General features: G+C 36.0%; 1 protein-coding gene, 1 long non-coding RNA gene and 1 pseudogene across 5 annotated transcripts; 1 reads left to right on the top strand and 2 right to left on the bottom strand.

Annotated features, from left to right (window-relative positions):
* Positions 1–147263: 147263 nt before the first annotated feature.
* Positions 147264–147807, bottom strand: LOC113254301 (nucleoside diphosphate kinase A-like; annotated as a pseudogene).
* A 34710-nt stretch (positions 147808–182517) lies between these two features.
* Positions 182518–971320, bottom strand: DPYD (dihydropyrimidine dehydrogenase). Of its 3 annotated transcripts, none has more exons than XM_026497557.4 (23): positions 971122–971320; positions 924957–925067; positions 862997–863079; positions 781273–781360; positions 749473–749634; positions 719897–720093; positions 713200–713281; positions 703976–704063; positions 617621–617728; positions 615482–615651; positions 600351–600561; positions 577201–577385; positions 551620–551835; positions 497304–497468; positions 445965–446033; positions 437684–437767; positions 394676–394796; positions 393719–393838; positions 327969–328111; positions 299037–299216; positions 204592–204735; positions 186263–186403; positions 182518–183989 (listed from the first exon to the last, which is right to left on the bottom strand). In XM_026497557.4, exons 1-23 carry the CDS (start codon positions 971158–971160, stop codon positions 183816–183818), a joined length of 3081 nt encoding a protein of 1026 aa, XP_026353342.2. In that variant the 5' UTR covers positions 971161–971320; the 3' UTR covers positions 182518–183815. The 3 variants fall into 3 exon arrangements, with proteins under 3 accessions (XP_026353342.2, XP_048076207.1, XP_057166431.1); XM_048220250.2 differs by lacking the exon at positions 971122–971320 and adding an exon at positions 939629–939694; XM_057310448.1 differs by lacking the exons at positions 182518–183989; positions 186263–186403; positions 204592–204735; ... (4 more) ...; positions 437684–437767; positions 445965–446033 and adding an exon at positions 456808–469222 and having other exon boundaries at positions 971122–971282.
* Positions 971321–971392: 72 nt separating this feature from the next.
* On the top strand, positions 971393–1080475 carry LOC113254372 (uncharacterized). 2 transcript variants are annotated; one of them, XR_006409387.3, is made up of 4 exons: positions 971393–971512; positions 978319–978422; positions 1050445–1050546; positions 1077939–1080475. It is a non-coding gene; the product is annotated as an uncharacterized LOC113254372 (long non-coding RNA). The 2 variants fall into 2 exon arrangements; XR_003315757.4 differs by having other exon boundaries at positions 971408–971552.
* Positions 1080476–1153433: the final 72958 nt, after the last annotated feature.

Below are 1153433 nucleotides of genomic sequence, written 5' to 3'. Positions count from 1 at the left end.
ACTAGTATATAAAAAATTAAGACAAATCTATATGCTGCCTTCCAGAGACTCACTTCAGACTTAATGATATAGAGACAGATATTGAAGGAATAGAAAAAGATATCCCATGCAAATGAAAGCCACAGAAAGCTGGGGTAGCAATACTTGTATCTGACAAAATAGACTTTAAAACAAAGACTGTAACAAAAGACAAAGAAGGGCATTACATAATGATAATGAAATCAATCCAACAAGAGGATATAATAATTGTAAATATCTATGCATTCTACAAAGAAGCACCTAAATATATAAAGAAAATATTAACAGATATAAAGGGAGAAATCAACAATAATACAATAATAGTAGAGGACAATACTTAGTTATCCAGACAGAAAATCAATAAGAAAAGATGTCTTTGAATGACACATTAGACTAGAGGGACTTCACAGATACATACAAAACATTCCATCCTCAAACCAGCAGAATACACATTCTTTTCAAGTCCAAATGGAACTACCTCCAGGACAGACTACATGTTAGAACACAAAACAAGTCTCAATAAATGTAGGATTGAAAGCATAACAAGCATCTTTCCTGACCACAATGGTATGAAACTAAAATTCAATCCCTCCCCCCAAAAAAACCTGGAAAAAACAAGAATACATTGAGACTAAACAATATGTTACTAAATACCAATGGACAAACAAAATACCAAAGAGGAAATAAAAATGAATCTGGAGATGGGGCACCTGAGTTGTTCAGTCAGTTGAGGGTTGGATTCTTGGTTTCAGCTCAGGTCATGTTCACAGGATTGGGGGATCAAGCACTGTGCTGGGCTCCAGGCTCACTGTGGAGTCAGCTTGTCTCTCCCATCCTCTCTGCCCCTTCCCCCACTCACGTGTGCTCTCTCTTTCTAAAATAAGTAAATAAAATCTTTAAAAAAATACCTGAGAAATAAAAATGGAAACACTACAGTTCAAAATCTTTGGAGTGCAGTGAAAGCAGTTCTAAGAGGAAAGTTTACAGCAATATAGACCTATCTCAACAAACAAGAAAAATCTTGAATAAACAATTTAACCATACTTTGTTTAAATGAACTAAAAAAAAAAAAAGGAAAAAAATCAAACTCTAAAATTGGAAGGAGATAATAAAGATTGGAGTGGAAATAAATGAAACAAAAACTAAAAAAACAGTTGAAAAGATCAATGTAACTAAGATCTGGCTCTTTGAAAAGATAAGCAAAACTGGTAAGTCTTTAGTCAGACTAATCAGGAAAAAAAAGCTCAAATAGAAAGAAGTTACAACTGATAACACAGGGGGGAAAAACAGATTACTACCAAAAAAAATTATATACCAACAAATTGGGTACCCTAAAAGAAATGAATAAATTCCTAGAAACATACAATCTTCCAAAATTGAATCAGGAACACATAGAAAATCTGAACACCAATTTCTAGTAACAAAATTGAATTGGTATTCAAAATAAACAAATGCCTAGGACCAGACAGCTTCACAAGGGAATTCTACCAAACTTAAAAAAAGAAAGAAAATTAATGCCAATCCTTCTCAGACTATTCCAAAAAACAAAAAAGAAAGTAGTTTTTCCAAATTTATTCTGTAAGACCAATGTTACCTGATATCAAAACCAGACAAAGACACTACCAAAAAAGAAATTTACAGACAATATCCCTGTTGAAGATAGATGAAAAATATTCAACAAAATATTATCAAACCAAATTTAAAAATACATTAGAAGGATCATTCACTATGATCAACTGGGATTTATTTAGGGGATGTTTCAATATATGCAAATCAATCAACATGACACCCCACATTAACAAAATGAAGAATAAAAATCATATAATCATCTCAATGGCTGCAGGAAAAGCATTTCACAAAAGTCAACATCTGTTCATGATAAGAATTCTCAAACAAGTTGGTATAGAAGGAACATACTCAACATAATAAAGGCCATATATGACAGACCCACGGCTAATATCAGACTCAATAGTGAAAAACTGGGAGCTTTTCTCTACAAGATAAGGAAAAGACAAGAACATCTACTGTCACTTTTATTCAAAATTGTACTGGAAGTCCTAGATGCAGCAAACAAGAAATAAAAGGCACCCAAATTGGTAAGGAAGAAGTAAAACTGTCCCTATTTGCGATTACATGATACTATACAGAAAACTCTAAAGACTCCATACAAAAAAAGAATTAAAACCTATAAATTAAAGCAGTGAAATTGCAGTATAAAAATCAATATAAATATAATAAATAAATATAATAAAATCTGAGGTGTTTCTATAAACTAATAATGAAATAGCAGAGGGAAACTAAGAAAACATTCCCATTTACAATTGCAGCAAAAAGAATACCTAGAAGTAAACTTACCCAAGTTGTTGAAAGAGCTATACTTTGAAAACTATAAAACACTGATGAAAAAAATTGAAGACAATACTAATAATACAAAGATATACTATGCTTATGAATTGGAAAAATTAATATTGCTATCATATCCATACTACCCAATGCAATCTACAAATTCAATCCAATCCCTGCCAATAGTAATTTTCACAGTAGTAGAAATAATCCTAAAATTTGTATGCAACCAAATGACTCTGAATAGCCAAAGCAATCTTCAGAAAGAAGAACAAACATAGATTTCAAAGTATATTACAAAGCTATAATAATCAAAACACATATAGCACAAAAACAGACACATAGATCAACAGAACAGGATAGAGAGTGCAGAAATAAGCCCATGCATATATGGTCAACTAATCTACAATGAAGGAGGCAAATAAATACTATGGGGAAACTAAAGTCTCCTCGATAGACGGTGCTGGGGAAACTGGACAGATACATGCAAAAGAATGAAGCTGTACCATTTGCTCACACCATACACAAAAATTAACTCCAAATGGATTAAACTCCTAAATATGAGACATGAAACCATAAAACTCCTAGAAGAAAACATAGGCAGTAATCTCTTTGACATTGACCTTAGCAACATTTTTTCTAGATATGTCTCCTTAAGGAAGGGAAACAAAAGCAAAAATAAATGATTATAACTATACCAAAAGAAAAAAAAAAGCTTTTGCATAGCAAAGAATACCATCAACAAAATGAAATGACAATCTACTGAATGGGAGGGACAGACACTAAAGGTGCAGAGATGGAAACAGATACCCCATACACCTCAGGCATAGAGAACATGCAGGGGGGAGAACAAACCCCCATAATATTTGGCTTTGGAAACCAGAGGAGCTGAATTTCATGAGTTCTTACAATCAGAAGGGCATAATACCTGAAACTTCAAAAATCAGCAATAGTGGTTCTAAGAGCCAAGTTTATAGCAATGTAGGGCTACCTCCAAAAGCAGGAAAAATCTCAAATAAACAATCTAACCTACACCTAAAGGAGCTAGAAAAAGAACAATTAAAATCCCAACCAGCAGAAGAAAGGAAATAATAAATATTAGAACAGAAATAAATGATATAGAAACTAAAAAAACAATAAAACAGGTCAATGAAAAGAGGAGCTGGTTTTTTGAAAAGATCAATGAAATTGATAAACCTCTAACCAGACTCATCAGAGAAAGAAATAGAGAGAGAAAGACTCAAACAAAATCAGAAATGAAAGAGAAGTAACAATCAACACCACAGAAATGCAAACAATTGTAAGAGGATAATATGAAAAACTGTATGTCAACAAATTAGACAACCTAATAGAAATGGATAAATTCCTAGAAACATATAGCCTACCAAAACAGGACAAAATAGAATGCGGGACAAAATAGAAAATTTGAACAGAACAATTACCAGCAAGATTGAATCAGTAGTCCAAAAAAAGTCTCAACAAACGAAAGCCCAGGGCCAGAGGGCTTCTCGGGCAAATAGTACCAAACATTTAAAGAAGCATGAATACCTATTGTTCTTAAACTATTCCAAAAAATTTGAGAAAGAAAAAATTGCAAATTCACTCTATGAGGCCAGTGTTATCCTGATACCAAAACCAGGTAAAGACACCACAAAAATAGAGAACTACAGGCCAATATCTCTGATGAACATAGATGCAAATATCCTCAACAAAATTTAGCAAACTCAATCCAACAATACATTTTAAAAAATCATGCACTATGACTAAGTGGGGTTTATTCTTTGATGCAAGGGTGGTTTAATCCTCACGAATCCACATGACACCTCACATCAGTGAAAGAAAGGAGAAAAACCATATGATCATTTCTATAGATGTAGAAAAAGCATTTGATAAAGTACAACATATACTCATGATAAAAACTCTCAACAAATTAGGTTTAGAGGGAACATACCTCAACTTAATAAAGGCCGTATATGAAAGCCCACAGCTAACATAACCCTCGATGGTGAAAAACTGACAGAATTTCCCCGAAGATCAAGAAAAGAAAAGGATATCCACTCCCACCACTTTTATTCAACATAGTACTAGGTGTCCTAGCTATAACAATCAGAGAATAAAACACATCCAAATTGGTAAGGAAAAAGTAAAACTGTCACTATTTGCAGATGACATGATACTATATATAGAAAACCAGAAAACTACTAGAACTAATAAATGAATTCAGTATTGCAGGATACAAAATCAATATACAGAAATCTGTTGCATTTTTACACACTAATAATTAAGTAGCAGAAAGAGGAAAACTGAAGGGGGGAGAAAAACCATGAGACTCTTGACTCCGGGAAACAAACTGAGGGTTGTGGAAAGGGAGGTGGGTGGAGGGATGCGGTAACTCGATGATGGGCATAAAGGAGGGCATGGGATGTGGTGAGCACTGGGTATTATATGCAACTAATGAATCATTGAACATTATATCAAAAACTAATGATGTGCTATACGTTGGCTAATTGAATTTAAATTAAAAAAAAAGAAATTAAGAAAATATTTCCATTTACAATGTACCAAAAATAAAATACTGAAAAATAACAAAGTTGGTTAAAGGCCTTTACTCTAAAAACTATCGAACACTAATAAAAGAAATTGATGATGACACACATAGAAGGATATTCCATGCTCATGGATTAGAAGAACGAATACTGTTAAAATATTCATACTACCCAAAGTAATCAACAGATTTAATGCAATCCCTATCAAATTCCAATAGCATTTTTCACAGACTTAGAACAAACAATCCTAAAATTTATACAACCACAAAAGACATCAAATAGCCAAAACAATCTTGGAAAAGAAAAATACAACTGGAGGTATCACAATCTAGATTTCAAGATATACTACAAAATTGCATTAATTAAGATAATATGGTACAGGCACAAAAACAGACATGTAGACCAATGGAACAGGATGAAAACCCTGAAACAAATTCACAGTTATATGGTTAATTAATCTTTGACAAAGGAGGAATGGATATGCAATGGGAAAAAGATGGTCTCTTCAACAAATGGTGTTGGAAAAACTGGACAACTACAGGCAAAAGAATGAAATTAACCACTATCTTACGCCGTACACAAATATAAACTCAAAATGGATTAAGGACCTATGTGTGACTTGAAACCATCAAAATCCTAGAAAAGAGCACAGGCAGCTGTCTTTGACATTGACTGAAGCAACACTTTTCTAGATATGTCTCCAGAAGGAATGGAAGCAAAAGCAAAAATAAACTATTGGGACTACATCAAAATAAAAAGTTTCCATGCAGCAAAAGAAACAATCCACAAAACTGAAAGAGAGGCTGCTGAATGAGAGAAGCTATTTGTAAATGACGTATCTGACAATGGGTTATTATCCAAAATATATAGAGAACTTATATAACTCAACACACACAAAAATGAATCTAATTTAAAAATGGGCAGAAGACATGAACAGACATTTCTCCAAAGAAGACATACATATGGCCGAGAGGCACATGAAAATATGCTAAACATCACTAATCATTAGGGAAATGCTAATCAAAATCACAATGAGATACCTCCTCACACCTGTCAGAATATCTAAAATCAAAAACACAAGAAAACAAGTGTTGGGGAGAATGTGGAGAAAAAGGAATCTTCTTTCACTATTGGTGGGAATGCAAACTGGTGCAGCCTTTTTCAAAAACAGTATGGAGATTTTTCTGAAAATTAAAAATAGAACTACCATAGGATCCAGTAATTCCACTACTGGGTATTTACCCAAAGAATACAAACACTAATTCAAAAAGATATAGGCACCCCTATGTTTATTACAGTATTAAATACAATAACCAAGATATGGAAGCAACCCAAGTGCTCATCAATAGATGAATGGATAAAGAAGATGTTGCATATGTATACAATGGAATATTAGCCATAAAAAAGGACAAAATCTTGCCATTTGCAACAACATGGATGGATTTAGAGGGTATAATTCTAAGTGAGGTAATTCAGTCAGAGAAAGGCAAATATCACATGATTTCATTCATATGTATAATTTAAGAAACAAAATAAATGAGCAAGTGAAAAAAGAGTTAAACCAAAAAAGACTCTTAACTGTAGAGAGCAAACTGATGGTTATTAGAGGGATTATGGATTGGGGGATGGGTGGAATAGGTGAAGGAGATTAAGAGTACACTTAACATGATGAGTACTGAGTAATGTGTAGAATTGTTCTATCAGTATATTGAAAACATGAAACTAATGTAACACTGTATGTTAACTATACAGAAATTAAAATTAAAAGAATAAGCACTTTAAACTCTTAAAATGGATTAAAGACCTAAATGTGAGACCTGAAGTCATAAAACTGCTTAAAGAAAACGTAGGTAGTGATCAGTTGGACATCAACCTTAGCAATATTTTTCTGGATATATTTTGTCAGTCACAGGAAACAAAAGCAAAAATAAACAATGGGGACTACATCAAACTATTCAGCTTTTTTACAACAAAGGAAACCATCAACAAAATGAAAAGGCAACCCACTGAATGGGAGAAGATATTTGCAAATGATGTGTACCACAAGGGCTTAATAGCCAATATGTATAAAGAATTTATACAACTCAATGTAAAAAAAAAAAAAATCCCAATCTGATTGAAAAATGGGTAGAAGACTTGAACAGAGATTTTACCAAAGACAACATATAGATGGCCAACAGACACATGAAAAGATACTCAATATCACTAATTATCAGGAAAGTGCAAATCAAAACCACAATGAGCTATTACTTCATGTCAGTCAGAATGGCTAGTATCAAAAACAACAGGAAGTAACAAGTGTTCATGAGAATATGGAGAAAAAAGAAACTGTGCTCTTTTGCTGGGAATGTAAATTGGTGGAAACACTGGAAAATAGTGTGGAGGTTCCTCAAAAAATTAAGAATAGAAATAACATGTATCCAAGTAATTCTACTACTGGCTATTTACCCATAAAAAAGGAAAACTAATTCTAAAGGAGATATGCACCCCAAATCACAACATTTTTTACAATAGCCAAGATATGGAAGCAACCTAAGTGTACACTGAGAGATGAATGGATAAAGAAGATCTGGTGTATATATATATACAGTGTAATATTATTCAGCCATAAAAAGAAATGGGATCTTGCCATTTGTAACAACATGGATGGACCTAGAGGGTATTAATGTTAAGTAAGTCAGACAGAGAAGGATAAATACCATATGATTTCATTTTATGTGGAATCTAAAAAACAAATGAACAAACAACAAAAAATATTTTAAAACTCATAAATATAGAGAACAAACTGGTGGTTGCTAGAGGGGATGGATATGGAGGTTAGGTGAAATAGTTGAGGTGGATTAAGAGGTACAAACTTCCAGTTATAAAATAAATAAGTCATGTGATGCAAAGTACAGTGTAGAGAATGAGTCAATGTGGTAATAACTTTGTTTTTGTTGTCGTTTGTTGTTTTTGTTTTTTGATGACTGGTAACTACACTTACCCTAGTGAGCATTTTGAAATGTATATAATCCTGGAACCCCTATTTGTACCCCTGAAAATGATATAATAAAAAAAATAAAATAAAAAAAAAAACAAGAGAAGGATGCTCACTTTTATCACTTATATTCCACATAGTACTAGAAGTCCTAGATGGAGCATTTATGCAAGAAAAGGAAATACAAGGCACCCAAATCAGAAACTAAGATGTAAAAGTATATCTGTTCATGAATGACATGATTTATATGTAGAAAACCCTAAAGATTCCACAAAGAAATCTGCTAAAACTAATAAGGAAATGCTTCCAGCAAAGTTGCATAATATAAAATCAATATACCAGTATCAGTTGCATTTCTATACGGTAAAAATAAACCCAAAGAAGAAATGTAGAAAATAATCCCAATTTACAGTAACATCAAAAAGAATAAAGACTCAAACAATTGAAAGACAGGTATATTGAACACTATAAAATATTGCTGAAAGTAGTTAGGCACAAATAATGGAAAGACATCCTGTGTCATGGATTGTGGAAGACTTAATATTGTGAAAATGTTCGTGCTATACAAAACAATCTGCAGATATAGTGGAATCTCTATCAAAATCCCAATGGCATTTTTTTTTCAGAAATAGAAAATAAATCCTAAAATTCATATAGAATCACAAAGGACCTGAATAGCCAAGAAAACAAACAAAAAACCCTAAAACAACAAAACCCCCCAAAAACCTTGAGAAAGAACAATGTCGCCTCACATTTCTTCACTCCAAAGTATGTATAAAGTTATGATAATCAAAACATTATGATACTGGCATAAAGACAGACATATAGAACAATGGAACAAAAAAGGGATCCCAGAAATCAAACCATGCATAGCCAGTCACATGATATTTGACAGGGCTGCCAAGACTACACAATGGAGAAATAATATGCTCTTCAACAAATGGTGATAGGAAAATTTGATATCCACATGCAAATGGATGAAATTGGGTCCTATCTCACACTACACACAAAAATCAACCCAAAATGGATTAAATGCTTAAACATAAGACCTGAAACTCTAAAACTTGGAGGACAACACAATGGGAAAGCTTCATGACACTGGACTTGCCAATGATTTCTAGATATAATACCAAAGTACAGGCAGCAAAAACAAAAAATAGCTAAATGGGACTACAACAAATTGAAAAGCTTCTGCACAGCAAAATAAAGTGAAAAGTAATATGTGGAATGGGAAATATATTTGCAAACCATAGATTATAAGAGGTTAATATCTAAAGTATATAAGGAACTCCTACAACTCAAAAGTACTTAAAAAAAAAAAAAACTTAGAAAAAAAGTAACCCAATTTAAAAATGGGCAAAGAACTTGCATAGTCGTCACTGCAAGGAAAACATACAAATAGTCAACAGAGACATGAATAGATGTTCAACATCATCATCATCAGGGACATGCAAATCAAAATCATAATGAGATATCATCTCACACTTTTCAGAATGGGTATGGTCAAAGAGACAAGAGATAACAAATATAGGTGAGGAGTAGGGAAAAGGAAGGCCTTGTGCACTGTTGGTAGAAATGTAAATTGGTGCAGCCATTATGAAAAACAGAATGGAGGTGCCTCAAAAAATTAAAAATAGGACTAGTATGTAATTTAGCAATTTCGCTTCAGGGTATTTATCCAAAAAAAATTAAAAACAGGACTTCAAAAAGATATTTTCATTTCCATGTTGATTGCAGCATTATTCACAATAGCCAAGAAATGGAAACAACCTAAATGGGTCATTGATGCGTGAATAAAGAAAATGTAATATAAACATACAATTGCTTCCTTTCATTATTTTATTGTTATTCAGCCTTAAAAAAGAAGGAAATTCCCTCACATGTTACCACATGGATGAATCTTGAGGGCATTATTTTAAGTAAAATGACCCAGTTACAGAAGGACAATACTCATGATTCCATTTATATGCGATGTCTAGAATAGTCAAACTTTAGAATAGTGGTTTGCCAGGTATTGGTGGGAAGGGGAAATGGGGAGATGCTATGCAATTGGTAAGGGTTTCAGTTTAGAATGAGAAAGTTCTAGAGATGTGTTGTACAATGCACATACAGTGAATACTGTATTGCATGCTTACAAAAGTGTTAATAGGGTAGATTTCATGTTATGTTTTTAACACAAAAAAGATTGCTATATTTGAATTTTGTGGGTTTTTTTTTTGTAGTTTCAGTATGTATGTAGCATTCTATAGGAATGTTCTATGAACGTTTGAAAATTTATATATATTTTTAAAAATCTTATTACTTAATAAATCCTGTTATATTATTTGAATCATGTATGTCGTAATTCTGGCAACCATATCTTCTACAGATTGACAATGACTTGTGAAGTTCTACAATTATGTTTCTGTCATTTTCTCCTTAAATTTTCAAACAACTGTTCTTTATATGTCTTTATGTATCTATTCAATTTAATGCTTTGTTTTGGCTTTGCCTTCTGTTTCATAATTGTACTGCTATTCCAGTTCTTTCCTCCTCCTTCTCTCTTTCCTTATGTTTTTGGGATTTTCTCAAGACATCTTTATTTTTATTTTTTAATTTTTTTTGTTAATACCATATATCCTATTTCATTTATTGTCATTTAATATTTTACTTTTCCAGCTTTTTTTGTGCTAATTTGTTTTTCAGTCTTTTGACAAATAGATGTTTTTCTTTAATAATATGGCAAGTACATATTCTGTTCTAACTTCTATCTCTAGTTGCTTATAGTTTACCGAATACGTAGTTCTTATTTCTCTATTAAAATCAAGAATTAAGCAGAGATGATACTTCTTACGTGCTGAGGAATTTCTCATCATTCTATTTCTCCTCCCCAGTGAAATCTTTGAAGGCTATAGGATGTAGAAGTATTGTATGTATCCATATAAATATTGTAAGTGTATTTGCAGATGTACTGATTTGTTTTAATACTAAAACTTTCCCATTCTTGATCTCTTGATTTCGATTATCTCATAGCAAGCAAGAACATCTTTAAGTAATTTTTTCTAGAGAGATTTGTAAGTGGCATAATTCGAGAATGTTGTTCTGCTTCATTGTCTTTAAGTGTTTAACATTGTAAGAAAAGTTGGAGGCTAGGATTATTGTTCTGAGTCAGAAGCTTTGCTATTTGTAGGGTTTGTTTTTCATTATCTTATAATTAGCTTTACTAGTCTGTCTATAGCCAGGTGTGCACCTTTTTATTAACTGCAACTAGAACATAGTGAGCTCTTTCAATTTACACGCCACAGGTTTTCTTTACACTTGGGGAAAAATTTCTTTAAACACATCTTTGCCTCTTGTGTTTAATGAGGATGATGGTATTGATAACAGTTATACACTGGGTGTTTAAAATGCTGATATTGAGCAAATGACATGCATCATCTAATTTAATCATATCAATAGCTAGTATTATCCTCACCTTAAAGATAAGCAAATTGAAGCTCCGGGATGTTAATCAACTTTCCCAAGCCCTCACAACTAGTAAATAGGAGGAAATTTGAACCCCAAATACCTCACCCCAAATTCTAAGCCCTCAGCCGCTAATTTACGCTACCTCTTCAGGGGTTTTAAGTTTCAAGTTCTTTTCTTTAGGTCATCGACATGTCAGATTGCATCTCAGTGCTTTATTTTATATCTTTATCACTCTTGTATTCTAGGAGAGCATTTTGAGTGGGACCATGTCATCAGAAATTTGATTTTATGCAAGGTCAACTTTGCTTTTTATTGCCTAATTTAAAAAAATTTTTGGAATTACATTTTAGGACTCTTTAAAAACACTTTCTGCTTTTATCTAGCATCCTTTTTGTCTTTGCGTTTATCTCACTGTATTCTCATTATGCTTTTGGAACCTGTGTCATGAGAGCCTTGCTGTCTTGCAACTATTCGAGAGCACCACATAGATGCTTTTCTAAAATGGTCTGTTTTCTGCATGCATTTTTTCCTGAGTTTTCAAATACTCTCTTCTCAGGCATTGCTTTTTGTTGTCTACTCTTTCTTGGATAGGCAGAAAACTCTCTAGGTCTCCTGTTTGTCTGTAGACTTGGGAAATAGGTTTCTCACAACCCTCCCTGTCTTCTAGTTGCTGGGAAATTTCTACTTTTGGACTTGGGTCCAAAGAGCAGAATGATTTTATAGTCCCTGCATTCAGTTTCTAACAACTTTGTCATCCAGGGTGGGCCTGCTTGGCCAACGTGGATATTTTTCTGTAATCAGGTTCTCTGCCCATGCTTGTGAGAGAGAGGGATCTGCAGTAATTCTTAACATAACTTTAGAATAGACTGCTCCCTACCACCTTGTACTTCTCCCATCCCACTTCATGTCCCCTCACAGTAAACGATGTGGGGAAATAAAGGCAAAAGAATAATTACTAGATTTCCTCCCTACGTACAGCCTCTTGACAAGTCCTTAAAACAGGCAGAGGTGACATTTCTCTAGGAACTCAGCTGCTTCCCTGTTGATAGTTTGCTAAGGGCAAAAGGCAATCTTAGCCCAACCCCCAGGACCTTGTGGGTCTACTTTAACATAGAAAAATTCCTTTGGAAACTTCATTTCCACCCCTCCCCCCAAGATATATGTTGGCAATCATCCCCAAGCATATGACCCACCAATATATACCTGAAGGTCTCACGACTCAGGTTTTATTAGACAGTAACAAATGACTCTTTCCCAACAATAGTTAGCCCTCTCAGGTCCTGGAAACCTTGCCTCCAAAATTCAAGTCTTACACTATCCCTAACCCCCTCCTAATTTGAAAGTATATAATGGGCCACTCCTCATGACCCCAGTGCAGCTCTTTCTGCCCACAGACCTTAATAAAACCACGTCTTTGCACCAAAGACGTCTCAAGAATTCTTTCTTGGCCAACAGCTTCAAACCCTAACATCTTACCTACATCAGTAAATAAATATTTTTGCCAGGCACCTATGCATCCCAAGATGCTTACACCATTGAGTTTACGCCTCTCTTTCTGGTGACGTTTATTGCCTTTTGCAGTCTCTGAATATGTAGACAGAGACAAGTGTATGGAAGCAGAGTTATTTTTGGTCAGTTTTGGGAAGATCATGTATTCCATAGCTAAGGGCAAGGGTTTTTTCTTCTTCGTAGTGTTTTTGGTCTTGTTATTCTTGGTTGGCCCACAGAATATATGTAATCTAAAAATATATTAATGCATAAATCTCAGTGATGGGGATTTTTTCCAAAAAAATCCCCAGACTCTAGTATATGTTCTCTTAGAAGTTTTGTTTTATTCTTCGGTTGCTAGTTTTTTACACCCCCCCATGTGATATTTTAATTGTAATTTGCAAGGATGCAATTGTCACTTGGGTTCCCTAGAACATACAGCTTGGGACTTACAATTCATTCAAAATGTGACTCCAGGGTGCAGAGTCTGAGGCAAGGAAGGAGGGAGAGCCATTCTGATGATGTGGTATGGAGTTGGTCTCCACTATGGGGGACTGGTTGATCAACCCTGTCAAACATCTGAGAAACAACATGAAATGTATCTCAGCACCTAATGTTAGTGGTAGTATCCATTAGTTCCCATCTCTCCTTAGTCACAGGTTTCATGCATGGGGGATTGACCCATAAGTTGTACATGTGTCAGTACTAAACAGTTTCCTACAATCAATCCCCAGGAACCCCAGAGCAGGAGGCCAGGGCATGCAGGCCTGAAGCCAGGTGCTATTGATAGGCTTCTCCTTAAAGCTGTTCAGGGTCCATGCAGAGCCAATTACTGAGCTGGATGGAGAAATGTACAACTGAGGCTGAGAGGATATGCACTGGTGGGTAAGAGGGTCCTACCAGGGACATACCAGGTTCTTAGTAAAGAGTTGAAGAAGCTTCACATGCAGTAATCTGGATAGACTATAATTGCTTTCAATTAGATTTAGGATTACCCTAAATTCTAATGAAAATGAAATAGCTAACATCCCTCAGAAGTTTATGGATGTTCTAAGGTTTTTCATTTCCAAATGTTGTGAAAATTAGAGAATTAGCACCAAGCACCACATCTATTAACCCCCTGGTGTGAGCCCACATATGTCACAACCTTCTTAAGCATTGATTAGACATTTATTAAGCACTGTTGCTTTTGTTCATGTATGATCCACACACTTGTTTTCTAGGACAGTTGTCTTTGGAAACAACAAGTTTTGTTTTCCGTTTTCATAAGATCAGTCTCTCGATAGAGCTTTGGGCAAGGATGAGGGAGCTCATTCTTTTCTATTTTGGTGACTGGTGTGTATGCTTAAGTGTGTTTGTGTAGGGGGTAGTTATAAGAGGCACCACTGAATTCTCCAAATCAGTTTTACCACTAACAGCACAGATACTTTTGTCCTTCTTTTGACTCAAAGTGAATAAAATCTATTGTTTTTAATCCAAAGGCAGAAAGGTAAGTAATTACCACTACTACTAAACTCTAATACCTTTGATTGACAGGACAGGCTTTACAGAGGTGAAGATATTTGAAATAGGTGTTGAAGGTAAGACAGAGAATGTGAGGGATGGAAGACAGGTACACATTTTGGACACATAAGCGTTGGAGCATTTGGAAAAGTGGCCAATTATGGCATCTCTGTTTTCTGCCTTGGGTTTGGAACAAATTATCAAATAAGACAATGGAATAGCAAATGGAGAACGAAATATCATTTTTATTACTGACACATGCCAAGTTAGAGAATATGGATCCATGTATACCTGCTGAGTGTGAAAGAATTTTAATCTAAACTGGAACTGGAAGATATGTAATGGAATATCTCACACATGCAAAGTCAGAAAAATAGAACTTAACTGAAAGACTGATTTCTCATAAATGCCTGAATTACAGAAGGCTGAGACTTATCTCCTGACCAATAAACACTTGCCAAGATCTTCCTGATCCTCAAGTCAATAGATATTCTCCTTTGTACTGCTTGCTCATAAAAAGAGCCTACCCTAAACCCTCAACGGACTCACCTATAGCTTACTATAGCGTGGATTTCCCAAATTGCAATTCCTCTGCTATTCCTGAATAAACGCTGATAATTCAAGTTTGCCTCAGCTTACCTTTTTTTATTAGGTTTACATGAGCAATCCCCAGAATTACCCTGATTTACCCCCATGGTCATGGGTAGTGAGGAACTGGGGCAAGTATCCTGACATGAGCATGTGAACAGTGGTGTGTGTGTGTACTGGGATGGTTGGTAGTAATAAAATACAAGACTGGAAAGGAAAATTAGAATACATTTAGTACTTTGTTAAAGGGATGTAGTTTGTATCATATTAGATCGTTCCAGTTGCAGTATGAAGGATGCATTCGCAGGAGGGGAGACAGAAGGCAGGCAGCAAGGTCAGCTCCCCATGTATCGAACTAATCCAGGGGTGAAATAATTAGCTTATGAACTAAGACCACAGAAGTGAGGGGAGAGTGAATAAGATAGATTCAAGACAAATCAGTACAGTAGAATAGACCACTTGGTGAACAGTTAGATGTGGAAATGAGAGAGAGGAAGATCTGAAAGTCACCAAGTCTCTAGCTTGAGGGTCTGAAGTAGGGAATGTGGGCAGCAGTAGCAATACTTATAGAGAAAGGACATTGACAGTTTTTGAACTCCTCATGTGTGCCAGAATGTGTTGGGTACTTTCCATTGTATTGGGATTTAGTGAGCCAAGAAATAACATTTTTATTTCTCTCTCAAATTTGGAAACCATTGAAAGCTACAATGCAGGAATTAGTCACAAAGAAAGAAAATTTCTGGCCAGGTGGGTTAGCCCATATTTTTCACCCAAATCAAACAGATTTATCCATTGGTGCAACTGGACAATTACAGGCATTTATCACAGCCCTGGGAACAGATCAAGAACTCTTTCTAAAGGCAGGCGGTTCTGAAAGACAAAGAACGTAGAAGTCACTGACCTGGGCAGGCTTCAAGTCCTTCTGAATTCACTGGAGTGCTTCTCCTCCTGTTTTGGAAAGACATAAGTGAAAGGTGGAGAGATGGAGGAAGTGGACTTTTTTTTCATTCTAGGAAGAGGCATTGGAATTTTACACATCTACAGAAATAAGAGGAGTAGTAAGTAAACATTCGCCCTAGTACTTATAGGACTCATTTCAACACTTTCAGTAATACTGTGAGATAGGTATTTTTATCTCCATTTTATAGACAGCAAACCTGAGCCACAGAGAAGTTAAATAATTTGCTACCTTCACACAGCTACTGAGTGGTAAGGGTGAAATTTAAATCTAGGTTCGCATGAACTGAAATACTGCAACTTTTGTGTTTTTTATATCATGTTGCTTTAGGGGCTGATTTAGGAAATGTTGAATTTTGGATGCTAAGACCTCCAGTTGGAGAGGTACTGTGAAAACATATATGTAGGGTCCAAAAGGGATCTTGGGCTGTAGTTATAAATATAGGAAGGAGAGGGGCGCCTGGGCGACTCAGTCGTTAAGCATCTGCCTTTGGCTCAGGGTGTGATCCTGGTGGTCTGGGATCAAGCCCCACATCAGGCTCCTCAGCTGGGAGCCTGCTTCTTCCTCTCCCACTCGCCCTGCTTGTGTTCCCTCTCTCGCTGGCTTTCTGTCAGATAAATAAATAAAATCTTAAAAAAAATAAATTTAGGAAGGAGAGAAAATATATGGAAGTTGAGACTTTTGAATAAGATACAATTCCATCAAAAACATTTTTTAATAAGGAGGAATATGTGAAGGAGAGCATTATGGAAAAGAGAATGCTTAGAATAATCAACAGCATTAGGAATTGGTTGCAATACACATGCACGCACAAATATATACACACTGAAACTTTACTTGAAAATTTTTCCTTGAAATCTATGACATATTTTCAAAGACAGACCTTTCTTTTCATAATTATATTTATCAGCCTTCTAGCATATGAGCTAATAGCAGCATTGATCTTGGGATTGGATTGACAAGCTCAGACCCCATAGGCTTCCCCCAGCATTGTTTAGGCTTAGAAAAGCTACAGGATATAATAACAGCATGGATGGATCAGGAGAATAAAGGTCCCACGACTATCAGGAACAGCATCTGTGGTCCTCCTCATTCTGCACATGGAATACAGTGAAAATGAGTAGGTGTAGACAATTTCAGCTTAGGGAAGCCATTAGCTCTGAGTCTTTCTAAGCTTTATGACCCCTCAGACTTATAATTCTTTCATTCTCTAGTGCTGAGTGATTCACACCAGTAAAATTTATTCATTATTTGACAAACAATCTTGATAACAAGGTATAAGTTCTTAGTTCAGTATATAGTCCTGTATTGGATTCTCATTTAACTTGGATTTGGTATAAGCATACTCCTTAAATTTCTTCCATTAGTGGCATAGGAGGACTTGCAAGATCACATCCCCAAGTGTCTCTGAGACTAGAGAAAAGGCCACAGACCATTTCATTACAGTAACAAAGAAATAAAAACAAAAATCAAGGGAAATCTGTAATACTTATTCTACCAACTATGTAACCTACTTATAAAATAATTGTTAGTGCATACAAATGATCAATGAACAATTGCAAGTGACCAAAAACCCCCACAAAATCCCAAAACTTCAAGCTGATTTAAATAAAAAATAGAAACAATTAAAAATCTAAAAGCAGGATATAGCTTCTGATATAGGTTGATCCAGGGTCTTAAGATCTCAAATGAAACAGTGTTTACTCTCTCTCTCTCACCCTTTCCTTGCTCTACTTCCTGATGTACTAGCTTCATAATCAGGCCTACCATGGCTGTCCCTATAAACTCAATACTCAGTTTCTCCAATGTTCATAACCAGTAAAGAATAGATTGTGCCTTTTTTTCAAAATTCTCATTCTGCCTTATTGGCTCTGATTGGAGCACATTCTCATTCTTGAAGCAGTCACTGTGGTTCAAACGAATTTGATGCTCTAGGTAGCCATGCTTGTAGCTGTATTTGGAATCATACCTGAAGCACCATGACTAAAATTGGAAAGAGCGTGTTTTCCCAAGGAAATTTGAGCGAGTGTTAAAAAAAAATGGTGAGTGGATGCAAAGAAAGCTATCTATATCTAGGACTCCTCTCTTTCAGCTTACAGGAACCTAGCTCAAAATACCTAAGGATAAAAGAACATTCATTGGCTCATATCCATGGGAAGTCCAGAGATGCAGCTGACTTCATTCAAGTCAATGACCAGGAGTTTAAATGAGGTTGGCATGACTCTTTCTCTTGCAATTTCTTTCTATTTAGTGTTTTTTTAGTAATTAGGTCTTTGCACAAGGTGGGCAAAATGGCAACCGGAAGTCTCATACTTGCTATGAAGCTGGAAACATTGACTATTTCAGCATTTCTAGTAAATAACAGTTGTTTTTCCTGTTAGCTCCAGAGCCTTCGAAGAAGATTTTCTGGCCCTGCTTGATTGGGTTCCTATCCCTATGTAATGACTAAACCCCAAGGTGCATGGTTAGTTTGACAAGGTTTAGACCCACTATTGACCACGTGAGAGCAGGACACTGGAATTAATAACCCCAAGTGGGATCAGAAAGTGAGTATCACAAAGGAAAGGTGGTATATACCAGAAGAAGTAGACAAAAGCATAGCCACGATAGTCTACTATGGCTAGTTAGTGGCCTCTAGGGGATTTTAATATTGTGTCCATATTAACGTTGTTCACATACCGTGTCACCCCTCTGAAAGCAAATCACCACGCAGAAATGTTTTAAAAAGAGAAAGGTTACATATGATTTCCACTTAACCTCAAATCTATTCATTGGAAATTCATATTCTTGTAATCAGATTTGGAAGAAATTTGGAAGGGATCATGAGATTCCTGGTAATAGGCCAGGTATTTTCCTCCACAGAACTACACTCATCAAATCGGAGGAAATAAACCTATTGCAATGACTGAGTGGAGTTCAGCGATGAGTTTTCTTAGTTGTGGTTATCGCCAATGTTATTTCTTAACTATTAGAATAACGATAAAGATCTCTCCTTTGCACTTTGACAGTAACTTTGGCAAAATTCTTATTTAGTTGTAATTCTTTTACATGTAAATCCTGGAGATTAGCTTTCAGAAGGGGAGCTCAATTAGTGAGTCCTTTCTAAATTCACTCAACTTTATGATTAGGCCCCAAAGTAGGGTGTCCTTCGTGAGGTAAATTAGAGATGACTCACTTCATTTGTTCACTATGTACCACACATTTCTCTATGTGTGAGCAAAGCTTTCTTCACTTTCATCACTAGGAATGAGTCCACCCAAGCTGATTAACTCACACCAAGGGTTTAAACGGAATGGAATAAAGATGGCTTATTTAAATCACACACTTTTTGAGGATCATTAGAACTCTGTGTCCTATGAATAAGGACGATTAAAATTCAGCAGAGTTTTGTGTATTCTTAATATGCATTTAGTTTACATCACAACGTCTTCTTGAACATACCATTATGCTGTATGCTGTGACTGCTATTCATAATGGCACACACTTGGTAATATGCATGATGATACAGAATAAGTTTAAGTGTCTTTACATTATTCTTAATATAATAATGGTTCCTAGGGCTGCATGCAGCTGTGAGTGCATATTAACAGGGGTAGCCCACTGTGAATTATGAATCTATAACACAAAATTTTCAGAAAAAGTACTTACTATGTATGTAAAATAGCTGCCTTTTAAAGCTTGAAACTTGGGCTTGTTAAAATCGCTCCTAGTAATATTTTTAAAAGAAAATATTCTGGAGGTAATAAGTGAACTGAATGGATTTATGAGTGATTGCTGTAAAGTCTTCTTTTTAAGGTAATAACTCACAAAACTGCAAAAAGAATAGAAAACTATCTTTTTATGCATGCGTAACATGAAATCAATTCAAATGAATTTCAGTGACAAATGTTCTTGATGTTTTTGCCATCTTAATGGATCTCGCTATTTATCTTTTGTTCTTGTTGATTGAATGATACTGAGACATAAAAGATCTTATTTCTTTGTTAATTTGAACTAAATGTCTATAAAGATAGACATTTTAAGGAATTTTTAAATTGCCATTTTGACCTTATTTTGGTAATATCTATACCCACAGCAACTCCTCCCTAAAACCCTATCATCTTTATGAATTTGTCTAAACACTCGTCTTGTACATGGTACTCCTTATGAACTATCTACCACACTCTCTCCAGACTCATCTTCTTACCTCCCCCACACTCAGACAGTATACATCAGCATTTTGTAAATATTCATTACTTCTTTGCTTCGAACACACTCTTGCTTCACCCTGGAATGTTTGACTTGCCCCTCTGGACACTTTTCAGTTTCAAGGCATAGGTAAAGCCTCATCTTCTCTGTAACATGGCCCTTGACCCTTGTGTTGTACCTCCTTGCCCAGCCCACGCCAATCATATACTTAGGCAGTCCCTTTACAGGGCTATTGCTGAACGTGTAGATTCACTTCCATTAGTATACGTACTGGGCAACATGATAAAATAGGCAAAATACTACTGATCCCATAGGACTGACATAAGCCTGAAAATATATGTAACTCTTACCATCTAGTACACAGTATGTATAGTATATATTGGCTCCATTTTTATTGTTTAATAAACTGAATTTTAATTGCTTTTAATTACAAGTCTGTCTTACTAAACTATAAACTATGAGGGCAACAATTAGGTCTTATTCTCAGGACCAAGCAAATGCTAAGCATAAAAGAAGGGACTAATGAATGCATGTTGCAAAATGGATTGAAGATTTCACTAAAGCCCTTCATTAATTGTACAATTATTTTATATGTGAATTACTGTTATAGTATTTCATTGATTCTAAGATTCACCGTTTTTGCACAATTCAGCTCCTCTGAAATTGGGAAGGGTTGTCATAGCTTGATTGGCAGCATTTGTTCTTTCTTCGTTTTTGTTTTTGTTTTTTTTAAGAGAGAGCATAAGCATGAGCTGGGGGAGCACAGGGGAAGAGGTAGAGAGAGAGAGAGAATCTAAGCAGGCTCCATGCTCAGTGCAGAGCCCAACATAGGGCTCAATCTCAAGGCTCTGAGATCATGACCTGAGCCAAAACCAAGAATCAGACTCTTAATCAACTGAGCCACTCAGGCACCCCTCATTCGTTCTTAATAGAAAGAAATAACGATTTGTCATACATTTGATGATGTCTTAAATTCAAAGAAATATAGCCTTAGTACTTCTAGCTAGAGTTAATAAAATCAGTTAAAAAAAATACCTAAGTGTGTGTATTGGTCAGGGTAGGCTGAGGGCCATAGTAAATGACCACAATACTTAGCGGCTTATCAAAGTTTAGTCCTCACTCATGGTCCAGTCTAATGTAGGTCAGAGAAGGGATGAGAGAAGCCTGTTATCTACAGTTTTCAAGAGCTTATGCTTTTCCCATCTGGTGGCTTCCACACCCATTGGGGTAATAACATCCTTTGCTGACTTTCTAAATAAAGGGAAGTGTGAGAGCACAGAGGACCCTGCTGAAGGCTTAGGAAGCAGGCTTAGAAGTGGTACACACCCCTTGCATTCAAAACTCAGTTGCAATGTCCAATGTAACTATAATGAAGCCTAGACGTATAGTTTAAATGTGTGCTAGGAGGGAGAAGAAATGGGGTCTGATAAGCATATAGAAATGCCTTGCCATTCATCTAATGCTGCACAAGACAATGTTGAGAGCACAGACAAAAGTTTCCGTAACTACTGTCTACAAGGAGGTTACAATTCCAACTTTGTTTATTTAGCCAATAAATATTTATGGAACACCTGTGCTAAATGGTGTGAGGCATACAGGATCAATGAGATTTGGATCCTTATGTTGAGGATTTTATTATTTAAGAGAGGAGATAAAATAGACACACAAATAGCTGTGATAGAGAAAGTGAAAATTACCACAAAATAGTAGGTTTTGCAAGACAGAATAATCAAAGAAGGGTTTTGCAAGAGAGATGTGTCTAGAGACCTAGACTAAAACAAGGAAGACTTTGGACAAGGATATGAGCAGAAAGGATTCCAGGAAGAGGGAAAGACAAACTCAAACTACAGAAGAGGAAGAAGGTATAGGCTTGATCTGAGTGTTCTAGAAATTCACCTGGAACACACATATGGTCTTAAAGAGCAGAATAAAATCCTAGTGAACAGAAGAAGCCTAGAAAGGGGTTTTAGCAATGTGTTGAGGGGCACAGGGCATTCTGTTAGGTAAGCCTTGGGAGGAGAGAGTGCAAAAGCAAATGAACAGAGGCAGAGTCTCCACATCGCCTACTTCGGCTTTATCGTTTCAGTAGCCAAAGGAACACATCTTGCCTTCGGTCCCACCACCTTCCAAGCTAAATAAGATGCGGTAGGTCATGTTTCATGAGTGGGCCCCAAAGCACTCAAAGTCCTTTCCATCTAGATGTGTGTATAGCATATCCTCAGTGCAGAAAGGTTTGTTCCTAATAATCCTGTCACTCTACCACAGGGGGCACAGTAGCAGATATACCTTTGGTACCTACTGTCACATCCTCACAACCACCTCTGATTTCAGTCACAGTTGGGCTGGATGGTTCCATGGGAGTCCATCAGACTCTCCTTAAGTGGGCAGCTTTCCTCCCATCTCAATGGCACTCAGCAGAGCCTGTCAGTCTTGAAGTGGGGGAGTAATTAACAGCTTTAGGGGCAACCCTCAACCCAGTGAGGGAGGGTATTTGGAGAATAAATGCTTATATTTCTATTCAGATGTTTAAAAAATCTTTGATAAAACCATAAGTTTTCCTTGTTGATTGCTAGGAAAGAGAAAGAGATATTGATAGTGTTCCAGGGACTAAGGAAACATCCTGCAAGATCATGGGTTAAAAAACCCGTTTTCACAGAACTTGTATCCTTGTAGAGCTTTGGAAAGGTCACATATCTTCCAGGGAGTGTCACATTTGGTTTTTCATTGGTTAGTATTCTTTACTTTAATAAATTCTGGCTCTGTAATTCTCCTTTTAAATATAAGAGATATCCCCTCTTTGTCTAACTATTATAAAAGCTTATCAACACCTTAGTAACCTTTATAGGTTTATTTCTATTTAAATCACTTAATCTGATTTACATTGTTCTTTTTAAAAGAAGCAATTTTTTCTTCCAATAGCCAACCTTTGAAATTGATATGGTTTAAATCTTTCCACACAGACATCTCTGAGCAGGGACTTACTGCTTTCTTAAGTTGCCAACAGACTGAAGAGATACCAATAATAACAAAAGAAAACATAGGCTTCCCTGCCTCTAAGTCACCTTAAAAATCCCATAACTTCAAGTGGTTAAAATAAGAAAATACGGTAGGGGATACCAGCTAGTCTTTATTATAGAATTTAACTGCATAAAAAAATTCCTTAGATGTGTACATTTCTATACTGACTTCTGCTTAGAGATGTCCTCATAGCGCTCATGCTGGTTGATAGAGTTCAGTTCACAACAACTTCACAGTTCTAACATTCTTTCAAATACCACATTTGATATGGATAACAGGAATGAGAACAAGAATGTCAACAAGTGATAGTAAACATTCGATAGGTATCCTATGACTACCTACTGAACGTACCACTGTGAAGATGATACACACTTTATATGCAATTCACGTAATCCTCAAATCACCTTAGCGAGATAGGTGCTATGATTCCAATGTTACAAATGAGAAAGTAAAACTCAGAGGTTAAGAAATTTTCCTCAAAGTTACACACTATTAAACGCATGTCCATTCGAGGCAGACCTGTTTGACTTGTTTGACCTGTCTGACTTGGATCACGTTGATCTCACTTGGTTGAAATGACAAACAGGGTACTTTCTCTCCCTATTGCTCTCTTCCTTCTGTCTACCAACTCATATTATTTCACTTACTTTTACAGACACATATTTTTTTAAAAAGATTTTATTTATTAATTTGACAAAGAGAGACAGCCAGCAAGAGAGGGAACACAAGCAGGGGGAGGGGGAGAGGAAGAAGCAGGCTCCCAGCGGAGGAGCCTGATGTGGGTCTTGATCCCAGAACGCTGGGATCACGCCCTGAGCGGAACAGATGCTTAACGACTGCGCCACCCAGGCGCCCCTACAGACACATATTGGATACCTTTTATGCACTAAATTCTGGCTTACAAGCTTTCATAAGCTCTTAAAATGCTGTCATTGTACAAAGCCACAGACTTACAATGACCCTAACACATTATCTAAGTGGTTCAGCCTTCCTCCAGATATAAGAAGGGGAGAAACTACAACATTCCAAATAGTTTTAGTCCTACTTGAAAACTTTCCGGGATCAGGAATTTATGTTCTTTCAAAGCAACCTATTCTTTACAACTCAGCTTTAATTTTATTCTTTTTTTTTTTAAGTATCTATTTTAACTAGATTTTTATCAGCCCTGCTCTGCTAGAGCTGCCTCCAGTGGGAGAGACAATTTTTTTTCCCTAGAGAAAAGAGTTGATTGACTCCTGACCAAGTGGATAGAATGGGTTGAGAAAGGTCAATTCTGGTTGCCTCTACCAATTTCAAAATAAAGATAGTTTGGGTCTCCTTTTTCAAACTGCGAACTGTTGTTTAAAAATTCTGATCTTCCAGATTTCCCAAATCGGTTGGGAGGATCTATCTCCCATCTTCTCTTTTTCTTTTCCTTACCTCCTCATCTTTTTCTTTTTGTTATTATCAGAATTCAACATAAATTTCCTATCCAACTATTTGCCTATTTTATTCACTATTCCTTTTTGGGATTTTTTAATCTGAAGATTCCTTTGTCAGCTGCTCTTAGAGCCCATACTTCAGTACCACCTCCACTAAAGGGAACTCTATGTATTCTGATTTATTCAAATCCAATCAGTAAGAGTTAATGAATTCCTAAGGGCAGGAGATCAATCATGTTCTATTTATATTTAATTAATTTCATGTTGACTCACTTGTCTTTTATAACTGCTTTAAAGCATATTTGTGATACATTCTTATCTCAGAATTTTGTGTGGATTTTACTATACCAAATCATAAAAATCTTAGTTTCTTCAGGACTTTTAGGACATTCACTGTAAATATTTTTATTAGCAAAAAAAAAGCCTCTTCATAGATTTTTTTTCCTCACACATTTCCTTATTTCCTCCAAAGTAGAATTACTCCCCTAGTTTGTTGTTGTTGTTCCAAAATGAAACCCAGTTGTAATAGTTTATCACATATGCTGGTTCACCTGCTTGCCTCTTTCTGGACGTCTTTCTTCCTGTGCTCTTTTGTCTCCCTGTGCTTGGCAGTATTCATGGTGCACGGAGTAGATGCTGCAGAAATGTGTCTTTTTGTTTGAAAGAATTGATGAATGAGTGAATTTCAGAAGCTGTGAAACTAGAGAAATACGATAAGTACAAGACCTACCGGGGAGACTGGCTGACTGCGTATGAAAAAAAGGTACGTGGTGGATGAAAGATGTTAGAGCACAATATAATTAAATGATGGATAAAAGGAAAGCATGATGTAATGTATGCAACTGGGCATAAGATTTTGGTATGGAGGGAAAGAGGAGCTGGATGGAGGAAGAAAACGTTTGGTGGGGAAGTGGGTATGCACTTGTAGAGAGGGAAGATTGGGAAATCTGAATTAGGGCAGGTGAGACCCATAACTTTCAGAAGCTGGCATAAAATGAGCATTGTTCTTTCATGGAAGACCCTCAGACCTCTCTTTGGCGGCTAGGCCATGTACTACTAATTTTTCTTCTTAACAAAGTAGGGAAACCATCTAGGGTGGGGACAGTAGCCTTTTTCCATAAAGAGCTATACAGTAATTATTTTCAGCTTTGTAAGCCATACAGTCTTTGTAGAAAATTCTCAACTCTATTGCTGTGAAAACAGCCATAGACTATAAGTAAATGGTGTAATTAAACTTTATATGCAAAATCAGACATTGGGCTGGATTAGACCAGCAAGCATAATTTTCTGACTCCTGATCCAAGGTATACAAATCACAGTCTGTGCCTTCTTGTCCTCCCTCTACCATATTGTGTTTTCATGGCTTGTCCAATAAATTGATCTAATGTGGCATTAAGGGCTTTCTGCCCTGAATGAACAAACTACAGCTTTACTTGCTTACTAACTAAAATTCCTTAACAGAATACAAAATCTTTGATTTCCTATTAGCTACAAACTGTTCACTAGTTAAGTAAGTTAACACAATGTGTGAAATGCACTCATTAAAATATGCCCTATTAGTACGTCAAAAAGTTCAAATTACTGATATTAGATCTATTCCAGTCTTCTAAAGAGAAAGAGACAAAGAGAAGATGATAGCTTCGAATATCTGAGCCAGAGAAGTAGTAGACATGGAAGTGGTAGGTGAAGAAAAGTGGCATAAAAAGATAATTGGAGGAAAAGAAAATGAATTTTTCTATTCTCATCATTTGAATTAAAGTTGGCTTAGCTTACTTTGTCTCAAGCTAGACGTTGACAAATTATGATTGAGTGGGAGGCATTTTTATTAGCAATGACTATAGTTCCCAAAATTTCTGAAAAATATTTTTTTGTTTAAACAAGGCTGACTAGCCAAAAAAAGGAATTAATTCTCAAATGATTCTAATTGTGGTGCCACTCCATTCCTTGGGATAAATCTCACATAAATAGAGAGGCAGTATTCTGATCAAAATTGAGTTGTAAGCTTTTGTATAAAACTACCTTCTCCCAAATATAAACATATAGCAATAATATCTTTAGGTTATATTTATAGAGTCATTGTTGCTCTGGGAAAAAAAGATGAACATCTCTTATGAACCAACAACTGAAAAGGAACAGCAGTGAGCTGGAGATTGACTATACTATAAGATAAAAACAAAAAGAGGTAGCTAAGGGTTCAATCTCTTTGGGAAATGGGACCTTAACTTTCCATATTCAAGTCAGGAGCCAGAGTAAGAAAAAAATTTAAAAAGACAAATCATTCTCGCCTGCCATAACCTATAGTGTACTGCTGGGTAGCATGGCAGGAGGAAGTAGAGACGGCTGGATATGACTCAGGCCATATATGGTCTTGGATACTTGAGTCGTTGCAACTCTCAGAATCGTCATTCTGAACTGCCAATACAAGACCTGTTTCTGACTGGGGACTTGGATAACCTAAAGAGAGGCAACATATATATATATATATATATATATATATATATATATATATATATATATATATAGATACAGAACAGTGCATGGACTAGAAAGGAAAATGACAAAATAAACACAAGAAAAATTTTCTTTTATCTTGCAACTAATATTTCATGAATGAAAACTAAACTCCTAATAGCCAACAAATTCAATACATGATAAAATTTATTACCCAGAATATAAACTTCTGAATAAGACATTAAAAGGTATATGGTCAAAATTCTCAGAGGAATAAATAAAAAATACATCTATAAAGAAAAAGATAATATGAACAAAAATAGATGAGATTAAAAAAAAAACCTCTTTCCTTGGCTTAATGTAGAGATTTGGTGAATGAAATATGTAATAACTAAAATAAACTCAGCAGATTAAGTACAGCTATGAAAGAATTAGTAAACTTGAGGAAACTCTGAGAGCTTGACACAGAACTCAGGACAGATAAAGAGATGGAATACATAAAAGTTAAGAGACACAGAACGAAAAATGAGAAACTCAATCTACCTATTAGAAGAGTTCTAAAAATAGGAAAGAAAAAGAATAGCAGAAAGGTAATATTAATGGCTTAGTGTTTTTCTGAATTGAGGATAAAAAATTTACCAGAAAATTCCCACAAACGGAAACACAGGAATAAACATTAATTCACAGTTACACACACAAAAAAATGTAGAAAATAAAAAAGGAATTGGAAATCTTAAATAGTAGCATAGGAAAAAAGAACACATTACTACAAGGTAAGAATTAAGTTGATAGCAGAGTTAGAAGCAATAATAGATAAGATTTATTTTCTTTCAACTTATCCTAACATGAAACTATGACTAGATAAACTATCATGCATAGTAAAGGCAAAAATGCCATTTTGAAGTTCTAGGATCAAGTTAATTCATCCCATATATAATTGTTTAATGAAGAACTAATGGACTTGTGAAGTAGTGAATCTCAGGAAAGAAATATGAAATATTAAATCAACCTAAGTAACTATTGACTCTAAAACTATTAAAAATCACAAATTATCTTAAAATTAGCAGAAATAACAATACTCTAAAAAAATAAAGGGCAGTGTTTGGGGAATAAATCATGAAAGAAAAATTTAGGAGTAAGAGAGATAATGAAAACTTCAGGTTTTATTAGAAAAACAAACAAGTCAGATTGTTAAAATATTTACACTTAAAGAATAGAAATGCAAGCTATAATGTCTAAACTAGTAGAGAGAGAGAATGCAAATAAATGTTATCAATGAAACCACAGGCTGCAAAAGAATATGGAAAAGAATTTTCCAAATATGGAAAAGAGAAAACACAAAAGAAAGTAGAATAAGTCTAAATAAATCAGTAATAACAATAAATGTAAATGGACTAAAGACACCAATTAAACAGGTAATCTAATTGCCTATTAAAAATATGTGAGGGCGCCTGGGTGGCACAGCAGTTAAGCGTCTGCCTTCGGCTCAGGGTGTGATCCCGGCGTTCTGGGATCGAGCCCCACATCAGGCTCCTCCGCTATGAGCCTGCTTCTTCCTCTCCCACTCCCCCTACTTGTGTTCCCTCTCTCGCTGGCTGTCTCTATCTCTGTCAAATAAATAAATAAATAAATCTTAAAAAAAATATATATGTGAAAAGCCATGCCTGAAAAGAGCAACTAGAATATAAAGGATCCAGCCCTGGAACTCTGCCAAATGACAGGGAGCTGCTAGAACTATCTCCAGGTCAGAAGCCCTGATGAATGCCATGGTTTATATTCCCCTTCCACCTTGAAAGAGTAGACAGGAGCACTGGATGTCCTAGCCAACCTACCACCTCCATGACCCTGGGTCTCTAGCTCACACCAACCTCAGCTATCTCACCTAGGCACACACTGGGAGATACCTGGTCCACACTCAACCTGTCACTCAGTTCCTCTATAGTACAAGCTGTCTTACCAAGATGACCTAGGCATGAAGCACCCCATAACATTCCAGGTCTGTAACACTTTGGCTAGAGACAACTTGCCAGGCCACCCCCTGGTGCAGAGTGCCCTGGAACTTCCTGGTCCACAACCACTTTAGCAGCTCTCCCAGGGGTCCCCTGCATGGAGTACCCTGCAGTATCCCAGCTTGCACCCACTTCAGCTTCAGCTATTCTGCCACAGTGCCCTCTGGGTGAAGAGCCCTGGGACTACCCCTACTTATGACCACTTCAGCTCCACCATCCCATCAGGTAGTCACCAGCATGGAGTGCCCTGGGACCTCCAACCCATGCAAGTCACAGCTTCAACCAGCCAGCCAAAGCCACCACACGCACAGAATCTATACAGGGAACTATATGTGAAACGATTTCTTCAAATTTAGAAGTAGCTGTTCCATCTAATGTATAGAAACAAACACAGAAAGTCAAACAAAATCAGAGAGGAATAGGCTCCAAATGAAAGAACAAGACAAAACCTCAGGGGGAAAAAAAGAACTAAATGATGGAGGTAAGTAATCAGCCTGATAAAGAGTTCAAAACAATGGTCATAAAAATGCTCACTGGAGTGGAGAGAAGAGTGGATGAACTTAGTAAGAACTTCAACAAAGAGAGAGAAAAACAAACAAATAAACCCCAAAGAATACAATAACTGAAATGAAAAATACACTAGAGGAAATCACGAGATTAGAGAATGCAGATGATCAGCAATCCAGAAGACAGAGTAATAATGGAAAGCACCCAAGCTGAACAGAAAAAAAAAATTTAAATGAGGATAGGTTAAGGAATCTTTTAAACAACATTGAGCTAACAAATACTTGCATTGTGAGGTCCCAGAAGAAGAGAAAGAAAGATGCAAGAAAACTTATTTGAAGAAATAAAGCCTGAAAAATTTCTTAAGGAAACAGACATCCAGGTTCAGGAAGCACTAAAACCTCTAAACAAGATGAACCCAAGGAGGCCCACATCATAACACATAATAATTACAATGTCAAAGATCAAAGATAAACAGAATTTTTAAAGCAGCAACAGAAAAGCAACTAGTTACCTACAAGAGAAACCGTGTAAGGTTACCAGCTGATTTTTCAGAGTGACGTGATGTATTAAGGTGCTGAAATGAAAAAGCCTACAACGAAGAATGCTCCACCTGAAAAGCTGTCATTCAGAATTGAAGGATAAAAGTTTCCTAGACCCCCTCCCCCCCCCCCAAAAAAAGTTAAAGGAATTCAGTAGCACTAAACTGGCATAACAAGAAACGTTAAAGAGGGGTGCCTGGACGGCTAAGTTGGTTAAGTGTCTGCCTTTGGTTTAGGTCATGATCCCAGGGCCTTGGGATTGAGCCCCACTTTGGGCTCTCTGCTCAGCAGGGAGCCTGCTTCTCCCTCTCCTTGCTGCTCCCCCAGCTTGTGCAAATGTTGTCTCTGTGTCAAATAAATAAAATCTTTTTTTAAAAAAAGAAATGTTAAAGAAACGTCTTATAATGGAAAAGAAAAGGTCATAATTAGAAGAATATTAGGAAGGGAAAAAAAACTCAAAAGTAAAAGAAAACATATAGTAAAAGTAGTAGAACAATCACCTATAAAGCTAGTGTGAAGGTTAAAAGACAAAAATAGTAAATTCAATTATATCTAATGCATTAGTTAAGAGGACTCACAAAATAAAAAGGCCCAAAATATGACAACATACACAAAACATGGAGGGGGCTGTAAAAATTAAGTTCTTTTAGAATGATGTCACTTAAGTGACCATCAACTTAATATAACTGCTCATACTTAGGATGTTATATATGAACCTCATGGTAGCCACAAAACAAAAACCTATAATAGATACACTATAAAATAAAGCCAAGCACAACACTAAAAAAAGTCCTCAATCACAAGGAAAGAGAACGAGAAGGAACAGGGAAGACCTACAAAAACAATCAGAAAACAATTAACAAAATGGCAATAAGTCTGTACCTATTATTACTTTAAATATAAATGGTCTAAATTCTCCAATCAAAAAACATAGATGACTGAATGGATTAAAAAAAAATTAGACCCATCTATATTCTGCCTTTAGAAGACTCACTTCAGGTTTAAAGATACATACAAACTGAAAGTAAAGGGATGGAAAAAGATATTCCATGCAAATGGTAGTGAAAAAACCCTGGGTAGCAATACTTTTATCAGACAAAATAGACTTTAAAACAAAGATTGTAACCAGAGACAAAGAAGGGCACGACATAATAATAAAGTAATAAATCCAACAATAGAAAATAACAATTGTAAATATCTATGCACCCAACATAAAGTAAATATTAAAAACATTTTTCTTCCCCCATAAAGGGAGAAATATGCAGTAATACATAAAAGTAGAGGACCTTAACACTCCACTTACATCAGTGAATAGATCATCCAGATAATCAATAAGGAAACAGTGACTTTGAATGACACATCAGACCAGAGGGACTTAACAGATTTCACACACACACACACACACACACACACACACACACACACACACACTTCTATTTGGGGATGGAATATATATGTAACATTTCATCCCCAAACAGAATACAAATGTACATAGAACATTCTCCAGAATAGATCAAATGTTAGTCCATAAAACAAGTCTCACATATTTAAGAAGATTGAAATCATATCAAGCATCTTTTCTGAGCACAAGGGTATAAAACTAAAAATCAGTTTCAAGAAAAATACTGGCAAATCACAAACATGTGGAGACTAAACAACATACTACTAAACAACCAATGGGTCAATGAAGAAAAAAAAACACATGGAGACAAATGAAAATGAAAACACAACAGTCCAACACCTTTGGGATACAACTAAAGCAGTTCTAAGAGGGAAGTTTATAGCAATACAGGCCTACCTCAAGAAACAAGAATAATCTCAAATAAGCAACCAAACCTTACACTTAAAGGAACTAGAAGAAGAACGACAAAATCCAAAGTTAGTAGAAGGAAGGAAATAATAAAATTTGAGCAGAAATAAATGAAATAGAGACTTAATAGATGAGATCAATGAAACCAAGCACTGGTTCTTTGAAAAGATAAAAAAAGTTGATAAACCTTTAGCTAGACTCATGGAGAAAAAGAGAAGACTCAAATTAAATCAGAAATTAAAGAAGAAAAGTAACAACACCACAGAAATATAAAGGATAATAAGATAGTAGTATGAAAAATTGTATGCCAGAGCTCCTGGCTGGCTCAGTTAGTAGAGCATGTGACACTTGATTTTAGAGTTATGAGATCAAGCCCCACATTTGGCATAGAGATTACTTTAAAAAGAAAAGAAAAATTATATACCAATGAATTGGACAATTGAGAAGGAATAGATAAGATTCCTAAAAACATACACTCTTCCAAACCTGAATCAGGAGGAAATAGAAATCTGAACACACTGGATTTTAATAACAAAACCGAATTGGTAATCAAAAACTCCCAACAAACAAAAGTCTAGGACACAGGTGAATCCTACCTACCTAATATTTAGAGGAGAGCTCAGGTGTTGGTAAGAATGTGAAGAAAAAGAAACACTTGTGCAGTGTTCATGGGAATGTAAACTGGTGCAGCCACTGTGGAAAAGAGTATGGAGGTTCCCCAGAAAGTTAAAAGTAGAACTACCTTATGATCCAGTAATCACACTACCAGGTATTTATCCAAAGAATACAGCAACACTAATTCAAAGGAATACATGTGACCCTACACATATAGCAGCATTATTTACAATAACCAAACTATGGAATTAGCCCAAGTGTCCATCAATAGATGAATGGATAGAGAAGATGTGGTCATTTTATACACACACATACACACACACACACACACATATATATGTACATATATATGAATATTATTCAGCCATAAATAAGAATGATATTTTGCCATTTACAATGACATGGATAGAGCTAGAGAGTATACTGCTAAGCAAAATAAGCCAGTTACGGAAAGACAAATACCATACGATTTCACTCATATGTGGAATTTAAGAAACAAAACAAACAAGCAAGTGGAAAAAAAAATAAGAGAGAGAAACATCAAGAAACAGACTCTTATAGAGAACAAACTGATGGGTAACAGAGGGGAATGGTGATGGGGATTAAGGAGGGCACTTGTATGAGCACTGGGTGACGTATGGAAGTGTTGAATTACTATATTGTATACCTGAAACTAATATAACACTGTATGTTAACTGGAATTAAAATAAAAACTTTAAAAAAATAATGAAGAGTTAATATCTCTTCTCCTCACAGTATTCCCCAAAAAATGGAAGAAAAGCTTCCAAGTTCATTCTGTGAGGTCAGCATTACCCTGATATCAATAGCAGACAAAGATACTATAAAAAAGGAAAATTATAGACCAGTATCACTGATGAACACAAATGCAAAACCCCCCAAAAATATTATCAAACCACATTAGAAGGATTGTGCACTACAATCAAGTGGGATTTATTCTGAGGACTCAAGGACAGTTCAATATCGGCACATCAAGCTATGCAATATATCACATTAACAAAATGAAGGATAAAAAATCATGATTATCCCAGATAAACGCCCTCATCTACACCCCCATGGAGATGCTGGCAGAGGTCATTTGTGTGTTCTCCACCTACCCTTTAGTACAAACAGACAGGCTTGTGTACAGCACCTTCCTGCTGCCTCGCTGAGGCCAGAGAATTTGGGTGATTGCATCAATCCCCTACTCCCTGGTTGGGGCTGGCAAGCATGAGTCATCACAGCATTTTTCCACCCCCATCCCAGGGCCCGTGTTCAGTGCATACAGGGCACTCTCCTGCAGCACTGATGAAGCCTACAGGCGCGCACAGTCCAGGCATTTTCGTACTGCTTTTCTGAAGCCAGTGAGTGTGCCCTGATCCCTACCTCTACCTCTGTACTGCTTATAAAACCAGTGCATTCAGGCAAACCACACAAGGGAACCCCTTTGTTTTCCCAGGCCTGGTGGACATGAGCTCCAAGAGACTATAATAATCGGAAAGACATTTCCTGGGAGGCTACCACCCCTAGGGCATTGCACAGACAGGAAATGTAAGCGGAGGGACGCTGTCCTTGTGCAGTCAATTGGCTTTGCTACACCTTAATGAGACCTTCCAGAGAAGAGCTTTATAGTACTCTAGAACCCCAATTGTCACAACTGTTGCCCAGAGAACACCTCCCCATCTCCTAGTCGGGAGGTCAGTAGCATTCATGATTGTGGCCCCACAGGACTGAATGTATTTGAATACTCAAGAAGCTGTTGCCTGAGGGTCTGATTTCCATCAGCCTGAAACTAAGTGCTAAATGAGATTCCTCCTTTTTGGATCATGGACAGGTCTTGCACACACTCAAAAATGGGGGCATATCAATAATAAATCAGGCAATTTAGACCACCGCAAAAGTTTAAGACATAACCAAGAACTAGGGCAAGGGTGAATGAGAGGAATCATCACTTACACAAGGCCACACCTTCAAGACAGAAAACAGCAGCTAACTTGGAAACAAGCACAAAAAGTCAAGTACAACGAGAGAACAGAGAAATATGTTCCAGGTAAAGGAATAGGACAAAACCTCAGAAAAAGACTATAATGATTCAAAGATAAGTAATATACCTGATAAATTTTGAGGTAATAGTCATAAAGATGCTCACCAAACCCTTGAGAAAACGGAATGAACTCAATGAGAACTTCAACAAAGAGATAGAAAACACATGAAACTAGAGTTACGAAGATGGTGGAACAGGAGGATCCTAAGCTTACCTTGTCCCATGGATCACCTAGTAACACCCACATCAGGGCAAATAACCAAACGATCCAAAGTTTAGGAGAACTCTCCACAGCTAAACAGAAAAGAGGCCATATTGAAAATGGTAGGAAGGGGAGAAACAAAGATGACCTGAAAGACACCCATGAAAGACTGTCCATGGGGGGGAGGGAGGGAGGGATGCCACAAGCACAGAGAAAGGAGAGGAGCAGACCCCACACTGAGTGCCCAGGCACAGGGTACCCACACTGGGAAGACAAATCCCCATAACATGTGGCTTTGAAAACTAGAGGGCCTAACATCCTGAGTTTTTATAATTAGTGGGGCTTAACACCTGGAACTTTAATAAGTGGCTTTGGCTCTGGGAGACCCAAAGCAGGAGAGGAAACAGAGTCCCCACTCTTAAAGAGACAGCACAACAAACAGCCGCACTGAGATAAAGCATAGAAGCAGGAGTTTGAAAAATGCCTGGGTATATGGGAAGGAGATGTATTTACTAGTCTCAGAACATGTGCTAGAGGAACAAGGATCAATAGGAGACTTCTCTAAGAACAAAAGAGCTGGAGGATGCTCCTCCCCTGCACCTCAATTCCTGAGCCTAAAGGACACATACAGGAACCAGCACTCTGTGAAGACTCTCCACCTCACTTGATAACAGTGTGCCCACCTCTGCATTCTTCTGTGGCCTCACCCCCTTCAACCTGCCCTCAGCAGGAATCCATCCAAAGTGGCACCAAATGTGGCACCATGCAAGCAGCCCCAAAGAAGACAGCACCACTCCAAAGTGACTCCCAACTTAGAAAGACTGGGGGGCTTCTGGGGGCTTGGTGTGTTGAGCACCTGCCTTCGGCTGGGGTCATGATCCCAGGGTCCTGGGATCGAGCCCCACATCGGGCTCTCTGCTCAGTGGGGAGTCTGTTTCTCCCTCTCCTTCTGCCTCCTGCTCTGCCTGTTTGTGGTTTTTTTCTCTCTCTCTCACTGTCAAATAAATTAAGAAAGAAAGAAAGAAAGAAAGAAAGAAAGAAAGAAAGAAAGAAAGAAAGAAAGAAAAGATAGATAACCACAATACCAGTTTGACTTTGGGCCCAGAGGGTGCTGGGGAGAGAAATCCATTCTGACTGCAGACCCTGCCCAACAATGAAAGCCTCCCAGGGGACAACATATGGAGCGAACTCCCCAGTTTGGTGCTACCACAACTCTGGCAAACTCAGCCTAAGGCAGCAGGCAAAGAGAGCCACTGCAGCTGACTAGACTAAAGGCAAATGCAGCTCAGCAACAGTAGGACACACACAACATACATAGGAAACACTCCTGACATGTCAGGTTCTGGTGAACGGGGAAAGGGCACCACAGGAACTCTTGTTCATAAGGTCACTACTTGCCAGAACAAGAGAGGTGACTGGTTTTCCTAACACACAGAAACAGACACAGAGTTAGATAAAATGATACAGAAGAGTATGTCCCACATGAAAGAACAGGACAAAATCATAGCAAGAGAGTTAAACAAAGTGGAGATAAGTTAACATGCCTGATAGAGAACTTAAAGATACTCAACTTGAGAAGAGTGGAGGATCTCAACAGAGATAGGAAACATAAAAACAACAATAGCAACAACAAAACCAGAGATGAAGACCTCAATGATTGAAATTAAAAATCTATTAAAAGCAATAAATAGCAGAGTAGAGGAAGCAGAAGAACAAGTTCAGCAACCTGGAGGATAGAGTGATGAAAGCAATAAAGTTGAACAGGAGAAAGAAAAAAGATTAAGAGAAAATGTGAATAGATTAAGGGAACTCAGCAACAGCATCAGGCATAATGACATTTATGTTATAGGGATCCTCAAAGAAGAAGAGAGAGAAAAGGAGGCAGGAAATTTATTTGAAGAAGTTGTAGGTGAAAATTTCCTGAATCTGGGGAAGGAAACAGAAATCCAGATCCAAGATGCACAGAGAATCCCAACAAAATCAACCCACATTGGTCCACATCAAGACACATAATGTAAGTGGCAAAAAGTAGTGATAAAGAGAATTGTAAAGCAACAAGAATAAACAGCTACATAAAAGGGAAACCCCAATAAGGCTATGGACCAATTTTTCAGCAGACACTTTCAGGCCACCAGGGAGTGGCACAATATATTCAAACTGCTGAAAGAAAAAAACCTGCAACAAAGAATATTCTATATAGTAAGCTATCATTCAGAATAGGAGAGAATGAGTTTCTCATGAAAAAAAAAAAAATGTAAAGGGATTCATCACCACTAAACCCCCTTACAAGAAATGTTAAAGGTGATTCTTTGAATGGAAAGAGCAAAAGTAGGAGTAAGAAAAGTAGGAAGCATAAAAGCAGTGTAAAATTAAGTATATCTATAAAAATCAGCCCAGGGATTCACAAAATAAAAGGATGTAAAGTATGACACCCTGTATCTAAGATGTGGTAGAGAGAGAAGTAAAATTTAGTGCTTTTAGAAGGAGTTCAACTTAAGTGACCATCAACTTAGTACGGATTGTTATATGCACACGATGTTATACAGAAACCTGATGGTAAACACAAATCAAAAAACCAGAAAGAGGTATGCAAAAACTAAAAAAAAAAAAAAAAAAAAAAAAAAAAACCCAAGTATATCAATAAAGCCAGCAAACCACAAGAGAAGAAAGCAAGAGAAGAAAAGAACGGAGAAGAACTACAAAAACCACCATAAAACAACTAATAAAATGGCAGAAAGTACCTACCTCTCAATAATCACTTTGAATGTAAATTGACTAAGTGCTCCAATCAGAAGACATAGGGTAGCAGAATGCATAAAAAAGCAAGAATCATCTATATGCTGCCTATAAGAGATTCCTTTCAGGTCTTAAGACACATGCAAATTGAAAGTAAAGGGATGGAAAAACACATATCATGCAAAGGGAAATGAAAAGAAAGCCAGGGTAACAATACTTATATGGGAGAAAATGGGCTTTAAAACAAAGACTATAACAAGAAACAAAGAAGGAAACTAATCATAATAGGAACAATCAAACAAGAAGATAAAACAACGGTAAATATTTATGCACCCAACATGGGGGTAACCAAATACATAAAACATGTATTAACAGAAATAATGGAAGTAATCCATTGTAAAATAATAATAGTAGGGGACTTTTACACCCCACTTACATCAATGGGTATATCATCTAAACAAAAAACCAAAACTCAACAATTCAAAAAGATTGAAGTCATACCATGCATCTTTTTTGACCACAACACCATGAAACTTAAATTCAACCACAAGGAAAAATCCTGGAGAAAACATAAGTAAATGGAGGTTACATAACATGCTACTAAACAATGAATGGGTCAACCAAGAAATCAAAGAGGAAGCAAATAACACATGGAGACAAATGAAAATGAAAATCCAATGGTCCAAAATCTTTGGGATACAGCAAAAACTGTTCTAAGAGAGAAGTTTACAGTAATACAGACCTACCTAAAGAAGCAAGAAAAATCTCAAGCAACCTAAACTTACACCTAAGGGAGATAAGAAAAAACAAACAGAACCTGAAACCAGTAGAAGGAGGGAAACAATGAAGATTAGAGCAGAAATAAACAAAACAGAAACTAAAAATTTTTAGAACAGATCAATGAAACCAGGAGCTAGTTCTTTGAAAAGATCAACAAAATTGATAAGCCTTAGCCAGATGCAATAAAAAAGAGATTCAAACAAAATCAGAAATGAAAAAGGAGCAACAACTAATACCACAGAAATACAAAGGACTATAAGAAAATACATGCAGACATGAACAGACATTTCTCTAAAGAAGACATACAAATGGCCAACAGACACATGAAAAGATAATCAATGTCAGCCATCATCAGGGAAATGCAAATCAAAACCACAATGAGATACAACCTCATACCTGTCAGAACGGCTAAAATAAAAACCGCAAGGAACAACAAGTGTTGGTGAGGATATGGAGAAAAAGGAACGCTCTAGCACTGTTGGTGGGAATGCAAATGGGTACAGCCACTGTGGAAAACAGTATTGGAGTTTCCTCAAAAAATTAAAAATAGCACTATCTCATGATCCAGTAATCACACTACTGGGTATTTACCCAAGGAATACAAAAACACTAATTCAAAGGGGTACATGCACATCTATATTTATAGCAGCATTATTTACACCAGCCAAACTATGGAAGCAGCCTAAATGTCCATTAATAGATGAATGGATAAAGAAGATGTGGGGTGTGTGTGTGTGTGTGTGTGTGTGTGTAATATATAATATATAATGGAATATTATTCAACCGTAAAGAAGAATGAAATCTTGCCATTTGCAACAATGTGGATGGACCTAGAAAGGTATAATGCTAAATGAAATAAGTTAGAGAAAAACAAATACCATATAATTTCACTCATGTGGAATTTAAGAAACAAAACAAATGAGCAAAGAAAAAGAGTGTGACAAACCAAGAAACAGACAACCTTAGAGAACAAACTAAACTAATGGTTACCAGAGCGGAAATGGGTGGGAAGGATGGGTGAAATGGTGATGGGAATTAAAGAGTACACTTACCATGATGAAAAAAAAAAAAAAGAAAAAGAAAAATGTTATGGAAAAGCATATGCCAAAAAGTTGAACAACCCAGAAAAATGGATATATTATTAGAAACATAACCTCTCAAAACTGAATAAGAACTAAAAAATTTGAACGGACTGATTACCAGCAATGAAATTGAATCAATAATAAAAACTCCCAACAAAAAAGAAAAGTCCAGGACCAGTCATCTTCACAGGTATATTTTACCAAAACATTTAAAGAGCACCTAGTACCTATTCTTCTCAAATTATTCCAAAAAGCAGAAGAGGAAGGAAATTTTCCAAATTCATTCTATGAGGCCAGCATTACCCTGATACCAAAAACCAGATAAAGATACTACAAAAAACAAAAATAATCCCCCCCAAAAACAAAAAACAACAAGAAAACCCTACAAGCCAGTATCACTGATGAACAAGATGCAAAAATCCTCAACAAAATATGAGCAAACTGTAGCCAATAGTACATGTACAAAAATCATTCCCCACAATCAACTGGGATTTACTCCTCGGATGCAAGGGTGGTGGTGGTCCAGTATTTACAAATTAATCAATGTGATACTTCACATCAACAACAGAAAGGATAAAAACCATAGGATCATTTTAACAGTTGCAGAAAAAGCATCTGACAAAGTACAACACCCATTCTAAGATCGGGAACAGGACAAGGATGTCTACTCTCACCACTGTTACACAACATAGTACTAGAAGTCCTAGGCACAGTAATGAGAAAAAGAAATAAAAGGAAGGGTGAAATAGGTGATGGAGATTAAAGAGTATACTTATCCATGACGAGCACTGAGCAATGTATAGAATTGTTGGATTGTACTAAATTGTACACCTGAAACTAAGTAACACTATGTCAACTATACTGGAATTAAAATTTAAAAACAATAACATTTTTAAAAAGCATCAAAATTGGTAAGCAAGAAGTAAAACTTTCACTATATTCAGATGACATGATACTCTAGAAAACCCTAAAGACTCCACCAAAAATCTACTTGAACTGAAAAATAAATTCAATAAGATCACAGGACACAAAATCAATATACAGAAATCCATTGCTTTTCTGTACACTAACAATGAATCAGAAGAGAAATTAAGAGAGTCTGATTTACAATTGCACAAAAAATAAAAAACCCAAGAATAAACTTAATCAAGGAGGTAAAAGACCTGTATTCTGAAAACTATAAAACATTGATGAAAGAAGTTGAAGATGACACAAACAAATGGAAAGATATTCTGTGCTTATGGATTAGGAGAAAAAATATCATTGAAATGTCTATGCTGCCCAAAGCAATTACAGATTTAATGCAATCCTTATCAAAATACCAACAGCATTTTTCACAGAAATAGAACAATTCTAAAATTTGTATGGAACCTCAAATGACTCTGAATAGCCAAAGCAATCTTGAAAAAGAAGAACAAAACTGGAGGTATTACTACCCCAGATTTCAAGATATTCTACAAATCTATAGAATCAAAGCAGTATGGTACTGGCACAAAAATAGACACATAGATCAATGGGACATAATAGGGAGCCCAGAAATAAACCTACACCTATATGGTTAGTTCATCTATAACAAAGGAAGCAAGAATATATAATGGAGAAAACAGTCTTTTTAAAAAGTTTTGTTGGAAAAACTGGACAGCTACATGCAGAACAATGAAACTGGACCACTTTCTTACACCACACACACACACACAAACTCAAAATGGAATAAACACCTGAATGTGAGATCAAAAACCATAAAACTCCTAGAAGAAAATGTAGGCAAAAATTTCTTTGACATTGGCCTTGGCAACAGATTTATGGAGTCTCCTCAGACGAGGGAAAGAAAAGCAAAAGTAAACTACGGGGACTACACCAAAATAAAATGCTTTTGCACAGCAAAGGAAATCATTAACAAAACAAAAAGGCCATCTATTGAGTATGAGAAGATATTTGCAAATGGCATATCTGCTAAGGGATTCATAGCCCAAACATATAAAGATCTTATACAACTCAACTGCAAAAAAAAGCCCCAAACAATCCAATTTTTAAAATGAGCAGGGGACCTGAACAGACATTTTTCCAAAGAAGACATACAGATAGATAACCAACACATGGGGAAACGCTCAACATCACTAATCATTAGGGAAATGCAAACAAAAGTACAATGAGATATCAACTTACACCTCTCAGAATGGCTAAAATCAAAAGACAAGAAATAACAAATGTTGACAAAGATGAGGAGAAAAAGGAACCTTCAAACACTGTTGGTAGGAATATAAGTTGGAGCCGCCACTCTGGGAAACAGTATGGAGGTTCCTCAAAAAATTAAAAGTAGATCCAGTAATTTCACTACTGGATATCTACCCAAAGAAAATGAAAATACTAATTCAAAAGGCTATATGCACCCCTATAAACATTATTTACAATAGCCAAGATATGAAAGTAATCTGTGTCCATTTGGTAGATGAATGGTTAAAGAAAGGGCAATATATACTATACATAATAGAATATTACTCAGCCATAATAAAGAATGGGGATCTTGCCATTTGGACAACACGGATGGACCTACAGGGTTTTATGCTAAGTGAAATAACTCAGAAAAATAGCATATGATTTCACTTATATGTGGAATCTAAAAAAGAATACAACCAAACAACCAACCAGACTCTTAAATACAGAGAACAAGCTGGTGGTTGCCAGAGGGGAGGTAGTTTTGTGTGTGTGGTGGGGGAGAGGGCAAAATAAGTAAATGTGAGTGGGAGGTACAGATTTCCATTTGTGGAATGAATAAGTCACAGGGATGAAAGCTACGGCGTAGGGAATATGGTCGATATTGTAATAGTATTGTATGGTGACAGATGGTACTACACTTTTGAGGAGTATAGCAAAACATGTAGAAAAGTTGAATTACTATGTTGTACGCTTGAAACTAATGTAACCTGTATGTCAACTATATCTCGATAAAAAAATATGTGCAAAATCTAGATTTACCAATATATTAGAGAGTATGATTTGGAGGAAGGCAAAGCGGAATAGATATGTAATTTTGGTGTCATTTTTGTTATTTGGAATTTATAAAACTTCAATAGGAGTTACAAAACTAGAAATAATAAAAGCTGTTAATACTACTGAATTTCTCAGCATATTATTAAGCAACTCTGCTTTTCAGGGTGTTTGGAATGGAGATCCTTAAGCTCAAATCCTGATTGTGACACTTGACTTTGTACCCAGGACAAGTTACTTAAGAATTTTGAGACTGTTTTTTCATCTGTAACATAGTTTAATGAATTTAAAGTGTTTTAAGGTTAAATATACATTAGTACCTCTCTTTCCCTTTCCCCTTTATTCTTTAACATGCTCTATTTTGGGGTAAGATAAAACTAAACACTTGGCTTGATTTGTTTCTATGAAGTAAACTTAGAGGAAGCAAATGTTCATTTACTCTGTCTCCATATGTAGATGGTGTTGAGCTTGGAAGATCTACAGGAAATGCAAAAGGATACCCAAGAAAGGAAGTTTTCTAGCTTGCATTTGCTGTAAATCATAAATTGAGGACAGACCTTAGTAACTATTCAGTCTGTTTCATTTTAACAAGAAAAATGTAATACAAAAAGGATTAGTGTGCTGAAATTATATAGAACACCTCTCACACTTCGATGTACACATGCATACGTGGGGATCCAGTTAAAATGCAGATTCTGGTGGGTTCTGTAGATCTGGGTGGAACCTGAAAATTTTCATTTCTCACAAGCTTCCATGTGAGGTCAATGCTGCTGTTCTGTGGGTGACACTGGGAGTTCCAAGGACATAGATGCTGATGACAAAATATGCTTTAGAACCTGAATTTCTAGATCTGTAATGTACTCTCTGTGCCACACTTTAGGTAGCTTTCCATGGAAGCATGAAATGTTATGGTTTATGGTGCAGGGAAGAATATAATTTATATTGATATATACTGTTCTTGTTTTGTTATTAGAGGTCAGATGGCAATTCTATCTATATAAATCCAAATTAAATTGATCTAAACATTCATTAGTAAGGAAAGATTTCTAAATCATATACCTCAAAGTTCCCCTTTTGTGCCTTTCTGCCAAATTCCCTGCCAAACCTGAAAATTTATCTCCAAGTGTTTCAGTGGAAAAAATAATGGATTTCAAAGCACCTCCCTCTTGCCATAACAATCACCAGAATTTAGAATGCATATATAGGATGCAAAATCCAAAGTGAAACCCCTGAAAATAAGGCATTCATTTGTTGGGTTTAGATACAGAGATTTTAGCCAGTTTTATTTAGGCAATATGCTTTTCCCAAATACTTCTTGGCTTTGGGATTTGAATAAGGCTCTTTCACCCTTGGGCTCAATTGTCCTGTCTCTTCTCACACTAATTATTAAAAAAAATAAGTAAACACTTAAAATTGTTCTTTATGTGATAAAGTCTTAGATTTATGGATCCAATAAAAAACAGTGCCTTTTTCAGGGCTTGTGCTGATTTATATGGGCTTTGCTGGCACAAAAATTAGATTAAAATTTTTTTATTGAATCTTGTCTAAAACTTGAAGGGAGACTTTGAGAGAATTCTTTCTCCCAATTCTCTCATTGGGTTTGGCTTTGGCAACACAGGATGTGTAAGCATTGATGAGGCTACTGGTTTATTTCTGGATGTACACCAGTCTACCCAGCTCATTAGAGAAAGATTTCTTATCCCATTCATAATCTCACCAGAACTGAGTGTTCTGCTTGGTATTCCAAGGTGTTATAGCCTGATTACTGTGTATGAAGATGGGGGTTTAAATTTTCCAGGATCCTAGTAGTTGAGCCAAACTCTTCCTGACTTAGTCATCGATAAAAGAATTACTGCTTCAGCAGAAAAAAAAAAAAGAAGAAGAAAAAAAGAAAAGAAAAAAAGTACCCACAATCTAATCTAAAAACGAGCAGAGTAGACCTGAGTAGACATTTTTCCAAAGAAGACCTACAGATGGCTAATAGATACAGGACAAGACGCTTGACATCACTCATCAGGTATATGCAAATCAAAACCACAATGAGATATCACCTCACACCTGTCAGAATGGCTAAAATTAAAAAGACAAGAAATAAGAAGTGCTGGTGAAGATGTGGAGAAAAAGAACTCTTGGGGTAGCTGGGTGGCTCAGTCAGCTGAGGGTCAGACTCTTGGTTTCAACTCAGGTCATGATCTCAGGATCATGAGGTCAAGCCTCAAGTTGGGCTCCATGCTCAGTGCAGAATCTGCTTGAGATTCTCTCCCTCTCCCTCTCCACCTCCCCTTGCTTGTGAGCTTAAAATAAATTTACAAAATCTTAAAAAAAGAAAAAGGGACTCGTGTGCTGTAAGTGAGAATGTCATTGGGACAGCCACTGTGGAAAACAGGATGAGGTTCCTCAAAAAATTAAAATTAAAAATACCGTACGATTCAATAGCTCCACTATGGAGTATTTATCCAAAGAAAACAAAAACACTAATTCAAAAAGATAGACGCACCCTATGTTAATTGCAGCATTACTTATAATAGCTAAGAAACGGAAGTAAATTGTGTCCACTGATACACAAATGGACAAGGAAGATGTGATACGCACGCACGCACTGCAGTGTTACGCAGCCATAAAAAAGGAGCTCTTGCCACTTGAAACAACATGGATAGACCCAGAGGATATTACGCTAAGTGAAATAAGTCAGAGAGAGAAAGACAAATAGCACATGACTTTACTCCTCTATCGAACCTCAAACCAAACCAAAACAAATGAATAAACAAACAAAAAGCAGAAATGGACCTATAAATACAGAGAACTGGTGGTTGTCAGAGGGAAAAGGGGTGGGGGAAGGGCAAAATGAGTCAAGGGAGTGGGAAATAAAGTCTTGCAGTTATGGAATGAATAAGTCATGGGAATAAAAGATACAGCATAGGGACAGTCAGTGATGTTGTAATAGTGTTGCATGGTGACAGCTGAGAGCTATACTTGTGGTAAGCACAGTATAATGCATAATGTATAGAGAAGTTGGATCTACTATGTTGTATACCTGAAACTAATGTAACTTTGAATGTCAACTACACTCAAACATTTAAAAAAGAGTTATTAAGAGACTTCTTTAGTGCATTTGGAAGAACTTGTTTGTCAGAGTTCAAAATTCAAATTTCTGGGTTGCAGCTTCCTGCAGCTTTAATCATAGCCTCTCTCTTTTTGGTCATGATTTCCCTTAGTTGAGCTCAGTTTGGTCTCCAGAAGTCCGGGAGTGTTTCATGCACCTGGATGAACATTGAATCAGGAGGACAATTAAATAGCTGAGAACAACGAACTCAAGGAACGCTGCCTTTCTTTGTTTCAATTCAGGAATTCTTCTGGGCTTTACTTTCAGGATGATCAAAACCCTTTGGTTTTTACCCTCCAGTTGCAGGCTCCCAGCAAAGTGTGGAATTGGTTTCATTACCTTGTGAGATTGCTGGTGACGGTGACTCATGCAGGGATAGTTATTTGCTTCCCGTGATTTTCCTGCCATGCAGGTGGTTGGTTATATATAAAAAAACTTTTTTAAAAAGTTATTTTCAGATATGTCCTGAAATAATATCACCTCTGTTGGGTTGCCTAAGGTAATAGGACACTGAAGGATGAGGAGTAGGGGGATGGACTTGCATCAGTGGCAGTAGAAATGTGTTTAAAATGACAGTGTATGTTAGAATAGCTATGTATAGAATATAATGCTATGATTGCTTATGGCTAAAAAGATTTAAACACTGCAATAGCGTAATTATCTAGTTGGGTGAATTGATAGATGGTAGTGGTTTTATTAATGTGATTTTGAATAATATTTTAGCAGTAAAGAAATGTTTACCATGAAAATTAAGCAGAAATACTGACACCTAGTCTATACACCCTCACTCCCAGTCTTCTGTTATCCAGAAGAGCGAAGATGAGATTTTTGAAAAACTTATTTTTGACAGGTAAATCGTACATAGTACTTTTGAGGTATAGGTGTTAAATGGATTTTGAATATGTAAACATTGCCAGAACATTTGTGTATCCATACTACTGTGAGTCAAATTAAAAAAAAAAAAAAAAAAAGATCCCACTTGTCATATGCATAGGTTTTTCATCCTGGCACAAGTTAAATGCCTCATTTCCTAATTTCTGAACTTGTTAATTTAGCAAATGCACACTGAGCTCAGTTGTCCCTGTAAATTTAATCAATCAACAAATGCTCCCTGAGTCACGCTTCCTTAAAACTACCAGGGAGGCACTGTGGGGTTGCTGGCTTCCGGAGAGGACAGCAAGCTCTTTCGAGCTAGTCCTGCCAGCAGCTCTTTCTCCGCCCAGCCTGGAAGCGCTGGCAGCTACCTGGGGTTCTTAGTGAGGAATTGAGAGGCCAGTACGAATCAGGCCACAGTTTCCTGTTTGGCCTGGTCCTGGAGCACTTCTGAGGAACCACGGGGCAAGGACGCTGCCTGCTTCGACCACTTGTCTGCTGCCCTGAACTTGTTATTTTTCTTTTTTTTGGATTTTTTTTTTTTTATGATTTTTTATTATATTATGTTAGTCACCATACAGTACATCCCCGGTTTCCGATGTAAAGCTCGATGATTCATTAGTTGCGTCTAACACCCAGTGCACCATGCAATACGTGCCCTCCTTACTACCCATCACCAGCCTATCCCATTCCCCCACCCCCTCCCCTCTGAGTCCCTCAGTTTGTTTCTCATAGTCCATAGTCTCTCATGTTTCATTCCCCCTTCTGATTACCCCCCCTTTCTTTATTCCTTTCTTCCCCTACCGATCATCCTAGTTCTTATGTTCCATAGATGAGAGAAATCATATGATAGTTGTCTTTCTCTGCTTGACTTATTTCACTTAGCATTATCTCCTCCAGTGCCATCCATGTTGCAGCAAATGTTGAGAATTCCTTCTTTCTGATAGCTGAGTAATATTCCATTGTATATATGGACCACAACTTCTTAATCCAGTTGAACTTGCTATTTTTCTAAGCAGATTTCTTTTTCAATTCATCTTTAGTCTTAGATTTTTCTTGCCATGTAAAACTACAACTATCAGAAGCTCATATTTACTCTGAGAGGATATTACTGAGTTAATCTCATGAGATATCATGACCCCCATACGCTTATTTTTTGGCTGTTATCAATTGGATATTTCATATCAAGGAGGATATGATTTTGCTGGAGAACCAGTAAAGACTATTGTCAGTTTTTTCCTGTGTATGGTTCTATTTTCTTTTTAATTTAATCATAGGAGTGACTCAGAATAAGATCTAGGAAAAGGTGACATGATCTATATTCCTAATTTAAGAACCTGTTTCTAATGATCAATATCTGCACCAAAGATTTAATTTTATTCTTTCACTTTAAATATAGACCAGGCAGCACTTCTAATGCCTATCTTTTCAATTAAATAATTATGCTCTTTGAATCTTGAAACAAATGACCTATTACTTTATAGAAGAAAATACATAACTTTTTTTTGACAGTTTTTTTTTTTTTAAAGATTTTATGTATTTATTTGACAGAGATGGAGACAGCCAGCGAGAGAGGGAACACAAGCAGGGGGAGTGGGAGAGGGAGAAGCAGGATCATAGCGGAAGAGCCTGATGTGGGGCTCGATCCCATAACACCGGGATCACGCCCTGAGCCGAAGGCAGACGCTTAACCACTGTGCCACCCAGGCGCCCCTTTTTGACAGAGTTTGAAAGCTGTTGGAAGGAGGCAACATATTGGGAGCTAAAATTTGTATACTTCAGTGGATTTTAGGTGAATGATAAGGTATGTGTGGTCATTTAAATAATCAGCGGATCAGATTTCCAAAGAACATCTTACCTATAATGAAATGATTGTTTTATTTATGGTAAAAAAAAAAAAAAAACTTAGGGAAGGGAACTTGAGCATTCAGTGAAAGTTGCAAATCTATGCTTGTGTTGGGGGACAGATAAGAGCTACCCTACAGACTGAGTTAAAGGCAAAATGAACATAAAACATTTGTCTTATGAGTTTAAACAAGGTTACCACCCACCACATAAATGATACAAAAAATAAAAAAAGAAACAAGAAAGACACCTTTACTAATTCCCCCAAGTAATATCTGTTACGCACTTTCTACATCCTGGGTACCATCCTAAGTGAATGTGCTCTAACTCATTTCGGTTACTGTCCAATACCATTTAATATTATCCCAACCTGGGTCTTAACTGCTGTTCTACAACTATCAGGTTCTGGGCCCTGAAAAATGTCTCTTGTTCTAGTTAATATTTCCTTGTTTTAAACATTGGTGAGATTTTTGTTTGCACTAGCCCTCAGTCTTCCTACTCTTTTTTTTTTTTTTTTTAAAGATTTTATTTATCTATTTGACAGAGATAGAGACAGCCAGCGAGAGAGGGAACACAAGCAGGAGGAGTGGGAGAGGAAGAAGCAGGCTCATAGCGGAGGAGCCTGATGCGGGGCTCAATCCCAGAACGCCGGGATCACACCCTGAGCTGAAGGCAGACGCTTAACCGCTGTGCCACCCAGGCGCCCCCCTACTCCTTTTTCAAATTAACCATCCATGGGACCTGAATTTACCTGCATAAACGGTGCTGTTAATGGGGGTACTCTTTCCTTTTGGGAGGAGATTGTACATTTCTGGTATGGTTGCTGTGCTGCCACAGAACTAACGGGACCTGTGACTCATCGGACTCATCATCATCATAATGAACTAACAATGGATTCTCTCTAGACCTCTATATTTGTTAAACAAATTTTTTCTGAAACAAATACTTTACATTTGTTGAATGACACTTTTAGTCCCATTAAATTGTCTAAACGAAATGGACTACAGATGAAGGCTTACTTCATGGCATTTATTAGAAGAAGGACAGTATTTCCTCTGAAGCCAAGTTCTTTTTAGTGTTGCCAGTGAACATCTGTCTTAGAGTACCCTGAGTAAAAGTGGGCACTAAGCAGGAAAAAGTTCTGAGATTTTTTTTCTATATTCCTAATTTCTTTGACCATTTGGTTGACAGTGCTTAGAGCACTATGAGCCCTCTAAATTGCCAAAATGAATTTTTTTCTAGCAGCAATTTTTGAGGATTCTTGGAAAATTTTTTTTTTTTTAAGATTTTATTTATTTATTTGACAGAGAGAGACAGCTAGCAAGAGAAGGAACACAAGCAGGGGGAGTGGGAGAGGAAGAAGCAGGCTGCCAGCGGAGGAGCCTGATGTGGGGCTCGATCCCAGAACACCAGGATCATGCCCTGAGCCGAAGGCAGATGCTTAACGACCGCACCACCCAGGAGCCCCGGATTTTTGGAAATTCTTATGGTCTTTGGTTAGACTAAAAGACAAGACTGTAACTCAAGACATTTTCAAATATTCACTCTCATCTGTGAATATTGAAGAAAATTTGAAAAGTATAATCTTTCAATTATTTGTATCTGATGATAGCCTGAGATCAGAAGAAAAAAAAAAAAAAAAGCTTTCAGCCACTGTGAAGTTAGGGAGATCCTGGCAGAGCCAAGGACATCGGATCTCATTGTCCTCCTACCCTTTGACTTTTCTCCAAAACCCCTCAATAAAATGGTTTGATTCCCCCCCTCCCCAAAGAAAGAAAAAAAAAAAAAGGAGATTGAGAATAATTGTCACACTCTAGTAAGCTAACATTTTCTGTTAGGGAAATAATTTAAAACAAAATCTTCTCCCAACTCAGAAAACTTCCTAAAGGTAGTAATGAAAGAAATTAATTTTATTATTAAATAAGCATTAAATCACAATGCATATAACAATCTGATTAAAAGATTGCAAAAATAGAAGTTCTATCCCCTTACATAGCCAAGAAGACATAACCCATTACACACATACACACACACACACACACACACACACACACACATCTCTGTGTGTGTATATAGATGTTTCAGGATAAACAATAACTATCATCAAGGAAAGGACTCCAACACTTACCATACACAGTTCATCTTAACTCTACCTGGTAATAGAAGTGAATATGTTAGCTAATTGGCTTTACCTGGAGAAAAATAAACTCATTTCTTTATGACAAGTTAGTTTTACACTTGGAGCAAGGAGCCCACTGAAGTTAGGCTCCCACTCTAACGCAGAATATGAAAACAGGGGTGCTACCTTCCTTGGTGTTTACATTTCAAAGGGATGGCTCCCAGGTTCTTCAGGAAGACATTCTTAAATCAGAAGGCTGGCAAAAGACCAGTTGACCAAAGGCCTGTGTAGTCTTCAAATGGATTATATACATTTCAAAGAGATGAGAAAGTACTAACAATGATAAGTTTTCTAAAGTAAATACTCAGGAAAGGGAGGGGAGAGAAATTTCTTATTTTCAACTGGGCAAATTAAGCCTCTTATTTTTAATTTGTATTTGCTCTTACATGAGCAACTCTGCAGAAAAATCATTTGGTTTCACAATTATCTGCTAATAAGACCTCCTGTGTAAATATTTATCTCTGGGTATTGAGACTATGTGCAATATTATAATTTTAACTCTGATGAATGTGTCCTATGGGTTGAGTTCCCTGGAAATTTGTGATCCCTTCTGTAGCAATCTTCCTCTGCATGCTGTAAGGAATAAAGTTGCTTGGGAGACAAGGGATCTGGTTTATGTATTTAGGTAGGTGCCATGACCCTTGGTTATAATTCAATGACATGCCCAACTTTTGGGCTCCTTTAGTTAAGTTATATAGTTAATAATTTCTCCTTTGGCCTTCCTCTCAATTTACTTATTATTAACATAGATATTTTCACAATCCTCAGAAAACTCTTCTTACTCTTATCTATAACATTGGCTCTCAGCACTAGCTACACATTACTTTATAAAAGGTCTATGGGTGGGTGTAAACAATGTCCAAGAACCCATCTTCAGACATTCCAAGTCAGTTGATTTGTGGTGGGATTCAGGCATCCGCATTGTATAAATTCTCTATAGTGCCACTGGAATTTAGAACCACCGGATCCATAAAAACTGGTGGGTCTAACAAGCCAATCACCAACAGTAGTAATTACTCTCTGTCTGTAATCTGGCCCCATGCTCATCTGTTTAAAATGGTAGACACTTCTACTCTACTGGACACTTCACTTTTTGAACAGATCATCTCATCACTATCACCATCATCACCATCACCAATAACCATAAGCCAAACAGTCGAATCCTTAGTACCTTGCACAGAGCCTGGCATGCACTAGCACTTGATAAATCTTTATCGCATGAATGACAAATACCAAGTTATTGACCAGTATTTGAGACTCAAAGAGGCAGAACATACAGTTATTCATGTAAAGAAAAAAAAATTCCAATTGCAACTCCAGGGACATAGGATCATAGTAAAATTCAAGTACATGATTATTTGCTGTTGAGAATAATTAAGGTGTGATCATAGTAAGCTTTTAGGCTTTAGAAAAGGGGGAAAAACTCAAAGCCAAAGAAATTCGAGTGGTAATTAATTCCTGGATTTTCAAATGTTTTAGTTATGAGATATCAATAAAATCTTTTCTGCTATAGCCTATTCATCTCTCCACTGAGGGGGAGGGGGGAGCCACCCATATGCTCTGCGAATTATCACAATTTCTTGACTTGGGTGAGAGGGTGATAGAGAGGAAAATAGATAAAGTAGAAAAATTGAGGAAAGAGCATGTCTTTAGGGGTGAGGAGGAGAAAGGAGAAGTGTGGGGGGATAGGAGGAAATTGATTGAGTGAACTTTTCCCCTCAAGACAAAGAGAGTTAGAATAGGGATTGCTTCTTCATAAACAAACATGATATTGTGTTAGCTTAAAAGACATTTAACAATAATTGGGGAGCTTATGATCTTTGACATACATCCTGTGTGTTTGGTAAATGTGCTTCCTGGGGTTTGTCCCCCCTGCAGCCCTCCATGATCTTCTACAGACAGCAATCTTTTTTACTTTGGAGGACAGACATTTAACTAGGAGTTTACCTAAGGGTGATCCAAAGAATTCTAGTCCACAAAATGTTCCACATTCAAAAAAGTCCTTATGGTCAGATAAGGCTAAAATGCTGTGTACTATTGCCCCATGCCTATTAGCATATTAAAAGACCCAAATAAACCTGAAATAAGGAAATCTGTTGAACTTAGCATTCTCCAAATTTATGAAAACCTGTGGAGCTAGAGATCAGTATTAGGTTTTGGGTAACACTGCATTAACCTACTTACCTGCATTACATTTTCTGTGCTGTAACCTTCGTTTAATTATCATGGACATTTTTTCATTTGTATTACTGAAGACCAAAGAAAGAAAGGAAAGAAGGTGAATTTAGAGAAATAGGTAGGAAAAAGAAGAACGTGAGGCTTATAGAGGGCCAAGAGAGATCTAGAAACAAGATGGTGTTAAAAAAGAAACCCAACTAAGGTACATTATGGCTGGTCTGGGATTTTTTTTTTTTTAATGTTTTTTTATTATATTATGTTAGTCACCATACAGTACATCCCTGGTTTTTGATGTAAAGTTCGAGGAATCATTAGTTGCGTATAACACCCAGTGCACCATGCAATACGTGCCCTCCTTACTACCCATCACCATGGTCTGGGATTTTTCATATACATCATCTAATTTAGAGAGAAGGAGAACAGGGTGGAGTAGGAGGATCCTGAGCTCACGTCATCTCATGGGCACATCAAAATAACAGCTATATCTATGCAACTAACTCTGAAAATGATGTGAACACTGAAAGAACAGACCTTCCACAGTGAATTAGAGAGGAAAGGCCACAAGGAAGAACGTAGGAGGGGCAGAGATGTAGTTAGGAACCAGTACCCTGGCAAGACTAACCACAAGCATGGAGAAATAAAAGGATCAGACTCCACACCAGGCACCAATGGCACTGGGGACCCACACTGGGAAGATGAGTCCATATAACATCTGGTTTTGGAAACCAGTGGAGCTTAATTCCAGCTTGATAGGAAACCGAGTTCTCACCCTTAAAGAACCATAAATAATGGTCTGAGTTACACAGCAGAGAAGCAGCAGTTTTGAAAAGTACCTGGAGAATATGGGAAGATTTACTGACTCATCTTAGAACATGTGCTGCAGGGTCAGAATCTTTAGGAAATTTCTCCAGGAACAAAAGGGTTGGTAGACACCAGTTCTCATCCCCTCCCCCAGCCAACATAAATAGACCCTTGTGGGAGTCAGTGCTAATACTCTGTTTATTGCAGGTGCCACCTTGGCATTCCCCTGCAGACCAACCCCTGTCCACCCCACTCACCTTGGCAGGCATCCTCTGAAGCTGTCCTGTCCCTCCACAACCTGCAAGGAACACTGACTTAGACTGGTGGCACTCCAATGTGACTCCTGCCCTGGGGAGGGACAGGGAGATAACCCCACAGACCAGAGTGCTGCAGTTCCAGCAGTCTGGCTGCTTAGCTGGCTACTCGGGGGAGCAAGGCTTACCCTTTGGTACGCCCCCTACTGTGGCAGAGAGGTTATTTGCAAACAGCTAGGCTGACTTCTAGCATGTCCACCAACAAACCCACGGCAGCCTCAGACAGACCTCTCAACATACATGCCCCAAATCCTGCACAATGTACCGACAGCAGACAAAGTGGGTCGTTGTAGGCAGCTGGGCTGAACGCAATTATGATTCAGCCACAACAATAGGGTTCATGCAGACCACACAGGGGAGACCTCTGAAGTACCAAGTCCTGGTGTCCAGGGATGACTGTGCTGCAGAATATCACAGGACCTCTTCTATACGACGCCACTACTTTTAAGACCAGGAGACATAGCTGACAAACCTAGTACATAGAAACAAAGAGAAGCAGAAAGAGGAGACAGAGGAACATGTCGCAAATGATATAACAAGACAAAAATCACAGAAAAAGACCTAGATGAAACAAGGATAAGCAATATGCCTGATAAAGATTTTCAATGAATGGTCAGAAAGATACTCAGTGGACTTTAGAAAAGAATGGATGGACACAGGAAGAACTTCAATAAAGAGAAAATATAAAGAACCAGTCAGAGCTGAAGAACTGAATAAGTGAAATGAAAAATTCATTAGAGGGAATCAACAGCAGATTAGAGTATGCGTAAGAATGGATTAGTAACCTGGAAGACAGTAATGGAAAGCAACCAAGCTAAATAGCAAGAAGAATAAAGTATGAGAGCAATAAAGGGAACTCACTAACATCATCAAGCATAACATATTCACATTTTAGGGATCCCGGAAGGAGAAGAGGGCAGAAAACTTATTTGAAGAAATAGTTGAAAACGTCCTAATCTGGGAAAGGAAACAGACATCCAGGTATAGAAGACATACAGAACTCCAGACAAGATGTATCTAAGGAGGTCCACACCACAACATATGATAATTAAAGTGTCAACAAGTAATAGAGAATAGAAATTTTTTAGTACACATGGAACATTCTTCAGGACAGATCCTATGTTAGGCCACAAAACATCTCAATAAATTTAAGAAGACTGAAATCATATCAAGCATCTTTTCTACCTACAACAGTATGAAACTAGAAATCAATTACAATTTAAAAAAAATCTGTAAATAACACAAACACATGGAAGCTAAACATGCTACCAAACAATAAACGGGTCAACCAAGAAGTCAAAGGAAAGAAAACAAAACAAAACAAAACACATGAGGACAAATGAAAATGAAAATGAAAACTCAACCATCCAAAATGTTTGGGATACAGCAAAAGCAGTTTTAAGAGGGAAGTTTAGAGGAATATAGGCCTACCTTAAGAAACAAGAAAATTCTCAAACAAACCGCCTTATGCTTAAAGGAGCTACAAAAAGAAAAACAAAGCCCAAAGTTAGAAGGAAGGGAATAATAAAGATTAGAGCCGAAACAAAATAGAGAAAAGAAGTAGGAAAAAAACCCTCAATGAAACAAAGAGCTGGTTCTTTAAAAAAAAAAAAAAAAAAAAAATTTAAATTAAACCTTTAGGTAGACTCATTTCAAAAACTCTAATAAAATCAGAAATGAAGGAGGATTATAAAAGAATATATGAAAAATTACATGCCCACAAATTAACCTGGAAGAAAGGGACAATTCCTAGAAACCTAAAATCTTCTAAAACCGAATCAGGAACAAATAGATCTTCTGAACAGACTGACTACTAGTATTAAAATTGAATCAGTAATCAAAAAATTTCCAACAAACACAAGTTCAGGACTAGATAGGTTCACAGGTGCATTGTACCAAACTTGTAAAGTTAATACCTATTCTTCTCAAACTGTTCTAAAAAATAGAAGGAAGCCTTTTGAAATCATTCCGTGAAGTTGGCATTACCCTAACACCAAAACCAGATAAAGACACTATCAAAAAGAAAGAAAGAAAGAAAGAAAGAAAGAAAGAAAGAAAGAAAGAAAGAAAGAAAGAAACTATAGACCAATATCTTTGATGAACATTGATGCAAAAGTCCTCAATAAAATATTAGCAAAATGAATTCAATAATACATTTTAAACCATCATTCACCACAATCAAATGGTATTTATTCCAGGGATGCAAGTGTGTTCAATATTTACAAATCAATGTGATACATTATATTAACACGAGGAAGGATAAAAACTATATGATCATCTCAATACGTACCAAAAAAAGCATTTGAAAAAGTTCAACATCCATTCATCATAAAACTCTCAACAGGGTTTAGAGGAAACATACCTCAACATAATAAAGGCCATATATGGAAAAAAAAAAAATCATAGGTATCATCCTACTCAATGGTGAAAAACTGAAAACTCTTCCTCTTAGAAAAAAAACAAGACAAGAATGTCCACTCTCACCACTTTTAGTCAAAATAGTACTGGAAGTCTTAGTCATGGCAATCAGACAAGAAAAAGAAAAAAGAAGTAAAACTCTCCCTATTTTCAGAAGACATGATACCATATATAGAGAATCTTAAAGACTCCACCAAAAAGTATTAGAATTGATAAGTTCAGTAAAGTTGCAAGATACAAAAATCAATATACAGAAATCTGCCACATTTATATATACTAACAACAAAGTAGCAGAGAGGGAAACTAAGGAAACAATCCCATTTTCAATTGCACTAAAGAGAATAAAATTCCTAGGAATACATTTAACCAAGGAGATGAAAGAATTATACTTTGAAAACTATAAGACACTGATGAGAGAAATTGAAGATGACACAAACAAATGGAAAGATAGGCTTTGCTCATGGATTGAAAGAATGTCATTAAAATGTCCATACTACCCAAAGCAATCTTCAAATGCAATGCAACCCCTATCAAAATACCAATGGCTTTTTTCACAGAATTAGAACAAAGAATCCTAAAATTTGCGTGAAATGACAAAGATCCTGAATAGCCAAAGCAATCTTGAGAAAGAACAAAGCTGAAGGTCTAATCCCAGATTTCATGATATACTACAAAGCTATAGTAATCAGAACACCATGCTATTGACACAAAAAACAGACCTATAGATCAATAGAACAGAATAGAGAGCTCAGAAATAAACCTTGAGCTGTATAGTCGATTAATCCATGACAAAGGAGGCAAAAATACACAATGGAGAAAAGACAGTCTTTTCAATAAATTTTATTGGGAAAACTGGACAGCTAAAAATAAATAAAACTAGATCACTTTCTTATACCATACAAAAACAAATTCAAAATAGATTAAAGACCTAAATATGAAAACTGAAACCATAAACCTCCTAAAACAGGCAATAATCCCTTGGACATCAACCTTAGCAATATTTTTCTAAATATATCTCCTCAGGCAAGGGAAACAAAAGCAAAATTAAACTATTGCGACTACACCAAAATAAAAAGCTTTTGTACAGTAAAGGAAACCAACAAAATGAAAAGGCAACATACTGAATTGGAGAAGATATTTGCAAGTGATATATTTGATAAGGGATTAATATCCAAATATGTAAAGAACTTGTACAACTTAACACCAAAAACAAAACAAAACAAAACCAAAACCAAAAACCCCCAAAACAATCCCTCAAAAACCAAAAAACCAAAATGAAAGCAAAAACAAACACAAACTCAAATAATTAAAAAATGGTCAGAGGTCCTGAATAGACATTTTTCCAAAGAAGACATACAGTAGGCCAACAGACACATGAAAAGATACTCAACATCACTAATCATCAGGGAAATGCAAATCAAAACCACAAGGAGGTAGCACTTCACACCAGTAAGAATGGCTAGTATTAAAAAGACAAGAAATGGGGGTGGGATGGGGGGGGCTCTTGTTCATGGTTGGTGGGAATATAGATCGGTGAAGCCAGTGTGGAAAACACTATGGAGGTTTCTCAAAAAATTAAAAGCAGAAATACTCTATGGTCCAATAATTCCACTGGATATTGACCCAAAGAAAACAAAAACACCAATTTAAAAAGATCTATGCACCCCTATGTTTATTGCAGCAGTACCTACAATAGCTAGGGTATGGAAGCAACCTAGTTTTCCACCAATATGTAAATGAATAATGAAGATGTGGTACACACACACACACACACACACTCACTCACACTCACACATACTAGAATATTAGTCGGCTATAAAAGAAATAAGATCTTGCCATTTGAGACAACGTGGATGGACCTAGTCGGTGTTATGCTAAATGAAACAAGTCAGAGAAAGACAAATACCATATGATTTCACTTGAACAAAACAAATGAACAAACAAACCTCCAAAAGATTCTTCAATATGGAGAACAAATTAATGGTTGCAGAGGGTAGTGGGATGGGAAAGTAGATAAAGGGGATTAAGAAGTACAAACTTTCAGTTATAAAATAAATACATCATGGAGATGAAAAGTACAGCAAAATTATATATATATATATATATATATATATATATATATATATATATATATATAGTATATCACAATGTTATGGATAACAGACTACACTTACTGTGGTCAGCATTGATTAACATAGAAACGTCAAAACAATATGCGCACACCTGAAACTAATATGACTTCTATGCTAATTATATTTTAATTTAAAAATTTAAAAAATAAAATAATTTAGGGAGAATGAAAGAAAATGAGGGAATAGGCTTCCTGGATCACAGTGAGTTTGTGATTTTAGGGTTCTTACTCTGCCTACAACCAGTTGCAATCTAGTCTTCAGATGCAGCGTATTTAAAGGAATTGGGATGACTGTGAGCGGAGCTTGATATAAGAATCTTTCAAGAAGCTGTAGTACAGAGGGAAAGGTCAAGTTCTTTAGGACGATTTTAGAGAAATTGCTCTGATTCCTCTCTAGAACATGGTTATGACCCACATTTCATTTTTTTAAAAGTCCTGTTGAGATAATATTGTTGTTCTCTTTCTCAACTACCTTGTTACCGACTAAATTATTTATCCTAACCAAAATTCAACTAACTAGATTTCTCTGCTTATAATAAGGGAGGCTTTCTTCATTATTTCACATTTATAAAAATAAATGTCAACAAAAGAAGTGGATGGGGAGGATTTATGAGATGTACAATAAATCCAGCAGCATGAATTTGATTTCTAAAGTGTTTTCATATTGATTAAGTATCTAATTTGGTATAATTTGGACAACTAATTATCTTAGTTTCCACATCAAGGAAGTTAAGTGATTTGCCCAAGATCACACTGCTAGGAGAGCATGAAGTTTATTTCAGTTCTTCTGACTCCAAATTCTATCTTTATCCCAATACACGTGCAGCTTATTTACTAGTCCTTTGACTTCTTAAAATAAACTCATATTTAAAAATTACAGAACAATTATCACTTAACAGCTAATAGCTTATGATTATTGAAAATGGACTATGCTGCAGGCCCTGTTTTAAGTCTTCACACAAACTGTCTTATTCCAGCCTCACAATATTCCTCTGGAGAAAACACTACTGTTATCCTCATTTGAGGATGAGGAACCAAGGTTTGGAGAAATTGGTGGGTTGAAAATTGAGACTTGGGTCTATTTGATGCTGGAACCCATGCTTGTGGCCACAAAGCCACTTGTACCCGTTTCCTATTGCTCCTTTAACAAATGCCGCCATCTCTGTGGCTTAAAAAAACACACATTTTTATCTTACCTTCTAAAGGCCAGAAGTCCAACGCGAGTATCACTGAGTTAAAATTAAGGTGTCAGCAAGATGGTGTTCCTTCTGGAGGCTCTAGGGGAGAATCCACTCCTTTGCCCTTTTTAGCTTTGAGAAGCTGCCCACATTTGTTGGTTCCCGGCTCCCTTCCATCTTCAAAGCCTCCAACATTCACTGATTCTCACACTGCTCTCTCTATTGGGTTTCTCCAGCTTCTGCTTTTAAGAATGCTTGTAATTACATTGAGCACACCTGGGTAACACAGAAGTTGCTCCTTGCTTTAAAGCACCGCTGATTAACAATATTAATTCCATCTGAAACCTTATTTTCTCTTCACTCCGTAACTTAACATATTCACTGGCTGCAGGGATCAGGACGTGGACATCTTTGGGGAATATTACTCTGACTGCCACCCTATTCTTTCCCTGTTCACGGAAGGGAAGATTCAGTGAGGTTTAGAATGCAGTATTACATTTAGTTAGGTAGAAACTATTACTGAATGTCTTAGGCTTTCAAAAAAATAAATGTATGAACAAAAATAAGTTGGTTAACCATGAAGAAGCCAGAAAATATGTTTTTAATAAAACAATTGGATTTGCATAGTACTGTGCACTTTACAAAGTGTTTTCACACACATCTGGTCCTCATAGACCACCTAAGAGGTAGCCAAATCCTGACAGTTAATTTACCCACCTCCTGTGCTACTTTTCTTGCTTTCTTTTTTTTTTTAAATCTTCTCTTATTTCACAAATGTTTTTCCTAAAATAAATCAAACCATGTAGGCCTAGTAAAAATTATAATTTTAACCTAAAATATGTTCATTAAAATTTTCCACAGCTTTCTATTACTTTTGAGTTTAGTCCTCAAGGAACTCCAACTGTGGGGGAGGATTCTGAGTATCATTTGCAGATGGCAGGGCTTGAGAAGGTTTAGCTCAACAATAAGAGGAAAATGAGAAGAAGGAAGACGTTGTTAGGAGAAGAGAGAAGTTGGTAAAAAGTCAGCATTTATTCATTGAAAATACATATTGAATGCTTACCATATGCCAGATGCTGTTCTAGGAACTAGGCACACAGCAATAACTAAAACAGTCAAGAATCTCGGTTTAGGGAGCTCAGATATCAATTTCTAGAAGAAGATAGAGATGATAGATAAATTAACATGTACATATATAATACCTAGCAGTGAGAAGTGCTGGCAAGTCTGAGAAAAGCAGGACAGGGGTTGCTATTTTCTATGGGGTGGCCGAAAAAGAGCTCTCTGAAAAGTGCAATGTGAACAGAGACCTGAAGGAAGAGACAGAACCATATGAATATATGGGTAACAGTGTTTTAGACAGAAGGAGTAGTAAGTCCAAAGACCCTGAAGTGGAAATATTCTTGGCAAATCGGAAGAAAAATGAAGAAATTATTTTATTTTTTCCAGATTTATTGAGATATAATTGACATGTAACATTGTGTCAGTCTAAAGTGTATAGTGTGTTGATTTGACATACTTATACATTGCAAAATCACTACCATAGCATTAGCTAATACCTGCATCATGTCACATAATTACCATTTCTTTTTCGTGACAGGAACATTAAGATTTACTCTCTTAGCAATTTTCAAGTATATAATACAGTCTTATTATAACCACCATGCTGTACATTAGATTTCCAGAACTTACTCATCTTCTAACTGCAAATTTGTACCCTTTGACCAACATCTCACCATTTCCCCCATCTCTCAATGCCTGGTAACCACTGTTCTAGTCTGTTTCTGTGAGTTTAGAATATCTCTCTTAGTATTTGTCTTTCTCTGTCTTATTTAACTTAACATAATGCCTTCATGATCCATCCATGTTGTCATAATGACAAAATGTCCTTCTTTCTTCTGACAGAATATTTTATTATATATGTGTGTGTGTGTATATAATGTGAGGTATATACATATATATGTATATCTATATCTATCTGTATATCTCACATATTTCTTATCCATTCATCCATTGATAAACAGGTTGTTTCCATGTCTTAGCTATTTTGAATAATTATGTGATGAACATGGGAGTGCAAATATCTCTTCAGTATCATGTTTTCATTTCCTCTGGATATATATCCAGAAGTAGATTCATTGGGAAGAATTATTCTAAATGGAGCAGAGGGAAGAAACTGGAGATAAATAGGAATGAATTCAGAGAGGTGGTTAGGACCAGACTACAGTCTATTTGAGGAATTTGGTTTTTATTTTGAGTGAGATGAGGATCTGCTGGGGTTTTGGAATGGAGAAGTGAAATCTGATTTATCTATTTATTATTTGTTTGTTTATTTATTTATTTATTTATTTATTTTTATTTAAATTCAATTAACCAACATATAGTACATCGTTAGTTCCAGATTTAGAGTTCAGTAATTCATCAGTTGCATATAACATCCTGTGCTCATCACATCACATGCCCTCCTTAATGCCTGTCACCCAGTTACCCCATCCTCCCACCAACCTCCCCTCCAGCAGCCCTCAGTTTCTTTCCCATAGTTAAGAGTTTTTCACGGTTTGTTTCCCTCTCTGATTTTTTCCCATTCCATTTTTCCTCCCTTCCCCTATAATTCTCTGCGTGATTTCTTACATTCCTCATATGAGTGAAACCTATAATGTTTTTCTCTGATTGATTTATTTCGGTCAGCATAATACCCTCCAGTTGCATCCACATCGATGTAAATGGTAAGATTTCATTGTTTCTGATGGCTGAGTAATAGTCATTGTATATATATCACATCTTCTTTGTCCATTCATCTGTCTTTAGTTTTGAAAGGATCATTCTGTCTGCTGGGAATGGGAAAGGGAATAAGGGAAAGGGAAGAGATACCAATCAGGAGGCTATGAAAATCATTGTAATGAGAGGTGATGACAGCAGAAGAGGTGAAGAAAGGGCCAGATTGTGAATATTTTTAGAAGGTGAATCTGTGAAGATTGCTGATGAAGGGAGAGTGTGGTATGAGGGAAAAGGAGGAGTCAAAGATTAACACCAAATATTTTAACCTGAGCAACTGAAAGAATGGAGTTGATATTTATCTAGATTAATAAATCCAGGGACAGAGTAGGTTAGGAGAAGAAAACAAGGATTGTGCCTTTGGACATGATAAGACTGAATTGTTTACCGGCTATTTAAGTGGCAATATCAAATAGGCAGGTAGATAAGCAAGGATGGACTTCAAAGCTGGAAATACAAGTTGGTAGTCATCATAATTCTGGTTCCTGTTGTGCTTCAGTGTTTAAAAGATGGATAAAGGAGGGGGAAAATCAGTAAAAGAGACTGAGGAGAGCCCAGTGAAATAGGAAGAGAATCAAAAAAGAATAATAAGCTGTGAGTCAATGAAGAAAGTATTTCTAGAAGGAGACAGTGGAATAGCAGCTTATGGGGGAAAATATAGGACTGAAAATCGATCATTGGATTTAGCAATGTAGAGAGTTCTATGACGACCTTGACAAGAATGTGTACAGTGAAATAGAATAAAACTAGTTGGTGTGAGTTCAAGAATGATAGGAGGCAAGAAGTAGAGACAGCAAGTATAGATGCCCTTTAAGAATGATATTTATAAAAACATAGGCTGCATTTCTCTTACATCAGCCGTAGAAACAGTTTTCTAGCCTGTCTTCTCAGGCAAGGGAAACAAAAACAAAATTAAACTATTGGGACCACACAAAAATAAAAAGCTTTTACACAGCAAAGGAAGTCACCAACAAAACAAAAAGGCAACCTACTGAATGGGAGAAGATATTCGCAAATTATATATCTGATAAGGGGTTAATAGCCAAAATATGTAAAGAACTTATGGAACTCAACAGCAAAAAACCCCAAATAATCCAATTTAAAAATGGGAAGAGGACCTGAATAGACATTTTTCCAAAAAAAACATGCCAATGGCCTATAGCACCTATCACTTGTCATCAGGGAAATGCAAATTAAAACCACACCTGTCGGAATGACTAAAATCAAAAACACAAGTGTTGGTGAGGATGTGGAGGAATAGGAACCCTCAAGTACTGTTGGTGGGAATGGAAACTGGTGCAGTCACTGTGGAGAACAGTATGGAGGTTCCTCAAAAAATTAAAAATAGAAATGCCATATGATCCAGTAATTCCACCACTGCATATTTACCCCCCCCAAAACCAAAACACTAATTTGAAACACATATGTGCCCCTATGTTTATTGCAGCATTTTTTACAATAGCCAAATTATGAAAGGACCCCAAATGTCCATCCACTCATGAATGGATAAAGATGATGTAGCATATAAATATATATGCATATATGTGTGTATGTGTGTGTGTGTGTGTATATATATATACACACATAATGGAATATTACTCAGCCATAGAAAGAATGAAATGTTGCCATTTGCAGCAACATGGATGGAACTAGAGGTATAATGCTAAGTGAAAGTCAGTTAGAGAAAGACAAATACCATGTGATTTCACTCATGTGGACTTTAAGAAACAAACCAGTTGAACAAATGTATTAAAAAAGAGACAAAAACAGGGAACAAACTGGTGGTTGCCAGAGGGAAGGTGGGTGGGTGATGGGGGAAATAGATAAAGGGGATTAAGAGTGATCTTAATGATGAGATAAGAATGATCTTGATGAGTACTGAGTAATGTATAAAATGGTTGGGACACTATATTGTATACCTGAAACTAATACTGTATGTTAACTATACTTGAATAAAAAGAAAAGAAAAATGATATCTGAAAAAGGCAAATACAATGAAGTAGCAGTGCAGAAGATCATAGGTCAAGGAAGGTTTTGTTTAAGTGGAAGAAATTACAACACATTTGTAGGTTAAAGGAATAGAACTAAGGAGAAATTGATGATGCAGGAGATAAGACAACTGAGTAGGTGAGAGGACATAGGGATGCAGCTCAGGGAATCATTGGCCTTGTATAGAGCCATGGAAAGTTTCAAGAGGGAAGACAGAGGGTGTGGCCTAGCTACAGACAGTTGGTAGATATGGTGGGGACTCGTTCTCATTGTTTCTGAGAACTTCTCATGTCTTAGTGAAGTAAAATGCCAGGTCTTTAGGTGAGAATGAAAAGAGGGGAGATGTGAAAAGTTTGAGGAGAGAGAATGAGTTATTATCTAAGAAAGTAAAAGTGAGTACACTAGGGAAACGTGGTAGGATTGCAGGTTGTGAATTTCAGCAAGGTTCTGTGTTTTTCTCTAGCTCCGCCAGCTATAGGAGATTGAAAGCCAATCATAACCACTGGAGTTGTAATATTTAAAAATTCGTAAAAAATACTGTCTCTTTCTGGGTCATAATAAATTACTATGAATGAAGACTTTAATGTTGTCCACCTTCTGGTGATATTTGTATGTTCAACAGTAGGAGAATGCCTTACTCGACACCTGAAGATTTAGTAGTGGAGTTTCAGACTTTAGTAATAATGTTGGTGAGGAAATGTTTTTGCAGCGTGGGTCCAACTGCTATTCCACAAATGACAACACGTTGTTATCAACTGGTGCATGAATTTGGGTCTTTATGAATAAGCAGTTGTAATTTCAGATATTTACTTCTGACAGAGGCTATTCATTAACATCAGGATAAGCATGCCAATTAACTGCTCTGGAATAAGAGAAAAATAGGAACAAGGAAAGGTTTAAGGGGGTAGGATGGTTGTAAATCTTCTTTCTTACATTTCTGTGGTTGTCTTTTAAAGCTGTGTTTCATTTCCAGGTGTTTTCATCAGAGTAAATGGTAAGCATCACAAAGATTCTCAATATTTTCTCTTTGTAGTCCTTTGGCCCATTATTAGGATGCTAAATTTAAACACCTTTGGAAAATGAGAGCATAGTGGTGTCCTCATAATGCAAGATGCTAACTCTAGTAACCCCATCCATTTAATAAAGACAAGGGAGACATCTTTCTCTCTCTTAAGTGGCAGAGCTAACCTTATAATCTGTCATAACTCTGGTAAAGCAAGAAAATTCTGAGAAAGCCTTTCTGACACATTTTTCTAGACTTCTAGAAAAACAGTATATAAAAAATCAAGAGAGCCTGACATAAAATAAAGACAGCTTACTGTTCTGTCTTTTTTCTTAATTGGAAATGCTGTTTTATGAGAAACTATTTTATTTTCACGTATTTCAAAGATCAGGTTGGTTCGATTAAACTAGGAAAATCTTCATTGGTGCTTTAATATTGTTGCTTTATTTCAGAGCTCATGGTGTGGAGGTCGAGGTCCACAGAGAGGCTGAGGGCCCTGATAGTGCATTCTGATCCAGGTTACAAAGAGAATTTGGAATTCTAACTGCATTGTCCCTAAACAGAAACACAAGAGAAACAGCAGACAATAGAATGCAATACCAGGGGCGTCTGGGTGGCACAGCGGTTAAAGCGTCTGCCTTTGGCTCAGGGCGTGATCCTGGCGTTCCAGGATCGAGCCCCACATCAGGCTTCTCCTCTATGAGCCTGCTTCTTCCTCTCCCACTCCCCCTGCTTGTGTTCCCTCTCTCGCTGGCTGTCTCTATCTCTGTCAAATAAATAAATAAAATCTTAAAAAAAAAAAAAAAGAATGCAATACCAAAGAGCCATTTATTTTTATTTTTCATTTGCAATTTATTTGTTTTTCATCACTAAGAGTCATTGTTATTTACTGTTATTTATTCATCTACCTACCCTATTCGACAAACATCTATTAAGTATCTACATGGTACTTGACTTGGCTAGATGGTGAGGGTATCAGAAATCAGCCAGTGATGGTCTTAGACCTCCTGTAGCCAATAATCTCATGTTCTAACCTAGTCAACAGTACTGGTTGAGTAGAGTCCCACCTCAGAGTGTGGTTACCCAACTTCAGAGTATGACCTTATTTGGAAATAGGGTCTCTGTAAATGTGATTAAGTCAAGAGAAGATCACACTGCCTTAAGGGTGGAACCTAATCCAGTGTCCTCATGAAAGGGTGGGGGCCGTATTTGGATATAGATGCACAGGGAGGGAAGACCACCATCTGAAAATGGAGGCGTCAGTTGAAATTATGCCTCTGCAAACCAAGGAATGCCAAGGATTGCTAACAACTACCAGAAACTGGGAAGAGCCAAGGAAGGATAATGTCCTAGGGACTTCAGAGAGAGCATGGCTTTGCCCACACCTTGATTTCAGATTTCTAGCCCACTGAACTTTAGGACAATAAATTTCTGCTATTTGAAGCGACCTGGTATGCCGTAATTTGCTAACGTCAGCCCTTGCCAACTAATACAGACACCCGTTTTAATATATCTATACGAACCCCAAATAATTCTCTCCTTCTCTCGCCTTTTATGTTGTAAAATCATTCTGTTTAAATGAAAAAATTTTCAAACAATTGTTCTGGTACCAGTTGATCTATGTAGACCCATTCTCTCTTTCTCTCTTTCTCTCTTTTTTTTCACTACTCAAGCGCTTTGGTCTTCACTCAGGGTTGATGTTTTCTTTTTAAAAATACCTCTATGACATTATTTGCTTTCATAGTGAAAGTATTTTGTGGTGTAAATAAAGGCTAGTAGGAGAGGACTTACTTGAAGCTGAAGGCTTTTTTTTTTTTTTTTTTTTTTTTTTTTTTTTTACCAAACCACAGGAGGATGGTTTATAATTTCTTCCTGAATTTCAGATACTTTCTGTGAGAAGCAAAAATGGAAGGAAAATTATATCAGGCCTTCTTAAAGTTAAATGAAATTTCTACTTGGCCACATCTTAATAAACAGAAGCCAGCTAAGCCATATTTCTTTTATCTGCGCAAAATGAATGGCATTTCAATCAATAGATCCAACAGCAAAGAGCAAGCCGTGGTAGTACAGCTGCCAATGTCAAATATAGTAAGTACTCAAGACTACATTGGCAGGGACAAGTTTTGTGCAAATGTTGTTTCATGAAAAGCAAATTCTCATGGTAATTGTTGGTGACCATGGAGATCATGTTCTAAATTAACATCATACGATTATTGATTTGGAGGTAGGAAATGCATTTATTCTGAAAGCTCATTACCTAGCAACCACTGAGGCACAATTACCCAATCAAAAATAGCCTCTCTCATGGAACTACGGAGGTCAAATTTCATATACTGTTTTGTGTTGTTGTTGTTGTTGGGGTTTTTTTCTATGCAAAAATAGGTCTTCATAAAATAGAATATTCATAGCCATTATTTTTCAAACCTGTTCAAACTAGTTTCTTTCATAAATGATAGGATAGAGTGAAAGAAGACCTCTTAAGATGCCTAAGAAATAGAAAAAACATACAAATTACTTGCATTGGGTTAGATAATTTTTATTTTTTCTTCAGGGGAGAGACTTCCTTCCTTCCTTCCTCCCTTCCTTCCTTCCTTCCTTCCTTCCCTCCTTCCTTCCATTCTCTCTCATTCTCTCTCTTCTCTCAGGATTAACCATGTACAAAATCTCAGAATGTATATATACAGAACCATCCAACCAACACAACCTATTCGTATATGGCATTTTTTAAAAATATTTTTTTTCTGAAATACTTTCCTAAGATAATTATGATCAAGATAATCAGAATTCCTACTTAGATGTGAAGCAAGATGTAACTGGCCTTCCCTTGAGTGAATAATCTCACGAGAGACAACTGTTGTGAGATGAAAGTCTAAGTGCATGTATTCAATTCATGGAGTTAAATAGTAATTCACAGGGAAATAATGTTTTTCAATGATAATAAGTACTTGTGAATCTACTTTTAGAATCTACTACTTTTATCTCACCTTTTTATTGCACTTTTATAAAAGTTTTTTGGAGGTGGTAGTGACACCTATCTTTAAAAACCTCTTATAATAGCCTATTATAAAAAAAACAAAAAACAAAAACAAAAAACCTCTTATAATAGCATATTATAAACAAACCCTGGTCAGTTTTTTTTTTTAATACATGCTAAAACAAAGGAATAAACTGAATTTTCACATTAAAGCTAGGAGGGTAAAATAATCAAAGATCTTGACCTTCCTTACATAGTATGCCTATATAATTCTTAATAATGTTTGACTAGTTCTGATCACATCTCAGAGGAGGAAGTGGTAACTCACTAGAAAAACATATTTCTACCCTAATGCTTTGCAGGGAAATAATTATGTGAACCATATATGTAACTATATCCCAAATCCTTAGAAATTGGTCATAAAACTCTTAAAAAGTTTAATTTTTAATCTGGGTAGATTTGCTTCATACAGCTTTTATCAGGCTTAATGTTAGAATCTCCCAGGTACATGTGGAGTGGCTGTATGAATGACGAAGTGCTAAAATTGTCATGACAATTTTAGCCATTAGTTATTAGGCTGGTAAAGTTAATTTATAATCAAGTAACCAATGAATGAATGCTTTACTCACCAGTTTCTGTCTTCTATCTGTTAGGCACATCACAGTCCAAGAGGCTCTACTGAGCTGAATTGTAAAAAAAATATATCGATACATAACTAGAAAAATGATGATGTATATAACGGGTTAAGATTCTTAGCTATAACTAGCAATGTGTTCCATGACTCATTCATTAACAAATATTTATTGAATGCCTCCTAAGGGTCAGGCTAGGGGACTTAGTAGTAAACAAAACAAACAAAAATTCTTGCCCTTGTGGGACACTAATTCTATGATGACTTTAATTAATTACAAATTAAATAATGAAAATTATGCATAATATTGAGGAACATAACTATATTTTTTATTGAAGTAAAATTTATATACCATGTAATGTACAGTTAGGAAGTGAACAATTTAATGAGCTTTGATAAATATATCTGTGTAATCACAACTGCAGTCAAAGTATAGAACATTTCTATCACTCAGAAAGTTCCCTTATGCTCTTTCCTAATGAATGCGTACCTCACATAAGGAATCACTGTTCTGATTTCTACAGACTGTTTTTCTTGTTCTTAGATTTTATGTAAATGGAATTATAGAGTACAGATTCTTGTGTCTTGCTTCTTTCACTCAGCATAAAGTTTTTGAGATTTATTCATGTTGTTATACCAGAAGTACATTCCTTTTTATTGCCGAGTATGATTTCATTGTTTGAATATGCCACAATTTGTCTATCCATTGAAATGTTGATGGACATTTGGGTTGTTTCCAGTTTTAGGTTCTTATGAATAAAGCTACTGGAAATAATCAGGTATAATCCTTTTCTATACAAGTCTGTTGTCAGATACATGTATTGTGAATATTTTCTACCAGAATGTAGCTTGCAGTTTTATTTTTAATCATGTCTTTTGATGAGCAGAACTTTAAAATTTTGATGAAGTCAATTTTTTTTCTTTTATGATCAGTGCTTTTTGTCTCATCATTACAAAGGCTTTGCCTCCTCAAGGCTCAAAAAGACATTCTATGTTTTCTTTCAGAAGCTTTAAAGTTTTAGTTTTTGGTTTTAGGTCTATGACCCTTTTCAAGTTAATTTTTCTGTGAGGTAGAGGCTGAGTTTTATTTATTCTTCCTGTATTTATCCAATAATTACTGCATCATTTTTTTGGAAAAAACTATTCTTCTCCCATTTGTCCCACTGATCTATTTTTTAAATCTTTACACAATACCATTTTATTTTAGTAAATTTTGAAAGCAAGCAATATGAGTCCAATTTTTTTTTTAACTTTTTTCAAGGTAGTTTTAGCTATCCTGAGCTCTTTCCACATGTATCTAAGAATCAACTCTTTGATTTCTACTTTAGAAAGCTCATTGGGGTTTTGTTGAACTTGTGTTCAATCAATTTCACACAATTGAATTGTGTTGATCAATTTAAGGAAAATTGACATTTTAATAATATTTAGTCTTCCAATCCATAAACATGGTACATTTCTCCATTTACCTAGGTCTCCTTTTATATCTCTCAGAAATAATGTATAGCATCTCCAGAGGCAAGGGAAATAAAAGCAAAATGAACTATTGAGACTTTATTAGGACAAAAAACTTTTGCACAGCAAAGGAAACCCAACAAACCTATGGAAATAACTCAGATGTCCATTGACAGATGAATGGATAAAGATGATGTGGTATATATACACATACAGAGAAATATTACTCAGCCATCAAAAAAATGAAATCTTGCTATTTGCAATGACATGGATGGAACTAGAGTGTATTCTACTAAGTGAAATGAGCCAGTCAGAGAAGGACAAATTCACTCATATGTGGAATTTAAGAAACAAAACAGATGAACATAGGGGAAGGGAAGGAAAAAAAATAGGGTATAAACAGAGAGGGAGACAAACCATAAGAGAATTAATTATAGAGAACAAACTGAGGGTTGCTGGAGGGGAGGTGGATAGGGGGATGGAGTAATTGGGTTACAGGAACTTGATGTAATGAGCACTGGGTGTTATATGCACTGATGAAGCACTGAAATTAATAATACACTGTATGTTAACTAAGTTGAATTTAAATAAATTTAAATAAAACCAAAAAAAGAAGAAATGATATATAGTCTTGCACATTTTTTGCTAAATTTATTCCTAAATATTTTACACTTCTTGATGCTATTTTATTTTTTTTAAATTTTTTAAAAAGATTTTATTTATTTATTTGACAGAGAGAGAGACAGCCAGCGAGAGAGGGAACACAAGCAGGGGGAGTGGGAGAGGAAGAAGCAGGCTCATAGCGGAGGAGCCTGATGTGGGGCTCGATCCCATAACGCCAGGATCACGCCCTGACCCAAAGGCAGACGCTTAACTGCTGTGCCACCCAGGCGCCCCACTTGATGCTATTTTAAATAGAATCATTTTAACTTTCATTTTTAATTATTTGCTGTTAGTATATGAAAATTTAATTGAATTTTGTAAAATGACTCTGTATCCTAAGAACTTGCTACATTTACTTATTAGCTCTGTTTTATAATTTTCTTAGGATTTTCTATGTAAATAAATATTATCTGCAAATAAAGACAATTTGGAACTGGATTTTCAAATTCGTAATAGGAAACAAAATATTTTTGAGATGCAAAATTACTGATAGTGTGAACACAAAAATGAGAAACCAAGCTCTCATTATTTCAAGGTTATGTGTTGAGTGTGAGACACAGATATTTTTTTCATCCTTATTAACCTAGACCAGTGCTGTCCATTAGAAATACAATGTGAAAATTTTTTCTAGTAGCCACATTTTAAAGGTAAACAGAAATTCAGATAATTAATTTTAATATTGAATTTTATTTAACTCAGCATATCCAAATATTATCATTTCAACAAATAATCAATATAAAAATTGTAAAATATTTATAGTTTTGTCTTTGGCACTCAGTCTTTGAAATCCAGTGTGTATTTTGCACTTATAGGACATCTCAATTTGGATTAGCCACATTTCAAGCGCTCAATAGCCAATGAGGCCGATAGCTTTCATACTGAACAGTGCAGATCTAAAGGATAAAAAACAAGTATATAAATAAGTAACTTGTGGTTGCATAACTACATATTTTGTCCTACAAACACGTGGAAACAAAGAAGATAACTTTGAAAATTTACTTCTTAATACACATATGGCAATATCTACAACACTTTTCATTATAAATAATATCTTAGGAAGGCAACCACCATAGTTAAGAGCCCAAGCTCTGAAGCTAGACTACTTGTTTTCCTAATCCTGCCTCTATTACTTACTGTGTGACCTTGGACAACATACTTACTCTCTCTTAGTTACTTCATCTGTAAAATAAGGACAATAGTATTTCCTATCATATGGGATTATTGAAAGGTAAATGAGATAAAACCTAGAAGGATAAGTTAAATGAGATCGAACAGTGCCTGGTACATGGTACACACTCAAGGAATGTCAGCTATGAGTATTTCACTCTCTCTGTGTGTGTGTGTGTGTGTGTGTGTGTGTGTGTGTGTGTGTGTGTTTGGGAAACCCTTATGTATGACCAAGGTAAAAAATGGATCCAGTAGCAGGTTGGGCTCATTTATGGCCCTCCTTGTTGGTCTTATGGTTAAACTGAGCCACATATATCAGGCTGATATATTAGGTGGAATAATTTGGAAGCATGACACTTATGAAGAAAAATCTTGAAGAAAGTATCTGTAGAGCTAACGAAAAAGACAGCTGTCTAGCCTGGTCAGCCAGGAGTGGGTCCATCTAGGGATCTCAAAAATCACTCTGTATTTGGAGCTGATGGACTTTTCAGACATTTTCTATAGATATATTTGCTCTAATTTCTATTTCTGGTCCCAAGCTGCCAGTAACCTCTGAAGGCTCTGCTGACATCTGGCAGCTCTCTGGCTCAGTAACTTAAGTCAAATTACCTTTTTGTCTTTGTTTTAATAACTATTCTTTTCTATTCTTCTCCCTGGAAGCCAGAGAAAGGACAGAAGAAAAATAAGAATCCCCTCCGAGGCAAAGTCTTAGATTTTTGAAAGAATCTATTTTGGACTCGCTTTAAAATCCATTCATTTTGATGAATATAATCTAGTGTGTGTCTGGAGCCAGCCCAGTAAATTTGTGAAGATTCTCGGCTTCATCTCAGTACTCTCAGAGAGACAATAATTCTGCACTTCGGCAGCATAATGAGATTTATTTGCACAACTTCCATGAGTGTATCTATAGAATGTGCTTGTGGGGGAGAAGGGTTATTCAAGTGCTATCATCCGACTTTCTGCTTTCAGTAAATGTTTGCTATTTGAGATATTTTTCTATGTATGTGTCTCTTAGAGTTTCTTTGCTTTGTGATGTGTTCTCCTCTTGGGAGGCTGGCGGTGTAAGTGGTTGACAAAAAAAGCTAATAAATCTGAGGTTAATAGGGCTCTAGACAGCAAAGTACATAGAATAAGGAGTCTCACTAGCTGCAGAGTATTGTTGAAGGAGGAACTGTCAACAGAGAGTCTGATTATTGCAAAGGGCAGGACAAAGCTCGGAAAAATTCCACATCAGTTTTCAATTCAATGAAGTAATATCTCACATCAGCATATACGTCTCCCCTGGGATTTGAAGTTGGAGAGAAAGGAGTCAAGGAATGATGGAACTTTCCGTGGGGTTTCAGCTTAGTTTGGATGCGAAGGTAGTTAGATGAAATAGCTTGAGGGGGCAAAGTGCACAGGAATGGAGACTCAGATACATAATGCCCCTTAAATATTTGGGTAAAGAACGAGCATGGTGCAACCTTGTGCATTTTGTGATAATTTGCCATTCATGTTGCTTTGGTAGTTCAGCGATCCGGATTCATTCTCTACCTGCAGGGAAATCAGGTATATTTAAGTGTTAGCTGGTCGTGGTTACTCAGCATAGATGAGGTCGGCCAGTGGGAAGGAATTCGGCTCATGCGGATCTTGGGCAGGAGCCAGGTGTGGAGACAGTGACCGTGGACATCTGATTGTCATGTGGCCACCAGTTTGTATTTCCTCGGTGAGTTCCTCAGGTGGGGTGAAGATGTGTTGCTGTTTAGTGAAGGCGACCTGCTGGTGGGGAGAGGGCTGCTTTCTCTGAGATCTGAACACAGAATCTGTGACAGGAGTGGAGAAAGGATTTCTTCAAAGCCTCTCATCTCTAAAAAGAGTAAGGCCCTGAAACATTATGTATTTGAGGAATGGAATAGAAAAAGGTAGTTTAAAGTGTACATCTGACATAGGGACACAGTAATCGAACAAACTAGGCTGTCTCTGATTTATAACACGGACATTGTTTTCTCTTAAAATCGAGTGAACCACCACCTGAAATGTACACATTTCTTACATTGAAGAAAGTAAAGGATCTCATTTATGAATAATATGTCAGGAATTAGGATAAATTGAGGTTCCCACATACATTGTAAGGCTCTCAACATTTATCGAGAAAGCAATTTATGCCAAGTTCATTTCTAGGTATAGCAGGGTGGTCTGAACAAATAGGGTCAGATCTTACAGCAATCCCATCCAGTGGCAACTCATTGACTCCTACTGGATATCCAGTTTTGTATGAGGCACTGGTCCATATGGGTGAGGAACAGCAGAGGGAAAGACATTATAGAGTCCTTGGGGGTGTCTGCCAGGCCCACACTCAACTTCTCTGGAGGCAGCCATGTAACCCTGAGCAAGAGCAAGAGCAAGAGAGAGTATCACGGAGAGACTATTTAAACACCCTCGTTCCTAATAACTGTCCACCTTCTCATGCAGCCTGTCACGAGCTTCTTGCCCTTGAATTCATTGAAATACAACTGTTTTCTTAAAATCAATTTCCTTGACTGGCTTACCCTGGTTTAAATGGATATCTGGTATCTTTGAGGGAAGCCAGACATATTTATAAACAAAGGAAAACGAACAAGTATTAAATTAAAGTAGAAATAATCCTTCCTATTCTAATTTTCATCTTTCTGTCTCCTATGTGTATGTTTTTCTGGATGCTTATTTTTTTCTGAGCATTTCCATGCGTCCCTTCTCTTCTCTCTACTCTCTTTCTCTTTGCAATTTTAACTAATTTCCTGGTCCTTATAATAATGTCAATATAAATGAGTCCCAATCTTTTCTCTGATTTCTGCTTTTTATGCACATTATGCTATGATAAAATTGGGCCATCTATATGACAGGAGTCTCTTCCTCACATGGTTAGTGTACTAGTTATTACTGAACTAACATAGCATTTCCCATGTGAACCATAGCCTTTTCTTTTCTTTTGTTCTTTTTTGTTAAGATTTGTAAAGAGTTAGTTATCTATTGGGGGGGGGAGAAAGAGCAAGAAAGCAGGGGGTGGGGTGGGGGGAAGGGAGGGGCCAAAGGAGAGGGAGAGAGAAAATCTCAAGCAGACTCCCCACTAAGGGAGGAGCCCAACATGGGGCTCGATCTCATGACCCTGAGATCATGACCTGAGCCGAAACCAAGAGTCGGACACTTAACCGACTGAGTCACCCAGGTGTTACTATCTCAATGTCTACACAGCCAAGTCTTACCTATTTGTGTCTGTTTAAATGCTTTATTTTTCTGATTCCCCTTGTCACCTCATCTTTCTTGTCCTCCTCCCTTTCAAACCTACCCAACATGGAGAGTAATGTCTCTCTTTAAACTTCCCACACTATTCTAAGTACTTTACATGTGCTAACTCATTCAATAACACCATTATCCTATGAAGTATATCATTCTATAATCATCACTATTTTACAGATGAGGAAATTGAGGCGTAACAATCAGACGACTTTCTCAAGTTCATGTTCCTAGTAGGTAACAGATTCAGGTTCAAGCCTAGACGGTCTGGTTCTAGATTCCATGTTTTTAACCCTTATTCCATAATGCCTAAATATCATCAATGCTATCTGTCTAGTGTTAAAGAGGTTAATGGAGACTTGCTTTTGTGCTACACTCTAATCTCTTTGAATGTAGAGCAGCTGTTTGATTTTCTTTGGCTCCCCTACAATTGCATAGCAGGGTGCCTTACACATTCCAGAAACTCAATAAATATTGGGTGAAGGATTGATTCTCTTATTTTGTTACTGCATCACTTTCTGTGGTTTGGTTGTCCCTAAATTTAACCAAACAACATATTAGTTAATGGTCAATATGTTGATTTATCAAAAGCCTTATTAAGAACAGAGTGCCTTCACATCTTTCATGCCACCTCTCACCTCCTCCTGGCTGAAGAAGAAAGTGGAATTGGTTTGACATGACAAATTTTGTGGGCTGCTTTTAAACAACTTAATAACCTCCAGGATTTCACAAATTGATCTTTTTCTTAATGAATTGCCCCAGAAACTTTCAGGTTTGAGAGTCAGACCAACTGCTCCATAATTCATGAGTTAGTCCTCGTGTTCTTCTTGCAGTGCAGGATGAACTGATTAATTTTTTGGACACTTTGGCAAATCTGATCTGGATGACTAAGTCCCTGCCCTGTTTTAAATCCTATTTCTTAAGTCCTCTGGTAGGAATTATATTATGTCTCTGACAATAGTAGCCTTTGTAATGAGACTGAAACAAAACAGACATTAAACATGCCCGTGTTAACCAACCATTATTCATTTCTCTTCTTACTGCAATGAGTGTCTACCCTTTGTTTTGACTATATTTGAAATATGTTTTTTGGTTGCTGAATGTTACAACCCTCCTGCTAAGTTGATTTTGTGTATCAGAAGTGTATCCACAGTTTGAGGCTTTGGGTGATAGAATTTCATTTATTTTTTTGAAGGTTAAAATTTGGGGATTATTTATTACAGCAGCACATCCCATGCAGGCATGACCTTTACCTTGCTCATGAAGAAGGGCTGGTCACACAGACAAGAATCTACTTACTCTTGCTTTATTACGCTATGCAAGTGCCTGGGAAAATTTCTGAAGCTCATGAGGTAGTCAAAATAAACCAATCTGTAATAGCTAAAGATGTTTCTCTCTTGTCTGAACACTGTAGTTCCAACAACTTTGAAGTGAGGCATTTATTTCTTATTTATTTTCCTATTTATTTCTTGTTTATTCCATTTTTAAAAAATAAATGTTTATTGGCATTCTATCTTGTACTTGGCCAGGTGCTAGGTCAGAAGAAGCATATGAAGATGAATATTGATCCCTGCCCTTCAGGAGTTCATCTGGTGGGAGGACATAGTCAAGTCATGTGTCAATGAAAATATTGGGTGTGTACAGAGGGAAGAGTGACTAACTGCCCAGGGGACTTAGCAAAGGTGAATTTTGAACGAGGTCTTCATGGCTAAAAAGGAGTATACAAGACAGAGAGGAGGGAGAGGAAAAAGCTTGGGTATGAAAGAGAGATACAGGATGAAGATGGAAAGGAGAGTCAGGCTCTGATGGGGAGGGGCTTGGTGTGATTTTCTAAAAGGATCAGATTATACTCTGAAGGTTATAGAGAAAGTCTGAAGCTTTTGAAACATGAGAGTTACATGCTTGTATTTTTTGTAGGAAGATCACTTTGGGGTCAGTGGGGAAATTTGGAGGGAAGATAATCAGGAGCTGCCTGTAAATACAAAATAGTATTGTTCAAAAGACATCCATAAAAAAAAAACAAAAAAAAAACCACAACCCTAGTGGAGAGAAGTATTTTGTTTTTAATGAGCATGTACTGATAACTGTTAATGATTTATTTGTCCTATAACAAAATAATTAGCTATGGCATGCCTTTACTGCTCTCTGAGTACACAATCACTGCCATTATCCCAACCCATTGCCCATATCTGAAACTCAACCAAACCCTTGACATTGAAGAGAGTTCATGCCCATTTATGCATGAATAGTTGAACTATTTGTGCGGCAGGACTTGAACGAAACTATAATGCACATTTGGCAAGAAAATGGCCTTAAAACTAATTGTGGAACCCAAACTTTGCTGATTAAATCAGAATCAATCACTTATTTAATTGATGGTGATGATGATGATTGTGATGCAATAATGCAATAATACAAGAAACAATTAGCTGTCTTGTCCTTGTCTATGGAAACCAATGTCTTCTCTAATTATGAAGAATTGTACTGTTTTACGTAAGGAGTCTCACATCCCATAATCATAAAAGGAGAATCTTACCATTCAGGGTATATTCGAATAGCCTGCTGGGTTTATGTGAGAACTGGGGTATATTATGGGGTGAAGAAAAGTAATAAAGCATACTAAAGAAAAAGTAGACATGGAGCCCATCTTTAACGTCTTATATGCTAATAAGTCTTTTAAAATGTTAAAAATATAATGACCAAATACTGCAGAAACACAAATGTGTCCCCAGTGAATTAGAACTTTAGAAACATATCATGAGGTCATGATATTTGGCTTGATCAGATTCAGGTCAGGTAGAGTGGAAGAAATTATGCAGTTAGAAGCTATGATCATTTTGATGTCAAGGAGCAGTGGTGGAAGTAATGACAAGTCAAGGCCAGAGCTACTACTAATGTGGTAAAGTAGGAGTCCATCTTCTGATTCATATCCAAAGACCTAAGTTCAAGACCTGCCCCTGCCACATATTGGCTCTGGGACTGTGGGAAGTTCATTTAAGCAATTAAGTGCCTTGGGTTTTTTGTTTTTTTGTTTTATGGGGTTTTTTTGGTCTGTAAAATGAACAAATTCAATTATATGCCCTCTGAGATGCTTCCTGGCTCTACCGTGCTTTAACTCCATGGACATGACTATCCGAAGGCCCAGAGTTTCAGGGGTTTGATGAATCTGATCAAGACTCTTGATGGGTTGCTGGGGCTATGGTGCTAAGTGGCACTGTGACCAAAGCAGTGTGGGGGACGACTTTCTCTATATTCTTTCCTGGATGGAGCTGATCTCCATCTGTACCTTAGTTTGCACAAACAAATTATGAATATGGAGTTTCTGAAGCAAGCCAACTACTCACAGGACTGAAACTACCAAAGGGAAAGGAGAAAGAAGAGGAAACAAGGATAGGATACTCTGGCACCTCTTTGCTGTAGCGGCAATGTGGGGTGGTGGTTACAGCATTGAGCAGCTCCAGGATTTAGGCAAATTCGTTAATCTCTCCAAGTCACCTTTTCCCCGCTAGTAAAACTGGGCTAAGGGTAGCAGCCATCTCACAAAGTAGGCTTGATTCTCTTGGATTCAGAGAAATAATCTGAAAAAATAGTATTTATTGAGTGGTATCGAAACCAGGCACTTGGTGTGAGATTTAACCCCTCAGTCTCATTTATTTCTCAAAAGAAGTAAAGAGAAGATTGAGTAGAAAGACTGGAGTGACAGAGAGGGAAGAAAGAGGGACACCAGAAACATTTTTGTAGTGTTGTAGCTTTGCCGAGGGCTGGCCTTTGTCCCACATACTTGTCTCAGTTTTCTCATAATTCATAAGCATACTGCTATTGTAGATATGACTTTTGAGTTCCCAGAAAAAAAATAATGAAGCAAGAGAAAGTTAGTGGAAGTGGATTAGTAGCTAAACATAAATGTGGCTTTTGCATTTTATGTTCACACCAGTGTATTCTACTTTAAATTTCTCTAATTTTGTTTTTCCCACATTTCAGCTTGGTGGGAATCATTTGCTATCCTTATGTTCAGTTAGTGGGTTTCTTTTGGGGGAAAAAGAGCTTTTTAAAAAATCTACTGTAATGACCACAGCATAAGTGAATCCTTTCTATAAATTCACTCGGATTTTTCCCTTGAATATTGTAAATGAAATGTAAGAATATATTTAACATCCCTGAGAGAAGCAATGGGTTCCTCTTCTATTACTTTTAGGTCTACACCTAAAATTAATTTGTTTTTGCTCTCCATAGAGGGCAGTCTAAGACAAACTGCATTTAAAGTAAAGCAAGAATGAATTGGAAGACAGAGGGAAGAACTGGCTCGGATGAAGATTTTTGAAATACTGTGGCATATTATCCAAGACGACTGTGAAAATGTCTTCCCTTGAGAACGTGCTAAGTAGACTGGCTTCTTCCCTGTTTATATTATTTTCAGTGCAGTGGTAGCTGATAGTGTTTGTATGTGTGCCTATGTGTGTGTGTCTGTGTGTACACGCACACGCGCATGTGTGTGCGCGTGTGTCTGGGGAAGTGGTGTATTCAAAGCCCCTTCCAGTCCAATCTTTCAGAGTCTAATACCAAAGGGGAAGGACCCTTCACAAAGAGGCTTTATCATTAGAGCCAACTTAATGACAAAGAGCAATTAAGCATTTCTATGGCGGGTAGTATTCTGTGTCTGTTAGCTATTATTAAACTTATTGAGTTTTTGAAGGGATTTATCTCTTGTTGCCTCTCTTTGCCTTTGGCTCAATAGGGCAATGAAATCAGAATTGCATGCCTGTGACAACATGGGGCGTTGCCACAGGATGAAAGATGTTACCAATTTAGCCTGCCGACCACTTCAAAATCAAGAGGAGGAGCAGATGGGCTGGTGCTGGAAAATTCTCCTACTTGCTAAATGAAAATAACTCATAAAATACTAAAGATGGAAAAGTGATTTAAAAATTAAGCAAATACAATTCAGTTTTTTTTCGTTTCTGTTGGTTTGTTGCTTAGACAATAAAGTCAGTTCTGATCTAGGATTAATCAAAAAGGATTTGTTGAGGGCACACTGTCTATCTGTTATGAACCATGGAGTATAAAATTAATGAGTTTTGAAGATATGGACTGCTTCTAAGGAGAGTACATGTGAATAGCAGGTCAAGCTGCACACACACATGTATATGTCTGTTTATATCTGTCGATCTGTTGAGCTATAGTAACAGATGTCGTGAATTAGTATTATGTGCATATCACATATAGACAAGACTAAATGTTGAATTGCTAGATACCGGCATGTAAAGAACCGTAAATTATGTGATATGCAATACGGCTATTGTAAAGGAGAATTTTTAAAGGAGATTAATATGAATGGAGGTATCAGGGCTGACTTGATCTGGACATTCAAGCGCACAGATGGGAGAGGCAAGACAATCAGGTATGACAAATAGTCTGAGCCAACGTAAAGGCTGAAGTCAGGGAGGCAGGAAAAGGACCCCCTAATGGGGGCTAATTATTTTTTGATTTGGAATTATAGGAGATAATACAAGGTAGGCAAAAATAGGCTGAGAGCTAGACAGAGTTGGAATTAATGTGGTATCCGCTATAAAATCCTAAACTGGAGATGGCATCAGATTAAGTGGGTGGATTAATTTGGATTTGGAGGTAAGCTTCATTCACCTCCACCACTGCTTTGTAAGGTTGGAGAATTGTGTAGTGGAAATATTTGGAATGATGGGAACTGAATAATTATGCAAAACACCATAGCAGAGGCAGGCTTTAAGTAGAGTTTTAAAGGTAGGGAGGGATGAAATAAAGCATGGAAGTTGCTGCAAGCTTGGTGACATCATTCACTTAAAAAACATTTGTTGGGGCACCTGGGTGGCACAGTTGGTTGAGCGTCTGCCTTCGGCTTAGGCCGTGATCCTGGAGTTCCTGGATCCAGCCCTACGTTGGGTTCCCTGTTCAGCGGGGAGTCTGCTTCTCCCTCTGCTCCTCACCCTGCTCATTCTTTCTCTGTCTCTCTCTCTCTCAAATAAATAAATACAATCTTTAAAAAACATTTTAAAAACAATAAATAAACAACATTTGTTGGGGCACCTGGGTGGCTCAGTCAGTTAAGCAGTCAGCTCTTGATTTCAGCTCAGATCATGATCTCAGGGTGCTGGGATCCAGCCCTGCATCAGGCTCCGTGCCCAGCAGGGAGTCTGCTTGAGGATTCTCTTTCTCCCTCTCTGTCTGCCCCTCCCCCCCTCAAGTAAATAAATAAATAAATAAATAAATAAATAAATAAATAAATATTTTAAAAGAATAAATAAACAATATTTGTTAGCACCAACTCTTTGCAATGTACAGCCAAGAGACAGCCTCCCTGTCCTCCTGGAGTTTATATTTAGAATGATGTCTACATTTAATACAGTTCTCACGCTACTGTTCTGCTGTACAGAAAAAAAGTAGCAGCTTTTTATTTTACAGCTCATATAATCTTCCTTGTGACTCTCATCCCACTGGATAACAGGAAAATGTAAACTTACCAATCAACATCCCATCTTTATCCTTCTCGATCCCAATCATTTAGGTTTCTGTGGGCTCAATCTTTACTAAATTCAGAATTTTCATTTCCTCATTAGGGCTAAATTAGATTGTCTGTTTTACACAACTCAATCTTTTTGCAGCTCGTTAGTCTTTCAGATTTCCTGTCCCTCCTGCTCTTTTCCACAGTGTCATCTGGCTGTAGAGGGCTTGCTTAGGTGGCCTTAAGATTGTGGAAATGAAGGGGGTGAGAATTCACATGGTGTCTTTCGGACACTGGCAATCTCAGCTAATGGGGCACAATCGGTGCTATCTGAATTTTTGGATTGGGTGAAGTCTGTCCTTCAAGTCGACCATTTCTCTCTGATTCTGGTTTGGCCCTGATAAGTCACTGCTCCTAGCAACAAAGTCACACATGCTCACTGGGGTGCACAGGACCCTTGAATGTCCCTTGTGGGCTCTATGGAGTGAGAAGAACTGTCTCCATTGCTCCAGCTGCCTCCCTTGACCAGTGTTGCGCTATTGTTCCCCGCTGGCCCAAGCGATGCCTGAGAAAACACGCCACCAACTCCCTTCTCTCCCACCTGGCATTACTGGGCTTTCTCAGACTTAACCAACATATTTCTATCCTAAAGATTCTACTCCTAATTAGGGTTGAAAGACTCCAGGGGTATGCACACAAAGGAAGGGCCATGGGAAGACACAGAGAAGGCAGTCATCTGCAAGCCAAGGAGAGAGGTCTCAGAAGAGACTAGAGCTGTTAACACCTTGATCTTAGACCTCAGGGTGGTGAGAAAATAAATTTCTGTTGACTAAGTTACGCAGACTGTGGTATACGTTATGGCAGTCCTAGCCAACTGACACAACTCCCAAAGCAGAATGTTGAAGACTTATCCAGTGACTTCTTGGCTCTTTCCTCTCTTTTTCCCTTTGCACAGTTTATTGGGACAGAGAAACTGGACTTCCTATTTCCTGTGCATGAACTTCCCTATTTTAATCCTCCTTTTCTTCCTATGCACCAAGCCTCCTATTTACCCATGATGCAAGAAAGAATATCTCTCCCCGCATTAACAACAACAACAACAATAACAAAAGAATCCACGATTTGAGTCTCTCAGGCATGATAGTTCTTATGATAGCCATGGAATAATTTGCAACTATGAAACTAGCATGAAAATGTATTACTTTAGTATCTTCAAAGTATTATCCCTGCCACACGGCCTAGTGGGCAAGACAAGCTTTAACAGATAATCACACACGTGAATAACAAAATTATGAAGAAGAGTATGATGAAAGCAAATATAGGTCCTATAAGATGGGGATGGACAGAGGTCGGAGAATTCCTCTGTAAGAAAGCGGCATCTTAGCTGGGAGCTGAAGGATGAGTAAGATTTAGCTGGGAGCAGGACAAGAGTGTTTCAGGAGTGTAAAGGCAAAAAGGAGGAAGGGCACTGCCCTGAAGAGCCAAATGGAAGCACGTGGGGGTTTGGGGGGGCTGGATCAGGGTAAACACAAGAATGTGGCACAGGATGTAACAATGCCCTGGGCTATTATGCACTCCACATCGTTCAGGGCTGGTGGATTACGTTAGAGGTTTGGGATTTTAACCCCAGTGCAAGGGCAGCTACCAAAGGATTTTAGCCTGTGATTGCCAATTTGTGATGATGGAAACTCCACGGAGCAAAATATATAATGATAATAGCTATAGTAGCATTTATGCAATGCTTCCTTGGTGTCAGGAGGCTTATGTGTCGTTATTTAACCTTCTCAATATCTGGTGAGGTAATAACTGGCACTCTTCTTTGGGCACTGACAATATTCCAGGCACCATATTAAACACTTTGCAACTATGTCTGTAATCTCGCAACAAACTTGTCAGGGGGTATTATTATCTCTTTATTTTAAATAGTGGAATGCAGGCAGAGAACACATGCTCGGGGTCGATTAAGCGATGATTAAGGTAAGTGGCAAGAGCTGCTGTGCGAACCTGAAGCTATGCAATCCCACCCTTCTGCAGTTGGAGGCATGCAGCATACTTAGAGAGATGACTAGGGAGTGTTAATAGTATGAGTACCAGAGCAAGATACACAAGGAAGAAGTTGAGGAAGGGCTTTAAACATTCCCGAACCTCTCATTTTGGCTGAATTTAGGACAAATCCACTCAATCTAACTGTCACTATACCTGTCTAATGTGCCAGCAACCCATTAAGTCATCTTGTGTTTATGCCATGTGTTTTAGCTTCCTAGGGTCTCCACAACAAATAACTACAAACTCAGGGGCTTACAACAATAGAAATTTATTGCGTCCAGGTTCTGGAGGCCACAAGTCTGAAGTCAAGTCGGCTGGGCTCCGTCCTCCCTGGAGGCTCTGAGGGGACTCCTTCCTCGCCTCTTCCACTGGTGGCTCTAGGCATTCCTTGGCTTGTGGCTGTATGGCTTCAATCTCTGCCTCTGTCTTCACATGACCTTCTCCCCCTTTCCCTCGTGTGTGTCTTCATCAGTATGTCTCTTATAGGACACTTGTCACTGGATTTAGGGCCCACCGAGATAATCTAGGATGATCTCATCTTCAGTTCTTCAAATAATTACATCTACAAATTCCTTTTTCCAAATAAGTTCACATTCACAGGTTCCAGAACATGGACAGATCTTTTTCCCACTTCACCATGTATTCCATTTCAGGAAGCTCCTCCTATGTTCTGAACGAACACATCCAGGGAAAAACAAGCACCCAGGTTATTACCAATATGGTTGTGATCTCTTTGCTCCTAGAGGCACAAGACCTCCCTGCTCTGGGTTCAGCTCTCTTCCTATGATTAAGGCCTCTGACCAAGCAAGAAGAGGTTAAAGGGCCTCAGAAGCCCATGGATTTTTTTTCCCATTTTGTGTAATTGGAGCTTTTGTGATATTGCACAATTGACCAAAATCATACAATTTTCCCCTCTCTTCTTTGGTGGGGAGTGAGATACACAACTGTTCCAATTTGTACATAGGCTATGAGACTGTGCGTTGCTGTACCTCAGAGTAAAAAGTCTATCTGGGATATAAATAATAGTGAAGACTCGAAGATCATTTTTTTTTTCTCTTTTTTAATTTGTCAGTGTTAGTTCAATGAACCAGAGTGAAAAAGATCTTCACACAGCCCCGAGTTAACATATTCCGCTCTACTCACTCATACATCCAGGCATAAATGATAAGGCATGGTATGTGTTTGGAATGGAGCCCTGTAATCTGACCTACAGATCAAAAGTGCTAATAAGTGGCAATCAATCCATCAGCCAACAAATGGTTTTATTTTCACTCAGTGAGGGTTTCACGCTTAAAGGGGAGATGGATAATTAAGACTTCATGTTTCAAAATATTAAATATTGATTTGTAGACATTTAGCAGCAGGCATAAAGCTCTCCTGAGGGATGACAACAACTGTCTAAAAGATTATAAAAGATTTTATTTCTCTTGGTAGAATTTAGCATTTATTTCTTATTTAAAAGATGTGAAATGAGAGTTAGTAAAATATTATATCAAGGAGATAGCTCGGAGCTCTGCAAATGGATGTCATGTCTGTGGCGTGTGGCTAGCCCGAGTTAAAATAAAACCGTTTTGCTAGTTTCATATCGGCTTTTGGTTTATTGAAGTGTCAGAAGGTTTATAAGCTCTTCAACTCAAGTTTTGATTGTTTTATCCAACTACTGTCACTTCTTATCAGTATTAAAGGCAGAAATCAAAGAAAAGGCCCAGGGGAGGAGGACTTCCAAATGTTGCTTTTTGCTGTCACAGTTGTAACGCTGATACGCTCTTGACAGGCCCTTTTTCTTGCCACCGCGGAGTAATTAGGGGGATTTTTATAATAGGCTTCACCAATTAGTTAATACAATTTCTGATTAAACACTCCTTTGTTTTGGCCTTAGAGAAACTGCCTAAATGAGTGGGAGCTAGAGATGGGACCTATAGGGGCTGGAGGGGAGATGCCAGGATGAGGGCAAGGGTCACCAGAGCTTTGATTTTCCCAAGACCTTGAGTCAGGAATACTTGTCAGTGCAGGCAATTGGGACAACATTAGGGCCAGACATACTATGCAGACCTCATAGAGTAATTTTGCAATCAATAGACCCCACGTAATGTGTGGTTTGCTAGCACCTCAACAAAATTCAGTGTCTTTCAAAAGGTTTTCTCTACTAATAAGCTCTTTTGGTTGAGGGACTGTGTAATGTACAGAAAAAGACATCAATTTGAACGGATGTGGGGAGACCCACAAAACACTCTAAAGATTCTGGAAATACCCAGCATGTAAGATTTATAAGAATTGCAAAATTCCCCGGGGTTGCCACAGAATTCTCACAAATACAATTTGAGTATCATCTTTATTTATACTACTTAATATGCTTCAGGACACCAAGCATGCTTTCGAAAATCGTAAGCCGTTTGGTTTGTTGAAGCAAGTTCTTGGTTGATCAAAGTAAAAACTGCAGTTGATGTCAGAATACTTTCGGCACTGTAAGGCTTGAGGCTGGCAGGTGTTGTGGGGCGGGGGTGTTGAATTTCGGCTCTGCTCTTGCCCTGGGGTTAAGACTGGAGTTTACGACCCTTGCAGTGCACGGAGGGGTGGGTACTCCTGGAGGGAGCTTCGCTCTGCTGTCTCTGCGGCCCTTCCCCTATTTAGCTCAAACAGTGGCTACCTTCCTCCGAGCCCTTTCTCAAATTTCTTTCTCTTGCAGTGTGGTTTTGTCTTTTATTTCTCATTTTAATACTGGAAAAAAGTGACGGCCGTTGGATTTAAAAACTCAGAATTTGGGTTGAAGTTCTCATAAACTTTCTTCCCACTGAAGATAATGTAGCATTTAGGCATTTTGCTTTCGGCAGCTCCTTTGACTTTTTAGGACTGACGTAGGTAACATACCCTCGAGGCATAAACCGTGAAGAGAAATGAACAAGACCCCAAAGCTCTCAAATGTAGCCAGGATTCTGCAACGGGTGATCCTTGGATCTCCACGCCTGGTGGTCTGTTTCCTATCGATTTCTTTTTTTTTTTTTTCAATCAATTGCACCGTGGGGCTTTAGAATTGCTCATTAAGGAGGTTGAGAAAGAAGCAAATTTGGTTGAAGTTTTTGTACTGAAAATTTGCACTTTGTGAATCCGAGGTGCCCGGCACTAGGCTCTGCAGCTCTTACCGCCTGCTCTGATGGCTCCGTGGCATACGTTCCACGGCAAAGTAGAAAAGATTTAACGAATAGCCTTGTGGTATATGAAATTGATTTCTTTAGCAAATATTAGTTCGGGAGCTCCGTGTGTGAAACTGACATGCAGCGTCACAGCTCATTTTATTTTGTTGATTGTACAGGTATATTCAATTTTAGGATAAAAATATTTTGGTATTTCCCGTTGAAGTTCATACGTGATTTATTTCAGAGCTATCTTTCGCTTATAATGAAACGCTTAGAATTAAAAATGCATACTTTTAAGGGCATGTCCTTTTTTTATTAGACATCTGAATGCATCACACCGTTTTATCAGCAGTACTAAGTAGAGGATAGAATAGGGAAGTGACAGAAAATCCATTTGACAGAGAAAAGAGGCTCTCTTCATACGTGTATGTGATTGCATGTGTGTAAGTAACATCATGGCAATCGTAATATGAAGATAGACATCTTTTGGCATCATAATGGCAAATCATAAAATAAAATACAATTTTTAAAATGTGGTCTGTTTTGGTCACTTGATTATTTCATACTTGCAGCAAATAGAAAATAGAGTAAGACGAGAGACATTACTACATTAGATTCTAAATTAAGTCCTAGGTTATATCTCTGTTAAAAGTGAAAGGAAATTTAAAAGGCAAGTCATCTATTTGGGAAAGAAAAGGAGACACTATAGTTAGAAATAAACACTCGTATTTTGTTTTAAACATATATTTTGTAAAACAAAGAAGCAGCTGTGGCTTCCATAAGAGAATCATTGAGAGTGCATTAAATGGAATATTTAAAGCTATACAGTGGAAGTGGGAATTCATACCAATTATCATTGCCTCTAATAATTTAGATAGTATTTCCTAGTGTGCGAGAAAATCTCTAAAGTATATGATCATGTTCATATTTACATTTAGGTTTGGAGAGACAAAACAAAACAAAGAAAAAATTTTTTTTTCTTTCTGAGACCTTCCAGGAAAGTCTTATTAGACATGCAAATCCCTTCTGATTATCAGGTGATCAAGGAAGAATTTGCCATTTCTAAAATACTGAACATTAGATTCTGAGGAGAATGCACCCTGAAGAGGGGAAACCTGGCTCATTTAATAATGTATACTTCATTTACAGTTCTGAGTAGGTTCGTTCTTCTGGCTACGACATTTCCCCCAGTCATAGTTCTGATGTATGCAGATCTCTAAGTACATTTTAAATAGAACAACAGCTGAACGATACACTCAACAGAATTCATGAAGAGGAAATAGACATATTTCGGCATGGGAGAATATTTATGCATTATTTAACAGCAATAATGTTTGAATTCATACATTATGCAAATGCAGTTATAATCAGGAAAATGAAAGAACTTGGACTGTGCAACATCCTTAAACCCACCATTAGGTACCTATTTGTGCATAGCATCTAATACTGCACGATGCCTTACAATGCTACAGCATGTCAGTCGAAGAGAAAAGTTATCAGAGATTAACTGGGTATAAAATGAAAAGTTGATGAACCTCTGATTGCTACCTTGATATTGACTTTTATAAATTTATCCTCAAACAAGTGTAAGCATGTTAATGATAATTAAAATGATAGTGGAAGAAAACGTGCTTCACTTAGTTACTGCCCCCCACTAAAGTTTTTTCATATTTCGTCAGATGTGGACGACTTCATCCTCTTTACCTAGAGAGCCCCACATAAGTGCAGACACTGTTCTAAGCACCTGATGAGGAAAGCGAGGGAAGAGACACCTGTGATTGGAGCTGTATCCTACTTATTTTGCCCTTTCCTTACCTCTAGCTCCTGGCATGGGGTTCTGCACAGAAAGAATAAATAGATCCATTTGATGCTTAATTGGTTGAATTAGGTTGCTCATTCTCAACACCAGGGACCCAGTGAGTTTCATGATAGTGATCCTGGGGCCACAGTGTCTGGGCAAAGTTTAGAGAAGACATGTTCTCTGGTTTTCACTGAAAATAGTGGTTCCTGGTGACCTACAGGGAATATTATAAAATCCATGACCCTTGCCCCAGGGGGGAAAAATACACCTCTGTGGAGTTCTGTGAAATGTCAAGAAGAATTCCAAAACCTTGTCGGGACCCCAGCTAGGGACCCCTGGTCAAAAAGAAGGTAAGTTGGGTGAGTAATAAGCCTACCAGTATATAATGGCAGTGAGTAGGTATTCTCAAACTTTCTGGACTCAGGACCTCTTTACACTTTTAAAACTTATTGAGGAACCCTCCCCTCCCCCACCAAGTTTTTTGTTTGTGTGGATTATATCAATTTTCACTTATCATATTAGAAATTAAAACTGAGAAATTAGAAATATTGTCTATTAATTAAAAAATTATAATAACAAACCCCATTATGTGTTAACATAAAAGTTTTCATAAAACATAACCATATTTTTCAAGCAAAAAAATTAGCAACATGAATGGTATTATTTACAGTTTTGTAAATTTCTTTAATGTCTGGGTTAATAGAAGACAGCTGGATTCTCAGATCTGTTTCTGGTTTTAATCTGTTGGGATATGTTATCTTGGTTGAAGCATATGAAGAGAATCTGTTCTCACTTGGACATGTAGTGGAAAAGGGAGAAAGACTTTAATAGTCTCTTAAGATCATTGTGGACATTCTTCTTTGATACCATACCAAAACTTGGGAAGTAGTTGTTTCCTAAAGGTTACTTGGAATGGCAAGCCTGAAACCATATAATGAACTTTTTATACTCTGTTACATGAAAATCCTCTTGGCTTTCTTTGCATTTTGAGTGGATCTTTTGTCCTTGCATGATTTTTATAAAATTTTGCAGTGGAAATATAAGCTCACTGAGTTATGAAGATCTTCTGAATGTTGACACATTTCATTACACAGTATTAAAAAATCACATTCATTAATATCACCATCAATCTCATCCCAAAGTCTTTAAGCGTTAGGAAGCTGTCAAGTTCATCATTGTGGACACAAGTTTTCCTAAATTCTGATTTTCATGTGAAATCTTTAATTTTATCAATGGCAACAAACATCATCAGTTGGTTTTTTTGAAATGATAGGTTCACTTCATTTGATTTTGAGAAAATGTCCTCCAAATACACAGGATGGAGTAATCATAGTTGGTCAGTCATTCTTTCAAGTAAAAATAATGTGTACAAAGTGGTTTGTTCAGCTCACAACTCAAACAATTACAAAAATGCTTCTTTTTTTTTTTTTAAAGATTTTATCTTTTTGACAGAGAGAGAGAGAGTGTGTGCACACAAGCAGGGGGAGGGCCAGAGGGAGAAGCAAACTCCCCACTGAGCAGGGAGCCCGATGTGGGGCTCGATCCCAGGACCCTGGGATCATGACCTCAGCCGAAGGCAGATGCTTAACTGACTGAGCCACCCAGGAGCTCCAAAAAGTGCTTCCTCTTGAGATAATCTCACAGCCAAAGCGCTTAATATCTACTTCCCATTTTATTATCTAGATTATTAAATATTATATTCGAGTCAAGTTTCAATAAAATTAATTTTACTGTTTCATAAAGGGCATTACTAATGAACCTGGTGTGTGGGGGTTTTTTTTTAAACTGACTCTGGCAGTCGAATAATATGCTTATATTGTACTGTTGAATGTTATTGCCTTGATTTTGCTAAGGCACCAGAAATCTTACCCAACATTGCTTTTGCACTATTATTGCAAACTGTCGACAATGAAAAAAGCAAACAATATCTCAGTATTATTATGTAGATAGTGTGTACCTCGCAGATGCCCCAGTAAACTCTTAGGGACTCCCCATGTTCTTCTACATTCCACACTTTGAGAACCACTGGTGTAGAGGATACAAAGAAAAAAAATCTATGGAGGACAGTCAAAAAGAGTATTGAGGAAAACTGAAAGGCTTGGGGAAAAAAACTTTTCAGGGAAAGAAGTTAACTAATCAAAGTAATACTACGTGCCTAAGGGTGTTTACAGTGCAGAATGGCTGCAGACTTCTTGGAGGTACCATATATCAATTTTAACATTGGATTGTTCTGGATAAGAACGTGAACCTCCTTAGGCAGTCATTTTCCCAGCTGCGATTTTTGACCGTAGTGTCCTGAACGCACCGAGGTGTATTTCTCTGGGTAGAATTTAAAGACGTGAATGGGAATGGGAGAAGAGAATTGCGCTCATCCCGCTGCAGTAGAGATTTTTAAAAATCTCAGAAAACAGAGGCTTCCGAGAGTGAACTTATACTGTGAACACATAAGCTTCAAAGAGTCCAGATGCAGGGTGGGGTGTCAACAGAGGCAGGACTAGAGAAGCAGGAGAAGGCTGTTCTGCAGTAATTAAAACCAAACTGAAGAAGCCGAAAGATGCTTGTTATTCTGTGTTTTCATAGCAGCGTTCAGGCTGCCACGGAAGAGCCTCTATTAGCATTTACTTTACAAATCTCATTTCTTCAGAGGTCATAGCTCAAGCTGAAAATTCTCTTCTGGTTGAAATTCCTTACCTTCTTATTGGCCCTTGTCACAAATGGAATGCTCCTTAAGTTTATTTTGGTTGTCTAAATATTGTAGAGTAGCCTGGTAATAAATCAACTTTATGCAATATTTTTCTTCTCTTTATCTCTAGTCATCTTGAAACACTAAGGTTTTCTTGCATTAGGGTAGAATCCTGTATAATACATAGATCACTGATAAAAAGATAATTTTGTGTTGTGAAACAGGTTAATAAGAAAGAATATTACTAGCCATTCATCTTTCTGCCTCCAAGGCAAAGAATATCTTCCAGAGAGATAGCAGTTGATGTCTTTTTAAAAACACAGTGATAATTTCCCCACCGAGATTATTGCCGTATGGATAGAAACTTGCGGTAGAAAGTTATCCGAAGCTTCAAATTTCATTCATACTTTGTGATTTCCTTGACATCACCATTTCTTTAAGCACAGTTAAGGTATATTGTGTAGAATCTTTCATATAATCCAGTATGCAGTTATTTCTGGGACTAGGTTGGCATTTGGTGGTGTTTCCTGCCAAGGAATTTTGCAAAGGAAAGAACTGTGCTTTGGTACTGCATGAACGATGTAATCTGCTGGGACACTGAGTACCTACCACATGAATAAAAATAGGTTCTCCCAACAGGGCGGGGGGAGCCTGGATTAAACAAAATTTACCCTCCTCTTCTTACCTCTGTGGGTCGTAGTCACGCCAGAAAGAGGACCAGTAAGTACACAGCTTTGGAGATAAAGGTAAATGAGATTGGTGGTAGTCTCATGTTTCTACCCAGTTGGGAGAAATTACTTTTTTGGTCTGGAATATTCTAACATCCACATTTGGCTTTGTAACTAATGTACTGATTAAAAACATTTATGTATTTCTAGACTAGGCATAGATGATAGATTAATGGAAGAACTTTGCTTTCTGTTTGTGCAATCTGTTACACTCCCCAAATGGGCTTCTCAAAGATCTTTTTGGGAGGTATCCTGTTTGGAAGTTACCATAAGAATCATAGATTTCAGAAACATCATCATGATAAAGGGGGCGTCGGAGACTGTCTGTTACTAACCATTCATTTCTTTTTTTCTTTTTTTTTAAAGATTTTATTTATTTATTTGACAGAGAGACAGGCTGTGAGAGCGGGAACACAAGCAGGGGGAGTGGGAGAGGAAGAAGCAGGCTCCCAGCGGAGGAGCCTGACACGAGGCTCGATCCCAGAACGCCGGGATCACTCCCTGAGACGAAGGCAAATGCTTAATGACTGCACCACCCAGGCGCCCCACCATTCATTTCTTAGGTAAAACGTATTTTCAGCTCTTTAGGATCATATCAAATGAGAGTGAACCTCTAGGTGGGAAATAGGTCAGAGAACTCCTTGAATTCCTTTCAAGACCTAAGTTTTCATGATTTAATAATAACAGATATGAAAATACTTCTATCAAAATAAAAGCCCTCCATACATTCTAGCTATTATTATTATCTTAACTATTGGTTAGATGCTAAAGACTGAAACAGTAACAATAAATCCAGGACTGAGAAAAAGGCTTCTCTCTATAGAGCCTTTCAAGAGAAGCGAAAGCAGCATTAGCCTGCTGACTGGTCTTAATGGGGAGCAGTTGAAAAGAGCTTAGAATTTCCAAACCCACACAAAAGCAGTATAGGTGTCATTTCAATCTCATAGAACCTTAATAAAAAAAATAAATAATAAATAAACTTAAAAAAAACTTTGTTCTCTTTGTGAGTCAGAATAAATATGACCTATAAAGAGGCCACTGGAAGGAGGGACGGTGTTTGCTTACTCACAATGAATACTGTAATTGTGACATATTTATAATATTGATGCTTTTGTTTTTAGAGGTATAGTACACCTCCCCCACCACGCATACACGTCCTGAGCTGAAATGTGGCACCAAGAGCTTTCTCCTGCACAGTTTCATCATTAATAGTGTTATCATTAATGCAAATGTTGACACATTATCTACACGACCGTTTTCTAGTAAGGAAATCCACAAATAATACTTGACATCTTGTTTGCATAGCAGCTACGCTGTGTATTTCTCACTGCTCATTCTATCTTTACTGCATGTTGGAACTCCACATCATTTTGGCCTAGTTCAAATTTTTTAATATGCAAACCTGAGTCAATATCAAAGGATGAATCAGTTTCAAAATGATTTTCCACATTAACAGTCTTATGCATCTCTACCAAATACTGTCATGTTGATCACTAAACAGTTTTAATATTCAGTGGTTTCGTGCTGATTTTTTTTCCCATTAATATGATATATGGACTTTCATAATGTCCTTTTTGGGCATGATTTTTTAGTTCTCGTTTTCTTTTTTGAAACATATTCTTCATTAAATGTGTAATTTTTAATACAACTCCGGGTTTTCTGGGATCATGATGTCAATGATACTTCAATTATTTTAAACTATTGTTTGCAATGTAGCTAAGCAAGGCGCTGTGAATCTTTAGCATTAGAAATTCATCTGTATGACTAGAGCCATTATAAAACTATTGCACGCTTGCTATCAATTCTGAAGGATTTAAATCAGAAATAATCTTTCAAGAGCTCTACTTCACCATAGGATGCAAACATCTCAGCTCCTAAGAAAAGCATTGTAGAGAAGGTTTGCTAATTGATTTTTCCTTAAAAACAATCTGTTTCTCTTCCAGTTTATTATAGGAAACACTGACATGTGTCATTTTTCCAATATTTGGAGCTTGCTGCCTTAATAAATGCACATATCGGATGATGCTCTCTCCCTGTCTGATGGGCGGATGGTGTTGGGCAGAAGAAGGTCACAATGATGTTAAATTTGCTGCTGAGCAAAGGATCAAAGTGTAAATGGAATCTTGAAGCTGGGAAATGTGAGTGCGCCAGTGTAAATAATCTATTAATTATTGACAGCTAAGGGACCGAAAATTCCTATTTAGTCATGACATCTTCATTTTCACACTGACTGAACCATTTCTGGCATTTTTAAAATTAAAGTTTTCTTTTACTATAGACATGAAATATTTCAATTTATACTAAGTCTCTGCTGGTGCTTTCTTCTTTTGACATTTTTGTCTGATTTCTGCATATTAAAGCAATATCGGATATGACAAAAAGCAAGAAAGGAGCCAAGTATGAGAAATAGAACAATGGTATTAGGATTGCCTACGCATTACACATTTAAAAAATTCTGTCCCTACGTAGAGGAAAACAAACCCCCAGGAAAAACCTAAGTGATGTTTGAAAAGCTTCAGGCACGTTAGCTATTTTAGCAATTTTAGAAGCCAAATGGCATCGAAGGTGCTGACACTTACGAGACCATTTAGCAGATATTGCAGGACTGTAGGCCATTTTTCAAACATTTTGAAATGTATCCAAGAAAAGTACGATGCAAACGTAACAGACTTTAGTGTCCTTGCTCTATGTTTTTAAAATTATTATTATCAATCGGGCAATGACATGATACCCTGATACGTTCAGTTTCCATATCTATATACATCATCAGGATTTCTTTATTGCCAGCATTAGCTATTTATTTCACTGAAGTAACCGATACTCTGTTCATCGCATTTTAACCGGAGAGAGTGAAAACATAGCCTAACGAAAAGGTTGGCACCATCCGAGAACATCTGGGGACTTCTGAGGCACAGTGGGTTGGTGCCCCTGACGTGTGGGGGGACGGCTTTTATTAACAGCGCACTTCCATTGATGAGGTAATGTGCAAACCTTTGATAACTATAAAGACCATCTCTTGTGGGTTTCTTAACAAACTAAAAGGTTGAATCAGGTTCCCTGAAGTTTGTGAACCCCTTTTTGTACATTTGGGTCAAGTTTGAAGCCCAAATGGGCCAATTTATGTTTTCAGGTTAGTTTTGCTTTGAGTTGAGGAGGTACATTTGAACCTTCCATTCAACAATCCAACTCGGGGGATGTGAATAATGGTGAACTGTTCACACGAGCCCTGGCACACCTCCACCGCTGGGTTTCCTACTGCTGGACTGCTGGTCCGAACTGGCTTTAAAGGATTCGACACCAGGGGGAGGTCTTTCATGTTTCTCTAACTTTGATTTCGCACTCCCTGTTACTGATCATTTATGATAAACTGGAGCCTTTTGAGGCGAGCAATGTCATAGCTACCGTCTACGTTTGAAATGACACAATATCGATGCATTTTACAACTAAAACGTATATAAAATAGATGATTTTAAAAGAACGGATTTAGATAATATGCCAAGACAGAGAAAGAAGAGTAGGAGGGAAAGTCACCATGGGACAAATTTAAGGATCAGGAATTTAATGATATAGTTCGTTTAAAAGAAGAAAGAAGGCAGGAGGATCAGAGGAGAAGGAGTCCATCAGAGTTATTAAGCTAATAGCAAGCCATTATTCCCAATAGGATCACATAGTAGGGATGAGTCCCTGCATCCTGGCTTCAGTTTGGAAAGATATTTTCCTTCCTTGGGGTGATGCTAGGCTTTATGTGTTCTACAACAGCAGCATCTGAAATGGCAGAAATGTGGATCCATCCGTATTGCTTAAAACGAGAGAGCTCGCTCAGCCATAGCCCTGGTGGTACTTGAAATGCTTATTCCTTCCAGCAGAGGGCACTAGTAACCAGGGCACACCAGCAGCGCATGACGGTATTTCCCATAAGATGAATAACCATATTTCCAATACATCGCAAGCCACCATAATGAGAAGCACCAGTTCTTATTTTTGTTGTTGCTATCATGACATAATATCTTTTATTTATCCCAGTGAACATTTCCAATCCCTATAGCCTCAATGGAAATATCAATATCCAGTTCAAAGCCCTCTCTCAGCGTCCAGAATGGGTTTATTAAAAGAAATCCGCACGGACGTTTTCACACTCCTGAAGAAAAGGAACTTTTCCGACTTTCCTCACACTAATACTTCTGCTCCCTTAAGGAGGATTCCAAAACAGAACGGCAGCAATCATAAACACTTGAAATCTCTGAATGGGTAGAAATAGTGCTTTTAAGAGCTGTGGCTCTGCTGTCCCGATGGGAACTTTTTACCCAGGAGACCCCAAATTCAACAAACCTTGACTGCACAGATGTAGTCCAAAAATTCTGAGTAGCGCTCTCCTTCCGTATTAGATATTATTTATGGAACCATCTTAGTACGTATTTAAATATTAACAGTAATTTGGCAGCCTGCTGTGACTGAAGCTTAATTCCTGGGGAAGTGACAAATATTTCACACATATTACCAAAACATTATTCTCAAACTTTAACTAAAGAACTTTGGCCCTTTTCATCACCTTGGACCAGAAGTGCAAAAGGGAAAAGCAAGGGAACTTCACGCATCTTAGCCGTTTTTCAATAAACTTATCTGTAAAAACCAATAGCAAACATCTCTAGGCACTGACAAGAAAGAGTTCCTTGCAACGTTTCTATATATTAGCAGTCTAAAAACATTATTATTGAGTGATGGTTATCTAAATATAAGTTCTAAGTATATTCTTTTGAAAAGAAGTTTTGTAGGACATTCTCAATTAAATTGATATATTTTTATATCCCCATGTGTCTGTATATACACATGCGTTTAACTTTGGATCTCTGTGAGTCTGACTTGGGGGGGATGGGACCTAGACCTTATGAATATGTGTGGTAATAAAAAATACGAATGTACCCTGTGCATCACTGAAATGACACATTTTACTCTAAAATCATACCTTTTGTGGCTTCCACTGAAAATACAGACTGTCACATTGGTCTGTCAATCAGAGTTGAGACTCCTATTTCCCTATCATTGGTTTATAGATAGTGTCCATTTTCCTTTTCATCCCAGTCACGCCCAGATGAGTGCCGAAAAAGTTACATTCTGGAATATGGTTAAGATTTATGCCATTTTGAATGGATTATTTCAGGTTGCCTGAATTTTTAATACCCCTTTCTTGTCACAGAGGAGAGAACTTTGTTATTTTTGGCTTTCATTAGAGTTCTCACTTCAGAGTTGGTTAGTACGGGTTTCTGCTTTCAAAGCTGACATCTCTTTTCTTTTTAGCATCTGTTATATAAACAGGGTGAATAGCTACAGGGTTCCAAAATTGTGAAGGAAGCAGCTAACCCGCTTATTCCTCGCTAGCCGATGTAACTGACAGCACTTAGCTCTCTCCATCCTGCTGGCTCAGTTCTCAGGGAAGCACTGTTGGGCTGCCTTCCTGACACCGAGGTGCTGACAAGAGGCAGATCTGAGGCAAGCAGTGTTGTGGGGAGGAGAGCAGAGGAAGGAAGTCTGGTGGTGAGAACGACGATAATAAAGGAAATTACTAATACTTCTGTAGTGGATTTTGGCGCATGTGTCTCACCAATTTTCATACCACCCTTCTGAGAAATATCCAATCATTATTACAACTTGTTTTAAAAATTCTATATATGTTATTTGTATGTGTATTATTTTTTAAGTAAAGAAGAGGATTAATACTCTAGGTAGGACATTTTTTCTTTCTCTTCTGCTCTCTAAGCTCATGTGAAGGCAGGGATTAGGCAAATCAAAATGCCTGAAACAGCAAGGAAAATACCTCACACCACATGAAGCTTCAGTGTAGGCTCCAGGACAGGATGATGTCCTCAAGCAGTGAGGCTTTGCCATGGTCCTTCTGCTCTGTTGTTCTCACAGCACAGTAGACTCGTGCTCAGCTTGTGTCCTCATGGTCATACGATGGCTGCCACAGCCCCAGGAGTCACAGTTTGCATTGTTGAACAACACAGGGTCTAGCACAGTTTCTTAAGGATGGTAGAATCTGGTGCATCCAAATGTAATGTTTCACCTTTGAGCTCCAATGATGGCTTAATTCTCAAGCTACACAAGGAAGCAAAATGGCTCTCTTTGCTCCCGCCTCTTAGGTTCAAGTATAACACAAAAACAAAAACAAAAACCTTAGGCTCGGGGAGTTTAAATAATTTGTTCCAGGATCTTGATGCATGTACAGAACAGGGTGCTCACTGTTCTAAGGCCAGTGCTCTGTCCTGAAATGTTTTGGGCTTACAGAAAGCCTTCTTAGACATTTCTTTCTTTGTGCATACTTCTCTGTACATAGTGGGGCATTCCATCAGCATCAGTTGATTTGATTTTGGGTTTAAAAACAAAATTAAAATGAAACTCCCCTGGGCTAGTTTGGCTTTGCTCTCTTTCTTGCATTTCCCTGTGTGAAGTTTAATTGAATTTGAACCAGATCAACTGTGAGAAATGTCCAGGACCCAGATATCTTTTCTTATGTGCTTACTTTGTGCCAATATCAATCAGCGTATATGGGGATCATCAGAATTAGTGAGCTCATTCTGCTGCGTTTAGGATCCTAGCCCCACTCTCTGTCATTAATCAGCCCATTAACCAAGAGCAGTTTTTGAGCACCTCCACTAGTCCTCTGTTCTAACTGCTTCAACATATGCAAAATGTAGTGCCTTTCGTCCAGGAGTTTGCAGTATATCGGAGAGACATATCAAGTCCACGGAACAGGTTAGCTAATGATTTTAAGATGTTCGTATGCATCAAATACGTAAGATTTCTGAGAGTCCAAAACACAGATAGGAATAAGATGTGAGCCGGCCCTCAGCAGGTGAACTGGCCTCGAGGGAGCAGAATCATAACTCTGATGGAGAAGCTCTCCTCGAATTTTACGAACATGAGTTTTCTCAGATATCTGCAATCGTGCCACCTGGCGAGGTTAGAATTTAATATGTCTCTGAGGCATAACTAGAACCTGGAAAACTGGGGCAATTGCTTAGGGCTGTGAACTCTATGCACTGGAACAGTGATTCAGAGACTCAGCCTTTGGGGGGCAAAGGAGGATGTTTTCATGTGGGCAGCTTTAATTAAGATGCAAGGTTTGAGGGATCTGTCCAAGCAAAGAATCAGGCGATATATGTGCCCATCATCCCCAACACAGAGCCCAAGCCACACAACCCCTTTTATGACTTACATCATATGGTTTCTATTTAAACCTAATTTCACTAACCTTAACAGGAGGATGGGCTCAGTGGACAAGCAAGAGTTCTCTGATGGGTTGCATCTTCCCATAGAGCCTCTGAAGCTTGGATCAAGAATAGAGGTGCAGATTTGGACGTCAACAACAGGAGGTGACTACCAACGCCAGGTGGATGAGCTCTATAGGCGAAAGATTACACAGGGGAAAGCCAGAGATAAGGTCTTGAGGATTGCTCATAAAGTTAATCCTAACCGCAATGGTGTCTGGCTTTGAGGTCTCATTTGTTGGAAAGAAAGAAAGAAAGAAAGAAAGAAAGAAAGAAAGGGAAAAGGGGGGGATCCTAATAGTAACCAGCCCATAGAATTTTGTGAATGGGGTGAATAGCATCCACCCCATAGGATTTAGCACGTTAACAGATGCAAAGCAGTGGGAGGGTTCTTGACGCATCAAGTATTCTGTATCCTTACCCAGACTAGTCACCTCACTCCCACTCCCCATTCTCCCTCTGCCCATTTCTCCTGCCATGGCTGAGCTGCCCCCGGGTCCGCGTGCCATCCCTGGGTGTTCGCCACCCTCTGCCAAGCCTCTCTCGAGGGGATATGTGGCTATGTGGCTATGTGGACCTCCAGACCTCTCTACACTCCACAGTCAAAACTTAACTGCTCCATTTGAAGCCCTGCTAATGCTGCTATGGGCGTTTGCATTTTAACCAGACAATGCCTTAATGTGAACGAATGTGTCTACAGCTGGGATCCCAGACACGGACAGGGACTTCGGATACAGGGCTCCCTCCGTGCCCTCCTCACGTCACACTCGTATGCAGTCTCCTACTCATGCGATACCGTGAAAGCAGGAGAGGAGATGGCAGCGTGGTGCTGAAGAAATAGGCACCGCGAAATGACCAGTAATAGGACGCCACTGGGTTATTTCCACAGAAACCGAGAACAGATTAAAAGAGAGAAGCAAACAAATTTGTGGTCATTTAAAGGCTAAAGACACATTTAATAACGTTTCTTAATTTCTTTCAGTTTCTATCTTTTTCCCACTATGGAAGAAATCTGCCCGACATAACATAAACCGCTAATATTGTGCTCCAGGCAGAACATGGCTCTGTGAGCCAATGCGGGCTGGTTTCAGGGAGACTAACAACATTATTGATTTTAGTCAAGCTTATTAGAATCAGTGTTACATGCCCTCTTCCTCTACCAGATTGTATTTGGACTTCATTATGAAATCTCATTACATTAAAAGGAGGCAGCAGTGAGTTCTGTAAATAAAAAATTTCCAAAGATGGATTTGTTAAAATTAGTATATCTGTGAAACCTGCTTTGGGTATCAATCTGTCAAGAAACAGAATCATATATTTTCTGATTCTACCATGCTTTTTTTTTTTTTTTTTTTTGTATTGGGACTATTCACCAAATCTAGCAGCATCCAGAATCTTCACTTGTTTTCCTGTTAGCAATCTCTGTGCAGTGTATTGTTATCCAACCTGGGTAAGACATCACATCACATAATGACTACAGACAGCTTGAAGGGATGAACATGGGTTTTTTCCCCTTTCCATGCAGCTCAGTAACACAATAGACTCGTGAATTCCAAACGAGAGCTATGGAAATGGAGTTCAGTCTGCAGCCAGCCTGGCCTGGGTTTTTAAGTGCAGGGAGGCGGAGGACTAGGAGAGGTCTGAAGTCACTCCCATTTCTGCTTCAACATGTGCCATATCATTTGGATTAGGCGGCTTAAGTGAATTGATACAATTGATGGAAATGAACTGATAGAGGAAATGACGTTTCCAAAACAAACAGTTACAATATGTACTTTTCTCTCAGACGCTCACTCCTGCGTCTGTTTATTCAGCACCAGCAAGCACAGTCCTGTAAATACTGGAGAGAATGATGAAAACCATTTATCCAGAAAGCTCAATACTCTCTCATCCAGAATTATAACTACCAACTCCACACCAAACCACAAGAGTGGCTTCAGTTGGCACCGAGGAGCAACCCTGGGATCAGGATTGGAGAGGAAGTGATGTGGAGAGGTCAGATGGGTTCCTGAGGAAGGATCCTGCAGAGGTTCCTGTAGTTAACCCGTTGCCTGCATTTCTGTATCTGCTTACACACAGCTACCCAGGGTAAACCTGCACTCCCTTTGTCCCAGAATGCTTCCTTCTCTCCCACCCAGTTGACATTTAGGAACTCTATAGTTCTAGCCATTGATCTGATCTATTGTGTTAATACTGACATGGGGAGAAAGACGTAAGCGCCAAGATACTGAGCAAAACATGAGTGTGTAGTGAGAGACACACAGGGAAGTCAAGAGGAGAACTCCTAAGACTCAAGTCGCCTGATAATTGGTGACAGTTGAAGTGACAGGCTGGTTTCTCCCATCTCTTCTGATGTGGTTTTTCCCATCCGCCATACCCTATAGATTTAGTAATGGGGTCATAAACTTCTTTAAGCCATACACAGGAGAAAGTAGTGTCTTCATATTCTGTAACTGATCTCAGTCTTCTTTATGAAGACTCTCCTCCGCTCTGGATACTTTGAGTTGCCAGCTAATAAGTTATCTGTCTCTCTGTTTTGAATGGTCTCGTTTTGGCCTCTGGTTCATCCATATGGCCTCCTCGCAGGATGGCCTGTGGGCCACTGCTCCGGCACCATGGGCACGTGGCTTGCTCCCAGATGCTGGGGATGGCCTAGACATCTGGGACCTGGAACACTGCTCTCAGTGTACCTGAGTTCCATTACCACCTCCTCTTGGGATATGACCCCATGATAAGGGTGGGAGGAAGGGGTGAGTGAGGGGGAGAGGCAGTGGCTCATATGCATAGCTACATGCATACGTGTCCCTTTACCTCTGCTTCTTTTCTTCCTGCCGTTCCTCAGTGCGGGCAAGATTCTTTTTTACTTCCTCTTCCTATCTAATCAGGACGTCTACATCCTACATTCTCTTTGCAGATCCTAGTGTTATAACTCATTCCCATTCTTCACTGAAGTTTAAAGAGAAACCAATTCACCAATAAAAGATTACAATTCAGAAGGCATTTCAAAAACATTAGAACCGTCGACCACTGTTATATTGGTAGAGGTAAAATTTGAGTGGAATTATAAAATATTGAGATTTTCTCTTTCCCATATAACCCTTCTCCACAGTGCCCATTTTCAGAGACAAAAAAGAGAGATGTGTATTCCAATGTTGTTCAGCTAGATATCTTGGCATCATTAGAATCTCCTAAAATTATTTAAACTTTCTTTCTAGTCATCACACGATACTTGGAAAAGAATGTATAGAACTGGTGACAGGAACCACGAAGGTTTGTGTATGAGTCTGGTTATTATCAGTCTGCATTTATATTTACAACATTCTCTTGCAATGACTTCATTATAGCCCTTCAAAACAAGGAGTCCCTCGCTCCTAGTTTGTAGTGTTGTATATACAGAGGCATTAGGTTATGAAATTAGTTTTCTAAGCTTCTACAGAGGGGGAAATGATCTCATTGTACTCAACACTAGTCCATAGCTCCCCTGGAGTGTATTATGCAACTCTGGATAGAAGATATCACAACACTGCAGTACATCCCTGGGGAGGCAACTGACTCAATCATTCAACATATATTTATTTGGCAAATATCTCTTGGACTCTATATGCCAGGTCTTTTTTTTTAGGTGCTGGAGATAAAATGGTGAAGCATTAAATAGGGTAGATAAAGTCTCTTCCCTGAAGGATCTTGCATGCTAGCAAGAAAAATAAGAGAGAGGGATATAGGCAAGTATGAATAATATCTAAGTACCTTCAAGGGTGTGCCCATCAGAAGAGGAGAAACATTAGAGAAGGGGCATGGGATGCAGTCTGATGACTACAAATAGTAGAAGGCCTGAATTTTAGAAAAGGGAGGAACGTGCATTTCTATGGGGTGTTGTTCCATAGAACAAGATTAGGATCGATGGGGAGAATCAGGGAGGCCAATCTTGCTCAGTATAAGAAATAACTTGCTAGCAATTAGAATTTGATTACATCTGTCTCTATACAACCCCCATACACTGCTGGTGGGAATGTAAATGGTGCATCTCCTTTGGAAAAGAATCTGGCACTGGCAGTTCCCCAAATGATTAAACCTACATTTGCCCTATGACCCAATAATCCCACTACTAGGTATACACACAAGAGAAGTGAAAACATGTAAGAGAAATGTACCATGTCAACACAAAAAGTTGTACATGCATGTTTATGGCAGTATTATTCACAATAGAGAAAAGGGGGAAACAAACTAATTGTCTGATAAAGGAAAATGCAATATTAATTGGCTGTAAAAAGGGATGAAGTACTGATATGTGCTACAACATAGATGAACCTTGAACACATGCTAAATGAAAGAAGGCAGTCACAGGTGACCACGATATTGTGTGATTCCATTCATCTGGAAGTACAGAACAGGGATATCGATAGAGACAAAAATTATGTTAGTGACTGTTTAGGTCTTGGGGTACGGAGGATGAGAAATGAGAGCTGAAGGGTATTTGGTTTCTTTTTAAGGTGATGAAAATGTTTTTAAATTAACTGGGATGATGCGTGCACATATCTGAGAATATGTTAATATTGTATGCTTTAAATAAGTAAATTGTATGGCATATGAATTATATCCCAATAAAGCTATTAAAAAAGAAGTAATGTTTGAATCTGTGATTTGAAAATGGCCTCAAATATAAACCTTGACTTTCCTTTTTTTTTTTTTTTTAAGATTTTATTTATTTATTTGACAGAGAGAGAGAGAGCACAAGTAGGCAGAGCAGCAGGCAGAGGGAGAGGGAGAAGCAGGGTCTCCGCTGAGCAGGGAGCCCGATGCAGGGCTCAGTCCCGGGACCCTGGGATCGTGACCTGAGCGGAAGGTAGCCGCTTAATCGACTAAGCCAACCAGGCACCCCAAACACTTTTCAGACTAGATTGTGGGACATCCCAAATTACAGCTTTACCCAAAGGAAGAGAGAGGATCTCTTGCAGACTCCATCTGAGCCTTTAAATTCTTTATTTAAGCAGGTATGCAAATCTGAAATTCCATCTGATGATTTGAAAGATAATCTCTGTCTTTTTTAGTGCTTTCTGTGTCCTTTGTCCTAGGTTCTTACTCCTAGAGGTGCAAAAACTATGAGATGCAGGAGAGTGAGGAACCGGGAGAAATCCTACAACCAGCTGCTGCTCTTCTTCTTCCAGTGAACATTTATCAAAGAGGGCAATTGTAAAAACGAATACATAATGAAGGAAGGGTTTTCTGTTCATTAAGATATTCCTAAAATTTATAATAAGGAACAAAATATTAAAAATTTTAAAATGTTATTATCTCTTATTTTCTGACATGATACAAATTTTACTTATTGCCACGTATCGAGTATCCATTGTGCCGTGGACACTTTTACATACCTTAGTCACAGTCCTGTTTTGAGTTAAAGAAACAGAATTCAGAGAGACTGCAGCTTGCTTAAAATCACACCGTTCTTGGCTAGTGGCAGAGGCAGGATTTGAATTTGCGTCTTTCAGACATCACAGTCTGTTGGTACAAGTTGCCTTTGAAAATAGCGGACCAACACTGCAGCTTGAGTCTCTTTCCTGCTAAGGCGTCTGAAACAACGCAAGTGTGAAAAGGAAACCTGGCTATCGGGAAGGTCCCTCAGCAAAGTTATGATAAGTGAGGTCAGCTTCACAAATGAGTTCTCCCTACTATCTCTTAACTGCTCAAAGTCCTCAAAATCCAAATTTTCGTATTTCACGATTGCCGGATTCACAGGGCAGCATTCTCTCTCCCTTGTCTTTTTCTCTTGCTTTCCCCTCCACAAATTGCTAGTTGCTGAACTGCCAACAAACCAGAGCTCCCCCGGTGCTTCTCACACATCTCCAGAAACGATGTCAGACCAGCTCGGCTCATGTTCATATTCTCCTTGGCTGATGAAATATTTAAACCGTGCTGATAGCCTCAGATGGCATTTTAGATGCTGAATATACCCCCCTGTGGGTCTCCTTCCAGAGGAACAGTAGGCTGGAGTGCCCTGCATCCATTCCTTTCCCATGTTTATGCTAAAAATGACACTTCCTCTTCATGCTTTTTAATCAAAAGCAGCTCATCACCAACATTAAAAAAAAAAAAAAAAAAAGCTGTTTCCAGTAGGCTTGACTGGCCAAGTGCACACAATTAGTAAGACCTTTTGCAGGAAGAATTTACAGAAAATGCTCCATTCGTTGACTTTCAATTAAAATGATAAGAGCAACAGATCAAGTGATAGGAAACCTGTTGCCTTTCTGTCAACCCTGGGGCTGGTGCGTGGAGGGAGAGTGACGTTCTCTTTGCAAGCACAGGTGAGCGGGTCATTCCGAGTGCAGCTTTTACACCCAAGCTAATTGATGAAGACATTTTCATTTTGACCCGATCCCATAGAAAACAGACAAACAAACCCAAAACACTTGTCAAAGAGCTGTGCTAACACAGGTAAGGTTAATAGGTGTGAGGGACTAGACTTTCCTTAATATTAATCAAAAATAATTTGAGCCTTAACACAGTGGCCTTGCTCCTTAATTTTGATGGTAAAAATCAGAACATTTCCCTTCTATGCTGTTAATGGGGTCAGTCTCTGAGTCTGAGCTGGTTGCCATGCGCTCAGTCCTGTGGAATCCTAAAAACCATCATCATTTGTTTCTAAACAGATCAAGAGCTATTTACCATCTCAGTGTTTTGTGCACAGCTGGGTGTCTGGCAAATGTCCAATATCCATTAACATTTAAAAATTAGTCCCATAATGCATCTTTTCTAGAGCTTGAGAAGTACACACAGTGACACATGTTGGGAACCAATTACACTTGCACTACCATTAGTCTGGCTGCATTCAACTTCCCAGGAAATGCAGGCTAATTTAGTTTCCAGAACAGTGTGTCTAAATTCATACAATGACCTTAGAGAAGGCTGAGTATCTAAAGATTTAAAGTGGAACAAACCACTTAGCAAGAATATTACTTCCATAGTGATACATGAGAATACATTATGTGATGATTCACTAAATTTCCGCAAGTTGCCTTTTAATTCATCCTTTTTGAAACTTCCAGGCAGGGTGAGTCGGGAGGGCACAAACAGACTAACAGATTTCAGTCCCCATTTCTATTCCCTCTAATAATATTCAAGGTGAAATAGGGCGTGGAATCTATCTGGGGAGCAGCGAGTAGTGTCTCCCCCCCTCCTTCTCAGGTGTCCATTCAGCTCTCCATAATCAGGATGGAAACTGATTGGCTTCGCTGGCTGATGATTCTGGGGCACGTATTGTACCAATCTTATCTTAGCTCACTTAGTCTATGTCATGCTGTTTAATAAAGCTAAATTGCTCACATAAACAGAATACTGTGCCATGGGCTTTTAGGATTCAGAGGTGGTTTAAAAATATAATTTTTCACTAACATTCAACAGAACAATTTAGCAATAGCTTACAGAAAATTGCAGGAAAGCAGTAATTTTCCAAATGTGCACAAACTGATTCAGCAATTTACAAATTAGAGACTTTGGGGGTGGTTAGGGATGTGCAGTGAGCTAGCAAAGTTGTCTTCTCCTAGGGGAGATTTCCCATGCCTCCGGCCATGCTGAGGAACATTGTTCCATTATTTCTCAAGCATCCTGAACTATTTCATGGCCAAGTGCCTTTTGGAGGATTATAATTGTTAAGTTAAAAATTACGTTGACTGAATTGATTTAAATTGGGGTTGATTTTTGTAGGAAACGTCATGGCCTCTGTAATTTAAAAGTAATTTTTAGTAATTTGGAAGCATATATTAGGATCCCCTTTGGTATGCTTTTATTTTGAAAAGACTGTATATTATAATGTTTTTGGATTGAGATGTTTTTAAACATTATAGGAAATACAACTGTCTCATCAGGGCTGTTGATTTGTGCTCTTAACTGAATTAGGAATTTAGGGTTAGCATTGTTTTTATTGTTTGGGAAGTGTGAATCATAGTTCCTGCTGAAAATTTATAGAATAAGCAGATAGGCTTAGAAGATTAAAATAATAAAGAATAAATGCGCCAGTTGGGGGAAAACATCCAAACCTATCATTCTACGAAGTTGTCCATATTGTATGATTCCAAGTCATTCTTTTACTGGAGGGATTAACCCAATGGGTGTAGAAGAATTTGATTTATTGGATGAAGAGAGGTTGAGAATACTTCATTTTAATAACTTGAAAAGTAAAGATTTTATCTATAACAGTAATTTGAATGTGTGTCCTGCTTAGAATAACTAGTTCAGAATAGGCTGGGGGGAAAGGTGCATTTATCTTTTGTAGAAAAGGCATGCAGGGTTATAATCTCATCACACATACAAAAAAAAAAAAAAAAAAACCCACAACTCTTTACCATTGGAATTGTGAACAAGAAATGTATTTCCTTCAACTTAATTATTTAGTTTCCTACTAAGAAGTTGCTCTGCAGAGGTCAATTATCCTTCAGGGATATCCTGGAAGAAATGAACAATTAGCTTGATTTTCTGTTGAATTTGGAGCTTGAGACTCAGTATGTGATCTATTAAAAACAGGAGATAATTCCTCTTAAACCATGTCCTAATCTACATGGGAGTCTTACACTGCAGGTAAGAAATCAGCAAAGTAATCCAATCCACCACCATGGGGCCAGGACTGAGTATCTTGATACACAACAATCATGGCTTCAAAACATTAAAAGAAAAATCTCTCATGGGGAGCAATGAAGGATAACAGAATTCACTCTTCTTATGAAGTGCAAAAACCTTATGAAAGAGAAATGCCATTTGACTTTTTTTTTTTTTTAACTAAACAGAATTGCTCAAATCTGATTAAAGAGAGTAGCGGCAAACATTGTAATTTGGGGTAATCAGGAGAGTGTACGGTTTTACGAAGAGATGAAAGGCAAGAGTAAGACTTTCATAAGCTTCAGACTATCCAGGAGGCTGACTATTACCTAGCTCTGCTCTAAAAAAAGCTTTCTTGCCCCAAGAAACAGAATTTAAAGTGGAGACTAAATTGAGTTAAAAAGCATCCTGCACAAAGCTCTTCAGAAAAGCACTGAATTCACTTATGCGATGAATCTAGAAAAAAAAAAATGATTTCCTCTCTGGAAATGTCTTTCTCTCTCCTTTGAGTTATCTTAACATGGGAGTTGTAAATACATTCTCCGTCTCAGTCTCTGTCTCTGTCTCTCTTCCTCTCTTAATTTGAGAATGCTAGTTTCAGCTGGTTCTATTTCCTTGGAAGTCAGGGCTCTGCTTTAAGCTTAATAATATTGGATACCCCTCAAGACCTTTAAACCACGTCACTGATTTAACACTTCCCCTGAGGACACATTCATTTGTTCTCAGACTTAGGAGTGTGGCTTTTAAACACACACACACACACACACACACACACACACACACACACCCTGGAGAGAGAGAGATAAGAATATGCAGAGGGTTGAAAGAAGAACTCAAAAGTATATTATGGAGTGGGAACTTGCTAGAGTTGTGTCATTTCAACCATAAGCCCAAGAAAATAGTTTCATAGCCATTGTTAGTTTTCTTTACAAGAGGAAAGGCAGTTTTATCAAAAACCACTGAGTGGGTGGCAGAAATAAGTCTCTGCATGGAGAGAGAGTAGAGCTGTCTTGAATGGCTGCTACTTAGGATACCAATGATAATTTGTGATAATACATAAAGAGAGCACCCTGTATTCATTTGACCCATTTCAATGAGATGTAAGCATTTTTCACACATTTTCACTTACTTTTACAGCATTCTGGTGAGGCAGAGTGGGCAGATCTCATTTCTCCCTCTGCAGTTGAGCGATGGCTTTGAGAATATGTGGATCAGCGTCTGGTGATACAAGATTAGGTGCTTCTTGTTGAACCCCTTTAAAGTGACATTTTCTGATATGCTTCGCTTTCGATATTTTTCAGTGCCCAGTTTCACACTCCTTCCAGTCTGGCCTGGGGGGAGGGGGAAGTCCTGGACTTTGAATCAATTAGATAGACGTGTCCTTTGATTTTAATCCCCCTTGTCCCTTAACTCCACTTTTGCCGACAGCTTTAGCATGACCTAGTAACCTTGAACCATCAGATTGGCATCAGGGGCCAGAAGAGATTTTATGAAGAAATGTGTGGTGCAACCACTCCATCTGGACTTGTATCTCCAAAACCAAGCCCTAGCCTCCCTGACAGCTTAATGTGTCCTGAAGGATTGGGCTGAGGCAGCCATCACTGCTTTTGGTGTCAAGATGTGCCTGGGTTTAACCCTTGGCTCTGATATTTAGTCTGAGTCTTTACATCAGCATCTGTAAAATGAATGTAATATGGATACCCACCTCATAAGATTATTTATTTAATTATTGATAAGGATGAATCAGAAAATACTAGCAAACGTAGCTATGATGAGTAGCACGCTGTCATTACAAATCCATTCTGAACCAGGCAACTCACACCTCCATGATGTGTTTTAGCCTGGGACCCAGAACTTTCTTGTGCTTTCTTGGTTAAAGTCCCCCAAAGCCAGCTTTCTTTGTTAAGTTCATGTTGGAACACCACAAAAGAACTTTTCTGAGTGTAGCTTTTATATAAAAAATGTATTACAGAACTTTTCTTAAGAAAGTTTGCTTGGTCTATATAGCTTCTGAGGTTTTCTGCCCAATTGCCCTCTAGAACATATGGGTTGAATTAGATCAAGATGACCGAGGAACATCTCAAAGAAAAAAAATTGTAACTACATGTGGTGATGGATATTGAATAGATTATTGTGGGGATCACTTTTCAATATACATACATATAGAATCATGTTGTATACCTGAAATTAGCATAATGCTGTGTGTCAATTATAGCTCAAAAATCCTGGTAAATTAAAAAAAAAAGTGACTGAGGAATCCATCTATAAACTAACCTGACTCTTGATGAGTAGTGAATTTTGTCATAAGAAGGCATCAAATTTCCTAAAATCCCCTCTGAAGGAGCAAAATGTACATGGTGGCAGTTTCCAGATGTCTTTGTGTGCTTTGCTGCCGGATGGAAGCATCAGAGACTGTTAGGTCCAACAGCACCTTGGAGAGCACCACACTCACTGCTTGGTCCAATCTGCAGATGAGGAAATCCACACATAAAACGGTCACATAGGTCTTCAGTTACCAAGTAGGGTGAGAACCCTGGATTCACAGTATGTTGCCTTTCATATCTCATAGGATAAAATGTAATTTTTAATAAATATTTGCGAATACAAGTCTGAAGGCAATGACTTACCTACTCATAAAACAAATGATTCATGTAGGCAACCCAGTTCCTTAGCCAACTAATTCCCTAGCAGGTGAAGGGAGGGTATGTTGCTGATGGGGAAGGGACTCTAAATTGGCTGTTTGGCCAATTGTTTGCTGAAAGCACCCTCAGTTTGGTCCAATGGTAATTCCAATAGGCTTCTAGGTACAAAACAGATAGTTAAAAACAAGGTGGGGGGAAACATCTCTTCCACTGCTGTGCTGGATGACTGAGAGGCAATGGTTTATTGCAATGGGACATTCAGCTGGACAGAAAGAGATGGTTTCCATTCCTGGGGATTTGCAGGATGCATAACTGTGGCTAGTTGTCAATTTTGTCTCATTCAAAAGGAGGTTAGTTCTAGGTAAGCCATCACACTTTTTTTTTTTTTTTTCCGTCTACAATGATTTATTTCCTCCATCCATTTTTCCTTCAGTGGTGCATTTATTTTACACAAGGCCTAACAAAAGATGGACACCAAACTCAAGTGCAGAGTTAAATCATTCAAAAGCCTTTCTCTGGGAATTAAGGGGATGTTTGAGCAACCACCAGATGACAGGTGAAATCCACGCAAGGCAATTTTAGTTTTTTCTTTTCCTATTTGCTCTTAGAATTATGCATTTTGCTTAATGAAGAGTTGGTGAAACTTCCTCTTTAATAGTGACTTTTAAAACACCCAGGAGCATGAGATGGATTTGACTCCCATCTCTGATTTCATCCCTGCATTTTTTTCTATTACAGATATATTTTATTCTCAAAGGTTAGAAAACATTTCAAAGGCTACAGCATCTGTTCCATATGTATCAGTTGTCCCCAAAAGAGCTCTGCAGAATCACCTTCAATAATGTAGAGCCAGTACAAAGCTCTGTTACATCTGCATAGGCACCACATATCTGGATGCCTAACTACTGTGTAATCTGAAGACCTAGGTCTTATAAGTGATGGCACATAAACATAATGACCTGAATTTCACCAACTCAGAGCCCCCGCTTGCTTACTTTGGAACCCCATTCCCTCTCCCACTGGGCTCACTAATTATGCATGCAAGGCCACCCCAGGATACACTCACTTAGGATTCAACCTCCCATGCTCTTTGCAAGGTGTTTCATCAGCCTTGGCAGAGTCCTCAGAATGAAGACTCTGCCTGGCACAGCAGTTGTCTGGTAGCAGCCCCATAAGGCTTTAGGGAGATTAAGGTACATTATAATGGGGGCTGTCGTGGGATGGAGACCCAGTAGAGGGAATAGAAAAGGTCTTCGCCCCAGCTCCATGCTGTACCTTGTCATCAGAGTAGAATAACTTGGGCCCAGAATCTTACAACATCTTCTGTGAATTCAGTTCTGTATGTCCTAACCTCTCCCTCCCTTTGTGTTATAGACTGCTGCCCATCAGACTGGTGGTGGGGAGAAGAGTGGTGGGGTGAATGGTTGGACACCATGCAACCCCTTCCATTCTCTCCTTCTACCTCAGCACTCTTACGTACAACCAGAGCAACACTGCTAGCCCCCAAAATGTCTCCTTCAGTTAAAACTTAAGCCTCTTTGAAAATTAACTCATGGAAATGGGTGTACATGTGTGTGGTGGGGTAGGAAGGACAGGCAGTTGGACAGGAAAGCTCTCATCCTGAAATCTCTGAACGGAGCAGCTGGGAATGCTGGAGTCACTCAGGTGGTAAGCCGCTTCCTCTCATGATGCAAGGTCACCCAGCTGCATCTGGCCAACCAGCCAGATGTTACCTCAGCAGGGTGGTTGTCAGAGGCGGATCCTCCTCATGTGGGAGCTCACGTGTGGCTGACTGTAATGTGTGCTTCAGCTGGCTTCCAGGAGAACAGATTATGCTGATGAAGGTTCTCAGCAGTTCTTTACTGAAGAGTTGGTATGTCGGCCCTCAAACCACCAAGTCAGGGGATGAGGGTGGGGAATTGCATAGCACAAAGGAGCAAGGCCTCCCACGTTGGCCTTGAGGGTGTTCCAAGGGAGTTCTTTCTTGTTCATTAATTCTTTTTATTCTCTCTTCTCCCCCCCCTTAGAAGCTCTTTCTCATCTGTGTTTCCGGAGCCATTGCTATTCCCTTCCCACTCCCACTAATACTCCCAGAAAGTCAACATTCTAGTCAGAACAACGGAGTCCCCACAGTCTTCGTTGTGTCAGGAAAATTCCACAATATGGGGCCTCAGGTATCTTCCACATGCCTTGTTTTTTTCCTTCTATCTGCTTTTGTTGGCCCACTAGAGAACTCTCGCTTAGAGCCTGCTAGCGCTGTGGAAAACCTGCTCTCCCACCACCCTCCTCCCAGGATGCTTTCCTTTGGAAGACATGGTGCTGAATATTTGGTACAGGTTTACCAAATAACAGAAATATTTATTTTTTTAACATACTTCTGACCTTGTTTCTTGAATAATCCTGGCCTATATCTTAAAGACACACTTGATCCCTTACTGGATATTCCTTGCATTAATCGGTGTGAATGGCACCAAACCTACATTTCTCCTTTTCCATCCCCAATTTCTCCCTGCTCACAGACATTTGGGTGTAGGTGGGGATGGGAGGACTGGCAGGCCAGTCTTCACTGTCCACGGGCACAGGGTGGGTTGTGCCTTGTGCGTGCACGATAGGTTTCCATAGAAGTTCTTTAGTCTTCATCTTAGCTTGGGTCCCCCAGACAAAGACCCTGAGACAAAAGTTGAAGTATAATGAGTTTGTTTGGAAGATGATCTCTGGAAACACAAACAAGGGAGTAAAGGGGAGAGACAGCAAAGGGAAGGAAGGAAGCTAGTATGTGTACGGTAGACCGCCAGAGCTGAGTCCCCTCCCACCTCCAGGAGACTGTGAGAAGCTGACCTCAGCAATGGCCCACCCGAGGGATGGGAAAGATGGGTATTTATTCTCCTCTATTATTAATGAATGCTATTACAGGAGGGATTAACTCGCCCAGCATTTCTGGCGGGCCCTGCCCTCTGTTAGGAAGTAGAGCGCCCTCTACAGATTCATAGGAGCTTGCAATTAGAAGCCGATAATAGATTGCGATGGGGCAGTCACAGCCAAGGGGAATGAGCAGGCCACTTACTTACTCATCTCCTACTGCTCTGCTCAAAGACAGGAGTAGAAACCTTTCTATACTTTACTGGTCTGTGACCCAGAAATGTGGAGACCCCGCTTCCCCTTGGTCAGAAACTACTCCATGCAGTTTGCTAATACAGCTTTTGAAATGAAAGCCTTCCCTACCCCCACTCCACATAGAAGGATCTAGCAAGGAGGAGAGAAGCCTGGTTGGGATACTGAGTTGTCTACAGAAAATCATTGGTCTTTATTTTGATACCACCTAAGAAAGTGACCAGTATCTGTTTAATGAAAGTAAATATGGAATGGAAGAATATATTTAAAAACTGGGATTTGAATCAAGAACACCTGATCTGAAGAGTTTTGTTCTTTTCATTTTGTTCAATCTTTACCTCATTAGGGAGTCCCTGAGCTGAGGAGACTGGAAACAGCCACTGCCAGCAATGGTGGCAACGAAAGGGTTCCCTCACTGGGAATTCTCTGCCCTGGCTGATAATGGCTTTTGTGTGTCTAGACGGGGACCTGTAAATTGGCCTGCCAACCTAGCCAGAATGCAAAATCCCCACTCCATTAAGGGCCATTCAAATCAGCCAAAATGCCAACACTCTTAAAAACAGATCTATTAATAATTCAAATGCTTTAGTAACAATACAAGCATTTTCTCACATTATATTAGAAAATTTGACAATGTTTGCCCATATTTATAATTGCAATGGCTTTATTTTTCAGAAATAGTATGATTGTTAAGCACTGATGCATTTGTTTCTGCACTGAATAGCCTGGCTTGATGAAAATTTTCCAAAGCCAATAGTTCTTATTTAAATAAATAAAATTTGTCTAGGAAAACTGACAAGAAAAAGGAAGCTATATTTAGCATACAACTAGTGATATTTAAGTGTTTTTGTTTCTTCTAATTCTTTGATAATTGGTTATGGGTGGTAACTTTCTATTCAGGACTCATTCTGTTCCACTGTTTGTAACAAGTAATAATAGAGTTTCTATAACATAAATCTGCATACACTAGGTACACAGTACGTGCATTTACACACTTCCTATATTCATTCATTCATTCATTCATCCATGAAAAAATACTTATTTGCTGATCAATAAATTTGTCATTACATATATAAACTTATTTGAAGGACTACAATAAATTAATTGTCCTGCTAAAAAAGAGAAGACAGACTTTGTCTTAAGACCTTAATTCAAATCCTACCAGCTGCCTAACATTGAGCAAGTGACTTAAACCTTCAAGTGTCAGTTTCCAAATCTGTCAGATTGTGATAAATAATACTTATCTCATGACTGATGAGGGTTAAATTAGATAAGACATGTGAGTAAATTAATATTAAATTCTATGGATGACTCTAGGAGGTGGTTATTACCATGCACATTTCTGTAGAGGAGGCAATCAGGATTCTTCCAAATATGATTTTCCCCAGTTGCACAGAATGGCATCTACAGAGCTAAGCCGTGACGACACATTCTGATTTATATGCCTGACATCTCGCTCTGAAGTTTTCAGGGTTTTATAGAGGTGGAAAGAAGCTTCCTCTTATCGCAGGTGACACTACAACTGTTCTTATCAGGTAAGAGACTTAGAATCTCTCTCTCTCTTTTTATCAATTAGATACTCATTAAGTTTAGCAAACTTTTATTGATTGGTAAAGGGGTGTGCGTCTAGTTAAAGGGGTAGCAGCAACTTAACTGTGAAGTCTAGGATGCCTAACAACTCCCCCGCAAGTATTTTCGTTTACTTCCATTATTAAACCCTGAGCAGCCCAGCTCAAGAAGGCTGCTTAAATATTTGAGCGGGAATTGATTGTGTATTGTGACATAGCCGTGCTTTTGCAGGAGTATCACTGATCATATGGATCGGTTGTCCGTTTGATGAACTTCTTGCATGAGTGGTGTCGGCAGTCGGACTGCTCGTCCAAGTCCGTGTTTGGCTTCAGCATCATTCTGTGATATATTGGGGCAAATATTTTTCTTTCGTGTGTGTGGGAACACATTTCTAAAATCACAAAGGAAGGCAGAGTGAGTATATGATTTTCATATACAAATATTTATTTTATAGACAACTTTTCAGGAACATTTAGCACATAAAGCCAAGTGAATCCATATATCGATTAGGCTGGCTGGTTTCCAAGGTGGGACTTGATTCATCTCTTGTAAATTCACTATTCTCTTTACAGTTTCCGGATTTTCACTGGCAGTGTTTCTCCCAGGGTTATACGGCCTTTGCCACCTACTTGGGCATGGGCGAAGAAGAAGAAAAATAATAAAGGAAGGCAGAAGCATGTACAGAATATCTTGAAGGTAGAATTACAAAGCATAGAAAATGTTTACCTTTGTTATCTTTTTTATAAGAAACTGAGAAAAACCTAGACATCATCTTTGTATGTTTTCTTCAATGGTTTGACCTACTTTTGGTGACTGAAGGAGGATGAGGCAATAGTGAAATGGGGTCTGGGGCTTGGCCTCCCTGCCCTTCCCCGAGCTCTCCTCTAGCCTTCGCTGTGCGGCCTGAAGGAAGTCCCTGCAGTCCTGAGTCTCAGGCTTACCTCCTCAAGAATGAGTACAATTATAAACACCACGTAGAGTTGCTGGGAAGATTAGAGAAGATGTATGCAAAGTACTCAGAAAACAGTAAGTAATTAATAATTGTCAGCTATTTTTATTTTTAACAAGGTTATTATAGCCCCTGGGAAGGCAGAATATCTAGCAGTTAGAATATAGTATTAGAAGTGGGCTAGGTGCGAAACTCTGTTTTTAGCTTTACTATTGACTCACTGTGTACTTGGCATTAGTAATGTACCTACTTATTTGTGCCATTTAATTTTAAATTACGTGGAAAATATGATGTTGGAATTTGATGATAATAACAGAGCCCTGAAGTGTTTTCAGAAAAGAACTGGAGATAATGGGGGAGGGAACAGATCGTGCAGAGGTTTGTTGACCATTGTGAGGACTTTGTCTTCGACTTTTACTACTTCGGGGTTTTAAGAAGAGACGTACAATTACCTGAGTTACGCTTTTCGTTGACTGCTGTGGTTGCTGTGCTGCCTATGGGGTGGGGGTCAGGAGGAAAGGTAAGGAAGGAAACAGAAAGACCCGTTGAGTAAATGTTGCAGTAAAATCCAGACGAGAGTTAACAGTGTCTCAAATCAGGAAGGTTGCTGTGGAACTTTTGAGAAGTAATCATATTCTTCATGTATGTTCGAGGTAGAGACAATAGCATTGCAGATGGATTGGATATAGACTGCAAGAGAAAGAGAGGGGCTAAGAGTCACTTCAAAGTTTTTGACCTGAGTAAGTGGAAGGATAAAGTTGCCATTAACTGGGATGCGGACAACTGAAGCCAAGCACGTTGGGGTGGGCGAGCGGGAGTTCGTCTTGGGACATGCTACATGGAACATGTTGATTTAATTCTAGGCAGATATGGCAAGTAGGCAGTTGGAGATATGAATCCAGAGTTAGAAATATGAATCTGGAGGTCAGACTGGAGATACAAATTTAGAGATCATTTGCATAGAGATGGTGTTTAGAGCCATAGACTGGATGAGATCACCAAGGAGATAAGCGTGAGAGAGAGAACCAAGGGCTGAGCCTTGAATGGTTTACTTCACTAAATGATGTCTCCCCAAAATTAAAGGAAGAGCCACATTATTCAAAGGAGTCCATATCTACATTTGATAGCTTTTAGGACTTATAACTGCAAAAAGTATAAGTACTCCTGCTTTTACTAGGAAAAGGTACAGTAAACACCAGGTGAAATTTGATCTTTTTGAATGTCTCTTAACTGTCATGGACTTGCATCTGGGATATATAAAGAATGTTCAAATTTCAATAATTTGGAAACCAACTCTCAACTAAAATATGCGCAAAATATCTGAACTAAAACTTTACCATGAAGATATAAAAATGGCAAATAACCACATGAAAAGGTGCACAATCATTACTCTTAATGGAAATGCAAATTGCAATCACAATGACATATCACTGCACACCAACTAAAATGGCTAAAAAACAAAAAGAAAGAAACAATGAACTTCAGTGACAAATGCTAAGGAGGATACAGGGCAACTAGGACTCTGATATATTGCTGGTGGGAGTGCAAAATGGTGCAGCCACTTTGGAAAACAGACAGTTTCTTATAAAGTTAAACATGGGGGCGCCTGGGTGGCTCAGTCGTTAAGCGTCTGCCTTCGGCTCAGGGCGTGATCCCGGCGTTCTGGGATCGAGCCCCGTGTCAGGCTCCTCCGCTGAGAGCCTGCTTCTTCCTCTCCCACTCCCCCTGCTTGTGTTCCCTCTCTTGCTGGCTGTCTCTCTCTCTGTCAAATAAATAAATAAAATCTTCAAAAAAAAATAAAGTTAACCACACACTCACCATATGCCCAGCAATCCATATTTACCCAAAAGAAATTAAAACCTATGGTCACACAAAAACCTGTACATGCATGCTTATAGTGGCTTTATTCATAATTACCAAAAACTGGCAAGAACCCAGATGTCCTTCCACTGGTGAATGGATAAACCATGGCACGTATTTATAATGGAATACTCTCCTGCAATAAAAAGAAACAAAATTCTGATACACACGCCAACGTGGATGAATCTCAAATACAACATGGTAAGTTTTAAAAAGCCAGATTCAAAAGACTACATATTGTTTATTGCTATACAGATGATCTATAAAGGTGGAGAACAGTCCAGGGGTTGTGACGGACTGGGGTTGTGGAGAGGGTCGTGGAGAAGGGGTGCCTAGGAATATTTTGTGGGGAGGAAACAGCTCTACATCTCGAAGGTGGTGATGGTCACACTACCGAACACATCTGTCAAAATTCATTGAACGGTCTACCAAGAAGGTGAGTTCTACTGTATGTAAATTAATCTCAATTACCTTGATTGTTAAAAACAATAGCATTGCATTTCTTTATACTAACAATCAACAACTAGAAAAAAAAATCAGAACAAACAAAAAGCTGCTTGGCTTCACAGTATTTTTGAACTCTTGGGTAACTACCTCAAAAAGTGAAGAGAAAGCCAGTTACCATATTGAAGCCTTTCCCAAGGGCTAAGCAGGAGGTGGAGAGTCGACGAGGTCCCCTTTGATTTGCAGCATCCAGGAGCACTTTGAACAAAGCCAGCGATACGCTTGCTGTAGTCCGTTGGACAGCACATTCGCCTCAGTAAAGGATGACCCAGCCTAATGTACTATAAAGTGTCAGCACACAACAAGCTTGTTGTATTTTCAGATCCCAGGCTCCGAGACACCACGTATGGTATTTTCACCCGGGGTGAGGTTGACCTAAAACACCACGGGCAGATTCTCTGGAGTAAAAGATTTTTTAACTACATGTCAGCAATGATTAGTTACAAAGGAAAAGAGAACTTGCCCCATTTGACACTAAATGACAGAACAATGTGACAAAAGCTAAAAACAGAAAAAAAAAAAATCAGTCTTTAAGACAAGAGGCTGATCCCCAGTAGTGTTAGGGACAAGTCTTTTGATTACGTCTTTTGTCCCACGAATAATAAATCCCTACCCTCAAAAGGCTTTCTAGGCTGGTCTCCTAGATTTTAGCCTGCTGACCTGCAAAGTACAATTTGCAGAGTTGAGGGAATCTGACCTGCATTTAATATTTAGTTTCCGTCTAGCTCTGCAAAGTGAATTCTGGAGAGGAAGCCACAGAATCTTGTTATCCCCTCTATGAATCAGGCGTAGCATGGACAACACGTTCTCTAGCTTTTTAAAGACCTAACGGGTTAAAACCCTGATTAGTAAAGATGCTCTTTTAAACCTCTTGACTTAGGCTTCTAGCCAGACTATTAATTGTAATGTTGTATTTCTGCGACACCTCAACCACAATAACGAGGTCCCGTGCAAGGCTGTGCTGCAGGTAGGCATGCAGGGACACCAGACAGGGCCCTTGCCATAAGGGCTGGCGTTAGGGCAGGAAGAAACAACACTTAATGATAAAATAATGCTGCTGCTGCTGCTGCTGCTTGCAACTCAAAAGAGCATGTGCTAAAGCCCAGATGTGCAGAAGAAATAGTGAACACAACGAGAGGAACATCATGTTATAGAGGCTGGAGAAGCAAACCCTTGTGCCTTTTAATCCCAGTCCGATCCTTTTTTAACTGGGAAACACTGGATGTGCATGTAACCTCTGCAAGTCCCAGTTTCCTCACCAGAAGAAAAAAGGAGATAATTGCAGATTCCACAGCTTAGACTTGTTAGAATAAAAGGGATCAGGCCTATCAGTGTTTAAGTACAGTTCAGGCATCGAAAGTGTTCAATAGATGTTCGCTATTGGTAGTAGAGGAGAAGAAGTAGTGGCAGGATTGGAAAAAGGCAGCTATTTCTGCAATCCTTTGTCAAATGTTTTCGGAAGGAGGTCCTTGTTAGAGCTATAAATTTGGGGGTATAAATAGTGCTTAAAATGTGGGGGTGGAGTGCAATTAGCCAAGGCGAGGATATAGATAGAAAAGAGGATAAGGCCTAGCTTGGAGTCTTCGAGCACTCCAGAGTTTAGAGGTTGGTTGGAGAAGGGGCCAAGAGGATTGGAATCGTTTTCTTTTTGTCCTGAGAAACCACTCATTTCAGAATTTCTGCCTATAACACCTTACAAATTCCCCACGAACATCACAGAGATGGGAGCAGGCCTCTACTTCCATCCTGACGGGTGTCTCTGTTCATATTCATTTCTGTCACTATTCATGGAATGTTAAAAAATCAGTTAAATAAACGTCTGTTAGTCCAGGTCTCCATTGTCAAAGTAAAGGGTTGAAGCAATTATCTGGATAATTCAGGCAGAACCTCCCAGGCCCTTGGGACCCCTCTCTGTCTCTGCTGCTTTTGCCTGAGGAACCAGGGAATCACTTCAATCCTTGACCTACTCATGTAACTCTGGCCTTACTATGTCTTCAACCACTGGACCTCGTCACTGAAATAGATATGTCATATCAGAAACAAACACCAGTGAGGGAGGGCCCTTTCATTTCACATGTGGATATATTTTAGTTCCGTACGGACAGTGCTGAGAGCCAGCGAAAAGGCAGATCCAGAGTGTAAGGGATAAATGAAGGCAGACAGTCAGGAACGGAGTTCTTGTCAGCTTGAAAGGAAATCAAGCTCACCAAAGGTGAAGGAGCTGAATTTTCTTGACAAGAGCCTGTATTATCACTTATTGTTATTTATGGCTCGTTGGGAGAACAGCGAGAATACTAAAATACAGGAGAACATTTTGACCCATGTCACAAAACACCATGTGAATTTATAGCCTCCTCATTAGAGATATTTTTCTAATCAAGAAGCAGCACTTTAGCTTCACGAAAAGGGATGTGAGGGGGATGAGATGTTTTTGATTAAAAAAAAAAAAATGCCTGGGAAATTTTACTTGCTTAAATGTCCAGGGTGGGATAAATAACAGCGGAGGAAATGAAAACCTCACCAGCAAAGGACGCCCTCCCTTTTGTGTGACTGAATATAAGTCCATGGAACTTGGAGTTGTGCCCAAATGAAGAGAAGCCACCAGCTCTGAGCGTTGACCGCGCCTGTCAGATCTTATCTTAATGAGGCACGGATCCTAGGACAGGAGAGGCACAAAGCGAGGCAGTGTGATAAGGTACACAGCGCAGTAATTGGATCAAGCTGAGGCAGTGTTGGTCCTTAACAGCAGCTGTGGGCACAAATGAAAGGGCTGTCACTTGCGAATAATTTGCTATGTTTCAGTTTTCACTTTTGTCCATACAGTTGTGTGTCAGAAGAAAAGTCTGAAAGCGTAGATTTTCCTTCTCCATTTGCCTCCCAGAATATTCATCTCTAACCACACTTCAGCAAATGTAACAGCATGGCAAATCTTGGGATGTTTCAAAATCCTTTATTTACATGAATATAATGGACTTTCTCCGATCTTACCACCTTATTCTACGTCCAGCAAATTCCCTATGTTGCTCGCGGAGGGTTGTAATTTGCCTTGATTTTCCATGATTTTCCAGTGTTCCCAAGGAATGCTAGCTAAATACCAACATTGAATGCTAGGAAATAAGGTCTCCAGAAGAAACTGAGGTCTCGTTACAATTTAAAAAGCATGTCGCCCCCGTGGTCCACCACAATCTAACAGTTCTATGAATATTGTTAGGTAATCCATTGCTTTGTAACAAACTATCACAAAACTTAGTGGCTTAAAACAACAATTTATCATTTCTCCTCATTTTTCTATCTGACTTGGGCTCAGTGATATGGTTCTCCTGCTCCATCTGGTGTCTGTTTGGGCTGAAGAAGAGGAAATGTATTCTTTATTTACATGTCTGGGCCTTGTCTCGGATATCTGGAACAGCTGGGGGCCGGTCTGGCACCTCTCTCCACATGGCCTCTTCATGTGCTGGACTTGCGGTTTCTCGTGACATCATGGTCTCAGAGAAGTCTGATGTCTTCCATGGTATCTGGCTTCCAAGAAAGAGGTAGAAGCGTTCAGTCTTCTTAAGACTGGACTTGTCCCATAACATCACTTCTGCTACATTGTACTAATTAAAGCGAATGACAGGGCCAGGCCAGATTTACCTCCTAGGAGATGAAGAAGTACCAGGTGTGTATAGGAGGGAAGGACTTGATGGTGGACATCTTTAGGGGCCTTGCAGATGCCTCCTGACCACTCTGGTGGAGTCTGAGGAGCGACAGACATTGGATTCATTGCTTGCAGAGGGTTCTTTTCTAGTTTAGAGCATATTATTTCAGAGAGATGAGGAGCCATAGACATCATTTAAAATACTTTTCTCAAACAATTTTATGGTTATCCAATATAGAAAACATCTTAAAGCATGAACCAGCATACAAAACTGACGTTATATACATATATATATATATATATATGTATCTGTAACACATATAGTCATATATATACAATATCCCTATACAAACATACACAGAACAATAGTTTTGTGAGACAATGTTGATCCTTAACATGTGCACTGAACTCTGCCATTTTTTTATTCTGTTTCATTTTAAGGAAAGTTGGTCTTGACCCATGAAATTGATTTCATGACCTACCCATGGGGTAACATTGTGATTTGAAAAATAGCCATCTAATCCTATCTACTCATTTTACAGATGAGCTTGCTGAGGATTCGTGGGTTGGGCTGCACATTAGGCAGAGGCAGAACTAGGATGCGGGTCACCTGACTCAGAGGCTAATGATGTTCTACTGCCCCCGCCCCACCGCTGTTATGGATACAGAATAGCAGTGATCTAATGTGAGTTATTAATTTTGCTTAGTTTATACATTTACATTCTGGTCTCCACAAAGGTACAAAACGGAGATTTTTTTTAAAGCATTTTCTTTCTCATCTCCCTACAACTTAACTATGCCTCATATAATTATTTAAGTATGAGCATTAACTCACAGCACTTTCAAGCAAGCACATAAAGCATAACCTATTCTCTGCCCTCGGACATTTTTTTTGGTAGTTCACCACCTTTACAAGTGTAGGACATGTAAAGAAATAATTAAAAGCCGTGAACTCATCATATTTACTTATTAGTGCAAAGAGGAGACATTCCTGGACTTTAATGCTACAAAGAACCAGAGAAGCTTCCTAAGGGAGGTGGTGGAGATGTCCACAGGAGATTTTGAGGGATAGGCTGTCTTCCAGGAAGAGTGTTAATATATTTCTGCCTGGAATCATAGATTGACTAGATGACCTATGAATCCAAATCATTACTCATCTTGGTTTAGTGGTGTTATGGGGCTGCATTAACTGATGGCCCAATTAGCTTTCCAACAGTAAAACTGCTTATTAAGTAAGCTAAACCATCTCTAAACACTGCAACCGATAGCTCAGAGCTGCATGGATGTTGCTTCGGTTCTCCCTGTAGCTCGATGCTCTACCGTACCACCGTCCAACAGAAATATGAGGTGAGCCACAGAGGTGGCACTTTTATATTTTCTAGAAGTCATATTGAAAAAGGTAGAAAGAAACAGAATACATTTTTAAACTTTATATTTGGAAATAAATTTAGACTTATAAAAAAGTTGCAAAAAAAGTGCAACATTCCATACACCTTTTCACCCAGCTCCTCTTAATATAAGCATCTTGCATAAACCATGGTAAAGTTATCAAAAGGAAGAAATTAACACTGGTGCAATACTATTAACTAAACTCCAGCTTCATTTAGATTGGTAAAATTAATTAATTTCCACATATCCAAAATGTTGTTTTGATATACAATCAATATAAAAATCACTAAAAAGATCTTTTACATTCTTTGTTTTGTACTGGACCTTCAAAGTCTGATTTGTATGTCACACTGAACAGCACATCTCAGCTGGAACCAGCCACATTTCAAGCACTCAGGGCCATGTGGCTGGTGGCTACCATGTTGCACGGTAACAACCCACAAAAGAGGTGTTGTCGACAATCTACTTACTCCAGTGTGAATTCTGTGTAGGGTGCTTGGGTCCTTGAAGCACTGACGGGAGAGGCCAAATAGTCTGCTGTCAAGAGTACCAGCTTAGGGGTCAGGCACAGTGGAATTTCACGTCTGCAACTTATTATTAGCTCTGTGACCTTGGCACACAACTCAAATTTTCTGGGCCCTTTCTTCTTCAACTGTAAAAAAAAAAAAAAAAAAGAAAAGAAAACGGAAACACAAATTCGAGGGTTATCAGATGTATCGAATGAGAGAACACATGTTAAATGCTAGCACAGTGCCGTACCTGGAACTGCTGCACAGTAAATGTTAGCTTTTAGAGGTCATCTGTGTCACTACCAAAAGACAAAACACAGGGGTGTTTTCTTCAGTGCAGAGTGATACTGTTAGAAGTCCGGTTAAGACTCTGATCAACATTTTAGAGAAACTCAACAAGTGTTTATTGAGTACCTACAATTTCACAGGCATTGTGCTGAGTGCTAGAGGTAAAAAGATGCATGAAAGCCCTTATGGAGTTTACTATTTAGTAAAAGATACCATTTAAATAAGAAGACTGCATTTTCCATGTGTATGTGTGTATATGTGTGTGTCTGTGGCAGAGGTGGAGAGGGAAATTGTTGTGGTTATTTATTTTTTAAATGCCAAAGTAATTATATCTGTTAATGTTGTGGAAAGAATTTAAAAATTGATTATTAGCAATAATCCTATCATTCATCCACACAATAAATTTTCTCTGTCTCTCTTTTGGTATTTATTTTAGAGTTCTGTCATTTGCTTAATTTTGTGTATATGTAATCATAGTACAGGTACAATCTCTTAACTTTTTCCATATTGTTAAGTATTAGCTTTAGAATCTGAAGACTGTTTATGTGAAGGGTATAAGTTACCTAAGGTATTTTTAAAATCAGTGGATCAGGCTTAATTTGTTAGTTGGAATAAAATGTCTTATGTCTTGTTACATAATGAGGTGGCAAGTTCATGCAGATGGTTAGACGTGTTAAAGGAAACCATCAATGGTAATAATAACCACAAGAACTAACACTTCTGAGCCCTTACACACATTGCGTGAACCCAGCAGTATCACTCCAGAGATCTGTCTTAACTAATACCCTACTTCTGTCCCTTGTAAAGCTTTTTGTTTCTTATTTCTGAGTGTAGTCAACTTTTGAAAACCTGACACATACAGAGGATCAGGAAATCACAGTAGCGACTCTACCAAACTTGTAACTGTCTTTGGGAAGCTGCACTATGGATGCCCTCCCGCTCCCCCTCCTCTCCTTCCTCTTGTTTTTTTGTTTTTTGTTTTTTTAAGATTTTATTTATTTATTTGACAGAGAGGGAGCACAAGCAGTTAAATATGATTTTTGTGTTAAGGTGATGATTTTGAAATCCAGAATTTTTTAGCAAGATAAAACATTTTCCCCATTCTTTTATCTCTCATTTAACTTTCCAAGAACCAAAGTCAGAGGATTTATTTTATTTTTTTTTTTTAATGATTTTTTATTATATTATGTTAGTCACCATACAGTACATCCCCGGTTTCCGATGTAAGGAGAGGATTTAAAGCATGATGTTTCTTTTGTTACTTAAAGAGAATTGCCCTTCTATCTCTGCTGGCTAGGCCATGAGACTCGCTGCCCTGGCATGGAAGGAGGCCAAGGGGAAAAGGAAATGAAAAGCCAGAAGTTGACCCCTTCTGTTCCAGGAAGATTTGGGGAAGAGGTAGGCTGAGGTACAGTGAGTTCTTCCTGCCCCTTGGTTGGATCCACAACTCTTTGGTGCAAGGGAGCTTAAGAATCATCCAAATAATTTTGATATCCTGAGAATGTGAATGCTAATACCATGGTGTGGGGAGGGTCTGAAGGCTCTTATAACAATCCCAACCTTTATAATAGGTCTCTACCCACCTTGGTTTAGAAGTGGTGGTACCATCACTCCTTGGGATGGGCCTGGTGGATCATCACTAGCTCCCTTTGGCCTTTGTAAGGTTTAAAAGAATTTTCCTGTGTGGAGATGTGGAGGCACTGAGAGGCCAAAAGATTGTCAGAGGTTGGGATCAGGAGCAGAAGACTTCAAGGTGGGCTTGAGGGGAAGGGATTTAAATGGTTGGGACCACGGACTCTGGCAATGAACACCAGAATCTCATTTTCCAAAATAATGTGAGAAAGAAGCCTCATACCTCTGTAGCTTGAGTCCATGGAACAGAACAGACCATTCATAGCAGAGAACACTGGGTTATTTGTAGATTCTCTCCCTAGCCCTAGCACTAGGTCGCATTAGCTACATTCATCCATATACTCTGACAACATTTTTACAAGTCGCAGGGGGAGGATAACATAATCTGAATTACCAAAAAGGGACTGTTAGACCAGATGAGACTAAATATTCTTAAGAGAATAATTAAAGTTTTAGATCTAAATTCACCAGGTTGGATCAAAATTTATTTTCTCCTCTATTAACTCTCAATGTAAATGTGTGTGTTTGTGTTGAGAAGAATGGGAGTTTCCTTTCAATGAGATAGGTTAGATTGTGAGAAAAGTGCATTTTTGGAGCAGAAGATCAAAAGTTCCATTTTGGAGATATAAAATTTGAGATGCATATTAGACATCCCAAGAGAAAGGATGAGTAGGCATTTAGGTGTGTGAGCCAGATTTTCAGGAAAAAGGGTTGTGCTGGAAATAAAACTGTAGGTGTTATCATTAAATAGATGGGATTTTTGTGCCAGGGTATGGCTGGCCCTTGGCACCTTAAGTGTTTGAAGAACATATACTTTTCACCAGCTATCTTTTGTCAACCACTGTGTGCATAGCTAGGGCAGGGGGATAGAAGCCTAACTGATTCCCTCTTTTCTCCATCATAAGCCTAAGGCAAATGGAAAAGTGGGCATGGACCTGGATGACCTAGAGGGAGTGTACTGTACTCAGCAGAATACAAAACTCTCAGACATATGCATGGTTGCTCATAAGAAAGGGAGCAAGTCAAACCTTCCATGCTCCTTGTAAGCTTAATGGAAGGCATAGTGGGGATGTTATTCGCATGTCATCTAGGTCAATATTTTGAAAAGGAAAGTCCTATCCTCTTGTGGCCTTCTGGTTTAATACAAAGGTGGAAGATGGGAAGACATAGAAGGTCCTCTACCTCTGACCAATAACAAAACCCACTTGCCTTTTACTGTTTCTACCTCTTTACCTTCTTAAAATAACACCTGTGAGAGCCGGGCCTGAGTATCCAACTGTCTATGGGGGTTTCCACCGCCCTTGCATCACATTCATGCTTTATTATGAGGAGACATGCAAGGCGTGTAACTCACCTCCCTTCCTTCCATTTGTACTCTCCACGTGCACCTCACCTCCACACATCCATCTTCCTCGAGTGTGTTCAGACATGACAGTAGAAGTAAATGCTCTATTTCACGACACTGGAGATGGATGCCATCTTCCCAAGTAGATGCATGTGAAGCAATCTTCTCCGTATCACTGACATAATATAAAACTCCCACTCTGCTGAGGTGTCGGCAGGTCCATTATCATCCCTGACTTTTTTCCAGGTGCTGATGCTGCAGAGTTTATCTTGTTCTGGAAACAAATGTAGTCTCCTTTTCTGAGAAGTCCAAGCAAAGCACTGGAGAAAGCTTAATAATAATAGTAATAGTGGTGATATTAAGTATGCCATTATTGGTAGCTACCATTTATGCAATAATTTCCCATGTGCAGGGGCACGCTGTTCATTTCTTTGCCTGCCTTATCTCAGATACATGGGAAGTGGGGTTTGGGGGACCATATATAGGGTAGGGTTGGAATTTTGGCAGCATCTCTCATCACTGTATGTGATGTGGGACCCCTTTTGCCTTGATTTTTTCATCTGAAGAATGAGAGCAATAATAATGAGAATAGTAAGAGTACCTACCATATAGGATGGTTTCACAGACTAAATTTTATAATGTACAGAAACTCATTTGAACATATCAAGAAATTAGAAAAATACTTGGCACATAAGTGATCCATAAACATCAGGTTTATAAATACCAGTATTACATGTGTCCTCCTGTCAAAAATGAGAGAAAGAAATCAACAGAACTGAACCTAACTGTACCATGATAGGTCGAACGACTGGACTGAAGGTCAGTTTTGCTCAAGGCTACACATCATCCAGTGTCCAGGGGCCAGTGTCCCATAAGACACATCTGACACTTGTATGTAAGTAATGAGTGGTTCGTTCTCATAGAAGAGATAATGGTAAACACTGTGTGCTGTATCACACAAACACTTGTTACCTCACTCTCAAGAGAAGACCACACATTCCCATTTTACTTGACTTGAGCGCCCGTTCAGTGTGCAAATGAAAGCGGCAACAACAAAACCCCCACAGCTGTGTGAGAAGGTCAACACACCTGACCACAACCGCATCACGCCTGGGGTGGCAGAGTCCCGACTTTACGTCGGTCCTGTGTACATAAGAGTACTTTGTAAATTGTAAAGCTCTTACAATTACTACCCTGGGATGCCTATTGTGTGCGTACCAATACCTAGGACGATTTGTGCCATCTGGGTAGAAATAAAAAGTCCCTGAAAGTTGATGTTATAACTCTCAATGCATTTTTCCTCTCTATTTTTCTTGTTTCTAATGTTGACAACCGCCCACATGGTATTCACTGGTTCTCAGTGTAGCCCACAGAAATGCCAGCTGGCTGCATGCCAGTGTCAGGAGGATGAGACTGTTTGAGAGCTTCCTTACAGCAAAACCTTGTCAACGACAAGCATTGTTTCTGAATCTGAAATACATTTCTTTTTCCGTCCCTTTGGTTTTTCTTCCCACCTGGGAATGGGACCCAGAATGGGTTACTAATTATACTGTGGGAGCTGTGATTCCTAACCACAGATTTATGCAGCACCCCTCACTTAGCTGTACCAGCTAATATGTGGAGATCGGATGGGGCTGTCAGCAGGCACACGCAGCATCGCGGGAAGTCTGCTGTGTCTCCTAGTTGTTCCACGCTGGCTTTTTAAAATATGATTTGTTTTCTCCAAACCTGTCCAAGGCATAACATCCAGAGAGAAACATGATAAAAACACAAAATCTGCCTCCTGCCTATTTTTGACAATTATAACGATCTTTGTTTTAAATTAATACAAATGCTACATTTCCCTGTTTGAGAGTCAGTGACCACCAAAACTCAAATGCAAGCATTTCCAAACACAAGACCTTTCTTCTATCCTAATAACAACTTCTAAGGTAGTAACACAGACTCTAGAGAATATTCTTTAGTTTGAAATCTAGTCTTGTGTATATCGGATTGCTGATTAGAGCAATAAATGACGGAAGCTCGCAGAGTGCACAGCACTTCCTAGACTGTCTAGAAGCATGTTATCTTTTACTCAACAGGCATAATGCTGTCAAACTGATCCTCCCTGGCTTGAGGACCTATTTTGGCCTCCCAAATATCCCAGCCAAAACCTGAGGGATTCTAACCGAATGGTTTTGGGTAATGAAAATATACAGTGAACCTTCAACCTGTGTGTGGGGTGTGCATACCACTATCATAACTAATGTGTTACGGTGCTTATATTAAGCTGCCAAGGATGGTAGCAGTTCACTGACTTAGGATTTCTTTAGAGAATGATGGAGTTAGGATTCCTAAGCTTGTCATTCAAGATGTTTTGGGTTGCATTAGGTGCTGTGATTGTTCAGAATACTGGACAAACGCATGTGGAGCATGGTCTCCCACCAAGGCTCCCAGAGGTTGCCGGGAAGTATCCCCAGTTCCTTTGGATTTGAGCGCAACAATAGAAGAGACGGATTGGTTGGTTCCCCTCTTCTACCACAGACCTGAGGTTTCCCTGCGTCTGCACCTCCTGACAAAGGGCAGTCCAGGAGTTATTTACAATGCAGCTGTAGTTTGGAATACTTTAGCTGCTCTCACTCTGGATATATTGTGAATTTGTCAGCAGAAAAACAGGTGAGTTATTATTTACTGAGTATTACATTCAGGCATATTTTAAGGGCCTTACATACGTTAGTCCACTTAATCATCACAGTAATCCTAGGAGGTGGCATTACTATTTTCCCAATTTTCAGATGAAGACGCTAAAGCACAGCAAGGTTAAGTGATTTTCATGGGGTCACACAGTTAGTTAATAGTAGAGGGGAACTAGGCTCAGGTCCTTCCACTCCAGGTAGAGTGCCGTTAACCACTATGACCATAGACTTTACGAGACGGCTTTTTTGTAGAAGGCGCAGTAAGGAGATTGCCCAGGATCAGGTTAATCCAGAAGGGAAGCAAAGAACCTCTGATTTATGATACATAACTTCCTGGCTTTTTAGGCTACTTTGCCATGTTAGCAGTAGCCTCTCGATTCCTTAATTTGGGGAAAATTCTAAATCTATTGTATCCACGCATCTTTTCCATTGCAACAAAAATATTCTGAATGTATACCATACTGCAAGCCTATGAAGAAATTGCAAATAGTAAGAGGTATGAGCATCAAGATTCCTTCAACATGTGTGGTTGTAATAGAATAGATGTTTATAGAATTGGGTGGGTACCCATCCACAGTTTCAAGCCTTATCCAAGAAAGAGATAAGAGTTCTACTCCAAAGGCACATAGTTAAATCATTCGGCAGTGAACATAGACTAAGGAGCACTGCTGTGCCCTTTAACTGGAGGGAATTTGGACATCATATTTATTGGGTTCATACACAATTATAGCACATCTATAAATGCACTGCATGGTGCATTTGATGAAGGACTAGACATTTCCTCAACACTAGACATTGAGTAGATATTTTGATTTGTTCTTATTAGGTCCAGCCTGGCCTCACAATGATGAAAAGAGTCTTGGGTCCCCTGACTTCTGAGCTGTTGCAGGCATTTGAGGTATTACTAAGTGACTGGGATTCCCAAGGAACCTAAGAAACAAGGGCCATTTGAAACTCTATGCTTGGAGACATGTATGTAGGCTTTACCTTGAATAAGACCAGGAGGGAGATGAACCACTGGTTCATTTGTTTTAATCCATTCCTTAAGGTTCCATATCACCCAATCCATTTCACCCTGGAGAAATATCAACAGCATGAGCTTCTTGGCCTTACCCAGACAGTGAGTCCTTTAGTTGTCCAATGTTGCTCCACCAAAAAAAACCCTTAGCCGCACTTGTATATGATTTGGTTGATTCTCCTGCTTGTTTTTCTATACTTAGAATCCTAGAGCAGCTCTGCAAACAAAAGGGTGTCCAAGTAAATCTACATGTTAGGATAATTCACTAACCAGTGGTTGCCCTGCTAATTTGATTTTGCTGCTGATCAGAGATAGGAAGAGAACTGTAATTGAAATGCATTGCAACCAATTTGTAAATGTTAGTACACATTATCAATCATTGTTATGCTATTATGCTATTAACATAAATTATCACATAGAGGTAATTTAAAACTGTTAACTGACACAGGTATATCTTATTCCTGGTGACAATTACATATAAAGGAAGGAGGTCAGGGTAAATGTTGCATGGTATTACTGCATGGACTGTTGATGGACAGTAGTGATTAAGTGATATTAACATTGAAAAAATATTTTGTTCCTACTATTTTTTTAAATTTTCTGTTATACGTGAATTTAGGATATCATATTCATATTCTTAAGTACACACCTTTGGGGCTAATTTCTCAAAACTCACTATTCTGCTTCATATTACTCTAATGTTGATTTTTAATGAGTTTTTTTCACATTTTTTTAGCTTCATACTCAGTTATAAGACATTTTCTTTAAAAATTAGAAAACACTGAAAAGTTAGAAAACTAACTCATTACTAGTGAATTCTTGGTTGACTACATGAACTTCCAGTTCTTGATGTATTGTGTATATTGATGTATTGTGTCCTATATTTTTAAGCAAATTAGGACCAAAAAATAATAAGCTTATGCTTCGGGAGATGAGTATACCCTTCAAAAAAGGGAACAGGATATGTGGGCAGATTCCGTGTTGAGCCTATGATATGGTGAAGAAAGTCTTCCTGTTTTCCTGTGGAGCTTATTAAATTATGTACTATATGTGGCCTTTGAGGTACAATAATGAGAGGTAAACTAAGATCCATTCTATGATGAGAGATAAAGCCAGATGTTGAATATTGGATTTCTCAGGTTTAAGCTTTGAAAATCTTAAGTGCTTGAAGCTTCTCAGCCAGAGGTTAGGTTGTCAGTGGCCATCACAATGAAAATACTGGACAAGTGTCATGACTGGAAATCTTATATGAGATCTTACTGTAACTGGATGTCAAAGACGACATGTAAAATGACAAATGGGCCCTTACGAGAGTAACGTGCTTGCACTTCATCTCATCCCAAAAGGTTCCATCAATTGTAGGACTGTTGAGTCTATGAGGGTCGTCTGTTACAAGTATTTATGAAATGGAGATGACACAACGTATGTGACATTCTGAAGCTGTGAAATGGGATGGCTAGACTGATTCCTTGGTGCTCAGGCCAGAAAATAATTGCACATAAACAGAGAGAGAACAAGCTATAATAATTTTTTGTTATTTTTAAATGTGGAGTGCCAAATGCCATGTCAGGGCATAATGGAGATATTTCTAAGTTATAAGTTCAAATAATCATAAAGGATGAAAGATGGATATCATCAAAATTACTCATGAAAATCTCAGGAAGTTGCTGTATCAAAGACAGAGACACTCTCAATGAATCCAGCTTTATCCTCAGGTTGGGTAGATCAGTATTTCTGTGGAGGAAGAGGCCGTAGGTGCCTTTGATTTAGGACCATAATGCATGAGAAGTATATAACTATAAACATCAGAATCTGAGTCAACATAACAAGGAAATTCACATACGGGACACGTGGGAACTGGGGCTGGTTGAAGGAACAGATTCCTTCTACATCGTGCATCCCTTGTACGCATTCCTCCATTGCGCTCCTGGTACATTCCATCTATAATTCTCTCTGGGATAAACATGCACTGAGTGAAAATACTGAAATTGCTGGCCTAATTGCATTATTTAAATGATTATCTTTTGCTTTCTTACTCTCTTTTGTCTTCCTCTTTCCTCCCCTCCCTTCCCTCCCCTCTCCTACTAACTCTCAACAGTTAGCATTATTTAGTATCACCCTGTCTCTTTGAGGTGGAATAGAAACATTAAGCTTTTTTTTAAAAAAAAGAAAAACTTATATATGGTCTATTGTCATCTCTAAGATCTCTGATTTTTCAAATTTCTATGTCTTATTTTCTGTTAGCTGGGATTCTTAAATTTTTTGTAGGCCAGACCTTTTGAGTAGATAATGAAAACTAAGGACACTTCCCCCAGAAAAATTCACTAGATACATTTAAACTCAATGTAAAACAAACAAACAAACAAACAAACAAACAAAAATCAAGATTCGTGCATGGCCCTATAATTTTCAACTAGACCACCACAGATTTCTCCTTCAACCAGCAGGTGGTCCACATTCTTATGGTCTAACATTCTATTCTGTATCATTACTTTAGAGGAGGAGTACAGTCACCATGAAGACAGTACTAACAATGAATAGCTAACATTCATTAAGCGTTTAAATCTGTACAGACACTTTTCCAAGTTAACTCATTTGCCATTTACCACAGCCTGAAGGCAAGTGTGCGGTTGTCCTGAACTGAGGTACAAGGAGGTAAAAGAATAATACGCTGAAGATCGCACAACTAGGAAGGGGCTGCATCATGATTCGAGCCCAGGAAGTCTGGTTTGAGAGTCCAAGCTATGAACCACCATGCAATACTACCTTGCTACATAAGAGAAAAACAGAAGTCTTTTCTATTGGCCTTGGTGAAAAGAAGAAGGGAAGATGATGATGGCCATACTGTAACCATTTAACTGTGACTCTGTGACAATGGTCCTTTCTCATCAGGACCGCTTTCTTCCCTAGAAGAGAGGATGTGCCTCCTTTTGGTATTTGAAGTTGGCTGTGATCTACAACTATACCCAGCTAGTCCTATAAGCAGCCCTCTTGGTAAGCATTTGAATTGATTTCTAGCAATTTTACAACCCAATTCTGGATTCCTAAAAGGACTATACTACTTTCCAGAATAGTTTAATTTCATATTACTGTTTGTTTTAAAATAAAAATATAATTTCAAAGTTTTTAATGTAAAAATGATATTATTTAGGACTTTTGGTGGCAAGTATCAGACATCTAATTTGAAGTAACCTAAGGAAGAAAAGAAAAATTTATTGGATCATGGTCTACAAACAACTCCTGAACGATGAAGTCATGGAAGAAGCAGGGAGGCCATGAGCCTCAGGAAAAACTCAGACAGAGAAGCTAATGCTGATGGATATATCTGGTTTTCTTCTGCTTCTCTCTTTATTATTCATTTTCTCTTACTGCCAACTGGCTTTCTCCAAATGGCAGAAAACATGAGCCACCATAGCTTACAAGTTTTATATTTTACATCTTATCATAAGAGGGAGATTGTTTTGTCATTTTCTTAATGTCAAGTTCAATAATCTAAGACAGTATATTTTATTGACCCCATATGGGCTAATTTCTCACCCTTGGAACAAATCAAATGTGACTTGGGGTAGAGTGATTAGATTATGTGTGAACATATCAGTGCCATAGAAATATGTGGATGGAATAGGAAGGGAGATGTTCCCAGGAAATGGGAGAGAGTGGTAAACAGATAATACTCACTGCTTCACTACAAAAGGAAACCCGATTTATTTGCTTGAAGTTAGCATTAAATTATAGGTGACTATTGGGCAAAGGGCTTGAACACTTATTTCTTTTTTTTTTTAAGATTTTTATGTATTTATTTGACAGAGATAGAGACAGCCAGCGAGAGAAGGGACACAAGCAGGGGGAGTGGGAGAGGAAGAAGCAGGCTCATAGCGGAGCAGCCTGATGTGGGGCTCGATCCCACAACGTCGGGACCACGCCCTGAGCTGAAGGCAGACGCTTAACCGCTGTGCCATCCAGGCACCCCTTGAACACTTATTTCTTGCTTTACACAGTTAGATTAATACTTTGGGAAAAAAAGGGCATGCAAATCAAATTTGTGTTGATTCAATAAATAGGCGACTAGTTGGAAAAATTTTATAATAAATATTTCCCCAAAGGGAATGTTCTTAAAGTAAATAATATCTTCCTTAATTTGAGTTTTTATATCAGTTTATATAGAGAGAAACTTGTAATGAGAAACGAGTGGGAATAAAGAGTATCTCTTTTAGAACAAAAGCTGTCACTTTTTGCTGAATGACTTCTGGAGGAGTCTGGGACTGTGATTAAGAGAACTTTAAGCTGAGAATGAAAGTAAACATGCAAAGTTTAGTGATTGACTTGTCAAAGGTTTTTTGATAGTGTAACTGCCACCTGGTGCTTCTTAATGAAAGAAGCAAAATAGAATTAGTATGCGTAGCGCTTTGAATAACATGCTTCTGAGACATGAGCCTGGACGAGCTCCTGGAAGAATCTGAAGTTTTCGACAGGGAAATTTCACTGCCTCATATTCTGTCACTGTGCTGAGTAAAAAATGATTCTGGACAAGCGTGTGCTTAGGAATTATGTCAGTAAAAAAAGGTGTGCATCTTATGGAGATTGTATTTTCAGCATTGGACTAGAATCAGGATGTGAAGGACAAATTGCTTTCTCATTTTGTCTCCTCCCCATTAAGTGAGAAAAAATTTACATGTGGAATTTTACGTATTTGGAAATACATGGTAGTCAGATTGAAGTTTTTCTCCTTGGTCAGCTAGAGCGAGTTTGAGAAGTAGTGTGCATGGTGGACGGGCTCATGCAGCTCTGGATGCGATCGTTTGGAAACGGGAATATCAGTTTTAGCTTTAATAGTTTGTAAAAAGATGCTTTTTATTTATAATTAATATTTAAAAATCTCTTTCATCTACCATTAGCTCTGGGAACATGATGATTTGGGAATGTCAATTTGCAGCAGTGTTCTTGTACCTGGGAATAAATGTGCTTTTGTACAGGAAGTCCAAAGGACAATTTAAGATTGAGCAAATATAACTCCAAGTTTCTGGTGATAGTAGTCTTTCTCAGTAGCTTCAAAAGACAAGCTGGTAGCTGGTGTATATATAGAGGAGAGAGATATGATGGAAAAATTGCAAGAAGGGTGCAAAACTGGTACAAAACAAAGTGTGTTTATAGAGATGGTCATTGCACATAAATTACAACTATTGATCCCAGAGGAAATAGAAAATAAGATAGTAGAATTATAGTTTGTAAGAAGGAAAATCCAGCATAATTTTTGGTCATTTAGAATTATGAATCATTAGCCATTATGCCATTGGAAGGCATTATACAGTTGGTCAAGAGTGTGGACTGTAGAATTTAAGTTCAAAAAACTTTCTTCTTATTGGTTATGTGACTTTGGACAACTTAATCTCTTGAATCTCTCATCTCCCATCTTCAGAATGTAGATAATAATAGAACTTACTTGAGAAGGTTGTTGTTCTGATTGAACAAGCAAATCTATACCATGTTATCACCACAGTGTCTGCTATAAAATTTAATGAAGTTTCCCATTATTTATGGCTCAATCTTAAAAATAAACTACCAGGGCACCTGGGTTGAGCCAACTCTTAATTTCGACTCAGCTCATGATCTCAGGGTGGTGAGATTGAGTCCCACATCACATTGGGCTCTGTGCTCAGTGGGGAGTCTGCTTGATATTCTCTCCCTCTCTCTGCCCCTCCCCCCAACATGCAGTCTCTCTCTAGAATGAATAAATAAATCTTAAAAAAAAATACAGATAGACAGAAATATCTGTCCCATTATGCAACATGCCACATCCCAGTCATATTCCTGACTTCAGTACTCTCTGGAATGACCTTAACATTATCTGATTATGGATGACTCTTTGATCAAGGAACAGTCATAGGCTGTTCTAGACAGAAGGTGATAAAGTCTTAATTACCATTCCTACTGATGAGGAAGCTGATTTCCAGAATGCTTAAGTATCCTGCATAAGACTACCCAACTAATTGGTGATAGATTAATGATTTTGTCCACTAACTTAAGCATTTTCCATTACATCATTCGTTCTTAAGATTTTGTGGGAGCCAGGAATCTCTTTGAGCATCTGATAACAGTCACAGGCTTTATTCTTACACAAATATGTCTGCTGCACACATTAAAAACTTTCTACATACAATGTCAGGGATCGTCTCTGCCCTGCCTCCTATTGGATTCTTGGCTATGGGCTGTAGCTCCTGATGCTGCCACGTTGAAAAAAGAACTTTTGCTTAGTTTCATCTTTGTTCCCCATGTCCTTCATTGAGAGACGTTCAGTCTCCCCTCTCCCTGTTCTCTAGACCATAAAGATAGGAGCAGGAGGTCTAGAAGCAATAATTTCTATGTTATATTTCAGAGCTGGCTTGAACCTAGAGGTCTTACTTCATGCATCCTCCAGAAAGTTTAAGAAATACACAACCAACCCCAAGAAAAACACATTTCTACCAAATCCCTCAGGAATGGGGCAAAGAATATGCTTTAGGAAAAATATAAATGTGGGAGTATGTCCTTACATACGATAGTTCTAATTTTTATTATATCGAGACCATATGAAATGAGGCAGTGCCTCCAGATTACACTCATAACAGAGAGAAAAATTACGAAAAATTGTTGCTTTCTTTACCTCCTGCAAATGATGACTTGTGATTCAGCTGGAAACTTATATCCAAACTAAAATGTTCTCAGCAGTTGTGGAATGATTTTGTGTGTGTGTGTGTGTGTGTGTGTGTGTGTGTGTGTGTAGTTGCAAACTATCTCTCTGTACACAAAAGAGTGACCAGTGGTATTATATGAGAATGGAAAGGTAAGGAGCATTGCATCTTCAAAGACAATGGCATGATATATTCAAAGTGCTGAATGGGAAAAATATGCAGCCAAGAATACTTTATTCTGTCATTCAGAATAGAAAGAGAGATAAAGGGTTTCCCAGACAAACAAAAACTAAAGGAGTTCATGACCACTAAACCAGCCCTGCAAGAAATATTAAAGGGGACTCTTAGAGTGGGAAAGAAAGACCAAAAGCAACAAAGACTAGAAAAGAACAGAGAAAATCTCCAGAAACAATGACTTTACAGGTAATACGATGTCACTAAATTCATATCTATCAATAATCACTCTGAATGTAAATGGGCTAAATGCTCCAATCCAAAGATATAAGGTATCAGAATGGATTAAAAAATACCCACCTATATGTTGCCTACAAGAGACCCATTTTAGACCTCAAGATACGTCCAGATTGAAAGTGAGGGGATAGAGAACTATCTATCATGCTAATGGATGTCAAAAGAAAGCCAGAGTAGCCATACCTATATCAGACAAACTAGGTTTTAAACCAAAGAGTATAACAAGAGATGAAGAAGGGCACTACATCAAAATAAAGGGGTCTATCCAACAAGAAGATAAGAATTGTAAATATTTATGCCCCCAACATGGGAGCATCCAAATACATAAAACAATTAATAACAAACATAAAGGAACTCATTGATAATAAAACAATATAGTAGGGGATTTTAACACCAATCACTGCAATGGACAGATGATCTAAGCAGATCAACAAGGAAACAAAGGCTTTGAATGACACGTTGGACCAGATGGACTTAACAGATATATTCAGAACATTTTATCCTAAAGCAGCGGAATACACATTCTTTTCGAGTGCACATGGAATATTCTCCAGAATAGATCACATCTTGGGTCACAAATCAGGCCTCAACAAGTACAAAAAGATTGAGATCATACCATGCATATTTTCAGACCATAACATTATGAAACTTGAAGTCAACCACAAGAAAAAAATTGGAAGGACCACAGATACATGAAGGTTGAAGAACATCTTACTAAAGAATGTATGGGCTAACCAGGAAATTAAAGAAGAAATTTTAAAAATATATATAAGGAAGCAAATGAAAATGAAAACATGATGGTCCAGAACCTTTGGGATACAGCAAAGGCAGTCATAAGAGGGAAGTATATAGAAATACAAACCTACCTCAAGAAGCAAGAAAAGTCCCCATACACAACCTAATTTTACACCTAAAGGAGCTAGAAAGCAGCAAATAAAGCCTAAAGCTAGCAGAAGAAAGGAAATAATAAAGATAGAGGCAGAAATAAATGATATAGAAACAAAAAAAGCAATAGAATAGATCAATGAAACAGAGAACTGCTTCTTTGAAAGACTTAATAAAACTGATAAAACTCTAGGAAGACTTATCAAAAAGAAAAGAGAAAGAACCCAAATAAATAAAACCATGAATGAAAGAGAAGAGGTCACAACCAATACCACAGAAATACAAACAATTATGAGAGAATATTATGAACAATTATATGCCAACAAATTGGGAAATCTGGAAGAAATGGATAAATTCCTAGAATTCAAACTACCAAAACTGAAACAGGAAGAAATGGAGAATTTGAACAGACCCATAACCAGCAAAGAAATTGAATCAGTAATCAAAAATCTCCCAACAAACAAAATTCCAGGGCCAGATGGCTTCCCAGGGGAACTCTACCAGACATTTAAAGAAAGGTTAATACCCATTCTTCTCAAACTGCTCCAAAAAATAGAAATGGAAGGAAAACTTCCAAACTCATTCTCTGAGGCCAGGATTACCTTGGTTCCAAAATCAGACAAAGACCCCACTAAAAAGGAGAATTGCAGGGCAATATCCCTGATGAACACGGACAGAAAAATTCTCAAGAAGATACTAGCAAATCAAATCCAACAGTACAGTAAAAGAATTATTCACCATGATCAAGTGGGATTTATTCCTGGGCTGCAGGGGTGGTTCAACATTCACCAATCAATCAACGTGATACAGCATATTAATGAAAGAAAGGATAAGAACCATATGGTCCTCTCAATAGCTGCAGACAAAGCATTTGACAAAATCCTTTCTTGATAAAAATCCTCAACAAAGTAGAGATAGAAGGAACATACCTCAACATCATAAAAGCCTTATATGAAAGACCCACAGCTAATATCATCCTCAATGGGGAAAAACGGAGAGCTTTTCCTCTACAGTCAGGAACAAGACAGGGATGTCCACTCCATAATTGTTATTTAACATAGTACTGGAAGTCCAAGCCTCAGCAATCAGTTGACAAAAAGAAATAAAAGTCATCCAAATCAGCAAGGAAGAATTCAAACTTTCACCATTTGCAGATGACATGATTCTTTATGTAGAAAACCCAGAAGACCACCAAAAAATTGCTAGACCTGATACATGAATTCAACAAAGTTGCAGGATATAAAAATCAACATACAGAAGTCTGCTGCTATTTCTATACACCAGTAATGAAGCAGCAGAAAGAGAAATCAAGGAATCTATCTCATTTACAATTGCACCAAAAACCGTAAGATACCTAGGAATAAACCTATCCAAAGAGGTAAAAGATCTGTACTCTGAAAACTATAGAACACTGATGAAAGAAACTGAAGATGACACAAATAAATGGGAAAACATTCCATGCTCACAGATTGTAAGAACAAATATTGTTAAAATGTCTATATTACCAAAAGCAATGTACACATATAAAGCAATCCCTATCAAAATGTCACCAGCATTTTTCAGAGCTAGAACAAACAGTCCTAAAATTTGTATAGAACCACAAAAGTCCCCAAATAGCCAAAGCAATCTCAAAAAAGAAAAGCAAAGATGGAGGCATCATGATTCTGGACTTCAAGCTATATTGCAAAGCTGTAATCATCAAGACAGTATGGTACTGGCACAAAAACAGACACATAGATCAATGTTACAGAATAGAAAACCCAGAGATGGATCTATAACCCTAGGGTCAACTAATCTTTAACATAGCAGGAAAGAATATCCAATGCGAAAAAGATAGTCTGTTCAACAAATGGTGTTGGGAAAACTGGATTGCAATACGCAGAAAATGAAACTGGACCACTTTCTTACACCATACACAAATATAAATTCAAAATAGATGAAAGACCTAAATGTGAGATGGGGAATCATCAAAATCCTGGAGGAGAACACAGGCAGTAACTTCTTACAAGATACCCCTCTAGAGGCAAGGGAAACAAAAGCAAAGATGAACTATTGGAACTTTATCAAGATAAAAAGCTCTGCACAGCAAAGGAAATAATCAACAAAACCAAAAGGCAACCAATGGAATGGGAGAAGATATTTGGAAACGACATATCTGATAAACGGTTAGTATCCAAAATGTATAAAGAACTTATCAAATTCAACACCCAAAAAACAAATAATCCAGTTAAGAAATGGGCAGAAGACATGAATAGACACTTTTCCAAAGAAGACATACAGATGGCCAACAGACACATGAAAAGATGCTCAACATCACTCATCACCTGGGAAATACAAATAAAAACCACGATGAGATATCACTTTGCATTGGTCAGAATGGCTAAAATTAACAACACAAGAAACAACAGATGTTGGTGAGGATAGGGAGCAAGGGGAACACTCTTACACTGTGGGTGGAAATGCAAACTGGTGCCATTACTGTAGAAAACAGTGTGAAGTTTCCTCAGAAAGTTAAAAATAGAACTACCCTCCAACCCAGCAATTGCACTACTAGGTATTTACCCTAAGGATACAAAAATACTGATTCAAAGGGGCACATGCACCCCAATGTTTATAGCACCATTATCGACAATAGCCAAATTATGGAAAGAGCCCAAATGTCCATTGACTGATGAGTGGATAAAGAAGTTGTCTCTGTATACAATGGAATATTACTCAGCCATCAAAAATAATGAAATCTTGCCATTTGCAATGACATGGATGGAGCTAGAATGTATTATGCTAAATGAAACAAGTCAGTCAGAGAAAGACAAATGCCATATGATTTCACTCATACATGGCATTTAAGAAACAAAACAGATGAATATAGGGGAAGGGGGAAAAAAGAGAGGGAGGCAAACCATGAGACACTCTTGACTATAGAGCACAAACTGAGGGTTGCTGGAGGGGAGATGGGTGGGGAAGGACTAAATGGGTGATAGGTATTATGGAGGGCACTTGTGATGAGCACTGGGTGTTATATGTAAGTGACGAATCACTATATTCTACTCCTGAAACTAATATTACACTATATGTTAACTAACTAGAATTTAAATAACTATTTGAGAAAAATAAAAATAAAAGAAATAAACATAAGGTTTTTAGAATGGTGTAAAAAAAAACAAACAAACCAAAGAGCAAATGGTTATTAGCATGTTAGTGAAGTAATAGGAGGCGGCAAAAGGTCAGATGGAGTAAGGAGAGAGAAGCATAGGGAGATCAGACGGCCAGTTTTTTGTCTACCTCTCCAAACGAGACTACAGCCCCCAGATAAAACAGCAAGTATATTAGTCTGCTAGGAATGCCAACAAAATACCCAGTCTGGGTGGCTTACACAACAGAAATTTATTTTCTCACCGTTCTGGAAGCCGAAAATCCCAGCTCAACATGGCAGTTGGGTTGGTCTCTACTGAGGCTTCTTGCCTTGACTTGCAGATGGCCACCTTTTTGCTGTGTCCTCACGTGGTATTTCCTCTGTGTGCACACATCCCTGGTGTCACTTTTGTGTGTCCAAACTTCCTCTTATAAGAACACCAGCCAGATTAGATTTAGGGCCCACCTCATAGCCTCATTTTCACTTAAGTACCTCTGTAAAGGCCCTGTGTCCAAATGTAGTCACTGAGATACTGGGGGTTAGGGCTTCAACATATGATTTGGGAGAGACGCAGTTCAGCCCATGATAGCAGCGTAGCTCATAAATGACCCTTGAGAGGTGAGCAGGAGTTTTTGTGTTTTTTATTGGAGTGATGTTTCTGGAAGGCGAGGGACGTAAGGTGTGCTCACCGCCTCCCTTCTCGGCCGTCAGCACTTGGAAGATGTAAGGGACACGGTGACTAAATTGGCTCTTTGACCAAGACATGTACCAACTCTTGCACCAGCTCTCTCTGCAAAAAAAACAAAATAAAAACAAAACAACAACAACAAAAAAACACAACAAACAACAAAAACCAAAAAACAAACAAAAAAATCCTGAAGTGTCTGGGACAAAAGATTCTTTGTAAACCTGAGAACGGATCTCCAAGAAGGCTGCCAGCCCTCATATAAAGGCTTTGCCACCATCCAGCTCTCGTCGCTGTGTTTACTCACCATGGTGGAGCATTTTCAGTCCCGTCAGCTGTTTTTGGTTTTTTTATAGGAACTTTCTAGCCAAATATCAGTGCTGCTCACTGTCTTTAGATGTTAAAAGTCAAAAGTTGTACAGCAGTTGTGTTTTTATTTTACTTAAGGATGATTTCTATTTTTGGCAATCTTTGACAGCTCTTTTCAGCATGGGGGCTACAATAAACCCATGGAAACGCTGGCTTTTATGGAGAGCGAAATAAGCCAGAGAATTATTTCACCCAACTAACTTGGGAGATAGATTTTTGTTCCCTTCAGCCCCTGTAAATCCTATGTATCGCCATTGCAGGTTTACCTTAGGAGTGGAATTTTGTGTCTTGCTTGCATTTTATAAATTTTGTCTGGAGTATTTCACATAAAACAGAGAAGTACTTTTCCTATCTTTTATTTAAAGCCAGGATGTCTTCTGGGCCAAAGAGGTGGCTTTTAGAAATGGAGCTGGAACATGATAATCTGCCCAAAATGGGAGGCAAATCTAAAGTGTGCTGAGCTAAGAAGCCAGACAGGTTTCAAAAACCTCTTACCATATTTATTTTTATATGTGTACTTCATCTTGTGTCCATTCCCATATGACGTGCCATCAGTTACGCGGTGGTAATGAAAACTTCCATGTGTTTTACAAGATAGAGGCCCAATAAGAGTAACTGGGGCCAGTGAGCTGCCACTTCAGCTTTTTTTCTTATTGTCTGCCCCTGCACACCCCTGACTCCTTCCTCTGCCCTTCTTTTAAAAAAGCATCCATTTGTGTCTCCTCCTTTTCATCTTTTAAAGTTTGTTGGAGAAATGATAGTATTATGTTTCAAAACACTTGGGAATCAGATAGACCAGGAATTGAAACCCTAGCTCTATCCTTGGTGTGAATTTTCTCTGCCTCAGTTTCCTTGTCTCTAAATGGGTGCTAATATGAAGAATAAATGAGATTATCTTTATAAAGCACTTGGTCTAGTGCATGGCTGCATAGTATAAGCACTCCATAATTGAAAGCTATTTTTATCTTTCTTATTCTCTCTCTTTATTGTTCTTTTAAATGTTGGTTCCCCCTCCCCCCTACCACCTTTCCTCCTTTCTGGTCTTTATTACTCAGCCTTCTCTTTCCTCCCCCGTGACGTAGTTAGTATACATATGCCTTTGCCTGTGACCTGATCCGGTGAATCTCAAACAAGGGGCTGTATTGGGAAGGATTTTTAACTACTCAACTAATTTAACTATGCAAAAGCCAAAGGGAAGACTTAAATTGATCTCTAGTAGTACTTCATTGTTTCTTTTCTTTTGGCTTCAGTTAGGTCAACTCAGCAGAGAGAAACTGTCTGGGTCATTCTTATCAGAAGCTCTGATGAGGAGTTATAGACATTTTACATTAAAAAGAGAGAGAGAAAGAATGATCAACTTATAAATATACTTTTCCTAGGAGTAGCATCTTGCAACCTGTAGAGTCCATGGGGATTGGAGAAGAGAATAAACAAATTAAAGCCTTTGTATTTCTCTTCTCACATCTCTAAAACTGAAGAGGTGGGCTAGATATTCTAAATACTAGTGATAGAACCATGCTAGCATAACTTTGGTGTTTGAGGCTCTCAGCCCTTTCATTGAGGGATACTTTATAGTAATAGGCATAGGAATATGTTTATGAATCACATCCTTGTATTCATTGTTCAGAAATATCGAGGACTTTGTCTAGTATGTTATTCAGTATGGCCTCTGTATGAAAACCGTTTTACCATTTCATATTAACATCTAGCAAACTTACAGCCAAATTCAAGTATCAATTCTAGTCACTGAAGGAGTCTTTGAGGCTATGTACAAAAGGGAGGGAGCCTATTCTTTCCTCCCTCCTGACCTCTAGTTTTTTGCACGTAGATTTTTGATTGGCTTGAAGATGTTATTCAGTGTTATTTGGTAAGAGGAAATCTACAGTGATAACTGGTACCCCCGATCATACTTGACTTTCCCTTATGATCTTAACTTTACTAGCGAAGACCCTATTTTTTCTCTTTTCTGGATTTCTCTTTCCTTTTTTACAGAATATGCCATATTTTATTTTGGAATATGTCGTCTGTTGCCCTGAAAACATGGACTCTAGACAGAATTTGTCCTGAATTGCTTCGTTTGTACCCTACTTGAAAACAATTAACTAATTGCAAGCCAAGTGACACACAGACTGAGACTGGCTTATGCCAATTCTTGGTTTAGTAATTTACCATAGGTTATTAAAGCTATTTGGTGTTTTAATTTTACAAATTGCTTCGAGAGGATTTTATTAGGTAAGATACACATGTAACATCATTTTACAAAGAAGGAAAGCTGAGATAAACTGATAACTAAGCTAGCATGTGGCTTAGCACACTGTAAAGGCCACGGATCTGGAATAGGACTTCTTGGGTTTGAACTCCAGATTCTTCAGTTATTTGTTATGTGATTTTGAACAAGTAACTTAGTTTTTTGGTACTTCGTTGTTTTTGTTTTTTAATCTGCATAGTGGGCTTAATAATGGCACTTTTAGTTTAGCTCAGAGCCTGGTGCATACATAGTATTATTTCTTTGGTGATATTTAATTTTCAAGATAAAACTGTCAAAACTGGTCTGCAATGCACTGAAACATAATTACACTTAATTGCCCAATCTCCCGTCTCGGAGCCCTTTGTTGTCGGGCTCCTTTTATCGGAGAAAGCTGTCCTTTACCTCAGCATTCCACTCGGACGTTGGGGAACAGGAAGAAGTAGCATATGTATAAAATGAAGCTGAAAAAGAAGTTGATGATTTAAATAAATGAGCATTGTTTCTTATAAAACCCAGGAAGGATAAAGAGCCCCACTCAGTTCATTAACCAGTTACTAAATGGTGTTTGTGTTATCCCCATGAATACTAAATGAATTCATTATGATACGTGCTATTACAGTGAATAGCAAATGAATTCATAACGATGGGCTTCATAAAAATATTCCTAATGGAGAAGTTATGCATTATCAAGCTGGTTTCTAGAGTAACTGAGGCTTACATTTAAATGGGGGAAGTAAATAATACCAGGCACAACATGGGTGAGTTGGAGTTATTCGAGTAGGTGCTACAGAACTGAGAACACCGTTCACGTCTTGGTAATGTGTCCTTAGGCTCAGATGACTCTCAGTTTTTGGTTTCTGTCCTTTATTATTGATGGCTGATGTCTATTTCTGTCTTTGATTCAAAGAGATGGGTGCAGTCGTATGCATCTGGTCAACAGTAAACCTTTGGTTTGTGATGACACAGAGTAGGTGAGAAAGCTTGAAGGGCTTTCAACCTTTCCTGTGCAGAGGCTATCTGGAGGAACGGCTCCCACACTTGACCAATCCGCGGGTCAGTTGCTGTACATAAAATCCAGTGAACCCCCTCATCTGCCCACTTTTTCTCGGCAGAAGAATAAAATAAATTTTAGAATTAATGGCATGAATGGTGTACCCTTGAAGTAATATTTGAATTTTATTGACCATCGTAAATAGATTATGAAGTCATGGCAGCAACAAAAGCACAGATGGTGTCTTATTATAAACCTGCAAACTACAAGCTATGAGCCTGAAGACCACTCAGAGGGCACTTGTGGGCCATCAGTGGTCTAGAAATCACACTATGATAGCCTCTCATCTAAAGGTATAATTAATTTCTTAGGAAAAAAATGACACAGCTTCTTGGTTCATAATAAAATTAAAATACTTCCAGGGCTTAATTTTCAAGAACCAGCAGTTTTATATGTCACCCTAATTTATTATTATATCTGAGCCTATGAGAGTAAAATTTAGCAAAAAGTATAAAAAATAGAAGAAATAGAGAGCAGAACTTTACTAATGCAAGCAGTTTAACAATTCAATTAAGTAACATTTCTTGCACTCCACAGTGTGCAAAGCATTGCGGGAAATACATAAATAAGACACTGTGGTAGTCCTTAAGAAATTTTCGGTATAGTCTGGACGTACATATTTTTTGGAAGGGAGATGAAATATTTTAATCTGATGGTAGCACATAATACTGTATAGGGAACACTCCCAGCTCCAAGAGTTTGCCTCCAGATTATAAGGGGTTCTTAAAAATAACTGGATTTGCCAAAGCCTGGCCCCTGCCCATGGAAAGGAGAGATAGTAGAGTGCGCAAAGCTCTGAGGTCTGCTCCTTTGTAACTTATAGATCCAGTTCTGAGCAGAGCTCTTGTAATCTACGAGCTCCTCAGGTTGAAACCACAAGCCAATCTCCTTCTCTGCACTCTCATGGAATTGCTGCCGTGGATAATGTTCCTGCTAATGTGGATGCAAAGGGCCCCATGGATGGTCCCAGGCTTGGAGTCTACAGGGTTGGTCTCCCCAAGGCTCCCTTGGCTTGTCTTCACTGCATTCAGCCCTTCCCAGACCATGGCAACCACAGGCCCTGATTGCATGTACTTCACAAGGCTGGCAGAGAATGTATGGTCCCTTAGGTCAATGTAGTGTTCCTTGAGAAGGTCTTCAGAAGCCTGGATTAATTTCATAGCAATCAGGCAGAATCCCTTTTGCTCAAAACACTTGATCTTTCCCACCAGGCTGTGCTGGACCCCATCAGGCTTGATGGCAATAAGGTGCATTCACTGTTGGCCATTGTCCTGGGGATAGGGAGCCCTCCACCTGTGCAGGCTACAACTCCATCTGGGGCCACCCTGTCATGTACATATTTAACATTGATACAAGGTAGACTAGGGTAAGACATAGAACCAATATACACATGATCGAAAGTGAACAGTAGCAAAATAACAGCAAATAATTCTATAGCACTTGATATGTGAACTTTTCCAAGAACTTCACATAAATTAACTCATTTAGTCCTCACAACAAACCTACAATGTAGGCACTACTGTTATCTCCAATTTAAATGTGAAGAAACTGAGCCACAGATGGTTAAGTAACTCAGAGATAGCTAACTGACCAAGGCCTTTTCTGGCTTTCCTTCTGTGACAGAGCGTTGCTGCTGCCACCTGTAGGAAATGTCGAGGTTGTAGAGGAGGGTGGAGCCACAAGATGGAACATGGTTTCCTGATACCGCCAGAAAGACTGGACTTTCCAAAAAAAGAAGGCAGTGTCAAATGTGGAGAGATATAAAATAGGATGATATATGGAAAGAGGCACAAAAAGATGTTTAATAATTAGAACATCAATGGAATTTGTTTTGAAGATTTATTTATTTATTTTAGAGAGAAAGAGAGAGTGAGAAAGAGCATGGGGAGAGGAATAGAGGGAATCTTCAAGCACACTCCCCGCTGAATGTGGAGCCCCATATGGAGCTAGATCCCACAACCCAGGAGACCGTGACCTGAGCCGGAACCAAGAGTGGAATGTTCAACCCATTGAGCCACCCAGGAGCCCCTGGTATTTTTAAGTAAGTGGTCATGGAAGCAGTAATACATGGAAATGGTTTCTAAATTATACTTAAAGAAAAATAGGACACAAAAAAGTGAGGATAGTAAACCAAACCTGCTCTTCTGAGGCGGTTGGTGTTGATGGCCGGGAGAGTCGGGATGAAATTAGTTATAGGGTATATTTTAAAATGAAAGCATTACAAAATAAGCATGGAGTAGATTTAAGGATGATTGTGGGATGGAAAGAGTCAATGGAGACAGACTGAAGATGTTATCACCCTTTATATACTACACATTTTGTACACTACTAGTAGCCTAGGAAATTGGCCAAAAATGGAGCTTTTTTGCTAGGTACAGTGATTGAACACCATTTTGTGAGAAAACATATGGCTTGGTAGTGAGCTCGCCTCTTTATTTTTTATTTAACTTTATTTATATTAATTAATTTTTATTTATTTAATTTTTTCTATATCTTCCCTCTCTTTATTGAAGATCCAGAGTCTGAAAGATAGCCAAAAATTTCATCAGGAAACAGTGAAGTGATATTGAAATGGACCAAATGTTGAGAAATTTTAAAAACTCCTCTTGGCTTCCCTGGAGGGACTCCCTGGGTTCATGTCCTTCTCCGTCTTGGTGTTGAGCTAATTTCCTTCCGTCTTTGGATCACAATCACAAATGAAGTAGACCCACCGGCTAATGAAGAGCTTGAGCTAATTGTTCAATGTTTGGCCCATTTCAATATCATTTCAGTGTCTCCTGATGAAATTTTTGGCACTCTTTCAGGCTTTAGACCTTCAATATAGAAAGTATTAAAACACACACACACACACACACACACACACACACATTCACACACATTCACATACACACACACACCCCTCCAGTCAATGTAATTATAATACACAAAAGCTATAGTTTTAAGCGATTTCCTTTATTACCTAAATATATAATATATATTGTGATTCAAGTAACTTTAAGTACCTTGACTTTATTAAAACAATGGCATTAGGGGCACCTGGGTGGCTCAGTCGTTAAGCGTCTGCCTTCGTCTCAGGGAGTGATCCTGGCGTTCTGGGATCGAGCCCCACGTCAGGCTCTTCCACTGGGAGCCTGCTTCTTCTTCTCCCACTCCCCCTGCTTGTGTTCCCTCTTTCGCTGGCTGTCTCTCTGTCAAATAAATAAATAAAATCTTAAAAAAAATAAAAATAAAAATAATAAAACAATGGCATTAATGGTTGTCTAACTTGTTATTGGCATGTTACACTTCCAAAAATGAGGGAACTTATCACATAGCACTATGTTAAATGAAGTAAATGTAATTAAACACGAGCTTTAAAACACATTATCTCATTTAATCCTCACAGAAATCCCATGAAGCAGGTATCATTATGCTGTTTTACAGCTGAAGAAACATGTTAAGTGACATGCTTCTCTCCTAAGGTCACGCAGGGTGGAGAGGAAAAGCCTGGTCTTGAATGGATCGCAGGTAGCTGACTAGTGCCTCCCCCACTTATGTTGGTTTTGTTCGTACTTAAAATTGAACGTAGAAGGCAAATATAAACCTAAGCCCCACTGTGCTATTAAAAATCATGTTTTTTAGTGTAATGACTTCTAAAAACTGTTCACAGTCTTGTACTGAGGCTTAACACCTCAGCAGAAATAGCTCTCAGCACTTTGAAAGTGGGACCATTTTATACAGCCTAAAAATGCCCTCAAATAAGGTTACTCAGTAGCAACTCTACTGACAACTTCCTGAGTGTAAAATACAAACAGTCTAAATGGGAAGGAAGAGTTTTGTGGGGGGAGAATGTTATTATTAGCAGTCTCAGAATCAACATGTTCTTCGCATGAAAAAACAAGGTTCCTGAAGAAAAACAGCGATGTGGATTTATTGATACTGGTCCCATCTACCCTCCCGGAGGAAATTGATAATCAATTACTTTACTGTCCTCGATATCTTTTCCATTTCTACCATAACAACCATAATAACAGCACAAATAGATTCATGCAATCATTTCTTCCTTCAAGAAACTCTTTTTAAGCAATTATTTGGTGCCAGGCCCTGAGATTAGCACTTTGGATGTGCAGATGAACGGAGTGCCTAATCTAGCCCCTTCAGGCTCTTGCTCTATAGTGTATGCGTCTTAGGTATCTCTGTATATGTACACATGCATGCGGTATTACACATAGGAACTTCAAAATGCATCGTACCGAAAATCACATTAATGATAACCTGACCTCATGCTCCAAACTAAGAGTTGTCCCAGATGACTCCAATTCTAAACTTTCCCAGGGGAGAAGCAGCCTTATATGCCACTTTTCTACCCTTCCATCTTCCTTCTCCACCTGCTGGGACAATGTCTTGGACCTAGTAAGTGGCCAAAAATACTGATTAAATTACTTCTCGATTGGCTTTTGGTGATTTTTATTTTTCAAGGTATATACTTAGCATTTTTCTCCATGGCAATAATGATTTTTAATGATTGGTTGGAGGGGCACCTGGGTGGTTCAGTTGGTTAATCATTTGCCTTTGGCTCAGGTCATGATCTTGGGGTCCTGGGATCAAGCCCCGGCTTAGGCTCTCTGCTCAGCAGGGAGTCTGATTCTCCCTCTCCCTCCGCCTCTCCCACCCCACTTGTGCTCACTCTCTCTCTATCTCTCAAATAAAAAAAAAATATTTAAAAAAGTGATCAGTTAGATTTTTTTCTTTCTTCAAATACTGTTGAATGCTCCTAGATGTCTTAGGTATTTTATGGATAGTTGTCATTGAGTTCAATTTACATCTAAACAAAGTCTTGAAGATGACTAAAGATGACTTGGTATGATGTCAAAATTATTTCCTTAAGGTCAATAAATCAGGCAGTGTCAACAGAATGCCAGCACCATTAAATGATCCAACTTTTAGGTTTTATTTATTTGTTTTTTAATTTATTATTTTTTTTAAGGAGGCTCCACACCCAGCATGGAGCCAAACACAGGGCTTGAACTCACAACCCTGAGTTCAAGACCTGAGCTGAGATCAGGTGTCAGATGCTCAACTGACTGAGCCACCTGGGTGTCCCAAGTGATCTAACTTTTAAATCCACATGGATGCTTTATGTTTGCCCATCCAGAGAAGGAGAAAAAATGGAGGAACCCAAAACTTCCTTGGCCATAGATGGCAAATCACTCAGTCACTTGTTTTGCCTCTCTAGGAAGCTTTGGCTAGAAAACAAATCGAGCGTGTCTAAAGCTGGTGACGTAGCTAAAGCTTCAAAAGCAAAACAAAGCCCAGAACCTGATAAATCCTTTTGCTTAAAAACAAAACCAAAGAAAGTTAAGTGACTTTAAGAGAAGAGCTTTTGTTTAGCAACCAGGGATATGCCGCATGGTCTTTCGGGAGATTGGGGATGAGAAATCAGCTTGCATAAATGATCCCACTGTTTTAGTGAATGATTATGAAATGACCAGAAAAAAGCATATTGTTGTCTCATTTCGATCAGGGATTAAGGTAATACAGTGGAACAAGTCTGATAATTAAACAGCTCCAGGAAAACTGAGGTTTACTTAAAAAATTTTTTTTAAACTAAGACATTCTTCTCATCATATAATTTAGGTGACAACATTTTTTTGTTTGTTTATTTTCACAAAAGCCACTTTATTCTTTATCAGCTAGGGCTCACTCTTTACTGGGAAGTCAGAATTATGTGCCCCAAAGTTGATGATGTACATTGCAATGCACTGCAATGGAATAAACTTGGCTTGAAGAGTTTAAGATCATTTCATAATTAATTGGATTTTGTATCAGCTCTTCTTTTGGAGGATTCTCTGTGGTAAATGCAACCATATTGTGTGTGTGTGTGTGTGTGTGTGTGTGTGTCCTTTCTGAAATATTTAGCCTTGTGGACCCCTCTTTACTTTTTGAAATACTCTCTACCGTTGGATGCCATGATAGCTAACTTTCTTGATTTCTTCCCCATTCTTTTACTTCTTAGTCTCCTTGCTGGGGGTTCTCTGCTTCACCTCATCTTCTTAATATGAATCCCTCACCCTTTTGCATCACTCTCCACCTGCTCCTTGAATGATCTTGGTAACGACTCCAGATCTTCTGTTCACATCCTTCTCTTAAGCTCCCCTTGAACTGCCTTTACGGACTTCTCCACTTTGTTGTTTTTTCAGACACCTAAATTTCAGTGTGTTCAAAACTAAAGTTATTTCCTCTTCAAATTCGTCCCTTTTTCTTTGTTCACTATTATTGTTAAATGCCAACTTCCCCAATATCACCAGCATAGCAGAACCTGTTGAGATAAAATTCAGTTTATTACGTTAAATTAATTAGATAAGAAGGTCATTAGACTGAGGTGACTTTAATACCTTAGTAGCCTACGTAAGCAAACCAAAAACCTAAGCCTGTAAGTGCCTCAAGGTCAAGAAATCAAAACCTAAGGACAGCCAATCACAAATAGCCAACTAGGCTTTCCCAAATAATGCAATGTCTGCTTAAGCTATAGGCCTTCAAAAAATTTCCTTGCTTTGCTTCTATCCCTTCTCCATAAAAGTCTTGCCCTTAGCTCCTGTTGGTGGAGTTTTCCTCACCACTTCTGGTTTGATCACTGCCTGATTTGAATCGATTTTTGCTCAAAAAAACTCTTAAAAATTTTAATATCACTCAGTTTATCTTTCAGTAATTGTTTACTGAGGTAAGAGAGAATACCCTCTCAATAGAACTTTGATAGAGTTTGGGGACAAAAAGCAAGATTTGAATGTATTGAGAGTTGAAACTTTGGTTTAAGATGTGTTTCAATGTGGGGACTTGATAGGATCGAACAAGGATCCCTATATAACAATCCAGGACTGGTGGGACCAGCAAGGCAACAATTTTTGAAGTAAGGAATTCAAAGACTCTTAGGGCACAAATTGTTGATATGTTCCAAGGAAAAGTTGGTGGGCTTTTCCAGAAGTTTCTATAGCAAGCAATCAAGCTATTTGTCTGAGCTAGAGTCTTCTGGAAGGATCAAGTTTTACCAGTGAAGACAATAGAAGAGTAAATCATGTTAATATCAACAATAAGTTATGTGCGTGTGCAGGGAATGAGTAGTTTCCACCCTCAGTATCCAATCTGTGTGTGGAGGTAGGTGGGTTGATTCTCATTACACACAAGATTGTTTTGGACAACTGGGCAGTTGATGGCTAGGAGAACATACAGTTGCTTCACATATTCATATAGATCTCTCTCACAATTTCTCCAAAGAATCCATTCACAAATGATCATTGCAAATAAAAATTCCTTTTAATGCATATTTAATTTGATAGCTTGTACATCTAAGAGAATGAATTCTAGCCCCATCCGTGATCTCCCCGCACAGCTCTTTGGTCCCTAATATATATCATGTACATAACTCTGTAATACTGTCCATGACGCTAGAGAACTTTTTAACCTAATTTTGCATATATAGTTTCCCTGATTCACTGAAAAATCTTTCAAAGCAGTTCTTACAGCAATACCTGCAGAACAGATCATAGGAGTTCAGCAAATACATGTTGAAAGAATCCAGTTTGAGGGTTGAGTGGTTATTCTTTACATGAAGGAATTTTTTTGGTAAAAACGTATGGAGTGACCTGTTTCATTCATTTCATTCATTGACTGCAGAGGAGTCATTAACTCTTCATGCCATTATGTAATTCCAATTTGGATAGCTGTCTGCAGGCCTGAAGGCATTATAATAATATATAGTGATGAGCATAAGCTTTGAGTCAGCCTGATTTGGGCCCCTCAATAGCTATGGGATTTGGGGACAGTATTTTGGATTTCTAGGCCTCATTTTTCCTCCGTAACATGTCAAGACAATTATACCTGACTTTATTTTTTCCTAGGGCTGCCATTACAAACTGAGCAGTTTAAAATAATAAATTTATCATCTCATGGTTTGGGAAACTAGACATATGAAATGCTCCATCTGAAACCTATAGGTTTGCCTCTTTCCCACTCCTGGCAGACTGCTGGTGCTCTTTGGCACTCGCTGGCTCTGGCACAGGGTTTCAGTCTCTGCTTCTGTCATCACAGGTGTTCTCCCTGGGTCTGCGTCTTCTTACAAGGACAGCAGTTACATTATATCAGAGGCCCACCCTACTCCAATATGATCTCCTTTTAAATTAATTAATCACATCTGCAATGACCCTATTTCCAAAAAATTTTACACCCTGAGTTATTGGAGGCTAGAACTTGAATATATCTTTTTTGGGGAGGGGTCAACTTCAACCCGTAACACTAACATATGGAATTCTTGTTTGAACTAATGACAAAGCAGTTGCTTGGCATCTAGTAGGGGCCACAAAATTCGATTTTTTTCCTTCCTTCCTTTATTCTGGGTTATAATTACAGTGACTGCTCATGACTGATTTTCCTGCCACCCTTATGCGTGTCGGAATATATGCACTCCATGTGGGGAGATTTGGGTCATCACTGGGATCCCTGGTGATCCTCACCCTCATTCCACTTTCTGAGGACGTGGGCGAATTGATGTTATTTGGTATTTTTGTTTAGGGAATCATTTTCTTGCCCTTGATGCGGTGTTCATCCATTGTTGGCTTCTTTCTTTGTCGTTTTGTTAGTCTTGCTGCGTTCCCTTCCACACCACAATATGTTTTTGTGCTGGAGGAAGCCAGCTCACTCCTGGGAGAGGGTTGGTGCCCCCCCACCCCCCGCCAGGGGACCCCCACCAGCACCAGCTCTGATACGGGGGAGGCAAGGCGGCTCTGGGAGCCTCAAACGGTCCTGTCACGGCTGCTCGTAGAAGGGTGGTTGGTTTTAATTGTAATACTTTAATTTTGGCTACGCTTACCTCCTGCCAGATTTCTAACTCCCTTAACATTTAAGATTGCCAAATCAGGCCATCTGTAAACATGAAAAGTTGTAAAACTGGGGTCTCTCACCAAAGTGATAGTTTTAATATTTTGAATAGAAGAAAGGCTGACTTTCCCAGTCCTGAAAGTCCCAGACTGTATAGTTTGGAGTGGGGATTCTCTCTCCATTTTTCGCCTCCTGCATTTCCTAGGGATTTCTGGAGGTGGGTGGATCTTGGTTTGATGATCATCTTTTAAAAATTTCCTTTTTCCTGTCAAGAATGTGCCTTGGCAACTGCTGTGGTGAAGCCCAGCACAGCCTTCCGTGAGCCAGAAAGGTTAAAACTGGGCCGACGGGCCAGCCCCAGCTCTCTGCTGTTGGTGAGTTATTCGGTTTATTCTACATATGTTTCCTTTTAATTAAAATGTCATTTTTAATTAAAAATGAAATGTCAAGAAGGAAAAAAAATTGGCAAAGTCTGGACTATTGCAATGAATGCAGGCAGAAAAAGTCGGTAGAGAGGAAAAACTTCGAAAGGACGAGAACAGTATCATATTCACCGTTTTGGCAAAAAAAGAAAAATCAAGAAGAGGCTTGGAGAGGTTAGAATGCCCTTTGTTGTTCATGGCACACATGCACGTCTTCTTTATAGCATGTTCCCATAATTAAAAAATATATATTTGATGTGTGGGCACATGCTCTAAGTTAATGAGTGATGCTGATGGGTGCCACATTTTTCATGAGTGACAGAGCCACTAATGAGATGTAGCATTGACTGCAGAGGGCACCAATAAATTGTGTAAAACACCCCTGCTGGCCGTTTATTTAATTTATTTTACAGAAGTGTAATGCCTTATAGTTTAATATGGAGCTTTTATTTTGTTATAAAGACCCAAGCCTACAATGGGCTTTTCAAGAATTATGCACCATTTATGCCTCCTATTTCAGCATTGCTCTGATAGAGAATGTTCCACGGTATGATTAAATCCTCAAAGGGATGCTTCCATAGGCAAGTAAATTCCATAAAAACAACTGCACTGGGGTATACATCACCTTTACTAGAGATTAGGAGCTGACAAGTGGTTAGGAAGATGGTGGGTGTATAGAAATCGGTTGTGGGAGAATGATAAAGTGTAGTTTTGATGCTGAATAGGGAGAGACCAAAGGGGAGTTAGCTTCTCCCCAGCAGGCAGTACCTTAATGTGGCCTTCCATCACTTTTTTCGTTTTTGTTTTTTTTTTTTTTTTTTTTTTTTTTTTTTTTTTTTGGTGGGGCTGAGAAACTTCCCCTCCTTCTCCATGGTTTTCCACTTTGGCTTTATTTTCTTCCCTCTGTGGTGCCATGCTTTTCCCTCCTGACTTAGGTCTTTGCGTATCCTCTTCCACTCCATTTAAAATGCACCCCCCCATACTGTCCCCTAATGCCCCATGTAGCTACTCCTTCTCGTCCTTTGGGTCTCAGTTTGTAAAATCGATTCTCAGTAGAAACCAAATCTATCCTGTAATTTCCTTTCCTCCACCACTAATAGGTTCTGTGATCACCCCTGACCCCAACCGTTACATGCTTTCATAACACCCTGGGCTTCTCCTTTGTAGCACTTATAGCAACTGTGATTAAATGTTTAATTGCCAACTTGACTTGCTTGCATTTCCTAGAATGTAAGCTCCAGAAGGGCAGGAACTGTGCCTACCCGTGTTTACGGCTGTGTCCCTAGCACATGGCACAATGTCCTGTACGTGGTAAATGTTAAATAAATCTTTGTTGTTGAATGAAGCTGGCTCGCAGTAAAGTAAGACTCTGGTAAGTATTTGGTTAGTATGGTTTGCTGAAAAGCGAGTTAAAAGTAGTACAGGTTTACATAGATTATGAAAGGGCTTTACTAACAGTCAAGCTGTTTAGCTTTACCTCTGTCTCCAGTTCTGCTGTGAGCTTGGAAAATAATAGCGCTTAGTTTGATTCTCTACTGATACAGAAAAGAAATGCAATTTATGGAGACATAATTCAGTAAACCTACACTGAGATGCTACTTTGTGCCAGGCAGTGTGCTTGGCATCTGCTATCCCTACATTGTAGGAGTTCTCAATTTAATAAAATTTGTTGAGCAAGTGAGAATAAAAGAACATTTTGATGTTGGCTGTCTTTTTTATTCCTCTCCCCCCACCCCAAGTAAATGTTATCTAGAGGAAAAGGAAAGTCAGAGGTTGCCGAATTCTTAAGTGGGTCTATAAGGAAAATATGCTTGGATCTATTTACAAAACCAAACCTGAGATTGAAAGGCTTGTTTACCTTATTAGCTGATTAATTAGTATGAAATGACTCCTTTTGTCAAAAAAATAGCACTAGGTATATTTTAATCTCCCTGTCTAGTCCTCAATTTTGTAAATATAAGTAATAAAAGTAAAGACATCTCCTATCCATTTCACTGAATATTTTTTGACAGTTATCTCTGAAAAATTATTGAAAAGATTTCCCCAATTTTTCTTTATCACCACGATAGTCAAGAAGTTCTGCCTTGTGTCCAATTGAAATCTCTCCTGCTTTATTAAACCAATTTCTGCTTGTTTGCTTCTCTGTATCCATGGAGAACAACTGATCAGCATCCTTCATATAAAACCCTTTATATTCTTGGAGACAGTAATTTCCTGTGAAATATTTAGTTGAAAGTTCCATGAACTTTAAGAGAAAAAAAAAGGGGGGCTGTGGTTAGTTTGTACTCACGAAAATATTGCTGCAAAGCTTTGGACATAAAGATAGTTACATTTACCTTTCTGTGTGACAAATTAACTTTAACCCTGTTTTTAATAGCATTTTGAGTGCTATCATAATACATTTAAATCACGTATTTCCTGTCAAGCGTGGTTAATTATTTTGAAAGTGTGTGCATTATAGCAACTTTTTTTTGGCTTCTCTTAATTTCTTGGTAAATCTCTTCAACTGTATCTATAATTTAAATTTATAATTGTCCCAATATGAATTATTACTCATTTCAAATTGATTTTGGCGATTTGATTCTAAAGCCTTGAAATCTGATTATGGATAACCAATAAGAAAACATCCATGTGGGATACAGAAAAAAAAAATGCTGTCTTTTAAGAGTGAGCAATTTGATTTCAGGAGCAGTTTTTCGTTTTTGTTTTTAAACACCTTATCTCTAGCATTAATTTTAGAAGTCCACAGTTGTCCACAGCAGTTGAAGAAATCCACACAATTAGGTAACAACAAAGGTAAAATGTCACTGGAGCTGCAAACGTCGGTATGGTGATCTAGACCCAGATATTTTCTGGGCTTGACAGCACATGGTATTAACTATCTCCTAACTTCGTTATTCTTTGCATTACAGGAGCTCTTCTCCTTGGAAGTTCTATGATTGGAGGGGTCTCTATACAAATTAACAAAAAGTTCTGCCCAAGTGTTTCCTTGGTTTTGGGGAAAGGCTGCCCTCTTGTGCAGACATGAGAAGCAACTGTGAAAAACCTCATTTACCTTATTAGCTGACGCAATGTCTGTTGGATTCTGAAATGGACATCAATACTATGCTTGGGAGCCACAGTCATCATTGAGAAATACCAAGAATTCACTCTTAGCTTCCTTTCGACTCCTTGTGCTTTAGAAAAGGATGATGATTTTCATGATTCTTTATACAACTTGGACCAAAGATAAACTCTGCCTTTCCATGTGAGAAAACAGCCCATCCACAGGAGAAACCTACAGGGTTTCCCTTTCAAAAAATAAACGATGTGCTTGCTTCTAATTACGAAACCTTCTGATCTGTTAATTAACAGAATCCTATAACTAAATGAAAACGAAGTCAGAGCCACTTCTTTGGTCTGTTAAAGGTTAGGTCTTGACTTTGTCACTAGTGGGAGAGAAGAAAGTTGGAGAATCCTTCTCAAGATTAGCACTTAAAAGTGAAAAACAGAGTGTACACACTCTTCCTTCTCCCCCTCCTCCCCGTCCCCCACCTCCTCCCCCTCCCCCACCTCCTCCTTCTTTTTCTTCTTCATCTTCATCTTTTGGTCTTATATTTCCAAGTACTTACTTCCACTGAAGAATTCATGTTTCCAGAATGTGTATTTGATAAGTAGATAAGACATATGGATTATTTCTGAGACTATAATAAATTTTATTTTATGCAAATGTTTTCTTCTGCTTTTTAAATTTAGGGTTTTGAAGGACTGAGCAAATAATCATTGTCACTTAGAAAAGAATTCGTTAACTATCTTTGTGAAAGTTATGAGTGGCTAAGAATCCTGAGTAATGTTATCTGAACTAATTACTCTAATTCATAACTCATAGAAAGCAGAAGTAAAGCATTGATGTGGACTATAGTTTAGAATTCCATGGGGTCTTTAGTCATCAGAGGATGTCTGAGTTCCATCTTCTGGAAGATAAGAATGACTTAAAAGCAAACAGAGCCTCGAGAAAAATGATAACATAGGTCCACACAAAAAATGTGCACAAATGTTCACAGCAGTATGATTCATAATCGCCCTCATAGCAGAAAAGTGGAAACAAGCCATCAGTGGACAAAATGCAGTTTATCCATACACTGGAATATTATTCAGCTATAAAAAAACACCAAGCACTGATACCTATCATAACATGGATGAACCTTGAAAACATTATGCCGAGTGAAAGAAGTCAGACACAAAAGGCTACATAATGTATTATTCCAATTTTATAAAATGTTCATAACAGACAATCCATAAAGATAAAAAGTATATTAGTGGTTTTCTAGGGGTAGGGGTGACGGGGGGAGAAGGAGGGGGAGAGGGAAAAGGGAGTGACGGTTAGTGGGTACAGCTTCCTTGGTATTGCGAGCTTTGTGGACATGTTAAATACCATTGAATTGTATGTTTTAGATGAATTTTATGGTATTGAAATTACAGCTTGATAAAGCTGTGATATAAAAAAGGGGAAAACTCAAAAAAGTTTAAGAAAAGCAAAAAAAAAAAAAGAAAAACCTCATCGTGTTCTGTAAGAAGTATTTTTCTTCATTTCAGTGGCTGATATTCAGCATTCAAGACTCTTCATATGTGTGCAGTTAGCCTCACAGAACCTTCCTTGGTTTTTAAAGATTTTATGTCACTGGTTCAAATCTGCCTTCTTGTTTTATGAGCTTAATTATTACGAATAATATTCCTTCAGACTTTTTTCGTTTTTCCAGGACAAAATGCCTTGGAGGGAATGTAAATATTTTAAGTGTTGTTACAATATTTATATGAGCAGAAACGAAGAGCCAAGGGCGGCACTTTGTCCTAATGGATACTAGTACAGGCTTGGAGGTCTAACCGATTAAGATTCACATCCTACTTATGAGCTGTAATATCTTGCACGAGTTTTCTTAGAGTCTCAGTTTCCTTAACTATGAAATGGGGATATGGTACCTTCTTTGCACAGCTGTTGGCTCATGTTATGAGATGAGCTAATGTGTTCTAAGCACTTTGCAAAGTTGCTTAGCACATTTATGTTCAGAAAAGCTGGAAATTAATAATAGTAATAGTTCTGAAGGAAATAATTCTATTTATTTAATGAAGGTAAATGAATAGAAAACAGCTAACAGCTTCCTCAAGCTGCTTTAATGGTAATTAGGGAGTTTCTGCACTGGTTTTTAAAAATAGAAATATTTACAGAGAGTTCACTATTAAGATACGGGTTTTTTTTCTTTCCTTTAAAAGAAAAGGTAGATAGAAACCTGTAAGGAATCATCATAGCTTTAGCGGAATGGGCAGAATTATTCTCTTCAGGTCTTATTTTCAAAATAATGGATTTTACTTGTCTTAGGAAATGTTTTCCTGCCTTTCATCGCAACCGTAATCAGCACACGACCTGCTTTCCGCAGCAACAGAAACAGCTGGATCGCCCATTTTGATGAGGGATTACTCTCCAGTATTTATAGTAACACCCATTTCACCAAGTGGAGTCCAAAAGAAGGAAAAAACAAACAAGTGACTTTTCTTATAACAGGTAACTGTTTTCTTTTGTATTAAATTTCCTTGCCTATTGCTCTCACCGGCTTCGGATTCTGAAGCCTGTTTCACCACTCAGGGGACATTTGAAAGCAGCCAAACCAATGTAGCCAATAGAAATTTAATACTGAAAATATAAAGCTTTGCTTTAAATATCCTGTAGAAACATTAAGCAAAATACTGGGGGATAAAAATAAGCATGTCAACATGCCAAAGACCTTGAGATCCGAACAGAGACTACGTTCGAAGTCAGACATGCATACATGTGTCTTTTCTCAGGGATATTAATGAAATGGTTAATTCTGTTGTCATGGCAACAAAGAACAGCTGTGATAAAAAAGCTAAAGGTCTATACATAATGCCCAATACAAGGTCTCTCCAGTTCTAAAGCTGATTTTCTTAGCTACAATAGAAGGGAGGTGTTTTCAACATCATCCTAAGCTTTCACATCAAATCCTTCTAGTTAATCCAATAAATAGACCAGTAGCATAAAAAGGAATATATGTTTGCACATTATAAACCTTATAAAAGAAGTTTACCTATGCTCAATCTGAAGAGGGGATCTGGAAAGTAAACACACGCTTCTGCAAAAAATAAAAACCCATACTGAGTACAAATTGTAAAAAATAAAATATGTTCAAATGGGATATCAGAGTAATTATCAAACACATTATTACCTAGTCAGTCAGTAGGAACGTATCATATTTGAGATAACAGCATCCCAGTGCACAACAGCAATGCCACAGCAAAAACTAATTCAATTTTTAAAACTCACCAGAACATGATAATATAAGTGAAGGAGTTTGTTTTTCAGGCCCATCAATGGTGCCTGTGTGAAAGTGAGCTGACTACAATTTGCTGAATATATCACCCCAGTGACTCCACGCCACATTGTAGATGGATTTCGGAGTCTGAGAAAGACCCAGATAATATTTTCTCTTTCTTCACAAACCTCTTCTCTCCACCTTCTGGTTCCTGGGAGGTGTCCTAGATTTCTCGGTCTTCCTCACCCCGCCTCCTCCTAGGTCTCCACGAGAACTATCCTCTCCATGGACTTTCATGGATTTACCTCAGGCACCCATAGTTTCTCCCCTGCATTACTGTAATCATCGAACGGGTCTCCAATCTACTTTCCACCCAGACGTCAAAGTGATCTTTCTAAAACACAAATCAAATTGTGTCACTTGTCTGAAAATCTCTCGGATATTCTCCCTTTACTTGGGAGAAATCCAAACTTCTTCCCTTTTTCAAATTCATCTGTCTTTATTTTTAAAATAAAAATTATATATGTTTGAGATGTACAACATGATATTTTGATACACATATGCATTAGGGAAATGATTACTACAGTCAAGCTAATTCACATATCCATCTCCACACACAGTTACCATTTTATTTTTGTAGCAGAGAGCACGTGAAATCTACTCCTAGCAAATTTCCAGCATACAATACAGGATTATTAACTACAGTCGTGCTGTACAGCACATCTCTAGACTTATTCATCCCGCAAAATGCACCTCTGTATCTTTTGACCAACGTCTCCCCATTTCTCCCAGCTCCCTGTGCCTGGTAAACGTGGTTCTATTCTCTGCTTCCACGTATTTGACTTTTTTAGATTCCACACATAAGTAAAATCATGAAGTATTTTTCTCTGTATCTGGCTTATTTCGCTTAATATAATGTCCTTCAGTTTCATCCGTGTTGTTGCAAATGGCAAGATCTCCTTAGAAGGCACTTCATGATCTGAATCTTAGCAACCTCACCCTCATCGCCTTTCATGCCCTGCATCTTGCTCTCTCTGACCAAAAAGGCCTTTTGAAGCTCTCTGAATGGGCAATGCGTTCTCGTCTGTGGTCATTTTATGACTGCTTCTTCCTTTGATTTGAATGCCCCTGTTTGCTTCACCATCTAACTCTCCTCAGTGTGTAACTTCAACTTTTAACGCCTATTTTCAAAGGTAAATAACACAGTGTTACATGTAATGGTAAAAAAAAAAAAAAAAAAAAGAAAGAAAGAAAGAAAAAAAGAAAGAAAAAGAAAAGGTTAAAATTTAACTGCTCTACAGTAAAATAATTTAGTTAAATAAATTGTGGCATAGCCACAATATGGAATATTTTGAACCCATTACAAACTATGTCAGAGATATCCATGTATTAATACAGAAAATTGTTGCTTTCTTTTTTTTTTTTTTTAGAGATTTTATGTATTTGAGAGAGAGAGAGACAGAGAGAGAGAGAACAAAGAGAGAGAGCATGAGACAGAGAGAGCACACCAGCTGGGGCGGGAGGGGACATTGTGGGTGGAGGAGAAGGAGAAGCAGGCTTCCCGCTGAGCATGGAGCCCAACACAGGGCTCCGTTCCTAGGACCCTGGGATCACAACCTGAGCCAATTGTTGCTATCTTTTTAGGTGAAAAAGCAATAAGTTCTATGTGATTCCATTTTTTAAAATTAACTTAATTGACATGTAATTTATATAAGATAAAATAGACACGATTTAAGTGTACAGTGTGATGGGCTTTTTAAATGTACATTGCCATGAAACGATCATCATAATCAAGCTACGGAAGAGTCCATCACCCCGTTTCCCTTGTTCCCTATTCTGGTCAATGCCACTCCCGGCGCTGGTGTCAGGCAACCACGGAATTGCTTTCAATCACTGTAGATTAGCTTTTCTTTCCTAGAGTACCGTATGAACGAAACCATACAGCAGGTGCTTTTTGCGTCTGGCTTTCTTCGGCACAATGATTTGGAGACTCCCCTAGGTTGTCTAGGTTGTCATTTTTATTGCTGAGTCGTACTCTACTTTGATATTCAGTAGTTTATCAATTCACATGTTGATGAACGTTTGAGTTCTTTCCAGTTTTTGCCTATCCCGAATAGAGCTGCTGTGAACATTCAAGTACAAGTCTTTGCATGGACATGTGTTTTCATTTCTCTTGGATAAACATCTAGAAGTAGAATTGCTCAGTGTATTGCTAAGTATACATTTAAGGAAGCTGCCAAATTGTTTTCCAAAGTTGTTGGACAATTTTACATTTCCATCAGCGATGCATGAGAATTCTAGTTGCTTATAGTCTTACCGAATTTAATATTGCCTTTCTTTTAAATTTGGGCCATTCTAGTGGGTGTACAGTAATATCTCACTGTGGTTTTAATTTGTATTTACCTGTTGATTAGTGACATTGAGCCTCTTTTCATGTGCTTATTGGGCACGTGTATAAGTTTTTGGTGAGTGTCCATTCCAATCTTTTGCTGATTTTTTAATTTGTCTTCTTTTTGAGTTGTAAGAATTTTAAAAATTTTTACTGGAAACAAGTTCTCTATTTTATGAGACTGTTACACATAAAATATATGTATATTACATAATAATACATAATGTTTCCTATAACATTTACGTAGTATTACATAATATTTTCTCCCTGTCCGTGGCTTGACTTTTCATTTTCTTAATGGTTTCTTTGAAAGAGTAGAAGTCTTTATGGGATTACATTTGGTAAAAATAAAACATATAAACACATCTATCAAACACAGAAAAGAACCTGGAAAAATATACACCAAAATGTTCACAGCGAGTTCCTGTGGTTGATAGAATTATTGATGATTTTTCTTTTTTCTTCTGACTTTTCCATAATGAATAGGAGTTACTTTTATAACTCAAAAAATTATATATATAAGAAAACAAATTTATCCCACTTATCGTGTTTCCCCTTGGAGATCTTCACAGACACTTTTCTAGCTTTTGGGGGAGGTTAGGTGACACTTTCTTCCTGTTAAACTCCTGATTGTGTCTTTCATCTTTGCATTCCTGGAACCTGGTGCAGTGTCTGGCATAGTCAGTGCACGATAAAATTTGACTGAATTCATTCATCAAAGATGTATTGAGCACCTATCACGTGTCAGGCGGGAACTGTGCCTGGCACTGGGAGTCCAAGTTGTGTATGAAATATAGATCTTGCAAATAAGTAACTTACGGTTGAATAAATGGAAGGAGATATACTGTATATGGATACATCCTCTGTATTGTCTGTGACCAGCATGATTCTCTGCACTTACTAGGTTCTTGCAACAAGTGTGTTGATGGTGTGATAATCATTGAACCTTTGTTTCAGATACGTTATCCATTTATTTAACAGCTTTTTATTTGTTTTATTTCTTTAATAGGGACTAGTGCAGGGTTGCCTGAGTAGCTCAGTTGGTTATGCGTCTGACTCTTGATTTCGGCTCAGGTCATGATCTCAGGGTAACAAGATCCAGCCCGTGTCAGGCTCCATGCTCAATGGAGAGTCTGTTTGAGATGGTCTCTCCCTGTCCTTCTGCCCCCCCCACCCCCACTCTCTCCCAAATAAATAAGTCCTTAAAAAAGAAAAATAAGTACCAGTGCAGACAATGCAAATAAATTAGGATTGGATAAAAGACTGAGAAAAGCTTATAGCACAGTTTTGTTTGGAGTGGCCAGGCAAACTGGGTTTTCCTCTGAGGCCTTGGCAGAACTAATGCCTCCTCAAAGGAGAGCTATAGGGAGGGGTCAGGCAAATATAACTCTTTTATTATTTATTTGTTTCCTAAGAGAGTTCATCTTTAAATAAAAAATGGAGCCCCAGACATCTGCCTAGAACTGTCTCCTTTTATTCTTTATTAGAAGTGGTAAGATCAGATCTCAAGTCAGTTAATATTATCTTAATTATTAACAAGACTGTGATCATTTTTTACAAAGATGTTGTCTATGTATTCCTCAGTCATTAGAATTAGGGCACCGATGTCATTATCTGTATAATCAAATTGGATGATTTCATCCCCAGGCCCTCTAATCTGCATGGTACTACTAACTCATTTCCTGTGAAACATTAACTCCCAGATATTAGATATATCATCATTGGTTACCGTGTTTGAACCTTTTCCTAATAAGGGCAAATAGAAATGGTGATTGCAAGAAGTCTCAAGAACATATGAATAAAGAAAGTGCTCTTTCAGCAGATGATAAATTCTAGTGACCTAGTCATTCACGTGTACATAGGAAAGACAATTGGAGTGTGTGTGTTTATGGGGAGGGGGGCTTTTTCCAGGAAAATTGAACATTGACTATTATTTTAGTAGTGGGGTATATTTTTTCTTTCTTTTTTTTTTTAAGATTATTTATTTATTCATTTGAGAGAGAGAGAGAACTCATGAGCAGGGGGAGGGGCAGAGGAAAGGAAGAAGCAGACTCGCTGCTGAGCAAGGAGCCTGAAGCAGAGCTCAATCCAGGGACCCTGGGATCATGACCTGAGCTGAAACCAGATGCTTAACCAACTGAGCCACCCAGGCACCCCTATTTTTTTTTTTAAGGTAATATTTGGCAATATTTTTTTAAGGTAAAATATTTAAGGTTTTTTGAGTGTCCAGCATTTGTGACTGGCGATTAAAGCACTCTTTAAAAAAAGATTCATTGGAAAAGATAAGATAATCAAGGTTACTGACTTATTCTGAAGTTAAATCAAATACTCTAAACAAACCGTTAGGGTAATGGATGACACACAGTTAGGGTTCAATAAATATTATCAATTGTTATTATTGTTGTTGTTAACTCCTCTCTGGTCTCTGTCATGTTTAGCAGTAAGGACTATAAAATGAGAAACGCTGAGCATTCATCTTTGGGGGTGATCAGGAAATGACATTGCCCTTCTGGAGAGAAGCATCCCCCAACATTAGAAAAATGTGTACCCCATGTGATGAATGGAAGGAAGCGGTCTCAGCCTTTCAGTCCTACAGCCAGCAGGGAAAGAATGTCAAGGGAGACTGCCTGAGCCTGAGCCAAGGTCCTGGGGCATGACAGTTTCCCCTTGTGCTGAGATAACACTAAAGATGAGTCAAGAGTTGGTGGTAATCAATTCATAGTTTTATTTGGCAACACAGACCAAAGATTTTTCCCACAATTCTGCAATCTAAAAAGCTCGAAAAACCAAGAAGGGTTTGTGGGATGGTGTGTTTGTTTGTTTGTTTGTTTGTTGTTTTGGTAACATCATTTGCCAGCAGAACTAACCTGACCTGACTCATTTTGGGGTGAAATCTGAACTGATAATGATGTGAGTCTGTTGCCACATCTCCAATGCCCTAAGGCTGAGTACAGTGATCCAGGAACATTCATGACTTTGTACGTGGAGTGTTGCCCTGACTTCTGGGAATGTACAGGATATACAAGATATGCATATGCATCTTTTCCTAAAATGTGAAAAAAATCTGAAATCTGAACTATGTGCGGCCCCAAGCTTTGTGGATAAGAGATTAAGAACTATATCTATTCACAGATTCACTTTGGTCTAGCGAAGTGGGCCGACCCAGGGTAATCCATCATTTCCTGTCTGAGCCTCTGCCTCTGAAACCCTGCTCCTTGGGAGGCCGTCCCTCATCGCCACATGGCCCCTGGAGGCTCCCAGAGAGTAGGGAGACCATTGGGATTGAGGTCACAGCTGTGGCTAACTGTGGTGGATTCTTGCCTTAGAGAAAACAGTATGTCCCCCCCCCCCCCCTTTTTTGAAACCAGGAGTCAAAATGTAGAGACTAATTGGACAGTCAGAATTGAATCTGAGAGGTGACCTCCCCAGTGAGAGTAGGGCATGGCCTCGAGGGCCTAACATGTCTGGTTCCAATGAGGCCTGTGTATATTGGAAACTTGTGTTTGTACCGACCTTTGCTTTCAGGTTGGTGTTGAGAGCTCCTGCCCTAGCAGGCCACCCTGTAGCACCCTCCTTCAGTCAAGTAGCTGGTACTAGGGACAATTCTGGGGCGATGCCTTCTCTTTTCTCTCCACTCATCTGGAAAATAAGATACTACCTTTAGGCTGAAAGGTCAGTATATAATAATGAATCACAGCAGATATATAAGGTCATGTTAAAGAGATCTTAGACTTGCAGGCTAGGATGCTAGGACTGATACATTTTAGAGAAGAAATAGGTAAACAGGAAGGGTGTTTAGTAATGAAATCCTAGAGATAGTACCACAGACAGAAAGCACTGAAGCACCATGGAGGGAAGGGACTTTGGCCAGGGGAGGTGACTGACCAGTCCAGGTACTTTGAACTATTAGAAAGGGATGTCCGCTGACATTCCAGCTGTCTAACCAGCTCCCCTTTCTTTATTCCCTATGCTTTCCTTGCCGAGAGAGAGAGAGAGAGAGAGAGAGAGAGAGAACAAAACATGCCAACCCCAAGGCCGGAGAGTCCAGGCCCCTTGGTTATTCTAGTGCTTGCTGCAAATTCCATTTTATATAACTGTGCTTGTGAAGTGAGGTGATAGGCGTTTGCCCCCAGACGTGGAGCTGGTCTTGCTGTGGGTACTAACAAGCCCTCAGGACGCAGCCACAGAGGCCACCGCCCTGGGAGGACTTGGTGCAGGTGGGCGGCAGCCCCTGCTGAGCCGCCCGGCCAAGCAAGCTCTGAGCAGCCGGGGGATGAGAGGAGGCGGCGCTCGCAGCTCCTCCAGCTGTCAGATGGGAAATGTGCATCTTTCCCTCGAGGATTTCTTCTTGAAGCAAAACATCTATTTTAGTATTCTTTATTCTTTTGTAAGGCTAGGGTGCATCAGGTTGACGACAATTAGTCAAATAAAAATATTAACTAAGTGTCTCCTGTTTTATCCACGCAGTGTCAGGCCTTAGGGGCATGCAAAAGAAGTGGAAATAGGTTCCTGCCCTCGGGAGACAAAACTAACAAACTTTAAACAGGAAGGAAACATTTGTGTAACTAAATCAGGGCAAGTAAATGTGGCTGGTCTGATTGACGGTGGGCAGAAGTGGGGGCTGAGTCGGTGAAAGGGAAAGGAGAGGCGTGAGCTGACTGGGTGAGAGGTGCTAAAACCCTGTGCACCGGGCAGAAAGTTGCACGTCTGCAGGGGACCCCTGGAGAGCCTCTCCTGAAGGGGCCCTTGCTTCTAATTTTAGCTCAGGGGCCAGCAAACTTGCCCTGTAAGGTGCCAGCTGTCTATGACAACTTGACTATGAAACTTTGTTGCAGCTCCGCTAAGCAGCTCTGTTACCCATGAGAGCAGCCCTACCTAGACCGTTCGGTGAGGGAATGGGTGCGGCTTTGTTCTGGTGAAACAATGAGTTTTACAAAAACAAGCTGCCTCAGCGTGGCATGGCCCCCGAAGTCTGCCAGCCCTGCACTAGAACTGAGGGCTCTCGGGTTGGCGGATTTCAAAGGGATTTAGAAATCAGGATTATAATGTGAAATATTTGTATTTTAAGATATCGACTTAAAAAAATTTAATGCCATCCCAGGGGTACCTGAGTGGTTCAGTCAGTTAAGCATCTGCCTTGGGCTCAGGTCATGTTTCCAGGTCCTGGGATCAAGTCCTGCATCGGGCTTTCTGCTCAGCAGGGAGTCTGCTTCTCTCTCTCTCTCAAATAAATTTAAAAAAATTTAATGCCATCTTATCAAAGCAAACCATTTCTTACGACCCTACTGCTGTCATTTGCGCACTCTCAGTAAGATTTGATATAGACCTTAGAGATAAGTAAGATTTAATCACTGAAGAAGAGAAAAGAGGGCTTTCTAATAAGAATAGCATGGAGGGCACCCAGGTGGCACACTTGGCTAAGTGTCTGACTCTTGGTTTTGGCTCAGGTCTGATCTCAGGCTTGTGAGATCAAGCCCCGCATTGGGCTCTGCACTCAGCACAGAGTCTGCTTGGGATTCTCTCTCTCCCTCTCCCTCTGTCCTTCCCCTTTGCTCTCTCTCTCAAATAAATAAATAAATCTTAAACAACAGCAACAACAACAATGGAGACTAGCATGAAAAGGATGATCAGTGGACGTAAGGTGGTTACGGTGGGTGGTTTAGGGGTCCCGACGCTGGAGCCAGATGGGCGGGATCAAAACCTCACTCTACCATCTACTAGCCGTGAGACCTTGGACAAATGACCTCACCTCTCACGCCAGCGGGTCACCATATCCGAATTCTAAGGATTAAATGAGTTATTATTCACAAAAGCACTTAATTCCTGGCACAGAGGAATTACCAAATACCTATTGGGTTAATAATAATAAAGAAGACCTGGTAGAAAGACGGGTAAGTAACAAGATAGATGTTTAGGCCAACTTACTACTAGGAATAAGGGTCAGTTACGTCACTCATTGTGCCTTTCCCATCGATATATGTGTTTTGTCATTTGTAGCACAGATGAATGAATTCTATCCCGACAGACAACTACCATTTGGTCCAGAGTCAAAATCCACTCCTGACTGGTCACTCATCCTGCAAATGTGTCCTTGGTCTTAAGGGGATCAGATAGACTAGGAACAGACATATAATAAACACCAACTGGGGAGAAAGAAAAGAGAAAGAACATCTAAGGGAGTCGATTATATGCTAATTGTTTCATAAATTATCCCAGTTCTTACCACAATCCTGTGAAACAGATATTACAGCCTCCCTTGGTCCTCTGAGCCCAGGATCTCGCTGCAGCTCAGCGGCAGAAGCTCAGACCAGAACCAGTGTCAGTGCCCATGCTCTTTCTTCTGTAGCTCGGGTTTTCAAAGTGTGTCCCTTGGAACCCTAGGGTTTGGAAAAGTGGCTGCAAACTCTTTGTGAACAGAGATCTTGGTCTGTCTTTGTGTTAAAATCACCAAGCCTAGAACACACACTGGGTGATTGTTAAATGAATGCATAAATACATGAGGGAGGGAGGGAGGAAGGAAGGAAGGAGGGAGGGAGGGAGGGAAGGAAGGAAGGAAGGAAGGAGGGAGGGAGGGAGGGAAGAAGGAAGGAAGGAAGGAAAGTTGGAAGGAAAGAAAGAAGGAAGGAGGGAGGAGGGAAGGAAGGAAGGAAGGAAGGAAGGAAGGAAGGAAGGAAGGAAGGAGGGAGGGAGGGAGGGAGGGAAGGAAGGAAGGGAGGAAGGAAAGTTGGAAGGAAAGAAAGAAGGAAGGAGGGAGGAGGGAAGGAAGGAAGGAAGGAAGGAAGGAAGGAGGGAGGGAGGAGGGAAGGAAGGAAGGAAGGAAGGAAGGAGGGAAGGAAGGAAGGAAGGATGAAGGCAGACACATAGGACCTCCATTCTTGGCCTCTTTGAACCACAGCAATTCCACCTTCATCTGTTTTATCCTTTAACACCGTAGAGAGAAGCTCATGTGAGGGGGGAAAATGTCTGGAAGCCACTGCGGTGCGTGTCACTGGCTCCCAAACAACGCCCATTTCTGACAGGAGTCATTATCTTGCAAGTTACCTTTGCAACAAAACTCAGAAAATGATTAAGAACCATTGCTACGTTACTGTGAGAGGGTGTCACCTCTGGGCCTGAGCTGAGATCAGAGTCGTCCAGCAAGTAGATGGAGACTGCGCTTCGGAAACCCAGAATTCCCAACAGCTCCACAGCACTCTGAGGGCTCGCGCAGGCCTGTTCGCCAGGTCCTCTTCCTGAAGGTGGACCTACCATGCGATCTGCCTGCTCCTAGGCAGGGTCACAAGCTCTTCGGAGGAAGAGAAGGTGGTCCCGCCCCCCACTGAGCTGAACATTTGCACTGACGTGTCCGTAGGCAGGTGTCCGAGGCCACTTACAGAGAGGGTCAGAGAGGGGGTCAGACAGAAAGATTTGGTTGGGGTTGGGGGCCTTCCATTCCTACTTTTTCCACCCCAGGTGCCATAAATATTAGGACCACTTCATTCAGCGCTTTTAATAGAAGGCGATACAAAGAGTGGGGGCAGTGTTCATTCTTTTTATCTGAAAGTAGAGCAGATGTAGCACTAAGAGGATTGAGACGTTTGGTGGCTCTAGGGACTGGCACAATGTGGACAAGATGCCGAGTCAACTTAGATAGGGTGAATCCAGGTCTCAAGTGATGGCACACGGGAGTCTCCAGGCCCAGTGTGGGCATGTGAGTGCATGGGGGGAGCACATGGCCCGTTGGGGGCTCCCGCTCATCCTTTCATTGCTGTTTGAAGTTGGGGGGAAGTCTGTGCTCTCAGAAAAGGGTTAACACAGGTAGGCTTGCAGGTGAGGGTTAGTTAGGCATTGCCATTTAGCTCGTGAGGTTACTGTGGCCTCTTCGGTCCACACAGGCTAGTGAGGCCTGAGGATGTTCAAATTAGGTTAAAATTGATCCCAGCACCATGCGATTAGCACAGCACCCATAGTTCAGCATGTCTACCCAGCAGAGCGGACATGGCTAAAATTCAGCCCTTGTTGCAATAGTTCTCTTTAAGTATCCTTTACGATTCTTTGGATGAGGTTTTCTAAGCATCTATTCTATCAGGGAGCCCCAAATCTGTAATTTCCTTCTAATGAGGCCTGTTAATTTGATGACAGCATTATCAAATATAAACACCTCCCTCCTTTGGTCTGTAGGGTGCTTCATAATGAGACAGATGCAGGGGGACAGAGAGCTGCCAGATACATTAGAGAAGCTAGTGTCCCAGAGTAAGAGAGAACTTACTAATGATGTTAGTCCCCAAGGTAGAGACACACAGAAATTCTTCAGACTGAAAGACATGGCGATGATGAAATCAAAACAACCCAGATGGCCTATAAACAGGCTAATTATGTGAAACTCTGAAGTCTCTTCCCCAGCTGCTTACGCGGTCTGCCCGGTAGCCAGGAGCTGGCCGGGCAAGCACATCTTCCGCAGGTCGTCAGCAAAGTGATGGTACACGTTGAAGCAAAGGATAGCCCCTTAGGATGTTTCTTTATGTAACAAAAGAATATTTTACATCTTCATGGGTAAAATCATATGTTGATAGACCTCCGTGCTATTCAATGAATACAACTGATTATACAGATTGTTTCTGTGACTGGAAAGGCATAGTTCTAGAACATAGCATAGATGTACCTGTGTCCATCCATAAACATAGTGTCAGATTAAGGAAAGAAAATAAACTCTAATACCTTATTAGCTGATTGCAATGGAGAAATAAATGGCAGCATTTTGATGAATGATGCCATTTCATGTCAAAGCTGTCTTCATCACCTTAGAAATAACAAGTCCAAAGGTTGGCTCAGAGTCTGAAATAAGAGGCTGTGATTGAAGAGCCCCCCTCAATCTCTGGTCCTTCACCGCAGCCTTTGTGATACCCCCAGATAGACTTCTGAGGGCAGCTAGTGCAGCCCTGCTGGCTAAGTGAGCTTGGTGATTTTAGCCCTATCTGCAGAGAAGCCAAGCACCCAGATTCCCAATGGAGAACAAGACAGAAGGCGGGGAAAGGCATTGTGGTGACTTTCTGTTAAAAATTAATGGACTGATCTAACCATGGACAAGATGGCATCACTAAGGACAGTGGGAGATGTACCTCAAGGGGGACGTCCTTTAGTTTCTGAGCTCGTTTTATCACACTTAAGATTTTCTTTGTTTTGAAACTGAGGAAACTCCATCTTTTTCTGTGCCTTTATTCTTGGTGATTACCAGTTGCTGGGAAATGCGTATGCACGGAACGACTAGCGCCCTCCAGAAATTCCGGAATCACGCAGGTGTCACTTTTAACTATATCTCACAGGAAGAGAGAACTGTTGCTTGTGGTAACTCTATGTTCAACATCAGGGCTCAGTCCAGAGACCTAGAAGAAGAGATACCTAACCAACTCTTGTACTTTTCTAGGCTCACATCTTGTTATGTTACACTGTGCTTTTCTGATGTACCTACCAGTCTCCATCATCAGCCTGAGTTCCCTGAAGGAGGAGCCAGGTAGCATGTCATTTAATTCAAACTTTTATGATGGGGGATAAATGGTCTTTTCCATAAACAGCTCTGGGACAAAAGGACATCCACATGAAACAGAATGAAGTTGGACTCCTGCTTTATACGATCTAAAAAAATTAATGCACAAGGGAAGTGACGCACAGAACGATTAGGTAACTTGCCCCAAGTCTAAAGCTGCTGAGTGGCAGAGCTGGGATTCAAACCCGGGAAATCTGTCTCCACACCTGAGCTCTCAGCCACTACTTTGTTTTGAAGACATCATTCCAGTTTGGCGTCCCGTGAGAAACCCAGCACAAGGTTTGGCTCATCCTTGGTTCTTGGAAAATGATTGTTCGTGGAACGAATCCGGCTCTCCTGTCTGGCAGGGTGTGCTAGCAAGCCGGTGCTGAGCAGGGCACGGCTACCGCCTACAACCAGGGAAGCGGGCAGTGAAGGTGCTGGTCTCCCGTTTCAGGACGGCTGCCTCCTTCCTTCCTTCGTACTCCTTCTAACGGCCAGCCAGGAGATCTTACCGTGCACGGCACTGTTCCAACAGCTCATGCTTATTACTATTTGATATTATATTATTAGATTAGTATTATCGAACTCATATTTACGAATCCTCTTCCACGTGCAAGCATTGTGCCCATCACTTTGCATGCATTGTCTCCTTTGGACCAGATACTGACGCTGAGAAGCTGATTCTCACGAGTGGTATATTGGTTAACGGCATGGATTCAGGAGCTAGATGGTGCGTGTTCGGACCTTAGCTCTGCCATCCACCAGCAGTGAGGCTTGTACAGACTTTCACAGCTCAGTGCCTCAGTTTCCTCATCTCTAAATTGGCAAGAACACTAGCACCTACTTCCTAGGATTGCTGTGACTGATAGGAGTACAGGATGCAGGGTTTGGAATAGGGCCTGACATGTGCCGACAGGTGTTAAGTGTTAGTTGTTATCGGCAGGCTCCTTGCTACTTCTGTTTACAACTTAGAAAACAGGGGCTCCTGGGTGGCCCAGATGGTTGGGTGTCTGCCTTCAGCCCGGGTCATGATCTCCAGGTTCTAGGATGGAGCCCCATGTTGGGCTCCCAGCTCGTCCAGGAGTCTGCTTCTCCCTCTCCCTCTGCTTTTTCCCCTGCACATGCTCTGTCTCTCAAATGAATAAATAAAATCTTAAAAAAAAAAAAAAAAAACAGGTTTAGATTATCAAGTACGTTCCACAAGAAGACAGAGGTAAGAGGCAAAGCCAGGATTCAAACACAGGGAGTTTGATTCCAAAATCTGCATTCAACACCAGTGCACCAGACCACCTCTCTGCAAGATTCAGTTGACCTCGTGTATATCCTTGTGAAACGTCCTTTGTCTTCCCCAGATGGATTTAAGGATGCCTTTATTGCTATTTCCATAACTGTGTGTTCAAGATTTTATTAGAAGTATATAATACTGGGTATTTCTAGTGTTTTCTCATTACTTTACACGATGGCTAGACTACCAGTTCTTGATAAATGTATGTTGTCCTCAACTCTATTGCTAAAGGTATCTACAGTCCATTCCCTCCTCCCTTACTCCACTACTGCTGCCTTATTAGTTTAAGTTCTCAAAATTTCTTGCTCGAGTGCATGTAACAGCACCTAGTTAGACTTTGTGCCACCATACCCCTCACCATACTCTGTGCTCTGAGGAACTTTTAGGAAGCCTCTGCTCTGCGCCACTAAAGGAATCTCTAGTTTGCACCTGATAAAACTGATCCAAAAGCTAAATGTGTGTACATTTAGGCCCAAGGGTTTCACGATAATTTGGACAGCTGTGACACTCAAAAGTTTTTAGGAATAATTGTTATTTTTTTAAAGATTTATTTATTTATCTTAGAGAAAGGGAGAGAGAAAGAGAGAGCAGAAGTGGGGGAGGGGGCAGAAGGAGAGGGAGAGAGAGAATCTCCAGCAGACTCCCCGCTGAGCGGAGCCCAACCAATGCCGGGCTGGATCTCACAACCCCAAGACCATGACCTGAACCGAAATCAAGAGTCAGACGCTTAAGCGACTGAGCCACCCAGGCGCCCCTAATAATTATTATTTGATAAATGTGGAACTGCCTCTGCTATTTAAAGCATGGAGATGAAGAGTGTTGCTTTGTAAACGCCTCTTGGCTGAACATAAAAATGGTTGACTTAATCCTAATACGCCAAGTATTGGGCTTTCTTTTTTTTTTTTTTAAAGATTTTATTTATTTATTCGACAGAGATAGAGACAGCCAGCGAGAGAGGGAACACAAGCAGGGGGAGTGGGAGAGGAAGAAGCAGGCTCATAGTGGAGGAGCCTGACGTGGGGCTCGATCCCGTAACGCCGGGATCACGCCCTGAGCCGGAGGCAGACACTTAACTGCTGTGCCACCCAGGCGCCCCAGTATTGGGCTTTCTTTACTGTTGCTGTACCAGGCAAGCCATCGAAAATTTTTAACTGTCTGACAAGTTCCACGTGGGGCTGTCTGTGGTCATGCACATCTTCTTTAAAGAAGGCATCTTCTACACGCTGAAGTCGACAGTCATTCATTCATTAAAACATCACTTGATGCAGAAATTAATAAACTTCCTTTCCCAAATAAATAAATCTTTTATAATGCATGAAGATTAAGAGTACTTCATTTCTCATTTTGCCTCAGCATGGAACTTGTAGGCTAAATTTTAATAACTGCTCAATTACACAATCTGGTGAGGGGCCAGGCAGCTTAGAATTTTCTATTTGCTACAATTCTTTCAGATTTTTTTTCCTATCCAGTGGGTTGCATCTTTTTTTTTTTTTTTTTAAGATTTTTTTTATTTTATTTTATTTATGTGACAGAGAGACAGCCAGAGAGAGAGGGAACACAAGCAGGGGGAGTGGGAGAGGAAGAAGCAGGCTCCCAGCGGAGGAGCCCGATGTGGGACTCGATCCCGGAATGCCGGGATCACGCCCTGAGCCGAAGGCAGACGCTTAACGACTGCGCTACCCAGGCGCCCCCAGTGGGTTGCATCTTATTCAAGATTTGGATTCTGAAATCATAGTGTTTTAGTTTTCGACACCTTGATGACTAATGACGTTAGGCACCTTTTTATACATTTATTCATCATTTGCATATCCTCTTTCTATGTAGTGTCTATTCATGTCTTTTATCCATTTGCTCTCCTGGTGGTCTTTTTCTTATTGATTTGGAGGAGTTGCTTTTATGTTTTGTACCTGAGTCCTTTGTCAGTTACATGTACTGCAAATGTGCTTTCTCGCTCTATGACTTATTTGTTCATTCTCATAATGGTCTTTTGATGAAAAGAAACTCCTGATTTTAATGTAGTTTTTATCAACGTTTCCTTCATGATTAGTGTGTTTGTTTCCTGTTTATGAAAGATTTGCAGTATGCAAAGGTGAAGCTCTTGTACGGAAGGAAGAGAAGATACGAGCTCGGGAGGAGACAGAGCTGATTTAGGCATAACGAGTTAGACTTTGTATTTGAGTGTCCGCTGTTCAATAAGCACTCTGATATAAGCATTTGAAATTCAGAGAAAGGGGATGGCACACACAGATTTTGGAAGCTCTAAATCCTTTCCTTTCTCACTTTCATGTAGATGTTCTATGCTGCTCTTGCTTTGCTAGGTCCTTGGACTCCTAGACTGCTATCTTTAGTGGAGGAGAATACAAAGGTACCCTGTTCTTGTCTTCAGGAAACTTCCAAAGGTTTTATTTAAAGGGTTATCTCAGAATCATATTGCAGTAGCGGGCATTATCACTGGCCATAATTGTTGGCAGGACTTTGCAGTCTGATAAAAATTAGCCATCCTCATAGTCCCAGAAGAAGAAATGAACTTTCAGTATTAAATATTCCATGCCCCCCCAAGCCATGTATGTTGGTGAAGCCCCATCAACACATCACAGCCTATAAGGAGGAGGAGCAAGATGTAGTCTCCCAAATGTTGCAAAACAGAAATGAAATATAAAAAAATTCATGATTACCTTCCCACAGGGAGATCCCTAAAATCTCCCTTCCCCCTTTTACTCAAAAGAGGCTCTTTTAGAAGAGAGTAGATAAGAATTTTTGGGTTTCTTATCTAATGACATAAATTGAATTGGAAGATTCTTATCTTCCACCCAGGTTCTTATACCTCCATAAAAAATATGCAGATGGAACCTTTTCAGTAATCTTAAATTGCTATGCACATTTGTGTGTGTGTGTGTGTGCACGCGCGTGCGTGTGTGTTTGCTGTTTTATCTTTCCCCAGATACCTGGATTCATGCAGATGGATACCATAGAAGGCCAGAAAGACGAATAAACCAGCACTATTAATAGGCAGGTAGGTCTTGTTTTCAACAGAAACACATAAAAAAATTATTGGTAAGCAAAGAGGTCTCGAGCCTAGTGTTGACCAATGCAAATCTTCAAAAACTGCCAGCAGTATATAAACTTGAACTTATCAATGGTAGTCGAATGACGAAGGCCTGGAAGTGAAAGGCAGGAGTACATGGAAGGCTGTTGGTACTTGCAGAACACAGCATACGGCAAAGCACTACATAAGTCCTGTAAATAACTGCACAGATACACTACTCAGTGCGACTCACTACTACAGACTAGTTAGCAGTGGCAAAATGACTTAGCTTCTTCATGGCACCACAGTTTATAATGCATATTAGGAGACCAGCAAATATGAAAACAATGACAGCCGGGATCGGTTCATAAATGCCCTGGATCGGTCAATGGAAAGCTAACACGAAGGGACAATCCGCTGTGCAGGTTTGCAACCCAAATGCCACCATTCAATTTAAAGATATCATCTGTAATTTTAAAAATTAAAGCAGAACATCCATGTTAATTAATAAAAGAGGTACCATATTAATTAATGTTACCATATTAATTAATAAAAGAGAGAGCTAGACTCTGCAAACCTCACAGAATCATTAAGGATTTGGTCCAAATTTTCATTCTGCAGGCTGTTTGCTGAATTGCGTGCATCTGTGGGTAAGAGGAAAAGTTACAGCTCTGGGTAGATAATAGTGTGTCTAATGGCTTTCCTGTTAATTGAATTAACTTCATAGGACAGAAGTAGATCAGATCCTGCCAGGTAATAAGCTCGTTTCTAAGGGCAGTATCTTAACCCTTTCTGACAACAGTTACTGCTCGATTTCTTTAAGCCATTTGATTTCTTTAGGCCATTTACTGTTACCCTAAGACCACCAAAAGTGAATAATGTATCTCCAAATGTCTGTATCGTAGAAAAATAGAGAATACTTGTTTAGCAAAATGATGTCGAAGAGAGACTGTTGCCTGGAAATCAAGTTAGCTGTGCTTCATTTCTAAATATGATACTAAACATATCAATTTATGTAAGTCACTTATCTGCTTTGTCTTTGAATTTCCTCTTAAAAAATAAAGAAAATACTTCTGTATTCAGCTTATAGAATTGAGAAAGTAAAATTAGACAGTTAAACATATAATGAGATAATTATATATAGATGATGAGATAATTTTACTCATCTATATGTTAAATTTTATTTCTGGGGTCTTTTATTTTTGTCAGAATTGATTATCCTACTCTCTCTCTCTCTTTTAATCTTGATCTTCCAACCACATGGAATATCTTTTTCTAGATTGCTACAGATGATGAATGTTAGTTTAGGAAGTCATACCATCAGTCACTACTACGACAGCCTGATTTCGAGTCTCGCAAATACAGATTTTTGTTAGTAGACTTATTTTTTTAAACTGTATTAAAAATTTTTATGTTCATAAATAATAGCAGCAGAAATTATGATTATCTCTAACTTATTAAATGCAAGGCTATGATCGTCTCCGTTTTACAGATGAGGAACTTGAGGTCGGTCTCCTGTGCTTCTAGTCCACAGTTCCCGCGGATTTTAGGCACTGTCTTCTATTACCCTTCCTTGATTTATCTTTTTAGCAATTTGAATAACTCAGGCTACTTTCAGCTTACAGCCTTTGCACCAGCTGTTTCTACTTCTAGGACACAAACACACTCTTCTCTATTCTTCATATGGCTGGCTCCTTCCCATCCAGTAGGACCTCCCTGCCCCACATTTTGAAGAGTAAGTACATGTCCTCCTCATCTCTACCCCAGTCCCTAGCTGTCGTTGCCAAAGCACTTACCACGATTTGCAGTTTGTTCATTTACTTGCTTTTTGTATTCTCCACTAAGATGTAAGATCAGTAAGGCAGAAATCATGTCTGTCTTGTTCATAATTGAATCACCATCAACTAGCTTGATATAAGGGAGGTACTTAATGCTTTTGAACGAATGGATGAATGAACAAAACACTGATTCTGATTCCCTGAGGGATTCTAAAATGATTCAAGCCTCTCTCTCTCTGCCTTACAACCCACACGTTCTTTCATTCTGTCTAATCCCAAGCTCTTAGAACTTTCTGGACATTCCAGACTTCTCTTACCTCTGTGCTTTCCATCTTGTTTTCCTTTTCCTTCTTGTTTCCTATTTAGAAAATGCTTTTATGAGCTAAAAACTTGGCTTAATTTGCCATCTAGTCAAAGGAGTAGGCTGTTGATGTCCCTTCTCTCTCACTATTGTTTTCCTAGCACTAACCACACATTCTGCGATAACAGTTACATGCCCATTTCCCTGTGGATTGTAAGCGGCTAGAATTTAGAGAACCTTCATCCTTTGAGTTCACACCCTCAGCCCTTAGCCCCGTGCTTGGTACATGGTAGCTGTTTGACAAATATTTGTCAACTAATGAATGACTGGATGAACAAAAGGAAAACTAGATGGCTTGTTAGGTAGAACTAACAAACTTAGAAACATACATAATTCGCTGTGTAACCTGTAACACATTACTTAGACCCTTTTAGCACCCATGTCCTCCTTTGCTACGTAAGAAAAAACAATAGAATCTATCTTTAATCATTTTTAATATTCAAATAAGATAATATATGTTGTATTAGAAAGGGTTCCTTAGAGAAACAAAGCCAATACAGGGTGTGTGTGTGTGTGTGTGTGTGTGTGTGTATGTGTTATGTGTGTGTGCATAAAGAGATTTACTTTAAGGAATTGGCTCATGTGATTGTGGAGGCTTGATGAGTCCAAAATCTGATAAGGGAGGCCAGCCAGCTGGAGATTCAGGAGTTACAGTTACAGCCTGCAGGAAGAGCTCACGTTGCAAAGGAAGTCCAAAGGCCAAATGCTGGATAATTCCCTCTTGCTGAGGAGGTGGGGTGGAGTCAGTTTTTTGTTCTATTTGGGCCTTCAGTTGATTGGGTGATGCCCACCTACATTATAGAGAGCAATTGCTTAACTCATAGTCTACCGATCTAAATGCAAACCTCATCCAAAACACCTCACAGAAACATCCAGAATAATGCTCGACCAAGTATCTGGGTACTGTAGCCCGGGAAAGTTGACCCCTAAAATTAACTATCACATATGCAGTCCATTTAGTATAGTTTCTTAGACAGAGGAAGCACTCAAAACCAGACTCCTTAGTTTGATCCTATGTCTTCCCTCATGTCTGAAGGTCAGGAACCATGAGAACGTGTGTGTTAGGGCCGATCGCTTGTGGTCTCTTGCTGAATGGAATGACATGATTTTCATTCTTCCCCTCCTCTGGAGTCTCTCTGCAAGCCACACATTATAAGATTAAAGTACGTTTCCCATAAATAGCATAGATAAGAATGCTCTTTCGTGCACAGCAGAGAGTGGACACAACAGAAATGTGTGTGAGGAACATCCTAGTGTAAAATCACAGATTGCCATGGTTTAACCCAAAGGCCCGGTCACTTGCAGTTCCTCAAAGTAGTTCAAGAAAAGAGCCATAGCACTGTGTCCGCTGGTTCTCAGAGCAGGATGCAAAAGTCATAAACTACTGTATCCTTTAACCTCTACTAAGGGAATTTCTGCCCGGCAGTCGGTGTCTTGAAGAGGACTCAGGCATAGATGCACGGGATGATCTTCCATAAAACCCCCAGAGTGAAAGACTCACATGGGATGCTATCCACATGGTCCTGGTAAATTTATCCACATTATGATGCTATCCACATGGTCCTGGTAAATTTATTTTCTGGACAACTCGAACCCTTCCCTAAGCTGTTACCAAGTGCAAAGGGTAAAATGCCCCCACTACGGAAGGAGCAAAAAGTGAGTCTGTTGATTTGAGTCTTAATATTTCACAACTATCTAAGGAATACCTATTAAGTGACACTGATTTTTCTTATAGTGAAGATGGGGCCTTTAATGGTAGGTTGCCATTTTCTCATTTATCTCTGCCCATGAACCACAGCAAGAAATCTGGCCTGTGCCCAGTGAAAGACGCATTCTGGCAGAGTGGAATTAAATTCAGTAGGAAAACCTGGGTGAGAGGGACTGGAAGTGAAACATTAAATAACTGCACTATCGTTACCCTCATTAGATCCGAACTAGCATTATATATACATTTGGGTGTAATGCACTATAGGATTGATCAAAAACTTCTCCACCTCAAAATCTAAATGGTTGACATGATGTTGTACTTGTAAGAGAGGCAGCAAAAGACTACGTTGTTTAAAAAGCTTTATGAAATTTTATTTGATATTATTCAATCATGCAGATTTTGTGGTAAATGTGCATTTCTAAAAGTACATAAACAAACATTTTATTTTTCCAGATCTTGCATTTTTCATAGAAATATACCACAGATTGTTACTTAAAGATTTGCTACTTATGGATTCATATTAAAGTATGCCACAAAGAGATAAATGAATTTATATGAGGCTATGTGCTGATTATGAAAATAGAGAAATATAAAAATAGTATTTGACAGGAACAGAAAATATATATTTCCTTTTATTTGATTACTCTTAAAATTAAACCTAAACACTAAAATAAAAAGTAGTCAAGTTAGGTTTGCACACTTAATATATATTACCAATACTGTATTTTTCATTCTTGAATAATGAAGCACGTGACCCACTGCTGTATAATTTGGGCTTTGTTCAAACGTTAATTGCTATAATCATGAAGGCTACTATTAGAAGCAGACAGAGCAGATTTGTGCACAGCAAAAGAGTGGCTTTAACCAGAGCTCCATCCTAATATCTTATTTTGTTAGGAACATAGTTTAAATATTTAAGGAAGAATGTCATGTTGATTCATTGGTAGAGTTTGAACACCCATCTCAGGCATGAGTGGGGACCAGCAGAGTGCTACGAATGATTACCAGATACTCTCACTTGAGTATCTAGGCCCCCACAAAGAAGCTATTTTAACAAAGGGGCCTTAAAAAAGTTTTGCAAACCCTCTTTGGCTTTCTTTTCCTGCCACAGTAAATAATTATTTGACTTTCTTCATCTGTGCTTTATGGAGCCAATTACATTTGCTTAGAAACAGTGTTAAAATTAAATGTAATTTTTAATTATAAAATGTTTCCTTGGAAACATTTTCTTGTAAGTTAAATGGTACCTTGTTCTAAAATACTTAATTTCACTTACAATTAGAAATCAAAGACAGAGCACAGCACAGGGCAATTTGGAAACTGTTGCATCAATTGCCACAAAAAAGTTCCTATTTTTCAGAATGGACAACTGACGGTGAATCTCCAATTAACAGCTCCACGGTTATTTTACAACCATGCTCACGAAATAGTCATTCCACTTTATGACCATTAATTGAACGGTCACTGGCAGTAGACATTTTTAAAATTTGGAAATTTATTTAGAAATGTATAGTTTTCACTTAGACATTTTTTCAGAAATTATCTATTTGCTTCAATGTAGCAGGAGCTGAACGTCATGATCACAATTAAAAAGATCGGTACAGGTAGGTGGCCTCAAAGTTCGCAGCAACAGTTGCACAAATCACCTTAACACACCAGATTATTCACAGCTAAGGGCAAGCCTCTCTTTGGTTCATAAGGTGTTGTCCTGGAAACCATTTTGATGCAGTCGATAATAGGGCAGACGCTGAGACACAGAGTACAGCCGGTGCAGGAGTCGGTAATGGTGGGCAGGTGGGTGTCGGGATCAAACTGTATAGCCTGCAAACAGAAATAAAGAGCATTGCTGTCACCGACCAGAAAGGTCCAGAACGCCCCCGTTTCAGTAGGAACGTTTCCAGCAGAGCAGTGCTCGGAGAGACGCCGCCCAGCCCTGTGCAGCCCCTGGAGCAACAGTTGAGCTGCCAGAGGGGAGGGGAAAAAAAAAAAAAAAAGAAAGAAGACAAACCAGAGAAGAAATCCTTTTAAATTAGAAATACATTGTTTAAAATTCCTTAGAGGTTTTTTCCTGTGCGAGGAACATATTTCAGAAGAGACACTCTCTCGTTTCCATTGTTCTGAGCCCAGCGCAGGTCCTTCCAGTCCCTCCAGGATGGGGGGTCTGCTACCTGAGGGTGGTGGGTGCTTCCTCTCCTCACACCCCTCATTCTCCACACTGAAAAGAAGTGTCACGGTAGCTGGGGCAATGACTGTATTTGCTTGGATTTCAAATTATGCATGGAGTTTTTAAAAGAAAAATAGGAGTAAGAAAAGTTGGCTTTGGTGCCAGTTTTGAGCTTTGAGGATTTTCGATGAAATAATTCCTCGATTCTGACTTTCATCCTCTGTCATATAAAACACGTTATCATCCAATTGAAAATCATTTTTTTTTTGGTTAAAAAAGTTTCCGTCTCCCAATTGAAGTTACTTGTAACTATAATTCTTTCCTCTTTTATGTGCATAAACATGAAAATGGTTTTATTAGAGTAAATTATGTCATACTGCTTAATATAAAAAAAGAAGAAGTCTGATCTTCAAGGAAACAACCATATTCTATCTGAACAAGAACTGTAGATATGACAAACCATAAGAAACTTTGTCCACATAAATTGTTGCCATTTTTAAAAATAAAACAACATCTTGGATGGCTGTTTGAATGAGTAAAAACTATTTCTCTTCCTTATGTACCCTTTTATAAATAGAAACCCAAGAAGCAATTGAAAATAAAATAATGTTTATATCTTAAAAATTTTATACTTTAAAAATTTGCAGACATATAAAATTTTATGTTCAGTTGAAGATTTTGATTTTCTCTTTTTTATCTTTTTGAGACAGAAGAGTCAAAGGAGGACTTTTTAAATCTTTTTAAATGCATAGTTGTGATTCTTTTCCTCATTAATACGGGTTTTTTGGTTTGTTTTTTTACTGACGTTGTACGAAGGCTGGAATTCTAAGGTAGGAGTCATAACTTTTAAGAGTTGAGGTATTAGAGTCCTGCCACTATGCTTTTAGCGACAGGACTTCTTGACTCATCTATAATTGGTTTAATTAAGGGAAAGACCGAAGTGAGTGTGATGGGTTTAGCATTTCCGAAATAACTGTTAGCGACACCTTTCAGCTACAAACTAAGGGGACATATTGGGTAAAAATTTGGTATAGAACTAATGTCAAATTAAAGAGGAAGAGATTTTTTAAAAATTAAAATATGTCTGCTATATCTCTATTAGGTGGTCAGAAGAATATGCAAACTCCCGCCACGAGCAGCACAGGACCTCCCTCCAGGCTGAGTAAGCTAAATGAACTTCAATTTTTAACAACAGGCCATTTTATCAACCTTGAAAATTCCATTAATCATCTCAAAAGGTGTTATTTTACTCTACTTCTTCATAGCTTGAAAAGTTTAATGAGAAGAATATGATTCTGTAGTTTTGAGCCTGAAGACAGCTGAATCCCTGCTTCTTCTGTGTTGTTCCCCCGACAGCCTCTCGGCCGAAGGGTGAGGCCCCCAGAAGAGTCCACGGCTCACTTCCTGTGGTAAGAATACAACCTGCAGGCTTCTCCAGTCACAAAGGAATTCCAGGTCCCAACACTTTCCCTGGTAGGAAGGTGTTTTTCTTTCTTACTGTAGTCAGAGCCCAGGCAACATTGAATGGAAGAGAATTCTCTTCCGGTAGAAAGAAGCAAGTCCCTTCAGAGTAATGGCAACACACGGTAGTTCTCTTCCCTCCCCTCTGTATTAAAGCCTAATGCTTCCTAATGTCCATGATTGTGCGGATTTCTCTTTCTGGTTGGATTTTTCCATACAGTGTTCTGGATGATAAAAGGATATTAAAATAACACCGTTCACTGGACAGTGGCACCGTTAGTACAAGCTATGGCTTTCCTTCGAAATAAATTCCCATGCTCAGAGAGCGAGAGGACAGACATGCCCCTGCTGAGGGGCAACACTGGGCACGTCTGGTCGGCATCGCACACTCAGCAACCCAAGAAGCTTTCTGCTACAAAAGCCAGAAAAAACATGCCTCACAGGATCCCAATTACCACAGAATCCTTACCTGGTAGCCAGAGTCATTACAGGTCATGTAGCATTTGCCGCAGTTGATACACATTTCTTCGTCGATCATGGCCACGACTTGCTCTAGGTTGCTCAGTTCACCAAACGTGCCGAGGTACTGCAGCGCTTTTCCAATGACATCCTGCAAGGCAGGCACCGAATGACTGACAATGTTCACTGTAAACCGTTACCGTGGAATAATTAGGATCAGTTCAGATTCCTCTGTTTTTCACATGATGTTGCATTACGGACTTAGGAGGCTTCCAGGAGTGTAGTTCTCAGAGCTCTACTTTTCATAATTGTAGCTTAAAATGTTTTGCCTTCTGAAAGGTGGGCAAAATACGTGTGTGTGTGTGTGTGTGTGTGTGTGTGTGTGTGTACCTCCAGTTTAGAAACATTAGACCCATTCGACTGCATTCCACAGGTTTTCTATCTAGATGATCTAAACCTGTCTCTGTGGACAAGAAATGAAACTTTTTCAGTGGTCGTGACTTCCTTTTTCTCCAATTTTGAACTTTGAAGGATCCAGAAGTAATAAAAAGCGACAAAGGGTGATGCACTTAAACTAGAAAACTTAAGATTTCCAGGAATGAGGGGAATAAAAATGTGAATGTTATGCATTTATATCACTGCATCTGGATTCTAGATTTCCATTTCGAAAAGTGCTTTGATAGCATACCACCTGTCCTGTGTTGAAGAGTATGTTTCATTATTTAAAAATTCTAATTTATGTTAATTAATTAGGTTCATCTAATAGCTAAAGAAGATGCTCTTTTAATTTCAAAGAACTAGGATTTTCTTCATTCACCACTGAAGAATTTTCATGCAGTTAACACATTGCTTTGTTCTTCATATTAATTGGAAGTGTGCTTAATATGTGAAGCACAGAAGATGTTTCATCAACAATAAGAAATACTTTGTTGCATAAAACAAAAACAGAAGGATGTAACAATGTTTGTCAAATTAGTATGCTGTTAAGATTTTCTGCTTTTGTTTTTAACTCTTAACAAGAGAATTTTTTGTTTGAATTCAAGGTCTGCATTCAAGGAGGCTTGACACTTACTTAAAGCTATCCTCCTGTATTCTCTTCGGCATTTTATTTTCTGCTGTTCTTTTTATGACCTTGATTACCCTTTTTTACTTTTTTTCTCTATTTCAGCTCTAAATGGCAATATGCTCATGACTTTGAGCTTTCAGACTGAAACAAAGTTTACATTATTATATACAGTTTGTTTGTGCATCTCCCAAAGAGTAAGATGATAGAAACTTTCTAAGCTTGTCTTCACTATTTTCAATGTGTTGGGAGATAGAACTTCAACTATACTGTAGTCTGTCTGGAGGTGGGCGCTCCATGTCCACATCGGTATCTCCATATGGAATTGCTCTCACGATCGCAAGACCTACATTTGTCAGCTTCATCATGAGCACTGTCTCTAGAAATTGGTACCTCAGATTCTCCACTCACTAAACTTATCATCAACACCACGAAACTGGGTCTTCCTTCTGATTTCCTTCATCTTGTGAACAGTGGTAGGATTTTTCCAATCACTGAAGCTTGAAATTTCTGAGTTCGATTCTACTCCAACTTCTCCTTACTCCAGCATCTCATCTGTCTATGGTCAAGTCTTGTGTGTTCTGGATCTGCAATATCATTTGAATCCTTTTCCCATGTCTACGACAATCTGTAACCATGACTAATTAGCTTCCCATTACTTCTAATGCAGTTAAGAGCCCACGTGATGAGTCTCATTCTCATATTCTTCCTTTCCTTACTCCGCCCTACATGATGTTGTCATCTTCATCTAGGCTGTAGAGCACAGACTAAATTTCTTGCTACCTGACTCAAAAATCTGTTAAATTAAATATCATCTCACATTTAAGGCTTTCTAACAATGTCTTTTTTGGTCTTATTTCTCACTTCCAAAGACCATGTGCTTTGGCTACACTGAACACATGCTCCACACTGAACCACACCTGCCAATTGAGTCCTCTGGTGCCTAATTTTATGTTGAGTGCTCTGTCCAGAATACCCTTCCTTCTCATCTCCACTTTGAAAACTCCTCCCCATCCTTCAAAGACATCTCACATGCCACTACTTCATGAAGATTTCCTCAAGTCTTCTTCACCTTTCCTAACCAAACTGATCTCTTTGTCTCTTTCTCTTCTTCATTTCCTCCATTTTCTCCCACCTCCCCTTCTCCCCTCCTAATCTTCTCTTCTATTCCCCCGATGACCTATTGTATTTTCTCTATTATGTGGAAGCAATGAGAACAGACAACTTTTGAGTTCTATGTATTAAACCAATGCCACGATTTTAAAAGCATTATCTCATTTACACCTCGACACATGATGAGGTGAATGAGATTTAAGGTACGAAATTAAGTAAATGATGAAGCGGGGATTCAGTCAATGCTGTCTGACTTCAAATTCCATGGTCATAAGCACTGCTATGCTGACTCATCTGTTATTTCTCTATTTAGCAAATTCTACTTCATGTTGTAGATATTTTCTATATTTAGCTTCCTATATGCAGTCTCTTAGCAGGCTTTATTCATCTTTGTGTCTCCTGTGGCATATCTTGCTCCTACAGATCACTGAAACATAATGGATGCTCAAATATTTGTTAAAATAAATACAGCGTTCATTTATTCATGTACTAAATAGACAGTGTAATATTAGGCACATAGTTGTATGGGCTAATAGCTACTTGTTGATTTACTGAACAGTTTTATTAATATGAGAATCATAAAAAGACTTGAGCCTTTTTTTAAATACAAAATAATCATAGTCAAAGTATCTGGACATGCTTAATATTTCTAATAATATTTTAAGGCAGTAAGTCCATGAGGTCACTCGCTAGTATAAAGCTATTTATATGTGATAGAAAATAATTTTTTCTTTTCTTTTTTTTTTTAAAGATTTTATTTATTTATTCGACAGCGATAGAGACAGCCAGTGAGAGAGGGAACACAAGCAGGGGGAGTAGGAGAGGAAGAAGCAGGCTCATAGTGAAGGAGCCTGATGTGGGGCTCGATCCCAGAACTCCAGGATCACGCCCTGAGCCGAAGGCAGATGCTTAACCGCTGTGCCACCCAGGCGCCCCAGAAAATAATTTTTTCAATCTAGGAAATAAATCAGTCAAAGCAATTGTTTTATTGAATCAGATCATGACTTGACTGAAATCACCAGAAAATATTCAAATGATGATTAAACAGGAAACTCCCTAGACAGTCATCAAACCTCCAAGTCTTATTCAAAAGACACAATGTATATTTCAAGAGATTTTATTGTAAGAGGAAAGTTCACATTCTGTGTATATTAAGTATACCTTCTGCTCTGTACTGGAGATTTGTTGTTGTTATTTATTAAAATATTATTGTTTAATGTGAAACTAAATAAAACAAGGTCCTTGGAGCCTCTAAACTTTATTAGCACATGGTGTTAAAAAGTCATCATAGTTCTTAAGATACTATAGTTTTTTAATCTGGAAGAGGTTGAAAGAATGATAACGATTTTAAATTATTTTGAGAAAGAGTATCAGAGAAAATGAATTACCATTCTCTGTGCCTGAAAATGTGGACATTTGTTTAAAACCCAAAGCTTCCACTTACTACTGTCGGCTTATGAATACCCTTGAGAACACGTCTGGAATTTGGAGTTCACTGAAAGGCACATATAATCAGTAAAGGCCATAGGGCTGGTCCAGTCCTTCTTGGACACACATCTCTGGAGATTAGGGAACTTACATTCTTCTAAGCAAGGTGTGGATATACACCCTGATTAGAGCCATCCCTGATTAGTGGAAATGTTTATGTGTGAATGTGTGTGGAGAAAGTGATGCTAAATTCTTTAAAGTATAGATGATACATTTGGCTCAAATATAAACATTCCCCAAAACTATCATTGTGAAGGACTACAGAATACGAGAGTCACATCTTTGTCAGCTAATTATTTCTTTGGGATAATCAAAAGTATTTTTTAAAAACTGGATCAATGTTTCTGTCTGATATAAAGTTTAAGACCAAAGAGTAAGGAACTAGAGGGCCCCAATCCCATCCCTGCTGTATCATACTTTATTATGAATTTATTAGTTTTGGCCTATTTTTTATTGGTGAAATATTTTCAAGTTGTGACTGTTGTCTGGCACGTTAACTGTCCTTCCCAGCTTTAAGTCTTCTACACATCTGATCAATGTACTTTCTCCAAACCGTTCAATAAAAGTTCCATTCAAAGGCCAGGACCAGGACAGAGTGCTGTGGGCAATTCCTGTGACTCCTGTATGAAATATTTAAATTATTTGGGCATAGCTATTTAATCAATTTATCCTTATCTGTACCATTACCAATGTCACATGTCTTATCTTTTACTCCAAGTTCACTACTTGCCTAATAAACCTATCAAAATAGGAAATGAGATCATTTGGTTTGTTCTCACTGAATTTATGCTGATTCTTAATAACATCTGTCTTCACTAATTCTCTCAAGTCCAAAGTTTCATTATCTTTGGAGAATTTCACTGGGGTCAGACCTCCAGCTTTCTGGTCTCCTTCTACCTTTCCCCTACCACACCCACCTTTTCCTTTTCTAAAGAATCTGAGGCAACACTTATTTTTCAGCAGTGTGATACAGCAATATCATACAAAGATGCTTTCAAAAATACAGCATGCAATTTACGTTTGATATCCTCTGAGCTAGGAGGCAGGGAGGGGGTCTGTACGGTGAGAAAAGGAAATCTTGAGTTTACATTCAGTAGAACTCTGATAACTAAGGACTCAGCATGAATATGCTGAGATGAGAGGGCAGAGACAAAGCATCCGCCTGGAAATAAAAGTAGTAGATTGGCCGGGAAGGTGAGAGAAACAATTAAACCAAAAGATGGGTTGGAAGCAAGTGAGAATCTGGGAATTGAAGCAGGGGAGAGAAGGAGTTGGAGGGGCTCATGAGCGGGAGAGACGGATGAGTGAGGTTTGGTATGACCATGGTTGGCTCAGCACAGGTCAGTGCTCAGATCACTGTATTCTTTTTAAGTAGGTAGCTCAGGCTTTAAAGGAGCAAGTTCTTGCCAGGCATTTGGGTTTAAATTCAAGGAAGCTGCTGTGATATGTTTTTACCATATCCTTACCTATCTTGGGCTTCAACTCTCAAATATGTTTTCCCTACACTTTTTAGTTATAAGAGCATTCTCTATGGGGTTGCTAGAAAGATAATAGGAATTGAACAAGTCTCACTAATTGTTGAGTTAACAGTATACCATCTGCTCTAAGTAGTGGGTGTATTTTCTTTTCCTTTTTTTAACTTTAATAGACAAAATACATTTTCATTTTTCCTGATATTTTTTTTCCCAGTTCGGATAATTTGAGGCTTTGGTACTTCTGAAACATCCTTAATCCTTGATGCCACTCTTTTCTGATCATCAATGGTAATGTGATCTTTATTTTCTCATATGACCATTGACTACTGAGTTATCTAAATGCTTGATCCTTTTCTTACTCCTTGGAAAACTGAGTGATTAGGTCATCAAATTTCTATTTGACAACTTCTCATTCTTCTTTTTTTTTTTTCTTAAGGATTTTATTTATTTATTTGTGAGAGAGAGAGAGAGAGAAAGTGCGTGCACAGAGGGAGAGTGAAAGGGAGAAGCAGACTCCCTACTGAGCAGAGAGCCTGATGTGGGGCTCGATCCCAGGACCCTGAGATCACGACCTGAGCCAAAGGCAGATGCTCAACCGACTGAGCCACCCAGGCGCACTACTTCTCATTCTTCTTGATCCATCTTCAGGTTAGAGTCACTGACTATGGGATTGGTTTCTATTGTTTTGTCTGAACTTCCTGAAATGAGATTTACTAAAGGTGGAGGATACTTGTGCATCCAAGCTCAGAGTTCCTCTCTGTGCCCTACTGAACTCTAAGATGATATGGAATGGTTACTTTCCTTCAAGATGCTTTTAGCTTCCACTTTCCCCAAATGTATTTTTATAAGGAGCCAGAAATAAGCCAATGAAGCAAGACCCCTCAATGTTTCTCTCTCTTCTGTGAGATTAAGTTTCCAACAAGGCAATTCAATAATTTTTCAGATGTTTTGCCTTTAGTGGAGTGGGATTTTTCATCTGAAGTCTGTAAAGGCTTACATCGCTCCTCTATCTTGCCCATCCATATTAACCATCTGGTTACGAGGCCTGTGACACAGTCCCAGGATAATATTTCTGTATTTCGTTTCTTTTCACTCTCCTGCAGCTGCTTCCTCCATGCTTCACCTTCAGGCTTGTGATTTCCATGCATGTGTACATCTTTTTGACATATACTGCTCCTCCCCCAGCCCTTCAATTAGACCTATTCATTCCAAAGAAGATATATACCTTTCCATCATCATATTCCAGGCAGGAATCACATCACAAAACATCCCCATAAGATATGAGAGATGATATTTACCAAATTCTGTTCATTTCTTTTAAAGTTCAGTTTAATACTTTTTCATCTGCTATTTGTTGGAATAGAAGACAACTGAGAATGCTAACGTGGCCCCGGCCCATTTCTCTGGTATCTTCTGAAAATTGCTGGGATAGTCCTCCACTATTTTTCTTTCTGTGCCATCTCTCTTATGCTCTGTAGTATCTAATACGGTCTTACAGTTTTATCTGAGTACTTTTCTCCTTTCTCTCACAATTCAATTGAAATAATAAACCACTCGATCAGGCTGACTGGTCTCCTGCCAACACTGTCTTGCCAGTCTTATGAGATGCAGTCCATCTCTTACTCGAAGCAGCAGGAAGAAGAGATGAAAACATCACTAGTGCCCCTAAACCATTCATTTTCCTACCCAGAAATTCAAAGACGTTAGAGATACATTCCTGGCTTCATAAAGAGAATGAGAATTCATTCTCATATATATCAACAGAAGTGGGAAGCATTCGGGGACTTTATGAGTCTTGGCAGACTCTCAAATCTCTGTTATATGCTGCCTGGGAATAAAGCACGTTTCTCATTTAGCCGGGCCAAATGTGCACACTGTCACTTCAGTTCTCAGTGAGGAGACAAAACCGTCTCCTATTCGGTTTCCTTTCTCTAGCTCAAGTGAACCTGTGGAACGTCAGCAGCGTCTTCAGAAAGCCCAGCTTCACCTTTCAGAAGGAGACCTCTACACCTATCGTGGGACGACAGCCCTCTTTTTCTTACTTTATCTCAGTCTTCAGCACTATTTGTGATTACCGTCTTCTTCCCAGAATCCTTTCATTTCTGTTTCTTTCATAAAATTGGCAGCTCCGTAATAAGGTAATATATATATGTATACGGTAAATGCTGTTTCATTACGAAATGGAAGTCAAGATGTAGGCTTGCTAAAAAGGGAATCAGCTGGATGCCAGGTTGACCCAAGGCCTCAATACCAGACCATCCCTGGTATTAACAGCCTTTAGGCTATTTTTAGCTTCCGGGGGGGCAGGGAGAAGCTGGATAGCATGTGGCTAGCAAACACTTGGTTCTTGAGGACCCTGTAGGCACAGTGTAACACTGGAATAACCACTCGACGCTCTAGCTGATATGGCTAGCAGCTTAATCAGCACATCCCTTTGCCCTTTCATGTCGTTAAGACTGATCAAGAAAACTGGATCATTTTCCTCATTATTGCCTCTCAGTTTGGTCCTTTCTATGAACTCCTACTGAAAAAAGAATGGGTTTACCAGTCAGACCCTACTACCTGGTTGATATCCAGGGATTGCGTATTGGATTTAAGGTCCCACGGCTGCATTTTCTTCCCAGCATGTATAAATACTGTGCTTTTCAAACTTACTGATTTGCTTGAAATACTGCCTTCGTCCTTTTTCTTTTTCTTTTGTGAGAGACACAGAAGACAGTGCTTACGGACCCGGGTTCTAGAGCCAACTTTGGAACCAAATCTTGGTTTTGATGTCTTCCTAGCTGTGTGACCTTGGGCAAGTTATTTAATCTGCTTATCAATTACTTAACCAGTAAGATAGGAAAAATAAGGTACCTGATGGGGTTACTGTGAGAATTAAATGAGTCAATTCACAAGCATGTAGAACCGTGCCTGAAACCTCATAAGTACTCAATAAATATTAGCTTTTATTATTAATTCTCTGCTTAATTAACACTAATTTATTAAACTCCATGTTAAATATCACCATCTCTGTGAAGCTTTCCACAATTACCCGAGGCAGAACTAATCCCTTTCACTCCTCTGTGTTCCCAGAGCATTTTGTACATATTTGATTGAACTGTAAATAATTTTAACATGTGTCTTTCTCCCTTGCTAGTCTATGAGCTCCATAAGGATAGATGTCTTTCTTTTTAAAATTCATGTTGTATTCCTAGTTTCTAGCACAATTCCTGGATTGCAGTGAGTGCATAGTAAATACGTGTTAGTGCTACATCTCCACCGAGATCGGGAGAATTCCTGTGCCTTGGACCGTGTGTTTTACGTCTTTGGATATAAACCCGGTCCTTAGCACACTGCTGGTCACACAGCAAATACTCAATAAATACCTACTGATGGACCGATATTGAAACTGCCTACCTCCGAGGCAACAGACCATTAAATCTTATCTGAGGCATTTGAAGGAAAAAAGAACAAAAGATGAGATCTATTGAGCATGGCTTGCTTAGAAATAATATTGTCACACTCCTAACCAGGGAAGATGGGGTAGATTAGAAACTTGAATGCATGACTGAAAAACTTGTTCAGACAAGAGGGGCTTAGTTAACTTTGTGGGGCATTGGGGCTCTTTCTGTAGCAGATGGGGAATAATATTCTATGCTAGCTGAGAGGATAAACAAAGCCGTGTCATGGAGTTTAAACTATTGAACAGAGGAATCTATAAAGAGGCCAGCAGAGAGGAGGGAAGAAACAGGCTAAAATAAACAGATGGGTGGACAGAGAAAATATTAAGCATGAAAACAGACAGTCCAGGCCCTCCAGGAAAAAGGGAAGAAGGAAAAGTGGTGTGTCAAGAACAGAAGAAACACCATAGGGGAAACATAAAAGCAATGAAAGCAACAGAGGGAAGTACATGGCGTGCCTGGCTATGTGTGGTGGGAGAAAACAATCAAAGCACAAGAAGCAATGCCTGATTCACACTCACAGAGCTGGCTCGTAAAGGGCATGGGGCTGTTCATTTCAATGAGGCCTGAACAACCACACAGCCACACCATCCAGATGGGGTCTGAAATAATGCGCAGAGGGAAGGGGGGCTTGTATGAAAATAACAATAACCATGGCCTCTTACATTTGAACAGATCTATGCTGTGTACAATACTTTCACACATATCATTTCATTTGAAACAATGGAGTCGAGGCCTTCTGACATTATCTAGTATTTATTCTCCCTCCTGCCAATCTCTCGCCTGGGTTGTTAAAAGAGCCTTCTAACCAGTCTCTCTGCTTCTGCCCTTGCCCGTCTAGGATCTTGTATCGACATCACAGCCGGTAGGATCCTTTGAAAAATTAAGTCGGATCACGTCTTTCTTCCTTTTAAAAAAGCCTCAACGGTTTCCTGCCAAAGACTTTCCTATTTCAGGGCCTTTGCACTTTCTGTTCCTTCTGAATGGGATGTACTCCCCAAAGGTATCTATCCACATCGTTCATTCTCTCCACTCTTTAAAGTGTTTACTCAAATGCCCTTTAATCAGGCAGGCCTCTCCTGACCAGCCTCCCTAGCAATTCCTATTCTCCTAATCCTGCTATATTTTCTTCCTAGCACTGTGAACCTCTGGCGCAGTACGCGTTCACTTGTTTACTTGTTTGTCTGTCTCTCCTTACTAAATTGTAAGAGCCATGAGAGCTGGGCTTTCGTTTTGTTCGCTACTGAATTTCTAGAGACTACATCTGTGCTGGAACACGGTGGGCGTACATAAATAATTGCTGGATGAATGACAAAGTGAATGTATGGGTGAATATGACAATGCTTCCCAACTAGAGGTTGGAATCTCAGTGGTTACATGTGAAAGATAAAAGGAAACAATACAAGGTGTTGTTACCAAGATGAGCAGCTTTCAGACCCATGGACACGTCTACATTATTAAGACTTCCTTCTTTTTTGGCTTCCCTCCCACATCATTCCTTCTGGTTACTCTCCTTTTTTTTTTTTTTTCCCCTTGCTCAGTTCTCATTTGCTTCCCCAGAACATCCTTCTCCCATGTAGGATATTCGGTTAAGCAATAATTATGAAAATAGATATGAGGCTTCTATCTTGTGTCTAGCACACAGTAGGTAGTCAAAATGTCAGCCCTTTTCCTTTATATCCTCCTTTAAATCCTCATGATTTGCTTGAGTTCATTAATTTCAACATGTTCAAATCTACATTTTCATCCTACATCAAAAAAGCCCATTAAATCTAAAAACACTAAGAATAAAACCCTGACTCATTACCTTTTCTTTATTTCAGTTAGTGGGACCATAAAAAACCTAATTGTCTTGGTCTCCTTATTCTTAACTCCTTACTGGCTCTTGTCCCTCAATATCTAATGAGAATCACTAAGTTTTAGAAGGAGAATTAACATGACTTCATCCCTTCCTCTGTCTCTATAACCATGGCCACCCACCAAATCCGGGACCACATTATGGATCTCCTGAAACATTCCAGTTCATAGGGCTCCTTAAATGCCAGTTCCTCAGAGATGTCTTCCTTTGCTCTTTTGGTCTAAATTAGGTCTTCCTATGAAAGAGACTCCATACATCCTGTATTTTTTCTATATAGTTTGTAACACAAATATGATTTTATATTATTAATGTGATTCTTTGCTTACTATCTGTTTCTTTCTCGAGTCTGTATGCTTCATGAGGACAGAGGCTGGGTCTCCTTTATTTGTTATACTATAGATGCCCAATTCTTAGCACATTGCTTGTCTCATGGTAGTTATGCAATAAAGATTTCCTGGAAAATATATGGGCTTCTTCAAGACTTCCAACTCGATTGGCCTCCAAAGCTTTATTATGTATTCTTACTTTCGTTCTTGAGTTAATTTTATGGAAGAAAATGGGATTGGAGAATCACCTTAACCTACTATCTCCTTCAACCTGTCCATTCCTAACATAACTAATAGTAGGTAATATTTATTTAGGATATATTTAATGCAGGCTAAAAGCACTTCACACATTACCTAATTTATAACCCCATGAGGAAGACTCTTTTATTTTCCCTGCCTCACACATTAGCTAACTGAGGCAAGTTCACACAGCTACAAAATGGTAGTGCCATAATTTGAGCCCAGGCAGTGGGACGGAGTAGTTTCATGCTTAATTCAGGAAACTCTTCCTTGAATGGAAAGCAAGTCATGCAATTTATGATACATTTTGTCACTGAGTCATAATTTGAAAGATGGAGGGGCCACTTCAAAATGCAGATATTGAGATCTTGGGATGATTGCCTATTTGGGGAAAAAAAACCTATAACCGAACTTGATACTTTAAAGCAACAAAAAGTTTAGATTAATTAGTCAAATGTAAATATTAAAATTCTAAAAGAACTAGATGGGGTGAATATTTATGATCTTACAGTAGAAAAAGCTAAACTAAGCAAATAAAGAGAGCCTATCACAAGGTAAGCTTTAGCCTGATATAACTACATAAATTTAAAGCTGCTCTATGTATATATAAAAACACTACAATACAAATTATGAGACAAATGGCAATATATAAAAAGTTTATAAAAAATCTGTAAGATAAAGATAAATATTCCAACAGAAAACTGGTCAAAAGAGTAAGGAGTAAATTCATGAAAGAAGAAATGGTCCAAAAATATATAAAAACATGCCAATCTCACTATTTAGACATTCAAAATTAAAGAAAAAAATGAAACACTTTTTTGACTATTACATTGGTTAAAATTAAAAATAAATTCACTGTTGATGGGTGTCTAAAAAAAATGGGCTTTCCTATATTTTTTGGTGGAATGTAAATTTGCACACTCTTCCTGGAGAGCAATTTGGCAATATGTACTAAAAGCCCTAAAATTTCACCTGTGATTTCTCTTGAGAAAACAATAAGACATCTACACAAAGATTCATACAATTATAATAGCATTATTTGTATAAAATTCTGGAAACAACCTAAAGGTTCAGCAATAGGTTACCTATTTTTTTTTCCTCCAAGTTTTTATTTAAATTCAAATTAGTTAACATATAGCGTACTAGTAGTTTTAGGTGTAGAATGTCGTGGTTCAACACTTCCATGCAACACCCGGTGCTCCTCACCGATGCCCTCCTCAATCCCCGTCACCTACTTAACCCACATCCCCTCTGGTAACCATCAGTTTGTTCTCTATAGTTAAGACCCCGTTTCTTGGTTTTCCTCCCTCTCTTTTTCCCTCCCATATTTAGTTTCTTGAATTCCACATGACTGAAATCATATGGCATTTGTCTTTCTCTGACTGACTTATTTCACTTAGCATGATACTCTCTAGCTCCATCCACATCATTGCAAATGGCAAAATTTCATTCTTTTTTGATGGCTAATATTCTATTGTCTATATATACACCATCTTCTTTATCCATTCATCAGTCAATGGACATTTGGTCTCTTCCCACAATTTGGCTATTGTTAATGCTGCTATAAACATCGTGGTGCATGTGCCCCTTTGAATCAGTATTCTTGTTTATTTTGCTTTAGGATGAAATGTTCTGAATATATTTGTGAAGTCCATCTGGTCCAGTGTGTCATTCAAAGCCACTGTTTCCTTGTTGATTTTCTGCTTAGATGATCTGTCCATTGCTATAAGTAGAGCGTTAAAGTCCCCTACTATTATTGTATTATTATCAGTGAGTTTGTTTATGTTTGTTATTGTTTTATATACTTGGGTGCTCCCATGTTGGGGGCATACTTATTTACAATTGTTAGATCTTCTTGTTGGAGAGACCCTTTTACTATAATATAGTTCCCTTCATTTTTTGGTACATTCTTTGGTTTAAAATTTGACATAAGTATGGCTACTCTGGCTTTCTTTTGACATCCATTTGCATGATAAATATTTCTCCATCCCCTTACTTTCAATCTGCAGGTGTCTTTAGGTTTAAAATGAGTCTCTCGTAGGCAGCATATTGATGGGTCTTTTTTTTTTTTAATCTATTCTGACACCCTGTGTCTTTTGATTAAAGTGTTTAGTCCATTTATATTCAGAGTAACTAATGATAGATACGTATTCAGTGCCATTTGATTACTTGTTTTGTCATTGTTTCTGGAGATTTTCTCTATTCCTTTCTTTGTCACTTTTGGTCTCTCCTTTGCACTCCAACAGTCCCCTTTAATATTTCTTGCAGGGCTGGTCACGAACTCCTTTAGTTTTTGTCTGGGAAACTTTTTATCCCCCCTTCTATTCTGAATGATAGCCTTACTAGGTAGAGTATTCATAGCTGCAGATTCTTCTCATTCAGCACATTGAATATACCATGGCACTTTCTTCTGGCCTGTCAAGTTTCTGTGGAGAGATCTGCTGCTAACTCTATCTTCCCTTGTAAGTTAGGAACTTCTTCTCTCTGTCTTCCTTCTTTTAAGATTTTTTTTAATTGCTATATTTTGCAAATTTAATTACAACATGTCTTGGTGTTGGCCTGCTTTTGTTGATTTCGATGGGGGTTCTCTGTGCCTCTTGGATCTAGATGTCTGTTTCCTCCCCCTGAGTAGGGAACTGTTCAGCTATTATTTCCTCAAATAAATTTTCTGCCCCTTTTTCTATCTCTTCTTTTTCTAGGACTCCTATAATACAAATGTTTTTACATTCGCTGGAGTCACTGAGTTCCCTAAGTTTATTCTCGAGTACCATAATTCTTCTTTCTCTCTTCTGTTCAGCTTCATTATTTTATCTTCTATATCACCTATTCATTCATCTGCTTCTTCCATCCTTTTGTTCATTGCATCCAGTCTGTTTTGAATCTCAGTTATTGCATTTTTCATTTCTGATTTTTTTAAACTCTTTCACCTCTGCAGGAAGGGTGTCCCTGAAGTCTTTCATTCTTTTCTCAAGCACAGCAAGTATCTTTCTGATTATTGCTTTAAATTCTCCATCTGGCATATTATATCTGTTTCAATTAGGTCTCTGGCCATTACCTTATCTAATTGTTTCATTTGGGATGAATTCCTCCATCTTGGCATTTTGTCTAAGTCTCTGCACTCTTCTGTGTGTTGGAAAAGCCATATGTTTCCTGCTCCTGAGAATAATGGCTTTATGAAGAAGAGGTCATTTGGTGTCCAGGGCCTGGCACATCAGGAAGTGTCTCTGGTGGGTGCTGTGTGCACTCCGCTGCTGTGTTTTGGCTGCTCTATCCTCTAGGCCAGTCTTCTGCAGAGGCTTCCCTTGGCTGCAGTGGGCAGTGTTTGGTCCTGGGCCAGAGCTGGGGAGCTATAACTAGGTGGGCTCTGGTCTGCTTGTTAAATGAGACCTGATACTACTTCCATTAGAACCGAAGCTCTGCAGAACTCTCTGGTCGGGAGACATGGTATGGATAGGAGTTTCTGCTGGTCTTCTGGGGAAGGGGCCTGCCATGCTGGGACTGAGGCCAACTTGACCAAGACAGGCAGTACTGCCAGAGCACAGGGGTGAGGGTCCTGGTGCAAGCAGATTAGGCAGCCAGTGCTGGACCTGTGCTGTTTACTGCAGGTGGTTCTGTGTTTATGCTGAGGGGCTGTAGAGGAACATGGCACCAGCCAGGTCCTTTGTCCTCAGAGAGGGGTCTCCGTGCTTGCTGTTCTCAGGGAAGCACTCTGAGAAAAGCAAACAATCTCCACAACTGTGTGTCCCAGGCATTTTTCAGATCACCATTTCCACACTGTCTGCCTCTGTGTTGTTTGCCTGCCTTCTCCCCAGGAGCAGCACCATGCCCTCCAGGCTCTAATAAGTTACTTTTAAAAAGTTAATAATAAGTTCATATTATGAAATACTATGAAGCCATTATTTCAATATAAAAGTGATATATAAATTATTGTGAAGTTTTTATGTGGCAAATGTAAGAACATTCTGTTTATTTTAATGTATTATATTTAGATACAAAAAAGGATTATAGAATTTTATAATCTAAATTTTCAAAGTGGTTAAGATTATGGGTAATTTTCATATTAATCTTTGCACTTTTAACATTAGAAAAATCAAACAAATGAAACTACAGAATGTTGGGGAGAAGAATTTAACTTTGCCCAGTAGTCTCATTTTACAGGTTTCTTATTGATGTTTGCCTCAAATCAAGTGATTAGTATACTGTACAACTGTGACAAAACCCATGTGTTAAAATTCCCTTACTAAATGTTCTCATTATTCTATGTTCTTCATCTTCCATAGCCTATCTCTAGGTATATTCTGTACATTTTCTAGAATGGATCCAAACTATTGTAGCTATTACGAGTCAATCTTTTGAATCCCTTAAGCCAGCAATTCTCCATTTCATTTCCATCCCCCATTCTATCACTGATTACTATGTGACTTGATTAAATTGTTTAATCTTCATTTTTCCTCAGTTTTCTCATCTGGAAAATGATAGTACCTATCCCAGATGCCGTGAAGGTTAAATGACATAAAACATGTACAGGACTTGGAACAGCAGAGGCACATTAGAAATACGGTTGCCACATATTTCCATGGGTGCTTCCAGGAGATGAACTTTCTCTCCTACTCTGGTAAATCGTACTAGACTGTGAGTAAACGTGGATTTATTAGAGGAGAACTGATCTCATTAAAAATACAATCACATACGCACACACACAACATCATGGCTCTAGAAATCAGAAGTCATCTGAAACCAGGGATCTCTTGCGACGGGAACAGATCTCTATAGTTTCCTTCTTCCTCTAAAACATATGCTCTCCCCACTCTATAGAAAGCCTTATAGAAAGCAAGATAAAGTGAGCAGTCATTGTTTTAACAAATGTAATTCCTCATTTTCCAAAGACATAGTTGCATTTATAACTATTATTGCGCTTATAACTATAAGCTGCACTTATGACTATTTATGTGAAAATGCTAGCCCCAAGAAAACAAACAAACGAAGAGTCAAACAAAAAATCCAACCCACAATTATCAGCTACCATTATGTATTTTGACAGGGCACACCATCTTCCTAGAAATGACAACAGACAGAATGTGTATGACACTCTGGAGAGAAGCCATGGGAGTGGAGAATCCACTAGACACTGGGAAAATCTACCATAGCAGTCCCTTGGTAAATCAGCACTATTATTGTTTTTGAAGCTGGGAAGATGGTATCTACAATGTCTTGAGGCTCATGCAATGCAAAATGAGGGATACTTTAATTTGGATAATCTAAAATGAGGAGGCTGAGGAGAGGAATGTAAGTTTGCACTATTTTTAAAGATTTTCTTTCTTTCTCTTTCTTTCTTTCTTTCTTTCTTTCTTTCTTTCTTTCTTTCTTTCTTTCAGAGGGAGAGGGACAAGCAGACTCTCTGCTGAACATGGAGCCTGATACGGAGCTCGATCCCACAAACCTGAGATCATGACCTCAGCCAAAATCAAGAGTCAGATGCTTAACTGACTGAGCCACACAGGCGTCCCTAACTTGCACTATTTTTAATAAGATTTATCCCTCCTTAATACTTTAAAAAATGTTTACTTACTTTCCTGACTTCATATTTCTTTGGTTTATTTAATTCTGCTGAGTTTGATATTTTATTTGGATTAGTGATCAACCAGCTTGAATTCAACCCTAGTAGGTTTTTTCTTTGTTCTGTTTTTGTCTTGCTTCTAGGTTACCAATACATTCCCCAAAGGAACAGAAGACTAGAAAGGTCAAAATGCTTGTATAATCACCTTGTACTTATTTTCTTTCACATATAAATAATATCTTTCTATTTTTTATATGTAAGGAAAAAATGAGATCTTACATTTAATTCAAGTTAATTTAGAAGAGACGCAGAAGTGGGACAATGCTCACTTAACCCCAAATCGTATAATAATCATAGCCAAACATGAGGGGTGGAGGCTTGTGAAGAGCTGAAGGATCTGGTCTTCTCTTTATCATCAGTGTCCAGTTCATTCTTTTAGTAGCACACAAATAATGTAAAGGAAACAGCTCAAGAGAGTATTTGGGGCTACTATGCTGTAAAAGTCCCAAGTGTTCACTTTATTTGGAATTATGGTATTGAAGTACTGGTAGAATTTGTGTTCGGCCACTTCTATATTTCCTTTCAGAACTCCGAATCACTTAAACTTTGCAACAGCAAGTGTAAACCTCACTGTTTTTGACATAGGACACATCTTTTTTTCTCTCATAGGTAGAGGGAATTTTTAAGGGTTCTAATTCCCAGTTGACAGCTAAAAATGAATTTCTGGGAGGCTCCCTGTGAGGTCCTAAGAGTAAGCTTTTCAGCTGATGCTTCAAACAGAAAGTGGAAATGCAAGACTAAATTGTCATTAAATAAGGAAGAATAAGTATCAGTAACTGAAACCACGTACAGTGATGCTGATTTCAGAGACAATGGAGTCCTATAACATCCTCCTTTTCTCTCATTAAGACAGTTCCATCATGGGCAAGGCGGGCAGGAAGGAAGCATGTGTTGTTACAACAGGGCAACCTGAGGGATCTTTGCAGTGATGGAAGTCTTGTGTCTGGACTGTGGTGGTGGAAAGAGGAATCTACACATGTGGTGGGATTGCACAGAAGTAAACACACATGTATGCGCACAACGGACATGTGCATACAAATAAAAAATTTAAAAATGTGAATAAGATCAGTAGATTGTATCTGTGTATCATTATCCTGGTTGTGATATTTGCAGCATGTTACATCGGGGAAATGGAGTAAAGGGTACACAAGACTTTTCTATGTTATTTCTTACAACTGTATGTGAATTTGCCTCTCTCTCAAAATAAAAAGTTCAAGAAAAAAAACAAGAAATATAACACATCCACCATTCCATCTTAATGGCAATTCTTGTTATAACCCAGAAAATCGTTTCTTGATAACCTAATTTGTACAGGCTTTCCAGAGACTGAACCAGACAAAGTTTGTTCAGATTGATACTGTGTTGTGTATTAATCATTTAGCTGTATTGTATGGCTAATATATCTCTTGGATTTAATTGTAGATGAAGATAATTTTAAAATGACTATGAGAAGACAGAATTCACCTTAATATTTCCTGGCCCATTTAATACATACAGAAATTTCCATGAAACACATACTTGACAGTATTCTAGAAAGTATAAAATATGCAAATAAAAGAGGCTATCCTATCACTATAGACCAGATTTTTTAAAACTTTCATTATATTTTTAAACAAAATAAATGATATACTTAAATAGTAAGTAAACACTTAAGCTATGTTGAGCTATATTGTATATTTATACAGCAAAATTGTATATATACAAGTTAATTTTTACCTTGATGGTAGGTATAGGCTTTTTGGGGATAAAATGCTTTCTCTCAAGTGGTGGCAAAGCTGCATTTTGTTCTTTCTGCCTAATCTTGTTCTCTGCTATGATTTCCTTGCGCTGCTCAAGATAAGGTCCAAAACTTGGCAGTTTCTAAAGGAAAGCACACAAATAAGAAAGCATGTTAGCTCACAGAAGAGAAAAACATAGGGATATTAATACATAAGTATTATCAACAAACAAATGTGTGTTTTGAAATTGTTTCTCGTATACGGTAACAAGGTCTCCATTTGTTTGAGAACCACTAGTCTTCTAGGTATCAGATTCCACTAACTATTAAAAAGACCTCAAGAGTGCACTACCTTTACCCAGTATATATGTATTAAATAATTAAATACATTTCTAAATGGAATAAAGTTCACAATGGTAAACCAAATCCATTCACTTAAAACAATAGCTATTAGTTAGACCATTTGTTTGGTTCATATAGACAGAAGGTAAAACCTATTGATGCTTTTTTCCCTCTCCATCAGGTTTTTAGCACAATATAGACACAGCCATAGTCCCTGACAAATGCTTTTGTCAATAGCAAGGTACTTTGCCAAAGTTCTAATCTGTATCTCTATTTTATTGTGTTCAAATTCTTACTACATCTCTTTAAAGACTGTAACTAATGTTGATTGCAATTTACTGGAATAGCTGAAAAACAAAATGGTAAAATTATTGATTTTTCCGTACAGAAAATAAATTTTAGTTTGCATGAAGGAGGCAAAAATAGAAATGAAAAGCAGACGAACTATCACAGTGCTTAAACAAACTCCATCAGTATTCAAAATCACATCATGGAGCTTTAAATCTCAAGGTTATTCAGCTGTACTTTACAAAGTTCATTTAGAAAGATACCTGGGTGTCACGGAAAAATGCTAAGTGGTTTCAAGTTAACACGAATATGCCCTCATACTATTCATTATCCCACAATTATTTCCTCTTCACTTTTGTCCTTCTCCTCTTCTAGAACCTTTGATCTTCACTTTTACTGACACATAATGGCGGTGATAGACACCACTGAATTTCAAATGTTCCGTGTCCACCTGTAACCTGGAATTGCTAGGTCTCTTTTCTAACACTGCAAAAACACCCTTTCTCTTCTCTCTTTTTCTCTCTCTTTCTCTCCCACAAAATAAAGCCCATTTATCTAGCTGATAGAGGCTTGGAAAACTACAGCACTCCATCTCTGACCTAGCAAATACTTCAGTGAAAAATCACACTTGTTTTGAAACACCGGCCTCCACCTGCCAGGCTGCATAATGTCCCAGGAAACTGAGTTCTCTAGTCCTTTAGAGATGTTAGTACGGTAGGTAAGTGAAACTTAACCCATGCTCCAATTCAGCCAAACTGCCACTGAAAATTTATATTAGCAGAACATATTTATGTGGAAATATCTAAGATGGTTACTTCCATTCTCAATTTACTATAATTATGTCAACAGGTCGAGCAAATGGAAGCAATGTTATGAATGCAAAATTATTTATATACAATTAAACTACAACTACATACTTCATTCCTATACCCCAATGCTTTCCTAAATTATGATATGTAATGATTTCAGTAATACGAAATAATACAATAAAGGGACAGAATATATTATATCTATTTTACCATAAAAAAGGTGATGCTGTCTTGCTAGAAAGCATCAAATCAATGAGTATAAAACAAATCCTCAACATTTATCACATAGGCAAGCCTTTTTAATGTAGAAAAGATAATGCTTGTTTGAAATGTCCTCTTATGGAATGACTTTTTCCTGGGGCAGATGAGGTGTTAGGGATTATATGTGATGCCAAGGAAATGCCCCTGGGGTTCTGATAACACCTTATAAGGTGGTAAACGCATGTCCACATGACATAATTCTTGTCAGAGTATCACTCTCTCCACGCTTCTCTTCTATATCAAGGGCACATAAATCCTAATCTTATATTCCTGAAGATTATCAAAAATCATTAAATGTTGAAACAAGTGACCTCTGGTTCTAGCCAATCCCTCATGGTGGCAAGCTCAATGAAACTCTGAACCATTATCCCGATTCCCTGAGTCTTACCTACTCAGCACTCTCTAATTCCATCTAAGAATTCTATAAATGTTATTCAAAAGAAATCATTCCTGGAACTTTTTGATCTATCTTCTTTTAAACATAAACCAGAGGAGATTTTTTCCCCCATTTAGAATATTCTTTATCCAAAGGGAGAGAAATAAAGTAGTTAAGTTTAAATTGTGATACCTTCAAATTGTTCCAGTGATGGTAATAATAATAATACTAACAATAACAATAACAATAATATTTGAAAATCCCTTGGTGCTGAACAGAACACAGCCTGAATAAACATCTACCAGACTGATATTTTCTGCAGTTTTTTTTTTTTGCAATGGTTGACCACATTTGCCATATTTAAATTATATTGCCTTTCTATGGCTAACAGGGCTAGGATTATAATGTGCTAATCTTTTCTAATTAGTCCTAAGGAGAAGTTCTCAATTTAACATAAAGATTCCTATTGGATTTTCTTTGTGTGTTAGTTAGAAGAATCAATGGAAAAGAAGGAAAACTGTTGCCAATTTCTTCTTTAAATCAAAAGCACACTCACACACGATACCAGTGACCGCCCCCTCAACCTTCCACCATTCATCTCCAAGTCAAATAGATCCATTTGTGTGTAGTTTCTCACTGCTATATGGAGGTCCCAGAGGCCAAGTATAGTACCAACTTCCAAAACATCAAGGCCGCCATAGTGATTTTTGCTTTATGCAAATTAGTATAAGAAAGTTGAGTGCTTTTTAAAAAATTACTTTGTTAGAGAGGAGCCTGGGTGGCTCAGTCGGTTAAGCGACCTAGTCTTGATTTCGGCTCAGGTCATGATCTCAGGGTCAGGAGATGGAGCCCCATGCATCTAGCTCTGTGCTCAGTGCCGAGTTTCCTTGAGATTCTCTCTCTCTCTCTCCCTCGGTTCTTCCCTCTGCTCATGCTCATGCTCTGTCTTTCTCTAAAATAAATAAAATCTCTTAAAAAATTACTTGTTACGTATTAAGATGCCTTTACCATACCTGAGTCCTGAATATTTTAAAAGTTAAATTTTCCAAAAATGTAAAAGATCAATTCTCTCCTGCACCAGACAACCACCTTTGCACATACCACATTTGGGCACACGTTTGTGTTCTGATCTTGCCAAAAAACCAAAGAAACAAACAAACGAAAAGCAAAATAAAACCGAGAAAGAGTGAAGACGAATGCATAGTTGGCCAGTGTGTATGTGTGCAATCAGTGATGATTAATAAAGCATTTAGTTCAAATCTCTGCCCGAACATATAGTTAATTGATTTCCTATTGCAGGAGGAGAAGCAGCAGAGCCTGATAGAGCCAGCAGCAGGAGCTTTTCCTCTTCATTCATTATTTGCTTCAGAAAAAGTTGTAGCCTGCGGTAACTCAAAGCGAGAGGTTTGAGCGTCATGCTATATTTCTTAAACAAAGAAAAAAGTTCTTTAGGACTATCAAAAGCTGCTTTGTAACTGATGAACTGAACAAAGCTCAGAAATGGTATGATTTTTGTTTCAATACTTTCTCCAGGGATTCATCATTGATGAATTTGTTCTCGCCAGAAAAGCTAAATCCTACTCATTTAAAGATAACAGTATCTCACACTAAAACTGTCTCTATCCAGATATAAAAAGCATTACATTGCCGATAGAAAAGTGACAACATAATGAATCAACAATGATATCTTAAGCCAGCAAAGCTTTAAGGTAAAGCAGTCTATTTGGATTATAATTTATTCATGGATCAATCTAAAGGTAATTGAGCATATTATGAAGTAGAAAAGGGTTCTTGTTTCTAATAGAAGCAGGTACTGGTATCTTCCAGTTTAAACTGCACAATTTTTATGAGAGTGGCAGCAAGTTGGCGAATAGCAATGGTGTATATGCTATAATGGATCAGCTCTATTTTCCTAATCATACTGTCTTATCCGATTGGAAACAATAACAGCACGAAAGTAATTACTTGATAGTCAAATGGTAATAAGTTAAAAGACAGAAGGATTTCAAGTTTATACTGAGTGCAATATACATGTAACTGTATACATACATACTTATACATAAAAACACACAAATACACTAAGTACTATATATATATATATCACTCAATAGAAACCTGAAATCCAAATATATATATATGTAAATTGTGTGCATGTGTGTGTATAATATATATATATATAATTGTGTGTGTATATATATATATATATATATATATATATATAAAACTTCAAAGAGTTACTCTTTTAAAAAACTCAGGAAAGCAATGGAATACTTTTTAGATACTTAAAATATAAAATTTGGAGCACAATGGCTGGGAACATGGGTTCTCTGAGTATGTTTGTAAGATACCTTAATTTCAACCACTGTGTGCTCAGCATGACGTAAGTATGGGAAACAGAGGTGAGAAGTCTCGATTCTGTTCTGTCCAAATTCAGTTACTTTTCTTCTTCCCTTCTGTCAATTATAAGAGTAATCAACTGCTTACATTTGATCCTGATTTTTATTTCAAAATCCGTTTTGGGATGGCTTAGATTCAGAAACTCAGATTTTTCCCATGAGTACTTTCCATGTAATGCTTAATCACTGACATAACAGTAAGCAATTTTTCATGATACTATCAAATTCGGACAGTGGAAAACAATAAAAGACCAAGAGAAAAGGACCATCTACATATTATCATAATACTACATGGTGCCCAATGCTGTAAATGGCGACAGTGGAGCTGGACATGCAAAATATCTGAAATTAATAAAATATAACTACTAGTTTAATCTGATAAATTGAAGAGTACAACCTTTGCGAAACTATCTGATGTCTGAATCAGTCAAAAGCAATGACAGTTCATGCTTCTCAGTGAAAGTAGAAAGCCAACATTTGCATAGTGGTTAGCGTACTGATTTAGAAGTCAAATTTGCATTAAAATCACAGTTTTACACTCATTACCTGTGTGACTATGAGCCAATTACTTAACCATTCTGCTACTAATTTCCTTATCAATGAAATGAGGACGACAGTATCTAACACACGATGTTGATATAAGCATTAAATGGAATACTATTTGTAAAGTGCATGCCTGCCAATTTATTCCCATAAGCCTTAACTACTTATATTGTATTGTGTACCATGCTCTGTACTTCCATGTTGGCTTCCACATCCCCTCTGCTGGGCAAGCCCCTGCCAGTCTTTTTCATCTGGGACATGCCCATTTGGCATTGTAGTCTCAGCTTGGTTTTCATAGCATCTAAGTACTCTTCTTAACTGACCCCCTTCCCCACAGTGTTAGGGGCCCCTCACAGTGCTCCAGAGCACCGTGGGCACACTTTAACTCCTGCACGTGCAGCGCTGCCTTATCGCGATTAGCCTATGCCTCCACTGTCCCCGCTTGAGGTCCTAGAGAGTTCCTTTTCGATCCGGCACATAATAGGTACACAGCTGTTTTTGAAACTTGACGAATGAATGAATGAATATCTTGAACATATTTTAAAAATCTAGCTGGTTTTTCAAAATGTCAGATAACCTGAAACATTGCTTTCAGAAAGAATTTACACAAATACATCCATTTAACATTAAAATCATATGAAGTAAAAAATATCATACTTCTACAAGAGCTGTGATTCATAAACTCAAAAACATTTACAAAGTGCTGGACACTTGAGATGTATTTATAATAGACAATCTGTGACCTCAAAGAACCTACAGTTAATCACAACTGCAGTCCTTTGAGACAAGGGCTGTGGCAGAGGTGACACAGAATGCTAGATATGCAATGACAATGTGTACCTAACCCAGGCTGAGGGGTCAGAGCTTTTCTAGAAGAGGTGACATCTGAGCTAAGTTCTGAAGGATAGGTTGGCAAATGGTGAAGATGGAGGTGTGAGGTTCAGCAAAGGGGAAGAAAATCCTCTCGGTGGAAGAAACACCAGAGGGAGAAGAGGCCCACTTTGGAGGCGGTGCTGGAGAGCCAGCAGATTGCTAAGCCGGTGCTCTCTGTTTAATAAGATACAAGAGGGCGAGCAGTTTCCTGTGAAGGGGAGCACATCAGAATGTATGTTAGGAAGAATGTCAATCAAAAGAAGAAAATCTAACATTAATGGAATGCTAACAGAGGATGACAGCGGGAAGACCTGTTTTTGGCCAAGCATTGTGTTTTGGCCAACCATCATTTGTGCTGGGGCCACAAAGACAAGTAGGAGGTGGTTCTTTTAAAAAGCAGTTTATGGCCTTTAGAGGAAGACTAACTCATATTCTTTGAAACTGAGGTGAGAAAATTATTTTTTTAAAAGATTTTATTTATTTATTTGACAGAGACAGAGAGAGGTAGATAGATAGAGAGAGCACACACAAGCAGGGGGAGCAGCAGAGGGAGAGAGAGAAGCAGGCTCTCCACGGAGCAGGGAGCCCGATTCAGGGCTCGATCCCAGGACCCTGAGATCATGACCTGAGCCAAAGGCAGATGCTTAACCTCTTGAGCCACCCAGGTGTCCCAAAAATTATTATTTTATAACTGAAATATTATTTAAATGATGCTTATCAGATTCCTCTAAAGAAACAAACTTATGAGATACCACCTCACACCAGTCAGAATGGCTAAAATTAATAAGACAGGAAACAACAAATGTTGGTAAGGATGCGGAGAAAGGGCAACCCTCTTACACTGTTGGTGGGAATGCAAACTGGTGCAGCCATTCTGGAAAACAGTATGGAGGTTCCTTAGGAAGTTAAAAATAGAGCTATCCTACAATCCAGAAATTGCACTACTGAGTATTTGCCCCAAAGATACAGATGTAGTGAAAAGAAGGGGCACATGCACCCAATGTTCATAGTAGCAATGTCCACAATAGCCAAACTGTGGAAAGAGCCCAAGATGTCCATCAATAGGTGAATGGATAAAGATGTGAAATATATATAAACGGAATATTACTCAGCCATCAGAAAGGATGAATACTTACCATTTACATCGATGTGGATGGAACTTGAGGGTGTTATGCTGAGTGAAATAAGTCAATCAGAGAAAGACAATTATCATATGGTTTCACTCGTTATGTGGAATATAAGAAACAATGCAGAGGACTATAGGGGAATGGCGGGAAAACAGAATGGGAAGTCATCAGAGAGGGAGAAAAACCATGAGAGACTCTTAACTATAGGAAACAATCTGGGGGTTCCTGGAGGGGAGGAGGGGGGGAAGGGGTGACTGGGTGATGGGCATTAGGGAGACCATGTAATGTGATGGGCACTAGGTGTTATATACAACTGATAAGTTACTGAACACTACATCTGAAACTAATGATGTACTAAGTCAGCTAATTGAATTTAAATAAAAAAATAAATTCCCACATTAAGAAAAATACCCAAACCTCAAAAACAATACCTTTAGCTTGGAGTTTGGGAGATGAAGCCCTGTAGCATGATTTAGGAGAAACAAAAACAATGAGATGGCCAAACTACTATGCATGGGGAGGCAGGATTCTGAAACAGAGGGAAAAGAGAGAGAGGGAAAAGGAAAAAGCAAAAAGAGAAGGAAGAGGGAATGGACAGAAAGGGAGCAGAGCCTGATGGTACGAGGGCTGGAGGACATTACTAAAGAGGAAGAGCTCATTTTCGATTTCAAGCTGTTTGTGTTGCTGCAATTGAAATCCTCCTCTCTGACCCTTAAAACTTAAATAAGCCTCCTAAATACTTATATGCCTTAGAGAGAAATTTGGAAGAAAATCAGCAAAATAGGCTTGAGTTTCATGGTTGGGTTGGCATATAGCTCAAAGAATAGGAACCAACAAGAAGTAAGATTGAGGGAGATGCAGAATTCAGTGAGAGGGAGAATTTACAGCCGGAAGTGACCTAGAGAACGTAATCTCCAGGGATTTTGTAGCAATTTCCAGAAGGACGGGACTGGGTGATTTCAGCTGACATCTGGGTTCCATAGGCAGTTTTCAGGGAAAATAGAATAAGTAGAGGAAGAGATGCACAAACAGTTCGATGCAACCTTGATCCAAATGAGTACTTAATTCCAAAAAAGAGATTAAGGAAGACTTCCTAGTGACGGAGGAATTTAAACTGTGGTGAAAGATTATAAAAGGGAGAAATAGTATGTGGTGCTGGAAAGAGATGAGAGAGATAAAGGAATGGATGAGTAAAGGAGTGAAAATTTTAAAAAACCACAGGATCAGCTCATTCTCATAGAGCTAAAATATAGTACATGACTGGGGAATAGCAAGGGATAAAGCTGGGATATCTATGAGGGCTCTGAATTCTGGGCAAAGCAGCTTGGATATTTGTTCTTTAGAGTGTAAGGCAACACCAGCTCTTTGAAAATAGGCGATTACAGCGCCTACGGTGGTAGAAAAAAGGGTGGGTTGAGGGAGTGAGGATGTTTGTGGCAGAAAGAAGATAATGATCCAGAATGTTGGAGATGGGATTTTGGTAGCAGCGGAAAAGTGAAATAGATAAGCTATTAGATTTTTTTGTTTGTTTTAAGAGTCTGTGGTACTCTGGAAAATAGAGAACAAATGTTGGCTACACACCCGACCCCAACAGTCCACCCTTGATCTTCACTCCCAGGCTACCTGCTGACTGCTTCACTCCTACTCTCACAGTGACTTCTGCCTGCAACCATCCAGCTTTCATTCAGACACAGAACCCTTCTCTGACAGACCTCTTGCTCTACCTCTTTGCTGCTCCTCTTTCTGCAAATGACCCCTCCTCTCTCACCATTCCCTGCTCAGTCAGAATCTCAAAAATCAAAATCACACAAGAGCTTGTGTTTAACTGATGGCCGCAGAGGCTGTAAGCTGCAAAAGAGTTACTTCTCCGACAAAATGAACATGAAATCATGTTGGTGGGGAAGCTGGGATTAGTTTTTCTTTCTTGGAACTCTAGAGGACCCTTGCCTGTATTCTGCAGTAATGACGAGGCGGGGAGAAGACATGGGGAACATCAGCCTCCTCGACAACAGCTGTAGTGGGAGGCGACTGTAAGTTCAACGAGGGAAGGAAGTGCATTGTCAGCACCATCTTCATCAAAACCAGCACATTAACTGAGCATCGTTATACACCAGGCCTTCTGCAAAGCACTTGAGTACATTATCCGTACGTTACTGCAACCCTGTGAAATGGGTGTTGTCCTCGTCCCCTTTTACAGATGAGAACACAGTTTCAGAAAGGCTAAGCAACTTGTTCCAACTCTTGCCATTAAGAAATGGCAGAGCTAGGATTCGCATCCCAGTCGACCAGATGCCAGACCCTGTGCTGTGCTGTCACTCATATTTCTTTATTGTTCTTACAAAGCTCTGTATTAGATGAGTGTGTAATATATTTTTGATTGATATAAAGAGGCATACTACACATATAATCTATTCCTTGAAATCTGTGCTTCCCGTTTTTACTCATTCCACAAACTATGCAGAGAAAAATGTTTCATACAGTAGACACCACTTAAGAAAATGCTGAACACATACCATGCAAAATATCTGTATTAGTTCGGTCCTGTTTATTATTGGCCTCAAGTTTAATGAGCTCAAGTTAATACAGGTGAAAGGCCAGAGTGTTACATGCAGCAGTTAATGAAATACCATAGAGCTGCTGAGAAAATGATTAGCAGCCAAATGTGAATTTAATATACTTCATTCTCAAGAAGCAATGCCCCCATGGGAGGCATCTTTCCGGGGGAGGTAAATATTGGAAATAGCACTTGAGAGTTAGAAGATGGGGCTCTGTCCTTAGCCTTGATATCAGCTCGTTTTGTGACCTATGGGAGCTTGTGACTCCTCTGGGTCTCAGTTTTCTCATCTGCAAAATGAGGGGGTCGGACCAGATAATGTATAAGGTTCCTTTCAGTAATATGTTTTGTTTTGTTTTCAAATTCACAGTTAGCAATCCTCAGGGTTTACAGGGCACCTGGGTGGCTCAGTCAGTTAAGTGTCCAGCTCTCGACTTCAGCTCATGGGATCGAGGTCATGGGGTCATGGGATCGGGGTCATGGGATCGAGCCCCTGAGTTGGGATATGCGCTCAGTGGGGAGTCTGCTTGAGAGTCTCTCTCTCTCGTTCTTGCTCTATCCCTCCCCCTGCTCCCTCTCTCTAAAATGAATAGATAAATCTTAAAAAAAAAGAAGAAGAAGGAAATCGTCAGAGTTTATCACCAGGTGGATCATATCCACAGGCTTATCCACATCACATCCACCGTTTGTGGATGAAATACTGGATTGAGTCACAAATTATAACTCTTTCCCTACTATTTACAGAACATTCCAAGTCTTTTTAAATGGTAAATATGAATAATATGGATAATGTTTATCGAACTCCCAAGGTTGGATGAGTTCATAAACTGTTTTAGGCTTTACTGGTGGAACGTAGAACCAAAAATATCTTTTCTATTTTCTAATTATGAAATAATAAACCCTGTATAAATAATGAAGATAAATAAAATAGTTTTTAAATGAAGGCTAATATAATCTGTATAAATTGAGGAATTCATTCACAACCAAAGTTGCACTGTAATTATCTTTACACAGTTTGGTTTAGTTATAACTCACCTGAGGTATGGTCTATACAAAATCAGCCACATGCATATTAGAAATGGATATAAGAGATATCAGAAATGAAATTGCCAAGTCAGTAAGAATGAAACATAGACACACGTGTGGTTGCATTTGGTATGCAAAGTTACAGGATGTTGGAAGAAATGGAACCTTCTATTAAAGCAGTGGAATATACAGAGCGACCAATGGCTTTGGGGTGCAGAGACTAAGAGACTTGGTCTTGAAGACAAGTCACCTGCCCTACATGGGCCTTGATTTTCATCTGTGTAAAACAGAGATAACAATGACCATTTTGTCTACTTGCTCTTCACAACAAATATTTGAAATTGGAAGCACTAATAGATTATTAAAATACAGCTTTTACCATTTTGAAAACTATAAAGCAGTACAGAACCAAAGTGCTATTTTATTATAGTGAATGTAATTTTTATTTATGTACAATTTTTTAACATCTTTACAATGTAAAGATGAAGTGAGTATTCTGCATTATGAAAATGTCACAAAATATTGGCCTTACACAAAGAAAGACTTCCTAAGCTATAGTCCTTCCAATGCCTTAGGAGAACTTGGATGAAATAATTTGCTTTGGAAATCCACCTTCAAAATGCTACTGCTTTCATGGCTAAATATTGCATAGAATGTCAAGGGCAAAAACCAATGAGGGAAAATGGAATAAAAATTACCTCATACAATAGGATAGAAGCAAAGAAAAACAGAAAAATGGGGTGATGAGGAAAATGGGACTGCTATAAATATGAAAAAAGCATTCAGGAGTCAGGCTATATTTGGAGCAAGAGTAGAAGATTAATCAATCTTTTCCATATTTATTCAACATGATACTTAATATTTTCCCTACACAGAAACACCAGGATGACTGCTTTAAGCCTTTTTACCTGAAAGTGTGGCATAGGGCATAAAATATCACATTTTGATCCAATCAAAAACCCTATTTGGAGTTACAGGTTAGGACATATTGGAAAAAAAGGATCATCATTTTGAAAGTCAATTTTTAGGGTTTCTATGCTAAGCAGGAGATTTATATTGGAGAGAAAATAAAAGGAAGTGCAAGTTTTTCGCTGAAAGGAAAGAAGTTTCTAAGATAATTAATTACCATACCAGTAGGATGTATTTAACATGGGAAAGAATCTTTTATATGTGTGGCAAAGTGCTCCCTAGACACTAGCTTCGGCACGCTGACATGGACACACTAGCAAACATCCACACGATAAAATTCATCTCTGTACCTGGGTCGCTACTGAAGGCAATCATTGCCCTGCAGATTTTGGATTTTCCTCTCTGTTTCTTCCTCGTTACTTTCTAAACTATATGTCCATTATTTATGCATTCGCTATTTTTCTGAGTCTATCATAAACATTTTGAGGACAGGATACTTTTTGAATCTGTTTTATCTCCCCCTTAGTTCTTCGTACATAGTTGGCCTTAATTAACTACTTGATGAATGAATGAAAGATTAACATCAACAAAGAGGTATACTGACAAGACATTTCAACCATCCTCAATGTGGTCACAGTTTCATGCTGACAACTGATGTAGTCTGAGCACTTTCCATATCAATTCATAAAATGTCCAGACAAGTTCTCTCTATGCACAAGGCTTGGCAAGGCTGAGATTCATCTAATGCTTAATGACCAAACAAGAAATTTTTGGTCTCATCCATAATATTACATAAACCAATCCCCAATAATAACCTTTGCTTTAAATTGTAATAACATCCCACAGCCTAACAGATTTGTAGTGATAAGGTATTGTAAGGTATAGTTCCAACAAATCAATTTAGATTCAAAGGCTTAGAGCACAACACAAATAATTTCTTTGTATTTTTCTGGTTCTTTGCTTAAAGTTTGTCATCAAGAAAATAATTGTGACCAACTCTTTCACTCTCCTGTTCATAAAATACACAAAACAAATAAAAGAACTCTGTCTCTGCAGCCATGTCCAGGCTTCCTCATCTACCTATTTCCCTTCAAACCTGTCTTAAGCCCCTGTAACAGTGTCTGTCCTCCCACCTTCACCTCCCATTCACTCCTCAGTTACTCGTGGTCCAGGAGTTTGACCTCCATTCCTAGCTACAGAAATGCTGTGGTGATGGGGCCAAGGACAACCTTTATTTTGCAAATCAGATGGCCACACTTCTGAGCTCATTTTACTTTCTCTCTCAGCAGCATTCAAACAGGATGACCCCTCCCTCCTTTTTAAATTATTGTCCTACTTTTTTTTTTCCTACATCACTTCTGTATCTCCTTTCCTGGGTAAATCTTCCTCTCTGAAACCTATAGGTTGGAATATCCTAGGCTCAGTCCTAGACGTTCTCTTTTCCCTCTGCCAGCATACCCTTTCCAAGTGATCTGATCTGATCTTATGGATTTATTTATTTATTTTTTATAATAATTTTTTATTATGCTATGTTAGTCACCATAACAGTACATCCTTAGTTTTTGATGTAACGTTCCATGATTCATTATTTGTGTATAACACCCAGTGCACCATGCAATATGTGCCCTCCTTAATACCCATCACCGGCCTATCCCAATACCCCACCCCCTCCCCTCTGAAGCCCTCAGTTTGTTTCCCAGAGTCCACAGTCTCTCATGGTTCATTCCCCCTTCTGTTTAGCCCCCCATCATTCTTCCCTCCCTTCTCCTACCGATCTTCCTGCTATTTCTTATGTTCCATAAATGAGTGAAAACATATGATAATTGTCTTTCTCTGCTTGACTTATTTCACTTACCATAATCTCCTCCAGTCCCGTCCATGTTGCTGCAAGTGTTGGGTAATCGTTCTTTCTGATGGCTAATATTCCATTGTATATATGGACCACATCTTCTTAATCCAGTCATCTGTTAAAGGGCATCTCAGCTCCTTCCACAATTTAGCTATTGTGGACAATGCTGCTATGAACACTGGGTGATCTTATGGCTTTAAATATCATTGAAGCTATAGCTTTCTTTCAAATTTGTAGCCCCAGTTCTGTTCTTAAACGGAGCTCCAGACTCTTACATCCAGTAATTAACATTTCATTAGATGTTGAAAAGTGATCGCAAACTTAATGTGTCTTTAGTAGATCCCTTGTTATTTCACTCCAGATAGTCTTTCCCCAATCTTCCCTATTTCAGTTAATGGAATGACTGCTGACCCATTTGCTCAAATCAAAAATCTAAGGCTATTCTGGATTTCTTTTTTTTTTTTTCCTCCTTATCTTCCCCTCTAGATCCAATCTTTCAGCATAACTATGCTCAAAACAACCCAACTCTCTCCACTTTCCGCCATCTCCATTGATTTGGCTCTAGTCCAAGGCTCCACTGTCTCTCACCAGGAACACTGCAGGGAGTAGCTTCCTAACTGATCTGCCTACTTTCTCTTTTGACTCGCTATAATGTATTCTCCACATAGTAGCCGGAGCAATTGTCTTAAATAGAAATGAGAACATGTCACTCCTCTGCTTAAAATTCTCCAATGATTTCCCAACGTACTTAAATAAAATCTAAAAGCTTTGCAATGACTGCAGGCTTATCTGGCTCCTGCCTACCTCTTCAATTTTATTTTTTACCACTCTCCTCTTAATTTATAACACTGCAACCATACTCATGTACTTTTCGCTCTTCTCAAAAAGTCTTAGGGCCTTTATACTGAAAGTAGGTCCTCTAAATCATACTCTGTATATCTCCCTTTTGATAATCATCATATTCTTTATTCATTTGTTTTGTATCTCCATCCTTTCTAAAAGATATGAACTACCAGAATAGGATGTTCGTAAATTTTGTTCAGTGATGTTCGCCTAGAACTTTGAAAAATACCTGGACCATTATACATTCTCAAATGAATGAATGTATGGGTAGCAGTATATTTAGGATAAACAGTGCAGTCCTTTGATGTTGGCTTTCAATCTTGGTTCCATTACGTACTATTTAATCTGGTCAAATTTTCTTTTACCTTTGCAAGACCTCAGGTGCCTCGTTCATAAAATGGGAATAACATTTCATAGGGTTGTAGTAAGTAAGGATTATATAACTTATATAAAGTATATAAAATGAAGTCAGAGCTTGGTAAACCATAGGCATTTACTAAATGTTAGTCCTTATCATCTGCATCATATTATTATAGAAATCCTTGCAACATGTTATAGTTTTCTTTCTATTATTACCTTACATATGCTTTAGCACATTTTGGTATGTGCTTAATATGCTAAAGTAAACATTCCCCCTCCCTCATACAAACCCCTTTTTTCCAGCTTTTATAAGGGAAATCAATGGCTTAAGCATGTTTTACATGATGGAGAATTGCTTATTTCACATTTAGACTGCATACACTCTATAAAGTAAGGATTACTCACATAGTTATATAATTTTATGCTCCACATGTTGAAATAAGTGAAATTAAGAAAATGAAGATTTGATAGTTGAGAAGTAAATGTAAACATGAGTTCTTAAAGAATGAAGGCAAGACCATTCTGTAGCCTAAAGTAAATGCTGTCATCTGTGGGGGGAGGGGAAAGATGCTACGATCTGAGCCCATTACCGTGTTACTTCAGGAACATCTGGCAGTCTGTCACTTCACAGGCAACAACATCTTCTCTAAACAGAATAGACTTGAATTCATCAGGGATTCCCATAGTACCGTATATGCTTAACTTAAGTACCTGCTTCCCGTGATTTCCATAGATTATCATATTCATGACACTGTGGAGTGAAAGCATTCTTCTCACTCTCTAACCAGAACATGAAAAAGAAATTAAAACATTGGCAGGCACTTTGTCTCCAGTTTGTTGGACAAGTAAGAAAAGGATTTTCCACCCATTTATGCAAATGAAATTCTGTCAACTTAGAGCATTTTAACAAAGATGACAGCCGCCTGTCTATTAATAAATACCTGACAGGATAACAATTACATTTGTAGTTGACTGTTTTTCTTTCAATAAATGTAGGTCAGTGGGTATTTTAAGAGAATTTATTTAAAATAAATTTGCAAACCCCAATAACTTTTCCCCTCATCTCTATTAACCCAGAAAGAAATTTTAACACATGCATTCTTGAATTCTTAATAGTTTTAGAACATTATGGCCAAAGCCTTTTAAATACATGTAACTATGTAATTAAATATGTGTGTGCTTACTCTGTGTACACACACACATACATATAAATGCATGTAAGACATCTATACTTGGATCCAATGTTTTGAATTCTATAGAAAGACTTAAAGCCTAGTAGGCTCTCTGCTGTCCAGAAGTGGTTATTCAGATTAGGGATTATCTTTGTGCTGCTTCTTCTTTCTGACTTTGGATTTTATTCATTGTTGACTATCAGAAAGGAAGAGTAGGATATGTAACAAATTAATTAATCTGGCTACCCATCAAGCTTTGGGAATATATTTAGTAGAGAAAGAAGGGAATTCAATGAATAAATTGAGTTTTGAGGGATTATCTATGGAATTCATTAATCCACTCTGGCCCAATGCCCCATTAGTTAGATTTCAGAAAGTGACTTTCGGAACAGAATGAGGATGAGATTTTGAATTTTTTTGTGAAATAACTTTCCAAGACAATTTGTTTTTCTCTGTCTAGTGGAGTTTGGGAGAGGGTCTATGCTGATGCATTAGAATGCCAATTACAAAGTACTCCCCAAAGAGTGAAAAATATTATCTTTATCTACTACAAATTGAAAACACAACATTGTATTTCATCACATTTAAGATGTTATCATACATTACTTTTATACATATAGTAAGAGGAAAATTATAAGCAAAATAAATTTTTCAAAATATTACTTAAACTTTTAAACATTCAGAGTCTGTTAGTAATTGTAAGACAACCTGAAAAAAATTCATGTCTTAGAATGGATGAAACATTATGTTCTTCAAATACTGACTGGTTCATTTCTAAGTTTCAGTGAGAAATCACCGTTAGTAACCATAATATGCTATCTCATTATTCCGAGAGCAATGTTATGTGAAAATTACATCAACATTCCTGCAATCCTATTTGTAAATAAAAGTCCAAATTTTAGAAGTATAAAACAACAACAACAAAATTATCATCAGACAAAAGCAGGGAATAAACACTGTTCTACTTCCAGCTTTATCCCAGAAAACAATGTGAGTATCTGAAGGAAATTTGGATTGAGTCTAGAACTGAATGCTTCTGAGATAGGTGTCTGTTGTTTCTTGAATTCCATTCCCCCATATGTCCTCTATAGATAGATAATGCCAATTTTTTAAACTCAAGAATATGCAAAATCTGTATTTGTATTTATGTCTTCTATGGTGATTTCTAGGAGAAAATATCACAAACAACATTGTTCCTTTGAAGAAAACCATAATGTCTGACTATTTTTTAAGAGCATGATTTACCTCTTGAATTCCTGTATGAAGGTCTTTGCATGAGCTAAATATCTGAGCAGTTGACAGACTTAGTTATTTCTAGGAAAAATTTCTGTTGATCATTTTTCAAGGATTAATTCAAGCACTGCTCCTCAGAGATACTTTTTCTAGGACAGAATGAGCCACAGAGAGAAAGATACACAGACAATGTCAAAAGATACAGCATCATTATGCCATTTAATGGTTGATGTGGGTTACGTCAGTGAAGTCCTAGGAAAGTAGGTTTTCCCTGAATAAGAATGATTCAAAAAGATAACGTCATATTTTATTAGAATCTATAAAATCATAAGCAAATACCATATATTCTTGTTAGTCATCCAATGATGGAATTGTGTATAGGATGGCACTAATGGATTCCTTAAATGCAAATTACTTCCAAATTCCTAAGTAAACTGTCCCCCACTTCAGAGACATTGTAATCCACCTCTTATGTCAGATGAACCGGGAGACTTATCCTTCTGGTCGCATAGGCTTTACTGCTCTTCTCCATTCATCTCTCACACTCAGTAATCCTTTTACTTATCCTTTCTAAGTTTATAATTTAAGTGAATTTATTCATTATTGTAAAAAAGACCCTAGGATAAATGGGATGTCTTTGAGTTATGGTTAAAGAAGCCATTACTGGTTATACAATGGATTGGATTCTATTACACATAGGACAATCTGGGGAGACTCACTCCCTACTTGTCTTCATCAATGTTTTGTGTCAACACACAGACTTGAGGCTGGGTACTGGCTTTGGGGTCCTCCCCTGCTCTGACTTCTTTCATCCAGTCTTGCATTTTGTGTTTGAGAGAAAAGTCCTTGAGGACCAGATTTGGCTGCAGTAAGTTCTCTGGTTTTTCATCAAAATGGATTTTGATTTTATTATTTAAAAATTTCAAAGTAGCAGATTGGGTAAGTTGGCATTAATTTCTCAAATCCTAGACAGCCATTAAAAAGAAAATCATATTTAGGAGTTTTATAAGAAGTATATAAAATTCTTACATAGTATATTTTTAGGCAGAGAAATAAAAAGCAGAATTAGAGCAGTATATGCAGTATTATAAAGTATTGTTTGCATATGTATATACATTCTTGCATACACAATTGGGATCTCTGAGTAGTAGCAAAATTAGAGATAATCTTTTTTTTTTAAAGGGTTTTATTTATTTATTTGAGAGAGAGAGAAAACAAGCAGGGGGGAGGGGTGGTGCAGAGGGAGAGGGAGAAGCAGATTCCCTGCCAAGCAGAAAGACTGACACAGGGCTCAATCCCAGGACCCCAGGATAATGACCTGAGCCAAAGGCAAATGCTTAACCAACTGAACCACCCACGTGTCCCTAGAGATGATCTTATGTATTTTGCTAATTTTCTACAGTAAGCACATTTACTTGTATAATCAGAAGAATATTATTAAAAGAAAATTTTTTTTTAGGCAAAGCAGGAGGATGTTGCTTTTATTTTTTTTTCTGTTTCTTCTTCTTTTTTTAAAAAAATATTAACATATAATATATTATTTGTTTCAGGGTATAGGTCTGTGATTCATCAGTCTTACAATACACAGCGCTCACCACAACACATACCTTCCCCAATGTCCTTGACCCAGCCACCTCATCCCCCTAACCCCACTCCCCTCCAGCAACCCCCAGTTTATTTCCTGAGTTTAAGAGTTTCGTATTAGTGAGATCATATGATAATTGTCTTTCTCTGACTGATTTATTTTGCTTAGTTGTAATACCCTCTAGTTCCAACCACATCGTTGCAAATGGCAAGATTTCATTTTTTGATGGCTGCGTAATAGTCCATTGTGTGTGTGTGTGTGTGTGTGTGTGTGTGTGTGTGTATCACATCTTCTTTATCCATTCATCTGTCGATAGACACTTGGGCTCTTTCCATAGTTTGGCTATTGTGGACATTGCTGCTATAAACACTGGGGTGCAGGTGTCCCTTCGGATTAATATTTTTATCTTTGGGGCAAATACCCAGTAGTGCAATTGCTGGGTCGTAGGGTAGCTCTATTTTCAACTTTTTGAGGAACCTCCATACTGTTTCTCAGAGTGGCTGCACCAGCTTGCGTTCCCACCAACAGTGTAGGAGGGTTCCCCTTTCTCTGCACCCTTGCCAAAACAAATATTGTCTTTTAAAAAAAGATTTATTTATTTATTTGGGAGTGTGTGTTGGGGGGGAGAGGGGCAGAAGGAATCTTTCAAGCAGACTGTCCACTGAGTTTGGAGCCTAACATGGGGCTCGATCCCAGGACCCATGAGATCATGACCTCACCTAAAATCAACAGTCGAACACTTAACTGACTGAAGCGACCTAGGCATCCCTAAAATAAATATTATCTTAAAAGGCACATTCATGGGAAATATTACAAAAACTTTGTGGGAATAAAATTATAATTCTTATTATGGCCCGAATCATTATCCTGTTGTTGTTTTATAAGATTTTTAAAAATTTTTATTGATTTATTTATTTTAGAGAGAGGGCGTTCATGGGCAGGGGTAGGAGCAGAGGGAATCTCAAGTAGATTCTGTGTGCTCAGCACAGAGCCACTTGCCCGGCTGGATCTCAAGACCCTGAGATCACCACCTGAACCGAAATAATGAGTTGGATGCTTAACCGACTGAGCCATCCAGGCGCCCCTTATTGTTGTTTTTTAATAAAAGCCTCAAGTCATAATTTAGAACAGTTGCTACCAAACAAATCTAAGCTGTGGGAGAATGCACATGTAATGGCTACACAGACAGAAATACGCTAAGCAGACCTCAGGCCTAATTATAAAATATGGTTAAGGACATATCAAATCAGAAATGTTCGGTCCCTTTACCATTCTACATATTTGAGGTTGCAGATTTTTATTTCTGAAGATACAACTAAGTTTCCATCCTATATGGAGTGTTGGTAAATTAATGGACTGCAAAGAATTAAACTGTAAAGTGAACTTTCCAAGAATTAAAACTCTAATGTTAGCTTTTATGAGAGTGAGTTATTTTTCATTTATATTTCTCAAAGAAGATATACATTTAGATAGATATACATACGAAAATATTTATACACAAATACACAGAATAAAACTTTGCCCCTCCAAAGCTGATCTACCCAAAGAGCCATAGTTTTCTGAATATGCCTGAGCCTAAAAATACTGCATCTCTAGAAAGATATTTGGTGGCAAGTGTCATCTGCACTTCCACACAGAACAAACACTGAGAAGAGCTCTAGACCTAGGTGTTCCCCTCACACTTGGTTCTGACTGGCCCATTTGTGGATTAAATAAGAACACTTTTGGTGGGCTGGTGATGTCTTTTGTAGGCCAGTCTTTTTAAGTAGAACTCAGTGAGTATGGGAGAAGTTTTGCTAGAATAACAAAACCAATTTGTAAAAATATGAAACAAAGACTATATATAGATCAGAGGTGGTAGCAGCAAATATGCTGACATTGGAAAAAGAAGTTGTCGGTAAGGGAGTTAGAAGATCCGTAAACAACAGTTGGTGAGAAAGAAGGAAAGCTGGGATTTTATAAGGTTTTAAGACCTGTAAAGGTATTTATCTACTTCATAAGCGTTTAAAAATGGGCACTGATGTGAGCGCTTTGCATTACCCCACCTCATCCTCCCTGACAGTCTTTCAAGGCCAGAGTCATTAGCCCCTGTGGAGCAGGGAGGAAACCAAGGCTGGGGAGCAGTAAAATGAATTCGGAAGACAGAAGAGTCTGCTGACACAGATCACTAAACTTCTTTGTTTGGAGTCTACCTTACGAACCCCTTCTGGAGCATGTCTGCAAGCTCTGTGTGCAAATGATCTGATGGTGAAGAGAAGACATTAACGGGGATGTGATAACTCATCCTCCACATGTTGTTCCAAAGAAACAGCGGCCTTCTGTTCCCCCAAATGCTTTGCTCATAACTAAGTCGACATCTCCTGCCCCAGCAACACGGTCAGCACATGGCGCACATGCTTCGTATGAACCTTCTACCTGGAATACACTTTTCTTGTAGAATTTACTTTGGTTGTGAAGCAGAAGTTACTAGGTATCTATATGGAGTCACCTTATTGCTCTGTATCAATGTGGTCTGGAGACATATTCAGACAGCATGGACTTTATCAAAATGGAGTATTTAAGTTCACATCCCCGACAACTACCCAGATGGTGAATGTCCATGCCCGTCTTTGGGCTTGATATGCCCATCTTTCACCTGCTAGTTGATCCCATCTCAGATGAACTGGATGTGAAGAGCGCATCTGCAAGCTGGAAGCGGAACCATAATCATATTTGACAAGTGTTAATGTATGCAAGGAAAGTTTTCTCCAAGATTGATACACAGGCCTCCTGAACCCAGAGGCTGCAGTACTATCCAAAAAAGATGTTCAGCTTTTTCAAAGTAAAGTGGTTGACAGTGTTAAGTGTGCACCACTTGTTTATTTGACCAACCTAAAATATAAGACTCCTATGCAATTAGCCTTTTTCCGTGGAATCCTTCTGTACATGATGAAGCCAGAGAGAAGAGGCTGACTCAGAAGAAGACTGAAAAACAGCACAATAAAATTTCATGTTGCTGGCCTGTCATGAGTAAAGCCTGGTTCAGTACAACCTTTCAGCAACGGAAATCGCTGGCCAGTCTGGTGTCCCGTGCACTTTTCTGCAAGGCCAGGGTCTAGTTAAAGCTGACCAATGGCAAAGGGCTGACTGAAGGGTAAAACTGTGTGAATGAGGATCAGTATCCTTGTTGTCCGTGGATGCTTGGGCTCAAACAGCCAGTTCTGGAAGCCTCTCTTTAGGTAAAGCATGACTTCTGTTAGGGTGTCTTTAGGGGGGTTATTAAATTCTGTGCTCTACATCATACTGAGGACCTTGAAGCTTAACATTTATTTATTTATCTATCTATTTACTTATTTGAGAGGGAGGGGGAGGGGCACAGGAAGAGGAAGAGAGAGAATCTTAGGCTTGCTCCACGCTCAAGATTATTGCCCATAAGTGGAGCCCGATGTGGGGCTTGATCTCACGACCCTGAGATCATGACTTGAGCCGAAACCATGAGTCAGACACTTAACTGACTGAGCCACCCGGGTACCCTGATCTTGAGGCTTAAATATTTTCCTGAATATAGTCCCAAAGGTAAGGTACATTCATTTAAGCTAAAAGAGTAGACAGAGTTCAGCACTATCTAATGGTTTTTAAATCAGTGGAGATTCCGTTGTACATATGTTTGTATGTGGAGAGGAGAAGTAAACTGATTTGGAAGTCTGGATAATCTTCTGTCTGAATGATTCAATTAATTTGAACCAATGTTTCCTGAGCACCTACAATTTTTTAGGCATTGATCTCTCTAGCTGACTCACTGTTCAGTGAGGAGACCCAGACTCAATGCATCTTGGATACCTTCTAAAGGGCGGCTACCGTGTGTCTCACTAAGACACCGTTTTAGGAGGCCTAGATATATACAGCCAGTGTGAAATGAGGGAAATGGGTAGCTTTTCTCACAGAATTCACTTCTGTACACAATCTCTTTCCTGCAACGTTTCGTAGTGTAGCTGAATTCCTGATTTTGGTTAGTGTCTTGCAATATCTACCCTAGCAGATGCTTGAATAAGAACCTCAAGTCCCCCCAGGATAAAAAGCATAATGACAGGCTGAATGTGCTAACACTATAAGTTTCTCAAATAAAACCTTTATTGATTGAATGCCTTATCATCGTCAAGAGTTACTCATTTATTTAATGCTTTCAAGTACCGTATATATGAATGTATGGATGAACAAAGCCTTTTTTCCTGAACCACCTTCACTAAAAGATTACTTCAGAATCATAGGTGAAAGCTTCATTATTGCTGTATAATTGCAGAGGACGCCTAGAGGAAGCTAGGTCAAGCACTGTTATCATCTTTCTCATAGGCTCATTCAACCTAGTACACACCAGGGTTTATCCACATTCTATCAAGTTAATAAAGAGAAGATCAGAAGACAAACTTAATCCATTATATGGATCTACTGCGTGGAGCTTTTAGTTTCATTATAACGTCAAAGATTTAATTTTTAATTATTTGGTTTACAATTTTGTGTCTTTACTTGTAAGTGGAAAATGGTCTATATTTTTTTACTCTAGTATTATCTGGTTTTTGGTAGTAAAGTTGATCAACGTTCATAAATTTATTAGGGAATTTTCTATATCTTTTTAAAAGCTGGAATTATTTAAATAACAGAAACTCTGGCAAAACTATCAGCCATTCAGCTGCAAAACTACTTGCTCCCGAGATCTTCTGAATGGTAAATTTAAAAATTTGCTTTCCAATTCTATGGATGATTATTGGTTATATAGTTACTTCTTCTTCCCCTTCTTCTTCTTCTTCTTCTTCTTCTTCTTCTTCTTCTTCTTCTTCTTCTTTTTTCCAAAGATTTGTTTATTTATCTGAGTGAGAGAGAGAGTACAGGTGGCGGGGAGGGGCAGAGTGAGATGGAGAAACAGACTCCCTGCTGAGCAGGAAACCCAAACCAGGCCTGGATCCCAGGACTCTGAGATCATGACCTGAGCCGAAGGCAGATGCTTATCCGACAAGCTACCCAGGATCCCCAGTTGGTTATTTATTTTCAAACTTTTGGTAGTTTACATTTGATAAGAAATTACCTCTTCTCTCTGGATTTTATTGCCAAAGAGTTATGCATAACAGTTTATTCTTTAATTCTCTTCTGTATTGAGTTCTGTTTTCATTCTTCTACAGAATATATTCTTTCTTCTCCTTTACTGAGCTCTAATGATAATTTTATCCATTCGTTGGTCTTTTCTTTTCAAATGTCACTCTGTTTTATTTTTCCTTTTTTATTTTTGTTTAGGTTATTCCTAACCAGACCTTTCTGACACCCAGGAAAAGGAGCTGTTCCTGGTAGATCGGCTGCACCTCCTCCCAGTCCAGGCTGACCTTGCCTTCGCTGGCCATCCCGAGCTTTCTTTGTCATCTTCAGGTTCTATTGTGAAAGCGCCTTCTTTCTTTTCCCTTCTGTTTCTCTCCCTGCCCTTAACCTTCTGCCTGGATGCTTTTTCCATTTCTTTTTCTTTTAACATGTTTCAAGCCAGAAACTTTGGCTTCCCAGCATATAGACCACTTAAATATATACGTGTAGAAAGCAACAGATGATTATACAATAGATTCCGTACTTCTTGGCTTCCGCAAAAGGGCAGAGATGGGGAAGACATAAAAAATTAGGTCCAGCAATAATGAACTACATTTTTCAGTTTCTCTGTTTGCTTGAGTGCCGGGAAATAACTATGTCCGTTGAAAAGAGTACCCCCCCCAAAAAAAAAGAAAGAAAGAAAAGAGTACCAAGTCTGGATAAAGAAGAGCAGGAGATTAGGGTTCCAGGTCTTTGTTCACATTTTTTCTGCCAAATTCAAAAATTAGTTTTTTTCCAAGGGATCTTCCACCAAATTTGCCTTTTATTATTTACATAAAAGATGAGAGAAATACATAGGGTCAAACTGAAAAAAAAATCTAATTTAAAGTTTTATAGTCACTTGAATTTGTTTCAAAACCTTTAAAAAGCTTGTTTGTTTGTTTTTAATGATTTACGTTTCAGTGGTTTAGACCAGGTCACTTGAAGATTGAGATTTAGTGAGAAAATGACTGGGCTAGTGCGAATGGAAAAGAAGTTTCTAAATTTAGGTGCATGGCTTTGGAAAGCCCGGATCCCAGGATGAGCACCGTATCTACGTGCTGACCTGCGCAAGGAGCACAGCTCCCATAATGCACATCTCAGAATGGAAGACAGAATTTATCATCGTGTAAAACATTTTTAATGGGAGCATGAATAACAGAATATTATTTAGTGATGAAGGCAAAAAACCCTCATCGTTTTTCACAGGCTTTGGAGACAAACGGTCCTTGCCTTCAGATACTGGCAATTTTGAACAAAAAGCCTTCAGTGGGAAGCACACAAGGTGTATTATTTTTTGTGATTTCTGGTGACGTAACAGAGGCCAGAGAGAACAGTATTTGAGAAGAAAGCCCTACCCTGCGTCCTCTATAACTCTGGCCACAGACAACAGGAAGTGCATTGTACGCCGCTGACAGCACATCTCAGCCCTTCAGCGTGTCCCCAAAAGTCAGGTAAGAGTTCTGTGTACCACCTCTGCTCTTGAACACCATGCAAGGCAATGACATGGAAATTAGCACACGGAGTGTCCCGCGCTGCTGCCGAGTCCCTCCATTTCCATGATCTGACAGGACGATGATATCAAAGGCAGCAGAAAGGTGTTAAGGGATGGCTCAGACGCTCATGTGTGTGCTGGAGCAGGTGAGCAGTTAGGATCGCGTGTCACCGGCTGACAGGAGAGGGAGTGTCAGGCTGCCCTGTGAGTGAAGCGTGGAACATGGCCCTATCATAGAAAATATGCTTTTTGTTCAAACTCTCAATATCTAGAGGGAGGGGCAACCTTTCTGGCATGAATGCTCTACTGCTGTGAGGACGCAGTAAAAGGTCGTCTCAGGGTTTGTTTAAAAAGGTCAGCTCAGGAACTACTGACCCCCATGACTCCATCCTGACAGTTTCAGCCCTCTCTCAGAATCACTCTTGTCACTTCTAGCCTCCTGTGCCTCTCTGAAAACAAAACCCTCCACCACCTGCCGTCCATTATTCCATCAGTGAGCAACATGCACTCTCTTCAGCTGATATTTCAATTTATTTGTGGTTAGATGTGCAATAATCCTCTGACTGAAGCGGAGGGAGCAGTTTAGAGATTTAAAACAAAACAAAGCCAGTGCTTCAAACATCTCTTCATGCAAAGCTTACCAGACACAAAAATGTGGCTAATTCTCAGCCACACAAAAGCAAAACTAAGACACGCAGATGGTCAGTGCCTGCCCTCTGCGGAGGGAGAAGCAGGGCTGGCTCCAAGTAACAAATAATTATCCAGGTCCTTTGTAAATCAAGTTGTACCACTTCTCCTGTGGGCGCCCACAAAGGCGGCTGCATATATTTGCTATTAGCTGCTTCTTTGTCTGGGGATTTTGTGAATGCCCTTTCTTCATATAAGTTTGTGTCGCCTTGTTCTCACATTTGACACCAACTGAAATAGCCTTGCAGAACCTTTGTTTCTATTTTCTTCGAAATGTGTATTCCTCAATGAGGTTTCATCTTAATCTCTTCTTTTCAAAAGGATATGAATTGAACACGCAGAGAATCAGCCTAACAGGACCGATTATCAATTTCCATTTCCTTTCAGTGCCTCTGCCACCCGTGGGCCTCCTAGACAGCTTTCCTTGGAGACAAAGGGTGTCTGAAATGGACAACTTTATTTTATACACTGGTCTCTCTTAGTGGACGACAGAGACTCATCGCCCATAATAAATCCTTCCTCTGACCCTTTTATATAATGCACAGCTGAGCTAAAAAGGAAATCAATGTTGCAATTTTAATTTAGCACTTTCATTCTGTTAATTTATCTAAAAAATCCTATGCCATGACTTTCCCTTGTCAAAACAGCCAATTCCTGTCAATGTGAAAATGTGAAAATGCTTTGAGTTTCTTCCCTTTTTTTTTTAATAGTGTGGCTGTAAAAACCATGGGTCACACACTAAGCCCTCCGTGTTTTTCTTGTGAGTGCAAAGCTCCTTTTGAAATCAATGTGAACACAGCAAGTTGGAAAAATGTGTAGTGTCTCTAGGGAGAAAGAAATCTGGGCCTGCATTGTTAGCTTTGCTAAAGATGCTTGTGAAACGCTACAAAAATGGGAGGCCAAGTGTCTGGCGTGTGTATTGGGTGGTGAAACCTGGTCATTTTTAGTAAACCGGGGCTATTTAATCATGCTTAATCCCTGAGGAGAGTTCTAAGTAATGAACATCACTGTGTTTTCCATCAGTGCACCAAAAAATGACTCTCTGGTTTCACTCTTCTCTCTCTGTATTTCAGAACTAGAGAATAACGTGCAGACAGAGCCTTACACTGCTTTGGGCACTATGCTTTCATAGGAGACGGAGGCCAGATCAATACCATCCAGCAAACAGTGCCACGGTGGGAGGGGTGCGGAAGGTCCCACGGGGAGGTGAATCTGCTGTCTTTTCAACAGGAATCTCATGTCAAAGGAACTGTTTCTGAAAGTCTTCATTCAACTATCGCCTTGCCTCACCATCCTATTTAAATTGAAAATTTTTTCCTGCCTCCTGCTACTTCCCAGCCATCCCTGCACTCCTTCCCAGCCATCCCTGCACTCCTTCCCAGCCATCCCTGCACTCCTTCCATGCCTTTATTTTTCCTGCTTAGCACTTAGGATTTTCACTCTTACTTTATAATTTATTTAGCTTATTCTCTATCTCCATCCCAAGTAAAATGTAAAGTGTCCTCTACATTTGTTCACTAAATTATCCTCATGCCACAGTGTTTGACACAGGGTAAGTGCTCAATCAATCTGTTTCCCAAAGAAATGTTACGAGCCCACCTCTTGTGTGTGGAAATGGCAGCATTGCACCTTGATTGCCACCCCAGAACTGAGGTCCCACGTAGAGGGGTTCTGATCAGAGAGGTCGATCTACATAATGACTGTTTGGGAAGAAAATCACCTATTGCTCAAAGGGGCACCCGCGTGGCTCAGTAGGTTAATCTCCGACTCTTGATTTCAGCTCAGATCATGGGATCCCATCCTGCATCAGGCTCTGTGCTCAGCATAAAGTCTGCTTGTCCCTCTCCCTCTGCTCCTCCACTTCCTCCTCTCTCTCTAAAATAAATAAATACTTAAAAAAAGAAAAGAAAAGGAAAGGAAAGGAAAGGAATGAAGAGAAAAGAAAAAAGAAAAGAAAAGAAAAGAAAAGAAAAAAGAAAAGAAAAGAAAAAGAAAAAGAAAATCACCTGTTGCTCTGGGAACCCTTAGGAGCTCTGCAAGAATTGAGTTTGGTGTAAGAGAGGAAGCCCAACTCCAAACCCAGGACAAGAAATCAGCTGAAGTGTGGACTTACAAATAGTCAGAGCTGGGGACTTGTGTGTTGCAGAGATAAACTTAGCTGGTTTGAGTTTGACACAAGCCTTCAGCTATCGGTCCAGCATACTTTACATAAAGTGGCTGAGTGAGGGCCATTACGGCATAGGTACCATGCCAGGCACTGCACGGGAGACAGCATCCTGGCCTATGTCTTCAGGTAGATTATGATCTAGGGAGGTTAGTTTATATGTTTCAAGTCCAGAGCAGGACATGGCGTATACTACCTTGAATCTTGAAAGACAATGCTTTCAGCCGCAGAGCTGAGACAAACGGCGTTAAAAGCATTGGGAATGGTGTCAAGAGAAGCAGAATGCATTTGAGAAATAGCAATTAGCCTCATGTAGTCCACTTACCTTATAGACATGCTTACTAGAAGGAAGGTTAAAAAGTGACATAATTCTAAAATCGTAGGTGGCTAATCATATTGGAGATTGGGTTTTACGGGTTGTATTCTTTTCTTTGGGAAACACCTGTAGCTGTTAAGGCAACGATAGACCCCTTCAGAAGTCTATGCTTTAGGAAATAAGTTTTATTTTATTTTGTTTCTCTGGGAGTAATAGGGTAAATATAATTAGTCGAGTAAATAAATATTTGTAAGTACTGGACTATAAACCTAAAGAACTAGGGAATTCATCCAACTTCTAATTATTAAGAGATAAAAGTTGAGTATTCCAGAATAGAGTCATGTATTTGCTTTTCAAAGACCTCCTGGACAGAGACTTTGCAACTTTACTCATCAATATTTCTAGTATTCTGACGGGTTAAGAAATTCTTCCTTCTTTCCAAAGCAAAGTTTTTAACCTTCATTAGAATCAATTTTATTTGATATTATCCTCTATGGGCACAGAGAATTACCATATGGCATTACCAAAAGTCAGCTTGAAAAGAGTAACCAAGTAAATTTTGTTGAAATTTTGTTACTGTTCTCTAGAAAACCCATTGCTTTCATCTTTCCTTATCTCACTCATTTAATCCTTCAGTTTAAAAAGAGTAGCTCTTAGCTATCTTTGCTCTCTTTACATTTCTTTCTGAAAACTGATAATCAAACTGTACTTTGTCCTAAGAAGAGAATGACTATTGTAGAGACTAGTGGATAATCATTTTGTGACTCTTTTATGCCATTGGCTGACCGTTGTTGTTTTTTTTAAGATTTTATGTATTTATTTGACAGAGAGAGAGAGTGAGAGAGCACAAGCAGGGGGAGTGGCAGAGGGAGAGGAAGAAGTAGGCTCCCCGCTGAGCAAGAAACCTGACTGGAGGCTCAATCCCAGGACCTTGAGCTGAAGGCAGCAGCTTAACTGACTGAACCACCCAGATGCCCCTCTGTTGATTGACTTTTTAGTCCACAATTGTACTGCTCTGATTAGTCAAATTAAATATAAGGTGGTCTATTCCCTCAGATATTTTTCTTCTATACTTGGATCTAGTAAGACTATCCTCTATTATCTTGAAAGTCAAGGTTAACTACCATGTGACCAGGAAATAGTGAAACATGGTCCTGACATATTTATTTAAGTTTTAAAGGTAAAAATTCAGTTTTCAGTTGATGAACTAGAGACTGAAAATTTTAATGCTAACAATAACACTGTAGGTACTCATTTGAATTCTGAAAATCGGGTATTTTTATATAATAGAAACCTATGCTTTACATACCAGTCAGCACTAAGATATACACACGAAGAGTTTACCACACTTCCTGTAGTTAAAATTTATTTTTCTAATAAATTCTGCTTCTAATATTGAGGCTGGGGTTTGACCAGTTCATCGAGACTTGGTCCTTTATTATCCTCTGAAATTGGTACTATCCAATGAGTTTAAGAAAACCAGTAAAAATTCAATTGAATAGGGTTTGAAATATAGTACCTTCAATAGCCCAGAGGACTCTCTTATTTTCTAAATCCGATAAGCAAAGTAAATATATGAAGAAAAATACATATACTCCTTGACATCACATTTATATACTAGCTTACTTATGAAATTTTTCTTTATTGGTCCTTTGAATGTAAGAGAATCAACAATCTAGATGCTTTAAAAATGGATGAGAGCATTTATTGGCCAAGAAAACATACACGAATGCATATCAACATTTACTTTTGTGTTTTTATTCCTTCATTCATCTTTGCCTAATTTTTGTATTTTCTATCTAAACTTGAAGAGATTTTTTGAAAGCTTCATTACAATATCCTAAGCGTCCTGTTTCCTCTTTAGCCGCTTTGGCTGTGTTTTGACAAACGCCTCTACTGAGCTGTCCGGATGGTACAGGTTCTGAGCCCTGCAGCATAGGGACGTAGCCTAGGCGATTCGGGTCAATGTGCAAGAACAGATGGGGGTCCCTGTTAAATTTGGTCTGCCGTTGGGAAGTTCCATCCCCGCATTATAAATCATGATTGGAGTTTCCTGAATTTCACTTTTGCTTGGCTTTTGTGTCACTAAACAACTTTAGAAGAAGTAAGTACTGTGCACCCTCAATTTCTGTGCGAAAGTCGCTGATCGATTGGTGGATTTATGGTTTGGACTGACACAATGCCTGACGTGTAGGAACCAGAGGAAAGCTTCATAATGAACTTCTTCTCTATCACTTTGCCAAAGCAAATGGCTCCCCTGCTTTGCTCCAAACAGTGCAGATTTCTGGAATTTTAATGTATCATTAGTTTGGCCAGCTTTTAGTCCCTAATAAAATAATTCTCCCAACCCTTGGGTTATTTATTTCTCTTAACACTTTGTTATGAGAAAAGGCAAATAGTCATGTTAACTGGGTCATGATGCTTTAACATGATAATTTTAGTAACTTTTCTGAGTAAAAAAACACAGAGAGGCACAGTTTCCTAAGGGACAATGCAGGGAAACCAGAGAACTAGATTTATTCCAAGCACAGGAAGAGGTCCAATAGGTCAGTGTCCACCTAAGATTTTGTGTTTTGCATTTTATATTATTTACTTCAACATTCTTCAGTGTCTAGCAAGGATGAAAAAATATAGCCTCCACGGTCCATTTGGAGTTTATCCCTCCTATCTGGACAGATACGAGGGATAAAATATTTGGTCTCAGCGGATATAAGCTCACCGAGAAAAGTTAGATGCTACTAAAATTTGCCTGCATCTCCGACCATCCTGGGTGATTCACTCCCACTCTCCTCCTGCTTCACAAATATTTCTGCATCCACACAGAGAATTGTTTATCTGATCATCTCAGTGATTTGTGGGGTGGCCTTTGCCTTGTGAATTTAGGAAAGCCACTTACTCCTTTAATCTGCTGACTGTGGGGACCATACATGCTCTCTAAAACCCTGGGGGCCTCACATAGGAAGGTAGCGAGTTCTTAACGTTTTCTACAGTGTGTGAAAGAGAAACTCTAGCTTCACCTGAATAGAATTTGGAGGAAATGAATTAGTAATGTAAAACCACAACTGGTATAATTTTGTTTTAACCTTAATTATGGAATCTTCATAAAGGATTCCTTTATAATAAACTAACTAGTGAGAAAGAAATAAACCACTTTTTTGGTTTGTTTTCCTGTGTAAGGTGAATGGAAACTGACCACATATGACTATGTCTCGTATCCTGTGTGCACGAATCTCCTTTTCAAAAGACTCTCTTAATTACATGACATAATTTTGTTTTAACAAACAAACCAAAAATGTATGCATCTTAGGCATTCTGATTCTCTCTACTCACTCAGACAAAACATCTTACTTGCTATAGAAAATTAAGCAGATTTCAATAAAATGTCAGACCACCTACACAAGTGTGAAAGAAAAATTCTAGTTTTATAACTTTCTAGTAGATAGTAGAATTGTTAGAACTATGCTAAATATTTGCATAGGCCTGGGATTTAAGAGATTCAATTTACTAGACAGGCCAGAATTAAGCAATAACTTATTTTTACATAAATGGTTGCCTTTAAGATGCTTGGAAATAGTAATTCGGTTTAGTAAGTAAATAATTTATATCATTCCTTTCTTTTGGGACTATTAAAGGCTTATCCATCCTTTTGAGGACATAATAGTTCAATGATCAACTTTAGCTTTGCTCTTGTCTGACTTGTCACAGATTCTCAATATTCAGGATAAAAATGAGTGAAATTTACTGTACATATGAGACTCCAGAACTGCTCTTTTGGCCCTCATCTGAAGAGATGTGGTATTGACTGATAAACAGTTGGAAAAATTGAGAGACAATGGCCATTTCTTCACTTTAGGCACAAAGCTTCCAATTGTTTTAGTTTGGGATATCTTGTCTTTAGACTGTAACTTCTAAATATGAGCATCTGATAAATATCCGTCAGTAGAACTTTGACAATCTTGATTCTATCCCAATAATTTTTATTATCTATAGATTATTAAATATTTCTATATAAATGTCTTTTTGAAAGCTCTTAAGTACTTGCTTTGGCTTGTCTCCCTGACCGCTTCTTCCACTTGTCCACACTTAAATCTCCAACCAAACTAAACTCCCTGTAGTCCCCAAGTGCTCCATAATATCTCATGCTTCATAGTCTATGCACATGCTGTTCTCTGGGCTTTATCTACTTTCCCTCTATTCTTTTTTTTTTTTTTTTTTAAGATTTTATTTATGTGAGAAAGAGAGAGAGTGAGGGCACAAGTGAGTGGAGGGGCAGAGGGAGAGGGAGAAACAGACTCCCTGCTGAGCAGGGAGCCTGACAACTCAGGGCTTGATCCCAGGACTCTGGGATCATGACTGCTTAACCAACTGAGCCACCCAGGCACCCCCCTTCCTTCTGTTCTTAATATGGCATATTCCTACTACTTCTCTAGGTTTCAGCTTTGATATTGTCTCCTCTGGGAAGCACGCCCTGCTAACACTTACTTCCATAACATCTGGGATTAACCCATTCATAGCATTTATTCCATTACGTCAGGACCCGAATTTCCCCCCTCAGCTATTCCTTGAAGGAATGCCTCTCATATAGAGGTGCTTAAATGCATTTGTTGAGTAAATAAATGAATGAATGGGTAGTAAAAACTACATCTTTTCTTTTATGTGCTTTCTGCACATGATTTTCCCATTTCAGTTCTTTTTTAATCCCTTAGAAATAGCACCTTGGAATTTTTTCAAATCCTATGTTTTCTTTGGGACTTTTTTGCCTTGCTCTGCCTGGACAGTCATTCATTCATTCGACATATATTTCTGAGTTTGTTTATGCCCAAGGCACTCTTCAAGGTTGTGGAAAGAACTACAGAGATCATACCTGGGTGTTGCTGTTGAGGGGTTTACAGTCTAACAGAAAAGGGAAGACAGGCTTAAAGAATCCTGTCAAAGTTGAAAATGGTATCATGGAAAGGAAATAATATATCTGATTGGAGAGACAAGACAGGTCTTCTTGACTAGGAACAAGGCTTTAAAGCATGTGCAGAGTCTGGACAGCACGGCAAAAAGAGAAAGACATTCCAAGCCACATGATAAGGTGTAAAAAGAAGAAAGGAAAACAGAGAACATAGAACTCACAGACAAAAGCTTGATTGGAGCTCAGTGTTTGTGACAAATTGTAGTATTGTTGATGGTATATTGAAAAGGAGCCTGGGTCTCAGCAGTGGAGATCCTTGAATACTAGGCTACAGCATTAGATGTTTGGTAGACAAAGGATACTATTGATGCTTATGAGCAGAGCTGTAAATCTCTCATTGCCTGGCTGAGTCTTGCTTCATCTTCCTACACAATATTTCTGCATAAACTTTTTTTTTCTACAAAGCTATAGAAACACCTCTCATCCCATTCTGGTGTTCTTTTTTTAAAAAAATTATTTTATGACATACTAAATGACTCTTCTAAAAAGCTCAACTTGAAGGCTGCTAGAAAGGTCATTGTCAAACCATATTCCCCATCCTCATTAAGCTTTATTACTCACATCAGGTTCAAAATCCCAATAATTAGCCTCTACTGTCTTTTCTCACTGGCATCCTTCCAATTTCAATTTACCTGCTACACATTTTTCTAATCCTTTTGAGACCCTTGACCTCAAATTTTCCATTTTTAGAGTCATTTCCTTATCTTGTGTGCCTCTGTGTTGTCTCTCTTTTTTGAAACACCAACTCTTGACCAAGCTCCCTTAGACATCCTCTTGGATTATGGAAAAAGTGTATCAAACAGAAGCCACCCCCACACATGCAATACTAAACCTTATATATATTGCTGATCTTGCACGAACCAAGCACACAGTACTATGTACTTAGTGATGCTTAATGAATAAAGGAATGAATGAATATATGAAGGTTGGTACATGTTGGAATACATATTCCTTGGAAATAAAAATTACCTTTTGTGTTCTACATCCTCAACCACTCTCACTGACACAAACACTCATAAATGCTAATCAAATGAATGTAATCAATCCCTTCAGAAAAAGGGATGCCTGTAGAAAAATCCCAAGGAAGTGCAAAAAAAATTTTTTTTCACCTCAAGAAACACAGAGCCTCATATATGGTATTTGAGATAATAAGAAACATTCTCTTTAGCTCTCATTTACTGATGCCTGGCCTATAAGCTTTCAATAAATTATAGCCACTGTTGATTTCTTTTTTAAAGCCCAACCCAAAAGCTTCATATCTTTGAACTAAACAAGAATTTTGGGTTTTATGACTTGCACAAACAAACAGAAGCTGAATGTGCTTAGAGTTATCCGTGCCTAATATTTTAATTCCATTGTTCAATAATTCCCATTCCTTTGCATTATTTTTGCTTTATTATACTCTTATAATACTCTCAAATATATCTATAAAACTTTACAACCCTTTTCCAGTGGCATATGGTGTGTGTTCTGAAAAGAAACATGTTTATGAGCTGAAAGATGGGAAGAAAATGTAAAGTGCTCTTACGGGACCTGGGGAGGGATTGCTGTCTGCCTGTGTGGCAGGAACACTGCAGTATATCAGGCTCTCGTGACCTGCCTCAGAGCCTTTCTGCTTCAGCAATAGATACAAGTCTGGGAATGTACTATGCCAACTTTGATGCTTTTAGGTGGTTTTTTTCCCCCGCTGAAGATTAAAGTCAATAGTTCCTAAAACAATATTAATTCTGTATGCTGTAGAGTAATCTCTGTTAGGAAGGAGAGAATTTAGAGTGTGGACGGAGGTGGGACGCCAAATACAACTGTACTGTCCTCTCCTATTGCAGCCCACCAGACTTTGCTCAGGCCAGAATTACCAACAGTGCCCCTTGGAGAACTTGTTCTTCTATAAGGATTCTTGATAGTCTACAGATCCTGGTCCTGCAAGATCCTGCTATGTTCTTAAAATTCTTCAGTTGTTGAGCTCTAGATTCAGGTTTTTAGTTGCCTCCCAGATATACCCCTTATTTGTCTTCCTTGTCACAATCATGGACCTAATTACATAGACATAGACTGGAAACCTTAACATGATCTCTACCCTTTCTCTTTTTTTGCTCCCTAGTTGGTCATCAAGTGTACTGCAGGCATTTCTCCTCTCTGTTCTCTCCCACTCACATCTACCCTTCCTCTTCATTGCTCTTCCCTAGCTTCAGCCTTGACCTTTTCTCACATGGCCTATTTCCATAATTTCTTAATCAGTCTCTTCTGACTGCAGCCTTTCTCACTCAAATTACCCTCCACCAAGCCACCCACAAGATCACGACGCCTTTAAGAAAGCCTTAAATAGTCCATTAAATAAACAACCCTTTGCTGTCCCTACTAAGTCTCAGATTATTTGCTTATAATTAACATCTCTTCACCATCTCAACCTTTGCAGCCTTGTCCCCCTCTGCACTGCTCCACATACCCTTTCTGTCAGCTGCATTGGATGAACCAATGGTCTTCTGCCCACTCTGCTCAACCTTGATTCCTTTTCATCCTCTGAAATATGGTTCTCCTGTCAAATTATAGCTCATAGGCTCTTGTACGTATACCTGGATTTCTCCTAGTGGAAACAACCCCCTTCTTTGCTCCACAACACTACTGTGAGTGCATCTCCATTGCATTTTTCTGTCCCTTTTTATTATAGTTTGCAATTTTAGTTTCCGTAGCACCCAGTGACTGTAAGTTGCATCTTTAAGTCTTCTTCAGCGTCTCTATTACTCCTTTGACAGTGTGTTTTAAGTGGACCCAGAATTATCTTTGCACAAAATATTGGCTCTACTCATGAACATTCTTCTGGTCAATATCCTCACATTTCTAAAGGTGTTGCCTTTCCTGTAGATATTCTATTAAAAGGAAAAATAAAAAGGCATGGATCTGCCTTGGTCAGCAACATGGGAAACATCACTGAAGGTCAGACAGGTACTCTTATGCCAGCTGCCACTCAGTGACGAGCAAACAGATTTGAAAATAAAATATTTAAGAAGTATGGTTGGAAGACTTCATTTTTCTGGATTCTCTAAATTTTATATCTAGGTGCTCTAAATTTAAGTTTTGGAGATCTACTTAACTGGATGGTCATCTGTAAAATTCTTCTCACCATCAACAATGAAGTATTAAGTGCTGCACTGTGAAACCCACAACTACATTTGTGTCAGAATGTGGTTCTAGAACATATCTTCTCTGTAAGGATATATAAGACATTTCTTGAGGGATTCCTACCAGAAAAAGATGTGTTTCTCTTCCGCTGGTTTCCACCTGTAGGTCCTGTGAATTGCGTATACGATTATTCCACTCTTTGTATTAGTTGTTAGGCAGCTGAGTCTTATTTTCAACCTTCTCGTATTAGAGTATATGGAGCCACTGATATATATTTGGCTACAAACTCCATTCCATCTCTATTATATTCTTCTCACCTTAATATCTACTCTCTATTTCTTTTCCTATCTATCATCTACTTAGCCAGTTATTACTACATTTTTACTGAAAATTGTTTTAAGTTTTAAACATGAACAGGGTTGGGGTATAAATGGTCTAGTAATTTCTCTTTCATATAAAGCACATAAAATAGTGCTTTGTACATAGAAGGTACTCAGGGTGTCCTGTTTAAATCCAAAGAATTTCAAAGTACTGAAAAGTCCCAGAGAAAACGGCTATAGGTCAGATGTAATCAGTCACTTGAAGGAACCCACATAGGCTTTTGGTCAAAGTTGAACACAATAATGGCATTCATCATTATTGGCTCTCACTGACTCTTAGTGACTCATACTTCATAACTTCAGGTAAGGAGATTGAGGCAACATTGCAGTATTTCCCCTACTATAATTCTCATATGGAGGATTTGAAAGAGAATGGTACTTTTAACGCATGTAATAATATCCAGGCACCACTTTATAAACTAACTCTGTTAGACAGTAGTCACAAAAAAGAACATCAATATCTCTCTTAGCTCCACCTGAGAAAGGTTAGTGTTATGGGATGTGCACAAGAAGAAGGGCAAGGAGCATAGATTGCTGGTCCCTGCTATATGTCAGAGCAAGACAAGTGAAATACACTGAGAAGGTCAAGTGCAGTGGAAGCTGAAGAGACAACTATTTGTGTGTGTGTGAATGTTCATAGGATCTGAAGAAACCTGAGTATAAATGTCAGTCTTCATGACCTGATCACAGATGACTCAATACAGAGGTGAAATCAAGATGCCCCTACTGAGAAGGTCAAGGTACACACTCCTGAAGAATGAGACTGCAATGAGCCAAGAGATCCAGGCCTAGCAGGAAGGAAATCCATGAACATTCTTTTCATATTATGCTCAGATGGACTAGCAATGAGGAAGGATCATTTAAGACTGAATAAGTTTAGTTTCTAGGGTTATCTTATTATATTTTTTTTACATAAGGAAAATCTTTTTGTCATTTAGTTTCCTTTGCTTAAATGCCTTTTAAATGAAGATACATGATTGCTAAGGTGCCTACAGTATAAAATACGTTTGAAAATATTTCCGTGACCTTCATGGTTACTGTGCTATTAAAAGTGAACACAACTAAAATTGGGAGGGACACGCAGAAAGAAGCTGAGGAAAAAGCGTTTTTAAAAAAGAGATTTTTAAAGACACGCACAAAAACGTAATTGCTTTATTATCCCCATCAGACTTTCTTACAGCTTAGCATTCTTCAGGTCAGTCAAATTGTTGCTAAATGCTTTCATCAACAGGAACTTCGTGATTGAGGTTACTATTTCAGTGCAAAAACTTACTAATAATAAAAATTTATAATGTTGAGAAGAATTTTTTCCCTTAAGTGATAGAGACATGCCCTTATAGATAAATAAAATGCTATATCATTCCTCTAATCCATTCCACATTCATTTACTTGGCTGTAGGATAGTTTACTGGGATAGGAAATGAGTAAGATGGAGGAAATCTTCACAGCTTCATACTTCTTACTTCATATATTCCATATGGAATTTTGTCTCTATATTTTCCAATTATAAAGGTAAAATAGTAATATAGAAAAATTTGACACATGAAGAAAAGTAAAAAAAAAAGAAGCCACACATAAACCCAGCATGCTCAAAATTCTTATCATTCTTAGGGGTCCTCCTTCCATCTTTTTCATGTACAAGTCATTATGATGTAAAATGACTCTTAAGATATGTTTGCTCATTTTGCATTTTATCACGTGGAGTGTGCCAGAGAGCTGCCTGGAAATTGAAATACTCTATCCAATAATGTACCATAATTTAATCAGCTCTTCTCTATACTGCTTCCAAGTTTTTACCAGTTAGTACTGTTTGATTATTAAATAATGATGAAGTGAACTTTTGTGTGCACATTTGAAAAATATATTTTGGAATATTTCCTCAGAATTAATTTAAAGGCTTCAGATTATAGGATTTCTTTTCCAAAGAGTTAAAACCATTTCCAGACTCATCAATATGTATGAGATCACCAGTTTCAAACCAATACTTGATATTGTCCTAATACACATAAATGTATTTTTTCCTTGTTTATTATGTGGTATCAAAATGAGACGTTATCTTTCCTTTAAATTTTTTCAAAAACCAATGAGCTTAAATTTTTTTCCTGTTTTTTATTAGTTATGTTTCTTGTTTGTGAACTGTCTGACTAGAGACGTCAAGATATTTTTCTTAAAATTTTAATTTAAACTTTTATTAAATAAAAACACTAATTCTGTCACATTTATTAAATTTTCCCTAAATGTGTTGCTAGCCTTTTCAAATTTGGGCTATATATTATGTACATAGGTTTTACAATTTAGGCAGCTAAGTCTATAATTTATAATTTATATTCACATAAATAAATAGATTTCATAATTCTTGGTCTTTATTTTATTTTTAAATTACTTTTTGTTAGTGGTAACTTATAGTGATAAAATAGTTTTAATTTCTTCTACATTTCTTTAAAGTTTATATCTAACATGCAGAGAGATCTATTTGTTGGTATCATTTTCCGTTTTGTTTTTAAAAATTGATTACCTACTGAAGTTTGATAAATATTGTTTTAATTTCTTCTATCTATTCTTTGGTTTGTTTTTATATTTAACTATTTCATCCTTTTAAGATTTGTTTTGGTGTATGATATGAGGCATATTTAATTTTTCTCTGTAATTACTATGCATTATCATATACTACATTTTAATTTAAAAAGTCCTCTCAGGGGTAGGATCACCAAGATGATGACATATGTTGCTCCTGACATTGCTACCCCTTACAAGAAGAACAACTAACAACTACTCAAGACAAAACACCAGTGAGAGAATCCTAGAGCACAGGAGTAAGGCTGAAGCGCCCCTCTGTACAACAGAGACCAAAACAGATGGTATTGAGAAGGGCTGGAGAGACAGCTACACATTGACCGCATTGCCCCTTCCCAAGGCCAGCACAGTACCATGTGGAGAGGTCTCCCTTGAGCCTCCAGCTCCTCCAGTGGGAAAAGAGAATCCAGAAAGGATAATCAGCATTTCTCCTAGCATTGTAGGTTGCGTTGTGGAAGCCTCTACTCTGATCTTGCACCATCGGAGTCGCAGGGAATCTGTGGGGCTCAACCACTGGGAATCTGTCTGTGACAGAGAAAGGAGGGGCTTGCAACAACCAGTACGTGGATATTGGCAGGCAAAATTCATACCGGCAGTGCCCAAGTAGTAATCACAATCACCAGTTTTGCTCATCCGCAGAACTAAGTTGGTGATGCTCTCTGACCAGGAACTTGGCAGGGTGCAGATCTGCTTGATTCAAATCCTCAAACAAGGAGTTATGCCGGCCCTTGAGTCTGGTTTGCCCACAGCCAGGCAAGGAGCTGAGTCATAGCTCCACCTGCTATGGAGACCGTTTCCTGGCCACATCTGACCAGAGGAAATAGTGAGAAGCCTTAGAAGCTGTATGGCCCAGCAATACTGAGCTGAGAGGTGGGCACAAGAGATTGTGCCCTGATTTTCACAAGAGAAAAGCCAGTTCAGGACATGGACAAACAGGCAGGAGGATTAATTTATAGCCAAGGCTCAGGGTAGCTCCCAGCCCCACCAAACCAAAGAGCCTGTCTGGGAAATTGAGACTTCTGAGCAGTCCCACTCCTTCCCTCCCAGGCAAGGGAGTTGGACAAAGATCTATCCACGTGCTGTGGCTCCTGGTTCCATTTCACCAGAAGGGCTGGCTGGAAGCAACGTGGCCCAGTGTACTTGAGAGAAGGGCAGGAAGAGCCCATAGTTGGCAGTGCAAAGCCAGTATTAAGTCAACAAAGAGCTTTACCAGCCTTAGAGCTATTTCTCCCACTGCATAAGGCAGGAAAACGAATTCTTAGTCCTGCTCATTAATAAATACATACTGATAATACAGCCTCCACCCTGCCCAACCAGGGAACTGAACCAGAACACCCAACATTGGAGCTCCTGAATATATAAAGCACAAGCTAGTAGAGCTAAAAGGAGAAATAAACCACAACACAATAACAATTGAGGACTTTAATATCCATTCTTAACAATGGACAGATTGTCCAGACAGAGAATCATTAAGGAAACAGCACATTTGAGCAACACTATAGACCAACAGATATATACAGAACATTCTATCCAACCAGCAGAATACTCATTCTTTTCAAGTGAAACATGGAACAAGTGTCCATGGAACATTTTCTAAGACAGACCCTTATGTTAGGTTACAAAACAAGTCTTAGCAAATTTAAGAAGATCAAAATCATACCGATTCTCTTCTCTGGTCACAATGGCGTTAAAAGAGAAATCAATAACAGGGAGAAACTGGAGAATTCACAAACACATGGCAATTAAACAGCACTCTACTCAACAATCAACAGATTGAATCAGAAATTAAATTAAGGGAAATAAAAAAACTATTTTGAGACATATGAAAATGGAAACACAAAACAGCAAAATTTATGAAATGCAGCAAATGCAGTTCTAAAAGGGAAGTTCTTAGCAGTCAACATCTTCATTAAGAAACAAGAAAGATCTCAAATAAACAGCCTAACTCAATGCCTTAAGGAGCTAGGAAAAGAAGAAAAAAACTGAGCCCAGAAATAGCAGAAGGAAATTAACAATAAAGATTAGAGCAGAAATAAATGAAATAGAAAACAGGAAAACAGCAGAAAAGATTAAGTAAACTAAAATTTGGTTCTTTGAAAAGATAAATAAAATTGATGAATTTTTATTTACTTATTCTTTTTATTTTTTAATTTAAATTCAATTACTTAACATATAACATACTGTTGGTTTCAGATGTAGCGTTCAATGATTCATCAGTCTTATGTAATACCCAGTGCTCATTACATCATGTGCTAAAATTCATAAACCTTTAGCTATGAGAACCAAGGAAAAAGAAGATCCAAGTCAACAAAATTATAAATTAAAAAAAGGAGACATTACAACCAATACCAGAGAGATGCAAAGGATTATAAGAGGCTACTATGAACAACAAACTGCACAATCTAGAAAAAATGGAAAAATTCCTAGAAAAATACAACCTACCAAAACTGAATCATGAAAATATAGAAAACCTGAGTAGATCAATTGCTAGAAAGGAGATTGAGTCAGTAATCAAAACTTTTTCAATGAAGAAAAGCCCAGGAACTGTCGGCTTCACTAATGAATTTTATCAAACATTTAAAGAATTAATGCCAATCCTTCTCAAACTCTTCCAAAAATTTGAAGAGAAAGGAATGCCCCCAAACTTATTTTACAAGGCCAGCACTACAGATACCAAAGCCAGAAACGGATATTATAAGAAAAAAAACCACAGGCCAATATCTCAGATGAACATCTATGAAAAACTTCTCAATAAAATACTAGCAAGTCAAATTCAGCAGCACATTAAAAGGATCATTCACAATGATCAAGTGGGATTTATCCCTGGGATGCAAAGATGGTTCAATATATGCAAATCAATTAATGCCATACATAACATTAATAGAATGAAAGAAAAAACCCATATGATTACCTCAATAGATACAGAAAAAAGCACTTGATAAAATTAAATATTTGTTCATGATGAAAACTTAATACATTAAGTATAGAAGACATGTACCTCAGCATAATAAAGGCTATATATGACAGGCTTATAGCTAACATACTCAAAAGAAAATGGCTGAAAATTTTTCCTCTAAGATGAGTAATATGACAAGGGTGCCCACTCTCACTATTCCTTTTCAACATAATACTGGAGGTTCTTGACAGAGCAGTCAGGCGAGAAAAAGAAATAAAAGGCATCAGAATTGGAAAGGAAGAAGTATAGTTGTTTCTATTGGCAGATGACATGATTTTATAAGTAGATAATCTATAAATAGATAATCGTTAGATTAGAATCTAGGAGAATGTAAATAATCCAAAACAGAAACAAAAACAAAACCAAAACAAAACCCTGTTAGATCTAACGAACAAATTCAGTAAAGTTGTGGGAAACAAAATTAGCATACAAAAATCAGTAGCATTTCTGTCCACTAACAATGAATTATCTAAAAAAAGAACTAAAGAAAACGATCCCATTTACAATAGCATCAAAAACAATAAAATACTTAGGAATACACTGAACCAAGGTGGTAAAAGATCTCTACTCTGAAAATTACAAGATACTGATGAAAGAAACTGAAGACTCAAATAAATTGAAAGATGTCCCATGTTTGTAGGTTGGAAGAATCAATATTGTTAAAAGGTCAATACTTCTAAAAGCCATCCATGGAATCAATGCAATCTGTATCAACATTCCAATGGCAATTTTTACAGAAGTAGGAAAGATGATCTTAAACTTTACATAGAATCACAAAAGACCCCACATAGCCAAAGCAATCCTGAGAAAAAACAAAGCTGAAGGCATCACGTTTCCTGATTTCAAGCTATTCTATAAAGCTAGAGTAAGCAAAACAATATGGTATCAACATAAAAACAGACACATGAACCAGTAGAACAGAAACAACAGCCCAGATATAAACCCAATCTTCTATGGTCACCTAATATTTGACAATGGAGCCAAGAATATTCAATGGAAAAAAGACATTCTCTTTAATAAATGATGGTGGGAAAATTGGATACCCATATGTAAAAGAATGAAACTAGACTTTTTTCTTACTCCACTCATAAAAATTACCTCAAAAATTGAAGACAGACTTAAATTTAAGACTGGAAACATAAAACTTATAGAAGAAAACATAGGAATAAATCTCCTTGGCATGGGCTTTGGTAATGATTTTTTTGGATATGACAGCTAAAGCACAAGCAATAATAACAACAAAAAATAAACAGGTGGGACTACATCAAACTAAAAAACTTCATACAGTAAGAGAAAACATCAACAAAATGAGAAGACAATTTACAGAATGGGAAAAATATCCACAAACTATATATCTGATAAGGGGTTAATATCTAAAATAAATGAAGAACTCCTACAACTCAATAGCAAAACCATAAATACACAAATAAAAAACGGGTAAAGGACCTAAACAGACATTTTTCTAAAGACGATATACAGAAGGTCAAAAGGTACATGAAAAGATGTTCAACCATGCTAGTCATTAGAGAAATGCAAATCAAAACTACAATGAGATATCACCTCATTCCTGTTAGAATGACCTTCATCAAAAAGGCAAGAGATAACAATAGCTGGACTGCATTTGGACAAGATGGAATCCTTAATGCACTGTTGGTGGGATTGTAAACTGGTACAGCTACTATAGAAAACAGTATGAAGTTTCCTCACGAAAAAACCAAAACAAACAAACCGAACTATCATATGATCCAGCAATTCCACTTATGGAAATATGTCCAAAGGAAACGAAAACACTAACTTGTAAAAATAACTGCACCTTATGTTCATAATAGCATTGTTTATGATAGCCAAGACAGGGAAACTACCTAAGTGTCTGTCAATAGATGAACGGGTAAAGAAGTCTGGTATACATCGATACAGTGCAATGTTATTCAGCTCTAAAAAATGAGGAAATCCTACCATTTACAACAACATGAATGGACCTAGAAAGCATTATGCTAAGTGAAATAAGTCTGACAGAGAAACACAAACACTGTCTGATTTTACTTATACGTGGGATCTAAAAACCAAAAAAACCAAACAAAACCAAACCCCCACAAAACCAAACTCATAGAAAAGGAGATCAGATCAGACATGTGGTTACCAGAGGCAGAGGATCAGGGGAGGAGGAACTGGAGGATGGTGGTCAAATATACAAACTTCTAGGTAGAAGAAAAATAAGTACTAGGGTTGTGATGTACGACATGATGGCTATAGCTAACACTGCTGCATGATACACAAGGAAGTTGTTAAGAGAGTAAATCCTAAAAGTTCTCATCACAAGGAAAAAATGTTTTTTCTTTTCTTTTTCTTCTTTCCTTTTTAAAAATATTGTATTTACATGAGATGATGGATGTTAGCTGAACCTATTGCAATAATCATTTCACAATACATGTAAATCAAACCATCATGCTGTATACCTTAAACTTATATAGTGAGTATATTAATTATTTCTCAATAAAACTGGAAAAAATTCTTTCCCCACCGTTGTATGAAATCTTCTATGATATATATTGAATTATTACACACATTAGGTTCTATTTTTATTTAAAATTATATTCTAATTACATTAGTGGAGACTTTGTTATGGGCTAATTACACTGATAATATATGATAAGTATGGGAAATAACACGACCCTGTTAATTTTTTTATCTTCTAGGTAATGACTTTTGACCAAGCTGGGACTTTGTAGAACTGTCTCTGAGCTGATCCTAAATTTTCAAGAAATGGGAAGAATATCACGTTCAATTGTTAGACTAAGTTATTATTCTATCTCCAAAAAGAAAATAACCTTTTTCATTAAGTCTGAGTGTAAGTGTTTTCCTTGGGTAAGTAATCAGTTCAAAATAAGACTGAATTTCATATCATCACGGAGTATTTGTGAGCCTGGATTCTGAAGCCAGACTGCCTGAGTACAATTCTCTGGTCTGCTACAGACAGGCTGGAGAGTTTGGATCTCCTAGGCTGGACAGGGCAAATTACTTAACCTCCTCACGCACTACTTTCCTCATATACGAAATGTCAATGATAAGTCATTGTCTCCTGGAGTTGTTGGGAGTGTTAAATGAATATTTATATTATTCTATCTAGTTTTGAAGGAAGAGTGTGAAGTGTGTCAATAAAGGCTTTCTAGAGAAGGTTACCATTAGGCTAAATCTTACAATATAAGTAGATATTCACTATTTGAATTTCCCAGTTTGACACGAAATTTCCGAAGTTAGTGATTGGCTGTTTAGCAGAGAAGTTTCACTGCATACTTTCAGAAGGCTCCACCCGCCTCTGTTAGGACACGTAGGACGTTGTTTGCTCCAAGCAGCCCCAGCACGAATGATGAAGTATGTCAATACTGCCTTTGCCACTCACCTCCCCTGGAGGGAAATAGGATGCCGCTAACAGTACCCCATGTCGAGAGTATGAATGGTAAAGGATCTGGTAAAACAATTTACACAAAGGGGAAGAGTATCTACTGGGTTATTTCTCTTAGGCAGGATCTTACATATTTTTTTAATTTAAAAATTATCTCCAAGATAATTGATATTTTAAAAAAATCAGCATAAAGGGTAGCCATATCTATTATTATTTTTTGTTTCTGTAAGCATTAATTTTGGTTACCATGAAGCAAAATTCCTAGAATTTGTTTGCTTAGCTTTGCTCAGACATACTTCTATTGAGTTGATTTAGCTGTTCCTCGGGTTCCACTAAGAACTGATACAGTATAGCTATTTGAAGGACATTTTTTGTATCTCTTGCAAAGCAGTAACTATAGACACTGCACATTATATTAATAAAGTTTTCTTAAATATAGATCCATGCAATAACATTTTCCTAGTATTTAGTGCCAACAACAAATGTTGTCTCTCTTTTTTTTTTTAAAGATTTTATTTATTAATTTGATAAAGAGAGAGAGAGCACAAGGAGGGGGAGCAGCAGGCAGAGGGAGAGGGAGAAGCAGGCTTCATGCTGAGAGAGGAGCCCAACGCAGGGCTCGATCCCAGATTCCCAGGATCATGACCTGAGCCGAAGGCAGACACTTAACGGACTGAAACCACCCAGGCGCCCCCAAATGTCTCTTAAAACAAACCTAGACAGCAACCTTTTATCAGACCACAAGGGTTGTAAAGCCCATGAGCTTCTTTAATTTCTTCACTATCAATAAGTTTAGAGCTAAACTTGGTTTCTTATTTTCATAGCATAGTTTATCTTTGGTTTCTGACACAAGTATTTCTTACTTCTTAAGTGATTCCTTATTTCTTTTAAATTTAAAAACCTGTATTGTCTTAAATACCTTAAATTTGTAAGCTGCTATAAAAGGCACATATGTACATAAAGGAAATAGTTTTTGTCTGCGTTCTTCATCTGACTCTTACTACATGTTAATTTAAAAAAAAAATAGTGGTAATTTTTTTTCTTCCGAGTGAATTTCAAGGTCTTACCACAAGAGAAGATTTCTCGTTTTATACCTTCTATACCCTTCACTTACAGTTACCCAATGAAAGTCTCGATTGATTATTAGATGTCTTTTAAAAGATGCCTGGAGAGGATTTTTAATGATAGATTTCCATTTAAAATGATGGCCTAATAGCAGGAATACTGAGTTGAGAGAGGCTTTCTGTTATTTTGAAATTACTGCACGATGGACTGTGACTACTTTCTATATGGGAAGGGAGAGAATATTCGGGATCACCATTTTTAACTTAGAAGGGACTTTGACAGAGCCCCCTTCCCTCATTTCAGAGATTAGGAAAACAAGCCCCAGAGAGTTAATACACTTTGCAAACTTAACATGCTAAGTCGTTAAAAAGTCAAGACCAGAACTAAGGCTCCCCGTTACCCAGCGTGGCCTTGGAGGCCAATCCATGTACTCATTTTCTGCATCCACACAATAAGAATGACCTGAATAATTTCCAAGGCTAGAAATCCAATATGACCCTAATCAGAATGTCCATTCATAAACCCCTGTTTTAAAAGTTCTAGGAATCATGATACAAATAAAATCCTAAGCACTCACTGTTTCAGGTCCTGTGCTAAACATGTTTCATTATTTCACATAATCTTCACAATAACCTGCTAAGGCAAGTATTATTATTTTCCCAGCTTTACAGACAAGAAAATGAGCAGCAGGCCCCACGCTTAGTGCCAGGATTCAGTTGAGCTCTCATTCACTGTGTGTACTGCCTTATAGATCCATTAGTGTACAAACACTGACATGCTTTCTTTCTTGGATACACAAGGTGATTTTTCCCCCAAGCCAGACTGAGTCACGCTAATATTTCTCTAACAGAAATCTTTTTTTTTAAAGATTTTATTTATTTATTTGACAGAGAAAGAGAGACAGCCAGAGAGGGAACACAAGCAGCGGGAGTGGGAGAGGGAGAAGCAGGCTTCCTGCTGAGCAGGGAGCCTGATGTGGGGCTCGATCCAGGGACCCCAGGATCATGACCTGAGCTGAAGGCAGACGCTTAATGACTGAGCCTCCCAGGCGCCCCTCTAACAGAAATCTTAATTCCTACCCACTTAGATCTTTTTCCTGGAAACATTCTGCCATCAAAACAGGAATTCATACTCTGTGTTGCAGGGCTGGAAAGTCACAAATAGTGCTAGAAACCAAGAGAACACCAAGTACTTAGGCAAATCAGGGAAGAATAATCTGAATCTCCCCAGAAGAATGGCAGTGAAAATAAGGTGCCACAATCAATGAATATCTTGAAAAAAATGTAGGAATGCAAATTTCTGATAAGAAGAAGGTAAGTATAAGCCACAAGCAACTGGGTTCTTTTTTTTTTTTTTTTTTAATGTCATCCACAACACTGGTAAAGAACAGCATGCTAGATTATATTGGATTAGAAAGGATAGGTAAAATGGATCACCAACACGATGATATTTTAAAGTGACACAAATCAGAGAAAGTCTCAGCAAACAAATCTCTTCTTTCCATTACTGTGATATTTGTTAAAGGTAACAACCTATTCCTTTTTCCGATGAAGACTAAGGAATAATACGGCAAATGCCAAGTAAATAGTTCAATTTGAATCGGATTCATTGTTCAGCTGTGGGTACCACGGTACTGTCTTGCTTGTATGTCTTTTGTAGCTGTAGACTAGTTGTAGACTAGACCTTCTGAAAATGGTGAGTCTAGTGACTCCCCAGAACTGATTATACTGGGATGCCAGCCTCACTGATGCATGTCCCAGTGAAAACCATGCCACACAGCCCCACAATGCTTGCAGCATGTTCAGTCATCTGCTTTGGAGAGACTGAAAATATTATTATTGATTCAGCGTGGTGTTAATGTGGTTGTTAAATTTTAAATCACTGTACAATGACTGATACTTTGGGTAGTAATGTAGTTCTTCCAGATTTATCATTTCTCTTGAAGCTTGACTATTTAGTACATTGTGTAGCATTAAATTCCAGACAGGGGAGTAGGTTTTAATAACACAAACACTTAATAGGACAACTTTTCCGTAAGCTTTCTCATATGGTATTAACAGGAAAAGACAATTTCTCTCATTGTGCTTCTCTGCAGAGAAGTCGGCTCTGTATCTCTATCAGTTTTTCCATAATGTGCACTTGGCACACTTACTTTAGTATTGCTGGTTTGAGAGTACTGTCTTTTTTATCCTTGTCACCAAATGTGATATTTTGAGCACTCACGATATGCTGCAAGCAGGGATAAACTGATTCGTATTGAGACGACAACGCCAAAGTGTGTAGGATCATCTACCTCTTTGAAATGAGCCTTTAGGAAATGACTTCATCTTGGGCATATGTCTGGGTATTCTGTATATTTTTTAAAGGGCTAAATTTAATGTACCAGGTAACACTTCTTCATATTTACTGCTTACAAGCAGAGTGGTCTTGAGGGGTGTGCACCTTCACCAAAGCGGGTAACACCTACGTCTTGCCTTTGCCAAAGAGAGACTGGTGGCTCCACTGGGTACACATCTCTGACCCAAACTGTTAGTGGAACACATTTCTCATCAGCAGTGGGGCTTTCAAAGGTTTTGTTCAGGGTCCACCAACGACTTTCCAGTCTGGATGAAGGATGTTAGCTAACTTCAGGACTAAGCACAGATGCAATCTGGATATTCATGCTGACCCTACTAGTAGATGTTGGCTGCATGCTGAATGTGGCCTGGCTGAAACCTTTTCCTATGTGAGTGTGGCATGTGGAAATTGAGACAGATGGCAGGGTCAGTAATAAGGAACTTGTTTGTTGTTGCTGATTGGAGGCCATTTCTCCTGCCAGCATGACTCCACAGATTTATCCTGGCATTGGTGACCAAGGGGAGACAAACAACGTTGTTCAACAAGCATTCTGAAAGATAGCATATGGCCAGAAATAAATCTCTAGAGAATACCAGGATGTGTTGTGTTGTGCTACACTGTGGCAGTATTGCTCCTAAGCAGTAGGGGGCATGGTGAGTTCATCCGGTTAGAAGTATAAATAGAAGTAACTGAAAACGGCAGGAAATAGAATCTGGTGAGCTTGTGAGCTGGTGAGCAATTGGGTTGTATGTTGCTTCTACTCACTTAATAAACTGCATTATTTTCATTCTTTCATATTTTGCTCCCAGGAAATATTCATATAGGTTTGGTTTTAGGGTGACAAAGTGTTGAGAATTTTTGTTGACTATATATATATATATATATATATATATATATATATATATATACTAATAATAGAGAAGTATTCATGATGTTATTCTAGAAGCTTAGTTACTTGGGAGTCTCCGGGGGAGTTATCCAAGTTGGTGTCTGCTAATTAAGGAAATGCATTTTCCAGGGATTTAGAGAACCAAGAGCTCGTCTGGCTTTATGACCGCTTGTAGGTCATTATGCAGCAGCAGTGACCAGCTTTCACTGATTCTAGTCACATGGCTGACTTGTCACACACGGCACATTCCACATCTCATAACAAAGAATTGTGAGCGGTAATATCACATTAGTCATTGAATAAAACACCAAGGTGAGTCCCTTTAACTTTTTTTCAGGAATCTGGCAATCTTTCATTGAGTTTGGTCCTTTTGGAGAGGAAGAAATCTACATATTTCTCCTTAAGCTTGGTGGATTCACCAATATTATTCAAAATGTAGACTAATTTCCTGGGATAGTTCCAAACTGGAAATCTTGTAATTCTGTTGGTCCTGTTCTGATCCATGCTGGTTGTGATTCCTCAGATGCTTCCCCCTCATTTCTGATGCTACAGTAGGATCTTCCCAATTCGGATCAAGTAAATGGAATTGTTAGAAAACTGCACATTACTTGTCATTCTTTTGAGACACAAGTCATAAAAATAAAAATATTTATTCTCACAGATGAATCTTTTAAAGCAAAATCAAAACATTATGAAAAATCTAAAAATACAACTTCCAGATATGCAATAGAACAATGAAACAGTGCCAAACCCAAAGACTTGATTCTATTCATGGATTTAAAAAATTTTGGACTTCCAGTATTTAAAAGTTCTCTCCTTGTAATTTGGGTTTAACCAACTGAAACATCACTATATCCTTAGTCTAATGTTATTACCATACCATCTGATATTTTTAGCCTGAAAAGATTATTTTTTATGTTTACAAACAACAGATTAAAAGCAAAGACAGAGATTGAAAACAAACTTAATAGCACTATTGTATTAGGATGTTATGAGATGTTTCTTAGTCTCAGATGAGACCCCAAAGATGAAATAAATATTGGGAAATTGCCTTCTTCCTAAAGAGGATTGGGCAGGACATGGTAAGATGTGACTGAAACTTCTTATGAAGGTCTGGGATCTTCCCCCATCACCTACACCTAGCCTAGCTCTAATGAGAGACTGAGAGAAGAAACTGTAGAAAAGATATTTTATTATAGGCCTAGAAAAAGTGCTGTACTTCTCTGTCCCTTCTCTTGCAGAATCTGTGTGATCTCAAGCCAAGTGACAGGGCCGCAAGAAAATCACTCAAGAATGGGGTGCTTGCCCAAAGAGGCAACTGACATTTTTTGACTCTGGGGCTATATGTTTGCTACTTGCAAGAATCTGCCTTCACGGGACAGCTGATTATTAAAAGTGATTTTGGCAAAAAGGACATGGACATGTCCCTAGGTTTTTGGGTAGATAGCTGGAGGATGGTGAAAATAAGGAGGCTGATTACTGACTATTGTCTAGAAGACCTATGTTAGCATTTGACTAATAGGGTTCCCTGCTAGTAGGGGGTCTGCACAAGAGTAAGCTCTGCTGCCACAGTAGCAGAGCATGGGAGCTCATTGTGGGGACACCAAGGAAGGCTGCTGTGATAGAATTGTCTTGAAAGTTCTGCCAGGGAGAAGTGATTTCAGTAGAGAGTGACGGTGAGCTGAAAATGTTGAAGCGTAGGGCATCATGATGGTTATCACCAGGGCTATCACCAGCAAAGGTTATCACCAGGGCTACAGACTGCATAGAGAATCTCTGAAGATCCCACAAAGGTATCCCTTAAGAAGAAGAGCCAGTGTTTGTGGTACCTACCCCACTAGGTTGGCATCAATATCAGACCAGTATCTTTGAGCCTGGTACGTCCCTCCCATCCCAGCACACTGGATGAGTCAGAGTTGATATTGAGAAGAGGAGAGGTGGCGTGCAAAACAGAGGTGAGAACATCACAGAAGACCAAAGCATGTCTAACCTCTTCCTTACTGCTGATATAGAATTCAAGGGTATAGTGCAGGTTAAAGCAGAGACTATGTAAATAGAAGGAAAGCTAGAAGTTTCTTAGCTGGACTCTTCACTACCCGAGAGTGTTCACCATCTGAAAGTGACAAAAGCCCTAAGATCTGCCCAGGGTTTTAACCAAAAGCAAGAAAAGGAATCTACTAGGTTTGAGAGAGGGTAAAGATGTGTCTGGCTTATTCTGAAAGTGCAGCTCATCCAATAACCTGTAGTATATTTTTTCCCAATAATCAAGTAATTCAGTTTTGGGTCATACTACAAAGCTGAACGGAAGCATGAGCTGAGAACGGACCTTATGTCTTATAGGTTTGAAAACACATCAAGGGTAGGGAAAGTTCTCTTCTGAGTACATATTATACCTTCACACCTTTTTGTTATAATCCAAAACAAGGTAGAATGGGAAATACTACCATGGTGATCTGGCTTTGTGCAGGATAGGAGCTGCATTTTCTAGCAGTCTCTTGCACATAATAGAAAATTGCTAAATGCATGTCCGACTGAACTGGGAAGCTTGAAAGAAAACTGAACAGAGGTGCACAGGAAATGGCCGAAAACTTCTTGAGTTAGAAGGGAGCCAAGTTAGGGCGTGAGAATGGACACCCTTGCTCCACCTCGCCTTACCTCCCTGACTTCATTACTATCACTTCCCTTACACATTCTACTCCCGCACACTGGTCCTTGTTGTTCCTTAGGGCTTTTGCACCGGTTGTCCCTTCTACCAGGAAATCTCTTCTCACAACATTTGCGTGCCTTATTCCTCACTCCCTTCACATCTGTGTCCACACGTCACCTTCTTGATTCAGTCTGCCCTCACCGTCTTCCATCACTTACGTGACAACTTGCTTCCTGGCCCCCATATTTTGACTCCTTTGCCCTGCTTCACTTTTCCATTTTACATAGCCCTGTCACCTAATATATGTCATCCCCTGTCATTATTATCCATTTTTATGTTCCCTTAATCGATATAAGTTGCCCAAGAGTGGGATTTTTTTTCATTGATGTATCCTAAGTGTCTACAACAGTTTCTGGCAGAGAGTAGGGATTTAATAGTTATCTTAGTTGAATGAGAAATGACCATACATGACCAGAGGTTTCTGTGCCACATAAACTGAATTCCCTTTGAGGCACCGTGGGACATATGTGGGGGTAAGTGACGGTCATTGACTCCTTTGCCAAGTAATTGCAGTACAGTTCCTACCCAAACCAGCAGCCTGGGGATTCTAAACATACAAGAAGTACTCGGGGCCACTCGCACAGATATCTGTACCTCCTTGTTCACTGATGCATTATTCACAATAGCAAGATATGGAAACAACCTAATGGAATATTATTCAGCTTTAAAAAAGAAGGAACTCTTGGGGCGCCTGGGTGGCACAGCGGTTAAGCATCTGCCTTCGGCTCAGGGCGTGATCCCGGCGTTATGGGATCGAGCCCCACATCAGGCTCCTCCGCTATGAGCCTGCTTCTTCCTCTCCCACTCCCCCTGCTTGTGTTCCCTCTCTCGCTGGCTGTCTCTGTCGAATAAATAAATAAAATCTTAAAAAAATAAGTAAAAAAAAAATAAAAAAATAAAAAAGAAGGAACTCTTATCACTTGTGACAATATAGATGAACCTGGAGAGCGTTATGCTAAGTGAAATAAGTCAAACAGAGAAAGACAAATAATGTATGGTATCACTTACTTGTGGAATTAAAAAAAAAGAAAGAAAAGGAAGTAAAAAAGAGAAAGGAAAAGTTGAACCTACAGAAAATTGGGTGTGAGGGGCTGCAGGGTGGGAAATAGAGAAAGGTTGGTAAAAAAGTACAAATTTTCAATTGTAAGGTAAATAAGGTGTGAAGATCCAATGTATAACATGGTGACTAAGACTGATAACACTGTATTATATAATTGAAATTTGCTAAGAGAGTAGAACTTAAATGTCTTCACAAAAATAAAAAAAGTATATATGTAGGTGATGCATGTGTTAATTAACTCAATGGCGGGAACCATTTATAATGTGTACATATACCAAATCATCACATTGTACACTTTAAATAGCTTAGAATTTTGTACTTCAATAACTGAATAAAGACTACTCAGGGACTCTCAAGTCAAATGGCAGGTCAGAGAGCTCCATTTGATTAGTTTCTGGTTGTTTGGAAGCAGAAAAATTAGATTTGGAAACCCTAAAGTTTTGTATCTTGAGAGCTATCCCTATGTAATGCAGAGAGGATAGGAATTTAGATATTAATGGAAATTAAAATAAATTGGAATGCAATCAGTTTAGATTAGCTAGTTCTTCAAATCAACTTGCACTCCAAGGACAATGGACCATGTTGGCAAAAAAATAATAATAATAATAATCGTAGTTCACATTGAGGATAAATAAGTCTATCTTCAGTAGGACTTCGCCAAATATTTCCGGTGTTCTGTGGGAAGAACTAACTTGAGAATTCGGATAAATATATTTTAAAGAAAACTTCATGTACCATTGAGGAAGGAAAAGAAACTAGCTTTCTTCCTATAGTTCTACACATTCAGAATTACAGATATGTAAGAATCTCTCTTTTTCTCAAAGACCTAAGAAAATAAAAGAAACAAAAATTTAAAAAAATAATTCAGAGATTTTTTTCAGTCCCCTTCAGTTAGCTCATTTCCAGGAAGGGTACCTTTTGTCAGGTTTAACTTCTTTACGTTCAGTTAATTTCCCATTCTCAGTAGTGGACTTAGGAAACGTACTCCTTTTTAAGGTTTTACACAATACCATTCTTAAAAATGCAACTAGCAATTTTTTTTTTCTCAGCCTTTCATTGTTGGCTAATTTTAATTTATTCTAAACACTGAATCATGCTAGTTTCTTATGCACTTCTTGACTTTGCTTTTTGACACTTGAATAGTCTTGATTTTTTTAAAATTTGGCACTTTGGAGGCTTTTTTGATGAAATATTTGATCAATATTCTTTAAAGACTCATACAAAACTTTCGAAAGCTACTACTTTCATTTTTAGTCTTTCTCACTATATAAAAATATATGTTCATTAGAGGAAATTGAGGAAATACAGAGAAAAAGGAGGAAACCCAAACCACCTAGAATGTCTGCTCAGAAATGCCTGTTAATATATGGATGTCATTATAGCTTTTTTTTTTTCGGTCCACATATACATATTTTTAAACAAAACTGGAATTATATTTATACATAATTTGGTTTCTTGCCTTTTTTCTGACTTAATCATATGAGCATTTCCTAGAGCCAGTATATATTATTTTCTAAGTGTTAGATTTATTTTAAAAATTAGTTATTTTCCTTCTACCAGGGATATTTACAACAAGGTATATTTTTGAAATCCTGCTTGGTAGAACAGTTATATAAGAATTGGAATGTCTCAGCATATGCTCTAAATACATTAAAATGTCTAATGGCCAGGGTATTTGGGACTGAGATCTCTTGACCAGTTAGAGTAAATTCTTTGAACTGCGAAGTGAATAAACCTAGAAAAGGACTTGATAGCCACTAACTACTACTGATTGAGAAGTCTGAACCCCTCATCCTTGTGTGGAAATAAACCTCAGGGATGAATGGAGACTCTTTCTTTTCTTCAAAGCTTTTATTTATTTATGAGAGAGAGAGAGAGAAGGGATGAGAGGGGGGAGGACAGAGGAAGATGGAGAAGCAGGCGGAGCAGGGGGCCCAATGTGGGGCTTGATCCCAGGACCCCGGGATCATGACCTGAGCTGAAGGCAGATGCTTAACTGACTAAGCCACCCAGGTGCCCCAAATGGAGACTCTTGAGTAAGGAATTTTAGTATTTTCCAGTGACTGTACCAATTAGGCAGACATCTAGTGACTCAGCATCAACATCTATAAAATAGTAAATACAATCTTCATCTATATTTCACAAGGGCTTTCTTAGAATTTAAGTTTGCCAAGAATTTACAAGTTAAAATATAGTTCTTTTTAATCACAGGAAATTTTTTACCATACCATATTACCAGGCTACTTAGCTATTCATTATGTCACCATTTAAGTTTCTGAGATGAGTAAAATTTTAAACCAAAAAGCATTCTAAAAATGAATTTTACAACCCATATTTGTAAGGCTGTTTCTTAGATGTTCTCTTGCAAATTTCACCCTACCAGACTTTGGGCAAAGAGAATTATTCTTAATAAATGTGTAAAGGCTGCTTTTCTGTATTATCAAGAAGAGTTGTCCACCAGGAAGTGCTGACTGATTCCTCTTGGGTATGCTTTTCCCCCAGGTACAGACCTGCCTTACATGGTAATTACTATTCCTGCTATGCTTCTCTGGTCATAGACCCCAGTATGTATTGCCATGAAACAAATGTCCAATAAAAGATTGTCTCAGGCTAACCCCAGAGCTGAATTTTGACTCTCAGACCATGGAAAAATATTCTGACTTTGAGGCTTTTGCTAATTCATGTGACTTTTTAAAGGAAAAGAACAAGAAATAGGTGTGCTTCCTTAACACAGACACATAGGCAACTACTTTTCTTTCTGCTTTACACAAGGATAAGTAGAAGAATTTTTACATTGTGGGCAACCAACTGGAACTCTATTAACTGGTAGATGAAGTAAACTAAACTATATGTTCCACACATAACAGGGAACAATTACACTCAGTCAATGAAAAGTAAAGTCACAGCCCCCAGACAGAAAGAACTAAAAGTTATCAGGTCATTCTACATGAAAAATCCATTTTGACATTTCTGTTGAATTAACAATCTGTTCCTGCTCTGGTGGCCTTGGAAGAGTGAATGGCAATATTCATAATCTTTCCTATTGGTCTTGTTAATTTTTTTGAAGACCACTGGGTATTTATTACCCTACAGCCTGCACTCTTTAATAAGTGTTCTCATTTCTGTAACAAATAAATTAAAATCAACGGAGAGAAGTTCCAAAGAGTGACAGGGTTATTGGGAGATTGTTGTGATTACTTCTTTAAACACAGCTCATTTGAGTCATAGTGAGACAACTATTCAGTCAGATTCTGTGCCTTTTGTAGATCAGAAAGACAGAGAACTTGGGTCCATCACTCTAATCTGATAGAGCAAGAAAGGGTGACAACTGATGTATTCTTAGATGAGTTATCACCGTCTTACAAATCACATTCTTATTCATTCCATTGAGATACCAAAATAGCATTAGTTCTCTCACTACATTTAACAAATAAAAGAGGATACCTTTCAATGTGGTGGCTAAGATTGGGTGATAGTGAGGAGAGGATGATATGTAGAGAGATGTTAGTATGGCACAGGGTGTCAGTGGGGGTGGGGGGCAAGTGTGCACCATTAATAGGAGAAGATGTCAAAAAAATGAAGCATAATAATAGTGCAACTTATCCTTGCTAAACGTACTGCAGTGTGCTATAATTAAATATGAAAACCTAAATTTATCTCTATGTTCGGTTGTCATTAATTTAACAGGGAGTGCACATGTTCTAATCTAATGGCTGATTTTTTTTCTCCATGTGCAGCATATTAAAATGTATATTAGCCTCAAGGTGCATAAACACAAAATAATAGACCAAAGGTTTTGGCCTGTGGAGAAAAAAATCCATGCTCAAAGGCCGTCAAGTAGCTGTGATGCAGGAGAGACACTCACTTAGCCTCATTAAGCCAAAGCTCTCTTTTGCTTGTCTTTTGTTCTGCATGACAGCAGCCTCTTTGTTGTATAATAATTCATTCCAAGTTCGTTCCAAGCTACCGAAACTGGTGAACTGTGGCCATTTTAATGAGAAGTATTGGTGGTATGCATAATCTGGAAGCCACGTGGGCCAGACAATCACAGAGCACTGCAGCCAGCAAAATGAGATATTGTCGAAATCACAAATTTGTCAAGTTGTTTTTGGACAGGGTATTATAATAAGCACTAAAATATGCATCCTATTACTCTGCATCTGCCAGTCAAAGATCACTGTAATGAATGCGTGCTGCAGGGTAAAACCAGGCCGTTTTCCTAAGTAAAACAAACCACAGAGTACAAAAAAGAATGATGTGGGGTTTTTTTTTGTTTGTTTGTTTGTTTGTTTTTTGTTTTTGGCATTGCTAGACTTTTTTTTTTTTTTTTTTTTTTTTTTTTTTTTTTTTTTAATCCTTTTGCACCAGGAGTCAGGTTCTCCTGGCATGGTGTCCACTGCTAGCGGTGAATACAGAGAGCCTGCTGGTGCCAGGGAGTTAATGTGAATACATTGCTTTTTAATAGGTGTGCTTACCAACTGAGAATACAAAACCTCAAACTCAAGGCTTAAATTGAGTCTAATGAAGAATTCCTTGGAGACAAAAGAAAAAAAGAAGGCTAAGAAAATCTCTCCCAATGATACTGAGCCTTATGTTTTATCCTTTCCTACTTCAAATGGCCTAGCCTTTGGGACTTGTTTTTGTTTTGTTTTTTGGTTTTTGTTTTTTCCTTTCTTGCTTTTTTATCTGTCAGTTGGTTGGTTTGCTTTTTAGATTAACCTGAGGCTTTGAGAAGAAATAGATGGGATGGTAACCCATCTTACTTCTATATTACCTTGTTTAAGAAAACTAATCCAATAATGATGTCTAAGGTGAGTCATCTCACCTGTCAACGAAAATGGTCTTTAGGGAGAGTGACCTTATAATTTATCATTTAAACCAGAAGTCTTTTGAGAATGAAAGCGAGAGGGGTATCCAAAATCACAGGCATAAACACCAGGTCTGTCACAGGCAAACTGGCCTATGTGATTACCTCAATCATTGGGTCTTGGATTGGCAAATATGAAAGAAGCTGTACAAGACCAAAGGCAGTATAATACATTCTATTATTTTGACAGTCTGAAGCAAATATTTGGGGTAGGTTTTTTGGTTTTGTTTTGTGGTCTTTTGTCTTATTTTGTTTCTGTTTTTTGGTTTTGCCTTAAGTCAATGGGCTCTCCATAAGGTCCGGCTAGAAGTATAATGATTATGGAGGCCAATCTCAGAATAGGGAGAAGAATCTACTCTTCCACTCTTTTCTAGCCACTCATTTCAGTAATTCTTATTAAACCTTTATTTTATGATCAGTAGGCACTATGCGGGAAAGAGAGATATAAAGTGTGGTCCTTGAGGTGTTTATCATCAGGGCTGGGGGGGTGGAAAGATGGTTAAAGACAAGTACAATGGTATATAACATAGTATATGTTAACATAGTTGTAAACTAGATGATCCCTTAGTTCAGAGGAAAGAATTATCCTATCTGATGGGGGAAAATAAACAAAACTTCTTGGAGTTGGTAATGACTAATTCCTTCAACAATCAGCAGAATTTCATTGGACAGGGAGGATACAGTCAGAAGAATTAATTGAATGTCATAGGCCAAGGTGTTGAGATTGTAAGAAGAAGGAGCAGGGCATATTTAGGGACCACTCGACTCAGTGGTAATATAAGTGCAGAGGAATAACAAAAGTAAGATTGGTAAAATAGGCTCCAGTGAGATTACAAAGAGCCTTAAATCTGTTGATCAAGTGGTGTCACTGAAGGCTCTGAATAAGAAAATGAGTTTTGGAGAGTAAACTGGTAGTGATACAGAGAAGGTAGAAGGAGAAAGCCTATAGTTGGAGAACAAGAGAGAAGTCCTAAAAGCCGAAATGAGGATACTGATATTTGAGTGGATATATGGGGCTGCTCAAAGTGCTCTTATCCTTTCCTGAAATATTCCTACTGGAAGACTTATACATATTTCCCAAGTCATATCACATCCTCTCAATGTCTTCCATGTCTTCGGCCCACCAGTCCCTCTTGTTTTCGTATCCAGTTCTTCCGTGTACTGTCTCAGGTGCGATGAGTGAAGAGCAGGTGATAGTTCTAGAGCTCTACTTGGAGAATGTACAGGACCAAGAGGATGAGTCTATTTACATGACTTGGTATGGCCTAAGCTAGGAGGCATTTTCTTTTGCCTTAATGTTTAAAAGTGTGAGCACTTTGAGGATGTAACTGCTTTACCCTACAGGTGCAGGTTTGACAAGGAGGTGAATGCAAGGCACACCGGAGCCGCGAGTTTGTCTCAGGAGATACAAGCCAGAGGTTCTGCCCACGGTCAAATCATGGAAGTCTGGAAGTGGAACAAATGTCCTGGGATGTAATGTCTGGGGCCCTAAGACTGTGATGCATGACAAGTGAAGCTCTTCAGTGCCAGAGGCCTCTCTCTCTGGGGCACTAGTACATCCCTCCATTGCCCAAGTGTCTTCTGTTTGAGGGGGGTATATGTGCGTGTTCTCCTCTGGGACATTCGCTTTGAACGCTGGTCATCAAACTCAGTTTTTCCCTGGTGAGAACTCCATACTACACAGAAAACATCCACATTTGCCTGCGGTCTGTGTAACTTGCTAAACTTAAGACAGATATGCTGTACAGTAACCAGAATGCTTTCATTTATCTCTTAATTCCATTAGCTTTCCATCTACTGGTCAAAATACTGGTTTTATTTTTCAACTCTGATGATGAGTACAAAGAATTATTTTACTTATAGCTCTATTCTACTTCATAGGGGATGCAGAGAGGTGTTTTGAATTCTTTTTCCCTTGAAAACCTCAATAATATTTATCTTTTATTTTTTATTATTTTTAAAAGATTTTATTTGTTTACTTATTTGAGAGATAGAGAAAGCAAGAGGAGAAGCAGAAGGAGAGGGACAAGCAGACTCCATGCTGAATGCAGAGCCCGATGGGGGGCTCCATCCCACGACCTGGAGATCATGACTTGAGCTGAAATCAAGAGTGGCTGCTTAACCAACCAACTGAGCCATCCTGATGCCCCAATAATATTTTTATCCTTTAAATGGAATCTTCAAATATACTAGGACAGACTTATTGGCTTAGTACCTATTTTAAGATATCTCCTATTAAATCCCTGAAATTACCTGGTCTTAATTAAAATGAAATGTCACAATAATGTCATTCCTCATTCTGATTGCCATGACAAAATTCACTGAACTCCTGTTAAATAAGCAGAATACTTGATAAAACTTCTAATGATCCTTCTGAATAGATGGACTCCCTTACGGTACGTTGCTTTCGCCTCCTTTGTGTTATTTCTGTAGACTCCTCCTTGTACTATAGCTATTGAGTCTCACCTTTTCAACTAAATTACAAATTCTTTATCTTATTTTTATTTTTTTACTATGTTCAGTTAGCCAACATTTTATTATTATTTTTTAAAAAGATTTTATTTATTTAGTTGAGAGAGAGCACAAGCCAGGGAAGGGGCAGAGGGAGAGGAAGCAGACTCCCCGCTGAGCACGCAGCCTGGCATGGGGCCCCATCCCAGGACCCTGAGATCTGGACCCCAGGACCTGAGCTGAAGTCAGACGCTTAACCGACTGAGCCACCCAGGTGCCCCTAAATTCCAAATTCTTAATCAATAACACCTGCATCAGTCTAAGTTTACAGCACAAAGTCGTTCATGTGCTTTGGGCTCAACAGATATTAGTGAAATGGAAAGATAAATCTAAATATTTGATACTCTCCAGAGTTCATTTATATTATAGATACATGCATAATATGCAGATGTACTAACAGAGGATGACAAAAAAATAGGAATCTTTTGAAAACTAGTATTTGTTAAATGGATGGGATATGTGTTGATCACCGTAAGTTAATGTTGTACAAACAATCAGAATGCTCTACATGGACCAAACCTAAAGCTCATCTTGGTGGCAGTCTGATGTTGGATTCCAGTTGTATTTCATCTGCAAAACAGAGATCACGTTTCTCCACCCCCAGCATGATCATTGTAGTGTATGATAACATCATCTTGCAACTAGATTTCTGTAACAGTCAGCACCCAGTTACATAATTTGGGAGCCCCAAGCAAAATAAACATGTAAGGCCCCTTGTTAAAAAACTATTAAGAACTTCAAAATGAAGTCAGCAGAGCATTAAACCAAGAGCAGAGCCCTTTTGGAGAGGAAGTCTTGTGAGACATGACAGGTCATGCACCCAGGAGGCTGGGCCAGATAAGAATCTCCTAATGATCTCTCTGCTTTTGATATTGCACATCTCCTGTCTGTTTTCACATAGCAGCATAATGATGTATTTAAAATGAAATCTGCATAATATCATTGCTTCTGTGCAAAACCGTTTTGACAGCTTCCCTTTGCATGTTTAATATGATCCAAATTCTTTATCATGGCCAATAAGCTCTACATGACGTAGCCACGGTCAACCTCTCTAATCTTCTATGGTATCACTTTTACCCTTTTTCTCTAACTTTGGCCATACACGTCTTCTTTCAGTTTATTGCACACATTCACAGATGCTGTTCCCTCCTAGTGGAATGCTGTTCCCTGGCTCCTTCTCATGCTTCAGATCTCATTTCAAATGTCACTCCCTCAGAGAACGCTTTCCTGACACCCAAACTAAAGTAGCTACACATTCTACATTATTCTCTGAAGCATGACTTTTTCTCTTTCATGCTAGTTATCAGAAACTATAACTTAAAAAAAAAAAATTAAAACATTTCTCTCCATTACCTGACCATAATCTCTGAGAACCCAATCTATCTTATTCACCACAGTGTAATAAGCTTTAGCATACTGCCTAGCTTACAACTGGTGCTTAACGATAGACATTTGTTGAATATCAGATTTGCTGAATAAATGAATGAAAGAATGAGCCACTCTAGTGCTCAATGACATTTTTCTTCTTATTATTATTCTTTTCATGAAATTAAGATATACTTTGCTTGGGCAACCAGAAATATAACATGCTTACTCAGGCATTTTTGGGAGGATACTGGGTACTGTTCTGTACCCATGAAAAAGCTATTTTTTTTCAGGATAATGAGTATTTATTAACATTTGTTTCTCTTATACAAAACAGGACCGCAGAACTAAGTACATTCCCACATCATCTGCTTTCATGACTTCTGTATGAGCTGAAATGTAATACCTCTTTCTAGGGCCTTCTCTTTTCCATTTTCTATTCTATATTTGAAGAATGAGCTGTTATGTATTTTTCACTAGCTACCTATGAACTAAGGCTGTTCATAAGAAACAACACACAAATAAAGCTTATTGCATCTTCCTGGGATTCTAGTACATTATTATGACAAATGTTTTTCATAGCAATATTCATTGTACTATGTTCAACTGTTTTTGTTGTTGGTCTGGAAACACTAAAAGTATAATTACTAGCTTCGGTAAAGTAATAAAGTCAATGGAATAAAACTATGTACGGATTAAGGCCTCTTGTTATAAGATGAACAGCAAAGCTAAATCAGTACAAATATGGAAAATTAATATTGATATCAAATCCAGCTATCTTATGCTCAAAATGAAAAATCAATACATTCTTACAATATTCTTCTATGAAATGTATTCCTTTTATAACTTGAATGCTATTGAAAATATTAAAATACTTTACATATAATTATATAGCACCTCACTGCATTTAGGTTTTTATTATATATATATTACATATACACACACACATATCAAAAGTCACTATATATACATATGTGTGCATATTACACATATACGTATATATATAATACATTTTGATTCTCTATAACAGTTCTATGAAATCAACAGGGGAAGATTTAATTACCTACACTCTCTAGATGAGAAAACGAGGCTTAGAAATATTATCTGTGACCGTGCAATCAGCTAATAGTAGGGTCAGAATTCAGATCTTCAGGTTCCTGTTCTATTTTACTGTTCTGTTTAACAAACACTGGAGATATAAAATGCATTTTAAATTTTTAAAAAATTTTAAAAGATTTTATTTATTTATTTTTGCAAGAAAGAGAGAGAGGAGAGAGACATTGAGAGAGCACAAGCATGAGTGGGGGGAGGGGCAGAGGGAGAAGCAGACTCCCTGCTGGGCCGGGAGCCATGCAGGATTCTATTCCAGGACCCTGGGATCATGATCTGAGCCAAAGATGGATGCTTAACCGACTGAGCCACCCAGGCACCCTAAAATGCATTTTATTTATTTATTTATTTATTTTTTTAAAGATTTTATTTATTTATTCGACAGAGATAGAGACAGCCAGCGAGAGAGGGAACACAAGCAGGGGGAATGGGAGAGGAAGAAGCAGGCTCCTAGCGGAGGAGCCTGATATGGGGCTCGATCCCATAACGCCGGAATCACGCCCTGAGCCGAAGGCAGACGCTTAACCGCTGTGCCACCCAGGCGCCCCCTAAAATGCATTTTAGATTAAAAACATTCTAACAAACATATTCTACTATGCCATGAAAGAACTTAATAGAAAAAAGTTAATTCATGAAAAAGTTTTGTAGTAGTACATTATCTGCATCTGTCCAGTATTATTTACTAAGCCCTCTTCAGCCTTTCACTATCAAAACAAAGTGATTAAATTAATATTACAGTTACTTCAAAATGTTTTCTAGACCAATGTAATTTTATGGATAAAGTATTAATTATCATGACCTCTTGGTTTCCCATCAAAATGCAATTGAGAATATTTATATTGGTATTTTCAGGTAACTCCTTCTGCTAACTTTGTAAAGCACTTATTATACACATAGGAAACATTTTAAATACTTCTGGTGGAAAAATACACTATGCAGTTTCCAGGGATGTGGCTGATTTATCTCCTGGCCTACACCATCTCTAAATGAGATTTAAGAGTTTAAAAGCTGGGAGTGAATGTATAGTTGGGTTACATTATATTCAGAAGAATGAGATTTTCAAGGTCAATATCAGTATTAAATTTAGGTATAAAATGTGAAGGTAGGAAGTTTGAATGATGTTTCCACTTTGTCAGGTGTTGACTGATTCACATATATACATATAAGCACATATGCAGATGCACATTTAATATCTATGAATATATCTATTAAATGATGGTGTGATATCACATGTACATACACAGACACCCATATTTAATAGATATCTATCTATATATTATATATTATAATAGATATTTATATATTATATTTACATAATATATACACATAAGCACACATATGAGATATTGACATATGTATCATATATAATGTATGTATATATGACTATCTATATGGTATTAATACTATTTTTTTTTGGTCAAAGTTGTTAATCTCTCAGGTATAGCATGAGAAGTGGATACTGTTTCTCAAGTTTGTATTTAATGATTTTTGTTGTTTTTTTCCCACTGATAAAACAGAATTTTAAATATAACTTGTCTTATATTTATCTGTCCTCAATTTGAGTGCTTCCTAGTTCATTAAATTTAGAAATCCCTTCTCATTGCCCCTCTGCCATGTACTTAATGATCTGTAAAACACTTAAAAACACTAGAGGAGTTCATTTTTTAAAAGGAACCCTATGGAGAAGCCTTCTGAAATGTGAGAAAATCTTTTGTAATCAGCCATTTATTTATCTGTGCTTTAAGCACTGATTTTCATATAGTAGAGGTTCTTTTTCAGAGGGCAAACCTGAACTATGTTCTGTAGCTTAATTTGATGACAGCTGATAAAAACCCTAATTTTTCATTTTCTGGGTTTTTTGCATTTCTGCTGTTATAAAACTAGTTTAAAGCCTAATGAGAAGAACTGCTATCCAGAACAGGATTTCCATTCCGATGCGGGAAAAGAGGGTAACAGCTACACTACATCCATGCTCCCCTCCCATCACTATTGTATCCACAGGCAATGTGGTGACGGAGAATGAGAGGTGAGTTTAGGCCTGGCTGTATGTTGCAGGACGTGGTGAGGACAGTATTAAGAGTATGTGTCTAGATAATTTAGGCAGTAGGTAGCCTCGTCCTGGGTAAGTTTGTGTTTTGCCTGTGTCATTGCAGAAGTGGAGCGAGTCAGAGTCGTATTAGGCTGAGCTTTTCTCAAGACCTGGTAATGGAGGGGGCGTTAGCAGCAACTGGTTATCTTCTATTCAGGGGAATGCTCGTCTGGCCTGAATAGTTGAGCACATAGACTTGGGCTGGGTCCTGTTAAATATGTGGGATGTGTATTAATATTTGGGACTTATTTTTATGCTTGACTTCGCTACTATACTTCAAATTTCATGCTTCCTAAAAGCAAAGGCTTTCACAATTCCTATTTCCACGTGTTGCCATATGTCTTGCCTTGAAATCATCATTTGAACTATTCAGAGTTCTTTGCAGCCCTCAAACTTTAGAACCTGTTGTTCTCTGGATCCTGTGTGAAGCCTGTGCTTTTCTGCTTTTGTGTCCAAATATTCTCTTTGAATTTTCACCGGAGTCATTAAAAAAGAAACATTATCTGACTCTTCCAAGATTTGTCTCTGGGTAGGAGGCCCCAAATTGCATTAGTTGTTTTTATTATCCTAATACACTGAAAAGCCTGATTTTACTATAATCTGTTCTTCACTTTCATCCCAGCTCTAGGTCTCTTGATAATACTGCTTTCTAAATTGTGTCTATTAAGTGTCTTATTTGACATTATTATTTCACAGATTCATATCTTACATTTGCCCAGGTTTCATTTCATTTCTTCTCTCTTCTTTGTAACCTCTTTAGATTCTTTTGTGTGAGTTATCTTTTTCTGAGAAGTAAAAGGACCTCCCAAGTTATAACCATCTACACATTTCCTGAATGTTCTTTTGACTTCACTTTCCCACGATGTCACTAAATAAGACAAAAGAGGTGCTTCTGGTATTGAGGTTTTACTGTAGGATGTATTCCAGGACTGCTCAAACTGTAACAGACATATCAGTCACCTGGGGATCTTGCTGAAATGCAGATAGATCTCAACAGATCTGGGGTTATACCTGAGACTGTGCACTTCACACAAGCTCTAGGTGATGCTGATGTTGCTGATTCAGATGTCATGCTCTGAGTAGCCTTTATCTAGACAATTCCAGTTTATGCAAACAACATAAATAATCTAATTAGCTTCAAATAAAGTTTTAAGGAAAATGTTCATGTTTTTATATACGGAAATTTTTTGAAATGAATGAATTTCTTTGACTTTGACTTAGGGAAACGATCTCGCTTCTAAACACGACCTGAGAGAGATTATAACTTGGTTTTCCCTTCTGTAGACTAGGGTTCTGTTCTCGGGTAAGAAAATGCTTAATGGTTCTTTTCAAGTCCTTCTTGATACTAATCTATATTGCCTAGTATTTGCTCACATCCAAACACACGTCACCTCTTCTGCCCGCCCGTGCAAGTCTAGAGACCCCTTTCAGGGTATTACCATCATCTTGCCTTTTGCTTATTGTGAAGACTTATCTACTTATGTGGAATTTTACTCCTCAAATAAGATAGGGTTTATTACTGACCCCTGAGTAACACAAAGGCCTGGCTATCCCTATCTGTGGTTTCCTATTATTAAGTCAGTTCTCTACAGAGGACAACAAAGTCCCTCTCATTTCCATGGTGACTGATTGAAGAAGCAATGATTATAGTCAGCCAAAGCATATGAGACAGAAAAAAAGGAGGCTTGGAATCTCTCCAGACTCAGGAAATATGTATTCCATGGCACAGGATGGAGTAACACTTCTGAAATATTTCACTTTCTGTGAAAACTGCCCACACCTCTTGATGGATATATTTTCAAGTTGTACAAGCATTCCCATACCTGTAATATGTGTATAAGCTCTCCTTTACTTTTGACACTTTTATTCACCCTTAATGGTACATGGAGCTAAAAGTGATATATTTTTTAGACATGGCTTGATTTCAGGTGATGTATATCTGCAACTAGTGGATAAGATTCTTTACAATGAGCAGTGTTGAATAGGTGCTTCTATAATAATCAGACATCACATATTTGGACTTGACCGCTCAGGGTAACCATATATATTCTTATTGAAGTCCTGGGTGCTTAAAAATGTTTTATTTCATTCTACAGTTAACAAAAATGACCCTGAAAAGTACACTGATAGCAAGCAGTATTGCACCAATTATACCCTTCACTGCATTTGATTGTAGGGTTTTCTCTTTATTAGCTTAAAAGTGAGCAATACCAAGTCCAATTCCCCAGGGCCTTTTGTGCTTCTGCAAATCATGTCAAGTTGCCCACAACCACTGAATTCATTGCTCTGATTTAGAGATGGCGGTGCATAGGATGAGAATTTAAAAACAACAACAGCAGAAAACATCTAGGTCTCCAAATTGTACAAATTTGCAATTTCAGAGAGTTTTATACGTAAGCGAATGTTCTTTCTTTGAGAATTCTTCATGTTCCTTATTTACGACAGATGATTTGTAGAGAGTTCTCCCTCTCGTAATGGTAGGAGACCTTGTGTTGGACTTCTCCTGCAGATAAACTCACCAGGCACACAGACAAAAGGCATCCAAAGGCACTGAAGAACTGGAGGGGAGTTGACACTTGGAAGAAGGGAAAGACACCATTCGTTCTGCCTGGGGACACGCCCAGGTGGTACCAAGCAGAGAGGTAAAAATTCAGAGAGAAATGCAGTCTTACGCCATCAAAGGGACATCTAGGAAAGGGGAAAGCTACAGGGGGAATGCATTGGATTCAGCGTATGTACCCTATGCAACCAAATCTCTGGCTGACCTCCAAGCTACAGCTATGTTTGTGCTTGGCAGACTCCAAGCAGCCCAGCCCAGGCTGAAATAAATGAAAAGATATTTCAGTTGCTGCTAAGTGAAAAGAGGACAGAGTTTGGGGTTTGCACTGAGAAGTTAATTGTTTGCTGAAACAAACAGAAATCAGTACTCCTAGGTGACAAATAATAGAGTCCAGAGTCTTGCTACAATGTATTACTCACACAGTTCAGATACAATAAAAAATTACCAGCCATATGAAAAAGCAGGAAATTGTGACAATTCTCTAGAGAAAGAGCAATCAATGGAGATCAATCCTGAGATGATCCAGATATTAGAACCGGAGGTCATGGATTTTAAGGCAGCTATGCTCAGGATAGGAGGAAAAATACTCCTGATAATGAATGATAAGAAACCTGGCAAAAAAAGAAAGCTTTAAAAGTGAACCACAAAGACATTCAGACATTCTAGAACTGTAAAATGTGATATCTGAAGTAAAAAAATTCACTAAGTAGCTTATAACGGCATAATGGAGGTGGTATACGAAGAAAACTCTAAACTTGAAGTGAGATCAATAGAAATTATCCAGTCTGAAAATAAACAATTGGAAAAAAAAAAAAAAAAGAAAGCTCTTTTGCTCAGAGACCTGTGGGACAATATCAGAAAGTCTAATATACATTTAATCAGGGTCCCAGGAAAGAGAAAAGAAAGAATGGATCAAAATAATTATTTAAAGAAACAATAACTGGGGAGTCTGGGTGGCTCAGGCAGTTAAGCAGTGATTCTTGATTTCGGGTCAGGTCCTGATCTCAAGGTCCTGGGATCCAGCCTCCCCCCACCCCCCTGCTGAGCCAGGAGTCTGAGCCAGGAGTCGCTTGGGGACTCTGTCTGCCCCTGCCCCCCTACGCACACGTGTGCGCTCTCGCGCTCAGATAAATAAATAAATCTTGAAAAGAAAAAGAAATAATAGCAATATTGTCCACATTTGGTAAGACACATACATTTACAGATTCAAAAAAGCCTGAGAAGCTTAAGCTGAATAAAAACTACAGATGAATTTTGAAGGCTTATCACATTTTAATATTATGTAGAGGGCAAGAAGGGGAAAATATTTGGGACTCTAAATTTGTAATAGGTTTAGAGAAAGCTGTAGCAAGGTGGATATGGAAAAATGGGAAAATATTTAAAAAAGGAACTTGAGATGCATTCTGTTCCTTTTAAATCTACTGTTAGAATGTTAATTAGAAGTATAGACTGAACTTATCCATTAGGTAATTAAACAAAAATAATATTATTCAGTTGCTATGCCACTTAAATAAATCCTAAGATTTCCTTTCATTTTCCTCTCCGCCCCCCTGCCTTTTATCCTGGAGAAAGGCAAAGGATACAATTTCTAACTGATACCATTAGTTGGAGAAGAAATGACATTTTATTATTTAGGTCAAGAATTACTGTGATAACCAATAATTTAATATTTATAATGTTGCATATTTAACTAATTTCTCCACAATTACTCTACAGTAGGGTGCTGGGCTTTCCAAGATGATTTAGAACAATTTCTATTTGAAAGATAGGAAATTAAAACAGAAAGTTATTTTACAAAAATAGGCAAAAAAAGAAAAAATAACAACAAAGACAAGTTTTCTCGTTTATCCATTACAGAATACTAGAATAGGGTGACTGGGAAATCACACTGGAAACGTGAGATAGAAGATTCTCTTAAGCTACTCATAATAGAATGTTAGCCATACATCCTCAACTAAACTAACACCCTGTATCTTCTCTATAATATTGATAAGAGAGTTAAAAATGGATACCTCTTTATTATACCACCTGACAAATGTGAGATTAGTGAGTCCAGCAGAACTCTGAAGGCCAAGTATGATTCTGAGAGATAAGCTAACTCTTTAACTAGAATAGAAAGATTGTGTGAGATTCACCCCCTCCTGTAAGGCCCCCTCTAGTTTCCAAGGTTTAAACTCAATTATAATTTCATTGGTACTTGAATTTTCCCTTATTGTCACATATTGAGTCTCTGAATTTCAAAAAGAACACGGCAGCCTTACACATAGAATCAGTAAGAGCAGGAAAGTTACCACCCAAGTTGTTTACCGTATCCACAAGAGACTGTAGTATTACTGGGATTCAGTAATGTGATATCTGAATAAAAGCCTTACTTTAATTACTGCTCTCATTTTTTTTTTTTCAAAGCCCAGTTTGTAACAAATTTTGAAAACAGAAATTTGGACCTGGTCACTGTTTGTTTTCCAGTTAATTCTTCAAATAGCTTCAGGATAGCTTTAGTTAATTTGGCAAAATGCCCTCAAAAGTAAATTAGCATGTTTAACGACTTGGCCAATCTCTCCCTCACCCCCACCCCAAGCAAAGCCTGCTTAATTTCAAGCAGGCATTTTAACATATAGTTGGTCTAAATTCCATCCTGTGTTCATATCTTGAATTGGCTGATTTGGAGGCAGGCAGACTTCCTTCTGTACCTCATGCAATTTAGAAACAACAGCAGATTAGTGATTAAATTGGCTGAACAACTTCTGGCTCATATCAATTAATTTCTCCAAGGATTTTTCCTTAAATAAAGCATCTTTTCTACACAGCTGCAGGGAATGTCTCAAACAGCCAGACTATATAATACAGCACTATCTTTGAATTCTTTCATTTTAAATGTTAGAAGCTCTGTCACAGAAAACAACCCGGAAACTCTGTGGGGGCAACCCACCATTATTCTACCACATTGATACAAGCATAAAAAAAATACACGTTATCAATGTTCCAATAAATTAAGACTCTTTATAAAGAAGAACTCTCACCTTCTGAAAGCACCTGCAATCACGAAGGATCTGAGGGTATTGCTAAGCCAGCCAACAAAGAGCAATGTATTTGGAATCTAGCGAGGCATCCTCCTTCGTTTTTAATTCAACATGAAGTCTACGCCATGTGAAAAGTGGTTTTCCAAATGGAACGACAACAGCCAAACATTCGCATCCACACACTGAGTCTGGTGAGCAATATCAGAAGCAAATGGGAAGGCGCAGGGGTGAGGGGACAAGATTATGATATTCACTGCTTCTGATCCATAGAGTTCAATTCTTAAGAAAAAGTGGCAGATTACAAAGCTGTATGGTAAAACTGAGGCTTTGTGCAAAAGGGAGAAAATCCACTTTCCTTTGAGGGTTTCCTTAAGATGACTGGTGGTTTACCTGGCTTCTACCCTCAGCTCCTGGCAGCTGATCAACCCAGTCACCTGCTCCTTCCAAACGTCCCTCTTCTCTCAATTCAAAGTACCAGAAATTACCTGCCAGAAATTACAGTTTGTGTTGAGAACTCTCCAAACATAAGCAAGAATCCAGAAATTTGCCATATGGGCCAAAACGTGTGCTTTAAAGTTTAAAAAATCAGAATTTAATGCAGGTACAGGAATATTATTTAGACATTGTATTATTTGAACATTTTAGAAAGTTTCCTTATATTTTATTTTTAGTAGTTTTTATTACCACAATGTTTTCAACCACTTTTTAGGGTATATTAATGCTAAATTAGGAAATGGGAATGTTTCTGATAGCAAAAGTTTGGATTTATAAAAATATAGAATTAGGTTTTAGATGAGGGTATTTATGAACAGATTTACACATTAAGGCTTTACAGTGGAAAGTCTTTTGTTTTTTTTTTAATATCAGAAGCTGTCTAATGGAAAGTCTATTTTTATCAGAAGTTTTAGTGCAGATTAAAAGTTAAAATCATTTGGTCACAGGAAGAGCACGATGTACACTTCTGGAATATCGACTTGATATTTATATACTCCCTGGGTTTATTTAGTATCCTAGTATTAGATTTAAAAAATTAAAGCACCATTTCCTGTAAGTTACCACTTCTTGACACCATACAATTCTTGGACATAATTACTTTGAGCCTCTAGAGTAAGATCAGCAAGCAACTAATGAAAGATTCCTGGTAGCAGATAGAATGAGACAATGACTGTATAACAGAGATCAAATTACATCCACAGGGAATACGGTGCTTTCTCTATTCTATGAAAGTCTACAGCAAAAGCTCACTAATTTGGGTGAATTATGTGAAGAGTTCTTTGAATCGGTGAAGAGTCTGATTTATAGATTATTAGGATTGAAACCCATTTTCGGGTACATCCACTGGAAGGAATTGCTAACAAATGCTCATTTAAAATAGTACATTCATTGTTGGTTTTATATGAATTTTGATAGCATACTCGAAAGCTGTTAATTATCTTAAGTAGGTTAAACAGTTTCTTGAAATATGTTTCTACTAATGATTTGTTTAGCAAAGCAGGCCTTTTTATATTATAATATAAAGGTATGTTACAACTTCTAATGACTAAACATCCTGTATTTTATTTTATTTTATTTTTTTAAAGACTTTATTTATTTATTTGACAGAGAGACAGAGCGCGCACAAGCAGGGGGAGCAGCAGGCAGAGGGAGAGGGAGAGGGAGAAGCAGACTCCCCACTGAGCAGAGAGCCCAGACCTGGGGCTGACCGAAGGCAGACACTTAACCAGCTGAGCCACCCAGGCACCCCAACATCCTGCATTTTAAATGAGCTAAACCTAAAGTTTTCAAGTTTGTAGTTTTTCATTATACTAGTCTCTGGAAAAATTCTAGGCCTTTTTATCAGAGGGGCAGTACTCTCATTCAGTATTCATAAATATATTAATTTAATTAAATATGATCATATCCTGATGGAGTAATATTTTCAAGTTTGGATGACATATTTCTACAGTGGCTATCATATATTCATAGATTCTAATCGTAAATCTGAGCGACTGAGCATATGAACTCTTTTTATAAGTGTGGTATTTCCCAAACAGCAAGTTGAGTTTTTCACAGGGAAATAAGAATATTATGAGGCTTAACTACTATCTATCTAGCTCTGTGACAGTCTGCCCCAAATGTCCTCCAGAAATCAAGGTACACTGTACCAGCCACAGCTCTTCATGCTTTGAGAGGGATGTGGAATAGTTTGGGATTTGGGTTCTGATTTACAGTTATCTGGGTCCAAATTCCAGCTTGACGATGTACTAGCCTTGCTCCATTTTCTCACCTGCAAAGTGGGCATATCAGTAAGACTGAACTTCACAGGTTGCTCCAAGGGTTAAATGAGGAAACTTAGCCCAGCACATGGTATTTAGTACGAGCCAAGCGTAAGTTAACAATTGTTATCTATTGCCTAGAAACACATCAAAAAAAAAGAAATTAGGTTCATTTGGCATGAATTGTTTGGACTGTTTTCATTTCCCTCTCCGCCCATGCACATTGTTTTAGACAAATCCTGCTTCCAAAGGAACACTGTTTTCTTCTCCTTTTTTACAGTCATGCCTTTTAAAAACAATGAGTTTAATATTTTCTAGGCGACCACATTCAACTTTAACATTTAGAAATTTTCAGAAGTCACACTTCTTCCCTTCGGTAAAATCAATGCATTTTCAAGGTTTTGGCATTTCTCCTGTGTGTGATGGTTTCTCAGAGATGACCAGTGACTGGGTTTCGATCACATTCCCTGGGATGCCATTGGGCTAGAGCCTTGAATCTGAAGTGGCTAAGTACTACCTCACTAGACTAACTCACACAGAACTAGGGCTTCAATTCTCATGTAGTGATTTTTTTCTTCTCTTTCCAGATTTAGAGAACCCATTTTAGTGGAAAAAATGGAAACAAAATAGGAGTTGAACAATTCTGCCAACTTTGTTGTCACCTGTAAACATTTTACAATTTGAAATTAACTCTTCTACGGAATGGTCTAATCACAACTTTCATTTGGCGGCTCTAAAGAGTCAATATTTACTGATGAGATCAATATCATGCATAATTTACCGTTCTCATGAGTACTCATGAGGAATTGCTAACAAATGCTCATTTAAAATAGCACATTCACTCACGAGTACGTATTGGCATCCTCCTTATATTCCCCTTATATTCTGTCTCAGATGAAGCATCCATTTCTTTCCAAGGCAAAACATTTGGGGGAAAATACCACTAATAGAAAGATGTGCTTACAGATGCCTGTGGTAATGATCAGATATATACTTTTTTTTTTTTTAATGAATTGGGTTAAATCTTGAAAGACTGCCACACTTTCCTCTCCTAATACACTCTACTCTCTATTCTAATACACTCTAATTCTCTCTATTCTCACCTGACTATAGCAAGTAATCACCGCTCACTCAGGTTATACTGTTTTAACCTACATTCTATACCTATTTGACATCACAAATGAAAGCTTTGAAAATACATTCTGATGCTGACTGGTGGTATAACTCTGGTTTGCACAATTGTGCTCTGGCTTGGATTGTCGTTTGCCTTTATATACTCACTACACTGAAATCTCCTCTAAGACAACCTTGGAGCTCTCCACACCACATCCAACCCCTGACACTTCCGCACCTCACCCCACCCCACCACAGCTCTGGCATCTTGCACCGTGTGACACTCGATAAAAAGCAAAGAGTGAAAAAAATTTAAATAACTTCTCTGGGAATTTTTCTTTGGCCCAAGAATGTGAGGGCAGGTATGCTCTAGAAACTTCCAGAGAGGAACATATAGGAGTAAATGCAGGAAATATACAAGCATTAAAAGCCGGGGAACAGTACCCACATCCAGAGACAGGACACTCTCAGATACCACTGGTGGGTTTCTTTTGGTTCTCTACAGACCTGCATATACCATGATGCTTATATTACATGGACTGTATGAATGGAAGCTTTGCCTGGATAGGAATGAAGGTGCTCTAACATCCTTGGCAAGTGTATCTAGGGATTTGCTTGCCACTAAGTATAAATCAGTCATTGTCTGGTACCCCAGGCAGTAATGGTCACTGGAAGCCCACAGGAGGTTACTTAACTTAGAAGAATCTAAAGTCCATTCAAATACCTAGCTTCTGCTTAGATGGCTGATTTTATATGAAACTGAGGTGACTTAAGAGAGGAAGAAGGCATCAAAACTTTGGCTGGGTATACAGCCAGACATCCACATGCATCTAGACAGACACTGCAGCTGCTAAAGGGGAGGCCCAATGCTGGGGAGAACAAAGCAGTAGGTAGGAGACCAGCGCAGACCTTGGGATCCAGGCTTCTCCCCATGCTCTTCTCCATTAATCTCTAGCTCTCTTTATCTCAAACACTTTCAAAGACATAAATCGGCAGACCAGAAGGACTGGGCTCATTAAGATAACTGGTGGGGGAAATTTATGCATATAAATAAATACATGAATTCATACCCCCAACTAGATTTGTCATACAGGAGCTAAAAGTCAAGTAATCCAGAATAAAGGGACAGAACAGAAGGAAGAAGAGACGAACCCATGACCTTTGCTGGTAAACAGAGTACTGTACGTGGTAAGGCTCAGCCCAGCTGGCAGGATGGCAGTGCATCTAACGCTCTTGATGCCAGTGGCGAAGGGCCTGAGGAAAGGGGGTAATGTGCCTGCAAAAATATTGATTCATCCTGAGTCCACCGAATGCAAGTGAGTAAGCAGGTGTCATGTAATTCCCAGTACAATCGACTGCCACAGGTCACTGCAAGAGAGGTGGAAAGTTCAACATTCTTGCCCAAAGATTAATAGAATCTTAATCTGCTATCTGTCAACCAAGAATCAAATCTAAAGCCTTAGAACCAATGATCCTCTGCACAGGATAATAAGTGGAGGCAGTGAAGTGTAGGAGGCAAGCGTGCAGGTTTTGTGAACACATAGACCTAGGATAGAATGTTGCCTCTGCTCTTACTAGCATGGGAACTCGAACAACTTTCCTAACCTCCCCAGGTCTGTCTTCTCTCAACAGGAAAAAGAGAATAATGATTCAAACCTGATATGAATTGTTGCAAGGATTCAAGGAGGTGACATAAAAGGCCCTCAAAACAATATAACATAACAGCCCTACCTTGTTTTTATTATCATATCTTAATGATCAATTCTACATTTCTTTGGGCACATAACCTTGAAGTCAAGAACTGACTCTGACAGCTCTGTCTGTTTCACAAGAGGAACACATACACCACTGAACGGTAGAAGCAATACTTATCCTGGCTCTGCATTCGGTGGGGGCAGTTTAGGGCCATTCCTGGCCCGCAGGGATACAAGACCGATCCCAATGCCAAGATGTGGGAGGACAAGATTCTGTGAGCTGAAGTTCACTGGAACAAAGGAATTCTTGAAGTGGAAATGTATACGAAAGTTTTAAAACCAAAGAATCATTTTTACAACCATGGCACAGAGTTAAAGAATGAGGGGAAAGTAGATTTTGTGTCCCACAGAATTTGAAGCAACCTCATTCTCACGTGGCTGATGTTATTTTTCTTCATAGCCCTTAGAGTCTAGTAGGGGCAGGAGAAGGGAATTCATATTTTATAAACCTCAGAGTACCTATATTAATGAGTAAAAAGTGTTTCTTAGTCAGGTTAAGCTTTTTTTACATTCTTCAAGTAATAAAATACTTGAAACTCATTGTATTAAGTTCTGATGGACCTAGAAATGCTAAGAAGAAGAGAGAAAGAAATGATTTGATACAGAGTTACAGATCTGATTTCTGTGTGTGGAAAGTCATATATATTTGTTCTTTTTGCACTGTTTCTGATAACCTGCCATAAAACTTTTGTTAATGCTAAGAGGAAAGACATTGCTAATGCTATAAATTCACTTAGATATCTCTGCCTTACATATTTTGGTAGCAAATTAAATTTATCACTTCATTATCCCTTCCTGGCAGTTGGAAGTTGTAGACTTTAATGGAAGGTGCCAGGGTTGTTAATAGAATCTTCTCGTCACAGATGAAGGAAATGTAAAAGGAAAACTCACAAAGATTTGATGGGATTTATGCTAAAAGACAACAGCTCCCAAAAGCACAAACTAAGAATGAAGCCTGCGCCCTATCAGGGAATGGGATTAATTACCTAACAGATTTTGTAACTCTTTTACCACCATAAATAAAAGTGTAGCAATTTTCACAAGTGATCAGTTGGCCATAGCCATTGCCTATAGATTGGATTTAATGAGGACATTTACATAAAACTTGTACTGTTTTCATCCCTCAAGACACAGTTCATTTGTCCCTTTCTACCTGCTCCTGATCCCCCAGGCTGAGATGAACTCTTGTTCCTTTCTGCTTCTATAACTCTGATATCATAATAGCAGTTATGCTGAGATGAGGTGTAGTTAAGTGGTTAAGGGCACAGCTTTTGCAATAAACAGAATGGGGTTTGTTCCTGATCCCACTGCAATAATGAAACCTCTTTAAGCCTCAGCTTCTACCCTTGTAAAATGGGGATATAAATATATATATATACACATACACAAATATACATAACATACACATGTATATGTAAATGTGTGTATACATGTATAAGCATAAATAATTATGTAAAGCATTTAAAAAGTTTAGTACCATTATTTTTTGTAGTTGACTGTCCCTCAGTGATAAAGCGTTTATCTTTATTCATCACTCAATCTCAATTACCTATCACAATGCCTGGCATGTAACAGATATTCAATATTTGTTGAGTGAATAGATTATATATTTAAATGACTAAAATGCAAACTCAAAGTTTTTGAGCTAGGCAGAGATATGTAAAATAAATTCAATTAGTACCAAAAATCAAATCTGTCACAAGAATTATGTGAGTTCAAAAAAGATATGTGATATTTGTTTCCACCCATAATTCTGTTAGGAGATGCATCTTAGGTAATAAAAAGTAAAAGGCAGAAACTTGAAGGAAAAAAATACCAGCATTAAAATACAGTTTTGGCCTCTTTACAACTTTGTAATAGCAGTGCCTCATAAAATGAACAAAATGTATCTGAGTGAATGGAAACTCAACCTAAAGAGTTATGTCTTTTTTTTTTTTTTTTTTAAAGATTTTATTTATTTATTTGACAGAGAGAGACAGCCAGCGAGAGAGGGAACACAAGCAGGGGGAGTGGGAGAGGAAGAAGCAGGCTCATAGCGGAGGAGCCTGATGTGGGACTCGATCCCGGAACGCCGGGATCACGCCCTGAGCCGAAGGCAGGCGCTTAACCGCTGTGCCACCCAGGCGCCCCTAAAGAGTTATGTCTTTATGTCTATAGATGTAATATTATTATCCAATAATAAAGAGAGCTATTGCAAGACAAAATGTCAATGCATATATTAAAGCACTGGAAATGTATTTGACTTAAGATTTCCAGACAGATGCCCCGCTGGGTTTGTTTGTGTAAGGGTGGGTAGGACAGTAGGGCAAAAATGCCTAGCCCTGCCTGTAACACCCCATCAGCAACCAACTTACGGTTCTGTTCTGGGAGCTGTGGCCTCAGGCAAGGCTAGCTTTTGTTAACAGAGGCTGCAGGCACTGGCTGATCCTACAAAGCAAAGCAAGCTGAAGGCCTACCAAAGGACCTAATCAAATTTCCCATCTTTAAGCAGCAGCTTCTCATTTGCATTGTGATGCCACATCCCTTACCTATGTCACTTCTCAAGAAGCCAGATGTTCCCCTTCTTGATGTCTAAGCCCTAGCCAGTCTCCCTGATGCGCAAGGCCTACACTATTTCAATTCCACACCCAGCTGCCGGCAAGTTGGCAGAGGAAAATACATTTGTTTATGCCCCCAGCCATCCATTTTCTTTAAGCTGGTTTCCAGCCAAGATCTTTATCAAGGTACCAGTTATTCTTTTCCAGTGGTTAAATTCATAAGATTTTTAGTTCCCAAAGGCTAACTGATTAAAAGTAATTTGGACATAAAAAATGTCTTTAGTATTTCTTATATGATATGTCTTACTTTGTCCCTAAAAGTATTGCTGAATACTTGTCCTCTAATTTCTGTCAGAGTTAGATGTATGCTTTAAAAAATAAAACTAATTTAATTGATATATGTATACGTACACACACAGTACAATTGCACCAACCATAAGGATACGGTTGGAGGAATTTGGACAAATAAATTTATCCACGAAACTGGCACCCTAATCAAGGTATAGGACATTTCTACCACTCCAGAAAGTTCCCTTGTGTTTTCTTCCAGTCAGTCTCTACTTATCACTGTTGTGATTTCCAATGATATAGATTTTATTACCCTTAAACTCCACATAAATGGCATGAGTTAGTAAGTAATCTTATGTGTCTGGCTTCCTTCCCTTAACATACTGTTTTTAAAATTCATCTATTTCAAATGTTATGGAAATGTGTTCTTATTTCTCTTGGATAAATACCTGAGAATGGAATTGTAGGGTTTTTTTGGTAAGAAAATGTTGAAGAGTTTTTCCAAGTCATGGTAGCATTTTATATCCCTACTGGCAAAGTACAAGAGTTCTAGTTGCTCCACATTCTTGCCAACATTTGATGTTGTCAATCTTTTTTTAATTTTGGCCGTTACAGAGGCTGTGAGTGGTATGTCATTGTGGCGTTTTGCTGTACTTTCTATCGTCACTTAATCATTTTTCTCTGTTTTTCCTTACCTGGGTTTATCAGTTCTTACCTTGTGCTACCCTTCCCTTAGGAAAGTATTGTTCCTAATGATAGGCCAGGCTATCTAAACTATGGTGATGTGCAAGGCCACCTGTGTGATGGAATATAAGTTGGTGATGACAAAAGACACATCTATCAAAACATTTCCTTGACCCACTCCTGCTAAGCTTCCTTTAGGTTTCCCAGGAGGGACAGAATGAACCACCATCAGCACCGCACCACAGTTAGGTTTATCCGAATCCTGGTGAATTAATTACACAGAGGTTTGCTCAATTTTGGTGCCAAAAGGATAAGGGAGAAATAAAGGCAAGAAAGTGGAGCAACAAAATGGAAGTCCTTTGACTCGACTTTGTTTCCCTTATTCAACTGCCCCCCTCTCTAGGCTTTGACTCCTACCTAACCAGTATATGCATTCCTCTTAGCGCAAGGAAATTATCCTTGAAGCTCATTAGGATCAAGAGCGTCTCTTATTAATCGATTTAAAGTGAAAAAAAAGCCGCCACATTTCATATAATTTAGACTGAATAAAATTTTAAAACAGTGCAAATCAATTGAACTGTCCTTTCATGTTGCATCCTTCAATCGCTGAATATTCTATATGGCATTTCACAGAAATATGATTTGATTTGAGAACATCTGCAGCAGTCTGGAACACATTTTCCCCTGTACTTGACTTTTAGCTCATTATAGCTCTCAGATGTTCTCTCAGCAATCCTGTGACATATTGGAGTGTTGCTGAACAAACATCAGTGAAGCCGATGTCTTGAGTAGTGTCAATCTCAGTTGAAAATGTTTCAGCTTTCCTAGCATCAACACTAGAAGAATTTAATTAACCCACTGAAACTTTCAAAATGATAGTTAATGCACGTAAGAAATAAGAAATCAGAAAAGTGGGGGAGAGGGGATAAGCGCTTAACCTCCCACAAGCTGATGCCTGCCACCCTCAGCCTTCACTAAGGCAGCTCATGAGAAGCCGGCTTGCTCCGTGCAGCCTCCCACGTTTTGCCACGAAACCTCTGGCTTGCTCTACTGCCCCTACGGAGATGGAGAAGGTGGAGGTGGCAACTGCTGCTGTCATACTCCCCTGGTCCCCAGACAAGGTCAGCTTCCAGCCTCTAATCAGCTCCCATCCAGCCGCTCTCATGTTTTTAGTAGGTGGGGCTGGGAGACCAAGGTCAGAAAAGCGCTGTTGGCAGTGACACGGTTTTTTGCCCACTGCTGCTATTACATTAAGGAAGCAGCTGGTGAGATAATGTATGCCAAAGTGCTTTGTAAATTATAAAGTGCTTATATAATTGTCGCAGATAATCACTACTGTTGTTTTATTCCTAGGTTGCGGGAAGAGCACTGAGCAGGGCTATTGTGTGGCAAAGTCCACCAGAAAGCTGAAGAGATGGGTGTGTAGGGTCCAGAGGGAGGTCTTTGGTGAGAGTACGAACGTGGAAGATGACAACAAGGAGAGTAAAATTGGCTTCATGGGTCTGACGAGTGCATACAGTAACATGAGAGCCATGAAGAGGGGAAATACTAGTATTTAAGGGCCAAAAAAAGAGGAGGGGTCCTAAAGATCAAGTCCAAGAAGGTTCTTTCCACACACGGGAATGTTATTTACGTCCAGGACTTTGCCATGCTTTCTGCCTTAGCCTGAGGTATTCTTCCTACACTTACTAGATCTTAAGTTTCAGATTAGTCTGGGAAAAGGTCTCAAACACCCCATAACCCCTGCTATCCTGTGCGTATCTTTCTATCAGTGTAATTATCACTACGTTATAAATAACTCTTTAATTGTCTAATTCCACACTAGTCTGTGATCCTTTTAAGGGAGAGCACTTATGTTATTATTAATATTTGCCTCTATGATGCCTGGCACATGCTAGGTGCTAACAATTGTCTGCTTGATAAAAAGTAAAGGAGAAACCAGAAGAAAAGAGTATTCAAAAATCAAAGAAGAAATTTCAAATATGAAGGAGTGGTCAACTGTTGAATATAACAAGACCTAGTAAAGACTGGGAAACTACTGGATTTGGTGAGAACTAAATCACTGATAACTTCAGCAAGAGCAGTTCTAGTGATTTGGGGTGTGGGGATGAGTAGAAATCTAATTTTGATGGGTTGAAGATAGACAAACAAGTAAGGAATGAGAGATAGTGAGTAGAGACGATGTTTTCTAGAAACTGACCTTCCTTTCAGCAGAAATTTAGACTCTGTTACTTATTTTTCTCAACAATCCTATGAGATATATATTATTATCCCAAGTTTTTGGATGAGAAAATGGTGGCTAAGAGAAAGTATGTACGTTGCCCAAGTCCTTACTACTAACAAGAAAGAAGTTATGTAAGGTACATACTATGCTCTGTTTCCTCATTTGGATTAGGCTGACTGTGGATATCTTCACATAACTTGGGAAAAACCAGGTACAATGCAAGAATAAAAGTTTTCACTGTATAGTTTAGAAAGAAAGGCTCTCTGCTATCATCAGAGAAATCGGACGCAGGTTGGAGTGATGTAATGGGAAAATGCATTATGGAATTAGACGCCAGCAGGTGGGGCCACATGCAGAAAGGAAAGTGAACATCACTAAAGATGAGCGTTTCTATTTTATACTTTTTCAAAGGGTTACTTCAGTAGCCATCAGTCCCTCTGGCGGCAGATAGAAGTTATTTGGAACTCTGTGTAATCCTTACCAGCTGATAGTACTGCGGTAATAATCAACTCCCAAATCTCAGTGACTTAACACAATAAAAGGTGGTCTCTCTCTCACAAAAGCTCTGCTCTCTGGATGCCCTATAAATGGTGCCTCAGCAATCTAGGCCATCCATTTTATGTTGCCACCTTCTCAACATGAGACTAGTATTCACTGTGGCAAAGGAAGCAAATATGGAGAATCGAGTGCCAGCTTACATGTTTCCGGCCAGAATCACATCCCATATTTCACTCACATTTCATTGACTAAAGCAAGTCACCTAGTCCCATGGAAGGTCCAAGAGGCAAGGAGATTTGCTTCTCCTATGGAACCAGAAAACATTAATGAACACCACCAATGCCTGCCACCAACACCAAATGCATGAACAGAGTAGAATAATCTTTAAGGAGGGCTTCTTCTAGATCTCAATAAAGACTGTATAGAGTGGTACTGAATTCTCTTCCTAGGAGGCCTGGATTACCACAAATGCTATGTTTACTTTCATTAGTTTCACTTAGGATATACATTCAATGGAAACAAAGACTTGGCAATATTTAGGTCCTGAAAGATGACAAGCTCGATGGGTGACATTTTACAACTCAGATGGACTGGGTGCATGCAGAAATTAACTGCCAGAAGAGGATCTAGAGAAGGTTCTACAGTTCGAGATGAAACGGGACAAAATTGATAAGCAGGGAAGACAAGCAAAACACTTTAAAGATGTATGGCAACAAATCTTCAAAAGGCACAATCTTGACGTTGTTTGCTGTGAACAATCTATAGCACACCAGCCAGCAGGTGTGAGGGCCTGGGAGTGAGGTCTTCAGGGCATTTCCATCAATGAGGCAGCTTCACAAACAGTGCCTGAAGCTGCACCCAAAGGACTTTCTGAGCAGCATTAGCACATTTCTCTGTGTAGGCTGTAGTCACATCTCAAACATATTTCTAAGGGTCACCTGTGACCATGAAGCACAGACTATTATAGGGTATGGATCTGAGACACCTGATAAAATCACTTCCAGTAGCTATACAGCATAAAATAGAGGGGATGTTTAGAAATTAGGTGGCTAACTAGATTAGTATGGGCAACCTAACAGAGTGATCACGTTTCTAAGGAAAAGAGGGAAGGGGATGGATATTTCATCTGGATATATAAACTGATTTGGTTCACTAGGTGATTGGTAATCATTCAGTGCAATTAAAGATATCTTGGCCTATCTTTCCTAGGCTTCTACGGTTTTGGTAAAGCTGTTCAATAGCAGTTATGATCTGTATAATTTGAAAGCTAAAACAAAACAAACAAAAAATCCAAAACACAAGTAACTAATCATGGCTTGTTTTATTTAAAATTTTTTTTGGGGGAGGCGTAAATTAGATCCCCCTTTTTATTTCAAAAAGTAGACATTTAATTTTATTTCTCAAATCTTAGATTAGGACAAATTGGCATAAACCTGAATATAATTGGAATTTCTGTTGACTCTTTACATTATCAAAAATGACCCTCTGACTCCTTTAATTAGCAGAAAATTATATCTTTTATCTAATGCTTGTTTTATTCAAGTAGGCAGATGAGCTTAAACAGAGATATAACAAATATATATTTTTTCTGAGGGAGAATCTCAAGGGCATAGCTCAGAATTACAGAGAGATGTTTTGCCTTACTCCATAAAATCAGGATTAGGAACAAAGCTCACTGGTTTGCAATAAATGTGCACTGATTTTGCAGAGTTTTTAGGAGGAGGGTAGGGGGTGAGTTCAAGGATAGCTTTTGAATTCAAATTTCATCTTACATGCTTCTAGTAATGCTTTTTTTATAAATCCTCAATCCCCACCCAGAACAAGAAAAATCCTAAGTGGTTTTTTTTTTTTTCCTGGCTTAAAAGTAACATCAAAATTAATGTGGGTGTGTTGAAGATGGAAGTACTTTTACACAAGTTCTATGTGTATAATTAATATTGATAAGGTGCATTCTGATTAAAGTAGTAAATTTGATGAAGTATGAGGAATTATACGTAACCATTTACTTTCATGAAAGTGACAAAAGAATAATCACGTTTGTGCTTGACAATTAGGTATCTGTTTATGAATGAGGAGAAATAAGAAATCATACTATTTAAAAGCATGCCAGCACGGTGGGATGCTGGCAGAACAGTAAAAATGCTTGGTTTACACTTTATTTCAGGCATACAATAGTAGAGTGCAACGAGGCAGCTGCAGTGGTTACAAAGATTGCAAAGCTCAATGCTGCCCCAATTCCAAGATCAGGCAAGAGGTCAGAGCTCCACACTCAGGGAAGTGGGAAGCCATATTCTGCCACATCTTGTCCTGTGTCCCTGCCCCTGGAGGCATTGCACTTCCTCACACGCCTTTGCTGGACTTGGCTTTGGATCATAATCTTTTTCTATATATTGCTGCTGGCAACCACTACCAACTGATTGGAGTTGCCCTGTGAAATAAGCCCACTTACCCCCGAGATGGGAGAGAGACCATTCTGGGAAGGCTGATAGTGGCCCAGCCTGTTTTGGTTATAAGCAATGCAAAGCTACCTCATTCCATAACGTGAGAGACTCCTACCCGCACCTCCCCTAAGGGTTCACTTTAAATTCTGGTATTGCTACTCTGATTTGGCAACAGTAATAGGCTCCTCCCTTCTACCTATTTTAGGACCAACGATGGACCACTTGTGCTATTTTACTGCCCAAACCCCAAATTAACAAATTTATTTCCATTCTACCTGGAAAGTGAACATTTCCGAATTATTTAGAAGCTTTTTTTTTTTTTGTAAAAGGGAGTGATTTAAAGGGCGAAGATGCACGCTTTTGACCAGATCAAACAAAACTAAGCTAGCGAAATCCTGTTATCAGTAGAAGGTCAAAAGAAAGTCTACAAATAATGCGTAAGTTTCACATATACACATTACCCCAATATTTCTGTATGTCTACTTATCTTTCATCTACGTATCTATGTGGCTCTGTATCTAGCTCTTCATCATCTATGTTCGAATTCACTGTAACAATAATGGGCACGTGCTGAATGCCTGCCTGCTGTGTGCTATACACTTTACCTATGTGATTTCTAATCCTCACAAAGCACGTGTGAAACTGGTATCATTATCTCAATTTGTCAATACAAGAGGAGAGGATTGCGTGGTTCATGTAGCTGGCCCAAGTTCACCAGTAGTGAGCCATTGAGCCTGGATTCTAGACCTGCCAGACTCTAACACTGTGCTCTTTTCACTACAGCACACTGACTTCTTTGTGGGATCATTAAACATTAATGAGACGTTTAGACACTCAGAACTACAAGGGGCTATCAAATCTTATTCAACATTTTTTGCTTCTAAGTAGGAATAATCACCATTTATAAACAGATGTCTGCCCTATTCTTAAAGGATACTTGGCATTTCAGCATTCTACCTAAGACTCTACTCAAACCATCTGATGATATTTAGAGATGGAGATAAGTCCCCATAATATCTATGCAGTAGACTCTGATTTGGTAATTCTGGAAAATCTGAACTTCCAGGAACTAGTGCTTTGTTTTGTTTTTGTTTTTTGCCATGTCCTATCAAATGAGCTCAATCAATAAAAATATATAGTCTCACACAATCTGGCTAGTCATAGAAAGTGATCTTAATAATACTGCTTCCTGTTTCAATCAGTACCCAAGTAACTGTTAGAAATGTAGAATGTCATCTGGAAGTTTTCTGACAATATGAAGTACCCAACTGGAAGCCCCAAAGAGAATAACCACAGGGATTCAAAGCTGCACTGGGAGAAAATAACATGGACGAGAACCACAGGGCCATAAAATGAACTTCAAGGAAGATGGCTTTCATCTCCCTCACTCCCTCTTTTCTGGGCTAGCTCTGCAAGTGGTATTAGAGGAAAGAGCAAAAAAAAAAGTTATCATAGACGGATGAGAGCTGCAAGAGCTTATAGGTAGTCCCTCACCATGGACTTCTCATTTTAAGATTTTCATATACTTACGATGAAATTAAATTATTTCATATTATTCCAGTTTACATTTTTTACGGTATTATATACATTTATTCTGGTCACAAGTTCTTTGTGAGATGTAAATATCATGAATATTTTCTCTCATTCTGCGACTTGAATTTTCATTTACTCAGCCGTCTTTTGATGACCAGAAGTTAATCTTGATGAAATGTAAGTTGTCAATTTTTTCCTGTTGGCTAGTGCTTCTGGCATCCTGTCTAAGAACTTTCTCCTTATTCCAAGATCATGAAGCTATTTACTTACATTTTCTTTAAAATTTTTATACTTTTTTATCTATGATATATTTAAAACTACTTTTGTGTCCTGTGTGAGGAAAATATGAGGTTCCATTAATTTTAGCACCATTTATTGAAAGGACTTTCCTTTTTCCATTGAATTGCTTTGGCACCTTTGTGAAAAATCAATTGAGTATATATGTGTGGGTCTATTTCTGGATTTTCTATCTGTTCCATTGATCTATTTGTCTATTCTGACACTAAAACATGCTTGTTTGATGACTGTGGGTTTATAGAAAAACTTGAAGGCAGATAGTTCAAATCATCTAACTTTGTTCCTTTTCTAGACTGTTTTGGTTATTCTAACTCCTTTAAATACCAATGAAACTTTTGGAGTCAGCTTGTCAACTTCTACAAAAACAAGCGGGATTTAGACTGGGATTGTGCTAGATCTACAGATTAATCTGGAGAGAACGTATCTCTCCATTGATTAACTTTTCTCAGCAATCCCTTGTACTTTTCAGTGTGTGGATATTGCATACATTTTAATTCATTGCTAAGTACTTTGTGGTTTTTAAATGCTATTGTAAATGGAATTTTCAAATTTAATTTTCTGGTTGTTCATTGTTTCTATTGTTCATCTAGAAATATGACTGGCTTTGTATATTGTCTTTTTATCATGAAACTTTCCTAAGTTCATTTATTGATTTTTAATAGTGTTTGTACAGTTTTTGGGGATTTCTGATGTATCCAGTATTACCATTTGCAAATGACAATTTTAGTAGGTTTCCAACCTGGATGCCATTTATTTCTTTTTGTGTCTTTACTACACTAGTTAGGACCTCCAGTACGTTACTGGATAGAAGTGGTGAGGGTGGACATTCAAGCCAAGTTCTGGATCTTAGAAGAATAAGTTTATTTATTCACCATTTAAATATGATATGTGTGGTAGAATTTTTTGTACGTGCCCTTTACCAGACTGAGGATGTTTCCTTCTATTATTAGGTTGCTTGGGGTTTTTAGTATGAGTGGATGCCACATGTCAAATGCTTTTTCTGCATCTTAGGACTTGTACCCAGAATATGTAAAGAAAATTCAGTAAAAAATAAACCCAATTTTTAAGCAGCCAAAAGATCTGAATAGGTACTTTGCAGAAAAGGTATATGGATGGCCAATAAGAAAATGAAGAAATGTTTATTATCATTAGTTTTCAGGGAGATGCAAATTCATATCACAATGAAATACCAATGAACAAACTAAAAAGCTCAGACTAAAAAGACAGAGAATACCAAATGTTGGCTGGAATGTGAAAGAGCTGAAACACCCACCCACAGCTGGGGGGAGTATAAAATGGTACAACCACTATAAAGTCTGCTGGCAAGTTCTTCTAAAGATCATACAACACTTTAGGACCCAGACACTACACTCCTAACTAGTAGTCAAGAGAAATGAAAATAGATGTTCACAAAACAGTTATGCCTGAATGCTTATTTTAGATATACTTATAATATTGGAAAAGTAAAAACAACTCAAATGTCATTTTGAATGAATAACCAAATTGTGATATATTTATTCAATGGAATATTATTCACCAATAAAAAGAAATGAGTTACTTAACACCCACAACAACATGGATGAATCTCCAAACCACTGTGCTGAGTGAAAGCAACCACACACACAACAACACACATTCTGTGGAATTCTAATTATATGACGCAGATTATGAACGAACTAATCTATGATGATATAAACTAAATTGCATTTACTTCCGGTAGTGGCGAGGAGGGAGAGATAATGACTGGGAAGGGGCACAAGGAAGACTTCCGAGATAATGGTACTGTTTGATATCTTGACAGAAGTGAGGATACAATGGATGTGTGCATTTGTCAAAACTCATCAAATGGTTCATTTAAGACCTATGCATTTTTCTTTCTGCAAATTATATCTCAACTTGGAAAAATAAAAAGCACAACAAAATAAATAGCATGGAAGACAGAAAACTTTTAAAGTTGTGAACAGGAGGTACTACTACTCTCCATTTGTAAGACTCTTGTTATTAGGCCTCTTGTAATGGTCATGCTCGTGACATCGTATGTTCCTTTTGGACAGTTCTTTGTTCTCTGCATTGGATAACATGCCAGAAACAAATAAATAGATGGTTAGATATTTACATATAAAATATCACAACCAGGGGGCACCTGGGTGACTCAATAGATTAAGCATCTGCCTTCAGCTCAGGTCATGATCCCAGGGTCCTGGGATGGAGACCCACATCGGGCTCCCTGCTCAGTTGGGGAGTCTGCGTCTCCCTCTCCCTCTGCCTGCCGCTCCCCCTACTTGTGCTCATTCTCTCTCTCTCTCTCTGTCAAATAAATAAATAAAATCTTAAAAAAAATAAAATATTAAAACCAGATAGCAATGGTTTTATAAAATCTATCACTTGTGGCTTTAAAATGACATGGGAATGATGTATCTGGTCATATGGATGCACATATTTTCGTTTCTATCATCAAAATAAAGCCTTATTTTAAGGGGTCCTGTACAAACACATTGACAGTTTTTCTGATTTTATCCTAATGAAAGCTTTTTAATGAGCACAGATTATATTCATGGGTTAATATCACTGATGTGTATTTCGCCATGTTTTAATACCTACTGAAAGTAATTTGGCACATTTGCTGTTTCTTTCTAAAATCTCTGCTATTCTTGAAAGGGACTGGATGGAATTTTAATTTTAAATTGGCTTTCTTTTTTCCTTCCAAATAAGGACACTGCAGATAGTTTGTGCAGTTTAATTCTATAAACATGTAGCATTGTGCTAGGTGCTTGACAACTCAAGTATAAATAAGACATCATCTCTGTTTTCAAGATGCTCGTAATGACCTCAGTGATGGACAAGAAGACGTATAACCAGAAGAGAATAGAATAACTGAGTACCGGTTATATGAACACGAGCAGAGAAATGAGGGACTCAGTTTTCCCAGTCAGAGAAGAGGAGGGTCAGAGATGACTTCACAAAGGAAGTGACATTTAAAATACATCTTACAATAAACAAGTGATTGATCAATATATCTATTCAGCAATTCAGCTACCATGCCATTGCTCCTAATGGTAGATGTGTCAGACACTGGCACACAGTGTGTGGTCTAGGCCCTCAAGAAGCTTATACTTGAGGTGTATTTTGCTAAGTCAAGAAGCAATAAAGGTTGCTCACCTGCCTACCTCACTTCACTCTGACTTCTTTCCATCTCATTTTACCACACTAGGCTCATACATGAATTAGGACTTACAGTTCAAAGTTATTTTTTTCTTCTTACACTCATTTCATTTCTGATGTGATGGGAAAACCAATGGCTTGGTAAGTCAAATGACTACTAATTTTTAATGCTACCACTTAGCACTGTTTTCTTACAGAGTTCATTTGTCATTCATTCACATAAGCGGCATTTACTGAGCCCTTACTGTGTATCAGTAGGTGTCCAAGGAATTGGGAAGTAGGCTTGCTGTCTAGTAGAGGAAAAAGACATTTAAAAATCCAAATGCTCTGTGATACTTGTTACAATTAAGGCTGAAGAAGACAAGGAGAAATTAATTCTGGTATAGAGATCAAAGAACAACTCAAAGAGAAGGGGGTGCTTGCGAATTTCTCTTCAGTTAGGAGGAAAGACAATCCAGATGTAGCGAACAGAAAGTGAAAATGCATGCAGACCCCAACCAATCAGTAGGTTTGGCCTGTGCTGTTTCCCTTTCAAGGACCCCTGCTTAGGAATCCTATTCTCATCCCAAGCACAAACAAAGTGAAGTCATTTCCTTCCATACTTTTTGATTGCAAAACTTTCTGTTCTAATCTTGGGGCATCCAATTTCTTTCATATTTCCCAAGCAAATAATCTCAACATATTGTGATTTGCTGCATCTAAAAATTCCAAATACTAATATTTTATTTTCTGATATCACTAAAATATTTACTTTGCCTCCAACTCTAAAGAAAAATTTGTGGATCAAGTTATACTTGCAGTTATATTCTCAATTAAATATTCTTCACCACCCCTTAATCCAAGTCCTTGGGGCCAAATACATCTCAGAATTCAGAATTTGGGGGGGGTGCTTTAGAAAAGTAAAATGGTGCACATGCCACATTTTACCTAATACCCCCAGCAAGATGTGGGGTAGCAACCTGGAATCAAACACATTAGTCCCTCTGCAATAAACACTTAAACGTTCAATTCAGAAAGAATAAATAAAAATTATAAATAGCCTCACATCAGTTCAGGGCATGTTTGCTGCCAAATGATCAGCAATTTTTGGATTTCAGAATTATTAATGAGGGACAGTGGACTTATATGGTGATTATGTTCATTTGATAGTTCAAGAAAGAGATTTGGAGAGATTAATTAACCTGTCCCACTTGCTTACCTAGGTAAGTAAGGAAACATCATTCAAACCCACCAGTCTTACTCTGGACTCTGCTAGTAATCTCTGTCCTATATGCGGCAAACGACCACTTCACTTTCACTGAGCTGCCTAGGTTTTCACCAGGGGGAAGGAGGCACTGAGATAACCGAGTATAAAATAAGTGGGCGCTCTGCTGCCGAGACTCTTCCTTTCTGATGGTCCTGTGACTAGTCTCTGCTTCCTTATCCTCACAGACTTCCTTACTGCTGACTGTCTGCATGGACTGGGATGTTACGCCTTTGATGGCAAAGTGTCTCTGTCTCCCGATCCTTTTTGCTTACACGTCTTGGACCTAACTGCTGCACTAATTCATTGCCCCTGTTTCCTTATCAGGTACTTTCAAAGCACTCGCCATTCAGAACTCGGTACGCTGTTCCTCTGGTCTTCCTTGCCTGATTCTCTATTGGACGTCTCTTCTGGCTCAAAATCATTTAGTGCCGGCTTCCTCCATCAAGAAAAGCTTGTGTTGTGCTCACAGCTAACTTCTCAATCTCTAATGATATTCTGTTGCTATTGTCTTTTATTACTTTGGGCAATGTGGATCCTTGGATCTGTCCATCAGAACCACCACGTGACAAGGCAGACTCCTGGACCCACCTTGGACCAACTGATTCAGCATCTCTGGGAGCGGGGCCAGGGATCTACATTTTTTACAAGTGTGCCACATGGTTTTTAAGCACCAGCAGTCTGAGACCCACTGCTCTGTGGTGTGGCAGAGCTGGCGGCTGCTCTCCGTATGGGGTTTGCTCTTGTGTTTGCGGGTACAGATTTATACAACTTGCACCGTAAGAGCAGAGCAAACTATAAATGCCTGACTTTTTGCCTTTCCAAAGCCACCTGAAGAAACATTGCTTGGGAAGTTTAAAGAATTAATAAGTGAGGGTATGCAAAGGGAGAGTATATTAAATATACTAATTACTTAAAAGATAACATGACTAATTTGGCCAAATCCTTGTTTCCAGAGCTAATGTCTCATTTTCTCTCCATCTTCAAACACCGTTTGTAATTGGTTTCTTCTAAATTTCTACTCCAATTTATTCTAGCCTGACCTCTGAGTGAAAGATTAAGTAGAGTAACAATTGTACTTTCCAAACAATCTTTCCTACCTAAAAAAGCCAGCTACTTCTAGCGGGTCCTTCTGAAAAGGGTCTATATCTTTTCTTGTTTTCCCTGTAACATGAAAACACTGTAAAGAACACCATCCTATTCTTCAGCTAATGAGAGAACTCTATGAGCGGTTTTCTAAGATACACATACTCACACACCAGCAACACCACGAAGGAACAGATAGGAAAGCCCCCTGTACCTTGAATCCAGCACGCTTTGATTCATTTAGGGACATTAAGCTAAAGGGGACCATCACCTATTGTTTTGGTCATGTCAGCCCACACCAGCGTAGCTAGGAGGAGCACAGCTCTATTACCAGACCAACTGCCAGTTCCTCAACTTAGTGTTGAACACTGAATCGCTAATATAATCACACAGGCAAAATCTATGTGAAAAAAACCTTTTTTTTTAATGATAATGCTGAAAATGACACTTATGATTTTGATGAAGGCCGGGCTTACCAAAAAAAAAAAGTCAGAATCTAGATTCAAACTATCAGAAAATCAGTTTCCACTTATGTCATTGACATGAGTTGTCTCCATCATTATTCATCTTGTATTTGAAAATGTAAGTTTTGAAATGAGTGTGGAAGTCCTTTAAAGACAAAACGGCACAGTGCGAGGCAGCCACTTACATTTCAGCTCACATGGTGACCACTCAGATTTGAGACGATGCTTTTTTTGGTCATAAACTACCAAAACTACTGCGTCAGAACTAATTTACTTGGGATATTTACACTGAATGACTGTAAAGTTATTTGTGAGAAAAAAAATTTTTTTTGCCATGAACAACCTCCAGATATTGGTGGTCATTGATAAAGGCAAGAACACTCACTGTCTAAATACTGCAGACTCAGTTTATGGTAATATGATTAGTTACATTAATAATGCTGCTTAGGCACAGTCTTGCTAATTACAATATTATAAATATTAATGCCACCCACTCTTTTTTTTCTGTTTGATTGCCACTCACGGAGTCATTCATCACGATATTTTCTAGGAATTCACACTGTAAGATTTTATTCTTTTCTCCCTTTGTTTTTCATTACTGGACTTGCAATCATGCACATTATTTTTTGAGAAGCCCTTATTTTTGGGCTACCTGGGAGGGGAGTGATAGTTTTCATTAAAAATAGCCGAATGGAAGTCAGTTATATGATGTTTCTCTTATTCTTTCAGAGTCCCTAACCCTGCCATCCAAAGCAGAATATCCAGGGTTTTTGTTTTCCATTCTTTTTCATGTGACCTGTTTCAAGTTAAGATTCATTTGAATTATTAAATGCTTCCTTAAAGAATCTTTTTATACTTGCCTTTCTTTTTTTTTTTTAAGTTAATTATTGATGTAGTGACAAGCTGAAAAGACTAAGAATTATAATTTTTTCCTCCCCTCATTCAGGACTCAAGAAACGTCTTCTGACAATGGTTGTCTATTTAGAATAATACAAAGGAAATACAAAGGCAAAATGCTGAATGTTGTTTTAGAAAAGATTTGCTAAAATCACTGTATTATACAAAATGTAAATGTAGTATATATTTCTCTGAAAACAGCAGTTAGTGAGAAAGTTGGGACATAACCTTTTGAGCCCAGGTTTAACCACATAGCAGAAGCAGTTACAAAAGATACTGATTAGATTTTAATTTTAAAAACTTCATCATATTATTCAGGGCTCCAGTGATTTGATTGTCTTGAAAATAGAAAGGTAATGTTATAATTTCCAGAGCTTGTTAAAGAATAAAGAAATCTCCAGCCTCCCACTGGAAAGAATGCCAGTCATCACCACGGTAAGCAAGAATTTGGAGGCACTTTACACTACAAACTTCAATCTTTTTTCCTTTACGTGACCTTGTGTTATATTGGTTTTATAAAAATGTAACTCATGGACCTATCCTATAGCTATAATCAAGCCTCCTTCAGAACGATCCTACTACAGAAATAACATTCAAAAGGCACTATGTTTCCTCTGTTAATGAGCTGGTGGGAAGGAAAACAAGACCTGATGTACGAAGCGATCGAAGTAGGTTCGTAAGGACAAAGGAGAAGTGAGCACATACCTTTCCCATGAGTTCAGCAATACGGGGAACCGGTTTCCCTTTCTGGTGACTCACGGTAGCTGGACTCTGCCCGTCCCAGTCTTGTAGCTCTTCAATGCTTTTCAGATACAGCAGGGCTCTGAGGCCAGTGCAGTAGTCTTGGATGACAGTGAAATCCTGATTCTGAACAGCACTGCATACCTAGAAAAGATGGGGCAATCATTACCAAATGTCAATGTAAGAGATAATTTTCCAAATGCACTCACTTTGCATTTATTCAAGAAAACGGATTTATGTTCCAGGCACTGTTCCAAGCACAGCATATCAATCATTACGTGGGGATGGGAGTGGTGGGGAGGGAGGGACTGCGAAGGGGCACAAGGAAACTTTCAGGGACAGTGACTACTTTCATAAACTCGATGTGGTGATGGCCTCACGGGTGTATGCGTATTTTAAACCTTGCCAGATCATACACGTTAAATATGTGCCGTTTAATGTATGTCAGGCAAACCTTAGTACAGCTGTAAAAAAGTAGATCCAGTCAGCTGGATTTACAAGGAATCCAATTTAGCAGAGCATAAGAAATGACATTTTAACTCTCTCCTTTTCCCTCCCTTGGGATGCCTGGAGGTAGTCCTCGTGTCCAGAGGTGGTCATGACAAGGTTGGAGTGCTGTTCACTAGTTAACTCAACCACCGCTGACCCCTATCTATCTCTTCAGCCTCGTCTACTGTTGTTCTTTTTGTTCACTATGCTCCAATCACCCAGGTCTTTGCTCTTTTCCTCACATCAGCCACATTCTTTCTCTGCCTTAAGACTTTTTCATAAGATCGTGCCGCCTAGAAAATTTTTCCCTTCTGCCCATGGTTGCCTACTGGCCCTTTCTCGTATCATGGTAAATATCACTTCTTTGAGGAGGCCTCAAAGTGAGGCCCAGAATAGGTTAAGGCCTTCGGTCACTGCTACATTTTTTCCGTACAACTATTGTATTTGTTGTACAGCTCACTCCCCAAACAGGCTGAGGCTTCAGGAGGGGAGAACCTGTATTGATCTTGGTCACCATATTATCCACGGTCACTAGCACAGGGTTTGTCATCTGTTCTGCTCTAATAAGTGTATGTCGAATGCCTGGATAATTTAGAAGAGGTATTTTAATTTGAGTGACCACATGTCAGAAAATAAAGACTAAAAAACAATTCTAGAGTAAAGGCAGGCTGAATCTGAACAATTAGGATCCTTCCAATAAAAGTAAACTTTAAAGTCTGTGTTGGGATTGGAGTTAGAGCTTGAATTTAATGGATTTAGATAAGCACTTCTAGGTTAATTATTACCAAAGACACCTCAAAAAGCAGGAACAAAAATCCTTCGCTTACTCTTCTGAAGTGCTGTATGTTACTACAACATAGAAAAGAGAATTGAATAACCACTAAATAGAAGAATATTTTTTATGAAGCCCATTACATTACATTTTTAAAAAACCTGTTTCTTAGGAAGAACAATTTGAGCATTAATTAGGCCTCTTACAACTTTCCTAGAGTTGATTTTTTTGAGAACAATGGTGAAAAATATCATTATCCACAGGATAATCCGCAGGATTTTGTTATAACTGTAAGTCAACTGATACCTTACTTTACCTTCTTTGTTCACCGTGATATTCCATTTTTTGGTAGTATATGCTTATGGGTATAATTTTACTCTAGTCTTAAAATAGTTCACCATATGACCATAAGACATCAGGTTTTGAAATCACATCATATCATGTTCTTTATGGGACGTTCATGATTGTTGTAAAAACCAGCTTGCTAAAAGGAATCTAGATACTTTGTAACATATGAATGGTAATGTTTAATGTCATTTATCCTGAGTTGTCCAGTGAGCAGATACAAAAGCCACTAACTCTCTTAATCCACAAACATTTGCACAATTTGTATATGGTAAATTTAGCCCCATGGGGCTGGAGTGGTCAAGAGCAGACTTGGTGTATTTTATTTTATTATTTTTTAATTGAAGTAAATTAACATAGACTTGGTGTATTTTAACTATGCAAGAACATGGTGGGGCCTCAGACTGGGAAGACTACCTCTTTCCAACTCTCTCCTATGTTCCCATCCTATAGTGTTAGTGTGTCACATAATTGGGAGCTATTCTGAGTAGGTAAAGGGAACATAAAACCTCAAGAGGGAGGAAAGACTACAACGTGGTCCCTGAACATGGCTGGGATGGCGTGCTATGGTGGAAACGCTGGAAGCCATCATCAGACATGGGTGTTTGAGCGGATCGCTTCATAAGGCAAATGTCACACTATTTATATACCTTCCTCAAATGGTAATTTAATTTCTGCTTTCTCATAAGATTAAGCTTATTAATTTTCCTGGTAAAATGATCGTAAGAACTCTGCACACTGATATTTTCTTTTCAACTTTTAATACACATATAAATTATCTGAGGATCTTATTCTGTTTCTGCAGGTTTGGAATGAGACCCAAGCCCTGCATTTGTGACAAGCGCCCAGGTGGTACTGATCTGCTAGGCCACACTTAGAGCAGCGCGACCTTAAAAAAGGTAGGGATGAATCTCATCTTAACCTGAAATGCTGTCTGAAAAGTGAATTTCTTACGGACTTAACAATTTCTTGACTTTTACTATTACACTGTAGCAACATTTTCATGGCCTTTAAAGAAGCACTACTTATAATAATAAGACACATCTGAAGAAACAAGCAATTTTCTGATGAAATAGTAATAAGACCCCAAATAAATCTTTGGATGCAACACACCTTTGGGAACAGAGCTTTGGCCATGGGATTTTATGCTCAGAAAATGGATTTGCTCAGAAAGGTGCCTTGTTCTTGCCTAACCTTTACAATCCCCTGAGGCCTTTATCTCTATCTCAAAGGTAAATGGCTCCTTTTAAAACTCCAAACATGTAGCTGCTATTCCTAAATGGGTGTATTTTATACGACGTCTCTTTGTTTGTTTAACAGCTCTGATTAGGACTCTTAATGGGTGTTAACGTGTTTGCTTAGTATAATTTGTAAGTTCTTTATGGCGAAAGCTGGTTTATCTTTCTTCCCAGCAGGACATCAGGTGCCATTATAAGGACCATTGCCACTATTAATTATTTCCATAAGCGTGAATATCCCTATAGTGAGCTGTTTTAAATAGGGGCCCCTGAATTCTCAGCAGGATCAGCCCAGTGAGAGGGCTGAGTAGGTGGTGGCCCCCTGTGCAGCATGAGTTGAGGAGTGTCATAAAGTTCCTATTGCCATTGAAGAGTCTCCTCCAGAGGTCTGACACAGTGCCCTGAATTTTTGCTTTAGGTGCAGGCACATTTAGTCAAAGCCTTCCTATGCAAAGTGAGTATGCAAATATCTGCAAGGTGACAGAGGGTTGTGGGGTGCTATTCCTTTCTCATTATTTCTCATTAAATGAGATTAAGAACATTAACAGTAAATTACCCATTTATGGTGGATTGACATCTTTAAAAAATCTCCTTTACATACATTATTTCTTTTAATACTCAGAATAAACCTACAAGTTAAGCAGGAGAGAAGGTAATGTTTTTCCTTTAAGAATAGAAAGAGCTTGAACTTGAAAAACTATTTCTTCCAGTCAAATCTAGTGGTTTTTATGCCGTATCAAGTGGCATAGCCTAGCGGCTAAAAGCATGCACATAGAAGTCAAGCAGAATCAGGTCTAAACTACATCATAGCTGCATAAATATGAGCAACTTTCTTTACTTAAAAATGGGAATAGCACATAGGAAACTAAAAGGCAACATATTTAAGTCTTAAAATAGTAGCTAGTGCTTCGTAAGCTAGATTGGCACCAAAAATAAATTTCGTAACATGAATAAATCATTAGAGCATGAATTAGGCAAGATATAGTTTTTTAAGCCTAATGCTTTTTTGGTCTAATGCAGTAAAAGAAGGTCATGGACATTATGTTTATTTGCGTTAAGTAGTGACCTCAAAAAAAGCTTTGGTCTAGTTGCCAGAAGCCATGTCTGAGACCCAGCTCTGTCATTCAGCAGCTGTGACCGCGGCTAGTCAGTCTTGAGTCTTCCTCTCCCACCTCCTGATCTGAAAAAAGTGTATGATAGTATCTAATTTTTTGTTGTGGGGGTTAAATGACATTGTGTAGGTGGCAGTGCTGTGGAAATTACAAAGCTCAGAAAGGACAGAATGGTACTAAACCTCATGGTTATTATCAGATAATTTAACGTTGAAAGTGCTTCCGAGGTCAAAATGGAAAGAAAAAGCCAACTTCCTTGAAATGTAAAAGACAGTTTACTAGGAAGCTAGCAAATTAAATCCAAATTGGATTAACAATAGTAATCCCAGGTAAATAATTTGGCAAAGAAGAGTTCTGCAGGATCAGAACACCGTGGGCCGGCCCGTGTCTTTGTGTAACAGAGCAGCTATCTCCTATAGTTCAGAATCTGACAAGTTCTTAAATAGGGATCTTAAACTATCAGACACAATACAGATAAACCCATGATCATAATGATCTCTTTTCATTTCTTATCTCCTACGTGGACAAACTACACTCCAGGTCTTAGAAATGTGTGCCACCAGGCTATATGCAAGTAAAATGTATGTTTCTGATTGATTCCAAAGTTGTCTTAAAGTTGCCATAAATTCATTAGTAAAAGGAATATTGGAGAGTACTTGGATTTAAGTAAAAATGGAAATTGTTCTGCGATGCTTATAACATTCCAAAATATACTAATAACAGAGTCTTATGTAGCTGGAAGAGGTTCAAGAGCATTCCTATGAAAGCAGTCCATAGATAAAAGACTGAATAAGGAGGATTATCCATCTAATTCTTAACAATTTCCCAGAAAAAGAAAAAAATCCTATGATCTCCCCTTACTAATTTATTTTGATAAAGCGTTAAACTGTTTAAACAATGTAAAACACCTGCAATATTTTACCTGCTGCTTTATAGTTTCCAAAGCATGTTATCAAAAAGTCAGAAATATTTACATAGTGATTTACAGTTTTCAAAGCATGCCAACAAATAAGGCACAAGGGAATTTAGAACATTTTCGGACCAGCCTCCCTATTTCACAGATTAGGGGTCCAGAAAGGCTAATTGATCTATCTGTGGTCACACAGCTAGTTAGAGGCAGTGCTGTTCTCCCCACCTGGCCTGAAGCTCTCTCCAGGACAGGTCTACCTCTCCAATATCATCTTTCTTAGTCCATACACCAATTCTGACAGCAAGACAGACAAGGTGCCATTAAGTGCTTAGTAAGTGAAGAAATCAAAACTAATTGAATGCTTTGTCCCAACTCAAAAGATTAGTAGGTGGTAGAGCTAACAGTCAGATTAAGATCTTTAGAAGTCAGAAGGTCCTTACGATCTTCTTATTTCTGTAAATTTCAAAATCTTAAATGTGATGTCTTACATAATTAAATAAGCACATATTATAATTTTCATAAGAAGCACGTTATTGAAAAATGATTTCAAATTTATTATTTAATGAATTATGGCAGAAATCCACAGATTTTTAAAATGGAGGATTTTAATAATTGGATGTCACTTGAAGGTTTATGACGAAAACTGGAAAACAGACCTCTGCTGTTGTTGGATGGAAATGAAGTTTCCAGACACCCAATGAAAGCAAAAACATCTGATTTTCTAAAGGCACGGAATCAGTCATTCCTCATTGAGTTGAGTTCTGTCCAGTACTTAAAAGCAGACGTATAAAATTACCTTATAATTTTGAAACTATTGTCCAATGCATATTGTTAAGGTAATAATTCAGAATAACAATATCTCCCTATGAGTTTTTGGTGCTACATAAGCATGGCACTTACTAGAATTCATGAATAAAACACCAAAATTATCATTTGATAAGGCTACAGGTGAAAAGACAGCCCCTGGAGATACATAGTACATAAGGAGCTAGACGGGTATATATTTGTATATCCACATAAAACCACAAATCTTAGTTGTTCTATCATATTAGTTTCCATTTGTTGAAGCCATACAACATCAAAGTCACGATGTCCCTATATATTGTATTTAGCAGTAATGTAACGGACTACGTGAAGAAATCAAAGTGAGAGTTTCTAAGTAGTTTCCTGGCAATTGAGACAGCAGGTTCTTTCATCTGCTCTGTAACTGTGGCAGTGCATTGATTTAAACTCCTTCTGAGATCTCAAATGCTTTTATACTCTTAGGTCTCTCAAGCAGCTTTTTTTTTCAAAGTGATAAAATTCTAACATTCAGCAAAATACCATCTTGTTTCCCCCAAAAGGAGAGGGCTTATTTCAGCTTTGCTAATAACCTGTACAGGATCACTAAGTAAAACAGCTGCCCCAATGCCATGCTATCAAGAAATCTGGCTTCCAGTTCAGTTTTCTATGTTCTGACCATACCAAATTGGGCTGGGGAAAAAAAGAACAACAAATAGTCCCACAGATGTTGTTTTTTAAAGGTTCAGGTAAAAAACAAAAACAAAAACAAAAACTAAAGTTTCAGGTAAAAAACAAAAACAACAACAAAAACTCCCACAAAAACTCAGTGAATAAGCGCTTCTGTTTATTAATTATATTTTAATGTCCTTTAATTGCTACTCATTGATAAATGCTAAAGGTATAGAAGTCACTTAGCTTGTTTTGTATATCCTATATTTCATTGTCAATACATTAGTTATCCTCTTATCTGGCCTTTTAAATTATATATTCTCTGACAAACTCTAAGTATATGAATACCCCATTTTCCCCCAATCAAGAAGGAATTTTATGGTGTTTGAAAGGCTACTTTTTAATGTCCATCTGTGGTCATGCTCTATCTGATTAATTTCTTAACCCAAATTCAGCTGAAGACAGACTAGAGAGAATAAAATGTTTCCACCAGATGTTGCACTGGGATCAAGACCAATTTTGCCAACGGGAATATAGAATATAAGTTATCAATTCTCCAAGTATTTTCTCAAAGGTGGCATAGATGATGGGCCACCCACTTGACTATTATTCTGAACAGCATTGTGGGAGTGATCTTCTCTACTGACTTTGCTCATGATACAACTTGACTGAGGACAGCCTGGGCTGATTAGTCAAAGGGATGTGATGTGCCCTGCAGGCGAGATCGCCTCTGTCCTCTTCCTTGTAGTTGCCCTTTACAAAGTCAGCTTCAACTGGATTCAGATCTCAATGATGACCTGAACCAAGAAATCATAATGAAAAAGAACCACACAGAGACACAGCCCCTCTCTCTGCCTTTTATGACGGGCTGGAGATAAAATGGGTGAGTCAGGCACAACGTGGAGGGCCAAAGAGTGGGGACTGCTGTCCTGCCTCTCCAAAGATGTTGCTGTTGATGGCTCCGCTTCCCCACAGACACAAACAGAAGTCTGAAAAGACTGAGGCGAGACCTGGAGTCCTCTGCACACCCGGGTCCCCTATGCAGCCCATTCTTTGGGGAGTGGCTGTGGCTGCAATTTGGGGAAGCTCGGCCACTCTGCCTCAGAGGCAGAGGGATTTTTCTACTAAGAGAGATTCTCTCCATCCGAGGCTACAGCTGTGGTGTGGCATCAGTTACCACCATAACTTTCAATTATTCTGCAGTAACTAACACAAGTGGCAGCGTAAGGGTTCGTGTGTCCCATCGTGCAAACTCAGCACCTCCCATGATAAAAGTGGGGCAAGAAAAGGAAACTAAATATCCAAACAATGGCTGTCAGATGACTAAAATCCATAATTTTAGGCAATCTCTCTTTTTCAGCAGTGTCAACACAGCTGGGAAAATTTGACTTCCAATGTCATTTACTAAAATACCACATGGGGCTGGGATGACAGGAGAGTAAGTCGTACTGCCTAGCAAGGAAAAGTCTATTGAGCAAATTCACCCATGGAAATTTTTTCTGGACTTTGAAGACGGATAAAGGTATGTGGTTAGTCAACAATATAAGCAGACACTCAATATTCCAAGAAAAGGGGACTATCCGTCTGAAATGAGAAGAATGTTGTTAACATGGAGATAGCACCTCAAATCACACTGTCCACCTCTTAAAGCACTCACAGTTCAGTAGTTGATTTTATGGTTAATCTATTAGTGATAAAAACATAAATTTGTGAGAGTACTGCATGGCTATTTTCAGTGAGTCAACAATCTTGATTGAGTTGCCAGTATAGTCTGGGACAAAAAAGTTAGACAAAGTTCAGCTGATGAGAGTAAATCATCTATTTACGAGTTAAGTGCTACAGAAAATAACAACAACAAAACTTACCAGTGGCTCTTGTGTGAAAACAGGTATAAATATATATTCATACATACATATGTATAATTTATACACATACACATATATGTCTTTCTATCTATCTATCTATCTATCTATCTATCTATCTATCTATCTTTCTATCCCAAATATAATTCTTGTGAGGAATACATCAAATAAAAAGATACATATGTACCTAGAACATACCTAAAATGCATGTTAAGTAAGAACTACAGTTTAGATCTCATTCTCCATCTTTCAGAGACACAGTAAAAGGGCAGAGATCATACCTGTTTTGTTCATCACAGTACTCTCAGTGTTTAGCACATAAAGATCTGTGCCTGGCAGATGATTTGTTCAAATGAATAAATGAATGAGTGAATGAATGAATGAAGCAAGATAATGATATCCTATTAATACTATTCGAGGACAAGCGAAATTCTCTTTAATTTCCTGTCAATGATATATTTTCATCTCTCTCTACTTATACAAATTTATCATAATTCAGAATTCACACCAACCCACAATAAAATACTTTTATCTCAACTTCTACTGCATTTAAAGTCTATGTCACTCATTGCACTACTAAACACGAATATCTTTGCATTAGAACTTAACTATTTTTTGGGTATACCAGTGCCTTTCCAGGATGCAAAGAAGTAGACCTACTTCAGCATTCTTCTTGATACTCAGAGTACTATTTGTTACGGCCAAACTTGACAGAGTGTATATACGGATTATTGTTTATCTGGTATTCCCCATCTGGATACCCGAATCTTGACAGCAGCTACCATTTGATTCTTTCTCTTCTGGTAGTCCCCTTTAATAACAACTGAAGAACTATGTCATTCAGAACTCTATGAAGACATTTGTTTAACAAAGATTGAATTCAGAGTACCACGTCCAGTATACGCGATGTTCTAAACTACTCATTTTCACACGTCTGTACATACATTGAAGTCTTCATATACAGCAGTCTAGATTCTAGCTACCCTGAAGGAAGATAAAACAGAGCCAGGAGAAGCTAAGGAAAAGGTCTCTATCCTGTTCTGTGTATGGATTCTCTTATTAAATGTTTTAGTTTCTGCATCACAAACCAAGGTCAGTCCAGTGTCTCCTTGGATCTGGACTGGTATTTTCATTTTAAAGAATTCTTTCTCTATCTTTAATTATTTCATGTTCATACTTTAAATTCAAAGTTCAGAACTTCATCAATTTACCTTAAGTAGTTCAAGGTAAATAATCAAATTTACCACTGAACAGATTTGTGCAACACTGGCATTTAAAATAATTTGCTCTCTTCTAATATATGTCCTGTAAAATTGCCGCATCTTCCCAGGAAAGGCCTTCTTGCTCTATTTGCTGGAGATATACAGCCAGAAGTATTTAATAGATCATTCTCAATTTTGATCATAAGAGAGCAATTTTAAGACATCATTTCTTCAAAAAAGTCTTTCTCTATTACTCAAAAATTATCCACTCATTCATTTATTCTTTCATTCCACAGATACTAATTTATAAGCCAGTCTTCTGGTTCTTTTCAAAGTCCATTATCAAACAAAACCTCTGACTGCAGCAGCCTGGGGTTATGCTGTTCGTTTTATGTCTGTCAGAATAAACCTTCCTTGAAAAACTGTTGTGAGGACCAAACGAGATAAGAACTACGAAGTGCTATTTACCAGGAAGTCTCTCTCAGTTTATGTGTGACACAATGCGTCTCATCCAGAGGTAAAAATAACTGTTCAAGTTCTTAATTGTGAACTTTGAACTAGTGCCTTTTGAGTTCTCTTCCCATATTAACCAGTTTCTCAGATAAGGTACTAGGTTGAGCCCCCAGACTAAAATGATCATGTCTATGTTGTAAACGATTGGCCTATCACACACAGATGAACATACAAGATAGACTCTTAAGACCAAAAAAGGACTGAATATCACTTGTCCTACTTCGACAGCGTAAGCTAAAATCTGATTACCACCCCTTCCCCACAAATCAATACACTACAGACTCTGAATCAATTACTAAATATGAATTAGAATATGAATATGAATGAAAGAACAGATAAATAAGGTAAATGTAGGTAAGTGAACTTTATATGTTTTACATTTCAGTCTTGTCTATAACATGATACATTGTAAATTAAACTGTTACTTATATTCTGAGGTTGTTAATGCTTTAAAATGCCATAGAACCGACTGTTTCTTTTTAACTCTCTATATTACTCATATTTATTTTGTGTGTTTTAGAGACATCAGGCCCTCTGAATATGCAACATTATTCTTAATTTAGTTCTGTAAGACGAGGCATGTGCAATGCACTCTGTATTTGGCCATACTGAATTCCCCAGTGATTAAGTTGATTTTTAGCTTGCATCATTGTTTTCGGGCCCAATGATGAGTCATAGAACTTTTCTCTCACCTCATATACATTACTGCATCTGGTGTCATTAGGATGGAGTTAATATCCAGGATGTAGTGATTGATTTAGGGAGATGATAATGAGATTACGGCTCATGCCCTTAAAGCATGACAACTGAAATCCTATCATTTTCCACATGAGGAAATATGCTAAATATTATAATATCTGATGTGTCTATCACTGTGGGATTAAGCCAGCTATCTGAAACAGAGGTTTGATATTTAGATCCTTAGACATATTAGTTTCTTTTGTCTTACAAACACAGCATAATTGATTTGAGGATAATGAAGGTTTATGTTTGCATGCCCAAATTTTTAATTCCAAGAAGTTCTTTGGTCCTCTTGGTTTTCAGATGAGTCCGCTTAAATAAAAGAAGCCAAAAGCAATCATTGTCTTTCTTTCCTCTGATTTTTGTGGGGTGGGATCAGTGAACAGAGTAAAGGAGGTGTTTAACTAGAAATATGTATATTTCAACCAGGAGAATCTGGTTTGAGTTTTCAGAGACTCATAAGTCATAAAAACATTGAACATGTGGGAAATCTGACCACAGCAGAAAAGCAATATTTCTTGGATATCTGAAGATGATGAATTAGGGAAATGGACTAATGTGGTTTTAAAGGCTAATAAATTTAGGATTTTTTTTCCTTTGAAGGGTAATGTTTTCTAGGCTTTTTGTTTACTTTATTTAAAAATCTACACTTGATGTAAATTGTATTTCTTGTAATCTTTTCCTTTAACACTCATGATCCTCTTAAGCTCAGCTTCAGGAATATATATTTGAGAATGATAAGAGATAAATGAAACTGGCCTCTGAAATATTCAATACCCAGATGCTTACTGTCTATTTCTAAATGTTCACTGATCTAGACATCCACCCATCATTTCTCAGCATCTATCTACGAGCATGTATCCATGTATCTACTTTGTGCCTGATTCTTCTAGTCACTGTGAGGCATTCATAAGAAGCAGAAAGGAATGGGGGAGAAGACATACACTCATTTATCAGCATTAGGTTATACATGCATTTGAAGGCTTGGCACATCTCTGGAATATAGGATACGAAAAAAGGAGAGGCAACTGCCCACCTGACATCTCCACTGGTGTCTCCCGGGCATCCTGACCACGGCCAGAACAGAATTCTTAATTTCCCCACTCCCTGCAACCTACTTTTCCAATAGTCCAAAAGCTAAAAATCATTCCTCATTCCTTTATTTTTCTGGCTCACAAAATTATAATCTCTCGGCAAGCCTTGTTGCACTACTTCGAATCTACACTGTGAATCTACCCACTCTCCACGTCCGTTGCTTTTTGTTATTCAAGTCCATCATCATCTCTCACCTGGACGATTGCCATAGTTTCCACCCTCTACTACTGACCATCCCTGAATTCATTAACCATACAACAGCTAAAAGGATTATTTTAAAATATAAATTAGATCATATCTCACCACCGCTTAAAACCAATGATGTCTTATCTTGCTTTGAACAAAATAGGAGCCGCTGGAATAAAGTACTGCGTGATCTGGTCCCCGCTCATCTCTCTTACCCATACGCCCTCTGCTGTAGCCAGAAAGGCCTTTTTGGAACATGCTGTCCTCCCAAAAAAGGCACACCTTTTATTTTGCCATTCATGCCTTCATTTTTGCAATCAGGATTTTTCCCTGTCTGCCTGTAATGCTCTTTTCTATATTTTCACATGGCTGGGTGAATCTTATTCAGTTCTCTGCTTAAATATCACCTCTCCAAAGAACTTTCCCAGCCAGACAACCCAGCCAACCAGTCACTAGCACATTTGCTAATTTAAATTCTCTGCATAGTACTTACCACTATTTGCCATTTTTCTTACATGTTTGTTTCTTATTATTGTGCCTGGGATCTATTAGACACTCAATAACCATTAATGCCATAATAAATGGACATTATAACAAGGTTTGATAACATGAACCTCATGAATGAAGTTCTCAACAGATGTTAGATGTTGAGACCATCAAAGCCAATCTCCCTCTGATCTATTTAATTTTTCCTAAATGATAAATAATTTTAAAAATTAAAATACTTAGATATAAGGATGTATACCAAGTATGATCAATGTTTACTTGTAAGAAAATAGTCTAATCTTAATACTTTAATGCATAAAACACATTTGAGAAATCCAGGAAGTCCTCTACCAAGGATGCCCTAATCAGGCAGACTTATTTCAATGTGCTTACTTTTAAATTAGGCAGGGTTCATAAACATTTATTTAATTTGATTACATTTGAGATACTAATAATACTATAAATATTAATGGATCCTTATAAAAGGTATTATGTCATTTTCAAGTAAGATTAGAGAGACAGATTAAAAAAAAAAAGAAACAGAACTTTTAAGCATTATTGATATCCGTCTTGTTTATCCTTCAGGTTTTTCATTATGAATCCCTCAATCCAAATTTCAAACTTTTATATTTAATAATTTTGTTATATACAGTACTTAAGCTATCTCTCTCTAATTGTGTGGGTTTTTTTAAAGCAGCGTTATAAGGCATAATTTAATACCATAAAATTTCTCTAAGCATGCAAGTCAATGACTTTTAGTAAATTTGTAGAGTTGTGAAACCATCACCACAACCTAGTTTTAAAATATTTCTATTACCCAAAAGTTCCCTGCGCCTTTTACAGGCACTCTCCCACTTAGACTGCAAGCTGCAGGCAAGTACTGGTCTGTCTTCTGTCTTTTTGATTTGCCACTTCTCATCATCTCATATAAATGGAATTATACGATACAAATATTACGGTATTTTGTGTCTGCTTGCCTTCACTCAGCATCATGGTTTTTACCCATGCTAAAGCAATCTATGTTGTTATGGCAACGGTCCATTTTATTGCTGAATACTATCCCATCGTATGCATGAACCACATGTACCATATTTCGTTTATCCGCTCATCAGCTGATGGGGATCTGGATTGTCTTCAGTTTTGGGGTATTAGGAACAATGCCGCCATGACTGCCTGTGTACCAGTCTTTTTGTGGACATATGTTTTTACTTATCTTGGGGAGATACTCAGAGGTGAGATTTCTGGATTGTATGGTAAATTTACATTTCGCTTTCGAAGGAACTGCCAAACTGTTTTCCAAAGTAGTTGTTTTTTCCACAAGCAATACAAGAGGGTGTTCCAGTCTCTCCCCATCCTCACCTCACATATTACTGTCTGTCTGTTGATAACAGTCATTCTAGTAGGCAAAAATGTCAACATAGTATAGTGGTTAAAAATCAGATGCTAGGCCAAATTGCCTGAGTTTAGATCACAGCTTTGCCACTTATCTTTTAATTTAACATTCTTGGCTATAGGAGAGGGACAATACTAATATCTATCTCACAGGATTACTGGAGGATAAATGAACCAATATAATTACTAGTTTACAAAGTATCTGGCACATAGTAAACTCTATATAAGCATTAGCCATTATAATAGTTTTGGCATTATCATTTGCAAAGTTATAATATACTTATAGCCTGGCTCTGGATTACAGTTAAGCTTTGAGAAGCTGTTTATGTTCTCTTAATTATCAGTTCCTTATATATGTGCTGGTCTAAGATAGGTATCGCAACATCCAGGCACTAGAATGCCAGCTGCTATAAAAATCTACAAAATCTGTAAAAATCTTCTGTAAAAAAAACCACAGATCTTACAAATAATTAGAATGGGTAGTACTCCAAATGCCCACCAGGCAACTTCGGTTAAAAATGGGAATTAGACTGACTGATTTAGTGATTTCATTTATTAGTAAATTTCCATGGAAAAAACTGAGAGCTGGTATAAACAAGTTGTTTTCCCTTATAAAGTTGCATTCAGTTCTCAATTACTTGACAATAAGGACCTTCTTCCTTCCTTTTCTTTACTCCATCTATTTGTTTCTTTGTCTCCTTTTTCCCTTTGCTTGATTATTTGGATGATTAATGGATCACTGCTGCTTCTGACCAAGGAATGAATGGAGAGAGAGCCCAAGGATAACATACCCCCTTCTCAAATCAATGACCATTTTAGACACTTCTCCAGAGAGGCACAAGTCCCATCTGCTTGCCAGATATACTTCTGATTAAGAACTTTAAAAGATGTTTTGCCTACATGCTACTCAGTTTTTAAAGAACATTATGAAAGTCTCTCGTAGCACTTCTCCTGAATTGTCAGATACACGCAGGGCTCACTTCTATATGCTGAGGTCAATGCTGTCCTAATTTCTCCAGGTTTCAGGAAGTCTTGGGGTACCCATTTTATTCTCTATCAGCAAGCCAATTTTTGAGACTACTCATCTTCTTAGCCTTCTCTGTCTCATTCTGGGGATGAAGTGACTTAGGTTGTAGTACGGTAAAAATATTATTATAAAATTGCATGCTATTTTCACTTACCTGTGTTACTATGGAGAGTCATAAACACATAATAAGGATAACATAAATATAATATTTAACTGTCTCTATGCTGACATGGTTTTATCCATTTCTGAAATTCTATGCTTTTATAAAAATAACATGGATATAGTCTGTCTAGTTTTAAGAAGAAGAAGTAGGGCCAATGGATAAAAGATATATGGAGGTAGGTTTTCCACAGTATGAGGCAGAATTTACCTATAATTTTAACTGGATAACTTACAAGATAACAAGTTATCTGTCACTATGAATCTACAGGCTAGATAACCAGACATATAGAAGAGACCAGTACCCTGTATGAAGTGCCAAAATGAGCCACACAGCAGGTTGTGGGAGCAGGCTTGTACAGGGTAATCAAATCCAGAAGGATGAACTCCAACCAATGGGAGAAGAGGCCAAAAGTAATGGCAGATAAATCCCTTTTCCCTGTGATGGGCTGTCCAGAGGCACTATTTTCTATCTAGTCTCTCTGGAGATGTACCATGTGGCCAACTGACTGGATCTCTTACAGCTTGTGAAGCAGTGGACTGCCCAGTAATGCATGATCTTGTATTCAACTTCCGTCTTTCTCTGTCTCTTCTCTATTTCCTCTTACTCTAGCTTCCTTAGATTTTACTGATTTTACCTTCTGACAAAAAATTAGCACTCAGCCCTTTCCTCGGGCTTTGTTTTCAATCAACCTGAGCCAAGACACGTGCTAGTCCAAAGCTAGAATAGGAAGGTGTAAATTTTGTTTGAAAATTCTTTGTCAATGAATAAAAATCCTAGCGGGGGATGATAATGACGATGAGGACAATGATAATTAATATCTAACATCTATGGGTACTGTGTTCCAGGTACCGTTTGAAATGCTTTACAGGTGATAACATTTAATCCTCACAACTGTCCTATGAAACCCTACTTTTCAGATAACAAACCTGAAGTATAAAAAGTTCACACATCTAATAAAGCCAAGGTCATATAGCTAAAGAGCAGCCGAGCTAGGATTTCACTCCAAGCAGTTCGATGCATTTTCACTGTGTCGAAGCATGCATAGTAAGACGCAGTCCTGTCGGGCTTCCTGTACCTAGTGGGCAGTTCTAAAGTTGATTCACTGCCTGTGTAGCAGACCCTGGACAGGGCCACGGGGGTCCCTGTCACACTGACTATGATTGGAGTATGGTGTCTAGAGAGCTGACGTCTGCTTTCTTTCAAGAACGTGTCATTGTTGGGGCATCAGACTCTCTACCTCAAAGGCGACCCAGCTTGCATCGAAAAGAAGCGTTACGAAATACCCATTCTGTTGAATTAAAACTCTCATATCTTCCTTCATTGTAGAGGTTTATCAAAGGTACTTTATTTTCTACTTAATTCAAGGGCATTTGTAGCTTTGCCTTGAATTAATTTACCCACCACCATAGAGTGCATGTTCTACCCATCCTGTATGCAAACAGACATGCCCATGCTCAGGCTCATTATATTCCATAATGTGACTATTTGGGGCTGCACTACAAAGGTTTCCACTTTGTGTGAGGTAAGATACCTATGACTGAAAGTGACCTACACTTTCCTTTTGCTTTTCTGTTGCTCTATTTAAAATAATGACTGCAAAATCTCTTTCAACAAAAGGTCATTTGTGTCAATGGACAGAACACAGAGGATCAGATCACCTGTGGTAATTGCAAATTAATGCTCTCCTGGTAATGCATTAACTACACACTATTGATCTACAATTGAATCATAGAAGCTACTGAGAAGTGATTTTACTTTCCTATTTTTTGTGCTTTTATTGCTTTTTCCATAATGCATTTTTCTTTCAACTGGAATTTTCCCTAATTATCTCCATTTTTAATTTCCCACAGTGAGATGACTTCTAACTTGTAATTAGAATCTGTAAAAATTCATGTCTCTGTCTCAAAAGCCTTTTAGAAATCTACTGAACTCTAACTTTGATGCTATAAAACACATACATGATACACAGATATGTATTTCTAGAGAGCCAAGTTCTCGAATGATTTTTTTTTCCACTTAGATAAAACAGAGAACCATTTGGTCCTCTATCTGAAATTATAATTTGTTGAGTAGTCTGCAATAAAACATTCACAAGTTTCCCCTAAAAGCATTTTCTTTGGGAGCATTGATGATGAGATTTTTTTTTCACATAAACTTTTCACATATAAATAAGGAGTTTATTTCAGAGATGATTTTTTTTTTGTAAAGGTTTCATTTATTTAATGGAGAGAGAGAGCGAGCAGGGGGCAGAGAGAGAGAGAGAAGCAGACTCCCTGCTGAATGGGGAGCCCGAGGTGGGTTTGGTTCCAAGACCCTGAGAACATGACCTGAGCCAAAGGCAGATGCTTAACCGACTGAGCCACCCAGGTGCCCCTAGAGATTTTTTTTAAGAGTGTAAATGTGAGAGGAAGATGCAATAATCCAGTAAATATTTACTTGCACAGAATATTTCTGACAAAATCCATCTTTCCTCATGTTTACATCAAACTCTTAACGGATATTAATTCTATCTGGGGAAACTAATCATAAGCTTGTTTTTCAATGTTAAACTTGATTATGCTCCTAAGCTAGACAGGTTATCTAGCCTAAGCCTGGTTTCTGAATTGTTAGAAGTCACTGAACTTAAGAGATTTCCTGACAGTAATTGCCTTTACAACTTCTCATAAACCTTAAACTTATCATTGGTTTCCCAAACTTCTAAATTGGAGACGTTGTTGTGATTTCCAATAAAAGTCTTTCTAAAATGTTTTTAGGCCTGTAAGAACTTTGATATTTTTCTATAATTTCTTTTGTAATCATTATTTGCATCAAGACTCACAATTAATATTGCAAAACTAAATGTGCACTCAAATTGTTTGCTTATTCTTTATTTCTCAGTAAATCATTATCATCTGTACCAAAAAACCCTTAATAAATGTCAATTGCATGACTGGAATTACATAATCCTGTTACTCTTTTTTCTAGGAGTTTATAATTAGAGACAGATACATTCACAGTTGATATTCATTTTACAACGAATCTTAAGAGCTGCACCAGGGTGCTGAAGTCTCCCTGATGTGCCAGGCATTGATGGATGGCAAGAAAGTAGCTGACCCAGAGTGGCTGGAGGAAGAAGGAGACACTCCAGGAACTGGGACTCTGATTTGTGTTATTCCCTTTAACGTATTAAATATCACTTCTTCCTTATAACAACCCAATTAGATAGATACTATAACTTCCTTTTGATAGATGAATACACAAAAGTTTACAGGATTTAAATAATTACCTCAAATTTATCCAGCCATTAAATGGTGGGGCTGGCAGTTGAGCAAAGGAGGGCAGAACTTCAGAGTTCCTCTTCTAAACTACCACACTATACATGGCAATCCAACCACTTCTGGATACATAACAACGGCACACAATACTGTTAAGAATATTCAAGACTAGAATGAACTGAGGTTTTTGAAAAACGCTAGGAACCAACAATAGAGTTTATTAAATAAAAGCATTACAAGCAAGGAAGTTGAGAACCTCAGTTTGCAAGATAAAACCAAACCTGTGAACTAGGCAGTGATATGGAGGCGTAAGGCAGAACTAGTGAGCTTCCATCTTACCTCAATAAAAAGAGATACCACTAGTCTTTCTAAAGTCGCTACCAGAGCTCAGTTACAGTAGTGGTCCAGAGCCCCAGCCATTCTGTGGTGCAGCTATTTCTAGCAGGGTCTTCCTCCCTTCTCTTTTCTACTCCCTCACAGCCTTAGAAACATCCCACATCAAGATCAGAAAGTGAATAAATTAATCTTCACATTTTCTAATCTTTGAAGATGGTTAGAAATCAGACCAAAATCTGCTCCATTAGAAATGGGCTAGGAAGAAAATCAGGAGTATCTCAACAGGAAGGAGGAAAAAAAAAAAGGAAAACTGGAGTAAAATCAGAATGCACCACAACTAAAATGATGACTGGAAATCTTCAGAAGAAAGTAACTCCAGGGAGCCTAGTTTGCTGTGAATATATTGTGGGGGTTATGACCAAATATGAGGCTTACTATAAGACTTACATGAAACTTCTATACACATGCATGTAGGTGTCAGGAGGATAATAATTTCTAAGGTTTGGTTTGTTATGATTGCAGAAAGAAACTGCTGCTGCCAAACATAAAAATGTATTCAAAAATCAAAGGAAGCAGTCTTAAAATAGCCTGGAAAGATATCTAAATCTGTTTTGTTCCTATTAAAATAAGGATAGTAAGTATAAAGCAGGCAGAAGTCGTTTAAAAGGAAGAGTAGCCATAACCCAGGAACATCATTATTATCATAAGCTAATAATTCAGTGTCATTTCGAAAATATAACTAAGAAAAGTGGTAAAGAATTGGGACAACACCTACTCTTAGGGAGGTAGGCACTTATGAGGAATCAACTGTGAAATGTCTTTTCACGGCCTGTATTTTCATTCTTTTCTTTTTTTTAAAGATTTTATGTATTTATTTGACAGAGATAGAGACAGCCAGCGAGAGAGGGAACACAAGCAGGGGGAGTGGGAGAGGAAGAAGCAGGCTCCTAGCAGATGAGCCTAATGTGGGGCTCGATCCCAGAACGCCGGGATCACGCCCTGAGCCAAAGGCAGACGCTTAACCGCTGTGCCACCCAGGCGCCCCCTGTATTTTCATTCTTTTCTTGTAAGCGAAAACTTAGAATGGCACAATCTATTCTAATCTGAATCCTTGGGGAAAAAGTTCATATATATGAAGCACATCATAGAACTGAACGATTCTGGAAAAGGAGTTGTATTAGTCTGATTTTAGGATTAATATTTAATAGTCTTGGGGCACCTGGGTGGCACAGTGGTTAAGCGTCTGCCTTCGGCTCAGGGCGTGATCCCGGCGTTATGGGATCGAGCCCCACATCAGGCTCCTCCGCTACGAGCCTGCTTCTTCCTCTCCCACTCCCCTTGCTTGTGTTTCCTCTCTCGCTGGCTGTCTCTATCTCTGTCAAATAAATAAATAAATAAATCTTTAAAAAAAATTTAATAGTCTTTTTTTGTGTAGAAAGTTGATGATGGTGTTCTACCATTAACAAACCAGGCACTTAGAGATATGTCTCCTCTAGAAGCGATCAGTTTGTGTTGATAAAGTCACATTTTTGGGGGCCATTGTCCTTGGGAATAATCAAAACATTATTTGCAAGGCAACTAACCAAGGATGAAGGAGGCTGCCAATATCCTTAGAAGAAGAGGGAATTGAAATCTTGGAGGATAAAAACCATTAATTAAGAAGTGAACAAAATACCGTGGAAGTACAAAGCAGAAAGGGCTCAATCGGCATTTACTTGCTACTGGCTCTGAGGAGATAGAGAGAAAAGGGGTGTGGTGTCAGCCTGTAGAAACACAAAGACTGTCACTCTTCAACAGTTTTCCATTAAACACAAAATAACAACTAAATGTCATGGCCTACAGTGCCCTACAAGATCCACCTCTGCCTATGCACCTGTATCTCCTATCATCCTTACATCTGCTGGCCCCTTGCCAGTCCTGAAACAGGGCAAGACAGCTCTCACCCTTGCACCCTATGGACTTTGTATTTATGCTCTTGCCTTTCCTTTTGCCAGGAGGACACTGTTCTCCCAGACTTTTGAATGGCTGACTTGTTTTTACTCATTTGCTCTGGACTCAATTATCTTGTCACTCCTTTGAGGGAGGTTATATATGTAAGGTTGCTGAGAGCATTCTCCGTTGTCTGCGAACATCCTTGTTTCTTCATGGCTAAAACTGTGCTTGGCACATTGTGGACACCCCTCATGTGAAGAACGAAGATGTCATCTGAAGAGAGTTCAGTAGGGACATCACTTCCCTTTTTCTAGATATCATATTTCTGATGCAATTAAGATCATATCAGTTTTTGGGGGAAGCTATATCACTGTGCTGTTTGTGTTGACCTTATTGTTAAAGTAAAACCCTCTATAATCTTTCCACAAAATCTTCTCTTTCCCATGGTCACCTCCATTTTAAATGTATAAATAGGTTTCTACACCCTAGGACGGGATCTTATATTTGTCATTAGCCAACTTTATCATCTCCTATTGTACCAGTCATACATATGTATATGTATATGTAATACATACATATATATTATTTACTTGTCCTGAAACTACTTTGTAAGTTACTCTGCCTCCATGTTTCATGCCACTTAAGAATTTGGATTTCTAGATTTCCCTCGAACAGAACTCAGAAGCTCCTGCGTTGCCAGTCTTTAGAAATCTCAGCATGTTCTTTGCTCAGCACATGGAAACTTATCAGAATTCAACGTAACTTTGGAAACTGAAGAAGTCAGAAATAAATTATTTAGCAAAGAGTAAATGTGGGACCTGAAACTATAAAAATCCTTAAACAGAGCCCTGGCCTGTTTACGACACTGGCCATAACAACATTTTTCTAGATATGTCTTTTGAGGCAAGGGAAATGCAAGCAAAAACAAACTACTGGGATTACATCAAAATAAAAAGTTTCTGAACAGTGAAGAAAATAATCAATAAAACTAAAAGACAACCTACTGAATGGGAAAAGATATTTGCAAATGACATATCCAATAAAGGGTTAGTATTCAAAATATACAAAGAACTGATACAACTCAAAATCTCAAAAAACAAATAACCCAATCAAAAAATGTGCAGAAGACATGAGCATACATTTCTCCAAAGAAGACATACAGATGGCCAACAGACGATGAAAAGTTGCTCAACATCACTCATCATCAGGGAAATGCAAATCAAAACTACAATGAGAGTATGGAATTGTTGAATCACTATACTGTACATCTGAAACTAATATAACACTTTATGTTAACTATCTGGAATTAAAATAAAAACTTAAACTACATTGAGATGTCACCTCACAGCTGTCAGAATGGCTAAAATAAAAAATATAAGAAACAAATGTTGGCAAGGATGTGGAGGAAAATAAACCCTCTTGCACTGTTGGTGGGAATGCGAACTAGTGCAGCCACTGTGGAAAACAGTATGGAGTTTCCTCAAAAAATTAAAAATGGAACTACTCTATGATCCAGTAATCACACTACTGGGCATTTACCCCAAAATACAAAAACACTAATTCAAAGAGATACGTGCACCCCTATGTTTATTGCAGCATGATTTACAATAACCAAACAATGGAAGCAGACCAAGTGTCCATAAATAGATGAATGGATTAAGAAGAAGTGGTATATACATACAATGGAATATTATTCAGCCATAGAAAGAATGAAATCTTACCATTTGCAGCAACATGGATAGAACTACAGAGTATAATGTTAAGCAACATGTCAGTCAGAGAAAGACAAATACCATATGATTTCACTCATATGTGGAATTTAAGAAACAAAACAAATGACCAAAGGAAAAAGAGAGAAAGACAAACCAAAAAACAGACTCTTAACTACAGAGAACAAACTTATGGTTATCAGAGGGGTAGTATGTGAGGGGATGAGTGAAATAGGTGACAGGGATTAAAGAGTACACTTATCATGATGAAAATAATTATTTAACAAAGAACAAGGAGTTCACCTGTAAAATGGTAGGATTGGGGTAAACTCTGCATGGGTGTAGTACAAGAATCGAGAATGAGTCATCCGTTAATAAGTAAAGGACAGAGTGAGCATGCACGTGTTTATGATGAATTTCTCTTTTATTTTGCTAGCATATTTCTCAAGCACAGTAACATGGATGGCAGGGGATGCAGAGACAAATCATTGAGCAGAAATCAGGAAACATGGTTTCTAATCCTACTGGGTTAGCCAATTGATGAAATCAACTCAAGGAAATTGTCAACTTGAAAATCTGTAAAATGGGTTAAAAATGCTTACTATTATGCCTATAGCTTTGTAAGAGTTAAATGAATTAATAACTGGAAAAGACGTTTTGAAAAACAGAAGGTAATATTCATCAGATCATTAATAATCTTTACCATAAAATTGCTATAGCATAGATCTTTCTAAATCTTTATACAGTCTGAATTCTGAAACCTAACTTAGTACTAGAGTCCATAAAACACTGACGTAGATTTTTAAACAAATACACAATTATACCTGTCCAAATGACTGTGGCTTTTTCAAAACAACCACCTTGGTAGATGTTGGCATTGCTCAGAAGAATTTTGTAACACCTCTTTTTGAGCTGTTTATTAAAGTCAGTTTATGAATTGCCAGAAAAAGGGACACATGACTTTGTATATCTCAGTTAAACAGACAACTTTGTTCACTCAACTTGGCTCTCTTTAGCTTTGTTTACAGGAAATCAAATCCACTCTCAAAGTATGAAGAGAAGTTACTGATGGTATTCACAATACATTACCTCCCGAAGTGACTATTTCTTATAGTCATTTGGATGGACGAGTTATGGGATGGTTATTAAAAAATCAGTTATGTCATGGGTCGCCTGGGTGGCACAGCGGTTAAGCGTCTGGCTTTGGCTCAGGGTGTGATCCTGGTGTTATGGGATCGAGCCCCACATCAGGCTCCTCCGCTATGAGCCTGCTTCTTCCTCTCCCACTCCCCCTGCTTGTGTTCCCTCTCTGTCTCTGTCGAATAAATAAATAAAGTCTTTAAAAAATATATCAGTTATGTCCAATCACAAGTCATTTTGAATGCTACTGATAAATTCGAAAGGTTGAGAGAAAAGCAACAAAGAAAATATAATGTTTGGAAAATAATAAGTAACATAAGAATATCTAAACAACTGGGATTAAAAAAAAAACTGAATAAAAGGATAAATAGTAGTTTAAAACTTTGGTCAGGAATATGAAGATTTTTTTGACCAAGAAATGTAACTAGTAGTTTACCATATCTCTGCATACAACGCATAAAGGAGCAGACAACATAAAGGATCTAGTCAGAGTTGGGAAAAAAGCTTTAGCCAAAGAAGTTTATACAAGATCAGAAACTTCATATGGCTGTATCTGCAAACATCTTGGCTAACACATGGTTATTTTCTCACAAACAACAGTCACCGTGTGATACTGTTACTTTTTCTTGTGGTAAAACTGTCTTTCAAAAAGATTAGCCTTAATTTCAATTAATTTCCTTTGAATTTAGATGTTAATCTTTCTATCAAGTGGAGAGTGCGCAGTCATTCAAAGGCCTAACAGGTTTCCATTTAATTTCTTCTATTTGCTTATAAACAACATTGTTGCACTGGAATCAGGATGCTTTTCAAAAATTAAAATCTCTTCCATTAAAAGTAACCATCCATTAAGTAATTTAAAATAATGTAATAATTGACACGGTAATTGGAATTTCATTGAAGGGATACTAAGAGCATATTTTTTCTTATATAGTACTCTGAAAATACAGAGTTTCTATTTTTTTCAATACCCGCTTGCATATTGTTCTTAAAATTGTAAACGAAACACTCATTAAAGCTAGGAAACAAGAAACTGCATAGTGGAAAGAAAAATATGTCTATTTTAACTAGCGATGTGAAACAGTTCTGATGCCATTTAAAATAACTTTGAATGGTATCAACTATTCTTCTTTCATATATCGTAGCCTGGCTTTAAAGTGAATGAAGATGGAAGAAAAAAATAAGAAATCATTGAATAACTCTTTCCCACCTACTCAATAAAAATTTAGAATATAGCGTGCAAAATTTTTATCACCTCAAGACCCCCATCAAGAGAACAAAGCACTGAAGTCTTCTTGTGTGTTATGATCACAAGAGAATGTCGGTAATGCATCAGCACTCATGTGGAACTGGTGTCACTGTCTGCTTCAATTACTTCTTTTTGCCTCATTTTAATAAAATAATATATCTCCTGATCACATTAAAAAATTCCACACAAAAAAATTTAGCTCGAACTAGTTCCATTAGAGCAGCTTTGATTATTGTTAAGGATTGATTTGGTCGTCCACGTTTAGTGAGTGTCCATCACGTGACCATGACTCTTCACAGTCAAAGCCCACTATGGTCCCTCTTCCTGTTGTATTTCAGGATTTTCTATTAAGTTCAGTGACAAACCCTAACCAAAGAAATGGGATTAAAAGAACCCACCCATACAATCTCAGTGAAGGCACAGGTCATAATTGTACATGAATGAACTGATGGCTTCCTATAATTTCTGATGTCCTGAATCAGTTCTTAGCAGATTCAATTGTAATGGCAATATCATTAAATTAAACTCTAGAAACCCAGAGTCATTCAGTAAAAAAAAATGTAGCATACTACTTATATTCTCTATCTATATACAATAGAGGAGATTGAACATTCTGTGATGAGATCTATCCCTTCACTATCCTCTTCATGAATAAACAGTGGGCAGCCAGAAGCAAACTTCTTTTCTTCAGAGTAACCCCCAAAAGATTTTAAGACCTCAAGAGTTCATGAAGAGTTTGAGAACATAATTTAACAAGGAGTTATTTATAAATTTCAGTCTCTGAAATTTACTATTAATTTTCATCTTTTTAGAGCTCTCACTTGCATATGCTGACTAGTGAAAGCCTATCAAGTAAGAAGAAAACTCATATTTCAAACACAGCAGAGTTTGCATAAATAAATTAGAAGTCAGTTTAGTTGACTGACAAAATTATAAGAGCAGCTACCAAGAACACAAACCCATAATCGGTTCTGAACCTTATTTCTTGGCCACAGTATTGTATCTGGTTCTGTGGTAATAGTCATTTTCACTCCAAAGATGTACTAGGGAAATGATCTGGAACCCAAATTCCTCTCTAGCTAATTCCTTAGTTTTTATATTCAACATTCACTGAAGCAGTTCGAAGGTAGAGTATTGGATGTTTCACCACTGAAATGTTAACATCCTTGTCAGAGCAAGTTACAGAATAAGATAATAGAAATGAACAGTGCCACTGAGAAATGATACATCCCTAGAAATGGTAAGAAGACTTCAAAAATTACCCATTAAAATGCAACCTGAAACCCTAAAAGGCATTTCTGTTTATAAACTGCAGGGTGATCTAGAATATTTTGTGATTTTTATATTTCAGTTAGCTCTCAATTAAACATTTAAACAAGTGATGTGACAACAGAAGTATTTTCCTTCCCTGATTAAGTATCTCCAATTATTTATAAATTGTTACCTTTTCAATAAGGCCTCTTTTTTTTCATAGCACTTATCATCTTATATACCAAATACACTTATGGTTCATATTTATTATGATCATATTTATTATGTATTACGTTTCTTCCCTCATGAAAATGTAAGCCCCAGAGGTAATGGACTTTTGCCTGTTCTATTCACAGAAGAATTTCAAATTCCTAGAACAGTGCTGGGCATGTAGTAGGTTCTCAATAAAAAATTATTAAATGGGGGCGCCTGGGTGGCACAGCGGTTAAGCGTCTGCCTTCGGCTCAGGGCGTGATCCGGCGTTATGGGATCGAGCCCCACATCAGGCTCCTCTGCTGTGAGCCTGCTTCTTCCTCTTCCACTCCCCCGCTTGTGTTCCCTCTCTCACTGGCTGTCTCTCTGTCACATAAAAAATAAAATCTTTAAAAAAAAAATTATTAAATGAACAAACGTGCAAATGATTCTCTGTGATGCACGATGATTAACAAGGAAGGCATGTACTATCACATTTATCCAACTTATGAAAATATTTTAGCTTTCCATTTTGAAATGTCAGTACCTTTTCTAACGTCGCATATAAGGTCATAGCTGTTGAATTTATTTAAAGCTGAATTTGAAATTACTGACTAAATCCTTATTCCAGTAGTGAATATATGTGTGTGTATCAAGAAGATCAGGATCAAAACATTTATGTCACTATCTCTATACCCAATACTTCTCTTTCTACCACCAGGGTATCACCACCACCCCCCGATACTTAAATACATTTCATTTGTCTCATCACATCTTGTAAAAAATGCATTTTGTCAGTATGTACTTCACTTCTGAGTAGAAATAACTGGAAAGGTAGATTTGACAGTACTCCACCCAAAGATACATAAGTGGATGAGCTCTTCAAGAGAAATATTATAGAACCAGAGAAGGGGACAGAATTGGGTGATAAGAGCTAGGAAACAAATGGCAACAGAGAAATAGAGGGTGATGATGGAGGGTGATCTACCTAGAGGTGTCTGCAAAAGATCTGAACTAACTGCTGGGGAGAATTTGATATGGATGTTTTTAAAAGATAAATGAAAACAGATGCTGACTAGCACCCAAGGCCCAGCAGACATTAAACACTGTGAACTTGAAGTAAATCCAATTGGCAGAGTTACTTGAATTTCTCTAATAATATTCAGAAGCCCAGAAGTATAGAAAATGAAAGGTTAGATTAACCCAGAACTAGGGAGCGGAAAACAGGGTGAAATTCAGTTACAATGGAAGGGGCACAGAAATAGTGCACATTCTCCACCCCATTCAAATGCAAAGCTAAAGTTCTAAATTCAAGGGTATAACCATCCTAAGTATATCTTTTTTTTTTTAAGATTTTATTTATTTATTTGAGAGAGAGAAAGAGAGAGAGAGAGCACAAGCAAAGGGAGCAGCAGGCAGAGGGAGAGAGAGAAACAGGTTCCTTGCTGAGCAGGGAGCATGCTGCGACTCGATCCCAGGACCCCTGTTATCATGACCTGAGCCAAAGACAGAAGCTTAACTGACTGAGCCACCCAGGTGCCCTGGTATGGATTTCTTTAGATTTATCATATTTGAGTTTCATTCAACTTCTTAAATCTACAAGATTTTGCCTTTTACAGAAAATGGGGAAGTTTTCAAACATTATTTCTTTGTCATCCTCTCCTTCTGTGACCCTTCCTTTGAATGTTAGATCTTTTGTTACAGTCTCACAGTTCCCTGAGGCTCTGCTCATTTTTTTTTTCGGTCTTTTTTCTCTCTGTTGTTCAGATTGGTTAAGTTCTGTTGCTCTGTCTCTTCTACTTCACTGATTTTTTCTTCTGTTTTCTCCATTCTGCTGTTAAGCCCATTAACTGAGTTTTATATTTTAGTTATTATGATTTTTATTGAAATTTTCCATTTGGTTCTTCTGTATATCTTCTATTAGCGTTCTGATACATATTATTTCCACCTGAGATTGTATTCTGTAAAAGGACGTTAACTCTGATTGTCACAAGGTATTTGTTCTCCAGAGAATATAAGTGAAGGTAAACTCTATACTTCCTAATTTCATTCAATGTTAGGTAGGTAAGAATCCATATTAATGGAGTATTACCTGAGATGTCACAGTCTAGTCATCATATGAAAAGTTTATCCCTGGGTCAAGTCAGACCATCCAAATCTGCATATCTAGCCTCAGAGAAATGTTTATGCTATAATGTGCCAAGGCACTATACTGGGCCTTTTTTGAGCAACATAATAAGCAAGTGTATAACTAATAAGTAAAAAATTATATGTAGGAATGCTATTAAGAGTATAATGTACTACATCTCAAAGTGTCCCTTTATGACAGTAATGGAAGAATTTCTCTCAGCTCTGTACCACAAGAAGTTGAATAATCAATTTATATTATAATTTTGAAAGTTATGAAACCAATAATTTCCTTGCTTTGGCTGCCAGGAAGTTCAGAGTCAAATGTGCTAATCCCTCCAGTATCTTATGGCATAGATTTTGTATATTCACCTTACCCATGACTTCATTTATTTTTCAAACTTGTTTTACCCAGATTTCTTTGTGTATTTGTTTTTTTCCCCCCAGTTCTACAGTATGCATTTTGGTACCTGTTTTCATTTATTTTGGAAAAGGGAGATAAGTGAATATATTTTCAAAAGATAGAGGGTTTGTAAGCCCTAACTAAGACAGGAAATAAACTTCAGGTTTGTTCTCGACTCACAATAGAAACTTAATGAATGCTGCCATTTTAATCCCACACTGTCTCTTTCTCAGGAGACCCTACAAAAATATATTTGTTGTCACATGATTTACACTAGGTGTGTTAGACGGAGGTTTCTGAAGGGGCAAACACAAGTACTACCTGGAGGACTGAGGCTCCGCTGTGGAGAAACTGAAGACCACTTTCAGCTGAGTCAATTCCACCAGTGGCCAAAATGGGAAATCCAGGCAAAGCACGAGCAATGGAGGTCACGGCTCTCAAAGCAATAGGTCTAATTGCTGTGCCTACAGAAAATGAGAATAATCAATGGTTAGCATAATGACCATTTGAGCATACTGCCTTATACTCATTATTGTGTAATGGTAATGCTCTACTAGACAAAAGTCAATTTTCTTTATCTTTACTTAAGATGTGTGTGTGTGTGTGTGTGAGAGAGAGAGAGAGAGAGAAAGAGAGAGATACATATACATTGCCATGTTTTAAAGTATGTTAATTTGTAAATGGATGTGTATTTATTTTAAGAATCTTGATGCTATTCTTGCAAGGAAATGTGTTATGCAAGTGGATATAGCAACTTTAGAACTCCTGCATAAAATACATGCATAATACAATTTGATATACAGTAATGTGTAAAAGATTATATGGAATATTCAAGCATCTGTTTTAAAAAGAACAAGGAACAGCAGATTTTGAAAGAGAAAAACAATCACATACAGTGCATAAATAGACATACAGCTCTGTTATGTTTCCACTAAGTACAAAGCAGCTGGTGTGAATAGAGATACTGTGAAAACAAGCAAGGTGCTGATGAATTTACAGATTCCATATTGCTTTTTACATGTATTACTCGCAATTTGATGAAATATAGTGAGCCTAATCGAATTTTTCATACATTAGAAAGTTTCCACCAAGGTAAAGACCATTTACTAGAATTCAGTAATTAAAGAGTATGTGCTTAATTTTTATACTTCACTCAGCCAGTTATTACCAATATATTATTCCCTAATCATAATAAAAACTTCATGGATGGACAGAACACTTGCAGGTCATTTTTAAAATGATTATACTGTATTAAAGCTGCTTTCAACGCTCAAGGTTAACATATCCTGAAGTAAACTAATGTTTTCATCAGATTGGAATATAATTTGGTATTTCTGGTGTGGAGTCATAAGCCATTGTTCTTCAAAGGTATTTTCTGAACTGAAAATAGTTCCATTTGGCCAAGAATCTGACATTGCCTCAAAAACACAAATAAGCAACTGGTAAATTCAACCTTATGTGGTGAGCACTTTACCCTTACCTCCACCACCACAAGCATCTTCACCAGCATTATCACTATGTATTTATGGGAGGGTTCACTTTGAGGAAGCACAAAGAATTTTCCTTGAAATTAGTGGACTTCTTTTTATCCTGCTCACATCCATTTCAGAAGATATTAAATTATGGGTAACTGATGTTTTTGCATTTAACACCAAAAATGTTTGTGGAAATGTTTGTTCCTATTGCTCCCACACCTTAAAATTTTCCTCTGGATATTAATGTTTCTCGGTCAAGAACGTTCAATGCTGACATTTCAGAATTCCATAATGGACACCGAAATACAAGGCAGTAAGTTAGGACGAATTAGAAACTGAACGTCAGGGGCACCTGGGTGGCTCAGTCATTAAGCGTCTGCCTTCGGCGTGATCCCGGCATTCTGGGATCGAGCCCCACATCAGGCTACTCTGCTGGGAGCCTGCTTCTTCCTCTCGCACTCTCCCTGCTTGTCTCTCTCTCACTAGCTGTCTCTCTCACTGGCTCTCTCTGTGTCAAATGAATAAAATCTTAAAAAAAAAAAAAAGAAAGAAACTGAACGTCAAGATCCTATTTCTACTTCAAAGTGTTTATCAGTGACTTCTTCATCTGTTTGAGAGGTAGAGAAGGTAACAGAGTAGACAGAAGAATGCACAGCAAGAATACACACCCACACTGACACCCACATACACGCTTATATGTACAAATCTTTAGCTGTACTAAAAAGAAATCTGAGTAAGAATAAAAGTTAAAGAAAAGCATTTTAAAGGAAATCTGTAATTTAAATAAATCTTTTAGAGTGACATATATCTATCTGCATAATATAACAGATATGTTCAATACATACCAAGCTGATGGCTTCTTTACACACATGTTACTTTGAAGTGATAAACACTGGGATTTTTTTTTTTTTCTTATTTAGTTGACCCTAGAGAGTAAAGGAAATCTGAGCTAAGCAGATAAATAATTTATTTCTAACTGCACTGTTAGAAGACTATCATTAACACTAAGGGATAAAATTTCAAAGTGGTACACAGGGATTTGGCCACATATTCCAATTGATATTAATGGACATCAAATGGCAAAATCCCAGAACACAGCTTTGAAAATTTAACCAGTTACATTTAAAGGGCAACATTATTACACAGGTGTTAAAAAACACCAGCAAATCCTCAGTGGCATTTGAAGATGTTCAATTAGGTCAATAAGACATTTTCTATTTCATGTTTTTCTTTCTTTTCTAAGACTTTCTAATCTACCTAATGAACGTGAAAACCTTTCAAACTAATAAAGGCATCTTCTTAAAAATTAAGAGTAATTATGTTCTCTCAGGAAATGTGATCCAAAAATGAAGAAATGGGTCCTTCTGTTACTGCGTAACAGTAAATTCAGTTTTTATTTCCATTATAAGTTCCATTTGATTAGTTTTCTTTGTAACTCAACTGATTTAATATGAAATATAATCTACCTGTTCTCAGAGAGCATTTTTATGGGGAACAGCTTTTAAAAATGACTTTTATCTACCCTGAAAGGTTTCTGGAAGGAAATCTTTTAAAAGTATATAAAAGGATCTTTCTAAATTGCTATATAGAAATTTCTTTTTAGTTTTAAAATGACAGGAATAAAGAAATAATAGGTTCAAGATAAAAATAAAAGTTTCAGAATAAGGAAAACACATATATCAATACTATACAGAGTTGTACACATGTCAATGAAAACACATAAATATTTCCAGGATCACAGCTATTTTGATAAGGATTTTTACCATTTTGTCACTGCTACAGTAATTAATGATTCTAGATCAAAGCCCAGGGAGGAAGAAGCCAGTTTGAGAGGCTTAAGGAATTGAATGTGGACTCCATCTATAAGAAAATGACAAGGTTTAAATCAAGAAATTGAAATCCTATAAGCTTAAATGAACTCATAGGGAACATGCAATTTAAATTAAGCCCTCATCCACATGGGATGGCCAGATGAACCTGATGCCTAATGGGAAATTCAGTTATATCAAGTCATTCTGTTCCAGCCGTGTGGAATGCTCCACTCAGGGTCAAGCCAGTCTGAATTCCCAAATTTTGAAACAAGCTGAAGGTTTAAACAACCAACCAAACAAACAAAAAATGAACTGGCATTCCAACACTGCTGCCAAGAGCTCTGATTGGTTCTAAAGCAGCCTACTAGAAAAGCTGGTGGACTAGACTGAACTGTAACTTTTGACATCTAATCAGTCTAGGCCTTCCTTAGAATCACATCTTGAAATGCTAATCAATGTGCTGAAGTCATAGATCTCCTCTGAGAAACTTCACAGAACATTTTTGGATTGATTCCTATTCTAAAAAAAAAAATTTTAATAAGCCAGAGATTTTTTAATTAAAAGTTAATCAATCTGTGTCATGGTGAGCACTGTGTATTGTGTAAGACTGATTAATCACAGACCTGTATCCCTGAAAAAATAATATATTACATGTTAATAATAAAAAAAGAGATGAAAATTTTAAAAAATTTAAAATAAATAAATAAATAAATAAATAAATTTTTAAAAGTTAATCAATCTGATTTGGATGATTTTTCTTCTTAAGAAAATGATAGTATCACTTGCCAGTATCATTGCAACAATTTTAAAATGCTACCATTAACAATAGTGCTATGTATTGATATGTAAGCATTAAGGTATTGTGATTGAATCAGTTTCCTTATGCAGGCCTCACTTATCCATTCATTTGTCCATCTGTCTATCCGAGAAATGTCTATTAAACACCTATGCCTTTAAAAAAATTGTACTAAAGCTGAAAATCTCTCAAGAATGATCCCAGTTAATCAGTTTGTGTCCTAACCACGTTGTCACCAATGACAGATAACCCAAAACACTAGTCCCTATGATTTTAGGAGGCTGTTTTAAGTCAAATAATATGAATCCAATTATTTATTCTGTACAGATGACCCATTAGGAAAAATTCACATTCATTTAAGCATCATACATTTTATAAATACTATTAATATGAATTTTAGGAAGAAGGCAATTTGAGGATGAACTAGTTACAGCATCAGACAGACAACAGGGCCAACTGCTAGGGTTCAAATCCTAACTCCACTACCAGCAAGCTATGTGACTCTGAAAATTTCTTAATCTCGTTGTACCTCTGTTTTTTTCATCCATAAAATAATAAAATTACAATCACAACTTCATAGAGTTTTTTTTGAGGATTAAATTATTTAATATATATAAAGGGCTAGCACAGGGTAAAAACTATACAGGTGTTTGCTCTTCTGATCTGTACTACCTACAAGGACAATTGATTTCAGAGGGAGCATCCATTCAGTTTATGTTGACAGTGCCTGCTATCTTTCTGCTGTGTATTTAGCAATGCAATTAATTTTTTTTTTAATTAGAGACAAAAGCATGATGTCTATGATGGTAGAACTCGATATCCCCTGAAACACACATCCACCCTCTTTCCCCCCTCTCCTAACCGCTCTCATTTGGTAGTGTCATAACCTCGTTGGTAAGATTACTTTAACTGACTCCAAAGGCAAAAATCTCAAAGGCAGTCATCAATATATTTAAGATTTTTTTTTTGAGAATCCAAAGGTCCAAGCATTAAACCAATATACAAGGATTTTAATGACAGCTTCAGAACTCAAGTTTATTGGTGAAAAGGGTAGAGTTTTACTTTGCATGACTAAATCCTCGAAGAGAAAGGAATTTTTAATGGGCAGGATAGTGTGGAACATATGCTAATTTTGGATAACTGGAATTTTGAATAATTGAGTTTAATTCTGTTTGTTTTTTCCCTAATCATTTCACTCCTAGGATAGCTACTGTTGCACAATTAATTGTTAGAGCTAAGTCCACAATAAACTCCCTGATAATAGCCCTAGCTGGCAATAAAACAGAAAGTGGGTTATAATACTCACTCGTGCTCACTGTGTATACAAAAAGAAAATGTAGTTTTAATTTGCTTACATTAATTAAAATACAATGAATTAAGTAGATAATAAATTCATTAGAAATTGAACTTTGCCTACCTAATTGTTAATAATTTTAAAATCATCTAGAAGAAAGAAAATATTAGCAAATCAAGAATTTCAAGGATTTGAGCTGAAAGACTGATTTTTGTAAAATACTAAAATACACATAAGTCAAGCACCAAAAAATTTATGCTTTACTAAAACAAGTTTAAAATGCTAATGAACCTAATATACTGATAAATATGTGAAGCATAGCTATTTAAAAATACATCTTTACACATGGATTAAAGTCCTCTGAGACAATTAGCATAATTCAACTGGAAACTGAAGTACTAAAAGGATCCAGGGTTATATGCTGAGATATGAAATTTAAAGAGGAGAAATGGGAGAAAGAAAATCAATTGTTTTATGTTGTTATTTTACTTTATTGGAAAAAAAAGAAAATTATCTTAAGAAAATGTTTTAATTTTACTTGACTATTTCAAGAATTTTTCCCTAAGTCTTTATATGTTTATTTGCTTCATAATATATTCAATATGTTCAGAGCCAATTCACATTCAGTAACTTGGTACCTAGCATGTGCCAAGCATTTTATTTTAAAGCAAAAGAATTAAGACTATTCATCAAAGAGGGGGCCGTTCTCCTTTCTGAAAGTATCAGCTGCTGGTAGTGGAAGGATTAGGAGGTCCCGTTCAGGGAGTGATTTCCTTGGGCTGGACCTGAGGTTGAGGCTTCCTACAGATTGTGCAACGTAACCCTCACGATGCTGTGAAGGTAGGTGCTGTCATCTCTCTTTCGTATATGAAGAAAGGGAAGCTCAGACTGAATAAATAACCTGTTTGATGTCACACAGTTTAAAAGGGACAGACTGGAATCAAACACCAAGTCTCTGTGACATGAAAGTCCGTTCTCTTCAGCTGTTACTGAGAAATGACAGTGCAGCATTTATGAAGACGATCATCTTCATATTGTCTTTGCCTAAGAAAACCAGAGCATAGGTTCTAATGTCCAACCAATGAGGTGGAAGTCTCAGCTCGCTTACTTTATATAAGTGTGACTTTGAGCAAACTCCTTAACTTCCTAAAACATCCGTTTTCCCTATCTGTGAAACAGGTCATTAATAACAATATCAGAGCAAACTGGGGAGAATTAAATGATACAATTCACCGAAAGCACTTGGCATACTGCCTGGTTCCTAGTATACATAGGCTAATATTACTATCAAAGCTAGAGAAAACTAAGCAGAAAAATAAACATTCAGCTACAAACATATGGGGATGAACACTTAATACTTAAGGGGTGTTAATTAACCTCTTAGATCTCAAATTTGGAGATTCTCTTGTAATTCATATGTCACTTCATTTGTAAAAAATATACTTTGAGTGTATGATTATAAATGCATATGTTTGGGGGCTCCTGGGTGGCTCAGTCAGTTAAGCATCTGCCTTCAGCTCAGGTCATGATCCCAGAGTCCTGGGATCGAGCCCTGCATCAGGCTCTCTGCTCAGCCGGGAGTCTGCTTCTCTCTCTCCCTCTGCCACTCCCCCTGCTTGTGCTCTTTTACTCTGTCTCTATCTCCATGTCAAATAAATAAATAAAATCTTTTAAAAAATTTTAAAAATGCACATATTTGTGTAAATAAATCTTTATTAGATTTATAATGCAATGGCAATGTCTAAATGTATATGTCTTTCCATCCAGAAACTCCACTTTGAGGAATCCATTCCATTGGTTCATAGATACAAGGTTACATGTACAAGGATCTTCCTTGAAGTATTGTTTTTCATAGCAAAATAGTGAAAACAACATAAATGACCACCAATAGCTATGCTATTAAATAAATTATAGTTCATCCATATACAACATCTTAGAAATTTTTTAAAAAGATTTCATTTATTTATTTGACACAGAGAGAGAAAGCACAAGCAGGGGGTAGGGGCAGAGGGAGATGGAGAAGTAGAGGAACCTGCTCTTGATCCCAGGACCCTGGGATCATGACCTGAGCAGAAGGCAGAAGTTTAACCAACTGAGCCACCCAGAAGCCCAATATTCTAGAAAACCTTTAAAACTAACATGGATGGGGCACCTGGGAGGCTCAGCGGGTTGAGGGTCTGATTCTTGGTTTCAGTTCAGGTCATGATCTCATGGGTCATGGGATTGAGCAGCCCCCCCCCCCCCCCCAATCAGGCTCTACACTCAGAGGGGAGTCTACTTGAAGGTTCTCTCCCTCCACCCCTCATCCCCACTCTCTCTCTCATAAATTAAATCTTTTTAAAAAAAAAATAAATAGAAAAAATAAAACTAACATGGAAATAATTCAGTATAAAATGTTGAAGTGTTGGGGCGCCTGGGTGGCGCAGTTGTTTAAGTGTCTGCCTTTGGCTCAGGGTGTGATCCCAGAGTCCCGGGATCGAACCCCACATCAGGCTCCTCCAATGGGAGCCTGCTTTTTCCTCTTCCACTCCCCCTGCTTGTGTTCCCTCTCTCGCTGGCTGTCTCAGTCAAATAAATAAATAAAATCTTTAAAAAAAATGTTGAAGTGTTAATAACAAGTAGCAGAACAATATATATGATGTGGTCCCATTTTCAGTTAAAAAAGTATGATTACATTTAGTATGTGGGCATGTAAATGCATAGAACGTTGAGTTTCAAACTGTTAACAGTTATCTCTGGGGGTGGTGCTGAAGAAGTTTCAGGGTTGATATCTATACTTCCATATTTGATTCCTTTAGATAAAAAATGTTTATAATTTACTTCTGCAATAAAAAGTGACTAGCTTTAGAATGCTCCCAAAATTTACAATATAGGAATAGGAAACTATTAGATTTTTTGTTGTACAACTTTTATAGAGGGGATGTGCAACGATTCTATACTTTGCACATTCAGGAGAGTACATTTAGTCCTTTTTCCAACATTTTAAGTAAAATATTAACAAATTCAGAATATGTCCAGAATATAATGATCTCTCTCTGCCTATGCGCACACGCACACACACACACGCGCGCGCACGCGCACACACACACACACACACACACCATAGTGTATGAAATGGCTGAAAGGAATCCCAATAGTTGTCTTCAAATATTGAAGGGTAACCAGAAAAAAAAAGGCCTCATCCATGCTTTTCTTAAAAGATAACTGGAACTAATGGTTAAGCACACATTATTGGCTTTATTATTATTATCATTTTATCAATTTGTTGCAAATCCAGCAGCACAAGTAGCTACATTGGGACATCCCTATCCCTTGAACCTAGATGGATCCTTGACAGGTGGAATGCAATAGAAATGACCTCTCCACTATAGGAAATATTCGATTAGATGTTATCTTCAAATTCAAAATTCAAGGACATTATGAACTTTGTCAGGGTAGTTTACGAAGAAATTTTATATGTCCTGTGCTTTCCAATAGATACCAGTGATGAAGTTAACTTAGAAAAGAACCAAATATGAGTTAAAATAAAATTTTAACATTATATACAGTCACACTCAATACAGAGACTCTTCTTTTGAGTGCTTTCTAATTGCCAGGTATTTTCCTAAGTCTTTTTGTATACATTGTACCAATGACATTACCACAGATATTTTTTTGTCCCCATTTTTATAGATGTGTAAACAGGACTCAGCAGAAGTAAATATCTCACCCTCAAGAGATCACTCAGAAAGTGTGGGTTCAGTATTTGAATCTAAGTCAACCTGACTGCCAATATCATGCTCTTAGCCGTAATGTTATATTTCTTCCTTATTTTATTTTTTTAAAATGTTTTATTTATTTATTTGACAGAGAGAGAGCACAAGCAGGGGGAAGAGCAGACGGAGAGGGAGAAGCAGATTCCCCGCTGAGCAGAGAACTGGATGCGGAACTCGATCCCAGGACCCCGAGATCATGACCTAAGCCAAAGCAGACACAAGCAACTGAGCCACCCAGGAGCCCCTTCTTCCTTATTTTAAACGTTTGGGTATAAATTAAGTTGCAGAGAGAGGAGTCAATAATTGTGTAACTCACAGAGATATATTGTCCATGTATGAGAAAACTAAGAATATTAGCATTTTATTAAATGTTGGCTAGGAATTAGAGTAAAGCTTTCTTGGGTAGTAAGTAATTGTTACAACTAGAGTGACCATATGACTGATTTTGCCCAGAAAAGTCCCAGTTTATTATACCTGTATCTCCGTTTGCATGATTAAATTATAGTAATAATTATATGCATTAATTATAGCACAAAGATAATTATGAAAGCAAAGTAAAATTGATTTAGAATAAAACCATAATCTATGAAGAACTCAGAAACTAACTATACTGTCCAAGACTCAAAGAATGGCATGAAGAGATACATGTCTTTAAATCTGTTACTAGAGGGAAAAATATATGGCATTCATACGTGATATCTAGGCATAATTAGTCTATATGCTCTTTCTATTTTCAACCTGTAGGTGGCCACCACAAGCTACACTTATTAAACAACTCATTAGTAGCATTTTCAATACTGTCATCTTCAGATAATTAGCAATTTATTTAAATAACCAATTTCTGTAGAAATAATTGCCACGAAATGCCCTGAACCTACTTTTTTATAAACTATAATAAAAGTGTTAAGATAATCCCTGACATTTGCAAATGCCATTAGTTCACCTTTCCTTTTGATAGTCCTATGGCATTATGTTTAAACAATTACCCGATAACACAGCAGTTTAATGAAACAGTACAGTAAGCACATTCTTCAATATGGCCAGTGAGGACATTCAGATTTAGAAAGAAATCCAGTGTGCAGACATGTTTACACAGAGAAAAGACACACAGAGAAAAGACACACAGCCAAAAGAAAAAACATTAATGAAAGAAGTACATTATTGCAATTTCCAACTTGATTTAGTTTTCATAGTAGACGCTGCAACATATGCACTCTCTTCAGAAATAAGAATGGAGAGTTCTGTAAATTGATTCATGTAATGGACTCATGTAAATTAAAATCATATGAATCTATGTAATATAGATTCATAGAATATATGTAAAATATACTCATCATATTATTTGTTCAGTAACCTCCACACGGGAGAAAACAAGCAGGGAATTTTTCTTACTTTCATTTTAAAATGTTTAAGTATGTTTTTGCTTACAAAATGGTGCAAAGTTTCAAAGTCGACATATCATGGAAAACTGTAAATGGTTTTTAGATCTCAGCTGGTATTTAACATTTAAAACGGACCGGAGTTCTTCCTTGCTATTCAGCTCTCTATTCCACGAAGAGGGCGCAGACAATGTTTCTAAGTTGCCAGTGATAAAACTCTTTGAGACTCTCATAATTTTTAAGCTGTTGCCTTTCATATGATAAAACAGAATTAGAATTCAAAGCCAATGGTGATAACATTTTACGGCTAAAACGAACTAATCTGAGAGTCTAATGAGTACTCGTTGCTCTGCTACATTATTCATACATTAGGTATATCCTCACAATAAGTCACATACACATTATCCCCACTGTACAGACGAGGAAATTCAGGCTCAAAGAGGTTAAATCGTATGTGCCTGTAAGAGAGGCAGGGGCATGTGATAAAATAATCTATTACAACAATAAAACAATCAGTATGCAATACGACTGTAAAATTCACTGCTACGTTTGAGTGTGAGGGCTTTTCTTTATTTCCAGATTACCATATGCCACAGTCCTTCCCAAATAAGTACTTCTGGCAGTGCTTTTAGCTTATAAATATAATGAGTTAACCTACAAATACAAATATATAGACTATTTTTAGAAATACACATATTTCCTTAGCCAAGAAATTCAGAACCATGACAGACTTGGTGAATGTGGTGTATAAACATTTCTCGTGGAATTCTGCCTATGGAATGTTCAGGGCAAATGTTATCATACCAGATAAAAATCTCCCCAGTCTATGTCTACTCAAAATGGTTATCTGAGAGGGAGGAAGAGGAAGACTATAATAATGATGATAACGCTAATGACCGGAACTACATTTTACTCTTGGACAATCCAGAATCATTCAGAAGTGAGCATTTTGCTGAAGACATTAAAAAACAAAAACAAAACAAAAAAAACCCCAAACAACAAAAAGAGTTCCTGCATCCACTAGGATCATAGTATTTCCTTCTTTGGAAATCCATGAATTCTTTTCGCTCTGAAATTCTGCACTCTTTTCACTCTGTGGGTGGTTCCCTGGCCAGGGTGTCCGTGGTAGCACTTGCCTTACTGTAAAACCTTTGCTTTCATTCTCAGGAATACATTCTCTTTTCATTTTACAATGAATTACATGTGTAAATCTCTGTGCCCTGTGATCAGACTGCATTCCTCAGAGTCTGCTGAAACCCAGGCTGTACAGCAGGCAATAATGTTTTGTTCTCTTCAAAGACAGTAATGTGGACAAAGACCCTATCTGAACCCTGAGAACCAATGCTTTCTATAAACTGCCTAAGCATTTTGCAAAGGAGGGGCTCTACTCATTCATATTTGCTCTACTGATTAGTAATTGTTCTCTTAATTACTTGACAATACAATTCTGTCCTAAATTTCAATAGGGCAAAAAATGAGAAATCATTTTCAGTCAAAATTATTTATTGTACCGAGCATTGTGTCAGTTACTAAAAAGCAGCAATAGAGGTGCCTCCTCTCAGCGAGCTTATGAGGCTGAGCAGAGGAGATAAAAACATGGTCAATGCATGTCCACGTCCTGATTGTGGGGGAGCAGCTGAGTCAGAGGACAGGATGAGCCAAGGACACTAAAGAGGTCCAGGAAGGCTTTATGGCAGATGTAGGACTTCAGCTGGGCTCTTGAAAGATGGCCTGGGTGAGTGTGGGGTTGAGAACTAGGCTATTTCAAACCCGGCAGGAGTTGGGAGCAAGCTGAGCCAAGTTGAACACAGACTGCTGAACAAATCACGATCATGAAGCAAGTTAATAGCAAAAACGAAAGTGGCCTTGCAGATTGGGAAATGGTATGCGAAGCATTTAGATGGGGACAGGTGTTGCCTGGTGAACATAGGAATGGCCCTTCCCTCACCCCTTTTCTTTTAAAAAGGTTTTTAAAAATATTGATCTGGCATAAGAAAAAAAGAGGTTTGAATTTGAACAGTGTCTTGAACAAAAGATATTATACTATGAAGTAAGTCTAGATTCATTTTATTGTTAATAAAAAAATTTTTTAGGGAAAACTAAAAAGAATATATACTCTGTGTACATGTCCCTGGCTGTAGCCTTTCTATAGATTATAAGGATCTTTCTAGTTTGATTAAAAAAGTAATAGGATTTTTCTCTGTCAGAGGACACAAGGGTTAGAACTAAAATAGTAAGATTCCCTTTTCACAATGTAGCGAACTCATGTAATGAAAGAGAATCCAAGTTCTACTCCATTCTACATCCAGCAACTGCTGCCAGTAATGTAATTTTCATTTTCATAGACGCATTTCTACTTTTAATAAACATCATAAATATTGCAGGAATCTGTGGCATGTATAAAACAGATTGCACGATCAAGCAATTAGGAAAGGGAAAGGATTTTAACACTATGTCATTTCAGATAAGATCTCCAGAAGTATTACCTAAAGGAGCTCTCATACTCCCCTATATCACGGGGATGTGCATCAGTCTGGCGACCTCTCCTATCATGCCATACGGCCGGTCATCCATTCTCATCCTGTGCATAGCAGTGTGGCCCCCAGACCCTTGATATCTTCGGGCTTTCAACGATAAATTAGGACACTTCTCAGGCAAAGGAGTGGCTAGAAACCAGGTGCTATTTGGATAAGCATGGAGTAAGAAAGAACTTTTAATGGACCTAAATAAAACCAGGTAAAATCAAATCATCTATGTAAAGCAGGTAACACAGTGACAAGCACATACCAAGTGCTTAATACGGATCCTAAAAACAATAAAAATATAATGAGAACAACATGAACAACTTTATGTAATAAATTCAACAACTGAAATGAAATGGACAAATTCTAAGCAAAACACAACTAACCAAACTGACAACAAAACCCAGAAAATCAAAATAAAAAATAGCCTCATAACTATTACAGAAATTGAATTCATAATAAAAAAGCATTTTTATCAAGCAAACTGCAGGCCTAGATGGCTTCACTGGTATAGTCTATCAAATTCAAGGAAGAAATAATGCCAGTCTTATACGAACTTGCAGAAGAAAGAAGAAACAAATCCCAACTCATTTTATGAGGCCAGCATGATCCTGATACCAAAACCTGACAAAAATATACTAAAAGAAAATAACATTATTGGCCAATATCCTTCACTAACATAGACCCAAATATCTAATAAAATATAAGAAAAATGAATACAGCAATATATAAAAGGCATAAAGCATTGTGGTCAAATGGGGTTTATCCCAGGAATGGGAGGATGGCTTAACATTTGGAAATCAATTAATGTAATTTACCATATTAACATAAAATAAAAGAATAAAAGAGAAGAAACATTTAGCATTTCAAAAGACTGCAGAAAGTGCACTTAAGAAAATTCAAAATCCATCCATGATGAATACTCTCAGCAAACAGGAATAAAAGAGATCAATCTCTGAGAAAGTATGTAATGAAAAGCATAGAGCTAACATCATGCTTAATAGTGAAACATTATCTTTCTCTATATATTTTATCTACTTCGTATGTACTATGTACTCTTTTTCTATACATTAGCATGAGCAATCAGAAAATTAAAATTTAACATTTACAACAGCACAAAAAAGTAACAAATAGGAATAAAGTTGTGAAAGATATGTAAGATGTCTACACTGAAAACTACAAAATATTTCTGAGAAAAATCAAAGCTGCTTAAGAAAAAGAAGAGATACATTCATAGGCTGGAAGGTTCAATGCTGTTAAGATGTTAAATCTCTCAAAATTGATCCACAGATTCAACAAAACCCAAATAAATTTCCAGTAAGCTTTATATGAAGAAACTAAGCTGATTCTAAAATTTATATGGAAATACAAACAATCTAGAATAAACCAAAACAATCATGAAAAAGAAAACAGAATTCAAGGACACTTTTTCACATCAGGACTTGCTATAAATCTACAGTATCAAGACAATAGTTTATAGACCAGGATGAAGTTCAGAAATAGTCCACACATATAATAAGGTCAATTGATTTTTGACCAAGTTACCAAGTCAGTTCTGTGGGGGGAAAAAAGTCATTTTAACAAATGCTGCTAGAATGGATATTTGTAAGAAGAAAAAAAATCTTGACTGCCACCTCACTTCGTACAAAAAATTTTTCTTTTCAAGATTTAAACTGGATTGAAAAATCTAAATGTAAAACCTGAAACTATAAAGTTCCTAAGGAAATAAAAACAGGACACTATCTTTGTAACCTTGAGTTAGGCAATGATTTCTTGGAAAGGACATTAAAAGCACTAACTAAAATTTTTTAAAAATTGATAAACTGGACTTCATCAAAAATCAATTAAGAAGCCAAAGTCTAGGAAAAATATTATTATATTTACCTACATATATTTTGAGAAAGAACTCATACTGAAATGTATAAAGAACTCCTATAAAATGATAATTACAGGATGAATAACTCAATTTGAATGTGCAAAACTTGAGCAGATATTTCAAAAAAGACAACATTACGAAGGGGCAATTCGAAAAGGTGTACCATCTAATAGCCATTAGAAGACTGGGGCACCTGGGTGGCTCAGTGAGTTGAGCAGCTGCCTTTGGCTCAGGTCATGATCCCACAGATCGTGTTTTGGTACCAATATTGGGATAGAGTCCACGTAGGATTCCCTGCTCAGTGGGGAGTCTGTTTCTCCCTCCGCCCCTTCCCCCCCACACTTCACACTCGTGTTCTTTCTCTCTCTTTCTCTCTCTCTCAAATAAATAAATACAGTCTTTAAAAAAAAATCAAGAAGACTGATAAAACCAAACATTGACAAGAATGTGGGAAAAGTGGAGCTTTTGTACACTGTCGGTAAGAGTATAAATTATAAAAACACTCTGGGTAATTGTTGGAAAATTTCTTTTAAAATTCAGCATACATCTAGTCTATGATTCGGCAGTTTCATTCCTAGATTTTCACTCAGGAGAAATGAAAACAAGGCTAAAAAAAACGTATGCACAAAAATGTTCACCACAAGCTCACTTTATAGTAGCCTCAGACTGGAAACCATCCAAAGGTTCATCAATAAGAGAATGGAAATACAACTTTTGGTCAGTTAATTTAACGAAAACTATCAGCAATAAAAAAGACCCACCAACTGGTACCCGCAATAATACAGATGGATAAAAACAAAACAAAACAAAACAAAAAAACAAACAATAAACTATGTTGGGGCACCTGGGTGGCTCAGTGGGTTAAGTGACCCACTCTTGGTTTTAGCTCAGGCCATGATCTCAGGGCCCTGATCTCCGGGTCCTGACAGTGAGCCCCACATAGGGCTCCGAGCTCAGTGTGGAGTCTGCTTGAGATTCTCTCTCTCCCTCCTCCTCCCCCTCCCTCTCTCTCTCTGCCCCTCTGCTCATGTGCATGCACGTGAGCACACATGCACGTAAACACACATGCACGTGAGCACACATGCACGTGAGCACACGCACTCTCAAATAAATAAATATATAAAATCGAAAAAAACAAACAAAAAACCCCATCTATGTTGAGCAAATGAAACCAAATGCATGCGTGTGCACACACACATGCAGGGGTATGAGAGAGAGATAGAATGAATATTATTTCATTCATATGAAGTTTAAGAACAGTCAAAAAGAAGATATGGTGACATAAGTCTCAGCTGGGAATGGAAGAATTGAATACTGAGCAATACAAGGGAATTTTCTGGTATAAAGGAAATATTCTCTACCTTGTTTCAGATGGTAGTTGTTTCAGATTGTACCACAGATGTATACAATTTTCAAAGCTAATTTAGAGACTTAATACATGTGCATTGTATTGTATGTAAAATACACTTCATTCAAAAAATTAAAAATATGTAAATACATATAAGAAGTAGCAAAAAAAAGTCCATGACAAAATTGAGCATTTCCCATTTGGATCTACTTCTAAGAAATCTTTTAATGATCAGATCATTCGAACATTCGTTTTGTAGAATATGAGAGCAACTTCCCATTTGCAGATACAAGCTAAATCTGCGAGAAAGTGAATCTTGTATTTTAAAGGTAAATAGGACTGAAGATCATCATCTGCAGACATCATAAAAGACAAATCTGGGGAATAGGATGACCCATTGGGATCACTTTTTATGGTGATGTTGGCCTTTTCGGTGTTTGTAATTTCCATGAAATTTTCTTAAAACCAAGGCTTTGAAAGAAGCCACATACATCACATATAAGGATGTACACACACACACACACACACACACACACACACACACACACAGAGTCAGGGATAAATCACTAATTGTTAAGAATAGGACACATGGAGTACAAAAATGATGCAAATATAAAGACAGGTATCATGGCTGGACCGCAGATCTGAATCACAACTCCTGAATTAGGCAGGCATGCTAAGCACCACTCTGTAGAAAGGCACGGCTCCAGCAAGCCACAAAGGCAGTTTGGCCCTTTGCTGACAGCTGTACTAAGTAAGACCCCAGAGCCAAATTTCAAAAATATCATCAATTGATCACAAATATTGTTAACATATAATGGGAGTTTCTGTTTCTGCACTTTATGCCCAAATTGCTATTTGAGTATATCTTACCTCTCCAAAACAAGAAAGCAAGCACTCAAGGGTGTTATTTCTATTAAAACCTTGTAATCATAAACTTATCTTCCCAGCTGAATCTTTAAAAAGTATTTGGCTTATCGCTTATGTCAAGTCTGTGATGGGTTTGCAATGAAGTATCCTCTCTCTATTTGCTACTTTTCCAATCTTTTATCTTTTCTGATGAAATTTCAAGCTCTTGTCAAATTGAGGTCGTTACTTTGTCGATTGGCATGGATATTTAGGCTGAATTGGCAAGAGTGCAACCCCGGATGATTCAACTCCTTGCCAAATGGCATTTAGCTAACTTGTGCATGCATGAAAAGGAGACAGCCTATTATCAGGACCAAGTTGGTGGAAAAAGGATATACAGTCAGTATGTAATGCACATATCTAAGCAGAAATGTGATGCATATGTTTTTCCTCATTCATAGACGCTCATTCAATTTATATTGTTGCCATAAGTGTTTCATCATCCAAATGCTTAAATTGTGCATAATGATTCCAAATAGCATTGGGCCATTCAGAATTGAGCACTGGGCTTTGCAGATGTGCTAAATCCAGTTACAGAGGCATGACTAGAACATGGTTTCCATGCCTCAAGGGGATAGCCTTTTTTAGTAACCTTTGCCAGAACTGCTATATATTGTTTTCTCAACAGAGCTCAGAGACTCTTTGTAATTGTGTAGAAGCTGACAGAAATCATATTAGACTATACCAGTCTTTCAAATCTTTTCAAGTATATCTGCAACGGGTGTAAATAGGGCCAGCAGTCACAATGTATATCTTTTTTCGAACACTAATATTTGTTTTACCCTAGGCAATAAGAATGAAGGCGTGAGAAATGGCATGCTCACAGGCAGTAAGTGGCTTAAAAAAAGGTCTCCTGTTTACATTCTAGAAGATCATTTATTTATAAACTCCAGAATACAAATCATAAGACTCCCAGAGTTCTAATTTGCTAGATGCTAAATTGTTATAGGGCAGCTCTTGAAATCTGAAATTTAAAAATGGCAAAGTATTAAAAAAGTTTCAGGAAAAATGAAATATGTCCCATATCTAGCACAAACTGAACTAGAGAAACATATTTGTGATTGCCAAAAAGGGCTAGCACTCTAAAGACTGTAGGCAAACAAAACGCTAACAAGTTTAATTATTCACAACAGCACATTTATGGAGAGTATAATGTTGCAATCAATAATTACAAGCCCACACAAACAGCATTGTAATAATTCTACAAGGCGTGTTCAGAAGTGAAATAATTTGGAATTTGAAATCAATAGCATTTACAGACATTGGAAAATGTCAAATGGAAAATGAATGCCAGTATTTGTATTCTTTCTAGAGCATTCTCACTACCCAGATTTTAATTATTCCTTAAAAGATTTGCTAGTACCTGAAAGCAAAAGCTAACATTTGCCCTTTCATGTCTCAATGAACTCTTTCAACAGATTGAGATTTGTCAGGGAAATGCTTTATTTATTTTTTCAGTTTCAAGTTTTTATTTCAATCCCAGTTACTTAACATACAGTGCAATGTAAGTTTCGGGAATAGAATTTGGTGATTCATCACTTACATACAACACCCAGGAGGGAGCTGCTTTATATACAGGAAATGACAAGTCTTCCTGTGAACTATTTTTCTAAACTCTGCCCTTTAGTCAATGTGCCCTCTCTGGCATCTCCCCTCTATGTACTTCTTGACCTCCTACCCACACGTTAGTTCCCTTTACTTTCCTGCCAGTCTTCCCTAGCCTTCAAAGTAAAGGCTTTGGCATAAATACTTCCTACCACATGATACTACTTTGGTAACTTCTTAAATTAAAATACTTCTTATAATTAAAAATAGGAGAAATTGGGTGAGGGGTATACGGAAACTCTATGTACTATCCTTTCAACTTTTTAATAAATCTAAAATCATTCCAAAACAAAAAGTTTTTTTTTAAAAATTACCCCTTATACAACACTTGGATTCTTCCTGCTTTTATAAAAATATCCATTTTCCTATATTATTTGGCAAAAACAATAACACAAACTTGTGAATATTAATAGTTTTTTAACATAACACTTATAGTTGTTTTTATTAATTGTCATTTCTTATTAAGAAATAACAGCAATATAATAGCTATATTTTATTGAACTGCCTAATATGTGCAAAGCAATCTATTAAGGCTTTTACTTATTTGATTTAAATCTCATAAAATCCCCAAAGCTATTACTTTGGTGTCAATAATGGCAAAATATCTTGCCCTTGTAACAGTAACTGGAAGACCTTAGATGATTCCACCAATGAGTGCTGCTTTTCACACTGCTTTGCTTCAAAAAGTTAGTATGTACTTCTTCTATTCATATGAATATGGTTCCAGGCACTGTACTAAGTTATACATTTGTAAGAGTGCTCAAAAATAACCCTGCAAACAAGTTGTTATTAGTCCTAAAAAGTAAAGAAAAAATCCTGCTACTTTCTAGTGAAAGTCGTTCTAGTTATGAAAGCATTTATTTCACTGTCAACTCTAGTCTTTGCTGACATTTCCTCAGGTTTTTTTTGGGAAAAAAAAGATGTATTTAACCATTTCTCTCTTAATGGAGTGATGTCCAGTCACCTTATGTTTCACCAAATTACCTATCAACTGAAAAAGAAAGAGCAGAAAATTTAATTTCAGGTTACTTCAGAAACTATGGCAACGGGGCTGCTTTGGCAGTCAAAGGGTTTAAAATCTAGATTAGATAGATGGATGTATTTACATATTCACTTTTACATTAAACAGAGTGGATGACACATCCCTGTATAAAACCTATTATTTAAACACTTCAAGTGCAAAGTGTTAAAATAAATGGCTCATGACTTATGAAGTGTTAAAACAAACGTTTATTTCAACACTATACATGTCATAAGCCATTTATTTCAACACTTTCTACTTCAGAAGCCTCACTCAGACAAAAAGGAAAGATTTCATTTGCTAAGACTATGTCAAGAGGCCAAGACACAGAGGATTAAAATTGAAGTTTCGATGCTACAGTACTTAGTTTGGGGATGAGGATCAGAAGGTATGACGGGGGTTGAGGTTTCACACTGGGCAAAAGCTCTGTGGGGTGGTAAGCTCTTCATCCACACCACCTACACTGGCTTCAGTTAGGGCATGCCTGAGCATCAGGCTGCAAATGAAATGTACTGGTTGGGGTATTTCTATAAAGAAAACATACGTTTTCTCTTATGTCTGCATTTATGTGAAGAGCCTGAGTAACCCAAAGTCATTAGGAAACAAAGCTTCTAAGAATAAAGTCCGAGTCTCATAAGCACAATAAGCGCATGTGCTTCCATAGCACCTCCTAGACACTTAGCTCTGTTCTAAGGGCTGTACAAATATTACCTAATTTAATCCTCACAACAATTGGGAGAGGTAGGTCCTCGTATTTCTGCCATTATTTTTTTCAGATGAGAAAACTCAGGTATAGGGTGCCCGAGTAACCCGTGCAAGGGAAACTACTAAGTGGTGGCCCCAGGATTTTAACCCAAGCAGTTAGCTCGAGGCTCCACAGTTCATCCCTTTGCTAGGCTGCAGCCTTTTAGAGATAGAATAGCAGACTATTCTGTCACATGGTCTAGAAGTTATGTCAACTTGAGAAGCTGTCAAATTCCTCACTTCATTTTCAGGCAAATGGGTGAAAATTTCTCTCGTTTGTAAACAAGATCTCCAAACAAAAAGTACTAGTGATGTTTCCAAATGAAATTAGTATTGACTGATTGCAAATGACAGTTGATTATGCATTCTTTCAATTTTGCTTATTTTAAGATTTTACTTTCCTAAAAAAGCTGAATGTTTATAGTTAAAAAGAGAATGTTTGATAGTGACTAAACTCCCTCCAGGATGTCTCTATGGCCTCCTGACAAAAATTCTGGTAAATGTTTCCATTTTCAGGTAAACCCAGTAGTAGTCTACTTCATATTCCAAAGCTCTTTCTGGGGTCTCTTTTATGAGATCACTAATTCTATCCACCAGGGCTCTACCTCTATGACCTAATCACCTCTGAAAGGCCCCACTTCCAAATATCATCACATTGGGGGTTGGGATCTCAATATATGAATCTTGGGAGGACACAAACATTCAGTCCAATACCAGCAACCAATCCCTTTGGTAATCTCGAGGCCAAAAATTGGTAAAAAGAAGTTAGGAGACTGAGAGCATTGTGACATATGAAGAACATACTTTTAAGATATCATAATGAAAAGAAAAATTCTGAGATAAGTAATTATAGGGATATTTGGCATTTCCAAAGAGGAAACTAAAGTGTAGCAAAATTGTTAAATGTACTAAACATAAAAGAGGCACAGAATTTTTTTCAAGTAATAGGTTGGATAATATTAAAATATGTATTCATATATTTATAAAATCTCTGTATCTGATATCTTGTTTTTGGAATATAAATTACTTCAAATGATATAATTTTGATAATTATCATATACCATATATATTAAATAAATGAGATCTATCTTTTAATAAAAGAGACCAGATATCTAAGGATTATTATTAAGAGCAAATTTTGATTTTTACTACTGATACTAAAATAAGGACTATATATATACAGTCCGAGTATGAATATTTTTCCAGCTTCTCCTCAATTTAAGGGAAGTTCTATACCATCAATTGGAAAATAAAATTTGAATTAAAAATGAATTTAAACTATACATTTAAAGTATTCAAGTATTTCCATCTCTTAAATCAATGGGGCATCTACTGAATGCTAACTATAAAGCAGCTACTATGTTTACAGGGGGTGACAGAATTTATGTAATACATGCTAATGCCTGCAGTAAAACCCAGGCAAGTGACCATCACAGCTCAGAGGAAGGTGCAATATACCTTGGTGGGGTCATCTTTAACTGAAGATGATGAGCTAAGTCTTAAAGGATAAATAGCATTTTAGGAGGCAGGGATAGGAATCACAGAACTGCATGAGCAAAAGAAAAAAAGATCATAACTGGAAAATCAGGTGTGTAAAAAGGTCTAGAGTAAAGGATAAATTAGGAGAGTCAAGAAGGGGACGAGTCCGGGAAAGTATGGCAGGTAACTTTGTGACCCACATCTCCTTTCACTTTCTTCCCCAGGACCTCTGCTGACACAGTGAGAGCCTACTAGGCCTATGCAAGCATAAGGGCTTGGACTAAGTCATGACTACACAGATAGGAAATGAGGTTAAAAGGTTCAGGCACATTCAAAGCTGGACTCTACAGAACCTTGTGATTAATTAGAAAAGTGCAAAGTTAAGAGGGTGGGAGGTATCAAGAAGGCTTAGGGGTTAATGTCGTTAGCTATAATGACTTTTAAGGTTTGTAGAGGGTAACACATTTGAATTTGGGCAAGCACCTGAGGTTATCTAGGTGGAAAATATCTGAGCTACTTTAGAACTTGGAATAGAGTTATTTATATTTAGCTTTGCCACGTATACTGCCCTGTATATTTGGTAATCTGTAAATGTCTTATTTATGTACAGTAGCCTAGATCTGTAAAGGGTAATACAGTGTTGACTACTGGAAAGTGTCTGTTAAAATGCTGTCCAATTGAAAAATCATGTAGTGCCTTCAAGAGTCATAAAGCTTTGGTAGAAATTCTGCTTTCCTCTTTTAATAACAGCTGTGATTTTAATCACTCTAAAAATAAAGCTAACAACACCTATCTCATAAGGTTGCTGTAAGAATCAAAAAAAAATTCTGAAAATGCTTTGAGATAGTAAAAGAGTTACACAAATAGTAGTTACCACGTTTTTTAGAAGTAGCTTTGGAAATTGATGGATATATGGCAGCATGGATTCTGAAGTTTCTGATGATGAGGATGATGGTAACGACGAAAGTAAACATTTATGACCTTGCTACGTGCTAGCTAGATCTTTAAATACTTCTGCAGTTATCTCTTAATAATGACGGCAGAAGCTGAGTGATAGACCAGTGAACCAAGGACCAAAGCATTCAATCAAGGTAGGGTAGTGACTTAAGGTCAGTAGGTGAGATCAGGCGGCATAACTGAGGCAAAGTCGGTGCAAAAAGCCAACGTGGCAAAATGAAGGCAAGAACTTCAAAGAATGGTGATTGACGACGATGTAACAATAATTTGGAAGAAGTAGTGAAACACTAAAACCATTACATTAACATCATTCATTTTTGCTCATGTTAAAAGTCGATAAGAATTTTAATTCTTGTTTTCTGTCCCCCTCCTTCCCTCATCTCTGTTCAAGGTAGGCTAGCCAGACTAAAATAGGGAAATGATATGGACCTGCCATATACAGATAGATGGGTATGTACACATATTCCTACGTATATATAAAGTTACCTTTCACCACTGTCATTCCTGGCAAATAAAACACTATAATCATTTTATAGTTGAATGGCATTTAATGCAATGAAAGGTCTTCACAGGAAAAAAAAAATATTATGTTTTCACCCTTTTACTTTCTTTAGCAGTGATTAGTTCCAGAAATATAAGGTATCATCACTTCTCAAAAAGCACTGTAGGTTATAAGATTGCTCCTCTGAAGTTGGCAACATGTAATAAATGTGCTTTATTCCTAAACATCAATCAGTTTCAAGAATGGCAGTTGCTTGTAGAATGGTAATAACAGAAATAGTCAGCTAATAAGTACTATAGGCATTAAAACACTGGATGACAGATGTGAAGACTTCTTGCTATAAAAGAACATTCTCTTATATAATTATGGTTTTATAACTAGTTACATCAGTTTCTAAATATTTGGTTTTTTAAGATTTCTGTATCTCTTCTGTGACAAAACTTATACGGCAGTATTCCCTACTGACATAAGAAATAAGATATAGAAATATATTAAAAAACTATATGAAGGTATTTTGGATAAGTGTGGTGGCACTAGGTCAAATAGAGTGAAGAACACCCCCATTCAAAGAATTACTAGAAGTGTGGTTTGAGAGCATTTTAATTGCATTTAGTTTAATTTGCAAAAATATGGACTTGAAGTAAATATATTTGTGATACATCTTAAAATTACCCTGAAGTTAAAATGTCTAAGCGACTTATGAAATAGCTATGTGAATATATATGTGTGTGTATACACACACACACACACACACACACATATACACATACACACACTTCATTGTGTGTGCAATTTGGCAAAAACAAAAAACCATGCTGCTTTTCATTTTCAAAAGCAAAACTTCATTTTGTGTCAAATACATAGAGAAATTAGGTCCCTAACCCAAATGGAGTTATATTTTGCTGGAGAGAGGGTCTGTAGACTACATATAACTATATCATGTAACATATCTAAAAGCCTGGGAAACATAGTGGACAGATACAGAGGAGTTCAGGGAGTGGGTGAGTTTCAGGACGTACTTGAAGAAGGTGATCATCAAAAGAACAAAATCAGATAAGTGGACCTCAGGCATTCCCAACTTCAGAATGTTTTGAAAGAAGGCTTATAAGCGAGAACACATACACTGATTTTATTGCACAAGGAGAAAAGTCATCCCCTTGAGCAGACAATCTGTGAAACAGTTACCGAGATGCAGGATGGATTATACGTAGATGGTGGTTGCTAGATTGTGGAGAGTTAGTCTAGAAGGACTATGAAGTTTAACAAACAGGCCCTTGGCAGAATGCACAGCGTTTTCTTCCTGTATAGCACCCAGTAGATTTTGAAGGGGATTTTATTTTTTTATTTTATTTTTTTTAAAGATTTTATTTATTTTGACAAAGAGAGACACAGCCAGCGAGAGAGGGAACGCAAGCAGGGGGAGTGGGAGAGGAAGAAGCAGGCTCCCAGCGGAGGAACCCCATGTGGGACTCGATCCTAGAACGCCAGTATCACGCCCTGAGCCGAAGGCAGCCGCCTAACGACTGCGCTACCCAGGCGCCCCTGAAAGGGATTTTAATATAAAGGCGAAGGAAGGGAAAGGGAAGGGGTACTAATAGGGTGCTTCTACATGCTGGGCACTGCGATAGACAACTTTGATTTTATGCATGTCATCCTTATGATTATACTTTATTATTAATGTATGTATTTGAAATCACAGTTCAAAATTATTTTAGAAATCCAACTGCACAAATTTGGGGAGATTTAGCACCAAATGACACTTGCTCGTGGGGATGAGGTTATGACAACCCTCTCTGAGAAAGAGATAAAAGAAGAACATATGTATCAACAAAGAGCCAATTTGTATCTCTCACCTATCTTGCCACATGAAGGAGGAAAATTAGAAGGGAAATTGTGCCAAATGGCTATTTTACTTAAATAAATTAGTTTCATAAGGTAGTTCCAGAGTTACTTCTGAAGGTCACAATGGGTATGAATTTACTTGGGAAGATAAAATGGTGTTCTTAGTATTGAGAAGCAGGACCAGATGGGGCATTTGGCATGCATTATCTCCTTGATCCCTCATCATAGCTCTGGGAGACCTGAGCTGGAGTATTATCTTCAGTTCACAGTGAAGATACAGAGGTCATCAGCTGGTAAGTGTAGTTCTGACCTTTAAATTCAGTAAATTCTTTGCATACTTCATGTGGCTTCCACCCCTAACTCCGGAAACACTGAGCTATTTGCAGTTTCTGGAGATCACATGTATTCACACCTCTGGGTCATTGCCCTTTCTATCCCCATGGCCTGAAACGTTCTTCACCTTCTTCTCCTAGTCATCCATTAAGGCCCATACAAAATATTACAGTCTTTGGGGACCCTTCCAAATCATCCTCAACATCACATTCCTTCCTTTTTGCTCCCTCTAGTACTAGGAGAAAATCACCTTGAATGATAGAAATACATGCACGCCTCTTCTCCTGTGGTTTGAGCTCCGTAAGGGTGGAGGAAATATCTAGTTACTTGACTGTGGGTATAGCCACAGGAAAGAGAGTAAGAGTGAGTTTTAGGAAACACTCGGCATGAGCAGACAAGTTCCTGAAGCTTTCTCGAGTCTGTTTCTTTGTATGTTAAACCGGGACAATGAATGTACCTACCCTGCAGAGTTAAACAAGAAACTGCATGAAAATACTCCACATAGAGGCTGTAAGCCCTTAATGAATGCTGCTTCTTATCGCCCCTACCCCCCCATCCTTATTCCCAGTTACTTATAGAATTCATCCCTCAACTTCCTGATAGACTGAAGAGGGTTATATTTTGCTCTAAAACTTAAACCCAATTAATTTTAAGTTGTAAAAATACTATTGTCATTAGAAGATTGCCTTGTGAGTTTCAGGAGTCATGACCAAAAATAATCTTTATTTCTTTTATGATTTTTATTTCGTCTTAACTTTTGATCAAAGCCTCTAAAGAACTAGCAATCTGGGGATGCATTTACTTTTACCTGGAAAATACATAAAGGACAATATCATTCTTCTGATTTCTCTTTGCCTTTCAGGAGGTGGAAATTATAAGACATTTTCTGGTATAAAAGATAATATCGGACTTAGGTATATAGTCAGTTTTATTCCGGATCCATGCTGGGAAAGAAAACAATGAATGTTACACTTCATTTATAATTTCCACTGTGAACATGATAAGGAGTAGTATATTCTGAAATCAAATTAATCCACAGTTGCGGCATTTAAGATACAGTGAAAATCCCTAATTCAAGTGTACAGTATCACCTATAAAGCCAAAATAAATGGGGTAAGATAAGAGTTCTCAATCTTGGGTTATAGTGTCAATGCAAGACTTGAGCTGTGTTAATTCAACAAGCTTGATCTTGATTGCCAAAGCATGCTTGTCAATATTTAGCTCCCAGGGGGCATGTCAGGGGCCTTTACAGAAACTAGCTTAAATACAAAATACCATAGCAGGATTTGTGATCCTTTTCCTAACACTCAGATTAAACTGCTGCGTTTTTTTTTTCTTTTAGCTTTTTAAAGCAGGAACGTGTTTTCCATACTTCTACAGTAACAAGAAGAGGAGAAATTGCATAGAAGAATTGTAAATGCTGTTATTAGGATTTCTTGAAACCCAAATAAAATTCTGTCACATGAAATCACTATAAGGCTTTTACAGAGGTTGGAAATAACCATTTCTCCACCACGATTACAATATTGAAAAAAGGTTGGAAAAAATGTTAATCTGTATTCAGAAACAAATGTAATACAGATGAGATGATGGGTAATGATTCCCATAAACTTAAAAACAAGTAGTCTGCAATTTTAATAACTCTACACTTAGAACCTTCTGCTACAATGATACTATGAGGTTTCGTTACAAGTTTCTGCAACCACTGTTCTTTACATGTAAGAAAACGCAGTGAGGACCAATCCTATGATGAAGAAAACCTACACACTCAATGCTGATTAAGAATAAAATTATACAAAAAATAATATTTTTTGTCTAAACGAATACATTTCTTATTGCCGTCTGGCTTTTCCGGCTTAATAGATATGGATTAGAAATGTACATGTACCTTTCTATTGAGCCTGACAAAGCATTCTATGAGATTGGGTATGATGAAGATTATGACAAAAATAAAAACAAAAACAAAATATCAAACACATATCTCATAATTGAAAAATTATCCCTTTCATTTGGTGATCAAAATTTTCATCCATCTCAAGAACTTATAACATGACTGAACATGCCCTTGATATTACCTACCTTAGTTTTTTATCCAAAATAAAGGCAAAAGATGAAATCGGATTGACAATGAAACAATGAGATCGGGCTGAAACACCCTAAGAACCAGACCATGATCCAGCTATTTTGGGTTAGCTACAGATAGCTGTGACTGGCCATTCTGATTTTTAATACATCAATGGCAAATTTCTTTTCTCAGTCTACACATTTCTGAATTGAAAACGTCAGTGATTCATTGAAACGGTACCAGTTTTGATTTATTATACTTGTTTTACTAAGGAAAGACAAATGTACAAGGTATGTTCTTAAATTCTATTTAAACTTCTGTGTAGTGAGAAATTTTCCCATCATTGTCCCTAACTTAAGCTTCCTAAATGTCAGCTGACCCTCACAATATGATAATAATCATATTGTATATATAAGAAACAAGGCTCAGATAGACCAAGAGAGCACAGCACAACACCACAAAGCTAACAAATATTTAAACCAGGACTTGAACCTGGGTCTCTTGATGATAACCTTGGTGCTCTGTCTCTATCAACACATCAGAGATTTCCTGATCAAGGCAAAACCTATATATAAACATGCTGCAACTTCTGGACTTAAAAATGTTTTTATTTTTAGAGAAATGTTACTCTCCAGCATATGTCAAAGATTAGTCATGGAAAAGACAAAACCGTTTTTCAGTTATACTTTGCCTTGTCTATTCTTAGAAAACCACATCAATTTCCCCATAATAGATAAAAACGGGACAATCAGTTTTTATTCATTATCCCTTCTACCCTTGGACACTGCCTTATTGGATGCTGGGACTCCTAATTATAAGTTACATTATCCTACTCTTGCCATTGTTCATCACACTCTTGCCTCACTAGAATGTAAAATTTCTAAAATTCCCATATCATGGTAGTAGGTCCTTTGCATGCCCTTTCCCTCTCTCTGGTGCTCTAAGTACCCATATTATTGCATGACCGGCACCTTTTTAATCATACAAGTCTCAGCTCAAATGTTATTTTTCTGAAACTCTTACCCCGAGCCCCAATCTAAAGTTCTACCCCTTTCTTCCTCTATCACAACGATAGCTAGTTTTGCTATTTTTGTAGCAGTTAGAAGTATCTGAGATTATCCTTATTTATTGTTTATTCCTTGTCTCCCTGCCCTCACCTCCTACCCGGCTCATTGCTCTATGCTCAGAGTCTAGAACAGTACCTAGCATATGGTAGGCTCTCTTATAAGTATGTTTTTAATGGAGAAATAATTGAATCATTCTCTTTAACATCCAGATATAATATATCCTACAAAAATTGTTTTTAGAATAACATTTGCCTTTCTCAAACCTATCTCTGGGGATTTGAATATAGCAGAATTTGTGTCACTGTGATATATAAACACTCTCATTGTCTATTTTCTGTTACGTAGTGTACGTTTTTTATACCAATACTATTATGAGATAAACATGATATTTAACCTCATTAAACTTTTAAACATAATTTTTCTTTAATTATTCTAGGTTTCCTACTGACTTGCTGAATTTCAAACATGGAACCTATCTACTCAGAAGTCAGAACATTTTGTTAATCTCCCCTTAAATGTTCCATTTTCTAAGAAAACCCCATTTCTTTATTGTAGTATAAATTTGATTCCTCTATTCAGAATTTTATAAATTAAACATTCCATATCAAATGTATTCTACAACATTTTTATTGAGGAAAAGTAATATATTGTGCTTCGAGTAAAAGTAAAAATTACTTTTAAGTCCTATGAATTTAGACCAATAGTACTATTGAATGAAGTTATTACCAATTACCAGATTTTTTAGATAAAAAGATGGAGATATCCAGAAATAAAGAACTTAATCTAAGTTTCCCAAGTATGAGGCTCATAATAATTTTAATAGAATATGAATTTCAGAGAAATACTGTGCTATAAAATCTGTGTGAGTTATCCCTCTGAGTTCAGAAGGGTATTAATAAATGTCCCTAGGCAGCAACATCCACTTGGCTTAGTATGTCAAGGGAGAATACCAGCCAGGGCATGAAAAATAGTGCAGTTCTCTTAGAATGCTCAGCTGTTAGGAGAAGACACTCTGCACCAAAGAGAGAGTGCACAGAGAGCAAGAAGGCAGAATCTAGGAGGGCTACCCGATACCCAAATAAATAATATTACTGTGGCCTGCAGTTCAGGGTACCTGGATCTTTGGTCTTCCCATGCAATTCAGTTCAATACTCCATTATGCCTTGTCAAGTGACCTCTGGTGGATTTGTAATTTTCTTCATATCTTATGTGAATATTTCAAATGAATGCTACATCATCTAGTTCTGTCCCTCCCTTTAGCAGACTAGTGAGAAACAAGAGTCTTATTTAGGTCAGAGTAATTTATCTGACCCACAGCAGAAAGTTCCTGAAGAGCTCAGCATCTTAGCCCAAATGCTGATTTAAAAAGAGAGTACGGGAGTTGGGAACACAATTTTTCTCTTTGATCTTGGATAAGCCTTCAAGGCAGCCTGAAGTTGTAGGTTGCTGAGGATTATATTCCAGATCATTCTTCAATTTTGGTGAGGATAAGAAAGCTTAAGATCTGATTTCGTGTCTGTCAGTTTTGAGGAAGTGCAGAGTTAGAATCCAACTTCACAGAACTCCATAGCTAGTCTGAAAGATCAGGTGGTATATTCTTTTTTCAGCTATGTGCTTTCTGCTAAGCCACTGAGGAGAAGCTCTATTGTTAGTGAGAGAGTATTGTACTTAACATCACACCAGAGTCCTTTTATTCTGACCCTCATTACATGGACAATCATCTCTCTTCTCTGAATCTTGGTTCTCTTATCTTGAAATGTTCACCATGATTCTTCAGAGGGTTAAATGAGAGAAGAAACATAAAAGCAAGGGAGTCTGAGTACCACATGGGGGCACATCATATGGCTTTTCTGTCAGTGTAGTTAGCAGAGCACAGGATCCCTACTAGCTATTGGGGGAGCTCAAAATTTATGCCTGGGGCAAAGATGACACCAAGCAGAGACCTGACTCAGCAGTCAGCTTTCCTTGGGAATAGCCGCCATTAGCCCCTAAAGAAGAATATAGTTGTCAACAGCTCCAGCTGCCCACCCCCCCAACTTGCTCCAAAGGCTAGATCTCTCAGTGCCTACTGATAACTTTTAATTTGTGTGCTTTTTAAAAATATTCTAGGAAACTTAGGCATATTATGCAACTATTATAATTGACAATCATGAAGAATTTCTAATGGCATGACAAAATGCTTATGATGCTATGATTTTAAGTGATAAAGAATGAGAATGAAAATGAATATACCGTGTTTTTCTACGACGATAAAATATTAATTGCTTGTGTATGCATACACGCACATATACTAAAGGTGAATAGGGATTAGATCCAGATGATAGACTTATTGGTGATTTTCATCTTCTTTTTTATGTTTCTCTATTATCCAGATAAAAATTTTCAATAATAATTAGTTTTGATAACAATTTAGATGTGTCAAGTCCATTGAGTTTGAGATTATTATAATGTGGGAAGATATGGGATTGAGGGCTACTTGTTATATTACTGGTGGCCTTGTCACTCACTGCCTAAATCTCTTCCCTTTTCCCAGCCTCAACTGAGACGATGTGTGATTGTAATTTCTGCCATCCAAGGGTACTAACATATGCAAAGAGAGGAGGAACATTTTATGTCTTTCCCTTGATGCTTGCATTTTACCATGAATGACTGCTTGCTATAATGAGTACTTACTTATTGCATTAAACAGCTTGGGCTGCCATAACAAAATGCCATGGGAAAAAAAAATGCCATGGACTGGGTGGCCTCAATAGGCCTAAACAACAGGAATTTATTTCTCATAGCTCTGGAGTCTGAGAAATTCAAGATCAAGGTGCCAGGTGATTCAGTTCCTTGGGAGGGCTTTCTCTTTGGCTTCTAACTGAGTCCCAACATGGAGGAGAGAGAGCTCTAGTGTCTCTCCTTCTACTTAGAAGAGCACCACCTTTGTGACCTCATTTAATTTTTATCACCTCCTCATAGGCCCTATCTCCAAATGCACTGGGGGTTAGGGCTTCATCATATGAATTTTGGGGCAGACATAATTCAGTCTATAGCTGAATAATTCACCTAAAATGAGCTAAAATACTCAAACTGAAGATGAACTGTAACTCCTAAAAATTATCCTTCCCAAAAGACAGTCACCTTATATTCAAGATTTTAAAGTCTTTCAATTATGTGTATTCTCCCAATAAACTTATATTTTAAATAAAACTACCTTGTGTGATATTTAGGTAATTATCTGATAGAATTCTTTTAAATAATCAGGTAAATAAATCTAAAACTGATTTAATCATTATTCCTGCATAAGGGGGAATGAACTTCAACCGAAAAGGCTGGATATTAGAATAAAAATCTAATTAAAATTTAGAAGTTGTTAAAATCATGAATATATCCTTATATGATTAATAAGGAAAAAAAGTCCAAAATTTAGGTGAATTGGTCTTTGTAGCTTGATATAAAATTTTCAATGACAGAATCATATATGATTTCACAAACTGTTTTATCTCAAATAAAATTGATAACTCAAGAAACAACAGATGTTGGTAAGGATATGCAGAAAGGAGAACCCTCTCACACTGTTGGTGGGAATGCAAACTGGTGCAGCCACTCTGAAAGACAGTACGGAGTTTCCTCAAAAAGTTAAAAATAGAGCTACCCTACAACCCAGCAATTACACTGCTGGGTATTTATCCAAAGGATACAAACAAAGCGATTCCAAGGGGCACGTGTACCCCAATGTTTATAGTAGCAATGTTCACAATAGCCAAAATATGGAAAGAGCCCAGATGTCCATTGACAGATGAATGGATAAAGAAGATGTGGTATATATATGCAATGGAATATTACTCAACCATCAAAAAGAATGAAATCTTGCCATTTGCAACGACATGGATGGAACTAGAGGGTATTATGCTAAGTGAAATAAGTCAGTCAGAGAAAGACAGATATCATATGATTTCACTCATACGTGGAATTTAAGAAACAAAACATGAATAGAGGGGAAGGGAAGGAAAAATAAGACGAAAACAAAGAGGGAGACAAACCATAAGACACTCTTAATTCTAGGAAACAAAACTGAGGGGAATTGCTGGAGGGGAAGTTGGTGGGGGGATGGGTCATTGAGTGATGGCATTAAAGAGGGCACTTGATGGAATGAGCACTGTGTGTTATATGCAACTGATGAATCACTAAGTTCTACCTCTGAAACTAATAATACACTGTATGTTAGTTAAATTGAATTTAAATAAACAAATAACAATAAATAAATAAAAGAAATTAAGATATTAAATATTATTAATAGGTATTTGAAAACCACCTTCACATTTATAACATTTATTCATTCAAATTGGCGGAATACTGTGTTTTTTCTCAATCTTCTCACTGGAAAATGGAGGATTGTCTTATAATCAAAGGCACCTTGTATTTGGACATGAACTGCCATTATCTGGCACTCAATCCACAAAAACTGTAGTGTGTGAAGTACCTATAAACTAGTTTTTAACACTAACTCTGTGGATATTACATTGAAATACTGGAGATATATGCTCATGTAATTGGTAGTTCTCTTCATACCATTTAGCACAGTTGCTATTATCTACTAAATGTTGAAGAGTCATTCCTTTACTAGGTTATAAGCACCTTCAAGGCCTGGGGCCATATGTGTTTCTCCACCACTTTACTCCAGCAGACTGCCTGGTGTACATATTTGAACACTCAATATTTGTTAAAGGAAAGAAGCAGGGGAGAAAAGTAGGCAGGGAGACAACAGAATCACTAAGCAACCTAACAATCTCCCACTAGGAGTCTGAACTCATAAACAATGGCAGAATGGGCTTAGCTTCCCTGAAGAAAGGATCTATTCCACGATGGTGTTGAAAGGCCTCAGCACTGCAGGATAATGTCTGTAACTCTGTACTCTTTCACGCTTCTCCTTCCCCAAATCTGCCTCCTTGCATATCTGAACCAAGTGCTGACATTCTTCATATTTGAACTACTCCTGTGGGTTACATCATAGATCTCCAGAAGAATCTAATCAAAAAATATACACATTATCTGTGGAAGATGATTAGCTAAGCCATGTACACCAGCTCTCGTTAACATGGACTTGGACTATGCAGGTTGTAAGAAGATAAAACACAGAACAGGAAAATTCTGCTGTGAATGTGAAAATTCTGCTGTGAAAATTCAGGCCAGAAAATAGTCAGAATACAAGCAATCACTACCTTAAGGTAGGGCTTGGGCAATACATGTTTGGTTCAATCACAGAAAGGCAGTATGACTCTTGGAATCTGTCCTTTAAGAGGAAGTAAAAGTGCAAGGGACAAAGAAAGATAAATTGTGCCTAGTTCAGCTCTTCAGGAGCCAGCCCTGCCTATGCTGAATATATTAAAAGCAAGTTAGTTACCGAAGTTCTGTCATAAACTCTTTTATATATTTTGAGCAACTTTTGTCAGGAAGATTTCTGGTCTTCCTCTTGTGTTGATTCCCCCAAGCATTTATTAAGTACCTACTACTAAATACCAGGAACTTTGGTAATGGGATTTTTTTTTTTTTTTTAATGACTAACAGCATTTCTGGGCTGAAAGAACTTTCAGACTCGTTAAGAGGCAGAGATGTAAGCAAATAATAACCACACAAATGGCAAGTCCTTTGACAGAAGGGCACTGAGCGTGTGTGGAAGCCCTTGAAGGGAACATCTAATTTATCTAGAGAGTTCACAGAGAAGATGTGTTTGCACATGGAAGGAAAACTGGGATTTCCCCAGACACAGGAAAAGCCAGAGAGAAGAAGCCTGATGCATAGCGGAGAGTGGTTCCCTCAGACTGGAGTCCAACTGGGTCTGTGAAGGGGGGCAGGCAGCGAAAACAGCTGGAAAGGTGCTTGGGGTGAATTTGTGCACATAAGGAGTTTGCAAATTAAAGAAAATTGGATATAGTGTAGAGAATAGACAGGAGATGGGAGAGAAATGAAGTAAAAAACCAGGCAGGAGTTTATTTCAATGTTCCCAGAAATAAAATGGGGGATCAGATGAAAAAGACCAGCTCAGAGAAGCATCAGGCAAGCAGACTTTTTAGGCTTTAGAGATCAGTCAGATCTGGTGATACTTATCATAGCCTCCCCTTGTGATCTTAGAAGAGGTAATGTATGTTGAAGGTTAAATGGTAATACAAATCAAAGACACTGTCATTTTAAATTCAATGTTTTTCAAGAAATTTGCATATTATCCACACTCTGCTGATACCATATTTTGAAAGCCTTACAAAAGCATCAATTAGATTGGTTCAGATTAAAACAGTGTACAGAACTAGTTACTAGGGCATAAATATACAGACCATTTTCGATTTATTGTCCACTCACCACATCCCAAAATAGGTGTATTCTCCATTCTCCCACTGGGTGAACCACGGAATCACAGTATTTGAATGGAAAGGCTTCCACATTTTGAATAATTGATCTGGAGCATGCTCCCTTATGATTTAACATTCACTGTGTTCTTCTCTCTGAAGTATATTTATATCAATAACCTTCGCTTCATGTGCCCTTATATCACAGTTTTCCTTTTCAAGAGCAAACCAGTACCCTGAGATAATTGTGAGCATATTTTCAAAAAAAAAAAAAATTTTTTTTTTCCTTGCAATTTGAACTTAGGGCAACAGATTTTGTCAAAGGCAAACAAACACATTTTTCTCTTTTAAAAACCCAAGTTATAAACACCTGTGAAAAGTCTCCGTTCGATTTGACACTCAGCCAATTCCTAGGAAATCACAACTCACAGTCATGTTGACTATTTTCTGTACTTTTTCTCCAACTTTCACTACATTTTAAAATTATTTCTTGGTTAAATTAGTAAAAACAAACAAAAACATGGCTACAAGCACAGGCAAGGAAGCTTATTTTTTGAGAGGGCTACATTTAGCTAGAAGCTATTCTGTTGCTTCTAGCTGGAATCTTTATTTACACAACAATTAATCAGCTTTGGTATGTCTTTTATCTGAGTAAATGATCAACAACCCTTTCTAAATATGTTAAGGAGTTCATTTCCATCTGAATTCTCCTGACAAATACTAAAATAGATAACCTTAATAAGGCACTAATGAGATCATTATAACTAGTTTTGTCTGTATTTAAAGCACAGATTTAAGTTCTTCATTAATGATTAATTACTGGAAAACTTTGTTCAATCCCTTGAGTTATTTTTAAATCTTCATATACTATAATTACATATATTCAATCATAAAACTTTCCATGGTGCTGAACACAAGTAGGCTTTGAATAAGAGCAAGCATGTTACAAATCTTGGCTCTTTAAAAGGTTAATCTTTAAGTAGATTAATGACATAGTGATCTTTACCCATTTCAACCTTTTTTTGACTGAGGAAAAGATACTACAAGCTATCGCTCTGACCAGACTTATGGGGATAATTTCTCTAAAATATTTAACAACCAGCACCTTGAACTTTCTGATTATAAAGTGTCTCTGAAATCAAATAAGTAGTATGTGGCTTATCGCTGGTCTTTATTATCCGTTGTGTTAAAATAAACAAACTGCACTTTCCTCATGGGTTTTAGAGGAGAGTGGCAATTAATTGAAAAATTATATTTGAGCTGAAATCAATGTGCAAAACTCTCCACCCTAAAGTTACTTGGGAGAATAGAAAATAAAGGGCACTTGACATGTGGTATCACAAAATCAAAGAGACAGAAAGGTGGGGCTGTTTCCTTTCAATAAACAGGAAACAGTTATTTCAAGAGGTAGGTGACTATATTTTCAATTCCTGATGTACAATTTTCAGAATTAAATGCAGATTTAAGGCAAATTAGCTCCAGCAAAGAGATGCATTTTAGAAATGGAATTTTCTAACCTGTCCAAGGCTTTCAAAGTACGGTTTGCAAAGGGCGCAACTAGGCCAAAGGTGAAACTGTATCTTCTGACCCCTGAAATCTTTGCAGAAAAAAGAAATGCAGAAATGTATAAACTATGCTAAAGGGACCACACTGATATTCATCTATGCTCTAACTGAATTACCCCCTAGTAAGTTACCACTTTCAATATGGTACAATTACCTCCATGGTGACTGCAAAATGGCAGTTAAACCTTTAAGGTGTAAATCTTTCCTTTTGTGTATTTATCAGCCAAGGCTTTCGAAAGTACTGGAGAGGGCTGGAGAAGGTGGTAAACTATTTATAAATTGGAAGGTCTTTTGCATTTATCTAGGAATATAGATATTGTCGGTATGTGATTAAATTACTGCACCAGTTTTCCTGGAGGATTTCTGTGTTTATTGCTTTTTTTGTAAGACATTTATCCAGCTCTCTCAATCCCATTCTCTTTCTTGCATGAATTCACACATTTTAAAATGCAGGTGTTTTGCTTGTCTGATATATGTCATTTGCATTATTTGAAACCCTGCAGCCCCAAAATTTCTCGGTGTCTGCACAATTCAGGAATGAAATTATTTAGTAATAATATTACAGGGATAAGATAATGTCTAATGAAACATATATACAATAACAAGTTCACAAGGCACCTTTTCAATTTTCCTGTTGAATTTTAGCGGTAAAGTTGAAGAACATCTCTATTTGAAGGAAGCACAAGAATCTAAATTTTTATCATCACAGTCTGTGAATTATTTGATGCCCATTTTGCCCACAGGATACTTTATACAACATAAAGTTAAAGTAATCTTTACTTTAGAACCTTATACTTTAAAGAATAAAATAAAGAATAAACTTTGAGTAAAATAAACATTAGCTCAAATACATACATCTAAGTACAAGGAATTTAGAACAGTACGAACCAAAGTATATATATTCATTAACAACGACAGCAATAACAATAGCAGAAAAGATTCACTGAGCATTTACTAAATGTGGCTACACTAGAAAACTTCATGGGGGCAAGAGGGATCTGATGACCACTGTATCCTAGTATGTGGGAATAGCACCAATTACATGCCAGGCAAGTCCCTTTTCTCTTGAAGTTCACAGTCTAAGGAAGACAGGCAAGAAAATAGAATACCATATAAGCATGTAAAAAAAGGTACATGCTGCGTGGACTCCAGGGGATGGGTTTCCAAAGTGGTTTGAGGAATGTAAGGAAAACACTGATCTGCATTTCGAAGAGCATAGGGAATAGCAGCTCTAAGGATAGGAATCACTAAGTGGTGGAGTGAAAAGAATAGGGAACTAGGATTCAGAGGGCAAGGGATCTACTTTCAATTTTTCACTTAGCAGTAGTCTGTGTGCCTTTAGACAGATCTGTTAACCTTATCTTCTTATCTATAAGTTCTGGGCGATATAGTTCTAAACATTTGCCATGCTGGGTTAGGTGAGTATGTGAAAGTCGGAAAGTATTTGGAAGAATACTGGGAAATTCAGAAGTATTACTTGAGTTATTTGAGTATATGTCACATATTTCCTACAAGAATGTACACTACCTAAAAAGGGCAAGATTTGGACTTTAGATAGGTGGATAGTACAGTTTGCCAATTATTTATAAGCCTAAAACCTTGAAGATTTATCTCAATCATTACTTCTTCCGGGAAACCTTCACTTAGTCTCCATGGTGAGTTGGTTTCTCCTCTTCTCAGCTCACAGACATGGGCATTACTACTGCAAAGTGCTTTCCATATTATGCCATCTCCTGATCTTCTTCCTCAGCTTCCTTTGCTGGATCCTCCTACTCTCCATGATCATAAAATGTTGAAATAATCTTTGGATCTCTTCTTTTCTTTATCTGTATGTAATGCTCAGTTTATCTCATCAGGTCCCATGACTTTTAAATATCACGCACTGTTTACTATACAGATGCTTGATTTATGCATTAAGCAATTCCTTTTCCCTGAGCTTTAGAATCAAATACCCAGCCAGTGACTGCACATCCTCACATCTAGGTCTAATAGAGAGAGAACACAACGCATTCAAAAATGAACTACTGATCTTGCTTGCTTTGACTCCCCTGCCCCAAAGTTCTTCTTCTCCAGGGTTCCCGATCACTAAAGGGCACCATCGTTCATTCAGATGCTTGGCCCGAACTGCTTGCTGTCATCTGTAATTTCCCTTCCTCTCATTCCCAACATTCAATCCATCGGCCAATCCCACTGAGTTACTTACAAAACACACTTTGAATACAACATTCACATCCCTCCACTGCCTCCATGCTACAAAACTGCCAAAGCCACCATCATTTCTTGCCTGGATTCCCACGTTAGCCTTCAAAATGATCTCCCTGCTTCCATTCTCATGCTTTATAATCTTTCTGCCACACAATAGTCATTGTGACCTTTTATTTAAAAACAGAAGTCAGATCATATAACTACTTTAAAAATTAGAATAAAATCCAAAATCCATACAGGACCTATGGGATCTCTGGTTACTCTTCTAATCTCATGATCAACTACTCTCTTTTCTGTTCATCTTACTTCATATCACACCTCACTGCTGTTCCTGAGCATTCTACCATCACAGAGCCCGTGCAGTGCTTCCTTCTGCAGGGATACACATGACTTGTGCCCACACTTCATTTGGGATTTTCTTGCCCATATTTTCTAAAACAGTGATCATATTCCTCCCTTGTCCCTTACCTAACCTTTTCTTTATAAAACTTATTACTATATTGTATTAGATACCTATGTAGTTATTTAATTCTTATCTCCTTTATTATAACATTTCCCTCCATAATGGCAGAGTGTTTATCTACCTTGTTCAGTCCTATATTCCTGAGCAATTGAAAATAGCAAAGACATAATACTTATTGGATAGTCAATGGATAAATATATATTTTTTCAAGATCTATTTATTTATTTAGAAAGAGAGAGTGTGTGTGTGAATGGGGGAAGGGCAGAGGGAGAGGGAGAGAGAGAATCTCAAGCAGACTCCCCACCGAACATGGAGCCTGACAAGGGGGTCAATCCCAGTACCCCAAGATCATTAACCTGAGCCAAAATCATGAGCCGGCCACTTGAGGGGTGAGCCACCCAAGCATTCCTCAATTGATAAATATTTAATGAAATAGGAAATGTAAATATATTTAAATAACTGATTCTAAGTAATGGATCAATTTAGCATTCAGATGCATCTTAGTCAAGATCATGGTCAGTCTGTCTCCAATCCACTGATCTTTTCTTCATAATTTAACTGAACATTCATGGATAATAGTTTAACCTCGCATTTTCCACCGTAAGACACTGTCTTTAACCCATTTTCTTTGATGGTGCTGATTCATATATTTTGTTTGTGGTCACCTAGCTCACCTTTATATAACTAACTCTAATGTGCCATGTAAGTGGTTATTGTTATCCATCTATGATTCAGCCTGTTCCAGGAAATGCCAAGATCAAGATTAAACAAACAAACAAAAAACTATTTCTCTGGCTGCAGCTTAACATTTTTCATATTTAGAGGTGTTTCCTCTTTTGTCTTGAACAATACCTAATGAGCAGTAATGTCAATAGAAGTTTACCTACTTGGGGACTTCATCTCTGATAAGAAAGCACTGGAAAACCCAAAAGTAATGTGTTGGTCTATGACAGAGAAGTGTTCTTTGAGTCTCCAAATTTTAAAAGTTATATTTACTACCTGACTGTCCTTTATCACGTTGTAATTTAGAGCAGGACAGCCAGAAAGTCAAGAATGTGAGTAGGTAGGGAAAGAGATGTCAATTGTTGTTGATAATATGCTAGCCCATGACTAAGCTGTGCTACTTAAATGTTCCTCAGAGTTCTTAACTCAATGCCCAGATTTAGAAAGTCACAGAGCAATGCTCCAATTATGCTGAATTACCTGGTGGTATTACTAACCCCCAAGCTGACTTCCTGCTGTTGCTCCCTTCAAAAAGTTTCAAAAGTGTGTAGAGGAAAATGAGGACAACAAATTAGGTTAATTTGATGTGTATAATTGGAAAGAAGGCATCATTTAAAAGGAAACAATGTTTCCTGTCATGTGGCAGTGATGCAGAGGGCTAGAGAAATCTAAAATTCTGAATTCTGATAGTGCAGAAAATATTTTCCTTGCATAAAGAGATGTACTATTAGCTTATCATTTTTAATTGTGTGTACATGTGTACACACAGACACACACACACATACACACCTATCCACACATTTATATTACACCCTTACTGAGGCAATGGTATTTCATAAAAATACTTTTTCCATAGCTCTTGATAAACAGTGAACTTGAATTTATGAATGGCAAGAACTTACTTTTATAATATGTAACATGTTGAATTTTTAAAATATCAAGGCTCTTAAATGGAAATGTTTCAAAGTATTGTTTTTCATTTGTACTAAATGTACCACATGTTTTGGTTACGTATTGCAGATTTATCACACCTATACACTCCTTCCTGAAAACTCCACTTGAATGATAGACAGTAAGTAAATGTTAAAAGAAAATAAGCATAAATACCTGAAGACAAAGGGATGAGGAAGGCATCAGCAGCTGATGAGAAACTTAGAAGATGGAAAGTGGATTGAGAAGTAGTAACCAATTTAGCCGAAACCTACGAATAGTCACCACGCAGAACTCCCAGAACAGTAAAGGACCTTGGAACACAGCAGGATAGTGGGAGGCACGGATCACAAGCGGCTGAAAATGGGAACATTGTTTGAAGATTGGTATGTGGAGTCAGCTGGACCCACAGGTCCCCTCTCTCACTCTGCAGTATGATTTCTAGTGGTTCACTGAAGACCAGAGATTTATTTTCATGGAGGAAGTGTACCAGAGATACACCAAGATACCAAAACTAGTGGAAGGTTATATTTGAGATGATGATGAAAAGTAAGGATATGAAATGAAAGTCCGCATATTAACACTGAGACTAACATTCACCCTCCTTCCCTTTTACATTTGGAAGACATGCTTGCATGGTAGGAGACCTGATGATTCTTCTTCTGAGAAACTACTTACTCCCAGATAAAAGATTTCAAGATACTCAAATTTGTGAGCCTGGGAAAAAGTATAGCTTACCATTTAATCATCCTACATTTAAAATCTTTTGCTGATAAACTGCACTCACTTACTCAGAACTTCCAATCAGGTTCTTCGTGTCTCACATTTGAAACTGAATGGAGAAGGAGAGCCCCAAATCCCCAGACATTTCGGAATGTCTCCTACATGAAGCAGAGAACCCAAACTAAATCATCAAAATAAATAAGTCAAAGGAAATAGAGAACAATAAAAATGAAGGAAAACTGAAAGAAAAGAACAAAAACAGTTAATAGCCTTAGAAAGTATAAGAGAAGGCATTGCATTTAAAAGATCATGATGCCATCAAAAAGAAACTATCGGAAAACAAGACAGAATTGTAAGAAAATGTGACAACCAGGGTGGCTCAGTCGGTTAGGTGTCTGACTCTTGATTTCAGCTCAGATCAAGATCTCATGGGCCGTGAGAGTGGGGCCCCTCAGTTGGAAGTCTGCTTGACATTCTATCATTCTGCCCCTCCCTCCACTCACACGCATTCTCTCTCTCTAAAGTGAATAAATCTTAAAAAAAAAAAAGAAAGAAAATATTAACAACCAATAAAAAATAAGTTAGAGGGTTGAACATGATATCAAAAAAATCTCTCAAAAGAAACAACAATAAATCTCCCACAGGATAGAGCAATAAGATTGAAATACAAAAAAAAAAAAAAAAATAGAGCAAAGAATAACTTTTAAAAAGAAGGGAAAAAAATGAAAAAAAATTATACCAAACAAAATAACATCAGAAAAATTTTTAAAGGTACAAATTTCCAGGCAGAAAAGGGCTGAGACTCAACAATCCATTAAAGGAAATCCTTGTGTTGAAAACCAGATCACCGAGAATACAGTAGATACTAATAAAAGGATCTAAAGGGGAAAAATATGTATAAATATAACTCCTTAGCAGATAACAATTAAGAGCAAATTTCTCAACAACTGATAGAGTAAATTAGAAAATGACCTAAAATGTTTTCTTAAAAACAATTTTATTCATTTTTATTTTTAAAAATATTTTACTTATTTGAGAGAGTAAGAGAGAGAGAGAGAGAGAGAGCATGAGAGGGGGTAGGGTCAGAGGGAGAAGCAGACTCCCCACTGAGCAGGGAGCCCGATATGGGACTCAATCCTGGGACTCCACGACCATGACCTGAGCCGAAGGCAGTTGTTTAACTGACAGCCATCCAGGCACCCTTAAATACAATTTTAATGTAGAATTTTATACCCAAATTATTAAATATGAAGATAGAATAAAGATATTTTCAAATACACATGAACTGAAAATTTTACTGCCACTTCTCAGACTGCTTAGACTATCTCAGGATGTCTTCAAACTAGGATCAGAAAAATATACCAAGAATAAGGAATCATGGGATCCAGAAATAGAGAATCCAACACAAGCAGTAAGTCAAGGGACATCCCTAAATGACAACAGTTAGGCATACAGGGCACACTTTTTTTTTAATGTAGATCAAATTATAATTCTACCAATAGAGTATAAAAATATACTTCACTATCATCTTCTGAATTAAATACTACTTTTAAAATATTTTACTAATTTGTTAATCAAAGCTTACCTCCGCTTTATTTTACATGTCTCTGCAGTTTTAAGAGTTTTTTCCTTGTAGTAATTATTCATTTTCCACCCTTTTCTCGAAGAGCTTTAAAAATCTACCTCTAGGTTAAGCCAGACCAGCAATGAGATGCTTTTATTGACTTAAACCTTGACATTGTGCTATTAATTGAGGGATGTCATAAGAAAGCAAACTCAGTGGTGTTAGTATGCTTATTGTGAATATTTTGTTGAGGATATGAATAATATATTATATGGTATTCTTGTAATGAAAAGCCACGTACCTTGGTTCTGAAGCAACTGCATTATTATCTTATGAAAACAGTTTTACATTCATCTTTTTATTTTGTTCACTTTTTTAATATATAGGAACTTAAAAGTTACATGCAGATACATTGAATGTCTTCACTGTGATATTTTTCCCTTTCAACTTTAGAAAGCTTATTTTTTCCATATTCAAATAGGAATAATAACCATCTTTCTTTTAATAGTTTAATACAGTAGTTCTTTAAGTTTTTAATCTATAATTTATTTTGTTGTACATTATGGGGAAAGGCTACACTTGGATTTTTTTTGCCCAAATAGCTAATATATCTATTCATTCATAAAACATCTCTCCCCAATTGACTAGAGAGTCTTCTTTTATAATATGTTCTGTTCTTTGGAATACAGTTTATTTCAGGGTTCTCTGTCTTGTTCCTTGGTTTGTTGATTTGTGTACCAGCAAACATCTTTTAATTATCATAATTTTGAAATTACTTTGAATTGTTGATTGTATATATCTTTTTTCACCTTCCGTCTGGTTGAAAAAATTACTTCGTAAATCTTTTTCCCGTTTGTTCTCGCTTCTAAACTTTAAGATGATTTTGTATGTCTTGCGGAAGAAAGCTTATTGTAATTCTGTAATTGCATTAAACCTACAACTTAGTTTGAAATAAATGTCATATTTATAAAAATGAGTCTTTTACTATAGAACGAACAATGTTTCGTCATTTATTCAAACCTGCTTTTCTATGCTGCAGTTAGGTTGTTTCTTTCTGTCCCACATATCATTTGTTAAGGATGGATATTTGTGCTTTTTGGTGTTGTTGCTAGTGTGCGGACGTATAGGAAAGCAACTTATGTTCTTATGTTTGCTGTACAGTGCAGGCACTGTTGCCTGAAGAGCATGATACAATTTTCCTCATTTGCGAAATGATTCTTGTAAAAGTTGCTTAGCTCAGTGCCTGGTACTCAGGGGCCCTTTAACAGGAAGTAGCTGTGATGAGACCTTCGTGCCACCATTGTCATTACAGTATCCTATACTTTTTTTAATTCTGAGATTTAATATTTTGGTTTGTATTTCATAGGTCTATGAGCAGAGCATCTCCAGATAACTAAGTATATTCTCCAAAGACTTAGGCCTTTTCTTTCATGTTACATATGTTATACATGACTTCCAGAATAATATTAAATAACAACGCTGATGATACTGTGTAAATAATATTCATAATATTAAGTCATCCTTGCATTCCTGGAGTACCCTTCTTTGGTTGAGCTGGACAATGATTTTCATATATCATTGAATTTAATTTCTTAGCAATTAATATACATTCAGATTCATAAATTAAATTGATCTAAAACTTTTATTTGGTGCTTTTTTAAAAATCAACTTTTAGTGGGCTAGCTTCATAATGACTTTTCCATTACAGAAATATGCTGGGACTTTTTTTGGAGTATGGGCAAAGAGGAAGCACTACATAACTATTACCCATATTTTCTATGTATCATTTAGCTTAAGCATTGCAAAAGCCCTCTGAAGTAGTATTCATATTCCTGTTACACAGATGAGAAAACTCAGGCAGACAAATGTTAAGTTTTCCAGTCTCAAAATGTATTAACTCACAGGTCTATGCATTGAACCACTACCCTGCTTAACACGACTTTCAAGATTATTTTCTCATTGTATTACAAGACAACCATTCTTTATGTTAGGCCCCAATTTTGAAAATTCATTCATTCAGCAATGTTTATTGGGCACCTATTATGTGCCTGCTACTATTCTAGCAACAGAAGACGTAACAGTGAATAAAAGAGCAAACCAACTCTGATCTTGGGAAGTTTACATTTGAGTGAGTAGTAGCAAGTCATAAACATAATAAATAAGTAATTGATTTGTAGGTTGTGCTTAAAACAATGCTTGCATGGAAAAAAAGAACACAACTTTTTATGGCCCTTCAGATTATCTTCTCCACGAGGGGGAATGAAGAGAAAGACCACCCATTTTGTAGAAGGTGGAGATGCTGGCAACAAGGAAGACCAGATCAATAGTCTTATTAGAAGGATGAACATGGTATCTACCATGATTATTTTTGTAATCTGGCCAGGTAATAAGTGACCACTTTCAAATTGAAAAAGAAAAGAAAAGGCTTAAGTCAATTATCTATATGTCCACTTTCTACCCTAAGAATCTAGAAAGAGGAGCAAAGTAAGTCCAAAACAAGTAGAAAAAGGAAACAAAAGAGGTAAGCAATGAAAAAAGAAAATGAACAAAAGCCAGAGAAAATCAGAAAGCCAAAAGGTGGATCTTTGAAAAGATCAATAAAATTAGTAACTTTTAACTAGACCAATCAAGGAAAAAAGAAAGAAAGAAAGAAAGAATGCACCAATTAACCAGTATCAGAAATAAAAGAGGGTCATAATTATAGATCCTAAGACATTAAAAAAATAGAGAATTACAAATAAGTATATAGTATATATCCTTTTACAATTTTTACTCTTTCAAATAATAGTTATCTTAAGTTTTCCAAAAGGCTGTTTCAACCTATATTTTTGAAAATTATCTAAGTCAAGAGTGAGACTTTAAAAAAATCTCCTATTTAGTATAAGAAATTTTGCACACCTGAATCCCCTACCCACCTACCTACTTTTGTTGTTTCTCATAAATTGCTCTTTATTAAAAGAATCTAGGACTTAAATCTAAGTTATTTCATTTTAAAATTTTGTAAATATTTGTGGCTTTTTTTTCAGGATTAATTTCTGACACAGGCATTCAGTTTCAAAACTCAATTTCTAATCATAATTTTGGCCTAAATATAAGGTTAATTTTTTAAAAAGCGTAACATAAATGGAATGCCTTCTAATTCTTGAATTCATTAATTTAATTCAATGGTTCTCATACTTTCGCATGCATCAGAATCACCTGGAGGGCTTGTTAAAACAGACTGCTGGGCCCCAAACTACAGAGCTTCTGATTTAGTAAGTCTGGGGTTGGCCCTGAAAAATTTGTGCTTCTAATAAGTTCCCAGGTGATGCTTGCTGCTGGTCCAGAAACCATAATTTGAAAACCACTGTTGTAATTTATTACTCAGTTATTTAGTACATATATCTTCAATAATATTTTTAAAAAATGATATGTTGTATTTTCCGAGCCCTTGTGTATCTGAGAATTTTTGTCCTGAATCGATGCATTAATTATCAGCTTGGATGTATGATTACCTTTTCTCCTAAAAATTCATACTGCTCTGTTTCTTTCTGGAATTTAGTGTTGCTGAGACTGTATCTGTGGCTAGCCTAATTTTATCTACATAATCCTGCAATTCAAAATATTTTGCAGAATGTGCTAGGTAAAGGTCTCTGTGCTGTTCTGGTTATCAGTGACTTCTTTCTAATGGAATTTCATATTAATTCAGAAAAGTTAAAAAAATGACCTAAAATGTTTGTCTTTCATTATTAATTAACATCTGGAAAATGCCTATTAAAGCAGTTAGGATACAGGAAGTGAGCTAGAATAGTGACCGATACCATGGCAAGTGCTCAGTAAAATGCTAGGTATTACTGTTTTTTTCTTTTATTGTCTGCTGCCCCACTCCCATCCTGCTACCTTCATCACGAATTCCTTTTTGGGTTGCCTGTATATGTCCATCACCTTCCCTTTCATGATTTTAATTGTTCTGTCCTGTTTCTGTATATTTTTAGAGAGATTCCTAAGTCTATCTTTCGCAACACTGATTCAAGTTTCCACGGCTTCAATTTTGCTCTGTCGTAACAGCAATGTGGATTTTTTGTGCTACTGTATTTTTGCTTCTTTACAGTTTTTCTTGTTTTTCTTTTTCTTTCTTTTTTTTTTTTTTTGACCATTTCCCTATCCACTCTGTATCTTCTCATCTCGTGAATTGCCCCTTGCTTTTATTGTCTGCTTGGTTGGGCAAATCCCCTCTTCAGGACTAAAGGTAGACATAATGTTCATGTTCACATTTCAAAGCCAAATTGGCGGAATCTTGCAGGCCATGGGACTTTGTGAGTTTAAAGCAGGAAAGTTTTATCTTTTTCTCCTTGCTTTGATCTGACACTCTGTACAGATGGAATACATGTAAAACTACATAATTCCCAGGGAACGGATACTAGGAATCTTGGAGCCTCTAATTTTACTTGAAGATCTTAGCTTATGAGGATTAGAGCTCTTAAGCATTAGGCATTGCCTCTAGCTACCCCTTGCTAACCCTCACAGAGAGAGAAAGATATAAGGTCTTCATTCATTCTAGAGTCTATCCTATGGCACTGGAACAATAGCAATCCTGTTTGCCTTAAAACAGGTATAAAAGTGTTTAAGTGCTTCTTGACTCTGTTTTTATCTACTCCCAGTGTAGGTAAAAAAAATTAACCACTTCTCAAAAAGATTCTTATAATAATAGCTCTTTTGGGGGCGCCCGGGGGGCTCAGTCGTTAAGCGTCTGCCTTCGGCTCAGGGCGTGATCCCAGGGTCCTGGGATCGAGCCCCACATCAGGCTCCTCTACTAGGAGCCTGCTTCTTCCTCTCCCACTCCCCCTGCTTGTGTTCCCTCTCTCGCTGGCTGTCTCTATCTCTGTCAAATAAATAAATAAAATCTTTAAAAAAAATAGCTCTTTTGATACATCCAATCCTATACATATTATCAAAAATACCTGGTCAGGAACTAGGAGTGGCAAAGAAGTGCTTTTAGAGTTTATTTGAGAGAAAGAGGAGGGGCAGAGGGAGAGGAAGAGAGAGAGAATCTCCAGCAGACTTCCCACTGAGCATGGAGCCTGAAGCAGGGCTGATCCCACAACCCTGAGATCATGATCTAAGCCAAAATCAAGAGTCCAGTGCTCAAGTGACTAGGCCATCCAGGCACCCAAGAAGGGTTTTTTATGATACACCCCATCACCCAAAGTTTAATACCCATCAATGAAGCTCACCAAATAGAAAGTTAGTGAAAATTGCTTGACAATTATGACAACCAACTAAATGAGAAGTAAACATTTTGTTGTTTCTTTGAAATTTTTTATACTTCTTATATCTTCATATATATTTTATACTCCTTCTATCTTCATATATTTGAGTGAGGATTTTAGAGAGTCCACCTGAGGGTCTACTCATTTAAAATCTAAGTTACTACATTTTAATTACTAAAATGAGAATGATCATTGACTACAGTTAACCTATGAATTGGTTCAACCTATATAATTGGTTCAATTCCTTCTCAAAAAATAAATACCTCAAATTTTTATTATATAAATTATGTCTTATAATGGTGGCATTCTCCGTATTAGAATCCCCCCACCCCTAAGATGAGAACTGAAGATTGAAGGTCAATGGGTATCAGAATCCTGAGATTCTTGAGGAAAAAACATCGTATACAATCCTAGTCTCATCGCAGATCTACTGAATTAGATACTCTCTGAGCCCAGGATGAGCTTACTTAATAATCTCCTTAGGTGACTATTATCACACTAAAGACCCTGGTGATCCCTACTTATAGGTTTATATTATAAACCTATAAAAATGGTAAAACTAAAGAAAAGCCTTTGGGAATGATTTAGAATAATGTACAAGGAACAAATATAAAAACACACACGTACACATACACATAATTTCTACAAAAAAGTTACCTTATTCTCATCTAGTATAAACTTGCTATTAAAACAAGGCTTTAGGGAACTAGAAAGGCTAAAGAAAAAGATATTTCAACCACTCAAACTATTATTGTTAGCTCAATTCATTTCTAATATGTTTTTATTTTACACTATTTAATAGAGAAATTTATAATTCCATTTTAATATTCCACTACACTAAAGTAAAAGACCAAACATTTGGAACTAGTGAACGAAAATCCAGAAACAATTTGATCCATTAAACCTTTGGCATCTCCCTTGAAAAGTACATATGTTTCTTTGTGCTATTTCTTAGTATATTAATATGAGAAATGCATGAAACCCAGAGGTTAATAGGAATACTGGGAGGTTTACTAGACCACTTACAGTGTAATTGTGACCTGTCATTCCTGTGAATTTTTTTTAAACAGTGATTAATCTTAGTGCTATATTCATAGATTATTTTCAGGCTGATATTTTTTGTTTAAGAAATACAAAAGTGGGTCTCTTGATATTTTCATCCTACAATATGTTGAGAATATTACAAAAGCATAATAGAGTAAATTAATACAGAATGAACAGGGGTGGGGAAGTAACTATAACATAGTGGTTAAATTCATAATATTAAGAGCCAGATAGCAAGAATCCCAATATATCTGGATACAAGCTGCGTGACATTACAGAATTTACTTGACTTTTCTGTACCTCAGTTTCTTTTTCAGTAAAACAGGTAAATAAATGTGACCAACTGATCAGGTTGTTGTACTGATCAAACAACATAACACATGAAAAACTCTTAGCATCTAGTACCTAGTAAGATGGCCTATATTATTTTTTTATTAAATATTTAATTTTAATTCCAGTATAGTGAACATACAGTGTTATTTATATTGGTTCTAGGTATACAATGTAGTGATTCAACAATTCTACACATTACTCCATCATGACAAGTGTACTCTTAATCCCCTTTACCTATTTCACTCATCCCCTGACCCACCTCCCCTCTGGAAACCATTTGTTTGTTCTCTATAGTAAGAGTCTGTTTTTTGGTTTCTCTATCTCTTTTATCCCCCCCTTGTTCACTTGTCTTATTTCTTAAATTCCACAAATGAATGAAATCATATGGCATCTTTCTTTCTCTGACTGACTTATTTTACTTGGCATTATACTCTCTAGCTCCATCCGTGTTGTTGCAAATGGCAAGATTTCATTCTTTTTATGACTGAATAATATTCCATTGTTTGTGTGTGTGTGTGTGTATATATATATATATATTTCTGTATCCTTTCATCTATTGATGGACAATTGGGCTGCTTCTATAGTTTGGCTACTGTAAATAATGCTGCAATAATCATAGGGATGCATGTATCCCTCTGAATTCGTATTTTTGTATTCATTGGGTAAATACCCTGTAGTGTAATTACTGGTTCATAGGGTAGTTCTATTTTTAATTTTTTGAGGAATCTACATACTGTTTTCCACAGTGGCTGCACCTGTTTGCATTCCCACCAACAGAGCAAGAAGATTCCTTTTTCTCCACATCTTTGCCAACACTTGATTCTTATGTTTTTTGATTATAGCCATTCTGACAGGTGTGAAGTGATATCTCATTGTAGTTTTGATTTCCGTGATGATGAGTGATGTCGAGCATCTTTTCAAGTGTCTGTTGGCCATTTGTATGTCTTCTTTGGAGAAATGTCTGTCCATGTCTTCTGCCCAATTTTTAATTGGATTATTTGGTTTTGGGGTGTTGAGTTTGATAAGTTCTTTATATATTTTAGAAACTAACCCTTAATCAGATATGTTATTTGCAAATATTTTCTCCCATTCAGTAGGCTGTCTTTTAGTTTTGTTGATCATTTCCTCTGCTGTGCAGAAGTTTTTATCTTGGTGTAGTCCCAACACTTTATTTTTGCTTTTATTTACCTTGTCTCAGGAGACATATCTAGAAAAATGTTGCTATGGCCAATGTCAGAGACATTACTGCCTGTGTTCTCTTCTAGGATTTTATAGTTTCAGGTCTCACATTTAGGTCTTTAATTCACCTCAGATTTATTTTTGTGTATGGTGTAAGGAAGTGATCCAGTTTCAGTCTTTTGCATGTGGCCATATAGTTTTCCCAACACCATTTGTTGAAGACACTGTCTTTCTCCCATGGCTTTTTCTTCCCTCCTTTGTCAAAGATTAATTGAGGGTTTATTTCTGGGTTTTCTATTGTGTTCCATTGATCTATGTGTCTCTTTTTGTGCAGTACTGTACTGTTTTGATTACTACAGCTTTGTAGTACAACTTGAAATCTGGAGTATGATATCTCAAGTTTTTTCATTTTCAAGATTAAAGTTTTGACTATTCAGGATCTTTGTGATTCCATATAAATTTTAGGATTGTTTGTTCTAGTTTTGTGAAAAATGCTTGGTATTCTAATAGGGATTTCATTAAATCTGAAGATTGCTTTGGGGAGTACGGACATTTTAACAATTTTTGTTCTTCCAATCCATGAGCGTGGAATATATTTCCATTTGTAGACATTCTCTTCAATTTCTTTCATCGATGTTTTATAGTTTTCAGAGTACAGGTTTTTCACCTCTTTGGTTGGTTTATTCCTAGGTATTTTATTTTTGGTGTAATTATAAATGGGATCGCTTTCCTAATTTCTCTTTTCATTGCTTGTTAGTGTATAGAAATGCAATGGATTTCTGTATTTTAATTTTGTATCCTACAAACTTACTAAATTCATTTATCAGTTCTAGTAGGTTTTTGGTAGAGTCTTTAGGGTTTTCTATATATAGTATCATGTCATCCGTGAATAGTGAAAGTTTTATGTTTCCCTTGCCAATGTGGATAGCTTTTATTCCTTTTTCTTCTCTGATTGCTGTGACTAGGACTTCCAGTACTATATTGAATATAAGTGGTAAGAGTGGACATCCTTGTCTTGTTCCTGACTTTAGGGGGAAAGCCCTCGGTTTTTCTCTACTGAGGATGATATTAGCTGTGGGTTTATCATCTGTGGCCTTTATTTTGTGTTAAGTTTTGTTCTCTCCAAACCACTTTGTTGATAGTTTTTATCATGAAGCGATGTTGTACCTTTTCATATGCTTTTTCTGTGTCTACTGAAATATTATATGGCTTTGATCCTTTCTCTTGTTGATGTGCTGTATCATGTTGACTCATTTGTAAATACTGAAATACCCATGGCATCCTGGGAATAAATCCCACTGGACTGTGGTGAATGATGTATTATTGGATTCGGTTTGCTAATATTTTGTTGAGGATTTTTGCACCTATTTCATCAGAGATATTGGCCTGTAGTTCTCTTTTTTATAGTGTCTTTATTTGGTTTTGGTATCAGGAGAATGCTGGCCTTGTAGAATGAATTTGTGTTTTCCTTCTTCTATTTTTTTTTGGAATACTTTGAGAAGAACAGATATTAACTCTTCCTTGAATGTTTGTAGAATTTACCTGTGAAGCATCTGGTCTTGGGCTTTTGTTTGTTGGGAGTTTTTTGATGACTGCTTCAATTTCATTGCTAGTAACAGGTCTGTTCAGATTTTCTATTTTCTCCTGACTCAGTTTTGGGAGGTTATATGTTTCTAGGAATTTATCCATTTCTTCCAAATTGTTCAATGTGTTCACATATAATTTTTCATAATATTCTCTTAAAATTGTATTTCTGTGTGCTGGTTATTATTTCTCCTCTTTCATTTCCAATTTTGCTTAAGTTATCTCTCTCTCCCTCTCTTTCTTTTTGGGAGTCTTTATCAATTTTGTGATCTTTTTAGAGAACCAGCTCCTGGTTTCATTGATCTGTTCTACTGTTTTTTTGTTTCTATTTCATTTATTTCTGGTCTAATCTTTATTATTTCCTTCTTCTATTGGTTTTGGGTTTTGTTTGTTCTTTTTTTTTAGCTCCTTTAGAAGTAAGGTTAGGTTGTTTATTTGGGATTTTTCCTGCTTCTTGAGGTGGGCTTATATTGCTATAAACTTCCCTCTTCAAACTACTTTTGCTGCATAGTAAAGATTTTAGAATGTTGTGCTTTCATTTTCATTTGTCTCCATGTACTTTTTGATTTCCTCTTTGATTTCCTGTTTGAACCATTCACTCTTTAGTAGCATCTTATTTAACCTCTCCCCCTATTTTTTCTTCGTGGTTGATTTCTAGTTTCATAGCACTGCAGTCAGAAAAGATGCATATGACTTTGATCTTTTTGAGTTTGTTGAGACTTGTTTTGTGGTGTAATATGTGATCTGTTCTGGAGAATGTTCCATGTGCACTTGAAAAGAATGTATATTCTGCCATTTTTGGATGGAATGTTCTGAACCTATCTGTTAAATCTATTTGTTCTAGTGTGTCATTCAAAGCCACCATTTCCTTGTGGATTTCCTGTTTGGATGATCTGTCCATCAATGTGAGTGGGGTGTTAAATTCCCTACTATTATTGTATTACTGTTGAATACCTCCTTTATGTTTATTATTAACTGTTTTAAGTACCTGGGTGCTCCTAAGTTGGGTGCATAAATATTTACAATTGTTATATCTTCTTTTTGGACTGTCCCCTTAATGATATAGTGTCCTTCTTTATCTCTTGCTACAGTCTTTGTTAAAAGTCTATTATGTCCAATATAAGTGTTGCTACCCCAGCTTTCTTTTCATATTCGTTTGCATGGATAAATGCTTCCCCATCCATTCACTTTCAACCTTCCTGTGTCTTTAGGTCTGAAATGAGTCTCTTGTAGGTCTTATTTTTTTACCCATTCTGTCATCCTATGTTTTTGATTAGGGTACTTAGTCCATTTACCCTCAAGGTAATTATTGATAGATATGTATTTATTGTCATTTTGTTACTTGTTTTATGGTTATTTTGTAGTTTTTCTCTACTTCTTTCTTCTTTTGCTCTCTTCTCTCATGCTTAGTTGGCTTTCTTTAGTGATATAGATGGATTCCTTTCTCTCTCTTTCTCTCTCTCTTTTTTTTTTTTTTTTTTTTGCATCTCTATTACTGGTTTTTAATTTGTGGCTACTATTCTGTTTGTATATAACATCTTCTGTATATAGCAGTCTATATTAAGTTGATGGTTGCTTAAGTTTGAACCCATTCTTTACTCCTCTCCCCCTGGTGTTTTAGGTGTATGGTGTCATACTTTACACATTGCTTTATTTTGTGAGTCCCTTGACTGATTTTTACAGATATACTTATTTTTACTGCTTTTGTGTTTCCTACTTTTCTTACTCTTGCTTGCGGTCTTTACTTTTCACTGAGAGTCCCCTTTAACATTTCTTGTAGGGCTAGTTTAGTGGTCATAAATTCCTTTAACTTTTGTTTGTCCAGGAAACTCTTTCTCTCTCCTTCTATTCTGAATGATGGCCTTGCTGGATAGACTATTCTTGGCTGCAATTTTTTTCCTTTCAGCACTTTGAATATATCATAAGATGGCCTATATTCTGTTAGTTAAAATTTCTTACTCAGGTACCAAAAGTTCACCAGCAAGTCAAGTTGGATGTCAGAGATTAAGAGGTAGTATCATTTCCCAAACCTTCTCAGTTATACACAGCTAAATATTAAGGATCAAAAGGTGTGTCTTTCATGTCTCAATGTGTCTATGCCTTTCCTAGGCTTTAGAGGAGATCATGAAGAAACCGGAATGGCTCCTACTTTTAAGAAGCTTATAATCCAAACAGGTCTGTCATTAACCAGATGTGTTAAATGAACTGAGAGCAATTTAGAAGCATTCCTTGAACTCTTGACTTCTGATCTATACACTTTTCAAATTAAGTTAAACTGATCAAAATTTCTCATATCATATCATGCCAGGTGTGTGCTAAAAGAGTTTCATCTTCTTATTTTATTTTAATTTAATTTTATCTATATTTTATCTTGTTTTGTTTTAAATGAGGGAAAGTGAGAAATGGTGCAGTTTCCTTTTTTTCCCTTTCAGAAGGGGCTTTGCAAGGGTTTTTGGTCCAATTTCTTCCTCACCTCGCCACCTTCAAAACGTCCTTCTCTCTCTCCCCACCTAATGAAAAAGTAGTATCTCTGAATTACTTAGTGGTGCTTTTTGCAAGCTCAGTTGAAATTATAAAGGAGAGGACACTGCTGCTGGGGAAAAAGATGGATCTGTCCAAAAAGAAGGTGAGACAGTTGCAGGAACACATGGTCATTTGTAACCGACTGAAGATTAGAAAGAAGAAATTAAAAAAGACACCCAAAGTTTTTTCTCAGTATCAGAGTTGGACCAAGCCCTCATACAGTTTATCTAAGTCAGTAAGAAATAAGGTTATTTATTGCTGAATTGATGACAGCTTCACTTCAAGCAAACGCTGCATGTTTACACTTTAAGAAAAATGCCTGAATGCTTCCTGTCATTTTTTTGTTCTTTGGAAGGAATTAAAGAATTTTTCCCTAATTCACCTCCTTGCTCAATTTTCCAATATAGTGATGGAGTGATACAGATAATAAGGCCATGATTTTGACAATGGTCACAGAAGAGTACATTCACAGATTTTCAAATCCAGATAGAATAAATGTTGCATTAGTAAATGACATTCATAGCCTATTAGAATTTAATGAGTATATTACATGTAGACAGAGACTTATCATGGCAGATATTGGATTAAGACATTTATGAAAATGACTAGCAGTTCATCTTTGGAGACAGATCTGAGTTTGAATCCAAACTATGACATGTCCTGGCTACGTAAACTTTGGCAAGTTGCTTAACCATCTGGAGTTTGAGCTTCTAAAGCTATAAAATGGGGCCAGTGATGTCTGCATCATAGAGTTATTTATATAAGAATGCATATAAAGTGTTCAATATGGTGCTGGGCAAATAAAGATCATATTATTCAAAGGCCCTGATATTCCTATATAGCTGCTACTCATTGTTTGAATAGCCAGTGCTGAGGAGTGCAGAAATGCTGACTGATTTTGCCAGTAACACAAAAGTCTGGCAATATAAAATTTCAAATGCTACCACTAGCACATATTAACTTATATATATACTGAGATTTATTAGCCCATGCATGAAAATTTACTTAAAATTACTGGTGCTATTTTAAGAAACATAGTCAAATTGACATAAAAAGGAAAACCAAGGCACTGCTTTGTTGTCATAAGGTTGTGTGAAGATTAGATGAACTAACCTAGTGGTCTTCTCAAAGAAGGATGTATATCCAGTGTTGCACTTCTTATGCAAGTAAGTATCCCATGGGCAAACTAATCTTAGGGAATCATTTTCTAGATCCTTGATTTCCATTATATTATATCTTATATTTTTTATTTTATCTTAAATTTTGTATGCCTGAGAAAGAGTAGTTAAAATATGCTGATTCTTTTATTTCCAACTCTTATGTCTTAACAGTCCTTTCTATCTTGGGAAAAAAAAGCTTATTTCTCAATGATCTCAAATATTATAATGACATATTGCTCAACAGTAAAAATTCTGGGGTATCAAACAAAATGATAATTCAAACTATTGGTTTTGGTTTTAAAGAAGTGATTTATGATTGGGTAACAAATATTTTTGACAGTCAGGTGACTTCCAAGTTACTTCTTCATCAAAACTGAAAGAGGAGCTCATCAAATTGCCTAATTGTGTTTGGTGAAGATTGCTAAGTAACTTTTAGTTTATGATGTGGAAAGTGTTCAAAGATTTGGATTAAGTGAGTATAATAAAACTCTTTGCAGTCCCCTTTAATTATTTAGATGAACAAAGATTTTCAATATTCATATCCAAAAAACAATAGTAGAATAGAATAATGCCAATCCTGTCATTTTTAGGAAAAATGTGCATCAATAAGAAATATATGATTTAATTGTTTTTAAGAAGCTATATTTTCCTCAAGTGTATTTCCAATAAAATTTACTTTTATGTTGAATAATTATCATTATTTATAATGAATTTATATTATGATAAAGTATAAATTGTCAATTAGAACAATACAGAAGAAAAATTACCATTAAAGCCTTAACCTAGAAATTTAAAAAATATAAATGTCATATTATAGACATACATTTTGTTAAAGAGAAATTCTATAGGGCAATCCATAAAAGATGTTCAAACTTAAATGAAAACAGGATAAAATTTGGTGAGGAAGTTGACTGGAAATACTAGTTCAATGGAAAAAATTATGTAAAACTTTCAACTATTATTTCAAGCCTGTTTATGTATTTTTAAATGAGTCATGATGAGTATAAAGTCACCGTGCTATTGAGACTCTATTAGGTTTATTTAAAAGAATAATGTAGCCATTCCATCTTAAGAATTAATATTTGCAGAATGTGGGAGACTATGTCTTTTATTATCACTTAAACTTATGGCTAAAATTTGTAAGGTTGACTTAAAATGGGTAAGGAGTACATAATTTATATTTTTTTAAATGTGGGGTATTCGTGGGCATAAAAATTTGAAGAACACTAAAATAATGGGTATAAAATCCTTACACACATTGAATCAAAGTATTAGACTCTACAAATGCATAGCAAGTGAAGTTAAGCTGGCCTGACCAGATTCCGTTACCTTCTCTAGTATGATCCTTCCTTTATCATCAGTCCTGTGTCATCTGGGCAGTCTGCACCTTTGAGCATCAGACACTGGATGGGTCTCTTGAGAATGCACTATGCCCCACACTTAAAGACCTTTTAGAATTTGGGGTAAAATATGCTATCAGGGATTCAGATAGTATTAAATTGTTGGGGCTGCTTACCAGGACACTCTTTCATTCAGGAAAACTGCAGGAAGCTTCTATGATTGACAAACAGTATTACCAACAGTCTATAAACGTAACTTTGGAAGACTCTCAGTGTGTAGTATAACTATGCTAATGGCAAGGACACTGCATTGAAACAACTTCTCCCCACGACATTGGTTATCCCTTCCCTTCTACTGATAAAAAGGATGCCACTGTATGGGGATGACAGGCAAAACATAAAGGATGAGACAAAAGCAGGAGGCTACCAATACTGCTGTCTCCTACAGTTTAAGAGTCTGAGGAAATAACTACATTCATTGATATGTAAGTGTTTGTTCTGGGAGAGAACTGTTACTATTCAATATGTTAGAAGAAAAACATGGTATTGCACAATCATGAGCTTAATTTTACCCTCGTCTGCCTCTGACACCTGTTTCCTTTCCAAAGGACTACTTAGTGGCACTTAGAATGGATTTTCTTTGCATAACATGGTTTGTATTCAACTTTAATTCTTAAAAATTTTTTCATTTTTGAAGTATAGTTGATATACAATGTTATATTAGTTTCAGATGTACCACATAGTGATTTGACAATTCTATGCATTACTCAACGCTCACCACCATAAGTGCAGTCACCATCTGTCATCATACAATGTTATTACAATATTATTGAATATATTCCCTATGCTGTACTTTTCATCTCCATGACTTATTTATTTTATAATGGGAAACATTTAATTTTAAATGGAGTGACATATTCTTTCTATTCTGAACACTCAAATACTGTTTTCTACTACTGTTCTCTCTCTTTTTTTTTAAAGATTTTATTTATTTGACAGAGAGAAAGAGAGCACAAGCAGGGGTAGCAGCAGAGGGAGGGGGAGAAGCAGGCTTCCTACTAAGCAGGGAGCCCAATGTAGGGCTGATCCCAGGACCCTGGGATCATGACCTGAGCTGAAAGCGGAAGCTTAATTGACTGAGCCACCAGGCACCTCTTCTACTACTTTTCTTAAGAATGAATTCTGATCCTATTTGTCACAATTTGTTTCAGAGACTTAGCTGTGGCCAGAGATTCTAAATTTGTGTCTGGAATACCATGTTTCTTGGATTTTACCACTGATTAATCTTTTGGCACTATTTTGGAGATAAGATCTCAAATCAAAATACTCAATGACACTAACCTTTCTTCATTTACCGTTCAATGTGGATTCTCAGGCCTTCCCAGACCTCTCAGGTAGGAGCACAACAACCTGTATTCTAATGAGTCCTCCAGGGTCTGGGGCACACTGAAGTTTGAGAACCACTGATCTACCAGAATCTCACCTCACAACAGGGCTTTCTATAAGTTAAAACTGGCTCCAGATTAGAAGGTAAATAAGAATATTTCCCTTGACAACATACATAAATCCTTACACATAAAATAATTGTACGTATAAATCATAAGTCCAAAAATTAAGGGTTAATCTAATTTTGATTATGTAATCAGGCATTTGCTTCTATCAGGTTTTAAGATATTCAGCTTCTGAGAGCCAATGACAGTTTGATAGTTCTCTCGATGTTAGGGATAAATGTGTTGGCTTTATAGTCTGGGCAATGCTGGGGAGTTTGGTCTAATGCTTGGGGATTTAAGCCGAGGAATGGTTAAGGATGGTGAGGAATCTCATTCTAGTCATGCCCTCCTTTCCTAATTTCCCTTTTCACCGTTTGGTCTTCTTCCCCTTTTCCTTAGGGAGCTGAGTGATTGATAGCCTAATCCAATGACTGTATTACAGCTGCCTCAACTAGGACTCTTTTCCTTATCATTAGCAGTTAGCCTATGGTTAAATTCACAGCTCACTGCTTGGTACAGCCCCTGAGATTTAAGGGTCTGGCCTTTAGAAAATATTTAACATAAAACTGAAATCTTGACATACTGAGAACTCAGTTCTCTGCAAGGGCTTCTTTAATTAATCCAATGTACTGTACCATTGTTCTGTATGAGACGGTGACATGGTGAACTGTTTCTGAAGCTTACAGAGATGTGTAGTTCTAAATTAAACAGTCACTGACGTGTACCTACACTGATTTTTTAGTACAGTAGATATGCATGAATCTGTGAATATTTAAATTCAATCTCAAACAGTGACACAATACTCCTTAGTTTTACTTTCATAATAGAACATTTTTTGATTAATTTCAAGCTTGAAGTCATTCTTTATGGAAAACACACACACACACACACACACACACACGCACACGCACACATACACATACAGACGAAAGAAATTTAATAATTCATTAGCACTGCTGCAAAGGTAAGTTTTCTTTTATGCTTGTCAGAGTCCTTTGGTTTACAAAGTCTATCGAATATTTTCTTAGGAGGTGATATAGACATGAATTTATTTTCCTAATTTTGAATAAAAGGAAACATATATAATATCCACATGGCCATGAATGTGTTGGCTCTTAAATACTTTTTGATTTTACCATTTATCTGCAGGACAATAGTTATTTTAAAATACCTAAGGAAAGGATGTAGACCTTGATCTATGCTTTAAACCTTTGCCCTTGCTCCAGTCCGTCGATGAGCTGTAAGCGTCTATGAATATGGCAGCTGAGTCCCAGATGAAAAATTATGCATCTCATAAACTGCTATTCTGCTGAAATGTCAAGCCAAGGCAAGGCTGTACCTCAAACTCAGCACTTGGCATTTTCCTTCTGTCTGCTTTGTTGCCATGAAGCAAACATGAACAGTGAGGATTTGTGTGGGGCAGGTAGCAGGCGAGCTCACCGTCAAAAATCTATTATTAGGGCTCTGATCTCCTGAACAGACCAACGACAGCCAAACAGTGTAAAATTCGGGCTCCAGGAAAGGCAATATAATGCAAAAGGGGATTCTTTGTCAATCTGTACATGAATATATTCAAATGAGCTTGATTTAAATGAGAATACTTCTAATGGTGAGCTTCTCTCAACCAAACTGATAATTTATAATGAAATTTGTAATTCAGCATCTTTATTTGATATGCCTACTTTGACTGTTCTGCAAATATACTACATATATTTATATAACAAGGTCTTTAATAATTTGATCAGTTAAACTTGTGATGGCCTAAGAATATTTATGTGAATAATAGACTATATCTTTTTGCATTATTTTGTACACACACAGACAAAAAAGAAAAGAGATGAGTGAGTATAAAGTGAAAGGTTCTCCTTTTAATTATTCTTTTTTGGCATAATTTATCAGTGCTTTTTTTATTCATTTAAATGTTACCTTTATTTTTCAGGTTATTTTAGATATTTCAGTATTAAAACCTAAGCTCTTATTGATAAAGATGGTGACAATAGATAGTCGAAATTTTATGACAGTGAGTAGGCGTGTTTTTCTAAAAGGATTTTATGCATCAGTAATTATGTGATTGACAATAAAAAAAGTCCAGCCCATTAACAACAGCTCCTCATAAGAAAAAAAACAAATCCAATACTGCACTTTATGATATAATTGTAATGTATGGTGTAAGAACTTAAAGTAATCTTGCCAAAATCTTCAGTTGCTTGCATGTGTGTAAATAGCTATTCAAAGCAAATTGTAACTTTTGGGTTTTCAATCTACTATGTGTTCTGTCATTGTCCTCATTTTACAAAATTAAACTAATAAATACATCAAAATAAGTTTAAGTTCATGAGTGGAATGGGTTAAATTAAATTTGCTTTTAAGTAATGCCCAGTACCTGAGTTCAACACTGCTGAGTCACTATATGGTCCCAATAATCATGCTTAAGTAACTTTTTAAAACACGAACATGAAATATTGATTTTAAAATGAAAGCACCTTTAGGAGGCTTGTAACTATGAGAACTCAGAGTTCAGTGCCTAATAGCCCAAGCAGCTGGATTTCAAATCATTCATTATTTATTTGAGAATATAAGGGCATTTATGGAGTATGCCATTGTCATTTGTTAAGAAATACACAATCTTCTCTTAAATCTGTAATATCCTATATGTAATTAGTAAATTTGGGTTCCTGAAATAGAGATCAAATCTTGAAGGCCATCTTTGTTGAATTATTCAGAAATCAGTATTAGAATTTTTAGGTATTACTGTCAAATAAAATGTGTTCTATTGTTTTAACTGAGCAGGTTGGCACAGACAATAATTTCAAAAAGCCATCCAAAATTGAAATTGAGAACAAGATTTCCTTTTTTGAGTAAATAGAACAAGCGTGGTAAATAAAATAATGTAAAACAACGATTTTATTTTCCAAGCTTATAGGAAGTGAATTAATTGAGTCTAAAGCATCCATCATCATTTCAAAGTGCCTTCTGCAGAAAAATTTCATATCTTTTCCCTATGTGTGGGTATGTGTCTGTGTTTCTATGTATAACAAACAAAATATATACAGGATAATGGAATTACACAACAAACTCCAAAAATATGCCCATCCCCCATCAACAGAAAGACACTTAAAACACAACAAGGAATAAGTCCCTCAAATGAATTTACCCCCTGAAAGATACTTGATCACTGTTTCCCCTAAAGCAGCTAGAAATTAATAAATACCATCCTCATGAAGTCAGTTGCAAGAAAGATGTATCTTTGGGTATGTCATTCAGGACTCATTCTTAACCACATCTCAAAGAATCTTATCCACAGGGAAGACTGACTGTGAAAATGTCACACCACAGTTGGAAGACGCCATTTACCTAGGTGATAGTAATCACTGAGTGAAGGGCTATCTTTACATTCCTCCATTATTTGTGGATAAGGCCAAGAAGAAGGTCAAAATTTGAAACTAAAAAAAGAAAAAAATAAATAAACTAAAACTAGGAAAAATGATCAGTAATTCACTCAAGGATGGGGTTCATAAATAATGTTACTGATGAGATCAGTGGTTCTTCCAGAGAAATTAAAGGCATGGAATCTCCCGCTAGAAACAAAACACAGCAATAATCTGCTCAACTGTTTGGTGACATATGAACTAACTGTTGTTTGATAATAAAAAAAAAAAGTTTTCTGCATGGATTCCGGAAAAAGGAAAGTGAGGTGGTAACAACTTGCAGTGTAAAGTCCCTACTTTACAGAAGAAAGGTAGGGAATGATGATACTTAAGAGTCGGTAATTTAGACAGAAGTATTTGTATGGTGGAGAGCTTAATTAGCCATCTTGGCTCATGAAAAACTTCCTTATGAATACTGACTAAGCTTACTTTTGATATTGTTCTTACTATGAAATCACTTTTAATTTTATAATTCAACCTTTAATGGACTCATGGAGCATGAATCTTGCCAGATATTTCTTCAATTGAAATTCAGGTTTATAAATCATTCCATTATGAATGTGGTTCATATGTTTTGCCCCCACCAGCTCCCACCCCCCGATTCTAATCATCTATAGATGAGTTGGAAAAAGGCAATTTCTAAAATAACAAAGCTGAGGATGAGAACTTGAAATCTCTTGCTCTTGATAAAAAATTTTAAAGTGCAACAAATAGAAGTAACTTTGATGACTTCTGGAGGCTTCATGACTTCTTTTATCAAAGAGCTCTCCCTCTAATCAGTAGCTTCCTGAATTTTTGAAGTTAACCATAATAAAACAGTCATTTTACATCACAACCCAGTATAGAAATATACACATATATACATATATATATACACACACGTGTGTATTACGTATATAACTGAAAAAGATGTTTGACCAATGTTTATCCCATCTGTGTGCAAAGCATTTTGACATTTTTTTCTGTTCTACTTGATTTTTTAAATGTTGATTATAGTTCTCTAACTTGGTTCCATAGTACATTCATGAGTTGGGAACCAAAGTTTGAAAAACATTGCTTTAAAGTACTCTAGAATTCAGACTAATCATGTTTGAAATAATTCCACTGACATTCCTTGACTGAGGTTCTGTCTTCCCAACGCTAGTCACTACCCCTTATTAGCTAATATGCTTTAGAAAGACATTACAGAATGTGACTATTTTTCTGTAGTATGTGCAGTACCCCAAGTACCTCATTATTTCCCCATTTTAACAAAACAAAACCTTCATGTCAAATAGCAGCAATCTTATTTTGAGAAAAAAGAATAAAGACTGAATAGAGAGCTGGAGAATCCTGAAGGGGAAAAACACTTTTCCTGGCAATGGAAAGTATGTGCTGTATTTCAGGTGGCTATCCAAAATTGAATACTTTTCAGCTTTCACTTAAAAAAAAAAAATCTGCGATTCAAGCTGCTCTTCTAAAAGCAGACACTCCAGTGTTCCGAGAGAATACTTGGGAAAGTATTAGCACTGTGCTGTGGTAATTTTTTTAATCTTATAAAAATATCTGGCATATTTTGTATGACATTCTACATTGAAGCAGCATTTGAAGTCTTGACAGCCATGTTTGATAAAAGTAGGAATGGTATTTAGCCATTTTGATATTTCCATCATTCCTAAAATTTGAAGCCATTATTATTTAACACAGTTTTGGTGGGCTAGGTTTTGTTATAACTCACTCTGAAGGTACTGTGTTATAAAACTTGCTTCTGTCCTCAAATATATTACTATTGCCTGTTTAAACTGCTTTTCAGATTCTATTACCTTTAAATTAAAGCAAACACTGCTTTAAAGGAGAAAAATTCTATCAATTTTGTCAATATGGAGAAAGGCTATTTTCAAAACAGACTGTTTAATGTGAAGGGACTTAATATAGAACCTATTAGAAATGAGGTACAAGCCCTTAAAAATGTTAGGGACTTTTCTGTGGTTTAAAATGAAAGTTCCACCCAGGCTTAGCTGAGCTTATAGCCCAAGTGAATATTTATATATGAATTTATAAATCTTAGAAATAGAGTTTCATGGAAATGTTAACAGGCCCTGAGGTATAGCTGAACTTGTTTTCAGGTAGCACTGTAATTTCCAGTGTGTGTATGCTTAAAGACTACAACACAAAAGACTTTTCTAATGCTGTAATTTTGTAGTTTTATTAGACTGAGTTACAGTATGGGAGAATATTCAGAAATTGCAGCTTAAATGAGAAAACGTGAATGGTGTTACTTATATAAAATACTACTGCAATAGTTCTTTTATTAATTTTTAATGTTCAGCACCCTCTGTGACCTCCTTTATTCTCTTGCTGTCAACATGGCAGGCTGGAAAAATTGAAATGGGCTGACAGAAAACATAGTGCACGTTACAGCCCAACTCTGGAGTCTCTTGACTCTCTTTCTGCTGCACATGCTAACGCGGACCACGTTATCCTGCATTACAATAATATTTAAGGCTCTGTTTGATAGCTCCTGATAAAAGAGAGTTGTGTTTGGACCCTGAGCAGGTGCTTCTCGTCAGCTTTCCTCTTTCTGACACTGTGGGAATGGGAATGGCAGTCAATTAAAAGCAGAATATAATTTTTAAAAAAATCATGGCTCATAGACACACTTCATGTTCTCAAAATATAGTACCTCAGAATGGATAGCGTTTTATTTGTGTCTACCCAGCCTCTGCCAAAAGCATATTTTGGTCTGATTCAGCAGTGCTTTTGTCAAACAGTGGGACACTGCTATATTATGTATATTTACCACTGCCTCTATCACCAAGGAGACTAATCCCCATACCAGTACAGTCCAGAACCTTACAGCATTGTCTTTGCAAGACCAAGTTCATGTTGTCACAGCAACGGAGTGCACAGGGCAAAGATACTGAACGACATATTGGGATTAAAACTTCTGCTTCTGTTTTAAATGCAAGTGTTTGATGATGAGAAAAGACAGGCAAAGTTGTGAGGTCTGAAATGTCCTCTCAGCTAACGCCATAAATGCGGTTTTAAGAATTTGTTTGGGACAGTTATAAAAGCAAGATTTTTTGAAGAAGGTAGATTTCAAAATTCTAGGAAAAGTGAAACAAATTCAGACTCTGAAAAAGATATTATCATTAGGGTGCTTCTGTTTTTCCCTGAGACGGCACTGGTATTAGCCCTTACTAGAGAGTGACAAGACATCTGTGAAATTCTGAGGCGAGTGTAGACCACGAGAGAATAGAATTCACACATATCCCTATCTTGATATTCTCTCGACTTTTGCTATCAGTCACTTGAGCCCTCACACTCAATATGTTCCATCTGTCATAACTATTAGGAATTTTGACCAGAATGAGTTATAAGAATTTGGGATCATAAAAGACATGATGTACTTGCTTGCAACATGACCTCTGAATTTTCAGCAACCTTCAAGGAAACAAAATGTAAGAAGAGGGCAACACGTACCAGATACTCCTCCGTATGTAGTCCTCTTCCCAAAGCCCACTGCTGGCCAAGGTGTGCTGTCGGCTTTTAATCCCATTAGACCTGAGACAGTGTTGGTGGCTGTAACACCATCTGCGCCACCTATGAAAAACACTTCATCATTTACCTGCGGTTTTTTAAAGAGACAATGGTCAAAAGCCATTCAAACCCACACAACCCAGGAACATGAACACTTCCTCTTGAGAACATTTCCTTCCCTCAAGTGACTTTACTACTTTCATTCCTACCATTATGCTTAAAATGCTAGATATAAAAATTTTTAACTCCTATCAATTCATTTTTCCATTTATTATACAGATGCCATTATACATTTATAGATGCCAAATGTTTTGAATTTGGTGTTATTTCCCAGGTAGTTTACAATACCCTTGCAAATCAAGATGCAACTTGCATTGGGTAGGGCACAGCATACATGATTTATAAAACCATTCGCTGCATGAATTATGTGTTCAATAGATATTTATTGGATGTATGTTTAAGGCGGTACACTACACCCTATCAAATATAAAGGGAACTCAAAAGAAATTTCATATTGTGGAAGCTGGTCTCTTTTTGTTTTGTACTCTAAAGTTTCAAATGCTGCTGCTGGATTGTTACATTACGAGGTCATTTATTTTGGAGTGGTTCGCTGTGATCGTGGTTTTGTTTCTTAATTCTTTGTGCGTGAAGCAGGTGTTTATCAAGAAAGATTATAAATGTCCTTGTTTTCCCCGGCCAAAGTGTGGAGTCCATTTACTAGCTTGAGTCCAGGTGTGAACCTACTGCATTTGTGATATCAAGTGCTCAATTTAGTACTTTTCTTAAACTCTCAACAAAGATAGACACATATATTTGTGGCTAAAGATATACTGTGGTATGGCTACATACTTCAGGCCCACACTTCCATAACTAGACAAATGACACAAGTCTAGTTCTTACCTTCCTTTGCAGCTCTTGCGATGCTTACGATATCAGTGACATTTGGGGTCAACTTGGCAAAAAAAGGAATCTGAACAGCTTGCCTCACCCAGCGACAGATGTTCCGTACCAGCTCTGGATCCTGTTCAAATAGGTCCGTTAAATATAGAACGTAATTAAGGAATTGTGATCCAAATGTGTACTGGAACAACAGCAAGGCTGGATATGTGCAAGACAAATGCAACTTGACAATGAGCTACATGATCTATTTCTCAATTCCGCCTCAGTATTACACCTAGATTCATTAGGGAACTAAGGTTAACACACTTCCAGTGAACTGCAAATTCATCACATAAAGGTTAAATTCCTCAAGGGAGTCTTTGGAAAATAAAATTACGAAGAACCAAATGGAAGTGTTTTCCACTACCAGTTAAATAATACCGGGAGTAAAACATAAACTTCTGGTGGTATTTTGGGTAAATATTACAGAATTTCCAGCGACCTCATTGGCTTAAGACTAATAAAAATACTTAAGCTGCTGATTCCTGGGTGGATGATATTATACCCGAAGCCTGTTGTTTCCATTATTAGAAGACTTAGTCTTGATGAAGTATATTCAAAAGAAAATCCGTGACTTCCTTATCAATCTAATTATGATACATAGCGTATGCTAATACACAATAATTCAGCCTTGGATTACACGAGCTGATCAGTAACTTAAGTTTACTTTTGTGAGTGTTGCCAAGATCTGTGAAGCACTTTTCAACATTCATCTACTTGAAAGAATTGATCAAAATGACAAAAATGAAATAAAATTATCAAACGCTCATTTTTAAAAGCAAGGGATAGACATTTTCCTGTGCCTGTTTCCTGTGATTTTTCAGGCTTCTATTTTCTCACGGGACAAGTATCATTTGGAGGGCAATCACCTATCCTTTCCACTGAAAATATCTTAGCTGTAGCAATGTTCTTTGATTTCAACACATACAATAGTCCTTTTTTTTTTTTTTATTACTTTTAGTGCAAAATTTATTCTGACAGGTACTGATAATGTACTTTGATAAATTACCTTAAAATATGCAATAGCAATTCATTATTGAACTTGGTAATATTATCTTAGCAAGTTAAAATGTTTTTTGAATAAAAGAAAAACCCAGAAAAATACAGACATATATTTAAACTATGAAACAGCAGGCAAGTATATCATTTGTAATTAATATTTTTATATGTAAGAAAGTTGCTCTTTGCATTTTAACCTTTCAAATTCTTTTAAGATGAGATTTCTAATGTTATAACCTTTAGAAAGAACCTTTTCACTTACGTTTAATGTGTCTTGATCTGTCATCTTGTATTACTCTAAAAGTTATGCGTGTATGCGCTAAGATACAGCAATGAGGTAATTTCCGTTGATTGTTACCATCTCTATTCAGCAAAACTCATAATTTTAACAAAAAATCTTTGATTTGGTTTGTTCTCTTTTCAGGACAGTAATTTCTTCATTAAACATAAATATTAAAAAAGCACTATATGGAATACTCTACAGGGCATACTGTGCATTATGAATAGTAAAATCTGGAGACTTAGCTGTACAAATTCTAACTCATGAAAATGGAGATCTGCCCCTGCCCATGCAATGTTCATGAAATATTTATAACCGCTGCATTGGCATTATGAAGGCAGTTGCATCTTTGTGACTTTCATTTTTAAGTTATGAATTTCCATGGGACTTAGCCTAGAAATGACAGTAACTCTAGATGATATGAATTGCATGTCCTTTGTGAAAGCTCTCTTTAAGATAGAATTTGACAATAATTTAAAGATCACTTGAATTGCATAATACGTGGAAGGGAGCCTATAAGAATTACTGAAACAAATATAAAATAGTATTTTGTTCCAATAGAGTAAACACTAATAATCTGATATAGGCTTCTAAGTGACTTTCGATACTATTGACCACCATGTCTTAATAATTTACCTTGAACATTTGTCACACTTTTTTTCTGTTCATTCTCACCAGTTGGATACTTTAAGTGAATGCCTTTTACACATTGTTTAACAATTTGGAATTTGCTCAAAGTTTTTCAGTTTTTGAAAAAAAAATACAGTCCCTTGGTACCGTTATTTACTTGAATCATCTGTCTCTAATTTGAGATACCATAATTGGACCATCCTATACTTCTATGAGTAAGGTTCCTGGTTTTCAGAAAATATTTTTTTCTTATCTTCATACTCAGCCAAGCCACTTGCTAACTAATCTTCATACCCAGCTGAAACAGAATTTGATTACCTGGGAATTTTAAAAATAACTTCTGACTAATATTATTGTAAAAATTAATGACTGTTCTTTAAATTGTAAAGTTTTGCTTGACAGACATAATAGGGGATATTCTAATACAACTAGAAATGTGGTGAGGCTAATGACATGATAAAATGAATCTGTATGGGGCACCTGGGTGGTTCAGTCATTAAGCGTCTGCCTTAGGCTCAGGGCATGTTCCCAGCGTTCTTGGATCGAGCCCCACATCAGGCTCCTCCGCTGGGAGCCTGCTTCTTCCTCTCCCACTCCCCCTGCTTGTGTTCCCTCTCTCGCTGGCTGTCTATGTCAAATTAATAAATAAAATCTTTTTAAAAAATGAATCTGTAATCTTTGGGAAATTAAAAGACAAACTGTAACTATTCACTTTTCTGCTTTCCTCACACTTGATAGTCTTTGAGACCTAAAAGCAATTGATAGTGTTTCTGCAACTTGACCTCAACTTTCTAGTGATAGCATCAGATGGTGTCCCTCATTAAAGCCAGTTTTTAAAATCTTATTGAAATGAACAAATTTTAGATAATTTCTAATGCCCCCCCTCCAAATCTTCAAGATAGGAAATAAAGGTATTATTTCTGACAAATTGAGACTCTAACATTATCCACACCAATAAAAAGGAAATAAAACCAAACAATTTTGGACTTTTTTTTTAATTTCTAGGCACAAAGCATTGTAGACACACTCAAAAAGTAGTTGTGTCAATGAAAGAAGAATAAATAAAAACTCTGAATATTTTCAATTGATTTCTTGATAAAGTAATCAAAATATAGACTATGCCTAGGTTTAAGAAAAACCTGAGTATATTTTTAAAATTTTTTTAAAAGATTTTATTTATTTATTTGAGAGAGAGCACACGAGAGAGCACAAGCAGGGGGAAGGGAGAGGGAGAAGCAGACTCCCCGCTGAGCAGGGAGCCCGCGCCAAGGCCCCATCCCAGCGCCCTGAGATCATGACCTGAGCTGAAGGCAAAGGCTTAACCGACTGAGCCACCCAAGCGTCCCAACACCTGAGTATATTTTATGATAAATAATACCTAAAAGCATGAAATCCAAGACTTCCTTATAAATCTAGGATGATTTTGGGGGGAAAAAAAGAGTGGATAATGATGGGAAAAAACACAACTTAACAAGACTCTTAAAGTGTCTAATCCACAAGAAGTCTACCTAGATCTTCCAGTCTTTATTGGGTCTTCCTACAGGTATTAATAATGCCTATCTCTGACCATGATCTGCAATCTCTCCCACAGCAACTGTGTGTGTGTAGGTGTGTATACTTTTTTAACACTTGTTAACGTTTTTGTTATTGATGTGATCAGCCAAGAAAGCTCTGAGGCAACAGAATGAGTTTTTCTGTGAAGGGGGTGTGTGATAAGATAAGCAAGAAGTTGCTGAAGCCCTTAAAGGCATGAGTGATGGGGCTGGGGAAGCACATGGTGGTCTTGAGGGTACTGCATTGAGGCGAAGGTACCAGACCAGACCCGCGAAGTGCTGACAAGAAGATGAAAGGGAGCTAGAGACAACGTTGGTCTCTTTGACAACTTTAATGGGGAGCCTCCCTGTGTCCACCTGCAATTAATACAGTCTGGAATTGATCCCTATGAAAACCAAACAACAACAACAACAAAAACTAGAAAATGTAGCTCTTTGTAGATTGTTTGCTGCAGTAGTTTCCAGTGTCCAAAACTGTTTTTAAAGCTTTATTTTCTATCTGGGCTATAACATAACAATTTCTACCTCTAGTAAATTTAAAGGTTAAATTTCTTTTAAAGCTTACTTTTCTATCTGGGCTGTAAGATAATAATTTTTAATCTAGTAACTAATATGTCTCTAGCTGCATATTTAAGGGTTTCTATAAATGATATACCCTGCTGCGTCTGAGACCCCTAAGATGACCTCTCCATTGTAGGGCAGGCATTTCCACCAATTTCCTAGGGCATCAAATCTCATTGGTTTCATGCCCTGTACAAAAGAACAAGCATTAGAGAATGAGGCTATGAGAATTTCTTGATAAGCTAAATTACAAGTGAAATTTTTGACTTTAAGAAACATTTCTCGCCAATTTACCTGGTAATTTTCACTCCGTACAATTCTTTTCAAAATGGCTTTCTTAGAAGGTGGCATTTCAATGAATCCACTGAAAAATTTTACCAGTTATAAATGTTTTCCACTAAGGAACTCCTAAGTCCTAATTCACATGAATGCCAGGAAGTAGCTAGCATTTTTATTATGTCCACTTCTCTGACAGAGAGAACTAGGGCCCAGAAGATCAATCTGAGTACCTATTTCACCTTCTTAATTTTCTTTCCCATTATCATGTCCTAAACCATCATCTTCTTTAGCAAAATTGCTCCCTAAAGTGAAATTCAGCCATCAATTGTAAACCAGAACTATAAAGGCTTCTACTTCATTTATACTTGTAAGACTAAATGTAGCTTCAGAGTAATAGGCAAACGTGATGTATTTATCCTTCCATGTCAATAAAATAGAACAGAAAGAGTTAACTACTCCAGGTAGAACTACTAGTAAATGCAAAGGTTGTGCACTAGAATGGGAATATTTTAAATTAACTTATGGTTTAGCAAGTGCTCTTTTTAAATTGGTTTTCCTGATTTAAGAATGCTAACAATAATACAGTCACCTTGGAAAATCATCTGGTAGTTTCCTAAAAAGGTAAACATGCACATACTAATCCACCCACCAATCTCATTTTTAATTATATATTCAAGAGACATGAAAACATATATCCACACAAAGACTTGCATGTGAACGTTCATAGCAACTCTTTCAAAAAACCTCCAAATTGGAAATGACCCAAATAGTCATTAATATGTGAATGAATATACAAATAGTAACTATCCACACACTGGAATATTATTCGGTGATAAAGAGAAACGAATCTACTGGATCTTGCAACAATTTGGGATTAATAAAAAAATCATGTTCAGCTAACAAAGTACACAAGAGTTTAAATGTCGTATGTTTACATTTCTATGAAATTCCACACACACACACACACACACACACACACACTATGCTAATAAGAAGCAGAGCAGTGGTTGCTGGGATTAGGGTTGGGGTGTGGGGGAGTGATTAACTGGGAAGAGGCATAAGAGAATTTTTTTTTAAAGGAAATTTCTTTTTTTTTTTTTTAAAGATTTTATTTATTTATTTGACAGAGATGGAGACAGCCAGCGAGAGAGGGAACACAAGCAGGGGGAGTGGGAGAGGAAGAAGCAGTTTCATAGCGGAGGAGCCTGATGTGGGGCTCGATCCCATAACGTCGGGACCACACCCTGAGCCGAAGGCAGACGCTTAACCGCTGTGCCACCCAGGCGCCCCGGCATAAGATAATTTTTGAGCGTAATGGAAACATTCTACAACTGGATTGTAGTAATGTTTACACAGGTGTAGACATCTGCTGAAACACAGCAAACTCTACACCTAAATGTGTTCTTTTTTTTTTATAGGTAAATTATGCAGCCACAAATTTCTTATAAAATATATAAAAAGAAACAATTCTAAGGGTATTTAAATATAAGTAAAAAAATGAAAGCTGGTGGCATTCCAGGCAACGTGGGTTCTATTTTTTCAACAACTATTCCTTGACTACAAGGCATTGAACTCGTTTGTGCTAGAGACTAAGATGAGTGGAACAAGGAAGGCAGAGTCTACTAGAAAACAGAAGTCAGACACATACGTGAAATACATGTTGGATGTTAAGTATAAAAAAGGATATCTTAATAATATTCTCTCATTTCAGATTATTTTAGAGCACATGGCAAGGGTTTGGCACATAGTAGGCTCTCAACAAATACTGTTGAATTGATAGAGTTCACACTGCATAAATTAACACGGGCTTTCTTATTTCAATTTTTCTCGGAAGAAAATAGACTATAAAATTATTGGGTCCAGGATAACCTAATAAACAACTGTTTTAGGTATTATGCCTTATGTTAGACAATGGTGATTTAAAAATATAATACACTATCCCTATTCTTAAAAACAAAATAAAACAAACTTCATAATCCAGAGGGATAATACATAAACATAAAATGTGAATATAAAATATTGTAAGTATATATACATGCAATGTATGTGTGTATAAAATATTTTATGTGTTACATATATTCTTTCTTTTCCACTTCCCTTGTGCCTTAAGTTGAAGATGACATGGAACTGCTTGTGTGTTCTCTCCTCCCCAGGCATTACAGCTTTCTCCATTCTGTTTCTCACTTCAGGCCTCTCTTTCTTCCTGTCTCTTTGTCCAAAATGTCCTTCACCTCTTGTCCCTTGGATGAACACCCTCAAGACAGCCCTCCATGACCAACCCTCCCATCCTACCGCAGCACGGGATGGATGAGTAAAGGACTGCTTTTAAAATACTTCCATAACATTTCCTTATTCCTTCATTTATCACAGTATTTAATCATCACCCATTTATGGTGTTTTTTATTTTCCTCTTGACTAGACTATTAGTCTTTTAAGGGATGTATCCTACACTTGTATCCCAAACCCCTAACATAGAGTCTGAGACATTAAACATAATAAATACTGTGTTGAATTTTAAAAATGAAGAATTCCTATCTAGATGTTTACCAGCTTTCCACAATGACCAAGAAAACATTTGTCTCTTCTCTTCCATGGAGCCAGAACAAGCTGGAGATTGGATAGTTCTTGCCCCACCAGCCAGTGGAGTTTGGAAAGTCTTCTGATGCATTCTCTCACAGGTTAAAGTATGGCCTGGCAATTCATGAAGACCTCCTGAGGTCCCAGGCTACCCAGGGCCCTTTCTGTCTGAATCCTTAGGGTATTGAGGCTTCTCTAAGAGTTTGTAACCCTAACCCTACCTCAGCTCCCAGTCCTTGGTCCCTGGGGCCTGGTGGGGGAATTGGCTCATATTTTTGCCAGCTAAAGGGAACTTGCATTCCTTTTTTATTCCTTTAAATAACATTTCCTGTGATATAGTTTATGCTGTTTTTCCTCCTTGCAGACAGCATTTCCTTGGTGTACCATTCCTCTGACATTCCTGGTGTCAGAGTTCCTATTACCACATATTTAGTCTCAGAAACAAATGGACAAGAATTATCATGCACTGTTTAGACAACTCTTCCTTAATAAATCTTAATCTCTTAACTCTAATTTTCCTAGAAGGTCCTTGAAAGAGTCAAGCCGAGTCCAGCCAACAATGGCCAAGAAGCAGGTCTAATTTTTTCTCCTAGAAAAAGACTGCTCTAAAGGACATGGTAGGGGACAATGATGGTGTCCTCGAGACAGTTCAGAATATTCTTAAAGAGTTTAAACGTCTACTTTCAGAACCTGCTGAAAGAGTCACCACTGTGGACCATTGAAAATGATTGTGTGGAAGTCCATGGGTAAAGAAGATTATACCTTTGTGTCTGAAAACCAGGTCTACTTAGCAAGGGAGTATGGCCAGGGAAATCAGTGTATATTCTAATTTCTACCCCAGTCCCATGTCTCTTGTTGATAAAGCCAATTAATGACAAACTCCTTAATAACAACATGAAGAGGTCACCTGGAAATTTCTTCTAGGTGTGTTGAGTCTTCAATACCATATTCTAAAGTATGGTTTTGCTTTCATAATCCATCCTGTTTGCCTGAATTCTTGTATTTCTGTATTTTATCCCTTGCCCATTTCTCTCCGTATTAGACGGCTTTGAGTCTTGACACCTGCCTGAACTGACCTGTAGTTACCCTGTTTGCCTCCATACTTGATCCATGCCTTGCCAATCACATGGAGGCTTCACAACGATTTTCCTTTGCTTCTGCTGGACATTTCCATCTCTATTTCTCTTGTCTTAGTTCTTATTATACTCTTTATCTCCCGAATCGAGATTGACAGACTCCACAGGCCTATCTTCATAGGCAAACAAATGCTTTTTGAGAACCATTAAGATACTTTAAAATCCTGTTTATTAAAGATTGCTTACTAAAAATCCTTAAAATAGTTTTGAAAATAGATTATTCTTTTTAGAATTATTTAACTAAGCTCCCCCCAGAAGCCCTTGATCTTTCCTTATATGTGAGTTGCTATTTATCTGTGAATTCAAAGGCTAGTATTATCTATCAAGCAAAAAGTGTTGTTCATAGTTTGTTTATTAATGAGGTTATACAGTGTAACCTGGAAAATCTTAATATATGGAGAAATAGGCTATGCACATGCTTTGCTGATACCACCAGTAGGGGTTCAAAATTGTGGACCAGCTGAACCAAACTGAAACTCAGCAGGCTTCCCAATCACTGCTCAGAACACACTAAAAAGACTTCAGTGGGTAATGAAGTGCAGGCAGTCGCTTGCACTACTGTGTATGGATTCATTTTAGATAAGGGCAAGTGAGTATTTAAGTATATAACAAGGAGTTTTTATTCTTTGCAGACTTCAGGCAGCTTGTCATTTGTTTTCTTAATGCAAAGCATTAGTGTAAACAGTGTAACAATTGATATTTTATACATCTGTTGGTCTATTCACTTAGCCTATGTTTTCCAATGCTGGAGTTGGAAAACAACCATAAGCACAAAACCTCACTATCTTTATAATCCCATATTGGTATGAATGATTAACTGACACGGGGAGGAGGCTAGTGTAGAACAGCCTTCTGCCCCGAAGCACCCACAATGCTGATACATTTAGGATGAAGAGAGTCTGGGGAAGTCATGTTTCTGTCCTGGGAACTTTATGAAATCTAAGCAAGAAGGAATTACTGCTGAGGCAATTTTAAATAATGTAGCGGAGAAAACCTCAATCCCTTGGCAATGAATGGTTTCAGCTAAGGGGAACTCATCCATAACAAGTTGGTACAGTTCCTTAAGGGATTTCTTCCTACGGCTGCTGTAAAAGCTAGAAAGAAATATCTAGGCCTTTGTTTGTTTTGCCAGCTCTGTGGACTGATTTCCCTCTTTGAGCTGAAAAGGATTTGGAGATACTAAAAGTGGGGTGACTTTATTGAAAAGTCTTTGTGTGAAAATATGGGATGGGGAAGATATTAAACATGACCTTTGCAAGTGTGATATTTATAAACTCTTGATATAAAATTCAGGGATGCTAGATTTTACCTAAAATTTTGAGCAGTCTGAACCTAACAATCATTACCAATATATTTATTATAAGAGTACCTGGTTTATAAGAGTATATATCATAAGATGTGTGTGTGTGTGTGTGTGTGTGTGTGTTTAAGGGGGGGTTCTCTATTTTAAAGTTTTTCTGGTGTCGAGAAAAGGAACCATGACAAGGTAACCCCCCACCGTCAGGGGCTTATAACAACTGTACATGGAGATGTCAGAAGGTAAGTGAAGTGCTTTGGGTAAAGGAAGAGCCAGTCTTCTAGGTCTGGGATGCCCTTCATTATCTTGCAGCATACACAGCTGCGCTGGTGACTCATCAGAGAAGCCCGTGACAAAGAGCAGCTCTTAATTTCTTGTTGTTCCTTTAAGAGTTGCTCTAAGGATTAGGAACTCTTTGGTACTGGGCTTCAGAGGGGAGGGGGGTGGGGGAATGGGATAGACTGGTGATGGGTAGTAAGGAGGGCACGTATTGCATGGTGCACTGGGTGTTATACACAATTAATGAATCATCAAACTTTACATCAGAAACCAGGGATGTACTGTATGGTGACTAACATAATATAATAAAAAAATTAAAATAAAAAAAAAGAAACTGTGGTACTAATAAATCTGTTCTTATTTCTCAGCATGTTTCCTAGTTATTTTTTTAAAGGTTTATTTATTTATATGAGAGAGAGCGCACGCAAGGAAGCCTGTGCATGTGTGCACACAGGGAGTGAATGGGGAGACAGAGGGAAAGCATCTCAAACAGACTCCCCCCTGAGCTCAGAGCCACTGGGTGGGTGGGGGGGCTGAATCTGATGCCAGGCTTCCATCCCACAACCCGAGATCATGACCTGAACCGAAATCAAGAATGGGATGCTTAACTGACCGAGCCACCCATTTGCCCCTCCATTTCTACTCCTAATCGCTTTCTCCTCTTTTTCTTTTTAATTCGTTGCCTTTTTGGTTCTCCAATTCAATTTTTCTAACATCTACTATAGAATCTGTATGTTTCAAAATCAAGCCCACAGAAGAGAAGAAGCAATACAAACAGAATAATTCTTTATTTTTTTGGTTGTCCTTTCTGTTTCATGCCCTTTCTATTTTGTGGGAAATTCCCACTGTATGAAGTATTAGTGGGACACAGAAACTATCCTCTATGTAATCCATTGAAGAGACAGTTTTCCTCTTTACTCTCTGGCAACCAAAAAACAAGCACATGATCTAGGTGTGGCCAACTGAAGCTCCCACCAAAAATTTTAATCTGACAATCAGAAAAGGTGTTCAAGTTGACTTGTGGTGGTATATGGCACTGTGTCTCCTGACAGGATCCAACATGGTGGTAGTGGGAGATGTCAGCACTGGTAAAGGCTGCATTTAAGCTGGACAATTCTAGTTCCCCATTGTCTGCACCCTTTTGGTTCAAGCCCCTTTTCAAAGCCTACTTTTCCTGCCTTCCCTGATTATCTAAGACATCTTATATCTTGCTGATAAATCATCTTTACTTCTGATAGCTCCTATGTTTCTGTTGCTTGCAATGAGGAGTGCTAAATTATATAGTTAGCCACTATCCATTACAGAGTGACCTTATTGCTTGAGTTATAGCACCATACTTCCTGATGGCTGCTGACCTCTTTTTATTTAGGCTAGGTGGTCATTTTTTTTTTTTTTTTTTTTCTGCTCAGGATACATCTAATCCAGTGAATTGTGGTCAAGGTAGCCAGGACACATGCCTTTTGTGGCCACTTATATACAATATGCTGCCTCTGGCCACTTTCCTTTAGAAAAGGATGACAGGCTCTTAACATGTTTAGTAAGAAAATGCCAATTTTTATTAAAAAAAATAAATCATTAATCATTAACCTGAAACTTTCCATGAAATGTGGGAATTACAGAGGAGTAAGGCATCAACTTTGTCCTCAACGAACTTACAATCAAGTTATAACCACTTAGGGCACTACCATTTGTCAGATTCAATAGAATATATAAACGGCTTTGGGATTACAGTATGTCTCTATTCCTCTATAAATCATTTAGCATTTGAATCTGACACAATGTGCAAGCTCTCATATAATTCAAGAGACCCTTGCAGAACAAAGTGATATGTATCACCCAGATCCAGGAAAACTTGATTTGAAATGTATTAAGAGTAGCTATGATTTCTTAAAAGATGGTTATGTAAACAGAGAGTGGTAACATAGCCCATAAGAAAAAATATCTTGAGGCACTGAAATTAAATTAAAATATGATCTCCCTTTCCCTCTGAATACCTGCATGATTACCAATTCGACAAGGATCTTTCATTTATCCCAACTCAACTTTACAAAAGTGCCTGAAGCCTACACCGTTGATAAAACAGCTGATGAAGCTTGCATGGGGGAAAAAATCTTCAAACTGCTTGATATACAAAATCATATTAGTACTAAAAACAGGTGGGTGTTTACTCTTGCAATATTCAACAAATGTAAAGTACCCAAAGGACTGCTAAATTTACATAGTTTAAAGTTTTGCCATTTTTTTTCACTTAGAAACAAGTATACTGGGTTGAACTTTACTGGGTTATGTAATTAACAACTAGATGCAGCAGCACCTGATTGTGTTTTTAGTTGGTTGGGCAAAGGCAGCGCCCAGCATTACAAAGATGACTTTACTCATACCTTTTCAGTACTAATGTACCCAGATTTTAACCTGCCACAGCTGATATCACAAACATGACATTCACATTCCTTATTACATTCTCCTTTCCCTGATAAGTAAGGGATTTGTGGGACTACCAAAAGCTATTGAATCTGGACCAATGTCTTTAATTGAACATTTGCAATCACCCTGCAACTAACCATGAAGGCTTTATGAATAGTTTCATTTTGGTACAAGAAACAGACATAAAAACAACCTCAAACAATTTGCTTTACTTGAAGTGTGTACAAAGTGAATGGGAACTTAATGGTGGAGTGATTACTTTTATTTAATTCTAAAGTGAGTGTGTGTGTGTTAATGTATATGTAGGAAGCGGGAGACAATAGTGAAGGTGATTATAGTTTGAAATCTTAAAGGATTCTCAAAATGACACTGGCTAGAGTAGAGCTTATGAAATAATATGCGAATTAGGAATACATAGGAAAAGACTCTAAAAAATGGGAATGCATGACATGAAGGAAAATAGAAAAAAAATTATTACCTATGAAGGGAGCAGGCAGGAGACATGGCTAAATGGTTCAGTTAGTTTTGGGTCGGCTTCCTAAAGATTCTGTGCCTTATCCATTAGGCAACAGAAAACATGGCAGGCCATATGGTTAGATCCGTGTTGTAGAAACATAATTCCATATACGTCTGTGCGGGTAAGTAGGATAAGGCAGTGCAAGCAAGGAGACCAGTCTGAAAAAAAAGGGCCTAAAGTAAGGAGTGCAAGTATAAATCAAGAACTTCAGGGAGACTGGAATATCATTTTAAGGAAGAATATAAAAAAATTTTCAAGATTAAAAGAAGTGTTGGGGAATGAAAATCAAGAATAATTTTGTGTTTTGACATTGTTGGGGATAGCAATTTCATCAACCAAGTGAGGAAATACAAGAGAAGCTGGTTTTTGGAGAAATGATGAATGAGCTTCAGATATGTTGAGTTTGAGGTTCCTTTAGGACATTTGGTTGAAAGAATCTGGTTGAGAGCTAACAAGAATCTGGATCTTAAGAGGAATTTTAGAAGTACATTTTAGGAGTTGTTCACATGCAGATGGTGGTTGGAGTCTTGTGAATGGAAGAGAGGATAGAAAGCAAAGGACTTAAACCTTGAGATCATTAATACTAAGGTACAGAAATCTTTGAAATGGTCAAAGAAAGAAGAGACCAACCAGGAAAAATACAAGGGAAAAGAGAAACTCAAATAAAAGAGATGTGGGAGTAGATCTTGATACAAAATACCACAAAGAAATCAAATAGGATGAGAACTAAAATGTAGGCAATAGATTACACTACTTAGAGTCACTGGCAATATATGAGTACATATAGCTAGACATAATAGGAATGGAAGGCAGATTATAATGGATTAAGAAGTTAGTATTTACAGACACATAGAGCCAAAGAAAATAAGTTCTGGAAGTACCAGAACTTAGAACTCTGCTTGACATAACAAAGTGTATGCAACAAATATATGCCAATTAGTTATCATTTTGTAGTTACCACAATTACAACTAACTGACAGTGAGATTATTTGCTATTTTATGAAGCAATGCCTATATGTGATGGTGAAGAGACAAATTTTTAAAGGAATTGGTTGTAGCTTAAGCAATATTTCTGAATTCTTACAATGTGTAGTCAATAACAATTGGAGACCTAAAGAATGAATTTTGTTAAATAAATCTACAATTGAAATTACAAAAACAGAGAGGACCCAAAGAAGTTATTTAGGGCATATAAACATACTAACATACACTCAATGATTTATCAAGTGCTCTCACAGTAGTAATTTAATTGTGCTTAAATTATTCTAGTTTTTTATTTTATGTCAAATTGTCCCTAATGAAGAAAGGGGAACCCTCTTACACTGTTGGTGGGAATGCAAGCTCGTGCAGCCACTCTGGAAAACAGTATGGAGTTTCCTCAAAAAGTTGAAAATGGATAACCCACCAATTGCACTACTGGGTATTTACCCCAATGATACAAATGTAGTGATCCAAAGGGCACCTGCACAGAGCCAAACTATGAAAAGAGCCCAGATGTCCATAGACAGATGAATGGATAAAGAAGATGTGGTACATACAATGTGATACTACTCAGACATCAAAAAAATGAAATCTTGCCATTTGCAACAACGTGGATGGAACTAGAGGGTATTGTGCTAAACAAAATAAGTCAATCAGAAATATCTTTTAGGATATGGAATTGCTGCCAATTTGAATCCTGCATAAGTTCATATTTATGGTTATACCAATAACTTGAATTATCCATATTAGAGTGGTAAGAGTCATATATATTATCAGCACATTCAAAATCAAGTATATTTCTCTTTGGATGTAATCAGGGCTACAAATATACACTCTTAACCTTGTTTATTTCCAGTATTTAATCCTGGCTTAAAAGATGCTTGACGAGCATTATGCTGGCTACTAAAGGGTAAGGGCATGAAATATTTGAGTAACCATGCATGAATGGCACACTAGATAAATATCTTACTCTACATTTAAAACACAAATAACACAAAAAAGAATAACTACCGGAATATCTTTTATAGAATATCTTATACCATATTTGTTAGTTTTGATATTTGATACTGATATTTTCATTTCTATGACATTTCCCATAACTTCTACAATAACAAAAACATACAATGTATTTAGACTTTTTTAAAATTTCAAATCCAAACTTTAGTATAATTTTTATTATTATTTATGCATATAAAATCTTAATATACAAAAACATTTTATTTATGTTTCTTCTTAATTAGGGAATGGACAACTGTTTGAAATTAAATATCCTGTAATTCATCTTGATGCAATAGAAAACAAAGCCATAAAAATAAATGCTGATTTTCCTGGCAATAAAAAAAATCAGGGTGCGTTCCATGTCAATGAGTTAGCAGCAGCTCTGAAGAAACTGTAAAAATGATCAGTGTATTTTCTTTTATATCATTTTATTTTTGTTGTTCATTGTTATAGCTATTGTTTAATAAAGATCTGAACTTGTATAATAATTAAAATCCGTGCCATGTTAAGCAATAGGGTAGCATCAGCCACATATTCATCTTATTTGCATAAGTAGCGGGCCACATGTTGTACAACCTGTCCTCAATGATCTTTTCCTTATTTGATGATACCCACTTATTCATTCATTCATTCAACAAATATTTATTCAACTACTTCCTTGAGTTGTTGGAGTTTTAACAATGAATAAGAAAAAGTCACTGTTCTCATGGGGTTCGCATTCAAGTAGAAAATACAATAAGGAAAAATGAATAAATATGTAATACAATTTCAAGTAGGTAATAAAAAATATACAGCAGGGTAAGAGGAGAAAGAAAGAAAGGGTGACTGGGGAGTGGGTGTAGTACACTGGAGATGGGCTGCTTAAGTGAACCTCGAGGAAGTCAAATTTAACTCTATGTAATTTCTTTGACCAACACATCACTTTGTTTTTATAGTGGATTAAAATTATTTTCATTTTATGTAGTTAAGTTTTTTCTTTGCTCCTAGATTTTGAGTTGTTCAAAGACAGGGGCCATATATTTTTTTAACATGCAATACCATCCATAGAGGCAAGCATAATACCAGTACACAGTAGGCACAATAGATGTATTAATCATTGACTAAATATTTATTGCTTTAGATGAGATGTGACTCCAAAGAAAATGCTATGATGATATGTTTTATATGATCAATACTTGTTTCTATTACCCAGTTTTATTTATAACCCAGTAACAGGAAACTGAGATGTAAGAAACTGGTAGAAAGCTTATAAAAGTTAGGCTAATTCTTAGCCAGGCAATTCACTTATACCAACCACATTGCATGATTCAAATTTCTTGCGGAACAGTGTATTGCTAAATTTTTAGATGAGGTCATTCACCAATAGTTAAAACTGCAAATGTTTGCACTCATGTTCAAACGGGTTGTGGCTAGATAGATTTTCTTCACAAAGGAGGGAAGGAAGGAAGGCAGGCAGGCAGGCTAAAGAAGACGAGACTAAAGAAATTGAATTAACTCCTCCAAAGCACTATGGCATTTGGTTTTTGTTACAAATTAAATAATAGTGCCATCTGTTTAGAGTAAGCTTAAGAATAATGGGTAGTTTTTCTTTTTCAGACAGAGATATAGGATAATATAAGATTAATTGAATGTCTGTGCTTTCATTAAGAAAATAACTTTGATTAAATTTCTACTTAAAGCTATAAAATGCTTACGCTAGAGCAAGAATTCAGAGAAATACAACTCCACAGTACTAATGGACTATTCTTGTTACTATCTATCTATTATCTAGGAACTTTTACATTAGCAGAAAGAATGCTTTATTTCTCTCATCTTCAAGTTTTATATTTCCAGGTCCTTTTTTTTTTCCGCCTGAGATGCTTCCGAGATAAGCATTGTTAATTATCTTCTTTTTGTGTACCTAGGAACACTGACTGAGAACGCACTTGGTGTTTCTGGGCCTACATCAACTGTCCAGAGACACACACCCCTCTCGCCTAGCTCTGAGGTCTGAGCTGTCTCCTTAAAATGATGGCACATCCTGTCTGTGCATGAAGTCTTTGAGACAGTGCTCCTGTTTCCATTTTATAATTTATTTACTTTAAAGGGCCAGATTGTTTCAAAAAAAAAAAAAATTCAAACAGCTAAATAAAAATGCACATATACAAAATAAAATTATTTAAAATTTCTCATAAACAGTTTTTACTGAAGATGTACACATGTATGTGCGTACATATGTACGTACATATCCATATGTACGTACATACATACACACACACTCATAGTTAATATATTAATGGTAGTAGTAATACCAAAGTAAGACTAAAAAATAGCACCACTATAGGCACATTTTGAACTAGGAATTCTGTCTTTGACAGTCTGACCCTGTTGTTTGGTTCTCTTTTTTAAGGCAGCCTCATCTGCTCCAAGCCAAGTACTCTGTCTTCATGCTTGACCATGAACACCATTCAGAATAGCTATCAACAGATGATGGTGGTGCTGCATCACGTGACAGAGACTAAATATTTACCGTTTATTGGGTTCCTTGCATTGTACAGGCAATAACATGAATTACAAGCTCTGGGAAAATAAATTGTTAATGCACAGTCAATAAGTAAATTCCTTATAATTGAGGGATACAGTAAAAAAACACAAAAGAATTAAAGAAGACAACTACATAACATAGGAAGTTCCTCATATTTGTAGAATAAACATTTGCAGTTTCAACAATTTATGAATGATCCCATAGAACATGTATTAATACATAATGTTATAAGAAATGTGGGTCATATGGTAAAGGTGGTGTCAGTGAGTCACTTGGCTAGGAATGAACTGAGCTTTCAAGGCCTTTTCTAGCGAACACCGACCTTGCAGTAAAGCCTTGACTTTTCTTTTCTCTTTTCTTTTTCTTTCTTTTCCTTTTTCCTTTTCTTTTCTTCCTTTTCCTTTCCTTTCTTTTCTTTTCTTTTTTTTACTTTGAGGCACAAACTAATTTTTTGAACTGATCAAAAAACTTCTGTGTAAAGTGACCCATGTAGAAAGCTCATGACTATCTATCATGATGGAAAAAGTGAAACAGCTTTTAAAAATTGATGTGTCTTAGGAAATAGAAGTTCTGGATAAATTTGGTGGTGACTCAGACAAAAACGAGCACACCATATGCTCTATACGGGAAACAAGGAAAAGTGATGTTTGAAAATGTTTCAGCCAGTGCTCAATTCAGAATTTATGTTAATAGCATTATAAATGACTTTAGTTCCATTTCTATAGAATCGTTAGGGGTCTACAGGGATCGTTTAAATATTTCAGTTATACTTTACTGCCTTTTATGAAGAAAATTATATATTATAGTGATACTTAGGGATTTGAGAAGGTCTTGGGACACATCCCTCATTAATATCTAAGTCTCAGCGCTTGTAGATTTACTTTTCCCCTACAATTTCCTGTTAATTCTTCAGTAATTGCTAAAATTGGCTTATTCAGCTTATTAGGGAACTCTCCCCCCCCCCTTTTTTGAAGATGCAGAGTTTTCCTACAAGTTATTGCTAAATTTGACTGTATAATGACTAGACACTTAGGACTTAAGATGCTTTGAGAACTGGAACCTCTCCAGATGTCTGAGTGCTAGCATGGGCCAAGGTTAAAGTTATACCCCCAGCTGCTGCTAATTCCTGCTGCTTGGTCATTGTTTGACTCATTTTTAAAAACTATGGCAGACATTATGGAATTTCTAACATGCATATTAGATGGTCTGTGGCCATAACTAGCTTATAGTCTGTAAGGGAAGCCAAGGCCCAAATAATCATAGTATAGGGCGGTATGCGGTAAGAGAGGCAGCATGCACAGTATAATGAAAAGAATATGGGATTGGGATCAGCATAAGGAAAACTTACGTTTTCCTGGCTCTGTCACTTACCAGTTATATGACAGGTACTTAGCACATAGTAGGAACTCAATACATTATAATTGCAAGATAAACAGTACAAGCTCTTGTGGAACTTAGAGAAGGGAAAGGTCACTTTGGGCAGCAGTGATCAGTAGAGAGATTTGAACCCATCCTCGGAGAACAAATAGGATTGACTGGGCAGATGTTGGAAGGAAATCTGTGCCATGAACAAAGGTACTGCAGGGAAGAACAAAGCCTGGTATAGTGGGGAAAGCAAGAGTATGGAAATGGTGAAACATGAAGGTGCTATGCAGGGGTGGGAAGAAATCAGAGCCAACTGTAGGTTTTTAAAGAAAGGCAGGTTGCCTGTCTCTCTGATAAGCTTCTAGTGAGGGCAGCTCCTTTGTTTTTCATCATGCTTTCCTTTGCAGCATGTATAGGAAGCTTTGCTGTCAGCTTTTGTAGAGGCTGCTTCCTAAATTTAATTAGAAGATGCTTCCTAACAAGTAAGCAGAGCCTCCCCTCTTCTTTCCTTGGTTGCAGTTTATCTAATCAAGCTCAGCTCATCATATTTCCAGTTAAGTTCTTCTCAACACGGGCTGTGCATCAGAATCACTTGTGGAGTTAAACACACACACACACACACACACACACACACACACACACGCATGCACACACAGAGGCACGCACACATGCACGCAAATGCCTTGGGCCCCAAATTCCTGAAGAATCTCAGGGAAAAGGAGTCCAAGTATCTCTTTAAAAGACCTTCGCAGGTGATTCCAATCTTCAGAAATGATTGAGGGAGAAGCTTTAGCAGTTCTTTCTTAGCAATTATTTAAAATATGAGTTGAAGATAGTTACCTGTTTAGATACGATAGCACCCCTGTTTCTCCTTGGGATAACTGTACATTTCTCCTTAAATTAAGGGAATATGTCACCATATTAATTGTATTACTTGTAGAGATGTCACTACCCAAAAGCGTCTTCCATTTACCACAGCTCTCCTTGAATCCTCTGCTTTACCTCCTCCACGAGGCCAAGTCAACAGGTAGGACCAAGGATAACTCTAAATTTCTTACATTTAAAATAACATCAAAGAATGCAAGAGTACAATTGTTGCACTCCTAAAAGTAATCCACATGCCCTTTGAGACAAAGACACGGCTCGGTTTACTCTTTCTAACTTTCTTTATTCTTCCATTTCTCCACCTTCATCACTGTGATCCGAGGCTACCCAGACCTCCTTTAATTCCCACGGGCTATTTTCTTTTCTCAGTGCCACATGTCCTGTCCTAGATCTCATTGACTTGATTTTCAAGGAAACTGGTTTCATAATTTAAGTTATGATGGTACAAACAGCTTAATGATTTTTTCTTATAAAGACCATTCACATTTTAAAAGAGAACTCCAGAAAAAAACCAATGTAACAATGTCTCCATCTCACAGAATGACTCAATAATGGTGGATAATTCAGACATCGTAGCACACGGTAGAAAAGGTATATTTGAGCAATTAAGCCTTTACATAGAGCCTCTTGAATCACATCTTGTAGACTATTCAAAGCCTGCTGGTGAACAGGTGAAAGCAGTATTAGTGAGTTCAAATCAAATTTTGAAAATTTTGCAGCAGTGTTGTAAAAATAATCACACAAATTATTTTAAAAACCAAGTGTAGTAAAATCACCAGTAATTAAACCTGACGGTGTTTATACCTAGTGGGCTCAATGAGTATTTTTAGAATGAATGAGTGTGCCAACATATTTAAATACTGTCAGGCAAAGAGAATTTAACCAGGAGACAGGAAATGTGAGTTCTAGTCCCAACTCAGGAACAAGATGAAATGGACCAGAACAAGGGGGAAACAAGTGCTCAGAGAAATGGGAAATAAAGCAGAAGAGTACAATTTTTAAAGAGATGGGAAATAATTTCAAGGAGAGTCTGTAAATAAGTCAAATTCTGGGCAGGAGATGAGAGGACAGAAGACTGTGAAAATGTTACTGGTAACATTTCTGATGAGGCTGGGAGAAAAGTGAGACAGAAGTTTGGACAGTATGATTGGTGAAGAAGTGAAGACAATTTCTACATGAGTGGAAATGAAAGGATGACGAAAAATGGACAGGTGTAAGGAGCGGGCGGTAGGACTGGAGCAAGGTTTATCACAGGACTTTTGTCATGCCTGTAAAAGAGCAGTTAGGGACCATAAAGAGAGAGAAATGAAAAATATGAAAGATGGAAAAGAGAGTAAGACATTGAAGAAGTAAACACGGCTGGGATTAACTGCATGAGCAGAAAGGGTTGTCTTGGGAAGGAGGGGGGGCTCTTCTAGTATTGAGGTTAAAAGAGACTGCTCACTAGTAAGAGACATTCCCAGGAGAGCTGGAGCAATGAGGAAACAGAAATCCTCAGGGCTCTACCAATCCCCACTGTTATACTCCCTGTCCAAAGTAAAACCCTAATTACCCCCATCCCAATCACCGCACACAAACCCAACTCCGTAGTACAATATTTAGGTCTCCCAGGACATATCTGTACTGTCTCACACTGCTCCAAGACAAAGAAGACTTTCAAAAGACATCTTAGATGATGGTTGAACTCCTAGGCTTTTTGCTAAGAGACAAGTAAGGCAGGTTTAAATTGAAGAACCATGACTTACACATTTTTGTAATTGGTTTCCGGCTAAGAGAATACCCAAATGAAATCAGCAAGAAGCTCAGCAGGATTTTAAAGAAGCTATATTGCCAAGAACCCTAAATCTGGCAGGATGGCATGGGATTGTTTAATATCTAAACACCACTTAACTATGTTAACAGGCTTGGCTGTGTCAACATGGGGCTAAAGCTAGCCCCCAGCAGCAGAAGCTGAACCTGTGGCTGCCAAATTGGTTAAACCAAGAATTTGGTTTACTTCATGGGAAGTGAGTTACCACTAAACCTGCAAGCAGCATGTGGTCTATGCTTAGTACCTCCAGCAACTATATCTTGAGTCTCTCTTTCTCCTTTTCTAACTGGGTGGTTCCTTCATTACTGTTTATTAAGTGTGTCTATTAATATGTAGTCCATATGTTATAGAATTTTGTAGATGAAGTAGCAGGAGATTATAATCTCATTGTTTTGCCTGCCATTTTAACCCCAAAGATATTTTGAGCAAGACACTGGGGAAATTAGATTTGATAGAAATAACCCAAACAAAGTAAAGGTATAGATTAAACCTTTACACTTGATGGCAATATTTAAAATTGTGTAAATGGATTCTGGGAAGATAGAAAGTTGCCAGAATAACTCAATATCTAAATAAGCCAACTAGTACCTCTGAAGCTTTGAGTTCCCCAGAGGAGAGAGCAAGTGTGAGGCTCCGTTAACCTTGGGGCAGAGGTCCCAGTGGGTCTGAAGTTAATATAGCAGACTCCTTGGCCACTGGAGAGGGCTCAGCCAACATAAGCCAGTGGTGCTCCAATCATGCAAAAAGAGCACATCTGCCAATGTTTCACATGATCTGGTGGGAAGCTAGCTGATCCTGCGGAGGCAGACAGTCTGGAAGGGCTCAAGGGTGGTGAATGGATGAGATAAATTGTTCCAAGTATTCAGATTTGGGGAGGAACTGACTTTCTTGCTCTTGCACCTATGGAGTCTTAGCAGCTGGTCTCACACCCTTCTCAGTGAAGTGATTCGTTTATGTTGGTGTGTCATCACCAGCTTACTAAATAAAACCACCGTATCATCCACAATCGTCCGTTGTACCATGGCTGAGGAGAACCTCAAATCCTGACCTGTTCTTGTGTGACAAAACCTGCATTACAGGAAAGTCAAAGAAAAATACTACCTATCTCATGGACTCTGTAGGTTGTGGGAAGGAGGTCAAGCTGAACAGGTGGCTACTATTAAGAAAGAGCTAATGAATGAGATAGAGGACAATGTTAATTTAAATGTAATGAGTATTCTCAAGGAGTTGTAATTAGAAAATAAAAATAATAATTACTTGAATGGACAACAGTGATTTTCAGAGTGCTAAAACCAAATAGAGGAATGGAAAACTAGAGCAGCCACCGCTGAGGACTGAATCAGTTGTCTAGATGATCAAATGAAAGGGGGAAGAAAAGAAGAAAATTAGCAATAAAATAAGAGATTTGGAGGAAGATTTAGGTGACATAATATGCAAAAAAGAAGAGTTCCAGATGGGGAAAAATTGATCATAGAATAGAAGTGATAACCAAGGAAATAATAGAACAAAAATTCTCTGAGTTGAAGAAAGACTTGTGTCTTTTGACTGAATGGGCTCACTAAGACTCAGACAGGATTAATTTTACAAAAAAGCCACACACCTAGACACAATCAGAGGAAATGTCTGACCTCCAATGCTAATGAAAAAATTCTTTCTTCTACCCAGAACAAAAAATAGTTTTCCTACAAAAGAAAGATTATCTGACTATGCTATTAAAAGAAAAGGACTATGATCCGAGAATCTTTATACCAGCCAATATAATACTCAAATGTTAAGGGAAAAGCACAATGGTTTTCAACATTCAAGGATTCAGAAAATATGCCACCCATGTACTGATATCTTATCTAAAGAAAATACTCAAGGAAGTACTCCCAACCTCATGAAAATTCAATCAGAAGTAAATCTCTCCTTTCTGAGAAGAGGGAAGAAGAACAGTACAATACATAGTATTAAGCAACTTGTTTTAATTTGTATGATGACAGTTCTATAACTAAGACTTAAAATATAAATTCTAATACAAGGTCTTAAAATTTAAAAAAAAATATATAGAGAGAGTTATATAGTTATATAGTTATATATATAAAAATTTAGTAAAAACCTACAACTAAAATTTTCACCCACTCAGTAAAACCCAGAAATTGTGGCAGGAAGGAAGTAGAAAGAGGATGGCAAGAATTTGTCAAAAAGCCTCTAAAAAAAGTAGAGGAAAGAGGGGTTCAGGAATTAGGGGCCAGCAGGCTGTCCTATTAGGGCCTCATCATTACTGAACTTGAAATACTAATTGAGAAATATTACTTTATATATCATTGTAAACAGAAGAATAAAAGTTCCATACTGGAGGAAAAAGAAAAACAAAAACAAATACAAGAAGTAAAGGGGGAAAAAACCAACAAAGCAAATAAATAGTAAACACAAAGTAATATAAAATAATGAATCAAACAGATCAGTTACCACTGTATGTGTGCATAGGCTAAACTGCATATCAAAATAAAAAAAAATCTAGATTGGTTTAAAAAACTCAAATAGCTAAAATAGTAAAAAAGAAAAAAAAATGGAAGGATGGCAACTTAATGTTAAGTGTGCAAATCTAGACCAAAAGCCATTATGAAGGTAAAGAATGTTGTCGTATGATGATAACATTATGATTCCCAAAACTATACCCATATACTATATAGCAAGCAAGAGAAGATATATAACATAAATTTAAGGTTTAGCCTGAGGCTTATAACTCTAGGACACAAATGGGAAAATATATAAAAACAATGATAATTGGAGATTTTAATAGATCTCTTTTAAATTCCGACCAAATGACCAGACTGAAAAATAAGCAAGGATATCGATAATTTGAATGATACAATTAATAAGCTTGACTTACTAGATAATGTGGAACTACACAGCACACACAGACCATGTATTTTTCTCATATACTCATGTAAATACTCTGGACATACTATTGGCCACAAGAACCCCTCGGCAGTTTCCCCCACATAGTGGTTTTATTCAGTGGGTTCTTTGACCAAAATCCAATAAATCTATGCATTAACCACCAATAGGTGACCGATCATAATCCTCCGTCCACTGCTGATATTTGCAGGACAGTGACAATAAAGGTGAGATACAAAGAAAACGGTTCAACACATGGAGAAGGTGCTGAGGCATTAGGTTGTCTTCACCCTTCCTGAGTCAGCTGCACTACCGTTCCTGTGATTTGGCTTGAGTCAACAATTTCCCTCATTTGGCAAAAGCTAGTTGGTCTTCCTTTTATGTTTTCATCCAAAAAAAAAGAGCCAACTAACTCAATATTCTTTTTCTCTTTTTGTCTCCACATATTTGTGCAGACATGTATATTGAATTTATACAGACACCTTCAATTATCTAACATTGAACTGCAAAGATCCCAAATTGATGCAGATATTCTGAGATTTATATATCTGTGCACAAGCCTTGACAAGTTAGATTTTTCTCGTTAGCCCTTCTTTTTTTCCAGAATAGCACAATGTAAAAAATAAAATAAAAATAAAAATAAAAGATCTGTTGAGGATAGGCTATGCTAAGGAACCGACAGAATTTCAAATTCCCAAATTCTTTCACTGACCATAGACCACTCCATTAAAGATGAACATTTTTGACTTCTCTGGCTTAGCATTTAAAAAGGTGAAATTTACCTTAAAAATGCTTCAGTTTTACCTACAAAATTAATGGTTCTTACTTCCTTTATCTCAAAGCGGATAAGCATGATGATCTGATAGGAAGAGCTGGCGTTTTGGTTAGCCATTGTACCACTTTACATCTCTCTCCTTCATGCAGATTGACATGTCGTTTTTCTGTCCTCGGTGTTCTAGCCGTGCTAAGAGGGGCCGCAGAAGTTAAATTCCCACAGGTGAAGCCTAACTATTCCAGTGGTGGGATGGACATGGCTCTACGTTCAGTAACATCGGGTTGTAGCTTAAAACTGCTCACGGTGGAGCATTTACACCACAGAAACAAGCAATTGCTACATACAGATCAGAGGCTGGTTTTCCCATTGAGCCAGTTTACCCACCATACTACTGATTTTTTGTCCCACGGGGTTGATTTGACAAAGTTTGGAATCTCATAGTCTTGTGGGGGGGAAATAATGTAGAAAAAAGCCCATTAGAAACTTATTATGTTCCTCTTGAATAAACGAATTTATTTCTGAGAAGTACAGTTTTTTAAGTCATGCATGGAGTCCTTAAACTAATAATTTTGGTGAATGTTAAGTCTAAAAAAATCGTCTTATAAAATTATAAGCAGAGAAAAAAAAACAGTACTTTCGTCCAGGTAAGTTAAAAACATGATCTTTTCTACTTTCCTCTTTTTAATCTCCTATATTCTTGTAGTATCAAATCTTTCTAGTTTCTACTTCCAAGAACAACTAATTTAATTTTTCAAAGGATGGTTGGAATGGCTTTCAGTGAATAAGAATTTTTCATAGTACGCCTTAATAAAACTTGGATACCTGTTATTATTATATGGGAAAAAAATTACCGAAGCTTTTTCTTTATGATAAAGCACTGAAATTCTCTTATTACTCCATACAACTTAACAATGCTAAGCAGAAGTGGACTTATGTTCTTAATAGAATTAACCAATGTGCAGATGATTATAACCAGTTTCAGGTTCAGAGCTGGCAAATACGCTTATCAAAGTCACTTGTGGGAACATGAGCAGAAATCTCTTAATCTGCATCCACAAAATGTCCAGAAAAATAAGAAAGCTAAAGACAAGGTCAAAGCTGAGCACTGAAAGTTTAACACTGATGAATGTGCAGAAGTCTAAAAGATGGATTTGTGGTGGGAGTTGAAGTCATGATAAGAGGGTTGTCAGAAGCATGCAGAACTCTGGCTCTAAGGGTTTTGAGCTGTTTTTATTTGGTGGCCTTTGCAATTTCTGCTCATGAAGGGGCTTATCATCAGTTTCCCCCTCCTCAGCACCACTCACTATCACCTCCATGCCAAGAGGGACAATTCAATTTATTTTTATGACAGAGACCAGTTTTTGAGGTCTGGATGAAGCCTGCTAACTGTCCTATGTTTGACTTACAGTTTCAGGTATTTTTTAAAACACTATTATAAAAAACAAGCAAAAGAAAAAAAGACCACCTTGTACAAATCCTGAGAATCAGTACATTTCCTCAATGTTATAAAGGTCTTCAGAGATTCCTGTGTGTGTTTGTGTGTTTAATTGTCTCAGCTATCTTCTATGAACTGAGAAAGGCCTTCTTTTGTCTGAATGTGACAGATCAGTTAGAACTGTGGCAACTACCATTTACAGCTATTGATTTCAATGTGACATTAAAGGCCCTAAATTCAACCATTATTCTCTTCAATTGTCACAAACAAAGGTTAATAATAGTTGAGTTTGGACTGAAGGAATCAAGTAAAGATTGCCAACTGAAATTAGCACATTGTTTCTCTCTGAGTCACAAGTCAGTATAAGGGTCTGTGTTTCCCAGATTACATGTATATTATCATCACTTTAAAAATGTGCCTTTCTCCCAGAAGTAATATTTGAAATACAGAAGAGGAAAATGTAGTTTCATAAGAAATCATGTCATTTAAAATAATAAATAATTTAAAAATATATTTCTCCTTGCACAGAATAAAAACATTTTGTTTTGTTGCTTCCACTGCAGCAAAATAATGTTTCTCATAACTGTAAAAAGTGGTATGTAGCATGATTAAACAATATTTCAACCCTTTAGTTCATGCAGAGGTTACCAGCTAGAGGGGAGAAAGGTTTGATTAGGTTTATGTCTTCCATGAGAAATTTTAAAAGAAAGCATACAACTTTTTTAATATATGAGTGCTGAAGCTACAAATGGCTTTCTCTCATGGGCAGGTGTGAAAGAATAAAATCCCTTTACTATAATAAATAGGGAGATAATAGATGGTAAGATATTATAAATCTTCACAAAAGCAATGGCAAATTTAAAAAGTCTACGAGTCTTTATAATTTCGACTTGGTTATATTTGTATCATGATTCACTACCTATTTATCCTTTTGGTAAATGGTAAATAAAGTTTCATGTTCTGTGTCCACTGTTAATATTTTTTAACAAGCATCGTATTTAAAAAAATTACTCCAATAATTTTAATTATTGATTAATATATTATCATTAAATATTTATAGAGCACTATCAAATTATACATCTCATTAGATGGAAACTAGATATTTTTGTACTATTTCATAGGAAGGAATCCTAGATCGAGTAAATGAGTTTAGGACAATTTATTTTTGGTCATTACTTCTTAAAAAAAAAACAAAAAACAAAAAACAAAAAAACCTGACACTCTTCCCAGAACTTAACCTGTGCTTGTTAATAACTATTCTAAGGAATTTTGGAAATGGGGCAATATAATTTCAAATACACCTGGTTTATTCTTTGGGTAGAAGCAGACCAACATTTGGGTCTGAGTTGATGCCACATAAGAGGATTTCCTAGCTTAATTACGATAATGATAGTGAAATAATTTTAACTACAGAGTCACATCCTGTGCATTCAAACATAAAAATGTCCTTTTAAAACCTGACTTATTGGGCTAGTTATATTTTAAAGCACAATAATTGACAATTGTTCCTATTTAGACAATTGTATAAAATAAGAAATAAATTCCCCCTTCCTGATCTTAGAGTTTATATTCACTAGGAGCATTAATGTGCATCCTTCTCATTCTCTACCCACGTTTATGTAGGCGTAACTATATATACTGATATATTTTTATTGAATGAAAATTCAACTGTTTGCTTCTATTTATGTATGTATACACACGACACACACTGATACGTGTGAAACTTGGTTTTCACTTATTTCCCTGGATTAAGACATACCTGTTTATGTAATGATTTACATTAATTGATTCGGGGAGGTTGTTTAAACCAACCTTGCTTTATTGAAGTAAGCCCACATGGTCATGCCATGCTCAGCTTTTTATACATATTAATATTTTCTTTGGTGTTTCATATCAATGTTTATGAGTGAGAGTAGCCTGCAATTTCGTTTTTGACATTTCAATACGAAGGTTATGTCTGCCTCATAACATGAGTCGAGAGAGTATTCTTTTTTTTGCTACAGTTTGTAATAGTTTAAAATCTTTCCTTCCAGCACTTCTGATTTTTTAAGCCACTTCTGGAAGGTTTGCTTTTTCCTGTGCGCTAATGACCAGTCTGGCTGGAATGCTGGTCAGCCATCCTAGAGTTAAAATGGAAATTAGGAATCTTTTTGACTAATTAGGTTTCAAAGAGCTTTTGCTATACAGTATATTCATGGATGTTAAGAAGGTATTGTCACAATTAAGGTTTTTGAAAAAATCCTTTCCAAGAGGATGTTTTCCATCAACAAACAGAAGCAAAATTAAATGCCCGATTAACAAACATAATGTCCTCTTTAATAATTCTCAGCACTCTGGTAATTCTGCTAATATTACTGTGCTATCTACAATTCTTTCCCTTTGTTTCATGTTTTGAATAATTCAATTAAAAGTCTAACAAAGCAATAACAAGGGATTAAATGTTGTCGAATTGTAATTCAAAATAAAAACATAAGCTCTTTTGGAGTATTTATTAAGAATTCTACAAAACCTTTTCAAGTATACGTGATTGTTGGATTCTACAAAATAAACAGTTAACTGCTTAGCCAAGTCACTCTGCTTCCTTGTTTGTACTCTATTCCAGTGAATGAGGAAAATAAAAATGTGTAAAACTGCAGGAAGTTCTTGCAAAACAGACCACTTGGGAAGGGCTTTAACATGTCTCTATTCGACCTACAACAAAGACTAGTATGCCTTGCCTTTTTACCTCCTGTCGTATGAGGAAAAACATAGCAGAAGCAGTGAACAGCAGAAGCACCCAAGAATGCTCATGTGCCAGGGTTTATAATTGTGGCCCTTTCTCTGGAAACTATTCATGTACAAGGAAGTGTGAAGGATATGTAAAAGATGATGATATAGACCTTGCCCTTAGAAAGTGGTTACTCTAATAATGGAGATAGGACAAGAATTACTTTCATGTGTAAACTAATCTCGTGGTGGTGGGCAGAAGGAAGCCACGAAGTTATGGCAAGGAGAATACGGACCAAAATGTTAATACTGTAGGATTCGACCCCCAACGCCCTTACCCACTCCCCACTATAGTTATAAGTCTGCTCTCATTAGAATGAATGATGAAGAAAGATACTAGTGAAATCACCCATTCTTACATCAAGATTAAAAGTAAATTAATGTAACTCGGCATCATTTTACAAGAGGAGCTATGAAGTCATGGCAAAGGGTGCAAGCTTGCAGTCAGATATTCTGACCCTGAGTCCTGGCTTGGCCATTTCCTGCCTGCAGGATTCTGAACGAGTTACTTAACCTTTCTATGCTTTGGTTTCTTTATCTGCAAATATAGGGGTAATGTTAGTATTAGCTCAGAGGGTTGGTTGAGAATTAAATGATATAATCTACCTAACACATATAATCAACTCTCAAAACATGAGAGCTATTGGTTGTTAGCAATGTCAGCTGATCCTACAAATCCTTATCAAAAAGAGTAGTGATGATTCTAAGAAAACCAGAAACCATAAGGCAGATTCAAACAGGAAAAATTTCAGGTAAACAAAAAGAGAAGGAAAATACAATTGAAGAAATAAAGTTAAATATGAGAAGAAAAATTAAAATTCAGTGAGACAAAAGGAGCCTCAGACCTGAGAAGCACCCATATTGAGGGTTGGGGGAGAGAAAGGTAAGAATGACTGGGGAGGGTGACCAAAGAAAAAGGAGGTCATGAGGATATTGAAACCTTTTTAACTAAGTAAAATTAAATTCTATTATAATACTGGCTAGGCTATTGGTGGTGAGAAGGAAGGAATTAAATACTCAAATCATTAGATTTAGTCCAAAATGCCAGACTTCAAAAGCTTCCTAATTTGAAGATTAGTACCTTATACAACCATATATAAATACACACACACACACACACACACACACACACATATAATAATCTAGCCTTCCAAATTGATCTACTTCTCTCTTTTTATGTTCACAATTTATATTGGAATGTGGGTTGCCCATAACATTCTTGTATTTGGTCATCTATATACAAAATTGTGCTACTTTAGTAGGCAGCTATCCCATCTGACAAATTTAAGGTTATTTAAAAGTTTTGGGTAGAGGGGTCAGTGAAATAAATTAACCAATAAATTAATAGCTTATTTTTAGTGAGGTTATTTTTAAAGACGATAGGTTTTGTTTTAAAATTGGCACCAGTCAAGCCACAGGAAGAACTGAGCTTCCCTTATTAATGATGCTAGAGGTCATAAAATTGGAATAAAAATAAAAATATATGACACAATTATTTCACATTGTTTTGGATACTGATTTCAAAATATCACCACTCAAATGTTTATGTCATAAGTGGAATCTGGCTAATAAAAATGCAATCGCAGATTCAAAAGAGACTAATACTGTTAATCATTAAAAATCAGGGCACCACGTCAAAGGCATGCAAACTAGCGACTGTGCCTTGTCAAGGCAGAGACATTTAGTAAATGACATAGATGAAATTCTGCAGGATGAAATGGATGCACTTCATGCAAAAGCCAGGGTTGTTTGGGGGAATCAGCTGTAACAGCCCTGACTCATAGGAACGAATCTGGGAGAGGTTCCCGATCTTCTCATCTTCTATCTTATCACCAAAAGTATTTCCCCCGTAACATCCCTTAAGGATGCAAGTGTCCTAAATATCAAATTTACTTATTTACTTTCAGTCTATTGTCACTCTTTTCCTTTTACAACTATTTCATAGCTCTTTATATCTATCCCTCCCTCTACTTTCTTCCAACTAAGAAGAAAATAATTAAAAATTGGAAATGTATGAGACTTTAACATGAGCATTTCACTGAATCTGGAAACTGACAGGACAAGTGACTTGTTGTGGGTGCACAGAATGAACTATATTACATGTTTGGGAGTTTACTCTGAAAGGCCAGTTAGTAAAAATAAAATAAGAGAAGTCATCCCCATGCATTTGCAAAGTGATATTAAAGGGACTAGTGTTTCTTAAAAGAAAGAAAAAAAAAAACTGATATAGAAAAAGTTAAGGGGTAGAATTCAAAGTGACAAGAAAAGAGAAAAAGAAATTATAGAATTAAGAAAACATGAAAACACTTAGCTGGAAATTTGGAGACATGAGGAAGGGTAAAGAGATTAAAAATATAAAGGAAACCAGTACAGAGAAGAAATCATTTAAGCGGTAGAAAACAGTAAGCTAACTTTTTTGGGCTATCACTGCAATTCTTATTTAAAATAACAACTACAGGGGCGCCTGGGTGGCTCAGTTGGTTAAGCGTCTGATTCTTGATATTTGCTCAGGTCATGATCTCAGGGTCGTGCAATCTAGCCCTGTGTCAGGCTCCCATGCTGGGTGTGGAGCCTGCTTAGGATTCTCTCTCTCCCTCCCCCTCTGCCCCTCTCTCTTTCTCTAAAAAATCAATCAAACAACAACTACAACAAAGTTAAAACAGCAATAACCCTGGAATAAAGTACAGTAAAAAAACAGGAAATATAAAAACACAACAGAGGCAGAAGCTGAATATCGATGGCGATTCAGGAGAAACGGGTTAGAAGATAGTAAGTTTACAAAATGAGAAAATAAGCAAGCAAATAAAAGCAAATAGAGAGAAAAACATTTAAAAGGAACAAGGAACTAAGTACTGTGAAAGAGAGAGTTGAATTGTATTAGTTTATTTAATTCATTGATATTTAATAATTATACATATTGACATAATTAAATTCAGTTACTGTAAATATTATAAAAATCCATAGCCACACCAGAGGTCAGGTTATCATTTCTGTTTATTCATTTAATTGCAACTCAAAGATGGGTTTGAAGAATCTGGCACATTCTTGGATGTTCACTGCCAAGAAATTTGAGCTTTCTAATCCAGTGCAGTGAATTTAGGTAGAAAAATCACAAGTTCTTTGTAAATAAATCTATGTAAAAACGAGGAATGCTAGATCCAAAGGAGTCAAGAGAGAGTGGGCAAGGCAGGATGACAAATGACAATATGTGATGCGTTCACAGAAAGAAGTCAGGGATAAGGGACAGGAGCAAATAAAGAATGCAAAAAAGAACAAAACTGATGGTGTCTGATGTCCACAGCCCCTGCACAATTCCGGACACATTATAGTTGCTCAATTAATAACTAGTGGATTAACTGAATCAGTGGGTGTCCCGACTACCAGAACTATCTTTTCAGGCTGTGTTCATCAATGGAAAAACAATTATGGAAATAGCAGGTAGGTAGATTTGCAAGAAATAGTGTCAAAACAACTGCCATTTTGGACTAGATCGACTCGTGGAGAAGGAGAAAGAGATTCAATAATCTAAAATTAGGAACAAAAGCTTACAGATTCTGTGAATTGATCTACAGGGAAGAAACAGGTATGTGCCATTCCCAAAGAACTATTCTACTGGTTGCTTTGACTGCTTTTTATTGCCATCAGCCTTGGCACTCCTCTGGACACGTGTTTTGGATTCTTGGAACTGAAATGAATAGTACATACAGTAAAGTGCATCTATCCTGAAGGGAAAATGACAACCACATAACACCATGTAAAAGAATGCCGACAAAAAGAGAATTTGTTTTTCTGCATTCTATGAGACAATAAGGCAGAAAGAGAAAGAAAAGTAACGCAAATGCTGCATGACAGAAAAGGAGAACGAGGCTCACAATACACAAGACCAAGGGAGGGGGGTGCGGGAGCCCACAAAGGCAGAAACAAGGTAACAAAAAGGACAAAACCAGCAGCAGAAAAGAACTGTCAGACACAAAACCCTCAAAACAATAGATAGGAAAAAAAGAAACAAGATGACAGGAAAAGAACAGCATGGAATCTAGTAAGAAAAAGAAACAAAAATTTCAAATAATGGATTTTCTAACACCCCCGCTGTTCCGGCAGTGCATTGTGTCACAGTCGCACAGAGCAGTGCATAATTTATTATGGTCACTCACTGCCAGGCTGTTATAAAGGGCAACAGCTATATGAAAATACTCCCCACCGCTGGATGGCTTAATGATCTCCCCTTTGTAAAGGGGAGGGCTGTGGAATGGCAGGCACGGGCAGAACCACCACGGATGGGGCTGGAGGGCGCTTTGCCTATTCCGTGCTCTCCACCTTTTGAGAAGGGGTGACTTCCCTCTTGGGCACTTCTGTGGGGGTTCTTCACCCCTCTTCAGCTGCTCCCAAATAATCACCAACTAGCAGGAGTACTTTCTTTTTTTTAATTTAATTTAATTTTATTTTTTTTAAAGATTTTATTTATTAATTTGACAGAGAGAGACAGCCAGCGAGAGAGGGAACACAAGCAGGGGGAGTGGGAGAGGAAGAAGCAGGCTCCCAGCGGAGGAGCCTGATGTGGGGCTCGATCCCAGAACTCTGGGATAACGCCCTGAGCCGAAGGCAGACGCCCAACAACTGTGCCACCCAGGCGCCCCTAGCAGGAGTAGTTTCTTTTTTTTTTTTTTTTTTTTTTAAAGATTTTTTATTTATTTATTCGACAGAGATAGAGACAGCCAGCGAGAGAGGGAACACAAGCAGGGGGAGTGGGAGAGGAAGAAGCAGGCTCATAGAGGAGGAGCCTGACGTGGGGCTCGAACCCGGAACGCCGGGATCACGCCCTGAGCCGAAGGCAGACGCTTTAACCGCTGTGCCACCCAGGCGCCCCAAGGAGTAGTTTCTTAATGCCCGATACCACAGATTGTCTCCTTTCTGGGAGGGGTGATGTCAAATTTAAACAACAACAAAAATGAATTTTTAAAATAAAAACAGACATTGACAATTAACATTCATGATTGTAAAACTGCACTATGTTTTAAGCATGTTTGGAAATTTAAAAACAAACTGTTAGGGTTTCCCTTTAAAACTGAATTCGGATGCAGAAAAAAATAAACACATAAAAATAAGGATCATTCCATTTTTTTTTTTTTTTTTTTTTTTTTACCAATTATTTTGAGGAAACTGGCCTTTTCAGTAGTATTTATCCAGAGGAGATTTCTCTACTTCCACAAATAGCACTATTTTCAAAGAGAGATGCATCATTAAGATATGTATCAATAATTTCTGTGCTTAGTAAAGCCAAGAATTTTCTTTCTGGAGAGGCAGCGGTGCCCGAGTTTGGAAGCACAGGCTCTTGAGCCAGAGGCCGGGATTTGAATTCTGAGGCTGTCCTTTACTTGCTGTGCGACCCTGCCACACTATTTACACCCTCTGTCTCTAGGTTTTCCCATCTGTAAAATGGGCATAATAGTAGTAAATACATCACAGAGTTGTGGTTAGGATTACAGGAGTTACACCTTATATCCAAGCCTGGCAAGCAGCATGCCAGGTATTGTATCTGCTCTCAAATAACGTATGAGGGGACATTCAGGGAGCATTTGTAATCCAGAACTATCTGCCATTAGGCAGTGGGCATGGAAACGGGAAAATAAAGTCCTTAATTTCCTGGAGGCCAGCCTGAGGTATTTTCTTTCTCTCCTTTCATTCCCAGATAGTGGCCTTGTTTACATAGTGGCCCAGATAGTGAGTCTGCAAAAGGAACAGCGTCAGCCATTTTGATGTCATTAAGATTTCTGCAATATAATCAACATCAAGACACGACTTCATATTTGTATAAAATCTGCTATTATCAGTAAGTGCCACCTCATGTATATCTGGAGGGGTCGCAATAGTTCTCTGGGAATGGGGCGGCTAAAAGATAGTTAACAAAACCCATAGAGTCTTCCATATTGAATCAATACTTCTGGGCTGTAAAAATGTCATGATTTTAATAAATCTACTTCCCTTGACTTACTTTTTTGGGGGGGGGGATGAGGGGGAGGAATATTTCCTTCAGTAGCCAGGCAAATCCACATGCTTTCTTCCTGACAGTGCTCACCTTCTCTCAGCTGGAAGCCTTAAACTGATTGTCCTCTAAAAGGCTGCTTCTACCCCAGTGGGAAATGTATAAAAACTTTATCTCTGAGGCACAAGTTGCCTTAATTTTAAGGTGTTCTTGAAAGTGGTGGCTCTTACGTCTTCCCTTGATTTGTCTTACTCACTATCCTTTATCTTGCCTTATTGTAAACTCGGGTGCCTCTGAATCCCTCAGCTCCCAAGTGCTTACTAGGTTTTGGTCCAATCTTGCTTTTTTAGTCTAATATGCAGTGTCCTTTACTCCTGAGTCTTTTGTGCCTTTCATAAATGACTCAGTCTTGTTTGCCAGTTTTTCCAAATATTCTAGGCTAGTTGGATCTGTAATTAGACCCTTCATTTCATTGCCAGTAATTCTGTTTTCCGGCGTTGTTTCTACTCTGCACTTGCTAATGCCTGTTACTCTGATGTGACACTATGCTATGCAAACTCTCCACGATACCATTGATTAAGATCATAGCCTCCCTCTACCCTACTCCCATGTCTCGCTCTTTGGGTCAAAGACATTTTTGGTTTATCTTTATGCTACAAGTCAGCAGGCATATAGAAAATTCTGCTATGCTTCTCAAAGTCAGCTGATTCTCTATGAGTTTTTCAGTCAAAGTCACTGTGATGTGATCGTTTGAGGGTGATTAAAAAAAACATTGCAAAATGCTATTGCTGCTATGTTTGGGGGAATATAACAAGTGATGAGTACAATAAAAGCCACACTAAGTTAAAAAAAATACACACATTTAAGATGTTTTTCCTGCAACCATTCACCAGTGATCCACCTATTTGTACTACATATAATTTTTTTAACTGCCCCATGATTGTTGTCATAGACATAAATGATGATACTCCCTGACCTACAACTGGTGTTTTAGTTAAATTTAAATGGCATTGCTTTCTGCTAAAAATTTAAAATTTCTGAGAGGAAGCATCATTTTATATCATTAACCAACATTAATAACTGAAACTGAAAAACTCATAGAGAATCAGCTTAAGGCGAAATATTGGCAATTATATAAATGCCTCTTACAGATCTCCTGTAGTTATCTACTTACCCAAGCACCCATGTCTATGCAAATGGTTGAGAATTAAACTCAAATAAAAGTTGGGCAACATAATACAGTATAAAGCAAATATTTCTTTTTGATCAAAGATACTTTTTCTCATAAACAAGTTGATAATTTATTTTAAAGCACTTCTAAAATTATAATGCCACAAGGAAAATAAGAGAACAGGATAAGTCAAATGCATATGGATAATATCAGAGTTCAGTCACTTTTGCAGAAGCTTATATCATGCAGTCATTTCTCATAACTCTCCATGAAATGATGTTACTTTGCAATGTAATTATTGCCAAACCTGTGAATGTGATGTTTCAGGGACTCAATCCACTGAAGCCAACCTAGCCTATCCCATATTTGTCCATTCAACTTACAGACCTTAGTTTCAGCTCCCTAGCCTGCAGTTACATTTGCCCATGCTAACTAGAGCAAGATTAAACATCACTTTCAGGACAATGGGGCACTTTGTCACACATGTATATTACAGGGGCTGAACTTAAAAGGAGAGGAATCAAGAACCTGAAACAGAGGACATCTCATGCACATGTACCAGACCAGTATCAAAAAGTAAATCGAACTCAGCAGCGATCCTCCCCTTAGACCCCAAAAGAGACCAGGGAGGTCACTGTGGCACCAGTTGTTATATTTTACCGCTGATGGGGCTCCCATATTCTTTCCTCTAGTCTTTGGGGTGTCTTGTACTCCCGAGTTCCTGAATTTTATTTCTCTGGGAAATATAGGTAGTGCTATGACTTGTCAATTGTATTGGCTTTAAAACCAGTATCTTTATATTGTCCCCTCCACAAACATCTGATGGGGGACCTGATCCAGGAAGATTGTGGTCATCGCTCACTGGACCCTGTATTGCATATGAGATAGGGGGGTCTGTTAACCCAGCTGCTGGAGGAAGGTTTTATTTCCCAAGGGAGATGCTAGCACATCTGGGGCAATGTGGTCCTCACACTTAGTTTTGGATTCTCTTCCTGGTGACAGACGTCTGCTCTCTGGCAAGGGTAAGAATAATAATCTGTGGTTAATGTTTTATGAAAAATGTTGGCATGTTGTAACAGAAACAAAGCCTTTCTCTTTCTTTTTTTAATAGGCATACAGAGTTTGTGTAAATTAAATTGGACATAGAACAGATCATGAGGGAACTATCAAAGCGTTGTTTGGGTGATCTTAATATAAGTCAATAATTATTTAAGATCAGTAAACGTTTTAAGATTTACCACTTTTAAATCTGTTTGCTCCTATTTAGCTAAATCACCATGAAAGCAGGACTGCATATCTATTTCCTGATGGTAAAATTAATGTTAAGACTGTTTGAGTTAAACATTTCAGGGTTTAGAAATTCTACGCAGAGGACGTGCATAAATAAACGGAGGGGGCTGTGAGACAGCAAGACATACCAGTAATAACAGTGGCACCACCACCTTTCTTTAAGACATTGCTTTAATTGTGAAGCTAGAGTAGTCTTTCCTCTGATTATACCATCATTTTGGAATTTTCTATCCAAAGGCATCCTTCCTGAAATAGGTGTGCACTCTTCAGCAATCACACCTACAAGGAAGGCATCCAAACTACCAAAAAATGGGAATCCTATAAGGGCCAGGGAAATAACATCTTTGTAGCTTAGAATTGTTAGGTAAAGAAATTCAGGGGCGCCTGGGTGGCACAGCGGTTAAGCATCTGCCTTCGGCTCAGGGCGTGATCCCGGCGTTATGGGATCGAGCCCCACATCAGGCTCTTCTGCTGGGAGCCTGCTTCTTCCTCTCCCACTCCCCCTGCTTGTGTTCCCTCTCTTGCTGGCTGTCTCTATCTCTGTCAAATAAATCAATAAAATCTTTAAAAAAAAATTCAAATTCATTGACAGTGATTCAATATCTAGGTCACCAGAGATTCCAACGAGAGTATGCCTCTAGTTTCCACCTTTAAACCTGTTCACATACAATATATTCTTTTTTCTTTCTCAAGTGAAGTTTAGTTGACTGATAAGATATACTCACTTAATAGATTAAATGTCATTTAAAATAGAATTAGACAGGTGATTTCTATTTGGATAATTTCAGCTGAAAAGATATGAATTCCAGGCAGAGCAAATAATAGTATGCAGAAAGGTACGGAGTCAGGAGTTCCCAGGTCACTGTACTGGCTTATTCAGTTTAACTAGAGATTTGGATGCACCCAAAGGATCCGTAGGAAGTACTGAACAGAGCGCCAGACGTGGGTCAGTGACAATGGCATCAAAGGCTAGGGACCTTGCTAATTGGTTTCCTGAGGCAAAGGCAAATTAGGTATCTTCCCAGTCCCTGATTCTTCTTCTGTAAATAAGTGTGTCAAACTGGAAAATCTTTCAGGTTACTCTCAGTTGTAGAAGTCTGTACTTTACTATGTCACATCAGTGACACAATGCAAAAAAGTAAACAACTTGGGTGAAAAATAAGAAAAAGCTTAAAACTTAGTGTTTTCTGATGGCAGGAAAAAAAATCATTTCAAGAGGACTATACAACTATATGGACTATACAACTGAGGAGAACGCTGCCTCTCACTCCTCCTTTTCGCCTTGTGGAAGATAAAATAGGAAGGTGGGAAGGCAAGGCGTCTTAGCCCACACCTTCCATCCACAACTTCCATCAACTATTTTTTCTTTTCGTAGCTTATGGAGGGTCTAAGCATTAAAGGTACTGCTGGCTGAGAAGGCAGCTTAGAGACTCTTCAATGTCAGGAACCCAGAAAGTAAGCAAAAATTCTGGGAAGGTTTGGTTTGAATACTTAAAGGTTGAATTGGAGAGGCACATACTGATCAAATCCATGTTTGGGAACAAGCACCTACCCTTGGTCAAACGTTTGCTGTTATTTACATGAACTACATAGAGTGTTAAAGGAGAGCAATTCAGCTCTATTTTCTCACTGCTGCATGGCAATGCAGGCCACCTGTGGCCATATCCTCCCATAGTTCAAGAGAAGTAAGAAATAGGATGTTTCTGTCAAATTCACCGATTTTTCAAATGTCGATAATAATTTCAGAAACAAAATAAACACAACAACAGAAACCCAGTTGAGTTTCTTCAGCTCTCGTCTGAATTCACATTAGAAGGTTCCGCAGGATGGAATTAAAAATACTCAACATGATTATTCAAGGACAGAAGAGGGGTATTCACCCAATGCTGTAAGAACATTTCCTACTTAGGAAAAGGAGAAGACCTCAAAAAGGTGCCATTTTATCTGAATTTTATAGAGTCGATCATCGTTTAATTATATTTATGAAGTCATATGCCGGCACAGGAAATTGGTTTACATGGACTACACATAGACCACTTTTAGACCATTTTAAATCTGAATATTAAGACATCAGGGAGGCTCCCTTATTCCAGAGAGATGCAACATCTACGTAGTAGATTCAGGCTTGCGTGTGTGTGTGTGTGTGTGTGTGTGTGTGTGTGTGTGTGTGTGTGTTTTAAATATCTTATTTTTGTTCATTTGACAGAGAGAGAGAAAGAGAGAGAGAGAGAGAGCACAAGCAAGGGAATTAGGAGAGGGAAAGGAAACTCCCCACTGAGCAGGGAGCCCAATGCGGGGCTTGATCCCAGGACCTCCAGATCATGACCTGAGCCGAAGGCAGACGCCCAACCAACTGAGCCTCCCAGGTTCCCCTTGCTTGTGTTTTTATATATTTAGAGAAATGGGAATTTAGAACTACAAAAGACTTCACAGATAACTTAGTCCTTTACTGTGCTTTCAGTTAATAATTATAATAATATTTTATGCTTACACTGGAATACCAATTTATTAAGAACTGTTCTCGGTGACTTATCTATATCCAGGTTTACATGGTAATCAAAGCTCAGGCCTTGGCAACTGCTGACCAGATTTGTGAACGGGGAAGCATGGAGGCTTCAGTTTCTTGTTGTTCTTTTGTTTTGTTTTTGTTTTCATTTTATTGTTGTTCTTACTATACAATGGGATAAAAACTCAACCTGCTCAGAGGGTTATTGTGAGGAGAAGAAAACTAATTTTTTTTTCATGTTGTAATATACCTTTGACTCTTTAAAGCATCCACAACTCAAGCTAGAGCATATTTTCACTTTTGCTTGAGAATCAAAGTTATTGGGGGCTTTTCCATTTTACTTTGCAGGAAACATACAATTCAAATTCCCAAGGTCAGCTTCAGATTTTCTTTATTTCTACAAATTTTGTAAATAAATGATTTCTATATATTGTGGAGTAGAGGTTATAGCCTTCTCTGTTCAAAAATTTCACAATATTTGGTCTCTTATGGGAACATTTATTAAGAGTTTAAATATATAAATATATATTTAAATAAATACATATGTAGTTAATATAAAATCACTTAGATACAAAGGCAGCATTTTTCACTTGTGAAATATTTGTGAGAAAATATATGACATAATGGAAGAAAAAACCTGCTTAGAAAGAAAAATATACTATCCTGTGACACTCTGCCTCTTCTTAAGGGGCTAAAATTATGATAATTTCTGGAAACACCAGAAGTGGAAAAAGTACAAGAGAGTGTTTCCAATAGATAAATATTCTAGGCATGGAACTAATGTCAGTTTGTTTCATTCAGGAAACAAACACTTATCAGGTTCTGGCGATGCACACAGCTCTGTGCTTTGCACACGCGTTGTTTCCAAGAGATGGGATGCAGGATCGCACTGCAATGGGGGAGAGGAATTGCAATGGCTCCTCAGCCCCCAACATGGAGTACAAATTTCCCATCCCACCAGCTCACAAGTGCTCAAGACTACAAAGCTCAAAGAGAAAGGAAGAGGCAACGGGAACAGGAAGTAGATAAAGAAAATAAAAGGAAGTAAGGGAAAAGATGAATAACCCCAGACACGCCTGTGCCCACTCTACAGTCAGATTTATACCGAAGTTTTTTTTTTTTAAAGCACTAATATTCTTCCTTTCCTCCGTTTAAAATATTGAACATTCCTGTGTCCTGAGGCAGAGTAATCGTTTAAAATATGTTGGAGCAAAAATGATTAAATGTGTTTTATTTTTCAATTCTATGATTTAAAAGAGAATATAATTCAAAAGAAAATGTCTAAATGTGGCTGATAAGAACTGGTTTTAGTTTTAGAGATTATAACTAACAAGTGAAACGGCAATGTTCCCAAGTTCCCTTCAGCCTAAGGTATCATGGTTTTTGGAACATATGTTTTCCAAGAGTTTTAGAAATGTTAATACTAACTCTACTGCAAAATTTTAACGCTCGGTATCCTCATTCAGCCAAAGGCTGTGCAAAATTTTATGTAGCTAAATATCTCTCTGGAGAGGATACACCTAAGACACTTAACAGCTGGGTAAGTTCAGATGTGCTCACAGAGCCAAAGCCCACTCTAAAAAATAAGCTCAAGGTTGGGCAATATTTGCAAAATAATTGTCATTTCTGTGGCAAGGAATATATATTAAAATGTAACCTTCTTTAAAACACTAGTCAATAGATTTAAATGTTTCCATAGCTGTTTTTATCCATGTAACTAAAAAATATCTTGGGTCTAAGTTTCAGACACTGTGCAAGGGTTATGAAGAGAGAACCCTGACTACCCCAGGCCCTGTTCCGGCTGTCCTCTTAGAAGCCTTCCTCATTTCACTCAAGCTACACATGTTGACACATTGTCACCCAAGCCTTGCCTCACAGAAGTCAGGATTTAATATAATGATATTTTCCCTCTATTAAATATTTCTGAGGCTTGGTTCTGTCACCACACTGACTGATCTTCTGGGTAACCTGTTGTGAGTGGAACAGAGGCTATACTTGAAAAACATTTGACTAAGCCCTTCTCTCCTGCTGCTATAAGAGAATGGTTTCTTCCTAAGTCGCAAATCTATTCTGAACGTTAATTAAATATTTACAAGGTACTTTAAAATCCTCCCTGAATGCTAATATGAAAATAGCCACCTAGGTTCATTTGAATAAGCAGAAATTTTTGCCCTTCCAAATTAGGGCCTCTGGCCTCTGAGTTTAATTTAAATAATCCAAGGATTTGGGAAAAGAAACAAACAAACAAACAAAAAAGGAATTGAGCACCTACTATGTACAAGGCCCTGTGCCAGATGTAAAGATAAAAGTAAACCTTCCAGGACTAGAAAATTTATCATAAATGACAACATTTCATATTATTTAATTCACACCATTTCCCTCTGGGCTTAAAAGCCAAATTAGATGCAAAACACTCACCTTTTTAGCATGAAGCTTTTACATTGCTCCTTAACATACAACACTGTATCTAGTTACATAAAGATGCAGTATTTTCTACATATTAACATATATTTCCACATTTTATTCATTAGGTTATTGAAAGTATTTTAGCATGAAGGTTCCATTTATTGTATCCCAAAATAAAAATAGCATCAAAGTCTTTTTGCAACTCCCAAAACACAGTTAGGGAATAATGATCATATGCTAAAAAATGTAAAATACAATTTGTGCTGTGCCCCATTTACTACAAAATCACTACGAACAATGCATTTTGTACAGTATATTGCTCCAGGGAAACTGGATCAGCATCAGGAATGAATAAAGAACATTGCATTTGAAATCAGCTAATTCTGCTCCAGTGCTTTTAAAAACTATTTGTTATGATATTACTTCCTGTCAAGCACATAATGTGATATTTTCCTCAATAAAACTAAACAGTTGCTGTAATTTCAGTTTCCCTCATTTTCCACTTTTTAAGCACTAAATATTTAAACAATGCAGACCTGGAAGTCTCAAGCCAGTCATCTGATCCACACATCTTCTTGCCTAAGGTACAGTTACTATCCATACAGGGGCCTGTTCTTGTCACCCAGAAATACGTGATGGCAGCTGTTGAGGTCCTTACCTGCCCGCAGGCCAGGCCCATTCCTCTTTCTCCCATGCCGTGTGGACACGATAAATTTAACTCCAGGGCATCTGCTCCGGAAGCCTTGATGATGTGGAAGGAAAATGCAAGAAAAGGCAAAGCTTTATTTGTGTCTCGATCCTTTTTCACCATTGGTAACTCAACATAGGTCACATTGGTCAAATTTAAACTCTTCCATTTTCTGTGAGGTATATTCTGACTCTCAAACGAGAGTGTCTGTATCAACAACGATAACCAGACAAATGTTCATTTCGTGCTTATAAGAGGTCACTCACTGCTCTATGTGCTTTATATTTGTTATCTCTGATTCTCATCATCCTTGGATTGGTGGGACACCAATTTTGCAGACAAGGAAACCAAAGCACAGGCGAGTTCATGACAAACCTGGTGTATTAAGGGACACAGCAGAGATTTTAAGCCAAATCTGTTTGACGTCACACTTAGTCTTCCCTACATAGCTTTTTATTGTTATAGAAATAAATCTTACTACTTCTGGATAATTGGTACTGGAAATCATAGGCTACCTGGGATGCATAAGTGAAATTTAAAATGTTTTTAACTGAGAATCAATAGTACTGCACTGAAAATAAGTCCATGATAAGAAACATGAAGTGTAGATAATTTTGTCTATAATAATTAAATAGGTTTCCTTCTAATTTAGCTCATTAATTCATTAATATATAAATGGGTCCAGTGAAAACGAACATAATAGTTCATTTGAAGTATTTTTAGACTATGTGAATCACAGAATTCTTGACCAGTCTGTGAAAAACTCTTAAGAACAAGCAAAACACTTTTTTTTAAATAGTGTAAGATGGTAACTGGAAGGTTGGGGGATAAACTATAAATGATTCAAGTTTGTATACTATTTTACTTAACGTCTAGAATTTCTCCAATACCACAATTTCTTTTTAAGTAAGGTCAACTAGAAGCTTGAGTCTGTTTCCGTAACATTAAACATGTCTGTCACACCATGCAAAGGCTTAAAAATAAGAGTTCACTACTTTCTAAGTGTATCGGACCTTTCTTTAGGCCAACAGCTGTTTCTTCAAGGGCTTGCTTTTTTTCCTGATTTTTCAAGATTTTAGCCTATTTTTTCCTGCTTTATGAATTTTAAGCAGGACTTCAACAAGAAGAATTCTAGTTGGCTATTTCTCGGTTGACTTTCTTACCTATCTTATTCATTAGTGAGTCCGCTTTTCCTTTTGCATATTTGTGAAAGTTCATTTGATCATCCAGCCTGTTTTCTAATATGGGTTCATTATGGTTTTGATTCCCTAATTCAGTTTTAAAATGCTTCATATTATCTGAACATTACCATGATTATGCTACTTTTTTTTCCCCCTGCTGGTTTAGTGGTAAGCATGAACAAAGCACAGCCTAAATTCTGGGTTCTAATCCCAGATATGCTAAGGAATTGGGGATGCTTTAGGAAGTCAGTTAATCTTCTTTGTCTCCAACTACTCAAGTGTAAACTGTACATAATAGGACCTATCTAAAAACCATGTCATGTGGGAATTACCAGCTTAATTAAAAGATTGAATATTGCAATTATATACAGTATTGCACTTTTCTTAGTTATTTCAAATATTTCCTTTAGACTTCTTTATTTAGCTGAAATGCAGCAATTAATAGTAAATCAGTTCAACAACATTTTGGATTAGATAAACTTTAGGTGGCCTCTGTATACATATTTACATTATACATATTTCTTAAAATGTAAGTGGATGCTTACAATTAGCTATGATAGTAGATGATAACGGCTAACATTTATTGAGTACTTACGATATGCCAGATACTTTACTAGGCTCTTTGTAGTGGGATATATCATTATTCCCATTTTACAAATGATAAAATAGAGGTTACAAAGAGTTCAAGGGACTTGCTTAATATCTCACATCTTGTAAATGAAAGTAGGGTCTTGAAACCAAGCATTTTGAGTCCAGAGCCTATGTTCTTACCATCAAAACTTATTAGAAATCACTAATTCCAAGGCTAGAGTTGGTACAGTGTGTTAAGAAAACATAACATTTGACATCCTTAAAGCTTCTAACCTTGAAGTAAAATTAAAATCTTGTAAAACCATCTATACCCTTTAAAGGCTTTTCAGTGACTAATTAATAAAGATTTCCCCAGTATTATATACGTCTACAAACACTGACACACCAAACACATCTGAAAAGGCCTTTGATTATCTCAAAACTGAGATAATCCTGCTCCAGGTGACACCAAGAGAGAGAGAACATTCATTTGGCCTCTGCTCGAATATTCTTGTCACAGGATGTACACCACCTTAAAAGGCAGTTAATTCCATTTCGAAGCAACTATATGCATTCGAAAAGCCTTAATTGCTGAATTAGCATGAAATGTTAAATTAACTGAAACTGGGCATGCATTCTGACTCCTGTTAGTCACAGCTTTTTAGTTTACTCACTTAGCCCAGAGTTTTTTCTACCTCACCTAAATGATTACACAATAAAGTAATCTAGGGAAGGCCATGGCATAGAAAATCTGCTGTTTCTAATTTCATACATTATCTACTTATCACCCATTTATTTATATGAAGGAGAATGTCTATGTTAATAGCCGGAACTCTGGAGGCAGATTTCATGGGTTGGAATCCCACTTTTACTACATTCTGCCTGTGTGGGCTTGGGCGTATTATTTGACTCTCCTTTGTTTCAGTTTCCTTGTCTCCAAAAAGTGGAAAACCGTCAAAGTAACTCATAGGTTGCTTTTGTAAGCTATAAATCAGTTTAAGAAAAATGAATGACTTAGAACAGTGCCCCTGGACTGTAGTAAATATAATGCAAGTATAAGCAATTACTGTCTTATCAGTTTCTCTCTGTCCATCCATCCATCCATCCATCCATCCATCCATCCATCCATCCATCATCCAGCCATCCGATTAGATTTTCCAACCTGCCCTTCTCCAGTTTTCATCTGCAAAAGGATTTAAAGTAACTATTTATGCTTCAGTGGGGGCGGGGGAAAGAAACGGAAATACTAAGTAATTATCAGAATAGTGGTAGCAGTGTAGTTTCTAAAATTCTCTGACGTAGTTTTTAAAAACTCTCAGAGAAACGAGGTTAGCGAAACCACAAACCTTCGTACAATATATACAACAAAATCAGATACAAAGTTCTTCCTCTTCTTCCTTCCTTACTGCTCCGTTCCTTCCTGATCAATATAGTTTGAAAGTCATTGGGTGGGACAGAGCAAGGTAGCTGACCAAGAGGATATAGGAAGAGCCACGAGAGCCCAGTGTGGGGTATCAGAGCCTGAGAACAATAAGATGGAAATCCACATGGACGGTGGCTTGCTGTAGTATATCAGAGCCCAAGTGGGAAGGAAGGCTTCCATGGGAGGTGGGGGCTGGCAAAGAGCATCAGAGCCTGAGAGGGTCAGGAGGGTGTTCCCCTGGTGGGACATGAAAGGTACACTTCTTGAATTTTCTCTTAATTTTGTCTGTTAAAGAATATAAGATGTCCAATGTTGACTTTCTATATAGCAACACCATCATCTAGTCTCAACTATCCACAACTGGAGACACAAATCTGGGATCTTAAACCACTATGAATTGGATTTGACACGGGTTAACCCTTGAACGGGCTTAGGTCTCACTGGACACTAAGTCCGTGATGACCTCTTGTCTGCAAGGAGGTGTCCGCCTTTCCTGATTGCATTCTGTCTTGCTAACTGTCACTCTGCAGGGACTTATACCCCCACCTGCTGCTACACATTTCTGTAAAGCACCTGTCTGCTTTCCACCTCAGCTTACTTGAGATCTCATAACTCTAACATCAATTTAATTTCATGACACATCAATTTAATTTCATGACACATTGCTAGCCCAAATTCAGGTTAAAAAGTGTTAAGAACCTGGTTTTTAAGTGGTTTCTTTGGACCCTCTGCTAGGAATAGTGTGGTCACCTGGTTTTGATACCTCTCTTTCCCCTGGGCCTTCCTTGTGTCATCCTACCAATCACGGTCAGACATTTGGCAGTCCCTCATCAGATCCCTGACTTAAAACCTTCTACTTTGTAACTTAATCACCTCAAGTTCATTGGTGCCAAATAAAGTGCCACTCTTCTCATTTATTCTGTAATTGCTTCCTTTTTGTTTGTCACATGTCAGTACACCAGCTCTGTACCCCTATTTTACTTCAACAAATATGTGACGGATACCCACTGGTAGGCAAAGCCCTGTGCTTAGAATTGGAGATTAAGCAGTAAACCAGCCAGGAGTCTACACCCCCAAGGAGCTTGCTCTGTAATAAGCAGGACAGACGTTAAAGAGCTAATGACACCATTGCTGATTACTTCATTAAATGCCACAAAGGAAAAGCACAAGCAGAGGTACACCTAGATTCTGGGGAGCCTGAAGCTTAAACAAATTGGGGAAATGTCTTTAAGAAAAAAATTAATTAAAATCACAAATACAAAATCCAAGTGCAGGGGTTTGGAAGTGACTTGGGCAAGTAAGGGCCCTGAAGCTTATGTTTCATTAGTTTTAATGGTAAATTGGCTTCTGAGGACAGGAGCTTAGAAGGAGCATAACAGAGGGTTTAATCTACCAGTCAGAGTTGAGAAAGAGAGAACATTCTGTGAGCAAGAGAGAATATTCCAGGCCAAGAGAAAAGCAAAGGCTCTCAGTTGGGAGTGGGTCAGAAGAGTTAAAGAAGGCCAGTGGGTGTGGAACGTGGATGACAAACTAAGAATGACACTGGGGAGGCAGGCCAGGGCCAAACCATGTAAGACTTCCAGGTCAAGTTAAGGATTTTGCATCTTAAGAAAGATAGTGGAAAGATTTCTGATTGACTGAGGACAAGAAGACGAGTGGCACTATCTCAGCTAAACTGGGGTTAGGGTGGCAGTGAGGCCTATGGAACCATACTCAATTTATCTGCTGCTTCAAATCTGATCGCCTTACTTGCCACTCAAGCTTCTGCCACTAGCTTAAAAAGGGACCTTAGTCTCTCACAACTCCTGTCACTGCCAGCTTTCACAGCTCCCTTGGCACAAAAGCTGCACTTTGCCACAGCTGTCACCACACCTGTCCCAGTGGCAGCTCCAGGAATGCCAATGCCCAGCCAGGGCTGTCCAGGGGGCTGGGTTTAGATCTCCAGTTCTGGTTTAGACCTCACAACATCTCACAAGAAACATTTCACTACATGATGTGGCATTTAACTTCCTTAGTGGCGGCCCCAAAAGGGGCAGAATACACAACCCAGAAGTGTGGAGGAAGGGAAAGCCCTGGAGTGTGAAATTTGGCCAGTAGGTACGTCTCTCACCCTTCTTCTCTTCTAACCTTTTGGGAGGCAGGATGATTTCACATGGCGTTCTCTGTCCCACGTGACTGAGCAATGGGCTCCATTTCCTTGGGAAGTGGGAGCCAGCTCTGTCATGCACCACACGGGCTCTGCTTTCCCTTCTTCCTATCTCGTTTCCCTTTTCTCCCCACTCATACTGCTCTGGGATTGTAGCCTTCAATCAAGCATCTTCACATGAACTTTGACACAGGCTATGTTTTCTAAGCTAATGCACATTAAAAAAGAAAGGGATCCAAGATCTATTAAAATGAGTAAAGATCTATTTAAGACCTGATATTGTGTTTTCGGTATGGTTCAGTTTGGTGTCTTTCTGATCTTTTTGAATGGTATCTTTCTGATAGAGCTGAGGCTATATCTTATTCACCTTTGTTTTGGCTGGCAAGAGACTGTGCACACAGTAGGTGCTTCACAGATCTTCCTTTGCATGGAATTGCAGTAGGTTATCCATGACTTAGAAAAAGAGGAATGCCTGTGATCAGATACTGAAAAACAGAGCAGACCCTAACAATGCTACTGATTTGACACCAAGCTGTGAAAACTTTTCCAGAGGTCGCTTCTTTATCCTGGTGTTCAAAAACAACAAATTCAAACCAGGTTGAAGAATGCATAAAAGACAACATTAAGAGTGTGGTCATTCTTGGGTTAGAGTGCAAAGGAAGGCTTGGTTCAGTATGGTTCTATTTCTAGGAGAAAACAAAACTTTCTAAAAAATATGCACATGATAAAGAAGATACACTGGATATACATTAAGAAAAACCCAGCATTCAGTTGAACTTACCATATTTTAAGAATGTACCTAGGTTCTATTTTTTTTTTTTTAACCACTCACATGGTCTTAAATATTTATTTAGAATAGTAAATACAGTGTAGCCTCTGGTGAAACAAACGAACAAATAATGATGATCCTTCCTTGTGCAAATTCTCATTCTGACACAAAATTTCTCCATCTTTACTTTTTCATGTTCTGTTATGGATCTGGATCTGTCCTGATGTTACACATGTGCCATTTCTGTTTTTAGATATAAATAGTAAAGAGCTCATAACCGATTTCCTCAGTTCCCTATTGTGTAATTCAAAGATTAATCTACTATAAGGAGAGGAACTTCATGAATTTAAAGTATATTCATCATCACATTAAGTCATTTGCTGAACTTAAAACTGGTGCTAGAACAGCTGATGTGATATCTCTGATTTCTTACTGCCCATTATCACTACTCCCAAAGAAATGTACATTGTAAGTGGTACAGTAACTTTGGCTTGGATATTTTTTTGTGTTGGTTTGTTTTAATGTGGGCTCTTCCATTGTAAAAAAAAAAAAATCGTTTTGATCTGTTTTGAAGCATGTATTCATAAAGACAAACCAACTACTGACTCTACGAAGCTTTACTGGGTATCTACCACAGGAGCTATGATGAATCATGCTCCCTAATGCTGCCCTCCAGGGGGATGTAGAGGCCTGGGGAGAGCTCCTTCATGTGATAGGCCCTGGGACAGTCCATATTTTAAGATTATAGGGAAGATTGTTTTTAATTGACACCATCTATAGATTGACCTTCTTGATATGTAGACTTCCTTCCTGTGGAAAGATTTTTCAGACTTGTTTGACTGAAAGGAAAGCATCGTTTTTCCTTTAAAATTTTTTTTCCTTCTTTTTCTCCTCCTTTCATTCCTTTCTTTTGTTTTTGTTGTTCTTTTTTCCTCTTTCTTTTTTTTTTGCACTATAGGTACTTAGAAAATGATATTAAATAAAACTGAAATTAAAGAAATAGATACAGAATATGAGAAATGTGAAAAGTATCTTTAAGTTGGTTACCATGTAACTAATTAAAGGTTTAAAAAGTAAAATGTGCTTATTTCAAAGTTGATGCTCATTACTAAAGAAAATATTTATTTTAAAGTATTTTATTCTACAGAAAGGCAGAGAGGCTCGCAGCGTGATAAAGCCATTCATCATAGTCAGCTTCAAACTGGCAAAGCTCATGCCAAGCACAGGTTCTGTGGAAGATTTCATGGTCAATTAGGTAAATACATGTATAAAGTGGTCTCAGCACCAAAGATCATGAAGCCAATTACTGATCATGTCTAATTTCACCCCCTTAAGTGCCAGAAGTCATTTTTCCCCTTGCAGTTTTAAGATATCCAAATAAAATGTACAATTTTGAACATCATAGAAGGCTTTATAATATTTAATAATGTGGCCATTAGTATATAAGCATTGTTAGATGTAGTCTTCTACATTTCTGAGAGGTTTTCAAGAAACCTCAGCTAAAGCTGTCTAGAATATTTTTCACGACAGCGTGATGGACATAAGTGTATAATTTTAAGTATGTATTTTTCTATTTGAAATACAAATTTGAGGCACATGGTTAGTTGTTTGCATTTGTGCAAGATTCAATTTATATTATAGAAAGCCTGCTGACTAGTGTTCCATTCAGGAGCATTCTGTCCTACCATTTTATGCATGTCTGTATTCAAACTAGAATAGTTTTAAATGAACCTTTTATATTTTAAATATTCAAGAGTTTTATATTCAAAATTTCTTCTCGCTGTCAAACTAGTTTGCCTAAAGGCAAGGTAAGATCCTGTTACATTCTCAAAGGTAGAATTAAATTTTATCATGGCATCCATCATAATATACAGTTTGCTTAATATGCAAATAAAGAGTATATGGATTCAAAGAATAAAGGATTTTTAGGTAGTGTGTGAAATCCAAGGGACCACTTTTATAGAATAGATTCCTTTTAAATTTACATTTCCATCATTTTAATGAAAACACAGGGTAAACAAATTATAATAGAAATGTTTTAAGTTACCATTTTCCACTCAATTTTACTTCTACTGGGCTATTTTTCATGGCAGCTCTTTATTTAAAACTAATAAAAATGGAAGAGAAGAAATAAAAAATATATATACTAAAGAAATCATTACCTCAGCCATTTTGGAGAGTTCCATCCAGTCATTTTTGCTATAACTGCACATGATGCTAGAAATCACAATCTTCAAAAAGAAAAAAAGGGAAGAATGTCAGTTCAAATAGTTGTGCACAAGGGTGTTCTGCACAGAAGGGTATATTAATATTTACACATATATGTTTATAATGATAAACCGTATCATAAAAATTAGTTTTTGATCTGTTGAAAGACAAATGACTAAAAAACAGCACTGTATTATGGTGAGGCAAAGGATGAGATTCAGGGCTTCAGACTTATGTTAGAGACTATCTCATTTATTACCTTCAAATTCTTATGTAAGTTACTTAACTTTCCCGATCCTCAGCATTCTCATTTTTAAAATGGAGATAATGATCCTGACTTTGCCAACCTCAGAAAGTGATAGTGGGAATTACATAAATTTGTGTATGTGAAAGGCTTGTCTAAATTATACAATGACATGGAAATCTTCATTAATATAATTACTGGTATAGCTAAAAGTTTCAGGGTATGGAAAAGAATTAAATTAGTGTCTTCTTCAATCAGATCTTATTACAGCACAGATAATAATACCTTACATATTCATAATGCATTATAGTTTTAAACTTTGTTAAATGTTGATTATTTAACTACAGTCTTACAGTAAGCCTATAATAGAGGCTATATAGAGTAGTAGTTACTACTACCTGCTCTGAAGTCGGAATGTCCAGATTGGAACTCTGACTCTATCACTTACTGTGTGGCCCCAGGCAAAATATTTCGTTTCTTCTTTGATTAAATATGGGTAACAGTACTACCTACTCAGAGAAGTAATAACGGAAATTGCTAAAAACGTATATAGCTCTTATGATGTGCTCGGTACTGTTTTAATGGTTTTTGCTTCACTCAATCATTCCCAACATTATTCTTCCCATTTTACAGATGAAGGTACTGAGGCACTGAGATGTAAAAGTCACACAGCTAATAAGGAGCAGAGCCAAGATTCAGACCTAGGTGGTTTGGGAGTCTGTGCTTGAGACCACTTGATTTTGCTGGCCCAAAATAAGTATTCAATACACATCAGTGATTTTTTTTTTATTATTATTATTAACATTCAAAGACCGAGACTGAGATATGAAGAGTTTGTGCCAAGCCGAAGTCACAGATTCTAGTGAAAGAGTCCACTAAAAGTCCTTATGTTCTCACCACATGCAGCTTTTTTTATATATGTCTAGAAAACAAAACAAAGCAAAGATATGTTGGAAAAGTCTGATGAATGCTTTTGGCATTGAGAGAAACAGAAAATAAGTTGTGATCATATTGGAGAGAGTTCTGAAAACCATGAAGACAAGCGTGTCTGTAACGTTGAGTTAATTTTTTTCTCTCCTGAGAGACTATCATCCCCAATGGGATCTCGGACTACTCTGCGTCATTCATCATTTTATCTACAATAACCAGCACGGTGTTTGGCACACAGTAAGACTGAGTGAATAAATGAACGAGGTCACCAAAGGTTTAGGGAATTGCTTTATCAGCTCATCCTTCTAAAAGTAAGCAGAAATGAATATCATGAGTCAGAGAAGGGAAAAAATAAACAATTGATGAAAACTGTTGGCAAATAATTACTATGAGTCAGAGTGAAGAGTGAGCAGGGCTAATGTGGGCGTTGGTCTTGGTGATGGAAAAAAAAGGTCAGATGTTAAAATACACAGGACTTGTGTCCTAGAAGAAGCAATTTAGAAAAAGGAATCAAAAGATCTGAGAGTCTGAAATCTGAGGGACTGAGAGAAATCTCAGAACATTAGTCAGATAAAAGCAGGACAATAATGAGAAATAAGAAGCCAGGTTCAGATAGATTGCTTTTTAGAGAGAAGAACAAAGGGAAGAAAGTAAATGATGAACAAAGGAGGAAAACTGAGGATGCCTAATTATTTTGGGACGAGTTCAGGATTTAACATTTGTGTCCAGTGAGGATGCAGCTTTTAAGAATTTGGAGAAAAATTTAACAGTGATCCATAGCCTTTCCTCTAGTGGCTAAAAGAAAGGGGGGAAAGGTCAAATTCCATGCTTGCCTATTTGCAAGCTAAAAAAGGGTCACCAACATAAATTATGAACTTTCAGATAAGAGATCATGTTTCTGCCCTTTCCAAGTGGATCTAAGATCTCAGGGATATTTTGCCCCACTCCCCACTTTGAAATGGACCAGTGAGGAATACCACACGGTACACTGGATCTTCTGGGCCCAAACTAATACCTCCAGGTGAGTATCCCCTGAATGAAAAAATAAGGGACTCCATTTGAAAGGAAAATCAACTGGGGGCAGGTGGGACAGATTCCTATTGTCCTCGGTAGCTTCAAGGTCAAGTAAAAACAAAACAAAACAAACATATTTAAAAAAAAACAAAACAGTTAATACAGGCACCTGGATGGCTCGGTCAGTTAAGTGTCTCTGCCTTTGGGTCAGGTCATGATCCCAGGGTCCTGGAATCAAGCCTCACATCAGACTCCTTGCTCAGCGGGCAGCCTGCTTCTCCTTCTCCCTCTGCCTGCCGCTCCCCCTGCTTGTACTGTGTCTCTCTGTGTCATATAAATAAAAAAAATCTTAAAAAAAAAAAATACAGGGACTTAGAATAAAAAAAAAAAAGAAGAAGAATTAGATCTAAGAATGCCCTTTCATGGAACACATCACATTTTATTGACCAAAGCACCAAAAACCAGTCTTGATAAGATAGGTATCAACTATAAAACATTCTGTAAATTGGGGCTCTGATCTGTGTTCCAATGTTCTAAATTATATTATCTTTTTGCTTTCACAATTAATCTCCTTTTCCAAAAACATTACCAATCCTGATTGAATACATGTGCCTTTGTGGCCTCGGAATCTTACTGTGAACTCTTGGTAAACTTGCTTTCCCATTTTCTTGGATGACAGTTCCACTACTCCCATTTCTCTCACATATTTCTAAACCTCTGTTCCCCATTCTCTTTTCTGTCAAGACACCTCATCTACTACTTAAGAAAATGTAAATACCAGGAAGGATAATTTCACTTCTTCCACACCAAATCTATAAACTCAAGTGTATCCATACCTATTTTTTTCTCTCTACTCTTCTCTTCCACTCCATCAAACTGGAAACAGTGCCTCTCCTCCTATCAAAGGTTACTTCCTCTTTTTATATGACGGATTCATCATCACCTCTCACCTTCTCAACAGGTTCTTCCTCTTTTCCAGATCATTCCCACAAGCATAAAAACATACTCAAATATGGCCCACTAAAAAACCATCTCTCACTAGACCTCCCATAACTCTTCATTTGCTGCCCCATTTATCTTTTAGCGAGCCCACCAAAATCTTGGGAGAGATGCGTGTATCACTTCTCTCCACTTCATATTCTGTTCACTCAGACTATTCCAGTCTGACTGCTGTCCCCCTGCTTCACTGAAACCGTTCATGTAAAGGTTACCAATGGTTTCTGTGTTCCCAAACTGCATAGACAAATCTGTTCTTTTACGCAAACTCGTGGAAGTATTCACCAGAGTGGACTGCTCTTTACTTTTTGGAACACTTCCCCCTCTTGGCATTTGTGACATCACATTCTCAGGTGGTGTCCCGGGCCCTTTCTTTCTCACTATTTCATTCTCTTCCCTTTGAAGTTACCTAACCAGGTAGCTTTAAATACCATTATACGTCCATGTTTCTAAAATGTACGCCTTCATCCCTATCCTCTTTAGTGGATTCTAGATTCATGAATATGGTGACACAATTTATGTCCTCATTAATGAGATGCTTACTAGACATTTTATGTGTAATATATTAAAACCAAACCTCTTAATAATCCCCCACTAGTTATTTTCCTAGGCCTTTTTCCATCTCAGTAAAGTGTCTACGTTCTACTCAGTAGTTCAAGCCAATAATCTAGGGGTCATCCTTAATCTCTCCTTTTCTCTCATCTCCTGTTAAAAATACTAATATCTTTTAATAAAGAATAAAATGATTTGGGGGTCATCTTTAGTCCTCTGAAATAGAATGTCACCACATATTTTCCCAAAACATCCCTTGGTTTTAGATTAAGGATATTTAAACTACGAAGACAATTTGGCATTTTAAAAATAATGTATAATGTTATTTTTTCCCCTTAAATTTACTTGACTGTCAAAAAAATTGCTTAGGAAGTTATTTCAAAAGTGCCAATTTTAGTTAGTTTTTTTTTAAAAAAAGATTTTATTTATTTATTCGACAGAGATAGAGACAGCCAGCGAGAGAGGGAACACAAGCAGGGGGAGTGGGAGAGGAAGAAGCAGGCTCATAGCAGAGGAGCCTGATGTGGGGCTCGATCCCATAACGCCAGGATCACGCCCTGAGCCGAAGGCAGACGCTTCACCACTGTGCCACCCAGGTGCCCCGTGCCAATTTTAGTTTTGCATGTAATAGTTGTCAAGAGTCTAAGTGAACGAAACCAGAATATAACTTGAATTTTCTTAAGCCAAAATGGGTGTTAGTTTTCACATTCAGATATCTTAGTGGTATACCTGGCTGAAAAGTGGTCATAGCATGGGTCTCTTCCCATCATGCATTCTCTACCTTCCTGTGTCTGCTTTATTTTCCCCTAGTGCAACTAGTTTTGGGTGGAGGTGGCAGGGTGGGTGAAGTGAGGAATCAGTCAATGGTCACCAGTTGCTCTGAACATCATTCCAGTTGAGGAACCAATGAGAAAAAAAAATTCGTTCACCTTCCCAGCTCCAATGCAGGACTTTGGCGAAAGCTGAATAGCTGATGACTGTGATTAGCCCTGTTGGCGATACTTTGTCAGTTTTTTCGGCAAGAATGTAGAGTCTGTTTCAGATGAGGAAGAAGAACAGGGTAGTGCTTGGCTGCTCAGAGCATACAAATAAAACCTACCTCTGCTTAACATAATGTTTCTCTCCCACATGTGGTCACTCTTCAATGACAGCCCACCCAAAATCACACTCAGTCACTGCATTCCCAGGCATTTGGTGGCACCAGTACTCTTTTTTTTTTTTTTTAAGATTTTATTTATTTGTATGACAGAGAGACAGCCAGCGAGAGAGGGAACACAGCAGGGGAGTGGCAGAGGAAGAAGCAGGCTTCCAGCGGAGGAGCCCGATGTGGGGCTCAATCCCGAAACGCCGGGATCACGCCCTGAGCCGAAGGCAGACGCTTAACGACTGCGCTACCCAGGCGCCCCGGCACCAGTACTCTTGATATTTAGGACAATTTTCTTTCTTTCTTTTTTTTTTTTTTTTTTTTTAGATTTTTTATTTATTTGACAGAGAGAGATACAGCCAGCAAGATAGGGAACACAAGCAGGGGGAGTGGGAGAGGAAGAAGCAGGCTCCCAGTGGAGGAGCCCAATGCGGGACTCGATCCCAGGACCCCGGGATCATGCCCTGAGCCAAAGGCAGACGCTTAACGACTGAGCCCCCCAGGTGCCCCCAGGACAATTCTCTAGTAATATTTACTTCTTTCCATCAAGCCCCATGTGGCTTCTCATGATCCTCAGGACTTCTAGGGCAAATGATGACTTTAACCAAACCTAATGGCCATTTACTAAAGTGGAACCAGGTTAGACACTAATCGAGAGCATATATCATACCCTGTTGTCAGTGCTAGTAAACATTATCTCCATGGTAATGGATTTCTTTGATCAGCCTGTCTGCCTAGCTGGGTCCTGTCCACTAGAAGGATCTTTCCTGTTGTCCCGCATGGCAGCCCAAGAAGGGTACTGGAGAAGGGAACGTTGGCTGATTTAGCATCCACTTCATATTTGTATGGGAATGTGAACTTGGGGATTACTTTGTCATAATTGGAGGCATGTTTAGTTTTTGGTTTTGCTTTTTGTCTTATCTTGATTTAAGTAATAAAACTCCCTAAAAACCTTGGTCTATTGTTTGTCACTTTAACCATAGAAGAACTGGTATCTAATGCTAAAATCTTTTTTTCATTTTGAATTTTTGGATCTAACCCTGCCTTTAATGTTTTATTTATTTTTTATTTTTAAAGATTTTATTTATTTGCTAGAGAGAGAGAGGCAAGCAGAGGGAGAAGGAGAAGCAAACTTCCCACTGAGCAGAGAGACCAACATGGGGCTTGATTCCAGGACCCTGGGATTAAGGCCCAAGCCAAAGGCAGACGCTTAATTGACTAAGCCACCCAGGTGCCCCTGCCTCTAATGTTTTAGCAACAAGCCTGGGGGCTCTACCCATTTCCTAAATCTTTGTGTTAATTGTTTTTTTGTTTTTTGTTTTTTTAAAGATTTTTATTTATTTGACAGAGAGAGAGAGCACAAGCAGGGAGAGCAGCAGTCAGAGAGAGGGAGAAGCAGACTCCCTGCTGAGCAAGGAGCCCAATGTGGGACTCTAATTCTGCTTTACACAGAATATTTTTAAATTGCATTTTTACATAGCTTGACTTTCATTTTGATTCATGACTACTGACTATAACTTAAAATGTATACTCTTTGTGTAGACATCTAATTGCTATGAGACATTAATGTTCTAAAGCATATAAAATGCCAACTATAATAATTTATGAATCAAATTTTGCATGTTGTTTCTCCTAGAAAAATTCCTCAAAAGTTAAAAAACAGGATACTTATTCTGAAAAAAAAAAAAAGGCAAAACAAAAAAACAGTATTAAATGGCTTCTATCGTCATCCTAACTTTTAAAAGAACCACAATTCATGATTATTTTTTAAATTACTCTTATGGAAAAAATAAAATAATTTTATTAAGCATTTTTGTCAAAGTGAATTATAATAAAGTTTGCACATCAGAAATTAAGGTGAAGAACAACATAAAACTTCAAATTGGTTACAAGCTGGCTATGTCCTCAAACTCCCATTTACTTAAAGTGTATGCTTAAAACACATGTTGGCATCACTGTTTTGGTATTCTGTGACAACACTATGAACTACATTGGAAATTCAGTCAACAATTCAGCTTCAAGACAACTTAAATTTTTTAGTAGGGAGAAAGTGCGAAGTGACAAAGGTGAACAACTGTAAATTACGAGTAGCTGAGAAGGTTTTGTCAAACAATTTAACCATATTATCCCTTAACACTACTGGGATTATATCCAGGAGGAAAAATAGCATGGGACATGTGATTTTCAAAGACATTTAAACTAAGAAAATGTTTATTAAATATTAATTAACTGTACAACATTCAAATTTTAATTGTTCTTTATACTGTAGTACAAATACAGCGAAAGTGAGATTGGTACAATTTTCCTAAAGTATACACATGGAGCATAACACATTAAAAGTGAAATTCATAAGTTCTTCAAATTTTATATGGGTACTGCTTATTTAATGTTTGCAGATGAGAAGAATATTCTTTTTTTTTTTTTTTTAAAGATTTTATTTATTTATTCGACAGAGATAGAGACAGCCAGCGAGAGAGGGAACACAAGCAGGGGGAGTGGGAGAGGAAGAAGCAGGCTCATAGCGGAGGAGCCTGATGTGGGGCTCGATCCCATAACGCCGGGATCACGCCCTGAGCCGAAGGCAGACGCTCAACCGCTGTGCCACCCAGGCGCCCCAATGTTTGCAGATGAGAAGAATATTCTTAAGGTTGTCTTTTATATTATTTAAAAATTCATCATTTTCTTTGTTTATTTTGCGATTAGCAAATGTGTTGTTTATAGAACTATTCCTAACACAGAAAAGTCATATTTGAAGTTAAACAAATATGCACATAGTTTCCATAGAAAATCAGATGTTTTCCACTAGAACAGGAAAAACAAAACAAAACACTATTCAGGAACTACAGTAATGGTTGCCTTCTCCTCTCCTTTTGGTTACTTCTTTACATATTTTATTTAGTTCCTGTCCCTATTGTGTCTAGGAACTCATCTCCCCAAGGTCACCAGTGACCTTGGAAAATATATTAGATACTTTTCTGCCCAAATCTTTACTGGAACTCTCGTTAGCACTTGGACAGTGAGTCACTCCAGCTTGCTGAAAACCTCCTCCATAAGAGCTTTCGAGATACCTCTTTCCTTCCTTGTATTTTTGTCGTTCCTTCTCAGGCTCTTCTACCCCTGGCCACTTTTTACATGATGATGTCCCCAGGGTCTATTCATGGTCCTCTTTTAGTATCACTTCATAAACATTCTTAGACATTACATTCACCATGATTTCAGATAATATCTGTACACAGAGAATTTATAAAGCACACACCTCCAACCTCTCTCTTTCTCCTAAGTTCAAGAACAGCATATCCAACTACTTTCTAATCCCCAGATTCAATTTGCCCAAAATCAAATTTACACTTCTCTGCCGTGCATTTGCTTATTTCTTCAAGTTAAATATACTCCACCTTTTCATCCCGAGTTAGAAAACTAGATTTCTTTTCTCCCTTCCTTTCTCATTGTCTACACCAAGTACTCCAGCCCATGGTTTCTCAAACTTAGCTAAGCTTTGAAATCCCCTGGAGACAAAATAATAATAATAATAATAATAATAATAATAACTGTAAGATTCTAAGGTCATTCCTATGTAGTTAGGCCCAGGCATCAGAGTCTTTCAAAGATCTCCGGGTAATTCTAATGCACAGGACAATTTGAGAAGTACTGCTCTAGTTTACTCTCCAGTGATCTCTTCTAAGTATTTCTGATTCTTCATTACGACTATCTTAGTTAAGATCTTCACCATTGCTGCCCCGGATTACCAAAGTAGCTTCCTTATTAGTCTCCCTATCTCTCTTTTCAACCTATGCCATCTGGCAGATCCTTCTAAAGACACAAACCTGATCATATCACACTTCTTTTTCAACTCTAACTTCAGGATAAAATCCAATTCTTTAATAAGCTATACAAGACCACAATGCTACTTTTACTCCAACCACATTGAATTACTGTTCTTTCTGAATGTGACATGTATTCTGCCTTCTCCTGACCATATGTCTATTCCTTTTGTCTGAATGAATAAGGAATGGTCCCTGTGCTCTAGGAGCATATGGTATAATAAAGCAGACATATGTAAATTGATACAAAAATAATTATAGTATATGAACCAGGATGCAATGAGAGCAGAAAGGAAGGGTGATTATTTATACCTGTGTAAATCAGGGAAGATATCCTAGAAAAGCAACTCTTACTAGATTCTGAAATCATCCATGGTTGTTTATCAGAAACTGATTAGAAATAAAAGAGGCAAGAGTACTCTAGGTGGAGTGAGCAACAGAAGCAAAGGCATGGGATGCCATGTTTAAGAAATATTCTCTAAGAAATCTCAAGTAGTTCAATTTAGTATTGGGGGAAATGAATGGATATACTTCATGGGCAATGGAGCTGGATGCATAGGTATGAGCCAGGTTTATCCAGGCAAGAGTCTAAAACAATGGTCTCTAATCAGCTGGGCATTTGGGATCTGAATTTTAGATTATGCTATCCAGTAAATTCCTGCTTCTCATTTGAACATTACCTTCTCTAGGAAGCCTTCCCTGTGTACCCTTCCCCCCTGAATATGTCAGGCATCCCTCTTCTGAGATCCCACAGCATCCTTTGCATTTCTCTGTTATAACATTTATCATAGTGCAATAAATTGTTATTTGTGTGTTTTTCAAAAGATGACTGAAGTTTTGGGGGACAGGGCTTTTTTCATTCTCTGTATCTCTAGTGCCTAATATTATACCTTATACATAAGTGGGATTCAATACATATTTGATTCAATGGACTACTGGAACAGGTAACTGAGAAATGGAATTCCAAGTAATGCACATTTTTATTACCAATCCCATTATCTAAATGTAAGTAAATTTCAACATTCTAGAGAGAGAATGAGAAGGACAGATAGGTGGTATAAGGTAAGAGGTTTGGAAACTTCTTATAAAGTATATTTTATATCAAAAGAATAATAATCCATTATATATATTTATATATGTACACTTAATGCACATTTTCCCACACATTATCTCATTTATTCCACGCAATAATTTTGAATTTAGAAAACTTTATATTGAGAATAATGAGCACAGATCATTTATTTTACCAGGGTCAAGTTAATCAATAGCAGAAGCAAGGATTAAGTTCAGGTCTTTTGCCTCCAAGTCTCTCTCTACTACATTAACACTATACCATATTGATTTCCTATCCTTTCAATTTACATTAGAGATTCCAGTTGATTTTGCATCCTCAACCCTCTTGTGGTAGAGTATTTGAAAAAAAAAAAAAAGTGTTCCTCTCCCCGTATTCATGTTCCTTTGCAATGTCACTGTGCAGCTAACCCAACAAGTGGGAGATTTATTTACCCACCCTGGGAATCTGGATTGTCTTTGTGACTTCTTTTGATCAACAGAACATCGCAAAGCTAATGTGCAAGTGCCAAACCAAGGCTTGAAGATGCCTTGTCCTCTTCTGCTTACTCTGTTGAAATCCTGCCTAGCCATGTGATCAAGCTGGCACAGCCTACTGTAGGATCAGAGTACATAGAAGAGGATGAGCCATCCAGCTGAGGCCACCTAAGACCAGCCAGCCCCTAGCCCACCCGGAAGTTGACTACAGATAAAATGACATGAGCTGAGACAAGAAGAACCATCCGGCTTAGCCCAGCCCAAATTGCTAACGTACAGAATTCTGAACTAAATTAATAGTTGTTCCAATCCACTAAATTTGGGGTGAAGCACATGCTGTGTACTTGCATGTACCAAGCCCTGTGTTAAGTATTTCACATGCATATCTCTAATCCTTAGAGCAACATGGCAATATAGAAATTAGCCACATTTTACAAACAGGGAAAAAACTTATTTCAAGAGGTTAAATAACTACTCATGGTTGTTCAGCTATTAAGAGTAAATTCAAGTCTTGAATTGTCTGGCTATAATATTTTTTTTCTGAATCATTTTTCTGTGTTCCTTAATCATACATTTATAGAAAACCTTGTGGGTTTATTTTTACACCTGGTGGATTTCATTCAATGCATGACAGTTTTTATTACTTTCATTGTCAGAGGCTAACCTTATTTTGATGTTCTTGGCCAATGTGTGATTTCAGTGTAACTCCTGAATACCATCTAAGCTTGATAGGCAGATGGAACTGCCTAGAAAATCATAAAGTCAGAGGGAAGACCAAGCGAGCAAGACCTAATGAGTGATTGACTGTTTCCTAGGAACTTACACAGGTTAAGGAATGAAGACAGGATAGTGCAGGCCCTTTATAATCTCACCTCAAATCCACTGCTGTCCTGTATCTTGACACACCAAACTGAGACCCCTGTCTATACTGTTCAGCAGATGTCCTTTTAGAACATCCCCCATGATGGTCTTTCTTCTTAAGAGTACCACCCCATTCCTCTGACAGTATATCTCTATTCACTCTTTAAGGTCTAACTCAGTGCTAATTTCTATCATACCACCCTCAATGGTCTCAGAGATAGAATCACTGTTTTTATTGGGTATTTGAGTGCAGGGCACCGACTTCTATTCCAGTTCTCATCACAGTGCCTCATAGATGTGTGTTTATACAAGTGTCTTCTCTTACACCATTCAATGGAAGAACATGCTAATTTTTATTCACCTTTGCTTTCTTATCATTTGATTCAGCATTGCATAGCACCTAATGTACTTTATACTAAATATCTATAGAAGGAAGGATGTCCTCTTGTTATTTTAATACTAATTTTTAAAATTTTTATGGTTCATCCCTATAAAGATTATTGTGTTTGCTGCAATCATGGAGAATAAATACATACATGAAATTGACATGACTACCACATATTTTTATACCTATAAGCCTTTTACTGTCTTCATAACATGACTTTGGCACTGACTTTAATCTAAGATGATTAACTGGATTCGAGTTGTTCTGTCACTGTTAACCCTTCACTAAGGTTGCAGTAAGTCAACCGAAACCATGAGATTTGAATTCTGTACACACAAAAAAAGGTGTGTTTTCCACATAAAACTGTGTATGAGATTTCATTTTGTTTTTACTTAAAAGGTCATGAAACATTGCCTGTTTTAATGTAGTTCATTCAGGAATACAGCCTTTCAAAGGCACATAAAAGGGCTGATTTGAAAAATGTTATGAAGTATCTGTATTCCAATTTTAAACTTTTTCTATTTAGAGGCTATAACAAATCTGCATTTAATGAACTGCTTTTATAAATTAATAAGGCTAATAATTAATACAGTGCTAAAATGTAATATAGGAATTTGAAAAAAAAGAGGTTAAGAAGAAAGTAATGAAGACTCTCAAGATAATTACATGGAATGATGCACTGCATTAAATAGTTCGGGCACTTCGTCCAATACCATACATACAGCACACGGGTGTTGTAAAGATTATTGAAACATTTTCTGTAAAGACTTTAAATTCCCAAATGAAAATTTTATGTAAATACTAAGTGTTATTGTAATTATTTTATGAGATGTAGCTCTTTTGCTCTCATTAACTATGATTGCATGTTTAATGCACATTCAGTTAGATAATTCTGTTGTGTGAGTTACTGGTATTGTGTCTTAGGTACTGGACGGTAAGCTTCTGGAGGACATAGGCCGGGTCTTCTACCTCAGCATGTATCTCTCTTGTGGGTTGGGACTGCCTGTTCTGTTTACCAAACTACTGGACACCTACTTGGGACTCACAAAATGTTTGTTGAGTGAAGAAATAAATAACATAGTTGTTGTGCAATATATGTTTGCTAAATGCAATGCTTTTAAGAAGTCAAAGACTTATAAAAACCAACTTACTCTTTTCCAAATATATGTTACTACTTTATAGAAATTCTATAAACCGCTTAAATTAATTCACTGTGGAATGTGCTGTACGCCGTTGGAAGACCGTGCCCTGGCTGTTTCCTCAATATTACATATTCTTTCCCAGGCATCCACAGGCACTCCCCCACACTTCCTTCCAGTCTCTGCTCAAATGGCGTTGCCTCAGTGACACTCTATTTAAGATTGCAAACCATCCCCTCCCAGCCCTATTTTCTTTGCCATTGCACTATCATTTTCTTATTTACTACATTTAATGTCCTTCTTCCCTCAGCCGGAATGTAAACTCCACTACAGTAAGAGCTGTTGTTTTGGATACGAAACAGTGCCAGCATGCAGCAGATGCCCCACACTTGTGAAATGAATGATCGAATACTAACATATTCTTTACTTGTCTTTCTGCATCAGCTACCTGATCTATAAAATGGGGATGCTTTGGTTTACCACACTTAATTCACAGTGATTATTCTGAGAATTACATGGTATTATGTATCTGACATTAACTACTTTTCAATGAAATCCGATGATAATTTTTATGACTAAGAGAATAATGTCATATTCAGATTTGCCATTTTCTACAATTTAGTTAGAGTGCAAACAATGACATTTTGAAGTAGTGCGATACTTTGGTTTTAAACATCCACAGATAAGACTTTTTAAAATATGTCCTTGGAAAGGGTAGAAAGCATCTTTATATGCTCCTTTGATCTTTCTATACCGTCACATTGTGGGCATTTTATATTTGTAAATTAACATTTTTTAAAAAGGAATGGATCCACAGAATACAATTTTATAGATAGATCACATTTTATAGGTATTTAAGAATACTTTTAGATTTCACTAAAATGCTAGGAAATTCACTAATATCTAGGACACCTTTTTATTCAATTATGTTTCTTGGCTCATACTGCTTTATGAGAATTGAGATTAATTTTTTTTCCTATTTACCCGGAAAAAATTCTAAGAACTGTGATCCACAAACGTATATATCCCTGATTTGACAAATCCAAAGAGGACCACTATTCTAAACAGATGCCATGTTAAGGATAGAGGTGCATGCTAGGACTGGCTGCAGTGTTGGGGGAGGATGGGTTGGGGGTTGGGATGGGAGTTAAGAATCATGCCCTTTACCTGAGAGGTCTAAAGGGCATGCATTCTAAATCACCAAGCTATAAGCCTTTCTTATAATGTTCTGCATGAGACCTAAGTATTTCCATTGCACCTGTGTTCCTGCTATGCACTTCTGTAAATACTCATCACCTTTCCTCCCCCTGAGGCCACCTTCTTCAGCAGAGAAGTTGCTGAGGGAAAACTGGCTGAATGGATAAACTAATGATCCTGCGTACTCTTCTTACACAAATAATCCCATTTTCATGTCTTTTCGGCTCTCCTTCTTCCTGTTCAACATGTCCCATTCCCACCAATTCCCTCACCTCAATCCAACCTTTCCATATGGGGAGCTATGTATGGACTCGCGCACTTCCACCTCCTCCATTTGAAGCTGCTACATCTGCCAACAATGGGCACCTCAGTGCACAGCAATAGAAACAAAACCTCTAACATGTTCTGCTTTTCAGGATAATGATTAATGATACTCAATTAATAATACATTCATTGTATCACTGAATATTGATAAATGATTCCCTTGCCTTAATATGCTGTTGACACTTAAGAATCAACCAAAGATGTTTCACACACTTTGTAAACATCTTAAGATTTCATCTATATTCCATATTTCAGTTCAAAATGTTCCTTCTCAGAAGCTTGGCATACTGATTTACAATAGAAATAATGACAGGACCTTTTTCAAAGTGATTGGAACCTTTCTGGTATAAACTTTATACAGCATAATGAATGTGTTGGCATTTGGTCCTTATTTGCATGCTATAAAAATAAAACAGAATGTACAACAAAGTCCCTGTTAAATTCACATTACCTGTTAAATGAAGATACTCAAAAGGCAGTGTAACCTAATTAAAATCAAGAAATGGTATTCAAGCCTACTTATATACTTCTAAGATAATACATATGCACTAATATTTGTAATGCATGCAAAGGGTATATACCTCATTAATCACAATGGAAAAAAAATCCCCAAATTTCTTTGCTCTAATTAGTCATTTCTTAAAATTTTCTAATTCCAATATTAGCTATTTCAAATGGTGGGCTAAAGTCACTTTCGTCTATAATCAATGCATTAGCAATTCTAATCCAAAGCAATCTCTGAAGGATCTCTGCAGAGTCTAAAATTTGATGTTTTTCACAATAATAAAAGTTTGAAAATAAGAAAGTATTTTTTTTTCTCTTAAATGTTCCTTTTTCTCATTGTTCATACTTTCTGGCTTGCTCATGAATGCACAGATGTTGATATCAATGCTGTTTTTAAGGAACAACAAGGAGGTGTTTGTTTTGTAATCTCTTCCTCCTGTCTCGTACATATAATTACATGATCTTGGAAACTTTCAAAACACATAGTAGAAAAGTAGCCTTTTAAAATGAAGTAATTGTATGGCTGGAGTTTGTAGTCCTCCGAATTAAAGGTAGATTACACATTTTTCCTACCATATGTAAGATTTGCCACTTTGGAAGTTTCTTTAAAAAAAAAATTTGTAAGTATACACTTGTCTTAGGAATTATTGCATACAGATAAACACAATCAGGAGTTGGGGATAAAGGTATAAGACTGCAATTTTGCATCACCAAATGCTTTCTTTTAAAATATTTTCTATATATTTTCAAAACATATTGTAACAACTATAGCACTGATTGCTTTAATTACTTACAATAAGGCAAAGAACAGCCTCTAGAATAATTCAATTTAAAAGACAAAGTCTGGTTCAGAACCTTTTGAATTATTTACAACCACCGCCAATTGTTCTATCATTTAACGAAGGAAGAGAGGCATCCTTCCCTCCCCCACCATCAAGTCATCATAGTAGAATCCTATAAAAGCTTGTGATGAGGATTTTAGTCTCAGATGCAGCCCATGTCCCCACATGTCTCATAAATTCTTCTAATGCATTTTCACATGCATGATCGTGAATGCCTATTCAGTGAAAAGGTTTACCATATGCTACATTTTTCAACTACCAAGAACAAAGGGCAAATGGTTCCTGGCCTTGTGTATGGAACAAAAAGTATAAAAGCAAAAGAAAAACCTCTTACATTTTTACTAGATAAAAGAATGAATACAGATTGTAAAGACCCAGGGGAAGCTTCTTTTGGCACCATGCTGCTCCTTCTTGAGACAAAAGTACTCAGTGAGGGACAGACAGGAAGAGAGAGATAAAATGTAGTAGTCCTCCTGCTCAACTAACCCATCTTCTTAGTAAAAAACTTTTTGTGCTACGGTACAGCGTGAAGAGTTTCCTTCAGAATACTTTCAGAGTGATACGGATTTCTGCTATTTCTTTAGGAAGAATTCACAATATAGTAGGTGGTTACTGTCAAGACTTCTTTTTTTTTTTTTCTTCCCCCCCCCCCCCAAGATACTCTTAGGTATGCCTCTTGAATCAGGCTAAGCAAGCCTTTCCTTTTCCTCTTTAAACATATTCTAATAACTTGGAGCATTATTTCTCAGTAGAAATTATTCAGCCAAGCCAGAGAGATTTATGCATTTGCTAAACGTATAATATATTCCTCCAAATTATTTATGTGAATAATATATACTTATGCATACACAGAAAACATACATAGATTATATACACACATTCACATATACATTTTCCCCTCAATTAACTACCCCGATGATGACTACATTGAAACAGCCACCTATGAGCCCAAATTACTCAGCCAAAACACAGACACGCAGACACAGACACACACAAAGACCCACACACGGACACAGACACACACATTAAAAATTCTATAAATTGGAAGAAAAAAAATCTTAGTTTACAAATTTTTCCTTAAATTTTTGTCCTTTCTAGGCAAAGTCCTTCTTTTCAAATTGTAATGTACTACAATTAGTCTTTCTATCAGTTGGTTACCAGCCTTGGTTGAGTGCACAAGCAATTTCTGGTAAAGGACTCAGTATATCAAAATCCCATAGCAAATATGCTATAGGTACTGTGAAGCTCATTATATGGGATGCTCTCTCTATCTTATACTTACAGTCTCTAAGAAATGCCAGGAAAAATTCACTCAAAGCAAATTAGTGACCACATTTCATGTGTTAAAGGACGTGTATAGTTTTGGCATGGTGTCAGTTTCATAGCTCCATTTTTCTGATGTGTATCAGAAGGGACCCATAGCGGAAAATTAACTTGACTTTCTAACTAGCAGCACAAGATGCTCATCTAAAAATACTTGTGCCTTAATAGTGTTTGTCCTCACATATAGAATTACTCTGTCCCACTCCACTTCTTACTGCCCAATACGTTGTAGCTATAGAATTTCCGAGAGTCCAGGTGTTCTAGGTGCAAAGCATTTTAGTTCACAACCCGTATCTTACTAAGCTTGCTAACAGAGAGCTGCACTGAATCATTTCTATTGCCTGCCTTGGCTTTTGGTCTGGTTTAAAGGGTCAGCTTCTTCATCTGGTCAATTAATCTTAAATAATTTTGTCAATGAACCTTTTTTAGGCCACTTTAAAGAATCATTATAAAATTAGGTATTTCTTTCTTTAAAAAAAAACCTCATCAACCTTCACTACTCTTTGGCTAAATTTTCCTTTAACAAATTAAAATTTCTGTACTAGTAGCATGGCTGTTTTTACTTCATATGAGGAAGAAGGAAAAACATTCTTTAAGGGGAAAAAACAAACTCCAGGCGACTCGTGTGGTGAAAAGATGGGAAAACTACTATCAATCTACATATTTTTCAAGGACTTCCTTACTGAAGCAAGTGGCATAGCAGTCACTGATTCTAATTTAATCAGTTGATTTTTCCATATTCTCCATCCTGGAAACAAGAGTTCATTTAAAATAATAAAAACTACTAAGCCTCCTGAGTTTTCCACCTTTAAATGAGATACTACTTATCAATAATATGGAGTTGTCCATACCTTGTCACTGATGATGTTTTTCCTGACATTCCTGCACCCCTCTCTGTGATATAGTTACATTAGCAAGTGTGTGTGCGTTGGTGTGTGTGCGTGTGTGTTTACTCCTGTAGCATGTACAACATGTAAAGATATGGATTTCATGAAGTAATGTCTTTTATAGTTAATTGTTACTTTGTATGTGTTTGTCCTGTCTGCCCAGCAAGTTTATACCCCTTTGATGGTGGGGACTCCTTCTTATCTACTTTATCTTCCCATGTATAGTGTCTTACATATATTATGTAAGTGTCTTACATATATTATGCTATACTCCTGATTAGTAGATATGACAGCTATTCAACATTATTTTGCTATTAAAAAATGAAGAAAATGATTAGTATAGCAAGAGCAATCCAATAATCCTGATGCTTAAGGACTGCTGACTTTTTCAGCTCTCATTTTGCCAGATTTTGGTATTAAATCAGTTTTTGTTGAGAACCTGAAAAACATGTCACAATATAGGATGCTTAACAAAGAGGGCAATCTAGTTCCCTATAGCTTTGAAAGGATTTCAAACTGTGTCATTCCATTTACCTACAAGGACTAAATTCACATGAATTAGCCTCTCACTCATGTAATGTGGTACAGAAACTTATCGTCTTGTCAATGGCTCATGTAGAGCTACAAATTGGAATAGGTGACGGAAATGTATCCAGTGACTGTGGTAGACAGAGACAGTGCTAGATCCTTCCAGAGTCACTGACTGAGTAAATGCTTTGTTGTCTGATTTGCCTTATCCATAAGTTTGATCCATTTTTAACTTTGAAAATACTATGCTGTTTTAGCTCCTAGGATCCATTTGAAATGATCCTAGAATTCTTTGAAGCCACTGGCAGAGCACTTCTCTTGAAGTACTTCTTATGGTAGTTAGAAGTTGCTAAAATGTCATATTATTGTTGGTGAAACAGAAAAACAACAACAACAACAACAACAACAAAACCCCCATTTCTACCCGGAAATTATTAGGGATTTATGTCTTATAAAGCTATCGGCAAACACAACATAATTTTAAACAAATATGAAAGTGTTGTTCCGCTCATCGATGGGATGATAGGATTAATCCAAACCTTTTTAGATATCCTTAACTTGGAGATGCTCCCCAAATGCCCCTTTACTTAGGCCCTGATTTCATCTCCAGCCTCAAGGATTTCTTATTGACTCATATTTTCATACCACTGGCTCTCAATATTTATCCTGAAATATAATATAGCCATACCAATATTAATCATTAATGTTGAATTTTCAAAGCAGTGTATGGAAGGATCTTGACTACTTACTATCTCTCCTGCTTGCTAGCTGTTTGACTAGTGACAAGAAACGTAGTTCCCCAAACTCTACAATGGAGGTCATATGATGTAGTGAAAGGACTACAGGTTTCCACACTTACTAGTTGTGGACCATAGGTAAATTTCATAATCTCTTGAATAAATTATTAATGTCTGTGAGCCTCAGTCTCCTTATCTGTAACATAGGGTTAATCATGCTGCCTTAGTGAACTGTTGAGTTATTTTTTAAAAGCATTTCTATTTATCTGTAAAGAAACAGATTGCTGTCTCTGTCTCTATTGCTATTTCTAACCCCATCTCCATCTCTACTTCTTTATCTGTATTTCTAAGAAATTAAACATAAAGCACTCAACAAGTATTAGCTAATTCCTCCGCCTTTGTAATGATCTAAAATTAGCATATATTTCTTACATACAAATCCTGAACCAAATATGTAAATTTCAATATCAACAAATAACATATTACAATACATGCCTCTAAACAGTACAATTGTGTTAGATGAATGACTGAGGGAAATATAAGAAATACATTTCTTTTAAATACAGCTACATATGGTAAACAGAATATTCTTTAAATAGATATATTCTGTTGTCTGGTCCATCTGATTTTGATTTTATTTTACTATGTTGTTTTCACTTCAAATTTTTTCATTATTGAAATACAAATATGCTTCTTATTAAAAACTACCTAGAACATCAAATCCCATGCAATAAGAGTGTTAACCATTGTAAACCCTGTCATGTCTCTGAGAAGCAGAGGAATTATCTTGTTATCAATTTAATAATGGAACATTGAAGTAAATGATGCCATCCACTGACACCAGTAACACTGTCTCTCTGGGGAAATTCATGTCTGTGAGAACTGTCAATCTAGATGGATACGGACATATTAAACACACTCCCTTCAATCCATAAATCTACCCTTTCTGGGATGCCTTAATAAAAAGACTCCTTATTTTGATAAAGACAAGCTATGCAGGATATCCTGACATTACTATCTATAATCTCTTATTTAAAAAAAATTTTTTGGAAGAGGTTAGTAAATAATTTAACATTTTCTTCTCCTTCCTTTTTTTTTTCTTTAGTATAACCCATATGTAAATATGTTTCTGAGGTTTTAGATGAATAAAGTATTAAAAATTACACAGAGATGTAGAAGTAGATAAAGGGTATTGTTTCAGCTATTTCCTCTGGCAAGCTTCCTACAAAATACAGTTTACCTTTGTTGTTTTGCATTGAAATTGCCTCTAGTTCTAATTCAGATTGCTATAAGACAATTCAGTATATTAAAAATGTCATACATTTTCCCATGAGAAAATATGACAAGAAAAGTAAAAATTATAAATATAAATATATCAATCAAATATATAGTAGTAGAAAAGAATGAAAATATTCTCAGTATAAAAATACATTGTAATAACAAGCCGAAAGCAAGAAATCAGTTCAGTTGCATTATTAAATTACCAAGATGTTTTGGTATCTAAGATTGCTGGTGCAGATTAAATTGTATTAGTGGACACAAGTTTTAGCTGAAGCCAAGAAGCAGTGATATCCTCAACTCCTAAGGACTGAAAAAGGAAGAGTAGGTATCGATAAAAGGAAAAAAATATCAAGGTGGAAGTAGGGATTCTAGAAAAGGCTCTTGAAACCACCATTTAATTTTGAACTCTTACTCCCCTCTTCCAACCCCAGATGATACTATTCCAGAGTGAAGAAAGGGCCAATTTGACCAATTAATTTTGAACTCTTACTCCCCTCTCCCAACCCCAGATGATACTATTCCAGAGTGAAGAAAGGGCCAATTTGTCATGAGATCATTCGATCTGCTCTTGTCCAAATGCCTTCTGGCCAACCCAACTAGATACCCCCCAGGCACTGGAAATCTATTTATCTAAAACCAAACCCATCATCTCCCTCCCCAGATCTTTCACCTGTAGCATTCTATCTTCACTGAATGAGGCCATTGAACATAGAGTTGCTTGAATAAGAACTGAGAACCATTCAATAAGACTTTGCTACCCTTGCTATTTGAATGTCACCATCTCTGGAAATTCTAATTTCTATACCATTATAAAACTCATCACCTCTTCTGTGTCCACTACCTTTGTTCATGCTGTTCTTATTTATCCCCTGCACCAGGTCCCAATACATTCGTGGTACAAATAGCTACTTAGTATATATTATGACTTCAACTCTCACAACATTTTTATAAGATAGGCATCAACCTTCCCATTTTGAAGATTTAAAAAAAAAAAATAAACTTTATTGAACGTTAGAGAATAGAAAGTTTAGAAAAATGCAATATGGAGAATAAAAACCCACTCTATCATTTGACTCAAGGCAGTTTTCGCAAATATGGCCACTATTAATGTAGTTTACATAAAAAAATGCATTTTTATACCAAATAGACTATATTATGCACAACTGTTCTGAAACTTAATTCCACAATTTATCTTGGATATTCATTAAATCAGACTCTGTGGATATATTCCTCCTAGTTTTTTAAACCATTAAACAATATCAGAATAAACATTTTTCTGCACACATGTTCGAGTAAATTCGAGATTTCTGTGTCAAAAGGTATATGCGTTCAAAAATTTTATTGCTATGGTCAAATTATTCTGTAGAAAGGGTACAGATAATCCCAATCCCACTAACAGTGTATGAAAATACCTATTTTCCCATATTCTATTAATCAGAGTCCTGGCAAGAAACAGATGGTATTTGAGTAAAGATTAAAGAAGGGGCTATTTGCAAAGGTGTAGGCTTGTGTTGGAAAACCACAAAAGACAGTGCAGGATATGAGAGGAGCCAATAGGGAGCCCTTATCACCCCAAGACCTGAAGGTTGATGAAGAAGGTCACCAAACAGGGGCTGAGACTTCAGTAACATGCACACTGATTCTGCAGGGAAAGGTCCCCTTCTGCCTCGGTCTCTCTGGTCTCCCCTGACTTAGCCCAACTGAAAGCAAGAGAACAAGTTAGCCTGTTGTTGCAGTTTAGCCTTCCAGATAAAGATTCTGTGTGGAAGGGAGGAGAGTAGATATGAGCAGCAAATTGAAAATGTCAACTGTACCTTATAATTTTCCATATTGGAAACTAAAAAGTCTGTGTAAAAAAGAGTCTGTGTATAATGCTAAAGCATATAGATATTCTTATTCTGTCATCTTGGTTTCTGAACTATCATATCCTCCTTCTAGCTGGTTTTGTTGTCTCCAATCTTGCTCTGCTTCCATCAGGTTGCTAGAGAGAGCCACTCAGGGATCTTTCCAAAATGCAAGTGAGATCCTATCATTTTTCTGCATAAAATCTCAGTACCTCTTCAGATTTCCAGGCTAAAGTGCTTACTCACATTTTTTGTCTTTCTCTTTGGGATCCAGCACACACTCTGATGTCTGATGACATAGGTGTGAGTCTTGGAACCTTCACTAATTTGCTGTGTGTACAAGGCAAAGTCTCTGAATTTCTCCACATTTCTTAGCTATAAATGGATATAATCACAGTGCCTTCCTCTTAGGGTTGTTGTAAGAGTTAGAAGAGTTTTAACTTTGCACAGTGCTTAGTACTATGTCTAGCATAGAATAGCTCTCAGTAAAGGTTAAGTCATTAATTTTGTTAGCTTAAGAATGTTTACGTATCATCTCAAGCCACCAAGGATTCTATTTCCAAGAAACTCAGAGTGACTATGTGCATGAAAACCCACCAGATTTCCCTGGAGATATGTGAAAAGGTTTTGGGCTTGACACTAAAACTCTAGAGGATATCAAGTTTAAGATTTCTGAGCAAAAAAACAAGTGGCTCCCCAAATCTCTGGGTAACCAAGAAACATAAGGGTAGTTACTGTCATTGTCCAGTTATTGTTCATGGCATCATCCATAACACATAAGAGTGCTGAGCACATAACAAGCAGTAATAAATATTCGTTGGAAGAATATATATGCATTAGTTTGGGATGCACACTTCTTATCAGTATGGACCACTTGCTGTGGCCTGAAGTGACAAACAAGCCTTTCTTCTCAGTGCCAAGGGAAATAATTGCAACTCCTCATGGGAAAGGAAAACACACCACTCAAAGAGCATGGTGACAATTTGATGGTCTGAAAACTGTTACCTCTGGTGGGAGAGTCTCCCTCGGCTTTGAAGATCCCGTGGCAGGAGTGATAGAAAGAATGCTTCTAAGAGCAGAGGAAGGAAGAATTTCTATATGAGGCGAGGTTCTGAAATAGTAAGAATGAAATAGTAAGACATGTGAAGTGTAAGCCTCGACGACAGGAGCAAGGAGATACAGAACTGGAGAAACAGGATTGGAATTCTGGATTAATACTATGTACTGCTTCTTAGTCAAATACTCATGAAATTGTGATTCATTTTTACTCCTGTTTTTTTGATCTGGAAAAAGCAGGAGATGTAGAATCATCCTCACCGTTAATTATAAGTGGTATTACAAATAAACTTTTAAAAAGCAAAAATCTAAATTTTACATTATTATATTATATTAATAAAGGTACCAATATTTGGGTATGGAACTGTTGGTGCAGTTTAGAAAATGCACATTTCAAACAAATAATACATTCATTAGGAAGAAGTGTACAATTAAAGAGAAGAGAGCTTTTACAATTTGATTCTTTAGTCCTTTCCAAGGGACCATGAAAATGACTGGATAGAGCCTCTAAGGGCCAATAACTTTGAGTGAGGAGGTTAATGTCACATTGGGAGACTTCCTCTGAGAATATATCCACTGCTGACCAGGGATTGTGGTAGGCTCACCTGGGAGAAGACCATGAAGGCAGTAGACTTAAGGGGAGATAATCTACAGTAAACTTTATTTTAATCTAGATCTGGGGGCACCACGATGGCTCAGTCAGTGAAGCATCTGACTCTTGGTATTGGCTCAGGTCACGATCTCAGGGTCGTGAGACTGAACCCCATGTAGGGCTTTGTGCTAAGCATGGAATCTGCTTGGGATTCACTCTCTCCTTCTCTCTGCCCCTCCCTGCTCATGCTCTCTCTCTCTAAATAAATAAATAAATAAATAAGTAAACAAATAAATAAAGTATAAATCCTTTCTTTTAAAAAAAAAAGTTAGATCTGGGTCTGAGACTTCTTCTTTCCAATTCCATGGTGTTACTGAGTTAGTGGCATTTCCCTCAGATCCTGCAGGTCAGAATACAGACCCTGAACACATGACAGCGTGGTGGGCTCTGGTGCTTTGTTCACTGAACATCTACTATGTGCCAGGAACTGTGCTAAGTTCTAGGTATACAAATAGGGAAGAAAACAGATGTGATACTAGCAGATTTACCTCAAGATTATGGTCTGGTGGGGAACAGAAACATTCAAAGAACATTAAAAAATGGTGTAGGACTACGAACTGTTATCAGTACTGCAAATAGGTTGCTATGCTAAATAAAGAAGCATATAAATAAACAGATAAATAAATAAAATAATGGGGACTTAAAATAAATCATCCTTTCAGGTAATACCTCCTCACAGAAGTGACCTGGAAGTGGGGATGTGACAGATGAGTTGGAATTTGTTGGGCCATGAATGGCCAATGTATCAAGGCCCAGATGCAGTGAGAAATAGTCATGTTTAAATACATAAAAGGAGACTAGTTTTGCGGGATGGTAGTAACTAAGGAGGGAATGAAATGAGATGCTGTCAGAGAAGCAGACAGTAGTCATAGTAAAATGTTGATCCTAGCAAGAGAAACCATATTGAGATGATTTTACTGGGGGTGACTAAAAAACTCTCTAGCTCTCCTATGCTGGCTGTATGTCCATTTTCTTTGACTCGAGGATGGAGTTAAACAGAACTGAATTCTTGATTTTATTCCAGTGGGTAGGTAACCACACATCCATTCTGTAAGCTCATTTTCTGTCTGGTTCATAGTCTGGCTAAGTGGGAGGAGGGGTGTGATTATGGCTAAGCGGAGTGGGTGGAAGGAAAGCAGCAACTTCTTTTGTTCCTTTCCTTTCAGACCTGATATTATCCTAAAGAAGAGAGTACAAAATGACATTGCATCCCTCCTGCTGGGGAGAGTGCAGAATTGGTCATGGGCAATTGTGAGCGCCGAGCTGACATAGTACCCTGGTGACCTGAACGAGTTAATGCATTGTCCAGAAGCTCTAATTTACAACCAGGAAGAATCTGGAGCATTGAGAGGCAGATTGAATAGGTCCATTTTTACCCATTGTGATTTCAGTGACAGGTCCGGTTTGCTCTAGTCTAAACTGACTCACCAAATCATGCATTCAGACAATTAAATCACTGACCCTTTGACATATTGTAGAATCTCTGCAATGTAACACAGCACTGTCACTTCAGGTTCCAGCTTAATGTGCCCTTTACTTGCCAGTCCTCTTCTCTTTCCAGGCATTTTGCATGAAAAGTCTTCTTTGTCACTCACTTTAAAATAAGATATTAATATTGTTCCTTATCTTTCTCTTAGCCTTTGAATGCAACACCTAACCTAGAAGCTTGCAATAAAAACAGAATACAACCAGAAATACAGTGAATCCTTTCGATCTTAAGATTTGTACCTCTTTAACACACCAATACCATGTCATATCTGTTTGTCTCTTTGTGTAGAACTTTCTTAATGTATAATAATTATTACATTTATTCTTACCTACGGATGATAAAACACAACTCCAATCAAATATACAGCCAAAACCAATTAAAAGAAAATGCTCCTAGAGCAGTTCATAAAACTAATAAAAACTACATCTGGAAAAAAACTCAGTACTCTTCCAATCAAAGGACATGTGGAAAAGCAGTCCCTATAATAACACGCATTCAGGGGTTACATGGGGGAAGCTCTAGAACTTTTGCGAGGGTGCCGCATGCAGAAACAGACATGACACTGCTGGATGGAAACAGGATGGAAATGTGTCTACACAAGTAGAGATAACAACTGAGAGTGGTAGTTAGAATACTCTTGGCAAAGGGGCGCCTGGGTGGCGCAGTCGTTAAGCGTCTGCCTTCGGCTCAGGGCATGACCCGGCATTCTGGGATTGAGCCCTGCATCAGGCTCCTCTGCTGGGAGCCTGCTTCTTCCTCTCCCACTCCCCCTGCTTGTGTTCCCTCTCTTGCTGGCTGTCTCTCTCTCTCTGTCAAATAAATAAATAAAATCTTAAAAAGAAAAAAAAAAAGAATACTCTTGGCAAAGAAAACATAGATAAGCTAGAGATAAGAAAGAGAAACCTAATTAGGAAACAAGAGCTGCTAGACTCTGAGAGAAGGATCCTTTGGCCCCACTGGTTAAACTGTGTCACCAGAACCACAGTACAGAGAAAATGGAAATTGGTTATAGTGCTATACGCCTTTTATTATTTGCTATGCAAATATTTACAGTGAAATTCTCTATAACACTCATTACAGAGTTTGGGCTCATAATTCTGACAGGATCCTTCTGCCACCTTCATAAGATCAATTCTAAAGAGCCTTCTTCCCCTTCTCTAGACACCGATATTAGCATATGATCTAGTGGGCCCACGTTCTAAATTCTAATGCCCACAGTGAACAAAACTCTTTTCCAAATGTTGTTTCATTGAAGGTTAAATCTTTCTTAGAGTTTTCTATAATATATAAGCCTAAACAATTAAGAGTTCCAGGCTGGCCACTGGAGCTTCCCATATGATCTTTATTCTAATGTGCTCCAAATACATAGGCTACCCAACTCAGTTTTTCAGATTTGAACTGGTTTTGTATTTAAAAATATATAAGGTTATGACAATAGAATCACATTTATTGAATATAAGTTACATAGATTAATGAGTTTGCCTTGGAAATTTAGGGCATATGATAACTATGCTTATGATAATATATTATAAAAAACTGATAAGATTTTTTGAGAATGTATTCATCAATTTAAAATCCCCAGACAATAAATATGTGTTCATTTGGCATACAAAATTAATTTTGTTTTATTAAGTATAGATTAAAATCAGCAGGATAACTAGATGTTACCCAAATATTTCAACTTAAGAAAAACAAACGCAAAATATCTGATCTCCTCCTTACAACAATACCATATAATAGATTATTAAGCTGATCTCTTTATTAAACTGATGATTTGCCTATTTAGAACCTTTTGGTAGAACACAATTAGGCAAATCAAGATATTTCAGTGTAACATGAGAATTCTATAAAAGCAACAATTATCAAAGTAGACAGCAGAATTATTGTATTGTATTATTAATTAAATATTAGCCAGGACTATTTTAGTACTAACTATAAAGATATCAGAAGAAAAGAACAAATTTGAGATTTCTACTCTCCGTTTATGACCACAACTTTTTGAAGACTGTAATCGCCTATAATGATCCAACTCTCTGTTACTCCAGAGGAAAATTTAGAAAAGACATTTTATAGAAACAGATGTCTATGATTAGTAAGTTTTCATATATGGTTGTGCTTCTACATTATGGATAAACTTCAATGTAGATAAAAGTATATCTGGCATTTTACAAAACAGACGTCATCCAAGCATGCAATGGCTTTATTCCAATCCCCTCACTCTGGTCAAATCCTTCTGCATAAGAGCCTAAAAATGTTCTCACTTGAACCTTTGACAGAATTCTTTTAATTATTCCGTTTTTCACAAGTTTCATTCCTTCCTTGCATTTCAACTGCACAATTTCATAGATATTATACATACTGGCTGCAGTTAGCTAAAAAATAAATCCACATCTTCTGAATTCTTCACAACTACAATCAAAGAACCTAGTAAAGCAAACATAAAAAATTATAACATGTTACTTATGGGCGGTGCACACAGATGTTTGTTATGCTATTTTCTATAATTTTCACTATTTTTTTCAAAATTAAAAGCATTAATTGAAAGTAGTGTTTATTGCATATAGGCTGTAAAAGAAAAGTTGTAGAACCAGGAGTGGGCTAAGAGTTGGAGAAAACAGAGAAGAATTAAGAGGCAACTAGTTACGATCTCAGCTTTCAAGGTGGTAGAGGTGGGACATCTCCTTGGGAAAACAAGACCAGAAGATGTCTCTGGAAGAAAACTAGTGAGACATGATGGCAAAAGTAACCAGGGGATAAAAAGTCAAGATGTGGTAACAAAAACCGTAAGTGTTGATGTTAAAGTTGCCTAGGATGATGGCAGATAAAGATTAAAAGTCATATGATAAAGTTCTCATGGATATTTGGAGGTGGTAAGGAAGAAGAGAAGGCAATGCAGAGCAAGGACCCATGTGGCTGCAGGACAGGAAGAGTGGGCTTAATTTAATTATATGGCTCAATGGCAAGGCATAGTTGACTACATACCTAGAGGGAAGAGAGAATCCAGAAGGTGCTGGATACAGCTACTGGCTCAAGAATAGACAGGTGGATGTGTAGTGGTGGGGAGGGGAATCAGGGAGAACAGAAAAAAATGACTTCAATTTGAGAGAGTTTTGAAGAATGCTCCCCTTTTTCAGAGGAAATAGATATTTTATTGAGGTAGATATTAAGAATCCGGAAAATGTTAAAGTTATCAGGAGATGTCAAAAGGATACAGGTTTCAGAGGGAAGAGTAAATAGAAGGAAGTTCCTCTAGGAAAGAGCAAATTTAAGGCCTATTGGGTGACAACTGATTAGAGGGAATTAACCTGCAGCAATGGTACAGGACTCTTATGACAACATAAGGAGTACAAATAAATCAGTATCTGTCCATATTCAGGCCATTTAAGACTATTTAGGATTTTGTTTTATATAATGTTCCTGCAAATGCCTATGGCATGGGTGATTTCAGATTCAGACTTGGTAGTAGGACTTGATCATTAATGCAGCATAGAATATGCAAATTAAGTTGTTTTGATCCTGCATTGTTTCACATTTAATCTTCAAGCATGTTCTTTGGGAAAATTCTTATTAACAACCACTGACTTTGGACACTATGGCACAAAAGGAGAGGCATAAAGCCAAGGATTTGTTCTGCATTTGCTTGTTTATTTTTGAAATTAATTATCTATTTGTCAGTATATCCATCTGAAAGAAGAGTTTTCTGATATTGGAAACGTTTAGAATTAGACAAAAATGACCTTTTTTCCTTCTCATTTTTACCTGAAGACCCAACATAAACCAACTCCTATTTCTGCTTGGCCAAATGACTGACATTTCTGTGTGCCCAAAGATCTATACCTTCATCACAGACAAGCTATAATACAAAACTCCTGTTCGTCTATTCTAGGAAATTACTAAGAAAACATAACCCCAATCCTTCACTCTACACTAGGTACCAAAATAATTTCACAGCTGATTTAAAACTCTTACCCTCATCTTCATGCCCCAAGTGCAATGTGACCTGTCTAGCCAGGAAACTAACAGAGCATTCTCTCTCTTCCTCTTTCGGCAGTGTGTTCCTCAGCTCCCAGCAGTGGTCTGTTCCCATAGTTAACCTCACAGACAAGATAAAGCTTTCTTGCCCAATGAAGCAAGAAGAAAAAAAATCTCTCTCTGAAAATGTACCTCTGTCTCAAATTTTTTTTCCAGAAATAGATATTAATCCTGCCCCTTTGCCCACTCAGCCAATAGTCAAAGAACCTCAGAATATAAAAATTCTCAGTAATTTTCTATGTTGCTCCCATCAAACCATTTCATTACATATGACTAAAATGGAGTAGGGAATAGAAAATAGTATGTATTCACCTCTGGAATGATCTCATATATTTTCTGAGCAAGAGATCCCACTGGCTTCTCTTATGTGCAATTCAAAGTTGCCTAAAGAAATGACTAAGTATTTATGGTTCAGTTAAAATGTAAAAGCTTTTTCTTCTACTATTCAATACCTACTGCAAAAATACTACTGCAATGTAAGTTACATATTACAAAAGTGATTTCTCGGCCTCGGAGAGAGATCCATTTAATCAAATCATTGTCAGAAATGTACCATCTTCAGGTCTGTGATAAAATTGCCCAGCCTTTTTGTTTAGGATGGGACTGTGACTTGCCCAAGTTCATATAGTTGGCAACAGAACTGTGAAAGACTGTAGTTCTCCCAGACCCTGGTCCAGCATTTATTCATTTATTCCCTTACCTCCATGATTTTCCCCCATATCCATCCTTCCCATCCCTCTGGCCAAAACTTCAGGCTTCCTAGTCTATGAACCAGTTGCTTGAAATTCTTCTGGAAAGAAATTCAGTTCTTCAAATTCTTTTTTTTTTTTTAAAAGATTTTATTTATTTATTCGACAGAGATAGAGACAGCCAGCGAGAGAGGAAACACAAGCAGGGGGAGTGGGAGAGGAAGAAGCAGGCTCATAGCGGAGGAGCCTGATGTGGGGCTCGATCCCATAACGCCGGGATCACGCCCTGAGCCGAAGGCAGACGCTTAACCGCTGTGCCACCCAGGCGCCCCCAGTTCTTCAAATTCTAAACATGAAAAACAAATAAAAAGTCTCCCCAAAAGTTAATAGTCAACAAATATTTATGTGATTATAATGTACCAGGCATAGTAGAACAGAATTAATAAGTTGGAAGCAGTGGAGGTAGGAAGGCAGATTTTGTTCATAGAGAGAAGTTTCAGAATTTGAGCTCATTACTTGTAAGTAACAAGGGGATTATATGCTAATACGCAACAAAGACTGAAAAGTCCAATAGACCAGCCAAGAAAAAACAACTAAAAGCAAAACAACAAAATCTGAGGTGTTCAAAAAAATAACTTGATAACATCTCTTACACAGATAAATGATCCATATGATTTGAGAACAAACATGCTCAAAATCTAACAAGTCCTTAATTTTTTTCTTTCAGGATGTATAGGTGTTTTTAAGTTTGTCATATGAGTACCAGTAAGGAAGGTTTCTTTTCAAAAATTGCATATGGTTGTGACAAAACTGCTGTATTAATTTGAATTGAGAAAATGGCTTGCTTTGTTAATATTGGGTAGATAAGGTATTACAATTTTTAAAGCATTTAGAAAATTTTACAAGAATGCAAATGACAACAAAATATCATCTCAGGAAAATTTAAGAGCATAAGTGGTAAAAGAGTGAGCATTTTTAGAAGTGGATATGAGACGTAAATTTGGATTTTGGTAGAATTAATACAAATTATTATGAAGCTTTTATAATTGTGCAGAGAAATGTTAAATGTTTAGCTCAAACTAATCAGTGTAACATGATATACATCTTAGTAAATTCGAGTTAATGAAGACAATAAAACTGTACTATGAGTATGACTGGAAAGATGAATATGCTTTATAACTTCTTTTATTTCACATAATTTCATTTTATATTTTACATAATCAACTTAGATCCTCCTTAAATTTTTAGTAAATCAATAATATATTGGTAAAATATCTTTACATAAGAAATAAAGTTAGCATAAATTTGTCTGCCTTAATCCTAAATAGAAATATCTATCATAGTTTACAATTTATTCCATTCTTTCCTCTTCCTTCTTCCTTTTCTTGCTTTTTGCTTTTTTGGTCAGAAGGTATGATTAGGTAGATGCTGTCACAGGTGACTGTGTTATCTATTGGAGAGACTAAAAACTTTGGAATTTGATTCCCGGCTTTGCCCCCTTCTAGCATTTTTATCTTGGGTGAGTTACTTTTTAGTTTTCAGGATTAGTTTTCCCATTTGTAATACCTCCTGTTAAAAGTGTGATGAGCATTAGTGATCTATTACTCAGCACAGCAACTGGCACATGATGGATAGTTATTACTAATGAACTGAGTCATCATTAATTATTATACTCTGACTAATAGATATTTGCAACATTTAATTCTAAAGGATGTGCTCCTGGGCTTTAATACTATTCTCTTTGTTGTGTTTTATTTGATGGGGGGAGAGGGAAAAGGGAGGATAGCAATAACCAAAAACTTATCTAGAAAAAGAGGCATGGTGTCCTTAATAAATGTGGACAAACTGAATGCTAATTTGCATAACTTTGGGACCAATATCTCTAACCTTCATTTTTTTTCCTTAGTAAACAAACAGATTGAGCCAGATGATGCTTGATAATTAATGATTCAAAGATTCTCTGGCATTCGAGGACTCTATGATTAGGAATTCACTGATGGTTATTGAGAATGCTGAAGAATGGCAACTGCCAGCTACCGTTCCAGGAGGCTGAACTTTGGGAATAAAAGAGAAAAAATTAAAAAGATATCTACCCTGATGGAACTTATACTCTAGAGGAGGAATAAGTTTCGTGAGAAAGGAGATCCTGTCTTTCTAGTTCAATACTGCGTTCTAAAATAGTGTCTGGGGGCGCCTGGGTGGCGCAGTCGTTAAGCGTCTGCCTTCGGCTCAGGGCGTGATCCCAGCATTCTGGGATCGAGGCCCACATCAGACTCCTCTGCTAGGAGCCTGCTTCTTCCTCTCCCACTCCCCCTGCTTGTGTTCCGTCTCTCGCTGGCTGTCTCTCTCTGTCAAATAAATAAATAAAGTCTTTAAAAAAAATAAAAAATAAAATAAAATAGTGTCTGATACTTAGTATATACGGAAAAAAATACTGGTAGAATAAAATAAACATAAAGAGATATACTTCAATAGTAAAGAGTATTATTGGGGTTTGGGATAGGGAACTGCCTTCCACATGATGGTCAAGGAAGGCCACTGTAAGATAATACCATTTGAATTAATAATTTATGTCCAATATCTCTCTTATTTTTTGGTAAGATCAAATTACATCAATGCTAGAGCACGGATATTGTCCCACAGATCTCAACCACTGTGACATGTATGCCTTTGATTTTTCAGCTTGGGTAACATCTATTACTCCATCTTCCAACTTCACTATTTCTTCCCTCGGCCATATCCAGGCTCCCATAAAGCCTCTCTCATTAACTGTTCATTTCTGACACAGTATTCTTCATTTATTTCCATTCGGATCTTTTTAATACTTTACAACTCTGATAAAATTCTGTATCTTTTCATGAATGCTTTTCCACTAGATTTTTTTTCACATTTATCACGGTAATTTTAAAGTCTATCTGATAATTGCAATTCTATCTCTGAATCTGCTTCTACAGACAACTTGCAAGAGAACCTTCTTGACACTGGGTCACATTGTGGTTTTTTTTATGTCTTATAACTTTTGATTGTATGCCAGATAGTTTGCACAAAAGAACAGTAGAAGGATGCCTGGATGATTCAGTTGGTTAAGTGTTTGACTCTTGATTTTGGTTCAGGACATGATCTCAGGGTTGTGAGACGGAGCCCCACGTTGGGCTCCAGGCTGGGCATGGGGCCTACTTAAGATTCTCTCTTTCCCTCTGCTCCTCCCCCCACCAAAAAGAACAGTAGAGACTTACATCAATAATAATTACCCCCAGAAAAGGGGGACACCTCTTCTATTATCAGGTTGCTAATGTAGGAGACTGAGTTGATGAAATCTGTTGCTGAGTCAGGGTTTGCTGTGGTTTTACTTAGATTCAGCTTTCCACTGGCTTCAAATGTTTTGATGGCTGAATCAGAACTCTTCAGGAGAACTTGGGAATTGAGCCTCAGAAAGCCTCCAGAGTCTCTTTATTACGATTAGGCCAGCCACCAACTTTCTAAACCACAGGATATCTTTTGCTGCTTACAGACCAGCTGCCAGTTTTTTGTGTTGCTAAGGCGTTCTCTTGGCTCTGCAGTCCCACAGTGGCTTTCTGTGTTTCAGAATATCTTTCTGCTGAGCTTCCCTTCCTTAAATCTTCAAAAGAACCACTGCACCACAATCGGTGAAGGCCTGGGGTGCCTTGCAGCCCAAGCCTTCAGTGGGTTCTGCCCTGTAACTGGAGAAGGCTGCGTTTACCTTACAGAAGCTCTCTCTCAGGCTGCGTTAGCCCCACATCTGGTAGGCTACTCAACGAAGTAACATGGGAAAGAGTTGGCTGCTAAAGGCTGACAGGTCTGTCTCTGGGCTCTTTACATTTTCACACATCAGACCACTCCAAACACATCCATTAAATGTTCTTTAAAACATCACTGGTTTCCCTATGATGACTTCCTTTCCCTCTCACCATTCCTGCAGGGAGCAAAGCAGTCAATGTGTTTCTTCTCTCCAAAAAAGAACTTGTCATTCTCTGGAATTTAGTTCATGTAGGTTAATTTGCACTCTCAGATCTTTGCAAGGTTTTTTTTTTTTTTTTAAGGTTTTATTTATTTATTTGAGACAGAGAGAGTACAACAAGGGGGAGGGGCAGAGGGACAAGGAGACTCCGCACTGAGTGCACAGCCTGACAAGGGGCTTGATCCCAGGACCCTGAGATTATGATCTGAGCTGAAAGTCAGGCGCTTTACTGACTGAGCCACCCAGGCGCCCCTTCTGCTAGGTTTTTAAACACCCGATTTTGCAGTTTATCTGACTTGTTCTGCTTGTTAGGGTAGGAGTGGCGAGTTCTCTGGTTTTCTACATCCAAAGGAGAAGCAGAAGTCCTGCCTGAATTTCATAGTCACAATCTAACCATACTGCATCTATCCTGGCTGTTTGAGTTTGAGTTAGGAAGTTTATAGAAGGTGCTAAGGAGAGACAAAGGCGACAACTCTATCAAGACATGACACAAAACCCTGCAGCTAAGAAGTAGGTATGAAAGTATATGAAATGTAAAGTATTTGAGGTGCAACTGCAGTCTAGGTAACAGTAAGAATTATTGGTATGTAGTGTTGTATGTCATCGTTTGTGTTGATTTCTACGCTGTTTCGAACAGTTCATTAAAAAACTGATTGCACACATAGCTTTTCCAATCTGTAAATGTGTTCACTTCCTATATTAAGGCACCTTCCCCTGTACCTTGTAACCCCAGAGCCATGACTAAATTTACAATTTAAACTAAATCAAGCACAAACAGTCACTGATCATTTTAATATTGGGGGTTTTAAAGGACACATTATGAAGAAATTAAAATGCAAAAAGCAGCACAAATTTAAATTAAATTATTTATTATGGAAAGATTAGTCAATCTAGTTACTTCCCTAAATTTTGCATGAATAAAATATTACACAAAATTTCCTTTTGGGTGATCAGTATATAGATCAGAAACTGCCTGCAGAACCTATATTAATAAAGTTAACTCATTCCTTATTAATGCTCCAGGCATTTTAACAACATGCGAAGTAAAATATCCACCTCAAAAATGACTTTAATGGTAAGTTATTTCTTTGCTTCACGTACACAATGGATAATTAGTTCAGGAAAAAAATCTCAAAGGGAGAAAAAATAGCTAACTGTGAAATTCACAAATACTTTTTTGGATTGGGTACAAATGCTATTCAGGCCAATACCAGGGATGCATAAATTCTTTCTATCCTATTTACAATCCGGTCTTGATTAGTTAGGAGCTCATTTTCCAGTTTGTGAATTATCTAGGTCTTTGATTCTTCTCTTCCCTCTGGCTGATTACCTTTACCATTTCTCTTCTCATTAGCACCTCCACCAGAAGGGGAAGAAAATCCAGGTGAAAAGAAAAAGCTAATCATACATGAACATTTTTGAGTACTCTGAAGCTTGACTTTTAAGAAATAATTTTCTATTGTGTGTATACATCAGATGTTCCGTTATCAATCTGAAATTCTACCACTTACAATCTGAAAAAAATCCTTGAGAAATTACTTATCTTCATCCAGTTATCAGATTGTAGTATGAAATGAGGATGATATTCATGTCTTCTTTACAAAGTTATTATGAAATCAACTCAGAGAAACAGAAATTTGTGTACTACAAATGGCTATACAAAATTAATAAGTTATTATGTTTTGAATTCCTAAAATCCCTTTTTTAATTTTTTTTTTTAAGATTTTATTTATTTATTTGACAGAGAGAGAGACAGCCAGAGAGAGAGAGCGAACACAAGCACGAGGAGTGGGAGAGGAAGAAGCAGGCTTCCCGGTGGAGCAGGGAGCCTGATGCGGGGCTCAATCCCAGGACTCAGGGATCGTGCCCTGAGCTGAAGGCAGATGCTTAAGGACTGAGCCACCCAGGTGCCCCTCCCTTTTTAAATTCTTGCTTCTTACACTTCCCTTAAGATTTGGGGTTTGCTTTGGGAAAAGGCTTGTTGCCAAAAGATGTTTTTTTTTTTTCTTTTTCTTCTGTTCTTCTTCTTTTTTTTTTTTTAATCTTTGGTATAAAGACTTAAATGCACTCTTGGTATAAAACTAGAAGATACTGGTAAAATATCATATCATTGTTGATGAATTCCATTCATTAATTCTTCCCTATCTGTTACTGAAATGGATTAATTGCAAGTTGCCTATATAAATAGGTATTATTCCTACTAAAATGGCCCTCATTGTAATGTATATTTTCATAACCTTGTTTCTTAAAATGAAGACAAATCCCACAGAATACAATTTTCAGTCATTTGGGGGGTTCATTGTATATGTTTGTTTTATCAAAGTTTACCTCACTTGTAAGAATGTTTGGTTTACCTGGTAATTAAATTAGTTGTCCAAGGCCTCTGTGACCATTCTCCTTTTAGCTGGTTTACAATTAATTAGATCTTATTTGTGGGTCTCAGATACGGCCTCAAATTCTGCTTAAATGGAATCACTTATTCAACCATAAATAATGGTTAAAAATGAAAAAGTCGTTATAGCACAGTATACAAACCTTTAAAACAGCACTGCTAAGTTTTTTTATTTGTTTGTTTAACTATCTTAAAGAATAAAGAAAATACTTTCAAGTAAATGTCTTAAAAGACCTAAGGGGAAAATATGAAAATAGTTCCTTGCAAAAAATAAATCTCTGGAATATTCCCCATAGGGTACAATGTAAAAGAATAAAATGCCTAGTGGCAAAAAAAGAAGCTGGGGGTTAAAATGTTGTCTATCAGCAAGCTCCCATTCCACCCCCCAAAAGTAAAATAAGATAAGTAGTTTGTAACAAAGTAAATGCAACACATATAACTGTAGTATCTTATGCTAAATAAAAACCTTTATATTACCTCCTACTTTTAAGCCTCTCGTAAAATGGTGCTTTTTTCCAATTAAATGGGCCCTTTAAATAAAAATATATATTTTAGGGACTTGCAGGGGGCGAGGGGAGGAGAGGAGAAAGTTTTACTTTATCCTTTCTCTCTCCTGGTTTTCTGAATATTTTAGGAAAAGAATGCATTTGAGTTGAGTTCTCCACAAAAACATTAGAATGATGAGAGATTACCAATTTGGTATTAAGTAAGAGAGCCTACTGACCAAACTCCAGCTGTTTGAGTATGGACTTGGTTTCATTTTATGGCACGGTCTGGTTCTGCAGCATATATAATTTATAAATTGTTTCCATTGCCCCTCTCATGAGCTAGTTTATACCAAGAAAGAGTTTAAATTCAATGCAGCATCACCACCCCCGGGGTCTCTTTCAACATGGTTCAGTGGTTCCATGCCAGACTTCCAAATGGAGGAGACAATATTGTTACCCAAAAGACAGCCTGAGAAATTACAAAGTAAAGGGGAGTTTGAGAAAAAGTATGTTGTAGGCAGTTAATGCTTGTAAAATGCAACTGTTTAAAAGCTTTGATAAATTTTCTTCTGGTATTTCCTTTACTGAAAGACATGAACCACTAGCATTTTAATCTCCCACAAAGCAGAAGCTCAAAAATCGACCCAACATTTCTTTTTTTTTTCTTTTCTTAATACAGCATAAGGTCATTTTAACCTATTAATTCCCATGAGTCAATATCAAAGTGAATGTGACCAAAATGCTAGACAATTTTATGGAGGGTAATAATCGACTGGTGGCTCAGACAATGGGGTAGGGATTGAGGAGCTCAGTGACAGGTGTTTACCCATCCAACTAAACCTGGAATTAATTACACATTCCATGAAAAGTGCCATTATAATTTTAAAATGGACCTATTTTTAAACAGATTTATTGGAGTATAATTTTATATATGATATACATGTTCTATATATGCTATATATAGTATGTTATATAAATTACATATAATTCCATATGTTATATATACATGAATTGCATATGTTTATATGTACAATTCTTTATATGTTATATAAAGTATAACATAAAGTAAATTGTACATATTTAAAGCATGCAATTTTATGAGATTTAATAGGTGTATGTACTTTGAAACCATCATCACAATCAAGACAATGAACATGTTTATCATGCCCCATGTATAGGAGTTCTTGTAGCGCCATGTCCTCACTAACATTAAATTTTAGACATTCTAATAGTGTATATTTCACTGTGGTTTTAATTTGCATTTGTATAGTGACTAATGATGTTGAGCACATTTTCACTTGCTTATTTATCATTCATAATCTTCCTTGATGAAGTAACGGCTCAAATTTTTTTGCTCAAAGAGGGGAGGGTTATTTGTTTTCTTACTATGGGTTTTGAAACTTCTTTAAATATACTGGACATAAAAAAATCTTCTGGATAGAAGTCCTTCATCAGATATATGATTTGTAAATATTTTCTCCCATTCTGGTTTGTATTTTCACTTTTTTAACAATAGGTTTGGAAGAACAAAACGCTCTAATTTCAGTTAATTACATCATTTTTTTTTTCTTTCAGGCACTTTGCTTTTGGTATATATCTAAGAAATGTTTGCCTAACCTAAGGTCAGAAGAACTTTCTCTGATTTCCTTATGAAGTTTTATAGTTTTAGGTTTTTCATTTAGGTCTATGACTACTTTGAATTAATTTTTACATATGATGTCATTTATGAGTCAACACATTTACTTTTTTTGAATATGGATACCTAATTTTACCAGCATCATTTGTTGAAAAGGCTATATTTTGTCCACTGAATTTCCTTTATGCAGCTTAGCCAAAAATCACTTGTTCATACAACTAACGTGTGAGTTGTTCTGGGGCTTCTATTCTCCAGTAATATATTTGTATATTTATTTTTATGCCAGTATCACCCTATCTTGATTCCTGTAGTTTTAAAATACGTCTTGAAATGAGAAAGTTTTAGACTTCCAAATTGGTTCTTTTTAAATGGTTTTGGCTACTATAAGTCCTTTGCACTTTCATAGGAAGTTCAAAATCAGCTTGTGAAATCCCGCCAAAAAAATAACGCTAACATTTTGATTAGGATTACATTTTATCTTTACATCAGCATGCGGATACTTGATATCTTAACCATACAAACTCTTCCAATCATTGAACACAATATAGCCTCCCAATTATTTAGGTCCTCTTTAATTCCTATCAGCAATATTCTGTAGTTTTCAGAGCTCATGTCTTTCACATCTTTGTCAGATTTATCCCTATTTCATGTGTTTGCTGCTATTGATATATTAATGACATATTTATTTCAGTTTCCAATTGTCTATTGCTAGCATATAAAAAGTATGATTGATTTTTATAAGTTGATCTTGTATCTTGTAACCTTGCTAAAAAACTCACTTATTATTTAAAGTAGTATTTTGACAGGCCATGCCTGGGATGAGGTGAGTTAGGCATTCTCCTGGGGTATAGAATTTAAGAGTACAAGAAAAGTTGGTAATGAAGATAAACACTATTTTAATGTAATACTTTTAAAAAATCAAACCTGAGGGTCCCTGAGTGGCTCAGTCCATTAAGCATCTGCCTTTAGCTCAGGTCATGATCCCAGGGTCCTGGGATCAAGTCCCACATTGGGCTCCCTGCTCAGCAGGGAGCCTGCTTCTGCCTCTGCCTGCCACTCCCCCTGTTTCTGCTCTCCCTCCCTCTCTCTCTCACTCTCTGTCAAATAAATAAATAAATCTTTAAAAAAAAAACCAATCTGAAAACAACAGCCTGTAAGCTAGCTGCTTGCTTTTGTAAATAAAGTGGTTTTTATTGGTACATTTAATCACATTTTCTACATAAACAATCATGTCATCTGTGAATAAAAAACAGTTTTACTTCTTCCTTTGAAATCTGCATATCTTTTTTTGTTGTTGTTGTCATTCTCTTATTTAACAGAACAGAAACTTTAGCACAATGTGGAATAGAAGTGGTGAGAGCAGATACCCTTATCTTATTTCTCTTACAAAGAAAATGTTCAGTCTTTCACATCACTATGATGTTAGCTTTGAGTTTTTTGTTTGTTTGCTTTTAATGCTTTTCACTAGTTTAAGGAATTACCCATCTATTCTTAGTTTGATAAAATTTCTTTTAAATTAGAAACAGATTTTTAGATTTCTTCAAATTTTTTTTGATTTATGGAGATAATTATATTTATATTATTGTTGTCATTGTTATTATTTAGTTTGTCATTTATGTGAATTACAATATTCTCAAATGTTAAACCTACTTAGTATTCTTGGGATAGACCCCATTTGGTCATAATATTAAAATCTTTATATATTATAGAATGACATTTGTTAAAATTTGTTTAGAATTTTTGCATCTATGTTCATGAAGGACCATAGTCCATGCTTTTCCCGTCTTGTCCTTGTCCAGTTATGGTATTAGGGTGTTGGCGTCATAGATTTAGTTGGGAAATATCCCCTCTGTGTTGCTTTTCTGAAAGACTGTGTGTAGAATTGGCATTATTCTTTCATAAATGGTGGGTAGAATCTACTTGTGAAGCCATCTGGGCCTGCAGTTTTCTTCATGGAAATCTTGGGAACTACAAATTTAATTTCTTTAACATTATCTATTGCTTCTTGACTAAGCTTTGATAGTTTGTGTCCTTCAAGGAATCTGAGCACTTTCTTTGCATAAAATTGTTCATAATATTCTATAGTTTTTCTTTTAATACCCATAGAATCTGCACTGGTGTGACTTCTCTCATTTCCTATACTGATAATTTGTGTTTTTTCTCTCCTTTTTTCTTCCTCAGTCTTGCTGTTTTATCAATTTCAGTTGTTTTTGCAAGGAAAATATATCGGGAATTTTCCAAATTCATTTCTGTTGTGGACAGAATATATACTTTGGGGGCGCCTGGGTAGCGCAGTCGTTAAGCATCTGCCTTTGGCTCAGGGCATGATCCCGGCGTTCCGGATGGAGTCCCACATTGGGCTGCTCCACTGGGAGCCTGCTTCTTCCCCTCCCACTCCCCCTGCTGTGTTCTCTCTCGCGCGGGCTGTCTGTCACATAAATAAATAAAATCTTTAAAAAAAAAAGAAAAAAGAATATATACTTTAGATGAACTGAATTCTTTAAAATTAAGATTTCTTTCCTTGCACAGAATATGGCCTATTTTAGTAAATGGTATAGATGTATTTGAAAAGACTGGGTATTATGTTGCCATTGGACGGCATGTCCTATAAATGTCAATTAGATAAGCTGATAGCATTTTTCAAATTTTGAATATCCTCACTCCATTGTTTTATTAATTATTTACTGGTAGGTATGGGAATCAACTGTGATTCTGAGTTTTTCTATTGCTCCTTCCTATTCTATCAGCTTTTGCTTCATGTATTTTAAAATTTTATTACTAAGTGCATAAACCTTAGGATTGCTATCACCTCTGGGTGGATTGACCATTTCATCATTATTAAATGAACCTTTTTGTCCCTGGTAATAATCTCTGCTTTGATATTTACTTTGTCTGCTATGAATATTACAAGATTTTATTAGAGTTATCATGGTTCATCTTTTTCCATTGCTTCAATTTTCTCCTGTTTGTGTCTTCACCTTTAAAACTGTTTTTCTTGTAAGCAGTATATACAGTTGAGTCATCCTTTTTCATCCAATCTGAAAATCTCTACCTTTTAATTGGGGATGTTTGGACCATTTGTATTTAATGTGGTTATTGATATGGTTAGGTATAACTCTATGATCTTACTACAGGTTTTCTATTTGCATTGTCCCTTTTTTATAGCCTTTCTCTCTTTTTTCTGCCTTCTTTTGGTTTGAGTACTCTGTATGATTCTATTTTATACTTCTATTGTTGCTTTTTTTAAAAAATTATGTTATGTTAGTTACCATACAGTTCATCCTTAGTTTTTGATGTAGTGTTCCATGATTCATCATTTGCGTATAACACTCAATGCTCCATGCAGTATGTGCCCTCCTTAATACCCATCGCTGGCCTATCCCAATCCCCCACCTCCCTCCCCTCTGAAGCCCTCTATTGTTGCTTCTTAGCTGTAATTCTCATGCATTATTTTATTGGTTGTTTACAGCTTAGAGCATACATCTTTAAGTTATCAGTCTACCTTCAAGTAATAAAAATAACTTTACATAAAGTGTTAGAAGCTTACAGTAGTTTACTTCCATTTCTTCCTCACAACTTTTGTACTATTATTATATATTTTACATTAATATATTTTATAAACCACACACTGTTTTATATTTTTGTTTAAACAACCAATTCTCTTCTAAAGTGAATTAAATAAAAGTTATTTATAGTTACAAATTCTGGTGTTCTTCATTCCTTTGTGTAGATTCATATTTCAACCTAGCATCATTTTACTTTCTGCCTAAAACATTTTAAAAAATATTTCCCGTGGTGCCAAACCCTCGGCGATAAATTCTTTGTCTTTTTGTGTTTGAAAAAGTATTTACTTCATCTGTAGTTTTGAAAGATATGTTGCTGAATTTTGAAATCTAGATTAACAGTTGTCATCTTTTTCTTTCAGCACTGGAAAGTTGTCTTCTAGCTTGCATTGTTTCCGACAACAAATCAAAAAAATAACCTTTGTGGGGCACCTGGGTAGCGCAGTCTTTAAGCCTCTGCCTTCGGCTCAGGGCGTGATCCCAGCGCTTGTGGGATCGAGCCCCACATCAGGCTCCTCCGCTGGGAGCCTGCTTCTTCCTCTCCCATCCCCTGCTGTGTTCCCTCTCTCGCTGGCTGTCTCTCTGTCACATAAATAAATAAAATCTTTAAAAAAAAATAACCTTTGTATTTCTTCTTCTGTGTGGACATGCTCTTTGTCTTTACTTTTAAAATGTTCTCTTTATCACTGGTTTGATTAATTTGATTATGATGTACTCCTTGGTGTAATTTTCTTCATGTTTCTTATCCTGGAACTCAAATTTCTTGTTTTTTTGTGGGGAAGTAGGTGGGGAGGCTTGTAGTTTTATGTAAAACTGGGGAAATTGGGGCCATTTTTTTCTTCAAACTTTGAAAATTCCAGTACATATTAGGCCATTTGAAGTTGTCCCTAGCTCACTAACAATATGTTTACTCCCCACTCCCCAACATCCCTCCACCCACACATGCATTCTACTTTAGATAGTTTTTATTGCTATATCTTCAAGTTGACTAATCATTTTTTCTGCAATGCCTACTATGCTGTTAATAACTACCAGTGCATTTTTCATCTTATCCATTGTAGTTTTCATTCTGGAAGTCTGGTTTAGTGGGGTTTTGTTTGTCTGTTTGTTTTTATCTATGTTCCATCTCTTAACTTAGTTTTTGAACATATGGAATACAGTTGTAATGACACTTTAGTGCATTTGCCTGTTAATTTTAACATCCCATTAGTTCTGGCACAGTTTTAATTGATTGATTTTCCTCTTATTTTGAGTTATATTTTCCTACTTTCTTACATGATAGGTATTTTAAATTTAAACTCAATTAGCCAGCACATTAGTTTCAGATGTAGTGTTCAACAACTCATCAGTTGCATATAACACCTAGTGCTCATCACATCATGTGCCTTCCTTAATGCCCATCACCCAGTTACCCCATCTCCTCACCTACCTCCCCTCCAGCAACCCTCAGTTTGTTTCCCATAGTTAAGAGTCTCTCATCATTTGTTTCCCTCTCTGATAGGTAATTTTTAATTGAATGGCAGACACTGTGAACTTTATCTTGTTTGGTCCTAGATATTTTTGTATTACTATATTCTTGAATTTTGTTCTGAGTTGCAGTTAAGTTACTTAGAGATATAGTTTCAGATCTTGCTTTTAAGGTTTGTTGGGCATGACTAAATTAGCCTATGGCTAATTATGAATCATAGGGTTTTCTAGTCTGGCTAGCAGGAAGAGTCATTACTGCCAGATCCATTTAAGAACTTAGTACTAGACCCTCTAATCCAGTCAGAAAGTTGTTTCTGTAGTCCCTTGTAATTCACTCACATACATGAGCTGATCTTTACTCTGCTGAACACTCAAGAGGGACCTATTGCAGGTCTCTGGAGTACTCTCTGTAATGTAGCTCTCTGCTTTCTGGTGCTCTATCTTGTGAATTCTAGCCATCTTGGTCTCTCTGGACTTTTGGTTCTGTTTCCTCCACTCAGAGAGATCCTCGGGTTCTGCTCTGTGCAATTTGGCCTGGAAGCCTTCTTGAGCAATGATAGAGCTCATTTCCTTTGTTTTCCATCTCTCAATGACTACTATCTTTATTGATTGATGTTCCAAGTCTTAAAAACTGTTGTTTCATATATTTTATAAGTTTTTTTTTTAATGTTGTTGTTTTAGTTGGGGTGGTAAATCCAGTCCCCATGACTCTATCTAAACTGCAGCTAATGTTTTCTTTTAAGGAAGTAGGAATATCCCCTCTCAAAAAACAAAACAAAACAAAAAAACTTGGCTACATGGAGCCAGAAACTAATCACAGAACTATGAGCTACATTATGTATTCTGATTCATTCTGGCTACTCTTGCTTTGTGGAATTGAACATATTTTAAATTTTCTGTTTCTATGCTGATACTAAGAAAATAACTCATTATTTAAGTCTTGTTTTAATTGAAAACTAAGTCAAAAGAATGAATGATATTAAAGCACGGAAGTATAATGAATATAACACCGAACAAAGAATCAAACTGTACATTCTATATGATGTATAATAAACTCAAGTTTAGAAGAATCACTAAAACCATATTTAGTGAGTTAGTTTTTAATTTTTTAGTTGGTAATTATTTCTAAAATAGTGACTTTTATATAAATTGTTCAAAAACGCTTTGAAAATCAACTGGCAATATACTTCAAGAGCTATAAACATGTTGTTACCTTTGACTTACCAAATCCCTCTCTCAGAATATTTTATGGAAACTAATTATTAAGTAGGAATAAAAGCTAAATGCATAAAGGTATCTTATGTAATATAATTTATAGTGCTGGATAACTGTAATGTGCCAAACATGTTACATGTAATATCTCATTTAATTTGTACAAACTCTGAAAATAGTTATCATCATAACATAGATGAGGAAGCTGAGGTTGAGAGTGCCAATAAATAGCATGTCAGAGGACATGCTGAGATTCAAATCCATTCTGACTTAAAACCTCATGCCTTTAGCTCTTAGACTCTATCAACTCTAGGAAAATGAAAACAGACATTGGTTAGGATAATTGGATATGGACGATTTTACCTCCTTCCACCCTAACTTTTTAAATTTCCATTTCTATTACGATTCAATTTTATTTTATTTTTTGTAGACTAGATAGGTCTTTTAAAAAATCAATAAAGTTGGGGCACCTGGGTGGCTCAGACGGTTAAATGTCTGCCTTCAGCTTGGGTAGTGATCCCAAGGTCCTGGGATCAAGCCCTGCTGAGCTTCTCCCTCTCCCTCTGCCACTCCCTTACTTGTGCTCTCTCACTTTCTCTCTCTGTCTCAAATAAATGAAATCTTTTAAAAAATAAATAAAGTAATGTCATCAGATAACTGTCCTGGATTTTAGCAAAGAAGGGAGGTTGGGAACTATCTATGTCCTCTGGAATTCATGATGGAAAGAAGGAAGGAGTTTCCTGGGCATATACTAGCCTTCCCTTCAATACCTGCCCTAGCAGTTTCCTAATTTCTTTAAAATAAATCAACATGGAAATGTGTAGAAATGGACAGAAACAGAGACTTGACAAGCTTCAAAAATTCCAGAGGGAGCAAAGGAGGAATCCCTCCAGTGCAGGGATGCATACATTTCTGTTGGTGAATATCCTCTTCAGGATATGAGGAGGAAAGGGCCAAGTTGATGTTTGTTTTACAAGCTCTGTGATAAGAAAGCAATGGTTTAATAAAAAATGAAAGCAAAAATACAACCCTATACTGGTCATTGTTGGCATATATATATATATATATATATATATATAATAGTTTTATCTGTTACTAAATTTTATCTTTCTAAATAGATGGGGGGGACAAAATCCCCTTATTTCTAATGAGTGAGATTTAATTATCAATAATCCAAAGAAAAGAAAGTCTGCTTCTGCTGAGTCAGCCTTCATGGTGCCTAGAAGCAGACTGCAGGAGTTACGGGGTGATGAACATCCATTGAATAAGCAATGAGCATCCTTCTTGCTTAGAGGATACATAGATCTAACTGAATCTCTTGACTCCCTACTTTCCAGTACAGAACGTAAGACGGAACCAGGTAACAGTTCAAACCAAGGTCCGCATTGAGTCACTGATATTGTTTTCTAAAGTCAGCTACATCCCTGCAAAGCACTAAGTATTGAGCTACAAAATGTCCTGTGCTGGGACTAACGACAAAATAATGGTTGGCTGATGACAGACTTCTTTCTTTGTCCAATAAAAAGATTTTGTTTTCTATTTGTGAGTCTGTGGTTAAGAGAGCTCAATATAATTGACCCATCTGAGTGGGTGGGTAAAGGAGGACTGAAATAACATATTACTCTTAGTTCCTCGGGATCTTTAGAGCCAAGTGAACTACCTCTACAAGGTGTAAGGGGAAGATGTTCAGTTCCAGTGATTTCACTTACTAGCTGTGTGACACAGTGCCCTGTGCAATGCAATACTTCAAAATGTCAGTTTCCTCATCTATAAACTGAGGACAGATTTGGCTTCACAGACAAATGAAGTCCATAGTACAGTTCCTAGCACCTATAAATGGCTCTCGAGTTCTGATACAGGACTTTTACAAATATTTAATGATGTATGTCAAGGGTTATGAATGATGCTGGTTTTATATGCAGTAGAATTAACTAATGAACTTTATAAAAAAATACAGACACCACATACACACACACACATACACATACACACACACGGATGTATACTCATTGCATCCATGCCAGAATTTTTGAAATGACTGAACTAGTACAGGGTCTAACCATAAATCCCTTTTCTGAAGCTCCCCAAGTGATAATATGCACCCAGAACTGAGAACCACTGGACATAGGTTCTCAATCTGAAGTCCACAGAATTATTGACAGAATGCATGAACTTCAACGGGAAAAAGCTTAGGCCTTTATTTTCACTAACCTCTGCTGAAATTTAGCATTTTCTCATGAATACAATAAACCACAGTTAGCACTATTAATACCTGTAACTTTGCACCAACAGAAGTCACAGGAAATCACCACACAGTTGTCACAAATATTTCATGGTGTGACTGATAGTCACCGTTATATGTCAAAATTGCAGTAGTTACTAGATCTGCCACTAGGTTGTGTTTTTAGTGACTTACTAAAGAGGAACATGCATTACTATACCATATTCTTTAAAATGAGTTGAGCATTCTATTTTAATACAATGGGAATCCTTTGCAAACTATTGAATTGGGTTTTACACATTTAAACACATTCTGAAGAAAGGCTTTTAGGCTTCACAAGGGTGTATAAGGAGTCCATGGCACACACATAGGGTTCAGAACGCTGTATTTAGAGGCTATTGGTCAGGAAAGCATTTTCAGGAATGCTGACGAAGAACAACTTCTTTGGAATCATTTTGAACTTAATGTGTGCAATGCTGATTTCTCAGTAATGAACGGAGAAAGGGTTTCAGTAGAATGAGGTGTATTGTAACAGAAGCATATTTACATATCAATTGTTCTTCCTTTATTAATTTCTCTAACAAAGCCATCACTCCCTTTTCTATCTTCACCAGCTAATTCACTGCTGAATCCCTATCTTTTGCCTAACTCTTACTTTAACTGCCACAAATGATAGAAAATGTCAGTCTTTGTTTGCTAATTCAGTGCATTCAGACAAAATGCAGCATGTATTTTTTTGGTAAAAAATTTTTTTCAAAGCCTAAAATATACGGTTTCTAAGGCTTTTGCAGTGAGAATGAAAGGATTCACTTAAAATTGATTTCTGTAAGCCCTAATTATACAGTACATTTCATAATAAGCATTGCAAAATCTCAGCTTAGGAACAACAACAACAAAAAAATCTTAGTTAGTAATAATTGTCACTACAATGATCAGTGTGCCAAATTTAATTCACAGATAAATAAAAGGAAACCTTGAAAGCTGGGCAGAAGTCTAGTATAAGTGTAGGCTTTTGTGTAACTGTGTGATAGTTAAGAAACAAGCCCTAACAATATATTTCAGGGGTCTCGATGCCTTTATATTCAAGATGTTCTTCCAGCTGTCTCCTCCAGTTCATGGTCAACTGCCTACTCTCTCTGGAAAGAGAGATACTAGCTGCTGATATCAGCTGACCTACATCCCTTCCCCACAACCCCCAGGATAATTTCTTTTTCAGAAAAGTTAGCCCTTGCTTAGAAGCTGCCACAGCGGGTTGAATTATCTGATCCCTGTCATTAAAGGTGGCAGCCACGCACTCGAGAATGATGTGGGAAAACTCCAGTGAGAGTGATAATTAAACTTGGAAAATGAAGGGTCACCTTCTTTCATTCAGCTCATTGGGTTTGGCATCAGAGTAATTCCAAAACAGTGGGGGATATTCTACTCTCAGCATGGCAATATCTAGGTGCAACACATTATTTCTATGGGTTCAAATGGGAATGCCACTTTAATTGTATTTAAAATGTTATCTTTGATACGGGGAATAAAAATGTTAGAAATTAGTTCTAAGAATATAGAAAAAGAATAATGAGTATAATCTAAATGGTGAAAGAATTAGAAACAAGAAATGCATACATTGTTTTCTCAGAAGAAAAAGTATTATAGGAGAAGAAAATTGTTTCCAGGGAAATTGAAAAGAACATTTAAATGTGCCTCTTCTTTCTACTTGACTGTGGAATCACAAAGCGAAGGTTTCATCTCAGCTTTCTTATCTACTTACTGTCATTTCTAGGAGGCCATTATTTAACATCTCACTCCTGCCCAGAAGAGGGTAGATAGAACTTAAGACCAGCCATTGGTGGGAGTTCTCTTCCAGGAAAAATGATTTTTTCCAGATACATTGGCATATCTAAATACTACAGAAGCAATATTTGGGAAAATGATATTTCAATACTATTCTTATGTTGCATTAAAAAGTAGTATTGAAATTTTAAAGGCCTGAAATGATACTGCAGTATGTGCATTAGAGAACACTATCGTTAGACAGGAGCACAGATGCCAAAAGCAGATTTCAAGTATAAATTCTGGCTTCACTGTATATAATAATCCCTCCTAATCCATGGAGGATATGGTCCAAGACCTCCAGTGGATACCTGAAACCATGGGCAGCACTGAACCCACTAAACACCACGCTTTTTCCTATACAGACATACCTATGATAATGGTTTAGTTTATCAGTTAGGCACAATAAAAGATTAACAACAGTACCTAATAATAAAATAGAACAATTATAACAAGATACTGTAGTAAAATTGTGTGAATGTGATCTTTCCCTCTCTCTCTCAAAATACCATATTGTACTGTCTTAACTCTTCTTGTGATGATGTGAGATGATAAAATGCCTATGTGATGAGATGAAGTGAGGTGAATAACATAAGCACTGTGACATAGCTTTAAGCAACTACTGACTTTCCAACAATATATCAGAAGAAGGATCATCTGCTTTCGGATTGTGGTTGACTGCCAGTAACTAAAACCACGGAAACTGTTAACTGTGGATGAGGGGGCCCACTATAATAGCTGTGTAACCCAGGGCATGCTGCTTAACTTCTGTGTTTCCTCTCAGTTTCCCTTCTGTGAAATGGGGAAAGTAACAGCACTTATCTTATAAGACTGGTTAAAGAATGAGTGCTAAAATATATATGGCATTTATAACAGTACCAAGCACAGTTTAATATTATAAGAGCTTAAGTTTATTGCTATTATTATTATGCTATTGCATGTTCAGTACCCAGTATAATACTTAAACCTGTAGACCATGTTTAAAAATATATTAATAGGGATGCCTGGGTGGCTCAGTTGGTTTAGCATCTGCCTTTGGCTCAGGTCATGATCCCAGGGTCCTGGGATTGGGCCCCGCATTGGGCTCCCTGCTCAGTGGGGAGCCTGCTTCTCCCTCTGCCTGGCGCTCCCCCTACTTGTGCTCTCTCTCTCTTTCTCTCTCTCTCTCTGACAAGTAAATAAATAAAATCTTAAATATATATATAAATAATTCTTCTTATGGTTGACCCACTTTTTCTCCTTGTCATTCTGAGAAAAGCTTCCCACAAGATTTGGGTCCTTTAAGAAACAAGTCTCTCAACATAATTGCTGTAAGAGTTGATTGTATAATGTGAACATACAGATGATTTGCAACATCATTTTCAGAAAGTGAAAAATTCCTAATGAACAGAAGCTATAGGTTTCATATGGGTCTTGATAATTCCCTTCATATCCGAAGGTTTGACTTGAAGAAGATTAATTATATTCTATATGTCTAAATTTTGCTTCAATGTAAGAAAACTTTGAAACAATTAGGACTTTCTAAAACATAAAAAATAAAAACAAAACTTGATGGGTTAGACAATAGTATGATAGCAAAAGTCCCTTTGTAAGATTTTCTAATTTATCAGTTTGTGGGAAAATACCCACAAATTTCATTAGATTTTAAAATATTTATCATTAGAATACTTAAACCATTCCAACTTGTCTTTGAATCTTTTTCTACAAATAAAGACACACATGGCTCAAACCTCAACCTCCATTCATCACCAGCTCTGAGAGAGAAAATGAGGTGAAGAGGGGGAATGTGTGCGTGTATGTGTGTGTGTGTGTGTGCATGTGCGCACACATATGTGCACTGAGGTGAGGGAAGGGGAGAAAAAAATGAATGAATAACATCAAGGACAACTCTAACCATCTATTGAAGAGAAAATACCATCTACAGGTTTAAAAACTACTGGCAACATATTAAAATCCGTAAAGAAATGAAATATATGTAATCTTTGTGCACGGTACTTTTAAAGGAAGGGTTTTATAAAAAACAGTGACTCATTTAGTATAAAGGTATTAAAATTTTTTGGTAAATTATTTCCCACTGAAAAAATATAAATACACTATATATGAAGATATTCTGCTTCTGCCTCAGGTTTATATTTAAAATGATTTACAGTCTGCAATTTCTTCCTAAGGTCATCACCTTCATAAATACTAGCCACATCCAGTGAAAATCAACTCAATAAAATGAGTATTTCATTTCTCTTCCTCCTGCTTATGTAGATACTTCTTCCATCTGCATGGCACCCATTTATAACAAAGCCTCACATTGTGCAGATTTTTATGAGTTCTTGAGCTTTTCTTTCTTTTTTATCTTTCTATGCATCAGCAAGGCAACTGGCAGATTCTTTAATAAAATATATTATACGCATTAATATTTATAAGCCTATGAATTGGATGTTTAAATAAACATTCACCAACTTATGCCAATTCTTTTGTTTTAGACGTTAAATCACACTTACATTGTCTGGAAAGTCAGCTTTTAGTTCAGTGACACTTTGACACCAATATGCAGCCGTTTTTTCACTGATGAGCTCAATATTCAGGAAGGAGCTTTGTCCAGGGCCATACATGGGGCCAGAGGTAGTCCCCCGGATGATTCTAGGCGAAACATTTGTCACGATGTCCTGATAAAAGAATAAAAATATTGGGTCTCCTTTTGACAAAGAAAAACTACAATCTTTATTCTATGCTCATTTCCATATGACAATATTTTACCAAGTCCTTTCTCACATTTTTACAGAAGGATTTTAAAAATATATTTTAAATTACACATGAACATAAACTACTTCCAAATGAAAGAGTAAAATATTTGTTAGTTTTATTTAAATTACTTCCTGTAATTGCAAGGTTAGCATAGTAAAAAAAAAAAAGTTAAAATATGTAAATTAATTTACACTGGTTTTGGGCATACATATTTTAATTTGTTTGCAATTAAATAAGAAATAAAAACCTGATAAGTAAAATATAAGAATATCATTTCAGTCTATTTAATCCCAATACCATCAATGAGTTTTTAACTCCAATAAAAGCCAATGTTTTGTAAAGAAAAAAATATTTTTCTTAAAAACCAATTCCAATGTAAATCACCCAAGGAGTACATATTAATACTACTGGCTCATCAAACTTCAACACATACTCTAACAAACTAACTGGGTCAGTCAACTTACCTATATAGGATTCTAACTATAAATTCACATTCAATGAGCACTCACTTCTCCCAAGACTGAAATGAGGATATCAATAACTTCCTGATAACTATAAACAGTAAACAGTCAAATTAACTTGCTTGTTAAGTGTAATTAACAATGCACAACTGCTTCTAAAGCTGTATTAACAAAGAAGAGTAACATTCTTACATTACTAAAAACTAAAAAGAAACAAAGAAGAAAAATGTTTCTTTAGCCAACTTCCAATTAAAATTAATTTCGAGTAAAGGTCATTTAGTTAAGGATTTATCAGAATTAGTCATTTAAGTACCCCTCCTCACCATCTTGTCACTTTTAGTGAGATAACATGAACCCCCATTAGTATATAGCAATTAAGGTCAATTTACATATTTTAATTAAGAACCACCCCATATAAAACAATTAGCGTAATAGGCATACTAACTGGATTTCATAACATTTGGACGTTTTTCCAACTAGATAGACAGGAAACCTTAATTAGCATTAATTAGTGCTGATCTGCATATGTTTGATAAGGCATACCCTTGCCACAAAAGATTATTTATTCCTGAATCTGCCAAATGCTACAGTTGCAGAGGATGAAAGGACTTTTCTTCACATTGCATGTTAATTTCTGGTAATTTACATTCACTTTTACATTCGAATTAGTATATTATAAAATAAATGGTATAAATGTTAACAATAAGCCTCCTTAAATATGTACATTTTTACTTATAGGAATCCTGCCAGTTAATGTTTTACTAATTAAGCCATTCCACTTCTATTGTAATTGTAGGCAACACCACCAGCCTTACTTTGATTTGCTATTGTGAAACAGTGTTCCACAATCTTATAATGGGTAAAATGACAAGTAGAGTCACCGCAGGAAGCTCAAGCCCAGTGGGTCAAACTTCTGTCTTGGCAAATGCTTAGATCATGTCTGCATCCCTGCAGGTGGCTTCTGTGCAGCTCACCCACGTAGGTACTCTCATGCTGCCGTGGTCTGAGGAGACAATTCTAGGAAGAAGTAAACATGGTTTTCCTCCATACTCCAATTTTCAAGAGCCATACTCTTTAAGACTTTAGGTCCTCATTTCCTCTGCTCTACCCCTTACCCTAAAAGCCTTTCACCTAGATAAATCCATTCTAGGCCACAGGTTGTGCTCTGCATAGAAACACTTGGCCAAGGAAGTGAACGGAGTCCTCTTTCAGTTCATCCACTCATGTGCCCTGGCACTGAATAGTTCCACAAATGAAGGGGCACCTATTTTAAATGACTATTTTATAATTTAGTGGCACGTCCTGCTTACTGAATGTTCCTGCCCATTTTTCAGGTCTTAGCTTAGACTTCAGTCCCTTTGAGAACGCTTTCGATCTCTCCAACATCATCAAGTCTCAATAAGCTGCTCTGACTTACGGCACCATAGCAATATATACCTTCCCCAATTGGCATTCTTAACTATCTATATTAACTATCTATATTGTGACTATCTATATTCTGGTCTGAACCTTCCACTAGAGTGTAAGGTATGGAAAAGGAGACACTCCCTTGTTTGCTATTACATGCCCAGCTTCTAGCCTGGCCTTTAGCAGGTGCTCAAATGGTTTTTAAAGAAGCCTAGAGCAAAACCCTAGGCACTAGAATGGGTCTTGTCCTGAGGTGTGGGAACTATATGGGATTTATTGCTGGCCTTATTCTGTTTCTGAACAGACATGTGGGTTTGGGCTTATATTCAAATTTCAGGTACAGTTCTTTGCTTAGATCCTTTCTACTAGTCTGTTACTCCAGAACTGGGGACTTTCCTTGCTTCCCCTGATAGCTCAGGGACCCCTTCTCTATATACAGCTCCCTACCACCAACCATAGCTAGATCCTGAAAGTAGTGTGCTTGACACAGATTATCCATTACTCCACCTCTCTCCTTCTCAGACATCTCAGCCTACTGCAGAGCTTCGATAACAGGAAGCATGCTTGAACTTCATCATCCTGTAGCTTCTAAGAGATCTCCCCAATTGTTGGTCCTAACTTGCTGGGTTTATCTCATCTCTAGGATACAAATACAATGGCCTCATTCAAATACGGTCTGACTCTAGGGCTTTTCTGGGTCAGCTGGATGTGAATTCCTAACCTGGTCCATGGCTACCTACGGGATTTCTCAGCCAATGAGCCTATCAGGATTTTAACCAACTATACTTGCTTCTTGTGTCCACACCCTACTAGGCTGGGCCCACATCTTCACAGTATGTTTAGGATTTTTTTAATTTCATAAAAGAAAAAAAACACAGAATGGAAAAATTGTACCCATACTGAGTAAAGAAAATCTCAATGGTCCAGTAAATCTAAGCCATATGCTTTTGCACAGTAACCCTCCTCATAGCAATTAGGTCAACAACTCAATGGCCAAAGGGTCAATAAATGGACAAGATTTAATTGGAGGACAGTCAAACAAATGCTTCTTTCTTAAAATGCCCCACTTTAGTGGTAACTTAAAACCTAAAATTTTGCCATTACAGATTTTTCCTTTGTGTACTGTGACTTCAGTTTAATTTTAATGTTAGAGTTGTCTTATTTTTCTCTTCTATAATCTGGTATTAAACTGTAAATATACCATGGGAGAATTTTCAATGAGCTCCTTAACAAAGATCAAACAGGAAGTGCAAGGCAAATCAAAGGGGATTTTTATCTACTTTATAATAGGGGTTGCTTATTCCTTCACGTTGACTTACGACAGGCAGTATTTCTCTGAACAGGTCAGTTTTCTCTCTCCTTAACTCAAGCAAAGAAAAAAAGATCCTGAACAACTGCCCAAACTACATATGCCTACTGTGTAGAGCTTGTCAACTATCAGTGAGTCAATTGTTGCCATCCTAGCAATTTAAAAATTCAGCATATTCCAAATTCAATAAAAGTGCCCAGATTCCAAGATTGTCACCCAGTGATGAAACAGTAATAGAAATCTTATTCCAGGTTTTCTTTCCCAAATTCATTCATATTTGCTACTTTGTCAAAAAAACCTTCTCCACTGTCTTAAGACTTCTTAGAATTGTTAAATTAAGTGGAAGATGAATGAAAATGGATACAACCAATTATCCTGGGTTATATGATTATAGAGTTAGAGCTTCAATAATTGGGCAATAACTTACTAAAGCTTTTGACCTGGGAATACTAGAATTTGAGCATGATTTTATAAGATAATATTTTGCTTTAATATTTAATAGCTAAATTATATTAGCATTGCTTAAGGGACTTAATATAACAAAATAAACATATTCAGAATATTTAGAACAAATGAGTTCATTCTCTATAACAAAGAAGATGAATTACCACAGTTCTAATCTTCAGTGCATTAACAATATACAGATTTTTTTAATTGATGTTTATAGGTAAGGAAATGTTAGGTGATATCTCTGCTTTATGTGATATTGTAACTACCATTATAAAATCGAGCGTTAGTGACCTCTTAACATTTGAAGTGATGCTAGTGATTTTTCAGCATTAGTAAAGAGATTTAAACGGTAAACAGGCTGATTATATTTGCTTGTTTAAGTTCAGTTACTTGACCTCTCTTATCCTAAAAAAAACCCTATCGTGTTTCCATGGTTACCACTGGATCAAGATAGTCACAAAGGCCTCAGTGAACAGAAAAAAAAACTTTGCAGAGATGTCTTGGTAAGAGGCTAGGAAAAGAACTGGGGTCCAAAAAAGTTGAATGAAAATGAAAAATACAATTTTCAGAATGAGCCACAGCTACTGTGCCACAGCAGATTAACTTAAAACTTGAGTGAAAAGAGCAAGCTGTGGAAAAATATATAGAATATGATACCTAAAACAAACAAAACAACACAACATGCTGTTTAGTGAAACATATTTATGTGACCAAATATAAGTAAGAGAATAACTAAAAATAATTCAGGAGAGTGGATGCTGGGGGATCACCGGGGATGGTGGAGCAAGGATGATTCTAAAAGTATTAGTGATATGTTATTTTAAAGAAGTTTTACTCCCAAATTGCAGAAACACATTGGTAAAATGAGAAATCTGTTTAATGAAATTTGTGGTATCATAGTGCATATTGTTATGAGCTACAGAGAAAGTTTTATCGGTTTACCTGAAAACCGGTCATTTAAATCTTAGGGTTAAGTTGTTCCTTTTTTTAATTTCCAAAATTCTGCTGTAAACTGATTGTTTTTGTCAAACAAATCTTTTAATTAATTAGTTTTATAAGCTAGAATTTCAAAAATTAAATGTATTGCATGACAAACTGCCTTCTAAAATATATCACTTTCTGAATAACTGGGATTTATCTATACATTATTCCAGAGTAGAGGAGAATCATTTTGCAAATAAATCTAACAACAAATATCCTGTTACATAATATGGTTCTATCATTATAAATTTGGCATACGGCTACCCTGGGAATAGCAAAAAGTAAAATAAAATTCAACAGTGGCCCAGTTTCCAGTACAACTCCACGATTATGAAAGAACTCTCTAACATTTTATTTTCTTCATGAACTAAGTATATTAATATTTGATTATGCCCCAAAATAAATGTTATAATGGTCAGAATAATCTCTGCTTGGTTGTTTTGGGGCGGCAGAATGGGTAGGATGAGAATTTGTTCTTAATACATCAATTTTTCCATCCTAGGGTCTTATATAAAGATAGCACTCAAAAACCTGAAATTGTGACAAAATTTACCCCTTTGTCATCAAGAACTGGAAATCTGTCTACCCACATGGAAAACACAGTAAACAAGAGTAACAGTGTTATCTAGAAATACAAGATAAATTATCAGAGAAATAGTGGCATTGAAATTGTAGAAAAAATAATAATTTAGATTTTTATAGCACAGATCTTTCACATACATCATTTTATTTGATCTTCATAATTCTGTCATCATGCTGCTAATACTAAAACTGGGGCTTAGAGAAAGTAAAGGCAGTTGTCCACTGCCGTCCAGCTCTAGTGAGCATTAGAGATGAGACTAGAATTCAGGTGCATTTATGTGATATGAATAATATTAGTGACTGCTTCACATTTGATGCAGGTGATACCTGCATCTAATTTCAGCACTAGTTTTAGTTGCAAGAAAAACAAGTCAATTTAAACAAGTTAAATTTTTTTTTTCAAAAGTGGAATGTGGTATTTACTTTAAGAAAAAGGAATACTTCCCATAACAGGAAGGAAATGCATTTCAAAATGTTTCTCTGCCTCTTTGTCTGCTTCTATTTGCATAGCTCTTCATTCTTCCTTCTTTCTATAGAGGGCTTCCTCTGTTACAGTTCAAGTTCATATGATAGAAGCATAGGCCCCTGACAGGTTCCAGGTTATAAGATATAGGTATAGTCACACCAAAATCTTGTAATCTCTCAGGCCCAATTTTACCCTGGTTGCAGAGACTCTAATGGGCTGAACTTGGGTTTGCTACCCCTTCTCTAGTTAACTATATCTAGCAGAGGAGAATGAATTAGGATTCATCTATATGCTCACATAAACAAAGATGGAGTAATTGAGAGCTAAGCTAATAGTTTTAAAGGAGTCTTAAAGAATCTACTACACCAGGACTAGTCTTTGCAAAATTCACCTTAGAAAACTTAGAAGAAAATAACATATGGACACTGACAAAGTAAAATTAACTAGGAAAGTGGATGTAAAATGGACAAAATTACTATCCGTAATGAAATGAATCTTTCTACACAGTCTTGAATAAACCATGACAACCCGCTTCCTATTCCTGCGGCCCCAAACCTTGCAAGATCAAAACTGTAAGATCTCTTTAAAAATCCTCTCCTGTTTTCAGGTTACGTTGGGAATTCTGTGATTCCAGGGTGTTGGTGTGCTGAAGACTGTCCACACAGACAGCCTGGCGTACACTCAGTCTCAGTCTCGCACTGGACTGAATCGACACAATGGATACCCTGTGTAGGAAGGGTAAGAGAGTAGAAGTAAAAGGAAAAACAAACAGCACGTTGTGTTCTAGAATGAATAGGAGGAAATCCATTTACAACCTGACTAGGCTTAAAGAGGGAAACAATGAATAGAAAGTGAATATACTGAACGTCTCCTATATGTCAAGGAAGGGCTTTACTCACATACTCTCTAGTGCTCACTTTGGATCAGGTGTCCCCGCCTCTTAGTGCCAAACATCTAGAGGACCTGGTATTTCACACTGCTCAAATATGGAGATTAATTTTTTGAATTTGATTCATGTCATACTAGTAAAATATTCAATCATGGACTTGTGTAGCCTTTTGTCTTTCCTCTTGCCCTTTTTCAAAGAGCTTATAACTTTGTAAACAGGACACCAAAAAGTAATTTGTTTTGTTCTTTAACTCTCTCATCTGTCTTCACTATATGCTTCACTCTATGACAGAGAGGTTGTAGGATTGTAAGTGAAATATTATAATACATATCTGACAGGTGGTATTTGATAAATACATATTTATTCATTCATCAGCTCATCAACTTCAGGAATAGGCAAAACAGAAGAGTTCAGGCACCTGGCCTTAACCAGTACGTGGGCTGAAGCTGAGAAGCAACAGGAAATGAGGATGGGAAGATTGTGGAGTTGGGTCCGATTAGAGAGTCCTGAATGACTGTTTTAAGGAGTTCAAACTTTTTTCTGCAGGCTTTGAGAATCCATTGTGTTCTGTCTCCTATTCAAGTTATTAATACCAATAGCTCACAGCAGCTGTGCATTCACAGAGATAAGTTTTACAAGGAACAGATGAAGAGCTTTTTCAGAGCTGATATCAGATGGATTAGAACGTGATTAATCAACAGACAGACTGATTAAATTATTGGGTTCACTGTTCAGATAAGAGGTTTTGGATACACTCTGCCAAACTGTAATTAACTTAGAAATTTCTGCTGGCCTGCTTATAAGATGATCATGTGATATGCTTTGAAGAAATCTTTTAAGGCCCACAACAGCAGCTGTGAAGGTGTAAGCATGAGTCAGTTTTAATAATTATTAATCATCTTCAAGTATTAAGGCAGAATTTTCATTGAAAATGATAAATATACTTTTTTAAAACTTTACTTTTTATAAAACTGGTGTAAATTTTCTAGTTTTATTCTAGACGCCACTGTAAATGAAATGGCTATTATTTAAGGAAGGAAGCATCTAAAAGAATCAGACAGGAGTTTTCCATTGCTGCAGTATGGTTAACAAGATATTGAGGAAAAAAAAAACTCTCACAGTATAGTACATTTAAACAGACTGGACAGGGATATGAAAAAAACAAAAGATGAACAACTGAACTGGTGTCAAAATAAAGAAATTTCTTCAGGATCAAAAATGACAACAAAGCAGAGATTCACCCTAGCCTGCAGGGTGGTGGCTGTTCTCAAATGTTTCTGCTGGTCCCTGGTGGCCTAGAGCCTGATTTCTAATGACTTATAGACACCTGAGAGAGCAGAAAAAGTGAGGGCCTAACCGTAATGTAGGACAAACAAAAAGCGATGCTCTTAATTTGTGAACTAGAAAACAACCAGAAGGCAATGGTGGGGTAAACGTCTATTTTAGCCTTAATTATGGATGAAAAAGAAAAGATGTCTCCCTTACGATTTCAAACTTGTGTGGGCTGCAAAACTTCAAGATGAAAGTTTGATTTAAATGTGGCTCCTGGTTATGGTGTCCACAGATAACTAGGAGAAACAATCTCAAACTGTCTCTGGAGGGATTTTTACCCCAGGTATCCAGAAATCCTCATAAATAAATTTCCATGGAAAGTGAACTCATAACAGAAGAATTCTGCTAAACAAATGAGAAAAAAATATCACAAGTGAGAGCCAGTAGGAACAAAAAGCTACAAAATCAGATCCACAAAAGAATACAGATGCTGACATTATAAGATATAGAATATCAATGTTTAATATGTTTGAGAAATAAAAGAGGGACTTGAATGTATAATCAAAGAATAAGAAACTCAAAACAACATGAAAATTTAAAATATAAGGAAAAGGATTTTCTAGAAGTTAAAAAATACATATAGTACAAATTGGGAAAACAGAACCTTAATAGTTTGGGGTAAACAAGAGATGGGACCTAGCTGAAGTGAATTAGTCTGCTTGATATCTGTGGGAAGATTAAATGGGATGCAAAACGTGATTTGGAGGTTGAGAGGCATGGAAAATAGAGTGAGAATGAAAGGAGAAATCTAACTGGGGCTCCCAACAAGATAATGGGGAGTCTTGAGAGAGGCAATAGTTCAATAGATATTGATGGGGGAGCAGAGGGCAAGCTGAGGATGGGGCAGGGGCTGACATCCCGCAAACCCCCCCTCACCATGGGATGTATGTGACATTCCTTGGGCATGCCTGGCTGCCCTAAAGGACAGAGAAATAATTAACCTATAAAGACCACAATCCTGTAAGACTTGAGTCTCCCTCAGTTTACAAAAAGCATTTCTATCAATAACCTAGCTTCCAGAAGGGAACGTAAATACAATTAAATGTCTTTATAACCTGCAGACCCTAGAGAGATACTTCTAAAAATCCAGGAAGTTCCCAACTATCTTCATGTTAATGCCTTACTAGAGGGGTAAACAACCTTAACCTGACAATGGCAAGGCCTCCAATATCCTGCAAGTCTTCTTTAACACATGGAAGTGCTTTCTCAACCTCCCTTTTTCCTTACCTCCCCCAACCCCATGGTATATAATCAGCCACCCGTCACCACCCGGGGCAGCAGCTCTTTCTGAGCACGGGTCCTGTGCCCGTGCTTTCATAAACCACTATTTTGCACCAAAGACGCCTCAAGAATTCTTTCTTGGTTGTTGGCTCCGGACTCCACCCCACTGAACCTCACCTGTATCCCACAACCTCATCAGATATTATTAGGGATTCAGTAGAATTAATGAGAGGAACCAATCTTCAAATTCAGGGAAAACCACAAACTCAAGGAAATTTTTTTAAAATTGACACCTTGTAACAAATAAAATACCAAAAACAAACAGAAAACTTAAGAAGTAGCCAGAGAAAGAAGAGATTACCTACAAAGGAAAAGCAGGTTGACAGTGAATTTCCTGACAGTGACGATGGAAGTCAGAAGACAGTAAAATATTTTCTCTAAGGAAAGAACGTTTAAAAAAAATAATAATTAATTTAAAAAATGAAAAAAAGGAAGGAATGTTAACTGAGAACTGCATAACTTCAAAATCATAACTCAAGAATGAGGATAAAATAATTACATTTTTGAACAAAAGGAAAAATGAAAAAGTAGTATACAGCAGAGAAAATGAATGAGCTGATGTTACTTCAACTAGGATGGTCATGAAAAACAAAATATTGTACAATAACAAGAATAAATCAAGTTGCATAAAAATGTGAAACTGCATGATTATATTAAATGAAATATAAAAACAGGCAAAACTAAACAGCATAGAGATACATATGTGGTAAAACATATACAAAAGCAAGAAAACGATGATGACAAATTCTAAGTCATTGATGAGGGAGCAGAAGGCTGGCAGAAAACAAAGCATAAGCTGACAAGCTGTAACCCCCCCCCCCCACTCCTGGGTGGGACATGTGTGACAGCCTTCCAGGAACCTCCCAACTATCTTAAATGTTAATACTTTGCTAGAGGGGAAAATAACCTTAACTTGACAATGGCAAGGCCCCCGGTATCTTGTAGGTCAGTCCTCTTTAGCATTTGAAAGTTGTTTTGAAAACCTCCCTTTTTCCTTACCTCCCCCAACCCCACAGTATATAACAGCCACCGTTCAAAAACCCAAGGCAGAGCTCTTTCTTCCCACAGGTCCTGTCCCTGTGCCTCAATAAAACCACCATTTTGCACCAAAGACATCTCAAGAATTCTTTTTTGGTCCTGGGCTCCGGACCTCCCCCCACCGAACCTCACTTATATTCCAAAACCACGTCATCATGACTCTAGAGGGAAAAGAAAGGGCTGTATTTGAGTAGGGGGTACATAAGATTGAAGGTACAGGAGTATCTAAGGTTTCTCTTTCCATGTGAAATGTGAAAAAAGGTATTCATTTAATTATTTCTTCAAATGTATATCTAAATTATATACATTCGTTTGTATACACGCTATGTTTCATACTGAAAATAAAAAATGATGGGATGCAGACCTGAAGATTATTCTAGAGGCAGCTAGCTAAGACTCTAAGATTGGTCTGTGCTGCCTCAGCATTGACGCCAGTGTTTAAATATGGCCCTGAATGATGTCTTAGGGAGAGTACTGCTTCTGGTCATTCCTCTAACAAAAGGATGAGACTGTATGACATGATCCCTTACATAACTTTTAGCTGATACTCTTAGGATAACAAAAAGTCATTTATCTGTAAAACATAGAAACAAAACATTTCAGATCGGAAGTGTTACTACCTGAAAACTTTTTTGGCCCATGACACAAATTTATGGCTAAAGAGTAATCTCAAACTCATGAAAATCACTTCAGGTAACACACACACCTGACTGTCCTTGGCTGTCTTAGGTAATCCTCCCCAGCAATATCCTATGGAGCAAAAATGGGAAAATGCAGTAGGAGGGAGGGGGAAGAAAAGTGTATATCTGCCAAGATCTGCAAAACCATTCAGTGAACAAAAAAATCATTCATTTGAGCAAATACACAAAGTCAAACTCCCTTAAATGTAAGTTAAGCAGCCATGAGATTTAATAATTGAAATAATAAAGTTTAAAGTCTGCTTTCTCATAATTCTAACACCCTTACCCAATAGCATTCTTTCATATATTAGGCCATAAAGATGCTTGTATTATAATTACAAAACACCATTTAAAGAATGTATTATGTCCTACAGCACTTAGCCTTGACAAACAATTACTGGATATCACATTCAACTGAATAAAAAAAGCAATCTTTATCACAGGTTAAAATTAGCCTTGGAACAATAAATGCTTTCAAAGCTATTGTAAACTCCAAACTGCTTTACACCAGTCTCTTTTGAGGAAATGCAAACAAGTAAACTGAAGGACATTTGAAAAACTTCCTGCCTGTATTCTCTAAAGTTTTTTCGATTTTTATTTTATTTTATTTTTAGTTTCATAGGGATAATCATGTTACATTTAAAAGGTGATCACTATGGCTTCATAGGGAAAGATTTTAAAAATTAGAATCAAAAGACAAAAACAAATAACCAAGCAAACAACGAAACTCCAAATTCTGGACTTCAGAATGTGTTACTCTCAATAGGACTCTATTTTAATTATCAGGACCACTTTTTAGGCTTTATTGTAGAAAAGAAATTTACACAGCAAAGTCTATGCATTGGGTGGGATTCAGGATATGCTACCCCCAAATATGGCATCTTGGCATATTAAAGATCTTAAACTGAAGGAATTTTAAAAAGCTTCAGAAGCAGGAAAGTCACTCTGAGCTCACACCCTGACCCTTCATCTCTGACACAGGTCTTAAAATTCCCCTGTGAAAAATACTCTCCCCATAGCAGAAAGAGGGAAGACATTCTTATCACTAGCGAGGGGGAGTTTAAGGCCAAGAAATCTGTAGAGATAAACCTTGTTAAACTCATCCTTATCTTCCTAGTTACTTCTTTACCACTAGCTCCCCCTAACCCATACCCCTCTGTCTTGTCACTTCACAAATGTATTGTTTCTTTGTCTAAAAGGTGTAACAGTTTCCTCCTCTGGTCCCTTCAGGTCTTCATTCTTTTGTGAAGGCTCCCATGTACATGTAAAAATGCAATAAAATGTGTGTATGCTTTTCTCCCGTGACTCTGTCTTTGTCAGTTTCATTTTCAGACTCAGCCAGGGGCCTTAAGAGGGTTGAGAAAAACTTTTTCCTCCCCGGTAAGTAGAATTGTCAGTTTGTTCAAACCCAGTCTTCTGCGATAATATACATTCTTATCTATTCATCCTTCAGAAGACAGTATGAAATGTAGAATTTTATCATTTAAATTACTTAATGAATTACTTTAATCATAATAGCTGTTAATTCTGAAAATGGTATAACCAAAATCATAACAAAAAAGAGGTGGGCAGATGGAAATGCTGGATATAACCATAAAATAAATACTCTTATGGTTAATCTAAAAATAAACTGGATCATCGTAGAGAAGTTACAATCAAAATCTTCTGATCATTTTGCTTCAAATACTGATTTGAGACTCTACCACTAACCTACTAAAGTAGCCTTGGATATCATTAGATGGTAAGAAGAAACAATGCCTGGTCAGTTTTCCTTTGGGTTGTAATCACATTCTGACTTTAAGTGTATTCAAAATTAATTAATTAATTAACAATAACACAACAATAAATACCTTTAAGTGGCAATTAATTTAGTCACTTAAATGCTTGTCTGGGTGTCAAGACTGATAAAAGCATCTCAAATGACAGCTTATATTTATATAGTGCTCTAGAATTATCATCTGTGATTCCACATATACAATGAAAGTTAACATTCTTCAACATCCTATGACATAAGAGAACACTTCCCAAGGGTGTCGGCTGAGCTATTTGGGGATGAATGGGGAGTTCTGTGACCAGATCATTTTCAGAAACCACCGAGGAGACAGCTTCTCATGGTGACTCACAATGCCCCTGAGCATATTAAAGGCCCTGAGGTATCTGGTACTAGACCTACCTGTCATAACCCAGTGTCCCACAAACCTGTTGAATTCTAAAACTTTTTTTCATGTACTACCAATTAATTTCCCGCAGGACACATATTTTGTAGAAAACAGATTATGACATATATTTGGTCTCCAAAATCTTTTGATCATGTATCCATCAATGAAAGCAACCTTTGGACCATGTATCTCCAAGTAAAACATTTACAAAAAAAGAAATGAAAAAGAGATAAACATAATATTAATAGATATTTTCATACATTCTTACCATATTCTAGTGCTTTAGAGACCTCTGAACCCACAGTGGACAGGAGGGTATTGAAAAAGATATGTCTTGAGTGCAAAAAGAAGTGGTATCTGTCCACAGAGGAAACGAAAATTTTGCCTTACAAAGATTAGGAATTTTGTCTAGAGCAGGGGTCAGTAAAATTAAACTTCTATTGTAAAGAGTCAGATAGTGAATATTTTAGGGTTTGCAGGTAATCTGGTATCTATCACTCAACTACTGAACTCTGGCACTGTTATAAGAAAGCAGTCATAGACAAAATGTAACAAGTAAGAATGTCTGTGTTCCAATGAAAATTTATTTATGGATGATAAAATTTGAATTTCATAGGTTATGTATTGAACAGCTGTTTATTTTTTTACTGCTACTTATATGAATTTCACACAACATTCACAAGTCACATATATTATTCTTCTTTTGATTTTTTTCCCCCAACCATTTAAAAAATGTAAAAATCAATGTTAGTTCATGCGCTGTACAAAAACAGGCCGGGGGCCAGATTTGGCCAGTGGGCCATATTCACAGACCCTTTATCCCAAGTGTGAAGGAGGAGTTTAAAGAGGAAGGCCAAGGATGACTACAGAGGATGGGGTAAAGTACCATACTGATTTTCCTACTAAGTTTTAAGGGTGAAACATGAATAGTCAAAGGTGATTTTGTTTCTTAAAGTTTCATAGGGCTTAAAACATTAAACCTGCTTGACAAAAAGTAGCAAAAAAAAAAAAAAAAAAGACACAAACCAAAAAACAACTGGTCAATATACAACAACTGACTACAAAATAAAATTTATAGAGGAAGATAGTTCAAAATATTTTTTAAAAAGGATGATGTTTTTTGACAAGCTTTCAGAAATCTCCAAAATTAATCAGAGCTGGCTCCATGGTCCTTACAGCCCTTTGTGGATAGTCAGTACTAATGTTTATCAGCAGGAATTGTTTTTGCAAAAATGGTATAAGTGAATTGCCTTTTAATCTATCAACCTCATTAGGAGCAAAATGTAGTGCTAATATCTGTAATGTTTCATAGCACTATATAAAATTATTTTCAAGTTTAGGTGAGGGTTACACAAACATCATAGATCTCCAGAAGCCTTTTATGTGATAAATTTAAATGTAATAAAACCTCATGGTTCTGATTACCAAAGGCTAAAGAATGAGTAATTTATACACTGCAGGCCTACAGAAGTACAACTTGTCTGCTAAAATAGCCCTAGGGGAAGATAAAATTGAAAAGACAAAGAACAGATAAATAAAATGCCACTATTTTCTCACAAATCTTTTTGGTCGTGGTTGATTTAAAAAAAAAATAGCATTATGACTGGTTTTATGGTAGTGAAAAAAAAATGATAGTTACAAGCACCACTGTTTATTACTGGCTATAGAGAAGAGAATTTTGAAATTCATTCATTAACGTATTGATAAGTTTGTATAACAAAATTAAATTCTACTAAGGTTTCTTCACAAGGTAGACTGGAGATACTAACCATACTACCATATTATGATCTTATAATTGAATTACAATGTCTTGGATCAATTTTGTAATTAGAGTAATTTCAAGATTTTATTTTTTAAAAATGGTTACAAAACTAATATACAGAGAAATATATGGAAGATCACGGGTACCTGAGCCTTAACAAGCAAGGGATCTGATTGCTTTCTTAGATAAGACGGAAGCTATAAACTAGAACTTAGTCCTTAAATAACTGCTTATTCACATGGAAAGGGCTTTCTAATATTACACAAAAGGGCTCTACCCCCAGCCAGGTCATGTGCATCATTTTCACAAATAAATGACGGAGAGCTATTCAACATAGACACAGAGAGGTCATATTTATTGAATGTGCTAAATGTGCTGATAGTGTTGAGAGGAATTAGAAGAAAGTACTTTAATGGACTGAGACCAGATTAAGAGACATAAGTTAATACCAATTACCCCAAAACTACTTTACCCATTTCACCTGCATTTTTGGAGACTTTTTTTTTTGATATAAAGAGGCATCAAGGTGTACTAGTTAAAAAAGAAGAGGGGTGCCGGGCTGGTTCAGTCTGAAGAGCACGCTACTGTTGATCTCAGGGTCGTGAGTTCAAGCACCACATTGGCTGTAGAGATTACATACATAATACATACATACATACATACACTAACTAACTAACTAACTGATTGACTACCTAATTAACTAACTTTAAAATAAAGAATAAAGTCAAACTACTTGAGGGGCTCCTGGGTGGCTCAGTCCTTAAGCGTCTGCCTTCGGGTCAGGGCCTGATCCCGGGGTCCTGGGATTGAGCCCTGAAATCGGGCTCGTTCCTCCGCTGGGAGCCTGCTTCTTCCTCTCCCACTCCCCCTGCTCGTGTTCCCTCTCTCGCTGGCTGTCTCTATCTCTGTCAAATGAATAAATAAAAATCTTTAAAAAATAAAAAAAGTCAAACTACTTGAGTTCACATCTAATTATTTCATCGTATTAGCTGGGCCACCTAGACAAATAACAAGCTCTTTCTACTTCACTTTCCTTCTTGGTAAAATGAAATAGAGATAATATCTCAAAAAGTTATCTTGGATAAGCTAAAATGAGGCACATGTAAAGTGCTTAGAACAGTGTGTGACACAAATAATTCAAATAATGCAAATAATAATTATTCTAATTCCATGGTCTTCTGTGCATTTTCTTTACCCTCCTGTAGTTCTGATATATGCAATGTAATATGGATGTCTACCTTACTATTGGTGAATTGATGCTGGGTCTTGGGGATGGTGTGCATGGCTCTGAGTAGTACATCTGCACCCAGATATTGGGGGAACTCTGGTCTTGGGGATGGGGTTTCTGAGCGCTAACTTGCTGCAGTTGCAATGTTAGTGATACAATTAGTGATGTTAGTGATACAACTGGACCCCCAATAGATTATAAGATTTCTGATTTAGTTCTCCTGATAACATGCCACTGCTTGTTCTGGAAAAGAGAAAGGATTTGAGCTACAGATTGTGAGTGCTACAACGTGGAACACCCTGAATAAGCCTGAAATGCTTACATCACTGATGCAAGTGTGCATGATGAGATCAATAAAGTTTCCTCAAAAACTACAAATTGTACTACCTCTATCTTCAATGTTTTACAGGGAGAGCCTAAAAACCAAGGTGGGGATTCTCAGGACAGGGGGAAAAATTAGTTCTAGAGTCAAAGAGGGAGACCAATATGTAGGAAACAGAATCAAATTCCAAAGAGATGTTGAAGGGCCAAAATGATAGATTTTATATAAGAACATGTAATAAGTAATCATACTTTGGGTCTAACACTCCGAATATGCATACACAACATATGCATACACAACATAGAGAAGGCACAGTTCATCAGCTGAAAAGCTTAATAAAATACTAGGTAGCTTTTATTTTAATGTGGCTCAAAAAAGGAAAGGAGGCTACACACAAAAAACTGGTGCATATATTAATAGTACAGTCAGTATTAGAAAAAGAAATGTGATTCCCACCCTTTTCAGAGCCGTTCAGATTACTACCTCCACTTTTGGGCAAATGAGAACACTTTCACTGGAAAACAATATCAACAGAAAAGGTTAGAGACTTAAAGTTACATCATATAAGGAACAGTTAAAAGAAATAAGCATATTTAGCTTGGATAAATTAAAACAAGGGATATATAAAAGTTTTTACCACTTATCTGAAGGACAGTCATACAGAGGAAGTTTAGACATTTTCTTTTTTTTTTTTTTTTAAAGATTTTATTTATTTATTTGACAGAGATAGAGACAGCCAGCGAGAGTGGGAACACAAGCAGGGGGAGTGGGAGAGGAAGAAGCAGGCTCATAGCGGAGGAGCCTGATGTGGGGCTCGATCCCATAACGCCAGGATCATGCCCTGAGCCGAAGGCAGACGCTTAACCGCTGTGCCATCCAGGCGCCCCTAGACATTTTCTGAATCGCCTTAAGATGTAACTGGCACAATAATTAAAAACTATTCAAAAGCATTTCAGTACTTTCTAACATCCAAAGCTATTTAAAGAGGCAATCATCTATCTTTTGAGTTCTTCTTAACTAAAGTATTTGAGACTAGTGTAGTAGATACCTATTGGATTGTCAATGCAGCATATCTTTTCCAATAATTGCCTCTTCTCTCCTTCATCCACCTGGTTACAAAAGCCACACACACAACTTTAGATTGACTCAGGGGCAATAATTTTAGAGAAAGTCCAGACATGGTTCCAATTTTTTATTATATTTTCTTCCTTAGTCAACTGTCTTTTTGTCTTTGGGACCTGTGGGATAGCCCTTTATATTTTTCACTTCAACTTAAGTTGTTGCAACCAAAATGAGACTAACATACCTATTGGCAAGGGTACTAATTAATAGTGATGGAATTATAAATCCATTTTCAGCTGATATTCTGTATTTGTGTGATATCCTATTTTCAAAAACATCATTTTTAAGGGCAGGGTTTGGAAATTTTATCACAAACCCCAATCTTTACCCCAATGGCCTTTAAAAGGCAAGAAAATGAGATAAATTGTTCTCCAAATCATTGACACAGAATTTTTGAAAAACAATTCCCTGTTTTCCCCTTCCCCAACTCCTGGCAACCACCATTCTACATTCTCCTTCTATGAGTTTGACTATTTTAGATACTTTATGTAAGTGGAATTACACAGTATTTGTCCTCCCGTGATCGGCTTATTTCACTTAGCATAATGTTCTCTAGATTCATCCATGCTGTCACAAATGGCAGGACTTCCTTCTCTTTTTATGGCTGAATAATATTTTATTATACATATTTACCACATTATCTTTGTCCATTCATCTGTCAATGGACTTATGGGTTGTCTCCATATCTTGGCTATTGTGAATAACACTGCAGTAAACACGAGGGTGCAGATATCCTCATTTTAAACTTTGAGATCCTCATTTCAATTCTTTTGGATATATATCCAGAAGTGGGATTGCTGGATCACATGGTAGTTCTATTTTAATTTTTGAGGAACCTCCATAATACTTCTCATAGTACCTATACCATTCTATATTCCCACCAATAGAATATAAGGGTTCCAGTTTCTCCGTAACCTCACCAACACTTAGAGTTTGGTTGTCTGTGTGTGTTTGTTTTACAATAGTCAACCTATGAGGTATGAGGTGATATTTAATGGTGATTTTGATCCACATTTCCTTGATCATTAGTGATGGGTCTAAAGTTTCTGTTATGCAGGATGAGTACATTTTAGGGATCAATACAAAATTGCACCTATAGTTATAACGATATGGTATTGTGCACTTCAAAATATGTTTAAGAGGATAGATCTCATGTTAAGTTTCTTACCAAAAAAAAAAAAATCCACAAAAGAACACAAGGAAATTTTGGGTGTTTAAAGAAAATGTTAGTATCCTGGTTGTGGTGATAGGATGAGTGTATGCATAAGTCCAAACCCATCAAGATGTATATATTAAATGTATGCAGATTTTTGTTTATCAACTATGCCTCAATAAAACTTAAAAAATGATATTGAATTTTTGAGCAGATATTAAAAATTGATCATCGGTCATTGACATGACAAATTCCAAGTTATAATGAAATCTTCTCCTAATGACGAACAATGCAATTTAGGGAAAAAGAATGGAAACATAATCATTTTTTTCTGAGCAGATATGAACATTAACACAGTGAAGTGCAAATGCTCCTATAGCCCACTTATATACATTCTCAATGTTTGACTAAATATATGAAAACATACCAAAGATATATTTAAAATTAGATATAGATCAGGCCTACTGGCCGACATTTCACATTTTAAATTTCTAGGGACTATCTCTAATAACTTCTGGAATTTGGTATTCTTTGATTAGTGTTTAGGTATGAAGTCAACTATCCTTAAAACAATGTACAGATTAGTATTACTCCTACTAATTGTTTATTAAATATTTTTAATATACTTATTCATTTAGCAATAATTTAGAGGGCAATTACTCTGTATCAGTCACTATCCATTTAAATTAATAAATAACCTCAAAATAAATGACAGAGATGAGGCATGCGTTATTCATATTTAGGTACAAAGTGTCGTGCTGGTATATAATGTAGAAAATGCATACAGACATGTAATTTTATCATTACAAATGTATTTCCTGATTTTTTGTTTAATCTGAATGAGACATAGATAATATTATGCTAACAGGTCTTTGATATTTTTCTTATATAGAATTCTATCAATTATGAATAAAATGAAATTCTATTTTTGCTCTTAGTAACAGAATCCTAATATTTTTTAGGGGACAGTGTACAAAATTTAAGACTTGCCTCCCTAAATTCCGCACCAAGGGGAGGCCATCATCTGGTCAGTGAAAAACAGTCTGAGAATTTCTGAAAAAGCTTTGCTTCCCTGACATACATATTGCAACTTCTTGCTTTTCTTCTATTTCTTTCTGCCTGAAAAACATTTCTCAAAAGCAGCATTAAATGCTAGAAAGCATGAAATAATACCTTCAAATTTTCGAAGAGAAATTATTTTTAAGCTCGAAATTTTAAATCTGCAAAAATTCTGAAAATACACCTACTATACACTCTTTCTGGCAAAGTTTCTGGAGGCTCAGTTTTAGGAAAATAAGAGATCAAACCAAGAAAGGAAGAAATGGGATTCAGGAAACATGGAGAGTAGCATACAGTAATATGAAGACTCAGAAATACGAGTCTAGATTAGAACAGGAGAAGTTAGTCTCCAGAAGATAGAACAAAACTGACTGAGCTTTTAGAACTTTGTGTGGAAGAGTACTTATGTATATGTAAAAAATCAGGTCAAAGATACTTAAAAACTAATGATAGTTTTATAAAAAACCTTCTTGAAGGTGCAATTATTCAGTCCCCATAAAATAAACATCTGTAAGACAAAGGAAACATAATCATTGCATATGCCTCAGGTCAACAATGCACAATATTTACATAGACGTATTAAAATAACCATTAATAATTGAGAACTAAAACCTCAGGAACTATAACAGGAAGTCAATGGAAAATGTCTATCTCTAAAAAATTGCAACATAAATATCTTAATAGAAGCATGGATTTAAAAAAACTCAAAAGTGGTAAGAACTGAAAGTAGCTGCTTTGCAAGAACAAGAATAGAAAGTGTGAAAAGGTGGGGTAGGGGACAAATGAATTTCATAAAAGTACTTTTAGTATTATTTGATGCTTAACCTTGTGTACATATTACTTTGCTAAAGGCAAACTTCGGTTTTAAAAAAAAACTTATAAAAAGTAGGCTAAAAGAAAATGTGATATGAAAACCAATATGTTAAAGATTACTATCCCCATGTGCAAAAATGTTCCTCAAATGTTAGTCGCAATTGACTCAATAGAAAAATAGTCAATATTTGTCAATTCTTCCTCAATAAGGTTGGTGGTGGAGAAAAATAGTGACAGGATGTGCAGTCATTTCATAGAAGAAAAGGAAATACCAACAATGTGAAGAAGTGTTCAACTTTACTAGCAGTCAGGAAAATGCACGTAAGAACCAGGGGATACCATTTTTCACTCATAGGACTTTGCAAGATGGAAACACTTTAAAGAGGAATAATTAACAGTGCTGGAGGTGGTAGTGAGGATGGATGCTCTTACACCATTGACTGTGTGAACTGCTAGTACATTTTTGGAAATGTACTTCAGTGTTTCTCAAATTAAATAATATATATACAGTTGACCATTGAACAACATGCAAGTCCACTTATATGTGGATGTTTTTCAATAAATATATGTACAGTACTGTAAATGTACTTTTTCTTCCTCATGATATTCTTAATAACATTATTCTTTTCTCTAGCTTACTTTACTGAAGAATACAGTATACAATACATATAACATACAAAATATGTGCTAATAGACTTCTCTGTTATTGGTAAGGCTTCCCATCAATAGCAGTCTATTAGTAGTTGATTTTAGGGGAGTCGAAAGTTATACATGGATTTTTACTGTGTGGGTTGGCGTCCCTAGCCCCTTGAATTGTTCAAGGGCAACTATACTTCTGAATCAGCATTTCCTTTTTAGGCATCTAGTATAGAAAGAAGAATAGTACAGGGACCCAGTATGCACATTTTATAGTAACAAAACCTTCTAAAATCCAAAAGTTCATCAAGAAAGAAAGAGTTAGATAAATGATGCCATATCCGAACCATACTATAAGAACTATGCAGCTATTAAAAAATAGTGAATAACATCAATGAGATACTTGCCTTCATGGACTTACATTCTACTAAGAGAGAGAGCCAATAAGCATCAATAAAATCATGTGTCCTAATGTAACTATTTTATTGGAACCTTAAAAACCTGATGACATTAAAACTATCTCTTAAAATAAAAAGCCATGGTTCCTTTTATTGTTTCATTTGACTAATTGATACCTGCACTGACACTGATTTTTATCTAACAAGTAAATATTTTAAATTACCAGTGCCTCTTAGAAAACTGTACGAGTTCCACATTTTCCCTCTTTTTGAATATATTTTCATTCACACACAGAGATATGTTTAGACACACATACAGTCACACGCATTCCTAGAGAATGATATAGAGCACTGAGGATGGATTATAAATCATCACTGCATTGAAAGTATTTCTTTCCACACTGCATTTACTAAAGCAGAAGCATTTGCTTTTCCTGTGGAGAGCAGGATGAATAAAAGGTCTATCACATTAAAAGTTATAAAAGGTATATTACATGTCAACTTGACAATTGAAGAAGCACAGTACCGTTGTTGAGAGAGGGGTTCAGGGGAATATATATCCCAGATACAAAGATTTACTGTCAATCAGTGAACTATACAGTTATTTAATATGTGGATGTATCCAGTTCTTCCCATTGCATTAAACTGTCTTATCCCTCCTTTAAAGTGGTGTTATCCACCTGAACACATATTCAATTACATTTTCCACTAAGGATGAACCGCTAAAATCAATGCACACATCACAGACACCTATATTTTTCTTTCTCCATTAGAGTTTAAGATTGCTACAATTCTATAAGTATTGACTGACATCATTAGATTATTTAGGGTGAAGAACTTGAGGCAAAGATACTGCTTCCATGTGAGTACTCTAACAGAAAATATACACTTCAAACTCACTGTGTGTGTTTTTTGTTGGTGGTGGTTTTTTTGTTTTTGTTTTTGTTTTGTTTTGTTCTGAGTAAGGGTTGAGCCAGATTTAGGCACACATGGCTAGAAAACGGGTATGGATAAATAAAGGATATGTGCAGGCCAGTTTCATTAGTGATAACAAGGAGGAATTTTATTATTAATATTGGGAATCAAAGATAGTAAATTCAGTTCTTGCAACGTGAGTAGCAACTGAAGGAAAAGTCTGCGTGTCTGTGTTGATTGGTACTACAGAGAAAATCCCCTGCCTACCTTTGACTTCACCTCTTACTTCCTATTATGGAAGTTAAGATTTTAGTCCTTTGTATAACCTCTTCCACAAATTTATTCTCCACCAACCTCCCAATACATCTGAAGACGTTTTCCGTTAAGTCTGCAATCAACATTTTTGTATTTGTAGCTATGTAAACATTGGCTCATTGGAGTAACGGTGGTCTACAATCTTTACCTTTCTTTTCTTGTACTATTCTCTCCTCCCACTCCCACCCAGGTTAAATGTTCTTTTGTCATTTACTTGGCTTTTCCTGAATCACAGGCTCAGTCTCTCCACACGCCATGGTAACTCCATAAAAGGGCCCATAATCTGATTTTCTACAAAGTCAAATTTATCATATAATCGAGCAGTTTCATTTCTTTTCTGAGAAATTCTTCCTGGAGGTTTTTAATGGCCTGATTCTACAATGGTCTCAAGGTGTACTGCTTACACCTTGGAATTTTCCTTTGCATTCCTGCCAGAAATTCCTTCTGACTCCCCAGCATTGGCTCCCTTCATTTATTTCCTTGCTTGGTGTAGTGTATTCTCTAGCAGCTTCCTGAGAAAGGGCATATGGGAAGTAAATGTATTTGTCTTCCCTTCATTTCTGATTGATATTTTGGTTAGTGCAGAATTCAATATTAAAAACAATATTCCTTAGATTTTTTTTAAAGATATTGTCTTCTAATTCCCAAGGTTGCTTTTCAAGATTCTCCTTTCTTCCTACAGTAGTCCCCCCCCTTATCCATGTTTTTGCTTTCTAGAGTTTCAGTTACCCCATGGTCAGCTGCAGTGAGGAAGCAGATGATCCTCCTTCCAAAATAATGACAGAGGGTCAATAGTAACCTAACACTACATCACATTGCCTGTGTCACTCACTTCATTTCATCTCATCATGTAGGCGTTTAATCATCTCACATCATCACAAGAAGAAGAATACAGAACAATAGGATATTTTGAAAGAGACAGAGAAACCACATTCACATAACTTTTATTATAGTATAATTATCATAATTGCTCTATTCTGTTATTAGTTATTTCTGTTAATCTCTTACTGTGCTTAATTCATAAATTAAACTTTATCATACCTATATATAAATAGGAAAAAACACAGCATATTTGGGGTTTTGTACTATCTGTGCTTTCAGGCATCCACTGGGGGTCTTGGAATATAAGGTAGGGGACCACTGTATGTGGCTTGCTTATTTTTCTCTAAAATAAGCAAGGATTGGGGCCCCTGGGTGGCTCAGTTGATTAAGCATCAGACTCTTGATTAAGGGCTTAGGTAATGATCTCAGGGTCATCAGATCTAACCCTGCGTTGGGCTCTGCACTCAGTCAGGAGTCTGCTTCTCTCCCTCTCCCTCTGCCCCTTCCCCCTTCTCGCATGCCAACTCACTCTCACTCTCTCTCTCTCTCTCAAATAAATAAATAAATAATTATAAATAAATAAATAAATAAATAAATAAATAGATAAAATCTCCTGGATCTTCTTCCTAAACCCATACTCAGAAATCTTATGATAATAAACATTAGTTTATCAATATGGGTTTTTCTTATTTCATTGTGCACCAATGGCCCCATGCTCTTCATTTCTGGAGTATTTCCTTGTATTATTATTTTCAAAATTGCCTTTCCTACTGGCTTTCATTTCTTCCTGTAGAACCTCCACTCTTAGAATACTGAGCCTATTAGTTACATTCTCTATTTTTTCTATCTTTTCTATCCTATTTTCAATTTTGCCATTTTGTTTTATTTTTTGGAATATGTTCACAGCTTTACCTTCCCATTTTCATAATACAGATTTACTTTCTGCTATCATAGTTTTAATTTCTAATACTTCCATTCTCTTCATTGATTCTCTATTATTTTTCTACTCCCTGTATTTACTTAGGTAACTGTAACTTCATTTTTATTTATTTATTTATTTATTTATTTATTTATTTATTTATTTTTTAAAAGATTTTATTTATTTGACAGAGATACAGACAGCCAGCGAGAGAGGGAACACAAGCAGGGGGAGTGGGAGAGGAAGAAACAGGCTCATAGCGGAGGAGCCTGATGTGGGGCTCGATCCCAAAACGCCGGGATCACGCCCTGAGCCGAAGGCAGACGCTTTAACCGCTGTGCCACCCAGGCACCCCTATTTTTGATTATTATGATCCCTCTGTCTTTAATGTTAGACATTTTCCTTATTTCTCTTTTGTCTGGCTACTTTAAGCTCTTCTCTTTGTCTTTGATTTTCTCTAATTTCACTATATTGAGTCTAAATAAGGATTCATTTCATTTATTTAATTTACTTGTTATTCACTGACCTTCTTGAATCTATGGATTAGATCTTTCAATATTTCTGAATATTCTGAACCACTCTCTCTGCAAATGTTGACTCTTCCCTATTTTGTCTCTTTTCTTGAACTCTGACCTTTTCTAGTTTAGAACTACTTATTACATACTCCACACATTGTAATACAAGCTTACTTCATTTTACTGTGTTTGGTAGGTATTGTGTTTTTTAAAAATTGAAAGTTTGTGGCAACCCTGTGTCAGGTAAGTCTACTGGCACCATTTTTTCCAGCAGCATTTGCTCACTTGTATCTCTGTGTCACGTTTTAGGAATTCTTGCATCATTTTAAACTTTTTTATAATTATTATATTTTTTATGCTGAACTGTGATCAGTGATCTTTTGATGTCACTATAATTGTTTTGGGGCGCCACAAACCATGCCATTATAAGAGGGCAAACTTAATTGATAAGTGTTGGTTGTGTTGACTGCTCCACTGATCAGCCATTTCCCCCATTTCTCTCTGTCTCCTTGGGCCTCCCTATTCCCTGCAGTATAACAATATTGAAATTAGGCCAATTGATAATCCTACAACAATTGCCTCTAAGTGTTCAAGTGAAAGGAAGAGTCACATGTCTCTCACTTTAAATCAAAAACTAGACATGATTAAGCTTAATGAGGAAAGTATGTTGAAAGCCAAGTTAGGCCAAAAGCTAGGTTTCTTGCACCAAACAGCCAAGTTGTGAATGCAAAGGAAAAGTTCTTGAAAGAAATTAAAAGTGCTACTCCAGTGAACACACAAATGATAAGAAAATGAAACAGCCTTACTGCTGATATGGACAAAATTTTAATGGTCTGGATAGATCAAACCAGCTACAACATTCCTTTAAACCAAAGCCTAATTCAGAGCAAGGCCCCAACTCTCTTCAATTCTGTGAAGGCTGGGAGAGGTGAAGAAGCTGCAGAAGAAAAGTCTGAAGCTAGCAGAGGTTGGTTCATGAGGTTTAAGGAAAGAAACCATCTCTGTAACATAAAAGTACAAATTGAAGCAGCAAGTACTTAGAAGCTGCAGAAGGTTATCCAGAAGATCTAGTTAAGACAGTTAAAGAAGGTGGCTACACTAAACAACAGATTTTCAATGTAGATAAAAGACTTCTATTAGAAGAAGATGCCATAGAGGACTTTCATAGCTAGAGAGGAAAAGTCACTGTCTGGCTTCATTGTTTCAAAGGACAGGCTGACTCGTGTGTTAGGGGCTAATACAGCTGGTGACTTGAATTTGAAGCCGCTGCTCATTGACCATTCTCAAAATCTAGGGCCCTTAAGAATTATGCTATGTCTACTCTGTCTGTGCTCTGTAAACAGCAAAGCCTGGATGACAGCACTTCTGTTTGCAACATGGTTTACTGAATATTTTAAGCCTGCTTTTAAGACCTACTGTTCAGAAAAAAGATTCCTTTCAAATATTACTGCTCATTGATAATGTACCTGATCACCCAAGATCTCTGATGGAGAAAGACAATGAAATTAATGTTTTCATCCTTGCTAATACAATACCCATCCTGTAGCCCATAGTAATCAACAAGTAATTTCAACTTCCAAGTCTGCTTATTTAAGAAATACATTTTGTAAGGCTCTAGATGCCATAGACAGTGATTCCTCTGATGGATCTGGGCAAAGTAAATTGAAAACCTGGAGAGGATTCACCATTCTAGAATCCATTAAGAACATTCAAGATACAAGGGAAGAGGTCAAAATATCTTCATTAACAGGAGTCTGGAAGAAGTTGATTCCAGTGTTCCCCCGCAGTTTGCCGCACCCAATCTGCTCCCCTTGGCACATCCTCACCAAAGCAGCTCTCACACCACTGCATCTGGTGGGCAGCCATAACCAGGACTGGTGCTCCTCAAAAATGACTCCTGCCCTAGAAGGGAGAATCAATTTCTGCCCATCAGTGTGTCTGCAGTACTTACAATAGCTCACTGGAGACAGCCAGGCTGAGGGCCAGCCCCACATGCCAGCAAGCAGTTATAGGAGGTCCTTAGGTCAGCAGTGTGTGGAACAAGCACTGCCCACCAGCACATCCACAACAGCTATAACTGGGCCTCACAGTCAGCCACAAAGGGAGCAAGCCCATCCACCAATATACCTACAGCAGTCTCAGGTCTGCCACAACAAGAGGGCACATGTAGCCCACACAGGAGACAGCCCTGGAGTTCCTGGTTCTTGTGACCAAGGGGTCTTGTGGTACAAAGCACCAATGGATCCCTTCTGCAGAAGGCTACTACTTTCAAGACTAGGAGATGTAGCTGGCATATGTAATACACAGAAACAGAGAGTTTGACAAATGAGAAGATATGACCCAAGCGAAAGAACAAGACAAAACAACAGAAAGATAATAAAATGGAACAGAGATAAGCAATATGCCTGACAAAGTGTTCAAAGTAATGGTCACAAAGACACTCATGGGACTTGGGGAAAGAATGAAAGAACTCAGAACTACACAAACAGATGGCAAACATAAAAGAGAACCAGTCAGAGCTGAAGAATACAATAACTGAAATGAATACATGAAAGAGAATAAACAGCAGATAAGAATATGTAGAAGATGGATCAGCAATCTGGAAAATGGTGTAACAGAAAGCCAACAAGCAATAAAAAGAAAGAATAATAAAAACTGAGATTGGGTTAAGGGAACTCTGTGCCATCATCAAGTGTAATAACATTCACATTATAGGGATTTCGGAAGAAGGGGAAGGGGATGAAAACTTATTTGAAGAAAATGATAGCTGAAAAATTCTCTAACCTGGGGAAGAAAATAGATATTCAGATCCAAGAATCATAGAGAATCTCAAATAAGATGAACCCAAGGAAGTCTACACCAAGACACATAATAATTAAAATGGTAAAAATTAACGATAAAGGGAATATCTTAAAAGTAACAAGAGAAAAACAAACAGTCATGTAAGGGAAACATCATATGGTCATCAGCTGATTTTCAGCAGAAATTTTACAAGACAGAAGGGAGTGGCATAATATATTCAAAGAGCTAACAGGAAAAAAAAAAACTGCTAACAATAATACTTAATAACCCATTATGTTTATCATTCATAATTGAAGGAGATATAGAGTTTCCTAGACAGATAAATGTTAAAGGAGTTCAGAACTGCTAAATCAGCCTTATTAAGAAATATTAAAGGGAATTATTTAAGTGGAAAGAAAAGACCACAACTAGAACTAAGAAAATTATAAAAAGGAAAAAAAAGACTCACGGGAAAAAGTAAACATATATATATATATATATATATATATATATATATATATAGGCAGTAAATCAATCATGTGAGATAAAAACACAAAGGCAGTAAAATCAGTATATACACAGAAATTAGTCAAGGAATATACAAAAGAAAAAGAATTAAAACATGACATCATACACTAGGTGACGTATGGAAATGCTGAATCACTGTATTGTACACCTGAAACTAATACTCCACTGTTAACTAACTGGAATTTATATAAAAACTTAAAAAAATGACATCACAAACATAAAACATAAATTGGAAGTAAACATTTAGTACTTATATAATGTGCTAGAAATTAAGAGATCATCATGTCAATACAGACTGCTTTTCAATACAGGATGTCATATATGCATCCAAAGGTAATCACAAACAAAAAAACCTCTCACAGATACACAAAACATAAAAAGAAAGGAATCCAACCATAGCACTAAAGAAAGTCATCAAACCACAAGGAAAAAGAGCAAGAGAAGAAAAAAGGAACAGAGGATAGCTACCAAAACAACCTAAAAATAACTAACAAAATAGCAAGAAGTACGTACCTATCAAAAATTGAAGCTACATCAAACTAAAAAGCTTTCGTACAACAGAAGAAACCAAAATGGACTAAAGACCCAAACGTGAGACCTGAAACCATAAAAATCCTAGAACACAGGCAGTAATTTCTCTAATATTGGCTTTAGCTACATTATTCTGTATCTGACTCTAAAGCAAGGGAAGCAAAAGCAAAAATAAAATATTGGGACTATACCAAATATAAAAAAGGTTTTGCAGAATAAAGGAAACCATCAAAAAAAAAAAAAAAAGGGAACCTATTGAATGGGAAGATATATTTGCAAATCATCTGATAAGGAGTTGCTATCCAAAATATACAAAGAATTTATACAACTCAGTATTCCCCCCCCCAAAAAAAAACAATCAGAAATAATCCAATTGAATAGACATTTTTTCCAGAAAAGTCTACAGATTGTCAACAGATACATGAAAAAGATGCTCAGCATCACCCATCATCAGGGAAATGCAAATCAAAACCACAATGAGAGATCACCTTGCACCAGTTAGAATGACCAGAATCAGGAAGACAAGAAATAACAAGTGTTAGTGAGGATACAGAGAAAAGGGAACCCTTGTGTGTTATTTGTGGGAATGTAAATTGGTGCAGTCATTTTGGAAAACATGATGGATGTTCCTCAAAAACTAATCCTCTCCTACTATAATGATGATGACAAAATACATCAATAATGTTAGCCTTTCTTGAGCACTTACTATGTCCCGAACACTTGCTTCGATTTTACTTGTATCACATGCTATAGAAGTACTTGACGCATGGGCAAACTCAGGAAATTAGTTATAAATATTCCATTACAGCAATTTTACAAATAAAGAGACGAAAAAACAGACTAAAACTTAGAGTTGAAATAACTGACACAAAATCCCCTACCAAATTGAAGAACTGGGCTTTAATCATTAGTTCATCATTCAACAAATATTTGATTCTTCCTCTAAACATGTGTTTTAATAACTTACTAAATACCAAAATATGTATCTATTACTTCACCATGATGAAAATTGACCACTGTGTGATATTGGTTGGACAAGTCACTTACCCTTCTGTGACTCAAGTTCCTTCTTATAAAGTACTGATAATTTTAAGTACCTTTACTACTTCACTGAATATTCACAACAATTCCTTATGGTAGATATCTCGTCTGCTCTACCACTTACTAATGGTTTCTTTAGAGAAAACTTTCTGTGTCTCATGTCCTCCTCTGTTTCATGAGACTAATATTAACATACTGCATAGAACTGTTGTGGAGATTTAGTGAGTTAGTTCACCTACAGCACCTGAGACTTAAACATACAGGAATTTTTTTCAATCAGGTAAGCACCTAATGGATGGGGGAAGGGAGCGGACATGAGTGGCTTTACCCCTGAAACAAACAAAAAAAAGAACTAAATATCACAAATACTGTGTAACTATGAGGGCTCACGAGTCTTCTGTATCTTCATTTTCTTTTTTAACTGCTATTGATGCCATTTTTAAAGAATGAAGGGAGATACATGTTGTGTAGTAGAAAAGTATTGCTTTTGGAGTTAAATAAAACTGAGTAAGAACTCTGGTTCTTTAATAGCTGTGTGACCCTGAGTAATTTACTTACTTTTCTGGGACTCTTGTTTCCTTAATTGCAATATTATGAAACAATATGAAAAAATATAAAATTCTTATTTCTAAGTGCTGTCATGAAGATTAAATCAGATGATTTATGTCATAATAATATATAAATTGTGTCAGTCATGTTTTCCACTGTACAGTTTTTAAAGGAAGGAAGCTCTGCAAAAAGGTTTGATCTCGGGGTTTTCCACCCCCAGATTAAGCATTTTCCCCTCAAAAGTAGCAACACCAGCAGATTCTCCAACCAACTTTCATGGTAATACTACCATTGGGAAGGCATTTTTAAGCTGGTTTAAACATCCACATTTATGGATACATCTCATATATTTAGTAGCAGATCTCCCTTTTATGTCGCAATGTCTCAAAAAGATCTCTCCTGATACAGTGTTTTTAATTCATTTACACTCATCGAAGGGAGACTATCAGGTTTTATTTCAAATTTGTGCCATCCCATTGCTGTGTGATACTTGACATCACAAGATATGATGCAATTCTCCACATATGAAGCTCGATACAGTACTAAATTTGCACTCCAAGCCCTCATTGACTTCAACAGGGCTTCGAATCCTAGAATGATTGCAGATCAAGTCATTTTGATATAATGTAATTTTTTTAAGTAGCTTTTTTCCATAAGTAGAAACATGCTGCGAATAGCAAACTACCTGCACAGCATACGCAGCAGTCAGTAATCCTGCTCCTTGTCAAAACATTTTCTGTTCATATGTGAGTGTTGACTGTGGTGAGAGACTTAAAAAGATTTTAAGGAAAATCACTGCAGCCACACTCTACTCCCTATTAGCATAATAAAATTTGAGGAGCTTCATTAAAATCCATTCTTACAGAACCACACCTTGCATGCTTTATTACAATAAATTAGCTATCAATTGGACTATTGACCTTCTATGCATGTAAATCATAGCATGTTTTCCTTCACTTTAAAATCAGCTTTTGTTTCCAAATGAAGATTTATTTTGCCAGTTGATCACAGTCTGAACATACACCATAAATCATGAAGAGCCTAGTCTGCAGATATATGTTTCAAGTTCAAGCAGTAATGATCTGCTACTTATAATCCCAAAGACAATAAACATTTTTATCCAATCAACCAGAGTCTAAAGAAATTCAAAGAATGGAAAGTCTTTGAAATATACAGGCTTTTGGATATCAAATTACCTTTGAAACCCCCCACCCAGAAGTATCTCTAACAAAATCCATTTGAAATACTGCTTCAATATTCTAAAAAATCAATAATTTAAACCACAGGTTGAACATTTTTACTGCTTCCACGGCAGACTGTCATTTTTCGAAATGAAAATGCTAATGATACCGAAGGGGAAAGCACTAAACAGAAGAGATGCATGAATGAAACCTTGGATTGGCTAGACCTGCTGGTTTGATCTCTTTCTCCCTCACTCATCTGTGACAAAATGTCTTTTAAAATCAACAACTTTCATTTCAGTGTTTCTAAAAAATGCACTTCTCTGTTGTACATTACATCCTTCTCTATAGGAAGTTAAGGAATGTGCTGGAGCAAGACATTTTATAGTAAATATGAATACAGAATGTAATATCAAGTAGGCTGTATTATTTCAGCATAATCTATAATGTCGGGACACCTTTAAAATATTGCACAGAACACTGGGGAGAGGATAATCCCCTAGTACCAAGGATTTTCATATTCATAGCACTGTACTAAAACACAAGTAGGGAAGGAAGCCATGGAAATCCAGAGCCCAGAGGAGTTCAATTCAGAAGAAACTTTTTCATTGCCTCTCAAATTATTTACAGTGTTTAAAATTTTAAGAGATAAAGGTGTGTGTTCAGGGTCATCTCCTCCTCTGTGGGGGTCCTGGATTTGAATCTGCTCTACCTGACATACCATCTTGCTAGTAAAGTGGGTGAATCCTGGAGTAAAATCATTCTTGCCCCAAAGCAGGTGTCATTCATGGGATGTGAAACATTCTTACCAGAACATAGGCCAGGGAAATAAAGTCCACAAAACAGTGATTATTAATGAATAGTCAAACAGGATCCCAAGAGCTGTGGACTTGTAAGGGAGAAAGCTTGTCCCATAAAATAAGGAGGTTAAGAAGAGGCCCATACTTAATCTTTAAATAGGTTTCTCACTTTTTTCCTAAAAACCTGCAACAACTTAAATTCAACCTGTAGCCAAATGATAGCAAAAGAACACTACTGATCAGTTTTTATCATATGATAAATCATATCACATTTTCATCTGGAGGAATAAAAAATTCTAATATGAAATAGAAGAGAGAAATTCAGCATTTGCTGAGTGTCTGCTGTGTCTATGGCACTGAATTATGACTGTAGAGGACATTAAAAACAAAAACAAAAACACAAAACAAACCCAAGGGGATTCAGAAAATGTTAAGCCTCAATTTGTCCATGCAGTGGGGATTATGACATCTAACATACTGAGTTGCTGGTAGTGAAAGTGTACATTATGTGGGTTTCAGAATGCCTGCCATGTAATACGTACACAATAAATACCAAGTGCTACTTTTTCAGAGGGAGATGGATCTGGTACCCAAATGATTCTAAAGAAAAATAAAAATGTTCTAATGAAACACGTAGCACGGTAGAACAGAAGGGAGCTAATAGTTGGTTCGCCCACTCCATTTTGCAAGGCTACATACACAGTGTGTGAGGGACACAGCTGCAATTTTTATCTCCCTCCTATTAAAGCAGTAAGTTCTAGAACTCCAAAGGTTTATAGGAACACAGTTGGAGAGGAAGAGAAAGTCTCCAGGGAGGGTCACGTCGACACTGATTCTGGAGGGCACATTAAGTGCCTGATAGGCCAGACCTGGGGGAGGGCTTTTCGGAGGGGAGCACACTGCATGAACAGGTGCTGGAGGGAGGCAGAACATGGCATCTGCAGTGAACATGCAGACCGCCCTCAAGTAGGTTTTTCCTGAGCAGTGAGCAGCCTCAGCTCCATGTGCACAAGCATGGTCTGGAGACCAGATAACAAGAATATGTGGGGTCTGAGAAAAGATATAAGGCTACCAAGGGGACATTTATATTTAAAAAATCTTAGCCCTAGGTTATTAGACCTTTTTGTGAAAAGGTAAAGATGAAATGAAGGTTAAGAAAACATTGGGTTGCGATGACAGAGGGCCTTGTAAGACACACTAAGGAGTGTGAACTTTGTCCTACAGGTAGACAGTGGAGAGACATGTCCAAATATACTTTAGGGAGATAAATTTGGTTGCAAATAAGTACATTGATTTCTGTCAGTAGGCAGCATGGAAATCAGACTTTTTAAGAGGTTCACGCAATGTTCTAAGTGAGAATAAATGAGGTCTTTTAGTAATGAAAGTCAGCGTGGGGATGAAAGATACATATTTACGTACTGTTCTGGATTTGGCAACTGATTCCATGGAAATGATCAATATCCCCTTTGAGAAAGAAGGGGAGGGAAGGAGAAAGAAAGAAAAGGAGAAGAAGAAGGAGAGGGAACAAACAGAAGGAGAAGGAGAGGGGAAAGAGGGAAGGGAAGAGACAGAGTTCACATGTGAACTCAAAGTTTTAATAAATTTGCCTTTCTAAGCTGCATCAAAATTATTTGTTCCATTGTTGATTTTATTATTATTGATTATGTTATTATTACATTAGCATTTGAGTCTGTGAAGTGCTGTAAGACAGTTTGTTAACAATTTGTCATGACACCTCTGCTGAGTGGGAGGATGACACACATCATTATCATTATTATTAAGATTTTCTTTTACAGCTGGTATCATGATAAATGATTTACAGATAAACATAGCAATACTCAAGTTATTTATATCAAGTTAATTAATCATATTGATTTAACATCCTGTTCTGTTAACTTTTCCCCTTTAGATGTTAGTTTTAGATCTAATTTTAGAATAATTAAATTGAGTTCAAACTTTAGAACTCTACATTAGTGCTTATATCTCATCTGAGAAATTATTAACATTTTCAGTTCAATTTTAATAACTGCAGTTCCTCTATTAGTGTGACCTTTTCCTTCCAAATATTTGAAGTAATTATAGTTGGAGAATAAAAGTACCCATTGACAGTTTTCTTTTGATATTGAAAAGTTGTGCTTCAGTGAATGGTACAGAACACCAAAATCATGTTTTTCTCCTTCTATACTCACTTCCTTTGTGAATGAAACAACCATAAACAGCTGCCAAGTCAGAGATCCTGGAGTCATTCTTGCCTTCTCCTTCCCCATCCCTACTTTCGCAATCAAACATCAAGTTGGTACTTGACTCTCCTTTATACATTTCAAACAGGTTCACCTTACTCCAGCCCCAACCTGAGACAGCAGCATTTCTTTCCTACTATATTGCATCTGTATGCACCGTGAAGCTATCCTTGTCATCACACTAACCTAAGTGCCCAAGCACAGTGTCTGGAAATAGACTAGTGTTATGAAATACTTGTAGAATGAATACATGGATCCTCTCCCACTCTTACGTGGCTATTTGCTAAATACTTTATACCCTACTATTAGAGAAACTTTTCTCAAATGCACATCCAAACCCGTCTTGTCATTCTCAGCATGATGTCCATTTGTTATCCTTTAAGACAAAGGCTGAACTCTTCTCAATGAACAAACAAGATCCTTCATTATCTGGTTCTTGTCATTAAATCATCCTTCTAGTGAAGCTAAACTCCCACTTCTACTGGGCTTTCCCTCTCTGCTTAACTTTGCACATGCTACTCAGTTGTACCATGTCTCTCTTCTTCCCACAGGCACTATTCAGGACTACTCTTAGACTCATCTATTTTCCAGTGACACCCCTTGCCTCCAGCTTGGTTTGGTGCCTCCTCTGGATTTTTACAGCTCACATTTCTTCCTCTCTAACGTGTTTTACAAAGTATGTGAATTGGCTGCTGGTACGTTTTACCACAAGACTTCAAGTTCTCTGACAGCAAGGACAGAGTCATAGTTCTATAATACATGAACCATAAAAATGAACAGAGAACTACAGTGACTATAAAAAAAACTATAAAAATATAGTGATGAGTACCAAGTACATGGTAGGAGAGTGTCCAATCACCATCTATATGAACTTGAACAAAGTTGTTAGTTAAGACTAATTCTCCTCATCTGTCTATGGGAACTCTTAGACCAGAGCAAGAGCTAAGGTAAATCTTTTTTTTAAGTCTCAGAATCTGTGCATTTGGATCTAGAATGATAAAACCACCAAGCAGGGCAGCAGAGAATAGGGAAGAACATCCGACTCAGACTCCTAGAGTAATAGTCCTTATCCTTGCTATCTAGAGCATATCAACTGTTTCTCCTAGGCTTTAATTCACTATGTTATGCTCAAAATTTAGCTTGGAACATTTATTCATATCCTTGAACTATATAAATGACCAAAAAGCAAGATACTATTCTTTGAATTTACGCCACCCTGTAACATTTTCTCTCAAAAGCCAGGAACCCAAATAAACTGGCTGTTCTTCAGAGGTTGCCTAATACCCCCATACTCCAAAGTCAATTTTCAGACGTGTTCTTATGTCATGCTTTCAATGGAAGTGGGTCAGCCTTTCCTGATGACCATACTTTCTGGAATAAGAGAGAAGTATGCAAAATGGCAGCTACTTTAACTGTTAGTTCTACTGACTTGTTGTTATAATGGTGATATGCTATTAAGAATATTAAGGCAATTACTAGGCCTTCATACTTTTACTATTTTAGTTATCACTTATAGTAGGAGTTAATATTACACTGAGAAACAACTTCACACTCATTCTGATGGCTATAATAGAAAAAGCAATGCTGGTGAGTACGTGAAGAAATTAGAGACCTCATACATTTCTAGTGGAAAGTAAACTGGTGCAGCCATTTTGGAGAACAGTTGGGCAGTTCATCAAAAAGTTAAACATATAGTTACCACATCACCCAGTAATTCTGCTCCTAGGTATATCTGAAAGAGAACTGGATACATACATCCACTCAAAAACTTATAAATGAATGGTCAAGAAAATACTACTTATAATGTGCAATAAGTAGGAAAACAACCCAAATATTCATGAACCAATGAATAGATAGACAAAATGTAGTTTATCCACAAAAACGGAATGAAGTTTTGATACATGATACAATATGGAAGATCTCTGAAAACATTATGCTAAGTAAAAGCGACCAGATACAAAAGGTCACATACTGCATGATTGCATTTATACAAGATGTCCAAAATAGGCAATTCCATGGAGATAGTATGTGCATTAGTGGTCTCCCGGGGCTAAGGGTTGTGGAGAATGGGGAGTGACTGCTAACAGGTATGGGTTTATTTTCAGAAGTGATGGAAATACTCTGAAATTAGTTAGATAATGGTGAAAGTTACATATTTTAAAAGAGTAAGTTTTATGAAATGTAAACTATAAAAGAAAACAAAAGATATTTAGAATGAGGTTGATGGCTAAGGTTGTTAAATATTGTTATTTCTTTACTCTGCATTTTTTAAATTGTAGGGATAAAATTTTCTTTCTTTTTTTTTTTTTAAAAGATTTTATTTATTTGACAGAGACAGCCAGCGAGAGAAGGAACACAAGCAGGGGGAGTGGGAGAGGAAGAAGTAGGCTCCCAGCGGAGGAGCCTGATGTGGGGCTCGATCCCAGAACGTTGGGATAACGCCCTGAGCCGAAGGCAGACACTTAACGACTGCGCCACCCAGGTGCCCCAGGGATAAAATTTTCTAAAGAATTGAAAAAGAAATTGTGATTATATAACACACATACACACATGTATGTTAGGTATTCATGTATATATAAATGTAAATAAATACATATGTGCCAATTTAGAGTATTATAAGAAGTTCTTAACAGATGACTATATGATCTCATGACATATAGAACATATTCTTTTGATAGCTGGATATTAATGGAAACCATTTAGATTTTGACTTAATAGAAAAAAATTGAAATTTATATGTATACATAAAGGAGGAATTTTTCTTGAAGATTGTGTCTTGTAATTAAAACTTCAATTACAATGATAGATCTACTTGATTTCTTTTTATGTAAACTTTTATCACTTATAATAAATAAACTGTTTATATTATCTCTCTGAGGAATAAAATGAAAAACTGAGTAGATCAAAATATAGAATGGTTGAAGTTGCAACACTGGCTGCCATCTGATTTTTCTCCCTCAGGAGATATATCTTTAAATAAGCAATTTCAATGTTTAGCCTTGTATTCCCTCTGGTAAATTCACTTTTCTTCTATCTTGCATAATTTCTTCATGAGGACTTTGTAACCTAAGACTCCACACAGAATGAATATGATTTTTCTTTACTCTTGAAATAAAGAATGCTTTTGTTTTACATCTTTTTTATATCTGTGATTTAATATCTTAAAGTATTTCTTTAAAACAGGTTGAAAAACACCTTTCCTTCTAAAATAGTAAATATTTTCATTTATCATGCATATATCTCCAAGGTTAATGCTAATTCAAAAACATTTTAGAGAGCACATAGTATGTATTTCTTTCTATTTAAAAACATAGTAGATACAGAACTTCACATTCTCCATGGAAAACAGTGAGAAAAAATATATACATATCCTTCCAATCACAGGCAGACATATATTTTATTTGCGAAGAAAGCAGAGAAAAATGTTGATATCATAATTTCATTAAGGCCTTATAATTTAGATATCAAGCATTGAAATGTTTAGAATTTTCTCTTGCTTTATTAACACAAAAGTACAAATCCAAGATAGATTGTGCACCTGTGACCTTTTGTTTCAACTGCAATCTGTAATCCACAAAAATGTTGGAATCTGGGTGGTAAATGGTAATAGAAGTCATCATTTGTATCTGGTCCCTTATAAAGAGGGGGCATGTATGTGTACCTAAATTCATTTATAAAAAGCCTGTATTCTTCAATGGATTAGTTTACTTACAAAGAGAATTTTCTGTATTTTAATCATAGATAACTTTTTGAAACAGAAAGTTAAACTTCCTCAGCTATAAAGAACAACAATCGCAGCAACAACAAACCCCTGGAGCTCTTAGTTTTAAAGGCACTCATATTTTGCAGGTAATTCATATCCATTCAGAAATGAAAAACATTTAATAAGATATTGAAATATTCTGTTTATTTTACTAAATTATAATCAAAAGCTAGTTGCACGGTAAAATCATACAAATGATAAAACTGAAATTTTCTCATTAAAAATAAAATGTCCTGGGGTGCCTGAGTGGCTTAGTTGGTTAAGCCTCCGACTCTTGATTTTTGTTCAGGTCATGATCTCATCGTCATGAGACAGCCCGCATTGGGCTCCACACTGGGCATGGAGCCTGTTTAAGATTCTCTCTCTCCCTCCCCTTCTGCCCGTCCCCACCCGGCGCTCGTACTCTCTCTCTCACTCTCTCAAAAATGAATGAAAGAATGAATGCATGAATGAATGAATGAAATGTCTTATTTCTTTGAAGAATTATCCAAACGTACCTGTATTATATCTAATATTTTATGGTTCACGGTGATGCATAAATTATAAATTAAATAATGAACTCCAAGTTCTTATTTCAGATGTCTTTTAATCAGTCATATTTGTCATCTTTTCACCTTTTCATAAAAGAGGCAACCTTTTCCCTTAGATGCAAGGGATTTCCATAATTTTTTTGCACATGAACAGCAAATAACATATGTTAAAAAGAGGAACTGCAAAAATGCAATGTGTATAGTAATATAATGTGATATAGTGTATCAGAGCTGATACATGGCAAGCAAGCAGCATATTTTACATGTTGAAGCACATTTTAAGCCTTCCTTTACTCACGCTATTTAGGCTTCAGATGTATTTGTCAATTGCTCACTGCAGAATAGCTGCAGAACTGAAACAAAACCTTCGGTATAAAAATGACAACCCTTTTGTTTCCACTAAATCCTTATTCTGTCACCCACTGGCAGTGAGCTTTCCAGTCATGTTCTCTGCCAGTCCTTACCAGTTTGCCAATTACACAAGCTGCTTCCCAGACATCAGACACAAATTCCACAAGACTGCTGTGCAAGCGTACCCTAATTAACCATCAGCTTAATTAGACAATTTACTGTGTAATTAGCAGGCAATTAGTCAACACCTCTCAGATCTTATTGACTGCTGTGACAGCCTTTCCGTCTCTCCACATTCCAATACACAACAGCGACCATGTTTCTAGCACTCTTCAACCCCATACGACATGGCTCTGGTTGGAAAAGTGCGTAATATCATATAACAAAGGAAAAAATCAATATGTAGCCTGTCCAATTATTGAACTCTTTATAAACTTGTCTTTTATTTAATACTGGAAGTCCAATATTAAAGGTATTTTACATACCCACTCCAAAAATGGCAATAAAGTCAACTTCTCATAGTTTTATTTCATGTTTTAATGTAAAACACTTTCAGTTGCACGAACTATGAATTATGTTCCATGACTGGCTATGCCTATAATAATTTGAGTGAATTCTCTGATATGTGTATATCAGCCCTATTCAATTAAACACCATTAATGTTAATAGCAGGTACACACATAAATCCCACCTACACTGATGGAAGGTGTTCTAGGGTTGGGCAGCATTTTCTCATTTTCTTTCAATGAACTATGAAGAGGTCTGGACACCGGGAAGCACAACTTGGCGTTTTAACATTTACATTAACACTTATTAATTTTGCATGGAAAAGCATTTTTAAAAACACTTTTCTCTGATCCCATGTGTATGTCACATAACATCCATTGCTCTTTGCAGTGAAATTTCTGACCCCTATAAACTACTTCCCATTTTATGAAGATTTTATGATTGGTAACTAATGAGATCCCAACAGCTATAAGCAAGAACAATGCTTTACCTTTTTTCTTTCCAGAAATATTAAAGAAGATGAATCTCATTGAATGATTTAAAAGTCATAAAATCTCCTCTTAATGGAAAGGAACAAAAAAGGAAGAATAGGCGACCCTCCCTTCGTGGTTTAATTGGTTAGTTGGCATCTACATTTCCTGATAGCTGATAAACTGCAAAATTTGTTGTTACAAACTACTTGTTACAAAAGAATTATTCCTATATTATTTACATGTTTCCATTACCAATAATTTTCTCTATTTTTGTTTTTGAATATAAGGGTCTGAAATTTCCAGGCAAGAAGAACAGTTAGTGAAGGTAAGAATGGGGTTGACTTACTGGAGCAACCTAGAAAAGGCCATTATGGCTCTAGCTTAATTGGTACAAAGTGAAGTAGAATGAGATGAGGTCTGAGAGACAGACAGGAGCCAGATGATAAAGTGATTGTACAGGATTTTGGATCTTACTTGAAGGGCTATGGGAATCTGCTAGAATATTTTAATCCAAAGAGGGACATGATATGATTTATGTTGTAAGAGACCACCGAGGCATGGTCTGGAGGCTGCAATGTAGGATCAGACCAGAGTGCAAGCAGGGAGGCTCTTGTAACAGGCTGGAAGGGTATTCACTGAGAAATGATAGGGACTTGGATGTGGGTGGTACTGGTGAAGAGGAGTCCTTAAATGAGAGGGGCAAAATTACAAGATTTTATATGCTTTAATAAATGATTACAGAACTACTAATGTTTAAATTTGGTACACAGATTGTGGTAACAATAACTTCTACTGATATGGTATTTTACATGTTACAAATCATTTTTACATCTTTTATTTTTTAAAGATTCCAACTGAGTATTGCTAAAATACTGTAAGAAAGGGAAAGGGGGTATTGTCTTACATTATTAGTGAGCATGCTGTGGTTTGAAGAAGTTAAGTAATTTATTGACAGTCACATTACTTAGGAAAGAGATGACCCTCGACACTTTCTTCCAAATAAAGGGAAACGGTTGTAATACTTGAATAATAACTACTGTGATTTGCTGTGAAAACCACGACTGAAAATTTAGGGTAAATAAGCCCTCCAGCCTTCTGCATGCAATCTCATCTTTCTCTTTTAATACATACTTTTCTTTGTGTAAATTCATTTTACCTTTGGTGCCATAACATTTCTCCTCATATTGATCAGGAGAAGATTTCGAACTATAATACAATGTTTGTTTATTCACCCTCTGAAAAACCATATACTAAGTGGCTGCCTACCTTATGCTGGCTATGGCAGAAAAGCCAAGTATCCTTGTGGCAACCTCACAGAACTCAGGGAATGTAACTGAGCAAGGGCCCCAGCTCTTCTGCTGTGAGATCCATCCCTGCATTGTCCTGCCTTCCCACGACTCAGCCAATGACTGAACAGGACAGAGAGACTAAGGCAGGCTCATTCCTGAGACCTGAGGACTTCTCAAAGACTTCTCTGAAGCTTACTTAGATGTAAGCCATGCTAGGAAGCTTCCCCTCCACCTGCCTTCCTCTCTCCTTCACCTGGGGCCAGACTTATATTGATGTCTTATGACTCCCCCCAGCTTTCTCCACTTTCCTCCATATTTTTCTTTCACGTGTATTTCACCTAATAAAATTCTTACACGTTTAATCTGTCTTAGCAACTGGTTAGTGGAAGACCTGGACTAAAACAATTCTGATGTCATGTTAAATGGCACTTTGGTGATCAATTAAATGCCACCTACAAAATCTAGAAAAAAAATCTCAGTATGAGAGAAATTTTATAAAATTTAAGAAATTTTTAGAATGGGCTGTCATGTAATTAATGTCAATAATTAAAGTTTGACAGATGTTAGTAATATAACAGATATTATCAAATACATATAATCAAAATGTGGATTTTGGCTGAGATCTTAAGAAGAATTGAAATAAATTACAAAAATAAATGCTTCCCTTTAAGAAGTGTTCAAGTACATGACAAATACCTGCTTAGAGAGCTCTTATACCCTTCTACCTCAATAAGGATACAAAAGTTGGGGATGCCGGAGATTTTAAGATGATGTATTTGGATCATACTAATTGTGTGTTTTGAGTCTCCCTGCTATCCCCAAGCCCCAAGACAAGGGTTAAAAGAGACCCTGAGAATACTCAATATGTGTTCCCCGAAATTTCTTTTTCCTTTTGGAGGGGGAGGGTGTAGTATACAGCAGTGTTTGAACATCTAAATGGTAAAGCATGGGTTGTCTGCTTCTGAAAAATGAGTTAAAAGAGATGCAACTATACCTTGACAAGCCTGCATTCCTAGGATTTGTCAGGGCAAAGCAAATGTAAAGTTTTCCTGTGGACCAGTTAAGGGACCCATATAAAATAAATTAATGTGAGGTCACTCTAAGGTCTATTCAGTAGGGATCCCTGAAAAAGCAAAGAGGTCTCAGCAGAAAAAAGGTAAATAACTCAAGGACTCCTAGGAGTTGTGTAGGGAGTAAGTTATAACCAAAGACCCAAAAGAGCCATAGGGGAGAGTTCCCTAATGGTGGGAGCAATTTCTGAAGAACCCATGATAGCACCCAAGAAAAAAAGAGCCTAAAAATATGTCTCCTAAAGAAGAATATTATATAGCTGTACAAAATTATGTTTATCCAAAAAAGTGAAATCGTTCATTATGAAATAGTGATATTTGCCAGTTTAATATTCACAATAGTGCTAAACAATGCATGACATCCCAAAACACATCTGTCTTACTGATTAGACTAGGGAAAGAGTCAATCAACATGTACTTTCCAGTTCCCTCATTTGCAAAGTCACAGGACCTGCTTTCCAGGGGCTTACATTCAAGAAGGAAAAAAAGAAACAAACACATAAAGAATTCATTCTATCTTACGTCAACTGAACAAAATTTTATAAAAGCTCAGAGACTGAGCAGAAGATAACCACTGGTCAACAACCATTGGATAATCAATGGCCTTTTAATATTTGAGTAGGAAAAGAAATTATCTTAAGGAGGAAAAATGGTAAAATTAAAGTATAGACGACACAAACATTATAAGCCCAGTGATTAGACTGGTTTAATCAGAAAAGAGAAACTGTGTGAGAAAAAGTAGAAGTTATTACTAAAAATGGTGAATGGGAGTTACATTATGATTGGAAGCAAATTCCAAATTGAATTAAATATTCCTCTGCTTAAAACCTCTTCAGGTTCCCTGTTGTCTATACAATCACATTTAAATTCCTAGCCTAACAGGCCTTTCCCATAGTCTCTCCAGCTACTTACACCACCTTGTGATACATATGCTGAATCTTACTTAAGACTTAGCTGCTGAATCTTAAATATGCATGGCACTCTCATGACCATGAATGTCCATGTGCTAGCCTTTCTGCCAAGAATAAAGATGAAGCTCAAATGTAAAGTCTTTTTTCTTTTTAACAATTGGAGGAAACACAAGCAACAGGACAGACTGGACGAAAGATACAATTTTATGATTCTGATGAACTGTCTAAAACCATGCGAGGATCACCTTAGTAGTAGTGATAACTTGATTTCTTCTTCTTTTCCAAATAGTCCCTATAACTTTTATCAGGTATATCATATTGTCTGCCTTCTACATTTTTCCAATACATCTTGTAAGTTATAACCGAAGTATGGAATTGTATACTGAGGCTGCTTTCGCCCTCACTGTGCATATCCAATACAGAGTTTTAATAAAAAATTACCTCTTAGAGATGCAAAAAAAAAAAAAAAAAAAAAGAGGAAAATACTGCTAATTAAGTAAAATTTTTTGTCTAAGAATCTCTGTTGCCTTACGTCAACACACAGTCTTTTGGTGTATACACTGACCTAGAGTTTAAGTTTTCTAGAGCAAAGACCATTTACACACACACACACACACACACACACACACACACACACTATGAATGATCAGCACCCAACAAATGTTTGTTGAGTGAATGAGATCAAAAAGAGGGCATATAAAGGACATTAGCAAAAGCTCTCAGGATACACCTAAGCTAGACCATATACCTAAAAATGACACTTTACTTGATGATACTTTTAGATAAATTTTAACTTTGAGGGTGAACTGGCAGAAGAGGAATGATAAATTGTTCCAAACATGTGGGCTATCATGGAAAAACTTACAAGTGAGTAAACAGAGCAGAATAAAAAGAGCAGTGGACTTAGCTGAAGTGAAAGAAGCAGATGGAGAAGTCCAGTAAGTAAAGGTAAGTGGTGTATGAAAAGGAAGTTTGGCTGAATATTTCTCTAAAAAAGCAGTCATTTCCTTAAGCATCCAATGACATCTCACTTCAGAAACAGAGGTGATTCAATATGAAGCCAATTTCAAGTCATGTAAGAGAAAGGAGCAGAGAGCACTGCAATTTAAAACTGAGTAAGTCTTACAACAAAATGGTCAATGGAGGTATGTCTTTAATAAAAACTTGACAGTGAGGTCATCACTGGGTTTTCTATTTAAAGTGTTTCAATGAAGGATAAAGAATATACCTATGTAGTGATGACTAGAATCTTATTAAAAATCAATGAAGAAAATACAAAGGCAAGGAGTGTATTATGGAATTCAAGCCATGTTAATTTCAACCAAGGCTGAATCATCCAAACATAGCCAGAATATGGATATTTTTGACAGTTAAATTAAAAATCTGCAAAGAATTATGTGAGACAGGAAAAGAGTAAAATCAGTTTCTCAATCAGCAGGACTGTACTTTACGAAAATTTCCATTGGCCATAATTACGAGGATTTTCCATTAACCTTGACATGAGTTAATTTAAAACAAAACAAAACAAATAAAACCCCAAAGTTGGAAAGTATTTTCCAATACAGGTTAGGTTCCTCTACTTGCTAACCCAAATCAAAATTGTGCACATCAATTTATATTATTAAAAAGTCTATTTGAGTCTCACCTTGTCCACTCTACCAAAATGATTAACTAATTAACAAGTGTGAAATCACAGCCTGGAATTGAAAAGAGGTGAAGACGTAATTATATTGAAAAATTGACTGGTCTGCTTCATAGTCAACTAGCACAATTGTGAAATAAAAGGTAAAAAAGATTGGGAGCAATTTAAATAACTTTAATAATGTACCTTGTTAAAAATATTACTTTGGCTACAATTAAAGGATTTATAGTTAATATTAGAAGTACATGCATTAGCCTGTATTTGGAAACATCATAATCTATATTTTCTATTGAACAAACAAAGTCTGGCATACATTGCATGGTTGAAAACAATGATTAGTGTAGAACTTTGGGGAAAGATGTGGAATATTTTTTATTAGATTCTAACTTGCAAGATTTAGTTTCCATATTGCAAGTGTACACACAAATGGGCATCCAGGGATACACATGTTCTTTTGCTATTGATGAGATCAGGGTTGCTTCATAGAAAAGCTTGCTAAATAGTCTTGAAGTGAGCATTTGGATGAAATCTCCCACAGGACTATTACATGTGAACTGTAGCCTTTTAATAAACCCGTTCTTTATAATTTGAGGATAAGTCAATTTTAGTAATTTCAATATAATAAATCTAAACAACAATTGAAGAGCCTAACCAGGTGAAAGTCAAACTATTAGTACATGGAAATCACTTATGGTTTTAGAATGTTAAGAGTCTCCCAGATGAGAAGTTTGCATTGAATTTGTTTAAATAATTATAACTCCTCTGTTAATGCATAAGTATATACCATGAGAACAATACTGCAGGATAAACAGAAATTAATTATGCACCAAATTTGAAGCTAGAACTATAACAGGGAAAATAATGCACTGGACAGTTGTTCATTTATTGTTTCATAGACTTTCACGATAATGTAATGTAGAAACTCAATAACGATAAAATAAATCAGTTTGACTTAATGTTTAAAAAGATTCAGATCATTATTTCTAATAAGGCCTTTTAAAATGAGTTACAAGAGTAAACTGTAGTCTATTTTTTTAAAAGATTTTATTTATTTATTTGATAGAGAGAGAGACAGCCAGTGAGAGAGGGAACACAAGCAGGGGCAGAGGGAGAGGAAGAATCAGGCTCCCAGCAGAGCAGGGAGCCCGATGTGGGGCTCGATCCCAGGACCCTGGGATCACGCCCTGAGCCGAAGGCAGACGCTTAATGACTGAGCCACCCAGGCGCCCCTAAATTGTAGTCTTTTGTATTGTAATCCAAAGAGAATTATCTGAGCTCTAAAATATTATTACATATTTGTGAAATTTTTCTTAACCGCTCCAAATATTATTTTTAGCATTTATAGTCCTGACAATGTTATTCCTGAATTCCTGTCTGGTTGATAGGTGCTAGCAATTTGTGCAAATGTAGGCAACTTCCTCTCAATTAAGATAATGTGGATCGAAACAAGTTTCTTGAAATCCACATGGGAGAACAGACAACCTACATGGTAAAAAGTCTGCAAACCTTATTATAGAAAAGAAAACAGGACTATTTAGAAAGGAAAAAGAAAAGGCTTGTTGATAGGACATGAGAGCTGTCTCCAAGTAACTGAAGAGCTGTCATGTGGAATTGTGGTTCAAATTAGAATCCTATAATTATTCATTCATCTAACAAGTATGTATTGCATCCTTCCTATCTGCCAGACATAGTTCTTGGCATTGGGCATACAGTAGTAAGAGCAAGAAAGACAACATCCCTCTTATAAACCTTACTTCAAATGGCCAAAACAGAAAGATAAACAAGTAAACAAATACGTGATCGAGAGCATGGTAATTTCATATGGTGGTAAGAGCAGCAAAGGAAAACAAAATACAGAAACGACCAGGGAAATGTGGCACAGGAAGACTGAGTTTTGACTGGTCGGCCCAAACTTCTCTGATGAGGTGATTTTTGACCTGAGAACTGAATGAGAAGCAAGAGCTATATGTATAAGATCCGAGGGCAGAGCCATTCCAGACAGAGCAAACACTAGCAAAACGGCCTAAGAGAGGGAGGTCCCTGCCATGTTGGAGAAGTAGAAAAAGCGGCTAAAGAAAATTGGCACAGAAAGAGACTGGCATTTGACAATGGATGGACAGTGGATTCCCATAAGGTTTTATGATTTTTTTCTTTTTCAAGTTTTTATTAAATTCTAGTTAGTTAACGTACAGTGATATTAGTTTCAGGTGTAGAATTTAGTGATTCATCACTCCCAGAAGGTTTTAAATCAAAAGTCTCTCTCCATGACACTATATATAAAACCAGAATAGAAATAAAATCATAGGTGTTGCTCTGCTTGAGGTAGGGGATAGAAGGCCCTCAGTGCACCTGCTCTGCTGAAATCCAGGTCTCTGGCAAACACTGATGGAGTCAAACTGCCTTCAATTTAGACACAGAATAACAAGACACAGAGAGGGTAAGTTAGAAAATATGCTATAGAGGAAAGCATCTGGATTTGTATCAAATAGACCTTGGTTCAATCCTGGTGCCATGGATGTCAGCCTTTGATAAGAGGAGCTATTTCCATCCTCCCAAATCCTGGTCTGGCCTTGTGACTTGCTCTAACCAACAGAATGAGGGTGGAAATTATATTGTACAACTTCTGAGCCTCAGACTCATTATTTCCACTCTTACTTTTTTAGAATACAGCCACTTTGTGAACAAGCTCCGTGCAGTTTCTTTGAAGATGAGACCATATGGAGATTCAGGCCCAGTTATGCCAGCTGAGGTCCCAAGCACGTGAATAAAGCCATCAAGGACCAGCAGCCACCAAGTCTGTCAACTAACTGCAAATGCATGAGTGAGAACAACTAATGTCACATGGGGCAAAGTCAAGCCCACCCAGCTGCGCCCTGACCAGATTGCCAAACTATAGAACCAAGAGCAGATTACTTGTTGTTTTAAGCTACTAAATTGTGCTTTGATATGCAGCAAGAGATAAGTAATACAGAAATTGGTTATGTTTGCTAACATAACAGAATCTAAAACATGTGGCATTGGCTTTCGAAATGAGAGGGGGGCAGAGACCTCTCTTGGAAAATCAAGAGTAGGCTGTTAGTAAAGGCTGGAAAAATGGTGAACAAACTGTTAGTGGTGGCTTGAAATGCAGTGTGAAAATTGTTATTGGAGACTGGGAAAAGGGTGGCCTGTATTATGTAGTGACAGAACAATTGGCAAGAATATCTCTGGTGATAATTCAGAAGATAGAAAATGTACATAATGTATGTGTGGATCTGACTAAAAGAAATATCTAGACCAAACACTGAAAGTGTCAGTTGAATGTTTCTACTCAAGAATAATAAGGTACTGTAAGAGAGAAAATAGCCAAAAAAGGATATATTTAATTTGCTAAGCAAACTTAGAGGAAAGCAAAAGGGCCCAGGCCTTGCTGTGTTAGAAAATAAAACTATTCTTAGTATTTTTTCTACCCTGGGAGGAAAAGATTTTCAAAGTAAGAAATGACCTTAGGGTAAAGATCACATCAAGAGTGTTGCTATGTGATCCTTTGTTAAGATTTTAGAAAGATTTAGAGCATTTCCTGGTAGATTCTCTCAGGTAGACAATATTGATTCTAAGAATCTTAAAGACATTGTGCCACAGCAGGAAGACATATCCAAAATGGAGAAAGGTCTGTCTCAAAAAGAATTATGAATGTGGCTTTAGGGCATGTAGTCAACCCTTAATAGAGTCAAAAAGTTTTAAAGAAAGTTTTCTGATGACATAACTAAGAACTAGGACTAAAAGGGGCAATTGAAATAGAGAGGATAGAGGTTCTCAACTTTCTATGGCAAGAAATAGGTTGAAAAAGTTACTCAACTACCAAGAATGGCCATTAATGGCCATTTCTTAAAAAAAAAACAAAAAAAACAAAAAACCAGAACACAGCTCAGAGGATAGAATAAGAGCCCAGAGGACAGAGCCAATAGCAGGTAGGAACAATGGATTAGGGGACTATTACCAGGGAGCAGAATGGGGTCCTACTCAAGGAACATCCTCTTGCCTCCCACAAGACAACAGAGATAATAAAGAGATGGAGAGAGGGGCTCAGCCATCTCAGCAATTACAGGAATCCAGGTGAGGGTCCATATGTATGAATAAGGCTATCTTGCCATTCCCTGGGCATCCCTCCAACTGACTGAAAATGCATGAATGAGCCCAAGTGACACCTTGTGAAGCAGAACTGCCCACATGAGCTCAGCCAAATTGCCAATGTACATGATTGTGAGCAAATAAACAATTATTATTCTAAGTCCTGGGCAATTGGTTTAACTTTCTCACTCTATTATATCATATGAAAAAAAACTTAAAAAATACTATCTTATAGGGATATCATGAAGATTCAAAGAATAACTTTTGAAAAAACATTTGCCAATGTCTGTACTTTCTAAGCACTCAATAAATGGTCACAAATTATCAGTAATGATAATTCTAACAACAACAATGTAAAATATAGAACAACTTATGCAACGTAGTGATTTAGAAGCAGCTTTGGACAGACTGGCCAGGCCAAAGTTGTTTTCCCTAGATGTTACTGCCTCTCCGTACTTGTTAGCCTTTCTCTAGGGTATTTATTTACTCGGGGGAAGGGGGGGGGACCCAAAACACCATATAAAAATCAACAATTCATTAGACTAATTTATTCCATGGTGTCTCTGAGGGCAGAACTATAAAACATGGATGGAACTTTTGAGAAAGGCCAATCTGGGGTCAATTAAAGAAGATATTCCTAAAATAGGGTTTTCCATACTTACAACAGGCTGCATTGCCTTAAAGATCTAGCATATTTCTTGTTACTAAAAGCACTCCAAAACAAGTTACATTTATTCTGTCACAGCTATTGACACATAAGCTTAGATAGTTGGCCAGATGATTTTTATTTCCCTTCCTAAAATTGTGCACTACATACTCTGTTTTCTCAAAAATTCTTTATATTTTAAAGACTCTCAAGTCTTAAAACACTACCCATGCATTTAAAAACTCCACTGACATTTTCATTTTCAGACATGTATAGATGCACTACAGAAAGCAACATGGGATATGAAAATTTTAAATTGGCCTTTTCTCCTTTGATTGAGATCAATACTCAGAACAGTCAATTTTTTATGTGTTAACTGTCTGTTCATATGACCGAAAAAAAGAAACTCAATATGCTTTTGCCAAAAATCCATTTATTCATTTATTGATTAATTTATCCAACGAATTCTTATGAAACATTTATCAAACTCTTCCTGTACACTAAGCATTGGGTTATGTGGTATAAGGTTGTATTTTATGGAAAAAGCTGCTATCAATACTTGATTCCAAAGAAATAATGAAGAACCTTAAATATTTCTCAGTTTTTAGTTTTTGGTATTTTATGTTGAGATACTCACTATATGTGCACCTGTTTGTCTAATCATCTGATACTTATTAAAACAAAATATATGCAACTTATTAAAACAAAATATATGCATTCAAGATATCTTCTCACTAAAAATCAATCACAAGTTTGTTCTAATATCTATACTACATAGCTTAAAAATGAAGTGAATTTTTGCCTACATTTGAATTTGATTTGGAAAAATAATAAACACTTCTGAGTTTATATGTAGTGATAAAGATACATGCAACTTGCAGTTACAAATTACATATTTGTAGTATATAATATGTAGATGCCCGAGAGAACAAAATTTATGATATAATTCACAAAAATAAAATCTTTTTATCTATTCCTATCAGTATAATGTGGACATAAGTCAGGAGGTTCTTTTATGTGCAGTCTAAATAATTTTTAATATTACCAGTTAAACAGAGCATTTCCCTGGCTTGTCATGATAGCTTAGCTTTAATTAAGCTTGACATTGATTTCTCTCCCACCTTTTTTTATCTAAACATGAATGCAATATATACATATATGTAAAAATAATTTTTAACTATATTTTCAATATCATTTTATGATGATATTTTAAATATCATCTTTATAAAACATAAACAGAATCTCAAGAAAGGTAATCTCCATATTTTGGGACATTCCAGGGAAGACTGATTTGGGAAGGAAGAACATAGTTAATGAAAGCCATCTTTGATGTTATTTAACACAAAAGCAAACACATATCTTTTTATATTTGACATTAAAAATCTGATCATTTGCCTCCCTAAAGAAACCACGTACAGCTTTTATACAGACTGCACAGTAAAGAATAATAATATTTCTGTTTACTGAGATATCAACTGGCATTTCACTGTAAGTCAATGGTCTATCGTTGCTACAGCATATTAGACCTCAATCTGGCATCTACAAATGTCAAGAGTATAAAAAAAAGTATAGGATGAAAATCAAAAGCATGTTCCGAACTCCCAAAAAAATAAAAAAAAAGGGAAACAAAGTTCACCTAAACATATTTGCTGCAGAAATCAGTGCAATATTCAGCTGCCAATCTAGAAAAACAACGAGGGAGCCACCCTGTCAGTAGGACAGGATAATAAAATTTCCAGCAGATGTTCAGGCAGGGCTCTAATTTTTACTGAACTCCCTTGGTAAGCATTTAATTTCTTTATCATATGCAGGCTCGGCAAATTGTACTTCATCAAAACTGTATCTTGAAATATTAATATTTCATATGATAACAAAACTTCATAGAATAACCTTTGTCATATTAAGAGCATCCAAATTTCAAATGTCAAGATTCTGAATTTTAATACATTTTAAGTAGATTCTTGAATTGGCATAATAAATTATAATAAGGCTAATCTAAATTGGTATGCTATAATGTCACACAAATGTATAGTACATACAATATTTTAATAGATGTCTTTAGTAAGAGGCTGTGGGGAAAACGTGTTTCTACCTACTGAGTTGTATGCTACAACATTTCATCAGTCAGAAAGCACAGACGCTCATAAGACAATTTCACATTCACAACAGGTTTAATCACTAATTAGGGACAATATAAGAAAACAAAACAAAAACCCTAGATCTCTACGAAGCAAACTGACTACTTTGCAAAACCATGTATGGGAAACAATTGCTTTTGAAAATGGCATTATATAAGCCTAAGGTGGCATCGTTATTTATGTCATTATAATCTGCAAAAATACATTTAAAATAGTCTTTGTACAACTATTGTGCTCTACGCACCATCAAAGCAAGTAACAGAGGGCTTCCTAAAGCCCCCAACATTATGTTTTATATGCCAAATTTAATTTGCATTTATTCCTTACTCTCCCTTTGAACCATCATCACAGACTTGTGAATTGATAGATTAAATTCAAATTGGAGGTTTAGAAGGAAGTTAGCTTCCACATTTATTTCTGCTGGTGATCCTAATAAAGGCAACTGCTCCTAGGTTACTGAAAGAGACAGCATCACAAATCAATGCATGTCACCAACAGAGTAAAGACAGATGTCTCTGATTAATCAGAATTCAATTTTTTGCAAGCAAACAGCAAATTCAAAGCAAACACTTTTTTCCCTACAGTTCTTCACTTGTACCTGATTAGCCAACTATTTCTGTTTACATATAAAATTTTTAAAACAGTGTAACTAATGTAGTCATTAAATGGTATCAGAGACTCAGTTTTTCTCAACGGATTAAACATTTGATTACAGCTTCTGAGTTATTCTTAAAGGATGAATTGAAACAAAGACAAATATACTATCAATATGCTACAAAGCTGTAAACAATTGATTAATGATATTCTAAAGCTAAATCCAGTAAGTTCTGGTTATTTTTACACTTTACTTAACCAAAGTATTTCTAAACATTCAGCCAATTTATTTGAAAAAGAACCTCCCGTTAGTTATTTAAACCAAAAAACATTTATGAAATTTTTTATGCCCTGGTTTTTCTAACTTTTGAGGATTCTCTAGATTTTCTTCATCACACTTAAACATAGCATCTTGTAAAGCTGTCAGAATAAGACAGCTGTAATGTTTTAGCCATACTAATGCCAGCTATTGATCCTAGTAAGAGGAGAAAGAAGGAGAGAATGTGCTTAATGGGGCATATTTGTTCTCTATTATTCTCTTTGCCTACGGATAAGGCTGATTTAAATAATGATACACTTTTCTCAGTCACTAGATTCACACATTCTTATACATTAATTATTACTAACTACCAGTTAGTAGTAAATACATTGATAGATTTAGCATTTAACATTTTATCAATAAAGGATCTAAGAATGTTAAATTCTGCTGTGCTTTTCTAATTCAAAACCATATAAGAATGCAACCTTCTATTGTATAATTCATACTACTTTAAAAACATGAATTTATATGCTTTGCATACTTCAAAGAATTAATCTCAACCGTAATATGTACTTTATTTTCTACTAAGTATGTCCACTTATGGTGTGAGTATAAAGTCATAATGCCAAATTAAATTCAGGTATATGTACTTTGAAAAAAGTGACTGTATTTAAAATTTCAAGAAGAATCTTATTACCAGCACAAATGAGGTACACAGAGTGATATTTTTTGACATGAACTGGGTCCCAGGATTACGTCCAAACCAAATACATAGTCTAACTTTGAGTTCAGGCATATGTCCTCATTCACACACATCCAGAAATCACAAAATAATTAATGCCAAAATAAGAATTCATGAGTTTGTGATTATTACATGAAATAGCCACTTTTGTATTATACATATATTTTGATGCTTCCCAGACAAAACAAAATGGGAAACACACGCCCTTCCATGGGACAGAAAGATCGGAAAGAAAATAAAAACTAACTTGTACTAATAGGTCTTGTCCAGGAGTTGAGTTACTATTATTTCTTGGTCAGGAAAATCTTACCATTATAATATTTATGCTCTAATTAAAGTACATGATAGACATTTAAACATGACTTCAAAAATATTTTCTTACCTTATCAAGAGAGAAAGTTTTGGTCAGGGCAAAACCCCATCCAGCTTCAAAAGCTCTTCGAATCATTGATGTACTGGTAGCTGGAGTTGCACTAGCAAGACCAAAAGGATTTATAAACTTCAGTCCAGCCATTTCCACACTAATGTCCACCAGATCAATGGGAGTGTAAAAGAGGGGCAGTTCAGGCTTGGCAGAAACCGAAGCTCCATATTGTGACTGCAAAAAACAAACAGTCAATAATTGTTCTTGCATCAGATCTGATCTTCCCATATAATCTTTTACAAAAATCACTCCAACACAGCACTCGAATAAATATAGATTACGTTGGTCTGTTTACAATGATGAAAACTGGCAAAAAAAAAGTCAGCAGTGAACCAAATTCACATAATATCATCTTTTCCTGATTTAGAAGGCATTATAGAGAGTATTACCAGAAATAAAATCAATTAAATAAACGAAAAACTCTATTGAAAACATAAAGAGATTCAAAAGGGAAAAATTTCAGAATTTATCTCCCTGGTCCTATAAACCAGCCTTTTTGTACTTAATTTGTGGAAATGTCTTTAGTGCTCAGAGATACGGGCAACAGCAAGTCAGGAGGCCTAAATTCAATTTCCAGTAGTCTCACTTCTGTTTATGAGATTTTAGGAAAGCCACCTAATATGTCCATGTCTTTTTCTCCTCTACCGTTTTCAGTAGAGCAGCAGGAATGCTGGTTGCCTAATTTCCTACCTCACAGGGGTACTGGAAAAGGCAGCAGATCATAAGCCACAGGAAGACAAATAATTTGGAAAGTGGGGACTGTACTCATGTGCAAGAGGAGAGTTTCTTTTTTCAGAACCCAAGCTGGTACCAAAACAGTTAATGTCAGGAAACCTTCAACTGGTTCTCAAAACTGGAAAATTACCTTTGTTAAAGGAACGCTGTGATAACGTTACCTTGCATTCTGAAAACACTTAATGCAAAGTGCATGGCACACAGAAGAGCGTAGGCACTTGCTAAATGTTGTCTCTTCCTCACTGGGGAGGTTATTAAAGATCTCATCATGCCTTTGGTTTATAAAGTATCTCTGTCTCTTTCCTTTTCCCCCTCCTTCCTTTTCTTTCTGTTTATCTCTGAAAGACAAATAATACTGGCAAATATAAAAAAAAGGATGAATTTTCTAAGCCAAACTGAATGGATTGGGCTAGTTAATTCCAAAGTAAGAACTCCTTTCCCTTGTGAACCATCACTCAAAGGAAAAGTTGTTTGAGCATAACTTTAATTTTACAGGAGTGTGTCTTATGTAGATAAAAATTGCCATGACTTGCATACAAATTATTTCTGGACCTCCACCATTTATAATGCAAAGTAAAGTTCACTTAATATGTAAAAAGGCATAAAACTTGTCAATTGAAAGAGTAATGTGTCTCCTGCATCTACAAAGAGGTGCCTGATCACATCAAAGCTTCAACTATGGCAGGCATCTTCTGCCAGGAATATTCTGGGTTTCAAGGTACATTTCTGAATATCGGTCAGTCCTTTTGTGAATATAATTTCTCCTGTCCTCATGTGGAATTGTAATACTATTAACAAGATTAGCAAAGACAAAAGGTATAATGTTTAATACAGGGAATATGTTAATTTGATCTCTGTGTGTGTGTGTGTGTGTGTGTGTGTGTGTGTGGTGTGTCTATGTGAATTTGTACAGGGGATACAAGAGGGGAAAAACATCTTTGATGTGATTTTCTCAGCTATGTAATCATAGTTTAAATTGCATCAGGCAAATTTAGGTTAGACTAAGGAAGACTTTCCGGACACCATGGACTGGTCAACACTGGGAAAAATCTCGATGTACTTTTCCTATCTGAGGAATCTTAGAAATTTCAGGCAAGTTTGTGTCTGATGCTAGTAGCAGAAATGCATATGATTCCATATTCTTATTTAGATGAATGACACTACTAGTTTCCTTCTCTTTTTAAGGTTTTGCACTGGAATATCTAATCTCCTCAATCTTACAGATGAATTTGTTTATTATAATCACAGCTATATGGCGTCAGGCAACAGCCCACGGAGGCAGATACAGATGCATAGTTCCACTTGCATGTCTTAATTTATGTAGTTTAAAATAAATAAGGCATTGCCCTGAAATCCTTAAGACAGTTGCTGCCTTAATACTAAAAAGGGAATGATGTAGACAAACTTCCCAAGATTTTCCTTAAGCTTCAAAACAAAAATATAAAACAAACAAACCAAAGCAAACAACAAAAAATAAGCAGACACATAAAACTCTTTCAAATGAGAAGTATAGCGTCTTATAAAATAGGCATTTTTTATCGACAAAAATACTACTGATATGTATGCATATATGATGTAATCTAAAATCTTTACTTGTAATTGGCAGTTGTTTTTCATATTGCACATGCGGGGTTTTTGTTTTGTCTTTGAGACTTTTCACCACAGTGTGGTGCTACAGCAACCCAGTCTGTCCCACCTCATAATTTACTCATGCCCAATGTATGCTTCCTTTTCTGAAGTTTAAAAGCCTGTTCCCCTCTGTACCCTTCCTCAGACAACGTAAGCATTTCAAATTTCAGCTCTCACCATGAAGCTAATTCCTCCTAAATCCCATTCATAACCTTCAAACTCAGATTTCCAAGAGACTTCAAGACTTTTGGATATGGATATTTTGCTGTTACTTCAAACTCAACTGCTTCAAATTCTATCTCATATTCTCTTCTAAAGAATATGTTATCCAGATTTTCAACTTCAGACAATACTATTTTTCCAGTCATCCAATAGTGTTAGTAAATAACAGTTGTCATTAACAGCCTAGATTATGTTAACTATACTGGAATTAAAATAAAAAAAAAACTTAATTTAAAAAAAGAAAGAAACAACTTAGATGTTGAGCAATGAAGATTAGTTCACCAATAATACTACTGTAAAAAGGAATGTTATATTGGCATCAGACTGATGCAGAAACTGATACAAGAAAAAAAAGTACTGACTTGAAAGAGTGTTTATCCTGTATAAGTGAAAAACTGGTGGGTTAACATTATATGTAAGTCCAAAAGTTTTCAGTAAAAAATAAGGAAACAAATAAATATTCAATATATATATTTATTATAATAGTATATGTTATTTTGTGTATTGCCATATGTCACTCTGTTTACTAATCTATCATAAAGAGTAAATATCAATATGTTAACTAGTGTTATCTGAACCGGGTGGGGTTGGGATGGCATTTAATTTTTAAATTTTTGCTCATTTTATCTTTAATACTTTCAATACTGAACATAAATTAATTTATATGAAACAAGTAGAATTAAAGGTATACTAAAACAATTTTCTAAAAGAATCAATGAAAAACCAGTAAGTGAAGATCGAGGTAAATAGATGACTTGTTAGCTTCCTCCACAGATTGTCCCAAATCAATCCTTTTAGCTATATTTAATATTATACATAAACTTAACAACATTTAGAACTAGAACAATCAAAGAGATGACCAACCTTAAAAGCTTTATTTTATAAAGAGAAAACTAAAGGTAAAGGAGGTTAAGTGAGTACCTATAAGTTTATTCAGCTAGGGGCAGAGCCAGAATAAAGTGTGTATTTTTCTATTTTGTTGGTTGATTTTCCTTCTACCACCTTAAGCCATCTCTCAGAAATCAAATGTTTCAGTCATTCTTCCTCAAAAATACTGTGTGCCATCCTGCCTCTGCACCCTTTCCCATTCCATCTCTCTCTTCTCCACCTATATAAAATTTCCCAAGCTGAAGCACTTCCTGACCACTGTAGATAAATAATTTTATCTGGACTACTCCTAAGGCATAAAAAAAATAACATTATTTCAATTTTTTAGTTACACTGAAAATATTTGGTTATATGTTTAATCACTAAAATGCTAAAACTTATCCACATATTCAGGAAATCGAATTCAAATTTCTTTTCATGGCATATACTGATTGCTTCCATAATGTAATGCCCATGAACTCAGACACAATTCTTAACATTCATACAAAATTATTTTTGCTCATGTATTTATTGAGAGCTTGACGTTATAGAGATGAACAGAACAGACAGGTCTCTGGAGCTCATGAACAGAAGAATGCAAATAAAGCTACCAACCAACCAATACAGAATTAAAACCACAGATAGTTCATCACACTGCTACATGTCTCCATGCATTACTTCATGTATTTCCACCGTATTTCCACCGACCTAACATATAATCCAGGTCTTTCTTCACCCATCAAATGACTATTCATTTTTCCAAACTCAGATCATTCATGCCAGTATATGCTTCCTGGGGCATTTACTTAATGTATTCCATATCCATGTCTAATATATCATACTGTCATCTCTGCTCTGCTGCAATTTAAAATATGCCTGTACCTCAGTAGTCATCATACTGGGCTGTACATGCTAATTTTCTCTTCAAACAGAACACAAGCTCCTTGAGGGCAGTGATCATATCTTATTCAAATCAGTATCTCCATTAGAATTAGAAATATATGTAATATACATAATTGTATTATATACTATATATATATATATATATATATATATATATATATATATATATATATATAATACTCTTAAAGGCAATTCTGCCCCCTTAGAGACAAAGGTAAATAAAATTGCCTTTCCACATGGCAACCCTCAGATATGTTTTAAAGAACTATCATATTCTTTCCAAATCTCCTTTTCCCCCAGGCTAAGCATTTATAGCTTCATAATTACTTTTCATACACAGTGCTTTTCGACATTTTCATTGTCCTTTGTTGGATATCTCATTTATCTTTTATGTTCTGAAATTGAGAACTGTGCTAACATAGATGAAAGGGTTAAATACAAAAACCTGAATTTATGTGATTTCCTCTTTCCTTTCTCTTTCTAAATCAGGAACTGCCTTATAATCTGGACATTACCACGATTTCTTTGGTTGTTCAAAACATACCTAAAGGAAACACACACACACAAAAAACCCCAAAAAACAAAAACCAAAAAACCAAAAAACCCTATAGAATCAAAAGAGGCTAAAGTGATAAATAATTGAGAGGAGGACAGAGGGGGGAGGAAAAGTTAGAGATTAAGGAAAAGTGATATGTGGAGCAGATTTTTAGAGTATAAAGGTAATAAGTGATATTTCTTCTATAGAAGCCATCGTCAGACATTAAGAGACACTGCAAATGAGAGGGATGTCTAAAGATGACTTTTTAGAAAGTTTGCTTTTTCCCTCTCAGAATTTTTTAAGGGGAGACTGAGTGAAGATTTTAGTCACTTAAAATTCCATGTAAAAAAATTATCTGCAGGACATGCATAAACCATGAGAGGTCCCAAATTTATATGGGTTACACTTAAATTTTCTCATTTCATTTCCACCTACAAAATCCTTCAAGGCTCTTCACTACCTCCAGAAGATAGCACCAGCTCCTTAGCATTATGTAAGCCTGGGTGTGATCTGGGCTCTTCCCCACTCCCCACACTTTCTAATCTCCTTTTTCACCCTTTCTAATCTCATCTACTACCACTCCCTCACAATATTTTATGCTTTCATTTATTAAACTACTTATAATTTCTCAAACAAAACAATATCATTAATGTACCTATGCATTTTGAGTCCCCCCCCACCCCCCGCCCAAATGTCCATTTCTGTCTGGCTTTTCTGCTTTGAAAATCCCAACCAATCTTCCAAGACTCAGTCCTGTTGTCATCTTGACCACGAAACTTACCTGCCTATCCACAAGCAAAGTTTTTCCCTTATCATACTCTGCACTTATTTGTTTCCATGTATGTGTCTCCTACCTAATTTAATTGAAGCGCCTAGCATAAGACTTGGCAGAAAGATGCTCAAAGTATTAGTTGAATATGTCAGATTAGTGACCTTTACTTAATCTCTTTTTTACATCAGTCCCCAGTAAGATGATAATCACTTTACATGAAATCATCATCAAATGCATTCCAGATATATATTCCATTATTCTATGATTCTAATCTAGACTAACATTCAACTGTTACCATTGGAAGACTGCTGAGTTTAGCAAAAGCACTAAAAAGAATTATTTAATGCAATCGTAAATAACTATTCTGGACAATTAAGTTACAAGGTAAATGTATGCATTCTATATCAGGACAAACTGACAAACATTTACTGACCTCACAATTTTGCCAGGAACCAGTTCAAAATGAAACATTTTTCTGCCCCACATGATTTTTAATTTCTGGCTTAGAATGGATTTGTTTGATTGCAAGCAATAGAAACTAGCCGAAGCGGCTGTTAAGAGCGAGGGTACAGAAGCATCTCATGAAACGCGGTAATGCAGCTAAGCCTCTAGGAAAGGCTGGGGATCCTCATGGGAAGTAATATGATCTGTCCTTCTCTCTCTCTACTCCTCTATGTGCTTCTAGTTTATTCTTCTGTCTCTGCCAATGGCTTCCTCTGATTCTTTATGCAGAATGGTTGCGATTCTATAGGGCCAGCTCAGTCCTTTTTAACTCTACCTATTAAAAACAATTGAAGAGTTTTAAAAATCCTGATGTCCTGGTCAGACAGACTCCACACCACATCAGAATGGCATGGAGTAGAGCTCAAGCATTAGTAGTTTTTGAATACTCTCCGAGGAATTGAACTGTGCAGCCAAGGCTGAGAATCACTTCTTTAGCCATGTCAATGCCCCCCCCAATTCCTAAATCTCAAGTGAGAAATTCAAGTTTGGCCATGATCACATTATATGTTCACGTTATTAAAATAAACGGCTACCAGGGGCCTGTTCAAGAGAATAAAGTATTATTATAAGATGCACAGATACTCTAAAAAGTTCCCATATGGGGACTTCTATCTGCTTATACAGTAACAATTCTGACAGCCATCATTACATTGTCCAAATATCGAGGCCTAGCACACTTAATTTATTCTCACTAAGATACTTGTGCACTAGTAAAGAATACTTATGTCAGACCCAGCGAGAAGTGTTTTGTACTTACTCTCTCCTTATGATCACAGCTCTTCAAATTAGACATTATTCTCCTACTGAAAATGAGGGAAGTGAGGCTCAAAGAAAATAAGCAACTTTTGCAAGGATAGGAAGCCAATAAGTAATAGAGCGAGACTTGAATTCAAAGCTTACACAGCCTACATTACATCAAGCTGCTCTTATTTACATAAATGATATTCTTCTAAAGTATTAATGTCCTCAAAATTGGAAACTGATCTGAAAATTATTCATGATGGTTTGATTGAACACACACAACATATGTACACACATACAAAAATCTACTGTCAAAAATAAAAAGTATAGGGGCGCCTGGGTGGCACAGCGGTTAAGCGTCTGCCTTCGGCTCAGGGCGTGATCCTGGCGATCTGGGATTGAGCCCCACATCAGGCTCCTCCGCTAGGAGCCTGCTTCTTCCTCTCCCACTCCCCCTGCTTGTGTTCCCTCTCTCGCTGGCGGTCTCTATCTCTGTCAAATAAATAAATAAAATCTTTTAAAAAAATAAAATAAAAATAAAAAGTATATTCCATTCAGATAGTGATAAGATAATCAAGTATAATGCCTTTCATTTCAGAATGAAAATAAAAACAAATACAATCTTAAACTATAATGGCCTATTATTTTATTATTACATTATTACTCTCTATCACTGGTATTCTCCTACTATACCTGGCTGGGTCATAGAATTATACACAGAGAAATTTGCATGTATAATGATTATGTTGTTGAGGAAAAGCAAATCACATCATAATTATGTATCCCAATTGCATTTTTCCCTAATTTATTTTACTAGAATGAAAATTAAAAAAAAAAAAACACTGTTAAAAGCAAGACTATTGGTAGTGTTATATTTGATTGAAGAAGAGAAAATAACTACCACTACGTTCCTTCCAATTTAAAATCATCAGCTTTCACTTACTCATTTTATTTATATTTCATTGTGATGTAACTACAATGGTCCCTATCTTGGGGTACAGCTGCTCTAGAAGCATCCATTCTGAGATTATTTTAAGGCAAAGAATAAATAACATCGTATAGCTACTTAGGACTAGATTAATTCAGAGGCTGGATTTATGCATTAATTAACTCCAGGTCAGTTACTTTGCCCTTTGAAGAAATATCTATTGAGGGGAAAAACTGGCAAAGCAGAAATTAATTTGGATTAGCTGCTTCCATGGTGGAAAGGCCTAGGTAGAGTGATTACAATTATGACATAAAATCAGATTTCATTTCTCATTTTGAGAAATTACTATTTGTAATGAAAATTTTAGAAAAGATATGAGGCTACAGAAAAGTTTCTAAAAAATAATGATCCCATTTTATTCACTTCTTTAAAGGATTATATTCACATTGCTCTTAATAAGATATTTGTAACCTGAGTGCAGAATTAGGCTACAAAATTAAACATTAACTCAAATCCATGTGATCTTTTTCTTCATCTAAACTTGACCTCCACCCCCAACTACCAGCTCTTAAGCAACTTAAGGTAGTATCATGCAAAAATTCCTCCTCTTCAGCAAAAAAACGATTCCTCCCCCAGTTTTCCCCATTTACTTTATGACACTACCATTCATTTAGCTTAAGCCAAAAAGCTGTGTATTATTCCTGATACTTCTTTTCTTTCATTCCCCATTTTTCTTCTACCAGCAAATCTAATGACTCTATCTTCAAAATACATGAATCCACATACTTCTATCTATACTCATTGCCATAATTATCTCTTACTGGGATTATTTCTTACTGTTTTTTCCATTTTCCTTGCCTTCTACTAGAGTCTACTCTTTACTTTGCACCAGAGCCTTTTAAAAACACAAATTTGATTGTTTAAAACTTTTCATTCATTTCTCATTGCATTTTGTTAATATTCAAACTCCTATGCCTCTCATGAACTGGTCCTGTCCCCCTATCCAAATTGACCTATTATGCCACTATCTATGTTAATAAACCTATCAGTCACATATGACTTCCACTAAACTCTATCTTTCCCTGGGTGTTTGCAATTGCTATTCCCTCTTCCTGGCATGCTCTTTTTTTTAATCCTTGTTTCCATTTAAACTTTACTCCCACTGCCAGTTACCAGCTCTTTTAGCAATTGCTATGGACTGAACTGAACTGTATTCCCCCAGAATTCATATGTTGAAGTCCTAACACCAAAGTGATATTCTTTTGAGATTGGGCTTTGAAGAGTAACTTAAAGTTAGATGAGGTCATGGAGGTAAGGCCCTCATGATGGGATTAGCAGCTCTATAAGAAGAGACACATGTGAGGACACAGTGAGAAGGCAGCCATCTACAGCTAGGAGAACTCTCACCAGAACCTAACCATGCTGGTACCTGATCTCAGACTTGCAGCCTCTCGAATTGGGAGAATATAAATTTTGAGTGCGTAAACCACCTAGTTTATGGTATCTTGTTATGGCAACCCGAGCTGAATAATACAGCAACCTAGGGTAGAATCACCATAAGCCAAGTGAACTTGCAAAATGTGCTTCCTAAAGCTCATGTGTCCCATGATCTAAAATGCTTGCTAGCCATTTTTGATCTTTTCCACAATACTTACGAAGTGCTTACTCTATGGTAGGCATTGTGACCAGGTGCTAAAAACATAGCAGTAAATAAAGTACATTTTCTGATCTAATGGATTTTCCATTACAGGGTGATGATGAGAGAAGGAACAAAAACACAGATGTGTGTGTGTGTGTGTGTGTGTGTGTGTGTGTAATGTTGTGATTTGTAATTAGAAAAATATATTTGGTCTTCATCGTATTTCTAGCTCCTAAAACCCTCAGAATTTCCTGAGTGATGAGAACAATGAAGGTGTCTTTTTTATGGTAATGGATGAAAGCACCTAAGGATGGGGGCTCGTTGTCAGGAGAAAACACCACAGGGTTGGCAGGTTGGAACTTTCTGTCCCATCCTCTTGATCCCGACCTCCTGGGGCTGGAGGTTGAATCAAGATTTAATTAATAGTGATTATGTAATAAAGCCTCCATAAAAAAACAAAAGGACAGGGTTCTGAGAGCCTCCAGGTTGGCATACAGGTGGAGATCGGGGAGAGAGGTGCACCTGGGGAGGGCAGGGAAGCTCTGCACCCTTTCTCCATACTTGCCCTGCACATCTCTTCCACCCAGCGGCTCCTGAATTACATCCTTTTATAATAAACCAGTGAGCTAGTAAGTACAATGTTTCTCTGAGTTCTGCGAGCCACTCTAGCAAATATTAAACCCAAAGAGGCAGTCACAGGAACCTCTGATCTATAGCCAGTTGGTCAGAAGTACAGGTACCAACCTGGACTTAAGATTGGCATCCTGAGTTGGACGGGGTCATTGAAACCTCCAATCTACAGCTCATTGGTAAAAAAAAAAAAAAAAAAAAAAAAAAAAAAAAAAACCAGAGGTGGTAACCTGGGCTTGTGACTGGCATGTGAAGTGGCAGGGGAGGGGAGAAGGAGGGACAGTCTGGCATAACTGTGCTTACTTGTGGGATTTGATGCTATTTCAAGGTAGATAGTGTTGGAACTGAGTTAAATTACAGAATATCCAATTTGTGTTCCAAGTATTGCTTTGCAGCAGGGGGATCCCCTACCCCCTCATAACCATACACTGCAATTGTGTCCAGGAACCCAAAATAGTGTGTTTTCAAGTGGCTTCTCCTCAGAAACAGAATGCAGAGTACATGTGGGTTAGGCAGTAGTGGGCTAGGGGCAGGGTACGTTTTCATTTGGTGCCCACGGAGGCTTCTTTAATAAAGTAACATCTGAGCAGATGTGAGAAGGAGGTGAGCAGAGTCATGTATATACCAACAGTTCTGGTATACTCTCTGACTCTGAAATGAATGGTTCAATTTATCAATTGAGCTACTGCAATAACATTGGTTTCTTTTACCTTCTACTAATTATAATTTCATTCATTAAGAAAATAGCACACAGACTATTACACAGAGGCCCTAAGTCATAAACCCCAAGGGGTTTGGTGAAAGGATAAACTAGTGAATTAACTTTGAGAAGTGGTTTGTAAGTTAGCTGAGGACCCCACCCCCCACAAAAATAATAAATAACATGTTGACAAATTTTCAAAAGTGTCAATCAGTAAGGTAACAATTGCCATATTCGCAGGCCCAGTGGCATAGGTGGTGACACTGCCGACAAGATGTCAATGACTAGTGTAAGAAAAGCCTGGTGACCAGCACAGGGTGGTGCCTGACAGCAAATCCATGCAGCACAAAGACTCAGCATGATCAAGGTGAGAGTGATGAAGGTAAATAAAAGAAGCTGACATTTAAGAAAGGTGACAACAGCAATGTTAAATATTAAGACTTGGAATAAAAAGCTCAAAATTGTAAGTCAACAACCTACCAGGCAATACCTGCTTTTCTGTTAACCTATTAACCCTTGTATTTCTGGGAGGACAAGTCGCTGAAATAGGCTAAGGTGGGGATGGGATGCAGGGACAAACTAATACGGTCGCTCAGATATTACTTCTGGACCCGAGACAGGTCAGTCAGACCACTTTGAAACTCATTTGTCCCACCTTTAAAATACCTCTTGTAAAGAATGGTGGCGAGGATCACAGGGGAAAAATCGTAATGCACTGGTATGCTCATTTCTACTCTTCTGTTTCCATGATAACTGTACACCACCGCCTATCTGAGCAGTCTAAGTAGTTATTTGTCATCAATGAGCCGCGTGAATTTGTATGGTCTGCTTTGTGTGCCCCATAATCTAAAAGATTTCCTCAGCACATTCAGTTTTTCAGTCATAGTTATCAAGTGGCTGCCATAGGGTAGGCATTTTATTGGTCAACCAGCTACTATCAGGTAGGCATTGTTCTAGGCACTGAGGATACCAGAGAACGAAACTGACAAAGAATCACCTTGAAGGCTACATTCCCATGGGATGTTGTCTGGCATACAGTGACCATGCAGTGCATGACAAGGGATCCAAAAATGAAGATCATTCTGAGGACCAGTTCATGGATTATCAAAGTCCAGTGCCATTGTTCTCATCCTGTCTCTGGCACAGAGTTCTCTGATGACTGGCAGAGACTTACTTATGTGTTCTGCCTTCCATATGCTCGACTGAAGCTTACCCAAAGGACACGGGGAAGACAGGGCACGATGATTATTGAGAACAGTAGGGCTGAGAATGAAAAAACCTGGGTTCTAGCCCCAGCAGGCCATACTATCAACACCTTGACAAAGGCATTACATTTCTCCCGTTCTTTTCTACAGATGCTATTGCTGTCTTTATCTCTTTGGGGATCTTTAATATTTTAAATCCGTTTCAGATAGTTCTATTATGGTTCTTTTCTTCTGAGTGAATTTTCCTATGAGTTGAGTTGACTCTTTTAAAATCTGTTCCTCACCTATCTGACCCATATGTTAAGTGGTTGAGTCAAATATTTCCAGGGCCATAGCCATCTCAACAAAATTTAGCATACGTTTTCTAATTTGTAAAATGGGGAAAAAAATAGTTACTCTGGCAGGCATAATTTTGAGTATGATGTGAATGTTAAGCCTCTAAAAAGATAATCAACATATAACAGCTATTTGATAAATTAGATTCTTTATTTTTAACATATAATTTGGGTTTCAGGAGCATAAAATACTATAATCTCATATTTTTTATGGATAAAGATAGTGAGGCTCAAGATAACACATCTGAGATTTTAAACATTTTTAAGTCCTTGAGCTGAGAATTCCACCTCTGTGACTACATTGTGCTGTCTCAGAGCCGTAAGTGAGATAACCAAAAGGCAATGCGACATTCCCAAAGGTCCAAAGGCAGAACTAATGAGTAATTAAGTCAGGATTTGAACCCAGGTCTCCTGGCCTTTAGGCTTTCATTATACCACCTGTATCTAGATATTTTCAATTTAATCCTTCACAACTTAGTATAAGACTCAACTTTACTAAATCACTGAATGTAGAGGAACAAAGTTCTGATTAAAATTTTTGCATTTAAATTTCCACCAGCAAGCTAAACATTCTTGGTGCTTCGTTCTACTGCGATATTTTCATGAGTGCCACACAGCCCCAGGCATCAAGGTGTTGATTTGGCATGGAATTCGTGACACCTATAGCCCATTTGGACCAATTGACCTCACAGTGGCTAATTTCTTTCATACTCCCTCAGCACCTACTGAGGTCAGGTTCAGTATGGCATGGATCAGATTTTTCAGTTATTTTTTTAACCATTCTAATCTTGAGTTATCTACCTGAAGTAGCAATCTACTGCTATATTGGTAAGGATATATTCTGCCTTTATGGAGACAATTTCATTTTAAATTACTTTTCAGGTCAAACGCTGCCATTTAATAAAGGTTTGGAACCCTATATAAAGTCAATAAAAGGCATTAAAATCACTTATTAGTCATGGTATTTTCTTTCCCTATCACCAACTAGATAGTTTCGTTTTCATAGCTCCATTGGATATAGGCTCATTCCTATTTTTTCCTTGATTTCCTTTTACAACATATAGATGCTATAAAAAGTAAATCCCCGTTCATACACAAAAAGCTACACATTTTTACAAACAGAAATTTTAATAGAAAAAAAGTCAAGCTTCTGATCCTTAATAATTATTTTGAAATATTTATCTAGGGAATTCATAAAAAATTAATATGGCGGAACCATCAAAAAGGCAAACTCTATAGACAGTCTATAGGGCTTATTGTATGCTTATTTATAAACACTTGAAACGGACTTCATTTTTCAATGACTCTAAGCAAATTTAACTTCACCACTTCTCACTGGAGGGGATAAAAATGAGATCACATGCACTTTTGATTCTAGTTCAGTCTAAAGGCACAGTTTACCAATGAGAAATCAGGCTGAAGTCATTTCAATACCGTGATCCTGACCAAGTGGAAAAACTTAGCATGGAAACAGCATTTAGCCATGACATACTTCAATATTATTTTTTGGAGTCTATCACTATCTCAAACTGAATCCATTATGATTTAAAACTGTCTTTTTATTGATATTCATTGTTTTTCAACCTGACAGTGGCCAATGATTCATATCAATCTTCTTTTAACATAGGAATTAAAGAGTTTGCAATATATCTTAAACTGAAGGACACTTTTTCAATAGGTCTCAAGATTTTAATACAGTTGTCATTTGAAAAGTCTTACCTCCTCTCAGTTGGAGAGGGATTTAGAAAAGAAGAAGCCAGCTCTGTCGATAAGATTGTTTTTATCTGAAGCAGTGAAGGATTCAAAAATTAGTATGACATATCGATGATGCCTCTTTTTTTTTTTTTAAGGCATTTTTATTCTCTAAGTGCAGGAACACTGCAGTTGGTTGTCAATCATTAAACCACAAAATGAAGTCCTTTGCCTGGCAAGGAGATCTGCAACTATACCAATACTGGTAAACTAACCACCAAATTATAGCCTTTTCTCTTGCCTCACCCAGATTTCACAGGGGCTGCACACCCAAATAAATGCCTCTTGGCTACCCATTCATCTAACAGCTGGAAAGATGACACTTGACATTTGGAAACTTTCCTGTGAAGATTGCTGCAAGGCTTTCCCATTAGCTTCCTGGTGAGACTGTAAGGTCGAATAAGCTGCCTCAAAACCTGCAAAGGGTAACGGAAATGCTCTAATATTAAGCCTGTGCAATTTAAATTTCTAATTCTCAAATCATAGTTCTTCAGATATTGTAGAAACCACTGGTATATTTCAGGGCAAAAGAATGCCTTTGAAGATGTGAAATTAACATGATATTCTAAGCAATGATAATGATAACAAGTGTCTTCAAAGTTGGCACTGAAGTTTTTCTAAGCCATGGAGATTTGGACATAGATAAGTTCCTCCAAGTTTGTTTTCTAAAATCCCAGACTGTCATATTTTTAGCAACTGCTCATCTTTGTACAGAGCAGTAATCTTTAATATGAGCCATGGTAGCTATCATTCTTTAGATTTTATTTTCACATAAAAATTATCAGAGATAGCTTTAAAATCCTTACAATCCAACAATGTGGGTTCTTTTTGAAAATCAGTGAGCCTGCTATAAAATAAAAATGTAAATATTCCATTATGAAGAAAATGCTGTGATCTTATAAATCTTTCAAGTATAAACATATGCCTTTGTCCTCTTTAGAAAGGTAATTCCTTTAAAAGAGATCCCAAAAAGTTTTAATAACCTGACTGTTCACTAAAGATATTAGAAAGACAAAATCCCTCACATAATCTCCAACCCTAAAAGTGGCAGAAGGTGAAAGATTTCATTTATTGATATGAATGCACATAATTCAATTAACTTTATAGCAATGATCCTTTCTCACTGTGCTCAGTTTTTAATTCCCCATCTTCAAAGTGTCCTTAACAATTTTCTATTCTTGTTTGTTAACTCAGTATTTCTCATGTGAAAGATTGACAAGAATGAATAGGCCTCTAAATGTTCAGTCATATGTCCAAATGTAGATAAAATTAATAATATGATTAAAAGGGAAAAGGAAACATTTTAAAAATATATGCAGAAGGGCACTGAAGAAACAGGAGACATGAATGATGTCACTTTCAATCTCGAATTAATCACCATCTGGGACTGAAATAACTTTTTAGAAGTCAATTTAGTGATGCTGAATTGTACCTCATTAGCAACAATGACAGATAGGGATTCCTATGGGTGTACATCTCACTGCCTCAAATCACAAACCAACACAAGGGCAAGCCTAGCCACCCTAAGCCATTGCATCAACAAATCCACCAAAAGAAGTCTCAGCTCCAAAAAATGGAATACTTAGCTATGATTGAACTCCTCCTTTCTCCTCAAACTAAAATCACAACTACCATCTTTGCTCACTCACTCAATGGTGAGACTATGGCATGAATCTCTCTCTCCTCTAGGTACTGAAATCACAAATTCATTTCACATAGCCTATTGAACTGCCATCAGATGATAATGACTTTCTGTCACTCTTGACCTGGGGCAGATTTGAACTAGTGACCAAGAGGTTAAAGGCTCTGTATCTCATTACCAATCCCCCGAGATACCTAGTTCCCTCAACAACTACGGATTCTTTAGAGCTGCAATCAAACCTAAGGAAAACACACAAAAACCTCAAGTAGGAGAAGAGTAGGTCATCAATGCAAGGAATTTATAATAGTTTTGAAGAACTTTACAAACATCTATTTCAAAACGGACCCATATACAATATACAACTGAGTAGAACCACATTAACTGTTAGAGAACTTCACTATAATGTTCATGAAAATTTCATATACGCTTCACTGTACAGCTGGAAAACACCATAGAAAGAGAAAACTTAAAAGACACCTGTGCTCTGGGATCCTATACAGTTAAGAAAAACATTTTAGGGGGCGCCTGGGTGGCACAGCGGTTAAGCGTCTGCCTTCGGCTCAGGGCGTGATCCCGGTGTTACGGGATCGAGCCCCATGTCAGGCTCCTCCACTATGAGCCTGCTTCTTCCTCTCCCACTCCCCCTGCTTGTGTTCCCTCTCTCGCTGGCTGTCTCTATCTCTGTCAAATAAATAAATAAAAACTCTTAAAAAAAAAAAAAAAAGAAAGAAAAACATTTTAGACCCGGTGTGATGCCAGAATATTTATGTGTGTCTCTCGTGTATATGTTCAAAGATAATTCCGTCACAAGAATTAGTTTCAAGGGGGATTGACAAGTTGGAAAGAATAACACAGATTCATAAAGAAAATAATCAAAACAGTATCAGGCATCTTAATGTGGATACTTATTATAGGAATAGAGCATGTTTAATAAAGGATAAAGTTTGAGGAAGAAACAAAAAGAATATCCTTTGGGAAGATGCACACAGGCAAACTCACATATATAATAGAACCACTAGAAACCAAAAATGAAAAAAAAAAAATAACGTTTTGTTGTTGCTAAAAGCTGATCTCAAGTGGTGGCAGCGAATAAACAGTACTGTGTAACCATTCAACTTCAATTCAGTGACTCCCAAAATCACTTGTAAACACAGCAACAAAACTTATTTTTTAAAAATATGTTTAACGTCCCAATGCCTCCTTTCTTATCCTCTGCAGTTTCTCATAGTTTTTGAATTTCACAGAAAGAATTCTACCTGAAAGAAAAGAGGTCTTCTTTTCATTTCTTGTCCATATTTATATAATTTTTTCCTTTATTTGAATTTCAATCCCTTACCTATTCTTTTCATATTTATCTTTCTACTAATAACCCTTGTCTTTTGTCACTCAATATTGATCTTTATACCACTGAAACTGCTTCTCCTGCAGCAACACCTAAGTTTACTCGATCCCTTCCACTACTAGTAATAAATACTGGGCTGTTTTAATGTTGCATCTAAAAGATAGTAAATTTAAAATAGAACTCTGAATCACAAAATAATTACATGGAGGACTGCTCTAATAATGTAATCAAATCCATAGGTTTTGAGATGATAATTTTCATATTTGGACCGATTTTATTTGACAAGATGTCTCATGTTGGTAAGATCATCTTCTCAGAACGACCATGACTACTTCAGAGAAATCAAGCTTCTTTTCTAGAATTAGAATTTAGAAGCACTTAGCCTGCATTCTATTTACAAGTTTGCTCTAAGTGGAGGATGTAGCCTGGTGAGATAACATATAGGCTTTTTCCTCTACTTTTTTGTGACAAAATGTGTTTATATGTTAATACTAAAACAAAGTAAGTGCCCAATTTTCTAAATAATTGTATTTTGGTAAATTACTGACATTTTTGTCGATTAATAATACCATTTTGTAAATACATTTTGTATTAAGACTTGCCTTTGGTAAAGAAGGATCTTAGGCATCATACGGTTTCCCTTAACAAGTTGGTTGCACCTAACAGACTCACTGGACTAATTTCTTCTCTCCCGTTCTTCTGTGAGACACAAAGGAGGGACAAGGAGTGCTGAATCTCTGCAATGAGGAGGGTACCTGTGTGTCTATGAACTTTCTACTCCCCCACTTCAGTTGTGTGCTTATTGAATCAGTTGTATGTTCCTTACCCGGTTTGTGTTGGTTTTAAATGTAAATTAAAATTATATAAATAGAAGAGCTATATGAATGTGAAAAGAAAGGGGGTTGAGTCTGTGAAAACTAAGTTGAATATTCATTTTTGAAAGCCATGATAAAGGTGAGTTGCTAAAAAAGAAGTTGCTATCAAATTAGATGCAGGTTAAACAAATGAAATGACCGACGGAGCAACCATACAAAAATCCAGGAATTGCTTTGTGTTTCTTGAAGGTATGGCTCGACTTTAAAAAAACAAAACCAGAAGTTGTAGGCAGTATATTATAAACAAGTTTACACGAGAAACATGATAGAACTCTAACCATAAGATTAAAAAGAACTTGATTCTGCTTTTTTTTTTTTTTGAAAAACGAAAAGGAGAAAATATCTATGTGTTTTAAAATAAAATGACAGGCTTAACATATGTGTATATCCTTTTTATAATTCCCCATTTTAACTTTTTCAGATTAATCAACTAATTACTGATTTTTTTCTCCTAGACGAAGAGAACTTTTTCATATTCCTCTGTTTTTTAAATGAATGTTCTGGATTTAACCAATTTATTGTTAATAAATTTCTGGATTTACCTATATAATTAAAGTGCCTCATCTTTATCCTCAATTAACAATTAAATTTAGGTCTTTAATTATATTAATTGAGCTAATTATCCCTCTATTTTATTTCCCCAGAAGTTAGGAGATGTGGACTAATCTTAGAACTTTTCTAGTCAGTTAATCATTCTGGTTAAGGTATATTTTTAAACAGAACTAAGTTATACATAAGCTACAGCCTCCAATCACAATCTTCTTCTCTATAGTTTCAACTATAGAGGAACTCTCAGGCACACTCCTAATGCATTATTTTATTTTTAAATTTTAACACATATTGTAGGGGAAGATGTCTAGGACTGCAGATGATTAGCAAGAGCAAGAATTCAGAGTTGAAAAGTATCAGAAAAGTAGTTCAATCCAGGGGGAAATATATATGTTCAATGGCTTCATTACTAAGACAATACTTAAACTAGAATAGGTTTCTTTATCTATTGAGACTTTATTTTTAAAAGCTACAAAATAAAGATAATGATACTCATGGGGGTGCCTGGGTGGCTCAGTCAGTTAAACCTGCAATTCTTGATTTCAGCTTAGGTCATTATCTCAGGGTTGAGATCCAGCCCCACACTAGGCTCCAAGCTCAAGTCTGCTTGAGATTCATTCTCTCTCTCTCTCTCTCTCTACCCCCTTTCTGCCCCCCTCCACTCGCACTCTCTCTCCCTCTCTCTCTTTCTCACCCTCTTAAATAAATAAATAAAACCTTTAAAGAAATAAAAATATAAAGATAATGATACCCATTGTAACCAAAACATACACAATGTATATTAGAGGCTAAACAAATCGTAGCTATTATTACAATGACAGTAAATAGAACAGGTATGTTCCAAGGAGGGTAAAATTCAGGGAGCACTTCTTTCATGAGTCTTCTCCAATAATTCTAGTCAACACTGATCTCTGCTCTTAGACTACTGTAGTATTTATTGGTTGTAGTAAAATTAGTTGTCGATTTTATTATGTGTCTATTCTCTATTTCACATGGGTAATCCTTGCATTCACACATTGCTAAAAGCACCTTTTGAAGAAAGGTTGATGGGTTTATGTGGTTAATTTCTTTTTTTCCTAGTACAGAACTTTTTATCTATCTGTCCACATACATGTACACATGCATATAGACACATACACACAGACACACACATGCACACTGGCTAAATAAATATATCCACTGGAAAGATGCAAGTGAAAGTGCAATAAATTTTAAAATCAATAGAATTTTTTTTGTTGTTTAGCTACAGTCATTCTTGCAGTTACATACTCTTTCTTAGAGTACACTGTCAAAATTATTTTAGATATTCAGTAATTCTTATTCAAGCAGAAGAAAAAAATTCAAATATGCCTCGACTCCTACTAACATCATAGTATTATAAACAACAAAGGTGAAGTCATATTGGATCATCTATTAGCACAACTAAAGACAAATAAGTTTAATATCATAAAATAAAGACTTTTAGGGGAGCCTGGGTGGCTCAGTCGGTTAGGCATCTGCCTTCAGCTCAGGTCATGATCTCAGGGTCTTGGGATCCAGCCCAGCCGTCTGGCTCCCTGCTCAGTGGGAAGCCTGCTTCTCCCTCTCCCCTGCCCACCCCCATGCTCTCTTTCACTCTCTCTCAAATAAATAAGAAAATCTTTTTAAAAATATGAAATAAAATAAAGACTTTTAAAGAGGGAAATGTTGACAAATTGGAAAATGTTTCTCTCTATATTAATACAAGATCTGACACAACCACTTCTTTATGCAAATAACTCTTACCACATTTCTGCCTCATTATTTACCCCAAATTAAAATCCTAAACTGGGTATTCTTATCATGTCCTAACCCCAGTATAATCACAGATCTTTTCTCCCATTTTTCCTACATACTCTCTATGTTCAGGGCCTCCACTAATCCAGAACGCCTTTTGGTGAAATTGAAAGAAGCCACCGCACAGGTGTAAGTCTTACAGCGCAAGCAGAAAGCACCTTTGTGACAATTCAAGGAAAGCACTCCTTCCTCTGAATAGAAGCAGCACAACAAAGATACCTCTGTTAGGTGAGTGGAGTTTGGTCAGGATTTCAGCCCCCTAGTACCCTCATCTGGGATTCCCCTGGGTGGTGAGCAAGCTCTACAGTGTCAGCCAGCAGTCCCCTTTAAGTTCCACTAATTCAAATCACTCAGTTTTTCTTATCCTCCTTCTTTATTTGTATCTTGATTTTTATGAAGCCTTTGCTGACTCCACATCCTGATACCCACATCTAAATAGAAACAATCATTATCTCTTCCATGCTACCCTGTGCCTTTACATTTTTTATTACTGTTTATTATATTATATCAGATGCATGTTTACACCTCTGTCTTTCCTACCAGACTGTAGTATTTATTGGTTGTAGTAATGGCAAGTTATTAATGGCAAGTTTCATGTTTTAATTCACATTTATAAACCTAGAAATTAGTACTATCCAAGGATGAAACCACTATTTTTAAAAAAAATTGTTTATTGAATGAATGAATCCATGCTGAATGACTACACGGATAGACAGGTGGATGTATATGGATGAATAAATAAATGGCTAAATAAATTGCTTTCATAATTACCAGAAATAGTCTCTTTTAATCTTTGTCTGTTAAAATCCTATACTATGCTTTCTATTCAAAATCTCATATTTTTATAATTGTTCTCTAAAACCATTTTAAAACTCTAATTATTATTGCTCATTTGTTAATAAATAGTTCATTTGCCCCTGAAAAGACCACATCCTGGAGTGATGAAGTAACTTGCCTCAGGTCACACTGTTCGAAAGAATTGGAACTGGGTTTGAAATCAGGTCTTTTTAATTCAGAGCCCAAATTTCTAACTGCTGTATTTTACTTCTCCTCATTTATTCACTTTGGTACTCTCCCAAAGTCAAGTGTCTTGGGCCCAACAGCTGGTACTCAATAAATGGTAACTGATCAAATTAACTAATGAAATAAGTGAAGCTCTCTTCAGACAACTATGGGAATGACTGAAATCCCAACAGGGATATCTTTAAATAATCACATGTGTCTGAAAAAGCATATTACAAATAAATTCAAAATATCCAATTGCAATGATTGCATGCATGAATTAATACTATAATGTGTGTATTAAATCATTTTTAAAGTACACTATCTAGTGTTCCATTTCCCCCCAAACTAATGTAAAACATAAGATAAGCAGTGATAAACCTTCATTCATGAATACACTTCAGGCATTATGAAATTTTTCTTAACGGATGTTGCATTTGAAGGAAACATTATTTATTTACAATGTTAATGAACTTATATAACAAACTCATTAGTTTTCTTAACTCCTCTTTAAATTTCTTTAAAATGAATTATCTCATTCTATGTATTTTTCCTATTTAATAGATGACTACTGTATTTATTTTGAGGACGTAACAAATAAGCATGGCCACTGGCCTGTGCAGAGACAGTGCAGGTAGGCAGGCTTCAGTCAGGGAAACAGGCTGCTACTGAGCACACAGGAGGACCATGTGCCTGCAAGAGGAGGAGGAAGCAAGACCTGAAGGAGGAGTAGGATCGAGACAAGATGAAATGAGGGGAGTAGGGGAAAGGCCCAGATTCAGGAGAACTCTTGGCGTGCTAGGGGAAATTCAAGTTAGCGTCACGAGCTAAGGAGATTAGGCTTTATCTTGAGTGCAAAGAGGAGCCTCTGAAGGGTTTTAAATGAAGAAATGAGGATCCAACTTATACTCCAGAAAGATGACTCTGGCTGCAGGACAGGCTCACTGGATTTGACAAGGGAAGAAGTGGAGGCAATTTTAAGAGGCGATAGAGGCCAGAACTAAGTTAATGACAGAGCGGAGAGAGAAAAATATCACTTTGTCTATATGTTCCTTTTTAGTTTTATCACTGCTTAGCACTTTGCAACCAACAGGCAGGAAGGCGGAAGTGTTGATTTTACTTGACAGAGATTTTACCTGCTTTCCATTTCTACTCCATTTTTAAAATGCAATTCAACACTTTGTTTGACAAGTCTAAAGCCTTCAGCCAAAACCAAAACTCTTACTGGTCAGGAATTTTTTATTTTATATTTCAAATACTATCATTCTTAGCAATAGGTATTTTTAAAGCACATGCACTTTTCTTTTTCATCATATGTAAAATTCTGTTTCTGGGCGTCTGGGTGGCTCAGTCGGTTAAGGGTCTGCCTCCGGCTCAGGTAATGATCCTGGGATCAAGCCCCGCATCGGACTCTCTGCTCAGCGGGGAGTCTGCATCTCCCTCTCCCTCTGCCTGCTGCTCTCCCTACTTGTGCTTTCTCTCTCTCTTTCTCTGTTAAATAAATAAATAAATAAATAAATAAATAAATAAATAAATCTTTTTTAAAAAAGTCTGTTTCTTTCCTTTTATGAATAAGTGGAAGCTAAATAAAATGCTCATTTTTTTCAGTACACATGTATTAGATTCAGGGAAGTAAAAAGATAAAAGAAAAGTCAAAAGAAAAACACCCTTAGGAATCCTTTAGAATGATAATTGTGAAGTATGACCAAACCACAATCATCACAAACATAGTAAATATTCTCTGTGTACTTTAATCTAAAAGCTATAAATGGATTTAAATCTTTAGAAAAAAATTAACCCATCCATTTTTCCACTGTCCGTCACTCAATTTTACCTTTCAAATCCGTTTAGTATCTCTGCCTTCCCACCATTTTCATTCCTGCAAACTAAATTAATGCATTCACTAGGTTTCATCTGGCCTAGCACAAGAGCCTTTTCTCTTATCTTCTGATTCTACTCTCATTTTTTCAAGAAGTTAACAGACTTTCTGGTCAGTGAGATGTCTGGTCAACCAAAAATTGTATTTGGCACAAAAAACAAGCAAATTAAAGTAAGTGTATGAAAGAGTCTTTACAGGGATAGAATTGACCAGATAAATACGAGAGAGAGAGAGAGAGAGAGAGAGAGAGAGAGAAGAGGAAAATAAAATTTAAATAGTTCATAAGTAAAGATGTGTACAAAAGTGTTATTTTATAATGAGAAAAATATGTGTGTGTAAACACACTAGTGTATATCTTTCAAGCATACTTTCTTAAGAAGTGGCTTATTCTGAGATTGTATTGTTTCCTACTTTTCTCACAAACTTTCTTATTATTTCTTGTATATATAATCTAGTAAATGTTTTAATTTCATGTGTTTGAACGCTTGCTTTAATGCCATTACTCAGTAAAAGAAGAAGCTGTCAGGCCTATTTTGGTTTCAAAATTGATTTTGAAAACTGTAGTAGTCTGAGTAATCTGTAAATCAGTAATCTAGAAGTCTGAGGAACACTGAAGAGGCTTTGAAGTGTTAGAAACATTAATGTCAGAAACGTCAGAAACGCTAAATACTGGAGGTGGAACAGGTTTAGAAGAGTATGTTTAGTTTAATAGCAATGAATTAGAAGTGTAGGCAACCAAGTGATGTCCAGTGAATCTGAAATATACATTAGGCACACAAGTGAAGATTATCAGCAGACAGCTATATCATGGAATTACACAGATGGAAATACAGATGAGGGAGTTATACGGAGGTGCAACTGGGACCATGGAGAGTGCTGTGACAAGAAGAGTAAAATTAGGAAATAGAAATATAGGGTGATAAGTTTTGCAACAGAAAGAGCAAAAGGAGCCAAATCAGGAGTCCATCCTGGGCAGCTGAAGCGCTCCTCTGTGTATTTCGGAGACTATGGAGACTCTCCAAAGTACAGGTGCTGCAGAGACTGGAGCTGGAGGTACTCCCAACTTTGCTCCTTTGGGTTCCCAGGTTTCTGCCTGTTAAAATTGCATTCCTTTCCCCTTTTCTTCCTAGCCTTGTCCCTTTTGACTTATGAGTGATTTGGACAGCATTCTTATTTTAGATTTGTCATCTCCACAAAACACTGTTTCCTAAATCACACTTTTGTCTCTATGCATGACCTATAGGCTGGTTACACCCATTCTTAGAGCCCTGGGATACCACACTACGGCCTAGACCACAACATCCCAGGCCCACTACTCAGAGATGCTGGGCTGAGGTGGGATTAGGTCAGTGAATTGAACATAAAGAATATGATATAATCAATACCAACTCTAGGCTGTCCCTGGTAGGTAAGAAGTCCTGCATAGGTTACAGAAAAAAAATAGGAGGGTGACCATAAAGACTAAATGATCATGGCAAAGAGGAAGAAAACTATCCAAGGAGACATTAAAGACAAAGTAAATTTTGTTAGCATGTGAGAGACCAACAAAAGAAACTGAAAGAGAGGCAGACAGCATGTTATGAATAGAGAGTCTTTCTCAAAATAGGAAAGAAAGAAGAATTTTATTAATAAGAGCAAACTTTTCCAGAAACATTTTATAGAAAGGAGATCACTGTATCTACACTTAAATTACAGAGCAAGAAGAAAACAAAGCATTTTGTCAAAAAGTGAGACAACTATGATCTAGTAATTATGGCCTTTTTCTTCCCCATGACCACCCAGTTACTGTAAGAGTATGTCCAACTTTATGTTTTATCATTTTTACATTCTGCATTTGTTTCATAAAACTAAAGAGTGAAAAAATTACAATTGAAATTTATAAAACATTTGTTTTCTTTTCAGTTAGGTGCATATAATTTGGGAAATGGATAGGAACTCATCTGATTCAAATGGACAGACAACATAGTTTTCTGGACTATGTAAGATCATTAGGAATACAGCTCTTATCTACTTCCATATTGTGTACCATCCAGACTTGATAAATTTATTATCTATGTCTTTAAGCCATTGATAAATATTTTGAACACAGCAGAACTAATAACTTCATGGCATTTCCCTGTAGAAATGCACACTGAATTTTCGATCAACTAAACAGTTGTCCTATCAGTCCATGTTAAAAAAAAAATTTTAACTAAGTAAATATATGTATGTGACAGATGTCATATATAGTTATTATATACCATATATAAATGTTTACATGAATGAGTAGCAAAAATAAATGAAGAAGTATATATCCATTGGAAAAAATTAGCTAAAAGTGATGGCAAATGCCTACCTGTATATATTTGTGAATGTACCAAGAAGCTTGCTTTCCATCATTCACTGATTCCACTGTAGTGTTAGCCACACCAACAATATCACCACCTGCAAACACCCATGGTTCACTGGTTTGCATAGTTTCTGGATCTACTTCTGGGAGATTCCATCTGTTAAATTTTAGAGGGCTCAACGCTTCTTTTACTGGAAGAAAAAAAAAATGAAAGACAAGAGGCAATGACTAATCTGTGCATCATGTAACAATAATTCGAAAATTAAGAAAAATTATGACTTAATTATTGTTCTAGGGATTCAAACAACTGTTTTTAATGAACCATAAAAATGGAAAGTTAATGAAATATCTGAGTTAACAATACATACAAAGCATACTGACTTAATCAATTCAAAGTATACCTCACCTGTAGGTTTTAAAGACTCCAGATTTGGGCAGTATGTCAGATGTGGTATTTATGTCTAGGAAGTACAGATCCAGGAAGAAGGGAAGTGCAGCCCTTCAAATATTTTAATGTGTACAAAATCCATTTAAATCCCTTTAAATGAATATAAAATGAATTTTCTAAAATTTTCTTTGTCCATACCATTATTTTCACAAATATGATATTATTCATATGATCCTAAACTTGTTCCTGTGTGTAACAGATATAAATTATATTGTGAATTTGGGTCAATGGCCAGTCTCTTCCTTTCAACAAGAAATTTTATAAATAAAACAACACAAATTCTTCTACATTTTCACCAAATTATTTTCATCTAGTGTTAAGCAATTCAATGGACCCAGAATATAGCTACATTAGCCATCAGTTTCTGTTTATTTTATAAAAATCAACAAGAAATTTTATAAATAAAACAACACAAATTCTTCTACATTTTCACCAAATTATTTTCATCTAGTGTTAAGCAATTCAATGGACCCAGAATATAGCTACATTAGCCATCAGTTTCTGTTTATTTTATAAAAATCAACAAATACAAATACTATCATTGGTTCCTTGTGGAAATTGCTTTGTAAAAGAATTTTAAGTTATTTGCCATGTTCCAATGAATCTAAATGTGTCATGGAACAAGGAAGAGTTTGAGTTCCTTTAAGAAAAGTATCTAAAGGAATGTCTTTGAGTAGACACATGATCCTGATAATTGGAAGAAATCAAAGAATGTAAGTTACAGAAAGGGTTCATCAAGAGAAGAAGGGCATAAAGATAGTGGCACCATCTATAATGGAGCAAACTGAGCCAGTGTTTAGGATTAAATATCCTCTCCAGGTATTCATGTCATGAATTTTAAGTACAGCATCTCAGGACAGACTTATGGAGCTATTCTTTATTTTAATTCAAAAGAGAATATAACTACTTAAACTTCAATAGACTGTAAAATTTTGGAACACAAAAGTTAGTTGTTAAACAGATTAATGAGTCAAGTTTAGAATAAAACAACCAAATGCAAAAAAAAAAAAATTCTGATACTTAAAACTATTTCTTCTAAACAATAATAGAAAAGCAAGACATAAAAATAAGACTTTGTAGTTTTCTACCTGCAGAATATTAGAATTTTAGAGAACTATTAAGGAATTACTGTTGATTATGTGTTCCCCACAAGACTGTAGTTTCCATGAGAATAGCAATGTGTCCATGCCACTGGCCACCCTACCACAAAGCCTACTACAGTACTTGGAGCAGAGGAGACACTCCCCATTCAATGCATGAATGAATGGATAAATGAGTGAATGAATGAATGAATGAATGAACAGATGGGTTAATGTTATTGTGCTCAGGTTTTTATTTAAAAATCTGATAGTGTTTATATCTCTGATGTGATTTCACCTTTCATCGAGAGTAAAATTAAATATTCATGTAATTATTTTCAATGCAGAATGGCATTTTGAGAAGATTTTTCTAATGTCTTTAAAGGTCACATGAAAAGACACCTTTATCATTTGTTCCCCATCGCATAACAGATCATCACTACCATCTGTTGACAGTTACTTGAGTTGCAAAAAAGTCAACAGTGAGCATGGCTTGTCAATTCAACCTATTAAAATAATAATGGTAACTGCAACCCACCACCATTGAATGGTTTATGTAATGGGAGATAAAGAGAGTAAAAAATAGTTCCCTTGTAAGAAATGACCTTATTTGTCTAAGACTTTGATACGACTCTGTTCTATATAGAGAACTGAAATAAAGATTTTTAAACGAGAAGGAATCTAAAATTATTTTACCAGGAGATCAAAGCCCTTTTATACATTTTCCTCTTTTTTTTTTTTTTTTAATAGGAGTATCCTTGAAGGTTAGCACAGATTTCACTCTAAGCTTGAGCAAGGTAGGGATTATGCCTTCGTTATCTTTGATTTCCCATAGCAGCTATTAGAGTCAAAGACATATATACTGTGAAGTTTTTGAAGCTTCAGGGTTTCTCACTTGCATGGTCCTCTTTTAAGGCCCTGTGCCTAAATTTGAATTTGCAATTTTTTTTTCTTTTTTCATAAAAGGATCCTCAAATTATATAAGCTTCAGTCCTCACAAAACTTGAATTAACCCTTGAGTACAGTGCATTATACATAACAGGTGCTGACTAAATGCCTGCTGCATTAAAGTGAAGTTCTTAAGTAATATGTGTTATAATTTCCTATGACTTCAGAAAGTAAATAGTATGATTTAATATTAGAGCTCCATCACTAACTTGGTCAATAAGTAGTCAGGAAATGTTACTGTAAGCTTAATAAGTAAATCTTGCATTTCTTAAAATATTCAGCACCAACACCATAAGCCACCCCAGGAGCATTTATTTGTGAATTCAAAAGCACTATTCTATTCACGGGTCTTTCCATGATGTACGCATTGTATGATTTTATGTCCCTAAACATTCATACACACTCATGTTTACTTTTGAAAATACACTCTTTCCTGAATATTTGATTCATTTATACCTTGAAGTCTTGGACCTGATTATTAACTGTTTTAATTATTTTATCATTTCTAATATCCAGCTAACCTCACTAATAATCAAAGAACTCTCTCACGCTGTGTTCCAAAAAAGAAAAGGATTTTTCTTTTGTATTGAAAATTATCTCAGCCCCCTTTTAAAAACTATCTACTCAATTTTCCCCTTAATCTTTTCGGAGCTGTTCAAGTTTAGCATGTCCATGGTTTCATTTAAAAAATTAAAAAAAAAAAAAAGAGGTCAAGCAGTTGGTTATGACGTTATTAATACATTACAGCAAAGCTTACATCAATCAAAATAGAGATCCTTTGTTTCCACTTTAATATCTATCTGTTGACTCATCAATATCTACAAAGCATCTTTGGAAAAACAGAACATGGACAATTTATATGAATATAAAAGAAATGCTATACTAGGTAAAAAATGTTTTCTACCAGTGACACTAAGCAGCTAATGCAAGAAGGACTGTTCATTATGACTTGAACATCAAATGTTTGGGATCATTCCCTGTTGGCACAGTGGTCTCCATATTTAAGTATATAATCCATATGCATCCATTTATATATTTGTATATACATAAATTTCAATATTTATAATAAAATCGAGATAAAGGAAGGGGGAGATAATCCACTTATTTATTGAAACTTTGGTTCAGATTATGAATCCAAATAACACCTTTCATGATTTCAATGATTTCTTTGAGATACAGTTATTTCTATTATCTAACTATATTTTGTAAGCTCCAAAGTATTCAATTTAGAACTCAAATCGAGGATTCGGTGAAAAAAATCCACATGTATTTGATGAATAATTTGTCAGAAAGAAGTTCATTTATTTCGCTGCTTCTTATGAAGAAGACTTTCATCCTCCTCATCATTGTAACTATCCTTCTATGAACTCCTCACAGCTCGCTCACAGCTCTGCTGATACATTTAACTCGAAACACAATGAAAATAAATCTCAGAAGCACATCTTCTGTTCTGCCTTTATCTAGCTTGGAAGGAGTGAAAGCATAAGTGGATGAAAAATGTATATTTACATTTGCAAACCAAATAACTGCTTGCCATTTCCTATGAAGTGTTAAATGAATATTAATAGAAGGATTGTATTTTTTCTTCCTTGTTTATAAAATAACGAGAGTGAGCGGAGAGGGATTTTCTGCTACGATATGCGCACTTTTCCCACAGATTTCCATGAGGCTGCATCTCGATGGAGACTGCAGCATATGTCCCAGTAGCTCCACAGTTGAACGGAAAAAGAACTTGAAAAAGAACCCTACAACATGCTTATTCACAGCCTATATTATTCTGCAAATGGGAGAGAAATGTGTTAAGTGAGATGGTGCCTGGAATTTTATGCAGTCTTTAAAAAGAACGAAAACATCCTTAATTCATACCAAACATTCAAGATTTATGTTAATTTTCTGCTTTAATTACTACTATGTTCGAATGAGCTTATTTAAAAAACAAAGACACTCTGAGGTGGCTTTAAAACAAGAAATGGTTTTGAAATAAGAACTTTTAGTCAATTTAATGTTATGCATGAAATGATTTTTTTATATAGACTTAATTGTATTGTGACACACAAGTTCTTCAATAAGCCACAGCTTAAAATTGCAGAAACCGTCCCTCAGGGACACATCACTAGCAGATGCAGATTGCCAAGGTCAATTAAACTGATGTAGCTGTGCTGTCATATACATAGAAGAGAAACCCATGAGCATATGACAAGTATATTTCTCAGTATTTATAAAAAGATGTCAAGAATGTTATATTTTAGTACATAAATATAAATTAATTCTGCATAAACAATAAAACAATACAACAGAAATCATAATGAAGAAGGATTATTAGTATTCTTTGGAGTGTTTGATATGCTATAAAACAATGGGGGGGCTAAAAAATTTCAACATTTATAATAAAATGATATCTTGAAAACATGGATGAATTCATCTATACGCTTGTTGTTCAATTTTGCATAACCTATTAGCCAATAGGACCGAAGCACAATGAAACAAAAAGGAGAGCTGAGGCAATAATCTCAGTTATTCAGAGCTGAAAGCAAAATCTCACCAAGAGCAAATGAATTCTAATTACAGGGCTGGGATATCAGAGTTCTGTTTCAATAAAATAACCTGGGGTAACGAAGGGACAGACCCAGAGAATGCCTTCCACTAACAATATCAGGTCTGGATGGCATGAGTTTTTCTTCACATCTGCCTTCTGCCTAAGTATTTGAATCAATATACAGACACAATGGAACCCACAGTGAAGATTCATCATTGTCCTTCTGTAAACCCCTCAAATGTTAACCTTGATTCTGCACCTTCCCACTCCTACAGCTCAAATATCATCTCCAACTCTCTTTAGAATATTACATTTCTCACATTTCCCCTCTCCTCTCATCTCCTATTTTGAAAAACTTTAGTTTTGTCATGGTTGTCTTTCCTCATTCTAACCTCCTCCTTTACCTAATTTTAGAGTAATTTACACTGACTGTCTACTTTCTTCACCACCCAATTATTCCATCCAGGCTGTCCTCTAATGGAAATATGATCTCCATGGTCCCTAAATTCTGTGACCTCAGTCCTCCTCCCTTCTACCTTCTTGTAGCATCTGATACTTGTATCACATTAATTTTGATCTCCCTCTTTGATTTGCAGAATGCTATTCTATTCAGGCTCTCCTTATCTTTAAACTGTCCTCTTGGGCTCTGGTTCCTCCTCATCTCATCTTCTTCCCAGATCAAGTCAGTTGCCTTTAACTTCATCTCTACAAAAATGACTTCAGTCACAACCTTGAACTCTTTTATTCTGGCACTTTTAGCTACCTGTTAGAGATTCCAGTGTACACGCTGTACTGTCCCTTCCAAATTATCACACCCAAAACCCAGCTTACAAGCTTCTCCTGGGCCTTTCACCATTTCATGATTGATATTAGTAAGCTTGCCCTTTCATGTCTTCTACTCATTGTGACCACCATCCACCATTTATACCTTTTCTCTTCTCCTCAAACTTTTGATGGATGAAGTTCCTTTTTTTCCTGTCCCCCACTGTCAGGAGAAGGCTTTCTCTTGTATTTCATAAAGAACATTGAACCTATTATATGGGAACTTTCTGGTCATCCCTTTGTCCAAACTACAAACTTACTGGATCTGTGTTCACTCTTTCTCTCTTCCATTTTTTTTTTTTTTTTTTTAAGAGAGCAGTTCCGGGGAGGTGAGGGCAGAGGGAGAGAGAGAATCTTAAGCAGGCTCCACACCCAGCACAGGCACAGAACCCCATATGGGGCTCAATGTGAGGCTGGATCTCACAACCCTGAGATCATGATCTGAACCGAAATCAAGAGGCTGATGCTTAACGACTGAGCCACCCAGGTGCCCTATCTTCCTTCTTATTTATAATAATTAAAGAACTCTCCCTCTTATCAAAGGCCAGTTCCCCTATATGAGCCCTAGGATCTTCTCCTCTTACTTTGTAGCCATTTTGCTCCCTCGATTACATATTCTATTATCAACCACTCCCTCTGAATTGTTTCTCATAAGCATGTACATACATGTATTTTTCATTTTTAAACCTCCCAAAACTTCACTAAAACTCTTTCACTAAGATGATTAATTAGCTCTAGGTTGCCACATCCAGTGACTCTCCTCCGTGATCACCTTGTTTCAGGATCAGGCTGGGGCGAGGTGAGTGAGGCACCCAAAGAATAAAACTTAAGAAGGTCCTCAGGCTCAGGACCTTAGGCTCAAGTGCAGGTAGGCACCTCACTTGTCTCACCCTAATTGTGGCACTGCCTTCCTCCATTTCTCAGCAGCATTTAGCAGATTACAACTTCTCCCTCGTAAATGTCCTTAGCTCAGCTTCAGTGACACCGCACCTTCTGATTTTCCACCTACCTCCATGATCACTCTTCAATCTCTACTGCTACTTTTTCCTATTCTCCTTTCTCAAAGGACCTAGAGATAAATCTTAAAAATCTTGGCATAATCTTTGACTCCTCTCTCCAATGATCTCAACATCCAGTCAGTTACCATGTTCTAACAATTCATGTAAAGGAAACTCTATTAGTTACTTCTTACATCTCATTTATATCATCTTCACCTAATGAAGAACATTAAAGAAAAGCAATCAACATTTATTGATTCCTCATATGAGGCAGGTATGATGCTGAATACTTCCATATAATAATCTCATTTAAACCACAAAACAACTCTTTAAGGTAGATATTATCATCTTAAATATAGCCAAGGGGTGGGGGTACCTGGGTGGCTCAGTAGTTAAGCATCTGCCTTCGGCTCAGGGCATGATTCCAGGGTCCTGGGATTAAGCCCCGCATCGGGCTCCCTGCTCTGCTGGAGCCTGCTTCTTCCTCTCCCACTCCCCCTGCTTGTGTTCCCTCTCTCACTGGCTGTCTCTCTCTCTGTCAAATAAATAAATTAAATCTTTTATATATATATATATATATATATATATATATATATATATATATATATATAGCACCAAGGGGTGGCAGAGCTGGTATTCGAATCCAGTTATTTCTGACTCTGAGGCTATCCTTGCAATTGACCTTTGGTGTAGGGACAAAAAGAAGCCAGGAAGGGCCAAAAATAGTCTCCTAAAGTTCCACAACTGGGGACTGTGGAAGTAACTAAAATGAAGCAGAGGGGGTTTTAGAGGGACAGCAAAGAATTCTGATCTTGACCATCTTTACAGATAATAGCTTTTAGGTCAACTGTTCCAATGGAAACTTTTCTTTTCCCGTTTTGTTAAATTAACCACAACCACTTTCTGTGAACCTAGTCACTATGTGACTTCATTCTAGTTGCTTTGTCTCCACCACTCCTTGAGTTTAAGGACCATCTCTGAGACAGCTCCTTCCCCAGCACCTAGCACAAAATGGCACACAAGAGGAATTCGATTAATGTTTTTTGGTTGAGAAAATGTAATAGTTGTCCATTCCATTTATTTAGCACTCACATTATCCTGTCTTGATTATTTGTCTTGTAGATCATATTTCTACAATTACAGACAGCTCACTGTAGAGAAGAAATCAAAATATTTTCCTTTTTTAAAAAAGTTTCTTAAAAAAAAAACACTTCTACAGTGACAAACACGCTGAGTAGAGAAGAATATGCACTTGGTTATTTCTTTTGATTGATTTAACTATTCAATTTCCCTACTGCTATGGTTAAATAATGTTCAGTTCACTATGCCTGTACAATTCAGGCAGTGGGAAAGTACAAATTTAATTTTCCTCCCCTCAATGCTTAGAGCAAGCTTAGGCTCCCCAAGTTTAAAAAAAAAAAAAAATAGTGGATGTCAATAATAGCCTGTAGCAACTCCTTTTGTTTTACTTGTATTCCATGGGGAGTCTTATTCTCATTTCCTAAACTGACCAACTAATCAATTAAGAATTAAAATTGTCCAAGCACTTCACCTTGATTTGCTTATTTCTCTGCAATAATTCCATCTATTTAAAACCCTAAACTCCTTGAAGATTTGATTTCATTTTATCTGGGAGAGATCTCCACAAGGAGGTCAGTGTCCTTGAAGGAAATATATGGGGATTGTTTTCAAATTCTCTGTTGGATTCCCAAATGCTGTACTTTGATTTGCTTATTTATATTCAATGATACCAGCTACTTAAGACTACAAACTCCTGGAAGGAATAGATCATCCTTTAATCTGATTTGGACCATAATCATCATAATTCTATGCACATTTGGGTGCTTAATACTTCTTGATAATTAGGAGTCAGTGAAAAAAGCAGAAAGGCTACTGAAATATTTTATATATACTTCCCAGTGAAAGAACCTTTTAAAATGCTGAATGATACCATCAAGTGATATAAATAATTAAAGAAAGGGATTAAGAAAAAATGTTTAATAGAAAATCCCCATTTGCTGCATTTAAAGCATAAATAAAAACAAATAGAAAGCCAGTAGTAAATTATACTGCTGGTGAAAACAATATTATTAAAATATAAGTGAATACTGAAAAATATTTTAATTAACAAAATAAATCAAATGGAAAAGATTCCCTAAATAGAGCTTTAAAAGTAAGTCTATGTGTGTTTGACTGCCATGACTAATTATGTATCCATGTAATGTGTGTTCAATTTGGGCTTATTTAAATAGCAGAAATGCTCATTAGCTGCAGTATATCTGTGAAGCTTCAGTAAACAGTTTAATGGTTTTTATGTTTAACCAATTTCATAAGTTCCTGTAATTTTAGCTTTAGCAGCTCATTAATGTTATTTTTTGATATCCATCTTACGACTTTTTTTTCCCTTGTCAATCGGCTGTAGGCATACTTCAATGCGAACTTAAAACATACAGTAGAATATATTTTAAACAATTTTAATACATAAGTAAATGCATAATTCAAAGATACAGTTTCTTTATATAGAGCACGAGTTATAGTACCATGCAGTCAAGAAATATCTTTGGTATCAGTGAAGGTTATTGTGTTCACAATGATAATGACAAACATTTATTGAGAATGCCTCCATGAACATGTGGCTGGTTCTGAGCTACGCAACATATATATGGTCTCTTTGGATCCTCACAGAATAGATGTTATTTTAAATTTACAGTTGAGGAAACAGAGAGTGAGGTAAGTTACCTAAGTCACACTCTCAGGGTTTGAACCTAACGACAAATCAGCTACGGATATACCAACTAGAAAAGCCTGGAGGTCTTTAGGGGCATTTGGAGATAAATATACACCTAGAACTCAGGAGAGAGCTCTGTACCTTGGGATTAGATATAGTCATAAGGATGGATAAAGTTAATCAAAAACATAAATCCAGGTAGGAGTCAACCAGGTATTTTTTAAAGTGGCAGCAAGCACAACCTGAACTAAAGCCAGAGGGGGAGTCATCAGCATTTCGTAAGACTCAAGGTATTTCTGAGCCACACAAGCCAGGAAAAGATACTTTCAAGAAATGTAAAATACAAGAGAAATGTAAGGTAGGTAACTAGATTTGGTGATCTGAAGGTCAATGAGCAGTAAAAAGAAGAAACTGCAGGTAAATGATGAAGGCAAAAGGCAGTTAAAAGAGGTTAAGGATAAAGGATCTGGCAAAGACAGCAAGGCAGTGCACACAGGATGCTCCTTCAGGAGTGTAATCGTGATGGCATAGGAAAACATTAAGTACTAGCTTGCATTCATTCATTCCATGAGCAAATATTTATTGTCTACCATGTATGTATTAAACACTGCTGTAGGCACTATAGCCAACGGTAATAAGGAACCTGTCCTTGTGGGGTATACACTTCAGCTGGCAGAAGATAAGAAATAGAAAATAAACAAGTAAGTGAATTGTATGATAGTGAAGACGGTTATGAAGAGGATTACATGGAAGGGGGTGTTACGTGCTGAGGGGAGTAAGAGGGGGAGAGGTGCTTTAGATCTAGGGAGATGGTGGGTCATGGAGGGTTCTTTAATGAGATGACATCTGAGTTAAAACATGAAAGGTAAAAATAGGCCAGCATGTGAAGACCTCCAGGCAGATCATTGCAGGCAGAGGGAACCATTGCAGAGGCATTAGGGTGAGGTGAGTAGGAGGAAGGGAGGCTTTATGTAGGTGAAAGAAAGGAAGCAAGTTAAGAGGTGAGGAGACCTGAGGGAGAAAGAGGGGCTTCATCAAGGAGGCTCCATAAGCTCTGAGAAGAACTATATTTTAAATAAAGTAGGAAACCACTGGAGGGTTTGGAATAGGAGAATGACATGATATAATTTGTTTATAAGGGCTGATTCTGGTAGGATTATATGGAAGCAAGAGAAAAAGCAAGATGACTGGTTAGGAGGCTATGTTCTTAACGCAAGTGAGAATGTCCAGCATCTGACCATTCCCTTAACAGAAGGAAGATTTGCTAGCCTTCATATGACATTTAACCACTTTCATATGCTTTTGTCTTTACTGTGGATTTTCTGTAGGGACATTTTGAATAAAGCAGTCATTTCATTCTATTCTGGTCCTCCCAACATGGTCACCCCAATATTCATCCATCTATTCATTTATTCATTCATTCATCCATTTATTCAGTGAGTACTTGGGACTGTGCTGGGTGCTTTGGATTAAAATATGAATAAACTACCCTACAGTCCTATTGTTAATATAATTTAGGATATATATAAGATATATGGAGAGAAGGAAGAGAAGGAGCCAAAATGGACACACATATTTCTATCTTCCCTCTGTGTATGAGGAAAACAAATTTAACCAGCATACCCCTTTAGATTTCTAGCATCCACCAACTTTTGAATAAAATTCAGATACCTTAACCTAACATTGAAAACATTTTGTGAATTAGCAATGACATGTTTTTCCACCTTTACAGTTTCTCATTACGATCTAGCCAAAGCGACTACTCCATGTATCTATCTACCTGTTCACTGTGCTAAAATGTGTTTTCCCTATTTCTGTTCTCTTAGGTCCTGCCCCATCCTCATCTCCACTACAAATGCCATTGCTTCCACAAAACCTTCTTGATTCTTACAGCTGGAAGTCATCTCTCCACCCTGAGTGTTACACTAACAGGTTATCTGTTTCTCCTTGTGTCACTATATAATGGCATTTTTATTTAGGTGCATTTTTCTCCCTCTATTAGATTGAAAGCTCCATTAGACAGGGACAATGTACTCATTTTTGTGTACCCAGGATAACCTAACACAGAACCCAATATACTTAGCAAATACAGAAGGAAAGAATGGGAAATAAGGTCCTACAAGTGGGTAGGAGGGAGATTAAAAGGGTGTCAAAATTAAATTGAGGTATTTGGTTTCAATCCCATCATGGGTGTGTGTGGGGGGATTAATTTTAGATGATAACGTATGAGAATAATGCCGTGATACTAGTGAGGTAGAAGTTCATTTGACAGCAGTGTGCAAATATAGGGAAAAATACTGGGCCATATCAAACCAAGTGATTTGTCAATACACTTTTCAGAGGACTTGGAAAATCACTGGTATTTGTCAAGCATGTAGTGCATAATAGGCTTGACACTCTTTCATGTACTTGTATATAAAAATAAATGGCTAGTAAATAAAGGTCTTTTGAAAACACTTAAAAGAGATCCATAATTACAAAATATAAGTATGGCTAGCATGAAAAAAAGGTTGGCATTAGTCTGTATAAACATTGGGTGGGACCTCTGAATGGATGTTAATATTAATGCTGGCCTTCTCCTCTAGTAATGCCAGCACATTTGAGACACCTAATAAATTACATGTACATATTCCATTTTAATTGAGTAGCTTCCATATTTGGGAGATAGATATTAAATATGATTCAATGTAATTTTCTAATTTATACAATTAAAACTTACACTTTTGCAGGTCAATGACTTACTTAACCAAAGACTATCTTAAATTAGATAGTCTTAAATTTTCATTTTGTGCTTTGAGCCAAAAATATAAATGCAAAGTCACTAACAACAAAACAATCTGCAACACAAAATACATATTACTAAGAACATTAGTATAAAATATGCATCATTACTTTATAATTTAACTAAATTTTACATCTTGATTTAACATTGCATAGCAACTTAGTGTAGTTTAATATTTCATATGAATATTAGGTTTCAGAATAAGCTTTTAGTACATCATAGCTAACTAGTATTTAAAAGACGAATATAATAGGCCATGGTCAAAAAAGCCCCGGACATCTATTATATTCACTATATGTTGAATACTGTCGGCTATGTCTTATGATTTCTGTTCTCTGAAACAATTATGTTATTTTTCCATTTTCTACCTTCTTTCCCCAGCAAAAGTTGTTTCATGCCGCTGCTCTACCTCTTGAATGTAATCTTTGATTTGATGGAAAACTACTGATTTATCCACTGTCTCCCTGTAAGAATGCATATGATATCAACCACTAGTGAAACCTGGAAAATGAAGATAAGGGAAAGCTCTGAACAGAGCTATTCACTGGGGAAACAAACCTGTTCCTATGCAGTTATTAGAGGGAAGTAAAATAATTACAGAAATATCATGTTGTACTTCAAATGGATGTCTAAGGTGGTTTTAAGTGATGTGATGTTGATTCCAAATCACTTTTAACACTTATCAGTCTGACCTCCTTCCTCATCACCTCCACCCTTTTAAAATCATTCCAAGGAAAGCTCTGCAAAGGTTCCATTATTTTGGCTGCTTATTCTGCAGAAATGCCAGTACTTGCATTGGATTCCACCACTTCATCCTCATTTCCAGCCAGAAAAGTATCTGATAATTAGGGAAATTTTTAGGAAAACATATTCAGTTTTACTATTGGGTTCCTGAGAATGCTTCTTGCCCAAAATATAGTTGAAAGCAAGACAATGTATAGGGAAGACTAAAAAGAAGTCATTCTCATCATGGGGCCAAACATTACTAAGGAGATATTAATGTTTTATCACTCAGGCATTATAAAATGAAATGGTAGCTTAAGGAACCACACACATCAGTAAAAGAGCAAAGGTACAGAATCACTGGAATAAAGGTGTCTAGACACAATGTCCTCCTTGAGATATTTACCATCTGAAAAGCAGTGGTAACACAAATTGATTTTTCCTTTCATAATGTGGTAGGTGAGATGTTTCTGGAATTCCAGAAGAAATGCCACATATCCTGTCTTATCAAACTTTTAAGAAGATGTTATCCAAACTACAGGCTATGACAGCTTTCATTCTTTAATTCAATAAAAGAGTAGCACTGTTCTAGGTACTGGGTTATGACCATTAAAAAAACAAGACAAGTGATATGCAACGATTCCCAGTGTCTGTTTTCCATCATTCTCTATTTCCTAAGTTCTAGTCCCGTTTCCTGTTGAATGGGTGAGTAAATCCAAATGCAACACGTCACCGTTTCCCTCAGATCTGCTCCATCTGCTGCGTTCCCAAATGCTATCAGCATTATGAACATCTGATCAAACTACCACGCTAGATACTCCACATGCAACCTTTTTAATCAAACAAATGACCAAACCATGACTCTTCTATTTAAGAAATATGTCTTGTTCTCAATGTTCTTTTGGAGTTCTACCTACTTTACCTTAATCTGGGCCGTAATCAGTAGCCACCTAAACTAACAAAACAATCTTTTAATTGGTTTCACTGATACTACTCTATTTTGATTCCAGGCCATCCTTCTTTTTTTTTTAACATGGCTGCCCCTGTGGAGCAACATGCTTCTTTCATACTCCTGATGCCTCTTTCCATGTGGGGAAACAATCATTGTTACAACACTCATGGTGTCTCTCTGTATCTTACCTGTCTTCAAAAAACTGAAATTAGTAATCATAATTCGTGAATCTGGAAGGAGAAATTAGGCATACACAACTCATTTCGTCATGCGATAGCTTTGGGAGTTGTCCATTTGGGCACAGGTTCTCTCTCTTCCTTAGAACCGACAATCCCACTAGGGTACTTTCCCATTAAGGGATCTATATTGTGGGATCACACCCATGATTGCCTAATTCAGGTGTCAATACCAGAAAACACACTGCCTTCTGATATGAACCACCTCAAAGACGATTTCATGGTTTCTAATTCCCAATTATTTGGAGAATACACAAACGGTACAAAATCCAAGCACCTATCAGTATTATCTCATTAATAATAAAGATCTCGCCCATGTCTAAACCATCCATTTGTCACGTGGATGTCTATAGAATACAATTCAAAATCCCTAGTTTAGCATATAAGTACCTGAGTCCACATAAGCTTGTAGCCAAATTTCCTGCCATCTTATCCCTATCCATGTCCCACCCTTATTTTATCATACATTATCTGCTCCAGCTAAACAGAATTTCTCACCATTGTCTGGTCACATGAAACCATCTGTCAGCTTACACTTCTGTGTGTGATATTCCCTCTAACAGGGAAACTCCTACTGAAGCTCTAATACCCAGTCCAAATGTAATCTCAAAATTAGCACATCATGTTGCAATGTATGTATGTACATGCCTGTTTCTCTCACTAACCTATGGACCTCTGAAGTGCAAAGACTCTCTTATTCATATTTGTATTCCTAGCACCTGGCCAGTGCATATAACATAGTTGGACACTAAGAAATATTTGCTCCATGATGAATCATGAGAGAATGAATGGTAAAAATTGTAAAATAAAAAGTTCAATTTTAGAAATAAAAATGGAAAATTCAGACTTCATTTATAAAGATGAGAACATGCATGAAATAAGTAGGCTGATGACAACTTTCAAAAGACATGATTTTTTATATATATAGCTTTTTAAGATCACTGTAAAATGACTGCTTTATCTAACAGTGTGGTGTTGAACAGTTGCATAATCTCCCTGGGGCTCCCTCCCTTCCACCCCCATTCCACCTGGAAACTCCCACATACCCCTCAAAGTTCAATTTACAACCCACTTCCTCTAGGAAGCTTCCCTGAACCCTCAGACTGTTCTGTGCTTCCCTCCAGCACAATTTATCGTCACCGTGCATCTCCCCTGTTAAACTGCATTCCTGGAGACAAGGTTTGCATTGGCCTTTTCATCACTTTATCCCTAGAACCTAAGTTCAGTGCCTGGAATAGCAGGCTATCAGAGGTTATTAGTTAAACAAATAAGCCTGTGAAATGAGGGGACTAGAATATATGATTTCTGAAGCCCGTTCCAGCATGTTTGGAAATAGGAAGAAAAGTCCCATGCAAGTTACTGTGTTGCAATGTGTCTGGTAAGTTACACTGAACTGACAAGTTTAGTTATCAGTTCTAGCTCATCTATTCTCAGTTCTATTAATCATTAGTAAAGCCCTTGGTCTAACGTTTGTGCCATCAACCAAAAAGTTCTCTTGTCTCCAAGGAAGCCAGTATTCCACAATCTGTTCTTTGAAACTTTGTTGCAAGTATTTCTGTTTATTAAAAAAAAAAATGCATACAACAGTGAAAATCTGACCAATTATGGCATAGTCTCAACTCAGTATCCATTCCTTCCCCCTCCTCTTTATTTTTGGTAAGGGAGAAGAGGAATTATGTAAGCTGAAGGCCACAAAGAGTAGACAACTGTTCAAAGAAAATTTGCTCAATCTCTAAGTGCAGCCAGTAGCTTCTGGAGGAGATGTTTTATTGTTCGAAAGTGGAAGACACTAATTTAAAGGGAGGGGGAGTTATTAAGATGGCATAGTGTTTCCAACTCCCTCAATGAGTTACCATAATAAGGAATAAAACAAGTAAAACATAGTGATGCTATGTCTTTTAAAGTGCAGATAACTATTATTAATAGGCTTATCTAGTGCTCACTTAAAAGACTTTTTCCTTGGTTTTCTTCAACACCTAAGTAATTGAGGAAAATGGACACATCTGAAAAATTCCTGAACGTCTGCATTGTCAGGGTCTCGTGCCCACCATTTCTTGCCGAACTGGCAATTTCTAGCTCTGACTTAGGCCAGAATAAGGCACATTAACCCACGGCCTGCATTTTTTCTCAGTACAGGGGCAAGTGAATCAAAGCTACACTCGATGCTGCTATTGGCAGAATCTTTGATTTACCGCACAAGGTGTTAAAAAGCTTTTCTGAGAGCTTTCCAATAAAAGGAACTGGTAAGTGATTTAAAAAATCTTTCCCCCCCCAAAACCCTCCCTTTATGAAACTAATTGTAATTAATGACACCAAGGGAGTTGGTTTCTGAGGGTTTCACTAGAGATTCAGAGCTAGGCTTTGTGTTTTCTTGTTATTTCTAGCAACATAAAGAAAATGTAGGCACTGGGTGTAGTATATAAACTCCTTTCCTAGAAGGGCCACACATTCCTTGCTATACCCAGAGAGTTCAGTCACTTTGTCATGTGCTCTCTGGAGCAGTGCCATGTAGCACTATGCTGAGTCAGCTTTATTGCCACCATTCATCCTATCTCTTCCTTCCAAAAATATGGTTTTTTAACCTTAATTATGTCATCCCATAATTTTCAAGCACTTAAAATTCAAACTTAGTATCCTCAAAAGTGCCCCTCTCTTTCCTTAAAAGTAACAATGATCAGTCAAACAAAAATTAAACAAATGAAAAACTGGCCCAATTTCACCATTTTTAAGAGGAAAAAAGTTATTAAAAATCCTTTGTTCTTTAAATATCTGATTTGGGGGCACCTGGGTGGTGCAGTTAGTTAAGTGTCTGACTTTGTTTGGCTTGGGTCATGACCTCAGGGTCCTGAGATCGAGCCCCCTGTCGCTCCATGCTCAGCAGTTTGCTTGAGTCCTCTCTCCCTCTCCCTGCCCCTCCCACTTGTGTTCTCTCTCTCTTTCTTTCTTTCTTTTTTTTTTTTTTAAGATTTTATTTACTTATTTGACAGAGAGAGAGACAGCCAGAGAGAGGGGGAACACAAGCAGGGGGAGTGGGAGAGGAAGAAGCAGGCTCCCAGCGGAGGAGCCTGATGTGGGGCTCGATCCCATAACGCCAGGATCACACCCTGAGCCAAAGGCAGATGCTTAATGACTGAGCCACCCAGGCGCCCCTCTTTCTCTCTCTCTAACATGAATACATAAATCTTAAAAAAAAAAAAAAAAAAAAAAAAAAACACCTGATTTGCAGAAACTCAAAATGGGGATTTCTAACTACTAAAAATTAACTGAAAGGAAATTTCATTCCCTTTGATGGTATGAAAAAGATCAGAATTGATAATAAAACACTTCAACAGTTACAGACCGTACAATCTTCTTCTGCAAAAAACAAACCAAATATATGAAACTTTCTCATATTTAAAAAATCATAAACGCAAAAGCATGTGCTTTACTTATTTACAAAGACATGTCCACAGAATCTGCAAGTTCCCAGATGAAGTCCTGATTTTCAAATGCTGTTTTTCCTAGACAACATTCATACTATCACAAGGGTGTAGTACAACTCAATTTAATTATTAATATACATTTTGTTACATAAGGATAATAACATCTAGGAGATGCTACTATATGCCAGGCATATATTTAAGTGAATTACATATATTATTAATTTATTCTTAAAATAACTCGAGAAGGTAGATACTATAATCACCCCCCTTCAAAGATCAGGACCATGAAGTACACAGAGACTAAGGGAGCCAGGTTTCCAGCTGAGCAGCCTGGCTTCAGAACCCCTGCTCTAAGCTGCTACACCAGAAGGCCTCTAATTAGTGTAATATTTATTGGATTATAAAGAATGCAGCAATTTATGCCAAAACAGAAAAAGAAATCAATAGCAATAGAAAAACAGAACTGTTTCTAACTTTTATATTTCCTAAAATAAGAAATAAACCAAACCGGCCCCATAATAGGAAAAGATGACAAATAGGTGTAGTAAAATTAATACCTTAACATGGATCAAGTCAAGTCAAATACACAACTGTATATTATCCATCTACTATAGGTACACTAATATGTTGACTACTATTAGGACTACAACTTCCTATAAAGGTACAATCTTTGTGTTTTGGGGGTTTACAACCTAATTGGAAGATAAATTGCAATACGTTCTGGAAGATCAAAGCACACAGCTCTTTTTAAAGTCAACATTTCAAAAAATGAGAGGATGGCTGTGGTGCAGGGTATGGAAGGGGCACAGAGGTCATGGCATGGGCTAGAGTGCCTTCCTTCAGTTGTCTGGAAGCATATTCAGAGCCACATAAAATTATGTCATCTGGATCTGCTGGGAAGGTGAGGACAAGGCCAACTGTTAATAACTCCATTGGAAAAATGAAGCTGCGAGGTTTGTGAAAATGGTAACCATCATCCTCATCAATTCCAAACTAACAGAAAAGATATACACACTTCCACAACTGGCCATTTGGTTCCAAGCAGAAAGAGAAGGGAAGCTAAACTTAGAATAAGCAAGGAGTCTCTTAAACCTGAGATTGTCCAAACAAACAAAAAAGAGAGAAAATTCAATTCCATAAACATTGACATTGGTGTTTAGCAGGAGACTTCAATGTATCACAAAATACATATTGTTGAAATAAATAAATGTTTTAAAATTTCCACTGAAGGGCGATGTTTGTGGACTAGAAATGTCAGTAGAGGTAGCTTGTACTTAATTTACTGACAGGCTTTAAAAAAAAGTCTTGAACAATAAAATCCCAATTTAATGGGATTTGGAATCCTGCATACTTAGAGAGAATGGTGAGAATTTTTAAAAGGTGGAACCACTCTTAGTTTTAAACAGGAAAGATATCAAATAAGGCTGAGACTTTATTATCTCAATCAAATTAGAAATCAAACACCACATTGCCTTTAGAATTTGGGACAGTAGTTATTGAAGGATTCAATTAAATTGTGCTCCTAATAAGCACATATATATTCCATGCAGAGGGATAATACAGAGTCTTTTGTTCCTATTTTTCCACTCACTGCTAGAACCCAAAAAATGAAATAGAAATAAAATAGAATTAAAAAAAAAAGAAATAAAATAGAATTAGATAAAATAATAATGATCACTCATAAATGTTATTAGCCTTGGTAGCAATGAAATAATCAGCAACTATAATCCAAGGATATTACCCATATTTGTTTTATAAATTTGGTATACTTTTCTATAAGCTTTGAGGCATTCACCATTTTTACAACAGGAAGTATTTATTACAGATATATTGGGTGCTTAATACTAAATAAAGTTATTTTATATTCTTTGTGAGACACACAAATTAAAGGACTTGCAAAAGTAACACATATATATGAGGGAAAAAAACCCTGAGATTAAAAATTTAATTTCCTTGATATTTCCCAATTTAGGTTACCTTTACAAATACATGGTATTGATATAATTGAAATGCTACAAGTATTTTCATTTAAAATATTGTAGTCAGAGAATGCTGAGAATATGTAATCACCATACTTTATATGTACTCTGTCAAGGTTATTTCATTCCTTGAATTCTTCAGCATATATCTATATAATGCATTCACCAAGGACTTTCTGAATTACCAGTATGGAATCCACCTGTGAGAAGATACTGGGTGGAATAATCCTACAAGGAAGAGTGGGAGATAAAGCTGTATACATAGTATATATAAAGCCATTTGCTGGAGTTAGCTAAAGAGTAGGGCTTCATCCTACAGTACAGAGTAACATTGGTGAATTTAATGAAAAGAAAAACTGGAATTAGATATTTGAATCTGGGATAACATTTTGAACTTTAGTGATGGGAGAACTACAGTACCATTTAAATAGCGGCAAAGTTGAGGCGCGATCTGCCTTAGGGGGAAACTCATGAAGTGATCGTTCCTTATTTTGTACACATGTCTCTAAGTGTATTATTCTTCACTTGGTAAAACAATTATTTGTTTAAAAGTCTGCCTCCTGCCCCAGTCTGTGAGGTTTTTAAGTAAAAGGAATAGCTCATTCACCCTAGAACTCTCCAGAATACAACTTAGTACCTGGCATTCATTAGATACTGAGTAAATGTTCGTTACATGCATGGCATATAACAAAGGATGAAATGTCTTCTGAGACATGGAGTGGAGAAAGAGATTTTGGAGCCAGTTACACAGAAGTGAAATAGTGTCTACTGTAAGTCTAGTCTCGACCCGGCACACCAAAGTTGTTTACTAAGTCTTTCTTACTGGACTGAATGTGTGTATGAATAATAAATGAATTAAAGAGGTGATCAGTTCACTGAAGGAATAAATATATTAAGAGAAAAACAGGTAAAGTCTGAACGTGGGAAAATACTAGAAAGTAATAAGCTAGAGGAAGAAAAGTACTCAGTGATATGCTCAGGAGAGGAATAGTTAAAAGAAAAAACAACAAGTAAATGGAGTGTCATAAACAATAATAATGTGTTACATTTCCAAGGCACTTTCATGTTACTTCATTTTAATTCTGACAACAGTCCTGAAAGGTAGAGGGAGAAGGTTTTATTATGCTTGTTTTTTTTATAGAGGAAGAAGCTGAGGCTCAGAAAGGTTAAGTGACTTAGAGAGAGCATTTCAAACAGAAAGAAATATTTAACATTGTCAAATGCGGAAAATAGAATGAGGAAAGAGAAAATGTCATGGAGTTTGGCATGCAGTTTATTGAAACCTGTGCAAAGTGAAGTTGGGAAGGAGGGAAGAGGGGGCTGGAAAGGCAGGTCGACGGTTTGAGAAAGGTGTTATAGATAAATATGTTAAATCACATAGTATCACATGCGATGATCATAAAAGTGTCGCACATAAATCGCATCACATACGTATCAAGATGGAACAAGATTTAAGGTAGAAGAGGGAGACGTGCACAGTTTCTCTTCTTACCTAAATGGACAACTAGCTTCCTGTAAACTGATTTTCACTATTGCTAATATGTGTGTGCATATGAAAACTTGCTGACTTCGAAATTACTTAAAAAAATTTTAAATGCCATTTGGGGAAGATCTTCTCGGTAAAATTCTAACAATTACTGATTCCCTGTGACCCTTACTTTAATGTTTTCCATTCAAAAAAGAGTACTGAAAACATTTAGAGGGGAGGAGCGGCATGAATGCTATTTCACCTTCCAGTGCTTCCAGCTCCCCTCTCACTTAGAAAGTAGTTTCTTATTAATGCAAACATTGAAAGGCCCTGGAAAAGCAAGTAATTCTATTTAAGGATAATTTTTTCAAGCAATCTGTTATTTCAAGACAAGAGGAGGAGGGAAAAAAAAAGGAAAGTGAAGGACCATTTTTCCTTGATTTGTCTAAATGTATATGGGTAGTACGTGTGAAACACTGGAGGAAATGTGCAGTGATAAAATACAAAAATACATTCTGGAATGACTTTGTCAAACATGACGAGATCAAACTCTCTTGTACTTCGTATTTTAAATACTAAGTTAAATCACTTTTCACGCACATGAGCCTAAGTTTTGCAAAAGCTGTTTTCTATGATCTGAGTCACATCTACTTAGGTTTGTTTAGGAAAAAATACATTTCTCTTAATATTGGAGATGTCAGTTGTGAAACATAAATTTAGATGGGTAAGCTAAATTAGTTCTTGATAAGTGAATCATCAACAGAATTGTTAGTTAAATATGATTCAACTTTTTACACAGTTTCTGGTAATGTGCCAAGTAGTAAGAATGGTATGATTTTTTAGATGATAGAATGCAATTCATGTGTTGTTCTTTTTTTTTTTTCCCTTCCTGTACCCAGTTAATGAATAAACAAACCACAAACCACACTGTGACTGTGCCTACATATCACAGAAACGTCTAGATGAAAAGTGACAAATTCAGGCCATCATCCAGCTATTTGGAAACATTTATCTTGATGACATTAAACATCTGGATGTTTCCAAATACCAAGATGTTTGATGTCCTGCAGATAAAATATCCTGATGACTGGCTGAATTTTTTACTTATCTATTGCATAGAAATGCCCATTTGCATTTTTCAGACACAAATGCAATTTTATTTCAGACACAAAATGTAATATTAGCACGGATATAGTAGGGAGTCATAGGAATTGTCAGGTTTCAAATTTTTGTTGTTATTGTTATTCATAATGAATTGCTGACGGGGATAAATGTCTTTTATTTTCCTTTCAGTAAATAAAAGAGTTAATCATCCTTTCAATGGGTGCATATTAAAAAGTAAAGAATCTGTAAAATGAGGACGCATAGGCACCTAAGCTTTCATCTAAAACAACCCACAAACACACGGAGTGTGGTGAAAATATAACACGAAATAGCTTTAATTGATTAACTTATTTTCAGTTGGAATATTATATGAAACATTTCCCTTTCTTATTATCTTTTTTTTTTCAAGCATTTTGTTCTTCTTTAGCTTGTCCATTTATGCCATCCAGGTGAAATGGAGGAGTTCAACTGTCTAATTTGATAATTTTGATGTTTCTAGTGATGGTTTGGCATGAGGACGGCAGTACACCTGAATTCTATTTTTGCCTATTCATTAGGTTTTAATTTGTCTGAATCATTGAAGATTGGCTGTTATAACTTCTCTGTCACATTTGTTACTCAAGATCTAATTGAAGAAAAAGGCCATTCTTATAGAGGAAATAGAAAAAAATTATTGCAAAACAGAATATGTATTTTGATTATCAGCTTAAAAGAAAGATTAATGTCATTTTCAATTCTCACCACTTTAAAAATAATTCTGTATAAGCACTAAATGCCATTTCTAAGCCTTTTAAATCCAGATTGCTTGGATTTCATACTAGAAGAAGAAAATGAATGTTAAAGTGAAAAACAATTCCCTGAAAGCTGGAAACTATTACGGCACTAAAATAACAGACAATTGCCTAACACATTTCAGCTCCCGACACTCTACCTGTAGGATCACTCAGAACTGAACCGAAGGCACTGATGACCACATCGGCTTTCAGACGGACTATCTCATCTTCATGTTCATGCCAGTTTCCAGTTTCATCTTGCTCTGTCCGAACAAATTGCACAGCAACAATTCTCCCTTCTTTTAATATAACCTTCCGTGGGGACAGGAAAGGCAAGAATTCACACTTTTTTTCCTTAGCAAGCTCCACCTAAAACAAAACAGAACAGAGAAAAACTTAAAAATGTTTCTTCTCCGTTGAATGTTTGGTTTTTAAATCATTTATACATGCTACAGCTTAGGATGGTTAAATCAACCTGAAGCCTTTTCTTTTACCAATGCTGAGGTTGAGTTTCAGTTATCAGCTATTTACATTTTGCAAATCACTGACTCAAGGGAGTCATTAAATTGATTGGAGTTGTCATATGGTAGTTTATAGAGCATGGCATCAACACAAGATATTTCTCAAGTTCTAGGGACTGCATGCCCCACAGTTGGTAAGGTTTTGGCTACAACAGCCAGGTTTTCCATAGGCTTTCATTTCTGTACGTGAAGTTCATTTTTTAATCATTCCATGCATGAAAATAAATACCTCTGATTATTACTGGGTTGCATATATCTAAACTGGAAATAAATCAATAAAGTGGGTGAGCCAATCTCGGCAAGTACGTGATTAAAATAGTAGGTAGGAGAAAAGAAGACTGAGAAACTCTGGAATCAAGAAATAAATAACATTTAATCTTACTTTCATAAAAATGCAAATGAAAAATTTAAGAAAGAGAAACAAGTATGCTCTTCTTGACAAATTCCTAGTTCTTCCACATCTATTAGCTCCTTTATTTTGCTATAAAATGGGACACCCTGGTTTTTGTTTTCACGCTCATAATGGGATGCTTATCAAGACAGAATGTTAATATTTACATATCTATTTATTTTTCCATTTACTGTTTTGGGGGGCATCCAGGCCTTTGTCAATGTAACCTTAACTAGTATGTTGAGTAGTCTTTTTCAAAAAAATTTACTACTGGAGAGGTTGAGGGGGTATCAAGTCTCATTCTTTCCCTCCCTCATGGAAGATAGGTGGGTTCTCAGTAGGACCCCGGACAGGTGAGGCTGAGAAGGTCGTGTGTGAGAGGCTTCAAACCAGGAGTTGTCAGGCAACATCAAGATGGAAAAATTGAGACATAAACTGACTTGCTCAATGTTCTGATCAAGCCATAAACTCACCTCTCAGAACTCTGTCCATAATTGGTGGCTCCAAACTTTGGCATGTATCAGAATCACCCAGAGGGCTTGTTAAAACAGATTGCATGGACCCACCCCCAGAATTTCTAGTTCTATAGGATCAGATAAGGCCTGAGGATTTGCATTTCTAACAAATTCCTAAGTGATGCTATGTTGCTGGTTTAGAAATGACAATTTGGGAACCACTGCTTTCCCAGACTATAGCTGACTAGCTCTGAACTTACTTGGTCTTCACCATGCATTCTCAATGAGTGTAATATCATCCATAAGGGAACAAAAACTGATTCTTGAGGAAGGAAAGCCTCTTAGATGTCATAATAATTTGTGACACCCCCCCCATAAAAGCAGTAGTATATAAACAAATATATAGGGTATCTGTGGTATTAAAACTACAGTGTGTTTGTGTGGGGGGGGGGGATGGTTAATTAGGGAAAAAAGTTTTAAAAGACTCCCCAGAGGGATAATTAAAAAACAAAACAAAACCAAAAAAACATGGGGCACCTGGGTGGCTCAGTCGATTAAGAGTTGGCCTTCGGCTCAGGTCATGATCCCAGGGTCCTGGGATCAAACCTCAAGTTGGGCTCCCTGCTAGGCAGGGAAGTCTATTTCTCCCTCTGCCCCCTCGTGCTCTCTCTCTCTGCCGCTCACTCTCTGTCTCAAATAAATAAAATCTTAAAAAAACTGAGAAACACTGGTCGTTACTATATATTGGCACAGAACTATTCAGTCTATGTCTTATTTAAGATAAGTTATGAATATTGGCCTTAAAGCCTTAAAAATTAGACCATATAAATTATGATTGCACAATATTTCCCTCTTCTTTATAAAACAGATTACTGATACAAAAAATACTAGATATTGGTATGTCATGGGTACTAATATAAAAAAAAATGGATCTCAAATTGTTTACACAGGAAAATTAGGGGTAAGTGGAATTGTATCAGGTTGGACATCTGCTTCCACTGCTTACTTGAGATAGTCACTAAATAAATCTCTCTGATCTTCAGGCTCCTTATATATAAAATGCGGATAATACCTAATTAGTTGGTATGTAGTGTTATTTAAAGCAATTTAGAAATATACAGCACCTAAAGCAGAACTTAACATATAGAAGATGCAAGTAAATGCTATTTACTTGTAGTTCCAATTCTTTGAATTCACTTCTCCCCCCCAATCATTCTTCAAACGACTCAACACCACTTAACACTGGATTATGATTCCAATAGAAAAGTGGCTCAAGAGCAAAGGTAAGAAAAAGAAAAGGCCAAGGAACCTTAGACTCCCCTTTAATTTTCTACAAAATAAACTGTATGATTTCTAGAAGGCAAACTATTCCTTGAATAGTTCTAATTACAAACTAAATATGGCTCCATACATAAGATACGTTTTCTGTATCACTTTTGTCACATTTGCGTAATGTAGCACCTTTTAACTCATCAATATAAACCAGTTTATTGTGTTTCAAAAATGTCAAGTGATGCTAAATTTTAATGATAATGCCAAACTTGATTGAATAACAACGACAAATGTTTATGGTTTGAATAAATCAATACATGATGCATATTTATAATAGTACTCTTTCCTGTGAAGGGCAGAAATAAAATCCTGAACTATGCTGCACATATTGGGAGAATGTCTCAGACTGATTTAGGGTCTATTTTGTCCCATTTTACTTTTTGTGTCTATTAATACTTAGGTAGTATGTATTATTCTAAGTAGATAATCTCATACACTTTTTGGCAAATTTGGCATTGAATTAAAACCAAATTGGGCACTGCAAGCAAATCGAAACTTTTAAAATAGGGGTGCCTGGGTGGCTCAGTAGTTAAGCGTCTGCCTTCGGCTCAGGGCGTGATTCCAGAGTTTAAAAAAACTTTAAAAATAATTATCAAAGATTTAATGCTTGAACATGCTTTAGTTGTATTATTACCATGGTTTTGACTTTTGAGGGCCTAAAAACTACATGCGGTTATGAACATAAAGAAATTGTATTTTAATATATCCTCAGCTCACGTCATAATTTTCCATATGCAGTAGTATCAACTATGTGATAATACACAGCAGTTGAGGACTGTGAACAGTGGCCCCCACAAAGATTACGCTGAAATTCTACTTTTGAAACTTGACCTGTTCTATATTCTCTAAACATGTAAGACTAGACTACAGGGCAGCAGACATAAATCATACCACTTCCTGCTACTTTGCTATTAAGTAGCTATTTTTCATTTTATGCAAGAGATGGAAAAACTTTTAAAGGAAAGGCAGGAAGATATCACTTTAACATATGTATTTATATGGAAAATATTGATACTATATTGGGAAAAGAAGAGCTGAGATGGTAAGATTTTTTTTTTTTTTTGAGATGATAAGATTTATCTCAATCAACAGGAAATATTAGGAAAATTAGAATTCAAAGTAAGTAAAGGTCATGTGTCAAGTGAAATATCCTTTGAGTTATTTGTGGACAACAGAGGAATTTACTTTCACTATTTAAGAAATCTAACAGGGGCGCCTGGGTGGCTCAGTCGTTAAGCATCTGCCTTTGGCTCAGGGCGTGATCCTGGAGTTCTGGGATCGAGCCCCACATCAGGCTCCTCCGCTGGGAGCCTGCTTCTTCCTCTCCCACTCCCCCTGCTTGTGTTCCCTCTCTCGCTGGCTGTCTCTATCTCTGTCAAATAAACAAATAAAATCTTAAAAAAAAAAAAAAAGAAATCTAACAAGACAAAAATAACAACAAATACTTACATAGCAGGCATTATTATTATTATTATTATTATTACTTATTTATTTATTTATTTATTTTTTTTGAGAGAGAGAGAGAGAGAAGCCAGGGGAGGGGCAGAGGGAGAGAAAGAGAGAATCTTAAGCAGGCTCCATACCCATTGTGGAGCCTGACATGGGGCTTGACATGAGCCTCAATCTCAGGACCCTGAGATCATGACCTGAGCCACAAATCAAGAGTCAATGCTTAACTGACTGAGCCACCCAGGAGCCACCATAGCAGGTATTCTTTTAAGTGCTTTACATATGGCTAATTTAATTTTCAGACAGAAGATATAGTATGATACTTATATATTAGTTTTTTTTTTTTTTTTTAAGTATTAAGCTTTAAACCAATGTTTCCTCCTTATTGTGGCTCAAAAAGCCAGTAACACACTGGGTATCATGATTTACAGCTTTAGCACCCAACCTCAGGCACTCTGCTGCTGGTTGTCCTCACAATTAATCCCAGGTGGGAAGAAGCATTATTTCCTTGCTAGGAAGAGAAACTGAGGCTCAGAGAAACCAAAGATATTTTAAGGGATGACAAAGCTTAACTAAAATCCTGATATGGCTGAACCAAATCCTGGGTGATATTCATTAATGTCCAAAGACGACAACTCTATATATTTGAAAGAATGAGACTTTGTCTGGTTCTAGTTATGGAATCTCAAAACAAGGTTAATTAGGAAAGGATCTAGTCCAAGGCAAATTAAAGGTCAAGAGGTTGGCTTGATAAAGGTTGACCTCAGTGGGAAGAAGAGATTCAAGCTTCCTATTCAAAGTAAGTTTAGAAGAACAGTAAAATAATGAAATATAGGAACGAAGTGATGGACTTAGGAACTCAGTATTGTAAATGAATTAATGGCAACTCCTTGAATCCGGAAAAAGTGTAAACTTAGAACAAAGAAGTGCTAGTTTATAAAGTGGATAGTAGAGACAGAACATATAATCTCTAGATACAAAAGTGAAAAATTAGAATAGAATTTAAATAAATTTGTTAGACAGTAACTTCCTTCACAAAACTCTTAAAGTACAGAAGGAATATCTTATTTAATCGCTATCCCCAGGGTTGAGAAGTGATATTCAAATATTTAACCAATGATGAATATAAGCAAATGAATGGTCAAACAGATGCCTGGCAAATCAGAATCTACTCTAGCCAATATGCCACATGGAAGGACATCAAGTGAATTTTAGCCCTATCAAAATGACTAGCACACAGCAGACGTTGAATTAACATTTTGTTTACCAAGATGAATGACTAATACAAACACCTAGAGGGCATTCAAGTTAATGAAAGGACAATCAACTAGTAGTAACATGGAGTCAATGGCTACTAAACATCCATCCCAAAGCAAGTAACACTGGGCATGCAGAACATGCTACCGGACCACAGCATCCTGTGTTGTGAGGTTGAAATAAAAAGTAAGTGATGTTATTTCTCAGCTGCCACTTACACTGCCATGACAAAACGATGGGCCAGACTGACCAGCGGTCTAACCTCATGCAGTGAGTCTTAATATTTTACTGTTTAAATTCATCAGCCTTCTGGGCTAAGTAGTTCACAGATGTCAGTGTTAGTGTTTTTTAATATCTAATGTTTGTTAATGATCACTAATAACCAGCAACTCTGCAGTTTCGGTACATGAACACTTCTGTTCATGGCACACGTATTTATTTATTTGTTTGATGGTACCTGTTCTCATGAGGGACAAATGGTACACCAAGCAAACATATAAACCTCTCCTCCTTATCTTCACCAATAATTACGCAAGGGAATGATGAAGAAACATCTATAAGGTTCCATTTTGGAGGTTCAATAAACCAAACTGTGACTTTCTTTTCACACCATATAAGGAAAGTAAGAAAAACCTTCTTAGCTTTGATTTTTATCTCTATATTCAGGGAAGATACGTGGTTGATGCTGAGTGAAATAAAAATAGAGTGCTATCACATGCAGTAATGATGATCATTTTAATGATTAACTTTATGTAATGTGATGATTTGGTCTGATTAATATTACAGGCATCATACTGTGGAAATTATGAAACAACTTAATTTACTATAATTAAAAGCATGATGTCAACTCATTTTTAGATTGCATATAGGCAAAGTAAGCATAGGTTAAAACTATAATGAGAACTCAAACCCAGCATACATTAAATTCTAATATACAAAGTTTGAGAAATAATATGAAGAAACAATATTCTTTGTAAAGATTGCCCTTGAATAGCTAGATATTTAACAAGTTGTCAATTCTATATGAACATGAGGACCTCAGAGATGGGGTTTCAAATCAAAGTTGTCTGGTAGTCTGCTTTGGTCAATGATAAGCCTGAAAAATATTATCTTTTATGCTATCACTGCTAAATTATTGCATATACCACAAACATTCATAAACATACAATAAGAGTTCCATTCATCTATAAATTTGCCAAACATTTATTAAATACCTTTTTGTAAAAAAAAAAAAATGGTGCTAGATGCTATAGCTAATGAAATAATCCCTGCTTTCAAAACTTTCAGAGAGGCAGACAAATCAGCCATCATATTCAGTGTGATAACACATATAAACACAGTGTGCACTAATGGCATATAAAAGGGCTTCTGCACAGCAGTAGTGCAGGTCAAGAAAGGCAAGCCTGGAAAACGTACTGTATGAACTAATCTTGAAGGATGAGTAGGAAGTAATTACTGGAAAGGAATTAGTTACTGGGAAATTATAGCATACAATAGATTATTTCCCTTAGGTGAGGAAAGATGTAGGAAGGTAAAGGAGTTTATTTCAACAAAGAAAGAAGGAAAGACACCTGCTAAAATCCCCTTGTAAACATGCTACTGGGAAACAGATTATCAATCAGCATTCACAAGTGGGGGAGTCCTTATCTGTGGCATGCTTTTGGCAAGATATACCTGCTAGTCTACAATAGCTTTGGTAAAAACAAAACAAGAAAACATGGGAATTGGACTTATTGGGTATGAATCTCTTAAAGAGTCATATAAACTACGCAACTGAGTATAAACTGGAGATAAAGTTGAATCAGCTTCCTCTTGTGTGACGGGGCTACTGATGTTAGTTAGAGACCCCACATTAATCTGGGTTGAAGTACATCTTGATACACCAAGATAGGACCTGGGAAACTGTGTTCGTGGTCCTGCACCTCTCTTTGCTTACCCCATACTTCATGTTTACTTACATCCTTGAACTTGTTAAGAAAGCTTGATGCAGGTTATACCTCTCATTGGTGTGAGTCTGATTTCACAATCCAATCTTCTGATGAATTTGGTTACCAAGGAGATGAAGAAAGATCAAGAAAGAGGCAGGAAATTCTGCCTACCACTCCTGATCTCGTCTTCCTTAATTTACTAAACAGTTCTTAACCTATTTTGTACTTTTTAGCTTATATAGACTCACAATCAGTGGGGGAAAGCATAACAATTCTGATGGGTTTACTACTCTCTAGAATATATAATCTAATCCTGCAATTATTATTTTCTTTGACAAAATGTTTGCTGAAACCACAAGTTGAGATTCCTTTAAGTACCTACTATCATGTTGTAGGCTTTGGGTTTTTTTTTTTTTTTTTCACCTTAAGCTTTTAAAACTGAAGAATCTTGAACAGAAAGAAACATTTTTCCATGTGAGAGTTGTGCAACACAGTGGATACAGTTGCCCCTTAACTATTTTATTGTGACACCACAGAGCTGCAAAAACCAGAAACGCAATGCACTGGATAATTTAGGGGCTTAAATGCTTTTGCACAGGCATCACAAAATACATTTTTTTCCAACAAAAAAAGTGTATTTTTTATTTTATTTTTTAAAGGTTTTATTTATTTATTTATTGGGGGGAGAGAGAGAGAGAGAGAGAGAGCACAAGCATGAGAGGGGGGAGGGGCAGAAGGAGAAGTCTGACTCAGGGCTCCATCCCAGTATCCCAAGATTATGACCTGAATCAAAGGCAGACACTTAACCGACTGAGCCACCCAGGAACCCCAAGAAGAGTGTATTTTTAAATATTACTCACGATTGATGACATTTTCTTAAATCTAACTAGTTCTTACACTCCTAATCTTAGATTTTGCTGCAGTCAAGCATTCCTGCCTCCTCTCAGAGTATCTCACAAAATTATCTTCTGCATAACTTTGGTGCCTTTGCAGTATCTACTTCAATCTTGAAATCCCTCTTTATAAAAATTCTGCTCAAACAAGGATCCTCTCTTATCTTCTAATCCTGAGTCTATAAATGTTTATTAATTTTTTACCTTTTATATTACTTGGTTATAGTTTCTTTTTTTAATTCTGTAGCTATCTTTTAAAAGACTGAACACCAGGAACAGTGAATTTTTTTTCAATCCACTTTTAATATTAGGTTGATATTGTAATGTGATATATTTTAGAACTTCAAAAATAATTACTTATTTAAAAGTCCTCAGTAGTAATTTTGAGGTGTATGTATGTGTATATGTATTGAATATTTCATTTTCATTGGAAGTCTTCCTATAAGGTTTTCAATGCCCAGAAAATCCTATTCAACGTAATTCACTGATTTGATGCTTTGGATCAAGAACTGTTCTATACTTTGAATCAGATACAAGTTGAATGAACCAATCCATTTGAAGGAGTTTGCATTTTAATTTGTGGGGTGAGTATAAAGTAATAACTACCTTATGTGACAGTGCTATTATACAGGAAGCATAAAGAGCTATAAGATCTCACAGGAGGGAGAGATTAATTAGGAGGAAACTAAGGAATCCGTCAAAAAAAAAAAAAAGACATTTGGAGCAGGCCTTGAAGGATGAGTTCACTTTTTTAAAAGAAACAAAAAAAGCTTTAAAAAATGATAATTATTTGTTTTTACATTAATTCATGCATGTTTTTCATTTATTTTTATCTTTTGGATTTTATGCCTGACCAACATGTATATTTTTACAGTTATGCAAATTACGTTTTAATATTTCCAATGTATAAGACAAGAAAAGAAGACACTGGAAAACTGAGAAGACTATACCAATGGGAGAAGGGCTCCTAGCTTTCACATGAAAGTTAAGAGAGTAATAACACATTGCCATGTAATAAAGTTTGATAGTGACTTGATAATAGAGATGTTCACTGCTAATGAATTTATGTTTACATATGTATATGCACAAATACAGATATGTATACATACACATATACATATGAATCATAAACGATTGTTAAACCTTTTTAAAGGTTTCAGCGTTTCAGATATTATAGGCTTCAGCTCTACAGATATTCCTCATCAACATAATGTAGTCACCATCCTCCCCTTGGAATTACTGAAAGTAATTAAGCTTTTAAAGTGTATAATCTTGGATGAGCATAGGCTTCTGTTGGCTCCTGGACTATTTACAGGTCTTCTGTTTGTTTGTTTGTTTTGTTTTTGGTCCCACATGCCATCTGAAATGTTGCATACAGGGTAGAATTTTGACAACTTCACCTGCCAGTTTCTTTGCTACCATGTCTTGAATGCAGCAGATTTTACCTTACCAACAGACTGGGGATACATTAACTGCAAGTTGTTTCAGGCATAGTATTTCCAGATGGGGCCATATTTTTCAGTATAGAGTTGCTGTCATTCCATGAGGAGACAGCCCTCCTGTCCACATTCCACATCATTCACATATCTTTCTCTCAATGTTCAAAATATAGAATTTGGGGGATATGAAAAGCTTTCAGAAGCATATAATTACAACCGTAATTTTACAGATGGGCATTCTTAGGCTAGAATATATAACCTAGAACCAACTTCTCCAACTTTTAGTTAAAACCCTTTCAACAGTTCCATTCTACTTTCTCATGACACTGAACTTTCACACTTTTCAAAAGTGTAAACACACACAGATTTTTGGAACATCATTCCCATGCCATCACTGAAGTATTCAAGGTATACTTAATATCTTAGTACCAGGGAGCCCCTAGCTGCCTCTAATTAACTCTGTGTATGGGGGCAATTGTGTGTGTTTGTTTGTTTGTTTGTGTGCAGGTATCTTCATATTGCCAATCATGCTAACAGGTTCTGATTACCTTCTGTGAAGAATACCAACTTAAATGATGTGCAGGTGCCAAATATTGAAGAGCTGCTATAAGCATCACCCTTAGTAAGGAAAATTAAATTTGTCAGCATATATAGGTTATTTTCTAAAAACAGTCCCAGGTTCATATTTCTTATAATTAAATAAAAACTAGAAAGCATTACTTACTGGTAGGAAAATGAATGTTTAGCCCACAAGGTGTAGGTAATGAAAGTATCAATGGATGTAGCTCAAACAGCATTTGTTTTGTTTGTTTGTTTGCTTTTTTAAGAACTTATTTGAGAAGGGGGGGGGGAGCATGAGCCGGGAGAGGGAGATGCAGGTTCTCCACTGAGCAGGAAGCCCGACCCGGGGAAAAAAATCCCTAGACTCTGGGATCATGACCTAAGCTGAAGGCAGACACTTAATTGACTGAGCCACCCTTAAACATCATTTGGTATTAAAAACGTCTGAAAGGAGGCCTACAGATTGTGCCACATACAGGATCTATGATGGGCACATCAAAGGTAAATCAGTTAATATTTGGCAAATGAATAGGGGGAAACCAAAGGGCACTGGAGAGTGCTATAGAGAGCCCATTTAAAATATGGCAGAATTAAAGATCTAACATGTTTTGCTGATATTGGGAAATTAAATATGTGAACAACAGATTCTTAAAATTTGTGTGTGGGATTGTACTGTTAAAATAATTGTGTTCCATATTCTTCTCAGGAATAATTAATAAGAACTACAAAGTCCTTCCCAACCTTATCCTTTACATTTATCTACTCAAGCAGGTCTGTTGAGTCCTGACCTTCATGCCTCCTTTTAGGGATTCCCAACTGCCTAAAGCATTCTTGCCGTTCTATCTGATCTGTCAACAGCTTTTAATACCAGCATTTTGGGGGATTCTGTTATCCTGTGAAATTTAATCTCACCTATTTAAGCTTGCAGAAAGTACTGGAGGGAATTATTAACAGATTTTCCCTCATCTTCTTAGAGGATAGTGCTGAGTGATTGGCTGCTTTCCCTAAGGACCCACAGCTGAGAAGCGCTGGTTTGTCAGTAGCATCCTATTTAGCATGTGTGCGAGGCCACAAGGGAGACTGAAAGACATTTGGAATCAGAATTACATCAATATGCTGATGGTGCCTCCATATCTTCGTTTCATCAAACCTGTATCCCGTAGCATTAATGCTTTCTTAACTAAGATGGAAAGTGCCCCCAAACAGCACACTGCTTATGGCTCTAATTAGACAGCTGGAAACTACGTTGATGATACATAAGAGCAGTGGATCAGCAGTCTCAGCATCACCAGGAAACTTGTTAAAAATGCAAATTCTCGGGCCCCTCCCAGACCTACTGAATCAGAAACTCTGGGACCAAGGCCCAGCAAGCTGTGTTTAACAAGCCCTCCAGGTGATTTTGATGCATACTAAAGTTTGAGAACATCTGCATTCGAAAAAATGGGATGTGGGTGTCACTGCTGAACCTATTGGGTGTTGCCTCCTAGTTTAGTAGATTAAAGCATTTCTGGATCCAATCACACTGTTCTTTGTTACTAACCATGTAACATTAAATGTAACTGGCTTTTCTAATAATTCATATTTGTCACAAAAAGATGAGAGAACTTTATATTGTTCTGCATTCCCCTCCCTCTAAAACCATCTAGGAATTAGACAAGCTCTGCATATATGCACGCTGACATCCTTAGCAGCGAGGACCTTAACCAACAAAAAAATCACGTTATTCCCAAATACCACACAAGAGCCCAAACCCATTAAACAACACACGAATGAGAAAAACCCTAAATATCTGTTACTTTAAAGAAACCAAGCATAGTTGCCGTTTGAGTGTATTAGGGGTAGAAAGCATAGGAGGAATAGGAGAAATACAGAGAAATTGGATATGATATTAAATTTTTCATGTTGGTTACTATTTTTTCCTAGAATATATTCTCTCAAAACTCTGTCTTGAAGTATTGTACTTCCTCCTGACTTTCCAGTTTCATGAGTGTTATTAGCACTGCTGTGTCATGGGCCCTCTTTTGATGCACCAAAACCAAGTAACAGACATGAGGCATTAATACCAGAACCACTGGAAATACTGAAAGCCCCCAGTCCCACAAAAGCACAGGCACTGGCCAATAACCCAACCCTAAAATCTATGCATATTCTGATAATGTATTACGTATTATCCCTTCTCTCATGCTGAGGAATTTTGCCTAAAACTACAAAATGAACCTTCAAAGGCCTATTACTGTAACACTGATCTACCCTGGAAAGTAGTAGCTCCTTTTTTTTTTTAAAAGATTTTATTTATTTATTTGAGAGAGACTGGGAGGGAGGGGCAGGAGGGAGAGGATAAGAAGGAAAGAGAGAATCTCAAGCAGACTCCTCACTAAGCGTGGAGCCCATGCAGGGCTCTATCTCACAACCCTGAGATCCTGACCTGAGCTGAAACCAAGAGTCCAATGCTCAACCAATTGAGCCACTCAGGCGCCCCAAAAGTACTAGCTCGCTTAATGCCAGAAGCCCTGATACCAATTCCCTTCAGAAAACATTCATTTCACAATTCTTTGCTGAACACTTTATATGTGGCACCACTGTGCTAAGCAGGGGGAAGACACAAAGGAAGCAAGAGGGCTGACCATAGACCCTGTTCTTACAGAGCTCACAGTCAAGGAGTTTTAAAATCATATAAAAAAATCTGGTTTCTTGTAAGCCAGTAATAAACATCCAAATATTTGTTTTTATGGTTTTAATTAGACCCCAGATCCACTTGAGTTCTACTAAGTTGTACTCTAGATGGGCGACCTGGTCTTCCACAGACCCACTGTTTTTCAACAGTTTGGAAACCATGGCTCAGTACAGCGAACTCTGGCCTTAAAACCAGCTATGCCTAGACTCTGATCCTTTCCATCCTGTAAGCCAGTCCCATTGACTAATAGCCTACTCTTTCAATACGGCCCTGACAGATTCCCGGCTTCTGACCCAAACCTCTTCAATCAACTTTCAACAGAGCAGTCCCTTTAAAATTTAACTCAGATCTTGGTGCTTCTCTGCTTAAAACAGTCCAGTGGTTTCCTCTCTCACACAAAAAAACTAAAGGTCTTATGAATGCCTACAAGACCTCACCCAGTGTGCCCCATACTGTCTTCTCCTACACCGTTCCAGTCACGCTAACTTACGTTTTTTATATTCCCGGAAGTTTAACAGCCTTCTTCAATTGCCTTGCCTGGAATGTCTGGCCCCCAGATGTCTACATTCCCTCACTGTCTTCATTCCTCTGCCCCAAAGTCACCTTATTAGAGAGGCCTTCCTGGGCTATTTCATTTACAATGGCAAATCTTGCTACTTCTTCTACCATACCCTCACCCCAAATACTTTTGCCTTATACTTGTACATTAATTAACTTTTCTCCATAGCACTAATCACCTTTCAATACACTATTTATGTGATAGTTAACTTGTTTGATCATCGAGTGTCTTCCCTTAGTAGTTACAAGCTGTATTAAAATTGCCAAGACTATACCTTGTATACAATGGATGCTCAATATATATAGGTTGATTAAATCAATAAATAAGTAACAAACATCTACCTCTACCCTCTCAAGCATTACCTGGTCTCATTTTGTGTGTGTGTTCTACTGAGGGTGGAAGAAATAGTCACCACTCATTTCTAGTTACCATTGTTAATAGAAGATGACTATAAAATAAAGTATAGAGTAACTGGCCATTTCCGTCCGGGGTCATCCTCCCTTCCAACTCTCAAGGTGCAGCTTTTATAATGAAAAGTTCTTTGATGTTGGAATCCGAACATGATTTAAAATATTTAGTTCAAAACATGTGTCAACTATTTATTCCTTGCTGAGGCCCTGTGCTATGCATGGAGATATACAGATGAATAAAATTAGCTCCTGTCTTCTTTTATCTTAGGCAAGTCATTTAATTCCAGGGCGGAAGTTTTCTTTTTATTTGTAACATAATGAAATCTCACTAATTGATGCTATAGACTGCACTCCAGGAAAAAAAACTTCCAAAATGATATGACCATGTCCACCTTGGATTTTGGAAGGAAGTCTGAATGGGTATAATAGATAAAAGAAAGCCCAGAGAATGCAGTTGACATCTGAAACTGAGCCATGAACCAGTGGTGACTGTGATATGTTAGTGAGATTAACCTGTAAAGTGGTTAATCTACATATGACAAATTACCTATTGACTACAGTTATAATTCTTACCTGCTATAGAGACTCCAAATATATGAAGGCATTCTAAAGCAAATCAAATTCATAATACTGATTTGGATAAAATGAGTAATTTATCTTTCTATAAATACATTTCATTCTTGTTCTCAGAACTAATATCCTTTATAAGGCATTATCTTCCTCTAATAGCATTAAAATTTGAGAAGTCCATGGTACATGTACCCAGTCGATGCCTCACCCAAGATTAGTCACCACTCACTTCAAAGAGTGAAATCATTTTAAATCTGTCATTTTTAGTAAGTTAACTCATTATTAATTCTAAATAATGCTTACATGAGAGCTCTTTAAAAAAATAATAAATGGCAATCTGTTTATTCTATCGGCTTCACAGCAGAATGAATTGACTTTCAGTATGACCAAGGCATATGACTTGGAATGCAGCTTGTAAACTTGGCTTATAGAGCATTCCAAATGTCTCTAATTACCACATTCTCCTAATATCCTACATTTTGTGACGAATGCCTATTGTTCATGAAATGAAGACTTAGCACATTCCACTGTTACTAGTTAAATACAGTACATTTCTAAGATACTAACACTAAGAATAAGAGGCACTTAGTATCGACAAAGATAAATTTCTCATTTTATCCAAATAAAGTATTATACAATAGCTTTCTTTCGCTTTGAACGTCTGAATTAGGAAAAAGCAAAGCAAAACAAAACAAAACAAAAAACCATGGGTAGCCCAGGAATTTTTAAATTCGCATTTCACAATTTCAAGAACATTCTAATGATTTAACAAGGACACTGCACATTAACAGTTTCATCTCCTAAAATCTGTTGTGCTACAACTCCGTATTTTCTGATGGTTCTATTTTACCTCCTCGGGGACAGCTCTTATATTAACAAAGCCTTTTCTGAAGATGATGAACACGCGACGGGCTCCACAACATAAAGCGGATGTTGCACAGTCGAAGGCAGTGTCTCCCGCTCCGAGTACAATCACGACTCCCCGTATCGATGGCAATGGAGGGTGACAGGCACACATTCCTGAATGATGAAAGGAAAACCCCATTTTCAAGTAGAGAAACCATTTCTGCATGACAGCTCAAAAGATACTTGTACTCAAAGCAGTGTAAAATTGCATCTTGCAGTTTTCGAGGATGGAGTGTCACTATCAAATTATTCTGCTCCATTGAAAGACAGTTTTATTCCCATTTTAAAAAGATGCTCATATATGTAATTTCATAGTCAGTACCTTTAACTTCTTTTTTCTTCTAAAAGGGTTGCTACAACATATTTTGAAGAGTTTAGGTCAGAACAAATTGGAATCAATCAATTAAAACGCAGTTCGTCAAAGTCATGATATGTATTTTTAACTTGGTGTCATTAAATTTGTTTGTTAGAAGGAAAAAAAGTGATTTTATCATCTCGGTTAACATAATTCCCAGCATTCCATGAAAATACTTAATTTAGATATTATTTTACAGGATTTCTAACATATAGCCCTGCTATATATTATACCTAGGAAACTTTGAACATTTACGTGCTGAGTAAGTGCTTTCTATGTAACGGAAGAATTTTTAACAACTATTTTCTTGAAATACTTAAAATGAACTTTCTCCCTTTTATAGTTTTTTCCTGGTTTTGTTTGTAAAATAGAGCTATAAAAGAAATATGACTTCCTAAGTGTTCATTTCTCAAGGACATATATATGAAGATTTGATGAAGATTCTTGTAAAAAGGTAAAATGCAGTTTTCTCTATGTGTTAGGTATCGCTGTGTTATCAGATTAAGTAAAACTATTGATAAGATTGATAAATTACTATAAAGAAATGGCACCACGGGCAGCATAGGCCTGTAATCTCAATAAGTGTACTCATCCCGCTTGGAAGAGTGCATTTGGGATTACATAATTGGCCCTCTGTAATTCTCGAAAATATGTTATGTGTACTAGGATCTTCCTTAGAAAGGATTGCAGGTACAGAAGTATCCCTTTCTCCTGGGAAGAGAAAGGTGGAGATGGTATACATGTTTAGCTGTAAACTTCTGCAGAATGACCTAATAGAGAACGTTTCTTATCTTTTTACAAAAAATGTAAGCTTTTATCTTTTCGCATGTAATTAGATGTTAGAATAGCTGAAGTTTAAGACTTTAAAAATATATGTTTAAAGGATTTAGATGATGTGGTTTTAGAGAATATATTATAGCTTCTTTATTACTAAGGCTGACTCTCATCCAACCAAAGCATAGGACTGGTTTAGCTTCTGCTTGCTCCTCTTGGGCTGCATGAAGTGATATTACACAGCGTGTACATACTAGGGTGTCTATCAAAGTGTTTTCCTTTAACTTTATAAATTTTCTGTTCAGCAAGAAACTGGCTCTTTCTGCCTGCTTAGACACAAATGATGTAAGATATGTGAAAATGTGTCCTATTTTAAAACTATAAACTATATATTAAAAATATATAATGTAAAATAGTTCCTAAACTGAAGTTCCTGCTATTTCTTTTAAGAACATCTTCCAGTTGGGGCACCTGGGTGGCTCAGTTGGTTAAGCGTCTGACTTTGGCTCAGGTCATGATCTCAGGGTCCTGGGATAGGGCCCCACATCAGGCTCCCTGCTTAGTGGGATGCCTGTTCTCCCTCTCCCTCTGCCTGCTGTTCCCCCTGTTTGTACTTTTTCTCTCTCTGTCAAATAAATAAATAAAATCTTAAAAAATAAAAAAAAAGAACATTTTCCAATATTTGTTTAAGACTCTTACTTTGAAGCAATTTTACATGATGGAGTGTAGACCTCTATATGACAGAGTGGAAAAATCCTTATGATGATGTTTGATTGGAAGAATGAACAAAGGGGTGATCCTAGAAAATGATTACATCATACTTGTTTTCAACTTTATATTGGTGTAGCAAAAATGATTTGAGATCTGAACAGTGTCCTCCTAAGCCTGGATTTAATATAATTTATAATACATAAACAACATAGGCAACGTTAGGAATACAAAACAATGTTATACCTGCTTTACTGCTTTTGGCTACAAGTGGCAAAAAGTCTTTGGATGTGTAAAATCCATGGTTCTGTGTCAGGTCTTTGAAGATGTCGTTTTTGTTAGGGTCTGGCAAACCTAAGTAATAAAAATTTATAAAATCTCATTAGCAGAAGAAGGGATTTTTCCTACCGTATATTTTTAAAAAGTAGAAAGCTGAGATCATTAAAATAATGTGGGTCTGAGAGGAAAATAAAATCTGTAGACAAATCAACATAAAAATGTATATAACACATTGTTACAGAACTCAGTGTATACCTTTACATTATAACTAAGCACAAATCATAAATCATACATTCAAGTACACATATAGGTATACAGAAACATGGATACATACATATACATGTACATGTAGTGTTTAAGGGAAAATCAGGTTATATTATTTCCTCATGTTATAAATAAAAATAAGTTTCTAGCTTATTAGAGTGCTAAATATAAAAAATCATCACAAAACTAAAATACAATATGGATACATATGCATCTAGTTCCTGAATATGGCAGATCATCCTAAGGGGAAAAACAAACAAACAAACAAAAATACTTGAAAGAAAAAGATGTATTTTACTACAAAAAAATCAGCTACTTGATTAACCAGAGTAATGTTTTAACAAATAAAAGAATGGATAACAAAATTGGGATAATGAAAAATATAAATAGCTTCTAAGCACCAAAGTTTTAAATACATTAGTAATTTAAGAACTGTAATTTAAAACAATGAAATATGATTTCCTGTCTATTAAGAAGTAAAGGCTTTTTTAAAATTAGACCATATGGCAAGGGTGAAGATGGGACCTATACTCTTTTGATGCAAATACACATTGGTGCTCAAATTCTAGAAAATAGTTTTCAATCTGTACTAAAGAAACACTAAGACATGCAAATAAAGATTTAATGTGCAAAAACAGTCAATGCAAAGAGAGAGAATGAAGGAAAACCAAAATGCCAATAAAATGAACGAATGAGTTTTACTTTAAAAAAGAAAAGGCAACAGAACACAGTGCAGCCATTAAAATGAATATTTGAAAAATGTGGTATTGGACGGTATTCAAAATACAGTGTTAAATGAACTAGCAGGATACAAAACTCTATAGTATGATTCAAGTTTCATAAAATCTGAATGGTGATAATTTCTGGTGATGGGGCTGTGGATAATGTATTTTTTCATTATTCTTTATTTTCCAAAATTTCTACAACATGCATGCATCAACCATATAATTAGGAAATAATGGCCAAAATTTTGAAAAGAAAATGAATAGCAGATTAACTTTTTTTCAAAAACAAAGCAAATCTGACAGCAATCACCCCACCACAGAAAAGTGTAGAATTAATTCATCTCAGTTCCATAAACACAGGGGAAAATTTATAGTTTAACTAGATTTACTTCCCCAAACTCTGGGTTATTCTAGAGAGGTAGGATTTCATTTTATTGTTAAATGAAGAGCAATGAGTAGTTGTTGGTGGATACCTACAGTAATAAGAACAGCCCAAGAATGACTTTCTCATGTGTGATAAGGTAGATACGATATCTGATCTGAAAGCTGAAGGTGACTGTGGATTGACTGAGTGTGTAACCCACAATAGACCACTTTGTTCCTTCAAATTAAATTGAACATTTTTCTTTCCTGTCCAGCATTCCTTCCTCCCAAAGATTTGCCCTTTGCTCATAGATTATTAGTTTATCACTTGTCATTAAAATTATTTTATTTATCTAGGAAGGTTAGGCAAGTCATTTGACTTACCTTTGCTTTGGCTTCTTTTTTTTTTTTTTAAGTTTTTATTTAAATTCCAGTTAGTTAACATATAGTGCTTTGGCTTCTTTATAAATGAAATGAGATTAAGACTATTTCCTCATTTTCTGACATAAAGGATTACTCCTTGGGCATACTTATAACATGGAAACTATTACATAAATGTGTGGTTATTTATATAAATCTTTTAGAAAGACTAGAATAGGGAATGGTTACAGTTACATAAAAATAGCTGAATATGTACTTGAAGACTAATAACAAAACAATTTTTCCTGAAAGCTATTAAAAGAGGACTATAGTTTCAGCTACACCTTATTAGTCTAACCAACATATATATATATGCTACATGCTGAAATTTAAATAAGGACCTGTCTCCCCTCTTACATATATTACTATATTATAGAGATAGCATATGTTCTATAGCACTTCATTTTCCTGTAAACACACACACACACACACACACACACACACACACACACGCACAAGAAAAATAACCTGAAGTGCTGTGCAATTTCAAGGAGATAGGATAAAACTCTTTAAAGCAGATCAAAAACAAAGCACAGAAAATGTACGTGGCAGATAAAGGTTCTGCATTTACTGTCAATAAGGTCTACAATCCTCCCCTTACTAACTCCTAATCTGAGCTTTTTTCACTACTTGCCATGGTTAAGACAGAGAGGGAAATTTATATCTGTGATTATTTTCTATAGACTCATTGCTAAAATAACTTTTCTAAAGAAATGCAAGGCATTCTTATTGAATATACCACTGGATCCACGGAGAAGACTTTTCCTATCCTGCAAGGATTATTTCACACACACACACACACACACACACACACACACACACACACACACAAAAGCTTTGGTAAAATTTAAATTCATTTTTTCCACTTGGATCAAGAGACTACAAGGACAACTGAATTTCCTGTGCTCTTACTCCATTTTGCATTTATCCCTCTAATGAATTTAACATTTACTGGATCAGATTCTTTCTGTAAATGTTCAGGAGGCACCAGTTAGATGTTCTGACTTAGGGATAATGGCTTAAGGAGAGAAAAAGTGAGCCAGAAACTGGACAGGATCATTATGTTATTCCTGCTGCCTATTTAGCCACACCCCAGGGCACACACACTTTTAAAGTCCCAAGGTCTGTGGAGCTCTTCTCCCCCATCTGCGTGACAGGTCATCCCTTATGACCTAGGGCAACACATCTGAATCTGTCCTTACACACTGTTCGGTAGTCTGGCCCAGGTGGCAAAAGAACCCTAGCATCTGCTAACCATGATGCTATGGAGTAATTAAGAGCAGGACCTTTATCATTAGCCAGACTTTGGTGTGAGGTCTTCGTCTCCAATTTACCAGGTCTGTGATCTTGTGTGAGTGCCAGTGATTATATGTACTTAGCTAGACTATCAAATGATCTGATCAAGTACTAATCTCTGTATTGCTATGAAGGCATTTTGTAAATATGGTTAACTTCTATAATCAGTTGACTTTAAGTAAAGGAGACTACCTTGATAATGTGGCTAGGCACCATCCAATCAGTGGAAAGGCCTTAAGAACAAAACTGAAGTTTCCCTGAGGAAGAAGAAAGTCTGCCTGCTGGCCTAGCCCACAGATTTCGAATTTGCCAGCTCCCACAATTATATAACTCAATTCCTTGAAATAAATTTTATAATCTGATGTATCTATATCTCCTAATGATTCTGCTAGGGACAACAATTACACATCTCTCATTGATGTAAGATTTAAAGAAATCTATCTATCTATCTATCTATCTATCCATCCATCCATCTATATTAAGCATTGAGACCTAAAACATAGTGAATGCTCACTAAATATTAGCTATTAATATTAAGATAGATTTAATTTTCTGTAGTTCATCAATTCTTCCAAATTTCACATCTTATGGCAAGGAAAGAATAGAGTTTAAAGTATTAAACCTTAGCAAATTTAAACAAAGTGCTACAAAAAAAGAAAAATGAAGCAATCTTAAGTGAAATATGAAAGATAATGAAACTTGCAAATACCCATCTATCAAAGGAAGATTTCCGTGAGAGTAGGTGGCATATTAATAAATAAGGTATGTGTCTCTATCAGAATGATTTCAAAATGACACTGAAATGACTTTTTAATTCACCTTTCAGTGGGAAGAAGGAGGTTTATGAATAAAGAAGAATTGACAAAGATTTGACAAACAAAACAGCTCAGCTTAGTAGATGTACAGTGTTCTCTGTCTTTCAAGAAGGCCAGAGAAGTTTGTTTCCCTAGAATAGTTACCGAAGTTTTTGGTGTTTCAGCATATATTTACGCAAAGGAACACAACCTTAAGAACTATTGCAAAATGATACTTTTCAGCTTCTCCTAAAATAAATAAAATTCTGCTTATATTACAGAAAATCTAATTTACCATATATTGAATATTTAGATTACAGTCACTGTTCTAAAAAGTGCCTAGCATATAGGTGATTTTTTTATATATTAACTCATTTAATTCTCAAAACAATCCAATGAGACAATGACCATTATTTTCTGCATTTTAGATATAAAGAAACTGAGACACATAGAGGTTAAGTAACTTTGCCAATGGTCAGAGAACAAGTAGAAGTACCAATTTCTAACCTGAACATTCTGGTTATAGAGTCTATGCATTTACTTCAAAATGCTGCCTTTTTCATATAAGATTTTGAAATTGAGCCCTGTTATAATGTGATGTTACTTAACAGGTGATATCTAAATCATTTAACAGATATGGATTAAATGCTTCACTGTGAGGCTACAGACAGGCACACAACAAGAATGTGTCTGCGGCCAGGTTCCAATCCAGTGGTAGAGAAAAGACAGGCTGCTTCTCTAGGCTGTATCTTTGCTTTATGATGATTTTCTCTAGTACAATTCCTTTTTGAATTGTTTTCCTTCTTAAGTGTATTTCTCTTGGGTATCTGCTGGTTATTTTTCAATATTTGATATTCTCTGAAATATGTATCTCTGCTTTGTATCCAAAGCACCTCTCTCTGGAACAACTACAGAATAAATAACAGCAGTGTATATAATAAATTTTTGTGCTCATATTAAGTTCTGCACCACTTCAATTAACATTAATAGGCTATTAAATATTCTGTTTCATTTTATCATCTAGTAAGTAATGAAAGAGAAATAAGCTTTTAAGGCTGGGTCTTCACAGGTGTGGGAGACCATGTTTAAGAATTCCCCAGATTTTATATTGTCCGCCTGTGTTACTTCACAGGCTCACTTATTTCGTGTTAATTGAATGGAGCAAGCATTCGTGTGATGCCTCTCGTTCTTGATGGCATCCACTTGAATGACAGCCAAGCTGTCATGGGAAAGACAGTGATCAGATACACCTATCACTGGAGATAGCCTCACGAATCCCACAGACATAGAAGACAGAACACTGAGATACTGGCCCAAGTTCCTGGCAAAGGACTGTGGCTTACAGAAATGGTTCTTACGGAAATGGGTAGAGAGCATACCAAATTCTCTACGGGTATGTTAATTCTTGTTATTCCACAATGGTGCTTTGTCGGTAAGAAGATGTTAGTAGACAAATAAAATCCCACTGACTATGTCACTATTCACAAGTGGCTGAAAACAGCAAAATGTGTCTGATGGCAAATGTCCTAAGTTTTTTACTTTTCCAAGTACTTTTGTATCTGAGATTTCACTTTCTTCTCACAGAAGAAAGCATGTTGTATGCTCACACTCCTCATTTCCTAAGCCTCCTTTGGGGAATGGTGCTGCTTGAGGAAGAACATTAAAATGTGCAGATACACATGGATTCATTAAACAAACTCTCACTGAGGGACACCAAGCTATCTACCATAGCCATCCATCCCTGTCTTCGTAAAAGAAATGTGCCTGTGTAAACATTGCTTTTCTTTATTTTTGTTTATTAAACCTTTAAAAAAATCTTAATGCCAATTGACTTATTTCTATCATTACTGGTAAACAGAGTATGTGGATAAGAGCAAAACCTCTAAAGTCAGACTTTCTGCATTAAAATTCTAGTTTTAGCACTTACTAGCTATTATGACCTTGGGCCAGTAAATTACTCTTTCTGGGCAGCAGCAGCCTCATCGTAGTATTGTTAGGAGAATAGAATGAATACAAATGTGAAGCTCTTTGCATAGATGTGAAATGTTTCCTTTTATTTTCATTCTCTCCCTAAAAAGCTTTTGTTTGATATAATAAATGATATATTTGGATGGACATAAATTAAATGTTCACCTAATCCATGATATGCACAATTAATATTATTACACATTTAAGTGGTTGGTGTTGGGCAGACTGGTATCAGAGTCCATAAAACTTAGCAACCTTGGTTAGAATAAAAGACTGTGGCTAAACCAGGGTATTCTGACCTCATTCATTGTACAGACTACAGTGGACTCAAACCACACGTGCTTCAGGACCAGGGAAGGAGCAAATTAAGACCCTCTAATGTTCAATTTGGCATTCAAATGGGAGCAGTTAGAGTCACATCAGGCCTCCAAGAGCACTGATCTAGGAGTCTGAAGGACTGGGTTCTAGTTTCATTATTTTCCCTTTCTAGCTATACTTGGATAAAATTATTTAATAAGATGGCTCTCAAATTCCTTGATTTTAGAATGAAAATTACCCTGCCTGATGTATAGAGTTGTCCTGAAAATTAGTAGAAACATGCACATAAAAGCCCTCCAGTAAATCTAAAACACCATTGAAATGTAAGTCATTCTTACTGTCTTGGGTAAAGTATAAAAACCACGGAAAACAAAGACTCACATGATAAAAAGATTCACAGTAAATACTTCCAAAAACAGAAGCTATTGCAATTAATCATAAAAAGACACTTAAACTGTTATATATAAGACATGTGAATGTAGGACTAAAATAATAACCGTATGTATTTATAGATATACATATGTATCTGGATGTGTTTCTATACTTATTAGAAAAGGTAAACTAGTCTTATATCAAGCCCAAACTGTTGGGGTTACAACATGGATATAAAACACTCCTTTCAAGGACCTAAGCATTCCAGAATTCCACAATGAATTATAAAGTTTTTCATCTGCACTTAAAGATCACTTATATGATTCGAAGGATTTATATCTTATTTCCAAGGGACAACAGTGCCATATGGGTTATCATTCTAGGATCTATATATTGACTAGAAAGAGAACAGATCAATGATGGCCTATTGTGCTTCTTTTCTCAATAAAACTCCCCATCTTTTCCCCAATGCCCCACTGTAAATACGTTTAGTTCAGACTGAACTCAGAAAGAATGGAGTGATTCAATATAACACATATGAAATCAGATCACCATGCATCACAATAGTGTTCATTTCATTGATTTTTCAAATCCCCATTAAACATCTGTTTCATGTAACTGCTGTCTAGTTTCTCTCTCAATGTGACCACATGCCTTAATCGTGTGTATCACACAATCAGTTAGAGCATAACAAGATGAAGACTTTTAAAAAAATGTTATGAATGAAGTCACCATCTCAAATCATATTTTTTTCCCCATTACATATGGTATTTTTCTATACGGACACATGTAACAGATAATGAAATCCAGAAGCAAGAGAAGTACTGAGCACTCATACAATTTTGAAAATCTGATAGATACTGAATTATGTTCTTTTGTATTAATTTATAAAACAGTGAATTTTAAAAAGCATTAGAGAAGAGAATGAAATAACCAAAGATGATACTTCCTACAATGTTGTTACAGATGTACTTCGGTTCGTTTTTTATGACGTCCATGTAGAAGATATACACACGTTCTATCACCCCAATGAGATCAATTCATCTAACTTCGTTTAAGAACTGAATACCAGGTTCCAAATCAGAGTAGTACTTATGGGTGAAACACAATATAAACATATTAAGAAAGCAATGTATTCACAAGTGCAATACATATTAAATAAACTGATTCTAAGTAGTTAAGATTTTTCTAGAGAACTTTTTAACCTGTCATAAAATATCCAGCAATTTCATATAATGAAATGCGATTATGGTTCACTGTGCATTTGGGGCTCATATTTTTTGTTCCCTCTATACATTTGGAATAAAATAGAGAAGAGAGACTATTTTAATTGGTAAAGCAATGCCCAAGAATTCAAAAATGGACAAAATATCCTTGAATGTGTTCTGACAAATAATTCCTATACTCAGGATCCATTTTATCTATTGTTCTTTTGATATAAAGGGACATATGAAACAACCAAACCAACAAAATATTGGACCAAAAAAAAAGATGAAGTATTTTTCTTTGTACTTTCGTGATATTCCAATTTTCTTATAATTAGCAAAAGTTATTTTAGTAATTAAAATTTAATTTTAATATAAACACAAGATCTCGTTAAAAGCTCTCTTCTAGAAAAGATATATTAATGTAATTTCCTATTTCTGTCACAAAATTCTACCTATCACTTTGATTTTTGGTATTATTTATTAAAGTGTGCCTTATCTCTTGGGCCTCTTTCTCTTTATTTCCTTCCCTTCTCTTTTCTGTTTCTAACTCTCATTTGGCTTTTGCTATAAAACAATTTCCTTAAATTTTAATCTTCACATCACGAAGTAAGGGTAAGCAAAAAACCTCAAACAATATGCCTCAGGCAAAGGTTTTTTCCTTAATGACTGGAATTCTTAGATGTGTTAGGAAATTACTATTATGGACTATGTAAGTATACTATATTCCAAAGTAAAGAAATCATTAATAATAAAATACTAAAAAGGAACAGTTATATTACAAAATAAATCTACCAGGCTTACAAAGAAAACAAATTTGCAACAGCCACCTGCTGTGGAGATGAGGCAGTAATCTCAACAGCAGGAAATAAAAGGGAAGAGAGGAGAAAAATACAAAAGCACAGACATTAAAAAAGTAATTAAAACACTTATCTCCATCGACATACATAACGAAAAAAACCCTCAACCAACCACCTAAAAACATACTCTATTGAACTGCACAGCAGGAAATAGCATTAAAGCTGCCACCATAAACACACATTCTGTAGAAGGGAGAAGACCCCTTTAAAATGTAAGCTCAAAAGTATTACTAATGTGTTAATCACCAGTAAAGGTACCACACATTCATTGTATTGTATTAGTTACTTTCTCAAAGGTATTTATAAAAATTGCACTTCTGCATTTTTTTTTTAATTCAAATAAATTCTTAAATACAGGCACTGGTAGCCTCTTTATTTGTAATTGTTCTAGCGAATTTACAACTATATTGTGAGGCCAAGGTATTCTGTATTTGAAAACTTTAATAATTTTTACATAACATGCATTTAGATGATGCAGTTAAACCGTTTCCTTCAAAGCCAAACAAACCGTTGCTATATTACCAGAATAAAATGAGGTGAAACATAATGCAAGAGCTAGGGTCATGGATTAAAACTGAAATGAAAGCTAAGAATCATTCTGAGTTACCCAAGTATGTTCTGGCCTTCAGAGTTCTGCAAAGTGAAACAATGTAAGCCCGAGGAAGCAAGTGGCAGACTTTAAAATAAAGACCACACACTAAATGCGCTTGGTGACTCTCTCAGCTGCTGGAACTTGGTTTCTGGGTCTGTGTGATTCTCCCCAGGCAGGTCTGTGAAACAATGGAGAGCTGCTTGGGTCCAAATCAGAAGACCTCAAATGGACTCCTAATCCTGTAATTTATCAGATATTAGGTCTAAATTCATGCCCAAGGTGTTAAACCACAGCTTTTTTATCTCTAAAATGAGAAGAGTTACAAAAATGTATTTCTTTATAGAACTGTTATATGGACAAGTAAGCATAATATAGCTCTATATTGTTGAAACAACTTAATTTTACAAGTAGAACATGCAATTTACAATCATACATATTGGTTATAATACTATATAATTCTTTTATCTTGTAATGATACAGCTCAGAGTCATTTCACTTTAATTATGCATTTTCCTCTTATACACAGGTAATACATTTCTGTGCAAGTTTATCTTACTCTGAATCACTGCTGTAATTCTGTAAATTTTACTTATCTCCATACATTTTTTTCAAGAAATGTGTATGATGTAAAAAAGTATAAATTATTTCCATCCTTAAATATACTTGTACTGTATTATTTCTAACATGTTGCTGAGTAAGAGTCTCAAAATTAGAATACTTTTCTACAAATTCAGGAGATTCCCTGAAGTGATTACTCTCCAAAAGACATTCTTGATGAATAGAAATGGTCAACCACTTTAGAAACAAGTGGCTGACCTCGAACCTCAGTTTGTTCATCCACAAAATAGGGAGATAATCTAGACATCTGAACAGTGCCTGAATTTCTCAAGAAAACCAAGACAATCAAAAAAGTACATTTTTGTGTATGTATTATAGGGGAGGAAGAATTTTTCCTTTACCTGTCTAGTACTTCTAGCTGGTCTATTCACTAAATTGACATAAGACCAATTAACAAGAGAAAAACAAACTTAATCACATACATACATGAAACTCCCCCAGAAGAATATGAAACCCACAGGAAGTCAAGCAATTGAGGCTTACATGCCATCCTGAGCTAACTGTGAAGGGAACAGGGTTGTGAGAATTCAATGGAGAGAAAGACAATTTTATAGGAACATGGGAAGAGCAAATGTTTGGTAAACAAATGTTTGCCATGCCCTATCAACACAGAGACAATGGGACATAGAGAGGAATTTGACCTCCACGTCCTGCTGAGTTTCCCCCAAGAGCTAGCCAATATTCTTTGTAGCTATCTCTCCTGATAGTTCTTTTTTTGGGCTACGCCCTCTAATTTCTTTTAGGTAGTTAAGTAGGAAAGAAAAGCTCTTCCTGAGTTAGGCCTTGATTGACTTCAGCTCAAAGTAATCTACATGCCAAAGTGACACATTTTGGGGAGCCCCATTCTGAACCCCTTCAATATCATTTTACTGTGCATGGGTGCAGAGGGTCTATACCTTTCATTACATTCTCTAAGTGACTCAAAAGTGGTTAAAGACATCAAGATTAAATCAATTACATTGTACTATTTACCCAAATGCCATTCCAAAGGCTCAGAATGGTTGTTGTAAATGCCAAAATGCAATGTAATTATTCATACTCAACAATCACTATACACCATGAATGAATACCATCATATATGAGAATCTGTAAGTATGTTAGGTCTGATGTAAGAGGAAAGTAATGGTTTGACATCAAAGATAACCATGTTCATATCATTACTCCTTTATGTATTAGCTATGTAACCTTGCATAATCACAGTTATTTTAAGTCTCAATTTCCTCATCTATAAAACCTGCCTGATGGGGAGATTAATTGAGATAACATATCTCAATAATATGGTAAGTGCTTAGAACAGTGACTGACATATGGCAAATGCTAATAAATAAAATGGATTTTATGTATTTTAAACTTTAAAATCCTATTATTTTCATACTTGTACCTTCCCTGATATTCTTTTTCCTTAATATTTAACATAATTTTAATACACAACATCATTACAACAACCATAACAGTAACAAAACTACACATAACTTTTGAAACTTAGTGCCAATTGAAATTTTCTTAAATATTGGTAACTAATGATGTAAAATTTGGCAGGTTCAATGTATACTCGTTGACTATCTAGTTCTGAAATTTCTGTTACATAGAAAAGCCAAACAAACACATGGTCAACTTTTAGATTTGGATACCAGCTGTGATTTTTGTGATTGAGATGAGTTAGAAAAAGAAATATTTGATGTTTCATTTAACTACTTATTCATTGATATTTATTGAGTGTCTACTATGTGCTAGCTAACCTATTAGGAGCTAGGGATACATAGCTGAACAGTTTCCAATCTAATGAGAGAAGAACATGTAATCAGAAACTTAGAATTAAGCAAGATAAGCACTATGACAGAGGGCTACATAAGTAAGTGCACAGGAGCACATATAAAGCACATTTTACCTGGACTGGAGACAAGGATGTTCAAGCTGAGTCTTGAAAGATGAACGTTTCCAGTCGTTAAAAAAAGGGGGGTGGTGGTAATAATGAGTGGCATATATAAAGGCATAAAGGGATAAGACGTCCATCTGACTAGACTAGGGTTCAGGGGAGCAGATAAGAGGGGACAGGGTATAGCAAAATTTAAAATCTGACAGATAAGCAGACATCAGACCATGAAGGTCCATGCAAGTCTCACCAAGGAATTTGGATTTTACGTTGAAAAGATAGTGCAGGGAAATTATATAATCAGCTTTTATATCAAGAAGGACAAATTGGTAGCGGTGTGTGGAATTGATTTACAGGCAGTGAGAATGATGGGAGCAGATCATGTAAGGGGATGGTGCATAAATCCAGATAAGAAAGGAACACTTCTTAGACTCCTCAACCTGGATTGCTAGTAACCTCCATTAGCATGGCATTGCAGGGAGAGTCCACAACATCAGTATAAACACAGTTTACCCTCCCAGAGCAAGAATTTCACTCAAAGATAAGCAATTTAAATTATGGTGTTTATAGTAGTACAGATACAGAGATAATGAGGAATGAAATGCAAATTTTGAATGAAATTTTAATACTTCAAAGAAATTCTGTATATGGCATTTGAACATGTGACTCTGGATTCCCCAGAGGTATGTTTTCACTTTCTTCTCCTATTATAGTAACTTTAAAGGGAAAAGAAGAGGCCTCACACTGAAATACTGACAGTGGAGATACAGGAGAATAAAAACATACCCGAGAGATATTTAGAAGTTAATTTCATAGAATTTGGTCCCTAGTAGTTGTAGGGAATAGAGGGAAAGACAGGGGGAAAGTTAGGTCTTAAATTTCTGTTTTGGTGGGTACCTCAAGAGTGGTGTGCTTGACTAACCCAGTGCAGTGGAGGAGGAATAGGTCCGTGGGGAACAATGTTGTTTCATTTGGATACATGTAATGGAGTGTGGGACATCCAAGAGAGTTGTTTTATTAAAACAGGTAAAAATTCATGTCTGAAGCTCATGGGAGAAATCTGGTCTGGACAAACAGATTTGAAAATTATGAGCAAAAAGATTGCACTAGAAGTCATGAATGCTAATGAGCTAATCCTAGAGTGAGTGTATACAATAAACAGAAAAGAAGGCTAAGAGTAAAGCCCTAGATAACATACCAATATTTAAAGAAGGAAAGAGGGAGAAGAACCCAAATAGATTGAGGATAGATCAGTCAGGTAAGAGATGCAGGAGAAAGTCGTATACTGGAAGCCAGGAGAAGAGAGGTAAGAGTTCAAACTTGCTTGTCTACACAATACACACAATTTTTAAAAATTATCTAATATATAAAAATAAATACAAGGCACAAAGAAACAGGTGTTCAAAAGAATTTTTGAGTATTTTTTTAATTTTAGGACTCATTCTTGAATTTTAAGTATAAGGCTACTGACCTACAATTAATTTTGGAAATAATATAACTAAAGGAAATTTATTGAGAGGGAATATAAAATAGAACAAAAACAACAAAATACAAATATATATATTACAACTATGAGAATCAATTTAATTAAATTAGGCAAATCAACAGGATAACACCCTATGCTGATACCCACACTGCAAAATATTCTAGTGGTAATGCAGCCAAAGTATAGAAAGAAAGATTTTACTAGAGAAGGAATATACCACATGTCTTCCTAGGAATCAGTATTAATGGAGAATATATTCACAATAGACTGTTTTCAAGAAGAAAGAATTAGTCAATAATGACAACTTCACATTAATTAAGCTGTGAGTGGATAATACAAAATGGATATAACTTAAGCTTACATAGTATTTGTTTGATTAAAACCAATTTTTAGAAGGCCTTCTCTGAAAACTGAAGCTTTGAATTAGGGAGGTGTTGTTCTGCCTCTACCAGGTTTGGAAATTCTGCAAGAGTGCACATTTCTGACCTCTGAAGCAAAACCAAATACTCCCAGGCAGGTGAAATGCCTGGCCAAGGTAGGAATACCTAGGTTTGCTCTCAATTCCCTCACCTACTAGCTGTGTGAGGTATAGCAAATCAGCCTACCTCTCTGTGCCTTAGTTTCCTCCTCTGTAAAATTAAGCTTTTAACACCACCTCCCTTGAGCTGTTTCAAGGACTCTTGAATCATGAAGTATTATACAGATATGAAAAATTTAATTAATAATAATTACAATTATTTTCATTATAATTGGAAGCCATTATATAGGCAAATGGTATCGTCTCTTTTCCTACTACTAGAGGAAGAAACTATAGTAATAGCAGGTGGTGGATTAATCAGGGAGATCAAACTGAGACTGTGTTGCTCTTTGGAATTAAACTCCCTACGAACTATATACTATATACAAATTCAAAAATTAAATTATACTCAAAAACACCCATACCACTCTAACCATAGTATATAGAAGCATATATATTGACAGTATCAATAAAAGTCTCACACTTTTAAAAATCAACAGAAAATTGGAATGCCTGGGTGGCTCAGTTGGTTAAGAATTCGACTCTTGGTCTCAGCATGGGTCTCAAACTCAGGGTCCTGAGTTTGAGCCCCACATTGGGCTCCATGCTGGCTGTGGAGCCTACATAAAAAAAAAAAACATATATACACATATACATACCCCCACACACCATATATATATATATATATATATATATATATATATATACACACACACACCATATATATACCCATATATATAAAATATGCATATAAATATACATATGATATATATATATATATATAATATCATATATATTATGTATATTTCAGTTTCTGAACACATGATTTCTCTTCCAGTATATTTTAGGGTCATTTCTTATAATTGTAATTATTTTCATATTTTTTAAAGTAATATTCTAATGCTAAGCTGTTTGAGTTCTGCTTCTTAGAGCATGGTGCATGTAAAGCCAGTATCAGTAATTTAATTTAGTTCAATAGGTTTTACATTGTAGCCCGAATGGACTCTTTTATAACCCTAACTTGCTATCTTGCTAATGTGTTCTATTAATTATGAAGAAAAAGAGAGAAAATGTATATCAGAAGATCTTTCTACCACCAACTGTCTTAAGTGTAGGCTCAGTAATAAATATTTTAAGAGTTTACACTTGTAGAGCGTTTTATGACTTAAAAATATTTCTTGTATATTTGAGCCTCATAACAACTCTAACAGCTAGACACCTTTACAACCATTTAAAGATGAGCAAACTGAGGTTGAAGGCAGTAAAATAAGTTTTCTAAAATCTCATAGCTAGGGGCCCCTGGGTGGCTCAGTCCTTAAGCGTCTGCCTTCAGCTCAGGGTGTGATCCTGGTGTTCTGGGATCGTGCCCTGCATCAGGCTCCGCCTCTGGGAGCCTGCTTCTTCCTCGCCCACTCCCGCTGCTTATGTTCCCTCTCTCGCTGGCTGTCCCTCTCTCTGTCAAATAAATAAATAAAATCTTTAAAAATAATAATAATAAAATAAAATCTCATAGCTAGTAAGTGCTTAAGCCAAATTTAATCTAATAAAAAATTTTAAATATAGTGTTTCTTCCACCATTGCATAAAATATATACTCAGGATAGCATATAATCTTTATTATTAGAGAAAAATGAGAAGCTTGAACCTAGTCTTTGAAAATTTAGCATACAATGATCTGTGGCACCTTTAATTTTCTGAATGTTAATACAGTAGTTTAAGTCACCAGAAAGAAAAAAAATGCTTTAAAGATTAGTAGGTAATTATTCACATATCATCCCACCGACACTACAGTTTCAAATGATTTTAGGTAAACTATGTCTACTTAAATTTAAATGATGTCTTATAAAAGTATCTTCTAAGCACTATTCATTTGTTTAAAGCACAGATCTACAATGACAAACCTATCATCAATTCATTTTGGTGAAAGGGTAATAATTAAAGCGCTATTTTCCTTCTTTCATTGCAAGTCATTTGACCTGTGTTAAATCAACAATCAAATTTTCATTCATTATTTCTACATGAAGGACTTTGCCAGCTCAAAAAGTATAAATCTTCATTTGTCAAATTTAAACTATACCTGTCCCAGTTGCTATCAGGGCTCATAGCTCTTACCCCCTAAAAACAGCAAAATATTGTCAAGTCACACAACCTCCTCACAGCCTCGGATGACCCCTGAAATCAATAATATTTGTAACTTGTAAGTGCACGGTTAAAGAGAACAGAAGGCAAGCGCTGTCCTCGTTAACCACATTGAGCTGTGATACTACAGCTGACTCCCTTGTGTGGCCTGTGATCAATTTTAATCTCCTGACCAAGAATAAAAGAATGCAGACTCCTGATTCTGGATTCATCTTGAAAGGAGATTATAGATTTGTATGTCTGCAGTGGGAATGAAAGATTTAATTCAACGGGCATTCCAGGAAAGAATACATCTAAACTATCATTCCTCTTCATTACCCTCACCGCTTTCAGGGTCCTCTATTGACAGAACGAAATACTGAAAAATGTGTACAGAATGGGTTAAAAAGCAAAGCTATCTTTGTGGGCATACGATCAACTGACTACAAGAGAGAGACTCCGTAGTGGTTTGTTTTATTGCTACATGATTCAAGGGCAAGGTAACTTTTCCACCTCAAATTTCTTCATAAAGGGTTTAATTTTGTACCCAGCACCTTCATGTGAAAACCTTTATTTTTAAGCAATTAAAGAATGCATCGCTTACTAAAATCATGACTAGTTGTTTCCAAACCATATATCCAGGTACACTGGCATATTTGGGGGGTTTAAAAATGCAAACTTTGATGTGAGAGAGAAGACACACCAGTTTAAGCATTAGTTTTGTATCTGTATCTATACTATACTCATTGCCCTCCCCTCTCCCTCCCTCCTTCTTCCTCTCTCTCTGTATACATATGATAATGTGTTTGTGTGTGTGTGTATATATATATATATACATATATATATGTATATATGATAATCATATATACATAAATGCAGATATACTCCTATTTTTCTATAAAGATAAAAAATTAGATATTTTGCTGTTAAAAGCAGAATGAATATGAGGTGGTCCTAGGGATTTAAAGAGACAATCCATGTAACTGTAATTTAAAATTTTTATAATTATTATAAAATAGCTTTTTCAGTACATCAGACAAAATTTCCCATTCCACATCATCACCATCATCATTGCAGCAAATAGTTTTTGAGCATTCACAATGCATCATGTACAGTGATAGACCCCCCCAAAAAATAAAATTTTATATATATATATATATATATAGTGGCAAAGCCATGGACTCCAGAGCCAAAGCCTAAATTCTTGACTCTGCTATTTTCCAGCTGTATGATCTTGAGCACATTAATTAACCACCTTTTCCACAGGCCCCTCATCTATAAAACAGATATAAGGTAACTCTGAGCTTACTGGGGCTTTTGAAGTTAGGATATGAGAGAATATGTAGGAAAGCATAGAAATGTTTATGGTACTTAATGGGCACTAAAGAGGTGTTAGCTGTAGTGAAATGTTTTCTACTTCACTTATTCATTTAATCATAAGCATTAAGTGCTTTCTCTGTTGCAAGGACTATGCTAGGAAAAAAAGAGGAGCAGAATACTCTTAACAATATGATGTTGACAAGTTGTTTAGCTTTTGGGCATTATAGCCTTCTTAATTGCAAAATTAAAATACTGGTATTTGTCTTGGAAGACTGCTGTGAGGATCAAATGAAATTAGGTAGAGTGCCAATCAAAATAGCAGCTGCATATAAGGAATGGCCAGTAAATGTTTACTAAACGAAGGAACAAAGAACTGGATGGATGGAGGGATGCATGGATGGATGGATAAATGCTATGCTTCACGTCAGAGAAAAAATAAGAGTGGATCAATCAGGCATCAGATCAGAGCACACAATTATAAGTAAAATTAAAATCATACCAGACTAAAAAAATTGAAATGCAACAGGTAACTTGAGGTTTTACATGAACTCCTGGCAAAAAGTGCATTTGTCTTGTTTCCTCCAACACAGAAATCAACATCCAGTGAAAATGTAAAATATAGATATATTCCTTTCATAGGAGCTGTCTTATCTCTGTTTATTAATTGTGTAACAGATTCACAATTCAAACAGCCCAAATTCAGTAGTGGTAGTCAACTGATAGTCTAAAACCAATAGAGCAGAGTAAGGTGCTTCTTACCCGGCAGGGGTGATTTATTTTATCATTTCATTTTTAAATATTTAATGTAGTCCATGAAAATTTGGTTGGTTTAAAAAGTTTCTGAAAAGCAAGAAAACATCAAGGTGGCAATCACTTTGACATTTTTATTTTAAGAACAATGACTCTGCCTCTGCCAACAGAAGTGAATTAGTAATAGAATCGGTTTCTCTGTGAATTTTGGTAATGGGAATTTATATTATTCTGTCTCTTAAAATTAATATTAATCAAATAGTTAAAACACATACATTGATTTGAAAACAGTAACATTTAAACCTATTCAGAGTGCCAATCCTGTCCAATTCTGTTCCATATACACTCAAAGTTGATCAGTTTTAATGAGCTGTTTCATGAGGGTAATACCACCAGCCATTCATTTTTTTCCATAGGTAATGTCATGCTAAATTTAGAGGTATAATAAGAAAGAAACCGAAATTGTGCCAACATCTTAAATGGTAAAGAAACTGGTGAATATCAGATCTAGTCAAGTGTGGAGAAGGATAGATCTAATCACTGTGTTCAAGGAAAAGACACCCAGAGCCCAGCGGAATAACGTGAGATTCAGAGTCCAGAGCTGGCACAGATCAACAAGGGAGCAGGAAAGAGGGAGAGAGACTGGGATTCAGGGCAAAATAAAACACTTTTTCTTGAATACTGACTGGTTCAGGGAAGCTTTTATGGAACTAAAAACAGAGTTTTTTTAATCTTAAAAGTACTATACTATCTTACAAAAAAAGTGTTATAAATTTACTATTGTAAATGCCTACTTACATACATAAAACTTTGGGAGACACAACTCATGTGTTAATTGAGGACAAACTTTGCATATGTGTTACACACATATATACATACACACACATGTTCACCAATTTAACTACAGGTACGTAAGTAAAATCTATATGTAACCATACATCTGTATATGTATGTGTATGTGTATGTGTATATTTTATTTGTTAATAATAAACTAGTATGCCTTTATGAAAAAGTAAGACAACCGACTTATATGGGTCCCTTTAACAGCTCAAAACCACTCACAAGCATCAGCAGATACAACTCAGGTAGAATGGCCTCTCCCCCTTCCAACTTTTGTCTCCCACTGTCTCCTAACTTTCCTTTAGGATAGAAATCACTAAGAATCCATTGGCTGCCATTATCCAAGGTGGTTTACGATATCCAGATAAATTAGGATAAGCCAACCACTATGCCAGGCTAAGTTTTAGCCAAACAATCAAGTCGTTCACCACCAAGTCATTTATAGCTGATGCACCTCCTGACTGGTCTGTGCCTATGCTCTGCTAGTTAGTCAATATTTGGATGTCACTCCTGGGATCCAGCCAAATTAAAGTGAACATGAGGATAAGAGGCCAGGAAATAGTTTCTAAGCTAACATGGTAACCAAGATAGGGTTGGGTAGGGTGGGGCTGGGAGTAATGGAGAAATAAAAAGACACCGAAATATTATCCCTTTCCTCTTCTCAAAATATATAATGAAATCTCAGACTGCATCTATTATTCACTGAATCCCTAATCACCCCTTCTAACAAATAGAAGCAAATATTCCCAGACCTCTGTTGTTAACATGACTTTCTGACTAGAAAAAGCATGAATGGCTTATCTATTATTTGGGCCATCATGCCAAATATTTAAGGTATACGCCATCTCCACAGATCTATACCTAAAATCTGAATTTATAGTAAGTGGTAATACAAGCAGAAAGGGTAGCACAGACCAGTTTAATCCAGTGTTGCATTGTTTAAGTTCAGCATATTAATGCAATATGATATTGTTTCTGCAGAGTTTCATTTCACATGATAAAAGAAACAAGAAGCATCTGATCAATAAACAGAAAATCAAGTTATACGTTCCCGCTAGGTTTCTCTAACAAGGATTAATCTCAGAAATGTTGGTGCCTGCCTAATGCTGTGGCTTTTAATCCTCTCACACCAGTGGGTCTAAAATACTTGCTATTAGCACTAATGTAAAAAGAATTAATACTTTACATATGGCTATCCACTCTACTCAAATGAAGGGGTTAATGGTAAAATAAGCCTTTAAGGATGTAAATGATTCCTCCCATGTGGCTGGAAAATAGCTCAAGTGTTTTTCATTTAAAATTATTAACATATAGAAACATTATTATCTCTGCAGTTAATATGCACCTCACTGAAAATCTCGTGGTCTACAAAAATTAAGGAAAGTAGCAACCTTAATGAAGTTATAAAATGTATATCATTTATTAAGCAGCAAATTATATCTTTAATTTTGGCTTTAATATATCTTTAATTTTAGCTTTAATGATTATATGAAAAACATCTTCCAAAACCCCAGGACAAATCATGCCATGGCAATAGGGTTATTTTCTTCTACCCACTACCACCCACCCACCCCCAGTGCTAAACAAGGTTGGAATTAACCTCAAGCTTCCTTTCTATAAGCATGTACTTCTCTGAAATACTGAGACAATCAAGGGCAAGACAACACCATATGAATGTTTTTCCATTAAGAGTCTTGTATCTAATTTTGACACATTCTTATTGATTAATGTAGAGTATTGAACAATCTTGTGAATGTTATGAATCAGATTTCCACTGCTACTTGAAAATGTGAAATGTTAAAATCAAAAGATTGAAGCCAAGTTAGGCAGACATTTTTCCTCCCTCTCTCCCTCTCCTCCTCTTTTTTTCTCCTCTTCCTTCGATTGCTCCCTCCTTTCAACAAATATTTATTAAGTAGCCCCGATATGATAGGCACTGTTCTCTTGTTTAAATCATATACTAATTGAATGTAAAGTTTATTTGCACAATCAAAGCATAATTTCAGTTGTCTGAAAACTCTCTTTCCTAAGAAAAAATATTTTATCTTGGTAATTCAAGGGGACAAACTCCTGGTTCAGTGTGCTCAGAGAAATCAATCATACCTCTCTGAAATGATTAGGAAAGAGTAGGCATGTCACTAAAATCTTGAATAAATTTTTTATCATTATTCATCTTCTATTAACACAATGCTTATCACCTGTTTTACATAAACTATTAGAGTTTCAATCACAAAACGGTAGATAGCATTTAGATGCTATATCTAGAAATTTGGATTATAAACCATTTCTCACTAAATAACCTAAGACAAATATGATCAATGTTTCTCACTATATAGCAGGTTAAGGTAAGGGATGAGTCAGCTGGGGAGAGATCCCATGATGTCGGAGATGGGTGGGAAAGGAGTAAAGAACAGAGGAGAAGACATGATGATATGTGCTGGTGAGACTGTCCAAAACATGTTTCCAATGCCTAATTGCATCCATTTATCTAATATATATCTACTAATTAAAATTACAACTAGAAGGAGTCAGGATATGAATATAAACATTTACAATGAATGAATTTTATGCACAAAAGACATGACACATAAGTGTCTGCCTGCGGCTCACGTCATGATCCCGGGGTCCTGGGATGCAGTCCTGCATTGGACTTCCTGCTCAGCAGGGAGTCTGCTTCTCCCTCTCCCCCTACCCCTTCCCCCCGCTGGAGCTCTCTCTTACGTGCTCTCTCTCTCTCAAATAAATAAAAATCTTTAGAAAAAAAGACATGATACAAAAATATAAGTAACAATGGGTATCATTACATGTCAATAAACACCACTACTGAGTAGAGGAGCAAGTATAGAGAAGAGAAAGAAACAAGATTCCTTGAACATACAGAGGTTAATACCACAGAGCCATAAATTACCAGCACCGTAAAAGGGTAGTTACACTATATTATCTGTGTATACATACAATGTGATAATTGTCTTTGAATTTTAGTTACTAGGTCATCCTTTTCTCTATCTGTCTCATGAAGAGCCAGAGAGGGCTAGATCTTATTTGTAATCCCAGAGGTATCTCTCATGGGGTTGATATTCAAATAATAGATACATGGAAATTTTATACAGCATCCACATAGTTCCACTCATGGTACTGAAATACAGTGATTTAAAACGTAAGTGTTTTTAAATGAGCCAAATCTTTAAGGTTGATTTAAATTAAAAAAAAAAAAAATTTTAACAGGATGCATCAAACAAGAAACAGATTCCACACTTAAATTGGGATAATTCCAGGAGATTTTATTTACCAAAACAAACAAATAAACAAACAAACAAAAACCAAAGGGTGGGTAAAGTGCTAGGGAATTATAAGGGATAGAATTGGGGCTAGAAGAATTAATCTAAGATCAGTTTCTGCCAGATAATCTAAGTACATCTATTCTATGTTTTCAGTAGCTCAAGAGTCACTAGAGTAAATATAGTAAATTACTTTTGAATGCAGTAAGGTGATTTCCCCTGTAAGTCTGACAGAGTAAAATCAAACGTAGAAACTTACCCTTGTAATATCCTATAGTAAGAGAACTAGGAGCATCTTTTGTTCTAATATTTAGTCTTTGGCTCTGGGTTCTGAAACCCTTACAATTTCCTCGATGATAGAAGTATCTTTTGTTCTAACGAGATAACTCTGGGTGGGTTCCTGGATGGGGGCTGGTTACCAGAAAGGGAAAGCCATGATTAGAAGCTCGGAATTTTTGGCCTTTCCCTCCATTCTCTTGAGAAGGGAGAAGGGCTAAAAATGGAGGTAATGACCCATCATGCCTACATGATGAACTCTCCAGTAAAATCCCAAAGGTAGAGGGTTCAGAGAGCTTCCAGGTGGGTGAACACATCCACATATCAGGATGGCCATACACCTCAACTCCATGGGGACAGAAGCTCCAGAACTTGGAGCCCTTTCAGACTTTGTCCTATGTATCTCTTCATTTGACTGTTCATCTGTATCCTTTATCATATCCGTTAATATATTGGTAAATGCAAGTAAGTATTCCCCTAAATTCTGCAAGCCACTCTAGCAGATTAATTAAACCTGAGAAGGTGGTGGTAGGAAACTCTGATTTGTAGATAAGTCCTACAGAAATTGTGGGTCACCTAGGGATCTACTACTTGAAACCGTCATCTGACTTAGGGTGGGAACAGTCTTATGGGACTGAGTCCTTAACCTATGAGACCTGACACTATCTCCAGGTAGATAATTAATAATTGAGTTAAATTGTAGGACACCCAGTTGATGTTGCAGAAAATTTCTTGGTGTGGGGAAAAAACCAAAACAAAAAAAAAAACCCCACACTTTTGGTACCAGAAGTGTTGTGTTTGTGTGACTAGAAAAGGAAATACAAAGGGGAAACACAGAAGGTGGAAAACTAGGTTTTTCCCTACAAAGGAGTGTAGGACTGAAAGTTTTTCTAATACAGAAGCGTAGAAAAAAATATTTTTAGCTAGTAAAATCTAGTTAATGGCAAAACTAATACCTGGAGATCTTCTAATTCAAACATCCATGCTCTTTCCACAATCAGAACTGCTTCTTATTTCCGCCTTATTTATTCTTTTTTTTTTTTAAACAGGCTTTGATTTACTTATTCTCCCCAGATCTAGTGACAAGTAAGAATCGCATATATTTCATGTGTATAATGTGATGATTTTTTAAAAAGATTTTATTTATTTATTTGTCAGAGAGAGACAGAGAGAGCACGTGTGCATGAGCACAAGCAGGGCTGTGAGCTGAGCAAGGAATTCAATATGGGACTTGATCCTAGGACCCTAGGATCATGACCTGAGCCGAAGGCAGACGCTTAACCGACTGAGGCATCACTATAAATGTGATGATTTAATATACATATTATACTGTGAAATGATTACCACAGTCAAGTTACTCAACCATCACTAGACATAGTCACCTTTTGTGTGTGTGGATGTGGTAAGAACATTTATCTATTGTCTTAGCAAATTTCAAGTATCCATTATTACTAACTATAAACACTACACTGTACATTAGATTCCCAGAACTCATTCATCATATAACTGAAGGTTTGTACTCTTTGATCAACATCTCTCCATTTTCCCCACCCCTGAGCTCCTAGTAACCACCATTCTACTCTCTGGTTTTGTGAGTTCAACTTCTTTGGATTCCACATACAGACGACACCTGACTTAGAATGGTATGACTTAGGGTTTTTCCACTTTACGACAGTCCAAAGTCATATACCTTGAGTAGAAACTGCACTTCAAATTTTGAATATTGATTTTTTTTTCTCAGACTAGTAATATGCTGTGTGATACCTTCTCATGATGCTGGGTGTGACAACAGGCCACAGGTCACAATGGTAAACAACTGACATACTTAACAATCATTCTATACCCATACAGCCATTCTGTTCTTTCACTTTCAGTAGGGTATTCAATATATTACATGAGATATCCAACATTTTATTATAAAATAAGCTTTGTGTTAGTTGATTTTGCCCAATTGTATGATGTTCAGTAGATTAGATGTATTAAATGTACATTTTACTTAACAGTATTTTCAACTTATGCTGAGTTTATTTGTATATAACCGCATCATAAGTCAAGGAAGATCTGCATAAGTAAAATCATACAGTATTTGTCTTTCTGTGTCTGGCTTATTTGACTTAATATAATGTCCCTTAGGTTCATCCATGTTGTTGCAAATGGCAGGATTTCCTTCTTTTTATGCCTGAATAATATTCTATTATATACATATGTGTGTGTGTGTGTGTGTGTGTGTGTGTGTGTGTGTAACATTTCTTTAGTAATCCTCATATGCTACTAATAAGAATGTAAATTGAGGGGTGCCTGGGTGGCTCAGTCGTCAAGTGTCTGCCTTCGGCTCAGAGCATGATCCCAGAGTCCTGGGATCGAGCCCCACATCAGGCTCCTCCGCTGGGAGCCTGCTTCTTCCTCTCCCACTCCCCCTGCCTGTGTTCCCTCTCTTGCTGGCTGTCTCTCTCTCTGTCAAATAATTAAATAAAAAAAAAAAAAAAGAAAGAAAGAATGTAAATTGATATAACCATTATGAAAAACAGTATGGAGTTTCCTCAAAAAAAAAAAAAAAAACCCTACAGAACTACCATATGATCCAGCAATCCCACTTCTGGGTATATATCCAAAAGAAATAAAATCAGTATCATGAAAAGATACCTGCACTCCTGTATTCATTGTGGCATTATTCACAATAAATAAGATATAGAAACAAGCTGAGTGTCCATTAATGAATAAATGGTTAAGATTTCAGGTTTCTAAAAATATACAGCCATTTCTATTTTTAATATATGTGTAAATCATCTAGGTTAGACTGCTAAACTCTGAAATACTATTTGAATATTTCTGCTTACTATGATTCAAGTTAACATTTAAGAGACTTATATTACTGCTTTGGTGGATTAAAAAAATGACTAAGCCATGACTCCTGTTATTTTTTTAAAAAATAAATCCATATACCCAAACATCTAACTACTTACTGAACATTTCCCACCAGCTGGAAACACATCAGATTCAACATGTCCAAAATTTTATCCATTGTCTTCCTTCCCAAATGTACTCTTGATCTGACATTCACTTTTTATGAATAGTAAGATTATCATTCATTCAAAATATATTTATAGAGCATCTACTATGAGCCAATACTGTGCTGAGTGCTGAGACTGTCTCATAACCAATGTTGAAATGAATCCAGGCCTCATGTAGGGAAAAAAAAAAAAAAAAGATGTGATGTGACATACATACCAACTATTCAGTTTATCAGATAAGTAGAAAACTAGGAATCATCCATCTACATGTCTCCCTCTTCATCAAACCTCATTTCTATTAAATCACAAAATTCTATTCTTTTCACTTAATAATTTCTGAGGTTGACATTTTCAACTGCAGTTCAATCCTGGCTGACAAGAATACCCTCCCAAACTGATCTTCCTGCTTCTAGAATATTTGGAATCACTACCCCACCATACCTGTAGAAAAAGTTTCCTGAAATGGAAAATTCACCATTATCACTGATCAGGGATGCCCCAGTGGTTAACTCCTTAGCATGGTACACAAGGCTCTTTGTTATCTGAACTCAAGTCTTATCTCTCTCATTCCTTTAACACTTAGACTTCACTTCTGATAGACCAATTTGAATTTCATTGTGTAGTGCCCTAAATACAGCATTCCCTCTCATTACTCCATGGGTTACTGATTCCCTGTGATTGGAATGGTCCTCCTTCCTCCTTTGCCTGGCTTACTCTAAACCTGTCTTCAAGAAGCAAATGATAAATCAACTCCTCTGAGAAGACTTACACACCAGCCCCCCACCAACCCCAAACTGAAATATCATATTCCTATTCTGCGTTTCCCCCTTTATTGTTATTTTTTTAAAAGATTTTATTTATTTATTTATTTGACACAGAGAGAGAGACAGCCAGCCAGAGAAGGAACACAAGCAGGGGGAGTGGGAGAGGAAGAAGCAGGATCCCAGTGGAGGAGCCTGATGTGGGGCTCGATCCCAGGACTCTGGGATCATGCCCTGAGCCAAAGGCAGATGCTTAACAACCGAGTCACCCAGGCGCCCCCCCCCCAACTTTATTGTTATTATAACCAGTGTTTCAGTTTATTGGTCTTTACACTGCACTCTAATTCTTTAAGCCAGTCCCTGCTCTGTTCTTCTCTGTATTCTTTCTGCCTAATACTTGGTAGTTACTCAATCAATATTATCCCAAAGAAGAAATGGTAAATTTAGCTATTCATCCCTTTTCCAATTTTTCTCAGCATCATAAAAGAAAGGTTCCTACATATGTGAATGAATCACCTTTTTTTTCTTTTTAATATCCAGGGATCAAAATGTAATTTTAGGATAATGAGACTGAAAATTATACTAAGAAGAAAATTCTTATTCAAAATATTATCTTTTGAGACAAGATAGGATTACCATGGACAATACAGAGATGATGGATACTTACCTATTATTCACTTACTTATTCATACAAGTAACTTGAATGTTGTTCTAAAATCAAAATTTTGAAGCATGGCAATACTATAAATCAATGAATCACAAAAATTAATAACTGTATCTATGTATCTATCAGCTCAAATTACTTGAGTGCTTAGATAACTGAAGAGAAGACACAGTAAGTAGATAACTAATTCATATGAAAAAAAGAAAAAAATATATACATGTATATATCTCCTAGATGAATGATTTGTACAATACTAAACAATAATTATAATTTTTCATTTCAATTTTTAATGCTATGGACAAAAAGGAAGCCCAGAGAATGAATATTCTACTGTTGCATTAAAATTCCTGAGTTTATTAAAGCGGAGATTTATTTTAAAGTTAAAGCTATGAAAATATTCTTTCTTTTTTCTCTCTCTCTCTTCTTTCTTCCTCCCTTCCCTCCTTCCCTCCCTCTCTTTCTTTCTTTCTCTTCCTTCCCTTGCCCCTCTCTTTTTCATTCTTTCTTTTCCCTCCTTCCTTTCTTTCATAAATGATCCAAAGATCCAATTCCTACATATTAAGATGGGACTTAAGTATGAAGAAAAAAAACATAGCGTACACGTTTAAAAACCCCACGTCTTCTTCACCAGAAACACAAGACCAAGACTCCAAAGAAGTCAGTTTTGGAAACTACTGTATAAGAACACTAAACCAAGCCATGCTAAAACAAAATTAATTGGCAATGGGCTAATGACTTCAGGCAAATATATTTTTGCCAGGGTGATAGACAACTAAGATAATTGTGACTGCATCAGACCAGTCAACTTGTCACATTTGTAAGTAATCATTAAAAAAAACCAAAAAAAACCCCACTACTTAACCTTAAACGAAGTTAGGTTTACAGTGGAGGTCCTAGACAGTTAGCTTTGCTGGATCTTTGGCTTTGGGTGGTCTCCATGACCACTGAAAAATACCATTATTGATGAAGAGGCCAGGCTGAGGATAAAAGGTGTCCTATGATCTAGGCCTACAGAGTATTTGCAGGGAGATTTTTTTCTCTGAGTGGTTTTGCTGCCATGTTCTAGGTGAGAGGATGTATCTGAGAAACAAGACTTGTAAAATCCTCACTTCTCTTCAGCATCTGCATCACGCAGGAGATTTTGAGAAATGCAAAACCTCCGACCCCAACACCAGACCCACTGAGTTGGATCTGGAAGCAGATCTCCAGGTAATTAGTAAGTACGTTAAAGTTTGAAAAGCACTAGTAAACCAACAATTCTCATCTTGAGATCAAAGAATAAACTTTATGAAAAGAAGGAAAAAGTCTCAAGATGACTTCTCTTGAAAAACTCTCTCAGTTTGCCCCTTGGTCCACCTGAAACATAAGTCATACATATTGTGGTAAGACTTGTAGGTTATGGGGCACCTGGTTGGCTCAGTTGGTTAAATAACCAACTCTTGATTTCAGCTCAGGTCGTGATCTCAGGGTCATGAGCTTGAGCCCCCCATCAAGCCCCATATGGAGCCCCACATATGGCTCTGCACTTGGCATGGAGCCTGCTTAAGAGTCTCTCTCTCCCTCTCCTTCTGCTCCCCGCCCCCTGCTTGTGTGTGTGTGTTCTCTCTTTTTCTCTCAAATAATAATAATAATAATGATAATAATAATAATTAAAAAAAATAAAATCTAGTTTCCAAGTAGTCTCCCAGCTTCTTTCTCCCCTATCCACATTCATTCCATTAAAAAACAAAAAACAAAGAACCCCCTAAGATTTGTTGTAGGTCCGATAACTACATTAAAAAAGCGAATGGGCAAGTATATAGAAAAAAATTTTTTGAAATGGTAAGGTGACTCTTTTGAATGCTGTCGCTTGAATAGTATAAAGTCATTAGCCTGCTCTACTTTTTATCCCATTTTACTGATGAGAAAATTAAAGCATTGTCTTAGTACTGTTCTAAATCAGTATTTCCCAAATTCTCTGTGGTGAGGGAACAGTCTTTTTTTTTTTTTTTTTAAGATTTATTTATTTATTTGAGAGAAAGAGACAGAGAGAGAAAACAGGGAGAAGGGTATAGGGAAAGGGAGAGTATCCTCAAGCAGAATACTTATACAGACTCCCCATTGAACACAGAGCCTGACACAGGGCACAGGGCTCATTCTCACGACCCCGAGATCATAACCTGAGCTGAAACCAAGAGTCAGATGCTTAATCCACTGAGCCACCCAAATGCCCTAGGAGCAGTCTTTTTTAATTCCAATCCATTAAAAAAAATTATTTGTATAAAACAATATAAAATTAATTATAAAATTAATTATGAGAACCATGAATTGAAAATAAAATAAAATAAAAATGCATGCCCTGATATTTTATTATTTGATTTATCAGACATGAAATTACTCTGTCAAGTTGCTATAAAGATTTCTAAACACTAACTCTCAGTGTGTGGGCTTATGTCATTACAGAATAGTGACAACCAGCTCAGGAACCAGCACCAATCTATGGCTATCCTACCAATAGCACTGCTATAGATCACACAAAATTTGAACCCAGGTAGACATATGCTTCAGAAATAAATATACGATTGGAATCTAGATAGGCTTCAGAACCACCACTTTCAATCATGGCACCACCACTGACCTGTGAGGAGCACAGTTCAGCCTAGAGCATAGGATTCCCTGCTTATAGATCTATACTTAGCTTTTGTCAATAAACCAGATCAAATCATAAGGCAGTGCAACATAGAAGAAATACTAGTGAACTGGAAACATCAGAAGATGTAGTTCTATGCCTCACTTCTGCAATACTAATAAATAATCTCTAGAAAGATGTTTTTATTTCCATTATTTTTACTTCATTTATATTTGGTGTACTTTAGACTGTAACCTGGATAATACATCACACATCACTGGATTGTTTTAAGTAGTATATACTTTGACGAAGTTTTATTATTTTATTTCATACAGATTGGTAATTTACAAAATCTAATGTTCTATTGAAATGTAACAATTGTTTGATTTCAAATCAAGTGTAGTCAACACATTTTCATTTCTCTTAGAATTGCTAGAGATGCGCCCCAAAATTATTCCTACTTTAGACAATTTGTACTAAATTATATTCAAGCATCTTCCTTATATCAAATTGACAACTACAGGTTTATGATCAAAATGGATATGCTGGTTGACGGGATGAAATATACAGTGTTCTGTGTGATTCAGTTGCCGTTAGCATTTGGTAGTATGTAAACATAACAAGTTTACTACTTTCCATGAAATTGGAATAAAGCATAATTTTTGTACTTAATTGTTTAGATTGTCACATGAGAATCCTAAAAGAATAATTTACTTTTTTTCAAAATATTGCATGTATTCAATTCCTACCCATGTTTTAATCAATGCAATAGAAGCTAACTAATGTGAATGTTAGAATCATCAGTTCTATTTTTGTAATACTGGCTAACATCAACAATTTAGCAGTGTGTTTCTTATCCCTTTGAAAAGTTTTGGTGCTCTTTCTTAGTCTTGGTATTTTTTTATATCTTAAAATATATACAAACTCTCTAATTTCACTTGGCTTCCAGGAAATCCGGAGGTAACTTTTTAAAATAGGTATTTTTGATATGGCAACATTATTTTCTGGGCTTAAAGTCTTCTTAAGTATTGCCAGTGACATTTGTGCCTATACTGTTTGACAACTTTTTCTTATGTTGAAAAATAGATTTGAAGAAGTTAAATCATATTCAAACATCTGTGATTGCCATGACTGATTCTAAATACAAAAAAAAAAAGCTGAATGCTAGGAGAACTGCTTTTAGCATTCTTTTTTATTTAATTTTACAGTTTGGCAAAATCCCCTAGTATAAATGGAAAAAACACAAGAACTCTGGAATTATTACCTTGGATCTCAGGTTCTGGGACAGTTGGCTACATCACTATCTCAAGGGATACACTGGACATGAATCTTCAAGTTCTGCTATATATTGGTGTGTCCACATCCATTGTGAAACATTTATATTTCTTACTAGCAACATTTCATGGGTTATTGAGAACCATCTGCATATTACCCTATTCAGATTAATTAAACTTAGTTGGCCAAACTTCTTTCATTTAAACTACAAATAACTTATAATTTCATATATATTAGATCAGAATCCGTATTTACCTTTTATACTGGTTAAGACTATATGACTTTTATTAGTAAAAGCTCTTTCATTCTTCACTGTCCCAATCATTGGAGGTATAATCTTCTTAGCCTTCCTACATACTTCCACCCTCATCTAATCATTTTCATTTGAGTTTTCTGGTCCATTCTGATTTTCATCTTTTAATAAAAAAAAGTCTCCTACTTGTAAACGTATTATAGCTTTATATAAAAACTAAAAAATTAGATGTTTTCATGCCATTAAGAGGCCTATCATATTTACCTTAAACTCTACTATCTGATGATTGGCGTATTTATATATCTACATATCAGTCTACCTCAATTCATAATCATGGCCATCGCAGCATTGCAAAAAAAAGCTGTGATGTCTTTTGGATATCAAAACTAATTTGAATTTGAGTGTAATAAAAATATTAACTATGTTAGAAAACCATCAATAGTGTAAACACTGAGGACCTACTATAAATTTATCATTCTTATAGGTCCTTTGAGTAGTATAGAAATATCATAACTACCTCGCTCTTACATATTATTTTAAATATAATAGGTTAGGATGGGGGTATGAGTTAATTTGAATAGCACTATACATGTACACTGGAAATTAAACCATTAAATCAATGGTGGCCATGTTTATAGCAGCATTACCAACAATTGCCAAATTATGGAAAGATACCAAACGTATATCAATTGATGAATGGATAAAGAAGATGTGGTGTGACTATATATATATATATATATATATATATACACATATATATATATGATGGAATATACATATATTAATGGAATATTATTCTGCTATCAAAAAGAATGAAATCTTGCCATTTGTAATGATGTGGATGGAGTTAGAGTGTATTATGCTGAGTGAAGTAAGTCAGTCAGAGAAAGGCAAATAGAATATGATTTCACTCATATGTCGAATTTAAGAAACAAAACAGACGAACATAGGGGAATGGAAAAAAAAAAGAGAGAGAGAAGGAGGCAAACCATAAGAGACTTTTAACTACAGAGAAAAAACAGGGTTGTTGGAGAGATGGTGGGTGGGGAACGGGTTAAATGAGTGATGGGTATTAAGGAGGGCACTTGTGATAAGCACTGGGTATTATCTGTAAGTGATGAAACACTAATTCTACTCCTGAAATCAATGTTACACTATATGTTAACTAACTAGAATTTAAATAAAAACTGAAAGGAAGGAAGGAAGGAAGGAAGGAAGGAAGGAAGGAAGGAAGGAAAGAAAGAAAAAAAAGAAAAGAAAAGAAAAGAAAAGAAAAGAAAAGAAAAGAAAAGAAGGAAAGAAAGAAAAAAAGAAGAAAGGATGTTGGGAGTCAGGTTTCTCACTGTTGGACAAAGTTAAGAAGAATATGCTAGAGGGGCGCCTGGGTGGCACAGCGGTTAAGCGTCTGCCTTCGGCTCAGGGCGTGATCCCGGCGTTATGGGATCGAGCCCCACGTCAGGCTCCTCTGCTAGGAGCCTGCTTCTTCCTCTCCCACTCCCCCTGCTTGTGTTCCCTCTCTCGCTGGCTGTCTCTATCTCTGTCGAATAAATAAATAAAATCTTTAAAAAAAAAAAAAAAAGAAGAATATGCTAGAATGATCCATGTGGTAATCTAGTAAAGTTGGAGATAACAGTATGTATTCATGTTTAGCTTAATATAGATACAGATGCCTATATATAGAAGTACTTATAGATATATGTACATACACAGGTGTATACACGTATGTATTTCCTTACTCTGTCAGCTGAAAGATCCTAGAAGCAACAACTGGAGTAGCAGTGAGCATACTTAGTTCCTGGATCTTGGGTTTAAATAGTATTATCCAATAAAGGAAACAGGGATCCTTGGAAAAATGGCTGATTCTAGGACTAGAAGAAGAAATATACAAGATATGCTTACAGATTCTATGTAGCACCAGAAATTAAGTGCTTACAACACACACACACATACACACACACACACACACAGATGGAGGTAAATCAAAGGAATACAGGAGCCAACTGAAAGAACTCCTAATGGCTACAGCTGGAACAGTTTGAGCAACAAAATAAATAAAGTAATATTAGGTTATTCCAAAGTATAAAATAAATACCCATGAGTCCACACTTAAATAAATGGGCAGAATAGACAAATCTCCATACAGAATAATTCTAAATAATTTATGTAGATACTCCACCCGCAGGAAATAGAGCATAATTCTCCACTCTTTAAGTATGCCTGTGCACCATGTCTTCCTTCCAGAAAGTATGAAAAGAAGGGGGGAAAGAGTAACTTTATAGTGAAAAAACATGGCGTAACACCACTTTAGCAAAGTAGTCTAATGAAAGCTGTTAAAGGTAGTCTATTATGGAAAGTGAAAAGAACATCAGTCTAGAGTAGAGATGATTCACTGCAGAATAATCAGAGATAAATCTGGAAACACAGTGTTCAGTTGTTACCAAGACCTCATAAAGTCAGCAATGGGCAACAGAGGCATTTTGATGAGGAGGTTTTGATAAGGGCTATAACACAGTGAAAAAAACTATTAGGGAAAACAATTCTAGTCGGAAGGATGAAATGAAAGAAGAAATTCTGATGTATTGTGGCTGTCTATAAGAGATAATACTGTCATTTATTAAGCCTCTGGATTAGAGTAATAGCCGACACAACAAAAGAAAAGAAGGGTATTAAATGAGGTATATCCCCTCAAGTTCATATGTTGAAATCCTAACTCCCAGTACCTTCAGAATGTAACTGTATTTGGAGAGAGGTCACTGAGTTAGGTCATTGGGTTGGGCCCTAATCCATGATGACTGGCATCCTTATAAGAAGAGAAAATTAAGACACAAAGACACACAGAGGAAAGACCATGTGAAGACACAGGGAGAAGACAGTCATCTACAAGCTAAGGAGAGAGGCCTCAGAAGAAATCAACCCTGTTAACACCTTGATCTCAGACTTCTAGCCATCAAAATTATGAGAAAATGAACTTCTGTTTAAGCCACTAGTCTGTGGTACTTTGTTATGGCAACCCTGGCTACCTAATACAGGGACAAAACAGTAATGCTAAATTTTGAAGTTTTGCAACCTAGTATGGTAACTGTGACATCACTAGAGGTAACTGGGAAAATGAAGACAGGAGATCCTGTGGGCTATGGCAGATGAGGAATCCCTCAACACAAATAAACCACTGCCCTCTTGGGGTCTTTGAAAAAAATCAATGATAAGAAAGTTTGGCCTCTTGACTCTTGCCCTACTATCCTATACACAAAATAGGTCAGAGACAACTTCTTATTCATCACTCTATCTGTGATCCTGAAACACAGAAGAAAATATACAAATATTTGTTAAATAAATGAATTCATATTTCCCACAGTGCCAAGCCCAGAGTCTCTTGCATTCGTCAGTGCTTCGTTAATGTTTGTTGAAACAAATCAATGGGGGAAAAAAAACATTTTAAGTTCTAGTCAAAGTTGTAATTATTTTTAAATGTCAATGATACCAACATAACTTAAATGAGAAAACAATTATTAAAGTAATGGGAAAACTCAAGCAAATATCTAGCCACTTCAAGTACTTTAGTTTAAGATGATTATAATCTCAATTTAATTTGGAAGTGAATACTTCCAATGCCTACAACTGGTTACTCCAAAAGGCAGGAAAAGAAATAATCAAAGACTTACAAAGCCCTACAAAACCCTTTGCCTAACTGAAATTGGGTTCATATTTTCTCGCATATTTCTATTTCAGTCTACAGTTTCTAAATGTGAAGTACGGATTTCCCAACATAAACAACAGTCTTCTAAAACAATGTTAAATCGATATCATTTGTTAGTATTTGCCTAACTATACAGGTGAAAAGGGTCAAGTCTTAGCATATTCTTCTGTATTAGCTTGACAATTGTCAAAATGAAAGGACAGAAAGGGAAGAGACTGCAGGGGACCTATAATTCTTGAGATGCATCTTTTGTGCCAGGTATTTTCTAGGGGACTTAATATTCAATTCCCACAGCATCTTAGTGCAATATATTATTATTTTTGGTTTATTTAAGAGGAAACTGGAGCTCAAATGGGTTGAAACACCTTTCCAAGGTAAAACATCTTACTAAGTGGCAGATCCAGGATTTGGATTCAAAGACTACATACTTTAATTTACAGCACAATCCTTTCAGGATCAGTGACACTTTTATATGTAAATATTAATAACAATAATTTAATAAATATCATCATTTCCAGAAACTTCAAGTGTTCAATTATCTCTTTCAAGTAAGTCAATTGCTGTTACCGGCCTAATTACCCCTTATTCTAATGTAAACCGAGAGCATGAGGATCCAGCCTGCGGTAACTCCCATTGTTTCAGTTATTTTCTCCAGATCACCCTCCTGCTCTTCAATTTCTTGTTTCTAGGTACCAAAGAATTTATGCCCCTTGCCTTCCTAGTGACACTGCACTTGGGTGCCTCTATCTTGCCCAAGTATGCTGCAGGGCCAGCAACTTTGTAAGTTCCTCCAAAGCCCACCTTGCCTTTGATAGAAAACTCTGCTCTAAATAACACACATACTCATTCCCTACACTCCTTGGAATATTTCTCCATCTTGGACGACCTAGGGAGATTGAACATTATCAACGGATTATCATCTGACATTTCATTGCTAATAGCATTATATTATAAAAATATACTTTATATATATATATATATATATACACATAGTGTAAATAATATATGCAAATAAAATATATTATTATAATTATAATACTATTAGATTCAAGAAGGCAAAATAAGAAAGATCCTATTGAGCTACGCTAAAGATTTCGAATGCTATCCTGAGAAATCTTTTTGCCAGTGGAGTTGTAACTATCTAGCATCTAAGGGACAAATGCCCAGACCAAGGAATGAAAAGAAAGAGACCCATTTCAGACACATTTAGAAGTAAACCCTCTGCTTATGGAAGTGAAAACTGCCTGGATGTGGAGGGAAAAGGAAAGGAAGAGCCTTGAAACCTTGGTCACTTTCATGGACCAAATACCATGAGCTCTTATTTCCTGGGCTTACCCATCCTATTGCCCCGGTGATCTAATATCCTACATCTACATTCTAGGTGCAGGTGGGCTTTTGCTCTAAGAACCTATTTCCACATTCTACTTTAGCTTACTCCCTATGTGTAATCATCACTCCTCCCTATGTTGATTTTAAAGCAACTGAAACCTTGAGTAATACATATCCCATCCCTAGATATCAGCCAGTATGCACAGTGATTCTCATTGTGTATGCCAAAGAGAAAATATTCTCAGACATTAATAAATTGTCATTTGAAAATCAGCAAGTAATAAGAGAAAATGCCTTTGGCATCATATATGTTTTGCCTGCTGTTTTAGGTCCTGTAATCAAGCACATAGCAATATTCTCAAACAATTGTATCAAATAACAGTTAATTATAGGAAATGCAGTACCACTTTAGAAATCTTGCCAATAATAACAATAATGATAATAATAATACTTCTTCATAATTTTTATGAGATGAGAAGGGCCATGATTTGTGAAATAACAGCCAAATCCTACTTAGATTTACAAAATGCTTTATGTGTGTGGGGGGAAGCTTAGAAGAAGAAAAATTCAGAACTATCATTTCATTATGCAAATAGACCTAGTAAATCCTAATGCACAGCTGTGCTGTTTTATGGCACAGGTACTGTCTATGCAAAAGAGCATAGTGGTTATGTGCTCAGACTTTGAAACTAGACACCTGGGTTCAAATCCCAGCCTCTAAAAGCTAACTGAAGGACCTGGAATGAGTTTTCAACTGGGAATCATAATGATGTGGATATAGGCATAACTCACTAGACTTAGAATGTATAATAGGATTAGAAGAGTGACTGGCGATTAGTAAACTCTCACACATATTAGATAGTATTACTGTTCCTTTTAAGTTAGTGGTTATCTTAAAAAAAAAAGTGCAAATCATTGATATATTTGATGCTCTGCTTTCCTCCCACCCCCTAACTAATCTAGCAGTAAATGCTATCAGCCCCACCTCTGAATTACATGCTGGATCTGACGAGTTCTTACCACTTACATTGCTATCACCATCTTAGTTTGGGTTCTCCAGAAGCAGAGCCTGAGACAAAAAATTGATGGCAAGTAGTCTACTTGGGAGAAGATTCCAGGAAACATGAGTTTGGAAATGAGGAGGTGAGACAGGGAAGGGAAGAAAGCAACCAAAGAGTGTTTAAAAGCAAGTTAACACCATGAGTAATGAGCTTAGTGCTGCTAGGGATTCTGGGAGCCAGTGTAGGACACATGCCTCAGAGCTGTCTGACCCAAAGGTCAGGAAACTGAGGCACGTAGAGGGCATCATTCATAGTTTGGAGACTGCTGAAAGAAGCAGTAGTTCTCTGGGTGCATCCTGTCTTTCCACTGTCATCTCACATACTGGCCCTATACTTCAGTTTGATACAGCTATATTTTATGAAATGAAGTAAAGCCAGCATGACTGACACCCTCACATAATTCAATTACTCAAATGACTTTCCTCGAAGAGGCAGTTAGTTTCTGATAATCCTATTTAAAATAGTGTTCCATTCCCCTTAAAAGACAAAAATTTATTTAAAATGTTAGCAATCCTTGTTCTAGATCAATATATTCAGGAAATTCCATGAATGTTTTTAGAAATCAGGATCTAGACAACACTATGATTTATACTAATCTTTCAAATTTTTATTCACATGTAAAATGGGGATAATAAAATCTATACCCCAGGGCTGTGAAAATTGAATAAAGTAAGAGAAATATGCTATAAATGTAAAACAAATGTAATGTTCTTATACTTACTTACCATTTAAAGAAAATATTTTGTTCTCAGATTCTCCACAGTTTGTTTTATTCCATTTCCCATTTTCCCTCTTTAACCATTTACTTTTGTTGTTTTATTGTTTACTTCTCAAGCTCCTTCAAATACTTTCTATGCCTCACCATCTCTTATGTGTCTAATTTGGTGTTGCTCTATTTCTCTGTGACTTCTCAGTCATTCTATTTCTAGCTCCCTTCACATCCTCCTCTTGGGGGGCTCATTCCTTCCTCTGAGCATTCTGCCAGTATTGTCTCTCCTGTAGCTTGAAGCTAACAAGACCCTGAACTGCTGCTTCTCTAGGACCTTGGAGCTTAGTGTTTTGTCAGCTTCAAGCTGTTTTGGAGAAAGTGTTGGCTTATTTCTCAGCTGTAGCATTGACTTAGCAAGTCTTTCTTCTAAACTTGTAAATAATTCATTTCAGGTCAAGTTTTTGCTACCAGAAACTTTCCCCAGTAAATAACAAGTTTCTTTACCTCCAGTAAGAAAGTATGATTTGGTGGTAATAGTGGTAAGCAACTTATTAATAAAAGATAAGTTCTATAATAGGAAGGCATAAGCCTTCCACTTTGGTACAACACTGATTTTGCCACTATTTTTTTGATGGCAGCAAAGTAAAGAATTACAGTTGTAATACAACTTCCTGCCCTTTACAAAGCCTGAAAATAAGCAGTATTGTCAAAAGCTTCAAGAGATAGGCCCAGTCTCAATGGCACACTAATACTCCTGTCGTTTCAATGTGTTTCATTCTAGGTTCTCTAATAACTGAAATAATTGAAGAAATAGAGGTAGTTGAAACAGCACCAAAAAATTAAGTATGTAACAGGTCTCTGAGAGAAGCTTGCCAATTCTCATCTGGCTGACACAATACCTAATGGAGGTTCTGGTGATCCTAGAAGAATTTCCCAGTTGCTTCAAACTATCATTGTTAGAGCCACCACAATGATGGCATTGGCATCAGGGAGTTTGGGACATTTTTCTGGTCTCCCCAGGCCTGGAGGAGTAATGGCTGCAAGGCACACGAGGGCACAAATCCTTTTCTGACCGGCAAAACCGAAAGCCCAGCCAGCCAAGGTCAAATCAACTCAAAGCATGGTTTATTTTCTCTTGTCAATCTCAACAAACCCTATTTGTTGCTGGCATTTCAACAAGCAAGATTTATTAAGGGTGAAATGTCAGTCTTGGGCCTTGCTCCACCTTGTCCCAGGTCAGTAGGCAACCAAAGTGGTCATTTTAGCAAGTGGCATTTTGTAATCATAAGCGCTTATGTGAAACCAATCTGAGAAATGATTTATGTTGACAAAGATAAGAGAGCAAATGCATAAAGCAATAAAGAGATGGACCAAAAAAAAAAAAAAAGGGGGTGCTTCTGAGAAGCATTCTATTCAGAACTAAGCCAAAAGAGTTTCATGAATGAAAGCAGACCCAAATTAATAATTTTTCTGTTTATTCAGGAAAAAGGATACACATACCAATAAAAGACAAGAAGACTTGAAAATAGGATTTTCTTGAAATACATTTTGCAATTTTGGACAAACATCTGCTCTTTAAAGTTATGAGAGAAGTAAGAGATTTGTGAAGAGATCTTTATAACACAGTAAGAGGATAAAAGAGTCAGAAAAACCATAAGATTAAAAAGATGCAAAATAAGAGTTTAGAGCAGTTTATGGATAACACAGTTACAGTTTTTAAAAATGATTTTTAAAGACCCTTTGAAAATGAGATTTGAATTATACATAAATATAGCCACAGGGTTGGACTTCTAAAATTCCATACTGCCACTCAATTGTAACCTAAAAGTAACACCAAGAGTGTGTAAGCACAAGCCCATGTAACTTCTTCCACAGTAAAAATAACTAATATAACAGGGAGGGAATGAAAAGAGCTGGCAATGCATTTCCCCCCCAGCATATCAAGCAGGTTTTCATAAGGAAGCTGTGGTCATCAATCACTACCTCATTACCAGCCCGTCATCTGGGCTTAGGCTAAATGTATTCTGGCTGGCTGCCATACTAAATGTTCAATGAAACATCCTTAAGGCTCTCTACAAGTTCAGCTGAAGTCACACATGCTATACATCAAAGAGGAACATTAGCGTTATCATAGCTTAATAAATAGTGCCATTCTGGCAAAGTAATCCTGTGTTCTAGAGCTATCTACCATCCCAAGTATTACACTGCTTAAGTAAACAATCTTGCTGTCTCCTGTGAGGTTTATTTAATGATAAATGCATGGAGAGATAATTAGTCATACTATTATAGATACACAGATATACGGCCAAACCTGCTCAAAAGCTGGACATGAATGAGATTAACAAAATATTGTTAAGACACACAATATGCGGGAAAAATATCTCTCTTGGAATAATAGTCACATCTATCCATTGCGATTTATTATTCACATTTGACTCTCACTGAAAAACTTCAAACCAAATAAAGGCCCTAATCCTACTTATGAGTTTCCCAAGTTCAACTGGTAAAAATGTTGGGTGGTGTGGTCTTTACTGAAACGGCTGCTCACTGTCCTCAGTCAAAACAAGAGTCCCAGAATTTTAATATACACATAGGTATCTTTACTTTCATTTGTATAAACTATATAACTAGGTTTGAGGATGGGCTATTTTTTTTAAGGTAAAATATACACAATTGTTTCAGAGAAGTCAACATTTTTGCAATCAGTGGTTAATCTTAGTTTGGTCTTTAAAAGCCTAAGGATATAGGTACTGTGCACATTGCTAAGAAAAATGTCCCTGGCTCCTTTCCAAGTTTCAAAAATACAGGTAATTCTAACACAAAGTGGCAGGTATGCTTTTTTAACACTACCAAATTTGCTCCAGCCACACAGCCTTCTTTGGTTTCCTTGCTAATTACATGCTTTAGAACAGGAGCCTCCGCAACATAAACAAAAATTACATAATAATAATAATAATAATAATAATAATAATAATAACAATAATTGTTTAGAGAACTGAAAAGTAAATCTAAAATGCGAAGTAAAACATTTATAAGAATTCTGGGTTATATCAACAATATAGCAACAATAGTTATATAAAAAAAAAAAAACAAGAAAAGACTTAGTACCAACTATAAGATAAAGATCATCTTGGACCAGAAAATGAGACAGAAATGCAAAACAGCGAGCAATATTAAGCCCCTATAGGGTAAAGGGACTAAAAGTGAGATGAGGCTCTACATCCAACTCTTCCCTGAGTCTGGAGTAGGGCTACCTGCCAGGGAAAGGTGGCCCGATCTGTTGCCAACCCCCTGACTGGAACTGTGACAGTTTAAAATGTGGGCCTAGAGAAGATAGCTGGGCACAGACAAGCCTCTTCACTATTGATCGAACCAAAACATCAGCCACATCCGGCATTAGATCACTATGGGAAGAAGCCCTCAAACATATTAAGATGTTAGGAGGAAAAGCTTTTCTTCTATCCTCTTAGGTTCAGAAATCAGGGGACAGTGAATTAAGCTAACAGAAGATGAATTAACAAGAAAAAAGCCATAAAATTTTTATTAACATTTACATGCACAGGAGTTCACAGAAAAGAAGTGAAACTCAAGGAAGTAGTTAGACTTGGGGGTTTATGTACTCTTTTTGACAAAGGAAAAGGGGTTTGGTCTTCAAGGGAGGATAAATTATGGAAAAGTGACTAGGAAATATATGGGGGGAAATAAAGGTAGATAAGGGTTATTTTAGTAAGGTCCATTTATGTGTTGAATCCCTCCTCTGGTGATAAGTGTTGTGCGTCCTCCTTGAGGGGTGGGGGATGGGAGAGGCACTTCACAAAGGGAAATTTATGCTCTGTTATTGGCCAGATAAAGGGAGAGAAAAGAACTCTTGCTGAAACTATGATTCTCAATTGCTTTCAATTCAAAATAATCCTTATGCCAAAGTGCCATATTTTTGAGTGACATATTGTGATCCCATTCAAAGACTTGATTCAAGACTAGAGTCCTAAAGTAATGGGTGAAGAAATTGTAAAACAACTAGATAGAGAGGGGAGAGTATAGATTGAGAAGAAAGAGCGAAGTAAAACCAAGATAAGTTTTTTGAATCCTACTTAAAATGAGCCTGAAAAAACCTTAAATCATGTAAAGGATTCTAATGCTATGAAAGAAAACCAATTAAATCAATATATGAGCCATGAATTCACAAAAATTAATTTTTAAAATTTTAATGAAAACATTATACTAAGTATGTCGAAGATGCTCAAAATGGAACATGACACACAGGCTTTTCTTCAAACAAACCATTAATTTGTGACACAAAAAGAGGGAAATTAGATACAAAACAACAGATTTGGGGGAAATGATATAAAATAATGGAAATACAGTATAATCAATGAAACAAAAATAAGTAAAAAGATAACTCTTACTGTGAGGATGCCAAAGAGATAACTGGCTATGATACTGAAGAACTCATCCATCAGGCAGAAGAAAAAAAAAGAAAAACAAACAAACAAACAAACAAACAAACAGAAGCAAGCAGGTAGAAGATAGGAAAGATACCAAGAATAAAATGGAAAGAGAGTTGGAGAAGCACGATTGGAAAGAAACAGTAAGTAAGCATTTTATAGTATTTAATACTGGTGGCCAAAGTAGACACACATGTTTCCACGAGGCTTATAGAATAGTGTCAGAACAAAGCCTATTCATGTCTGGTTGTAGTACAACTGACAATAGGAGGATTTTTAGGGACAAAGAGAAGCCCCTCAGGACCAAATCTAATCTCCTCCATCTCATTGCAATTGCCTGAAATTCCTTTAACTGGAGACAAAGCCTTTCAATCTATAGCTAGAGATAAAGGGCTTAAAATGCAAATAACCAGGGAGAAAGAATGTTTTCAGTCCATGCTCTGTTTACTTAGATGGAGTGTTCAAAAATGTGAAGAGGCACAAAGCCCCAGAAGAGATGCTGTGGAGGAGAGCAATGCTTTGAAGAGAGAGGCTAGAATGGCACTGCCTTTAGGCCCAGACTACCTGGGCCCCTTGCTCTAGACTTCAAAAGGCATGGACTTCAGAAGACACTGCTGTAGCAATTCTTTGTCTCCATTCCACAGGGTGAGGAGTTCCCTGAAGGTTAGCTATGGGCCTACCTGGAACCTACACCTCTCCTCCTCCCATTTAGAAGCCTGAAATTCCTTTCACGGAAGGCCTGAGACTGCTTCTCGGGCCTGTGACATCTTCCTTGGTTGGTGTTCCATTCCTAGGATGACAAGTCTGCACGAGTGCTAGGGATGGTCGGAGCGCAGCTGTTGTTGTGGGAGGTGGTTATACTGCTTACTTTTCAGCTCTGCCTCCATGGGATTATGTGTGAACCATATAACTGGCAACCACAGTTTAAGACCACTAGTGCCCAAGGAATGGATTTGCTTACAAATTGCCTTGAAGTTATCTCTAGCTATTAAATACATTGATGTGTTTCTCAATCAACTAGCCTAGAATTCCTCAAGGACAAGATGTATGTATCCTGAGGGTACATATTACATAAGTAGAATATATTAAAAAATAAATGTCAAAGGGGGGTGCCTGGGTGCTTAGTCGGTTAAGTGTCCGGCTCTTCACTTCGGCTCAGGTCGTGATCTCAGGGTCATGAGATCAAGACTTGTGTTGGGCTCTGTGCTGAGGGAGAAGCCTGGTTAGAATTCTCTCTCTCTCTCCCTCTGTCCCTCCCCTGCTCATGTGCATGTGCTCTCTCTCTCTCTAATATAAATAAATAAATAAATAAATACATAAATAAATAAATAGTCAAAGAATTTAAAAGGAAAGATACTGACATTACCATTAACTCAATTCAACATGCCTAATGTTGAAATTGTCACTTTTTCCATAAACTAGATTCTCCTTTGACTCCCTCAATTTCTATTGAAATAAACAGTAAGACAGGCTCCTTCAGCATCATTCTTGTGTTTATTCCCACTTCCTTACTCCAAGCATTAGGTAGTTGCTAAGCCAATCATCAAAGTAATAATATCAATATATTATATATAATACTAATAATATAAAAGTAATAATATCAACCAATCAAGTCATAATATTGATCCCTTTCATCCTTTCTTTCCATTTGCCTTTCCATGCCTATGGGCCCTACTCGTTTTCAGGTCTCTGTCCCTCACTCCTGTCATGGATTATAGTCATGCACACATGGGCTGAATCTTGGTTCTACCACTTACAGTTGTGTGACATTAGGTAAGTCCCTTGACCTTTCTAATTTCATGTTCTCTCTACATAAAATATAGATTAAAAAAATAAAATTACACTAAATAAAACTGTGTGACAATTTAGGAATAACTTATTTAAAGTTCTTGGTGCCTGCCAATAATACTTTAAGGATTACCTATAGTGATTATTTTTATATGAAAGGGGACATGGACAAATGAAGACATAATATATATAAATTACCATTTTTATCATCATTATTATCATCAACAACAAAGTTCTGTTTCTTCTAATCCAACTTTTCCTTTGCCCTTAGATACATAGCCATTGCTTTCCAAATGTTATGTTTCTACTCAAAGGACTTCAATGACTCTCCAAAAAGGTTTGAATTTTTTGGCTTTTGTAACAAATGGAATTTTCAGATTCTCATTATCTTTACACCAGGCATGAGAACTCCTCTTGGTGAGGGCATTGTCTGTCCTGTGAAATATCTTGACAAACCTACTCGAAGTCAGTAAGAAATCCCATATATATGGATGGACAGCCCACCATATTGCTAAATGCCAAGGAGCACCATTCACATCGTGAGGACCCTCCTGGAACTCCAAAGTTGGTATAAAGATTATTTGAAGCTAAAGACATTTGAGATTCAGCAGATAAAGAAAGAAGTCCTCTTGGAGCCTTCCCTATCTGACTAAAAGCAGAAACTTCTGAGAAATCAGGTTGCCGTAAATTCTGGCTTTGGGGTGGCTTCTACAGCCAGGAAAAGAACAGAGAGTAAAACTACCATAAATTCCCCTCATGGCCATAAATAAATCAGAAAGACCACCCATACATGCAAAAACAAACATAATTACAAACTTTCTTATCTGTGGTTTATTCTCCTAAAACCCTGTTTCTTTCTTAAAGAAATCTAGTTATTTTTCCCATAAATGCCTTTTCTCTTCCCTTCCGTTTCCCCCATTAAGTTAGCTTCTAATTATAGCCATTTATTGAGCTAGCTGCTTCTTTTGCTGGCTCCCATGTGTTTACAAATAAACCTTTTTTCTCCCAACAATCTGTCTTTGCCAATTTAATTTACAGGCCTCAGTCACAAACCTAAGAAGGCAAAGGAAATGTTCTTCCTTTCTAACAACACAAAGTGTCCTCAAGTTGGCAAGTATACAGAAAACAAGACAAAGGGCTAAAGAGCTTTGCCTAAGACCAGGTGAAGATTTGCTTTTTGCTTAAAGACCAAAAAAAAAAAAAAAAAAAAAAAAAAGGAAGAGGGGGAGGGGAAGGAGAGGGAGGAGAAGCAGCAGGAGGAGGGGAAAGAGGAACAAGAGAAAAGGAAAAGAAAAAAGAAAAGAAGAAAAATCAAAAGAGAGAATAGAGAAGTAGGCTTCTGTCTGAAACCAATGAAAGAGTAGCTAAGACTTGGTTCCATGAAGGGTGCTGGCAGGACAGCTAAAAGAAATTTTAAGAAAGATGACATCCACTGTTTTTCATTAATTTTTTCAATGCTTTGATACGTACGTTTCCCCCATATTCCATTCAAGTATCTCAACGAAATACTAACCTCACTGATGGAGTTTGTGAAATTCTACAATAAAAAAAACTGATTTGAAAGCATGGTATAGCACAGAAAAAGCAAGCAGCTTTGCTAACAGGGTCGCCTGTATTTGGAATGTACTCTATTTAAACATAGCAATTTTTTAGTGCTTAGCCTCATCTCTGAACTTGCCTCATGAGCCCTTGGTGTTCACTCCAAGCACATATACCTCACATAACACGAAATGCTAACAGTGTTCCAGAAAAAGTGTTTCTTGCTTTCTTCCTTGGTCTAAACATCTAGAGCAGTGGTTTTCATGTGGAAGCCAGAGTTAGAAATAAGAATTACATGGATAAGTTTTTCCCAGATAAACACACTTTCTCCTGACCCCCAGCCTAGGACATTAGGATTTGGGGATGTGAAGAACACAGGCGTGGTATATCACCATGTCCTTTCAAATTATACTCCTACTTTTCTTTCATTGAGAACTATGTCCTGAGAAGCTAAGTGTGACAGTGTAAGACAGGCATGTTTTTGCGTGTGTGGGTATTTGCTGTAGATTGCTAAATCACCTGGGAGAAGCTGCTTTCTAATAGAAGACCGACCACATGCTTGCCAAATCTTTATTATTGATGATATGGGCTAAGCAGCTGAGAAAATTCAAGAATTAAGTATAAAGCTCTTGATACTGTATGAGGGATAACTTTCATATTGGGAGATGATATCATAACGGATTCAATATATACTTTTGAAGCATTAAGCACATATTTTTCTCCAGAGAATAGCTCTTGGATTATGCTATTCAATTGCCAATGTAGTAAAGCAAATCTTATCTGCAGGCAGTGGATGAGGCTGAAAGAATATGGATACTGGATTGTTATGGACCAGCTTTCTCCATTTAATTGTGTGGCTCAAAGAAAGTTTTAAAATAATTTAATCTTCTTCTCCCCATTTATAACAAGAGGATAAGACTGTCTATTCTCAGGAGTGCTATAATGATTTAAAAAGACATTATATATATATATAAACATTCAATAAATGCTCATGATTCACCCCTTATTGATAATGCTATTATCATAAAATAAATGTATGTGTACTAAATTAAAAATACTATTCTATTACCTTCTGTTGTCTACTGCCCCATACCTCAGACACTAAGCAAAATTATTGTATTATACTCAATATTAACTGTTATTTTATGCATGTATATTTGGTTGCTTCTTCCCATACTGTCTTTTCTTACCTATTATATAAATTCTGGAAGAAAGAAATTGCAAGCATTGTGCATTATAAAAAGTATAAATAAGAAAGTTGAATTTTCTGGAAGTTTAAAAAAACTCCCTTTTTAATGATCATTAAAGTGATGTGCTCTACCACATAGTCAATGGTCTCATTAAAAACAAGACAGCAGTCTTACAAACAAGTCTGTGAAGCTGGGTCCTTCAGTTTCAGTGATGTATGTGTGTGTATTTAATTTCATATAATTGGTAAGTAAACAAAGAAATAAGATTTTCAGCTATGACATTGATTCCAATTATCTCATTGTTAATTTAAGAACCCCACTGGAGGCTTAAGATCCATTAAAAAAAGTATGACCAAATTAGATGCTTAAACACACGTATGCATCACTAGACAATGCTTCAAATTCCTATGCAAGTCAACGTGATTTCTGAGTGACATTGATAAGGTCAACAGTCATAGGAAAGCTGGTTCTTATGTTATTCAACCTAACTGAAACATAGGGATGGAAACTATATTTTTACATCACAAATAAGGAGTTAACTATCAAAACAAAATCAACCCAAGGCTATCAGTCATCAGAGTATACATCCCTTTATCTAGTCTGCGTATTTGACTGACAACTCAGCAAAACATTTAAATATATATCAATGAGGTCAGGTTACATAGTGACGTATAGAATTTAGAGTACAAATTCTCTGACTTGTTTTGTAAAAAAAAAATCCTAAGCAAGAACAGAGCATTTTCTAAGTCTTCTTGTCACATTTAAATTTTCTTTACTATTACTTTCAGTCCCCTGTGGAAGCATTTTTATTTACATCTTTCTTTCCTGTTAGAAGTTGATCTGAGTCTCTAATTGCACCAGCTGCATGACATGGCCTCACCAGTCTGAGAGGTTCCCTGGCAGGCGTGGAGAAGTTAGGACAAAGCCTGCATTTGCAACAATTACCACTGCCATGTGGCTCCTGACCCTCCGCATTAAGCCATGCGTCATGAAAATTTTCCCCGGGTGAATAAAATGGTCACTTTTACAGAAAAGTCACAGAGGCCAATACAGTGATAGTAGAAGAGTGTGACTCATACTTGACTCTTGTTGCTCTAGCTCTAAGGTCTGAAAGTTAGTTTAAATATCTTGTTTATTATTATTGCCTGCTTTGACTTGAAGGGGTCAATCCAGCAGTGGGCCTTCTAACATAAAATGCTTATCATGAAGCCCATGCTTCATTTCTCCTTTTCAATGTGAAAAGTGAATTTAGCTTCCCTCTCTTTCTTGGATGAAGGGTATGACTGCGTGGCTGACACACGGATAGAATGTAAAAGGCATACGGCACTGCTTAGTCTGTCCCTTCTTGCACTGGGGACAAAACAAATGATCCTTCCTTTGGACACAGCTGATCAGGCCTAACCCACTAACCAATCCACCCAGTTCCTATATGCAGTCAGCAGTGGGCAGTTTGAGTGAAACTTGTATTGCAGAAGGTTAAAGACTCCTTTTGGAGACATGTACAATAAATACATGTAAAGGTGCAGTCAATAGCAGGGGATGGAGATAGCAGAACCGTAAAAGAGAAAGTTCAAATATAGAACCGGTTTTGGTCACTAAGGAATAAAGGACTTCACTTCTACTCCTGAAGCTTTCCAGTTCCCATAGAGCCTGGCGACATTTCATTTCCTATATTTTCTATCAATCACCCTTTACTTGAGCTAGCCGCAGTGGCTTTCTGCGAAGACGACTACCACTGAGAATAGCAGCAGACATAGTTATTATTTATTGGTCCTCTATATCTGTAAAATGGGGGAATTTTAACAAGAACATCCCAAGTGCCTCCATCTCTAAGATGTAACAAAAACAAAGTAATTCTATATAACTATGTAAAGGTCATGTTAAAAATTCTTCTCATTGCTTTCTACCCGTAGTTATCAGGGCTCTACATGTTGCAAATATTTTTGTATATACATCAGATGGTAATGCAGTAAAACCACATGTCTTTAACGGAAAATATTCCTTTTTTTTAAAGCAATTATTTAAAAGATTTTATTTATTTATTTGAGAGAGAGAGAGAGAGAGCATGAGCCGGGAGAGAGGCAGAGGGAGGGGGAGAAGCAGACTCCCCAGTGAGCAGGGAGGCCACCCTGCAACTCCATTCCAGGACCTAGGATTATGACCTGAGCAGAAGGCAGATGCTTAACTGACTGAGCCACCCAGGTGCCCCAGAAAAGAAAATATTTCTAAATTACATTTAGGAATATGCAATACATTCGCATATTCAAAAATAAGATATAAAAAGACATATTGTGAAAAGTCTCCCTTCATTGTTGTCTCTCCTGTTTTGAGTTTTTTGGATAGGACTGTATGATTGTTTTATGCATACACAAATAAGTATTCATATTGTCCCCCTTTTTTTGTACAAATGACAGCATACATTGTTTTGTACTAACTTTTCTGACTTTTTTCATCCATCTCAGAGTTTCTTCTCATCAGGATACAAAGACCGTCTTCAATATTTTTTAAAACTTCCTAGTATTCTACTGCGTAAATATACCATAATTTATTTATCAGTTATTAGCTAGTCTCTCTTGATGGATATTTAGGTTGTTTCCATTACTTTGCTACTACAAAAAACGATGCAGTTAATAAGCTAGGAGACACATCATTTCATGTGTGTAAAATAATTTCCCAGAAGTGGAATTGATGGTTTTATGTAAGCATTGTATGAGAGTGTCTGTTTATTTACAGCCTCATCAACAATCTGCCAGTCTGATAGATAGAATGGTGACTCAGTGGGACTGTTCTTTTGCATTTCTTTTATTATGAGTGAAGTTTAGCATTTTTCAACTGTTCAAGGGTCCTTTTTATTTCCTTTTCCGTGAAATGTCTTATTCTACCTCAGGAGACCCAATTTCAACATTGGCAAGGGGAGGGGCGGGGGGTGGGAGAGGTCCCCTGCCTCAACGACCCAATTTCAAGCATTCACCTGAATCTTGACACTATCTACCCAGAGATAACATCAGATTTGTTAAGGCTTCAGTCCTAAAAGCTGCCCCACTTTGGCTGTTATCTGTACTCCTGACTGACCAACTACAGAATGGAGGTTCCAAAGGACTCCCTTCTTTGGTTTCAGACACCAGTCACAAGTCCAGGTTATTACTTATACTTCTGACCAACTGACTACAAATCAGAGGTTCCCAGGACCTTCTCCTCAGGTTCAATTAATTTGCTAGAGCAGCTCACAGAACGTAGAGATAACATTTTACTTACTATGTCACTGATTTATTATAAAAAGATATAACTCCAGAACAGCCAGCTGAAGAGATGCATATGTGGGAAGGGTGCAGGGCTTCCATGCCTTCTCCAGGTGGCCACTTTCCCTGCATCTCCACACGTTCACCAACCCCAAAGCTCTCTGGACCCAGTCCTTTGGGTTATTATGGAGACTTCATTACATGGTCATGATTGACTAAGTCCTTGGCATTGGCTGATTCAAACTCTAGCCCTTCTCCCCTCCATGTCAGGTGGTGGGAATGAAATTTCCACCCTCCAAATCTAATGGTGGATTCTTCTGGCAACCAGCCTCCTATTCTAGGTTATCTATGGGCTTTCCAAAAGTCACCCCATTAATGTAACAAAAAATACCTTTATCACCTTTATCACAAGAAATTCCAAGGATTTCAGGAGCTGTGAGCCAGGAACCATGGACCAAGACCAAATATAAGAAATATATTCTGGCCATCTGAATGACCAAATACATATTTCTTACAAATCACAAAACTGAAAATTACTTCTTTCTTTTTTTTTTTTTCTCAATTTAAATTATTCCTTTTAACTTCCTGGGTTAGAAGTTTAAATCTTTGTTTTTTATTTTCTTCTTAGTTGATAAAGGTGTCTAAAGCAACAAATTTTTCTACTTAACCCTGATTTAATTGTATTCCACAAAATTTTATATGTAGACTTTTGATGTCGCCCTCACCGTTTTCTGCAGATACTATTATTTTGGTTTGTATTCCCTGTTTGATCCAAAAGTATATAGTTTAAAGGAAATTTCTTCCTCTATAATTCATATTTGGAGGATTTTTTTGTTGTTACTGTTTATTAGTGATTTTATTTTTTTACTCTATTGTGATCAGATAATCAATACCAGCATATTGGTGTTGATCAATATTATGTTTACTTTTGACAATGTACTGAGCGGTGCCTGGGTGGCTCAGGTGATTGAGTGTTGACTTTTGATTTTGGCTCAAATCATGATCTTGGGGTGGTTGGATCAGGCCCCACATTAGGCTCTGTGCTCACTGAGGGGTCTGCTTGAGTTTCTCTCTTTCCTTCTCCCGCTGCCCCTCTTCCTGCTCACACACTCAAACAAATAAATCTTTATTAAAAAAAGAAAATACATTGAGACTTCTTAGCTTAATAATGCTTATTTACATATAATACTGTATATATTATATATAATAATAAAATAAAAAATGTATACTATATAATATTATGTATAAGATACATAAAAATATTCTATGGGTGCTTTAAAGGAAGAAACAGTTTCAGTTTCAGGGTACAGAGTTCTGCTTATACGTTTTAGGAATTGATTATTATACTATTTAAGTCTCTCTGACTTTCTGTCAACTTCTGCTTGGAATAAGAGTGGTATTTAAGTTTCCTAATACTACTGTGTCTATTGGAAATTTGCTGCTCTTGGTACTAGGTTTTCAACACTAGTATATCTCCATTGTGATTTTCAAGCATTCAGCGTTAAAAAGTGCCCTTCTTTTTTTATTTAATTATTTTTGAACTGAATTTTACCTTAACTGTTACTATCATCATGACCCTTGCTTTATTTTAGCTTTAATTTACCTGGTGTAACATTATCATCCTTTTATTTCAACCTTTCTAAATCATTTTGTTTGAGATGTATCTATTGAATATAGCATAGAATTGGCTCTTGATTTGAGATGCAATCTCAAGGATTTGTTTTTGTTTTGTGCTTTTAATGATAGAGCCGATGTAGTTGGTCAGGTCAGGCATACTATTTCATGCTCTTTTATCTAGTTTTTTTCACATTTTCCCACTTGGTCTGCTGCTTTTTAAAAATCTTAAATGCATTATTTCTTTTGATATTTTTATATGAATAATCTAATACCCTCAATTTTCTAATTTTTTAGACAGAATATATAGTTTCCTAATTAAAAAAAATGATAAGGTTTCTCCCTTTCACATCCATTTCTACCACTGGCCTTTACTCAGTATTATTTTCATTCTTCTGTTTTTTCCATTACACTATTCAAAGTGCTTATACTTCTACTGAGTGAATTGGTCAGCTTTAAATGATTACCTAGAGATTAAAGAAAAAGCTCCACATTCCTTTTCACTTCCTCATTTCTGTTATTATTATCATTTTGGCATTATCAGAGCATGCAGCATTCACATTATATTCTGTCACCATCATCCCCACATTTGCTTTAGACTTAATTGTTCAGTTATATACGTGTAGTGCTCACTAACACTTTTGGCAGAATATCTAGCATCTTCTCTAATCGACAGAAGTTTGTTCTCTAATAGTTTCATCAAGAATGGTCTCCTAGACGGGGCGCCTGGGTGGCACAGCAGTTAAGCGTCTGCCTTCAGCTCAGGGCGTGATCCCGGCGTTCTGGGATGGAGCCCCACATCAGGCTCCTCCGCTATGAGCCTGCTTCTTCCTCTCCCACTCCCCCTGCTTGTGTTCCCTCTCTCGCTGGCTGTCTCTATATCTGTCAAATAAATAAATAAAATCTTAAAAAAAAAAAAAAAAGAAAAAGAATGGTCTCCTAGAAACAATCTTCCCTGAATTCTTGAATGTAAAGAATTGTCTGTCTGTGGACCTTATACTTGAGAGTCAGTTTAGCTGAATATAAAATATTGGTTCACACTTTCTTTCGTTGACTATTTTGTAAGTGTTGCTTCAGTGTTTTCTGTTGATACTGCTGAGAAGTATGAAACCAATCTATTATCTTCTGTCTGATATGTGGCCTGATATTTGCTCCATATGTCCAAAGAAATTTTTTTCTTTAAAATCTAGTAATTGTTCTAGGATATTTTAGAGTCTAAAGCATTCCAGGGCAATTCTTCCTGGTAGGACTTTCAAAGTACAATTTCCAATCTTTATTTCATGCATAGATTTTGTCTTGAAATATTGCTTCAAATATTTGTTCTGTTCCATAGGAGGGAGAGATTCTCCTTCCAAGGGACTCCAATTATGTATATGCTAGATCTCTTTTGATTGTTCCCAATAGTTATTATTTTCTCTTTCTATTCTTTCCCTTTACCTGAGTCATTTTTTTTTCACTTTTCTAATTTCCATATTAAATGTGCCTTGCAGTGTTTTTTTTTTTTTTTTTTAATCTTTATTCATTTTCAGGCTTACCATTTTGTCTTTACTTTGGTAAATATATTGTTTTTGTCTACAACTTTCTTATATTTTGCCAACTCATTTTTTCAGCTCCTATTTTCCTGTGTTGGTTCTGGCATTTATGCTTTATGGCTTTTACTCATATGGGCAAATACTGTGTTAAGTTTTCTTGTTTTAAATAAATAGCAAAATATTTATTCATTATTTTTATATATTTGATTGCAATATTTTTTCCTGGGGAGTGTAATTCATCCGTTGGTAAACTTAGTTGCTTTTGACCACAGTTTTTCTTACAGTATTTTTGTTTTCATGCCACAATACTATCTTATTACTTATCACTTAATGGGTTGACTTTGTTTAGATTGGTTATTTACAGGATGTTGCTGGACAGATGGTTATAAAGAGGGGCAGAGAAAAGGCAGCATTCCAAGATTACTAATCCAAAGGTTTGCTCCTATTTTGCTGCCACATAGATTGACTACTTCCTGCAAATAAGGCTTATTTCTGTTGGATTCCTTGAGTAATTTCATCTGCTCTGTTTTTCTGAATAAAGTACAGGAAAGTTGTTTGTTTGTTTTCCTTTTCTACTTGCTTATCCCAGCTTCCACACTTATTCACGCCACGAACGGCAAAGTACTATGCTGAGATTTACCATTGTGGGCTTCCTAAGGCTCTCTAATATTTGTTTTCACTTTCTCCCTATAGTTTTTGTCTGATTTAAGCAGCTCTTGGCAGTCCCAAATTCACTTTAGAGTATACCAGCTTTGTTTCTTCCCCCCCCCTTTTTTTTTAATTTCCTGATTTTATTGTAAGAAATGAGTTTGAATGATTTTGCTACTACCATTGTTGTCTTTAAGGAGAAATAAGAACTTACTAGAAAATATAAATTCTGGTGTCCTTTTCACAAAAAAGAAAATTAATTTAAATCTTAAAGTTTAGCATGATTTTATATATTTTATTCTAAGTAAATCTTATATTTGGTAGCCCAAAATGATGGGGAATAACTACAGAGCCCAAATATTTATCTGATTAGAAATGGAAGACAATTTCTCTCGAGCTGAGAGAGATACCATGTTGAGGACCATGAAGAAAACAATGAAACAGTATAATATACAGTTCTTATTCTAAGATAGCATATACCTATATAGCATGGGTATCTTACTAAAGGCAGATAACTTAAAATCCAATATTACACATGTTTTCAAAGACAGAAATTTACGTATTATAATATAAAATAGAACACCGAGGATAACTGCATTCAATGTTACATCTTTATAATTTCTCTGAATGAGCCAAAAAAAGATTATTTCAAACTAATTGTTATCAGGCCATATTATATCTGCATAGTACCTTTGTATAATAAAAATTCTGAGAATAAAGACATAAATTAATTCTATATTTGAAGTTTCTCCAGATAAAATATTAAAATCATTACATTGTCCAGTACTGCATCATAACCAAAATTATGTCCAATAAGGAATTATCAAAACAAAAATCTCCTCAGAATCTCTTCTATTTTTTTCCAACTCATGCATTTGATTTTTGCTGATTACTGATGATTCAACTCTGTCCTTCCTTTTCCATTCATCCTCACATCTTCATTTCTGCCTCAACTACCAAATCAAATTTTCATTATCTTTCACCTTGACTATGGCCTCATAGAACTGTAGAAAGTTATTGTTAAAAGAAACCTTGCAATCATAACCAGACCACTGAATACCAGGTCTGGATTTAAGTACAAGTATTACTAGGTGATAATTTGAGACTATCAGGATATTTCTGGTCTTGCAGTAATAGAGGTAAGGAATCTAGGTGAAGGAATTCATTATGGATTCAATCAATTTCCAGCCATCATTCAAAAATCCAGCCTTCAATAAACTGGAGGTATATAGGAAATCAGTCTTCAGTTTAGAGTGAACATCTGAGGCACTCTAGGCAAACTGATCTAAAACTAACTACGCTAAAATTGAGCCAGAACTATGTTAACATAATAAAAAGAGAAATTAGGGAGCTGGGATTTAAAAGCAATTTGGTGTCTGTGGATCATCTCAATAGTTATTATGTCTTGTGTTTAATAGGAAACCAGATACTTGGGGAATAAACTTTTATTTTCTGTTCTATGATTACGGTTAAGATTAGTGTTTTGAGAATGAAGTTTAGAACATAATTACTGAAAGAAAGTACTCATATAAAGAGAAAGCAGGTAGAAGTAGAATTAGAACTAGACATTACATTGATTTAGATCATAAGGACACGTAGTTTTATTCACTATTAAAGACCAGGGATAAGATATAATAAGAGCTAACACATGTTAAGGATTTCTTTTATGTCAAGTACTGGTATTCTAAGCATTTTAACTGAATTAAATCAGTTAATCCTCTCTATGATCCTATGAGATAATTACATTATTTTTCGGACATGAGGTTAGGAAGACTGAAACAAAGAGTCATCGAGTAACTTGCTCAGTAACAAAACTGGTTTTAAACCTAGGCACAATGGTTCTGTAATCTTCAGTCATAATCCTTTGGAATACAGGATTGTTTGAAACTATGCACAAGCATATAACTCCTGTAGGAGTGCTGACTGCTAACTCCGTCTTTGGCCTGCCATCTTGCTCATGTCCACTCAATGATCTCCCTAGGAGCTACATGTTCCAGGCACCTTGGAGGGGGATGTGTGCCCTGAACAGAATGCAGAAAGGCTCCTTCTGATCTTCCCTAAAATTGTTCGGATAACTAACAGAGATAACAATTTCTTCCCCTCCTTCCCCTCTGGCACACAGATGCGCCAGGAGGTCTTTTAAATGTTAAACCCTTGACTTCACCACAATGCACATCCCCTCCCTCTACAAAATCTGTGGATTAAGGTACATAGCTGTGCAGTGCCTGGATCCTTGCCCTCCTGATACCCTCTGTTGGTAAGTTGCCCTGAATAAAACTCTGTGTAAATGGTATGGAGTGGCTTGCTTTGTTATTCAGTCTCAAAATGTCTTCTCAGTTTGGAGAATACTTTACTGTCCCTCCTCTATCTTCTAACACTCTGCTATCTCATTTTAGTCAGATGAGAATCTTTACAGAACAATTTTCCTGTAAGAAAATTTCCATGTAGGAAAATTGTTCTAAAAGAGACACCGTCTGAAAAAAACCCTACTTTTCCTTGATAAAATGCACTATTTTTGTGCGGTAAAGTGTTTACATAGAAGGTCTTAAGAATCTGTCCCATCCTTGTATGTATTCCCCTTTGCAAATGACTTTGCCATTTCTCTTCTCAAGATTCAAGGGGTGTCTATTACTCTGCTTCCCTTGAATCTAGGATTATTTTGTGAATTGCCATGACCAACATAATGGAGTGATAGTAGCACTGTGTGGCTTCTAGGCCTTGATTTGAAGAGGCCTTGAAACTTACACATTCCTTCTTATGGTACAAGGCCACCTTGTGAACAAGCATAGGCTAGCCTCCTTAAGGATGAGATGCATGTTAAAAGAAACACCACAGATAGAAAAAAAGATCCAGTTTTCCCAACTGAGGCCTGAGATCCTGGGACTCCAGCCCCTAAGTAAACCCCAACTGATTTCAATGCATGTAAGAACATCTGACACCATGGGATAGCAGAACTTACAGCTCAGCCCAGAACAAATTGCCAACCTTCAGAATCTTGAGCAAATAATTTAACATTTACTGCCCAGAATCTAAACTGTCTCCTTCAGAAGTATACAGGTATCCTTTTGAATGCACTAATTTCTCTCATTCTTTTATCATAAAATAACATAAATTAGGTGTCTTTCCTTTCTTACCCTGAGATGCTTTCCTAGGATAGGAACCCTACTAAAAGTGTAAACTGTCAAATTTTCATCCACTATCAATAGCTCACAATACCGACAATTAGCTTCTAACTGTATAAATCACCAAGTTCTACCTTCTGTCCCCACAGCTAGCTACAAAATGCCCCTGCAATGCTAAGTTGAAAGTACAAAACCTAGGGAAAAAGTAATTTTACCGAGTCATTGGTTGGTGTTCACATTTTCTTATGAAAAACTCAAGGAAGGACATGGAGTCTACTTACAACTATGGGACTGAAGCTGCACTAAATTTTATGGGAGATGAAAACTGAGAATCAATTTCAGCTCCAACAATTAATATTTATAAGGGTTATAGATTGATGCATAATTATCAAAGTTCTCACATGTGCCATTTCTCTTCATCCTCGTATCAACAACCTTGTGTTTGGAAACTGGGAAGAGTGCTGCTTGTTCACGGTTGTAGATTCAGTTTAAAGACAGAGACAACCAGAAACCAGTGTCCTATATTTTTTTCTGAATTCTTATTAGATTCCAACTAAGTATGCCCTGGATCTTAATTTTGTTTTACATATGTTATATCTACATAATTAGGAAGAAGAACATATGTCTATATGTTCTTTGATGTTAAGGAGGTTAGGCTATATTAATATTTGACATCTTAGCACGGAGTTCTAAGAAAACTCCTAAATCTAGAAGGTTTGTATTTTCATATGTTTGCCTACATATTTCAGTTTAATTGAGGAAGCAATTTTTAGTCTTTAATTAATTGGAACTGTAATTATTCAGCCTGGAGAAGTCAATTTAACGAAGATTTTCAGTTACATAAGGAGCTCTCAAGATGATCATGCCTATTTCCACTTAAAAACTGATTTATAAGATAGCAAAAAAGAGATGAGGAAAATATTCCTGACAGTGAAGGTTAGCAAATTTTAGAAAATAGAAATGTTACAGAAATTCTTTCTATGAAGGTTATTAAATCTTCATCATATTTCTTATTCTAGTTATAATCTTGTCTGTACATGAATATTTCTTAAAATATAATGTTTATTTTCCTATTTTGAATGATTCTGTTACTGGAAATAAAGCATTTAAATCTGATCACAAGTTATTAATCATGTATATCATTTGGTAAGAAAACAACGGTATTAAAATTTTTTTGACATTTCAGCAGAGTCTAATTTTGAAAATAAACTCAAAATATAAGAACATTCTATTGGAACTGTCTTATTGCGTGACAAATACCATTGTGTTTAAGTGGTAGTTAAGATTTAATAAATAATTATGACTTAAATATAAAAGGGGGAGTAGGGAGTATCAAAAAGTAGTGATGAAAGAACCCTTATTTTTAGGCCATGACCACTCTCAGGGAAGAGAGAAAATAAGACGGGGATGGGGGGGCAAGTAGAGAGATCATAACTGGTAAAGACTTGTATTCCTGGGAAGAATAGAATCAATGTCACCATTTTCTGTTCTTATTACTAAAGTCTCTTAAAAGATTTTCTCACCTCTAACTCTTCCCTCCACACATCTGACAAAGTGATTCCTCTAAAATGCCAATCTGATCATTTTAGTTCCCAGCCCAATTTTCTAGCATCTCCTGCCACTCACCTCCTTTCTTTATTCTCTCCAATCTCTGCTAGCATGATCCCTCGCTTGTCTCCCACTCAGGAGAGAATGCTTTGGAAGGTAGCCTCCGAGACGCTTACATTTCTGTATCACTTTTCAGAATGTTTCACTATGTGATATGTGATGTATTTAATATCTGTCTCCCACAGCCTAGGAGCTCTTTGAGAGCAGGGACTATGCCTGTTCTCTCCAATATTTTATTTCCCACTGCCTGGAAGAAAGCAGGTTCCTCAGTACTCTGTTAAATGACTGAGTAAAGTTGCTGTGAATAATATTTCCTTTACTATTCCTTTTATCTATTCAATCATTCAACAAAACATTTAATAAGGATTTAGTAAATGCTGTCCTAAGGCTATCATGGTCAAAAGGGATGCTGAAATCTTGCCCCAATCCAATTTCTAATTTATTAAAAATTATATATGCAATTATAAAGTTCCATAGTGTTCTCAAAAAACATGTTTTTCTTTATAGAATTTAGTTTGCTTATGATGGTAATTTTTTTTTTAATCCTGTTGATCTGAAGAGTAAGTTCTTCGTAGTTACAACACCCAACTTTGCAAAAGTGCCTTTTAGGAGTAAGTTAAACAAGTAGTTACATCTCATAAACCACAAAAGAAGGAATTAGTAGTCTTGATGGCATACCTCTCCTACAGACTGTTCCAGGTTCATTTTCACACTGTTTTTTGTTAGATATATCGTTAGATATAACCCATTATGAATGTTATCAGGTAACTAGTACCTTGAAAGAATTTGAAATCTTATTTTCTATAAATACTAATTTAGTGTATGTGAAATATGATGTAACTACATTTAGAGAAAAAGTATGATTTTTAACTAAGCAACAGTGAATGATTCAAGGTATGTGTATACATGCATGGGCACGCATATAACACACACACATACATACACGGAATTACAGCTCCAACAGCAGTACCTAAAATAGTACCAATTCTTTCAATGCATTCTATTATTTATCATATAACATGTCACCTAACTAAAAATTGTTCAATCATAAAATGATAGATTATTCAAATGTCTAGCCGTAATAGTTGCAGTGAAAATCCTTAACTCTAAGTATTTGATGAACATTCAATTAAGACCCCCAAGACTTTAACCCTTATTTCTGTTTGGGGACCATTGTTTTAAGTACCCACAATTTATTCATCTTTATACATAAAACATACGTGCAATTTTAATAGTTCTATATGATGCAAAATTTGAACATTTAGGGGATGTTACACCACATTAAGTTTAACCCTCATTTATGTCTTGGATGATAGATGCAAGAATTCCAACTGAGGCGATTTTATGAACCAGTTAAATGATTTGTATTCAGAACAGCATTAAAAGTCCCCATGACAAAGTGTACTTGAACAAAAATACCCTGCTTGTGACACATCCTTTACAAGTAATGTGTTTTCATTTTTCACATGTTGCATCTCATTTATTTTATTCAGGCACACATACTTAAATCTGCAAGATACCGCAAGCTCCCAATACCTTTGAAATAATAAATCACTTTTTGCAGATGTTTTCACCCTCTGCAAGGCTGCCGTTCATTAATCAAACATTATCAGTTTCTATCAGTGCCCAATGTTAAACAGAAAAGGCACTTCATTTTGAGTTCTGACTTTCATTCACTGGTTAGTCCCTGACCCCATAGTACTTACTGCTTGCATTTTAGAAATATGAAACCTCCTACAGTGTAATAGATTTTACAGTGAAAATCCTAAATGTTATTATATTTTTTTGAATTCTACGTTGCTCAATCCTGAGCTAAATCAAACTGTATGTCTAAAATGGCAAATAAATGCAGTCATAATATCCATTTAAAATTAGGTCCACAAAAATAATGAATCTATAATGTAAGTTGTGTTTCTGGGCATATATCTAACATATCAAATTTCTAGAACACAGATGAAGGGATATACTTTTTTAAAATTTGGCTTAAGCTATTTAAATCATTTCAGAAAACAATGAAGGACAATTTGTCTACCTATATTAATTCTGAAGCCCACAAAAAGAAAATGGAACAAAATTAGAGACAACTGTAAAATCTTTCATAATTTTTTCCTCTCTAAGGAAATATAGAAAATGAATCAACTTATAATACAAGATTTCATAGATGATCTTATATATCATGAGTCACTAGAGACACCCTAGAACATCCCCAAAGAAAAGACAACTGATGTAAACTGCATTTAAGAACGCTGTCTTAAAAATGGCCCGATAATAAAGATACTACAAAAAAAGAATTTCAGCACGTTATTTTCTCTCCAAAAACAGTTTCAGTAATGATGAACACAGTAGTGATGGTCATGCATTTACATGAATATACTAAAAATCACTGAAATACACCTTCTTAATGAATGAGTGATATGGTATGTCAACTGTAACTCAATAAAACTGTTTAAAATTTAAAAAACAAACAACAGTTTCATGTTATTCATCCTCTTTGACTAACAAATCCTGAACAATAATAACTCAAAGCCAGCAATCACTTCAAAACTGATCTTATAATGAATTAGCAAACTGGAGATTACCATGCAATTAAACATAAAGGAAATGCTTTATAAATATTTCATTTCATCATTATGAATTGATATCATTAGTGATTATTCATAAATTATTTCCCATTAAGGTATGGTGGTAAAAGCTGTAAATGTTGATATGGCCCCTTGTCAGTAAATTTATACTACAAATTATGTGAATTTTTGCAAGTTCATTTTCCAGACCAACATCTGAGGGATTCAAAGTTGATAAGAAAAGCTACATGAAAAGTATTTTCACTCAGGTCTCAACTAACCCTACAGAATATTAGTTTGAGGGCAGAGGGGAGAGGAACGGTACCATTGCAGTTTTTTGTATGGTGACACTCCTGAACCTGGAGGCCAAAACAATACCTTGATGATATCAATCCAGAAATTCAGATGACCACCCACTGTCTCTGGGGTAAATCCAAATTCCATAAATGTCTTAACTTCATTTGTATGACCTGTAACAATTTATTCATCCCCTACCCTCATGCCCTATCTACTGTCAATTACTTTCTCATCCTTCAGCATGCATTTCAGGAAGAGGCCATACCACATTTGTCAGTTTTCAAATTCACTCTGTTCTCTCAAACCTCTGTGTTATGGTGGACACATCTTATCTGCCAATAACAGACTTGTTCCAACTCTTCCGTCTAACAATTCCCCATCTACCAGGTTAAAGTCTCAGCCCTCAAGATGGTCACTTAAGTATCTTTTCTGTCTTCCCTTTTTACTTTCGTACGGTAATTATTTTTTCCTTAAAAATTAATGAGCTTTTCTGGTAAGAGAATATATTTTAGTTAATCATTGAATCCCCACTGACTAGTACAGTGGCAGGACCAATAATAATTGTTAAAAATATGACAGAGGCACCTGGGTGGCTCAGTCAGTTAAGCGTCTCACTTTGGCTCAGGTTGTGACCTTAGGGTCCTGGGATCAAGCCCCATGTCAGGGCTCCCTGCTCAGTGGAGAGTCTGCTTCTCCCTCTGTGCCTCCCCCTGCTGGTGCTCTCTCTCTCTCTCACTCTCTCTTTCAAATAAATAAATAAAATCTTTAAAAATATGACATAATTGAATAAAATAATGTAAATGAATAAGGCTTTAGTGCTCAGAATTTCATTTTATTTGTACATTAGTGTTTTCTTGTCCTTATATTTTCATGAGATTATTCTCCAACCCCCTTTATAAGAAAGGATCTGAAATAGTTACGTATAATTTCTGAATATGTGATAGTGCTAGGATTTTATTCTTCCCACACACATATATATAACTAAGGGTGAAGTATAAGGTCTTGTCTTTATGTTAAATAATAAGCTTATAGTTGTGAAATTGGAAGTTGGGCTTAAAGAGAGTCTGAAGAGAAAAATCAGAATCAGACTTATATTTAAGTCTGAACTTAATGTCTAGCAGTAATCAATATGGTGTATAGGCTCTAGATACCTATTACAATAACTTATTAGACTTTTAATAAATAACTTATTAAGGTGTCTAACCTCCATCTTCCCTCAACTAATCCAACATCTAAAAAATTAATGGGGTACGTAGAGGTGCCATTCACAAATTTGTGTAGGGCCAAATGGGTTACAGATTATGTCCCTATAATAAACACTTTTCTGCTTTTATAATGTATTTGAGATAATCTAATAGTTGAATAATTACAATGAACACTAAAATTAACTTGAGCTTCCAGGTAATGGAGTCAAAATGAAATTATTATAAATTACACAGATATCAATATCTGATGAAAGAAAGTATATCAATTCATCAGGAGAGACAAACTATTTTCCTGACACAAAATTCTTTTTCCTTTTTATAACACAAATCAATACATAAAATTTACTGACCAATATAATAGACAATGTTCAGTAGTTATTTTACAAAAGATATATTTCTTTATGTGGCCTTATAATATTCATAAAAGTTTAGGGAATTATAATCAAATAACTATAATTTCATATAATTTTTAAGACTATGTGAGATAACTTACTGCACATAACCTTTTTGCATAGAATCTCTAATATGTATTATTTGACCTGAGCAGCAAATGTATATTTTTAGAACAATAATTTGATGAGTACATTGTCCTATTTATCAAAAATATCTTTTAGAAAAAGAAATGAAAACATTCCATTAAATGACAATTTAAAAAAATTGAAGAATAATCAAAATCAAATATGAGATACCATAAAAGGAATACGTTTCTATGTGTCATGACCTACTTGAATATATACAAATATACTTGAACATGTGCATTTCCTAAAAAGAATCTTGATAACTAATTTTGCAATGAGGCATTTTGAAAATAAACAAAATTCTATGTGATTCCACAATGAAGTGCTATGGATTTCATTTTTAAAACTACTGCACAATTTTTTCACACACACACACACACACACACACACACACACACACACACAAAAGAAAAAAAGTATGTCTCTTTTTCCTTAGGGGCTAAGGCATGGTCTCTCTGAAGCTTATCTCTACTACTTTGTTAAGCCTCAAACAGAGCGAGACAGATTTGTGACTGCTGTTGCAGCTCTCAGAAGATGCTTTTTGTGAGTTACTTTGAGTGTTGCCTGCTGAAACTCATCCAGCCATCCCAGCTCCAAAGTAATAGAGGTTATCTCATGGACTTTCATAGTTTTGTTTTGTTTTTGCTTAAACAAGTTGATATCCAAAATTCAGCTTGGCCACGGAAAATAAAACTTTTGGAACTTAATTACTTAAAAACAGTCTTTGTACAGGAGAAGCAATCAAATGAATACAACACACACATGAATACACAAAGTACCGGCATCTTCCCAGATCTGAAGAAACAAAAACTCTAAAAATTGTACATGTTCAATTCAAATTTGAATGAACTTGTATTATCTTATGTTGCGAGCCAATTAATAGAAACACTGGCTTTTAAGTATTTCTTTCGAGTCATTTAACTTTCGTTGTTTGGGGGGAAATATGGCTAGAGAGGGGATTTGTATGCCTAGGAAACTCAAAACAAGGACACATTTTTCTCTTTTCTCTTTAATGAAAAATAATTGTTTTAAGAATATCATTATTTTTTTCTGAAAGAATGAGAGCTTAGAGGATTGTAGGGACTCAAAATAGCAACATCTCTTAGGCTCTGACTTTCTCATATTTCCATTTTTCTTATTCTAAATGTACCACTTTCCATTAGTTATTGATCTCCTTGTGAGTCATAACAACACATCTTATGCAGCAAACAGCCATGCCCAACTGTCACATTGTACCTACAAAGCAGATGCTCTGCTCTCCCGGTGAGACGAGGGAGAATAAGGTTCTCAGCTTGTAGCATGCAAAAATTCACTGAATCCCATTTTTTTTTTTTTTTTTAACCAGGGTATCCTTCTGCCTTGTGTCCTCCAGTCTAGGCACTGGGTTTACTCTCTCCACTGAACAAATGAGGTTTTGAGCTATTCAAGGTGCACAAGGGAATCAAGGGATACAGCTGCTTTTTACTAGAAATTTGACAAATCCCCTCCTTTACTCCTGCTCCCACAGCTACCTGGTATCACTAATCTTGAAACTTTAAGTAGATTCAGTAGTACAAATCATGGTACTTCCTGGGTCCAGTTCAGAATTCAGTTTTTTAGGGGCTGCTCAGTCCAATCTCCTAGAGCCATCTGCTTTTCAGCTTCCCTCGTTTTATTGTTTCCTCTCTTATTCTTTTTCTTTTAAGCTTACGGCATTTGAAAAATCCTGCTGCTCTCATTTTAGTTGCAATTCAAGACAGGATAGAAGGATATGCTTGTATTCAGCCTGACATTTTCAAATGGAAGTCTCACTGAACTAATTATAAAAATAAGAACTCCCATATCTTACTTTGTGTTAATACTTAGGAACTTTTCTATTTTCTTTCCAAAAGACTGAATAGAACTAGAAAATTTATTTGTAGGTGTGACTTTTTTTTCTTTGGTCTATGTTCCAGAAATGAACTTGAGCTTGATTTCAAGTTCAATTGTAATTTCTTAAGCCCGTTGTATAAATATATTCTTTAGCACCCTCACTATTCAATTAGCACACCAGTAAGCAAGATAATAGGGCAAACAAAACCAGCTACGGCTTTCTGTAGATATTTACTAAAAATTTTAGAGAGTATTAAAATTTGCATTTTTAAATTAAATTTCTAAATTCTAACATGTAGTCTTACCCATGAGTTGCCTCACTCTTATGACTTATTCTTGTCAGTATTTTATGTAGACAAATGTAACATAAAACCAAATTATTTTTTGACAGTGTTGTGGCTCCTGTCAATAAATGACATCACACCCTATTGCCATTACTAAGAAACTGGTTTTATTTTTAATATTTAACAAATAGATCAACAACTACTTATCTTTTTTGTGGTCACAGATAAGGATAGTTCCCTAACAAAGGAATAACAGGTGTCCAGAAAATTCGGTTCATACCACATTTTACTCTCAAGAGTAGTAACAGAAAACTGGTAAGTTAACATCAATGATATATTCCAATTATAAATATATTTATTATACAATTAATGGGGAACACTGAAGACTAGCTGCTTCTTAAATTCCTCTCAGAGACCATTCTCCAGATCACCTAACTACAAAAACTGGTTAATTAGAATTGTTCCTGAATAATTGTTAAAACAGATACAGTTTATGCCTTTGACTTTCACATGAAAATTTAAAAAAAATTAAGGCCAACCAGTTGTTGAAATATACCTATAGGACCACACTTAAAAATTATTCAGTCGCTTGTTTCTGGTCGTAAGATGCTATTACTTTTACTCTACAGCCCGTGCCTGCAGTTTGCATCAAATAAACCGCAAGAACAAATCACGAAAACATTTTGTTTGGTTATACCAGAAGTCAATTCTTGTTAATGCTCTATTAAGCATTTCAATTACTTGTTATGTTTACTTTTAGTTTTATAAATTAATCTTCTCTACATATCTAAATATACATTTCCTAATGAGCTTTAATATTCAAGGAGATAAATATGAGAAAATGCTTTGAAACTAATTATAGAAATAATCTTATGTAATCTGCAAATGCTGATCAAAGTACATTATTTCAGTAATGACAACACTGGGACAATATAGCTTTATTTGGTTGAAAATATTGATTTTGACTTCATGATAATGTTAGGTTTTATCCTATGTAATAGAGATTAATACAACATTAAAACTCCTAAACTACAGGAATTTAGGAGTAAAATACTGTATAATTCCAATAGCTACTTATTAAGTGGTCATTTATTTCCCAATTTCTGATTAAGCTTCCTGATTTTAAATTATAAGGAAAAGGACCTAAGCATTTAGACTTACTTAATCCATTCCTTGCCCAAGTTCAAGTTCTAATCATCTCTTCTCTGCACTGTATAACAGTTCTCTAGCTTGTCTTAACATGTCCAGTCTCGTTACTCTCATGTTCATACCCTATCTAGTGAGACAATGCTACTTGAAACATTTCAATCAGTTTTTATATTCAACAGAATAGCAACCTAAGTTCCTTAGCATCCTACAGGACCTCCATGATCTGCTTCTTGACTAACTCTCCAGCCCAGACACTCAACAAACAGAGATTCAAGCACTACAGAAACACTAAACTACTCAGGAGTTATCATGCTAGTTCACTGAAACATCGTTCTCTTAAGCCCTCCACCAGTAATAAAGCCCTCCTTCCAATTTCTCTTTTCCGGCTAACTCCTAATGATCCTTCAACTCTGTAAAGGTGCCACTCTCTCCAATAAGTTTCCATGACCCTCTTCCCCTACCCTAATAAACATTCTTACACTGAACTTCATCAGGGTCATGGTTAACATTGGGCATCCCGATTATGCATTCACAAAACTCTGGGCATCTCTTGATCACTACATACATTACCACACTGTGTTGTAATTATGTTACTTTGCACCCAAGGAGCCTTTAGTCTTCATGAAATTAAGGGAAATGTTTTGTTTTCCCTGTTACTAAAGGCTTAACAAGCAATACCTGTGACTTCTTTTGTTCAACACAATGTCTGTGAAGATTCAACCATGTTGTTTCAGGTCTCAGTAGTGTATTCCCTTTTGTTGCTGAGTAGTATTCTATTGAGTGAATACGCCAGAATGTGTTTAATCCATTCATCTGTAGATGGACTTTCGTATGTTTTACCATTTTTGGCTAATATGAACATAGATGTAGAAGTCTTTACAGTCTATACTTTTTTTTCTCTTGGTTAAATATCTAGCAGTGGTATTAATGCATTGTAGTGTAGGTAAATGTTTAACTATATAAAAAATTACTAAACTATTTCCAAAGTACATTTTGCACTTTGACCAGCAATGCATGAAAGTTCCAGTTGCTTCATACCCTTGCCAACCTTTGGTATTGTTAGTCTTTTTAACTTTGGTCATTTAGTGGGTGTGAAGTGGTTTCATTTTGTGGTTTTAATTTGCATTTCTCTAACGAGTAATGATGCTAAGTATCTTTTAAAGTGCTTATTGATTATTCCTGCATATTTGTCTGCCTGTTTAAACCTTTTGCCCCACTTTGAAAATTGGATTGTCTTATATATTGTAAAAAAAAATTCTTCGCATATTTTGAAAATACACAAATACCTTTGTCAGGTGTGTAGATGTATTTTTTCTCCCAGTGTAGTATGACTTGCCATTTCATTTAAAGATCAGACTTTAATTTTGATGAAGTACAATTTATTTCTCGAATATTAATTTTTTTGTTTCCTTATCTAAAAAAGTTTTTCTTTAAACTATTTAATAAACACAAAGATTTCCCCTAAGGGAAATGCCTAATTTTAATGAGAATTACTCTAACAACCACTAAGCCTTTGGCAACCACTAAGCAGTGTGATAAGCATCACAGTTAACCCCACTTTTAATTGTCATCTCTACCTAAAAGATAAGGAAACCTGAACAGTGAGAGTTCAAATAACTTACTCATGGGCACAGAACTAGTAAGGGACAGAGTTGGGATTAAATTCAGGTCTGTCATGGGGCGCCTGGGTGGTACAGTCATTAAGCGGCTGCCTTCGGCTCAGGGCGTGATCCCAGCGTTCTGGGATCCAGCCCCACATCAGGCTCCTCCACTCGGAGCCTGCTTCTTCCTCTCCCACTCCCCCTGCTTGTGTTCCCTCTCTCACTGGGTGTCTCTATCTCTGTCAAATAAATAATAAATAAATAAAAATAAAATCTTTAAAAATAAATAAATAAATAAATAAATAAATAAATAAATAAATAAGTAAATAAAGTCAGGTCTGTCTAACCTGGAACTCCCTGCTCCCAACCTTTACTGCCTTTATAATTTTAAGCCCAGGTGGTGATTACACCGGGAATTTTAAAGATCTAGAAGGCTTTTACTCCTAGTACAGATCATAATAAATGTTTGTAGAATGAACATATAATTTTGATATAATTAGATATGTCCCAACAGGCTGCTTGTAAATTGGCACTCCGGAAATTTGGGGAAAATTCCAATGATCATTTTTATATTACAAAATACAGTTTGTACATGGGTATGTGGGTGATATCTGCTCCATGTATTCAGTGATGGAAATTCTTTGGTTTTCTGTATTGCTCTGAATAGTTAGAATAGTTACAGTTTAAAAAGATCAATCCATAATCGGAAGTATTTTCCACACTATGTATATTGAACTATTGTTCTTTAACATATGGCTAATTAAGTCTGACAGAAATCAGAACCGATGTTTTTCTTTTGACTAAAATTTTGGCCTAAAGGCTTAGCTTAAAATGAATTATCTCATTCTTCAAATCAGTAAATAAGACTTCTCAACTTGCTATTTTTTTACAATCAAATGTCATTGACCTAGAATATTTAAAAGTGAAATATATGCACATATTGTAAGAACTCAAGTTTCTGAATGAATGCTAAAGTAGGGTGCCCTTCACTGAATTTCATGTTTATTTTGCTCTCGTGTCCTTCTCCTCATTCACCTTCATCTCTTCCATTTCCACATCACCATACATGAATATTGGATATTCATATGTTCATCCAATTTTCACAGAAGCCCAAAGTACAAAGCTCTGGTAATACAGCATAACATGCTTAAAGATGAATTTATCTTCAATCTTCAACTTATAACATGCCCTACGTTTTCCTCATAGTAATATTCTCAAATGGCATGGTAACTGAATCCATCACTATGCTGAAGCAAAACATAAGTTATTGCTAAAGACTAATAATTTGTGAAAATGCTACTGCTCCTGTATTTTTGCAAATAATATGTTTGTCATAATAATTCACTAATGGGGTTATTTAATGACCTGATAAAATTAACTCCTTTTCAAAGCAATTAATTGGAACCTGTGTATAACTTATAGTTGGACAAACTGGCTCAAACCAGCTTTGTGTGTTGGTTTTATTTTTATATCCTTAAAGGTATAATAATGTTGTATGTCCCCTAGGATACCTATTAAATAAATAATCACTAATTTCATTGTAAGAAGTTCAAGAACTATTTATTTTGTTTTAATTATAAATAAACAATAAAACCAATGTTCAATAAAGGTATCATCCCTACTTGTTCTCTCCATTATAATAAAATGCTTTATTTTATTCTTTTTTTCCTTCCACCCCATAAAAGTAAACTGGTATTAAGACCTACTATAAATGTAAAATTAGTTAAGTAACAATTTAATGTTCTTTGTCTGTATTTTTCTTCTTTATTATGCAGTTTCTTCTCCCCACTTAACATTTGCTGTTGTGTGTATTCCTGGAGAGGAGCTATTGCTCTCCTTTTATCTCTCTCTCTCCTCTTCCCTGAAAAGCAAAGTGGACTCACTTGGCTGACATGTTCCACCTTGGAATTCTTTCCATCTTCACCAAATTATTTCTCTATCAATGAGGAAAAAGTATCTTAACTTTCAAAAACTAACACATCTGCCTCTGTTCTTGTTTTCTAGTCTCCTCTTGTTCTTCTCCCTTCTTCACCTTAAATATCATTTCAACTTTTGTTTTCCATTTACTTCTTTACCTTGCCATAAAATGTATCCATGTTTCTCTATAAAAACAGTAACAACTTTCTCACCTCTCCTCATCCCTTAAGCCATTCTACCACTCCTTACTTCCCCATGATTATCTTACTGGGTGCTTTGGAATGGTGGAAAACTACAAGGTCTGGACTTCTTGAGAACTTTGTGGCTTTAGGCAAGCCACTTACCCACTCCTGGTATAGCTTCCCCAGCATTAAAATGGGTGTAATTAATACGTATCCCCTGGGATTATGGTGTGGTTTGAATGAGATTCAATGAGATCAGGTGTGCAAAGTCCCTAACACATAGTAGGTTTGGAAAAAATGTTGGCAAAATGCTCTGGCATTGATGGCTAAATGCCAAATTTTATATTTACAATGAAACAGATGTTCAAATAAGTGTGATTTATTTGTGTTATGGTGAGAAAACCTCTCAGAAACACCCAGTGGACTTGCTAGAATAATTGTTTTTCTTCTTTGAAGTTATCAAGGTACTGATAGAGCTTTTAATGCTCTTTCGAAAAGCTCAACAAAGGTACCTCCCACAATTTAAATTCAGGACCCTGAAATAAAGCTGCATTTCAAAATAATCCTCACAAAGTAATCATGAAACATTCACTAGCTTGATTAATAGATATTTACAATCGCCTGAATGACTTGGCTCTGGATTTTTGTTCATTTCCATTGTAACCATATGAAGAAAGCTCACATCTATGATAATAAGCCCATGTTTAACTGTTCAGTATCATGCCACTCATCTCCACTGGTGGGCAGAATGATCAGGAACACAGTAAGAATTCCCAAAGGATCCCAGATTCCCTTTAGCATCCCATAAATAAAAGGGAACTCTCCACAAAAGCCAATTCAATAAGAAAAGTATATATCACTCTTCAGCTAAAAGGTAGGTGGTCTTAATAGCAGGTTTGAGCATTTTTAGAGAATTATTTCCTTTTTTAATAGAAATAAAAATCAGTATAATTAAAAAAATCGAGCACATTTAATGAATGCCATTGGTTAATAATATTATATATTGTTACCAGAATTCTAAACAGTTACAATGTTGGGGGTGGAGAATTTAGCATAACTGCTGCAAATGTTTAAAAAGGTCTGTTTATCTGACCTAATATATATTGTATATGTAGTAATAAGTATTAAGTAGAATTTAATGCAATTCACTATTACAAAGTCATTTGTTACAAGGGGAAACATAAACCCTAAAACCAAAGACTTGCCTGAAAATTTCCACCATCTTCCTTTTTATTTTCTGTACCAATCAACCTACAATAGTTAGTGCAGACCATATGTTCAATAATTCTGCATTATGGAAACATAGAATCTGTGAGGACTGATTTTATGTTTCCCTAATGCATAACACATATTTTCTTAAGAGACAACAGGGGAATAAAATATTTAACTATGATGGCGGCAAAAAAGTTCGTTTCCAAGACCTATTTAATAGTTGTAAAATTAAGAGAATTTCTAAATGTGTTACATCATATACCTATGGTGATAAAATTTATAGAAAGCTTGGGACAATGCTCTAAGGAAGATGCAGATTTGAAAAAAATTGTGGCAAAATTTATTATTATTATTTGCATAATATTATTAATAATTATTTGCATAAAATTATTACTATTATTCACATATTATTTGCAATATTATTATTATTATTTGCAGAAGAACTTCATTGGTTACTGAGGAAAAGGGATAAATTTACGTCTCACTTTATATGATTAATATATCTCTATTAAAAAAATCACTTTTATAAACTATATATTATATTAATTCTTATTAAGGAAATTTGCCTTTTTAAGGGACCCAAGATAATATTTTTACTTTTAAAGTAAAAGATTTTCTTCCCCAATGTATGCCTTCTAAATATACATTTATTATGCCAAATTTTCTTTTGAAAGGTTTCTTTTCATGTACTTATTTAGTATTCCAAACTTACTTAACACAAATATCTAGTATTTCCAAGTCCACTCCTTAGTAAATAATAACCAGGTGCAATGGTGTTCAAGAATATTGGCTCTGCACACCAAGAGTTGATATTAAAACATCATGCTAAAGAAGTTCAGTCCCTCATATGGGCTACTTTACTTTTTCTCTGTTACTACAAAAGATTTCTCTAAACACAAAGAGTTAGCTAACTAGTATATACTATGGTAAAATGAAGGATGCGATAACACTATGAATAAGTCATGTTGAAATAATATCCAATGACATGGAATTAGAACATATTCATTCCAGCATGTCTGAATATCACACTCAGTGAACATGACAAGTCACAGAATTTCACTGGGACTTAAGTTTTCTCATGTTACCAAGGGTGGATATGAAGAATAACCACATGATATCACCAATGCCACGACTTCATGTAATACCTATAAGCTGATGACATTAATGACTGTCATTTTTAAAAATCCTACCATATGCCAATTCAGTGAAAAATTACTTTATTATATATCTATTACTCCCAATAACCATAAATGATGAGATACTGACTGAAATTGACTAGCTTCAAGGCTCATGATTTTTCTACTACAGCATACAGCAATTAATACCAAATCTACATCTCCTGTCCACAAACTTCTCACCTAACTTCCAGTCCTAGTCCAGTACACCTGAGGGCTCACTGGATTTTTCCACTAGGATATCGCAAAAAATCCAAAAAAAAAAAAAAAACAAAGTAAAATCAGAATCCATAATCTTCCCCTCTTTTATTCTTTCGGTAAATTGTCATCACCATCCATCTAATTGGTCAAAGGAGTGCTGAAGACATTCCTTCAATTCTCAACCTGCTTTGCTGCTTCTTATTCCTAATCTCCACCAGCTATTATCTAATCAGGTGCTAAGATCCACTCATTGTATTTCCAGTTCTCAGCCCTATTTCAGATCCTCAATTTTCTTCAATCTGAATTATTGCAATAACCATACATAAAATTTCCCAAAACCTGGTCTTGTCCTTCCCCTACCCATTTCCATAGTGCCACTGAACCAATCCCTCTAATCTCTTACATCTCATGTCAAAATCCTTCATCCTCCACAGTAAGTACGAAACATACTAACTTAACTAAATTCATGTGTATACCATGCAACATCTATGGAATCTGTTTCTGTTATATCTGTTTGGTCCTACTGACTAGCACACATCCCTGGCAGTGAAAGCTTCTGCAACACTATGGAGTTGTCACATACGATATTCCCTATATCTGAGCGTACTCTTCATCTTCTGCCCCCTACATGTTCCCTGATTTGGCTTTTTCCTACAGAGGTTGAGAGTCTAGGATGAGTAAGCGGAAGTGCATACAAGTAAGTGAATAGAATGTTTAGATGCTATGCTGCTGTGTTACATATTGGGAAATAAATAGTTAACACGGGGACAATTAGGAAATATTTGTGTGTCTATCTCCCCTCGAATTTGTAAGCTTCTTAATAGCAAGGACATAGTAGTCACTTATCAGAAACTTGATATTTGCTGAATGAGTGAGTATATAAGCAATAATGGGAGTAAAAGTGTTAGCTTTGTAAAAAATTATGAGAAAGAAGGTCATTTATGTTTGTTAATACCTTAAGCATATGTCTGTTAATATTTTGTCAGTGATACCAGAGTTGGAGTCTAAAGATAACTTACAAATATCAGATTTTTCCAATACCATTTTAAGGTTGTGTGGGCCCAACTAAAAAATAATATATATATAGCTATGTGTATGTATTAAACTATTAAAAATGCATGTTTTAATATGACATTGAGTCAAAACTTTTTTAAATCTCTACCTTATTTTGTGTATTGTTCTGAGATGTCTTGGTATTTAGAAAACTTTAAAGCCTACAAATGAGCTTTCTGACTCTCCTTCTACAGAAAAAAAAAGAGCCATGGAATGAAAACGTTGTCTTTAAAAATTTTACTCTTTCTCACTTTATTCTCTTCAAGCTTTCATTTCTCAGAAAGAGGACTGTAAGTTGCAAAAGGATGGAAGATGAGAAAAACAAACAAACAAACTCCAAGAACCAAGAGGGATGGTTTCATAAAATATATATGTATGCATATGTATAATATGTGTACACTCCTACACACAAACACACAAATATGAGGGGGGAATCGTGATGCTTCAAGTTTTGTTTTTCTTTATCAGGACTACTTTGGCTTTTGAGGGTCTTTGGTGGTTCCACACACATTTTAAGATCGTTCATTTTCACTCTGTGAAAAATGCTGGTGGTATTTTGATAGAGATTGCATTAAATGTGTAGATTGCTTTGGGTATTATAGACAACTTAGCAATATTTGTTCTGCCAATCCATTAGCATGGAATTTTTTTCCATTTCTTTATGTCATCTTTGATTTCTTTTATAAGTTTTCTATAGTTTTCAGAATACAGATCTTTTACCTGTTTGGTTAGGTATATTCCTAGGTATCTTAATGGTTTTTGGTGCAATTGGGTATAAATTGGGATAGGTTCCTTGATTTCACTTTCTGCTGTTTCATTATTTGTGTATGGAAATGCAACAGATTTCTGTACATTGATTTTTGTATCCTGCGACTTTACTGAATTTGTGTATCAGTTCTAACAATTTTTTGGTAGAGTCTTTCGAGTTTTCTACATAGATTATCATGTCTCTGCAAAGAGTGGAAGTTTGACTTCCTCCTACCCAATTTGGATGCCTTTTATTTCTTTTTGTTGTCTGACTGCTGAGGGTAGGACTATGTTAAGTAATAGTGGTGACAGTGGACATCCCTGTCTTGCTCCTGACTGTAGAGGAAAAGCTCTCAGTTTTTCCACATTGAGGATGATATTAGCTTTGGGTATGTCATATATGGCCTTTATGATGTTGAGATACATTCCTTTTATCCCTACTTTCTTCAGAGTTTTTTATCAAGAATGGATCCCGTACTTTGTCAAATGTTTTTTTGCATCTACTGAGAGGATCATATAGTTCTTATCCTTGCTTTTATTAATGTGGAGTATCACATTGGTTGATTTGCAAATATTAAACCACCCTTGCAGCCCAGGAATACATTCCACTTGATCGTGGTGAATGATTCTTTTAATATACAGTTGGATTAGATTTGCTAGTATCTTATTGAGAATTTTTGCATCCATGTTTATCAGAGATATTGGTCTGTAATTCTTCATTGAGTGGGTTGTCTTTGTCTTGTTTTGGAATCAAGGTAATGCTGGCCTTGTAGAATGAGTTTGGAAGTTTTCCTTCCATTTCTATTTTTTGGAACTGTTTGGGAAGAATCTGTATTAACTCTTCTTTAAATATTTGGTAGAATTGCCCTGGGAAACCATCCAGCCATGGACTTCTGTTTGTTGGGAGATTTTTGATTACTGATTCAATTTCTTTTCTGGTTATGGGTCTGTTCATATTTTTTATTTCTTTTCAGTTTTTGTAGTTTATATGTTCTTAGAAATGTATTCATTTCTTCAGATTGCTCAATTTATGGGCATATAGCTTTTCATAATTTCTCTTATAAATGTTTGTATTTCTGTGGTGTTACTTATGATATCTCCTCTCATTCATGATCTTATTTGGGTCCTTTCTCCTTTTTTTTGGTAAGTCTGGCTGGGGAGTTGTCAATTTTTTTTTTTAAAGATTTTATTTATTTATTTGATGGACAGAGAGATAGCCAGTGAGAGAGGGAACACAAGCAGGGGGAGTGGGAGAGGAAGAAGCAGGCTCCCAGCGGAGGAGCCCTATGCAGGGCTTGATCCCAGGACCCCGGGATCACGCCCTGAGCTGAAGGCAGACGCTTAACGACTGAGCCACCTAGGCGCCCCATCAATTTTTTTAATTAAACGTGAATGTACTTAATGCCATTGAAGTGTACACTTAAAAAATGGTTAAGATGGTAACTTCTATGTGCATTTTACCACAATTTTTAAAAACGAATTTTAAAAGGGAAATTTGTAATTAAGAAAAAAATCATTATTTATAAGGAACAGCAACTTAGAGGATTGGTTAGGAGTATGGCTTTGGTTTCAGGTGGACCTCAATTCAAATCCAGGTTGTAGTACTGAGAATATTACTTAACATCTCTTGACACAATTTATACATACATGAAATGGAGGTATCAACAATATCGATTCAATATTACTTTGTGGGAATTAATTTATGCAAAAAATTTAGCCAATACTCTACAAAATTAAGTCACTGTATATTATATTTGCATATACAAAATTTGTATTTATTAATTGCATCAAAGTATTTTACCATTTTTCTAAATAAATAATAACCTTTTACATTTATTTTGCAAACTATCATCCCTAGCACACAGCTAGACATATGGTAGAAGTATAACAATATATGTTAAAATATGATCAATGGTAAGATGAAAAGAATAAGTACAGTAGACAAGCAACTGAATGCAATACGGTCTTTATAAAAGACAAAAGAAAGGGTATTTTATCCCAGTGAAAAGGAAACTTAACCACAGATGTGAAGTAGCAGTCAATTTTATTTTATTTATTTTTCAAAGATTTATTTATTTATTCGAGGGGGGAAGGGCAGAGAGAGAGGGTGAGACTCTCAAGCAAACTCCCCACTAAACAGGAACCTGACCAGGGACTTGATTTCATGACCCTGAGATCATGACCTGAGCAGAAATCAAGAGCTGGACGCTCAACTGACTGAACCACCCAGGTGCCCCAAATAGCAGTCAGTTTTAAAACATGCTATTCTAGCACTGACAGATTTATCAGTGAAATGGAGATATTAAGGCTCAACAAACAAAACTATTGTGTACATAAGAAAATAAAGTGTAGAAACACAAAATAAGAACGTAAAGATCCAAGGAAGCAATTTTCTAATTAAATATGACATTCTTCCACTAAACTGGACAAATTCACATAATCTTTGACTGATTAATCCAGGTATCAATATATTCTTCTCCAAATTTAATTTATGAACTAAGAGTTGTATACACAATTTATCTCCATAACACAAGCAAAGTGAACATCTGTTAACTTTCTGCCATGTAAGTTTGTGTTTGGGTGGGTGGGTGCGAACAGAGCCTCTGATGTGTAATACTCTTTCCATCTGCACACCAGGTGGCACTGCATGGTTAATCAGAAGATGATAACACACATCAAGATTTCTTATGTATTTGGAGATAAGAAAATAAATAAATCAAAATTTTGTTTAATTTTTTTTTTCTTAAATGTCCACAGTAACTATATTTAATGATTTACTTTAAAGGGTTATGTTATTTGAGTTAATAATGTAAATTAATCATGATTACAGTATTGCTTTTCCCATATTAATTCTTATATAATTTAAATAATATTGCCAAGAAATATGAGTTTAAGAAATTGAGAAAGGATAACCAAAATAGGTTCTATCCCATTGATTTCTATTTATTCATTTAAGTAAATTTGTGTCACACAATTGAGCCTTGGGGAATTTCAGACAACATGAATTCACTAGATGCCCCTTAAACAATTTCAAGGTTGGGTCTGTTGAAAAACCGATTTGATATATATTTCAATTGAATTTCTTCTAAAACAGATTTATTACTTAAAATACAATGCCTTAATGAAGTCTCCTCTTAAAAGCAACGATCTTGCTTTAGAACATACTGCTTTTAAGTATTTCATGTCAAAGAAGGTGTTATTTAAATGTCAATGAAAATAATATTATTCTATTTGATCTAATGCTGCTTAGCTGAAGGTATAATAGCCCAACCTGTATAAATACATAATAATAGATAAATAAGACACACAAATTAGCCTGCAAAGTTTCTCATTCCTATTCTTTGGAAAGATTATTTGTAGAAAGAAATCTGAAGCATATGTAGAAATATACCTAATTTCTTCTAATTTGCATCAACTTTTGCCATTTCCATATGATTTTTCATTCCTCTCTTATTAATCCATCTTTCCTCGTGTGTTATGGGTGCCCCTCATTTTACCAAGTTTTGCATACAGTGATTTGCAGAAGTGTAAGATAAGCAGGATTGTGAAGTTTATAGGGTGAATAAAGCTATCTGGTGGTATGTCTCCTAGCTCTAATTTGAAACCACTAACATATCATACATATGTATTCAATGTCATGAGTTCCAGATTCAACTTCATTGATTTGGGGGCTTGGAGGGAGAGTTTGTGTATTGTGATGTTCCTTAATTATCATATGACAATACCCACCACCTCAGTGACTTCTAATTTTATTATTTATCTCAAAGTTTATTCTTCAACATCAACATTCTACTTTCAGAGGACAACTCAGATCTACAGGATGATTACTACATTTCTATAAAAAATAACCCATCATGATGCTGTATGTTCAACAACATCCCTTTCCAAGTTCAAATGGTATTTTTTACCCACAAAAAAAGGTAACCAGCAGCCATAAGCAGCACTTGAAAGAAAACATTTTGGTTAGTCCAGTAATTTTCCAACTCTTTTTTCAGTTACTTTTTAAGAGCTGATTAAGCTACTGGGAACTACTTAAAAAAAAAAAAAAAGTAGTGCTCGAACAATGAAAATGACAAAAAAAATAGGTTTTTTTCTTCTTTAAATAACTAATGTTAAGTGAAATATATTTTCATTCCATGAAATATATATGTAGAAATGTAATAATAATTTCTCCATGTCTCCATCAAAAGAAACCCAGAGAAGACAAAAATGTTCAACAATTTAAAATAAAATTTACATTCATAAAAATGTTTAATAAAAATATGGCATATAGGCTATTGTAAAATAATCCTCTTGCTAAATTAATTATGTCCTTTTTTTACTGTAAAATGGGAGAAATAGATTATTTCAATTAATTAAATCAAGAATACACTTGCTGTTTATGGAGAATGTACAATATTCCAGGAATTCTACCAGCAGAAAGAAGTCACTTAAAAAAAATGGATTTTCTTATATCACTGACTTCATCATACAATGCTTATTACTTATTAAACACCCTCAAGCAAATAACATTACCTTTACCAAAATGCTCAAAGACAATACCTAATATTCAGCACAAAAGTGTAATTCTTAATGTAATGACAAGGTATAAATATAAGAATGACATGAACTGTAACATTTAGAATTTAATTCATTGTCTTTGAGTAAGTAACAAAACCACGAACATGTCTTTGCATTTTGTAAAAAAAAGAGAGAGATAAGAAGATTCTTGGAAAGATCCATGAATTAAAAAAAAAAAAGCTAAATGATCAAATAGTTTCAGACTTCTCAAGAATTATTACATTGTTTTTCACTTCTTCCTTTGTTTCTCTTTTCTTTTTATTCTTCCAATTATTTTATTTCAAAAAATGTTACTGATGTTATACTATATTCATGTTACAAAATGGGCTAAACTATAAAATACAACAATTTTAGAAACTAATCCTTGCTCTCAAAGGTTTTTAATATACTGTGTTTGTGTGTGGGGCAAGGGAGTGGATATATGCACACAACCAAAAATAATAAAAGGAAAACTATATTTAGTTCTATAAATGACGTAGAAAACATTTTGCTATATATGAACACAGAATAAACATTTATCTCAGCAGGATGAGTATGAATGTCTTATGTAAGAAGTGGCATTTGAGATGAATATTGTAAGTATTGACTTTACCATATGGAGACAGACTAAAAAATTTTCTCAGTAAAGACAAGACTATGAGCCAAGATATAATGACGGAAGAGTACAGGTTACTTTTGAGGGATGTCTAGATATCTGGTGGCAAGAAAGATCTATAAAGCAGTAGATTTAAGGCCAAAGGGGTAGATTTGGACAGCTTATTGTAGCCATGTTGAAAGTCATACAAAGAAAATTCTACTTATTCTGAATGCAGTGACAACCACTAAAAATATTTGAGACATTTACAGCTTGTTTTTAAGAAGTGTTACCTGATATGGAAAGTTTTTCATATTAGAGTACCATATTCCTAAGAGAAGCAGAGTAATTTTGAGCAACAGAGATAACCATCACAGGGACCAGGATTACTCTGCCACGATTAGCACCGTCTCCTAATATAATCAAACTATTCAGGAATCAATGGCAGCTTAGTGAACTTGAAATTGAAACAAGGTCATTTTAAAGAAAATAAACTTTTCTCTTTATCTTCATGATATGGGCTCAAAGAACTCCAGTTCCATTTATTCAGGTGTCTTTAAAGAGATACCACCAATATTTTCTCAGATTTTTTCCCCCTTTCTATACTTGTAAAATTCACCAGTCCCTATTACCTGCTTCTGCAGATGAAGATGCACTTTCTATAGATATGTTAATATGATCAAAGAATAATTGCCCTACATCTATTTTATCTCCTTCTGGGGGCTTTGCTTGAACTCATTAAATGATGATTTAATGAACTCTCAGCTGGAATTCTATTTCCCTCATTTCTGAATTCTTGGGAGCCATCTCACAATTATACCCGAGTACTTATAAGTGACACTAGATTAGACAATATTACAAATTTTAAAAAAGTGGATTGTCAAAATGCCTTTTTTTTTTTTTGCTTAAAATTAAATCAGGTTTATTACTTTAAAATAATCTATGTAATTTTGCACAATCCCTAAACAACTTCAGTTTTTATCTGTGGACAGAAGAGGGTGGTCTAAAAACCTTATTCAATTTTCTGCTAAATAAATAGAAAGTACACATGATTGTGTACAATTTAGAAACTCCTGATTAAGAAACTAATTAAGAAAAACTTTTACAGAGAAGAATTCTGGCTCTAAGAAGGCACAAGAGATTTAACTAAAGGCCACAATGTAGCAAATTTAATACCACAGTTTCTCAATGGACTTTCTTAATTGTAATTATCTCTTCTTCAGCTGTTAAAATATTTGAGAATCATCATATTTAAAAAAATAATATTTTCTTATGGTAACTGGGGAAAAAAGCCAACTAGTGGTAACAGTAAGAAAGTGGGGCTAAATACAAAAAATAATTCTTCCAGATTATGAGTTTCCCCTGTTCATGATCCTTAAACTGGACGACTCAATGTAGGCAGGTGTCATCAGATAACTTGTTGGCTTTCAGCCACTGTGTCTGTAACAGCTTTTGATGTTGAAATTTGGATGTTTGCATTTGTTACATTTTTCCTACTTTTTCTATAAAACCCACTTTCCATGTTTTAGTTGCATTTACTAGTTTCCTTTACGCTTTCTTAATCTTTATTTTCTTATCCACTTAAGGGCCATTTTAAGAGTTAATGGCATAGATTATATTAAAAGTTGAAGGAAAAAAAAGAATTGGGCATGGAATATTTTAACTATACGGCTACTACTACCATTATCACTACCATCAATGTCATTAATCCTACTTAGTTCATTTATAGTTTAATACTGATTTTATAATAATGTAATACCTACTTTCCCCTAGGTTTGGTCAATATTATAACACACCCCCAAACTGCCAACACGTTTCAATATCCTATCAATTTATTTTGGCAAATAGTTAAAACAATTCCATTAAAAATCAATAATTAAAAAATACTTATAGATTTCCTAGTATGTGGCAGGCATTTTTCTAGGTACTTCAGATCTATGAACAAAGCAGACAGAACATTCAGCCTGCAAGAATTTGACTTCTAATAGGCTAAAATAAACGTGTAACTAGCCAATTATAATACAGAGAAGTAAGTGCTATAATAAAGTATAAAGTTTAGTCTGGACATTCAGAAAGGGAACAAGAACATAGTGGTGTGAGAATTAGCGTGAGGAAGCAGCTTCATTTATCCAGACTAAAGAGTGAGGGTAGGGGTGGATCATTAGAAGAGTACTACATGAAGTAGAAAAAGGAACATGTAGGCTAACAATTTAAATAAGAAAATAATGACAGCTGTAGGTCCAGGCAACACCGTGTCCAAATATTGAGAATAAAATTTTTAGATGAGGTAAAACTGAAACAGTTCAAAATGGCTGAAACACACAATTTAATGAGTAAAGTGACTGGAGACATAGCTGTTGAGCAAACCATGAAGAGCTTTGAAAGTCTTATTTTAAGGAGTTTCTCCTCTATCCCGAAGGAACTAGGAAGCTATGGCAAAGGAGAGGGTTTAATGAGGGAATGGCATCATGAGATCTCATTTTAGAAAGATCATTATTTCTGTTGTAAGGATAATGATGTCTGGGGAAACTGGTTAGGAGGTCCAGTATCAGTAAGGGTGGGGAATGGTATAGTGAGAAGTGAATTCAAGAGAAATCTTTGGGGTAGATACAAATTTAAGCATCTCGTGGTGAGACAGGGACTATTTATCTCTATAATATCTTCCTGAGGTTCTGGCTCCCTTTCTGTCTATTGTGATTGCAATAATGGATTTTACTATTATTTCCTCTATAGTCCTCTCTCACAAGTATTAAAAACAAAAATTCAGGAAAAACAAAAAACAAAACCCAAAAAACCTCATCAGGAGAATATACAAAGTTTTCCCATTTATCTGAGGGTGTCAGTGGATGTTCTTTCCCTTACATGTTCGTTTAATCTTTTCGCCACTGCTATGTTTTGTGAGAATACCAGAGATAAATTAGTGGAAAAGGGAAAGAACATGGGCTCCTCTGCAACAAAGGCTAAAGATTCAACTCTTCAGTCATCTAGAACAGATATTCTAAAACCTGACTCTAGAATAGAATCACCCAAAGAACTTAAAAGAAATAACATAAAAAACTATACTCATGTCCAGCCCACTCTGACCACATCACACTCCTCAAATTATATACTATTGTTCTGTTTGAATCTCTTATCATTTTCCTGATTGAAATTAAAATTAAGCTAAAAACTGAATTTGATTTCTTTGTATTTTTAATTCTTAGCACAGTGCCAAGAACACTGCAGTCATTAAATACTTATATAATTCACTCATCAGTTACTTACTGATAGGTGTTGGGCATGCTATGGGAAAAGGCAATTAGTACTTCAGGGTCTTTACAACACAAATCAGTGGCTTTCAAACACCATTAACCCACACTTAAAAAAATACATTTTTAAAATATGCTAAGTACATGCACAAGCACATACACCAAAAACAAATACGCACTAAACTGAAAACATTTTTCACAAATTAACACTTACCTAACAATGAGCAACACATTTAGATATTTTCTATTCTTTTGTGTTGATTTTTGTAAAATAAAAAAAGGAATGATGGCTGTAATTCATTATATTGATTTCCATACCTACCAAAGAGAACCACTAAATACTTTGAAAAAGCCTTGCACAGTGGACGTTCTAACTCTATTTCTGAACATTGACAGTAACACACTCTGCAAGTGCTTTTATTAAAAAAAAAAAAGAACACCAAAATTTTAGTCTTTTAAGAAACCCCAATTGTCTCAAAATAACTCATTCCAGTTAGAAAAAGATACAGAGCTTTGTATCACTTATCTTTATTTCACTTAGAAGAAACTAAAGCTGTCATGGGTAAAAGGATGTAAGTCTCACAATGATGTATATTCAATGTGATGATTTCTTTGTGGACTCTGTTAGCATTAGTTAGGGAAAAACCTAAAAGTGAGCAACTTTTCACCAGCAATAACATACATATTATTAAAAATCAGGAAACATGAGAATATATTTTTGTTAAGGCAATGGATTTATCAAGCTGTCCTTGATAAGTCATATTTAATACAAAATAAAGCCTTTTTTCTTATAGATTGGACAGTACTTATAAATATAGAAGATCTATAAATAGTATTCCCAACTACAGAAGGAGAAAATACTCCATTTTCATTAAGTGACCTATGTAAGCACTAAGTTCAAAGAGTGAATTCTTTGCTCTTCAGTGTTTTATTAAGCTCCCTAAATAAGGAGTCCAAGTGTCAAATACCAATGATGATGCACACCTAAGGCAGAGAGACCTTTATTTCTTTTCACCCTCTATTTTTATCATAAACCTCCTTCTCTTTAGTAACAGAAGTTTAATGGGGGCATATGTCCACCCAGGTAAAGACTATAATTCACAACATCCTCCGTTGCTAGGCATGTTTATGTGACAAGGCTGTGGACAATGAGATAAAAACAAAACAGATATGTGCAACTTCTGGGTCATAAACTTAGAAGGAAAGGAGCTCCCTTCCTTACTTCCCATTCCTGTTAGCAGGAATGTGGGCAGAGTGGCTACCTATTGACCAGGATGGAAGTCAACTGTTGAGGATGGTTCACACCGTTAGATGAGAGAAACTAACATATATCTTGTTTAAACTTCATTTTCCTTTCTAAAAGTGGCCAAACCTATATTCTAAATAATATAGAAGTCCTATTCCAGAATCGACTTCTCCAAACTGAGTGGAAAAAGGTAGGTGAAGTGTGTGAAGTTTACTTACAATATAGAAGCATGGTTAATGAATGAAAGCAGGTAAGGATGCGAGGCTGTCCAAATAATAGGCAGTTATATGGTAACAGAAAGGTCATAAATTCCCAACTTGGCAATCAAGAGTGTCAAATAAACAATTCCTGGAGGTAACACTACTTGTCTTCTATAGACAGAAGCTTTTTTTTTTTTTGACAAGATGAAACTTTCTTGTATATATTTCATATAAAACACTGAAATGGAACATAACTGCATTCTACACATCACTACACCAAAATGTCAAAAGATTCACTTCCCAGCGTGAAAATGCACAGCAACATAAATATGAAAGGACTCCACATTTTAAATGCAGTATTCACACCTCGGTGCAGAGTGACATGGAGTATTGTGAACGGATGTGTCATTATCAAATAACATATGTGAGGAGATTTAATGGAATGAAATAAAAACAAATTAAAACATTATTGATTCTAAAACATGGAAGATATTTCTATGGCTAAAATCACTCAGACTGATAAACTATTTAATTGTTCCAAATTTTTGTTATAATTTGATTATGCAATTAATTTGGAGATATTTCAACGTATTATTTATTTGGCCCCTATCTCTCCAGTACAGAGATTCTTTGTACACAACATTCGTAGAGATCACAAAACTGCATTAGCATATACTATTCCATTAATGGAAAACCTATCTTTTCTGTACAACTGCTGTAGGAAACAACAATGGTGAATTACAAATAGCTATTTGAAAACATGACCAAAGTTTCATACCAATTGCCTCACTAAATTTTCCCTTCATTATTCACAAAGCGTCTTTGAACCTGTACTTATTGAAAGTAACAGCAACTTACTGATCCAAAATTGCCGGTATTAGTAGAATATACTTCATAGACACCTGACATTTCTTTATGTTATTTCTTGTATGTTAATTTACCATGCAAATGTAATGTTGAAAGTAAAACTATATTTGGTGTAGTGCCTTTAACAATGAAACCTATGAAAATATCAGACCTTTTCTCCTTCCTATTCTTGATCTACACAGTGATTATTGTACTTAAATGAAGATAATATAGAGAAATAGCGATGACGTGGAACTCAAGTTCCTGAAGAGAAGGACGTTCAACACAGACATTTAGAAGCTAGAAGCTAGAGTGAAATTTATTTTCCTCTCCATAAGAAGTGACATAAACGGAGTGACAGAGATGGTCTTAGACTTGGTAGCAATTACCTAGGAAGAGAATACATGGCATCCTGATAAGAAAAACTGAGTGGGTTAAGAAGCACTTCTGATAATTTCACTCTAGATACGCTCTGAATAAGGACAGCCCCAGAACAAATGTTACCCAGTGTGTGATCACTTAAAGAAGTGGAAGAGTTTTCGTCTCGTGTAGCTTTATTACTTAGCTATTCACATTTAAGAAGTGTGAACTGTAGGAAAGACAAACTGCAAGACAAGAGGATGATGGACTTACTCAGTTTGTATGCCATAACTGACCCCAGAATGGGGACATGAAAGAATGAAAACAAAGCTCATGAGACAAAGACTAAATTAAATCAACTCTTTGTTCTCTCTGTCCTTCTCTTTCAGTAAAACAGTAAGTGGATGGAAAAAAAATGTTAAGACAACTCAATCTGTGGGATATGTAGACAAAACATGCAGCCATGATACACATGAAGTGCCTTACAGCTCGACATTGTCCATACGACTTCCAGAAGTATAATTAAACATCTTAAAAATTCAGCTAAATATGAAAAGTCTTTAGGAAATTTTGGGAAAAAATGAATGGAACAAATGAAACCCAAGCCAATTCTGTCCTTTATTAACTATTTAGCCAACTGGTTTTATCAGAAAGAGAAAGCTACTCCATCTGGACATCGTTTGACCCAAATTCTGAGCTTCCACGGCATTACTTGAAAAACATCTTGTGTCTTAGAAATGTTCACTGGTAATGATGGCATGGGGAGAGAGTGGGAAATATAAAAATGGTTCTTCCAAAGTCTATCCATAATGAAGGTGAGACAACACAGTTACTTATAAATAGAAAACTTTCTTCAGCCATTCATTCCTATCTGCTCCCTGAACAGATACAACTTCTATTGTGGAAATGTCTGCAGGCACTTATGCTGGACACTGTCGGGAAATTTTTTAAAAATTACAAAGAAAAAATATTTAAAAGCAAGCTACTCACCTATTCCAATGAAAGCAGCTTTGTACCCTTCTTCTTTCAAAGTGCTAAGAGTCATTTCATTTGCTGAAAGGCTTTTGCCACAAATTATCTATAAGAAAAAAAGTTTCAATAATGATATTTTGGCATTTGATTAATTAAAACTTTAACATCAAAAAGAACAGAAACTCAATATACAAAAAATTCCATATACATGTGGACATATTTTTGTCTTTTAGTATACAGGCTTACATATACAAAACAGTATATAAATAGAACACTAACACATCTTGCTTAAGGACTAAATGCAGTTTTGCCTTTTAATGAAGTAGAAGAAAAGCTAGTGTATTTAAAATCAAGTCAGTAAACTTTCATAGCTTGATAAATATGTTCAAGGTACTACGTGGGGCACTTTAAACAATCAAATGATAAATGAGACACAATTTCTGCCTCAATTATAATGAAGATCTGTGAAGAAGATGTACATAAATAAATATAATATAAAACAAAGTGTGATCAGCACATGTCTACAGGAATTCAAGAGGACAGAGCAATTCAGTATGGCTGAGTTCACAGGATGAGAATAAAGAGAGGTAGCAGGATTTTAATAGGGCTTTTTAAAATAATAGATAGAATTTTGATAGAGGACATTGTCCAGGGAAGATGAATAGAGTTGGGAGGCAGAGGGTAGGCACCTATATTAAAAGTCATGATACACTGTTCAGTTCCCAGATATGAACCAATTTTCAGATCTGGAACCTTCTAACTGCAGAGGGTGGCCAAGTCCCCAGGAAGAAGGACCATGCAACATCCTGCCAAATTAATACTGTAATGATTCCCTTAGTCCCCCTCCAAAGGGAACTATGGTCATTTACCCCGGTGACTAAACACTGAGGAAGGGGGAATAATCACAGGTTTCAGGGACATGGGACACAGATTCTTCACTGACATTGATACATAGAGATGCAAGAGTGGGAAACTGCAGGGAAAAGGTAAAAAATGGACCCTGGTAAAATTCTGGCTCACAGTGGGACCACTGAGATCATAGCCCCAGGTAGAGATTATTCCCCCAGTATTCAACTGCATAAGCAAAATTGAAGCAATTTTGAAGCAAAATCCAGTTGAAGTAATCCCCACATTGGGTCGCTTGCTGGTCTGTGCAGTAAGAACTATAACAGCTGCAATAATTGGGAAGGCCAGAGAACTTCTAAAACCCCAGTTGTGAGAGTAAATCAAACACACTACCATATCCTGGGGGTGGGTAGGATGGGGAGAGATGGTGGTGGTCCACGTTATATTTCTGTGTAATTCACCAGTCTGGCCCCTACTGAGACCAGATGATTCCTGAAGAATAACTGTAAACTACCGCAGGCTCAACCAAAGAGTACCCCTGATTGCAGTTTCTGTGACAGATGTGGTATTATTGCTAAAGCAGATTAATAAGGCCACAGGTACACTGCATGGGGTATACTTTTCCATCCCACTTCTGAGAAAAAGGAATCAGAAACAGTTCACATTCACAGGGGAAAGATAAGAATATTCATTTACAGTTTTGCCTCAGGAATATGTTGACTCTCTCCTGTAATAATATATGTAATCTGAAACTATCTGGCCACCCCACAGAACATCACGGTGACCCATTACATTGAGAACACCAAGCAGACCGGACAGCATGAGCAAGAGGTGACCAGCATTCTGGAGACTTTGTTAAGACACATGCACTGAGAGGGCAGACAATGAATCCTAAGAAGATCAAGGACTAGCCACTTAAGTGAAGTTTAGGTGTCTACTTGTCAGGTGTGTGGCAGTATATCCTCCCGAAAGTAAAATATTTTCTTGCAATTTTGTTCTCATTTACTACCATAGAGAAGGAAGGGTAACACTTGGTAGGCTTCTTTGGGTTCTGAAGATAGCATATTCTTAAAAACAAAAGCCTCGAAACTGAATCATAGAGGAAGAACAAATTTTACCCATGAAACAATTATTGAAAATAACCTGTACAGAGTACTTAACTAAGTGCAAGGCTCTCTTATAAATACTGCATATATGGACTCATTTAATCCTCACAATTAGCCTTATGAAGTGGTATTGGTATCCTCATTTGACAGACGATAATGCTAAGGAACAAGAGGGCTTAGACAACCTTTGTCAAGGTTGCATATATAGTCTAACTGCAGAGCCAGCATGAGTAACAGCTATGCTCTTATGTTTCTGATAAAAGGAGAATGAAACGCAGAATTGGCACCATCTTCAAAGGCACAGAAAAACATATTACATGTGAAGACCTACTGAAAGTGTAGTGTTTCTGAAATATAAAGGACAAAACAAAGAATAGTAACAGAAAGTAGGAGAAGATGATATCTAGGGTTGTATTATAAAGGCCCATTTTGTTCTCCTAAAATACTAATTCTACTTTTATATTGGGAGATAGAATAAGTGTTTGAAAGTTTGTAAGCAGAGGACAAACGAGGTGAGATTAATAACTAACATTGAGAACTCTGGAACATATCAAATAGTATAGAACAAATTAAAACATCAAGTAAACATGTACTATTAAAGGTGCATTATAGTATCAAATAATGTGTACTTTTATTAGAATTAGTAGAATTAAACACTACTAAATGTATCTAATACCGAAGTTTCTGAACTTCAATTTATACTAATTTTTAAAGAATAGATTTTCTCTTATTAAACTATTTCTGATCCCAAAGATAGAAAGTTCTGTTTATTTTATGAAACAAATAACTTTATTTTATTGCAAATACCTAATAAAGGCAAGATATAAAAGAAAACTATAGATCCAAACATTACAAATAAGGTTTTAGCAAACAGAATAAAAATGCAATTTCCAAAGTTGAGGAATGGAATGCCCTGCTGATGGGCTAATTCATGGAAGTGATCCTCAGAATCCCTGACTTTAGGTTTAGTCTACCTACTGCCTCAGCAAACAGATTCAGGAAAGACCCTCATCCTTCCTGAGGTGATGTGTGTGTGTGTACAGAAGTTTAGTTTGGAAGTGGCACTATGTGATTTATCAAATGAAAACAAAGACATCCCAATCCTTCCACTCTAGTAGAGTGAACACGTCTGAGTTTATAATGTACAGGAAAGAAGTACAGATATTTCATATTTCTACAGCCTGTTTCCACCTCAGTAGGCAATAGTATGCAATTAGGGAAGACCAAAGGGGAAAAAAAAAAAGTTGAATTATACTTTAGTGTATTGGAAACTGGAAAGACAAGGAGCTTGACTCTTGGTGTTAATATACTGGGACTGGGACCAGGAAGACTTTTCCACACTGTGAACGGACATTGTGAGAAAGATGGATAATAGCCATCATTGGGCAGCAGCTCCATGATGAAAATGACACAGAGTAATAATAACAAAATTCAGTGCAGTGATAGGCATCAGGACTCTTCTCTGTCTGTGCCGGGGAATCCAGTCAAATTTCCCTTTGCTAAAAGCCTCCCAAACATTTATCATCTAATCAATAACTCTCAGAAAGAACAAGGAGAAAGATTCTTTGACAAAAAAAGTTAGAATTTTGCTTACATTATGCCTTGGGATATTGAGCGAAAATGTGTAACATGTAACTAAAACTAGTATAAAACAAATACATATATCAGAAACATTCTTGTGTCTGATATACTATGAAATCCTAATATTATTTGTTAAGTAGATATGCTGCTAGAAAAATACCACATGGTAGGCATTTTGTTTGTGTTTTTGTTCCTTTTATTTGTCTGTACTTCTATATATGTAATAGTTTTTCATCTTGATTTTCTTAAACAGGGATTACAATATATATTGTACCTTCCTCTAGTGGCTTTAGTAATATAGGACGGAGTACTCAAGCTTCTTAGCTAAATTCAGAGTAAATTCACTCCACTTCAAGCTCAGTATAAGAATTTCTACTATCCCAATATAAGGGCTAAATATAGTAAGCCCTGAGCCAAAGTTCCATCTAATATCCCCTTTGGGACTTCATGGAACTTTCTTTACACATTCACAATATGTCTTCATATATATTTTTGTAACGTAGATAAAGGTTTACAACTTTTTTTTTTTTTTTTTTTTTGGAATGTAACTCCTTCTTCAAAGAAAATATATGATACCCATTATTTAAAAATACAGATAACAATGTACATGCTCTTAACAATTTTGATAGAATATTTGGCTAAACAGATAAAATATTTCCAGAATCTCTAAGATAGGAGATCAGATGGAAGAATTTTAAAAATAATATTTAGCCTTCTTTAGACACAAAAATTATTTTGTCAGCTATTGATATACACATTTCCCTCCTTCTGGTAGAGTTATGATATGATTTTATATTAGTTTTCCGAAAACATGCTATAATAGTAGAAATGCTTCAAAAACTATAATAAGAAACAAGATGATGTGGAGAGGTTATCATGAACAAGATCTGAGTTAGGTATTTTTACTCAAATTATGAAGCAGAAGACATGCCTAGTAATTACAAATTAAGTTCAATTAATTTCTATCAAAATATTTTGAGAAATGTCAAATACAAAAATATTTAGAAAAATACAAGATGTTAATGCAGATTTATACTTTTAGCTTTTAATAATGAAGTCATAACAAATACTGTAAAGATTGAAACAAAAATATTTCTATCCACCTAGTCCCTGAATAGCAAAACAAACCAAAAAAGAGTATTTAATCTAAAAGTTAGTGACACTAACACGAATATCATAAGAGACTTTGTTAAAGTCTGCTAGGGTTACAAATAATTTGCAGTGGTCTATATTAAAACTTTTATTATAAAATAAAGAGATTTTATAAAAAATATAGCTAAGTCACTATTTCTTCTAAAGAATAAACAATTTTATTATACAAGATCCTTTGAAGCAAAAGAAACTGAGTGTACTTGAGAAATTAAAAAGTGTATATTCTGCAGATAAGTAAAATAAAAAACAAAATTTTGAAGTCTATCATGAGAATACATGAGCAAATAAAAATATTACCTTAAACAAGTCTACGTAAAACTAAAAAACAAAACAAAACTATAATTATTCAAGAAAGATAACAATAATATACTAATGAAAACATATAGATGCTGACAAGGGTTTATTCAAAAAGAAATTAATAATTTAAAATGGTTTCATTATTCGACCTAGAAAAATAAAAAGTAAGTATACAACTCAACACATTAAAAAAGAATAAAGTGTAAGGTTAGCAGGAAGAAAGAATTAATAAATATAAAATCAGCAATTAGAGAGTAAGAAAACATAAAACTGTAATAAAGAATACATTAGACAAAGTACTACCTACTCTTATCAAGAAAAAAAGCTTAAAAAAATACAATGTATAAGTTTAGAAATGCAAAAGCAAATATAATCAGAGGCATAGATGAGATATTTCTATTGTATAGTGGATAACATGTTTAAATCTATGCTAATTAATCCAAAGGTCTCAGTGAAAGAATTTTTTTCTAGGAAAATACATATTGGCCATATTGACATGAGAATGAAATAGGTGAAAAGACTGATAACCATACCAAAAAAAAAAAAAAAAAAAAGTCAGTTCACCTGACTGGCTCAGTTGGTGGAGCTCTAGATCTTGGGTTGTGAGTTTATGCCCCACATTTGGTATAGAGATTACTTAAATAAGCTTTAAAACAAAATTTTTTAAAAAAGGTCAAAGTTCCATCTCTCATGAAAAGGCTTTGAGGTCAGAACGACACAAATTTTCAAATTTAGTAAAATAGATAAGTCTCAAGGCAACATTCTTACCAACAAGAAAATAATGAAATGCTGGGAAATTTATTTTTATAAGGCTACATAATTTATTACTGAAAACTCACAAAGATAACAAATACAAATAAAGGAAACAAAAACAGGCTTTCAGTAGATTTCAAACTCTGCAAGGACAGCAATGGCATTTGACTATCCCCTGCCTCTTTCCAGTTTTAATATCAATTACATAAATAAATGCAGGAAAAAGAAAATCTATAAAAGACTAATGGAGCAAATGCATATGTACAGATATAATAAAACAATGCAAAAGTGGACACATTCCAGAATGCAAAGGTTTATATAATTCAATACGCTAACCAAACATAAAGTTTTTTAAATGGCATTTAAAAAATTTAATGCCCTTTCCCCATTAAAATAAAAAGTAAATAAAATTTTAATATTCTAAGTCTAGAAAAATAAAATGTCTGTTCCATATGATTAAAAATGTTATCTCAAAGACAAAAAAAGATGTCATGTATTAACACTCTTTTATAACATACTAGAGATTCCAGCCAATGAAATAGTGGAAGAAAAAATATATAATGTACAAATAGAGAGAAGATAAAGGTCTCATTATTTTTTTTTTACAATATCTGACTTGAAAAATTTTAAAATATTAAATTAAGAAGAACCAATCTATCAAGGTATTAGATATGAAATAAACTATTCAACAGGAAATTTAACTAAGAACATAGTTGGCAGTAGAGATGAATTAAACTTGGCTTTGGGTATGATGAGTTTATGTTATTTGGTTGACAGATGTGCTCACTAAACTACAAATAATATAGGACTAGAGTGTGGGGCTCCTGGGTGGTTCAGTCAGTTAAGCGTCTGACTCTTGGTTTTGGCTCAGGCCTTGATCTCAGGGTGGTGGGACTGAGCCTCACGGCAGGCCCCATGCTCAGCAGGGATTCTACTTGGGATTTTCTCCCTGTCCCCTTCCCCCTCTGACCATTTGTGCTCTCTCACTCTCTTGTCTCTCTCTCTCTCTCTCTCTTTAAGATAAATAAATCTTAAAAAAGAGAGAGAGAGAGAGAATATAGGACTGGAGTTTGAAAGGATGGTTTTATTTATTTATTTATTTATTTTAAAGATAATTTTTCTTATGTTATGTTAGTCACCATACAGTACATCCTTAGTTTTGGGTGTAGTGTTCCATGATTCATTATCTGCTTGTAACGCCCAGTCCTCCATGCAATATGTGCCCTCCTTAATACCCATCACCGAAAAGATGGTTTTAGAATAGTCCTTATCATACTACTTGGCAAAAGTAATTTCTCAATTATTATCTGTTGAATAAATGAAACAAAACTACTAGAAAGAAAAATTGAATAATACTAAGATAATGCTAGACCATGAAATCAAAAACGCATGCATGCATACATATATACAGACAGACACACACACACACACATACATGAGAATGTCATATGCTGCACAGGAGTCAAACGGAATGAACCTAGAGCAAAAATTCACTTCATGGCCAGGAAATCATTGTAGACTTAAAAATATAAAGTTAGTTGGGAAGTAGAAACAGAGGGGACATTAAGAAGAATCTGGTGAGGAGAAAAAGGAAGTAATAAGTATAGACCTTTTTAAAAAATGTATCTTCTTATGGCTAAAGTTGTAAGTCAAAAAAGTTGCAAGTATCCTATCAGTAGATACAAGTCCTCAAAGCTGAAAAAGAATCCCATTGCTATCTCTCCTCGTAATTATACATACAATTCAATTTTTACAAAGCAAGTGTTAATACATATCTCTTTCTCATCTTAAAACAACCTGAGAGGTGTACAAGATAATATTAACCTCTTTTTTAATTTAAGTTCTAATTTTTTCTTGATAATATAATAAATTGACAAGGTTTAAAAATCGAATGTACAAAAGGTAATAAATTCTTCCCACACCTTCCCAAAATCAATCTTATGCTATCAGATTCTTCTCTTTCCAGAGATATTCTCTGCATATATAAGCAGATAAGTTTATATTTTACAAAAATGGTAGTACACACTTTTACCTTTGAACAGATACTGGCCAAATCTAGGGATACTACTTGACTTTGTCAAAGTTATCTGACTATAAAATTAGAAAGTTGCATGACTAAAGCTGAAATGTATATTTTTCTGGCACTCAGTACATTCACTGTTACTATGTCCTTGATGGGTTTCCTAATGAGAGTAATGGGTATGCCCTAATTTATGCAGTATATCTGGTACTGCAAAAATTGAATGTGATTTTGCAATTACTTATAAAATAAATTTAGAAGTGCTTTAAATTAATTTCTGATTCATCTTCAATTGGTACTAACACCTAATATATTACTGATTCATCTTCAATTGGTACTAACACCCAGTATATTAGTTTACACTTAATATATTAGTTTGAAGTCCCAATAAATATTTTCCTTATTTAATGAGATTTAGGTAGGAACTTGTATTCAGAATGAAAGACATTTAAAGAACACTTTTCAGAATATATTTTTAAAAAGCAAATAACCATCCTTAAATGATCTATTTTGAACACTATTTTTGAACGCCAAGCTTTCATAAAGTTGTGCACATTTGTTCTGTGTACTTCCTTGCTCTACAGTTTTTTGTTTAGTGATTATGTGTAAATGCTTCATCCCAACCACTGCCAAACAAAATGTAATTAAAAGTGTAAAAGCACAAAGAATTGTTTTGAGTGTTTCCCCTTCTGATTATTATAGTTTTTATTTCTAAATGCAAGAGCCCCAAGTTTGTTAATCACTTTTCAAAATATCTTTTGCATGCGCTTACAGAATGTATTATGTAAATCACAGTACTTTATTAATATACTGTGTATATCTACTATATATAATTAACATTTTGGAAACAAAAACAGCAATATGTTCAAATGAAGAGCCAGAGTGTAATACTCCTAATTAATAAAAGGAATAGGAATAGCTACAGACAAATTCTGAAAGTATAAATGCTAACTTCTGACCTTCTTTAAAAGAACATTTATTTCACAAAACAATGAGAAACACAAAGCTGTTGCTTTCTACCCCACTGATTTGCTGCTTATGTTAAGAAAGGATTATCACATTAACACTACCGACATGATGCATATAATAAATAAAATAAACCTCTGTAAGAAATTATGGTCCAAATTGTGAAATACAAATGTTTCAGAATGCACACAACTTGCATGAAAAAAATGTGATTAAAGAAACCAAATCCTTCTATTAGCTGCAGTGAACCCCTAAAGCAATTTAGGAATTTGTTTCTTACAGACAATTAATCACATGCAGGCGTGCCAGATGAGAACTATTGATTGCCCTTTTCCAGGCTAGTGGCATTCAGACAGTAGACAGACAAATGCCCTAAGCAAGGAGAAGCATCTTTCTGCTTCTGCCTGGTGTAGCTTTTAATTGTTCTTTCCTAAAATGTGTGACATTTTGCTGTTAATCTTCAGTGTAGAGCTTTCTCCTTTCTCTTTGAGCAATACACATGTGTTATGTTTTTCATTTACCTTTACACCAAGGTCCTTCATAAGCTCAATCTCAAAATTCACTGCATCATATGGTAGCCGGAACTGAGGGATTTCAGAGATACTGGGGGAAAAAAAAGAAAAGAAAAAGAAACATTTGTGGAAAAAATCACTAATCTTTAAAAAATGCAACATGTCTATACTGATCAGTATTAAAGGAATAAGCACCTTTCCTAAGAGTATTTTCGTATCACAGGAGTGTGAGAACATCCAAATTTTACATGCATGACACAATATTATATGAACAACAGTAGACATAGTAGCAAATGATATGAAAATAAATATAAACAATGGAAAACAAATAATAAACAGACAATTGCCCAAAAGCAATTCCAACACTTTTAAGTTTATTAAAGTATTTAGTTGAATTATCTACTAACAATCCTATGAATTCTTAAGAAAACAAAATCTTAAAAACACAAAAATTGGCTGAAACTATTTTTAGTGTTAAATATACATATACACATATACATATATATTCTACGAATACACCACTAGCTTGTTCAAATTCAAATCTGAACTTTGTATTACCATGCTATTTAGGATATTATGGGATTGGTTCTATGTGATCTATAGAACACTTTATATAGTAAACCAATCTTCTTCTATTAAAGCAGTAGGTGTTCCAAAAGGATACAGTCATTAAAAAGTAATCCTATTTAATATCAGTGCTCACTGTTTGCACGCTGTTTGCACTTAAAAAAACGAGTCCTAAAATATAATCATTTCAGTAGTGTAATAGTTTATAGAGTATCCAAGTTAAGGGCAAACAATTCTTCAATGTTTTATAAGCAAAAAAAAGGCTATGATTGTTCATGAACATATAGTAATTCATTTATCCAGTTATCTACTTATTCAGTAAGCATTTACAAAGTGCCAGACACAGCATTAGCTGCAGTGACCTGATGGTGAATTTTACCAAATTCCCACTTTTAATATACTCTCCTTCTGGTGGGGAAAGTTACATAAACAGATAATTACAATAGAATGCAGTACATGCAATGACAAGAAATATACCCAGGGATTATGGAGAAAATTTGTAAAATAAATAATTATTGAAGATGAGCCTAATGGATCATTCAGTGCCAAGTCTCCCAAAGTGCACATGCAGATTTTTCATTCTTTGGTGACTTAAGAACTTAACCATTCAATTAATTCTCATACATAAAGCAATTTGCAAGATACCAGGTTCAGTGCTACAGAAAATGCAACGTATTACTAAACAGTATAAAATCAATGCCCTACACTAAAGGAGCTTTCCATTTAGTTAGGACATAAGATTATATTTAAGAGTAAATTTGGGCCTAGGTCAGGGATAAAAATCTCTTAAGCTGACTTGTGGACTCTAGCCACACTACCTCAAAGTCATCATAATGCTCTGGGCAACACAGAGAGGCCTTTGTAGGGTACTGGAGGTGAAGATGGATAGTTGTAATTGTGACATATTTTATTCAATAATGGTTGAGGTCAGCAGACAGAAGGGACAGATACACACATACACAGTACTGTTTGACAAATGTAAAATACCAGTGTGAGGAAGAGTGTTTCAAAGGAGGGGAGCCTTATTATGGGATGAGATAATCAGGTAAGTGAAATGTGACAAATGATCAACTTTCAGTTAAGTGGAGAAGAGGGAAGGCATTAGAGGACAAATAAGATGACAAGGAGGAGGAACAGAAAGGGGAGGAAGAAAAAAGTGTGCATACTGTGTTGAGGGAATGGCAAATGAAGCAGAGGGGTTCCGTCAGGAGTCTTTCGCAGGAACACCACAGCCCTACAGTCAGATTCCCTGAGTACTAGATGAATTCTTCCTTGTTTCAGAGCTTTAAATGCCATCTACATGTAATAAATCTCACACTTTTATCCTTAGACCTAAATTCCAAGACCTTTATGTTCACTTGCATGTCTAATAGGTATCTCAGATTCATCATACCCCAAACTAAACTTTGGGTCCTCCAACCTAACACTCATTTTATGAGTTGCTCAGGCTCCAAATCCCATCATCTCTATTCCCTTACCAGCATAATTCCAAACCCGGGTGCAGGCCATAAGGGGGTGTACTGAGTTAGACTATTTAGAACAGTTGTAAGACTGATTAAAATAAACCTGTTTTTTATTTTCACCATGAGCTGCTCTCAACAATGTCACTGATATTCTAAAGTCTGTCTCCCTGCCCTCCCCCCAAAATTTGGTAGATCTAAATTCTAAATAATCACTACGGTTGCTGCAGAGTACTAGTTATATGTGTATAAGCTTTACATTTTATTACTCATTCTTCAATAAACATTGAGTTCTACAGGGAAGTTAATGTGGAAATTCCAGTCCAACAGTAGCCACCGTTGCAGGCTGACTCAGTTATAAGCGTTCCTTTCTCCAATTGCCCTTAAGCGGCATGTGTCTCCACCCCTCACTATTGCATTTCTAATGTTTAAACGGTTGATTTGGAATTGATAAAATTATAGACATGACACAATATGAATTACTTCAACTCTGTAATTTTGGGCAACTATGAGGAGTTTTTGTGTTTCAAATTAAAATAGCAAAACCATGTGAACTATATCTTTAATTTTGAAATTACTTCAATTGTCAACATCTTGTTTTATAGGAATGAATCAAAATAATTTTTATTACTGATTATTACATGATTCTTTTTGAAAATAACTTTACTGCATAGACTAGTCAATAAGCATGTTTTAAAAAAAATCTATTCCAGGCATCAAATGTACTAGGTACACATCACTAAACTTTAGCCATTTAAAAGAAAAACAAACAGACAAACAACTAATGCATTTATCATCACCTGACATATTCTATATTTGGTTTACTGTTTGTTATTGTCTGCCTCCTATCACTAGAGTGTAAGCCCCATGAGAACAAGCGCTTTGCTCTGTCTACTTGTGAGCTCTAGTGCCTGAGATAATGATCAGCACATAGGAGATCAATAAATATTGAAGGGAGAATGGAAGGGAGGATGGGAAGAAGGGAGGAAGGGAGGGTGGAAAAAGGTAGGTAATATCAGGTCATGGCTTTCTGTGCCAAGCTAGATCCACCGTCTCCTAGATTACAGGGAGCTATATAATCAGATTTGGAAAACAATGAGAAAAATGAATTTGAAAAAGACAAATCAGGAAGCAAAGAGAACCATTCGGAGGCTACACTGTAGTGGTGAGATGTTAGGGGCATAGAAGTGAAAGGGGTAAAAGGGCATTTAAAAAAGTATTCACAAAATATAAATTGCCAGGATACTAAAGAGTAGAGCAAATAATTCCCATATGTCTTGGTGATGCCATCCACTGAGAGAGTAAACTCAGGAAGAGGAGCAATATTGGTGTGGTGAAGTTTATAAGAGGAGATGTCCAGCATATGAATGTGTGTATCTGTAGGACAGATACAGATTTTTAAATAATTTGTATGTAAGTGGTAACTGAAACACTGAGAGTACATGAGGTCATTGGCAAGACTACATGGTGAGAAAGGGGATAAATGAATGAAAGACAGACTTTGATTGGAAGTATTACTTCCCAAGTTTGTTGTGCTTATGAAAACAAACTTATATTCCTCTATCTGTGCTCTTCTAACAACCTAAAGCATTGAAAGAAATTTTTCTTGTGGCAACTGTAAATCCTTTAGCACTGTCAGTGCAGTGTCAGAAAACCTAAAAACAACAATCCCAAACAAAACAAAACAAAAACTTTCTTCCATGTTCATGTTTCTTTCAAGTAAATGGAATTGACCTTAACAACAACCTCCCATTCTTTTCAGCTCACGATTGCCATACTTTGATAGAGCTCTGCTTCTATGTATTATGGCACAGGTATCACACTTTAAGTTTGTGTTACATCATATATTCTTCCAAAATATTTCCTATTGGCATAACTAGTTCACCTAAATCCCACTTTTCTTTATTGTGAATCAATATGAAATGCAACAGACATAGTGAAAATATTTGAAATAACTAAAGCAAAGGAAACCATTGCTCTGACTATCCTACATAACAAAAAGGTCATAGTTCATGTATGTTAATTTTTATAAGGAAAAAACAAAATCAAAAGTATATATATCTATATACGCATGCAAACTTACAGTCTGTTAATACCATCTTTATTTCTCTCTGTTACCATAATATCGAGCCCTTAACCTTTTTAAACTCATGTCCTGAAAAAAGCCACAGTGGGAGGAAAGCAAAACTACTGATTATTTTAATATTGTTGCCACGTCAAAAAAAATCAATCGTGTTTAACGCAATAGGGATTAAGTCCTTGCTATCTTTCACCAACTCTGGTGATTTTTTTTAAAAAAGTGGTTGTGATACTAATTCAGCAGGGATAAAAGAATCTGTTTGGATGCAAAGGAGAAGGAAAGATAAAACCTGACATCACCTCTTTAAGCAATTGATTTCAAATACAAAGCTAATTTAATCTTTTTTAGCCACTTTGAAGATACAAGAGAATGAGAGACATCTGTAAGTGAGAAAATAAATTAACAGGAAAAGGTTGTGGTTGTAATGCTGGCTAAATGCCAGTGTCAGTTTTTATAATCCTGTAACAGTGGCACATGATGCCTCTTCCATGGGACTGTCCAAACAAGGCGGATTCAACATTTCATATTGTCCCTAGCTACTGGGAACATTCAAAGGCAAAGGGAAGAAAATAAATCAAAAAAGAATTTTTAAAAGTGTTTGATCATTAATCCAGGAGAATCTGTCCCACTATAAAATGCTCAGCAAATATATAAAAATACACAAGTTTAGTGTTAGTTTATATGATTTAGAAATGCCTATTCTGCATTTGAGTTACAAAGAGACGGAGATGCTAGCAACCATAATAATCTCCCAAAATTGTCCACACAGAATAATTCACAAACAGGACTTGCTCCATTTTAGTCTTCTTGTGAAAATGCAATTAAGGGGCAAAAAGATTTTTCCTAGACTACTAGGGTATACAACAATTAAGTTCATATTTTTTAAATGAGCTCACATATTCATTGATGTGTATAATTGAAAAAAATGTACAATGCTTATACATATGTTCCTAATAGATTATGTTTTTCCTAATTAATAAAGCTGTGGTAAAACACTATTAAAAAGATAGTCTAAATCATTCCAGCAAAATAATATATTAGGTATTTACATTCCAGGAATAAATAAAAAAAACTATATAAAATATGTGTAATCCCTTAAAACTCAGTGGTGAAACGTCAATACAGAAAAAAATAATTATTTCTTGACAATCAGGTTATTTTTTCTTCAGTTTATGCTTCAGATCCTCTTTAATAGGTTTTCCTATTATATGAGACCTTGGCTTGATGATTCAGTCAAATAGTTTTATATTAATGCAAGCTTATCTTGGGTTTAGCATATAGTCATTTGACCAATATTGAAATTTTATAATTATTGACACAATTTTATAGGTTTCATAAAATATAAAAAACATAAGGACAAATTTTAGTCACAATTTGATTAAATGTATCCCCTATGATGTTTAAATATGATAAATTTACTTTGAGAATAGTTCAGTAGCCATTACACTTAAATGCTAACTACAACAGATATGCCCAAATGACAGTATTCTATAATTCATAATTTTCTGATGCAAGATGACATATTTATGAAAAATATCAATAAATTAAGTAATATAATTAACTTCCCACCCAAATTCTTTCTCATTTTTACATCAAATGTTTTAATCAATATCCAGTACCTACTTATAATAAATTTTATTTCATTCTAATCACAAATGTAATATATGTTCACTAAAGAGCTCTATCTACTTTAAATAAAGTAAACTGCTTCATCCAATTTATTTTTTTAAATATTTATTTATTTATTTATTTATTTTAGAGAGAGTGCAGGGGGGAGAGGCTGAAGGAGAGGGAGAGATAGAATCTCAAGCAGAGACCCTGCTGAGTGTAGAGCCCAAGGTGGGGCTCAATCTTAGGACCCCGTGATCATAACCCGAGCCAAAATCAAGTCGAACGATTAATCAACTGAGCCACCCAGGTGCCCCCTCCTCTCTACCTAATTGCTAAGTGTAGTTTGAATATCTGAAAGTTACTGATACAAAGTAAGTATTTTTCATTTCAATGAATGAATCTTCATAGGAATAAAAGACTATGACTGACTTCTGATTTAACAATAGTGATGCTGATTAATATCAAGTATTAGTAAGGAAAACTGCATAAATGTACATTAAAATGGAACAATTTTAGTAGACTCTGCCATAATTTTAATCAAATACAAAACTTAAGAGACTTTAAACTCAAAATATGTAAGCAGGACAACATGTCTATGTGCACAACAAAATGAATTGTCCAAGTCTATAGAACTAGGTTTTTCCCATCTCTAATTTCTATAATTTTCAGATCTATCTCCATTAAAGGACAGATTCACAGGGATGAAATGAGTTTTTATATGACTGGTTTCTCCATCCATAAAATATTTTGCTGAGATTCATCTTAAATTCATAGAACTAGACGGAGAAATTTTTAAATAAATATTGCTTAATGCCAACTGAATATTTAAAGTGAATAATGAAATCAAAATTGAGCATTTGGAAAAAGAACATTTAAACTACCATCTGTGAGCTTGAAGTTCCTATATGATTATGAACCAACAATATTCATAATTGTTTTACCCCATCATTTTTGATACTATAAACATGAAAAAAAATGTAGGCATTACCTTAAACCACCAACATATTCTTGCTTTTCAAAGATAGTGATGTCAGAGTAACCTAATCGAGCCAAAAAGGAAGCACAACTTATACTTGCAGGCCCAGCACCAAAAAGAGCAATCTTTGCAGAATAGGCTTCAGGCATTTTTTCTGGAGGAGGCAGAGAAGGATTCCGAATTTGTGTGATATTCATTGCTTTGAACACCTGTGGAGAAATCAATTGCCACGGTTAAAAATTGTAAACTAACTTTTATATCCTCAAACATATATTGATGTTTCAAATGCATTAGTGTTTTAAATAGAAATAGGGAGTGCATTTTCAGTATTAATATGTTATAATTAGAAGTTGTGTTGGGTCAAGTAGATGACATCCTGTACTTGATTCTTTCTCAATCTTTGGAATTCCTTTCTGGGGTCACACCTCCTATAAGAAACATTTTGGCTCACTCTACTTACACCCACCTCTAGGCCAAGTTAAGTGCTTCTTCTCTGAGATCCTACAGTATATGTTGTATGCCTCCAACATAACCAGTTACCAATGTTTATGTGTCATGTTTCCATGTTAGTCAGTAGAACATTTGTTCCTTGAATCAGAGAATATATCATTTATAAACACACACACACACACACACACACACACACATAACTCACAAACTGCATGTTTTAGGTATTTTAAAAATCATTACCATTGTACTACCAGCAGTTAGCACTAATCTGGCACATAGAAAACATTCAGTAAATAATTTGTTGACATCTGCTTCTGATTATGATAGATTAGCTTTTGAAGGATAACTTTTAAACATATTTTGGAAGCATTGGAGAGCTACCTGAAGTAATAAGCCAGACTGAAGGGGCGAAGATCTCAGAAAAAAGAGAGCAGCAGAGAACGGAAACGACAGTTCCAGAGTTACTTTTACCCTGAGGGAATCAACCACTTCATAGCAGAAGGAGGAAGGCTATGAATCTTGTAGAGGACCACAGCTTGCAAGAGATTTTGGCGATTTCCTAGGACTACAGAGACACAGGGTGTGGGGAATGTAAGAAACCAGAAATCAGAAGCAGAAGAAAGTGCAGAAAAGTGAGCTTAATTCTTAAACTGCATAGGGTGAAAGGCTAAGAATCTAAACAGAAAATCTCTGTAAAGAAGAGGGGAGCTTTCTGTACTCTGACAGTCCAGAGGAAACAAAAATGAGTGTAGTAATAGCTAGAGAAGGAAGAACCCTAGCAAACAATCGTCTGAAATACTTGGAGAGCTACACTCTATAAGTGGGACAAACCAGAGGTAGAAAAGCAGCCCAAATCAGTTCAGCCATCATGAATGAAGGTGATTATTAGTCCACACTGTATTTATTAAATGATAGGATGGACCTTCTGTGGAGGATAATAAGTCAACCACAGTATTTATAAATGTTCATATACAAGGCCTGGTTCTTGGTTTAAAAAAAAAAAAAAAAGCCTAGGTTTGCCAATAACTAAGAACTAAAAATTGCCAAGAAATAAAAAAACAGAGAGATGCATACAAAATCCAGTAAGTGTAGTTACCAAACATAGATTTTAAAATAACAAGGATTAATATGTTCAAAAACTACATAATAAGAACATGAACTTTACCAGGAAACTGGAATTTGTAAAAAGATAAAAGAAATACTAGAAGAAAAAAAAAGTGAAAATTGAAAAAAAACACACACATGTATTTAACAACAGATGGGACAGGTGAGCAAAAAAGGACAAGCAAACTGAAGATGGGTCAGTAATAATGATCTAGACCAACGCATAAAAAGCAAACAGGAAGGAAAATACAGGAAGAAAACAACAAAAACAATAACAACAAACAAAACTGAGACAAAAAAGACAACATATACAGAACTAATATATACATAATTGGGATCATAAAAGGAGAGCAGAAAAAATGAGGCAATAGTGATATTTCAAGAGAACAGACCAAGAACTTCTCCAAACTAATAAAAGACATGAAGTCAAGAAGTTCTAAAACCTTTAAAAAAGTAGATATAAAGAAACTCATGCAGATCACAGTAAAATTGCTATGAACCAAAGTAAGAAAAAGAAAGCACTGAAAACAACCAAAAAACAAAGACACAGTACTGTCAACAAGCAACAAAAAAAGGGCTGAAAGCTTTCCTCTCAAAAGAATTGATGGAAGACAGAAGACAATGAAATGGCATTTTTTTGAGCAGTGAAAGAAAACATCTTCTACCTGGAATTCTATTCAGAAGGAAAATATCCTTCAAATGTGAAGGCAAATAAAGACATTTGCAGGGATATTTGTTGGCAACAGTAAAAGACATACTGAAGAGTAATAAAGACATTTCTTCAGGAAGAAAGCACATCACAGATAGAAACACAGAAATACAGGAAGGCATAAAGGACACTGAGAATTATAAATACATAAGTAAATGAAAAGGAGACTGACCATATAGAAAATAATAATGCCACATGGAGTTTATTATAAATGAAGACTGTAATACATGATAAAGGTATCAGGTTAAATTGAGTGAAAGTGCACTGGATCATAGCATTGTCTAGGAAGTGGTAAAAATACTAATATTTATTAGGCTTTAATCAATTTAGGATGCATGTTGTATGTCTACAGTAACTACTAAAAGAAGAGTAAAAGAATATTTAATAGATAAGTTGTTGAGGGGAAAGTAGAATTTTAAAAAATCCTTTATTAATACAAAAGAAATAAATGGGAGAAAATTAATGCAATAGCTGGGTGGAGGGTGAGAGTAGAAGAGGAGAAAATAAGTAGTAAGATAGTGAATATAAATACACACACACACACACACACACACGTGAGTATTTACATTACATATAAGTGGATTAAAATTGCAATTAAAAGATTAAGATTATAAAAGATATAAACCTTAAGCATAAGGACACAGAAAGGATGCAAAAAGCTATTCTATGCAAATAGTGACCAAAAGAAAGCAGTATAGGTATACCACCTGTATCAGACAAATTAGACTTTAAGGGAAAATTTATTACTAAAGTTAAATAATATTAAAATGTCAATCTGCCAGCAAGATTTTCAATTTTAAGTTATAGGCACCTAATAACAATTTCAAAATCTATAAAGAGAAGTAGAACTAAAAGTGGAAAAAATGAATCAACATTTTCTGTTTTCTTCTCATCAAAACTTGACTGTCAGTAGAAGTGGCCTATGAATAAATACACATATTAAAGGTTAATTATGTTATATTTAATAGATTACCTCACAAGGTTATTTGCATTTAATAGGTAAGTCAGGCAAAGGGAGTTTTCCTTGGGAGTAAGGAATCAGGGAGATAGGACTTGATGTTTTTCTTGAATTCCTACCCTATACATCACCAACTACTCAGAATAAAGTAAAGCCATTCAAAATATTTAAGGAATAACCAAATTATCTCCCTTAAAAATTAGAGATGGGGCACCTGGGTGGCACTGTCATTTAAGCACCTGACTCTTTGTTTTGGCTTAGGTCGTGATCTCAGGGTGGTGAGATCAAGCTCCACGTTAGGCTACATGCTCAGCATGGAGTCTGCTCAAGATTCTCTCTTCCTCTCTCTCTGCTCCTCCCCCCTGCTTTCTCTTTCCCTCTCTCCTGAATAGATAAATCTTGAAAAAAAAAAAAAAAAGAATTAAAGAGATTATTATCAACACAACCTAATTATAATTATATATATAATTATATATGTGTGTGTGTGTGTGTATATTATATATATACATATATATATACACATATATATATACATATATATATATATATATATAAGAGATTATAATCAACACGATTATTACTACACGAGCTAATAATGTAGTCTAAGCTAAATGGCCCTCACAAATGTCCCCACAGCATTTTGTCCTTTTTATCCTAATACCCTATGACATTTTACTGGTTTACTTATCAGGTTCTTCCCTTAGACAATAAGATCTCTAAATGCAGACATCATATCTGATTTCACTTTTTAATTTCTAGAGTTTTTATATAAAAGAGGGTGTACATATTAATTAATGGTTTAAATTAAATTAGTAATATAATCATTTCTTATTTCCAGCAAAATTTAGGGTTTTACAAATGACAAAATATATTGTTGCTCCTCCCTTCGCTATCCAAATAGCACAGATTTTCCCTCATATTATTTTTGAATCAACACATGTTTTTACCTTTCATTTCTTTTTAGCAAGCTGAAAAAGAATGAAATTCCAATTCAAAATTAATAAACTATTTTGCTGAATGATTAATAGTAATGTATTTGAGGTCTATTATATTTTCACAAAGTAAGAGTTCATATACTTTTCACAAATCAATATTTAAAACATGCCTTTAACATGACCAGGGAGAGCTATAGCTAATTTCATTTGGGAAATGAATAAATGCTAATCATTCATATTTAGTTCAGTACTTACAGCTTTGTGAAGAATTAAGAACTTTCCTATGTTAAAAATTTACTACCATTTACTAGCATTAAATGGACTAAATGCTCCAATCAAAAGACATAAGGTGAAAGAATGGATTAAAAAAAACAAGGCCCATCTATATGCTGTCTACAAGAGACTCATTTTAGACCTAAAGACACCAGCAGATTGAAAGTGAGGGGATGGAGAAACCTCTATCACGCAAATGGATGTCAAAAGAAACCCAGATTAGGAATACTTATTTCGAACAAAATAAACTTTAAAACAAAACAATATAACAATAACCAAAGAAGGACACTATATAATAATAAAGGGGGAAATCCAACAAGAACACCCCACTTATGTTAATGGACAGATCATCTAAGCAGAAAATCTGCAAGGAAACAATGTCTTCCAATGACACACTGGCACAGATGGATTTAACAGATATACTCATAACATTCCATCCTAATACAGCAGAATACACACATTCTTTTCAAGGGCAAAGGAACATTCTCCAGAATAGATCACATATTAGGCCACAGAAGAAGTCTCAACAAATTCAAGAAAATTGAATCTTTTCTAACCACAATGCAATGAAACTTGAAGTCAACCACAAGAAAAAACCTGGGAAGACCACGAATACATGGAAGTTAAATAACATGCCACTAAATAAAGAATGGATCAATGAGGAAATAAAAGAAAAAATTAAAAATACACATGGAAACAAATGAAAATGAAACAAAAGCTTTTCTAAGAGGGAAATTTATAGCAATATAGGCCTACCTCAAGAAGCAAGGAAAATCTCAAACAATCTAACCTTACACCTAAAGGAACTAGAAAAAGAACAAGAAACTAAACCTCAAACCAGCAGAAGGAAGGAAATAATAAAGGTTAGGGCAGAGATAAATGATATAGAAACTAAAAACAAACTAGAACAGATCAATGAAACCAAGACCTGGCTCTTAGGAAGAAAATCAATAAAATTGATAAACTTCTAGCCAGACTTACCAAGAAGAAAATAGAGGGTACTCAAATAAATAAAATTACAAACGAGAGAGGAGAAATAACAACCAAAACCACAGAAATACAATCATAAGAGAATATTATAAAAAACTATATGACAAAAAATTGGACAACCTAGAAGAAATGGATAAATTCCTAGAAACACATAAACTACCAAAACTGAAATGGGAAGCAACAGAAAATTTGAATAGACTGAAACCAGCAAAGAAATTAAGTTGGTAATCAAAAAAAATTCCAATAAACAAAAGTCCAGTACCAGATGGCTTTACAGGCAAATTCTATCAAGCAGTTAAAGAAGAATTAATACATATTCTTCTTAAACTGTTCCAACACATATAAGATGAAGGAAAAGTTCCAAATTCATTCTATGAGGCCAGCACTACCCTGATACCAAATCCAGATAAAGACACACTGGAAAAAAAAGGGAACTATAGGCCAATATACCTGGTGAATGTAGATGCAAAAATTCTCAACAAAATACTAGGCAAAATGAATTCAACAATACATTTAAAAAATCATTCACCACAGGGGCGCCTGGGTGGCACAGCAGTTAAGCATCTGCCTTCAGCTCAGGGCATGATCCCGGCATTATGGGATCGAGCCCCACATCAGGCTCCTCCGCTATGAGCCTGCTTCTTCCTCTCCCACTCCCCCTGCTTATGTTCCCTCTCTCGCTGGCTGTCTCTGTCGAATAAATAAATAAAATCTTAAAAAAAAAAGAAAAAAAAATCATTCACCACAATCAAGTGGGATTTGATCCCACAATGCAAGGGTGTTTCAATATTTGCAAATCAATCAATGTGATATATCACATCAAGAAGAGAAAGGGTAAGAACCATATGATCATTTCAGTAGACACAGAAAAAGCACGACATCCATTCATGATAAAACCCCCCAGCAAAGTAGGTTAGAGGGAACATACCTTAACATAATAAAGGCCATATATGAAAAACCCACAGCTAACTTCATCCTCTCAGCTGAGAACCTTTCCCCTAAGGTCAGGAACAAGACAAGGATGTCCACTCTCACCACTTTTATTCAACATAGTTCTGGAAGTCCTCACCACAGCAAAAGACAATAAAGGAAATAAAAGGCATCCAAATTGGTAAGGAAGAAGTAAAACTGTCGTTATTTGCAAATGACATGATACTGTATATCAAAAACCCAAAAGACCCCACCAAAAAACTGCTAGAACTGATACACAAATTCAGTAAAGTTGTAGGTTACAAAATCAGAGTACAGAAACCTGTTGCATTTCTATACACCAGTAACGAAGCAGCACAAAGAAAAAGCAAGGAATCAATCCCATCTACAGTTGCACCAAAATCCATAAGATACCTAGGGATAAACATAACCAAAGAGGTGAAAAGAACTGATTTCTGAAAGCTATAAAACACTGATGAAAAACACTGAAGATGACACAAAGAAATGGGAAAATATTCCATGCTCATGGATCGGAAGAATAAACATTGTTAAAATGTCTATGCTACCCAAAGCAATCTACACATTTAATTCAATACCTTCAAAATACCACCAGCATTTTTCACAGATCTAAAACAAACAATCCTAAAATGTGTATGGAACCACAAAAGACCCTGAAGAGCCAAAGCAATCTTGAAAAAGAAAAGCAAAGATGGAGGCATCAAATTTCCAGACTTCAAGTTATATTGCAAAGCTATAATAATCAAAACAGTATGGTATTGGCACAAAAATAGATACACAGATCAATATAACAAAATAGAAAGTCCAGAAATGAACCCACAATTACATGGTCAATAAATCTTTGACAAAGCAGGAAAGAATATCCAATGTAAAAAAAGAGTCTCTTCAACAAATGGTGTTAGGAAAACTGGACAGCAACATGCAAAAGAATGAAACTGGACCACTTTCTTCCACTATACACAAAAATAAATTCAAAACGGTTAAAGTCCTAAACATGAGACCTGAAACCATAAAAATCCTAGAAGAGACCACAGGCAGTAACTTCTTTGACATTGTCCATAGCAAATTCTTTCTTTTTTCTTTTAGGCAACCTCTAGAATGGGAGAAGATATTTGCAAATAATATATCTGATAAAGGATTAGTATCCAGAATCTATAAAGAATAACACTCAAAACCCAAAAAACAAATAAAACAATTTAAAAATGGACAGAAGACATGAACAGACATTTCTCTAAAGACATCCAGAGGGTCAACAGACACATGAAATGTTCATTATCACATATCATCAGAAAAATGAAAATCAAAACTACAGTGGGCTACATGTCACACCTGTCAGAATGGCTAAAATCAACAACACAAGAATCAACAGGTGCTGGTGAAGATGTGGGCAAAAAGGAACACTTGTCCATACTGGTAGGAATGCAAACTGGGCAGCCACTGTGGAAAACAATATGGAGGCTCCTCAAAAAGAACTAATTAATGATCAAGCAATCACACTACTGGGTATTTACTCAATGAATACAAGAAAACTAATTCAAAGGGATACATTATAGCAGCATTATTTACAGTAGCCAAGATATGGAACCAGCCCATGTATCCATCAATTGATGAATACACACACACACACACACACACACACACACACACACACACACATATTGGACACTATTCAGCCATAAAAAAAGAATGAACTTTTGCCATTTGCAACGAACTGGATGGAGCTAGAGAGCATAATGCTTAGCGAAATAAGTCAGAGAAACAAATGCCCTATGATTTCACTCATGTGGAATTTAAGAAACAAAACAAACAATCAAAGGAAAAAAATGAGAGAGACAAATCAAGAGACAGACTCTTAATTATATTGAACAAACCGATGGTTAGCAGAGGGGAAGTGGGTGGGAGATGGTTTAAATAGGTAATGGGGATTAAGGAGTGCACTTATAGTGATTAGCACTGGGTGATGTAAGGAAGTGCTGAACTACTGTACTGTACACCTGAAACTAATATAACAGTTTATGCTAACTGAAATTAAAATTAAAACTTAAAAATAATAACAACAAACATTTAGTAGCATTTATAAATTAATATTGCATTATAACAAATTTTAGAAGCAGAAAACATAAGTTTTCTTAAAAGAATCATTTATTGCTGATATCTTACACAATAAAAGAGAGTTTAATGTGATTACTTAGGACTTTAAAGGCCAAAAAGTTATAAGCTGTAACAATCAAATAGAATAAGATTTTTGAAATGTCTTTCTTGTCACACTCACCCAGAAGCAAGAGATAGTTTAGTTTTGAGACACTGGACATATCTGACAAATTCTACCCAATGGTATGCAAATGAAGTAGTAACTATCCAATAATATACAATACATATAAAAGGACATTTTAATTATTTTTCAACGAAGCTTTAAGTGTTCTTTTAAAAAACTGTCAAATATACAGGGCACCTGGGTGGCTCAGTCGGTTAAGCACCTGCCTTCAGTCTAGGTCATGATCCCAGAGACCTGGGACTGAGCCCTGCAACGGGCTCCCTGCTCAGTGGGGAGTCTGCTTCTCCCTCTCCTTCTGCCCGTCTGCCTGCTTGTGTTCTCTATCTCTCTCAAATAAATAAATAAAATATAAATAAAATCTTTAAAAAAATAAAAAATAAAAAACTGTCAAATATTAAACTAAATAAATACAACTATTGAACCTCTACTAGTGTCAACACAGAGTTGGAGGTTCTCAGGGGTTTGAGGGAATGTAAGCAAGCATACTCCTCAACTCATAAAACACCAAAGACATATACTATGATTAGCTTCTGAAATGGGCAACCCCAGGATCTGCAGCTCATGAGCTGGTTAAAACATACTCAATACACTACCTTGCTCAATACCCTAATCTATGAGTGAATATTATTCTTTTGCCTGTTTTTTTTTTTTGTTGTTGTTGTTCTTTTTTAAGTAATTTTTTACTGCACTGGATTTTCTCCCTTGGCTTTGTAATAGGTTGCATCAACCTTGATAGTTTCTAATGAAGTGAGTATTTGAACAAAATTTTGTGAATTTTAGCACAAAGAACAGTAGTTTGTTTTTAGAGGTCTGACTTTAAAATTAGATTGCTTGGGGTTGAGTCTTGATGTCCATCATTCCAATGGTGCATGGTACTGAACAAGTCCCTTAACATATCCATGCCTCTGTCTCCTCAAAATGTAAAGTAGGGTTAGTAATATCCATCTCATAGGGTTACTATGAGGATTAAACAAAGTAATTCATATAAAGCACTTAGAAAATTGCCTGGCCACATAGCAAAAGTTACTTCCTAATTCACCTAGTGTTCAAACTCCATGAGGTAGAACTTTTATTGTCCAATATGGTAGCCACTAGTCACATGTGACTAGTCAAATTTATATTTAAATTCATCATAATTAAATAAAAATAAAATTTAGTTCTTAATAACAGCCATTTTTCAAATGCTCAATAACCATATGTGGCCAGTGACTAATGTATTATAGAACATTTCCATCATTGTAGAAATTAGAATTTACAACACATGATATAATAGACATAACTTCAAGAGCACAATGAAGATAAAAATGAAATAAATAATTACGAAGCAATGAGTTTTTAGTATTTGGTACATTTCTTTTTAATATGATTTATATGATTATAAGGTTATATAATTTAGTTTTTAATTTTTCATTATGGTTGTATTTAACAACAAGCTCACCCTCTCAAGAGCTGGTCCTAGGTGGCTTCGTCACATTATTGGACTCAGAAAATATGTGAGCGTTCACACAATTTTTTTTTAACCTCTGACATAGTTGTATCATCAAGCCCAAACTTTGAGATATATCAGCTACACTTGCCAACTTCCTCAAGACCTGAATAAGTGGCCTTCTATGCTTTTAAAACAGTGGTGTTCTAGGGGTCTAGGTGGCTCAGTTGGTTAAACATCCGACTCTTGATTTTGGCTCAGGTCATGATCTCATTTTTGTGGGATTGAGCCCTGTGTGGGGCTCTGCACTCAGTGGGAAATCTGCTTGAGATTCTCTCTCCTTCTGTACCCCCCTACTCATGTGCTCACTCTCTTTCTCTCAAATACATAAATCAATCTTTAAAAAAATAAAACAGTGGTGTTCAACTCCTTTTCAACTGAAATACATAAAATGAATAATTTCATATGTACACAATATACTTCCATGAATGTTGCCTGATTATTACAGAATGTTTTTAAAAAAATTAGCTAGGAAGTCAAGTAAATAGCTACATAAACATTTGGGGGGGGGGTGTTGATATATATCTAAACACTTTATAAACCTAGGAGATGTGAATCAATTATTTATACATCTAAAATTGTCATTTTATAAAAGTAATTAATATATTTAATAAAGTTAATGCTGAACTATGTTTACAGTAACAAATCTTGTGATATTTTTTCTTAAGACTACTAATCCATAGATAGTATGAGTGGAAAAAAAGTAATTTATACTATTGCTTAAACAACATGAATTAATCTTGTCCTGAAATTTAGTCAATTAATAACATCTATAAAATTTAAGAATGTTAGTAAATTAATAGTAATAAAGCATATTTTTCATTTCCTTTTTTAAAACTAGATCAGTCTTCAAATACATGTAACAAAATTACAAATAATTCATATAAAAATACTTTATTAAGTCTACATGTTTACAATATCAAAACAACATTTCCTAATAGATTTTCTTGGAGTATAATTCCCATTGTTTCATAATGCATCAAAAACTTAATTCGAGATAATTAAGCTCTTTAGGTGAGAAATATCCCTTTCTTTAAAACAAACTTCAGCTGTCATTCCATTGATTAATTTTCTAAGATATAATTTTTTTCTAAGCAGAAGATTAAAGTGCCAAAACAAGTTAATAATGGAAACAAATAGGTTAATCAATATCACAAGGGAGTAACTGAAGTATTTATAGATGCATGGAAAGTATGCTCAATATGTATTTCCCCACCATAATAAGGCCAATATACATTCAGCACATAGTATGTTTCGGGCTTATACTAAGCCATTATGTAAGTGATCTCATTTAGTCTTCAACAACTCTGTTATGGTGGTACAATTATTATTTCCATTTCTCAGATGCGGAAGCCACTTTCACAACGTAAGGATTTTATCCCAAGACCATTCTACTCCAGAGCCTGTGAACTCTTGCTGTTACTGTCAGATTTTTATAGGGATTTTCAGTAAGAAATCATTATGCCCATATAATATTTCAACAGTAAATGTGTAAATGACAAAACTATTACATGAATTTCTCTTTTGTAAGTCTAATACTCATATAATAGTCAATTAATAACAAAGGTGGTTATACTTAATAAATTAAACTTGCAAACCAACAACTGTTAAAGTGTTTGAAAGACACTGCACTACACCATTTGGTTTCCCAGCATGCTATTCTGCAACTTGAGAAACTGAGGTGTTAACTGCAGCAAGAGGAACACGATCTTGTACTCAATCAAAATAATTTATATTTATATCCTTTTAAAAGTGTTCCTTTTCCTACCAATGCACTTAGAGTATGTTAAGATTATTTTACTTTTCATCAGTAGCATATAACATTTATAGAGCCCTAAAATAAAACAAGCACAGTGTTACATAAAACAATGAATAAAGCTCTGAACTAGCCCCAAAGGAGCTAGTTAGGGGCTGATTAGTGGATTTACTGCTATTGAAATTATGGTTGGACACCAGTAACTGAGCATTGACTATCTTCTACACACTTTGTTAGGGATTTTACATATTTTTTTTTCCACTTAGCATAGCTTGCAATCTGACTTTCTCTATGGGTTATGAAGTAATCACAGTGTTTTTTCCCCCTCCCATCTGTAATCCCAGGGTATAGGAAAATTCCACCACATAGTAGGCATCCAAAAGATTTGGATGAATTTCAAAATTGCTGAACTTCTATGACAGGCTTCAACAAATGAGTAACAGTAACCGAGGGAATATAGCTCTTGCTCATGATACAGAAGGACAGTTTTTTTATCAGTGGATGTTCTTCTTGAGGAACTTTTTAAAGAGGAGATTTCCTTGCATAAATCACCTTGTGATTTCTGACCTTTCACTCCTCTGAAAAGTGTATTTCTTTCATCACTCCAAATTGACTTGACTTTACTAGCATTTTGTCCATAATTTTCACATTATTTTGAAGCAATGGAGAGATTATCTTGATTATATAAATGAGAAGACTGACACAGAGACCATGAGATTTACCCCTAAGCCTCCTCACATACTGGAGACAGAATAATTTTCTAATCATTATATAGTGCTCTCTAAATGAAAAAGGACATAACATGGCAAATGCAAGCATATTTACTAATTCTGGTTGTAGGGTAACTCACTCTCATTTTAATCCTTCTTACTTTCTAAAATGGCACATAATGAAAATAAACATAAATGTTTGGTAGCTATAATTCTTCCTCAATTACTCTATTTATTCCTATTAACCAAGCAACAGCAAAAATAAACTATGACAAAATGAAGACAAATAAAATATTCTTGGAAATTCTGGAATACCTCTGTAGTTGAAGGATGAATTGTGCGAAGGTGGTTGTATTCTGTGTACCTCTTAAGAGGTTTATATTTTTGTGAGCATTTAACTTGCTTTCATTATAAAATAAAACATAATTTCTGATAATTCCTAAAAAGATATTTCATCTGTGGAGGTCTAAGAAAAATCTTAATAAAAGTAACAGATTTTTATTTTGCTGGTTTCAGTGTCCTTGACTTATTTATTAGCAGTATGACAGTCTGGTTACCTTTTGAATGTTTTAAAGAAAGATTGCTATTTGTGCATCCAAAGTAAGTTACCTCAAATTACATGCCTTCCAAGAGAGGCTTCTATGTAATTTTCTTTGTAACTTGCTTCCTTTTGTAAAAGAAGTGAAAGGAAATACTGAGTACATACTATTCACTGCAGCCATCCTTTGAGAAGAAAAATTCTTAGGCTACCTGACAGTTTTCTTCCTAACACTGAGCAAGGGACACCAAAGAAGGAACTTTGTTTCAAACGTATGGGAAAAAAGAAAAACTTCATGTCACGTCAACTTTTCAGTTATCAAAATTATTAATATATTTGTAATTCCTAAAGATCTTATTCCATTTATTTCTTATTATTAAGATAAACATTATTGTGAGACATTTCTGGCATGGTAAAAATATCGTGTAATTTGAGATCAGAATACTCTGTTCCATTCAATTTCCACTTTAATTTAGTAAATATCTTTACATACCCTCTATGCACTAGAAAGCAATATGAATAAAACGTGGATCCACTAGTAAATAGCTCTCTGGGTAACAGAGTATTCACATGTTTTAAATACAGAAAAAATATTACAATCAACCTGTCCCTTGTAGGCTTCATTTTTATATATGGTGCTCTTGGAGCCCATGAGAAAGAAAACTTACTTAGAAGGAGGGAAAGATAATACCTAAGGCAAACCAAAAAAAAAAAAAAAAAGTCACATGTTATCTTGGAGACGACTTCATCTCTCTAAATGTCAGCTCTAAAATTAAGGAAGTAATAATTATTTCAGCAATTTATTGTGAAGACTGAATGAATCAATGATGATAACCTCCTGAAATTAATGTCTTCTCTTTATAAGGCACTCTCCTAAGTGTTTAACATTTATATCTCCAGTCCTAACAGTCTTCAAAGTTAGGTAAGATTGCTCATTTTATAGACAATGGAACTGACATCTAAGTTATTATTCTTACATTATAGTTCATATTTTTATTACGTATATACTGCATGTTATATTTGGGATTTGAGGCTGCAATTGAATTAAATGGTTGAAGTTGACCAAATACAATTTGAAAACATAAGTGTGTACTTCAGGTATGAGCAAATTTACTGATCCAAAACCATATGCAAGTTCAAATTAACAAACCAATACGCATACTCTTTTACCTTCAGGATTTGCTCATGCTATTCTCTGTGCCTTGAATACACACCCACTCTTGACTTTGGTGCATTTGATGAACACCTTTCAGGACCGAGTTTAAATTTCACTTTCTCAGCTCAACTTTCCCTCCCTGCTAGGCTATCTATTAGGTTTTCTAGCTACTGGCTCCCATAGTACAGTCTCACTACTCCCTCAGCACTTCATTGTAATTTGCTTGCTTAATTGTCTTTCTTTCTTACTAGGCGGTAAGTTCCCCAAAGGCTAGTATCATTCCTATCTTGTTCATCACTGTATCCTTTGCACCCAGACATTGCTTAGTACCTAGTCACTTGAATGTGTTCACAGTTAGAGTTGGAAACTAAAGCTGCCAGGGACCAAGCAATTCATGTTACTGTTTGCTGGGGATGGAAGGCTAGCAAGGAGGCAAGAGGAAGTGGTGGTGACATGGTGGACTAGAGAGATCCTCCCCAGTCCTATTTGCTTCTGTTGATTATTCCGTATTTATATGATCTGGGGGGAAACAGCAGTAATAATTAACTATGGTGCCAATGCTACTACAAGTAGCATTACAAGTAGTAGATTACAAGTAGTAATCTGCTTACAAAGCAGATTAAGAAAATAATAAGAAAAAAACAGTAATTAGAAGGCACTAACTAAAATGCACTGGTTGTTATATGATAAGCCATACAAGCATTTATTAAACTATTTTCAAGGAGCCAGCTTTCTGTTTTGTAGATCATCTTTATTTTTGCTTTTATGTTCTATTTCATTATTTTTCTATTATTTTCATTTCCTTTCTTGTACTTTTTTAGAATTTACCACCACTACCACTACCACCGCCACACCCATCCCCACTCCATTTGCTCTCTTTCTAGCTCCTTAAGATAGATATGGCTTTATCTTTCCTGTTATACACACTTAACACAATAAATTTCCACATAAAAATGACTTTGGCTGCATTTCATAGGTTGTCAGAAGTTTTCATTCAGGTCTAAATATTGTGTACTTCCTAATGTGATGACCTCTTTAACCCATAAATCATTTATAAATGAGTTTTTAATAAATTCCCAGACAAAAATTTGTTGTTATTGTCTCATTTTTATAATATTTTAATTTTTTATTTCTAATTTAGTTATGTAGTAGAAAAAAGTACAGTCACATACACTCATTTGGAAATATATATGTAATCGTTCTGACCTAGTGCATGGTCAATTTTGATAAATGTTACACAAGTGTATGAAAGGTTGTACTCACTCTATATTAGGGGAATACAGGAAATTTTTGATTTAACTAAATCAATCTAATGAATCTTATTCAAATAAAAACCTTACTAATTTGGGGTAAATTGTGTTGCAACATATATACAGTTTATGAATGTTACATCTTTTAAGACATTTATTCTTTTCTTCATTATTTTTCTATTTTATTAATATTTTTCCACCCAAAATTCTACTTAATGTTACATATTAATACCACTACATTAACTTTCTTATAGTTAGTGTTTGCATTGCCTATCTTTTTTCAACCACGTTATTTTCAAACTTTCTGCTAAGGTCATTCTTTTCTAGATATCATACAGCTGTTTATAGTATTTATTTATTTATTTTATTATTATTATTTTAAGATTTTTATTTATTTGACAGAGAGACACAGCAAGAGAGGGAACATAAGCAGGGGGAGTGGGAGAGGGAGAAGCAGGCTTCCCCCTGAGCAGGAAGCCTGATGCAGGGCTCCATCCCAGGACCCTGGGATCATGACCTGAGCCGAAGGCAGATGCTTAACAACTGAGCCACCCAGGTGCCCCAATAATATTTATTTTAAATCAATACCAGTCACATATGTTTCCATACACAAATTTAATAAATGTAAATTATTGTGGTTAATTATATATTCGGATGTGTTTCTACTATCCATCTTATTTTTCCTGTTTACTCTGCTTTTTCTTTGCTTCTCTCTCTTTTGAGTTTTAGTTTTGCTTTCCTGTTGACACTGGATTATTTTCTCCACATCTACCTCTTTTTGTTTCTATGATTGTTTGAAAGTTACAGATTGTATTTCCATATTTTTTGTGATTAGTTTTAAATTTTTGACATCAATATTTTTTTAATGTTTAATGTTTTTAAAAACATACTCTCAAGTTATTAAGTACTCCCTTCGCCTCCCAACTTGGAAGACCCTTAGGACACTTAACTACCCACTATACTCCCCCACCTCCTCCTCAAATGCCTTCCTTGTCAATATTATATAAAATTTTATTTCTGTTTTTATTTTTAACATCCCAAAATAAGTTTTATTATTACTTTACACTCACTAATTATATTTTGCACCATATTCTGCTGGTTTCTTCACTCATTATTGTTTGTTGACTCTCTCTTTTATTCCAGGTTCCTTTCATTCATACTAAAGAATAGCTCATTTTTAGTAGTTCTCTATAATAACAAGGTGAATAATAAGCCACCTTAGATTTAAAATGCCTGAAAAGTATTTTATTAATGTCCTTTGTTAAAGGAGTAATAAGTTTCTTTATCTTAGACCTTTAAAAATATTGTGCCCTTTGTTTCTCACATCTATTAATGCTGATGAGAAGTGTGGGGTCTGTTTAATTGTCATTTGGTTTTAAAGTGATCTTTTTTTTTTTTATCATTTTCTAGAAGTTCTGATTCTTTTGTGTTCCTCAGTATCTCACATTATTGTAACCATGGGTGTAGGAGAGGGACTTAAATTTTTCCTTTCTTTTTGGAAAATTCTCTAATATAACTGCTTTAAGACTGCTTTTGCTAATCTCTATTTCAGGGACTCTTTTTATGTATACTGGAGCCTCTAAGCTTCTTAACTTCTCCATTATACTTTTCCTTTATATCTTTTTATTATACTCATTGAATTTTTTTTTTAGTTCACCAATTACATCTGTGTCTATATCCACTTCAGAATCTAACTTTTTGTTGATAATTTAATTTCACTGAATATTTCTAATTAACTATTTTTCATACCAAACTCATTATTGGTTTTTTTATACATCATTTTATCTTATTTTCATGGCTATCGTTTTATGCTTATTTACTTAAAAGGCCTGATTATGGTATTATTTGTGGTTCATTAGGAAACAGTCATCGCCTTTGAGCTGAGTCTTGATTATCACTGGGAGCATTAGCTCTTCTAATGTAGTTTTGAACTTTTCATTTGACTTATTCTAGGTGGAATTTTTCTGTTGTTGCACTTGCTCTCTTGTTTCTTATATCAAATATGTAGTGACATCTACCCAGCAACACCTTTCTCTCTCCCTCTCCCCAGCTACACAACCAGGTTTTTTACTGGAAGCCCAGAGCTCCAGTCCCTAGGCAATACTTAGATATATCACAGAAGCAAGTTACTGTGCCACTAGGCACATGCTTAAACCACTGGGGCACAGCTGTCTCTGCTTCCCTCTGCAGCTTCATATAAGGCCCAGCCCTGCAAAGTAGTTGTACCTACTTTTTTAACTTTCTACCAGGGGTAGGTGAGTCTTGTTTTCTACCTCTCATAATGTTTTGGGTACTTAGTACCCTACACCAGTAAAATTCCCCGGCAGCTCCTATTTATGCAGAGCCTAGCAGAGAGAGGCCCAAGTCCTTGTTCACTGTTGAATGTTTCTACACTTCTGGCCCCAAAAGGTATTTACATTCCTTTTTACATCAGCTATTAACTTTTATTGTGTGCTTATTATATTTCATTTATCATTATACTTTGGAGTGAAATGGGTGGTTTAAATCTTAACTCATGCCTCTTACAAGTGATCCATATTGCTACAATATCACTGCTTGCTACTTTATACTTCTATTCATCAAATATATTTGTGGAAGCACATGTTCTTAAGTTGTTAAAATTCAAAACAATAAAACTACATAAATATTCTAAACTATAAGCGGCTCATAGTAGTATATATATTGGACTTGTAAAAAACAAATTCAGAAAAAAAAAGTTGTAGCAAATAATCTTAACAAGTATATAATTTTGGTAAATTTCAAAGCTACTACCCCCAAATCTCACAAACATATTTTTATGTTTTTAAGCTCTAGATGGTAATAAATAGCTTTAAATAAACTAAAATATTGTGATGAAAATCATCTAGCAGTTTAGCCAATCCTACAGTTTTATTATCAATCATTGTGCCAGCACTGAGTATTTTTAATAGATTTCTAAAGCTTTTTGGAGAAGAATGTCAGATATTTAGTGACTTATTTTCTATTAACTACTGCATTAAGACCAAAAGGAGAGACACAAATCAAGCTTTAACAGATATTACTTGTATTTGCGTCCCTGAGAGCGACACTTCACCAGGGTACAAACTATTGATTTTATTAATGGGTAATGTATATTATTCAAGTACATCTTATTTCTCCCATAAATAATTATTATTTTTTTGTACAAACAGTATTCACAAGCTACTAGTAATACTGGTAATAAATAGGAGAGGTATAGAGAAATTTTATTCAAAGACAATTCAAGTTTGGGACAAAGAGGCAAGTGTGAGATATCATTAATCTCATAACTATTCTCTAATCCATACTCTATTTATAAATGACCTGCAAAAGGGATTAACCATAAATATTGATTATTATTCAATATCATGGTAGTTTATCTTCATTTTAGATTAGCTACATTAACCAATATATTTTATTGACCACTTTGAAAATTGTATCATAAATGTGTTAGACTCAATCCTAAATTTACTTACAGACCAGCTATCATCAAATCATGGATAGGCTCTCCAAATTAAAATAAAACTTTAGATATAATCTTAAGCTTCAGGGCCCTTCATAGAATAGGCACCTTTCAAGGCTCTGTATTTAAATTTTATAGTAGTGCTTTTTTGTAATTTTTCACAGAAGGAACCCAAAGTTTATCATCTTAGGCCCTACAAACCCTGGGTCCTGGAACTACAATAATCCTTCACTGGCCAGAAAAATAAAATAATAAATAAAATAAAAGCTTTTTAGTAATGTGCATAAACAAAACATCTAAGCCACATGCACTCATCTTAACAACCTATTTTTATATAGTTGCTTCATACCGCACAAAAACCTAATTTTGTGAGTTGTGAGGTACAGTGACTGAGGTAAATGTCGCTTACCCAACAAAGTCTAATATTGTGAACTTGCAAGCCAGAAAACCTAGGTTTAGAGTGAGTTTGCATTGGTGACTTATAACAATATCTGGGGCAAGTAAGAGTTTGTGAAATGATGGAAATTAAAGCACTAGCTTTGAATTCTAGATCTACCTTTATTAGATGTGAATTTGGGGAATTTAATTTCATGGAGCCCCTTGTTGCAAAGAATGGACATAATCACATTTACCTGAAGGGTTATTCTCAAGATTGGTCAAGTTCTAAGTGAAGTACCTGCCACTGTTCAGTGCAACGGAAGTTTGTTTAATGTTAACTATTCTTTAATCACTTTGATTCTTAGTTTCCTCATGTCTGAAATGGGAAAAACATTACCTAGTTTACATGTCTCAAGGGTGGTGTATCAACATTTTAAAGTGAGATATCACAAAAATGCATTGAAGTGCTATACAATTATCGTGTACTTTTGCAATTCTACATTTTCCCCTGCCTGATCCTTTCCTTTGTACAAAGGTCTAATCACCTCCAAAACCAAGTGACAAAAATTAACGAAGATTGAATTATCAGTCCAGAGATGCTAACAGCATAAATGCAGTACGTATTATTAAGTTTGCTACAAAATTTTAGTTGTTGGCTTGTATTATTTCTTAAGAGGTGTTGTAGTTTCTCAGGACCTGTAGTTCAGAAACAGACTATAACAACACTTAATTCTAATCAATTCTCAATCAATGTTGGTTTGATTAACTGAATCCTTACCTAGTGGGAACTTATTACACTGGAGGTTCATACAAGTCAGTCTACCTGGGCTAATCCTGGTTTGTGCCTGCTGCACTGAATTAATTATTAATAATGTCCTTGCTCACTCTCTAAAGTATCTCAGTCATTTTACCTTACTTATAAAGCAATCAACATAATGCACAGAGTATATCCAGTCTCACAGTTTATGTACATTTTTTGGATAATGGCTTTAATTTGAGAATTACACTTATTCTTTTTCTTTGTCTCTACTTTTCTATTTGATAGACAAAATGTACCATAAAAATACATTGCCTGAGAGAGAACATGCAATACTCTATTATATATTAATATACATATTTCTATATTCTCCTCACTTATGCCTGTAGAAAGCAAAAGTTTAAGGCTTTTAGTGACCTCCATGTTCAAAATGAAGACATGATAGAAATAATATTTGTCCTATTAAATCACAATTAACTCGAGTAATCATGTTCCTCCTTCATTCACAATTCTCCAAAATATTTACTGTACTATTCAAGCAAAATATAAACATTGATGCAATTTAAATAATTGTAAGGTATCTCTTAATGCAGGCTTATAACATCTGGCTGTTTGAATTGCATGACTATATTTTTTATTGTATTATAGGCACTGGTCAATTTGATTTGAATTGTGTCTAGCCAGTAAAACACAGAAATAAAAACAAATAGTATATGATGGTGTATAGTATATGATTCTGAGACAAGAACTGGGTTATATCAAATGAAAGCTGACATAGAAAACCTGCTGAGAGATACAGTTAAAAAAAATCTAAAAAGTAATTCTGTTCTCAGTGAGTCACGTGATTTAGTCTAGAATTCCATTTATCGGTTCCATTCTTTACTAAAAGTATAAAAACAAAACTAAAAGTGCAGCGTCAAGAAGTATACACCTCATAAAATAGTATATTTAATAGGTATTAAGATAATCTCATACAATGTTGATTGTGAAAACCAAATAATGTTTTTAGATAACAATTCCATAATCTAATGTAGCTCTAAAAATTCATAACTGAGGCAGCAATTTTAAGTAGTAATCCTATGGCCCTCATTCATCTTAACATTTAAAGTCAAACTTCAGAACCTTGAACTTTTAATTTTAGCTTCTTTAACTTGCTTCCACAACTAGTTAACATCAGCAGAAGGGAAATGATTTAACATGCAGCTAAATATGTACTTATAGTTTATTTTTCAAACTTTAGAAAAAGAGTAGAACGATGTGTTCTCAGTTCATTCTCCTTTTCTGACAATTCATTAGTTAAATCTGAGAAACAATGAAAGTCCTCTTGGTCTATACATGTGATAAATGTAATGATTTATTAAAAATTCAATTACATACTCAAGCACGTTTCAAGATAAAAATTTTAATGGCCACATTTGTGTAGAAAAATTTTAAAACCCTCTTGAGATTGAAAAGAGAATCCATACCAAACAATTATTTTCAAGTTATTTTATTGAGGCAATATTGTTATACCTGATTAAACTAGGAAAAACTGTCTCCTAGAGAGTCAGAATCACCCTATAGCCCATTTGTTCCATAGGCACACAAAAATGTCTGAAGCAAGGTCACTGCAGATGTGGGGATAGCAAAGGACTGAATAATAATGACAAGACAGAAAAACAACAACAAAAAAGCAGCTGGTCTCCTGATTCTACTGCAGGCTATTTTGTGTGATTTATTTGTTTTCTATTATGATCTCCATGTTCCATATGCCCATGTTCAAATAGAAAAGTAAAAGGTATGGATTTAACCAATAATGGCAAACTATGAAGTTGATATTTTAAAAATCACTTTTAAATTACAGGAAAAGCAATTCTGAAAAATACCATACTATTTTAGTCTGCTTTCCTAACCTTTTCTTAATTTGGTTGAAAATAGATTTGTATTTCTTTAAAGGTCAAAAATCAATCATTGTTTTATCAAACAACCAAAATAAATAAAATTATTTGCATCATATTCTGCTTCAACTTAAGTATCAATAATTTAGTAGTTTGAAATAATAATGGTATTTTGGATATTGTGCTTTCTCTTTTCACTGGCAATCAACTAATATGCTGTTTGTCTTTCACTTATCTTCATAACAACACTGACAGTTGGGTAAGTTTAAGTAAACCACTCACTGACTTATGAATAACAAAACCTTATAAGGTATCTTGCCCTAAGAGGTCAACTTAAAAAAAGAGCGCTTTTCCTCACAGTTTCATTACAAGACAAATTTATGATTTGACAGATATATTTGAAGTCACTGTTTTATACAGTATAATTGAAATATAAAAATAAGATACATTCATTTTTTTAAACTCTACAATTCACTTACAATGCATTTAATGCCATCCTAAACTATGCTATGCCTTAAATTAAAAAACAAAGCAAAGCGCACACATACACACAGCAAAACAAAACAAACGAACAAAAAACTGCTTTGGGAAGGGGCGGAAAGAGTTCATTAAAATCAAGTGAAGGTTGAAAAAGGGGGACTTTTGCAAGACGGTAGAATAGAAAGATCCTGAACTCACCTCCTCTCAGGCGCACACCAAATCTAAAGTTACATATAAATTATTTCCCTCTGGTAAAGATTAAAATACTAGATGAACTTATTTTCCACAACAAAGGGTAAAAAGACCATATTGAGACAGGTAGAAGAAGTGATATGTTCTCAACAAAAAAACCTACTGCTGGGGCAGCAACACACAATAGGGAGGGATCTCACCAGTACAGTGCTTCCCCCAGAAGAGTGAAAGGTTGATGTCCCAAATCAAGTACCCCAACACCTGGGATGTGCACCGGAGAGATGAACCCCCAAAACATCTAAATTAGAAAACCAGAGGGGTTAAAATCCAAGGGACCTAAAATGATATAGAAAATTGAGATTTCTCCTTTAAAGGACTCACTTGAAGTCCCACTAACCCTGAAACCCAATGAAAAAAAACAGCAGTCTGAAATGCACGTCTACCATAGGTGAAGAGATTCATTTACTAATCTAAAAGCACCTGTTGGAGAAACAGAGTATAGTGGAAACTCTCCCCGGAGATGAAGGCATTGGCAGAAGGAGAAAAGAGAGAGAGGCAAATAATTTATTTGAAGAAATACTGGCTGAAGAGTTCCCCAAAAGACATTTAGGTCCAAGAAGCCCAGAGACTTCCAATTCAGATAAACCCAAAGAGAGCCACACCAAGAAACATTATAATTAAAACATGAAAAGTTAAAGATAAATAGAGAATCTTAAAAGTAGCAAGAAAAAAAAATCAAATTGCTACATACAAGGAAAATCCCATAAGGCCATTTCTTAGCAGAAACTTTGCAGGCCAAAAAGAAGTGACATGAAATTCAAAGTGACAAAAAGAAAAACTTCTAACCAAGAATACTCTACCCAGCAAGGTTATCATTCAGAATTGAGAGAGAGAGAGAGAGATAGTTTTCCATACAAACAAAAGCTAAAAAACCCAGCATTATTAAACTAGCCTTATAAGAAATGTTAAAGGAACTTCTTCAAGCTAAAAAGAAATGTCACTAACTAATAACAGGAAAACATACAAAAGTAAAAATCTCACTGGGAAAGGTAAATATATTAAAGATAGTAGAGTGATCCCTTATATATCTACTATGGTTAAAATATTAAAGTAGTAAAATTTTTAAAATACAATAATTAATACACAAAAAATATGTAAAATGTGACAATAAAAATTTAAAATGTGCTGGGAAAGTAAAAATGTAGAGTTTTGGAATGTGTCAAATTTACTTTGATATCAACTTAAAACAATTGTAATATACACAGGGTGATATATGTGAACATTAAAATAACCACAAATCAAAAATGTAGAATAAATACACAAAAGGAAATGAGAAAGTAATCTAAACATAACATTAAAGGAAATCAACAAACCACAAAGGAGAGAAAGAGTAGAAAAAAGATACAGAGAGGAAATACATAAACAACCTAAAAAAATAATAAAATCAATAGCAATAAGTACATACCTATCATAAACACTTTAAATGTAAGTGGACTAAATTCTCCAATCAAAAGACATGAAGTGGATGACTGGGTAAAAAACGAGACACAGCTTTATATTGCCTATGAGAGACTCACTTCAGAAGTAAGGACACATGGACTGAAAGTATAAAAAAAGATATTCCAAGTAAATAAAAAGAAAGCTGGTATAGCTATAGTCATATCAGAAAAAAAAAAAAAGACTTTATAACAAAGACTGTAATAAAAGACAAAGAGGGGTACTACACAATAAGAAAGGGGTCAATCCAGCAAAAAGACATAACATTCATAAATATATATGCATCCAACAGAGAAGCACGAAAATATGTAAAGCAAGCATTAACAGTCCGAATAAGAGAGATCTGCAGCAATAAAATAACAGTAGCATACTTTAACACTCCACTTACATCAATAGATAGATCATCTAAACAGAAAAATAGTAAGGTAACATCAGTCTTCATGATACATTAGACCAGATGGACTTAATAGATAGATATCTATAAAACATTACATCCGACAGCAGCACAATACACATTCTTCTCATATGTACACAGGACATTCTCCAGGATGCATCAAGCTAGGCACAAAATAAGTCTCAATAAATTAAAGAAGACTGAAATTATATCAAGCATCTTTTTGAACCACAATGGTATGAAACTAGAAATCAATTACAAGAAGAAAACTAGAAAAAATACAAATACATGGAAATTAAACAATATGATACCAAAAAACTACTGGGTCATAGAAAAAACAAGGAGAAATTTTTAAAAAATACCTAGAGCAAATGAAAAAAGAAATACAGCATACCAAAATCTACAAGATGCCTCAAAAGTGGTTCTAAGAAGGAAGTTCACGAACATACAGGACTACCTCAAGAAACAAGAAAAATCTCTGACAATTTTTATGTCTAAAGAAATTACAAAAATAAGAACAAACAAAGCCCAAAGTTATTAGGAAGAAGGAAATGATAAAGATCAGAGTAGTAGTAAATGAAATAGAAACTAAAAAAAGGCAATAGAAAAGATCGGTGAAACTAGATCTGATTTTTTAAAAAGATGGACAAAACTGACAAGGCTTTATTTAGACTCACCAAAGATAGAGATAAATAAAATCAGAAATGAAAGAGAAGTTTTCAACTGATGCCACAGAAACAAAGATCATGAGAGACTACTTTGAAAACTGTATGCCAACAAAACAGACAAACTAGAAGAAAAGGATACATTCATAGAAACTTATAAACTTCTAAGACTGAATCATGAAGAAACAGAAAATCTGCATAGACCAATTAATAGAAAGGAGATTGAGTCAGAAATCAGAAATCTCCCCCAAAAAACAAAAGTCCAGGACCAGATGGCTTAATTGGTTAATCCTACAAAACATGCAAAGCTTTAATACATATTTTCCCTAATCTCTTCCCACAAAATTGAAGAGAAGAAAAAAGGCTTCCAAATTCATTTTAGGAGATGTCCATTACGCTGATACCCAAACCAGACAAGGATATACACAAAGAAAACATTACAGGTTGTTATCCATGATGAGCATAGATGCAAATATCCTTAACAAAATACTGGCAAATTGAATTCAACTATACATTGAAAGGATCATGTACCTGATCAAGTGGGATTTATTCAAGAAATGCAAGGATGGTTCCACATCCACAAATCAATCAATGAAATACATCACATTAACAAACTAAAAAATAAAACTCATATGATCACCTCAATAAATGCAAATTATCTGATAAAATTCTGTATCCATTTAGGAAAAAAAACTCTCAACAAAGTCAGTATAGAAGGAATGTACCTCAGCATAATAAAGATCTTATATGACAAGCCCATAGATAACATCATACTGAATCATGTAAACATGAAAGCTTTTCCTCTAAGACCAGGAACAAGGCAAGATGTTCACTCTCCCCACTTTTATCAAACTTAGTATTGGAAATCCAATCCACAACAATCAAGCAAGAAAGATAAATAGAAAGTATCCAAACTGGAAAGAAAGAAGTAGAACTGCTACTATTTGCAGAATATTTGATACTATATATAGAAAACACTAAAGATTCCAACAAAAAACTGTTAGAACTAATAAATGAATTCAATAAAGTTCCAAGATACAAAATCAATATAGAAAAATCTGTTGTTTATATAAACAACAAATTATCAGAAAAAGAAATGACAAAAAACAGTCCTATTCACAATCCCACCAAAAAGAATAATACCTAAAAATATATTTAACCAAGGAGGTGAAATACCTGTACATTGAAAACTATAAGACATTAATGAAAGAAATTGAAGAAGACACAAACAGAAAGATATTCCTTGTTCATGGATTGGAAGAATATTGTTAAAATGTCCATATTACCCAAAACAATCTAGAGACTCAATACAATCTCTGTCAAAACTCCAATGGTATTTTTTATAAAACTAGAATAATTCTAAAATTAATACAAAACCACAAAAGACTTCAAATAGCAAAACAATCTTAAGAAATAAGTACAAAGCCGGAAGTATCACACTCCTTGATTTTAAACTATACTACAAAGCTATAGCAATCAAAATACAATGATATTGGGATGAAACCAGACACACACATCAACAGAACATAATAGAGAGCCCCAAAATAAACCCACACATATAAAGTCAATTAATCTATGACAAAGGAGGTAAAAATATACAATGGGAAAGAGACCGTCTCTTCAATAAAAGGTACTGGGAAAATGGGACAGCTACATGCAAAAGAATGAAACTGGACCATTTTCTTATACCATATTAAAAATAAACTCAAAATGGATTAAATACTTGAATGCAAGACCTAAAACCATAAAACCCCTACAAGAAAATATAGGTGGCAAGCTCTTAGCCATTAGTATTCATGATGCATTTTTAGATTTGACTCTAAAGACAAAGGAAACAAAAGCAAAAATAAAGTAAATGAATGGGCAAATGGAACTACATCCAACTAAAAAGTTGCATAGACAAAATAATCAACAAAATGAAAAAAAAAAAACCTACTGAGTGGGAGAAGATATTTGTAAATCATACATCCAATAAGAGATTAATATCCAAAATATATAAAGAATACATTATATAAAGAATATACATTAAGTTCTTTAACTCAATAACAACAACAACAACAAAAACCCAAACAATCCAGTTAAATAAATAAGCAGAGGATCTGAATAGACATTTTTTTCCAAAGAAGACATTCAGATGGCCAAAAAGCATATGAAAAGATGTTCAATATCACTAATCATGAATAAAATGAAAATCAACCACAATGAGATATCACCTTACTAATGTCAGAATGGCCTTATCAAAAAGAGAAAAAAAATAACAAGTATCAGCAAAGAGGTGTAGAAAAGGTAATCTTGCACACTATTAGTGGGGATATAAATTGGTGCAGCCACTGTGAAAAACATTATGGAGGTTCCTCAAAAAACTAAAAAATAGAGTTACCATATGATCAAGCAAATCAACTATTGAGTATCCAAAGAAAATTAAAATACTAATGCAAAAAGATATGCACCCTTATGTTCATTGCAATATTATTTATAACAGCCAAGATATGGAAACAACCTATGTGTCCATCAACAGGTTGGTGTAGAAGAAACTGTAACATGTATATACAATGGAATACTACTTAGGCATACAAAAGAATGAAATCTTGTTATTTGCTACAACATGGATGGACTGTGAGAGTATTATATCAAGTTAAATAAGTGTGATGGAGAAAGACATACACCACATGATTTCACTTACATGTGGAATCTAAAAAAAACAGAACAAACAATGAAACAAAACCCAGACTTATAGATACAGAGAAGAGACTAACGGTTGCCAGAGCAAAGGGGTGCTGAGTAGGGGATAGGTAAAGGGGATCAAGAATAAAAACTTCTAGTTATAAAATAAATAAGTCATTGGGATGTAATGTACAGCATGGGGAATATAGTCAATAATATTGCATTAACTTTGTATGGTGACAGGTGGTAACTAGACTTATAATTATCATTTCACAATGTATGGAAATGCTGAATCACTATGTTGCACACCTGAAACTATTGTAATAATGTTTGTCAATTATACCTCAATTTAAATCAACAACAAGTGAGATTTCTCAGAGGAATGGTGTCCATCATCCAGATCACCGACAAAGTAATATTGTTATTTTAACTCATTTTGTTTTGAAATGCAGTGTTAGTTCATACACATATTGTATGCCCTTTCAGTTACTGCATCCTTGCAAGCTATAATGAAGAAGCAATGAGTCCCCAAAGAAAGATGAAGAATTCAAGTTAATCTTCTCCATCAACTAAGGATTTTCCCAGGTTGTAAAAATCATACCTTACAATGGTCAGGTAAGCCTAATGCAATTTAGAATTTGGTAAGAAAAGAAATGAAATCCAATTATTTATTGCAACAACTCACAACATCAAATTGTTTCTATTCTCTCATTCCTAGGAGCCCTTGCTTAGAATTAACTTGTCAGAAAGCAGAGAAGGAATAACCTTGATTTATTACTAAGAGCAAAGTGAGACTTAATCTTGAGGGATGTTACAGGAAGGATCCTAAAAGGAAAGAATACATTGTGTTTGAGCTGACAAAACCAGATAGGGAAGTCATTAAGTAAAAATCTACTGTTGACAGGCATTTAATTTGGCCTTCTAGCCAACTGGACCACAAGGACTATACAATCTTACTGTAACCTTGATATAAGTTGATCATTTAAATGATACATAGGAAATAACCTGGTAGTTGACTCCAGAGGGAACACGAGAGAGCATAAGATGTCCCAGAGTATCAGTCACTGACAAAGTATTCATAAAAGAGAAAGCTATGAATCAAACTTGTGTGATTAAATGCTTTCATTTTATTATAAATTTGTATCCAAATAACACATTTGTTCCTATTCTAAAAGTTTATAAAATTTAATTTTAAAGAATATTATTTAGTGTAAGGGTTTTTGAAAATTCTCTAACCTCTATTACTAAAAGAAAAAAAATCACAAAATAATGCTGATGTATTACTTCAAGATGTAAAGGTTAAAGAGAATTTCAGGAAAAAGAATCAGTTAGGCAAGATAGCCTTTTTATAATGGGGTCCCCTTGGCACACTTCAATGTATAGTTAACGAATATTTTTTTTTTCAGACCCTCTAATTTATGTAAATTTCACTTAATATTTTAATGACTTCCTGGGATTTCAATTAATTTGATATAGGGTTTTATGAAGTTTAATTTTTGTAGCCCTTGTTGAATAAAAATATTATTTATGGCATAAAACACACGTTAGTTGTGTATTATGTTAAAAATGCTGGCTATCAAAAGAGCACCAAGAATTAAAGTTACTTTAAGGTTATTATACTTTAGGGGTGGGCAAAAAACAAAACAAAACAAAACAAAAACAAACCAATATGTACAGCTTACATACCTCGGTAGCAAACTGCTGCAATCCACCAATATTAATTGGTCCCTCTTCAGTGGCATACAAATTGCATCCACCTACACAAAGATCAGAAGTTGGACATACCATTCCACAGGTCAGACCAAGAGGGTTGTCAGAAAAAATCATCTTAGCAGCTCCGTAATAGTTCTACAAAAATAAAGTAAAATAAAATTTTATTATGCAACTATTCACCTTAAACATTCAAAATATGACCCAATTTTTTATTAGGTAATTGAGTTGGAAGATTAAGATATGTATAAGAGAGGTTACAATAATGTTTACCATCAGAAAGCTTCAAGTAGTAACTAGTAGAGTAACTGACATACAGGAATATTCAATATATGGTGTATTAATAAATGAACAATTAATCAATTCTGGAAAATTGAAATTTAAAGTATAAATGTTCTGTAAATATTCTTCTTTCACAAGGCATTAACCATACCCTGACAAGAATTATTCTTTTCATTTTTAACAAAGGTAAGTTAGGTAGATTGAAAAAACTTAAAATTTTAAATCTTAAAATATTAAAAAACAATCAAACAAAAAGGTTAAACTCAAGTTATCCTCCATTTAACAAAATTAAAAGCATCTAGGACCTTCTTTCCCTTTTTTTCATCTGGCTTGTCCAGAGAGACTATATATATATATATATATCTATATATATATAGATATATATAGTCCAGAGAGACTATATATATATATATATATCTATATATATATAGATATATATAGTCCAGAGAGACTATATATATATATATATCTATATATATAGATATATATATAGATATATATATATATATCTCCACACACACACACATATATATCACTCTGTGTTGATTATCATCTTTCCATTACATACTATTAACCAAAGGTGCAGATAAAACTCATTATACAGCACCCCTGGATGAGACCTTGACATGCTCACCTCTCATTACTTCCTTCTACATATTTGATTATTAAAGAATAACTTAAAACCCTACTCATTTTATCAAGAGTTTTTAGACCCCAACTTGTTCATACATTGTACAATTTTATCATTGTTGACTAAGAATGAATAACCTGAATATTTGGGGAATATTTTTTTCTCTAATTGAAAGTAAGAACTGGACCTAACCAGTATTCCTCAAAACTGTCAAGTACATCAAAAATAAGGATAATTTTGAGAAAATACAAAACTCAAGAAAACCCTAAGGAAATGTAACAACTAAACGTCATATGCTATTCTGGACAGGATCTTAGATAAGGAAAAAAAGGCATTATGTAAAAACTAAGGAAATCTGAAGAAAGCCTAGACTTTACTTAGTAATAATACAAAAATAATGTTTCATTAATTGTAATAAATGCGCTACAATAATATCAGATATTAATAGAGAAAATAATGTGCAGGTCTACATAGGGATTCTTTTTACTACCTTCACGACTTTCCTGTAAATACAATACTGCTATAAAAAATGTTTTAAAGAAGAGATGGTAGAATGCAGTTAATGGTACGAAACTAACGTATTTATTTCTCCTTTAGCTTTTGTTTACAATACTTTTGAAGGTGTTTGAAAACACACCCATTGCTTCCATGACTAACCTCAATCATAAATATAAATTCCTAGAGACTACAGACTATTGATAATAAACAACAAAAATAACCTTAACTATTTCTTGACTCTTTAGTACATTACCAGCAGTTTGCCAGACCTTTATTTAATCTTTATCATCAATTATCTTATATAAAATGTCCAGCACCCAATCAAAAATTTCTAAGCATAAGACCAGACAGAATTAAATGCCTGATAATCAGTGAAAAAAATGAGTCAATCAAGTGGACCCACAGGTCTGATACAGAAATTGGAGTTGGCAGAAAAAGACTTGAAAATAATCCTCATGAAAATTTAGAAAAAGAACAAACAAAATAGATGAAACAATTCAAAATATAACCAGAATACTGTGATCTATTTAAAAAGAATCAAACTGGCATTCTATTACTGAATAAAACATTTAAAAATAGATCTTAATGCATGGTTTTAATAGTATTCATGGTGGTTTAACAGTATTTGTCTTATTCATTGTGTCTCCTTAGCAACCAACAGTAATGTCTAACACATAAGAATGGTTCTTCATTACATATTTTCTGAATACCTAATAGGAATGTGTTATTAAATTCAACTTATAAATAAGGAAACTGGGGTAGGAAGGATAAATAATTTGCCAAAGGATCATAGAGCATATAAAGTGGCAGCACCAGGATTCAAAGCCATACATATGACCACATACTCATAAGGACCAGGATACACTCTAACACTAAAGAATACTGTTCAATACTGAATAGGTTATAAAATTTAGTTACATCATTATTTTTCAAATACAATATGTATCTTGATGTAAAACACACAGTTCTTTTCAGTATAAATTGGAGAGCATGTAGCTAGCTCATTAATTACACTTATTATTTTATTGGATGATTTTTAAAAAAGATTTTATTTACTTATTTGTCAGAGAGAGAGAGAGCACAAGCAGGGGGAGCAGCAGGCAGAGGGAGAAGCAGGCTACCCACTGAGCAGGGAGCCCCATGTGGGACTTGATCCCAGGACCTTGGGATCATGACCTAAGCAGGAGGCCAATGCTTAACCAACTGAGACACCCAGGCATCCTATTAGATGATTTTTTTGTATATTTCCCTTAGTTTTGATCTTTCCATCAATTCAATGAAAAGTTATTATAAGGTAAAAGTCTTTTTATCTTAACTCAAGATTAATCTCTTCCCTTCGTCAAATTTGGTCCTATTTGTCATTGTCTTTGTGAAAGTCTTTGTTAGTGTCACTGATAAAGGACAACAGTAAAGCACTATGTTGTCAAAGTATACTTTTCAAAAGTTAACACAGGATTCCCTTACACATAGAGAAGGAGCATGTATCAAAGATTTTACTTGACTCATTAGTGTATAAGGAATCATTAAGATCGTAAAGGTGATTCAAGGAGCATTTGAGGCTGACATGGCTTAAATGCTGAATTCTACAAAGTATTTAACAATTTATGCCAATTCTTCACAAACACTTCCAAAATATACATATGAAATTTATCTCAGGAATGTAGGGTTGTTTTTTCATCCCCTAAATCAATTAATATAGTACACTGCATCAAAAGAATAAAGGACAAAAATCAGACGATCATTTCAAAAAATGCAGAAAAGTATTTGGCAAAATCCAATACCTCTCATGATAAAAATTCACAACAGACCACAAATGGAAATCCATTAATTTGTTTTAGAGGTTAATAAAGGACATCTATTTAAAAACCGCAACTAACATCTTACTTTATGCTGAAAACTGAAAGCTTTCTCCTTAGCTTCAGGAACAATACAGCGATGCACATCTATCCAGCACAGTACTGTAGGTTTTATCCAAGTAATGTGGCAAACAAAAGAAGTAAAAGCAATTCAAATTGGAAAGTAATAAGTAAAACTATTTCTACTTATAGATGAAGTGATCTTGTATATAGAAAATTCCAAAATCCACTAAAAATTTTATATGTCAACTTGACTGTGCCATGGGGTGCCCACATTAAACATTATTTTTGGGTGGATACATGATGACATTTCCATATGAGATTAGTATTTAAATTGGTGGACTCACCAAAGTAGATTGCCTTCCCCAATTATATTCTCAACTAGGTGGATATCAGTCAACCCACTAAGGACCTGAATAGCATAAGAAAAGGTGACAGGAAGAAAATTTGTCCCTTTTGGAGCCTGTCTGGTTGAGTTGGGATATATATATATATATATATACTGTTTCTATGCAGAACCCTGACTAATACAGCACTAATAATGAGTGTAGCCAGCATGGGGGCATAAGATCAATCAATATACAATAGTCAAATTATTTCTACACACAATGTATAAAACAATGAACAAAACAAAAATGAAATAAAAAAATAATTCTAAGAGGATCAAAATACAAACTAGACTACATTTATACAAATGTGTAAAACATATGTTCTAAAAACAGACCATTACTGAATGAAACTTAAGAAGACCTAGATAAATGGAAAGACAGCTTGTGATTCTGAATTAGAAGGCTGATTATTAGGATAACGATACTTCCCAAATTTATCTACAGCTTCAGTGCAATCCCTATCAATATCATAGCAGATTTCTTTGCAAAAATTGGCATACTGACTCTAAAATTCATACTAAAAACTAAGAGACCCAGAACCAGAATAGGCAAAATAGCTGTGAAAAATAAGAACAAAGATGGAAGAACCACATTTCCTGATGTCAAAACTTATTATGAAGTTACAGTAATCAAGACAGTGTGTTACTGGCATAATAACACACATACAGACCAATAAAACAGAATTGACAGTCTAGATGGAGCCCTCATTTTTATGTTCAATTGGTTTTCTGGCAAGAGTTCCAAGACAATTCTATAAAGAAAGAATATTCTCCTTAAAAAATGATGTGGTGACTAAATGTCCATAAGCAAAAGGATTGAGTTGATCTCTATTTCACAGCATACATAAAAATTAACTAACAATAGATTATAGATCTAAATGTTAGAGATAAATCTATAAAACTCTTAGATGACAACATAGGAATAAATTTTCAAGACCTTGGATTAGACAATGGGTTTTAGACATAACAACAAAAGCATAAGCAACAACACACACACAAAAAAAAACAGATGAACTGGATTTCATCAGAATTAAAAACTTCTGAGCTACAAAGAACACCACCAAGAAAGTTAAAAGGCAACCCACAGAACAGGGAAAAATCATATATGGTAAGAAATTTTCATCTAAAATATATGAAGGAGACTTCTAACTCACTAATAAAAAGACAATCAATTAAAAAATGAACAATGCATTAGTATGAACATTTCTCCAAAAATATACAAATGTCCAATAAGCATAAGAAGTGTTGCTAAACATTATTAGCTATCAGAGAAACGCTAGTCAAAATAACGAGATACCACTTCTTAACCCATTTGGCTGGCTACAGTGAAAAAGACATCATAATATATACAATGGAATATTATTCAGCCATCAAAAAGAATGAAATATTGCCATTTGCAAAGACGTGGATGGAGCCAGAGTGTATTACACTAAGGGAAATAAGTCAGTCAGAGAAAGACAGATATCATATGACTTCACTTACCTGTGGAATTTAAGAAATAAAACAGATAAGAAAGAAAGAAAGAAAGAAAGAAAGAAAGAAAGAAAGAAAGAAAGAAAGAAAGAAAGAAAGAAAGAAACAGAGCAGATGAACAAAGGGGAAAGGGAAAAAAGAGAGAGAGAAAGGCAAACCATAAGAAACTCTTAATTATAGAGACTACACAGGGTTGCTGGAGGGGAGGTGAACAGGAGAGGGGCTAAATGGGTGATAGGTATTAAGGAGGACACTTGTTGAAATGAGCACTGGATCTTATATGTAAGTGATGAATCACTAAGATTCTACTCCTGAAACTAATATTACACTGTATATTAACTAACTAGAATTTAAATAAAAACTTGAAAAAAAAGATGTGAGGAAAAATTTTTTTCAAACATTTAAAAAATAAATAATTTTTTAAAAGATTTTATATATTTATTTGACAGAGATAGCCAGCGAGAGAAGGAACACAAGCAGGGGGAGTGGGAGAGGAAGAAGCAGGCTCCTAGCAGAGGAGCCTGATGTGGGGCTCGATCCCAGAACGCTGGGATCACGCCCTGAGCAAAAGGCAGACGCTTAACAACTGCGCCACCCAGGCGCCCCAGATAATATTTTAAGTGAAAAAAAAAAAAAAAAAAAAAAGACAGACAATAAAAATGTTGACAAGGATGTGGAGAAATTGGAACAATCATACCTTGCTGATGGGATTGAAAATGATGTCAGTACTTTGAAAAATAGTTTGGCAGTTCCTCACAAGGTTAAAAATAGAGTTAACCATATGATTCAGAAATTTCACTCTTTAGTGTACACCCAAGAAAATTTACAACATATGTCCATGTAAAACCTTATACATTAGTGTTCAAAGCAGTGTACTCCTAATAGCTAAAATGTAAAAACAACCTAAATGCCCATCTCTGATGAAGAGCAAAAAAAAAAAGTGGTATATCCATATAATCAGATATTATTTAGAAATAAAAATAAATAATGATATGTGCTATAACATAGCTGAACTTTGAAAACATTATGCTAAGTGAAAGAAGCCATTCACAAAAGATCACATATTTCATTTTCATTTAATGAAAATATCCAGAACAGGCAAAAGTAAAGAAACAGACAGTAGGTTGGTAGTTGCCTATGCCTGGGAGTCTGAGAAAAACTGGAAAATGGCTGCTTGGGAGGGGGTATAAAATTTCATTTGGGGATGATAAGCATATGCTCAATTTGCCTGTAGTTATGGTTGCGCTTCTGAACATCTACTCACCATCACTGAAAAGTACACTTTACATTGGCAAATTGTATGGAATATGAATTTAATCTCAATAAAGGTGATTTATTTTTAAAAGTACACTTACAGGACTAGAAATTACATGGGGAATTTAATAAAGAACTACTTTTTTTTTTAAGATTTTATTTATTTATTTGACAGAGAGAGAGACAGCCATCAAGAGAGGGAACACAAGCAGGGGGAGTGGGAGACGGAGAAGCAGGCTCCCAGTGGAGCAGGGAGCCCGATGCGGGGCTCAATCCCAGGACCCTGGGATCACGCCCTGAGCTGAAGGCAGATGCTTAATGACTGAGCCACCCAGGTGCCCCAGTAAAGAACTATTTCAATAAGATTGCAATCAGATTGCTTCCCTTGCCTAGGGAGAAAAAGCTGCAGTAATCAAAATGGTATGGTAGTGGCAAAAAAATAAACACATAGATAAATGGAACAGAATAAAAAAAGAAAACAGAAATAAACTCACAATTCTATGGTCAATGAATCTTCAACAAAGGAGGCAAGAATATATAATGAGAAAAACACAGGCTCTTCAACAAATGGTGTTGGGAAAACTGGACAGCCGTATGCAAAGGAATGAAACAGGACCATTTTCTTACACCGTACACAAAAATAAGCTCAAAATGGATTAAGGTACTAAATGTGAGGCCTAAAACCATAAAAATCATAGAAAAGAGCACAGGAAATAATTTCTCTGACATCAGCCCTAACAACATCTTTTTAGATATGTCTCCTGAAGCAAGGGAAACAACAGAAAAAATAAACTAATGGACCTACATCGAATATAAAGTTTCTGCACAGCAAAGGAAACAACCAACAAAACTAAAAGACAACCAACTGAATGGAAGAAAGTATTTGCAATAGACATATCTGATAAAGAGTTAGTATCCAAAATATATAAAGAATTTATATATCCAACAAGAAGATATAAAAATTGTAAATATTTATGCCTTCAGATGGGAGCACCCAAATATATAAAACGATTAATAATAAACATAAAGGAACTCATTGTTAATAATACAATAATAGTAGGGGACTTCAACACCCCACTTACATCGATGTGCAGAACATCTAAGCAGAAAATTAACCAGGAAACAATGACACACTAGACCAAATGGACTTAACAGATATAATCAAAACATTTTATCCTAAAGCAGCAGAATATACATTCTCTTCAAGTGCATATGGAACATTCTCCAGAATAGATCACGTAATAATTCACAAATCAAGTCTCAAGAAGTACAAAAATATTGAGATAATATCATGCATATTTTTTCTTTTCCTTTTTTTTTTTTTTTTTTTGAGAGAGAGAGAAAGATGAGAGAAAGAGAGAGGGATTGTACGTGAGTGGGAGAGGGAAAGGAAGGGGGAGAGAGAGAATCTTAAGTGGGCTCCAAGCCCAGCACAGAACCTGACACAGGGCTCAATTTCATGACCCTGAGATCATGACCTATGCTGAAGTCAAGAGTCAGACACCTAACTGAATGAGCCACCCAGGTGCCCCCCCATGCAAATTTTCTGATCACAACACAATGAAACGTGAAATCAACTACAAGAAAAAATTTGGGAAGACCACAAAAACAGGAACGTTAAACAACATGCTACTGAACGATGAATGCTTAACCAGAAAAATCAAAGATGAAATAAAAAATAAATACATGGAAATAAAACATGATGGTCCAAAACCTTTGGGATGCAATAAAAGCAATTCTAAGAAGGAAGTATAAAGCAATACAGGCCTACCTCAAGAAGTAAGAAAAGTCTCAAATAAACAAACTAACCTTGCACCTAAAAGAGCTAGAAAAAAGAACAACAAATGAAGCCTAAAGCCAGCAGAAGAAGGAAAATATTGAAGATCAGAGCATAAATAAATGATACAGAAAATAAAAAACAAACAACAAAAACAAAAATAATAGAGAACAGATCAATGAAACAAGGAGCTGGTGTTTTGAAGAAATTAATAAAATTGATAAACCCCCTAGCCAGACTTATCAAAAAGAGAAAGGACCCAATTAAATAAAATCACAAATGAGAGAGGAGAAATGACAACCAACAACACAAAAATACAAACAGTTATAAGGAATATTATGAAAATCTATGTGCCAACAAATTGGACAACCTAGAAGAAATGGACAAAACATATAAAACTACCAAAACCGAAACAGGAAGAAATAGAAAACTTGAACATATCAATAACCAACAAAGAAACTGAATCAGTAATCAAAAATCTCCCAAGAAACAAAAGTCCCAGGCGAGATGGCTTCACAGGGGAGTTTGACCAAGCACTTAAAGAAGAGTTAATACCTATTCTTCTCAAACTATTTCAAAATACAGAAATGGAACAAAAATTTCCACATTCATTCTATGAGGCCAGCATTACCCTAATACCAAAACCAGACAAAGACTCTACTAAAAAAGAGAATTACAGGCCATTATCCCTAATGAACATGTATATAAAAATTCTCAATAAAACAAGTAGCAAACCAAATTCCACAGTACATTAAGAGAACCATTCACCAAGATAAAATGGGATTTATTCCTGGGCTGCAAGGGTGTTCAATATTTACAAATAAATCAATGTAATACTCTGCATTAATAAAAGAAAGCTTAAGAACCATATGATCCTTCCTGTAGATTCAGAAAAAGCATTTGACAGGTTACAACATTCATGCACAATAAAAACTATCAACAAGTAGGGTTAGAGGGAATACCTAAATATAATAAAGGCATTAAATGAAAAACCCACAGCTAATATCATCCTCGATTGGGAAAAACTGAGATCTTTTCCTCTGTGGTCAGAAACAAGATAGGTATGTCCATTCTTACCACTGTCATTTAACATAGTACTGAAAGTCCTAGTCTCAGCAATCAGACAACAAAAAGAAATAAAAGGCATCCAAATTGGCAAGGAAGAAGTCAAACTTTCACTGTTTGTCCATGACATGATACTCTATAAAGAAAACCCAAAAGACTCCACCAGAGAATTGTTACAACTGATACACAAATTCAGCAACATTGCAGGATACAAAATCAATGTACAGAAATCTGTTGCATTTCTATACACCAGTAATGAAGTAGCACTAAAAGAAATCAAGGAATCAATTCCACTTACAACTGCACCAAAAAACCTTAAGATACCTAGGGATAAACATAACCAAAGAGGTGAAAAGAACTGTACTCTGAAAACTAAAAAACACTAATGAAAGAAACTGAAGATGACACAAAAAATGGAAAAATATTCCATGCTCATGGATTCCAAGAATAAATATTGTTAAAATGTCTATACTACCCAAAGCAATCTACACATTTAATGCAATCCCTATCAAAATACCACCAGCTTTTTTCACAGAACTATATCAAACAATCCTAAAATGTGTATGGAACCACAAAAGACCCTGAATAGCCAAAGCAATCTTGAAAAAGGAAAGCAAAGCTGCACTCATCACAATTCCGGACTTTAAGCTATACTACAAAGCTGTAGTGATCAAGAAAGTATGGTACTGACACAAAAACAGACACACAGATCAATAGAACAGTATAGAAAATCCAGTAATGAACAAACAACTTTTTGGTCAATTAATCTTTGTTAAAGCAGGAAAGACTATCCAATGGAAAAAAAAAGAGTTTCTTCAACAAATAGTATTGGGAAAACTGGACAGCAAGATGCGGAAGAATGAAACTGGACCAGGGGTGTCTGGATAGCTCAGTCAATCAAGTGTCTGCCTTCAGCTCAGGTCCTGATTCCAGGGTCCTGGGATCGAGCCCCACGTCAGGCTCCCTGCGCAGTGGGGAGCCTGTTTCTCCCTCTCCCTCTGTTGCTCACCCTGCTTGTGCTCTCTTTCTCTGTCTCTCTCTCTGTCAAATAAATAAATAAAATCTTAAAAAAAAAAAAAACTGGACCACTTTCTTACACCATATACAAAAATAAATTCAAAATGGATAAAAGATCTAAAAATGAGACCTGAAACCATTAAAATCTTAGAGAAGAACACAGCAGTAACCTCTTTAACATCGGCCATAGCAACTATTTACTAGATAGGTCTCATGAGTCAAGGGAAAGAAAATCAAAAGTAGACTATTAGGACTTCATCAAAATAAAAAGCTTCTGCACAGAAGGAAACAATCAGCAAAACTAAAGGCAATCTACAAAATGAGAGAAGATATTTGCAAATGGCATATCTGATAAAGGGTTAGTATCCAAAATCTATAAAGAATTTAGAAATCTCAACACCCAAAAAATGAATAATCCCATTAAAAAATGTGCAGAAGATAGGAAGAGAAATTTTTCCAAAGACATCCAGATGGCCAACAGACACATGAAAAGATGCTCAACATCACTCCTCATCAGGGAAATACGAATCAAAACCACAAGGAGATGCCACCTCACATCTGTCAGAATGGCTGAAATCAACAACACAAGAAACAATAGGTGTTGGCAAGGATGTGGAGAAAGGGGAACCCTCTTGCACTGTTGGTAGGAATGCAAACTAGTGCATGCGCTCTGGAAAACAGTATGGAGGTTCCTAAAAAAGCTAAAAATAGAAATACCCTATGACCCAGCAATTACACTACTAGGTAGTTACCCAAAGGAAAAAAAAATACTAATTCAAAGGGATACATGTACCCTGATGTTTATAGCAACATCATCTCTACATAAGCCAATTTATGGACACAGCCCAGGTGTCCATGAAGTGATGGAGAAAGAAGATATGGTGTTTGTAGACACACACACACACACACACACACACGCAGAATGGAATATTACTCAGCCATAAAAATAATGAAACCTAGGGGCGCCTGGGTGGCACAGCGGTTAAGCGTCTGCCTTCGGCTCAGGGCGTGATCCCGGCGTTATGGGATCGAGCCCCACATCAGGCTCCTCTGCTATGAGCCTGCTTCTTCCTCTCCCACTCCCCCTGCTTGTGTTCCCTCTCTCGCTGGCTGTCTCTATCTCTGTCAAATAAATAAATAAAATCTTTAAAAAAAAAATAATGAAACCTTGCCATTTGCAACAACGTGGGTATAGCTAGAGAGTATTATGTTAAGTGAAATAAATCAGTGAGAGAGATAAATACCATATGCTTTCACTCACATGTGGAACTTAAGAAACACACTAACAAAGGGATAGAGAGAGAGACAGAGAAGCAAACCAAGAAACAGACTCTTAATTATAGAGAATAAACTGATGGTTACCAGAGGGGAGGTGGTGGGGAGATGGGTTAAATTGGTGACGGGGATTAAGGAGTGCACTTGTGATGAGCACCAGGTATTGTATGGGAAGTGCTGAATCACTAAATTGTACACCTGAAACTAATATTACACTGTATGTTAACTAACTGGAATTTAAATAAAAACTTTAAATTTTTTAAAGAATACATCTTTGTAATATAACTTAAAATACTGAATTGTGATACCTCCAGCTTTGTTCTTCTTTCTCAAGATTTCTTTGGTTATCTGGGATCTTTGTGATCCCACACAAATTTTAGAATTGTGTGTCCTAGTTCTATGAAAAATGCTGTGGCTATTACATTAGGGATTACATTAAATCTGTATATTGCTTTGGGTAGTATCAGCATTTTTTTTTTAAAGATTTTATTTATTTATTTATTTGGCAGAGAGAGACAGCCAGCGAAAGAGGGAACACAAGCAGGGGGAGTGGGAGAGGAAGAAGCAGGCTCTTAGAGGAGGAGCCTGATATGGGGCTCGATCCCAGAATGCTAGGATCACGCCCTGAGCCAAAGGCAGACGCTCAACAACTGCGCCACCCAGGCGCCCCACATAGTATCAGCATTTTAACAATATTTCTTCTTCCAATCCATGAGCATATAATGTTTTTCCATTGTTTGTGTCATCTAGTTTCTTTCTTTCTTTTTTTTTTTATTTTTTTTATTTTTTTTTATTAATAATGATTTTTTATTATATTATGTTAGTCACCATACAGTACATCCCCGGTTTTCGATGTAAGGCTCGATGATTCATTAGTTGTGTATAACACCCAGTGCACCATGCAATATGTGCCCTCCTTACTACCCATCACCGGTCTATCCCATTCCCCCACCCCCCTCCCCTCTGTAGCCCTCAGTTTGTTTCTCATAGTCCATAGTCTCTCATGTTTCATTCCCCCTTCTGATTACCCCCCCTTTCTTTATCCCTTTCTTCCCCTACTGATCATTCTAGTTCTTATGTTCCATAGATGAGAGAAATCATATGATAGTTGTCTTTCTCTGCTTGACTTATTTCACTAAGCATTATCTCCTCCAGTGCCGTCCATGTTGTAGCAAATGTTGAGAACTCATTCTTTCTGATTGCTGAGTAATATTCCATTGTATATATGGACCACAACTTCTTAATCCAGTCATCTGTTGCAGGGCATCTCGGCTCCTTCCACGATTTAGCTATTGTGGACATTGCTGCTATGAACATTGGGGTGCATATAGCCCTTCTCTTCACTACGTCTGTATCATTGGGGTAAACACCCAGTAGTGCAATGGCTGGATCATAGGGTAGCTCAATTTTTAACTTTTTAAGGGACCTCCACACGGTTTTCCAGAGTGGCTGTACCAACTTGCATTCCCACCAACAATGTAGGAGGGATCCCCTTTCTCCACATCCTCTCCAACAATTGTTGTTTCTTGCCTTGTCTATTTTTGCCATTCTAACTGGCGTAAGGTGGTATCTCAGTGTGGTTTTGATTTGAATTTCCTTGATGGCTAATGATTTTGAACATTTTTTCATGTGTCTGTTAGCCATTTGTATGTCTTCATTGGAAAAGTGTCTGTTCATATCTTCTGCCCATTTTTTGATTTGTTTATTTGTTTCTCGTGTATTGAGTTTGAGAAGTTCTTTGTAGATCTTGGATACCAGTCCTTTATCTGTAGTGTCATTTGCAAATATATTCTCCCATTCCGTGGGCTGCCTCTTAGTTTTTCTGACTGTTTCCTTAGATGTGCAGAAACTTTTAATCTTGATGAAGTCCCATAAATTCATTTTATCTTTTGTTTCTCTTGCCTTTGGGGATGTGTCATGAAAAAGGTTGCTTTGGCTGATGTCGTAGAGGTTGCTGCCTATGTTCTCCTCTAGAATTTTGATGGATTCCTGTCTCACATCGAGGTCTTTCATCCATTTGGAGTTTATTTTTGTGTATGGTGTGAGATAGTGGTCAAGTTTCATTCTTTTGCATGAGGCTGTCCAATTTTCCCAGCACCATTTATTGAAGAGACTGTCTTTTTCCCACCGGATGTTTTTTCCCGCTTTATCAAATATTAGTTGCCCAAAGAGCTGAGGGTCCATTTCTGGGCTCTCTATTCTGTTCCATTGGTCTATGTGTCTGTTTTTGTGCCAGTACCATGCTGTCTTTGTGATCACAGCTTTGTAGTACAGCTCGAAATCCGGCATTGTGATGCCCCCAGCTTTGTTTTTCCTTTTCAACAGTTCCTTGGAGATTCGGGGTCTTTTCTGGTTCCATACAAATTTAAGGACTATTTGTTCCAGTTCTTTGAAAAACGTTCTCGGTATTTTGATTGGGATAGCATTGAAAGTGTAGATTGCTCTGGGTAGCATGGACATTTTAACTATGTTAATTCTTCCGATCCATGAGCATGGAATATCTTTCCATCTTTTTATGTCTTCCTCAATGTCTTTTAAGAGTGATTTATAGTTTCTAGAATAAAGGTCCTTTACGTCTCTGGTTAAGTTAATTCCAAGGTAACGTATGGATTTTGGTGCTATTGTAAATGGGATGGATTCCCTGATTTCTCTTTCTTCGTTCTCGTTATTCGTGTACAGAAATGCAACTGATTTCTGAGCATTGATTTTGTATCCCGCCACGTTACTGAATTGCTCTATAACTTCTAATAGTTTGGGAGTGGCTTCTTTTGGGTTTTCCATATAGAGTATCATGTCGTCTGCGAAGAGAGACATTTTGACTTCTTCTTTGCCGATTTGAATACCTTTGATCCCTTTTTGTTGTCTGATTGCTGTTGCAAGGACTTCTAGTACTATGTTGAATAATAGTGGCGAGAGTGGGCATCCTTGTCGTGTTCCTGATCTTAAGGGAAAGGCTTCCAGCTTTTCCCCATTGAGAATAATATTTGCAGTAGGCTTTTCATAGATGGCTTTTATGAGATTGAGAAATGTACCTTCTATTCCTACACTCTGAAGGGTTTTAATCAGGAAAGGATGCTGTATTTTGTCAAATGCTTTTTCGGCATCAATTGAGAGGATCATATGGTTCTTGAGTCTTTTCTTGTTGATATGATGTATCACGCTGATTGATTTGCGAATATTGAACCACGCTTGCATCCCAGGTATGAATCCCACTTGATCGTGGTGGATAATCCTTTTAATGAACTGTTGGATTCTATTAGCAAGTATCTTGTTGAGGATTTTGGCGTCCATATTCATTAGGGAAATCGGTCTGTAATTCTCCTTTTTGAGGGGGTCTTTGCCTGGTTTGGGGATCAAGGTAATATTGGCCTCATAGAATGAGTTTGGTAGCTTTCCTTCTGTTTCTATTTTTTGAAATAGCTTTAGGAGAATAGGTATTATTTCTTCTTTGAATGTTTGGTAGAATTCCCCAGGAAAACCGTCCGGGCCTGGAGTTTTGTTATTTGGAAGGTTGTTTATCACTGACTCAATTTCTTCATAATTAATTGGCCTGTTTAAGAAATCAATTTCTTCCTTTTTCAATCTTGGTAGTTTATAGGTTTCCAGGAAGGATTCCATCTCTTCCAGATTGCTTAGTTTATTGGCATATAGCTGTTGATAAAAATTTCTAATAATCCTTCCAATTTCAATGGTGTTCGTCGTGACCTCTCCTTTTTCATTCATAATTTTAATAATCTGGGTCCTTTCTCTTTTCTTTTGGATAAGTCTTGCCAGTGGTCTGTCAATTTTATTGATTCTCTCCAAGAACCAGCTTCTAGTCCTGTTGATCTGCTCTACTGTACTTCTGGTTTCTGCTTGATTGATTTCAGCTTTAATTTTGGTCAACTGCTTCCTTGTGCGTGGATTAGGCCTGTCCCTCTGTTGCTGTTCCAGCTTCTTGAGGTGAGAATATAAAAACTGCATTTTAGATTTTTCTATTCTTTTGAGTGAGGCTTGGATGGCTATGTATTTCCCCCTTAGGACTGCCTTTGCAGTATCCCATAGGTTTTGGACCATTGTATTTTCATTCTCATTGGTCTCCATAAATTGTTTAATTTGATTTTTGATTTCCTGGTTTATCGAGTCATTCCTGAGCAGGATGGTTCTTAGTCTCCAAGTGTTTGAGTTTCTTCCAAATTTTTCCTTGTGGTTGAGTTCCAATTTCAGAGCGTTGTGGTCTGAGAATATGCAGGGGATAATTTCAATCTTTTGGTATCGGCTAAGACCTGTTTTGTGTCCCAGAACATGGTCTATTCTTGAAAATGTTCCATGGGCATTAGAATAGAATGAGTATTCTTTGGTTCTGGGGTGTAGTGTTCTATATATATCTAAGAGGTCCAACTCGTCGAGTATGGCATTCAAAGCCTTTGATTCTTTGCTTAGTTTTTGCCAGGGTGTTCTGTCTATTTCTGAGAGTGGAGTGTTGAGGTCCCCTACTATTAATGTATTTTTATCTATATGTCTCTTTATTCTGGTTAAGAGTTGGCTTGTGTATCTTGCTGCTCCCCTGTTGGGGGCATATATATTTATAATTGTCATATCCACTTGTTGAATACTTCCTTTAAGAATAATATAGTGCCCTTCTGCATCTCTAACTATAGTCTGTAGTTTAAAATCCAATTTATCTGATATGAGAATTGCTACCCCAGCTTTCTTTTGAGGTCCATTTGCGTGAAAGATGGTACTCCATCCCCTTACTCTCAGTCTGAATGCATCTTTGGGTTTGAAATGAGTCTCTTGTAGACAGCAAATGGATGGGTCATTTCTTTTTATCCAATCTGCAACCCTGTGGCGTTTGAAGCCAGAATTTAAACCATTAATGTTCAGGCTGAGTACTGAGAGATATGCTTTTAATTCTGCCATGTTGTCAGTAAAGTCTTTGTTTGTATTGGCTGTGACTTTCTGTTTTGTATCACTCTTGGGGCCTTTTTACTTTTATAGAACCCCCCGTAATACCTCCTGTAGGGCTGGTTTCGTGGTTACAAAATTGGCTAGTGACTGTCGATTCTGAAATGTCTTTATTTCTCCATCAATTCTGAATGACAGCCTTGCTGGATAAAGGATCCTTGGCTGCATGTTTTTCTCTGAAAGAGCTTTAAAAATGCTCCCCCAACCCTTTCTCTCATTCCAGGTCTGTGTAGACAGGTCTGATGTAATTCTGATGCCTTTGCCTTGGTACGTGAGAAATTTCTTTGCCCTGGCCGCTTTCAATACTGTTTCCTTGGATCTCATATTTGCGAATTGCACTATGACGTGACGTGGTGTAGGTCTGTCATGGTTGAGCTTGGGAGGGGTCCTCTCTGCCTCTTGGACACGAATTTTTGTTTCCCTTGCTAGATTAGGGAAGTTTTCAGCTACAATTTGTTCAAATATCTCTTCTAGACCTCTGTTTTTCTCCACCCCCTCGGGTATGCCGATGATTCTAACATTGGATCGTTTCGTTGAGTCAGTAATCTCCCGTAGCCAACATTCGTGGGCGTGGATTTTTTTAAGACCATCTTCTATTTTTATTTTTTCCTCTATTAACCCATCCTCCAATTCACTAACCCTTTCCTCTGCTTCCATGACCCTGGCCGTCAGAGCCTCTAGTTTTGCCTGCATTTGGCTCACAGAATTTTTAATTTCTGTCAAATTCGCTCTCATTTCCGCCCTTAGGGATTGTATATTCTCAGTAATATTTTCCTGAATACTTTTTTCAAGTCTACTCATTATCTTGACCATTGTTACTCTGAATTCCATTTCTGATAATTTGGTTACATCCATATCCGTTACTTCTGTGGCAGAGGCCACTGACTCACTGTCTTTTCTTTGCTGGGGGGGGGGGGCTTCTCCTTCTTGTCATTCTGATGAAGAGAGGTTGCGGGGTTTCCAGAGCCCAAAATTATTGACTGGGTCCCAGGCCGTGCCCCTCGTTTTATAGGGATCTTAGAGATGTGGGCTTCTTCTTTAAAGATTTTATTTATTTACTTATCTGAGAGAGGGAGATAGACAGTCAGCAAGAACGAAACAGAAGCAGGGGAGTGAGAGAGGAAGAAGCAGGCTCCCAGCGGAGGAGCCCGACGAGGGACTCCTTTCCGGAACGCTGGGATCACGCCCTAAGCCGGAGACAGGCGCTCAATGACAGCGCCACCCAGGCGCCCGGGTTGTGGGCTTCTTGATTTTTCAGCCTGCCTTCTGTGTTCTGGGGGAGGGGCCTGCCGCGCCGATACTCAGGCAACCCTGTTTGGTTAGAGTCTCCGTGTCCCCTGCGAGGGAGGATGGGGATGGGCACTCTCTGAGCTGGTATTTCCAGGCTTTTGTTCTCTGGCGGCTTTCCCTGGCGGTCGGCTATGCCTCTTCTGAGGGTCAGAGCAGCAGAGGCTGCATTGTCGCAGAACAGAGGGATTGCGGCCCGTTCTCCACTGATGTTCTGGCCACTTTAACTCTGTTACTGTTGGTGCTGCTCAACCCTGCAGCGTCCCGGGATGTGCGCCCCACACCCGGCGTCCCTGCCCTCACTTCCAGGGCCGGCACGTCTCTGTCCTTTGTGTTTCTAATGCCGCCAGCCACCGGCCGCCCCGCGCGCTCCCGGAGCTCCCGGTCTCAGTCTATGCCCGGTGAGCACACCTCGATTCCGGAGTTTCGTGAGAAGCCTGGTGTCGCGCGCACCCGGTTCAGGGTCTCAGCCTGCTGTTTCGCGGGTGCCGACCGCGAGTCCGCCCGCTCCCCCGTGCAGGTGGCCCGCCAGCCGCCAGACGCCCCGTGCGCCCTCCGGGAGTTCCCGGTCTCAGTCTGGATCCCGTGAGCACACCGGGATTCCGGTGTTCCGGGAGATGCCTGGTGGCGCGGCACGTTCACGGCTCACCGGTCTCACTCCGCTCTCTCGCAGGTGCCCTCTGTGAGTCCGCCCGCTCCCCCGTGCAGGTGGCTGCCGCTTCCCGGAGCCCAAACGCGGCGGCTCCCTCCCCCTTCCTTTTATCTTCCAATATCCGTGCACGGTTTACAGCTCCCCTCTTTGTACCTCAATACTCAGCGCTGGAGATGTTCATTTGTAGAGATCCAGATGCATCATCCTGCGTCTCAGGCTGATTCCGTGGTTATTTAGGCTGGTCTGGTACCTATCCAGCTCGACTCAGGGGACCGGCTGAAAAAGGGGTCCCCTACTCCTCCGCCATCTTAACTCCTCCCCCATCTAGTTTCTTTCATCAATGTTTTATATTTTTTAGATTATAGGTCTTTCACCCCCTTGTTAAGTTTATTTCTAAGTATTTTATTATTCTTGGTGTAATTATAAATGGGAGTTTTTCCTAATTTGTCTATTGTGCTTCATTATTAGTGTATAGAAATGCAATGGATTTCTGTATTTTGAATTTGTATCCCTTGACGTTACTGAATTCATTTATCAGTTCTAGTAGTTTTTTGGTGGAGTTTTTATGGCTTCCTATATATAGTATCATGTCATCTGCAAACAGTGGAAGTTTGACTTCTTCCTTATCAATGTGGATGCCTTTATTCCTTTTTCTTGCCTGATTTCTGTAGCTAGGACTTCCAGTACTATGTTGAATAAAAGTGGTGAGAGTGGACATCCTTGCCTTGTTCCTGAACTTAGGGGAGAAGTTCTCAGTTTTTCTCCATTGAGGATGATGCTAGCTGTGGATTTTTCATACAAGGTCTTTATTACGTTGAGGTATGTTCCCTCTAAATACACTTGTTGTGGGTTTTATCGTGAATGGATGTTGTACTCACGGTCTGAACTTTTAATTAATATTGAATAGCTAGTCAACCAATAGTTCTTTTTCCTTCAAAATTAAATAATACTTAAGTGTCACCATGCATTTATTTAAAAATGCTTTAGTATGATAATAGTAAATAGATACAGACTTATCTCCTTGGCCTTATTTTCTGGTCTTGAATCATTTTACTTAATAATGGTCACAGTGAACAATTATTAACTTTAAATTATCAGTCTATTCCTTAGCAAACATCCTTTGTTCCTACTTAAGCCCATTGATCCCCTCGCTCAGCACATGCAAATAAGCAGTTAATCATTGCTAGAGAAAATCTCGAAGTCATTTTCACTATTCTTTTCTCCTCTTACTTGACATCATTGGAACATTTGATGTGATTGATTAGTAAATATTTAATGACTGACACACTGTCTAAAAAATCCAATTGCATAATTAGAAGTCTCCTTGTAACATAAAGACACTATCATGAGGAAAAAAATATCAACTGTAGATTACTTTTAAGGATATTTGGGGGAAGGAGGTAGCACAGAAATATAATCTAATTAAACAACTAAGGATCTTTCCACAAGAATACTGATTATCTTATGAGGCCCAAGTCGAGTTTCAAGATTGCACCTAAAAAGGTGACATAAGAGATACATGGTTAAAAAATAATAAAAATAAATAGATAAATAAATAAATAAATAAATAAATAAATAAAACATTTAGAATTACACTTAGGGCTCATGATTTGCTATAGTCGTCAAACTACAAGTCTTGATCTATCACAACATATCACTGACAATAAAACTGTCTAGTATTTCTTCAACAATCTTATGATTCCAAGTATAACTCTTACACCAAAATAAAATTGTAGGAGACTATGACTCTTAAAAAAATTACTGAGAATTACTGAATGTTGTTTAAATAAAAGCTCAATGGAATTAAAGAAAGGAGGGGAGGGGAAGGGAAGGGAAGGGAAGGGAAGGGAAGGGAAGGGAAGGGAAGGGAAGGGAAGGGAAGGAAAGGAAAGGAAAGGAAAGGAAAGGAAAGGAAAGGAAAGGAAAGGAAAGGAAAGGAAAGGAACCCTCCCTGACATCAAGATGTTTTGGTATCAGAGTGAAAAGTCGCTTCAGGACAAGGTTCTGAATCTGCTTTAAATGGGTAGTAATCAAAGTGTTTCTGAAGTGATAGGACTAAGAGATGAGAGGGAATGGCATCCAAGTTATCCTGGATTGACATGAGTAAATAATCAAGAAACTTCAGAATATGTCTTGGCATAATGACTTGGGCAATTGGCTAGAAATGTTCATTGATTCATTTAGGAAATGATGATTAGAAGATATATTTTTAATGTGCTTGGAACAAATTATGGAAAAATCTGACTTCCAATCTAGGGGCTTAGTATCTAACTGAAGCTTCTTAATGGAAAGGTGCTAGTATTAATGGACTAACTGGGAAGATTACTGTATAAATGCTGTGGAAACTCTCAGAAGGAGAGTGGAAAAACAGGGAAAGTGAAGAAGACACGATGATAAATTTTTTAAAAATGGAGCGCATTAGCATGTACCACAGAATACACAAACATGGTTTCGAAAATGGTCTGAGCCAACATCAAGCAATGATTCAGAAATCACCTTTGCACTCTACCTCTCACAAATAACTGAAGAAATGGTAGATAACTCTACTGTGTAGGAAGCTGGGTACTCAGAGTCAAAGACATTCAGAAACCTATTAGAAAGGGAACACCTCCTCAACTGTTCCCATCAAGAACGTCGAGATCAATATCAATTTTTTTTTCTCTCATAGTAAGTGGAGAGATTTCTTGAGTTCTCCTTCTAAACAAGAGGTTTGCCTCCTATTCTGCGGTTTTTAAACCTTTCTAAAAGCAAAGGCTATAAAATTTAAATTTAGAAGTGTACTTTAAAGACACCCCAGCAGTCTCCTTCTAGAAAATACACAATCACTTCACCCGGTTTCTTCAGGTTATTCAATCACTCACAAGTATTTTAGTCTTCTATTGTGTGAAGAAAAATGTACAGGGTTATGTTAGGAGGGATAAAAATTAGATATCCGATCTTTTGTGTACAGATTTGTTTTTTGAGGACTTTTACTCCTTCTTTAAACAAAAATCTAAAACACAAATTGATCTTTGATATGTTTGTTTTTTTATATCAACACAAAAGAACATGCATTGAATGTTCTCTAGTCCATTAATGTACCCATATTTTTCAGGTGCTGAATTTTCTATTACTCATTGGGGTTTTTAAAAGCTTGTTCAAAGCTACAACATGTGCCATTTGCGTGTGGGTTAATTCTAAGACAACTTCAACTTTTATTCTCTGGTTTTTATTTTTAAAGTTACAACTTTAAATTGCATTAGTGTCATCTCTCTACAATTTAATAGTTTTAAAGTCATTATCAAGAAACATGAAAAACTCACAAGCCAGCTATCATCTCATATGTTATAACAAATTTAACCAATAGTCCTATCATATTCAGGCCTTCCTATCACCACAACATTATCAAAACAGCTGGTGGATTTATTTTAAAGTGTTCTTGCTTTTTCCAATGAGAGTTTTCACAGATGGAAGCACCCTTCTAAGATAAACTCCAATCTGCTGCATTTAAAAAATACTTGGGAATGTCCAATAAGTTTGCAAATGTGAGAAGGGTGAATTAACATTACTTATACTTCTAGATTGAGCTGTCTAATGGTGAGTGTGCTAATGTACATTAATTTAATAGAAAATGTCCCTAATAGCACATACAGAAAGTATAGGCACAGGGAACACTGTCAAGCTGTCACCATCTCTCAGTAAACAACCCACTGGTCTTCACACATTTGGCAAGGGAGAGTGGGAACCTATCGTTAACAGAACACACAAAAACTCCTGCCCTCTCAGTATTCTCTCTTCTGGAAAAAATGGGTACAGAATAGGTTTGTCTGGTTTTACTCTGAAAACCCTCCCTTCATATCTCAGACATACTAAATTTTAGAAAAGTTTTGCACAATATGTTTAGACTTTTAGAACTAAAATTGTGTAAGGAAAAGAATTATTCTTGTAGAAAATATTTTTTTTTATCTGATTTTGAGATGCTGAAATAGGAAACACATGTGAAGGTGCACACAGTTGCGCGCACCCAGGCTTCAGAGACATACACTTCTGGATTTAATTCTGCTTATATCATACTGGGGTAAAATTTAGTATCTCTTAACCTCAGTTTCATCACCTGAAAAACGCAGATCAAAATTCCTTCTCAACTAGTCATATTTACACTATTTTTTTTAATTTGACACAGATAGCATACCTAGTACATTATACAGTATAGAAAAGGCTTAATAAATTTAAGTCTGCACCACATTCCCCGTAGGCTTTTTCTAGCTAAAAAAGGTTTTCTTATAATGTTAATCCTAAGAATTTAAGATTGTAATATTAAAGAAAATTCATGTTAGGAAGCAGGATAAGACAGCAAGAATTAAGCAAAAACTATACAAAGAAAAGTAACTAAATAATCTTATCTCAAGCAAGATTTAAAACAACAAATCCAGTGACTTGTAAAAAATTATACGTATAAGATAATTAGTTGTAAAGACAAAATTTCATTGTTTATGCTATTAGAACTAGACTATAACACTCCTATTTTCTTCTTTGCAAACAAAATAAAGTCAGATTATTTTGCAAGGGTTTGCTCTTCACTGACAAGAATGTGAGATTTCCTAATTGACAGGGTGCTGCAGTGTCTACCATACTGCATTATTATATTGTGGCTCATAAAACCAGCTGTCAGTCACTATTTGTACAATGGGTACAAATAAATTTACCAGAAAACTCTCCATTCCAAGTATATTAATTTAAACCCACTACCACTTTCAAAAGTAAAACTAGTTTTGATTATAATAATTTACCTAAATTTTTCAATTACCAGTTTTCAGAAAACTAAATCCAAGTTTTCTTAATATGAAGTTTACTATTACTGGAGGGGAGGTGGATGGGGGGATAGGATAATCAGGAGAAGGGCATTAAGGAGGGCATTTAATATAGTGAGCACTGGGTGTTATACACAACTGATGAATCACTAAATTCTACCCCTGAAACTATTTATACAGTATATGTTAACTAAATTGAATTTAAATAAAAAATTTTAAAAAATATGAAGTCTACTGTGTTATACATTTAACCCACCATTTAAGATGTTAATAGCACTTACAAAATTGTCGTGATAGAAAATATGTTGCTTATATGTATATATAACTATAATATCCTCTATATTTTATATCCTATGTTTACTATTTTACATATATATTTTACATTTGCATTTTATATACTTTTTATTTTAATAATGACTCATAATATACATAATGTTACTCATATAGATTGTGTAGCGTGATGGGGACAAAAGCACACTAGAAAAACATCAAGAAAATTTAGTTATTCTATCAAGTAGTTATGGGATCTGGGATAAATCACTTAGCCTTGATAGGTTTTAAATTTCCTTTCTATACAATGAGATAGCTAGGTAGATTAAAATTCCATTCATCCAGATTCTGTTACATTTATTTTTACCTATTTATATAAAAAAAATTCTAACCAGTATCTTATGTGTTTATACAGATTTTCTTTTGTCTTGATTATACTAAAGAAAAAAGTTGTGACTCCAGTTTAATTTTCACATGCATATATAAAACTAGATACTTGTTCTATTTTTTAAATAAGTTCTAAAAAATATTAACAAAGGCATATGTTTAAATGTGTCCATACATAACATACAACCACGAACAATGTGGTATTACTTGTTTCATATAAAATTGGCTTAAGTTGTATAATGGAAATCTTTCATCGTTTAGTTATACTGACATTACTTTTAAGATTTATATCACTCACATTTTGTAATAAATTGACTAACAGTGGTTTGAGTTACAGAAGGTTCTCCAGAACTAAAGGTTCATCTTTTGAAACAAATATAAAGAAAAGCAGTTACTATTACATATTGTATTAGCTGTGATTAAAAGTAAAAATGTAACCTTTTAAAGGCCCAAAGGTATATATTACAAAACAGAAACAAGATAGATTTTGCATAAACATTAATGATTCAATAGACAATGTAACATCCATTTATCTTTTTCAGCAGAATACATTAAAGAAGATGGGACATTTTGAAAATAGTATTCCAGTCCTTTAACTCTAGTAAATTTAGTATCCTATCATTTGCCAGATTCAACACTAGGAAGTTATATGTTAAAATTAACGACTAAATTCTGGAATATTCAGTTAATGTTATATCAACTGATAAATGAATGAGGCAAAATGGGCATACATTTGCATTAATAATTTTAAATTAATATTTTATTATAGTCTGGATACAGTGTTCAATAATTATTTTGTAGAGCTTTTTTTCATTTTAGTTTTATATGGAGACAGAAGTTAAAATATTCTGAAAATAAATATAGTATTAGGGAAATGGCTTTAGTCAATGATAAGGTATATTACACAGTACAGTAATTAAAACACCTTGGTCCTGTCAAAGATAGATTGGTAGGACAAATAGAGGGTTTGAAATATACCTAAATAAATATGGAATTAAATATATGATAAATGTGGCATTTTAGGACAGTGGAAAATATATTATTCAGCAGATTTGAAATTATTAGTCATTTAGAGAAAAAAAAAAGAAAGTCTGGGTCCTTCACTCTTAACACCAAAATAAAAACAGAATACAGCCTTTCACATGTTACTCTGTAACCTCTCTCCTTTATTATATTATGTTACTAGTGACTTTAACTTATTATTTAAAAATATACATACTCATTGTAGAAGTAAAGTAATATGGAGATTTCTAAGAAAAATATTTATAACTTCTCTTCACCCCTCCTTCAACCTCAACCAACTGAGGAAAGTAAAGTTAAATTATATCCTTCTATGTCATATTTCCTTATATAAAAATCAATTTTTTTCTAAAGATAATATGTAATTCATACTAATATGCAACATACTCTTTTTTCACTTAATAGAGATACACCTCTAGGTCAATAAATAATAATATATTTTTAAGAAGAGCCTCAGAACATTCCATAATATAAATATTAAAATGTAATAACTAATATACAATACATAATAATACAAACAGACTTAGCAATTTTCATAATGATGGGCATTAGAGTTGTCTCAGGTATTTGATACTTCAAATGATACAATTGCTACAATAAAATATAGTGAACATATACCATTACATGGTGGTATTTTTATTTTTCTAGGAAGAGCACATAATAAAACACTGTTGGCACAATGGTATATATATTTGTAATTTACAAATATATTTCTACTGTGTGATGCTTATTGTTTCCTTCCAGTTGAATAGCATAGGAAGTTATTAAACTTCTTAACTTCAACAATCTGATGAGAGAAGAGTGGTGTCCCATCCTTTGATTTACATATTTCTGGCTAATATGGAAGTAAGACATCTCTAATATGGTTATTAATTGTTTCATTACCTCTTGTGTAATGTTTGTGACTTTTGCCTATGAGTATACTGCATTAGTTTATTATTTAAATATCCAGGAACAATTTGATAACAAGTAAAGCATGGCAAAAAAAAAAAAAAAATCACTTCGTTTCAAGTTAGGTTAGCTTTTATTTAAAAAAGTGTGTAGTAAAATTTATTCTCACATAATTATAGCTTCCAAATTATTTTAAAATATTTTTTAATATTTAAAAGTTAGTCCATTTAAAATTTATGTTACATGGCCTAATGAGGGGTTCTAAAAGTAAATTCAAAATTATACCTGAACAATTTTTCAAAGAACCCATCATTGGGGCGCCTGGGTGGCGCAGTCATTAAGCATTTGCCTTCAGCTCAGGGCATGATCCCAGCGTTCTGGGATCAAGCCCCACATCAGGCTCCTACACTAGGAGCCTGCTTCTTCCTCTCCCACTCCCCCTGCTTGTGTTCCCTCTCTCTGGCTGTCTCTCTCTGTCAAATAAATAAATAAAATCTTTAAAAAAAAAAAGAACCCATCATTTTCCACTGAATTGAAATGCACTCTTCATTATATATTATGTTTTTATTATTACTTGGTTCTCTTTACAGACTTTCATCTGCTCCAGAAAATGTGTATTCCTGTACCAATACTACATGTTGATTATATAAGATTTACTGTGAGTTTAAGATCTAATGTGGCAAATTTCTTTTTGTCTTATTTTACAAAGGTTTCTTTCTACCATATAGCTTCCCAATTACTAATTCAGTATTTGCTAATCTGGGTTTCAATTTAGACTACCCACTGGATCTTAAATAATTATTGCACTTTTCCACATGTATTGAGAAATAATTATCTGCTATAAGAGTAGATTTTAAAAGGTAAAATTATAGGTAAAATATTTTTAAAAAGTCATCATGAGTGCATTCATGAGCTGTCATGTCCAAGACTGAAAATGACAAGGCAATAAGACAGAAAAATAAGTGGAATCATCTTAAAGGTATTTGCTAAACCAGGTGCATACTGGATCCCATTTTCAGGTCCTCTGAGAACACAGCAGATAAAAATCCCTTGTAAAGAAAAATGTATTCATTGCACTCCCCACAGAATTTCTACATATAAAGCTTCAAAGAAAAGCAGAGTAAATAAATAAATAAACATATGAAGAAAAAAAGCACGATGAGTGGAACCAGTAGACACTACCAACAATATAACCAGACAGAACTTTAGTGGAACTCCCAGAGTATGAAAATTAGTATTTTTATATATTTAAGGACAGGCTTGGAAAATGAATTAAAAGCTAGCAGAGTTTTTAAAAATACAAAAACCATAAAAGATAAATTAACAGTCATGGAGAATAAAGTAAAAAAGTTTAACATATATCTAATAAGAGTTCCACAGGCATATGATAGAGAGTCAATGAGAAATTCCCCCAAATGGTGAAAGTCATCAATGTACAAATTCAAGAACTAAGTAGGATAAACAAAAAGAAATCCAAACTTAGGGGCACCTTAGTGGCTCAGTCGGTTAAGCATCTGCCTTCAGCTCAGGTCATGATCCTAGGGTCCTGGGATGGGGATCAAGTCCCACATTGGGCTCCCTGCTCAGCGGGGAGTCTGCTCCCCCCTCTGCCCCTGCTCACGCACTCTCTCACTCACTCTCTCAAATAAATAAATAAAATCTTAAAAAAAAGAAATCCAAACTTAGATAAATCACTGTTTAGTTGAACACTAAAGATAAAAAGATCTTTAAAACGGTCCGCCTCCAAAGACATAGAACACTCAAATTAGCAATAAATAGGTTTCTGTTTATTTTCCAATAGCATCAGCACAAGCAAAAGTAAACCACTTTCCCATGGCAATTCCAAAATGAAAAAAAAAAAAAAAAAAAGATATGAAAAGGAAAAAAAATGAAGAAAATCGGCAAAAATGTGAATAAATCTAATCCAATATTAACTAATAAAGCATAACAATACTATCTTATCAAGTTTTAAAAAGATAAAATTAATATACAGGAAACAGTATTTTATGACTTAGGGATGAGCTAATTTGAAGTAGAGTCCTTTACTCTCTACCAGAAGACCCACTCAGATTAACACCCTAAATGACACAGACCCATACTATAAAGTAGTTGTAAAAATTTGAATTCACTCAGTCCTAGAAAAATACATTTTTCACATTACTCAAATATCAGCATCTCAACTGTAAATGAAATTGACACATGAATTCAGAACTATTTATTTAAGCCAAATGGCGTATTTTACTCTGTTTACCCCCTAAAAGCATAACAGAGTTTTTAAAAGCTGTGTTCTCTTGAGCACCATTTTACGGCAACAGGTGGGTAAGTTTCTGACAGTCCTCTTAGAAAGGACAGAGGTACTCATAGTTACCATTTAGGAAAACAAGTGAGGAAACTAGCCTTGTGTACCAAAATAAACCTCATCACTACCTTTTTATTTTATATATCTAAAATATTCATATTTTCAAATACTATTGGGTAATAAGTTGCGGGCTTCCTAATTCTTTTTCATCTCCTTATTTTCCTGTCATGATAGTGGAGAAAGCTCAATAGGCTTACATAAGACGTTATGTATTTGGACATTGGTTTCTAGGCACTGGGAAGCCACTGGCATTTTTTGAACAAAGCAGTGATATAATTAGAGCTATGTTTTTAGGAAATTATTCAGGAAATGATCAACATTTTACTTGGTAAAGGAATCAAACCACTTAGCCATTGTAATTGAAAAGCAAACCCAAAAAGAGGATGAAGTAAATCTATTGACTGCACTTGTGCTTTGTAACACTTGTATCAGGGATATGCACGTGTGCGTATGTATGTGTACCCACATACACATGCACGTGTATCAAGATGACTTCTTTTAAATAAAAATGTTGTTGTCAATAGTTATCAAATGAACTCTGCTGGTGACATTTTTGTTTCTCCCCTGACTTCTACTCATACTTTCGGTGGAGATCTATCATAAAGAAGAGCTTTTTATTTTACATTGAGTCATTTAGTCAGCTTTCCTCAAATGTGTATTATTAAATTTATTTATCTATATAAAAGCCACACAAATCTGAGCACACAGATTCTATACAATATACAAATCAGTGGAAAAATCGATGCTTTACAATTTGACGGAAACTCTTGAAAAGAGAAAGTATCTCTATTGTTTAAAATAAAGCATCATGAAACGAAGGAACATTTTTAAAAAGTCATTCTTTTTCACTACATTTATAGATCGACCTCATGCATTCTGATAGAAAGTACCATTTCTTTTTCCCCAAAGGAAAGCTATCAAGAAATATAACCCAGTATTCACAGTTTGATGACTCTGAAACGTGTACTTCCGATCGAGCAATACAATTGCAAACAACAGCCTGCATGAACGAAACAGAGAAAAACTGACTGAGGAGGTACAATAGAATTGAGTGTACCTTTGAAAACTAGAGCTGTAATCCAGTTTGTAAGAAAATAAAGAATGGAAGTATTGGCCTAAACTCCCTGAATCACAGAAACCTAACACAATACAAGTGACATCCTTTCCTCAAAGAGGCACAAGGCTCATTGAGTCTGGAGATTCAATTACCCTCTCAACCTGGAAAGAATCCCCCTCCTGAGTTGAGGTCCACTGGCAGAGCAATGTGGGACAGCCTACATTGTACACAGCTGGTAAATATCTAAAAAGCTGCAGGCTTTAAAGAACAAGAATCTCTGACCTTTTATGATTACTTCAGTGATTCTTCAACAAAACAGTACTTAAGGATAGAGTTCCCTAAATGCCTGGCAAAAGATCACAATTTCAATTAAATGTTTCCAAATATCTTCTCTTCATATCAAAATCTGTTTAAATAAACAATCAAGCAAAATGCTTCATTAGGCAGTAAAGAATACAAATTAATGAAATAGAAAAGTTTTCCTAAACTAGAGATGATTCTGATCTTCCTTAGACATTTTTTAAACTACTCAAAGAATACCATTATTCCCTGTAGGTCTTTTTTTTTTTTTTTCTATAAATTTGTATAGACCTTGAATGAATGGCGTATACACTAATTAGAATCACAGTATCACCATTGAATTTTGGAATATCTAGGGAACATTTAGTTAGCATGGATCATAACTGCAATATTTCCTCATGCTTGAAGTCAAGACTTTTACCTTGAAAATAATTTTAGCCAAAACACTTCAGACTTCAAACTTCAGACATTTGGTTTCATTCCACTTCTATGAAGTCATCATTAAACAAATAAGATTTCACACATAAGTGTCACATAAATTATTTATTTTTATATATAAGACAAAGGTCTTGTGATGATAGATGTTTGGCATACCATAAAGTTAATAAATTAGACCCCTTGCTAGAATTCATCTTCTTAATTACAAAACAAATATAAAGCATTGGTGATTTTCTACTCTGTATGGGATTAAGTCTCAAATATTGAGCATAGAATGACAGTATTTTCACAACGGAATCCCAGTCTAATTGCCTTGTCCCATCACTCTTTTTTCTGTAACCCAGGCTCTACCCTAGCCACACTGGAGTTCTTACATTTGCCCAAACTTGTCGCGTACACACTCACATTGCTGCTTTTGCCCATGCTGAATACTCTTCCTGGATTGCATGGATTGCAGCACCAGCCACATTCAATATGGTGTGTGTGTGTGTGTGTGTGTGTGTGTGTGTGTGTGTGCACATGCTTTACATATCTCTTTTTGCTCATAAATTATGAACTTCTAAAAGGCAGGGCCATAGCAAGAACTCAATACATGTCACTGGGTTTGGTACATAGCAGCTACTCAATAAATAATAACAGCTACCAAATAGTAATCCCTTGTATGATATTTATCATACTGAATGTAGAGAGGAATTAATAATTCCACATCAACAAAATATTTGTTAAATAATGACTATGTTAGAGATGGTCACATGCAAGTATTATTTCATTTATACCACAACCTTATAAAACAGATGCTGTCTTTCTTTCATAAATAATTTTTCCTGGGTTCACAATAAGTGGTCAATCTAAAAATTTAACCTAGACTTAAAATCCTATAAATATGTCTATGTAGATTAATACCATACCATATATCTAATAACTTTAATTCTTTTGAAATCCTAAAACTATATAAATGTACCATTTTTCTTCTGAAATATATATATTTTTTAAATAATTGGCATTGAGAAATGATCCTTATAAAAAAAAGGTAGCTGGTTGTTGAAGAAGTACTTATTGGATTTGTACAGCATTTTAGAACGTAAGTGTCAAACACTGTGAGAAGAGTGATTCTCTGCATCATTTTGGAAAGACTTCCTTCAGCTTTTGCCCATTTGCTAAAGCATCAGACACTTGGCTAAGAGTTCACATACTCCTTTCACAAACAAAAGATACTATTAATTAATTATTCAATCAATCAAACATTCACTTAGTGAATAAAAAACTGGGCTTAGTCTTACACTGGTTTAAAAAAAAATAAAGATTAAAATTCCTTTTGTTCTACTCATGCTCATAAAAGCCTGTTTTTTTTTAATTTTTTGGTTATAAATCTATCTAGTCTCTGTGATTTATTCCAAATCTTAAACAAATTAACTGAATTTTAAGTAACAGAGAAAAGTCCATTTCCTTGGTATGTCTCAGTGTGCCAGACTTAATACCAAAACACATTTTAAAACAAAGATATTTCACAAATTTGAAATGTGTTTTGCTAATCAATGACAGTTCCTATCCATAAGCATTTAGCAAGCTTAAGCTACAGAAAATCTACTCAGTGAGTGCCTTGGATTAAAAAATCATTAATTTCAACAAAAACTAATTTTTAAGTCAATAAACAATGAATATGCATTTTTATAATAATTATTTCACAACATGGAAGAGACTAATTAACAAATGTACATTTTCACATGCCTATAGAAATCATATCTTTAATGCTTTAACCCAATTTAATAAGTCAAGCTTTATGCTTTAATCACAGGTCATACTATATAGATACCAAGATCAAGTGCTGTTATTTTCATTTGCAGAGCTAAATCTGAATTTACCTTGTTTGCAATACTTGTGATGAATGATTTGATATCTAGATTGGTTGGACAGCTCTTCTGACAGGGGGCATCTGCACATTTCAGGCACCTAAGGAATAAATTAGCCAGATTAAAGAAATTATAAAGTAACTGAGATAATATTCTAAATATTCTCTACCCAATACCCAGAGTTAGTATCTAGTAAGGACAAATAAAAGAGTGCTTTTTTTTTTTTTAAGATTTTATTTATTTGACAGAGAGAGAGGCAGTGAGAGAGAGAACACAAGCAGTGGGAGAGGGAGAAGAAGGCTTCCCGCCAAGCAGGAAGCCCGATGCAGGGCTTGATCCCAGAACAATGGGATCATGACCCGAGCCGAAGGCAGACGCCCAACGACTGAGCCGCCCAGGCGCCCCAATAGTGCTGTTTTTTATGTACAAAAATTTTTTATTTTGTACACCTTCTGAGATGTATAAAATAGCACCACTCAGGCTAACTGCTCGTCATTTCCATGTTCCTCCTAGAGATTAAGAGGGCCATAATTATTTAAGATACATCATTTACTCATTTACTAAACCAGTCTTGTTTTGATTTCTCACTAAACTGACAATGCTTAGAGAATGCAGTCTTTTATGACAAAAGTTTTGTATGCCTTTACACCACAATTATTATACAAACACAGAAGCAAAGTCTCTCATTTGACCACTTGTAACATCCTTTCTTCATCCCTTCATCCCTCCCACTTTGTCTCCCACATTTCCTCTCTCCCTCCTTTGTTACCTACCATCTCTCCCTCCCTCCAACTTTCTGATGTTTTGTAACCTACAAACTATTCACATGGGAATGGGGCTTTGTAGTACATGCTTCAATGCACAGCCCAGATCCACCCCCTTCCAGAATGAAGCATTTATTCTCCTGCTGCTGCACCCTCAGCCAAAGGGAACAGGCTCAACCAAGGTCGTGTCCCCTTTGCAATGGCAGCCTTCTTCCAATTACAGGTCAGTGAAGAGGTTAGAGGCCCAGTACCTTTGCCCAGACTTGAGAAACAAGCCTGTAGAAATCCACTGCAACCTTTATTATGGCTATCTGTCCAATCTTGATTCCTTCACTCTTGTACAAATGTTGATCTTCTAATAAAGTTCCTGCATATTAATATCATTTCAAAATCTGCTTCCTGGGCAACCAACCAGAGATATGCTCAAACTTTAGTGTGCCTAAGAACCAGCTTGATAAATGTCACAGTTTTCACAGAGGAGCCCCTCCTGAGTCTGAGTTATTGGCTTGGGAATCTGTACTTGGCGGGGGGGGGGGGGGGGACTTTGAGGTGATTCTGATATACATGGTTGGATCCATACAGTAAGAATCACAATTCTATACATCAGGACTGAAACCACAGGCTAGAATGGTCCTTAATTTGCATATTAATGTGTGTTGTTTATTTATTTATTCACTTAATAAATATCTAATGAGCCCCTGTTACATGGCAGAACCTGGGATATGAGGATATAAAATTGATAAACAAGACCACCATGGTCCTGCTCTCATGCACCTTGCAGTTTGGAGGAAGTTCACACATATAAAAGTCAATTGTAGTTTTCAAGGTGAAAATAGCATCCTAAGGGAGCATTTAAGAGGAACAGTAGTGCTGGAAGGAGAGAGGCAGGGAAAGCTCATTGGGAAGAGTAATACTCAAAGGGAAGACTGAAGAATAAATAGGCATTAGGGAAGCGGAAAAGGGTGGGATTTGGAGTGCAAGGTCACTCAAGAGAATGATCTGATATATGCCAAGGCCTGGAGAACATGACAAGGTACATGAACTAATCCAGGTTGGCTGGTCACACAGTGAGAACAGCAGTAGAGTAGAATTAGGCTGGAGATCTAAAACTTAAGATATACCACTGTCACATTTGTCAGAAGACCAGAATTCTCCAAGAATTTCATTGAGAATGAATCCTACACTGCTCTGTGACAAAGGTGACTAGCTAGCTCATTTTCTATCTACTTTCATGTGTAAAGACCTTGCTTCGTTTCCTTTGAGAAAACAATACCAGTCTCCTTGTCATTCTTTTGTGAGTAGGAGAGTCCTCTTCATTGTCTGAACCAATTTCTCAGCACCTAATTAATATCTTGTTTTTAAATCTGATCTCTTTTCTCTGGTTTGTGCCCTTAGTCTTCTCTCTAAATTAAATTTTACACAATGAGTACCAAAGGCTTTTCATAATCAATTGTCCTCTCTGAAATGTAGTCATTAAACCTCTCCCCTATCATTTCTCTAAATGCCATTGTTAGATTCACATCTATCATTTAGTTGAATTCCTATCTTCTCATACTCATGATTTTTCCCCTAAAACACTGTCACTGAGTTCAAAAAGAACTTCTTGAAAGTGTAATCAGCAGCATACAGTGCATATCGGTGCAAGCAGAGCATAATGCATGGTCTATTTGGTCTATGATGTTGAAATGTGGTGATATTATATATACTACCTTCACACGGATAAATATGTTGTACATTATTAGTGATTTGAAAGGATTTCCTCTGATGTAGTAAAATAAAATAGCTAAAAACTTAGCAAGTAATATTCCATCTTAAATACCTTCTAATTTATAAAAAAAGTCATTTCAACAGTTTTAAAAATATTTGGCAATTCACAGTAATAAAGCAACAAATGTACTTATTTGTTTCATATGTGTATGTGTGTATATATGTATGTATATATATATACATATATATACATATATCTCATATATATATATATCAGATATATATACATATATCTCATATAGATCCTGCTTATCCCTAATGAAGTCACAAATTTTCTGCTTTTCTTTTTTCTAACACCCGTCTTGAATAATAAGGCAATTAAAAAATGAAGTTATATTGTCAGCAGATGTGAATGAGGCAAATTAATGCACAGTGTATTTCCATGTTCTTCTAGAGAAATCTTAAATTCAACATAAACAGATTCACTTAACAGCACTGACAATGTAAGGATTCTTAGTTGTGGTTATTAAGCCTCTTTACCAAATAATTCCCTTTTTATTATTGAGCTAGTTCACAAATAACAGCTGTTGGAAATGTCAGATGTTAATGAGGCAGGGCAATGCAAACCTGAATTGTAGCATTCTTTTTTTTTTCTTTGGTGCCATGAATATGCCAGAATGGGCAGACTCTGATAATAATACCATCTTGCAATTCTCTAAGCGCTCTGCAGACTAAAGTGCATCAGGCTGCCATTAATCCCACTTATCACTCTGACAGCTCAGTAATTACACTACTGCTATAGCCAGGTAGTCCTAATAAAATATCAACCACTGCACTGGAATGCATACTGGTGAGATGTTTTATTAAACTTGGGGGGGGAGGGTTGATCATCAAGTGACATTAGTGTTGACCTATTTTTCTATTTGACAATAAATTATCCTTTGACCATGCCATAATAGATATTACAGAGTGCATTTACTGTACCAAATCAGAAAGGTACTGCATTACAATGATGTAGGCAAATGGTGTAAATAAAATAGCAGAAATGCATGTCAGAATGTTATTACCTAAATTGCTTTAAATGATTGATACCATGAAAAATCACAGACACAGTACTTAGGGGAATATGTCAACAATTATTGTAAACCACAGTTCTACATAAATTTTTCCTTGGAAGCAACATTTAAATTACACTTGTTTTTATCTTCATTCATTTAATTCCCCTTTTATGTTTCAAAGTTACTCTTTTATAATGCAGTTTATTTTTAAATGCATCGTAAGAGTCAAAAGTTAATTCAGATAAACAATTATGTAATATTTTTAATCCCCAAATGATTATATTTATACTAAAAGGAATATATTAGATTATTTTTTAAGCAATGAAACATCTTAGATTTTTTACTACTGATAAACTTTTTTCATTTCCCCATTTAATAGAGAGTGTAACAATGGATTTCATTAAAGGCAAAATATAGAATCCTTAATAATGTTAATCCTTCATGATTCAGCATGACCATAAAAAATGTATGAAAATTTTAGTACTGCTACTTAAGGGACAAAAACTACTAGAGATATACAGAGCTTTCTCCAGAGAAAGAGAGCCATGATTCCTCTCCCCAAATATTAGTGAGGCTGGACAGCTTTACTCTGTAGTATAAACCAGAAAAAAATTATAGAAGTCATGAAATGAACAAGATTTCATTCTTCACACATCTGAGAACGGACGGCTGCTTCTTTTATTGTTAAGCATCCATAGCGGTTGGAATTGTCACCTATGCTTGTTAAAGAATTTTCCAATCCATGAGTTTAAATAACAATTTCTTCCTCAGTTAAAAAAAAAAAATCACACAAATCTATCTGAAAACCTTAAAACTCCATGTTGCATTCATTGTCTTTGGTTTTTTGCTAGACTTCGGTTCAATCAAGCTAGCACGGTTTGATCAGGCTATGTATAATCTATATTAGTCTACGTGTAATCAAACTGAGCAAGTTAGTATTTACATGGAAAAAAATAAGATATTTTCCTAATATTGATGTTGTATTGCCTCAGCTATTTGATGTTTAGTACCTTCATTTGGAAGATCTAACTAACTGAACTGTAGCAGAGGGGTACAGATCTAACTTCCCTACCCTATAATCACCAGTATAGGCGAATACATAGCCTAATATCCTGGGGCAATTTGGCAATATTTCTACTGAAACAGCACAGAATTGAATGGAAGGAGTGTAAATCAAGAAATGGGGGGTTAGAAGTGTCTGACGCAAATCTGATATACACAGCTTGCAATCCTTGTACCAGATAATAGAAATACCCAAGAAAGACAGTTGGTATCTTTAAAACATGATGAGACTAATTCAATGTTCTGATACGTTAAACAATCAAGAGCAATTTCCAGATTCTCATAATTCTCTCCGCTTCTCTCAATATTCAATTAGTAGTCTTTCCTATATTCTTTCTCATTGTGCTTTTCTGATTACACAACAGATTCTTACTAGCTCAGGGGCATTTGGCACTAATTTTGAATATTCCTAATATGCATCTTGGCCCAGCTTCTACATTCTGCTGGACTGGGAAGCTAAGGCAGCATTGTGAAAAGTAAATGAATTTTTTATGCTGTGCACCATTCTGCTTTGGTGATGCTGAACCCATGATGTTCATGTTTTAAGACTTTTAATATTTATTTGAATTTATAGGTAATACCTAAACACGATTTTTAAATAGTTATTTATCTACTAGAAATTTCCATTCATATGCGGGTGGCTTCAAGACAATTCAAAACAAGCAAGATTTAAAACAGTACACGATTCGTATAACTGATACTCAAAATACCTTGTTGGATGATCATGGTCATGAGTCCGGAAATAAAACATAAAAACATAAAAACTTTTCTATAGGGGCGCCTGGGTGGCACAGTCGTTAAGCGTCTGCCTTCGGCTCAGGGCGTGATCCCGGCGTTCTGGGATCGAGCCCCATGTCAGGCTCTTCCACTGGGAGCCTGCTTCTTCCTCTCCCACTCCCCCTGCTTGTGTTCCCTCTCTGGCTGGCTGTCTCTCTCTGTTAAATAAATAAATAAAATATTTATAAAAAAAACCTTATCTATAATCTTTCTGTAGTCTATATCAGAGAATTATCAGTTTTCTCAGATAAAAAAGTATCTTTTACACTTTTTGCACACTTTGAACTGAATGGAAGGGCTTATGTTAAATTTTGATACTCATTTTTGATCTTCATATATTAATTGGTTAACAACTAATAAGATTGCTTTTATCTCCACTTCATACATGAGAGTACTGGGGCTCCAGAAATCTCCCAGAAGCATAAGAAGACCAGTGACCAAGGCAGCTGAGGAAACTACTAGAACACATTTACCATCTTACACCCAGGATTATCCCATTCACGTATAAAGACAGGGTAGAATTTTAAAAGGTGATGTTCTACTGACCTTATCTCTTCGCAACATCACTGCCTCCTTGCCAGAGTAATTGGAAGACTGAGAAAAAAGCAGTTTAGAAGTCACAGCTAGAAAAAGGCTACAGTATCCTCTCTCCTGGAGTCCAATTTTAGTTTAAGAAAAAAAAGTGAAAGGTCTCCTCAAGAAGCTTCTCAAGCCAAGATGAAAACATTAGGGTTTTACGGCATCACATGATTTCAAAGGCTAATCCAACCTGAGTAGTCATTGAGGCACTAATTCCTAAAATTAGGAGGCTAATTTAATTACATTTTAAATAACTTAGGTATAGCTAGTTGTATTAGAAGGACACTTTTTAAACATATTCTTATTTAAAAAATTAAGTATGCTATAAAAACCTCAACAGCATAAGAAGCCACAAACTCATGTACATCTTGTCCAGCAAGCAAATACAATATTTCTGTAAAAACTTACTGTGTATCACCTCCTGAAAATTTTTAAACATATTGTCCTATTTTACTACATAAAGAGAGTATCATCGTGATATCTGAGGATGCTACTCTTAAACTTACATTTTTCTCTTTCTTACAAGAGAAGATGGGACTTGAAAATAAGTTTTTGTTGTGCACAGGTAGAACAAAAAGGATGTGATGGAATCAGTGTACCTTAAGAACTGCAGGAAGATTCACTGAAAGAAAATAAACACACCATTCCTACATGCAGAAGATAAAACTAAGTAGGTATGAAAAGAGTAACGAGTCTAACTAAAGGAAGTGGGGTCAATCCTGAAGGCTTTCAGAATCTACTGGGGCTTTTCAGATATTAGAAATACTAAATAAGGTAAGATTTAAATAACAATACTAAACAACAGTTCCACACTGTGTAAAGGAAACAAGGTTTATTTGCCAAATGTATAGTACTGATGATAATTATGGTGGGACTTAGAGAGGAGAATGAGACCAATGCAGGTCACGGTGGTGAGGAAAGAGTGCCCCCCATTTCCAATATCCTCTGTTACCAATTTATTTAAACAGTACAAGATCATACTTAAAACTGAATTGTTGAAATGGAATAAAAAATAAGTTATTGCAACTATTGGAAGTAATTAATATTACACATTCATGTTTTTATATATCAATAAGACAGAAAATTACAATAAAGTCAATGAATTAAAAAAAGACATAAAAATATTTATGAAATGTTTTTCTGCCCAGGAGACAACTAGGCATTAAAACCTATGATATAATTTGATCCCTGTCACTTGCAGCTACAACAGAGGTAGACTTTAATCAAGAAAACCAGAGAATATCATTGATAAAAGCTCTGCTTTATGTTCTGGAGGGATGCTCTTCTTGGCAACACTCTCTTAGGAAACCATTCTTTATCCATCTTAAAGATGGTAGGGATTGAGAATACTTTAGGACAGGAAGATGGCTGGATTCAAGAAGAAGATAAAGAGTTTTCTCTCTTTCTGTAATGAGACAGTGACAAGCCATGTACCTAGGATAGGGTTCCTTTAAAATCTGGCTATACTAAATACAGCCAGCATAAATAAGTCTGAATTTATATTATATATATATATTATATATATATATATAATGTATATATATGTATAATTTATACACACACACACAGAGGAAACACACACACAACACATATACATGCTAACATTAATTAAATGCTCAAATATGCTTGCTAATCCAAAGCCTTAAAATGTACTGAGAAAACATAGAATATATGTTAAGAGAACAGACTCCGGTGCTTGATTGCCCATATTTAATCACTGACTTTACTTATTGGTTTTATGACTTTAGGTAAACAACTTAAAACTCTCTGGGCACCCCCTTCCTCATATGCAAACGGAGACAAGAATTTGTACTTGAGAAGTTTATTGTGAGAATTTTAAAAAATTATATATTCACACTAAATAGAATGTACTTCTTTAGTTACTTCACAGGCTTTCATATACTCCTTAAAATGCTCTGGAAGTTATATGGTACCTTCTCTAATGTGGAAGTCATAGCATAATGTTTTACTGCTATTTACATACATTAAATAAAGTGGATAGGGTGCCTGGGTGGCTCAGTCCATTAAGCTTCTGCCTTCGGCTCAGGTCATGATCTCAGGGTCCTGGTATCAATACCATGTTGGGCTCCCTGCTCAGCGGGGAGTCTGCTGCTTCCCTCTCCCTCTGCTCTCTCTCTCTCACCCCCTCTCTCTGTCAAATAAATAAATAAATAGAATCTTTAAAAAATTTTTTAAAATCGTTAGTCGTTTTATAAATAAATAAATAAATAAATAAATAAATAAATAAATAAATAAATAAATAAAGTGGATATCTGACAAACATAAATATATGCATCAAGTCTTCATTTTCTCCTTACAAGTTTTCAAAAGGGGAAATTATTTCTCTATCAGGAGAAGACTTCTCTGACAGAGACACTTCCGCTAGGGGTTGAAGCACAAGTAGGATTTTACCCTGTGTAGATGAGTAGACCAGAGCTTAATACCAAGAGCAAGCTCTGGATGCATATGTGCTGCTTCTCTGCATGCCACACAGCAGCTACTACTGTACCACGTATATCTTAGGCGGCCAATAAAGGAGAATGAGTGAATGAATGGATCAAAGGAATGTGGGGAAAAGAAACTCTAACGCCTAATGCAATTAAAAAAAAACAAACACTACGGGTTTATCTAGGGCACAGACTATAACTCATCTTTTGTACTCAGCATCTATGCTAGTAGTTGGCACATACATATTTGCTCATACATGTTTATGGAAAACTCCTACAAGTCACTACACTTCAGAAATCAAATCCCCAAAGCACATGCCAATCTCATCAGTGATCCCAAGCTATTTATACGGAATCCTTTCTTCTTAGGGCTTCTGGTTGTTTCTCCATGCTAACAGTGTGAGGTAAAAATAATCTTCTCCTAAAAATAAGTTAAATTCTAAGATGGTAGGTTGAACTACAATAATATACTGCAAAGTTTGGGGCGCCTGGTTAGCTCAGTTGGCTAAGCGCCTGCCTTTGGCTCAGGTCATGATCCCAGGACCCTGGCATCTATCCCTGCATTGGGCTCCTTGCTCAGTGGGGAGCCTGCTTCTCCCTCTCCAGCTCCCCCTGCTTGTGGTCTCTCTCTGTCAAATAAATAAAATCTTAAAAAAAATATATACTGCAAAGTTTGAAAATGGATATATCCTTACTAAAAGTGTAACTTATCTTTATTATAGATGTATAGTTGAGCAAGTATATAAGGAAAGCAAATTGTTAAATATGAGAATCTATGTGATAAAAGATGCTTTCCTTCATTCCCGCTCCACACGTTATCTCCTAGTACTTCCGTATTTTCAGTGCTTATGTTAGGCATATTTCTCAGTTCTTTTCTTTTTTATCTTCTTTTTATTTATTTCTTTCTTCTTTTATTTATTTTGGTTGTCAAATGATCCCTTATTGAAATATTTTCCTTTGTAGTTAGTAACTAGCTGGGCATTCCACTGCACTACTACTGATGTCATCTATGATGTCATGGAAGATGGCGGCCATCAACGCTACAGCCCACAGGATCTCTTTAATGGTTCCAGAGGGTTCTCTGGCTAAAGATCAGTGCTGCATCTGTCAGGCAATATTGACAATATCATCAAAAGTGATATTTCTACTGTTCTTAATATTTTTCTGCCTCTTTCTGTCTCTTGGGGGTTCCTTGAGGGCTTTGATAATCAGAGCTGAGGCAGAAGGTACCACCTAAATATGGGCATTAAAGAGGGCATGTGATGTGATGAGCAATGGGTGTTATATGCAACTGATGAATCACTGAACACTACATCTAAAACTAATGATGTATTATATGCTGGCTAATTGAATTTAAATTTAAAAAAAAAAAACAAAACAACAACAACAAAAAAAACTCTGGGCCTGTCTGTTCAGAATCGTCAGTTTCACTGTAATCCTCAGACTCTTCCAATCACTGGTTGCCTTGGCAATGTCATCACCAAACTTTTTTGGAGACAGACCAAGGGGCCGATCTTCAAGGCGAGGGCAGACCTGGCACTGACTTCCCCATCGGTGCACCTATGGGTCACTGGGGTCAAATTTAGGCAGCATGGTGGAGGCAGCTGGTGTCAGATGAACCTGGATTCAGGACTACCAAAGACAGTCGCACCTTCTCTTCTAAGCCAAGCCGAAAGCCAAAAGCTCTCCCTTCCTCTATTCAATTGCTGCCATTTTATGAGGCGGGAACAAATAATTTCTTACCCTCCAGGGTAGGGTAGCACTTTCCCCTGACAAAATATACTGTCTATGTACAAATATGGTCTTTCCTTAAGTAACAATTTATAAATAAAATACCTATATTTATATGTCATTTTGATTTGAATAAGTTTATATTCCTGTGACTACATGCTTCCATAATATAGTTACATTTTAGTTAGCATGCAGACATTTTCAAAAACCCGTCTCCCAATGCATTTTATAGTCCAACATACCATTTTTAACCATTTTTAAGATGTGTGTATTTTTTCCAAACCAGCATATTGTTGCTCACCACAACTGTGGTTCCCCTCACATTCCAAACAGCTGTTAGATGATGCTCAATATACTTTTGATCCTTTATAGACCTTAAAGGGAACTGGGTGACAGTACTGACAGTTTTTATTATAGCTTTCCTGCTACTCAATAATCTTATTTCACCTGGACTACTTCCCCAGTAGTGTCATAAACTCTTTGATTTATATTGAGGATCTTCCCAGGCTTCTTAGAAAAAAAAACATTATTTTTTATAACATATCCATATGCTGTACAAATTATCTTCTCAAATTTTAAAACACCTGTTGTATGTTTAACTTAATATCAGCGAAGCCTCTATATGAAGGTAACCAAAAAGGTATATTAGTTATAGATGCTCTTAAAGTAAACTTTTTAGTAAATACCAAAACTGAAAACACTGTATATTTTACAACTTATTTGAAGGCAATTTCAGAAATAATATAACAATAATAGCAATACTGACAGATTTCTATCTGGTTTCTAATAAAGGTGTAAAAGAGAAACAAAGTCCAATAGTTTAATCAACACATAAAATAGGTTATTTATTATGATATGATTCCTAGATTTACATGATATGTTGACTATGAAAAAATATCTGTGTAAATATGTAAACCTACTTAAGGGCAGTGGGCTAAGATCTGAGATAGATTAACTTCATACAATGTTATAATGTTTGATTTTTTTTGCAATGGGCAAGCATAACATTTAATTAAAAATTAACATACACTGATTTCAACTGGCAACTAAAATCACAACATCCTGTGTAACTTTAATTTTTTTACTTTGGTCATCTGAATCGACTAGGGAAAAACAAACCCATGATGCTCCCATATTCTCTTTCTTCTCCATGAAAACTCCAAAAGTCTTACGAAAGATCCAGGTACGAATTGTAGTGAGAATTTTAACAATGGAATATACTTCCGAGTATCTGGTGGTTCCCAAAAGCAAACAGAACAAATGGTCGGGTTTCATCAAATAAATAATGAATGAATGACAGTACAGTGCTGAAGGACTCATTACCTCATTAAAATAACAGTGGAAGAAAATATTTGGCCTTAAAATAACATTATATCATTCACCAATAATAGGATTTAGAAACAAATTTATCCAAATCTTAGCTATCTATTACGGCACAGTAAGAATAATTCAACTCAAAGTTACTGATTAAAAAACCACTCTGTTCTAAGTTGTGCTGGTGAAGAGAATCATTTACCGAAGCTTACTTGAAGATGGTGACTTAAAAGTACACTGGACTTACATCATGTAGAAGAGATTTGTCTAGACTTTTTTTCTTCTTTATAAGCGCAACAGCGACTGTAATATTTCAGGTGCTGGAAGCACAGATTTGGAGGGCAATAGCCAGATCTGGATTTTCTTCCTGTTGGAATTGTTCAGTTTCATGTGTGGAACTGGCACAAATCTATCTAAAAGTTTTCATCCATAAAAATGCCACTTCCCCCTTTTCAAAAATTAAAAATAAACACACCCCTGCACATATTTAAATTAAATTTAAATATTCATTCCTAATCGAAATCTGTGCTGATTACCCTAAGCGAAAGAAAAATGCATTCTCTACTTTTTTTTAAAAAAGATCATGACATCTTCTTGCTTAAAGGAGAGTTTTTCACGAAAATGATCTTTAAGCATTGGCTCGTGCCTGCTTTATTCCTGCAGTTCCAGCTGCAACACTTGCTCCACTCGAGAACCCTGTAGTTCTGTGAGCACATCCAGTCATTTTTCACCCTCTATGCATTCCAGTATAAACCACAGCTTCAAGCTTGCTTCAGAATTCAGTTCAGGTGTGTCTCATGGCGCTCCCTGGTTCTTGTCATTCTGCTCTCCCAAACACCCTGTGGGTTCCTTTATCAAAGCAATTATCACATTGGAATGCAATGCTGATTCACTTTCCTGGTGTCTCTTCCAGTGAGAAAATGGTTGGGTTCCTTTATCTTTGCTGTTGGCTTGCTTGGAAATAGATTAATTTGAAATTGGATGAAAAAGACAGCCAGAATTTTGGTAATACTCCAGTTACTGCTGTTAATGCTTAGAAAAAATACATTTTTAAATAACTGTTCTTCAAATTTATGTAAATAATATACACCTATAATGAAAAAATGTTTATATTTGGTTTAATTTATTGAGTAAATATTTATGTAAGAGTTACTGTATGCTAGCACTATTCTATATGTTTTAAAAATATTAACTCATTTAATCTTCATAATCACTCGATGAGGTAGATATAAATATTAACTCGCTATATCTTTATAAGAACCCAATGAGGTTGTTATTCTCATTTTAAAAATAAAGATACTAAGGCAAAAAATTTCCTTCTTTGTTTTAGGTTTGAAATCCTTTATTTCCTATTTTTGTGATCCTGGTGATCATTAAGAAGTTAATAAAAATCTTCTAAGGGTCTGCAATTGCCAGCTTTCTCTTCTACTCATTTAAAATCTTAATAGTGCCTCACAGTTTGTGAAATCCAGAGTCAGGACTCTTATACAGGTCCGACTTTCTCCAAAACCGTGCCTGTGGGTATCATCATTTCATTTCTGCAGTATTTCTCATACTGATAGCCAGTAGCCCCAGAGAATCTGAGAAAGATTTTCTGATGTAATATATAAAAGCCATGAATATTATAGTCATTATTATGCAATATATTCCATAAACGGCTGCCTTAAAAAACAATCTAACAAAATTCCTCATTTACTTTACAAGGTGCCTAGCAATAATACTCGCAGATCATGTTATTCTTTACAGAAAGCATTTTCTTATAGGTAAATCACCTATGAAGAAATCACAAAGATCAGTCTTTCTAATAGAAATACCAGAAAAACAAAATAAAAGCAATAAGGAACATTTTGGAGAAATATCACAAATACGAGTCATAATACATAAAATAAAAACATATTTGACATCTATAATCATGAACAAGCCCAAAATAATTATGTCACTCTATAACATCTGGAACATTATATACTGTGGCAAAAAAGTAAAGACTAAAATTGTCCCCATTAAAGCTGTTTTGCAGACCACTATTACTTCTTACTAGGTTCTGTATAAAGTGACTTAAACATTATTTCATTCCTTTGGAGTTTATGCCTATGACACAATGCTGACCATTGCACATGAAGAATATCCAGAAATTTCAGGAAATTAATGAATATGGGAGAAAAACAGATAAGAATATAAATGTTTAATCCTTTCAATTTAATTCATACCTTAAGGTGGACCAAAGTTTCAGGCAATGGCATTGCTTGGAAAATGAACTAATGTGACAATGGCCTGATCATTATCAAAACATTTCTATAAAATTTAGTCTAAAAAAAATTAGTCTAGAGGCCAAAAGACACAATGTTCAGAAATAATATCTTGAACATAGTCATCAAAATTAGCTGCCTACAGCTTAACATGATTTAAACTGTAAAAACAGGAAAATAAAAAAGCTAGGGGCAAATAATATATATTTCTATAAAAATGGAAAATCCCATCAACTGTGCTTCTCCTTATAACCCTGACAATGCCGTCATGGTATGTTACATATACCATTAAATTTAAGAAAGCTCAATGAAGAATTTCAGTGAAGTAGAACTTAAATCTGTTTGTGGTCTGTGGAATTTTATTATTTCCTTTGTTCCTTTGTTCTTTCCTTCCGTCCCTCCTTCCTCAATAACAAATATTTACAGAGCACTTGTTATTTGCTGAGTATTTCACTAGATGGTAAAGATATCAAGATGACTAAGATATGGGTTGTGTCTTCAAGAGACTCACAGTGAAGAAGTCATACACATGAATACACATTCTTACGATGTGAAGGTGGGGTAATGGAGAGGTGAGAGATGTTCATACTTGCCCCGAGTTCAGAGGCACCCCCATCTGTTCATTCCTCTATCTTCAATGCCAATATAATGTTAAAAATACAATAAATGGATTTGTTTCTCAGGCTGTGTGTGTGTCTGTGTACCGGAGTGTATATGTATCTCTAATGGGCAGGCCAAGTAATACAGGTCTTGAGGAAAACATGTGAGAAACTGGAAGTATCTACTACTATCTACTGAAACTACTAGATTCACCTCGACCACAAACATATCGTCTCTTCTTTTACTCATACACCATCCATTAGGTACTTATCACAAAATAATACTGTAAGAGATAATGTAGTGTGATGGATTCTCGATTTAAACCCAGTTCTATTATTTAGTAGCTTTGTGATCATAGAAAAGGTATTTAAATTCTTTGTGTCCCCAGCTTCCTCCCATAAGTTGCTAATTATAGGCTAGACACCATACCATTATAGGGAGGGTTCAATAAATTAACATATGTAAAACATTTAGCGCCTATAGTAAATGCTCAATAATGTAAATCACTGTAAATTTTATGTATTATTATCTAGGAACAATGGAGAATACAATGGAATAAATGAGCACTGTTTTTCGATAGCTACTGGGAAGCACAATTTCATGGTGAAATTGTAAAATAATAATTACCACGTAGGTTCCTGTGAAAACTAAACGAGAATTATGAAGGATACCAACAACGTCATGCTCATAGTAGCTGCTCGACAAATGAAAAACATAGGAAACATTTTGAAAAATATCTTCCAAGCCAATTCAAGGGAGTTTGTAGAATAAAGAAGTGAAGTGGTACCATTAAAAAAAAAAAAATGTGTAACCAGGAGAAGTCATGAGGAATAAAATATGTAAGATGTAAGTGTCATTGCATCCATAAGGTTTATAACGAAGTGAGCAGTCACACCATAAAGTCAAGCATAAAGTGGTCTGCACGGATACCTCACCAGCATGATGAGTTACACTTGGCAATGACTTCGCAATTGTTACCTTACTTCTCCAAGGATCCCTTCTTTAGTTTGTATTAATAGTTTGATGAGACTGCTTCAGTAACAAATTCCACATTTGGGTAGTTAGTATAGGCAAACTTACATGTCAACAATGAAAAGAGGTATTAGAACCCAGGGTGGTGAGAGCTGGCAAGGGGGCAAATGAATCTCTTTGTCAAGGGAAGGTCTCTGATAGAGGTATAATTTTTGCCTCCTTTATTTCCCACATCTAAAATGCATATTCTTCCAGCACATGAATGCATTTCATATGATGAGACATTTAAGTTTTCAACTTTAAGTATACAGAAGGAGAAAGAAGAGAAACTTGTTTAAAAAAATAATTTTGGAGAATAAATTTTTCTTATGTACCACATTTTCATTCAAGCTGTGAAATGTCCCACCTGTTCCCTTCATGATATTTTTTTAAGGTGAACTTTTCAGAACAATCCCACTGAGAGGAAATTGCTTTGCAAACTAGGAAGATATTAATCTGTTCTTCCAGCATAGTGGGTGCATAAATCCTTTTTTATTGAAGAGGTGTTCTTAAAGTTCTATATTTAAAATGACAGTACAGTATTGATTTTGGTAATATTAATACAAAAGCAGTATTTTCAGTAAAACATGTTATATTCTTCCCATTTTCCTGCCTTTGCTCTTGCTTCTCCCTCATTACAAAATGCATAACTCCTCACTCACACTCCTCATCTGACAAATTCCTGGGCATTCTTCAGGATGTGACACAGGTATCACTTCCTCTTGAGAAGCCTTCCTCAATTACCTATTCTTACTTCTTAAATGTTATTAATTTACTTCTTCATATCCCCACATTTTACTATAATTATTTTTTAAATTAACTGAACTTGCAAATAACTGATGGGTCTCGGGAGGACATTCATTCATTCAATAAATATCGGTTGAGAGCCTGTTAGGTGCAAGGCCAAGAGAAAATAATGGTTAGTAAAACAGACACAGAAACTACATCTGTAGTTTAGCACTGAACAAACAGACAAACAAACAAGCATTCCACTGTAAACAAAGATGAATTATGATAGCACAGAGTAATGGGACTAGGGGATCCAGGAAGTTCTTCCTGCCATCTCAAGGATGAATAGAAATCACCTAGAGTGAGAAAGGAAAAGTAGGAGGCAGAGGAAACAGATGTGTAAACGCCATGACATGGCAGGAGGCTCAGCAGGTTGGAGGGTGTGAAGGAAGATCCCGGTGCCTGGAGCAGGAGAGTGACGGGGAGGGTGGCTGACAAGGGCAGGAAGACTGCTGATTTAGTCCTGGTACTTCGAGCAGCTAGCTAGACCAGGTGCTCAACAAATGTCAGTTGAATAAATAAATAATAATAATAATAAAAGGGGGACTATGCACTAGCTTGAATTTTGAGGATTTGTATTATTCCTATCCTGGGAAAATTAAAAATTTTTACAAGGTAATTTGCTTCCCTTTACTACAAACAGAAATATTTTTGTCTTGTTAAGACTTGCCCCTTTTCATATATTTAAAAGTAATTTAGAGAGCTATAATTCAGCACTAAATACAGTATGTAAAGTATTTATGATCAGCTAACTTGAAAAAACACTCATCTTATGTACATTGCTTCCAAAGGAAATATTTGTAATGTTTATAAAATTTCACTGTGGATTCCAAAGGAATATAAATTATATAATCTTGAAGAAAAAATTATCACCTTCCACATAGCCTTACCAAATGAATACCCAAAGAGGAAGCTTGGCCCTAGCCATTGTTTTTTGTTGCTGTTGTTTTGTTTTGTTTTGTTTTTTTTTAAAGATTTTATTTATTTATGTGACAGAGAGACAGCCAGCGAGAGAGGGAGCACAGCAGGGGAGTGGGAGAGGAAGAAGCAGGCTCCCAGCCGAGGAGCCTGATGTGGGACTCGATCCTGGAACGCCGGGATCACGCCCTGAGCCGAAGGCAGACGCTTAACGACTGTGCTACCCAGGCGCCCCCCCTAACCATTGTTTTTTGTCTGCACTACTAAATTCCCATACTACACACTGCCCAAACAGAAGGAACACTTACCCCGATTGTCTCATTTATAGACATCTCCCATCACACAGATATTCAGTCATGTGACAAAAATACTTAACCTCTCAGAGGAAGTTACATTCAAGAATCTAATCCATAACTGCCCCTCTACTCTGAAAAATCACTAAGAGGAGAGTGCTTTCTGGCTCCTATTCTGTTATTGACAAATTATATAATCCTGATCAAATCATCAACCTAATTTGGCCTCAGTTTTCTTATCTTTTGGTAAGGGGTGTAAGATTAGGCAGTTTTTATAGTGTCTTCTAATACAAAAAGACCATGATCTGATTTCCTCTTCATATGTTTCTGAAATGTTATGAGATTATGAGAGTAAAAATCTTATTTAAAAAAACAATAATAAGAATCACATTCAGTTTTCAGTTTGGGGGAAAGTAAAGAATCACCAAAATTTTAACCTCTGAAATTTTCTTTAAATGAGAAAAATCTTTCAATAAATGGAACATAGTTTGAACCTTACAGTGAGACCACTCCTAAAATTTCATTAGCAGTGTGGAGATTTTTATTTTAAAAAGAAAGTGAAGAACTTGAAAAAAAAAATCCACCCACAGCAACAAAAATGGTAAAATATCTGACAACCATGTTCAGGTCCAGAACGTTCAGCTACATTAAGTGATGAGGATATAGAATGTTCCAATTTCTCCACTCTGCATTTCTTGGCAGTCTGACTTAATTTTGGATTAAAGTCCTTAAGAAAGCTATTTAATTCCATTTTTAAATGTTAGGAACTGACCTCCTCTACCTACATTACAGTAAGAAATTTCCATTTATTTCTATCTATGTCATGCCGTTTTAGCATCCAGCAGAGGAAACATCAACCTCCTTCTAGAAAGTGTACCACAAAATAATCAAAAGAACACTGGGCCAGAAAATATGGGTTTGTATCTTGTCACTGCCACTCGGAGGTTGGGGTACTGAAAGAAACAACCTAAGGTTTCTATGTCTAACTTTTTCCATCTAGGAAATGAAATAATCCTTATTTTAGAATCATGAGAAGTACACGAAGTGCTGAAACACAAGTAGCCATTCAAAACGCACTTACTTATTCACCTGTACATTCCATTTGCTAGTGTTCATATGTACCCCACCAACACCGTGCCTATAGCATGCCTCTCTGAAGGTAAGACTTTTGGCTTATGTTATGCTTAGTTACTGTCCTACAATAAGCCAGCATTACTGAATCCCACAGACACAAGCCTTTGCCGGGTTGGTATTCAGAAATATTTCACTAACCTTTCATAAGGCCCTAAAAATTCCAGGGTATATGCTGACTACTCATTAGGTCAGATTTTTTATTCCTGTTGTCCTGCCTCTCCTTGTTTCTAGTCTATGCTTCTGAAAATTGCTACAGTCCGGAATTTGAATCTTCAATGCCCGTATTCAATGGTTTCTACTGTTATACTTACTTACTCTTAGTCAATCTAACAAAGTTATCCATATGGCTTCTTCTTCACCTCATAACTGTCTGATATTTACTTTCCCTCTAGCCATCAAGTCATGTAACAGTGGAAACTTGTATTTATCCAAACTAACATTGGTATACTTAGAAGACAAGTAATGAACTACATTTTTGTGTATTATGTAGAAATTACTACATACTCAAAAAATGTTCTGTTTTAGATGAATATTTGTAAGACACACAAATTTCATAGTCTTGCTACCTTCTACAATCTTTTACATATAGATGATAGATAGATATTAAGCTCACAATCCTTAACTGAGATGATATTAAGAAAAGAGATGACTAATCCATTTGTTTTTAGCAGGTAAGTATGTATTTATCAGGCATTTTCTATGTACTTGTCATGTGACAAAAACCATTTAAATACCAAGGTTTCAAAGATGAATACAATAAAATGTGACCCATAACTTCACACAATAACCATAATGTTAGGCACCAGATATTTAAACACCCAACCATGGGTGTATATGATATGATAAACTAAAATGATTTACAAAATGCTTCACAGGCATAAAGGAAGGAATGATAGCTTCATGGTGAGAAGAATCAAGGGAAGTAAGTGTCTCATGAGAAGTGCCTTCTGATTTGGGTCTTCAAGAATAATGACTTTGACAGAGCAGAATAAAAGGGTGTATTTAGGTGGAAGAGGCAGAATGAGCAAAGGCATGGGAACATAAAAGTACATGATGTATTCAGATGTATTCAAGGAATATCTAATGTCGTCAGTTGAGTTAGGATAACAGGTACCTGACAGAGAGTAGTTGGGAAAAAAGGGGGGAGGCACAGAATTCTAGTCTGAATTAAAACTAAGTTTTACTAGTCCTCTAAGAATTTTGGATAAACTGACACTGTAAAATTTTGATTTGAAGTTCATCTTCATTTCAAAACATATGGACACACACACACACACACACACACACACACACACACACACATCCCAAATATACCTCAATGGAGCAGAAAAGAAATAAAGACACAGTAGCAAGCAGAACTGAAGCAACAGGTCTGATGGTCTCCAGGGTCTGAAACAAGCACACAGAGCCTAGAATCGACCATTTTGGTATAATTGACACCAAAAGTACCCCCTACCTGAAGTGGGAGACTGGAGTAAGACTTCCTGCTGAAAATCACAGGCTGTATGAATGGTACTACCTTTGCACACATAAGGGGGTAGGAAAACACTGGTGTGCTAACTTACATAAAGACTTATATAAAGCTCTATGCTAAAGAGAGACAGGAGGAAGACAACACAGACTTGAATCTAAGGCGTGGGTCAAGCCATCCCTCATGTGGTTTCCACAAGTACATCAACACAATACTACTATGGGATTTCTCCAAAAGCTACTAATGTAAGACATGATTCTAGATCAAGCACACTAAAATCCATATTGAGGCAACAATGGAATTAATTGCTAGTTGGGACAGGGAGACATCATCAAGAGAAAAGCGAATGAGCACAACAATCACTCAAGATTCAGAAATACACAAAATTTCTAAAAACAGACATGGAAAAATTCACATTAAGAGACCTCCAGTAATCAGGAATTGAACTTTATTATGCAGTGAAAATAATAATCTGAAAATTTCCTTAAAGTTACTATGTTTATAATCTTCATAATAAAATAAAATAAAATAAAATAAAATAAAATAAAATAAAATAAAATAAATAAGGGAGTGGATATCACCCCTTAAAAACAAAATAAAAATGTATGTATCAAAAACAAGCCAAATGAAAGAAAAATGAGAGGATAATAAAAAGAACCAAATAGAAATTTTGGAAATAGAAAATTTTGTCACTAAAATGAAAATATCATAGATGGCATACATTCTAGACAGGACACATTCAGAGAGAAATTTAGTGAATTATAACATGGCACTGGGAATTCATATAAAATTCAGCACAAAGTGACAGAGATTAACACATTGATATTCTGGGATAAGGAGTTTACACATCATTGTAGTATGGACAATGGGGAGTCATCAAAGGTTACTATTCAGGGGATTTCTCAGAAACTCAATTCTGGTGGCACTACAAAGAATGAACAACAGGCTACTGTCATGTTCCTGCCAAAGGATGATGAGGTCATGAACAAACAGGTAATAGAAGGAATGGAGAAACCCATTTTTCCCCAGCTCTTCTCTGACTTCATTAAATTAGTTTCCATATTTTAAAATATCATAGGAAAAAAACAAAAACTTCAGTTTTCTTTCTGGAGCCTCTCCTTGGCCTCAGATTCTTTCTCCATATTTATTCCTATCTACATTCTTTCCTTCCAATCTACCTAACACAGAGCCTCATTACTATTTACTGCCCAGGGTATTACTCCTCTTTGAAATGAGTGTATATCCCCCATTTATTTCATTTATTTTAAGCATGATTGTTGTACTATTTTTCAATAACTGTAAAATCAAGCACAGACTCCTGAAATATGGTAACAACAGCACTATCTTAAAGTCAAATGGATCTGGGTTCAAATCCTGTCTTTCCTACTTATTAATTATGTGACAAGTGACAACTACTGTGAGTCTCACTTTCTTAACCTGTATAAGTAGAATGAAAAGCCCTTATTTCATAGAGTTATATAAGGACCAAAGGACATTAGATATCCACAGGCTAGCAGAGTGTCTTATAATACAATAAGTGGTCAATAAATGTTATTTCCTTATCCCCATTAACAACACCCAGCAAAAATTCATTCTCTAACTTTCCTGAGAAGGAAAAGACCAATTCTTTCATTATGCCTTACCTTTGTCTGTTTCTGTATTTGGTTAAATTAATTAATTTGTACAACTTCTCCCTTACTGGTATGTAAAATCCTTTCAGAGCAGTGCCCACTTTTCCTCTTTTCTATATCACTCTATATCTAGCATAGTGACCAATTAATAGTAGAAGCTTCATAATTATGTCAGGTGAACAAATTAATGTAGATTTAGTCTAATTTATCTTCTACTCACTGCCCCTCACTGCAACAATTTCTTCTTCACACTGCACAATATGGACTTCTTAAATTATCTGTATACTTCTTTTCCTTTTTTGTTCTTCTATCATTCCCTTTAGGTTTCTTCTTTCTGGCAAAAACACATCCAATCTACCTCTTCCCCTGGTATTCTTTATTACCTTCCTCACACCCATCTTTCTCTGAACTCAATCAAAAAAGGAAAGAAATAGGATCTATCATATCCACAAACATATTCCTTTCCCTAGCCTAATTTCTCACACATAGTAGGAGCTCAAATTTGTTGAACTGACTTGAATAATCTTGCCTATTAATTAAAAGGTTTTTGCCTAGTAGCAGAATCCATCATATAAAAAGGTAATGCATATTTTAAGTTATTATGATTTATTAATTTGGTACTTTGATTTATTCCAGAGAACTGGAATGAGAACTTTCAAGTCCAAATAGGATGTTAAGATCTTCAATATTCATCCAAATATCTATTATGAATCTTATTTTCTCTAGAAATAAAGATTCATACCAGTCTAATTAGCATGCATTTATCATGTGTGAAAACATCCTTGAGGATTTTACATTTTCCAGTCAGTTCATAATTGTTTGTACTGATATCTTTTACATATTTCATCAATTTAAAATGAACATAAGATATAATCATTATGTTAAAAAATAAGACGACAACACTGCTGACAATCTTTTTGGGTAAGATGGAAAGCATTAGAAAGAGGGGGAGGAAGGAGAATAGGAAACTGGAAGGAAGAAATCATAAAACTGAGAAGAAAAAAAAAGGAAAAAGAGAATAGAATAAATAAGAAAAAAGGGGTGAATATGAAAAAAAAAGTAACAGTGAACCAAGAAAGAAGAGTACAGAAAGAAGGAAGAGAAAAACAAAGATGAGAAAATTAGAGAATAGAGAAAAGGAAAAAACAAAAAAACACAAAAAACAGAAAACCTTACAAGCATAAGGTATATATCTTACACTTAAATGTATAAAATTCTAGCATGACATGAAACCAAGAACTGATTCTTTGAAAAGATAAATGAAATTGATAAACTCTTAGCCAGATCCATCAAGAAAATATTTTTTAATGAATAAAATAAATAAAATCAGAAACAAAAGAGAAGTAACAACTTCTCCCTTACTGGTATATAAAAGCTTCATAATTATGTCAGGGGAACAAATTAATGTAGATATAGTTTAATTTATCTTCTACTCACAGAAAATAAAGGATTATAAGAGAATACTATTAAAAATATATATGACAACAAATTGGACAACCTAGAAGAAACGGATACATTTCTAGAACATCAATCTTCTGAAATTGAATCAGGAAGAAATAGAAAATCTGAACAGACTGATTATAAGTAACAAAATTGAATCAGTAATAAAAAGAATGCCAAAAAATAAAACTGTAGGACTAGATGGACTCACAGGTGAATTCTACAAATTTTTAAGGACAACTTAATGCCTATTCTCCTCATATGATTGCAAAAAATAAAAGAGGGAGGGATGATTCCAAAAACATTGTAGTAGGTCAGCATTACTCTGATACCAAAACATGACAAAGACACTTCAAAAAAGAGAACTACAGGCCAATATCCTTATGAACACTGAGGCAAAAGTCCTCAACAAAATATTAGCAAACCACATTTAACAATACAGTTAAAGGGTCATTCAGCGGGATCAAGTAGGATTTATTCCAGGGATGCAAGGATGGTTCAATATTTGCAAATTAACGTGTTATATATCCATAAAATGAAGGATACAAATCATATGGTTATCTCAATAGATGCAGAAAAAGCATGTGACAAAATTTTACATTTGTTCATGATAAAAACTCTCAACAGACTGGGTTTAGAAGGACATACCTCACATAAGAGACATATATGAAAAACCCACAGCTAACATTGTATTGATGAAAAACAGCTTTTCCTCCAAGATTAGGAAGAAGACAGGATGTCCACTCTCACCACTTTTATTCAACATAAGACTGGAAGTCCTAGCCATAATAACCAGACAAAAAAAAGAAATAAGAGGAATCCGAACTGGTAAAGAAGTAGTTAAACTGTCGCTATTTGAAGACAACATGACATTGTACATAGAAAACCCTAAAGACTCTACAAACAAACAAACAAACAAAAACCCTGTTATTAAATGAATTCAGTAAAGTTGCAGGATACAAAGTTAGTATGCAGAAACTGGTAGTTTTTCCATACACTAATGATGAAGTAGCAGAAAGAGAAATTAAGAAAACAATCCCATTTACAAGTGCACCAAAAAGGATAAAATACCTGGGAATAAGTTCAACCTAGAGGGTGAAAGATTTCTACTCTGAAAACTACAAAACATTGATAAAACAAACTGAAGACAACACAAACAAATGGAAAGCTATTCCATGCGAATGGATTAGAAGAATTAATATTGTTAAAATGTCCATACTACCCAAAGAAATCTACAAAGTCAATGCAATCCTTATCCAAATACCAACAGCATTTTTCACAGAACTAGAACAAACAACCCTATAATTTGTATGGAAGCACAAAAAGACCTCCAACAGCTAAAACAATCTTAGAAAGAAAAATAAACCTAGAAGTACCACAATTCTAGATTTCAAGATACACTACAAAGCTGGAGTAATCAGGTGGCACAAAAACAGATACACAGACCAATTGAACAGAACAAATAACCCAGAAAACAAACAAACAAACAAACCAAAAAACAAAAGACAAAAAACCCCTCATGCTTACCTGGTTAATTAATCTATGAAAAAGGAGGAAAGAATATACAATGGGAAAAAGATAGTCTTTTCAATAAATGAGGCTGGGAAAACTGGGCAGCTACATGCAAAAGATGGAAACTGGACACCTTTCTTATAGCAAACAGAAAATAAACTCAAAATGGATTAAAGACCTAAATGTGAGACCTGAAACCATAAAAATCCTAGAAGAGAGTACAGGCAATAATGTCTCTGAAACTGGCCATAGTAACATTTTTCTAGATCTGACTCCAAGAGCAAAGGAAATAAAAGCAAAAATAAAATCTTGGGACTACATCAAAATAAAATGCTTTTGTACAGCGAAGAAAACCATCAACAAAACACAAAGGCACCTATTGAATGGGAGAAGATATTTGCAAATGATACATCTGATAAGGAGTTAATATCCAAAATATATAAAGTACTTCTACAACTCAACAACAAAAAACCCAAATAACCCAATTAAACCCTGAGGAGAAAACTTGAATAGATATTTTTCCAAAGAAGAAATACAGATGGCCAACAGACACGTGACAAGATGCTCAACATCACTGACCATTAGGGAAATGAAAATCAAAACCACAATGAAATATCACATCACACCATTTAAAACGGCTAAAATCAAAAAGACAAGAAATAACAGGTGTTGGCAAGGATGCAGACAAAAAGGAATGTTTTTGGTGGTGGGAATGTAAATTGGTATAGTCACCGTGGAAAACAGGATGGAGTTTTTTCAAAAAAGTTAAAAATAGAAATACCATATGATCCATGGGATGCCTGGGTGGCTCAGTTAAGCATCTGACTCTTGATTTCGGCTCAGGTCATGATCTTAAAGTTGTGAGATCAAGCCTGAATTGGGCTCCATGCTGGGCATGGAGCCTGCTTGAAATTCTCTCTCTCTCTTTCCCTCCCTCTGCACCTCCCCGCCGCCCCCCCCTAAAAAAAAGACCATATGATCCAATAATTCCACTACTGAGTATTTACCCAAGGAAAACAAAAATACTAACTTGAAAAGATAAGATATATGCACCCCTATGTCTATTATAGCATTATTTACAAGAACCAAGATAGGGAGGCAACCTATTAATAGACAAATGGATAAAAAAAATGAGGTATACACACACACACACACACACACATGAATATTACGTAGCCATAAAAAAGGATAAGATTGTGCCATTTGAGACAACATGGATGGACCTAGAAGGTATTATGCTAAGTGAAATAAGACAAAGAAAGACAAATATCATATGATTGAACTCATAAATGGAATCTAAAAAAATGAATAAACAAATATAAAGCAGAATTAGAACTATACATACAGAGAACAAATTGATGGTTGCCAGAGGGGAGAAGGGTGGGGTTGGGCAAAATAGGTGAAGGGGAGAGGGAGATACAAGTCTCCACGTATGGAATGAGTAACTCACGAGAATAAAAAGCAAAGCATGAGGAATACAGTCAATGATACTATAACGGTAATGTAAAGGGCCAGATGGTAGCTATACTTGTGAACATGAAACAATATGTAAATTTTCAAATCACTAAGTTGTAGACCTGAAACTGATATAACACTGTGTCAACAATACTCAAATCGAAAGAAAGGAAGAAAAGAAGGAAGGAATGGAAGGGAAAGGAAGGGAAAGGGGAAAGGGAAGGGGAAGAGGAAAGGAAAGGAAGGGAAAGAGGAAGGAGGGAAGGGAAGAAAGGAGGGAGAAAGGAAGAAAGAAAGAAAAAGAAGGACAGAAAGAAAGACTGTTTTTCCTAAGAATAACTACTTATAAGTACTTCATTTTGACCTACAATGCTGGCTTATGAATATCTTACCATCTTTTATGTATAAGATTTATTTTACAGATTTATTATACAGTGTCTTCTATTCTCATAGACTGAAAAATTTTTGAAAGCAATATTAATTCTAATTCATTACAGCTCACATTCTTTGCACAGTGACCAGCTTACACACTCAACAAACATTTGTTGAATGAACGAATGGATGGATGAATGAAAAAATGAAAAATCAATGAGATGTTATGTCTTAAGTATACTTGGACTAATTTGTGTGTGACACATTTGTGTCTGCTTCTTCTGTTTAGCATATCACTATCAAGCCAATCTTCTTTACATATTCATTTCATAACAATATTTCTGTCCAAAAACATTAAAGAAATCATCCTTGGGATGTCTTGGTGCCTCGGTCAGTTAAGCGTCAGACTCTTGATTTCAGCTCAGGTCATTATTTCAAGGTCCTGAGATTAAGCCTGTGTCAGGCTCCCTGTTCAGTGGGGAGTCTGCTTGGAACTCTCTCACTCCTTCTGCCCCTCCCCTGCACGTGCATGTTCTCTCTCTCTCTCTCTCTCAAATAAATAAATCTTAAAAAAAAAAAAAAAAGAAAAAGAATCCTTTCTAAAATTTAAAAGTTTAAATGCTTTAAGTTTCCTACCATTCACAGATTTAAATATTCTCTAACATTTCACTTTCACTCTGAAGAGATTCTCTGCTTTTTGTTTCAAGTACTGTATCTGTAATTAAACTTGGTGTGGGTGTTCTTTATAGAGTTTGCAGGAAGAAAATGTTTTTTCAGTTTATATTTCACCACTTGAGTATTTCACATATGTCAGCAAAATGTTTTCGGAAATTTGTGCTTAATACATATCTATGGGCTACTGCTACAGACAGGCCATTAGATCACTTCAGGGCCACAATAATCACGGCCTATTACACTAAGGAAGGACATCTGAGTGATTCAGGTGCAAGCTTAGAGGACACACAACCAGTTGTGGAGGACAAGCAGCTATAGCAGTATTTACCCAAGGTATTCCAAATTCCATCTCTACTCAACAGCTCACACCTCTCAGGTGGGCTTAGGGCATGAACAGCCTTACTTTGGGGGAGGTACTGACAACTGGTGAGAAAACTGGATATGATTATTCACTATACTGTTCTAAACCAACGAGCTAAAAGGGATTTGTTATGTGTCAACAGCTCATTGACAGAAAAACTGTGCCTAGAAATATAGTACTATCATAGCAAAAATCTAAAATTATGTGTCACTGGCTCTATAATAAGGTGTTGGGCAGAAGCTGGTAACTGGTACAAAAGCTAGAAAAATGGCAAATAAATTATTAGTAAAGTCTGGGAAAGGTCATGGGATTATTATGGAAAAATTATTAGTAGTCCAGGAAAAAAGGGTGACCTGTGTTATGTAGCAGCAAATGTGAAACTGTTTCTTATGGAAAATTTAAAACAAAATGATATACCTAAATGAATCTATGGACCTTGGCAAGATGATTTTTCAGGTGATATACTCAGAATGTCAGTTGGTTCTACTGCATATGATCAGGTATGTTGATAAAGGGTCAAGAAAAACATTGTCCATTTGGCAAGTTTAGAGAGTAAATAGAGAAGGCAAGGAAAACTACGTTGGAAAATAAAATTGTTTCTCGTCATTAGTCTTCCCAACCGGCAAAAGATTTTCAAGGTAAAATGATGCCCAAGGACTCAAATCAAGGTCATGGCTGTAAGACCCTTTGGTAAGAGTTCTAAAAGAATGAAGTGGTGTCCAGTGGGAGAAGAAAAGAGAAGGATGGGGACTTCTGGAAATCTTTAAGGGGTGGTCTCAAGGATGTCAAATCCAAAATAGCAACAGTAAGTGCATAAAGAGAAGCAGTTCTCAAAAACAACTGTGACTTAGCTTTTGCAGCAGATTAGACTATAACCAGAGAGAGAGCGAGCCCACAATGTTTTACAGTAGGTTTCATAGGTAAAAGAGCCACCAACCTATAACAAAAGTGGCTTAAATTTTTCAAACTGAAAAACATCCTTTGGGCCTCCAACTTTCTATGGGCAGGAATAGGTTTAAGAAAACTACATACATGCCAAAATGGACCATTTCTTCAGAAGTAGCCAAGAAAAGCAACAGAGTAGGAAAGATATCACAGGAGGCAGAGCAAAGAACCCAGAGGGGGCCACGGGAAACAGTGAATTAGAAAGTTATTCCAGGGAGAAGAACCATGAGCTAATTAAGGAACATTCCTATTTTTGGAATTGAGGGACTTGGTAATATTTTTCCAGCATAATTTTAGAATTACTATGTACCAGTGACTGCTTGAAGCCTCTCATTTTCCCCCTTTTGGAGCTGCATCTGAGGAATCATATCAGAACTTTGTTCATTTCTGAAACCCTGGAAAGAACATAATGCTAGCACTGGATGAGACTTCTGGCAGTGCTGGGATAGGAGTTACCATTATTTTGCTTTTGAATATGTGTAACTGAGGCCACAAGGGGCTGTAATAGACTGATGACAAAAATGGGTCCATTTCTTTACCCCTTCCTGTGTCTACAGCCTTCACAATGTGACTCTGAAGTCCTCTCATCAAAAAATAAAATTAAATTTAAAAATTTTTTAAATAAAAAACAAACAAAAATCCCATATTCTTTTAATTTAAGCTGATGTGAAATGATGTGGCCAAGAGAATGTGGCAAAAGACGTGCCAGCTGTGAACCTAGCCCTCCAGAGGTCTTGCATGCTTATTCTCCCTCTCTTGGAAACCTGCCATTCCTATTTGAACAACTCCTAACTAGCCAGATGGAGCTAGTACAACAGTAATCACAGGGAGGAGAGCCAGTGGTAAAAGTCAAGGTTTGCCCCAGACCACCCTATAGGCAGCCAACCTTAAGCGTGTGAAAGAGTTTAGACAAGATCATCAGAACTACCTGAGCAACTTAGCCCTAACAGGATGCATTGGTATGTTCATGAAAAATAATAAATGCTATTGCTTTAACCACTGAGTCTGGGGATGGCTTGTTATGCAGTAATAGCTAATTGATACATGTAATAAACCTCTACAAATCTCAACTGCAAACTAAATAACAACCAAATCTTCAACAATTCTAGAATTAATGTCAATAGTCTTCTCGTTAAGTAGGGCCAGAACGAGATGACCATTTTAGGTTTTTTCTACCTAGGACTTTGTTTTTCCTGCCAATGTACAAGAAGAGTATGAAATCTGGCAAAGTTAAGAGAAAACCCACTATTTACAACAGAAAACTATCTGATTTCTACTTAAATGTTCCATGCATAAGTTCTAAATGGCTCAATTTAAAAAGGAGATAACCCAAAGAAAGAGTGATCAGTTCCTTGTATGTTTTGGGAATGTAAATACTTTCTCAAATATGTACATATATCTCTAACCATGCAATTTCTTGAGCAAACAGACTCCCATTTTTTAAAAAAATCTAAATTTTTAATGCAAGGGGACATATAATCTATAGTTTTCTAAAATTTGCTATGTGGCTATGTGTGTATGCAATATAATAATAAAAAAAATACTATAATGAAGCCATTAGCCTGGGAATCAGAAAACATGAAATTTTGTCCTGAATGTGCTCTTATCAGCATTTATCTCAATGTTAACTGATTCTAAATGTTCTTTTTGTGTAAGCATTGCCAAACATCTTTCTATAGGCAAGAATTTCACACAAATAGAGACTGACAGTAAAAGAAATTCATTCATCCTTTTTATTGGCATTTTAGAAGACACATTAAGATCTGTGATGATAATATAAAAATTTCAAGTATCCTTTCACATTCTAAATTTAGTCATTTTCTTTGTAGTTTAGATAGTTAAGCAGTTATTGTCATATAAAAATTGGAATAATTCAATTACAAAAGCTGAACTCCTGCTACAAGAGGAATAAATGCTCAATAATTTTTGCTGCAAGTAAAACTACTTTTTATACATGTAGGACTGCCAAAATCAGAAATATTTATTTCAAAATGCATCTTTTTGGGGTGTCTGGATGGTACAGTTGGTTAAGTGTCCAACTCTTGGTTTCAGCTCAGGTCATGATCTCAGGGTCCTGAGGTCTGGCCCTGCGTCAGGCTCTATGCTCAGCATGGTGTGTGCTTGGTATTCTCTCTCTCCCTCCCCCTCTGCCCGCAACCCTGTGCTTGCCCTCTCTTTCTCTCTCAAATAAATAAATCTTTTAAAAAATAAAAATAAAATAAAATAAAAATAATTAAAAAAAAACAAAATGCATCTTTTCCTCATAAGAAAAATCCATATCAGTCTGCCACTTAAGAGAAGGTTAAATGAGAGCTCTTTCAAATAGCCAAATAAATTTTGCAAATAAAACTTCAAGATACAATTAATATTAGTCATATTATAGCAATAAAAGAGATGGGAAATAAAATTATATTCATAATATTAACCCTGACATATCACATAATCCCTCCAAATAAAAAAAAACAGAGAGCAATAATTTTTAAAAATGAAAACTCTATTCATTTTTCATATGAAAATACAAAAAAAATTACTAAAGCATAACTTAGAAGAGGACTTTCTATAGCTATTCATCTCTCTATTGACGGAATGTCCCAGATTCTTACAAATGATCTAGAAATTGCTGGTCGTGCCTTGATTTCCATTTACTAGCACAATTCTATAGGAAGGAAAAAAAATTTTTTGGAAGGAATGAAGTTTTCTCTGATACAACAATTTTCATGTTCAAAGAATACAATTGCTCAATACAATTATACACATTTTTCTAAAGCAATGGAATGGCGATTTTCAGCTAAGTTATAATAGGTTTCTTTACCTTAAAAAAAAAAAAAAAAAACTCAGGGCTCCTGGGTGGCACAGCGGTTAAGCGTCTGCCTTCAGCTCAGGGCGTGATCCCGGCGTTACGGGATCGAGCCCCACATCAGGCTCCTCCGCTATGAGTCTGCTTCTTCCTCTCCCACTCCCCCTGCTTGTGTTCCCTCTCTCACTGGCTGTCTCTATCTCTGTCAAATAAATAAATAAAATCTTCAAAAAAAAAAAAAACTCAGTTTTTTGTCCATTCTTCATGCATAGAATAATCTCCATCATATACCTGAGATATAAAAGAACATTTAACATACCATGTGTAAAACATTTGTCATTAAGCAGTGACATGTTAGTTTTAAACAATTATGGGACTACTGCAAATGCTAAACCATTCCATTTTTTTAGATTAGAAAAAATGGTTTAAAAAAAACATTTTCAATGTGGGACAAGATCTCAAAACTAGCTCTCAGAATATTTTGTGGAAAACATTTCGAAATCAAATGTGAACTTAGTTCAGAAATGTTTCTTAGCCATTAAAATATGAATACATGTATTCTCAAATTTCTGCAGCATATTAGCTGCATATTCCAAATGGGACAATGTTTAAAGATATGCAAAAATTATTTTTCTCCATAACTTATAAGGACACAGTGTCTAGGGAAATAAAACAGAAAAGAGGAGACATCAGGAAGAACCTGTCATCCTCCTACTTTGGAGCTTCCCTTTGGAGTGGGAGTGGAGGTTGGGAAGGACATAAGAATATATCAGTAAACAAGTTAATGATAATATGATTTCAGCTCCTAATAGGTACTTTAAAATAAACAAACAAACAAACAAAAAAAACCCACAGTGACTGATTAATAGGAGTTGGTATCATTTAGACTACGTAGTTGTGACTTTCCTTAGGAGGCAATATTTGAACTAAGTCTGAATTATACTAAAAGCCAGCCACCGGAAGACCCTAGTTATTTTTACATGAACATTATTATCAGTATGACTACATTCCCAACAGTTGATTAATAAAAGTCTATTAGTTAATAAAAACACACATTTGTTTTATAGGACTATGATATATGAGTATGTATATTGACTTAGCTATTAGGAAAAGATAAAATGTTATGATTTAAGTTATATAAACAAGTAAATGCCCAATATATTTAATAAACTAATCAGTAACAAAACTTAGTCTTAAAAAAAATAACACTTCTGCATGTATTTTTTTTCTGTAAGTATGAAAATTTCCAAGTTAGAATATAAAACCATTTGCATAATTAATGTTGTACATGTGAACAAAAACACACTGACTGGAATGTGAAGGTAACTGTAGTGGCTGACACCTTATATGAGAAAATACTGTTTTGAGTAACTAAGACATACATTATGTTTGCATGAGAGCTTTCTGACAGAAGCGCTGTCTAGGCTGACTGGGTAATACAACAATCATTTCTATTTTATTAAATTTGGAAACTTCATAATATTCTTGTCAATTAATCTCTAAAAATGTGAGATCATACATAGGAAAAATATGAAATATATTGGATATGCTATACAAAATCTCAATACAAGTCCCATTCACATATTCCATTTCTTACATTTATTAGGTCCTTAATATATCTTAAATTATTATAACATAAAATATAATAAATTCATATATGCAAACACATATACAACTATACATATAGGTTGTATCTGTGTATTAAGATAAAATACGCAATTACACTACAATATAAATATTATAAACAGCAATTACAAAAAAATACAAATGGACATCCATTTTTAATATTTTAAAATGCTTAAATTTATGAGTTATCAAACAAATTAAAATTAAATCAAAATGTAACTTTTCCCACATCAGATTGGCAAATATTAAAAAGGAGAATGTTCAATGTAGGAAGATAAGTGAGAAGTAGGCACTTTAATAATCTATTTGTGGCTATCAACTTTAAAAGTCTATTTGATATTTGTATATGAGAAAAAATACTCCTGCTCTTTTACCCGGAAGTTCACTTCTAGTCATATATCCTATGGAGACACTCATATATATACACAAAGACAAAAGTGCACAAAAATTTATTTCAAGTGAGTGAAGGAGAATGAATTAATCCAATAAGCATGTTTTTGTGTATAAAGTACTACTTTTGCTCAAAAGTACAAGTTCTAACATAAGAAAACTAAAATTATGGTATAGTTTTGAAAAGAAATATTTTATGTGACATCATATTCCCTTATTTCTGATTGAAAACAGACAAATGGTGTTAGTCTCTATTAAAACTAGTTATAGGTACTACATTTGGAGATTAAGAATGCCTCCAATTTCCCTTACCAATATGGTAAGTAGGCAGTACATTAGCTCTAAAGATTTTCTAAATAACAATGTTCATATGTAATGAATAAGGAAAGGAAAATGATAGCTTGTGTGCTTGATGACGTAGTCTCACCCTTTCAAATACCATACGTTCGTTTTATCTTACAAAATCCTTTCTGATATTATGAAGTATTAACTGCTACATGATCCTTTCTTACCCTCAATTTATTTCTACTTATTAATAAGAGGAAAACTTATAAATCAAATAAATAGAAAAATAAGTAAAAGGTAATTATTTTTGATATATCCTTTTTGTATTCTTCATACTATTATGTCAAAAATTAAATAATAAACATTTATTTACCAATGCTCTCTAGTCTTTCTACCTAATGATATTCTTTCAAATTGTTTCACCTCTCTCTATACCGCTTTCACACTGCCTCATTCTCATCAGTGGACATAAAGAAATGGGGGGAAAAAGAAAACTTTCTCAAGAGCCCTCTATATACAATAAATACTACAAATTGACATGTCTACACCATCTTCCCAAATACTGTATAAAGTCCTGGGGATACAGCAGTGGACAAGATGAATCCACATCTGACCTTACAGAAACTAGAAATTGTACCCCCTGCCTCTTATTAGAAGATAAATTAGTTATACAGCTTGTTCACAGTTAATACCAGCAGCATTCTACCCCTTGTCTCTGCAGAGAACTATAAAGAAGATACTTGAATTTGGAGAACTCTATGGTGACCTTCAAAAGAATGATTTCAATAGAGTGTTTTAAAAGCATAAGTATATTCTCAGTGCTAAGAAGTATTTGATAAAGAATTAGAGTTTCCACATGCAGATTTGTTCAAAACAGTCTGCCTTGTGAAAGAAATATAGATCAGACAGTAACTAGGGAGGACAGCAACATCAAGCTAAAGCACTTCCCTTGTAAGTATATCACACATACTTTTGGATGGAGGAAAACTGGCAGAAGAGAAAGGGGAATTGATGATAACAACAACAACAAAAAAAGCATATGTATGAGGATCAAGATCCTGGGGGGATAAAATTATGAATGCAAGGTGAAATAAGTAAACTTAGAATAGAAGTATTCCTTCTGTTTCAGGTATAGGAAAGGATGACAGGTGTAAGTATAGGTATAGGACAGGTTTTCTGAAGAGCACGGAAGGTCTCTGAATAAAGGAGCTCTGTGAAGATGATTTTTCGTGACCTGGGAAGGAGACTCACTTAGAGGGTAAACTTTCTTCTCCTAAGAGAACAAAAATCAATAATCTAGGGGTGCCTGGGTGCCTCAGTCAGTTAAGCATCCAACTCTTGATTTTGGCCCAGGTCATTATCTTGGGCTGGTGAGATCAACCCCCACCTCAGGCTTTGCGCTGGGCATTGAGCCTGCTTAAGATTCTCTCTCTCTCCCTCCCTCTGCCCCTCCCTGCCATCTTAAAAAAAAAAAAAAAAATCAGTAATCTAATTTAGATTTAAATTAGTTTAAATTAGTTTTTAATTACCTTTTTAAATTCCAAAGCAATAAACTGAAACGTTTTATTCTATCTCTAAGAGTCCTTGTAGAATATATATTTGAGTTTTTACCACATGCCAAACACCCTGCTAGGTTCTTCAACAGAGCAACCTGTGTGTTCCTACACCAAGCCTGGGAGGCTGACACCATTATTAACTCATTTAACAGATGAGGCAAGTAAGCCAGCAAGTGGTGGAACCTAAATTGGAATTCAGAGTTCACGATCTTAATTATGAATATATAATTTTTTCTGAACTTATTTTCATAACATACATTAAGAAACAAATAAATAATATAGAGGACATGAAACTTTAAACCTTAGTGTTTTTTTTCCTAAAAGTGATATGGTTTTTATAGGCAATTTTAAAACAGAGAAGTGCAGGGAAAAATGTCATTGGTTATAATCAAAATCATCCCTAATGTCTGCCACACAGAGATTTCTGGTGCACACATTTTCTAATCTATTAATGACTATAAGCACACAAACACATACATTACAAAAATACATCCTCTTATCCATTTTGACATCTGCTTTCTACATTTCACAATATATTGACATACTTTTCCAGGTCAATAAAAATAGATATATGGTGTAATTTTTTAATGATTGCTTATTATTATCCTATATAGCTTCACTAACATTTATTTAAACAATCCCATACCATTGCACATATGGATTATTTCTCTCTACTGTTTTAGTTTGCTATTATGATCAATTATAAGAAATGTCCTTTTATACATAACTATATATGTCATATTATGTCTTTCAGAGTTTGCCTTCCATAATTTTATAATATAGAAATATTATACATCCTTGGTTCTATTCCATTAAATTCCATTTTTAGAACTCTTAAAATTTTATAGCTTTTAAAATGTTTTACTATTTTTAAGGCCAATATAACCCCCTCTTTTGTTAGCTTTATTTTTCTAATATTTGATCAAAATTAAATTTTATAATTGTGAATTTCTGCAAGTTGCTTAGATTCTATGTGTCTTATTTATGTACCAGTAAAATGGAATAATAATAGCATCTACTTCATAGGGTTGTTGAAAAGATTAAATGAATTAATATATGGAGAAGACTTACAATACCACCTGGCACACAGTCAACAATAAACCACATATATATGTATAATAATTAATATATATATTAATTACATATTATAATGAACTACATTTATATATATATAATAACTAATATATATAGTTACATGTTATATATATATATATAAACATTAACAAAAAAATGTTACCTCCAGTACATATGAACTAAAGCATGCTTATACTATATCCATTTCTAAACACTGAAATATCACACATCTGACCACTATTATTCTTTTCCAATACCACTGGATACAATTTGCTAATTTCATTTAAACTTTTATATCGATATAAATAAGCTAAAGTTTTAATTTTCTTTTAGTGCTATCTTTGGCAAGTTTTGGTAACTAGAGTTTTAAAAATATATTATAAAGCTCTTCATATTTTCCTATATTCTATAATAGTTTAAATAACACAGCTATTATAATGAATAATATTTATAATAATTTGTATTTATTATTATTATTATTAATTTCCATTATTAAGGATTGGTAAAGCTTACCTGCAAAATAGTGTACTCATGCAACAACTTTTCCATGGTCAGATTTTTTTCATTTTTCCTTTTTTTTTTTTTTAACTTTTTGTACCTTTTTTCCCCTTCCTAATTCTTCATTGTTACAAATCTGGTAACACTCTAATTCACTGAATTCATATAATTCATGCACATTTTCTAACTCATTTATATTTTCCTAAAAAAACTCAGATTTCAAAATTATAGTAGTCTAGACTTCTATAAAGTTATAACAATTTTTCTGAATCTATGGTTGCATTCCATAATATCCTCATTCTTACTATTCTAAATTTATATTTTATGTCATTTATTTTTATCCATTTGATTTGCTCTATGTAAATAATTGACTTGTCTTTTCAAAGAATCAGCTCTTTGCTGGAATTATCATTAAAAAATTTTTTTTGATAACTAATTTTTACTGACTTGCCTATTGCCATCATACTGCCCTGTACTACTGGATTTCTATCAAGCATTCCAATTCTAATAGTTCTCTCATTATAAATATCACTGCAATATTAATTGGTATTAACAGGATTCTTTAATTTTTTGTGTCCCCAATGTTTTACAGGGCACATACTCTGCTTCTAATTTTTCTAGTTGTTTTCTTTGTAAGCATGAGTCAACATATTTTTCTCACGGTCAGTTAAAATATTTGACTTTGATGCAAGAAATGTAGTACATATTTACTTGCCTTCATTTCCCTACTCCCTAATTATTCATTCTCCATTATTATGGTCTGGGGTTTTATATGTAGATTATCATTATTATACTGACATGTTTACATTATAGTCTATTCTTTCAAGAATATTTGAAAAAATATTTGTCTTTTACATTATCTCATACAAAAGATATTTTAAATCCCATTCTTGATATCTGTTTTTTTCATTCAGTTGAAAAATGTTTTCTAATATTATTTTTCCTAACAGGTTAGACAAATGGTATACTTTCTGAACACCTGAGTGTCTATGAAAATCTTTCTATCTTCCCCATACATAAACATCTTGGCTGTATATAAAACTACTAGATCACAACATATTTTTCCCGTAAAATTCTGCAGATAGAATTGGAACAGAAAAGATGTATGAAGCTAACTGATTTAAAATAAACTTATTTCTTTAGCCTAGATATTGGCAGAAATTTTCTTAATTATTGTAGTGCAATAATTTGACAATAGTAAAATAAAAAAAGAAATTGCTTCAAGCTACATATATACGTAAAGAAAATATTCTTCTATTACGTCTTTCATTATTGTTTCAGTCCACTTATTTTATTTCCTTTTTGGGGCTAATCTATTTCTGTTTCCCTACTCTCCACTTCCTTACTCTTTGTTTTTACTCAAAGAGTTTATCGTCTTATTACATATTATATATTCCTACGATCCCATCTTTATAATCTGTCTCCATCCACATGCTGTCAGCTCTGTGAAAGTAGTTGCAATTTTTGCTTTGTTCGTTGCTGTGTCCCTAGAGAACTGAATTAAATCTAGTATAGACAGAATATAAATAAGTTCTGAGTAAATCACTGAAATCATATAATGGCTCATCATTTTGTTCTTAATATTGATTTTATCTCACATTATTTTACACTTTATCATTTTCATCTGCAGTGTTAAAAGCTGATCAAATTTCTTCTTCTTATCACTTATTTTCTTTAGCCCTAATTCTACTCATTACTGCCTTCAAAGTGGGGTTTATTTGTTTTTAGATTCTTAGCAATTCTGTCTTACCTCTTTCCCTTGTCTTATTTCTATCTGTATTCTGCTTTTTTTCCCCCAAAGAAGTCATGCCTTCATGACTGTGTTGAAGTCCTAAACTTCTGCTAAGGTAAATGCATATCTATGTACTTACTGTAAAGATTATCTTTGTAAATATGCTCCAGGATGTCAGAAGATAATGGGTAACCGTTACAAGCATTGCTATGAGGGTTCATCTGCTTCACGTGCCCAAACCTTTATTCTTAGGCCTCTTTCAAGGAAGGTCCTAAGACATAATTTTCCCAGACTTCCAGTCTGATTTCTCTAGGATTTTCAAGACCTGCCTATATGTAGAAAGAGGAAGGAGGGATGGTGGAGATGGGAACAAGAGTGGACTGTGTTTCATAGCAGTTATAGAAAGGTACAGAGGAACTGATACTCAGCTTCCTCATTAACACAGGGGTAAGGTCAGTAACAAAGGTGTACGAACAGCAAAGCATCTTCTTCCCTTAGTCCCAGTCTTTATGCTATAAATCTGAGGCACAGCAAAAAGATGAAACCTGGTGAAAGTTTTCCTAGGAGAATTCCTTTTGATGTACACTTAATACATATTTCTTCAAGACTACTAGATCATCCATCAGACTTAGTTGTCACTGTTTTTGGAAGATTTGACATTTTTTGGTGTATCTCCTTAAGAATTCACAAAGGCTAGAAAAAGCTGCATGTATGAATTTTAAATAAAGCAATACTCAAGTTTTTTGACAGATATTATATACTTTTAAGGAAATTATCTAAAACTCCATATAAAGTGTAGATATTATTTACCATGATTAAATCACTAATAACTGCAATTAATAATTATTTATTTGTTTATCTTTCTTCCCTGGGTAGTCATTATTTGCCGCCTACCAGCTGGTCATGAAAATCCAAAATGAATCATTTACTCAGATTATTTAAAACACCAATAATATTTTAAAATTAAAATATACCAGGCTTTTAAAATATAATATATTTCTGCTCTTTTTTACTTATGAGATAGAAAAATTGATTTGGTCATGAAAATGGTTTTCTTTTGCTTATAAGCAACTGTAAGCATGTCCTTTGAAAACAGTGTCAAAGATATTCCAAATAACTGAGCCCACACTAATTTGTCCTCTCTTTGAACATCTATTGCATGTTCGCTCACTAGCATGCAATTTATTGCTTAATTATTTGCAAATTCATAGTATGAAGTGTTCTTAGGATAGAAGTGCCAGAAGGGACCTTACAGATTATCAAGTTCAATTTACCATTAAGAAAACAGAACTGTAGAGACTTATTCAAGACTGAAAAGCTGGTTATAATGGCAGAACTGAGGCTAAAACACAGGTCTTTCAATTTCTTTTCTAGTTTTATTCTACTAGCCAAATGGGATGGTATTTAAGGACAGAGATCACGTCCTGTATGTCCTAGTAACCTCCTTCACACTCATAATATTGGTAGGGAGTGACAAATACTTAAGCACTAATATAAAATGGACGATGAGCAAGACATGCTCTTGTTTTTCTGTTGTTCTAGGTTGGCTGCATGGTTAAGTAGTAATTAACATACCATATCATAAAATAGTGACAATTGAATGTGACAAATCTCAACTTTTTATCACAAAGTAAGGTCACAAGCAGAAAATACTCAGGAATAAATAGAATTAGTTTCTGTGGTTCTAACAAAATATCTCAAAGTTTAGTAAGCACAATAACATCATCTAATTTAAACTTTCAATGGCATTATTTAGGAAGCATTATTACTATCTCCAAATTACTAATAAGAAGAAAAATCTCAGAGGCAAAGTAACAGGTTCACTGTCTCAAAGCTAATGAGTGGGAAGGCAGGAAATTAAACTTAGTCCATTTCATTAAAAAGCTTAAATTCTTTCTATCACTTCTCCACAGACAAATGCCATTTATTAAACCATGTCCTAAAAATCCTGTATTCAATATCACTGAAATGAAAATTATAATTATTACACTTAACATACAAAATGACTATAGCCTAAAATATATTTTTTAAAACATGTAAACTTAGTTAACACTTTTCACTAGAACATGTCAATGATTATAACAGAAAGCATTCATTTTCACTGCTACGCCACTGCATATAGGCATAAAAGGGATGAAGGAAAAGGTTTTCCTTTATGTAGTAGTGAATAATTACTAAATCTATTCCCTAACAATCTTTGGAGTTAGTAATAGTAAAATTCAAGAGTGGTATCTTTGATAATTTCCCATATATTCTCTAAGAAATAGCTGCTCAATTTTCCTCAAAAAAAAAAAAAAAAAACAGGTACAGTGAATTTTTATGCACAGTTCAGCACTGGCTAAGGAACCACTTGTTACAACAAGCATTCTTTCTATACTGATGGTTATCATTGAAACATACTGCCACCTTATGACAATTCTTTTTATATCTTAATGTTCAGAAAACCCTGTTTTAAAAATAAACCCCCGCCAGGAATATGACCGTGAAGTACAGAAATTATCTGACTTAAAGATAAATAAAATTGCTAGCTCTACTGAAAGTAGCCTGATAGAAATATAATGCATTTAAGAGAATATTTTTTAGATTTTGAATAACACAATGATGTATATGACATGATATAAGCATTTTTAAAATCCAAGGCCAGGATATAACTGATTACATGCTGACTATGGAACTAAAATTTTGAGTATTTTCCAGTTATAGTTTTAGAAATTTTATCAAAAGTATTTGCCCCTTATTGGACCTATAATACTGCATACACATACTCAAAAGATATAAAAAATGCAATGGTTTAGACTGCAAGGAAGTATAGGGAAAAGAGACACTAAAAAAAAAAAAAGATTATATACCCAAATAAATTCATTATTATGTGAAATTTACAATAAACCCAATTAAATACTACTAAAAAAATACTACTACTTACTAGTACTACAAAATAAAGTACCTATTTATATAGAACCCCCTTTTTGAGTGTCCACAGTAGCAATTTTATTGTACCAGAAAATGTGAAGATTTACCTAGTAGCTGGTTTATTTTTCTCTATGGATCTAGTATTTCCCTTTTTGTATTAGCTGCTAAGCTACTTATAGATGAATTTATAGTTCATATTTATCAAGTATATAGGAAGTCATTGTATGTATTTTGTATTCTGCTATCAGTCTTGGCTACAACTTAATTTTCTGCATTATTTCCATTTTGATCTGATAGTACCATTTGCTTTCATATTTATGTATATACTTGGTATTGTGGAAAGCATATGGATTTTGGAAGCTGAACAACCAAAACCAGCTCTGATTTTTATTAGCTGTAGACCCCTGACTAATTGCTTCACCTCCAGGATAAACTGCAGATTTACCATTTATAAATTGGGGCTAAAGATACCTTCCTTGCACAATTAGTCTAATGATTAGAGATAATGATTAGAGATATCTCATATTTATTGAGTATTTCATATATAGAAGCTACTTATATTTCTACATTTTTATTTCAGTAAAGTTTCTGAAATCAAGTTCTATTTTATAATTACATTTAATACAGTATTATTCTCCCAAAAAAGTTTTTAAATCAGAGATGTCTTAAAGTCAGAGAAAAACAGTATTAACTTATTGTGCTGTATTTTTATAATCACCCTCATGCTCTTTTTGAACTAAGCAGATTAACAAAAATATTTCAATAAAATGTTCAGCTGAAGTTAAATCGGAAAAATTAGAAACTAAGGAACTAAACATGGGGCATAAAAAAGACTTCAGCGTTGTAGTTTAAAAAAAGTTGAAAATTCACTAAAGTTTTCCATTTTTGTTTAAACTTTATAAGCTAAAGAATAAAAATATAAAAAGAATTCATGCACAATAACATATTGCTTAGTTTAATTACTGATTTGCTGTTTGCCCAAAGTTTTAATCAAGAGAGTTCTTACATGTGGATAACAATGAAGACATCTGTAAAAGTTAGTGCCACGTTTAACTCCTCTAGGCATTGCAGCACCTGGTGACGCCACAGGGAAGAAATCATGGATACTTCTTGAACATACTGCAACAGCTGTCAACTCAGAAGGAGGTATATTCTAAGTTCTACCAAGCAAGTAGTACTCAACAAAATCTCATTCTGTCCCTTCTCTTAACTGAAAAGAAGCCAGATGGAAACATGCAACTTGTCAAATTGCAAATGAAGAATTACTATAAATCGTATTGCATAGATTTCTGTTATGTTCAGCTTTAAATACTTGGATGCTCATTTTCAGAGTAATTCCATTGGCATTTTAAGAAAACTAAAGATGCTTGATGCTATTTCAGGTGAAGACAATAGCACATCTTTAAGAGGATACAATAAAGGTAAAGACAATGGGAATATGATTATTTTTTACCATAATATCAGAGTGAAGAAACAAAAGGAATCATTCTAGAAGCTTAATAATGTCCAGAATGACTATGACTGCAGCATGACTAGCCATCTCTCACAACAGTTAATGGTACTCTGCTTGGAGTACACAGTCACAGAAAACCAGAAAGCAAGCTGTATCATTTATGATATAACAGTCCTGGCTGTGCTGATATGGTTAAACCACTACCTGTTAACCTCTATTACAGACTTCTATTTCTATCCATTATATGAAATTACCATAATAATTTTAAATAGAGTGTGGCCAACTTTAATTGTGAATATACACAAGGATCTGAAACAAGTGATTTTGTTTTGTATTTTTGCTACCAAAAATTACTTACGATTTTGAGACCACAGGGGCTTTTCATAAAATTGGACGTATATAATTATTTTATATTTAGAGTTCAAGCTTTACTATTTCTGAGGTGCCACCAGGAATGTGTTAATTTGTTCATCCACTCTTGCATATCTATATAAAAACATTTGTTGAGTACTTACTATATAACATATACCATGCATTTTTTTTTATATGGAGCCACCCATTCAGCATCATTAAATATTTCTTTTACAGCTGGAATCTTGTTTAAAACAGGGCAGGAAAAATACCCTATGAATTCTGAAAGAGAATGATTTATATCAAGAACCTAAAACATGTCATAAACAGTCTCCTTTAGGTATGATGGTATGGTAGAAATCACGGAGTCCCCGTGAGCATTAGTAACATTTCTACCACAACTCTGGCATAGACCACTAACAGGTTCATAATGGCAAAACTGTTTGCTTCTAAAGAAAGCCTAAGAGTTATATAAATTATTTTAACAAGTCAACTCCCATTTTTATACCATAATAACACATCTATTGTGGTTAATAAGTGCTAAATATTTTATTAATAATATTCCCGGTTTTCAAATGCTTATAATCTTATAACATTATTTTAATTCAACAACCACATCATCCAAAAAAAATAGTTATCTTCTCTACCCACATTACAGATGAGAAAGCTGAGCCTCACAGAGGTTGAGAGAACTGCCTAAGATCATACGGAGAGTGAGAGGACTGTGGTTCTAATTCATGTTTCAGTCTAACCCATGTCTCATTCTAGTCTCTTACTCCCTAATAAAGCTTTTTTTTTTAAATGTTGTTAGTCACCATACAGTACTTCATTAGTTTTTGATGCAGTGTTCCATGATTCATTGTTTGCATATGACACCCAGTGCTTTTAGGCAGAAAAGTTAAATACTAAAAGATGCTCTTTCATATGTGGTGTAAGGGAATTGTGAAAGGACAGAAGGGTTGAATTCAAGTTGTTGAGTATGGAGACTCAGACACAGTTTTCTGCTTTCTCTCTTCCTGATCCTCTCACACTAACACATGCACCATTAAGCCACTGCGAACAAAGAAGGTCCATGTAGAAGGCACTCACGGTTCATGCTGCCTGGTATCTATCAGTTACGTAACTCACTGTGGGAGATGTACCTGCGACTTCACTTCTGTAATCCCCACTTCTTTACAGGTGGTTTGACCTCACTTCGCTTTTCAAACCATCATCCCATTTCCTTCTGTGGCATCGGATAGCTGCTGTGGTTAACAGTACGACAGACGGCGGCCACTGCACCTTTCTTTAGCACATGCACAAGGGGAGGTCCTCATCTCCAGCAGCCGCCTCATTCCTGGACAATGGAAGCCTACCACACAGAGCTCTTGATTATCTGTAGGTGGAATATCTGCATTGGGAACTACCCATTTGCTGAGGACATTGCCAGACACACTCACTTTTCTTTCCACCCTACTAAGCTGCACTCTAATTTTATTCAGTTTCTGATTTACATTTTAAACTGCCAACAAAAGCACGGAAAGTGAAAATGCTGCAAAGGCAAGACCAGTAGGGGAAAAGGAACCACTCAGAAATAGGTCACAGAATCACAGCTACTACTGTACATATATCCACTCTATCATTAACAGGATTAATCAAATGCCTTCAGTCATTTATAAAGAGTAAACTGGTTTTTTTTTTTCTTTGCTACATTTGTAAAACAGAATAAATGCCCCAAACTCCTTTTCTGCATTTGTCCGTATAAATCAAGGCGAGAAAATATTCCCTGAACTGGCAGTACCATCAGGGTGTTGCTATGGTTCTTTGTAACTTAAAAGTATAAAATGTGAGACAACATAATGAAGGCACAATCCTAGAGAAATGTGCAGTAATGTGGCAGGCACTGGAGAATTCTAAGAATGTGGGGGAGGGTTAGGTTAGGGGAGAAGCACAAAATTTAATTTTTACAGTTCTTATGTTACCCATCTCTCAAATGTTCCCTTCTTAGTTCTTACAGAATCAAGGCTGTTGAACATAAAATACCATAGAAAACCTCGATTTTGACAAAATAATTTTTTAATAGTCATAACTACAAATGACTGCCTTCTACAATGTAAGGAACGCCATGACCCAATTTTGTATGGATATGTATTGATCATCCTGTTTAAAAATCATGTTTTCATACCAGCAGACTCAGCCCATAGGAAATCAGATGTTCCTTCTTTATTGGGTTGGGAGTGGGGGGAAGAGACTGTTACTCTAGAGATGATCTTTATAAAGGAGGGAAGAATCTATACTATTTTACTTTCAGGCAAGAATAAGAAGGCATCCTTTATTAGGAGTCACAAAGCTGGGGAAAGATAAAAGAAGAGATTCAAATGACAACTTGTACAGTGGAAGACTCTCTTAAGATCAGTACTTTATCCTAAATCCCAAGCCTGACCCCATATTATAGAAATCCGAAGCATCAGCTTCACCACACAATCCCTCATACTTCTAATAAAATTATGTTTCCCATGGCAACAGATGGTATCTCAAGAGAAGCAAGTTCAGAGTAAACAATACACATATTGTGGCTTAAGCAGCAGAAATGATACTACAATGACATTATTAGCCTTTTACATTTTTGTTGTTATTAGTAATAGTAATAAGAATATGCAAGAGACAAGAGTCACATTATGGTATAACCAATCTGGTATACAATACTTGATCTCATTTGAATTTCTATTCCCGAGAGATTTAAAATGTTTAATATGGGAGGGATAGTAAATAAAAGCAAAACTACAGACATTTCAATTCCCAGTGACATTATTTCTCCAAGCAGTAATATTTCCTTAGGTATGAGTTATGCTTTTCCGTGTTTTTAATTTATCTTACAATGTAAATAAAACCAATTTTTCAACTTTTCATGCCAACTGTTGAAAGATACCTATTTAGTAATGAAGACTTCCTCGCAAAGAGCTTAGAGAGTATATGAAGTAGTTCTTTACAGGAGAAGGACATACAGAACAAGAAAATATACTTGTCTCTAAGTATTTTTTTTTAAATGTAAATATAGACAATTTTGCAAGCTTAAACCACTGTCTTCAAGAAATGGAGGAGAAAAAAAGAAAGAAAGAAATGGAGTACAAAATGTATTCTGGGTAGTTCTCATGTAATACAATAAGGCTATTCATTTGCTAAGGAAGAACAAAGCACATTATATTTCCTATTACTGATAAGGGCACTAGAGAAGTGCTCTCTCTCATAAAGAGAGAGTCTATGTTCAAATACTGCCGCTCCCTCTGATTCCCTTTTAGAATGTCCTTTCCAACTATTTCTCTGAAAAACATGTGAAGGATCATATTACCAACTGACTAGACTGACACATGCTACCCACAGGGGCAGTGTTATGAGACTGTGATGTTAATGGTTGTATCAATTTCTTAATGTCCCCATTTTTTGTAGTGTTAAATATACACCAACAAATGTACCCAATACGTAAAAAAAAAACATGTGCTCGAAGGAATTTTAATAACAAACAGAAGGTGAGAAAATAATCCCTGTCTTGGTAACTTTTATGTACAGAAATACCGTACAACCATGCTTAAAAATAAGAAAGGCAAGAAGCTATTTGTACAAGATATTTTATAATTTCATGGTGTTCTGATTTTAGTAAACACAAATATATTTATTAAATTTTCATTGTTTAATGAGAATGAGATTTGTATCCTGTTTAGTAAAATCATTAAATGAGAATATAGCTAACTCACTTTAATTTGTAGAAAGAAGGAAAAAGATATACTTACTTGCTTTCCAGCAAGCTTCAAACACCATGAAGTCCATTAAACATTTAATTTACTGAATATATATATTTCATTGGTCATTTTGATAACATTTAGCATATTTTAAAAGGATTTTACTAAATTTGAGAAAGGTCAAAATTTATCTTTTTGCCTATATACCATAGATAGAGCACACATTTCCTCTCCTAGTATCTCATGAAGCAGTGTGGACCATTGTTTTATGCCATGCATATTATTCAATTTGATTATATATTTAGAATAGTATTTTACAAATGGAAGAAAATAAGTACTTACACACACATTTGTGATTCAAAGCTTTCATTTAGGCAATGGCACCCATCTATCAACAGCCTTCTTGCCGTATGTTTTTATAGCAGTTCTCTAAACATGAAAAGAACCTAAATATGCAGTAAGTTGCAAGCACATCAGATATCTCTGTGTTTATTAATAGGTCTTTATGCTAATTTAAAGAGAAAGATAACCTTTCCTTATAGGTCATGCCGCCTGACTAATGTGTGCCCAATTTGGCCTTTAAATCTTAGGTCAACAATATGCCTCAACCAAATCTAAAACAAAACAAAACAAAACAAAAAAAAAACAAAAACCTCAGGATTTCTTCCAAAATACTCGATTTAAGACAATCATAGAAAATGACTGGCATTTACTTTTTATCACTCTAAAAAGAACAAAGGCAATTGTTAAAACAAAGCATTCCCTTTTCTTTTTAAAACATGTTTATTAGTAACTATTACTTTACCAATCCTATGAAACATGGTAGTTGGTGTCTAAAAAAATTTAGTGATATTTCTAAAGAAATACATGCCTTCTTTTAACATGTAGATAAAAAACACAGGGTGATATATGAAAATGTGTACATTTATGAATTGTACAATTAGCATTAATTTCTACACAAAAGACATCACCCTTGTAAATGATTTTTTTTATAAGGCATAAAGATAAAAGTGTTCAGTCCACTCTGAATTATTGTAATGTGCTCATTTAAAACCACCATCTGTCAGAGATTATCTTATTTTATACCAAGGGAACATCCATTAAATATTCATCCTCCTCATCCTAGAAATGTGCTCACATAAGATCAGGGCCCTACCTGAGAAGATATTAGCATTAGTCATTTTATTAGCTCTTCTCTGAATGAAACTTAGAATAGACACCTGAAGTTTACACCTAAAGAGTGGCACTCTTTTTAGGCTGAAGAGTGTGATTTCGGAGGGCTGCTATTAATTTACACATTCTGAGGCCAATGAGCTAATTTACGCTATCTTGGCAACAAGCAGTTATCACTTATTTTGCTTGATTTAAAAATAGCAAAAAATTGCATAGGTAAAGTTTGCTAAAATATAGCATATACCTGTAAGAACTGGGGTGGAAATAAAAAGCTAATGCTAGCATAACTGCTGAGGGGGAAAATTGTGTAAATTGTTCTCTTCTTGCATAGAAGTTCCTAATTTCTACACTACTTAATCACAGCTTCATATTTTATGCTTTATTTCCCTGGCTTTGGGGGGAAAAAAAATACACAGGTCACCGTGAACCAAGAACAGTCCTTAAAATATTCATGCAGCCTTCTATTCTCCATACAATAGTAATGAGAAAATTGAATATTGGGTTCAATTACAGAAAAGACTACCAAAAATTTCAAGTTATATATGCACACAAATAATACCTAAATTCAGGAAGAAAATCAAGCCTGCCCTCTCATTTCACAGATCTCCCAGTAGGATACTTCATATGGCAGTGAAAATATTTGAAAGTATAACTTAAAGTGATAACTGTACCTTTATCTAAAGCAAATTAGAGTTAGACTTTTATCCTAGTGAAACATTATAATGACAATAGTTTGAGAAGAAAGAAGTTTCAAGATCCTATACCATAACTGCTAATTTAAATTGTCACCCTGCATTTCTAGTCTTCATTTAGAATAGTGGCAGTATCCTATGCCAAGGTTCCCGTGCTAGTCTGTAATACATGAAGAAGAAGAAACAGGTCTATTTACAAGATTCAACTTACCCTTAGGCAGAGAAGTAGCAAACACTTTAAAGAACAACTCTTGGCAAAGAGTACAAGTCTAAGATACAAAATTCAAAATAATGATCCTTCTGAAATTTTTATGATGCCTTCCACTTAAAAAAAAAACACACACACAGTTAAGTTCAGAGGAAATTCTGAACCAACAGGATTCTGTTAAGTAAAGCTATAGTAAAAAGAGTACTTTTAAATATAGCTAATAATTCTCAAAATGTTCTTTTCTGAAAATAAAAGATATTTACATGTTGGGGGGGCCTGGCTGGCTCAGTCGGTTAAGCATCTGTCTTTGGCTCAGGTCATGATCCCAGGGTCCCGGGACTGAGCCCCTCCTTGGACTCCCTGCTCAGCAGGGAGCCTGCTTCTCCCTCTCTCCCTGCCCCTCCCCCCCATCATGCTCTCTCTCTCTCTCTCAAATAAATAAAATCGTAAAAAAAGATATTTTATGTGTTAAACTGTAAGTATATTTTAATACTGGTATTATCGTTATCAACAGTATCCGTCTGCACAGAGGCCACTCTACCATTGACCACTATTGTTCAACTGTGGACACACCTGAGAGACAAAGTTAATAATAAATCTTCCTCTAGGAAAATTACACTGTAGGGGGGAAACAGACAATAATAGGTTGAAATAATAATGGCAATACAATGTAACAACTACTGTCTTGGTAATATGGGATACGTTTTCTTCAGAGGGTCCCAACAATTCCTCTCATCTCCCTCATGTGTGTGCTGCTTCTCTTATTAAGAGATGGAATCTGTTTCCACTTAAATCTGGACTACTTGTGTGACTTTGAGCAGCAAAATGGTGGCAGAATCATGCTGAGCCCAGGCTTTAAAAGGCCAGCAGCTTTCACTTTTGCTCTTTCAGAATCCAAGTGTTAAGCTATGAGATACTAGTTTAGCCTACTGGAAGATGAGAGGAGTTTTGGAGGAGAACAAAAGCACCTCAGCCAATAGCTAGCAGCAACTGCCAGCCATTTGAGTAAGACCATGTTGATCATTCTAGCACCAGCTGAGCTCCCAATGACTGCCACCATATGAGTGAGCCCAAGCAGTACCAGCAGGAGAACTATCCACTGAGTCCAGTCAAATTAAATACAAGAAATAGTAAATTGTTGTTGTTTTAGGCTGCTAAGCTTTGAAGTGTTTTTTTTATGCAGCACTGAATAACTGACATAAAGTTAGAAAAAAGTGATCATGAAACACATAGGCCTACAAAATGCAACCTGATTTTCCCAAGAACAATCAGCTAGTGAAGGACAAAAAGCCAATGCCAACTTCCCTGAATTCTCATCTAGGACTGAAGTAGAGTGCAAAGGCAAAAACATAAGCTCCATTCTCAAGTTGAACACAAAATCCTATCGCTGAGTATGACTCACCTTAATGAATACAAGAGATGATCTACACTGGTGGTACACATTGGTACTCCCATTCAGTGATAAATTCACAGTGATCCAGAATGTGCAAAGGGTCATAGAAAAGCCCCAATTTGAGATATTACAATTAATCTGCTAAATTTTTAGTATTAAATTTTTGAAAGTACTATCCATCTATTACAATTCAGAAACCAATATAACTGGGCAATAAGAGCTGAGCCTCCCTTAGAAATGCTTTACCTGAGATATAGTTTAACGATATGGCTTCTGACTATACTGGGAGCAATAATCATTGACCAGTATTTCTTTCTTTTGTAAAACTTAATGATAAGCTATTATTCACATGCTTACTATTGATCACTATAATATACAAATGTGCATGGTAAATTCTCGTACTTTAATTTCTGGGAAAATGGTTTATGAATATGAATTTTAGGCTTTTCTTCCCAGAAAACAAATCATATTTTTTTAATTATAGATGTTAAGCAAAATTTTAAATAGCCCCATTTCTTTTTCTCCGCTTTTCTCTCACCTCCCACACTTCTTTCTCAGCCCATGGGATCTCATGCTGGCCTGAGTTCCTTTTGCTACTTCACAATTTTCTCAATTCCCCAGAAAAGCAATATTTGAATAACAAAATGAGGAATAACACAAATATGTCTTCTCAGATACACCCCAAAGGACTCCATGTCCCCGAATCACTCAACTCCTTTCCCCAAATCAACATGCTCAGTCTCTTGAGTACAGCTGATCTCAGCTAGTTATAAGGAAGAAAGCTTTAACATAAAATGATTAATGTATATACCACTTTAAATCTCTGATAGACATAAAGAGGGATAGTTCTGAAAAATAAAGGAGGAAGGCCTTCCAGATGCAAGGGAGAGAATCAGGCAAAGATCAGAGAAGAACCACATTGGCAACACATGAGGGTGTGTGGGGGACTAGGGGGCAGCTTCAGAGAAGGGACAAGGCTACATGGAATTTACTATTAACAGCAAGTTGGGACCTATGCTGTAAATCTTTCATCCGCCTCTCTCGGAAACCTTCAATAATTTCTGTACTGCTAACTAAAATTTCTAACAGTGACTCTTTCTGGTGATGGAAAAAGTGATAAATCTGTCTCAAAATTGATTGAGGCTCAAAATAGACACTCCTCCTAGACTCAGCCGACTTCACGATTATACTCTTTTACACAGAAAAGCTGTTGCTTGGAGGAGGGTCATCCTTCCTGCGTAAGAAGGAAAGCAATGATACTAACATGTTTGTCTCTGAAAGTTCTTTCTTAAACATACTGAAAGGGATGGTACAATGAATGCCCGGAGGGATTCTGCATCAGGGTACACTGGAGAGAATGGATTTTCCACAGAATCTATGCATTTCAAACAAAAAAAAATACAATGTTTCCATGGAGGGCACAGAATATTCTGCAACAATGTGATTTATATGGCTCTCTTACTTTTTTGACATTGGTTTCAGAGAAATTGCCTGGATACATTCTATTTTTCTGCAAAGTGTGGATAAAATACATTGGAAAAATGAAAAACTGATTATTTTCTGTTCTCCTATCATTTGGATATTATTTATTAGTCTCTTTACATCTTTTCTTTACTCTTCTTTAGAATTCTTCAAAAGACTAGGCTCATGTAAGGTCACTTATATTGGAAAAAGCAGAATTACTACAGAGGACGGTCTGTTGAGTTCAAAATATTCAATTAGAAAAAGGAAATCAACAGATAAATTTAATGCCATCTATAATTATCACATCTTTGCTTTCATAAAAGCTGCTATAAAAAATAGCTTTCTACCTATTAAATTATTGTAATATATTTTATAAATATATTTTAGCTTATTAATATTTATACATTCTTCCAGGAAATAGGCAGTTGGTTCATCTAAAGTATGTCTAAATAAGAGTATAATATATAAGTAAATATTCAATACAATAGATCAATTATACCCACAGTTTCTCAAGAGGCATCATTCACATTTTATAAGGAACAGCTCTTCTTTTTTGTGGGATATCTGATATCTCTGATCCCCTCCTATTAAATGCCAAAGCATCAACCCATTATTGTGACAACCAGAAATGCTTCCTCACACTTTCAAATGTCCCCTGAGGAATAATAACACCCACTCCCCCAGTTAAGAATTGCTAGATTCACTTTATGATTCAGGAGGGAAAACATCTTTTATTAAAGTAAAACCACTGAAACCTCTACTTAACTTAGAAACCATAATAATCTGCTTTTGCGACTGTAGCGTTAGCAGTACTGTAACAAGTTTTATGGTCTAGCATGTATTTATAGGATAGCTGTGCTAAACATTTTTGAAGTAGTGAGAAATTTGCATTTGCGATAATGCAGAAAGCTTACAGAAAAAAACCACGCTTAAGTCTAGTACCTACATTATGGTCTGCACATGAATCATTTGGCTCCAGGTACAGTTCTTTTTACTATTTCAAAATCCCCCCCCCTTTTTTTTTTTTTGAGAAAAACAGTATTTAAATGATAGTGAATAGACTAAGCTAATTCATCCCAATCAATATACCATGTTTGTGGACAAGAGGAAAACAAATATTTTTACAGACTTGTCTAAAGCTATTCTGATCACTGAAATTTGTGCACTTGAATACTTAGCTACATTGATATTTTATTAGTTCTTTCTTTTATGTTAAATTGTGGGGAAAGACAAGGAAATAAGAATACAGAGGAGTCAATAATGGGAAAAGATAAAGAACCCAAAACCTTCTCAATTCTCAGTTACTCCAGAAAGCACAGTGTTCATAACCTCTTTTATGCAGAAGCATAATGCAGAATGAAGTGAAGATGCTTTAATTAACAACGGTTTATTGTATGCCTATTAGACACCCAGAAGGACTACACTGTAAGAAGACCCTAATCATAGGTACTTCTCTGATGCCAATTTAGTCCTATGACTTTGTCCATCTCCCAGAGAGCAAAAAGAAAAATGCAGCTACTGAACTCTGTAGACCGCATTAGATCTTCCTAGTGCCAAATATTTTACATACAGCATTTTCTAACCTAGTTCTCAGAGCACTTCAGCAGCATCTCCACTTCACCAATAATAAACTAGGGCTCCATAATGTCACACTATCCATAAGTGTCATTAAAACAATATAAACAATGATTAATGAGATAAGCAGAAAGCTTAGTTAAACTCCGCTTTTTTATGTAAGCTATCAGTGTTGGGTAACTTCAAAATGGTTAGCAGAAAGATATGGGTGAAAAAAAATTTCTATTTGTAATTTCCTATCTTCTCTAAAAAAGATATTCAGCAGCTGGGGAGGCAGCTTACTACATACTCATCATAACTCATTCATTCATTAAACAAATGTATCTACCTACAAAAAATATCACCAAATTATTTTATCATACATCAATTTTCAAAATGCCAGAGCTGTGTAATTAACAGTGTTGGAATAATAAATACACAGTCAACTATTAAACATTTAATGAAAAATGTTAACTCTAGGTCATATGAGTATCCTACTAATATAATATATAAAATATATTTAAAAGGAAATTAAGTAGAATAAAAAATAAAGGCCATATTGTATATTACAGTAAATAATCAGAAGAGATATTCCTACATAAATATGACTTTCATTTCAAGACTTCTAACTTTATGTTAGCAACTTCACTTTTTGACAAGTGAACAATCATAATTTCATATACATCATCATTTTTTAATAATGAGCATATTATACACAATTCTCTGTCATCATTTTATGTTTTGGTGCTTAACTTTTATTTAACACACATACATGTTGCTCAATGTAGTATAAAAATTATGAAGAATTATTAAAAATTACTGCTATAATGATTACATATCTCATTTTCTTTTACCCTAGATATAATAATATTTCTTATTTTAATAAAATATAATAAAAACTAATCCTTCCTTATGTTACTATTGTTATTTTGAAGTCTCCCTATAAACTTCTCTTACTAACAAGAAAAGTATTTCATCAAGAGATGCTCCCATTAAAGAGGTGGCAATGATGGTAACATCTTAAAACTTCTATTGTACTGTACAGATTAAAATTCACTCTCACACGTATCTCTTTTAATCTATATACCAATTCTGTTAGGTAGAGATTATTATCATCCCCATTTTATAGACAAAAGTATTGAGGCTTAAGGAAGTTGTCTGGCTTTTGTCAAATCACATAGCTAATTCAGGAAGTTAAGCATTCGTTTTTCTTCAGTGCTTTTTATCACGTTAAATGGATCCCTCTATTCAACATATGGACCTAATTTTCTAAGAAAATAAGATTGTAATTTCTCATTCCACACTCATCACAAATTGAATATATCCTTTCAATACATCAGGAAAATCTATATTTTAGTCTTTATATATTTTTGATGTAAGTAAACATCCTAACTATGAACATGACTTACATAAATGGTAAGTCCTCACCTCAGGCCACTGTGATCCTTTCTTATAGCCAACATAAAATATTACTCTATATCGTAACTTGTGAAAAAGGTGTCAGAGAGATTCTGAATCAACAAAAGAGGGAAATATTGGAAGGAAAGGGGAAAGACAAAGGATGAGACAGAGAAACAGAAGAGAAAACAAACATCCAGAGGTAGTAATATGAATTATTTGCTTAGTTACCACAAAAGTAATAATTACACTGTAACTCCATGGGAACAATGGTAATTTCACAGTAGCCCACGTTAGTGTTATCGTCCTGTATCCTGATAGCTGTGAAATTAATTTGTGGCACTACTGTAAGTGTCGGCCATAAGCTGTTCCCTTGGTAACAGTATTATGCTATCACAGAGAAGGAATGTTTGGCAGTAAAATGGGCAGCAGCAAGCTGATTATACAGGGAAAAGCTTCCATCTAAATACACATAGCATAGCAATCACCCTTGGAAAAACTACATGGCTTACCAAAAGAGTTCTCTCTGTTCACTGTCCATTATCTGTTGACTGTAGTAGTTCAAATGAATAGCAAGTAATGATCAAATTACCAGCTTATATTTAGCAACAGGGCCTTCTTATATTTAAAGAAAAATGCAAGGAGAAAGTACGAAAATGTAATACATTTATTCTGCTCTCTTTTTTCCTTCCTCCCCTGAAATTATTACTATGCCATTAGAAGTCACACACATGCACACATACACGCTTCAATGAAAACCATACATGTAGTTGATAGCTAGGCAAACTTCAGGTATAAATAAAGATGCCAGATATATTTTTAAAACAATTTTGTTTAAGGAAATTCATTTAAGAAGGAAAATCTGTTACATCTGTAGTTTACCACCTTCAAAGTCACAGAAAGAAAAGTTGAACATTTGGCCGAAAGGATAGTAGCTTAGGTTTCTACTTTTTCTTTTTCAGCATGAAATATTCGAGAGAGCATACACTAAAATGGAAGAGCATAACTATATCACATCATAAGAAATCCTGAATTATAAGAGTGCATTTAAAAAACCATGTGTCCTGGGCTTTCTATGGTTAAACAACCTAGAGGCAGAGCCCAGCTTCTCCTCCTCACCTCTTCTCTCATGATACTAGCCAGGCTGAACATCATTCCAGGATGATAATGAATTGGCTGGACATACTGTTTAGATTAGCTAATATTTATGTGTCTATGCTAAACCAAGCATCATAAGACTGGCACTATTTTGTCATTTTTCAGATAGAAAATTCAGACATGAACTCTTCAGAATTCAGTAAGTCTTTTTTTTTTAATCTAGTGTTGCTTTTGAAATGATCAAACCATACCTAGAGTAATGACTGTCTCTTAAGATTTATGATAAGCTTTTGATGAGTAATATTTTCCTTATACATGCAATACAAGGTTAATAGTTACTATAGTTTTTAAGATATTATTTATTTATTTGTCAGAGAGAGAACACAAGTAGGGGATGCTGCAGGCAGAGGGACAAGCAGGCTCCTCACTGAGCAAGGAACCCGATGTAGGGCTCGATCCCAGGACCCTGGGATCATGGCCTTAGCCGAAGGCAGCCGCTTAACTGACTGAGCCACCCAAGCATCCCTAGAAGGTGTTTCATTTGGCATACCATAGATTCCTGTCGACCAAAACAACTAACCTTGGGGATTTTTAGGTTCTGACAAGTTTAGAAGAAGAGTTAAATCACAGCCAGGTATCTTATCTATTGATCTTAGTTGGCTCCTATCCACCAATCTTTTTTATGCCCCAAGAACCTAGTACATAGTAGGCATTAAATATTTGCTGAATAATTGAATAAGTATTTCTCAATATTCTTATTTGAGCATATTCCTAATAAGGACATAGACCTAACCTATATTTTGAGTCCTCTGCTCTGACATCTACTTCTCCAGGATTATTTTCCTAATTTAGATTTCTGGATATTCTCTCTGCAATTATCTTGGAAAAGATCACTGATAATGTAAATTACAAGATATTATTTTATTTTGTTTTAATTACTAACTAACTACACATAGGCTAACCACAAACTAGGCTAATAAACTGATTTAACAGAATTCTCTGTGATAATAAAATACATAGTTAAATATTTCTGCTATTATGAATTTATCACTTACTTGGTATATGGCCACGGAAAAGTTTCTTAACCCATTTGAATCTCAGTCTCTTCATACAAAAAATGGGTATAATAATAATACCTACCTCATGGGATTATTAAAAAGAAACAAGGTAACCCATATAAAGTATTTGCGTAGTATTGAAAAAAAAAGACATCACGATAAACACATTATTATTTATTAAATAACAGATTCAAGGTACTTAAGACTCAAATACTTCAGTGATTAAATTTTTTATCTGCCATTTCATGTGGCTCACATATGTTCAAAAACCTTTGCTAAGTTATTTACTATATACCATGAACTAGAGGAAATATTTTAAAAAGGATACTTAGCGGTCAGAGAAAAGTATAAGTTTCAGTTTTGTCATTTCAGAGATTTCCCATCTACAAATTATTAAAATTTTTGAATCATAATTTTCTGTTAAAAAGGCTAGAGATTATAAGTCTCTACTTGCTTATTATTATTGTTAATAAGAAATTCATATTCCTTTCCATGGCCAACAGACACTGTCTTGCCTTGGAACTCATCTTCCTCCATGAAGCGCCATCCACATTGCCTTTTTCAGAATCCTCAAACATGCCAAGCTTGTTTCCACGTCAAGATAGGCCTGGAACTCCATGTACTTTACCACAGTGGTACCTTCCCCTCACCCATGGAAAGCAACATGGAAGCACAGAGGATTTATACAATGAGCAGTCAAGCACATTTCATCAACTAAGAATAACAGGTTTCCAAGAAGTTTGTACATTTGAATAACTTCTTAGGAAACTCTACTGATTATCCTAGCCTTGCAATATAACGTGGCCCTGATCTGTGTAATCAATCAGCAAATTTTCAAGGAAGTTACTGAGTATAAGGCAGTGATTTCCAGAGGCAAATTTATAGATGCATGAATAAGATCTCATCCTAAAAAAAGGAAAAAAAAAATCACCTTCTGAAAATCCATGCTACTTATCTAAAATAACAAAGGGGAAGCACAAACTATGTGATCCATCAGAACGTGAAATAAACATGTGTTGCTACTCTGTGATTTGGGTCTTTATCCCAGTCTGACCCATTTCTTCAGATTGTTACCTCAAGATGCTCTCCCATGGAGTTTGCACTGAGTATACTTTAATCCAGTTTCTTAAAAATCCATAACAAATTACTAGGGTCTCAATGACTTATCAAAACTCCTATGTTTCAAAAATGATACATAAGAAACATAATATTCAGTAAGTGTGAATAACGTATTTTATACCTGCAGGGAAGAATTGTTCCATTGGAGGAGAGCAAGAAAAAAAAATATAAAAGTTCACATGCCAATAATAGAACCTTGTTGTCACTCTAAAATGTATTCCTTCTATATTTACTAACTCAAACATCCCATGCTTCCAGTGTGGATCTCTTAACCTCCCATTTTGCTTGCACAATTCTCCCATTAGTACTGGTCTTCATGCTCTTCAAGACGTCTGCTATATTCTGTGTTCCAAAGTGGTTAAATTAAAACTAACAGAACTAGACTATCTAATGATTCAAATTACTGATCTATTATTTATTACCTGTATAATCTTAGGTATGGTTCTCCTTACCGTAAAATTAAAGTAAGAATAACACCTTACATCTAAGTAATAATAATACCTACATCATAGGATTGTCATAAGAATTAAGTGAGAAAACAAATGTTAAGTATTTGGATGAGTTCTTGGCATCTGGTAAGCAATGAATTATTATTATTATTATTATTATTATTATTATTATTAATTCTTCCAATTTTTCTTTATCCATTTAGTTTGCCCCTGTTTTTACTTGACTTAAACTCTATTTTTAATTATTTCAAAAAACTTTTTGTAAAAATGTGAAACCCCTTGTTACTAGTTCTTCCATCATGCCTTTCTTAGAGAATTCATATTCTGGATGAAAACACCCATGTTCACAGAGAAAACTATCCATACATACAAAAAACAAAAAACAAAACAAAACAAAAAACCCAGCATCATGACATAGCCAGGGTCACTGATTAACTGAGCTCTCATGACTCCACATCAAGGAAATACATTTCTTTATTCAATCTTCCACTATTCGATTCTTCAGAGCAACTATTTAAAACTTACATCTTTCCTTCTGATTTCCAAGCCATTCCTATTCTATTCCTTTCTCTTCAGCAGATTGCCTTCCTTTCTATTTTTATGACAAAATAAAAGCCTTTACGTGGTATTCCCTAACAGTACTGCTACCACCTCTCTAAATCTATTTCTAAAGATGGATCACTGTCTTTTCTCTTGCCTCATAACACAATGGTGTTTCTGGTCCTCTTCCTATTAAAGTGGAATCCCCACAAGTGGAACTAGATTCCACCTTCCACATTTTCTAAAGTCACATGCTTTCAATTTTCACATCTTCTTTTATTTCCTAGAACTACCTTATTAGCATCTAATCATTTTTGGTCACTCCAATCTGATAACATTGCCCCTGAATCCTACATCTCCTTCCTGCTGTGCATAGCCAAAAAGTCAAAAGAAGTTTGTTGTCTGTACTGACTGTCCCCATTTCCTGCCTGTCCATTAATTTATTCATACATTCCATTATCTATTCCAGTCTAGCTTCAGCTCCTATTTTTCCATGGCTATGGCTCATGTCACTAATTATGTCCGTGCCGTTTATTCCAGAGAATATTTAGATCTCCTCTTATTTGATCCTTCAGAAGCATTCAATAAAGTTGCCTGCTCTCCATCTTAAAAAATTCTCCTTTCACTTTAAAAACATTCTATTTTTAAACAGAATGGCAGGTAAGGGGATAGATGAAATAGATAAAGGGGATTAAGAATATTCTTTCGGTGATGAGCACTAAAAAATGTATAGAATTGTTGAATCATTATATTATAATGTGCATCTAAAACTGATATAACTCTGTATGTTAATTATACTTGAATTAAAAAAAAATCTATTTTCTTGTTGCTTATTTGGCCATTCTCCAGTCACCATTGTTTTTATTTGAGTTTTCCCATTCTTTTCCTAAATGATTGGTTTTGTGTTGTTGTTGTTGTTGTTGTTGTTCAGAGTTTATTTATTTGACAGAGAAAGAAAGTGCACAAGCAGGGGGAGCGGCAGGCAGAGGGAGAGGGAAGCCAGATGTGGGCTCAATCTTAGGGATCATGACCTGAGTCAAAGGCAGATGCTTAACTGACTGAGTCACCAAGGCTCCATACTGATTGATAAATATTGGAGTTCTTTAAGATTATACTGTGCTCTTTTCTCTGTTTCATTTCACACTCATTTCCATGCCTTCAACTACATCTCCATACCTATCTAATTTGTCCAGCATTCTCAGATTTCCACACCACAGCCCATCTCCGTCCTTACCTTTGGGCTGTGTGTCAAATATAATTATTAAATCTATTCATCCACTCACTCATTCACTCACTCAACAAATGCCTAGTAAGCACTTGCCATGTCCCAGGAACAGTGCTCCATGCTAGGGATACACAGTGAACAAATACACATAACTTTCTGCCCTCACAGAGCTTTATTCTATTGAGGGAGCTACATCAAAGAATATAAACAAGAAACATATTTAGTAAATTAGTTATGAGTGCTCAGGAAAAAAAAATAAATCAGGAAAGATGGACAAGAAATGATGATGATGTAAGCTGTGTTACCTTTAGATAGTAACCAAGGAAGACCTCTTTAGGAAGGTAACATTTGCAAGAAATGAAGACTGAAAAGAAGCAAGGCATGCCAATATATATGGGCAAAGGGAACAGCAAATGCAAAGGACACTTTGTCTCTTTGATTTTCCTTTTTTCTTGTGTTCTGTGAAACTTTTTTTATGCTTTGCCTCCACTCTCTCTTACTGAATTTTCAGTCATGTACAATAACTGTCCACTGCCTAGCACATTTTTAAAAAAAAATTTCTTACTCCTTTTCTTAATTGTTTACTTTGCAATAAGTGATAAATATGATTTATTTTATTATTTGACTAGTAGTGTCTTATCTTCATGCAAGCAGATCCCCTTTTAATTTCTTTTAGAAGCAGGATATAAATGATAGATAACAAAATAAATCAAATCAAAATGCATCAATACTTCAACTGAGCTTTTATTTTGTGGAGGGCACTATGCCTAATAGAAAAAGAGATGCAAAGAAGCCAGACTGTGGTGGGTTGAGGTATGACTGGGAGGTAAAGGCACGGAGTCACACTGTTCAGACTACACATTTCAAAAGCTTGGCAGTGAAACGCTTTCCAGATAAATTTGTAGTTGGATAGAGCACAATTCTGTCAGTTGGCTCTTAGTTCTTTCAGGCTTTTAAAACTATTTAATTATGAACATATGAGCATAAGCCTTAATTAAGACAAATCTTTCATCTGCCTGAATAAGAACCACCAAGAGGTCAGAGGGCAGGACTAAAAGTTTCTGTCTGGACCATTTTAGCCTCCCCATCTACAGACTGTACACTGTGCCACGCTACCGGGAAGCATCCAGCATGTTCTCACACAGGTGGAGGGCCATTACTTCAGTAAGAACTTCTGTAAGAAGTTCTTCAGTAAGAACTCTGGACTTGTAAAAAACAGACAAGGCACCACTGAGTCAGAAGCAATTTCTACTACTCAAAGTACATTTGTCCTTTGGACGTCTCACATATGTTCCCTCAGAAATCTCTGCTATCAAAAGTCCTGGTTATATTGTTTGAAGACTCACTTTCTGGCACCCTGACTTTTGGAATTTTATTTTCTGGTATAGTTGTCTGAGATCTCCTACTTACCCTTCTTGCCTTGGCTGACATTTCTGAAACCTAGACTTCTCAGCATTAAAAATATATGTTTTAAATTTCTACAAATCCATATCATGAACATACTTTTCCTCTAATGCTATAGTCCAAATTGTGGCCCTGAAATGATTTCAAGTTATTTTTCAAAAATTCTACTGGAACCTATATCAATTTTTGGTATGCTTGTTGTTGTTGCTTAATTTATGCCACCAGTAACATTTTTTTCCTCAAACTGAACTGAACTGGCTCATCAAGACAGTCGAGTAAATAGACACCTGTAAAAAACTGATATGGGAAAAAGCAGCATTTAAATGATTCAAAGTTTTGTTCTTACATGTCTTCAACATACAAGTTTATTAATCTTTCCAAATAACATTATTTTCTCAAACCAAAGGTATGAAATTATTACAATAAAAGCAATTAAATATATTAAATGCTGTATAATTATCTCATTTATATGGCTGAGGTTATTAGCTTATATATGATGTCTTTAAAATAACTCCCATTTGCAGTTACATTTCAAACTGCAGATCTGACACACCAGCAAGGAGGAATGCCACAATTCCTGCTGTGCTAAACTTACTGAAACAAATAGAAAAAATACTTTATTGTGTTTTGTTCCTGTTTTACTATTTTGTAATTGGACTACCCTACAGGAAATATTCTTCTTTATAATATATCACTGAATTACTATAATAATCTTCTTTCATGCTCTTCCTTTATAGACAACATAAGAATTTCTGAATTATTATTTTATATTCAGGCTAAAAATAGTATGACCAAAAAAACCTTAAAAGACATTAATCAAAAAGGTGTTTTATAATTACTTATAATGATGGCAACTTCTCCTAATAACATGATTGAATATATATTTTTGACAATGGAAATATGGGCTCACATACTTATATACAAATATCTATAAAATAAAACTACCCAAAAACATAAGGATGGAAAACATTCTGAAAAAAAAAATGTGTCTTCTTTGAATTCTTTTAAATGATAGCAGCATATATATTACTGTTTAAAGATTACCAAGTTGTTGTAGTTATTTCCTTTTGATTATTAAATAAAACATATCTTAAAAACAAAGTGGTCTATACAAAGCAGCTTTGAAATTTATCTGTGAGACTGTCATTTAGGGTTATATTTTACACTGCTTATATATTATCATGTAATCCCATGGTTAATCTTGTCAAGATTTAAAAGAACACTTTTAAGAAAATGCTAATATTTTCACTAAAGAATTAAAAGTAATCTTTAGAAAATACTTGAAAACTCCACCCCGTTTTTCCCTGGATGCCACATGTTAAGACCATCTTTAAAGTGAAAAATAACTTTTAATGAAGTTATTTTGTCACTGAAGTAATAAAATTCATTCAAATGCTTTTTAAGCTGGGGTAGCTTTATGAACATTTGTGCTAGATAGCAATAAAATTTCATTTCTAGTGAGTAATGAAAAGTCTTATCCATTTTATTTAGAAAAAGAAAATTTGTTAATATTAAATGTCGTTTTTCTTAATCTTAATTCTCATTTAATGTAGACATCTTTGAGGGAAGAGTATATATAATGGGATATAATATCCAATTTGGAGCTTCATATAAATAACACCTGTTCCTTAAGTATCATCAGGATTAACTGAGGATCAGCTTATAAGGATACCAAAAGAGTTTATTTCACATAAAAAGACATACAATTTCTTTAGGAATAGGCACAATTGTGAATATTACAATAACAAAAAATGGAAAGAAATTAAACATAATTTTGCAAATTTTGTCCTATTGTATGATGTCCTAAAACTCACTATTTGTGAGTTTTAACATGCTATACAAATTCATTAGGGAAAATAAATAAATGCATTTATTTCATAAAACTTTAATTAGACACATCCTAAATGTATCTTTGACACTATCTATCCCTACAGAATCTCATTGATATTTATTTTCTTACACCAAAGTCTAAGTCATTTGATTGGGTTCACCCAGGTATAGCATACTTAATGATACAGAACTCTCTCCTGAGAAAAGAAGAGGGAATTAAAGAAATTAGAAGACAACAGGTTGCATATTTCAGTTGTAAAAACAGACACTTTAGTAAAAGTAAGTGCGTAAGTAGTCATATAAAAGGCTCAATTAAAACTAATTTAGCTTTGTCTCTCAGGATTTTTAAACCTATACTTCTGAGCATTGAATTGAGTTGACAGGACCAAGTTATCCTTAATTGCTCCTTGTTTAACTTGACCAATTAATTCTTTTCAAAGTAGTGAATTGTTTCACTTGCATGTGAGGTAACCTGAACACATATAATTTTTGTTTTAAAAAAAGATAAATACTAATTAGACACAATAAAATATTGTCTTAAAACAAGCAATGACCTTGCTCTATTTTGATTCATTTAAATGAAATATAAATTAAAAAGTGTTTTGAAAAATAATGTTCATAGAGGTTAAGGAGATTACTAAAAATTACAGACAGTCCTAGTGACAGAGCCAAAATTAGAACCCTGGGACTGTAGGAGCCAGTTGAAAAGTAAAGAAAATAAATTTTGGTTTTGAGCAGTTGAGTTTGAGGTTCCTGATGAACATTCAAAAGGTCAAATAAGGGGCGCCTCGGTGGCACAGCGGTTGGGCGTCTGCCTTTGGCTCAGGGCATGATCCCGGCATTATGGGATCGAGCCCCACATCAGGCTCCTCTGCTATGAGCCTGCTTCTTCCTCTCGCACTCCCCCTGCTTGTGTTCCCTCTCTCGTTGGCTGTCTCTATCTCTGTCAAATAAATAAATAAAATCTTTAAAAAAAAAAAAAAAGGTCAAATAAGCTTTAGAACCATGGCTCTGGGGTTCAAGAGAGTGATGTGGCAGATAATACAGACTTAGGAGACACTAATATACAGACTGCAGATAAAGGTAAAAGAAGTAGACTATACCACTAAAGGCATAAAAGCAGTGAAGAGAACCAGTAATGAAAACTTCTTATATGCCTATAATTTATAAAAAATGGGGGGGGGGCAGTGAATTAAATATTCTGCTTGAAATGAACAAAACAAGAAATAAATTATAAAAAGAGAGATTTGTTTTCCTTTAAAGTTATAATGACATATAATTGCTTATATTTACTCAGGATATAACTCATTAGCAAAACAATGTGTTAAGGTAGACAAATAGAGACCTTGGCTTCTAGGCAGAATGTAGTAGGCCACGTAAATAAAGATCAGCACAGATACTGAAGATCTAGACAACATCACCAACAGCCTTTAATTGATATTTATAGGCCACTACACCCAACAACTGTAGAATAAATATTCCTGCCAAGTCCACATGAAACATTCACCAAAAATAAACCATAGGCTGGATAAAAGTCAACCTTTAAAAGACTGACACATTTTTATCACCCGAAGTCCATAGTTTACATAAGGGTAATATGTTTTACATTTTATGAATTCTGACAAATGTATAAAAAAGTGTATCCACCATTATAGTATCATACAGAACAATTTCTCTGCCCTAAAATCCCCGGTGCTCCACACATTCACCCCTCCTCCCAAACCCCTGGCAACTCCTGATCTTCTTACTGTCTCTATAGTTATGCCTTTCCAAGAATGTCACATAGTTGGAATCATATAGTATGTAGCCTTCAGATGGGCTTCTTTCATTTAATAATACACATTTAAGTTACCTTTGCTTTTGCATGGTATAATAACTCACTTCTTTTCAGTGCTGAATAAGGTACCGTTGTCTGTATGTACCACAGTTTATCGAACCTCTTGTTTCCTTCCAACTTTTGCAATTACGAATAAAGCTACAATAAACACCCATGTGCAGGTCTTCATGAGGAACTTTTCAATTCATTTGGGTAAATATTGAGTGCAATTGCTGAATCATATGGTAAGAATATGTTTGGTTTTGTAAGAAATTGCCAAACTATCTCCCAAGTGGCTGTACTGTTTTGCAGTCTCATCAGCAATGAGTGAGAGATCCTTTTGTTCCACGTCTTTGTCACCATTTGCTGTGTGTTTTCACTTTCTGAAACATGTATTCTAACAGGTGTAATGGTACCTCACTGTATTAATTTGCCACTCCCTAGTTATGTACGATATTGAGCATCTTTCCACATGCTTACTTTCCATCTGTGTATCTTCTTTGGTAAATTGTATATTCAGATCTTTTGCTCATTTTTTAATCAGGTTGTTTTCTTATCATCGACTTTTAATAGTTCATTGATTATTTTGAGTCCTTTATCAAATACATCTTTTGAAAATTTTATTCCTAATATGTGGCTTGTCTTTTCATTCTGTTGACAGTGTCTTTCATAGAGCAGAAGTTTTTTTTTTTTTAATTTTAATAAAGTGCAGATTATCAATCTTTCTTTCATGAACCATGCCTTGTTATTGTATCTAAAAGTCATTGCTAACTCAACATCATGCAGGTTTTCTCTTACATTGATTTCTGGGAATTTTCTAGTTTTGCAATTTACATGTAAGTCTACAATCCATTTTGAGTTAATTTTTGTGAAAGGTGTAAAGTCTGTTTAGATTTTTTTTTTTTTTTTTTGCATGTGGATGTCATTGGTCTAGCCCTATTTCTTGAAAGATTATCCCTTTTCTATTGTACTGTCTTTGCTCCTGTGTCAAAGATCAGTTGATTATATTTGTGTGGATTTATAGCTGAACAATCTGTTCTGTTCCATTGATTTATCTATTCTTTAGCCAATATACTGTCTTGATTATTGTAGCTTTATAGACTATTTTAAAGGAGGGTAGTGTCAGTCCTCTGATTTTATTCCTCTCCTTCAATATTGTATTGCCTATTCTGAGTCTCTTACCTGTCCTTGTTAATTGTAAAATCAGTTTGCCAATGACCAAAAATATCTTGCTGGGATTTTGATTTGGATTGTGTTGAATATGAAGATAAAGTTGGAAAGAACTGACATCTGAACAATAGTGTTCCTATCTAGGTACGTGGAATATCTTTCTTCCTTCCTTCCTTCCCTCCCTCCTTCCTTCCTTCTTTCTTTCTATCTCATTCATTAGAGTTTCATAGTTTTCTTCATATGGATTTTATACATACTTTTCTAGATTTATAGCTACGTATTTCATTTTCTTGGATGCTATGTAAATGCTATGTTTTGTTTCAAATTCCAATTGTTCACTGCTGACATTAGGAACTGACTTTTGTATATTAACCGTTTCTCTTACAACCTTGATATAATTGTTTTCAATTCCAATAGGATTTTTTTCATCATTTTGTCAGATTTCTACATAAACGATCATGTCATCTGTAAACAAATACAGTTCTATTTCTCCCTTCCCAATCAGCATACCTTTTATTTCCTTTCATTATCTTACTGCATTAGCTAGGATTCTAGCAAGGTATTGGAATGGAATGTTAACAGTGTACTACCTCACCTTATTCCTGATCCTATTATGTAAAACATTTTCTTATTTGGGTTTTTTAATATTTTTATTACTTAAAATAATGATTTATATATCCATAATCAATTTTCAATTATGTGAAGAATGGTAAGGACAGTTGGTCTTAAAATAAACTGTAAAAACACTGTCCAAAGTAGCTGTAAACTTTCCTCTAAATTATGCTTTAATTGCATCTGTAAAATTTTGAGGTTTTCTTTTCATTATTATTCAGCTTCAAATATTTTTTTAATATCCCTGTGATTTCTTCTCTATTCCATAGTTATTTTGAAATGTATTGTTTAATTTCTAAGTACTTAGGCTACTGTGGCTGAAAGTAAGTGAGAAATTGAGTCATAAAACATAAGGTCAAGGAGACAGTGGAGAGGATCTGGATTAGACAGGACATTGTTGGAATTTTCCCTTTTACTCCAAGTGAGGTAAGAAGTCACTGAGGGATTCTGACTGAAGAAGAAACATGATTTGATAAAGTAATAAGATGTTTCTGGTTGCTGTGTGCAGAATAGCCTACAAGGAGACCAATTGAAAGTGTAGTCCTCAACGTTGGCTGCATTCTGGAATTACTTGGGATGCTTTAAAAGTAGTAACTATAGTCTCCCCCCCCCCCAACAAAATTTCATTTAATTACTCTGGAGTTTGGCTTAGGTATGGGGATGGTATATGTACTTAAGGTATACTGCTTTTTAAGGTATACTACTTTTTTAAGGTATACTATACTACTATATCTACTTTTAAACATTTAAAAAAGTCCCTTCCACACCAAGAGGATTGCAGTGTGCATTCAAGGTTCCATGTGTCATCACATTTTAACTGCATTTGTTATTATATATAATCAGACAAAATGATAAAATAATATAATAATAAACATAAAAATAATATGAGGCATGTAATAATTTAGATATATCGAGAAAATCCTAGTTTGCTCATAGTTATAGGTTACAAATAGCATTTATTAGAATTGATATAGACAAGATATATTTCTGAAATAACATCATTTATAGAAAAATTACATGACGAATATATTTGTTATGACCCTTAAAATCATGCAGATTTTTGGTAGAAGTACTGAAAGAACAATCAATTCTCTAAAGGTTTCAGATGAGCAGAATAATCTTGAATAAATATGAACTGCAGTATAAGTCTCATATTACTACCAAATAACAGTAGACTTTCATTTTAATGGAATGACCCGACTCAAGGAATGATTCTCAGATTTTAATTAATGGTAGTGACAGGTTCGAACTGGCATCTAATGCTTTTTAAATTATTTGTGGTTTACCTTTCTCTCTTTTTTTCAAGCCATGTGGCAAACCATAAAACAGACTATTAACTATAAAGAATAAACTGAGGGTTGCTGGAGGGGAGGTGGATTGGTGGATAGGTTAAATGGGTGATGGATATTAAGGAGCGCACTTGTGATGAGCACTGGCTATTATATGTTAAGTGATGAATCACTAACTTCTACACCTGTAACTGTATGTTAACTAACTGGAATTTAAATAAAAACTGAAATATAAAAAATAAATTATTAATAAATTTTATTCATATTTAGTCATTTAATTATAATTATGTGTCAAAACCAGTAGGTTTTTTTCTCAGCATTGAAAAAAAATCTTATACTTGTTTCACTCTCTTAAAAAGAAAAAAATCTGATCTCCAAAACACTTTTTCATCCAAACTGTTTAAATTTCAACACAATTCTTACCCCTGGGTGAGAAATGTCTCAAGCAATATTCTCTCACAGAATATGAAATTATAAATAACTTCTAAGGGGATGAAGGAAAAATGAAATATGGGGGGAAAATATGACAATGACATATAATACCAGTAAGTAATTTAACCTTATTGTAAATCATTTTTCTTTCCCATCTTAAACAAATAATAATAAAAATAAAAAAGATTTTTCTAAAGTCTTCTGAAAGATAGAGGACGATACTGGCAAGGTAATTGGTCTGTAAACAGCACAGATACCCATTAAAAGTATTACTTCTGTAGTCCAATGACAAACACCCATTCGCACTAAAACTTGATGAAAGTTGATATTACATAAGATCTCAAAATAAAATGACTATTTCTTCTATTTGCATTCCAAAATAATGGCCCTTAAAATGGGAAAGAACTATAAGGCTAAAAGTTAGGAAAAATGTGCTAAATTAAACTAATTTTCTTAGGAGGTTCTTTGGAAAACATTAAGATGACTGAAGTTTAAACATCAAGAGCATCTTTTAAAAGAGCTCAGAGTATCTCATATGGCATCTTATTTAATACTAAAAAACCTCTTTGTGGACTAGAAGAAAAATAATTATTTATAATTCACAGATTTATTAAATACAGATTGGTTAAATTTCTGAAATGAAGGCAGTTCCTTAGATGGTTCCATGGGTATAAAAGTTTATAAAGGAGTTAAAATAATGGCTCTTGGAACACATCACAATATTTTCCAATCAATATCAGATATCATGTATGCAACTTTAGTAGATGCCACAATTTTTCACACATTTGTAAGAATAGTTAACAAACTAAGATATAACAATGTTGTATTTTTATAGGTACCACATTGTGGCAAAGTAGTGACAAAATGAAAAGTAACATTATACTGTTTCATGACGCAGATGGTTCTTCAGTGGTTAGTCTACATTTTAACTCTAAACCATAAACATAATAAATTAATGCTAATTGATTCAGTGACACTGATGTCATGACCTCATATTGGTTGCATATTGGTGATTTTACAACTGTAATTGGTGATTTATCTGTGAATTATGCTTGTTTACTTAAATGGGTAATCTAGGAAGTGCGACTTACTCAATTTCAAGGAATAGCCCAGAAATTGGGAAATAATGACACTCAGTAAATGTTCTATAGTCATCTTTGTTAATAAAATTGGACAAGCTCCATACTATTTTTCAGTATTAATCTATCAGAGACAATCACAAATTCATAGTATATTTACCAAATTATTTTTTGAAATTTATTTTATTTATTTTTTTAGGATTTTATTTATTTATTTGAGAGAGAGAGAGGGAGAGAGAGAGAGAGAGAGCATGAGCAGAGAGAGGGAGAAGCAGACTCCCTGATGGGCAGGGATCCCAACGCAGGGCTCAATCCCACAACCCTGAGATCATGACCTGGGCAGAAGGCAGACACTTAACTGACTGAGCCACCCTGGTACCCCTGAAATTTATTTTAATCGATTTATGTCAAGTCTGTTCTTAACCAGAGGTCAATAAACTATGACCCATGGGATAAATCCACCTGGCTGCTTGTTTCTATAACATTTTATTAGAACACAGCCACACCAATGCAGCCACACATATTAGTTCACATATTGTCTATGTGGCTCGTTTTGCACTACATCAGCATAACTGAGTAACCACAACAGAGACTGTATGAACCAGAAAGCAGAGAGTATTTACTATATGGACTATTATGTAGAAATTTGCTTCTTCCTTTAAAAAAAAAAAAAAAGATTTTATTTATTTATTTGAGAGAAAAAGAGCATAAGAAGAGGAGGGGGCAGAGAGAGAGGGAGAGAGAATTCTCAAGTAGACTCCCCACTGAGCGCAGAGCCTGCCTTGGGGCTCCACATCCCAGGACCCTGAGATCATGACCTGAGCTGAAACCAAGAGTCAGAGGTTTAACTAATATAGCCACCCAGGCACCCCAAAAGTTTGCTTATTTCTGTTTTAGGCTATCAAATTGCCATGTTTTGTATTTATCAACTGAAGGAACAAATTCAGAAAAAAGCATATCTAACTTACTAGCTACCTTCACCAATTATCAGAATAGGACACTTTTTACTTCCCCAAACATAAATAAACACAAACACTCCCAATGAATGTAATTTAGTGTATATCAGTGTATATAACAGTGTATATAACCTGTACAAATACTAGATAAGACAAGGTATTAATTTTGTGTTAACAGTAATGTGCTGATATATGAGAAATGAGAAATAGCATAACTAAACTACAATGTGTATCTTCCAGAAGAGAAGACTATTACAGAAAAAGAAATAGAGTCAGTTATTATTTTATAGTACATGTGGAATAAACCCAAGCTAATTAGAGTGGGCAATAACAAAATATGCCAATGTGTTATGAACAATAATGTATTAGCTATAAACCTATTCTATTATTCTTCTTAAGTTGTAGAAAATGCCAAGCATAATTACAAAATATGTATTCAAAACATGTAAACCACTAATTTTCCACTTGTAAAAGCCTGATTCAAAAAGCAATTTACTTTATGGTTTACTTAAGCTTTGGAACTACATTAAAATATGATAGTATATACACAACAGCTTGTTAACAAGATTATCATAACATTAAAATCATAATGTGGCACTTCAATTATGGATACTTAAAATTAAAGCTAATCCTCACAGTACCAATTTTTATCTCCTAAATAATTTTAGCTATTAGCTGCTCATTCAAAGTCTGTATCTAAAATGATAAGCATTCTAGAGTAAGACTTAGCTCTGCACTTTTCTTTGGTAGCAAAACAAAAGCTGTATCCCTTCCTTTTTAGTCTTTAATATACAATCTTAAGCTACGAAGGGGAAAATGCAATTTTTTGTTAGCATGGCTAACTTCTGTTTATATATACTGCTGCTAATTTGTTGTTTTAAATATAAACATCCAATTTACCAATGATTCATATTGTCTTTTCTGATTTTATCATTCTAAAGTTACTGAGTTGTCATAAAATGGTACTTATAATTTTAATTTGATTTTCTTTTATAAATACTCCTTTTAAATAGTATTTTGTACATAGTAGGCACCAGGTTAAATGAACGAATGTTTAGATTACTGAACATGATACTGCAGTTTATAAATATATAATTAAATTAACCTATGCCTGATTTCATTTGTGCTGTTGTTTCAAAAAATTTATCATTGATAAGTATATGATCAATATTCCTCATATCCAAGTTCTAATTAAAATTCAATGTAGAGAAAAAGATTTGTTAATCAACATAGTTCCAAATTCATATATACCGATCACTACCAAATCTATAAATAATTCAGAAGTATTAATGCTAAGCATATATATAATTTTATTATAAACATTACTGAGAATTAATACAGGACTTTTCTCCTATTGCCCATGAATAGTAAAAAAATTAAAGTATCTTTGATCCATCCAAAATGAAATGACAAATCTTGCTTTCATTCACCCCTGGAGTGAATGAAAGTAACAATCGTAATTTATACTGTAAACAGATGATACCAAACGTATGTTTGTGTGTACCCATATGTATATGTGTGTCAAATGTGTGTATGTATAGATACATATATTCATATTACACAAATTGCATAAACTTAATTACATAGAATATATAATCAAATGAAATTAATTTTATATATTTTTAGGTGATTAATCATTTCCCTAATGCCTAACCTGCATTTTCTAAGCTGTATTCCAGTACTACTTATTAGAGTAGTCATATCACCATTGTCTAAAAAAAGTGATAGCATACTCTTGTGTTTAGATTTTACAAAATCTTAAGATATTAGCTTGGTCACCACATGCATATGTTAGATGACCAAATGCAGGAACCTACTGTGGGCATGGTGGAATATGTGCCTCTTTTTAACAGAAATGATAAAGACAAGATACTCTCCTCTGCATAGAGAAGAGGATACTCTTGTAATTTGCTGACTTGGTCGGTGGGGGGGTACTTTCTAGAGAGATACTTGCTGATCCCTTTAGTGAAAGAAGACTTGGAGAAATATAATTATGAAGGATCAAGAAATCTGATTAAAATAGAAAACTAACACGTTGCTTCTGAATCTAATCTCACAAGTCAGACTTTTCATATAGTTAAAAAACAAACACAGACACACATATACACGGTATTTTTTTTATAAGATTTTATTTATTTATTTGACAGAGAGAGAGACAGCAAGAGAGGGAACACAAGCAGGGCCAGAGGGAGAGGGAGAAGCCGGCTCCCTGCTGAGCGGGGAGCCCGATGTGGAGCTCAATCCCAGGTCCCTGGGATCATGACCTGAGCCGAAGGCAGATGCTTAACGACTGAGCCACCCAGGCCCCCCATATACATTGTATTTATGATTATAAAGATAATGTTTATTTTTGAAAACTCTGAAAGCAAGAAAATATGTATCGAATGTTAAGTCATCTATAATCGTTGATAGCATAACACATCCAGAATTTTGAAAAAATTATATTTACTTTCCATACTATTTAACAATCCGATGATTTTACTAGAAGTATTTTGTTAATACTTTCTTATCTTATCTTATATTTTACTTCAAAGACATTTCAAATTTATCATGCCTTACATTCATTTTTTATTTATTTTTTATGTTAGTCACCATACATTCATTTTTTAAATTACCCAACTCACTATTCATAAATATTTAGGTTGTCTTCTCCTCCCCTTTTCCTTTTTTTACTATTATAAAAGAATTTCATTGAACCCTCTTATATATAAGTCTTTGTAATCCTAATATGTCTAAAAAGCATAGGAATCTCCAAATTCAAAATACTATCCTACTGAAAGATTTCCTTGACTGAGAAGGGAAGATTCAGAGAGAGAAAGATAGAAAGTACACATTTACATATACAAACATACACATTTACACATATAATATATGCATACACACAAATTTACCTACAAAAACAAGATTAAGTAGGATAATGTTAATATTCTTAACTTCAAGTCTTATTCAGATAGACAAAACTACTCATAGAAACAGTTTTTACTCCAGTTCATGTAGAAGTACCATTTAAAGAAATATCAGTGTAGTTTAACAATTATGCTTAGTAAGGGATGCAACCTTAATATAACTAAAACATTAATGTAACAATAAGCAGCTAGGTACCAGGAGTCACACAACCCTTAGATCAGTTGGTAAACAGTCCCATTATCACTGGATATTAACGGAGAAGTGAAATTAAAGGCGTACTTTTTAGACTAACACATCTAGAAGAGAAAAACTGGAAAATACTTTTAAATGTCTCTGAATCTCTCCTTAATATCTGAGCCTTTAATGAAAAATTTAGATTATTATTTGTATTTCTTCCACCTCTCAAAGCCTAATGAGTCTAAAGTAAAGAAACAAGCACATTAAAGTAATGTTAACCTTTTGACTTAAATAATATTTAGAATGTGGTTGTATCTCTTAAAACTATTTTCTAAGCTTCTGTAGTTATACTTTGTTTAACTCTGTATAAATGGCTGTGTTTACGGCACACCTAGAATTACTATTACACACACCAGAAAAAAAGCCAGAAACATAAACTGTGCAACTCAACATCACCATCTAGTGACAGAATTCCTAACACGTGACAAAGCCAAGCAAAAAGGAAGAATAAATTTCATGTATGTCCTGGAAGTCCATCTCCATAATAATAATCTAAATATAACAGGTGTCACTGAATAGGTTTGGCTCTGAAATTAAAATACTAACCCCTGATAAGCAATGTTTATATTCCAAAAATGTAATTCATATTCTTGCCATAGAGGTATAACCGATCATAAACGTGACCAATCTATATTTTTAGGTATTAAGTCATTGTCTAAAACCTTCCTACCACATTTTTACTCTTTCTTCTTAATTAACTGCATGTACCATTTCTTTCTCAGAATTTGACTCTCCCTTTTCTCAAGTTATTCAACTGAATAACCTTCTAATTTCATATATGCACTAAACATGTCCCACTACTGCCTCTGGAACTGAAAGGGGGACAGAGAAACACAATGTTAAAAAGGTTCCACGTTTACCCTTGATGTTTAGAATTTATTAAAGGGTCTAAGACAGGTGCAAAATATGATAATACAGAAATCAAATCACTTTGGCATGATAAGAAGGTTGAACCTGCAGTGATAAGGAGAAAATATGATGAAAAGAAGTTGTGAATTTTACTTCTAAATTCACTATTATCATACAATAGCCAGAGATTTAACCCAGAGATGCATTTTTTCCTGTCTTTAAAATGTTTTTTTTCTTATGTCATCATTTTTAGAAATCCTATACAATATTTCTACACAGCTATGGAACTATAATAAACTCTTTATAAGTTAGACAAGAAATATTCCCTCTGGTATTCTACATTCTAAGGCAACACTGAAGTTTTCCGGTCAATTCTATTATGTATGACATACGTAAATTCTTTGAAATAATCACTATAACACCATTAAATGCAAATAATGTATACAAAGATTATAATACTTCCTATCTTCATTTTATTAATGTTTCATAAATGACAAAGCATCCTCTCCTACATTATTGCTGTTTTTTATATCAATTCCATTAACTTTTTAATCCTATTTTATAAAAAAGTAAGACTAAAAGAAGATTAATTTACCTAAAATCACAGTTGGAGTCTAAAATCTGATTTTTACTACTTATCCTAGTATTCGTATTTTATTCTTTCCATATCTCCCTTTCTTACTTCATTATTTTTCAAATCATTCATAATATGCTTCCATTATAGAAAATTTAGAACAGAAAATTATAAGCCTGAAAAAAGTATCTGTTCGCCCATCACCTAGATATAATAGCTATTTTACTATATTTTAATCTCATCTTCTTTCTCTGCATTCTTTATATTCAGTGGGGATAATGTTCTACATGCAATTTTGTTTCCTGGCATTTTTCAGTGAACATCTTAACATGAGGATTCGTGTGTTACTAAAAACTCTATGGTGAAGATCATTTTAATATCCAGATAGAATTAAATATGCCATAATTTACCATTACGTGTGTCTTTAAATATTATACATGTTAAATATATATTTTATAAATATATTTAAGTTTATATATCTATATATAAATACAAAATCATATATATGTATATAGAAATGTAAGTCATATGTATGTATATATAATACTCATCTCCTCATTTCCTTAATAGTAGATGACTAGGTTCTATTCAATTTGTTTGCTGTTATACTCTAATAATTTGAGAAACAGATTCAGATTGTCCATAATTTTTAAGTCTTCCGCATAATCTATTTCAGGAAGTTAAATTAATATGGAAAGGGTATGTTTGTTTTAAGGCTCTGTGTACTTATTGGTGCGATCCTTTTCTTAAATGCCGCAATCATTTCCACCCTTCTTGAGCTCTGAGAATGAGAAATGGCTGTCTTGCCATTCCATTGCTAGGAGTCAAAAATCTCCCCACTGAACTGCAGTAATGTCAGCAATCAAGAAATTAGTACATTTTTTACATAACTTCTATTTTTTTAGCTGTTACAGTTGAATATTTTCAAAGATTTCTTAATCATACTTTGCCAATTATCCATGGAGCTCTTATCTTTTTGAATCTCTTAAACACACAGCAATATAGTACGCTGATGTTGTCTTTTAATTTCGTGATTTCTTTCCATGTACAGAAGCTTTTTTAATGCAGGCAAAGCTTAGTGATTTCTTCAACTACTTTTTAGCTTATCATGTCTTTCCCTACCCAAACCTCAAAAAAAAAAAAAAAAAGTCACTTCCATATCGAGTGGACTTTGGCTGTTTCATTTATTTCATTTAGCTCCTTAATACATATGAAACATCCTTTAGCACCTGTGAGGTGAAAATATGAAGTGATTTCTTTTTCCAAATAACAAAACAACTGCCTCTTGCACCACTTATTGAGTGACTCAACATGTCCTGGATGATTTGGGGTACCTTATAATATAATAAATTCACAGGATCGTCATAGGATCTACTGTCCATTGCAACCACTAACTAGTTACGGGTTATACATAGAAAACCTCATAAATTTCCATCTTTATCTTAAATCTGACCACAATACTAAATTTTTTTTATTAATTCCTGGAGTGTTATTGTTGTTAATTCTCTGAGAGAATAATAGTCACTTACCTCCTCCGTATCAAGTCATTGTTGTTAATTTTGGTTTTACAACCATTACTGTGTTACGAATCTACCTTTTACTCTTCGTTTTTTGAGAGAACCAGTGTGTGATGTATATGTGTGATGTGTGTGAACATGGTCTGGCCTTACCCTAGCCACTCGCTCCACTGATGAGAATCCCATTAGTGAGAGATGGATGAAGGTCACATTAGCAAACGAGACATACCCCTACAGGGTGATGCTGTCCAAACCACAGCCTCTAACCGCATACAACTATTTACATTTAGATTAATAAAAGTTAAATAAAATTAAATATTCAATTCTTCAGTTACAATAGCCATAATTCAGGTGCCTAGTAGCCATGTGTGGCCAGTGGCAATCATGCTAAAAAAACAGACATAGGACATTTCTACTAGAGACAGTTCTACTCCAGTTTACAGAAAGTTCTACTGGGCAGCACGGCTCTAGATATCTCCAGGAGCCACAGAACCCTGGCCAGGAATGCCGCCCACCCTTTTCTTCTCAGGCACACCATTTTACAGTTCCAACTTACTCTGCTGGAGAAAGTTATTTATAATTTTTAAATCTCAAAATATGTCTTTTTGTGACACACATTTTCCTAAGCCCGATATTTTCTTAGGCATCTGGTTAGACTCTCCTCCTTTCTGATTTGATGTCCTATTCTTGGAAATCACATCCTTTCCTATGGCTACAAGAATCAAAATACTTAACAAGTCCCAAATGTGCACATCAACCCCCAGTATTTTTCCTGAGTTCTAGAATTATATTTTTCCTCTGCTTATTGCAAATTTACACATGAGTTTGCCGTAGCTATCTCAAATTCATCTGGAAACCAAAATACTCTTCCTTAATCATCTTTTTTTCTCTCCTATATTATTTCATGTATGTCCAAATATTCAAAATAAAAACATTTGACTTGCCCTTAGTGATTCTCCTTATTATCTTTATCAAGAATTCAACACATAATTATTAAGCACCTACTATATGCTAATACCATGGTGAGGCTAAGAATACAAACAAGGACAAAATAGCACTCCTCCTACTCTCATGGAATTTACTATCTAGTTGGGCACACAAAGTTAGAATTTATTCAAAAAGGGTAAGGATACTTTAAAAGGTTTTAAACAGAGTAGCACAGATTAAATCAGGGATATGATTTACTGAGGCTAAGCCACAAAGTCTCATCAGATCTACATTCTAAATATTTTTGTATCTCTCAAACATACACCCCTGCTCTGTTGACCTCTACACCCTTCCACCTTTATCTTAGTGAAGTCACTGATCTCTCTCTCATCCCCTCCACTGCACCCTCTACTCTGCTGCAAAAACAACCTTCTTAATTATTTTTCCCCATTCTAAGATTAGCTAAAACCTGATCAAATAGCTGCTTTTTTTCTAGCCAGGACATTCCAGAGTAGGTTGTAGCCCCTTGTGTTTTAAGATAGCTGGCTACAGGTCCACCTATCTGGGATCAGAGGGAAGCACGGGAGGGGTCTAAAACAATTCATGAGCTGAGATACTGAGAAAAGAACATGTTCAAGACTGCATGGCAAAGACTGGCCATGAAGAGAGACTGGATGAGATGACAGAGAACTGGGCAAGAACAGAGTCCTCTTTCCTGTTCTACGTTTACAAAAATAGTGGGACTTTAATAAACAGGGAGGGGTATCCAACTTGGTGACAGTGCCGAAACACAGCACTCACAAAATGTCAGTCTTCAGATTCAGTCCCCTTCTGCTCTCGCTTCTCCAGGCTTGACACTCTCAGGAGGAGAACACCACTGCGGGTGTCAGAGACACGGGAGGGCTGCTGCAGAGGCTAAGCTTCTGAGAGAAGAGAATGTTCCCATAGCTGAGCTAGGCCATGTCCATGGATCAAGATAAAAGCTACCATGGAAGTTTGGGAATCGAAGAAAGGACTCAAGATTGGGGCTTTGAGTCTTCACATCAAGCATTTGATTTGTATACCTCTCCTCCACTAGACTATTAGCTCCTTGAGGGCTGGAATTGTCTCTTATTCATTTCTATATTCCCGGCACCTGGTATATTACAAAAACCCAATAAATATTTATTAAATAAATGAAAAACTATATCTATCCTTACATTGTAACTTCTTCCCCATTAGAATTCTACAACATTCTAATTTTTATATTTAATCCTGTCACCCCGCTTCCTTAAAAACATGACTTCCTGAAATAATTTATATTCTTTATCATGGCAAGCTAGACTCTAGGTAACTGGCCTCCAGAATATGGTAATGAACACATTTCCAGCCAGCCTCCTAAGGCCGGCCCCGATACTGAGGTTTTCAGCAAATTATTCATACCTCTCTCCCACTGCCCCTTCTCCCACCCTGAGTTTCTGAATTGCTCCCATCATCTTTGCCAACTTCGTACTGCTTCATTTCCGCCCAAGGATTTTTGACATATAAGGAGAGATGTTACTGATCCAAACATTCTGCCTATGTGAGTTTTGTGGGGAAACAGATGTTCAAAAGAGCTTGAAAAAAACTTGCTTTACATCAGCTACTAACTCTTCCCGACATACACCTTGCACCTGCAGGCCTCCATGACTGCTCAACTCTATTCCCTCTACCTGCAAAACTGGCCATCTTTCAAGGCCTACATCAGATTTCTTACCCTCACCATAGTTTTTTTGATCCAGACACATTTCTAAAGGCAAAAATTGATCACAGATGAGAGCAACTAATTTTTGCCCTTTTATGCATTCTCCTCTTATTCTTAGTCACAGAGCATCATGACTTTTTTCCCATGCTTCTATAATCTCACATATAAAAGAATGAGCTCCTGCTACGTTTCCTAAAGGCAGAAAACAAAAGCAAAACAAAAGTGGCAGGCCCACAGTATATTAAATTGTTGAATACTCTGGTTACTAAATTATTTGTGTTTAGTGAGTCTAAACACTATGAATATGTGTGCATGTGTAAAAAATGCTGCTAATGTAAACAAAGTACATTATAGAGCCATATAATTAAAAGCTGATTTAAATTATCTAGAATACTGCTTTATCTGATAGCATGAGTGACTGAAAGGTTACTCCAACCAGGTAATACATGCTTTTCTTACTAGTTCACCTCTACTTTTTAAAAAAGCAGAATATCCTGGTATTTTTTAAAATGGAAAGTATTACAAAATTTGGCAGAATGATCTCTTCATACACAGTTCTCCCATAACTCAGTTTGGTTTTCCTTGATAACAAATTTTCTGTACTAATTACATGTCCTTTCCTTGTTCATTATATTTCCCTCAGTCACATCCATTTTCATTCACATTGCCCCTTTGTAATTCCTTCTATGTCTTAGGCCTTACTTCTCTTATTCAAAGCTTCAGAGCTGGCATTCTCTTTGTCTTCCTGTGTGTCTATGTGCTTACTTCAAACTCAATAGATATAAAAAAACACACAGAATAACTAGTTTTCTAGATAAATATTGGTGTGCACACACTTCATATATTCAAAATTATTGTAATAAGCATGTAAAAAATGATGGCTTCAACTTATAACTGTGGTAGTTTTAGATACAGGATAAAGACTTATATTGAAAAACAGGAGTCCATACATAATTTCCGCATTGGCTTTTTTCACAATATATTTTATACCTTATTTTTAATTTATTACTGTTTTTCAAAAACTAACTTTTTGTGAATGTCTGATTGCATTTTATAGGTGCAAATTCTCTATTGTATACTCAGTTCTATTTTTCCCTCTTTTTTTATTAGTGAAGACATTAACAATAAAATAGGCTCACTTGCTCCAGCTGGTAATTTCTCAGTACTAGTAATATATTATTCCTCTTTTTGTGACATCATAATCATCTATACAGAAGTACCATGTATCTTTGTGTAGAAGCTACTGTTTCCATTAAATTTAATTACCTCCCCCTGTGGTTTTAAATAGAAGTGGCTTCAAAATGAGGGCAGCTTCTATTAAATTTAATTACTTTCCCCTGCTGCTTGCATGGTAAAAGGAAGGTTACTAAATGAGAGCAGCTTCTAAACTAAAGTATATGGTAACTGTGTGCTAGCAATAACAAAATTGTACCCAAGCTACTCTTCTAGGAAGCCTCATAGGTTTATACTTTCTCCTATTGAAATTATTTTTAACCTTAAGATCCTAAAAAAAAAAAAAAAAAAAAAAAAAAAAAGAACATGGATAGAGATATATTTTAAAAATCAATTGTAGTTTCATGGGCTAAACAGAGGTAAATACACTATTTCTGTACAAATATATTAGAAATTATCTCACTAAAATGTTCCACTCAGAACTTTTAAGATTAATCTCATTTGTTATTTTCTAGTTCTAAGGATGATGAGTTTTATTCCTCACACATTTTTAATGTATAGTAAAAGATGGGTTTAAATAAGGCTTCCTAAAAGTTATTAAAAAGGTATCAAGTTTGGGGAGATTTCAGAGAAATATTTAGAAATAGTAACATTATAAAGTGAAAAAAGAAAAAAAAAACATCAAGCTCATTATATTTGAAAAAAGTTAATCCATATGCTTTACGAAAGTGTGAAAATGTAAATCAGTTTAAAAACACTATGATCTAATCCTATAAAAATCTAATAGAATATGAAATTTTAAGTACCTCTTTTTAAATTAAATATTAATTAGGAGAAAATACTACTCAGTTTAACCACCATTGTACTGTTTATTTTTTATATTCAGGCAGAATTTAGATGAACAATATTTCCATTCAATCACACAGTTTAGTATAAATATAAAACAAGACACCCCTTAAGCATTTTAAGTAACAAATTAAACATTTACATTTTTTACTGTGCACTGAGGCTTAACATTTATGCAGCTTCAAAACCAAAGTACAGCCTCAAGGGAAGTCTCTCCACTGACAAATTAATACCTTAGAGAACAGAGCTGAATGGTGGCAATGAACTCATTTGTTCCCCCAATAATGAAGAATGACTTTTTCTTTACCACATCTGTGACTGTTGCTATGGTGACCCAGACTTACCTCATTGCTTCTCGGAGAGCTCCTTGCTCACCAAGAGTCGTGTGCTTGATGTCATCAAAATTATTCTCCAGCTTCTCGCATTTCTGCAACATATTAAAAAAACGCATTAATCCTCCAACATCCTGAGATAAAATTACATCTATGCAATTATGTAAAAATATAATTGATTATATTGATTATGGACTCATGAAAAATATGCACACCACTTTAATTGGGTAGGATTCATTAAAATTGACAGTGTGAATTCAACAGTAACAAAATAAAAATGTCTTACGATACAGCTATCACGGAAGTCTTTTTATCAATTTTTCAAAATAGGGTAAATAGAATAAATTAATTTTATATAAAATTAGTACAACTTCTAGAGCTTTGAGGTTTAAAAATTAGTTCTCTAAAATAATCTCAAGTACATCAAAACCAATTTGAATTCAAAAGAGAAAGTCAATAAAAGTAAGTTTGAAATCATAATAAACTATATAGGATTAATAACTAGTTCTAAAAAAATTAGCAGCTACTGACAAGGAAAGATACAGCCCAGGTATAATATAATTATAAAAGTCCCAACATTTGCAACCAAAATTTTAGAATAAGATCTTTAAATAACAATTGTAAAAATATATTTATAAATACATGTATACAGATATGTTTAAAAATAAATATATATTTTATATATAGATATGTTTAAAAATAAATAAGTTTAATTCTTAAAATATAGTGACATTATATCAGGTTCTTAGCATTACTGGACTGAATTTTCTAACAGTTTATATTTTTTTTAATTACAATCTTAACTATATTTTTATATGTAAAACTAACTTAATCTTACATGACCCTAATAAGTTTTGAAAACATAATGCAATACAGAATTAAATTTTAAACTAAAAATGTATCCATGAATCTTTTTGCATATTAGATTTTATACAGAATTTAGGGGTATTTAGGAAATAAAGTAATTAGATTGAGCTTTTAGCTAACTTACCAAACAAAAAATAAAAAACAAAACTTTAAACACGAATGTGTTCCTTCTATTGTAAATTATAACTAAGAGTATGCTGATTTTAGAAAATTACAGAATTTAGATTAATAATTTCCAATATATAAGAATTAATTTATTTAAAACCTATTGAGATATATAAACCACTATTTTTACCTTGATTTTTTTTAAATGAACCAAATTAGGGCAAAGATCCTTTTTAACACATAGTTAACATGTTTTGATAGTGAAAATCTGGAAAATTACCAAATATATCTAAAACAATTTGAATTCTGAATAATGGATCTATGTTGGATATATAAATTGCAAATATTCTCTCCTGCTCTATGTCTTATCTTCTCACTTTTTTAGTAGTGCCTTTTCATGAAGAAAATTTATTTTTAATGAGGTCCAATTTATTATTACTTAAATTTATAGTTAGTTATTGCCTTTTTGTGTCCTCTTTAAGAAATCTTTGACTTCTCCAAGGTTATGTATATATTTTCCTATATTTTTCATAGAACTTTATTATTTTACATTTCACATTTAGATGTTCAATCCTCAGGGACTGATATTTGTATATGATGTGAGAAAGGAAATCACACCATATAGGTAATTGATTAAATCAATACTAATTACTGAAAGGACCATAATTTCCCCACTGTAATTAACCTTTTCCATAAAGTCAGTCACAGTATATATGTGGTCTGTTTCTGTTTCCATTATGAACCACTACTCAATTTCCTGTACTGAGGCCCATTTCACACTATTTTAATTACTTATACCTGTAATAAATAAAGAACTCCTAAAAATAAATAAAAAGACAGCCCAATAAAAAATAGGGCAAAAGACTTATATAAACACTATATAAAAGAGAATATCCAAAATTGCTAATTAAAAACAAACAAACAAACAAACCCAACATCACTAGTCATGAGAAAGATGCAAATTTAAACAATGGGGTTATCATTACACACGGTGAAAATTACTAAAATGTAGATCATACAAATGGCTTTTTTAGTGTAGAGAGCAACTGAAGCACTGCCAATGGAACTGTAAATTGTTACAACCACTTTGTAAAGCTTTTTGAAGTACTTTCAAAAGCTGAACTCATGCTTAGGAATACACCCAAAACAAATTTATAAAACGTTCACCTAAATTCATGTACAAAAATGTTAATAGTAGGATTATTCAAGCTAGCCCAAAACTAGAAACAAGTCAAATGTACATCAAGATGGAATATACAGAGAGATCATTATATAGTAATACAATGGTAAACTATATAGCAATAAGAATGAACATACTACAGCCACATGGAGTGACATGGACACATTTCACATACATAATATTGAGCAAAAGAAGTGACACACAAAAGAAAAAGAGCACATAACAAAATTATTCCACTTATATAAAGTTCAAAAATAGGCAATGCTACAATGAATAATCCAAATGAAAAAAAATCCATTTATATGAGAATAAAAAAGAATATTTCTGAATAAATTAAAAGAAGCACATTACTTGTGCACTGAAAAGCACAACACTTCAAGAAAAAAATTCAAGAAGGCAAAAGTAAATGGAAAGACATCCTATGTTCATGGATTAGAAGACTTAATATTGTTAAGATGGTGCTACTCCCTAAATTGATCTGAAGATTCAATGCAGTTACTGTCAGAATCCCAGCTGACATTTTGTTGCAGATTTGGACAAGCTGATCTTAAGATTCATACAAAAACACAAGGGACCAGAATAGTCAAAACATTCTTAAAAACAGAAATACAAAGTTGAAGGACTCATACAGGAATTCCTGACACTAAAACTAAAGTAATCAAGACATTGTGGTACTGGTGTAAGAATGGAAATGTAGGGCAACATACATCTACATAAATATTTGTATACAAAGGTTCATAGCAGCATTATTTATAACAAAAAGTAGAAAAAAATCTAAAACTCAAAAAGTCAATAACATGATAAATGTAGTATACTGATAAAACGGAATGTTATTTGGCCATAAAAAAGTAAGTTCTGATACATGCTACAACATAAATGAGCCTTAAAAATATTATGCTAAGTGAAATGGCCAGATACAAAAGGCCACATTGCATAATTCCATTTCTATAAAATGTCCAGTATAGGCACATCCACAAAGACAGTAAGGAGATTAGTGGTTGCCAAAGACTGAAGAGAATGGGGGAATGAGTGCTAATGGTAATCAGATTTCTTTTGGGGGAGATAAAAGATAAAAGCCCAATAAAAAATTGGGTGGTGATAGATGCACAACTCTGTGAATATACAAAATACTGAATTATACACTTTAAAAGAGTGAACTTTATGGTATGTAAATATATCTCAGTGAAGCTATTGTTTTAAAAATAGGCAAAACTAATCAAGATAGTGACTACAGGAGACACAAGAGGGTCTTCTACAGCACTGTTTAATTCATTTCATGAAAATTCATGGAACTGAGTACGTACAATCTATTGTTCCATATGTAATTATAATGCAATAAAAATTTTCTAGAAGAGAGTTTGAATTCTGGTTAGGAAATCATAATGCAATCACATTATCAGAGTTAAAATGTAAAAATGCATATAAAGAAGTTCAAAGTACCTGACACAGTAAATATTAGCTATCAACTAATAATCATAGAAAAACATTTTATTGTTTATTAAAATTCTGTATGAAAGAGCCAATTCCTATAACAAAGTCTAACTTATCCTTATTGAAACAATAGTAATTCAGATTACCAGAGATTGTTGAATTAACAAGGGCACCTCTTTAAACTGAACAGTTTTCAATATATTCCAAAGTTTCAGTTGTGGGTTTATATTTCTTTTGCCTTCAAAATAATTCATAAATAAATGAAATTTTTAAAGTTTTTGGAAATATCTGTACATTTTATGTTGACTATGCTGCTTTTTTAATGTAATATAATAAGTGCTAGCAATAAAAGAAATTTGATATAAAAAAGCACCACTTCAATATTTCTTAATTTTTCTATTAAATATGCACTTCAGATTCTTCCTCCTCTAATTGTTTACCCGTGAGGTTCATTGAGGTTTTCATACTTCAAATTATCTAGGAAGTTTCCAATCATCAGTTACTTTTCTTTACTTGCACACCCAATGAGAAGTATAAGAATGTACATGAGTAATAAAAAAATAAAGCTATGTGATAAATTCAGTTACATGCATTTGCTACATGCAATCTACAACATAGCTTAATGTTAACAACTGCTACTCAAATAATGCCTTTTGGAATAAATGAATACCTAAAAAGACCCAAACACATACTAGGTAAATGATATTTGGAATGTACTATTTTTAACCTCCATATAATTAAACTTAATAATATATGACTAGTATCTATCCATAATTCTAAACACATCTCACAATGCAATTTTTAAAGTGGCATAATATCCAGTGCCTCCATGTGCTGTTATTTATTTAACCGATTTCTTTTTGATTTGGTTTGCTAATGATATTATAAACATAGGACAAGGATAGATGGCTGAAAATTAATTAAAAGCTTAAAAAATACTTTAAAAAATGTTCATTGACTGAGATTATTCCCATGTAACTCAAAATGTTTTCACCTAAAATGCATTCCAAGTATGTGACTATTGTATTCTATGTAGAGTCAACGCTCAAATTCAAGGTTTCTGATTCTAATTTCATTCACCTCCCAATTTAACCATTAATAGAAAACAACGTATATTGTCTCTTTGGTCATGTAATTATACTTACTTTCCTCTGCAACTAGGTTTGCCAAAAATCAACCTAACTCCATCAATTTAGATGAATTGCTGCTAAGAGACATGTTTAAATCTTAAAGCAGGAGGTTTTATAACCTTTTTTTATTTTTTAAAATTTACTTGATTTTAGATATGGAAAACTGCACCTACCTATCTTTATTCAATGCTTCTCCACAGACGGTTTATAACTCAGATGTGAGAATAGATTTTTCTATTTAATTGCTATGGGCATATTTGTAATAAATCTCTAATTTTAAATATATAGATATATGTGGGGCGCCTGGGTGGCACAGCGGTTAAGTGTCTGCCTTCAGCTCAGGGTGTGATCCCGGCATTATGGGATCGAGGCTCACATCAGGCTCCTCTGCTATGAGCCTGCTTCTTCCTCTCCCACTCCCCCTGCTTGTGTTCCCTCTCTCGCTGGCTGTCTCTATCTCTGTCAAATAAATAAATAAAATCCTTAAAAAAAATAATATATAGATATATATACACACACACATATATATATACACACACATATATGTTTTTGCTAACTGGAGTCATTTCATAGAAATAAATCTGTTCCCTGACAGGATGTTTTTGTTTTGTATGGTTGAAAATCTAAACTTTGCATTTACCAACGGGGATTAACAAAATCAAACACTATATCTGAATCTCTTTATTTAAAAACAAATGTTTTGAATTAGGATACTGTCTTTAAGACCCACAATGCTATAGGAAATGCGAGATTTAATTGTTAAAACTGATGGAAGGACCTGCTAATTGCACTACTGTAATTAAGAGAGAATTTTAAGATCTCACTTTAGCCATTTAATGTTACTCCCTAGACTAGAGCAATAACGCTCATGGCAAAAGAAAGTCACAGATAACAAATATTTAAGGCAGCCTGCTACAACACTGACAGTAGCTTAGACTCAAAAGCAAACACAGATGAAGTCCACAAAAGCCTCTTGTCATCCTAATATCCATGTCTGAAGTCCCCTGGGAAAAGCTGTGTAATAAAATACAATAAACAAAAAATAAGCTTTTATTATTTTTTACAATTTATAAATCCTTCCCAAAAAATGAATGTCAATCTGATCGATTTTTGGAAAAGGTCATTTTACAGTAAAATCCATGTGTAGAATAACCTTTAAAAAAAACAGAATTCTCAAGGAAATTTTTACTTTTTCAGGTTTATATTTATAAAAATACATGTTTCTGGAATCTAACACAGGTCTAGATGCTATTACAACAAATGCATTTGCCTCCTTTTCTTTTTTTTTTTTTTAAGATTTTATTTATTTATTTGACAGAGATAGAGACAGCCAGCGAGAGAGGGAACACAAGCAGGGGGAGTGGGAGAGGAAGAAGCAGGCTCATAGCGGAGGAGCCTGATGTGGGGCTCGATCCCACAACGCCGGGATCACGCCCTGAGCCGAAGGGAGACGCTTAACCGCTGTGCCACCCAGGCGCCCCATGCCTCCTTTTCTATGCAGTGAATTGAGAGCATAAAGGAAAAAACCAAGTAAATTTTTTGTTTGTTTTGTCTTTTGGCCCTGAAAATCCTTCGTGACCTCCCTCCTCTTCATAAACTAATTTAAAACTTTATCTTGGCCTCCACAGTTGCAGAAGAACAAGCTCATGAAACACATTAAAAAGAAACAAAATTATTGGATTTTGAGCTCTTAAAGGCTCATCTCTAGCATAAATCATAAAGTTGAAAGACTATTTGACTATCTAGTTTTTCTGGCCATAGGATAGGAAATGAAAACATTCTCTTGAGGCAGAAGAAAGAGGAAGGTTGGACAAGGAGGCCTGAAGCGGCCCCACTAAGCTCACTGTGGCTCCAGGAATTGAGGACAAGTTCTCAGAGTACAAAGAGAGAGTATTCCACAGCATCTATAGGTATTTCTACATTTTAATGATAAAAAGGCTTAACTCCAGTAGTGATTTTATCTGGAAGTGGTTAAAATTACAAATATTTTGCCATAAGGTGGAATGGGAACCCAAAATGAGTATCCTGTTGACTAAAAGAAAAGGAAAGAAGGCTCCATGTTTCAAATGCCCTGAGCCTGCACAAATCTTATTGTGACCAACAGAATAAGAAAGGGAAAGAAAAGGAAGAAAGGAAGAAAGGAAGAAGGGAGGGAGGGGAGGCAGACAGGAAGAAAGGAAGGAAGGGTAAGCATTTAATGGTCTGTCACCTTCACCAAAAATACTTCCGTGTCCTGAAATGGAAATCCAATCCAATGTTTGTTTGTTTGTTTGTTTGTTTTTTCAAGAATATTTCAAAGAAGAGATACATGATTTTAATTCTAATTTCGACAAATGTTATTATTTTACCATAATGAGAGAAACATCTCAAGCAGCTAACACCTTTATCTCCTCATCCTATCCATAAATAAAATTAAATATGAGATCCATTGGGTGAGAGGCAAACAGACTTACTGTTCCACTCACTAGCAGTAACATTTCCCTAATATTAGGGACAACTGTAGGTTAAGTGGAGCCAATGTCCAATCAAGGTCTATTCTCTGCCTAATTCGCATGAGTATGAATCTAAGAAAAATTATAAACTTATTTTTATGCAACAGATACCTTAATATGTTGTTCATTCTATGTTGTTCATTCTAGGGGATTCTATATTGTAGTATAGGACTGTCCCAGAAGACAATTTCAGGCATAAGAAAGACATAAGGGACTTAAATTCCAGGATACAAAAAACTTCCAAACAATTCTAAAAAATTACCTTGCCCATGGTAATGACTTGCATTTCCTACTTTTCAAGTGCTTAATAATATCCTTTGATCAAGGTAATTGCAACCACCCCAGCAGACGCAAGATGGTACATGTATTTTATAGGAAAGAAAGGAGGGAAAGGCAAAGGGTAAATAAAAGGGAAAAGGGGACACAGAGAATGAAAAACAAACTACTCCTCAGATTAGCAAGCACAAGGACAAGAAAAATAAGTGATTAGTAATAAAATACCGGAACAAGAAGCAGGCTACTAGTCTACAGCTATGGAACAAGCAACTGGAAACACGGTAAAAATGGAAGGACGTGAACGGTACTGGATTTAGTGCTGACCAGACATGCTATTTGCTACAGCAGGTAAAGTTTATCCCTAATTAGTAGGGATTAATTAGTAGGAAACTGGAAATTCACATCAGCAACCATGGTAAACTCTATAGTTTTTTGGCATATAAAGCTGAGTTATAGTAAACTAGCAAACACTGAGGGCTTTCTCTGTGTTAGACACTTTTCTAGGAGCTTTGCCCATTTAATATTCACAACAACATAGTTATCCATATCTTATAAATGAGGAAACAGGCACAGAGAGATTAAGATAACTTGCCCAAGATCATATAGCTAGTAAGGGATAGAGATTTGAATCCAAGTAGTTTGTCCTAGGAACCAGACTTAAGTCCCTTAGCGACTGCTTCAAAAAAGTAAAGGGAATAAAATGAATATAATAAAGTTCTGAATAGGCCTTCCCCTAGGTGTTGCTTGTTAAATTTAGATACTGGACTGGATGATAATATTAGTATACTACTACAGTGGGGCCTAAGTTCTTAAAGAATTCTGTCTTATTTCTGTCTAGACATGCTATACTTTACAATGTAGAAAAATAAGGAATCCAATATACACATGTTTAGACCAAATTAATACCCATAAATATTTTTCATGCAACAGTCTTTATTTGGGTCTGTGACACCACTGTGACAAATATAATGAGCAATTAAATCCCCAAGTGCTCAGATTTTGGCAGCAATTAAAGCAGAAACTAGAAACTAAGCATCAAAAAGAACTGGTTTTTGTGGCCTTCTGCCAAATGAATTCCCATGGGTTGAAGGAAGGTCTAGAGTTTCAACTGTGATAGATTTTATAGTGTTTTATATCTCATCTGTGTTAAGGATTGTATAAAAGTATAATAAAACAAATAGAATATCAATAGCAACATGAGAGTAAAATAATATACAAGGAGATCTCTGAATGCTAAAAAATTTAAATAAGGTTACTGAGTTATCTGTGCTTAAACTATACCAAACAATAACAAATTCAACCAAATATCTACTGATTCATATGCTAGATGGAGCTAGAAATAAGCAAAAAGTTATCCAATTACATCATTAAATTAAAAAAAAATCATATTATCATATGCCTTAATTTCCATAAGGCTGCATTTCCTTTATGAAATAATCAAAATAACTAAAACTAAATATGTTGGATCTAAGATTCACGTACTAACCTAAATTTTAAAAATTAGAACACTAAGTTTAATAAATTAAGAAACTTTATATTATTAAGGTCACAAAGAGTTGATAGCATAGCTACTGAAATATAAGTCTTGGAATTACTAAATCATACAAGCTCAAGTTAATTAAATTTCAATTTAGAATAAATTCTTAAAAATTCTACTATACATTAGGCATCATGCTAAGCACCAGGGATATAATGGTAAATAACTCCCCCAACTTGATCACAATCTAGTGAGAATATAGGGAAAACAGAGGAATTAATTCTCCTTGGAGCAAAGATGTCTATAAGTTTATTACTTCTGAACATGTGTTTGAAATGAGTCATATTTTTCTATATTAAGGGGGGAAAAGGCTAAGGTACTAGAACTGGCCAATACTTCAGTGTCATTGCCTACCTACTAGCTACTTTCCTCAGGCAAGATACTTAACTCAGTTTATTTTAAGTGAAATATACTTACTTACCTTCTAGGGCTGGAGGGACATCTCTATGCCCCTATTCGGCCAAAAGACATTACAGAAGATGAGACCTTCCACCCGCAGCAACCTTAAAGATTTACCAGATCAAAGTTGTTGGGGGGGGGGGGGAATGACGGGAGAAAGAGAACAAAAGCCAGACTTTGCTGCAGCTTGTAGTCTCCAGGCAAGATTCCTGAGGCATACAGATTGTAACAATACATACAGCAACCTCAAGGACTTCCTTTAATGTTTTACCACTATAGCTTTTCTCTAGTTAGTGTTACTTCGCTTTGATACCCCCAAATATCTCTCCCCCCAACCACCCCAAAGAGAGATGTTAGCAATCATCCTTCAAACACAGGGCCCACTGATATACACCTGAAGGGTTTCATGACTAATGTTTTACTAGACATTAGTAAATGACCTTTTCTTAGCTAGCCCCTCAAGGTCCTAGAAGCATTGCTTCCAAATTCCTTGAGACTTAACATTGTCCCTAACCCCCACTAACTAAAAATATATAATCAGTCACTCTTCGCCATCCCAGTGCAGCTCTTCCTGCCCGTGGGCCCTACTCTGACACTATAATAAAAGAACTTTTCTGCACAGGGGTTTAAAAAAAATGAGATAGTATATGTAAATCACTTAATATATTGATTAGAAGCTTTTAAATAAATGATAGAAGAGGAGAAAAGAATAAAGAGGAGGAATATCTTTACCCACCATAATCCTAAGGGATTAGATTTTACAAAGTGAGGTAGAAAAATGTGCATTTTTCATGTTTTCCATGCAATTCTTCTGAATAATAAAGTAAAATAAATACAAACCTATGAAAAGAAAAGATCTTTAACTTTCCGGGCATAAGATACCTATAAGAATATAATAAAAATCAAGATCCTTTCCTCTTAAAAAATTAAATATTCTCACACACACACACACACACACACACACACACACCCCATATGCTATATACAATTTTAGAGAGTCACTGGATCCCCTAAAACCTATCTATGGCCCTATGTCTATGCTCACCAAATTTTCATATCAAGAAATATGATTTTGCAATGAATCTAGATTTGCAATGAATCTAGATGACATAAAAATGAAAGTTACATATATAATCAGTTGTCCAAGTATCTTGAGAAACAATTAGTACAACAGTTGGCAAATTTCTGTTAGAGCTTGATAGTGACGCTTAAGCGCAAGCTTTCAAACTACTAATAAGAAATATGATGCAAAAGCCAATTCTGTTACCAGGGTAGAAATGAAAGCCAGTCATCACTTATTCATTCATTCAATTATTTACTTAGAATCTACTAGATGCCAGATACTATGCTAGTCACTGAGGATACCAAGGTTAACAACAAACAAACAAATACTCATTTTTTAAAAAATGCAATTTCAATTCAATAAGGTAATTTTTATCAGGCATGTATGTTCCATGTCAAGTGGGAGAATCATTGCTACATATTAATCAGGCATTAATGATCATTACAAATCTCAGATGGTTGGAAGCCTGCAGCATTCTATATTTTGAAGGACCCACAGGTAATTTTCACCAGGGAGGGCACAAGTCTTATGGAAGCAATTATAAACACATTTTCAAATCTGAAGAATTTAAATAGAATACTCCGAGCTACTACTACAACTCTAAGATGATTTGACATTGATTAATTTAATGGTTTTCTTTAGACAGTAAGGTAAACCAGTGCATATGTTTCTTATGTAGTTAGAAATTCCTAAGGTCTAAGTTCATGTAAAGAATGAGTAAATTAGGGGTGCCTGGGTGGCACAGCGGTTAAGCGTCTGCCTTCAGCTCAGGGCGTGATCCCGGCGTTATGGGATCGAGCCCCACATCAGGCTCCTCTGCTATGAGCCTGCTTCTTCCTCTCCCACTCCCCCTGCTTGTGTTCCCTCTCTCGCTGGCTGTCTCTATCTCTGTCAAATAAATAAATAAAATCTTAAAAAAAAAAAAAAAGAATGAGTAAATTAGGTAAACTCATTCTTCCAGTAAAATGTTGTATGCTGATTTTGGCACTCAACAAAACTAGCCCCACTGAAGTTGTTTATAAGACAAGTAAGAAATGACTATATTCAGATCTTTAAAAATTCTACATGAACATTCTAATACCAATATATAATTTCCAGTTCTAATCAAGAGATTCATATTTCAATAGATAATTACTTTTCCCTTTGGTATGTCTTAACTAGTCTAATCCTTTCAGGGAACATTAAGACATAATCATATTTAGCTAATGTCATTTCACTAATGGTGGCCAGCTTACAATCAGGCCCTGTCTAGGAGAATCTTCTTGAGTCACAGTGAAATGGAATATAATATAGTAGGAGAGGTAGGGGCTGTGCCGACAGGAAATCTGTTTTTAAGTTCTAGCTTTGCAATTAAATTGCTTATGTGTTCTTAAGAAAAGGCTTAACATCTCAATCTGCAAATACTCCCTCATGGAATAAAGTTAACAATGAAGATGATAAAAGTAATGACACCCACTTAAAGTACTGTTGTGAGGATAAATTAAAAGACATCATGTATAAGAAAATATATTCTAAACTAGAAATATATTTTTAAATGGATAGAATAAATCTCATTTCCAGGTTCATAGTCTAAATCAAAATGTATTTTAGTTACATTTACTTTGGAATATGTTAATATTTCAACTTTCATTCATTGTAAGGATTAAGTAATCTTTCAGTACTTCCCCAAAGTAAGCAAAAATAGAAACAGTTGCGCTGCAGAATCCTATGTGTTGATCATTAATTCTCTGTATCTAAGTGAGGTTAACAAAATTTGAGATTAAGGATTTTTTTAAATTACCACACTGTTCTTCACAACATGTGGTTATGTTTTGATCCAGTCTCACATGGTTTACAGGACAATCAAATGAAACACAGTATCGTTCTTTCAACAAATACTGTGGAGTAACTGTGTGCCAAACACTGCCAATCTCAAATCATACAAATCACCTTAGTATTTGCTTTTAGGAAGGTATTATTATTTACTTATACACTTAATCTTGACAAGGGGAAGGCTTTCAAAGAGCAATTTAAATAATGAAAATCTACTATTTCAACGAGGGAAGTTTGTTCACCTTTAGGTTCTTTATGATCCGACCAATCTCATTTGCTACCAAGCGTCCTATGCTCAATTTGCCCTAGTCACAGTGCCTCCCTGCTGCCCCTTCTACACAAAACCACCCTTCCTCCTCAGAGCCTTTTACACTGGCGGTTCCCTGTGCCTGAAATGGTCTCCCCCTCCCCCCCAATTCACATGGCTTACTCTCTCATCTCATTCAGGTCTCTGTTTAAATTGTCACTTCTTTAGAAAAATCCTCCCTACCCGTTTCTAAAAAAGAACTCACACTCTCTCTCTGCTCCTTTGTCCTACTTTTTATTATTCTTCATAACATTTATTATACTTAACATATTATATTACAGTATTTTTGAAATACTGACTGTTAGTTCCATGAAAGCAAGAGGTATTTGTTTTTTAATTTACTACTGTACTTCCACATAGTAGTTAACCATTAAAAGTTTGTTGAATGGATGTTCTAAGAACTTCTACATACACTTAGTCATACATGAATCAGATGCTAACTTCAATTAAAAGTGCAAAGTGAAGTTTGTGAAGGCAGCTAACTATCTTTCCTCCAAGAGACATTCCACTGTAGCCCTATCTTGATGACTACATCATGGTCCAATTTTGGTTCTTCAGTCTCACAGTTAATTTTGTTAGTCCCTGACAATGAGTCTGCCTTTCCTATTCTGTCCCACACTAGCCAAGTTAGCAGAAACAGATGTACAAAAATAGAGTGCAAATGCACTCATTTATTATAGGAAACTGTTACAAGGACCAGGCTATTGTGATAACATGATCAGTGAAATTTAACTTTTAGGAAATCCAGTATGGAATGACAAGTAAAAATCAAATGTTGCTTAGTGAGCATAAATTTTAATCAAAAGTAATCAGAAACTTTTAAAAAGTTTTACTACAAAAAGACTGCATAGAATATTCTTGCATTCCACAAAGGGATCCATACCAATGATAATAGTTGGCTTAAACAGACCACTGTCCTTGTTAAGATTGATTGATTGATTGATTGCCCTTGTTAAGATTTAGAACTCATCTTCTCCTATCATTCTAGAGTTAAGCCCTCCTAATGAAAATTTTGGTAGAGTTAATCTCCAGAAAATCTTGATCTGCCATTGAACCTCCCAAACTCTTTATGATAATTTTTTTTCCTATATATACTCATATGTCATACTCAAACGTTTTTTTCCGGTGGGGGGGAGGGGGAAGAAAGAAAATTATTTGCGAGTCAAAATACCAAGAAAACAAGGACTTCCAAGTGAGTATTTTACAAATTGTTAATACAGAGAGAAAAAAGTAAGCAAACAAAAAACCTGAAAATGCCAGAAACTGCTGGTCTTTATAAAATGTGGTAAAAATAAGAAAAGTGGGGGGGGGGGTATTGTAAATCATAATCTACATTTATATCATTTTCTCCAGACTTCGCTTCAATTTCTGGTCATTTGCAGCCTCTCATTCCAGTTCAGCTTTACAATACCTACAAAACAGTATGTTTGTATATATATTTTTTGAGAAATGGCAAAAACTTACTGGCCAAACTCACCTTGCTATGTTCAGTGATGCAGTGGAAGATGGACAGAAAGCTCTAAGGAATGGAAGTTTTGATCGTCTTATCTGTCTCCTAAGCTTGTCTGTGTGCACTCACATTTAAACACTTCTTTAGCACTGGGGTGGGTACAAGCCAGAGTTAGCAGCACAGGTTAGCTCCCTGCTGGCAGTTCCTTGTTATGATCTTCAAATGAATGAGAGAACTTCATATACCTTCAAATGCCCTTCTGGTGGATATTTTGTGTCCTGCTATATTAAATGAGGCTACTATGAGAACACTAATTCCAAGAAGATCAAAACTTTCCCAAAAGATAAGTCTTCATGGATGATATGTTTATCAATTACTTTCTATAAAAAGTCTTTCTACCAAAACAGAAAATGAAATTCATGTTTAATACTAATAAAATCACAGTACCAAACACTTTATAGAGTGGCTGATTTGTTAACTTACAGAAGGACTGATGCCATCACTGGGCAACCTATATTAAAATGGCCATCAACTACCATGATCCAACAGCTATCTGACACATGGAAACTTAAAAATATATATATTTACTAATACTTTACTAACATCAGTATTAATTACATCACTGAATTAATTAATACCACTAGAAAACCATAGGTTTTTCTATTTCTGTAGGATCCTAAGCCTATTCCAGATTAAAAATTTGGTGTAATCTTAAGGCTTTAAATTTAGAACAATCCCTTGTCCTTGGGGAGTCTCTCTCTGAGGTAGTAGGCAATCCTAGAATAGGTGTCATCTAAGCAGATGAAGAAAACTTTGGGGTCAGGGGTGAAGAAGTGCATAGTAAAAATAATTCCAATTTTACTACTCTGGGCAATGGTGGTATTTATATCTCAAAGATAATTTTAGATAGAAGTTTTTCATATAAAGGATTATTGTTAGAAATATTACACAAGACCGTTACACAATTATCTCATTTACTGAATCCAATGTGTTCATGCATTTATTAATTATGTAGAAAACCCATTATTCTCTGTGTTTAACAATTAATTTTTAGTATGTTTAATTTAGTCAAAATCTACAAAAGTCCACCTTGACCATTGTAACAACATGCAGGGTGTGTAAGATGTAAAGCTAGACATGGCAGACATGAACATAGTCTTTTCTCTAGGACTGAGAAGGACCACTTATTTTAATATTCTATTTAAAAATAAAAATAATTAAAAGCTTCCTATGTATCATTTTAAGCTATCTCAGTTCTCTTATTTGAAACAAAACCCCTTGTGATCACAACAAAGTGAGTCAATTCAAACAGGAAGGAGGAATTTAGTAGATTGGGATACTGACATTTAACAATCTTTAGTGCATTACAAATTTTAAATGTACATTACAAAGAAAAATATGCAAGCCAATTCAACATAAACCTCTATTAACAGTACCTAAATTGATAAACTGATTTTTGCTTAAAAAGAAAAATATACATAATACATAATTTCCTGTATACAGTTATGGAATGCTTGGTATTAGATAGATATTAAACAAACAACAAAACCTAAAATAGTACTTCTAATCATTTATCTTTCAAATCACAGTGTTTTACATATGTGAGAAAAGAGTAACAGAACCGTTTAAGTTCTTGCGTAAACTTAAAATTCAGGAAAGCAATCATTTTTAAGTTGCAAAACATAAAGCCTTGTAACATCCTTTTGGTTTTGAAAAAAAAATAAAGGCTTTTACTTGACAGTTACTTACATAAATTTGTATGAAAAAGAGAAGTTGGCAGAGACTTCTAAATTCATAACAATTGTCTATTAGTCTGTTTTTAATAATTTTTCTTTGGCATGTAATCCTCTTTAATTAGATTCCACTCTCTGTTGTTTCAAGATTCCATAAACTGGTGTCTTATATACCAGCTGCTAAAGCAGGAGTTACTGCCTAAATGATATTCACAATGAGTATTTAGAAGGTTTACAATTATACCCTTGCTAATAAATTGTGCTATTTTCCCCAACAATTTTAAGTGCTAATCTTCAGAAGGCATTTTAAAATTAGCAAAAATTCTGTCAAGAGATTTACAAAAATTGTTAGCATGAAGATAATTATGTCACAGTCCTTGGACTCCATCTCTGATTGTGTGCATAAATCAGAAAATGTCAGCTGTGTTTTCCCTTAATGATTATCCTTACAGCAATATATTATAGTCTAAATTCCTATTATAATTTTTGTTTCTGGTTTCTAAAACACCAGTTATTTCAAAAGTTTGGAACTGATTAAATAATTCATATTCTCCATAATAAGTAATTTCAGTTCTAAAATTTTAAGTATCCGCCGTAAGTAGATCAATATGGAAAGTATAGATTCAGTGTTCACGAACCCCCCATCCTAAGAAACTAAACATTTGAATTGTGATTTGACAATTTTTAAAAAAATATTGATTAAGTAAAAATCTAACCAGCAGATAGTAGGCGTACAGAGGTATAGATTTGAGTAGAAATTGTAAGATACATTTACCATGTATTTCAGGGCCAGAAGCACATGAAACAGTATCTGTGTTTCTGAAATATGTATTAAGTTATTTAACATCTGCCAAGAAATGGCTTTTTTCTAATAAAAATATGACTTTCATTTCAAAAGGTATAAAATTTAAAAAATAAATTATCTCCTTTTCTTGATAATCATAAATTATAAGTGTTTTGATTTTCTCTGACTAAACAGATGAGACCATAAGACAAAATTCTGATGTAAGTTCAGGGAATTAAAACCAAAGCCTTAGGCAGTGATCTTTATATGTAAATAGACGTACCAGGAAGAATTTTGTTTGGTATATTTCTCCCTATCAAGCATTTTAGAATTAGCAAAGATAATTCCAGTTCTCTGAATACTTTCACACTGTAACTTATCAAAATGGCTGGATGTAATAGTTTAAAAAAAAAGTAATAAGCATACTCAAAAACAATGAAAATAAATGAAGAAACAAATGGGAAAAGGGTGTCTTTTCCTAGAACATTAGCTTCACGAGATTTTGGTGAAAAAAGTTTTGAAATATCGCCTGTCAACTACAATAATAGAGCAACATTTTCATGTTCCCCAATACTGTGTCCTTTCCACGAAATCTCAGAATGGAAAAATTTATAAATATGTGCATTAAGCAGTTGATAAATAATGGAAACAGAGTATTATTACTAAATTTAACATTATAAACCCTGAAGTCACAAAAGTTAACAGAACCATTGCTAGCCCAAAAAAAGAGTATAGGAGCTAGAATCAGTGACATTAGCAGATCCTTGTATACCAATTTTCTGAAAAAATAAGTTTGTAACCGTAGAAACCAACCAATATCTTTCCTTTCTGATATTAAACCAACCAACAGACAAAACTCTCTCCTACAAAATACATCAACATTTTCTACAACTTCCTTAAAAATGATTTACTAATAAGCTTATCAAGTTTCACTTCCCTTATAGTACACACCTAATAAAAATTACATGCTGAAAATACTGCATTTTGTAAACAAACTAGCATTTTAAAATATTTATTTATTTTTAAGTGAATTCTATGCCCAATGTTGGACTTAAACTCATGACCCCAAGATCAAGGGTCTTATGCTCTACCAACTGAGCCAGCCAGGTGCCCCTGAATTAGCATTTTTAAGTTTAGTTTTTCTTTAATATCTAATTTCATTTAATAGTTAGAAGGTCAATTACAAAATACATGTCCTTATAAAATTAGAAAAAATACAATTATATAAAACTTTATCATCTCATACCCCAATTTCTAATTCCACCTCTCTTTGCTAGCCATTTTAAACACAATTCCTATCTACAGAGGTTGCCATGGTCACATAAACACATGCTTTATGTTGTGGGGTGTGTGTGTGTGTGTGTGTGTGTGTGTGTGTGTGTGTAACTTTTTCAGAGGGATCCACCTTTAAAAAAAAAGTCAACACATTTTTTTCCTGATAACATAAATACATGGATATCTCACCAATCAATAAATATATGTCTAAAATTCCAAAAACAGCTTAAATTCCATATTTTAACAATTTTATTAATGATAAAAAATGTACTTTTCAATTTTTTTCTTTTATTTTTTAAAGATTATTTATTTATTTATTTCACAGAGAATGAGAGTGAGAGAGATCAGAGAGGGAGAGGAAGAAGCAGACTCACGGCTGAGCAGGGACCCCAACATAGGGCTTGATCCCAGGACCCTGAGATCGTGACCTGAGTTGAAGCCAGATACTTAACAGACTGAGCCACCCAGGCACCCCTAAAAATGGACTTTTATCATAGCATTTTGTTAATGAATAATGCTATAATAGATACCATTGTCCATGGATGGTGGTAATTTTTCTTATTGTGGGAAAAATTCTTCATAGTGGAAATATTAAGATCTTTTTTTTTCATTGTAGCATGCATTACTAGCTAATTAACCAAAAGTTTATACCAATTCAAAACACACTAGCCAAGTATGAAAGCGCATAGTGGACCTGAAACTTTGTTAGTGCTCGATATTATTAATCTCCTACACATTTGCCAATTTGAGACTAAAAACCATTTTATAATTCTCTGGCTACTAAAGAGGTTGATCATATTTTCATGTATTTATTGACTGTTTATATTTTCTCTTTTAGATACTACCTATCCATACCCTTTTTTGTTGTTTTTGTTTCAAGTTTTTTTTTAAATTCTAGGTAACATATAGTGTAATACTGGTTTCAGGAGCAAAGTTAGTGATTCATCAGTCACATAAAACACCCAGTGCTCATCACAACAAGTGTCTCCTTAATACCTATCACCCATTTAAGCCCATCCCCTGCACCTCTTCTCCAACAAACCTCAGTTTGTTCTCTATAGTTAAGAATCACTTATGATTTGCCTCCCTCTCTGTTTTCTCTCTTTTTCCCCCTTCCCCGTGTCCATCTGTTTTGTTTCTTACATTCCACATACGAGTGAAATAATACGGTATATTTCTCTCTCTGACTTACTTTGCTTTGCATAATATACACTAGCTCCATCCACGTTATTGCAAATGGCAAGATTTCATTCTTTTGATGGCTGAGTAATATTCCATTATACATATATACTACATCTTCTTTATCCATTCATTGGTCGGTGGACACTTGGGCTCTTTCTATAGTTTGTCTATTGTTTATAAAGTTGCTATAACATCAGGGTGCATGTAACCCTTCGAATTTGTATTTTTGTGTCCTTTGGGTAAATACCTAGTAGTGCAATTGCTGGATCATAGGGTAGTTCTATTTTTAACTTTTTGAGGAACCTTAGTACTATTTTCCAGATTGGCTACACCAGTTTGCATTCCCACCAAAAGTGCTAGAGGGTTCCTCTTTCTCTGCATCCTCACCAACAACTGTTGTTAGCTTTAGCCATCCTAACTGGTGTGAGGAGGTAGCTTATTGTAGTTTTGATTTGTATTTCCTTGATAAATCAGTGTTGTTGAGCATCTTTTCATGTGTCTGTTGGCCATCTGTAAGTATCCTTTGGAAAATGTCTCTTCATGTCTTCTGCCCATTTCTTACTAGATTATTTGTTTTTTGGGTGTTGAGTTTAACAATTCTTTATAGATTTTGGATACTAACCCTTTATCAGATACGTCATTTGCAACTATCTTCTCCAGACAATTGTTTCTATTTGACTTGTTTAGGGTATATTTTGCCACAAAATCATCCCTTGTTAGTTTGTTTTTAAAGTATACCCAAGAACAATAACCAAAAAGTGACATAAAAATCTATGAGATGGAGCTAAAATTGATTTTTTGACAAGAATTTACAGCATTAAAATAACTTATGAAAGAAACAACAAAGTATTGAAAATTATAAAGTGTTTAAAACAATTTAGAACAAAGAAAATAGAAAGAGAATCTCTTTCTACTTGTCTAATGAAATAAGATGAAATTTTGAAGGCCCAGTGTTATAGGTTTTTGGATGAATCTGCTTTGGACCAAAAAGAAGCAGCCAAGCAGAAAATGGGTTGTTATTTATTTATTTCTAAACCATAAAATTTAAAACATTCAAATGACATCTGAATAACTGGTTGAAATGAGAGGGTAACCAGATACTGTATTTTTCTTGTACGGAAGTATGAACATCACTAATTTTCCCCATTTTTGCCATGTTTACCATTTTACTCTACTATTTGTTATGTGTTCATTTCCTAAATATTTAAAGTTAAAATAATCAATGAAGAGGGACACCTGCATGGCTCAGTCATTTAAGTGTCCGACTCTTGATCTCAGCTCAGGTTACAATCTCTGGGTCATGAATTCAAGCCCCACATTAGGCTCCATGTTGGGTGTGGAGCATAGTTAAAAAAAAAAAAATCAATGAAGAAGATTTCAGTAAGCTTTTTGAGTTTTTTCCTTTTATTTCCTTTTTTATTGTTAAACAGAACTGTATTAATTAGAAAAAAAATGAATTAATTCATGTGCACAGTGATGTCAAATTCATGAAAGGCAGAAGTATAAAAGGATTCACCCACATTTGGGCCATGCCAGCTTCCGAATGCCCCATTCTCAAATTATAGCTTGTCTCCAAGAATTTGACCCTTTTTCTTTGTAGGTTTTAGTGTCAAAACAGTCATTTTTTTTTTTAAGTTTTAAGTATCAGTAACTGTATTTTTAGTAACTGTTTAATGAAACAGACAGGAATGTGTATAGATTTATCTGCTACACTTCACTGGAGGAAAGTGTTTGTCCAAGACGTTTTCTTCATGAAGGAAAAATGATGTTCTGTCAGAGGTTAAAAACTGAAATGAGGTAAATCAACTTAAATTTATTGCTCCCCCTAATGTAGAGATTTGCAAATCTGACCTATTTAAATATTCTCGCAAGTTTGGACATGACTCAAACAAAATTATAAGGAAAACAGTATATTTATGTGACCAAAATGCTGCCACAAAAATGCAATTTGAAAACTGAACGGAGAGAGTTGATTATGTAGATTGCAAGGCTGAAATAATTTACATGGGATGGAAATTACAGTATCAGTTTTTAAATTAATGGCATTATCAGTCATCATTATTCTCTGAACTGGTCCTTTTATGAGATTATCACATAGACAAGAGAAGATTGACCAAAAGATTAGTGACCCTTTCATCCCATCATAAACCACAAGCGGCTTAACTTGTCATCAAAAAATATACTTATCAAAATTTCCATCAACACATCCTTGAAATGTTGCACTGCACTGCCTCTGTGACTTGATTCTGGATCTCTTATTAGTGATTATCTGTATGTACTTAGTAAGCAGTGTAAAAGGACACATGGCATCTCTCCCCACATGACTGTGTGCAATCTCCAATACTAAAGGCTAAAGAAAGAACAATAATCACTGCATTGCTGAAATAAATATGTGACATAAGTACTTTTTAATTTAAACCAGCTTCCAGACACTGATAGGATCACTGAAAGAGTATCCTACTGGCTACTCAAAAGGAGTAGCCGGGGGTGGGGGAAATTGCTGTTTATTCCTCAACATAAGCAATTCAAATATTTTAATCAAATGAATAGATCTTAAACTAATTTACTATATTATGTCTTTTACTTATTTATTTTGCTTGTCATTAATTTTATCAAGCTAGAATACAATCTCCATTAGAGAAGAGATATTCCTCCATTTTTTCATGGCTGTGACCCCAGGGTATTAAACAATGCCTGACCCATATTAGGTGTTCAATGAATGAATAAAAACCATATGATATGTAGAATACAAAATTTTCATTAATATTAAAATTAAACAAAGGAAAAACTTCATAGACATTTTCCCTTGTGGGCTAAAGCCTCAGACCTTCTCTGGTAGACAGTAGCTCCTTTGATAAGCACTGCTTTATTGATTGTTCTTAACTGACCTGCTTCACAGGGGAAGATAAGTATATCTTAATTTTATTTTTTAATGACCATTAGTAATACATAAAGAAATATTTCTATTAAGCATATTAAATGTTTCAACTTGATAAACTGAGTAGCTTTCTTGCTATCCTTGTTAGAATAATTAAACTTTGGCTGCAGTCATTAATAGAATAACAAGTATAAGAAAATTAAATTGTCACTGAACACATTAAAATTACAAAGAAGAAAAACTCTTATAGCACTTAATTTTCAAATGGACATTTTTAAGGAAAATCATACTACACTGCAATTCAAGATTATTTCTTCTCTCACTAATACTTACTTCTATCAGAAGACATCTATATAATGTATTGAATAATCCAAATATCTTACTGCACCAATTAAGCATTACATACATATGACATATACATATATTACATACATATATACATACCCTACAATTTATACAGGTACTTACTCTATGTAATGATTCTCTACTAAGTGCTACTGTTAAAACCTTTTACTTCCACTCTTCTAATTACATTAAATTATTATAATCACAATTAACATAATTATTAATATTGTTATCTTAAATATCTTAAATTTTAGCTAGTTCTACAAAGATGTGTTCAGCATTTACTTTTTTAAAGTTAAAATCTTTTACTTCCACTCTTCTAATTACATTAAATTATTATAATCACAATTAACATAATTATTAATATTGTTATCTTAAATATCTTAAATTTTAGCACATCTACAAAGATGTGCTCAGCATTCCATTCAGTGACAGATTGCTAAAATCACTGCACTGGGGGGGGGGGGGCGGTTAAGAATGCAATAAATGTTCATAGAATTGACACTACTGCCTATTGATAGAGTTATGAAGTGAAAATCTATATTGCTTAAGGGACTTCCAAAAAACAAAATTCACAACCACTCAAGGAATTAAAATCTTCACTCTTAGGATATTCTTCAGTTCTAATCTAAAGCCCTTATGCTTCCCATCCTCTTGTTCTGCACTCAATGGAGATGTTCAATAAATATTTGTTAAATCCCATCCTCTTGTTCTGTACTCACTGGAGATGAAAAACAGCTCATCTTTCTTTTGTAAGAACCCTTCATCCTTAAAGACTGTTATTAACTCCCCACTCTTCTAGTCTCAAGCCTGAACAATCCAATCCTTTAGCCTTGCTTCATCATTCTGATTTGTTTTTTAACTCTCAATTTATACATGTGCTTATCTCAGGAATCCACTTCAGGTTCTCAACTTCCCTTTTTATTAATGGAGCTCAAAACTGGACAACTTGTCCTTTGCATTTAACCAATTTTGAACATAATCAACAAAATACTGCTTTACAGCTTCTCACTATAGCAATAACTCCCTCCTCAACCCCCAATCTAGATGTTCTTAGGAATTAAAATGACACTTTGAATCACTAGAATATATACATTTAGTGGCAGAAGCTATTTTCCTCATAGCAAATTATATGTTTCTCTTCAGTATATTCATCAGGATTTTATCATAATTTTCCTTAGCATAATTTGATTACATGTAACCTGAATATAATTTCAAGACAAAATAAAACAGAGTAAAAAAATACCCGCATACCATTATATTATGGCTTAGAATAACTCCATTGTCTGGCCCATATCCATTATCTATGGAGCTTTCTCACAATCCCCAATGAACAATATGATATTGGCTGCATGAGAACTTTTATTTCCCCCAGCGAAATTGAAAATGTAAACTTGATTTTTTAAAACCCTTATTATAGCATATAATGAGGCTGATCTTGTTTAGCAATAATCTAGTAATAACTAGATTAAATAATAACCACATTTTTTCCTTAAGAAGTCAGATGTTTATTAATTAAGGAGCAATACTTTGAAATAAACACTCCATAATATATGTATATATAAATCATTTCTATGAATTTGATTTGTATAGATTTACTAGATATAAATTAACAAGACTTACAGAATTTATTCTAAGTATTATAGTGCTCTGTCTTCTTTTGAGAAAAGGATGCCTTCTTATGGAGGGGAAAGAAACAATACAACTACATACTTAAAATATCTATTTGAAATATGGTAAATATACAAAATTCAATTGTCAATATTTTACACTGATAGCTTCAGACAGTTAAATGCTTTGGGGACAGAAAAGAGGATAATGTGATAGTGAGGGAGATGGGGGTCTATTACAAAACCAGAATGAGGAGGGAAGGCCTTTATAAGGTCACAGTAAAGAGAAAAAAAATTGCAAAGACCCTGAGATAGCTATGAACTTGACTAATCCTAAGGAAAGTAAGAAGGTCAGTGTGCCTAAAGCATGATAAATAAAGCATATAAAGGCAGAAAATAAAATAAGAGAGGTTGACAGGCTCCAGATCATATAAAATCTTACTAAATCATGATAAAAAGTTTGTAATTTATTCAAATTACAACATGAAACCTTTACTGGGCAATAGTTATGTAGCATTATTGTCTTAAAAGCATAGAGAAAACATCACATTGTGCTTTCTATTCTCTTTCTTATTCACTGCTTGTTTACTATTTTTTTTAACTTCTTAAACTATTACTTCATCTTGTGTTTCTATAATAGACTTATTCATCAAGAAGTGACTTCTAAAAAACAAGACAAAACAAAACAAAAAGCAGTACATGAGATAAAATGCTTTTTGGTTTGTGGAACTAAATAAGAAGAATAAAGGGGATTTTGGGAAAATAACTGCCTCAGCTATCATTTTTAGTTTATCACTCTAAAATCTAACTTGCTCTGCTGATCTCTCACCTAAAATCAGTCTTCTATTTCCAACTGACTGCTACAAATTTGGAACTACGCTATGTCACACAATGTGTTTCACACTGGACTGTATATTTTTTCTTCAAAATAAATTACATTACTCCCAGGAACAACAAAATACTTGTGGGATACTGTGAGTGCTGAAAACTAAGAATTCAATTTTTACAAAAAAATTCAAATAACTATTCAAAAAGAAATCTTTCCATTTGTTTTTTTCTTAAGTAGAGAGAAGATGTAGTAAAAAAAAAGGTAAATGAATAAAATTATTTAAAAATAGAAATTTGAATATAATTATCTTTAACATTCATATGAAGCTTAGTGAAAATATTTAAAATTATTCTTAAAAGAGAAGTTTCAGAGCACCTAAAAAATAAAATAGATTTTGAACACAAGCTTATCCTAACAAAATAACAGAAGGGATTATTAGGCAGAAAATAAAAGCATGCTAAATTTATCAATTTAAATGAAGGGACTCAAAAGAGCCTGACTCCATTTACTGACTCTGGTATTTACTGATTATAGTAGAGAAGTCAATTAATTCAAATATGTTAAAAATTTAAAATTGCACAGTTATAGAATCAAAATAGGATGTATAACTAATTAATCTAGAGAAAAAACTGAAAATTTCAGCAAAAAGAAGGTAGGAACTAAGATATAGCATTCAAATGCAAATCCAAATAGACCAATTAAACACAAATGTAAACTGATTAGACTTCTGTATTTAGAGACAAAGATTCTCAGAATCAAATAATAATAAGACTAACAGGATATATCTCTGTATCAAATAATTTTAAGAAATAAATGGATGGGCCAGACAAATGCAAAGCACAAGATCATTTATATTGATAAATGGTAAAATCCACAGAGAAGATACAATAATCGGAAACTGAGATGAAAACAGCATTTAAAATATTTTTGAAATAGTCATATCAATGGAAAACTTAAATACATCTATTTGTTTAACAACGAGAAAATACCATTTCTGTTTAAGAACTCTGAGTGACTATTTTCCTGAAATGTCATATTCAGTAAATAAAGTAAACCAAAACAGTTCATGCTTTAAGATGATGTAAAATGTATCACTGTAGAGGATATGAGAGGTTGGGCTGTAATATGCGATTATATTTTATGTTATTGGGGCAGCAGGTACGCTAGAAGTTTTCTTTTACATGCATATACCATGTAAATATCAGATTCCATTATTGTATGAACATTCAAAATATACATGCATTTAATATAGATTTGTTACCTATTTTAAGACTACTAATATAAATCTATAATACATAAAGTGGCTACTTTATATAATTCTGCTTAATTAGATATGATTCAGTGTTATTTTATAAAAGAAAAATGTGTTGTATAATTAACAGCAAGTAGTATCTCACTATTGGTCAGCATCTTGAGTGCTAAGTTTGTTCTGGAGATGCTCCAATAAACATCAAAGACTTTTCAGAGGAAAACAATAAGGAAAGATTAAGAACTTTTTCCTGTGTATTATCAGATTATGAATCATATGTTTCCAAACATTTAAAATGGGATCAGTTTTAGTTTGCTTTGAGGTGTAACTAAAAACTGAAGGTTAAATGAAAAAGAAACGTTTTGCAGATCTTAAGAAAATAATCTTAAATATGTAAATATGTAAAACGATGGCCATTATAACAATATCAACAAGTGAGACACTGCTGAATGTAGCTAAATCAATCAATTGATCAATCAATCCTGTATGAAAACTTCATGTTCAGCTCTAGGGCACTAGATATGCCATTTCCGCATTACTGCGATACTAAAGACATTTAAATAATACGTAGTATGATATATGACTATATGGGAAATTCACATATTATTCTAAGTGAACTACATGAGGTTACAAACTAAGATGTATACTATAACCTCATTTCTCATAAAAATATAGAGGCACAGACTAAGATTGAAACAACACACTTCAAAATGTCAGTGACTTATTTCTCAGTGGTAGGATTTCAAATGATTCCATTTTTCTCTGTTCTATCTATCTATGCTTCCTAAAATACTCTATCAAAAATCCTTTAATAGCTAACACTAACAGAATTCTTGCTCTATACCAGGAATTGTTCTAAGTGCTTTATATGTCATAATTCTTTTAAACCCTAAAACAGCCCTATAAGAGAACCATTACTATATTCTTTTTTTTTTTTTTTCAGATGAGTAAACAGAAGCACAGAAGTTAAATAATTTACCTGCAGTTTCTTCAGCAGAAACTGACAGAGTCTAGATTTGAGCCTTATGAGTTCGGTACAAGGACCTACACCACACTCAAAGCATTCCCAAATAAGAACTGAATTATCTTTCATAATTTATAAGGCACTGTAATACTTATATTAAAAATGTAAGAAACAAACTTGATGAACTTAAGGATTGCTATGCCTTGAATTTATCACTAAGATCACTGTATTTCCTTTTACACATACTTACGGGAAAAAACATGGGCAAACATTATTTAGCAATGTTTGAATAAAGCTTTTCCTAAAGACATGAGTCTCTTCCAAACTTTTTAATTTTGTGACTTTCCTTTAACAAAAACAAAATATCACGTGTTATTGTTGTCCTCAGGAGCACTAAGAAATTTCCTGCCTGAGAAGTAAATGACTGAGGGGGAAAAATTATAGACCATTATGGCATGCTAATAATCCAAATTAGATAAACAAACACAAGCAATGGAAAGGAAGAAAGAGCAAACGCATTCAGCAGAGAATGGTGATAAAGAATAATGGACAGCTCATTCTCCACAGCTAAAATTGCACAAGCTGAGCTGTCTAAGGGAAATGAGTCATCTGGTTCTCAAGTTATAAGGGAATCTTACAGAATATTTTCAGTTTGAATAGCTAACACTGCAGGCAATTGAAACAGGTCTCCAAATATCTGATTAAAGTCATGCACGATTACAACTGGTATAGAATATTTTTGCACCTCTTTTACAAATAGTAAAATGCAGGTTAAATTTCCACCTTTCTCTTACTTAACTTCCAAAGTAGGTATTAATTAAGGAAATAAATTAAGATATGCTTAACTAAATTCTTGGTTATGAAAATGAAGTCTAAAACTATTTATTAGGACATTATTCACTTCTACAATGCATCTTAATGAACTATTTTGTGCTTTGATTCAATAGTCCTTTTATTTCATGTGAATTCTTTAACATAAATGGATTTTCACACCAGAATCTGGTTTTAAATCTCTAAAAAATTAGCCTCAGAATACTAGAGTGACTGAATAGGAGAGAAAATGAAAAGAGGAATAATGTGAGGGGTGCTGTGCAATCATAAGAGATAAAAAATACATAAGATCAGAGGGAAAATAAAACTCCCAATAATGTCATCTATAGAATTAAGTCTCCTAATTTTCCTAACTTAATTTGATCATGCAAATTGCCTACTAAAACCATCAGGCTAGGTGATTTTTATATTTCATTGCTTATAACTATAACTCTACCATCTGTTCTTCTATAAATGATATATTAAAAATCAAATCGATGATTTTTTCAATACATGTTCTTTTGTACAATATATCTCCCATGATTCTATACCAATTTGCTAACGAAAGAGAAATCTGTCTTTTTTTTTTAATTGTTCATGGACTAAAACAAAACAATACATTTTATAGAAATCACGGAGTGGAATAGAACTTTATCTAACATCTTTCCTAAGTTTATATCACTGTTTATCAGTTGGCAAAGCAATGATGCTAAAAAAGAAAATATTTGACAATGGAAGTAGCCATATCTATAGTACTATAAAAATACAGTTATAGAAGAACATTTTAATTTAGATCTAAAAATTAAAATAAATCTTTAACAAATTATACTTTTGGGACACAAATTATTTGTCTAATTCCCATATATACATATGTCATTTCTGTTGCCCTTTAATATTCTTATTCAAAAGAAGGTACAGGCATACCTCATTTTATTGTTCTTTGCTTTATTGTACTTTGCAGACTGCATTAAAAGTTAGTACAAATTGAAGGTCTGTGGTAGCAGCCCTGCATTGAGCAAGCCTACTGGTGCCATTTTTCTAAATGCATTTCCTCACTTTGTGTCTAGTAACACATTTTGAAAATTCTCGCAACATTTCAAACTTTTTCATTATTACTATATCTGTTATGGTAATCTGTCATCAACGATCTTTGATGTTACTATTGATAATTGTTTTGGGGGGCCATGAACTACACCCACAGAAGGGAGAGAGCTTAACCCATAAATGCTGTGTATGTTCAGACTGCTCCACCTGACCAACCCTTCTTCCTGTTTCTCTCCTTCCCCTCAGGCCTCTCTAGTCCCTCAGACATAACAATACTGAAATCAGGTCAATTGACCAACAAGCCCATGGCCTCTAAGTGTTCAAGCCGAAGGAAGAAAGCTTTAAATGAAAAGCTAGAAATGATTAAGCTTAGTGAGGAAAGTATGTCAAAAGCCAAGACAGGCTGAAGGCCAGGGTTCTTATGCCTTTTCTCCATATCCTTTCCAGCATTTGTTATCTCTTATCTTTTTGATAATAAACTTCCTTACAAGCCTGAACTGATATCTCATTGTGGTTTTGATTTGCATTCCCCTGATGATTAGTGATATTAATCACTTTTCATGTACATGTTGGCCATTTTTATACCTTTGGAAAAATTTCAAATTTCTTCACCCATTTTAAATTGGGTTATTTTGGGGGGTTTTCCTATGAGTTTTTTGTATATTTTACATATTAACTCCTTGTTGGATACGTAGTTTGCAAATATTTTCTACCATTCCATAGGTTGAACCTTTTCATTTTGTTGATGATTTCCTTTGCCGTGCAGAAGCCTCCCTATGATTGGGTCTCCCCTGAGATTTTCACTCTCAGACTTGTTCACACTAAGCCTCCAGCAATGTGTCAATTACAGATAAGGTTTCCTTCTCTGGCACTAGTTCCTGCAGCAGTTTCCACTCATGAGTCCTTACTCCAGTAAGCTGTGATTCCTGTGTGTGCATGTCTGTCTCTCCAATCCTGAGGAAAGAGGTTTGCCCTGGGTCCCTTTCTCTCTTTCTAATCCAAGAAGAGCTGTTGATATTTCAGCCTGTTCATTCGGGGTGGCAACTTCCAGGCTTTTTACATGTGGAACCACAAACCGGAAGTCCAGGCTTCTTGATTTTTCACAAACAAATTCCACAGCTTCCTGTGCCATGGCATTTGCACTGTCTTTTCTTTCTGTCTGGAATATTCTTCTCCCAGATATCTGCAAAGCTCATATGCTGCCTAACTGGCAAGATCTTTCGTGACACCCAAAGTCATATAACAACATCTCCCATCCCCACATTCCTCATATCCCTAACTACACTTATTTTTTTCCTTTTCAGCATTTACCATCTATATATTTGTTAGTTTATTTTTTTTACTGCCTTTGTCCCTTTCTAGAATGCAAGTTTCTTGAGGGCAGTAGCTCAGTCGGTTTTCTTCACTATATTCTCAGGGCTGAGACAAATACTTGGCAATAACAGATAAGCAAAGTAATGAAACAAAGATTCCAGAGGACAGACCATGCTACTATCTCACATGTACTTAAAAAAAAAAAAAAAAAAGTAAATGCAGTCATACATGTATCAAAATTGAAGCTTATATTTAATGTTTGTTTTTTTTTTAATTCATTTACTTTTTAGAATAACATTTATTTCATGTTGTATCAGTATTGAGGTGGACTAATATTAGAACTGTTTAGCCCCCCAAGGGACTCAACAGAAAAGACTGTAGTACAATGCCTGATTTTCTCTTTCAGGATAACATCTAACAGTATCTTTTAGTGAGGAAAATTATCTCAAGTTCTACAAGTAAATATTAAAATACAGCTGCCATATAAAATGTAAAAAAAAAAATGCAGCTGCCATCAAGGCTTTTGACTGAAAAGAAGTTTTAGGTCATAAGAAAAAAAATATCAGATAGCTTATAACTTTGGACTGTTATGATGAGAAGTTTTTATTTTATGTGTATTCTGTGTAAAGGACTTGAAAAGGAGCATATTATGTTTTTTATATGGTGCCCAAATGAAATCAGTAATAACGTTTCCTATCAAGATATACTTAAAACCTGGACATTTTATAAAATTGTGAGATTCTTGGGGGCATACTTTATAACATTATTTGTAGGTAAAATTTCATAAATGGAAAAATCTAGCTGATGAGAGCACCGCTGATTTTCCTGAAAAGATATGCTGTTTCCCATCAATACAAATTGAGAAATTATTTAGTGTAGAATTTCCTACCCTTTTTCTTTTCTTACTTTTGTTTTAGGACACCATGGCACAGACATAGATAATATTTGCATGCCACACTAGGAGGATTTGGAGGTATCTATATGGGGTTCGGTGAATGAATTACATTTCCTTATATCAAATAAGTAAATTTATATAAATAAAAATATTTATATATAAGTAAATATATAACATAAATACGTCATCATATATAAACACATAATGACAAATATATAAATAATATAACAATAAAAATGAAATAGAGAAGGAAGATACTAAGTATTTATAATTTATAAATAAAAAGTTAGGGGTGCCTGGCTGGCTCCATCGGTTAAGCATCTGCCTTCAGCTCAGGTCATGATCTCAGGGTTCTGGAATTGAGTACCACATCCCCACATCGGGCTCTCTGCTCAGTGGGGAGTCTGCTTCTCCCTCTCCCCCTCTTTCTCTCTCTCTCTCAAATAAATGAATAAAATATTTTTTAAAAAAAGAATAAGAAGTTAGCAGAAGGACTTTATAGTGTCCAAATGTATTTTCAAGTGCTATAAATTTTGAATGTGCAGAAATCACTCAAATTTTATCACTATAAAACATGTTATCACTTTATATCCATCAACATGTACTGTCACATCTCTAAGACACTCACAGAAACGCAATGAAGAACTCCATTGTGGAAATCATACTGAGAGTCCACAACATGCGTGATTACTTTGCATTTGCCCTCCTGTGACATCTCTCAATTCAACAGAGTCTTTCTTCAAAAACTGCAGCAAGATAGGAGAGTGAATGGAAGACAAAGACTTATTTTATATGTACTTTTGGAAATACTTCTTAAGGATTCATTCTAGTTTAAAGAAAGGAAGTTTTATATTTGTGGCCATGGAAATGCACGAATGCCCATCTCTCGTATTATTAACATCAGAAACGATTAGAGCAACTTGATGACAGGGATTGTGTCTCAGTCATCTTTGTTTCACCTACATCTATATAACCATGTATAGCTCAATAATTTAATGAATAATAAAAATAATCAAAGTGCTCCTACGTATACCAATCTAAAATGTGTGTCAGTGTTGATATTTTAAATTATGTTAGATACATGTTCATATTAGACTTCTTTTTAAAACCTGGGGTATTATGTGGACACATTTTGGCAATGGTTTGACCAAAATAACTCCAAAGGTGGCTTGTTGGCTTCCCCATATACAGTTCTCCCAATTACATATTCCCAAATATTGACACTTAATTGTAAAATAAGCTTGAAAAGAAGTGTGCCAATTGCCACATTATAATATTGTCAGATTTTATAATTTTGAAGCTAATTTTAAAAGTAAAAGCAATGTACTTATATTTATGTGGTATAGGTGAGTACTTCTGAGTTACTTTCACAATAAATTTAAATATAACAAAATAAATATAATGTTATTGACTCTTATGTTCATTTGAAATCTATCTCTTAATGCTATAACATATAAACAATTTATTATTAACTCTCAACAAATATTTACTAATAATATATTGTGGAGAGGATGGAAGAATATAGACAATCAAAGAGTGAAGGAGGATTGGTTAGAATGAAACAAAAAAAGAATAAGAAAATGGGAGTGATGCAAATACTATGGTAATTTTCCATTATATAAACAAATAAGTACCCAGTAATCAATAAATCATGAATTTTAGGTTTCAATGTTTCATATTCTTTTAAATAAATGATTTTCAAATATCCCCAGAAATACTTTCCTATTTTCACAAATAGTGTCCTAAAACAACCAAAAGTACAAAATATATACAAGCTTGTACACCTGTGGTGAGAAAAATTAAATGCATTTTATGTAGTTCAGTGAACAAGACTACTCTGCTTGTTAAAGCTGTTTATTTTTCTTTTCCTTTCAAATCCAAATAATAGGCAGGCAAATCTTTCTCCTTGCCAAACAGCGTCAGTAAGTAATCTTATACTGCTGGATTCTCAAAGCTCCTAGTGAAAATATCCAAAAGCTTGTGGAAGAAGTTTATGTACAATACAGTACACATTTTTTCCCTCTACTTCTTCAGCAATATTTCCTCTTCCACATGCAAACACATAGCCTAGGTTTGTTACTTCAAAAAAAAAAAAATCAGCTCAAGTATATATGACAACTAGAGATATTCACAGATGTAACCAGCTACACCTCCTGCACTCACCCAGAATCAGATCTCAAAAACACTGCCCATACCCTGGAAACGCCAAGTGCTCATTTCTGTTTTATTCCTAAACCCACCACAAACTAGTTTCCATTCTCCTTGCTTCAATGAAATTGCTTTCATCAGGGTCACAAATGGACTCTGCATTGCTAAATCCAGTGAACATACTTCTGGTCATTTTTTTTAATCAGAAATTTTATATATATATAAGATTTATACACACACACACACACACACATATATATATACACACATATATGTATATGCATATGAAGGAACTATGTTCCTAGCATTCTATTAGGTGATTAAAAACATTTAATAAATAAATATATATATAAAATATATATAATAAATAAAACAATATTTTCACAGAAATCATTTCTACTTCCCTCTAAGCTATCTTCCATTTGACCTAGAACAAAAACCTCACACAATCCAAAAACATTCACTAAATCCAATCTTGTCCTTCCGGTCTCAGCCAAGGTCTCGTTTCTTCTAGAAAACATCTGATTACTCCCACAGCCCCACCACCCTGAACCTACCTCTGAGGTAGTCCATCTTCCCTCCTTTCTACCTTCCCTTCTCTCTCCCATTCTTCATCTAATCAACTAATCTGTATTGAGGACTTATTAATTCCCTGTCACTGCTATAAGCATTTGGAATACTACTAAACGGACAAAAATCTCTTCTCCATGGGAACTTCCATTTTAGTCAAGAGAGAGACAAAAACGTACAAATAAGTAAATTATATTACACTAAACTAGTTACATTGTATTAACATTGCTTGTTGACTTGGCTCTCTTCCCAAACAATACCATAAGTACCTTCACTTACTATGTTCCTAGCATTCTATTAGGTGCTTAAAAACATTTAATGAATCTAGAATCTGCCTTTTCCTCTAACTGAAGATTAGCCTATTCCTATATTCCAGAGCTTTATATAACTTAACTTTAGACTAATGCCACCTTAATGTTTTACCAGGACCCTAAGGAGAACTTCTTTTGAACAGATCTAGATTACTGTGTTCCATGCATTAATTATTTTCTTTTTATTCCAATTTGGGAGTTTACTTTGTTTATTGATTGCTCTCCAGAAACTCAGTATTATAAATAATTATATGTAACACTGTAACTTAATATTATATTGGATTGCTCATCAGGTTATAGACTTTTAGAACTGTCTACTGTTAGTTGCTACATATAAAACAGAATTTAACTGGTTCCTGGGCAGCACATATTGATCTATTTCATTAACTTTAATGGTTGTATGATATTGTACTTATACATATGTAATTATATATTTAATCATTTTTAAGGGCTTTTAGTACCTCCCAGTTCACTATCATTACAAACAATGCTGTAGTGAAGCTCCTTGTATCTGCCTTCTTAAGTGCATATCTGAATGATTCTATAGGTTAGCTTCCTAGAAGTGGAATTGCTAGTGCAAACAATGAATGCTGACAAATTATCCTCCAGGGAGGGTTTGCCAATTCATACTCTCCAAAACAGAGTAACTGCTGTTTCCCTTCCTTCTTTACAGATCCTGTGTAGATGCAAATGTGTGTATTTAATTTTCTCATATTCTGATGATCATGTAACAATTCCTTATGAGAGGGAAATTGTCCCTGAGCCTGTAGCCTAGCTCATATCTCTCTACTAGATGTCCTCATAGTATACCACATCATATTTTATCCTAATTATGATCATTCTAGATCTCACTTTTTTACTATCATTTTTGCTTTTTAAAATCATAACCTCTTGAGGTAAATACATCGAGATGAAAGCAAAATAATTATAACTTGATGGGTCTTTAAGAATGAAGTTTTCTCATCTTACTTATTTTTAATAGTTTTTTTATTATACTTTGCCTAATAAATGTTCAAGAAAACAACTGGTACTTTTATCCAAATGGTATTTTTCCTGTTCTTATATTTGTTACCATTTCCTCATAGGCTGCATTGTAGTGAAAAACCCTATAGAACTGACAGCAAAATATTATTTTTTATATTGAGCTGTTACTTTTTAATGTCCTAAGAACAACCAAAAGTAAAGTACGTCCCCTAATCATGGGATATCATGTTGGCATATATTAAATTTAAACTTGTTACTTATATTGTTTAAATACTACTATCAAGTCTCTCTTTAAATGAGATGGACCACATGGTATATGCAACCTAATTAGAGAAGATGAAGATGAACAATAAAAAATTAGTTACAATTTTCGGTACTGTAAATATGCTATGGTGAATATAAAGTAGAAGTAAGTGAGAGGAAGGTTACTAGACAGGGAATTTACATCAGATGATCTCTGAAGAGGTAGCATTCAAATTAAGTTGCTTTTGTATCTTTTATCATGTGCCGAAATTCTTTCAATTTAATATTTTGCTTTGTATTTTACTTTATCTATTAGCGTATGATTGTGGTTATGTTACTTTTATTTGCTTATTTAATATATTTTGTCCATGTGTTCATCTTTAAATCCACTGCTCAATTTGTTCCTGGTTTGGTTATCCTAAATAGTATGTGTTTGGGTTCAATTATAATTAAAGGTGAAAAATGTTGTCTATTATTGATGAGTGGAAACCATTTAAATTTGTGATCATAAATGATAAATTTGTTTTCCATCAAGTGTTAAGTGCCTTCGTGTTGGCTTTAAATTTTTTTCACTTTTTTCTACCATTTATTGCATATACTATGCTATATTTTCTTCTGCTTTCTGCAATGACTTGGTAGGAAAAATTCCTTTATTGCAAAAGAAAAAAGCATCTTTAATAATTTAATAGCCATACTTGAACTGACATTGTTCATATTTCAAAAGTCAATAATTTAATAGTAATAGAAATATTAGTACCTACACTGGTTATTATATAAGACTGGTGAATCACTGAACTCTACCTCTGAAACTAATAATACACTGTATGTTAATTAATAGAATATAAATTTTAAAAAAGAATAGTAGTACCTATATGTTGTTCTATCTATGGATACTTACACTGTTTTGAATTATTTACTAATGTGACATCAATTTCATTTATTTTTATACATGTCTCCTGATACACATGTGCATAAGACTCTCCAGAGTATAAACTGGGTTATAGGGGCTGCAAAAGTACACAATTACAAAATAATGTCAAATTGTATATGCCAATTATAATAAATCCACATTCTCTCCAACAATTACATTGTCAGTCTTTTAATTTTGGTCCATATAATGTATAAAATTTTATCTTGATACATTCTTAATTTGCCTTTTCCCTGGTTATTTTTGAGGGAAGAATCTAATGAGTTTGACTATCATTTTATGCATAAGGCCATGCATGTTTCCTCATCTGTCCATGACTCTTCATGTCTTTTGCCAATTGTTCTGTTGGATTGTCTTTTTCTTATAATATTAGAGACTCTTCTGTATATCACCAATGAAATAATTTGTTGGTTATGTGTGTTGCAGATATCTTCTTTCAATCTGTGGCTTCTCTTTTCATTCTTTTTGTTTTCTTGAACAGATGTTCTTAATTTCAATTAGGTTGAATTTATCACACTTTTATTTTACAGTTACTGAATTCATTTATTTAAAATTCTATGAAATTATGGCTATGAAATTTTCCCACTAATTTTGCAAAAAACATCATATCTCTCTTTTTTTTTTTAAGATTTTATTTATTTATTTGACAGAGATACAGACAGCCAGCGAGAGAGGGAACACAAGCAGGGGGAGTGGGAGAGGAAGAAGCAGGCTCATAACAGAGGAGCCTGATGTGGGGCTCGATCCCACAACGCCGGTCTCACGCCCTGAGCTGAAGGCAGACGCTTAACCGCTGTGCCACCCAGGTGCCCCTCATATGTCTTTTCAATTATAAGAAATGCTTTTTTTCCCCACAGCTAAAGAGCATTTTCTTTTACTATACACCCTTACTGTTTCTGCATTATTTGTTCTATTTCACCCTTTCCAGATCTCCGTCTGTATAGATTGGATTTCCCTTACTAGAACAAATGTATGTTATTTTCTGTTAGTTTATTTTACATTTATTTCTTTACAGTGTATTTTGAGAAATAATGTCAAACTGATCTTTAATATTAGTAAATTTGTTTTTTTTTCTGTAGTGTCAGTCCTGTTGTCTAACACATGCAAAGGAGATTTTTATTTCTATTGCGTTTTACTTTTCTATAAGTATCTTCCCCATTATTCTTTCCCTTGCCCCATCCTCATCTTATTTAGCTCCACTTTATTGCAAAACACATCAGTTTTCAAAAATATACATATTATCCTTATCTCCTTTTGAAGTCCTTTTTTTACATTGTAGGTTTTCTTGTTTGAAAAGACCAAACATTTTCTTTTCTATCATTAAATATTATTGGAGTAGTGCTTTCTTTCCAATGATCCATATAGTGGGATTTTTCAGGGGCAGGAGCTGTAATTTTATTATCTGTTTCTTGGTTTCAATGTCTTAGTTTAGATATACTTCTACAAAAAAAATGCTCTACTCATACCCAATTTTGTTAACTGACTTTATGTCTGTTGTTTCAGTTGTGAAATTCAGTTCCTAGTTTGCCATTTGTATTACAGTTGTGTACTAAGGATGTCAATGGTTATAAAATAATATGCCCCATATTTACTGGAATTTGTATAAACATTTTTATTTATTTTGTGTATAATTCCCTTTGTGTATTGATTTATATTACAGATATCTGTTTTATTTTATTGTTTGAGAAAAGTTCTTAATGTCTCATGTCCTACATTGGGTTTATTTTTTTGTTCGTTTATTTCTTTTGCACTTTTTTTTTTTAAGATTTTATTTATTGATTTGACAGAGAGCCAGCCAGCGAGAGAGGGAACACAAGCAGGGGGAGCGGAAGAGGAAGAAGCAGGCTCCTAGCGGAGGAGCCCTATGTGGGACTCGATCCCCGAATGCCGGGATCACGCCCTGAGCCGAAGGCAGACCCTTAACGACTGCGCTACCCGTCTTTTGCACTTTTGACTTAACATGCTTGTACAGTTCCTTATAATTGTTTTCTTTTTTTTTTAAACACTTAATCTCACAATATTTTTTTTAAAGATTTTATTTATTTATTTGACAGAGACAGCCAGTGAGAGAGGGAACACAGCAGGGGAGTGGGAGAGGAAGAAGCAGGCTCCTAGCAGAAGAGCCTGATGTGGGGCTCGATCCCAGAACGCTGGGATCACACCCTGAGCCGAAGGCAGACGCTTAATGACTGCGCCACCCAGGTGCCCCTATAATTGTTTTCTAAGAGTAAATAAGATGTTTTAAAACATGATCTCATAAAATATTTAGAATTTCTACTTTCTCCCATAACGATGAAAATCTAGGATGTATCTCATTTAATCTACCAGAGAAAAATTGGGAGGGGGTTAAATTGTCACAAATACTGGTATTAACAGTGGAACATATTTTCGTTATTTATATCTTTGTTAGTGTTTACCAATGAATGGAAACACAATGAAAGAAAGGTGTATAAAAGAGACAGAAAGGTTAGGAATCCTTATAAGTGCCCTATGTTAAAAAGAGTAGACAGTACAACACTGTCATAAAGAGTATTTTCTTTTAACTTATATATTTTTTGGTTTAGAAAGTACTGCTTACAGTTATATGGGTAATAGTAAACAGATATAAAGCCGAAGAATAAAACAGAGATAAAAATTCTGCTTGATATTTTTAAAAACAAAGAAATACATGATTCAAAAAGGGGGAAATGATTAAAAATTACTAGTAAAAAATGAATGTATTCAAAAAACCTCAAAAATTAGAAAAACAAATAAAATAAAGCATTAGATGTAGACCACTGCAAATTCATAGAACTATAATACGGCACATTATGCTGAATCAAAATTAAGAATGATTGCTACATAATATTTGTCAAATATATTCTGCATTTGGGATTAAAGATTTCATGTATATATTCATTAAGCATATATTATGACTAGTATTAAAACTGTTTTGACAGTAGTGCAGATTTGATAATTTAAACTAGACAGTGATGTCTATTTTTCTTTCCCAAAGGCCTACTTATAAGATTCACATTTGTTTGTCTGTTTGTTTGTTTATTTTATTTATTTATTAGGGGAGATGGAGAGAAAGAATCGTAAGCAGGCTCCATGCCCAATGTGGAGCCCATCATAGGGCTCAATCTCACAACCCTGAGATCATGACCTGAGCTGAAATCAAGAGTCAAGAGTCTGACAATCAACTGAGCCACCCAGGCACCCTATAAAATTCACATTTAAATAATACACAGGTATGAAACATCTTCCTACAGATTGTAATCCTACTAAACATTCATTTGAGCCATTGTATAATATATTAATAGTAAAAGGAATAAATGAAAAAGAAAAAAAATCAAAATCCCTTTAGTAAAGAGAGAAAAAATAAAAGCATCTTACTGTGGTTCTGGATCTTCACTGGGAAGTCCTTCAGGGGAGAGGATTCTTTAGGTGTTTCACTTTTACTTTACAGAATTGGGGAAAGTCAAGTGTTCCTCTGCTCAGTACCTTTATCTGGGGACTCCTCTGACTTCTGACTGAATAGGATAGACTCAGAGCGCCAGAGTCTGGACCAACAACTCCACATTAGGTGGGAGAGCTGAGCCCAAAAAGAGCCTGAGACATGTGCTTTCATAAGGAACACTGGAACATACTCAGTTCTGGTCTTGTGGAAGACATGCTGTGTGAGCAGAGAGTCAGCCTGATGGAAGGACCCTATTCATGCAGCTCGAACCCTGGGCTGGGGGAGGGTGGCACCTGGTCCGTACTGGACAAAGGACTGCATCTGCACAGCATCACAGCTTGATGTTCCTCCCTCCCCAGAGCTCTGTTCATCCAGATTATTCTAGGCAGTCTCCTGGGTCTCAGCTAAATGACCTCCTTGGAACATGAAAGATGTCAGGATACTTTCCAGGATATTTAAATTCTTAATAGTTTGTCTCATGTGTAGGGATTTGGGGTTTTTATGTTGCTAGTGTTTCCCTCAGCCAACAGAGCTCTCAATCTATTATGAGTCTTTCTCTCATGGGAAATAAAGTGGCTTTGATAATAGCCGATGATTCTTTTTTTTTTCAAATAACCTATTTCTGAAAAACTTCTGGCTATAATTTTATGTGCCCATCTCTTCACATACACGACTGATCTTTTCAGGTATGTTGGAAAGATCCTCCTCTATTTTTATGGAGTAAATTCACTTTAAACTGCATATTTTGTGAAAATCCATTTTGTTGTTTTTGTTTGTTTGTTTTTATTCAGTTCTGGAAGGATTAGAAGTTTCCACCAGTATTTTTCCCTCTCCCTTTCTGTATGTATGTGTGTCTTTTCTAACTGCAACGAAATGGTTTGAAGACTTTTGATATGATCTTTAAGTATGTTAATTCTGTCACCTTCAGTTAGTATTCATGTGTCTCTTTTTCAGTAAGAGTTTTTAAGTAATTCAGCCACATCAATTAATTTCTTCAAAATGACTTCTGATTCATCTTCTAAGAAGTTTACATTTTCCAAAGCATTCATTATACACAATTCGAAGTTCCCACTATCCATCTTCTTCAAGAGCAACAGCCCAGTCTCTCATCATTAGCTTGTGTTCACCTAGAAGTTTCATCTTTCACTTTGAAAATTTGTTTCATACACACATTAGAATTTTCTAACATTTTATCCTGTTTAGTAAACTTGCTCTCTTTCCCTTTTCCATTCTCTGGCTTCTTGTGAAAGTAACTTTGTCCTTTCCTGAGGATCAGAACTTATCCAATGGATCATTCAGTACTATTTGAAGCTGTTTTTCAATCTTGTGATGTATTTTGAAGGCTGTTTGGGTTGCAGCTCCATGAAATTGGTTGTGTTTTGATGTATTTTCTAAAGTCTGAAACTTTTTTGAAACCTCAGCCACCAGTTTAACTTACTGTAAACATTTATATTTTTCTTCTTTTGTTACTTCTCTAAAAGTCTCTATTACAAGCCCAAGGAAAAAGTTGGAGCTCTCCAGCTTTTTATTAAAGATTTCTAATTTGTATGTTTCTAATAGTTTGTTCTTGAATCTGGCTTCTCTTAAAGTTGATTCAAGTGTTCCAATTTTTTTTTAATCAGATTAATTTTCTCATAAATTTGCCGTCTTTATTCTAGAATTTCTGCCCAAAACCAAACATTGTGATTAGAAATGTCTTTTCATCTTTAGTATTTGTCATATATTATTCTTCTCTGATTTTGGGGGGGGGGGGGAAGGGATAAGATAGATTTGTCTCCATGTCTCCATGTGGACTGGTTTATTACACTGTTTTTTTTTTTGTTTGTTTGTTTGTTTTTTAAGAGTTTCAGAAAGCAAATCAATACTGGAAAATAGAAGAATGCTCTAATTATGCTAATTACTCAATGTCAGACAAGTCCCTTGACTACTGTGCATTATCTGATAATCTCTTATTATCTGATGATATCCTTCATATCCACCTTCTAATAAAATTGTATCATGAAAATAACTGAAGATGTGTAAAACATTTTTAAAGGAAAAATGTTAAATAAATTATGGCTGTTTATATAGATTAGGACATTTACTAAATACTTTTATTCAAAAAATATTCTAATCTAGACTCTAGGCCATGTGTAGTGTAATACATATCAAAACTGGATAAGATAAAAATCAGCCTTGAGGTAGTACTCAGCAACTTAATAGAGGTTGCTGCCCATCATATATGCCCACATTTGGCAGCAAATATTAATTATTCTTTTCAGAGTGATTCCCCTAGTTCAGAAACTTAAGTATAAAAATGCCCAAGGAGTTTACTGAGTCAAGAGTTTTTAAAACTGTACATAACTAACAGCATGGAAGTTCCTGAAGAGTTGACTTAAGTATAACTCAATCAATTAAATCAGTAAATGGATAGTGACCACCTACTATACATCAACCTCTGGGTTATACACAAAAAATTTATGCACAGAGGAATATTCAGTCTAGTGAGGGAGACCTGTCAACCAAGGACTATGATACAAGAGAAATAATCTGACAAACAGAAGCTGAAGTGCTAGGGAACACTTCTATGGAATCATTAACTCAGAATGAGATTAATGAGTTTTAGGGAGACTTGTTCCTAAAAGTGATGTTAAGATACAAAGAGTGCTGGGGCGCCTGGGTGGCTCAGTTGGTTAAGCATCTGCCTTTGGCTCAGGTCATGATCCTGGGGTCCTGGGATCTAGGCCCACATCCAGGCTCCTCTGGAGCTCCCTGCTCAGTGGGAAGTGTGCTTCTCTCACTCACTCTGCCCCTCTTCCTGCTCCTGCTCTCTCTCTCTCTCTCTCTCTCTCTCTCGCATGTGCTCTTTTTAATAAATAAATAAAATCTTAAAAAAAAAAAGGCTGCACTGTGGTGTTTGGCTATTGATAGTCAATTGGTTCTCACTAATAAATTGATGAAGTATTTCTGAGGAAAATATATCTGACTGGTTGTTGCTAAAATACGTTTCAATGTGCCACTTTACTAATTTATAATGAGGAAAATAACTCTTCTATGTACCAAATATTTTAATTCCTATGAACATCATTTCTGTTCTATAAATGCAAACTAGAATTGCTATCTCAATGTTACATTTATGACATTTTCAAATGATATCTTAGCATACATGTTCTGTCTAGGTCCTTGCCTGATGACAACATTGTGTTAACACACAGAATGGCAGAGCTAAAGGGCCAGTGAAACTCAAATACGATGCAAGACTTAGTAGGAAAAACATTTTCTTTTATCACCATTACCATTTTCAGCATTTCAGCACTCTGCAATACTACTGAATTTTACTGATTTTTACATGTAGCTTTCTAGAGGCTGATTCCATTAAAAATATCTTTGTTTCTATTTTTACATTAAATAATGAAATATTTTTATTTTTCAAGTTATTGCCCTTGTGACGATACAATAACATTATTGCGTTGAAACGATTTTCTGTCAGACACATCAAGCTGCTAATGTATTTAGATGGCTCTGTTAAAAGTAAGTTTCTTTGGAAACACTTGATTTAAATTTTAGGAAACCCAGATAATACCTTGGTAATGAAAATGTCAACTTAAAAAAGAAAAAAGAAAAGCAATGCAGCACTGTTCTTGCCTTATTGCAGTTTAATACAGAAATATTCCATATGTTTAATTTTTCCTTGAAAAAATATAAAAGTATATTTTCATATATTCTGAAGTATTATGCTAGGGCTTTCAGATGTCCAATTTCATCCACAGATGTTAATATTTTATTTACTAGCTACATGACTTGGACAAGGAATTAAAGAACTCTAATCCTCTGTCCTCACGTCTTTAAAATAGGGGTAACTTTGGTACTTACATCATTGAATTATTGCAAAAATTAAATAAGTGTTATTTGATTTCTTCTCTCAAAAGAGTACATAGCAAAATATATTTAAAGGCCTTCATAAGCTGGTCTTTATTATCCTGTCTATTCTATTAACATGATACTCTACACAGTTTGTTGAACATGACACTGCTTTTTAAATCTGTGAAGCTGTTCATGCTATTCTGCCTGTTGATACCTCCTTTCTGCTTCTCTTTACTACTCTTTTAATGTCCTGCTGCATCTTCAAGATTCAAGTGACTCCTCATCTTCTCAGGGAACACATACATTCTCTCTTGGCAAAGGTGACTATTCTATAATTATCCAGTTATTTATTTAACAAATATTTAGAGTATGTCCACCATTATCCATTGTTTTAGAATTCATCCCTTCAAGATTTATCTTTAGAAACTTATGTTTATATGTTGATCTTCTTTATTCTTCACCTTTTTATCATCACGTCATGCTCAGTTTGTTCAATGAATAAAAGGAACACTGAAAGGCCACCATTTCCACATTTCCATTCATTTCTCTCTCTGGGGGATTAAATATTTTTTCAATTGATTCATATTTCTCACTCAAATGATTAAAACCAGGGTACCTGTAATAGCGTTCGTTAACAAAGAAAACAGTGTTTCAGTGCTAGAGAAAGTATACTATGAACTATTTTCTAAGAAGAAATAAGATGGGGGCGCCTGGATGGCATAGTCGGTTAAGTGTTCAATTCTTCGTTTTGGCTCAGGTGGTGACCTCAGGGTCATGAGATCAAGCCCTGTGTCAGGCCCCGCACCCAGTGCAGAGTCTGCTTGGGATTCTCTCCCTCTCTCTCTCTCTGCCCCTCCTGCTAATGCTCATGCTCTCTCTCTCTCTCTCTCAAATAAATAAATGAATCTTAAAAAAAAAAAAAAGGTATAAGATGAATGCATCAGGAAGAAATAATGTTTTATGGAAGATAAGTAGAGTGCTGAGAAGAACACCTACAGTGAAAAAACTGTGAGAAAGGGTAAGATATTTAATGTAAAACAAAACAAAACAAAAAACAAAAGCAAAAAACTTAGTATATCTGATAAAGCCTAACCCTAGCAAGGAGATAACTTGTCCAATATATATCCAAAAGTTTGAGGCCTGGTAAATTCTTTCAGCCTGTTTCTGGGTTGGGGTGAAGTTATCTTCTCTTCTAGTTGCTTCCTTTTTAATATTAGCCTAGAGGTAATTCTGATGCAGCCAAAACCAAAGAAGGTATAAGACTGTCAATAATTGGGGAAAAAATGCTCTACCACTAGATGTCTAAATAAGAACAATAATAACAGCAAAAATAGCAACAATAACAAAATCTATTAAGAACAAAAATAATAGGTGTATCTTTGAGTGCTTACTATGTGCCAGAAACTATGCTAGCTGGGAGAACAATGGGCCAAGGTAGCACCAAAGCTGGTATTTTCTAGACTTTTCCTAAATAATTTTCACAGCGTCTGAAGAGTCCTTAATTCCATTCCCTCTTTTCCCAGATCTTCCACCTTTACTGATGCCCCTAAGAAACAAGCAGGTTCCAAATTAATATTCTAAAGATTACTCATTAAATCTAAAATATTACTTTTATGATGATAAAATCCTAGTCAAAATCATGAATTTATTGCCCTAAGAAAAAGATTCCAAATCCCTAATGTGTATTTAAGTTTTTACACAACCTGAATCCTTTCTTCTTTTCTAGACATTTTCATCTACACCATTCCTTCCAAAACTCTTTTTCTAATGCTCTCAGACATGAAACCCTTCTTAAACCTGAATTACCTATTTGTTCTTTGCCTCCCCCAAATACCATGCATATCCTATATTAAACCTCTGTTCTCTTTGCTGGACCCATAGGCCCTCTTCCTTTTAATCACTTTTTATAAATCCTCCCCTATTAAACCAAATTATAGCAAGAGTCTAGAAAATTTATTCTAAATATGTGCAAGAAAAACAGCAACACTGCCAAACTTTCTTAGGCAGTGCTGTGGAGGAAATGATTTGGGTAGATTACTTGTTGATTTGTAGTTTCCAAAACTGCTAGCTTTAAAGCCAGAAGTATCACTGAAAAAAGAAGTCATGCAGATGTATGAGCTAGAGATAAAGATAAAGACATGGAGATGGATAAGTAAAGATAGCAGTATATACATTTCAATTCTCAAAAACATGAGAGATTATTTTTTAAAAAAATAATAAATCTAAAAACAAACTGATAAAAACAGGTAAACCAATAGATAATAAGGGCAAAATCTTAACATAAATACTACCTGTATTCTTATTGGAGTTCAGGAAGGAAAAAAAAAAAAAAATAGAAGGAATCCGAAGTAACCAAGTACAATTATTTCATGTAACATGGGAACAAACTAAAAATACTGTAAAAATACTGTATAAGTTTAGTTTCTTATAGAATAAAAAAGACTAAGTGGCCCTATGATAAAGAGTCTATTTAATCATGAATTCATATAGATGTAAGAACCTGAATTTGTTTCCCAAATACTAAAAAGAAAAGTATGATGTTTGAGAAAAAAAAAAATCACACTTAGAATAAATATAGTATCACTTTACTTAACTTTTAATATTTGCAAACTATTACTAAATGATGTAAAATTCTTCAAAGAAATCTTAGACAAATGCTTTATCATCTGAACCATGAGACATTTCCCATATTCAAGGAAAAATAAAATAAAATACCATTTAGTGAGCATTTACCATGTGCCAAGCCTTGTATTATGCCTTCTTTAAATTCATGACTTCATTTAATCCTCAAAATAATTTAATTAGATACCTATAATTATTATTATTTCCACTTTTCATTGAAGGAAACTGAAGCTAGCTGACAGAGGTGAAGAACTGTGCCCAAGGTCAAGTTAGTAAATGCAGAGACAAGATTTGCACTCAGGCAGTCTGTCTCTAAGCAGAAGCTGATTACATTACATTCTACTGTATCACACAATATCAAATTTAACTACTTACTCCATCTTTCTTTTCCTACTTAATTATAATTTTACCATATTCCCTAAAAATTATAATTTTACCATATTCCCTAAAAGTAGACACTTTTTTTTTTCTAAGTCATTAGAATTTGAGATATGCCACTGTGCTTAGGATTTTTTTGGTTGTCTATATCTAAAACCAGCTTTAGATAGTTTAAGCCAAAAAAGGAGACTATATCTAGATATAAGAATATCTCGCAACACACAAAGTTGCAAAACTCTCCCCATAAAAAGCCATGTGTAACCCAGGAAGATTTTTTTCTACATCTGCCTCTACTCTTTCTTCAGAATGACTTTTTTAAATATACATGGCAGGTGGAAAATGTCCACCCCATAACAGCCAGGTTTCAATTTTTTGTTTCCTGCTCAAACAGTTCAGAATGAAATAAAATCTCTTACCCCTGATTTCTGGGAGAGAATCTGCTTCTCCTGGCTTTGGTCAGTTTCCTCAATCAGATTCAGGCCACCAGATATGAGGTCTAGGTCAGGTGGTACAAATATAGCTTCAAGAGCCCCTACCTACACATCTGTAAATCTGAGGAGGCACACCTTCACACGTATATAGCTCAATCACATTTATCCTAGAATTTATGAAATCTTTACTTCTCACAGAAAAGAATCCTATAACAAAGGAACAGAAAAAATACGTAGAACTCAATCCTAAGAGGCTGTACATGAAGGGGACCAAAATATGCTACCCCACAGTATGTCACTTCAGCATAAAAATTATTTTGAGCTGAAGGCAATTAAGAAAAACGAGTTCTTTATCCTCTCTCCTCCTATCTGCCTAAAAGCAGGACATAAATTTCCCTTTATGAAAGTGTTCCTCCTCCCCTCTCTTGTACCAGAAGAACCAATATCACTGGAGACAGAAAGTGAGCATTGAGACGTACAAACCTTACAAAAATAATTTTTATTTCTCGTTAGTGTTCCCCATATATTTACCTTCCCACAATTGTTAAAACCACTCCCAGATGCCCAAACCCCTTTTTCCTTGTCTTGCTATTCCTCCACAATTTATCATCCTTTGTTAAAATGGTATATAAGCTGTTGAGTCTAGAAGCATCTTTGGGTCTTCGCTTCTTTTCTATGAAGGTCTCTATGCACATAAAAATAGTATCGACGTCAACCAAAATGTATATACCTTTTCTTCTATTAATGTCTTTTGCTAGTTTTATTCACAGACCTCATTAACTGAAATAATAGAGTAGAAGAAAAGTTTTTTTCTCCTATGTATTATACATTATATAAATACTTTATAAAGATAGATAGAGATAGAGATATACAGATAATTGGAATGATGTATTCAAATGCTGATGTTGAAATTTTAAGCATGGAGCCAATTTGCAAATGTTAAATAGATATTAATGTTTTCAGGATCTATCACATGAAATATTCTGGACAACAGGTCAGTAAAATCTAAATTGATATTAAAAATTCTGAAAGAAAAAAAGAAAAATTCCATTCTGTCTTATTAAAAACTATTGAATTCAAAGCACTACCAAATGCAGAGAGGGTATAAGACTTTTTTTTTTTTTTTTTTTTTTTTTTTTTGGTTGTTGTTAATGCAACTCAAGAGACAACACTAAAAAAACGCTGGTTTAAAGAAAGTAAGAAAGGCAATGCAGTTAGGATGTGCTGATCTTGATTGGGTTATATGAAAATCCAAATATTTTTAAATTCATAAACTTCCATAACTGAGGACTATGACAGCAGAGTTCCATATTTCCATTCATATTCAATTTTGAGTGTGTGACTACAGGAGAGTCTTTTTCATGCAATTTTTCAATGGTTCCTGATACTCAGAGTAATGTATGAAACAATAATGTTCTGAGTTTTGTGAGTATACAGCATACACCAAATCCCCACTGAAAGAAAAGCTACTCAATTCCTAATCATTTCAATAGGCTCTAATGTAATATTTCCTACATTGCAAATCACAGCACTTTATTTAAGGAAATCAGTCTGGCCAAGTGAGCTCTGTGGAGTGCAGCCTGCACAGACATCAGTTCAAAGGATCAGATGTCAAAGTGCTCCCTCTAATGTCCCTTAATCATCACTCCGATTAGTGCTTGAATAGAACTGTGATTAAAAATGCTGCTGCCATTGTCTACCTATTCAGTCGTCTAGCATTCTATGTAGGTTCCACCGATTAGTGTTTGAATAGGGGAACGATTAGAAAGACAGCTGCCATTGTATGCCCATTCGGAAAACAGCGAAACTCGCATATTTATTTGCTATGAGCACCAAATAAATGTTTTGCAAAGGTAAAATATACTATTAGGCTCTAAAGACAATTTAGCTGATTTCTTTTGTTCAGAGCATTCTATTTTCCCATATGCAAAGATATTTCTTATTTGCAAATAAAATAATATGCTTCATTAATATCTTTTAAAATATACATAGTCTGTTTTTATAGACATAGTCTTAACACACATCTGCTTTATTATATAGTACTTATTGACCTACAATACATCATACAATTTCAGTTTAATATTATGACTATCCAAAGAATTTCTGTATAAACAAATCAGTTTGGTTCCAGATCTTTCAGATCCCTTCTCAATATCTGTAGACTAATATGCAATCCATATGAATGACATCTCCAAAGAGAAACTTCCTTGTCAAAAATTGAGAGAAAATATTTCATTCTCAAGCCATTCTAAGACGGGCATATTTTAGGTTAGTACTGGGTACCCTGCAGGGACTCACGTAGGAAGAATCAGCCAGGGTTAGAGTCCCCAGGTGAAGGCAGACCTATAGACTGAAGAAACTGGGCAGGACCAAGGCATCATGTTGAAGGATTTTTGGAGAAAGGAAAATGTGTCAAGAAAAAAAATTCACAAAAAGATAATTCATTCCTACTTTATGCATATATTAGTCAGGGTTCAAAAAAGCTGGTGTCTTTTTCGGTTTCTCCCTATCTCTTTCTGTCTGTCTGTCTCTCACACACACTCCTTCCAACACACACACAATTTGCTGCCAGGGTATTTCTGGGCAATATAGGAAATGTTCTGTTTTTTCATTATCGTTCTTAGTATCTTTTGTTCATTACCTCTCCATGTTCTTTCCATATTTAGCTATGCTGTTCTGTATCCACTGTCATGATGGCAATACCTACATGTGTAGTAACAGAAACAGACCTGGGAGCGCCAATGCTTCAATACTAATAATGAGATTCAATAACACTTGTTGAGGACTATATATATGCCAGGCACTGTTTTAAGTATACTATGTAAATTGAGTCATTTAACCCCAATAGCAAGTGTATCAGGTAGATTCTATTAGTATCTTCATTTTGCTGAAGAGGATCACACAGCTAGTAAATGGCAGAAAATCCTTTACTAAGGATCACACAGCTAGTAAATGGCAGAACCAATAATTGAAACCAATTAGTTTGTCTCTGTAGCTCACTCTTAACCAACCTTTCTGTTGATAGGTCATCCCTTTTAGTTCCACTGTCTTCTTTCATAAAAAAACAAAAAACAAAAAACAAACAAACACAAAAACACAAAAAACACACAAAAAACAAAAAACCTCAAAGATAAGGAAGCTAGCTTTAAAGGGAAAGTTCTCTCTTTTTGCTAACAAAGCTAAAGAAACACACCTTACACTTAGGGGAAAGTTTTTTCCAGTTCAACTTAAACCCTGACTAGATAACTACACTCCATCCTAATCAACAATAAGGTTAGTTTAAGAAAAAAGAAAAAGAACCACCACTTAACCATAAAATTTCAAACTAAAGAAGAGCAAAATAAAAGTAACAGGGCTGATGGCTGACAGTTACAAACGAGTTTAATTTGTGTGTCACATGGATAGGGAGAAAGTTGTGATCAGTGTGAAATAAATAATTAAAGCAAAGCTCTCTTGTAACAGCCTCAGGAAATCAAGAGTTAACACTTTTCTTCTTTTTAGTCAATTAACATTTTATTACATATTTCTGCCTGGAGAATAAATCTCTGAGAATACTAGTCTATGTGTAGAATGAAGCACCAAGAAAACACATACATGCAAAAAGAGAACCTAATATGTGACAAAACTAAATTACAGCATGTAGCAAAGAGTGTGCTTTCTTAACCTGATGATGTGCATGTCTCTTAATGAAATCACCAGATTATAGAACTTTTCAATAAATGTAATTCTTGATATCACCTTCATCATTCTCAGTGTTATTGTTACATGTACTAGTCTTTGCTGACCTCTTCTGTCTCATTACTTGGTACTTGCATCACACTCTACACTTCAGCCATGCAGAACTGAAGCTCTTTCAGTACCTGAGGTTCAATATGCTCCCTCATCTCAAATTTTTCCAGTATATGTTTTCCATTCCAGTGGGATCCCTCTTCTTCTTTTCCTCCTACATCTGTATTTTCAACTTAAATTTTGCTTCCTCAGGGAGGCCAACCTTGAATCCGGAGACAGGATTCCACAGCTATAACTTCCATGGTTGGCTACACCTGCAATACTTGATTGTGAATGACTTTATTGCCTGTGAGAAAGACTATAAGTTGTCAGGGCAAGAAAAGTGTTCGTCTCTTTTCCCACCACTTTTCACGGTGGCAGGCACATAGTAGGTCTGCCATTAATTTTGTAATTAATGAAACTGTTCAAGGCAGATTCTAAGCACATAATTTATACAATGTAATTCTTAAAATCAGGCAGAATAATTGATCTGTAGTAGTGTTGGAATATAGAAAAATGTGACACATTAATTCTCTAAGAGGGTTCACTGCTATGAAAATAACTTATTTCCAGCCATTGGATTAATGTTCAAAAATGTTCAGGAGATGCTTTTCAGACTTCATAACTCATATATAGATAATGAAAACTAATCAATGATTTCATATTTTAATGACTGACTCAGGGTATACTTTGTATTCTTAAAGAAATTGAGAGGGCTCAAAATTCTCCTTTTGAAATCATAACCAGACTTTAAGACTTCCCATAAGCAATGTAAGTTACTATTTTAAAATAAATACTGGTTATGGGTCAGAAGATTCCACCCCAATTCCAATATTACAAGGTCCAAATATGTCTAAATGACCACAAGGCAAGACTTTAGGCTCAGAATCCCTCTTCCACTTAAATTTTTATAATCTTTGACAAAGGATTTTTAGTTAATCACATGTCACAGTGTATTTTTCCCTCTATAAACTTTTTTTCCCTCTGCTGAACTTTAAACTTGCATTTTCCATAAAGGATCAGATAGTTTCTTCAAATTAATGTCTATTCTAATATATACATAAAGTTAATTACTAAATTTATACAGTGATAACTTCTAAACTCTGTTATAAGTATGGGAGATTGTCCAATAAAGATCACTTAAAATATACTTACTTAAAAACAAACATTTTTTTTTTCTAATTCATTACAATGTTCTCCACACATGTAGCAGGATAATTGTTCTTACAATGTAAATGGAAAAACGATACCTGATTAATGATTCCAAAAAATCCAGTAATATATAGTGTATGGTAGCATGACTATGAAGTTAATGTAATGACCAGGCCAGCCCACCCACTTAGCCAGCCTGGACTTTTGGGGCCACCTGTGCCATCCAAAGCCATCTGAGTCCCTATTGCTGGTTGCCAGTTGCTACCCAAGTTTAAACATTCATGGGAACATCCCTAGGTCCTGAGGCTGACTGGTACCTCCAGAACAGTATAAGTCCTTTGATTTGCAGCTGTTTTTAAGGCCAATACTACAGTGAGGTAAGTGAGGTATCTATGGCACAAAATTTAAGGGGGTACTCTCTTTCAGAGTCTTGCAAGTACCATCTACATTTCCAACATGGGGTTCTAAATGGCCTTGCCTGTCTTTTTTTTTTTTTTTTTTTTTTTTTTTTTTTTTTGAAAGATTTATTTATTTATTTTAGAGAAAGTCCCAAGGAGACTCCCCACTGAGCTCAACATAGGCTTGATTTCGAGACAGTGGGATCATGACTTGAGCCAAAAATCAAGAGTCAATCTTAACGGATTGAGCCACCCAAGTGTCCAATGGCCTTGCCTGTCTTAACCCTTCCTTCTTACTTTCTCTGACCCAAAACAGAAACCTTCTCCACCTCCTCTCCCTACCCCTGACTGACCTCATTTGAGAACCTGCTGGATGGGGAATGGGAGATAATCATCAATTCTGTTAAATCCAAATTCAAAATCAGACTTCATGGGACAGGGAAATTTTACCATAAGTCTTCCTCTTTTTGCCTAAAATTTGCACATTAGGCAGCAAGGCCACTGGTTTTCATTTCCTGAAGAAAAAGATGTAACCACAGAAAGCAATGAGACAGACAGTTTCTCTGAGACTTAAGATTTTGGAAGTAGGTTTCCAAGAAATCTGAAAGAACTTGAGTGACTGACAATGGATTTAGAAGGGAATGTGTGATAAGTTAAAAGTAAATTTTTATCTCCACTTTTACCTTCCCATCTAAACTATATGAATATTTTAAGAATGGAAAGACAAGATGAAGATCCACAGGAGAGGAGGAGGGCCCAGAAATTTTGGTAGATCCCAGAAAAAAAGGATCATTGCCCAGCAACTCAGGCTAGACATAGGGGATAGCAAATGCTAGTACATGGAGATCATGAGCTGGAGAACCTATGATGAAGCCCTGGGAGGAGGTGACTGAACTGTGAAGCTTCCTGACCCCCAGTGTTGAGTGGAACTTTAGAAGGAATTGTCATGTATTCAAGAGTGACTTAAAAGTAGCACAGAGGTGAGGAACAGGAAGAGATCTGGTAAAAGGGAATGAAAGATGACTTCACACCCCCCATGATTGGTTAATTAATGGAAATATATAATGAAGAATCAGCTGGGCTCACCTCATCTACCACACTTGTCACCAAATCCCAGGGAAGTCAGATGTTAGCCCAGAGAACTAAGGAGGGGGAGGGAGACCCGCGGGGGTGAAAATCCTGAAAGTGACAGTGACTAAGTTTCTACTCTTGAAAAAGCTCAAAACAAAAATTAAATTTGGTTACAGAGAAATAAAGAACGTTATATTTCCTGTATGCCTGGGTTTCTAGTCTGATACTTGTATTCTTTATACAAACAATGCATTTTTCATCTATTGAAGAAGGCATTAAGTTGCAAAGAATCTTGGTTTTGGTTATTTTATTTTATTTTATTTCAGGAACTCCTTCAGGCACTGAGTCTATTTTTGGCAGAATGCTATTGTCAGCAATCAGGAAAGCAAGCTCAAGCTTGAGAAATTGTTTTAAAATATGGTGCAAGAAGAGGTGAGGGTAGAACAGGAATTGCTTTCTCACTGTGAATCTGGTCAGAAATTCACTTAAGTTTGGAGTTGAAAAGAAAGAATTCATATTGTGAATTTGCTATGTATCAACATTGGGACCTGCATTCTATGTCAAGTTTGACAGAGCCGGGTAGCTGGTTATCGAAGCAAAACTGATTCCACCTTCCCTTTCTAAATGAGGTTGAGTGATAACTTTATTAACTATGCGGATTTTGTTCCTTAATAGTCCTGTAAGCTTGAGAAGGAAAAAATTGACCCCAGCACACAAAGTAAATCATAAGGATAATTTCCAAAGTATAAAAAATAACCACATTTGGAAATCAGGTATTAAAAGGAAAACACATTAACCTGTCCTTCCTTGCAGGAACTCTCTCACTGTTCTTTCCTGGCTCTCATCTCACCCAACATGGTGCTTCTTAACTAAATTCTCACCTCTGCTGCCCTTGCCATCTGTTTTTCAACATCATGCTAAGCCACACTGAAGCCTGAGGCAAAAGGAAAGAGGTATACTCCTATATACATGTTTTATATATTTTTGTATTATTTATCTTGTTTATAAAGTCTTTTGGTGCCCCTTACATTTTGTACCTCATGTCGGTGCCTCTCTTGTCTCTCCCTAATTCCACCCAAAGTTCTCAAAGATCTAACCTCCAAACTTTTCCCACTTCTCCACACTCTTCCTGGGTAACTCTATACACAGGCTTTTATACCCACATGTACTCTGATGATACAAATGTCTTTATCTCCATTCCTGACTCCTTTTACTGAACTACCACATGGGATATCCCACAGGTACAAGGAACAAAAGATCACACACTGAACTCAGTATTTCTCTCAATTTATCTTATAAACAACTAAATGCACACATAAACTAAATTCACAAGTCATATTTATTTTACCTCCTGTTATGGAATGAATGTTTGTGTCTCCCCCCCAAAAAAAATTATATTGAAATCCTAATCCCCAGTGTGATATTATGAGATGGGGCCTATGAGAAGTGATTACGTCATGAAGGTGGAGTCCTCATGAATGGGATTAGTGGCCTTATAAAAGGGACCCCAGAAAGTTCTCTCATCCCTTCTGCCATGGGAGCACACAGCAAGAAAACAGCCATCTATGAACCTGGAAGCAGGCCCTTACCAAATACCAAATTTGCCAGTGCCCTGATGTTGGACCTCCCAGCCTACAGAAGTATGAGAAATAAATGTCTGCTGTTTAAGCTACCAGTCTGATATTCTTGCTGTAGTAGCCCAAGCAGACTGAGACACCTCCTAAATATATCCAAGTTTATCCTCTCTCCTACATACACACTGTGCTGTCTTCTTTTGTCCTCTAGCCTTCTACAACAGTCTGAATCTTGCCTCCCATCTTCCTTATTAAATCCATCTTCTACTATGAAAGTTAGCCAAATTCAACCAAAGGTAAATTTGACTGTATCACAGTGATAATTAAAACTCCTTCATGGTTCTTCCTTTGAAAGAGTACTATTATTATCTATTGATATTTCAAAAAGAATGTGAGAACTTCTTGGCAAGGTCTATGTCAATGAAATTCATCTTCATCCTACTGTGATAAGTGATGCAATGGCTGGCCCATTATAAAAAGGCAATAAATACAAAAACAAATAAAAATAGTGACTAAGATTTGAACCTCAGACAGGAAAAGAATAACAATTTATGAAAACCTATATATTACTGTAGTCATTTCCTAGAATGAAAAAAAAAGTCAATGGTTTATTTTTATTTGCTTATTCAAACAATTTTACTTAAAAAGTTCTGGTGCCAGATTGCATGAGTGCAACCTCTGGTTCCCCCATGCAATAGTGGAATCCTGGATAGGATGTCTAATAACTGGTTGTCTTTAACTGCCTTCTCTTTGTATTTTCACCCAGTTTTCTGATTTGTAACATTTCTGGTCTTTAAAAATTGCTAATGGAAAATGAGTGCAAAATATTTATGCAATTAGGACAGTTCAACATTTTCAAAAACAGCAAAAATAAACAGCAGTTATGGAACACCTGCTTAAAAGATACTGGAAATAACTGCTTCGTGCTTCATTAACCAGTACAAACACATTTGCCAGTTTAAATCCCCTACTGAATTCACAATTTCCAATTAGTACTAGAATGGTATCAAACTGCCAAGGGAAGAAATTCCTGGGTAAAAAAAAAAAAAAATCAGAATTTCCATTCGCAGAGCTCTTTTTACAGGTCAAACAGATGCCTATCTTCTAATAAGCCTACAAATTTGTTTTAAAACCAAATCTGTATCTATTTTAATAGGCAATTTTTGACGATAATTTGCAATTTATTCATCTCTGAGTGGCATTCAGTACAGTGCCTGAAATATGGTTGTTTTCAGGACCAAAATGGACTTCTTAAAAAAAAAAAAAAAAAGCAGATAGGGAAGGAAAACTATACAATGGCTCAAGAAAAACGTCTTCCCTGGGAATTCAAAGAAACCCAACCCGTAACCCTGATGCCCAGATGCAAAAGTGATAAGTCAGTGATTATCTGAACTAAATCAAAACAAAATTATAAAGTCAAAGTTAAATAGTTAGAAAATAAAACAAAATAAGCATAAATAAATAAACCTTTGTATATCGTGGTCAGGAAGTCAGCTGAAAATGATCTCTTTGGTTATCTTCAGAAATGATATGAGATTACGGGTAAAAAAAAATGTGACAACCAGTACAATCCATATTTCTCTTACTTTGATGATTCCATTTTCTAATACTCTCACTCGCCTTTCCTAAGGAAGCCCAGTAATATCCTGGAAAAGATGCACTAGATACAGATGACCTGAATTCTAGATCGGCTGCAACACTAAGTGATGTCAATAAGCTTAAGTAAATCATTAAGCATTTTCAGCATAGTCCTCATCCATAAAACAAGGAGACAATCTGAGGTGTCCATTTACATCATGGTAAAAACCAACTGTAATATGCAAAGGTACTCTGGAAACTGTATAGCACTATGCAAGAAAATAAGTAATCCTTATGTCTAGTATATAAAGAATATGTAAAAGAAGGGTCATATTCATTCATGCATTCGTTCGACAGGTATTTAGTGAGCACCAACTGTTTTAGAAGCTGGGAACACAGCTTATGAAACAGAACACATGATGAATAAAACACAAAAATCCCTGCCCTCCTGAACTTTGTATTCCAGTGGAAAAGGACAAAAAAATAAACAAATTAGTGAATGAAAAACAGAGTATATCAGTGATAAGTGCTAGAAGAAAAATTAAGCAGAGAAGTCTGAGGAGAGCTCAGAGTTGGGCAGTCTTAGCGTTCTATATAGAGTGGCCAGAGAAGGCCTTGCTGAGGTGACAACTGTACAGAGGAAATTCTACAAACTCCAAGTGAGCTGAAAAACCACGGAAAGATTCTGAGCACAGGAATTTTAAAAAGATTTCTCATGTGTGTTAAGATGAGATTCTACCAGGAAAGGCGTAAGCATGGAAACTGTTTCAAGGCTATTGAAACAAACTAGATGAGAGATAATGGTACTGGCTTAGAAAGGTTGGTAGTGGTGAAGGTGGTGAGAGGTGATAAGATTCTGGATATAGACAGCATTTAAAATGAGGAGAAAAAATGAGATCGCCAACATAATGAGCCTCAAAGAGAGAGAAAATGATCTAAGCCTTGGGCACTCTAATATTTAGGAGTGAGAAGATGAACAAAGAAGCCAAAGAGATGCTAATAAGGGAGTTTGACGTCCTGCAAGCAAAAAGGAAGAAAATATTTTAGGAAGGAGAGAGTGAATTTCTGTATCAAGTGCTGCTCAAAACGCCCCAAGATTTGACTCTTTGTTTAGCAACTTAAATTGATTTTCCCTAAAAGCAAAATTTAAGACAGGGATTTGTGTGCAGGTGATTTACAGAGTAAGTGCTATTCAGGAAAAGTACAAGGGGAGTAAGGCAGGGTAGGAAGGAGGGAAAGTTGCAGAACAAAGATGCAGTCAGCCGTACTGTCTAGTCATAGCCAGAGCAATAGCGCAAGGCTCAGGAACTAACAGCCCACAGGAGTTGTCCCTGCCTTGAAGCAAGTGGGCTGGCTTCTTCAGGATACTGTCTTTGTCTTTACTTTTCAGAAGTTTAATTACAACATACCTTGCTATGCATTTTTTTGGGTTTCACTCAGGTTTTTAAATCTATAGGTGTACGTTTCTTGATAAATTTGGAAAGGTTTTAGCCATTATTTCATTTTTGAGTATTTTTCAGCCCTGCCCTCTTGCTTCTCTTCCTCTGGATAGTAGCAGAAGTCCAGTGGTCTCTTCACTGACATCACAGAGGGTAAGTGGAGATGTGGGCCCGCTCAATTACTAGTTAGCTAATGGGGATGAAAGTACTGCTCCCTATTCTTTCACCCAGCAGAGGTATTTGGGCTTCTCATTATCTCATCAGAGAGGAAGTCTAGGCTCCCTACTCAGCCTTTATGGAATATACAGGGACTGGGGTCACAGTTTTTCTTGCTGTGTTTGGCTAGAGAAGTTACTGTCTCAAGGCTTTTTGTTTTGCTAGACTGTTCCCTCCTGGTATTTTAGCTAGAGACAGCAGACTTTTGTTGGGACTTCTGTGTGTGTGTGTGTGTGTGTGTGTGTGTGTGTGTGCATGTACATGCACACTGTTAGCATTTCCAGTTCTCCAATTTCTTTAGCTCCAAGACTGGGATATTTCTTTATTTTATTTACCTATTTTATTATTTCCATTTTTTTCCAAAACACGTTTTTTTATTTTTATTTTTTAATTTAATTAATTAATTAATCTAAGTAAGCTCTGCACCCGATGTGGGGCTTGAATTAATGACCTCAAGATCAAGAGTCACATGCTCTACTGACTGAGCCAGCTGAGCGCTCCCCCGCAAGACTGGGATAAATGCAGAAAAAAAGAAACCCCAGGGAACTCACTACTGTTTCATTCTTTAGGTTGCATTTCTCTAGCTAGTTGGCCTTCTCTCTACCTTTCAAAGTCTTATGTTTGCTTTATATACATATAAGGCATTTTAATTTTGATGAGTGATTAATAAAACACAAGTATGAAAATGTATAAATTAAAAAATAAATCATATCTCTTGGTTATACTTTTAATCAATTCTTCATACAAACACAAAGAGCATAATAATGAAAAGGAAAGGAACCACATTCTTTAACTGCACTGAGAATAACTTTCAACCCTAGCTCCATATTTCCACTTTGGGTATGAATTTCACTGTTCTTTTTTTAATACAAGTGTGTCAAATGAAATTTTCAAAATGGTATACATCCAGAGCAATAAATCTGATCTTATAAATTGAGATGACTTAGCTTTCATTTTCCACTACTACTTATCACAGAAACCCTGAAATATACAAAAGTGCTAACAAAACAAAGCTAGTCACTATTAACATTCCATTGTATTTTGTTTTTCTGTGTGTCTTGATATGTGTGTATGGGCACACACAGTCATTCTTAAATATAATGTTTCATGCCTTTTCCCTGTTATATAGGTTGTATTTTTCCAGGATTATTAATTATTTTAAAAATAATTTCCATGGTTGCACAATTTACCACTGAATGGATCTGCCCTAACTTATTTAACCACAACTCAATGGTTGTAATTCAGTGGGTTTTCCCCCATATTTTTCTCTACCAAATAAATAATGTAGGGATAAGCTTCTTTCTACTTAATTCTTTACCTACATTCCTAATTCTTTGTTTAGGATAGTTTACTAGAAGATGAATTATTGGGTGTAAGTACTTGATAATTTAAAGATACTATTATGGACTGAATTATACCCCTCCACAAATTCATATGTTGGAGTCCTAACGTCCAGTACCTCAGAATGTAACTGTATTTGGAGACAGTCTTTACAGAGGTAATTGAATTAAAATGAGGTCATGGGGGGGGTAATCTAGTGTGAATAGTGTCATTATTACAGGAAATTTGGACACAGGCACATACAGAGGAAAATGCCATATGAAGACACAAAGAAAAACCAGCAGAAAAGCCTCAGAAGAAAACAGCCCTGCTAATACCTTAATCTCAGATTCCTAGCCTCCAGAACATTGATAATTTCTGCTCTTTAGGCCATCCAGTTAATGGTACTTTGTTATGGCAGCCCTAGCAAACGAACAGAGGTGTTAATGAATACTGTCAAAGATACTGTCAAATTGCTTTTCTCGAATTTATGCCAATATATACTTACTGGATAAAACCCATCTCAATGCATCTCTTTGCCAATTATAAATACACACACACACATACACACACATATATATATGGTAAAATGAGACACTCAGTTTACAGGATAACATTTTGGAATAAAATGCTAATTTTCATAAAATAAAAATAATAAAAATGGTAACAGAGAAAGCCTCTCTTTCTTAATAAAACCTTACCATTAATAGTTTAATAACATATAAATGAGACTTTAGAGAAGTCATATAATTTTTCTGGATCAGAGTTCTCACTTTAAAATGATATAGACTTAATAATCTTTGAGGGTTTTCTAAATTTGAAATTTAGATGATATCTTTATTCGTATCATAATACAAGCTCATGCCTTAGAATTAGCCTATTATTTGATCTAATGATCTAATCTGGATCACGCTAGTCTCCTTTCAGAGACCTCATGGTGGAAAGCAAAACTCACTCAAATGGTACAAAGAAAAGTGAACTCCAAATCCAGGTTTGCTATTAAGTGGCTGTGTTATCATCTCAAGTTACATTGTTTCTTTGTATTTCTATTTCCTTTTATCATTTAAAAAACTTTGCTGAGTGCCCAGTGACAAGAAAATTTTAAAAATCACATGAATACATACACACCTGTACGCATACTTCAATTTCCATCAACAAAGAGTTAATTAATATGTAAGGAAGAAAGAAGTACATAAAAATACACTAAAATCGTTACATTAGATAGTATAAGCGAAGTACCAAGAAAGCCAATGCAAAAAAACTGATACTATTCATTGTTTCACTAACTGATTTGAGTAAATTAATTTTGGGGAAATTAATTTTGAGAAATTAAATTGCTTTCCTAATTTAAAAATGTATACCCCCTAAGATGGTATTTTAAACATTGCCTTCAAGGTTTACTTAATCCCCATTTACGGCCTCAAAGTGCCAGCCCTGTGTTAACCTCATAGAATCAGTTAAGTAACATTTCAGCAATCAGGATTCTCAAATATATTTGCTCCTGTACCTCACTTGGAAATATTAAATGTTCACAGTGTTCCTCAAATACTGTTCATATATTCCCCAAAAGCATTATCTTACAACAGTTTGTATATACCAGTGTACTCTTCTTCAGTTGAATTACATTTGTATATGGAAACTCTTCTGTGTCCTTGTGTCATTATACAAAATTTTTAAACACTTTAATTAATCTTTTTCGTCATGATAAATGTACTCTTTAATCCCCACACCTATTTCACCTACCCTCCCCCCCACCAGCTCCCCTCTAGTAACCATCAGTTTATTTTCAATAGTTAAGAGTCTGTTTCTTGGTTTGCTCTTTTTCCCTTTGCTCGTTTGTTTTGTTTCTTAAGTTCCACATATGAGTGAGATCACATGGCATTTGTCTTTCTCTGACTGACTTATGTCGCTTAGCATTATACTCTCTAGCTCTAACCATGTTGCTGCAAATGGCAAGATTTCATTCTTTTTTTATGGCTGAATAATAAATACTCCATTGTTTATATATACCACATCCTCTTTATCCATTCATCTATCGACGGACACTTGGGCTTCCTCCATAGTTTGGCTATTATAAATAATGCTGCAATAAATATAGGGGTGTATATATCTTTTTGAATTAGTGTTTTCATATTCTTTGGGTAAATACCCAGTAGTGGAGTCACTGGATCTACACTAATTCTATTATTCATTGTTTGAGGAACCTCCATACTCTCTTCCACAGTGGCTGCATCAGTTTGCACTCCTACCAACAGTGCAAGAGGGTTCCTTTTTCTCCACATCCTTGCCAACACATTGTTTCTTGTGGTTTTGATTTTACAAAACAAGTTAAAGAGAAATTTTATAGATTTTTAAGAAAATAAATTTTGGCACCACACTAAATCTATAAAATTTTTTAAATGTTTCAATAGATTTTTAAGGAATAAAATTAAAGACACTTTTAAGATTATCCAAATATAAAATATTTAAAGTACAAAAAAATTTATAGCTGTACTATACACATATTTAATTGTATTTCAAAGTATAGGTAAAATCTTGTCTTATAATATGTCAGATGAGATAATTTTCAGTGTGAAATCATCTATCAGTGGTACTTACAATGCAGTTTTTATCAGTATTTCTTTTCCAATGTTTCTTGTCTACTTTCTTGGCCGAAGTGGAACGCAGCGTTGCATGAGTTTGTGTTCGAGGATTTAAAGCCAGGATACTCTAAAGATAGCATAAACAATGTATAATCATATATATAGGCATTTAAAAAATCAAAATTTTATTTTAAGATTACCGAACACACCCCAAAGACATATACTAAAAATGTTTTTTTCTCCTTCTGCTATTATAACTCCACGATAAGCTTATCTAAAGTAATCATTTACTAGGCGATATACTTGTTGATTTTATAAGAATATTGATCATAATATGAAGGATTTAAAAATCACATAAACAATACCAAAGTCTCTTTAAGATAAATTTTATACATAGCATTTAGATGAGAATTAAATCAGAAAAGATTCAGATTTTATTTAAACTGTAATAACGATACTCTCCATTTTAAGTTTTTAGAATTTACAAATTGCTTTCACGTGCACTACCTAATTTAATTTAATAATAGCTACTATTATCTCAAAATTTTGGATGAGCAAATAAATTCAAGGTCCTTAGGTAACCCACTTGAGATCTCACAATTAATATGCAGAAAGTACTGACATAGAACTTAGTTCTTCTCAGTATTAAGCTTATATTCAAATTCATCCAAAAATAAAGTCTATATTTTACTGTGACTTTGTGAGGAATAAAGGTAGAAGAGAAAACCTTTTTTTTTTTTTTTTTTTAAGATTTTATTTACTTACCAGAGGGATAGAGCATGAGTGGAGGTGGGCGGCAGAGGGAGAGGGAGAAGCAGACTCCCCGCTGAGCAGGGAGTCTGATGTGGGGCTCGATCCCAGGACCCTGAGATCATGACCCATCACCTATTTCACCTACCCCCCCCCCACCAGCTCCCCTCTAGTAACCATCAGTTTATTTTCAATAGTTAAGAGTCTGTTTCTTGGTTTGCTCTTTTTCCCTTTGCTCGTTTGTTTTGCTTCTTAAATTCCACATATGAGTGAGATCACATGGCATTTGTCTTTCTCTGACTGAAGGCAGCCGCTTAACTGACTGAGCCACCCAGGTGCCCCGAAGAGAAAACCTTTTTAACCACATGTGCAAATACATTAAATGGCACCTGAATAACTCAATAAAGAATTAAATTCAAAGTCCTGTCTTAAGCAAGCATTTAAAAGAAAACCACTAGAGGTCTTCTAGAATGGTGGCATGAAGACCTCTGCAGATCAATGCCACAGCAAAACATACTGATAAAAATTAGTAAAAATAAGAGCCCTTTAAAATCTCCAGAAATCATGCTAAAGTCAAACAGCAATCAAAGAAACAGTTATTTAAGAAAAACCTCCTAAAACTTTGTAAAAGAATAGTGAAGGTCTGTGGCATTTGAAGGCCGGCATGCCCACCCCCACCCCTCATGCTCCCAGCTCAGCATGACAGAAATTCCACCTCAGGTGAGTGCAGCCAAGAACACAAGGGTCCATCTGCTCCTAGCTTCCAGTTGAGACTGTGGTATTTTCCAGAGAAGGGCAGACTATTAGTATTTCTCATCCCCCACCCCTCCCAACACCCCACCTCCCCATCCACTATGCAGCAACTAAACTCCACAAACTGTAGACAAGGAGTCAGGAGCTTCCTTCACCCAGCCCCCATTCATAAAACAGAAGTTCTACCTGAGGAACAGCATGCCAATAACCTAGGAGGTCCTGATCACCCTCATCTCAACCTACTCACTATTTGGAGTTAATATACCAAGAGAAGCAAACTGAGATCAGAAGCTACTGCCTACACTAGGGCTGTGCTCATAAAGCAGGAGTGTCAATCTGAAAGAAGCAGGCCACTAAACCTCCCCTAGCTCTGAAGCTGTGGCTTAGAGACTTTTCACAGAATAAGAGACATGCCATAAGAACAGACAGCTCCCCACCAAGGAACTGACTTTATTTGAATTAGTATGTGGGTAAGTTCAAGCCTATGGGTACTCCCAAAACAATAAATAGTTTGATGGCAAACAAGAGGAGATAGCTTCATGAGGGCAATAAACTAAGTCATAAGGCAGATAGTTTGCCAGAGAGAACCATGGAAAGAAATAGTTAAGAATAGCTCCCCTAGGGTCACAAGAAACCTCAAAGACTCACTTCAAAAACGATCCCTGCAAGGGGCCCAAATTTAATTGACTTATCAGCCAACAATCAGTGAAAACCAAGAGCTGGGTGTAATACCAACAGAGGTGGACAGTTGAACAACAAAAACAACAACAACAAAAGGAGAAAAGGTATATAGAGCCCTGATAAAACCACTAGTATCCCAGAGTTATGGTGCACATGCCCAAGAGTTCACCCTACACCCTATGCAAGTACAATCAGAGGTTCACACCTTAGGGGAAACAGACTTCCTGAAAATAATCCATCAAGTCGCTAAACAAATAAGCAAACATCAGTAAGGCCCATCTTTGAGGAGGAGGTGGTTAATATCCATAATTGCTATAATATTTTATCTAAAATGTTCAGTTTTTAATAAAAAAAATTATAAGACATTCAAAGAAATAGGATTTTGTGATCCACACTAGAAAAAAAAACAACAGACAACAGAAACTCCCTCCAGAGGGGACAGGTGTCAGATTTAACACACACACACACACACACACACACACACACACCTTTATCTATAGTATACTCTATCCAACAATAGCAGAATGCACATTCTTCTCAGGTATACATAAAACATTCTCTAGGATGGACCATATGGTAGGCCATAAAAGAAGCCTCAATAAATTTTTAAAACCATACAAAGTAGTTCTCCAACCGTAATGGAATGGAATCAAATATCAGTAACAGAATGAAATTTGGGAAATTCACAAACAACATAGATGAACATAGTAAACATTATGCTGAGAGAAGCCAGTTATTATAAAATAGCACATATTGCATGATTTAGTTTATATAAAATGTCCAGAGTAGGTAAATATACAGAAAGAGAAAGTAGACTGTGCTTGCCAGGATGGGAGAATTAGGGGGAAATGGAGTGACTGCCAAAAGGCACATGGTTTCCTTTTCAGGTGAGGAAACTGATGGTGGGTGGAGATAGCAGCACAACTCTATGAATACACAAACAGCTTTTGAATTCTATACTTTGTGTGAGTGAATTGTGTGGTACATGAATTACACCTCAATAAAACTTATCAAATAAATAAATAAATAATCACTAAATTCTACATTCAGTGGATTTCACTGTGTACTATATACATTCTAATAAACATCACTGGGACTTTATTAGCCCAATGTAAATGAAGATTGTTTTTAGCAATTCCTATACATGATGGACATGAGATTTCTTTAAAAATCCACCAATTTAGATGTCTAGGTTTTCTGGATGAGTATCAAATAGAGCTATTAGTTTTAAATGGTTTATTCCTTATGATGAAATAATGACAAAACAACATATTAATAAGAGCCAACATTAGAAAATATAACCTCATTTTTATACAAAAAAGTTGAAAACACTTATTGTAAAATAAATGTGTTTTTGTCGTTATTCAACCTTGAACCATTACTAATCTCATACATTAATTCAAGGTGATAAACAAAAATGACATTTTTTAAAGGTAGAGATTGTGACCAACATTTAAAGGAAAAAAAAAAACTGGGTAACAGGCAAGATGGTTCCATTTATTTTAGCTTTTACTTCACAATCCATATTGTGATAAATGATTATGTTTATCTATGTCAGCATAGTAATGTAATTTTTGAGAATAAACATTCTGAATGCAATTTATTGGCTGCTTATCACAGTACCTTTTCTTTTACATAGCATAAGTAGAAAGTATAACATAACATGAAATATTGGGTTAACCTTTTACGAAAAGGCAGTGAGTTGAATTCAATGGATCTTGGGTAAAAATAAATTGGATTGTGGAGAATGGCTACCAAGAAGTTGACTTAATATCCCTAATGAAAAGTGATATAACATAAAAATTCAAAATATAAGTGGATGAGGGCTGTTAAAAACAATTTCCCAAAGCAAGACATTTTAAAACTAAAAGTCAATATCATCAATAACTAAATAGCTGGCAGTATAATATAGGAGAGTTCTAAATTGCATTCTTCCCAAGAAATGACCAAAGCCAGATCCTAACAGGGTCACAGGGTCCCCTCTCCAGATAAATTCAGCATTTTAAGAGGTCTGTTAACCCTTTCAGATAAAAGGCATATTACTTAATAGAGGGGATTTTCTCCCCTACAAAGAATTTGGTCTTTGGCTTTCCCAATCATTTTCATAACACACAACAAAAATGTACTGGTGATTCTAGAGGCAAAACAAACAAACAAAAAACAAAAACCAGAATTCGAGAAATTATCCCTATACTATTTAGTTTAAGAAATGGTAGAATATTGGGGTGCCTGGGTGGCTCAGTCGTTAAGTGTCCGCCTTCGGCTCAGGGCGTGATCCCGGAGTTCTGGGATCAAGCCCCACATCAGGCTCCTCTGCTGGGAGCCTGCTTCTTCCTCTCCCACTCCCCCTGCTTGTGCTCCCTTTCTCGCTGGCTATGTCTCTCTCTGTCAAATAAATAAATAAAATCTTTAAAAAAAAGAAAAGAAAGAAAAAAGAAAAGAAAAGAAAAGAAAAGAAAAGAAAAGAAAAGAAAAGAAAAAGAAATGGTAGAATATGATCCAGACACAGATTTACATGTGAGATCAAATCAGGGTTATGTGTTGTCACTGTGTTGTCTATCAACACTACTCTGTGAAGTGTTGGGAAGAATGCCACAACATACAAACTAGAATTCGGCATCTGAGGAGAGTCTTTCTTTACTCCCATAGAGGGCACAACGAGGAGCCCATATTGACTACAATCTCAGGCCCTCACTTCACAAATAAAAGCATTAAGAATTAGGCTAAAAATATTGGGACTGCGGTATTATTTGAGAGCTTGAATTCCAATTGCAAGAAGCCAGTTGGCCAAAATGTTCTCTTTCTAAAAATGTGGCTCTGTTTTATAATCACAATATCAGTTATCTAAACATAATGCATCATTAAGCTTCCCTCACCCTTTGCATTTTAAATTATAAACAAATGTTTCCTCTTCAATCCTGGCCATTACTATAATTCTGAGCCATTAACACATTACACACATACTGACATTTTAGATTTAGAGGCTGAATTTAGTAAATTCGGCTTTATCTTATTTAGAAAATGCTTAAATTTTGTCTTCGATGGCTTTTTCTGAGTCTTCTATAAGTTGTCTCCTACTTCCCATTCCATCAGATAAAAATATATAAAATAAGAATAAAAATCATATTTTTTTCTCATTTTTTTCATAACTGGACATAAATATCTTCATTTCAATGAAATATTTTATTGTGCTGCCATTTTTTTCCTCAATAAATATTCTTAACTAAAAGGAAAACAGAATTATCTACTGATTAATGCTTTTGTTCAGTATTTGTTCCTTCATCCAGGCAACAATCTAACAAATGTTGATCAATGAAGATCTGAACTTTTCATTACTTACTCAACAGTCTCTGGCTTACAAGCCCCATTCTCAACCAATTACCCCACCCTCTCCAATGTCCATCATTAGTCAAAGTGTAGTGTGAGTTTATCTTTAGGGATTTACAAAGGCACCTTTGATTCTTGGATAAGCTCAGAACTGATAATGATTCACTCTCCTACTGGGTTGCAAGAAGAAGTAGAGAGAATGCAGCTTCATTTTGCATCCTATACCCACACTCAAGATATAAATTAGTCTGAAGTCTGAAAACCTTGGAAATCTATGCCAATCAGTCCTGGCCAGGGACTCTAAGATTTTCTTAATTATTATTATTTTTTTAATGCACTTCTATTCTTTGGCCAACCTCCAGACTTCTTTTCCTTTAGGTTGGACTATCTTTCCAAGTAACTTTCTTTTTTCTTTCTTTTCTTTTTTTTTTTTTTTTTTTTTTCATCTTACTAGCTCTACACAAAGGCCAATTTTCCCTTTATGCACAATGTCCAAGTCACTGCAGTTAATAAATAATCAATGACGAAAGGAGTCTATGATAGTTCTAAATCTTACAACTTTCATTTTATTAAGTATTCACTAAACAATATGCATAATGTCTGAAGTTAAATTTGGGCTTACCTCTTAGCTCTACTACTTTTGCTGGTTATTTAAATTCTCAATCCCTCTACTTCTTCAACAATAAATGGTGATTAGGAATATACCTTCCTCAGAGGGTTGTTTAGAGGATTAAATAAGATGATACGTAGGGGGATGGGGTAACTGGGTGATGGGCACTAAGGAGGGAATGTGATCTGATGACATCTGGGTGTTATATGCAACTAATGAATCACTGAACACTATACCAAAAACTAATGATGCGCTACATGTTGGCTAACTGAATTTAAATTAAAAATAAGTAAATAAATAAATAAAAATAAGATGATACATAAAACCGTCTAGAGGTGCATGCTGTGAGTGCTTAATACCTGTTGTCAGTTACTATGTACAGAACTAGATTTTAGGGTCCGTTCACCCAATGTATATTCATATTCTTATACTGCCAATTTTGAATATATACAAGGGAATCATTTTCTTAAGTACAGGAGTATAGAAAAAGATGAAGGCAACAGGTGAAAAGTTAACTATAAATGGAATAGTAAGAAAAAAACAGAGCTCTATCCAGGTGAAACCAATCATTGGTCCTGAACTTATCTGTGCCCTAAGCCTACAATTTCAAAGGAAGACTGCCTGAAAATGCAATATGCTCTTCATAAATTAAAATGGCAGTGTGGAAGGGTCATGAAATTCAAATACAGATTTTTAAAATCCACTACATATAAATAGAAATGCAGATATCATTTTATAAAAAATACAACAGTATATAATTCATGGACCTTTGGTCTCAACATGTTTAGGTGAATTCACATTACAATTCCTTCCAGAGAAAGGTCAGACCAAAAGTGATGAATTTATAAAACATCAAAAAACTCATCAACTGGAAATGAATGTGCCCCTTCAGAACACTAGTTCTTTTGCCTGGGGAATCTGATTCATTTCTACTGAACAAATAGTTAACACAAATAAAACAGTTTATGCATCTTAAAACATCCCATTCATCATGTCACTCTTTTACTCAACGAGGGAAGGTCGACCACATAAAGTTGTTGTCTGCTTTGCAAGGCCCAGTATATGACTCTCCTTTGCTTAGAAAACACACACCATACACCACGCTCTTCAGTGTTCTCTAATTGTAATAAATGTCTTTCTATTGTCTTTCAGAAAAGATTGAGAACTCAAACACTGGAACAATTACTTATACATCTGATATTAAAATTACAATTTCTAATACAAAACAGCCAAAGTGGTGACTGATTCTGACTTAGACACTGTATTAATCTGCTTGGGCTACTATAAAAGAATCTCACAGAAGGGCACCTGGGTGGCTCAGATAGTTAAGCGTCAGACTCTTGATTTTGGCTCAGGTCGTGATCTCAGTGTTGTGAGATGGAGCCTGCACTGTACATGGAGCCTGCTTAAGATTAAAATTCTCTCTCTCTCTCTCTCCCCTTCCTTCTGCCTCTCCTCCTGACCTCCCCCCCACCCTGCTTGTGTGTGCAGTGTCTCTTTAAAAAAAATAAAGAATCTCATAGACATTTGAGATTCATTTGTACCTTGAACAATAGACATTTCTTTTTCACAGTTCTGGAGGCTGGGAGTTCCAAGAAGGTGCTGATCCATTCAGTTACTAGTGAGAGACTACTTCCTGGTTTGCAGAGAGTCACCTACTGTCTTTGTCCACACAGTGCCCAGACAGAGAGCTCTCTTGGGTCTCTTCTTATAAAGGCACTAATCCCAGTATGAGGGCCCCACCCTCATGGTCCCATCTAACCTAATTACATCACAAAGGCCCAATCTCCAAATAATATGGATCAAATGTTAGGGCTTCAACACACAAAATTTTTCTTTTAAGATTTATTTATTTATTTATTTGATAGAGACAGAGAGAGTGAACAGTAAAAGCAGGGGGAGCAGCAGAGGGAGAGGGAGAAGCAGGCTCCCCACTCAACAGGGAGCCCTATGCAGGGTTCAATCCTAAGACCCTGGGATCATCACCTGAGCCAAAGACAGACACTTAACCGACTGAGCCACCCAGGCACCCCAACACACAAAATTTAAGGGGGACACATTTAGTCCATAATCACCGTGGAAAAATTTCTACTTTCTGTGGATCTGTGCAAATGCTGTAAAGACCGGGCATTAAATTACAAGATAGCTTTATCTGAAGATTACAAACAGTACCACATTGAGTTTATACCTTTATTTTATCAAGAAGAAACTTCTTGGGGAGGAAACAGGCAAAATGGGTGAAGGAGAGTGGGAGACACAAGCTCTCAGTTATGAACAATTAAGGCACAGGGATGAAAAGTACAGCATAGAGAATACAGTCAATGATATTATAATAGTGTTGTATGGTGACAGATGCGAGCTACACTTGTGGTGAGCATAGCATAACATATTGACTTGTAGAATCACTATGTCATAGACCTGAAACTACTGTAATGTTATATGTCAACTAGACTTCAATCAAAAAAAAAAAAAAAAAAAAAAGGAAGAACCTTCAAAATAAACAAAAGCAATATTATATAGCATTATTTAAATTTTAAAAATAAAATAAAAACAATATTAAGAAATTGACAATAGCCATTACATATCCTCCTTTATTTTTTAACTCATGAATAGCAAAAGCATTAATAACTTAGATACTAATTTATATATTCTTCATATATTTTCATTACAAAAATTGAAAATCAAGTATCATGTGCAAATACCAAGTGATACAAAAATAGAAAAAAAAAGATAAGAACCTCTACTATAGCTATTTTCTTTAAAAATTCACTTCTGTAATCATAAACTGTTTAATATAATGTTACAAAATATCCATGCATTATAAATTTAAATGAAAATCAATATTTGGAAAAGGCATAACTATGAAAATCCATGCTAAAATAGCATCTTATGTTGGCAAGAACTAAATGTATATATATGAATCTACATATAGAAATCCGAGATAATATTATGAAGGGAGAAAATTGATAAGGATTATTACATTACCATAAAAAATTCATGAGTTCACTGGGTAATTATGACAGTTCATATTCTAGAATTTATGCTTTCTTCATTCAAGAATAATTATTTTTTTTAATAATTAGTTATTTTATCCTAAAACTTGCTTTACAGAAATTGTCTCAGAGTAAAATCAGCCTCAGAGTTTTTAATTAGTATGAAAACTTATTGTTTACCTTTAATCCATTAACTTTTGTGGATAAGATACATTGGTTTTCAAAAGACCTATGTTTATAAGACCAAGGGTCATTTTAGTTCAACAGAGGTTAAGTGTACAGCAGAATGCCAAAGATGAAGAAATAGTGACCAGCAAATAGAAAAGCTGGAAAACAAAACTTTAGAATTAAGGAAGTAGGATCTTGCCTAAATAAGGAAGTAGGATCTTGCCTAATTGAGTTTTGATTTTTTTTTTAATTAGCTAAATTGAGCAAGTACCATGATTTTCAGGTTCACAAAAATGTAATAAATCGAGGATTGACTAGTTGCCCTTTATCTATATGGGTAAGAGCAAAAAGTAAACATATATGCACTAGCAAGTGATTTATATCAAAAACAAGAACTAAGATGATTTTTTAATGATCTATGATTTTTTTGGATTTATTAGTATGAAGGATTATCATAAGATACTTTCTCTTTTGAGAAGGATAGGGTGGAACAAAGAGTATATGGTGAGTTAGGAAGCTGGACTATAATCAAGAAAATGAAACATGTGAAAACATTTGTATTATTATGCTTAAAGTCTTAGTTTAATTCTCAATTCTCCATGACTTCTGCACCATATTCAATATTGTTAATTCACTCCTCTATTCAGAAACTCATCTGCTTTGGTCCCTGACATCCTGGTATTAAGACCACTCTTTCTATTTGCTATTTTTATTTTTGTACTTTCCATTTCCCTTCTTGACCACAATGAAAGGTACCTGGACCTCTACTATACACCTTCTACTAATGATTACTTTTCTACATCTGAGCTTTATATCTATATTCTAAATCCTGAGATCTCTGCCATGATCTACAGTCATCCACGTCACTGGATGCCAAATAATCCACTTAAATGTTCTATCATTATCTCAATTTCTTAATACCAAAAACAATGCATTGTCTACCCCCTCAACTTCTTAACTCCATTTAACTCCTGTCAATACCACCATTTCTCTAGTAAATGGCCTTTATACTGTGTCAATCTATAACTACTACTTCTTTTGTTCCATAAACCCACATAATGCCAGTCAGTGTTAGTCACATCTGGCCTGTCTTTTGTATTTTCTGTTTCTCCAACCTACTGCAGATCCTTCTGCAGAACACTTGGATTATAATATAATAGTACTCTCCTAAATAAACTATTCACCTCAAGTCTGTGCTTTCGTCTCTTTCTTATATGACAGCCTCCATACACACATATAAATGTATGCGTGTGCACACGCACACACACACACACCCATACACAAAGCTTAAATGTCTCCCCATTACATACATAACACCAATAAAACCTATCACCTTACTGGGTGGCACAGCGGTTAAGCGTCTGCCTTTGGCTCAGGGCGTGATCCCCGCGTTATGGAATAGAGCCCCACATCAGGCTCCTCTGCTATGAGCCTGCTTCTTCCACTCCCACTCCCCCTGCTTGTGTTCCCTTTCTCTCTGGCTGTCTCTATCTCTGTAGAATAAATAAATAAAATCTTAAAAAAAAAAAAAAAAACTATCACCTTACTATTCAGTCTCACACCCACCTATCACTCTAACACACCAATACCTCACCTATGTGTATGGTTTTTTTGTTGCTGTTGTTTTTTAAGTAGGCTCCAACCCATGGAGCCCAACACAAGGATTGAACTCTGGATCCTGAGATCAAGGCTTGAGCTGAGATCAAAAGTCAGGTGCTTAACCTAATAACGAGCCACCCAGGCATCCCTCACCTATGTGTTGTTTATTGAGTCTATGTATACTTCTATACCCATACCTCTGCTTGCATCACTCTCTATATCTAGGATACACCCACTTTATGTTAGTTGAGATGCTAAATTTTCCTTAAGTTCTAACTGAGAACTATTTCCTCTAATATGTAAGAAGCACTGTCCCTCCCTCTATTTAGATTGTATCCGTGAAATTCTGCAGACTCTAATGCCACTGTCATTCATTTGACACAGAAGGAAATGATGTTAAGAAATTATTAATATATATTGACCTCTCCCATCAAAATGGTCACTAAAACCCTCAGAAGTGAGGATATATTTTATATAGCCCCCTGTCCTCAAAACCAAGCAAACTTCACTAGTGAAAATGGGAAAAAAAAAAAAATAAGGATAAATTTTCTTAGCAAAACAGTAATACCAAAAAGCAGCAAGAAACTTCCACTTGGAGAGTAGAAGGATTTTAATGCTCCCAAAAAAAACCAGAATTCTGTTTTCTTCTTTGTGTTCATTCTATTGCAGAGGACAAAGAGAACACCATTCAGTACTTGTCAGCAGTTACACAAATTTTAAGCCATATAATCATTAACTTCTTCAAAATGAGAAGTCAGTGTTTTCCTCACTTTCACTGAAAGGTTTAATCATGCAACTCCCTTGCTGAAGCAGCAGTGAAACACTTTGAACTGAACCTTGAAATCTGTGGTAATATAAAGTCAGCAACAAGTTCTGACAAGAAAACAAATGAATTACTTGTTATCTGCTCTTCAAATGTTCTCAGGACAAATTTTGGATTTTATTATGCAACACAGACACCTCCAACATGAGAAAGACATGGTCCCTACAACAAAGAAGCTGCAGACCGCTGGAGGCAGCAGACAAGACAAAATAAAAATAAAGTGGTTTGAGTTCGTAGGGTACTGCAAGGTGCTGTGAACTCAGAAGGTGAGTCTAGGAAAGGCTAAATTTAAAGGATTTATTTATTTTTTTAAATGTATATGCGGTAATCTTTAAAATATAAAGGAGATCCTTTAAGAAATCTCCATTAAGAGAAAGTATAATGTTATTTGCAACAATAAAAAGCTGGAAAATACCTACCAGAAAGAGAAAAGTTAAATTACAGTCTCTCTACAGTACAGTATACCTACACCTACGGAGTCTGTATAGGGCTTAATATACAGACCTACTAAAAATCATGTTTATGAGGATTTTTAATGGTATGTAGAAATACTGTTGGTATAATGGAAAGTTTTTAAAAGGAGTAGAAATCAAATCTATATCTGAAATAAGATCAGTTCTATTAGACACAACTTTGTATATTAAATAATATTTGAAAATAATACAAAATTCATGTAATTACTACTGAAGCCACTTATGTTCTCTTAATTAATAAGTGATATCTTGTATCCTTAATTAATGCTCTTTAAGCGCCTACAGAGAATGGTCTCCATTTAAAAAGTAGTAGTATTAGGTAGTGGATAATATTCAGTGTGAAGTCAGATCAAGATATTTCAATTCTTTAACAAACATGAACTAGCAATTCCAACTTAGGGGCATCAATACCTCACTTTAAATAATTTAAATTTAAACCTAAAGCAAGATATAATGAAATGATGACTCTTCTACTAATCTGCATTTATAATTAAATACTACTTGACCTAAACTGGTTTCCTTCCAAGGATGAATAAAATTAACTCTCTGCATCTACTTTGGGTCTTCTGGATTTAGTATATTTGAATTGGAATGGACTTTAAATATTAACATTTGATTGCCCATTCTAATTCAGAAATCCTATTCCAACACTCATTGAACTCTATCAATCAAATTTATCAAAGAAATATGAAAAACATTTAGTCTCTTTAATATATATATAAGGCTCACATAAATTAATAAGAAAGCAAAAAATCTTAATAAATAGGAAAAGGGCATGAACATTTTACAGAGAAATGCATGCATATTTTCAATCTAAGAGGGACAAAAATAGAAATGTTTAGGTGCCCATTGGGTCTTCATTTCAAGTAAGTTTCTGCTTCTATCACTACTGGAAATGCTCTTGCCAAATCTCTGATGATGACCACACTGCCCAATACTTCTCTTTGTGCTTATGTTGTTACATATTTTTTTTCATATTTACTGCTTTTTTTTTTTAGTTTTTTTTTTTTTTAATTACAGAAAGAGAGAGAGAGGAGGGGTAGAGGGAGAGGGAGTGGGAGAGAGAGAATCCCAAGCAGGCTCCACACCCAGAGCAGAGCCCAAAGTGGAGCTCAATCTCATGATGGTGAGATCATGACCTGAGCTGAAACCAAGAGTTGGATGCTTAACTGACTGAGCCCCCCCTCCAGGCGCCCCTCAAGTGATTTTTACAATAGCTTTATTGAGATATAATTTGCCACATAATTTACCCATTTAAAGTGGTAATTCAATGGCTTTTAGTATATTTGGAGTTGTGCCACCATCATCATAATACATTTTAGAGCATTTCATCAATGCCCCCCCCCAATTCATACTCATTAGCAGTCACTTCCCAAACTCCCAGCTTCAGGCAACCATTAATCTACTTTCTGACTCTACAGGTTTGTCTATTCCCTTTTCCCAGGTTTTCTGAGATATAACTGATAAATAAAAATTATATATATTTCAAGTATACAAGACAGTATTACCCACTATAGTCACCATGCTGTACATAGTCACCCTGTATAACTGAAGTTTCATACTCTTTGACCATCATCTCTCCATTTTCTCCACCTACAATCCCTGTAAACCATCATCCTACTCTCTGCTTCCATGAGTATGACTTCATTGGATTTTATGTATAAGTGATATCATGCAGTCATTTGTCTTTCTATGCCTGGCTTATTTTACTTAGCAGAATGTCCTCCAGATTCATCCATGTTGTCTCAAATGATAGCATTTCCTTCTTTTTTATGGCTAAATAATATTCCTCTGTGTGTGTATGTGTGCGACTTTCTTTATCCAATCATCCATTGATAGATTTTTGAGTCATTCTATGTCTTGGCTATTATAAATAGTGCTGCAATGAACATGGGTGTGCAGGCACATCTTTTCAGATACTGAGTTCTTTCCTTTAGAAATATACCTAGAACTGGGATTTCTGGGTCATTTGGTAGTTCCATTTTTAATTTTTTAGGAAACTCCATACATTTTCCTGATGGCTGTATCGATTTAAATTCTCACCAACAGTGTGCAATGGTTCCCTTTTCTCCACATGTTCACCAACATTTGTTATCTACTGTCTTTTTGATAATAGCTATACTAACAGGTATGAGGTGATATCTCATTTTGGTTTTGATTTGCATCTCACTGATTAGAGATGTTTAGCACATTTTCATATATCTGCTGGCCATCTGTATATCTTCTTTTTCAGAAATGTCTATTTGGGTACTGTTCCCATTATTTAATTGGGTTGTTTTCCTGCTATGGATTTGCCTATTCCAGACATGCTATATAAACAGAATCACACAGAATGTGGTCTTTCATAACTTATTTTTTTTCATTTAGCACAATGTTTCAAGGTTTATTCATGTTGCATTTTACTTTTATATGTTATAAACATGCTATATGCATTCATTATTTAAGTAGTCGATTACCTTCTAATGAGATTTAAATAATAAGTAAAAATCATACATTTACCCATGTAGTTACCATTTTTGCAGTTTTGTATTCCTTGGTGCAGATCCATACTTCCACCTGGTATCATCTTCCTTCTGTCTGAAGGACATGACTTCCTTTAACATTTTTTATACTGCAAGTCTGCTGTTGATAACTTCTTTCAAATTCTGAGTCTTTTTTCACCTTTGTGTTTTGTTTTGTTTTGTTTTGTTTTTTGATTTGTTTTGTTTTGTTTTGTGAGAGCGTGCGTGAGCAGGTGGGGAGAGGCAGAGGGAGGTAGAGAGAATCTTAAGCAGACTCTGTGCTGAGCACCAAGCCCCACAGAGGGCTCAATCTCAGCACCCTGAGATCATGACCTGAGTGGAAATCAAGAGTCAGGCTGTTAATGGACTGAGCCACCCAGGTATCCCCCCCTTTGTTTTTGAACGCTAATTTCGCTGGTATAGTATTCTACCCTGTTCAAATATGTTACTCTATTGTTTTTTCACTTGCATTGTTTCCAAGAAGAAATCTGGTTTTGCTTTATTGTTGTTCACACCTAGTGTGCCCTTTTTTTCCCTCTAGTTGTTCCAAAGATTTTTCACTTTACCACTGGCTTTCAGCTATTTGATTATGATGTGCCTTGGTGTAGTTTTCTTCATGTTTCTTCTGCTTGGACTTCATTGTTCTTCATGAACCTAAAATGGATTTATTTTTCAAATGTGTTTTCTGTCTTCCCACCCCTCTACCTCTCCTCTCCTTGGGGGATTCCATTTACATGGATATTAGGCCACCTGAAGTTGTTCCACAGCTCACTGATACTCTTTTTTCTTTTTCTCTCTGTGTTTCATTTTGGATAGCTACTATTGCTACAGCTTTATGTTCACTATCTTTTCTTCTATAATATCTAATCTGTTTTTTAATCTGATCCAGCGATTTCTTAATCTTAGACATTGTAGTTGCCATTTCTAAAAGTTCAATTTGGCTCTTCTATCTTCTACATCTCTATTTAATTTTTTGAACATATAGAATACAGTCATAACTGTTAATGTACTCTGCTAATTCTAACATCTGTGTCAATTTTGTCAGTTTTGAATTTGGTTCAGTTTGTTGATTTTTATCCAGATTATGGTTTCACTTTTACACTTCTTTTCAAAGATGGCTGGTAATCTTTAATTGGATGCCAAATATTGTAGATTTCACCTTCATGGGTGGGGGATGTTTTTGTATTCCTATAAATATTTTTTGAGTTTTGTCTAATGCATGGTTGAGTTATATAGAAACAGTTTGATTTTTCAGGTTTTGCTTTAAGACTTCCAAGGAGGTACTTGAGCAGCATTTGGTCTAGGGCTAATTATTGTCTACTACTGAGTCAAGAAATTTCTGAGAACCCACTGTCCTGAGAATCACGAAGATTTCCAGTTTGGTGGGAGCAGGCAATATTCCCAGACCAGTATGAATGTCAAGTACTGTACCTTCTAGTTATCTCAGATTTTTCTTTACCTAACTTTAGGTCATTTTTCTCTTCTCACATTCATGGTCTGATCATTACTCTGAAAAATTCATGGGGAAACTTTTGCAGATCTCCTGGTCTCTCTAAGATCAGCTCTCTCCCATTATGTTCTACAAACTCTAGCTGCCTTAGTCTCCCCAGACTCTCAGCTCTGTCCTCTCAACTGAAGAAGTCCACTAGGCTCCATGTGAGTTCCATTTCCTGAAATGAAACCTGTAAATTCAAGATAGTATGCTGGGGAAATATTGGGGCTCTCCTCATTTGTTTTACATCTCCCAGGGATCACTATCTTTTGTTGCCTGAGAGCTAATGTCTTGAAAACTATTGTTTTATATCTTTCATTTCTTTTTCATTGCTTCAGATAGAAATGTATGCAGAAAAGGGTCAATTCAATAGGCCTGAGTTGCTCAAGTCCTGTACATTTCTATATCAGAAGTGGCCCTTGATCCACTCCTGGAAACATTCTGTCTGACAAAAGTGTTTTTGTGTGCCTGAGGCCTTGGACAATGCTATACCAGCTAACTAGAAAGCTTAATCACTTGAACATCTGATTTTTCACTGGTGGTCTAAAGCTCAAGTAACTATCGACCAGGACCCAGGCAGTGTGCACTATATCTAAATCGTGGAAGGAGCCAAGATGCCCTTCAACAGATGACTGGATTAAGAAGATGTGATCCATATATACAATGGAATATTACTCAGCTATCAAAAAGAATGATTTCTCAACATTTGCTGCAACATGGACAGCACTGGAGGAGATAATGCTAAGTGAAATAAGTCAAGCAGAGAAAGACAATTATCATATGGTTTCTCTCATCTATGGAACATAAGAACTAAGAAGATCGGTAGAAGAAAGGGATAAAGAAAGGGGGGGTAATCAGAAGGGGGAATGAATCATGAGAGACTATGGACTCTGAGAAACAAACTGAGGGCTTCGGGGGGGGGGTGGAGGAATGGGATAGACTGGTGATGGGTAGTAAGGAGGGCACGTATTGCATGGTGCACTGGGTGTTATACACAACTAATGAATCATTGAACTTTACATCAAAAACCAGGGATGTACTGTTTGGTGACTAACATAATATAATAAAAAAAAATATTATTAAAAAAAATTAAAAAATAAATAAAGCTCAAGTAACTGAAGTCAGTCATGTAGCACTACACAGCTATTTAACTAATGCCCAATAGAAACCCCGGACTCTAAGGCTTAGGTCAGCCTTCTTGGCTGGAATACTCCATTCATGTTGTCACACATTGTTGCTGAAGGAATTAAACATGTCGCACATAATTCCATCGAGAGAGAATACATAGAAACTTGTGACTCATTTCTTCTAGATTTTGACCTGTGCCTTTTCTCTTTGTTGACAACAATCTATCCTTTCATTATAATAAACCGTAATCATGAATATAAAAATTTCTGAGTTCTCTGAGTACTTCTAATGAGTTAGGAGCCTGAGAGTAGCCCAGGGGACCCCAGAAACAAAATGTAAATCCATTCCCTATTACTCCATCTCGAGCAGAAGTCAAAGCAGAGACACGAGTACCATATTTTAGTGGCCACTCCTTCCCACACAACTTAACTTTGTAAAGCGCCTTGACAAAAAATATAGAAAAGTTCTCAAAATGGCAATAAAGTGATATCTCTACTCACTTTTATATTCAACTAAGTGCCAGCCAGTAAGATATATTTAGAAGTCTGGGTCTTATGGGAAGTCTCATAAAAGGGAGGAATGCACCTTTCTTTTTCCCTTACTTCTTTCTTTTGGAGCTCTGGCTTCCAACTTGAACAATGGGATGGACTTGAGGGTATCAGAACGGAAAGATAGAAACCTGTTGACAAGAAAAAGGTGCCGAATGCCCTATAACACATATCTCTAGACTTCTTTACATCACAAGAAATAAATTACTGCCTTGTTTAAGCCAATGCCAGTATTTTTTTTTCCTATTAAATGCCTCATAATCTAGTTCTTACAGTGCCCAAGGTGATCCTGGTGGCCAACTAGGTGTGGGAAGCATTGATAGTCCAATCAACAAGGGAAAATATTCAGAACCAGAGTATATATAAATGTCAAAATGAAAGTGTTTGGCTTATGTACTTAAAAGACAAATGGGAAATCACATCAGCATAAGTTAGTATTTTTCTTGAAATCCATCAAAATGTCAAAAATCCTAAACCCAAAATTACTCATTTCAAAAAATGATCAATGGAAATTTTGTTGTGCCAGCATAGGAAAAAAAAAAAAAAAGATTCATTTTAATCTCCACTGATTGACTTCTAATAGCTTTCTCCACTTCAACTGACATGAATTTTTTACAATGTGGCACAATTATGTGAATAAAAATTTACCCGATGTTCCTTTATAAACTGTTTTCTGGAAACTTTCCATTACTATCCCCTGTACACAACTCCCTCCCTTCAATCCACACTCCCAAAAAGGCTGTGTTAAACCCCTTCTACCAGGCTATACTAGATAACACACTTCTGTGCTCTCAAGATATACCCGCCTCTATCAATATTCTCTGACTTAATTTCAGGATTTGTTCTCAGCCTTATACATATTTCAAACAAGAAGACAGTTTAACTCCTTTTTGTCAAAATTGTACAAGGTCTCTATTTGAAAAAAACAAAAATACTTAGACACATTTTGCTAATGTTCTTGTACTGGATGCCTGTTTATAATAGCTGATGTTGAATAAAGGTTTCCAGTATGCCAAACACTTTTCTGAGTGTTTTTCAAGTTTATCATCACAATAATCCTATGATGTCATTAGTATTATTATTGCCAGTATACAGACAAATCAAAATCATGAGAAGGCTGAAGAAGTGACAGATTTTCTAACCCACATTTGTTGGCTTCGGGTTCTATACCATTAGTCACTACTCTATACTTCCTCCATGGACAGCAATAATAATAGCTTCATATTTAATTTTAATGTATGTAACTCAAGGACTGCTGTATATTCACCATAAATGCTGAAATCAGTTTTACATTGGGGAGATACAGTGTAAACAAGACCTGAACTGAGTCAGCCTTAAAGATGAATCTATCACCTATCTATTAGCCACAGCATCTAACAAACTGCCTGACACACATTGGTTATGTGTTGTTGATTTAAACGAAGAAAAATAAGCAATCTCAGAAATATTGTCAAGGAATCTCTAGCAGGACTTGATGACAATAAATATAAGTTGTGAAGAGACAGAAAAATAAATGTACCTCCCTTGTCACCAATTTGGTGATTACAAGAAACACTGATGACTCTAATGGGTAATCACAGAAAATAAAAAGTTGGGATAGAGAACTAGCTTAGGAAAAAAATGTTCAATTCTTTTTGGCACATCGCTTGAATATTGATGTCATTTACAAATGATATATATGCTAAAAAAAACTGACAGTGAAATATACCCTGTTTCAGTGCCTTTCAATTGTTGGATTTGAATTAAGTCCAGACATGTTATCCGAAAAGCTAAGATTTTTCCCTAATTGTGAAGAAATCACAGATGCTCTGGTACCAAAAATACAGTTTACAACTCAGAAATGCCAAGTAACACTACTCCCATTATAATAGAAATTATATGCTTGACACTTAAAATGTACAAAATGTTTTTACATACATTATTAATCATGTATACCAAATGTAATCCACACCATCTAAAATTTTCTCTATATGTGCCTGTCTGCCCCCCTAGACTTTAAGCTTACTGAGTATAATGACTGGCAATGACTCATTGCAGTATCTTCAGTACCTTGTATGAGGTATAATATAAAGGATGCTCGCAATGAATTGATCTGCACCTCCTTAGGATGTTAGAGCCGTTTACAGATGGACCACATACAGTGAAAGGACAACAGAAGTAAAAGACAGTAAAGATCAGGACAAAGTCTCCTGACTCCATTACATCACCGCCCTCATACAAAATATTACTTTAAAGGTGCTCCCCCAAACATTTTCACATCACCTCTGACCCTACTTATGATTGGAAATCCTATCTAAAAGTAGAAATGGAGCAAGAAGATGTATAAATACCAAGACCAGAGAGAGGCATAATAGGTCAGAAGTTCAGTGTTTCAGATTTACTGGATAAAGCTAGATTGCTTTTATTTCCACAGGAAAGATTACATGATCCCTACATTTAAAATAATTCTTTAAGCATTAAAAGTTTGCCATTGCATTGAAATACTCTTCATCTCAAGATGAGTAAATTATCACCATTGCTTTCAATACAAAGCTTCTTACTCTTCGGCTGTCATTTTACAGATTCATACTGAAAATAAATTTTAAGCAGAGCTACATTGCGGTGCAATGAGTAATAATTTCATCAAATTAGTAGCATTCAGCTTCTAGTGAGATTTCTTTATTTTATTCATAGCATATTTTGTAAAAGGAGCATACTAAACAGAACCATTTACCTTTTAAGACTTTCCTTAAATAGGGCATACCACTAGGAAACAATCAGCTATTATTCCCTATTTCTATCTAAATAACTGTAATAACTTCCAGGTGTTTGATAAAAGGCACTTCCCATCACTATATAGGTCCATACTTTCTATAAGCCTTGCTGGCACTTAAACTTGTTCAAAGGTATAAACATTTTTCTCAAGGATGATAGATATTAGGTTGTAATTAAGGTTATTGTGCTAGCATAGAAGATAATTTGACTTAATGGAAGACTTTCTGTGATGGAAATTAACAAGTTTCCTACATAATTATATAACAAGATTGATTTTGAGCAACATTTGTGCTATTTACACACTAACATTTAAGGAAGCAAAGGCTAGATGATTAACAGACCTCCTGAAGTATTTACTATGAAGTGAAATAACTCAAAGACCTAGACACAATCTGTTTAACAACATCACAAAGAACGTAGTATCTCAGATTTCTTTTACCTTAAAGTTTGTTACAGCAAACATAACATTTTTATTGAAGAGTAAAAAAAAAAAAAAGTTTTAAAGTGACATTTAACCATCCTAAAAATATAGGTTATGGAACTACAGGAAGCATTTGATAACTGTAAAAAAGAATATCTAAATGGGGTTTCTTAAAATTTGTGAGTCAACTCCAAACAGAACTTCTGTTACAACCAGAATCTTGAAACAGGCAAAATATATTAGTGTAGCAAAACAATATCTAACATAGGCAAGGTTGTGGAAATGTCTTGTATTTATTAAATTAATTCTATTTTTAACATAGCAATATGTTTAGGATCAACAACATCCTTTAAAGTCATTCCTTGGACAAAAATTTTTTTTAATATGTTATTTATTTATTTGATGGAGAGAGAGACAGCCAGCGAGAGAGGGAACACAAGCAGGGAGAGTGGGAGAGGAAGAAGCTGGCTCCCAGCAGAGGAGCCAGATGCGGGGCTCGATCCCAGAATGCCGGGATCACGCCCTGAGCCTAAGGCAGACGCTTAACAACTGAGCCACCCAGGCGCCTCTTGGAAAACTTTCCTTGATATTATCTTATAATTCATTGTTTTTCATTTTTAAGCCCATCCATTATTTGGTTATTTAAATTATAGTAGAGGAACCCAGAAATCCATATATCTAGGGTTTTAAAATCTTAAACTTCAAGTAGCCTTTTAAAAAATATACTTTTCCATGGGGCGCCTGGGTGGCACAGCGGTTAAGCGTCTGCCTTCGGCTCAGGGCGTGATCCCGGCGTTCTGGGATCGAGCCCCACATCAGGCTCCTCCGCTATGAGCCTGCTTCTTCCTCTGCCACTCCCCCTGCTTGTGTTCCCTCTCTCGCTGGCTGTCTCTATCTCTGTCAAATAAATAAATAAAATCTTTAAAATATATATATATATATATATACTTTTCCAACGCTGCTGGCAAATGGCCAAACACAAAAAGGAAAATATCCAAAAATCTGATAAATACAAATTAGAATCATACTAGCAGAGGAATTAGAAACAGAAAAGTGTTGCCTCTAAAAAAGAGCTGGGAGAAGATATGGAGGGGTACAGAGAAGTCAATGGTGTGCTAGCCCCAGATCCAATGGGCTCTGGAAAACTGATAGTTAACACTTCTTCCAAACTCCACATTTTTAGGGCTTAATATCTGCCACAGAGGGGGTATTTACCCCATGGTAATCAACAAATACTACAAATCAGGGCTTCCTGACTCTTCACTCCATTGCCCCCACTCCCAATTATAGTTGTTTACCAGTATGTCACTGGTAAAATAGTAAAAGGTGCCGTTGCTTTTCCTCAAAAGCTGTTCTTAATTTTTTTTTTTAGCTTTTTGTATGTGTATTCATTATATTGATAAAAAAATTAAACAACACTTGAAGAAAGATGCCATTAGTAAAGCAATGGGATAATTCAGAGATTATCCACAAGATTCACTGGGCAGTAAGGTAATCATCATGTTTCAGCAACAACACCTTAATAATAATTGAAGGAGGGGCGCCTGGGTGGCACAGCGGTTAAGCGTCTGCCTTCTGCTCAGGGCGTGATCCCGGCGTTCTGGGATCGAGTCCCACATCAGGCTCCTCCGCTATGAGCCTGCTTCTTCCTCTCCCACTCCCCCTGCTTGTGTTCCCTCTCTTGCTGGCTGTCTCTATCTCTGTCAAATAAATAAATAAAAATCTTTAAAAAAATAATAATAATAATAATTGAAGAACTCAAAACTGCATGTCAATCTAAAGTAGTTTCCATGAGTATTAAAAGGCACTGGTGAGCTTGAGTAATAGCATAAGAACTTTTATAACCACTTAATGTAATTTAATTTCCCTAGAAAAATTGACTCAAAAAATGAGTTATCAAACATCAAATACTATATTTATTTTTAAGCCACAGTTTTCATGCAGGTATACTATTTTAAAACTATCAAATTAAATAATTACATAGATTCTCTTATTTCATTTTCAGATTAACTGAGAACCAAACCGCTTTGTGTTGAACACTGTACTACAAATTATGGTTACACATTGTGTAACTCTTAAGTATTCACCATGTACCATAATTAATTCAAAATTGTACAGTAGTAAAGATCCAAAAGGGGCAAGGGTTAAGCTAATATAAATTAGCCATAGATACACCCTTTAAAAACATTTTTTAATCCTCAAATATGGACCGGTTGTCTTGACAGTGACATTATTATTGTTACAAAGTAGAATGCAAAAGAAAAATGTCCTTCAGTCTAGGAGTCCAGTGAACCAAAGTTTTATAACACATATCTAAATATATAGAAACTATAGAAGGAAAAAAAAAATATATATATATGTAGAATCTCCAACTCCAGCCTTTTAGTCCATTGTGCCTGTTTCTTTTTCCTAATTTCTCCAACAAATAATCTGTCCTGTCAGAGGTCAAAGTAGCCGGAAAAGGGCAAAACTGGTCAGTTAACATCATATTGAGAAGTGATTGATGATATTTCATCAGCTCCCTCCACTGCAACCATCTGGTTTGTGGATTAGAAGCCTTTCAAACCTTGCTTCATTTACACATGTGAAGGACTCCTTGAAGAACCCGTTATAAAATATCTGATTGGGAAATTTTGTGAATACCTGGGGGGGGGGGGGCGATGAGGTAACATTTGAAGGACTTCCCATTTCTATACTTCTTTGAGTCCTTATTTTCTTGTCATGTATTTTAATGTCTGAATAAACAGCAATGTAAAATTGAGCTCATATTCATAGGTTTTAGTTTCCAATTCACTACTGAATTTAATCAAACCATTTAACCTTTCTATGCCCTTGGTTTCAACATTTCTGAAACTGATGTATCTTTGTAAGGCTGGAAACAAGCTCATAAGTGAGGCAACAGGGGAAAAAAAAATGTTGTAAGTGCACAGACCACATTCACCCTTCTTTAACTCCACCAGCTCCTATACTTAAACTTGTCTTACACTTGACCCATTTCAGCCAGGGAAGCCCTCTACCTCCTGTCTCTAAAAATAGATACTTAACTCATTTTTTTGGTCCTTGAATTACTGGAGATCAGAGTGAAGGTGGGAGGAGATTGCAACAAAAGTTACATGAATTTCTTTATGATCATTTATTAAACAACATCAAAATAATAGTGTAAAAGTAAATGATTAAGTTGGGTGAATGTAAATTTATAACATACAGACTTTAATTCTAATACCATAATTCTGAACCATCACCCCAAAGCCTTTTACTTTCCATCTTGATTTACAGCTATTTGTGAATTTGCCTCATCTTCCATTCTGGTATCATAAGCTCATTTAGGAGAGACACATTTATCTTTCTAGCCAGTCTCCTCCTGTACTTAATGTAGTGCCTAGGATATAGCAGGTACTTAATAATTACTTAGAAAAGTGAACGAAGGTATATTTTGTTGTTGAGCTTTGGAGAAAAAATATATATTTATTTTTTAATGTGGATTTTAAAAGTTATCTTTGTGCTTCTTTGCCGTATTTGATAATAAACATCTTTTTCTCTCATACAAGGATTGTACATGTCTGTAAATTAAGCAACTTTATGATAATACCAGCTTACATTTGCATTTATTCTTAATTCATTTGTTCCAAACAAAACACTATGAGGTAGATAGGAAAAGTATCATGATCTCCATTTCATAGATAGGGAAATTAGCTTAAGTTCACAAAGCTAAAAACTGGCAGAACTAGGACTTTAATAGCATATTTAGGACTCTTTAAAATAATGACATTTTACCCTAATTACTTTCTTAAGCTATGAATTTGAATGCAATAATGATCTCTTCTCTTACAAATGTTAGATATCACCAGCCTCACTACCATTACCTCTAAAGTATCTTCCCTCCTTCCCTTTCTTCCTTTCACAAATATCCCAGCTTCTTTACAATCCATACCAAAATCTGTATTTATTTGCAGGGCGCCTGGGTGGCTGAGTCGGTTAAGTAACTGACTCTTGGTTTCGGTTCAGGTCATGACTTCAGGATCCTGGGATCAAGCTCCATATCGGCCTCCCAGCTCAGCGGAGGGTCTGCTTGTCTCCCCTTCTCTCTCTGCCCCACTCTCCCCCCTCACACTCTCTCTCTAAAAGAAATAACTAAATCTTTACAAAAAAAATCTGTATTTATCTGCTTGCTAGGACTGCCATAAAAAAAAAATTACCACAAATTGGGTACCCTTAAAACAATAGCAATTTATTATCTTACAGTTCTGGAAGATACAAGCATGAAATCAAAGTGTCAACTGAGCCATATGCCCTCTGAAACCTGTAGGGGAGACTCCTTCATTGTCAATTCAAGGTTCCAGTGTCTGCTGACAATCCCCACTATTCCTTGGCTTGCAGATACATTACTCCAACCTCTGCTTCTAATTACATGGCCATCTTTCCTGAGGTATCTTTTACATCATCTTTCCTCTGTGTTCTACTCCTTGTATCTGTGTTCCTGTCATCTACCCACCTCTTGGTCACGCCACCACTCTGTCCAAATGCAGTGAGAATTTAAATAAAGTTCTCTTTCACACCCCACAGTTCTTTACAGCAGTCTTAGTTTCAACGGTCACTTGGACCATCCAGCATCTGCCCCTTATTCAAACATTTCACCACCAATAATTGTTTCTTCCTTCCACATCACCAAAGGCACCATCTGCCTTGGTTATGTTCTTAACCTTTTGATTGCTAATTATCACACCATCTCCAAAAGCACACCACTCTAACCTCCACCTCTTGCACTTTCATACTCTTAATGCCTTCCAACAACTCTTTGACCTTATTGACACCACCATCCCATTGAGCACACCACCTCTGATATTCTCACTATTCATTTTTCCCTACTATTCTGAATTCCCTAACATTAGATTCCATTATCTACCACAATGACTTCCTCATGACACCCTTATTTCTCTGCCCCTCTCTCACACCAACATTATTGCCCAGGTAAATCTTAACCCAATTAACTACTCTTTGTCCAAACCCAAGCAGTTAAAAGTGGCTAGAAGAAATCACATTCATGCTAAATTCTTAATAAATTTCAAATGGAAAACACACACTGCCTAAAAATCCTACTATCATTCCTTATTATTTTCATGCTCCCATTTTCCAGAAAGTTTATTCATACTTCCGTCTGTTCTTCAGATTTATGTCCTGTTTTCCTCTCATCCTCAATTAATGACTTTGCCTCACACTCTTATTGAGAAACTAAAAACCATCAGATGGGAACACCCACTATGGCATCTACCATCCACCTGACTCTTAATGTTTAAACTTATCAATTCTATTCCCCCTCACCAAAAGAATCCCTTTATACAGAAAATTATCCCTTCTGTGTCCTTTAACACTGGTGTCTCTTTCTACTGGATTTCTTTCATTAGCATATGTACATGCTCTATTCTCCCCCTCCACCTACTTCCCAATTTCTGTGTTCTGCTGTAGAGCGAAACTTTACCCCAGAAATAGGTCACTGTTTCAGTTTCTTATCTCCTGTTCCCTTCTCAATCCATTCCAATCGGACTTCTTTTTCCAATAGCTATTTTTAAATTCACAATTTCTCCATGCTACCAAATTATAAGGAAACTTTCATGCCCTCATCTTACCCTCTCAACAGCAATAAAGAGAGTTGACTATACCACCACCTTCCTCCTTCCTTGTATTCTATGACACCACAGACTCATGGCTACTTTTTCTTCTTCTAAATGCCTAAATTACCAACCCTTTGTCTAGTTACACTGTCTCTAAGTGATTTTACTCAGGCCCAGGATTTTAAACATCATTTTTGTATCAATAATCCCCCACTTTCCATCTCTAGCTATGATTTCTTTACTAACCTCCAGATACTCATTTCCAGTGGCCTATTTAATATCTTTACTTTGATCTAATAGGGATTTAAAACTTAATGTCATTAAATACAACACTTGTATCTCATAGACCTGTTATTTATTTTTGCCCCTCAGATTAAGTCTAATCCCATCTCTTTAATTTTCTTTCTTTGTTCCTCAAAAGCCATGGCAGACTCCTTCTGGTACTTCAGGTTTAAGTTGAAATGTCACCTCCACAAGGAGGCTTTCTCTGACTACCCCAAATAAAGGAAACCCCAACAGTCATTCTGCATCATATTATTGTTTACTTTTACCAAAGCTCATGATACTATCCGAAATTACCACACACTTTGAAATTTTTACAGCCTTTTATTTTTATACCATAATGTAATTTTACTGAGAGCAGAAATCTTTTCTGTCTTGTTTGCAGGTATGTTTCCAAAATATGGACTAGTTTCTAGCATACAGTAAGAAATTAATAAGTATTTTTAATATATAAGAGAAAAAGCTAAATTTCTGTGTTTAAAACATCAAAATAACAGATTATCAAAGAGATAGGTCATTGGAGTCAAAAAGATAATTGGTAGCCATTATTAGTGTTAGAGGCAGTTAGTTAGATTCTAACAGGATGCCTGGAGGCCAGCAAAAAGGAAGTTGTGGCCAGCTATTGGGAAAGTCAGAGGCCTATCCTGTCAGCACTCCAAAACAAAGTCACAAGAAGCTGGATCAAAGTGGACAGGCCCAAGATGGCTGACAAAGTAGGGCAGAAAGCCATGCAAAATAAGCAACTTATTGGAAAACCTGCTTCCAAGAAACACCCACCCCAAATAATGAATATTCCACCCCTCTGTTAACAACCACCAATAAAAGATAGAAACCTAAAGCCCAGGGCCTGCAGCGCTCTCTCACTCCATTGCCCCATCTCACATCTTCAGAGCGTACTTTTGCTTAATACTTTCCCACTTGTGTCGCTTATTCATTGTTGTGTCTGTCCTTGAATTCTTTCTCATGAGGCAATCGAGAGCCTTCAGGGACATCTTTGGGATAGCCTGGGTCAAGGCCTGAGGACTGGGGTCTCCCCAGTTCACCCAGCAACATTAGTATTTTGATATTTAATGTTAATTGAGTATTTGCTATATGTTGACACTATTCAAAATGTTGAATATGTAGTATTTCCTTCAACCACATAACAATCCTCTGATATAGGTACTATCACTGTCCCCACTGGACATGTGAGGAAATTAAAACACGAAAAGTTGAAGTTATTTGCCAATGTCAAAAACTAATATGTGACACAGCTAGGATACAATGGACATTAGCACTTTAATTCCAGAGTCTACATTCTTTTTTTTAAATTTTTATTATAATAATATTTTTTATTATATTATGTTAGTCACCATACAGTACATCCCTGGTTTTTGATGTAAAGTTCGATGATTCATTAGCTGCGTATAACACCCAGTGTACCATGCAATACGTGCCCTCCTTACTACCCATCACCAGCCTATCCCATTCGTCCACCTACATTCTTTTTTTTTTTTTTTTTAATGATTACATTGTGTTAGTCACCATACAGTACATCCCCGGATTCCGATGTAAAGTTCGATGATTCATTAGTTGTGTATAACACCCAGTGCAACATGCAATACATGCCCTCCTTACTACCCATCACCGGTCTATCCCAATCCCTCACTACCCTCCCCTCTGAGGCCCTTAGTTTGTTTCTCAGAGTCCATAGTCTCTCATGTTTCATTCCCCCTTCTGATTACCCCCCCTGTTTATCCCTTTCTTCCCCTACCGATCATCCTAGTTCTTATGTTCCATAGATGAGAGAAATCATATGATAATTGTCTTTCTCTGCTTGACTTATTTCACTTAGCATTATCTCCTCCAGTGCCGTCCATGTTGCTGCAAATGTTGAGAATTCGTTCTTTCTGATAGCTGAGTAATATCCCATTGTATATATGGACCACAACTTCTTAATCCAGTCATCTGTTGAAGGGCATCTCGGCTCCTTCCACGATTTAGCTATTGTGGACAATGCTGCTATGAACATTGGGGTGCATATGGCCCTTCTCTTCACTACGTCTGCATCTTTGGGGTAAACACCCAGTAGTGCAATGGCTGGATCATAGGATAGCTCAAGTTTTAACTTTTTAAGGGACCTCCACACTGTTTTCCAGAGTGGCTGTACCAACTTGCATTCCCACCAACAATGTAGGAGGGATCCCCTTTCTCCACATCCTCTCCAACAATTGTTGTTTCTTACCTTGTCTATTTTTGCCATTCTAACTGGCGTAAGGTGGTATCTCAGTGTGGTTTTGATTTGAATTTCCTTGATGGCTAATGATTTTGAACATTTTTTCATATGTCTGTTAGCCATTTGTATGTGTTCATTGGAAAAGTGTCTATTCATATCTTCTGCCCATTTTTTTATTTGTTTATTTGTTTCTCGCGTATTGAGTTTGAGAAGTTCTTTGTAGATCTTGGATACCAGTCCTTTATCTGTAGTGTCCTTTGCAAATATATTCTCCCATTCCGTGGGCTGCCTCTTAGTTTTTTTGATTGTTTCCTTGGCTGTGCAGAAGCTTTTTATCTTGGTGAAGTCCCATAAGTTCATTTTATCTTTTGTTTCTCTTGCCTTTGGAGATGTGTCATGAAAAAGGTTGCTTTGGCCGATGTCATAGAGGTTGCTGCCTATGTTCTCCTCTAGAATTTTGATGGATTCCTGTCTCACATCGAGGTCTTTCATCCATTTGGAGTTTATTTTTGTGTATGGTGTGAGACAGTGGTCAAGTTTCATTCTTTTGCATGTAGCTGTCCAATTTTCCCAGCACCATTTATTGAAGAGACTGTCTTTCTTCCACCAGATGTTTTTTCCTGCTTTATCAAAGATTAGTTGCCCAAAGAGCCGAGGGTCCATTTCTGGGTTCTCTATTCTGTTCCATTGGTCTATGTGTCTGTTTTTGTGCCAGTACCATGCTGTCTTTGTGATCACAGCTTTGTAGTACAGCTCAAAATCCAGTATTGTGATGCCCCCAGCGTTGTTTTTCCTTTTCAACAGTTCCTTGGAAATTCGGGGCCTTTTCTGGTTCCATACAAATTTAAGGACTCTCTGTTCCAGTTCTTTGAAAAATGTCCTCGGTATTTTGATCGGGATAGCATTGAAAGTGTAGATTGCTCTGGGTAGCATGGACATTTTAACTATGTTAATTCTACCGATCCATGAGCATGGAATATTTTTCCGTCTTTTTATGTCTTCCTCAATGTCTTTCAAGAGTGATTTATAATTTCTAGAATATAGGTCCTTTACGTCTCTGGTTAAGTTAATTCCAAGGTAACATATGGTTTTTGGTGCTATTGTAAATGGGATGGATTCCCTAATTTCTCTTTCTTCAGTCTCGTTATTCGTGTATAGAAATGCAACTGATTTCTGAGCATTGATTTTGTATCCCGCCACATTACTGAATTGCTCTATAACTTCTAATAATTTGGGAGTGGCTTCTTTTGGGTTTTCCATATAGAGTATCATGTCATCTGCGAAGAGAGACATTTTGACTTCTTCTTTGCCGATTTGGATACCTTTGATCCCTTTTTGTTGTCTGATTGCTGTTGCAAGGACTTCTAATACTATGTTGAATAATAGTGGCGAGAGTGGGCATCCTTGTCATGTTTCTGATCTTAAGGGAAAGGCTTCCAGCTTTTCCCCATTGAGAATAATATTTGCAGTAGGCTTTTCATAGATGGCCTTTATGAGATTGAGAAATGTACCCTCTATTCCTACACTCTGAAGGGTTTTAATCAGGAAAGGATGCTGTATTTTGTCAAATGCTTTTTCTGCATCAATTGAGAGGATCATATGGTTCCTGAGTCTTTTCTTGTTGATATGATGTATCACACTGATTGATTTGCGAATATTGAACCACGCTTGCATCCCAGGTATGAATCCCACTTGATCATGATGGATAATCCTTTTAATGTACTGTTGGATTCTATTAGCAAGTATCTTGTTGAGGATTTTGGCATCCATATTCATTAGGGAAACCAGTCTGTAATTCTCCTTTTTGAGGGGGTCTTTGCCTGGTTTGGGGATCAAGGTAATATTGGCCTCATAAAATGAGTTTGGTAGCTTTCCTTCTGTTTCTATTTTTTGAAATAGCTTTAGGAGAATAGGTATTATTTCTTCTTTGAATGTTTGGTAGAATTCCCCAGGAAAACCGTCCGGGCCTGGAGTTTTGTTATTTGGAAGGTTGTTTATCACTGACTCAATTTCTTCATAATTAATTGGCCTGTTTAAGAAATCAATTTCTTCCTGTTTCAAACTTGGTAGTTTATAGGTTTCCAGGAAGGATTCCATCTCTTCCAGATTGCTTAGTTTATTGGCATATAGCTGTTGATAAAAATTTCTAATAATCCTTCCAATTTCAATGGTGTTCGTCGTGACCTCTCCTTTTTCATTCATAATTTTAATAATTTGGGTCCTTTCTCTTTTCTTTTGGATAAGTCTTGCCAGTGGTCTGTCAATTTTATTGATTCTCTCAAAGAACCAGCTTCTAGTTCTGTTGATCTGCTCTACTGTACTTCTGGTTTCTGAATCATTGATTTCTGCTCTAATTTTGGTCAACTGCTTCCTCGTGAGTGGATTAGGCCTGTCCCTCTGTTGCTGTTCCAGCTTCTTGAGGTGAGAATATAAAAACTGCATTTTAGACTTTCCTATTCTTTTCAGTGTGGCTTGGATGGCTATGTATCTCCCCCTTAGGACTGCCTTTGCAATATCCCATAGGTTTTGGACTGCTGTATTTTCATTCTCATTGGTGTCCATAAATTGTTTAAGTTGATTTTTGATTTCCTGGTTTATCGAGTCATTCCTGAGCAGGATGGTTCTTAGTCTCCAAGTGTTTGAGTTTCTTCCAAATTTTTCCTTGTGGTTGAGTTCCACTTTCAGAGCGTTGTGGCCTGAGAATATGCAGGGGATAATTTCAATCTTTTGGTATCGGTTGAGACCTGTTTTGTGTCCCAGAACATAGTCTATTCTTGAGAATGTTCCATGGGCATTAGAATAGAAGTATTCTTTGGTTCTGGGGTGTAGTGTTCTATATATATCTATGAGGTCCAACTTGTTGAGTATGGCATTCAAAGCCTTTGATTCTTTGCTTAGTTTTTGCCAGGGTGTTCTATTTCTGATAGTGGAGTGTTGAGGTCCCCTACTATTAATGTATTTTTATGTATATGTCTCTTTATTCTGGTTAAGAGTTGGCTTGTGTATCTTGCTGCTCCCCTGTTGGGGGCATATATATTTATAATTGTCATATCCACTTGTTGAATACTTCCTTTAAGAATAATATAGTGCCCTTCTGCATCTCTAACTATAGTCTCTAGTTTAAAATCCAATCTATCTGATATGAGAATTGCTACCCCAGCTTTCTTTTGAGGTCCATTTGAATGAAAGATGGTACTCCATCCCCTTACTCTCAGTCTGAATGCATCTTTGGGTTCGAAATGAGTCTCTTGTAGACAGCAAATGGATGGGTCATTTCTTTTTATCCAATCTGCAACCCTGTGGAGTTTTATGGGAGCATTTAAACCATTTACATTGGCACTAAGAACTGAGAGATAGAATTTTAATGATGCCATGTTGCCAGTAAAGTCTTTGTTTATATCGGTTGTGACTTTCTTTTCTGTATCACTCTTGGGGCCTTTTTACTTTTATAGAACCCCCCTTAATATCTCCTGTAGGGCTGGTTTTGTGGTTACAAAATTGGTTAATGACTGGCGATTCTGAAATGTCTTTATTTCTCCATCAATTCTGAATGACAGCCTTGCTGGATAAAGGATCCTTGGCTGCATGTTTTTCTCTGAAAGAGCTTTAAAAATGCCCCCCCAACCCTTTCTCTCATTCCAGGTCTGTGTAGACAGGTCTGATGTAATTCTGATGCCTTTGTGAGAAATTTCTTTGCCCTTGCCGCTTTCAATACTGTATCCTTGCATCTAATATTTGCGAATTGCACTATGACGTGACGTGGCGTAGGTCTGTCGTGGTTGAGCTTCGGAGGGGTCCTCTCTGCCTCTTGGACATGAATGTTTGTTTCCCTCGCTAGGTTAGGGAAGTTTTCAGCTACAATTTGTTCAAATATCTCTTCTAGACCTCTGTTTTTCTCCACCCCCTCGGGAATGCTGATGATTCTAACATTGGATAGTTTCATTGAGTCAGTAATCTCCCATAACCTACATTCATGGGCGTGGATTTTTTTAAGACCACCTTCTATTTTCGTTTTTTCCTCTATTAACCCATCCTCCAATTCACTAATACGTTCCTCTGTTTCGGTGACCCTGGCCGTCAGACCCTCTAGTTTTGCCTGCATTTGGCTCATAGAATTTTTAATTTCTGTCAGATTCGCTCTCATTTCTGTCCTTAGGGATTCTATATTCTCAGTAACCTTTTCATTAATACTTTTTTCAATTCTACTCATCATTTTGACCATCGTTACTCTGAATTCCATTTCTGATAATTTGGTTACATCCATATACATTATTTCTGTGGCAGAGGCCACAGACTCACTGTCTTTTCTCTGCTGGGGGCGCTTCTCCTTCTCGTCATTCTGATGAGAGGTTGCGGGGTTGTCCAGAGCCGAAATTATTGACTGGGTCCCAGGCCGTGCCCCTTGTTTTATAGGGATCTTGGGGATGTGGGCTTCTTCTTTAAAGATTTTTTATTTATTTATATGTGGCAGAGAGCCAACCAGCGAAAGAGGGAACACAAGCAGGGGAGTGGGAGAGGAAGAAGCAGGCTCCCAGCGGAGGAGCCCGATGAGGGACTCCTTTCCGGAACGCCGGGATCACGCCCTAAGCCGAAGACAGGCGCTCAATGACTGCGCCACCCAGGCGCCCGGGTCTTGATTTTTCAGCCTGCCTTCTGTGTTCTGGGGGAGGGGCCTGCCACGCCGATACTCAGGCAACCCTGTTTGGGTAGAGTCTCCGTGTCCCCTGCGAGGGGGGATGGGGATGGGCACGCTGTGAGCCCGTATTTCCAGGCTTTTGTTCTCTGGCGGCTCCACCTACATTCTTAACCACTAAGGTGTGCTACACTTTCATTTTAATTAAAATAAACAATAATGACCCATTGCATATTACATTATAATAAATACTATAATAGACCAAGCCTACTAGTCCATTGCTATTTCTGAATTTACCTGAAGTTAGTTTTAATGGATTATATGTCTCCAAAGAGTATTGATTTTGTTGTGATTTTATAATTAATTAGCATCTAATTTTCTTAAAATCTGTGATGCTTCTACTTTTCTTTTGTATGTGTACTTTATTACTGAAATATAATCAACTTACAATATCATATAAGTTTCAGATGTACAACATAGCAATTCGACACTTATGCACATTATGAAATGCTCACCATAAGTGTATTTACCATTTGTCACCATACGAAGTTATTACGGTATTATTGACGATATTCCCTATACTGTACTTTTTTCCTCCTCATGACTAATTGACTTTATAAGTGAAGGTTTGTACCTCTTAATCCCCTTCACCTATTTTGCCTATCCACTATACCCCTGCTCTCTGTATTTATGGGTCTATTTCTGGTTTTTGTTTGTTCATTTGTCTTGTTTTCTTGAACCCACATATAAGTGAAATCACATGGTGTTTGTCTTTTTCAGTCTTACTTATTTTATTTAGCATAATGCCCTCTAAGTCTATCCATGTTGCTGCAAATGGCAGATTTAATTGTTTTTTATGGTTAAGTAGTATTCCATTGTGTGTATATATACCACTTCTCCTTGATCCATTCATCTGTTGATAGACACTTGGATTGCTTCCATATCTTGACTATTGTAATTAATGCTGCAATGAACATAGGGGTGCATATATCTTTTCATGTTAGTGTTTTCATTTTCTTTGGATAAATTCTCAGAAGTGGAGTCATTGCATCACACAGGATTTTTATTTTTAATTTTTTGAGGCTGAACTAATTTACATTCCCACCAACAGTGCACATGGGTTCCTTTTTCTCCATATTCTCACCTACACTTATTTTTTATCTTTGACACTAGTTATTCTGACTGATGTGAGTTATTCTAGTTATTCTGATAGCTCATTGTGGTTTTGACTTGCATTTCCCTGATGATTAGTAATATTGAGCATCTTAAGTATCTGTTGGCCATTTGTATGTCTTCTGTGGGGAAATGAATATTCAGGTTCTTTGCCCATTTTTATTTTTATTAAAGATTTATTTACTTTAGAGAGAGAGAGAGAGTGCACACACATACATGTCAGCAGGGGAGGAGCAGAGGGAGAGAATCCTCAAACAGACTCCTTGCTGAGCACAGAGCTTGACCTGGGGCTCAATCCCAGGAACCCAAGATCATGACCTAAGCTGAAATCAAGAGTTGGATGCTCAACCGACTGAGCTACCCAGGCACTCCTGCCCATTTTTAAATTGATTGTTTGTATTTTTGGTGTTCAGTTGTATGAGTTCTTTATATATTTTGGATATTAACCTCTTATGGAATACATCATTTGCGAATATCTTCTTCAATTCAGTAGGTTGCCTTCTCATTTTGTTGATGGTTTCCTTTGCTCTGCAAAAGCTTTTTTTAGTTTAATGTAGTTCCTAATTGAGTATTTTCACTTTTGCTTCCCTTTCCTGAAGAGACAGATCCAGAAAAATATTGCTAAGGCCAATGCCCAAGAGATTATTGCCTATGTTTTCTTTTAAGAATTTTGTGGTTTCAGGGGGTGCCTGGGTGGCTCAGTTGTTTAAGCGTCTGCCTTCAGCTCACGTCATGATCCCAGTGTTCTGGGACTGAGCCCGTGTCAGGTTCCCTGCTCAGCAGGGAGGTTGCTTCTCCCTCTCCTTCTGCCCTTACCCCCCACTCATGATCTCTCTCTCTCTCAATTGCTCTCTCTCGTGCACTCTCTCTAATAAATAAAATGTTTACCAAAAAAAAAAAAAAAAAAGAATTTTGTGGTTTCAAGTCCTACATTTAGGTCTTTAATCCATTTTGAGGGGTTTTTTTTCTATATGGTGATAGAAAGTGCTCCAGCTGCACTCTTTTACATGTTGAGTCCAGTTTTCCCATCACCATTTATTGAAGAGACTATCTTTTCCCCATTTTGTATTCTTGTCCCTTTTTGTCATAGATTAATTGACCATGTAAATGTGGATTTATTTCTGGGCTCTTTATTCTGTTTCTTTGATCTAGGTCTAGTTTTATGCCAGTACCATACTGTTTTGATTACTATAGTTTTGTAGTGTAGCTTGAAATCTAGAATTGTGATGCCTCCCGCTTTTTCTTTTTTCTCAAGATTGCTTCAGGATCTTTTGTGGTTCCATACAAATTTTAAGATTATTTGTTCTAGTTCTGTGAAAAATATTATTGGTATCTTAATACAGATTATACTGAATCTAAAGATTGCCTTGGGTAATATAGACATTTTAACAATATTAATTCTTCCAAACCATGAGCATGGTCTATCTTTCTATTTACTTTTGCCATCTTCAATTTCTTTCATCAACGTCTCATAGCTTTCAGATTGCAGATTATTCATCTCCTTGGTTAAATTCAATTCTAGGCATTTTATTCTTTTTTATGGGACTGTTCTCAATTTTTCCTTCTGCTACTTCATTATTTGTATTAAAACATAACAGATTTCTGTGTATTAATTTTGTATCCTACACCTTTTGAATGAATTTATTCTAAGAGTTTTCTGGTGTAGTTTTTAGGGCTTTCTACATTTAGTATTATGTGATCTGCATATAATAACTGTTTTACTTCTTACCTACCAATTTGGTGCCTTTTCTTTTTTTGGTCTGATTGCTGCAGGTAGGACTTCCAGTACTATGTTAAATAAAAGTGTAAGAGGGGACCATCTTTGACATGTTTCTCATTTTAAAGGAAAAGCTTTCAGCTCTTCACCACTGACTGTGATGTTAGCTGAGGGTTTTTCATACATAGCTTTTATTATGTTGAAGTGTGCTCCCTCTAAAGTCACTTTGTTGAGAGATAGTTCTACTTTTCTTATTTGTATTTATTTCTATTTTTCTCTTTTATTTTACTCTTACACTAAAATCCTGTTGAAGTAATTCGTATAAAAGAAAAGCAGAACTATTTTAAAATGTGGAAAAAGTGTTCAAATTAACCAATATTCAAACAAATACAAATTAAGCCAATCACCACTTTCTTCCTCTTCTTGCGTACCATAAGGAAAATAAAAATAAAAAGAAATTGCACACACACACACGCGCTTTTGTGTATGTATACATGTGAACACACGCACACACCCCAGATTATACTTCTAATATAAAGGCCTAGGGTAAAAGAATGCTTTGACAATCTGGTCTGATAGAGGGGTTTGAGTAGAGGGAGGGGCACAGGGTGGCAGGTACAATATTAAAGTTTCCATTTTGGTCACACATTGGAACATCAGCAGTTGTTACATTTAGTCATTCAAGATAAAAACCTGATATTTATTCATTTAAAATAACAACCTGAAACCCAACTTTACTCTTCCTGTTCTCCCTGGCAGAAAAATAAGGAAAATTCAAGCAATCAAGCCATGATCTAGAATGAAGCATCAAATAAGCACTGAATCCAAATGAAGTCACATCCACATCAAAGGAAACTATATTTAGATGCCTGTGTGTTCTGTAACCTTGAATGTGGTGGGGGGATGGGGAAAATGAGTAACTGGTTCCAAATGCATTTTGTCCTTTCTGTCTGTGCACCCAATAATGGACCTTTTTTCCTTTTAAAAACACTTTTTTTTTTAAAGACATTTAATTCATTTGAATCATGTAGGTAGATGGAAAAGGCAAACTGAAATGCACTATATATCAATGAAGCCAATCCTTTCCAGTGCATTTTAAGCAAAAGGTCTTAAGAAAAAAATGTTGAAGCATTATTACAAATAACTAAAACAAAGTAAATATCTGATCATAAGGGACAGGCTTCAATGAATATTTGTATCTCCACTCCATGGAATCTCATGGTACTATTCAAAACTATTTAAAAAGTTAGTATGAATTGGGGGAAATAGTTCTGATTGGAGAAGAAAGCAAATATAAACCTCGATATGATTAAAACTGTTTAGGAAAAAACTCCTTATGTATAGGAAAGAAAAGTACTAAATCACTTAGCAGAGCTGTTTTGGGTGGTGTGATTATATATGTTTGAGGTCTACTTTTCACCTTTTTTTTTTTTTTTGGCATTTTTTTCCCCGTAATGATCATGAAAAATAATTTTAAAAATTAAATCAGAAGAATGAAAATAAATTTATAAAAGTTAACCCCTGCCACCCTCCCCCAAAGCATCTTGCTATGAAAGCTGTCATGGTTTATTTAACCCTAGGCATCTGTGAGAAGAACTGAATTATCTTTCCTTGAAGTATGAGGATTTCAAGCATTCTACTCCAGTACTCCCCAATATTTATTATGTAAGAATATCTGAAAGAAAGTCCCCAAAGCTTTGAGGTCATTGTGGTATAAGGAATCAGAGAAAGGTAACCTGAATTCCCTATGGGCTAGAAACCCAAGGATTCAATGCTCTGGCTTCCACTGACAATTATCAAACAACAAATACACTGGAGAAACACTAAGAGACTCCCAACTCCTTTTTAGAATCTCTGATCATAATTTCCAGTTAAAGACAATATCATCCAAGAGATACAAAATATGAATTTATCATTTCCAGATCACCTCACAGAACTCCATCCATATATAGAAGGATTGGACTTTTTCTGTGTGTTCAGGAGAGATTTATAAAATCATTCATTTGATTGAAAAAGAAAAAGGAAGGCAAGCAGGAAGTTTAAAAATCAGGTAAGTATACCAATTCCATATAATGGGTACAAATGGTATACTTAATCCTACCTAGCATGTAAAATAGAGTAGCTATGACAACACCATGTCTGCAGTTCCTTAACAGGATCACTCAGCAGGTCACATTTCAAACAATTTCACCATTGCCGTATTTTATTACAAACCATCCTTAAAAGACTGATCAATAGGAAACTCACTGAGAAGTCAGCAAACTCTTCACAGTGGTTGAATGATTTCCACAAGGTCAGAGAACAAGGGACCCAACATGTAGAGCAAACATATTTCCAGGTCTGTCCCCTATCCTGGAATACTTGCATTAATTAACATACAGTGAATACACATTCTGTTCTATTGTTTTGCTGAAGATTTTCACATGGCTTTTACATTAGACATACTAACATTTTAAATTTTAACATGCTGTCATAGTCACTTTATAGTATCAAAGGATTTCACAAATATTAAATAAAAGATATAGTTAGATGAATCAATTGTGAGTGGGTAAAACAAGTTGAAAATTAAGGGATAAAGTTTGGAGAGAGAAGTATAAGGGGTGGGGGGAGTGGGGAGGATCAGCAGAGAGTGGTGGGTAATAAACTATGGGAGAAGGGGAGGTGCAGTCAGGGCTCCATCCATGAGCGCCATCTGTATAAATCAGGTCTGGAGTTGACATGTAATTTTGTGTGGGTCCCCTGAGAAGTGGCCCTCAGGGCTTCATTATTGATGAAGAGATTTTTCTTCAAAGTGGCCCAGTCAGCAATGCCTCAAGGGGACATTCATAAGCACTCATAATATCAATTTCCAAGCACCTGGGAGGTAGGGACACAGATTGTCTCTTTAATTATTATGATAGAGGTAGAGGATAGTAAGAATGCTATTACACAACCGAGTTGAAATTCCCAAAGAAGCATAATTACCATAACCTAGTATTAAAAAAGGTAATATTTGAGTCATCTTTTAGAAAAAGCACACTTTACATTTCCTGGTGAAAAACAGGTTGATCTCCAACTGTTTACTTCCTAGGAGGTGAAAAAGTTTTCATGAACATACAGTATGTGTAGGGATGCTTAGAAGTCTAGGGAGAAAAAAAAAGTCTTTCAAGCTAATATGCTTGCTTAAAGAAATTATAAACTTAATCCAGTTAGTACAAGGAGAGTTGGGCTTTTTTTTTTTTTGGTTAATAATTGTGTAGAAATTTCTTTTCAGAAAAGGATAATACTAAACCCTTCTAAATATAGTTGAGAATGCCAAGAAATAATTTTCACCAATGCACTGGTCCTGATATAGTCTCAAAAACACCCAGAAAAACACTAAAAAATTAATCCATATGTATATTGCAGTAAAATAGTAAGGGTAAGATGGGATCAGCCCTGGATTTGAATCTTATTACCTAGTGTATTAGATGTGGATAATACAGACAAAACCTATGCCACATACTTCCTTTGAATTTTCTTCAGTTTATACTAGAAGGTTGGCTATACAGAGGGCATTAAAGATATTTTTAAAATAGAAATAAAAGAAAATGAAGTGGGTCTTTTTAATTTAATCTGAATTTCAGAAAGTCTCCCTTATCACTGGTAATATTGACAAATAAAATTCAGGAACTTTCTTATAAACATTTCTGTAACATTTCTGAATCTGTAATGAACTTTCATCATAATTCTTTTAACTTCCTAACTCCCACCCTCCCTCACATATTTTAACAGACTTTGATACCAGTAGTTAATTTCTGGAGTTGAACAAAATTCCAGCCAAATGACATTTACATAATACACATGATATATGCAGTAGTGATATTTAAAAGAAGCACTACCACTTAAAAAACATATTTTATGTGACATACGCAGTCTGAGGCATTAGATGTATGTGGCACCAATTGATCATTATAGCGATTGCATGAAATAATTAAACTTAAATCCAATTGACAGAGGAAGAAATGATAGCCCAGGAAAGAACCTGACCACAATCACAAAAATAAAAAAATAAGAAGCCAGAATTAGAACCCAGGCCTTTTTGATTATGATGCTTTCTTTAACCATGAACCGAAGCTTGATTTCATGAAATACAAAAGAAATAACTGTATACAAAATTACTGACTTCTTAATATCAATAAACAGATATCTGTGGTGAACATTGTAAAAGAAAGGTTATACACTGACTTTACCTCTACCAGCATAACATTTTAATTACAAGCAATGGAAGAAGTAATAATTATAAACCACAGGAAATATATAATCCTATTAAGAGTTATCTCAGTAGTATAATTGGCTCCAGGATATCAGTGAACATCCACACTATTGATGTTTGAGGCCAAAAAATACCTTCTGTTCTGACATAGAGGATTAAGAGCAAATGAAATCCAGAAGGTAAACATGTCACATTTGAAAATCAAAATTCTGACTAAAGATAAATGTATAATCTTAAAATGTCTTATTAAATATTTTTAATTTAAGGCAGGGTATAAATGACATAGAATTTTTTCTTACAGTTTAAGGACTGAAGGTTTTCACCGCATATTTGTCATTATAGCCATAGAGTTAAGAAGCAGAAAAATAAATCGGCCAATCCTATTTTTCAATATTCTCTTTCGTCACATTTAAGTCTGGACTATATCAAATATCATATTTTGTCATATTATTTTATTTTATAACTTGATTTTTTTCAGTCTCATTGTCTTTAATTTTAGTGTTTTTAATTTTATAACTTAAGTTTATGCTTATTAAAAATTCTCCCACAGTGACCAGACAGGTTTACCTTACTGGAAAGTCTATTTTTCAGCTCTTGAGTTGTTCCCTGTTTGTTAAAATGTTGTATTCAAATAGTTAAGGGAAGAGATTGCTTAAAGATTATCCAATTATCTCAGTATTTTGGCCCTAGAAGTTTTTCACATTCTTATCAATTCCTTACTGCAAATGTTCAGCTTTCTAAAACTGAATTTTTCTCCAAGAACATTAGAAAGAAGGCTACTGAATTGCAGCACTTTTTTACAATTAAGCAATCAGACAAAATATCTGCTATGATTAAGATTAAGCAGATCCAATGTAAAAATTTCCCTAGTGGTAGATTCATCAGTCATTAATCTCACAGTTTTTAATTAAACTACTAGAATTGGTCACTGAATCTGTGTGCAGGAGGTAGATTTTTTTTTTTTAATGTACTGAAATACACATATGACCTAGCTTACATAGGTAAATGTACCTTAAAACTACAAGGAGCTATCATTTGGAATGAAGTAACTTCCCTACTCACACAACCAGACACATTTTTACTGCCCAGCTAAATTCCTTAAAAAGGAGTAATACTTTAAGTATGGTCCACAGAACAGAAGACAAGCATATTTTTAACAAATCAAACCATAAAACAAGTTTAAAGTTGACTTTTTTTTAATTCAAAAGCCTTAGCAAGTCAAGATAGCATTTCTATAGATCAGTGGTGCCCAATCAATAAAAGAAAGAACTGCCACTTATACACTGAATAAAAAAAAAAAAAACATAAAAAATTTAAATAAATAACCATAACTTCTGCAAAGTTGAACTTTTATTCTCTCCTTTGGATCCATGACCCTCTCCACTTCCCTGGGACAAAAACAATTATGATAAAGGGTACTCTGAAATACCTTCTTCCATCTCTACCAATTAATTCATCACCCATGCATTCCCTTTTTTCAAAATCCTCCTTAAAATGAACTTCTAAAAGTTGTTTCCTTTATTTTCCCATTTTCCAGACCCATCATTTTATTACCTTATTTTCTTAATTAATAAACAGAAAATTCTCAATTATTTTCCAAATGGAAGCCAGAGTATAAGTAATTCAGAAACTGTTTCTATTTGACTTGAAATGCACTGTGATTCTGTAGACAATGAGCTGAAATCCCTTTTTGATTCACAGTAAATGTGAAATGAGTTTATACCTTTTAATACCCATTAACTGATAATTCAAGGAATGGTCCTTGACTTGTGATTGTGAAAGCATTAGGTTGCATTAGTTTGGCTGTAAATATTTACCAAAATTACTATTATTCGAAAAGTTAAAAGCTCCCTGCAGCTTTATACATTTTCCTCTAACTATACTTTTATAGTACACTCTCAATTATCTATGTCAGTGGAGGGGAACAAGACGTTGAACACAGTGCACTCTTCCAAAATCATTCTTACTTGCTTTTAAATGTGCAGATATTGACATTATACTGGTTATCCTATACTGGTTATTCATTTATCTCTAAATGAAGTACTGTGAAGGTACTGCTGAAGTCAGGGAAAGTGATCAATATTGTGTATTAACCTTCTCTGAAAACTTCCCAGGAGAATTTGTATTCAAAAGTCATCCTAGACAAAATTCAACTTTATCCAAAAACTAATTTCATAAAGTAAAATGACTTTTAAAAGTATATAGCTACTATTAATGAACTTTAGAATGCTAATTATTTCATCAGCAGTGATTTTCCTATTTGTTCGTATTCTTATTTTTTTAACATTTGTCCTTTTTCCTAACAAGATGTCAACTTGTGACATTTGTTTATTATATTTTCTATTATGGTTTTCTTTATTTAACAGATAATGCAAATATGACTCAGAGAAGCTAGGTAACTTGCCTAGAATCACACAGCTAAAAAGAGTTTTAAATTAGACCTCAGCCCCAGAGAGTTAGCTCCAGATCCCACTGTCTGAACCGCATTAATGTGTCAGAGAAAAAAATGAACAGACAAAAAAACAAAACAAACACAAAAACAAAACCTTCACTTTTTTTTTAAAGATTTTTTTTTTTTTTTATTCATTTGAGAGAGAGACAACATGCACATGCATTCAGAGAGCAGGACAAGGGGGAAGGTCAGACGGAGTGGGAGAAGCGGATTCCCCGCTAAGCAGGTAGCCCCAAAGGAGCCTGGATGCAGGGCCAGATCCCAGGACCCAGGGATCATGACCTGACCCGAAGGCAGATGCTTAACTGACTGAGCCACCCAAACACCCCCAAAACCTTCACTTCTCATGCAGCTTCTACAATTACTACAATCACAATTTTTGAGAATGTGAGAGAGGTTCTATTGTCTAATATATTACTTACTAATGCATCTTTGTTACGCCTATCTTCCAGCCTGGAATATTCCAGTTTAGGGGTCTGGTGACATGCTGATTGTTCTTCATGCTCCCAATCCTTCAAACCCTGATGTGATATTTAATTGAGGCTAGAAATTATGGAGTGAACACACAAAGCAACTTTGTATACCTCAGTAACTTTTCCCCTCAGAAACAAAGATATTTCTTGGCTGCTTCACTGAAACCTGAGGTTTTGTAGGTAGCTTATGGGGAAAATTAAATCACTATTATAGAAGCTTGTCAACCTCACCTTCTGTTCTTTTCACATTTATCAAGTGAATATGTACTTTGTTTCATACTGATTTTTTTTTTTTAAAGATTACTCCATGTACTTGAAACTAAAGCAATGGTCACAGTCACATCAACCTCTAGACAATGGTCTTAATGAATTCATTCAAGGAAAGCAAATCTAATGTATGCATTCAAATTTAATAGAAAACTGAGCTTTCATAATTCATTCTGATTCTTCAAACAAAAATGAACTTTGGTGAATCAATAGGATCAACTGAGACATCTATGCTTGAATGTGTTCCTTTAGGCTTAATGTATTTTTCCTCACTGCATTATATTTTAATGATTAATTTCACGCTCTGTCCTGGTACTGTAGCTCATGAATCATGGGTATTACTTTGAGAGAAAAGGAAGGTACAATGTATAATGAAAGATATTACTGAATAAAATGTGTTGCATATATGAACTACATAAAAGCTGAAAAACTTTAAATACCATCATTCTAGATTATAAATAATATCATACAGATTAACCCTATAGATTAAGATTAGATTGAGGTCAGTGTAAGGGTGTGGATTTCTCAAATGGTCTTGGTTCAAACATACAAAATTAAGCCACTCGTTTAAGGTTTCACTGGCATCTTTTCCTTAGTGTTAACATGGTTAAGAACTGATTTCAAAGACAATTGCAGGAGAAAAACAGAGAAAGAAATCAGTTAAGCAAATAACACACAATTCTAAAAGCCAAAAGCCACAAACTACCCGCCCTCTGACACTCTATTCTCTAAAATCGGTACTGCCTGAATGCTATCAAGTTTGCTATTTAGCTTAGTTAAAAAGAGAGAGAGAGAGGATTTGGTTAAGTCAAGTAAAAAAAGGACCAAAAGGAACAATGACATAAATCAAGTATCTTTTACCCTGTGCACACATGAATAAATATTGGGTTAAATATATCTTATCGATCAGTATTTTCGAAATAGTTAACTATCCACAAGAGAAACCACAAGTAAATTAACCAGACAGGTTACTACAATATAATTTGACTCTTGTTACTAAAATGGATTTTTCCCAAACCAATGTATGGAGTGGGGAGAAAACACCACTACCATCTCCCAAAGAGAACACAAAGTTACTTCAATCAATGGCAGGAAAAATGTGGCAAAAGCAGCTATTCTGCAAACAGGTGGTTTTAAACTTTTACTTAAGTCACTGAAAAGGACTGAGGAAAGAAAAATGGTGTCATTTATTAAAAAAGAGAAAATGCACATGTATACACATACATTTTATCAGAGAGGGGAAGACTCAAAAGCCTTAAAACATAACAAAAAACTAAGAAGCAATTTATCTTAGCTCACAAATGCTGAATTGGGTATGTCTAAAATCACTGTTTATAATTAAATCCTTCTCATTTCATACATAAAGATCTTAGGGAGAATTTAAAGGAAATGGTCGGTCGTGTCATTTCAGGTAGCACCTTATTCACAGGAAGAACGATGACATTTTTACAGAAACAGTGCAAGAGGGAATCAAAAACTGTTGAGAGGAGAGAAAAATACAGCTCGTTTATGTTTTTCTGGCAGCACTGCATTTTTCATGTTCTCAATACTTTGTTCCATTCCTCCCTATGTTAAATAATTTCATAAGCAACACCGTGGCTAACGGGGACTGCTATAATAGCTGACACACAGATCTCCTTTATTTCTACGCTCCACCTTTGCAATTATTCAGGATTCATCTACTGGAGGTGGGGGCAGCAGGTAGGTGCCCCGAAACGCATACAGGGGGTAGAAAAGGTAGGTGTCGGGGTAGACTGTGTGGGAAATGGGAGTGCCAATCCTTCAGACTCCACCTCACTGGAACTCTTGTCTCTTAGTCACGCCATTCAGGGCAGGACAAGACAGGCTTCCTTAATCCCCTCCAAAGTAAACAGCCAGGTCCCAACCCAAACGGTACCCCCTCCAGTCGCGGGACCCCTCCACTTCTCTCCCCCGCTGCCCACGCCGGGCTCTGGCTCCCTGCTCCGCCACCTCCCCCGCAGACCTCCCGTGGAGGCAAAGTTTCCCGCTTCTCCCACTCTTTCCAGAACGACCCCGGCGGCCTCCCCCGCACACACCAGCAGGGCCCCCCTCCCGCCCCAGGAGACCCGGCGCGCAGTAGGTACCTCGATGTCCGCCGCGTCCTTGCTAAGCACAGGGGCCATGGCAGTGCTCACAGCCCAAAGTCTTCTAGTGATAGACCCTCCTAGCGTTCTCGGGCTCCAGTCAGAGAGCTAAGTGACGGCCAGCCGTAGCGACAGAGTAAATAGGGAGCGAAGGGTCGGCGGCGAGGGGGCGGGGCGGGCGCTGGGTGGCCCCACCCCCGGGGCGGGGCTGCGGGCTCGGCCCCGCGGCTCCCCGCGCACTGCCCTGCCCCGCAGAGCGACAGGGAAAGGAGCCCGGCCCATCCCCCAAGCTGGTGGATTGTTTTCCTTCTACAGGCGGATGGACGGGAAGGAGAGAGCGCTTGCTCCCGGGACTGACCTTTGCTCTATAAACTGTTAAAGCCTGAACTTGGTAAGCGGGGGCCAGATGGGAGAGACCCGCAGAATTAAAGGTAAAAGCAGTTGGCGCTCTAAGTAACAAATTGCTCTCTTTCCTACCGCACGAACCCCGCGAGGTGCAGAAACATTGGCTTATGGGCAGCTGCATCTCCTGGAACTCCTCAGGGATGAGGTAGTAAACGTTCCTTCATTCATCCAACAAATAGGCGGGAGAAGGCAAGGGCGCGCGGGTCTAATAAGAGTAGTCAAAACCCGGGGGTAAGAGAGGGGGCAGGGTTATAGTGGGACTGAGGAAGGGAGGCGAGCAAAATTTCTACAGCCAGAAGTGGTAAGTAGTAAGCGATGTAGGTGGTACAAAATCAAGGTTATATTTTTGCAGGACAATCCATTCTAAGGGCTATTTTAAAATATATATTATTCTAAGATGTGAAGCTCTTTTGAAGAGTGCTTCATGTTTTCTTATAGAGCTTGTGGAGAGGGGAGTGATTCTCGTTTAGGGACGGTCTCAATCCAAAAAACATTCATCTTTGAATATATGTCTCCAGACTTCCCTCCGTTCTCCTGGTTAGATAGATACATCGTCCCCTCTTCTCCCATAACACTACCTGCTTACTTCTAGTGAGGCTTTTATCACACTTCTTAATCCTCTTGGCTAAATTTCGAGCACCTTGGATTCAGATATTTCCTCCATATCTTTATTCTTTAATTAGTTCATTCATCATTTCATTCAACAAATATTTATTGAACATTTTCAATGTACCCAACACTGTGTTAGGTACTCTGGATATAATCTGTCTTCAGGAAATACATCACTCTCATGGAGATTATACTCCGAGTAAGCAGGTAAGCAAAATAGTAAGAAACAGTCATGCCTGCTTGGAAGATAAAAGAGAAATGGGACAGAATGACTGGGGTGTGGGTGCTCAGCACCTTGAATGGTTTGGGAAGACTTTAAACAAACCATTAGATTACCTTCCAGAACCTGGAATTTACTAAAGAATGGATACATTTTATCCATTCTGTAGCTCTCAGGATTCAGCCTCCTAAAGAGATCTTGGAATATTTGTTCATTTCTCCATCTTCAATACATCCACCAAGGTCCAAGCTACTAGTATTCCATCTTCTACTCTTACCCCTCTCCAGAGTTTTAAAAAGTATTGACTCACCACACACACACACACACACACACACACACACACACAGACTATATAAATCTTTCAGTGGTTTGCATTGCTGTCAGAATAAAATACAAACTCCTTAGTGACCTCATAATAAACTCCCCTACACTTCTCCAGCCTCACCTATGGCCATACTTGCCATGACGTTCATCCTTATGTTCCACCACAAAGTAACCTTCCTTTCTTCCAGGCATTTCTCCTCCCATTGCATATATCCTCCACTTGGAGGACTCTTCCCATTCTACTCATCCTTTAGGTCTCAGAGAAGGCTTCCCTGACCCATCCTAATCGACAAGATTAGATCACCCTGTCTCTGTTGTTCTCTTTTTTAACACCAATTTTTTTTTTTGTCATAGCCCTATCGAATTTTATTTGCAAATTTTTTTAAGTGTGACTTGTTTAATAACTCTCTTCCATTTAGAATGTAAGTTCCAGGAAGGGAGGGCTCAGGTCTGGTTTGGTTGTCTACTGGATAGTCAGCTCCCAGCACAGAAGTGAAGCACAAGAGACCAAGAACACTTGGTGATTGAATGAACACAGTAGATCCTGATGTTGGTTTATGCATTAAGCAGTTCATTTCAGAAGCTTTAGTTTCACCTTCCCATGTATTTTTCTTAATGTCCCACTTTTTCCTGAGAAGTAAGTCACAATATCTATCAATGAATTTTTAGTTAAAATGTGTCAAACTACTTTCCTTTTCATGAAGTAATATTCGTAAGTCAAATGTTCCTGCATCTTCCTACAACCGTACCTTACCCACCTCCAAAGTCATCTATATCCTGCTGGAGGTATATATATATATGTATATATATATACATATTTTATAGTATTTTATATATATATATATAAAATACTATAAAATACTACTATAATGGTATATGATAATGTTTGTCATATATATACGTGTATAATATACACACATATATGGAGAAGAGAAAAGGGATATGCATATATACCTATATAACATAAATATATGCATGATGTATTTAATATAACATATATGGCTCCTTCTCCAATTTAACTAGAGAGCTTCAATACTCAAATTCCTAACCACCAGATATAGAGCCTTATATGCTCTTTTAGACTGCACTCTACTACAAATCTTATTGGATAGCAATCCATATTTTAGTTTTTTATGGGTACAAGTGTCCAAGGTATCCTTAAGAGTTAGACACTGTATTTCCATATTCACTTTTTGTGATTCTCCTAAACCACCATAGCATAAGTTCAAAATATGCTGCCTTTCTAAGGGTAAGAGCTTCTTCAGTGACACTCAAGAGTCAAATATAAAATTCAAATGCTATTTTACAATCCCCTCCGACCTCACCAAACAGATGTACCCTGTTCTAAGATATGTAATTAAAGCATCCAATCACGTTGCTCACATGCCACACCTATGTTCTGTGATCAGTGATTAAATCTAATATTTTAAATCCATTGAAATTCCATATTAAACACAGTTGTACCTGTAAATAATCCAAGCTGTTTCAAGCTTACTGCAAATGCATTCACACCACACTTTTTAAAAGTTGTAAATTATGATGGCATTTGTCAAGCTGTCCCTCCATCTGGAAGCACAGTCAAATATCAGGTGTTCCACATTAATTTTTTTGTAGACTTTGGAGATACAGCTCATCTTATAGTGTACAAATTCACCAAAATGCATTTCAGCCTAATAGTTTACATTACATGAGTGAATATTATTATTATGATTATTATTACCATAATCAGAAGGAAAGCTTATGAGTCATCTTTCATTTCTGAAAAGTTATACAGTATCACAAATTTAGAAACACAATAAAAATGCAGATTTCCATATGCTTTATTTTTTCCCCTGTAGTCTAGCATTAAGCAGTTGTGTGTGTTTTTTTTTTTTTCCAGACACTCCTTGGAAGGTGTTTTTCCCCCAAAAAGTGAGACTTTATTTTACCCATCTGATTTTTTAAGGCCAGATTAACTCCTGTCCAAACTGACTAGGAGGATAATGATTAAAAATCAGCTGGGTCCAAAAATCTCTAGTATTCCTACTCAAAGAGACCATAATGTACATACTAGTTCCTATTATATGGAATAAACTTGGTATAATTTATTCAACTACATATACCATGTATCCTTTATAAGCATACACACATACACATGGATGCTACATATATGCATATATATCATAATGCCATAAAAAAGCACAGGTAACACAGAAACTACAAATCCCTCTCAGAAGCTTATTCAACAATTATTTATTGCTGTTTCAGGCACTGTGATAGGCATTAGTGATACCTCAGCATATAATACAGACATTGCCCTTGTTATCATGAACCTTAAGCCACTAGCTCAAAACACACACTGTTTTGTAGTAATTTTGAGTAAGTGGTTTAACCGAATGGGGTTATCATGAGAGTTAAATGTCAAAATGTATATGATAGTATTTTGTAAAATGCCATGTAATGTTAGTTAAAAATTTAAAATTTAAAGATATGCCCTCTCATAATCTAGAAAAACATCATTGGTCCATGATTCACTGTGACTGATTTTGGGTAAAATGCAATGTGAATAGGAGGTTGATAGAGTTATCTGCCTAAAAGTGGGGGGAAAAATATCCCCTAGAATGAATGTTACCTCATTACCTCAAAGCCTTTTCTTTGGGCTTGTTTTTTCTCTCAGCATCAAAAGTTACCATAATTCTAGTAACTGTCATTTAAAGCTGTCAATTTGTTTTCTTGCTGGAATTTTATTCTTTTGCAATTTCAAGTGCATTTGTATTTGGGATTGAGATAGGTGTAAATTATTCGCAATCGTTGCTTCTGGTCATCTGTAGTAGATGCCCTTGATGTGCCTCACAGAGCCCCATCCTTTCTCACAATTCACTCAGGACTGAGATACTAATTCCCACAATTGCTGGGAGTGCTGGTGGTTGACAACGCTCTGCTACGTCCCTCTCTGGAAAATGCCCCTGGCTAAAGAGACATTCGCCTAAGGATCATGTCTCCGCCCAGGGTAGCGGGCATCCAGTGACGACTGATGTGGGGCTAAAAAGGCCTGCCACTTGCCTCTATTCAGGACATCTTTGAGGGGCCATCTCAACTTTAGAGGTCCCTTGAGGGATCATCTGAAACTTTTGTTGAGGTTACAATAAAGTTCAGCTTCTCTTTCTGTCCATCCTGCTTCATCTCCCACCCGCAGAAGTCCTCATCAAGACAGCCTTCCCAGTAAACTTCCTACATGCACATTTCTATCTCAGCGTCCACTACTTAGGGCATTCAAGCTGCGTTTTCACCGCTGCATGTTACTTAACTGATAGAATATATCGCGGGTAAAATGTACTTAATTATCCACGTCTGAACTTAAAAAAAAGTGATTCCCATAATAGAAGTCTTATTTGTTTCAATGCGCTGAAATATTTCTGTATTTGTTCATCCATTTATTCATATCACAAACAACTGTGTGCCCAAATGCACTAGTTATAACAACAAAAAAGCACTACAGATACCATGGTGAGCAAAATAAAAGTGAACTCTATGCTCATGCAACTTGCAGATGATTTAGGGAGGTGAAGATTTGTCAAGTAATCACACAATAACATAATATTTACCGTGAATAACAATATCAAGCTAAAATAGTGGACTGTTATAGCAGAGGGACCTGGGAAATCAGTGAGGGACTTCTTAAGGAATTGCCCTTGCTGCTAAAATCTGAGAGATAAAGTTAGGAAGACAAAAAGGAAGAGATTAAAAGCATTCCAGGCAAGAAAGTAACCTGTGCAAAGGCTCCAAGGCCAGAGGTGTCCTGACAGAAGGGAAAAGAGGCTCTGATAGCTACAGCTGAGGCAGCTAGGGGGAGAGTGACCCAGAAAGTTGCCATGCAGTATTTTAGCCTTATTTCAGGATTTTGAATTTTATCCTGTAAGAAGTGGGAAACCATGGAATATTTTTTTTAAGTAGAGGGATGACGTGATCAAATATGTATTTTTGAAGTATCACTTTGATTGTAATGTATGTGTAATACATATTCATATCTTCACTTGGGTGAATGTTTTAAAATCAACCAAGGGAAGTGATTTTTGGGAATGGGCTCAATTACTTCTTCCACATGCCAGCGAGGGTGATAATAATCATTGTCATTGGAAACCAAAAAAGTGAATTTTCTACCATATATTAATGCCATTGTTATTTAGTATTTTGTTACACTTACGGAGCAGAGCCCTGTGTTTTTAATCAGTCTGGGGAAAAAAACCTGCACCCCAGAAGGATTTCTGTCTCGATCAGTGTCTCTATTTCTGTTTTCCAACATAAAACTATAGTGATCCATTTTTAATCATCTGAATAATGAATGACATGCTGTTCTTGTTCGGTAGTTTGTTTTTGTGATCACTACCTTCCCTAGACTGTAAGGCTTTTGGTGGTTTTGTGTGTGCCTCACCCTTTTATCCTCCATGCCTAGAATGGATTCCCTTTCAGAATGCAAGTGGTTGATTAAAAGCAAACAAACAAACAAAAAATGAAATTGTATCACCCAAACTAGTAGTCATAAAAATGCCAATTAAATGAGATATGATTTTTTTTACTTATGAGACTGGCAAAAACATTTTAAGGAGTGACCAAGGTGTAAGAAAATTAATGGATATGTAAGATTCTATAATGAGCAAAAACTTGTTACAGTATATAGGTAGAGCAATTTAGCAATATATAGACAAACTTTAAACGTGTGCATTTTCTTTGACCCAACTTTATTTCTGAATTGTTATCTTAAGAGAGAATGATTATGGTATATGCAAAATTTACCAAAAATATGGCTCATTCCGAAGTTCTTTATGCAAAAATAAAAAAGTAACAACATAAATCTCCTACAAAAGGTGACTGATTAATAACTGTATTGAATCGATTAAAATTCAATTTTGCTCAGTGTTTAGAAGGAAGGTGGTGGCATATTAACATTGGGGGAAGATACTGACAGTATATCCAAGAGCATATGAGATTATAGGGTCTAAATATACATGGACAAGTCACAAAAATGTTTTAGTTAATTACAGGGAAAAGTAAAAGTTACTTTTAGAACTCCATTGCATTATGAGCAAATACAGAAACACATTTACCTTTTATAAATTTAAATGTGTATATATGCATATAAGGTCCTTATTGTTTGTACTCTGGTGCTTGGCCCATGTTAGGCCCTCCGTAGTTTATATATGAAGTATTTTATATGAAAAAATACCAAAATTATCTATAATGTTCTACGGTCCATTAAATGCAAATAATTATTACTATCATCACCTTCCTGATTGAAAAGTTTTTAAGCATTATAGAAACTGGCAAATAGAATTATTACTATCATCATAGTCCTAGGTAAAATTTTTTAAGGTATAGAAGCTGGCAAACAGTGAGAACTACTTAAGCTTTATCTCACTAGACAAAATAATCTGAGTGTTAGAAGAATGTCCTATCACAAAATAGTCGTTTGAATGTATTGATCTATTTCATCTATAAAACAATAAGCCTGTCAGTCTTTTGCTCCAAACCCATCATGGCTTCACATTGCACTCAGTAGAAAAAATTCCACATAGTGGCCTACGGGCATCAATAATATAGCTGCTTGATTTCTCTCCTCCTAATTCTTGCTATTTCTGTTTGCTTCAACTCCGTTCATACAGGCTTTTCCACTTCTTGTTCCCTCTGCCTGCAATGATATTCTACAGATATTTTGATGGCTAGCTCCTCATCAGGTTCAAGCAGTTAGATAAAGTTCACCTTTTTGGTAAGTTCTTCTGTGACCACCAAGTTTAAAACTGCCGCTTGCATTTCTCACATTCACTATCCCTACCTTCCTGCTTTATTTTTCTTTATGGCACTTAATATAAACCAACATTGTATTTCTTGTAATTATGTGTTTGTTCATTTTCTACATTTTCTTACCAAAATGTATTTTTTTTAATGTAAATTTTATTAGGTTGTTTTATACACTGCCGCATCCCCAGTCTGGACCAGTGTCTAGCACATCGTATATGCTCAACAAATATTTTGGATGAATGCATGAAACAGCTAGTATGTTATAGTCCCTTACCATTTTTTCATGCTTCTATATTAGCATTTAATGTTGAATATTACACATTTATGTGTCTGTCTCCCCACCAGAAAGAATTATTCAAGGGCAAGGACTATGTCTTATTAATCTTTGAACCCTAAATAAGTAAGTGTGCTCTAATATATGTTGATCGAACGAACAAGTGAGCTAAAAATCAGCCTGTTTGTGTACTTTCCCAGTAGCACTTGCTCCAGTGCATCTTTTGATGTTTAAAAATTGAAATTTATCATGTATGCCAATCAGAGAAACTCTAAACTAGAGGCTTACTCTGAAGCATATTTTCTGTTCTCATTCTTGTCTTGGCAGCTCACTTGGCAATATATGAAAAGTATAATCATCCATGTAAAGTACTTAGAATATTTTCAATAAATTTGAAAATATTTTACATTTCCTTATTTCATATCTTAAACACATACAAAGAGTTTCATTAATTTTATTTTTTTCAAGTATTCTGAACATTATCTTCTCCATCGATTGAAAATGTTATCATGTCTTTTTATTTTAAAGATTTTATTTATTTATTGTGAGAGAGAGAGAGTGAGCAAGCATGAGCTGGGGGAGGGGCAGAAGGAGAGGGAGGGGCAAAGGGAGAGAGAGAAGCAGATTCCCTACTGAGCAGGGAACCCAATGCGGGGCTGGATCCCAGGACCCCAGGATCATGACCTGAGCTGAAGGCAGACGCTTTAAGCAACTGAGCCACCCAGGTACCCTATCACGTCTTTTTTAGAAAAATATTTGCATCCTATTTGCAGAATGCAAGGGGATGAATTTTTGGTAGTTTGTATCTTAGGCAGAATAACCATTTAACATTCTTTTAGAAGAACTAATATATTACATATTTGTGCCATTGCCTGTGATGTGTGTGTCTGTGTGTATATATAGATATATTACCACCCAGTATACTTTTTCAATTTATTACTCAATTTATTGTCATCACTGAACTCATAAATTTCAAGGATCTTGTTTTAGGCTTCAGTTGCAAGAACTTCCATTAGTATTTTTCTTCTTTTCCTTTTTTTGGAAGGTGGGATAGGGTGGAAGAGTGGGGGATGCTGATTAGCATGACTCTTGCAAGTAGCACAAATAAATTTCACAATGTGATCTTTGATAAATGTCCAAATGGATTTTAAAACTAAATTGAACTGCTTTTTATTGAGCCCCATAATTTATTCCAACCATCTGTGTCACACACACCAAAGTTTGTTTCTTAAGGGCTTTATGATATTTTCTGTCACCCTCAGCATCACCATTGGGATATAACAACATTAACATATTTCAGGATTGACTTTGGTCCCCTAAAGAAATAATACATCTTTCAGTCAATAAACATTTTTCAACACAACTATTTGTAATTTGTAGATTAAAAAATATGGAACCGAAAGCATTCTTTTGGCATCATACTTTCTATTTAAAGGCCACCAAATGTTTCTTTCTGAGAGATTGTATTGAGCGGTTAGGATCTTGGCATCCACTATTGTTTTAGGGAAAGATTTTCCTGGCCCGCACTTGTTGTTGCTGGATAATGAATGACTAGAGTATATGGACAGAGCCACCTTCCCATCTGTACTAGCCTTAACTACCATTGATTGCTGTGTTGCATCCTCTGTTGAACCATGCATGCTTAATCATTAATCTTACTTAGAGCTAATAAAAATACCTCTCTTTATTAATCATCTACTGTATGCCTAGGACATTACATATATTTCTGATTTAATCATCATAATAATCTGAATTTAAACATAGAGAAACTAATGCTTATGTATTTTGTTTGAATTTCTGATAACTAATCTGTTGTAAGAGTTATTAAAATAGTATTCGAAATTAGTGGATTTTTTTTGTTTTAAATGCATTGATAAAGTGCAGTTTTAGTTTTCTTCATAGAGAACGATACTTTTTTTTTGAAGATTTTATTTACTTATTTGGCAGAGAGAGTACAAGCAGGGGGGAGCAGCAGTCAGAGGGGGAGAAGCATGTGCCTTGCTGAGCAGGGAGCCCGATGCAGGGCTGGATCCCAGGACCCTGGGATCATGACCTGAGCCGAAGGCAGACAGATGCTTAACCGACTGAGCCACCCACGTGCCCCTATACTAACTTTTAAAGTTCCTATAGGCGTAGTAAGATTAACTGTATATTTTCACAAGATTTCTTGGTAGCTGATCCTGCCTAGGAGTCTTACACTCAGTATACCTTCCATCTTATTATTGCTCCTTGAAATAGAGTAATAGTAGCCTATGTTCCCCTGCAGAGTCTCTCTGTCTGCCTGTCTTTCTTTCTTTCTATCTGTCTATCTATCATCTATTCTATTCTGTTCTATTTTATTCTATTATGCCTATGACCTATAATAATCCTGATGTATGGGAAATGATATTATCTATATCATGGCCTTTCTGTGCTACAGTATGAAACATTTCATATATATGAGTACATATAAGTAACATATATGACTATATCAACTACATCTTAAATAAATATATATATTTATGGTTGATACATATAGTAAATCCATGCCTAGAAGATGAGCTCTATTAGACTTTCATGCAAATATAATGTATTAAACACTATTCCGTCTTCCCCCATCATTTGAACTAAGCTAAATTGTTAAACATATAACATGAATTTCTAAAACAACTCATGATGCATTGATACAAGAAGTAATTTATACTTTAAAATAGATTTTTTTCAGAATAGGAAAAATGTGGCTAAAGTGATAAAAATAGAGAAAGATGAATTTTATATCATTTAACAAAGAGAAGATAAAGTTAGTTCAGTTTGAATCATTTTTTTGTATTTAAATAAGTGTTTTTAATAGGAATAGTGAGCAGTTGTTTTCTATTTTGGCATCAGATCAGGAGACGGGCTTAATAAATTATAAGATAGTTTAATTGGATATAAGAAAAACAACCTCTATGTCAAAGTAATAAAATATTAGCATGGACTACTAGGGAGATATTAAGCATTTATACCTGGAAATCTGCAAAAGGAACATAAACAACCCTGTATCCCTGCCTGAGAAAGACAAGCTGCTGAACAATATGATCTCAATAGTCTTCTCTAATGTTTATATTTTATAGATATCACTCTTTCTTTACTATCATTCTTTCTTTACTTTTCTTCTAGTTTCTCTGCTATTTACAACAATATATTAAACGGTAACAATCTCTGGCTTTTATTTTTGAACACATCTGATTATAAGATTATTAACTGTAGTTTCTCTTTTACGTTCCATTGTTAAAAAGTGAAAACAGTGATACATCAGCCAGTTTTTCAGGAAGAATGCAGATTCCAAGGTAGATCCCAGTTATGATATATCCCTTACCATACCTACAGCAAGTAGATGGATGGTTAAACTATCCTTAAATCCTAATACTCCCTTGTTCAAAACCTACCAACGCATCAAAACTTAAGTAAAATCCACATTCCTTAGAATGGCCTACAAGCCTGAACTATCTGAACATCCCTATATCTGCAATTTCTTCTCCTCCCTTTCTTCTCCAGTTCATTCCACTTCAACACTCTGGTCTTTTTTTTTTTTTTTTTTTTTTAAGATTTTATTTATTCATTTGACAGAGAGAGAGACAGCCAGCAAGAGAGGGAACACAAGCAGGAGGAGTGGTAGAGAAAGAAGCAGGCTCCCAGCGGAAGAGCCTGACGTGGGGCTCGATCCCAGAACTCCATTATCACGCCCTGAGCTGAAGGCAGACGCTTAACGACTGAGCCACCCAGCCACCCCCCCAACACTCGGGTCTTAACCAGTCGTCCAATATACCAAATTCTCAGCTCTTTCTATTCTTTGTCCTTGGATTAACACCAACATGATGCAGACCAGGTGACCACTCAACAATGTTGGATCAGGAATTTCTACACATAGGAAACAACAAATGCAAAACTCTGAATTCTCTCATTCTGTCATTTTCTCCTGAGCATGCATAAGCACACATACATATCATCATCATTCGCTTTCTCCTGAATATTGTCCTTTGCTGCATACACACTGACATTATATCGTATTTGTGTATTTGTTTATTGTCAGCTTCTCCTTCCATATCATAAGTACTGCGATCAAGGACTATTTACTTTTTTATTCTCTACCGTATTGCCTGTACCTAGAATAGTGTCTGGCACCTGATAGACATTTAATAAATCAACCTTTCACTTCACTTTTGATTTAAAAGTAGACATTATTTCTGCCATGCCAAAATCTGATGAAAAAACATATTGTTTATCGTTGTGACTATAGCCAAAGTCAGTGTATTTGTGACTGATAGTATGCTTTCCATCCATATAGTTTGTCATCATGGAAAGAGAATTGTAGTCTGAAGGTGAAGTGGGAAGTACAATTTGCAGACATCATATCATTTATTCTTTCTAAAATGAATCAAGGCTTATTGTCTTTGGATAAAAATATATTATGAAAAAACTTATAGTGAACCTCTTTCCTTCATATAAGAAAACACTGGCTGCTTAAAAAATGTGATTCTTTCTCTGATGTGAGAAGAATTTATTCCATTCCCTATCTGAGAATTTCATTGCCATTTGCATGTTGCCTGGAATACAAATTGTACTTAGTAATCAATCAGTGTTTAATTGCTGCTCAAGTAAACCCTTGTAATCAGACTTGCTGTAAAAATGTTAAGGTGTGCAAAAAGCATAAGGTGGCATTTTCCCCTCCTTCTTATTATGCCTGTGTAACTTCCATTAATACTAATAGGAGGCACAGCTGGTCGTCAACAGGAGATTACAGGTTGCTGCTTAAATCGTATTTTATTTTTATACCTTGGCAAGATTTATGTATTGAAATCAGGTGGCCAGATTTTTGCTGTTGTTAAGAAAGCTTTTACTCTGAAAGAATGAGATTGGGGGAGGGAAATTGAGTTTCAAATTTTTTATTTTAGGAATATAAAGACTCGAAATCCAAGCAGCAGCTTGTCCTTATACAGCAAGTCTGTCTTATTCTTTAGCACCAGCTGGAGTCCCATTTCTAATTTGCTGTGAAGAATTAAGTGATTTGAGACCCATACCCTAGAGTATTTGACCTCCAATGTCAACCAGCTAGCTTGCAATTCCCTTGGCTGAAAAGTTACTCCAGAATTGATTTGAACTAACATCAGTTAAAATACTCTGCAATTTAGTAGTAAATATCACTGCAAATCTGAGTACAAGTTTATAGCCATGAAAATAAACACACTGTAGAATATTAAGGAAAAGAGTTTAGGAAACATGAAAAGCCTCGGTGATCAGAAATGTGATAATAGAACCTTTCACCTCAAGGTCATTAGTGTGAGTCTGGCACACTGGCTTACTGGCTGAAGACAGTTGTTTGTAGCATATGTGAGCTATGTCCGCGCTCAAACGCATTTCTTTGTGGTCAGGTCCATTTGTCATAAAACAGCTATTCCTGTCATTCTCAAATGCCACAGTATTGACAACCCTGATGGAGACTAGAAGGACTGATAGGAACAGAGTTAGGGCAGTATCCTCGTTACCCCAAATGCATGTCAGTCTACTTTTATCTTAGTCTTCCTTTTCTCATGCTCTTGCTCCCATCTGGATTATTGCCCATTTTTCTCTATGCCAGATCTAGTCTTACAAATCATTCAACTCTTTCCTTCTCCCTCTCTGTGATACTTCTGTTATCCCTGTGATTAATACATTTTTCTAATCCCTGACCTCACTTGGTATCCAGTTAGTTACCTGATAGTAGATGGATTACCAGCATGAGTAACGCTATCGTAGATAGGAGAATAAATGTTGCTGTTCCCCTAACTCTTGTTAAACTCCTCTATTCTCATTCTCTCTTCATTTTCTCCTCCCCGAGCTTCCACTACAGTTAATTAACCACAACCCGTGGAGACATGTTCTGCTTCTTACTCCAAAATCTCACCTGGCTTCTTACCCTAAAAACGCTTCCCCTGACAACCTGTAGTTCTGCTATGCTTTATTTTGCCACTACTTACCCTAATTTGCTGTACTATCTACCCTAAACCATGAAGGGTACAACAAACCTTAAAACCAGAGAAATCTCCATTCACGTAACATGATAAAGTAAATCAAAGAGGAAGTGAATGGAAAATGTGAAGCAGAAGGTGAGATCAAAAGGTTATACGCAAACAGTGAATCATGGAACACTACATCAAAAACTAATGATGTACTGTACGGTGACTAACATAACAAAATAAAATTAAAAAAAATAAAATAAAATAAAATAGAAGTATAGGTACATTCTGAGACTCCCTGGTTGGAAAACTAGACAGTGATTACCTTTCATAGTCCCTTTTCCCATATATTTGCTGGGGTACTTAGTACATTTTATACCGTTTTTCAAGTATATTAAGAGTTAATTTAGCCTTATGACTTTATTCAATGCCCCAAATCTTGAACACGTGTTTGTTTGTTTGTTTGTTTGTTTGTTTTGCTGTGAGTCAAACTACACGATGGGACTGAGTAATAAAAAGAGCTACCATTTATTGATAGATTACTTTATACCAGGCACTGCATTAAGCATATATATATATACATATATATATATATGATCTCATTCAATACTTAACCTTGGGAGATATAATGCTATTTGTCTTACAGTAGAGAAAATTGGACCCCCAGGAGTTTAGGTACTTTGACTAAATTCACACTACCAGAAATATCAAGCTTTCAGGTTGAACTCAGATATTTCCAACTCCATTGCCTTTTTTTTTTTAATTAGTGTTACATACAATCTAAATCCTAATGTACTGTGATTTGGTCATCCTGTTTATACACCTAAAGATCCAGCATGAAATTCTACCATAATATATCAAGTTTGCTGTAAGAAGTTACTATGCTTCTATTTTCAACTCTGTACTTTGTTTAACACATATAGTGGAATGAAGAAGGAGAGTTGTGTTTCTTGCCACTTATCTAAGTCTTTGTCACCAGGTATGATTTTGAGTGTAATAATCCACTAACTTATTATTTCTTTTTTCTCTTTAAAAGCATATAACACATTACCAAGCACTGAATAAATGCTCAACAACTGCTTATAGCTTCAAATTGACACTTTAAAAACATTATCAAGTTATGGAAATTCAGAGATTTGTTCCCTGACAAATCCTAGTTTCAATTTGAAAGAAAAAAAATATACCCTACCTCCTATTACAGTATCTAAGACTATATATAATACATATCTCAATTTTCTTAGGTTTTGAGGGATATGTGATAATTTTTTAATTGACATTTTTTTTCCTGAATCTATGGTTAAGAAAAATGTAGAACAACAAAAGGTAAGGAAGGAAATATAAAATACTCATAATTCTGCTATTAGTGCTTTAATTTATGTCAACTTACACAATTGGTATTATTTTAATAAGCTTAGTAATCTGATTTTGTTTTACTTAACACAAAATATGATACTTAATAGATTCATGTTATTCTAAATGTGGAGTATTCAATAGTATATTGGTAAGTATAGGCTAGGCTCTGCTACAATAACAAATTACTCAGAAATTTCAGAGACATAAACCTTTGCTCATATTACATACCCTATTTGGGTTGACAAGGAGTCTCTGCTCCATACAGTAACTAGGACACAGATTTCTAGAGGTTCCACTTTCTTTTGTCAGCACCTTCTGGAGCATGTGACCTCCTCAGTCACTGCAGTGCATTTTAAAGGTACAGGGAGTTTTCATCTGAGCAATTAACTGCTTAAACCAGAAATGACACCTGTCATTTTCACTCATAGCCCAATGGTCAGAACAGGTTACATCACCCTGCCTAGTTGCAAATGGTCTGAGAACTGTAAGGAAACACATGGAAGATTATATACAACTAATCGTTCTCAATGTCTTCCTTTAATGTAACTTCTCTAACTTTATATTTAGCAGTGATTTCTCAAAGTTATGATTATTAAGAAGGAGTCCTTTCCTTTTCTCAAGTGTTGATAAAAATGTAGTATCTACTAACCTTTGACTTCAGACTTAGTTACGTTCACCAGAAATATCACTTAATTCTGTAATTAGAACTTAATTTTTATTTTGAATCCTTAACAGGCTAAATGGAAAAATCAAAATCTCAGCCAATGTAAAGCTGCTTCTCCCTTTCTCCCAGAGTTGCTTCTAAATTCTAGGCAGTTGATAGAGTGCCAAAGTCTCAGTAAGGAAAGTAGACACCTTCAGTCATTTTCATTTTCCTGTGTGATGAATGCTGCTATGGCCATCATCTATTCTGTTCATTGGTCCACACGTGTGATACAGATGCTTCTCTTTCCTGAAGACAAGCCTCCAGAGCATCCTGCTTTCTCTTCCATGGGGCACAGGGAACACATTATTCTGCAACTCTGGCCACACTAGGAATTTTTCAGGTCTGGGATGAGGGTGAGGAGTTGTAAAATAGGTAGGGACCAGGTTCTTTTCTCAGAAAACCTGAAAGTGACTAATTCTTCATCCCTGATAGGAGGGATGAGGGATATAGAAATTGACAGATCACATTTTCTCCCAAATCTTATGATGTAGCCTAACCTTGCTCCTGGACATCAGCTTTTGAAATGAAAAAGCTAAAATTTAACTCTTTTTGCTTATATTCTGTTTACTAACTCTTATCCAAGGCTATAATGACACCAAATGAATAGAGGAAAGGCAAAACAATGAGGAAAGGAGAAGAAAAATACATACCAGTTTATCAAAATATTATTCTATAGCCTGCTGACTAAGTCCTCATGGGTGGTTACTTCTGTGTAAGGTAGTCATATTCAGCACCATGCAACTGTGTTATCTTGTAATACTTGACTGTCCGGTGTTTATTTGGGATCATGGAGCCAAAATTCTCCTGTAATAATATGTGATCCAATCATATTCTCAACCTTAGAATTTTACTTAGACATTCTGATGTTCCAAATAAAATGTAATTATGTATTTTTAGAAATGGTGGTGGTGGGACAGGGGATTGTTGTTATTTGTTCATTGGTCAGTTGGTTGTTGCTTTGAAGAAACATTTTATCTGTCATTGGGGGAAGGTTACTTATTAGCTGTGGATATCATTTCCTCCTTCCTTTCATCTGGTGCCTGGAAGCCCTGTCACTGTGTTTCTAAAGAGCTATTTTCCAGTCTTCCTATATCTTTACATGGTGATTGAGAGACTAAGAGAGAGAGAGAGAGAGAGTGAGAGATTGGGACAAAAATTTCCAATTTTGCTTTCATCAGCACCTGCTCCCCTACTCCCTTCAGGGTGGTTATTTCATGTATTTGTAATACAGTTAGAGTCATAGTTTGCATTCCCTCTGGTATCTCTTGATTTCCTAAATGATGTCTTTTTAACTTGCATATATTAAGGTTTACTATTTGTGCTGTAGAGTTCCATGGGTTTTGACAAATACATTATGTCTTGTACCCACTATTAGTACACAGAATAGTTTAATTGCCCTAAAATATCTCCTGTATTTTGTGTATTGAAACTTTTCCTCTTCTGGGACCCTTGGTACCTGCGGCCTTTTTACCAACTTTATAGTTTTGCCTTTTCCAGAATGTCACATAAATAGAATCATACAGTATGTAGCCCTTTCAGACTGGCATCTTTCACTTAGTAATATGCATGTAAGATTCATACGTATTTTTGCTCGGCTTATAGCTCACTTATTTTTATCACTGAATAGTATCCTGTTAACATACATATACCACAGCTTGTTTAACATTTCACCTACTGAAAGACATCTTGGTTGCTTCCAGCTTCGGTGATTATGAAGTTTGTGTGAACATTCATGTGCAAAATTGATGTTTGGCTTTATCTTAAAAAATCTCATTTAGATATAATTCACATGCCATAAAACATACCCTTTAAAAATATATATAAGTATTTTTAAGTACAATCACAATGTTGGGCAACCACCACCACTAACTAATTCCAGAATAATTTCAGCATCCCGAAATGAAACCCTGTACCCATTGACACTTATTCCCTATTCTCTCTTGCTCTCAGCCCCTGGTAACCACTAATCTACTTTCTGTCTCTATGTCTTTGCCTATCTGGACTTTTCATATGAATGGAATCATATGTGTTACCTTTTGTGTCTGACTTTTTAAACTTATAATGTTTTCAAAATGCATCCATGTTGTAGCACGTATGAATACTAATTCCTCTTTATGTCTGAATAATATTCCACTATATGAGTATATCACACTTTTTTTATGCCTTTATCACTTAATGGACATTTGGGTTATTTCCACTTTATGACTATTAATGACTATTTTCATTTATCTTGGGTATATATACCTAGGAGTGGAATTTCTGGATCATATGGTAGCTCTATGTTTGACTCTTTGAGGAACTTCTAAACTCTTCTCCAAAACACTTGGGCCATTTTAAATTCCTACCAGCAACGTATGAAAGTTTTAATTTCTCTGCATCCTCACCAATACTTTTAATTGTCCGTTTTTTAAATTATAGCCATCTAATGAATATGAAGAGGTATGTTATCAGGGTTTTGATTTGCATCTCTTTAATAACTAAAGAGATTAAGCATCTTTTCATGTCTTCCATATGCAGATTTTTGTGTGAGCATCGTTTTCAAGTCTTTTTGGTAAATACTTAGAAGCACTATTGTTAGATTATGTATTAAGGCTTTTGTCTCTTTATTTTTATTCAGTCAAAGAACTGTGATATGAATTGCAACTGATATTTGTGGAACAAAGCCTACCTGTTCCATATTATGACAGCTAGACATTTGTTAGCCAGAGAGGAGGCAGAAAGCTCATATTGCCCTATGTAGTTAGTTGTTCCTTGAGTGTGGGGAGGAGAGATATCGCCCTCTAGGGGAGTTTGCCAAAGTATTGGGGGTACTTCGGATGTCACAATAACCAGTGTTGCTACAGGCATTTAGTGTCTGTGGCCCAATCAATATTGTGCAATGTGTGAAAGAGTCTTACACAATTAAGAAATGCCCTATCTAAAATGTCAATGAACATCTTGGGTGAAAGTAATTGCCAGACGTATGAGTTAGCAGAAACCAAGAGATAGAAAAAGTAAAGAGTAAGGTTCAAAATCTGCAGGTGATAAAAGCCAGCTTGAAAAGGAAATACTGGTTAACTGACAACTTTATGGAACTGACAGGTGATAAGATCTCCTTTCTAGAATTGTCTTGCATCTTAAATCAGTTTGGTACCTCTATAGGAGGACCTCTGGGTTCCTTGAGATTCTTGTTTTCCATCTTTGTATTTTGTATCTTCAATACTGACTACCAAAAATTATTTAGATTACCTAAGTGAATGTCTGATTTTTGCAATCAAAAGATGCTAACTAGCATACTTTTTCCCCATAAATATATGGAGAGGGTGGAATTTAAAGAAGGGGGTTCAAGTTCCCACTTTACTCTGAAGTTTTTCATTATAAGCTGTTAGGACTAATATTTCATCTTGGTTAAAACATTACAAATAATTGTAGCATCTTTATTATTTTTTTAAAGATTTTATTTATTTATTTGACAGAGATAGAGACAGCCAGCGAGAGAGGGAACACAAGCAGGGGGAGTGGGAGAGGAAGAAGCAGGCTCATAGCAGAGGAGCCTGATGTGGGGCTCGATCCCATAAAGCAGGGATCACGCCCTGAGCCGAAGGCAGAAGCTCAACCGCTGTGCCACCCAGGCGCCCCAAATAATTGTAGCATCTTTAAATATTAACCTGGCAGGCTCATTATTTGGGCTACTCTAGTTAGTTGTTTTTTCCTATGTGATGCTAACAAATTACTTTCTCAGAACACTCCAAATTATGAAATTGAAGCCAACTTTATTTCATTTTATTTTATTTTTAGAGAGAGAGCATATGCAAAAGGGGCAGAGGGAGGGACAAAAGGAGAGAGAGAGAGAGAAAATCTTAAGCTGGCTCCACACTGGGCTTGATCTCACAACCGTGAAATCATGACTTGAGCCAAAATCAAGAGTCAGAGCTTAACCGACTGAACCACCCATGTGCCCCCAAATGAAACCAACTTTATTTTTTTTATTTAAATTCAATTACCCAACATATAGTACATCATTAGTTTCAGATGTAGTGTTAAATAATTCATCAGTTGCATATAACACCCAGCGCTCTCCACATCACGTGCCCTCCTTAATGTCCATCAACCAGTTACCCCATCCCCCTGCTCACCTCCAACTTTAAACCAAACACATGGGTAGGGGGAAAAAGCCAGTACTTTGCATGTTTATTCACATTATGTGATCCATTATTTTTAGAGGGCTTAGTATTTTGCTAATGTATTCAACATTATACACCAGGAATACAACTTTTCAATTTAACTCCCATTGATAGGAATTACAGCTAAAGTTTAGTGAAGTATAACTTTGTTAAGAGAATAACCAAGTCTCATTCTGTACATACTAAAGCATTTAATTCACATATACTTGAATTTTGCATGTTACTAAATGTTAAATTCATTTTACCCTAGTAAGTAGAGACTAGAATATCGTGTTCTATATTCGTAGCAGCCAACTTAGTAAGTAGTGATTAAGCTGTGTAGTAGTCTGTTCCATTGGCGGCCCCCGATGAGTCAGTCTCCTGGTATTCATCCTCTTGTGCAATTCTCTTTCCTTGAATCTGGGATGGAGCAATGATGTGCTTAACCAAAAGAGTATGCCTAATGTGGCATTGTGCCAGTTCCAGACCTAAGCCTTTAAAATGTCTGGCAGCTTCCACTTTTGCACTCATAGGAGCCTTGATCCTCCAGACAAGAAATTCAGCCATGCCTCTAGAAAGAACACATGAAGAAGCACCAGGGAGAGTGAGATGCCCTGACACTATGTGGAAAGAGAGAGATGCCTCACCCTTTCCACTTCCTCACTACCCAGAGCTGACTTGAGAACTGAATTTACCCACAAGAATGACCAGCAGAAGAATCGGAAGCTGAGCCCAGCTCAGACTGCAAACTTGTAAGCCAGGAAGTTTCGGGGTGTTTATTTTTGAAGCAATGAATAACCAGAAAAAAAAAAATCCTACTGAATATCTGGGACTGCGGTTTGTCAGGGAGGTACAAAGAATTGATGATGAAGTGATACATGTTTGACTTTTTTTTTTTTTTATTTTACTGTGGTAAGAACATTTATTCTGAGATCTAGTCTTTCAACAAATTGCTTAATGATACAATACAGTATCGTTGACCTTAGGTACAATGTCGCACAACAGATCCCTAGAACTTAATAATCTTGATTAACTGAAACTTTATGCCTATCAATTACTAATTCTCCATTTCCTCCTCCCCCAGTGCCTGGCAACCACCATTCCACTCCAATTCTATAAATTTGGCTTTTTCAGATACGTCATATTATTGACTTCCAGTTTTTGAGCTGGAATATGGTATACATCTTTTCACAGAAATTTTGGGAAGTTGTATTTTTGTCAATAATACATTTCACCTACATTTTTGATTATCTAAAATATAACATGGAATATTAATTATATTTAGTATTTGTGTGGGCAAGTAATTTTCAACTTTTAGTGTCAATTATACTTCAATATTTTTTTAAAATTTTTTGACTTCTAATAAGTAACTTATAAATGAATATTTGGAACACATTAATTTACTGGGTGTTACCTGTATCACCACATGCAGTCCTTCAAGGTATAATTTCCAATTATTGCAGTAATTCAGGCAAGGGAGAAATTTGGACCTGCCTGAGTGATTCAAGAAAGATGCAAACCACTTTGGTATCAGGAACTGATAGGAAGGAAAGACTTGGAATGAGCCAGGTGTAGAAGAACAAGACAGACATTCTAAATGAGGTGTGACATGCTCAGAAGTCCAGCAGCAGGGGAGAAGCTGCCATGTTAGAAGGGTACATAAGGATTTGGTTTATAATCACACTGAACGGGTAAAGAGGATTTTTAAAAAATTACCCAAAGGTAACTTAGCAAGGAAATTACTTGATTAGGCTATATCTTAGACTTAACGAATTTAGCAGCAGTTCCCAGGACAGAGTAGAATAGGAAAAGATTTGACAAAATCGTGAAAAAAATCTTACTGGCATCCAGTATTTTCAGCAGCTTTTTCTAGTACTCAAAAGAGGTATTTTGTTTGTTTCTTTTTTTTTTAAGCAGAAATACAAAATATTTATTAAAAACGTCAATAAATACTTTCCTTTTGCAGGTTTGTCAAATACTTTCATGCAATGTCAAAACAGTAATTAGACTATCATATCTTCTTTTTTTAAAGATTTATTTATTTATTTATTTATTTTATTTATTTTAGAGAGAGAGTGTGCAAGTGAGAAGAGGGGCAGAGGGAGAGGGAGAGAATCTCAAGCAGACTCTGTGCTGAGGGCAGAGCCTGATGTGGGGCTCCATCTCACCACCCTGAGATCATGATGTGAGCTGAAACCAAGAGTCAGTCGCTTAACCAACTGAGCTACCCAGTCCCCACAGACTATCGTATCTTCTTGATCACACATAGTCAGTTGATCATAATCAGTTCTTGATCATACAGCTTTGATGATCATCCCGGGCTGTTTTATCCTACCTTAAATAAAGAGATGTATAGTTTTTGCAAACATAGCCTTTGGTATCTTGGAACAATTTTGTTTATTTGAACTTCCCTTAACAATTCTATTGTGCATGTATATGTATATATGTATTTTCCTCTTTTTAGTCTCTAATTCTGGACATGATTCCTCATATTTTGACTGGTATTAAACAACAGAGCATTTTTTTACATATTTAAATGTCACTAAAATAAATGTAAATTTATCTTTTTGAGATGAGGAAAGATGTTCAGGAAAAAAAATAATGAGCTAGACACTAAAGGAATAATGGAGTCAGGATGAAAAATGAAGTGAAAAGTATCCCCTCTAATTCTCAGTTTAGTCCAAAATACCTCAGGGTATCCTATACCAATGCATACCTATACTTCGTATTATTTGCAATTGGATAGATATCACAGGAACTGAGAGACCGATATCTTGTTGAAATTTATTACCTTTATAAATTTTATAACCCAAGAATTTGTTTATACACAAATACTATTCACCGTGTAGGCCTCATGCTTACTGTCCAGTTATGGCTTGACTTAATGCCAATTTGTATTCCTAGGAGGATGAGCTGGGTTAGTATTTCTTCTTACATACAACCTGGATATTATATTATATTATATTATATTATATTATATTATATTATATTATATTATATTATTATATCATATCATGTACAACTTTGTAGAAATTTGTGAAAGCCTTTCCAAATTAAGTAAAGCTTTTTAGAAGGTTTTGTATTTAGCAAAGAATTTCCTGGATTGGTCTCAAAGCTAATTTAGGCTTTAGTGACCTGTAAAAACAACATGAGGCCTACACCTATGGCCAGAATTGATGTGATATGTGATTGTGTGATTTAGAATGTTATGCCATATCACTGGATTACAGATAATCTGTTTCCCATTGAAATATGTAGCCCCAAACTTTAGCTGAATAAAAGATTGAGTTGGATAAGAAGCATGGCAAAAGTTTCTAAAATACAAAGTCTGCATATATTTTTAGGTTTGTCTGCTTTAGAATCTATACTATAAAATATGGAAGTTCTTTTAAAATCTGGAAATGCCACATGTTTTTGGAAAGCATAACACTAAATGGATCTAATTTAAGTTTTAAGTATTGTTTGTGATAAAATATTAAAGGTAGTTTTTTTTATTTGAAATATTTAAATTAGAGATGCCTGTAGATTAATCTCAAAATTAAAACTCATAATCAGATGTTAATTCTAATTCTTTTTGCTGTCATATAAATGTAAAAATATATTTTTCTCTCTAAGGTAACATAATGAGCCATGAATCTAAGATTTGAAAAACTGTATACTAATGAACTTATAATTCCCTTGTGCATATGTTGGGAGGGCTTTTTTTTTTTTCAAAGCATATCTGAAAGTATAAAGAATCTCTTTTCAGTGTTTGATTAGCAGCAAAATTAGTGAGCTAGAAACATTATTCATAATACAATAGAAATGTAGGAAAGTTGGAAACTCTCCAATTGGGTATTTGGAAACAGAGACAACTTAATTGTTCTGAGGTTGAGAGACAAATTATTGATTACATTTTTTTTCACTGAAGTATTCTTTTTAAAATGGATCTGAAATTGTTCGTATCTTTTGCTAAGTAAACACTCATCCTCTACAGCATAATGCTTGGCACATAGTAGATGCTCAATAAATACTTTAAAAAAAATAATACTAGATGCAACTATGCCCACGAATTATGGATGTTTTGAAAATGCTCCTTATTTGAAATTAATGAAAATTGTGGTTTATTTTTCTATCTTATGGATTATCCACAGTAAGGAGATGTGAATGTTGATGCCGTGTTTGATGATCTTATGAAACAAATTTGTGATTTATAACATTTTGACTCAATATTTCTATTTCTAGTGTACAGATATCTGATTCCTAGAAAGTATTAGAGGGCACCTGGGTTGCTCAGTTGGTTAGGCATCTGCCTTTGGCTCAGGTCATGATCCCAGTGTCCTGGGATCGAGTCCCGCATCAGGCTCCCTGCTCGGTGGGAGTCTGCTTCTTCCTCTACCCCTCTCCCTCTGCTCATGATCTCTCTCTCTCAAATAAATAAATAAAATCTTTTAAAAAAGTATTAGAGACTATTTTTGTGTATGTATCAAATGCTTTGATCTTTTCATTAATACTTCTTAAACATATATTTTAAAAATGTAAACCTGAGCATGGCACCTGGGTGGCTCAGTCAGTTAAGTGTCTGACTCTTGATTTTTGGCTCAGGTCATGATCTGAAGGTTGTGGGATCAAGCCCCAGGTCAGGCTCCAAGCTCAGTGGGAAGTCCATTTGAGATTCTCTCTCTCCTTCTCCCACTGCCCCTGACACCCCCCCCCCCGCACTCTTTCTTAAATAAATGAATAAATCTTTAAAATATATATATATATATTTGTATATTTATATTTATTTATTTGTATTTATATGTATAAACTTAAGCAATAAAAGAATCAAGTGTCTAGATTTTTTAAATTTTTTTAAAGTGTCTAGATTTTAAATGAAGTATTTAGAAAAGTATTTCTTAAGCTATAGCCACTCAAATTGAAAGTAAGGATTTTCTAGGCAGCATAAGAAATTATGCTAAAATGAGTTGCCTCTGTGTTTCTGAGTAGGTATATATTTGGGTTAGTATTGTGCATAGTATTGTGCAATAAATGGAAAAATAAATGGCACTTCTTGTGGCTGAGTGGGAGTTTCAGTGTATATATTAAATGAGAAATGTTCTTAAATATTCAAATATTGAAAAATATTCAAAATCGGCGTAATGGTTCTATACATTAAGGAAATTCTTCCACTGTATAGGAGAGGCAATGTTTGCAGTAAAGTTTGAGTAGGGTGAGGAGAAAGAGAATCAAAGGTGAATAGAAATGTAAGTAAGGATAGCCATGAACTAACCAAAAGTGTAAAAATACTTTTATTATTCATTGGACAAGAAAATTACAGAATCAGAGATGCAGAAAATCCACACATTTTGACATGTGTGATTTAGTTTCAGTTTAAAAGATGCTGCTAAATAGAAGCAGAGAAACAAGTTCAGATATTTCCAGATGAGGCTGGCGTCTGGAAGAAGGGACAGGCTTTTCAGGCTTTATTCTAATCTACCGCTGAATCTCTCTGATACCATTATCAAGTATTTACTGATAATCTAACAAGTATGTATATGCAATACTGTGTTAAATGATGAGAAGACAGAGAATTAGTAGACAAGTTTCTTACATTTTCCAGTCTTATTAGAAAGCCAGAAAACACCCATAGAAAGAAAAGAATACCTGATATCATCTGCCATGTTCCAAATATGTATAACAAACAGAAAATACTATATGTATGTAAGGTGGGATGTGGTAAGTGTTAAAACCAAGTAGCATGAGGGGCGCCTGGGTGGCTCAATTGGTTAAGGAGCTGCCTTTGGCTCAGGTCATGATCCCAAGCTCCTGGGATCGAGCCCCACATCGAGCTCCTTGCTCAGCAGGGAGCGTGCTGTTCCCCTGCCTGCTGCTCCCTCTGCTTGTGCTTGCTGTCTCCCTCTCTCTCTCTCTTTATGTGTCAAATAAATAAAATTTTTATTAAAAAAAAAAGTAGCATGGAAACATAACAGGTGGAGAGATCAAAATTGGGAAAAAAGTGGGATTTTAATAAGCTAAGATTCCATGTAGAAGGAACAGTGTAGTAAAGGTGTTAGTGTTAGAAAGATAGAGAGCAGGATTCTGGAATTGCCCTGAGTGAGCATACAATGTGTATAGTGGTATAAAAGCCTAAAAAAGATTGACCATAGTAATGGAGAATTTCAAATGTTGGGACAAGAGGTACTTAATCATATTACATAAACCTGTAAAACTATTAAAAGTCAACACTCGAATCGTGGGGTCATATGATGAGATACTGGATTTAGAAAGAAAACTCTGGTGGAGAGCAATGAAAGTGAAGTGAAGGTGGAGAGAGAAGTTGGAAAGTTACTGTAATAATCCAGGTGATAGGCATTAAGAATCTGAACTAGGACAGTAACAGAAAGAATGGAAAGCAGGAGGTAGATGGTATTGCAGAGACTGAAATAAAAACACTATGCAATCAAATGGATATTAGGATAGATAAAAGAAATAAAGATATTAGCAATTATTGATTACAGATCTCACATCTGTATTTATGAGGAATGTTGTCTAAAATTTTATCTTTTTTTCAAATAACTGAATTTATTTTATTTTGTGTATGTGTGTGTGAATAAATAGAGATTTTGTGTGTGTGTGTGTGAGATTTAAAGAAGTTGACACACAAGATTGTGGAAGCTGACAAGTTGAAAATCTGCAGGGCAAGCCAGCAGGATGGAGATGCAGGAATGAGTTGATTTTGCAACTAGAGTCAGATTTTTTCCTCTTTGGGGGACCTCAGTCTTATTCTCTTAAGGCCTTCAACTGATTGCGTGCAGCCACTACACTAGGGAGACGTGCAGCCACTACACTAGGGAGAATAACTGGCTTTACTCAAAGTCTACTGATTGATCGATTGGTTTTTAGTAGAGTTGCCACACAATGTTACTTTAGTTTCAGGTGAACAACTTAGTGATTTGACAAGTTTATACCTTATGCTGTGCTCATCACAAGTTTAGCTGTAGTTTAGCTACAGTTTGTCTCATTACATCACTATTACAATATCACTGACTTCATCCCTTATGCTGCACCTTTTATCCCTGTGACTTATTCATTCCATAACTGGAAGCCTGTGTCTCCCTCTCCCCTTCACCCATTTTGCTGAACCCCCACCATCCTCTCCTGTGGCAACCATCAGTTTATTCTCTATACTTACAGCTCCGATTCTACTTTTTATTTGTTTTTTTGTTGTCATTGTTGTTTAGATTCCACTTATGAGGGGCACCTAGGTGCTCCTTATGAGGTGGCTCAGTGGGTTAAGCGTCTGCTCAGTTCATAATCTCAGGGTCCTGGCATCGAGCCCCGCATTGGGGGCCCTGCTCAATCGAGAGTCTGCTTCTCCCTCTGCTCCTCCTCCCTGCTCATGTTCTCTCTCTCAAATAAATAAATAAAAATCTTTTTTAAAAAAAGATTCCACTTATGAATGGAATCATATGGTATTTGTCTTTCTCTCTCTGACTTCTTTCATTTAGCATAATATCCTCTAGCTACATCCATGTTGTCTCAAATGGTATGATCTCATGTTTTTTATGGCTGTGTAATATTCCTCTGTGTGTGTGTGTGTTTGTGTGTCTGTGTGCGTGTGTGTGTGTGTATACTGACTTTTCTTTATCCATTTGTATATTGATGGACCCTTAAATTGCTTCCATAATTCAGCTATTGTAAATAATGCTGCAGTAAGCATAGGGGTGCACATATTTTTTCATATTAGTGTTTTTCTTTGGGTAATATACTGTAGTGGAATTATTGGATTGTATGGTAATTCTATTTTTAATTTTTTGAGGAACCTCTCCCCTGTTTTCCACAGGGGCTATACCAATTTTCATTCCCACCAACAGTACATAAAGGTTCCTTTTCCTCTACATCCTTGCCAACACTTCTTATTTCTTGTCATTTTGATTTTAGCCATTCTAACTAAGTGTAAGATAATATCTCATTGTGGTTTTGATTTGCATTTACCTGATGATTAATGATGTTGAGCATCTTATCATGTATCTATTGGCCATTTGTATATCTTCTTTAGAAAAATGTCTATTCAGTTCCTCTTCCTACTTTTTAAATCAGATTTTTTTGTGTTCTCTGTTTTTATTTTGTTGAGTTGTATAAGTTTTTAATATAATTGCATATTAACCCTGATGAAAGAAATTGAAGATGACACAGAAATGGAAATATATTCCATGTTCATAGATTAGAAGTATTAATATTGTTAAAATGTCCATACTACCCAAAACAATCTACAGATTCAATCCAATCCCTATCAAAATACCGATAGCACTTTTCCAGAAATAGAACAAATAATACTAAAATTTGTATGGAATCACAGAAGCCCCTGGATAGCCAAAGCAATCCTGGGAAAGAACAAAGCTGGAGCTATCAACAATCCCAGATTTAAAGATACACTCCAAAGCTGTAGTAATCAAAAATGTATGGTACTGGCACAAAAATAGACACATAGATCAAAGGAACAAAATGTAAACCCCAGAAATAAACCCATGATTATATCGTAATTAATCTATGACAAAGGAAGCAAGCAGATCCAATGGGGAAAAGACAGTCTCTTCAATAAATGGTGCTAGAAAAACTGGACAGCAACATGCAAAAGAATGAAACTGGACTACTTTCTAACACCATACACAAAAACATTCAAAATGGATTCAAGACCTAAACGTGAGACCTGATACCATAAATGTCCTAGAAGATAACACAGGCAGTAATGTCTCTGACATTGGCTGTAGCAACATTTTTCTAGATAGGTCTCCTAAGGCAAGGGAAACAAAAAGATATATAAACTGTTGGAACTACATCAAAATACAAAAGCTTTTGCACAGCAAAGGAAGTCATCAACAAAACAAAACAACCTACTGAATGGAAGAAAATGTTTTCAAATGATATATCCAGTAAACTTTTATTTTTTTTTTATGTCATTGTTCGGTATGTGTGTGTATCAGAGTAATGCCAACCTAGTAAACTGAGTTATTTTGATTATATTTTATGCAAAGATATTTGCATTAGTGTGAAATATTAGAGTACCAACTGTGGGTATAAAAATATTTTCTCTCAAATAAGGAGGAATAGTAGGCAAAATCTGCTAAAAATTGTGAAATATATGGGAAATACATATATTTCCTCCCCATCAGGTTTATATCTGCAAAAGTTATTCAAAAGCACTGTTGGAAAACGTGCTGGAACAAGAAAGTTTACTTACCATCTAAACTGACTCATTTGAAGTGGGATTACGTATTATCTTGTTTAAGAATGAGAAAAACAGGGGTGCCTAGGAGGCTCAGTTGGTTAAGTGTCTGCCTTCAGCTCAGGTCATAATCTCGGAGTACCAGGATCCATCCCTACATCGGGTTCCACATCAGGTTTCTCTGCTCTCCCTACTCTCCCTGCTGGACAAGGAGTCTGCTTCTCCCTCTGCCCCTCACCCTGCTCGTGCTCTCTCTTACACTCTCAAATAAATAAATAAAATCTTAAAAAAACAAAACAAAAAAAAGAATGAGAAAATAAAATAATGACCAAACCTGAATGTCTAACAGTTCAAAAAAGTAGAAAGGAAACAGCATCTGGATACCCTGGTATAAAGAGTTTGATTCTGGGGCACCTGGGTGGCTCAGTTGGTTAAGCATCCAACTCTTGATCTCAGCTCAGGTCTTGGTCTCTGGGTTGTGAGTTCAAGCCCTGCAATGGGTTCCACTCTGGGCATGAAGCCTACTTAAAAAAACAAACAAACAAACAAACCAAAAAAAAGCTTTTTTTTTTTTCTTCTGAAAATGATTTGCTGTGGGACCCAAAAGGAAATATTAGAAAATAATTAGCATTCAATAAAATTATGCAAAAATCATTTTTATAAAATGGAAATAGGAAGTCATTTAGAGGACAATGTTCAGATGAAATGTAAAAAAATTAGCTAAAATAAGAAAATTTAAAGACATTAAAAATTATATTAAAAGAATAAAAATCCATTGATACTCCAAAAATCTTAACAATGAAGTGATGAATCACTGAATTCTACTCCTGAAACCAACAATATACTATATGTTAATATTCAGATGTTAGAATTTAAGTAAAAATTTGGGGAAAAAAAAGATTACTTGGTTCAACATATTTACAAACTGCTAGGCCACCAGTATTTTCATATTCTGAATAAGAGAAAAAATAAAGCATCTAACTTCTCATAAGGTGAAACAAAAACAAACAAAAAATAATAAAATAAAATATGTAAGTCACAGGGATGTAAAGTACAGCATAGGGAATATAGCCAATAATGTTGTAATAACTTTGTATGGTGACAAATGGTAACTAGACATCATGGTGGTGATTTTATAATGTATATAATGTCAAATTACTATGTTATACACCTGAAACTAATATAATATTGTATGTCAACTATGCTTCAACAACAACAAAAAATGTAAACGTGTTCTACAAAATAAATGATAAGAGTTTTAAAAAAACACAAAAAGACAAGAAAAAAGCTTAACAATAATGTAGAAGATAAACCCAAAATGGCCAACAAGAAAGAGAAGAACAATAAAACAGTAGAAAGTGACTTGTACTATCTTTAATCTGATGTTTCAATTAAGCATAAAATGTAAATGGAGAATTTGAGAATAAGATTAACTCTGTGGATCTTTTCCATAGAAAAACGTATATATGCATTTATACCTAAAGTCCATATCAATTTCGAGAGGTTCACAGACCTTTCAAATTGCATTCATGTACCCCATGGTAAGCTGAAGAATTTGCAACATGCAGTGAATCTGAATAATCTAGTTCAGTATTTACAAAACCAGTATTCCATGAAACATACTTTCTTCCCTGGCTATAACCAAAGTATTCCACAGTCAAGTTTGCAAAATGCTAGAATAATCGATAATAAGCAGATTCCATTAACTTGTTACTTCTCAGAGCTTTTTATATGCAATGTATCAAATACCTAGCTGTTTTTAAAAATGTTTACTCTATGTTAAGCGCTGTTCTAAGTGTTCAATATGTATTCATCTAACAATCCTTACAACAGTCCTATGAGATAAGTACTATTATTTTCCCTGTTTCACTGACATGGAAACTGAGGAAAAGTGAGATTAAATAACTTGCCCAAATTCACACAGCCTGCCTATGAACTGGGGGATCTAGGATTCAAATCACCTGGTCCAGAGTCTGTGTTATTAATCTCTAAAATAAAGACAGGAAGCAGGGCATATAGGGACCATAAAACTGTTTATTTTGAGACAAACCTGGTAAAAGGTAGTATTTATAGAGCATAATATGGGAAGTGGTAACATGATTAATGAGGTAGATTGAATAATATATATATATAAATACAAGCAAACTTATACATACATAGTCATATATCTTTGAAAACCAATAAAATACAGGAATCTTTACAAAACTAATGAAATACAGAATTTAGAAAACTTGATCATTTAGTATGTAACCAAAAATAACACATTCCAGTCAGAAATTGTGCATTCTTTATTCTTTGATAATGATGCAGATACTAAAAATTATTAACTATATTAATTATAATTCTACCCATTGATACAGAGTGGCAAAATAACAGTTCTTGAATAAGATAGAAGGTGGGATTTTTTTGTTTGTTTTTGTCTCTGTTTCACAAACAATTCTGTCATAAGCCATCAAGGTAGGTAGGGTAGCTCCTTGGTGTCCAAGACCCAGGCATCTTCTATTTGTTTATTCTATACACCCCAACCTGTGGCTTCTACACTGTACCGGCTCGTCTACTCCTTTGTGTTTGTGTGCCAGGCATTGAGAAGAAGGCACACTCATTTTCAGAGTAAAAGTTTGCATTACTTCATCATTTCATCACAGCTCCTGGTGGAACTAAGCCACACGCAACACCCAGCCACAAAAGCGACTAAGAAGTAGTCGTCTTCCGATTGGTGACTGTGTGCCAACTAAATATTATATTACTGTATAAAAAAGGAATAACAGATTTTGAGGTCCAGGTGTAGCTACCAGCTTTGGACACTCTAGCCACAAAAGCGACTAAGAAGTAGTCGTCTTCCGATTGGTGACTGTGTGCTCAACTAAATATTATATTACTGTATAAGAAGGGAATAACAGATTTTGAGGTCCTGGTGTAGCTACCAGCTTTGGACACTCTAGAATTTGGAAATTTTCTCTTAACTCAGATAAAAGATGAAATCATAACTGTAATTACATAAGGTTTAAAACTGGTGGGATGCTGCCAAATCTATACTCAGGAGAAAATTTAATGCTTAAATGGAATGATTGTATATTAAACAAGAAAGAATGAAAACATATGAATTAATCATTCAAGTGGAGAAGCTAGAAATAATTCTTTAAGATGAGTATAAGAAAAGCATAGAAGAATTAATAAAATGGTAGATTAATAATTTATAAATGCAAAAAAACATAGAATGATAAATAAATGTAAATGCTGGCTCTTCAAAAGATCATTAAAAGAGATAAACTGCAGAAAATGCAAGGAAATAAAAAAGACGCAAGTCCTTTACATTATGTATGAAAGAGAGATTGTAACCACAGATATAATGGGAGATTAGTAATCATAAGCATATAACAGAGTGTCTGGCCAGCTCAGTTGGTAGAGCATGCAACTCTTGATCTCAGGGTTGTGAGTTTGAGCCCCACATTGGGTGTTTATTTAAAAAAAAAAAAAATCTTTAAAAAAATGTATCATATCATCACTGAGTACAATGCGTAGCAGAGCACCTGACACAAGTACCAGGATCTTTTTTTTTAATAATTTTATTTTTTAATTTTTAAAGATTTTATTCATTTATTTGACAGAGAGAGAGCCAGCAAGAGAGGGAACACAAGCAGGGGGAGTGGAAGAGGAAGAAGCAGGCTCCCAGCGCTCCCAGTGGAGCAGGGAGCCTGATGCGGGGCTTGATCCCAGGACCCTGGGATCAGGCCCTGAGCCGAAGGCAGACGCTTAAACGACTGAGCCACCCAGGCACCCCACAAGTACCAGGATCTTAATTTTAATTGGTTAATAGGTCCTGCCCCTGGCTTTCTCACACACACACACACACACACACACACACACACACACACACAAAGCCCTTGTCTATAAAGTAATTATTATATAAATCTTTTATAATAATAAAATCAATTTAAGAAGATGTTGGAAATGTGAATCACCAAAAGCAGAGAAGAAGGAAGGAAATCATTATTTTTGTAGGACATTCTATGTACCAGGTGTTTTACATACTTTTTCTCTTTTTATTTAAGCTTTATAATCCTTTAAGGAAGGATTACTACATTTCAAAGCTAAGGAAACTGAGATTCAAAGAGGCTAGTGGTTTGCTCAGTCTCATGATATAAATGATTGAGCAGGTGTCTCTCCTAGTCGACTTCACTTGGAAGGTGATGTTCTTTCCTTTTTGTTCTTCCTGACTTTTTTTTTTGCCATGGAAATTTTATCAAATTTGTTTTATATCTGAGCAAGTCCATTTATTAAATATTGAAACTTTGTGTAGGACTTTTTTGAAATAGCAATTTGCTGGTCAAAATATTTTTTCAAATTATTTAATGTAGGTGGGAGGGAACTTACCTAAGGCAGAGATTTCTCTCAGGTCTCAGGACAAACCATATTGCTCCTAATCAACTGTTTTACTGTTTGTTTGTTTGTTTGTTTGTTTGTTTGTTTGTTTTAGTCTTTCAGACACTTGCATCATCATCAACTCTCCTCTTTTCCTGGTGGGAAGCTTAAAGAGCAGAGGCTAGTTTTTCTCCAAAAACCTGTAAAACCCATGAATGTTTGGAACTAATCTTATCACTGATTGAATTTTCTCTAAACATTTAAAGTTTTCTTTGCTTTTTTCGATATATTTATTTTACCCATGATGTTCCAAGTATTTTTTGTAATCCATTTAAAATAGCATGTGCACTAAAGTGTTAATTGTATAAAAATACACAAATTGATAATTTCCCTAACCATTTTCTTATTTTTGAACATTTAGTTGCTTTTATTATATTTTTCTGCTTTTCTAACATAGCTTACTATCTTGCTCTGACACTAATGGTGTTTAGAATTGACAATTTTATCACTACCACATAAATGGTGGATATTATTATAGTCCACATATATTTTAATATTAAGAATAATAGGACTTTGACATAGAAAGGGAAGATGGTCAGGAATGGGAAGGGGAAGCATAAGGGGATTTTTTTTTTTTTTTATTAATAGCATAAATACCAAGGAGGGTGGTGAGCAAACCAAATCATGCTTGAAAAGGATATGACAGATTCTGGCCTGATTTGGTCTGAGATAATAATTTCTAAGCGTAAACTAGTGGATTGGAGCAAAGCAGCAGGAATTTTAGGATGGTGTTAATTTTTCCGGTAAGGCCATTGGTAGCACCAGGATTTGATGACATAATTTTTCAGGATTTTTGTTTTTTGGGGTTTTTTTAGAGAGGGAGAGAGAAGGGGAAGGAGGAGGGGAAAATGGAAGGGAAGAGAGAGAATCTTAAGCAGACACCACACCCAGCACAGAGCCCAAAGCAGGGCTCAGTCTCACAACACTGAGATCATGACCTGAGCCAAAATCAAGAGTTGGACACTTAACCAACTGAGCCACCCAGGCACCCCCATCATTTTTCAGTTTAAAGCAAAATCCAGCTAACAGTTAGCATTAGGGATCAGGGTCTAATACCTAGAAAGTCATACCTAGTAGTATTTGAACTGATTTAATGGGCAAAAAAACACTTATTCTGATTTGTGTTTTTTGATAAATTTGTCAGTTTAGCAAATTCTTAAGTGTTAATCAACTAAACCTACCTTCGCATTAAAACTTTTATAAAGTTTGTCCATCTGGTTATTGAGGTATTTTTCCAATATCAACTTCTATGAGGTCTTGATATGATAAAGTCTCTCTTTTTATATTTGCTGAAAATATTTTTCCAATCTCTTTATTTAAATATATAAGTATACTATTTACAATTTGGAGACTTATATGTAGATATCAAGTTAATGTTCCTTTATTAGCATATTGATCCTTTCAAGAAGTACCACTTAAGAGGTATATCCACTTGTTGGTATGATAGAGTATCTTGCAGTAGACCTGTCGAAAACAACAATAAAAGGAGATTAAAATATACATATGACCTCTGTGTACTCTCTGCCCAATTTTTCTGTAAACCTAAAATTGCTCTAAAAATAAAGCCTACTATTATTATTTTTTTTTAATGCACATGTCTAAATGCACCAGGGAACTGTAGAAGCACTACTAGGAAGACAGAAGATTTTGGACAGAGGGAAAGTTAAAAGCAGTAAGGCTTATAGACTGATGATAATTCTTTTTTTCCTGAGGATATTTGCCAATGGTGGGCTCAGGAAAAGAATATGAAAATCTAGGCTTTCCTTGTGAGGAATGAAATTAGGAACAGAAAAAAAACAGGAGAGCCTTTGGCAGACTTCCAGTATAATAAAGATGAAATTTCGGACCCGTGGGGCTAAGATCCTAGTGAGAAGGGATGGGCAGAAAACTGACCTTTGCACATGACAAGTTTTCCCCACAGGATATTTGTCAATTTCTGAAGGTGCACAGATGATAATATCATATGGTGGCATTCAATTATAAATTATTAGATATGCAAAAAGACAAGACTACTTGAATTAAATAAATAGAGATATAGTAAAATAAGTAGAGAAAAAGGTGAGGAAAATAGGTGAAAATGTTGAAAATTTACCAACAAATTATAATATGTAGAAATAAATGTAAGTTTTAGAGCTGAAAAATAAAATAGCAAATTGAGAACTTTAAAGAGGAGTCAATAGCAGATTAGACACAGCAGAATAGACGATAACAAACTGCAAAATGAGTTAATGAAATCATGCAACTGAAGCACAGAAAAAATGGAAATCCAGAAAAGCATAAGAGAAATGTATGACATAGTGAAAAGATCTAATGTACATATACTTGGATCTCATAAAAAGAGCAGAGAGAGAAGAGGGAAGCAGAATTATTTGAATACGTAGTGCCCAAATTTTCAGAGACGTAAGGAAGACATCCACTATCCAGTTCAGAAGTTCTTCCAAACCTGAGTAGGCTATATACAACCCAATCCACATCTCACACCCAGACACACCATAGTAAAACTGATAAAATCTAAAAACAAAAATTAAACTATAAAGACAGTCAAGGTAATAGAAACTTTGCCTAGAATGAGCAACAAGATTGATAGTGCATTCTTAAAAGAAACAATAAAAGAACAATAAAACCAGAAGACAATGAAATGATACCCCAAGTGCTGGAAAGGAAGTCTATCTCCAGAGAAAATATCTTTCAAAAACTAAGATGAATGCAGGTTTTCAGATAAATGTAAACGGAGAGAATTGTTGCTAACAGAGTTTTAAACTAAAACAGACAAACATCAAAATCTAAACAGAGGTCTTCAGACAGAAGGAAAATAATCAAAAGGGAAAAATAATTAAGAAAAGAAAAACTAAGTATATGAGTAAATATAAATGAATATTGATATTATGTAATAATACTAATGTCTCAAGGTCTGTATAATGTATATGTAATTAAATACATAATAATAACACAATAATTAACTCAGTGAGGGTAATTCTTTTACAGTATATAGGTCTATCAAATCTTAGTGTTGCACACTTTAAATATCTTACAGTTTTATTTGTCAATTATACCTCAATAAAGCTGAGCACAAATAATTACACAAAAAGGTAGAGTGGAATAAATTGAGACAAGCCATTCCAAGATCCTTGCATTGTCTCCATGGTAAAAAAGTAATAATTCATAGTCAAGGATGCATATTTTAATAACTATGGCAATCATAAAAAAGAAATAGTGGGGAATAGAATAATGGGGAAGTAGAATAGTAAAAAAATAATTGATCCTAAAGAAGGTAAAAAAGGACATAAAATTATAAAACAAATGGGTTATTTAGACAAGTAATGGTATGATAATACTTATCAAACCCTATCAATAATTATACTAAATATAAAAGAATAGATTAAGTAGTCTAACTAAAAGATCAAAAAATAAAACTTAACTATGTTACTCATTAGAAGTACACCTTAAATATAAGAACACAGAGTGACTGTAAAAGGATATGAAAAGATGTATCATAAAAACATTCAAAAGGAAGCTAGGCATTATATTAAAATAAGACAAACTAGATTTGGAGGCTAGAAGAATTCCTACAAAAAAAAAAAAAGAGAGAAATATTTCATACTGATAGAAGGTTAAACCAACATGTATACAGTTGTAAATTTGTCTATGCTCAGTAACAACATATATATATTACCATAGATATAGATAGGTGGATGGATAGATGGATGGAGGGATGGAAGGAAGAAAGGAAGGAAGGAACAAATGAAAGTAAGCAAGCAAGCAAGCTAAGCAAAAATTGATGAGTAAAAAGGAGAAGTAAACAAAGCATGTGAGAGTTTAATTCATCAATACTCAGAGCTGATAGAATTGACCAAAAAATTGTAAGACTATAGAAATGGACAACACAACAAACAACTTATTGTCACAAATTGAATAGTATGTACAATTATGATAGAATATACATTATCTTTAAATATGTATTGAATAATGTGTGCAAAACTAATCTTAAGTTCCATAATAATATAAAGTATTCATAAAAATAAAAGTTTCAAATAATTGAATAATACAGAGTATAGGCTCCAGGCCACTGTTGGATTAAACTATAAAATCATGGCATAGATAACTAGAAGATCTCCAGCTTTTGGAAATTAAGCAATGCACTTTTCAATAATGCATTATTGGAGGACAGAAATCACAATGGAAATTAGAAAGTCTTATGAACTAAATAACAGTACAGCACATGAAAACTTTTGGAATGTAGCTATAGGAAATTTCCCCAGAGATAATTTATAGCTTTAAAATCTTATATTAAAAAAGAAAAAAAGGGTGATAATCAGTATCTAAGTTTCCATCTCCAGAAGCTAGAAAAGTAACAGCACATTAAATACAAAAATGTAGATTAAGGGAAATAGTAAAGATAAAAGTAGAAATAAATAAATGAAATAGAAAGCAAACACAGAGCAGTGAAATTCAACAAAGTGTGAAGTTGTTTTTTGTTTTTGAATAATAAAATCGATAATCCCTCTCAGGCCTGGTCAATTTAAAAAAGAGAGAACATCAACTTACCAGTATCAGGAACAGAGATGGAGACATCACATTAGGATCTACTGATATTTAAAAAAATTAATAATGGATATTTTTAATGACTTTATACAAATGTGTTTGACAATTTAGATAAAAGGAATGAATGCCTTGAAAAACAAAACTTGTCAAAGTTGTCAGGAGAATAAATAGAACATTGAATAATTATATATTTTAAAAATTGGACCCATTATTTAAAAATTTACACAAAGAAATATCCTGTCAAGTTGATTTCACAAGTGAATTCTCCCAAATATTTATGAAGAAATAACACAAATTCTACACACACTTCTAGAAGATTAAACCAACAACAACAAAAAGCAACCAGAGGTTATGCTTCCCATGCATTTTATGAAGTCTACATAACCTTGATACCAAAATCTGAAAATAATACTACAAAAATTGAAACCATACAAAATTTCTTTAATGAGACAGATGAAAAAAAATCCTGCACCAAACAGTGCAGTACATTAAAATGGGACCATTTTATTCCATTAACTGTAATGGTGTTTTAACAATCAAAAATGAATCAATATATTGATGGACACTTGGGTTGCTTCTATATCTTGGCTATTGTAAATAATGCTGCAATAAACACAGGGGTGCATATATCTTTTCAAATTAGTGTTTTTGTTTTCTTTAGGTAAATACCTAGAAGTGGAATTATTGGATCATGTGGTATTTCTATTTTTAACTTTTTGAGGAACCGCCATACTGGTTTCCACAGTGGCTGCACCAGTTTGCATTCCCACCAACAGTGCATGAGCATCCTTTTTTGTCCACATCCCTGCCAACACTTGTCATTCCCTGCCTTTTTTATTTTAACCATCTGACAAGTATAAGGTGATATCTCATTATGGTTTTGATTTGAATTTCTTTTTTTTAGGAGGGGTGGGGCAGAGGGAGAGAGAGAATCTTGAGCAGACCCCACAGCAGCACAGAGCCCGACATGGGGCTCCATCTCACAACCCAGAGATCATGACCTGAGCCAAAATCCAGAGTCGGATGTTTAACTGACTTAGCCACCCAGGCACCCCTGAATTTTGAATTTTTCTGATGATTAATGGATAAAGAATATTTGGATGGAAGAGATCTTGCCTTTTGTGACAACATGGATGGACCTAGAGGGTATTATGCTAAGTGAAATATGTTAGAGAAAGAAAATAACACATTATTTCACATATATGTGGAATATAAAAAATATTAATAAACAAAGGAATCAGACCTATAAATACAGAGAACAAACTGATGGTTACTGGAGGGAAAAGGGTTTTGAGGGTTGGGTAAAATGAATGAAGGGGAGAGGGATATACAAGCTTCCAGTTATGGAATGAATAAGTCATGGGAATAAAAGATAAAGCATAGGGAATATAGTCAATGGCATTATAATAGCTGTATGATGACAGATGGTAGCTACACTTGTAGTGAGCATAGCATAATGTGTAGAGTTGTGGAATTGCTGTGTTGTACATCTGAAACTAATGTAACATTGTGTGTCAACGATGTTGCAGTTAAATTTAAAAAATCAATATAATTGACATTAATAGAAAAAAGGAGAAAACACATGTATCATATCAATAGATAAAGAAAAATTAAATACCATTAATGGAAAAAAACTTTTAGTAAGCAAGAAACAGATGGGAAATGCTGGTACGGTATCTATAAATATTATAGTTAATGGTGAATTATTGAAAGCTTCCCTCAAAGATTGGGGATAGGACAGGGTGGCTGGATGTCCCAGTCAGTGCAGAAAGACATGAAGAAATAATGAAAGTATAAGGATATTTTAGGATGAAATAAAAGTGTCATTATTTATAAGCAATTTGATTATATATAGTAAGTCCAAAAGAATATGTAGACAAATTATTAAATTTATGAGTTAATATAGCAAGATGACTAAATGCAAGGTCAATATACCAAAAATCAATTGTACACCTCTGCATCAGCAACAAGAAAATATAAAATAATAATTTTAAATGTAACTTTTACAATAGCATAAAACAAACTATATCGAAATAAACCTAACGAAATGTGTAGACACTGCAAATCTTTGCTCAGAGAAATGAAACACCTAAATAAATGAAAGTATATAACATGCTCAGGCATTGGAAGAAATAATAGTGTGGAGGATGGCCATTCTCCCCAAACTGACCTGTAGATTCAATGCACTCCCAGTCAAAATCCCAGCAGAGGGTTTTTGGGGTTTCTTTTGTTTTGTTTTGGGGGCTGGAGTTTGTTTGCTTTCTTCCAGTGGAAATTGATTAGCTGATTCTAAAATCTGTATAGATATACAAAGCTCCAGGAAAAATCAAGGTAATCGTGTAGAAGAATAAAATGGAAAAACTTCCAGTACCAGTTATCATGTCCTATTGTAAAGCTTCAGAAATTGAAGACAGCATTGAAAAATAATAGACAAATAGACCAAAAACACAGATGAGAATCCAGAAACAGACCCACACTAAATTGGCCGATTTATATATATATATATATATATATATATATATATATATATATATATATATATATATGGCAAAGATGACTCCAGGGCACTGGGGGATAAGGAATGCTGGTTCTCTTGAATATCCACGTGAAAAAAGGATTTCCTTCTTTCTTGTGGCTGAATATCCATCCCGTTGTATGTTTATGTGTATGTGTGTTATATATTCCATTGTGTGTATATATAGTAATGTGTGTGTGCGTGCATGCATGTGTGTGTGTGTGTGTGTGTGTGTGTGTGTTCCACATGTTCTTTATCAATTCCATTTCCAGACACTTAGATTGTTTCCATATCTCGGCTTCTGTAAATAATGCTGTGATGAACAGGAGAGTACAGATATCTCTTCAAAAATCTGTTTTCATTTCCTTTGGATATATACCCATAAGTGGAATTGCTGAATCACATGATAGTTTTATTTTTAATTCTTTTTTTTTTTTTTTTTTGAAGAACATCCATACTGCTTTCCATAGTGGCCATACTAGTTTACATTCCCACTAACAGTGCACAAGGTTTCAGTTTCTCCACATCCTTTACAACCCTTATGTCTTGCCTTTTTGATGATACCCATTCTAACAGGTGTGAGGTGATCCCTCATTGTGTTTTTTATTACATGTATACATATGTCCTAATGATCATAGCAACACTATTCATTTTAGACAAAAGATGGACACAACCCAAATATTTATCAATAGTAGAATGGGTAAATCAGTTGTGGTATACTCATACAGTTAATACAATTTAGTACTACCCATGCTATTTAAGTGATTCTTTATCCTCAGTTATCCTACAGAAGGAAATGACAAAATATCAAGGCAGAATTTGATCCAATCATGTTGGTATTTTGGAAGGACAACACTCATACAGATACAGAATTAGAGGGAAGATAAGCTGACTATGGAGACAATTTTAATATTAAAGACAAAATGTGACTAGGAATTGACATAAGCCTGAAAGCTGGAGTAGTGGAACAGTGGTAAGGACCTGAGAGATGTTCATGAAGTGTAATTGGTGATCAACTAAATATAGGGACCATGAAAGTAAGGAAACAGTGAAGAATAATTCCACCTTACAATATTTGGTAGATGGTGGTATTAAAAGGTTCAGATTTTAAATAAGGAGAGGAAGAGGTTTGGATGCTAAGATAACATTAGAGAGTTTAGCTCTAAATTTCTTATGCAACGATGCCCAAATGGAAATATGGAAATATGATCTTGAGTTCAGAAGAGAAGATGAGGCTACAGGCAAAGATTTGAAAGCTGTCAGGATGCATAGATTAGAAAAATCATTCGAATGACTTTTTTTTCTTTTTTCAATAAGAGAAGAGGAAAATAAAATCCTAAAAAAAAATAATAATTTAAGGGTTGGGTGATGTTTGAAGAGCTGCTACCTGCAGGGCTGAGGTAAATTCTACCAGCTCGGTGATGTTAGGAATGCTCTCAAAAGGCTCTCCAGCTAGGGCACGGGTTCCTGGTCTGCAGCCTTGGTCCCTGTTTCAGCATCTCAGCCCATCTTCCTCAAATGGAGGTATTAATAGAATGTTTTGGTTAATCTCAGACTTTGCCTTTGTTCTTGACATTCTAATCTTTCTCTTCATATTTTACAAGCTGTGAATCACTTTTACCTTACCCCTGTGATCTATTTCACAGAACTCCAACCCAGGAATTGCCCTCAGACCCCTCCTTAGCTGGAAAGGGAATCTATAACATGTCAGTGAAGCAGGCAGAAAACTAGCAAACAAATGAAGAACCACACTGATTGCATGGACACTCTTTTTCTAATTGCCCTAACGCTTTTGTACCACCCATAGGTTTTTCCACATTGATGAGAATTAATTGTAGATATTCTAACATCGCTTTCCTGGTATCCTTCTGGGCATACATTTATTATCAATATAATTGGCATGTTTTCAGATGCTCTACCTTGGGAGAAAGTTCATAGTGGAAGTCCCTCTTCGACAAACACTGTGCCTTGCTTGTCTATGAGAACCTTACTATGTTTATCAGAGTGTCAAGCAAACTCTACAAAATTTTCCAATCATTTTGCTTCTTTTGTCCCCTTCTTTTGTTTCTTTATTCTCTCTGTTCCTTTTGAAGTTTTATTTCCACATACATGTGGAGTATCTTGTCATAAAATGCTATTCCCATCCCCCTTCCACTAAGCCTATTTTAGAATGTATTTGTCCTTCTTTTCTCTCTTATAATATTGAGCTATATCCCATGAAGTTATACCCCCAAAATGTTTTTGGTTGACATTTCAAAGGAATTTTTGTATTAAAAATATACTTTATATGGAGTCTAGAACAATCAGCTTTCTGTTTGGTTTTTACATTTTTTGCACTGACTTCATAGCCCCCCCAGTTTCAAGTACAAACGTGAGAAACTTCATTTTCTAATTGACATTTTGCAGTATGATAGACCACTCATAAGTAGAATCAATTTTAGAAATTACACAACAAATCTATTCTCACTGCATTTAGGAGCAGTAGAAAAATATATTTTTCATTCTTGAAGTATTTATTAAGGGGCAAATGTTTAAATAGATTAATTTCATAGTAAGTGAAAAATGTTTGACATCTGGTTAGTGGGAGGGGCAATGAAAATAAGAAAAAAGAGATTATACAATTTCTGAATTCTTACAAGTTTTAAATATTCTAAACCTAGCATGATGCCATTTCTCTTCTCTCTGAACTTCTGTTACTTTCTCACTGTACTTTTTATTCCTTAAATCCTTTAATTACAACACTGGACCAGGTGAAGCAGCGAGGACTAGAATTATGATCTGCTAAAACTCTCTAATACAGTCTATAAGTTTCCTATAATTCACTACCTTCTAAACAGATTAGACTTGCATTTCAGCTTTCAGAGAAAAAGTATGGGCACTTACAGTCACATGAGATTGACTGCAAGCAGATCCAAATATTGCAGAGATGAACCGTACTGGGCTCAGTTTATGCACTACCTGAGTTCTGCATGAAAGCACCTATGTCTTCAGGCCTCAGCCACTTGCCTCTCTGGTGATGGAGTGGAAGAAGAGTGGTTCTAGCAAATACTCACACCTTCCACAGTTATGACACCCTGGATACCTCCACCTCCATCACCACAAATTTAAGTGCTTCCACACATTGCACCAACTGACATAAAAACACTGCATCAGCCTATTGGCTGCAGTGGATGCCTGGAGGCTCTGGCTTCACCAGCATATACCTGGAGGGGCCAGCTAACACAACCCAGAAATCTGGGAAGTTAATACAATATAGAGCAGACTATAGCCAATAAAAAATAGTAATCAGAAGGAGCTAGAAAACAAATTATTTGCCTTTCCTTCCCCTCAACAGACTATTCCAAGTTGCAACAGTTTCTTATAGTCCCTCTGGAGATTTCTTACAACAATTAACAGCCAGCTATGATGTAGAGCTGTAACCAGCTCAGGATATATTTCTTATTAGTCTCAGTTTTTCCTTCACTCCTGCTTCTCTGGGATTGCCCCCCGCAGAAAGCTGTAACACATGAGCCTTTGCCCCAAGGTCTGTTTTCCAGGTAAGCATATTTAAGACATGGACTAATCATCAGCAAAAAAGATATTTTTAGATCCCCTCCTCTAAGGGGCCACCACTAAAATATAAGGTTATGGGAAAATTGAAAAAAGTATGGAGAAATATATAGCAGGCAAATATTAATTTTAAAAATCTGTTAAAAACGGAGAAGATAAACTTTAATGACTAAAATAGCACAATTAGGAATTTAATGACTAAATACATAATCACAAAAAATAAATTCATCAGAAAGATTTAATAATTCTTAAGTTGTGTGCACCTAATAAAATATTCTCAAAATATATACAGCAAAAATGGCTGAAACAACAAAATGACAAATCCACAATCATAGTGAGAGACTTACATTCACCTCTTTAAATTGTTGATACATTAAGTAGAAAGAAATTTAAAAAATAGAATTTGAATACACGAGTAATGTATTACTAATAGTAATTTTAAAAAACTGGAAAAAACCCAAACTATTTTTTGAAAGTGACTGAATTAGAACATTATTGTATAGATACCCAGCGGGATGCTATGTAATCAGGAAAATGAACAGATTATAGCTACATGCACTATCATGAATTTAAGAAACATAGCCTTGAGTGAGAAAAGCAAGTTGCAGACCACACATAGACATTATAAAGCTCCTATTATGTGAGCTCAAAATTATAAAGCTTAAATTCTGGAGAGAGATACATTTATGGTAGAAACTATTTGAAAAAGCAAAGTAACAATGAAAGCACCGTTCAGGATGTTGGTAACCTTTGGGAGTTGGCAAGGGGATAGGAGTTGGAGGAAAACATTGGCACTGCCTCAGTGATATGCATAATATTCTACGTATTGTGCTAGCCAAAAGATTCATGACTATTTTATTTTCATGCTGCATGATTTTTATTATCAAATATTGTTATTGATACATATATATCGAATTTTATATATCAATTTTATATATCAATTTTGTATATCAAATATTGTATAACAAAATAATACATAAAACTCTATAATTTGTTTTGAAGATGATGCTTATTAAATAGAGCATAGTTACTGACAAAATTATTTAGGAAAAGAAGTTTTAATAATTTCATTACCTAATTTTATTCACTCTAGATCTTGAGTTTTGGTCTATTCAAAAAATATCGTACTTTACTATTCTGAGCCTCCTATATTCTCAAAATCAAGATGATAGTAATTTTTAAAATAATAAACTTTGATTAATGGTTTACTTTTTAATTCACCTATCTTTTTTTTTTCTTTTTTCAATATAGAAAGGCTATATAATATGTCCAGGGAAATTTGGCATGTTTTATCTAATTGTGTTAAGTGATGTGTCTATAACTTTGAAACCACTAGTGAACATGTAAAATTTTCTCAGCGTAGAGGAATATCAGTCTTGCTAGATGTCATTTTAATGTTCGTCTTTAATTGCAGGTGCTATATATACAGTGCTATATACCTCCTTCACACCTACAAATCATTAGTGTAGTCCATTCACAGAACTATAAGTGGCAAGTTTAGAGAACAGCAAGATGATGTGCTAGTCTGTTCCTTTTATTCCTACATGCCACTAAAAGTCCATATATAGCCTGTATCTTAAATAAACACATGCATTAAGAGATAGCATAATGAATACTAGCTCATTCTAGTCAGACCTTGAGCTTATTCATTTATTAGCTATAGAACCTTAGCAGGTTACTTATAATCCCTTTCCCACATTTTCTGCCTTTTTAGAAGTACGGATAATGCTATTCCCCAATTTAGAGATTTGCTGTGAAGATTAAGGTATGTGAAGTTTGTAGCACATTGTCCTTTTTATTCATTGAAAGTGCTCAATAATTATAAGCTTTTGCCATTATTATTATATAATTGGAATAGTGCTTACACCTGTGACCAGTTTCTTTCTCAAAGGAAACAGTGCTATTATGCGATTTTACTCTTATCTAAGATTTCAGACTAGGCAGGCTCTATCAGAACATGGTGCTTATGTACATGGAGATGGAAATACACAGTGAGTGTATCAATTTCAGCTGCAAGAAACAGAAGACCCAACTAAAAGTGGTTTAAACGATAAGGGAAATTTATTATGTCACATATCAAGAACTTTTAATAGAAGTAGGGTGGTATAGGGTTGGTTCACAGACTCTTCTCTGTCTTCCATAGAATGTCTGGTACTCTCTCCAGCCTTACAAGATGGCTACAACAGCTTCAAACAGCTTCTCGTTAAGACTGTTCAAAGGTTGGATGAAAGGTATCTCTTCCTTTTGTCTGAAGAGTATGGAAAAATCTTTCTAGAAGATGTTGCCTTGTGTCTCACTGGCCACAATTACATCACATGCCCCTAGAAGAAGTAGGGGTGGAAGGCTGTTAAGGTGCATAACAGTTTGTCACATTGAGGAAGGAAAGGAGGTGTTGGAAGCAACATCGAAAAGACTAATCAGGAAATATTTATTGTACAACATCTAGTACAGGGAACTATTCTATGAGTATTTAGGGAGTATTCACAGAAAACACGAAAAAGATGGCATATGTCATTAAGAAGAAAAATAAATGATATTTTTTTATTAAAAAAAGAAAAATACTAGCAAAGACATAGAATTAAATAAAATAAGAAAAAAGGTATAAAACCATAAAATAGTATTAGCACATTGTTTATGTATAAACAAATGTATCTATCTACCTATCTATCAATCTATCTACGTATCTGTCTCCTCTTTATCCTTAATAACATTTCCCTTAAGGGAAATAACTCATTTCATTTTCTGTGTTAGCATACCACATGGTTGGAAGAAGTTCCTTTTTTTGGTTGTTACCTGGATACCAACATTTTAAAAATAAATGGAGGAACCCTAGAGAAGTTATGCAATTTGCAATTCAAGAGGGAAATTAGAATGATAAACTAAGCACTTAGCATGTATATATAATATTGTGCTTAGATTCTTAGGCTTACTGACAAATGATAAGCATAAAAACACTTACACAAACCAGAAGATATATTATACTTTAGTTCAAAGCCATCACAGAAGCTAAAAAATTCCTTCATGTACATTTTTGAATTTTGAAAATATTGATGATTTATACATACCATGTACTAAATCAAAATGGTCATCAAGAGAGTAAGTAGTAAATATTTAATGGATTTGTGAACATTAGGCCTATTATTTTTAACTTGTTTCCATTATAGGTAAAAGGGAATATTGAAAAAAAAATTTGCAGTGGTATTTTTTGCTGAAGACACCATGTTTTGAAAGGCTCTGAACTCATAAAAATTTTAAAGCTAATAGCAACCTTATAAATTATTTCATCTTGCCTCCTAATTTTACTAATAAGATCCAGGTAGAGGAGAGGTTAAACGACTTCAGCCTGCATTTGTACCTTTTTTACAAGCTTCTGCCATTTTCTCCTCTAATGTATTAATGTCATTCATTTCTTTCCTCTTTTACTATTGGAATACACAGTACCTTAAAACCTGAGTTTTGAAGCAGACAAATTATATATTTTAGTTAAATGTTAAACAATTGTGTCAGAAGCATAATCTGGAGAGATAGATTCTGTTTTAAGTCAGTTATATTCCCCACCCCAGCTTTAATAAGATATAATTTGACAAATAAAAATTGTATATATTTAAGGTATATAATGTGATGATTATACATATGCATTGTGAAATTATTACTGCAATCAAGCTAACTAACATATCTATCATCTCACATAGTTATAGTTTATGTTGTTGTTGTTAAGACCTACTCCATTAGCAAATTTCAAATATACAGTATGGTAGTATTCACGATAGTCACCATGCTGTAGATTAGATCCCGAGAACTTATTCAACATATAACTTAAATTCTGTGCCTGTTGACCATCCTTCCCATTTCCTCCAGCATCCCACCCTTAGGCAACCACCATTCCACTCTGTGTTTCTATGAGTTTGACTTTTTTAGATTCCACATCTCAGTTGTGCTTCTAATTGTTCAAGTTTGGATCCTACTATCTGGAACATCACTTATCTGATAGCTGAGAAATCAAAATACCAGCCCCATTCCTCACAAGCACATTATCGTGAATGTTATCCAAAAGAATATTTATTAAAATAGAAAAATAACAGAACAGAAAATCAAAGTGGTTCAAAGTCCCTTCCCCAAAGCTATATATAGTCCTTTCAGGGAGATTGGTCTGAATAAAGGTTTTTTATCTCTGGTCCTTAGCTCTGCACTAAAATCTACTCCTTCCTCCAAACTAGACTGCCCTCAAGGGGACATGACTGAACATTATCTCCTAAACCTACTTTTGTTGGATCTATATTGCTTAAGTCATTATCTGTTTGATATAAGCACATTTTTAAGGCAGTATTCATCTGGTCTCATTGTTGTTCATGTCCAGTTCTTCTGTTGGTAAAACCAACCAGCTATTTTCCATTCCGAGATTTATTCCTTCGATAAGTTTTAGGTAAGTTTTTTGCATATTCTTGGCATCCTAATAAGCTGTGGATACTCTGGTGAGCAAGAAAGAAACAATTTCTTTCCTTACAGAACATTTAATCCAGCAGGGAAGACACAATTAGATATTTACTGTGCTACTTCCCCTGATCCAGAAATTATGGAGTATGATGAAAGCACCTAATACAACTTACAAAGAAAGTTTAACTTTTAAACTGAACACTGAATAAGAAGTTCACAGGGAAAATGGGCTAATTTCATTTTCACTGGTGTGTTTGATAATTCTTCCTTATTGGTTTTTCAACAAAATCGTTCATAAAATGTTTCTTTCGGAAACCTTGATGTAACTCTTCTTCTCTAGAATTTATTTGCCACATCGAGTTCCAGTTCCTGGAACTGAGTCTTAATATTTGAATTGAATTTCTGCTGTGGCTCTGGTTTCTCAAAGAGTCACTGATCCTCCTACCTTAGACTCACTCAGGGTGGTATATAAATATGGAGTTGGTAGATATCCACCACTAGTCCTACTGATCTAGGGAGTATGAGGAAGATACTCCCATAATCTCTAGGAGTATGAGGAGAGGAAGAGAGCTAATTCACATCTGCATGCTTAACAAGTTCCCTCATATACACTAAAACTTGAGACTTATTCAGGATATAACTAAAATCTTCTTCCCCAATTTTCTTCTAATTGTCTCAAAATGGAATATATGTGTCTTTTCAAGGGAAAACTATCCCTAGCTCTCCAAGTGCCAAAATCTCACCTTGATTATTTCCCATGATATTACCTGAGGCGCTATGTTGGTATATAATCATTTCTTGGGACAAAAATGACACATGCCTAGGGCGATCACCAGTTATTGTGGCCCTCTTCCTTGGTAGAAGTAGAGATTAGAAAGGCCAGTTTTCAAAATTACTGCTTAGCCTATCTGGAGTTGTATATTTTTATCTAGGGAAACAAAATCACAGTTACTATAAATGACAAGCCTCTGGCCAATTCAGAAAATTCGGGCAAAGTCTTTCAAAGTATCCTGGCCCAAGATCCAGTGTTCACCAACTGAATCATTTTGGTGCCAAGTATATTGTATAAGAGTATTGTATTAGTTAGGATTAGAGTAACCTACCACACACACACACACACACACACACACACACACACACACAAAAGGCACCTAAGAATAATTCAGTGGCTTATGGAATTTTCAAGTGTATTTCTCTCTCATGTAAATAGTCTAAGATGAGTGGTCCAAGTTGGAGGGTAGCTCTACTCCACATGGTTTTTAAGTGACTGAGGTTCTCTTGATTGTATACTCATCCATTCTCTAGGACATTCTACCTGTCTGCATGATAAATCAGGTTGCTATAAGTTCCCATTACTGGGAAGGAGATGAGAGCAGAAAGAAAGCCCACAAAATGGTAGCCCATATCACAGTCATCATCTACAGGAGGAAACCTTGGCCTATGGTCACACATAACTGAGAATAGAACTCGTAAGTATAATCTCTGGCTGGGTGGCTACATTCCCAGCTCCAGATGTATTACTATGGAAAAAGGGAAGACCAGATATTGGTGTATAACTAGAAGTCTTCATAACAATACTTTAGAAATGCAAACTGACTGATACTGCTTTTGCCATAAGAGATTATTCACCCTCCAAAAAATGATATTTTCATGAGCATAGGACTTTATTAGATTAATAAGAAATGAAGCATATCCCTTTTTTGAAAATAAGTCTGTGCTCTTTTTCTATTGATACTTAACAAGCTACCGCAAATTTCAGTGGCTTAAAACAGGATCAGCAAACTTTTTCTATAAAGGGGAAGATAGTAAATATTTTAGGTTTTGTAAGCCATACAGTTTCTGTTGCAACTACTCAACTCTTTCATTATAGTGTGAGAGTAGCAGGAGACAGTACATAAGCAAATGAGTTTGGCCATGTTCCAAAAAAACTTTCTTTTCAAAAACATGTGATGTTCTGGATTTGGCCCATGGGCTGTAGATTGCCAGACCCCTGGCTTAAAACAACAACTATTCTATTTTTGCTTATAATTCTGTGAGATAATAAGTTGGCTGTCCAGTTAGCAGATAGGTCATCTGAGGTTGAATCATCTAGAATGGGCTTGTTCATGCATCTGGTGTTTGGCAGCATGGTTGGGTTCGTCTAGGTATCCTTAGCTGGTATGGCTCATCTCTACCCCATGTGGTCTCATTCTCCAGGAAGCTAGTTCAAGCTGTTCATAGAGCAGCAAAAACACAAACCCTAATGTGCAAATGCTTTTCAAATCTCTGCTTTCATCGTCTTTGCTTTGACCAAAGCAAGCCACTTGGCACAGCCTAGACTGAAAGAGTGGAGAAACTGTAGCTCACCTCTTGGTGAGAGGAAAAGCAACGCATACTGCAAAGATGTGGGTATATAGGGATAGGAGGAGTTATTTTAGTCATCTTTGCAAACAATCTACCACAATGTCTTTGAAGTAATAGAGGACATTAGAATTCAGTTCAATTTCAGGTGTTTTTTTTTCCTACCACAAAATTACTAAAATGAATTTTAAAATATTTTAATCTTCATGCTTTGCGAAGTATAGTGGAAAATGTATATGTATAACTTATTTTAAAATTTTATAGGGGTGCCTGACTGTCTTAGTCGGTGGAGCATGCAACTCTTAATCTCAGGGTCATGAGTTCAAGCCCCATGCTGGGCATGGAGCCAACTCAAAAATAAATAAATAAATAAATAAATAAATAAATAAATAAATAAATAAAATTAAAATATTCTGAAGAATTATATTACAAGGACAGAGAAATGAAACAACGATTTTAAGAATAAATAATTCACATCAAATACTATCTAGACGAGAGAACTGTTAGCTAGGCAACTAAGCAGGGTTATCTCTAGACTGGTTAATCCTTTCTTAGATTCCTTATTTCCTGCAGTGCCTACCTTTAAAGTTTCAAGGTATACATACTGCCTGTCATCTTGATAGATACAGTGGCCTCCGGCTCAGAATTTTGTTTGAGCTTTCCAAACAGTGGGGTGTATAGCCAGAATCAGTCTTTTTATTAACTTATCAAGAAGGTTTGAATAACTGAAGCCATGCATTTAATCTAATTCAGGGAACAGTGGGTTAAAACCTCAAGAGATTCCTTCGAGCTTTTATATATGAGTTACTATAGGAAACAGACGTTTTCTAAACTAGTCATACAGAAGAAATTACTATGCAAGTATTAGTAATTGTTTATCTTCTTTACAAAAATCTTATGTAAGGGAAACCATTTTGTCTGTAAAGTCAGTAAAATAATTTTTCCAAATCCTTCTCTCCTAGAATTTTAATGAACTAATTGAAATGCTTTCTAGTGTGTTGGAAAAGCAAAATTGTTCGATATTCTGTGTGATAAGCTGAATTAAATAACTAGAGTGCTGCCGTTATTGATGTTTACTAGGTATCAGGCACCATATGAAATATATCATCCTTTCAGAGGTCTGCAGAATCCCAAGAAGACCTGTCATATCTATTTTTTTTTCTTTTCAGATGAAAAAAACCTAAAGCTCAAGAAGGTTAGGAAATTTGCCCAAGGTCCAGTGCTGTGCTGGTAAGCCGGCACCTGAGGAATAAAGACTAGATCTATAGCATTCACCAATTTGGGGGATATAAATAATTTCAACTTGGCCAATTTTAAACTACCAGTGTGATGTCACTGAACATGATGTTGGGAAGAGATGCACATAATCATCAATCAGGAGCCTGTAGGAGGTGACTCTATCTAGCCTACCACTGCCAAGTTCAAAATCATAATATGCTGGAGAGCCAGGATCTCAGCTCCTGATTGCCTACAAAGCCCGTCCTCTAAACCATCAGACAATAATACCTTCCAAAGTAATAAACTATCCACCTGACAAATCACAAAAATCATGGATGTCAGTAACATCTTTAATGCCAGAAACATAGATTCATCGCTGTTCCCTTTTAGAAACTAATGCAGGGACTATTCTCTCAGAATTATTCAATAAGCCTATGTGAGAGGCCAAGAAAAACTGTGCTTTTTCCCTCACCATATCCATTGGTCTTCCATTTCCATTCCCATCCTAAGCTTTCAGAATTTTTGCCGGTGTTGCCTTTTATTCATATTCTGCTGCTACTTTTTTTTTTTTTTTAATCTTTATGCTTGGCTCCCAACAAATTCCTTTGCTATTTCAGATGGCTTCTTTTCACTTTATTTTATTTTATTTTTATTTTCATAGTTCTTTTCTTCTTATCTCCTGGCATAACTTTCACACTTCTGCTCTTTATTTCTTCAACATTCTGGCATTCCTTGTTTGAGCAAGTAAGTAGATGGATAGAAGTCTAATTACTAAAATAAAATGGGTTCACATTGTATGAATTATTTAAACTCTCTGTACCAGAGTATCTTTATCTGTAAATGAGGAGGACCATAGTACTTACCTTGTGTTGCGTGAGTGGTTAAGCTACTAACAAAAAAACTGTAGGAGAAACAAATATAGAAAGTCTGAGAAGGGGATATGAATGATGCCTTGAGAATGGGTGAGACCCAACATTATTTCATGTGATGAAAAACATAATTTTCTGTTTGATGGAAACACATCCTAAAATTTTGGAAACAATAGGGGGTGCCTGGATGGCTCAGTTGGTTAAGTGTCCAACTCTTAATTTCAGCTCAGGTCATGGATTTCAGCTCAGGTCATGATCTCTGAGTCATGAGATCAAGCCCTGCATCCGGCTCCATGCTGCGTGTGGAGGCTGCTTAAGAGTCTCTCTCCTTCTGCCTCTCCCCTCATGCTTGTGCTCTCTCACTCTCAAAAAAAAAAAAAAAAAAAAAAAAAAAAAAAAAAGGAAACAATAGAACTTTTGAAAGTAATGGCAGTTTTTTCAGAATATGAAATGAAATTGTATTGGGGTATTTTATTCACACAACAGATTTTATACTAAGAATTTTCATCCTTTGTTAAAATAATTAAGGTACTCTTGAATACCATTTACAATTACCATAGATTGAAAAAATGACAAATGAGACAAATTTATTTTTCCCAAGTAATTGTATATGTATCGAGCTTTAAAAAAATAAAGAAAACAATTTTGCAAATTGGTATGAATTTCTATCTGATTGGGAAGATGAAATTTATGAAAGCATACCTGTGATGATAGATCAATGCATGTTTGTACTATGAGTTTTAAAACTCATCAGAATTTTCATTATTTCTCCAAATGGCTGAATTGAAGTAAATATATACCCAGCAAAATTGTTCTCATATACTTCTGTAGAAAAATAAAAGTAAAAATTAAGTTGATTTTTCGTTTCATAATATGAGCCCCAATGTATATTTTCTTCCCATATATGCTTTAAAAGAACTAACTTAAAATAAATAATTCTCACTGTCAAGAAGTAAAACAAAAATCTTACCTTCTGTTTGATGTATTATTCTTGTGGCTCTATAGCAAATTCAGTGACATCTTGAGTTTCTGCTGAAATTATTATTTTTATTATGTAGCATATCCTAGGATTTTGAAGAGTTGTATAGAATGGTGAATAAGGAAAAAAAAAATTTTTTTTTGGCCTGATGCATTTTCAAGGGCATCCAAGCCAATGAAAGTACATAGATAGGAAACAGCTAACTTAGATGAATGAGGTTCAAATGAAATAAAATTGGCTATAGGAAAAACATTGAATTCAGTCAGGAAATAAAGCCATGAATTAATTTGACTTTGAATAACTGTTAATTATAATTAAATTTCAAACATAATTTGTAAATCATGTATCAGACCATTAAATGGAACATATAACAAAGTTTATAGATTGTATCTTTTTAAATTTAGCTTTCCTTCCTTAACTCCTACTCTAACATTGCTGTTATACCATGGGAAGCCAAGTTTGACGTTAGCAATAGCAGATAGTTTAAGACTATAATGATGTCAGGAGCTAGAAGGGAATTCTGGGGAGAAGAATCATTGACTTAAAGTTTAACCTACATCTTTCTAATAAAAGGAACAAACTGATGGCATATCTATTACTTCAACATAAAGAAAATAAATCTATTGAATGTAATACCTCTGTTCTTTCCAAAGCCAAATGATTCTCTTTACTATTCCAGTGGCTTTACTTGTTAAATTTCATCACTTAGCAGACAGGATGTGCAACTTGGCAATAACATAGTCATATTGGCATTTTTCCCCCTACAATGAAGGAACTTGAGTTTTCCCTCTGTATAGCATATTACACTATAGACATACATGTTGTTTCTCTTCAAATTTTGGTATTACCATAAGGTGTGAGTTTCACTTACTAAAACATGATAATTCAGATCTTTAACTTTATTCAGGGAAAAATATGGGGGGGGGTCAGTTTTTGCATAAAACTTTAGTAAATCTGATTTTACTCATAATTCTTGGTTAGATTTTTACTAACCAGTAAAATAAAATAACATTTAAAAAGTTTATAATTATGATTAAAAAGTTATAATGTATTTCATCTACAAAAAGGTATCACTGATGAATGTTAAATATAAACAATCTAGTTTAAACAGATTGTAAAGCAGAAGTAGTGAGAAAGCTAAATAAATAATAAATAAAGAGGAGTCAGGATTAGTCACAAAGTGCAAATGAAAGCTCTAATAATGACAAGGTTGTGAACAAAACATTTAAAGAAAATGTAAGACATATATTAGATTTCTAAATTTCTATTTCCTCATAATTTTTCTGGGCTTCATTTCATTATTACATTATGAAATCTAGCCTAGTGAATATAAAGCATCCTGAACTTACAAGGAATGCTACCAAAATTATCTTGCAAAATAAACATTGATTTTGTAGGTCCTTAATATAATCACTATATTGTTAAGATGTTATATTTAATGGATTTAGTCCTTTAACGCAGATGCCTAGAATTCTTCAAACCTTTACTTATTTATATAAACAAACCGTTTCATTATTAGACCTTGCTTTTTGTCTTGAACATTTTATTTTTATATTAATTCCAATTTCTAGTGAACAGTGGAGGATCTTTAAATTGACCATTTTAATGGAATACATGGTTTGTCATGAGCAATATAAATAAATACATTAATTGCTTATCATACTTATATCTGACAGATGGGTCCCCAGGCACAGAGCCTAACCTTTTATTTTGACACCTGCCACATTTTGCCAGCCCTGACCCTTTTTCTTTGCCAGAGTGTTGCCGTGCTGTTCACCATGGTTGCACTAATCTCCAGCTTTTAAAAGGCATAATATTGGAACCCTTCTGAGAATCACTGCTATCAATCAGCTGATACTACAACATAAAGTATTTCACAGATCCATCCAACATCCCTTTTCTCCTGTGATTCAAGCACATTTTCTCTTATTTTTGTGACCTACTGGCTCAATAAGATTACATGGGGCTTGTTTTAATCTAAGACCCCATATTGTTAACCTCTGACATAAACCATTTAATTTAGCAGTCATTTAAAATCTGAACTATACTGGAGAATAATAAAAGAAGTTATGCTTCCATTTTTATACTAAAAGATACTTCTTTACTACAAAGCAAGTATGATATAATACAACTAAAGAGATAAAAATAATCTGAACATGTTCATAAAAGAAAAAGCATCGGGGCAATAAAACATGTTTTGAGAATCACTATGCACTCAATCTCAAAGCTGCACCTTTGATTTCTGGGATGATTCCAGAAACCACTCACACATAATATGTATCTGGCTTCATACACACTAAGAGCACATGTCTGGTCCATTAGATCAGTGGTCCTGGTTCTAAAAAGCTCTGCAAATTGAAGTCCTGCAAAGGGCAGGTGAGCTGCGGAGGTACCTCCATGACTGAAATAATTTGATATAAATTTGAAGGGATTCCCTCCATATAATTAACTATGGAAAATGTTGTGATTAATATTTTTTGGGAGTATGCTGGAAACAAAGAAATTGAGAAGTAGTTATACAGGTAGGGAGGAGATGGATATTTGGTACCAGAGCTCCACCAGATCAGGCCTGTTTTGCTTATAGTCTCACTGCAGCCTGAAAGTCAGTGAGAGATGTATGCACTAACAACTTGTCTTTCAAATGTGGCAGCTGTTGTTCCTGACATTAGCTTATTAGGTATAATGGAAAAAGCCTTGGACTTTGTCTTAGATAAACTAAGTTTCTTGAATAATTCAGAGACCCATGTATGCCAGTTAGGATATATATGTACATTGCAAGAAGTATGGGAAATGTATCTTAGGACATTGAATGAAGATGCTACTTAAAGCCTGGGGCTACGGAATATTGAAGTTGAAAGGTAATTCTAGAGTTATGGCAGCTTTTTGTGTCTCAGCATCAGCAGTTTTTGAATCTTTAGTGAGCCGCTATTAATATGACTCAACTATAGTTCATATCTTCCTCTTTCTTCAGTGCCCCAGTCCACCTTGCAAAGCTTACTCAGAGTTTCTGCTAGCTCATATTTTAAGCATGTACAAAATTTTGGACTGTCACAGAAAATCCTTTCTTTACTTATTAGACCTAAATACAGAGTCAGAAAAACTCCTGGATCCAGCTCATCTTTTCAAGCCTGGCCACAGTTCATAGTTTTCTGGCCAAGCGTTCTTTGGTCTCAGTCCAATCGGTTGTAAATGGTGGACGGCAGAGATCACTTCTGAGTCAACAGGGCCACTTAGGTGGCAGATGTTCTGGATGAGGATGATTCTCTTAGAAGGGATATGTCATGATTGACACGGACAATACTCAAAGTGTGGTCCAGAGACTGGAGATGGTCCGTGGGCTATTTGTTCACCATCCAAAATGATAAGAACATTGAGGATAACCATTTCAGACTGTAAAGCTATTTGTTGGTCATTTGATGACTGTTGAATCAATTAATTTAAAAAAATGGATTTGTGTTTTTTATTTTCAGGGAATTCTTTTATATTATATTATTAAAAAATAATAGTTGGGGGGCATCTGGGTGGCTCAGTTGTTAAGCGTCTGCCTGCGGCTCAGGGCGTGATCCCAGAGTCCTGGGATCAAGCCCCATATCGGGCTCCTCCACTGGGAGCCTGCTTCTTCCTCTCCCACTCCCCCTGCTTGTGTTCCCTCTCTCACTGGCTGTCTCTCTGTCAAATAAATAAATAAATAAAATCTTCAAAAAAAATAATAATAGTTGGTGACAGATTGGGAGTGTGTGAAACTGATCTTTCACTAAACACAGTTTGAGAGGCACTGGATTAGAAATCTCCTAGATCCTAGTTGTGGTGTCCCCCCTGATTAATTTTAAGTAATAATCATCAAATCTTTACAGTTGAGTTATAGTCCTCTGAATATCAGTTTTCTCCTAAACAAAACAAGGAGTATAATGTCAGTTACTAACCTTCCCAAGTTATTAAAAGTCATGAGACAATACAGGAGAATGAATTTTGAGAAGTTCTCATAGGCTAATCAGAATTAAGTTATTCTATTTCACTGTTATTAAAATATCTATATATAAATATACATAATTGTATATATATACATATGTATACATGCACATATGATATGTATTACATACTTTCCCATATGAAATATAAGATATGATAGTGTAGATTTTATTGTTTGTTTATGTTGTATATGTTGTTTATGTCGTATTTGCTAAGGTTTGCAAAAGATAATTAGAAGTCAAATTGATAAAGATTTTATTCAGGAACCACTCTGTTCTTAATGATTTCATGATTTAGGGACACCTGTCTGGCTCAGTTGGTAGAGCATCCAACTCTTGATCTCGGGGTTGTGAGTTCAAGCCCCATGTAGGGTGTAGGGATTTACTTAAAATATTTAAGGGCACTTGGGTGGCTCAGTCGGTTAGGTGTCTGCCTTCAGCCTGGGTCATGATCCCAGGGTCCTGGGATTGAGCCCCACATTGGGCTCTCTGCTCAGCAGGGAGCCTGCTTCTCCTCTCCCTCTGCCTGACCCTTTGTCTGCCACTCTGCTTACTTGCGCTCTCTCTCCCTCTATCAAATAAATAAATAAAATCTTTAAAAAATAAATAAAATATTAAAAAATAATAATTTTACAATTTACTTGATTGCATGTAAAAGTCAAATGACAATATTTAAGCAGTGCAACATTCTAAGAACTATGAGGAGGAAGCACATATTTATTAAACAAATAATACAAATGTTAAAGACAAGATATTCAAAGGAAGGACAGAGGATTTCATGCTATGATGATCAGGAAATTTATAGAACAGGTAAAATTTGTACAGTATCTTGAAGAAGGGATAAGATTTGAAAAGGTGGAAAGGTCAGACTTGGTTATTCTAGACGGAACAAAACTCTCAAGCAGAAGTATGGAGTCAAAACATCTATGTATGTGTGTGAATATGGGTGGGTATTCTGATAGATAGATAAATATCAGAAAATAAATGAAATTAGAAACAGAAAATAAAATTAAAGGCCCTGAAAATTAAATTGCAATATGCAACTTAATTTTTTGTAGTTTTCCCCATCTAACACATGCCATTAATTTATCAAACACAGGATTCTTGAGGAGCGCCTGGATGGGTAAGCATCAGACTCTTGATTTCACTCAGGTCATGATCTCAGGGTGGTGAGATCTAGCCCCGCATCAGGCTCCATGCTGGGCACGGGACCTGATTAAGATTCTCTCTCCTTCCCCCTTTGCCCCTCCCCCCATTAATTAGTTAATTAAATAAATAAAAAGAAAAAAGGGCCTCTTGAAATAGAATTGCTTTTACAGTTATATCATTTACTGTCACATGTTAAATGCAAATGTTACAAATGCAAAATAACAAATCATTTTCTTCAAATAAAACACAATACTTTAAATTAAATGATGGTTTATTTTAAATCTCATAAATAATTGAAATAATAAAAACACAATTATTAAAATATTAGTATACTTTCCTGTGTATATCTGGCATCTCAGTCTAATGTTAAGAACAAAACAAAACAAAAACTAAGTGGCAACAGAATTGCTTCCCCTAAAGAGAGCACCTTTATAACCTTAGCAATTGTATTATTTTATGGTAGGGTCATAATAATCAAATTACAGAATATTACAGAGCATTATGTTAATTTGAACTACTTTACACATAGTGCCTCACTTAGAGAAGTCCACCTCACTGAGTGCCATCTTTTTAAGACATAAGAACTATGATATTGTTAGAAATGTAATTTAGTGAGTTTTTGGTATTGCAGAATTCAACTGTATGACCCTAATTTAAAGTACCAAGGTACTAGTAATTTTGTTTGTATAATATTGTTTGATTTTTTATTTTGAATTTTTTATATTATAAGAATAAAGCCAATAATTTAATTGTTCAAGTTATACAAAAATGATTAACCAAGAAAATGGTCTACAATTCTCAAATGGTCACTGCCTATCATAATAAGCAAACACATGGTTCTGCAAATTTATACTATAAGAATAACCCTACTCTGGTGTCTTATAAATGAGACACTATTGAAAGTGAAAGAGGTAACTGTATAAAAATCTCCAAGTACAGGGGCATCTGGGTGGCTCACTTGGTTAAACATCTGCTTTTGGGTCGGTCATGATCCCGGGATCCTGGGATAGAGCCCCATATCAGGCTCCCTGCTCAGTGGGGGAGTCTGCTTCTCCCTTTTCCTGCTCCAGTTCTCTTTCTCTCTCTCTCTCAAATAAATAAATAAAATCTTTAAAAAAAAGTCTTCAAGTACACAAATAAAATTAAAGATGTTAAGATAAACTGGAATTGTTTAAACAAGAGTAATAGAAACTACGGCTCTAATTTAATTTTTAAAACTGCAATTCCAGGGGAAAAAAAAAAGGTAATACAGATTCTTAAATTATGAAAAAAGAAGTAGAATTATTTGAAGATGAAAAAAATCAGAGGAAAATGTGTAGAAATAATTTCTAACTTCCCCTGCAACAGTTCTCTTGTCCAGGTAGATGTGGAAAGAGTTTATTGATCAGTTAAAAAAATTACAATAAAATGGATTGAATGAAGCTTTGTCTCTTAAGATTACAAATTTATAAAACCAAATAATATTATTTTGTTTCAGTTTGTCTTAAAAAATAAATTTTCTTAATTTTTTCTAATATTTTATTTTAATAATATTTTACTTCTATTAATTGAATCTATAAATAATTTATGTTAAAATGATGTTTATTATTTACACATTCTTAATTCACATTGCTTTTTGCATTTTGCTTTGTAACGTGCTCATAAATGTTAGTATTCAAAATGTATGGGATATTTCATTTTGACTTTTTTCATTACTTCATAACAATATGCAACCTATAACAGTAGTCTTTACCATTTTATCTTACTATTAATTGCCTGTTCAATTGAAGTTCAATATTAATTAAGCCATACTAGTTGATTTCACTGAAGGACTCTTTTAAGGAAAATATGATGAGAAGATCATGGTTCTCAAGTGTTTTTTTAGTTAGCTAGCTAGTTCTCTCCTACTTTTATTCTTTTCACTTAATCTCTCCCTTCCATAAATTCTTCTGGAAAGAAGCAATTAGAGTTATTCCTACAATTTTTTAAAAAAACATATCCTTATAATATATAATATGAGGAAGAAGTATTTTTCTTTTAAAGATTTGGTTTCATCAAAGAATAGTCAGTGTTCTTTGCTTTGCTGTTCACCACACATGTGCTCCTCAACGACTTTGAGCTTGGCTTCCTGTGTCCAAACTTTCTGTTAGCAACTTTGGTTGTCAAACTTATGGTCTTTTCTCAGAATTAATTCTGAATCACCTTTCTGATATCAATCACTCTCACCTTAAAAATTATTTCTCTCGGGTTCCTTGACTTCTCTTAACTCAGTTTTCTAACTTCATCCTTTCTTTGTCCTGGCATGCAGGAATTCCCTAAGGAGCAGCTTGCTTTCTTTCCTTTACCAACATTCTCTCAAATGTAGTTCTATCCCCCCCCCCCACATTAATCTCTGTGAGGCTTTCCCCCATAAAATTATCTCTTATTCCATGTTCTGGCTGCACATCAGCCTGACATCCCACCAGCACTTCAAATCCAACATGTTCTAAAGCATCTCTCTCACCCCTCCACACACCTTCCCATCTCTTAGGTAGGTGGACCATAATCCCAGTAAACCAGGCTTGAATATTGGACCTGGGTCTGATTCCCCACCCCACCCTCCTCACCACATGTCTTGAACTTACAAATTGTGTGGATTTTGCTTCCATAATATTCCTAATATGTATTCTTCTCACTGGATCCTCATTTTTGCTATGAATCTCTCATTTAACTTTGATCTAAAATATCAAAGTAATTATATAACTCGACTCTCTATATCTATTTCCTTCTTTCAAAACATAATCTGATCATGTTCAGAATCCTTCAATGATTTTTTAATGAGGATTCTTTTTTTAAATACTTTATTTCTTTGAGAGAGAGAGAGCACGAGCAGGGGGAGGGGCAGTGAGAGAGGGAGAAGCAGGCTCCCCACTGAACAGAGAGCCCGACGACGACACCAGGGCTCTATCCAGGACTCTGGGATCATGACCTGAACCAAAAGCAGATGCTTAACCAACTGAGCCACCCAGGCACCTTTTTTTTTTCTTTTTCTTTTAACAACTTCCATTATTTGACAAAATGTACTTGTCTAGCCTTATTTTCTATTGTGTCTTTTAAGATACACCCCATTCCCATCTTTTTTCCCTTACAGTGGACTACATAAGCTGCTTGAGAACTAGCACTTTGTGTTGTTATTTGTGTCCCCTAGACCTTCACACAATACTTTATTCTAAGGTCTCAGTATATGTTTCCAAGGTGAATGAATAAATGTATGAAGTAGCCTTTGTCCACCATTTCCTCATCCCAGAAGGTCGATCATTTCAGACAAGCAATAGAATTCTCTTAAGATCAAGGCTAATAAAAAAGACCAGAGTGGTGATTCTCAGCCTTGGATGCACACTGGATTCACTGAGAAGATTTTGAGAAACACTAATGCTCCACCTTCAGAGACTCTGATTTAATTTTCCTGGGTGGGATTGAGTAAATGGTATTTTTAAACATTCCCCAGGCAATTTGAAGTACACCCAAAGTTAAAAACTTTTGAGCTAGAGAGTTAAGTGTAGGCTGGGGAAATTTGAATTTTGAATATAGTTTAAGATTAATTTTCACATACTATATTTACCTCAACAATCAAATCCACCCAAATGAATCCTTTCACTGTCTCTAGCATCAGAATTCGATACTTAACAGCTAATGGAAAATACACATTGAAAAAACTCATTTTGATAGAAAATTAGACTTTTAAACTCTATGTATAATCATCTGAGATTAGACTATTCAAAAAGAGTATCAGACCAGAAAACAAACTTTGTTGTAAGACCAGAAAGCAAACCATCATAATTTATGCTGGGCCTTTTATTCTATTCATGCAATCATCTATTCATATAACCAATTTTAATATTCAATTATGTTTTGGCTGTTTATAATTGCAATTTTAATTCGTATAGAAGTGATTTCGTACTAGTAAGATCTTCAGGCTCATTCTGGGGTCTTGAATCCTTTATGCTTTAAAGAGGGAAGGGTGTAAATGACATAATGACTTCTGAGTTTTTAATGTTCCCATTATTTTGTCTTCTTCTCTCTTTAAATACAGATACAACATATATTTGGAAATACTTTTTCATGTCTTAGATATCACCAAACAGCCAATCAGTATTGTTTAACCTTTTTTGTTTTAGAAAATAATTGACTGTTTTTAATACCACCATTGATGACTCAGTAATTCATTTACTAGTTTTGAGGTACTAACCAATTTTTTTCTTAACAAGTTCCTCCTTTGCAACTTTTTTCCCTTCTCTACCCTAACTTTGCTCCAAAACTGTCAATATTTCAGGATAATGTAGAGGTAAAAGCAGAAAAAATATTTAGTTTGTTTTTCTTTTTTTTTTCTGTAATTGGTTACAAAAAAGCCTGAAGCCCTCAGGGGAATGGAGAGGACTCCATGTACATGTATATGTATAAGGAATTTGAAAAAAATTCCTTAAAAACTAAAATGTGCCCCTCCCTTTCCCCCATCCAGACTTTTGGGGCATGGAGGAGGTGGAGGGGAAATCATATAAAGAGGTTATCTCTCTTCGGAAACATAGAAGGGATGTAATAAAGTGAGCCACTTGAAAGAGTAAGCAGATGGGAATAAGGAGGGATGCCTGGCCGGCTCAGCCCGTAGAGTGTGCAACTCTTGATCTTGGGGTCGTGAGCTCAAGCCCCACGTTGGGCATAGAGCTTACTTAAAAAAAAAAAAAGAAAGAAAGAAAGAAAGAAAGAAAGAAAGAAAGAAAGAAAGAAAGAAAGAAAGAAAGAAAGAAAGAAAGAAAAGGAAACCAGATGGGAATAAGGAAAGTGTAACAGATGGTTACAAGCATGGACTCGAGCCAGACTGCCTGGGTTCAAAAGCCAGCTCTGGCATTCACACTAGCTGTGTGACCCTAGGCAAGGTATTGACGATTATTGTTGCCTGATTTTTCAAAACTATTAAAAAAATGTGGATAAATAGAGTACACCCCTCATAAAACTGTTGCAGGGATTAGCTGAGTTGGGGATGCTACAGAGAAAGTAATCTCACCCAAACTTCCCAATTCCCCATATACTGCACATTTCTCCTCCCTTGGCTCTACGATGCTACTTCACCCTCCTTCCTTCCTACTGTTTTGGCTATTGTCTCCAAACTCAGCTCTGAAAGACCACTATCTTTAAGAGCTATCTTCTGGCCAACCATCCAGGTCATAGGCATCCTAGAAAGCCCCAGCCACCCACTTAAGAAATATTTCCAAGCCTTGCACCCTAACCATTTAAACTGAATCTTTTCATTTTTCTTTGCTCAGTCTCTTTACGTGGACCTTACATTTCGATGGGATACCAGCCTTTTAATTTGGCATCTCCTTTCCCATTTTGTCCTCTTAGCACCAAGCAGTGTTTTCTGTGGTGGAGTGGAACACACACCCGTACCCAACCCACCGTGCCCTGGACTAGGCTTCCAGATTCTGACCTGGGCCCCCCCCACCCCTTAAAGGATCAGTGATCTTTCTGTTCTTTCATTCCTCACATTCACACAGGCAATCTCCTTTTCCACCATTGTTTCAACATTCATTAATAGGCTAATAAAAATAATGACTTAACTCAATTGAATGCTACTATATAATAAGCACTCCCTGGAGACAGGTAGTATTATTATCCCTCATTGTGAAAATAAGGAAATCTAGGCAGAGGATGGGTAGGTAACATGACCAAAGTCACACAACTCATAGATGGGAAAGGAAATACTGGAAGTCTGGGTGCCCATATTGTTTTATACTGAGTGTGGCATTTAGAAGCAGACTGTCTAGGTTTGAATCCTCTTTTGCTGGAAGCCATGTGACCTGAGGTAAACCACTTAACAGATTTGTGCCTCAGTTTCTAATTCATAACATGGGGGTTATTATACCTGTCTCCCAGGGTTTATGTGGGTATTAAGTGGGATAACATATGTAGGACACTTAGAAGAATACCAGCACTTTGAAAGTGCTTTAATGGTTGATGATAATGATGATGATTACTCTGTATTGCTTCTCATGATGATTAAATCTCTGTCTTTGTTCCTGATTTTTAGAGCTCCAGACCTATATATCTAAGTCTACTAGATACCTGCATGTTCCATAGATGGCTCAACTCATTATTATGTTCTCAACCTATTATTCTTGAATAGCTTACTTGGTGAGTGCTGTCATCACATCAAACACAGTCACTCTGAACTCCTCTTTTTTAGTAAGTTAATACCAACAATTAGTGTCCCCTCACTTTATATGTTGTTGCATCTGCCTTCTCTCACTCCTACTTATAAGACTTGTTTCCAGCAAATTGAAGTACCTAATGCTAGTTCATTATAAAAAACCAACAAACTAACCAGGAACTCTACTATGTGCCTGTTAAAGATGACCCGGATCTAATCTCCAACCTCCTCTGTGAAAGCAAATGTAATTTATTTTTAAAACTTGATTATTTGCATAGTAATCTTTCTCCCAACCTATTATTAAGTGAGACATCTAGTTATGTGGGGAGTTTGCCCCCATAAAAAACTCAATTTTCTTATAGTAATCAACCATATCATCAAATACTCTGCCCAGGTAATATAAATTGTGACTTGGTGACTTCAGAAATTTACCATGATGGAAAATTAGAGTTAAGGATGAAGTTTATATTTAACCAAGGTGTTCATTAATACAAATAGTACAAATTGGTATAAAATATCTTCAAGGCATTACTTTACTTTATTATTAAAGCAGACATATTCCACTTAAGACTCTTGTTTCCATTCAGGCTAATAAAAATAATCACTTAACGTTGATTGAATGCTACAATTAGCAAGTATTTTTTTGGAGATAGGTAGTATTATCTTTCTTTGTGCAAATGAGGAATATTTGTAATATTATACATAAATGCTCAGTAAAGTCTAGTTATTATTGCTGTTAAATCCCTTGTTACTCAAATTATCTTCATTGAACATATGAGTTTTTCCCCAGTGTTTTCTATGTTCCAGGCACTGGACAATCAGACCTAACAGGGCTGCTAGCCACTAAGTCATACAGCATTGCTGTGTAACTTGAAAAAGGAGCCCTTCCTTAAGACACTTCATGTCCACCTATAGGCAATTTGTCATAATAAACTAATTGTATTAGAACATGGCACTAAACTGCCTGCAGAAAATTGTTGTAATACTTAAATCTCAAAGTCTACAATGTGAACGGCTCCTCTGGAGTTGTGCAGTGAGAAACTTGCACAACCATTCACTGTGGTCCAGCTTAGTCTGTCCATGTCCTCAAGACAGAATTTTACATATGATAAGAAAAACGAGTGTTTCAATAATACACTAAATCAGAAATCAGAAGTGTATATAAGTAAACAGTTTGCTACAAAATTATTACAAAAAAAGACCATATTAGTAAGTAATGAGTAACTATGTGGTTTCAATTTGACAAAATGCTATGCTGATTATGACTCAGAAATCAAGCTACAAAGAGCAATGGGCTTTCATGATTTTGACTACAGTCATTGTTTAGAAAATCTATTATTCAATAAAAGCATCTGAGAATCTGTCAGGTACAGAATTATTAGCTTGAAATTGACCTGAATAAGTTTACATGCTCAAAATCTTGTCTCCAGAAAGGACCATCCTTAAATCACCTAAAATAAATGAGTATCTATCTCTTTAAAATAAAGATTAACAATTTAAATAAGAAACTCTTTGTTATCATTAAATCTAATGTTTAAAATTTAATCTCTTTTCCCTTGTTCTCTCAATGTGAGAGTAAGTAATACAACAAATGTAAAGTGCTTAGGTGTAGAAGGCACGCTATAGGTGGTAAAATTTTTAAATTCATGCAGAGTCCTCATTAATGCTTTGAGAATACTTTTCAGACATCCTGTATATGCCAACTTATGCTATTAATTTCTTGCAAGCCAATATGAATCAATAATCAACTAGTTAATTATAGAATCTGAAATTTTATTTTTAAAATATGGATATGGCAGTCCATGGACTCTTAAGTTCATATTGGAACATATGCTGCATAAGTACACAATTTAACAAGGAAATAATAACATGGTAAGAACATTGCAAATCTGAAGAAAATGACTTTTTAAGATTTATACCAATCATTAATTTGTAAAAAATATGAACGCCTATGTTTGGTGAATTGAGACAATGCAAAAATAGATAGATAGATAGATAGATAGATAGATAGATAGATAGATAGATGATAGATAGATAGATAGATAGATAATACTGAACCCTGCCTTTTCATCACCATGGGTTCCCTTTACCAGTTCTCTTTTTGTTAACTATTTCTTCATGTTCTCTTTCTTCTAACATTTATCCATTCTTTTCCCATTTGGCTTTTTACTTCCACATAAAACTATAACACATTAAAATTTCCCACAATTTATTTTCTTTCTTTCTTTAGGTTCTTTTCTTTATCATAGATCATCTTAGATAGAGTAGAGTACTTGATGTGTTTGGATTACTGCAAGAATGACTTCATATGGCCCCAATGTCTATATTGACCTGTTTTCTTCAGCGTTATGCATTAAAAGCAGATTTCGTTTCTGGTTTTGAACATTTATGTGTAGAATGTTTGTACTTGTCATAGTAGTTTTCTTTTCATTAAGTTGGCACTTTTGGTGTATTTCTAGCCTCTTAATTGTGCAGGAAAAATAAATCCTCGAATGTGGCAGCAGGAGGGATAAAAGGGACACTTCTGTCATAGTGATTCATAATTACACCCTGCACTGGGGAACGGAAGTCATGGTCACACCACCAGAGAGTTGCTTATCAGGCACATAAGATTAGGGAGTCTGAGAGAAGAATGTACCCATTAACTATGGAGAAAGAAATAAGAGATCATTTTCTTCATTATATGAAAATGTAATAAGGAAAAAAATCTAGAAAAAAAAGCCTAAAAATTGTATTTCTGTACCAATTAGCAGAACAAAGAAAACTTCAATCAGCAGTTTATTTTTACACCTCCTACACAAAAAGATTCAAACAATATTATCCACACCAAAATGATTTGATTAATTATTTTTTCAGTGCATTGAATAACTATTTCTTTTTTCCCTAAGTGAACTGATCAAATGGTTGATAACTCCTTGTGAATGTTGACAATGTATGATGTCAGCATTGCCAACAATATTCTTTTTAATTAAATACTGAGCTGAGAGCATCCTTCGAATTTCTCATTAAATATGAAAGTTCATATTTATTTCCTGGTTATCCTCTTGAAGATAATCCTCCCCCGCCCCCCGTGGGCGAGAAGTATGTATGTATGTATGTATGTATGTATTTGGATTTATATAATTCTTATTTTTTATTATTATGTTCAATTAGCCAGCATATAGTGCATCATTAGTTTTTGATGTAGTGTTCAACTATTCATTAGTTGCATATAACAACCAGTGCTCATCAGCACACGTGCTCTCCTTAACACCCATCACCCGGTTACCCCATCTCCCCAACCCATCTCTTCTGTAACCCTCAGTTTGGTTCCCAGAATCCAGAGTCTCTCATAGTTTGTCTCCTTCTCTGATTTCTTCCCATTCAGTTTTCCTTCCCTTCCTCTGTGGTCCTTCGTGCTATTCCTTATGTTCTACATATGAGTGAAACCATATAATAAGTGTCTTTCTCTGCTTGACTTATTTCGCTTAGCATAATCCCCTCCAGTTCCATCCATTCAATGCAAATGGTAGGTATTCATCTTTTCTGATGGCTGAGTAATATTCCATTGTATATATGAACCACATCTTCTTTATCCATTCTTCTGTTGAAGGGCATCTCGCCTCCTTCCACAGTTTGGCTATTGTGGACATTGCTGCTATGAACATTGGGGTGCAGGCACACCTTCTTTTCTACTACATCTGTATCTTTGGGGTAAATACCTAGTAGTGCAATTGCTGGGTCATTGGGTAGCTCTATTTTAAACAGAGCAAAGCATCTCTTAGAGAGGAAAAACATAATTTACGTCTTTGGCTTTGCCAAAAACTTTTACTCAAAATTTTTTGTCATTGTTAACTATTTTTAATTTAGGGGAAAACTCTACTAAGTAGTGAAAAAATTGAAATGATATATATTTAGGGTAAAAGCTACAGTATAAATGAGAGCATACCAATCTGGCTCCATAAGAAATCCCCTAAATTACATAATAAACAAGTTGTTCTTTTTCCGCCACAAATGGCCACTTCTCTTTGTCCAAACAGGTACACCTCAAAGATATTGCTGGTTTGATTCCAGACCACCTCAATAAAATGAATATCACAATAAAGCAAGTCAAATGAATGTTTTGGTTTCCCAATGCATACAAAACACACAAAAGTGATGTTAAAAAAAAAGTTATGTTTATACTGTACTGTGGTCTGTTAAGTGTGCAGTAGCATTATATCTTTAAAAAACAACGCACATATCCTAATTAAAAAATAGTTTCTTGCTAAAAAATGTTAACCATCATTTCAACTTTTGGTGAGTCATAATCTTTTTGCTCGGCGAGGGTCTTGCCTCGATGCTGATGGCTGCTGACTGACCAGGGTTGTGGCTGCTGGAGGCTGAGGTGGCGGTGGCAATTTCTTAAAATAAGACAACACTGAAGTTTGTTGCAAATATTGACTCATCCTTTCGTGAATGATTTCTCTGTAGCGTGTGACGCTGTTTGAAGCATTTTACCCACAGCAGAACTTCTTTCACACTTAGAGTCGGTCCTCTCAAGCCCTGCTGCTGCTTTATCAACTGAGTGTATGTCATGGTCTAAATCCTCTGTTGTCATCTCAACAATCTTCACAGCATCTTCACCAGCAGTAGATTCCAGCTCAGGGAACCACTGTCTTTGCTCTTCCATGAGAAGCAGCCCCTCAGCCATGAAGGTTCGATCCTGAGATTGCAGCCATTCAGTCACATGTCCGGGCTCCACGGCTGCTTCTAGTCCTCTGGCGGTTCCCGCCACACCTGCAGTTACTGCCTCCACTGGAGTCCGGAACCCTCCACGTCATCCATGAGGGCTGGAACCAACTTCTTCCAAACTCCTGTTCATGTTGATACTGGGACCTCTTCCCATGAATCATGAATGTTCTCAGTGGCATCTAGAATGGTGACTGCTCCAGAAGGTTTTCAACTGACTTTGCCCAGGTCAGTTTCTGTGGAAACAGTGTCTGTGACAGCTATCGCCTTGAGAAATATGTTTCTTAAATAAGAAGACTTGAAAGTTGAAATGACTCCTTGATCCATGGGCGGCAGAATAAATGTTGTGTTACCATGAAAATGATATTAATTCCATTGTACATCTCTGTCAGAGCTCTTGGATAACCAGGTGCAAAATACGAATATTTTGAAAAAACTTTTTTTTTTTTTTTCCTCCTGAGCAAGAGGTCTCAACAGTGGTCTTAAAATATTCAGTAAACCATGTTGTAAACAGAATGTGCTGTCATCCAGACTTTGTTATTCCATTTACAGAGCACAGTCAGAGTGGATTTAACATAATTCTTGAGGGTCCTAAGATTTTTGAAGTGGTCAGTGAGCATTGGCTTCAGCTTAAAGTTACCAGCTGCACTAGCCCCAAATGAGAGAGTCAGTCAGTCCTTTGAAGCTTTGAAGCCAGGCATTGACTTCTCTCCAGCAATGAAAATCCTACATAGCATCTTCTTCCATTAGAAGACTGGTTAATCTACATTGAAAATCTGTTTACCGTAGCCACTTTCATTGATTATCTGAGCTAGATCTTCTGGATAATTTGCTGCAGCTTCTCCATCAGCACTTGCTGCTTCACTTTGCACTTTTACGTTATAGAGATGGCTTCTTTCCTTAAATTTCACAAACCAACCTCTTGCTGCTAGCTTCCAGCTTTTCTTCTGCAGCTTCCTCACCGTTCTCAGCCTTCACAGAACTGAGGAGTTAGGGCCTTGCTCTGGATTAGGCTTTGGCTTAAGGGAATGTGGTAGCTGGTTTGATCTTTTATCCAGATCACTCCGACTTTCTCCATACCAGCAATAAGACTGTTTTGCTTACCAGTTGAGTGTTCACCAAAGTAGTGCTTTTAATTTTCTTCAAACACTTTTCTTTTGCATTCACAACTTGTCTAACAGGCATAAGAGGCCTAGTTTTTGGTCTGTCTCCGCTTTTGATATGCCTTCCTCACTAAGCTTAATCATTGCTAGCTTTGGATTTGAGATACATACAATTCTTCCTTTCATTTGAATGCTTAGAGGCATTCACTGTAGGGTTATCAGTTGGCCTAATTTCAAGATTGTGTGTCTCAGGGAACAGGGAGGACCAAGCTAAGAGAGATGGGGGAACAACTGGTCAGGTGGGGCAGTCAGAGCACACGCAACATGTATCGATTAAGTTCTCTGTCTTACATGGGCATAGTTCATGGTGCCCCGAAACAATTACAATGATAACACCGAAGATCACTGATCACAGATCACCATAATAAACATAAAGAAAAGTTTGAAATATTGCAAGAATTACTAAAATGTGACCTAGAAATGCAAAGTGAGCAAATGCTTTTGGAAAAATGGTGCCAATAGACTTGCTCAGCACAGGGTTGCCATAGACCTTCAATTTGTAAAAACTGTGATATCCGCAAGACACAATAAAGCAAGGTATGCCTGTGGTACTGTATCAGTAGCTGATGGGCACAACCTGAAAAAATGGATTCTCCCAGGTGTGTTTATTTTTTTAAACAGGGGCCTTGATTGTTTGTAAAGAGTTAATTATTCTACAGTTACATAGTTAACATATTTCACATGTTCAAAACCACTATAACAAAATTGACTATTGCTTAAAACAAAACAATCCTTTTAGGGGAAACTGGTTAAAAAAAATCTGTTTTAAAATCAATAGAGTTGAAGTTGCTATTAAATTAATGATATAAAGGAAAATAAACTGATTTTGATTACACATTTAATGTTAATTCAAGTGCCTCTTGATATCTCCTCAAATTAATTTAAGCTATAAAATTGCCTGTTGACAATCCGTTTTTATAAATCTCTTGTCAAGAGAGATTTGCATTATCCATAATTTAGTTCTAGTTTTTATTTAAACAATAAAAAATTGTGTTTATAATATGATTGTCATTTCTAGTTAGATTTAGCAATATATCTTAGGGACTTATTTGCACACCCTTTCTTCCTAAATCATGCTCCTTCTTTATGGATTCATTTATTTCTTAATGAAGTATGTCCTTCAGTATTTCTTCCAAGTGAGGGTCGGAAACTATGTGTCACTGTATGTCCTTAAACTTTTTTATTACCTTCTCCCTCTTAAATGATTAACTTTACTTTGAATGTTATTTTCTCAGCACTTCGAAATTTTACCCTATTTTCTTCCAGCCTCTCCTAAAACTGATAAGGTCAGTCTGACTCTTCCTTTGTGTATGTAGAGCTTATTTCTCTTTTATCTCTAGTCGATTCCAAGATTTTCTCTTTGTCCCCTGATGTTCTGCAATCCCACTGCAAAACGACTAAGTATAATTTGTTTCATTTTTTATCTTTTTGATATGAGGACTCATCACTTTCTTCAGTTCAAGAAATTTTTCAGCCATCATTTCAAATACTTCCTCTCCCCTATGAACACCATTCTTTTTACTGGAATTCATATTCGACATATGTCAAAGTTTCTTAATTTTGCTTTTTCCATTTCTCTTAAATTCTCTTTTATATCTTATTTCTTTCTCTTTCTGTGCTACATTTTCCACACTTAAATCTTCTAGCCACTCATTTTTTTTCCATCTATGCATAGTCTACTTTATATCCTATCATTGTTTTATTTCAATGACTATCTTACTTTATTTGAAAGCACTTTTTTGGTTTATACTTGTGAAAGCAGGAAACTCAAGATTCTATACTAAGTCTTGAAGAAATAATGTTATAATATTGAGATTGTATTTCCAGAAAGTAAAATCCTAGGATTACGCTACAAAATGCATGAGAGAAAAGGTGTGTCATTATCTTAGTAGCCCTCGTACCTAGCAAACAGCCAGACGAATTGTATATCTCCAGTAAATGCTTTCCGTAATGAATTAAATGTAAACCAACTGAGTGTTAACCTTAACAGTAGCATACCCTAGCATCCTTATTACTTGTCAGTAGTTCAAGTACAATGATTCACAAACCGGAGTTATGTATAAACACCTTGGGCGAACATTAAAATGCGGATTCACAAGCCTCACCACAGAGCGTCTGATCCAGTAAGTCGTGGGAAAGATCTAGAAGTCTGTATTTTTGCAACATGCATGATTTTGATTCTGGAAGCTCAGGAAGCAATCAGCTTTAGGAGTGCTAGTGATAGATAAACCGAAGATTCCTTTATGTGAGTCAGCCAGCAGAGGGGACAGTGGGGACTGACAGGAAAGAAACACCTTGGAGTGAAGAAGCCAAAGCTGAGTAAGAGGAGAAAAGTGTGAGAAAAGCTGATCCTGGCTTCACCAAGTATCATACCAAAGCTAGATCATTTAAAAAATATGCAGGTAACAAATGCTTTGTTGTTTGCTCTAGTAAAAAGCATCATTTTACAGCATTCCTGTGTTTTGTTTTAATTATTTACACACTTTCCTTTATTAATTAAAACCATTTTGAAATAGGTAGCAGAGGTTAATATTGGGCTTGTTTTCTTGTGGATCTATTTTTTTAAAGGCTTTGCTTTGAATTTTGTAGCATGATAGAATGATAATGTAATGTAATTTAGCTTAATATCTATTTTGTGTTGGATGACAGTTTTATTAAGCAGAACCAATAATCATCGTTATTCAGAGTCATAACGACCCATTATAAATGGTCTCATTTTTTTTAACTTTAATTTTACCTCTTAGAGTATGCCTTTGTAGAATTGCTAAAATGGTTACACTTGGTTTCTTTTATAAATATAATTTTAACAATCACTATGGAAACATAAGTCATCTAGTGGTTAAGTACCACTATTCTATATATTTGATACAAAACTATTTTAGTGTCTTGGTTTCTGTTAATTAAACTTTCAGATGAGCAAATTTCAGGAAACTAAATTACCATCCTTCGTGTGTTGGGAGCCTTACAATTGAGATGAATAGCCTTTTCTTTCTGGGATGCCACCTTTCTGACCCCTGTGTTTATTAGAGTAGGAATTAGCAGTCAAATTAGACAGAAAAGGACTCACCCCCAGCAGCCTCCAGAATAGCTGGATTTACAATACCCTCTTTAAAAATATTAACGAATTAAAGTGGTTTCATGTTTATTAGGCATTTTAGCTTAAAGGGAATAAATTTAGGCAACAATCAGATTGTTTTCAGTCCCAACAATTGTACTGAGATAGAAATTTGGAGAGAAGAGAGAATGAAGTTATTTATGTCATGGATACTTCAGAGCAAAGAGGACGTTAGAAGTCTTCAATTTTAAGGATGTTTTATATAACATTAGATATCTATGTAATGCTTTATAGTTTGCAGAGCATTCTCACTTGCACCGTTTCACATGGGCCTAAACTCTTTCTCTCCGAGGAAGATCATTAATATTCTGAATTTACACTGCAGGTACTAAGTGCCAGAGAAATTAACTCACACCCAAGCCAGTTACCTAGTTCTAGTAGAGGCAAAGCTTATGCTTTTTTCCACAACATCAGAGTCTTGGCAGTCAGAGCACATCCCAAAGGCTCTGGATGTATGGGAACAGAGGCAAAAGGTCAAAAAAGTTCAAAAAATGAAGGGCAAAGGTCATCTTAAATACAAACTTTACCAGCTTTATATTATTGTCCAGGGACCAGCATGCAACAATTGCTTAGAATTCAAGGAAAGTCAACCCCTTTCAGCTCCTGTCATGGGCACTATAGGTGGCTCCTGTTGCTTTTGAGTAATAATTCTATTTCATCTATACATGATTAAATATAACTTTCTTCTATAAAATTTGTGCCTGGATGAACTAAAGATGTATTTTCAAGCATTCAAGGATGCGTAGGAAGAAATCAGGTCAATTCAGGATGCAAACATGGATTATAACCAATGATGCCATTATGTAATTTCATATTTTACTTTATAGTATTCATTTATTTATTCAATAAGTAATCAGTGAATGCCAGAACTACATTTATACACTGGGTTCAGAGAGAAAAAGACAGTCTCTGACCTTACAAAGCCCATACTCTAGTTGAGGAAAAAGGCATTTGCAATACAACATGGTTAAGTATTATAAAAGAATTCATTGGCGATCATGGCAGTACAGAGGAAGAAACTTTAAACCAAACTTCCAATAACTTTTTGAAATGTTTGTTTCACTGTGATTCATTTGCACACATGCATATCAATGATTGGAAGTTTGCATGTACGTATGTAGTTATGTAGTATGTAGCTTTACACTTGCTGAGTTGCCACTGAGTTTGAAAATAAAATCATGTTCCCAAGTTTGTTCAAACAGAAAAACCTCACAGAGAATGGTAAATTAGAATTGCTTTGATTGGGCTTGGAACATGTGGTTTAATATAAGAGATATTGGGCTGTCTGTATTAATCGAGGTCTTGATAAGCCACGCTGATAGCATTTTAAAAAGCCTTGGATAAATTAATGAAAGAAATGCTTTTATTTTTAGCCTCACAGATGTTTAGTTTCTGGGTTATAATCATGTCTTAAAACATTAGAATCACTGGAATCCTATGACTACCCAGGAATTCTGCCAGTCTAGCAAAGTCTTCAAGATAAAGATAAAAAAAAAAAAAAAAAAAAAGGGGGGCGTTTCTGTCAATATGTCCTGGGTCTATAAAGCTCTTGGTCATAAATTATTGTCATCTGAAATCCATGCTCTCCACTTGGGTTTTAGGTCAATTAGTTACATCCATTGGATAGTATAAATAATGCAAATTACAGGAGTTTATCAAGTTGGTTGGTTATATTTATATTATCTCTACGTAAAAACAATCATGGAGGGGCGCCTGGGTGGCGCAGTCGTTAAGCGTCTGCCTTCGGCTCAGGGCGTGATCCCAGTGTTCTGGGTTCGAGCCCCACATTAGGCTTCTCCACTGGGAGCCTGCTTCTTCCTCTCCCACTCCCCCTGCTTGTGTTCCCTCTCTCGCTGGCTGTCTTTCTCTGTCAAATAAATAAATAAAATCTTAAAAAAAAAAAAAAATCATGGAGTATGGAATAAGTCGTTGTAGCCAAATTCTGAAGCCTTCACTATTTTTGATATAATAAAACAAAAAAACAGTAAGTTTTTTGCCCCAAGATTTAGTTTCTTACCTAGAAGATGAGGATAATACCCACCATGTAACTCTATTGTTAGGAGCAAACATAATATATCACATAAGGAACTGGGATAGCACATGGCATAGGGTAGTTTTTGAATATCAGTGATCATTCCTCTTCATGTTTGGCTATAAAGCCTGTGCTGGATTATGTTTTTATCATTTAAACACACCTTAGGACATTACACCAGAGGCATTCAGTCAAAAAATTTACTTTTTTATTTTGTGGGGCCATCAAACTCACCAGCCAGTGATTGGGCTGGCCCAGATGGGCCAACCACTCAAAATATTCCTTGGGTTGCATTTTCCCATCAAAAAAGGTTTCCCATCAAAAAAAGGTTTCCTCTTAGTTCTAGTGTTAAGTGATGCCTGGCACTCTATTATAATACATATGCTGAAGTATGTATAGTGAGGAAGAATTGGGGATGCTTTCTGAAGTTCATCAGGGCATCACAATACCATTTTTTTAAACAGTGGATTAAATATAGATGCATTATTTGACACCATATGGATAGTTAAGCTTAGTTGGTCAGAACTTGGTGCTAATATGTCAGGTTAGGGTATTCAGTCTCCCCTATGCACTAATTACAATCTGATTGATTTTTCACTCCCTGGGTTTTTGTTTTGTTTTGTTTTGTTCTGGGCTCACTGACTGCAGCTGTAACTTCAACTTGCCAATGTACACCATTGCTCACAAGAGGACCAGATGAGTGTGTGAATGAATTTATTGCCAACCCTTTCCTACTCCAAAAACAAAACAATTTTGTAGATTTGTTGCTGATGGGTCATAGCACCATCTTCATATACAAATAACAGCATTTCATATGGCGCTATTTTCAGTGTAAATGATAATAGAGATCATGAGGAGACAGTACAAATTATCTTGGGCCATTGTCTTATTTATAGATTAAAGTACAATTGTGTTTTCTACAGATTTACATTCTGACATCTTAGTTAATTATGTTATTTGCTTCTTTTATGCTCATTCTCCCCTTAGGTCTGGTTGGACTATTCTTTTCTTCAGCATTCTTTCCCTTGTTAGATTGTTTATTTTCTCTGAGTGGCAGAATACCTTTTTTTAAATTATTATTATGAGAATGCTAAGTATTTACCTAATTACCCTTTAGAGAACATTGGAAGACAATGCAGTTGAACAAATGGATGAATACTGGAAAAGGATTACTGAATAATTGTATTATTTCTCAAAGTCTCGGTGACTTATTTTTCTTACCTTCACATATTTTTCTTCTAGGTTACTATTTTTTTCATGATAGTTTTCAAGCTTATAGCTGGTAACTTTTTTATTCCTGTTCGAAAAAATATCCTGGGAGTGTGAAAGTGCTCAGATATATATTATTTTTTAAAAACTCAATATTTTAAGAACTTATTTGTTCATTTATTTAGAATGGAAAAGCATCTAATTCAGTATTTATTACATTATGGATTTCAGTTCCTATTGAAGTTTAAAGAATTTCAAATCAAATCTTATGTCAACCCCAAAATTGAAAAACTGATGTAAATAAAAGAGCATAGGCCCAACACAAATAATCAGACGGAAAAGAATCTCATTGATTCATTTAGGGAGTCAACTAGCCATCCATCATACAATTATTGAGATCCTAAATTTTGTGCCAGGAATTTCTGTAGATGCAAAGGTGAAAATACATAATAAATCCTAGCCGAAAACATGATAATGAATGTGTAAATAAATTAGCACTGTTACAATGTAGTCAGATCTATCACAGAGATACATAGAGTCACTGAGAAACCACCTAGCCCAGCGGATAATCTAATCTGGCAGACAGTTCAACTCGAAATGCATTCTGATTGTTGCCAAGCAATTTTTATTAACTTTTGTACTGGATTGGTAATCTTTAAATTTGTTTCATTCCTTAAGTACATATTATCCAGGAGTAGGATGAATAATAGAATTTGATGAATGATAGAATAAAGGGTCACATGGGATTAAACATTTGTAAAACAAAAAAATAATTTAAAAAGTGGAATTCATTCCTAAAATGGAGAAGTGACGGCAAAATTAGGAACATGTTCGCGGAAACTCAAAAGCATAAGCCCGGCATTGACAATCTGATTCACGGCTCTCTTACTGTCTATTCACATTGTTCCTTTAGGGGAAATTTGACAATGATGTCTCGCAAACGTGTTGCCACTTTCAAAGCTTCTTGCTAGCATTTTAGCAAAGTGGAAAGCAGTTCTGGCATTTTGGATAAATGTTCCCCAAATCTTCCCTGCCAGACATCTCATTAAGTAGAAAGCCTCAATAGAGTAATATAGAAAAGCAATTTTAAATAGAAGTTTGATTCACAACTGGTGATTTTTGTAAATAGTATTCTGGGAAGTCTTCTATGCTTTTTATGGACTTAATTTTACTGTTGGAGTTGTATACCTCTTCTCATCTATTGTGACCAGTAATATTCACCCAGCCACCTATTATTCCTTTTCAAAGAGAATGGACTTTAGATAAATTTTTAAAACAATTCCATAATTAACAGAAGACTATGCAAGAAATGACTATTTCTGAAAGGATTATTTACTTATGTTCTCACATACATATTCTCTAAAACCTTAAATGCATCTCCTCCTCCCTAATGGGATGATACTTTTTAATAATATCATTATAGCCCTTCTTTTAAATACTGTGTTGTTATAATTATCTCTGTATAATTGTGATTCTGTGCCTAAAAGTTGATGCCTGAGAACAGAGATTTTCATTGTATACACCTTTGTATCTCCAATCTGGCCACAAACTTTTATAAGTACTTAACTTTTGGTGAATGGCATGATTTATCAATGTTTGATGCTTGTTAATAACCACTTACTTTTAAAATAAATACAGCTTTCAATGTGTTTATTGTCTTTGTCTAACATTTCTGTTTGCTAAAGTTGGATGAAACAATCCTGTGCAATCCTCCTCTCTATCTGGATTGTCTTTGTCTCATTCTCTCTTGGTTGGCTACGGAAGTAGCCTTCTTACTACTTACTTGACGTAGTGAAATGTCACCACTCCATTCTATGTCTCACTTTACTCCCAGAGTGGTATTTTCAACACTCATATCTGATTATGTCATACTAATGCTTCCGAACCCTTCAGTGACTGCCCATCACTCTACAGTGAATATAGATTCCGATGTTATTATACCTAGACTTAGTTCCAGGAATATGGGTTAAGTCCTGTCTTTTCATTTTTTCCTCCAGGTGCCTCCCATTTGATGCTCGTTAAACATCATTGATTAAGCGCTGTATGACTGAATAAGTGAAGATGGCTATTGTAGTCCACTTGTGCCAAAATTTCGACAGGTGAGTTAGTTCATAGAAGTTTCTAATGGAGCTGTCTGAAAGGGGGATAGATGCTTTGGAAAGCTTTTCACACACTTGCCTGTTCATAAAAATGATCTGAGGTTTGTTTTTTAAAAAAAGATTTCTGGAGTCTGAATTGCCAAAGGAAACTTGAGAATCTTTATTTTTGTAAAAATAATTAAATGATTCTCATGTTCAGATAGGTTTGGGGAGGATCTCTTGGAGTAGCAGTTAATATCTAGAGACACGATTCCTACTCATTGTGGGAAGCTGGGCTTTGTGACCCTAAAATCATTCACTTCCACAAAGTTTAGGGTACTGTGATTCAAGTGGAGATCACAGTTTTTACATGTGTAGATCTAGGTGACTGACTTAGGATTTACCTGAATGCAGGTAGGAGGAGGTTGGGGACAAGCAACTGCATCCAAGTATTACTGGATCTAGAGAGTTTTGACCAGTATATACTAGTCAATGTACTAGTTATGTATGTACTAATATGACTGGTTTTGAGTGGTATGTATTAGTTACCTACATACCCAGTATGTATGAGGTACACTTCCAGGTGTTGACGATATGCAATAACAACACACACAATCTCAGTGTTCTTTCAGCTAACATGTCCCAACTCGCCATGCTTGTCTCCAGAACTCTCCAGTTAAGCATTATTTTCATAGTCCCTTGGCTCTTAGGCAAATTGAAAATGATCATCCCCAAAGAGCCATCATTATCCTTGTTAAAAATAAATGTCCTGGTGTTTTAGTCTGACTGAAAACTTCAAATGGGTTCCCATGTGCTCTGAAGGTATAATGGCTGAGTTCAGATGATCAGACACCACTTCTCACCTTTTGGAACCTATTTATATCATGATGAGAAGTTCATTCTAGGCCTACCCCTGAGTCTCGGACCACTAAGCATCCTATCATTTTAATTGGAAATGCATTGTATTTTTTATTTTTATCTTCTTCCTCCATTTTAAAAGGTTATTGTCTCAACCAATACAGGAATTAAGTGTACAGACAGACTAGTACATAGACATTTACATTTTATATATGTTACAGGAAGCACAAAAGATTATTTTATCTAGGGCTGCCATATTTTGCTAGAAAATAGGTGGTAAAGGGTTAAACCAAATACTCAGTTTTCTACTTCTGGGTTTCTCACAGAATGACAAGAACTACTGGGATTGTGTGGGAAATCATGAATCAGTTTATAATGTATTCCACAGACACTGATTATAACCATCATGTTAGATCTATTTCCACATGCCACTATCTCCATGCCAGATGTAGGATACAGTACCTGGATAATACATGGAATAATTATGAATCCTTTACTTAAAACCCAGTCCTTAACCATGGGTATTCGTCACTCTGGATTTTAAACCTTGACATTTACATCTACTGTAATAATGTCTATGGTGATAGAGTTGGACCCTTGGGATCTCAATCACTAGGATTTTGCCTTTCCTCTGAGAGAAATCTTTTAAGAAAGTTGAATTTCATGAACATTCTCTTGAAAGACTATTGGCTTTGGTCTCTTTAGATTTCAGCCACTTGCTCAGATACTCATTTTAATTAGGGATAGAACACAAGAAAAAGAATTGTACTTAGCCCTCTTCTATATGGAAATACTACTACTGTTGCTTAATTATTAAGAATAGAATTTAATGCACCTACTCTATTATAGTCTTCGGGGCAATGAATTATTTCATTGTCTCTTAACTCATTTTAAAGCTATTTTTATCTTTTGAACTTGGCATTTTTCTCCTCTCTTTGATAATCCTATGCATAGTTCAAGCTATACCAGGTAGGAGAGTGAAGTAAGGAGACTAGTTCCTACTTCACAAGCTGTGAAATTAAATGAGATATAAAATACAATAATATAGTGACTGGCACTTTAAATCTATACATTAAAATTACTGTGTAATTTATCTGCATTTTATGGGATGTTAAGAAACAGAGGTTTGGGGGCGCCTGGGTGGCACAGCGGTTGGGCGTCTGCCTTCGGCTCAGGGCGTGATCCCGGCGTTGTGGGATTGAGCCCCATGTCAGGCTCCTCCGCTATGAGCCTGCTTCTTCCTCTCCCACTCCCCCTGCTTGTGTTCTCTCGCTGGCTGTCTCTATCTCTGTCGAATAAATAAATAAAATCTTTAAAAAAAAAAAGTAACAGAGGTTTGAAATGCCTATGACTTGGAAATTATACTTGTGGTGATGGAAGTGATTTCAAACATTGTCAGCTTCCTAGTACACCTGATGTTTGTACAAAATGTGGTGAGTTAAAATGATGGCCCTGAGGCAGGTGATATTTTCTACTCTACATTTTTGTTTTTAGTCCTATGTGGTGGGGCACCTGGGTTGCACAGCGGTTAAGCGTCTGCCTTCGGCTCAGGGCGTGATCCCAGCGTTGTGGGATCGAGCCCCACGTCAGGCTCCTCCACTATGAGCCTGCTTCTTCCTCTCCCACTCCCCCTGCTTGTGTTCCCTCTCTTGCTGGCTGTCTCTCTCTCTGTCGAATAAATAAATAAAATCTTAAAAAAAAAAAAATCCTATGTGGTAGTCAAGGCTTAGATTTCTTGGTATTTCATTTCTCTGTAGTATTACTCCCATATCAAACAAAAACAAACAAACAAAAAAAAAAGATTATGGCAGATGCATACAGTCCAACTGCTACATTTTCACAAGGAAATTCTTTTAAAGGCAAAGTCTACTAAATTAAATCTAAGGACAATAAAAGACCATATTGAAATAAGTTCATATTAAAAGTGGAACTCAGCACATACAAAAACTGAAAACAAAATAATAAACATCAGTTTTGTTTGTTTGTTGTGTTTGAGTAAACAGTTGTGTAGGTGTGGATGTTTTGGAAAAAGGAAGAATTTTCAACAAGAGCCAAGAATGTTATGGTGATTTCTGTGGGTATATTTCCAAAGATCAGAAAAAAATATACAGGTCACTACCTGGGAATTAAGAAACATAAACTCTTACATAAACAACAGAGCCAGAGGACAGCAAATGAACCAGCTTAACTTGGAGATTTCCTGAAATTTCATTTACAGTTTTAAAAAAATAAGACATGGAGAAAATGGGCTTTCTCAGAACTGGTCTATATGTCCATGGAGTGGTGCAATTGAAGAAAACGAGGATATCAAAATAAATATCCTTTTTTGTTTTATTTATCAGAATGAGGGAGATTTTTACTAATCACCATGCTGTAAATGTAAGGGAGTTAAAGCTTTAAATGATTTCCTTCACCGTTCACATTTCCCTGGGATCTTTTGAAGACGACTGCATCACACACAAACATATTTTTTAAAGTGGTAAATTAAAAAAGAAGAAGGTGTCTCTCTTCTCTCTCTTCCGTGAGTTTTTTTAGAAGCCCACATTTATGTATTTATCATTGTAATTAGGATAATTCCCAATACTACCGCTGACACTGCCATCTACCATGTATATTATACAGCAGGGTTTCTTAAATTTTTCTACATTATAGCAATCGTTGAAAATAGCATTTGTATAGCACACTGGGAAGAAAAAAAAAAAAAAAAGGAGGCTTCTTCCAGCAGAGACCAAAAGCTAGGGAAGGTCTGGGCCCCAGGCCCACCCCAGAAGCCCTGAGGGTTGTAGGAGTCACTATCCCAGCTCACACGCAGCACATTTGCACACATCATGGTGTATCGGCATACCAGTTGGGAAGCTCTGTGTTTGATATGAAAGAAGTGGTAACATTAAAACAAAACAAAACAAAACAAAAAAACCCCACATGCTCCTTTGTTTGTTTGTTTGCTTGAGCCTAAATTTTAGCAAGAGATATTTCTGTATTTTGTATCTCAGCTTTCTTTTGAGATTTTTTCCAGTGTCCCCAGTGATGAAGATGATGAGAACTAAATATTTGAGCTTTATGTCTCAAGTAAATGCAGTCAGCAAATGTGAATCTTTTCGTGGTGACTTGGGTTTTTCTTTTTTTCTTGAAATTTTCCAAGAAAAAATTGAGAGTTCAACGTAGCAAACTGAATTTCTGAGCAATCGTTCCTGAGGTAATTATTGATGGTTGGAGGGGAAAGGGTAAGGTGGCATACCTAGGTAACTTTATTTATTTTATTTTAAGCATCCTTTATTTTTTTTATTTTTTAAACATCTTTTATTTTTTAATCTAAAATGTAATGTTGTCATCTAACTAAATCTCATATAAAATGGAGTGAAGCATGCCAAGCAGTTTAACTTTAGAGAGAAATGTCTTTAAGATGATTAGCAAGGTAAGAGGAAGACAAGAGAGGAAAGGAGAGGAGGTGGGGGAAGTAGAGAGACATCAATTTCTCTTACTGTGTTCAAAATTTAACAATTCTTTCTGTCTAGAAATTGTTATATGTAGCTTTAATCTCTTCTACTACAACGCAACTTCATTTTCTCTTTTTATGTCTTGGAGGACAGAGGTTCCCAAGAGTGTAAAAAAAAGTTAAAGAATAACCAGCTCTACAACCACGATTGGGTAATGTTGACACAGCTATAAAATAAAAGCTATTCCACTTGTTCTATAGCCCTTAAACTTTGGAAAAGTGTCCAATAGTGGAAAATTAAAAAAAAAAAAAAAGTCTGCCTTGTTTTGCAGAGGAAAAGGATCATGTCTATCCATGATAGATTGGGTCAATTGTATTTCTTTCCAGAGCTTTTAAAAACATAACTGAAGGCTGAAAGAAGTTGTATGTCATCATTATGATGTTGGTAACCTATGACACTTAAGTAATTGATTCTTATGTTCATTGTGCTTTATTAATAATCCTCTGTATATTTCCTGACACATTATCCGGTTCCTACTTCCATAACAATCTCTTCAATTTTGAAGATAGTCTCATTGCAACATGTACTCATGAGGGCTGGTCTCATCTGATGGAGAATGAGATCATGTATCAGGAATACCCTCAGAGCTTTTGTGACCTTAAAACCAGTGTGAAATTGGATCACAATTACAGAAAAATACCCAGTCTGTAACTATTTGTCTCAGACTTCTTAATGGCAGCTCTTGTACTTGAAATGACTTAAGACTGCTCAACATCAAATTCTTTCTGAGGAACTTACTGAAGTACATTTGAAGTTTATCATACTCCTAGGAAGTTTTGGAAAAACTGTTGGTTTCAACATATGTGTTGAAACAATGGGATTTTTCTCCTCCCTATAGGACACGACGGATCCATTTTTTTTTCATTTTGTAATGCAGAGCACATGAAACTATACCAGCTGTTTCTAACATAAGATTTCTGATGATCCTCAGCACATATAATGCATTAGATTTACCCAATATATTCACTGTTTATTAGAGTTTTATTGCAAACATTGAAGTGATACAAACATGGTAAAAATGTCTAGAAATTATTAAACACATAATTATTAAACACACTGTAATTATTCCATAGCATTTAGAGAAACAAGGTGAGTTCGTGCTATGTCACTTATTATCTAGAAAAAGTTCTTGCTCTCAGATTTTTCCAAACTGATAATTAATATATTCTTTTTAAAAACATATTTATTTATTTTAGAGAGAGAGAGAATGAGTGCAAGTGAGGTGGGGGGAGTAAAAGAGGGGGAGGAAGAGAGAGAGAGAATCTGAAGGGGACTTCATACCCAGCGCAGAGCCTGAGGAGGGGCTCGATCTCACAACCCCGAGTTCATGACCTGAGTCGAAACCAAGAGTCCAATGCTCAACTGACTGAGCCACCCAGATGCCCCTCCAAATTGATAATTAAATAAATCCTGAGCACTAGTAGATTTTGAGGAGAATGTTGTTTTCTTTTTTCTTTCTTTCTTTTTTTTTTTTTTAGATTCATTTATTTATTTGAGAGGGAGAGAGAGAGCGGTCAGCGGGAGGGGCAGAGCAAGAGGGAGAGGGAATCTCAAGCAGACTCCCCGCTGAGCTTGGTGCCAGACTTGGGGCTCAATCTCATGGCCCTGAGATCATGACTGAGCTGAAACCAAGAGTCAGAAGCTTAACCAACTGAGCCACCCAGGTGCCCTGAGAAAGTTATTTTCTTCATGTGAAACCTCTGAACTTCTGTTTAGAGAAAAGATTTCCAGATGCCCACACAAGAAAACTTTTACTTGTAAATACATTTCTGTGATGGTTAAATTTATTTCTAGAACACTATCAACTAATGATTTTTATTAAGCCATTTTACAGGTTTGAGTTGATATAAAATATGTCATTTCTGAGTTATGATTCTTTTACTAACTGAACATATTTTCTATCAAATAAACCTTACTATTTTTTGGTTTTTTAGATTCTTGATTGAACTCTCAATTAATTACAGTACTACCTTTTCTATGAACTTGGCAGGTCTAAAGTTTTCTCTTTAATTCAATAACAAATTTGAGTGAATTTATTTTGGCATCATATGGAATTAGTTTAAATGATCTTTTGTTAAGGTAAGTTCGGATTAAATAACAAAATTTAATTTCAGAAGTGTAGCTCCATTCACCCATTTAATTGATTCTGTTTGCCCAAAATATGGATTAATATAATTAGTGAACTGTATTCATTAGAAAGTAGAAAAGTCAAAATAATTTCCTGATTTGATTATTAGTGATACTGTTATACGTTCTTGCCAGTTTCTATATATACAGCTATATAAAACAAAGTAAAGTTATAGATGAAGTATTTTTTTTTAGACAATCACGTGAGGTTCCTTCTAAATCATTCAGCAGCTACACAGAAAACTGCTATTTTGATTGAATACCATTTTGCAAAGGTAATTAGCACTATTGCATTTAAAAGTTATTGCTATAGTGTAATGGATAGGTAGATTGTGTCTCTGGTTGCATGCTGAAGAATTTTCTTCATCTGTAGATTAATGAGGACATTTTAACATGAAGCCCATATTTTAAAAGTATGAAGAAAGGGAGTGCCTGGGTGGCTCCGTCAGTTGGCTGTTAGATTCTTGACTTTGGTTTGAGTCAAGATCTCAGGGTCCTGGAAAGGAGCCCAGTATAGGGCTCCATGCTCTGCGCAGAGTCTGCTTGTCCCTCTCCCTCCTCCTCTGCCCCTCCCCTTGCTCTCTCTCTAAAAATGAATAAATAAAATATTTTTAAAAAACCAATACAAATATGAAGACAAAGGGGGGTGCTATCCTGATCTACAGGTTTGGGGAATTCTTTTCTTTCTGCCCCAGGAGGTTATTTGTTTGGAGGTCAAGTCCAAAGCCTACCTGTGTAAAATTCCCATAGTTGTCTGGCCCTGAGCTTCACTTGGAAGTCTAGTTATATACATTTCACCTGCAGGACCCCACCATCTGTTGTGAGCCCATATTTTTAATGCAGTCTGGCTTACTCTTTAGCTGATGGTTGATAAACATCTAAACAACATGTGATACCGCTTCCCAACTGCCAAATTAGTAACATTTCACTGAAATTGGAAAACACAAATGACATAATTACAGTGAGATCAAACACTTTAAAACACGGATAGTGGAAATGAATTGATAATTCCTCTAAAAAATCAATTTTGTAAAATGCATCAAGAATCTTAAAATATTCGTATCATTTGAGGCAGTAAATTCTATTTCTGGAAAAACTAGAATACTGATCAAAATTTGTGTTGAGAGGTGTTTATAACAGTGATGTTTGCAATATTGAGATAAATATTTCATTGAAATTAAACGTCCAACAAAATGGAACTGGGTAAATAATTATAATGCACTATATGAGGAAGAGAGATTACTAATAATTAAATTGTAAGATTATTTACAATATGGGAAATATGTTGAAATAATGAAAACTGACAATTGAAAAATAACTTAAAAAGAATACATAGATTTATGAATCATCATATCTACATGTGTGTGCATATCTACATTTGCAGCTATTTCTGCAGCTTTGTATCTAACTATATTTAAAGTGCGTAACAACCTTCAAAGAGATAATGAAATAATTTGTCTGTTCTTTTGAATTTCTTTATACTTTTCTGCATTCTCAAAGTTGCATAAAATTAGATGAAATTATTTTTATAATCGCAAAAATCTTATTTTAAAAATGGACTCAGCTCTTGGTAGTGGAGAAAAAGAATACCCTTCAACAGCTGGTGTGGACCTGTCTAACCACAAAAAACACTATCAGATCGTCCCCATATACTGAAATGTTCTAGCACCTCCCATGGGTGACAAAATGGGATAGATTTGATAACTTGCTTTGTATAATTATTATCAATACTTGAAGCACTTGGCTTAATGCATACTAAAATTCCCAATGCATCCCTTTTGTCAAGTGTTAGAACAGTAAGATTAACTTGAGAGTTTTTCTAGAATCACAAAGAAGGTGTGAAAATAGTAACTAAGAAATAATTATAAAATACTACAGAGCAAGACTTTTATAACTTGCCAAATATACTATAAAATTATTTTTTTCCTGTGAAGATGATTTCAATGTATACTTCAAGTGCCTTTTTTACAAGCAATAGTGACTTTGCAGAACTTGAATCTGCAATGGTTAGCAACTAACTGGAGTTTCTTAGTTTCACTTAGGGTATTTCAAAGCCAAATCTTAGAGTTATTAAAGGATCCTTATGTTAGTACTAACAATTACTGTGTTTTGTTATATTGCCTCCAAGCCGGTAACTAGAGAAACAGAAGAATGGTCTTAGGAAAAGAATAACTTGGAAATATGCCTAACTTCTCAATCCCGTCCCAATAACAGAAGCCTATGGAAGAACAATGGTGTTATCAGATGATTTTTGTTCATGGGAAACACTGCAGCTAACTTTTATTTTAGCACTTTTTTATTGAATAAATATAGGTATGGGAAATATTTATGAATGAATTGAATTGAGTTAATGTGTATGAAGTTTGCACGGCACCAGGCACACCATAGCACAGTGTTCCGTGCATAATAGGAACAAGTTGAAAAGCATGTGGAATGAATGAATAAATGATAGGCATTTAATGAACCCTGACTCCCTCCCCTTCATCCCTGTTTCTTCCTTAACTGATAGCTATGTCAAAAATTCAAGTCTGCAGTCTGGCCTGGAAAATTTCACATTAAAAACAATACAAAACAGGGGCTCCTGGGTGGCTCAGTCAGTTAAACATCTGCCTTCAGCTCAGGTCCTGATCTCAGGGTCCTGGGACTGAGCCCAGCATGGGGCTCCCTGCTCAGCAGGAGTCTGCGTCTCTCTCTGCCTCTCCAGACCCAAACCCCAACTTTCGTGTGTGTGTGCTCTCTTTCTCAAATAAATAAATAAAACCTTTAAAAAAAGAACAATACAGAACAAACAAAACCGTATTTTCAATGTACAACCCAACAAAATTAAATTTATTTAATACAATTTTTAAATTTCCAGAGTAAAGTAAGTTCAAATAGTAGGAAAAATGTTATGGTTTTTAGTTAAATTAAGCCTCAGAAATCTGAAAAATGTTATATGTACTTAAAAAATAACCCCATAATGTATGTTTTCATGATTAAAATAAAATTAGTTGTATACCCCTATAGTGTTATTACTGTAATGACAGCTACAATCATGGTGAATTTGCATGAAGAACATAATTTTGCTTTTGCCATAGTGATGTGACTTTGATCACGTGTGGCTATTACATTTTTAATGGATGCTTAGCAACTGAATCTATAGCTTTTGTTTGGTAATCTCTATTTTAGGGAAAAAAACCACATTCAACAGGAGTTAGAAAAAAAATCTGTTTTTTATATTGATTGATGCTCATTAATTGTTTACCAAGATATTTAAACATTCCCCAAACTCATCTTCTGAACAAATCATTTGCAGAATCATAGGGAACTAAAGCATAATTGATGAGACTAGCTTCAACAAATGCCTTGTGACTTGAATTTTATGTGTACTTTATATACATGGTTTTATGGGTAGCAAGAACGGAGTGATATATTTATCTTTGGGTAGAATTTTCACCAGTGAGCTAAGAACTTTCATATCTTTGCTTGGGCTAATTTGAAGATGATCTGTGTTTGTTTGAAAATAATTTTAAAGTACTGAACTACCCAGTAATACTGAGTTTCATTAAAAACTACAAATGCAAAGCAATTGAAATACTGATCATTTAAGAAAAGGGGAGGAAAAGAAAATGAGAAATGGTTTTATTTTTCAGTCAATATGTCATTGCTGATTAAAGAAAAATATGAGACGTCATTGTATGCTACAAAGGAGGAAGACATCAAAGTGTCCTCCTGGTAGCCAGCTAGCTATATAAACCACAAAAAGAGCTGCATTAAAAACACAATACTTTGAAACAGTAATTTTTCAATGCTATGTAAATACGATGGACATTTTAAATTCAAAGATAAGCAGAATCAGCAGATAGTGACAGTTTTAAATTTGCTAAAAATCAATAGAAGAGCAGTAAAATGCAATTTTCCTAAACCGGGCTGTAACTTCAAGTGAGCTGAGCCATTCTTGATTCAACTGAGAGATCTTTTAATAGGACTTAAGAAAGTGGATTTAACATTGTTTCATTTTATTATGAGTTGAGCAATACCAATGTGAAATGCTTTGAAGTAATCTACATTCTATTTTTATTAGCTTTTGAGATTCTATATACATATTTTATGTTCTTTCAGAAGCTTAAATAATATTACATTCTAATTATTATTTGCAGATGGTATTTGTTTTTCTCATAATGACCAGTCAGAAATCAGTGCTCTGAGTTCCATGAAAAAGAATCATTTCATGTTGAGTAGCAGTTACTCAGTATGCATTCTAGCTCTCGCTTTCTCAGAGGGAAAGATTTAAATAATGTATGGCGGGTTCCTTTGTAATGAGGCATTCTTTTTTTATGTTTTGTTGTGATTTTGTCACTTTAGAGGAAATGTCGTTAGTTAAAGGGTCACAAATCATATCAAGGATTTCACCAGTGCCATATAATTGATCTATATATCTTTTAATGGGGGGGTGAACATCATTCAAGGCTCTTGGGCATTTAATTCAAATGCTAAATTTAAGAACCATGAGCATATTGACATGTTAGAAAAAGATATAGAATTGTGTGCATAAAACAAGACCTGGGTGAATTTTTTTTTTCTTTTCCCTTTCTTTCTCATTAAAGATTGATCTAAAGATTTTTTTTGAGGGAGAGTTATTTGATAGCCATAGTCACTTTTTTGGTTCCCAGAGTGGTAATAAAAAAATCGTTCAATAAAACACAATTTCCCTTTTCTCTTGTGTCCGGTATTCCCTTCCCCTTCAAATGCAGCTGTTTTCTTAAAGCTTCTTTCAAAAGTGAAGACCATGGGAAGAAAAAAAAAAAAAAAAAAAAAAAAAGAATTTCTAAAGAGCCTAGAAGCTTTTTAAACATCGGATTGAAGTCTTGCTTCTAAGTGTGGCTTCTAAAATAGGCTATCTTGAAATAATAAAAAGAAAAATAACAAATCTCCGTAAATTTTATTTTAACAAAAGAGTAGGCTTCCAAAGGTACCCTTCATTATTCTGTCATCTCTTTTCTTAAATGTTTCTTGCATGTGAAGTCACTTGTATCCTCTAGCACACCCGACTTGTTCGGGTATTGATATTTATTTCGTGCATTTCTTTTTATTGCCTACACACTTCGCTATTATGCCATGTCAGGCCCTTTGTCAACGGACAGTCTGTGTAGCCCTGTATTTGGGATACATATCTAGGAGGCATAATAAGTAGCAGCGACATATAGAACACAAATCAACAACCTCATATACCAGAGAAAATGATTTCTTTTACCAAAGTTCTGTAATATTCTCTTAAAACACTAGCATGTTAATTTTACCTGTTTTCCAAAGAGCATGTCATTATTATTGACATGCTGCTGGCTTTATGGTCCCAGGATGCATGAATTATTAGTGTTGCTTGACATTTTTAAATCCCTAACTCTATAGCCTATAGCTATACTTCCCGTTAGCTATTACGGGTTTAAGAGGCCATGCTAGTTCTTGATCAATGATTGCTCAGTAACTCAGAGGTGTCAGATTCTCTTGTGGGCTTAAAAAAAAAAGAATCCCGGTTGTTATTTCTGGACTTTATAAGTCTTTATCTAAATAAAATTATAAAGTGTTGTTATGTATCCAAAGTGTAGAGAACATCTATCCTGATTTTTGTGAAGAAACCACACTTGCTTTTCCTTTCTAACGTTATTTTTTTAACAATAAAACAATATTATTCAATGCAATTACTATTCAAATTTAGTGTCATTAGTCTCTAAATGCTTTAGTCTCAAAGTATTCAATGAAATATTATAACAGCACTATATCATACATAATTGAATATGTCTGAATATTTATTATCCAAAAAAGTCCACCTGATTAGAAAGAATAATGAAATATTTGAGTTACAAAAATGCAGCATGTTTATGAGTCTTTAATTTTCCAGGGACAACATACTGATTCTTACTAGACCGAGTTTTTAAGTGGTTATTTGCTTGTCATGGAAAGATATAAACACCGAAAGCATGAAACATAAAAACAGAAATATCAAGGCATCTGCTTTTTTCCCAAGAATTGTCATCCTTTTATTTATGTCTATTTGCATTCTCAGTGTGTTTTTCAGTGTGTGAAGATGTTAACTGAATCCCAAATTTTTAAATATTTAAGCAAATCAACGCATTCTTGGGGGATCTTTAATTGTTAAAGAATCACAATAGAGATATATTTTATTTCTTTTTTTTTTCCTCTTTAATAGACACTTAGCCTCCCCTATCAGCAGGAAGCACTTTAAATTGGGACACCTGTAATGAAACTCAGTACAATTAATTGCCTGTTAGTCTTTTACGCTAGATCTATACTACCAGTTTTGTTGCTAAATTGTGGGTTTGGAAACTTGCCTTATACCGATTGACTCCCAACTCATGAAAAGATGTATTCCAAAATCCCAGTGATTAGTTCCAGTGATAAGTTTAGAATAGGAAACACATTTTCCAGAACCCAATGGCCTATTTTAAGTCCTCGTCCCAACTGATCTGTCTGAAGCATTTCAAGCACTGGGATGAATCTCTCTCTGTTTTGAAATACTCTTCTCCTTTGGCTTTCATTCTTCTCTTTTCATCCCATCACCTAACCAGTCTTTCTCAACTTCCTTTCTGGGCCCCTTTCTTTAGATTCTATTTTTTGATGCCCTTTTCACTTATTTACTCAAAGAAACTTTATGAACTATTTACTATGTGTACTGTAGTGTAAAAATATCCAAGGGATTCAAAAGTGCAGGCAACAAAGACACTGTTCTGAAGACCTTGATCTTTAATTAGTGAGTAAAGCATGAAACATATCATTCCAACTGGATGATATCGGTGCCTCCCTTCTCCCCACCTTCTGCCTGGGTGATCTCACTGATCCTCAGGACTTCGACCATAATATGTACTGGCCAGGCCTGACACTTCTCATCCACAGTTCTATATCCAGCTCCTTATGGACCGCTCTCTTTGGATGTCCTCGAGGCACTTAAAACCCAGTGTGCCACACTTTACAAGGTTCCTTTATACAAAAAAAAAAAAAAAAAAAAAAATCGTTTTTTATCTACTAGATTCTTCATCGCAAATGTTTTCCACTTGTGTTAATACTTTCCCATCTCATAACCTCTAAATTATCTTTGACTAGTGCTTTCTGCTTCCTCTTTTTATATTGAATCGGTTTTTGTTTTTTTACGTCTCCTTATTTTCCTCAGAAATAGCTCCTGAATATCAATCCTCATCGCCACTTTCTTATTTCAGTCCTATATCACCTCTCATCTGGACGAATGGCAATAGTTTCATGTCCTATTTCCCAACCACATAGACCAGTAGAAATATAAGGGCCTTTGGAATCTTTCAAATTGATTAAAAGCAGAGCTGCCCCACTGACTAGTTACATGCTTCTGGATAAGGAACCACTGAAGCTTCAATTTTGTCACGTATGAGATGAAGTGATAATCTGACCATTTTAGGTTCATTGAGAAAATCATTGTATGAAACAATCCCTAGCATATATTAAATGCATACAAATATTAGTTAACTTTTTTTACTTTAATTTATCCTTGACAACACCATAAGAAGTATCCTCCTTTAAAAATTTGATTGTATTGTCCTTATTGAAGATTTTCTTTGACTCCATAGTGCTTATAAATCAGACTCTCCAGGATAGTTTAGCGCCAGTTTATTTCTCCAATCTCATTTCCTGCCTCTCTCCTCCTGGCTCCTATTGAGTAAGTCACACAGCCTTGTCACCACTCACCGAGCTTTCTGATCCCTGCAAATACTGGATGTCTTATCTATATTGTTCCTGCCCCCTCTTTGGAAAGCTTTTGCCCACTTCGTCTCTTGGCCAGTCTCCAACTCATCTTCAAGGCCCAGATTGAATGGCACATCTTCTGGAAGTCTACACGGACTCATCCAAGAAGGAATAGTTATCCTTCCCCCTGAGCTTCTGCATCACTTTGTTTACAAATAGTATATTAAGTTCTTGCGACTTTCCCTATGTGTTTCAGTTTGTTAAACAACAATAACAAGGACAACAAGAGTAATAACTGACATTAACAGAGTGCATACTATATGTAAGGCATGTGCTGTGCCCTTTCTATTTGTTTGTCTCGTTTAAACTTCACTGCAACACAATGAGGTAGATGCTATTTTACTCCTATTTTACAGATGAACAAACCGAGGCTTAAAAAGTTTGCCGTTATTCCCAGATGAATCACTTATGTAGCTCTAACTTCAGAATCCATATTAAAAATTACTTATTCTAAATATCACATGTTGGTTCACAAACTCCTTTGAGAATATTACAAAAATAATAAAAATGTCATTTGCAGATTCTTTGCATGTCGGGTAGCTCACGAATCCTCTGAAACACTTCTGTGGGCAGCAAGGAATCCTCTGACATGAAGTGAAGTCCCCTTTCCTTACAGATCAAATTTTAAATTCTATAATCTGATAAACAAATATTCTCAAACTTTTTATTTTCAAGTAAAATCCACATTTCAGATGACAACCTGCCGTTAGTCTCCATAATGTGGCTTCTTAGGGACTCCAAATCCTTTCGGTTCCGTAGAACAACGTTTGAGAAACACTGAGATAATGACACGTTCAGTTCCTCAGAAAATGTTTTTTCTCTTCATGTTGGAGAGCAAGCTTGTTATGAACTATACCTGACTTATCATTGCATCCCATCGTCAGGTTCTTAAGGGGTTATTTACACAATCCAGATTTTATGTGGATATTTCAATGAGTTAAGATTTGAAAGAAAAGTAAAACATGTCTCCACAGCCAAGGTAGGTAGGCAAATTGCTTTTTATCACAGAAACTGAGCAGCATCAGCAAATAGCTGACAAAAATGAAAATGTGTTGATCCAGATTATTGAGACCACCCCTAGACACATTTGGATCAATGCTCAAACATGTGACTTGTAAGTTAATCAGTGGATAAAAAGAACCAAGTTGTGATTTTAGATGGGTGGCAGCAATTGTAAGCTGACTGCCAGTGGACTGAATTTGGCCCACAAATGTTGTTTGTCCTGCATCATATTTAAAAAAAAAAAAATAAGCCAGAATTTAAACACCAGGGTATTTGCTTTTTACATGAATGTCTGAAAATTTGGAAGCTCTGACAACACTGGGCCCAGATTCTCACACGCTGATGATTGGCTAGAAGTGAACCGCAGCTGTTCCCTCGACACGGGACTTGTACGTTCCAGTGCATCACGGCCCCCGGCAGAGCCATTTCACACATTTAACGTACCTGTCTGTCCCCTGTTGGCAGTTGTAACCCTAGAAGACTGGCCTGGAAATTTGAAGAATTAACAATGAAACCATTATTTTTAATAATGCATCCTATGTTGCAATGCGAGGAAGAAGTCACCTCTTCTAAAGTGCATATGTTGAAGATACACACTCCTAGTCACAGAGCCTGCTAAGACTCCCAAGAAAGGGTGTAAATAGAAAAAAAATCCCACGTTTAGTTTGAATTCATACCAGTTTGACTACGGAGAAACAAAGGACTTGAATCCTAGCCTACTGATCAAAGGCAAATCAGTACCACAGGTAGCAGTGAGCGGCAGGAATCCAGGCAGTCCACGGTGAGGATGAAATCAAATCCAGAGGCCAGGTATTATTCCAGTGGATAAGGCATCCACAATTAAATGTAATTTTTAATGCCCGTGGTCTATAAGAAAAACAGGGGTAGTGGGAGGGGGAGATAGGGATCAATTTTCTTTTTATTCTCTAGATACTGGTTTTAAATCTGTATACCACCTTGTAATTAAAAGCAATATATAGACAAAACATAAATGCGCAAACATTTTAGTTCATCACATTTTACAGTTCTTTGTTTTCTAGTCTTTTCTATGTGGTGATGATGCAGATAATATTATTAAAATGGTCTAGTAGGTTATAGTAGGTCCAGTTATTTTAAGTCCTTACAATTCTATAGGGCCTTGAAGGAAGTTTCCTCTTGAGAAAGAATAAATAAATAACTAGGTCAAGGTCTAATTGTTTGTGTTGACTAATAAACATAACACTGAATTTCTACTCCTAGTGCTTTGTTGAATCTTAGACCAGGGTGTATATATTAGAGAACTGAGTTGATTTAGGAGGACTTTGAGTCCGTAAGTTATCATGGAAAAATCTCTTTGATGTGTCACTCATCTTTCCGCAGCCCTGCTAATATTAGAGCACTTCATTTTTTTGCAAAGCACTTTCACATACTGCAAACTTGCCTTTAGGTATTGCAATTAAGTCAATTTTAGGATATTTAGCCTAATGGAAGTACGGACAAGGCTAGCTCAAAAAGGAGGATGACTGACTGACTCAGGAGTTTTCTTTCTGCTTCAGCAGTCCTTAAGACTGAGAGACTTAATAATTCTGATTAGTAGGTAACAGAAACAATACTTAGGAAGACTCTGGAAATGTAAGAGTTGGCATCCACATTAGATCCTTACCATTTATTTACCACTTGAAATTTGACTATTCACAAACTACCCCAGAAGTTTATGACATTTAAAAACTGTGATCATTTAAAAACAAAACAAAACTGTGATCATTTTTTGAAGCTAAAAATTTGAATTATTTTCTTTTCAACTCTGGTAATTTGGAGAAAATCACTTAGCTAGAATATGAGTCTAGTCACTTACTGGGCATCACTGCTGTCTGTTGTTCTCTAACCATCTCTGCATATGAAGCATTTCTCTTCGTATGGTTAAAACACACACGCGCACACACACACAACTTGGAGACAACTGCCGTTAGTCTCCATAATGTGGCTTCTTAGGAACTCCAAACCCTTTAGGTTCCGTAGAACAACATTTGAGAAACACTGAGATAATGACACGTTCGAAACCTCAGAAAATGTTTTTTTCTCTTCATGTTGGAGAGCAAGCTTGTTATGAACTGTACCTGACTTGTGTGTGTGTGTGCGTGTGTGTGTGCATCTGTGGAAATCAAATGGTCTTCAAAGAAAAGAGGCACTCAGAGAGACAAAAATAAAAGTGATTGACTTCTGGTGAAAGGATTTCTCAGCTGAAAAAGACCAACTCTATCAGTGTTTCTATGTTTGCAAATTTAGAAACTTCAGATTTCAAAAATCGAAAATCTCAGGAGTCTACTGTCCTTTTGGTATATCCTTTAATACCAATTCTCTTATTTTTAACAATGCACAGCCTTGAGTTTGCCAAACAATTGCCAATTTAATCTTCACTTAGTCAAATCAGAAAATACTTACTGAACGCCCATTTGCACAGATTATGGGGTTAACAGAGATCAAAACAAAGCATTGTATCAAATAAGGTTCCTTCCAGAGGTACTCCTTACCCGCAATATTTAAAGACCTCTCTTTCTGGTCATGTGATCCTCTAATTATTCACATTCCTTTTCACTTTGCTGTATTTTTGCATAAGCCTTTTCCTCTCCTTCAGATGATCTCTATGCCTAAATCCTATTTTCATTCCAGTTTCAGTTCAGGTGGTAATTTCCTCAGGAAACTTTGCCAAGGAGAGTTGAGCATCTTTTCCTGAGTCTAGCCAGCACTCAATCAGATGTTTTCTATTGTATTGAGATTATCCATTTGTGTGCTTGTCTCCACTCTGATATCACCTGCCATTGTTAGATCTTGAATGAGGGGTTAGGCTGTGTTTATTTGTTTGTTTGTTTTTCACTAGTGGGTATCTGCAGCGCATATCAAAGTGCCTAGAAGAGTAAACATTCACATAATTTCTGATAAAGTTCAAAGAATCAGATGGAAGAAAATGCCCATCAGGTAGAATGGGATGAGGAGGTGAGGTGGACACTGTCCTGGATGGAAAAAAAAAGCTGAGAGGCAGCAGTATTCAGCATATACAGAGTATAAATGTGCAGTTAATTGAGAGCTGACAGGACACTGCCAAATGAGAAAAGAGCAACTACACTGGAGAATAAACTTGCAACAAATCCAAGAAATACGGTGGCCATTTGTTCAATGACCATATGATTGGGTTTGATTCTGGGCCTACCAGGCAGTACTTTGTCAAAATGATCCTACCAGATGTGTTTTATATCCAGAGGAAATAAAACATTTAGGATAACCCAATAATGTTTCAAACTTTTTAAAAATGCAAATGAAATACTTTTTGAGAAATGCATAAATTACAAAATTCAACCATATATGTAATCTTAGTTAGGTCTATGCAGTCAAAAGAGAAATTGTAACCGTATGCCACTGATTTAGCTTTGTAATGATCTTACTGCTCTTACATGTTTTCTTGTTATAATATTAAATAATATAAACAATTCCAGACAAATTATTTCTTAGTTTGATAATTGCTCTAATTTTGAAAATCTGATGAAGCAAGGATTCAACCTGGAAAAGCTCTAGTCTTTTGATTCTCCGTTAAAAATTTATATTTATGCTTCCCTTAGGGTTGAGAAAAAAAAAATATATATATATATATATATATGTGTGTGTGTTTATGCCATTTAGTGTCATTTGTGGTCTATTGATATAAAACAAACAGTCTTTAATGTATTGTTTTATTTACAAAGTTTACTTAAATTTGTGTGAGCTTTTCAGAATTTTTAAAAATAATATTCCCAGAAAAGTGCTGATTTTTAAAATTGGGAATCTTCTGTAATGACACCATCTCCAGAAAATGAGCTTAATTATTTGTTTTTTGCCTGAGGATGTGACTTAAATCAAGATTTTCCAATTATAATCTGAGAAAAGGGAAATAGGTTATATAAAATTATTTTATAACCACTGATATTCATCTTTCTTCACTGAGTGCTGTGACATCCTGAGCACAGGTCTAGACCCCAGGACAACCAAAATTCATTAGAGAAAGTCCTTGCTTTTGAGGCACTCATAGTCACGTAGGGAAGATAAACACAAGAACAGAAAAAGGCAATACTTGAAAAATAATTAGCTAGAGGTTTGTGTAAGTGCTATGGGAGCAGAGAAGGACAGCATTTGGGCAGTATGAGGGCCTAATGAATGTGTGGTGGTGGTGATGCTGAGTCTTAAGGATGAATAATGGTTGAGAAGGGAAGAGAATTCTAGGCAAGGGAAAAAGCAAGTACCAAGACATGGGGTTGAAAACTAAAGTACCTGATGAATCAAATCCTTGAACACACCAAACATGTTTGTATCTAAGGGCCTTTGCACTTGCTCTTTTACGTTCTGGAACACTTCTCCCCAGAACATCACATGGTGTATTTGCTTATTTCACTCAGTTCTCTGATCAGATGTCATGCAGTATTCCTTCATCTATCATTTCTATCTCCTTTCTCTGCTGTATTTTTTCCCGAGGAATTATTACTATATGCTTGTTATTTATTATCCACATTAAAGCCTGCAGGAGAGCATGAACTTCATGTGTAGTTGGATCCAAATTTCCCAGAACAGGGAACGGTTCTCAGTAAGAACTTGCTGAATGAATGAAATAATGCACATGTAAGCGTTGATAGCAAGTGAGCATACCTGAGATTCATCTTTGCTTCTGTGACTATTTCAATGCATAAATGACTTAGGGTGGTAAACATGTTAAACAACCCTGAACTTGAGGATAGAAGCGTGGGCTGGAGAGATGAATAAAGCTCTAAAGTCCCAAACCTGTCCCATCAGTTTCTTAAAGTTTTTTCTGAGTAAACCAGTAGCCTCATATACTTGTAGGATTAAGAATTAATCATACACGTTAAAAGTTAACTTTTGACCCCAAACGACTGCGATTACAGAATATTTTTGAAGGAGCATATGTCATAAATTATTCTTGCAATATAGTCATGACTGTAATCTCCTTAGCAAGATTTTCTGGACTAGAAGCCCTGCTCTCATAAACCTTTACCTTTTTCCAGAACTCAGTTCTGAAATAAATGAAAAGACAAACCTCATTGTCACAAACCAACACATTCATAATTATTTCTAATTTGGTGCAATTCCTCTTGAAATTCCCAAGAAATGTGTATTTCTTTCCCAGTGTAATGATATTGTATAATTTATATTTGTACATGTCTAAATGCTCTAGATACACATAACTTGGATTGTGGGGAAATACTTGAATTATATTCATAGGAAAAGTGATCTGGTTGTTGTAACTAGACTGCTAATTATTAATATCACATGCTATATATTTGTAGTCAATTACTCCAAGTTAATAAAGAAGGTAGCTATTTTATTTGATGATAGAATAAGTGAAAAAGTTCTATTTTCCAATTCTAGCAATATAAGTCATGAACTTTTAAAATATTTGAGAATAGAATTTCATTTTATATTATTTTACATACTTGCCAAACTTCAGGCATGAATATAGTACTGATGCTCTATAACTCTAGGTTAAATTATATTGTTTAAAGAATATATATATTAGGAATATATGTTAAGAATATATATATACATATATATATACATATGTATATATGAAGAATATACACATATAATTTGATGTAGTCCCACTTATCTTTTTTTTTTTTTCCCCTTTTGTCGCCTGTGCTTTTGGTGTCAGATCCATGAAATCATTGCCAAGAACAATGTCATGAACCTTTTCCTCTACATTTTCTTCTAGGAGTTTTACAGTTAGAGGTCTTACATTTAAGTGTTTAGTCCATTTTGAGTTGTTTTTTTGTGTATGGTGTAAGGTAAGGATCCAATTTCCTTCTTGTGGATATGGATAACCATTTTTCTCCAGCACCATTTTTAAAGACTATCCTTTCTCCATTATGTGTTCTCAGTACCCTTGGGAAAGATTAGTTGACTGTGTATGTGTGGATTTATTTCTCTATTCTGTCCCTTGGTCTTACGTGTCCATCTTTATGCAAGTACCATACTGTTTTAATATGCCAGTACCATACTGTAGCCTTATATTTTGAAATCAGGAAGTGTGATGCCTCCAGCTTTGTTAATCATTGACTATATTGTTTTGGCTACTTGGGTCCTTTATGGTTCCCTAGGAATTCTAATTGTTTTCTCTATTTCTGTAAAAAAAAAAAAAAAAAGTCATTGGGATTTTGATAGGATTGTATTGAATCTATAGATAGCTTTGGGTAGTGTGAATATTTTAACCATATTGAGTCTTCCATTTTATGGACATGGGATAGTTTTCTATCTTTTCATAGTTCCATTCTTTACTTTCTTTCATCATCAATGTTTGTAGTTTTCCATGTACATGTCTTTCATCTCTTAAGTTTACCCTTTTTTTTAGTCAAGTTTATTCTTAAGAATTTTATTTTTAATGCAATCATAAAGGGACTGTTTTCCTAATATAATTTAGATAGTTCCCTGTGAGAGCATTAAAACACAACTGATTTTCATGTGTTGATTTTGTATCCTGCAACTTTAGTAAATTTGTTTATTAGTGCTAGTGTTTTGGGATTTTTTTTGTCTCTGTGTGTGTGTGTGTGTGTGTGTGTGTGTGTGTGTGTAGTCTAGGGAACAACAATCAACAGAATGAACAACTAACCTATGGAATGGGAGGACATATTTGCAAACCATATATCTGATAAGGGATTGATTTCCAAAATACATAGGAAATGCCTACAGTTCCATTGCAAAAAAAAATTCTAATTCAATTTTTAAAAAAAGAGTTGGGGACTTAAATAAACAATATTCTGAGAAAGACATACAGGTGGCCAATATGAATATGAAAAGATGTTCAACCTCAGTAATCGTCAGGGAAATAAAATAAAAACCACCACTCACCTGTTAGGATGACTATTATCAAAAAAACAAAAAGAAAGCAAAACAAAAACAGATAAAAGATGAGTGTTGGTGAGGATATGGAGAAATTGAAACCCTTGTGCGTTGTTAGTAGGAATGCAAAATGGCACAGCTGCTATGGAAAACGGTATGGAGATTCCTCAAAAAATTAAAAATAGAACTACCATAGAACCCAGCAATCCCACTTCTGGGTATTTATACAAAAGAACTGAAATCAGAATCTCAAATACATTCATGCTCATGGCAGCACTATTCACAATAGCCAACATGTGGGGAAAACATAAATGTCCATGGCTGGATGAATAAAGAAAATGTGGTATATACATACAATGAAATATTATTTACTCTTTCCAAAGAAGGAAATCTTACAATACACATGAACATGGATGAACCTTGAGGATATTATGCTAAGGAAAATAAGGTAGTCACAGTGGCACAAGTACTGCTTGATTCCACCTACATGAATGATCTAAAATAGTGAAACTCATAGAAGTAGGGAGTGGAATGGTTGTTTCCAGGAACGAGGGGCAGGGAAAAATGAGGAGTTATTATCCAATGAGTATAAGGTTTCAGTTGTGTAAGATAAATAAGTTCTAGCAATCTGCTTTACAACATTGGGCCTATCCTTGACAATATTGTATTTCACACTTAGAAATCTGTTAGCATAGGTCTCATGCTAAGTGTTCTTACCACGTTTTTTTAAAAAAGAATATATATGAACATATACTTAATTTAAAAATCTGTAGGTTGCTTAAAAATACTGAAATGCTGTTTCATATTTGTTTTGAAAAAATAAGTTCCATTATGAGAAGTCATTGGTCATTTATTTAAAATCCACATCAAAGAAGAATGAGGGAAAAAGTTTTTAAAAACTAGATAACTGAAATAGTCATTGAATTTGAATTACTGAAACTGGGAAATACGCAATTATGAAAATTTGAGAATCCTTCAAAATATGAGTATTTGTTTCAGAGTTTTTCAAAGTATATCTACGTGAAGCCAGCAGATGTTGGCTGTGTGTGTTCGTATTCTTTGTAAGTAGTGTAAACAGCAAGTACTTAGTATTTATATACCACCTGACAGAGTAGTCAAACACCACAAAGACATTTATTTGTTAATCATAAAGAAAATAGGTGTTAAGAATAATGTAGAGCATGTTATTTATGTTGCCAACAGGTTAATTTTATAGAACTTACAATAGAGGAGTGGAAGAAAAAATGCTTCTCAGGGAAGCAGTCTTTTGGTTTTCAAAGGTTAGGGAAATTGGGCTGTTACTTACAATAAACACAGAACACGTTAAGAATTTTCTCCTCTATGTGATCTTCAGAAATAGTTTTCCATGAATAGTAAAAGCTCAAGAAACACAGAGAGAGAGAGAGAGAGAGAGAGAGAGAGAGAGACAGAGAGGGAGAGAGAGAGGGAAGAAGAAGGGAGAGAGGAAGAGAGTGAGAGAGAGAGGGAAAGAGCAAGCACATAAACACATCCATTATGTAACTTTACATGCTGCAAATGAATTGGCTGTGAGATTACAAGGCAGGAGTGGCATCTAACACCTGTGCCTTAATTGCTTTCATGAATGACAACTGCAGATATACACAGAGTCACAAGTACAGAAGTAGAGTGAGTGTATCAAACTTCTGACATCTCAAAAAAAAAAAAAATTTAGATATGACACAAAACTCGTTTCCTCTTTTTCGAATTTTCAACTTAAGATAATTCCATAAATGAAAAAAAAAAGTATACTCCTTCATGGTGTAGCTTCTGAGTTGATTTTTCAGTTCTTCAGTGTAATAATTTCTCACTAGCAAAAAAATACCAATTTTACCAGATCCAATCTATATCTCCCTTTTTATTCATAGCTGAGATTCAGCTCTCCAGGTGAAAGGGAAGAGTTACTATTTGAATAAGTGATGTTGCCCATTTAAACATAGAGCAGTCAAGTGTTAATTTTTACATATTCATGACTGCCAATATTTTGATTAATTCTCATGACATCAACTGGCTCTGATGCTTGAAGTAAGATTTCAAGATCTTATGAGTTATTCATATAGACCTAGGCATTATCAATATTTTCCCTACAAAGAAAGACTATACATGAAGGGTAAAATACCTTAAGAGTGTATTGATCAGTTTATAAGTAAAGATAACAGTAAAGTTAACTTTTATTGAATTGGCAAACTGATTTACATATATCAAGTATTCTTAGCATATTAATTTTTACCAAACCTGAGGGGAAAAAAATCAGCTGTATCAAATTTCATCTAAAAGCAACTAAATCTTTATGTTACTTATGAAATAAAAATAAAATTCCTTTGGAAATGTTGTAAATTTTCTTCATTTCTAAAAATAATAACTTTATGACAATATGGATGGACCTTGAGGGTGTTATGCTAAGTGAAATAAGTCAGATAGAGAAGACAAATAGCATAGGATTTCACTTACATGTGGAATCTAAAAATTAAAACAAATGAACAAAACAGTAACAAATCAGAAATGCAGAGAACAAACTGATGGTTGCCAGGGGGAAGGGGCATGAGAGGATGGACAAAATAGGGGAAGGGGATTCAAAGATACAGACTTCTAGTTATTAAAAAAAAAAAACAGGGTACAATGTACAGTATAGAGAATATAGTTAATAATATGTAACAATTTTGTATGGTGACAGATGGTAGCTAGATTTATCCTGGTGATCACTTTGCAATGTATATAAATGTTGAATCACTATGTGGTACACCTGAAACATATAATATTGTATGCCAAATACACTTCAATAAAAAATAAATGAATGAATGAATATTAAAAATATATGTTTTAGGTAGATTATTCCAAGGCAAGCAACGTAGCATGATGATAAAGTTCAGAAAGGACTTTTCAGTTGTATCGCTTTTTTTAAAAGCCTGCTCTGACATTTCTAATGTTTTCTCTTGGGCTAATTGCTTCATCTATCTGTGCCGGTTTTCTACCCATAAAATGGGGGGGGGGGTCTATCTCAAAGGTGCTTGTGAGAATTAAATAAGACAATCCATTCAAACTAAGCACTGTGCACGGCACATAGAAAATGCTCCATTTTTGATATAATAATAAATAATAACGTCATTAAAATTGAAATAGCCTCAGTTTAAAAATAAATTAGTACATTTTAGGACTGTGGCATTTGAAATGTTTACTTACAATCAGTTTGAGGGTGCTGGTTTTAAGAATGTTGACAATTATGTTTGTGGGAGAACATATTTCTGACTTCTCTCCTCCCTGCAAACTTAGATGTGGAACTTCAGTTGTTTGCATAGCATTTGAACTACCATTTATATATGTTTCTAAGATACTATCTCTAAAATTACCTTTAGAAGCCTCCTGTCTGTTTCCTTGGCTTGTATTCTACACCAATGTAGATAAATATAGCATTGAATGCTAAAATATTCTGCAAAAGTCAGCATAGGTTTAAACAGTCTCATTCGTTCAGTTATCATGTAGCATTTATAGTAAACATTCCAAGCAGCTTCATAATAAAATTCTTAGTGGGAAACAGTAACTAACATAAAGTAAAATCAAAACATATATCTTCTCTTTATGCATACATTTATTTCGTACATCAAGTCTCTGGTTTTTGGCCGAGCTTTCTGATATTTATGCTGGGTGCACAATTAGTGAACTTGGCATTGACACATATTTCAGAGGTCAAAACCATGCAAGAATATAGTCCCTTGCTTTGTCTGAGATTGCCCTAGACATTCTGTGATAAGTAGCAAGTAAATCACTGCTGTATTTTACATAAAGGAAGAAAAAAAAAAAAAGCCTGACTATTGGCTTCTATTAAGTTAAATTTTTTCCTCAATGACAGGGGTGTGTGTAATCTAATATTATAAATTAAATAAATTCTAAATATTAGGCCTTTTAATATTTTTGTTTTAGTTTACTTTATTCCATTGAAATTTTAACCAGCAACTGTGACCTCAAATATTATCAAGTTGTGGGCTTTACACCATAAAGAAATAATAGGTAACACCTAAGATTTAGAGTGTTTGCATTTTTACTAACTTTGACCTGAAAAAAATAAATCCAGTTAAAATTAACTCAATGTATTTCAACATATTCTCTAAACTACTTTTATCCTATCGTTTCATAAAGAGATTTTTTGAAGTTCTAGGACATTGTCATGATTATCATATCCCAAAGTAAATTATTTTAGATAACACAGAATTTAATAGAATTTAAGTCAGCAACTTCCTGTCAGTTAACACAATAGTAGCTTTTAGTACTCTAATTTATCCTCTTTTTCCTCTTAAGAAATAGGTGTCCCTCAAATATCTACATCTATCTCTCTGTGTCCATATGGTTTTGAACAAGTGGTGCAAGTATTCACTATTTGCTGTGTACCCACACTTGTATAGTTCAGCTGGAGTACCATCTGGTGTGGTACTCTTCCCATTTTCCTCATTTCGATTGCTTTCTCAATCTGGAAAATGGTAGCTTGATTGTCCATCGGGTCTCCATATGGCTGCTGGATCATTCTATGTAGTATCCATCAGCAATATTTGATGGGTTGTTTAAAGTTCATCCAGGGTGTTCACAAGTTGATAATTTGGTCATAAAATATCAGAAATTTTGTTTGGAGAAATATCATAATCTTAGATTTTAGGAATGAAATCTTTTGGATTGGCTAAAGGAAAGAAACAAGAAAACACATCCGTATCTTTCTGAGAAGCAGATGGCTACTCTTATAGTGTTAGTTATCCAAAATTGTTTCTATTTTTACCCTTCTATACTGTCTAAGATGACATTTTAGTGGAAGCAGCATCCTTACATACAGATTATCTTTGTTGCTTGAAGGACAACTATTGAAATAAGGAAGCATACGAGATTAAATTTCTGCAGAACAATGAGGCAGTCCAACAGAGCTATAAGGATCAATCAGTGAAAAATGGAATCCTAATGATAGATACCATGAAGATGTGATAGGAAGCAATATTGTAAAGATGTGAAGAAATTATGATGCATATCCTCGTGTAAATATAAACTTGCCTGAAGGAGATCATAGTTTAGCAATCTCCCTTTCTGCCTTCCTATCAAAATAAGCCAAATCTTTAATGAATTTTGGAACACCAAAAATGTGTAGTTTCTTAATTTATCATTTAACATCCTCCATTTCTCGGTTTTGTAAGTAGAATGGAGTAAAAAAGATTGTTTTCTCCTCTATTTCTCATTTTATGCTTTGCTGGTTTTAATTTTATTTCTTTTCCCATTCTCTCTTGTCATTCATTCATTTATCCTTTCTTTTCACAGTTATTGAGTACCTGCCAGAGATTCAGGGGATAACAGGTAATTTGGTGAGGACCACTGTGTACTCAGGGAGATCTTAGGAGAAAGAAGGTATGTGAACCAATAATTACAGTAAAATGGGATTGGCACCAAGGGGTATTCATAAGGAAATCTGAAACCACAGAAAACCCCCTAACTCTGCCAAGTGGATTCCTGATTAATACATCTTCATGTTTTCCTGAATCACAGTCTGCATAAATATCTGCTTTATTTTATCTTTCACACAAGATTTACTGAAGCGTGATCAATGACATCATTTGTTGTATAAGTGGGAATATTGCTAGCTGGCTTAAAACCTCAAAATCCAAACCCTAGCTGAAATTGGAACATAATTTTCAATTTACCTCATCTGTATAGTACGTGTGTAAAATGTTTCTGAATGATTTATTCCATCTTTCTTAAAATTATTCCCTCTTATGTAAAAATGGAAAGGATGTTCATGATTCTTACCTGGTGTCTATTCATTCTTTGCGTAAGGCTTACAACACTTAACATGAGACCAGAATCTAGCTTTCTCTTTAAATAAAGCTTTAGCCTTCATATTACATTACTGCAGGTCTTATTTTATGTGTTTACTGAAAAGTTCTTGATATCTCCAAGTTTTGCAAACTGCTTCCTCTAGGATCTACCTTCTTCAAAGTGGATTTGGATTCTGTTACTTTTGTCTCAGAGATGTGTTAGCTACCTATTAAACTCTAAATTTATTTCGAAATTGATTGAAAAATGACATTTAACTGATGTCTGTGTTTTAGAGTTGTACTTAAATGAGAATTAGAATTGTCAGAAATAATTTGAAGACTGAATGATGCCTACTCCAAGTACTGTACTAGGCTAAAGCTTAATAAAACATACTAGTCTTATTTAAAATCAAACTAAAATTTAAAAGTTCTATTCAAAATCTGGTAGCATTCTCGTCTGACTTTAAAAATGTACAGTTAGTGTACTCATTCAATTTTGCATTCAACTTTTGTCACTTTATATTAGTCAACTAAGAACATTTGGACCTAAAAAAATTTCAAAGTAGTCATTAAAAAAGACATCCTTACATTTTGTACACAAAACCAATTTAATAGATTTTTCCCTTACTTTTCATTAATTTGTTGTGGTGTTATGTAGATATGTCATTATTATCATGAATTTGTATGTAAAATTTATTAAAATTAATTTTCATAAAAACATCTATAATCATTTTATAAGATATTATTTAATTCATTTATTGGTGGTATAATGTAAAATTTCAAAACAAAATAAAATCGTCTTTAACTAGCACCTGTGCATAATATAGTAAGATGAATCCTAAATAAATTAATCTTTGAGATAGTCCATGTATTTTTTTTTCTCAAGTGATGAGGTCACGTGCAAATATTTGTAGATGTTTTTGACAAGCAATTTTTAGTTTTTCTGTCTTCCCCAAGTATGGTGTGTATTTTGGGAATCAAATTCATTCATACATAAGAAGCAGTTATTACTCTAAGGACAAAAATTTATCAAGATAAGTTATTTTCTATAAAAACACATCTATCTTTCTTGTAGACTATTATAAACGGAAGACTGAAGCACAGATCATTGCTCTGAGATATTAATTCCTTAAAAACATAATATCTAGTAAAGAATAATATTTTAAGTATTAAGTACTTCACCCATTCCCACTCTTAAAATTGTTTTTTAGGAATAATTTCTTTATTTTTCTAAATTACTACAACTTTTCAAAAAAGCCTATCTCTTCAGCAAATCTTTGTGCAGAGAGCAGATATTTTCCTGAGAATCATGCTAATTAGTGAAACTGAAGGATGAATTGGAGAATATATCGCTAAAATATTTTGATATATAGCAATGTATATGCACTTAACAATGCCTTTGCTTAGAACACTTCATCAAAGATTGGTTTCATTTTTGTCTATCAGGATCTCAGTAATAGCCCCATTTCACCTTATCTAAATTGGCCTCCCTCAGTTGGTCTCTAACTCCTCAATGCGTTAATTTTCTCTGTGAAAGTTTTCACAATTTGTGACTATTTTTTTCTTTATTGATTTAATTGCTTATTGGTCTCTCGTATCATGCTGGAAGCTTCATGTAGGCATCAAACTTTCTATTTTTTAGCAATATAGATTCACCAACTTGCCTGGCACACAGTAGGAGTTCAGTAAATACACATTGAATATATGAATGAGTGAAATCAAATTTAACACTTTTTTTTTTGCAAAATTCCTACTAGCTCAAAGTCACCTTAAGTGACATATTTTAGTGTGTGTGAAAATCATTTATTCTAAGAGGGTGTCCTAGGGGCTCACAGATTATGTGAGAAATAATTTTATATTATTTCTAATATAAAAATTGTGGAACTATGTATGGCAATATTTTGCAATTGCAATAGGAAAACACAGAGTAATAACTGCTGAAAGAAATGATAATTCTTTTCACTTTGCCATCATTTACATTTTTGTCAACTTTAGAAAAGGAGAAAATGGTGAGAAAAATCTGTAAAGAGTTTACACACAAAAGAATATTTCAACGAAGGAAAATATGTCAGCTTACTATACCATATTTTGTTCTTTCAAAATATTACAAAATTGACATAGGACATAATGTTTGATGTTCTAAGAAAAATACAATATGTTTAGGAAACTGTATATGTGATATGGATGCATCACTAAGAGAACTACATAAGGAACGGCTAACATTTCAAAAGCACAGATTTTCAAAATGGTATGTATATGTGTCTAAAATTGCTGGTGTACTATAATTAATTTTTATTCTATTTTGAAGGGTCATTCACTTATCTTTTATAGACAATTTTCACAGCTTATCATGAATCCCTAGAGCTGCTATGGTTAGGCCAATATATTTACATGAATAGTATGCAAATGCATGTAAGTATTTAAGTATAGTGTTCTTGATATAGCCTAAGGTGTTTCATAAGAATATATCCAACATTTTGCTTTTTGAGGGAGATAAATGTATTTTTATGCTTCATCACACATACTATAAATATCCTTTATGCTCGTACTGTATTCCCACCTTGCTTCACATCATTCATTTAATTTTTTTATATATGCAGCATAATAAATGCATGATGCTAAATTCAAACTTTGCAAGAGTCTGACCCACGATAAGTCAATTTCATATCTTTCTCCGTGCTTCACTGATCTGGTCAGAATGTGGCCTTCTTTGTATATCAACAAGGATTCTGTTCTGTGATTGAAGCCATGAAATCAGATGAGAACCTGGGAAATACCAGAGAAGTATTGTTCAATGGTATTATTACTGTGAATCTTTTTTTTTTTTTCAATTTTCTTTCTCAAAAAAAAAAAGGAAAAAGAAAAAGAAAACTTCTCGGAGGTTACTTAAAACCACAGAAGGCTAAAGCTAGATCTATCATCTAATTTGACAGATGAAGGAAATGACACACAAGTACTGATATAATATCATATTTCAGCTGGTGGCAGAAGCAGGAAGAGAACCCAATTCTACCAGTGCCTAAACTGATGTTCTTCTCAGGCGTCACTCATCTAGGTTTTTCAGGAGGACATAGAAATGGCAGCGTGGTGGGAAGAAGGGAGCAAGAGCTTTCATATAAAGTAGCCTCAGGCCTTGTACTTATCAGCTGTGTGACTTCGGGTGTGTGACAATCCCTACGAAACTCAGTTTTCTTATTTATGCAATGTCAATTATAATAACTGACACTTAAGATCATTTTCAGAAATGAATGAGATGAGACGACAGGTGCTGTATACGGGGCCTGCGACCTGGTAGGCATTGAAATGAAATGTACATATTACTATTCTGATTATTTGTGATTAGCATTATTTTTATAGTTAATCATTACTCCAAGCATGAGTAATCTTACTAGCATTCCACAATAGGAAATGATCACTTGGTGGGCAGAGCTCACCTGACATTGGAAGAATCCAGCATTGGTTTGGCACACGGTGGCTGCACCCGGTTTAAAAGTAATTAGTACTAGTCAACCAAGGTAATCTGGAAATTGGCTCTCAGACCACATTTGCAATTTTATGTGGAGAGAATGATTCAATATTCAGTAAGGGTTAGGTACTTTCGATGTTCAACCCTGAGGTCCTTGTGTAAATAGGATTGTTGTTGAAATGGAATAGAAGTTTTGTGTGCAAAATGACAGCAGGAGCCGCCTGTTAATCAGATTTACATGGAAAAGGAGGAGATAGTGCCATCATGTGAATGTCAATGAGAAGACGCAGTGAATGAGAAGATCAGTTGTTTTTAATGGTAAAATAAATATTAGTAGTAATAACTGGACATAGAGTTGTCCTTCTTGCCTGTAGGTTTCATAATGCAGAAAAGAATCCAATGTTTGTGGGTCATGTTATGTTTGAACAATACTTTTACTTCAAAAAAGTCATTGAAATAGCTTATAAATTAAATGTTTCGGAAGACTATTCAGTGACCGAGTACAGAATAGGAAAATTAGGGATAAGCTATATGTGAGAAAGAAGTATTTTAGAGCAATAATCACTTTTGGAATAATAAAGTTGATGATAATTAAAAATACTTGAGAGGCCAAACCACATGTGTGTTGACCTGGATGTGATCCATAACCTTGCGTAATTTTGTTATTACTATCAGCAGGACTTTTGCTGGAAAAAATACTGTCATATTAAGAGTGTAAGTTGTAATATCTCTAAACCTCAATTTCTCACATTTAAAATAAGAGGAATTGTACCAAAGGACCATTTAAGTCTCTTCCAGCACTAAACTCTGAAAACAATTCTATTATCGATACAAAGATCGTCTTTTTCCTATTCGTGGACCCAGAACCCACCAGGACTGGAGGAGGCTTGGGGGAAACAGTTCACCCTGTGAGGTTCAATTTTAGATCAGATCACACCCAGGAGTGCTGGAGGATGTTAAGAGTGGGCCCAGAGATACTGTTTCCATCATCACTGCCTATTTTGGTCCTGACCCTTCTGGACAGCATAAACCTGGTTTTGACTTTAAGAGGAAATCCCAAATTCAGGGCCAGAAGCAGATCTGCACTGTCTTCCAGAATTGGGAAGTCAGTTGCATTGTGCTAGCCCACTTCCTTGGTGGCTGGAATATAAGTGAAATCACAAGATCTTCTTCTTCTTCTTCTTCTTTTTTTTTTTTTAATGCTCACATATCTTGATACTCATAGCTAATTACATCACAAATGATCCTCCAACCATGTATTGTCTGGAACATGACTGAAAGTATTCAATGGTCCTCAAGCCTCAGGATTTCAGATTTGCAAAATTTTAAAGAGAATCCATTCCAAATTTCCTTTGTTTAACTTATTCCAGAAACTGAAGTGCCTTTAGGTATAAGTGACAGGATAATAGAATTCTAAGTCTTCTCTGCAGTGAATATTATACTTTCATTTTGCACAGTGGAGCTTAAAATGCCTCACTTTATGCTGACGGTGGGCACTTTTCGAGTTTTTCATCCTCTTAATGTTAAAACATATGACGAAGTGGCCACTTGCAAAAAGAGATGAAGAGGATAAGTGAGCATGAAATTCACAGAAACTGAGACCATATTAAACACTAAGTAGGTGTACTTCCATCTACCTCTATTTGTAGATAAAATTTTTAATTTGCTATACCAAGAAATTCACTTGGACAGATTACTTTTTTGTTAAAATTAGAAACCTTGAGGAAAAATATAATAATCATAGGAAAGACAAGTTGAAACACAATAATCTCATAAATAAATGTAAATCAAATACATAGATATGTATAACATTTAAAGATACATAAATAATTTTGAAAAAAATATACTACTAGGGGAACTTACATGTTAAAGTTTAATGTATTTTCATAAAATAATTAATTTCTGTACCCGTATGGGTCTGGCCACAGTAAACAAATTATGTTTAAAACAAAATAAAAATAAAACAAAGAAAATGCCTTTCTGAATATAGACTTTATTACTTAAATCAGTGTAATTTTGTATTATAATAAATGTGAAAAACAAAATTCATATAAATACCCTTCCTACTAAAATATGAAGAGAATTCAAAATGAAGCTAATTCTTTTAAAACAAATTTCTGTAAACAGATTTTTACCATAAGTGTTTTTTCTGCTGATAAACAACATGTAAAGTTAAAGAGAAGAACATAAAAGCAGTAATCACCATCTACCAAATATCATTTTGGGAAATCATTTTAGAATCTTCTAAGCAAACTGGATTTTTATCTCTTGATTAAAAATAACTAGTGCCTTCCTTGACACAATAGGCCTACTTTTCAAATAAGCCAATATAATTAACATGTGAATATTATTTAAAATCTTATTTTATATTTTTAAATGTTTCTAAATAAATTCAGCTAATGTATATAAAATGCCTATAAGATATGTGGGATTCCATTGTAAAGACTAAGAAACAGATAAAGTAGGATAAAAGTTAATAAATCAGAACAGAATTTCAATTTTCATCTACAGTTTCTTTTAAGAAAAATAGATCATAATTTAAAAAGGATATAAATGATAACTTTTTTATATTTTATAATTGTTTCTACAATAGGCTGAGACACTGAATCACCCTGATGATTGGACATCCTGTAAGTGGTTACATTTTCCTAAGAGATGTAAAATTACCATGTGATGGTGTTTTATCACGGCCTAGTTTTGATTTTTAACACCTAATCCCCATTAATTTATCTATGAAAGATATTTCAATTGTATTTGTAGATTTTTTTAAAGCATTATGAATAGCATAGTAGTAGAAAGGTATTAGAATTATTTGAATACTTTGCTTTATCATTATCTAGAAGTAGTTTGCAATTAGTTTTCCTGTTTTATTAACATTTTATGGAAATTTTTGAGCTAAAATGTCAGCCCCTTGGTTTCATGAATCATTACAAAAACATCACGGAGTATCATTTATAATGTACAACAATCTATTTTGATCCAAAAAAATAGACCTATTTGCAGTATGGCATTTTTGGATTCTATTATCATGTAATTTGAAGTAAGTGCTAAAATTATAATCTTGCCTGATACTTACTAGTGAGGTGGTCATAGCATTAAAATTGATATAAGTCAAAAAGAAATAACACGAAGGAAGGGTAATCAAAATACTTTGATTTAATGAACATTACACCTAATATTTCCTATCTTAGTACGCTAATTTTAACACCTAGACTTAATACCTGACTAAAGTATGCTTTCACTTTTATTACCTTAATATCCTTCTCCAATCATCTTTTCTTATATGGCTAAACATTTCAAGTTTTATTTTTTTAAAATAAAATGTATGATATATAAATATTATTTGAAAGTTTTAGTAGGAAAAAAAAATAATTAGGATTCAGGAAGACTGTGAACTCTATGCCAGAAACCAGTAAATAAAAATTAAAAGTACTTTAAAGATAGTCTTAATAATACTTTACAAATGTATAGTTACCATATCATTATAATTGCAACAGCTTCCTATTATAAGTAAATATCCTAGTAATAAGTTCCTAATGCAATCCATTATTTACTTTTGAGTGGTAATTTATAACAAATAGATTAAATATTTAGTTTTTTATAAATGTGACTTACATTATTATAAATTAGAGTTCAGAAACTAAAAAAATAACACATTTTTAGGTGAATAGTTGTTTACAATTTCCCTCATAGGTCGGCTTTTATAAGCATATTGAAAAACTTTCTAAGTAGCATAAGGTAGCAGTCTGCAAATAAAATGGTCAAGAGATGTGACTACATCAGTTTTGCAAAACACTTCAAAAGCATTTTAGAAGAGAGATGTTAAACAACTAATATTTTGTTGTTGATAATTAATAAGCTCACATCTGATAACGTCTCCAGCTACTAACATACTAAATTATATTAGTTAATGATGATAAGATTATCAGCAATATAGGTCCACAATAAGCCAAAGGAGATATAGCTAAACAATAAATCTGTATACTCATTTGAAAATGATTATAATGATCTCTGTAATACTAACACAGTTTTTTCAAACTGACTTTTCCTTTATAAAATGTTTAAAGTAACATGTGTTACATAAAAAAGAATATGTGGGGGCGCCTGGCTGGCTCAGTCAGTAGAGCATGCAACTCTTGATCTCGGGGTCATGAGTTCCAACCCCATGCTGGGCAGAGAGATTACTTAAAAAAAAAAAAGAAAGAAAGACAAAGAACATGTGAAACATCAACAATATAATAATTGAACAACTAGGAATCCCCTGTACATTGTAAGAACTAGAACCAATAATAAACTGCAACGTTTTATAAAAATACAAGAGAAAAAACAAGCTGTTTTGACATTTCTGAATTTTAAGTATCTTCTCTGCTGAAATATAAGCCAATGGGTACTTATTTTGCATCCTTTTTGCTGTCAAAGCTCCTCTGAAGTTTGAAGTACTGACCATTAAATTAGTGTCTACTTAATTTAATAACTAAATCCATCAAACTACAGTCCTACTAAAATGACTTCATTTTCTTTTCTGGTTAATCTGAAGTGCTTAATCTTAAAATGTTAACTGTCAAAATAATGGACTTTTTTTTTTCCTCCACAAGAAATAACTTGGATTTCTTACATATCTCTTGTCAATCATTCTATCAAAACAGGGTGTGCATAAATTGTTCCACCACTGAGACTCTCTCTTAACTTTAGTGTTTAAGTCTGGACAGTGTTGCTCATCTCTACTGTGGGGGAAAAAACATCATATCCTAAAATGGACTAACAGTTCTACGCTTATAGGCAGAATATATTTTTAGAGAGAGAAAGTTCTATTATTCTGTCAAGTAATGGAACAACTATAAGAAGATAATATTTGAGAAAACAGAATCTTACAAAACACATTAAAGCATTGAAGTTATAAAGTAAAATACTACCTAATTTATTATTTAATGTTACACACATTCTCCATCATGAAATTTTTGGATACTCAGGCCATCACCTTTCTCTTTACATATTAGTAAATGTTGTATTTTTACTAAGGAATATTATTATTATTAATACTTCATTATATATTCTGTCATCCTATAATGTGTGTGACTAAATTTATGCTTTGACATAAGCAAGCAAGTACATAATCAAGACTGAGAAAAATCCTGGTTATATTGTCAATCGGTTACTTTAACACTAAATCGAAGGTGGTTAAGATTATTTTCTGCATTGAATCCAAAAGTTAGCTTTTATGGATCGGAGAACTATTCTAGCCCTTACAATCCAGAGTGATATTGTTTAAGCGTCATCTTTTTTAAATTTGAAATTAAAGCATAAACAAGAAACAATTTGCCGCCCTTTAGAGCTTCATTTTAAACATTTTAGCCTTTAAATTTCTAACGTTTCCATGAAAGCTTGAACAGAAAGCTGTGGTCTGACAAACTAAGAACATATTACAACTCTATAAAACAATCTTCACTTGGCATAATGAGAACTGATATAATCTAATTGTTTAACCAATAACATTAATTTTTACCATTCTATAATAATCAAGTTGTGAGCAGATTTTTATTAAACATAGTTCTAATACACACATTTAGGAAATTTATTTTATACTATGGTATTACTGAAACATTTTGTAAATGCTCAAAGAATTTGGTCAGGACATTCCTTTACATGAGAATTTAAGAATTCCTTATATCATAGATGAATGAGAACATTTTAATGATGATCCATGGCACAATCACATACCACACACACATACACACACACACACACACACACACACACACACACAAGATCTAAAGTTCTTGTTTTATGCCTTTTATAAAATGAAGCTGTTTGTCCTTGCTTCTAAACTGGGACATAATTTAATGCCAGAGTAAAATTTGGGCAGCTATTGGGATTACTATAATAATAATAATAATAATAATAATAATAATAATACCAACACGATAATAATAACTTAAATCAAAAGAAGAGTTTAAGTCCTGGAAAAATTCAACTCAATATATATTATCATAATTATAAAGCTATTAGCAATAAGAGTCCTATTAAGAGTATTATGTAATACTAATAAGAGTACTATGTAAGTTCTATATAAATAGAACTCCAAGTAAAGTGGAATATTTGGGAGTATAAAATGTTTCCCAAATGTTATAGAATTTGCCAGTCAGGTAAAGCCCTAATTTTTAATTTAAAATATCTGCTAAAATTAATAATTAATAATAACTTGTTACTATAAATCTACAACAGAACCTAAATGATTTGGATCAGTGTTAAAGTCAGAACTTGACTTTGTGATTTTTCAAATCAGTAGAAAGCAGTGATTGTCAAACTCTAGCAGGCATCAGAGCCAGGCTTGTTAAAACACAGGTTAGGAGCCCCACGTCCAGAGTTTTAGATTTGGTGGACCTGTGATACCATCTGAGAATCTGCATTTCTAATAAGTTCTCAGAGGATGCTGAAGCTACTGATCAGGGACCACATTTTGATAACCACTAATCTGACCATAGCATAGTACTTTCAGCACTTTCTTTGATAAAGCTATCATCAAGTTCCCAAAAGATGTTTATTGACTCTGGAACCCATTATTATTAAAGGACTTGGGAATCAGATGCATTCACTATCACTTTACAGTTACTAAAATAAATTTTAGTATAACCATAGATAACACTGACAATTTTTGCTAGGATAATATAATTCTGTGTAATTATAAATGTATTACAATGACTTAGGAAAATTAATAGAATAATTTGCTTTGAGATGAAAATATGTGTATATTATTCTTTTCCTATCGGGTGCTTTCTTGATATATTAAGTTGTGAAAGATTGTCTAAACTCTAAGGAGGAAAAAAAAGAGTAAATCCATTTCTATAGAGAATTTTATTATTATATCTGTGATCTGTAAGTGTCTTTTTGCGAACAGAGATAACTGTAATGGCTTGTAGCAACGTTCGCTTTTACACTATTTAATATTTGCTCTATTAACCACAATCTAGTAAGTTACTTGAAAGGAGGATATTGCTCTTCAGAGCCTGGACTGTGGCCTGTGCTATAGGGCGTGAATGCTTTCAGGGCAACATAACCCCAACATTGAGAAGAATTCCAGGTACATAGTAGGTGCTTAATAAATGTTGGGAGACCTGAAGACCACATGAAGAGTACCTGCATAATATATATTCATTGATTTATTCTGAAAGACATCCTAGCTCTTGAATATATAAGCTGCTTGATCTCAGCATGTTCATCAGATGCTATCAAATGAAAGGTGGAATGGTCTAAATATCCTTGCATGGAGACAGGTAACTTGGTTAGCGTCAGACTGGCACTAAATTAGGTTACTAATTTTGCCCATGTCTCTGCTACAGGCATTAAAATAAAAACACATTTCTACATTTTAAAAACTTTTGTTTTTAATAATATAGATACGACTTTGTACACATAAAATATATATTTAAAATGTGCATATTGTTGTTATTTGTAGAATATGCTACAGGTTTAATGAGACTAGAATGGTAGGAGCCAGATTTTGTTCTGTTTATGATTGTGAAAAGGGGCTTTATAACCTAGCACTAGGACTTCTGAGGTTTAAATAGAGCTGTGTATTGCCCCTAAAATGTTAATCTAATTTCTGCCCCTAAAGTATATTAACCCAGATATTATCTTTGGTTTTTCATCAGTTCTGAGAATTGTACCCGAAAATATACAGGGGTAATTAGCTGCATAGCTTGAATGACAATTACATCTTATAAAGACAGGATGAGCATGAAACCCAATGACAAAAAAGTTACGGAGTTCCCTCCTTCTCTCACTGATTGGTAACCTAAAAGGCCAAGAAAAACAATTATAGTATATAGGATGTGCGGTGGGGGAGAAATTGCAGAAAGACCTGATACACCCAAATGTCTTGATAGAACTGAACTAATTTTTTTCTAACACAATATGAAAAACCACTAAAGACAAAACACTTTAATAACAGAAGTCATTTAAGGCCTTAAGAAGAAAAGAAGAAGAAAAGAAAAAGAAAAGTACTGCTCTGCATCTGTTTTTAATTGACACCCACTATGCCAGTCCCTGAGACTCTGTGCTGAGGCCTGCTGGCTGTGTCTCCCCCCTACCCCATCTGATTCTATAAAGATGCGCAGCCCACACTAACAAGCCAGCAGCGCTGCTTCTGGAAAATATCCTTCACTAACGTCAAAGAACAGGGTGGAACAGAACTGTAATGGTGCTTAACACGAAAGACTGCCTTTCTACTTTCTTCTCCCTTTCCTCATAAACTGAATGAACTGTTGTTATAAGACAACATACTGCTGAGTTAATGTAACTTAAAAATTTACAGCAGGTTGTATGCCTGGAGGCACATTATGAGGCCACCTGTAGGCATCTAATTCCACTGAAAATAATAAATAATTGTGGAGAATTCCTCAGAGTCTAGAGGAGAGTGGATAAGAATCGTGTTGCTGGTTCACTCCAACAAGGATTCTGCTGTGGAGGAGGATTAGAGAACTGCACTCTCTCCAGCAAATATGAGTAATCCTTCTCCCCACAAAAGAGTCCGCTAAATGCAACACCAGACACCTGGGTGCCAAATCTACACAGCCATTTCTTGGGTACTTTTGATAATCCACCGGCAGAAATGGCCACATATGGCAATTGCTTAATATAGCAGGTTGATCCATTTAAGAATACTTTTTTTTTTTTTTTTACAGTAAAGAAAGCTATTTTGTTTGCTTCTGCATCCTGTTTATCTCTTTGAAGCCTCCTCCTTATATTTTGGCAAATGTAGAAAGTGACAGGAAGAATATCCCTGATAGGATTCCAGGCTTTTTTATTTGGGAGAAATTAATATGTGTATTTTAGCAATGCTCAGCAACCTTGACCTTTTTCAAGTGGAAGGTAAAATTAATTTATTGCAGAGCTGCTTTAAAGAAAAAGTAAACGTGTTTGTTCTTATGCTTTTGCCACAAGGTAGGTGGATTTAGTACTTATCCTGTAACTACTGAGGGTATATATGTAATTTATTTCAGGTCATATTCTGTAAGATCAGTGAAATTTTACACACACACACACACACACACACAGAGAGAGAGAGAGAGACACGAACTTTTATCAAGTAGATTCCAAAAGCTAGCCTAATTTTTGTTCAGTTGGGTTATAAATTTCTCATAAACTTTATTAATCCTTAGAAGCACTGCAAAATCTATGACAAACTTTCACCACAAAGATCCCATAACTTTGAATTAAGGAAACCACATTGAAATGATCACTTAAGTACTAAAGTTTGGATTCTTGGTGGTACTAAGGTTGACATTTCCTTTCTATTTGTACTATACAAAGGGTTAATAAGGTTTGCATAACCTTATTCTTTGATAGCTTTGCGGCCCAGTATTTCAGGATCGCTGCCAAATCAGATTTTAACCCTTTTAATCAAGCTGTTAATAACCACATTGTGCAGAGTACAGCATATACTGCCCATAAGGCTATATCGCTCTGAACACAGTTTGATCTGATATCCAATCAAGGAAAGGTTCTTTGAGACGCTTGCCATTTTGGTTGCTATGGTGAGTTTCATATTTTGTGGAAACCACTGCTAGATGTCTTAAAATAGACCTTTGCCAAGAAAAACACTGGTCCAGTGGCATATGCTGGCAAAGCATTGCAAGGTTGCTCAAATTCCCTTCCTTTGTTTTTCCCTCTCCCCCCTGGGGCAACTGCTCCAAGCATCAGCCCACTAGTCTGGCAGGCTGAGAATCCAGAAACTTGCTGCTAATTACAATGTTGACAATTCCCAACCTGTTTACTGGCGCCAGCAATCAAACCGCATCCTCTCGAGTGAACCAAAAAGCACTTGCTGGCTTTAGCTTCCTGAGGTTCCAAGCTGGCTATATTAATTACTGTTAACTTAAAACTGTATGTTGTACAGAAAAAGCTTAATTAGCTGGTTTGAGGATTAAAATCTATCCTTTACAAATTGTAAAGCCTTCTGTTCTTGACCAAATTATAGGAATCCATAAAACATCTTTCCTTGGACAAAATGTTGATGATTTTAAGTATTGCTTCTCAGAGTCAATTTTGCCACAATATATATTACCTTCGATTCAGCACCAAAGTAGATTAGAAGATCCCTCTGACTCCCCCTCTCTTTCTCTCCCCCCCCCGCCTCTTATTTCTATCTACCTTACATTTTGTTATTAAAAATGGAGAAACATAGTGGGTATAACTACTTACGGTTATAGTTTATAGTTAATAAAAAAGGAAAACCTCTTGATGGGGACAAAAATATATCTTTCTATCTTGGTGAATTTTAAAACTATGGTAGTTACTTATACCATTTTTTCAAGTGAACTCTTATGCTGTGATAGATTCTGATTTGGGAGCAGTTTTCCTTCAAGTGTAAGAAGTACGTTTCTTTGATTGATAAGTTGGGTGACCACTGCAAAAAATCACTCTCTCGGCCTCCTAAATGGTTAACACGGTAGGTAACCCAGATGTATCAGTGGAGAGCCACCACGCAAATAGCACAACAGCAGTGGACAAGGTTTAGTGAAATTGAGAATTTTGTTTTGATTTTGCTCTGAGCCAAAAGTCAATCTGTCTTTCTTTACTCAACAAGACAGCTTTGAATATTTAGAAATGGAATAAAAGGGAGTAAATACAATTTTAATTTTTATATTAAAATGTGATTTTATTTATGTTCTTTGATGTGAGAACATCATTGGGTCAGCACTTGCTAACCTTATTTTTAATTTCCCACTGAAAATACTACATGACAAATATTTGTCATTCCAATCTCACAGCCAATACTTTTCATTTGGAAGCTTATTAAATTGAGTTGATTTAATTGAGATTAATTTTTTCTTTGTTTTACTAAAATATTTGCAACTTGGGTAAAAGATCAAGCTATTCCTTTAATTATAATTTCTGTTTGTTTCTACATTAATATTAATTTGGCCTATAAAATCTTCTTAGATTTTGAAAAATAAAGCATAAGAATAAGTACAACATAGACCTTTGGAATCTATTGACATGTTCACATCTGTATATATAATATTTAAGCTTGAAAAAGGTTAAATCAGATGAATCACTGACTAGTAAGAACAATATGAGAATTATTGCCAGGTACCAGGAAGGGTAGAGTTGCAAAAAAAACCCTCAATATTGAAGTTTTAGTGTGATGTATTAGAAAGAAAACCTCCAAAGAGGGCTTAGAAAATGGGTTCCAAATATTATTTGGGTATCCATGGGGAAGTTACTTAGATTCTCTGTATTGTGAAAATATCATGTATAAAACATGGATGTAGGACCATACACCAAATAACTGGATCTGAGATAGAAAATTATCATAACAACTAAATATCATCCGAATTTACTATGGGATTATTGAAGACTCCAGAAATTTTGTATTCTATGTGAATAATAGACTGGAAAATAATTCTATCAAAAGAAAACAAATGATCAAGTAGAAATGCTGTGTCTTTGGATACACAGCCCAAGCCACAGAAGAACAAACATGTCAATCTCCTCTATATCTTTAACACAGTTAATTAACAAATAGCCCTCATCCCTAAAATCTAAATTAATTGCAGTGAGTAGAAAAAACTGAACTCTGTATTTTATTTTGAGAAATAGTGCTAATACAGTCTTAAATAAATTCCCCAAGGTTACTTTATTTCTAAAGCATGGTTTCAAATATAACACATATATTTTCCATAGAAAAATGGATCAAAAGTCTCTCTTTTTTAAGCCATGTGTCCTTTAGGCTTAATTTTCCATAAGTTTGTCTTTTCAAGACTGATGATCTTTTCTTTGACGTGAAACATCTAGATTCCATGCCTTTCTCATTTTTCTACCCATAAATTAGGCCTATTTTACACAGACACTATTTCTATTCTGATTGATTCACAGCTCTATACCGGAACATGACTTTTGATCTAAATAAAAGCAAGAACTTTGGGGGCACCTGGGTGGTGCAGTTGTTAAGCATCTGCCTTCGGCTCAGGGCATGATCTCAGCGTTCTGGGATCAAGCCCCACATCAGACTCCTCTGCTAGGCGCCTGCTTCTTCCTCTCCCACTCCCCCTGCTTGTGTTCCCTCTCTCGCTGGCTGTCTCTCTCTGTCAAATAAATAAATAAAATCTTAAAAAAAAAAAGCAAGAACTTTTGAATACTATGAAAGAATTCCTACTATATAGATACACTATATAAAGTCAATAATTGTCAACTTCCCATCACAAGCTACTAGATCTGCCAATAAAATAGCCACCAATAATTTCATTATTGTTTCTTTAACACAACACCAAAACTGCACAATCCTCTCCACTGTCCACATCCTTAATATTGTTACTTGCTATCATTGTCCCTTGTTTCTTGTCAAATTCAATTGTTATCTGCACAAATTGTCAGATCTAAATGTGAAACTGTCTCAAAAATTTAGCATCAACCCCAATTTTTAATAGAGCAGCCAAAACTAACAAAAACCTGTTTTCTTCCGGGTAAAGAATCCTCCTTTTTTGACTCTGTCCTAATAGCTAGTACTAAACACTCCCAAAGTTGTTTTGGACAACCACATCAAGCAACAGAAAAGAATATGAGATACCTTAATAAAAATATAAGTAAATGGTTTCCAAACTTCACATTCCTACGACCAGAAATCTATTTCAAATCAAATGCTTTTGAAAACTTTACAGAATTTGTACGGAACCTATTCTCAAAGTCTTAAATGTACATAATGTGTCATATCCATCATTAAACTGTGGATGAAACATTATGTAAATTATCTGAATAAAGCTATAACTGACAAACCATGTTATTTTAATTTTTAGAGAATGGGCATATTATTTTGTGGTTAAAAGGTCAACTTGTACTTACTATACTTGGAACACCCAGGAGAGTCACACCTTTCAAATAAAACTATAATTTAATTTTGCTTGTAACTTAAATTTCCTTTGCTAATAACTATTGAAAAAAATATAGTACAATCCTTATCATTGAAAATATATCTATCATTGTATTTATTATATTGGATAAAGTGAGTTTCAGTTGATAATGTGTTTTAAATTCTGTGAATTCTTACAAGTATTTATACATGTAATATTAAATAACATAAAGTAACAAGTTTACATCAAAATTCACATGGAATGAAATAATTCCAGACTAAACAGTTACTTATAGTTCCAAAAAGAATACCACCTTAAAAAAATATTCTCATTGATTCTTCAACTACTTAGGGGTTATATCTGAAAATCAGAGAAAATGAATTTTCTACATGAACAAAGAATAATTGCACTATTGTACATAAATTTGAGAACTACAGTTTATATTATCATTAAATTAAAGTTAAATATATGCACTTCAACAGCCATTTTATGTAATAGCTACTTTTAAAAGGACATTAACAATGGGGAAAAATATAAAATTCTGTATAAACATGTCCTGAAAGGAAATAATTGCTTTTACTAAATTAATAAATATTTTTTAACACTTATCCTGTGCCAGACACTGGATCAGGTATTTTAAAATGTTATACCACTGCTATGCTATTTCAGAATTAAATATACTAGACAGATACCAGTCCTCCTTCCTTTTTCAAAAGAATGAAAAAAAAAATAGTAATTTCTCCACTCCTCTAAAAATTGTAATTAAATTTAATACCATAAACATTTGCACATAGCATAAACATTTTAAAAGGCCCACTGTTTATTCTTCATCCACTGCAATTATATACTTTGACTTTGAAAAAAGTTATTTGTGATTTGGTCTTTTTAGGGTGCAAAGTTTCCGAGGTGGATCCATGGTTTGGGGAGCCTCAGATATATTACACATATAGAGACATATAAGCATTCCCACAATAACACACTAGGATGAATCTGTAAGTCATTCTTTGGGGCCTTTCTTGTCTACTAAAACTTCAAATAAAAACTGAATGGCGAAGAAGCGACAAAATATTCCATGTATTTCATATTTTAAAATTTTAAGTAAAAATCTTGAAGACCAATTTCCTGTTTGATATCAAGATAAAATACTTTGGTGAAAGCATTTGAAAGATTTATCTTTTTTAAAGCTGCTTTCTTAGTAGTGGTATTGATTTGCACATCATCTATATGTAAAATGAAGAGAAGAATTCAGCCCCTCCCCACCCCCAAAAAGGCTTCCTTTGAAATGGAGTTCATAGGAGGTGGAAGGGCTTTGAGAGAATATAAATCTAATCCTCCTTGTTGTGGATGAGACACTGAGGGCCAGGCAAGCTCTGTGGTTAGTCCGTTGTCATAGTTCACAACTGAACCTGTACTCAAACTCAGATTTTCTAGCTTTTATTCCAAAGTTCTTTCTACCTTAAGTATCCTATAATTGAGGAAAAAAATGAGATTTGAGGTTTTTCCATATAACTGCCTCAATTCTCTGATTTGCTTTGTCTTTGTAAACACTTCCAAAGCCTGTTTAAAAGAAAAGTTATGAAAATGAATTGTGCATGAAACTGGACTCATAAAGTAACCATCCTCAAATTTAATTCTCCTGTGGTTATTCATAAAACAATCCAGAATGCTTACACGTTTTATCCTAACATGTTGCTGTTAAAAAGGAAAAATGCATGCTTCTGATAGAATACCAGTTATGACATTCATTCATTCATTCATTCTTAAAGTCCAAAAATGAATGGAATGTTTGGTAGATATACAGAAACGATCTTAAATAGGTAACTTTAGTTTATTTTGGGACTTGTTGGAACCAATCTATGAAATTGGCCACATTTTGTTCACAAAGATAAAAATAGATCTGACAATTAATTTTATGTATTAGACATAAACTTTAAAAAAAACCCAAAATTGCAAGAGTATCAATTTAGCACTTAAATTATATCATTGTTACAAAAATATTTTTTTAGAAACAGTGTCTCTTAAGAGCATATATTTTATTCAAGTTTTAAAATAAACACTGTTTTCAAATTCTGCAATTATGCCACTATTGTATTATAATTTGTCAACAAAAAAGTGTATTATGATAAAAACTGTATTTTAAGCAAGAACATAGTATTAGTAAATAGATTACAGCAATATATGTGTTTTACAGTTTGAAATTTAATTGAGATTTGGTATTGATTTGAAGCTAATAAAATAAATATAGTAGGCCTTTTTTTAAAATCATTATTTGAATGTTTTAAAATTTATACTTTATCCTTAGTTGTTTTGTTTTGTTTTAACTTTTCATTCTAGCTTATGTGGCATGTATGTAAATTTGCAGATAGCGTGGCATATCACTGAACCTCAAAGGGAATGTCCACAAACACAGCAAATGAAAATTGCTGTCTTTGCACTTATAAAGCTAGTAAAATACTTTTTGTTGATTTTGAAGATCAGATTGTATTACTTAGCTCTCATTATTAACTAGAATATAATAGAACTCAGAACTCAAAAGATTTAGGTAGTCCCGTATTTGTAATCTGGACAATACAAATTATTAGAGATACAATGTTCTGTTGTTAAGCTGCACTCAACAAAATCATCTAATGACCAGGTACTAAACATGTTTCAGGAAACTTAGAATTCACAATATGTTTTTTAGCTGATAGCTTTTTGGATGAGTTGCAATGTTTTCTCAGTTAAAAAGCTTATACAGTCACACAGAATATTTTGTAGGTTGAAATTTAAGATCTGTCATTTAAAGTACATTTAAAATACAGATGTCAAGGGAAAAATCTCAAAATATTTTTTTAGAAACTATACTACAAAACTTTTTGTTTAAAACCCATTTAGCACTTATGTTTATAGATATATAACTACCGATAACTAAATGTAATAGCTAAATACAGTAATAAAAGTTTTGAAGTAGTCTGTCATTAATTTTTTTTATTAAAAATGTTTATTACCAAAATAAGTTTACTTTCAAACAGTTGGTCAAATATGCAGATCACACAACTCTCTAACATTATAAGATCATCATTCTATCATTTCTATGGTATAATGATAGCTAAAACTGTATACACTATTGAAAAGTTGGTGAAAAATTGTGATTGTCTTATTCTGTCTTCTATATTCTTAGACCTTCTCGCATGTCCTACATAAAAACACAAAATATTCCTCAATATATTCAGCACCTTCACCTACGCACACACAAGTCTATTTTTATATTTGAAAATTTACCAGTACTGATGTGTAATATAAGAAGAAAAAAATGATTATATGGTTTATGGAATTTTCTGTCCATCAAAATGCTATTTCATCATTGCTGTCCTTTACTGGACATTCATAGACAGTTCTATTCTGGTTCTAGATTGGCACTGCTGTGACAACAAGAACCACATCATCCTAAAGCAAGCAGTGGACTTGGGGGGAAATCCTGGCTCCAAGATGTGATTGTCTATTTGAAAATGTACTTGGTCAGAATCATCTAATATATATAGTTTTTGTATTTACATAGAGGCTGTCATGATCCTCAGTGGATCTCTAATCATGAATACCACCACTCCTTGCAGTTCTATTCAAGCAAAAACATCAGAACACAATTCACAGACACAAAGAATAAAATCAGTAAATTCTTGGTAAAACGCAGTTTCCATCAAACTCCTTACCTGAGACTCAGTAGTAAACCATCAACCAAGATGATGTTTCTTACACCTACTAATGACTATCACAGTATAAACGTGAGTGTTCATAGGCATTATATAAATCTCAATGGGAAATCTAAAATCTTCCATCTATAAGCCATAAGTTGTGTTCATAAAATTTGAGTACTTAGGTAGACTTAACTAAAGTAAAAATAGTAGTAAAAAAGGGAATTTTCATAAGTTTTCTACACACCCACCACACCGTGCCCTAAGTATTACTGTCCAAGAATAGTCTAAGCTGTGTCCATATGTTTTTCTCAGGTAGACATCCTATCACTTTCATAAAGCAAACCAAATTGTAGAAAAAGGATGCATAGCTTACTAGTATTTGGACATTAACTGAAAAACAATACAACTATTTTAATTCCTTAAAATCACTTGGATCTAACGTGAAAAACACAATCATTTCACACTTCTTTAATCTTATCTATGAATACTGATAGGGCAAAAAATGATAATGGGCTACTAGTGATAGAATTTAAAATTCTATTTTCTGACAAAAACAAGTTGCCTATAATAAAACAACTGCAGCAATTTCATTTGAATAAAGTTTTGGGTTCTCCCCACCCCCTTATCTAAAAAGGTCCAATCTAGTTAAAATACACACACACACACACACACACACACACACACAACAACTGTTTTTTTTTTTCTTTTCAAATTTAAATAGGAACCAGCTCAGACTGACACCTAATGGAAACTTTTATAAGAAAATAATTCTGCAAAGGAAAGAAAGCAATGAGATAAGTATTAAAACCACTTGAACCAAGAAAATCAAATTCTTTTTGTTGACCATGAGATGAATACAGGTTTCCTTTAGATTTCATCACTAGCATTTACAATTATTCCACTCTAACAATTTATTATTCATTTATGAAGCAACTGTAATCATAAACTAAAGTACCAGTGGCCACGAACTGAATGCAATAGCTTATTTTAAAAAGTTCTTCCTTAATTCTCTCAACGAATGCCAGAGTATTACCTTTCATTTCTGGCAAACTCTGTCACTAGGCCCCCAGCTCCCTTTCTGCCTTTCAAATTTTATATACTTATTTAGTCAACCAGCAGTATGAGGCCAACTTTCCAAAGATCACCTAGTTACTAGATTATGTAGCTCTATCTACTTTCCTACTTTCCCAATAGAAGAATGCCACCAGCAGACATATTGAATTTTGTCAAACACATAACAATCCCTTAATCACCAACTGGTGGACCCCAGGAGAAAAAGAATAATTCATGTAACAATGAAGGAAAGAACAGTAGTTACATACTCTCTGGCTAGTGAGAGAATGTCGAGTACAGAGGTAGCGTTTGGGCTTTCTTTCCTACTTCAACTCATTCTTAAAAGGGACTCGCCCTGGGAGCTTCTCGGAAGGTCCCCACTCATTTTCCTTGCAAACAAGCCTACCTGAGCGCAAAAACTGTGCGTGTAGATACACTGAGAGTAATTGTGGGATCAGACCCGGTGTAGTGGAAATAGGGACAGGAGAAGAGTGATGTAGTGTACCCCTCACTAGGAATCCAAAGTACTGGAAGAAACGCAAAGCTCTACATGGGAAAGCATGACAGTGCTCCAGCCTCCTTCGAGGCACCTCGCTCTCCAGGGCTCAGAGCTGCCTCTGTGGGTAAGAACTCAGTGCGGGTACAAGCACTTCGCGCCCGGGAAAGGCGTCCTCCAAAGCGAAAAGGTGTCTGGGGGCGTAGCTCAGCTTAGAGCTGATTTGGGAACGCCGCGAGGGAGAGCATCGCAGGCTTCCCATTTTGTTGTTTGTGTGTGTGTGTTTGTTTTCTCCCGCAGCTTCGACTTCTCAGGAATTCAGTCTTCGCAGCCGGTGCACAACCAACGGCACCGGCACCACGCAGGGAGGAAACCTAGTTTTAGAGTCCCAGCAGGTTCTTGCTGACCCTAGTGGAACCTTCTGGTCGTCTGTGCATTCTTGTCCCCAGCATTTTCTCCTCCCACCTTTGAAGCGCCACTATCGGGCGGGCCCTGCCGCCATGCAAGAGGAAAAGGAGAGTTGCAGAGCTGCGTGGTCCGCCGCCGGCAAGGGCTGAGAACTCCAGCATCCTTGACCTTCCTCCTCCTTTACGGTGGATCATCTCTCCCAGCTCCATCTTGGTCATCTCAACTCCTGCTACATCCGGTTGCCCCAGGACTGCCTGGGTGTGCTGGAGGGGATCGGTGGGTGGTTGCTTGCTCTTCACTAGGAGGGGACAAATCCGTATGCTTTTATCGTCCATTAATATTTGAAACAAACAAAACTGCAAGTAGAAAAAGGTAAAGGCTCGCTCTTCCTCTCGTCCCTCCGCAGCAGACCTGAGAGGGGGAACATGCCTTGGGTTTGTTGGTGTTTAAGACTCATCCTAAAAGCAGAGGCAGGGAAGACAGCGCTGAAGAGGTGTCCTAAAGAAACTGGACGACTGAACAGTCACTGCCTGCCCCAACCACTTTCAGGAAGGTTCCAGTTCTGTGCCACACCGCAACCAATCCGGTTTCCATTCTGTTTCTCCACCCCTTCGCGGAGAATCCGAAAAGAAAGTATGGGTCCCTGAGGAGACCCGCCACACACTTCCAATCTGGAAGTTCCGCGGGGACCCAGGCCCCTGTCCTCCCGCCCCCTTCCCAGCGCGGGCCGCCACGTCTAGCTGCGCAGTGCCACCGCCTGGGGGTGGGGCTCCGGCACCGCCCCGGGCAGGGATTCGCGAAGTCACGAGCTTCCGCAGCTTGCGGGGGCACCTTCGCCCACGGACACGCCCTTTCTGCGGAGGCAGCCCCTAGCGACCCTCTGCCGAGCTCCTGCTCCTCACTCGCGACGCTGCCAAACTGCTCAAGGCCTTTCAGTCATTCTCAACTTTAGAGACTCGCTCAGTCCCCGTCTCTCCCCCAAGCCACACCCCAGCGAGGAGAGGAGACAAGCAGGCCGGGGACGCCGAAACTCCGCGCAGGCTCCGCTGAGCAGACCCCCATCCTTTCCCCGCCCCTCCCCTCCTCCTCGACCCCCGCGCCCCGGCGCAGACCCATTCTACAGCCCCAGTCACCAGAGGCAGGGCGCGCAGAGCCCTTCTGGTGGGATGTGCCTTCTAATCAACGAACACGCGACCCAGAGCGAAAACAACGAGGAAAGGAAAAGATCAAAAAAGTGCTACCTTGGCAACCACAGGCGTTTAGAGGCCAGCTGGTGGGCTGAGAGGGGCGGCCGCTGCCCGCCTGCCGCTGGTACTCTCCTCGACTACGCGTATTCTTAAGCAATAACAACGTAATCCGTATTATCCACCCAAGAATACCCGTCACCGAAGAGAGTCAGAGGACCAAGCTGCTGCTGCCGCTGCTACTGCTGCCGCTGCTACTGCCGCCGCCGCCACCAGAACTCTTGCTGCTGAGCCCGCCCCTGGCTGGGGCTGGGCTGAGCTTGACCGGGACCATAAATCCATAACTCGATTTCCCTAAAGAAGGATCCAAAGCTGTGCTCTGCTGCTTCCTGCCCAAATCCAAATGGCTGCTTTATTTCCAGTTCTGAAAAACAAATCACAAAACCAAGCACTTAACACAGAAGGAGAAGAGTGCTGTCTTCCCAGTGAGGAAGGAGGATGTGGGAAGGCTCTTTGGGCACAGGGTGGGCGTGACAAGTAACCTTTAGTTTACCTGGTGCTCTCTCGGTGCCTTCCTCTGTACTTGTTCTGCTTGATACCCGCTCTGGTCTCGGCCAGCCCACTCTAGGTGCTTTGATTGAGTGTCATGGCAGCGAGAGAGCCCTGTAAGAGACATGCATAGTTAAGCACACAAATATTACAAATGTATTTGCCTAGACGGCTTTAAGAAGTGAGGCTCAAATAAAGATAGGGTCATGCATGGGTGAAATTTTCAGCAGTGTGTTTTGGAAATGCATTTTCTCAAGCCCAAGATCACAGAAAATAAACACTCATTCAATTTACTACTTGAAATCAAATACTTATAGATCTACAAAAATAGGCATCTCTCCTTTGAAGGCCTTACAGCTATACAACATAATGATTTTTTAAAGAAAAAAAAAGCTTCAAAGCACAAAATAATTAAACTCATTTTCCATAGTATCAGAACTCACTGAGTTGACAAGCTGGTAGAGTTTATATGATTTAGGCATCATTTCGTAGTACCACAATGTGTAATTCCATAGCCCACCTTTTTAATATACAATATAAATTCATTGCTGTGCAGTTGTTGTGAACACCTCTACAGAAAAGCCTTTGAAGCTCTGTCTTCATAAAAATTATTTTAAGGAAAAAAACAAAATAAAAACTCATTTGTAAAGTGACTGTAATTTTGGCTTTCAGAGAGAGATTCTTTGATGATCAATATGGCTCTTACTGGAAAAGCTTTGTCTTAAGACCCTGCAATGAATATTCTGATAATAAGGGTTTATTGTTCACTAAATGAAATGGACAAGTGCAACGTCACTACCCAAGACATGTTGTAGCTCCATTAGAAAGTTCTCTATTTGCTTTTCCCTTTACTCTCAAATACATGGGAGTACATCCATGTGAGTGGAATAGGGAGGGGATATGGAAACATGGCAATAGACATTATGATTCCTTAAATTATGTAAGTCCAAATAGCTCTTCATCAAGGAGTAATTATATAACAGAATCTCTCCCACTACCACAACTCATATCTAACTGACCTGGATGCAATTTAAGGTACTTAGTTCGTACTTGCTCTTATAATTTTTTTTCTTTAAATATATTACTTCTCCAGACACACCAACTCATCATTTTCCTGACACGTTACAAATAGAAAAATCAACATGAATTCTAGGTCTTATGAACAGTTGTTTAATATATAATACCTGATGCCTAAAATAACTCAAAAGAAAAGCAGCATTGCCCAGTTAATAGCCTATTTTACAGTATTTTAGATGACTCTTAAGTACACCTTTCACAAAAAGACAGATGCCAATTAAACAAATAAATAAGCACTATTTTCTGCCATTACCTAGCATAGCTATAAAGTGGAGCTTTTCTCTGGGGGTGCTACAACCAAACATACACACACATACACACACACACACACATACACACACACACACACACACACGGGGCGGGGGGAGAGAGAGAGCTGACAGGTTCCCTTCAGCTTGAACTCCTAGAAACAAAAGCCCTTAGGGAAAGTAATGCAATAGTCTATGAGCAAAGTGTACATTTGCTCCTGAACTCTTCCATTTAAATCTCAACTAACATTAAGAGGAAAACAAGAAACACATTATCCAGATAGATTTTGATTTAGTAAATGGAGTGTTCCTTTTGAATTAAAAAGGATTATTAAGCTATATATACACCACACACACACACACACAAACACACACATATACATAATACATACGTACACAGCAATACATGGCATATCAGAATCACAGCATAAATACCCACACAGATTTTCAATGCTTCCTGAGTAATCTCCTTTAGTTTTGCTTCCTTACAATTGAAATAAATTACATGCACACGCTGACCCACAGACTCAAACGCTTTAAGAAACTAGAACAACGTAGTTGATATGTTTTCTTTTTATCCAAGTAACCAGTGCCAGCCCTTTCTCTACCTACCCAAATGTTCCACCAGCTTCAGCACCTGGACGAGTGGACAGCTCAGCCCGGGCCGACTGCCGGCAGCACTCGCAGCAGAACTGACGCTCTGAGCTCTAACCAAAGCTCTCTCGTGCTTCAGCGGGGCAGCCTGACTTACGAGAACACCATTTCCTACGAGACCACTGCCGCTGGGTGCATATTCAATTCAAACCTCCTTAAGCTGTCGGATTTCCCCCACCCATCCACCCTCCTCCCTTCTCCACCCTCCACACAAAAACAGAAAAGGGAAAAAGCCCAATACCATCAGGGCGTTTGTTGATCAACTTACACTTTGCTTTTGAATATTTAGATACCGCTAGCGGAGCAGTAGCAACGGAGGCTTAGGTCCGCATTAAGTACCTTTGTTCATCGACTCCTGCAAGCCATGTTTATTAGAATCTACATTTCTCTAGCTCCCCAATAACTAGAGGTGTGTTTTGCGGGCAGGGGTTTTCAGCACCTTTTGATCTCCCAAGGCCACCGCGACTGACTGCCAGTCCCCACTACTTTCCCACCCTGTCCCCCACACTCCAACACGGATCCCAGTTAAACGCTTCGTAATTTGCAACCAAATAACATAAAGAAACGCGACAAAGCAATCGGTTTGAGGAAATAAGCCAATTAAGCTAAAGCAGAAATGCTTCTCTCTCTCCCCCCTCCCCCTTGCCACCCTCCCTCTTCCTCTCTCCTTCCCTCTCAAGTAGAAAGGGGGAAACACCAAGGAGAGGGAAAAAATCGGGAGGAGGATGGTAGTCGACTCTTACAATCAATGGAAAAACACTATACACATCCTTACTGAATAATACTCTCCTTCTCAGACAAAAAGAAACACATTTATCGATGTAAACATAGTCTCCCTCTTTCACACATCCTACATCCTTTACGTTTGCTGAGATTTGTCTTGCGGTATAGCAAAGTAACTGTCACAAATCCATCTCGATTGAAGTGCTTACCCTCTAAATCCAGGTTTCAAGCGGGACTCCAACCGTGTGTAGAAGCCAGAGTCATCTGATGAGCGGTGAGGTAGGCTCTGGGCAGTGGGAGCTGCTTCCCTCGGAGTGCCGGGTTACAGTGTTAACAAGCCCTGGGAAGGGACCTCAGTGCCTCGCGCTGGCTGTGCCCCAGTGCCTTCGCGTGGTGGCGGCTTGCTCACGCTTCCAAGGAGTCCCAGGCGATAGCCTTCAGCTGATGCGAGCTTCCAGAAAGGAGTGGGGAAAGGAAAAAAAAAAATCATCTAATGCAATCAAATCGATCTGATCTACACCATCTGTCGCCTGCCACTATACACAAACGTTAAAATAGGAAAACGGAAAACACTGACAGCCCGAGAGGGTTGGTCTGCAAAGAGTTCATTTTTAGCAGAGCATAATTGGGTATGGTCGGCATACAGTTACAAAAGCTGCTGTTAACCATCCAGTAGTGGATCCCAAACATGCTAATGGTGGATTAATTGAGGAAGATCTGACGTGCAAGCTTCATAGTCTCTTATTCATGACTTCCCAATGGGAAAGGACCAATGCCTTGTGGGACTATGGTAACATACAGTCAAAAAGCTGCTAAGAAAATGGCTGTGTGTTCACAGCACCTCTCTCTGATAACAAACATATGTCGACTAAAACGGTTTAGTGAAATGGGAGGGGGGGTGTTGGAGAATAAAATTTTCTTTCTCGGTATAAGCAATTCCCATCTTCTTTCCTTAAAGAAAGGCAAAAATAGATACCATATCTTTACCATAGTGGAGGGAAAAGGATGGTTTAAAAGGTTTTTATCAAGATTAAACTCTGCTATATAAAAGAAACGGAACATTCCTGTGCAGCAATTCTTAAAAAAAATCTATTATCATTTTTTTCCTTACTGTGATCAAAGTAGATCCATAGCATGTGCAGTTTATAGAAACTCAGCCCAGTTAATCCCACCAGGATTGACTCGAGGTTGTTTAATGCCAGGTACCCTTTTGACTTCTTGAAATCAGGATGCCTCTTGGGCAAGGCATTTTGCATTATTGAAAAGTGACATAATGAATGTTAAGTGTGATTGCAGTGAGGAGATGGAGAGAGTTTTCTTTTTCAATTCTACAATCATTCTCTCCAGCCAAACCCCTTTTTGGTCTGTTTCCAGTCTCCTGATCAGCTGATGGGGGAGGTATAGAGATTGGGGAAGGAGTGGAGATATGGGACAGGGGAGGGAGATTGTAGATTATCAATAGCCAAATAAATTCAATTCTATCTGTAATGAAAATTATGGTAATAAAAGAGATCACTTATTAATTGTACATCATGATATTTAAATATAAACCAGTTTTCAAAATTAATGTTTTACATGTAGAAAGAAAATATATTGCAAACAATAGTGTGATGTCCCCCACTCTGTTGTAATTTTAAGATTAAAAAGAGTATAGAGACTTTATTATTTAGATATGTGACGTTCTTTCATTATATATACCTAAGTAGTCCACATTTCCTCTAATTTTGTCACCTATCTGAACATTGAAAACTGTGTTCATTTTGATTTTGCACTCTTTTTTGAGAACATAAATTATGTATTTCATAGTAAACAATTAGTGTTTAGGATAATTCTTGAGATAGCTGAATTTGGGTAGTGAAACTTTGATAATCTCTTTAAGAAAAAAAAACAGCAGTTATGAATTAGATTAGTTTAAAAATATAGCTTGAAGACAAATCAAACAATTTACCTGATCTTTTGTTTCAATATACATTAATTAAGCACTCTTTCCAACCTACACAACATTCCAGGGTCATAGTCAGAAATCCAAGACTAATAGCTCAGCAGCCTTTGTTGTCATTCGTGTCAAGCTATTGCCCCCTGCAGGTTAGGCTGAAAGTGCAGGCAGAATTTGGCCAAGTCCTCAGGAAATTCATGGTAGTCATGTTATTTATCCTCTTCCAATATTTAAGTAGAGTCAACTTTTTAACTTTAAGTCGTTTGCATTATGAACTATTTGTTTAGAGACATCTAGTAAATTTACAAAAAATGAGATTTAAAGAGGTGGTTTCAGTTTTTCTTTAGAGAATTTTGCTGAATGGAACAAACCATCTACTTTTTTATCACACAGGAAGTACCTTGATGCACTTAATACAGTTTCTTCATCTTCTCTTATCTTTTTTTGCACACGATCAAGGATAATTAAAAAATGAATGTAACAGAACTGGAATTTTGATTTCTCAATAATAAAGAAGTAATCTGGGACAATTTACTACTTGATGTCAGTGTGCTCTTTGTAGATTCAATGATGTGCATTCATATCAAACTCATTCGGATTCTTCTTACTGCTGGTATGATGGAGACAATTACACTGTTTTTCTGGATTATAAAATGAAACATTATTTAAACCTCCATGTTCCTGCCATCCCATCCTCCTTTTCTACAATCAACTTTTCCAAACAAGGAACCTTGCCAAGATGAAATAAATTTGTTGTTGACAGAATAGAAATTAAATTACATCAACTTTTCCACAGTATTAGAAAGTGGAGACAGTTTATGGGAATGATTTCAGAAGGTTTGTGGGAAGATTCTTTTATATTTTTTAAGTCATGATACGGTTACTCACACTGAGTTATAAAAAATCCTGCAATGTTATGTAGCTATTATTTAAATACATATCTCATTGAACAATAGGATATCATTATGCAAAGTAGCATCAATTCTAATGCCAAATAAGCAATCAATAAAAATTTTACCTACTCAAATGTTAGAAGTATTATTTCCACATTGTGCTGAAGTAGTTAGAAACATAAAATGCCTTCTGTTATCTCAGAACTACCTGAAATGCTCACAAAAGACTTAAATAAACTACAGTGGCAAGACTCAGGGCTTTCTTGGAGGATTTCTGCCCCGCCTGCCGCCCCCCCCCCCAACTATTGATGCTTTTCCTAGATCTTTCAGAATAGAAACATGGGATAGGAACTGGAGATGACTATATCATATTTTAAACAAATCTAAAAACAAAACCAGGGGCGCCTGGGTGGCACACCCAGGTTAAGCGTCTGCCTTCGGCTCAGGGCGTGATCCCGGCGTTATGGGATCGAGCCCCACGTCAGGCTCCTCCAATATGAGCCTGCTTCTTCCTCTCCCACTCCCCCTGCTTGTGTTCCCTCTCTCACTGGCTGTCTCTATCTCTGTCGAATAAATAAATAAAATCTTTAAAAAAAATAAATAAAAAATAAAAATAAAATAATAACAAAACCAACTAACCAATCAATCAGAGAAAACCTGATTGCCTATCCTTGTTTTATTATATTTTTAAAACTTGTTACATTTCAAAAAGACATTACACCTATAAATTGAGATCTTTGCCTCTACAGTTCATTAACGCTCTTGCTCTATGCAAAAAGAAGCTTTGGACTAGGCTGTTGGACTATTAATTGCACAACTTGTAGTCAGAGTAGGGACTGGTTGCCTGCAGCTGACATTTCTAGTTGTCTTTGAGCATACATTTTTAAAGAAAATAAAATTACCTCTCTTTCAAAATTATATATTATATATATGATATGATTACATATGATTATATATGGAGAGAAGCACGTTGCTATTGAGTCAGAAAACTTAAACTATTTTGATTCAAACACCTATCAAAATGCTTATCGACAGAGTTGCTTTTAATTAGCGTCCAGAAAAGAGAGATGGTGTTATCTGACCTGGGGGTCAGAATCAAGGGGAACTTTTTTTTTTTTTTTTAGTTCTCCCCATGTACTAAACAGCAGATTGCCTGCAGGTGCCCTGAAAAGCACAATTCCCTTCTTGTTACTATCGCCACTATTGTTCTAATTGCTTCTAAAGCATCCGAACAGGCTTCTAGGTACCTTGTTAATGTTCTGTTATTGCCGGAATCCTGAGTTATTAGACATTTTTGTCCTCAGAAGCGAAAGACCAGGCAATCTTATTCATATGCATCTTATGACTCAACTCAGTTTCCACTTGGCGGGCACGCGCTTGCGTGCGTGCGTGCGTGTGTGTGTGTGTAGGTTCATCCTGAAAGCGCTTGTTTCCAGAGGTTTTCAAATGCAAATAGAGTGGGAGTGGTGGGGGCGGTGGTGGAGTGCGGTGTGTGGGTGTGGGGGATTTGGGGAGAGATAGTAACTTTATACAAATTGAAGGCCATCACTACTACTGCAGATCAAAACAACTTAGATCTGAGGGACCCTTTAGAAAGATACAGTATCTTCCTGATCTAGACGGAGGCCAGCTAAAGGCAGGTCCCAGTGCTCGCGTTATTTTGAGAGAGGGTCCCGAAGCCCGCCAGAGGCCAGTTCTCGCGGGCGGGCCTCGGGGCTAAACTCTCGTTCGGTGAGGTGAAGCGCGCAAGTCGCCAGGCCCGGTGCGCCATCGCGAAGAAAGGCCAGCCACCCCGGGCCCGGCTCACTTTCCTCGGACGCCGGGAAGCGGAGCCAGGGCTCCGTTTAGCCACATCGACTGTAGTTTCAGCAGCTGCCTCCCGCCAGCTCTGGCTCGGACCGGGCCTCCTCAGGGAGAGCGAGGGAGCGAAAACTCAACCTCCACCCTGGACCTCAGAGCGAAGGTGTGGTTCAGGACCACCGTAGAGAAACCGTTGCCTCTCTTGGCCAAGCCGGCCCGCGCTTTGCAGCCCCAGAAGCGCTAGGTGCGGTCGGCGCGGGGGAGAGGGCGTGGGGAGTCGCCGCCCTTTTCGCACCCCCCGCCACGCTCTCTCTCGGGTCCTCCAGCGACCTCGGCTCGCCCCCTAACACTCTCGCGAGGAAGGCTGCCCGCGGCCAAAGGCGACCGGGGCCGAGGCCGGAGCCAGACGGCGCCGCGGGACTCGGGAGCCGGAGCAAGGCGGTGGCTCGGACCCCGTTCCTGAAAACCCTCGACTTCTCCAGGATTTGTCAAGTCCTAAGCAGCTCCAAGAAGGCTCCGCGAGCTTTCGGAGAAACCCACTGTGTGGCTCACCCCTGTTGGTCTCTCTCGAGCCCTCTCCTTCCTCCCCTCTCCAGATCCACCACCCTCCTCAGGTCGCGGGCCCTGCGGGCTGAGCCCGCCAAGCCGGCAGAAGCGCGGTTTTAGGCAGAGCGAAGGAGCCCCCTGCTGGCCAGACGCGGCAGGCACGGCGACCCCGCTCCAGGTTTCCTCCGCCCGGTGGCCGCGGCCCCGCCCTGACCCACCTCGACCCTCCCGCGCCCCCAGCGCTGGGGCGTGTCCAAAGAAACAGAAAACAAAACAAAAAAAAAGCGCCAAAAGCCACTCTCACCTGTGGACTGCTCGAGGTAAGTGTTGAGTTCAGCCTTTTCCACTCCCCTCTCTGACCCTCCTCTGGTCCTCTAGGCTGAGGTCTGGGGGAGACAAAGGGGCCACCCCCCAAAAACGAAATCATGGCTGCTTTTGAAAGCACGTTTTGCAAGCATGAGGATCAAACACACATACTCTCATTCTCTCTCTCTCTCTCTCTCTCTCTCTCTCTCTCTCTCTCTCACACACACACACACACCCCACTGAGGCAAACCCACACTTACCAGTCCGGAAGAGGGCTACTGATGTGCATGTTTCTGGAAGCATTTCATTAGCTGTTGGAGGAAATGTTTACTAATATTTCAGGTTGTAGGGAACAGCAGTAACTCTGTGGATTGCAAAGGGGAGAGAAGAGGAAGGAAAATGCCCCTTAGTTTAATCATCCCTCACATACCTGGACTGAGTCCTACTTCCAGTCTCAAGTCCTAGCGTGGCCAGAAAAGTTTTCATCCTCCTACTGAGAAGGAAGAAAGAGATACAGTCATTTCTGGTGGGTGTCCTGTGTCCTGCTCCCATTCTTCACCAGACAACTAGGGAAGAGATTGTTTTATTTATCTAGACAATTTATGAGTTAGTTCCGTATGGCTTTTTTGAAATTAGTTTAACCTTGAAATAGGCTATGTGCTTGAGTGGCAGGTTTTTCTGTGCTTAGGTAAAGGTTATTAGAAATCACAATGTTTCATTCTATTCAGGCAACCTTGAGTTAGAGATGGGCATAATATCTTATTATTGTGACTTTCAGTAATGTCTGTTGCCTCTGGATGTTTACTGTCTTTGGAGAAGGAGCATAGCTAAAAAAAAATTATTTTATAAGTTTAGGAGTATAATAACTATAGGTCCAGTAAAGAGTCAGTACTATTTGCTTCTATTTTCTTCACACTCATTCTGGAGAAAGAAACTAAAGGATTTTGACTGTCCCTGAGATTAGTTTCTAGTAGGTAAAATCTAGTTGAGTCTTTTAAAATTATGTCTGTTTTCTTATTCGGTATATTCAGATGGATGGCAATATTTGACCTCCTAATTCCTGAAAGGAAGGGAAGGAAGTTGTTCTATGGAATGAGATCTGATATCTCTCTTTTATATCCACCAATCCAGGAGATCTGAGCTGGTCATAGAGTTAGAACGCTTCCAAAGATAACACTAGCAGCTATAATAATAAAAACTTACATGTACTGCAGCCTCCACCTTGATTATCTCAGTAAATTCTTACTGCAGTCCTATGGATAATGTAATAACATAATTTCTCATTTTACAGAACAGGAAAGTAAGGCTTAGGAGGTTTATTTACTTGACCAAAGTGACAACAAACAGGTGGTAACCAGAAAAGTAAGGATCTGAACTCAGTCAGTAGAAGAGTTACCTTGAGAGATCATGCTCACTGTATTGAATTCAGGCTGGTAATAAACTAATATTTTAGGTCTGAGTTCTAGTCTTTCATAGCAAAAAGAAAAGATCATCTTTTCTGAAAAGAGGACATCTGGTAAAAGGGAAGTATTTGTTCTGAAAAATGCCTTCCCTATCCCCATTTCACAGATGAGAGAACTGAGAGAATGCATTTACTGAGCTACCATAGTGAGGTACATATAGCCAGGTCTTAAAACCAGATTTTTCTGATTTCAGCTCCTGTATTTATTCTGCTTAACTACACTGCCCAAACACAGAAAGATTCTTGTCTTTTGTTTTGTTTTGTTTTTTTCTGAAATGCTTAACAGTAAATCATTAACAGCTCAGAGCCCATATTTCTCACTGAGGAAGCTTTCTTTCACGTTAATTGTGAATACCTTTTTATACTGAAATGATGCAAATGTTGAAATAGTGCTATTCTCAGTGGTGGATTAAATGACATAAAAATGGCAAAAGACTAAAATAACTACATCAGCTTTACTTGAAAAGCAGTTAAAAAGATATCTGAAAGGCCTGTCTCAGTACAATTTTAGTGTTCTCCACCCCCAAGACCTATCCTACCTTACCTTAGGAAAGTCATTCCACATTACATTTCTGCTAGCTTTTGTTCATAAAAGACTTAATACTCGTGAGGTTTTGGTGTTTTTCATCTCCATTCATATATTTCTTCTTTGCTCTGTGAATGGTTACAGTAAAAATGTCAAAACAACTCTCTGGAGTGACCACTTTAATGGGCAAAAAATTATACGATATTAATTGGCAAGAGATTTTTGACTGGCATCCACATTTTAGCACATACTTACAATGCACTGAAGTATACTGCGTAGAATTGATTTACTCTGTCTTGTAAAGTTAGCTCAGGTACAGAATGTGCTTCATAAAATGGTCTTAAGGTTCCTCCATTTTCAGTTGGTCTCCTAAGTATCAGCAAAAGCCAGATGAACTGCCTTAAGTCACTGATTGGATTGCAGCCTGTATGCCTCAGCTTTCTCAGTCATTTGTGTGCAGATTATTTGGCCACATGGCCTCCTGTCATGTTGGGGATCTGTGATTTTTCCAAAGGTTTAATTTAGTTGAATATGATTGTTAATGTCAAGTTGGGAATTTTCTCCCTCCCACCTCTCATTAAAGCTCTTAGTATCAATACCAGTTTGGAACTATTATGTTATATAATGAAGCTTGCTTGTCTGTGTGAATTTGTATTTTCACAGATTTTTAGACTTGAAGGGCTTTTTGAAATTGCCTACTCTAATCCTTTTATTTTACTGATGGATAAATTGATGTCTTAAGAGATAATACAGAATTCTCAAGGTCACTTATCTAGTTAGGAGGAGAATGAGAACTGGAACCCAGATTTTCTGTATTTAAACTCTTAAGACCATGTTCCTTCGTTATTTGATTGTCAGAGATTCAGGCACTCATTTGACAAACTAGTTATTGCCATGAACTTGGCAACTGTCCTAGGCATTAGGACTTCAATAAAGGGAAAAGGAAAACTATCCGGGAAAAGGCCTTAATTTTTTGAAATTTATAATCTAGTGGTGAACAAAATCAAATGCCAGTCTTAAAATGGTTATAAAAACATTTTATAAAGACATTTTTCTTAAAAACTACCTTTAATGTATCATACTGTACGAGGCAGACAAAAACAGGCTAGTATTCTTCCACATTTCCTGTTAAAGAAATTTGGGGGAACCCTTAATGCTAAATAGTAAAATCATTGATGGTAAATTAGTATATGAACATAGCAGGAGCTGGGATAAAGAAATAATAAAGAGATCAAAGAGGAAATTATTCAACAAGATGTTTTTAAAAATGACACATTTTCAAATATATATTAGATTGTCCTGGCAGATGAACCAAAAGGCCAGGAGAGCACTTGCGCACGAGTTTAAGGCAGAAGCCTCAGGGTCTATTATAATTGGTTTTTGTGATTAACTCAACTTTCCTCTTCTAGAATATGATATATAGTAGTCCCCTCCTCCCCACTATGGAATAATTGGGAAGGGAAAGGTATAAAAAGTTCAGTCCTCTAGAATCCTGGGTTTCACTCTTATGAGATTCATCAACAACAGTATTTTTCAGAAAACAGAACTGGCCGTTACAAACAAAACACACACTGGACATTGAAAAGGAAAACTTACCAAGTGATGAGGGTACAGCAACTTCCTAAAATCCCTTCCTTACTGTCTCCCCAACCTGAATTTTAGCTTGTCAAAGTTTGAACAATGAAGACCAAAGGCCCGTTGTCTCATATTCACATATATGACTAGTGAGGGGCATTTTTTTTTTTTTTACAAGGTTATACTATATTTGACTCAGAAATGAAATGAAGTTCCCTTTTGGCAGATACACAGAATGACATTTTTAGTTAATTAAGGGGTAGGGAACAGGGCAGGGAGAGGAGTGTCTTGTCTGATAATAAAAGGGGAAAAAAGTACTTTTACCCACTGAAGTTCCCTGTCAATTTAGTTTATATTTTGTTCTGAGTTTCGATAAAGCCATAATATATCAGTTACAATATAGTTAATAATGTAGTGTAATGGTATAGTATATTAATAACGTAACATAATTGTTGGCTCTTTCACATTTTGGTCTTCTGTATGTTAGGTACATGATAGGCCAGACTGGCTGACATGAACTAGTGGATGGCTGTTTCATAATTGGGGTCTCCCAAATCCAGTTCACTGTATTGGGAACTGTTGAGGAACTCTTGCAGAATTTCTCTCTCATGTTGCCTGGATATCATGTGTTGGTAATGTTAAAAAAGAGACCGCAGGCCCGCAATGAAGTCACTTGTACTCAGCCCGAAATCAGCAAACCAAGACTTAATACCTATTCTAATTGCAGTTTCATCCCCTCCCAAGAATGTAACTTTTAACCACTTGGTCTGGAATTAACTGGTCAGAGGCAGTGAGGTGATCTGACGGACGCCTTCCATCCCCCATAGGAAAGTTACCTGGCCTGAAACAATCCACTCTTTGCTAGAATTTTTTTTTTCTTTTCTTTTCTCTTTTCGTTTCTTTTCCACCCCCCCACCCCGACCTTCTGTCTGTAAAGCCCTCCATTTTGCATAGCTCCCTTTCTACTTGCTAGATGGGATTCGGTCTGGTTCAGGAACTGTTGAATGAATCCAAGTAGATCTTCAAATTTACTTTGTTTTTTAACAGTATCAACTAAGAATATGATTAAGTTGGATCCTTAAGAGGGTCATTGATCTATTTCCTGCCTCACAGTATAACTGAAACCAAAGTCCAACCACACCAAGTATTGCATTGTGGAAAAATGGTGGGATGGTTATCTCTACTACCTGTATTACTGAGATTAGAAGTTAAAAGTAAAGAAATCTGAATCTCCTTCGATTTTTTTTTTCTGACTGCAGACTAGCTGAAGCAGCAGTAGTGTATTCCTATCCATGATCACTGAAAAAATAGCAAATCTTAAGTAAAGGAGAACATGAGACCTGAAATCTTTTTGATCTGCTTTAAGATCCAAGTGAGTTTATGGAACAGTTATGTCGGAGCTCCCAAATGACTTGATTAAGGTTATCTTTCTGGAGGGGTAGGAGGGTCTTTGAGAACCATACAGCTTTTAGAGCCTACTCTCTGCAGAAGGAAACCAGCAAGACCAAAAAGAGGAAGGAAGGGCGGAAGGAAGGAAGGAAGGAAGGAAGGAAGGAAGGAAGGAAGGAAGAGAAGTGAAGGGAAAGAAGGGAGGAAGGGAAAAAAATCTCTTTTGAAGTGGAGGTTGAATGACAAGAGGAACTTTTAGCCCTCAGGTTTATTTTCTCTGCACTAGGTATATAATATTATGGTTCTCAGAATCCATACTAAGCTAGGCATTAAACTCTAGGAATAATCTGTTTATAGAAAATAAAGCCATTTCTATTTGAAAACAAATGGAAAAAATAATTATTTTTCCCCAAATGTGTACCCTTTTAATTGATCAAATGCATCCAAGAAATTCTGCCGGCAGTTTGAACACTCTGTAGGTGTTGTTGCTGCTCTAAATTTGTCTGCAACAGGAATTGTAAATGGTATTTACCTTTTAATTAAACAAAGCATCTTGCAAATTAAACACATGTTCTTGCACATCAAAATTTAGTTAACATCCTTTTCATTGTTCATCCTGCTGACACTCTGACAGCATCATGAGTCCACACACAATATAGAATCATGCTGCTTCCCCCTCCCCTGCACTTTGCATTCCTCAGAGTAGATGATATCACATGCTAGAGTACACTCTGTAACTGACTTCTAATAACTGAGCAGCTTTTCCCATTTAATATACTTAATATTGTGTAAAATATGGGGCTGCATTGGTGTGTCCAGAACCTGGAAAGCTTTGGACACTGATCTGACATATGTCTTATAATCTTACACTGTAAATTTGACAGTGAATGACAGAACACCTTAGAGGAATATAAGATGATGATAAAGGCAGAAGCACCGCACATGAATGCAGAGTCTGGTTTCTAATAGCTACATACTTTTTTACATGCATACCAGTAATTTGACATTTATAATTCACTGTGGAGCTGAATTTCTGTCATTTTCTTACTGTCAAGTTCTCCACATTTTGAAATAAATGTCCCTTCTAATTATTATATGAATTTGAACTCCAACATTCAATTTTTTCCCCTGTCCCTTATAATGGAGTACTACATTTGGCTGAAGTCTGATTTGCAGGACCATTTAGGAAATGCTGTCGTTCCACATGTATTCCCACAAACTATACAGGGGAACCCCTTTCTTGATTGTACTCTGCCTTACTTGTGAAACTACGATTCAAAACTCATCTATCAGTACTATTTCCAAGAAAATAAGGTTATTAATGGCAGAATGAAACTGAGATAATTAGGGTATAGTCTTAATGGAACTAAAGTCAGAGAGAGGTTTTTCAATAAAGGAAAATTGTAGTTAACTACTGTCACTCAGTTGTACCGGTGCTCATTAATCTCTTTTATTTCTGTTTATATATGGTTTCTATAATTGAAATAAAGTCATTTGCTTAGAATATTGCCAAAGGAGAAATGCATTCTGCTTTGAAAAGAGGCATCTCAGAATAAAGTTAAATAAATTCCAAGGTGAGATGAGATATCCCCTTAGCATTATGGCACCTCCAAGATTTTCCTTTTTTAAAGTTGAGGGATTATTTTTACTGTCGGTGTTTAGTTTTAAGGTTCAGGTAAATAGCTACTCGTGTAAGAAATTGCTTTCAGGCACAGAAATGATTGGTGTGGATGTGAGTGGAGGAGAGGGTGAGTGGCTCCTTAGTGTCATCATAAAAACCTTCAGCTCCAAGGAACACACTACCATCTTGCTTTCTCTTAACCAAGCTTTAAAATACAGAAGTAAATAATGAAAGAACAATGTGCAAAAGCAGAATTTATGTGTTAAGTAGTGTTTATAATAAGGTCACGATGGTATGATGCTTATTTGTTGATGTATAAGCCTTCATACACGTAAACATAAAATATTCGTTTTTGATTTCAAGGAAATGAATAGAATGTGAATGCTGAATACGCTCAAATAGGACTTAAAACAACCAAATTCATGTCCCTAGATTTAGATAAGACCAAAGATTAAGGACTTTGGGGGGCGCCTGGGTGGCTCAGTCAGTTGAGCTTCTGACTCTTGGTTTTGGCTCAGGTCTTGATCTCAGGATTGTGAGGTCGAGCCCCCATGGCAGGTGCCTAACTCAGCACACAGTCTGCTCGAGATTCTCTCTCTTCCTCTCCCTCCACTTCTGCCCTTTCCCCCCAACATGCATATGCACGCGTGCACATGTGTATGTGTGTGTGTGTCTCTCTAAAATAAATAAATAAATAAAATCTTAAAAAACAAAGATTAAGGACTTTGGCTAGTGACAAAGTTTTAAAATATTATCTGCTTTTATACCAGCACAACTTCTGTCCCCTTGTTTAAACATTTCACAATTTAACTGGATACAATTTTCCAACTATAAAGAAAATCTATGCCAGCCAACAAGTTTCAGAAATATTGATTGGAACTTTCACTGATGTGTAAAATGTGCCTGACTATAGACGTAGATTTTCTGTCTGAAAAAAAATTTTTTTTTTAAGTTTCATATTGATCCCTGTGCCATTTGGTTTTCACTAGGCTTATGAAAGATAAAACATTGATTTAACTCTTCATAGAGCCATTCAATGTGTAATAATTTTTACAAGTGATATATGTCTTCTTTCTTTTAAACTAATTTTTATAATGTATTCAATAATGTGCTCCCATTTTATCAATTTCCAAAAAGATAAATGAGTATTTTTAAAAAATGAGCAGTGCCTTCATGAATGCTGACAAAATGGCCAGTGTTTCCTCAGTTCTTGCTAAGTTCCAAGTATTGTGCTGGATACATGACATATCCTGTTGCCCCATATGGAGCAACCCCATATGGAGGTACTCTGAGGGCATGGAGACTTATGGAGACTGAATGCCTTGTTCAAGGCCACCCATCTAGTAAACAGTGGAACCTGGTCTCAAACCAAATCTGAATTACAAGGCAAGGCCCTTATACATGTTGCTATGTGGCTACTTACAAGTCTTTTTTTTTTTTTTTTAAAGATATTTATTCAACAGAGATAGAGACAGCCAGCGAGAGAGGGAACACAAGCAGGGGAAGTGGGAGAGGAAGAAGCAGGCTCATAGCGGAGGAGCCTGATGTGGGGCTCGATCCCATAACACCGGGATCACGCCCTGAGCCGAAGGCAGACGCTTAACCGCTGTGCCACCCAGGCGCCCCGCTACTTACAAGTCTTATTTACTAAGCACTTTACCATGTGCCAGGCACTGTACCTAGTAATTTACAGGCTATGAGGTGTATCCTTTTTAGCACCAAATCTAAATCATAGATCTTAGTGTAACTAAAAAGGTACTTCTGGGTTTAGGCTAAGTGTGAAAGTGATAGAGTGGGGTCAGCCTAAACCAAAACCGCAAAGTGCAGTATCTTTGGTGCCTTTTCCTTTCCACTTTCATAGTTTCTCCAAGTTTGCTTTTCATTCCTATAGAACAAACTTTCAGAAGAAGGTACCCCCGCCAAAATTTGAATTTCACTAGGGGCATCTAGAAAACTGAATAGGAATCAAGCTCTAAAGAAATTGATTTATTTATGCATTTATTCACTTTATTTATTCATTTTAAAATACGAAAGGGATGTGAGGACTAGAGAATGTCCTAGAAATCATATAGTTCAAAGGTAGGAAAGTGGAGGCCCTCCAAATAAGGTTTACAATGTGGTTTCTCTCCAATATATTTTACTTTGAAAAATGAAAAATGGAACTATTTAGGTGGGGCATAGATGGTCCAGTACACCATTACCATACTCTCATTCTTGTTCCACATATTCTCTTACTTGGTTCCTCAAATCGTTTTAAGTTTATGACTGCAGATAGTCAAACATAGATTTTTTTTTTTCTTTTCCCTGCGAAGGATGAATCCAAATAGGTTTTATTCTCTTCCCACAGTCGATGTCATCTTTTTCTTTTCAATACTTAGGGCAGTGCTTGTTGCCACATAGGAAGCTCAATATTTATTGAATGAATGAGTGAATGAATAAATGAATATGACAGAATTCAGACTATAACCCAAGTGTCCACAGTCTTGACCCATTGTCACACCTTAGCACTTAATTCTTGGGAGGAATGGCGTAACATCTCTGCTTTTATGTGCAGGAAATTTGGCTCTTTTAGTATGCGATTTTTCTTTTTCTGCCTAAGTCAAATGAGGTCTACACTAAAAGCAATTCAGCCAAAGGATATTCATCTAAAGGTTGGTTTCAAATTGAAATCATGTAAATACAGCGACTAAATGTACAATACTTTCCAGAAGACCCAGAAAATCACATTTACTTCCAATAAAGTCATGATTATTGATGTAGTGCACTATCTTCATCCCTGTAAGTGAAAGGGGTGAAGAAGTATGAGACAAAGTAAGTGTCTTTGCCAGGCTTATCAAGAATGTTTTAGAAGCCTGAAGAAACCTTTGAATTGAGTGGATTTTACATCCAAACATGCAGAAGAAAAAAAAATGAATAAATGAGCCATTCATCTATCTCTGTGATAGATAATCTGCACTACCCCAACACCTGGGTATTTAGGAAAGAGTTGATTTCTTTATTCATCATTCGATTGTATATTTAGTGTGACAGAGCTTTGGGCTGATTCTTCTATTATTGTTACAGTGTGCCAGCCATCTCACTGCTCTGGAAAAACTTGTGTGTCCATTAGGGATAATTGTATTAAGTAAAAGAAAAGTTACAACTTTTGATCAGGAATGAGTTTTTAAAGCAGTAACCATGTTGCCACAAGTGTGAGAGGTATACTGGTTGGGTGTATCAAGTGTACAAAATCAAGGCAGGGTATGATATCTGATGTTGAACTGAGACCAGGTCCATATCTTCTGTGTAACCACCTGCGTGACCAACACATTACCATTACATGCTGCTTCAAAGCCTTTAATGCTCTGTGTCTCCTAAGGACAAATTTTGAAACCCGAGCCTGTCAGTCAAGGCTCATCATCATGGATGATGGTCAATAAATATTTTTTTCAATGAGGTCATGGATATTTGCTGCCATACATGGTGTCCTGCATTCACCCATGAATTCTCAAAGGCCTATGAGCCTTTATTTTATTTTGTTTTTTCCTAACACTTTTCCATAATACTCTGGGAAAGCCCTTCTTTCACCTCAAACATGCCCACATGCTTTTTGTCTGTTTCTAATTTGAAGTTTATAAAATATGATTTAAGTTTTAATAAAATCTGTAAATTCTTGTTTAAGGATATTTAATTCAGTTTCCTTCTGTTTTACCATAGTTTCATTAGGGAGAATGTAAACTGAAATATTTTCATGTGCATTTTCTATTTTCCTTGTACAGTAGTCTTGTATGAATGTTGTTTGACATTACATTTTAAAAAAATTTTAAATGTGTTTCATTTTCTTAGACCAGAAATAAACTTTATTGCAGACAAAGAACATGCATTTGGGTGGCTTATTGGGTTTCTTAGTTCCTGAGTACTTCCTTCTTTTGATGTGGTGACATTAATTTTCTTTAATTAATCTCCTTTTTTGTTCTCTTGGAGAAGTAGATGATCATGTCTTCTGATTTTGTGACTCTTTTGTTTGTTTAGGCTATTAACTTAACATTTCTCGCTTCCTTATTTTCTATCACCCCCTTACCCTCCAACCATTTTCTTGCCAGAAGTGGTGCTTTCCCAAGAGTACTACTTCTGGTATTAGGTGCTTTATGTCTTTCCTTTTGGTTTCCCAGTGAGTGGTAGTACTCTGATGTACCAGAGTATTTATTTTTATATTTCCTCATTTCAAGGTTGGACATTCTCTTTCTGGGGTTGTTTTATCTGTGTTCCACATCTGTAAGCTCATGCTTCTTTCTCTGTTTTCCTGTATACAGTCTGTGCTTGAGGTGGGCTCAGGAGCTGCCTCTGTTAGATTTGGGTATTTACTTCTATACCAACACAGAATTTGAAATGTGTTGTGTTCCTTGTATCCTAGTTATTCTGTAGGCCTGAATTTTGAGTGGTTTTACGTACTCTCTTTGTTGGCATATATGATCATTTGGACATAGTGTGAAAAATTGAAGTTTTACATGGCTGCATTATCATACAGAAATCAGAATGATTCTTGTGCTCTTGTGATAAATTTGGCTTTTTTTTTTTAATGCATCGGGAATTATTGCTGGGAACTTTTTCTTGAAGAGGAGATAAAGAGCAACTTGTCAGAGATCGCTTGACTGATCTCAATCCCCTGAATTACACATGTGATATGTTTTTAAATTATAAAAGAAAGCAACAGAACAGTATGAATAATATAATACTATCTTATCAAATATATATATATATGTATATATATATGCACACAAACACATATATATAATAGAAAATTGTCCAGAAGCTTGGATACATTAATTTATTTACTGTGGTTGTAACTGGGTAGTAGGATCTTACATGTTTTCTATAACAAAAAAATAGATTACTTAATCACACACACAAAAATAGAAAAAAGGCATTTCCACTTTAGGAAAAGCAAAAGTTGTCACAATTCAATTAAATTCAACAGAGGTTTTTTGAAAAATGCATTTCCATCATAGCAAAAAAAAAATTAGATATTCTATTCTAAATTCATTTAGAATATGTTAACTAAATGAATTGTAATTATAATTGCATAGATTATACAGGCATACATATACACACATATTTGTATATACATTAAGGAATGTTTGAGTAAAAAGGTAGTCATATCACAAGGGAGGAGATGGGCAAAAAGCAGTGATAAGAAGCACAGAAAATGAGTCCCACGCAAGGGCAGCTGGACTGAGAGCCACTTATGGGACTTCACCTCCTGGCAGAGGTGGCAGCCAGGTCTGGATACGGTGTGGATACAGCAGCTCCTGACTGAGCCATAAAGGGCATACTTTACAAACATTCCCAAAGAATTAGTGACCCTCTTCTATTCCTAAGAGTTCTGATCAAAGCAAAGGAATGGAATATCGAAGAAAGAGAATAAAACTCTGTTGAAGTTTGCAAAATATTTGTGCAGTGTTAACAAAATGTTCAAAATATATGGATAATTATTTACTACAAACTAGTCACATTGTCTTTTCCTCGAAAGAACATAGTGGAAGTAGATCGAAAGTCAATAAGAAAGGCAGTATATTATCCAGGTGATAACAGTCTTTACTTGCTGGTGCTTTAGTTCTGAAGTTGTATAGTTCAAAAAGAAAGAGTTAAAAAGAAACAAAGTTAGCTAATTCACAATGGAATTTAAATATCAACCATTAGAGAATTTGATAATGTAATATTGTAGATTTGTGTTTATTCACCCCATTTCAGCGCTATGTATTTCCCCTTAAATGGAAAAACCTAGTGTTTTATTTTGAAGTGAATGTTTAATTTGTTTTATTTTGAGCTTTCTCATTACAATATCATAATCATTATCTCCCCTGCCCTTTTTCTGTCCCATCCTTCCTCCTTCCCTCTCCCATTATTCAGACTTAGTTCAATATACAGCTGTTCAGTATACATTTCCTATTCTCCTTCAGGGCACGTGGAATTAGTTGTGACTGTGTCATCTTTGTCGGTCAAGAAAATGTGAGTAAGGGGCACCTGGCCAACTCAGTGGGTGGAACATGCTACTCTTGATCTTGGGGTTGTAAATTCAAACCCCACGTTGGGTGTAGAGATTACTTAAAAATAAAATCTTAGAGAATTGCCAGGGTGACTCAGTTGGTTAAGCATCTAAATGTTGATTTCAGCTCAGGTCATGATGTCAGTGTCGTGAGACTGAGACTCATGTTGAGTTCTGAATTTAGCACAGAGTCTGCTTGAGATTTTTGGGATTCTCTCTCCCTGCCCCCCTCCCCCCACTCAGCACACACGCTCTAAATAAATAAATAAAATCTTAAAAAAAAAAAAACCAAAACCCTAAAATCTTAGAAAGAAAGGAGGAAAGGAAAGAAAGGAAGGGAGGGAAGGAGGAAAGGATGGAAGGAAGAAAGAAAGAAAATGTGAGCAAAAGTGCTATGTGTCCTTCTCTATGGAAATTTTAAGAGCAATGTACCACAGAGTGCAATGCACCACATTTTTTGCCTGGGAAGCTTCTCTGTTCCACTTGGGTCCTGCAGTGAGGGAGAAGGAGAAAAAGGAAAGCCCTCAGCTTTCCCTGCTACCACCACTCCCCTATAGCCAGATAACATGTAAAATGCATGAGAAATTAATGCAATCTTGTGTTTGTTTTGTTTTTAAGTACATGATTATCTAGCCTATCCAATAAGCATATAGACAAAGGAAAAGGAAAATTACATTCTTCATGCAAGTTTAACATTTTGGAGTGGGGAGAAATTTTACCTCATGGTCAATTGTATTATAACTTAATATTTTATACTATATGTATATATAATTATATATACATAACCATATATGTTGTTCTAATTTAATTTAATAATGTAGCTTTTTATTTCTTTAAACACTTCAGATTAACTCATTCTTACTTGAGGATCTTCACAAGACAAATTCTTTTCATGGGGTTTCCTTCCATATATGCATGGTTGGCTCCTGTGCATCCCTCAGACCTCTGCTGGAGCCTTTCCTGGCCACCCTGTCTAAGTAGATTTTGGCCTGTTACCTTTTATTGCTGCACCTTGTCTGCATTTTCTGAGCTTCAAGTAGATATTTATTTGTCTGTTATCTTTTTATTGTTTGGCTGACCCTCTAGCCTGCCAGCTCCATGAGTCTGTGTCTATCCTCTGTACCACTGCATAACCTGTAAAGGGCAAAATGACAGCTTCAAAGTAGACGATTCATATACGATGATTACACAAATGACAAAGTTATTGTAATGAGTGTACATGGGATAAAAGTAGTTACACAGTATTTTATATAGTCATGAGTTATATAACATTTTTTCCCCTACACGTCAGTTTTTTTAAGCCCATGGTAGAAAGTTTGGAAATGGAGGTAGTTCAGAGGTTTTGGGTTTTATTTAAAGGGAGTTGATGATGATTGTTATCAGCAGTAGCAGCATTATTAGTATTATTTACTTTTTTGAGGGCCTGTCAATTTCCAGTTATTAAAATTAAGAAGTATGCATGATGGTACTAGGAAAGCCAATACATTTTCTCTTCTTTTATTTAAAGATTTATTTATTTGAGAGAGAGTGTGTGTGCGTGCATGTGCATGAGCTGGACCCTGGGTGGGGGAGGGGACAGAGGGAGAGGAAGAATCCCAAGCAGACTCCCTGCTGAGCATGGAGCCCAAAGCTGGGCTCAATCCCATGACCCTGAGATTCTGACCTGAGCCAAAATCAAGAGCTAGTCACTTAGCTGACTAAGCTGGGTGACTGAGCCACCCAGGCACCCCAACCATAAATGATGTAAGCATTAAAAATGTCTGTTTAATAGCAATAAGGTTTAATACAAAAATTCTATACACACACAGTATCTAAATATATGGTTTGAAAAATTTCTGGAATATTTTTTTTAGAAAAAAAATAAATTATTTTTTATTAAAATTGTTGTTTTAAAGTGTTCAATTGATTTGACTCTACTGGGCCAATGCCAACCCTAATCTTCAGAGTTTACAATTTATTTGGTGCTTTTTGTTAAGAATCATGAAAGTATCTAGCCACATGTTTTTGGAGCATAGCTAATGTGAATATAAATAATTTACGTTAACAGCGTTTTCAGAGAAGTTAGAATTTCAGTGATTCCATATTATCAAAATCATAAGATTAGAATATGGCTAAACAAAAATTTCAGGGACAACTAGGCCATTAAATTTGAAGTTAAAATATTTGGGAAGAATCAGCTTTTTGCATATATAATCAAAATAATAATTGCAAGGATTTATGGATTAGACTCAGAAATTGTTTTAAGAAACCTTTAATCCAAGGATTCAGAAATAACAGTGAGTATACACACACACACACACCATTTTATCTAGTTTTAAGCACAAACTACTTTACTATAGAAAATAGGTAGATCACAATTTTTGGAGGGCTATAAAAATAGCCTCTAGTCTAAGCTTTCAGAAATGACTTAAAACCACAGCAGAACTAAAAGGACTGTTCTGTCTGCCATCATTAGGAAACTGCAAATGAGGAAGCTTTCCTCATGACTGCTGGTTCTAACATCTCCTGCTACTACCTTGATCCACACCCACAACCTGGATGGGTGCCTTGTACCCTGCTTTCTCTTGCTGTCTGCATAACTCTGTCAAATCAAAGAGGAATCCACATCACATACGAGGCACCAACTACAAGCGGGTATAGAACAGGTCATTTTTAGATTTTGAACCTCTGCCACTGAAGCAAGTGGGTTTTGAGAGAGCCTCTAAACCCTTATAACATCAAACGAAATTAGAATTATACTATATAGACAGTTTTGTATCTTTCATATTCCAATTTAAATTATATCACTTATTTCTCGCATCATTAAATATGTTATAAAATCACATTTTTTGGATGGCATGATTCAATTTATTGAAATATTTAAATTATTTTGATTAATTAGTGAATTAAATTTCATAAATTGCTGAACCATATAGTTCCTAGCACATCTGAAGCACTCAGTATGTATTTGTCGAAGGAATAAATATAATTAGAGGACCCAGGTTGACAACAATCCCATCTTAAATGCTTGATATTTGAAATCATCATCATTCCTACCCATGGGATGGAGGGAAGAACCTGGAGGCGTGTGTTGGAGAGCTTTACAGGCCAGGCTTGGAAGTACTATAACTTACACATAGCAATAACTTTTGCTTAAGCTCTCTTAGGAAAAGTCATGAAGCTACATCTAAAGGCAAGGGAGAAGGGAGGCTAGGAAATGAGTATAGCTGGAGCTAGCTACAATACTACTGGGGTAGAAATTGTGGAGAACAGTCTTCATCCAGCATGAGAAAGAATTAAAGCCCATTTTTCTACCTGTCTGTAAAACCCTTTGTACTTGGATTATTCATTGGTTAACATTATCTTTGAAACTGCTAATTGTTCACAATGTATACTATTATTTTCTAATTTAGCCCTAACAAGATATTTTCTCTAGAAGGAATGAATAAACATTAAGTGGAGACATGATGCATTTGAAATATTTTTATTAGAGCAGTTGACTGTACAGCATAACTAAACAGAATCCTTTTCAAACATCATGATGCATAGTTTCTAGCCAATGTACAACTATGTTGAGACAACTGAAATAAGCCTAGTTCTATAAGTCTCCGGATCTTCCTCATTCTCTTTAGAGTATAAAATGAGGGTAGAAATTTTCTTTTTCTTTTTTTAAAGATTTTATTTACTTATATGAGAGAGAAAGAGAGAGAGTGCATAAGTGGGTGGAGGGTCAGAGGGAGAGGGAGAAGTAGACTCCTCTCTGAGCAGGGAGCCTGGGGTGGGGCTCGATCCCAGGACCCTGAGATCATGACCTGAGCTGAAGTCAGACGCTTAACAAACTGAGCCACCCAAGTGCCCCTAATTTTTTTTTTTTTTTTAATTTCCTATAAGGAGTCGACTAAAATGCAACTGAATGGTTTATGGTCCTCTCACTTACCTTACAATCTGATCTAGATTGTGTCACCAACTGCTAGGGATGTGCCTTACCACACAGTCGCTTTTCCAGTTCTTCATAAGACAGAGGCAGTGCTCCTTCCCTTTTTCTGTCACAGTCTGTACCTTGCTTCTGTCATTAGGAAGACTGTTAAGTCCTGTTTAGTTCATCACTAACTACATTATTGCTTGGCATATTACTACTGTTGTTATGCCTCTGAAATACACACAGAACATAAGACAAGGTAGGTCAGCTTGACAAATGCTGACTTTGACTAGAGTGAATTTACGTCTACTGCATTGGTAAGAAAGATTATTACTTATACTTACCATCATCATTAATTTTCTTCCTAAATTTTTAAATTATAATAAATCAGTGAAAATGTGTACATACTCTCAAGTGGCAACTTAGCCTTGGGGTTATTATACAGCAGAAGAGATAGACTTTTCAAATTATTTTTGTGATTAAAGCACATGTCTTAAAGGGATAAAAATGTGTACAAAATCTGCAAAGATAGGTTAATATGAGACTCATTTTAGCAAATTATCATCCAGTTTAGATATTTGGTATAATTGTTCAATTTAACAACTAAATCTGTTGAATTAATTTGTGGCCAGTGCATCATAGAGTATAGTTTTTTGGAAGATTAGAGTAGTATTTATGTTTAATTTTTTTTTCTTTTAGGTAATTGATCTAAACAAAATTAGGTCATTTTTCCTAAAAAGGATGCAGGTGGATCTTCATTATTCCCATTATCAGTAGCTTTAAGGAAGATCCTAATTTTACACAATTTGAGAAAAAAATGAATAAAAAGAGAAAGCGTAGCAGTAATAACAAATAATCTTTATTGTGTGTCTACTATGTGCCAAGCACCATGCTAAATCTTTTTTCATTCAACAGATATTTTCTGAGTGTCCAACAGGCATTGAAGATACACAGTGGTGAAGAAAGATACAAGTCTCTGGAATTTATATCCTAGCTGGTAGAAACAGATAGTATCTAAGAATGATAAATAAGTAGATTATATAGCATGTTCCAATGGGATAAGTACTATGAAGGAAGTTAGCAGAGAGTAAGGTGTGCTAGAATGGGGCTGCACTTCTTTAATTGAATGGTCAGGATAGTGTTGGCCATATAAGTAAATGAAGACCATTATGGATTTGCAAGCTCACTCTTCCTTTCCTGGTTTCTCCATTCCCTGGCCAGGTTAGGCTCCATACCACTGGCATGCCTGCCTTTGAGTTTGTCTTCACTGTATTTCTTCTAGTTTGACTCAGCCCCTTCTCTAGATGAGGAAAGCCATTCCATCTGGATCACAGTTTACCTTTTCAGCTCAGACTAAAGCCACTCTTCTTAATCAGCTAAGTCCCAATTCAACCAGAGTTTGTTAGTGAAATTCTCTTCCAGTTCTTTTCTCTTTTCAGGCATGTCGCTGAGAGGCCAAATTGTCTGAACCTCTTAGCTTCCCTAAAGCTATCTCTTTACTTCCTCAGGTCTATGCCTTTTAAAATGAAGTTGGGTTATTGACTATTATTATGTCATTGAGTATGATGCCTGCTTTATATTACATTTACACATGTAAAAATCCAAGGAAATAGATAGTATTTTTCTCATTCACAGTTGAGGGAAATGAGGCTTAGTGAGAAACTGATTTGGGTCTCAAACCCACACCAGAATTATTTTATTTTATTTTATTTTATTTTATTTTATTTATTTTTTTGAGCACATGTGAGAGAGACAGAGACAGAGACAGAGAGATGTGGGAAGGGGCACAGGGAGAGGGGAGAAACAGACCTCCCACCGAGCACGTCTCAATCCCAAAACCCTGAGATCATGACCTGAGCCAAAGGTGGAGGCTTAGCGGACTGAGCCACCCAGGCATCCCCCGCCCCCCTTTTTTAAAGAGTTGCTTCCTTTATCCAATCTCATTATCCCAATTCCTCAAACACCCATTTTACCTCTGCCATTTTTTGAGAAAATACAGAAATCAGATGTTTGTAGGGTCTGTATTATTTGAAACTGTTCAGTTTAGCGTTAGATTTGATCTTTAGAACAAAATACAATTGAATGTAGAATTGCAATTTTAAAAGAATAGGAAAGTATGTTCATCATATTGACATTTTCAGATTTTACCTTCTCAACAATCCTATAGTGTTGGTGTTACTACTATCTCTGTTTTACAGGGAAGCAAAGTGAGGTTTGGGAAGGTTACATAAAATGCCCAGGGTGACATGTCTGTAAGTGATGGCACTTATAAGAACAAGTAATAGTTCAACTAATTTCTTTTAACAGAAGTATTAACCAAAACACCTCCGCAAATTTATTGTGGAGGAAAATGTTACTACTTAGAGTTTGATAAAACACAATGATTAAGACTGAAGAAGGAAATCTAAATAAAAATCAAATGGGAAATCCATATATGACTTCCATTTTACAAAAACATGGAAAATGAATACGTTTTTAGTGTTTCAAATAAAATGGAATTTTAAAAGGTAACAATCCTAAAAAATGAAAAAATAAAAGGTAACAATCCTATAACCATATGTATTAACATGCCCCTAATATTTCATGTTTTTTCCTTTGCACTTAAATATTATTCTTGGCAAACACAGACACACAGACATCATACAACAAAAAAGAAACTGATCTTAATTTAAAATAAACTAAAAATATAAAATGTGCCCTTACATAATGAAAAATGAAATGTTCTAAAAACTCTTCTTTTAATATTTTAAAAATGTGGAGTCTGAGCATGAATGTTGCTTTAAGAAAGGTACTCATATTACAAAAATAGAACTTGTGCCCGTGATGTTGCAGTTGCCATGGTTACTACAAATTTGTTACTTAATAGCAGAGCAAATAGATTCATAAACATGCTAATTATATCTGATACATTTTTCAGACTGTTTTATATGAATATGCATATAGTTTGCATAAAAATGAATGCCCCCATCCAATAATTTTGCAAGTTTGGGAAGGTTTTGCTGTGTGTAAGTTTGGGAAGGTTTCTCTATGATGTAGTGTATGACCATCTTGACATAGGTAAAAAAAAAAAAAATTTTTTTTCAGGCAAATTATTTTATGATTCATGGAGTAGGCACCTGTTGCTTTTAAGGTAAATGATATAACAATTTCCAAATGCTAAATATTTTACTATCCAGTCAGGCTTTAGAATGGTTAGTTTGAGATTATGATAAAGCTTTTTTTTTATTCTGTCATTCCATTTAAAAAATATTAAGAAAGAAGCAGGTATGACAAAAGAATCAATATAGTCTTGAGTTTTTTACATGGATCAGCAGTCTGTAATATTTACATGTGAAGATGAACAAAGATTTTAAGTTACAGATTTCCTTTCTGTAACTTAAGTATTTGATAACACTGAGTGCATGCTGAATATTACAAAAAACTCAAGGGCCCTGCTCTATCTTTCTCTAAAAGGCAAAACCATCAACATAATGAGAAGGGAGGAAAAGTCTGCGTTACAAAATCGCTAGAAAGGGGAAAAGTTGGCCCAGATTACCCAATGAACGAGCACTAATATAACTTAAAATAGAGGTAGGAGAGAGGCTGTGACCCTTCCTGAGAAAGAGGATTTGCTTGGGAGATTTGTGACTTTAGTCAGGGCCTAGTATAGCTCTTTGATGAAAGAGTAGGAATATATGTATCTCCAGAGAGTTATACCAGGAGGGGGTCTTTGCCCTAATCTTGTGATCGAAGATGTTACCATTCTTACAGCTCCATTTAAAACAAAACCCCACTTTCTCTTTTATTGACACTGATTTTTCTTTATTGATGAGGTCCTAGGTCAGAATACTAGCTAGGTGCTCAGAAACCAAATGGTATTTAGCAACATGTTTGATATTAACAATCAACCACTTATTTGTTTATGCTACCTTTTTACTTTCACAACCAAAGCACAAAGAAGTTGGTTGCTGTAGATGTTTGAGCATGTCAGGGATATTGACTGAAAAATCTGCTCTGCAGCTCACTGTCACCTAGTGATTGATATCAGCTGTAACAAGATAAAATGTTATGGCATCATAATTCTGCTTGATGCAAGGTAATCTTTGATCTTTTACTATCAACAGAAGATTATAATATATACTTAGTGTGATAAATAATACCTTTCACTATGTCAGAGAAAGAGCAAGTTAAATTGGTAATGGTTCCAATAGCTAGCATCTTATTTGCAATTTTTATTTAAGATTAAATGCCTTATAAACAGAAAGACTAGACTCCTAAAATGTATTATTATTAAATTATTACAACTTGTGTTTGTTAATAATTAATGATTGTCTCTTTTGCATTAAAATGAAAGGTGCAGTTTAAAAATTGCTAAATGCATAGCCTCGAGGTAAATTTTTATTGGAGGGCATCATGGTACCAAGGTGCCAATTAGTGGCATTAATTTGCCAAAAGATTATGTAAATTTTAAAAAAAATAAGAATTGAGGATTTGATATGTGAAATACTCTAAATAGTAGGAAAAATTGTTTTCCCTTTCCTTTGAAATCTAAGGTCTAAACTCTATAGCACATAACAAATGCTTGGTAGATGTTAGCTCTTAAAAGTATAATTTTTAACATTATCAATTACAGTTCTTACCATATACTGGGATCTTACAGTTTACCTCAAATGTCCCTTGTCTGCCTTGAAAAATTATTTTCATCTTTCAAGATACAACTCCTATGCTGCTCACTCTGAGGGGCTGTTCCAGGGTCTTTCTCTGCCCCTAGAAAATACAGTTGTTCTTCCTATCTGCTGTTTTAGCATCTTGGCATATTTTCATTATTACAGTTTTTCATTGCCTTGAGATGACTTACTGCTTGTGTAACATTCCATTTTAATGTGAACTCCTTGAGCTAGGCATCAGATCTTGACCATCACTGCCTTCCACATGCACTAGGTGTTCAGTAAATGTTTATTACCCAACACATGAGTAAGTTGAGTTACTCAACACATGAATAAGAAGGCCACAAGGTACAAGAAGTGAAAGGGCAGAAAAATGAAAATGAGAAGAAAATCAATTAACAAATGAAGATGGTCATAAAAAAGAAAACACAAAGTCTATTTCTGGTGTTAATCATTTCTATCCCAAACCTTAGAGCTTTATGGATATATAGCAGACTTTTAGGCATTGCATTGGTTTGAGAACTGTCTAGGCCCCTCACTTTTCCTTTCCTTTGGATATTGGCAATAGACCATTTGTGAAAACCTTTCCACTGAATCCTCTGATTTGATCCTCACAATATCCTTGTGAAGTGTTCAGGTCAGGTATCATCACTGCTTTTTTATAGAGCAGGAAACTGCAGCTCAGAGAGGTTAATTGTTTGTCCAGGGTCACACAGCTAAGAGATTTTAGACTCAACTCTGGATGTGACTCCAGATGAAGGTCACTTTCACTGATGCCATGCCCTTTTCTGAAACGAATTACCAATGTTTTGTCTGAGAAATGTTTACATTAAAAAAAGTTTGGGGGTGCCTGGGTGGCACAGCGGTTAAGCTTCTGCCTTCGCCTCAGGGCGTGATCCCGGCGTTATGGGATCGAGTCCCACATCAGGCTCCTCTACTATGAGCCTGCTTCTTCCTCTCCCACTCCCCCTGCTGTGTTCCCTCTCTCACTGGCTGTCTCTATCTCTGTCAAATAAATAAATAAATTCTTTAAAAAAAATAAAAATAAAAATAAAAAAAGTTTGATTAACATTTAGCCAGCTATAAAATAAGTAGATTCAATGATGAATCTACAAGTGAACTGAATTTTGGATAATACACAAAGTGTCATTTTTAGTTCTTGCTACCTAAAATGCTATGAGAACACAAGGAAATGGAAACTATGAAAACTTGCTACAGCATTTTCTTTTTTTTTATAATAATATTTCTTTATTATATTATGTTAGTCACCATACAGTACATCCCTGGTTTTTGACGTGAAGTTCGATGATTCATTAGTTGTGTATAACACCCAGTACACCATGCAATACGTGCTCTCCTTACTACCCATCACCAGCCTATCCCATTCCCCCACCCCCCTCCCCTCTGAAGCCCTCAGTTTGTTTCCCAGAGTCCATAGTCTCTCATGCTTCATTCCCCCTTCTGATTACCCCCCTTTCTTTATCCCTTTCTTCTCCTACTGATCTTCCTAGTTCTTATGTTCCATAGATGAGAGAAACCATATGATAATTGTCTTTCTCTGCTTGACTTATTTCACTTAGCATTATCTCCTCCATTGACGTCCATGTTGCAGCAAATGTTGAGAACTTGTTCTTTTTGATAGCTGAGTAATATTCCATTGTATATATGGACCACATCTTCTTAATCCAGTCACCTGTTGAAGGGCATCTCGGTTCCTTCCACAATTCAGCTATTGTGGACAATGCTGCTATGAACATTGGAGTGCATATGGCCCTTCTCTTCACTCTGTCTGTGTCTTTGGCATAAATACCCAGTAGTGCAATGGGTGGATCATAAGGTAGCTCAATTTTTAACTTTTTAAGGGACCTCCACACTGTTTTCTAGAGTGGCTGTACCAACTTGCATTCCCACCAACAATGTAGGAGGGATCCCCTTCTCCATATCCTCTCCAACAATTGTTGTTCCTTGCCTTGTCAATTTTTGCCATTCTAACTGGCATAAGGTGGTATCTTAGTGTGGTTTTGATTTGAATTTCCCTGATGGCTAATGATTTTGAACATTTTTTCAGGTGTCTGTTAGCCAGTTGTATGTCTTCATTGGAAAAGTGTCTGTTCATATCTTCTGCCCATTTTATGATTTGTTTATTTGTTTCTTGTGTATTGAGTTTGAGAAGTTCTTTGTAGATCTTGGATACTAGTCTTTTATCTGTAGTGTCATTTGCAAATATATTCTCCCATTCGTGGGCTGGCTCTTAGTTTTTTTGACTGTTTCCTTGGCTGTGCAGACGCTTTTTATCTTGATGAAGTCCCACAAGTTCATTTTATCTTTTATTTCTCTTGCCTTTGGAGATGTGTCATGAAAAAGGTTGCTTTGGCCGATGTCGTAGAGGTTGCTGCCTATGCTCTCCTCTAGGATTTTGATGGATTCCTGTCTCACATCAAGGTCTTTCATCCATCTGGAGTTTATCTTTGTGTATGGTGTGAGAGAGTGGTCAAGTTTCATTCTTTTGCATGTAGCTGTCCAATTTTCCCAGCACCATTTATTGAAGAGACTGTCTTTTTTCCACTGGATGTTTTTTCCTGCTTTGTCAAAGATTAGTTACCCAAAGAGCCAAGGGTCCATTTCTGGGTTCTCTATTCTGTTCCATTGGTCTATGTGTCTGTTTTTGTGCCAGTACCATGTACAGCATTTTCTGTCTAATGTTTCTGTATTTGTGTAGATTCCTTTAGTTAACAATTTATTGCCATGACTAAGGATTGTTTAAAATAATTTTGCTTTGAAATCAGGAAAAGTTTAAAAGGTTCTGTCCGTTCATGTTTAGTTTAAGTTTTGTACACACAGGCCAGTACTATTCACCTGATCATATTGCATTTATTCAGTTTGTAAAGGGAAACTATCTCAACTTTTGGCAGAATCATTGTACTCACAGAGAGAACAGATGCTGTCTTCCTTTAGCAGGTGAGACTCTGAGCTTTCTAGATAGTTATGAGCAATAATCCGAAATCAAAGCTTCGGTTACTTTGGATCTACAACTGCTGTCAGCTGCAGTAACTTAGAAGCATCAACTTTATAGCTTGAGGCGACTTGAAAGATTGCCTGATGCAATGTCTGTTTGCACAAGAGGAAATTGTGGTCTGAAGAGGTGAAGAGGTTTATCTAATTTCTTATGGCCAATCAATGTTGCAACCAAGACTTGAACCTAGATTACCTTCTTTCTTCTCAGTATTCTTTGCTCTACAGTATGCTGGCTCCTTCGTGATGGGTATATCAGCTATCGAATGCTGTGTAACAAATCATTTTGTATGCTGGTGGCTTGGGGAAGCCGTGGCTACTGCTGCAGGGCTATACTAGTGATTTTGTCACATGATACATTGCATACCACTAAGAAGCAGCCTCTTAACAACATGTATAAAGACTACTTCTCCAACTGTTTTCCTGGTCACTAAGTCACCAAGTGATTGAGATCTATATCTATGTCTGTATCTATATATTTGTACAACAGTAATATAAGTAAAATGTATGGTTGTTCAGTTTCAATTTCTCTTTCTCCAAGGGAATGATTCAACACCAGTTAGCTGGAACTACATATGAAATATGTTTATTCAAGTGTCAAATACCCCAAATCCTACTGGTTTGAAGTTTATTAGAAGAAAACCAATTTTAGAGATAAGGACCATGGATTTTCCCACACCACCTGTGGCATTTTACTCCCTTCTGGCAAAGCAGATATTTAGGATTAAAGGAGTCAAAGGTATATCTTCTTTAGCTCAGATTTCATGGCTTTCACAGATGAAAGTGAAGAGGCAGGCTGGAGCTTAATGAAGCCAGATATACAGTTTTACAGTATATACAGATACAGAGTTTTGGACTTTTTGTATCTTGTTTCTGAAGAAACATCTCCAGGACAAGTACATTCAGGAAACAAAACCAAACATGAAGTTATGGCAACAATAAGTAATTGTTAGAAGTTAGAATATGGTCAGCTATGTGAGAAGGAAAAGTGATCTCTGGAGGATCCGAGGAGGGCATTGTGCAGCTGACATGCTGAGGTTCTTTACTAGCTGCCCTGGTCCAAACATTACTCTGAGAAATGGAATTCAAAGCCTGATCCAGCAGAAGTAGAAGATGTAGAACAAGTTATGGATGATAAACCAGAACAATAGAAGCTAGCAGATTTTGGTATATGTAGCCTGGCTTTCTGTGGGCCCCAAGGTTGCAATTTCTAATAATATATTTAATATTTAATATATTTAATCTTACGAATTAATCTTCTGAAGAACTTTATTGAGAGTTAATATAATGTGTCACTTTTTTCCCCTGAGGAAAACAAAAACAAGCCCAAAACCTTAGTAGCTTAAAATAATCATTTTATTTGCTCCTGTTTTCTCTTGATCAGAAATTTTAGCTGGAATCAGGTGGGTGGCTTTTCTGGGGGTCTCATTTGAGGTCACTCATGTGAATACAGTAAGGTGGAGGGTTGATGGTCTAAATGAACCAAGGTGGTCTCACGCACACCTGCTGTTGTTGACAGGGCTCTTCTCTCTCTCTTTGTCATCTCTAATTGTCAAGAAGGCTAGTCCAGGCTTCTTTAGTAAATATGGTGTCATTTGGTTTCCAAGGAGGTGACAATGGAAGCTTGACAAATGTCTCTTGAAACATAGATTTGGAACTTCCCTAACATAATGCCCACCATATTTTATAGGTCAAGGTGAGTCACAAGGCCCATTCAAATATAAGCAGGTAGAGAAATCGACTGTACCTTTTACTTGAAGGAACAGCAAAGTCATATTTCCAACAGGCACGCACACAGAGATGACAAACATTGATGCCCACCCCACATTTTTGTAACCTGTGTTAGCGGTATGCCAAAAGTTCTTACCATTCTCTTGCATCTGTGTTTTATATGAAATGATACTTTAGGGTGCAGAAAATTTAGTTTCTGTAACTCCTATGGTTGCATACCATAGAGACAGCCCTTTTCTGGCTCGAACTGATTAGTGATATCAATACTTAAAAGTATTTTTTTCCCTTACTACAAGTCAATGGGATAGGTTGACAGTTTTACAAATATATATTTCTCAATTCTTTCAGGAAGAGGTTGAGGGCAAAATTGGTTCTCTAGTGAGTGTCTGTGTTTTGGTTTCTGTTAAATGATGATCTATAATTGATTTGTGTGCCAGCTAGAACTGCCTCAGACTGTTTTCAGCTATTTTGTTCTCAATTCAATATGTAGCATTATTCACAAAGAGCATTACCGGCCTTTCCCCAGATAATCAATCATAAACTAAAGAGAAAAAGACTGTTTTTAATGGAATATTTAGAAAAAACGAAGTGACTAAATAGTGTGTGTGGGGGAGGGTGGGGGAGTGGAGAATCATCTCAGTAACTGTAGGGCTGGTTTTTAATAGGTCCAACCTTCCAAACATTCCTTTGTTATTTAATCTTATACTGTTAGAGATGCCAGGGCAGAAAACAATGTAGGTGGTTAGGGAAACATATTTAAGGCTAATGTGGTTGTGTGTTTAATAGATCAAAATTTTATTTAATCCTACAAAAATTCTTTTAAATAGTACTATATACCCATTTTGCAAATTAGAAAACTGAGGATTAAGGTTAGTAATTTATCCAAATTCATACAGACAGAAAAAAACAGAGGTAGGATAAAAATACAGAAAACCTTGACTTCAGATTCTTATCCTTTTCTTCGAATATACACAGTCTTTTGATTTGGGAATGTTAACATTATTATCCCTAATTTTGTAGTGTCATAAATAAAGGATCATAAGTAAATGAGCACAATAAGCTGCAATTGTTAAATATAAAGAAAACAGGACACGTTGTAACTGGTAAATGTGCTACTAGAAACATTTATCAGTGAGTATTATTTAAAGAAGCCATGAAAATATCTTGTCCCTCCCTTCAGGGTGAATACAGTTTGGCCGATTTATTTCACCGTTTTGGAGTAATTTCTGGGAGGAATGTGGTAATGAACATTAACAGATTGTAATTTTGTTATAGTAAATTTTTAATTTGGTCTTAAAAATATTAATTTGGAAGGCCTAGATTCCATGGTGAAGAAACAAACTAAATCCAGTAAGAATCAAATCTGAGATGTATATTTTTTTTACATTATATCTCTGAAATCAGAATTAGTCTTAAAACCAATAAAAAAGCATTGTGTCATATTTAATTATTTTATAGTCCTCTATTCGCAATAATAAAGATGACAACAACCTTGATCAGGCAGTATCACTGTCTTCTCTCTGCTATAGATGAAGTAACTAAAGCACAAAAACTTGAGTAGCGTTTCCAGTGCCACATAGATACACAGTGGTAGAACCAGGATTTGGATCAAGTAAGTCTGAGCAGGAAAAAAAAAAAAAAAAAGGCTGAGATAGCAAAACTAAGCCTGACTTTGAAGTATAAAGTCTAACAAGTGTAGAAACTTGGAGAATGGGAAACTCATTATAAATGATGTGTCATTGAAGAAAATTTTCCATACCCTATTCTTGATCCTAACCTTTATCTTTCTGCCTCATTCACTCAGTGACATCATCGGCCCTCTCCTTTCTTCTTCATTCGTTCCTCTGATTTCCACTCTCCACTCCCACCATTCAGCTTATTTTTCCTGGTCCCAAGCTTTAGCCAGTCTCTAATCAAATCCTATACTCCCTTCCCCTGTTATAGTCCTTTTTCTCTGACAAGCAAGTCCAACAATGAATGAACCCATCTACGTACTTTCTTAAACACAGAGAAAACCACACGACTGGGCAGATTCATGGTCACCAATCTGAACTGGACTCTCAACATTTGTGAGAAATATACCCTTTTCCTTTTTCAGCCTTCTCTCCCCTTATTCACACCAACTCTTTCAACTGTCTTCTACCTGCTTCAAGTCTTCTTTCTCATTACTTCTATACTTAAAATTTACTCTAAAATTTCTAATTTTATCTCAAGTTATAATTCATCCAAAATGTTAAACCATCATTATAATAACAATCTTGAAATCTATAACATTCATTTATTTTAATGGACTCCAGAGTAATAATTAGAGGCAGTGTAGCATAGCTAATTGCAAGAGAGTCAGGCTTAGAGCAGTTTTCTGACTGCCAAAAATGATCTCTGTTTTCTTGTTATCTCAAAAAGTATTGTACATACACATACACACACCTACATGCACCATACACACATAAGCATGTATACATTTGGCATTTTGTTATCTTTTTGTGAGTAGGTAATATATTCACACAGAAATAAAAATCACTACCACTTCCTCATCCACCCCTTTCCCTCCTACACACTCTGTGTGGGCACACTTCCAGTATTTCTTTATGCAAATATATGTGAATAAAAAACAAATATTTTAATCCCTCTATTTTTTTTTACAAAAGGTAACATTATATGTGTGTGTGTGTACATATATATGTTTGTATATATATGTATATAAATATACACATATATTTTTGGACAGAAAGAGGGCTCTCTTGGGAGATACATATATGTATATGTATACCTGCGTATATGTTCTACATATTGAATTTTTCATTTAAGATATGTTTTGGAGTTCTTGCCATGTCTGTGTACAGAGACTCTCAACCTTTGTTCATTTGCATTTTTAGTAGTTGCATAGCATGCTGTTGTACATATGCACCATAGTTTAACTGTTCTCTATTGAAGGACTCTTAGTTTGCATCTGACTTTTTGCTATTACAAGCAATGCTGCAATATCATCCTAGTATATTTGTCATTTTGTTCATGTGAAAGGATATCTGAGTCTGTTTCCAAGTGGGTTAAAGAACACAAAGCATTGGTGATTTTGATGGATATTGCCAGAATACCCTCAAGAGGGCATGTACCACTATGTTCTCACTAGCAGTGTATGAGGGTGCTTATTTTCCCATAGCTTTGACAACACAGTATATTATTACACTTTTGCATTTTTGTCAGTATGATAGGTAAAAAATGACAGGTAAAAATTTTTCATATAGTTAAGAATTTGCATTCCAGTTATTGAAAACTGCCTATTCAAACCCTTTGCCTAATTTCTTACTGTATTGCTGATCCTTCTCCATATCTTGAAGCTATTTATTTATTAAGGGGATTAGTCCTTTGTTTCTGACACCAGGTGACATTTCCCCCTCGACTTTATCCTCTGTGTTTAAAATTATTTCTGAAGCGCTTTTTTATGTAGGATAACTTATTAATTTTTATTCTTGGTTTGTGGGTTTTTGAGTTGGAATTATAGAGAACTTATTCCTCCAAGCTTATAAAGAGATTTGTCTATATTTTCTTCTAATACTTTTATGATTTTACTTTTACATTTGTATCTTTGATCCATTTGGAATTTATTTGGTAAGGATTAAAATTTGTGTTTTGATGCTTATCCATTTGTTATAGTATAGTTTAAAAAATTTCATCTTTATATCACTGATTTGAGATACCATCTTATAATATAATAAATTTGCATTTCTGTTTGGATTGTTTTTTTTTTAGTACTTTGTTGGTGGTGGTGGTGGTGTTTCATTCATCTATATGTTTATTCATGTGCCAGTACTTTATTGTTTTAGTTTTGTTAGAGCTGTGCTATCCAGTTGGGTATCTGCTGACCACATGTGGCTATTGAACACTTGAAATGTGGTTAGTGTGAAATGAGACATGCTATAATTGAAAAATAGACACTGGATTTTAAAGAGTTAGTTTACATAATTCGAAATATACCTTTAATAATTTTATATTAATTACACATTGAAATTATAATACTTTGGATATATTGACTTAAATAAAATATTTTTAAAAATTAATTTTACCTGCTTCTTTTAACTTTTTAAAATTATAGATACTAAATGTTTTGAAATTATATATGTGGCTTTCATTATATATTAGACAGTACTGCTTTTGACTATGTTTAGACATATTGAGTTTAATGTTGCAAAAAGGCAGTTAAGTGGAATCTTAGGAAATACCGAAAATGTTTAAGTTTGTTTAAGAAATTTGCTTTGCTCATAGTAGAAATTTTCCTGTCATGCTTTCATTCCCTTCATATCTTCTGCATGTTGCTTTCTGGAATGTCCTTACATATACATTAGATATTATATGTTACATAATCATATACTATATGTTACATACTATATGTGTGTCTGTATATGTGTGTTTAAACACTGATTGACTCCTACTCAGTTATGACTCAGATATCCCCTTAAATCCTCTCCTGGGCTCACCGCTCTAGCTATAACTCAATAACTGTTTTTCTTTTTTTTTTTCTTTTCCCCAACTCAGTTCAAATTTCCCTGAGGACAAGAACATTGCCTTAGTCATACATGTGAACTCACTGCATAGGACAACCCATGCAATACAGTAAACACTCTCTGATGTTTGTAGAATGCATCAGTGATAAGAAGCTATGAGATTGGATGAGTTCTCCAAAAGAGGAAATGCTAAGGAGAAAATAATGAATTTTAGAAGGCATCTTCAGGTAGATGAAGCTAGAGAAAGAGGGGCAATGAAAGTAACCTTCAGTGAGAACTCCAAAGGGTAGGAAGATAGCCAGTAGCATTAGTGTCATAAAAGAAAGTGAAGTGTGGTTGAAGAGATGAGGAATGAGCAAGAGACCAAGAGATGTTTAGGGTGAATGGAAGCTCAGTTATGAGAAACCATGAGAATGGTTGTGTTCTCCAAAGAAGCAAGTAAAGAAGGGAAGAGGTGTGGTAGGCTTACTGTACCACTTTAATGAACATGACAATTCCACTGCCTTGCCCTGTGTTGTATATATTAATGAATAAATGCAATGCTGCATAATCTCACTAGCTACTTCTTCATTAAAGCAATTCCTGTGAAAATTTGTGAGAGGGAATATATTAATAGATTAAAAGAGTTTGAAAAGTCAAGTGAAGTTATTTTTGCTTTCTAAATGAGGAAGACACATGCATATTTGGAGACACAAGAGAAGGAGCCCATGGAGAAGTGTTGAAGAGGTAAGAGAAAGAGGAGATGAATGTATTCTCAAGATCCTTCAGCAGGTGAGAAGGGAGAATATTGTGAACCCAGGTAGAAAGGATGGCGTTTGAGATGTGGAAAAACATGGTTTTCTCTGGGACCTCATTTATTTTGGATGTTTCATGGAGCATGGTGCTCAGGTAGCCTTTACCATAGTTAATACTTAAGCCCTTTCTACATTTGATCCTCACTACTATTTTCCACTATTATTTGAGACACAGAATAAGGAAGATAGTCAGGTTTGGCAATATTTGGCCATAATCAATTTTTGTCTAGGGTTTTTGTGTTTGTTGCATGTATGTGTCTTTCAAAAACTAAGTTCTGGGAAAGTAGCACTATACTCAGATTTTTTGGATTCATTTCGGAAGATATAGGCATACTGATTTCAAACTTGGTTAAATATTTGAATATTTTGATTCTCTACCAAAGATTAATAACTCTAAAAAACATTTGCTGATTGGATTAAAAGTCTCTGTGGTTTATCCCTCTATTTCATAGAGTACAGAGCGAGATAGCACATTTATCTGACAAATATATATTTATGTCAGATAATATCAGTTTTGTTATCACCATCTGCACTCTGCTATATTTTAACAACAATATGAACAGAGATATACATATAAAATTGTGGATTTACAGCAGATATCATCATTAATTTCCACATAACTAGATTTTTTTTTGTTAGTTTAGAAAACTTTAGAGTATTAAGTTAAAAGCAACTGAAGCTCTTTTTTTATATTTTTGGAAATATTACATTTTATAGAAGATTCTATTAAAGGATGATGAAAACGATGCCAAAGTAAAGATAGTTTAAATGATAACATGAAGGCAAAAAAATCTGTTTTTGATATGAAAGGAAATTATTACATAATATTATGGTTGGTGAAGATTTTTGTAGTGTGTGATCCACAATTTAAGGTTGTTAATTGTCAAGTAACCTCAAGCCAATATCTGTTGTGCATTTTGTGTATCAGTGTGTGCAATGAAATGGTATGGTGATATTTACATTATGATTTCAACATTTATTTTTTTTTCAAAAAATAAAGGTTAACATAAGATTATTGTTATTCAGAAGAATGTTTTCAGAAGAATATGTTTTCCTAATATAAATATATTTATACCAGACTTTTTTTTTTTTTTTTTTTTTTTAAGAGAGAGAGAGCACGAGTTGGGGGGAAGGTGCAGCAGAGGAAGAGAAAACTTTTTTTTTTTTTTTTAAGATTTTATTTATTCATTTGAAAGAGAGACAGAGAGAGCACAAGCAGGGGGAGAGGCAGAGGGAGAGGGAAAAGCAGACTCTCCACTGAGCTGGGAGACCACATTGGGGCTCAATCCCAGTACCTGGAGGTCATGACCTGAGCTGAAGGCAGATGCTTAATCATCTGAGCCACCCAGGTTCCCCAGGGAGAGAGAATCTTAAGCAGGCTTCATGCCCAGCCAGATACAGGGCTTGATCTCATGACCCTGAGATCATGACGTGGGCCAAAATCAAGAGTTGGTTGCTTAACTTAAGTGAGCCACCCAGGCACTCCTTATTACCAGACTTAAAACAAAGATTTTGCTATTCTCTCTTAAAGCATGTCTAGAAGTTCTATAAACAAATGTATAATCACTAAGACCAAATAAAAAGGAGAAATTCATTCATAATCCTAGACAAAAATGTAATTATTTTAATTTCTTAGTCATTTGTAATCATAATCTAGATGCAAATTTTACCAATTTATCAGAATTTCCCATGTTCCTTCCTAGTCTTTATGCTCTCATTTTAATTGATCCATAATAGTCAATCAAGTTAATATTTTATTTATTTATTTAAACACTCTCTAAATATAGGACAATTAAATTGTTAACAGTTATCTCCACTGTAGGTATTGTGGAAATACACTTTTTTTTTTTTAAGATTTTATTTGATGATTTGAGAGAGAGAGAGAAAGAACACGCACGCATGAGCAGGAGAGGGAGGGGCAGAGGTAGAAGCAGAGAGGGAAACTGAGTAGGGAGCCCAATGAGGGGGCTCTATCCCAGGACCCTGGGATAATGACTTGAGCTAAAGGCAGACACTTAACCCGCTGAGGCACCCAGGTGCCCCTACACTTCTTTTTAATAATCATTTTTTTCCTTTCTTTTAGCTTTGGATTCACCAGGCCTAAGTTTAAACTTAGTTACTTTTAGTTACCAACAGTGATTTTTGGCAAATTATTTAGCTTTGCTAAGTGTCAGTGTCCTCATCTATAGAAAGCAGTCAATGTTTATTACCTTGCAAGTTTGTGTGGGAATTGAGTTCCAAAAGTATTGCATTCATTCCACATGCATTTAGTGGACACATACTCTGTGGCAGGTACTGTTTCAAATTCTATGTATACTACATTGGAGAAAACAAAATCTGCTATGCTATCATGTTGCTTACATAAGGGAAACATATAATAAGATATCTATATATAAAGATGATATATAGTAAGGAGAAATGTGAAACAGAAAGGAGATAGAGAGTGCCAGGGTTGGGGTAAGTATTTCTATAGAATGGTGTCTGTCTCAGATAAGATAATATTTGAGCAGAGAACAGCAGAAAGTGATAGAACAAGTCATCTGACCATCACGGTGGGTGAAGTAGAGGTAAAGGAGAATATTGAAGCAGGAGAAAACAGCAAGTAAAAAGGTCCTGAGGTTATATTTGTCAAGCAGAAAAAAAGACTAATGAGGCAGAAGCAAGTAAGTGAGAAGGAATAGGAGATATGGTTGGAGATAAATGAACATGGGGGATTGCTGATTAGTTTAGAGCCTTTGTAGGCCATTGAAAGGATTGGATTCTTCTCTGAGTGAGATGGGAATTACTGTAGAGTTGTGAGCAAAAAGGAGCCACAACTTGATTAAGTTTTAAAGATTCATTTTTGCTGCTGTGTTGAGAATATATTTTAGGCTGGTAGTGGTAGAAGCTGGGAGATCATTCAAAAGACTAATGTAAAAACCAGGCCATAAATGGTAGCAGCTTAAAGTAAGGTCATACAAAGAAGTAAATGGAAGTGACCTGAGCCGCCACTCTGGATTTATTTATTTATTTTTTAAATGACCAACAGGTTTGATGACAGATAGTTTGCAGGATATTTGAGAGAGAGAGAGAGAGGAGTTACAGATGATCTCAATAGTTTTCCCTAAGCAACTGAAAGAATGGCATTAGCGCTTGATAATATGTGGAGGGTTGAGTGTGGAAGGAAAATCAATAATTGGTTCTGGACACCTTATATTTGAAACATGTATTAGATACTGTTCTGAGGTATTCATTAGACTGTTGGATACTGGTGTCCATAAGCCTGAATGTTCAGCTAGGGATTGATGAGGTGAGGGAGGAAAATAAGCCTGAGGCTGAGCCGTGGGGCATGCCAACATTTAGAGGTTGGGCCATAGAAACAAATCAGCAAAGGAGAGAGAGAATCATTAGCCAGTGACTGAGGAGGAGAACTGAGAGAGAATTGTCTTCTGGAAGGCTGGAGAAGAAAGTTTTTCAATAAAGATTTATGATAAGAGCAATGCAAAATATAACTGCGCTTTCTCATCTGCTGTATTGGATGGCAATCTGGTAATATCAATAAAAATTACAAATGTATTTGTCTTTCAACTTAGTACTCCCATTTCCAGGAACTTACGGTATTATTTAACACAATAATATGGAATCACATATGAATAACTAATATGGAATTATGTATGAATAATGAATATTCAATGAACATTTTTATGTAATAGCAAAAGATTCATCTATAGGAGGCTGGTTATGTAAACTGTGGTGCATCCACATGAAGGGATTTTATGGGGTTCTAGAAGAGAATAAGAAAGTTCTCTATGTAACCAATATGAAAAGATTCCATGTTATATTATTAAGTGAAAATATACATGGTATGCTACCTTCTCTATTATAAAGGGAAGAAGTAATAATCCATAGCTGTTATATATGAATAAAGAAACAATGGAAATATACACAAGAAAATGGTCAAAGTGTTTACTATATAGTGGAAAGATAAGGAATGGAATGGATAGGAATAGGAGTGGGAATGAGTGTTCTAAATATATACTTAAAAATCATTTTGATATTTGAGTCACATTTTTTTTAAGTGTAGAAGAGAGCGAGATCAGGGCGCCTGGGTGGCACAGCGGTTAAGCGTCTGCCTTCGGTTCAGGGCGTGATCCCTACGTTATGGGATCGAGCCCCACATCAGGCTCCTCCGCTATGAGCCTGCTTCTTCCTCTCCCACTCCCCCTGCTTGTGTTCCCTCTCTCGCTGGCTGTCTCTATCTCTGTCGAATAAATAAATAAAATATTAAAAAAAAAATAAAGTAGACATTACTATTTAAAAAAAAAAGAAGAGAAAGAGATCAACTGTTTCAAATGCTGGGTATAGATTGCTAAGATAAGCTCTGAAATTGACCATCAGATTTGGTAAAGGATAGGTGCCTGGGTGGCTCAGTCAGTTAAGTGTCTGCCTTTGGCTCAGGTCATGATCCCAGGGTCCTAGGATCGAGTCCCGCATTGGGCTCCTTGCTCAGCAGAGAGTCCGCTTCTCCCTCTGCTTGCCGCTCCCTCTGCTCATGTGCACGTGGTCTCTCTCTCTCTCTTTCTGTCAAATAAATTTTTAAAATCTTAAAAAAAAAAAAAGATTTGGTAAAGGAGACATTTCAATAAAGGTAATACCTTCTAGAAGTGTTGAAAAGGAAAGGAGAGAGAGGGAATGTAGGCAATGGTAGCTAGGAGGGGAAGTAAGGAAAGGATGACACTAGGTTTGTATAGTGATGAGAATAATGGATTAAAAAGGGAAATATTGATGATTCAGAGAGAAAAAGAGAAATTGCTGGATTGTTGGTATGGAAAAAGACCTGGTGGTGATTGGGTTCTTTTTGAATTCCCATTTTCATGCTTAAGACTAATGTCAAGCCACACTCAACAGAAATGTTTAACACTTCCCTTCATTCCCTTACATCTCTCTCCCTTTAAACTTTTTTTTTTTTTAATTTTGTGACTGACGAAGAACAAAAAGATTAGATCAGAATTTTTAGAGATCTATACCAGTTGTCTTATGTGGGTATCTGATTAAATGCTCAAAACCATCCTGTGAACTTTATACTATTATTCCCATTTCACAGATAAGAAACTGATCTTCAGGTTAACTTTCCCAATATATTACAATGTATAATAGCACATTCTAGATTTAATCATCAGCTCTTTCTGAATCTAAAGCATTTATTTTTTGTTTTTCCATGTCGTGACAACTTAGATGGGTATTGTGAAAAGTCATCAAAGAACTAGCAGGTTACTTCAAGAAATAATAAATTTTCTTCTCTGTTCATTTAACAAATATTTAGTGAGCACCCATCTTGCATTAGGCACTGATCTAGGTATGGAAATAAAGGCATGAATGAGATAGATATGACTTCTGGACTCATAATGCCATAATCTTTTAAAATTTTTTTTTATGTTTTATTTGAGTATAATTGACACACAATGTTACATTAGTTTCAGGTACAACATAGTGATTTGACAACTTTATACACTATGCTGTGGTCACAAATGCAGCTACCATCTGTCACTGTCACCATATAACACTATTACAATATCACTGACTCTATTTCCTGTGCTGTGCCTTTTATCCCCATGATTTAATCCTTCCATAACTGGAAGCCTGCTTCTCCTACTCCCCTTCACCCATTTTTCCCACCCCCCCTTCCTTCTGGAAACCATCAGTTCTCCGTATTTATAGGTCTGATTCTGCTTTTTTGTTTTTATGTTTATTCATTTGTTTTGTTTTTTACATTCCACATATGAGTGAAATCATATGGTATTTGCCTTTCTCAGTCTGACTTATTTCACTTAGCATAATACCCTCTAGGTCCATCCATGTTGTTGCAGGTGGTAAGATTTCATTCTTTTTTATGGCTGTGAAATATTCCTGTGTGTGTGTGTATGTGTGTATCACATCGTCCTTACCCTATAGTCTTTTGAAGGGGAGAGATTCAGCAAATCATTACAATCACAAGAAGTATTACAGTGAGCAAAGTGCTGTCTACAAGTAAAACAAAGTTCTCTCCTGAGAGGATGAGCTCTGAGCTATAAATAGAGTAGGATAAACTATTCTGTTTTTTTTTTTAAGATTTATTTATTTATTTGAGAGAGAGAGAGAGAGAGAGAGAGAGAGAGAAAGAGCATGAGCAGGGGGAGGGGCAGAAGCAGAGGAGGAGAGAGAGAGAGAGTGTACCTCCAGCAGACTCCCACTTAGTGCAGAGCCTGATGCAGGGCTCGATTGCACGACCCTGAGATCATGACCTGAGCCAAAATCAAGAGTCCATGCTTAACTGACTGAGCCACCCAGGCGCTCTTAAACTATTCTGTTTTTAGCCACATAAATTTTTTAGTCAAAATAATTATAAATAATAATTATTGTTGAAAAGAGTCTGTCAAAGATCACTGAATAAAATGTCCTTTCAGTATCTTATATATTAGAGCTAAAGATATAAATATTTCATGATAGTAGGTATGTAATAAAATCACAGTTTACCTTTTTCTTAATTTAACTTTTTGGTTTTTTTGGGAGGGGGTGGACAAAGGGAGAGGAAGAGAGAATGTTAAGCAGCCTCCATGCCCAGCATCAGCCCAACTTGAGGCTTGATCTCATGGCCCTAAAACCATGACCTGAGCCAAAATCAAGAGTTGGACACTTGATTTGGCCACCCAGGTGCCCCTTAATTTAACTCTTTATATTCTTAAATTCAATCACAGTCTTAGAAAACTTGAAAATAAAACTCAGACATCTAAGTTTTTCCCTGGAAATCTCTTCAGAATTTCATGAAAGAATAATAAATATTGACTCTAATCTTTAAAACCATGTCTTTGGGCCTCTAAAGGAAACAGTGTGGGGATAAGTAGTAAATGTGTAAACTCAGGATAGAGTGTAATCTTGACTTTATTGGTAAGAATTGACAAAAACAAAATAGCAAAATACAAATAACAATACCGAATGCAAGAGGTATGGGGAGAGACACAGACTAAAAGAAACACAGTAAAAAAGAAGAATAATGCCATGACTGCCTCAGGTATTTAAAACAGATTGTCATCACATGCAGAAAGTTGTCAGCATTTTTATATTTCTGATTCTGTACTTTTTTTCAGGGCCATGAGAGCTATAAATAATAACACACTGTTTACCTCTTAAGAATTTGTCCTTCTAAAGATGTGATGCACAAAAACCTGCTGTTCTTCATTTACATTTTAGTCAGAAACTGGAATAATACTCTTTGAGGTAGACTCCAGGTGGGTGCTACTGTGCAGTTTCACTACAATGTCCACATACTTTGATATCATGTACATGTCTATTAGTTCAAGAAGAGCCGGAGAAAGACCTGAGTGTTGTCCATGTATGTAGAGTAGTCATAACTTCCTTTATTCGCTTTTTCCCTCCTTCCATCTGACATCTAGTAGCTTGAAAATTCTCCAGTGGTTCCCTTTCATTTATTGGATAGAGGATCTACCCAAGAACATGTACAACACAGGTCATCTCATCTGATCCCTGCTGTCTAGACTTGGCTCCTGTCATTACTTTCTAAATTCTCCCTCACTGCCAGAAAATCCATGCTGTTTCTCACTGTCCCCCTCACACGATGCCTAAAATGCCATCCTGCCTGCTCTTTGGCTGTTGAACACTTTACTTACCTGTCGAGACTGAGATCAAATTTTTCTGGGATGACCTCCCTGACTTCTCCAAGTGGAGTTAATCACCTCTGCTTCTTGCTCCCATTGTGTATTTCTTTGGTCCCTGATAGTGATTTCCTTTTTTTTTTTTTTTTTTTTTTTTTAGTTTTATTTATTTGTCAGAGAGAGAGAGAGGGAGCACAAGCAGGGGGAGAGGCAAGCAGAGGGAGAAGCAGGCGGCCTGCCAAGCAAGGTGCCCGATGGGGGACTCGATCCCAGAACTCTGAGATCGTGACCTGAGCTGAAGGCAGATGCCTAACCAACTAAGCCACCCAGGCATCCCAGTGATTTACTTTTAAAGTATCTAACTCCAAGGGCACCTGGGTGGCTCAGTCAGTTAAGCATTCAACTCTTGATTTTGGCTCAGGTCATGATCTCAGAGTCTTGAGATCGAACCCCATGTCAAGCCCCTGCTCAGGGGGGTGTCTTCTTGAGATTCTTTCCCTCTGCCCTCTCCCTGCACATGCTCGCTCTCTCTGTCTGTCTGTCAAAAATAAATAAATAAATCTTTTTAAAAAATAAATAAGATAAAATATCTAACTCCATTAAAAAATTAGGAGTCCAGGAAAGCAGGTTTCAGTCATCTTAGTATCATTGCCCAGACTCTGGTCTACCCTTGTTGTTTAAAAAATATGTGTTTATTAAGTCTTTTGGGGTGCAGTGTGATGGAGGTGAACATCAGAGATTGAAAAGGAGGCTCCTAGGGTCGCTACTTTGAACCTGTCTTACGGTGGCTATTGGTGAAGGCAAAGAAGAGGCAGATAATGTGAATGAGCTGGGAAGAAAAGAGCAAGCAAAGTTGGACAAATTTTGAAAGGACTGAATTTTATGTATTTCCAGCATTCATTTCTAAAGGGCATTGCTTCAAGAGCGTTTCATTGGAGTGTGGTTTTAATAAAGTCTAGAGCCATTTGCTGTCCTCAAGATGTTCCTTGTAACTCTAAGGCTATATCTAAATTAAAGCTAATGACCAAACAGAGATTTTTTTTCCCTCTGTTAATGTCTAGCAGGAAAGAACTATTAGCAAATTTATGAATTAGAGTCTGTTTATAAGTTATTGAGAAGAATCATCATGTATTCCCTTAAGCAATTCCCTCTGTCTTAAAAAGTAAGTATAACTGATAAGTTCAATGAGCAAGACTCATGGGATGTAATCAAAAGCAACTTTATTTTGTCTCCCTCTATTCTGATAAAATTTATTCAGTAGGGAGAATTTCCTCCTATGACCCTGAATAAAAACTCCTGCAGTCCAAAGATTTTTTTAATTCATTCTTAGTAACAAAAAGCCTTGCAGCCACTTTAAGTCACAAACACAGTCTCCACTGAATAATCAGAAATGCCTAGGGCCTCATGTAATAATCAAAACTTCCACCTTCATTCACAGTTAGAGGTACTCCTTGTCCTCACAAGGGCTGGTTGCAGAAGAGCACTTCGAATTCTCCTCTCTTTCTTACCTCCTTCTCTCTTGCTAGTTGCTGTATCTGATGCTGCCAGAGTAAAGTTCTGGAAGGGAGGGTAAGAAGGAGGCCAAGGGGGTCTTATTTGGCTGATACTGAAGTAAGGTGGCATTGGGCATTTAAATCTGGTTCTTCCTGTCACCAACTCTTTGTTAGCTTCTTCACAGAACCCCACTGGGAGTTTCGTATTTCACTCCCTAAGGTGTGGGTAATTTGGGTCTTACGTGATGCATTCTCCTCTGCCTGGCTCTTTCCTCATCAGCCCCTCATAGGTTTGCCCCAGTTGGGGTTACCTTGCCCCTCCAGACAGTCCTCTTCAGCCATATTTTCACAGGTTCCAGGCTGGCTCTTACTTACCTGACCCACATTTATGAATCCGTGACCTTGTAAACAGTAGAGCAGAGCCACACTGGTGTATCCCATGTGCTCTCTCACTGCTGGCCACCTCTGATTGATAGCAGAGACTCTTTCCTTAGATTATTCAAGCACATGTCAGAAAACTAGCCACTGTGCCTCCGCAACTCCAGGTGACACATATCAGAGCACACATTTTAGTCCCTCTCTTCAGTCTTGAGCTGAGGGATATATAGCTCCTTCCCTATCCACTCACAGTACACCGATGACCCTTCTCACAAATCCTCTCTCAGTCTTCAAAAACCTGACCATTTTATATCCTTGGCGAGGGTGAGGATTTTCAAGGGTCCTATAACCACTTTCCAACCATTCCTTTTTAAATTCTGCTCATGGTCTGGCAGGTTCTCTGGAATGCATCCTTTATGGTATCTATGGTGTCTAAGGTGAAACCTAGAAATTAAAAAATTGTATTACCCAAGTAAATATTCATAGAACAGCAGTAAGTAGAAATTCTAGTGTATTGTCCTTCGCTGATAGGCATTAGTGACTCTTACATGGCAGTTTAGGTTAATAATCTGTAAGGAACCCCTTAGTAACAAATTAATTATTCTTGATGCCCTTCATGTAGATCTTGTCTTGATACACTCATAGGCCTAGTGTCTGAAGAGGTGAACAAGCAAATCTTAATTTTTCTTCCAAAATTATTTAGCTAAGAGAATGGGTTGGATTCCAAAATATAGCATATATGTTTATTTGGACTGGGAAGGTGTTTTCTCATAGAAAGAACATGGTAAGTAGTTCACATTAAATGTCTGATGAGTGAATTTAACAATAATCAGGTATCTAGGCTAGCCCTAGTGGAACTTGGTAATGTCCCCAGTAGTACTAGCCTGTAATCCAAATGCTAAGAGGGACATTATGATAGGGGTAGGAGAAGAAGGAGAGGTGTTTTTTTGTTTGTTCGTTTTTTCTTTCTTTCTTAGACCAAGTTGAACAAAGTATTTAAACAGTCAGTTTGTCTTTGGTATTCTTTTGCCTCTTCTTTTTGTACCTTTCTCCTCTCTCCTTATGCTCATTTATTCACCCTGTATTCTAGTTTCCTCTGAGTCCCAAGCCAAGTTTTCCTTTCAGAGTTTTCTGTGTTCCTAATTCACCTCCCCTTTTTATAATCATAGTTGGTGTCAGAACCACTCCCTGATCTAAGCTGAAGGTAGCAGAAAGTGTTTTGATTGAGTTAATTCACACCAGTGTTTAAATGCCTAAAGACTAGTTTATTCCTGTCAGGTATCTAGTATTTGCATCTTAAAAAAAAAGAGGCTTAGTATTACAAATGAATTTAACCTGTGAAGAAATAAGAGCACCTTGCATAGGGCTTGGTGTATGTTAAACTTTTAAGATTATTTGTTGGATGGATAGATGGAAGGATGGATGGATGGATGGATGGATGGATGGATGGATGGATGGATGGATGCTGGGCTCTTAGGCAGTATAAAGAAATGAACATTGTGCAATTAAGGAAAAAAATTTTTTAGACAAGAGTGTCGTCTTAGATTTACTGGCTCTACCTTAAGGGTCAGCTCCTTAGAGTGTTTTGTTTTTCAAATTTCTGAAGATGAAACGCACAGAGTTGTAGAAATTTAGACATTTCTGCAGCTTATACCTAGAAGTAGAAAAGTAGGCAGTGGGAGATTGGGGAATTGAGATTACGTCAGGAAATGTAATGACTAAGGCACTTAGTCAAGATTTGTAAACTGAGGGGCTCTGAACTGAAATACAGTATGGATAGAGTTAAAAATTGGGTTTTATCTCAGTTTTAGATTTTTGGTATAAATTATCTGGATCCTTCTATCAAGTCCATATAATATGAGCTCCTTCGTTTCTTCCACAGCTATGTTGCTTCTTTAAACAAACCGACTGTGCCAAAGGCTGGGCCCAGTGAGACAAAGGGGAAAAAAAGGAACTTGCATTGTGTCTACCAGCAGTCACAGTCAATGTCTGAAAAGGTGGCTGGTGAACTTGCTTGAGCTACACTGTAGGTTGTGACTCAGGGCTGGTGCCTTTGAGCTGCTTTTCCCAGCTTAAACAATAGGTAAAATTTAGTCTGCAAAACAATGAGAAAGGCAGTTTTGAATAATGCATACTAATAAAATACCTGAAATACTATATATTCAACACTAGGTAAAACAACCTTTCACTACCATTAGGAGCAAGTGAGTATAGCTAAACTGGAGCCTTTTCCAAATAAATTCTAATGTGAAACATTGGGAGGAAAAATGGCCTGACAAACTCAATATATGTTTCACAGTAGTAGTAAGGCTATGGGATTAAAAGGGGCCATGAGGGGGACACCAATATGCAAATAATCAGAGGCTAATTGGAGTTCCCAAAGGAGTAGAGTTAGGAACATGCTGGTTGTTCAAGAGCAATGAGTTCTGAGCCCTTACAACTGCACATTGAAGATCCTCC

This window comes from Ursus arctos, unplaced genomic scaffold, assembly GCF_023065955.2.
Source record: "Ursus arctos isolate Adak ecotype North America unplaced genomic scaffold, UrsArc2.0 scaffold_12, whole genome shotgun sequence".
NCBI lineage: Eukaryota > Metazoa > Chordata > Mammalia > Carnivora > Ursidae > Ursus > Ursus arctos.
Note: the sequence above shows the minus strand (reverse complement) of the source record. Positions and strands in the feature narration are given on the sequence as shown.

Coding starts and splice junctions, on each gene's coding strand:
- DPYD (XM_026497557.4), bottom strand. CDS start 971,160: ATGGCCCCTGTGCTTAGCAAGGACGCGGCGGACATCGAG. Junction 720,094..749,472: donor TGCAGCAGTTTGCTACCGAG/GTATGTAAGCTG, acceptor ATTTCTCCACAG/GTGTTCAAAGCAATGAATAT. Junction 328,112..393,718: donor TACATACGGAGGAGTATCTG/GTACGTGTTGCC, acceptor CATTTTCTGTAG/GCACAGCAATTAGACCTATT.